Below are 1,153,433 nucleotides of genomic sequence, written 5' to 3' on the forward strand. Positions count from 1 at the left end.
AACTGACTTGCTGGGTGAAATGGAGGAGTAAAGCTAGCGGGGAGCAGCACCACAGGGGGAAACCCAGACTTAACATTCTTTCCACTTTATCCAGCACTGTGATAGAATCTTTTAAGAGCCAGTCTGGCTTCCATTCTTCACAAGTTTCCATTGTTCCCTATCCCATAGTATCTTAGTTTCCACCTCTAGGGCTTACTTAGAAACACTCTGGAGACAAGTTGCCTTTCTCTTAGCTTTATCACCAACTGCATTCAAAGAGAGGACTTAACTGCTACCGGTCAGCAGAGGGGTGGGGTTTAAAGGGCTTGATTTTCTTAAAGGGCCCACAGTTACTGTAATTTAAAATGGATTGGTTTTGAATTGGATTTGGAGGAACACTGCATTTTGACATGATACTCACAGGCAGTAACTTTGTTTAGAAGGCCTTAGGGAGAAAGTCATCTTCTAAAGCTTCCCTGCTGATACAGATGGGAATAAACTGGAGAGTATTTTTTCACTGTGGTTTTTATTGTTATTGCAAAGCAGAAGCATGTCTAATTTTCTACTTCTTGTAAAAGTGGTTCCCCTTATAAACAGACCATTTATCACAACATTGGTTCAGTAATAGGATTACAATGAAAACACTAGTTATGAAACCAATAATATCATTATAAAACTTCTTCTCAGCTTTCCCGAGGAAATGAATCAAAAGAATAAATGGTAGTATGTGTTGCCTGAAGGAAGAAGAAACAAATACAGACCATCAGTTCCACTGGACAAATAAGATTTACCTTTAAAAAAAAAAAAAAAAAAGATTTACCTTTGTCCAAAATGCAAGCTGCAAAAATATAACAACAAAGAAAAAGAATACATATAGTCTAATTGCAAGGTACAATGTCTCTTTGTCTAATGCCATTTATTCAGCTGATTTACTCTGTGGCCTTGGAATGTTCAATAATAAAGTTAAGGGACTTCCCTGGTGGTCTAGTGGTTAAGAATCCACCTTCCAGTGCAGGGGTTGCGGGTTCAGCCTTAGTCACGGAATTAATACCCCATATGCAACTGAGTCTGCGCACTGCAATGAAGAATCTGCATGCTGCGGCAAAGACCCAGTCCGGCCTAAATAAATAAATAAATTTTTAAATTTTAAAAAATAATAATAAAGTTAATCACTGGTGATTTTTAATTTTTAATGGTTAACAATCAATTGCTGTACATATTACATTAGTATTAGACACAAGTGATTTCACTGAAGCTCTGAATAGACTTGGTGGTTGCAGAACCTATCATTACAGTTCTTTGTTTCTAATTTATCTGGCTGCAGCAGGTCTGGGCGGCCTTTGAGATCTAGTTCCCCTACCAAGTATCAAACATGGAACCCAGCCACTGGACCACCAAAGAAGTCCCCAGAATCCATCTGTTATGCCCAAGTCATGAAATCTCCCAATGACCACCAGGGAGCTGGCATCCGATGCAAAAGCAAGAGAGTTTTTATTACCAAGCTCGAGCTGGGGCTCCCACCGTTACTGATGTAGCAGCTATATGGAGGAGCCCCAGGTTTTGGGTTACATTGCTTATATAGGGAGTATTCATGAAAAAAAGAATTTCTAGGTAGGGGGACGTCTGATTGGTCACTTTCTTTCAAAGGGTTGTGTGTTGGTTTTTGATTGGTCCCTATTTCCTAGGTAGACCACAAGTTCCTGAGCCTTGTCAGGAGATTCTGGTCTGGGGTCCGACTGGCTTGTGGGTGGTGGGGTGAGGTCAGGGGATTTCCAAAGGCTCTTTTCCTGGAACCTTACAAAATGGAGTTTTTCTATTAACAAAATGGAGTAGCTTAGATTCTTCACATCAATACAGTTTTAAAAAGAACTGGAGTGGCCTACTGCCTTCTGAGATAGCTTACAATCTGTCTGTTGAATGTGTTTCTCTCAAATCTACCTCTTACATATCAAAAAATAATAATAATTGGAGTGAGCCACATATGACCTGGCTTTCACAGAGTGCCTGAATTTGGATAGAATCATAGACTGGGCCACTGTGGTGCTATTATTTCTTGAAAGGTAACTGATAGTAGAGATAACTGGAGTAACAGGCAAGTTTGGCCTTGGAGTACAAGATGAAGCAGGGCAAAGGCTAACAAAGTTTTGCCAAGAGGACACACTGTTCATAGCAAAGACCCTCTTCCAACAACACACGAGAGCAACTCTAACATGTACATCACCAAATGGTCAATACTGAAATCAGATTGATTATATTCTTTGCAGCCAAACATTGAGAAGCTCTATACAATAAGCAGAAACAAGACCAGGAGCTGACTGTGGCTCAGATCAGTAAAATTTTCCATTTTACTGGAAAATTCAGATTTAAATTGAAGAAAGTAGGGAAAACCATGAGGCCATTCAAGTATGATCTAAATCAAATCCCTTAAAATTATACCGTGGAAGTGACAAATAGATTCAAGGGACTAGATCTGATAGATAGAGTGCCTGAAGAACTATGGACGGATGTTCGTAACATTGTATAGAATGTAGTGACCGAAAAGAAGAAATGACCATCTTAAAGAAAAAGAAATGCAAAAAGGCGAAATGGCTGTCTGAGGAGGCCTTACAAATAGCTGAGAAAAGAAGGGAAGCAAAAGGCAAAGGAGAAAGATATACCCATCTGAATGTAGAGTTCCAGAGAATAGCAAGGAGAGTTAAGAAAGCCTTCTTAGGTGAAGGAGAGGTGGCAAGAATAAACAGAAGAACTGTATAAAAAGTGTCTTAATGACCCAGATAATTACAGTGGTGTGGTCACTCACCTAGAGCCAGACATCCTGGAGTGTGAAGTCAAGTGGGCCTTAGGAAGCATTACTACCAACAAAACTAGTGGAGGTGATAGAATTCCAGTTGAGCTATTTCAAATCCTAAAAGATGATACAGTTGCACTCAATATGGCAGCAAATTTGGAAAACTCAGAGCTGGCCACAGGACTGGAAAAGGTCAGTTTTCATCCCAATCCCAAAGAAAGGCAATGCCAAAGAATGCTCAAACTAATGTACAGGTACACTCATTTCACATGCTAGCAAGATAATGCTCAAAATCCTTCAAGCTAAGCTTCAACTGTATGCGAATCAAGAACTTCCAGATGTTCAAGACAGATTTAGAAAAGGCAGAGGAACCAGAGATCAAATTGCCAACATGCATTAGATCATAGAAAAAGCAAGAGAATTCTAGAAAAACACCTACTTCTGCTTCATTGTCTACACTAAAGCCTTTGACTGTGTGGACCACAACAAACTGTGGTAAATTCTTAAAGAGATGAGAATACCAAATCACCTTACCTGCCGCCTGAGAAACCTGTATGCAGGTCAAGAAGCAACAGTTAGAATCATCATGGAACAACGAACTGGTTCCAAAGTGGGAAAGGAATCCTTAAGGCTGTATATTGTTACCCTCCTTATTTAACTTATATGCAGAGTACTTCATTTGAAATGTGGACTGGATGAATCACAAGCTGGAATCAAGATTTCTGGGAGAAATATCAACAACCTCAGATATGCAGATGATACCATCATAATGGCAGAAAGCAAAAAGGAACAAAAGAGCCTCTTGATGAAGATGAGAGAGGAGAGTGAAAAAGCTGGCCCAGCATTCAAAAAATGAAGATCATGGCATCTGGTCCCATCACTTCATGGCAAATAGATAGGGGGAAAATGGGAACAGTGGCAGATTTTATTTTCTTGGGCTCCAAAATCACTGCAGAATGGTGACTGCAGCCATGGAATTAAAAGACACTGGCTCCTTGGAAGAAAAGCTATGATACACCTAGACAGCATATTAAAAAGCAGAGATCACTTTACCAATAAATGTCCGTAGAGTCAAAGCTATTGTTTTTCCAGTAGTCATGTATGGATGTGAAAGTTGGACCATAAAGAAGGCTGAGCACCGAAGAACTGATGCTTTTGAACTGTGGTGCTAGAGAAGACTCTTGAGAGTCCCTTGGATAGCAAGGAAATCAAATGAGTCCATCCTAAAGGAAATCAACCTTGAATATTCACTGGCAGGCCTGATGCTGAAACTGAAGCTCCAATACTTTGGCTACCTGTTGTGAAGACCCTGATGCTGGGAAGATTGAGGGCAGGAGAAGGCAGCGACAGAGGATGAGATTGTTGGATGGCATTACCGACCTAATGGACATGGATTTGAGTAAACTCCCAGAGATGGTGAAGGACAGGGAAGCCTGGCATGCTGCAGTCCGTGGAATTGCAAAGAGTCAGATACGACTTTGTGACTGAACAACAGCTAGTTCCTAGGTCTGGAACAGAGTTTCTCACTCTTGGCACTATTTACTCTTTGAGCTGAAAAATTCTTTTGGTTTGTTTGCTTTATTGAAGTATAGTTGATTTACAATATCATGTTAGTTTCAGATGTATAACACAAAGATTTAGTTATAATTAGATGTGTTATAACTATACATGTGTGTGTATTGTTTCTCAGATTCTTTTCCCTTATCCGTTATTACAAAATATTGAGTATAGTTCCCTGTGCTATACAATAGGTCCTTGATTATATAGTAGTATATATATGTTAATCCTGTTCTCCTAATTTCTCCCTCCCTCCATTTGTATCTTTTCTTTTTCAGGTTCCATATAAGCGATATCATATGTTATTTGTCTTTCTCTGTCTAGCTTACTTCACTTATTATGATAATCTCTATGTCCACTGGAAAATTCTTCATTGGGGGCATGGGGAGAAGAGCTGTCCTGTGAGTTAATCGTAAGATGTTTAGCAGCATTCCCAGCTTCTACCCACTAGATACCAGTACTGTGCCCACCAAGCATCTCCAGACATTTCAAAATATTCCCTGAGGGGGGAAAAATGCCCACAGTTGAGAAACACTGATCTTGCGAAACAATCACTTTTGGAGGGCAAAAGCAGGCCCACTTTGGAGTGACTCTTCTGGCAACATATTTATAACATAGCACTCAGCCATTAAGAGAGGTTCCCTCTCATTTCAAATTCCCAGTGTCAACTAGCCAAGAGATTCTGTACTCAAATAGCTACATCCACACTAATAACCCATTTCTTTAACATGCCTTTTCAATATTTTATACTTGGTAACATTTATCTCGAAAAAGGCAATGGCACGCCACTCCAGTACTCTTGCCTGGAAAATGCCATGGATGGAGGAGCCTGGTAGGCTGCAATCCATGGGGTCGCAAAGAGTCAGACACGACTGAGCAACTTCACTTTCACTTTTCACTTTCATGCATTGGAGAAGGAAATGGCAACCCACTCCAGTGTTCTTGCCTGGAGAATCCCAGGGATGGGGGAGCCTGGTGGGCTGCTGTCTATGGGGTCGCACAGAGTCGGACACGACTGAAGCGACTTAGCAGCAGCAACATTTATCTAGCCTTGCATATGTAGTAATCCACCCAAGCAAGATATCAAACCTAAAAATTAATTACATATCTCATCTGTATCCTACTATTTCTGTTCATTATTTGTCACAAGAATCAAGACTATTTCTTCCAACAGCAGTGTAAAGAAATGAGTCATCAGCCTAAGTAAACCAGGTGAAAATCAAGGATTTCAACAATAAAAAATGAAATATATGACTTATGTCTGAAGATTTGGCAATCTACAAAACCTAAAACATGTCTTGACACAGATCATACAGGACTACTGAGCAGGAAGTGCTTTTTAAATCCTACTAAATACACAGCAGAGCTTGAAAGAAAGAAAGGGAAATCCCAGCCTCCAAAACCAAAGAGGAAAACTGGAAACAAACCAAATGTCCACCTATAATATAAATCCTGTTGTATTCATGCAATGAAATAACATACAGCAACAAAAATAAACTACAAGTACGTGAAACAATATGAGTGAACTACAGAAATACAACAATAAGCAATGGAAACCAGACACAAAAGAATATATGCTATATGATTGCATGTATATAACATTCAAAAGTAGGCAAAATTAATTTATGATGTTAGAAGTCAGAATAATGATTCTTCTTGGGAGGAGATATTGGTTGGAAAGAATATTAGGAAACTCCTAGTAACCTTCTTTTTCTTTATCTGAGTACTTGTTCAGTTCAGTTCAGTTGCTCAGTCGTGTCTGACTCTTTGTGACCCCATGAATCACAGCACGCCAGGCCTCCCTGTCCATCACCAACTCCCGGAGTTCACTCAGAACTCACGTCCATTGAGTCAGTGATGCCATTCAGCCATCTCATCCTCTGTTGTCCCCTTTTCCTCCTGCCCTCAATCCCTCCCAGCATCAGGGTCTTTTCCAATGAGTCAGTTCTTCGCATGAGGTGGCCAAAGTACTGGAGTTTCAGCTTTAGCATCATTCCTTCCAAAGAAATACCAGGGCTGATCTCCTTTAGAATGGACTGGTTGGATCTCCTTGCAGTCCAAGGGACTCTCAAGAGTCTTCTCCAACACCACAGTTCAAAAGCATCATCTTCGGTGCTCAGCCTTCTTCACAGCCCAACTCTCACATCCATACATGACTACTGGAAAAACCATAGCCTTGACTAGACAGACCTTAGTCAGCAAATATACTATTTGAATATACTATCTAGGTTGGTCATAACTTTTCTTCCAAGGAGTAAGGTATATTCACTTGTGATATTGAGCTATGTATTTATAATCTGTATGCTTTTCTATATGTATGTTATACTTCACTTAAATGTATAAATCAAAAAAGGGGAAGGGCAGAGTACTATAAGCCATAGTGACCTAGTAGCTGAAACAGGAGCAGTAGCACTGTGAATCTTTCTAACCACGATATTTGAGTTTACTGTCCATCAAGGATAGGACTTTGAGGCCTTGGGCCTTATAAGGCAGGAAGATGTAACTAAGATACCTATAAAATGGCAGCCTGTCAAAGAGCTACACCACACTGAAAGGCTGGATTGCAGGGATGGCTGTGGGGTGGGGGTGGGGAGGAGTCTTCCTACCAGCAAACAGGACGATAACAAGGAAGACTGTTTGCCTTAAACTGAGTTCAGAGTTTAAAAGAAAATCTCTTTGGAAAATTTGTAATCTAGACCCAAGCCTCATGGAGTTAAGGACTTCACATATATACCTCATACTACTACGTGGTCCTGAAATTCCCCAAATATCTTAAAAGTTGGGCTGGCATAGAAATTTGCTGGGTGATAGAGAGGTTCTATATCTTGACTGTGGTGATAGTTATGCAAATGTATACATTTGTCAAATCTTATCAAACACACTTTAAAAAGGTATTTGTATTCTGTGTAAAATCCTACCAAAAAAATGAAATGTTTTTGATTTTATGCGAAACAATAGTTGGCATAGAGATGGTAATATTCCTAGTGCAACCTGGTAGAAACAAACTCAAACTCACTCTGGAAGCAGTTTCAAAATGAAGATGGGGTTACAGTGAAAATTAGAAAACATATAGAGAAATAATCCATTTTGAACAAAAATTAGCATATAATAAACAACAGGATGATACTACTTTCCCTACAACTTCAGTTAAGACTAGTATTAGATAGTGGACTTCCCTCATGGTCCAGCAGCTAAGATTCCAAACTTCCAATGCACTCATCCCAGGTTCAGTCCCTGGTTAGGGAACTAGATCCCACATGCTACAACTAAGGATCTCGTGTGCCATAATGAAGATCAAAGACTCCACACACCACAACAAAGACCTGGTATTGCCAAATAAATAAACAAGTATTTAAAAAGACAAGTGTTGGATAGAGTTGAATTGGATGAAATTAAGTAAGTTTAAAATAACTAGCCCCATAAGAGAAGGAATAGAAAGCATAAGACAGAAAAGACATGATCAAAATTGAAGACAGAACAGTCAGAATCACAACATAATTAACGAGAACATTTAGAGCTTAAAAACATAGTAAGGGAAAACATATTAACCAGGAACACACCTGTAGTCAAAAACACTCACTTTATCTAGCTTGTTGGGGCAAAGGAGAAGGTACACCAGAGCAGTCATGAGAGGGATTTACTATAGAATTTATGCTTGAACTAGGTGAAATATGTAAGGTTTAAGAAAGCAGAGGTTGGTTCTGAATCAGATGTTGTCAAGAAGTGGAGGAAATTTGGCAATTGAGTATCTTGATAATTTTACTCTGAAAAGCAGGAGTATTAAGGCATGACTGGAATTATCATTGGCAAAGAAGCACTAGTCACTCATATTATTCAAGGATGCTATGTTATTTCTGTGGCTGCAGAGGGTCCTTCTTTCAGTCTTGTTCCAAACACTTAGATGAAGGGGTTTATCTGGTCTTTGTTTTTACCCTGTTAGCACTATCTTCTTTCAATTAGGAATACCTGAACTGCCCCTTGTTCAGGTTTTCAGTGATTAAATTTAAAAACCTTCAAGGAATTAAATTATCAATATTCAGCAGGTTGACATAGCTGAGAAGAGAATTGGCAAAGCAGAATAAGACTCAGGACTTCCCTGGTGGTCCAGTGGTTAAGGCTTCATGTTCCCAATACATGAGGTCTGGCTTTGATCCCTGGTCAGGGAACGAGATCCCACATGCTACAACTAAGAGCTGGTGCAGCCAAAAAAAAAAAAAAAAAAAAAACCAGACTCAACTAAAGACATTTTAAAATAAAAACAGATTACTAACAAAGTACAGGTGAAGAACTTCTAGATGTTCTACTGAAATGATCAAGATATAAGATGAACCATGAGCAAAGGAACTGGGAAGTTTAAGTGAATAACTGCCTGCATAAGTGTATAATAATAATGATAATGAATAATGGGAGTAAAAACCAATGTAACAAGAGTTACTATTTAAGGGAGAACTAAAATCCTGGAAAACAATAACAAATTAGTGAGGAGGAATTAGAAATAAGGCAATCTAAAAACTCTATGTTCAATAGGAGAGCAGAGATAATGACTCACTTGTGTTTCTGTTAATTAGAGTAACCCATATTAAAAATGTAAGGAAACTATTAAAGGAATAGAAATGGAATTTTAAAATTTCAAATCAGTCAAGGGAAATAAAAGAGAACAGTAAAAGCTTGATCAATTCATGAGGAGATTTTTTAAAATAAAAGGAGAAAAGAGAACAGAGAAAGTCAGAATAGAAATCACACACATAAACACAAAAATTAGAGAAACTTGTGCAAAAATATGAGATGTATAACAGCTGTAATTGATTCTACCTATAAAAAGACAGAGATAATCACACTGGAAAAAAAAGAAAGGAAAACTCAGCCACTTAAAAATAAAACTATAAAACATTAAAACTAAAGACTTAAAAAAACTGAAAGAATGAAAAAATATATATTATATTAAAACCTAAAAGAAAACTGACCATCCCCAAGGAAAAGAAATGCAAAAAGGCAAAATGGTTGTCTGAGGAGGCCTTACAAATGGCTAAGAAAAGACCATAAGTGATAGGCAAAGGAGGAAAGGAAAGATAGACCCACCTGAATGCAGAGCTCCAAAGAACAGCAAGGAGAGATAAGAAGACCTTCCTCAGTGATCAATGCAAAGAAATAGAGGAAAACAAAAGAATGGGAAAGACTAGAGATCTCCTCAAGAAAATTAGAGACACAAGGGAACATGTCATGCAAAAATGGGCACAATAAAGGACAGAAATGTTATGGACCTAACAGAAGCAGAAGATATTAAGAAGAGCTGGCAAGAATACACAGAAGAACTGTACAAAAAGATCTTCATGACCCAGATAACCACAGTGGTGTGACCACTATTTGGAAATGGTGGAATGTGGAAAACTCAGCAGTGGCCATAGGAATGGTTAAAATCAGTTTTCATTCCAATCCCAAAGAAAGGCAATGCAAAGAATGTTCAAACTACCACACAACTGCACTCACCTCACATGCCAGGACTAAAAGAATCTCTTGTTGAAAGTGAAAGAGGAGAGTGAAAAAGTTGGCTTAAAATTCAACATTCAGAAAACTAAGATCATGGCATCTAGTCCCATCATTTCATGGAAAATAGATGGGGAAACAGTGGAAACAGTGACAGACTTTATTTTCTTGGGCTCCAAAATCACTGCAGATGGTGACTGCAGCCATGAAATTAAAAGATGCTTGCTCCTTGGAAGAAAAGTTAAGACCAACCTAGAGAGCATATTAAACAACAGAGACATCACTTTGCCAACAAAGGTCTGCCTAATCAAAGCTATGGTTTTTCCAGTAGTCATGTATGGATGTGAAAGTTTGGCTATAAGGAGAGCTGAGCACTGAAGAATCGATGCTTTAGAACTGTGGTGTTGGAGAAGACTCTTGAGAGTCCCTTGGACTGCAAGGAGACCCAACCAGTCCATCCTAAAGGAAATCAGTCCTGTATATTCATTGGAAGGACTGATGCTGAGGCTGAAGCTCCAATACTTTGGCCACCTGAGGTTTCCTTGGTGACTCAGATGGTAGTCTGCCTGCAGTGTGAGAGACCTGGGTTCAATTCCTGAGTCAGAAAGGTGCCCTGGAGAAGGAAATGGCATTCTACTCCAGTATTCTTGCCTGGAAAATCCCATGGACGGAGGAGCCTGGCAGGCTATAGTCTTGAGATCGCAAAGAGGGACATGACTAAGCAACTTCACTTTCTTTCTTTGGCCACCTGATGTGAGAACCGACTCAATGGAAAAGACCCTGATGCTGGGAAAGACTGAAGGCAGGAGGAGAAGAGGATGACAGAGGATTAGGTGTTTGGATGACATCACCAACTCAAAGGACATGAGTTTGAGGATTCTGAGGGAGCTGGAACAGGGAAGCCTGGCGTGCTGCAGTCCATGGGATCGCAAAGATTTGGACAAGACTGAGCGACTGAACTGACTGAAAAAAACCTGAAGAAGCCATGTTAAAATAAACCCTTCGAAGAAACCAAAAAGGCAATAAGTGTTATAAACTATAACAGGAAGCAGACACCTAATAACCAAAGAAACAAACAGTAAGGAAAATTGAACAATTACAATGTTTTTGTACCTACTAACATGGCCTCAAATATCTGTACTAAAAATTAAGAGAATTATCAATAATTAAGATTTATTAATGTAAGTATAAATGGACAAATCCACAATCATTTGTGATGTGTGATCACAGCACATCTCTCTGTTGAAAGATTAAGCAAAGGAAACATTGAAAAGAATATGGAAGATGTGAATACAATTGACAAACTTGATCAAGTGTGTGTGTATACACCTGCGCCTAGAACAAAAGAACAAGCACCCTATTCAAGCTCACAATTAATCAAAACTGACAATGAACTAGGTCACAATGCATGTCTCAACACATAATAGCTCATGTTTACTAGGTGCTTATTCTGTGTCAGGCACTGGCTAAATGCTTTGATGCTTCACACATATTAACTTGTTCAATCCTCACAATAACCCTACTGGAGTAGATACTATTATTATCCCCATGTTAAAGATGAGGAAACTCAGGCTAAAAAGGAATCAAGAAAATTGCCTGAATTTTTCAACTGATAAATTGGACTGTGGTTCAAACTCATGTAGTCTGCAGATATTTTTTTAAAAAAGAGAAAATTTGATACATGCAAGTACGCATCCTAAGCACCCTGCATTGATCTAAGTTTTACCATTTGGTCATTTTTCTTCTAGTATATTCTTTTTTTTTTTTCAAAAAGATACAGAAACCTTACAGTTAAGTCCTCTTTAACTACCACTCACAGTTTGATTTCCAATCTCTTCCCAATGATATATATGAATCCTCTGGCTTTATGTGTTTTATAAATTTATAATGGCCAATATGTGACATCATTAAAATATTTAATATTGGTTTTGTTCACCATGCATTTATGTGTGAAGGTACACATATACATGGACCTCAGTTTTAACAGTTACATGGAGAAGGCAAAGAAGGGCAACTTGCATAGAAAAAAAAATGATGTGGTATAGACAAAAAAAACCTGAGAGATTTAGTGACTTCAGAACATAAGCTATGTGAGAGCAAGTGACTAGAGATGTAAACTGAGATCAGAGTTTGAGCATTTTTCTGTGCCACAGGAAGGGGGTTGAATTTTATCCTGCAGGAAATAAATCAGTACTGTTGATTTTTTTCTTTCTAAGGAGGAAAGTGATTGGTTGATCATAAAATAAAATAGAGACATCATAATGCTTCACTACAAATACTTTTCCTACATAACCACAATACAATTATTATCCTAATAAAATTAACTGCAATTCCCTTAGTATCATAGAATATTCTATTGATATCAAAAATTTTCTGGTTGTCTTCAGCATGCCATTTACTGCTGGCTTATTTAAAGTAGGATTTAATTTTAAAAAACCACTCATTGCTTTGCATTTTTTATCTCTTTAGTCTCTTTTATCTTAATAAAGCCCTCCCATCACTTCTTCATGTCATTAAAATATTAACGATAATTGTAGAATATCCTGTTTCTAGATTTGCCCATTTTTTCTTCAGATACTGTTTTAACATTTTTCTCTACTTTTTGTGAATGCTGCAAACCAGAATTTCGGTCTAAAGCTGGTTTAGATTCAGGTCAATAGCTTATTTACATTCAGGTTAAATATTTTAAGCAAGAACACTTCATAAGTAATTTTATGTGCTTCACATTCCAATACATTAGGAAACACATCATGTCTGATTGTTGACTAAAAAAGAATGGTAAGATTAATCACTGAGTTAAAGTGGTGACACCCAGGTTCCATTATTGCAGTGCTACCGTTTACCTTTTTCTTTTTTCCAGCAAACAGTTGGTGGGGCGGTAATTTGGCAACGGGTATGTCGTCATCCTGTTTTCTATCATTATTTGACCTAATGGTTTCAGTATTCATGGATGACCTAGTTTCAAGTAGTCTTTTCTTTAAGGGTTCCAAAATGGCTATTGTCTAGCTCTGTCAGGTCTTCGACATCTGTATTAGGGGTCATTCTTTTGTAAAGATGAGACTTTTCCCATTAGCTGAGATTATTTGGTTGCCCTGAGATGATTTAGTTGCCCTGATAACACAATTCCTACTGGAAATGGGGGATAAATGCTTAATTATATGGTATATACTCTTTTTAAGTATCTTTATTTATTTTCCATGTGCAGTTGTAACTGTTGCTTCCTCACCTGCATACAGATTCTCAAGAGGCAGGTCAGGGGGTCTGGTATTCCCATCTCTTTCAGAATTTTCCACAGTTTGTTGTGATCCACACAGTCAAAGGCTTTGGCATAGTCAATAAAGCAGAAGTAGATGTTTTTCTGGAACTCTTGCTTTTTTCACGATCCAGCAGATGTTGGCAATTTGATCTCTAGTTCCTCTGCCTTTTCTAAATCCAGATTGATTATCTGGGAGTTCAAAGTTCACGTACTGTTGAAGCCTGGCTTGGAGAATTTTGAGCAGTACTTTACTAGCATGTGAGATGAGTGCAATTGTGCGGTAGTTTGAGCATTCTTTGGCATTGCCTTTCTTTTGGATTACAACAAAAACTGACCTTTTCTAGTCCTGTGGCCACTGCTGATTTTTCCAAATTTGCTGGCAAATTGAGTGCAGCACTCTCACAGCATCATCTGCCAGGATTTGAAATTGGAATTCCAAGTGGAATTCCATCACCTCCATTATCTTTGCTCATACTGATGCTTCCTAAGGCCCACTTGACTTCAAGGAGCAAGACAGAGAGGACAGGGAGATGACTCCAGGAATGGGCTGGCTTCAGTTCAATTCAGTTGCTCAGTCATGTCGGACTCTTTGCGACCCCATGGATTGCAGCATGCCAGGCTTCCCTATCCATCTCCAGCTCCCAGAGCTTGCTCAAACTCATGTCCATTGAATCAGTGATGCCATCCAACCATCTCATCCTCTGTCGTCCCCTTCTCCTCCTGCCTTCAATCTTTCCCAGCATTTGGGTCTTTTCAAATGAGTCAGTTCTTCGCATCAGGTGGCCAAAGTATTGGAGCTTTAGCTTCAGCATCAGTCCTTCCAATGAATATTCAGGACTGATTTCCTTTAGGATTGACTGGTTGGATCTCCTTGCAGCCCAAGGGACTCTCAAGAGTCTTCTCCAAAACCAAATTTCAAAAGCAATAATTCTTCAGTGCTCAGCTTTCTTTATGGTCCAACTCTCACATCCAAACATGACTATTGGAGAAACCATAGCTTTGACTAGATGGATTTTTGTCAGCAAAGTAATGTCTCTGGTTTTTAATAAGCTGTCTAGGTTGGTCATAGCTTTTCTTCCAAGGAGCAAGCATCTTTTAATTTCATGGCTGCAGTCACCATCTGCAGTGATTTTGGAGCCCAAGAAAATAAAGTCTGTCATTCTTTCCATTGTTTCCCCATCAATTTGCCATGAAATGACAGGACCGGATGCCATGATTTTAGTTTTTTGAATGTTGACTTTTAAGCCAACTTTTTCACTCTCCTCTTTCACCTTCATCAAGAGGCTCTTTTGTTCTTTGCTTTCTGCCATAAAGGTGGTGTCATCTGCATATCTGAGGTTATTGATATTTCTCCCAGCAATCTTGATTCCAGCTTGTGCAATCTTGTGGTTCATCCAGCCTGGCATTTTGCATGATGTACTCTTCATATAAGTTAAATAAACAGGGTGACAATATACAGCCTTGACATACTCCTTTCCAGTCCTGGTTCTATGTCGATTCTAACTATTGCTTCCTGACCTGCATACAGATTTCTCAGGAGGCAGTCAAGTGTTCTGGTATTTCCATGTCTTTAAGAATTTTCCACAGTTTGTTGTGATCCACTGAGCACTGAAGAATTGATGCTTTGGAACTGTGGTGTTGGAGAAGACTCTTGAGAATCCCTTCGACTGCAAGGAGATCCAACCAGTCCATTCTGAAGGAGATCAGTCCTGGGTGTTCTTTGGAAGGAATGATGCTAAAGCTAAAACTCTAGTACTCTGGCCACGTCACGTGAAGAGTTGACTCACTGGAAAAGACTCTGATGCTGGGAGGGATTGGGAGCAGGAGGAAAAGGGGACAACAGAGGATGAGATGGCTGGATGGCATCACTGACTCGGTGGACGTGAGTTTGAGTGAACTCTGGGAGTTGGTGATGGATAGGGAGGCCTGGTGTGCTGCAATTCATGGGGTTGCAAAGAGTCGGACACGACTCAGCGACTGAACTGAACTGAACTGAACTGACACAGTCAAAGGCTTTGACTTTATTGAAGGCTAGTCAATAAAGCAGAAGTAGATATTCTGGAATTCTCTTGCTTTTTCTATCATCCAATGGATGTTGGCAATTTGATCTCTGGTTCCTCTGTCTTTTCTAAATCCACTGAACATCTGGAAGTCCACGGTTCATGTACTGTTGAAGCCTGGCTTGGAGAATTTTGAGTACTACTTTGCTGGTGTGTGAGATAAGTGCAATTGTGCAGTAGTTTGAGCCTTCTTTGGCACTGCCCCTCTTTGGGATTGGAATACCTTTTCCAGTCCTGTGGCCAATCAGTTTTCCAAATTTGCTGGCATATTGAGTGCAGCACTTTTACAGCATCATTCTTTAGGACTTGAAGTAGCTCAGCTGAAATCCTATCATCGCCACTAGCTTTGTAAGTAGTGATTCTTCCTAAGGTCCATTGACTTCACATGGATGTCCGCCTCTAGGTGAATGATCACACCATTGTGGTTATCTGGGTTATGAAGATCTTTTTTGTATAGTTTCTCTGTGTATTCTTGTCACCTCTTCTGAATCTCTTCTGCTTCTGTTAAGTCCATACTATTTCTGTCCTTCATTGTGTCCATCTTTGCATGAAATATTCCCTTTGTATCTCTAATTTTCTTCAAGAGATCTCTAGTCTTTCCCATTCTATTGTTTCCCTCTGTGCATTGATCACTTAGGAAACTGTTTCTCAACTAACTTTAATCAAAATAGAGAATATCCCATTGAAGCATACATATGTTGGGGTGGCCTGCTCTGAGCCTCAACAGCTAATTATTTGTGGAGACAGTACAGATCATCATTACCATGAATGATAAGAATCAACCTATTGAATTTTAAGTATTATGACATATATTTCCAAGAAAGGTGCAGGCTGTCTTATCTCTGTGCAATTCCACTCCTAGGTATACACTGAAAAGAACTAAAAACATATCTTCACACAGAAACTTGGATGCAAATGTCCATAGCAGCAATATTCATAATGGCCCCAAAATTACAACAACTCAAATGTCCATGAACTGATAAATGTATGTATCAAAGTTGTATATCCATACAATGAATAGCATTCAGCCATTAAAAGGAATGAGACAGGAGACAATATGCATGAACCTTGAAAACATTATGCATGAAAGAAGCCAGACATAAAAGGCATGCATTGTACAATTCCATTTCCATGAAGCGTCTGGAATAGAGAGCTCTACAGAGAAGAAAGTAGATTAGTGACTTCCAAGGACCTGGGAAAGGGAGAAATGAGGGATGCCTGCTAAACGGTATTGTTCAAGGCCACATATACAAGACTTCACAGTTCTTTTTTTTTTTTTAAGCCATACCACTCAGCCTGAGGGATATTAGTTTGCCAATCAGGAATTGAACCCATGACCTCTGCAGTGGAAGCCAGCAGTCTTACCAGTGGACCGCCAGGGGAGTCCCCACAGTTCATTTGCTTTTAAAATGCTCATGTGGGGGAAATTCCCTGGCAGGCCGGTGGTTAAGACTCTTTCCTTCCACTGCAGGGGTTGAGGGTTCAATCCCTGGTCAGGGAGCTAAGATCCCGCATGCCATTCAGCCTAAAAAATAGTAAAAATGATAAGAATAAAATGCATGTTCTCATGTGATGAATCAGTGGTCACAAAGCAAGGTCTTCTAAGCCTGAGTGACCATCTCATTCGGATTTGTCACTCACTCTTCTTTCCCTCCTCTCTTCTTCCATCCCCTGCCTCCTTCCTTCCATTTTGAATTTTTCACTACAGAAGCTTTAACACAGATTCAAAACGGAAGTATAATGGACTTCCTATTCATTCGAGAGTATAGTGGATGGTCAGACAGACCCATTATCTGCCTTCAACAATTGACACCATTATGTGGCCATTTTTTTCGCCCTATGTCCCCTTTGATTCTTGTGTTAGGTTTGGTACTCTGACAAAGAAATGTAAAGGCAGAATAAGACGAACAAAGGATTTATTGGGGAAAATACTTGAGGGAAAAGTGGAAGAGAGCCAGAGGAGGCTAGAACTGCCAGACTGCAGTGCAAGGTCTAAGTCCTGTGGAGAAGAGAAGAGAAGAGAGGTTAGGTAGGAAAAGTCTTAGACCTTGGTGCAACTTTAAGAAACTTTCAGCAAAGCTAGTGTGGAATTTTTGAGCCAAGGTGACATGTCAGATGAGTCCCCATCTCCTAGAAATTGGTCTGCTTTAGATCTCTACTCTCTGCTGCACTCAATCATTGTCGGCAAATAGTCCATGAGAAGCACAGCCAAGGTGTAAACTGGTAATTTCAGAGTAAGTTCAGCTGCATGCAGTTTTCTATATTCACCCAGTGTTTTCATGGACAAAATTGCACACAAATTCCAAATCTGCATTATGCTCAAATCATTTCCTAAGAAATCAATTGCACTGGATTAAATTCTCATTTTTAATACAAGTGTTAAACAGCAAAACTGATAGAATGGCAAAGGGCATCTTCACCTTCCCTTCAAGTAGAACTAAGAACATACATTGAAAAACAAGGGGAGCCTGATCAGTCACCCAACTTACACCTACTCTGGAAAGATTATGTGCCCAAAAGGTTAATATTATTATTATTTTTTGGTCATGCCAAGGCGGTTTGTGGGATCTTACTTCCTCATACAGGGATTGAACCCAGGTCCTCGGCATTGAAAGATCCGTGTTGTAACCACTGGACTGTCAGGGAATTCCCAGTTGTCATTTTTAAAAGAATTTTTTCTAAGGTTCTCTGGAATGGATCACCACTTAGGAATAAATTTCTTCTGTGCAGGAAAGTACTAATCAAAATTTTTAAGGGCCTTGAATTCTCGATTCCCCTACAAGCAAAATAATAATAAAACATTTAATGTTGGCAATATCAGCACAGTATTTCCTTACAGTAAGAAGTGTATAAAGAAAGTTTTCTTCATATTTCTGTAATTTGGGAAGAAATGAAACAGTACAAGAAAAGGTACCAAATGGACATAGGAGATTCAGTTATGTAGGTTTTTTTAAATTGTGATATATTCATAATTTCAAGTCATACAGCATTCCCCAGAATAACTACTTACTGGAGCCTGTGAAGTCAAAGTCACTCAGTCATGTCCGACTCTTTGCGACCGCGTGAACTATAGTCCATGGAATTCTCCAGACCAGAATACTGGAGTGAGTAGCTGTTCCCTTCTCCAGGGGATCTTCCCAACCCAGGGATAGAACCCAGGTCTCCCGCGTTGCAGGCGGGTTTTTTACCAGCTGAGCCACCAGGGAAGCTACTGGAGCCTACTCAAAAATAAATTTTACCTTTAAATTCTCCCATGTTGTCCCTTTTACCATGTTAAACCATTACGGTTCCGCTAGCCATTCCTAATTTGGTACAGTCTTAAGTTCTTTCATTACGATCTTTGCATTTCTTCTGGAAAATCTTTCTGTTCTTCAATGGCCCAGAGTTCCTCAATTTTGGAACTACTAACATTTTAGATCAGATAATTCTTTGCTGTGGGAGACTGTCCTGTGCGTTGCTGGGAGTATAGCCCCATCACTGGCCTTTAAGAACTTGATGTCAGTAATATAACACCTGCCTCCTGCAGTTGTGGCAAACAAAATTGTCTACAAATGTCCCCTAGGGACAAAATTAGCCTTGGTTGAGAAATACTGGTCTAGCCAGTGGAGAAGAACAAAGAAGAAATTTCAAGTGTAATAAAGATTTTAAAATTTCTATTTGAGAAACAAAAAGCCCTTGCACTTTGGGAAAAGCAGGTTGCTCTCCATTATAAAGAAGGATTATTTGTAGTTCAGACAGGACAGGATGAAGAGAGGAAAGTTGTTTATCCCAGGAAATCCTGTTTTCCTGTCTGAAGGGATTTCAGTACAGAAATATCTAATATGTGATTATAGAATCTGCCGCCATGCTTACTGTATAACAGATCTCAATGAAGTTTACTGTATCCTGGAAAGCTCTGGGTCAGATTGTATGATTTGCCAACTTAAGAAAGGAACTCAGTTCACCATCTGAGTTGATACAATGCAAAATACAAACAACTTGTACACACTGGAGCCTGGAGACTGTGGAGTCTACAGAACTCTCCTTTGACATTCCTTGAGATGTGGACTCCAATCAGCTCAAGTACTTAAGGACCCGTGCAATTCCAGCTGACAATCGTATATTATGTGCATCTTAACCATCAGGAGATGAAAATATGAAATATGAAACTGTGCATGCTAAGTCACTCCAGTCATGTCCAACTCTTTGCAATCCTATGGACTGTAGCCCGCCAGGCTCGACTATCCATGGAATTCTCCAGGCATGAATACTGGAGTGGGTTGTCATGCCCTCCTCCAGGGGATCTTCCCAACCCAGGGATCGAACCCAGGTCCCCCTAAAACTGAGTTCCTTTGCCAAGTTAATAATTAATCGATCTCTCTATCCAAAATGTTATTCCCTTTCTGGTCCAGCCCCTGTTCCCTCAAGATTGAGGAGTATCAAAGAAAGGGGGATGAAACTGAGCAGGATCTGGTGGGACACAAGGGCACAAAAGCACTTCTGTGTCCCCCATATCTTGTTTACAGGAAAAAGTTTTCAGCCTCCTAGATCTTCCCTGAATTCCAAAGGACAGATGCAAATAATTACTAATCAGAGTGAAGGAATTCAGAAACAAAGGAAAGGAAATAATAGTGTAGCAATGGAGCAGCTTCCTGGTTCCCCCTCAAGAGATATACATAACAATCAGATACATTTCTGAGTTATTCTACAGGAACTAGGTGAACCCCCCCCACACACACACACACCCACACCCCAAATAGAGGGTGGTAACTTCAGATTGTGCATAAACCCATGGCCTTCAGACTGGCTGGAAGCAGAAGACTAATGATTGATATTCCTGGAACACCATCCTGTAACTTCCCTATCAACCAATCAGAGGAATGTCACATACCCTGCAGACCGTGCCCCACTCTGCCAACCCCAGATTTTATCTATAAAAACTCTTTACCCAAACCTATGCAGGAGTTGAGGATTTTTGAGCATTATCACCACTTTTATTCATCACAACCCGAGGTCAGTAGATTGGCTTTACTGTGCACAGGTGAGTTGACCTAGTTTTGTTGGGTAACATATATACTCTAGTATTCTTCTCCCAGACACATTATTGCGATGGTTCCTTTATGCGCGTGTGTGAGAAATATTATTTAGTAGCTCAGAGCATTGACTCTGGAGTCAGACTTCTTGAATTCAAAAACATGGCACTACCACTTTACCTCTGTCACTGTTACGCTATGTCCTTAAACATCAATGTTATTGCACTCCAAAACAGGGGTTATAATATCTATCTTGTGGAGCTACTTGTGAGGATTAAATGCATTTGAGTACCTAGTACATCTGAAAAGGTGTAAGGCCTCGACAAATGTTGGCTAGGATTATTTAGTCCTTACTCATCTAAATACGTTTTCTTCCACCAGTGCTAACTCCTAATTCTCTCACCTTGGGCTTACACTTTTGTTGTTTGGCTCAAAGTGCAGGAATTTACATTTATCTCTTAGTTTCATTTTGATGAGAGCTTGGCACTCAGAATCAGATAGCTTTGGTTTCAATTTCAACTTTACCTACCTCTTACCTGAATTACAAGAATTAAATAAAAACAATATGTGGCAAAAGACTAAATCAGTGGTTCTTAACCAGGGGTGATTTATTCCCAGGTGACACTCAGTGTTGCTGAAATTTGACCTCTGTACACTGGAAGGTGCCAGATTAAATCTAAAAGACTGAATTTTGGGGTGAAGTAGGAAAGAATAGCTTTATTGCTTTGCCAGGCAAAGGGGGTCACAGTGGGCTAATCCCCTGAAAACTGTGTCCTGCCCCTGGAAATGATAGCGAAGAGTTTTACAGTGTTCAAATAGCAAGGCATGATCAGCTTGTGGACTTTCCTCTGATTGATTGGTGGTGAGGTAATTGGGAGTCAGGGTCATTAACCTTCTGGTTCCAACAGGTCTGGGATCTACATGCTTCTGGGTGGCATACCATTAACTTCTTTCACCTAGTAGGAGTTTCAGTATCTGCAATTCAGAGGACAGCTCGGAATATTATCTATAGTTCTTGAGGAAGAACTAAAGATCTTTGACTTTGTTCAATGGCTAAAGTATTATTATTTTGTCTTGCTTGCCTGTTTTCTTTTCTGCATTTTCTCACTTCTCTGATTAAATTTATTCTTTGAAGTTTTTCTACAGACAAAAAGCAATAAGAGGACATGGGTGGGGGTCTATTCTGGGAAGCCCTCATTAGGTCCTACTCAGTTACACTGGCAGTGTTTGGAGACAATTTTGGTTGTCACTACTGGAGGCCATTACTAGCATATAGAGGCCAAGTTCAGTTCAGTCACTCAGTCATGTCCAACTCTTTGTGATACAATGGACTGCAGAATGCCAGGCTTCCCTGTCCATCACCAACTCCCAGAGCTGATTCAAACTCATGTCCTTGGTGTCAGTGACACCATCCAACCATCTCATCCTCTGTCATCCCCTTCTCCTGCCTTCAATCTTTCCCAGCATCAGGGTCTTTTCAAATGAGTCAGTTCTTGGCCTTAGGTGGCCAAAATATGGGAGTTTCAGCTTCAGCATCAGTCCTTCCAATGAATACCCAGGACTGATCTCCTTTAGGATTGACTGGTTGGATCTCCTTACAGTCCAAGGGACTGCCAAGAGTCTTCTCTAACGCCAAAGTTCAAAAGTATCACTTCTTTGGCATTCAGCTTTCTTTATGGTCCAACTCTCACATCCAAACACGACTATTGGAAAAACTATAGCTTTGACTAGATGGACATTTGTTGGTAAAGTAATGTCTCTGGTTTTTAATAAGCCGTCTAGGTTGGTCATAGCTTTTCTTCCAAGGAGCAAGCATCTTTTAATTTCATGGCTGCAGTCACCATCTGCAGTGATTTTGGAGCCCCCCAAAATAGAGTCTGTCACTATTTCCATTGTTTCACCATCTATTTGCCATGAAGTGATGGGACTGGATGCCATGATCTCAGTTTTTTGAATGTTGAGTTTTAAGCCTACTTTTCACTCTCCTCTTTCACTTTCATCAAGAAGCTCTTTAGTTCCTCTTTGCTTTCTGCCATAAGGGTGGTGTCATCTGCATATCTGTGGTTATTGATATTTCTCCCAGCATTCTTGATTCCAGCTTGTGCTTCATCCAGCCTGGCATTTTGCATGATGCATTTTGCATTCTGCATATAAGTTAAATAAACAGGGTGACAAGATACAGCTTTGACATACTCCTTTCCCTATTTGGAACCAGTGCATTGTTCCATGTCCAGTTCTAACTGTTGCTTCTTGACCTGCACATAGATTTCTCAGGAGGCAGGTCAGGGGGTCTGGTATTTCCATCTCTTTAAGAATTTTCCACAGTTTGTTGTGATCCACACAGTCAAAGGCTTTGGCATAGTCAATAAGGTAAAAGTAGATGTTTTTCTATTTTCTTGCTTTTTTGATGATCCAGCAGATGTTGGCCATTTGATCTCTGGTTCCTCTGCCTTTTCTAAATCCAGCTTGAATATCTGGAAGTTCATGGTTCACATACTGTTGAAGCCTAACTTGGAGAATTTTGAGCATTACTTTGCTAGCATGTAAGGAAAGTTTTGACCAACTTCGACAGCATATTGAAAGGCAGAGACATTACTTTGCCAACAAAGGTCTGTCTAGTCAAGCTATGGTTTTTCCAGTGGTCATGTATGGATGTGAGAGTTGGACTGTGAAGAAAGCTGAGTGCCGAAGAATTGATGCTTTTGAACTGTGGTGTTGGAGAAGACTCTTGAGAGTCCCTTGGACTGCAAGGAGATCCAACCAGTCCATTCTAAAGGAGATCAGTCCTGGGTGTTCTTTGGAAGGAATGATGCTAAAGCTGAAACTCCAGTACTTTGGCCACCTCATGCAAAGAGTTGACTCATTGGAAAAGACTCTGATGCTGGGAGGGATTGGGGGCAGGAGGAGAAGGGGACGACAGAGGATGAGATGGCTGGATGGCATCACCGACTTGATGGACATGAGTTTGAGTGAACTCCGGGAGCTGGTGATGGACAGGGAGGCCTGGCGTGCTGCTGTTCATGGGGTCACAAAGAGTCGGACATGACTGAGCGACTGAACTGAACTGAACTGAAGATGAATGCAATTTTGCGGTAGTTTGAGCATTCTTTGGCATTGCCTTTCTTTGGGACTGGAATGAAAACTCACCTTTTCCAGTCCTGTGGCCACTGCCAAATTTTCCAAATTTGCTGGCATATTGAGTGCAGCACTTTCACAGCATCATCTTTTAGGATTTGAAATAGCTCAGCTGGAATTCCAACACCTCCACTAGCTTTGTTTGTAGTGATGCTTCCTAAGGTCCACTTGACTTCAGGCGTTCCAGGCCAAGAATGCTGCTAAATATCTTGCAGCGCACAGGACAGGTCCTCACAGCAAACGATTATCCAGCCCCAAATGTTAACTGCCTTGAGGGTGAGAAATCCTGCATAAATAAATTGCAAATGTCAGCTGTTATCTGTTCTAGCATCACAAAAAACCTATTGATATAATTTTGAATCCTAGACTGACCTTTCTAAAATTTTAGCTCTCCTCCCTGCTATAGATCAGGCTTAAATTTGATCAGCACACCATGTATATATTAATCCAAATTATAAATAATTGATAGTGTACAAGCACGGAGTGCTCCAGTCAAGTTACTGTTGAGATAGTAGGCCAGGCAATTAAGTGCACTGATAGGAATCTGTTAGGGTCTAAGTTCCATTTCTATTGATTACTAGTTGTGGACTGCATAAGTTATTTAACTAATAAATGCCTCAGCTTCCTAATTTGTAAAGGAGACAGGAATTATAATAAACCTATAGAGTCTCAGGGAGGATTAAATGAGATTAAAGCAGATAAAGCATTTAGTCTGGTGACTAGCCCATAGGTACTATTCAGTATTAACCAATCACTGTCTACTCATTGAGTATTCTTCAGATGTACTTGTTCAAGAAGTTACACATTCCTTGCTCTGTACTGCAGTCCACACCACATTTCAACATTTTGTCAAAATAACATTATGCAAATACTTGTCATAGAATTTGTTGAAATCCTCTCATCATACACATTTTATGAAAAATTTTAGCTCTAATGACCTTCCTTCTTTTCTTCCTTCCTTCCCTCCCTCTCCATTTCTCATTTTTCTAAGACTACTGTCAGTATTGCAGAAACCTGAACAATGATTACCATCAACTCTTCCTGTGAAATTACTGTAGATGCTTCCTAACTTACCAGTTAAAATTCTATTACAAATTTAATCAGACAATGGATGTAAATCACTTACCACCAGGCTTGCTACATCCAAATCTCTAAAAAAAATGTTAAGAATGCTTTAAGAAAGCCAGGGAGTCCAAGGAGAGACTAAAATGACGTAGGGAAGGGCCATTATTAAGGAATGGGGCTTGTATGTTGTAGAATGCTGGGGCTGGCCGTCGTGCCTTGGGACCTAAATTAGGAGGCCTGGGCAATATAAGAAAGGAATTACAGCTTCGTGCAAGAGCAAGATTAGGGGAGGTGTCCTCCAGACCCCGCCCACGGGCAGGGATACTAGTGAGGCAAGGCAGAGCGCCACGCAGGTGCGGTGCCAGGCGGGAAGACCTCCCCCAGAAGGCACCACGCCCACCCAGAGGATGTCGGGAAGGATGGCTTTGCTCCTGTAGACGCGACTGCTTCATAGCTGACCTGCGACGGCTTTCCCCTGGGTACTGAGTCACAAGTGGTGAGTTAATACATGAACGAATGCATGTACGAGTAAATAAACACACAGGGCCCACACTCAAAGCCCGGGTTCATCCCCTGAGGCAGTGTAGAGAGGGAGGTAGTTGGCCTCAGGCCTCTAGCTCTGCTCACCTGGATCTCTGAGGTGCAGGTGGGAGTTTGGGGCGGAGCGGTGGGAGCCTCCAAGCCTAGTGAAACTTAAGTGCCTGCTTCTAGTCCCTTGAAGAGTCCAATGTGGATTTTGTGTTTTTGTTGTCAGACAATACGCGTGACGTGAAACTTAACTTTCAAATCACTTTGAAAGTGTATAGTTCAGTGTCATGAAGTATATTGACCACCGATTTTTATTTGTTAAAGTCAGCTTTAATAATAAAGAGCATTTCTTGAACTCTTACCATGTTGTAGTGCAGCACTAAGAATAAAATTCAGAGTTCTTATTGTGGCTGACAAGTGAGTTGCTTTAACCTTCAGGAAGAATTGGATGTAGTGGTTCTTTAAATCAGTATGTATATTGATCACCAGTTGGTCTAAGTGTGATGGGGAGCCGTCACCCAGGGAAAGGATGAGAGTGCCTTTTTACAAGGGCTTCCCTGATAGCTCAGTTGGTAAAGAATCTGCCTGCAATGCAGGAGACTTCCGTTCGATCCCTGGGTAGGGAAGATCAGCTAGAGAACAAAGGATAGTTGCGTCTCATCGGGTAGAGGTCACCGGATGGACCTTCCCATCTACATAGTTATGGATGGATGAGTAGCTGAGGGGAGAATAGTGTGGACTTTCAAACTCAAGGCTGAGTAGTCAATCTGTAGAAAACTCAAAAAGGCTGATTTGATTCTTGCCATGTGTAGGCAATCAGCGAAACCAGGCTGTAGGAAACTAAAGACCTGAGGGAGGCTGGGAACATGCTTGCCAGGGGAATATTTTGGGAGGTAGCAGCAGGGGAGTGTGCCTTCCAGGCAGAGGAAGCAAATACAAAGCCTCCAAGACGGGAACATCCTGATGTGATTGAGAGATAGCTGGGAGCTCATGTGACAGGTGAGGGTAGACAGGTGAGGGAGACTGAGAACACTTGAGCGCTGCTAGAGGATTCTGAATTTTTAAAAATATATATTTTTATGATTTTTTTTTTCTTTTGGCTCTGCCGAGTCTTAGTTGCAGCTCACAGTGTCTTTGATCTTAGTTGGGGCATGCGAACTCTTAGTTGCAGCATGTGGAAACTAGTTCCCTGTCCAGGGATCAAACCCAGGCCCCCTGTATTGGGAGCACAGACTTTAACCACTGGGCCGCGAGGGAAGTCCTTGAATTTTATTTTGAGTGATTGGAAGGTTTGAACAAGGGTTCTATTGTGGCAGACAGAGAATAGGTGGTGATAAAGCTGAAGCAAGAATGGCCATGCACTGAAAGCTGTCAAAGCTGGATGATGAGTAAGTGTGGGGTTTCATTATGGTGTTCTCCCTTCTTTTGTATTTGTTGAAAACTTCCATAATAAGTAAAAACTTAAATAAGAACCCCTCAGCTGCTGTTTTATAAGTAGTTGGAAGGGGGCAAATGTAGAAGCAAAGCGGGTCAGTTAAAAGCCTCTTATACTTACCCAGGAGAGTGCTCATGGTGGCTTGGAGTGGTTACAGGAAAGGTATTGAGAAGTGGTGGGTTATTTATATATTATAAAGGGAAATTAGAAAGGATTTCTTTGGATTTGGATGTGGAGTGAGAGAGAAAGAAGAATTAAAGGTGATTGTGTAACTGGAGAAAATGTTATTAACTGAGGTGGAAAAGTATGAGGGATGTGGGGAAGATTGAAAGTTCACTTTCAGTTTGTAAAGTTTTAAATGCTTATTAAACTGTGGATGTCATGTAAACAGTTGGATATAATAATCTGAGGTTCAGGGAGAGGTCAGGGCTCGAGATAGAATTTGGAGCTAGCAGTATATATATAGGGTTTAAAGCCTTGAGGCTGCATGAGATCACCAAATCTAATTCTCTAATGTTCTATGATTCTTTTGAAAAACAGATCTTTCTCCTACAAAGCTCACACACACTAAAGTTGGTTCTCTGAGTACAGAAACAATAGACTGTCTCAAAAATGACTGTACTCTGAATTGAATGCACATATATTAATCACTTTTATGAGGGCTTCCAAGTGTCATTTAATAAACTGTATGGTCCTCGGCCACACTAAATGGGGTCCACTTGTTCTGGCAGCATGAAAAGAAATAATTTTACATCTTGAAGGGTACAATGGAAGATAAATTAAGTCATTCTCTTTTTCAGTGTCAGAAATCTCAGTGGTTTTATTGAATATAAATTGTTTCATTTATTAATATGCTAGTCACCTTTCTAAATAATATACCAGTGAAAATGCCCACAATTATTTAAGCCAAAAACCTTGTGTGAGCGGTAAAGGAGTAAGGTTGTGTTTTCTCAGTCTAGGCTTGGATAGGTATCATGTTCCTTGGGTATTCTAGATTATTCTCCACAAATATATAGTGTTTCCCAAATTGGCTGATTATTATCACTAGAGGTGATTTTGGGGCCCAGCCCATAGATAATTTGAGTCAGTATGTCTAGGGTGGAGCACAGGAATTTGTATATTTAACTAGTGCCCATGTTTGGGAAATACTTCTAAGTAAACAGTTTCAAGAGCCATTTGATTTCTTCTTCCTCTACAGGTGTCCTTCCCATGTCCCATTTTCCTGTCTTATTATAAGGTATTAAAAAAAAAAAAATCTGCGACTCTTCTGCAGTTGTTCACAGGGAACCAGACTCTGAGATGAGTTGGGGTGGACTGTGGACATGCTGAGTTCAAGTTCGGGTGATTCTTCTTACCCTGACCCCAAAGTCACTCTCAGTCTGGTTACTTGATGTAAGACTAGGTTTGTCTTTGAATCTAAGCCTTTTAAGTTAGTGGGCCTCCACTAGGGTTTAGATTTAAACACTATCTTAAGGGAAAAACCAGAAAAAAGGAAGAGCCTGCTTATAAAACAGGGAATCCTGCCACTATGGCACTCTGGAAACCAGAGAGGATGTTTCGAAAAGAAGAATTGGAGCACAGATGAAAATAGAACCATATTGAGAGTTTTTATGTCTTTATGGGGCCGGGCCCGGTAATTTTCTCCCATTTAAGGTAATGAACCCCCTGATTGTATTTGTGGACTTCTTGGGAGTGTCTGTGTACCACATGACCTCGTGTTGGGAATCTTTGCTCTTAGTATATTCTCCACAGTGAAGCCAGAGTAAAGATTTAGAACATATAGATCAGAGCATATCACTCCCCTCTTAAAGCTCTTCAGTGTCTTCCCTCTTGCACTTAAAGGCTGAATTCTTTTGACATTCTTCTTCCCAAAGGGAGGATGATGTCACATCCTCCATGATGTTTCCCTGGCTCACATCTTCAACAGCATCTCCTAACTCTCTCCCTCCGTCCATGTTATGGAGCCACACTGGCCTTTTTGTATTTCTTTAAGGAATTGCGTCCTCCCTGCCCCCCTCCCTGATCTCCCCAGTCTTCACCTGGCTGATTTTATCTTCACTGTATTTAATCTTAGCTATAATAATGCCATCTTATAACATTTATTACTAGCTGGTATTTTTCTGTTTATGTATTTCTTTACTGGTTTATTGTGAGTTCTCTCACTATGATGTAACGCCTGGGAACAGAGATCTTACAGCTGTGTCACTGGCATTTAAATCTGGTGTTTAGAGTCGGTCCAGGGTGCCCACTCAGTAATATTTGCTGGAATCAATAAATGAATGAATAAGCAGGAAAGAAATTGGCAGGGCCAATAAGGATCAGATCAGTAAAGATGGTTGTCTCGGGGAAGGAGTTGGTGAAATTGGAGGGGAGGAGGAAAAAGCTTTCATGTTTTACTTTATACTCTTCTCACCATAAAAGGAGAAAAATGACTATGGATAATTTTAAGTTTCTTGTTCGTGTGTTTATGTATTTTTCTAAAATAAACATGTTTTACTGAGAAATCAGAAAAGTGAAATAGAACACAAATAGTGATGATAGTTACTTAGCAAGATTTGCACTTTCAGTGAAACAAGCTTTCACGTTCTTGCATCAACACCATTGCTTTTGTTTTCTGCAAAGGACCTAGTCCTTCATTTTGATGTAAAGCCATGTATTAGAATATCTTCTGAATAGGTAACTGAGTTTCCTTGGACATCTCTAAGGAAAATCATAAGATTTAGGTGGTCTCCATGGTAACTAATTCAGAGCCAAGACTGATCCTTAAGGGTAACAGCAATGGATATTCTAACACTAGAGAAATTTTTGGGTTTCTCTCAGGTTGGTTAGCTCCTTGTATGCTTAGTTATCTGAGTACCAGTCTCAGGACTCTTCTTTAGACACAGACTTTGCTTTACAAATGTGATCTGAATGTAAACGGAAAAGAGCCTTTTGAGTTGAAGTTGCTTCTTCTGTCTATAATATCCTGCCCCCCAAATAACACAATCTTCTCTTATCCGAATCTTACCCATCCCTCATTCCTCAAGTAAAAAATGAACTCTTAGAGGGAGTGAAATGCAAATCCTCAATACCCCTCATTAGCCTTATTTTACTCTGCTTTATAAATATGATCTTTATGTATTTATTCTTCTGAAATATGGATGGCAAAGACTAGTGCAGACAGAAAAGCATTAATTAATATGATAGTTAATTTTATGTTCCAGCCTGATTTGGCCACAGGATGCCCAGATATTTGGTTAAACATTATTTGGGTTTTTCTGTGAGGATGTTTATGCATGACTTTAACAGCTGAATAGTAGGCTGAGTAAAGAAGATTACTCTCTAATGTGGGAGGACCTCATCCTATTAGTAGAAGGCCCAAATAATACAAAAAGGCTGAATAAGAGCAAACTCGAATAGCTGTTCTTCCCTGCCTTTGGAGTTGAAACCTGGGCTCTTCCTGGGTTTTAAGACTGTTGGCATTTGGTCTCGAACTACACTATTAACTGTCTTGGTCCTTCTTAGGCTTCCAGACTTCGTCATCAGCTTGGCTGTGTTTCTAGCTGTATAGGTGTGTGTGTGTGTGTGTGTGTGTGTGTGTGTGTGTGTGTAGACAGACAGCTATAAAATGCAAGTCGTGCAGTTGTGTCCCACTCTTTGCCACCCCGTGGACTGAGCCTGCCAGGCTCGTCTGTCAGTGGAATTCTCCAGGCAAGAATACTGGAGTGGGTAGCTGTTCTCTTCTCCAGGGATGTTCTCTTCTCCCAACCCACGGATCGAACCCAGGTCTCCTGCATTGCACACGGATTCTTTATTGTCTGAGCCACCAGGACAGCCCAGATAGACAGCTGTAGACATAGATATGAATAGATATAGCTATATTCCTATTGGTTCTGCTTCGATGGAGAAACCTGAATAGTATAAAGAAGATCCTATTATGTGTCAGGCCCTGGGCTAGGAGAGGGGTTCCCCACCCAGCTCTCTAACTTAAAAGAGATAATAGACTAACTTCAATGTGATAAGTGATCTAGTTGAGTTGCAAACCTGCAAAGTGCTGTGAGATGAAAAGGAGCACCTTAATTGCATACGGAGTTGAGAGGGATTCACTCGAGTTGACATGACTGAGATTGTGAAAAATGACACCCGACTGAGAAAACTGAAGAAATTGAACTACTGGTGTCTGCAACAACATAGATGTATCTCACAGTTATAATTTTTAGTGGAATAAAGATCAGAACAAAAGGACATATAAATATAGGTGCTATGGATATCATTAATAAAGGCCTTTGACAATGAACTTGGGAGGGAAAATATCCAGTATCTTATCATTCAGTGTTGCGGTAGCAATGATGACCAAGTGTATATGATGCCCTAAGAGGATATTGTTCCCCTCCTCTCTATGACAAAAATAATTATTTTCTTGATTTGTTCTTCAGGTTAAAAACAATGGACAATTTGGAAAGAAGACATTTCGGTTTTACAGACATTATTGAAATTTAGCAAAATATTTCTTGAACTAAAACTCATTCTTAACAAAAAATTTACGCGGAAGAGTTAACACTATTTCATTGTTTTGCATTTTAAACAAAAGTACTTAAGTTCTGTTTGTCTCTACGATCACTGTTCTGTCATTTTATTTTGAATCCACTGTGTGAAAGTAGGAATATGTAACACTACAGAGGTGGAGATAGAAACTGCATGATGTAAGCTTGAATGATTCTGAATTGAGAATTTACTCTGAAATGACATGCAGGTAACAAGTCTGTGTGTAGTGAGCTAACTGAAGAATTAAAGTTCTTTGAATGAACTTCCACGTAGAATAAATGTTCATTACAGAGAGTAATAAATATGTGCTAATTTAATGCTTAGACATATTACTAAAATTCAACAATATTAATAGCAGTTGTTCTAGAAGAGCAGTGCTCAAACTTTTTAGTCTCAGGACTTCATTGCACTCTTACAAATTTTTGAGTTCTTTGCCTTTTTCTTTTTGGTCTTGCCAAAGGGCATGTAAGATCTCGGTTCCTCAACCAGGGATAGAACCCAGGCTCCTGCCAGTGGGAGCATGGGGGTCTTAACCACTGGACTGCCAGCGAAGTCCCACTTTGCTTTTGTTTATGTGAATTATATCTATTGACATTGACCTTATTAGAAATGAAAACTGAGAAAAAGTGTAAATAATTATTTAAAAGCAAATTTCCTTCTTAAAGTATATTTACTATTCTGTAAATATACTGGATCGTCAGACTCACTTAGTTCATTTTCAAGAAAAATGCCTGCTGAATCACCAGGTCTGATATATATAATAAATCCACTGTATATTAACATACATAGTAACATCCATAAAAAATAATTTCCTGAAATAAAGGTAAATTTAATATAAGAATGATATCATTTTACATTTATGCAACTGGAGTCTCATAGATGCTTCTGCATCCAATGTATTGCAATATGTCATTTTAGTTAATGTATATGAAACAAATCTAGCTTTATACAAATGTGTAGTTGGAGAAGGCATTTTAATAATCTCTTTATTTTATTTAATAATAAAAATAATGTAGTACTCTTCTTTAATACTCCACCAAAACTTGACAAAGGAAGTAGTTTCTTACACATTAATTTCATGTTTCCTGAAATCACATAATTGAACTTTGCATACTGTTATATTAAAATCTGTTGGTCTTTTCTTACATTCTGAATGAATGCTTTTACTTGTGTATGACTTCACAGCATTATGCATTGGTGATTTGGAAGATATTGCTTACTTCCTGGAGTTAATGCAGCTTTTCTAAATGTTGACACATTTAGTTTTTGGTTTTCGTTTTGATGCGTTTAGTTTTACAATAGCAAAAATATCACATTTGTTAATATCACCACTTATCTCATCAGAGGTTTATACTCTCACAGAAGCTTTCAAGCTCATAGTGTTTCCAATGTTTGATTTGGTTTGAGAGCTCAAATCTTAGGAGCAGATATTTAAGTTGTTTTCCTTGAAATGCCAGACTCAGTTCATTTTCAAGAAAAATGCCTGCTGAATCACCAGGTCTGATTAACTCTGGTCTTTCAGTTATCTTTTCAAGTCAAAATGGTATTTTCATTTAAAAGTGGATAAATCAGCTCACAATTCAAAGAAGCACCATTGAGACAGCAGAAATGCTTTGTTTTCCATTTCATTACAGAAAAAAGATGAGTGCTCAAGGGTCAAGATTTAGTAAAATGTTTACTGTTTCATTAGGGCTATTTTTCAGTGAGGCTAGGTTTTTGTTTTTTTATTGTTGTTAATTGTGTTTAGTGGTGAAGAATACAATGTTCCAGTTCAGTCTGTGACACTGCCCTGACTGGTGCTGAGGAGTGAGCAGTTTTACTTGCCATTGCTTCTGGATCATCAGTGCACATAGTTAACACAGTGAGAAGGCAAATAATGTTTTATACTATTATGACAATTGTTTACCTCATAGACTCTCTGACAGGATCTTAGGCTACTTGAGGTCTGTGGACATTAACAAATTTGTTTGTTTGTTTTTCTAGATGAGTATTTTATTGACATTGTTTGAAATTTCTAGTCATGGTAATAAAGTATAGAATGACTTTCAGTCAGTTTAATTATTGCTTTTACCTTCTCTACAAACAGTACACCATTTTGTTGTCTGTACCCAGCGTTTCTCATGATGTACTCTGCGCAATGGCACAGGAGAAGCCGAAAGGAGCTACCCTATGCCCAAGGTATGGAGCAGCAGCTGCGCTTTGCTTGAGTAGCCGTGAAGAGATACCCCATGTCCAAGCTAAGAGAAGCCCAAATAAGACAGTAGGCGCTGAATCAGGGCATCAGAGGGCAGACAGACGGAAACCACAATCACAGACAACTAGCCAATCTGATCACACTGACCACAGCTTGTCTAACTCAATGAAACTAAGCCATGCCATGTGGGGCCACCCAGGACGGATGGGTCATGGTGGAGAAGTCTGACAGAATGTGGTCCACTGGAGAAGGGAATGGCAAACCACTTCAGGATCCTTGCCTTGAGAACCCCATACCATACAGACATAGACACAAATGTGTGTGTGGGTCGGTGGGGGTGGGTGGGTACATGCATGCTCAGTTGCTTCAGTTGTGTCTGACTTTTTGCTATCCCATGGACTGCAGTAGCCAAGCTCCTCTGTCCATGAGATTCTCCAGGCAAGAATACCAGAGTGGGTTGCCATTTCCTCCATATATATACATATATACACATACATACATACATCCAGTGGTATACCACGATAAGTCTGGTGAATATTTGTTAACATACATGGTTACAGTTTGGTTTCCTTTTTGTTTTGCTCTATGGGATCTTCACTGTTTCCCATGGGGCTTTCTCTAGTGGTGAGCAGGGGCTTCTCTTCGTTGCAGTGTGTAGGCTTCTGGTTGTGCTGACTTCTTTTGCTGCAGAGTATAGGCTCTAGATGCCTGGGCTTCTGGTTTTGTGGCTCAGGGGCTTAGTCACCCTGTGACGTATGGAATCTTCCCAGACCAGGGATCAATCCCCTGTGTTGGTAGGTAGACTCTCAACCACTGAACCACCAGGGAAGTCTTGGTTACAGTTTTTTTTTCTTGTGATGAGAACTTTTAAAATTTATTCTGTTAGCAACTTTCAAATATATGACACAGCATTATCAGCTTACTCACTATTCTTTAAATACACGGCATGCATGACTTCCATACATCCCTATGATTGACTTATTTTATAACTGAAAGTTTGTACCTTTTGACCCCCTTCACTCATTTTGCCCACCTTCCCTAACTACCACCTCTGGCAGCCAAGAATCTTTTCTCTGTATCTATAAGCTTAGTGGTTTTTTTTTTAAATTATTTTTTAAAATTTCAGTTCCTCATACAAATGAGATCATACAGTATTTGTCTTTCTCTGTCTGACTTATTTCTCTTAACATAATACCCTCATTCATGTTGTCACAAATGGCAAGAATTTCTCTATCCGTTCATCCACTGATGGATCCCTGGATTGTTTCCATATCTTGACTTTGTAAATAACCCTGCAATGAACATGAGAGTGCATATATCTTTTCTAGTTAATATTTTCTTTGCATAAATACTGAGAGGTTGGATCATGTGGATCCATATCCTAGTTATTTAAAAAATTTTGAGAAACCTCCATATTGTTTTCTATAGTGGCTGCACCGATTTACAGTCCCACCAACCATGCACAAGGGTTCCCTTTTCTCTATATCCTTGCCAACAATTGTTATTTCTTTTTTGGACAGAAATTCTTTAAATTTAGTAAAGTCTAATTTAATAGTCTTTTATAACTTGTGATTTTTATTCTTATTCTAAGATTACATTCTTGGCGTAAATTCCACTTGATCGTAACGTGTATGCCTGTACTCAGCGGTGTGTCCGACTCCTTGTGATCACACGGATTGTAGCCTGCCAGGCTCCTCTGTCTTTGGGAAGCGCCAGGCGAGAATACTAGAGCAGGTTGCCATTCCCTTCTCCAGGGGATCCTCGCAGCTGAGACTGAACCTATATCTCCTGTACCTCCTGCGTTGGCAGGTGAATTCTTTGCTGTTGAGCCACCTGGGAAGGCTTTTTGTCATAATATATTATCATTTTTACATAAAGGAGAAAACTCCATATAATCATCTCAACAGAGGCAGAAAAAATTTTATATAAAATTTAACAATTAAATGCTCAGTAATCTTAGTGATAGAAGGAAACTCCAAGGTTATGCTAATCTTATAAAGAGTTGAAAAATATTCCTCTTCTCTAGTCTCTGAGTGAGTTTTTTGCTTGTAATATTGGTTTTATTTTTTCTTTAAGTGTTCAGAAGAATTTACTGCAAGCTGCTTGACTTGAAATTTTCTTTGTGGGAAGGTTTTTGCTTAAGGATATGTGTCATTGATCTTTAATTTCATTCAGACTTTCTATTTCTTTTTAAAGAAATTTTATTTATCTTAATGAAGGATAGTTGATTTACAATGTTGTACTAATCTCTGCTGTACAATAAAGTGACTCAGTTATGTATATGTAGACATTCTTTTTTTATATTTTTTGCACTATTGTTTATCACAGGATTATTGAATATAGTTCCCTGTGCTGTACAGTAAGACCTGTTGTTCATTCATCCTATATGTAAACATCTGCTAATCCCAAACTCCCAGTCCATCCCTGCTCCACCCACTCCCCCTTGGCAACCACAAGGCTGTTCTGTGTGTCTGTTTATGTTTTGTAGATAGGTTCATTTGTGCCATATTTTAGATTCCACATGTTATGATTCAGTAGAATTACATTGTATATCTGTACCACATCTTTATGCATTTATCTCTCAGTGGACATTTAGGTTGTGTCCATGTCTTGGCTATTGAGAATACTGCTGCTATACACATAGAGGTGCATGTACCTTTTTTAATTATAGTTTTCTCCAGGTATATGCCATCCTGGGAATTGTTTTTTTTGGGCGGGGGGTGGGGGATTGCTATTTTAAAAGGTATTTTTTACATTCCTTTTCTGGTATTTCATTATTAGTGTAAAGAAATGCACTTGATTTTTGAATGTTAATCTTGTATCCTGCTACTTTGTTGAGTTCATTTATTAGATCTAGTAGTTTTTGTGTGGAGTCCTTAGGTTTTTCTTTTTTCTTTTTTTTTAGGTTTTTCTATATATAGTCATGCTATCTGCATATAGTAGCAATTTCATGTATTAGATTTGGTAAGTTGTCTTTTTCAAGGAATTTGACCATTTCATCTGTATTTTTACAACTTTATTGAGATTATAATTAATATGCCATAAACTGTGCAATTTAAAGTGTACAGTTTTTAAAGGATATTCTCAAGGTTGTGCAACTATCACTATCGTCTAATTTTAGAACATTTCCATCACTCCAAATAGAAATTTCATGCCTATTTGTAATCACTCTTATTTCCATCATCAGGCCCAGGTAACCACTATTAACTTTCTGCCTCCAAAGATTTGTCTTTTCAAAATATTTCATATAAATGGAATCAAATCAGAAGTGATGTTTTGTATATTACTTCTTTCACTTAGTATAGTATTTTTAAGGTTCATCTATATTGTAGCATGTATCAGTACTTTGTTCCTTTTTTTCCCTTTTAAAAATGCATTTTTTTAAATGCATTTTTATTTTAAAGTATAACCTACAGAAAAATGCACATATTTTAGACACAGTAAAAAGTTTTTAAGTGAATACTTCCATGAAACCACTAGACACATGAAGAAATAGAACATTACTAGGATCCTAAAAGCCCCCTTGATGCACTATTTCCAAATTTAGCCCTTCTCTACAAGAAACTAAAATCCTTAATAATATCATGGATTAGTTTGGCCAGTTTCTGAACTTAATAAAGATGGAAACATATAGAAATGCTTTATTGTGTACCTGCTGTTAACCATTTTTTTTTGTTTTTTAACCATTAAAAAAATTGAAGTTTAGTTAAAATGTTGCGTTAGTTCCAGGTGCACAGCGAAGTGATTCAGTCACACATATATATGTGTATATGCTCTGAGATTCTTCTCCATTACAAGTTGCTGTTGTTTAGTTGCTAAGTTGAATCTAACTCTTTGTGACCCCATGAACTGCTGCATGCCAGGCTTCCCTGTCCTTCACTATCTCCTGGAATTTGCTCAAACTCATGTCCATTGAGTCAGTGATGCTATCTAACCATCTCATCCTCTGTCTCCTCCATCTCCTCTTGCCCTCAATCATTCCCAGCATCAGGGTTTTTTCAGTGAGTCAGCATTTCGCTTCAGGTGGCCAAAGTATTGGAGCTTCAGTTTCAACATCAGTCCTTCCAGTGAATATTCGGGGTTGATTTCTTTTAGGATTGACTGGTTTGATCTCCTTGTTGTCCAAGGGACTCTCAAGAATCTTCTCCAGCACCATAAGCTATTACAACATATTGAATATAGTTCCTTGGTTCGTTGCACTATACAGTTGGTCTTGTTGTTTGTTTTATATACAGTAATGTCAGTTTCAGTTCAGTTCAGTCGCTCAATTGTGTCTGACTTTGTGACCCCATGGACTGCAGCACGCCAGGCCTCCCTGTCCATCATCAACTCCCGGAGTTTACTCAAACTCATGTCCATTGAGTTGCTAATGCCATCCAACCATCTCATCCTCTGTCATCCCCTTCTCCTCCTGCCTTCGATCTTTCCCAGCATCAGGATCTTTTGAGATGAGTCAGTTCTTTGGATCAGGTAGCAAAAGTATTGGAGTTTCAGCTTCAGTATCAGCCCTTCCAATGAGTATTAAGGACTGATTTCCTTTAGGATGGACTGGTTGGATCTCTTTGCAGTCCAAGGGACTCTCAAATGTCTTCTCTAACACCGAAGTTCAAAAGCACCAATTCTTCAGCTTTCTTTACAGTCCAACTCTCACAGCCATACATGACTACTGGAAAAAAATAGCTTTGACTAGACGGACCTTGTCGGCAAAGTAATGTCTCTGCTTTTCAATTTACTGTCTAGGTTGGTCATAACTTTTCTTCCAAAAAAACAAGTGTTTATTAATTTCATGCCTTCAGTCACCATATGCAATGATTTTGGAGCCCCCCAAAATAAAGTCTAACACTGTTTCCACTGTTTCCTCATCTATTTGCCATGAAATGATGGGACTAGATGCCATGATCTTAATTTTCTGAATGTTGAGTTCTCAGCCAACCTTTTCACTCTCCTCTCTCACTTGCATCAAGAGGCTCTTTAGTTCTTCTTCACTTTCTGCCATGAGGGTGGTGCCATCTGCATATCTGAGGTGATTGATATTTCTCCCTGCAATCTTGATTCCAGCTTGTGCTTCATCCAGCCCAGCATTTCTCATGATGTACTCTGCATATAAGTTATATAAGCAGGATGACAATATACAGCCTTGACGTACTCCTTTTCCTATTTGGAACCAGTATGTTATTCCATGTCCAGTTCTAACTGTTTCTTCCTGACCTGCATACAGATTTCTCAGGAGTCATGTCAGGAGGTCTGCTATTCCCATCTCTAAGAATTTTCCACAGTTTGTTGTGGTCCACACAGTCAAAGGCTTTGACATAGTCAATAAAACAGAATTAAATGTTTTTCTGGAACTCTTTTGCTTTTTGATGATCCAGAGGATGTTGACAATTTGATCTCTGGTTCCTCTGTCTTTTCTGAATCCAGCTTGAACATCTGGAAGTTCATGGTTCATGTACTGCTGAAGCCTGGCTTGGAGAATTTTGAGCATTACTTTACTAGCGTGTGAGATAAGTGCAATTGTGCGGTAGTTTGAGCATTCTTTGGCATTGCCTTTCTTTGGGATTGAAATGAAAACTGACCTTTTCCAGTCCTGTGGCCACTGCTGTGTTTTCCAAATTTGCTGGCGTATTGAGTGCAGCACTTTCACAGCATCATCTTGCAGGATTTGAAATAGATCAACTAGAATTCTATCACCTCTTCTAGCTTTGTTTGTAGTGACGCTTCCTAAGGCCCACTTGACTTCATATTCCAGGATGTCTGTCTAGGTGAGTGATCACACCATCGTGATTCTCTGGATCATGAAGATCTTTTTTGTACAGTTCTGTGTATTCTTGCTACCTCTTCTTAATATCTTCTGCTTCTTTTAGGTTCATACCATTTCTGTCCTTTACTGAGCCCATCTTTGCATGAAATGTTCCTTTGGTATCTCTGATTTTCTTGAAGAGATCTCTAGGCTTTCCCGTTCTATGGTTTTCCTCTATTTCTTTGCACTGATCACTGAGGAAGGCTTTCTGATATCTCTTTGCTATTCTTTGGAACTCTGCATTCAAATGGGTATATCTTTCCTTTTCCCCTTTGCCTTTCACTTCTCTTCTATTCACAGCTATTTGTAAGGCCTCCTCTGACAACCATTTTGCCTTTTTGCACTTCTTACCCTTGGGTATGGTCATGATCCCTGCCTCCTGTACAATGTTACAAACCTCTGTCCATAGTTCTTCAGGCACTCTGTCTATCAGATCTAATCCCTTGAATCTAATTCTCACTTTCACTGTATAATTGTAAGACATTTGATTTAGGTCATACCTGGATGATCTAGTGGTTTTCACTACTTCTTCAATTTCAATCTGAATTTAACAATAAGGAGTTCATGATCTGAGCCACAGTCAGCTCCTGGTCTTGTTTTTGCTGACTGTATAGAACTTCTCCATCTTTGGCTGCAAAGAATATAATCAATCTGATTTCGGTATTGACCATCTGGTGATATCCATGTGTAGAGTCTTCTCTTGTGTTGTTGGAAGAGGGTGTTTGCTATGAATAGTGCTTTCTCTTGGCAAAATTCTATTAGCTTTTGCCTTCATTCTGTACTCCAGGGCCAAATTTGCTTATTACTCCAGGTGTTTCTTGACTTCCTACTGTTGTATTCCAGTCCCCTATAATGAAAATGACATCTTTTGGGGGTGTTAGTTCTAGAAGGTCTTGTATGTCTTCAGAGAACCTTTCAGTTTCAGTTTCTTCAGCATTACGGTCAGGGCATAGACTTGGATTACTGTGGTATTGAGTGGTTTGCCTTGGAAACAGAGATCATTTGGTTGTTTTTGAGATTGCATCCAAGTACTGCATTTTGGACTCTCTTTTGGACTGTGATGGCTAGTCCATTTCTTCTAAGGGATTCTTGCCCATAGTGGTAGATATAATGGTCATCTATCAGAGCTAAATTCACCCATTCCAGTCCATTTTAGTTTTCAGTTTGGTTCAGTTCAGTCGCTCAGTCATGTCTGACTCTTTGCGACCCCATGAATTGCAGCACACCAAGCCTCCCTGTCCATCACCAACTCCCAGAGTTCACTCAAATTCACGTCCATCGAATCAGTGATGCCATCCAGCCATCTCATCCTCTGTCATCCCCTTCTCCTCCTGCCTCCAATCCCTCTCAGCATCAGAGTCTTTTCCAATGGTTAAACTCTTTGCATGAGGTGGCCAAAGTACTGGAGTTTCAGCCTCAGCATCATTCCTTCCAAAGAACACCCAGGAATGATCTCCTTTAGAATGGACTGGTTGGATCTCCTTGCAGTCCAAGGGACTCTCAAGAGTCTTCTCCAACACCACAGTTCAAAAGCATCAATTCCTCAGTGCTCAGCTTTCTTCACAGTCCAACTCTCACATCCATACATGACCACTGGAAAAACAATAGCCTTGACTAGATGGATCTTTGTTGGCAAAGTAATGTCTCTGCTTTTGAATATACTATCTAGGTTGGTCATAACTTTCCTTCCAAGGAGTAAGTGTCTTTTAATTTCATGGCTGCAATCACCATCTGCAGTGATTTTGGAGCCCCAAAATTGTCAGTTTAGTTATCCCAAATATCTAATTTATCAACTCTGTATTTTTAAAAAGATTTTACTTTTTAGAGAAGTTTTAGTTTCGCAACATAATTGAGAGGAAGATGGTTTTCTCATATATCTCCTGCTACCATACATTTATAGTGTCCCTGCATTATCAGCGTTACTTACCAGAATGGTAATTTGGTGTATTGTACCATTGTACTTTTGTACATTGTACAGTGTTACCAGGGATGGGCCTGTTTTGACACATAATCACCCAGAATTATCCATCGTTTATAGGGTCACTCTTGGTGCTGTACATTCTCTGGGTTTGGACACATGTGTACTGACAGATGGTTAGAGAGCATCACCCACTTAATAGACATGAACTTGAGCAAACTCTGGGAGATAGTAGAGGACAGGGAAGCCTGGCATGCTGCAGTCCAAGGGGTCGCAAAGAGTTGGACATGACTTAGCAACTAAACAATAACAACTACATATTGACATATATCCATCATTATAAAATCATAGAGAATTTTCATTGCTCTAATCTGCTTTTTCCTTTTTAATTGCTGAATGTTGTTTCATTATAGATGTATACTGCATTTTATTTATCCATTGACTTGCTGGTAGACAGTTAGGTTGTTTTCACTTTTTGGCTGTTATGAATTTGCTGCTATGAACAAATTTAAGTACTAGTTTTTGCATGAAACATTAATTTCTCTTGTATTGATACCTGGGAATGGAACTGCTGAGTCATATAGAAACTCTGTGTTTAATGTTTTGTGAAACTGTTTTCAAAAGTGGCTGATATCACTTTATATTGCTGCTAGCAATATATAATGGCTCTAATTTCCCAGCAATTTTGCCCAACTTGTTATTTTGTTATTATTATTTTGTTTTAGCAATCCTAACATTTGTGAAATGGTATCTCATTGCAGTTTTGATTTCTGTTCACATGATGACTAATGATGTTGAGCTTCTTTTTTATGTTTGTTGACTATATGCATGTTCTTCTTTGGAGAAATGTTTGCTGAAATCTTTTCCCTGTTTTCTTTTTCTAATTTCTCAAAGTGAATTTATTAGATCTCTTGGTTGCAAATGACAGAAACCACTTGTGAAGCAGAGGAAAGACTGAACACAAACACTGGAAATTCTCTATCCTCTGTTTATATCTCCTTCTCAGTTGCCCTCATTCTTATCACTTATCAAGGTCTCATCTTCCATTTTCAGGCCACACGGCAGAACACAGTTATTGCTAATTATTCTTAAGTTGCCTCTCTTCATTTTAAAAGAGCAATCAGATGTTTCTTAGTCATAGTCTAATTTTTCCATGGAAAAGATTCTAATTGTCACAACTGGGATTATGTATCTATCTCAAGACCAAATAAATAACTGTGGCCGAAAGAGTGGTAATCCAAATGATACCCATGTGAATCTGGGACGTTTGTGGGCGACGATGACGGAGTAGCCTGGTAGGCTGCAGTCCATGGAGTTGCAAAGAGTCAGACATGACTGAGCGACTTCACTTTCACATTTCACTTTCATGCATTGGAGAAGGAAATGGCAACCCACTCCAGTGTTCTTGCCTGGAGAATCCCAGGGATGGCAGAGCCTGGTTGGCTGCCGTCTATGGGGTCGCACAGAGTCGGACGTTACTGAAGCGACTTAGCAGCAGCAGCAGCAGCATGACCTTCTAGCACACAGGCCATTGAGCAAAGGATGTGTTTTCTTTTTTTTTTAATTTTTAAAGAATTGGAGGGGAAAGAAGTGAACAGAGAAGAATATGTGATACAGACATATGTGGCTGGGTCCAAAATATTCTCTGATCCTTGATGGAAAAATGTTACACATCCCGATCTAGGGGGAGGGGAGAATTTTCTCCAAAAGAAGGATGAGATGAACTGGTCTGGCATTCTAAGAGAAGTGGCAGACCAACAGCTCTATAGAATATTAACAAATGACCCCATGTTCAATATGCTTGGGAAGCCAGATGAAAAATTTAAAAGGACTTCTGTATTGAAGGATTTCTCATAGTATTTGATATGCTAGAAAACACTGTGAATCTTCAAGAGGAAGAAAACAGTGTCTTTTGTTTCTCAAACTTATTTGATCATATTTCCTCCCCCTTCCAAAGAAGTACCATTTCATGGAGCACACTTTGGGAAGACTTTTATATATGAGCTCTCACATTTAACTCATATGGACTTTATTTCCAGTCTTCCTTGAAACTGAGTTCAAGAATGACTATATGCTGGGTTTGTGGAGCTATGTGTAATGGAGGCCCATGATGAATGAAACAGATTCTGTCTTTAGGGAGTTTTTAGTCCAGTGAGGGAAATCAGTTGAAAAAAAATAAGCCCAAGCTTTAAAAAGGATATGAAGAATGCTATAAAGCATAACATACTGAATCAAGAAACGCAGCGCAGGGACACCGCCTCAGCTGTGTGGGACAGCCACGGGGACCTCAAGGAAGGCTTTCATGAAGCACGATGACTGAACCTTTAAGGTCAGCCAGTAGGAGTTGACTAGGGGAAAAGGGAGAACAAAAGGTGAATTTCTGCATAGAAGCCAATGGAGGAGTGGCGTTGTGGGTCATTCTGAGCATAATTGACTAAGACTCAGTGATTGATGGATATAGGAGATGAGAGAAGAGAGAGGACAGAAGATAACTCAAGATTGTGAGATGGACAGCTTGGTGGGGACCCACGGTTAATTCAGTTTGGAGTCTGTAAGTTTTTATTTGTCTCACAGACTATCCTACTGGAGGTGTCCTGCAAGGACCTGAAAGGCTCCAAGGAGTGATCTGGGCCGGAGATACGGATGAAAGGCGTCATTATCATGCAGAAGGTAGGTGAAACTATTTGCTTATTTTTAAAATTAGGTTACTTTTCTTCTCAATGTTGAGTTGTAAGGTTTGTTTTCAGGATACAAGCCCCTTACCAGATAGAGTTTTGTTTCTTCCACTGTGTGAATTTTCTTTCATTTTCTTTAATGGTGTTGTTTGAAGCCCACAACCATATTTCTGTGGTTTCTATGTGTCTGGCTAATGCTGTTGCTATTATCTACTGCATAATTCTGTGTAATTTTGAAATTTAAGGAGGTTTTAGTTCTTTTAACTGTCAGAGCTCTGATTTTTTTGCTCCTCTACTCTGTGTTTTGTGGACAGAAACTGTGGGAAGTAATTTTATATTAGAAAGAGTTTTATAGTCCACCTTAGCTTTTTGCTGGGACAGGAACAACTTTAAAGTCATAGCTGTTGGTATGCAGATTATGCCTAGATCTGTGCAACCAGTATTGACTGTTCATCAAAATCGGTTGGGTAGTCTCAAAAGTGCTAATCCAAGGCCGAAGCCAAAACCAATTTAATCAGAACCTCTGGGGTGTGGAGAGGGGTAACCCAAGCATCAGTGACTTTGAAAGGTATCCAGATAAGTTCAATATTTAAAGTTGACAATCATGGTGATTAGAGTCCCCTGCTGGACTTCATTTCATTGATTCATTAGTTCAACAAATATTATTTGAAAGCTGGCTATACCCTAGACACTCTGGCAGCCAGGTGCTGGGTATTTAGTGATCAGTAAGGAAAATACTCTCTGCTCAAAATCTAGCCAGGAAAGATAGACACTGAACAAAACATTGTGTGAGTGAGTATTTAATTGCCGTTGTGACCTCAGTGTCTAATAAGTATCTCCATTCAGATTCCCTCCAGTTAATTATGTCAAAAACTGAACTCTTAATCATGTCATCCTTCTATAGTTTTTAACGTGGTTAATGGCAACTTCAGTCATCCAGACCTTGATGTTTGCCTTACTCCTTTAAGCTTCTCATCTAATCGATAAGTAGGCGCCCAGTTTCTGCCTACGCATAACGTCCTGTTACTACTCTTTCCTATCAGTTCCCGTTGTTAGTGTTTCAGGCCAGGTCCTCCTCACTTCTTGCCTAGATGACTGTAGTTATCTGTAACTGGTGTCCCCCACTCTGGATTGGTTCCTCTCCAATCCAGTCTCCATAATCCTGTCTGAAATGATTGTTCAAGAAAGCAAGTGTTTCATGGTCTCTCAAGATTTGTTAGATAAAATCCAAACCCTCCAGGATCTGCCAGTTTTTCTAGTTTTATCTCCAACATAACATCCACTCTCCTCCTATGGGAAGTGTTTTGGTTATCTATTGCTACATAACAAATCATCTCAAAACTTAGTGGCATAAAACAACAACCATTTATGACCTAAGATCTCTAGAACATCATTTCTACTGCATTTTATTGGTTAGGCAAGTCAGGAAGGCCCATCCAGAAGAGGGGAATTAGACCCCACCTCTCACTAGGACAAGTAGGAAGGAATGTGTGTGTCTCTAATCTGCTACACCAAGTAGACCACATCTGTTGAACCACAGGTATGTATTTTTCCAACACTATTCATTTGCATCTTCTGTAGTTCCTTGGCTTGGCAGATTTATGCTCTTCCGGGCTTAAATATGGTGTCACAAAGCCTGTCTTGAATAAGAGTGCAACTGTGTGCTGTTTATCTGTGACTTAGCATTTACTGAATTCCCTAAAAAAAGAATAAACCAAGCCCTAGCTGATGGACTGGGAACCATCCAAGCAGAGTTGATCATTCTCTCTTCTGTGCGGTGACTGTATATTGTATTTTTGCCTACATAATTTATATATAATTATATTTATGTAATTATAATTTTGCAGTTATTTGTATATATGGTTGCTCGGCTACTAACTTGACCTCCTCATATTCTCTGACTTTATCTAAATTCTCTCAGCTGCAGGTGGCTGAAATCAGTACAAGGGAAAAGAAAACTGTGCGTGCTGGGGAGGGCAGGATTTATGGCTCAAGATCATGAATGTGATGTTTAAAAAGGGAGGGGTGGTGCTGGTGTTTGACATGACTGGATCCAAGTGGCAAACAGTTCCCAGTGGCCTTCCTCTTACCCTCCTTCCACTCCTCCCTCCCTTTACTTCAGTCTCTGAAATGGCTTCCTCGCCTCCTACTGCAGACAGTGTTCTTCCACGTGATGGACAGTTTAGCCACGATGGTACTGGGTTTCCAGAAAGGTGTCCCCAGAGACAAATGGCAGTCTTTTCTATTTGTCCCCGATAAAAATTCCTCTGACTGAGGACAGGGGCTGGTGCCCAGTTGTTGGCCAGCCCTGTGGCTCTGGGCAAGGGCTTATCTGATATCAGAAAAGGGATGCGGCATTGTCCCAGGTCAAAAACCAGAGGCTACCGTGTATTTGTCTCTGTTACCCCATCCCTCTCCTAAGTTACTGGCACACAGCAGGAGCTTCCTAAATGTTTATTGAAGAAAATGAATGAATAATGAGTCTTTGCCTTGAAATGTCCCCCTCTTCACATAGAAATCCTGACCCTATGAGATTCTATCTCAGATGCTCTTCACTGACTACAGAAGTCGGGGATTTTGCTGTTTAACTACTTCATGATCACTCTGTGTGAGCCTACCTTAAAGGTACTGACATGTGAAAGTACATGATTAAAATGCTAAATCCCTAGGCTTTTTGGTTTTATCCTCAGCCTGGACTAGGTCAAGAAAGGTTTAGTGAGCATGCGTATCTTCATGAAAGATCTTTCAGGAAATCAAAGAGCTTGCAGGTGAGTTAGTGCTGAGATGCAGATTTGAGTCTCAGCGGTTCCTCATTCCAATAGCATGGGCTTACCTTGAAAGCTTCATTAGTTTCTGTGGACCTTACCCCTTGATTCAGTGGTCAATCCATAATTCTTCCCAAAGGGTGGTCAGTGAGCAGCTAGCTTTGTGAAGACTTTTACTGAAATTGTTCATTCACATTCACTGTGTTCAGAGAGGTGGGAGTATTTCAAATAGTCTCCATCATTTCCTTCTCACTAGAGATTGTTTCTTTTCTCATCAGTGAGAAGAAATAGAACCTTATGGAGAAAGAGAAAGAAAGGTTAAATGATTTCCACAGCTCTCACACCTCTCAGAGTAATTCTGAGCCCATCAGTTAGGGCTGGTTCATTCCCTTTTAGGACATGTTGCCTGTGGTCAATAATTGTTCAGACATAGAAAAAACAACATGTAATTCTCTCCTTTTCTAAGAAACACTGACTACTGGACTGTAACCTAATGGGTCCCTGATTCATTCAAGATACGACAGTGATAAATAAACCAAGTCCCTGAGTGTAGTGGGCTTTTTTAAAAAAATTATTTTCTAGAGGACACAATCAAACTTAAAAACAAATACATGGAAACAAATTGTTTCAGTTTATGATAAATGTTGTAAGTGTTTCTTACAATGTGTTAAATGTGATAGGATTTAGGACAGACTAGGGGTGCTGCCAGAGAAGGCTCTCTGAAGAGATAACGTTTGGCAGGAATTTGAATGAGAAGAAGGAGTTGATTAGTGAGGATCCATGGAAGAAGGAGCAGCAAATGCCAGAGATAGTGAATGTGATGTATTTGAGGGACTGGCTTAACTTGACTTGTGCCTGGAGTGTATTGACTAGGGCAAGAAGGTAGGCAGAGGCCAGACCATGAGGGACCTTGTGGGCCAGTCAGGGACTTTATATTTTAATTGCAGTGAAAGATATTAAGCAGGTAAATTGTGTGATTTGACGAGTGTTATTTATCTGTGCTGTCCAGTATTGTTGCCATTAACCTTAAGTGGCTGTTCAAGTTTAAGTTGAAATTTAAGTCTGCAGTTGAACCAGACATATTTAAATAGCTGCACGTGGCTAATGGCAACCATATTGGACAATGTAGATATAGAATTTTTTCAGCATTGCAGAAAGTTCTGTTGGACACTATTATTATAGAGAGTGAAAGGAGGGAGACCAGTTGGAAGGCTATTGTTCTGGTTCAAGTGAGAGACGAGCGGCTGTCATAGTAGAGATGCTGAGAAGCAGATGTATTTAGGGTAGAGTGTGAAGGTGGGGACAAACATGATTTGCTGATGAATTTTTCATGAGGGAAGAAAGGAAAGAGATGAGTTAGTTATGTTTGCAGTTCTCCTTTGGGGAGGTGGAAGGATTAGAAATGTTTACATACAGAAGAAATAAATCTCTGTCGGCTCAATGGTATAGAACTCATCATTTACCTGTGAAAGAGCAAGAAACTTTAAAAATAACTGAGATACATTCATGACCAAAAAATTTCTGCAGGAGTTGGTGGGGAACTTGTAAATATCTGTGATTCACAGACAGGTCAGTGGGGTCTGTCACTAAAAGGTGGTGGGAATCATTCTGAGAAAATTTTGGTCACTGCTGAATCAGGCACATGGATACCCCACCAATCTCATTTTTTTTTTTGGAAGATTTATTTATTTGGCTTGGCGGGTCTTCATTGCTACGCAGGATTTTTCTAGTTGTGCACGTGGGCTACTCTGTGCTTGCAGTGCACAGGCCTCTCGTTGCAGTGGTCTCCTTGTTGTGACGCACAGACTTTAGAGCGTGGGCTCAGTAGTTGTGGTGCATGGACCTAGTTGTGTCCATGGTATGTGGAATTTTCCCAGACCAGGGATCGAATCAGTGTCCCTTGCACTGCAAAGTGGGTGCTTAACCACTGCACCACCAAGGAAGCCCCCTTGAAAGCACTTCTGATTTCACAGAGAAGGTTATCTTTTCCAAGTCTCCTCCAAGGAAACAATTTTCTTTGCCATTAAAGAAAAAATTGCTTTTTCTCAAGTTGACAAGTTCATCTTGATTCTTTAGTTACTGAAGATCATCAGCAGGAAAGACTTGGGCACTGGGAGGCCAATTGTGCACTTTGGTGGGAAGTTAGTAATCGGAAAACTGTAGGAGAAAATATTCCACTGTCACTTGCTCCTGTTCATGAAGGGGTTTTTTGTGGAGAATAGGCATGTTCTGGAGAAGCGTTCACAGGGTCGAGTCTTAAATGCTCAATTGACTTCCTAAGGACTCTGCATATTGGACAAACCATTTGCCATCTCTTATCCTTCATTTCCTCATCTATGCAATGAGATTAGAAATTGTCTGTTCTGGCTTCCTTATATAACTATTATGAGCTTTAAATTAGATGAAGATAATGATAACACCACTTGCTATTTATTAAATACTTACTGTGCGCCAGGCACTGTGCTAAGCAGTGTGATGAAGCTAAGACAGATGCTGTGCTACACTTAGTAGTTTAAAATAACATTTTATTTATACTCATCATTCTCTGAGTCAGCTGTTTGGGTTTGGTTCATCCTGATGGTTTTTCTGCCTTTCGTGCCTATGGTTGTGCGTGTGGCTACAAATTGTCTGTCCACGCTAATGGCCTGATTGTCCCCTCTCAAATGTCTGGCACTTGGTGGTAGCTGTTTGCTGGGTGGTCTAAGGGAGCCTCAACTGGGATGGCTTGTGTCTCCTCTGTTGATCTTTCATCCTCTAGTAGACTAGACTGGGCTTCTTCATGTGGGAATTTCAGGGAAGAATTCCAAGAGGTGAGAGAGCAAAAGCTTTAAGGCTGGTTAAGTTCTAGGCTTAGAAGTCCCAACATCACTGCCACCACATTCTATTGGTCAAAGCAAGTTACAGGTGCAACCCAGATCCAAGGGCAGGGAGATAAACTACATTTTTATGAGAGAAGTGGAAAAATCACATTGCACGTGGGCATGTGCCCTGGGATAGGTTAGCCTGGTCATTTTTGTGAACAATTTTTGTGCCTATCAGTGTATAACCTCATCTAATATGAACAACAGCCTTGTTATCCTCACTGGATAACACTCTGAGGCACAATGAGGTTGAATAGCTTGCTCAAAGTCATATGGTCATGAAGTGTCTGAGTTGGGATATGAACCCAGGCAGCCTGGGTTCTAGAGGCCGTACTCTTTTTTTATGGTCTTCAAAATGGAAATCACCTTATGATAGAGATTACTTGCATTTGCTATGTTCGGTTCTCTCATTCTGGGGCACTTCCCACCCCTTGCTGTTGAACTGGGGCCATGGAACCGGTTCTGGGTTGATGGCGACATGTAACAGCAGGTGTAAATTCCTCATTCTCTGTCATCCCCTCCCTCTGTGAGGGTTGAAATGATGGAACTCTAAGACAGAAGTAAACTTGACTGCTGAGCTACCATTCAAATGGAAGCTTCCCTGTAGAGCTGCCAGATCTTTAGCAAAAAAGAAAAAAAATGGCATGTGCTAATAAACAACTGAGAGTTGAGGATTTGTTATCGTAGAGAAGCCAGTTCTCTCTTGATTAATACAAACTTCAGAGTATTTTTCTACTTAAAAATGAAGCCTTCTACTTAAAAGTGAAGCCATAATCTTATAAAATTTTAATCAGGAAATAATAAAGAAGAATTTAAAAATCACTACAAACCCTACAATCCAGGGTCAACAATTTGAATATTTCAGTGAATATTGGTCCAGCTAATTCTCTGAGTATAAGAATGGACATAAAATTCATGTACATAAGGTCACACTCTCTAGATTTCCTGGTAGCCTCCTCTTGTCATCAAATAATATAATTTCAGAATTGTTCTTAGTCAAGTAAGCAGAGACCTTCATAGGAAGCTCTTTGACATAGATGATATATAAAAGGAAGGTTTTTTTAAGAACATACAAAAAAAATGGATTAAGAGTATGGGTTCTCCATCAGAGTGCTTGAATTCAAATCCTCACCCCACCACATACTTTGAGAAAGTTACTTAATCTTTCTATGCCTCTATTTATTCAGCTGTAAAAGGGGATAATACTAGTACTTATTCACAGTGAAGATTAAGTAAAATAAGTTTTGTGAAACACTTTGTGTGGTACCAGGCGTGTAGTAACACTTAATAACTTAATAAACGTTAGCTGTGATACCAGGGTAGCAAATTTACACATTCTACCAGATGTCCAAGAAAGTGTACCTTCTTTGCTTCCTATAAGAGATCTTTCATAACCACTTGCTAGGCAGCAGAGGGCTGCTCTAGGTGGGTGGAAGAAACTACATTACCTTTTGGTTTTAAAAGGCTTCCCAGGAAATAGTCAGAGGTCCATTTTAGCAATGGGGGCACTTGGCCCCTGCCCTTATTTTTTCCAAAGATGGTGTAAAGAAAACCTCAGTCTTCCTCTTTGAGGAAGTATCTCTTTTACTCTCACATCACTTCTGACAAAAGTTGTGCATGGACATCCCCCCCCCCCATACACACGTATTTCCCCACACACAAGCAATTCTCTGCAGCATCATCTGGGTGTCCTACAATCTAATTCTCTCATCATCTACCTGGAGACAGCATCACATCCTCCAGGTAAAGGGCTTGGTCCCACTAGACTGCTCCTACCTTACTTTCGATGCCAATCACGAGTCCAGGTTATCCCCTGTATTTCTGATCCATCTGCTATAAATCAGAGGTTACTATGACTCCCTGTTTGGGTTTCATTAATTTGCAGGAGTGGCTCACAGGAACCAGGAAAAGAGTTTAGTTAGTGAGAAGGAAATGGCAACCCACTCCTTGCCTAGAAAATCCCATGGACGTGGGAGCCTGCTGGGCTGCCGTCTATGGGGTCGCACAGAGGCGGACACGACTGAAGTGACTTAGCAGCAGCAGCAGTGTTTACCAGTTTATTATAAAAGGATGTGATGAAGGCTACAGGTGAACATTCAGATGGGAGAGATGCACACACAGGCCAAGGTGTGTGGGAAGGACACGGAGCTTCCACACCCTTCTGGCCTGCCGCTCTCCCAGCACTTCCTCGTGTTCACCAACTTGGTAGCTCTCCAAACTCCATGCTTTTGAGATTTTTATGGAGGCTTCATCGTGTAGGTGTGATCGATCATTAACTCCATTTCCAGCCCTTCTCTCCTCTGGAGAATGGGGATTGGGACTGAAAATTCCAAGCTTCTAATCATAGCTTGGTCTTTCTGGTGACTGGCCTCTATTCAAGGACACACTTAGAGTCACCTCAGCAGAACAAAAAATACTGCTATCACCCAGAAAGTTCCCAGGGGATTTAGGAGCCCTGTGTCAAGGATCTGGGGTCAGAGATCAAATATTAGAAGAAAAGACACTCCTAACACTTAGGAGATTACAAGGGTTTGGGGAGCCCTGTGCCAGAAACTGGCAATATATAGATTTTCTATTATCTCATAGATGGTTTCTCTGTGTAGGGGGAAAGCTTATGAGGTTTCCTGGTAATAGGGGACGTTTACATGTTCTCTTGCCATGGGACGGATGGTTTGGTCTGAATGGTGTTCATTACAGGAAAACTAGTTTCATTTGATCTTTTGGTGAACAAGGAGATCCGCTGCTGCTGTGCCACCTGTCACTGAGGGTCTTTTCCCAACTCCAGGCCTTGGCCAGTCCCGTGATTCTCCCAGTCTCTCTCCAGACCCTCACCGGGGCACAGGGGAACTTTCTGGGCACACCGTGCACCAGACCATAGGGAGCAAAGAGCACTGCCTGTCCTCCTTTGCCCAGCCCCTCACCAGAGATTGACAGAATCTCCTGAATAGATGCCTCATTCCAGGATTCCAGATGGGCAGTGGGTCAAAAACTACTCTGATTTTGGCCTTTTATTCAAAGCTGTGTAATAATCCTCTGCTCTGTTTGTCAAAGTCAGTTTATGGGTCAGATAGCTTACTTCCCCTCCCCTCCCCAACCATGCCTCATCGTGATCTCCAGGTGCTGATTGGAGCAGACTTTCTCCTTCATCTTCTTGTCTATAGGGCTTTGCTTATACCACTAAGCCTCATTGCTCAACTTTAATGACAGAGAGGAAAGGTCTCTGCATGAGAACAAAACTACATGGCTCTTAATATGAGGGCAACAAGTCAGTTAGGAGCTAGAGGTAGCTATGAATACAAATACATTCATTTAATCTCAGATGTTGATTCATAGCAGTGTATTATCACTATTATTCTCAGCATGGAGGAAGTGCTTAGTTCTTCCTCAGTGCCCCTCTGGCTTTCTCGGATTACATTGCCCACCAGATTCAGGAGTTTGGAGCAGTTAAAAGGCAGTCGGAAGACAGTCCACCTGCCATTTGCCTACCATGCAGACAATGAGCATCTTACCATACAGGCTCTTCAGCTCCCACCCACATGGTCCAAGACACAAGCAGCAGATACTCTGGCTACTGTGGGCCAGGCACCACTGGGCTGGCTGCTTTGCTTGGGAATAACACATAAAAAATTTCTTCTTAATTGCCTTTTTATTCCCCAGATACAAAATTAAATTTCTTTTCTTTCCATTGTCTATTAACTGACCCGAAATCTCTCTCTGATTGTCCTTTCTACACATAGCCTACAAATGACCATGAAGGTTATGTCAGTGGCAGAGGCGTAATTAACATTCTCAACCAGCAGTGCTAACCTTACATAGGTTGAGTTGAAAAACTTGTCTAGGTGTGAGGGCAGAAGCTGCCACTAAGACCTCTCCTAACTATGTGCTAAGGCTTCAAACATCACACTTTGGAATTGATTTGTTTGAATTAAGACATGGATTTTGTATCCAATGGATTTATCAGGCCATATAGGAACTCAAGAGGTGAATCCTACTTTTAGCCAGCACTCCAGGAAGTTAATATGATCAACTTCAACTATAATTCTTTCTTGATGACTGCATATTATTTTTAAAAAAACTATTCATTTGCTTTCTCTTTATGGTTAAATGATCTCAAATGAGTCTAGTTAAGGAGAATTCATGTGTGTTTCTTGAAACAGTGGTCAGAAAGATCCAACAAAGTGCTTTGGCATTTTTGAGCTCGTTTCCCTGACCTCACTGTATCTGAAGTTTTGCCAAAATGAAAAATTAAGGGCTGTACCTTGGAGCAGAACTCTAGAACTGGAGCATGACTCATGCTCCATTTAAACATGCTCCATGTTTTCATTTAAGACAAGAAGGCCGTTCTGGAAATTGATGTATGCCTGTCCTCACACAGTAGTTAAGCACGTGGGTGGGAGTGCATGGGCAGCGCAGGTGGAACTTGCTCCACCTCCTCCTCCCCCTGCGATCCCAGGTGAGACATGTTTTGCTGGTGTGATTCCCCACTGCTAGGATTCCTCCGCCTCTCTTCAGAGACTTGCAGAAAGCTGCCTCGAGGTGCAAATTCCAAGATAAGAAAGTGAAAGTGAAGTCACTCAGTTGTGTCCGACTCTTTACGACCCCATGGACTATATATAGCCTACAAGGTTCCTCCATCCATGGAATTTTCTAGGCAAGAGTACTGGAGTGGGTTGCCATTTCCTTCTCCAGGGGATCTTCCTGACCCAGGGATTGAACCTGGGTCTCCAGCATTGCAAGCAGATGATTTTACTGTCTGAACCACCAGGGGAGCAGAAAGCTGCCTTGAGGGGCAAATTCCAAGATAGGATTTATCTAATTTCTTTTGAGTTAGTGAAGACTGTGTTGAGAACTAGAGTTAGACTGTTTCTAACCTCAGGAGAGCCACTTCTGCACTGTCCATGTTGATAGTGATCATAGATACTGACTTTCAGAAAGTGTATATGTAAGGAGGGGAACTGTCCCCCTCTACTCTGCTCCAGTTCTCCTGGCTGGACTAGTAAACTGGATTCGAAGACTGACACAATACAGATTACCAGGAGAAAAAGAAACACATTTTAATTTGTGTGCATGGACACCTCGTAGAAATAGGACTCAGAAAGTGGCCAAAGCAGGCAGCTTTTTATTTTTTAGACAAACAATAAATTTGTGAGGAATTGATGAAATTCAATAATTGATAAAAGAAATTTGTCAAGAATTGATAAAAGAAATTTAGGCTTTGAGTGCTCAATTAGTAAAGCATCTGAACAGTTTGGGGTTGGGGTAGTCAGTTAAAGAACACGGTGCGTTTCTACAGGCTGCTTAACCTGAATTCCCTCTCTCTGGCAATAAGCGTGTCCTTCTACCTCCAGATGCAGGGAGTGTACCTTCCTCATGACAGATTTATTTCCTGCTTTCAGGGAGACAGAAATGGGGGTCAGAGTGTCCCTCTGGCATTGGCCATTTCTTAAGTAACTTTAATTAAATGTAATCACTCTGCCATTGTGGCATTTTTTGGGGTACCCTGCCCTGACCCCCAACAGGACATTGTGGCAGCTCTAGTTTGGTCGAGTCTAGAGGAAGAAGGGAAGGATTGGCACAGATCTTTAAAATGATAGACACTACAAAGTGCAAAGAGCCATTTCTTTTCTTTTTTTTTAAATTAATTTTTATCGGAGTATAGTTGCTTGACAATGTTGTGTTAGTTTCAGGTATACAGCAAAGTGAATCAGTTATACATATATCCATTCTTTTAGATTTCTTTTCATTTTGATCATTAGGGTATTGAGTAGAGTTCCCTGTGCCACACAGTGAGTCCATACTAGTTATCTGTTTTATAGATAGGAGTTGTATATGTCATCCTTCCCCACTTTCCCCCTTGGTAACCGTAAGCTCAAAGAGCCGTTCCTTGTTCAGAGTCTCCTCACTTCCTCAAGCTTGTCATTCTCTGTCTCAGTTTCCTGTGTATTTCTTCAGGGACTTAATGCAATTTTCTATTATTACACTTGTTATATATACTAGTTTCATTTAATTGTATGTGTTAATCTGCCCCGTCTTGTTTTACCTCTGAAAGTGTATGTTCCCAGAGGGAAAGGACCTTACTTACTCATTACTGAATTTCTCACTTCTAATAGGTGCTCAATAAAAATTTGCTGAATGAATGATGGGTTGAGTGCACTCAGTCCTTCACATATATTACCTCTCAATAACCTGCAGTGTAGAATAGTTTGAACTAAAAAGTCTTTTTAAATCTTTATTTTGCCTTTTTTTTTTTTTTTTTTTACAAAAAACTGTGGGTGAATAGTTTAAATCCAGAAGTTTAGAGGATGGCATTTGGAATATGATCCTTGTATCAGTAGATATGTGGCATCTTGTTACTTTTATGACGTCTACATACATTTCTCTGATAAATGAGCAAAGATTTGAAAACTGTCTCTCAAGTTTGCATCCAGTCTGTTTTGGGACTTCTAGTCTTTGCAGTCTGACCACAACTGTTTAATGTGTCTGTCATTTCACTCTTCATTGTCCTAAGTCTAGCCCAGAGCTGCTCCTCATTCTTGGCAGAATTCCAACGTTAAAGATGGTTCCAGAGCCCACATCCAAGGACCATATAACCCACCTCAGCCTGTTACTGCTTCCTCAGTAAAGCAGCCTGGAGCTTTTCAGCTTGGGTACAAGGTTCAAATTTGGAAAAGAGAAGGTAGATGTGTAAAGTGTCAGAAAAACATGGGATAATTTTGGATTATATTGGCTCATAAATTTTAATCCCTCTTCTTTGTGACTCTGTAAAACCTCTCAAAGGAAACCTCTAGGTTTTCCCTTCTGTGACTTTTACCTTTTTTTTCGTTACTTACGGTTTTGTCTTTTGTAAAATATACCTCCTTCTTGGGAAGAGTGGGCTTCCCTGGTGGCTCAGGCTACAGTAAAGAATCCGCCTGTAGTGCAGAAGACCTGGGTTCCATACCTGGGAGGGAAGATGCCCTGGAGAAGGAAAAGGAAACTCACTACAGTATTCTTGCCTGGAGAATTCCATGGACAGAGGAGCCTGACGGGTTATAGTCCATAGGGTCACAAAGAGTTGAGCACAACTGAGCAACTAACACATTCACACTTTCATAAAATGACAAATTTGCGTCCTTATTTTAATACTCCATGAAACAAGAGTCCTTATTGGAAGGATAGTATGTATGTGCAAAATTACCTTCTTCTTTATAAGTTATGATGTCTAAAAGAGGGAAATGTATTTATCTTGCCAATGGCAAAGGATGGGGGAGGGGATAGTTGGAGAGTTTGGGATTGATATGTACACTGTTATATTTAAAATGGATAACCAAGGTCATGCTGTATAGCACAGGGAACTCTGGTCAATGTTATGTGGCAGCCTGGATGGGAGGAGATTTGGGGGGAGAACGGATACATGTATATGTATGACTAAGTCTCTTTGCTGTCCCCCTGAAATTATCACAACTTTGTTAACCAAGCTATGTGCTGTGCTGTGCTTAGTCGCTCAGTTGTGTCCGACTCTTTGTGATCCCATGGACTGTAGCCTGCCGGGCTCCTCTGTCCATGGGGATTCTCCAGGCAAGAATACTGGATTGGGTTGCCATGCCCTTTTCCAGGGGATCTTCCCAACCCAGGGGTTGAACCCAGGTCTCCTGCATGGCAGGCAGATTCTTTACCAGCTGAGCCATCAGGAAAACTCAAGAATGCTGGAGTGGGTAGCCTATCCCTTCTTCAGGGACCTTCCTGACCCAAGAATCGAACTAGGGTCTCCTACATTCCAGGAGGATTCTTCACCAGCTGAGCTATCGGGGAAGCCCCAGTCAGGCTATAATCCAATATAAAATAGTTCAAAAAATAAAAAGAATGAGTGAGTCTCAGACTTCAACAGTGTTTGCAGTGGTTCACAATTCAACAAGTGGTGAGGTTAAAAGATGGAAAGAAATAATAGACAGTATAGGTTAATACTGTTAAAATTTTTTTTAATGCTGTTAATTTAAAAGAGATTTAGAAATAGGAATTTTACATACTTGCAAGCTTTATTTTTGTTTCCTTTCTTTGGTCTTAATTATTGTCTTTCTGAAATTCAGATTTTAATTTATATGGTGTCCATTAAGTAGTAACATGTTCCATAAGAAAAGAAAAATAATACAATACCAAAGACAGGATCTCCTGTATTACAAATGAAGCATCCATACACATATCCCCACACTTGCTGGTGGTGGGGTAACTCAGGAAAATTCTTTGGGTAATTATACGTAAAATGGCAAGAGTTGCTTGTAGAGTTTTGACCCAGCAATCTCACTTTTCATTCCAGCATTCATAATCTGTTTGGGAAAAAATAAAGATGTCCAACAGCTGGAGAATATAAATTAGATATGTCATGTCAGTTATATCTACTGGAAGGAATAGCTAGAACTATTAAATTAGATATATATATATAGTTATATTACTTGTATACTTACTGATGAAGATCAAACATGTAGAAAGACTTTATTAAGTGAGAAAGCAAAAAGACAAAGTTATATCACTGTGATTTCACCTATGGAAAAATATGAATACATTAGATACAATTTGGAAGGAGATACTTGTCTTAGGAAGGTGGAATTAAATAAAATTTGTTTTTTAGTGTTTTCCCTCCACCTTGTAATAAAACAAAAAGTTAAAAAAAAAAAAGATTCTAGGTCATGTGATTTCCAGGAAATGACTACACATTGAAAGAAAATTGGCAAAAACTTTAAAGATGTGGAATGAAACAAGTGCACACTGGTTACACAAGATATTCTATTATTCAACCTATTCTTCCAGTGCATATATTTAGAACCCAGTGGTTTTTTTTTTAATTCTTACAGTTTATCTGCACTTTTTTCAAAAATTATTAAATATTTGAAATTATGTTTGGCACTGTTCAAGATGTATCTAACAACATGGAAGGAAAATAAGGCCCAGATTGCACAACTCGTAAGGGGTGCTGCACCTGGAAGAATAGCATTTACCCCTCACAGGCTAACTCCAGAGAGAGAAATTAATCTAGGGACACTGGCCAGTATCACTCCTGGAACCGCCCTTGGGAGAAAACACTGAGGCAGAGAGGTCAAAACTCAGGGAAACCAGGTGAAGGCATGCTGATCGACCAGGGAGAAGACAAGCAGCAAACAAACCAGTGAGTGGGCCTGCGACTGAAGCGTGTCAGTCAGGGATCTTGTTTACAAGGGACAAAAAACACAATTCAAAGTGTATTACACACAGGGAGACTGTCTTACGTAACTAAGAAGTAATAACTTCTAGGAGCTAAAATGATGTCATCAGAATCCCCCACGCCCCTTTCTCTCCCTCTGTCTCTATTTCATGGTCCATATTTCAGATCAGCTGCTTCGTTGTATGTTGGCCTCCCTCCCTCCTGCTTCTGTTGGCCTTCCTCAGCAGTCAGGCTTTGCTACTGACTGTCCCAGGTATACATCATCTGTCTTTGCCGAAGAATGAGAATAAGGTGGGGGAGAGGGGGCTCCTTTTTCTGTTTTACACGTGCAAATGATGGCTAGGGTTTCGTACATGTGGTGGCCGTGAATTGTACTTAGAAGTGGTGAGCATGCTGTGCTTAGGATGCTGACTACCATTATGGCTGACAAAGTCAGAGCACCTTTCTGTCCCTGATTAAAATACTGGTATTAAGAATCGTATCATTAGTGAAAAGTTAACCTCAAAGTAATAGACTATTATTGCCAAAACGCCCATTAGAACTGGTTGTCTTTTACAGAATTCCTGCCTGCTAATCGTGGCCCTCCGTAGTTACAAAATCAGGCAATAATACAGAGTTCATGTTTAGGAAGACAAGCTATTCTTTTCTCAGTTTCTTCCCTTTTCTTTTGAACCCCCTGATTTTCTAAAACCTTCAGTTTTCTTCCCCCTTCCTGCCCCTAGAGGTTTCCATGGCAATAGCAGCTTGCTGGGTTGGGATTCGGGAAGGGAAGTAGTGTGTGTCTGGGTCATTTGTAAGCAGAGTGTTTATAAGGTGGGAACTGTCTGTACTGCATTAGTCATTTGTATCTCACCTTTAAGTAGGTCAGTTGTCTCTTCTCCAATGAGGAAGTGTTTGTTCTCTTAACATTCTGGCAGGCTTGTTTATTTCCCTCTTTCTCTTCCAAGACATACAGATGAATGTGTCCTAGGCTTTTGCTCTCAGGAAGTATATGGAGTAAAAGGAAACCTTGTGGATAGAAAAAAGGGACAGGTGGGAGTAGCAAAAGAAGAACTGAGCCAGGCAAGAGTACCAGTGTCTGTAAGAATGTTAGTAATTCTGAAGTGATTCAGTGATGCAGAGTAAATTATCATGACAGTGAGCATTATCCCCCCCTTAGTCAGGTTCTATATGAAAGATCAACCATTCGAGGGACATTCTTACTAGAAGTTCTTCCCGTCAGAATGTTAGTGAGCCTTGACACACTGTAAGCAGGGATGATTTCTTTTTGAAAAGGCAAAATTGCAAGACTGGTGGTCACATTTTATTCATTCTCATACCTCCTGCACCAGCTCCAGGGCACAATAAATATTTTATAAATGACGTGATCAACATGATTTAAGAGTGCTTCACATTCAGCATTTTTATTAGATATATTCCAGTCATTTATTTAATTGTCCACGCAGTGCATATTTTGTAATGATGCAGATAATAAAATTGTTTATTGTGCAGGTACCATAAGTTAGGCAATGAGCTAGTAAGTGTTTTATGTTCATTATCTAAATAATCACAACAACCCTATGAGATAAATTACTGTTTTTTGGGTGAGGAAACCTAAGCTCGACTATATGTTTCTCTGATATTTAACGTCTGTACTTTATCCCAGTGCTGTTGAGTGGTAGGAGATATTTCTCCATGGCTATTTTTCATTTTCTTCTTAAAATTTATTTGTTAAAGAAACTGGAATGTTTGTCCTATAAATCCAGAGTCTGCATTTTGCTGATTACACTCCAGAAATATCTTTTAATAATTTCATCTTTCTTCTGTATTTTCTGTAAATCAGTAGTCGGATATAGAAGCTTGAGCTCAAAGTTTTGGGCAGACCTACTAACACAGGTGTTATTGTCTTCTTCCCTATGCCATAAGACATATAATATGATTATGACTCTCTCTAATTTTACCAGCCATTCATATTGAATAACTGGTTCAACTAGTTTTTTTTTGAGATTGCAGGATGGTATTTTTCTATTATATTGATTATATGTATGCATATATATGGACAATGTGTGTGTGTTTATAAACCTCTTTACTTATTAGCTATGATAATTATATAAAGAGTATTCTCCTCCATTATTTGGTTGCTACTTCACAGTATGCTTTGTTCAGGATGAATGTTTATCTTTCACTTACACATTTTCAGAATAGTAAGCTGGTTCCCAAGCATCTTCCATGGATATCAGTTAATTGTCTTATTATGAGTATGGACACACAAATTTAAATATATTTGATTTTTTTTAATCCATTGCAGTTCTTCTTGTTGATGATAAAATCATTGCACATTATCTATCTGAACTTCAAGTTTCTCCTGAGTCATCTAATACTGCCTTCAGTAGTCTTTTGTAACTTTTCCCCTATCTTATATGAAAAGATATCCCAGCTCATCTTTTAAAACTTCCCACCCAGACTTGGGATTGTGATCCAGAAAAAGATATCTGAAGATTCCTGAATTCTATATTGGTGACTAATTTTTAAAAATGTCTCCTGCCTGAATTCAGCTTGTGGATTGTCTGCTGCTTACTCTGGGAAAATTTAAAATACAGTGAAATTAAGGGGAGAGGGTGGATGATGAAGGTGCTTTTTGGTCCCTCATTTTTTAAAAAACTTTATTGAATTTGTTACAATATTGCTTCTGTTTTATGTTTGTTTGTTTGCTTTTCTTTTTTTTTGGCCACGAGGCTTCTGGGATCTTAGCTCCCCAAACAGGGATCAAACCCACAACCCTTGTATCGGAAGGCGAGGTCTTAACCACTGGACGGCCAGGGAAGTACCTGTCCCCCAATTTTTCCTTCTGGGCATATACCCAGAAGTGGAATTAACGAGTCATATGATGATTCTATTTTTAATTTTAAAGGAATCTTCATACAGTTTTCTGCAGTGGCTGTTCCATTTTATATTTCCACTAAGAATGCAGATCTATTTCTGCTTTATTGACTATGCCAAAGCCTTTGATGTGTGGATCACAAACTATGGAAAATTGTTCAAGAGATGGGAATACAGACCCCCTGACCTGCCTCTTGAGAAACCTATATGCAGGTCAGGAAGCAACACTTAGAACTGGACATGGAACAACAGACTGGTTCCAAATAGGGAAAGGAGTACGTCAAGGCTGTATATTGTCACCCTGCTTATTTAACTTCTATGCAGAGTACATCATGAGAAACGCTGGGCTGGAAGAAGCACAAGCTGGAATCAAGATTGCCGGGAGAAATATCAATAACCTCAGATATGCAGATGACACCACCCTTATGGCAGGAAGTAAAGAGGAACTAAAGAGCCTCTTGATGAAAGTGAAAGAGGAGAGTGAAAAAGCTGGCTTAAAGTTCAACATTCAGAAAACTAAGAGCATGGCATCTGGCCCCATCACTTCATGGGAAATAAATGGGGAAACAGTGTCAGACTTTATTTTCTTGGGCTCCAAAATCACTACAGATGGTGACTGCAGCCATGAAATTAAAAGATGCTTACTCTTTGGAAGGAAAGTTATAACCAGCCTAGACAGCATATTAAAAAGCAGAGACATTACTTTGCCAACAAAGGTCCATCTAGTCAAGGCTATGGTTTTTTCCTGTGGTCATGTATGGACGTGAGAGTTAGACTGTGAAGAAGGCTGAGTGCCGAAGAATTGATGCGTTTGAACTGTGGTGTTGGAGAAGACTCTTCAGAGTCCTTGAACTGCAAGGAGATCCAACCAGTCCATCCTAAATGAGACCAGTCCTGGGTGTTCTTTGGAAGGAATGATGCTGAGGCTGAAACTCCAGTACTTTGGCCACCTCATGCAAAGAATTAACTCATTGGAAAAGACTCTGATTCTGGGAGGGATTGGGGGCAGGAGGAGAAGGGGATGACAGAGGATAAGATGGCTGGATGGCATCACCAACTCAATGGACGTGAGTTTGAGTGAACTCTGGGAGTTGGTGATGGACAGGGAGGCCTGGCGTGCTGCAGTTTATGGGGTCACAAAGAGTCTGACACGACTGAGCGACTGAACTGAACTGAAGCATCTTGAGCACTTTGTAAATTTTGGTGACTTTGATGAAGTGATGGGACCGGATGCCATGCTCTTAGTTTTCTGAATGTTGAACTTTAAGCCAGCTTTTTCACTCTCCTCTTTCACTTTCATCACGAGGCTCTTTAGTTCCTCTTCACTTCCTGCCATAAGAGTGGTGTCATCTGCATATCTGAGGTTATTGATATTTCTCCCGGCAATCTTGATTCCAGCTTTTGCTTCTTCCAGCCCAGCGTTTCTCATGATGTACTCTGCATAGAAGTTAAATAAGCAGGGTGACAATATACAGCCTTCACATACTCCTTTTCCATTTTGGAACCAGTCTGTTGTTCCATGTCCAGTTCTAATTGTTGCTTCCTGACCTGCATGCAGATTTCTCAAGAGGCAGGTTAGGTGGTCTGGTATTCCAATCTCTCTCAGAATTTTCCACAGTTTATTGTGATCCACACAGTCAAAGGCTTTGGCATAGTCAATAAAGCAGAAATAGATGTTTTTCTGGAACTCTCTTGCTTTTTCCATGATCCGGCGGATGTTGGCAATTTGATCTCTGGTTCGTCTGCCTTTTCTAAAACCAGCTTGAACATCTAGAAGTTCATGGTTCATGTATTGCTGAAGCCTGGCTTGGAGAATTTTAAATTTAAGTTAAATTTTAATTTTAACTTTGCTAGCGTGTGAGATGAGTGCAACTGTGCGGTAGTTTGAGCATTCTTTGGCATTGCCTTTCTTTGGGATTGGAATGAAAACTGACCTTTTCCAGTCCTGTGGCCACGGCTGAGTTTTCCAAATTTGCTGGCATATTGAGTGCAACACGTTCATAGCATCATCTTTCAGGATTTGAAATAGCTCAACTGGAATTCCATCACCTCCACTAGCTTTGTTTGTAGTGATGCTTCCTGAGGCTCACTTGACTTACATTGCTCTGGCTCTAGGTGAGTGATCACACCATCGTGATTATCTGGGTCATGAAGATATATATGGCCTTGATTATGTTTAGATATGTCTCCTGTGTGCCCACTTTCTGGAGAGTTTTTATGATAAATGGGTGCTAAATTTTGTCAGAAGTTTTTTCTTCATCTATTGAAATGATGGCCTGGTTTTTAATCTTCAGTTTGCTGTTGTGGTATATCACATTGATTGATTTGCAGATATTGAAATCTTTGCATCCCTAGGATGAATCCCATTTGATCATGGTGTATGATCTTTTAAATGTATTGTTGGTTTTGGTGCTGGTACATAGAACATTTGCATCTATGTTCATCAGTGATGTTTGCCTGTAATTTTCTTTCTTATGTGGTATTTTTGACTTTGGTATAAGGTGATGGTGGCTTCATACAATGAGTTTGGAAGTTTTCCTTCCTCTGCAATATTTTTGCAGTTTCAGAAGAATAGGTGTTAAGTCTTCTCTAAATGTTTGATAGAATTCACCTGTGAATCCTGGCCCTCTTTTCATTGGTAGTTTCTAAATCACAGTTTCCATTTCAGTGCTTGTGATTGTTCTGTTCATGTTTTCTATTTCTTCCTGGTTCAATCTTTGGAGATTGTACCTTTCTAAGAATTTGTCCTTTTCTTCCAGGTTGTCAACTTTATTTGCAGATAGTTGCTTAAAGTAGTCTCTTACGATCTTTGCATTTCTCTGGAGAAATGCATTTCAAATTTTATTAATTTGAGTCCCGTCCTTTTTTTTTTTTTTGATGAATCTGGCTAAAGGTTTATCAGTTTTGTCTTTCTTTTCAGGGAACCAGCTTTTGGCTTCATTGATCCTTGCAGTTGTTTTATTTGTTTCTATTTCATTTATATCTGCTCTGATCATTATGATATTTTTACTAATTTTAGGTTGTATTTGTTCTACTTTCTCTAGTTGTTTTAGATGTAAGATTAGGTTGTTTGAGATTTTTTTTGTTTGTTTCTTGAGTTAAGATTGTATTTCTATAAACTTCCCTCTTAGCACTGCTTTTGCTGCATCTCCTAGGTTTTGGACTGCTGTGCTTTCATTTTCATTTGTCTAGGTAATTATTTCCTCTTTGGTTTCTTCTTTGAACCATTGGTTGTTTAGTAGCATGCTGTTTAACCTCACATGTTTGGGTTTTTTATCATTTTTTTCTTTGTAATTTATTTCTAATTTCATAGCATTGTGATGAGAAAAGATGCTTGATATGATTTCAGTTTTCATAAATTTACCAAGTCTTGTTTTGTGAATCAGCATGCAGTCAATCCTGGAGAATGTTCTGGGTGCACTTGAAGAATTTGTAGCCTGCTGCTTTTGAATGGAGTGTTCCAAAAATGTCAATTAAGTGCATCTAGTCTAATGTGTCACTTATGGCCTGTGTTTCCCTATTAATTTTCTGTCTGGATGATGTGTCCATTGATGAAAGTGGTGTATTAAAATCCCTCACTATTATTGTGGTACTGTCGGTTTCTCTTTATTGTTGTTAGTATTTGCCTTACATATTGAGGTGCTCCTATGTCAGGTGCATATGTATTTATAATTTTTATATCTCCTTCTTAGATTGATCCCTTTAGTATCCTTCTTTGTCTCTTAAACAGTCTTTGTTTTAAAGTCTGTTGCATCTGATACCATCATTGTTTTCTAGCTTTCGTTCGATTTCCTTTTGTGTGGAATATCTGCATGGGTATTCCTTTCCTTACTTTCAGTCTATAAGTGTCCCTAGGTCTGAGATGGATTTCTTGTAGACAGCAAATATACAGGGCTTGTTTTTGTATCCTTCCCACTAGTCTAAGTGTTGCGCTTGGTGCATTTAATACATTTATAGTTAAGGTAATTATCAATGTGTACGATCCTATTACCATTTTCTTACTTTTGGGGGGTTTATTTTTGTAAGTCTTTTCCTTCTCATGTGTTTCCTGCCTAGAGAAGTTTCGTTAGCATTTGTTGTAAAGCTGATTTGATCGTGCTGAATTCTCCTAATGTTTGCTTGTTTGTAAAGTTTTTGATTTCTCCATCAAATCTGAATGAGAGTCTTGCTGGGTAGAGTATTCTTGGTTCTCGGTTCTTCCCTTTTATTGCTTTAAATATATTGTGCCACTCCCTTCTGGCTTGCAGAGTTTGTTGAGATATCAGCTTATTGGGAGTCCCTTGTATATTATTTGCAGTTTTTCCCTTGTTGCTTTTAATAATTTCTCTTTGTCTTTAATTTTTGTCAGTCTGATTAAAATTTGTCTTGGCCTGTTCCTCCTTGGATTTATCCTGTGTGACTCTGCACTTGCTGGACTTTGATGACTCTCCTTTGCCATTTCGGGATATTTTCAGTTATCAGCTCTTCAGATATTTTCTCCTACCCTTTCTCTCTCTTCTCCTTCTTGGGTCTTTATAATGCAAATATTGTTGCATTGTATGTTGTCCAAGATGTCAGTTAGACTGTCCTCATTTCTTTACATTGTTTTTTCTTTGTTCTGTTCATGGCAGTGAGCTCCATCAATCTGTCTTCCAGTTCACTTTTTTTCATTCTGTCCCATTTATTCTACTGCTGATTCCCTCTACTGTTTTTTTTTTCACCTCAGCTATTGTATTGTTCTTTTGTTCTTTACATCTTCTAGCTGTTTAACATTTCTTGAATCTTTTGGTCTGTGCTTCTGTTCTTTTTCTGAGATCTTGGATCATCTTTACTATCATTACTCTGAATTCTTTTTCATGCAGATTGCCTATCTCCATTTCACTTAATTGTTCTTTGGGGTTTTATCTCGTTCCTTTGTCTGGAACATATTTCTCTGCCGTTTTATTTTGTCTAACTTTCTGTGTTTGTGGTCTCTGTTCTATAGTCTGCAGGGTTGTAGTTCCTGTTGCTTCTGATGTCTGCCCCTTTTTGGGTGAAGTTGGCCCAGGGGCTTGTACACGCCTGCTGATGGGAGGAACTGGTGCTTGCTCGCTGGTGGGTGGAGCTGTATCTTATCTCTCTGGTGAGTAGGGCCTATCAAGGAGTGTGCTTGGAGAGTTGTGGTCTCAGGACAATTTTAGGCAGCCTCTCTGCTGATGGGTGGGGCCATGTTCCCACCATATTGGTTGTTTCGCCTGAGGCATTTCAACACTGAAACTTGTAGGCTCTTGGGTGGGGCCAGGTCTCTGATGCCAAAATGGTGACCTCCAGGAGAGCTCATATTGGTGGATTTTCCCTGTGGCCTCTGCCACTAGTGTCCCTGCTCCCTCAGTGAGCCACAGATAACTCCCCCTTCCCCAGGAGATTCACAGGTCTGGCTCAGCCTCCTATGAGGTCACTCCTTTACCCTGGTTCCCAGTACACATGAAAGCTTGTGTGTACCCTCCAGGAATGGAATCTTTGTTTCCCCAGTCCTGCAGAGTTCCTGCACTCAAGCCCCAGTGGCCTTCAAAACCAAATGCTTTGGGGGTTCCTCCTTCTCATGCCAGACACCCAGGGTGGGGAGCCTCACAGGGCACTCAGAAATCTCCTGTAAGAGAATGTCTGTGATACAGTTATTTTTTAATTTATGAGTTGCTCACCCAGAGGGCATGGGATTTGGTTATATTCCAAGAGTGCCTATCCTATCATCTTGTGGCTTCTATATCTTCGGATGTAGAGTATCTTTTTTTTTTTTTGGTATTTTCCGGTCACTTTTTTCAATGATTGTTCATCAGTTAGTTGTTGGTATTTTCATGAGAGGAGATGATCTCAAGTTCTTCTACTCCACCATCTTGTATCCTCCGTAAGTTTTTAGTGTTTTTAATTTTATCAAATGCTTTTTCTACACCATTGGTGGCAATCATGCAGTTTTTTCATCTACTCTGTTAATGTGGTATATTGCATTGAGTTTTGTTTGCTGAAGCACTTTTGCATTACAGGAATACATCTCACTTGACCATGGCATATTGTTTAGTCGTTCAGTTGCAACCGTTATGGACTGTAGACCCCCAGGCTTCTCTACCCATAGTGTTTTGCAGGCAAGAATACCTAAGTGAGTCGCCATTTCCTCTCCCAGGAGATCTTCCCTATCTCAAAATCAAACTGGCGTCTCCTGCATTGGCAGGCAGATTCTTTACCACTGAGCCACCAGGGAAGTCCTGACCATGGTATATAGCCCCTTAAACATGCTGCTGAATTTTATTTGCCAGTATTTTACTGAGCATTTTTACCTCAGTGTTCATAAGGGATATTAATATGTATATATTTATATTTATATTTATTGTTGTCATTTTTATAGTGTCTTTGTCTGGCTTTGGTATCAGAGTAATTCTGGTCTCATAGAATGAGTTGGGGAGTGTTCTTTCTTTTTTATTTGGAAAGTTTGAGAAGACTTGATATTAGTTCTTTAAACGTTTGTTAGTTCTTCTGTAAATGTTAGGTTTCACCGGTGAAGCCAATCAGGTTCAGGGTATTTTGTTGTTGTTGGGAGATTTTTGAATACTGATCAATCACCTTACTAGTTATAGGTCAGTTCAGACTTTCTGTTTCCTTGCCGTTTATTCTTGATAGGTTTGTATATCCAGGAATTTGTCCATTTCTTCTGTGTTAACTAATTTGTTGGCATACAGTTGTTCAGAGCACTTTATTATATTATCCTCTTTATTTCTGTAGAATTGACGATAATGTCCTAACTTTGGTTTCTGATTGTAAACATTTGAGTCTTCTCTTTTTCTTATTCCATATGGTTACAAGTTTATCAATTTTGTTGGTCTTTTCAAAGAACATACTTTTGATTCTCAATGATTTTCTGTACCTTTCCTTCTGTATTTCATTTATCTCTGCTCTAATCTTTATTTCCTTTTCATTCCAATCCCAAAGAAAAGCAATGCCAAAGAATGTTCAAACTATTGCACAATTGCAGTCATCTCACACGCTAGCAAAGTAATGCTCAAAATTCTTTAAGCAAGGCTTCAATAATACATGAACCGAGTACTTCCGGATGTTCAAGCTGGATTTGGAAAAGGCAGAGGAACCAGAGATCAAATTGCCAACATCCATTGGATCACAGAGAAAGCAAGACAGTTCCAGAAAAACATCTACTTCTGGTTTATTGACTATGCCAAAGTCTTTGATTGTGTGGATCACAGCAAACTGGAAAATTCTTGAAGAGATGGGAATGCAAGACCACCTTACCTGCCTCCTGAGAAATCTGTATGCAGGTCAAGAGCAACAGTTAGAACTGGACATGGAACAATGGACTGGTTCCAAATTTGGAAAGGAGTACGTCAAGGCTGTATATTGTCACCCTGCTTCTATGCAGAGTATGTGTGTATGTGCGTGCATGCTCAGTCATGTCCAACTCTTTGCGACCCCATGGACTATAGCCTGCCAGGCTTCTCTGTCCATGGAATTTTCCAGGCAAGAATACTGGAGTGGGTTGCCATTTCCTTCTCCATCTATGCAGAGTACATCATGTAAAATGCCAGGCTGGATGAAGCACAAGCTGGAATCAAGATTGCCAGGAGAAATATCAATAACCTTAGATAGGCAGATGACACAACACTTATGGCAGAAAGTGAAGAGGAACTAAAGAGCCTCTTGATGAAAGTGAAAGAGGAGAGTGAGAGTTGGACTGTGAAGAAGGCTGAGTGCCGAAGAATTGATGCTTTTGAACTGTGGTGTTGGAGAAGACTCTTGAGAGTCCCTTGGACTGCAAGGAGATCCAACCAGTCCATTCTGAAGGAGATCAGCCCTGGGATTTCTTTGGAAGGAATGATGCTAAAGCTGAAACTCCAGTACTTTGGCCACCTGATGCGAAGAGTTGACTCATTGGAAAAGACTCTGATGCTGGGAGGGATTGAGGGCAGGAGGAGAAGGGGACGACCCAGGATGAGATGACTGGATGGCATCACGGACTCGATGGACGTGAGTCTGAGTGAACTCCGGGTGTTGGTGATGGACAGGAAGACCTGGTGTGCTGCAATTCATGGGGTCGCAAAGAGTCGGACGCGACTGAGCAACTGAACTGAAAACTCAACATTCAAAAAACGAAGATCATGGCATCTGGTCTTATCACTTCATGGAAAATAGATAGGAAACAATGGAGACAGTGACAAACTTTATATTTTTGGGCTCCAGAATCACTGCAGGTGGCGACTGCAGCCATGAAATTAAGACTCTTGCTCCTTGAAAGAAAATCTATGACCAACCTAGACAGCATATTGCAAAACAGAGACATTACTTTGCTGACAAAGTCTGTCTAGTCAAAGCTGTTTTTTCCAGTAGTCATGTTATGGATGTGAGACTTGAACCATAAAGAAAGCTGAGCACTGAAGAGCTGATGCTTTTGAACTGTGGTCTTGGAGAAGATGCTTGAGAGTCCCTTGGACCACAAGGAGTTCAAACAAGTCCATTCTAAAAGAAATCAGTCTTGAATATTCATTGGAAGTACTGATGCTGAAGCTGAAGTTCCAATGCTTTGGCCACTTGATGTGAAGAACTGACTCATTGGAAAAGACCCTGATGCTGGGAAAGATTGAAGGCAGGAGGAGAGGTGATGGAGGATGAGATGGTTGGATGGTATCTCTGGCTGGATGAACATGAGTTTGAGCAAGCTGAGGAGTTTGTGATGGACAGAGAAACCTTTCATGCTGTAGTCCATGGGGGTGCAAAGAGTTGGACATGACTGAGTGAGTGAACTGAAGTGACTGCCTTTGGCTTTAGTTCCTTCCTTTCTGTAAAGTGTTATGTATTTCATTTTTGTCTGTGCTGGGTCTTCATTGCTGCATGGGCTTTTCTTCAGTTGCAGGGAGTCAGGCTTCTCTCTGGTTGCAGTGCACAGTCTTCTCATATCAGTAGCTTCTCTTGTTGCAGAGCGCAGGCTCTAGGGTACATGGGTTTCTGTAGTTGTGGCTCCCAGGCTCTAGAGCACAGGCTCAGTGGTTGTGGCGTACAGCCTTAGTTGCTCTGCGGCATGTGGGATATTCCTGGACCTGGGATTGAACCCTTATCTCCTCCACTGGCAGGCGGATTCTTTACCACTAAGCCACCAGGGAAGCCTCTCTTTCTAGTTTCTTAAGTTAGATTTTTCTTTTTTTACTTAAAAAAAAAATTATTTTTATTTCTTTGGCTGCACGAGGTCTTGATTGTGTTACTTGGATTCTTTAGTTGCAATGTGCAAGATCTTTAATTGTCTGTCAGATCACGCTGGTTTTTGTGTTATCTTTTTTCTTCTGTTTGATTGTATTTATTACTCAGATTGGAGTGTTGAAGTCTATTATTAATATTGTAGACCAGTGTACCCCTTTAGTTCTGTCAGTTTTTGCTTCATATAATTTGATGGTCTGTTGTTAGGTGTTAAATATTTACAATTGTTATGTCTTCTTGCTGTATTGAACCTTTTAATAATATATAGTGTCCTACTTTGTCTCATGTAACCTTTTTTGATTTAAAGTCTGTTTTGTCAAATATTAGTGTAGTGACTCCATCTACTATTTACATGGATTATCTTTTCACTTTTAATATATTTGAGTCTTCAGCTATAAAATGAATTTGTTATAGACACTATATAGTCAGATTATGTGTTTTTATTCATTCTGCCAATCTGTCCTTGCATAGAGTTTAAAATGTTTACATTTAATGTAATTATAAAGAATTATTTCTGTCATTTTCATTTTTATATAGCTTTTGTCTGTTATTTCCTTCGTTACTGTCATCCTTTTTTATTTTTGTTTGGTTTTGTAGTTAAATTCCTTTCCCATTTCTCTAGTTATTTTCTTTATGGTTACTGTTAGTTGATTTGTAGTGAAATTTCTTTCCCATTTTTCTAGTTAATTTCTCTCTGGTTACCCTGAGATTCCATTCCACATCCTAATGTTATAACAATCCAATTTGAATTTATACCAGCTTAACTCTAATGACATATAAAACCTCTATTCTTTCATAGCTCATGCTCTGATATCATTTAGTTGTTGATGTCACAAAATTACATCTTAATAAATGTGTGCCTGAAAAGAAACTGGTAATTCTTTTAAATGCATCAGTCTCTTAAATGATGTAGAAAGTAAAATGTGGATTACAAACCAAAGTTATGATAATACTAGGTTTTATAGTTGCCTGTGTATTTACTCTTTTGGAGATCTTTATTTTTTCATACTGTTTCAGGTTACTATCTAGTATCCCTTCATTTTACTTTGTAGGAATCCCTTGAGCATATCTTATTGGGGAGGTCTGGTGATAACAAACACCCTCAGTTTTTGTTTATCTGTGAAAGTATTGATTCCTCCTTCACTTTCTAAAGGGTAGTTTTTCCAGATACAGGATTCTTGGTTGACATCTTTTTTAAAGTACTTTAAATGTGACACAGGATTCTTGGTTGACATCTTTTTTAAAGTACTTTAAATGTGTCAGTTCACAGCTTCCTGGCCTCCAAAGTTTGTAATAATAAATCTGCTCATAGTCGTATAGAGGATCCCTTGTGTGTGATGTGTTGCTTCTCTTGCTAATTTAAAGATTCTCCCTGTTTCTCTAAAATTTGATTATAACGTGTATCAGTGAGACTCTTTGAGTTCATCTTACTTGGAGTTAATTAAGCTTCTTGGATGTTTATATTCATTTATTTAATCAAATTCGGGAAACTATCAGATGTTATTTTTTCAAATATTCTTTCTGCTTTTTCCTGTGTCTTCTGGCTCTCACACAATGTATATGTTGTTTTGTTGGTGATGTCCAAAATGTTGCTTGGGCTCTGTTTGCTTTTCTTCAAACCTTTTTGTTTCTGTGATCCCTTCTACCATTATATATCTTTAAGTTTACTGATTCTTTCTTCTGCCTGTTCAGATCTACCTTTGAATTCCTCTACTTAAAAGAATTTTTTATTTTAGTTATTATACTTTTGAACTGCAGAATTTCTTTTTCATTTCTTCTTAGGTTTTCTCTTTATTAATATTTCCATTTACATCATGCATATACATCATTTTCTTGACTTTCTCCATATGTTCCTTTAGCTGTTTAAGCATCGTTGCTTTGCTTAGTTGTTCAGTTGTGTCTGACTGTGACCCTGGGGACTGTGGCCCACTAGGCTCCTCTGTCCGTGGGGCTTTTCCAGGCAAGAATAATGGAGTGGGTTGCCATGCCCTCCTCCAGGGGATCTTCCCAACCCAGGGATTGAACCCAGGTCTCCCACAATGCAGAGGGAGGTCTCCTGGGTTCTTTACCAGCTATGTTACCAGGGAAGCCCTTAAGACCATGCTTTCAAAATTTTTGTCTAGTAGATCAGTTGCCAAGTCTTTTACAGGGGGAGTTTCTTTTGATTTTTGTTTTTCCTTTAATTGGGCCATACTTCTTTTTTTTTTTTTTGTATGCCTTGTGATTTTTTAATTTTTGGTGGAAAGCTGGACATTGGAATCTAGTAATGTGGTGACTTTGGAAAGCAGATTCTCCTTCTTCCCCAGAGCTTGCTGTTTTTGTTATTGTTTTTCTTGTTTGCTGTGGACTGTATTTGTGCCAAGGATCAGTCTATAGTGTAAACTTAAGCTTTCTTAAGGTCTTTCTGAGTTTGTACCTTTTGCTGGGCACATGCAATCACTTTTAATTTTTCCCACATATGGAGGTGCTTTTGAATGTCCTTGTCTTTAATCTCTGCCTCCCAAAAGAGAGAAAAAAAAGAGGAGAAAGTGTGCCAGCCCTTTAAATTCTCTGGCAGTTCCTTCCTCTTGATGAGGAAAGTCTTGCAACAATGGAGAGAGGTACAACAATGCTCACTTGCCTCTTTGTCTGCCTTTCTGTGATCTGAAACAGAGGTCAGTGTTTAGTGCACAGATCCCTGATAGTTGGAGAACAGGGTCCTTTATGTCCACCCTGACTCCTGAAAGCTGTGTGCAACCATTCTGGGAACATGTGCATGGCTCCCTGCCATGGGTAGCTGTGCTATCAGCTGAAATTGACCAAAATTAATCACAATTTGCAGATTAAGCCTTCCCCTAGAAATTACAAGCCTTCAATAGGTTCTCAAGTTCCAAAACTGTTACACCAGACAAATTCTACCAGCACAATTGTTGTCTAGGTGGGGAGACATTTCTGATGCTTCCTACTCTGCTATCTTGCGGGAATTCTCTGATAAAGATATTTTGCACTTGTGTATATAGGAAGGAAAGCACATTGAATATTTCAAATGAGAAGATTCTACTTTTTTAAACTCTGATTGGTTGAAACCTTTAAGATGTGTACTTAATACACTGAATACATTATTTAATCCTATCATATTGAAAGAGAAGTAGTATTATTCATTTTTATAGATTAAAAAAATGGGCAGAGGAGTTTTCTCCGTGTAGTATGTCACTTCCGAAGAGGCCTTTTACTTTCTCTTTTTGCCCATACTGCTTAGAATATTGGTTTGACTGTAGAGTCAAAATGACAGGTGCTTGATCAGAATTAATGTTTCTTTTTCTTTCTCGGTGAACAATGATAGACTTATGGTCCCAGGTTTGTAGGCAGTTGTTCATTGAAGACACCCAGGGACCCAAGTTCCTGCTATTTTATTGTTCCTCCATTCCCTGGCATTTTACCCTCATCCCTGTATTTGAAACTGGCACCCATGGAAGGAGAAAATGGAATGGAGACCAAGTGACTCATTTTAAGAAGTGAAGATGTTTTGAGAAGTTGCATACATCACTCTTGCTCATATCTATCCTATCTACCAGTACTTTGCTCGGTGATATGACCATGGGGGAGTGAAAGGAAAACTCTGCTCTGTAATATAGCTGGGTACGCATGCATGCTAAATTGCTTCATTTGTGTCCAAGTGCTTGTGACTCTCTAGACTATAGCTGGCCAGGTTCCTCTCTCCATGGGATTCTCCAGGCAAGTATACTGGATAATGGGTTGCCATGCTCTCCTCCAGGGGATTTTCCAGACCCATGGATCAAACCTGCATCTCTTATGTCTCCTACATTGGCAGGCAGTCTCTTTAAGATACAGAGAGAACAATGGTTATTGGGGAGATATTTAGCAATAGCTTCCACTCATCCAGTTCACACCTCTCCCCTCTCAAAAACATGTCTTAGCATTCTCTCTACTAAAGGAAAAAAAGTGAGTCTTTGTTGAACCAAAAAAGAGCGCCACACTAGGGTCTGCAGGGAGGCAGTGTTGATAGTTGTGGGGTAGTTTTGGTGGTGAACATCCTTGGAACAGTACATCAGTCCTAGGAAAACACCTGGAGGCAGGGGAGGTAGGTAAACTGGAGAGGTGCTGACAGCAACATTTGACTGCTTCACAGTAAACTACCAAGGGTAAGTTCTTTGTTTCAGTGCTGCTTTAACTAACTTTAGGCCTAAAAACTATTCTTCCAAAAATATTGTTTTCTCTCTAAGATTATAGAGACATTTGAAGTCAGTACAAATGTCCTTATTATTCAGGGATGAGTGCTTTTTTTTTTTTTTTTTACAAATTACACTATTATTTGGAAAAGCAAGTTCTACAGCAGTGTTTGCCAGAGTAAATAGTTCATTTATTAGAAATAAAGAGCCAGTATGTCTCACCCTTAACTTTATGTGAAGTAAGGTGAAATTCCTTTATTCTTGCCAGGATATTGATATGTACTTTTGACTGCTTTTCTAAGCTGTTGATAGTTTGAGTGTGTACAACTCTTCAAACTTGTTTACTCTTGCCAGTGAAACCTGAAGCAAGCAAGCACATTAGTCTTCTCTCTTAATCTTCCGTGTATGGGGAGAGCAATATATCTAGGGAACATTTTTATTTCCTGAGAGCATTATTTCTAGATTCCCTTTGTTCTCTCTGAATGAATGGTCTTTGATTTTCTCTATGTCAAAAAGAACCAAAGCAATAAGTTTTGTAAAGGATTTAAATGCTACTAAAGCTGTGTTGTTGACCTGTGAAAGAAGGGGAAATAGCACTGACTGGCCTGTGTTTGATTCTGAACTTTGCTGCTTCAGTTCAGTTCAGTTGCTCAGTCGTGACCGACTCTTTGTGACCCCATGAATTGCAGCACGCCAGGCCTCCCTGTCCATCACCAACTCCCAGAGTTCACTCAGACTCATGTCCGTCAAGTCCGTGATACCATCCAGCCATCTCATCCTCTGTCGTCCCCTTCTCCTCCTGCCCCAAATCCCTCTCAGCATCAGTCTTTTCCAATGAGTCAACTCGTCTCATGAGGTGGCCAAAGTACTGGAGTTTCAGCTTTAGCATCATTCCTTAAAAAGAAGACCCAGGACTGATCTCCTTTAGGATGGACTGGTTGGATCTCCTTGCAGTCCAAGGGACTCTCAAGAGTCTTCTCCAATATCACAGTTCAAAAGCATCAATTCTTCGGCACTCAGCCTTCTTCACAGTCCAACTCTGCTTAAAGTTGTATAAATTTGGGTAGTCACTTGACCTCTTTGAGACTTATATTCTATGTCCAAAAAGTAAGGACCCCATTGTACCCCTTTGTACCCCATTGCATTGCTATTAGAATTCAGTCATAATTACACTGCTTACTAATTGTATGGCCTTAGTCAAGTTACTAAAACTTTTTGTGTCTCACTTTCCTCATCTGTAAAATGGGATAGTAAATAGTACCTGCTATATAGAGTTTTTTGGAGAAGGCAATGGCACCCCACTCCAGTACTCTTGCCTGGAAAATCCCATGGATGGAGGAGCCTGGTGGGCTGCAGTCCATGGGGTCGCTAAGAGTCAGATACTACTGAGAGACTTCACTTTCTCTTTTCACTTTCATGCATTGGAGAAGGAAATGGCAACCCACTCCAGTGTTCTTGCCTAGAGAATCCCAGGGATGGGGGAGCCTGGTGGGGTGCCGTCTATGGGGTCGCACAGAGTTGGACACGACTGAAGTGACTTAGCAGCAGCAGCATATAGGGTTTTTGAGAATTAATATGCTTACAGTAGTGCCTGGCACCACAGTAAACCCTATATAAATAGTAGCTTTTGTGGCTGTTCGATGAATATTAATAGCCTCCTGTGTGCATTAACCTTGGTTGGGACATTGGCAAGATAGAAATGGTTGTCCTTTGCAGGCTGGTATTCTTATGGGTTCCTGTATTTGCAGGAAGCAGTATGGAGCCTGCTCAGAGGCCAAAGCTGTGCTCACCTTTTAAAACTGCTGAGGATGCATCTCAGAGAACCTAGTGCCACAAAGTTTTGCTGAAAAGGGGGAAAAAGTAAAAAAAAAATATCTTCTTATGGGCAAAATGCCATAAATGAGTAAATGGGAGCAAACACAGAAATAGTGGTAAAATCCATTCAGTAATAGGTTTTGCTGCTGCTGTTTAGTTGCTAAGTCATGTCTGACTCTTTGGTGACCCCAAGGAGTGTAGCCCACCAGGGTCCTCTGTCCATGGGATTCTCCAGGAAAGAATACAAGAGTGGGTTGCCATTTCCTTCTCCAGAGGATCTTCCTAACCCAGGAATTGAACCTGTGTCTCCTGTTTCACAGGCAGATTCTTTACCACTGAGCCACCTAGGAAGTCAGTTCTCTTTTTAAAAACTTTTTTATTTGAGTTTTATTTCTTGTAATCCTTAGTATTATGAGCTCCCTCCTATTCCTCCTCATGTGCATGATTTCTTTTCTTTATCTGTGAGAACTCTTCTCGGGATGATATTACAGTGATGTAGTTCTGCATGTTAACAGAATATAGCAGGTAAAATATTTCACTGGAAACTCATATCAAAGACTGTACTTCAGGAAGATCTCACTGAATAGACATCCCAGATATGTTCATTTCTTCTCTCTCTCTCCCACCCCCAAATCTGATTTCCTCTGCTTTCCAAATTAGGCATCTTCAAGGACATTTGGTTCAAGTAATGGGGGCAGCAGTTGATTTTGAAAAATGTATGTTTTTAGCTCACAGAACTGTGTTGTCATTTCCATTTTCGCTTTCTTTAGTTGTTTCCTTGATCCTGGAAGAAGGTGGAGATTTACAGTCACATTTTATTGGTACTTTTCTCCATCATACAGATAACAAATTATTGAGAAGCCATTTGGTCCATAAAAATGAAATACACAGCCCATCCCCTTCCAGCATGCTGCTTGGACTGACTCCAGCTGCTGTGCACGGCTATAGTCCTGTAGTCAGAAAAACAAAGCAAATCCCTTACACATTTTGGACTTGGTCCTTTGTTGGGGGATAGAGAGGAACAATAACCTGTGGACTGTTGGCTCTCTGGATGTTACCAAGAGTAACATAGAGTCAGCTCTTCTATTGCTCCAGAAAGATCCTTTCTGCTGAGTGTTGTAGCTGAGAGATTCTGTACCTATATTTTTGCTAGTACTTGTTTTGGACTCCAGTCAAATATATAGTCAGAGCTTCCAATAATTGACAGGGTTTAAAATTTTTATCATGCTTCACTACAGTTAATCTTAACCCTTGTTTGGATCACATTCTCCTCTGAGAACCTAATTTTATAAACCCCCTTTCCTCTCCTTCCACCAACTGCATTTATGCATAAACACACAAAAAAAGACTTCAGAGTGCTTATGAACCCCTGACTACCTAACTCTTCAACTCTTTACAGTTCTGTGAATCTCACTTTTTAGATTATGATTTCTCTGTGGTTTTCAAAAGCATATGTTTGATAATATTATAATTTATTTTTATTTTGAAATAGGAAATTCATTACTTCACTGTGACCTTGTCTTTTGGGTGATTGTAAAATCAACTGAAGTTTATTAAATTTTTTTCAGTAAATTATGATTTATTTATTTATTTGATGAAAACTGCATAGCCATTATAAATATTTTCAGAAGCATTTTCAAGATAAAATGTTGAAAATAGTAATAAAAACTATATTTTTATTTTTTAAGTCAGTGGAAAAAGCAAAATCACCATTTAATTTAAACAGTTATATTTGATCACAGTAAAAATGATTAATAATAGTATTTATATTTTTATATAAATTTTATTACAGTGTAGTTGATTTACAGTGTTGTAGTAGTCTCATGTATACAGCCAAGTGACTCAGTTATACATATATTCAATCTTTTTCAGATTCTTTCTCATATTACTTATCACAGAATATTGAGAACAGTTCCCTGTGCTACACACCAGGTCCTTGTTGGTTATCTATCTTATATATAGCAGTGAGTGTATGTTAATTGCAAATTCCTGATTTATTCCTTCCCACACCACATTTCTGCTTTGTTAAACCATAAGCAAATTTTGTCTCTGTTTTGTAAATAAGTTCATTTGTAGCATTTTTTAAAAATTAGATTCCACCTATGAGTGATACCATGTATTTGTCTTTCTCTGACTTGCTTCGCTTATTATAATAGTGTCTGTGTCCACCCATGTTGCTGCAAATGGCATTATTTCATTTTTATAGCTTAGTAATATTCCACGTATAAGAGCACCACATCTTCTTTGTTCACTCCTCTGTCAATGGACATTTAGGGTGCTTCTATGCCTTGGCTATAGTAAATAGTGCTGCGGTGAATATTAGTGTGCATGTATCTTTCTGAATTATGATTTCCTCTGGATATATATGCATATGCATTAGAAGTGGGATTGCTAGATCACATGGTAGTTCTGTTTTTCTAAGAAACCTCCTTACTGGTCTCCACAGTGGCTGTACCAGTTTACATTCCTGCCAGCAGTGTAGGAGGGGTTCCCTTTTCTACACACCCTCTGTAGTGTTAATTGTTTGTAAACTTTTTGATGATGGCCATTCTAACTGGTGTGAGGTGATATATCACTGTAGTTTTGATTTGCATTTTTCTGATAATTAGTGATACTGAACATCTTTTCATGTTTATTTTGGCCATTTGTATGTTTTCTTTGGGGAAATGTCTATTTAGATCTTCTGTCCATTAAAAAATTTTTTAAAGAACATTTATTATATTCTTTATTTTACTTTTTTGGCCATGCTTTTTAGCATACAGGATCTTTGTTCTTCAAACAGGGACCAAACCCCTGCCCTCTCCAGCAAAAGCATGGAGTCTTAACCACTGGACCACAAAGAAATCCCCTTCTGCCCATTTTTTTAATTGGTTATTTGTTTTGTTGATATTGAATTGCTTGTGCTCATTGTATATTTGTTGATGATTGTGTTTGGGAATATTTTCTCTCATTCTGTGGATTGCCTTTTGATTTTATGGTTTCCTTTGTTGTGCAGATGCTTTTAATTTTAATCAGGTTCTCATTTGTTTATTATTGTTTTTATTTTTATTACTCTGGGAGATGGATCCAAAAAGATATTGCTGCAATTTTTGTCAAAGAGTGATTTTCCTATGTGTTTCTCTAAGAGCTTTATAGGTCCTTGATGAATTTTGAATTTATTTTTATAGGTGCTGTTCAAGAATGTTCTAATTTCATTTGTTTGTTTCATTTGTTTTATTAGGTGTCTAATTTTTCATGTGCCACTTATTGAAGAGACTCTCTCTTCTCCATTGTATATCCTTGCCTCCTTTGTCATAGATTAAGTGCCATAGATGAATGGGTTCAGGTTTATCTCTGGGCTTTTTGTCTTATTCCATCGACCTATATTTCTGTTTTTGTGTAAATACCATACTGTTTTGATAACTATAGCTTTGTAGTATAATGTGAAGTCAGGGAGCCTGATTCCTCCAGCTCCCTTTTTCTTTCTCAGGGTTGCTTTCACTATTTGGGGTCTTTTATATTTCCATAGAAATCATAATTTTTTTCTAATTCTGTGAAAAATGTTATTGATGATTTGATAGAGATTATATTGAATCTGTAGATTGCTTTGGGTAGTATTGTCATTTTGACAATATTGACTCTTCCAACCCATATTCTACTGAGAATGTAGTGTATTTCTTTGTTTGTCATTGATTTCTTTCAACAGTATCTTACAGTTTTCTGAGTACAGGTCTTTTGCCTCCGTTGTTGTTGTTGTTCAGTCACTCAGTCATGTCCAGCTCTTTACATGGACTGCAGCACACCAGGCTTCTCTATCCTTCACCATCTCCTGGAGCTTGCTCAAACTCTTGTCTGTTCAGTTGATGATGCCATCCAACCATCTCATCTTCTGCCATCCCCTTCTCCTCCTGCCTTCTATCTTTCCCAGGATCAGGGTCTTTTCTAATGAGTTGGCTCTTTGCATCAGGCAGCCAAAGTATTGGAACTTCAGCTTCAATATCAGTCCTTCCAATGAATGTTTAGGGTTGATCTATACGATTTGAAGAAGGAAATGGCAACCCACTCCAGTATTCTTGCCTGGAGAATCCCATGGACGGAGGAGCCTGGTGGGCTACAGTCCACAGGTAGCAAAGAGTTGGACATGACTGAGTGACTTCACTTTCACTTTCTTTCCTATAGGATTGACTGGTTTGATCTTACAGTCCAAGGAACTCTCAAGAGTCTTCTCCAACACCACAGTTCAAGAGCATCAGGTCTTCAATGCTCAGCCTTCTTTATGGCCCAGCTCTCACATGCATACATGACTACTGGAAAAACCACAGCTTTGACTATGCGGGCCTCTGTCTGCAAAGTGATATCTCTGCTTTTCAATACGCTGTCTAGGTTTGTCATAGATTTTCTTCCAAGGAGCAAGTGTCTTTCAATTTCACAGCTGCAGTTGCCATCTGCATTGACTTTGGAGTCCAAGAAAATAAAGTCTGTCACTGTTTCCATTGTTTCCCCATCTATTTGCCATAAAGTGATAGGACTGGACGCCATGATCTTTTTTTTCTTGATCTTCATTATTTGAATGTTGAGTTTTAAGTCAGCTTTTTCACTCTGCTCTTTCACCTTCATCAAGAAGCTCTTTAGTTCCTCTTCGCTTTCTGCCATAAAGGTGGTGTCATCTGCATATCTGAGGCTATTGATAGTTCTCCTGGCAATCTTGATTCCAGCTTGTGCTTCATCCAGCTGGGCATTTCTCATAATGTACTCTGCATAGAAGTTAAATAAGCAGGGTGAAAATATACAGCCTTGATATACTCCTTTCCCAATTTTGAACCAGTCCATTGTTTCATGCCCTAGTCTAACTATTGCTTTTTGACCTGCATATAGGTTTGCTGAATTCATTAATGAGCTCTAGTAGTTTTGTGGTAGCATCTATAGAATTTTCTATGTATAGTATCAATATTATCTGCAAAGTTTCCAGTTTGGATTCCTTTTCTTTTTCTTCTCTGATGGCCATGGCTAGAACTTCAGGACTGTAGAAGAAAGGTGGTGACAATGGACATCCTTGTCTTATTCCTGATCTTCTCAGGAATGCTTTCAGCTTTTTACTGTTGAGAATGTCAGCTTTGAGTTTGTCATATAGGGATTTTATTATGTAGAGGGTAAATTCCCTCTCTGCCCAGTACCTGGAGATATTTTATCATAAATATGTGTTGAATTTTATCAAAAGCTTTTTCTGCATCTGTTGAGATGATCATATATTTTTTTAATTTTTCAGTTTATGAATGTGTGCAAATATGATTGATTTGCAGATATTGAAAAATCCTTGCATCCCTGGGATAAATCCCACTTGATCATGCCATATGATTCTTTTAATGTATTTGGATTTGTTTTATTAGTATTTTGTTGGGGGTTTTTGTGTTTGTTTGTCAGTGATACTGGCCTGTAGTTTTCTTTTTTTGTGTGGTGTTTTTGCCTGGTTTTGGTATCATGGTCATCATGGCATATAGAATTGAGCCTGGGAGTGTTCCTTCCTCTCCCATTTTTAGAAGAGTTTCAAAAGGATATGTGTTAACTCTTCTCTAAATGTTCGGTAGAATTAGCTTGTGAAGCCTTCTGGTCCTGGACTTCTTTTTTTTTTTTTTTTTTGGAAGTTTTTATTTTGTTTTTTAAAATTTTATTTCATTTATTTTTGACTGTGCTGGGTCTTTGTTGCTGCCTGCAGGCTTTCTGTAGTTGCAGCCAGCAAGGGCTACTCTTCATTGTTGTATGTGGGCCTCTCATTGTGGTGGTTTCTGTTATTGCAGAGCACAAGCTCTAGGCACAAGGGCTTAAGTAGCTGTGGCTTATGGGCTCTAGAGTGCAGGCTCAGTAGGTGTGGCATCAGGGGCTTAGTTGCCCTGTGGCATGTGGGATCTTCCTGGACCAGGGGTCTAACCAGTGTTCCCTGCATTGGCAGGTGGATTCTTAACCACTGGATCACCAGGGTAATAATCCCTATTGGAAATTTTAAAATTACAGTTTCAATTGCAGTACTTGTGATTGGTCTGTTCATATTTTCATGTTTCTTCCTGATTCAGTCTTGGATGGCCCTACCTTTCTAAGAATTTGTCCTTTTCTTTTAGATTGCCTGTTTTGTTGGCATACGGTTGCTTGTAGAAGTTTCTTATGATTCGTTGTATTTCTGTGATGTCCACTGTAACCTCCTCTTTTTCCTTTCTAATGTAATTGATTTGAGCCCTCTCCCTTTCTTGATGAATCTGGTTAAAGATTTCTCAATTTTATCTACCTTTTCAAAGAACCAGTTTTTAGTTTTATTGAACTTTTCTATTGTTTTCTTTGTCTCTTCCATTAGTTTCTGCTCTGATCTTTGATTTCTTTTCTGCTACTAATGTTGGTTTTTATTTGTTCTTGTTTCATTAGTTGCTTTAGGTGTATGATTAGGTTATTTGTTTGAGATCTGTTTTATTTCCTAAGGTAAGATTGTATTGCTATAAACTTCCCTCTTAGAACTGCTTTTGCTACATCTCATAGGTTTTGGATTGTCATGTTTTGTTGTCATTTGTCTGTAGGTATATTTTTTATTTCCTCTTTGATTTCTTCAGTGATCCATTGGTTGTCTAGTAAGATATTATTTATCTTCCACACATTTGTGTTTTTTCATTTTCCCCCTGTAATTGAATTGTAATTCTCATCTCCTAGCATTATGGTCTGAAAGGATGCTTGATATGATTTCAGTTTCCTTAAATTTACCAAGGCTCCATTTGTAGCTCAAGATTTGATTTATCCTAGAAATCTTCGCTGTGCACTTGATAAAAAGTGTATTCTACTGCTTTGGGGTTGAATGTTCTATAAATATCAATTAAGTCTTTCCAGTCTAATGTATCATTTAAGGCCTGTGTTTCTGTTTTCTGTCTGAATGATCTGTCCGTTGATGACATTGGGCTACTAACATCCCCTATTATTATTGTGTCACTGTCAATTCCTCCTTGTATGCCTGTTAGCATTTTCCTTGTATGTTGAGGTCCTCCTCTTTTGGGTGCATGCATATTTACACTTGTTCTGTCTTCTTCTTGGATTGATTCCTTGATCATTATATAGTGCCCTTCTTTGACTCTTTTAACAGTCTTTATTTTAAAGTCTATCTTGTCTGATATGAGCACTATCACTCCAACTTTCTTTTCATTTCCATCTATGGAATATCTTCTTTTTTCCCTTTATGTTGTTGTATGTGTTCCCAGATCTGAAGTGGGTCTCTTGCTACTGCTACTGCTAAATTGCTTCAGTCATCTTCAACTCTGAGCGACCCCATGGACTGCAGCCCACCAGGCCCCTCTGTCCATGGGATTTTCCAGGCTAGAGTACTGGAATGGGGTGCCATTGCCTTCTCCGGGGTCTCTTGAAGACAGCATATATATGGGTCTTGTTTTTGTTTCCATTTAGCCGGTCTGTGTCTTTTGATTGGAGCATTTAATTTGTTTACATTTAAGATAATTATTGATCTGTGTTATTGTCTTATTGCCATTTTGTTAATTGTTTTGGATTTTTTAAGGTCTTTTTTGCCCCTTTTTTGTTCTCTTGTGATTTAATGATTAACTTTACCATTGGGTTTTGATTCCTTATTCTGTGTGTGTGTGTGTGTGTGTGTGTGTGTGTGTGTGTGTGTGTGTCTATTGCAGAGTTTTGCTTTGCAGTTACCATGAGGTTTAGATATAGGATTCTATATATGTACTAGATAATTTTAAGTTGGTGTTCTCTTCATTTCTAATGCATTTCCAGTATTCTGCATTTGTCCTTTCCTCTTCTCATGACCGTTGGTGTTGATATCATGTTTCTTTGTGGATGATTGTCTATCTTTGCTTTATGCATGCCTTTACTGGTGAGCTTTCCCATTCATAATTTTCTTGAGTCTAGTTGTGGCCATTTCCACTTAGAGAAGTTCCTTTAGGATTTGTTGTAAATATGGTTTGGTGATACTGATTCTCTGAGCTTTTGTGTGTCTATAAAGCTTTTGGTTTCTTTGTTGATTCTGAATGAGAAACTTTCTGGGTATTCTTCCTTTCCCTTTCATCACTGCCTTCTGGCTGCAGAGTTTCTGTTGAAAAGTCAGCTGATGACTTCATCAGGATTCTTTCCTATGTTATTTGCTGTTTTCCCTCGTTGCTTTTAATATTTTTTGTCTTCAATTTTTGTCAGCTTAATTAATATGTGTCTTGAATTATTCCTCCTTGAGTTTATCTTGGATGGAACTCTGTGCTTCCTTGACGTTGGTGATTGTTTTCTTTCTCATGTTGGGGAAATTTTCACCTATAATCTCTTTAAATATTTTCTTGGGCCCTTTCTCTCTCTCTTCTCCTTTTGGGATGTTTATAATGTAAATGTTGGTGCACTTAATGTTGTCCCAGTGATCTCTTAGATTGTCCTCATTTCTTTTCATTCCTCTTTCTTCATTCTGTTGCAAGGTTGTCATTTCTACCCTTCTGTCTTCCAGCTCACTTATTCGTTCTTCTGCCTCACTTATTCTCCTATTGATTCCTTCTAGTGTCTGTGCTTTTAAAATTTTGTTTGTTTATCATTTTTGGCTGAACTGGGTTTGTGTTGCTGTGTGGGGGCTTTCTCTGGTTGCAGTTCACAGGCTTCTCATTGCCGTGGCTCTCTAGTTGCAGAGCATGGGCTCTAGGGCACACAGGCTCAGTAGTTGCGGCTTGTTTATCCCAGAGAGTGGGCTCAGTAGTTAGAGCACACAGACTTAGTTGCCCTGCAGCATGTGGAATATTCCCGGACCAGATATTGAACCCATGTCCTCTTCATTAGAAGGTGGATTCTGAACCAACTGGACCAACAGGGAAGTCCTCGTGTGTTTTCATTTCAGTTACTGTGTTGTTCATCTCTGCTTTATCTTGAAATCCTCTTTTTCAAACATCTTTTCTATCTTTTCTATCTGTGCCCTATTCTTTTTCTGAGATCTTCAGTTCAGTTCAGTTCAGTTCAGTCGCTCAGTCGTGTCCGACTCTGTGCGACCCCATGAATCGCAGCACGCCAGGCCTCCCTGTCCATCACCATCTCCCGGAGTTCACTCAGACTCACGTCCATTGAGTCCGTGATGCCATCCAGCCATCTCATCCTCTGTCGTCCCCTTCTCCTCCTGCCCCCAATCTCTCCCACATCAGAGTCTTTTCCAGTGAGTCAACTCTTCGCATCAGGTGGCCAAAGTACTGGAGCTTCAGCTTTAGCATCATTCCTTCCAAAGAAATCCCAGGGCTGATCTCCTTCAGAATGGACTGGTTGGATCTCCTTGCAGTTCAAGGGACCCTCAAGAGTGTTCTCCAACACCGCAGTTCAAAAGCATCAATTCTTCGGCACTCAGCCTTCTTCACAGTCCAACTCTCACATCCATACATGACCACAGGAAAAACCATAGCCTTGACTAGACGGACCTTAGTCGGCAAAGTAATGTCTCTGCTTTTGAATATGCTATCTAGGTTGGTCATAACTTTTCTTCCAAGGAGTAAGTGTCTTTTAATTTCATGGCGGCAATCACCATCTGCAGTGATTTTGGAGCCCCCCCAAAAAAAGTCTGACACTGTTTCTACTGTTTCCCCATCTATTTCCCATGAAGTGATGGGAGCAGATGCCATGATCTTCATTTTCTGAATGTTGAGCTTTAAGCCAACTTTTTCACTCTCCTCTTTCACTTTCATCAAGAGGCTTTTTAGCTCCTCTTCACTGAGATCTTGGATCATATTTATTATAATTTCTCTAAACTCTTTTTCAGGGAAGATTGCCTATGTTCATTTAGTTGTTGTTTTGATTTTTTTTTAAACTACATTCCTTTGTCTGGTACGTATTTCTCTGCCGTCTCATTTTGTCTAACTTTCTGTGTTTGTGGTCTCCTTTTTGCTGGCTGTAGGGCTGTAGCTCCGCCTGCCTCTGGTGTCTGCTCCCTGGTGGGTGTGTTTGGTCCTGGGGCTTGTGTAGGCTTCTTGATGGGAGACTTGTGCTTGTCAGCTGGTGGGTGGAGCTGTGTATTGTCCCTCTGGTGGGTAAAGTTGTGTCAAGGTTTGTTTTTAGAGGTGGCTGTGAGCTCATTATGACTTTATGCAGCCTGTCTGCTGATGAGTAGCCCTGTGTTACTCTCCTGCTTGTTGTTTGCCCTGAGGCATTCCAGCACCGGAGTCTATATGTTGTTGGGTAGGACCAGGTCTTGGTGTGAAAATGGCAAACTCTGGGAGAGCTCCTGCAGATCAATGCTCTTAGGGCCTCTGCTATCAGTATTCTCGTCCCCACAGTGAGCCACAGCTGACCCTCGCCTCCCTAAGAAACCCTCCAAGACTTGTTGCTAGTCCCAGCCCAAGCTCATATGGAATTACTGCTTTGTGCTGGGATTCTGTGTACATGAAACCTTGTATATTCCCTCCAAGAAAAGTGTTTCTGTTTCACAGTCCTGTGGAGCTCCTGCATTCCTGGTCCACTGGCCTCCAAAGCAAAATGTTTTGGGGGTTCCTCCTCCTGAAGCCAGACTCTCAGGCTGGGAAGCCTGAATTGGGGCTCAAAACTTTCACTTTTATTGGAGAACCTCTGTGATATAATTATTTTCCAGTTTGTGGGTCACCCACTTGGTGGGTATGAGAGTTGATGACGTGACAAAAACGTTCATCCTGTCATCTTGTTGCCACTTCTTTGACTTGAGTGTAGAATATCTTCTTTTGGTAAGTTCCAGTCTTTTTTGTCAATGGTTGTTCAGCAGTTAAGTTGCGATTTTGGTGTTTTTGTGAGACGAGGTGTGCTTAAGTCCTTCCACTTCACCATCTTTTCCAGAACTAAGTGCTTACTTTCGCTTTGGATGCTTTCTCTTTCCTCAGTGTGTGCTGGCTGTCGGCCCCCTTGATATGGGCTGTGCGGGTGCAGCAGCCCTTGCACACTCTCAGGACAGCATGGGAGCACCCGGCACCTGCTTGCAGGTCTCCTAGGGGAGGCCTCTCTTCCCGTGCTCCTAGGACAGCTGGGGCAGTGTTTGGTGCCTGTTTGCGAGTCCTGTAGCAGCAGCCTGTGCCCACCTCTGGATCCTGTAGGAGGTGTCCCGGTGGAGTGCTCACAGAGAAAGAAGCTCTTATGTTGGCCCCACCTCTTTCCTCGTATGCTGCTGCAGTGACGGCACCTTGCCTCTCGGGCAAGCCCTCGGTTCTTCTGAATATACCCCCAGTTGCCATAGTTCAGCCTCTTCAGCCTCCCACCACACAGCCAACCCTGGTCCTCTCCTGGGGTCTGACCTCTGAAGCCTGCGCTTGAGTACGCAGCCCTCACCCACAATAGCAGACAAGAATCTCAGGCTGGGGAGTGCAGGGCAGTGGTGCCAAACTTTTGTGCACATTGCTCTTTATTTTGCCTTCTGCAAATCAGGTTACTGTGCTCTCCTCCTAGACTCTAAAACGCCCCCTCTGTCCAGGCTGATCTCCCTACTGGTGAGGGGACTTCCCAGGGTGTGGGAACCTTCCTTTCTTCACAACTCCCTCCCTGGGGTGCAGGTCCCATTCCATTTCCTTTCTTTCTTTTCTTGTCCCATCTGGTTATGTGGAAATTTTCTTTTCTTTCTTTCTTTCTTTTTTTTTTTTTTGGCCATACTGCATTGCTTGTTGGCTCTTAGTTCCCTGAAGAGGGATTGAACCTGGGCCACCATGGCACTGAAAGTATCGAGTCCTAACCATTGGATTGCCAGGGAATTCCATTTGGAGATTTCCTGGCCATTTTGGAAGTCTAAATCTTCTGCTGGAGTTCTGTGTGAATTGTTCCACTTGCAGATATGTTTTTAATGCTTCTATGGGAGAAGGTGAGCTCCCTATCATCTACCATCTTAATCCCCATCCAGCTAAGATTTTTAAAAATAAGATTCAATTTTAATTTCACTTCATTTATAACTTTATTTCTGGATTCTTAATATTTTAACACAGAGACACAGTTGTTTCATTTTCTTAAATCTATGACTTTTTTTTTTACTAAAATCCAGGAAATTCCTGCATTAGTTTTTCCCCAACTTAAATTTAAACTGATGCCAGTTATCCTATTCATCTGATTATCTTGATTATTTTCTAACAATATATTAAAAGTTTCATAAGAACTGTAACTGTTCAGATTTTCCTGCTGTATCGCTGCTAGCTTATTTGAACTGAAGCTGTGAAGGATTCCTTGCTACCTGTCAATCTTCTGCATACTTTTTTTGACATTTATAGAATCATCAGTATGGTTTCTAGAAGGTGCTTTGTCATTAGCAAGCAGTTAATGGCTGGCTAAGTTTGTCGTCTTGTTACCAGGCAGGAAATATTTTTCCACCTAGGTGATTCATTCTTCAACTTGATTTTTTTTTATCATATACATGACTGCCTTTTATCATATACAAAACTCTAGATTCTGTCATGGAGATTGGCATCGGTTGTTTGCTATTGCTATGTTGATCTGTTGTAGGCCATCACCTCCCTCTCTGTCCTTGCTAAGAACATCGGTATCAGAGTTTGGTGAGCAAGCCAGTGAGACCTCATCCCTTAGTACATGATTGTAATGACCTTGGGTGGGCTTTGCCTGCAGCAGCTTGAAGCAGGGCTTTGGTTCCTGGCCAGAGATTGGGGTCAGGTCGTGGCGGTGAGAGCACCAGATCATAGACGCTAGACCATTGGTCAGTGACAAGGCCCACCCTGTCCCTTCAGCTTTGCAGAAAAGAATTCCCACAGAAAGGGGAAGTAGTAAAACAAGTAAAGTGTTTATTAGGAGGGAAAAGTGCCCGGTATGTGTGGTTAGACACGTGGGTGGACTCAGAGAGAGCGTTGTACCCTCATGATAGTTTGAGTCACTGTTGCACGGCATTTCTTCCAGGCTTCCTTTATCCCGTCCTCTTGCTCTGCTTGGTTGTCAGTTCGTATTTGGCTTATCTCAGGGCTCTCCCATGTGTGCAGGTGCATCTCTAAGCCAAGATGGGTTCTGATGAAGAGGCTTATAGGTAGTTGCATCACTTCCTGTGAGGTGGTACCCTATCTCTCTTGACCTCCAAGGAGCCTTTCTGTGCATGTGTAGTCAGGGAGTTCTCCTTAACTTTGAGAATGAGGAATATGCGGTCTTTTATCTGTTGTCTGGGCAAGGCCTAGCCTCCCCCATCGTCCTGCTCTTGTGGAGTTTCTGTCCACAGGGCAGGCCCATCTCTCTCCTGCCTCAGTAAATCTGTTGATCACCATTCCTTTGGCACAATTAGGATCTCCAAACCAGTCACTATGGGAACTGTGTTTTTTGTGATGTCAAGTTGTTTAACATCCAGTGTTTTGTAAGCTAAGGATGCCAATCTTTTTCTGTAGTTGAGCTGACTTAGTGAATAAAATTCCATGTCCTAAGATCCTGAGCTTTGGGCTTAGGTAGATTTGAGTTTAAATCTCAGCTGTAACACCAAATAGTTCTGTATTAAGTGCACACTACCTCTCTTACTGGGTTATTCTAGGATTAGGGATAGTTATCTGTAAAGCACATGTTGGTTACTTAATAAATGGTAGCGGTTCTTCTTATAACCTCCTAGCCATAATCCAAACAATAATAATAATCCATAATAATAACATAATAACATAATCCAAAGCAATTACCAGAGAATATAATCCTGAACCTGCATGCACCCCAAACCCTAGCCTCAAAAATATGTAAAGACAAATGACATTACATATTAAAATAACTGTGAAATTCCACCATTGCGGTGGGTATTTTTTAAGACACATCTCAGAAACTGATATAGAGTCCACTAATAATTGGGAAGTATAAAATGTCTTGAACAACACAATATGCTTGTTATAATGGACATATACAGAATCCTGCTCCTAATAATGCAAGAAAACAGGTAATTAGCAGAGAGTGACCACAGTCCAGTCACGCAAATACCAAAGGATTCATTTCACACAGAGCACATTTCATATCACAATGCAATATGGTCAGAAGCTAAAAAAATCAATAAGGTAATTTAAATATTCTAATATTTTAGAAACCAAAAGCACTTTAACACCAAAACCATATATCACTAGATAGATAAGTATGAGATAAACAGATAAATAATCCGTTGTGTGAATGTACCATGCTTTACTTGTTGTTGAACCTTTTGTGAGTCAACACTCTGGCTCTTTGGCAGAGACTGCAGTTTATCTCCTAACATCTCTTCTTCCCTTCTTCCTTAGCAACAAAACTTCTAGTTTTTTAGCTGGAAGGTGCTGTTTGGAATAAACAGGAAGCACCAGTTAGAACTGGACATGGAACAACAGACTGGTTCCAAATAGGAAAAGGAGTATGTCAAGGCTGTATATTGTCACCTTGCTTATTTAACTTATATGCAGAGTACATCATGAGAAACACTGGGCTGGAAGAAGCACAAACTGGAATCAAGATTGCCGGGAGAAATATCAATAACCTCAAATATGCAGATGACACCACCTTTATGGCAGAAAGTGAAGAGGAACTAAAAAGCCTCTTGATGAAAGTGAAAGAAGAGAGTGAAAAGTTGACTTAAAGCTCAACATTCAGAAAACGAGGATCATGGCATCTGGTCCCATCACTTCATGGGAAATAGATGGGGAAACAGTAGAAACAGTGTCAGACTTTATTTTTTGGGGCTCCAAAATCACTGCAGATGGTGATTGCCGCCATGAAATTAAAAGACGCTTATTCCTTGGAAGAAAAGTTATGACCAACCTAGATAGTATATTCAAAAGCAGAGACATTACTTTGCTGACTAAGGTCCGTCTAGTCAAGGCTATGGTTTTTGCTGTGGTCATGTACAGATGTGAGAGTCGGACTGTGAAGAAGGCTGAGCGCCAAAGAATTGATGCGTTTGAACTGTGGTGTTGGAGAACACTCTTGAGGGTCCCTTGGACTGCAAGGAGATCCAACCAGTCCATTCTGAAGGAGATCAGCCCTGGGATTTCTTTGGAAGGAATGATGCTAAAGCTGAAGCTCCAGTACTTTGGACACCTCATGCGAAGAGTTGACTCATTGGAAAAGACTCTGATGCTGGGACGGATTAGGGGCAGAAGGAGAAGGGGACGACCCAGGATGAGATGGCTGGATGGCATCACTGACTCGATGGACATGAGTCTGAGTGAACTCCGGGAGTTGGTGATGGACAGGGAGGCCTGGCGTGCTGCGGTTCATGGGGTCGCAGAGAGTCGGACACGACTGAGCGACTGAACTGAACTGAACTGACTGAACCATAATCCATGCCTTTGGAAAACTGAAGGGAACTAAAGATTTGATTTGCATAAATGTAAACTAGCAGAATATTTGATGTCCTGGGAGAGCCCATCATGGTAGGTGAGACAGAAAGAAGACAAGGGCTGGTGCCAAGTGCAAAGGCAGTTGTCATTTTGGAACGGTGCCTCCTTGGAGATGCACAGGACAGACTTCTAAAGGCTAGGTCATCCAAGGTGAAAGCTTCTGTTATTTAGAAAAAATACAGGTAAGGTGAGGAGATCATTAGCTACAAGTAGAAATTCTCACTTGTTAAAAACAAAACTCCAATCAGATTGTTTACCTATGAGTGTAAATTGATTGCCTGTGGTGGTTATACATTTAGGGAGAAGATTATTTCTTAAAATTTTGCAGCTTTAGAGAAGACATAAGAAAGATGGATATTTCATTTTCCTCAGTTGTGGGGAAGTCCTCGTAATACTCTTAGCACTGTGTAATTCTAATTGAGGTTTAGGGTTGATTAGTTGGTTCTTCCGAGTGTCCTCTGCTTTGGGGAGGTAGAGACAATCTCTCTTTACTTGTCACATGAGGTTGATTAAAGCAAAAACCTGTGTCTAGGCCCCGCTGACACATTGTCCATACTTTGAAGAGCAGATTCAACATCAGGCCTTGGAAAAATTTTGAGTATTTCTTATCTGAACTTGCATATGAGCAAGCTGTGTGAACCTGTTTTTACTGTGTCCTGTATCTAGAATAGAAAGGAGCACCGTGGCATCTGAGGGCTTAAGTAAGAGTCCAAACTCTGACTCTGTTGCACATTTACATTAGGTCTACCTTTGTGTTTGTTTGTTTTAACATAAACTGGCTCATTAACACTATTGCCAAAAATCTAGGTGCCTTCTTGAGAAACGGCTGCTTTATTGTGTGTTTGCTTAACTTTGTCCCCTTGGGAAGGAGAATAGTATAGGGGCTTAGACCAAGCTGGACTGTTGCATTAACCTTGACCGTGAACCCTGCCCTACACTCATTTCAGAGGACCAGGTTTCACCAGGACCAAGATGGTTTCACACAGGCAACTCAGTTCATTTCTGAAAAACTGAAATACTAAGGGCTTTTGCTGTTCGAACTGTTGCAAATGACTATCTTTCTTTCATGACTACAGAGCGTTTTGTTTAAATGCTCTGTAGTTGACACAGGTGCAAAGTCTTTCTGTACTCAGGAGTCCAGGATGCCAATGTCAATTAGCTCTTTAGTGAGTATCTGCCAGGATCTTTGCATATGGCTCTGAAGGTTGAATAGTCTGAAGGTTGAATAGGTTGAACAGTGTTTACTGCCCCTGGAGTTGAGCTCTGCATGGCTTGTACAACTGTGATAAAAGAGCCCTGATACCTGCTTCAATTGCAGAGTGGCAGGGGTTTGGAATTCCCTTTCTTATGGTAATTGCATTTCCAGCCTCGGCTTATTTGGCAGAAAAGGATGGTCTGGCCTTTTCTGCTGAACAGTTCCTGCTGAACAGCAGCAGTCAGGAGTCCTTGCTGTAAGAATTCTAGGAAATGTACTATGTCTCCATCTTCAGGGCTGGGTTCCATCAGTGATAGTATGGTCCAGACTCAGGATGAAGCTGCTGAGATGCTGCAGGTTTCCTCGCAACTTCTCCTCCACGATCCCTGCAGGAGTTGAATGATAAGGCCCCTAAACTGTGAGTTGATGGAGTAGACATTGGTGGGGGGATGAAGCTGACTTGGAGATCTGTGATCTGAGCTGGCTCCATGTAAGGCTGCCCTGGAACTGGTTTGCTTCCAACATTTCTCCACCTGCTGTTTTGGGACTGTTTAGCTTAGAAGAGACAGCAAACTGACTTAAATAGTTTAAATGAAAATAAAGATGATCTAGTGGCTCATTTTACTGAAAAGCGTGAGTATAGTTGGCTTCCAGTGATCAAACGATGACATTAGAATCTAGTCTCTTTCTCTCTCCTCCCCTGCACCCCCTTTCCCTAGTTGTCAGCTCTGCTTTCCTGTGTATTGGCCTTGTTCACAGGCAGGTCTTCTGCGTCTGCTGGTCCCCAGCATCTCTAGGCATATATCCCACAGGCCTGGCTAGTAGTTCCGAAGAAAGCTTTCCCAGTACTCTAAAACAATCAAATAAACACCAAACCAAACCAAAAATATAAAAACAAGGTAACACACACACACACACAAATAACAAACCATTGTGTCTCCATGGTCTGATTAGTGATACGGGCTAATCTCTAAATCAGTGTTGTAGCCGAGGGAATGGAATCCTCTGACTAGACTAGGGTCATGTGTTCACAGAAGTTAGGGAATGTCCATCCTCACCCGAGTAGGTTCTGAGAGATGGAAGATTAGTTTTCAAAGAAAAATCAAGATGCTGTCACTGGAGGGAGAAGGAGTGTTTGGTTGAGAAAACAGGAGCCATCAAATGGGTCTTTTCACCTCTTCCTTTCTGCATCTACCAGGCAGAGTGGGGCATTTACCAAAATGTCTAAAAGCCTTACGAATATCAAACCTTAACAAACGTGTTTCTGTCCTGACTCACTTGACCTTTTCATAACATTTTATGCTATTGACATCCATTTCCATTTAAAATTGTCTCCTCTGTTGACTTGTACAACACTATGGCCTCCTCGTTCTCTTTCTGTGTCCCTGATCCTCAGAGATCTTTCAGTAGCAGCATAATAGGTAACTAGTAACATTTCTCAGCTCTGATTCCTGGGTTGCCCTTCAATCCAGCATCTCTGTCTCCACAGCCCTTCAGTTAGGGCCTCCTCCTCACTCCTCTGTGATGCTGCCATCCTTTCTTTTTTAGTTTGTTGTATTTAGCACTGGATTTCCTTGTTTTCTGCAGACTTTCTATAGTAGCAGGCGGGGGCTACTCTCTAGTTGTGGTGCCCGTGGCAGTGGGTTCTCTTGTTGGGGAGCAGAGGCTCTAGGGGTGCGGGTTTCAGTAGTTGCAGCTCCTGACTTCTAGAGCTTGGGCCCAGTAGTTGTGGCACAGGGGCCTAGTTGCTCCATGGCACTTGAAATCTTCCCAGACCAGGGATTGAACCCTTGTCCCCTGCATTCACAGGTGAATTTTTATCCATTGCACCACCAGGGAAGTCCCTGCCATCTTTTCTGCTAGCTCTCTTTGCTTGCAGTTTTTTATGCTTCTTCAGTCTCTCCACCTGACTGCTTCCAGATCCTCCTAGGTCCTTGTTTGAACTGCCTCTGTTGTTTCCCACTTGCCCGTAGATGGTCAGAAGAGGCCCTCCACTCATTGTCCTTAGTGCCTGGCTCTTGGCACATTTCTTCCTTGATTCTCTCTGAATTTCCATCACTACACACAGCTTGTGGACCCACAGTGTACTGATTGTTTCAATTCTGCATGCTTTTGCCCATGATACTAACTTTGCCTGAGATACTTGTCTTCCAGCTTAACTGCCTGGGAATCTCTTATTGGTCTTTCAGAACCCTCTTCAGGCATCATGTTCTCTTGGAGGCTTTCTGTAACGCTCTTACCACCCTACTCTTGGCAGAACAAATCACTTTCAGTTCTGTGTTAATCTGTACATACTTTATATCATTCAGTGTCTTTATCTTATTTATTTACATACATGCTTAAAAAAAAAAAAAAAAACCTGACAAAATGCCTTTGGGCAGGACCTGCACTGAGCCGGTCTTCACCACACAGCAATGGTATGCAATTGGCTGATTCACAGTTTCTGCTCCTTCCTGTCCACTGAAGGTATTGAGTTTCTCTCCAAAGCTTAAAAAAACTTATAGTATATAAGCTTCAGGGCTTCCCTGGTGGCTCAGATGATAAAGAATTCGCCTGCAGTGTGAGAGACCTGGGTTCAATCTCTATGTTGGGAAGATCCCCTAGAGAAGGGATAGGCTACCCACTCCAGTATTCTGATCTGGAGATTTCCATGGGCAGAGGAGCCTGGCAGGCTATGGGGGTCACAAAGAGTCGGGCACGACTGAGTGACTTTCACTTTTTCTTTCACATAAACTTTTGGGTAGTAACTTTGTGTCTTGTTCACTATGCTTATCACATAGTAAGTTTTCAGTGGATGGATAGATGGGTGAATGGAGGAACAAATCCATAGGGTTGTCCAGAAGCACCTCAGTTTTCATGTATATAAATCTCTTGTCTTTGCGGTCGCGCTGAACAATGAGATGCAAGGTAGGTGGGTTTCCTGTGGTCATCTCACCTCTTAGAGGCGAAACCTTAGACTGCAATATGCATCTTCTTTTTAAATGACTCAGGCTAAGGCTCAACTTATTACAGCACTTGAACGGAGTCACTCATCATTTCTTGGAGAGATTTGGAGTATTTTTCTTTTAAAACCTTGGCCAGTAGCATGTCAAGATGTCAACGTTGTATGCTGGTAGTCTTTAACATATAAATCTCAACAAATTCAGGACAACTGAAGAACAAGTTACAGAAATCCTGTGGATTGGGAGAAGCTTTTTGTACCTCTTTCCACACTACTGAGAATGAATGAAATTGCATGGGAGGAGGGAGATAGAAAAACACAGGAAGAATGTGAGGGAAACGAGCAACAAAAAATAATAGAAACCATTTTTATTTCGTTCTCCTTCTAGCACCTCTCCGCCCCAATCTCCTAAAGTCTTTCTGATCCTCTTCTGTAGCTTCTGAATTCTTGCCCTTTTTTGTCTTTTTCTTCTCCACACATCCGTTGACTCTCTGCCCTCAGGTGTTCGTGTCTCTAAGTGTTCTCCGAGGGAGGAATATATGGACTTAAACACAAAAGAACACTTTCTGGGGGAACCTTTATGTTTTAGGGGCACTGCCCCATATCCCAGCCTCCTTCTGTTTGTTGGGCCTGGTAGAAGGTGGAAAGCACCAGATGTGGAAATTGGAAAAGTCATATCCTTTTGACTCCTGGACCCTAGGACTATCTCTGGTGGCCTTGGCCTGCAGCAGCTTGAAGCAGGGTTTTGATTCCTGGCTAGAGATTGAAGTCGGGTCGTGGCAATGAGAAGGCCGAATCCTAGCCACTAGACCAGTGGTCAGTGACAAGGCCCTGGCCCCTCGGTGCAGAAAAGAATTATCACAAAGATGGAAAGTAGTGAAACAAGAGTTTATTAGGAGGATAAAGAGTATAGTACATGTGATAGACACATGGGGGGACTCAGAGGTGTGCCCTTGTGGTAATGTAAATCATTTATATGGAGCATTTCTTCCAGGCTTTCTCTGGCCAATCATTTTGACTTGCTTGCTTCTGAGTCTGTATCTGGTACTTCTCAGGATCCTTCTGTGTGTGCATGCTCATCTCTCAGCCAAGATAGATTCCAATGAAGAGGCCTGTGGGTAGCTTAGCATCATTCCATTTTGACCTCCAAGGAGCTTTCTAGTCAGGAAGGTCTCCTTGACTTTGCGAATGAGAAATATGTGGTCTCTTATCTCTTATTTGTATACAGGGTCCAGACAATTGTCTTGTTCTCTCAAATGTCTTGCTATTGATATTTTGGAGTTTCTGTCCACAGGAAACAAACTTCAATTGATCACACTGGGGGTGGGTGGGCTGGAGTTCATCTACCTCCTGTCTCAGGACCTCCCAAGCTCATCCTAACTGACCATCCCATCCAGGACTTTGTGTCTGGAGTGAGTGTCACAGAGAAGCAAGGGCAGTCATGCCACTGCCATCAGTGGTGGCTTTGAGTGTCCCTGACAAGTTGCAGGGTCTCCCTAACCAGGCTTCTCTTGTTCCAGCCTCCCAGCTTCCCTTGATTTGTGCTTATTTTCCAAACCTCCAACCTTTCCCTGAATTCCGTGAGCTGTTTGACATTCTTTCAGTTAACTCCTTCTTACTCAGGTTAGCAAGGTGGATTTCTTTTGTTTTCAACCAAGAACCTTGACTGGTAACCTCTCCTTATCAGCACAGAAAAGTACAGAGGAATATGCAGTCTTGTGATGCAAGTATCTTGCATCACTAGGCAAGAAGTATCTTGCCTAACTCCTCCTCACTATTTTATTCTTTCTTTTTAAAATTCTTCTTCGTGTCATTCTGTATCTATCAATACCTCCTTTCAGCTCCATTTCAGTTCAAGCTAATGGATTAATCATGCCAGATGCTTGTGTTATATCTGAATCCTGAATAATCAGCTTTCTTCTGTATGGGATTGGCAAGTGTGAAAAATACTGGAAATCTCTTTACATAGAATACAAACACCTAGTATTTGATCGTCAGGGAATGTATTTCCATGACAACAGGATGCTTAGGATTTTAGACAAATAAAGGGATGCAAATGTACTTAAAATCATTTTTTTCTCCTATAGTATGGGCAATAAGCATACTTCTGATTTCATGCCAGCCTGCAGAACTCATTTTAGAAGTCAAGAAAATGTACTTAATAATAAAGATATCTTACTCATTATGGATTTTCTAAGACAAAAGCAAACTTCTCTCTCTCCTTTTCTCCCTCTCCTTTTCTCCCTCTTTGCAGGGACAAAGCAAAGGTAGATGTCTTCAATTCTGTCAAGACAGGAAAGATCTCTCCCCCTCTCTCTTTTTTGAAGCAATTCATTTTCTCCATAAACAATGTGAAACATGTTTAGTATGAATAGTTTTCAGAGCAGTTATGAGACACATTTGAGGATAAAGAATGTTTTCGACTCACAGTCTGGTCGCTCCCTACCCCTCATGTACTGCTCTCTTTGTTCCTACCCAAGTCTGCCTCATTCCTGCCACAGCACAAAGAACCTTTACAATGACTCACTCACTGTGTCTGCACAGCATTCAACCAGATTATTAGTGCCCTGGTAACTTTAATTACTGATCAACATTTTGCTGTGATAAAATAATAATAGCTACCATTATTGGACAAGGACTTACACATATGTGATCTTAAATCCTCAAACACCCTTGCCAGGAGGAGTTGGTATCCCTTCTACATATGGAAAGATAATTTGCCCAAGGTCACAGAGACTCAGAATGTGAACCCAGGTCTGTCACACTGAGAAGCCTGTGCCTGTTTCACTTTTCCATACTGCCACTACTTGCCTGATGTCTTCAGGAGAATTTTTTTCTTTTTTGAGATATGATTAACAGAAAGGATTATTTAGTTTCAGGTATACAGCATCAGTTCAGTTCAATTCAGTCGCTCAGTTGTGTCCGACTCTTTGCAACCCCGTGAATTGCAGCACGCCAGGCCTCCCTGTCCATCACCATCTCCCGGAGTTCACTCAGACTCACATCCATCAAGTCCGAATATTTGTATTTATTGCAAAGTGGTCACCACAATAAGTCAAGTAAAAAAAATAGTCTAGTAGACATCCATCGGGGTTCCAAGGTGGTACAGTGGTAAAGAATCTGCCTGCTAAGCAGGAGATGTGAGTTAGATCCCTGGGTTGGGAAGGTCCCTTGGAGAAGGAGATGGCAACCTACTCCAGTATTCTTGCCTGGGAAATTCCATGGATAGAGGAGCCTTGCGGGCTAAGTCCATGGGGTCACAAGAAAGAGTTGGACATGACTTAGCGACTAAGACAAAAACAGCAACAGCAACAGGAAGACATCCATCACCATGCATACGTGGCAAGTTGCTTCAGTTGTGTCTGACTCTCTAGACGATAGCCCGCCAGGCTGCTCTGACTATGGGATTCTCCAGGCAGGAATGCTGGAGTGGGTTGCTGTGTCCTTCTCCAGGGGATCTTCCTGGCTCAGAGATAGAACCTGCATCTCTTATGTCTGCTGCGTTAGCAGGCGGGTTCTTTACCACTAACGCCGCCTAGGAAGCCCATCCATCACCATACGTAGGTACGTTTTTTTTTTTTCTTGTGAGAAGAACTTTTTAAGATATATTCTTATAGCCACCTTCAAATATACATACAGTAGTGGTTACTATAGTCTCCATCATGTATTCTCTATCCCCTGGACTTATTTTATAACTGGAAATTTGTACTTTTTGACAGACTTCACCTGTGTTCCCCCAGCTCCCACTTGACCTCTGCCAACCACCAGTCTATTCTCTGTATTTATGAGCTTGATTTTTTCCCATTTGTTTAGATTTCAGATATAATTGAAATCATATTGTATTTATCTTTCTCCATCTGACTTATTTCACTTAGCATAATGCTGTCAAGGTCCATCAATGTTGTCAAAATGGCAGGATTGCTTTCTTTTTTTATAGTTGAATAATATTCCATTGTGTGTGTGTGAATTTTCTTTATCCATTCACCCATCAATGGACACTTGAGTTAGTTCCATATCTTGGCTATTGTAAACAGTGCTGCATTCAACATAGGTACAGATATCTTCTTTTTTTTTTTTTAAGATTTGTTTATTTGGCTGTGCCAGGCATTAGTTGTTTCAAACATGATCTTCAGTCTTTGGTGCAGCGTGCAGAGTCTTTACCTGTGCCATGTGGGATCTAGTTCCCTGACCAGGAATCGAACCCAGACCCCGTGCATTAGGAGTACAGAGTCTTAGCCACTGGACCACCAGGGAAGTCCCCAGATATCTTCTTGAGTTAGTGTTTTCATTGTTTTTCAGATACTTGCCCAGAAGTGGAATTGCTGGGTCATGTGGTAATTCTATTTTTAATTTTCTGAGGAACCCCTGTGCTGATGTCTATAGTGGCTGTACCGATTTACATTCCCACTAACAGTGCATGAGGGTTTCCTTTTCTCCACATCCTCAACAGCCCTTGTTATCTCTTGTCTTTTTGTTAATTAGCCATTCTGATGGGTGTTGAGGTGATATCTCATTGTGGTTTTGATTCGCATTTCCCTGATCAGTAGTGATGTTGACCACATTTTCACGTACTCATCAGTCATTTGTATATTGTCTTTGGAAAAATGTCTGTATAAATCTTTAGCCCATTTAAAAGTTGGATTGTTTGCTTTTTGCTGTTGAATTACGATTTTTTTGTGTGTGTATTTTGGATATTAACCACTTACCAGGTATATGATTTGCAAATATTTTCTCCTGTTCCTTGGGCTGTCTTTTCACTTGATGGTTTCCTTTGCTGTGCAGGAGAATTTTATGACAGTAGGGTAAGTTCCCTTTAACTAGTACTTACATTTTATCACTTAAAAAAAAAACAAAACCAGACAAAACCAAGGAAAATTTATAGTGCCTGGAAGGCTAGAGAAATTAAGTCTTTGGAGCCTTTTGCTCTTACTAGTTCCTATTGGCTACACAGTAGCAAAGAAATAAAAGCAACAATGCCTTGAAATTAAGACTGCCTCCTTCCTTGGTCAAGATAGTAGAGCAGACATTTGCAAAAAGCAAATAGGCTCTGAATGATTTCTGATAAATCAGCCACCGTTCACTGTTCATTAGCAATACCATTAAAAACAACCAGTGTTGTTGAGGTTCTTTGTACTTTGCAAGGGACTTGTGTCTGAGGCACAGGGTGCCTTTAAGTTGCCCCTGGAGTGGTAGATGCCACATTTGAAGGTAGGGTAATAGAAATAGGCTCAGGCAACAGGCAAGGCAGTAGACAACAATCCTGAATCTGGTTTCCTAACTCACTTTCTATCCCGACTGCTTGGTTGCCAACTCACCTTGGCCTCTGGGTTATTGCTTTCAGGAGCCTCCCAGGGTCCTCATGGGATCACGCAGGTCTGTGGCCCTGACTCTGGACTGTGATCCCAGATCCTTAATCTAGCATTGTCCCTCATCCGTTCCTCCTGGTTTGGACCCCTGCCCAACCTGTACACAGAAGGCGCAGCCCTCCATTTGAATATCTGATTTGGTTTTTGCAGGGAGTTTGTTCTCATTTATGACTTAGTAAGCTGTGAACTTTAGTACTGTTTTGGATGATCCAGAGGTAGTTAAATCATCTGGTAATAATCTTTTTATTTTAACTTGTTGGTACAATTGTGGGCCTAGCTTATAAAAATCGTGTCTGGGTATAAGTTTCCCATGAGTCAGCCTTCACTCTTCACCCCAGATGCCCACACATTTTATGCTTCTGTGAACAACAACAACAGAAAAAACACTTCTCTTTTCTCGTGGAGCAGAGGAAGTGGATTTGCAGAAACAAGAATGAGATTGGAGACTATTGTGTCAAGAGGGAACCTTCCTTCCTTAGAGAAGGAGTTAGTGACTAACTTTGGACAAGGGTGGGGCTGTGTGGTGAGGACCAAACAGGGTCTCTAGCAGGATGCTCCCTTTTGGTGTCTGTGCTGGGAATGGAGGCCTATTGGTCCTGAGCAAGGTGGGAGTGAGGGCGACTGCTGGAACCCTGAGACCTCAGTGGGCACTGGGGGCTGACTGGATTACACATTTGAGCGTGAAGCAGCAGGTAGCATCCTGGAGCGTGAAAGACTGTGTCGCAGGTCTCATCAGCACCTCTGCTCACAAACCCTAAGACATTTTCCTCTGCTTTACCTCTCCATATCTACTAACAACACCACAAATCATAACATGGTAGCATTTATGGAGCATTTTTCTTTGTACCAGAGACTTTTTTGAAGTGCTTTATGTGAATGATCTCCTTTCTACCATTTGTGGTTGATAAAACCATCACCCCTACTTTCCCGGTGAAGAAATATAAAGTGAAAGTGAAGTCGCTCAGTCGTGTCCAACTCTCTGTAACCCTTTGGACTGGAGCCTACCAGGCTCCTCCATCCATGGGATTTTCCAGGCAAGAGTACTGGAGTGGGGTGCCATTTCCTTCTCCAGAGGATCTTCCCGACCCAGGGATTGAACCCCAGTCTCCTGCACTGTAGGCAGACGCTTTACTGTCTGAGCCACCAGGGGAATATAAAGGTTAAGTATAATGCCCAAGGTCATATAACTAGTACAGCAGGACGTAAACTCCACAAAAGCCTGTAAGCACATAGAATGTTATTCTCTGTTTCCAACACCTAAAATTTGGGACTAGTTTGGAAAACTAGTTTCACTTTTGGCTGAGGAGTTGTTGCAATCTCAAAGGCTACACAGAGCAGGCCTTACTTGGAGTTCAAGTGCCCACTGTGACCCACATGGAGTCTTGAGTAGCATTCCAGGTTCTCCTTAGTGAGTAGCTTTTTCCATCCTTGCCTCCTGTTCCTTCTGCTCAAGTTCTGACCAGAACAAACTTTGTTCATGCTTCTAGATGCCTTAATCCTTCTAGCTTCTTTGTTCATTTTGCCTACGCCTGTTTTCTTCACAACATGAAAATCTTTCTTAGTTTTCAAATCCCAATGCAAATGCTGCTCTTTCACCAAGCATTCATTCATTCAATGTATTAAGTACCTAAAATACGTGAAGACTCTCATCTAGGCCTAGTTCACTGGGTCAAGAGTAATCCTACGACCATGATTGTAATGATAATGTAGTAATACAATCCGCAATGGTAGCCAAAACATGTAGGATTTATTGTGTCAGGACTGTGTTGTGCTTTATTCATATATACTTATTTATTATATAACATTTCCCATGTTGTCTTATGTTCTATTGATAGGCATGTCTTGGTTTTCTGATGAGATTCTGGAGTCCATGAGTCCCAGCTCTTACTCCTCCTTACTTTTGCTGTGTAGCTGTATCTAGGACATACCTAGATATAGATGCCTAGGATAGTGACTTGGACATAGTATGAATTAAATTGCATTTGAGATGAATTTGATGTATATCCGTATTCATCTACAACCATGCGCCCCCTTAATCCCCTCATAGAGGTTTCCAAGGTCTCTTGAAATGTCAGAAGAGCTTACAGTTTCTGGGCCTGCATTCTTGCCTTTTAATATTTTGTTAGAGCTAGCAAACCAGAGTGGTTTTGGTTGGGGCACCTGCTGTCAAGTTTTCCACAGTTCCTACTACTCTATAATGTCTTGTACCAAGCCCTGTAGCATTGGATTTTTGACTCTTGTGAAGCTAAAGGAGAATTTAGATTCCAGGTACAGGTTGGCCCCCTCAGGGTAGAAAGAGTTGCAGCCATTATAAATGTACACATGTAGGCTCTGTATCGCGTTACTGTTCCCCCAGCAGGATTTTTGTTTCAGTCAGAAAGATGGCTTATTTTTGAGTACCAATTTGGCAGGGGCTGGGCTGTGTTTGAGTGATGCAAAAAGTCATTTGAAGCTCTGCTGCTGTGACACGTGCCAGATGACTTTAACAACCTTCCCATCACATGGCCTTGGCACAAGATGGAAAAACACCACGACGAACCTGACAGTAACAAAGCTCTGACAAGAGGCTGCAGAGGGGGAGTTGAGCTCCAAAGCGCTTCTCAGCACGGCTGCACTGGGGGCGGAAGCTCGTCAGCCCTCCCAGAAAAATGACATCTTTTTCATGTTTGACAGTGAGTCACTGAAGATGCTGCTGTTTTCCCTTGGCATTCATCGCGTTCACAGATATGTGGCCTAAGCCATACTGGGCTGTGCTTCTTTCCATGCTTCATTCATTTATCCAGCAACTGTGGAGTTCCTACTATAGTACCAGGCTTGCGCTAAAGGCTTTGGGCATAGCAGTGAATAAGGAGAACAGTAAATGAATGTACAGATAAACAAAACGGATGGTTCTAGTGATAAATGCTGTGAAGGGAATAAATAAAGTGATATGACAGAGAATACTGCGAGGTGGGTGTCAGGCTGCTTTGGAGAGGGTGTGCAGGGAAGGCCTGAGGAGGGGGCATTTGGAGACTGAGATGACAGTTCCCCTGGCAGAAGGTAAGTACAAATGGGAATGAGATGAGGAGGAACTTGGCATTGTTTGAGGAACAGAGAGGAGGCCAGTATGGCTAGAACTGGGCTATGCAGAGCACCAGTCTGCCGCAAGATAAGGAACTTGCACCAGATTGTAAGTCTGTGCACCATTTCCTTCTCAAGAAAAGACTTACTATATTAAAAAAAAAAAAGTCAACTACAGTGAAGAACATGCTTAGTAACATAGTTAATTTAAAATCTGGATCAGGGTTTGGTTTTTTTTTTTTGGTATCTCATTGCAACAGGCAACAAAAATACCCTCAGACTAAGACCACTCCATGGACTATGCTTTGTCACTGGTCTGGAGTGTAGTGAGAGAGTATAGCAGGATGGGAGGGTGTGGTTATAGAGGTGGGCAGAGCCACATCTGGCCCAGGTGGACGAGCAGAGAATAATTCTTTGCTAAAATCCAGTAAAATGTAGGTTAAAAAAAAGTCAAAAGAGACTTTTTCAGATCGTTAATGAGAATTTCAGCATTTGAAATACTCCTTAAAGAACAACCCAGCTCTATTGAGGTGGGGCTGGAAAAGTCATCCATTAGTTGACTCAGGAATTCAGGTCTTTGCTTATGCACACCAGCTTCAGACTGTGTAGATCAGAATCACATCTCAGTAGATGCGTAGAGCATGATCCAGGTATGTGTTCATTCTGCAAATGCCAAGAGCCAGTGGCTGAGATTGAAGACCGGTGGGCCTCAGGCATGTTTTTTTTTTGGTCTGTATAACTGTTGTTGTTTAGTTGCTCAGTTGTGTCCAGCTGTTTTGAAACCCCGTGGACTGTGGCCTGCCAGGCTCCTCTGTCCATGGAATTCTCCAGGCAAGAATACTGGGTTGCCATACCCTTTTCCAGGTGATCTTCCTGACCCAGGGATTGAACCCATTTCTTCTGCTTGGCAGGCAGATTCTTTACCACTGAGCCACCTTGGAAGCCCAATCTATATAAAAGTATTGGGTAAAAAATAGAATTAACTGACAACATTAAAACAAACAAACAAACACTTGAATATCTTGCAGAGCTGAGCTTGTACTCCCACAAGGGAGACTTTTAGAAGGGGAATGGGCTTACCCAGTGCCCATCACCCCTTCATCTTCTATGTGACTTGTATATTAATTGTGGATAATGTTATAGTAACAAATGGCTGAAGAATCTCAGAGGCTGACTAAAAAAGGTTTATTCCTGACTCACATTGCATGCCCACTGTGGGTCGACCAAGGTTCTGCCCTACATCATCTTCACTCTAGCACCAGGCCAGGGAGCAGTGTCTCTGCGGAACATCACTGGCACTGAAGTAGGCGGAAAGGGAGGATGAAGAAAAGTACACTGCCTACCCACATGGCCTTGAATAGGTTAAGGTTTCTCAGGCTTTTCCTTAGATACTCTTATTTACTTGCTTTCGGCCTCACCTTGCAAGGCCCACCGACTGTGGTAGGCTGTGCTAGTATTCCAGGCTGTGAGGCAGCTCCAGCTCTGCTCATCACGGTACTCGGGTGCTGACTCCAGTGGGTGGAGTGTGTGTGTGCCCAGACTGAGGCATCAGTGCGTCTCACAGCATCACTGGGGTCTGGTGAGACAACTATAGAGAACAATAAGTGATGAGGCCTGTGCAGCTGCACCCTGCTCTGCTCTTGGGACTGTGGAGAACACAGTCCTTGTTCTTGAGGTGCAGGGTGTTCAGAGGAACCAGCAAAGATGTAGACATGGGGTGCTCATTTACTTCACCTGCGCTGCCAGGGTGAGTTGGCATCAGCAGGGGAGGCTTTGTGAGGAGGTCAGAATTAGGAGGGACTCGACATAAGGAGGGTGAGGAACACTGAGCATGCGTTGCAAGTTTCAACTGTCTTCACCTAAATCTAGAATCTTTGGAAGCAAGACAGCTTGTGTTATCTTGTGGAGCCATTTAAATACCTTTGAAATGTTTTAAAGTTTTCTAATGAAATTGACACTTCTGTTAGGCTTCAGTTTCACCTCACTGTGAAGAGTAGGTGTTCTTTGGAAGCACGGGAGCTACCCTCAGAAGCATGGGTGGCTCCTCTGCTTCCTTCACGTCTTGCCCTGTTCTCCAGCACATAGTGCTGCAGACGGGCTGCAGCAGCTTTGTTTCCACGTCATTCCAGGGTTTCCTGTCTTTAAGAGCCCTCGATTTAGATTTCACGGAGAAGCTGTTTATGTCCTCCTCATTTTGAAGGCAGCGGGCAGGAAATTGATGTATCCTGTCCCCAGGAGAGTACTCGAAAAGTGGCAGGTGGTGAATACATGTTGTTGAATGAGATGGATGGATGGATCTGGAGAGCCTCATGATTCATTTTCCTCTTCCCGCTCACTCATTCCTTGATTCCATCTTCTTATTGGCCCCAAGAGAGGCAGGATGAAAATGAGGTAGATGTTTGGCTTGCTGTAAAGAAGGAAGAATTTAAACAGGATCGCATCAGTTCGCCTTCTTGAATAAGTAGATTGAGTCTGAGAAGCCACAGGGAAAGGAAGGACCATGGTGGACAGTAAAAGACAAGCTTGTCTGAAGGCAGGCGTGTTTCTGCTCTGCCTGGTTGTTGTCTGCAGGCATTTCAGAAACAGCACTGCCACCTCTTTGGAATTTTAAAAAGAGGAGCAACTCCACTTTTCATCTACAAGCTCATGATATTTAAAAGATCTTGGCCTTCTTTTTTTTTCCCCCCAAGCTTTTTGTGGTCCAAACAAAACATTGCTGTAGGCTGGATTTAGTCCAGAAATTTGAGTGTCATTTCTGGACCTCTGCTCCTTTACAAGCCTAACACTCAACAACATTGAGGTGGAACTCTTGAGGGAGTCAGATTTTTAAACATTTTTTGTCTTAAAGAGAGGAGACTCAGCTGACTTTTTTCATAGAGATGATGGTTCATGATGGGTTCTCTACTCTTGAGTGGTTTCCAGTGGCCTGTCAGTGAGGAACATGGGGACTGTAGCCCAGGGCCATGGGAGAGATGCTTGATTCAGCAGTGTGACTGATGTGCTGTTTGCTTATGAGATAAAACCCAGTTATTTAAGAGTTTGTGACTAACATGGGGATTATGCAACTGGACAGGGCTGTTGCAGGACGGTGATACAGTCAGTCCATATTACGATCAACAACAGTTCTTTCCTTTGATTCACAAGTTGCTTGTGCCTGTAAACAAAGTGGTGTGCAAGGTTGTTCCCAGAGTAACACTTCCCATTTACTATTCTTTGCCTTATGACGTTTGTTGATCGGCTCATTTATATATTCAAGGCATGTTTATTGAACACCTCTCTATGGGGTATCAGGCAGAATTCCAGGTTCTATGGATACAGCAGAGAACAAAACAAAGTCCCTCCCTTCAGACTGTGTGCAGCATGGTGTGAGGACCTACCTCGTGGTGTGCCTCACAGGCTGGAACTCTTGAAAAGCTGGCAAATCATCATTCCCTCCCAGCGGTCAGAATTACACCCTTGCCTGAGTTAGATGCTGGGAGAAAGGTGACAGTTGAGGATGGCAGGGAAAATTAGGTAAGGAGATCACTTGTTTTTCTGGGATGTCAGCAAGATGTTCCAAAGTGGTCCTGGGGAAAAGTCTAATAGTTCTTGCTTCTGGGGTACCTCCTGTGGCCTAGTGGTTCCTCTCACTCCTTTAGAACCACCCGAGGACATTCATCTCTACTGTGCTTTGGAACTCCTTGGGGATTGACAAGGAGTCTGAGGATGTCCTTTGCAAATGCACCCCTCAGGATGTTTACTCCTTAACTCAGGAAGCACCGAGGAATAAAGAATAAAATTTCTTCACTTCATCTAGTTGTCCTTCCTGTTCATAACTATCAGTCATCAAGTGTGGCAGCTATAATGATGAATTTCTTTTTGCTCTGTGTTGAACTGTCTGCACTTAGTTCTGTTTAAAAAGTGAAAGCTATTGGGCCTGTTACTAAGAATGCTCATCAGAGTCCACTGTTTTGTTTTGTTTTTTATTTTGTATTCATGCATGGTTAGCCAGATAACATTTTGTCTCTGTTATTGAAAGAACTCAAATCCCAATGCTGGAAATATTTACTTCTGAACTGTTGGATCATTAATTCATGAGAGAGAAGCAATGCCATGTGACTTGGAAACCATATACCTTTTAATGTGCCAGGGCCTCTTTAACAAATGAAGAATACCCAGAGTCATCCAGATAGGAGGCTAGCATTTTGATCACTGGCTTCTTCAGAGACTCACAGGATGAGTTATCATTCCCGTGAGTTTTATTTCTGGGGTGCTCACATATCCCTGTTGTACAGCCGAACATGATCTGATGCTCATAATAATAATAAAGGCAAGCAAACAACTTTTGTTTGTTTGTTTGTTTATTTGCCCTGGAAAAAAACATGTCTTGATGGGACCCTAGGATGATACCAAAATGAATATGGTGGAACATCAGGATGCCAAGGCAGAATTTATTAATAGAAGGCTGGCTCCTTATGTGTTCAGTAGATCCCTCTTAGAAATGGTGAAATAACCCTGCACAGTATAGTGCCATAACTTGGCAATACAATAATGATAATACATTTAAATTTAAGAAACTTAGGGATTTGGTAGGAATATAAAACTGAAAAACACAGCAAATATCAGGAATCTATCAGTCACAGTTCATTTTTTTTTACAGCAATATAAATCAAGGAAAAGCTAAAATACATTTTTATAAGCCAGCAGGCTGAAGACTGTATATGATGTATGCCCGCATTCAATCCATGCATACATATATAAATATATACATATACACATACATATGCAAGTAAAATCTTGATTAGCCTACTTTGGATACTTCTCTTTTTGAGTAAATTTATGAACTTTTGCTTGACCTGAAGTTTAGCCCATCACGTGTCTCTAAAGTCAAGTTTTCAGGTATACAAACATAATGTAACAGCCACTTAATACGCAGATAAGTACACTTCTTTGGATTTCTAGTTTAGGATAAATATCTGTCAAGGACTGTGAGTCAGAAATTCATAACACTTAAGTGGGAAGCTAGGATACTTTGGTTTTACAAAGATAGGCTTTGGGGGCAAGTTTAAACAAATCTTTCAGGGGTCTTGGTTTGCTCATGGTAGATGATTTTGGTGCAGGGGTTAAGTGAGCCAAATAAATACCTTTTTATTTGGGATACTATGCAAATGCAGTCTGGCCTCAATCTTTATGCACAGTGATTCCCTATACATGTGTTCTGCATTTATATTGAAACCCAGTTGGGAACAACATCCCATTTGGCAATAATCCTAAATGACAGGCAGCCTGTGACATTGCTGAATGGCTCTAAGCACCCATTGAATATTTATACAGGGACTGTTACTATCAAAGATAGTATCTACTCATAAAGTATTTAGAGCACTGAGTTAATGAAGGCAGCATACTTATCTGGCATATCGTGAGTGTTCCAATTTTAGCAATGATGATCCCGGTTGCTACGACCACCATTACTGTATGCCAGGCTCTGGACTAGAATAAGAATTAAAGCAGCCATGGTCTCTGCTCTTGTTGAGCTTGTCATGTAGCATCTAATCACAGACTCCAGCTCCTACGAGGCCAGTCAGGGCTCCTGGCCTAAGAAGTAGGGCTGGGACTGTGGTACCTGGAGACCACAGGCCAGGCTGGAGAGGGCAAGGGCAGCAGCTTGCTGCCTTCTGGCAATGAGGCCTGTGGTTGCAAATCATGCTTTTCCAGAGAAGTTAGAAAGTTGGGTGAAATATCCCAGCTTACAAGCACTGACAGTGAATGTCAACTTTAAAACAATTGCTTTATGGGCTACAATGGTTCCTGGAGGTGCTCTTTTACAACTTATGGACGTGTCAGCTGTTAACAGCTGTTAATTCTCCGCGTTCGGGGGGCAGCTCAAACCAGATGTGAGCAAAGATCACTTGTCAGTTGTCTAATTTTTGGCTTTTCCATGAAATGCACAGAATTTGTGTTAAGTTGGGAGTTGTCAGGGCACGACTGAACACTGGGGACTGTCTCTTTAGTGATCAGAGGCAGAAGCACAACGAATCCTGGTGAAGAGGACAACTGTGGCCACATGACAAGGAGTTAAGATAGTTACCTTTTGTCAGAGAACACAAGGACACTTTAGAGCACAGATAGGTGAAGAGTTTAACACAATTTATTTTTGCTTAAATAATCGACTAGGTCATCCAGTGTATGGTTTTTCATACATATGTCATTAGAGCTATGTGTCAATGAATGCTGATTTTATATGAATATAATCAACAAATTAAAGAATTTCACCAAAACCCAAATAAAAATGCCCTTTAAAACACAGCAGCCTTATTAACCTAATATGACATGGCGAGAATGGTTACAAATGATTGGCTTACTGAAAGGTGTCTACATCTTATAGCCAGTACACGATACAGGAGTAATTTTACAGCGTGCTGCCATTCTACTAGCTAAGAATTCTGTTCAGTCCACTTAAAACACCCCTGACGGGGGCCTCTTTTGAGCACCATCCACCTCTAAAGCGGCAAGCATTACCCTTTTAAGCACTAACAGCACCCCCCTCCCCCTAAAGCAACTACTGTATAGGTTTTCTTTTTTTTCATTTTTAGATCATTTCATTGAAAAATTGGCAATAGCAACAAATATTAGATGAAGGGCTTTGTGTTTACAGATAAAATCTTCTGTGTTGCAGTATACTGTAGTGTTTGCAAAATTGGAAAATATTTAATCAAAATAAGGTGATACACATGCATCAAAATATTAGTATTCTGAAGAAAAATTTTTTTCACAGAACTACAGAATTCCTCATTTGGGGAATTATTTAAATTTGCAGCAGATTTTAAAGATTTGTTTTTTTTTTTTAAATCAAGCTAGCAGTTTTGCATATACAAACATTATAATTGCTAATATACAAGAATCAGTGAAGATCCCCCCACCCATTACCCTCCTCCCTCTTCTAGGGTGAAGTCACTTGAGACCCCTATTATGTTAAATGCATTTGCAATATTCTGTTTGTGTTCTAAGAGGCAGTGCCTTATCAACATTTATTCTATTTTTCTGTTAGAATTTATACAGTGTTATTATTTACAGCAAAACTATAGATGTTTTAAAAAAGAAACAAATAGTGTTTATACCCTGACAGTTTGGGTCCAAGAAAAATAAGGCGAGCTGTTGTGGATTTAGTAATTTTAGTGTTTCTCCATGATTTGATCATTCCATCTCCTTCTCCTTCTGTCCCTTCTGGCGGCAGAAATTTCTTCCTTTTATAAATGACACCAAATTACTTGAGATAAACTGTTAACAGCATGGCTTCTTGTATATACACTGCATTGCTAATTGCATACGTGCCAATCCTGGGAATGAAAGTGAATTTCCATGCTCTGTAAATTGGCTCATGCTAAATTAAAATGTGGGTGGTTTTTTTTTCTTTTTCTTTTTGCATTAAAAAAAAAATCATGCCATTAATGTGTGGAAGCGGCAAACACATACACCCTTCTCTGTAAATTTTTACTTCCTGCTGACAACTTCCATGAATTTCTCAATACTGGCAGTAAAAACACATGATCCTGTGGAAAGAGAAACAATAGGTGTTGAGTTTAGCTTTCTTTCCCTTGCCCCCCACCCCCGCCTTTTTAAAGAAGTTGCTGAAGTCTCCCTTGCCATTCAACAGAAAAGCCTCAGAGAATGGGGGCCCTCAACTTCCTAATGGGGTGGTTTAACATGCTGTGACTGAGGTGATTTGCTACATGTGTCGGAGAACAAAGCCCTGAGGTATGCTGGAAAGCGTTTAGAAGGCAGTGACCTTCTCTGGGTGACCCTGGACTCTCCACAGAACACTGCTTTCTGTACTAGGGGTTTCGGGGATTGAGTTAGAAAGACCCTCTTCTGGTTCTGTCTCTGTTGCTCAGGTCACTCACTCGGGTACTGGGGAAAGCCATTTGCAGACCTCTGGACCTCTATCTGTGAAATAAAGAGGCTGACAGTATTGCTTTGAGATTTCCGTCAAAATGTATGGGGTTTTTAAAGGCACACAGGACCAGGGATAGAGAGTCAGGATGGAGCTCCTGAATCATGCCTATTTGTCTTATGCAAAATGCTACCTTTCATAAAGGGAGAACAGTCTCATTACTTTGGTTACTATGAAATTGCTTTTCCATATGCAAATTCAAATTCATGACTATTTTATGCCATTGCAAAGAATTATTTTTTTTCTCCTGCCTCACATCAGTCATGACAGGATAGATTAATTTTATTTGAGATTTTTTTATGGAGGCTCCACTGAGAACATCTTGTCCTATCTGATTATACCTGCATAAATATCAATGTTTTATAACCGGTCTTAATACATCAAAATAAATTAACCTCCTTTGCCAGAGGCTTTCATACTCCTATGCGGAATTGTTCTTGGTAGGAATGCCTCCTCCACAACACAAAGTTCTTCCTGCATACATCCATTCCTCCTGCTCAGTGTGAAAAGGTGACAGACCTGAGTGCCTGCCTGAGAGCAAGACATAGCCCCTAGAGAAAAGGCGAGTCAGGCAAGATTAATTTGGGGAATAACCCTATTCATTCACATACATGCCACAGGCTATTTCTGCTGGTTCAGGAGAACCTTTAGAATTCTGCTTCTTTGGGGGTTTAAGATTGTTCTCAGTGACCCTGAGGTTGTTTATGCACCCCAGACAAGTCTCTTTGCCTTTAGATGGAATATCCTGGGGTTCTGTGAACATCTTACTGTAGTACTTCCTCTGTCTGCCCCACTATGGTTCTGCCTTCCTTTTTTGTATTAAAAGCCTACTGACCTCCATGCCCCAGGTCACTAATGCTTGGAGCCAAGAACATCCAAGTGTCAGTTCCTTCTGGGGTGATTTGAACACCTGCCCCACACCCATGACTCTGCAGCAGTTCCAGAGAAGGAAAGTGAGTCATCTGAGCAGGCCGTGTTCCACAGAGTGTGCACATTAGAGTAAGATCAGGATTTTCTCACCTCTGCTTTTACTGTCTATTCCTAATCTTCCAGGCACCAGGCTTCTTAGATGGTTCTATGATAATGTTACTCCAGTGATCTCACTTTGTTTTCTTAGGGAAACTTCACAGCAATTTTCTTCTAATTGAACACTGCCTCCCTCAACTTTTTACAGCTTAACTGATACAGAATTTATATACCATATAATTTATCTTTTGTAAATATAGGTTAATAATAAATGTATATAGCTATGTAATCATCACTACAACCCAGTTCAGCTCTGTTTGGCCTCATCTTCCAAAAACCAGTCCAGCTTCCCACTTAATCTTGCAGTAAGAAGTAAGGTCTTTCTCTTATCACCTTGATGCAAGCAAACATTATCTTGCTAGAAATAGTGGATATGTTTCTATAATTTTAAAAAAAAACTATTACTTACACCTATTTATATTCAGGTATAATGTGAATGATCATTTAAAAAGTTGAGTGTTACTTCCCCTTTTATATCTATCTAGTTCTTGGTCACAGTCAGGGTGTATAGGCCCCAACCACATAGGGTGTAAGAATGTTATTCGTTGGGCAAAAGCGTATGCCAAGGACAGTGTTACACACAAAGCATGAGCATCTTGGCTGAGTGGCTCTGTGGTTGTTATACAATAGTGACAGTCTATAAACTGTGATGAGATCGCCATCTGATGGAAAGGTGCAAGAGCAGGCTCCCTCAAGATGACATTTCAGAAAGAGAATTTGAGTCATCTTCTGTGTCTGGGTTTAAATAATGGCTCTGAGTTTGAGGCATTTGCATTTAGAAATCTGTCTTTGGGTTTTCATGCTTTTCAAACCCCAATGTAGTGGAAAACAACTCAGAAAACCAATCATGTGTTTAGTTATTTCAGTATACATTTGTTTTAAGAAATTTAAAATATCAAAAAAGAACTATTGATTAGATTTTCAAGGCAGTTTATATTTCACAGATGAATGTTGTACTTTCTTCATCACATTTTCAAGTCAGGAATATAGATTAAAACCAACCTTTCCTTTATAGGTTCATGTAATAGTGGTACTGAACCCCTGCTGCTGCTGCTAAGTCACTTCAGTCACGTACGACTCTGTGCGACCCCATAGACAGCAGCCCACCAGGCTCCCCTGTCCCTGGGATTCTCCAGGCAAGAACACTGGAGTGAGTTGCCATTTCCTTCTCCAATGCATGAAAGTGAAAAGTGAAAGTGAAGTCACTCAGTCGTGTCCGACTCTTCGCAACCCCATGGACCGCTGCTTACCAGGCTCTGTCCATGGGATTTTCCAGGCAAGAGTACTGGAGTGAGTTGCCATTGCCTTCTCCGACTTAACCCCTAGTGCCTAGCTAAAAACAAACAGCAACATCACACACACACAACCCTTACACCTTAGGTTAAAACCAACTTTTCCTTTATAGGTTCATATAATAGTGGTACTTAACCACTAGTGCCTAGCTAAAAACAAACAGCAACATCACACATGCACACGCACACACACCCACACCCACTCACCCCTTACACCTTCAGCTCTCTGCATAGTGGTACTTAACCGCTTGTACCTAACTAAAAACAAACTAACAGCAACATCACTCACACACACACACACCCCCCCCCACACACACCCACCCCTTACACCTTTAGCTCTCTGCAGTTCATCCCAATAAACACACACACACACACACACACACACACACACACCTCTTACACCTTTAGCTCTCTGCAGTTCAGCCCAATAAACCTTTTCATGCTTACTGCCCATACTCTCCACTGAAAATCACTGTTCTCCACTGGTTCTCAAACTTGGACACACATCAGAGTTATCTAGGGAGATTAAAAAAAAAAAACCAGTACCCAGGCCATATCCCATATCAGCTGGGTGGTGCACAGCATAAAAAATTAAACAAAACAAAACCCTGTAGATGATTCCAGTGTTCCACCCAGATTAAGAGCTAGTAATATGTTCTGAAGCAGTGCTTCCCAAGGCTTAAAGTGCATACCTATCACCCAGGGATCTTCAAAAGTAGATTCTGATCAAGTAGGTCAGGGTGAGCCAGGAGTTTCTGCATTTCTAATAAGACTCTGGTTGATGCTGATACTGCTAGTCCACAGATCACACTTGGAAGATCTAGAGAATCTAGAGTACATGCCAGTCATCATCCCAATTGGTTTCCAATTTCCTTTTCTTTGCTAATGATTTTGTATCCACCTATAATCCCCTGCTGCCATCTTCATTTATCTCTAACTCCTCTTTACCCTGTAAGTGTGTTTCAAATGCCATCTTCTTGAAACTCTGGGCCATCTTCTCCCTAGTGAGATTCACCTTTGCAGGCTAACTCTTACTCATTTTAAGACTGAGCTCTGTTAGGCCTTAAAGAAAGCCTTTTCTGATATGCCTTCCCTATAGCCCACTGAGAACAGAGAATTTGTTATTCTATTTCTTCTCTTCCTAACTCACTTCTCTCTTCCATTCCCTTCTCTTTTTCTCTTTTGTTAAGGAAGTCATGAGGCTAAGAACATTTTTTCCTAAGCATTAATTCTAATTACTTTATGTAATGCTAATTGTGTAATTTAAAAATAATTCCCAGTTTATGTAGATTTGTTCTTCAACTAATACCAATAAGTGGGACTTAATTTTTGTTTGTTCTCTTCTAATGACTTCTGATTAAAAAACATCTGAGGTAACAGTGCCAGTGTTTTAAAAAAGAAATTATTGGGAAAGTATTGATGTACATGTTGGCAGTGGAAGTTTTATAGTTGAAACTTAGTAAGGCAACTAAATATTGTCATCATTATTAAATGTTTATGATGTGCCAGGCAGTGTTCTAAGGTGGATTAGCTTATTTAATCCTAATAACCATGAGGTACTACTTCTTCCATTTTACACATAAGGAAACAGAGCCACAGGGTTCTTACTGGCAGTGCATTTAGTGTGTGGGAGAGCCAGAACTGGAAGTCAAGCTACCTGGCTCTTGGGCCCTGCCTTTAGATAACTAGGGATTTTTTTAAAGGGTAAGAGAGATGAAAAGAAATGCTACATAAAAGCATTATCTACTCCAGATGAATTCTGGAAAATATTCTGGAGGACAGGGTCCTGAATTTGGGATGAAGCAGTTCATACCAGAGTTCTGATTGCCTGGAAGCAGAATCAGGAAGTTGGAGTTAAAATCCGTTTCTGTCATTAACTACAACCTCATCGATTCTGCTGTCTGTATTAAAGAGGAATGAGAATACCTATGCTGCTGGTTTCACGGGGATACTACGAGAAACAAGTGATAGGAAATAACAAAGTGTTCTGAAGCATACACCGATGTGACACACAGGATTTCAGGGGTGCCGTTGTTCCGACCTCCCCCACCGCTGTCTTCTAGCACACCTGGCTGCTGCTGCTCAGCCCACTGGCCTCCTAAACCCAGGATCTTCCAGGTGCTGTTCCTGGTTCTCTTCTCACCTCTTTTCTTTTTTAAACATTGACATCATTTTCAAAGAATTGAAGTATAGTTGATTTACAGTTGTGTTATTTTCAAGTGTAGAGCAAAGTGTTTTACATATATATGTACGCTGCTGCTAAGTCGCTTCAGTCGTGTCCGACTCTATGCGACCCCATAGACAGCAGCCCACCAGGCTCCCCTGTCCCTGGGATTCTCCAGGCAAGAACACTGGAGTGGGTTGCCATTTCCTTCTCCAATGCACGGAAGTGAAAAGTGAAAGTGAAGTCACTTAGTCGTGTCCGACTCTTTGCGACCCCATGGACTGCAGCCTACCAGGCTCCTCCACCCGTGGGATTTTCCAGGCAAGAGTACTGGAGTGGGGTGCCATTGCCTTCTCTGATATATATGTGTATATATACACAAACACACACATACCTTTATATATGTATATACACACAGACACACACACATACAGGTTGTTGTTAGTTGCTCAGTTGTGTACAAATCTTTGTGACCCCATGGACTACAGCACGCCAGGCTTCCCTGTCCTTCACTGTCTCCCAGAGTTTGCTCAGACTCACATCAGTTGAGTCAATGATGCCATCCAACCAGTTCATCCTCTGTTGCTACCTTCTCCTCCTGCCCTCAGTCTTTCCTAGCATCAGAGTCTTTTCCAATGAGTCAGTTCTTTGCATCAAGTGGCCAAAATATTGGGGCTTCAGCATTAGTGCTTCCAACAAATATTCAGAGCTGATTTCCTTTAGGATTGACTGATTGGATCTCCTTGCAGTCCAAGGGACTGTCAAGAGTCTTCTCCAGCACAATAGTTCGAAAGCATTGATCTTCAGAACTCAGCCTTTTTTATGGCCCAACTCTCCCATCTGTACATGACTACTGGAAAAACCATAGCTTTGACTATCTGGACCTTTGTTATCAAAGTGATGTCTCTGCTTTTAAATATGCTATCTAGATTGGTCATAGCTTTTCTCCCAAGGAGCAAGTGTCTTTTAATTTCATGGTTACAATCGCTGTCCGCAATTATTTTTGAGCCTAAGAAAATAAAGTCTGTCACTGTTTCCATTGTTTCCCCATCTGTTTCCCATGAAGTGATGGGAATGAATGCCGTGATCTTAGTTTTTTGAATGTTGACTTACTTGTAAGCCAAATTTTTCACTCTCCTCTTTCACTTTCATCAAGAGGCTCTTTAGTTCTTCACTTTCTGCCATAAGGGTGGTATATCTGCATATCTGAGGTTATTGATATTTCTCCCAACAGTCTTGATTCCAGGTTGTGCTTCATCCAGCCTGGCACTTTGCACGATGTACTCTGCATAGAAGGTAAATAAGCAGGGAGACAATATACAGCCTTGATGTACGCCTTTTCTAATCTGAAACCTGACTGTTGTGGCATTTTCTAACTGTTGCCTCTTGACCTGCATACGGGTTTCTTTGGAGGCAGCTAAGGTGGTCTTGCATGCCCAAGAATTTTCCACAGTTTGTTGAGATTCACACAGGCAAAGACTTTCACATAGTCAATGAAGAAGAAGTAGATGTTTTTGTGGAACTCCCTTGCTTTCTCTATGATCCAGTGAATGCTGGCAATTTAATCTTTGGTTCCTCTGCCCACTTTAAATTCAGCTTGTACATCTGGAAGTTCTTGGTTCACATACTGTTGCAGCCTAGCTTGTAGGATCGTGAGCATTACTTTGCTAGCATGTGAAATGAGTGCAATTGTGTGGTAGTTTGAACATTCTTTGGCATTGCCCTTCCTTGGGGTTGGAAAGAAAACTGACCTTTTCCAGTCCTGTGGCTGTCCACTGCTGAGTTTTCCAAATTTGTTGAGATATTGAGTGCAGCACTTTTACAGCATCAGCATTTAGGATTTGAAATAACTCAGCTGGAATTCCATCACCTCCATTAGCTTTTGTTCGTAGTAATGCTTCCTAAGGCTCACTTGACTTCACACTCCAGGATGTTTGGCTCTAGGTGAATGAGCACACTATTGTGGTTATCTGGGTCATTAAAACCTTTTTTGTACAGTTCTTCTGTGCATTCTTGCCACCTCTTCTTAATATCTTCTGCTTATTTTAGGTCCATACTATCTCTGTCCTTTATTGTGCCCATCTTTGCATGAAATGTTTCCTTGGTATCTCTAATTTTCTTGAAGAGATCTCTAGTCTTTTCCATTTTATTGTTTTCCTCTATTTTTTTTTGCATTATTCACTGAAGAAGGCTTTCTTATCTCTCCTTACAATTTGGAACTCTGCATTCAGATGGGTATATCTTTCCTTTTCACCTTTGCCTTTTGTTTCTCTTCTTTTTTTGGCTATTTGTAAGGCCTCCTCAGACAACCATTTTTCCTTGTTGCATTTCTTTTTCTTAGGGATGGTTTTGGTCACCGCTTCCTGCACAATATTATGCACCTCATCGTACTTCAGGTACTCTATTGGATCCAATCTCTTGAATCTATTTGTCACTTCCACTGTATAATCCTAAGGGATTTGATTTAGGTCATACCAGAATGTCCTGGTAGTTTCCCCTACTTCTTCAATTTAAATCTGAATTTTGCAATAAGGAGTTGGTGATCTGAGCCTCAGTCAACTCCTGTTCTTGTTTTTGCTGACTGTATAGAACTTCTCCATCTTCGAGTGCAAAGAACATAATCAATCTGATTTTGGTACTGATGTCCATATGTAAAGTCGTTTCTTGTGTTGTTGCAAGAGGGTGTTTGTTATGACCAGTGTGTTCTCTTGGCAAAACTCTGTTAGCCTTTGCCCTGCTTCATTTGATACTTCAAATTTGCCTGTTACTCCAGGTATCTCTTGACTTCCTATTTCTGCATTCCACTCCTCTATGATGAAAAGGACATACATCTGTTTTGTTTTGGTGTTAGTTATAGAAGATCTTGTAGGTCTTCATAGAACCATTTAACTTCATCTTCTTCAGTATTAGTGATTGGAGCATAGATTTAGATTACTGTAATATTGAATGGTTTTCCTTGGAAACGAATCAAGATTGTTCTGTCATTTTTGAGACTGCACCCAGGTAGTGTATTTTGGACTCTACTGTTACTGTGAGGGCTATTCCATTTCTTCTAAGGGATTCTTGCCCACAGTAGTAGATATAATGGTCATCTAAATTACATTCACCCATTTCCATCCATTTTATTTCACTGATTCCTAAAATGTTGATGTTTACTCTTGCCATCTTCTGTTTGACCACTTCCAGTTAACATTGATTCATGAATGTAACATTCCAGGTGCCTATGCGGTCTTGTTCTTTACAGCATCAGGCTCTATTTTCACCACCGGAAACATCCACAACTGGGCGTTGTTTCTGCTTTGGCACAGCCTCTTCATTCCTTCTGGAGCTGTTTCTCTGCTCTTCTCCAGTAGCATACTGGACACCTACCGACCTGGGCTGTTCATCTTTCAGTGTCGTATCTTTCTGCCTTTTCATGCATGTTCACGGGCTTCTCAAGGCAAGCATGCTGGAGTGGTTTGCCATTCCCTTCTCCAGTATAGCAATGACACGATATTGAGTAGAGTTCCCTGTGCTACAGAGTAGGTCCTTGTCGTTTACCTGTTTTATATATATTGTTGCTGTTTAGTTGCTCAGTTGTGTCCATCTCCTTATGACCACATGAACTGTAGCCCACCACATTCCTCTGTCCATGGGGATTTTCAGGCAGGAATACTGGAGTGGGTGGCCAGCATTTTATATAGTGTATGTGTTAATCCCAAACTCCTAATTTATATCCCTGACCCCACTTCTCTTTAACACTACTATTAATAATAATAGCTGAGTGCTTACTATGGGCTTGCCAGTCACTATTTTAAGTGATTTACATAGAGTTATTGCTAGAATTAAATGAGTTACTCTATGAGATATGTTACTCTTATCCTAATAGAGGCCAAGAAATTAAGGCAGAGAAGTTAAATAGGTTAGTCAAGCTTACCCAGCCAGTAAGCCTGTGGTTTATCCTCACTCAGGCCACTTCTATGCCACAGTAACATCATTAGCTTACATTTCTCTTCCTCATTACTGACAAACACTGAAGCACTACAGATTGACCTATTTCAATCTCTAATTTTATTTTTCTCCTCTTACAGTCTATAGTTTCGTTAGTGATTACACACAAGTTCACAATCTCACTCCCTTTATAGAGTTAATCTGGTTGTTACACTTCTAAAATGTTCCTCACATCTGCCCTCAACTTTCTATTCTTTCTGCCAGGGTTCAGGCCTCGTTGTGTCTTATAGCTGAGTTCCTCGTGTTCAAACTCTCCTCCCACTAACTCCCTTTCCTACCACTAGGGTTACCTAACTCCCATCTGACTGTATTATTCTCCCACCCCAACACTTCCAGTGGTACCCCATGTCTCTAGGATAAAGGCCACAGTCGCGAGCATAGCACATATCATCACACTGCCCAGTCTTAAATCCTACTCTGTCTTCAGAAGCCACCTTAAATATGCACTTCCAGGAAGCTTTGCAAGCTCTCCTCCATTGGAGTTTATTACATCTTCCAGTGAATTCTCCTAGCAATTTGTTTATATCTTTTATTAGAGCTTTGTATTTTGACTTGTGTTGTTTACAGTCATGTTTGCCTCTTGGTCTAGACTGTAGTTATATGTCCTCAAATAAGTAGCAATGCTTGGGATAATGTCTTTTTTCAATTTATATATATGTATTTCTTTTTTTTTTTTTAACTGAAGGAAAGTTGATTTACAATGCTGTGTTAATTTCTGGTGTACAGCAAAGTGATTATATATATATATGTATATGCATACACATACATCTGTTCTTCAGATTCGCTTATATGTTACTGCAAAATATTGAGTATAGTTCCCTGTATTATACAGTAGGCCCTGGCTGATTATTTTATATATAGTAGTGTATCAATTCCAATCTAATTTCTCCTTCCCTCATCCCTGTTTCCCATTTATAACCATATGCATGTTTTCCATATCTGTGAGTCTCTTTCTGTCTTGGAAATAAGATCATTGTATTTTTTTTTTAAAGATTTCACATATAAGTAACACGTCTTTCCCTGTTCACCTTAGTGTGACGATCTCCACATCCATCCATGTTGCAGCAAATGACATTATTTCATTCTTTCTTATGGCTGAGTTGTATTAGGATAATGTCTTAAAGGTGGGACGCTCTTGATCCCAAACACAGTGTGTTGCATGCTAAGAGTAAAGGGGCTCCAAACGTGGGTGATCACTTATTTATAAAAGCCTGTCAGCCAATCTGCATTATAGGAAAGTTTGTTTTATCCACTGATACTAAACCGCAAGGATTAAAATATTTTATGGTAAAACCAAATAAATAAGCTAGAGGGCCAAGGCTGAATATGTAGGCAGTTTTAGATTAGAACAGATAGAACAGCTTGGAGATCTCTAGGAAGGAAGAGGTCAGAGGCAACCTTCTAAAGCTCTGTTCTCTTCAAAATGTTGTTCTCTGGGGCTCAATCCTGAGCCCCTTCTTTGTTCACGTTCACTTTCTCCCTAGGTAATCACATCTATTCTCTGGTGTTCCCTTTCTCTGATGTTCAGGACTTACCTCTTGAGTGAAACACTCCTTTTTATATGTCAAGTCGCAATCTTTCCTCAGAGCTCCAGACTTATGTACTGACAAATGGCCTGAGTTCTTGATAGTTTTAAAACCCATCCTGTTCCTTTTTCTACCACCCACTTGCTTATCCTTGGAACCTGGTGTCATTCTTGACTCAACTCTTCTCCATCCTACCTCCAGGCCATCAGATACCGTCAACTTTCCTAAAACTACAGCCCAGGTCCTAGCCCTGTTATCATGTGGCTTAGCGGGACGATAGCAATAACATCCTAGCTCATCCCCTTCAGTTTATTCTTGTTTTCCCTCCAATTCTTCTCTACATAGCTGATGTGTTAAAAAAAAAAAAAATTAGGTCAGGCTCTTGCTTAAAATCTTTCAAAGCCTTCAACGTCTTAGAATGAAATCCAAATCCTATGGATTTGGATTTGGCCTATGGTGAAGCATTTCTCACTTCATCATGGGCCTGCCTCAGTCACCACCAGCTCAGCAGGCTCTGGGGCACCGATCTTCTTTCGTGTCCCCAGATGTGTTAGGCCTTTTCCTACCTCAAGGCCCTTGCAGTTGTACCCTTTGCTTGGAGTCCTCTTTCCCTTCCCGTTTTCATTGCTGGTGGTACCTATGAGGCCTTAGCATAAGTGGCGTGACTTTCCCTAGCCCCCAAGGCTAACTGTGTTCTTGTGTTAGTCTTCCTTGGATCTTGGACTTCGTATTTTTAGCCTTTAGACATCATGTGTCCCATCTCTTTCCCTTTTGCAGGCTGAGAGATGCAGGAGGGCAGAGGCCATGGAGGTTTTATTCACCTCTGTGTATCTAGGTTTTTCACTCTCAGCCAGGTAGAAGGTCAAATACTTTTTGAAGACATCAATGAAATGAGTCAACGTTTTGACCGTGGGTAATAAAGTATTTCCCCAGCAGGCCTGGGTGCTGTTGCTGCTCCTGGCTTCCATGTGGCTGTGCAATCTTGAGCATTTCCCTGAAAGAGGTTTAAAATGCAGCTGTTCCACAGTCTTTTATGGCATGTATCTGGGGGCCTTCTCATGCCACAGCCTCACTAATCTCTAATGGCATTTTTAAAGTAGACATTTGGAGATTATGGCTGTGCAGGTTTATTTTAAAAAACAAAACCAAAACACTGAGTATTTTCACTGTGGACTGTATGAAGAAATTTACTACAGGTTGCCTTTACACATGTCTTTGATTCAAAATGCTTTTAGGTTTCTGATAATAATCTAATACTGTTTAACTATTAGTATGAGTAACAGTTAAGAGCTAGGCTCTGGATAAGTTCAAGTTTTATTCTTTTGCTCCTTAGCTACAGACCTTGGGTAAGTCATTTAATTTTCCAAACTTCAGTTTCCTCATTTATTAAAAAAGGGATAATAGTATTTACCTTATAGCATTGTTTTGGGGACTACATGAGGTAATTTATGTAATGATCTTACCTGGCATATAGTAATCTCAGATAGGATATGACTATTATTATTATTCATAAGTAACTTCAGAAAGACAGCTTAGTGGAATTGGACACTAAGTGAAGTATCAATCTTAAGTTCTAGTTCTTCCAATCACAGCTGTGTAACAGAAGAAAGGTCATATGACCTCTCTGAGCCTTAGCATCCTCATCTGTAAAAGGTAGCAATCAAAATCGGTCTGACCTTCCTGGAAGCTTGTTTGAAGAGTAAGACAAAAACATAAAACCACTTTATAAGGTATAAATCATTATGTATTATGTATAAATCTTTATATTTATTTTCAGCAATCAGCTTTTCCCTTACATTAAAAATAGGATGCCTGTGACTCAGTATTAAAGAAAGGTAGGTGTAGGGTTCAGATAGCTCAAAATTCAACTGGTTATAAAACCAGAATGAAAATTTTAATGTTACCATCTGATATTCAGTGAAATTTGGCCACATTCCATGTACTTATTAGTTGTTCTACTGTTCAAAAAAAAAAAGACAGCCAGCAGTCTCATATATTTGCAAATTGATTTTTCCAGAGCACACATTCAGTGTCCTGGAATTATAGGCAGTATTCTTGGAGTCATTTCCTAAGTTCACTTATGAAAGGTAAATACCACCCTGGAGAGTAAAATGAGGCTTGCAGTCAAATCACTGTTCTTTCCATCGGACACATTTAGTTTGCTTTACGTTGAAGCTATTTTCACATTTATATGAATGCTCCTATTGAGTTTCTCTTTCCTTTGAGTGGTGTAGCAAATGAGCCAAAGCCAAGCCCACTGCTTTATGGAGTGGATTATTTATCATTCTGATGTCTCTTGTGTATTTTTGACAAGTCATTTCTGTATTAATTTGTTCTAAATGACCCTGGAAGCCTAACATTTTCACATTTTTTTTGGTGTCATTTATTCATAGATATTAGGTATATGTTACTCTAGAAAAATGACTTCACTTGTGTAGATAACCTTTTTGGTTCTTTCCTACTCAGAGTCTGACTCTATGATTGAACAAGTTACTAAACTTTTAGGGGCATACTAAAGCTGACAGCTAACTGAACTCTTCTAGTTTTATTTATCACTTACAATTGCTTAAACAGAGTGAATGGCAAATTCATGCTTAGTTTTATTAATCTGCCATATAGCCGAAGCAATCTTTTTTTTAAATGATTAACAAAGTTGTGATAGTTTCAGGTGGACAGCAAAGGGACTCAACCATACATATACATGTATCCATTCTCCCCCAAACTCCCCTCCTATCCAGGCTACACATAACACTGAGCAGAGTTCCCTAGTTGGTTATCCATTTTAAATATAGCAGTCTGTACATGTCCATCCCAAACTCCCTAACTCTGTCTCCCCCTCAAATCCTTCCCTCTGGCAACCATAAGTTATTTCTCTAAGTCTGTGAGTCTGTTTTGTAAATAAGTTCCTTTGTATAATTTCTTTATAGATTTTACATGTCATACAATATTAGTCCTCTGATTTGCTTCACTCAATATAACAATATATAAGGAAAACTCAGCAGTGGCCACAGGACTGGAAAAGGGCAGTTTTCATTCCAATCCCAAAGAAAGGCAATGCCAAAGAATGCTCAAACTACTGCACAATTGCACTCATCTCACATGCTGGTAAAGTAATGCTCAAAATTCTCCAAGCCAGGCTTCAGCAATACGTGAATCGTGAACTTCCAGATGTTCAAGCTGGTTTTAGAAAGGGCAGAGGAACCAGAGATCAAATTGCCAACATCCGCTGGATCATGGAAAAAGCAAGAGAGTTCCAGAAAAACATCTATTTCTGCTTTATTGACTATGCCAAAGCCTTTGACTGTGTGGATCACAAGAAACTGTGGAAAATTCTTTAAGAGATGGGACTACCAGACCACCTGACCTGCCTCTTGAGAAATCTGTATGCAGGTCAGGAAGCAACAGTTAGAACTGGACATGGAACAACAGACTGGTTCCAAATAGGAAAAGGAGTATGTCAAGGCTGTGTATTGTCACCCTGCTTATTTAACTTATACACAGAGTACATCATGAGAAATGCTGGGCTGGAAGAAGCACAAGCTGGAATCAAGATTGCTGGGAGAAATATCAATAACCTCAGATATGCAGATGACACCACCCTTATGGCAGAAAGTGAAGAGGAACTAAAAAGCCTCTGATCAAAGTGAAAGAGGAGAGTGAGAAAGTTGGCTTAAAGTGCAACATTCAGAAAACGAAGATCATGGCATCCAGTCCCATCACTTCACGGGAAATAGATGGGGAAACAGTGGAAACAGTGTCAGACTTTATTTTTCTGGGCTCCCAAATCACTGCAGATGGTGATTGCAGCCATGAAATTAAAAGATGCTTACTCCTCAGAAGGAAAGTTATGACCAACCTAGATAGCATATTAAAAAGCAGGGACATTACTTTGCCAACAAAGGTCCATCTAGTCAAGGCTATGGTTTTTCCTGTGGTCATGTATGGATGTGAGAGTTGGATTGTGAAGAAAGTTGAGTGCTGAAGAATTGATGCTTTTGAACTGTGGTGTTGGAGAAGACTCTTGAGAGTCCCTTGGACTGCAAGAAGATCCAACCAGCCCATCCTAAATGAGACCAGTCCTGGGTGTTCATTGGAAGGACTGATGTTGAAGCTGAAACTCCAATACTTTGGTCACCTGATGTGAAGAGTTGACTCATTGGAAAAGACTTTGATGCTGGGAGGGATTGGGGGCAGGAGGAGAAGGGGACGACAGAGGATGAGATGGTTAGATGACATCACTGACTCGATGGACATGAGTTTAGGTAAACTCCAGGAGTTGGTGATAGACAGGGAGGCCTGGCATGCTGTGATTCATGGGATCGCAAAGCGTTGGACATGACTGAGCAACTGAACTGAACTGAACTGATGTTGCTACAAATGGCATTATTGCATTCTTTTTAATTAGCCAAAGAAATCTTGAGAAAGAAGAACAGGGCTAGAGGTACGATACTCCTTGACTTCAGACTATATTACAAAGCTATAGTAATTAAAACAGTATGCTACTAGCACAAAAACACACAGATCAATGGAACAGACTAGACAGCCCCAAAATAAACCCACACGTTTATGGTCAATGAGTCTATGGTGAAGTAGGCAAGAATATACAATGGAGAAAAGACAGTCTCTTCAATAGGTGATGCTGGGAAAACTGGACAGCCACATGTAAAAGAATAAGAATAGAACATTTGTCACAACATACAAAAAGAAAACTATAAAACTATGAATAGATTAAAGGCCTAAAAGTAATACTGGAAACCATAGAAGTCCTGGAAGAAAACACAGAATACTTTTTGACATAAACTGTAGCCATATTTTTTTTTGGATATGTCTCCTAAGGCAACAGAAACAATAGCAAAATAAGTGAGTCAAAATAGTGAATAAGGAAGATGTGGTGTATATATATATATGGAATGGAATGTTTAAAAAGTAAAATTTTGCCATTTACAACAACATAGATGGACCTGGAGAATATTATGGTTTATTTATTTTTTAGTCCACATATAAGTAATTACAGAATATAGCAAAATATAGACTCACAGCTATAGAGAACAAACCACTAGTGACCAGTGGGGAGAGGGAAGGCAGAAGGGACAAGGCAAGGGTAGGAGATTAAGAGGTACAGACTAATGTGTGTAAAATAAATTAGCTACAAAGACATATTGTGCAGCACAGTGAAATATAGCCAGTATTTTACAAAAGCTTTAAATGGAGTATAAGCTATAAAAATTTGGAATGGAGTACAATCTATAAAAATTTTGGATCACTGTGTTATGCATCTGAAACTAATATTGTAAATCAGCTACACCTCAATTAAAAATATATATATATATGTCTTTTACTAGGTTCAGCTGTAAGACATGAATAATGGGTGGGTTCATTCTAGATATTGCCTCACTGATGTTATCCTTAATTTTCTCACCCCTCACCCTTATCATCTGACAAAAAGCAATTCATGTCACTATCTCTTGATTTAGCCTTACTGTCCCTACCTCTTACAATCCTTACTGCCCAAGCCAGCATCTTCAGTAGTTTAACAGGTTATCTGCTCATCTATTATTGCCACCTCCCTTCATTCTGTGTCTTGCAGCTAGAGTAAGTGATGCAAAACCTAGACTTTTAGTGGAAAGAGGCTTATGAGACCTGAATCTTTCCTACCTCTCCAGACACAATGCCAAAACCTTCTAACAGCTGCACTGACCTGTTCTCCCTTCTTGTTCCTTTCTCCTTCTGGCCTTTGCAAAATGCAGTAGCCTGTGCCTGGAAGGCTACCCCAAACACCATCCAGTTTCTTCCTCTTTACCCAACTGAATCCTATTCACCCTTTAAAACAGCTCAAGCATCATTTTCTCAAAGAAAACATTCCCTGTCACCTCAGACCAGGTCAGACATCCGGTTAACAGGGTTAAGAGTGTGGGCTCCGGAGCTGCCCGTTAGGGTTTGTATCCTGTTTCTGCCAGTTTTTATTTAGGTGACCTTGGGCAATTCTGAGCCTGTTCAATGGGGATGATAAAGCTGCCAATCCAAGAGGAGTGACTGTGAGAATCAAGTGAAGGGTACACCTGGAACACTGGACGAGTGTGTATAGCAAACATTGTTCTTTCCAGAGCTCTCTGCAGTTCCTAGGAGTTTTCTCAAAGCCTTAAATACTGAAACGACTGAATACCATGAAATTTCCAAACGTAAGGTCAGTGAGGGCCAGTACCTCCCTGGTGGTGTTTACCAGTGATTCCCCAGTGCCTTAGGCAGAAAGCCTCATGGAGAGAAAGTGAAATCAATCCTTAAGTGAATAAACAGGCAAATAATAAGAGTTTTTTTTGGAGGTGGAGGGATTAAGAATTTCTTCGGGTCTTAGTTACAGTCACCTCACATACAAAATTTGGAGCAACGAGACTCTGATTTCTCAGTTCCTTATGGCAACACTCCAAATACCAGGATTCTGGTAACTGGGGAACAGCAGATGAATGGAAGTGGAAACTGGGATCTCTTTGCTCTTTGTTTCTGGGGGCTAAGAAAACTCTTGGTGAACAGCCCTAAGAACTCATCCAGCTTTGTCTCACAGACTTACAAAGAGCTTTTCAAAGCTCTATCTGTTTTTTCACCCCATATGGGCTTTCTAATTGTGGTTCCGTAGGAAGAATTAGCACAAAGTAAAGTTCAGAAAACAATGTTAAAGGAAAACACCCTTCTTCCTGAAGAAAAGTTCAGACAACTTTAAACAAAGCTCATTTTAACTTACAAAACACAGTCGTCCCATTAGCCTCCTATTTAATTTGCTTTGTTTATACAAAATATATTAAGTAGTATATAGAGATTTCAGTCACTCCATTTAAACTTGGCAACCAATATATTCCAACCAAAATTATATTCTCAGATGCTGTTCTGCAAAAATGGTGGGAAACTGAATCAATACAACTTTCCAAGTACATTTATAGGAGCTATTTGTTGCCGAATAACCTTCCTGTTAGGATGAATAAAGCTACTGCGTCTTAAACACAGCCTTCACTCTGAGGAGACTCACTGATCAATATTTACATTTGCTTCTGAAAACATCATTCACATTTAAATTCCTGACTAATTTGTGAAGAGAAAGTTTATGGACTGTGAGCTGGAGGCCATAGCTTTAGTGTGTGTGTGTGTCTGGGCTCCCCCGGTGGCTCAGTGGTAAAGCATTTGCCTGCCAATGCAGGAGACAAAGCCTGGGTTCGATCCCTGGGTCAGGAAGATCCCTGGGAGAAGGAAATGGCAACCCACTCCAGTATTCTTGCCTGGGGAAATCCCATGAACAGAGGAGCCTGGCAGGCTAGTTCACGGGGTCACAAGAGTCAGACACAGCTTAGCAACTAAACAACAACAACAGTGTTTGTATACACAAACATAAAAATGACTGCAACTGCATACTGGATATTCAAAGCTGTAATTCCGTGAAAAAGAGAGGAAGGGTGGAGGAGGTATGGGTCCCTTATTTCGTGAAATTAGATGTGATGCTGTTGTTGATTTGAGCACACTTACCACCTTGGTTGGCCGTTTACTGTTATGAGTGGCTCTTCTTTTCCACTTGACGGACTTCTTTCTTCATCTTCACCTTATAACCTTCTCCCTGTTTTGAAAGGAATGTACACATTAAGATTTCGTGGTGAAAGAGTTTTCATTAAAAAGCAGGTTCCGTTCTGGTTCCTTGAGGCTAGATTAGGGTAAGTGAGACACAGTTTAAAGCACTTTGTCACTTCATGTCCAAAAATACCATCTATTTACCTTAACCACACAGCTCAGCAGCATCAAGGCAAGCTGGAGAGCGCCATCAGAATGAATACCATGTTACTATACTTCACAATCATTCATTCTATTAGTGATCATTCAAACAGCCTGTCCATTTCCTGTGAAGCTAAAAGAAATCACTAAAGCTCTCAAGGCACTCAAACCCCAGTTGTAAAAAATATTAGTAAGTTATAATTTATGCCTTTTAAAGTCAGCAGAATGTTAAGTAATCTGTTGTAATGAGATGGAAATTTCTCAGTGAAGCACTAATCATGAACTAAACACCGTGGAAGTGCTGTCGGGCTGAGAGACACTTTTTCCTTTTTAATTCATGAAATTACCACGCCCTTCCTCTTCCTCCTGACAAAGTAGGCATCCTTTTTCCATAAAACAAGACCTCTCTTCACTGAGCATCAAGGACACACTTCTCTGTGAGCAAAGTGGTTGCACAAATGCTCAGCTTTTAACCTACTTAAAACAGAAAACACAGTAGTCCTTCCAATTTTCTGAATTACTCCTCAGAAATTTTCAGTTTAGTTTTTTCTTATGTAAACACAGGTATTGAAGTTTCTTTTTTTTTTTTAATGAAAAGAGTAAGATCTGAGAAAGGAAAGAAATGAAAAATAACCAGAGATGTTTTCTCTGGGAGTTAGAGATTCATTTGCTGAGTTACGCTGCTCGGTGATGACTTTGGTTCTTTAACTGGTACACGGGAGATGGGCTGTTGTTAACCCAGAGAGGAAAATCCTCTTCAGGTTAAGATGGGGGAGAAGGGGATTTGTATTCCCCTGTAGAATATACTGGAAAGAGAAAATGTTTAGATTCAATGTAAGGATCTTATGACAAGCTTTTATCATTCTGACTTTTAGTTAAACCTTATGCATCTGCTGGAAACAAGTGCTTTCTCTCCGGGTCCTAGGCAGGCACTGGGCTGCAGGTAAAGTACTGGGCTGGGAGGGCTAGGGTTGGGGATGGCCAAGGGATTTGGTTGTGGTGGAGGGTTTTTAAATTTTCTCTCCCATGCTTGATCTGGCACATTCCATCCTCCATCAATGAAATAATCTCTGTGAAAACTCCAAAGATAGTAAAAGTATATGGTGTTAAAGAATGTTAGGAAGGAAAGTCTTTTTCTTTGACCCTGATCAAATACACAAGATGTCAAAAGCAGCAAATGCTTCAAGCTGCCACACTGCAGATGCCAGGCTGTTAGCAGCATATTCTAAAGCATTCACAAAGCTTTTATCCTCTATTTTCTTTTTGACAGTCCCTCTCCATTACCACGTCATCATGTTTTCTCTCTTGTGGGATAACAATTCGTCTTAGTACTTTCCGAGTGATCTGTATAGGAAGCAATAGTGAAAAGGAGAGCTTTTTCTCTTTTGTTTCAAGAGCTGACACTATAGCAAACAAATAGAAAATCTAAACCCAAGAGAAGCATGAAATCCCGTTGGTGATTACTTTTCTGGTGATGAGGTTGCCTTCTTCATCAGTAAACTGTTCTTCTGTGACAGATTCACCAGGAATGGTTTTTGCTTCCTCTCCCTAAAGGATGTGGCATAAAGATTAGCAATAAACTAGATGCATAGATCTCCACACCACTCCATACACCACACACATGCTCTGTGGAATTTTAGAAAAAGAAGGTATAAAACTCTACTTGCTATTCTAGGGCAAGGGGAGACTGACTCCATGGAATTATTTAGCAGTCAACACATTCAAAGCATTAAACCTCAAATACGTATAAGAATGATGGTTAGCAACAAACTCCAAGAAGGAAGAATTTGAAAATATGTAATCATAGAATGCAGTTATACATCGATAGACAAACAAAAAGGTTTTATTTGTTGAAAAAAATTGAGCTAATGATTAGAGCTCTAATTAGATTATTTCACTTTGAATAAATGTTTCTTCACTTGTTCTACCAAATCTCTCATTTTGGTGAATTGCCTTGTATCTAATTTGAATTGAGGTAGCACCTTAGTTGGGGTATTATATTAATCACTCTTTGTTTAATTTTAAAATTCCTTTACTGAGGATAATATGTACATTTTTTTCAAGTACTGTGAGAAAAGTTGAGAGTACAGAGAAAAGCTTATTTTCTTCTAGACTTAGCCTTTCATAAGTTGTATATGCTGATAACTATGTCTGATGAAGTACATAGTTTCAGAATATCATCTTTAAGTGAACGAATCCTCCGTGATGACTGATTAATTACTTAAGGAATGTATGATGGCATCTTTCAGGTAGTGACGGCTATCTGCTTTAGAAGAAATTGTCAAGGTTCTTTCTCTGCTGAGTTGAAAAAAAGGGAATAAATTAACTTGCCAAAGTAGCCTCATATTTTCCTGCTAATAGCTCAGTAGATTTACATGGTTCCTTAATACCTATTCGGCTTCCCTGGTGGCTCAGAGGTTAAAGTGTCTGCCTGCAATGCGGGAGACCCAGGTTCGATCCCTGGGTCGGGAAGATCCCCTGGAGAAGGAAATGGCAACCCACTCCAGTACTCTTGTCTGGAGAATCCCATGGAGGGAGGAGCCTGGTAGGCTACAGTCCATGGGGTCGCAGAGTCGGACACGACTGAGCAACAAACTACTACTACTAACTACTTAATACCTATTAGCTTGATGATTATATGATAAGAAAAACCACTCAGAGAGCAAAAATGGGATTGTATTTATAACACATTACCTTCTTCACTGGTGTCAATGTTAGGTCGGTCTCACTTAAGAGTTTTGGGGAACAAGAACAGACACCTTAAGTGCAGACCCACTTCAGAGACCTGCTGAGTTGTAGCAAAACTTCTTGTTGAAGAGGTGACTTGGGCAATGCAATAGTGCTATGTACTATAGTTATTGTACCTTGTACTTTTTTTTCTTTTTTTTTTAAAGGAAAAATGGCAAATCTTGATGAAGACGGCTGAGTTTCTGAGAGAATCAGGATTCTCATTCTTTTAACGTTACTGTCATGGGAAAGGAGGTAGTTCTGAGAATTTTTCCAGTGTCTGCCGATGGTGAGAAATTCTATGATTGTTTTTATTACAGCCCGTAGAAGGGAAGTTCTGGTAACTGAAATCTACCTTATTTTGCTAACAAAATTCTTTTTTTTTTTTTTTTTTTACAAAATGACTGTTTTTTTTTTTTATAGATTGTGGGCTCATAGCTCATGCATGGGACAGTTGACTCATTTTACCTCACTGGAGTACAGAGATGGGATGAAAATAAAACAAGATGTTTCTTGTTGTTCATGCTTGTTTAATTCATCTTGAACCTTGTTTATGACTAATTTCATTCAGCACAGTTAAGAGAGGGAAGGAAATAGAAAAATATGTACAGGTGTCCTGCCTGAAGCACTAAAAATCTGTAACAAGTTCTTAAGGAGTATTATTTATGTTTTGCATGGTTGGTCAAGAGATACTTGGAATAACAGGCACGTCTGGCCTTGGGGTACAAAATGACGCAGGGCAAAGGCCAGAACACACTGGTCAAAGCAAATATCTTTTCCAGTGACCCAAGAGATGAGTCTACCTATGAATATTACCAGATGGTCAACACCAAAATCAGATTAATTATATTCCTCGTAGCCAAAGACAGAGAAGCACTATACAGTCAGTAAAAACAAGACCTGGAGCTGACTGTGGCTCAGATCATGAGCTACTTATTGCAAAATTCAGGCTTAATTTGAAGAAAGTAGGGAAAACCACTAGGCCATTCAGGTAAGACCTAAATCTAACCCCTTATGATTATACAGTAGCGGTGATAACTAGATATATGAAGATTTGGTAGAGTGAAGAACTATGGACAGAGGTTTGTAATGTTATATAGGAGGCAGTGACCAAAACCATCCCAAAGAAAAAGAAATGCAAGAAAGCAAAGTGGTTGTCTGAGGAAACTTTACAGATAGTTGAGGAAAGAAGAAAAACAAAAGGCAAGGGAGAAAAGGAAAGATATACCCAACTGAATGCAGTGTTCCAGAGAAATAGCAAGGATAGATAAGAAAGAGTTCTTAAATAAACAATGCAAAAAACAGAGACAAACAATAGGATGGGAAAGACTAGAAATCTCTTAAAGAAAATTGGAGAGATCAAGGGGACATTTTATGCAAAGATGGGCATGATAAAGGACAGAAATGGCAAGGACCTAACAGGAGCAGAAGAGATTAAGAAGAGGTGGCAAGAATACACAGAAGAACTGTACATAAAAAAGTCTTAATGACCTGGATAACCATGATGCTGTGGTCACTCACCTAGAGCCAGACATCCCAGAGTGTGAAGTCAAGTGGGCCTTAGGAAGCATTACTAGGAACAAAGCTAGTGGAGGTGATGGAATTCCAACTGAGCTATCTCAAATCCTAAAAGATGATGCTATAAAAATGCTGCACTCAATATATCACAAATTTGGAAACCTCAGCAGTGGCCACAGGACTGGAAAAGGTCAGTTTTCATTCTAATTCCAAAGAAGGGCAATGCCAAAGAATGTTCAAAGACTGTACAGTTGAGCTCATTTCACATGCTAGCAAGGTTATGCTCAAAATCCTTCAGCATATGTGAACTAAGAACTTCCAGCTGTCCAAGCTGGGTTTCAAAGAGGCAGGGAAACCAGAGATCAAATTGTCAACATTCACTGGATCATGGAGAAAGCAAGGGAGTTCCAGGAAAACATCTACTTTTGCTTCACTGACTACGCAACAGCCTTTGACTGTGTGGATCACAACAAACTGTAGAAAATTCTTAAGAGATGGGAATACCACACCACCTTACCTGTCTCCTGAGAAACCTGTATGCAGGTCAAGAAGCAACAGTTAAGAAGCAGACATAGAACAACAGACTGGTACAAAATTTGGAAAGGAGTATAACAAGGCTCCATACTGTCACCCTGCTTATTTAACTTTTATGCAAAGTATATCATGTGAAACGCTGGGCTGAATGAAACACAGGCTGGCTGTTTTCTCCCAGAATCAACATTGCTGGGAGAAATATCAACAACCTCAGGTATGTAGATGATACCACTCTAATGGCAGAAAACGAAAAGAAACTAAAGAGACTCTTGATGAGGGTGAAAGAGGAGAGTGAAAAAGCTGGCTTTAAACTCAATATTGAAAAAACTAAGATCATGGCATCTGATCATACCATTACTTCATGTCAAATAGAAGGGGGAAAAGTGGAAGCAGTGACAAATTTTACTTTCTTGGGCTCCCAAATCACTGCAGATGGTGACTGCAGTCATGAAATTAAAAGACACTTGCTCCTTGCAAGGAAATCTATGACAAATCTAGTGTAAGTTGCTCGGTCATGTCTGACTTCTGTGACCCCTGGACTGTACCCCACCAGGCTCTTCTGTCCATGAAATTCTCCAGGCAAGAAAACTGGAATAGTTAGGTATTCCCTTTTCTAGGGTATCTTCCCAACCCAGAGATCAAACCCATCAAACTACACTGCATATTAAAAAGCAGAGACAATCACTTTGCTGACAAAGGTCAAAGCTACGTTTTTCTAGTAGTCATGTAGGGATGTGATTGCTGGACCATAAAGAAGGTCCAACTTTATGAGTGCCAAAGAACTGATGCTTTTGAATTGTGGTGTTGGAGAAAGACTCTTGAGAGTCCCTTGGACTGCAAGGAGATCAAACCAGTCAATCCTAAAGGAAATCAGCCCTGAATATTCATTGGAAGGACTGATGCTGAAGCTGAAGCTTCAATACTTTGGCCAGCTGATGCGAAGAGCCGACTCACTGGCAAAGACTGATGCTGGGAAAGCCTGAAGGCAAAAGAAGGGAGCGGCAGAGATGGTTAGATAGCATCATTGACTCAATGAACATGAATTTGAGCTAACTGCGGGAGAGGCGTTAACAGAGGAGTCTGGCGTACTACAGTCCATCATGGGTTGCAAAGAGTCAGGCACAACTTAGTACCTGAACAACAACATGGTTGGTTTTATATATTTAGGAAAAAACATTATTTTACAAGTAAAGGCTTAGAGGCACCAGAAAACTCAAAAAAGGTCAGGAAACATTTAACTATCAACATGAGTAAGTGAGATATGTTTGAGGTAACTATTGGACATGTCCAGGTCCTTGAGTGTTAAGACAATTCCAGGATCCTAGGAACATCCATTAAAACTGCCATCTATTAGAGATGGTTACAAAATTGACTCTTCAGTGGGGAAAGATGACAATTTTCAGACAGTCTCTGAAAGACATTTCTAGTAGGTATATCTGTAAGCACAGTAAATACATTTAAGTATATTGATTTATATTAACAGCCTTAGGAAAAAGCAAAGTCTTATTTATAAATAACAGGCAATATAGGTTGTTGAGATCTGCTGTGGTATGCAGGCATTGTTTCCTACCGAAAATTCATACTATTTATGTATAATTAAAGGTAAAGATACTTATCTTAATCTTAAATGGGCACTAAATATGGCCAACTAGTGCCTTAATAAGGTCAAAATGAGTTGCATGATTTTTGCAAAACTCACTAGATTTGGGGAATGGATTAGATAGTAGTTGATTAGATAGACTGGAAAGTTAGTAAGGTGTCACAAAATACATGTAAAATTTTTTTTCATCTTTCATTCATCAGGTAAATTAGAGGCTCTCTGAAGTTCTTGAAAATATTTGTACTTTTAAGTAAATAAAATTTCCATGCTACTTTTGGTAATGGCATTATTTTTGGCAATATCTCCACCTACTTTTTCCTTGCCTATTTCAAAGGAAAATTAGAGCACATATAGTGTCACAGTATCATTCCTGGTAGCCACCTTTATGAAGACTAGCTGTACTTTCTTTTGGAAGTACTGCATTTTAGGATTTCTGTTTTTCTCTTCTTCTGGCATAAAATGAATAACAACATGAAATGTATGAATTTTGCTTTAATGTATAATTTCAAAAGATGGGATGAGAAAAAAATATATATATAAACTTAGCAAACTGCTAAGCAATATGTATAGTATAACCCATTTTTATATTCCTAGAAACCCACATCCTGGGGATCTAGGTACATGTATATTCTATATACACATACATACTGTTATAGGTATATAAAACAATCTGAAGTTACCTCTGGTAAGTGGAATGGATAAGCTGAACTTTTTTGTACTTTTGAATTGTTCGGTGGGGGAAAACATACATTTAAACGCTTGTTTTGAAAATCTGTAAAACTGCTCAAAAGTAGAAATAAAAATATGGTTGAACTATATAGTAAAAATTCAGTTGTTTGAATCTTATCAAAGTTCACAATGGTTTGAATTAAGGTTTTACCTTTGTAATCATAGAATTTGCTGAGCAAATAATATAAACAAGCTCACAGACACTGGTCAGTTTACTTAAACTGCTTCCAAGCATTTGAAACCACCGTGATATTATATTAGATATGAATAAATGAATATACTTGTAAAATTTAAAAATCCCTAAACAAATGGGAGAGTTTAAGTTCATTCATTTCTTAGGGACTTGAGAATATTAAACAAAAATATTTAAAAATTAGAAAATGAATGAATTCACATATGACATTAAAGAGAAAAATCATTAAATTATGCTTTCATCCTCTTTATTATACAACTTGAATGGCTATAAAGACAGATTTGCCTAGACCTGAGGTAAAGGAATCTGCTGCTTCCATTGATACTTCCTGGGGAAAGCTAGCTCTGGAAGTGGGGAGCAACTCTCAAATACTTTTCAGCTCTAAGATTCTAAGTGCCAAGGGGATTACTGTGGCAAACAGTGTAAATATCCTGGTTCAGTCCAAAGTTGGACAGTCTCCATAAAGTAAGTCAAATTCCTAGCATTCCAGCCCCATCAAACAGTTTCCAAGAAAGATAGCCTAATGCTGTCTCTTTCTGTACTACTGGACCAAGTGCCTAATTTAATCTAGGAAAAGTTACTCCCTTTCATTTTGTCCTGGAAGGGAATACAGTATTGTGGAAAAGGCAGGTAGAAGGTGCGTCACTAGAGGGCACTGTGTTCTGGTTCCAGAATTTTTAACATCCAGCTGAGTGATTTTGGGTAAATCAATCTAGGAGAAGAAATAATTTTAGTCTCAACGACTCCTTTAGGTCCTAACATTCTCATTTTTTTCTTTTTTTTTTAAACAGAGATGGATCCCATGTGACATTTACCATGTCGTACTTGCAGTCTCAAGCTCCTTTACATTACAAAGGTAAGAGTGTATGGAATAAAGAGAAAAAGCAAAAGAAATGTGTTCTTTTTCAAGGGCCCCCAAAATCTGATCAGAAAAAAAGTAACCAGAAAGATTTCTATATATATAGTTTACAAAAATTTTTTGTTATACCTATTATACCTTCCAATTATAATTATAGTTATTCTTTAGCTTTTGAGTTTTATGACACATATAAAAGACACTTCTCAAAGCTTGTTTAAGTGATTCCATTATTTATACAATGGCCTCCCCATTTATAAAATCTATCTTCTGATGATTCCACTCAACCTCCCTAAAATTACACTGACTTCAAGAAGTGAAGATTTGGAGAGCACACGGTCTCCAGTGTTTTATGAAGCCTATAACATCATAGTGTATTTCAGCCTTTTAAACTTAAGCTCTTAATAAAAATGTTTATATATATATATATATATATATATAATTATATGTTACACTTAAATATATAAATAATTTATGCTAACAAAATTACCTAAAAGCTGACTTGCAAGTGCATGTCTAGAATTTTAGGAGACTAAAATAACCCTCATTGACTTAGGGAGGGGGTTGATGTTCCTATTGTTTTGTTCGAGTATTCTCCAGAGTAAAACTTCTCTACATTTTCTCCCACTTTTTATGCAGGATTATGTCTACTTCCTTCTGTCATATGTAGAGGAGTCAACTTCTCTACTGGGCAGCTGTTATAAATGAATGAGGTGAGTTTGATGCAACATGAGTATGTCATATGTTAAGCATAAAGCCATTGTGTCTGGTTTGCTTTGTCTAGATGTTTTATTTTAAAATAGCACTTCTTAAAGAGAGTACTCATGGGACTAGCAAAGCCTGAGCAGAATAATGGCAGAATATTTCAGAATATGTTCTGAAAAAACAAATTAAATATTTCTTCCCTTTAATCCCAGAAAATATGTGGAAGGTATCTTTATGAGATTATGAGGACTTTATAGATAGCAGGTAATTTGGCTTGCCTACATGTAATTTTCAAAGAAGTGATGGCACCTATTGAGCTTGAGGTTGATTTGTGGATAATTTAGGATTTAGACAAGAACTTATTTTCTTCTCTGATGTTTCCAGACTTATTAGAAAAATTAGACCAGAACAGATTTTGCATATTTAGTTCTCTTCTTTCATCTCATCTACATGAAAAGTATTTATAAGCAGCAGGATTGAGAAGTTTGGGATACATAAGCCAACGTCCCTGCCTCTCTGTTGGGTCTCCTGACATTTTGGAAAAGGGTGAAAAGTTTGATAAATGGTTTTCAATAGATATTTCCTTTCCTTTCTTTCTCTTCAGAGCTGCCAACCAAGGAGCATCAGGTTATTTGGACCACATTCAAGGCGTGTATTGAAAATGGCTTCCTAGTTCTCTGCACTCAAATTATTCTGACATCAAGAAAGATCTCTCTAAAGACACAGTAATGAAGATAAACAGCATACTGCAAGGAGTCTGCGGGATCTCCCATGAACAAGGTCAGTACTTCAAAAGGCCTTTGTGGGGGAAATCAAGATTTATTCATAGTTCAGTTATACTCTAACAGGGTGGAATTACATTTTTCCACAGTAATTGGAAAAGTAAGACTTGCAGTAAGACTTGCTTTCCCTGCTTAAAAAAATACAGCCTGATTTTTTTGTATGTCAATCAAGTTAAAAACCTTATTTCAGGAAGTTTTGCTTGGTTTACATTGTGTCACATACATCGATGCCAGGCTATAACACCGGATTCTTAGCCACTGATTGATAAAGAAGAACTGATTTTAACTTAAAAACTGGTAAGACTGAGAAGGGAGCCTTTTCGTTCTTCTCTTTCTTCTTTATCTTACCTCATACTTCATAAGAGCCTCTGGGATTTCAGTTGAACATTTCATTTGATGTGAACTATTCTCTCACCAAGATAGGATCTTTGTTCACACACAGAACACTTCTCCAAGGAAAGCAGTATACAAATGCCAAGAATTCTCAGATAAAATGACAACCACCAGATGTCAAACACAGGCCTAGACAGAATGCTCACTACCATGCGACGTGGGTTTTTCCTTTCAGTGGTTGTTTTTACCAGTTTTCAGATATGCAAAGACACACATAGCACCGTTTAGTTACCAAGCATGCTGAATTTTCCAAACCACAAGGAAGGTTCTAATAATACAGCATTGCCCCACACTGATCTAGCTGTGGGATACCTTTATAATCAAACGTCGGCGAATAACTCGGGTAGTGACTCTCCGTTCCTCCTCTGAGCTTGAATCACTCTCACTGCCTTTCAAGTCCTGATAAATGCATTTTTAGTATAATTTTTACCATCACATTTAAAATAAAAGACATTCTGAGAAAGGAAATCAAGAAAGAATTACTTTTTTACTTGCTAGATCTCCCTCTAAGGAAAATCATGATGTATATTTGTGGAAATCTTAAAAAAATTAAAGTGGAAGGAAATTTTGAGTAGGATTCTAAATGAAATTACTCTGTATATATATATGTATGCTGCTACTGCTGCTAAGTTGCTTCAGTCGTGTCTGACTCTGTGCGACCCCACAGACGGCAGCCCACCAGGCCCCCGTCCCTGGGATTCTCTAGGCAAGAACACTGGAGTGGGTTGCCATGTCCTTCTCCAATGCATGAAAGTGAAGTGAAACTGAAGTCGCTCAGTCGTGTCCGACTCTATGCAACCCCTGGACTGCAGCCTACCAGGCTCCTCTGTCCATACGATTTTCCAGGCAAGAGTACCAGAGTGGGTTGCCATTGCCTTCTGTGATATGTATGTATATATGTGTATGTATATATGTGTATAAATATTAGTACTTTGGCCACCTCATGTGAAGAGTTGACTCATTGGAACAGACTCTGATGCTGGGAGGGATTGGGGGCAGGAGGAGAAGGGGACGACTGAGGACGAGATGGCTGGATGGCGTCACGGACTTGATGGACGTGAGTCTGAGTGAACTCCGGGAGATGGTGATGGACAGGGAGGCCTGGCGTGCTGCAGTTCATGGGGTCGCAAAGAGTTGGACACGACTGAGCGACTGAACTGAACTGATTAGTATAAAGTATACATAAAATATATATATTTAATTACTTTGACCTTTACCTGCATATATATACTTATGTGCATATATAAATGCATAAATATACATATGCAGGTAAAGATCAAGATAGTAAAATTGTAAGTTCTTAAAAATAACAATTATGGAGACTTTGGAATCAGAAACTACATACATGCTACTAATTATTAGTTTGGGGAAACAGTATAGATTTAAAACTAGTTTAAAAATAAGTATTATACATTTGACATGAATGTATAACCTTACAATTAAGGCCATCTTTGATTTGATCTACAGAAAAAGGCATAGTAGTTCTGATATTTATGATATTTTGGTCAGATTTGACAACTTTATCAGAAGCTATTTTGAACACTGCAAAAGGTACACAAATATATCAGCATAATTTGCACCTAATACATAATTGGAACTCATAGATGTTTATTCCTTAGTCAAATGAAAGAATGTAAAATAGGTGAAAGCCTGAGGTTTTAAAGAAATGATATGAAATTAAAACAGAAACATTTCACAGATAACTACAATAAGAATATGGCAATTATACACAATGTTAATTTTTAGGTAATAAGAATAAGGAAAAACTACCAAGTGATTGAATCATAAGTCAAAGGGAAATTATCTTCAGTTTTTACTTAAATGTCATGGTCCAGGAGTACATACTGAATAATTTTATTTCTAAATGTTAATGGAAGTGATTTTAGTATTTTGTTTTCTAAGTGTACTAGTTATGCCAAATCTGATAGTCTCAGAGATAGAAATTGTAGCTAATATTGGTAAAAATAGGAAAAAATATGTAAAACTTTTAAAGGAGGCATTAGTGTTAGCAAAAATTAATGAAATGTTATTCAAATACAATATATAATAAAGTAGGCCATTTTCACCAAAGGTAAACTTACCAAATATTCTAAAATGTTATAGTAATATCAATCTTACCTTTGTAGGAATTTTCATCTGAACAAAATACCCTATTGAATAATATGGTGTCAAAAGGAAATAGTTTTTAAGTTACTTACTCCTTGTAAAGATACTGACTGATAAATTGCCTATTACTTAAAATTTTTTTAAGAAAAGAACCATGCATTCTGGACACTTAGAATGATCTAAATATTGTGAAAGGGGGGGCCTTACAATGGCTAAAAAATGCAGAAAAAGGTAAGACAGATTCATCTTGCAAAAGCATTACTGAGATTCAGCGATTAATAGATTAGATGAGGCATAAGAGAAAGTTAAACCTGAATTATCCATACACAGAATCTTAGACTGGGGAAGGATTTTCACTGAGACATTTAAAAGCAGAAGAACATATGTTAATGCAAACATTAAGGATAAAGCTAGATGTCAATTATATCATAATCCTATCAAGAATCATCTGAGAGCAGCCCCTCACATAAAGAAACTGTGGCCATTTGGCTAATATTTGTTCCATTTGTCTCTGTGGAATCTCTGCCAATATTAAGGTGAAGGGTAGAGAGAAGACGGTAGTACAATCTTGGTCAGGATTCCTTTCAGAGAATTCTCTAGGCAGTGGCACAGAGGGTAACTCGGAGACCAAATGGAATTTTTCTGAGTACTCCTTGCCATGGTTGCTGCATAGAAAGTGGTGGAAAGTAGCAGAATTTTACCTTGTAACAGCAGGCAGTCATCCGTGTAAGAGCTGCACCCGGACTTTTGACCTGATTTTTCAGGGGACAAAAAGGGGGCTGTTTTCTGAGATCATATATCCGATGACCTAGTTGGTTGCTATTGTACTATGGTCTAATCACAGAAGAGACATCCTGAACATCTTCAGATTTCTTGAGAGGTCAGATTCTTATCTTCTGGAAGCTTTAACTTCATTATGAATTGCTATACTCCTGAAGAATTTTTGCATTGGAGTAGGACCAGTGACCGACACTAAAGGCACAAACTCACTTATAAGAAATCTCAAAAACATTTTCTAACAGTGATTATTTTTCCATTATGGATGTATTCAGCTGCATTTCCATCCAGGGTTAAGCCTTTCATTTTCAAATGAAAATGGTTCCCCAGTGGGCAATCTGTAGGCACATGTACTACACACATAGAAATATTTACTTACATTATTTTGTCATTTTATTTCAGAACTTTCCTATCAATTTCTAATGGGCTTGTGCAGAATACATTTTCATCGTTAAAACATCACTATGTAGCAACTACCTCCTAGAGCTCCTCACTATAGTTTGTGGGCTCATTTTAAAAGGGAACATTCCATCCAAAGTCATACTGCTTAAATATACTGAGAGTTAACAAAAAGGCAGAAATCAATACTGAAAATAACACTTGTCAGGAAGGAAATGAAAGAAAAGCCCAGGAATTTTACTTCCTCTCACTTTCCTTCCTAACAAGCAGGAAAGTAATAAAAAAAAATAGCCTGCAGAAGGGAAAAGGAAAGGATATGATTAGTTAATAAGCTGATAATTAGCTCCTAAGTGATTAGGAGTTTACTAAATTTTTCTAAACTTAAAATTAATCATGGGTTCATTATTTTACAGAATATTTTTTTCTACCCAAAACACTGTAGAAGATCTTAAGTAAATTTGATGTTTTATGGAAAACTTCAAGCACTACTATTCCAAAGATGTATAACTCTCAATCTATGTCTACTGCATAGTTCAGGAAAAGACACAAAAATCGAGATAGCAAAAAGCAGTCAAAAATGTAGGAAACAGAACTGATATTAAATTTCTTATATCCATCTATGAATCATAATTTCAATTAAAATTTTTTTAATGTCTAAAAATGCTTACCCTCAAAGAATAAATAAATAAATAATATAAAGAAATCATATAAATACTAAAAGCAAGCAAATAATTATGTGATGGTAAGGTTTTTAAATTATTAAAAACAAACATTAAGATAATTATCAACTTAGATATAAAAGTTATTAAAATGATACTTTTAATGCTACATTTCTAAATGTCATCAATCAACAGTAGTATAACCACCTCATTTTATTCTTGGGAACTGTGTTCCTTCAATTTTTAAAAAACCCTTTCAGGCAACAGAACTTACAGAGCTTGTAGTTGGGTCACATACTAGGAACTCTTTAAATTGTGTAAAAGAACCAGTGAGGGAGAGGATAATTATCCTCCATCCTCAAGAATGAAGACAAGTCAGGAAATCTAAATCCCAGACAGAATTAATATTGGATCTTAAGATACTTACTACTTAACATCCCTGTAATTTCCCTTCTGAAAAATGGTTAAAAAGATGTTTATTCCTACTGAACAAAGGTATGACAGTGCACATTTTACTCAGTACTTTCTTTTCTCCCATCATTAGTGTTACCATTTTTTATGACAAATTTATAATTTGGAAATAGTAAAGAATATTGGGCCCAGTGCTACAAGATTAATCAAAAACACTGAAGAGTCAGGACTTTGAGATTAAATGACAGCATAGGAGAAGACTAGATGACGTACCTTCTGCTCAGACCCATTGGACCCCTCTTCTTCATGGAGGTTAAGCCTTGGCTTGCCATCTGCAGGAGAAGTCCTACTCATCTTTTTCATACTGACAGGCACACAGGGTTTAGGCTCTTCTATTACAAACTTGCTGGTTTCTTCTAGAGCCTTCTGATACGCTGCTAGTGATGATGCTGGTTCATCAACACGACCAGATCCTTGTATTTTTGGTTTCAGAGTTTCCTTTGCACTCTGTTTCCCTACATCATTTTGGGATTCTGGAAAGTAGGATTTTGTCTTTGCTTCTGGAGTGACTTCTGCATGGCTTCCATTTGCTTCAAATTTTCCAGGCTCCCCTTTGAGATAGGAGGTAATGGAATCTCTACACTGGTCAGGGCTGCAACAGAGAAAATGTGGAAATTTACAATGGTAACATATGGCTGCAAATGGGCTTCAGAGGCTCTGAATTTTCAACAACCATGTTTTTAACTATTTTTGAAGACGTATAATAGGAAAGTATAAAAAATCCGGTTATTGGGTTTCAAACTGTGGGGGTTTATCATGGGTGTGGGGTAAGGAGATGATACATAGGCTCCAGAAAAGAGATGCAGATCTCAAAATGCTTTTCTATTATTGCCAATGAAACAACTGATGACAAAGGACAAAGTGAATTCCTGTGAAGAGAGTTCTGGTGTCCCCAAGAACCCTATGTTCCAGTCTCTGTATGTTTCCAATTGTGAATTTTACCGTCATGCTTTTCCAGACACGGAATAATCATGAGAACCTTACTTGGATTCTCATTTTTGTCCACTCCTGACCTCTGCTGACTCTCCTTGGGGATCAGGGTGTGGATGCTCACCTGACGCTTCTACTGCCAGTGACAACTGTTTTCCTTTAGATTCTTGAAAATCTTTCTCTTCCATTACTTTCTTTTAAATTGGTTTCTAAGTCTTACTATTTTCAGTAGACTTTCTATCTTCTAGTTTATATCTTGTTTTCAGCACCTTTGATTATTACCAGTAGAACTCTGAAGACAGTAAAAGTGGAGCAATGTTTTCTGTATAATATGTATGTTAAGCATATGTATGTGTATTTCTTATAAATCAGACTCTGAATAAACACCTTTCTCAAAAATATTAATAGCAATCCTATTCCATATGTTTAAGGACAGACAGTCCCAGCATACTGTAAAGACTCTATATGATAACTATATCTAATTCCTAACTGTATCTAATTTCCTCTTATGCAACTATAAATTATGTGACTGTATCTGAACTCAGACATCAAAATGAGTACTATATCTTGTCTCCATCTTCTCTTTTTTTGTAGGCTGAACATAGAATTCATTGATGTGACAATTCTTCAAAAAGAGTTTTGTGAAATCTGCTTTGCAAATGTCTATACCCTCTTTGGGAATTTTTATTGAGCAAGCAATATGAAAATATTAAATATGATTGTAAAATAAGCCAGGTAAAAAGAACTGATGTTAAGTTTATCACTAGTTGCCACTGAAGTAAAATATATTTTAATCTGATGTGTGTAGAAAGAAAAATAATGCTAACTATTACTGAGAGTCTCTTTGCATCAGTCATTGGGTAGGTATGCTACAGGCTTTCTTTTTCAGTCTATAAACCTGTTTGAGGAAAGTAGTAGTATTCTTATCTTTGAAGCCGATGACAGTGATGTTCTTAGAGCTTAGAAATTAAAGTCATAAAGTGCAAAACCTAGTGATGGTGGGGTCTGAACCAGTGTCTGAAGGACACTAGCTCTTACCTTTCTACAGGAAGGCCACTAGAAAAAGAGCCAGCTTCATGATTAGGGAATTATTTTAGTTATAAACAAATTTCTATCATGCCAGTCATTTTCTATCAATTTCTATCGTTATTGGGGGTGAAGAATTACATATTAAGTAAATGTCACTTAGTTGTGTCCTACTCTTTGCGACCCCATGGACTGTACAGTCCATGGAATTCTCCAGGCCAGAATACTAGAGTGGGTAGCCATTCCCTTCTCCAGGGGGTCTTCCCAACCCAGGGATTGAACCCAGGTCTCCTGCATTGCAGGCAGATTATTTATCAGCTGAGTCACCCAGGAAGCATATGCTATGTTGCAAATTATATAAAATATTCATGTAGAAAAAAGAAAGGATATATAAAATGTTGTGTTTTTCTTAGTATGATAAGGACAGATGATTTTTTTTGCTTCTCTGTATTTTCTATGATGAGACATTTAAAAACAATACGTAAAAGAAATTACACACACACACAAAAAAAAAGAAATTACAAAAATTTCAGTGATGGTTATTGCAAATGATGACATTGTATTGATTTTTAAAATCTATATTTTAAAATTTTGTTTAGTAAGCATATTTATGTTTGAAGTAAGGAAATAATACAAATGCTTATATTTCTATAAGACTTAGAATTCTGTTTTAAAAATGAGCATTAATTACTGGCTATGTGAAAAGAATAATAGAATAGGTAATAAAATAGAAAACAGGCTTCTAAAGTAAAGAAAGTGCATCCATCTTTAGCATGTATAAAACTTTTTATATTTTACTTCAGCTAATTATCAGTAGCTTTAAAAATTATATTTGAGTTCAGTGTAACTTTCCCTCTCTAGATTAGCAAAATGAACCAACCTTTCAAGGCATGTATTATTCCAAAATTGAAACTGTAATTTTAGAAAAAGAGTAACTGCTAAAAAGCATACATTTAAAACAGACTATTGGAATTTCTTGGCAGTGCAGTGGTTAGGACTGTGCGCTTTCACTGCCAAGGGCCTGGGATTGATCCCTGGTCAGAGTATCCTACAAGCTGCTTGGCCTGGATGGATGGATGGATGGATGGATGGATGGATGGATGGATAGATAGTTAAATAGATAAACTAACATGTAACCTTCATTTCACTTTCCTTTTTCTGACCCAGAGCCATACCTGTCATCCAGTCGATCTAGTAGCCCACCAGTTATTCTTCGAGCTTGAGCAGGGGACTCTAGGTTCCCACCTGATGTCTCGTTCTGCCAACCTGCAATTGAAGACATTTCCAGTTCTTCTTGCTGAACACGTTTAAGAATAGCCTGTGCTTTTTCCTCTGTCATCCCCTCAGACTCTACTCCTTCTTTAAGTTGGATGTCCTCATGGAGAGGTATGAGTCTTTCTTCCGTCATCTCCTCATCAGGACCAGATTTTCCTTTCTCTTGCTGTTCGGAGCTTACTCCTACTTTTCTAGTCTGCTTCAGTGGCTCTGCTGGTTTAACATCTTTTGGGGCCCCAGCCATCCTTCCGAGGTATTGAGGATACTCACTCAGACATATATTCTCCAACTGGCTCTCATCTACATCCACTGCTTCAGGTATTTCTGTTAAAGGCATTGAGTCTTCAAGTTTGCTGTCTTCTAAGGATGTGTCTTCTGCAGTTACAACTGGAGGTCCATCTGCTGAATGCTCTATGCTTCCCTGGGAAGGCACTACCCCATCACTCAGTCTACTGGGGGTTCTAAGGGGAGATTCTATGCTAGAGAGATCACTAAAATAATCGTCTTGCTGGAAAGGGGTGGGAGGTGTGTAGTGCAACCCTGTGGGAGTTTCCAGTTCCACTTGAAGGGAAGGATAACCTATGGAAGACAGTACATTTGGACTGACTGAAATGAATTAGAGCACATCAAACAGAAACACATGGAATGACTTAAATTATATTAGTTATGAAAATGTATGATGAATTACAGAACAATGTTGATATATTTATTGGTTTAGTTCAAATGCTTGTAATATAATGAAATAAAAGACTAGTGGCAAACTACTATAAAATAGAATACTAGTTACTTAAGATATAAATTGTTTCCACTGATTTTGGTAATTTTAATACAGTAACTTACATTCACAAATTTAATCCAATATAAAGTCAGCTGTCATTATGTAAGATACATTTATTCCATGGCCAAATTAATACCTTTCTATCAATACTCTTTGCATGCACAATCCACATTGTGGTGGACTGACTATAACAAACCGTAAGAAACCAATTTTTATAATTACTTATAACTTAAGAACTGTACATAAGAGTGACGCTATTGAATTCTTAACTCTTACTTATTTCATATAAAATTTACAATAAAGAAAAATGAATTTAATCTTTGGAAAGAACTGACTACTCGATTTTAGAGCAGTAGCACTGTGAAAAAAAATCTAGAAAGATGTTAGGAAAAGGACTTAAAAGGCAGATAAAGTACAAAAGACTCCATGTAAGCTTTTCAGGTATCATAATGTGACAGAGATGAAAAGGTTGTGTATGTATGGAAGTCTTGGTGAAAGGGATCCACTCAGAACCACGAATCAAATAAAGAGAAAAAAGAAATGATACACAACAGACAGGAGGAGAACCACTTGCAAAGAGCCTTTGAATGTTCATGACAATCCTGTGAAACACAGAGGTTTACTAACCGGCCTACACAAAGGGGAAGGAGGGAGCAACGCCCGTGTTTTAAACCTTACTGTGTGTACTAAGGCAGTTATTTTTCTCCTTCAGCAGAGAGAGAAGTCAACAATGGTCTGGTCATGGTGAGGAAAGGAAGTTTCACAAAAGTTCAGCAAAGAGGAGAGACAGGAAAAAAAGGCAACCAGGCACATTTTCTGACTTATTGGTCTACAAAACTGAAGTATAATTTTTCCATTTGTCCAAGGTAAATATCAATTTAGCTTTGGCTGTAAATTCAACTTGCTATAGGTTGTGAACATTTTTTATGTTATGGTCATCCATAAACCAAAATGTTGTCGAAAATTTGTCTAAGAATACATGAGGTTTATAATCTCCACAAATAAAGTTGACTTCATAAACATTCCTAAATTTTCCTAAGAATTTTAAAAATAGGAAATGTAAAATATTAAGATGTAGCAACAGAAAGTCCTTACAAATTTAATAATATTCTGATTCTAAAATGTTAAAATTAAGTGAGACTTTCAATTCTATTAAATACTTTCATTGTTTTTTTGATTATCTTGTTTATTAGAACTATTTTCTTAAATTTCCCAATAAAGAATATTAAAATATTCTATAAGTTGTGGTTTGGCAATAATTCAACCTTTGATATAACACTGGTTTATCTTTATCCTGTGTGCAGGGAGTCTGGGCACCAATAAATGGTCTTACCTATAAGACAAAGCCTTGAAGAGAGCTTTTTCCCAGGTTCTGTAGTATTTATAAACTTAAAAAGAAACCACTTTTGACATTATTACCCACATGTTTATGTTACGGGAATAACAAGGTACACTTTAAATTTTTGACTGACTTTAGTCAGCAGAAACTTTCTAAGAATTTTGAGATCTTTTGTCATATGTGCAGATTTGTAAGTTACTGATTATTGGCTGACTTTTCTGTTTAAAAATGGGAAAATAATCACCATATTTTTCAAAAACTGAAATAATAGAAAAATATCCCTAGCTCCTCTTCTTGCCTCCACATAATCATTTTTTACTCAAAATTCATTATAGGAATAAATTTCCATTTATGAAGGTAGATGAACATCTTGAAAAACATATTTATAATACTTTTCTTAATACTTTGATTGAAAAAAAAAGCCCCAACTTACAAAATGAAGGAAAATGACAATATTATATAAATTAAGCTAATATAAAAGAGGAATTATTCTATTATTGGCGACATCTATGCTCATTGAATTAGAAATTATGCTACCTTATCATACACAACAGATAAGGTTTTGCCAAACAAAAAATGGCAGCCTATGAAGTTAAAATAATGCTAAATAACTAAAGCAGCTTCTTGAGTGCTATAGTAGCCTCTTTCAGCACATGCTTACATAATTGGTTCTCAAAACAGTAATTAAGCATTTTACTTAACAATTTGTATAATAGCACACAATTTGATTTTACCTATATAGGAATAGAAGAGTCTTCTTGTGTTTTAGGTTAATGTAAAAAGTGACAAATCCACATGTTCTCTAGATATTAAATGCTCTTCCATTTGGTCACATAAAATACTTAAGATACCAACTCTTTCAGTTAACTTATGCCTTTATACCTCATTATTTGTACTTTATATAACAGACATTCATCAAGTTTGTTCTAACAGAGTGTGTGTTTGCAGACTGTGGCAGAGAATAAGCTGTGAAAATGAGAAATTAAGTCAAGCAAATCACAATTTCGTGGGTTTTACATGACTACTTTGTCCTACTGCACTTTCAAATTTTACCAAATGATTAAGTAAATATGAACACTAAATTCAATTACCATCCACAGGGTCATGGAAAACATTGTTCTCATCTGCAAAACTTCTGGTGCCTGAAATATTTCCATAATCAAATATTGGTCCTTCTAGCAGAGTCACTATATCTATTCGATTAATTTTTGTCAAGACCGAAGTTAAGGCATCCGCTGAAAAAGGATGGAAAAAAAAAAGATTTGAAAACCCAATTACATTATTTTCTTTTACATCCTCAAAATATTCCCATGAAGGTATGGCTTTCTTGACCCTCCTGACATTTTAGATGCTCCTTACTCCAGCTCTGCACTATTCACTATTTGGAGGACTCAGAAAGCTTGTAGCTCTCAGGGAAGATGTTAGGGTCTTAGGAAGCATTTTAGGAAGCTGTGTGTGATGGCAGCAACATTCATTCCATCTTGGTAAGCTGCAGAGCAGATGGGCCTCAAAAGAGCTAGATTCTTTTAGTTATAAGGGGAACTTATAAAACTTTAAACACTTTCCTCCCATTAGACTGTCAAAATAGGTCACCTCAGTATTTGATGCTTAGCATTTTAATGACTTCCTAAGCTCAGGCTGACACAGGCAAGCCCACAATAACTGCACCTTCTTGTGGTTGGCATTTGCCACAATATACACACCACTCTCCCCCACCTCAACAAAACCAAACCACCTAAAACCCCGGAACACTGGAGCGGTCTCTGCCATCACAGAGCAGGCTGGCTGAAATGCTTCGGTCCTATCCGTCTCCATTTTCCTGCACTTCCATTTCTGGCCATAGCAGTAACTTCAGTGTTTCCCACCACGACCTCATAACTGAACAGCTAGCATTATATTTCCATTTTTGATGGTCACAGAACTACAGACAAAACGCAAAAATCCCCTCCTGCTTGCTTCATAAAAAGCTCCCTAAAGACAGAAGTTTAGAATGTTAGCATGAAACTAAACAAGTATAACTTCAAAAGACCTGCAATTATTTTATGATCACTGTGGTTTTCTTAACAATAGGCTTATCTGAAATATTAGACATAGGCAGTTTTGAAAGTTAAAGCAATATAGTTTCAGCATACTTGTAGCATTTTTTCCGTCTCTGGTTACCCATTTTTTTAATAACATGAAGCTTTGAGAAATTAAAGAATTTGGATTTTCCACACGTATTTGATTGATTTCATCCACTGAAAAATTCAGTTCCCTTGCCAGTTCTGTAGAAAAGAAAAAGAGTTACTAAGATTTCATGTTATACTTTTATCACATATATTTTATAAAAGTAATGCTTAACTGTCGCAAAAAAAAAAAAGGGCGGGGGAAGAATTCTATAGCAAAACCCAAGTACAGCCTTGGGCATTAATCTTTATATACTTGATTTCACAGCAAAGTAGTGATAATACACAGGCTGTGACTTCTCTCTCTTGAGGTAATTCCTCGGTTATAATCAGATTTCCTTTGGAGATCATTTTATAAAGATTCTTAATCTGTTCAAAGAGGATGTTGATAGATTCTTTTAATTTAGCCAGATTATTATCTGCAGTTTGAAGCAAGCTTCATATAAGATAGGTGTGCTAAGTCGCTTCAGTCCTGTGCAACTCTTTATGACCCCATGGACTGTAACCCACCGGGCTCCTCTGTCCATGGGATTCTCCAGGTAAGAATATTGGAGTGGGTTGCCGTACCCTCCTCCAGGGAATCTTCCTGACACAAGGATTGAACCCGCTTCCCTTCCGTCTCCTACACTGGCAGGTGGATTCTTTAGTGCCGCCTGAGAAGCCCGTAAGATAGTTGCTGCTGCTGCTGCTACTAAGTTGCTTCAGTCGTGTCCGACTCTGTGCGACCCCAGAGACGGCAGCCCACCAGGCTCCCCCGTCCCTGGGATTCTCCAGGCAAGAACACTGGAGTGAGTTGCCATTTCCTTCTCCAATGCATGGAAGTGAAAAGTGAAAGTGAAGTTGTTCAGTCGTGTCTGACTCTTAGCGACCCCATGGACTGCAGCCTTCCAGGCTCCTCCATCCATGGATAAGATAGGGATATACAGTTCATAAACATGCCACAAGAGAAGCCAGTAGGGTTTTTCTCTAGGCCATATTCATGAAATAGATCTTTTTCTCACATAATACTCTATTCTATATGACTTCAAGTTTCATCAGTGCCGCTTGGGAGGTTAAATGATGACTCAAAGCCAGATCACTGTCTATGATATGCTGCCATTTGTATAAAAAATAAAAGGGAGATAAGCTTTCTTTCCAACTAAGTGTATACAGCCATACACTCAATCTTGTAAATGTAGATAGTTATCCCTGGAAGGATACATATGATACAAATAGCTGCCTTGGGGGCATGAAATTTGGGAGTCAAAGATGAGAGGGAGACTTACCTTTCAGTGTACATTTTTTGTACAATTAAAAAAAATCTGTCAGATGTGTATTAGCCTTAAGTGAATATAAAAAGTAAGAAATGGGAAAATCCATGGAAAAAGAATTAGCCGAGATTCTATCCTGCTTAACAACCTTTCCAGCAGTTTGGCAAAATGTATTCAGAGGCTCAAAAAAGTCTATATCCTTTGGCCAAATGATTTCATTTCTAGAAATCTACGGTGACAATACACAGGGTTGTAGACAATTATTTACATACATGAATGTCCACTGTAGGCTTGTCCTTCTCAAAAACTGAAAACAAGGTGTGTGTTGAAGAAGAGTTAATTAATGTAATGCAGTGGCTGGCAAACTGATTACAGCCTGCAGCCTGTAGGGTGCTTCTAGAAATGAAACTACATCTTATTAGAGCAAAACAAAGGTCCGTCTAGTCAAGGCTATGGTTTTTCCAGTGGTCATGTATGGATGCGAGAGTTGGATTGTGAAGAAAGCTGAGTGCCGAAGAATTGATACTTTTGAATTATGGTGTTGGAGAAGACTCTTGAGAGGCCCTTGGACTGCAAGGAGATCCAACCAGTCCATTCTAAAGGTGATCAGCCCTCGGTGTTCTTTGGAAGGAATGATGCTGAAGCTGAAACTCCAGTACTTTGGCCAACTCATGCGAAGAGTTGACTCATTGGAAAAGACTCTGATGCTGGGAGGGATTGGGGGCAGGAGGAGAAGGGGACGCCAGAGGATGAGATGGCTGGATGGCATCATGGACTCGATGGACCTGAGTTTGAGTGAACTCCGGGAGATGGTGATGGACAGGGAGGCCTGGCATGCTGCAATTCATGGGATTGCAGAGTCAGACACGACTGAGTGACTGAACTGAACTGAATTGAACTAGCCTTAATATATGGGATACACATTTTCTCTTCCTTTTACCAATAAAAAGCAAAACCTGAATTTATTTCATGATTCACTAGTACATTGTGACCGACAACAAAACATCATTGTAAAGTACGTGTACTGGATGTTACTTATCCATTAAACCAAGATCAGAAAGAAATAAAAAGAAAATTAATTGTTTATAGAACATTTTCAAAATTATTTATTAAAAAAATCAAAGTACACTGCTACTTGTTAACAGGAGTTCTGAGGGATGGATTTAAATTTTGTCCTTCTAAATGCTAATTTTCCTAATAATCTTCATTGTGTATATGGTAATTCAAATTAGAAAAGTTAATTTTTTTAAAGTTCCTTATCTCTTTGGGTCTTAAGGACAGTAATTCTTATTGTCCTCATGACCAAACCATATCCTTGTCTAGAGACTCAGTGAAGAGCGAAGACATTGTCACTGAGAATTTACAAAATTTATGACTTTATGTTTCCTCTCTATTTTCATGTCACGTCTCCTAAAGTTTACTCTGAAAAACTAAGGACTAGTTTTGCTTAAAGAAAATAAGCTAATAGTTATGGGCAAGTACTACTACAAAACCAACATTAGCTCCAGGATATTTTCAGATTATAATGTCCAGTGTTAAAATATGCATGCATGCTTAGTCACTTCATGTCTGACTCTTTGTTACCCCATGGACTAGTCCAAGTCTTGTGAGTCCATGGACTGTAGCCCGCCAGACTCTCTCTGTCCTTGGGGTTCTCCAGGCAAGAAAACTGGAATGGGTTGCCGTGCCGTCTTCCAGGGGATCTTCCCAACACAGGGATCGAACCTGCATCTCCTGCATTGCAGGAGGATTCTTTATTGTTTGAGCTACCCAGAAAATATAAATATTATTATTTTATGTTCATACATATTTATACATGATGAATTGCTATTAATTCTTAATAGTCTGCAAAGGATTACTCAGATCCCCTGTTTCTTCCAGAGCTCCACTAGGTTAGGTCAGTAGCAGTGTGCCTTAGGGCAAGGCTTGGCAGAAGGAGAGGAATCCTTTTAATGGAGAGGGTGGGTGGTGCAAGATTTAGGGCATTGGAAAAAAATAACTGTAGGTGACCTTTTGTGCCACGATCTAGTTTCATAACCTCCCTTTTGACAGTATAGATAATTACTTCCTTGAGAATGTCTGTCCTTGATAGTATGCGAGATGACTTTAAATATGACAGTAATTAACATTTACTTATGTGTAACTTTTATGTTGTTTGGCTGTGCATTAAAAAAAAACAACATACAATCTATAAAATTTAAAATTTCTCTGATTCATGTGAAGTAGGATTTGAGGGGCCCAGCTAACATCAGAATACAAAGCAGTACTGTCCAGTTGACACAGAGCCTTATCTTCATCTTAAGTGAAGAGGAATCAAGCCAAATATTCTTTTTCTGCACACCAATTATAAAGTTTCATTCGTTTCACAGAATCCAACTATTTTTGTAAATTGAATAGATTCATTCATCTGTATCCTTTTTCTGAAAAATTTAATTCAAAACTTAACTGTCATCCTTTGTTTTGTTGTGTACATAGTTATTGAAAATGATCCTTGTTTTCTATTATCACAGTGATATAATGGGCTTCCCTGGTGGCTCAGTGGTAAAGAATTCATCTGCCAATGCAGGAGACACAGGTTGAATCCCTAATCCAGGAAGAGCCCACGTGCCTTGCAGCAGCTCAACTTGTGTGCTCTAGAGCCCGGGAGCTGCAACTGCTGAAGCCCACACGCTCTGGAGCTGGTGCTCTGCAACAAGAGGAGCTGCTGCAGCCTGGGCCCTACAACCAGAGAGCAGCCTCAACTGGAGAGAAACCCACACAGCAGGGAAGACCCAGGAGGCCCCGAGATCAGTGAGATTGTTAAACACAAAAGGAAGCATTTGGGGGGAAAACAAGTGACGTACGATTTCCTTTTAAATAAATCTTTGAGCATAAAACTGAGTCTCCTTACAAGTTCCAGGTAAATAAAATGTGTATGTCTGTAGGCTTTATAAATAATGTGTGTATATCATGACAGTGACTCATGAATGATTAAACTTTGTGAAACCTAGGCATGGATTAGTTGAACTGTTGCCTAAGAGAGCTACTCTAAGGGCATAAACCATGCCCTTATTTTGTATTATTTAAAAACTATAGCCTTTAGGTACATTTTCCTTTATGCCCTCAAATCTTCCATTAGGTAAAAGCTTATCCTATATTACCAGAAATGGCATTGTGAAGAAAGTACTCAAACTTAAGGTAAAATAAATTTAAATTTTCTATTCTATAGTGTATATGCATAGAAAAGCTTTGAAAAAAACACAGTATACAAGTTATTATCTGTAATTAACTCTGGGTAGATAGAATTATGAGTGATTAAAAATGTTTTTTATTCCTTTTTTTAAAAAATAAACTATTTGTGAAAAAGACAAATTAAGAAATTTCATTCAGGTGTATACACACTTACCTGTCCAACTGAGTCCCAGGTGATCGGCTACTATTGCCATCCTGATATCTGTCCGTTCACATGGACTCTGTGGACCTACGATTTACAATTTCTTAATTAAAATAATCATCAAGAAAGACACGACACTGGAAAATTGCTTTTAGCAGTACTCAGATTTTACAGAGAGACTGATGCTAACACTGTACACTGAGATGTGTCCTAATCACCTACATGAACACTTCTCTTTTACACGACTCACTTGATTTTCACCTACATCAGGCCAAATGTCAGACTACATGGATGCTCGATGTAATGAAATTCAACATGCTGACGAGCTAGCTACTTGACAATAGCTACAGAAGTGTCGTGGGGGTGAAAACACCACGATGGCATTTCAACATCTGTGCTTGTACTTGGACAGAATCGTATGCACTAGCACATTGAAAAAGAAAAGCTGCTCATCTTGAATGACACCAATATCTTCAGCATGCTTCCCTAGCTGTCTAGTGTTGTTGGGTTAAAAGGAAGGAAAGAAGAGTATGTAGACAGCACGCACATGACGATGACAGGATGAGAAACTACGGTTAAGTCACTCCACAGGCAATCACAACAGTTCATGCACTAGGCTCTACAAGTTGGAAAGTGTTTACAAACTATGCTCGTTCTCCAGGATGTGAGCAAAGAGCGCTCGAGAGACCTGACTGCCTTCATTCTCACCAGTCCTCCTACTGCTCCTTTTCTCACTGCCGGCCTTTTCACTCTTTGATTTTAAAGGTGCTGCCTCTGTTTTCTTATCTCTAGCAGACCTCGTTGTAACGGAAGGCGGGCCACCCCGGGAAGTCTCGGACAACGACGTGTTTCTTGAGGTACTGTCTTCCTCATCGGACAACTCGGACTGCATCTGTTTGTCTTCTTCAGAGAGGCGGTCCACAAGCTTTAAGGTCTCACCACTAATTCCCTTAAAATATTCAATGGAGTGTTTACATACTTCCTTAAGCTGACTTTTCCTGACTTTAACTGTGGTGGTGGTGGTGGTGGTGGTGGTGGTGGAGGTGGAGGTGGAGGTGATACAGGTGGGTCTTACCTTTACTGGCAACTTGGATGGAAGCTGTTTGGCCTTGCCTTTCTCTGGCTGCCCTTGCTTTTGTGTGGCACATGGTTTTCTAACTGAACCTGGGTTATCCCTGTGTGTGTTTTTCACTGGAATTCTGGACTTCACATCTACACATGAAGAAGTAGTAAGGCCTTTGGTTTTCTCAGACTGACTAACCTGCTTCATTTTACTCACATGAATGTTTGGCATATGATCTGGTGGTGGGAAGAGATCTTTTGGTGAAGTGGCCTTTATGGGAAGTTTGGATTTTCGCCTAATCCCTATTGGTTCCTTTGTCTTTTGCTGCTCTCCAAGAACTTTCTGTTTCTCTCTCACACAATGTCCTTGCAGTAGCCCTGTCTTTTTTTCTGATGAGCTTTTCACTGGATTAGCTTTCTCTGTGGTACGAGTGGGTGCAGAATGTTCTGTCAGAACTACGTGACTTGTAATGTTATCTGTCTGTATAGTGGAAGAATCCAAATTGTTGTTGTTATTAAAGTTATCTTTTTGAAAATCATGTTTTTCTTGGGGCCTAACGCCCATGTGGCTATTGGCTGTATTTGAAATCACCGTTATAGGTTCATTCTCTAATCCCTGACCACTGGTCATCACAGCTTCTGTCTTATCTGTCACTTCTCCAGGGCCTTCTTTCTTCAAGGTCATGGTGGACGCAGAAATTCCCATTTTTATAGGCGTGCGCAACTTGGGGTCAAGCTTAGAGGAGTTAGTGGCTGCTGCTGCTTTCTCCTGTGAGCCACTAGTGGCTGTGCCTTCCTGACACTCTCCGCTGGTCGGGATGCTGGGGTTGGGTTCCACTGTAGGTGGCTCTACATTTCCCTCTAGATTGGTTTCTACAGTGGTGTCCCCTGCCTGTGGCTGTGGTGTGGCAGTGACCGTACTTTTATCCCCTTCCCCCGGGTCCCCTGACTTCCCTTCAGAAGTATGCTCACCAATCTGGAAAAATTGGAGCCTCTCTTCAACAAAATCCCTCTTGCTCATGTCAATTGCACCACTGCGAGTCATCTCAAACATTTTTCCTTCATGAAATGGGAAGGGGTTAGGCTCACTAGTTGGGGTACTTTCATCAGTTGGCGTGCGGGCTGGTGTTGTATCGGGGGTAGTTGCTGGAGAGCGGTCTTCCACAGCCAGACCAAATGGCTTATTTTCATCTTCCCGTGATTTACTGTCATACACGTCATCATCTCCTCGGTTATTAGACCAGGGGTCAAAATCTAGACCTTTGGTAGCTACTGTTTTAAAAGGAGTGGCAAATTCTTCATCTACTTTGTAACTGAAGTAAGTATCAGGAAACACTGATCTGTCAGGATGTCTGCCTTCTAGTGTGAAAAACTGGGCCCCTGACTTCTGATCAGTCTTATCAGGAGTCTTTTCAGATGGAGAACTTTTAGGAGGTGGCTTATCTTCATCTGGTCCCAACCTTCCCTCCTCCTCCTCGATAACTTCGAGTTTGCTTTGGCTAAAGGAGCGATCAGCTGGCTTCAGGATGCCCTCCGTGTTCCAGATATCTTTCTTCAGCTCCAGGGTCTGACTGGGGAGCTTAGAATCACTCTCAGTCAAGCCATCATCTTCATCTTGCAGGTCATAGCCATCCAGAGAGTCGATCTCTGTGGCATCCGTATCATGAGAGAACTCTGCTGTGGTGGCAATGGAACACTCTGTGATGGACTGGTCATTGTTCCCGTTCTGGGTAGCTTCATTCTGAGGTGAATCAAGGCCAAGGCCGAATTCAGTATCTTTTCCAGATCCATTCATTTCTAATTCTTTCTGGGTGGAAGCCTTTTCAGCAGAGGCTTTGGATTTTGTCCCTTCTTTTTGTTCATCGTCGACCTCCTTTAACTTGAAGGTGTATTTTTTGACAGGCACTGGTTGATAAAGGGATTCGTCATCACTGGAGTCACTGATGTCCGCCCCAGGAGGAACTGGGGAGGGTGGCTGCACCCTGATGACCGGTTCGGCCAGCTGGTACTTGTCATGCTCGTCTTGCAGACTGACTTCAATCATGTCAACCTCCCTTTCGGGAAGATAAGGATGTTTCTTATCCAGCTCCATCTGGTCTGCATCCAGTGGTGGAGGAGGGGGAAATTCAATGTAGGCAACTCTGTTAGTTTTGGGTCTCTGGGTAGAGTCCTTGCTCACGTTGTCAGGCATTTCACGCTCGACTGCAGCCATCTCCTCCCCTGCAGGCTGCTTTAAGGAGGCCGATTTGGCCTGTTCCTCCTCCTCAGATTCCTCCGAAACCTCGGGAATTGGGCTGGGTTTGCCTGGTATATAAGCTATAAGCGAGTCTGGTGTCTTAGACGTAAATTCGTAACTCACTTCCTCTGAACTGGGCGTCTCTGGGGTTAAAGGGCTCTTCCCAGAGCTGTCTAGAAAGGAAACTTGCTCTAGAGTATCATCTTCCGGGCTACCTTGAGGAGAAGGAGGTTGCTTCTGCTGTCTAGTTGTGTAAAAGGTTCCCCTGGTCTCTTGCACTGTCTTACATTCCTGGCTTATGATTTTTTTTACACCTCCTTGTTGTATCTCCTTCTCATACTGCTTTCCCACCTGCACAAAACTGACATAAACAGGTAAAGTTTTTATTTCTTTCCCTCCCTCCGTCTGGGCTAGTGGTGCAACTTTTTCCAATCCATCAATGGGACTGTGGTCGAATACGTCACTAGAGGGCGATTCCTTTCCTGGGCTAAACTCTAGAGAATCTGGAGACTTGGTCGGGGAGAGCTCTGTTTCATCGAGAGGCGGGCATAAGCCTACATAACTCTGGTGTTTTGAAACTTTGCTGATTTCTGAATAGGTTACTTTTTCCTCTTCTATAGAATTAAAGTGCTGTGTCTCAACTGTCTCTTTAGTCATACTTGACTGGGATAACTTTGGCGACAGTTCATGTTTTGGAAATGTCGACTGCTCACAAAAACCATTGGGAATGTCTGGAGCTGGTGTCCTCCTTTCCTCTGCAACCCTGACCGGGATGTGCGACACCGCCGAGCTCTCACTTCTCCTGGAAGGCTGGTCAAGAGAGCCACCCGGATGCTCCCCATCTTTAACAACATATTCCCTATATAAGACTTTTTTGGAGGGAGATTTTACAGTCATTTCCTTAATTTCTGAGAGAGAGCCATTAGTTAACAATTTGTGTTCTCTCTCAGTCACAGACAAAAACTCATCCCTCTGGTCAACAATTTTACTCTCAGGGTGACCAACATGATTTTCTCTTACATCATGAACAAGCACATGTGAAAGTTTCTCTTTCTGTGACTTATTATTAGCAGCTCCAGAACTTTCCCACGTTCTAAAGACCTTTTTGTCCCATGGTCCCTTTGTTGCTAAGTCTGCGGTTACGTGACAAGACAAGTCTTTAGCCTGTTGCTCAGAAAAATAGTCAGGCATCGCTTTACTTGACATTTCAGTCCTCTGTTTTTTCACATCATCAGAACCAAAATCATTTACAACCATCTCATTGCTCCCGGCATGCTCATCTGTCGCTTTTAATACTGTAAGATCTTTTTGCACAGAGACACTTTCATCTGAGGGGTCTGTGGCCTTCTGCTGTTTTTCTCGAGCAAACACCTGGTAGACAGGTAGCTTGCTTTCCTGGATTTTTTTAACTGGGATTCTGGATTGGCCATCTGGCCTTCTGTCTTCTTGAGAAATGTCCTTACTTTTGGCCTGTGCACCCTGTTCAAATTTTAATCTAATTGAACTGAGTTTAGATTGCTTGAGCTGAAACCCAGATTGGGGCCCTTCTGGTTCTTGGCTCTGAGAACTCCATCCTTTGGCTTCCTCTGTGGACTTGCTGTCCTCAGTCTGTTGGGAAGGAACCATCTCTGGGCTGCTGGGCAGATGGGCTGCACTCCTCTCATCGGCCCTGGGGATGCTGTGTCCATCGCGGCCATGTTGCCTCACCTTGACCCACTCATCACTGGATGCCAGCAGTTCCGTCAGCAGTGCTTTCTCTGGGCTGCTACTGGTAGAGCTTTGGGATGAGTATTCTTTGCCATTTCTAGGGCGCTGCTTTTTCTCTGGGGACTGCAGTTCATCATTGAGCTTTTCAGTTTTGTCACGAAAAAACTGTGACACTTCAGTCAGTTTCTCTTCAGCTTCCTTCACGGTCCTGTCCACCCTGTCTTCGTACATCAACTTCTCTCTACCTCTATCTAATCTGTCCTCAGTAAAGCGCATCCACATGGCATGTTTTGGACTACTAACATCGCCAGAATAGTGCAACACTGTCACTTTATCAAAATGCTCATCTTTAGACACTTTACCTACACCATTTTCAGACACATCTTTATAGATTTTGGAGAGAATTTCTTTTTTGGGGGCAGTGACTACTTTTTCTCTGGCCCGCTTATCAGACTCTGAGCTAGGGGGCCCTGCATGGTCTGTAACCGATTCCTCAGTATCAGAATGAGACACATCTAGCTTTTCTGACAGAAGCATTTTCTCAGCAAACCTGTAAGACTCCCCTCTTAGTTCTGACAACTCATCGTCATGATATTCTATTGAGTGTTGACTCAAAAGCTTCAGTGTTTTATAAGAGTCATCGGATATGAGTTGAGCAGAACTAGGGCGACTATCTTCTTCTTGGGACACAGGAGTGTTTACTCTGGAAGACTCCAGATAAGAAGGCAATGACTCTTCAGCAGTGAGTTCTTCTTCTTCTTGCTGACCCTGTTCCTCTGAACAAGGAAAAGCATCGTGTTTTTCTGGCAGAAAATCTTTTAGGTTAATATCTCCCCGGGATAAGTCTTTCTGATATACATACATTTCCTTTTCTGGATGCTTTTTGGTTTCTCTAATAATGACTTCAGTGGGCTCAGCCTGGTTACCTTTTTCGATGTGGACTTCTATTATACGCTCCAGTTTGGGTTTCATTTGGTTGTCCTTCTCTGTGTGCTGGGCTGAGGTTTCAGCAGCAGACTTGTGAACGTCTGGAGATACTGCCGACTTATGTTCAAACAGACCTGCCAGTTCTTTGGAAGGGTCCCGACCGGACTGAAAGGCTTTCATGATGTCGTGCACTGACATGGTCTCTTCAATTCTCTCAGAGGCACCTTCACTGCCTGGTGGAGAATGATAAACCATTCTGGTGGTGGTGGTGATGTGAGTCTCTTCCTTAACACGCATGCCTTTGCCCAGAACGTGATTGTGGTCGTCATCTTCACTACTGGCTTTCATCTGAAACGCTTTGACTTTTTCTTTAATGCTAGACGTGGTGGGCTTTGGTTCCAGTTCCATAAACGTAGGTGAAGGTTTGGGTGACACGGGCTCCTCTGGTTGGGACGGGGGAGCGTCTCCAGCGGAGGGCTCATAGCTCCTGATAACATGAACCACTTCAGTTCTTGTTTCTGTAATGACCGGAGGGATGGGGACTTCATGGAAGAGTGGTTTGGGACCAGTGCTTTCAGCGCTTTGTGGGGCTGAAGGTGTTTTTTCACTTCTTGTTTCAAAGCCACTGTCAGACAAGGGACTTTTATCTTGGTCATGTTGAGAAAAGTCATCTGGAGACTCCAAAATAGTATCTGTTCCGAAAAAGGAATCAGCCATCTTACATAACTCTTTCTCAGAGGTGGAAGGCCTCATGGAGGCTGGAGGCATTTTGAGTTTGTGTTCCTGCAGGGCAATTGCTGGTTTCAAAATTCGTTTCTGTCTCTCTTCACCATCCTTCTTGGCATCCTCAAACTTGTACTTTAAGTTTGTCAGAGAACTACTGCCGATATCATTTGTTAGGTAATCAATAACTTTGGTCAGGTTGTAATCCTTTTCAGAGGCGGCCTTTGCCTTGACTTGCACTCTCTCTGGCAGAGATGGAGAATGGCTCACACTAGCTTGTTGTCTTGCCTCTCTTATTTCTTCTGAACTAAATTCTATCCAGTCATCTTCAGGAGAGTGTCCTTTGTCACTCTTTGGTGATTTGAGTGGTCCTTTATCAACACAGACATCCTTTTTAAGGATTTCACTAACTTTCACTAAGTCTTCCTTTACTTTCTCGACAATTTTAAAAGGTTCTTCGTCATCGATTCTCCCTTCTTTGGGGAGTTCAGGTTGGAATGGCTTCTCCTCAGGCACATCTGTTTGGAGTATTGCAGTCATCCGCATTAGGTCCTCCTTCATTTCAGCCACATCTTTTAATATCTCCTGACTGGAAGATAGAGAAGATGGTGTAGACAGCTTAAGGGCAGACGGTGCAAGGAACAAAGATGATTTAACTGGAGATGAAGTTCGATTGAAATGGGGCTGAGGACGTGTCTCCGTAGTCAATGTTTTAATGGGCGACAGCAAGGCTGCTGCTGATTTTGTAAGTGAATTAGAGTCTGGAAGTTTCTTTAATGCTGGTTCTGGCAAAACATTGACTACAGAGTATACTGGCACTGTTATTATCGATGAAGTTACAGATGAGGTAGTTGCAGATATTGATGACCCAAGGGATGTGCAGAGTGCACTTGCAGGAGGAGTTCTTAGAGACTGAAAAGCTGATGGTGCTGGAGAAACATAAGACCTGAGTGGGGAAAATGGCATTGCTGTGGTGGAAGGGAACACTTTCTCAACCGCATCAGTGGCCGCGTTAACCACAGAGCTCACAGAGTTTGTGGCTGTAGCAATTTTTTCCTGTAATGTGGCAGTGGCTTTGCATCCATTAATTAACGTTGAAGATGATGGATATTTCAGAGGGGAAATAGATCCATTGACTAAAGCTACCTCTGCATGTCCAGGCATCTGTTTCACCGGTGATGAAAGAGAAGAGGCCATTGTAACTTTAGCTGATGAAATGACATCAGCTGTTGATTTAGCTGGAGACACCACTGACTTTAAAGGTGAAGATATTAGCGGTGCTGCTGATGTGATAATTGACTTAAATGGCAGACTTGAAGAATACATATTAATGTTTGATTTGGGGGAAGCAGGGGGCGTCATAGTAATTGACGACCTCTCCAAAAGAGATCCTGCGGTAGTCACTGGGGAGGTTCGAGAGGAAAATGTAGAAGTGGATGCCAGCCCCTTTAAAGGTGAGGCCTCCGTGACTGTGGGAGCTCTAACCAGGGTGCCAGAGGAAACCTGGATATTGTATGGAGACTGTGACACCACTGTTTTTATTGGTGAAGAAATTGTCCGAAAGGATCTAATTGGAGATGCCACGTCACTAATGGATTTAACCGAAGATGTAGTTGATGCGCCTAATGTGGATTTGATTGGCGAAGGAGTCGAAACAGACCATATTGATTTTAATGGGGAAGCTGATGGCGTATTAGAGGAAGAACTTGACAAGGAAGTGAAGCCTGACTTGGCCGGCCCGGGCACTGTCATCGGAGCTGTGGTCCAGGACTGGTAGGGTCTTGTAGAAAAGAATGGCTTGTATGAGTAAGTGGTGGGGAGGGATCTTGTTGCTCCTGCACTCCGTTCAACTGTTTCTTAAATTTTAAAATGAAATCAAACACAAAAATCAACAAAAATGGTTGAGAAACAGAGAGACCAGAGAAAAAAATTGGTCAGTAAACTTTGAAATATTACAAAAGCAAGTACAATTGTTTGCATGATTCAGAATGGAAGAGGCAAAAGGAACAATTAAGAGGAAAAAAAAATTTCTATAGACGCAACTAATCCAAGGTTAAAAATAAAACTAAATAAAACACAGAGCAATGTGAAATGAAAGACAGAAAAGGCACATTGCAACCAATAGGCCAACAATGAAAAATAAAAAACATGAGGAAAGAATTAATGATGAGAAAAATAACCACAATGGAAAACTGTTCACTTACTTCCTATTGACTTTCTTATGTGCTGGTTTAGAAATATCAGTAGCCTTTCTGTTTTGCCTGTATAGGTACATATTTGTTCTGCACAACCATATAACTCTCATTTCAGTAATTTCTAATATTCCCTCTCCTTGAACCTCTCAGTGATACAGATGCCACCTACTCAGAGCCGTATCAATGTACATAGCTATATATTAAATGTTCTAAAACTCTTATTTTAGAAAACCACTCAAGCCTATTTCATGCAGAATCCAAAATAACTTTTAAGTGACAGGCAACTGATGTGCAAACTGTGAAGCCACTGGATTTTAAATTTGCATCTTCCATGCACAATTCGGTTATGCTTCACACCCATAAAAAGCCAATAAGAGCAAGAAATTTTCTGAGTCAGAATTTTAAAAGGAAAAAAAAAAAAGAAAAGGAATGTTTGCATTGATCTTTTCCATGCAGTATATTCCTTTTGGTGAAGAAAAAAAGAAACATAATATGAAATGATTTGAGAATGCATATGTACACACACACACACAAAGGGGGAAAAAAACTAGAAATATGGTTCATGGTTACCATAAGCAAGCAAAGCAACTGAAAACATTTTCTCATGCACGATATATCCTGGCAAACGAGCCAAAGAAGTAATACAGTTTTTATGCCATATTATGCACAATGTGCAAACTTTAAAAATACTTTCACAAGAGCATTTAGAAAGAAGAGTACACTTTTTCCATGAGATGTTAAGTCTTGGTACCTTTTGAGATTTTCATGAAAATATTTAATACTGAATATGAAAAAATCCCTCTGCAACAGAATGTATCCATGTCTCGTTTGTCTTTATTATGGACAAAAAGCACATAGCACTCAGATATTTTTCATAATCCATTATACTTTTAATTCTCAAAAGGTAGCATGGGGGAAATTTAAAAAGCACAGTCATATTTTTAACACCCCATCTTTACGTATCTACAGTGGGATACAGAATATATCTGTATATATGTTTAATCAATAACAGAGGGGCCAATTCTGGTGCCTTCCCAGAATATTTATGGGACTCATGGACACCCCAAACACTGCAAGAGCCATGAGGCAGACCTACCACTAGGAAAGATGGATTTAATACCAGCATCTTCTGGCAATGGGACAAGAAACATACAGATGAAGTCCACATACTTGCTGGGGGATGGCAAGCACACACCGAGTCCTCTCTATTTCTACAGTTCTAAGAAACAAACCAAGCTGGTCACAGAGGTTTGGAATGCCTGCCAAGGGTTAAGTTCTATGTCAAAGTTGAGTACAGTCTCGCTCCCAGAAAGCAGTGGTTCAGAATAAGAGGGAAAATTGCAGAGGAAACGAGAATCTGCTTCGTCTTTATGTTCCTCTTCATGCTGTGCCCGTGCCATTGCTACAATCCAGTCCTGGGATTAGCAGCTACTCCCACAAGGGTGCGGATTTTCACTCCTAGTGCACATTTAGACTCAAGCATTCAGAACACATCCTTTTCTAGGCTGACATATTGTTCTAAAGAGAAGTGGAAGAACTAAGGAAAAACTCACCCATTCATTACCCCTCCTAGCCATAATTCTCAATATTATATTGTTTAATTCTTTTGGGAACACCACACTGCAAATGGAAGGTTTAGGGATTCCTTCAATGCAGTGATTTGGGCTCAGTTCAATGTCTCAAGGAAGGACTTATTTTTATAACTACCAGAAACTGGCAGAGCATCTCTGTTTTACCACTTAAGTCTGGCTCCACTAAGCAGAGAAGTCTTCTGAACCACATCTATGGTGTTATGCTTTGCACAAAGCAGCCAAGTTACTGATTAGTTACATATTTTATGCTTTAATGATACATATTTTGTGATACCCTTTACAACAAAGGCCTTCCCTGGTGGCTCAGATGGTAAAGAATCCGCCTGTAATGTGGGAGACCTGGGTTTGATCCCTGGGTTGGGAAGATCCCCTAGAGAAGGAAATGGCTACCCACTCCAGTATTCTGGCCTGGAAAATTCCATGGACAGAGGAGCCTGGCAGAGGGTCCAAAGAGTTGGACACAACTGAGTGACTTTCACTCTTCACTTATGACAAAGGGAATTCTGGATGTCAAGCACTGAATTACACCAGAATCTTTTTTTTTTTTTTTAGAGGTTGGATGGGTTGGGTAGTTGGAAATGATAGGGAACTATGGGAAAAATTGCATTCACTTTCTCTTCTAACACCAATTTAGGAGGCATAACATATCCCTAGTTTTTCTTTTAGTCCTTTCTTACTCCTTCCCATTCTTCTGCCCACCTTATGCTCCCTCTCATAAAACAGAGAAGAGAACCCTCTTCCTTCTATCAAAAGTCAAGGAAGACAAACTACATATACCTTCATGAAGCTAACTGAAAAGTAGCAACCGTTTCAGAAGTGGGAAAAATTCAATTGACGTTAGCACATGCACCGGACCTTACAACTCATATATTCCCCAAACACACACCTTAGGGCACAAAAATCAGATAGGAGGTAGCTTGTCCAGAGGTAGCTGACCTCAAGTAGCTGGAGCCTGTCCAGCGCTTAAGGATGTGACCTGGGAGTCCCAAACAGCCATGCCACGAAAGCCTGAGCTTTGAGGCAAAGTAGTATCTCAACGAAAATGTCTATCCAGGAAATTTATACGTACATCTAGTTAAACACACACACCTTCCCTGCTTTATAGCATAATGAGAGTTAATTTCAGCCCTTCTGGTTTTGGAAAGATTTAGATAGTTATCCTAGAGGAAAAAAGATCTGGAAGAACGTTCATGAGTGTGGTTGGGTTCCCTTTCTCTTATGCTCCCTGTTTTGCGTCTGAATGTAAGAGGTCTCCAGGGGACAGATTCCAGAAGATTATGCTAAGACCACCTGAATGAAGTAGGGGAGTAGTTTCCTGCTGCATATTTAATATGTTATGTTGGCCCACAGAAGCAAGAATTCAGGAAAGATGGGAAAAAACAGTTGTGGTTCTTACTGGTAAATGTCCAATCCTCCTTGAATTCAAGTAACTGTGAGTAATGGGAAACAGCCACAAATGATTCACTGATTTAAAAATAATGTTTGCATAAATCCTCCTCTGATGGTTAAAGTGGCACCATGCCACATCAGTCAAACATACTCTTAGTTCCTGTTGGTGGAGAGGGTTATCTTGAGGGCTGTGATCACCAGAGGTGATAACCATAAGGAGGAGGGAAGGAGAGGGGAGGGAAGACAAAGGGAGAAAATGAATGAATATGACTAGATGAATCTACGCCTTGATACTTGCAAGCTAGTTAACAGTGAACCAAAACATTTACTGAGAGAAGAAAAGGGTTTAACTGATCTAGTAAAGCCCAACCTTAGAGTTGATATTTAATAAAGGGCAGAGGGAGGGAGGGAGTGGGAGGAATTAGAAATCAGTAAACAAATACTACCTCAGGAAGGTAGGAAAATCTAATTCCTGCCAACTGAGAAAAAAAGAATCAGGACTAAGCTAGAATGACCTACCTATATAAAGACAAATGAAATAATGACCAGAGTTACTTTATCATCTTTTATACTATCCAACATGTATGAAAATATTTTCTCTTTTTAGCATGGATTTAAACGAATCTTGGTATAGTATTATCTCCTAACATAGTTAGCAGCCAAAGTGAAATCAGGGTTTTCAAAGTCAAGTGATAGATGTTTCTAATTCTATTAAAAAAAAAAAAAAAAGCGCTAATGGCTTAAAAAAAACTTTTAAAGCTATGATCTGGGGGTGTTTGTACCTTGTATCTCCAACTATGTACAAAATATTACTTAGATCTCATGATAAAATTTTCTTGTAGGCAGTTTTCTTTTGCCATTGAGTGTTCTTTCACATGACTCCAAAATTCTGTTTGTATAGAAAAAATGTCTCTTCTTATAAAAATCCACGTAGATTAGTAAATGTGTTAGGAAACTCACTCATTCCAGGCTCAGTCAAGTAGCTGTAGCGCTTACGTAAAGCTAACGATGCAAAACTCTGTCGTCGATCCGTTTTCTCGGTCTGGAAAAGAAAAAGACGAGAACGATTATGTTCCAGTTCCTTGTGACATTTTCATCATTTTGAAACATTTTGTAGAATGGCATGTCGATATCTTGTTTAGCCTTATTTTTCTTCTTAACAGATTTTCTTAGGGAAATATTAGCTCCCCACTGTGATTCTACAGCCCCATCCCAGTATCTTAACCAAATGACTATCACTTAGCAAAATATAAGAGCACCAACACAGCAGACTACAGGGAACTACAAATAAAAGACGAGCGTTACAGAGACTTCTGATGCTGAGCAATAAATTCTCCCAACTTTGTTCATACTGAAAGCACATACATCACGATGTACACTCGCTCTTTGTGAGCACATTCAAGGAAAAAGGCACACAAAGTTTATCATTCCGATTACTGCTATTCTTTCTGTATGATCATAGGCATAAAACATAGATGAGGAGATTACAAACAGGTTAATGGCTTTATTGAAGTAATGTTACTGAATCTTAAAGCTGCTGATTCTATTTCATATTACTGAGCTGTGAGTTCTAAAAATCCAATGATCTTATAACTTGGAGAAATATTAGGAGATAACTTATGAAACTTAATTGAACAATTATACTCTTAAAAAATGGGTAAGATAGATGTCTTTTAATAGAATATCAATATTCATCAATAGCCATTGAACACATATTTTATAGTATATAAAACACATAAAATGTCATATATTATCACCATCTTTGATTTAAAACTTATACAGTAGATACTAGGTGAAAATACACACAAATGTATATTTATGCATGCCAGTCTATCACATTTAAAAATGCTAAACTAATAAACTTCAGTTTCTCTTTTTAAGTCATTAGCTGGATTTTAATTTTATTAAATGTACTAAAGTACTCTTCTGTATATGTGGAAGAATAAATTATTCTCTAAGAAAAAAATATGTATCCTTGACCTCATTTAAGCTAAGATCTGCAAAAAATATAATAGGTTTCCCACACTTCAGCCCTCTGTACCTCCTTTTATACAGATTCTGTTTCTAGTCTATCTCTGATAGAGTAAAAGCAGAAGTGTTCATATTACCTCATCATCTTGATCTGACTCTGTCTCCTTTTGGTCCCAAGATGCATTGCAGAGACAAGGAATATTATAATGGACAGCAGGGAAAAGAATATCAGGATATGAAAAGGACTGAATAGGGAGCACAAAATGCAAGCTGCTTTAGAAAGCAAAGTAAACCAAAAGAAGCCAACGAAAAATATCAAGAGCTACACATCCATGGCAAATTAATGTGTGACATTATTTGAAAGCAAAAAAAAAAAAAAATCTATGAACTACCAGCAGAAGCAGAAGCAATAAACAGAGGACTCCATTATACAAACCATAAGAATTTGACACCACAGTCACAAGACTTAGTCAATCTACACAAAGAGACTAATAAAACTTGAGTTTCAAGAGCTTAAATCATGTTACAAAGCATTCCTTAATTGCACACCAAGGGCCTACTTCTTCAAGACCAGGGGAAGAAAGTTAAACCAGTATTAAAAGATACCTTTTTATGTGCTGGCAGAGTGATGTTTAAGTTGCAGACAGCTGTTTGAGGCAGTCCTTTTGTTGTCTTTGGTTCTTTCAGAAAAGACAGACGGCCACAGGGCTCTTGGCTGGTGTCTCTAATCTAGAAGAATTAAGGTGGTTGACAGTTATATAAAGAGACTTTCCTGAGGATTCCTGTCTGTGTAAGAGTTAAGCATGTTTGTTTTATGGGACCCTTTGAGAGGCAGGAAAAGTAAAGGGAAAAGGTGATAACCATCTCATGTCAGCCAACGTAGTCACATTTAAACTTGGCAAGATTTAGAATGCCCAATCAATAGTCTAAACACAGGAATATTGTATTGGCTTGTCTCATCCTGACAATCCAATAGTCTGAGTTGTATTCATTTTCTTCCTGTCCAATAATTTTTTTTCAAAGCCTCAGTTTTAACAATAACAGAAGCAAATAATAATAAAACAATTGCCCTATATCTTTTGGTTCTCTGAGGAGGAAGACGGTCTCTCCATAATGTCCTGGGCTTGACCAGAAATAAAGATGAAACAAATACTCAATCTGGATTTCATCCATTATTTGATTACTGAGCATTCCAGATATGATGTGTGTTATTGCTCTAGACTGCTTGAGCTTACAAACATTTATCTCAGTATAAATGATCACTTAACTGTTTAAAAGGCAGAAACTCTGTTTACTAATTCTAAAGTTTTTCCTGGCTCAGAAGTACACTGACACAGAACTAGGACAAAAATATGATCTCATTCCTATGAATTAAAGCTTGGAGGGATATTTTAAACAGAATAAATCATTAGAATCTTATTTAATCTTTAAGAGTATTTTAAAAAAATCCACAGGATCTCTCTTGAAGGTGATTTACCTTGATGGAAAATGGCAGTCTATTTTCTTTGAAAGCATAAAAATTAAAAACAAGTTGCTGTCCTCCTTTGGTAAGTGGGGCCAGGTTTCCATAACAATCAACATAAATAGGTTTTCCTTCAAGAACCTTTTAGAGTAAAAGAAATACATAATTTAATGTTCATTTAAATTGAGAGAGTTCTGAGATTTTAAGTCAATATAACATTAGGATTGATATGCTTCTATGTCACATTTGTCTTCTGATTGGGCAGTTACATTTATTTACCACAAAAATAATTACTGGTTCATAGTAACTGTGATTGGAAACTGTAACATGGACATGTAAGTGAATTATAGATTTATTCTCCCAATTTTAAACATATTTGAGAATGTGCCTGACATCAATCACTTATCCATAGAGTCTGAAAGTTGTTTTGGACTCTTGGATACTTATCTGATTACTGGTTTGAAAAGTGGAAAATCATGGTGATGTGTATAGACAGTGACTATGATAATAACTCAGGTAGCCATAGAAAACTTGTGATCATGACCTAGATTCCTTGGTGGTGCATTTTAACCAACTAAAATAGTCTCAAAGATACTTAAAATTATTTAAGAGTCTTTGGTGGTGCCTTTTAACCAACTAAAATAGTGTCAAAGATATTTAAAATTATTTAAGAGTCCTTGGTGGTACATTTTAACCAACTAAAGTAGTCTCAAAGATACTTAAAATTATTTAAGAGTGAATCTGTATCAAAATTTTAAAACGAATACTAAAATTAACAACGAACTTGAAATTTATAGTACGTGCTATATTATGACCTCAAAATGGAAAACTCCGTATCTGGAGAATGTTAATAGAATGAACTTGCTGAAAACAAGGTACCTCAATGTCTTTGCTTCTTGCAACTTCCTCAAAATTCTCTTGCTGCTCTAAAGTTTTATCCACTTTATCATCTGTCATGCAGAAACATCGCAGAGAGGATTCTACAGGATCATTCATTTTGGCAAAAACAACAAACTTGGCCATATATGGAACACATATTAATTCTCTGTACAGCTGTGTGGCTAACCCTACAGTTTCTAAAACTTGATGGCAGTCTGCAAGCCAAAATCTGAGGAAGACAAAAACAAAACAGTAACAAAAGTATAAAATGAGATTTCAAAGCCAAATCTTAAAAAAATTTCCCATTTATAAAAAGTAGAGTATATAAAGGAACTAAACCAAAACATTACTTGTTCATTTAAACAAATAGCAAAGATGTTTACTGTGTTTATCAAACAAAGAAACCCTACATTTATTATTTGCTATGATTTTGCTAAAAAAATGCTAAGGAATTTTTTCCTTTATTTTCCTTTCCATAAAACTCTCCTTCCCATCTTACACATACCCATAATCAACCTTCCTTTCTACTGCTGTTTAAGAATTTATTACTTCATCTTGGAAGGAACAAGAATTTTATGGTAGAAAATGGGGAAGAAAGGAAATCTTATTAGTTTTTATGAATTGCTAAGAATTTCTACTGGAGGAAGAAGCAAGTTTACCATCTTACAGCTTCCTGTGAGGACTGGATAAGATGACATCCAAGTGAATTTAAAATTTTTGGAGTTAGGCCCAACTTTACCATCAACATTTTAAAGAATAATCATACTGGTATTAAGCACAACATTTTTTTACTTTCCAAAAGGTAATAAAAAACAATTCCTAGTGCTTTTTGACAGCCTTTATTTCCATACCTGGCTGAAACATTGGTTGTAAAAGAGACACAATCCTTTATAAATGTCAAAGGAGTAGTTCCTGTGATGTCTTCCCACTGAGCAGGTGATGTGCCCCCTGAGAGAACAACAGCAGATATATTGACTTTTTTATAGATATGCTCCTTGTAGAATTTTTATCATCATCCTGTTTTTTCTGTAAGTAACTTGTAAAACTCAAACACTTTCAATTAATGACATACACTAAAGGTGGTTTTCTTCTCTACTTTCCTTTTACCAGCTTATAGTGATCTCCTTATAAGATAATATTAGATTAGAAAAAAAAATTACTTTTCTGTTTGTCTAGATACTAATGAATGGCTTAAACTTGGGGCATACAACTTCATTTTAAGCCACAATCTACAAGTGCAAAGATTTGTTGCTTCAGGTAGACAATATGATTTTTTAAAATACAACAATGGCAAGAACTATCAGAAAGTTAAGAGGAAGTCCATTTTATACTGCCTGAATCATTTAATTTTCCAGGCTAAAAAGGGAACCAGTCATTAAAATTATTCTTTAGAAAAAAACAAATGAGAAAACCTTTCTTAACCTTGGACGTTAAGTTAAACATGTTAGGTTAATCAGATGATGCGTTAGCTCTGGATTCTGGGAGCTTACCATAAAAGATGCCTATCACCTAAACCCTGCATGTTAGTCTCTTGGATCACACTTGTGAACAGAGTAGGTAAAAAGAATCATGTATTCACCGGGCTCTTCCCTACTCTTGGTCCTTTGTGGGAGCCTCTGTTTTCCCCAGAGCCCATCCGATTTCCTATAGCTTACAGGGTGTTTCTAGGTCAGTAACCTAAGTCACACAGAGATTACTAGATGCTCCAGTAAATTCAGTAATACTTCAGTCACCTTTAAAAAGCTCTGTTATTAACACTAAACTTAAAAGCAGGAAAAATGGTATCACTGAATTTTAACGGTCATGCTATCAGCATCTTCAAGAAATAATTACAGGGATAATAGAGATGAGGTGATGAACAAGTAAAATGTATTTTTTTTTCCTACTCCATTTATAATGTTGGTAGGGATGTTTAAAGGTTTTCTGTCTTTGTACAGAATCATTGCAAGTGCTATGGCAAAAACAGCAAGAACAGCAACAACTTAACCAAACCTGTAATGCTACAGAGAAGGCGCAGATTGGGTGTGGTATCTCCCTTGTACCCATTGGAGACGCCTTCTCCCGAGGCTGGGGGCACCGGAATGGTCATTGTGATAGGCTTATGGAATTTCCTTCTTCTTGGTTCCACAGTGACAATTGGGCTAAATGTTGCTTTGTTTCCAAGGATCTTTTTCACAATTTCATCTGGAACAGGCTGGGCCTAGAGATAAGAGAGAGGACCTTAAACGAAGTTGGACATTTTTCTCTTATCAGAAAGTTGACTTTTTAGTTGAGGAGGAAAAGACCAAAAACAACAACCAAAAAATGTCTTACTTCTGCTGTTAACATTCTTGTGTATGCCTGGTGATGGCCATATGTAGGGATTTCTGGTAGTTATATTTCTAAGAGCCAAACTCTGTTTGAGGTACACCTATGACCACCATTATAACGGAACTGCCACACCGTTTTCCAAAACGCTGGTTGCAGGACCACTTTTAATTCTCACCAGCAGGTGTGAGTGTTCTAGCTGTTCTGTGTATTTGCTGACACTTGGTATTGTCCGTCTTTTTTTAATGTTAGATGTTTTACTGAGTGAAGTTTAGCATATTTTAATATGTTTATTGGTATTTGGAAATGGAAGAGACTATAACCCCCCAGAACTTTTGTTATTTTAAAGAAAACTTATTAAAATTTTATGGGGCAAAAAAAAAGTCTCTCTTATTCCTCCTTTCTGTTTCAGGAAAGAATGAATCAAATACAACGCTGTAGCAGGAACTAATAACAGCTCGAGTATGTCCCCAACAGAACACAGGCCTGGGCTTGCATGAGAGAGAGAGGGGAATCGGATCTCAGGGCAGAGAAACCTCTCAGTCTAATCCGAAGGATAACAGACATTGAGTCGAGTATATTTTATATCTATGCAGGGTATCTAGTAAAATACTACAAAGGCAACTTATACTCATGTAAAAATGGACGTTTCCAGAGTTAAGTAACAAAAAGGCATACGAGATTGCAATGGATCTCAATTCTAGTCTAATACGCCTAATTCTTCTTTTTTTTATTGTTTCTTTGCTATTTGGTAAAATATTCAATATGAGGGGACAGTTGAAGGGAACTTCATATTACTGAAATATAAGGTAGTCTCTTTAGGTTCAAATGCTTACTGAACTCTCAGTCAAATTATCAATTACTGTATTAAGTAACAAAACAAAGTTATTTCAGGTTATTTTCCTTATTCAGTAGGAAAAAAAAAAAAGTTCTGGCTAGGTTCTAACAGAAATGAAGAAACTCAAGAAAGACCATTCTTGCCAAGAGTTTCAGCCAGCTTTCCAAATCAAAACAGGTTCCAACTGGTTGGATAAAAACCAGCTTTTATGATTTGCTGGAACTAAAATTTGAAAGCTTGCAAGTTTCACTATTGCTGATTTTTGTGATGTGCATATCATAAACCAAATGAAATATGGTTTGTTTCTTTAATGGTATATGTGCTCTTTGGTGCTTTGTTGTTCCATATTACTGAGACCAGTAATCTATGATTAAAAAAAAAGATCTTTCATCTTTTTTTCTATCATACAAACAAAAAAAGATGTTTCAAGTGATACATCTAAACAGAAAAACCCTAAAATATGTACCTATTTTGATAAGCCTCTTAGCTAACTTTGTACTTTTTATTTAAAATAGATTGATGATTCCCCCAATGGCCCAATGCTTCAGTTAGCAATATATCATTAGGATGAGTCATGATAGCAGTTTTCAGAGCAGAACATGCTCACATGCTCTCTCTGTATACCAAGGAGAAAACTTTTTGTGAACATTACCTGGAGGCCTACTCGAATTCTTTTGGTTAAAGCACCCTCTGGGAAAGAAGCTTGGACAAGGGGCACAGTGGTGCTGCTCAGAATTCCACCTTCAGGACCAATCTGATTGCTTTCCTGCTTAATCCGTGAAACCACTGCAAAATACTGGGGGAAATCCTTAGTGATAATCCTGCAGATGCGCTTTTTCCCTAACTCCTCCAGGCTGTCAAGTTCTGAAAAGAAAAAATGAATGAAAAAGCCGTGAGAATAATGGCTACACAATACCTATCTACACAATACCTTGAGACAAACTGATGTGTAATTCTGACAGGTAAAATTATTTAGATTCAGTAGTCAAAACAGAGCTTTATGACATAGTGAAAATTATAGTGACCTTAAAATAATACTAAGCTTTGCAAAAATATTTTATAAAGCTATTCATATGCAGTATTTGTAGAAAAATATTTCTACTAAACAGGAATAAGCATTTTCAAAAACTGGCCTTTTGCCACAAATGGACAAATTTCTGCTCTTCAAGAAGAGATATGTTAATTCTGTAATTATTTATAATAATGCCCTCAACTGCCCAAAGAATGAGTCATAAATTGGGCCTCACAAGAAAGTAACTACCTCACTATGTATGAAAGACTCTGGAACTTTATTTGAAAATCTCTTAAAAATTTTATTTTAAAATATTTGTTTTGATATGGACTATTTTTAAGTCTTTACTGAATTCGTTACAATATTCCTCCTGTTTTAGGTTTTGTTCTTTTGGCTGCAAGCATGTGGGATCTTAGCTGCCTGACCACGGGCTGAACCCACACGTCCTTCACTGGAAGGTGGATTCTTAATCACTGGAATGCCAGGGACATCCCTAAAATATTTTTAAATTACCCAAATTATCTGTATCATCACCACTATCTGTCTACTCATCAATGGCCTTCATCCATCAAGCTCAATTTACCTACAAGTGGACACATCTTCCCTTCTGTCCACCTGCAAACCTACTTCTTGCCCTGCAGTCCTAACTCTGGAAGACGGTTTGTTTTACACCTTGCCCAGTCCTCCCGTCTGCTAGCTTTGGCTGACTTTCCTTTGTACTTCATCCAAAGATCAAAGTCCAGTTGGTTTTCTTTTGGAAATGGTGTACTCTCCTGTCATCCCTTTGGTTCAGACCCTGTTTCAACCAGCTCTCTGACTCTTTGTGATCACATGGACTGTAGCCCACCAGGTTCCTCTGTTCATGGAATTTTCCAGGCAAGAATACTGGAGTGGGTTGCCATTTTCTACTTAGATTTTCCCAGTCCAGGGATTGAACTCACATCTCTTGCATCTCCTGCACTGGCAGGTGGATTCTTTATCACTTGGTGCTACCTGGGAAACCCACATTACTGATACCACCCCTTAACCAGCTCCCTGTCTTCGCCTCCCCTTACTCCAGTCCACTTCCTACAGTGAAGCCAAATGGATTTCTTTCAAAAGCCCAACTTTATGCAGAATTCTGATAGGTTTAATGAAAATAAATTATTTTAAACAACAAACAAAATAATATTTGTGACTAAAAAGAGTAGAAAAGTATTTTAGAAAAGATTTGGAAGGGGAAATTTATAAAATTTGCAAACTTATAAATATCACAATGAAACAGTTATATAAAGAAACATTATTAAATATGTATAAGAAATATATAAGAATAGACAAGTAGGTCAGGGAGACAAAACAGAATCAAGAAATAGATTTGCCTTCATATGTGTGTACACATACACACATATATACATATATAGTATATATGTAAGTCTATATATATCTACTTTTGTATATCTATTATGTATTTATATTTAAATCAAAGTCATACATTTAAACTTTAATTCAGCCAGGAAAAGATGGTTTATTTAAAAGATGATATTGATATAACTGCAAATCTATTTGGAAGAACAAAGCTAAAGCTCAATCACTATATCTTACCATATATTAATAAAAATTCCCTTTGGACAAGAGACTTAATTACTTAAAAATTAAAATATCACCAAAAAAAAAAAATCAAGAGTATCTTTTAGCCTTGGATAGGAGAAACTTTCATATTCAAAACTGGACACTCATACCTATGGCTGATTCATTTTCTGAATCATATTCATTGATATATGACAGAAACCAATAAAATATTGTAAAGCAATTATCCTCCAATTAAAAATAAAGTTTAAAAATGGACACTCAGAGGCCTAAAAGGCAGTTTTATAAAATTTAAATAACATTTATTTCCTAAAAAAAAATTCTTCTAATTGGGATGTTAGTTTTTTCTTTAGGTAGTTTTTAACTTCATGTTAGTTTTTGCTGCACAGCAAAGTGAATCAGCTATATTAGACATATACCTCCTCCCTCGTGGACCTTCTTCCCATCCCAGTCATCTAGGTCACAACAGAGCACTGAGCTACGCTCCTTGTAAAAGGCAGTTTGACTACATACAAATGTAAAGCTTTCTATGGCAAAAATGGTAAACGAATGACAAAAGATAGGCTGGGAAAGTGATAGCCACACATAACAAATGAAGAACTAATACGCTCAATACTAATGGCAGCTACAAGTTGTTGACAAGATGACAGAGAAAGCAGCACAAACCGGCAAAATGTTATAAACAGAAGATTCACAGAAAACGGCCAATAAACATATTAAAATATGCAACCTTCGTAATTTACATGGAAATACCAATTCAAACACAGTTCAACCTCTTGCTACACCCACCTCCAGGTAAGATTAAAAACCAATAATATCAAGAGAAAACTGGGGGGAAACAGATGCTTTCAGTCATTGCTGGTGGGTGTGAATAGCAATAATCTTTTGATAGTGTAATTGGGCATCTTCTATTCAAAATCAAAATGCATCTATCCCTTGACCCAGCAATCCCATTTTCTGACATTCTCTTATAAAGTGGAAATGAGAGTGAAGTCGCTCAGTCGTGTCCGACTCTTTGCAACCTCACGGACTGTAGCCTACCAGGCTCCTCCATCCATGGGATTTTTCAGGATATTCCAGGCAAGAATACTGGAGTGGGTTGCCATTTCCTTCTCCAGGAGATCTCCCCAACCCAGGGATTGAACCCAGGTCTCCTGCGTTGTAGGCAGACGCTTTACCGTCTGAGCCATCAGGGAAGACATTCTCTTATAAGCACAGGCAAAGCAGCATTGCTTGAATGACTAAAGCTTGAAAGAGCCTGTGTGCCCATCAGTAAGGGCACTGGTTTGATTCATCAGTTCATCCACACTCTCACTCCCACAGCAAGTGGCTGGAGGATTCAGATCCATCCACTTACCAAGGATTTACTGAGAACACGCTGTGTGCTGGCACTGGTCTAGTCACCAGGGGTACAGCAGAGAGCAAACTAGTCATGGCCACAGGCAGATTACAGTCTAATGGGTGGAGGATCAGGAAACACCTCTCTGAGGAGGTGATGTTAGAGGTGAGCTGTGAGGGAAGGAGGGAGCCAGACAGGTAGTGATTGACATATATGTAAAGTGAGGAAAGAAAAAAAATGCTGAGCAATGTGCATAGTGTGATCCTTTTTAGAGGAAAAGCATAATCTATGCTGGTGTACTTTTATAAGAGAAATTTGCAGAAGAAACCTACGCTGTTAGCACTGGGGACTGGAGTTGGAGGTGAAGTGAGGAGAGGGTGGGGAATAAGAGAGTGTTACCTTTGGGTTTACATGCTGGGGTGGTTTCAATTGCTATAAAATAAAGGTGAGATCCCTACACCTCGGGCAGGGGATTGGTTTTGTTTTGTTGTTTGCTACTCACAGAAACTTCCTTTCATCTCCCCTGATACCTACAGTGCATGCCTACCATTGCTCCACTGTCAACACGTCCGCTTCCTCTATTAGACACAGGACTGAGATTATGGCATATTCTACATAGAAATGTGTAGAAAGGTAAAACAGATGGTTATGTAATTGGATCAGTGACATATTCTCATTTTACAGATTAACCACTACCAAGTTAACTGTTAACTAGGAGAGAAATAGGGTCAACTCAGATCAAAGATGGAACTGGAATCTTGGTCCAACATTTGTTTTTTTAACCATCTCCTTCCCGCCTGCTCTATCAAAACCTAAACACTGAGTCTCTAGTGAAGAAAAAGAAAACAAAAGTAAATAATTATAATAATTTAAAAGCCTACTATAGAAAAAAAGAGGAAGGAATCAAAGAGTTTGTTCAGGAAAATATTCCGGGCAAGTTTTCACCTATTCAGCACTTGACAGAGAATAAAAATTTCCATTCAGAGCAGATATATTTCCTTTCCCATGATTTGGCTTATTTTAAAAAGTCTGAATTCCCAGAATTCATAATGTCTGCTCCAACTAAGAAAGTTCTTATAGTTTGTTTCAATTGCTGTGCAACTCATCACCATCAGCTAAGTAGATTCTTTATTTCCTTATGTCTCAAAGCTATGATTATGTCCTCCTTTAGAAATGGCTCAGGATTCCACATAGTGCAAGCAATTTACATGGACTCTGCCATGAAATTACACCCTTCAAACAAGACATATGTCCTAAACTGAAATGTAACGTGTGTATCCTGTGAGTATTAAGCTTACTCCAATCAGTCTGGACCCACTGGAAGGAGCAAGGCATCTTTCCGGGAACTTATGATAATGCGTACTTCTTAGCTGCTTGTGAGTGTGGTGGGTGTCTGCATGTACATTTGTAAGGAGTTAGAGGAGCTTGGACAGCACGGAGATCAAACTAGTCAATTCAGGAAATCAACCCTGAATACTCATCGGAAGCACTGATGTTGAAGCTGAAGCTCCAACACTTCGGCCACCTGATGCGAAGAGTCGACTCACTGGAAAACACCCTGATGCTGGGAAAGACTGAAGGCAAAAGGAGAAGAGAGAGGGCAGCAGAGGATGCGATGGTTGCATAGCATCACCGATTCAATGGACATGATCTTGGACAAACTCAGGGAGATAGCGAGGGACAGGGAAGCCTGGCATGCTGCGGTCCACGGGTTGCAAAGAGTTGGACACGATTTAGTGACTGAAAAACAACAACAAGGTAGAAACAGATGTTTTGCCCCTGGAAACAAATGCAGTGGGTTTAGGAGGAAATGCCACCTTGTGTAATGGAGGTCACTGTATCACACTTAGGCCACATTACCTTGCGTGAAGCACTAAGGCAACTCCAAATAGGTGAGGTGTACCCAGCAGATGCAGCAACTGAGTGGTAAATGGAGAAGCTGCATGCTCAATTTCTGACATTTTTTAGGATTTGCCAGTGACTCAGGGACCCTCTGTGTTGTACTCAATCTCTTTTAAAGCTGTTAGCAATTCCTCTGTCATCTAGCTCCCAGAGCAGTGTGCCCCCAAACTGGCCACATCAGAAGTAACACCGTGTTATGTGTTCATAGCAGAGACTCCTAGGCTTCTGTAATGGAGATTCTGAGTTGGGAGCCCAGGGATGGACCCTGAAACCTCCCTACTCAACTCAGGTGACTTCATGACTTGACACAGTTGAGAAGCAAAGTCTTAGTAGACTCTTACCCTGTATCTGTCTTTAAGTATCCAGACCCCAGATTATTAAATACATGACAACAGGATCCCATGAAAAACAAGGACATTTCAATATGAGAAGAGGTACTTATGGGGGAACAATAAATATCTATTAATTTTAAATGATTTTTAAAAGGATGCACTAAACCACTCCATAGCTACAGAATTAAAGGAGACAAGGGCATACAAAGTATTAAGAGCTTCTTACTTTTCAGGATGATTCTAATGCCTGCACAATGAAAGGACCCTGGAATCCCTCTCTTTTAATCTGTTACAAGTTGTTTTTTTTTTTTTTCCCCTCTCTCTTACATACACTGACATCAAAGGGAAAAGAGAGGTGAGTTCTGAAATAGGTTTGGCCAGGAGGAAGGTTAAAATTTACACTTACTGCATATCTACCTTGTGGCAGGTCAATTACTGTTTTGCCCACATAGCATTTTGGTGAAGTAAGTGTCTGAAGTTCAGAGAGGTTAAGTGACTTGCCCAAATTAACTTAGCTGGTCTGCTTTAGAGCTAAGACCCAGGTGGGAGAAGGGACAAAACCAACCACTATTTAACACAGTGTCTTTGCAGGCTAGCTGGCACATGGGTTGCTGCTGCTGCTGCTGCTGTTTAGTTACTAAGTCGTGCCCTACTCTTTGCAACCCCATGGCCTGTAGCCCACCAGGCTCCTCTGTCCACGGGGTTTCCTAGGCAAGAATACTGGAGTGGCAGTGGGTTGCCATTTCATTCTCCAGGGCCTCTTCTTGACCTAGGAACCGAACCTGCATCTCCTGCTTGCCAGGCAGATTCTTTAACACTGAACCACTGGTTAATGGTTGATAAATAAGTAGTGGATAGATAATGAGTAGTGAATAGATAATGATAAATGGATGAGTAGTGGATATCAGGGCTTCCCTGATAGCTCAGTGGGTAAAGAATCTGCCTGCAATGCAGGAGACCCCGGCTCAATTCCTGGGTTGGGAAGATCCCCTGGAGAAGGGATAGGCTACCCACTCTAGTATTCTTGGGCTTCCCTGTGGCTCAGCTGGTAAAGAATCTGCCTGCAATGCGGGAAACCTGGGTTCGATACCTGGGTTGGGAAGCTTCCCTGGAGAAGGGAAAGGCTACCCACTCTAGTATTCTGGTCTGGAGAATTCCATGGACTGTATAGTTCATGGGGTCACAAAGAATCAGACACAGCTGAGCGACTTTCATTTAGTGGATAGATATGCAAACACCCCGATCCAAAAGATGACATGACTTCTTATTGGCTCACTCCAGAAGCAGAAAGCTCTGCTGACGGTGGAATAGGAAATGGAAGCTAATGTTCTACAGCATTCTTGCCTTGCTGATGAATGACAAATTTCTTAAGTACCTTGTAACTCATTTAGTTTCCTTCTTGGTAAAAGGTGTGACAGCATTTTCTGTAAATGAGATTTTGCAACAGAGCAAGAAGGATCATAAAATGCTTTGCAAATATGAATGCTTATTCATGTCATAATACAATGAATCATAAATAACAGAACTGAAATCACATTCCCAGGAAATAAGTTTTTCTTAAAGCATTTAAACTATCACCTTGATCAGTTTGGCCTCACTCTTACATGCATGTCATAAACGTCTTGATAACTTGGTTAAATGAGTTCATGACTCGCTTTCCTGGATGGAATCTGTTTTCTAAAGGCTGTTCGTGACCTGCAGGTTTGAGAGTGAATAGTCTACAGAAGAAATACAAGCTAAAGGTTTCACAAAGGATGATTTCTGTATCTGGGGTTTCAGTTCTGGTCATGTGAATGTTCTCTTAGCTTGCTCTTCTAAGAATGGAGTATTTAATAATGAGTGGTGGGAAAAAATGGAGTCTTAGAATATCAGAATTCAAAAGGGCAGGCTAGCTCATATGGGTCTGTGGAAAGTTTTTGTAGACAGGTATCTTAGGTTCAAATCCAGTTCTCAAACCAGTGAGCTTGGACTTTGGACAGATTCCTGAACTCTGAGCCCTACATTACTTGTTTATAAGATCAGGATAAGAAATTTTCCTCTGCAATAGATATGACAAATAAATGATACAAAAACCACCAGCACAGTTCTGTTGACATAACTTAGGTTACATATTCTTTCCAAGGTCATACAACCTTGGAGATAGAGGAGAGCCATAGAGCCTGCCTGTGGCAGATCAAAGTTTGGATTTCTTTTAAAAAAAGGTAACACTATTTCTGTTTTGCATCTCTACAAGTGTATAAATCAGAACTGCTATCATTTTAATTTCATTCAGTTTTTAAGGGAAAATTTCCCAATAACAGAAAATTAAGTAGCAGATAAATTGGGGGAAATGAGGGAAGTAGAAGATAAACTTATACTATTTAACTCTGGCTATAAAATTTGGTGGCTCAGACAGTAAAGAATCTGCCTGCAATTCAGGAGACCCAGGTTCAGTCCCTGGGTTAGGAAGATCCCGTGGAGAAGGGAATGACTACCCACTCCAGTATTCTTGCCTGCAGAATTCCATGGATAGAAGACCCCAGGCAGGCGACTGTCCATGGAGTCACAGAGTCAGACATGACTGAGCAACTAATATTTTTTTTTCATAGAATATGGGGAGCAATAACACACTTGTAATATACTCACTGAAATATTTCAGAAAATTATAGACATTCATTTCTTGGAACTAAAGTTCAGCTCCATCTGAACATGCAACTTTTGGAACTAGCCCTCTGTGAGGTTACAGGAAGAAACTCTCAAATTATAAACTTGACCCTTCTTCCTCAAAGAAAACATAGTAGGAACTTTTTCAATTTTTATTTTGGAAAAATTAGATTCATGGGAAGTTACAAAGACCGTACAGAAAGGTCCCATAATTTTAGTAATTTAACTCATTGAATTCTGGCATCTGCTATTCATCTGTCTGGATCAGCATTATTTCACACCAAGGTAGGGACCTTTGTTATTCAGATTTGCACAAGTAATTGAGGGCTAATGAGGCAGAATGTCTGGAAACAATGACATATCTGTTTGTTTTCCCCTCCAGGTTTAGCAACCCCTGTAATTTCTAATGACCCTATATCTTGAAGTTAATTTTTAGAAAACTAATTTCTAATCATCACATGCCCTTTTCCTGCCTCCCAGACCTCCTGTCCTCATTTGTGGCATCTGTTTGTTTAGAAGTTGCTCTCTCTCTTAGATATGGGTCACTAAATTACTGAGGAAATGTATCCCCAGGAGTGGCAGCACATGCCTGGATAAAAGTCATTCATTTCTTCATTCAGTCAACAAATTATGATGAAGAGACAACACTGCTAAGAGCTGTTACGTACATGGGGCATAATGACTGTCACAGTCAGAGCCATTCTCTGCGCACATGAACTTTAGAGTCCACCATGAAGAGAGCAAAGTTCAAAGCTGCTTACAGAAGAAGACAGGCCAGGTGCCGTAGACTATTTACCAGTGGATCTAACTTGGACTGGGCTTTAGGGAATGCTTCCTGGAGGAAGAGAAGTGAGGGAGGGCATGTTTGGCCATGCTGGAATAATCAATCATTCTAAGGTTTTCTGCTATGACTGCAGAAGCCTCATATTCTTTGCATCTGCTTCTCCATGTTATTTTCTAGAAAAATATTCTTCCACATTAGATCACTTGTCTATTTATGTAAATAAAAAGCTTTTTAAGCAATTAGCCCCCTTACATAACTTTCCTCAACCCTTCTTTTAACCGTTGGTACTATATCCAGACAAGAAACAATGAATATAATCCTATCTTCAAAATCAGGATCGGATATAATGTCTTAAAGCTAAACACCGATCAGTAACGCAGCATGTGGCACAAACATGGAAGTGCACTGTGCTCCGAGGGGCCTAGACCTGCGGTGTCCGCAAGTCGGCCTCATTCACACCGACACTGAAGGTGATGCAGGATATGGCCCTGTCTCTCACACTCCTTCTGTGTTCCTGGAGGGCGCTGAGGCCCTCCGCCTGACATCTGTGACAGGATGTCTGATGTCATTTTTGGACCCAACAATGGTTCATTAAGACATGGAATTGCTAGCAAGTCCATTACACAGACGTGTGTAAAACTTGGCATTGGTACTGCTCATCTGCTTTGGTCCTGTTTTCATTCCCTGACTAGCAGGGGTGATGGAACTGCTCTGGTCCAGTTATGTACATGGTGGGCATCATTCCATTGATTTAAAGTAACTTTTATATGGCTGTGGACTAAGAGCAAATTAGTATTGTGTTATGGTTCAATTAATAGTTTTTTAGCACGCTTTTTCTTTTTTTTACACTCCAACCACAATCTATTTTTTTTTTTTCCTTTACACTCCAACCACAGTCCTGACTTGGTTAAGTTCAGTTTTTACTTTTTCCTCCGGAATTTTTTAAAATCGGGACTAGATTTCTCCAACAGGTGGTGCTGTGTGCAACATAAAGCTACATACTCCACTTCTCAGTGCTCAACTGATTCGATGATCTAACTTGACAATTTAAGATCACTGTTTGGTCTCATGGTTGATAAAGTAAAAATCAGTTCAATTGAAAAGAACCAAAGTAGCAATTTTTAAGCGAAAAGCATGTTTCTAAAATATGATTGATATAGTTAGACAATAAATTACGGACATTTTATTTTCTGTTAAACTACATAATTAGTATAAATTTTCCTTTCCTACTTCAATTTATAGTAAAACAATATATGTAATTATTTAATCGAAAATGGATTACCATAAAATTTTACTTGCTCTCATCTGAATGCTAAGCAGTGTTAACAAGTGAGGAAATATTTTCCTAGCGCTGTAATACTGTTTGGAGAACTTCAGCAACATTTTGTTCTAATACAGTGATTGGGATTTTAAAATAACAGCAAAATTCATGTATCTTCAAAGCATGCTCTTGATACTCAGATAGTAATGATTTTGATTTTAAAATCTAATAGATTTTAGACCTAATATGTATAAAGCAAAATCTACTACTGTCCATGGTAGTGCTGTCTAAAAAAATATAATGCATGCCATATATATAATTTAAAAAATTAATAGCTACACTAAAAAATAAAAGAATAGGTGAAATTATTTTTAATTGTATGTTTTCTTTATTTCAGTATATCCCAAATGTTACCATTTCAACATTTAATTAATGCAGAAATTATAAATGAGATGTACTAAATCTTCATATCTCTGGTATATTTTATATTTATATTTGCAGCACATCTCAGTTTGTATTAGCCCTATTTCAAGTGCTCTCTGGCCACATGTAGCTACTGTATTGGCCAGTGCAGGACTGAGCATTTCTCAAACTCTTCAATTCTTAAGACCTCTAAGGAGGAAGGATTCTTTTACTAATAAATATTACTCCCAGGTCCGGTATAACCACAAACTATACAACATCCCTTTGGGGTCTGACTTTGGAGGCATGCATTCTATTTATTTTACTGAACTTCAGTTGATTTATAATGTGTTAGTCTCTGCTGTACATCAAAGTGATTCAGACAGATATATACAGTGTTTTTCACATTCTTTTCCATCATAGTCTTTTAGAGGATGTTGAGTGTAGTCCCCTGTACTATACAGTAGGACCCTGTGGTTTACCTATTCCGTATATATAGAAGCTTGTATCCACTCATCCCAAACTCCTAGCCCAGCCCTCTCCCCATATCCCCTCTCAGCGGAAGCACAATCTTAAACATGGTGAATTGAACTTAGTTAGTTTGACTCAAGTAAGGTTTTAATTAAACTTTCAAGGCAGATTCAATCTGCTGCACTTGAAAGATGGTGCTTTTGCAGGCGCAGAATGAGTACTTTTGTTTTGTGGTAACTTTTTCTCTCCCGAAAACACACCAGTGAACAAGTGCGAGGACAAGATTTATGTCTGCTGCCAAACAGAAAAGTGGCTCCTGCTACGTGACACCTTAGTGGCGACAGCAGGTTCTTCACACCCAGACCAACTGTGCTCTGTGTCATTCTAGCCTCTTGTTTCAGTGGGACTTTGCTAACACACCCGCCTCACTAGCATCATCACGGTCGCCTTTGTCCCTGAGCTTGCTAGTGCCACAAATAACTCGTCTCCATCTTATTCTGCAGTGACCATCTTTCCTGAACACACATCATGTCTTTTGGAATCATACAAGCATTAAGAGGGTACCCTGATTCATAATGGAAAACTTAAATAGCAAATGACATTTCTGTCACCTTTTCTTGCATACCAAGCACCTTTATAGGCATCCTCTAGCCACTGGGCTGGAAAAGGTCAGTTTTCATTCCAATCCCAAAGAAGGGCAATGCCAAAGAATGCTCAAACTACCATACAATGGTACTCATTTCACATTAAGGTTATGCTCAAAATTCTTCAAGCTAGGCTTCAGCAGTATGTGAACTGAGAACTTTCAGATATAAAAGCTGGGTTTAGAACAGGCAGAGGAACCAGAGATCAAATTGCCAACAGTTGTTAGATCATAGAGAAAGCAAGGGAATTCCAGAAAAACATCTACTCCTGCTTCACTGACTATGCTAAAGCCTTAAACTTTGACTTTGTAGATCACAACAAACTTTGGGAAATTCTTAAAGAAATGGGAATACCAGACCACCTTAGCTGCCTCCTGGGAAACCTGTGTGCAGATCAAGAAGCAACAGTTAGAACTGGGTATGGAACAACTGACTGTTTCTAAGTTGGGAAAGGAGTACAACTAGGCTGTATATTGTCACCCTGCTTATTTAACTTATATTCAGAGTATATCATGTGAAATGCCAGGCTGGATTAATCACAAGCTGGAATCAAGACTGCTGAGAGAAATATCGACAACCTCAGATATGCAGATGGTACCATTCTAATGGCAGAAAGTGAAGAGGAACTAAAGAGCCTCTTGATGGTGAAAGAGGAGAGTGAAAAAACTGGTTTGAAATTCAACATTGAAAAAAAAAACCAAACTAAGATCATGGCATCTGGTCCCATTACTTCATGGCAAATAGAAGGGGAAAAAGTGGAAGCAGTGACAAGTTTTTTTTTTTTCCCTTGGGTTTTAAAATCACTGCAGATAGTGACTGTAGTCATGAAATTAAAAGACACCTGCTCCTTGGAAGGAAAGCTGTGACAAATGTAAGCAGTGTATTAGGAAGCAGAGATGTCACTTTGCTGACAAAGGTCCATAGAGTCAAAGCTATGATTTTCCCAGTGGTCATATATGGATGTGAGAAGGCTGAGCTCCAAAGAATTGATGCTTTCAAATTGTGGTGCTGGAGAAGACTCTTAAGAGTCCGTTGGACTGCAAGGAGATCCAACCAGTCAATCCTAAAGGAATCAATCCTGAATATTCATTGGAAGGACTGATACTGAAACGTACTCCAATACTTTGGCCACCCAATGTGAAGAGCTGACTTACCAGAAAAGACACTGATGCTGGGAAAGACTGAAGACAGAATGAGAAGCGGGGCGGCAGAGGATGAGATGGTTAGATAGCATCACTGACTCAGTGGACATGAATTTGGGCAAACTCTGGGAGATAGAGGAAACAGAGGAGCCTGGCAGGCTACAGTGCATGGGGTCACAAAGAGTCGGACATGACTTAGCGACTGAATAAGGCATCCTTCATTTGAGAAGATGCAGAGGTGAGGGAGTATTATAGGAAAACGACTAGATTTAGAGTCCAAATTTTGGAAGTCTTGATCTATCAACCTACTCTTCCCTGAATGGGTGGTGGTGATGAGATTCTACTAGCCCTGGTGGTGTCCTTGTGTGATTTGGAAAAGGGCATCCACTTGGAGTAGACATAGCCCTCCAAGTATATGGCGTGGTAACTAGACAGTAGTTTTGAAAAAATAAAAGTGACCCTTTGACCTCAAGGCCAGTGTCAGAGCACATGACTTGGCAAGTTGAAGAGGCAAGATTTCTGCCCCTGCTTGCTCTCCTGCCCAACTGTATGTACATGGCAACTGTGTGTGTATGGCTAACTTTAGGTGTGGTTTTCATATGTCAGACATTGTGTTATGAAATTTACATATTTCAGCTCATCCATTCCCCATTAGTTCTCTACGAGGTTAGAGAGACTTAGGGTTTGTAAGTGGTGGAGCCAGGACGAGAATTCCAGTCTGTGTGATATCCGCAGTTCATAACCCTAATGACCAAACTACATTGTGCAAGTTACCCTCCTCTTTGGACTTGCCCTTTATGGACAGAGGAGCCCGGTAAGCTACAGTCCATGGGGTCGCAGAGAGTCAGATACGACTGAGTGACTGAACTGACTGACCGATTTCCCTGGAGTTACAATTTGATTGTGCACACCAAAAGGTTTTGCAAGTTTTAAAAATACTATAGAACCATAGCCTGATCTTTATAATTGTATTGCTTAGTAAAAAAAAAAAAAAAAGCATATGTATATATATATATATATCTCACTAATCAAAATAAGATGCTTTCTAAACACTTGGGTTTTAAGATTTTCAGAGAAGGGGGTACACTAGGACTAGTTATAAAAGTAGAATATAGGTTAGTTATAAAGTAACATAGAATTCATTTATGGAAATGAGAGTTAAAATGAGACATTTATAATAAGACAAGTATTATCAAGAATCAATTTCCACAGATGACAGATAAGGCTTAATGGTTACAAACTGGGAAAATTAATAGGTTAAATAAAGCTATAGCAAAGGTGAAGGCGAAGTTGCTTAGTCATGTCCGACTCTTTGCGACCCCATGGACTGTAACTTACTAGGCTTCTCTGTCCATGGGATTCTCCAGGCAAGAATACTGGAGTGGATTGCCATTTCCTTTTCCAAGGGATCTTTCCGACCCAGGGATCGAACCCGGGTCTCCCGCGTTGGAGGCAGACGCTTTAACCTCTGAGCCACCAGGGAAGCCCAAAGATATAGTAGGATGAGTTATCTCTTTTTTCCTTTAAGGACGGTCACTGGCTTATCTTATGCACTATTTTTATCTTGCTAATCAACAGCTATTCAGGGGACAGAGTGGAGAGAGTAGAAAATAACATGAAACCTCAGGCTTTTCTTCCCACAAGAACTCTGGTTGGACCTTGAAGGAAGAAGAAGGGTTAGATTTTTAGAGACAGGCTGATGTTTATTTTTGCCTGATTTTCAGGGAGGGAGGTGCCAGTAAAAATGAAGTTTCTCTGGGGATAGAACAAGAGTGGTGGTAAGTGGTTCTTGAGCTGGGTATGAAATCTGATCAATTAAGTTTCAGTTATAAAATGTGTGTCTTGGTTCCTTCATTATCATTACTTTTAAATTTAATAATGGTCCTCATTTTTCCTGTTGTGGCCTCCAGTGCTTGATCTTTTTAAACTTGGAAGTACTTTCATTTCGTTTTAATTGTCTAAAATGGAACCAGAGTTCATCTGGTCTTTAAAAATGTAGCAAAGCAACTCTATCCACTATTTCCAACATAGCATGTAGAATCCAGGACAGAGGGCTATATCATTGTATCTTTAAAACATCACACAGATGCCCTTAGTATGGTAGTGTTTTAGGAGTCAATTGTCTAAGCAAAGATAAGAAGACTTTCTATTTGAAAATTAGCTTGTTGAAAACAAAATGAAGACATGTCAGCATGAAATCTTGGAAATCCACTCCATCAAGAAACTTAAAAAAAAAAAAAAATCTGCTTGTGCTGGATAGGATATGCTATATAATATGTGCTCAAAAATAAAGAACATACTTTAGAATCCACAATGGTGGCTACTTGTGGTTAATTTAAAAAATTAAACATTACCTTCCTCACTTGCTCCAGTCACATTTCAGGTACTCAAGATTTACATGTGACTAGTGATTACGGTTAAATTGCACAGGTATGGGATATTTCCATCATTATAGAAAATTCCACTGGACAGCATTCTCTTAGAATATTCAACATTCTTCCTAAAATATCGTTACTCTCTCAAAAGTGTCCTCAAAGTAAATGTTCCCCTTTAACTTTTCCCCCTGGAGATTAACATTAGTGAAGTTTAGGGTAGAGGAAATAGACTGATGTGAACTTTCCTCTAGAGCTGCATATTATGCTATGGTTCCTCCTGCCCACTCTCCAGGATTGGGTGGGAGGCTAAGTCAGCACTGTGCCCAGTACTGGTGGCTCATCATCATGAAGACACATACCCTGCCCTCAGCAGCTTACATCATCAAGGTAGCTCTTGGTTAAAAGCAAAATAAAATCCTTGTGTAGAGGCTGCTACCTTTAAAAAACTAGTAATCAACAACAGCATTTAAGAAATACTGGATACATGAAAATATTTTTATACTTGATTTTCCTTAAAACAAACAAACAAAAACTATCCTTTTTGGAAAACCCATTTATCTTATTCTCTCCATTTCTTTTACCTGAATCATCCATATTTTTTTTTACTCTTTTCAAAATGCTAACTCAGTTCTTTCCTTTAGGATTTATTCTTTTTAAAACCTTGGATTGTGTTTTCTTGTAAGTTTCTGTATAAAAGAATGACTATACTTCATGCTGCAAAATAAATTAAGGTAATAAAAATCAGAAATCTTAATCACCACTGCATGTTCCCATCCATCAGAAATTATCTAAAGTTGTGTACGGTATAGGATATAAATATCAGTATTATATATAAACATTTACTATATACTTATTACATGTATAACATTTAAAGTGACTATTCTCGATCTTGAAATCTAGAAGTTTGTAGGAATTTTTCTTTTTTGGTTTATTTTCCTCTCCAGGGGACACACATTTCTAAAATAAATGGAATAGTTAAAAGTTTTTCCAAACAGGTAGAACAGATTTCAACCCTGGTGCTGCTTCTTAGTTGGAGTAACTTTTTGTAAGTTACTTGACTTACTTGAACTTTAGTTCCCTCATCTATACAGTAGGATTAAAACTACCTACCTTATGGTAGTATGCTTTCACTTAAAATTTTAATATATAAATGCAGTCATCAGTGCCTCGTGAATGCTAGACTCTCAACAATGATTAGATTCACTTTACCCTGCTGTAAAGACATTTTAAAATTCTTGGCTGGCCGTGATTCACCATGTCTTATACAAAACCTTTGGTATGACAATATTTTTCTATGGAATGGATATAATAGTAATAATAGCTGATATGTATCAAGGGCTGAGTAAGTAACAAGGGCTGTATTTGAAAAGTGATTCACATAATGACTATTTTTTCTTAACAGCAGCCCTATGAAGTGAGGAAGGTAATCTCCATTTTGCAGAAGGAACAGAGGCTCATGGGGACTCCAAGAGCTTGTCCATAGTCGTCCCTCAGACACCCTCGAGTCTGTGTAGCTCCTTCATGCACACTTTACAACCAGGAGAGACTATGTTAGATGCTTTTCAAAAGCCAGTGAATTAAATGTGAAGGTAGTGAATTTTATAGTATGTGAATTGGATCTCCAGTAAAAATGCTATATAAAGCAGTTGCTGGATGTGTAGGGACCAGCAAGTTAGTATAAAGGTTAGCCTTCTTTATGGTGAGTTTGCTCTACCTCTCTCTCTCTCAACATTTTAAAAAGAAAACACTATACCAAGTTGGCTTCCGTGGTGGCTCAGAGGTTAAAGTGTCCGCTTCTAATGCGGGAGACCTGGGTTCAATCCCTGGGTCAGGAAGATCCTCTGGAGAAGGAAATGGCAACCCACTTCAGTATTCTTGCCTCGAGAATCCCATGGATGGAGGAGCCTGGTGGGCTACAGTCCACAGGGTCGCAAAGAGTCAGACATGACTGAGCGACTTAACTTTCATAGCAAGTACCCACTCTCAAAATGAGTCTATTCACAATGTCTGCTAAGAAAAACTACTAAGATTCTAAGGGTTAGACAGCCCAAAGGTGTATACGAGAAGGTGACATGCTTGCTATAGGCCTGTCTCACCAGATCAAGGAAAAAGACACTGGAAGCACCAAAGACTCCAATCATTAGCCTGAACCTCATTCTTTAAAAAACTGATTAGAATCCAGGAGAAATTAAAAATCTATAAGAATAATCTGGGAGAAGAATGAGATAAAAGAAAAAGGATAGAAATAATAATTTCCCAAACAAAAAGTAAATAGTACCATATGATTCAGCAATCCCACTCCTGGAGAAAACAATAATTTGAAAAGATACATGGGCTCCAATGTTCCCTGCAGTACTGTTTATCATAGCCAAGACATGGAAGCAACCCAAATGTCCATCGACAGAGGAATGGGTAAACATGTCATACATACATATGTATATATATAGAATGGACTATTACTGAGCCATAAAAGGAATGAAATAATGCTATTTCCAGTCACATGAATGGATCTAGAGATTGTCTTACTGAGTGAAGTCAGAGAGAGAAAGACAAATATCGTATTATATCACTTACACATATAGTCTAAAATGGTACAAATGAATTTATCTGCAAAACAGAAATAGAGCCACAAATGTAGAAAACAAACTTATGGTTTCCAGGGAGTAAAGCGGGGAGGGAAACTGGGAGACTAGGATGGACAGATATACACTACTATATATATATATTAGATAACTAACAAGAGCCTACTGTATAGCACAGGGAACTCTACTCAATACTCTGTGATAACCGATATGGGGAAAGCATTTTAAAGAGTCAACACATGTATATGTATAACTGATTCGCTTTGCTGTGCACCCGAAACTCACACAATGTTGTAAATCAATGACACTCCAATAACAGATTTTTAAAAGTGAATGTATTTTCTTAAAAATGCTCTCCATGTTTTGCATACCTTCCATTATTATTTTACCCCTCCTTACACATTTTTGATTTAGAAAACTTTCTTAAGCTTTGGAAAGATTGATATAGTTGATTTCAGACTGAGAGAATTATCAGAAATTTGTACATGAGTATTCAGATAGGCCTAGTGTTTTAGATGAAACTGAACTTCATGCCTTACACGTAGAAAACAACAAATGCTGAGGAACCCGATTCCCACTTTAAAATACAGATGTATGAAATTCAAGCACTATTTCCTTTAGTGCTAGTCATTCACTTGATTCCTGCCTACAGACATTTATAGAAGCAGGTAGTCACTGTAATTACCTTCATCCATGCCATTAAGTAATTCAGTTAAATCTTCATTTTTACTGTCAAACTGATGCTCCTTCCATGTTTCACCATTTTCACTGCGAAGAACAATGAGCTCTCTCTCCTTGCCTCTCATAGACCCAAAGTGAGGGATTTCCACTATGACAGGGCTGGAAAAAAAGCCACATTATTTTGGTATCAAAGGAAATGTGTTTATAGTTTCATACTTTTTAAAATGTTTCACTGACAATATTCATTTGAAAATCAGAGGTGCCACTAAGGTTGGGAATGATTTCAAAGCTGCAGAATCATTTGCTAATTAAATAATATATTAGAAGCCTGAAAACATGCCATCATTCATTCATTCACAAACAATTCTTGGGGGCCTATCATATATTAGGCATTTGATTTAAAAGAGGGAAAATATTCAGCACACATCAGAAATCGAGGAATTGAAAATTATTAAAATAGACCATAAGAAGGAAAGTTGGTCCGTTTTTAAGAACACAAGGTATATTATACAAAACACTCATGATTTAAAAGGACACAGTCATTGCTTAAAAGAAATTTTGTAAATTATTTTGAGAGATTACTGACTTTTTTTTCCCCTTAGTAAGAAAACAATCAATGTAACAATCCACTCCCTGCAACGGTCAGTTTTCATAACGTTTATGGCCTGTATAGTCAAGAGAGTTTCTTTAATTTTTAAGTTACGAAATGGGCAGCTTAATTTCCTCACTCTTGTTAGCCTGCATAGGAATTAAACTTTCTGAAAAAGCACTATTGGTTTGAAATTGTCATATAACAATCTGTTAATCTTTGACAGTGTCCTTTTGCAAAAGAATGTAAAAAGATGGCTGCAAATTGAAGCTAGCCAATCAAGCACAGGAATAATTCTGTTAAATTTTAAAATAGGATAAATGCTAAAAAAGATGAATGGAAGTAAGCAGACCACAATCACACACAGTTTATGTAGTTGGATTGTGCAGCTTTATTTTATGACATTTAAGTAGACAGTATCATTATTCTCCTACAGAGGTTGTATGTAACCTCACCTCTTAGCCTATGTGATTATGTACAGTGGGAAAAGAAGGTACAGGCTTAAATAGGTAACAGCATAAAAAGTGATAGTAGTTGTAATGACCAAATGACATAAAACATATTAATATTTGAGTTATTACAAAAGCATTCACTTAAAATAGGATGATAGGTATGAAAATTTTACTTTTGGCAAAATACTGCTCGTTAATTAAAATCAAGGGTTTGAAAGATTTTTTATAATGCATTTATTTTTTGATGAATAAAAACAGATTCAACGATTCCTAACAGTGTTAGTAATTTCAAGAGTTATTAAGATGTTGACCATATTTTTAACCACACCTGGATCAGACATTAATTTTTTCTTTTTTTTGAGAACTAGATACAATCTTTGCAGGTTGATGTATCAGATACTGTCACTGTAAATATTTAAGGGATGTGGCTTTGTGTATGACATTCAACAATACTGGAGAGAAGAAATGAGCGAGGGTCTGGGACCAAGGTGAAAGCCAAGCATAAGTTTTCATAACAGGTTTCTTCATGCAGACTGCCAAGGCCAACACACCAGTCAGACAGACAAGCAGACAGACGAATACCAACACATCTCAGCTTAAACAGAAGAAAACAAAACGATTTAATAACTTCAGTAAATATTCTACCTGCTGCCTATTTGGTTTTCTTTAAATATCTTGTATTCCCAACATTTGTTTCAAAATCAGTTTACTTATTGATTTTCCTTCTCAAAGTCCATAAAGTTTACTTAGTATGAATAAGTACTTAAAAAAAATGTAACTCCACACACATACATATATATATACACACAGATATATATATATATATATACACACACATATATATCATTTATAGCAAATGTTGATTCAGAGTCTGCAAATACCTTCTCTTACACTGGGTTAAAATTAGATCTTCAGTCTATCTTAAAAACTACCATAATCAGTTGAAATATTTTAAATGAAAGTAAATTTTACAAAAGCACAAAGTTATGAAAGCAGAATGCTTGCAGTGAATTCCACATGCTTGAAAAGCACAAGAGAGGTAGCGGTGGGTGCTACATTAAGTCAAGCCACTATGATTTCATTTTTTCTTTCAGTGACACACATCAACTGAAAGCATTAAAAACTGAAAATAAAATTAAGACAAGAATAAGACCATGGGTGTGATAGAAAAAAATTGAAAATGGAAAAGAATTGTAAACATTCTGTATCTTGTCTATAAAGATCCTACCCAATAAATTTTGTTCCTTGAGGCCCAAGCTGCAGGATTCGGCTAACCAAGCTCTCACCCTCATTTACAGGGGGAGGATTGGTGGGAAGATGCAGTTTACTGAATAACATCCATGCAGCAGGAAGAGAAACAAGAAGGGGAAACTGTGAACAAACTGTCAGTCATGACAGAGCCTGCCTGGTTTGCACCCAAGTGCCACCTCAGAAAATAAATTCATTTTTTTCTCTTAAAGTACCAGATCACAATGGATTGTTTCCCCCAAAAATTATCATTAAGAAGACATGTACCCAAAATAGCCATTTATTCAACATGTCACGTGTCAGAGTGGTGCCTTGACTTCCACGGGGGCTGCTGGGGTTCCGTGCACTCACTGAGCAGAGAGCATGCTTCTCGGTTAGTAAAAGCTTTGACCAGCAAACTGAGTTAAGGAAGTGCCAGCCTTTCAGCTTTTCACAGAATTACATAGCTTTGTGACCTTTGATTCTACACCAATGCTGTAATCGATCAAAATGGTCCAACTCAATAGATTTAATAGTTAACTCAATAGATTTAATTTAATTGACAAGGGTAAAGAAAATCAAAGATGCGGTATAAGGGCCAAGATGAAAATTGACAAAATGACTTACCCTAAAAATTGTGCCCCTGCAGGACCCATTTCTACCAGTCTACTGGCTAATCCCTCTCCTTCCACCATGGGGGGTGGGTTGGCCAGTTTATGTCTCTTTACCAAACGGCAGGTGATGCGGGTGGGGGCCGTACACTTGCGTGGAGGAATGATAATCCTCATCCCGTGGTGACGGCTTCCCCTCATGGAGCCCCCTCGAGCATCCACCATAAAGCTAACCAGAAACCTGCAGAGGAAGATCAGAGGCTGAGTCAGGGAGAGACACAAAGCATCTTCACAGTCAGTTCTGAAGTTAGATGTTAAAGAGACAGACAAGGTAGCTAGCATTTCCTCTCTTTAAGAATAAACTGGAAGTAAACACCTCAAACATGCATTCAGCTTGTGAACTGAGCAAAAGTGTAAAACACGACAATTTATTTTTGCTGGCAAATGGCCTCTGAACAGAAGTCACTCACTCTGTCAATGCTCAAACTAAAGGAATAGTGAATGTTTCAAAGCTGGAATAAAAACTGGCTATTAAAGGACTGTCTTGCATTTAAAAACAAAGTCCCATAAACAAAACCACTATATGTGGTTGCTGTGGGTGGTTTAAATTATATTCAAGGGTCATTGTAACTATACATGGTTTTAGCCATTTGCTGACTATGGAATCTCTTCCCCCAGCAGTTAAGATGACACTCCACAGTATGTCTTAAATGTGAACAACTCAGAAAATAAATGTATATTTAATCATACCGACACTCTAATTTTTACTATTTTCACAAAGCAGAAACAAATAAAATCAACTAAGGCAATTTTGATGGAAAGGGATTTAATCTTTTCGGTATCAATTTGGCTTTAAAAACTGTTTAAAATAACCTACATTTGAGTATCTTTACAGAAATGCAAAAATTGTTGAACTGACTTTTTAGAAAACATCTCTATATAATTCTGTCTCAATATAATTATATTAAAGCTAGGGAAGAAAAACTATCTGCTTGTGCTTATAGCTATGAAGATGTAAAGAATTAACTGTCATATTTGGGTAGTATCTAAAATTTTTTTATTGGCAAATAGTTGAATTATAATGTGTTAATGTCTGCTGTACAGCAAAGTGATTCAGTTATGCATATATATATATTATTTTTCATATTGTTTTCCATTATGATTCATCACAGGTTACTGAATATAGTCCCCTGGGTTAGACAATAGCAACTTGTTGTTTATCCACCCTATGTATAATAGTCTGTATCTGCTAATCCCAAGCTTATTTGGGTAATATCTTGATTCCTATCATATGTTCATGAAAAAAAGACCTCTGTGACTCCTCCCACCTTTGTCACCGGGTTGTAAAGCACTCTAGTAAACATAAGCAATGAGCCCAACGTATGGAAGAGCGCAAGTCAGACAGGGGAACAGAAACATATATTTTTACATTTTAGTTCTCACATATGAAACTATGCTTATTTGTGGAAGAGCAACAAATGTTGATATTTAGAAAACTGTCTGAATATCTACAGTATTTGGAGTGTGTATGTGGGTGTGGGGGCGGACAATCCCATCCATCAAAATCCTCTACTGTTTACTCTTTTGTCAAACAGTTCTAACATCCCCCCAGATAGATTTCAGACTCTGCTTGGAGGTCTTAGCTGGAGACCCCTTCCTAAAGAGTGATGCTTCTTGACCTTCAAAGAGTAACCTCTTCAAAGAAGCAAATCTGCCCACCATCCCTATGGAGAGAGGCAGGCGCATGGGGATCACCTTTCAGCCCAGCAGATTTTCAGAACCAACTGTGGTCATCAGTGAAGTTATCATCAACTTCATACCTTTTTGCTCATTTTGGATTTAGCCATTTTCCTCTGGATTAATGAATGGTTTTTACGTTTTGATATTATTGTATCTACTTTGAGAGGCTGGAATCACAGGGATATTCAAAGTATGAGGGCAAGAGACAGACCCCCTCAAAAACAGAACAAAACAAAAAACAAAACTCTCTCCTATTAAAAAACAAAGATCCTCGTTCACTTGTACAAGTGTCCAGATGAACTGTCTCCAGTGCTGAATGATCCAGGGCCCCCCTGCAGCTACTCTGGGAGCCTTCATTTCTTTAGACATGTACAAGCTTAACAACCACTTTTTACCCAGTACTGAAGACCATGTGGCAATATTGTAAGGAAGCCCAAGACAAAAATCTGATCTTTCCTAGCTTTTAGTAGTTAAAAAGCAATGTGTGGTTGGGACTAACTAACAGAATGAATGAAAAATGTCTCAAGATAAACTCTGCGTTTTAAAATGCAGTTGTATTGGTACAAATAAACACTGGAGTATTTACACTGAGAGGGCCTTGCTCACCCTGGCAACAAACAGCCGGTTCTCACTCACACACATACTAATTCAGATCAGGTCTGTCTTGTTCACTGCTCTACCTGCAGAGCTGAGCATGATTCTCACACATAATAAGCACACAGTAAATGTTTATTGAATAAACCAATAAACAAAACTATTTTGTTAGGTGTGCTGAGAAATTGCCTAGGTCAGATTTGGTTATTAACGTTGAAAAAAATATGGAAAAATATATACATATATAAATACATGAAATATATATCATGGGCTTCCCTGGTGGTTCAGACGGTAAAGAATCCACCTGCAATGTGGGAGACCTAAGTTTGATCCCTGGGTTAGGAAGATCCCCTGGAGGAGGGCATGGCAAGCCACACCAGTATTTTTGTCTGGAGAATTCCTATGGCAGAGGAGACTGGAGGGCTACAGTCCATGGGGTCTCAAAGAGTCAGACACAACTGAGTGATAAATTTCATTTACTTATACATATATAAATAAATGAAATATATATTAAAGGTATATAATATATATACATATATACACTGAAGGTAGTGTAAGAAGGTTACCAGTGTCAATATAAAAATACCCCAGCTACAGAGAATATCAGAACCAAATGGAAAAACCATGGCTTAGAAGATTTTAATGACAAGTTGGAAGAATCTCTTTGTTTATATTCTGCATAGCACCCAGCACATAGCTGGGGCTCATTACTGATTATTTCTTGTTCTAAGGTTTTTAGCTTTATAGAGCCAAAAGACTGAGGAAATATGGGGCAAATGTTAAGCAGAATATTGAGTACTATTATTCAAGAACATCATGAAATACAGAAATTTGTTTTTTAAACTCCTGCCTGTGGTGCAGTGGGTAGAGCATCTGCCTGCAGTGCAGGAGACCTGGGTTCCCTCCCCACTTGGGAAGATCCCCTGGAGAAGGAAATGGCAACCCTCTCCAGTCCTCTTGCCTGGAAAATTCCATGGACGGAGGAGCCTGCTAGGCTATACAGTCCATGGGATCGCAAACAGTCTCACAGGCCTGAGCAACTTCACTTCTTACCTGTTGTATACAAAATAAAATTTCATGCACTATAACTTACAAAAACAAATGAAAACGTAATACTGAAACATATTCATTGTATCTTATTAATATTTAAACTAAAGCAGGAATTCTACAGATGATTTTATAACTAACACATGAATGTTTCTAGTTTTAGGAACAGCAGGATGACAAATGCTGATACACTTACAGACACTGACACAATCTGTGGGGAGAATTCACATAAATTAAAAATACAAAAAGGGATGATTCACATAAAAGACACAGTTATCACCTTGAATCATACTGAGGAAGTGGAGAAGAATAGCTGCAAAATAATTTAGAAAGCAAATGGGAAAATTAATGTAAGATAATTAGAAGCAAGCAACAGAAAATGTCAATGATAAGCAAAGGAAAAATAAAAACCATCAGAAAACAAAACCAAGGCATTTGGCATTTGCGGGACAATTTGGAAAGAGATTTGCCTCATATGGCTTCGTACAAGCTACTCCATAGACCTGGCGTTAGTGAGCTAGTTCCAAGTGTATACCAGTGTGTATTCTCCTTTTCAAGTAAGCCCAACTAGCTGCTATTACTTTCCTTCCCTGAAGAAGTCTGCTGTCGTCAATGAATTCAAGGGGAAAGAGAGATAAGTTGCATATTCAAATACTATACTGTGTCCAATGCAGAGGAAAGCTCATTTCTGATTTTATTATCCTACGATGCCTCAGCTTCTCAATTTACTAAATTAAACCCTTGGACTTTTCTTTCCTATGTAGAGTACAAGGTGCTGGTTCTAGATCTTGGTAACATGGTGGCGATTCACTAAACTTGGTTCAAAAAACTCAGTATGTTTGCCCACTGAATGAATGTGTTCTGGGTGTTTTATATTTTCCTTCTCAACTCTTTTTTTTTTTTTTTTTGCTTTCGCAGTTTTAGACCCATATACATCTACTATAAATCATGTAAATATTTTAAGCAGTTTAAAAATTAATATTACTATAATTAAGAATTTTTCTAATTGAATTAAAGAAATGTAAAATTGATGACTCAAAGACCACCATGTAGTTTATAGTTTATAAAGCACTTGCATGTAAATTATTTCTGTTTAAATGACATTGTGGTGACTTGTGTTTTACAACTGTGATGTTACAAGCCGTAATTGTGTAAGAATTCTTTAAATAATTTGTAGCATTACTCTGAGCTTAGGACTTTTCCTCTGTAAAATGGAAATAATGATAAAACTTATCTCAGTGTCATTTTAAGGTTCAAATAAATATTAAATAATACATGTGAAAAGATTTAGCACAATGCCAGATATATGACAAGCACTAGCTATGTTAGCCATCACACTTTATTGTAATTCAAAGCAGCAAAAAATACTTCATAAGATATATAAGGCACTTCACATATGTTAATCATAGTTAACTTATTTAATTCAAAATGAATCTGTACTTGTCCAGACTTACAATTAATTTATGGCCTAAACATCAATTTCACAGGTGAAAATACTTTGAAATTTTCAAATTATCTCTTTCCCATTTGTATACATATCGATTATCCGAAGTTTTAATTACCTATTAGGCAAAGAACCCAATATCTAAAAATACAGTAATTACCAATTTAGCAGTTGAAGCAGGTCACCTCTTAGCTGCCTGCTGACTAACAGGGCAACAAAGAGGAGCCTCTTTGATGTGGTTTTTACTATAGCTCTTCTGGTGCACACACATTGGTACATTTACTGTTTCTTGTCTTTTAAAAATTCATTTATTTAAAAAGCTTTAATACAACTTCATCATAATTTTATTTCAGGAAAATAATATACTCAGAAAAAACATTTGAATAAAGTAAAATTGAAAAGAAATGACTATACTAAAATTTTTTTATTGAAATGCAAAATGAAAGGCCTAAAAGTAGTGCCAGAATAGCCAGGCAATTTTTATGCACCAGCATTTTATTAATTTCCTTTCTAACACTGTGCTTTTGTCAATAAAAACAGATATGCAGACTTGTCTAGAAAAAAATTTACTAATGACTTACAAATATATGCCACGTATACTCATTAATGGAGTCCTTTAGAAGATCAATATTTAACACATGTGAAACTTGCCAATGTGAATTTTTAACTGCAAATGATAAATGCAATGTTAATTTAACAGGAGAAGGGACTTCCTGGTTACTTACCCAGAATGGACAGGACTTGAGACAAGATTGACATTGTCCAAGGTATCTGCAGCCCAGCTGTAATGTCTAAGAGAATCCGAGTCAAACTCTCTTGTGAATGTTAGATGCTGAAAAATAAACAATATATTATGTCAGCAACTCGCCCAAGACAGTGGTTTCTCTGCACCTATAAAATATACCTGTATGTCTCCATCAGTCCAGATAGTTCAACATTCAAAATAAGCATTTTCTTACAGTCATCTCTTTTATCCTCCGGTGACCAGTTCCAGGACACCCCTCACCCACCTGTGCCTGTGGATACTAAAATCCGGGGATGCTCAAGTCCCTTATATAAAATAACCAGCGTCATCAGTCCTTTGCATCCATGGGCCTAACTGTATATTCCTCTATAGGTCTACACTGCAGTTTCAAAAATTAAAAAATAAAGTTCCTTGATATGCTCTATTATTTCAGTCTTTTAAGAAACCACTTGAGTAATTGGCATGGCACAAGGAAGATCATAGAAGTAATTTTAACCACGATTTTAAGTACTTCAAAAATCTCTTAAGTTAATCCTACAACTGTAAATTTCTTTTCTGAATCTCAAAAAAAAAAAAAAATCAATCTTGATGACTTCTATTTCCAAGTGGGATAGAGAAGCCCATAGCAGCTTAGTGCTGTGCTAAGCACACCAGATAAGTATGGAAATCATCTGTCTCTGCAGGCAGCAGAGAACAACTGAGGCGCAAAACTGGAGGACCTGTACTTGGCGAGGAGGGGACCTGCAGAAAGATGAGCTGACTTTTTGTTTCCATTTTTAACTTGGGGGCATTTGTCAATTACCAGTGCAGATGGAATCTGGGCTTTGTGCCTACAGGGGCTACCTGTAAGGGAATACAAAAACCAAAAGAGTTTTGGTGGAGATCTGGGTGGCCTCAAGCACGCTACAGATTTCCGTTCAGAACATTTGCTAAATTCTGGGGCTGTGCAGAACAGGAAGCTGAAAAACCAACCTGAAAATTTCTAAAAGGCATAGTAGAGCTTTGGGGCAGTTTCATGAGAAAAAGATTCAGAGTTTGAGACTTAGAAGGGGTGGGGCCTCAAAGATCATACCAGAATTTCAAATCAGGACCCTGAAGGGCCAGAGACAGTTCAGAGACTGCCTGAGGCTTAACAGGGCTTCAAACCAGCCTCATTTCAGCAAAGTCTTGATTTGATTAGAAGACTCAACCACCCCTCTATTTGCAGAGCAGAGAGATAGTGACTCCTCTGTGAAGGAATATATCACGGCTGGGTGTGTCGTGTCTACAAGCTCGTTTTTAATACGTCATGTCCAGCATGCAATGCAAAACTGCCAAGGGTGGCCAGAGCACATGAACAAAACCAGAAAAAGATACCCAGACACTGTAAACAGATCCCAAGTCATCCTATATCTGGAAGGAAGCTTATAAGAACTTTCATTACAGTCATCATAATAACTATGATTAGTATGTGTAAGAAAATAGAAAAGATAGAGAAAATACAGTTGGATAATTCAACAGAGCCCTGGAATGTGTAGAAGAAAGAGTCCAATGGGTCTTTGTCCAGTTCTCAGTATAATGTGAGTTCTTGAGTAGACACGACACAAAATAAGGTTAGTAAACTGGAAGCGTAAGTGGAAAAACATACAAAATGAAGGGCAGATTTTAAAAATTGTATGTTATGCTGGGCTACAGTTGATTTACAGTGCTGTGTTAGTGTCAGGTGTATAGTTCAGTGATTCAGTTTCATATACATACATCTTCTTTTTCAAATTCTTTTCCCATTTAGATTATTATAGAATATTGAACTGAGTTCTCTGTGCTATAAAAAGTAGGCCCTTGTTATTTGTTTTAAATATAGTAGTATGTGTGTGTCAAGGGTAGATAGTTTAAAAGAATGAAAAATACAGAAAATGGTATGAGACGTAGAACACAGTGAACAGTTTTAACATATGTGTAACCGGACTCTTGGAAGAAGAGGAAAATAAAGTAGAGGCTAAGTCTGAAGACAGAATCACTAAGAAGGTTCCAAATCTGATGAAGGATAGTATTTCACGACCACAAACGATATCAATCTCATTTTTCATCCTGCTAAAGATCTACTTTCTATGGAAACCCCAGTAAAACGGAAGTTGAGTGTTAAATCACACATACACACACACGCACACAAAGAGAACAAGAGAACACATCAGCAGGAAAACAAGGATTGGTTGAAAGTCTCTATAAAAGTGATATGATCCTCACAAGCCCCTCACTGATTTATCTGTCACCAAATAACTAACTGCCCTCCATCATCCTTGGCAGAAAGTTAGAGGTTATAGAGACCAGAGGCAGAAGATGAGAAGGTTAAAGGCGCCATAGTGAAAATGGAGATTAACTGAAAGCTTATATACCAAATGCTCAGACCCAAACTTCTACCTTTACTGGTCTCCCAGATAGACAGTTAGGGATGGAGCCTGGAGGCTGAGAATGGACAGTCTTCTCTGAAATTTTCCAGTGAAATGTTCCAGGTTCATTTCTTTCGTGGGAGTCACAGAGGGCAAGTCGTCTACCATGCAGAGTACCCTGTGAGCTTAATACTCAGTCATCAAAAGGTAACCCAAGTCACTGTCTCTGGAGAGAAGGGGCTGAAGGTGTATATGGAGGTTCTTTTAATCCAAATGAGCATGTCTGATAACAGGACATGACTTTTTATTGGTGTGTATATTTGATAAGAAAACAAATTTTCTAAATTACTGTGAATTATAAACATTAAAGAATAGCCCTGAAATCAAACAGAACAATAATTTGTGGAACACTTACATGCAGTCACTATCCTACCCAGATGTTAGGGGAATGAAGAAATGAATGTTCATGAAAGTTTACAGAACCAGGTTCCTAATCCCCAAAGAGCAATACATCACTTCAGAAAGTGCCCACATTCTTTATGGTTTAACCAAAGATTAGATGTTGGCTTTAGTCTGGCCTCATTTACCAATCTTACTGACTTTTAGAGACCCCAAAGAACTGCCTCCATGCGTAGTTGCTTCAATCATGTCCTGACTCTTTGCGACCCTATGGACTATATAGCCCACCAGACTTCTCTGTCCATGGGATTCTCCAGGCAAGAATACTGGAGTGGGTTGCCATGCCCTCTTCCAGGGGAGCTTCAGGATTGAACCCCTGGGATTGGGGGAATTGAACCCCTATCCCTTAAGTTTTCTGTATTGTCAGGCAGGTTCTTTACCAGTACTGCCAACTGGGAAGCCCAACTCACGTCCAGATTAGGGCAAAATATTTAATGCAAAGTAGTGGTGCTGCTTAATCTTTTAGCAAACTAAAATTCCTACATTTGGGGCCTTAAGGTTATTTTCCTGAGGACCCATTTTTTTCAAGCTCTAATAAATAAATAATATCACTCCTCTTTGGTAATTACAGTCAATTATTTACTCTTGGTCCTCTTAGAAACATGCACTGGCGACATTAATTATTGAAATGATCAATTATATCACACAAAAAGGTAACACTGCCGTCATGTAATATTTATGCAGGCAGGAGTGTGCCAGCACGTGGGGACCCCTCTGACTCCTTCCTGGGTCCCTCACTCTCCCCACTCCTAAGAACTCTGTCATAACACAAGTGAACCAGTGTACAATGAACAAACACAAAGGCCTGTTCAGAACAATTGGCCATATGTCCTGACATTTGTCCCAGTTTTTTTTTCCATAGAGTTTTGCAGAGGTTTATGGGCAGGCCTAACAATTTTAATAACCAAAATACAGACAAACAAAAGGCTCTTCTCACAATGCATTCACTGAAATATGAAACAAGGCATGCCATCTGAACCTATGGTTTTTATAGAGATGAGGTGGTAGCTTCATTTCCAAGCTACTTGTCTCTGAATACTTCTTTCTACAGACTGGGCTTCTCTGGTGGCTCAGACAGTAAAGAATCTGCCTGCAGTGCAGGAGACTTGGGTTCGACCCCTGGGTCAGGAAGATCTCCTGGAGAAGGGAATGGCTACATTCACTTAAAACGGAAATGTGCCGCTTGAACTGCTTACTTATTTTAATCAACAATATGAATTTCAAAATGTTCTGCCACGTCACTGTGCATGGTACCACATGCTCTAGCTCGAAAAAGCTGAGCTAGAGGGACTTCCCTGGTGGTCCAGTGGTTAAGATTCCACATTTCCAATGCAGGGCACATAGGGTCAATCTCTGGTTGGGGGAACTAAGATGCCACATGCCGCGGCGAGGCATAGCCAAAAAATTAAAAAATAAAGACACCATACTTATTAAAAAAAAAAAAAAAAAAAGATGAACTAGAGACGGCTCTCAAACTTCCCATAGCAAATAGGGGTGTGTCCGGGGCTTAATGGAAAAGCCGGGCTTTAGAGCTGAGTCACAGACTTGGATTTGAAAATCATCTTTGCCATTTGTGAACAAAGAGCACTTTTCCCACTTGTAAGCTTTCCATTTTGGAAAGGCAGCTCAATTGTGTCACTGAAGGCCTCACTCTGTCCCTTTATAGGCACTGTAGCCCTGGAAATGTGGTTTACTTATCTTCATGGAAGATTTGGGAAAGGCAGCTAGGAGGCTCTGCTCAGATGCAGTTTTCACTCTTGCGGGCCTGAGTTTGGTCACAGAGGAGAGCCACGTGCTTTGTTCCCCTACGCGGAACTTCGTGAAAGGGCTGCCTGTCCCGGGTCACTGATGCTGGCCACTGGGTAGGGGGTCTGCCCAGGGGTGCAGTTACTAAGGCCCACTTGGGTCAGAGACAACACTCAAGCTGGCCTACACCAGGAATGAAGGAGATATTTTGCCTTTGACTTTTCTTTTTCTTTCCTTATTGAAAGCCCACTTGGAGATGCCCCAGCACTACTGGCTGGTTTTAAGATTCTTAGAATGTTTCTTAACTTTTCTCGGTCTAAGTTCCCTTATTTTCAAATTGACAACTGGTTGAGATGAAGATTAAGTGAAAATGTACACCTGAGATCAGGCACCAAGGCCAGTGTTGGCACGGTATAGTCGTTTCTACTTTTCAAAGACTTTCAGAGTATGTGTAGTTGCTTCTATTTTTCCTTTCTTTTTTGAAAGTCACTTCTACTTTTCAAAGGACTTTTATTTATATGAGCCCATTTGTTAAAATCTGATAATGTGTAGAGAAAACACGGCAAAAACAATTTCCAGCGCTAGGACTGGCCCTTTACAATTATAGACACAGGATGCCTATATTAAATCAACAGACCCCACTCAGTTAGAAGAATGTATCTTCTAAATGCCTTCAGTTCAGTTCAGTCGCTCAGTCGTGTCCGACTCTTTGCAACCCCATGAATCGCAGCACACCAGGCCTCCCTGTCCATCACCAACTCCCGGAGTTCACTCAGACTCACGTCCATCAAGTCTGTGATGCCATCCAGCCATCTCATCCGCTGTCATCCCCTTCTCCTCCTGCCCCCAATCCCTCCCAGCATGAGAGTCTTTTCCAATGAGTCAACTCTTCGCATGAGGTGGCCAAAGTACTGGAGTTTCAGCTTCAGCATCATTCCTTCCAAAGAAATCCCAGGGCTGATCTCCTTCAGAATGGACTGGTTGGATCTCCTTGCAGTCCAAGGGACTCTCAAGAGTCTTCTCCAACACCACAGTTCAAACGCATCAATTCTTCGGCGCTCAGCCTTCTTCACAGTCCAACTCTCACATCCATACATGACTGCTGGAAAAACCATAGCCTTGACTAGACGGACCTTAGTCAGCAAAGTAATGTCTCTGCTTTTGAATATGCTATCTAGGTTGGTCATAACTTTGCTTCCAAGGAGTAAGCGTCTTTTAATTTCATGGCTGCAATCACCATCTGCAGTGGTTTTGGAGCCCCCCAAAATAAAGTCTGACACTGTTTCCACTGTTTCCCCATCTATTTCCCCTGAAGTGATGGGACCAGATGCCGTGATCTTCATTTTCTGAATGTTGAGCTTTAAGCCAACTTTTTCACTCTCCTCTTTCACTTTCATCAAGAGGCTTTTTTTAGTTCCTCTTCACTTTCTGCCATAAGGGTGGTGTCATCTGCATATCTGAGGTTATTGAGATTTCTCCCGGTAATCTTGATTCCAGCTTGTGTTTCTTCCAGTCCAGCGTTTCTCATGATGTACTCTGCATAGAAGTTAAATAAGCAGGGTGACAATATACAGCCTTGACATACTCCTTTTCCTATTTGGAACCAGTCTGTTGTTCCATGTCCAGTTCTAACTGTTGCTTCCTGATCTGCATATAGATTTCTCAAGAGGCAGGTCAGGTGGTCTGGTATTCCCATCTCTCTCAGAATTTTCCACAGTTTATTGTGATCCACACAGTCAAAGGCTTTGGCATAGTCAATAAAGCAGAAATAGATGTTTTTCTGGAACTCTCTTGCTTTTCTGATGATCCAGCAGATGTTGGCAATTTGATCTCTGGTTCCTCTGCCTTTTCTAAAACCAGCTTGAACATCAGGAAGTTCACGGTTCACATATTGCTAAAGCCTGGCTTGGAGAATTTTGAGCATTAACCCTAAATGCCTTAGTCTTGGTTAAATTTCTATGTTAACAGCAACTCTATCAACTCAACGTTAAGGACTGTCCTTAGGCCTTTACATTCACGTGTTGTTTGAATCCTCAGGACCGAGTAGCCTCAGGAGGTAATATTACACCATTTTGCAGATGAGGAAACTGAGGTTCAGAGAGGGATTTCAAGGAATTGATAAAGTATATACTCAGTACCTAAAACACTATGTTAAGGAAAAGTTCACACTGACTTAAGACCTTTTACTCCCCAAGTCTAAAATGATTATGATTAAGCACATCATTTTTCATCTTGGAAGTGATGTCAAGGATACTATTAAAATCAAAATGCACATTATTCAATAGAGTCTAAAGCCTGAATAATGATGATATCACTGTCTCCAAGAGCTTCATACTTTCCCAAAATAGTTTCTCACCAGCCATATTCATCAGAGCAAAGAGGATAACAAGTACACACTGGCTTCACCAATGAGGATGCACCCAAATGCCCAGGCCTGGAAATATATGTGCAGGCATGGAAGAAAAGTGTCAGGAGAAGAGAAAGTATTTGCAAGGAAAAGAAAGAGAAATCCAGTTAACTCCAATATCGGCTAATGCTCCAGGGTGCAGGCAGCCAGGCTGCCGCCCCCAGTGTCAGATGGCACCAGGTAAGTCCATCAGCGTGGCTGCCCCCGGCAGGAGGTCATCCTGCAGATGAACTGGTGGTCTGGATACTGCTAACGTGAACGGCACCAGGTAAAGCTCACAGCAACAGGTCACAGGCAAAACTCAGTGCATCTAATCGGAAAACCTGTAAACACGATCTAGTTGAGAAACAGTTGGATGATGTAAGCAGCCTGGGCACCCGGGAGAGCACAAGCTTGTCAAAAGTCACTACCCAGCACTTAGTGGCTTTAGTAATTACCCAAGGATAACTTCAGCCTACAGCCACATGTCAAGCAGGGCCACGTGGGTGTCAGATTCCCTAGACAGAGAATAGATGATTGGGCTTCAGGTGGGCTGCCTCACTTCATGAGCGGCAAGTCAGAAACCCTCACTGAACCTCTATTTCTGCATTAGAGTAGTGGTGGATAATGTTAACTGTCCAAACTCACTGTGAGCACGCAACGACCCCAGGAGTATGAAGATGGTGTGAAGATTCTAAATTGCTAGGTAAACAAAAACACAGATAATAATAATCCTGATACTCCCAGATCTTTTATAATTGAATCTATTTCTTAAATTTATGTAACACTGCAGCCCCTTGTGTAGTTTTTTAGGCTGGCGTATGTTTTTATTAGACTATAGGGAGTAGCCTGCTGGATTAACAAACATTAAGTGCCATTTTGGTCTCGACAAATTCTGGTCTAAACATCGACTCTTCCAGGTGACAAGGCTTCCCTCAGGCTGCCATGCTTCGCTTGTGACAGTGGCATCTGGCCTAAGGGGTGGCAGCAGAAGGGACTCAGGCAGTCATCAGATCTGCTCTATTCTCAGCCGGACCACCAACCATCACCTAATGTGACGATGGGCAAGTAAAACACCCCTTTCAGCCCCAGGCTCTTTGTCTGTGATGCAGGAACGATAATACTTAGTCCATAAGGCGGCTGAATACATGCGATTAGGTGACACATTTAATAAAAGGAATGGTAGGTGCTGCCCTGATTACTGTAATTATTGTGACCTGTGGCAGATACTGAATGAAATGGAAAACTGCTGAGATACACAGTAGGTCTATCTGGACATCTACCACAACTACTAGGAAGTATCTTTTAAAGAAATGGATATAGAAGACTGTGGCACAGTGGGATACTGCTTAACCATAAAAAGGAAGGAAACTGTGCCATTCACAGAGAGGTGCATGGACCTAGAGGCTGTCACACAGACTGAAGTAAATCAGAAAGAGAAAACAAATATTGTATAGTAATGCATATGTTTGCAATCTAGAGAAACGGTACAGATGATCTTACTTGCAAAGGAGAAATAGAGACGGAGATGGAGAAAACAAATGAATGGATACCAAGGGGGAAAGGGGTGAACTGGGAGATCGGGACTGACGTATATACGTCACTATGCATACAATGGGCGACTAACGAGAACCTAGTGCACGGCACACGGAGCTCTACTTAGTGCTCTGCGGTGACTTAGATGAGAAGGGAGATCCAAAAGAGAGGGGAGATATGTATTTTTTTTAAAACAGAAAGAAATGGGTTCCATCTTAAAACAAGTCTAATTCACAGTAACAGAGGCTAGAGTGGTGGTTACTGAAGGCTGGGGAGTGGGGCGGTGGAGGAAAAGAGGAGATATTGATCAAAGGGAACAAACTTTCAGTTACAAGATGAATAAATTCTGGAAACCTGAAGCACAGCACAATGACTGCAATGAATAAAAACGTATCAAACACTTGAAATTTGCTAAGACAGTAGATCTCCAGTGTTCTCACCACACAGCAAAAAATGATAATTATGGGAGGTGATGGATGTGTTAATTAGCTTGACCATGGACATCATTTCACAATGCAGATATATTTCAAAACATCATGTACACCTTATAAATGGATTCCATAAAAGAAAAGCTGATTCAAGCAAAAAAAAAAAAAAAATTAAGAGCTTAGTAAACCGGGTTTTTTTTCTAAAGCATTTCTTTTCTAGAAATCTTATTACCCATAAGACTTATTTGAGACTCGAATACAAACCAAAATGAAGTTGCATTCTAAGGATTTCCAAATCAGATTGATTTTAAGAAAATTTAGCAACCACTTTAACAAGAGAAGGTGAAGTCAAGGTCAGCACAGAAGCTGAGAATGTTAATACATCAACATCCGGCTCAAGACGTCTAAATGAACTACCTTAAATCACAACACCAAACTCTCTGCCTTAAAAAAAAAAAAAAAGTCTGTAATCTTGTTGACCAATCTGTGAGAGGTGCTGAGTGGACCAGCTGAGTAATGCTGGCAAAGCACTCTGAAGAGGAAAGAGCAGCACATTTAATGCCCCTAGTTGAAGGCACTTATCTTTCAAGGACTATCCCTAACAAAGTTTTAATCCCAGGCTGGTGACCTTCTGCCACCAGGTACATTTGTGAGAGCCCTTTAGAAATTAGCTTAAAGGCAAGAAACAGGAAAGTTAATCTGCTGATGGAGGAGGGAGTGGGCAGGCAGGGAGTAGGATGGGGTTGGCAAGGACAGTGGGAAATATTATTAGCATAACCAGCCTTTTGGGTTGGGCATTTTTCTCCCTTTCTATTACTGAGATCATGGAAAGGGCGTAGGTCTTAAACAAATAAATGTGAATTTCTCCCGAAGAACTCTCCAATTTGCACGTTCCTGGCAAATACATCAAGTTGTACACAACACAGTATATAGCTAAGGATACAGGAGACCATCCTCAGCCAAACAGAAGACCAAGTCCAGCTCAAAGGATCTGGAATCCTAGGCGGGGAAATAAGTGAGGAGAGTTAGGGTGTGTCCACAGTGTGACAACTGCCTCCAGGTACGGGGAGGCTACTGGAGGCCTCCAGCACTGACTCCAGAATGATCTTCACAGGGACCCAACAGCCAGGAGAACTGTTTGCATATTGGTGTAGTTACACCTTCTAAACCGGTCACCGTCAGAAGCCCTGCTACTAGCCCCCTTGGACGCAAAGACTGTGGGCAAATCAGGTCTGAAGAAGGAAGTCTGAAAGATGAGAGCAACCTGATTGGAGACGGAGAGGACCCTGCGGCTGCCCCATTTTTCTCTTTCTGCACGTCTATAGCCTCAGACATGCAGATCACACCACTCTAACGGCAGAGAGCCAAGAGGAACTAAAGAGCCTTTGGTGACCGTGAAAGAGGAGAGTGAAAAAGCTGGCTTAAAACTCAGCATTCAAAAAAACTAAGATCATGGCATTTGGTCCCATTTCCTCATGGCAATGAGATGGGGAAAAAGGGGAAACAGTGACAGATTTTATTTTGGGGAGGGATTCAGAGTCACTGCAGACTGTGACCGCAGCCATGAAATTAAAAGACGCTTTGGCAGAAAAGCTATGACAAAACTAGACGGCATATTAAAAAGCACAGACATCACTTTGCTGACAAAGGTCCTTATAGTCAAAGCTATGGTTTTTCCAGTAGTCCTATAGAGATGTGAGAGTTGGACCATAAAGAAGGCTGAGTGCCGAAGAATTGATGCTTTTGAATCTGGAGAAGACTTTTCAGAGTCCCTTGGACAGCAAGGAGATCAAACCAGTCAATCCTAAAGGAAATTAACCCTGAATACTCATTGGAAAGACTGATGCTGAAGCTGAAACTCCAATACTTTGGCCACCTGATGCAAAGAAACGACTCTTTGGAAAAGGTCTATTGGAAAAGACCCTGATGCTGGGAAGGATTGAGGGCAGGAGGACAAGGGGCCAACAAAGGATGAGATGGCTGGATGGCATCACCAACTCAATGGACATGAGTTTGCTCAAACTCTGGGAGATAGTGAAGGCCAGGGAAGCCTGGTATCCTGCAGTCCATGGGGTTGCAAAGAGTTGGACACGACTTAGTACCTAAACAACAACAACAGATGTCTGGCATCTGTGCCACCAGAACCAAAGGGAAATGAAAGGTTTTGTTAGAGGTCAACTGGCAAAGAATGCCTTTCTCTATTTTTTGACCTTGCTGAGCAGCTTGTAGAATTTTGGTTTCCTAACTAGGGATCAAACCTGGACCCCCAGAAGTGGAAGCACAAAATCCTAACCACTGGACTGCCAAGGAGTTCCCTCATTTTCTTTTTATTTAGTTAAAGTTAGATTTATTCCTGGAAAGAAGGCATAAACTAACATAATCTCAAGTTTGACCTTCACTTTGAAGTGCTGGAAGACTTTCTACGTTGCCCTTGATAGGTGGTTGTTCAGGCCAGATCTGACCATTACCAATAGCCAGCATTCAGCATTCCAGAAAAACATCTATTTTTGCTTTATTGATTATGCCAAAGCCTTTCGCTGTGTAGATCACAACAAACAGGAAAATTTTTCAAGGGATGGAAATACCAGACCACTTCACCTGCCTCCTGAGAAATCTGTATGCAGGTCAAGAAGCCACAGTTAGAACCAGACATGGAACAATAGACTGGTTCCAAACTGGGAAAGGAGTATGTCAAGGCTGTATATTGTCACCCTGCTTATTTAAATTCTATGCAGAGTACATCATGCGAAATGCCGGGCTGGAGGAAGCACAAGCTGGAATCAAGATTGCTGGGAGAAATATCAATAACCTCAGATGTGCAGATGACACCACCCTTATGGCAGAAAGTGAAGAGGAACTAAAGAGCCTCTTGATGAAAGTGAAAGAGGAGAGTGAAAAAGTTGGCTTAAAACTCAACATTCAGAAAACTAAGATCATGGCATTCAGTCTCATCACTTCACGGCAAATAGATGGGCAAACAATGGAAACAGGAAGAGACTTTATTTTCTTGGGCTCCAAAATCACTGCAGATGGTGACTGCAGCCGTGAAATTAAAAGATGCTTGCTCCTTGAAAGAAAAGCTATGACTAACCTAGACAGCATGTTAAAAAGCAGAGATATTACTTTACCAACAAAGGTCCGTCTAGTCAAAGCTATGGTTTTTCTCGTAGTCATGTATGGATGTGAGAATTGGACTATAAAGAAAGCTGAGAGGCAAAGAATTGATGCTTTTGAACTGTGGTGTTGGAGAAGACTCTTGAGAGTCCCTTGGACTGCAAGGAGATCCAACCAGTCCATTCTAAAGGAGATCAGTCCTGAATATTCTTTGGAAATACTAATGCTGAAGCTGAAACTCCAATACTTCGGCCACCTGATGCAAAGAACTGACTCACTGGAAAAGACCCTGATGCTGGGAAAATCGAAGGCAAGAGGAGAAGGGGATGACAGAGGATGAGATGGCTGGATGGCATCACCGACTCGACGGACATGGGTTTGAGCAAGCTCTGGGAGTTGGTGATGGACAGGGAAGCCTGGCATGCTGCAATGGGGTCACAAAGAGTCAGACACGACTGAGCGACTGAACTGAACTGAATAGCCAGCATATTAGTGAGGACAGAAGCCCAAATTAAACTGGCTTAAAACCTCAGGGGGTGGGGGCAGACTGAGATTAATGTACTGGTTTATATAATGGGAAAGTCTGAGTGGTGCAACATCAGGCATGACTGGGTCTAGCTACTGCCCCAAAAGAGGTAGGAATCGTTCATCTTCATGCTCCATCTCTAGCCCTCTTTGGGTTTATATCACCTTTCAGTTTAGCAACCCCAAAGGCTGCACAAACTCTCATTAGACCGGCTGGGATTTTATATTTCACCCTGATGTAGTCTTTGTAATCCAGGACAAGGGATCCACTGAATAGCCAGAATGGAGGCCCATCCTTGGAGGAGAGGAGAGGGAGGAATTCAGCCCCTTCTAAATGACACCAGGTGGCGCTAGTGGTAAAGAAACCATCTGCCAATGCAGGAGACATAAGAGACGCGGGTTTGATCCCCGGATTAGGAAGATACCCTGCAGGAGGGCATGGCCACCCACTGCAGTATTTTCGCCTGGAGAATTCCATGGACAGAGGAGCCTGGCAGTCGACAGGATTGTAAAGAGTCGCACACGACTGAAGTGACAGCACACAGCACACAGGAGTTAAGGTACAGGTGTAGGAGCATCAGATGCGGTCACCGCCACCTAAACAGAGTGGGCTGGGAATTCTAAGTGCCTTCTGCTCTTATTCCATCTTTGAATAACTACCAGAAATCATACTGATTTAAATGTTTCTGCCTACAGTACACATTGCAACAACTTTTAGGGTCATTCAAAGGAAGTGTAATTAACTGGGTAGCCTGCACAATATTTTTAGACCCCTATTACTTTCTGCTTCATATCTATATAAAGGTCAACTATTTCCATTCCTTTAATGACACCTTCTATGCCCTCATTTTTAGTATAATCACTTTCTTCATAATTTTCATAACTTGTTGCTGAATATAAACTGGAAATGTTGTCAGTTCCTTTTAAAGCACATTCAATAAGAACTTATTACTAGAATTAGAAACAAGCATAATAAAGAACATGTGTCTAAATATAATCTTGCAAAAAAAAAAAAAAAACACGAATGCAGAGGATGGCACCACACCCATGTTAAGAATACTAACAAGTCTGAGATCCTGTAGGGCAGAGTATAATGGTCTTAGCTGACTCCCTTCCCACATGGAGCAGTGCAGACTGAGCGTGGAGTAGTGTTAAATATGTATGTATGTTCAAGTCACTCTGCTGCACAGAAGAAATTAAAGCAACACTGTAAACCAACTGCTGCTGCTGCTAAGGCACTTCAGTCATGTCCGACTCTGTGCGACCCCATAGACAGCAGCCCACCAGGCTCTGCCGTCCCTGGGACTCTCCAGGCAAGAACACTGGAGCGGGTTGCCATTTCTTTCTCCAATGCATAAAAGTGGAAATGAAGTCGCTCAGCCGTGTCTGACTCTTCGAGACCCCATGGACTGCAGCCCACCAGGCTCCTCCATCCATGGGATTTTCCACGCAAGAGGACTGGAGCAGGTTGCCATTGCCTTCTAGACTTCAATAAAACTTCCTTTAAATAAAGAAGGCAAAAAGAAGGCAACATAGGGCCCTATGGCTACTGACTCTGCCATTCATCAGCCGTGTCCCCTGCGGTGAGTTACTTCAGCTGCTTGTACCTCAGTTTCTTCATCTTTCTGAATTTCTTTCACTTTTTCTTTTTAAATTAATTTTTATTAGAGCATAGTTGCTCTACAGTGTTGTGTTCGTTTCTGCTGACAGCAAAATGAATCAGCTATGGGTTTACCTAATCCCTTCTCTTTTTGGATTTCCTTCCCATTTAGGCCACCACTACCTGTGACTCTTGATTGCAAAGTGAAGGGACGGTAAAGGAATGTAGAGTTCCTGGATAACCCAGTATTACAGTACAGAAGAGTCCACTCGATATCCATAAGGGGATTAACTGGTTTATGGACTACTCATGACTAAGACCCAGCAGGGGATGGGGATGGCTTCCTTCTCCCAACTCTGCTCCTCAGCTCTGGCCTCCACACCTGCCCTCAAATCTGCACAGGTTTTCAGGAACCTGGGGTGGCAGGCCTGTGTTAACCATCCTGGGTCTCAACTCCACTTAACTGTGGTTAATGTGCAAACTGATTAATCAACAGCCGGATAATAAAGAGGTAGCTGTGCTTGTATGGGTGAGCTCTACCATTGCAAAAAAACAAAAAACAAAAAAAAAACAAGAAATTCATGGTGAGTTAATTTTTATTCATTTTTCACCTTTACTTGTCAAAGCAATTTTAACTGGGCAATGATAGGGCAGTTTTAAATCTGACACTAAATCGTATATCACTGCTTTAGGAATTATAAATATTTAAGATTTCTTGCATGCTTTCAGACAAAATCAACACCGTGGAGAAACTCCATTTTAAAATTTTACACATGCAGATTTTGAGACACGACAGACATAAACTAATATTTTTTGTCACTTAATTCTAACAAAACTAGTATTTTTTGTCACTTAATTCTAACAAAGTATTTAAATGCACTTCTGAAGTAAATGCTTCTCATGAATCGTGCCCAGTGTAACTAGACTCTTTCCTTATAAACAAAGCCTGTCTTTTGAGGAATTAAGTCTTTTTTTTCTCTTCTGTAATAAATGAAACATTAGGGACTAAATAAGCTGCTATACCTCTTTCAGAATTTGTCCTCCCCTTTTCTCCAAATTCTTATTTCATTTTACACAAATAAAAAAGTTGAAAAAGCTATATAAGTAATACTTATAGACACTCAACCTAGATTCAACAGTGAGCATTTTGTCATATTTGATTTTCTTCTCTCTCTCCATGCATATACACTTTTGGCTGAACCATTTGAAAATCAATAGCAGACTTAAAGATTACTTCATTATTTAAAATGTCAACATGCATACCCCTGGAAGAGAGATATTCCCCTGTATAGCTTCAATACTATTATCACTTCTAGGAAAATGAACAATAATCTCCTAATAGTATAGCCAGTATGTTTTCAAATGCCACCAACTGACCCTAAAATGTCTTTATGCCATTCGTATCTTTTTTCCAAGTCTCCAGTAAATTTATCCTGGAGTCATGTGATGTGTTTATTAAACATGCTAGTCCCATGAGAAATGCCTGTCAGACCACAGATTCTCTGTTGCCATTAAAGAAAGCAACTATCTGCTTCTGTGGTTAGCAACTTAATAATTATTAGTAACAATGTGAAGGTATCCTAAGCTCCCCTTTCTTCTGACTGGTCTACAGAGGGGTTTGTGATGTCCACAGAGGTGTTGTTGAAACTGGAGCAGCAACAAACCATACGAAAGAACACCAGCAACAGGAACAGGAACAGGAACATCGCTCAGTCGTGTCCGACTCTCTGTGACCCCGTGGACTGTAGCCCACCAGGCTCCTCTGTGCATGGGATTTTCCAGGCAATAGTACTGGAGTGGATTGCCATTTCCTTCTCCAGGGGATTTTCCCGACCCAGGGATCGAACCCAGGTCTCCCGCATTGTAGACAGACGCTTTACCGTCTGAGCCACCAGGGAAGTCCAAAAGAACACCAGCTTCACCTCAAAAGTTCATTTCTTTTTCACAAATCCTTCATTCTGAGTAAATGCTGCCCCACCCTGCTACCTGATTAAGAAGATCTTGGTAGTAGTTAGCAGGCGGTGGTGTGAGAACCCTCAGAAGCTTGTTTGTAGGCTTGTAGCATTGCAAACATTTGCATTTTCCTTAAGGCTGACAGGCGGAAACTGAGAGACTGCTAACTACGGTGGTAAAAGGGGTGGTCACGGTGGTGGAGGTGATGGTGGTGGGGATGGGGTCATGGGGCGGTGGAGGTGATGGTGGTGGGGATGGGGATGGGGTCACGGTGGTGGAGGTGATGGTGGTGGGGATGGGGTCACGGGGGTGGAGGTGATGGTGGTGGGGATGGGGTCATGGTGGTGGAGGTGATGGTGGTGGGGATGGGGTCATGGGGGTGGAGGTGATGGTGGTGGGGATGGGGATGGGGTCACGGTGGTGGAGGTGATGGTGGTGGGCATGGGGTCATGGGGGTGGAGGTGATGGTGGTGGGGATGGGGTCATGGGGCGGTGGAGGTGATGGTGGTGGGGATGGGGATGGGGTCACGGTGGTGGAGGTGATGGTGGTGGGGATGGGGTCACGGGGGTGGAGGTGATGGTGGTGGGGATGGGGTCATGGGGGTGGAGGTGATGGTGGTGGGGATGGGGTCACGGTGGTGGAGGTGATGGTGGTGGGCATGGGGTCATGGGGGTGGAGGTGATGGTGGTGGGGATGGGGTCATGGGGCGGTGGAGGTGATGGTGGTGGGGATGGGGATGGGGTCACAGTGGTGGAGGTGATGGTCGTGGGGATGGGGTCATGGGGGTGGTGGAGGTGATGGTGAATGAAATAATATTTCATTTCAACTGGGAACATAAAGAGATCAGAATCACCCAACTAGAAGAATGACCACAGCCCCCTAAGCATAAAGTTCTTCAGAAAACCACAACCTAGGCTACACTTTACACCTAAGAGCTTAGCTTCATTATTTGAGATAAGTGCCTTCTCTGTGCTGACACCCACTTAAATTATGGCATGCTCCGATAATCATTCTACAAACAGTGTTTTGTTTGACTGAACACTGAATAGCCATTGTAGTCATCTTTGTAAGGCCTGCTTGCTAAGAATGTTCTAGAGAGTATAAAAGTGTTAAAATATGTTGTGGGGGCTTCCCTGGTGGCTCAGTGGTAAAGATTCTGCCTGCCAATGCAGGAGACACGAGTTTGATCCTTGAGCCAGGAAGATCCGGGAACATGCTATGAGCAGCTAAGAACCACAGCTACTGAAGCCCACGCATCCTGGAGCCGATGGTCCTCAACAAGAGGAGTCACCGCAACGAGAAGCCTGTGTATGGCAACTAGAGATCAGCCCCCACTCACTGCAACCCGAGAGAAGCCCACACATCAACGATGACCCAGCACAACCAAAAACAAAGAAAGAAAGAACTTAAAAAAAACAAAGCTTTAAAAAGTATGTACTGTGGACCTTGTGAAGTACCATGTACATCTGTTTCTGGAAGTCAGAATCTCCAGACAGGCGGGACCTCCTCCCCCACCAAAGTGTGGTACCTAACTTGGTGATGATAAATGTCTATTACTTATTCATCTGCCCCAATTTACCTTTATTATGTAGTAAATCAGTAAATCCAGCATAATTTCACCATGTACATTGTTTAACTATTATAGGCCACCTTCAAACTTAGTTTTATGGTCCAAACAGTTTCATCCATCACCAGCTCCTGACTGCACATTTAAAACCAGGTATGGTACATATACACAATGGAGTATTACTCAGCCGTTAAAAAGAATTCATTTGAATCAGTTCTGATGAGATGGATGAAACTGGAGCCGATTATACAGAGTGAAGTAAGCCAGAAAGAAAAACACCAATACAGTATACTAACACATATATATGGAATTTAGAAAGATGGCAATGACGACCCTGTATGCAAGACAGGAAAAAAGACACAGCTGTGTATAACGGACTTTTGGACTCAGAGGGAGAGGGAGAGGGTGGGATGATTTGGGAGAATGACATTCTAACATGTATACTATCATGTAAGAATTGAATCGCCAGTCTATGTCTGACGCAGGATACAGCATGCTTGGGGCTGGTGCATGGGGATGACCCAGAGAGATGTTATGGGGAGGGAGGTGGGAGGGGGTTCATGTTTGGGAACGCATGTAAGAATTAAAGATTTTAAAATTTAAAAAATAAAAAACTAAAAAAAATAAATAAAATAAAAAAAAAGAAAAGAAAAAAAATTGGAGACTACTGCAAAAAAAAGAATTAAAGATTTTAAAATTTAAAAAAAAAAAACTAAAAAAAATAAATAAAAAACAAAACAAAACAAAAAAACAGGTATTATGTGTATGTATCTAGACTAATGATCCATCCTGAGCCCATAGGAAGCAAGGTTCTGTTACTAGGACTTCCTACAATAAACCAGTATCTATTGAGCCACAGTTATTGGAAAGAAGGCATTGCATAAATACCAAATTAACCAAACAAAGATTCTAGCAGAAAGCAGAATACTAGCACATCTTGAGAAAGCCCATCCCAGGCAGCTTTGGAGCTAATGGGCCAAAAACATCTATGGGCGCAATCTAATCTATGACTTGCTAAAAACAATTTCAGCAAATTCCAACACCCATAACACTGTTGAGCAGAATCAAGCATTTGTGTGGATAATGTCAGCAACTTTAGCTACCAGTTATTATTGGCTCAGACGGTAAAGCGTCTGTCTACAATGCGGGAGACCTGGGTTCAGTCCCTGGGTTGGGAAGATCCCCTGGAGAAGGAAATGGCAATCCGCTCCAGTACTATTGCCTGGAAAATTCCATGGACAGAAGAGCCTGGTAGGCTACAGTCCACTGGGTTGCAAAGAGTCGGACACGACTGAGCGACTTCACTTTCACTATTATTAACTCTCTTTTTTAAAAAACTGAAAGACTTGACTAAGAAATGAGAAAGGTAACCATGCTTTTCCTAGGACTTCTTTACATTCCTCTCTGTGGGATCTGAGAGACTGATCTGCAGAAGAGAGGGATATTTCGATTTATGGTACCACTGATTTTTTTTTCCTTCTCTTTTTTGGCCACACACTGTGGTATGTATGATCCTGGTTCCCCAACCAGGGATTGAACCTGTGCCCCTGCAGTGGAAGTGTGGAGTCTCAACTACTGCACCGCCAGGGAAATCCCTGACTTTTTCTTTAACTGACAGTATAGGAAGACTTACAAAGGCAAAATCAAACTTGCAGAAATAGAGTTTCTGTCATGCGACAAAGAGTGTGATTCAGTCATAAAAAACGAAAGCTTAACAATGAAAGAAGGTTTGAGAAAGAACACATACCTGCTCTTTGGATGGCACCAGTAGTTCCTCAATCATCATGCTGTCCCGGGCGTAGGAGCTTCGGTTCAAGGTGTAAGACCTATCCGAGCTGAAGGAGCGGAGGCTGTTGTAGTTACAGTTAACCATTCAAGAGGGGGAGATGATGATGAGATGGGTAAAAGAACATTAATGCATGCAACTTTCCGAACAGGCAAGATGGCTCAAAATATCAACCAAAATCGTTCTTGAAAAGACAGGGTCAAAAATAAACTTCCTTATACTTGAGGAAATTTTTTAAGCTTAGATAACCTCATGATCAGGTTTTGCTTAAAATTAGGCTGTCTGGTATTCAGTCTGTGAGAAGATGAAATATAGGAAGACTTTGGATGTTTCTCTGTGACAGTTGAACCAACATGACAATTCAGGAGAACCGGATGACTCTAGGTAATTTGATAGCTGGAGAGATTTTTTCTTTGTTAAAATCTTCTTTGAGAGCCTCTTCTCTTTTTGGTCCATATTCGTCTGTCTCACACTATTTAGTGGAATTATGTTGCTATAAATGCATCTGTTAATAAGAATTTGGGAACTAGATGCAGGCTTAACCTACTAAGAGCTCTGGTTTGCAATTGCTTCTCATGGAAAACATGAAGAAACAAAAGTGTTATCCTGACATGATCTTTGTTGCCATCTTTCTGGCTGTGAAAAATTCAAATTCCATACACGATTATCTTGCCTTCTCTTACTGTACTCTTTTTAGCTTTGCTCCTTCTGCTCTCCTCCTTCCTAGTCTTTCTCAAAATTCTATGCAGTCTCTGAACTTCCCAGAGTGCAGGACTCCTGATGTCCTAAAGTGCCACTTAGCACCTTGACCTCTAAACTCATATCAAGAAGACTTGGGGGATGGGCAACATGGGTGAAGATGGTCAAAAGGTATAAACTTCCAGTTATAAAATGAATAAGACCTGAGGACTTAATGTACAGCATGCTGACTAGTTTATAACACTGTTTCGCATTTTTGAAAGTTGCTAAGTGAGACCTTAAAATTTGTCATCCTAAAAAAAAAAGTGTAACTCTGTGTGGTGATGGGTGTTAACTAGACCTGTTATGGTGCTTGGTTTGCAGTATATACAAATGTGGAACCACTGTGTCATGTACCTGAAATTAATATAATATTTACTTGTCAGTTATATTTTGATTAAAAAAAAAAGAAACCAATAGAGTAAGGGATCCTAGTAATTCTACATATATCCACGTATCTACATATATCTACATAATATCCAGGCAGACTGGAGTGGCAGCTCACATAAGCACTGGCAGAACCCTGGTGATCCTTCAGGAGCACAGAGCATGGAGTCTTGTGAGAAGCTGCTTCAGGGCCCCTTGCCTCCCTACCAGGTAGGTGGTCGTGAGGTGGCTTCTCATTGACTCCTGTTTTGAAAGCGGTCTGAGGCTTCCTGTCTCATCGTCCTTGGAAGACGGCTGCAGAATACGAGACTGCTGAGCCGGCCTTCTGGAACGGGCTCCTCGGCGATGGGGAAGCTCACAGCTAATGTGGAGACATACAGCCCCTTTGGTTTTGGTGTCATCTTTCCTGGTGTGGAGGACAAGGGCCCGGTGTGGAGGCAAGTTGGCCCCGCCTAGGGAGTAGTAAAGTGTCTGAATCCAAACGTGGCTGCTTGAATCTTTACCAGCAACGTTGGTCAGACTTTGGCCTCAGCCCTGCTTTGTCTGTGCTTGTCAGAGAAAAGAGCAAAGGGGACATACCTAAGAAATGATTCTGTGTTTGCACAAAAGATTGTGCAAGCACAGAATACTGAAGGCATATATGGATATATTTTGGATGTACTACAGACTATCCCAAAGGGGGTATTTTTATATCAAGATACAGAGGCCCCTGAATGATAGGCTTTATTCCAAGTGTCTACACAAATGGCTCGGTACGTGCTCCTAGGATGAGAGCCTTACTTTCTCTAAAACAGACATCATTCTACAGAGTCATTAAGTGTTTCGAGCAGATACTTACTAAGTGACTATTATGGGCAGGACACAATATTAGAAATTGGATATAAAAGGAAAAAACGAAAGTGAGCATTATCCTTGCCTAGAGCTTACTTAGTAAGCCACGTGCCTCTGACCTCTTACACAGTCGGGCCTCCACTGCCCAATCACGACCCATCACTTTTTTTTCCCCCTGTTTTTATTACAAACTTTTGTTGTTGTTTTTCTGTTTCTAGCCCCATGCCTTCTCTCAGATGCAATATAAGCTTCCTAAAAGCAGGAACTGTCTTTCTACTTTCTAACTCGACACTATCCAACAGAACTTTCTTTTCCAACAGAGTGATGGACATGTAACTCAATCTGCACTGTTCAATACAGATATTAATTTCTCTAAATTATGGTTCCCAAGGCAGATATTAATGTTGGTGGTATGTGAAATGGTTTTATTGTACATGTGAACAAATACTTAAAAGTTTTTTTTAATGTTTACATATTAATTTTAAGTTGAGTCCTTAAACATCTCTAAGATGTATTCATTTTTAAAAAAACCAAAATCTTCTTTCTTTCAACTACTGTAGGAGAGTGAATGAACGAGCAGAGCCTAGAATTGGGAGCCATCAGTGGAAATGTCTAAAGATGTCTTCACTGGACAAAATTCCTACTCCTGACCAACTTACATTAGGTAGATAGAGAGCCCATTAAAGGCGTCAAGCTTCAGCGTGAATCCTTAACACATCGAAGTGCTTTCAGCTACTTAAATGAGAGATTATTTGCATGGGGGTCTGGAAAGCATTACATTGTTTTTCACTGAGGTCAAGGATATTATCTGTAGCCATCGGTATACCCTAAGTGTTAAGCAGAGGAAGTGTTAGAAAAACACATGCCTCCGAATTCTGAAGTTATCTTAATGTACCCAGCACAATTCAAAGATAACAGCACTCAGCAAACAGTCCTTCCAGTCAAGACTCTGCCTATAAACCTAGGGCAATCTCTCCAGTTACTTCATGCACTGCACAACTTTTATGTTAAGGGGAATAAAATTCCTCATGTATTCAGTTAACTTTGCATAAGTTACATTATTTATTACACATTTAGCTACCTGCTTATTTTCCCAAATCACAAAACTGATTTTCTAAAGCTGAGCGGAGAAATAAAAACAGGAAAAGCACACAGCACCACAGCACAGCACAAAATGCCGAGAAAACAAAGGCGAGAAAATGAGCTGGGAAGGCGGAGAAGCACCACCAGAGCGCCATATCTTCTTACCTGATCTTGGGACTATTTTTAAGTATTTTTAGAAAAAACAGGAGAAGTAGAAAGCAAAAAAAAAAAAAAAAAAAAATCAGACAGGAAAAAAGAAAAAAAAATGTTATGGTTGGATGAGTTACACATTTAATGTATTCCTTTTTAAATGTTACACTCAGAATATTATACTTGGTAATACGCTAACAGTACTTTAAAAAACACATCAGCTTTGGAGATTTTTTAAAATTTGCCTCTGAGCATAACATCAGTTGCCAATGTCAAAAAATGAGTTACATATAATAGCAACAAAGAGGAATGGTGCAATCCAAACTAGAAGTATGAAAGCCTCAGAACTGCCTTGTGGAAAGTTTATAAGAGACAATATTCTGGTTTCATCTCTCACTGGAGGTCAGCTGCTACAATTCCCTACACACAAATGACTGAGTCATGAAATGTGGCTTTTATGGATTATCTGAGGAAGCGAATCAGCTAGTTATTGGATTACTGAAGCTATTACGTCTCTAAACAGAAGTTTTCCTTAAGGTCCTTTAAGATTCTGCACATTTTCAGTTGTAACTTGTTATCTGTGATTAACTGAAATATGACATCTTTCTAGAAACTCATTTTCCTCTTATCATTAATGACACCTGCTGCAATAAGATTTTAAGGCCTTCTATAAATATATGTATAAAGTCAAAAGTTGATTAAGCTACATGAGGTTTCAAATTCTATTAAGAAAAAAAAAAAAGACTGACTCAAAGAAAAATCAATTCTGAGTCTAAACTGCCCGTATCGACGACACTGAGATTAAACTCCCAGGTTTCCTTTGTGGGAGGTGCCATTTACTATCAGACAACGAAACTTTTCACAGCAAAATTTTAAACTATAGGAAAATGTCCCCAGGGCTCTAACTCAGAAGGTTTAATTATTAGCTTAAAAATAACTTGACTGTCAGCACACACGCTGTTAATCCAACCAGGGAAAAGAAGTCTCCAAATTCTGGACAAGGTCCTGTTCCTTTCAACCAGGTCAGGCTGGAGCCAAGGTTTTCCACATACAAAAGCTTTATGCTTCAGTTTTCAGCACTGAATTTGCCACCATTCCTGCCTCTGATTTCTGATTAAGTCACCGTTTCACCTTTAACATGTCCCTTGTAAACGAACCAATGGCAGAGCTTTTGAAGAGATGCTCAAACAGTTGCTAGGCAATTCCAATAAGCGATATGTATTCTTTCCCAAGAATGCACTCTTTTAAAGTCGCAATCATAAATTGTTCTTTCAGTCATGAAAAGAGTATAGTGAAGAATCAACACAAATATTTCTTACTTATGGGAAAAAGGGATTTTTCTTTCACTATAGAACAAAACTTATTTTTAAAACATGTGACCCAGATTGGTTCTCCTCATTCTGTCAGGGAACTCTTTCGTTATATTATGCTTGAAGCATGACTGCCAGGTAGGGAAAAACGGAACAAACAATTAACACGTTCACTCACATAAAATTAAAGACTGAAAACCACAAAAGAAAATAGCAGAGCATGTGTACCTTTCACCAAACTCACATCCTTACCCCAAGGGCACTTTTGGGGATAATGTGAAAAATGAAAATGGTTTCAGTTTATGACATCATGGTTGTTTGAAATTGACTGCGAGTAAAGAGCAACAGCAAAATACCTGGCAGAACGGGCCCCCAGACTAAAGCCCATGTAGCCCTCTGCAGGCAGAGAATCGTCGCCCAGCTCCTTAAGGTCTTGTGGCCCGAGGTACTTGTCCGTGTCTCCCGTCATTGCATCTTCACCTGCGGATGCACAAAGCAAGCCCGAATCAGGAGCTTCCTTTCTGAAAATGTGCCTGTTTGGGCAGAAAACTGCTCCCTGGTCATTAGCTAATCGTCCATTTTCTCATGTTTATTCCGCCCCCCCCCCCATCCCCTGGATAATATTTGTAACTGCCCTTTAGAAGGAGAAAGTAGAGGCAGAGGTTAGTTCATCATTTCAAGAGTGAATTTAAGCAGCAGAAAGAGCTCCTGGCACTAGGCACCAATTTTAAAACATTTCCTTATCTTCCTTGTCCCTGCCTCAAGCCCTAGCCAACTAGAAAGGTTCATCTCTTGTGTCAGCTCGAGTTTTCCTGGCCTGACCATGATGAGGGCAGTCTGTTTGAATGGACCTGGATTGCAAAATAAGAGGCACCTCTTCTTCCCTGTTCTGGAAATTTTCTGTGGGAAGAGAACTAACTTTATTTTAAATGGTTTTCTCACAACCAGGATTTCAGCTTGGGGTTATGTAAATAACTGGCAAGTGATTTAATTTGAATTAGAACTGCTCAACTGGGGAAACCTTGAAACACATCCACATTGAACTGTTTCGAAATCTATCAAATGAACAGCTCAGTACAGCTGCCCCGGTGTATGAACCCTGCTCAGAAAGTGGCTCTACCCTCAACAGAGATCAAATTGGGGCTTCAACAGCTGGAAAGAAATAAACTGTTCTTGAACCATCTATACAGAGTAAGTGCGTAGAATACTTTTACTAGCTACACAGGCATAACATGATCTCAGCGGAAAAAAAAAAAAAAACACATTCCTGGAGTGACCGGGCAGGTTTTCCAGATGCCTTTTGCCCTCTGGGACATTTCCCATCCTTTACAAAATGTAGCATGGGCTGTGGAAAAGTTCCTTCCACAAATAGGCAAACTCTTTTCTCCTTTTTATGACTCGACTCTCGTTCTACTGGATACGAGCCTGGCTGGCTGAACAGGATTTCAAAGCCGTGTATGTTTTCTGTTTTCTCAAAGGTAAGCAATTTCACCACTCCAGCTCTATTTTCCAGCCCTTCATTCAGCATCGTTTATAATTTCCATTCATTTAAACTCAGGAAACCACAAGAGCTCAGCTTTTAAACTACCAATCAAGTCTAAAAATACATTATCAACTACCGTTTTTGCAAGTGTAAAAACTAAACAGATCAGCTTTCTACAGCTACCCAGAACCAAGAGATTATTTTAAGTTACTTTACAGCTGGGCTATTTGCACATTCACTACGGAGGAAACAAAAACAGCACACACCAAGTACAACTTAAAGAAAGCTCTTACTCTGTGTTAAAGCCATTTCCACCAGGCTGGGCTGGTCAAATGTTTTCCTGATGTTTCCAGGAATTCCTGAGACAGTGATTTAGAATCTACCTCCAGATCAGCCCCCAAAAAACCAATCCCTGGGTTGGATCCACGGTCTTCACCACCACCTTCGAGTTCCTCTCAGCATCTTCGTCTCCTCTCCAGCAACTGAAGAATTACACATCTTTTTTTCAGATGAAAAAAAAAAATCCCCCCAAAATCTGGCTACATTTCATTGAGATCAAGATCCTTTTTGATCACTCCGAAGACATCCTTTTAAAACTCCTTCTGATTGGATTAACAACTCCTCTGGCAAGCCTCTAGCAGAACCGAATGGTGACATAAATGCGAGCCCCAGACGTATTTGTATGTAAATATGAGGACTGCTCCAGTGTAGACTTTCGGTAATTTGATACCAGTGCCCGGTGCCTAATCGGGTAGCCGACAGCCTGAAATCTAGGGAGAGGCAGCAAGCGAGCCACTGGGCTTAATGGGGAGGCGACTCTTCTCCAACCTGAAGAAAGACGCGGCCAACGCAGGTAGAGAGGAAAAACAGGAGAAAACAGAGGCCCGGCAGGGAGTGGCAGAGAGCTCCAGGCAAACTTTATAACTTTTTGTTCTCAGCTGGGAACACCAGGAGCCAGGGTTATTTATGGTCCCTGTCAGGTGGAAGGAGGGAAAAAAAGAGAGAGAGGGGAGGGAGGGCCTGCCCTCGGATTGAGGTTGGGAAACCGTGGGGCCGAGAGAAGCGGCAAGAGCTCCCAAGCAGCGCCGGAGAAAGCACTCATCACTGCTGTTTCTCTCTAGAGTGGAAGGAAAGGGGAAGTGAGACAAGCGGGGGAAATGGAGTGGAGGCTCTGTTTTATCTCTTGCAGGAACTCTTTCGTCTCCCTGATGGGATCAAAGTCACTGAGTGGTCCTCCTTCCCCGAGGAGTCCCTGCAGAAGGCGAGAGACGCAGAAGGCGAGAGGCGGAGGGAGCTTGGGCTGCGAGGGGCAGCTGAGGAGGAGCGTCACTGCGTTATTCCACTGTCCCCCTCTCGCTGGGGCTCCCGGCCTCCCTTCCCAGCTGCTCCACCCTGTTTCTGTTGGCAGTGGAGGGAAAAACTCGTGGACCTTCTGCATCTGCCCTCTGGGCACTCGGGAGAGGCAGTTTCAATGGCTTTCCCTCAGAACAGCTGAACAGTCAGGCTAGAAAGGGCGAAAGGGTTTCCACATTATCTTGGAGGATGTGGGTGTGCAGCACCTTTTCATACTTTGCATCTATCTCTTGCACGGTTACCTAAATACACAGAAGCACGAATCCGCAGAACTGATGAGGTGGGGAACAGATTTGCTGTTCCTGGATCAATGCATAAATAATGACTCATCTAATATTCAGACGATATGACACCTGGTGTTAGAATTCGATCTGCCCGGCTGTAATCAACAGTGTAAATACCCAGAATGAGAAGGGAAGTCATTTAACAATGCCTGAAACTTATTGAAAAATATCCCCCACCCCAATAGTAATATAAACATAATAAAAAGAATCATTTCCAACTCTAAAGAATGGAAGAGGAAGTCATGGTTAAAACGGAGAAAATGTCTGAACTTTAACCTGTTTGCCACAGATGCACTTAAAATCCAACCTACTGAGACTTCCCTGACAGTCAAGTGGTTAAGACTCAGTGCTTCCAAGACAGAGGGCACGGGTTCGATCCCTGGTGAGGAAACTAAGATCACACATGCCACACCGTATGGCTAAAAAACAAAACAAACAGCCCCCACCCCCAAACTACTCAGCAAAGTCTGATTCAGTGGTGGCCACTCATTCAAGCTTCCTAACAAGGACTTCGAGGAAAGTTTCCTTCTTCATGACTTCTTGCCCAGCTGCTTTCTGGCCACCCCTCTACACTCATCCTGCCCTTCTGTTACACAGAATTCTTTCAGTCCCTAGAATTTCTGAACGTGTTTAGACTTTGAGCCACTACCTAGGGTGTCTTCCTTTGATGGAACCCTCACCCCTCCTTCTTCACCTGAGTAATTTCTCCAATCTTTGAGTCTTTCTAGAACTCTTCTCCTCCTCCACTCACCCTCCTGAGTGTCCCTCGTGTGGGTTTCCCGTATCAGAGGAGTGTATTGGCAGGAAAAACATCTGCTTGGTCTCTCCCATGGGAGAGTGAGAACACATATTGTCCTGGGCTTGCCATATTGTAAGTGCTCCATCAATATTTTTGGAATTCATGATCGCTTTTATTAAATAGCTTGATGATTTTACTTTTTTCCCCCATCTACAGGCCACAGCAGCTTCGTGCTCTTTTGGCATGCTAAGCTTGGTGGCTGGGATACATAAATTTCAGTAAGTTTCTATTCTTTTTCACATCTCATTCTTAGGCCTCAGAAATGGTCAGTACGAAGCCTAAAGAAGCCCAGTGTTGGGATGGGGATGGGAGCTGTCAGTACATTTGGCCAATGACTAAAGTGGTCTTATGAATATTAAGTAACAGTAATTAAGTAGTTATGCATTCACCATTTTCGAATGGTGAAAATATTTCTTAAAAGGCACAGAATTTAGAAATGAAAGTGTTATTTTAATGCAGTTTAGTGTAGTAGGAATACTGTTGACTCTTGAGTCATACTTTCAACCTCTACTGAACCTTGGATATCAACGCTGCCTCTGTCCTAAGACCTCTTGGGAGGATTCAGTGAAATAGCGCACAAAGAAAGGTGTAGTCAGCACCAACTGTTACTATTGTTGCGTAACATCTGTTTTCTTTAGTGCCCAAACATATGAATGCATGAACTCATATAATTAATATTTAAAATGCTAAGACTGATACTAGTCAGGGCAAAATCCCAACATAGCACCAAGTATCCCAGGTTTCACTGCCTGACACAGAGCCTGGTTCATCATAGGTACTCAACAAATACCTGTTGGTTGAATGAATGAATGAATGAATGAATGACATTAATACACTCATTTTAATGAACAAAATATTCCATAATTATTGTACAGTACACTACACGGCTATACAAAGGTTAGAATGGAATGAGATGAACTGTGTTGAGTGTCTGGTTAACTACTCTAATCCATTCTAGAATCCAAAAATATTTTTATCAGTAGCAGCTTCTGACCAACAGGTACAAATGCATAGAAGCCAACAAAAGCAATTCTATGAACAAACAACACTCATACAATATCAGATATATTTAGTTAAGGTAAACATTACCAAACCCTATAAATTTTCGCTGACTAAGTACTTGTGTGGGGCTTCCCTCGTAGCTCAGTCAGTGAAGAATTCGCTTGCAATGCAGGAGACCCGGGTTTGATTCCTGGGTTTGGACGTTCCCCTGGAGAAGGAAATGGCAATCCACTCCAGTATTCTTGTCTGGAGAATCCCATGAAAAGAGGAGCCTGGTAGGCTACAGTCCACGGGGTCGCAAGAGTCGGACACAGCTTAGTGACTAAGCCACCTCCACCAGGTACTTGTGTGGGCTTATGTTTCCTAGAAGTGTCTGCGCAATGGCATAACCGCTGTGCTGAGGGTAGGTCTGACTATTTTCTGGCAAAGAGGATGTGGTAGCTCGTGTCTAAAAACGCCCTCTTTACCCCATCCAGTGAACCAAGTTTCTGGTATCCATGCCTTGTATACTGCACTTGTTTACATTTGAGCTGGTTTGATTTTTGAACAGTAAGATGCAGGGGAAATGATTTTACATGACTCTGAACTTTGAGTTCAGAGACACCTTGCAGTTTCTGCCTGAGTCTCTTTGGAGTGCTTGTTCCAAAGGGGAGGAGTCAATCCCAAGGCAAGACAGTCAACCTTTCAAAGATCCATATACCCAGTCTTCCAGGAAATAATACAAAATATAATCAGGGACAAAGGCGAAAAAAGAATATATTAAATGGTTATCAGGACTGTGGTCGGTCACATTCCCTTTCAGAATTTAGCCCATTGGTCCAGGATCAGTACATGGGGGAATAAACAATGCAGCTTCCTTGCAATCTTTCATTATGCCCACTAATAATTTTTTTATGCTAAATAAATGAAACATTTCTTGGCTTAATATGTAAATGTTTTCATGCCCTAGGAGTTCTTTTCTTCTCTCTTTCCCCCTTTTTGTTCATTCTAATCTTTTCCATCTCAAGACTATCATTGAGGAATACTTTTGTTACTTTTCCAGGGGTTAAAAAAGTTTTCCTATCTGGTTGGGGACTAGAATCACAAAAAATGTTCCTTAAGGTAACTATATCAAATTGTATTGTCAGAAACTTTGCTTAGAAGTGTTTAATCCCTCTGATGTGAAATGCACACTCTCCCCAAGGAATGTACTTTATAACATTAAAAAGCTGAAAATAACGGTACAAAATACCTCCAAATGAAATAATAGTAGAAAAACCTCCAAATTACATGGGATTTTTAAAAAAAGCTGGATTAAAAAGAATAAAGAGGAAGACAGTCTCTATGCGCTAGTGATTTTTAAAAAGAGGTTGATTACTTCATAGAAGTCAGTCTTATCATCAATCTGTTAATGATCAGAACTGAGAGGGAAAATTTATGGTGCTTGTTCTGAAAAAAAGTGATTTTTTTGATCATCACATAGCAAAGAGAGGAAATAGATACTACTAGAAAATAAATCCTCTAGCTATTTCTAGTTTACATTATAGAACAGTAGAATGAGATCACATCATTATAATCAACACCTATATTTATTGAGCATTTACTCTGTTCCAGGCACTGTTTGGTGCCTTACAAGTATAATTCTCACAACAACCTTACAGAATAGAATTGCTATCTCCATTTCAGGACAAAGAAAACCCAGTTCCCAGTGGTAGAATAAATAGCTTGAGATCACTTAGAACATGGGGAATATTGGATTTAAAATCAGTTGGTCTGACTCCAGAGTCCTGCTTTTAACTACTGCCAAATTCTGTGCTACTGAACAAATACAACAAGAAATCGGTAAATGAAATGTCAGCTCTGTGAAGGCAGGAGTTTTTCTCTGTTTTGTTCCATATCAGTGCCCAGAACAATGCCTGGCACATAGCAGGTGCTCAATAAATGTCTGTGATGAAAGCTCAGTGATTGGCCTTGGATAAAGGAACTCTATTACTGGAGAAAGAAGCAGGGAGACTTACTTTTCACGGTAAACTCTTGTACCTTGGGAATTTTATACCACGCACATCTATCACCTATTCAAAAAATGAATAAAATTAAAAAAAAAACAAAACAAAATACAGGGACTGCAGATAAGCCATATAGGTTGTGTATTCCATACACTGGAAAAGGTATAAGAGGTGTATGTGTATCAGCAAGTATCCAGCAAACACAGAAAGGAAACAATGTAAAGATTTAACTGGCTTGCTTCTTTAAAGAGATGGAAGAGAAGAAATGAAACAACAAGGCAGGAAGAAGGGGATGCACCTTAGCGTGGTACTTCTGGTTGCTTCCCAATGTTCTAAAGCAGTGGGTCTAACCTCGGGGATGCTTTCGAATCACCTGAAAACTTGCATTTCTGACAAGTTCCCCAGTGAATCTGATGCAGCTGATCTGGAGAACACACTTTGAGAACCACTCGTCTAAAGGATCCTAATAAATAAATGCCAGCGATGTAACGGCAGTACTGATCATACCGCATTCAATGTCTGTTTTCCTAGTGGCTATTACCAGCATGCTTAAAGTATCCGCTTCAGCAAGTGAACTCAAGGAATGAGAGCAGTGTTTCTCAAATTTCAAGGGATACATTTTATCAAGTGTGGTGTTTCTCAAATTTCATGGAACCTTGTGAAAATGCAGATGCTGATTCCATAGGTCTGGCATAGGCCCTGAGATTCTGCACGAATAACAAGCCCCCAGGTGACCTGCACCCCACTCTGAGTGGTGAGACAGTGGAACGCTGGGCAAGGGCCTATGTTAGGAGTAAAGCCAACTACTGCCTTTGAGGTATTTAGTCTCTAATAATGGAGATAAGGCCAAGATAAAAACAAGGATACAAATCCTGTACTCCTCTTGCTGGTTTACAAAGATTTACTGCTTTGCATGTCCTACACACTGTGTGTGAATGTCTCACTTAATCCTCATCCCTATGAAGCAGGTACTATTATTTCCAGTTTATAGATGAAAAAACAGATTCAGAGTTACTATTCAAAACTCACACATTTAATTAGAGGTGGAATCTGGATTAGAACGCACAAGGTCAGGTTGCAAAGCCCAGGAACTTCACTGCACCACCAGGACAGAAGATGTGTGAAAGGCATTACAGAGCATTACAGGAGCACAGAGGAAGAGGCTAGCACACTGGACTGTAGATCTGGTAGATGCCGAATGGAGGGTGTGTGAGTAAAGGTAGGAAGAGAGGGGCAGAAGCAGGAAGTGGGCTATCCCAGGCCACAGGACACGCCTAGCGGGACAGAATGCTGGGGACCGACAGCAGCTGGCTTTACTAAAGTCACAGCCAACTGAGTTGTAGGAAATGGGTTGGTTGGGTTAGCTTTTTAGGGTCCTTGAAATTGATTATAGACTAACAATTGTCATCCAAGTGACAAGCAACATAAGCTCATCATTGGGTGCCAATGCAGTGTCAACCCACACTGTTTCATTGTTGCTGTTTTAAACTGAAGCCCTAAATGCTCCCAGCCTAATTCTAATCATACAGCAGGAAGAATACAGACAGTCATATCCATCTGATAAAAAAAAAAGAGGGACTGCCATTTATCGAGCACCTATTTTATGCTGATCACCGCTTTAAATGTTTCATGGATATGTTACTTCTTTTCGTCTTTCCAGAAATTCCACAGTATTATTAACCCCTTCAGAGACAAATTAAGACAGGTAAGACACAGCCAATTTTATGTTTTTGAAGGTTCAAATAAGGGACATAAATACCCAGGTAATTGTAAAGAGAAAAGCCTTTTCATCCATTCAAAACCTTATAATAGGATGTCCACCTCCACTAATGTTTAGACAGTACGTTTTCATCATGAAGGATCCAAATGACTCTGATCACAGTTTTCCCTCAACCTCCCAATATTTGCATTCTCAAAATGCAGAGAAGCTGGAATACGAAGGAAGAGGAATATGGTAGTATGAGGACGCTGATCTGGGAAGCTTCCGTAAGTCTCTGTCCTTCTCCATCAGAGGGCAGACAGACTGAAAACCACAATCACAGAAAACTAACCAATCTGATCACATGGACCACAGCCTTCTCTAACTCAATGAAACTATGAGCCATGCCATGTGGGGCCACCCAAGACGGACGGGACATGGTGGAGAGTTCTGACAAAATGTGGCCCACTGAAGAAGGGAATTGCAAACAACTTCAGTATTCTTGCCTTGAGAACCCCATGAACAGTATGAAAAGGCAAAAAGATAGGACACTGAAAGATGAACTCCCCAGGTTGGTAGGTGCCCAGTATGCTGCTGGAGATCAGTGGAGAAGTAACTCCACAAAGAATGAAGGGACACAGCCAAAGAAACAACACCCAGCTGTGGATGTGACTGGTGATGGAAGCAAGGTCCGATGCTGTAAACAGCAATATAGCATAGGAACCTGGAATGTTAGGTCCATGAATCAAGGCAAATTGGAAATGGTCAAACAGGAGATGGCAAGGGTGAATGTCAACATTTTAGGAATCAGCGAATTCAAATGGACTGGCATGGGTGAATTTAACTCAGATGACCACCGCATCTACTACTGTGGGCAAGAATCCCTTAGAAGAAATGGAGTAGCCATCATGGTCAACAAAAGAGTCCGAAATGCAGTTCTTGGATGCAATCTCAAAAATGACAGAATGATCTATGTTCGTATCCAAGGCAAACCATTCAATATCATGGTGATCCTAGTCTATGCCCTGACCAGTAATGCTAAAGAAGCTGAAGTTGAATGGTTCTATGAAGACCTACAAGACCTTCTAGAACTAACACCCAAACAAGATGTTCTTTTCATTATAGGGGACTGAAATGCAAAAGAAGGAAGTCAAGAAACACCAGGAGTAACAGGCAAATTTGGCCTTGGAGTACAGAATGAAGCAGGGCAAAGACTAATAGAGTTCTCCCAAGAGAACGCACTGGTCATAGCAAACACCCTCTTCCAACAACACAAGAGAAGACTCTACACAGGGACATCACCATATGGTCAACACTGAAATCACATTGATTATATTCTTTGCAGCCAAAGATGGAGAAGCTCTATACAGTCAGGAAAAACAAGACCAGGAGCTGACTGTGGCTCAGATCATGAACTCTTTATTGCTAAATTCAGACTGAAATTGAAGAAAGTAGGGAAACCACTAGACCATTCAAGTGTGACCTAAATCAAATCCCTAGCGATTATACAGTGGAAGTGAGAAATAGATTTAAGGGACTAGATCTGATAGACAGAGTGCCTGATGAACTATGGACGGAGGTTCCTGACATTGTACAGGAGACAGGGAGAAAGATCATCTCCATGAAAAAGAAATGCAAAAAGGCAAAATGGCTGTCTGAGGAGGCCTTACAAATAGCTCTGAAAAGAATAGAAGCAAAAAGCAAAGGAGAAAAGGAAAGATATATCCATTTGAATGCAGAGTTCCAAAGAATAGCAAGGAGAGATGAAAAAAGCCTTCCTCAGTGATCAGTGCAAAGAAATAGAGGAAAACAACAGAATGGGAAAGACTAGAGATCTCTTCAAGAAAATTAGAGATACCAAGGAAACATTTAATGCAAAGATGGGCTCAGTAAAGGACAGAAACAATATGGACCTAACAGAAGCAGAAGATGTTAAGATGAGGTGGCAAGAATACACAGAAGAACTATACAAAAAAGATCTTCATGACCCAGATAATCACAGTGGTATGATCACTCACCTACAGCCAGACATCCTGGAATGAGAAGCCAAGTGGGCCTTAGGAAGCATCACTATGAACAAAGCTAGTGGAGGTGATGGAATTCCAGTTGGGCTATTTCAAATCCTTAAAGATGATGCTGTGAACGTGCTGTACTCAATATGCCAGCAAATTTGGAAAACTCAGCAGTGGCCACAGGACTGGAAAAGGTCAGTTTTACTCCAATCCCTAAGAAAGGCAATGCCAAAGAATTCTCAAACTACTGCACAATTGCATTCATCTCACATGCTAGTAAAGTAATGCTCAAAATTCTCCAAGACACGCTTCAACACAGTACATGAACTGTGAACTTCCAAATGTTCAAGGTGGATCTAGAAAAGGCAGAGGAACCAGAGCTCAAATTGCCAACATCCATTGCATCATCGAACAGGAAAGAGAGTTCCAGAAAAACATCTACTTCTGTTTTATTGACTATGTCAAACCCTTTGACTGTGTGGACCACAACAAACTGTGGAAAATTCTGAAAGAGATGGGAATACCACACCACCTGACTTGCCTCTTGAGAAATCTGTATGCAAGTCAGGAAGCAACAGTTAGAACTGGACAAGGAACAACAGACTGGTTCCAAATAGGAAAAGGAATAAGTCAAGGTTGTATATTGTCACTGTGCTTATTTAACTCATGTGCAGAGTACATCATGAGATACACTGGGCTGGATGTAACACAAGCTGGAATCAAGACTGCCGGGAGAAATATCAATAACCTCAGATATGCAAACGACACCACCCTTATGTTAGAAAGTGAAGAAGAACTTAAGAGCCTCTTGATGAAAGTGAAAGAGGAGAGTGAAAAAGTTGGCTTAAAGTTCAACATTCAGAAAACGAAGATCATGGCATCTGGTCCCATCACATCATGGCAAATAGGTGGAGAAACAGTGGAAACAGTGTCAGACTTTATTTTTGGGGCTCCAAAATCACAGCAGATGGTGACTGCAGCCATGAAATTAAAAGACGCTTACTCCTTGGGAGAAAAGTTATGACCAAACTAGACAGCATATTAAAAAGCAGAGATGTTGCTTTGCCCACAAAGGTCCATCCATAGTCAAGGCTATGGTTTTTTCCATGGTCATGTATGGATGTGAGAGTTGGACTATAAAGAAAGCTGAGCACCAAAGAATTAATGCTTTTGAACTGTGGTGTTGGAGAAGACTTTTGAGAGTCCCTTTGACAGCAAGGATATAACCAGTCCATCCTAAAGGAAATCAGTCCTGAGTATTCATTGGAAAGACTATGTTGAAGCTGAAACGCCAGTACTTTGGCCACCTGACGCAAAGAGCTGAGTCATTGGAAAAGACCCTGATGCTGGGAAAGATTGAAGGCAGGAGGATAGGGGGCGACAGAGGATGAGACGGTTGGATGCCATCACTGACTCAATGGACATGAGTTTGAGTGAACTGCAGGAGTTGGTGATAGACAGGGAGGCCCAGCGTGCTGCAGTTCACAGGGTTACAAAGAGTTAGACATGACTGAGTGACTGAACTGAACTGAACTGATCCACTCAAAGTGAAGTGAAAATCACTCAGTCATGTCTGACTCTTTGTGACCCCATGGACTGAATAGCCCATGGCCTGAATTCTCCAGGCCAGAACACTGGAGTAGGTAGCTGTTCCCTTCAAACTCTAGTTCTAAAAGTCTAATTCTGAGACTCACACAATAAATGTGAAAGTTACTTAGATTTCAGATCAGTGTGCATCTCATCTTTCATTTTGCAGTTTGGAGGAAGAGCATGTATTAAGCAAGGATTCCTGTACATTTTTCTTCTCAAAAGGTGTGAGAGCAATGGGGAAAGTTGAGACACTGTTAGATGAGGAAGGGTGACCTAGGTGGTCTTAAGAAGCGTGTGTCATTTTAAGGGATTAGTGTACCTCTCTCATGGGAGGGCCACCTGCTATCTTTTTCTTTCTTTCCCTATCTCCAGGTGCTGGTAAGATCCTGACTTCATTGCTGCCCACAAAGGAACTGGGCTTAATGGCAAAGTTTGCACATCTCTTAAGCATTGACAAGAACAAGTCGCCGTTATGGCACAAAACAAATGACTTTTCTATTTAGGCTGATTTTCTCGAGTATAAAGTCAGTGTGACTCTCTGGTCTTACACATTATTCTGTTCTTTGTGGCTAGATGTACCACGCATGTAAGAATTAAAGATTTTAAAATTTAAAAAAAAAAAAACTAAAAAAAAAAAAAGAGAGAGAGAAAAACTGTATTGCAGTTTACTATTCCTTAATCCAAGTGAGATACAGTTTCCAAAGTAAGGACCCATGACTCAGTGTTGGACGCTTTCCAGATGGGGCAATGGAAACCATCCCCTGTGATCTTGGTTGGGTTAATAAACAAACCCATCCCAGAAAGGAAAAAGAATTCTGTGTCTTTCCTGTGAAGAGCTAGAAAAAGACAATGCTGGGGCAGACACTATAATTTTTTCCTATTTTTATCAATACTCCTTAACCCTAGTCCAGAAATTACTGTCAGCCACCTGAGGAAGATGAGATGTTACAATGACTTGGGTCAAACGGAGACTAAAGAATAGAGACAGGATGCAGGCAGAGAGGAGTACGGGGTTACTTACACTGAACTTATTAGCTAAAATCTATGTGTTCTTGCCTGGAGAATCCCAGGGACGGGGGAGCCTGGTGGGCTGCTGTCTCTGGGGTCGCACAGAGTTGGACACGACTGAAGTGACTTAGCAGGAGCAGCAGTATGCCACTTTTAAATAAGACCAGACAATGACTAGCCACAAAGTAATACTGTGAAATCAGACACTAAAATGGTTCTTACTTACGGAGTAATTACATTCTAAACTCAAGGTGGCTGTATCATGCCAGTAAGTCCCTTCTGTTCATTCTTTCTTACAAATTCGTTTAGACTCAGCCCCACATCCAGACCTCATTGATCTTGGCTCATTATGTCTGTATATAAGGACTGGGAGTGCAAAGCACCAGAAGATGCTCACTACCCTCAGGTATAAAGCAGTATAAGCATCACGTCTACTTTGTGGGCTTGAACCTGGTCTCTCCTTCTCTTACACCTAAACTGCTTTTCACTGTGCAGAGCAGCAAACACCAGTTATTGATCTGTGTTCTATCTCCAACCTCTACCTAAAAGGTGTCTACACAGAAGGGAAAGACAGCCTGTGGTCGGTTCTCAGCCTCAGTGTGCTTCCGGCCCCGGTGCTTGGACCACCTCTTGCCATGTGTAACATCTTCCCGTTCTCCAACCCCACACCCCTTCCCGGCCCTCTGCCGCCACCCTGCCTTTCCCTGGCCAAGCATTCTCCGTGCTGATTTTCCCCAGTGTCACCCTCCACTTCTGGTTCTCTCTGTAGTAGGAGTCCAATTTGGGGGATGGGGGCAGAGGTGGTCACGTGAGGACCCACTTCCCCATGAAGAAGCTCAGACTTTCCGGGTAGATTACCAGAGACTAAAAGAAGTGGGAGTGGGAAGGAATCATATTCAAAATTACAACTTGTTTTGAATGAATGAAAATACCACCTATTGTACTTAATCAATAAACATGCTAATTCCCGGTCAGCTCTTAACTGACCCCTGTTCCCCTTCATGCCATAGACTGCTCCAGCTGCTTATCTGTCATACCTTCTAGGGAAAAAACACCAAACTATATGAGAACTACTTATTCTGGGTCTGTAGCCATATTATGAACACGGCAGCTGCTGTGGTCATCAGGGGTTCCCAAATGGCCTGTGCTCACCTAACTGGACCATCCCAGGGAAGTTTCTCCCATGGACGGCATCCACTAGAGCTCACTCTTCTGGTTTTCTCCCTCTGTTCTTCGCCACTCTGGCATTCCTCTTCCTCTCAGTGTGCCCAGAGTTTTCCATTCCTCCCTGTGCCCTGCCCTGGGATCCTCAGCCAGGTCAGTGCCCAAACCCCTTGCCTCATGCTGAAGTCTTCTGTGAGCTCTTCAGGTCTCTGATACTTTGACCCTGAACTTAGAACACTTCTTTCCAGTCCCTTCCCTTCTCCTCAACCCCCCAAACTTCTGCTTGTTCACATTCTGTCTGTTCCATAAAATTCATCCTTTTGAGGCCTCCAGTCCTCTCCCCTTCTTTTGCATTTTCTTGTTACTTTCATATATTCTCTTACAGCATCTCACTGAAAGTAAAAAAAACCTAAATTCAAAACAAAACAAAACAAAACAAACCTAAATTCAAATTACAGCTTCATTGGTTATGTGAACCTGAACAAGTATCTTGAACCCTTTTAGGCTTAGAACATTAATGCAAGTGAGGGCTAATAAAATTTTAGGGCTTTGAATTAGGACTAAATGTAAAGTAGGAGTAAGAATAGTTCCAAAACTGCTCTCAACTACTTTGAGAAGATTAAGTAAGATAAAGTGCCTTGTAACTAACATTCATGGAGATATCTGGGTTAACCTTTATCAGTTCAGTTCAGTTGCATCTGACTCTTTGCAATCCCATTGACTGCAGCACGCCAGTCCTCCCTGTCCATCATCAACTCCTGGAGCTTACTGAAACTCATGTCCATTGAGTCAGTGATGCCATCCAACCATCTCATCCTCTGTCTTTCCCTTCTCCCGCCTTCAATCTTTCCCAGCATCAGGGTCTTTACAAATGTCAGTTCTTCGCATCATGTGGCCAAAGTACTGGAGTTTCAGCTTCAGCATTAGTCTTTCCAACGAATATTCAGGACTGATTTCCTTTAGGATGGACTGATTGGACCTTCTTGCAGTCCAAGGGACTCTCAAAAGTCTTCTCCAACATCACAGTTCAAAAGCATTAATTCTTTGGTGCTCAGCTTTCTTTATAGTTCAACTCTCACATCCATGCATGACTACTGGATAAACCACAGCTTTGACTAGATATCTTGTCGGCAAAGTAATGTCTCTACTTTTAATATGCTGTCTAGGTTGGTCATAACTTTCCTTCCAAGGACCAAGCATCTTTTAATTTCATGGCTGCAGTCACCATCTGCAGTGATTTTGGAGCCCCAAAAAACAAAGTCTGTCACTGTTTCCACTGTTTCTCCACCTATTTGCATGATGTGATGGGACCAGATGCCATGATCTTAGTTTTCTGAATGTTGAGTCTTAAGCCAACTTTTTCACTCTTCTCTTTCACTTTCATCAAGGGGCTCTTTAGCTCTTCTTTGCTCTCTGCCATAAGGGTGGTGTCATCTGCATATCTGAGGTTATTGATATTTCTCCCTGCAATTTTGATTCCAGCTTGTGCTTCATCCAGCCCAGCATTTCTCATGATGTACTCAGTATATAAGTTAAATAAGGAGGGTGACAATATACAGCCTTGACATACTCCTTTTCCTATTTGGAACCAGTCTGTTGTTCTATGTCCAGTTCTAACTGTTGCTTCTTAACCTGCAGATAGATCTCTCAAGAGGCAGGTCAGGTGGTCTGGTATTCCCACTTCCTTCAGAATTTTCCACAGTTTGTTGTGTTCCACACAGTCAAAGCCTTTGGTATAGGCAATAAAGCAGAAGTAGATGTTTTTCTGGAACTCTTTTGCTTTTTTGATGATCCAGTGGATGTTGGTAATTTGATCTCTGGTTCCTCTGCCTTTTCTAAATGCAACTTGAACATTTGGAAGTTCACAGTTCACGTACTGTTGAAGCCTGGCTTGGAGAATTTTGAGCATTACTTTTCTAGCATGTGAGATGAGTGCAATTGTGTGGTAGTTTGAGCATTCCTTGGCATTGTCTTTCTTTGGGACTGGAATAAAAACTCACCTTTTCCCGTCCTGTGACCACTGCTGAGTTTTCCAAATTTGCTGGCATATTGAGTGCAGCACGTTCACAGCATCATCTTTTAGGATTTGAAATAGCCCAACTGGAATTCCATCACCTCCACTAGCTTTGTTCGTAGTGATGCTTCCTAAGGCCCACTTGACTTCTCATTCCAGGATGTCTGGCTCTAGATGAGTGATCACACCATCGTGATTATCTGGGTTGTGAAGATCTTTTTTGTATAGTTCTTCTGTGTATTCTTGCTACCTTTTCTTAATATCTTCTGCTTCTGTTAGGTCTGTACCATTTCTGTCCTTTATTGTGTCCATCTTTGAATGAAAACTTCCCTTGGTATCTCAGGTTTTCTTGAAGAAATCTCTAGTCTTTCCCATTCTGTTGTTTTCCTCTATTTCTTTGCATTGATCACTGAGGAAGGCTTTCTTATCTCTTTGTGCTAACCTTTATACATTATCTCATTTACAACTTACAATTATCCGCTTGTTTTAGGACTCTTATCTAAATTACCTGAATGTTAGAGGTTAGAGACTGGGATTCCACTATAAGCCCCTGCACTGATTTGTGTGACCTTGACCAAGGTCTTTAACCTTGCTGGAACTTATTTTCATATCTATAAAATGGGCATACCAATGGCTCTAAGTTAGAGGGTCACTGTGACGCTTAAACAACATAGTACATGAAATGTATGGTGCTTAATGCCTAGAACATGGAAAGGGCTCAATAAATGGTAAGTACCTTGTGTGTGTCGTTGAGAGTATTCATTTATGTCGACTCCTAGGTGGGGACGGGGTGGGGTGGGGAAGGACAGAGACACAGGTAAACGTGTGGCAGCCCCCCCGCGTGAGGACCCCTGTGTCTGTGTCCTAAGTGCTCGGACGGCGATACAGACAGCTCTGCTTCCATGGCGTGGACAGCCTACTTTGGAAGAACATAAAATTCATCCCAAGTTGGCAAATGACAGTCTGGGCAAAATCCAGTCCCCTGCCTGCTTTTGTAAATTGAGTTTTATTGCCCACATCCCTGCTCATTTGTTCTGTTAGCTTTTGGGGCTACAATGGCAGAGTTGAACAGTTAGGACACAGACCATGCAGCCTGAAAAACTGAAAATATTAATTGTTGGCCCTTGCCAGAAAAAGTTTGCTTTTCTGGAACTGATGACTAATATATTGAGAGGAGTATTAGGAAGAAATCAAAAAGTGTGATTGAGAGAATGCAAAAGAGGAACCATGAGCCATATTTACACAGGATTCACTGACCACAGAAAGGCTGTGAGTTCTACTCTAAGTACATCGTAAAGCCTTGGGAAGTTTTTATTTTACTGTTGTATTTGTACTCGTTTGGGGGTGTATGTGTATTATTTAGAAGAGGTGGCTACTTTTATTTTGAAATACAGCAACCATGCAAATGGAGTATATGACGTGCAACATACATTTTAACAGACTGCTATAAAATAAATACCATAGAGGTTAAGAAATAGAACGTCAGCACCCCAGAAGCCACCGCCCGCATTCTTATCCCATCACAGCCTCCTCCTGCCTCCTTCTCGTGTTATAATATCTCTCTTTACATTATTTTCCTGGTTTTCTATAGCCTCACTATCTAATTTTATAATCCTAGTTTAGTCCTACCTGGTTGTGAAGAATTCTATTGTCTTTGCATAAGCTACAACTTGGCAACTAAAATCCTAGGTTTATACCCTACAGAAATGTACTTATATGTATGTGTACCAGGAAACATATATAAGGTTTATAGCAGCTTCGTTTGCAACAGCCCCACACTGGAAACAACCCATGCTTCCATCCACATGAGAATCGATAACCGAATTATGATCCAGGCATATAGAATAATATATCGAAATGAAAACAAATGAACTACAATTATATACAACAATATGAATGAATCTTTAAAACCTAGCTATGAGCTTCAGAGATCAAACCAGTCAATCCTAAAGGAAATCAGCCCTGAATATTCATTGGGAGGACTGATGTTGAAGCTCCAATCCTCTGGCCACCTGATGTGAAGAGCTGACTCACTGGAAGAGACCCTGATGCTGGGAAAGATTGAGGGCAGGAGGAGTAGGGGGTGACAGAGGATGAGATGGTTGGATGGCATCACTGACTCAATGGACATGAATGTGAGCAAACTCCAGGAAACAGTGAAGGAAGGGAAGCCATGGGGTCACAAGGAATTGCACACAACTTAGCGACGGAACAACAAATGAGGTCTGGAGGGTTTGAAGCTGGGGAATGGAATAACACGATCCAATTTACATTTTAAAAGATTGCTGAGGATGCTGTATAGAAAACTGAGTCTCTGGGGAAAGTGCAGAAGTGACCTGCAAGGAGGCTTCTGCAGTATTCCATGGGCGGCACGTCAGCGGGTGGATTAGAGTCACGGCAGTGGGAAGTGGAGGGATGGGGGATGTATTCTGGAAGCGGAATGGATAGATTCACTGATGGACTGGATATAAGCGTAAGAGAGGGAGGCTGCACAGAACCACAGGTTTTAGCTTGGGTGATAGAGCTGTTTACTGACCTGGAGAAGGGTGGGAAGAGACACTGTTTGCAGAGTATGTTTAGGGCAGGCTGAGACATCTGTGAGATTCTTGTATAGACACGTCAAGTACGTGGTAGGGTAAGTGGTCAGTGTGGATGAAGATCACTAAACAATTCCAATTCCAAAGACAGGCTACCAAAGACAGGATTGACTCTGTTTGAGAATCGAGACTTCTGTCTCCGCCCATAAGTCTTTTCCTTTGGCTGGAAATTCTTTTAAATTCATGAACTATTCTTTGAGCTATAGGTACCTCTTGGTCATTATAAAGATGTTTACTGATTCACTATGTAGCCTAGGGCTGTCTCAGTGAGACAGGGTATAATGACTGGAACAGGGAGCACAGGAGGCGAATTTTCTTCATCTTGCCTGTTCTCAGAAACCTGTATACAACTATCCTCTCCTTGAGTCTCCTCTGTTAGGTTGCAGCTGTGCAAACACCTACTGAAGAGCTGTTTTGTTCCAGGCCCTGTACTAGGTTCTAGGGAGACAATAGAGACTAAGATTAGGTCTCTGCGTCTGGTATTTCATTTTGACTTTATTGCTGAGCGTGCTTGTTAAGTCACTTTAGGTGTGTCTGACTCTTTGCAACTCTATTGACCATAGCCTGCCAGGCTCCTCTGTCCATGGGATTCTCTAGGCAAGAATATTGGAGTGGGTTGCCATGCCAGAGTAGCATGTAATTATGTACCATCTGTTTGAAAGGTCAGTTGTAAGCAGATATCAGGCAAGAAGTTAGATGTTATGATTTTATAGGTATTTATAAAATGGTAAGATTTCAAGTAAAGGGCAGTCTCTGCATAGCAACCAGGACTCCCTTGGACCACCTGGAGGCAAACTAATCTTCAAGGCTTCTTTCCAGATCTGTAAAGCTAAAAACATGATAGTTTGAAGTATTTATTAGGATGACTAGGAGATCAGGATAGTCCAAAGCACTTGGTGAGAAGAGAGGCTGTAAGGCATCTCCCCCAATATCTGGCTTTGTGTTTCCCAAAATAATTTCTCCAACTTTTTTGAGTTTCAGATTGTGCCAAATGAAATTCTACTTTTTCTCCCCTGATTAAAAACACTTGGATATGTTTGCTGAAACTACTTGCCTTGAGTTCTTAAAATCCATTCTATGTTATGTTTATAGCTATTTTACGTGAATGTGAATCTTGGTCCTTTGCCAAGATGATCAGAGGACTATCTCTTGTAGTTTCATTGGGTCTTTAAAAAAGAATGATTATTACTTTGTGACAATTTTCAATTTGTTCCTTTTCCTAAGCACACATTTTTTTGAAGCTCAAAAAAAATTCAATTTTGGGTTCTAATGTAAGAACACAGCTCATGTTACTGCAGTTATGAAAGAGATGACCTAATGCCACCTATCAGATGTGTCTTCTTGTCCCACTCTGCCACTAACCTGGTTGGGAAAGTCACACAACATTCATTTGGGCTTTATTTCTCATGAGTATAATGAAGAGCTTGGGCTATAGAATACTGATCTGCTGTTTTAGTTCTTTGGAATTTGTGGTTTGCTTCCATTAGGCACTGAATTTGATACAAAAGCGAGCCAATTACGACTCTCTCATATTATCAGATGAAACATCAGTGCTTTATTATATCTCAAAGCTACACCTATCTGACAATTATTTTTCTTTTTTTAGACTTTTAAAAATGTTTTTATAAATAATGTATCCAAAGATTTTGACCCACCACACAAAGAAAGAATCTCATTCTTAAAATATATATATATATATATATATATATATATATATATATATATATATACACAGACACACAGATTTTTATATGAGTTTACATTCTGAGAGGCTCAAACCTGATATCAAGCCTTTAGATTTCTACTGCTTCAATTCCAAAGGACCAATTGATAGCAGTTTTAGTACACAAAACTTTTTTCCTGGTTCAGACAGATTTATTCTGCTTAATGAACCCCTTCTTTGCTCTTTGAGGGATCTGGAATCTGGTTTCCAGATTTTTGGATTTCCTTTAATAGGAAACTTCACAAAAACCTGGTAGGCTGTGGTATTCCTATCTGACAATTATTTCTAAGTGTACTTAGACTTTTAGCATTTTCTTTTAATATTTCAGTGTCTACATTTGATCCTGAAAGAGCTTCTGCAGTCTTATCTGAATTGTAACTAACTGGGAATTAAATAATTCTTCCGAGCAAGAGTTGTCTCACCCAGTTGTCTCAGAAACCTGTTCAGTGGAGTCCTATTTCACAGAGCTGCCTTTTGGGGTTTTACTTTCCATGGCTTCATTCCAGTTCTCATTATGTCCCATCTGCAGTTCTTTAGATTTATTGCTATAACCCAACCCACTAGAATTTTGCAAGCTAAAATAACATGATTATGCATTCTTAAAAATTGACAAAATACATTTTCTAGGAATTTGCAATGTAAAATCACTGCTGAATCAAAGCCCATGGTGACTCTTGGGAGCAGGACTCAAACTAGAAGACAACTTGAATCTTAATCTCCATTTTCTTCTTTTATTCCTCTCCCTCCTTTCCTTTCCTTCTTTCCCTTCTCTTTCTTCCCTCCCTCTTTCTTCTCTCCCCCAATTTAGTTTTTTCTTTCTTTTTAATGACAACCTGAATTGCAAAACTGAACACTCTAAGTGGTACTAGAATCAACATTAATTTTGCAGGTATATTAATTTTATATGCATGTAACATATATTCTGGGAAAGAAAAAAGTAGAGCATTAAGATGTCTGTGAATCAGTCTGGCCCTCCAAGTAGGTCTACCTACCCCTTACCCATGTAACATGTGGACTCATCACCTGCCTTAAACATCTTGCTTTATCTCTGCTGTGCTGACACGTCAACCTTTGTTCTTACTCTGTAACTTGGCTCCATTGTTTCCTTAGGCCATTCACTGACAACATTTAGCCTTGTTTTTCTGAGAAATTTTTTTGACAAATTAACCAACATTACTTTTTTTTTTTTTTAACTTAGACTAATTTCTCATCATGGACCAAGGAAAGAGGACAAAGAGAAAGCAAAAATTAAAAAGAAAGAGGGAGAAAAAGAGACTACTTTTGGCACAGTTCCCTTAATATTCACTTGATTTTTATAATTTAGATTATAATTGTATTTTCCCATGTTACAAACCCATTCTTCTTGAGAAAAACTGACAGCATATTTTGCTTATTATTTTTATTTGCTTTTAAAAGCTGTTGATATTCTTAGCACCTGGGATACCTGAAGATCTTACTAATTCTCACATAGAGAGATAGATTCACAATATGCTGTGGTTTCGTGGAAATAAACAGTTGTTTCCATTCAAAAGGGCTTAATGAAACCAGCAGCGCCAAGTCAGACTACAGTGGCAAAGCCCTGGCAAATCTATCCGACAAATGAGTCAGATGTAAATACTGTCATTGCAGTTGTAGGGTTCCTTTTCGAATTAAACTTTCAAAATGATTTGCTGTAGGATTTGGAGTAAAATAGAAATGCTAGCGCATGCAGCAGAGAATGATGCAAGTATGTGACAAACGGCTAATGTGGTTTACTGGACCTCATGGAGGCAAAATTTAGGGACATTAGCTGACAGTAATATTAATAGGACTCAATTAAGTATATATTATAACCTCAACAGTATTTTTATCCTCAATTATAGATTTTTAGTATCTTCTATGGACAACACAAGAGCCTTGATAGACTCTGCTTTGATCAGACTGTACCTCGAATATGGTGTCCAGCTCTGGCCACCTCCACTGGAGGTGGATACAGACACATTGAAATGTGCACAGGAGACTGACCGTGATGGTAAGGGAACGGGGGGTGGACGGGTGGGTGGGCGGGAAGTGACAGTAATATGACTGAAGGAAACAACATTGACAAGAAACATGAAAAGTGCTTCTAAATATCAGACGGATTTTACATGAATTGAGCCGGCTGTTGTTCTAAATAGCACCAAACTGATCAGAGCCTGAGTTACTGAGTTAAAGCCTGAATCAGTGACAGAGTGCTCCATAAAATGAAGAATGTTTAAAGCCAGTGTTGTTCACAGGAATAGGCAGACTGAGAACTGGGAAACTCACATGGAGGCATCTGGGAGAAGGATCTCCTAACAGAGGTAATTCTAGCACTAGGTGACGGTTGTTCAGATTGAATGACCTTTAACCAACCCCCTTTCAACATTAAATTCTACACATTATGAAGTCAAGAGCCATTTGCTTCCAGCAGCCCCTGGACACATGCAAGGGCTGAAAGATGGACAAAATGAGAATGAAAATTTGCTTGTTCATTTCAAGTTCCCAAGCTGATATAAATCTAAAAGAAATAATTCTCATTTCTAGTTAAACAGCTAAGTGAATTATCTTTAAGAGATGCAAAATTTCTTCTTTTTGGAAATTAGGGTTTTCCACATGTATAAGGTTGTTATATAGTCCATTCAAACTTGGCCTCTCATCAGTGCAGCTCTTTGGGGATATTCTGTTGGAAATTAGCACATTTTTAGGTCTTTGATTGTCATATTATATTTCATAACAATTTTGTTTGCAAATGTACTTTTTACATCACATTTTGTGTGTGTATGCATTTCTGTGAGACCATCATTTTTCTTTTTGCTTCTGCACATGAGAAATTACTCTGACAATGCTGCAAAAGAAAGCATTGAAATATAATATGACAGTAAGGCATATTACTCATAGAGTCGTAAAGATGATACAAATATTATCCATTAGGGGATTAACAGAAGTAAATATATAGTTGATGGTTTATAGAAAAAGAAAAATGATGAGTAAATGCCTTTAACACTTATCAAAACAACATTTACAAACAATTAGACAGGTACTTGCAAGTCCCTAAATTACCAAGTCCCTAAACTCTCAAGACATTAGCATTCCTAGGAGGGCAGGCACGATCACTAGGAAGCCCCTGGTCACCAAAAGAGCTAACATGACTTTGGATCAGGTAGGCTTTCCCACTACTTAGGTTTCCAATGAAAACTGGACAAACCAAAGAAGGAGCCAATAATTCCAATAAAGGTAACCTAGAGGCAAACAAAGAGCAGCTGCGCTAAGACGGATCCAAAAGGAAAAAACAACATGAGAGCTGACAAATGGAGAAGCAGAAAGACAGGACGTTGTTTGGGAGAGTCAAATGATGCAGGAGAGAAACATCAGTATATATTCTACTCTAAGTAAACATTTCAGTAAAATGCCAGCATCTGCCATCTTTATATTTATTCACTGTAAACATGTCAGTTTTCAATGAACAATAAAGACATAATTTCATTAATGTATCTACATACCATGACCTGCTTAAATGCACTAATTTTTAAGTGAGGCAGGAAAACAAAAAGGTTCTTTTAAGCACATGAAGAATAGGTATAATCATCTATATTTTGTCTCTTTCATGAAATCAAGATTAAAAATTTGTATTTTGAAAGCAAGTTTTTTCAGGTTGGCTTTTCATTATGAGTTCAAGATCAAAAGTAGCTTTCACTGCAAAGCTTAGAGTACATCCTAGAATGGGCTCATAAGCCTGTCCTCATAAACCTTCACTTACTTATGAAAAAAAATTTTAGATATAAACAGATTTTCTTTTTAGATTTTCAAATGTAAGCAATCAAAAGATCACTTTTCTACTTAATAGCAACAAATAGAAAGAAAGTAATCCTGATAAGTAGTGACAGTTGTATTTTCAAGCTGGAAAATGGGTTCAAGGGGAGGGCACTCAAAGAGACCAAAAGAAGACAGCGATATCAAATACATGTTGTTTAAATGATACATTAATTGATAATCACAAGATAAAATGAAAAGTTAGTAACTCAGGGAAGGGTTATAGTTAAAAGATAAGAAGTGGAAGATAAAGCTGGTAGTTAAATTTTATCACAATAAAAATTCACAAATACCTTCTTCAACATCTGAGATATACTCGCCATCACTGAGCATTTCAGGGGCGTTGGCTTTACGAACTGCACGATTTAAGTGAACAATGTAAGTGTGAAAAATGCATACTGTTGACACTACAACAAAACATGTTCATGCTTCTAAAAACATTTTTGCAATGAGTTTCCTTCAGGAAACAAATACACAGTCACTCTTTGTTACTACAGACTCAAAGGAGGTTTTCATACCTTCATCATCAGACATATCAAGAACTTCGTTCATAGTCTCTGGAACATTCATTTTGTGCTTCTCTATGACAGTCTAGTAACAAAAAAAAGCAGTCACTTTAGTATGAGGAAACAGCACATTTCACTGAGACTTCATTTCTTCCTAAATTAATCTATAGATTTACTGTGGGATTTATGTGTGGGATTGATGAATACCCCAAAGCTCCTGCATACAAAATAACATCATAAATATCCCTTAGTAGTACTGAGGTCCTCATCATACACATGGCAGGGAATGAATACAAGGTGAAAGAATCCTAGTGGCAAAGCACATCAGCTTAAAAGATTTAGGTCCTGAAAAAAGTTTTTTCAAAGGACATGAGAGAGACACTGCCTCTCTTAGTCTATTGCTACACTTTTTCATGGTCTGACGAAGCTGCCACCCCACCCCACTAAAAGTCCTAGCTGAAGATAAACCAGATGAAAGGCAAGAAATACGTCTTTGTCGCTTGTGCCAAGCCAGCCACTTCTTTTGTTTTTCCTCCTATGTCTATGTTTTAATTTCTAAAACAAAATATTAAGATTTTAATACATAACTTTTACAACTATGTGTCTGCAGAAAATATTTTAGAGACAATGCATTTGCGGAATAATTTGAACATCTACAAAATCTTAAAAATTGTATATTACAGAGCAAAGGCTTTGCTAAATTTTTACTTGCTCTTTGATAACTTTTACCTAGATTGTTTCTATCCAAAGGACACTAACAGTATTACTTGTTTGAAAATATGAATGACAATATGTTTTAGTTTTAGAAGGAGTCCTCTTTTAATCTGAGCAAATGAAAGACTGGTAGTGCAAGTCACGTTGAAATAAAGCATTACTTGGTATTTTTCCCAGCATATAACACTGTAATTGAACATTTTAAAGAAATGAGTATTTTGTATTAGAATGGTTTTAGATTTACACAAAAATTGTAAGGATAGTAGAGTTTTCACCCCATTTCCCTTATTATTAGCATATATTAGCATGGTACGTTTGTTGCAATTAATGAGTCAATATTGATTTATTATTATTAAAGTCTATATTTTATTCAGATTTCCTTAGTTTTTGCCAAATATCCTTTCTGATCTAGCATCTCATCCAGGATACCATGTTCCCTTTAGTTGTCAATCTCCTTAGGCTCCTATAGCTGTGACAGTTTCTCAGACTTTCCATATTTTTAATGACCTTGACAGTTTCAGGGTGAAGTGCTCAGGTATTCTGTAGAATGTCCCTAAACTGAGATTTTCTCATGTTCTTCTCATTGATTAGACTGGGGTTGCATGTTTTTGGGGAGGAACATCACCATGGTAAAATGCCATTTTCATCCTATTACCTGAAGGATATATACCATCAGCGTGATTTACCAGTGGTGGGTGATGCACTTGGTCATCAGGCTGCTGATCAGTTTTCTTCATCATAGAGTCACTCTACTTCCCTCACTCTGTCCTGTTTTCTCTGGAGGGAAGTTACTGTCCTCAGATATACTTCAGCACTGGGGAATCATGTTCTACCTCCTTGATGGTGAAGCATTTTCATCAATCATTTGGAATTCTTTTGACTGAGACATTTGTATTTTCTTCTCTAGGTATTCATTTATCTGTATCAGTAGGAATGCATAGATATATGTTTTATACTTTGCCTCTTACCTCAATTCTATTATATTTCTTTCCCTCAAATTGTTCCAGCTTTGACCGCTGGGAACTCTTTCAATGGATTCCTGTGTCCCTTTAATATTAATAGATCTCATCATTTTATACATATGTATTTATTTACTTATTTATATGGCAGTGTTTTGGGAGGAATCCTTTATGACACTACAAGAGGTTCCAGGCTCATCTTGTATATTTCCTGCCCCAGCTCTAGATTTTTCGTCACTTCTCCAAGGAGGCCTGGTTTCCTTTATCAGAGAATGCTATTAGAAACCAACATCTGAGTGATTGAAGTGCTCTGATGGGAAATTTTAAACAATGCAGTTTAAATAGCTTAATCCATATGTTTTGTATATCCAGTTCTAGTTACTCAGTTTCCTATTCAGCCATGACTTTAAACTCATTAACTAAAGTACCTGTCTCAGAATTTCCATATTAAACATGGCACTCCTATCAAAGATGCAGTCTTTTTCTTTTCTCTTTTGGCCAAGCTGCACCATATATGAGGTCTTAGTTCTGTACCAGGGATAGAACCCGTGCCCCCTGGCAGTGGGAGAGCAGAGTCGTGACCACTGGACCATCAGGGAAGTCCTGATGCAGTCTGATTTTTAAGGTTGCTGAAAAATTGATGTCTGCTTATGGGGACAGTGGCTGTTGGGGCTTCCACAGCTGACTGAACAAAGACCCGCCTGTGGTGGAGGCTGCTCTGTGTTTGCTTAGTTTAGGATCATAGACCCCCCCACCCTGAATTGCTACAGTTCTGTCTGAGCTGGATGTAACTGCAAAGGGAAGGCTGAGAAGGCGGTATCTCAGCTTGAAATAAAGCCTTGATACTGCAACACTGGACTCAGTCTCAGGGACTTGCGTGGACTCTTATAGCCACTGTGAAAGCTTCATTTGGTGGAGGCTCATTCACTTCACCAGGCAAATTGTACCTCCTGTTAGCATGAGTCCTTTCTTTTCTCTCTGGCAGAAAATCACCTACCAAGTCAGCTAATGATGCTGTGTGAGCAATGGTGTGACTACCGTGCACATTCTTTCACTAGGAACTGGAGCCCTAAAACACTTTTCTCTCAGTACGTTTCCTGAGGCTGTAACGTAACTGTCTTGGTCTGTAACTTTATCTTCTCCTAAAGCTCTTTGGACATCAAAGAAACATTTTGAACTTTCCTAATGGGTTTTCCAGGTGGTGCTAGTGGTAAAGAACCTGCCTGTAATGCAAGGGACATAAAAAAGATGCGGGTTCGATCCCTGGATTGGGAAGATGTCCTGGAGGAGGAAATGGCAACCCACTCCAGTGTTCTTGCCTGGAGAATCCCATGGACAGAGGAGCCTGGCGGGCTACAGTCCACGGGGTCACAAGAGTCAGACACGATTGAAGTGACTTAGCACGGCACAGCAATGGATGAGAAGGTCACTGACATTTAATTAAGTACGATTTCTATTTTGAACCATTATACCATTTTCAGTCCTTTAACACTGAAATAGAAGTTTCATGTATGTATTGCAGTGGCTTCAAATCTTTTAAGCATGGTGACGTCTGGCCATTGTTTAATACCTGTGCAACTCTCCTTCCCCACTCTAGAGAGAGTTACATGGCATATCTATAAAATTAAGGTTAATAAACATTATTATTTAAACTCTTGAGAATTTAATAATAGATTTTAAGATAATGAAATATCAAGAGTTCTATGAAAGAATAGGTGGGAATGTATTCAAACTGTCTTGAAGTTAGAAACGTGCCCTGGTTGCCAACCATTGCTCTAGTTGACCAAAGCGGCTGTTTCCTCTTTAGAAAATTATAGAATTTCTCTCTTGTGATCATCAGGCTGAACTTTTAGTTTTTAAAACCTGTATACAGCCAAATAACTCAACAGGCAGGAAGCTACAGAGTCCCTCGAGCGATGTTTTGTATGCAGCCCTGTGTATCCAGACTGAAGATGCGAACTATGCCTTCATGTGGAAGGTGGTCTTTGAGAAAAAGAAATTGAGATAATTCCAAGTGTTGCAGAGTCCTACACTGACATTTTATGGACTCAGACTGGGGCCTGTGTGTTGAGTCATGGAGTCAAGAATAACTCAAATAAGCCTCTGATATGGTGCAACACCTGGTCTTGATCCCAAAGTTACCAAATCCTAAAAGAGTTCAAAGACATCAGGTGAGGTTCAAAAGAGATGACCTGTCCTAGAGGCTGGCAGCTTGTAAAAATATATTTGATGCAATAAGGCCTCCCGGTGAAGATTTTAGTTTTAATGCAACACCTTACTGTTCTTCCTATTTAAACTCCAACAGGTGAATGGAAGAGGACCCAGCCTGGTGGGAAAAATCAGTTTGGATCCTATGGCTACTGTGTCTGTAACAAAAATATTTTCACCATAACAATGACAATGGATACATTGTCATTTGTGAGTTAAAAATATTTTAAAGAATCAACTTAGAGTTTTCATAGTTCTTACACTGCCAAAGAAAGGCTGTTAGAAAACATTTCCAACAAGAAAAACATTTCTGCCTTCATCTCATTAAAAATTTTTATATCAAATTTAACAAAGAAACACAGTGAGCTTTCTATGGAACTAAAAACTCGACAGCTTTTTGAAAGCTATAACTTTTTTAAAAGGTATTTTTAGTGTTTTTAATGAAACATCATTTAATTAAATGATTAATTTATGATGAGTGATATTTATTTAAATATCATTTCTAAATATCAGAAATGAGAGTTGTGCTTTGCTGACTGCCATCACTGAGGTAACAGCATCTGAAAACATGACTGGGTCTCTGAGTGGAGGGACAGGGTTCTTCTCCCCACAACCTGGGAAAACCTACAGTCCAAGAACTGGCTTGTAGGGCAAGGGGGTGGCAGGGGCCGGCGTCCACTACTCACAGTTGTGGTCACGGTTTCCTCGGTCACCACCTTCAGGGTGTCCACCACTGAGATGTAGCCAAGCCTCCGGGCGATGGCCAGGGCAGTGTTCCCGTTCTGGCAAGAGGGAAACGTGGGCTAGAAATTACAAGTCATTCCACGGCTATCAGCGCCTGTGTGCTTGCACGTTTCCTCTGTACAAACACAGGGCGAGTGTCTCACTGGTCCTCTCCCACTGACACACAAAATGCTGCTTCATTAAAGATATGCCTTGCACAGGAGCCGCCTAACCTGTTTCTACTCGTGCAGTAGAGGCTGGGTTGCTGTACATGGAATCTGAGAGGCTCTGTAATGTTCTCAGTAACCAAGGAAACAAACATGCACTTCTTCTCACATAGGTACTTCCTACTAGGCAGCAATGGTTTGTAGTGTTTTAAGTGGGAAACACTGATCACATCTCTCTCTATGGACAGCTCACCACAACACAGTTATTGTTCTTTTCCCTTCATTCTACTGAATGCTCTGCTTATGCCTACTAACGAAAGTTAAAAAGCAACCCTGATGCACAGTGAAACATGTTAAGAAGACAGGAGCAGCCCAGCCCGGCTCCCCCTCCCTTTCCCCAGCTGACCCTCTGCTCTTACCACAGTGAGTTCATTGGGGGAGGCGTTGTTTTGAAGCAACACATTGATTATATGGGTGTGTCCCTGTTGAGCTGCTTGGTGTAATGGTGTATACCCATTCTGTAAAAGGAAGATGGAAGAAAAGACTCTTAACTCCCTTCCATACAAGATTCAAGATCAATAACTTGGTAGACACAAAGGAGAAAGGAGTTTACCTTGGTTTTGGCGTTTACTTTTGCAGAATGCTGGAGCAGGAAGTTAACAATCTTGATGTTTCCATAGTGGCAGCCTACATGTAGCGGTGTGTATCCCATCTGTAATTATATATATATATATATATATATTTTTTTTTAAAGAAACATCTTTAGGATACTTTCAGTAATGGATATCCTAAATAGAAGCAAAAATGTTATTCAACCTTTCTTAAGGAGGCAGAGTTTTTTCCCCCCTGTATAAAAACAAGTGTCCTTGACAATTCTCAGAGCTAGTCTAAGGTATAAATAACAATACCACCTCACATGTAAATAGTTATTAAATGTCCCCAAGTGCTCTCTCTAACATTAGCTCATTTTATTCTCATAACAACTTTTCAAGATAGGACAAAAAGATGGAGCAACAGACAGCTTAGACAGATGTATCCAGTGGCTTCTTGTAAAGGGTCAGAAGAGTGCTCAATGGATAGACTGGACTAGCATTTATTCAATACTCTACTCTCTAGAAGCATAAAAAGAAGGCAGAAAAATAATGAACTGGCTAAATGATCATGAAGGCAGTAATGATGATCAGAATGCATGACAGAGCTAGGAAGGACAGAAACACAGAAGCAGGAGAGGCTGGTGTGAGTGAGTTCAGGAGATCTGAGATGTATGACTTTGATCTAGGAACAGATGCTCTAGTTAAGACTCCTGTCTACATAGCTAGAGCCCCACAGCTTGAAAACCACTCATTAGACAAAGCAATGGATTGTTTCCATTGCTCCAAATTAATATCCACTGACCCCTGAGGGGCTATAAGTTCTATCTATTAAAAAAACATGGGTCTCCCTGGTGGCTCAGTGGTAAAGAACCCACCTGCCAATGCAGGAGACATGGGTTCGATACCTGAGCCAGGAAGATCCCACCTGACACAGAGCAACTAAGCCCGAGTGTCACAGCTACTGAGCTTGTGCTCTAGAGCCAGTGAGCTACAGCTCCTGAGCCCACGCGCCACGACTACTGAAGCCCGTGTGCCGTAGAGCACGCGCTCTGCAGTAAGAGAAGCCACTGCAATGAGAAGCCCATGCACCACCTTCTAGTGGCCCCCGCTTGTCACAGCTAGAGAAACGCCCATGCAACAACAAAGGCTCAGTACAGCCCCAAATAAGTAAATAAACGATTGTTTTAAAAATGTGTCAGGTGTGCATACCTGCGTATGTATCTACACGCAAACACACACACACACACACACACACACACTCTAGATATTTTAAAATAAGGATATTCCAGGTCTTTTTTTCTTGGTGATCATATTGTAAGAGACTCCACCACACAATTCCAGTGTCTTTAACCAACCCCTGTTTACAATGAAACTGGCAGCACCGGATCACTGAAAGGGAGAGCACGGACCTTTTATAACATTTCTAAATAGGCAAGGGTCAGGGGTCCATATTTTTAAGGGTCTGCATCTCATCCGTGATAGCATTAATACGTCTTTATGGTGACTCTGTGCTACAGACTGAATGTCTGTATCCCCCAAAACTTGTATGCTGAAATCCAAATCCCAGAGTAATGGTATTTAGAAATGGGGCCTTTGGGAGGTAATTAGGTCATGAGGGTGAAGCCTTCATGAATGGGATTAGTGCCCTTATAAGAAGAGACAGGAGAGACTTTGTCTCTTCTCTTTGGTCTCTGCCATCTAAGGATACAATAAGAAGATGGCTACCTGCTACCAGCATCTTGATCTTGTACTTCTCAACCTCCAGAACCCTGAGAAATCAAAGTTTGTCCAAGCTATCGTACTCTTGTTATAGCAGCTCAAATTGACTAAGACACTCCAGCAAATGGGTTAAATTTGAATTGAAAAAGGGGTGCCCAGAACACAGCTGACTGTGGAAGGTAAAGAAACCTCTCAAAGTAGGTGTTGCCCTGAAGAGCTGACTCTGGTTAGATTCTGAACTGTGAACTGATTAGAACTGAACTGTGAGGGCAGCCACACTAATCAGACCATGATGATAAGCTCACCATAACTACATATAGATGAGTCGGATTTAAACCCCTAAAGCTGCTTCATGTGTGATGCTCCCACTTTGAAGACCGGAATCCACCTGCCTGCTCTGCAGGGTTCTTCCAGGTACTGAGGAACTCAGGATGCTGCTTCAGAGTCAGAATGCCGCTCAGGGAGTGAGGTCTTCTCCTACCAGTTCTCGGTACAATTAGCTTGAGTGATTGAAGAAACATTCCCAGTGTTAGGGACAGATGACTGTTTCCAAGCCAAAAATTACAGAAAATATTTCAAACTTTTAAGTGCTTAAAGGAATGCTTCAAGTTTTCAGTCAACATGCCTAAGCTATGATGCAACAATTTCCAATGGCTATTTTGCTATTGTATTGATCACATTTTTAAAAGATATTGGATCATTCTAAGTATCTTAATGGACAGTTTTATAAGATACTGATCTGCTTCTGTTCCACAAACACTATTTTGTTAAAAATATGAGTGCATGGCCAGGAAGATTCAGTTTGCATCCAGAGAAACCAAACTGAGGCTGCTCCATTCACTGAGGGTCACAAAATTCCCACGTTAAGTAGCACCTTGCACAAATATGCCCAGAAAAATGAGATTTGGGCAATTCCTTTCAACTAGTGGCAATATGTTTTGGAAAGGGCAACTCTTCCTTTTTTGAATAACTAAGGAACAGTCTCAGTTCAGATAACTGAGCAGTCTTTGCTTCCTTTTTTCACTGTTGCCTATATATCCCATCATTACAAGCTAAAGGGAGCCATCTCCTTGAGGCAATATTGAAAGGTTGTATTTGTGTAGGAAGGGCAAACAGGCGCAGATGGAATATTCAGGCTGGTGTTTCTCATCCGTGGTGCCTGAACATGAGATCTTACTAAGCAGTGGTTAGGGGCCTTCCTGTGCAACACAGTTTGAGAAAGAGGGGGCAGGAAATCCACAGTATTTTCTCACCCCCTAAACTCTGTTCTCTTGGAGTTCATCTTTGGTCTTCCTTGCACTTCCTCAGTGAACACACCCACTTACAACTACAATTGCTTCAGTATGTTTTGGGGTGGTCTAAATAAAATGCTTCCAGAGACACAATGGAGTATTACTCAGCCGTTAAAAAGAATTCATTTGAATCAGTTCTGATGAGATGGATGAAACTGGAGCCGATTATACAGAGTGAAGTAAGCCAGAAAGAAAAACACCAATACAGTATACTAACACATATATATGGAATTTAGGAAGATGACAATGACGACCCTGTATGCAAGACAGGAAAAAAGACACAGCTGTGTATAACGGACTTTTGGACTCAGAGGGAGAGGGAGAGGGTGGGATGATTTTGGAGAATGGCATTCTAACATGTATACTATCACGTAAGAATTGAATCGCCAGTCTATGTCTGACGCAGGATACAGCATGCTTGGGGCTGGTGCATGGGGATGACCCAGAGAGATGTTATGGGGAGGGAGGTGGAGGGGGGTTCATGTTTGGGAACGCATGTAAGAATTAAAGATTTTAAAATTTAAAAAATAAATAAATAAATAAATAAATAAATAAAAATAAAAAGCAAAAGAAGTGGCTTCACTTTAGTTCAACAACACTGAACATTAAACTCTGTGGCCAGCAGCACAATTTCATCTGAAATGATCTGATGAACTTCAAATACAAAGTGAAGGGGAGACTTGGTGGGTCAGAGGGCCAGTGAGAAGGTTGTCTGGGTGGTTACCAGGATGTTCCGGTCTTTCCCCCACAACAGAGAAAAGCTCTTGATAATTTAATTATTATTATTTTAAAACTGAAGCCAGTGAATCAATCAGTACTACACATTTTAACTAACTGTATGCTGGCTTGGGACGTCATCTTTACCAGGAAGAGTTTGGAAGTTCATGGGATGTAATCAGCTCCTTACTTACAAGGTTAAGAAATGAGTCCAAACAACCCATCTCTCTGCACTCCTGCCCTGCTCAACTATGGGACATTCACAGTCTCCCTTCTTTTTGGTGCTGTGATCTTTGCTGCCCTGCTCAACTATGGGACAATCACAGCCTCCCTTCTTTTTGGTGCTGTGATCTTTGCTGAGAAGAAAAAAAAAAAAAAAAACAAGGCATTTTTTTCAAGAGACTGAGAGATGCTTTCTGGGTTTTTGTTTGTTTTTTGCTGTACTCTGAGGCATGCAGGATCTTAGTTCCCTGAGCAGGGATTGAACCTGTGCCTCCTGCATTGGAAGTCTGGGGTCTTCACCAGACCACCAGGGAATTCCCAAGAGATGCGTTCTGAAGTGCACCACTTGTAAAGGGCAGGAAAAGGTACATGCTTCAGAAATATTATACTGAGTACAAAAATGATTACTGGCTGACCTGAGTGGGCTGGGTTAGAGGGAAACCCTGGTAGAGACCTGAGACTCTTAAACCGTGGGATCACCTGTGCAAATCAGAAGCAGAAGGTTCACGGCACCATCTCTCCTCCTGTCAATATGCCCTTGAGAATCACTGCTTTAACCCCTGACTGAGTGTTGGTGTCTACACTGGATGTGCTGGGACAAAAAAGTATTGAGAAAGAGAACTCTGTTACTGCCTTCTACAAGTTTTAACTTATAAAGGGATAGGGAATCTAATAAAATGGCTTAAGTCTGTGTGTATATGTGCACACTCAGTAGCTTAGTGGTGTCTAATTCTGTGACCCCATGGATGGTAGCCCGGCAGACTCCTCTGTCCATGGGATTATCCATGGACTGGGTTGCCCTTTCCTCCTCCAGGGGATCTTCACAACACTTTTCTCCTGAGTCTCCTGCACCGGCAGGAGGATATTTTATCACTGAGCCACCTGGGAAGCCATGTGCATATGTGTGTGTAAATCTGTATATGTGTGTGTAAATAAAGCACCACAGGGTGAATCTACTTGCTGTGAAGCTGTAAATTTCTAAAGTAAAGATGTCTTTTCTGACGAAAGTATACAAGAAAAATGAAGAATATAAGCTAAATTCAGTCTGACTTTTTCAGATTTAAATACTTATATTTTCATGAAAAGTAACAAGAAACCATCCAATCACTGCTGTCACCTTCATTGGTTTCTTTGTTAAATAATCAGTTATCTAGGAAGGCATTCAGGGCTAAAGATAAGGGGGGTTTTTAGAATGACAAGTTTGGAAGGCAAACAGAGTGGGGAGAGAGATGGGCAGATAGGTTACCAAAGAAGCCAAGGAGCCATCAAGGGCACGAGGCATTCAGAAATTGGAGTGTGGGGTGCTGCTTAGGTCACATCTAGGACTACCTTGAGAAGAGATCAATATATTTGCTTTACTATTTTAACACAGGATTTTAAAAGCATAAAGGACCTTGCCTGGTCATATCTCTTTTGGGCAGCTTCTTTCTAAAAGAACTAAATATAACTTGCAAAGATGTTCTAAACACACATGCTCTGTGTTTGCCTTAAGATTTCAATTCTTGGATAATCAGGTTTCATTTGCACTTTATATTTTAGTACATACGGTCTCTTAGTCACTAGGCTTTGCGTTTGTATGTAGCCATGTTTCTGTCCATTTTCTTAATCTTAAATATATATGTTAAGTGAAGATGGCAATTTTTTTCTTGTATAGTTCCTATATTTCTTGTGCTGATGCAGCTGTCGATGTTTCAACTTTGCTGTTAAACGCAATACTTTGTAAGTATGAACAAAATTACTGGAAGCAGTATTGTAATAATGGTTTATCTTTTAGAAGGCACAGTCTAAATCAAAACCCTAAACTCAAGGCTGTAAGTGTGAATTTAATTCATACATGAGATTTATTTAAATATAAGAGTAGGAAAACTACACCTGTTGATCCTGAAGATAATGTTCTACTTCTGATAGAAATAATATCTCAGCAAAAGTTTCATGTATATGAATGGAATAACATTCCATTGTTGGAGAAAGAATAAGGTGTGGGTGGAGAAGTCACAGCCATAGCGAGAACACAGCGTCAAGGGCGTAGGCTACTCAGGGCTGCGCCCTGTGCTTGTCCCATAAATCCAGACTGATCCTGACATCTGCAATACTTTTTTACCTGGTTAATTCCCAGTGATCCTTCTATATTATCAATATCTTCAATAGCTGTTCACACACCTCAGAATCAATCTATATTATACCCCAAAATGTTCATATTCACAATACAATACTTAACAAGTATTCATGTTTGTGTCAAATATGTGACACTCAGAAAGAAAAAAAAGAAGAGTTACATTTTGAAATAGGTAAAACAGGTTTGATATGAAGAGTAACAAACTTAAGCACTGAAAAAAAATGATGAGAGAAGGATTAATATCAAGTCCTATCTTTGATGAAGACACGAAATATCCACTCATCTTCTATGAGTCTGAAATTGGGGCGTTTTCTGAGATGAATGAGAAACTTGTTTTTGAAAAGATAACTATTTTGGCTGAGAGAGATGGGGTTTGCTAGCAATCAGACACACCATAAAGAATTTAGCAAGTGAGTAGTAATTGAGTAAAACTTAATGTAACCTCATCCATAGACTATGCCTGAACAAAGTAAGAGGTCATCAATTACTGACTGACAAATTTTTCTAAATGCATTTTTAAATTCAGTCATAAAAACTAAGAAAGGTATAAGCTTTCACACTATGACCTTGAAGGGCTGATACGCTGTAACAAGGGTCAATAAACTGTGTTAACACAGGAGGCATCAACATATAGCTACAGATTCAGGCCATGAAAGGTGAAAGTGCACGGGATGCCACAAGCAGTGCCTTGGGTTGCCCCTTGTGCAGACATGCTCTGGATGGGCACGATCTTTTTGCATACCTTTGTCTGGGCATCCACATGTGCCCCCTGGTTTACAAGGACTTCGGCCACATTCACTCTGTCTTCTTGAGCAGCCAAATGGAGTGGGGCCAGGCCACTCTGCAAAATATCAAAGTGGTCATCTTACATGAGGGATGGATGACGTACAAGCATATCAGAGAAACAATTTATGCCTTCAAGAAGAGTGAACCTAGAATTTTTATGTTAAAAAAATGTTACAGAGTAAGTTTATATATTAGCATGTGACAACACTGTTATTGCAGGCTTGCTGAAAAATTTCAAACATCCTCAAAAGTGGAGGGAATAGCCTGAACCTTGTGTACTGATCACAGACGCAGCAATTATCAAGTTTCTCCTCTCCTTGCTTCATCCAACTCTACTTCCTGTATGTTCTTTTCTTTGCAGAAGTATTTTAAAGCAAATTCCAGACATTATATCATTTTCCTCTTATGTATTTCAGTGTTCGCTTTTTTTAAAAAATAGAGACTTTTAAAACTCAAATTATGCAAGAGTTTTAATGTATTATTAGTGATACTAGCTTTAGCAAAAATTAAAATAAAAATTGTTTATAAACTGTTACTGACACATGATGATAACATTTTCTCCATTAAATATTAAAATATAAGGCTGGAAAACATTTTCTGTATGTTGCTTCTGGGTAGGAAAGATGGTCTGTGAAATGTAATATGAAGTCTATTTCATGAGAATTTAATATGTAATATGAAGTCTGTCTCATGAGAATTTCAAGATCATTTTATGAGACTGGGTATTTGAAATGGACTCTACCACAGAATGGACAGGCTACATGGTTATTCCAATGGCCAAGAAAAAAATCACTAAGACTGTACTCTGGCTTAGAAATCTTCTGTAGCTGCATTTTTTCATAAATGATATTTAAGAGAAAGTAAGCTGGTGTAAGTGTTTCCAGATTCTTTTCTTTCATCCATCATGAACACAGAAGTTACTGTCTTTTGTTTTTTTTTCCTAAAATACCTAACCAGACAAGATCTGCTGGCACATGTTTTAAATATAAAATTTAAAAAATTATTTGATTGCGCCTTGTAGCATGTGGGATCTTGGTTTCCCAACTAGGGATCAAACCCGTGGCCACTGCAGTGGAAGCTCGGAGTCTTAACCACTGGAACTCCAGGGAACTCCTAGAGGTTAATGTTTTAAGTCCTGGAGGCCTTCTTCCTCCTCCGCCGGCATCTGTGCAGCAAGACCATCAGCCTGTCCCCCTTGTCAGGGGAAAGGAGAGAGCCAAATGCAGCATCAGGAAGAGCACACGGCATGATTTATTTAAGGGCTGCTATTCTATCAAACACGTGACTGGACTCAGGAAGAGCCACTCACTCCAGGCTTTCTGAGTCTGTTTACAGACTTTCGGAAGAAGCTCACCCAAATTGAATACAGAGGAAACAGAAAAAGGAGGAGCGGTGCCTTCACTTGAAATCCAAGAAAAATAAGCCTGGGGCCAAAACTGGCACCACCCAAACACTGACATAATCAGAGAACAATGTTCCACGTTCCACTTGAGAGGCAACTGATATTTTCAGCCATAACATCTTGTCAAAGTGTCACAATCCCCCCTTCTAAGTGTGAGACTTTCTCAAGCTTCTGGAGAACTTTGCTGAGTGGTTTTCAGCATGGTTGGGGAAGGTATTCTGGCCTGTGCTCTCCTCTCTCCTGTTTCCCCAGGTACGTTCATGCTGCCCCGGGGATTACCTACTCCACCTTTGGCACACAGTCACCTCCAGCTTTCCCGGGCTTCTCTCCCTCTCCCCTCATCTCGAAAAGGGCCTCATTGTTACTATTTATGTGCAAACCCTCTATGTGCTCACTTCTATTGAGAGCATCATAATCTCACATTAAAACCCTTTTCTGGTCTGTCTTCCTCAAACCACTGTGGGCTTGTTGAGGCAAGTATCGTACCTTTAATGTACAACCAAGGATTAAAGTATCTATAAAATAGCATTTAATCCATCTACTAATTAAGTCAGAGGGAAAAGCAAACAGATTTTGATAAAATAGGATAAATTAAATAAAGAAAGATCATTTTTGTATTCATGATTTTTTTGTTTAATGTGATGGTTAAAACAGCCCTGTTTGAGTTCAGAAGTTATCTGTTAATCTTTGATAGAGTTTTGACCACAGCTCATTTTTTAAATGGCATTTGTTAAAAATAATACATTTTATTTTAAATAAAATAAACTTGGGATAGCAATAGCTTCATTTCATAGTCTATTAGCTGTGTAAAGAACTACAGCTACTTGTGGTCTTCAAAATTCATGCGGGAAAACGTCAAAAGCAAAACGGAATCCAATTAAACAGTAGCACTTCAGCAGGAACTTAGGTTCGTGGTTCCTTTTTCTTAAAATCTGAGAACTGCTGGTGAATAGTAAGAAAAGAAATAAGTGAAAACGATTGAGTGTTTAGTTCAATGTAACTTTTCACAAAAGCTACATCTTTTAATATTCATATTTTTAAAGATTCTTTTGACACGCACCATTTTTAAGGTCTTTCTTGAATTTGTTACACTATTGCTCCTGTTTTCTGTTTTAGGTTTTCACTCATGAGGCATGTGGGATCTTAGGGCCCCTGCTAAGTCGCTTCAGTCGTGTCCGACCTCTGTGCGACCCCATAGACGGCAGCCCACCAGGCTCCCCCGTCCCCGGGATTCTCCAGGCAAGAACGCTGGAGTGGGCTGCCATGTCCTTCTCCAGTGCATGAAAGTGAAAAGTGAAAGTGAAGTTGCTCAGTCGTGTCCGACTCTTCGCGACCCCATGGACTGCAGCCCACCAGGCTCCTCTGTCCATGGGATTTTCCAGATGCCCAGGCATCATACCTGGACCCCCTGCAGTGAAAAGCAAAGTCTCAACCAATGGACTGCCAGAGAAGTTCCTCAATATTCCTTGTTTAGCAAGGAAATAAAGTCTAATGTGAAACGGGGAGGTAGGATAAGGAGGGCGGGGTGGAGGGACAATAACTGATGTCTAAAACTTTGGAAACTCAAGAAAAACAGAATTCTTCTTGAGTAACAGAATTCTACTGATTCTCTACTTTCACACCATAACTTATACTTGATACAGAAAATGATGAGAAAGGAAGCAAAGACTTACAAATACTTTTGTATTAGACAATTTCTAGGAATTGTGAAGTTCTTAAAAGTTCTGTAAGTGCCATGCGCTGAAGGAAACCCAGAAACTTTCCTTGGTGGTATATTGCTTAGGTAGAGTTTATTCAGGAAGGCGGTTGGACACTTCCAGGCTTCCTTGGTTTGGAAGGTGCCTTTCGGTCCTGAGAATTCCCTTGCTAATGTTCAGTCTACCGAAGTAGACACTGAGGAATTCTTTCTAAAGTATTCTCAGTCTAAATTTTTTAAAATAAAAATGGTTTTAAGGTGAATTCAATGCTATATATATATAACAATGAGTTGGCTAAAAGAATTTAAAAAGAAAAAAAAGTTAGTTACACTATACATTGGTGTCAAACCTATGGAAAATGTTCACTTGTTAACTAATTGTTCAGGCCTATATTGTCTCTGGGAGAGTTAATAAGAGGGCTTCTAAGAAAACATACTAACGGAAGCCAGAAGGCGTGTCAATCTGAGAACGCCACGTCCTCCATCTCACTAAGACCAGTAGAATTTTGTAACAAACTATTATAAATCTGGTTTGTACATTAGTATATGAACCTTAGAAATTCAACAGCTTAAACAAACCCTGATTATAATGACTATTTCAAATTGCTTTGTGATTCCCATTAATGCTGGGACACACATCCCCAAAGAAATGTTTAAAAAGAAAGATGTAAGAAGAGAAAATCAGTAAACCAGGAGAAAAAAAAAATAAAACTTGTTTGTTCTGCAATAATCACAAAGAATTTTCAAGATATGAAAAGTGAGAAAAGGTTTCCATTTACTTACATATGTCTTTTCATTTATAGAATTTGTTAAATCGCCTTGGTGATTAAGATTAATGCATAACCTTTCCCCCAAACTGTAAAAAGTCTAAATTAAGATAATTATCCTTTTTCTACTTAGAAAAAGGTACTAAACATTATCTCAGTTCACCTTCATGGCATTTCTAGGAAGTAAATATTGTGGGCATTGTTTATTAGAGGATAGAACTAAGGCTCGGAGAGGTCACATGACTTGTCCAATCAAGTTATACATCAAGCAGAAGTCAGATTTAGGATTTATACCCAGGAGACTCAAAGCCTCCACGATTACAAAGTATAGGCCACATATATTAAAATATTAAATCTCCTAAAGACTCGTTGCCGTAAAACTACTGTTGTCTTGAAACTCTCCTCCAATATCTGAGCTATGGCTGAGAAATGTCACAGCTGTACTGTCACCATGCTGTAGAGGAGAAGCTAAATGTCAGGGAGTTTGGATTATCAGGTATTTGGGGGTACTCTTGCAGATTTCTGTTTTATCTGAAGACTTAGGAACATGGGTCTGGAATTCTGGGTAAATCTCAGACTCAGGTCATAAGCAGGTCAACGAAACCAAATTCTCTGATAACACAGTGAGAGGCTGTAACCTCATTCCTGCTAATTGTGGGCTGGACTTTTCACAAACCTTTTTACTAACCAAGGAGAGTCAAATGCAAGGGTAGGGGAGTCTAAAGACTTTGAGGAACAGAGACTTAAAGGGTTGACTGGAACTGCCAATTTATCTACAAAGACTAACTTTTTGATCTACTGAATAAAAGAGCTACTCTAAATTTCTGTTACTAAAATGAACTTTCTGAAGGCAGACCTGCTCCTAATTTCTCTTTTTAACCTAAGACTTAAAACTAGGACAAGCAAGGAGTTTCACCTCAAATGTTTCGCCTTATGACTTGTAATTTACAACTTATAGCCTCTTATTTACTGTATTCTGGTGAGGTCACAATGTTGCCCTTTGACTTACTATTATAACAAAACTTCACATTATTAGAAAAATTTTATGGACCTCATTTTTATGGCTGTAGCATATATACTCACCTATATGACTTGGCAATTACTGACTTAGCATTCTCTTATTGTTTCAAGACATTTTTTCAAGTTTTTCCTATGATAACATTTTGGTAAATATCTTTGTGCATACTACACTTTCTACATTCTATTTGACTTGAATTCTTCATGATTTCTTAGTGATCTTTCTGGAGGTGAGGTTTCATTGCATGGTATGCTTTGCAGAGAAAAAAAAAAAGGTTACCTTATTGCTCAAGTTCACATTAGCATTTCTGGTGAGGAGCAGTGACACCATGTCCACGTGTCCTTCCTGAGCTGCAAGATGGACAGAAGCAATTCCCTGCCGGGTAACTGCATTTGCATCAGCACCATATTCCAGCAGCGTTGTCGCTATGTCCATCTGGTTCTTTTTGGCAGCGATGTGCAGTGGTGTATAACCATTCTGTCAACACAAACCACTTGGTCACATGTCCAATCATGAGATAAAAATGTGTGCACTGCATTTTCAAATAGTATGTTTCCCTTTCTAACGATTTTCCTTGATCGTTTAAAAAATCATGATCGATGTACGTTTCCCCAATAAAGTCTTTTAAAAGCCAAAAAAAAAAAAAAAATCATGATCGAGTAAGCCAACACTGAGAAATCAAGAAGGGTTATTAACGTCGTTCCCTTGTGTTGCCCGCATATCTAAATAGGGAAAACATTCTACAGACAGTTTAGTTCAAGAGTCAGAGAACCAGTGGTTTTATAAATGGGAGATGGCAATCCCTCACATGGGCAGTATGTAGCTGCTCAGTAATTATTTGCCTTATGTATCAATGACAGAAAAACCCAACTAGAAAACAAATGGTGCCCCTGTAGCTGGGGCCATTATCCTACCTTTAAAATCCCTTCAATAGTCTATTGCTTACATGTTGAAATGTTTTATTTTTACAGGAGACAAGATACTATAGGCTACTCCCATTTGCCCCTCTGATGGCCTCCTTTATGAAACTCCAGTTTCTACATCATGCTTTAAATGTTTTGGTCCCCCAAACAACATATGGCTCTTGGTTCTGTCTTGCTTTATCCTACAAAGGATTCTTTTCTCCAACACAACATGCCCTTGGGGCCAATAGCATTCAGTTGAAGGTTCGGCTCACGGGTCACACCCCCATGAAGTGTTTCACCTCCCCTTCACCTCTTACACCTGCCCCCAACTTGACTGACTCCAGTCTAAATCCTGGATATATTTAGTGGCACTCTTCTTCATGCATCTGTCTCCTTCTACTAAAATGCAAAGTTGTTGAGAGCAAATGTTACTCCAAACTTGTCTTTGTATCTCCACTGCCTGGTGGTGACTGACAAATCCTTTGACTTGAGTGAACTTTATCAGAGCTTTCTAAACACCCTGGGCTCCTTCTCTTGGTTGATCCCTGATGCTCAGAGGTGGAAGGAACCAAAATTCCTTTGCCAAACTGTTCATAAGCTGCCTCAACAGCCCTCAGAGTCCTCTGTCCTAATAAAGAAAGGTTCCCAGCCTATGGAATGCTCCTGCCTCTCAGTCATTGAAGAGAAATAGAAGATTACATTTTGACACAGGCCTGAATCTGATTATATAAAACATGCCAATGAAAAATTAGAATTTTTTTTATATAGGCAAGAGGATTTAGAGAAAGAAAACAGAGGGAAAAAAAAAGAATAATTGGAACTTATACAATGCAAAGAGAATTTCTATTTGAGAATATGATCCAAACCTGGCCAACAGATCAGTTACAATCTTTCCAAGCCACACGGACGGTTCAGAAACAACTCAGAGGGCAGTGGGAGCTGCTGGATCACTTGTCGGCTAGTCTACTATAATTAACCCTCACATTTATGTCATTGGTTTCTTCTAGTGTGACAGCATTTTTCACTTGACAAACATTCTTTCAATAATCAACTGCAGAAGACCTAGGCTGTTGGATATCAACCTGTATCAACCGGGAAGTGGAAATGCCACTTCCAGACTCTTCTGAAACCAGCCTCTGCCAAGCGGGATGGATGGGTCAGGGTAGAAGATCTTATATCCCTATTTTTAGTTTTGACCTGCTGCCATCTGGAAACCCCAGCTGACCTGGGAAGCATTTGGCCCTCTGCTCAGACACACCCTAAAGAGATCGTCTTCAGAGCCAAACGCAGAGCTCTGGATTGAGCCCAAATCTACAGTGAGTGACAGGAAGGGGTGAGCTGTTTTACTACCCTCCCAGGGACGGCGGAGCCTGGTGGGCTGCCGTCTATGGGGTCGCACAGAATTGGACACGACTGACGTGACTTAGCAGCAGCAGCTATCCCTGAAGAAAAGGGAAGATTCGCAAAGCAGTGCTAGGAAATTTGATTAGTCAAGACTCTAACAGCAGCTACCTAGAGTGGTAAGCACAGATAAAGTCCAGCTTCCAACCATGCATTTTATTTCTTTTTGCTTTTGCTACTGACATAACCTTCAAGTTCAGTAACTGCTTCACCTCTACTGGCAATTGTGACAATCCTCTTGATTACTTTTAACTCCACCAAAAAAAAAAAAAAATATCATACGCTCTTAAATAAAACAGAGAGGCTCTGGTGTCTCTGTAATATACACCAATTCTAGACAAGTTATTCATTATTACTGAGGGGTTTATCCTGAGCTCCTTATCGGAGATACAAACAAAAGTATAAAGCAAGGGAAAAACAATTCAGGGTATTATTTTAGAATGGGTAGTTCATCTCAGAAAGACTTAAGAAATATTTCAAATGATAAATGAGTAATTAATCTTGGGATCTATAATAAAAATTTCTAAATTCCTTAAGCTCTTTCTAATTTCTAGAACCAAAGGATTCTTATTTGCCATACTAAAGGAGACAAATACATTTATCAGAAAAGATATAAAACAGTGGGAGATTGAACTAAAAAATAATCTTAATACTTTTTCCTTCTTGATGCAGAGGACAAACTGCATGCTATGTGTCCTTTTGCATTTCACGATAAAAACAAGAGCAAATGTAAATATAAATTATAAGCGAAGTAACATATTTAGCGTTGCTGCTGTGTAGTCACTTCAGTCATGATGGACTCTGCAACTCCATGGACTCTGTCCATGAGGATTTTCCAGGCATGCGTACTAGAGTGGGTTTAGCACTATACTTTACCTATTCCTCCCAAATTTTCACAACCTCTACTGATCCATGTCAGTAGTTATACTGCACATTTTATGAAAGAGAAATCTCACCAATAGTAAGTTACAGCTCTCTAGACCTTCCACAATCTGTGTCCAGGTTACACCTGAACTCAAGCCAACCCTCTTTCCAGCACAACGTCCTGCCTCAGGAAATAGATCTGGATAAAATGGATTAGAGGAAGCAAACTAGTTTTTCAGCAACCCCCTTTGTCCTCCATTACCTAAAGTCACATTGTGTTTCCAGGACATGTATGACTAAGAAAATATGTCAGCAATTCTACAAAAGAAAGGGCAAAAAGAACATATCATATTCTCTGAAAACCAAGGATGTAAGCTGTGGAAGTTTCATGGAAGTCACCACTGCCATATCCATCTGCATGACTGGCTCTGATGAGTTTTGTCCCTCCCTCCTCAGCAATGCTTAAATTCAGAAATGCTGTAGCCTCCCGAATGGAGGCTATTTACCTCCCCTATATCCATTCTCCCTCCTTCCTTAATAAAATAACCTTTGCTGTGCATCCAGCTGAATACTACATTTCCCAGCTTCCCTTGCAGAAAGAAGTAGCCAATGAAACGTAAGGAGAAATGCGGAGCTACTGAGAATGCCCTGTTATCTGTCTTTACGACCTTTTGCTTGAAAAGGGGACCTGGCAGCACAAGTGGCAATATCTGGAAGACAGACCAAAAAAAAGAATCAAACTAAAGAATCTTCAACCCTCTGAAAACTCTGAACCAGCATCAATAATTGCCTCCCTCCAGACTGTATATGACAAAAGAAAAGTAGAACCTCATCAGTTTAAACCACTGTAGCTAGGTCTTTTTTTCTAGCAAGTGAACCAAATCCTAACTGATAGAACTGGCTTTTACTCAGGATCAAAGCCTAGAAAAACCTTCAGAACAGGATCACTGTCTCAGAAAGTAGGGATGGTTGGACAAGCAAAAGAGATGGCATTTCAGAGGCTCTCACGGCTATGGGAAAGAGAATGAATGTCCTATTGGGAAAGCCTGTGCTCAGTTGACTATAAAAGATATGCCTAAGGCTAAAGGGCTGTTGCTGCTGCTGATAAGTCGCTTCAGTAGTGTCTGCCTCTCTGCGACCCCACTGATGGCAGCCTACCAGGCTCCCCCGTCCCTAGGATTTTCCAGGCAAGAACACTGGAGTGGGTTGCCATTTCCTTCTCCAATGCATGAAAGTGAAAAGTGAAAGTGAAATTGCTTAGTTGTGTCCAACTCTTAGCGGCCCCATGGACTGCAGCCCATCAGGCTCCTCCGCCCATGGGATTTTCCAGGCAAGAGTACTGGAGTGGGGTGCCATTGCCTTTTCCGAAAGGGCTGTTAGAAGGAATTAAAGAACTGTTTTTCTACTCTTTGTTAAAGATATTGTGCAGATAGGGAAACATGAAGTCTTGTTGGACAAACACAAAGCTGGAAATCAACTGGAAATGAAATATATCAACTATTGACCTATTTAAGAGTTACTTGTGGATGGAAAGATGGATGGGACTCATTTTGCTTTAGTTATTACTTATGCCTTCTGTCAGTTCTAAACTGCTTAGCACTAGTTGTGACGAAATTCTTGCTTTCATGTGGAGAATGAATAGCTCACTTATTAATTATTTACTGGCTGCCTACCACAAACCTGAGGGTATTTAAAAGAAAAATGGCCCAGGTTCAAAAACGTATGGATATAAACAAGTGAAATAGATAGCTATCAAATTTCATTGTAAATTTTTAAAAATTGTGGTAAAATATACATTACATAACACTTACCATTGTAATTGTTTTCAAGTGTACAGTCAATAGCACTAAGTACATTCACATCATTCTCCACTATCACTGTCCATCTCTAAACTGAAACTCCACCCACTAAACACTAACTCCCCAGTCCTCCCTCTACTCAGCCCCTGGCAGCCAGCATTCTACTTTCCATTTTGACATGAAATCATCGTGTTTGTCCTTTGCTGTGTCTGGCTTATTTCACTCAGCATATCTCTGAAGCTTCCCTGTGGGCCCACCAGTAAAGAATCCGCCTGCCAACGCAGGAGATGTGGGTTCGATCCCTGGGTCGGGAAGATACCCTAGAGGAGGAAATGGCAACCCACTCCAGTATTCTTAGCTAGGAAATACCATGGGCAGAGGAGCCCGGTGGACTACAGTCCATGGGGCTGCAAAGAGTCAGGCATGATTTAGTGGCTAAACAACAGAATCTCTGAGGTTCATTCATGTTGCAGCATGTGTCAGAACTCCCTTCCTTCTTACCTCTGAATAACATTCCATTGCATGTATATGCATTCTGTTTAGCCCTTTATCCTACCATAGAGACTTGGATGCTTCTACCTTTTGGCTACTGTGAGTAATGCTGCTCTTCATGGCTATATGATAGAACATCAGAGTTGGAAATTATGGGAAAAAGTCACTCAAATGAAAAGAAGTTTGGGGGCTTGATTTTGAATTGCAGAGTTCACTGGGTACAATTCTGAAGAGGATGGGGCAAGAGGTGGCTGAGAATTACAAGAAAAGAAGTTCTGAAGAGAATATTCATTGGAAGGACTGATGCTGAAGCCAAAGCTGCAGTACTTTGGCCATCCACTGTGAAGAACTGACACGTTAGAAAAGACCCTGATGCTGGGAAGATGGAAGGCAGGAGAAGAAGGGGACGACAGAGGCCATGATGGATGGATGGCATCTCTAACTCAATGGACGTGAGTTTGAGCAAGCTCTGGGAAATGGTGAAGGACAGGGAAGCCTGGCACGGCAGTCCATGGGTGGCCAAGAGTCAGACACGACTGAGCAACAGAACAACAACTATATTCAGTTCAGGTCAGTTGCTCAGTCGTGTCCGACTCTTTGCGACCCCATGAACTGCAGCACGCCAGGCCTCCCTGTCCATCACCATCTCCCGGAGTTCACTCAGACACACGTCCATTGAGTTGGTGATGCCATCCAGCCATCTCATTCTCTGTCGTCCCCTTCTCCTCCTGCCGTCAAACTGTATTAACCTATCTTTAAACAAACTCTTTATGATTTGCCTCTCAAATTAGCATACCAGAGTCATAAGAAAGCCATTCACTCTAAGTATCTCTTTTATGAGAAATCTCTGTTGTCTACTGGTAAAAAATGACCTAACATTAAGAATAAAGATTCTCTAACTGTATAACATAGGGTTCTACTTTCAATATCCTGTGCTGAACTATAATGGAAAAGAATATGAAAAAGAATGTCCACATCTATATAACTGAATCACTTTGCTGCACAGCAGAAATTAACACAAACATTGTAAATCAACCATATTCCAATAAAATCAATTGAGAAAAGAATAAAGATTCTCCTTAGCAGTAATAACAACACATAAGCAAAACCTCCCAACTTATTAAACACACATAAACCACTCAAAGGCAATGTTTTATGGCCAGAAAATATAACACATATTTTAAAGCTTTGACAAATGAGAACTTTCTTACTCCCTCAAGCTGCATTTCTGTTTTTAATCTGGCTAAAGAGGACTTCAACTTTTTTTTCCTGAATTTCCCCCAGGCTCCAGAATGTCCTAGATTTTCAAGGAATATCAGTGGACAAGTGAATATTTATTGAGCATCTACCACAGGAGTTGACTAAATAGCTGAAGGCACGGATTTCCTAAGGCCGCTTGTATTTCCATAATCTTTAAGTGGTGCCTAAACCAGGGGCTGCTCCACATGAACCCAAAGTAAATACACATAAAGAGACTGGAGGACACGGTTCCTCCGTCTCCTCATGCTGCTGAATGACAGGTACCTTTGCAGCCGCGTGGGGTGAGGCTCCTTGGTCCAGAAGCAGAAGAGCCACTTTCTGATTATCGTAATGTGCAGCCACATGCAGTGGAGTTAGCCCGCTCTGAAAACACGTGCAGAGACAACAAGGGTCAAAGGGACAACGCCAGAGGCCTAGATTTAGGAGACGGGATTAGACTGGATACAGCACAAGGTGTAATTCACATTCCAGTTTCAACAATACGTGGACCTCCTATTTCTGAAGTGATCTTCATCCTAAGAGGCTTAAATGTGGATTAGTTAACAATTTAGGTGGCTGTCAGTGAATATTAGCAAGTGCTTGTGTGGTTATCAAGGGGGTGGCCTGTTGGATGTTGGCCGATGACCTCATACCTTCCCAGCAGCATCTGGAGACGCACTTTTCTGTAGCAGGAGATTGGCTACTTCAAGCTTCCCATATTTTGCTGCCACATGAAGGGGAGTAAATCCTTTCTGAAAAGAGTACCATAAAAATAATACCATAAGCATAAGAGAAACATAAAAACAGTAACAAGAGAGGTGATACAAAGGCATCACTTTTCTGAAGTGAAGAGCAGTGCAGCCTATATTTAAGGATCAGGACTGGTAGACAACAGTGAAACAGTCTCCTTTTCAACGAAGATGAGCAGGATATTTAATCTTTCTCTCTCTGCTGGCTCAGCCACAACGAGATACTAATCTTGGCACTCCTCAGGTATCTGACAAGGATGAATTTGGAAAGACGGAGCTGGGGCTTATTCAAGGGCCATTTGGGGATTTCACCTTGTGGGAAGAAGAGGTTGCAGGGTCCAAGACCAGTTTGGATTTGGAGGGCTTGGAAAAATCCAGGGCAAGTCTGAACCTCCCATAATACCATATCACCAGAAAAGAGCCTCTCTTCACCCTTTTCTCTGTTTCTGCATGTATATATTAATACATGTCTGAAGATATGACCCAGTCCTTGTGTGTAGGAGTCAGGTGAACTGAATCATAACACATGGTTCTATCCAGTAAATATGTGAGTTGGATGCCGAGAGTTGAGTAGCTCCTCTCCCTTCCAGTTCCCACAAGGATCTGGGTATCAGCCAGTTAGTTACTATGTACCACTAGGGCTCTAAGCACAAGGCAGGGACTAGAGGGTTATCAACATATTTGACCTCATGGGACTATAGCCATAGAGACAGGGGCAGCTGGCATGGTGGAAGGGCTGGAGCACTCAAAATGTCATCACTCATTACTCTTTTTTCTCACATGTTAAGTAAGATCCAGGAACTTGCGACTCTACTGAAGAGTCTAAAGAATCACAGGGGGTGACTTTCGAAGAAGTCATAGTTTGTTCAGATAATTTTCCAAGTATTTGCAAATACTGTAATTATCTTCAGCATTGATGACACATTAATGCTTCTTCTTTGCCTTCCAATAAGAGAGTATAACACCAGTTTCTAGCTTTCTGAGACATGCCGTGGGCCAGGTCATCTTGCTATCACATTGCTAGGTTTACATAGGATCAAAGAAAAACTCTAAATTTTGCATTCTGCACTTAAAAAGCAATTGTGTGTGTGTTGGGGGGGTGGGGGCAGTTATTACTGCAAGGTATCAGAGTTGAGATTTTTAAAAAACCACAGATCAGAAAAGACAGCAACAATAACAAAGCAGCAATAACAGCAAACCAAGAAAAATCTACGTCCTGCTTTGAAAGTACTATAGAAGCCATCAACCAAGTGGCTTGGATAATGTGGTCTGTCTACCTGGCCTCAGAAAGAGAAACCTGTGGCTGTGTTTTTAAACCACCATTTAAATCTATCCAATAATTTGCAAGAAATATCTGACTGTGGACATCAATAAAGTTTCATTAGAAGATAATAAAATGTAAGGTATATACACACACAAGCTACCCCGCCCCACCCCAGGGTTTTGCTGGTCCTGCTAATCCCAGGATCCAAGCATATATGCTGTTGTACATAGCTTTTCTACCTATTACTTTTCTAATAGCTTTTCTAATAATAATAGAAATAATTAATAATTAATAGCTTTTCTACTATTACTGTGCAGGCAACTGTAAAGAGAAGGTATCTGGGGGCCACAGCAGGATTCTAAGGCTGACTTTCATACCTTTGTTGTTATAGCTAAAGATGCGCCGTGATCCAAAAGGAAAGCTGCGACGTCTTCGTGTCCCTCTCGCGCTGCAAGGTGCAGTGGGGTGTACCCCGAAGTTGTCGCTGCATTTGGAGATGCTCCTTGCTGCAACAGCTGCTGTACTATATCCGCTTTCCCCAGTCGGGCAGAAATGTGGAGTGGGGTTTGGTCATCCTAAAGGGCAAGGTAAGAATGCAGGTCTGATGAACTGAGAAAACAATCGTCATGAAAAATACAGCAAACTTCGCTGCTGGGTATGAGAGGCTGCATTCAACTCTTTGACACGATACTAAAAAGAACCTCATCTCTCTTTTTCTTTAAGGTTCAGAAAGGTGGTGATGGTGAATTTAAGCACCTTAAATACCCTTTGAGTAACCTATTAGAATGAGAATTGTGAAAGGCATTTCTTTTAAGAAATTATCCCCACTCACTCATCCCTGCTATACTTTATCAATTTTTTCACCTCTAATGATTCTTTTTTGGTGGGAGAGGGGACATAAGGGAATGTATCCTGGGAAAACTGTGATACCTGGGAGGGATAACCTCCACCAGTTATCACGTACTCATATAGAATGAATTATTCTGTTGGTGGGACTGCCTTCCCACAATCAAAAGTGGGAAGATGGGGGCAGTACAGGATGGTTGAGGAAGGCTCCCAGCTAAGAGGTCTGATGAGGGCTGATAACCATTTTTCCCTCTGCTTGCCGAGTTGTCATCCTGGCATAAGCTGGATCTGCCTGGAATGGAGGGCCCCCTATTACAGTTCACCTAAGGACATGAGGCACTCATAAGCCCTGCACCCTGAGGGCCTTATCCTTACATTGGAAGTACATCTTTTCCTCATTTGCCCAAAGATGCTCTCTGGAGAGAAATCCCCTACTAGAATGTGAGCAAGTCCAGGTCAATACTTTGGGTAGGGCAAGTAGACAGTTGAGGCTGGAGCACAGGACACTGCTTTGCAAAGGTAAGTAAAAGGAGGGTCAAGGTCAAAGCAAGAGGGTCTATGTAACTAGGAGGAAGTGTGAGAAGTTAGTGGAGATGCCACAAGGAAGAAGAGAAACACTGAAAACAGAAAGAGATAACTGCTAAAACAAAAACTCTCATATAACTCTACTACTGCCACGACCACCGTTAAACATCAACTGAGCGTGTGCATGCCCCAGGTTCTGCACTGGTACTCCACTTGCATTAATTCATTCATCATCACAGCTACTCTATCAGTTACAACTGTCATTATTCCCATTTTGTATATGAGGAAACTAGAGGAGGGAATGGGGCACAGAAATGTTAACTTACCCAGTGTTACATGGCTAGCAAATGATGGACAAAGATTCAAAGCCAGGCAGTCTGGCTGATGCATACTGTCTCTTTAATGAAATAACTAAAAATGTTCTGGTCAATTTCAGTTTGTGGGTTAAACCATTTCCTAGATGACAGGCTTCATATGTAACAACACTCAAAAATGTGAGGTTTCCTATAACAGTAGAGTACAGTCTCTCTTAACCATTCCTCTTAACTGATTTAGCAGATTAACCACCATCCTTTAGACCAGGGGTCAGAACAGTAAAATCTAGGGGCCAAATCCAGCTGCCACTTGTGTTTATAAATAAAGCTTTATTGAAACACAGTCCTGTCCATCTGCTGATGTATTAAATTATGTACTGTCTACCGCTGCTTTTGTTCTGCAACAACAGAGGTGAGTGGCTGTGACAGAGACTGTGTATACTGAGAAGCCTAAAATATTTACGATTAGATGCTTTACAGAAAAAGTTTGCTAAGCTCTGTTTCTAGGTCCTCTTCAAAATCTACCAACTGGCACCACAGTACATTGGACACTCAAGGTTATGGTCTGCTGCCTAGAACATCACCGTCTTTGTACCCACATGCGGACTGCATGTTTACAAAGACCACTGCATGTTACAAATATATATAACTATATATTTATATAGTTAAAAACATAACTATTTTTATATTTTATAAATATGTTTTGAAATATGAAAATATATTTTATAAATATAAAAATATATAAATTATAAAAAACATAACACTTAACAGGTAAAATAGAAGTATGAAAGGAAAGGCTTTATTTTCCCCTAAGAATACTAAGGTATAAGCCTTGGAGAGCGTTGGTAGAAGTTGATAAATACCAATTATGGTCAAATTAGATATGGGTAGGAAAGCTGAATGGGCTTCCCAGGTGGCACTAGTGGTAAAGAAACACACCAGAAAATGCAGGAGATGAAAGAGACACGGGTTGGATCCCTGGGTTGGGGAGATCCCCTAGAAGAAGGCACAGCAACCCACTCCAGTATTCTTGCCTGGAGAATCCCATGGACAGAGGAGCCTAGCAGGCTACAGTCCATAGGGTTGTGAAGAGCTGGACATGACTGAAGCGACTTAGCTTGCATGCATGCAAGAGAACTGGATAAACTAGAGGAAAATGTTAAAAGTCAAGAAATGTTCTACACTCAGACTGCTTCACAAATGCTTCGGTTTCCTCTCCATTTAACCCTAAACTAGAAACTGCAAAGTAAATACATAAACGAGAAATAAATGTCCATTTGTATATTGAAGGGCTAAAATTAAATGCCTTAGGTATTTATAGATCTATGATTCCTGACCAAAATTGCCATTTGATAATCGGACCAACTGTGCAGCCAGACAGTGACAGCGAGTTTCTTCTAGTGACGCGGAGAATGACGCATTCAAACTCAGTCCTGACATTCTTCTATACTCCATGTTCCGTGAACAACTCTGACCAAGTCTCAGAGTTTATGGTTTAACAACTTGTGGAGAAAAGGTTGCTGCTGCCGCCGTTTAATCGCTAAGTCATGTCCAACTCTTAGCAACCCCATGGACTGTAGCCCACCAGGCTCCTGTGTCCATGGGATTTCCCAGGCAAGAATACTGGAGAGGGTTGCCATTTCCTTCTCCAAGGGATCTTCCTGATCTAAGGATCAAACCTGAGTCTCCTGCATTGGCAAGTGGATTCTTTACCACTGAGCCACCAGGGAAGCCCTGGAGAAAAAGTTAAAACTCCCCTTTCCCTTTTGCGGCTGTGACAGCTGACATCTAAGTCAACCAAAAGAACTCAATTGTGCTTCCAAACTATGCCTGTGCTAGAAACTTTGTGCATGAGCCCTTCTTCACAGAGTGCAAACAACTCTGGGCCAGTTCTAGCCTTGGTTTCTAAGCTGTTAGGGATGAGCAATGTGCCAAGGACACAGAGTTCTTTCTGGCACAAAGCTCTTGTTCTATTTCATTTTGTTAAATAATTGAGTGGACATGGGCCGCGAAGGGATGTTTTCAATATCCCTGGGGTAGAGACTATTGTCATTGGTGATGGTCATTACTCTAGAAGAGTGATCCTGGAAGAGAGCATGCATATGTTTAAAGGTTTTATTAAAATCATTTCTTCTCTTGGTAGCACACAAGGCACGCACGGCACATACCTTAGCTTTAGCTTCTACCTGAGCTCCGTCTTGCACCAGATACCGCACGACTTCGGCCTGGCCGGACCGAGCGGCCATGTGTAGGGCTGTCTCTCCTCTCTGGGGAACAGGAGTCAAAGTGAGTTAAAGACAGCTCTGAAGACTGGCATATTTTCTTTACATAAAGTTTGTGATGGAGGTTTTTGTTTAAATAAAAAGTAGTCCCAAGCACTTCCTTACTGAAACTAGGGAAGAAAGGAAATGAAATGCCCAAGAACTGCCCAGGAGCCTGGCCCATGATGGAAAACTTCAGCGTGAAGTCCACGCAGCACGGCAGGACTGGAAGCTCAATAATCTACAATGCTGCGTCACTGGGGGTTCAAAGGCAGTTGCCACAAGACCAAGAAGGAGACTGGATGAGCAAAGAGGGCAGGTGGAGAGTGCTCTTGGAGGGAGGCACCCCTACCTGGCATGGGCAGACTGCGGCAGTAAATATTCAGGATGCTAGTTGTATCATGCCACACCTTTCTATTTTTCAAAAATAGTAGCAGTGTGGGATATCTGTGTACATTTCTTGAGTGCTGGGCAAAAAATCAGAGTTCAAAACAAAACAAGAAGTGCTGCATAAGCAACACAAAATAAACCCAAGGCCAGATTCGACATGTCCTTGGTTTGCATTCCCAGCTTTATCTCAACAGGTCCTTATCCTATTCTTTGAGCATTATCCCAAGGGGTTCTTTCCTTTGTCACTGGACTTCCCCCACCTCTGCTGCTTTTCACCAAGTAGACTTTTATTCAGATGATCTCATTTTTAAAAATGAAACAACATAGAAAACACACATGGATCAAAATGTTAAAATCAAATATATTCTTCCACACAGAAGTGATGCCCACCTTTAAATTGCTTTTATAAATTTTGCTTGGCTATGTAGGATATTCATCTCTGTGGAAGGATATGCAGAGATAAGGTTCACATGGAAGTTGCTGCTGTTATTACCAGAAAGGTTCTAAGGATGGCGCTTACCATGTTACCCAGTGTTCTCTTTGTAAAGGAAAACACTCTCTCCCTGGCATAAGTACCAGGGAAGATTGCATTCAGCTGAGATCTGGTCTGTTTCTGTCTTGTGGATGTGCTGAGCCCAGCTGCTGGAAGACACAGAGCCTCACAGGACGTCTGCCTTCAGGGCAGAGGCACAGGGTCTTAGGGTTCACCCTTTCTGTGCCAGCATGTCATTTGTTTCACTTTTATTTCTTTAGTGCCCATGAATCCAACTAACGTCCTTATGCTTGTGTCTGGGGTGCCAATATTATTAGGATGCTAAACTGAAAAGCCTGCGAAACAAGGTCAAGGGCCACATGCAGATTGAGAGTGATAAGCCACTCCTTTGACATTTACTATGTTCCATGGGTTTGGACCCAAAATCAAGCACACTAAAGAGAAAATACTTCAAAGTTACTTGAAATCAGAATAAGAAGAGTGTTAGAACTACTTTCTCACATGCAATACTTATCTGTTTTAATTTTACTGGAGTATAGTTGATTTAGAACGTTGTGTTAATTTCTGCTGTACGGCCAAGTATGACTGACTCAGTTATACATATATATATATATATATATATATTCTTTTTCATATTCTTTTCATTATGGTTTAACACAGGATATTGAATATAATTCCCTGCACTGTATGTATGACCTTGTTTATCCATTTTATATAAATAGCTTTTATTTCCTAATTCCAAACTCCCAAGCCTTCCCTCCCAATCCTGCTCCCCCTTGGCAAAGACAAGTCTGTTCTCTGTGTCTGTGAGTCTGTTTCTGCTTCATAGATAGGCTCATTTGTGTCATATTTTAGATTGCACGTATAAGTGAAATCATATGGTATTTGCCTCTTTCTGACATACTTCACTTAGTATGATAATCTCTAGGTCCGTCAATGCATGGAACTTCTTAACACTTCTTAACGCTTCTGTTGAAAAAGAAGACTCTCCCTTTCCAGAAAACTTTACTTTTTAAAGTTTTATTTTTTTAAGTTTTAATATTATGAAGTATAATATTCAGTAGTAAGCTAAACAGCCCCTAAGTCTTAGCAACTGGTGACCAGTTACTGACTGAATGGATCTTGCCTTTTAAGCAAAGGAAACCACAGGTATTCTCAAAATTCTGTCCTTTTAAGTAGTCAGGTAATTAATTTACTTACAACAAAAATAAGTAGGTTGAGAGTAATCTCTTCTAGTTTCAAAAATACTCACAACTGGACCTGCTTTGTTCACAGGGTACTTACCACGTTAGTGGTGTTTGGTGAGGCTCCATGATGCATGAGTTGCGACACGATATTTACATGCCCCATGAAGGCAGCAACATGGATTGGGGTAAGGCCCGACTGGGGGAGGAAAGGGAAATGTCAGCTTGTGGGCTTATTTTCAGAACGATTTGTCTTCCTGCTTATCTGTCTGTCTGCAATTTTATCCATCCATCCTTTCATATTAAGAAAACCAATTTACTGATCAGATCAGGAAACATCTAGACATCACCATCACGTCTTAGGTTCTATATGGCAAATGTAGCAATCATCATCATTTCCCTAAAGCAGGTTCCGTGATTATGAAAGGCCTACGTCATCACCATTAAAGACTTATTTCACACGTCTTATACAGCTCTATGAAGAAACTTTAGACAGAAATACTTTGAAGGTTTTTCCCTTTATTAAATCTTCCTTATCCATATGGCTATGTGTGTGTGTGTATGCATGTGTGGGATTACATACACAGTAGCAAAAAGCCAACTTTTCTTTTCAGATCCTATTCTGGCCTTTAAGAAGGATTCTCATGTACTCAGAATAACTGATTGTATTATACATGAAAGAGCAGGTGGGAGGACAAAGCCATCCCTCTAAGAAATGAGCAGATCAGGTCTCAATCATTAAAATTTGTAACTTTCTGAGTATTATCAAGGGATATAATTAAGGCAAATAGAACAATGGTCACTAGATTAGACCTTCATTTTTTGTGTGTGCTTCAAAGTCCTACTTACACACACACCTCAAAACACTGGTTCTTCTTGTATAAAATGACTCCATCTTAAATGTTTCAGGAATTAATTTCACTTACACCATGAACATCATAGCTTGAAAAAAATATTTAATATGGCCAGAAAAGCTGAGAGAGAAGAAGATAACTAATTTCAACTGAAATTTGAGTAATGTCGAAAAAGATGTGTAAGGAATTCTATACAATGAAAGGGAGACAGAGGACAGAATTCTAGTTGCCAGACTTCAAGCAGTGGGAGCTGAGGAAAAGGAAAGGAAGGAGAACTGTGTTTTAATTCGATGCTTTTTCCCTCCGGCCGGCAAAGTCTAATTAGGACATTTTCGGCTCCGCCTTTTCAAGCCCTCAGGGAGTAGCAGAGCTGACAGTGGAACTTATCGCCACAGGCTGGCATCTCTGGACACTTACTCAGACACCAGTCAGAAATCTTCTTTTATTTCAGAGCCCATTTTGATCTTTAGAAAGGGCTGCCATGCACTGAGAATAAACTTACTCTTTTCTAACTGGAATAACTGAGTGCCTACCAGGGAGCCAGAAATCAGTACTAATATTTTCCATCATTTAGTATTTTCAAGTTGTGAAGGTTAGAAATCAAGGTAAATAATTCACTTGTGGATGAGAAACTGAGGCAAAGCAACAATGACTGGACTAGACCTTAGTGTCTACATTTGCTTCAAATGCTAGAGTCTTTAATGATGCATTCAACAAGCCTTTATTGGATGATCTACTATGGAATCTACTGTGCTGTGGGTACCTTAAGACCAGTAAGAGTCAGGCCTGCCTTGGTGGGGACTGCAGTTTTGGGGTGGCAGGGGGTGGGGAGTGCGATGGGTCATAAGTGAGCCAGCTGGATAAGCGCTTTGATGGAAATACACCTAGAATGTGGTGATGGTCCCCAGGAGGAGCTCTGGAACCAGATCAAGGGTTAGGGGAGGACTCCTGGAGAAGGTGGCCCCAGATCTGGTCCTCAAAGACATGCATGCCTAGCCTGGAAGCGGGCGATTCATGGAGGGTGCGGAGATGCAGGGTGAACAAAGGGAGTCCAGTCTAGGGAAGGCCAATGGCTAAAATCCAACGGGACCAGAGTGATACAGGTGGGTCGGGGATGGGTTAGTCTGGAGGGTAGATGCCAGACTCAGTTTCCCTTGTTGCAGGCTCAGCCCTGATCCCAATAGATGGCTTCTCTGAGTTCCGTGTTGGTTTATATGAAAGAAACCTAGAGCTACCCTTTTACTAACTTCAGCAACTGTATGTTTCATTAATTCTGAGTTTTTCCAGAGAGCAATCCTTCATCACCACACAGAGCTTATGTCATGCAGGGTTTCCCAACTGTGGCACACATGACATTCTGAGCCAGATAATCCTTTATTGTTGGAGGCTGGGCTGTGCACTGTGAAATATTTAGTTGCAACTCTGGCCTCTCGCCACTAGATGCCAGTAGCACCATCCAGTTGCGACAACGAGAAATTTTTCCAGACAGCCAAATGCCTCATGGCGGGGCAAATCCACGCCTACACAGGGTTTGAGAAGCACTGCAGTAAAGTACATTAATGCACGTAAATTACACTTGGAGTGATGGCACCCCGCCAGCACGATGCATGTGTGTGGGTTATGCTTCTGGTTATGGCGTTGTGCTGAGTATTTGCACTCTCCTCCCACACTCCTGTCTGCTCTCCTAAGAACTGGCAGCCCCTTCGGGAATGGTTCAGAAAGTGCTAAGACAACCTCACACAGTACAACTAGCTGGTTGTCAGGAAGGGTACTGGGACTCTGGCTGCTGAGGCTATACATGGGGGACCCCAGAAATCCTCCTCTCCTTACCTCGGTTACGGCTTGGATGGATGCACCGTGTTTCAAAAGGAGTTCCATCACTTTAATTCGATTCTTCTTGCAGGCAATGTGAAGAGGGGTAAAGCCATTCTGCAAGGGAAAAAGACACAGACCTATTTGATTACATTCCATTGAGCTCCACTTCCTATGCACGGTAAAATACCTCTGCAAAAGTGATGTCTGTAAAGATTTGGAAATGAGCAGAAACAATGGGAGGTTAAACTGAATGTAGGTTCTTTTCTGGAAGCACAGGTAGTCTACCTGCTCCCAGGAACCCAACGTGCCCTGATAATCATGAACAGGAAGCAAATTTTGGTGATAGGTTCCTAGTAGTTAAGGCAAAATGGTCATGCATCTTTTGAAAATTTTTAGAGACTTTTTTGATGTGAACCATTTTTTTTAAGTCTTTAGTGAATTTGTTACAATATTGCTTCCGCTTTATGCTTTGGTTTTTTGGCTGCAAGGATGTGGGATCCTAGCTCCCTGAGCAGGGATCGAACCTGCATCCCCCACTTTGGAAGGTGAAGTCTTAACCACTGGACCACCAGGGGAGCCGCTCATCCATCCTTTTAGATTCTTTGACTCTGGAATTTACTCTCCCAACTATGTCCCTCCTTCACCTCAAAAACACACACTAAAAACATCTGGGCCAAAAATTTGTCCAAGGGAGCAAAAAGTTAAACAACTCAACATTAGTTAGAACATTTGGTTTAATATTTAATCAAATAAAGGAACTTGCTTTTTCACAAATTACCTACCTAGCTGTACTACTTGCTAAGTGAGACCATGGGGCCTATTTTTGTCACCACAGAGAACTGAAGACCCTCAGGATCCACCATGAAAGCTGCAGGTGCTTCTGTGGGGGTTTTGAGACCACTTACCAGGCCATAGTCCATCCTAGGATGACAGGCTACAACCTCCATAACCTCCTTCTGTTGTGAAATCTTCAGAGTCAGAGGAAAATGAGGGTCAGAGCCCACACCCTGTTGTAAGGCTTCTTTTCTTGTATGGAAAAATGAGTCATGGCTGCTCATTTCTTTTCATCCTGTCTCAGAATTCAAAGATATGTCTGATATGCTGGGCCAGTTAGCAGCTCCTAAAATGCTGCTCCAGGAAAAGCCTTTAGAATTGCGAAGGCCAAGGAGCTGCCCAGGATCTGAGCGGCTCCTTCCTGCCCATTCTTTCCTGGCCACTCCAAATCTCAGAGCCCACAGACTGTCAAAGGTAATGAGCTGCAAGGCAGCAGAGCCCCTTCCTAAAATAGTTGATCAGATGACAGCCCTGACCGCAAAATTGCTAGTAAACACATAGGTTTTCCCTAACATTTGGTGACATATTTTTTTCCTAAACATGAGTATTTCTTCTGAACTAAATTTAAACAGCTTACTAAATTGGGACATTTATTTTTCTAAAGACAACAGATACCATATCATTGTGAAAACCAAACTATATAGTAAGGCTCAAGGTTAAAATAGCAAGTCATTCTAGGAGTTAAGACTGCAAAGCTAGACCAAAATTTTGATTTGCATCTCAATGAAAAGGAGATGACAGGTGATGTTTCATTACCTTACATGGTTAACATCACATCAGATTTCCATGCATTGGAGAAGGAAATGGCAACCCACTCCAGTGTTCTTGCCTGGAGAATCCCAGGGATGGTGGAGCCTGGTTGGTGGGCTGCTGTCTACGGGGTCGCACAGAGTCAGATATGACTGAATCGACTTAGTAGCAGCAGCAGGTTTCCACTCACAAGTTCCTAGACGTCTCATGTTCAAGGTTTTTTTTTTTTTTTATCATTTTGCCTATATTTTTAGATCTCAGAAAAAAACTTTGAATTCACAGAGTTATCACTTTACCTACCAGAAGATAAGTTGACCAACTCAGTTTTTTTGCACTTGTACAGTCTGTGGGTTTATTTACATAAGAGAATCACAAATGTGACTATAAAGAGGCTAATGATTTAAATCAGCCTCACCAGCCTTGGTTATGGTGGAAATAAAAGGGTTTATAAATTTACAAGAAGGCTACTGAAGGTTGACAAGAAGTATATACTTTACTAAACTAGACCTTCCATTTTCACGGAGTCCCTTTGCGTGTAGGGGTAGCATGTGGTCAGCAAGACAACACAGGCTGGACTTGTGAGCTGAGCCACTCACCAGGGCTTTGGCGTTGGGATTAGCTTTCTTGTCCAAGAGAACCTTGGCGACTTTGTAATGGCCACAGTGGGCAGCTACGTGCAGGGCGGTCAGGTAGTCATTGGTGACGTCATCCACAGGCACATTATGCTGGAGGAGAAGCTGGACGCAGTTTAAATGATCCCCCTGTGTAGCCATGTGCAGTGGAGACAATCCATTCTGGAACACAGAAGAAAAGTGGAGTTGACTGTTTACCTTTCATTTGCAAATGGGCCCAACACAAAATGTAGTACAAATATGAACAGATGAAAACCCTAGGTTTGCACATGGAAATACCATCTCTTTTTAAAAGGTTTTGCGGCAACCGTTTTGAACTGCAGTTCCTTTCCAAACTTCCCTGGTAGCTCAGAGGTTAAAGTGTCTGCCTGGAATGCAGGAGACCAGGGTTCGATCCCTGGGCTGGGAAGGTCCCCTGGAGAAGGAAATGGCAACCCACTCCAGTACTCTTGCCTGGAGAATCCCATGGAGGGAGGAGCCTGGTAGGCTACAGTCCATGGGGTCGCAAAGAGTTGGACAAGACTGAGCGACTTCACTTTCACTTTCCTTTCTAAACTAGTCCTCCCATGTCTTATATCAATCAAAAATAAAATTTCAAAGATAATTTCTTTCTCAAATTTAAAACTGGTGTGACATTTGGGCAGTGGAAATCTCTTCATGCTATCAAACTGTAAATGAAATGTAGACAAAATGATAATACTATCAGGAAAATCTGAAGTTTGGCTATTTGATGATATAGAGGAAATGATTATCAGTTGGGATGTATTGTGGTTATTCAGAAGATAAAGAGTCCTCAGCTCTTAGACATGATGTATTGAAGTGTTCACTGGTGAGGGAGGGTTCACTCTGAAACAATGCATGGATGTTGAGGTCCAGGGAGCAGGGTACAAGGTGGCGAGCAAGCACGTGGCCCTCATGCTGTGAATCAGGAGGCTGAGTGATGCGCACTGAGGGCTTTACTTTGCTATTTTTTCTGCACACATTTGAAAATTTTGTAATAAAAGGAATTTCCATGACTTGAAAAGATAAAAACAGTGTAAACTGCACTAAGTGAAAGTGAAAGTGAAGTCGCTCAGTCGTGTCCGACTCTTTGCGACCCCATGGACTGTAGCCTATCAGGCTCCTCTGTCCATGGGATTTTCCAGGCAAGAGTGCTGGAGTGGATTGCCATTCCCTTCTCCAGGGGGTCTTCCCAACCCAGGGATCAAATCCGGGTCTCTCTCATTGCAGGCAGACACTTTACCATCTGAGCTAGGGCCACTGCTGATTGCATCCCTGATGACATGGAATTCTGACTGTGTGGATCACAACAAGCTATGGAAAATTCTGAAAGAAAGGGGAATAACAGACCACCTGAGCTGCCTCCTGAGAAATTTGTATGCAGGTCAGGAAGCAACGGTTAGAACTGGACATGGAACAACAGATATTCCAAATAGGAAAAGGAGTACATCAAGGCTGCATATTGTCACCCTGCTTATTTAACTTATATGCAGAGTACATCATGAGACATGCTGAGCTGGATGAAACACAAGCTGGAATCAGGATTGCCGGGAGAAATATCAATAACCTCAGATATGCAGATAACACCACCCTTATAGCAGAAAGTGAAGAACTAAAGAGCCTCTTGATAAAAGTGAAAGAGGAGAGTGAAAAAGCTGGCTTAAAGCCCAACGTTCAAAAAACTAGGATCATGGCATCTGGTCCCATCATTTCACAACAAATAGATGGGGAAACAGTGGAAACAGTGACAGACTTTATTTTTGGGGGCTCCAAAATCACTGCAGATGATGACTGAAGCCGTGAAATTAAAAGATGCTTACTCCTTGGAAGGAAAGTTATGACCAACCTAGATAGCATATTCAAAAGCAGAGACATTTGCCAACAAAGGTCTGTCTAGTCAAAGCTATGGTTTTTCCAGTAGTCATGTGTGGATGTGAGAGTTGGACTGTGAAGAAAGCTGAGCACCGAAAAGTTGATGCTTTTGAGCTGTGGTGTTGGAGAAGACTCTTGAGAGTCCCTCAGACAGCAAGGAGATCCAACCAGTCCATCCTAAAGGAAATCAGTCCTGAATATTCTTTGGAAGGACTGATGCTGAAACTGAAACTCCAATACTTTGACCACCTGATGCAAAGAACTGACTCATTTGAAAAGACCCTCATGCTGGGAAAGATTGAAGGCAGGAGAAGGGGACAACAGAGGATGAGATGGCTGGATGGCATCACTGACTCGATGGACGTGAGTCTGAGTGAACTCCGGGAGTTGATGATTGACAGGGAGGCCTGGCGTGCTGCGATTCACGGGGTCGCAAAGAGTCAGACATGACTGAGTGACTGAACTGAATTGAACTGAACTGAACTGCTTAAGACTGAAAAGGATAAAGTAAGGCAGGGACAAATTGGTATTCACTAGATTGATTTTTATTTGCTCATTCTATATTACTAATACTTGTCATTGACTATTGATCTCTTCTCACATCAGTGTCGAAAGGACAACTTTTCCCATCAATCTGGTGCCCCCATATGTTTACAATGAGGAATGGCAAGCCTCTGACCGACTAATATTCAGTTTAAATTAACTGGATTCAATGACACGTCATCATACAATAAGTAAAACACTGGCTTGGATTGCTGAGAGATGGCACAGTAGGGTACAAGGCAAACAAAACCTTTAAAAAGGCTTGGCATGACACTTAGCATTCAGTACATGTTTCCCAATGAAGGCAAAAGCCAGGTATTAGATAGATATCACTCTCTTCAGGCATGTTCCCTTTAAATATGGGGGCAACATGGAGCGGCCTGGGGAAATTCCCAGAGAATCCAGTTATCAAGAGAGGCTTTAGTAGTTAACATAACCTGGTTTAACCTAGATGGGGCGGGGAAGTGACAGTAAATTTAGTTTTTAAAAAAATCATCATCACTGAACTTTGAAAAAAATGATATACTAAATAAGCACTGATGATTTCTGAATCCTCTGGGCCAAGTTAAACTCCCCTAATTTCTCTGTGAATGACATAAAACAACAGTTTAAGGGGGGATAAAAGCAAGTTTTCCTTTGATCACTCTCATGGCGTCACTCACACACCCCATCATGTATTTTAACTATTTGTGTTTCTTGAAAGCAAGAGTTTCATGGGTTAAAATTTCCCCATACTGCCCAGCAGAGAGCCTTGTATATACAGAAAGAGCTCCATAAATAACTGTGTAAATTTAAAGCCTCCATACGTGGCCAGTCAATCGGGATATTTCTGCCTAAAAATTTCCGCTTCGACATCTTGAACCAAAGTAAAAACTAAGGTGCGACCAAGAATGGGAACCCTTCTCATCTGAGACACTGCCACCCACGAGCATATGCACTAGTTTATCTCCTGCCAAAACATCCCTCAGCTTTGTGTGTTGACACAGCCTTAGAGGAAAACATGAAGCAAACAAAGAAACAAACTCTGAGAGGACAAATGACTTAGTGAAGATTGGAAATGGGTGGCAGTGTCACAAAAAGAAGGAAACTCTCTAATGATACACAAAACCACCACCTCTGAATGGGTAACTTACAGGTCACTGGGGAAGCACCAGAAAAAAAAAAAAACCACCATCTGCCTTGTGGACGGAGAAGGCAATGGCACCCCACTCCAGTACTCTTGCCTGGAAAATCCCATGGATGGAGGAGCCTGGAAGGCTGCAGTCCATGGGGTCGCTGAGGGTCGGACACGACTGAGCGACTTCACTTTCACTTTCATGCATTGGAGAAGGAAATGGCAACCCGCTCCAGTGTTCTTGCCTGGAGAGTCCCAGAGACTGGGGAGCCTGGTGGGCCGCCGTCTCTGGGGTCCCACAGAGTCGGATACGACTGAAATGACTTGTGGAGGGCCTTATTATGTATATACAGCATCTCATCAAGTTAAAAACATAGGTCCAGGGTGATGCTTTTTCTTAGCTCGGAAAGATAGACGTCTTGAAGATTTAGAGATGGTCTTGAAGTTCAGAATGCATTCATCCACTTAATAGGTAACAGGTGTTGATTGAGGTGCTTGGGGAAGCACACTGAACATAAGACAAAGTTCTTGTTTTCATTTCATTGAAGAAAGAGGTAGCAAACAAGTAAAGCAACCAAGAAGGTCTCTCTGAGAAGATGACATCTGAGCTGAGAAATAGGTGAAGAGATCTGGGACAGACTGAGAAAGCTCAGTATGAGGAAACAGGAAAGGAGAACAGTCTTGGTGTATGATAGGAAGTGGAAGGAGGCTGCTTGGCTGGAGATGGTGAGGACCAGAGATGAGTCTGATGGTCAGATTCTGGTAAGGACTTCCCAGCGCAGTGGGCATGGGGACTTCCGGATAAACATGGTAGAAGTGATGTGTGTGTTTATCCAAACTTTCACAAGCTCCACTGAAAAACATGAAGGGAATTAAAAGACAGAATCCATGGGGCACACACACAGTCACACAATGGGAAAGAAAACAAAAATGTGTGTGATGTCTACTTTAGAATATGAGAAGAGATTTTAAGTGTGTTAGCTTATCCAGGAGAAAGGAGAAGGCTGACACCTAAGTGCCTGGTGAAGGGTATAATCTGTGGTATGCTGGTAAACGGCTCACGATAGCTCTATGAAAACAGGTAGCACTTGCCGATTTATACTGCGTAAAGACCTCTACTCTATGACAATGTCAAGCTACCAACATGATGTTACTGAATATGGAATTAGGAAGAGATGTACATCATAGGGGCAACAGTGTGGCTCCAGTATACTACAGCGTACGATGAAGAGAATGGCTTCACCTCCCAGATGTCCAAAAGGCGACAACATGGAAACATGGTACCTTGGGGGATAAAGATGGGGCTTGGGACCAAAAGCTGGATTGGCTGCCCATGGAACTGTCAGATCTATAGGTCCTTCCAACCCAACAAAACCAAATGACTTCCCCCCTGTGCCTTGCAGGAAACCAGAAATTAAATCTCTGGAGATTCTGGACTCTGGGCCCAGGGCTGAGCAGAGGGCAGTGGTTAGGCTCTGATTCAGAACAGGCACTCAGAAGGAAGGACAGAATAGCTGTTAGAAGAGTATGGTCTCTAGAGTTAGACTACCTAGGTTCAACTCTTTGTTCTGACACAAAATGAGACATCTCAAGAAAGTTACTCTATTGCTTTGGGTCTCAGTTTCCTCATCTATAAAAAGGGCATAATGAAACTCATGTCTCAGGGTTATTGTGAGGAGTAAATGGGTTAATACATGTAAAGTACTCAGAGCCTGGTATGTAGTAATCACTATGTAACTATTGTTATCACTGTTATCATTAAGGTATACATCGAAGCCCAGGAGAACGATAGCTCCTTTTCCTTACCCAACATATTCACCTAGGAGTACCCTGAGAAAGGCTTGGAACTCGTCTCTCAAAAAACCATACCTCCTAGAGAAAGGGCAACTAATCCTGACATTAGGGACCTCTCTGAACCACCTGAAAGGGGCCCTGCCTGCGGCACTCATGAAGCTCACACGCAAAGGTGAGTGCCTGGCACATGTGGTCAGGTAGACCATGGCGGGAAACTCCCACCGCAAAAGAGACAGCCAAAGCCAACAAAGACGTACAAAGAAACCTGAGGAGTTAGGGACAGATGAGAGGTGGAAGAATTTAAAGAAAATTCATCTTAAATGTTTTCTGAAAGGCAACAGAATGTATTGCATCTGTAAAATAAGAACTGGATGCTTTAAGAAGCTCTCAGAGGACAAGAAAATGTTCTTGCGTATTAAAACCATCAAAAAATAATCGAGATTTCTTAGGGAAAAAAAGCCAAATACACAATGAGATGAACAACAGGAGAAGAAAGAGGAGACAATGATTTGCTTTTTAATTGTGCCCATATTGCTCTGATAAGATGAAAATTAATTTTCAAGAGAATGATGAGAATTAATTTGAGACTTTTTAGGCAGGAGGCTGATGTGATTTGGTTGATGTTTACATGGCCGCTCTTACTGCAAAATGGGAACAGGATTAGAAGTGAGCAGGCGGGGAGGTGGGGGACAAGTAAGGAAGTGATTATAGCAGTTTAGGAAGATGATGCAGTTCAAAGAGAGCAGCGGGATTAAGAGAAGATAGATATGGACTATGTGAAAGGAAACGGAACAAGTAGAGCGGTTTAGATGAGAAGCACTCAAAAGTCCAAGATGTCATCATGTGCAATGAAAAAGGGTGGCTGCTTAATTATATGGGATAATTTCTCCAACGCTTGCCAATCTAAACTCTGTGTGATGAGTGATAAAATTGTTCAGACAACCTTGACCCTGTCCGTCTTCACTGAAGGTTGAGTAAACACTGATCAAAGTGCAAACAGGAGTAATACGTGTTTTGTGGTTGTTCATGTTTAGAAATTACGGCTCTTTATAAAGCTTAACATAGCTTCAAAAAGTCACTAGTTTGATTTATAAAAATAGTAATGACTCTGAGGTAGTTTGTATGTCCCCAAATTTATTTACAAAATATTGTTTTTCAAATATTAGTAAATGGTCTTACCATTTAAAAAACTCAGAAGACACTTAGTAAAACATTTTTTTTTTTTAAGGCAATCATCATGTTTTCCTTTCAGGTATGTCAACTGTTCCAAAGGCCTAAGGTGCAATCTTTCCAAAGTTTCCAGCCTTTATCACTTAAATAATACCTTGGTGTTTTTGTTTTTTTTTTTTTTTTAAATAGTCTGTGAACTCTCAAGAAATCAACTGAGGGTCAGGAGAAAAGGTGCCAGCACCCAGACTTCAGACTGTAAATCTTACAGTCTTTCTTTTCCCAACAAGCAATCATTTCTGAGCTATGGAGAAACTTCGTAGAATAAAATAAAACAGTAATTGTTTCTGAAACAAAAACAAAAGTAACACACACACAAATGACTCTGTGGTAGAGGGTGTTCCATCTGAAGGCCTCATGAACTCAGACTTGATCCTGAGGGTCTCTAAAGATTTGGTGCACAGAGCACACTAATTGCTACATTCAAACTACAGCGAATTCTATGTGATCAGAAGGCTGGGTAAAATAACCAAAGGGTTCAAAGCTAAACACAGTGCGATTCTCAAACACCTGGGGAGAGATTACCTTGGTTTTGGAGAGAATGGGGGCAGCCCGATCGAGCAGCATCTCCACCACCTGCTCATGACCACTTCTTGCTCCACAGTGCAGCGGCGTCAGGCCGTCCTATCAAAAAAGGCAACGTTTTCAAATACATTCAGTGGGAAGCTCCATGAATGAGCGTATTTCATCAAGATTCAGCGTGGCATCCAAAGTGCTGTGGACCAGCAAGCTTCAAATATTTACTCATGTATCTCATAGTATAATTCTATTTTTTCAACTAAAGAACTGAATTTTTCATAAGTTTAGGCAGTGGTCAAGTGTGTAATTCCCTGCAAAGCTGAGAGTTAAAAGTGTAACTGTTCCACTACTCTTTTGACTATCCAATGGAATCTAAGAACTATAAATGATTGTGTATCCACCATTTAAAAAAATACTATAAACTTTTCAAATAGGAATTTGTAACAGGAATTTTACATTGCTCCTTTTTGCTCCTGCATGTCTATTTCCATTTCATTTCCCCCATATAATTGTATCTTCACGTAATATAATTTTATGCTTGTTTTTTATTGATTACCATATCATACTTCCCTGCTGCAAAAAAACATAAATCTAAATTTAAAAAAAAGTTTAAAGATTTTCTGAGAACACAAGCCTTTAAGTGTCAAAAATAAATCTCCTGATTGGAATTATAATTATTCAAACACAATGGATCAAAGCAGCAACACATTATAAATTTTATGATTATTAAGCAAGAGTCATAATTTATTAAAAATTCCTCTCTGAATGACATATGTTTTTTCACAATTTACTGATAGAATGAGACAGGATTCAGCATCAATACTTTCCTAATTTTTGTCTTTATAAATGTTAGTGCTGAGACATCTTGTCTGCATTAATACATAGTTGGACTTTTGGCAATACCACTAATTCTCTGAATTACATGCCCAAAATCACTTAATAACTTTTCATCAAAGATTTTTTCAAAGATCCATCATAAGAAAACTTCATTAGGTCTTTTCTGTTAGCAGCAATAGAAGAATTCGATTATCTAAGCACCAGAAGCATGCAGTTCTTAACAGGACACCAGTGATCTGAGCTCTTCCCTTCACCTCAGAGGTTTTGCACCGTGGGGCCTTGTGGGTTACAGTTAGAGTCAGGGCCTTTCTTTAGGACAAGGAGAGAAGGGCTACTGTATAAAAAAAAAAAGTGAGAAAGGAGAATTAACAGGGAAGTGAGGAAGTGGAAATTTATTCATTTAAACGATCTAAATGGCTCCAAATCATATGAAGAAGTTTTCACACATCTTGGTTTTGTTTCCCATCTTGAAGATTCCTGCTGTTGACTACCTGAATATCTACCCTAAAGATAGCCATATTTTAAAATACGTCAAAAGCTGATTCAAGTCACTTTCTAGCCTACATGAACAGATCTTGTAAGTAAGCCTAATTATCTAATACGTAGTCAATAAGGTACAATCCTATTTCTAAACTACTAGCCAAATCTCAGTACAATTAAAATTCCTTAAAATATGAGATTTGAATCACAAATATGATACGAGTTGGACTGTATATTCTTTGAACATGTTTAAATATTCTTCCTTTTATGCTAATTTCAAACACTTGCTCTTCTAAAGCAAACTAAAGCAATATAATAATAGTCTTCCAAGTCAGAAACAGCATTTTCCTAACAAAATAGAATAAAGTAAAATCTGAGAAGACATTAAAAGTATACCATGAAGGCAAATGTCTTCCCAGTAATGTAAAATCTGAAAATAACTGAAGAAGAAATAATACAATAATCACATCTAACTTCTGACCCACAAAATTCACATTCTCTGAATGTGACTGTCTTTTATGAACTAAAAGGTCAAATTTGATTCTCTCATTTCTCGTAAGTACACTCTGGATGACAGAATACACGTAGGCATTTTTAAACTATGGTCACACACAAAATTATTCATCTTTGAAAACTCATTTATCATTTTCAAAGAAAACTCATTTATATCTTTGAAAATGATCTTCCCCCAAGCAAAACCCTACATACTGAATATAAAGTGTTTGGCTACCTAAGAGGAAAATCTATTTCAACTCCTTAATCTTTTGAAATACATTGTTCCTTATACAGACATATATAATTTTGCTGACTTCATCCTGCGAAAAAGGTTTTAATCATGGGAAAACTTCAAACCTATTTCAGACAAAAGTAGACTGAATAGTGTAATGAGTCCCTAGGTACCTGGTGGACAGCAAAAACAAATGTCACCTTGGCATCCCCGTTGATTCATCTCTATCCTGACCTTTTCTTTTTTCTTCTATTGTTTTGAAGCAAATCCAAGACACTGGATCACTGTATCCTTACAACTACCCTTATACAGAAGGGTATAGTCTTTATTCTGTAAATTAAGACTCTCAGGTTTAAAGAAGTTAAATGACTCATCTAAGGTGTCACAGGCTGAATTCAGCAAGAGGTCAGTGCTGGCTGCAGGACCAATAAGACATGTCTTGGCAGGAATTATTAAGACAAAGCCTCTCTGCTCAAACTTTCGGACACTCCTCGCCTTCCTTTATATTTTGCAGCTGCTACTTCTGATCTCCGGTGTTCGGGTATTAAAAACTCATAGAATCTGGGAACTCAGCCAGGAAAGGTGACTTTTTCTCAGTCGTGTCAGAGCGGTGAAGGGCTTTGCATTCTAGCCACTGCTTGTTTTACCGCCTTGTTCCAATGATAAAGTCTGCACGCTCCCCAAGGAAAGCCTCACGGGTTCCTAGCCCAACAGAGCTACCCGAAGCACAGCTCTATCAACTGCAGTTTTACTTGCAGTGTCTTAAACACTGATTGCGAATGTCTAACTCTTTTGGATCCTCTGCAGATTTGCTCTATAACTTTTCACAGGTGCATGGCTCTTCAAATAGCCAGAAGCCCAGCAGGAGAGATCCTTCTCAGCAGGAAGCTGTGTAAGATGTCACGACTATCTGACTGCACCGACAGTGCCGGCCTGGCTGCTGGGACAGTCACAGGTCAGTGGAAAACCAGTGCCTGGAGTTAATGTGAGATCTTTAATTAGCATCATAGTTTATACAGTCACGAAGATCAAAAAGACTGGCTGATCCACATTGAGATGGAAAAGTATAAGTCACATAGTGATTCACAGTTCTGTTTAAAAGAGAGAGAGAGAGAGAGCTGGGATTGACATTACTTAATACCATTTTTGGAGGACAAAAAGTAAACATTTAAATTTTGAACTAATTTCTTGGGCTTTGAAATAGGTGGGACATCATTCACATTCCTGAAGCACTGCTCTGATGATACCTCTGTGTTCATAATCTTTAATAACTGATTCAGTCTTCAGTGAAGTCTAAATTCCTCAGGTTAGCATTCAAAGTCTTCCAATCAGTCGCTGCTACACTTAACCTTTGCCTAATCCCCCTCCCTTCCACCTCAATTATACTCTTTGCAGTCCCTGGCAAAAGCCTCTCCTGTTCTTGTTTCTCTGCTTTGTGTGCACTATTTCATGTACCCCAAACTTCCCTTTCCACTTTCACCAAGATCCAAACCTTATTGTTTAAAATATAGGTTTTCTTTGAGGGCTTATTCAGGGTAGACATAACCATTTGACCATCAGGATTCCCCCCATATTTTATCTGAACCTCTGTGGGAAACTATGACATTTTGCTTAGTATTTTAGTTATTTGTGGACATGCATTATCATTCCAATGAGTTTGTTTCTGAGGGCTAAGTTAATGGCTTAAAAGGTATACTTGAATCTCATAGAGAAGGTAACTCAGTACCATGTTCATGAAATTGCTTAATAAAAATGACTGAGTAAATGAGAATGAGTGGGTGAATGAATGGGCTTTTAGGCTAGTCTTTTAAAGATGTTTTCTAGTTAGCTGCTTAAAAATTCCTTGCCTTCTTATTTTCTATGTTTAAGACTAGACTGATTTTATACCCTTCAGTTCAGTTCAGTTCAGTCACTCAGTCGTGTCTGACTCTTTGTGACCCCATGAATCGCAGCACGCCAGGCCTCCCTGTCCATCACCAACTCCCAGAGTTCACTCAGACTCATGTCCATCAAGTCGGTGATGCCATCCAGCCATCTCATCCTTGGTCATCCCCTTCTCCTCCTGCCCTCAATCCCTCCCAACACCAGAGTCTTTTCCAATGAGTCAACTCTTTGCATGAGGTGGGCAAAGTACTGGAGTTTCAGCTTTAGCATCATTCCTTCCAAAGAACAGCCAGGACTGACCTCCTTCAATATGGACTGGTTGGATCTCCTTGCAGTCCAAGGGACTCTCAAGAGTCTTCTCCAACACCACAGTTCAAAACCATCAATTCTTCGGCGCTCAGCTTTCTTCACAGTCCAACTCTCACATCCATACATGACCACAGGAAAAACCATAGCCTTGACTAGACAGACCTCTGTTGGCAAAGTAATGTCTCTGCTTTTTAATATGCTGTCTAAATTGGTCATAACTTTCCTTCCAAAGAGCAAGCATCTTTTAATTTCATGGCTGCAGTCACCATCTGCAGTGATTTTGGAGCCCCCAAAATAAAGTCAGCCACTGTTTCCACTGTTCCCCCATCTATTTCCCATGAAGTGATGGGACCGGATGCCATGATCTTCGTTTTCTGAATGTTGAGCTTTAAGCCAACTTTTTCACTCTCCTCTTTCATTTTCATCAAGAGGCTTTTTAGTTCCTCTTTACTTTCTGCCATAAGGGTGGTGTCATCTGCATATCTAAGGTTATTGATATTTCTCCCAGCAATGTTGATTCCAGCTCGTGCTTCTTCCAGCCCAGCGTTTCTCATGATGTACTCTGCATAGAAGTTAAATAAGCAGGGTGACAATATGCAGCCTTGATGTACTCCTTTTCCTATTTGGAACCAGTCTGTTGATCCATGTCCAGTTCTAACTGTTGCTTCCTGCCTGCATATAGGTTTCTCAAGAGGCAGGTCAGGTGGGTGGTATTCCCAACTCTTTCAGAATTTTCCACAGTTTATTGTAATCCACACAGTCAAAGGCTTTGGCATAGTCAATAAAGCAGAAGTAGTTGTTTTTCTGGAACTCTCTTGCTTTTTTGATGATCCAGCAGATGTTGGCAATTTGATCTCTGGTTCCTCTTCCTTTTCTAAAACCAGCTTGAACATCTGGAAGTTCACAGTTCACGTACTGCTGAAGCCTAGCTTGGGAGAATTTTGAGCATTACTTTACTAACGTGTGAGATGAGTGCAATTGTGTGGTAGTTTGAGAATTCTTTGGCATTGTCTTTCCTTGGGATTGGAATGAAAACTGACCTTTTCCAGTCCTGTGGCCATCGCTGAGTTTTCCAAATTTGCTGGAAAATTTATACCCTAGAAGTGCTATTAAATACCTTATTGTTCCAGAAAAAAATAAAATCCTCAATAGATAAGTGACTCATAAACTGGAATTATACTGAAGAACATGACTCAGTCTTCTTAGCATTAAGAATAAGAAGGTAAGACCATAAACAGAAGGAAATAATGCCATTTGCAGCAGCATGGATAGAACTAGAGATTATCATACAAGTGAAGTCAGTCAGAAAGGGAAAGACTAATACCATATGATATCTCTTGGCACCCCCACGGACTCTTGGAGACCCCATAGACTATACAGTCCATGGAATTCTCCAGGCCAGAATACTGCAGGTAGCCATTCCCTTCTCCAGGGGATCCTTCCAACCCAGGGACTGAACCCAGGTCTTGTGCATTGCAGGCAGATTCTTTACCAGCTGAGCCACAGGGGAAGCCCAAGAATACAGGAGTGGATAGCCTATCCCTTCTCCAGCGGATCTTCCTGACCCAGGAATTGAACCAGGGTCTCCTGTATTGCAGGCGGATTCTTGATCAACTGAGCTATCAGGGAAGCCAAAGAGATTATCGTACAAGTGAAGTAAGTCAAAAAGAGAAAGACAAATGCCATATGATATCACTTATATGCAGAATCTAAAATACGATACAAAGGAACTAATCCACTAGATAGAAACAGACTCACCGACATGGAGTGTTAACAGATTTGTGGTTGCCAGGGGGGAGGTGAGGTGAATGGAAGGATGGAGTTTGGGGTAAGCAGATGCAAACTATTAGATATAGACTGAATAAACAACAAGGTCCTTCTGTATAGCACAGGGAACTATATTCAATATCCTGTGATAAATAATAACAGAAAACAATATGAAAAAGTATATGTATATCTGAATCACTGCTGTACAACAGAAATTAACCCATTGTAAATTTTCTATACTTCAGTAAAAAAAGAATTAGAAAGTAAGAGAAATATGAGAATATTTGCTCTAATTAAGGTCCTCCCTCATTTTTCTACTTCAGGACATTATAAGCTTTAACATAAGAGATATTGTGGATATTTTGTTTTGTAATGTAGCAGTGTACTGGTTAACATAGCAGGGAACTCTTTTCCTTAAAATTAGAGCAATGGTTTTTCCAATATAATATAAGGATTCTTATCCACTCCCAACACCTAGAAATTTACAATTAATGCACAGTGTCACTTTGAATGGTCCTGGACCAAAAAGCAGTCCCTCAACCAAATACAACAGGATATATTTTTGACCTCCAACTGAAAAATGCTTGACAAAGGCAGTTCTTGGGGCTCAAGGGAGGCTGCCTCAAGATAGGCAATATATGCAGCTGGACAGGAGAGAAGGAGCAAGGATGTGGAGTTGCCATAGTAACATTATGGGAGGGAAATGAAATTGCATGGGGTGAGTGATTTTTTTTTTCAATTCCCCTGATTTCTAAAGCACTAACATAATGAACAAGTATTCCCTGGGGAAGAATTCTGAACCAATGCAAACTGGCGAGTCTAGATCTCATATTTCATTTTCAGTGGCAGCGATCTTATTAGTGAGGTAGGGAACAGCACTTCACTGGCTAGACAAAAGGCTCTCTAGTGTTAGACAAAGAGCAAAAGCTTGCACACTCCAAGGTCAAAAAGATTTGCTTTCAGGTCTAGCTTTTCTGAAAAGCACAGAGTGGGACATTAAAGCAGCACACTTAGGAATACTGAACCCAGAAAATGTCCTTAACAAGTTGAACTTGCTCAAAGATAATACCGAAATGACACAAATTCATGACTCGGGAAATACTTTCAGAAAAAGACACATTTATTTTGATTAGTATCCTCTAGGTTCCTTTCTATTCTTCCTTTTAAGCAAAAAACACACCCAAGAGAAGGAAAGGATATCAAGCAGAAAACTCTGGATATATACTTTCTTCTTTGTCATGGATATAAAATGGGATATGATATTTAACTGAAGATTAAAAACAATGAAAGAAAAAGCAGGTAGTACCCAGGAGAGGAGAGTTATAATGATAGCCAGAGAGAAATTAAAAGGCACTGGTTACAGTCTAACAGTCAAACTATTCTCATACACGTATTTTTCTCTAAAAATTCTGACTATCCTCATTTTGTGCATGTTAGAGAATGGTAGATTTGGTCTGAGAGGAAGTGAAATAACATTTTTTGAGACTGCTCTATTGTCACAGGCATTTTATATTTGTGATCTTACTGAATTTTTACAACAACACAAGAGAAAGGCATCAGAATTTGCATTTATAGATAAGAAAGTGCTGCTCCAAGGATTAATGTGCCTACCCAAGATCACATGCAAGTCACTGGTTCACGTTAGGACTTAGACTCAGTTAGACTCACATTAGAACTTAGTTCCTGCATCAGAGGGAATGGATCTCCTCCACTGCAGCAAGCAATCGCCTTTTAACATCAAGAATTCATTTCTGCCATTTATATACAGGAGAGAGAAATATATCTTTCTAGTGCCCTTCCTTGCTGTCCTGCCATACATTCTATGTTTAAAATCAAACTAAAATGAGGTAGAATTCCTTGTTGTTCTTTCCGCTCAGAAAACTGGAGCTTTCTTTCTGAGCCCTTATAATATTTGTTGTGTATTTTTCCACTCTCTTCTGTGTGAGCTTTTTTTGTCTCTTCTTTCTTATCTTCTTTTGGGTTAACTGAGTATAACTTAGTTTTCCAGTGACTGATTCACTATATATATCATTGACGATGTCCTCCTCTGGCTTTTTAACTAAACTCTTTCTTTTCTTTCCTGTTTTTAAAAGCGGTGTTCCCAGAGATTAAAATAAATATCCTTAAATTATCACAGCCTAAATAATATGATTAACTATATTATATAGTAATAGTATTTATGTTATTATGTATTGTTATATAATTTCATGTATGAGAATTCTACAATATTATAATTTCATTTATATTAGTAGCTTCATATTTTGTGCTATAAATATATATTTAACTTAAATGCATTATAAATCTTATAACAAATTGATATTTTATTTAAATAATCAATTTTTTTTAATTTTAAGAAAATAAAAATAGTTTTTATCTGATTATTACTTCTAACTCTTCTCTACTTTAGACCCACATTTCCTTCTAGTTTCGTTTATCTTACGTCAGAATTAAGAACGTCCTTTGATACTTCTTTTAGTACGGGTTTGATGGTAACAAGTTATCTCAGCTTTTGCTTATCTGATACTGTCTTTATTTTACTTTTATTATGGAAATATACTTTTACTGGCTATAAATTCTAGATTAGCAAATACTTTTCAGTCAGCACCTTAAAGATGTTCTGTTGTCTTCTGATCTCCAGAGTTTCTGATAAGAAGTCAGGTAACATTTCTTCAATAGACACTATTTTATGACTATGAAATATTTAATAGTTTAAAATTTATTCTTAAGGCAATCACACTTCTGGAAATATAATGGAAAGCAAAACTCAATACCAATACTTATTTTTCCCTCATATTTAACCTGATAAATATAACCAGCTGCATTTCTGGGTAAGAAAAAATGTGCTAGTCGCTCAGTTGTGCCTGACTCTTTGCAACCCCATAGACTGTAGCCCACCAGGCTCTTCTGTTCATGGAATTCTCCAGGCAAGAAAACTGGAGTAGGCTGCCATTCCCTTCTCCAGGGAATCTTCCCAACTCAGAGAGTGAACCTAGGTCCTCTTGTATTGCGGGCAGATTCTTTACTGTCTGAGCCACCAGGGAAACCTGCATTTCTGGGAAAGGACAGGCTAAAATTACAGGACATCTAAGTGTCTCCTGACATCTTTCCAGACTAGCAAGAATTTAACAACCGACAGATTTGGGATATTCTGAAAACCTTTTATCTACCTGCACACAAATATCTCTTTATTCTTATAAATCAGTTGGATGCCATTAACTTCAGGGAGCAAAATTATATCAACACAAAGTCAAAGTCGCTCAGTCGTGTCCGACTCTTTGCGACCCCACGTACTATACAGTCCATGGAATTCTCCAGGCCAGAATACTGGAGTGGGTAGCCTTTCCCTTCTCCAGGGGATCTTCCCAACCGAGGAATCAAACCCGTCTCCCACACTGCAGGTGGATTCTTTACCAGTTGAGCCACAGGGGAAGCCCAATATCCCCATTATCACAGAGCCAGTATAAAATCAAGTAAGACATTTTGGCAAATGTAACATTAGGAAGTGCATCTAATATATTCAAATACTTATTAAACATCTAGTATGTGCCAGGAAGTACTAAGTGCTATAGATATTAAGATGAATGTGTGTTTCCGAGTGTCAAGGTGTAGCTTTGGATGTAATACTGTAGTAGTGGGATTATATGGAGAGGCAGGCAGTGGTGCCTTGCTAGAAAGGTTGGAAGCTGGAGGAGGAATGAGGAGAGCTGCAGTCTGGGAACCGCAGCATTGTTATTACTGACTCTACCTGGAACTCCTGAATCTTCTCTGGAGCACTACACACAGGCACAGTTGCCTTTGTTACTGGATTGAGAGGAGTCAGTGAAAGGAGATGGAGGACTCAGAAGTTGCCACAAAGTTTTAAACCGGTTCTAACTTAGAATCTAATTTAGATTGGTTTGAACTTAGAAGTTGCCAAATTCGTTTTAAACTGGTTCTAACTTAGGGTCCATATTGAGCCTCTGATTTGGCTGTGAACTGATGCGAAGAAAAATAAAAATGACAGCAGACCCTCCACTGCAAAGCCTCTTCCTTTAGAGAGGATGCAAATACCCGTGCTAGCCTTGCAGAGAGCAAAAATCACATGGGAAGAGCAGCTACTGTCAGTGGTCATTCTCAGCAATGCATTTCTATAAAGAAACAAATCAGGATGCTATATATAGATCAGATGGAAGCATTTGCCTTGATATCTGTACACGTCGCGGCACATTCGCCACCACTATCACCTCTTAAATTATGTTGTCATTGTTACGGAGAGACTATTAAAGCTCTTCCGTCATAGCAACTTTCGGTGTGCACGATACAGTATTGCTAACTGTAGCCACCATGCTGTACCCTAGATACTTGAGCTTATTCATCTTATAACTGATAGTCTGTACTATCTAACCAACATCACCGCATTTCCCCTACCTCTCAGCCCCTGGCAACCACCATTCCATTCTCTGTTCCATTCCATTCCAAAATTCAATGTTTTCAGATTCCACATCTAAAATACCCCACAGAGTAGCAATCTAAGTTATTAAGTCATCAGTGATTCTCTTTTTCTGGACTCTCATGACAGGTAGATTCTTTTCACTTAATCCTTAAGTCACTTAAGTCCTGTACGTTTTCTACATTCCTTTTTATTTTTTCTTTTGTTCGTTTGATTGGATAGCTTCAAACTGGATAGATCAATTTCTTCAACTTGGTCCAGTCTACTGTTGAAGCTGTCTACTGAATTCTTCAGTTCAATTACCATATTAAAAAAATTTTTTTTAATTGAAGGATAATTGCTTTATAATGTTGCATTGGTTTCTGCTGTACAACATAATCAGTCATAAATACATATATATCTCCTCCCTCTAGCACCTCTGTCCCCTCTCCCACCCTACCTCTCTAGGTCATCACAGTCATTGTTATTTTTAGCTCCAAATTTTTTTGGTTGTCTTCTTATGTTTGCCATCTCTGTACTGAACTTCTTGAATAGTCTGTATTTTTTTTCCTGATTTTGTTAAACTGCTTACCTGTGTTTTTTGTAGACCTCTGAGTATCTTTAGAACACTTATTTTGAATCCTTCGGCCAGCAAAGTTAGTGAAAGTTTACTGTGTTCCTTTGGTGACGTCATGTTACCCTCGATCCCTTCCTGATCCTTGTAGCCTTGCATAGACGTTGTACATTTACAGAAGCAGTCATCTCTTTCAGACTTTATGGGTTGACTTTGGTATGGAAAGACTTTCTTCTATGGTGGGAGCACGCTGGAAGATTCTCTAACCTTGCATCTAGTGGTGCAGGCTCTCAGATACAGGATTGGGGGCTGATGTCTCATCTGTTCAGGCTGCTTGGGGGCACAGCATTGACCACAGTGACTGTAAGGGCTAGTGGAGCCCTCAGTGCATCTCAGGTCCAGTGGCTCAGGACCTGGCAGGCAGTGGTGGGGGCTGAAGCTGGTGGTATATACAAACTCAGTTGCAGGGGCCAGTTGCAGGTGCCTATGGAGTCGCAAATGCTCATTTCAGACTTACACAGACAGGTAGGGGCAAGGGCCAGCTGCCAAGGGTCTGGGCCAACTGCAGGTACACTGGCAGCTGTGGGGTCCCTTGGCTGTCAGCATTCCTTACTGTGGCTGCAAGGTCTCACCATGCGTGCACTGCCGTGGAGGCTGGTATTGGCCACCAAGCTGGAGGCGTGCAGGTGCCCAGCTGGAGGAGTTCCTTGCAGATGAGCCTGGTGGAGCAGGTCAGCGACAGGAGACAGTGCTAGGCCTGGGCCACAGGAGCTGTGGAGGCCCTGGTGGGTACTATGGTTGCAGAGTCTCCCCAGGAGCATGTGTGGCAGCGGAGGCTGGTCATGAGCGTCTGGTTGGGAGCGTGCACATGCTGAGTGATGGAGGCCGGTGACTAGAAATAGAGCCAGGTTCAGGCCCTCAGGCAGTTGTGAGGGCCTTGGTTGTTGGCTTGCCATTCTATATTGAAGGATCTTGCCACAGGTACAGTACAGCAGTAGAAGCCTGTGATGAGGGTCTGGCCGGCAGTGCGCAAGTGCACAGCTGGAGGAGCCAGCCCCCCGCACATGCACAGAAGTGGGGGTCACCCACAGGGCTCTAGGCTGGTGTCGTGTACTTGGGTGGCCACAGAGGTCTGGGCTGGCTGCTGGTGTGGATCCTGAGCCCCAGCAAGGCAGTGGGAGGTGAGGAGCAGGGAGGGGCTCAGACGGCTGGTGTCCGCGAATGAGAATATCCACGGGACAAAAACCAGTGACATTTACAGGGGGTCTGGGTCGGCTGTGCTGGCTGTTGGCTGCTTCGGGGGGAAAGGTGCTGGGGCCTGAGAGTAGGTCACAGGGAGCCTGTCATCCCCGTCATGTGGCTGGCGCTGGCAGCCCCTGCTGTTTCCTTGCTCCACCCCATCTCTGTTCATCTCAGCTTTGCCAGCCTCGGGTTGGGTGAGACCCAAGTGGGTCCTTTGCTCAGCTTCCCGAAAGGCTGGGGAGGCTGGCTGCTCACCCCGTTCTCCTTTTCTTGGTGAGGAAAACTTCCTACTTGGGGAGGCTCACCCTTGGCCCTGAGTAGCACTGGCCTGGGGGATCAGATGCTGCAAGCAACCTTTTTGTGTTATTTTCCGGGGTTTTGTTCCACTGTGCTGCTGAAGTTTCTTCTTATACATAAAAAAAGTATTTATTTATTTGGCTGTGTCAGGTCTTAGCTGCAGTACGCGGGATCTTTGATCTTCACTGTGGCATGTGAAATCTAGTTCTCCAACCAGGGATCAAACCTGGGGCCCCTGCATTTGAAAGCGTGGAGTCTTAGCCACTGGACCACCAAGGAGGTCCTTGCTGCAGTTTCTCAGTTGGACTCCCAAGCGCGCCCTGAGCTCTTTTTGATAGTGTATCATTGTCTAACTGTTGATCTTTGTGGGTGGTGGGGGCTGGGGTCTCATACTTCACCATCTTGGTTACATCACTCCAACATATATCACCACCCCGACTTTCACTGCAGCGAATTATTCTTAAAGTTACAACATCCAGTGCCCCAGCAGTGGGGAAAGCCTGTGAAATCATCGGAACAACTCACCATCTGTACTGAGATGGAAACTAAGACTCAGGAGGTTGAGCTTTCCTAGGGTCGTGATTTCACTTGCTAGCCACACTTAAGACCAGAGATCAGGCGCCAGGGTAGAAAAAAATTCACTCTCAGCCTGCTTTTCCAGCTGGTCAGGTCTTGCTCAGATCTCAACCTAAATCACTCTGACTACAATTCAAGTTTACTTCCCTGATTGAAACGGCAGTAAGAGGCTGCTTTTGAACCAAATCCTTTAGATTAGCAACACATGCACGGAACACAGCAAGCCAATGAGGAGGTCCCTTGGAGTGTGCAGAGTGAACTCTCTAAATCTAGGGTGTTGGTGTGTAGCAGGTCAGACTGTTGATGCAACAAGGTAGCTACTCAAGTAGGAAGTACTTGGCAGGAAGGAGATGGGTAGATAACAATATTTATTTTCTAAAGGGCTACTGGATTGAATCATTAAGACTTGTATTTACAAACAAAAATTGCTTTCCGTCTTCAGGCTTGTCCCTCGGGCCTTCTGAATTTTATGGCTCCCTCCTTTTCACCCACACACTGAGTAACTACTCACTCATTTCAGCAAGAGAGAAGGGAAGCTTTGATGAGGAGAGCACAAAATAGTTGACATATTTGAGGTATGTACTATGTTTTCTTCCACACAGTCTCCCAGGAATTCAGTTTGTTCTCAAGTGATACCACCCGTCCATCCCAAGCAGGACAACAATACAAGAATGACTATTCTGTTTCTCTAAGTTTTCTTCACATCCACCCAGCACTCACATAACACAGGAGGAAAGCAACTCCACGTTGAAACTGAGTGACTGGTAAAAAGGACTCTACATTTTGTTTAAAATAAGACAGGCTTTCAGAACAAGGAGGCAAAATGGCATAGCAACTAAGTGTATATTGAATTCGCCTATGTCCCGTATTCTGTACGTCTGATGCTTTTGTCCAGACGTGTTTGTATGTTTCATTCTAGCCTCCCCTGTGACACCACGTGCCCCTTTAATATGGGACCTGGATTCCCTACATACCCTGTCCTCTTCCCGTTGTACCAAATAGAACAAGTAAGTGTTTGATAAATGATGCAAAATTACTGACAAGCAATTTTGCTGTTCTGGTGACTGATGACTGTATCAAGAGAGGGAGAAATATGGTCATTTCTAATCCACACACTTCATTAAAATCCAGCTGGATAGCCAAGTATAGCTATACAAGTTTCTCCCTTCTGCTCAGCTCCAGTATCCCTCTTCACTCTTCACAAAAATTTCTGTATTCACAAATGACCCTCTACCTCTACAGGTAACCAAGAGGCATTAAGCGATGATTATCTACGGCTCCTGTACTCAGCAGAACACCCCTGCCATTTAAAGCAACAGGTCTAGCCGACTGCTGATGGCTTCTTAGCAAATAATGCCAGGTCAATGCAATAAGACCTCTCTTCAATTTACTTCCCCAGTCAGACAGTCTTGTAGAGGGTAAACCCTCATCTTCCTTCATTCCCCTCTCCAGAAAGCTTGTTTCTTTTATGCTACATACAAAGCATAAAGCTTTCAGGTTCAATAGTTACTAAGACAAAGAAGTCTGGTCTCCTGTCAAATACCCAGGGCTGGGCTATCTTCAAGTCAGAGTATACAACAGACAAATGATCAATCAGCCTCATGAGGACAGGGGAGGGGGCTTGTGGGCTTTCTCCATGACTTAGCCATGTCTGGCCCACAGTAGGCATTCAATAATCATTAATTGCTTGAGTGAATACGTGCAGTGAAAGATAAAGTACTGAACCAAGAAACTACAGGAACCAAGTCAGGGTTACTGGACCAGTTTTAGAAATATCAGGATTCTTGGAAAGAGGAACCACAGGATTGCAGGAGATACAATTACAAGACAGGGATAACTCTCCAAAACCCTTAGAGAGGAGGATATTTATAAGAGCACATTTTGCTCTTAAATGAAATGTTGAAAAAGAAAATCCCTGGTCAGAAGTTTAACGTTAACTGGAGCTCTGAATTACACAGGCACATCTCATTTTACTGTGCATTGCTTTATTGCTCTTTGCAGATACTGCATTTCTCTCTCTCTCTCTCTCTTTTTTTTTAAGTTGAAGGTTAGTGGCTACCCTCATCAGGCAAGGCCATTTTCCAACCATATTTCCTCAGTTTGTGTCTCTGTGTCACATTTTTGGGCTTCTTGCAACATTCAAACTTTCTTCTGATTATATTTGTTATGATGATCTCTGGTCAGTGATTTTTATGTTACTATTGCAAAAAGATTATAACTTGCTAAAAGCTCCAATACTAGTTAGGAAATTTTTTTTTTTAGCAATTAAGTACTTTTTAATTTAAAGTATATACATTCTTAAGGACATAATGCTTTTACACAATAGACTATAATATGGTATAAACATCACTTTTATATACATCAGGAAGCCAAAAAATTTCTGTGCCTCGCCTTCTGGCAATACTGCTTCATCGCAGCGGTCTGGAACCAAAGCTGCAATGTCTCTGAGGTGTCCATCTACTAGTAATGGCTGGGATTTATTTCTGGTCTACTTTATGCCAATACAGTTTACAAACATTAGCCTGATCACTGCAACAAGCCTTCAAGGAAACCATTAACGTTTTTTTCAGATACAGACATTGGATGCAGAAGGTTACATCGCCTTGTCAAACTAAGTCAACCAGCTAAGCTCACTTTCTGGGATTCCAACTTGATTTTAAGTCTCACTTCTTTCTCCTCCCCACACAGTGCATCACACCAAACAATTAACCTGTCAAAACACCTGCCTAGATTGACCTGTGTTGAAAAAATTTGTTAAACTGTGGTTTAAAAAACCACAATATAAAACTGACTCCCCTAACCACTTTTAAATGCATAGGTAAGTAGTGTTACCGATATGCATGTTGTATAACATCTCTAAACCTTTATCTTACAACACTGACACTCAGCACCTCCCCACTTCCCTGTCCCTAAGCCCCCAGCAAGCGCCATTCTATTTCTGTTTCTGTGTGTTTACCATTGGTACCTCCTTAAGTGGGACCATACAGTATTTGTACGTTTGTGACTGGCTTCTGTCACTTAGCATAATGTTCTCAAGGCTCATTCATACTGGGGAATGTGACAGGATTTCCTTATAAGGCTGAATAACATTCCCCTGTATGTACCTAGCGCATTTTCTATCTATGGATATTGGGTTGCTTCCACCTCTTGACTATTACATGGCTTCAAGATACTTCTTTCAATTGTTTGGGGGTGTATACACCCAAGTAGATGGCTGGATCATATGCTAGCTCTATTTTTAGTTTTTGGAGGAACCTCCACACTGTTTTCCATAGTGGCTGCACCATTTTACATTCCTACCAGCAGTGTGCGAAGGGAGACAGATCTGGTTTTAAATAAAATGTCAGTTTTAGTATCAAGCTGGCCCAATAGCTCTGTCTGCAGTATCAAGTAGCGATGAAATACTTACAAATTTAACTCAACAAAAACTCTGGACCTAGGCATTAGTTTCTATAATTAAATCCCAGTACTATTTAAATGTATATTAAAGCTTTATAAATGGGGATCGTTATCCCATTATAAGAAGAATCAGCTTAGCAGTCATTTTCTAAGAGCCTACAACAAAGGAGAGAACAAAGCCAGGGCTGAGCCAGCAAGAAAGGTATTCGTAGAAGCAGCCTGCTTCCTGAAAACAAGCATAAGCAACTACATAAGTTGCACCCTTACCCTTGTTTTGGCGTCAATTTTAGCTCCTCGGTCAAGCAATAATTTTACCATGTTGGCATTTCCTCTTTTTGATGCAACATGTAGAGGAGTGATGTCATTCTGTGGAAGAACAGAAACAGAAAGTACAGTGTTATTATTTTGAGTTCAAGCAAAATATTGCTTCCCAGCCGTCTCCAACATCTCACATTTCTCTTATGTTTTTTTTTTTTAAATATTCATTGTGAACAGAATGCTTCCCAACATCTTTATCTGATGGTAATTTTACTCAGAATGAGACCACCCCAAAGGGATGAATTTTAAGGGACACTCTCAGTGGGGGTAGGGCCCAAGTTTATTTCATTTGTTTGATGGGATGGTGATGGTTTTTGTTCTAACATCCTGTGCCTTAAAGTCAATCTGTTTTCCTATAAATGCGAATTATGCATGCTGGCTACTGAATGGTTGACTAAATGGTGGATTAGTCAGCTGAGACGCAGTGCAAGGGGTGTCTTGTTACTCAGAACCAGCTCTAGGTCATCTGAGTGCAAGCTGTCAAGGAGAGACAAGAATAACTCAAACTGGGAAATCTGTCAGTGTCCTACATGGTCACAGGGCTTCCCATGCACAATGGGCTAAAAAGTGTTCATGGGCACTTATTAGCAATTTCACAGAAAACTACTATGTTGATTAAAACAAACAAACAAAAAAACTACTTTTGAGGACAGATGTATCGTCAGGACAATCTGACTTTCCGATCACGATCCCCTGGGTACCACAGTTTTCCTCCATGTATCTGACAGGTTCTGTGACTGTTTCCAGACTGTCAAGGAAATATGTGTACACAGTGAAAACATTCTCCATTTTGGCTCCTTCTTCTTGATTGGCAACAATATGGGTTTAAGGTCTGCAATTCACAGAAGTCAATTACATGATAAATGAACTAGGCTCATAAGTATTTACATTCCTGTCATGTGATAGCAAATACAAAATAATAACTACCCGGTATTGATTAATTTCCTATGAATTATGCAGTTTTAAACTTTTTACTCTCTCATTGAGTTTTCATAATCCTCATAATATCACATATAATCTGAATCACAATGTCCATTCTACAGATTAGAAACAGCTAGCAAAACCAGGATCCAAATTAAAAGATGACTTAAGCTTCCCTGGAGGCTCAGATGGTAAAAAATCTGCCTGCAATGCAGGAGACTCAGGTTCAATTCATGCTTTTGAAAAAAATATTTCATAGTGAAAATTTTCAAAAAGACCAAAGTCTGAGAGAAAGCCACAGTGAGCTTAATGTACTCAACACTCTGGCTCAGTAATCATCAAACATTTGCCAATATTCCTTCTATATTCTCTACTATATTTTTCTGACTGAAGGAGTTGGAGAGTAGAAAGAAAATCTGGGCGTCATATTATTTCACCCACAAATACCATAACATAATTTAATTACCTCAAATAGATAAGGATATTTATAAACAAGTAATCACAAGTAAAATCAAACGTTTGCCAATATTATTCCTTCTATATTCTCTACTATATTTTTCTGACTGCAGGGATTGGAGAGTAGAAAGAAAATCCTGGCCATCATATTATTTCTTTTTTTTTTTTTAATAATGTCTCTGCTTTTTATTTTTTTATTTTTTTTTTCACAAGGAAAAAGTGTTTTTTATTTTTATTATTATTTTGGCATCATATTATTTCACCCACAAATACCATAACATAATTTAATTATCTCGAATAGATAAGGATATTTATAAACAAGTAAAACTTGTACTGCAATTTGTCGTTATACCTAAGTACAAATAATTCCTTCAAAACACCAAGGTCTCTTCAATGTTTAAATCATCTCAGTGGAGTTGTTCAAATAGAAGATACACATCTTGGGGCCTCCCTGGCAGTCCAGTGGTTAGGACTCTGTGCTTCCACTGCAGGAGGGTGCAGGTTGGATCCCTGTTTGGGGAACTAAGATCCTGCAAGCTGTGTGGCCAAATACTTTTTCAAAAAGTAAAAAGAAAATCCAGCTTTTCCGGCGGTGACGACCTCCTCACGAGAACATGCCTCTCGCAAAGGATCTTCTTCATCCCTCTCCAGAAGAGGAGAAGAGGAAACACAAGAAGAAGCGCCTGGTGCAGAGCCCCAGTTCCTATTTCATGGATGTAAAATGCCCAGGATGCTATAACATCACCACTGTCTTCAGCCATGCACAGACAGTAGTTCTGTGTGTTGGCTGCTCTGCTGTGCTCTGCCAGCCTACAGGAGGAAAAGCAAAGCTTACAGAAGGATGCTCTTTCAGACGGAAGCAGCACTAAAAGCGCCCTGTATCAAGATGAATGGGAAACCAGCCCAATAAACACGTTTTGGATACATTAAAAAAAAAAAAAGTAAAAGAAAATCCAAAAGAACCTTTGGATATTAGAAGAAGAGGGCTTGCGAGATGTGTGGACACAGATCAGTACAGAAAAATCAACTGTTTAAACAAAAAGAAGATCCACCAGTTGCATTAGGTCGAAATATACCTTCAGTTTCTTTGAATCTCCGCAGGTGCCCTACTCCACTTTTGATTTTCCATGCCCAGGTATTTTCTGGAAAAACTGGGTGGTTTATTGTGTAGAGTTTTCTACATTTTAGATTTGGCTGACTGACTGCATCCTTATGGAGTGTTATCACTTTTTAAAAAATTTTCTATGAACTTTCCTAGTTAAATACTTTATATTATTATACATTCTCACATCTGAACAACTCTTTATCTCATTATTCTTAGGTGCTATTGCATAAATCAGTTCCATAATAATTAGTTCATTAAATCAAAGAAGGAGAAAGAGATCTGAATAAACCAAATGTGGCTTAGTAATGTTGGTGGGGAGTGGACGGGCCTAATATTGCCCTAGACCAAGCGGTAGCACACCTTTTCTGCAAAGGGCCAGATAGCAAATGTTTCTGGCTTTGCAGGTCATACCACTTGTACTGCAATTTGTCAGCATTGCCTTTGGAGTGATAAAGCAGCCCCATGCAATAGGCATAGAGATGGGAGTGACTGTGTTCCAATAAAACTTTATTTATAAAACAGCTGGCAAGCTGGATTTGGCCTGTAGGCAGTAGTTGGTTGACCTGTGCTCTAGACTCATCAGCTTGTGGTTGAAGGTTTCAATGGTGAATAACAGGTGACAAGTGTTAGTCACTCAGTTGTGTCCGAGTCTTTGTGACCCCATGGACTGTAGCCTGCTGGCTCCTCTGTCCATGGACTTCTCCAGGCAAGAATACTGGAATGGGTAGCCATTCCCTTCTCCAGGGGCTCTTTCCAATCCAGGGATTGAATCCAGGCAAAGGAAGTAAAACTATATAGGCTGTGCCTTGCGTGTACTTTGGCACTCTTTGGTGCAGATGATTTGGGGTATGAATGAAGTTGGCAGAAAGAAACTTCCTGATGACTTTTCTGATGGTCTTACTTGTCTCTAGCAGAGACATTACTTTGCCAACAAAGGTCCATCTAGTCAAGGCTATGGTTTTTCCAGTGGTCATGTATGGATGTGAGAGTTGGACTGTGAAGAAAGCTGAGCTCTGAAGAATTGATGCTTTTGAAGTGTGGTGTTGGAGAAGACTCTTGAGAGTCCCTTGGACTGCAAGAAGATCCAACCAGTCCATTCTAAAGGAGATCGGTCCTGGGTGTTCATTGGAAGGACTGATGTTGAAGCTGAAACTCCAATACTTTGGCCACCTGATTCGAAGAGTTGACTCACTGGAAAAGACCCTGATGCTGGGAGGGATTGGGGCTAGGAGGAGAAGGGGACGACAGAAGATGAGATGGCTGGATGGCATCACCGACTCGATGGACATGAGTCTGAGTAAACTCCGGGAGTTGGTGATGGACAGGGAGGCCTGGTGTGCTGTGATTCATGGGGTTGCAAAGAGTCGGACACAACTGAGCGACTGAACTGAACTTGTCTCTGTTGTCTGAGTACAAGTATATAAATGAATCAAGCAGCGCTGTGGAGGAATTCTAGGCCTGAGACAGGAAATGGAACATCAGGTTAGGTTTATAGGAAACAGGAGAGCTTACTGAGCTCAAAGTGAGATATGACACGAAGACCTCATCACTCTCCAGCACGAGTCAGGGCTGACATGCTATTTCCCTTTAAAAATGTGTCCTTGCCTGGTGGAGAAGGACTTAATTAACCTTTATCACAAGTAGGCTAATTTTAGTGAGAGGAAGAGCTCTATTTCTAATTTTGCTCTCTTCCATATTCATGGACTCTCTCTTATGGTGATGTGTAGATGTCAAAAGGGTGCCTTGAAATTCAAACTCCCACTTTTTTCTACACCTTTCTGACCCCTCCTAGAGGAATACTTTATATTTCTATAGCACTTAGAAAGTGTTTAAAATTACTTATGTAATTTCATTTTACCGTCACAACCATCTATTGAAGTAAGATACATATCATTAATCCCATTTGATAAATAAACTGAGGAATAGATCTGGTGGGTAATCTGCATATTTAGAGACAGCTAATGAGAGGCAGAATCAGAATTCAGTTTTCTAGATCCTCAGAGGTGGGGTGTGTGAGTGTGTGTATTTTCAGTCAGAGATCATGATAGCTTTGCTTAAAGACTATGTTTCTCAACTCTGTCCAGTGGAGCTTCCAAAGGAAATGCATACTTTTGTACTCCGGAGTCAGGCAGTGACCTCTTCTGTCCATTAGGAACAAGTCAAAATGAGAGTGGGACCTTTGGACAGTCAACAGGACGTTTCTATCTAGGTTCCTCAGTTAACCAATAAAGATCTTTTATGTCTTACTAGGCACCAGGCCCAGTGTTGCATTTCCATTACACAAGCGAACCACAACATTATGGAACCCCAACAAATCAAGAGTCCAATGATATGAGAGATAAAAAGGCTGTTTAGGAGACCTCACTGGTGGCTCAGGAAATGTGAACAACGTGCCTGCTTTCTGGGATGCAGGCTGCCTGTATGTATGAGGAACCTTCAAATCTACCACTGAGGCCGGAGACAGAGGAGCCCCACATGGAGCAGCTGGAGTCTGTCTCCTGTGGACAGACACTCCAGGATGAAGATAATAGCAGGAGGGAGGAGAAGCTGAGCCCTGTCTGAGAAAAGATAAGAGACCACATATTCCTCATTCTTGAGATCAAGGAAACCTTCCCAACTACACATGCACAGAAAGGCTCTTTGGGGGCCAAAAGGGAAGGGCTACCACCCCATAGTAGGCAATGTCAACCTTCCCACAGTCCTCTTTGCTAGAGGCCACCGTGGCTAAGAGACGCATGCACACACAGGGGAGGACCCTGACTTAAACCAAATATGGACTCAGAGCCAGGCAAAGCAAGACTGGCTAGAGGAAACCCAGAAGAAATGCCCCAGAAAAGTGATCCAAACTACCAAAAAAAGGTGCAACACTTTCTGAAGTCACCTGTGAGTCTATTCACACGCACTTTTTTCCCTCCTAATAAACACTTATTTAGGTGCTTCGGGTCGCAAAGAGTCGGACAAGACTGAGCAACTGAATTGAATTGAACTGAACTGGTGGCTTAGATGGTAAAGAATATGCCTGCAATGCAGGCGACTCGAGTTCGACCCCTAGGTTAGGAAGATCCCTTGGAAAAGGAAATGGCAACCCACTCTAGTATTATTGCCTGGGAAATCCCATGGACAGAGGGGCCTGGTGGGCTAGAGTCCACGGGGTCACAGAGAGTCAGACATGACTTAGCAACTAAACCACCACCACCTACTGTTTCACCACTTTCTCTTTGTGGAAATTCATTTCTACAAAGACAATGGGCCAGTGCCTTGTCACTGGTTATTGGTCATCATGATCTAGGGACTAGGATTCAGCATTCTCACTGCCGCAGCCTGACTTCAATCTCTGACCAGGAAACTGAAATCCTACTTCATGTTGCTGAATACCAAGGCCAACCTTAGATCACAACCACAGATACAAGGCCGAGGTTAGTTCCCATGGTAGAAAAGGCATGGATCCTGAGACAGCCCCAGGTCTGAGGCCGAGACACACGACCTAAGAGTGAAGCAGACCCAGAATGAGAGAGCCCTCACCCCCACAGGAGCCCAGCCTAGTGTAAGAAGCAGCTGTGGTCAGCTCCTGAGGTGGCACAGGAGCTTGGTCAGAGTTGAACTCTGTGTACGAGCGTGCAGGGAGAGCTGAGTGCAGGGCACGCCAACCAAGGAAGATCCCTGACTTGCTGGGCCCACTTCAGCATAAGGCAATGCAGTCCCCTCTAGTGGGAGGTGAAGCCCGTGGTGCAGACAAAATGCAATCTAGATGAACTCTGGGTCAACTGGTTTATCTGGCCACATCTACAGCCTGATGGAAGAAGCAGCATGCCTGTTTCCAGGTACGGATACTTCCCTCAGTGTCTGCAGAGCGTCTACATTCTATCCAGCAGAACAGATGAACACATGCATTAGAAGTCAAGGAGTTTCTGCCAAATGGAAACACTCAAGAAGAAAACCACACTATCAAAAATGAAGCATTCCCAACCTAAAGGCCCACTGACAGATGAATGGATAAAGAATACGTGGTACATATATACAATGGAATACCACTAAAGTATGTTAACTCATATACATGGAATTTAGAAAGACAGTAGCGACGACCCTATATGCAAGACAGCAAAAGAGACACAGATGTAAAGAACAGACTTTCGGACTATGTGGGAGAAGGCGAGGGTGAGATGATACGAGAGAATAGCATTGAAACACATATACCACCATATGTTAAATAGATGACAAGTGCCAGTTCAATGCATGAAGCAGGGCACTCAAAGCTGGTGCTCTGGGACAACCAAGAGGGACTCCCATGGCGGATTCATGTCAATGTGTGGTGAAAACCACCACAATATTGTAAAGTAATTAATGTCCCATTAAAATAAATAATTAAAAAAAAAAGACGTGGTACATATATACAATGGAATACTACTCAGCCATAAAAAATAGAACGATGCCGTTTCTAGCAACATGGATGGTTATCATACTAAGTGAAGATGATCACACTAAGTGAAGTAAGTCAGGCAGAGAAAGACAAATACCACATGATTATCATTTATATGTGAAATCTAAAAAATGATACAAACAAACTTGTTTAAAACTGAAAACAGGCTCACAGACGTCAAAAAAACACTTGAGGTTATTAAAAGGGAAAGGTGGAGGATGGGATAAATGATTAGTTTTGGATCAACATATACACACTACTATGTATAAACTAGAAAATAAAGAAGGACCTACTGCACAGCACAGGGAGCTCTGCTCAATGTTCTGTAATAACCAATATGGGAGAAGAATCTAAGAAAGAATGGATATATGCAAGTCTGAATCACACTGCTGTACACCTGAAACTAACACAATATTATAAATCAACTACACTCCAACATAAAATAAAAATTGAATTAGGAAAATAAACTGAAAAAGAAATGAAGCATTTCTTTGACGGACTTATCAGTAAATTACACAGCTGTGTGGAGAATCAGCGAAATGAAAGAAAGATGCACTGGTATGAACGATCCAAACTGAAACACAAAGGGAAAAAGAATGGAAAGAAGGAATGGAGCCCACAGGAGCTGTGGGATGATACAGGACAGCGGACTGGAATCACGTAAGGAGCAGAGAGAAAATAAAGCAGAAGAAATACCCGAAGAGATCATGGTCAAGAATTATCTCAAAGCAATGAAATACATTAAACCACACCTATATGGATTTATATTCTCATCTGTATAATGGATATAACACCTCCAGTGCCTCCATCACAGAACCGCCAAGGGGACAAACGACGTAAATCACATGGAAAGGAAAAGGGAAACTCACTGGTATTTCATATCTCTTATTTCATTTAACTCCCACAAAAACCTTAATAAGAGGTACTAATACTTTTTTCTTTATGTTACAGATGAGGAGACTAAAACCCAAACAAATAAAAATAACTTGTCAAAAGGTCACAAAGGTGCAGTAATTTGACTCTTAAGTTCATGATTCCCTTGCTAGACTAGACCAGGCTGCCCCTGAACTTCTAAGCAGCGTAAACACAATTAATTCTTACTATCAAGTGCTTTTCTGGAGTACCTCACAGTGTACTAAGAGATGGAGTGTATTGTGGTCAGGATATTCAGGAGCTGAGAGCTAATATTCTAAAGCCAGACTGCTTAGATTCATATCCCAGGCCTGCTCCATACCAGCTGCATAAGCTTAGGAAAGTGTATTTAATTTTTCTGTATCTGCAAAATTAGGTAATGATAATATTGATATCTATACTATAGAATCATCATGAGCATTAAGTTAGTTAATAAGCACAGTCTTAAGAATGGTGCATGGCATTTATTAAACACAAGTGCCACCTATTACATCATCATAGAGACATTTAAAGATACATGAGATGACTGCATCTCACAAAGACATTATGAAATAGTTTGGGTAGAAAAGACATGCAGACCCTAACCTATTGGTGAACTCTACGAAGGTGCTATCACCATCCCATCACCATAAAACCCAACATTGTGAGCTACGCAGCAGAGCAGTTCTCCTGGGTTTCCTTACCCTGCTGCTCTCCACCCGGATGCCCTTTCCCAATAAAAATCTTGCTTTGTCAGCACATGTGTCTCCTCGGACAATTCATTTCCGAGTGTTAGACAAGAGCCCAGTTTCGGGCCCTGGAAGGGGTCCACCTTCCTGCAACAAATGGCGACTCTGGTGGGATTCTTCTTCACTGAGACTGACATCCTGACCACTCGGGGTACTCAGGGGCCAGCTTGCCTGCCAATGGATCAGACCCAGTGCCCGCAACTGGGACCCTTTCGTCCCTGGTCTCCTCCTGATGCGGAAAACTGGCCAGAGTGCCCCGACCGGTAAGGAACAAGAGACTTTATTGACCTCTCTCTCCTTCCCTCTCTCTTTCCTCTCCTTTTTTTCTCTCTCTCTCTTTTTTTTTTTTCTCTTTCCTCTCCTTGACCCTTCCTATCCTTCCCTGTTTTCCTAGTCCCCCGGTCCTGGACGCAGGAATCTGGTCGAAGGGCTCTCGGCCTGAGCTGAGGATTGGAGACTGATCCCCTCCTCTTGGCAGAGAACTTGGATTCTGGTTCTGATTTCTGGTAGGGCCGAGTCCCAGTCCTCCCTTCTCTGGAGGCCCAGGGAAAAGTCCCGTAATGCCTGGATGTCTGTAGGTGGCAGGAGACGTCTGTAAGGCCACCCCTTTCGCCCCTCGCTCCCGCCTCCTCCCCCTTCTTCTTTCAACCTGGCTTCCTTTCCTCCCTTGAAATCTTTGATGTTAGTACTTGGATCTGAAGTTCTGTGTCTCTATAGGAGGTTTTCTGAGAGACTGTATTCTTGTATTTAAGGGCTTCCCTGGTGGTGCAGAGATTAAAGCGTCTGCCTGAAACGTGAGAGACCTGGGTTCGATCCCTGGGTCAGGAAGGTCCCCTGGAGAAGGAAATGGCAACCCACTCCAATATTCCTGCCTGGAGAATCCCATGGATGGAGGAGCTTGGTGGGCTACAGTCCGCGGGTCGCAAAGAGTTGGACACGACTGAGCGACTTCACTTTCACTTTCAGGAAGCTGTTAAAATCGGCAGTTCTTAGGATGGATGCAAAAGTGGTACAGAGTGTGGGCCGAATCTGCGAAACTTCAGAAGGCCTGTGGCTGAGCTCAGCAGCAAAAGAGAGGCAGGGGTGCCGTAGCTGATGGAGACACATGTAGTATTTAACTTGATATGTGACAGGACCTTACGGAAACATGTGAGTGCCATGTTGAAAAACAGGGACCTGCACAAAACAGCTCCCTCTGCTGGGAAACGGTGGAATTGCTGGCTTATCTCCTCTCAATTCTCACTGCAAAACCAAGCTGAATAGGAGCCAAGTTCCTTTACAAAATAGTCACTAAAACAAGATCGTTTCTGCAACTCCCCAAAGTGAATTCATCTCCATTTGCTATGTTACTATGCTATTTGCTATGCTGTAATAAACAGCAGACTTTTCATTTCATTTAAAGGTATTAAGGGCAGTTGGTTACTGATCTCCTCCAACCTCTCCCCTTTCTCTCTTTTTCTTAAAAAATGGCAAGGGGTGGTTACCACTGAGTGACAGAATAAGTGGATGGCATCACTCAAAGTGTTCTACATAGTAAGAGATGGTGATTCTTTTAGTTTAGTTCCCTGATATGGTTGAAATTGAAAACAAATTCTAAATTAATTAAATGTTGAGAGGGAATCTGATACCTTCTTCTAATTCTTCCCATTTATATTAAATTTCACCTCTAAGTTATTACTAGGTTTAAAAATTTCAAAGAACAAACAAGATTTCTGAAGATGAAGGCTTCAGTGTGCTAATGACTTGTATTTAAAACACACATCTTAAGATTTGTATGTTTTCTCATTCTATTCTCTTGTACTTCATCCTTATTTCCTAGTGTAAACAGCAACAAGAAAAAGAAAATGATGGGTAAACGAATCACAGAGAAAGCACCAGAAAGACATTTAAGCAAGGCTCGCCAGCATCCTTTTTTGTCCCATAGATGCCTGTCTTTTGAAAAGTCTTTTAGCTTCTGAGAGAAGCAGTTCAAGAACAGCACGTGCCACCCCCAAATAGGCCTCTTTGACTTAAGGACTGTACTGAGCTCTCTGTTCTGCTCTTCTCTAAAAACGGGGCACACATTTCCCTTTGTAAAGGTGTCTCCTCTCCCTTTCCAGGAAGAGGAGAATGCCTGTTAATCAACAGAGATGATCTGAGTTTAATCTGCCTAACAGAGCTTACTAAACTACTCTTCCTTTTCAATAGCCCTCCATGCACCCAATACCCTGCGTGTATTTACCTTCCCACATTTACCACCCCTAGAACTCAAGCCCCCTTTCCTTTACCTTGTCACTTTCCCACAACTTTATTACTCATTGTTAAAATGGCATATAAGCTTCCAGGGTTTAATTGCCCCCTTTGGGTCTTCACTTCTTTTCTATGAAGGCTTCTATTAACATACATAACCTTCATCTGGTTAATCTGTCTTTTGTCCATTTAATTTGCAGAACCCCAGAAACTAAACCTAGGAGGGTAGAGGAAAATATTTTTCTCCTTCCTCTCTAAGATCACATCTACTAATCTCCAGGCACAGAACAGGTACTCAATGCATGTTTGATAAGTGATAGATTTTGATACAATGTTGGAAAAAAATACAGAATTGAAGTTGTTCCCTTTAATTTCCTTGAGATATAAAAATCCTTTTTCATAAAATTTTGTAAGGGAACAAATTTTGTCACCCCAAAATGTGTCTCTTTGGCATGCAGATTTCTTTCAAGCTGCAAACAATCAAGGCCCAGGAAGAACCTTTGACCTTCCCCCTAACTGTCTAAAAGAAATTATATAGAGGGACTTCCCAGGTGGTGCTGTGACTGAGACTCCAGGCTCCCAGTACAGGTGGTCCTGGTTCTAGATCCCATATACCTCAACTAAAGATCCTGTGTGATGCAATCTAGACCCTGTAGCCAAATAAATAATCAATAATTTTTTTTTAAGTAGAAGAATTTAGATAGAGGGCCTATTCCTTGATATAGCTATCACTAGATATTTGAAAAGAACATGGGTTAGATGTGGTATAGGGATACCATACCACAAGAGAAAACTCTACACATGGACATCACCGGCTGGTCAATACCGAAATCAAATTGATTATATTCTTTGCAGCCAAAGATGGAGAAGCTCTACACAGTCAGTAAAAACAAGACCAGGAGCTGACTGTGGCTCAGATCATGAACTCCTTATTGCCAAATTCAAACTTAGATTGAAGAGTAGGGAAAACCACTAGACCATTCAGGTATGACCTAAATCAAATACCTTACAATTATACAGTGGAAGTGACGAATAGATTCAAGGGATCAGATCTGATAGACAGAGGGCCTGAAGAACTATGGACAGAGGTTCCTGACATTGTACAGGAGGCACAGATCAAGACCAACCCCAAGAAAAAGAATTGCAAAAAGGCAAAATGATTGTCTGAGGAGGACTTACAAATAGCTGTGAAGAGAAGTTAAAGGCAAAAGAGAAAAGGAAAGATATACCCATTTGAATGTGAGTTTCAAAGAATAGCAAGGAGAGATAAGAAAGCCTCCTTCAGTGATCAATGCAAAGAAATAGAGGAAAACAATAGAATGGGAAAGACTAGAGATCTTTTCAAGAAAATTAGGAATATGAAGGGAACATTTCATGCAAAGATGGGCAAAATAAAGGAAAGAAATGGAATGGACCTAACAGAAGCAGGAGATATTAAGGTGGCAAGGTAAGGTGGCAAGAATATACAGAAGAACTATACAAAAAAAGATCTTCATGACCCAGATAATCACGATAGTATGATCACTCACCTAGAGCCAGATATCCTGGAATGCAAAGTCAAGTGGGCCTTAGGAAGCATCACTATGAACAAAGCTTAGTGGAGGTGATGGAATTCCAGATCAAATCCTAAAAGATGATGCTGTGAACATGCTGCACTCAATATGCCAACAAATTTGGAAAACTCAGCAGTGGCCACAGGACTGGAAAAGGTCAGTTTTTATCCCAATCCCAAAGAAAGGCAATGCCAAAGAATGCTCAAACTACTGTACAATTGCACTCATCTCAGCAAAGTAATGCTCAAAATTTTCCAACCCAGGCTTCAACAGTCCATGAACTGTGAACTTCCAGATGTTCAAACTGGATTTAGAAAAGGCAGAGGAACCAGAGATCAAATTGCCAACATCCATTGGATCATCGAAAAAGCAAGAGTGTTCCAGAAAAAATCCACTTCTGCTTTATTGACTATGCTGAAACCTTGACTGTGTGGACCACCACAAAATGTGGAAAATTCTTAAACAGAGGGGAATACCAGACCACCTGACCTGCCTCTTGAGAAATCTGTATGCAAGTTAGGAAGCAACCGTTAGAACTGGACATGAAACAACAGACTGGTTCCAAATAGGAAAAGGAGTATGTCAAGGCTGTATATTGTCACCCTGCTTATTTTACTTCTATGCAGAGTACATCATGAGAAACGCTGGGCTGGAGGAAGCACAAGCTGGAATCAAAACTGCCAGGAGAAATATCAATAAACTCAGATATGCAGATGACACCACCCTTATGGCAGAAAATGAAGAAGAACTAAAGAGTCTCTTGATGAAAGTGAAAGAGGAGAGTGAAAAAGTTGGCTTAAAGCTCAACATTCAGAAAACGAAGATCATGGCATCTGGTCCCATCACTTCATGGGAAATAGATGGGGAAGCAATGGAAACAGTGAGAGACTTTATTTTTGGGGGCTCCCAGATCACTGCAGATGGTGACTGCAGCCATGAAATTAAAAGACGCTTGCTCCTTGGAAGAAAAGTTATGACCAACCTAGAAAGCATATTAAAAAGCAGAGACATTACTTTGCCAACAAAGGTCCATCTAGTTAAAGCTATGGTTTTTCTAGTAGTCATGGATGGATGTGAAAGTTGGGCTATAAAGAAACCTGAGCACTGAAGAACTGATGCTTTTGAACTGTGGTGTTCGAGAAGACTCTTGAGAGTCCCTTGGACAGCAAGGAGATCCAACCAGTCCATCCTAAAGGAAATCAGTCCTGAATATTCATTGGAAGGATTGATGTTGAAGCTCCAATACTTTAGCCATCTGATGCGAAGAACTGACTCATTTGAAAAGACCCTGATGCTGAGAAAAGATTGAAGGTGGGAGGAGAAGGGGATGACACAGGATGAGATGGTGGCACCACTGACTCAATGGACATGAGTTTGAGTGAACTCTGGGAGTTGGTGATGGACAGGGAGGCCTGGCGTGCTGCAGTCCATGGGGCTGCAAAGAGTCGGACACAACTGAGTGAACTGAACTGAATTGAACTGTGGTATGGGGAAACTCAGTAGGGCCTAGAGATCAGAGTCCACTCTATATCCTATTTTCTCTGCCTAGTCCACCAAACATTTATTTACCAAACATTTAAATTTTCATCTCCATGTGAATTGTCTTTCTCCCTGCTGAAGTCCCTAACCCCTACTCCCAGCTCCCTCTTTTGTCTTAAGATGATATTTAAAGTGAGAATTTCATCCATTTTGGCAAGTATCTCAGTTTTCCTGGTCTCTTCCATGTACACGTGTTACTAAATTTTGTTTGATTTCCTCCTGTTAATCTGTCTCATGTCAGTTTAATTTTCAGTCCAGCCAGAAGAACCTCAGAAGGATAGAGGAAAATTTCTTCCTCCCTGACAAGTGCAAGTCTTCTTGGATACTTTATTTTTATAGTAGGTGTACTGAGATACAAGTCACATACCATAAAGCTGACCATTTTAAAGCGTGCGATTCAGCGTTTTTTTTAGTATATTCACAAAGTTGTGCAGCCATAGTATCAACTTAGAACATTTTCATCTTTCTGTTAGAAAAAGAAAAAACATGCCTCAAACAGAACACTTGTGCTAAGACCCACCAAGACTTAGAAGTCGCTCAGTTGTGCCCGACTCTTTGCGATACCATGGACAGTAGCCTGCACCAAGTTCCTCCGTCCATGGGATTTTCTAGGCAAGAGTACTGGAGTGATTTGCCATTTCCTTCTCCACGGAATCTTCCTGACCCAGGGATCGAACCCAGGTCTCCCGCATTGTAGACAGACACTTTACTGTCTGAGCCACCAGGAAGTCCTAACCAATTGTAGTTCAGTGTCTCCCGGAATGTGACCTTGAACTAGTCAGTCTGGAATTACCTCGTCAGCACTAGGGAGGTAATCTGCCTAACGGACACCAGCCTTCTCCCAAAGGAAGGTGAGCTTGCCTGGAACAATCCACTCTGCTAGAAACATCCTTTTCCCACCCCGTTCTGCCTATCAATGTCTTTCTTTCTCTACAGCTCCTGGGAGCACTTTTCTACATGTTAGATGGGATGCTGACTGAGTCATGAATTGTTGCTGAATAAAGGCAATTAAATATTCAAATTTACTCAGTTGAATCATGTTTTTTAACAATCACTGAAAGAAACCCCATATAAACAGTCACTTTTTCTGTCTCCTCAACCCGCTGGCGACCACTAATTTACCTTCTGTCTCTCTGGATTTTCTGACTTCAAACACTTTATTCAAATGGAATCATACCATATGTGGCCTTTTGTGTCTGGCTTCTTCTACTTAGCATGTTTTCAACCTTCATCCATGCTGTAATATGTACCAATACCTCCTTTTTTGTTTTTATAAGAATGCCTGATCTTTTTATACCTTAAGAAATCCATAAAGCAACATGGAGGTGAGATAGGGGAGAGACAGAATGAGAATTTGGACTTACAAGGTTCTACTGTATAGAACTGGGAATTATATTCAATATCCTATGATAAACCATAATGGAAAAGAAAATGAAAAAACATATGTCACTTTGCTCCACAAAATAAACTAACAACATTGTTAATCAACTATAATTTTTAAAAAAATTAAAAAAAATAATCCATAAAACACATGCAAACAAATGGTTCTTTCAGTGATAAGGATTTGAGATTTCAAGGATATATCCAGGAATATTTCAAACAATGGAATATAAGGTAAGAAAAGATCCTGGCCTTCATAGTCTAATATAGAAGTAGGTGTTTTCTAACAGCAACAAAACTCAACTTTAGGTGGCCTATTATCAACACAAGTATAAATACACTCAGAAACGCCCCTTATACTATAATCTTCATTATTAAGATGACCACCGCTGTTAGTTAAAATCCAGTTTTCTCTTGCTTCATCAAGCGCTAATGAAATGAAATAGCCTTTTTGGATCCAGGCTTTTTCTCTTCTCTAGATTTCCTAACTGCTCGCTCAGTCTACATCAACTCTCTGTCTCTGTGCTTCATGGATAAGAAGATTAAGTCCACACAGGTCTTGCTGAGACTGACACTGAGATATTGATGTCACCGACATTTCCTTAGCCCCACTCCCCAGAGAGACCAACCAAACTCCATCAGAGTAGATGCCAGACAGTGCTGGGCCCTCCCAGAAAGTGGTAGCAAATGCTTGGATACTGGATGTTTGTTGTGAAATAGGCTCTGAATGTTTGGATCTTTTCTGCTCTGAAGACCTCAAGTGATTTACTTATTTTTTCCTAAGGATTATATGAGACTGTGTATCATTAATACTGTCAGAGGCTTTCACTTGGATTAACAGATGATGGCTCATCATCAGTTTAGATAAGATACTGCCAGGTTTTCCTCTAGTTCTGCAAATGATTTAGTAGTGGGGGAATACAGAGCGTCTTTAGAGTAAATATTTCACATCTCCTCCTTCTCACCCACACCCTCTGTCATATACACAACCCTGCCTGTTTCCCGAGCAACAGGTAACTGGGATGGAAACTGGTCTTGGACTCTCTTCTCAATCACAAACTCATCTTCTACCTTTGTATCACTGCATGTTAGGGCTGACTGGGTTTGGAACTGTCTTTACATCTCCAGTATATGCTTTACATGAAAAAAATTAATCTTAGTAAAATACATATAAACTTTCTATGTTTAACCACTTTTAAATGTACAGCTGCTGCTGCTGCTGCTGCTGCTGCTAAGTCACTTCAGTTGTGTCCAACTCTGTGTAACCCCATAGACAGCAGCCCACCAGGCTCCCCCATCCCTGGGAGTCTCCAGGCAAGAACACTGGAGTGGGTTGTCATTTCCTTCTCCAATGCAAGAAAGTGAAAAGTGAAAGTGAAGTCGCTCAGTGGTGGCGGACTCTTAGCGACCCCATGGACTGCAGCCTACCAGGCTCCTCCATCCATGGGATTTTCCAGGCAACATTACTGGAGTGGGGTGCCACTGCCTTCTCCGATGTTCAGCTAAGTAGTGTTAAATTACTAAGTGTGGAAAATTCTTAATTCCAGAAAAACATCTGCTTTATTAACTATACTAAAACCTTTGACTGTGTGGATCACAATAAACTGTGGAAAATTCTGAAAGAGATGGGAATACCAGATCACCTGACCTGCCTCCTGAGAAATCTGTATGCAGGTCAAGAAACAACAGTTAGAAAAACGGACATGGAACAACAGATTGGTTCCAAATTAGGAGAGGAGTCAAGGCTGTATACTGTCACCCTGCTTGTTTAACTTCTATGCAGAGTACATCATGAGAAATGCTGGGCTGGATGAAGCACAAGCTGGAATACAGACTGCTGAGAGAAATATCAGTAACCTCAGATATGCAGATGACACCACCCTTATGGCAGAAAGTGAAGAGGAACTATACAGCCTCTTGATGAAAGTGAAAGAGGAGAGTGAAAAAGCTGGCTCAAAACTCAACATTCAAAAAATGAAGATCATGGCATCCTGTCCCATCACTTTATGTCAAACAGATGGGGAAACAATGGAAACAGTGACACCTTTATTTTCGTGGGCTCCAAAAATCACTGCAGATGGTGACTGCAGCCATAAAATCAAAAGACACTTGTTCCTTGGAAGAAAAGCTATGACAAACCTAGACAGCATATTAAAAAGCAGAGATGTTACTTTGCTGACACAATTGAGCTACTGAGCTGAACTGAAGTAGTGTCAAGTACGTTCATATTGTGTAACCAATCTCCAGAACTTCTTTCATCTTGCAACACTGAAACTCTGTACTCATTACGTATCCCTAGTCCCTTCTTCCCCAGGCCATGTTAAACTATTCTACTTCCTATCTCTCTGAATTTGACTACTCTGGTTATCGCATATACTACATGGCAGGATACAATATTTGTCTTTTTGTGACTGGCTTATTTCACTTAGCATATGGTCCTCAAGGTTTATCCACGCTGTATCATATGTCAGAATTTCCCGCCTTTCTAAGGTTGAACAGTATTTCATTGTATGTACGTATATGCAACACTTGGTTTATTCATTTGTCTGCCAGTGGACACTTGGGTTGCTTCTACATTTTGCTTATTGTGAATAATGCTGGTATACAAATATTGGAGAGTCTGCTTCCAAAGCTTTTGTATATATATACATATACATATACATATATACATATACATATATACATAATAGTATATATATACATTATTTATATATACATTATATAATTATATATATACATTATACAATATATGTATATATTTACATATATATATATATAGTATTTAGCGGAGAAGGCAATGGCACCCCATTCCAGTACTCTTGCCTGGAAAATCCCATGGATGGAGGAGCCTGGTAGGCTGCAGTCCATGGGACCGTGAACAGTTGGACATGACTGAGCAACTTCACTTTCACTGTTCATTTTCATGCATTGGAGAAGGCAATGGCACCCCACTCTAGTGTTCTTGCCTGGAGGATCCCAGGGACGGGGGAGCCTGGTGGGCTGCCGTCTATGGGGTCGCACAGAGGAGGACACGACTGAAGCGACTTAGCAGCAGCATATTATTTAGAAGTAGAATTGCTATTCATATGATGACTCTATATCTAACCTTTTCAGGAATCTCTATAACTTTTTTCCCTAGCAGCCATAGCATTTTACTTTTCCACAGAGCATAAGAGTTCTAATTTCTCCATGTCCTTGCCAACAACTTTCTTTCCTTCTCTTCTTCGTCTCTTTCCCTGTTTCTCCTCTCCTCCCTACCTTCCTATTTTTGATAGTAGCCGTCCTAATGGATGTTCAATATATTCTTTCTAAATTTTTTTTTAGTATTCATTTCAGGGTTTCCATAATTCTATAGTAGCAGTTTAGTCACTAAGTCTTGTCCGACTCTTGCAACCCCACAGACTCTAGAGCCTGCCAGGCTCCTCTATCCATGGGATTCTCCAGGCAAGAATCCTGGAGTGGGTTGCCATTTCCTTCTCCAGAGATCTTTCCAACCCAGGAATCAAACCTGCGTCTCCTGCATTGCAGGCAGATTCTTTACCGACTGAGCTATGAGGGAAGAAGCCATAATTCCATAAATGATGAAAAATTGTTGGCCACTGAGAATTGAAATAGTTTTGAAATCAAAACTGCCTTCTGATCCTGTAATGTTTTAGAAGAAAAGAAAGAGTTCTGCTAAAAAAAAGTGATACCTATTGACTTAGACCAGAGAAGGAAATGGCAACCCACTCCAGTATTCTTGTTTGGAGAACCCCATGGACAGAGAAGCCTGGTGGCTACAGTCCATGAGTCACAAAGAGTTGGGTATGACTGAGTACGCATGCACACAGGCACTGACTTAGACCAAGCAACTCTTCATTTTACTTGAGAATGAAGTTTGTTTCATTCAAAAAAAAAAAAAAAAAAAGAAACCTTAAAAGACAAACTCCACCAATTATTAGGCTCTTACTTGCTGGAGGCCTAATGAGGCATGCATCACCTCATTCATTCTCCACGACAACCCATGAAAGAGATGCTATTAACTCATATTCACAGTTCAGCAATTAGTGAAGCTGAAAGGAGCTACAGGTCTCAAAATGCTGTCTGCAGACAATTTCCAACCAAAAGGAAAGAGCTATAAAGCATCAGTCTTCTGGTTCTAACCTCACTCTGCTACCTCACCGACAACCAAACAGAAGAATGTCCACATGTTGATCACACACCCTGCAACCTTCACCATTAATGTTGCATTTAAAATCCCTTGGCCAAAAGCCGTTAAGAAGTTCAGGTCTTCTGAGCATTAGCTGCCCATCCTCCTTGCTTGTTGTTTAGTCGCTAAGTCATGTTGGACTCATGACCCCATGGTCTGTAGCCCATCTGGCTCCTCTGCTCACGGGATTTCCCAGGCAAGAATACTGGAGTGGGTTGCCATTTTCTTCTCCAGAGGATCTTCCTGATCCAGGGATTGAACCTGTGTCTCCTGAACTGACTGATGGATTCTTTACCACTGAGCCACCAGAGAAGCCCATTCTCCTTGCTTGGCACCCTACGTATAGATGATATACTTCCCTTCACCACACACACACACACACACACACACACACACGCTATAAAAATATTCAGTCTCTAAAAGAGTGGCTAGTTCAACTCTGACATTTTAAAGAACTCATGGATCTCATATTTCTTTGATTATATCACTATTAGTGCTGATTCAAAAGGAGCCTGCTCTGTGTTGATAGTAAAGAAAGCCCTTCCCTGCTGTAAGTACCTAAGACGAGAGGGACATATAGTAATTGAACCAAAGTGGGGATGAAAAATCCAATTATTAAATAATAAATTCTTTTCTATACATTGAGGAAAGTTGTTTTTAAATGTTTAATAACTAAAAATGAGTTAATGATATTAGATTTCCAGGAATCTTTCTAATGAATGCTGCAACTTTACTAAAACAATCTCTTTTTTTTTCTAACTAGTCCATCTTTAAAACAGTGTATCTTTTTACTCTACTAGTAAAATTTCTTAAAAACAAATATATGAAGATACTTTATAGTTATAAATTTTCCACACTCAAGTCATTTCTGATAAATATGAAACTAATTTCTGTGTTGAATATTTTTCTTTCCCTTCCAGAAAGTAAATCACTCTGCAGGGTTTGGAGATGTCAGTGAACATGGCACTGTCAGTTTCTCAACTATCCTGCCCTCATTTGGCCTTCCAATAAATCAGATTCTCGCTGAAGTTTCAAACATCTTAAAAAATGAAAATAATGTTTTTGAAATTCCTAAAGAATGATGCGTTGATATGAAAAAAAAAAAGCCAGTTTACTGCAGATGGCCTTATCTATGTGCAATGTACTTGTTCTAAGGAGATGGAGCTCCTCTGAGCACCATGAAGACCACAGCTACCCAGAGGCCAACATTCCAGCCTCAGGTTCCATCTGGCACCAAGCTGGGGGCTGATGGTCATAAACTGAGGCATAAAAATGAGTTAGAAGCTCTGATTCAAATGTTTGATTCTTCCATCTTATGCTCAGTAGGATCTGGAACAAGGAACTTCTTGGGACTTCAGTTCTCATCTGTAAAAATACCTATTCTTGTGGGACTCAAATGATGGCACTGTAGGAAAGTATTTTGTAAATATGATAGAAATTCAAGGTTATAATATTAAGGGCTTATAAATATAAAGGTAGTTGTTATAAGCAAAAGAATGAGATTTCTATGACTCAATTTTAGACACTTTACATAAAGATTTCATTTATAGCACAGCCTCAGTCCATGTTGTTTAATATGGTTGATCAGAAGAATCACCTGAGGGAAATGTATGATACCTTTTTGTCATATAGCCATTAAGTCTCTAAGTACTAAGAGTCTATTTCAAAGCATGATCATTAGGAATCCAACAATGCAGAACTGATAGAGATGATAAATAAAATGTAGCGGAAATGTGAATGTATTATCTTTAAAAATGAATCTGACCATTTGTCAGTTTTAAAGTTTGCTAATCTTTCAATCAGGGCTTTCCCGGTGGCTCAGACCATAAAGAATCTGCCTGCAATGCAGGAGATCTGGGTTTGACCTCTGGGTAGGGAAGATCCCCTGGAGCAGGGAATGGCAACCCACTCCAGTATTCTTGCCTGAGAAATCCTACAGACAGAGGAGCCTGGTGAGCTACAGTCCATAAGGTCACAAAGAGTCAGACATGACTCAGAGACTAACACTTTCACAGTCTTTCAATTAAAACATCCTTAAATACGTGATGGAGTTTTTTAGTAAATGAAAAGAAAAAAACCTTCCAAGTCTTTAAAAATATATTGAATTCATTTTGCAGCTGGCACAGGCAGAGAACAAACAGCCAGCCGATCCAGGAAAGGCTACTGCCGGTTCTGGTTTTCCTGGGATGACCCTGGATTAAGTCCAAAGCCTGGTACACACTTCCTCCAATGCTGGAATATTATGAACTGCATAGTTTGAATGCGGTTTATTTCACTTGACTGTTTGTACTGTCTAATTTTACTTGACTGACTTAGTTTGCTGTTCTTAGCTCAAGCTCCACCACCTTGAAGCTGTATGATTTAATTGAAACAGAAGTTATTTAATGTCTTTCTCTCTGGTGTAAGATGAAACCCATACCCGCATCTCACAGGATGACTGTGAGGAATAAATGAAATAATGTATAGGAAACTTACTACAGTACCTAGTAATAAATGAAAGCTATTTCCTAAATTGATCTGAATTTTAGATAAGTTATTTCCACCTCACATTTCAATTCTTGGTAATAAGAGCTAAAAGACCCTCAGAGTCTCCCAGTCTAACCACTCTGAGGGACGCACCATACGGGAAGCTTGATGCCCTCTGCAGAGGAGTCCCAGAGTGAGTCCGAACTGCTAGCCTCTTCTTCCCCATCTGGGGACATTCCCATCTTTCCATCTCTCGGCTACAGAAAGATGATCAATCCAGCAGCGCTATCTCTGAAGGAACAGCATTGGCTCCACTGGCATTCTGGTTGGGACACTGTTACTGGCATGGGGATGTCTCTGAAGGGGGCTTAGCCATCCCAGCCCTCTCCTGTTACATGCCAGCCATCATTCCACATCTCCATTTAAAGTCCTGCAATGACTTTTAAGAACAGAGAGTAGAATGGTGGGGACCAGGGCCTGGAGGTGGTGGGTGAGTTGGAGAGATGTTGTTTATAGGTACGAACGATAAATAAGTTGTGGAGATCTAATGCACAGCATAGTGATCATAGTCAACAATACTGTATTACCAACTTCAAAGCTGCTGAGAATAGATCTTGATTGTTCTCACCCTCCAAAGAAATAATTACGTGACATGTCAGAGCTATTAGCTAATACAACTGCAGTAGCTGGATTGTAATATACAAACTAACACCTTTTATACCTCCAACTTACAAAATGTATTATGCTGATTATCTAAAACACAAACAAATAAACCAACCCCAAACCCTGCAATTACTCCCTTCTACCTTCAGGATCCAGACCAGTGCCTTCAGTCCAGCTGGGTCTTCAGGGAGTCCCCTCCCACTGGGATGGACTCGCCATTCATCTCCAGCCTCATTTCATACGTACAAATGGGCCTCAGTCTCCAATTCTTGGAATTCACTCTAATCCCTTTACAACCATCCCAGCTTAGCTTTTACATTTTTTTTTTCAACTACGCAGGGACAGGCTGATCTCCTACCTGAACTTGTTTTCTTGCAACCTACTACTTTGATTTGGGAAAGAGCCTTTACATGACTGTGCTGCTGCTGCTGCTGCTAAGTCACTTCAATCGTGTCCGACTCTGTGCGACCCCATAGACGGCAGCCCACCAGGCTCCCCTTTCCCTGGGATTCTCCAGGCAAGAACACAGGAGTGGGTTGCCATTTCCCTCTCCAAAGTGAAAGTGAAGTCACTCGGTCATGTCCGACTGTTAGTGACCCCATGGACTGCAGCCTACCAGGCTCCTCTGTCCATGGGATTTTCCAGGCAAGAGTGCTGGAGCGGGCTGCCATCGCCTTCTCCAGATGATTGTGCATGTGTCCCCAAATTCACCTCTTGCAACATTTTGGTTCTACAAAGTTCTAAATGCTTCCCTCTAAGTGTCCCTTCACCCTTCCTGTATATTCTTCAAACCACCAGAGGAAGAAGAACAAGACTTTCTCATGGAAGAACTATGATGCCCGGGAGAAGGCAAGGTTGTACTTGAGTTCATCCAAGAGTACCTTCTGACAACAGGGAGCGTGAACAATGGTCCAAATGTTCAGCAGGGGTGGGGGTTGGGGGGCGGTGCAGTGGCCCTCGGCTGCTATTTGCACTCACTGGAGGAAATGAAAATTCTACCGTTAATGAATAATTCCCTTTTAAAGTGCAAATGAATAAAATGAGTTCTGCTAACTCCTACCTTAATAGAACTTTATTTCACAGAATTTCAAAATAGGATTTATTCGGGTCATTTAAAAATGTTCTCAGAGCAACAATTCTAGAACAGCACTGTAGGGAGCAGGGTGTATACTCAAAGAGGAAAAGTGAAACAAAGGGAAATACGTACTTTCCAATTTCTGTGATTTTTTTTGTATTGGTATTCTTACTGTCTCCGACAATACCATATTAATAGCTTGGCAAAGGCTGACTTCCTCACGCTGACAAACGTGGATGCAAACAGTAACTCCAACATTCTGGGAAGCATCGTGTCAGACTAGCTCTGGACGTACTTGAGAGAGTAGCCATGACACCACCAAGACGCGTGTTTGACACGTGTCACCCTGGACAGGTGGACGTGTTTTACAATGATGGGTCTCCTTGCAGAGGCAAGCATTAATCACCACCACCACAAATGTAGCTAGAACACTGGCCCACAGGCTGAGCAATTTATATGGATCATTTTGTGCAGTCACAAGGATGCTGTGCATGGGATACTAGGGTTGGACCCATTTTATGGATGATAAAGTTGAAGCATAAATAACTTGCCCAGGAGCATATGAACTAAGACACAGTACCGGTGTGGAACTCCAGCAGTCTGACTGCCAGGCTGTTTGCTTTGACACTGTTCTACACCGACTCTCTATGGCGAAAGGCCTCCATCACTGTCAGACAAGGTGGTCGAGCAGAAGGGAAGGGCGAGTGGTCGACTGATCTCTCCCTCATCTGGCGACTAGAAAACTGCAGCTGGATGATGAAGAGACTTGCTCTGGACCAGACCAATGACTGATGACACGGCCAGGATGGGCTCCTGCATGTATCTGAGGACGCGTCTCCTCCCCTCAGACGGCTACAGCTTAGAAACTTCGCCTTTGCAAGCAAGAACAGCGCAGATCCCAAACCACACAGTAAGATGTTAGCAAGCTCCATGTACTAATGGATTTAAGATAAAAATATCCCTTAAAAAATTACATAGGCAAACCTCCTATGATGTGGCATTTGGGGAATTAAATGGAATAGGCAGGAATAAGAGTGCACGGCGTGCTTAGAGCAGTCCTCCATAAAAGGTCTATTCACGCACCACTCTGCCCTTGCCGTACTGGTTTTGTTCTTCCTGAGATGTTAATATCACCATGGCAACAAGAATATGCTTCATGAATTAACCACATGGTGACTTTCCCATAACTCACATTCCTTTGCTAAGTGCTCCCCAATCTTCATTTTCATTCCAAAGGAGGGTTATATAACCCATTAAAAAAGTATCTTTAATGCTATTGAGCCTATATTAGGAGATAAACACTGTATTATATTTGAAAACACATATCAATAAAAATGAATGTATGTGTGTGTGTGTGTGTTTAGGCTCAACCCAAGTTAAGGAATGACATCTAGTTAAAAAATAGGACTGTAAAATGCAGGGAAAATATTTTTTTTAATGTACTTGAGTGATAGTGCCATACAAATCACAGCAAAGTCTCCAGAAGCCCTCGCCCCTTATAAACACATGACAAAAAAGTCACCTTCCTGCTGGAGCTATGCTCAACTTTTCTCCTTCTCCATGTTTGAGTAGCTGATGCCCATTCCTAGCTCTGTCTGGCAGTGGCCTTGATAGCTCATAAACTGAGGCGCTACTTCAGACACACTTAACCGAACAAAGCTTGGCAGCAGCTCTTGGTGACTGACCCTTTGTCCTAGGTTTGTCTTCCAAGGTCAACTATGCTGCTCAGTTAGAAATCAACTTGCCTCTCAGTGTCTGACAGTCAAGACCTGGGTTTGGTGCACTTGCCTATACCTCGCTATTAGAATCCTATGGATTTCTCATCTCCCTTAATGCAGCTCATATCAGTTTGGGAAGTGGGACCCTGACGCCAGGCTGAAGCTCAGTCTGAAATTCTGACAGGTCAGGAAGAGGGCTGGGGCTTGAAGAAAGCAGGTTTAAATAGGTACTGGGTGCCCAGGAGTCGTGGATAAGGAGCCCTGACAGTTATTTGTTCGTTCATTCTTGAATTCAATAAATACAGGGTTGGTCAAAAGTTCATTCAGATTTTTCCATAATGTGTTACGGAAAACCTCGAATGAACTCTTTGGCCCACCCAAAATAATAGTCCTTCCCAGTGCTAGGTGCTGGGTTATACACCAGGAATTCCAAAACGTGTAGCAGCACATAAATCTGCCCTTGAGGAGCTCTAAGTCCTGCAGGGAGGCAAAGCACGGGGTGTGGGAGGCCTACTTCATGATACTTCTACTTCAGCCTGAACAGGACTGCTCAGATAATGCACATACCTTAGTAAAGAATTAGGGGAGAGTCTGGTTGTATGGTTGAGCATTCTGGGGCCTCAACAATTTAATAGCATCAGGACAGTGGGTTAATTGAGTCTGAACCTCCAGGTCTAGCTTATAGCAGAAGCGCTTTAATATTTGCTAGGCGGAATTTAACTGAGAAAGGAAATCTCCTGATAATGTTTATCCATAGACATCATGCTGACCCCATGTCGACCTCTTATTTGGGTAGAATGTAAAATCCGACACTTGTATGTTACCATCAATGGGGTTAGTAGTTAAACTGTCTAAAACCACTGCTCTCACTTTAATCAAAAATTAAGATACTTTAGATAAAGTAGCCTTTCTTATGACTTAACTGAGTTCTAAAAGTGGCCAAGCCTCTGCTAAAACTGTTCAAAACATCTAAAAAGGCAGTACAATCGGACATGTTAACTGTGACACAGATGCCAAGATCTATCACATGGAATTAGAACATCACTCAGCTAAATAGCTGAGCCACAGTCTCTCAGCATCCCTGGACAGGGCGCCTTCACAGATGGAGATTTAGGCTGTATAGGATAGTAGGAATTGAACCTTTTTGAAATGTAGTTACTAAAGATAGTATCAACTATAAAACTCATCATTCTTCACTAAGTTTTCTTTTCTTTTGTTAGCTGCACTGTGCGGCATGCAGCTCTTAGTTCCCTGACTAGGGATTGAACCTATGCCCCCTGCAACGGAAGCACAGTAGTCTTAAGCACTGGACACCAAGGAAGTCCCCCAAACTCACTATTCTTAACAGAAGGATTAACATGGCACACAAATTGTATTTGAGTTATTTTACACACAAAGTGACTCTATAGATAATTAAGATTTCCTTTGTCAAAAAGTGAAAACTATATAACCCGTGCTTCCCTTCTACTAATACTTTGATATGCATCAAAGTGCTTAGAGGCTACATTTATTCTCCAGCTGTATTCACTAGTCTTTTCTAGCTGCTTGGTAACATTTACTTTTCCTTTTTCCTTCTTACATGTCTTACTTTGCAAAGCTCCTGAAATCCTTCTGGAAACAAATGAGGTATAACACTCAAACACATAAAATCCCTAATCCTTTCAGAGATCAAAACCAAAAAGTACTACATACCAAGACCAATAGAAGGATGTTCTATTCAATTATCTTCCCCAAACGGGAAGGTAAATAATAATTTACAAGAGAAAGGTCAATGACAAGAGTGAAGATTAAGTTAGGTGGTCCATTACATTTGATGAAAAAACTCTTAGCCAGCAAAGTATTCATCTATCTTCTTCAATCAATAAAAAGGAATTTTGCAGGCATCCAATAATATGATTTGGCTTTTACTTACTAAAGTGCATAAATGCTCCTGACTGGAATGACAATCAGTAGCAGCTCTGGTGTGTCTTAGTCACATTCTCTTTCCCAAGAGAGCCAGGATAATTTGCTAAGGGAGCAAGGGTCACGCATAAATTCAGATGGTGTCAAGGCCATCTCAGCACATGAATGCAGAGTGTAAAGTGTGCTGACGCTGCACTGCGGTATTCAGCACTTACTCTATTTACTCCCTGCAGCAGACCCACGAGGCTGAACAGGTCTCCATGGATAATCCGAAAGGAAATATTTAAGACGTCAGACAGGATATCTTACATATATATGGCAGAATTACAATACAAACGTCCAAATTTACATCATAATAAAAATCTAAGGAAAGGTATTAATGTAACAGGTAATCATGCTGTGAAGCAGTTACCATCACTGATACTACGGGTATACACTGGCTAGGATCAGCTTTCTTGCTGCCTAAATTAGCTAGCACTACAAAGAAGCAGAGAAAGCAATCCGTTCTACTGGGTTCTACCTTGAGTTACACCATGTTTGGTTCTGCCTCCTATCAGCCTTGGACATATACGTGGACTGCGTGCAGGAAATGATTCCAGAAGGGTGATTCCCCTCTGCTATCCCCACTTCTCTTTGCCAGCAGGTAGCCATCCATTCTCGAGGTCATGCTCTCAGCCCATAAAGAACCTCAAGACTGTATCTGCCTTTCTTCAGCGATCTGTCACAGCCAGGAAGCAGACATCACGGCCTCCCTCAGACAAAGGTGGCTGCTGTGGTTTTTTTAACTTGACATCTAACTTTCTAATCAATACCCCTAGCTCAACCTGGTTCCTGAAGAACATGATTTACAGTTATGATTTGCAGCTAGTTCTCAGCAACTGAGGCTTACTGATCCCTTACTGTTTTGACCAGGCAAAATCAGATCCCATCTGTGTTCCGGGGCATTTTACTTTCACCTGCTGTTTCTGCTACATTCCTGAGAGAACTCTGACCTAGGAAGACCCTGCTTAAGGTGGGAAGGGAGGGGACCCTGTAACACAAAAGGCTGGATGCTGGATTAGTATATAATATTACTAGAGATTTGGAACCCACAATGTGCTTGTGGAGGCAACTAGCACTTGCCTCTGATTAAGCTCTTCATGAAGACCAGTCCAGCTCAGACCTCCTACAGCAAGCCATCCGTCAGCCACTGCAGAGGGGAGCTGGGCTTTCCAGTATGAGCAACAGTCCAGACATCCTAGTAAGTACAATCAAATTCTGCCACAGCCTTTAGCTCAGAATGCTACGAGGCCTCACTAATTAGGAATGACTGGGAGTAAATGTCAGCAAAAGGTCTGAAATTTAACATTTTAAACAAAGGCACAATGCAACTATCTTAAATCACATATGGTAATTCAGACAAGGTTAACAACAACGGTCTGAGGTCTCCACTGATCTTTAATCGATAAATTAGCATCATTTGTAATTACCATAGTAATTGTTTTAATGTAAATGGATGCTTTGGAATTGCTTGAAGGAGGCTGAAAATACTATAATTTGTCCTCTTAAATTGTTTAAACATTGTCCCAATCTTATTTTCAGCAGCATCAGGAAATTTCTGAACAATGGCACCAAGACAAACTTCAAACACTACCCTGACATAAATTTTCCAAATGTCCTAATTAGAAGATGCGACTTAATGAGGTTTTCTGTGAGTTAGAGAAATGAAACCAGAAGAATGCATCTTACAGACACGGGGTTTTTACACATCGGCATGCCCTGTTTATACATGACTTAAAGAAGTGCTTAGCTTTGTCCTTCTAAATGTCACACAAGCCCTTGGGTCTGCTGAAACCCAAGGATGCTATTAATGCAAGAAGAACACTCACAGCTCTAGAGTGACAAGAGCTGCCTTATTTAAACTGATAAAAGCTTTTAGCAGGCTGAAGACAATCGGATAGGAAATAGCTTTTATGTTAGTACAATGTTAGCTCTTATTAATTTTTATAGGATTAATGAATTATCGGAAGGATGAGAAAAATGAACCCCTAACATCATCAGAGTGAGACAGAAGACTGAAGGGGTGAAGAGCTTTGGGGCCGAAATTCTGCCTTTTCTCATTTGCTAGCTCTATCATCTGGACCAGCTATTTCTTGTCTCTAAGTCTCGGTTTCCCCTTCTGTAAAACAGGGACACAAACACTTTTCTTGACATAAGAATTCATGAAATAAAAATGCTCAGCTTGGCATCTGCTTCAAAGATGGCATTACTTTTACGGCTGCTACAGCTACTGCTAGTACCAGTATTATGATCGTTCTCCCTATCTGGTCTATTGCCACTTCTCCCCTAACAAGTGAGGTTTTTAGCAAAAATAATACTTCAAATCCTATGTTCAAAATCACAGTGTTGCTGCTGCTGGTGATGATGCGTCAGACGCTGTGCTAAGCGTTCTCCACACTCCCCTGTTTCTCAGTGACCCAGGGCAGGAGGGCTGATGTTATCTTATTATTACGATTTGTTCTTTAATTTCACAATCCACGTTAACTTCATCTTATCAGTGAGGAAACTGATGGACACAGAAAGAAAAGTTAAATCCAACACAGGAGGCCAGGGAGTCTGAATCCTGAGTCCCCACATCTGACCACTTCTATATTCTGCCTCCTGCTTTGCTTCTATTTCTGATGATACTGTTGCTGACGATCAAGCCCAGCCCAAGCCTGGTTTCTGCATTCAGAGCCCTATTACTCTGGATCTCTGAGTTGCTGTCCAGGGGTACATGTGATACTGTAATTCCTTTAGCTATGAATATGAACTTATTCGGGTTACAGAATCTTGTTACACATTCTGAAAGTGTATAGGGGATAGAAGATAAGAGCAAAAGGTGGCCTCTATTACTTGGGTTCTGAGATTTGGGCCTCAGATACAGTTCATTCCCATCTGGAAGATCAAGACCCTGATTTCTACAGCACTGTTAGTGCTATCAGACCCATTTCATACACACTCAGAAATTTCAGCCTGGAGGCACAGCCTGTAGTTTCCAGATGTGCTTATTCACATCACATCTATATGTCACTCATTTATCACACACCCCCATTCCCACTTCTGATCTTGGTTTTCTTTTCCTGCTAGAAAATAGGCATACCTGTCTACAAGCAAGAAAGTGCACTAGGAAAAGAAGAAAACACAGCTTCCGCTGACGGGGAGGACCCTTGGAGGTCACCTGGCCTGACCGCCTCCTCATGCTGGGGGAGTAGGGTCAAGAATCGTTTCAAATGCTTTGAGGGCACGTCAGATTGCAGCACTCTTACCCGTGCAGTGAAGTCCACGGCAGCTGCTCGGTTTAACAGCAATGTGGCTACGTTGATATTTCCATAGTGGGCAGCTATGTGGAGCGGAGTGAAGCCACTCTGGAAAGAAAACACAGCAGACGTTCAACTGATCCCTGCTGGCCTCTTGTCTCACATGTTAATACCACAACCCTGCCCAGATCAAAACGAGGAAGCAAAATATGCTGAGGTCCGCATTCCATTCTGTACTAGGTTTCTTTCCATTAGTGCCAATTGCTCATAGGATTTCAAAGGGATGCCAGACTCACAGGGAGAGGAATAGCCAGGAAGGAACCAAGGGTGGAGACTGAGCCATTTTTGTAATCTGGGAGCAGAACTACACAGAAGCCAACATGTCCAAAAGTCAAAATAGGGGTGACAAGAAATATCTTGATAGCTCACAGAAAGTTCGATGAGTACCACTGTTGTATTATTGATGGTAGAACTGTCCATTGAAACTGTCAAAATTTCACTAGTATTATATATCCAATATAGAGTCAAATTAACCAACAGTAAAAGCCAATTTTAATGATAAAAGCAATTTGGGGGGAAGAGGTGCTATTACAGTTGGTCTTGAATCATGGTGAATGCATTTCATAAAGAAATTGACAAGCTGGTCTCTTTATTAGCAAATGCCTATTCAATAACCCCTTTTTCTGGATTGTTCATACCAAGATCATTTTACTTCCTTGAAAAATGCTAAAACATGCAGCGATTTACTTAGTCCCCAAAGATTTCAACCTTACAGGAACTAGATGCATTTCTAAGTCGTCAGCAAGCTTCTCAGCCATGCTAGCGGTCTGACTGATTCTTGTCAAGGGTGGGTCACAGGGTACCCTTCCGAGGTAACTTTCATTTTGCTGACACCACTGAGGGCGAGTGTCATGCAGAAATCTGAAGATTCAGTCCTAGATGAGTAGAATGACAGGGTTGTCTGCAGCTGTAGGTAGAGCTGAGAAGTTTCTCAAGTGTCAAGATGCTTCATGTCACAGGACTCTATTGTAGTACCCTTAAGTTTCAAGGATGCCTAATACTTCCTCCTTTCAAACACCAGGTTCAGCTGCAGAAAGCCCTGGTAATCAAACTACTATCTCCTCTGGCACATGCTACTTTGAGGGTGGGGGTAGGAAGCAGGTATCTAGCCTACAGACGGCAATGCAAAGAAGAAGGGAAAGAAACGAGGCGGCAGCACTAAGGAATGGGAAAATGGTGATGCAGATATAGATTAAATGTACACGGATATACATATATATATATATATACCTCTGTTGTTCTATTCACCACCATCTAGGTTAACACATTTGGAAGCAAAGAGGAGGAAAAAATGAACGGTTAGTTTGCTATCGGTGATCATGGATGGCAGAAAGCTCATGACAGCTAGGTAATGCAGATGGAAGCTCTGATGGCAGCACAAAAGGCACAGAAAGAAAGCTAGACTGAATGAAGGGCTACACGAGGGCCTATTCCAAATGCCACGTTTCCTTCACAGACACTTGTGAGTAATGTGTGTCCAGACAATGGGAGTTGTTGGCTGGGACTCTGGCTGCTGGCATGCCTTCTGCAGCTGATCAATACTCAGTGTATTGCCTGCCGTCTTAGATAGCAACCAAAAATTTATTTGGCACACACTGTGGCTAGCATTTTCTAATTTTTCACCTTGATGTTGGAACTGAAGTGCTAAATACATTAAAAATACATGTTCAAAGGAAGGACATTATCGGGTGTCTCTCGATTGATTTCTGTTGAGGTGGCCACCTATTAGTACATATGGGGCAGCACCCACAGCTCCCTCCCAGCTGTAGATGCCAAGGGTAGGGGTGCTGCGCCTTCAACTGGATGTCTTGGGGGCACGATTTTATTCCTTTCAGCGCAGTTAAGTGCTTGGCGTAAGCATGCCCAAAGGGAGCCCAGGCGTTCTTCACGTTTGGGTGCCTAACGGAGGAGGATGCCGTGTGCCTAGTGTGTTTGCCAGGGCCTCACCTTTGACTCCACATCCGCATTGTTGTCATTCTGCAGCAGCAGGGCAGCGGCTTTCGTGTCATCTTTCCGGGCGGCGATGTGAAGAGCTGGAAGGCGCACTTTTCCTTTTGTGTCATTTTCTAGCAGAAGTGACACTACTTGATCGTGGCCTTGTTGCAAAGCTACTGCCAATGGTGTGAAGCCATCCTGCAAACAGACGATGGGTCAAGACTGGCCCCTGTGGACATTTTCTTCTGGATTAACAAGTAAGGAGGTGATCGAGTGTCAATTTTTGGTCACAGTTATTAAAGCTGACATAGTCAAGTAGTTCCACATATATGTGGAAGGATATTAAAAAATACATACATACATACATACATATATATATACATACACCCCAAAACAGAAAATAATTTTAAAGGTAAATTTCCATCATTATTTCAAACTGTTTTATCCAGTACTTTGTTGCCTAGTATATCTTGTCTGCTTCATCACTATACCTTGCAACCTAGTGTATATCTGGTACACAATTACTACATGTGAATTAATGAACTATACTCATTGCTGTTTTAAGGAAGGTATACACGAAAGACTCTTGGCTTCTCTGACCAATAAAAGAATGGACCATATAAAACATGACTAGAAGCAATTCAGACATACACACATATCTGTACAGTTAGTCTTCCTACTGCATTGCCCTGGGACTTGACAAAGAGAAGACAGCTACAGATTTCACTGCAGTTGGAAAATCTAGCATTACTGACCATAAAAAAGAAAGCACAGAGGAGAATATCCTGAGTTGTTGTTATTGTTGTTTAGCTGCAAAGTTGTGTCTGATTCTTTGCAACCCCACGGACTACAGCCCATTAGGTTCCTCTGTCCATGGGATATCCCAATTAAGAATGAGTGAGTTGCCATTTCCTTCTCCAGGGTATCTTCCTGACCCAGAGATCGAACCTGCATCTTCTGCTTGGCAGATGGATTCTTTTCCAATGAGCCACCTGGGAAGTCCCTGAATATCCTAAGACTGGCTCCCACATTTTAAATCTGCAATACTTTAATTATCGCACACTCAAAAGAACATTTCAAAGTCATTTTTGCTAGACAATTGGCAAGTAGGTTACTTTATTTTTCTATTCAGATCATGATATTTATTATCTGTAGTAAATCATATTTATTATTTGTAGTACAAATAATACTCCTTGTGGTACAAAGCAAGGACTGCTCTAATGGAAGAGTGCTTGTAAGGGAAAAAGAAAACACATAGTTACTTGCATATTCATGTCTTATTGGTTTTCCTAGAAGATCACTTTCACCATTGTTTTCCTTGCTGGAAAACAGATAAGCGCTCCTAGCACTTGTTTGGCTGAATGCAAATCAGTATATTTATATTCAAGGATTGTAAAATATCAGCCCCCAAGCACCTAAGTGACAGCATTGCCCGGGCCCTTCTCATATAAGTCTTGTATAAATCTCCATTCTCCTTACTGTCTCTACCCTGGCATCTAAACTCAGGCTATTTGCCCCACTCTGAAATGTCCTCCTCCTTGCTTTACCTACACAAATTCTATCTACACTCCAAGCTTCAAGATCTGACTGCAGTTCCACTTGGTCTGTTCAACTTCTCCAGAAAGACCCAAGTGTGGAAGAGGATAAGCATCAATGTAACCAGAAGGACATTCTCTGCAACCATTAATAATAAAGGTTGGATATAACCTAGACATCACCAAAACACCACCACAGGTTAAAGTACAAAGTTTAAGTGTAATTTACTGTTACGGGAAAAGGAATCAGCATTACCATGAAAATGCATGATCTCATTTCCACTAAGAGAAACATGCGTATTGTGAATATGGACAAAAAAAATCTGGATGGATAAACAGAATGTTATCTCTAGGGACAATTAACTGTGGCTTTTTCTTTTCTCTTTTTATTGTACTCCTGAAGGAAGAAACAGACAGAACAGGCTCCATCTTGAAAGCAGGACTCCATCTTGGGCCGGACTGTGGACTTTGAGCTATATGCCCAGTATCTATGGAAACGACACACCCACTGGAAAACCAGGCCCCCCAGATGGAAGAACCCCAGGGCTCATACCTAGACTCTCCATTGCCTAAAAGAATACCCTAATCATCTGTGTAACCAAATAGAATCATAAATTCTATTATGCTTATTGGGGTATGACCATAGGCCTATTAATAATTGTCCACTGTTAACTACCTAGGCTTAAGGCATATGAATCACGGGTTAACTTTGATTGTTTCTTTCTCTTCCTTTGTTCAGACTAGTTTCAGGGAACTTGGGGAGGTGGCTTTGGGCACGTACACTTAAGGTATATAAGGTTTTCACAAAAACTGGTTGGGGTCCTTGGCTAAGAGGAGACTCTGCCGTGGGCCCGCTGGTATAATAAACTGCACTCCACTATCTGCACTGTCCTTCTGAGTGAGTTTGTTTCCTGGAACACGTGGCTACAACACTTCCTCATTTACTTAATATATTACTTTCACAAAAGAGAAAAACACATCTAAAAAATGGAATAGTGAAAGGAAAGAGCTGTGTGTTAAAAGTTAAACGTTGCACCTCACTTTTAAAACCTGAGCAAAATCTAAGGGGTAAAAATGACAGCTCACTTCTGTTTTGCAGCAAAATGAAGTGGTTACATTTCCACCCATAGGAATGTTTCAGTCCATAAGGCCTAAACATAAAGGAAACTATTTTGTACCAGAAAATCAACTGCAGCTAAGACGATTAGCACTGACAAGGATGTGCTTCTTGCATAAACCAATTAGAGACACAAAGATACCAGTCCTAAGGTGTTAATAGCTAAAATTAGCAGCTCCAGATTTTGTTTCCAAACCAAGTTTGAATGGTGTAGCTTGCTCTATGATATTCTTAAGAGAAAAATACAAGCCAAAAGGAAATATGATGGAAGTTCCACATGTATCCTCACTGCCGTTTGGAGTATCTGGCACATAATAGATGCCATCAGTGAACAAATAAATTTACCTCATGCTTCAAAATCTTGATTAGCCAAAGAAGGAAGATATACATGCAAAGACAGGATACACAGTACACAGTAATACAGGAAAGTTTTGAAAAACACAACCATGCCACAGACCTCATACATATATACAAGGAGCATATGGAAAAAACTGTATTGAAGGAACTTGACAATATCATATTATCTAATAAGTTGAAAATTCTGTTAAATTTTTTTTCATCTAAGGAATCCTTTCATTGGTCATTACTGTTCATTCTGTAAATACAGACTTCTGTGTAAATGACACCAGTATTATTGCTAGTAAGAAAGCAAAATTGCAATTAGAACATTATGTGAATGAAACATCTTATTTCTTGCTGTTCTTTTAATTCTCTAGTCCTAATAATACAAGAGATAAAAATTCAGTCAAAGCTTCAAATAGCTCTAGATAATCAGATAGCTGTTGTGTACGTGGTGATGGCACCAAATCCCTCCTGAAGACATGGATGTGATTTGTTGTTGGAACACTCATTCATTCATTTATTTTTTTAAAGCTAAAAAAACCTTTGAAAGTAAAGTAATATAAAGCAGTAAAAAAAATCTATCAAATATCTATCTATCCATCTACGTACAAATCTACCTATATCTATCTATCTTCCTGCTAAAAGACTAAATTTGTTGTTTGAGGATCTCATATGTTCCTTTTTAGTCAGTTGTAGTGCCTTTTGGGGGGGCCTGAAAGCTTAAAAAAAACACAGAGAACCAGTGAGTTACTGATGATTAGTTGACAAGGTAATTTTATAGTCTTTTAATGGTAAACTGGTCTTGTTTGTTCTAAAGGAGAGACACTCAGTGATCTGCCCATCACAGCCTAAAAAAAGAATACTACCTGCCCTTCACAGATGAAAAAGTACCACGGAATTGCTGTCATCAGGATATTTATATTACATAGTATTTCCATCCAAAAATAGGAAGGGGTTTTCTCTTCTACACCAACCCTGGCTCCTATACCCATCCTCCCTGAAAAGCATGAGGTGACCCACATGTCATATTTGAGGGACTCACACAGGTTACCTTCTCCCCAGTGTGAGGAGAGCCAGTGCTTTGTGCATACAAAAGCTGGTTACTCTGCCATCAGCCATTCATTATTTACTACCAAGCTCTAAGGATATTATTATTATTTTAAAAAATCCATTCTCAAGATAAAAGTCCCCAAGAGAACTGAAGGCTAGGAAGTGAAAAGTGAGGCTGTCTCCGAATTCTCAGAATAAAACCACTGGAAACAGTACACTATGGACATTTTCCCGTATTAGTACATAAGAGTCTTCCCTCATTGTTGCTAGTGCAGAGTACCATTTTACTGTCAAAGTAAAGCAATATTTATCCAATAGCTTCCCCTTTGGTTCTTCCTGGTTTTTAAATATTGTTACTACTAATTATGTTGTTATTTCTTATATAATAACTATTTTTTGTATTATCTTCCAATATATAATGTCATATTAACTATTTGAAGTGGAATTAATAAGCAAAAAGGTGTATAAATAGTAATTTGGATAGTTAACCCTAAGTGTTCTATAAAAGTGTTGCAACTGGTTGTCAACGTCACCAATATAGTAGTTAAGTTGCAATTTTTCCTACCCCTTGAATTTCTTCTTCATCTCATGCACTAAAGACTGGATCTCATTCTCTGTCTGATTAATAAATTAAGATTTATTTGATTATAAGGGAGGATGAGGTATTTTCAAACATTTGTGGTCATTTGTATATTTTTGTGTGTTAACTGCCTCTTCATTTATCTCCTGGTTTTCCTGGAAGGCATGATCTCAAAAGCTGGGCAAGGTTATACGCAATCCCTGTGCATATAATCCCAATGATATACATCTTTCTTGCGCCATTCAGGAAACACTTCAGAATGAAAATCAGAGAATTTGGCTTTATGACAGGGATAACCACCTGTTCTAATTCTTTCTTTTGTTAAAAATAAAGAGTACACAAGCAGTAGTCCTTTATTATTAGCAATAGATTTCCAGTGATACACTTCAAGGGATCACAATCTTCCATCCAGATTAGTTTCAAAAATAAACTACATTACCTAAAATAGTATCAGTGACTTAAATACTTTATTTTTAATAACTCTCTTATTCATGATTGCAATTTTTTTAAAGCCTGCTTTTATCTACTCTTCAAAAATATATACTAGTTTTGTTTAGAAGTATGAGTTAAATCTAATTAGTTAATTTTAGAAATGCATAAATCCAATCATTATAATTATGCTAACTTAAATCTGGAAAAAACAGATTTAAAACTTATGTTCTATCACAAAAAATATTTCAAAACAGTGGCTGCCTTTGACGCAAAATCGAAAGAAGGAGAAAAGTACTCTCAAGCAATTATGTAAATAGTAAACAAATAGCTCAATTAGAGGGTACAGCCAGGCATTTAAGAGCAGAAAGGGCAACTAGGCATGGAAGATTCTTGAAAGACTAACAATAGCCTTTTCTAATGTATTTCATAAAAACGTATGAGCCCACACATTAATATACAACTGTAATGAAATACCAGCGGGACAGATTCTCAATGATACAACTTCAGGTTTCTAAAATCCCTATAAACATGTGAACTCACCCACAAAAAGAACCAAAGTGTCTTACCTCTGTGGCCAGGCTCTGGCTTGCGCCATTGTCGAGGAGAAACTTGACAACTTCCAGGTGGTTCTCCTGGGCTGCCATATACAGTGGTGTGAAACCATTCTGCAAAACACCAATTTAAATGTTTGTAGCTTTTTAAAGCGAATCTATCTTTCCACTGTACTGATGCTATTATATGTTTCAGGAAATGCTCACACATAATAATTTTTAATGATACTTTAATGTGTATATTTATATATATTACAAAACCTGAGTATGATAGTCTAAGCACAATTATGAAGCATAATTGTTAATTATGCTTCACAATTCTAGTTTGAGTGTGGTTCATAGCTAATAGTCTAATTCATACCAATACATCCAGTTTAGTTAAACATGTGTATCCATTTACTGAGTGTCTATCATGAGTAAAGAGTTTTACTAGATAACATGAAGATATGAAGAAAAATACATTTGGTCATTGTCCCAATGAGTTTTTTATCCCAAGCAATATTTATTTCTCCTAAACAAAATATGTAATACTTTTACATAAAATTAAGCACCTGAAATAGTTCCAACTTTGGAAGGAATTTATATTAATTTCATCCAGATTCAAACTTATCACAGATAAGGTTACTTGGAGCAAAGGAAAGAACACCAATTTGAAAAGGGTATACCTCAGTTTTAAAGAATTTGATTGGGTGGTCTACTTTTTCTAAGTTTCCTTCCTTGTATTTTTTGCAAAGACATATTGTGCATCATTGTCTGAAATGTGCCCAGCTGCCAAGGAACTTGGAAATAAATGCATGTATATATCTTAAGCTTCCTAGTAAAAATGTTCTCTGAAACAATGTATTTCACATTTGTTCAAAGCCTTTGACTGTGTGGATCACAATAAACTGCGGAAAATTCTGGAAGAGATGGGAATACCAGACCACCTGACCTGCCTCTTGAGAAATCTGTATGCAGGTCAGGAAGCAACAGTTAGAACTGGACATGGAACAACAGACTGGTTCCAAAGAGGAAAAGGAGTATGTCAAGGCTGTATATTGTCACCCTGCTTATTTAACTTATATGCAGAGTACATCATGAGAAACGCTGGACTGGAAGAAACACAAGCTGGAATCAAGATTGCCAGGAGAAATATCAATAACCTTAGATATGCAGATGACACTACCCTTATGGCAGAAAGTGAAGAGGAACTCAAAAGCCTCTTGATGAAAGTGAAAGAGGAGAGTGAAAAAGTTGGCCTAAAGCTCAACATTCAGAAAATGAAGATCATAGCATCCGGTCCCATCACTTCATGGGAAATAGATGGGGAAACAGTGGAAACAGTGTCAGACTTAATTTTTTTTGGGCTCCAGAATCACTGCAGATGGTGACTGCAGCCATGAAATTAAAAGATGCTTACTCCTTGGAAGAAAAGTTATGATCAACCTAGACAGTATATTCAAAAGCAGAGACATTACTTTGCCGACTAAGGTCTGTCTAGTCAAGGCTATGGATTTTCCTGTGGTCATGTATGGATGTGAGAGTTGGACTGTGAAGAAGGCTGAGTGCCGAAGAATTGATGCTTTTGAACTGTGGTGTTGGAGAAGACTCTTGGGAGTCCCTTGGACTGCAAGGAGATCCAACCAGTCCATTCTGAAGGAGATCAGCCCTGGGATTTCTTTGGAAGGAATGATGCTAAAGCTGAAACTCCAGTACTATGGCCACCTCATGCGAAGAGTTGACTCATTGGAAAAGAGTTTGATGCTGGGAGGGATTGGGGGCAGGAGGAGAAGGGGACGACCAAGGATGAGATGGCTGGATGGCATCACGGACTCGATGGACGCGAGTCTGGATGAACTCCGGGAGATGGTGATGGACAGGGAGGCCTGGTGTGCTGCGATTCATGGGGTTGCAAAGAGTCGGACACGACTTTGTGACTGAACTGAACTGAAAATACTGTAATATTACCAAAAAAAACTTATTGCAAGATATATATATATATACCAAAACAGGTATTTTTCAAACTATAATAAATTCTCTTTGAACAAATTTTTCAGAATTTAGTTCTATTTAACTAACTGGTCTGGAAATTTTGTTGTATATATTATGCAATCTCAAAGAATAAATGGAAATACATTCTAAATTAAATGTTACAAAACAATACTCAAAGTTTTGTGATTCCAAAGGTTTAAGTTCATTATTATAAATATCCATTATTATATAATGACCTTACTTATCAAATCTCTGGATGAGTAATATGAATAACATAAAATTCAACCTCTACTAACATCAATTTTTTGGTTTATACCTCAGAATTAGGAAGTTTAAAAGATTCTTAAGCAGATAAACGTGAAAGTGAAGTCGCTCAGTCGTGTCCGACTCTTTGTGACCCCATGGACTGTAGCCTACCAGGCTCCTCTGTCCATGGGATTTTCCAAGCAATAGTACTGGAGTGGATTGCCATTTCCTTCCCCAGGGGATATTCCCGACCCAGGGATTGAACCCAGGTCTCCCGCGTTGTAGATAGACGCTTTACCGTCTGAGCCACCAGGGAATAAATCTACCATGGTGAATATACTTCATTCATCAGAGTTCCTCTATTCTACTTATTTCACACATAACTGTAATTAGCTAGGTTATTAGCTTGCCAAGCTCAAGATTAGAGACACAAAATTAGAGGCAGCAGAGTATGACACAAGATTCAAGCTTCTTCAGTGTGTATTAGTTAACTAGTAAAATCATTACTTTCACTGTTACTTTGTTCTATCATGAAAGGTTTTATCAATATTAAATATGAAACATGCATAACTGCAATCCAATGTGTGTGTGTGTGTATATGTCTGTGTGTGTGTGTGTGTGTGTGTGTGTGTGTGTTGGGGGGTGGGGTGGAGGGGATAGGTGGGTTTCATCTTCGTCACTCTTCCCAGACCTATGAGTGAAACTGAAAGCTAGTTTAGACCTTTTATCATATTATTTTTTTCTCCTTTTCTTATTTGACCAAAATGAAAGACTGTTCAACTCTTGGATGATTTAAGTTTCTCTTAACCAAAAAAGAGAAAAAAATTTAAAATATTAAAAAGAAAAGGTGGATTTTCCTTATCACTTTATGAACTGAGTATCTTTCTTTACATATCACCCCAAATTTCCAGACCAAATATTCAGATTTTAGGAGTAAAGTTTTTAAGAAAAAATTCCAAAATGGATATTATTTTCTGAGACATAAATATCAAGTAGATAATATATGTCAGTGGTGTCTCAACTCCAGGGCAGAGATCTGTTGTAGTTTAAGATTACCTAGGAAACACTGGTCCCACTGCACGTCTGGTTTCTAGCCCAGTGTACTTGCACTCTTCTTGAGGAAACCTGCCAGAACCAAACATTTCCTGACCCGTGAAGGGAATCCAAAACTAGGCACTGAGCTTTAGGAGATGCTGCTCTTGCAGACCCTGAGTTTCTACAGAGTGACTAATAAAAAGTTACAACTTTTACATCATCCCGTTGCGTTCTTCATCATGGCAGAGGGTGAAATGCTGGAATCTCAGAAATAATCTGCAGACATGAGTCACAGTGAGATGGGGCTCTGTTTCCACAGTAGTTTTTCTTTTCTTTTTTGAATGCTTGACACTGTATAGCTGTGGCTTGAAAGCCGGTTATTTTCTGAATGGTCACATGCTTTCATCCTTTTTTAAGTTTATAAATTTTTATGGATATATAATTCACATATGAATAAACTCACTTTCTCAAAGTGTAAAATTTAGTGTTGTTTTCATCTGTTCGCAAATTTGGGAAAATATCCTCACCACCTAATTCCAGAACATTTCATCACCTCAGAAAGGGACCATTAGTAATCATACTTCATTTGCCCCTCCTAACGGTCACTGGCAACCACTCATCTGCTTTCCATCTTCACAGATTTGTCTATTGTAAACATTTCATGTAAGTGGAATCACACAATATATGGCATTGAATGGTCTCATTTTACTTCTGCTGACCATACTGATAAGATGATTTTTTGATGAGGCCTCCATCAAGGAAATCTCAATTTTATAGTGGACATTTGAGTGTGTGTGTGAGAGAGAGAGAGAGAGAGTGTGTGTGTGTGTGTGTGTGTGTGTGTGTGTATTTTGGTCCCTTCATTTGGCAGTACTGCTTTTTCTTTAGAGGAACTATGTTTTCACTGATGTTTAGGTAGGACTGGTCTTGGTTGGAATTTGATGCAAATTGGCCAGCCCTTCTTCAACCACAAGATGAGCGCATGTAAAGGATGGCTCTGCATGCTGTTCCATGACTACTCTCCAATCCTCAGTCCTGTTTTCTACCAAACCTCCCCTCTCCACCCTCGGATGACCTGTAGGGAACATATCAAAGGACAATCTTACCCTTTAGCTTCTGATTAGGTTCTCTCACTCCAACTACCTAGTTTCCAAAACTTTCTGAAAGCTTCTTTAGCCTTCTGTTCTATGGGTTCCTCAGAGAATTCCAAATTGCTGAAGTTATTTGGATTAAAGCAATAGAAATTAACACCAATTAATAAAAAATCACCTTTCAGGAAAGGATTAAGAAGCTGTGAGAACACATACACAGCGTTTAGTTATGTTATAGGGAGATAATTCTAAGCACCCTTTGGAAAGAGTGAAAAAAGGTATTACCATTACTCTCTAGTGCAAAGAGGCTTAAGGTACCAACAAATTCAGTGTGGATGACCTAGAGCTGTAGTGCTTTCCTGTGAAATGGTACTTGGATTAGGAAAATGGTCAGATTTCAGGAAAGATGTTATTTTTCTCTTAAGAGAAAAAAGTACATCACTGGTTTTATATTAATTTCCTAACTTAGGAAATTTCCAAAACAAAGAGCTGACCAAAAAGGAACATATGGGTGGCCCAATTTACATTTTCTTTTCTGTAGCAACAATAGACTGAATTCTCAAAAAGCAGGACAGCTCAAGACTGAATGTGCTTCTTGATACCCGACTTTATCCAATATCTTCATTTCCCTCTGCTCTGAAGGCATTTCAGTGTTATTATAACTGTTGTGGTGTTATTATAAGTATGCAAAGTTGCAGATTTATAGTTTTATAGATAGTACTGAGGCATGCTGCCTAGATCCACTAAAATAAAATAAAAATGAAATAAAATGAACTAAAATAAGGGCTTAAATTTCATCCTTGAAATTTTCTTATCTATGCTAGTTTCCTCTAACTAAGCCTTTATATATCAGAAAGTCTTGTTTCTAATTAAAATATTAAGGGCTTGGTAATAAATTTGTACTGATTCGTATATGATACTAATTTTTCTGAAGGCTGTTTACATCAGAGATATGCTATGAGTTTGAAGGTCAGAAAGGCTCTATTTGGACCACATCCATTGTCTAGCTTCATCAGGATCTGAACTCCTCCTCAATACGAAACATTAAAAGCACAGAAAGACCAAGGAAACATTAATTAAAGGGCTTTGTCTTTGTTCAAACCACTGTGAAAATCTGTCCATTTAGAATACTTTGATAGGGAAAATATTATTTGAAATAGAATCCCAGGGACGGGGGAGCCTGGTGGGCTGCCGTCTACGGGGTTGCACAGAGTTGGACACGACTGAAGCGACTTAGCAGCGGCAGCAGCAGCTTCTTTTTTATAAATATGGTTGGTGTCTTATGGAATAAAGACAGAGAAAGAGAAAAGCATGAGGGATGTCTTTTGGCATGACAGTTTAGGATTTTTCAAGAGCAAACACTGTTAATCACTGTTGTATTTTATATAAAGTACCAAGGACTTAAATTAGAGGTCTTTAAAATCATAATTTAGTTATCTAACCCCATTTCTTTCTCAGAGGAGGCCTAAATGATTTCCTGGAACATTAAGTAATATAAGAAAGAGTTAACTACTTATTAAGACCTAAGATCAAGGCAATGACAAGAATTATTACAAGAATATCTATAAATGCCTAGTTTATAGAGTCTCAGTTCATCAGAACTTGATATTGTCCAATGCTATTTTTATTTTCCAGGAGAATTTTTATATTTAAGGAAGGTGAGGGGCTCTTTTGATACTGTTCCTCATTGGCAATTAATTATTGTCTATATAGGATAAACTTTCACATGGACAGGAATATTGTTGTTCTTGAATATTAATATTCCTGTGATGTTCTGCCATCTAAATGGAATTTCATTGAGCTTCATGGTGGTATTGCTTGTTGTTCTTTATGAAAGTTCCTTTTGAAAAGCTGCTACTATGAATTATCTTTGAAACCCCATTCAGCTGTGTGGTGATCTCATTACTTACTCCATCCGTAGAATGATGCAGTTCAGAAGGTTTCTGAGGGCAGGTGTCTAGAGGAAGGGGGCAGGTTTTTACTGTCAAGTGTGTGGCTGGGCATTCCAAGCACAGCTGCAAGGAACAGTGCATTTCATAGCCCGTATTCTTCTTCCGCACTTCATCATCAGAAGAGGATGTGTATAAATTTAAATCAAATCTGGTTAGGATTTTATTTCGACTACAGCTTCTCCCAGACATTGGAGAGAAGGTTTAAAACTATGCCTCCTTTGATCATTAGTCAAGAATGTGTACATTGTTTACAAGATGGGGAGGCTAACCGTCTCTCCCTTGGGGGAAAAAAAGAAGAAAACGAAAATGGACTAAAGCATTTCCCACTACCTCAAAGCTTAACGCCAGCTATTTCCTGAGTGAAAAAGATCACAGAGGCATTTAAACATAATTGGTTGAAAAGCATAATGCTTCTCTTGTGGTCAGCTGGTCTGTATTTCTTTCATATTTGTCAATATTCAACTTTATATCACTCCTTTCTGGAAAAACATTATTAGCCTAAGTGAGCTCTCACTGGGAATCAGAACAGGTGGCATAACCCATGGAACAAAAGTCCAACCACAGGGAACTAAAGATTCGACCAATTACACAAGACACCATGTGGTAGGAAGAACAGTTTTGAGAGGGTAACAGGCAGGAAGGCCAGCGGTCTCCAAACGGAGGACACAGGCTGCAAGCATCAGGAGTTTTCTCTCTCTCTCTTAAGCGGCAGGAGGAAACTACAAGTGTCAGACTATTTTCCCTTCTCTACACAGAATTAAAAGGAGGCTTCTCTTAAAATCCGGTGTTGCCATGAGGACACCTGATTCCACCGGAACTTAACTTTTCTCAAACCCTGAGCTAACCAAGGTGGGTTTTTTTTTTTTAATGGAAATATTTTTCTTAAGCTATGTTAATAAACTATGTATTTACCCTAGACTCTGTCTTTCTTCAAGTCAGTTCCACTTAAGACTCAGAACCCATAAGGGCTCAACAGACCAGTACGTTTTACTCATACATTGTTCTCCTAACCTATGTTAATGAAACGATATATTTACTTGGAAACCTGCCTTTTCTCAAGATTCACATCATTCGTTTTATGGCCTGAGAGGACTCACTTTGTGTCAATGTTATCTCAGAATGCGTGTTGTGGGTGAGGGCCTGGTGCCACTCTGAAGTTTGAGACATTTCCTTTCTGTAACCAACAGCTTGCTTATGGGTATATAACATACTGCTGAAGGCTAGCACAGGGGGCCTCTTTCTGCCCCCTTCTGATGTCTATGTCAGAAACTTTCTCTATCTCTTTTATACTTCAATAAAACTTTACTACACAAAAGCTCTAAGCAATCAAGCCTCGTCACCGGCCCTGGATTGAATTCCTCTCCTCTGGAGGCCAAGAATCCTGGCTTCTCTCATGGCTCAGCAGCAACCTTTCAGTTTCTTTTCTGCAACACTGATATTTAATGGCATCAGAGCTTTCATCAATATGGCTGAAGTAACAAGGTGGAAAGTCACTGCAATTCTGTGGACCCATAAAGTGCAAGAGGCTCCTGTTATTCAAAGATAATCAGTACTGGAAAAAGCTGAGGAAATCAAGCGCACTGAAGGTGGAGATCAAAAGGCCACAGTAAATAATGAAAAAAGTTAGATTGAGACTTCATCTTGAAAGAGAAAACCAGAAATTGTAAAAGCGAATTTATACGATTTAACAAAATGTAGGTTATAACTGCATCGTGTACGAGTTCACTGAATGAATGAAGACTAAACCAACTATGATTCTGGGGGAGAAAGTATGATTTTCATTTCCAAGAACACTATATGATGGGTCGACAGCCTTCACTTTTTATTTTCAGACTAATTTTTTCCTTCATTTAACATTTTGATTCTCAAATCATTCAAGTTGGAAACATCTGTCAGGAAATCATCCTGATTCTTCATACAGTCTGGTCTACTCCTGCCAGAAAGCCACAACCTCACAACTTGGCTGTGGGTCCAGCAGTCCTCTAGCATCGTTTTTCCTGACTTCAGAATGATAGCCTACATCTTTTGGAAAACTTGCAGCTTTGTTCTATAGTCAATTTGTTCAACCTAACACCCTGGGGTAGATATTGATGAACAAGGATAGATGTCAGCCTTTAGCTGGAAGGAATGTTTGAGTAGAGGTCAGTTCTTAAAATGGTCAGGTCCTTAGAGATTATCATACTAAACGAAGTAAGTCAGAAAGAGAAAGAGAAACACCATATGATATCATTTATATGTGGAATCTAAAATATGATAGAAATGAACCTATCTATGAAACAGAAACAGACTCACAGACACAGAGAAAAGACTTGCCGTTGCCAAGTGAGGGGGAAGGATTGGGAGTTTGGGATTAGCAGAGAATTATTATATGGGGAATGGATAAATAAGATATTACTGTGTAGCACAGGGCACTATATCCAATATCTTGTGATAAACCATAAGAGAAAAGAATATGAAAAAGAATATATATATAAATGTATAACTGAGTCACGTTGTTGTACAGTAGAAATGAACACAACATGGCAAATCAACTATACTTCAATAAAATTAAAAAAAAAATAAGTCCTTAGTGGATATTTCTGTGTTATGATGATGTATGCTCTCCTACACAAGCTCACATCTCTGGGGGACTCACATAATGAATAATTTGGATAATGAAGACCTGTATTTCTAGACCAATAAAGTGAACTTAATTTTTTTGGACTCAAAGTCCACCAAATGATAATCTATTAGTCTTTTTGTTAGAGCTCCATGCAGGACTCTGAGAGCTTGTAGGAGAATCTTCTGAAAGAATGATGGGTGTATATCCATTACAAACAATCCGGAAATTTTAATGTTTGGGGATTTTAAAATTTCTTCTGCTTTCCCCCCCCCCCCCCACTAATATGTTTCAGGGAGCAACAACAATGCCTCGGTTAGTAAATAGGAATTGACCATACTGGACTTTAGCTAACATAATAAATTAGAATAAGTCTCTACATTACAGAGATTCTCCAATCATTTGTGTTTATCACTACCAGCCATACATACCAGTCTACAGATGGCTGACTTTGAAAAATCTCTTCATTTCACACGTAGAGGATTGCAAATGAGGGTATATATGAAACAAAATAATCTGGAATAATTTACCTATTCAATGAATATTTATGTGTGTGTGCTAAGTTGGTTCAGTCATGTCTGACTCTTTGTAATCCTATGGACTATAACCTGCCAGGCTCCTCTATCCATGAGATTCTCCAGGCAAGAATACTGGAGTGGGTTGTCATGCCCTCTTTCAGGAGATTTTCCTGACCGAGGGATAGAACCTGTCTCTCTTAAGTCTCATGCACTGGCGAGCAGGTTCTTTACCACTAGTGCCACCTGGGAAGCCCATTCAATGAATATAACTCTTTTAAATTTATATTTTACATTGAAGCATAGTTGATTTACAATGTCGTGTTAGTTTCAGGTGTATAGCAAAATGATTCGGCTATGCATATACATATGGTCATACTTATTCAGATTTGTTTGCTATATACATTATTATACAATATTGACTAGAGTTTCCTGTGATATACAGTAGGTCCTTATTTATCTATTTTATATATAGAAGTGTTTTCTCCTGCATGCTCAGTTGCTCGGTCATGTCCAACTTTTTGCAACCCCACTGATGGCAACCTGCCAGGCTCCTCTGTCCATGAAATTCTTTAGGCAAGAACACTGGAATGGACTGCCATTTCCTACTCCAGGGGATCTTTCCAAACCAGGGATAGAACCCAAGTCTTCTGCATTGGCAGGCAGATTCTTTACCAACTGAGCCACCTGGGAACTCCTAATTTATCCCCCTACTCCCCACCTTTTTCTGTTGGTTTACATAAGTTTGTTTTAAAGTCTGAGTCTGTTTCTGTTTTGTAAGGAAGTTCATTTGTATCATTTTTTTTAAGATTTCACATATAAGTGATATGTAGTATTTGCCTTTCTCTGACTTACCTCACTTAGTATGATAATCTCTAGTTCTGTCCATGTTGCTGCAAATGGCATTATTTCATTATTATTGACTGAGTGGTATTCCTTGTATGTATGTATGTGTGGACACCACATCTTATTTATCCTTTCCTCTGCGGATGGACATTTAGGTTGCTTTCATGTCTTGGCTATTGTAAACAGTGCTGGAATGAACACTAGGGCACATGTATCTTTTTGAATTATGGTGTTCTCTGGGTATATACTTAGGAGTGGGCTTGCCGGTTCATATATATGGTTATTCTACTTCTAGTTTTTTAAGGAACCTCCATATTGTTCTCCATAGTGGTGCACAAATTTACATTCCCATCAACAATGTATGAATGTCCGTCCCCTTTTCTATACATGCTCTCCAACATTTACTGTTTGCAGACTTTTTTAAAATTGCAACAATGCTTTATTAGGGTGGCCAGGAATTGAACCCACATATCTCCAAGGTCTGCCTGTTCATTCATTTCAAAAAAAAGTTACTGGAAAATACAAACAAAAGGACAGGACCTAAGTGGCCACCTAAGTGGCTTGGTGAGTGAATTTTTGCTGCTTTTAAGGGCAAAGGGTACTTCTTCACAGCCCTTGCTGCATTGGCTCTGCCCATTGCCCTGTGTTTTTCCTTGATGATGATATAGCTCTTCAATATTGTTTTCTTAGAATACATAAGAATAAACAAGCACCCAACCCAGAACATTATTTGTGAATCATAATCACAGCATTTCTTGGCATCTGAGATATAGGTTTACCTGGGATTGGGCGTTGACGTTGGCTCCATTTGTAACCAAGACTTTTACCACCTCTGCTTGCCCTGCCAAAGATGCTATATGCAACGCTGTGTTTCCCTTCTGTGAAATGAGAAACAAGATCCATCAGTTCACCCATCTTTCTCTCTGCTTTCAACAGTTTCCAAAATATTAAATCCCTCTGTAAGTTCCCCAGGAGAGCAGTGCTGATGAGCATTTCATGAGAAGCATGCCCGGATTTTTACTGAGGGCTGAATTCTCATTGAACTGGGCAACTGATACAAAAAGTTCGAAATGTGTGGCACTGACCTTTGTCGCTGCATCCACACTGGCTTCTCTCTGCAGCAGTTCAGAAACAACTTCTACGTGGCCCTCTTTGGAAGCAAGATGGAGAGCGTTCAACCCATTCTGATTAAGTGAAGGGAAAGCTTTACTCAGCAGGTTGAAAACAGAGCGGTAAACAGTCTACTAAGAACTCTGAAGGGAACACCCTACCAACAACCATTTGCATGTGTGCAATGCAGGAGCCTGAATTAGGAATAAAAGTTCTTGTGGCAATTAGAGGGGTTGTTCTGATGTCATTATGTACTGTATTTTAGGAACTAATTGTTAAAGGACTCATGTCTACATTTCTGAATGCTCCTCTAACAAAGCGAAGAATAACTTGATCATTCAAGTTGGTGACATTTAATAGAAAACACTGGCAAAAAGAGAAAGTCTTGGTAATAACTTGGTAATAGAGGATTTAAAGACTTTAAAGTCTGGATTTTAAAAATTTTAACTGAAAATTTAAATAACAACAACAATCACCACAACTAACCTGATTGCAAATGTTGATGTCAACTCCATTTTTTATGTAGTCAAGGGCCTTTTCCAAGTGTCCAGCTCGAGCTGCTCTTAAGTAACTCGCGTTGGCATCAGACTGAATAAAAAAGAAAAAAAAATTGGTTAAAAAAAGGAAACTAATTTGCCTGTTTCTAACTACCAGATGATTGTTCAAACTATTTACAAAGAAAGTAAAACTGAGATTTTTTTCAACTTAACTATTTTATTTCTAACATGAAAACAGTAATATAAGGTCTTCACGAAGTCACCAGGAAAAGAACAAATTCTTCAAAAGTTAGTTTCAAGTGTATAAAATTACCCCTTCTGTGATACCATAAGTGATTCCAAACTGAAAGAGAATATTTCCCAGGATGTGTAGGTATGTACAATTTCATGAGAGTTAAGAAAAATCCTGAAACTTTCTGGTAGTTACATTACAATAAACCTCACTGCTCTCTTTAATCATAAATTTAAATATACAGATGTTGAACTACAATACTATATCTGAAACTCATATAATTTTTAAAAGAGAGGTTTAACATTACCCCACTCTTTTGTATATAACAATGGCCAATTTTTCAATTAATAGTTTCATAAGTACATTTAATGCTGTTATACTAGTTTAACAGGAATTTGTGGTTAATGATGTTCTCTGCAATTTTCCTGTAGGTCATAGCCATGTTTTGGAACATTGACTGTATTTGAAAAGCATTCATTTATAAGTGTCTACAGTTTGTGAAGCATATTTTCCATATATTTTAAAGCTAAGTCCACAACCTATGGACAACTTTATTAGAAGCATTAGCCTGTACAAATAAAGAAAAAGTCCACCTTTTTTGAACATCAAAACCCAAGTCTATAATTCATTCATTGGAAGCTTCCAACTCTAAACTATTGCTAAACTCTAATACCTACAATTACACAGCTGAAATCATCTGCTACTGACATTTTTTAATAGAAAAAAAGGTGATAAGAAAGATTGCCAAGCTGAGTCTGCACAGTTTGTAAAGGAATCTTGTTTCATGTAAAATAATACAGAAGGAGATTTTCTTGAAAGGGCTACCGAAAACACCACTGGTTATAAATGCAATCATGCAGGATATGGCTTAAAAGAGCCAAGCGTCTTCCTTCAGGCATTTGGCCACTGCCTCCTTCAAACTCCCATTCACTTGCCACCTCATCTGTAAAGGCTTCCCAGACCTCCAGGCAGAGCTTAATTGCTCAGTGCTCCCAAGGCACTCATTTCATTGAGCCGTCTTGGCATTTATCGTAGTTTTTGTGGTACCTGTCCTTTGTCTTCCCTAAATTGTAAGCTCTTTAATAATAGGCAGAGCTGTATTAAGGGGTAGAAGAATGGAAAGTCACTAAGATGCCAATCCTTGAGAAACACTAATTTGACCCTGGAAATGTACTTGAGGTGAAGAGAATTCTGTTCCTCAGAAGAATCTCCAATTTTGGTGTGGGTCAGTTAAGAGTTGACTTGCTCAAGACCTAAATGAAATGGCAGTGCCTCTAGGGTCTCCCCCATTTCCATGCACATTAGTATGCCTCTCTCTGAAAGAGTCCTGCTTCTAAATTAGGGTTTCTTAATCTCAGCAGTACTGGCATTTTGATCCAGATAATTTTTTGATGTAAGGAACAATCCTGTCCAGTGTCCATGTTCACCAGCATTCCCAGCATCTACCAATCAGGCATCAGTGGAATCTCCTATTTGAGACAACCAAAAACGTCTTCAGGAAGCCAAGTTTCCCAGGGTGAAGGCTAAAACCTCTCCAGCTGGGAACCACTGCTCTAAAAAAATAGTAAGTCGATTTGTTTAAAGATTGTGCGTTTCAAAAGGCTTTCATATTTTGCATTGCCATACGCAAAATATGGCATTGCCATATGCCTTGACCTAGCACAAGGCAGTGGCTATAACATTGATCCTTCTGTTTCCCCTACAACTGGAAGCATCCCTGGCACATAGCAAGTGCCTATAAATGATTTGTGAATGAATGAATCAACAAATAAATAAACTGTATGGAAATAACTGATTAATTGAGGAAGGCATGGCAACCCACTCCAGTATTCTTGCCTGGAGAATCCCCATGGTCAGAGGAGCCTGGAGGGGCAGTCCATGGGGTTGCAAAGAGATGGACATGACTGAGCAACTAAGCACAAACTGTTTAATTAAAATATTTCCTGGAATAATACAGGAGGCTTTATTAACAACAACAAAACAACACAAGAGCTATTTACGTTGAGAATTTGCTATGATATAAAGCTGAACAGCAGAGAGCATAAGCTAAGCCATAAATTTTGTGTCTGGGAACATATGTAGGTATTGCTAAAGTAAAATTGGGATTTGAGTCAAGCATGCAGATAATTTAATCAGGGCAGAGAGTTAAGTAAGTGTAAAACAACAGATTTGGTTCAAATCAGACAAAGGACACACTAAAGTTTCCAGGAATGTAATGAAACACAAGGTTCAGTCTTTAAAGCAATTTGGTACTTGGAGAAGGTTAGTTTTGTTTGGTTTGTAAGTTCAGTTAGAAACAAATTAGCTATGCAAGGATGGGTCCCTGTACCATAAAACATCATCTTCTTTGTGCCTGCTCAGTGACTTATTAGTGAATTTGCCCAGAAGGGCTCTGATGCTGTCCTGGGAACAAATGACATCAGCCTGCCTGGATTATTTCAATGGCCAGAGATAACAACAGTGAATTAAGTAGGCACCCCGAACCCTGACTTTGAATACACAAAAACAGCAGTTATAGAAGTTTAAAAAAAAAAAATGTCAGAATTCAAGGAAAGCCCTTGAATTGATTCCAGATCTAAAAAGGTTTGGTGACTCTTTACACTGTCCGTTTTTCTCTCACATTGTCTCAGAATTTTCCCATTAGAAAATTTAAAGCAAAACAAAATACAGACAGTATAAATAAAATCTTCCAATTCAGTGGTTGCGTACCTATTTGGTGTTCAGATTTTTTTGAGATTAACAAAAGTTATGAATCAGTTGCTTTCCTTCAATAATGACACACACATATATATACATAGATCAAGTATGCTTATGTACATCAGCTCTGCATACACACACATTTTCATACAGACATCCAATATGCATACACAAATCTGCATACATGCAATATAAATATAAATCTTCATGCATGCCATATAAACATGCATGTGCATAAAAATGCATGTGCAAACAATTTGCACACTATTTCAGGCTCAGGCTCACAGAGCTGGCTCACAAATTCATGTCTAAGAACATCTGCTCTAAGGATAAAGAATTCTCTATTTTACCCAATATACCCTGGTATCAAATAATTCTCTGAGGTGGCTAATTTATCACCTGAGAACTTCGGGAAAAAGAGAAGGGAAGAGAAAAAGAAATTATTTAATTTCTTTTTTTTTTTCTTCACTTCTCCCAGCTCTCTGTTATATGCAGACATGTCCAACACACCAATAATAATAACCAGCCTCTGCCTGTACTTCAAAGAAAAAGTCTAGGAAGAGAAAGAGAGGAAAATACGAAGAAAGCGCGAGAAGAGGGAAGTAAAGACTGCCCTCAAGAAACATGACAACTTAGGAAATGCAGTTATTACGGCGCACAGACAAGAACTGAGAAGCTCTTCCTCTAGTCTCAGCCACCTGCCAGCCACGCAGCAATGTCTTTCTTCCACAGGTATTAGCTGCCTATGGACTTTGTTCTAGTCCTGCCAAAATCCAGCTGTATGGTGGGAAACAAAACAGATGTGGTACCAGTTAAGCCTCACTTGCCTTCATCTCATTCTTATACATTCCCAAATCGTGCTGCTTCATTGGCAGGGTGAAGGGTGGAGTCTTCACTTTTTTCTTTTTCCAATTCTGCCTATAATATCTATATATTGGTTATTTCCTTACTCTTAAAATACATATAACATTTCCTATTAGGCTCAAAAACAATGTGTTGCATCTCCTAGCTGTCATTCCATCAAGTAACTAGGAGTTACTCTTAACACAGGCTATGACCTGTTTTTTAATCTAGAACATTCTATCCAAACAATGTTTCTTTAAAGCCAGTTGTAGACAAATTACTCTGGAAGGAGATTAGGTCCCATGAGAGGCTGAGTGCTGTCACATGGAAAGTCATACTGAGGAGGCCATCGTCTACAGAATTAGTTGGTACAAAGTGAGTATGAGCAAGTCGGTCAGCGTTTTTTCTCCTCCCCCATCCCTCCGAGATGATGAAAATCTGAAGGAGGAATTTGGAAAATGTAAGTATCTTTCGCCACTGCTTGATGTCTTGTCTACATAAAATTTTACTAGATAAGAAAGAAATATGAGCCATGTATATTTTTCAGGAAAATCGCTTCAAGGACAGACAAGCATTGTTAGGAATTAAACTTACTCAGAATTTTCACCTGTATTGAATATTATTCATCAGAAAGCAGTGATTAAAAAAAACAAAACATTTTCCAAGTACTAATCTCAGTAATAACTAATACTTCATAACTCAATGTTCTAGACACCATTACAAGCACTTAGATTAACTTAATTATATTATTGGCACTGAATTATATCATTAGCCACACTTCAAAAACAAGACCAGGAGCTGACTGTGGCTCAGATCATGAACTCCTTATTACCAAATTCAGACTTAAATTGAAGAAAGTAGGGAAAACCGCTAGACCATTCAGGTATGACCTAAATCAAATCCCTTATGATTATACAGTGGAAGTGAGAAATAGATTTAAGGGCCTAGATCTGATAGATAGAGTGCCTGATGAACCATGGAATGAGGTTCGTGACATTGTAGAGGAGACAGGGATCAAGACCATCCCCATGGAAAAGAAATGCAAAAAGGCAAAATGGCTGTCTGGGGAGGCCTTACAAATAGCTGTGAAGACAAGAGAGGTGAAAAGCAAAGGAGAAAAGGAAAGATATAGGCATCTGAATGCAGAGTTCCAAAGAATAGCAAGAAGAGATAAGAAAGCCTTCTTCAGTGATCAATGCAAAGAAATAGAGGAAAACAACAGACTGGGAAAGACTAGAGATCTCTTCAAGAAAATTAGAGATACCAAGGGAACATTTCAGGCAAAGATGGGCTCGATAAAGGACAGAAATGGTATGGACCTAACAGAAGCAGAAGATATTAAGAAGAGGTAGCAAGAATACATGGAAGAAGTGTACAAAAAAGATCTTCATGACCCAGATAATCATGATGATGTGATCACTAATCTAGAACCAGACATCTTGGAATGTGAAGTCAAGTGGGCCTTAGAAAGCATCACTACGAACAAAGCTAGTGGAGGTGATGGAATTCCAGTTGAGCTGTTTCAAATCCTGAAAGATGATGCTGTGAAAGTGCTGCACTCAATATGCCAGCAAATTTGGAAAACTCAGCAGTGGCCACAGGACTGGAAAAGGTCAGTTTTCATTCCAATCCCAAAGAAAGGCAATGCCAAAGAATGCTCAAGCTACCGCACAATTGCACTCATCTCACATGTTAGTAAAGTGATGCTCAAAATTCTCCAAGCCAGGCTTCAGCAATACGTGAACCGTGAACTCGCTGATGTTCAAGCTGGTTTTAGAAAAGGCAGAGGAACCAGAGATCAAATTGCCAACATCTGCTGGATCATGGAAAAAGCAAGAGAGTTTCAGAAAAACATCTATTTCTGCTTTATTGACTATGCCAAAGCCTTTGACTGTGTGGATTACAATAAACTGTGGAAAATTCTGAAAGAGATGAGAATACCAGACCACCTGACCTGCCTCTTGAGAAATCTGTATGCAGGTCAGGAAGCAACAGTTAGAACTAGACATGGAACAACAGACTGGTTACAAATAAGAAAAGGAGTATGTCAAGGCTGTATATTGTCACCCTGCTTATTTAACTTCTATGCAGAGTACATCATGAGAAACACTGGACTGGATGAAACACAAGCTGGAATCAAGATTGCTGGGAGAAATATCAATAACCTTAGATATGCAGATGACACCACCCTTATTGCAGAAAGTGAAGAGGAGCTAAAAAGCTTCTTGATGAAAGTGAAAGAGGAGAGTGAAAAAGTTGGCCTAAAGCTCAACATTCAGAAAACGAAGATCATGGCATCTGGTCCCATCACTTCATGGGAAATAGATGGCGAAGCAGTGGAAACAGTGGCTGACTATCTTTTTGGGCTCCAGAATCACTGCAGATGGTGACTGCAGCCATGAAATTAAAGACACTTACTCCTTGGAAGGAAAGTTATGACCAACCTAGATAGTATATTCAAAAGCAGAGAATTACTTAGCCGACTAAGGTCCGTCTAGTCAAGGCTATGGTTTTTCCTGTGGTCATGTATGGATGTGAGAGTTGGACTGTGAAGAAGGCTGAGTGCCGAAGAATTGATGCTTTTGAACTGTGGTGTTGGAGAAGACTCTTGAGAGTCCCTTGGACTGCAAGGAGATCTGACCAGTCCATTCTGAAGGAGATCAGCCCTGGGATTTCTCTGGAAGGAATGATGCCAAAGCTGAAACTCCAGTACTTTGCCCACCTCATGCAAAGAGTTGATTCATTGGAAAAGACTCTGATGCTGGGAGGGATTGGGGGCAGGAGGAGAAGGGGACGACAGAGGATGAGATGGCTGGATGGCATCACGAACTCGATGGACGTGAGTCTGAGTGAACTCTGGGAGATGGTGATGAACAGGGAGGCCTGGCGTGCTGCGATTCATGGGGTCGCAAAGAGTCGGACATGACTGAGCAACTGAACTGAACTGAACTGAATATAATATGTATCAATTTTATAAGAGTGGTGTGTGTGTCTGTGTGTGTGTGTGTGTCCCCAACTCTTTGTGACCCCATGGACTGTAGCCCACCAGGCTCCTCTGTCCATGGGATTCTCCAGGCAAGAATACTGGAGTGGGTAGCCATGGCCTCCTCCAGGGGATCTTCCCCACCCAGAGACTGAACCCAGGTCTCTTGCATTTTAGGCAGAGTCTTTATCCTCTGAGCCTCCAGGGAAACCCCAATTGTATGAGCACTTATATTAACTTCGTCATATAATATTCCCATGGAATAGTATAGCAGTAACTCATTAGTTCATTATTTCATTCATTTTCCATCAAACCACTGTCCATCAGTCTGTCCATTCATCAATCCATCAGATGAACTATGTAGGTACTTTCAATTATGTCCCCTTTCAAGCCCAGTTCCTTCACTGAGTTTATTTTAAGGCTCAAGATCAGTCTGAGAGTGGCTCACCCGAAGACAGGCAGACTGCCGATGCAGTGGGAATAGTTAAGAGTTCCGTTCCACTGCCACTCGACCTCAGGGCGCGACCTCTGACATCTATTACTACCTCATCTACCAATTCTCTCTTCTTTTTCCTTTATTTCACCTCCCCACCTATCTGGGAACCATGTGAAGGGGAAGATGATCCTTCCTGTAAGCTTCAGGTTCTTTTTCTCTCCTGGTGTCCTGTTTTCTGTCTACCAACATGCTCAGGTATTTCTTAAACCTAAACTGCTCCCCCTCCAAAAAAAAAAAAAACCCCACACAAACAAAAACAGAACAATCTTTTCTTCCACTTTTGTACCGAGCACTCTTTGCAAGGGATGTCTGTTTCTCAGTGCAGTAGACTACTTAATTGGTCTGTATCCACTAGCAGTGCTACCTGTTGCAAGATTTTAAACATGTGTGCCTCAGTTTTCTCAGCTGTCAAATGGGGATAAAATAATCTACTATCAGAATGAAATTAGTTCATGTACAGTAATTAACAGGCTGAGTGCATAGGAAACAATAAACGATTACTATTTTATAATTATTCTGTGAACATCAAACATTTTGACAGATTGGCTTGGGTTAGTCTGACTACTTCCATATAATTAATACTAAGTCATCTTTGAGTCCTTGGCAATACGGCTTCTCTTGCTAATCCTCTTGCTAATCAATAAAATCTCTCTGTACAAAATCCCCAACAACCTTCCAATTGCATTACTGAATTATAATTCTCTCCTCTTAAGATTGAACCATTGGACAGCACCGATCACCTTCTGTTTCTTCAGCATCTTCCTTTTGGCCTCTCTCGTTTCTTTGTTCAAGCCTTTTTGTTCCTCACTGTTTCAACCCATCACTGAAAAACGGGCTTTTCCGTTTTCGGATCTCACATTTCTTTCTTCCTGTGCTCTTCATCACTATCATGACTTCTCCCACTGTTTTTACACGTAATACTCACTGACTGTGCCTACCTGCATTTAACCCAAACATTTCCATTTCTATGTCTCACAATTTCCGCACCACAACAGCACAACAAGCATTTACCAAGAAAGTGTAACGTATCTGTCGCTGCGACTAGGTACTCATGGCAGAGATGTGAATAATAAACTTCCTTGATCTCCTTAATTCAGTTTTAAGATTTCAAGATTATCCTAACCACTCAGGCATGCACCTTTGGTGTCAGTCCTTATTTTAATTGAGGTAACATTTGACCTGTAACATGGCATTAGTTTCAGGTATATGATGCATACACTGAGAAATGGTCACCATAGGAGGAGAACATCTATCAGCATACAGAGTCATAATCTTTTCTTGTGATGAGAGGTGTGAATTTTTTATTACTTTTTCCTTCTCCATTATTTCCCTGAAACTCTCTCCCAGAAAGTTTCACACTTGATAGATGTCCATCAGCAGATGAATGGATAAGAAAGCTGTGGTACATATACACAATGGAGTATTACTCAGCCGTTAAAAAGAATTCACTTGAATCAGTTCTGATGAGATGGATGAAACTGGAGCCGATTATACAGAGTGAAGTAAGCCAGAAAGAAAAACGCCAATACAGTATACTAACACATATATATGGAATTTAGGAAGATGGCAATGACGACCCTGTATGCAAGACAGGGAAAGAGACACAGATGTGTATAACGGACTTTTGGACTCAGAGGGAGAGGGAGAGGGTGGGACGATTTGGGAGAATGGCATTCTAACATGTATACCATCATGTAAGAATTGAATCGCCAGTCTATGTCTGACGCAGGATACAGCATGCTTGGGGCTGGTGCATGGGGATGACCCAGAGAGATGTTATGGGGAGGGAGGTGGGAGGGGGTTCATGTTTGGGAACGCATGTAAGAATTAAAGATTTTAAAATTAAAAAAAATAAAAAACTAAAAAAAAAAAGTTTCACACTTGAATCCTATCAAATATTTTGTCTCTGAGAAATTTTATAGTTTCTATTTTCCTTTTTAAAAGTACTTATCAGGGACTTTGCTGGTGGTCCTGTGGTTAAGACTCCATGCTTCCACTTGGGGGGGCAGGGCTTCTATCCTGGTCAAGGAACTAAGATCCTGCATGCTATGCAGCATGGCCAAGGAAAAAAAAAGTGAAAGAAAAATCATAACAGAAATACCCACATACCCAGTCAGCTGAAGAATGAAAGCTACAGGCAGCTTTGCAGATCTGCAAGGGGCCCTTCCTTGACTAGCTCTCCAAAGGCATCCTCTGTTCTAGTTCAGTCATTCTCGTTTAACCCTACTCCTGGTACACGCAGGCAAGATCTTAAGGTATGTGCGTGCGTGCGTGATAAGTCGCTTCAGTCGTGTCCAATTCTGTGTGACCCTATGGACTGTAGCCTGCTAGGCTCCTAGTTCATGGGATTCTCCAGGCAAGAATACTGAGTGGGTAGCCATGCCCTCCTCCAGAGGACTTTTCCTGACCCAGGGATCTCCTGCATTGACAGGTGGGTTCTTTACCATTAGCACCACTTGGGAAGCCCTAAACTATACACATCTAGGATCATAAATGCCGGGTCATTGCTTATGTGCTTATTCAACTTCACTAGTTAAGGACAAATTGGTTTTCAAAGTGACTGGTACCACTTTACACTTACCGTAGTTTGTGATCATTGACTGAGAGCTCACAGTCCTCCGAAATTTATCTTTGAGAATTCTTTTGGGTCTGGCTTAACAGAAGCAGAACTGAAACCATAACTACTTTGTAATAAGCCCAGGCTGTTTCCTCAAAACCCATGGTTCTGTGGAACCCTAGGGTTCAAGAATTCTATGTACAGAGTGACCGTATCATTCAGGAATTCCACTCCATGGCATATATCTGGAGAAAAATCATACTTCAAAACAAATACATGCACCTCAATGCTTGTTGCAGCACTATTACAACATCCAGGAGATGGAATCAACCTAAATGTCCATCGACAGATGAACAGATAAAGAAGATATACCATTTTCATCAACATGGATGGACCTAGAGATGAATACTCTAAGTGTAATAAGCCAGACAAAGACAAATCCTGCATATCACTCATATGTGGAATCTAACTTTTTTTTTTTAATTTTTATTTTTACTTTATTTTACTTTACAATACTGTATTGGTTTTGCCATACATTGACATGAATCCACCACGGGTGTACACGCATTCCCAAACATGAACCCCCCTCCCACCTCCCTCCCCATAACATCTCTCTGGGTCATCACCGTGCACCAGCCCCAAGCATGCTGTATCCTGCATCGGACGTAGACTGGCGATTCGATTCTTACGTGATACTATACATGTTTCAATGCCATTCTCCCAAATCATCCCACCCTCTCCCTCTCCCTCTGAGTCCAAAAGTCCATTATACACATCTATGTCTCTTTTGCTGTCTTGCATACAGGGTCGTCATTGCCATCTTTCTAAATTCCATATATATGTGTTAGTATACTGTATTGGTGTTTTTCTTTCTGGCTTACTTCACTCTGTATAATCGGCTCCAGTTTCATCCATCTCATCAGAACTGATTCAAATGAATTCTTTTTAATGGCTGAGTAATACTCCATTGTGTATATGTACCACAGCTTTCTTATCCATTCATCTGCTGATGGACATCTAGGTTGTTTCCATGTCCTGGCTATTATAAACAGTGCTGCGATGAACATTGGGGTACACGTGTCTCTTTCAATTCTGGTTTCCTTGGTGTGTATGCCCAGAAGTGGGGTTGCTGGGTCATAAGGTAGTTCTATTTGCAATTTTTTAAGGAATATCCACACTGTTCTCCAAAGTGGCTGTACTAGTTTGCATTCCCACCAACAGTGTAGAAGGGTTCCCTTTTCTCCACACCCTCTCCAGCATTTATTGCTTGCAGATTTTTGGATCGCAGACATTCTGACTGGTGTGAAGTGGTACCTCATTGTGGTTTTGATTTGCATTTCTCTAATAATGAGTGATATTGAGCATCTTTTCATGTGTTAGCCATCCGTATGTCTTCTTTGGAGAAATGTCTAGTTCTTTGGCCCATTTTTTGATTGGGTCGTTTATTTTTCTGGAATTGAGCTGCATAAGTTGCTTATATATTTTTGAGATTAGTTGTTTGTCAGTTGCTTCATTTGCTATTATTTTCTCCCATTCAGAAGGCTGTCTTTTCACCTTGCTTATAGTTTCCTTTGTTGTGCAGAAGCTTTTAATTTTAATTAGATCCCATTTGTTTATTTTTGCTTTTGTTTCCAGTATTCTGGGAGGTGGATCATAGAGGATCCTGCTGCGATTTATGTTGGAGAGTGTTTTGCCTATATTCTCCTCTAGGAGTTTTATAGTTTCTGGTCTTACATTTAGATCTTTAATCCATTTTGAGTTTATTTTTGTGTGTGGTGTTAGAAAGTGATCTAGTTTCATTCTTTTTACAAGTGGTTGACCAGTTTTCCCAGCACCACTTGTTAAAGAGGTTGTCTTTACTCCATTATATATTCTTGCCTCCTTTGTCAAAGATAAGGTGTCCATATGTGTGTGGATTTATCTCTGGGCTTTCTATTTTGTTCCATTGATCTATATGTCTGTCTTTGTGCCAGTACCATACTGTCTTGATGACTGTGGCTTTGTAGTAGAGCCTGAAGTCAGGCAAGTTGATTCCTCCAGTTCCATTCTTCTTTCTCAAGATTGCTTTGGCTATTCGAGGTTTTTTGTATTTCCAAACAAATCTTGAAATTATTTGTTCTAGTTCTGTGAAAAATATGGCTGGTAGCTTGATAGGGATTGCATTGAATTTGTAAATCGCTTTGGGTAGTATACTCATTTTCACTATATTGATTCTTATTCCATGAACATGGTATATTTCTCCATCTATTAGTGTCCTCTTTGATTTCTTTCATCAGTGTTTTATAGTTTTCTATATATAGGTCTTTAGTTTCTTTAGGTAGATATATTCCTAAGTATTTTATTCTTTTCGTTGCAATGGTGAATGGAATTGTTTCCTTAATTTCTTTTCTACTTTCTCATTATTAGTGTATAGGAATGCAAGGGATTTCTGAGTGTTGATTTTATATCCTGCAACTTTACTATATTCATTGATTAGCTCTAGTAATTTTCTGGTGTAGTCTTTAGGGTTCTCTATGTAGAGGATCATGTCATCTGCAAACAGTGAGAGTTTTACTTCTTCTTTTCCAATTTGGATTCCTTTTATTTCTTTTTCTGCTCTGATTGCTGTGGCCAAAACTTCCAGAACTATGTTGAATAGTAGCGGTGAAAGTGGGCACCCTTGTCTTGTTCCTGACTTTAGGGGAAATGCTTTCAATTTTTCACCATTGAGGATAATGTTTGCTGTGGGTTTGTCATATATAGCTTTTATTATGTTGAGGTATGTTCCTTCTATTCCTGCTTTCTGGAGAGTTTTTATCATAAATGGATGTTGAATTTTGTCAAAGGCCTTCTCTGCATCTATTGAGATAATCATATGGCTTTTATTTTTCAATTTGTTAATGTGGTGAATTACATTGATTGATTTGCGGATATTGAGGAATCTAACTTTTACAAATGAACTTGTTTACAAAACAGAAACAGACACAGATTTCAAAAACAAACATGGTTATTAAATGGGATAGGAGAGGAGGAATAAATTAGGAGTTTAGAATTAACATATACACACTGCTACATATAACATAGAAAATCAACAAGGACCTACTGTATAGCAAAGGGAACTCTGCATGATACCCATATATGATAACCTATATGGGTAAAGAACCTGAAAAAGAATGAATGCATGGGCATATATTAATATAACAATCACCTTGCTGTATAGCTGAAACTGACACAACGTTGTATGTAAATCAACTATACTCCAATTATTTTTTTTAAAAGGAAAACAAAGAGTAAGTTTGAGTAATAAGCAGAGTTTCATATATCTATTTTCAGTGTCTGCCAAAGTCGGTCTACTTTTATCTGTTACTTTTATATATTAATGTTTGATGATGTGCTTCGTTTGTAAAAAATATTTCTGCTTTTAAACCATAATATTCAATCAATTCCTATGGCAGTCTCTAAGGTCCTTGAAAACCTGTGCCAAATACTTCCAGCTTGAATTAAAATACAAATACTGATCTTGAAGGTAATCTAGATAGCTTCAGTTCAGTTCAGTTCAGTTCAGTCGCTCAGTCATGTCCGACTCTTTGCGACCCCATGAATCGCAGCACCCCAGGCCTCCCTGTCCATCACCATCTCCCGGAGTTCACTCAGACTCACATCCATCGAGTTCGTGATGCCATCCAGCCATTTCATCCTCTGTCATCCCCTTCTCCTCCTGCCCCCAATCCCTCTCAGCATCAGAGTCTTTTCCAATGAGTCGGCTCTTTGCATGAGGTGGCCAAAGTACTAGAGTTTCAGCTTTAGCATCATTCTTTCCAAAGAAATCCCAGGGTTGATCTTCAGAATGGGCTGGTTGGATCTCCTTGCAGTCCAAGGGACTCTCAAGAGTCTTCTCCAACACCACAGTTCAAAAGCATCAATTCTTTGGCGCTCAGCCTTCTTCACAGTCCAACTCTCACATCCATACATGACCACAGGAAAAACCATAGCCTTGACTAGACGGACCTTAGTTGGCAAAGTAATGTCTCTGCTTTTCAATATGCTGTCTAGGTCTACCATCCCTCAAAGGCTTATTATTTCTCAACTGGCCCCATAATTTCCCAGTACTGTGACTTCACCTACAACATCATGCCTGGCAGTCATGCTCACCATCACCCCTTGCTTTCCATCCCCCAACAAGAGATACACCAACTATATCCTAGGTCCAGCTCAAATGTCACTGCATCTTTGCTACTTTACCTGATAAACATCAGACATGACTCCTTTCCTCTCCAGACTCCTAAAGCACTTGGTCAGTTCAGCTTAGATGCCAGCTATCTCCTCAAGATGGACTCTACTCTCTTTTAGGTCTATGTCCTACTCAGAACCGAGTTCTACATAATAGACTGTCTGCTGCTGCCGCTGCTGCTAAGTCGCTTCAGTCGTGTCCGACTCGGTGCGACCCCATAAATGGCAGCCCACCAGGCTCCCCCGTCCGTGGGATTCTCCAGGCAAGAACACTGGAGTGGGTTGCCATTTCCTTCTCCAATGCATGAAAGTGAAAAGTCAAAGTGAAGTCAGCGACCCCATGGACTGCAGCCTACTGTCAGGAGATGCTAAATAAAGACATATTCATTCCTTGAGAGTCCGGTGCCCTAATTTTCCTTGAGAAACAAAGACTCATAACAACTTAATTGGGAACAAAAAAGAGTCTGTTTCGTATCCTCTCTAGCCTGTTGCTCGCTCTTCATTTCATCAGTCTACTGACAGAATTAGAAGCTCATCCAAAATTCAAGAGAAGATGAACGAGTGGATCTGAGTTTACTTTGGTTTCCTCACTCACTCTGTACATAGCCTGATGTGTAATATGCCTGCTGGGATCACCAATGGAGCGGGGAGGGAGTAGAGAAGGATTGGGGGTTTGGGATTAGCAGATGCAAACTATGTAGGACGGATAAACGAGATCCTACTATACAACACAGGGAAGTATATTCAGAATCCTGTGATAAACCATAATAGAAAGGGATATCAAAAATAATATACCTGAATCACTTTGCTGTATACCAGAAACCAACATTGTAAATCAATTATACTTCAATAAAATGAATTAAAAAAAAGAATATGCAGATCAAGTCGGCATTTTGTTGTGCCTAATGAATCACAAGGCATCTAAGTGTCCTGTATCTAATAATATAGTAACATAAGTAATAATTACTGGGTACTTATAATATGAAAGGTATGTTCATTGATTGCCACATATTCTCAGGGGACTGTGAGGTCTGTGTCATTATCACCCATTTTACAGACTAGAAAAATCAGGTTATTAAAAAAATAATGATAAAACAAGAGAGAAAAGTAAAAACAAAAACAAAAACAAAAAATACAGTCAAGTTAGGCAACTTTTCCACAGGACATTCTTCTAGAAACTGGCAGAGCCAGGATTAGAACTTACATCTACCTGGTTTTAGAGCTCTGGTCTTAACACACTAGTATCTAATGCTTTCCTTAGTTAAATGTTCCAGAGTGATATCAAAGTGGAAAAAGGAACTTAGATTCCCTAAGTCAAGAGGGAAAGAAACAGCAGCAACATTTTTTTGGAGTCATGGGAGAGGCAGACAGGCACTCGGCTAGGTACTGTTCATAGATGAATTTATTTCATGATCCTTGACATTTGATATTTTTGTGTTTTCAAAGAGAAGAAGGGAACTCAAGAAGCATAAGTACCATAGCCAAATTGCATTAGAATGAGAATTCAAATTCAGGTCTGTGTGACGTCACATCCTAGAAATTGTTCTTTTAACCAACTTCCCTTGCTCATCACCACTCCTATTGGCCAACAGGACCAATGCCCAAACACGGGAGATCTTTCCCATATTCACTTGTTCCCACAAGTAGTCAACTGTGTTTTTTCCTCTAACGTGTTTATGCTAGTTGTTCTGGATGTTATAATTATGTAACTTAATTAGGTATTATTTAAGCTGGGAAATAGTATATAGAGAAAGAGTATTTTTATGAAAATGAAATTAAATGCTTTGGAAAGACCTGATGTTCCTAAAAGTGTTGCTGGTGAGTCAGATATGGACATGATGACTGGAAGTGATGAAAATAAAAATTGGAAAAATCTTATAGTCAGATTACTTCCCAGATTACTTCAGTTTCTAGCTTTCCTTTAAAGATACTGAATCTGAGACTCACAGAAAAAGAGCAGGTGTCAAGGGAGAAAACATGAACTCTAGAAGGGGATCTGTGTTCAGAACAAAGTCCTCATCTTCACAACTCCCATTTGGCAAATGGATGTACATTTATGTGCCTTATGGTAAAAATCAAATGTTCAATAAATATGAATAACTTTATGATTCCTGGCTGCTAACCACTGAAAAAAATTAACCCAAGAACTACTAATATAAATTCTTCTATATAAAAAGACATTCTAAACAAACTTACAGTTGACTAAACTTACTTTATGGTTACTAAAGGTGAAATTGGGAGGAGAGAGAAATTGGGAGGTTGGGGTTGATATTTATATACTACTATATATAAAACAAATAACTAATAAGGACCTGCTGTATTGCACACAGGGAACTCTACTCAATATTCTATAATAACCTATATGGGAAAGAATCTAAAAAAGAATGGATATATGTATAACTGATTCACTCTGCTATATACCTGAAAGTAACACAACATTATAAATCAACTATATTCTAATTAAGAATATTTTAAAATGATATTTGCCTCTTAAAAACTGATTTTTAATATAAAAAATGAAAGGCTTTCTATTGACCATTCCTTCTACTTCTTGAGAAGATTCTAAGACACCTCTATTAAAGCTTTTTCCAATAAAAATCTCCATAAGTAATAATCTCTTATCTAGGTGACCAGATCCAACAGACCACACTGCCTGGTTTCTGGTCAAATGTTAGAAAATATGGCCCAGGAAGATCACCAAATTTCCAAACTTCTCATATTGGATGCACTAATCTAAATGTGAATGGCAGTACCAGTGTATCTATGCGACATGTCCAGAAAGTAAATCAATCTGTTTCTTAAATCCACATTCTTTACCTCACTGTGAAGTGGTGCTGGAAATGAAATCTACAAGTCTGGGTCTTGAAGTCTTCAACATTTTCTAACTATTAAAACACATTTTCAAAGCAGATGTTACATTGATTATTCCATTACCAGGATTTAAGAAGTCATAGTCAATAAAGGTGTCAATGTCCAGCAGTCAAGGAGTAATGACCTCTTGGCCTCTACCTTGAGATGCAGTTACGGCTTTTAATGACCTGCAGGCAGCACATAGAATGGGAATTCACAGTACAAGAACCTGTGGCAGATGACAAAGTCCATAGAAGCTCATTGAGAAAAGCCATTTCTGCATCCTGGATAGAGCTGGGAAAAGAGCTAAGAGAAGGAGCTAAGAGTTCAATAGAGGACTTGGTCAGTGGGGACAAGAAGGAAGTGGCCAGAGATTCAGAAATGGAAGGTTGGAAGAATGGTTAATAGACAGTCTCTACTGAAAAGAAAAGTCCCCTGGGGAGAACATTCAAGGAGAGTGTCACAGAAGGTTTGGAATGGCAGATAAATCTGATTTAACTTCACTCTAAAGATACCAGGAGACAATGAAGGGTTTTGAAGAATGAAAAGGAATCATTAAATCTATATTTTAGCCCAACTTAACTGATGGTGGATTAAAGTGTAGGAGAAAATGGAGACAAAAAGATCTGTAGGTCAATGGTTGTCAATCACCATGCTTCAAGGATCTCCAGGGGAAACAATCAAACCACTCAGGACCCACCCTGAGATTCAACTGGTCTGAGATGGGACTTTTGATAAACACAACTCAAGTGGTTCTAATACAAAAACAGAGGTGACCACTCATGAATTAGGTATGTATTAGGTGAGCACCACTGAATTAGGTTGTTGTAGATGGTAACTGCAGTCATGAAACTGAAAGACGCTTACTCCTTGGAAGAAAAGTTATGACCAACCTAGATAGCATATTCAAAAGTAGAGACATTACTTTGCCGACTAAGGTCCGTCTAGTCAAGGCTATGGTTTTTCCTGTGGTCATGTGTGGATGTGAAAGTTGGACTGTGAAGAAGGCTGAGCACCAAAGAATTGATGCTTTTGAACTGTGGTGTTGGAGAAGACTCTTGAGAGTCCCTTGGACTGCAAGGAGATCCAACCAGTCCATTCTGAAGGAGATCAGCCCTGGGATTTCTTTGGAAGGAATGATGCTAAAGCTGAAGCTCCAGTACTTTGGCCACCTCATGTGAAGAGCTGACTCATTGGAAAAGACTCTGAGCTGACTCATTGGAAAAGACTCTGATGCTGGGAGGGATTGAGGGCAGGAGGAGAAGGGGACGACAGAGGATGGGATGGCTGGATGGCATCACGGACGCGATGGACATGGGTCTGAGTGAACTCCGGGAGATGGTGACGGACAGGGAGGCCTGGCATGCTGCAATTCATGGGGTCGCAAAGAGTCGGACACGACTGAGAGACTGAACTGACTGAACTGATAAACATGGTTCTATTGATAAATGGGTTCCCTTGTGGCTCAGCTTGTAAAGAACCACCTGCAATGCAGGAGACCTGGGCTTAATCCCTGGGTTGGGAAGGTCTCCTGGAGAAGGGAAAGGCTACCACTCCAGTATTCTGGCCTGGAGAATTTCATGGACTGTTTAGTCCATGGGGTCACAAAGAGTTGGACACAACTGAGTAAGCTTCACTATTGATAAATGGAGATTTGAAGGGGAAATAGCAAGTAGAATGGAAAAGAAAGGAGTGCTGAGAAGTGTGTTTTTGAAGGTCTGTTGACTGACTTTCAATTTCATGCAAGAGAAGGTTAAATTCTCAATGCTAAATTTGTAAATTTTAGCTTTCATATTTGCCTCTCCTCTTTCTCTCACTCTTCTCGGCCTGCCCGCCCCCCTGCCCCCCACATTTTAAAGCAAACTTTCACAGGTTGAAAGATACGAACCCCTTCTTGGTAGCATGAGCAGCAATTTTTGATGGATAAAGTCATACAGGTTTATAAATTATTCTCAATCAGGAAGGAGACTTAGACAGTATAGGGGCCTGCTTATCAAGACCCCCAAATCCTCTGTGGCACTGCTCCTCAAGTAGTGACTTCACTGTCAATTACAGTTTTGAAATACACATGGAGTTGCTTTGTATAACTTCTCCAAGTCCAAACCCAGTGTGTTCATCAGGAGTAAAACAATTTTCAACGGAAACAAGTCAAGTGACTTGACAGTCACACTCCTCTAAGCTTAAAACTTTGAGATCAGACAGGGTGCCATGGTGCTTCCAATCACATGAGAAGGGAACCAGCGATAAAAGATAATCTTTTTTTTTCTCACTAGACTAGAGCAGAAGCACCGCTTACACCCTGGAGCATGACCATTCAGATAGGACCCGTATTCAAAGTTTCCATCAGCTTTTAGAGTACGGTATTATGTGCTGATATTTTATAGATATTTTACACAGTGATCTAATTTTTGACCACTTCAAAAGAATGTGACTGATTGCCCAACTTAAAACAACTGTGACATTCATGCAACAATCTGCCTCCTGTTAATAAAAACCTCATACCTGTGGGAGAAAGTTGTTTTTTTTTTCCCTCTCCGAACAGGGCATGAGGTATTTGTGTTACCTAACAGATCCCTTTTAGGTGTGTGTTTATAGCGGGGTATAGAGATCTTAAAAATAAAGGGAAATTCTGTGTGTGTGTCTTTTGCATGACAAATGTTTGAAAAAACTTGAAACCTTTTATTTAGGGAAGACCTGTGGCTATTAAGATTCCATTCTCTTTTATTTGCTCCCTAGCTATTGGAAATAAACCAGCATTTTTCACCCATAAAGAGGGAGGAGGAGGAATACAAGGGGCTGGGGGCTTAACCGGTATGGGAAATGCTCCTAAGGGCTGTCTACACTTGTAATCACCACCAACAAAACCACCCCAAGTACAAGAGGCTGCCTCCACAGATTCCTTCCGATCACTACAAGGCTGCCTTTGTTTGTAAGGATTTTGCTTGGAAGTAACCTCAGTTCATCCCTGAAAATGAGGTCACTGTCCCCTAACACATGTTAGGCATGGTTAGCATCTTTTCACTGGGACTTCTGCCAGGGAGGCCCCTGCTGTCGTACATTTCAAACCTGCCAGGGCTTCTGCACATAGTAGCCGCTCGGAAACTGAAAGGCAAAACAACATTCCTAGCCTTATCTTGACTTAGAGGGGAATGAGAATCAGTTTAAAAAAAGAAATACAGGGCTGGCAGCCTTTTGTTTTTATAAAGGCAGTGGTTTTGCTCTTTTATTTTTTATTTTTTGATTTACATTGCCATGCTGATAAAACCACTCTCATCAAGTCTATTATGATGTAACTTATATAGAAAAGAAGATCCAGAATCCAGGCCCCTTTATCTGGGTGAGATATATTTTTTCACTCATCGTTCAGAGTCCTAAAAATTCTCCTGGAGACTGATTAGAAATAAAAATAAATATAGAGAAGATGTTTCTCATAGAGGAAACAAACAAACAAACAAAAACACGTTAGTTACTGGTGATGGGCAAGTGGGCATTTCCAGTCTTTCTCAATGTAAGGTAATTCTGTTGAGCTGCTGAACAAGATTTGTTTGCTTTTGTCTGAAATTTTCTGGAATACAAAGTAGGACTTAAAGGGCCAGTTTCACCTGCCTCCCAAGGGATATACAACCATTTGTATCAGGGAGGGAGAGTTTTGAATGTCTTAATAATATGAGGTCAACATAGTAATCTTTTGCCTTTATTTGTACTAGCCAGGGGCAGAATTTCAAGTCACTTTGACTTAAAACTCTCATTAAAAATTTTTTCCTTACACAATAGAGGCTGCAATTTCTCTTAGTATGCTGTAGACACAGATTATATCTTAACTCTACTATGTGTTAAGTAGAAACCATAAACAATGTTAGGAATTGAGAGAACAGAATGATTTGACTAAATGACAGGGAAGTCTCCACCTCCCCTAAAAACTCCCTGACACTATATGATGGGAATACGGCTCTTGGTATATATCCAAGAGTAAGGGTATATATACCCTTACAGCTCATGGTAAATAAACAGTTTATTTCCCCATTGAGCAAAAAATGGGAAAGTGTTCATGAAAGTTCTATTGTAGCCAGAGTACCTTATACAAGATGTGGAACAAGGTCTAACTCTTTACCCAAAATATATTTGAAGCTTTAAATGCAAACCAAACAAACTCCTCATTCCATCCAAGGACATTTCAGATAGGGCGAGCGAGTCTTGATTTACATCAGAGTGAAGGTGTACAAGAGGGATACGTTATTTTAAGATTCATAAAATATTTATCTTTGGTTATTCTGAAATGATAAAGGTCCAAATAAGTAAGCAGGAAAATAGCCACAGATGGAGAAATCATTCCTGCAAAGATGGTTTTGCAGGTACATTCCTTATCAGACTTGATATCTCTGCTGTGTTTGGGCATGTTTCAGGATATCTCTTGGGACAAAGAAGCACTAGACAAAAGGTAACACGTTGCTTGGGGAAGAAAAGAAAAAGTCTATTCTCAGCATTCTTGGAGCTCAACAATTCAGAATATGGAACAGCCCTGGAGAATTTTCTGTTTTTTTTTTTTTTTTTTCTCCTATCTTCATCCACAAAGATGGAATATTACAGCAAGGAAGATTTAGTCTTTAGGGAATTTTAATCATCTTCATTTTAGGGAATTATTTTCTCCATTGAGATACAATAAGAATGCAATGGAAGATTGCATAGAAGAGCAGTTCCTGTTAATTTGCAATGTGTCCCTTTTGTAGGTGGCAGGCTTTCCAAAACGTATAACTGAATGCCTTTTTCCACTTGTTAGGTGGAAGGCGAGTGCTGAACAAAAAAAATATATAGCCATTTGGGGTCTTAAAATTTCTCATTGTCAGTCATCCCTGTCTCTCTTGCTACGCTTCATCTAGTTCATCTGTCTCAATTATTTCCCACGTGAACTTGTCTTTTAAGAAATCTGTTTTTGCTCTCCCATGAGTGATGGCTGCCTATAAAATACCTGATGCATAATCCATACTTCACTGTTCACTTTGGGAAATGGCTGTCTTAAAGGAGCAGGCTCCCCTACCCCGGGAAAGATCGGTTGACGTGTATCTCATATTGCCTTTATTTACAATTGTGTTACAGCACGAGTGTCACTTACGTATGTGCCCTTGACTGACCTCAGCAATATGTACTAAATCTCTAGACACACAGCCCTGAGCTACTACACTGTTAAGCAAAGGTTTATTATACAGATGATTAAATCTTAGCCTTAATAAACAGCTTTGCTTTGTATTAACAAAAGTAAGGTATTTTTTGCACACACTTTGCTTTTTGAGGTAGGTAGAGATCACCTCATCATTTCTACTGTAAAAAGAGGAAACGGAAGCAAAGACGGGCATGATTTGCTTAACTAGTTAGAAAATTGCTGACAAGACATTTGAGATTCCTGGATTTAATGTTCTTCCCACTACTTCATAGTCCAAGAACAAGAAGGAATTCATCCACAATTTTATGGTATGCACTAATAAAAAGAATTGGTTGAAGACTTTCCTGTCAGACTCCTGAGATGAATGAGATCTCCAAGGTCAACTGGTCCCGCCTCCCAACTCTCTCTCCTTACACAGCCATCCCACAGAATGCTGTCGGGCACAATAACACATCTCAACAGTGTGACCCCACGTCTCACAGATGAAGAGGACTAAAAACAACAGACGACTTTGTCTCTTTAGACATCAAATGAAGCTGCTGAGGCCCAATGGTCGAAATATTATGCAGTCAACATTTGGGACTCTATAAGCACCTTTGTTTACAAAACAAACACCAGGTTATTGCACATCTCGGCTGAACAACATGGATAACAACAGATTGCAGAGTCCCTTAGAAATCTCACCTCGTAATACTAAGATAACACTACTTATCACTTAAGAAATACAGAGCAGCTACTTCTGGCATCACGTGTGGTGGATGATATAAAATACGTCAAATGTTTGGGATTTTTCCATTAATTTGGTATGTTATGAATCAGAACGAGGATGTCAGGACTTCATGCTTAAGGATCCTTATTATGTAGGAGGTATTGGCATGAGGCCTCAGGGAACTATTCACATTTTAAATATAGCAACTGAAAACAGTGATAAGCTAAAATTGGTCTAGGTATAAGGAGAAAAGAGAAAGTATTTACAGTGGAAATGAACATTTTCCCAATGTTTTTCTTTTCTTTTTATGAAATCAGGAAATAAATAGTTTGTTTTTTAGTGTGGATAGACTTGATGTTGCAAACATAACTATTTTCTCCTGGTGCATGAATGTACTATCTATGGTCTGGATCAACAAGGTAATCACAATATACTGGACTTCACTTCCTGGTCAGATAATTAGAGGCTTGGGGTTAAAAACCCAGAGGAATTGAAGGGTGAGGCTGACTAAACCAGAGGGAGATGTTAGCTAGTGAGAGGAAGGGTTCTTGAGTTTATCATCCTAAAATGCTGTGTGCTAGCTGGTATAGCTGAAGCCTTGCTGGTATATGAAACTATCTGCCTTTTTGGGGGATCCTTGCAGGGAGGGTATTTTATACTGATTCTTTTCAAAACCAATATACCAAAATGCTACTGCTCTTTTCCATTTTAACTTTTCATTTCTACTTGAGTTCTCTGATCAACAAAGGAATCTTAGGAGCACTTGGTGAAAACATAACTAAATAAGCTCTTATGGGAATGAATAAAATGTATTTAAAAATAAGCTCAAATCACTAGCAAAGTCAAATATAGATAGATAGTTGGGATTCTTAAATATTCTTCAAGTGACATTACAGAACAACAATTGTATTGGGTTGACCAAAAACTTTGAGTGTTTCTTTAAGATGTTAAAAAAAACCTGAAGGATCGTGCTAACCCAATAATTAAATCTTCACACTTAGTGCAAGAGGGTTGCTCAGTTGTAAAGAATCCGCCGGCCATTGAAGAAGACGTGGGTTCAATCCCTCTTCTGGGAAGATCCCACATGCTCTGGAGAAAATAAGTCCCTGCACCACATTCATGGAACCTGTGCTCTAGGGCCTGGGAGCTGCAACTATTCAGCCCGTGTGTCCTAGAGATCACGCTCTACAACAAGAAAAGCCACCACAATGAGAAGCCCACATATTGTAACTAGAGGGTAACCCCAGCTCACCACAACTAGAGGAAAGCCTGCAGAGCAACAAAGACCCAGCACAGCCAAAAATAAATAAATTTAAAACATTATTTAAAAAGTGGGGGTGGTGATGGGGACAGAGAGAAAGCAGGTAGTGCCTGGATGTGCCTAAGATCTTTTTCAAAGTACAATGAAAACTCATGGTAAAGATAAAGAAGGATTTTTTTTTTCCACTACATAAAGTAAAACATTTAAAAATAGACTTTATTCTAAAGTTAAGTTACCCAGTGAAACATGTAGTCATAAGCAGTCGCAACATGGTGGGAGACTGTGAAATATCCTGTTATACTATAATCTATCAGCAAAGACATACTACACGGATCCTGGGAAGGATGGCTCATGTTTAAGGAGCTTCTCTTCATGCAGAAGATAAAGGTACTAAGTCAGGGTTAGCACGTCATATATGTATTTTAAGGGTTTGGAGGAAGATCTAACCTAATCTATCCCATCCTATCAGCAAGTACTTTTGAACTGTGACGCTGGAGAAGACTCTTGAGAGTCCCACGGACAGCAAGAGGATCAAATCAGTCAATCCTAAAGGAAATTAATCCTGAATATTTATTGGAAGGACTAATGCAGAAGCTGAAGCTCCAATACTTTGGCCACCTGATGCAAAGAGCCAGCTCATTGGAAGAGATCCTGGTGCTGAGAAAGACTGAGGGCAAGAGAAGTGGATGACAGAGGATGAGATGGTTGGATAGCATCACTAACTCAATGGACATGAGCCTGAACAAACTCTAGGAGACAGTGAAGGACAGGGAAGTGCGGCATGCTGTAGTCCACGGGGTTGCAAAGAGTTTGACATGTCAGAGCAACTGAACAACAATCAGCTAGTCAATATATTTTGATGATTGCAGAATTCAGACTCTGGAGCCAAAATGCCTCAGTTCAGCATCTGGCTCTACAGCTTACAAACTGTGCGACACTGGAAAAGATACTAAAACATACTGTAGCTCCGTTTCCTCATCTATAAAATGAGAACAGCAGTAACACTGAACTTGTAGGGCTTGTCGATAAGCTTAGTAGTAATAGTAGTAGTTGAGTTGCTAAGTTACGTCTGACTCTTGCAACCCCATAGACTAGCCTGCCAGGCTCCTCTTTCCATGGGATTCTCCAGACAAGAATATTGGAGTGGGTTGCCATTTCCTTCTCCAGGGGATCTTCCCGATCCAGTAATCTTACCTAGGTCTCCTGCATTGCAGGCAGATTCTTTACTGACTGAGTTATGAGGGAAGAAGGGAGATAACACATAAAGCAGTTAGAAATGGCCTGGCACACAGACAGCCCTTAATTAATGCTATTCATTATCACTATTTCAAAATTTTTTAAAGTTAAGTTTTTTGCTTGGTTGTCTACAGCTATGACCAGAAGAGTCAAATGAACATAACTGTTCACACAGGATCTGAACTCATAAACTGACCTGATTTGAGCAGTGCTTTCAGCAACTAAGCATGCAAACCAGGCCAGAGAACATCCGCGGTGCATTCCGCCTACAGTAGTGCTTCTCAAACTTGTCTCAGGGTTCCTTTCCACTCTTACACATGACTGAGGAGCCCCAAAGAGCTTTTGATTCAGAAGGTTATAACCTTTACTACTGGCCATATTAGGAGATAAAACTGAGTATTAAACACACACTTATTGATTTAAAATCACAGTAACACACTTATTACATGGTAACATAAAATATATGCCTCATGAAAAAGAAATAAATTTTCCAAAAAACAAAAGAACTGTACAAGGTGAGAAGACTGGTACTGGTTTATAGTTTTCAATTCTCTTTAATGTCTGATGGGAGAAGACTTGACTCTCATATCTGCTTTGGCATGCAATCTCTGGCCATGTGTTGCTTTGGAAATCTGACCTCAAACAGACAATGTAGTTAGAGAAGGAGGGATGTCATAGACACTCTTCTGGAAGGAGACAGGGACACCCAGGGAGTCCTGGACCACACTTTGAGAATGGCTGATCTACAGGCAAGTTGTCAAAGGCTTACTTCATGGTACGGAGGACTACTTTCTCTGAACAGGAGAGTATGAGCAAGAATCATGACTAGCCAGAAATGATACACGAGAACCAACACATTCTACTGCAAGTGGTCCCACCATGTCAGAACGACAGCGGGGAAATTCTTTATAGAACCTTGTCCTTGTATAAATGCAGCTCTAGAGACCAACCCTGGTAAACTTCTGGACTGGAAATAAATCTTATTTTATTCACTAAGACAGAAAGCTAGCTAGTACAATTTCCTGTTTAAAATAATCAAATATTGAAAAATAATTGCCATTTATTATAAGACTCAATGGTGGCTAGAAGGCCAAACATTATGTTAAGTCTCATTTATGAAAAATTTCTGGCTCCTTTTCAGCTCTATAAATAATACCATGTTTACTCTCAACTTAATTCAACATTCTTTTGATGAGAAGCTACCCTCTTCAGAAATGAAGAATTATTTAAAAAATTCTAACAACTTTTTAATTGAGTGCTTAACATGTACCAAACTCTGGGGCTCAAAGATGAGTAAGACAGTCTGTTTAAAAAGTTACAGCGTTATTCAAAGTATAATTTATCTTATTGATATAAGTGTTTTAAAAATATAACAGAATGATCACTGAATTACAGAAACATGCAAATCAGTAATATATCAGAATGATGCTAAGTTAGAACATAATATAATCAAGAATTCAAGACTAAAGAAAATTGAAGCATACCCAGATTTTACAAAACATTATTTAACATTATTGACTTTTTCTACTCTTTAAATGGAAACAACATTCACTTGCCACTTTTCCAAAGAAAAACAGCACTAACTTCTCAGTACTCTCTGGAAATAAGTGTCTATCTTGAACATCTACATACATCCAAATCTTCATTTCATATAATAAAAAAGGGACTACTAAAATTAAAAAATTAGATTCTTTATAGACTTTAACACTTAAAAATGATTAATTAGTTAACTATAGATATGTGCCTGAAATTTGTTATATAATCTAATAATATATTTATCAATAGTCTAATTAAAAGGTATAGTTTAATTTTGATTGATTACTAATTTTTGCAATATACTCTGGGGTTATAATAAAGAGAAAATATAACAAATAAATATTTGCATTAGGATAAAAGAGTTGGCAAATATATTTTGTTTCATAACCGAAAAGGCCTTAACATTATAAAGAGAATGACTATTCAAAAAAGATGACAGATTTTAAATTCTCTTTTGTTCAAATTAATATTGATTAAACTTGGTTATTGCACAGATTTATAACTGAGAAGAGGTAGTATCTGTATATTGTCACACGAAAGAAAATAAATTTAGCTGATAAGTAAATACCATACTAACTATATAACAAAAGTTTTCACTTCAATACAAGAAACTTAAAAGCTGGCAAAAGAGTTCCGTTTTTTTCATAAAATCTTGACATAGATAGTCTCAGCAGTAAACTGATAGGTTTTGTGATTTCTGTTTTAAGCTAGATTATATAAAATTTTCTACTTGCTCCCAACTTCTTAGAGTGAAAATCATCAATAATAAAATTAGGGATTCTCTTAACAGATAAACATGTATTTATTAATGGATTATTAAACCAAATCTATAAAATCAAACACATCTGAGTTGGAAGATAGAAAGTAATAACAAGAATTTCTATCTGGTATTATCATAAAATACCTTTATAGAATTTAAAAGTAATTCACAGCTATTGAAAGATCTGATTATTAACTGCCTCTAAATTGTGCATTAAAATTATATTAAATTTGAGCTTTTCTCAATATTATTAGAGTCTAGATTTTTTTTTGGCATGAGCGTTATTTAAAAGTTCAACTTTAAGACTTAATTTTTCATCAAGGCTTAACGGTAAAATTAGTTCCATAAAGGCTTGATTATTAGCAACCCATGAGAATTTCTAACATTGGCAAAGGTATACATATGTTTATATTTTTAAAAGGCTTGTGCTGCAAATATTTCACAATAAGAAGCTGTAAAATCACTGGAAGTTTCTTCCATAACACAACTAAGCAATCCTGTAGAAAAATCTCTAAACAACTCTATAGAAACCCCAAGCCAAACAGAAGGAGCAAGAGGTATTAATGATCATTTGGGAAAATGTAATTATCTACAATACCCTCTCTGCAAGGATTTTATCCATAGTTCAGCTCATGCAGATGAACTGTTCAGTCTTCAAGCCAGAGTTGAAACCAGGAGATGAAGAATCCTTATTCATTGTCCAACCAAGCCCAGTCCAGCAAGAGTACATGCTACTCCATTGTGACGCGACTTCTGTGTGATCTGTATCGGGTCAGTACCCTTCCAGAGTCACTGCTTAGGGCAGGATAATTTCAAATTCAGTCTGTCGTTTTACTACATGCTTTTTCAAACAGCATGCCCACCAAAACAGAAAATGCTGCACATATGGGCTGAGATCAAATGCTTTCACCATTCAGTTGATATATTCTGACACAAGGCAGAAACAAGATGGTCTGCTTTTATTCATTTTTTCCTTTCAGATCTCATCTTTCCTTCTTAAATTAATTTATTACTTTGTAAAAGGCCAAAGTTTTTACATGCTTTAATATCTGTCATATTTGCACTTGGCTCAAAACTTCCCAGGAATTAATATTTCTCAAAGTCAAGTCTCACTAGGTAATCAGCAAATGTCATTATATCTAAAATTTTTAGCTCTACAACTAATTGAACAGAATGCATATCTAAAAGTCAACTTTCAATATAGCTCATAATTTTTGATGGGTGATTATTTTTAGAGTGTCATAACATGATTTTTTAGGTGGGACTCACCTGTCAATATGCTTATATTACTAGTAAATTACAACTGATGCCAGGAATTCATGAAAAACATTTATATCTTTATTCTGAATCTCAATGTTTAATCTAAAAAGTCCTCTCTCTTAAGGCACATGTTTGAAAATTCTCACTCAGATTAAAATCTCATAGATGTCTACTGTTGAATATAGCAATATTCTGTAAAGATCATAAAAGAATATTCTTTGCTGAAAGATTAACCTATCTTTAAGAACACCAATATTAAAATTGAATCCATTTAAAATAAGGTTCCAAGTTGTGAGAGAGATCTCCTAATTGCTTTCTGCAGCACTAAGAAATGACAGTTCTTTTCTCAAAACCATTAGCAGGTCTTTCTAACAGAGAATGGATCCAGGACAAATGTATATTTTCCTGATGTCGTCTTCTAGTCACTATGACCATTTCATATGAAAGCCTCATCTTACTTTCCAGGATTTAATATACTGAATTAATAGCAAATACTTCTCCCTTCTATTCATAGTGTCCTCATAGTTAGATAAACCGACAATAACTGAAAAGGCAGGTAGAAGCAAGAGATCACATGAAATCCTGAACTCTGCTATAATCTAAATAGTATTTTATGAAACCTTCACAATCAAATACATCAGAATTTTATGAACATCACACCAAATATCTCTTTCCCATAGTTATCCCTTAAGGGGAAAAGACTTACTATGCTAGTTCTTTAAAATTAAATGAGATGCCTTATTTATATCTATGTGTAATTCTATGAAAACAAAAATAACATTACACTTCCAACCTCCAAACTACATCCTTCGTCCACTATTTACATGAGTTTCAAAAACAAATTTTAACCCTTTACTGTTTTTTTCTCAACTGTGGAAGTCCATATCCTCGATAGCAAATAATACAGCAAAAAAGGCTGAGTTTAAAGCTGTCAGATTTTTCTTGAGAAAAGTGTGACAATTCAAACTTTCTTACATTCTTGGGTCCACTGGGCCCTTCCTGCACCCAAAACTGCCCACTATCTTTCTGCACGTGAATAAGCAACCTCCTAAGACCGGCCTGAGATGAGCACATTACAAGTTACATCTGAGGCGAAACGTACCTAGAATCCAGATCCCAGCAAAACAGAAAGAAAGGACACCCACTGCCCCCCACACGTGGAACTCAGGCAATCCACGGTGCAGAGGAGCAGGCTTCCTTCTTACCTGCCAACAAACATTTTGTAAAAGGCACAACTAATCAAACCCAAAACGGCACTTTCTGTAAGGAAAATGCATTTCATTCCAAATCGTAGATGCTTACTTGTTCTGGGAAGCTGTCTCCCTCTTCCACTGCCATTCTCTGTGGCCAAGTATGAAACCTGATAACTCAATTAGTTAACACTCTGGACACAGCATTGCGTCTAAAAATATCCGCCTTGGGGAATGTAAAGGTTTCCCCTGACTCCTAGTAAGGAGGTCCAAACTGGTCAGAATGTCCCTAAGTATTGAAACAAGGGGTGGGTGGAGGCAAGGATGGCCGATGCCTTGGTCCTTACAAACAACACAGTACCTCCCAGCATTCCCCTCGGACTTACCATATCTGTGGCTTCCAGTCAAGCTGCGTGTATTTAGTCATGATATGGGGATACCGAAAATAGCAGGGCAATCAGCTGGGAGTGTACCCTGGCTGCTGGGAATCTCTCATGAAACCAGCTTTTGTCATTCTGCTTATCAGCACTTTCCTCTGTATGCAGGCTACTCTGACATTCCTTCTAAAGACAATACCACCATTTTCTCCTCCTCTGGGATCCAGTAAGACCCACCACCCTTTACTACTGAGCTTTTTCAGCTTCTAATTTCTTTTCTGCATTAGCTTCACTATTGAAGATATGGATACACACACACACACACACACACACACACACACACACACACATTAAAGCAGACTACTACCAAGGAGAGTTATCTTACAAACTTAATATCCTTCTGTCCAAGGACAAATATAATTGACGACCTTTTAAAAAATATAGCACTATAAGAAGCTCATGAGTACAATCAGAAAAAAAAATACTCATTGAATGCTTCTGATCAATGTTTTTCAATTTAATTTTTAAAAAATAGTCGAATTCAGTTTTTCAGATTTGGGGCATACAGTACTTAGGTAACTTTTTACTAGTTTTACCCTTGAGTTCAAAAGTCAAAGCCCTAAAAAAATCCATCATCCTAAGAACTTGCATTTATGTTTTGTTTAGAATAGTTCTAATCGATAGGTCCCTCAGATCTGTCAGACTTGAAGGAAACCATTTGTAGTGAACTGAATTCAATTTTAAGAAGGCCAGTGTGTATGTCTATTCACTCTCTGTCTATTTACAGAGCCTACTACTGGTCAGCCACTCCTCTAGGTGCTGGTGTGGTTTGGGCAAGGAAAGACAATAAGCAAATTAGAAAAAAAAAATCCCTCCCTTAAGAAAGCTTATATTCCAGCAGGAACAGGGCAGACAGACTCTAAGCCATAAACATAATAAAGAAACTCTTGAATACAATGAACAGAAAAAGTACTGTGGAAAAAGAGTAAAAAGGGGGGATTATAAATGTGTGTTTAGGGAGGGGGTGTATAAGCCTGATACTAATAATACTGGTAAAATATTAACCATGTATATAGCATAGGATTTTATGTTAAGAATATAATTATTAGTATAACTAATTCTGTATAATATTAAGAGCCACATGAAATTTCCATTTTTGTAGGTCACTTCCATGTACATACCAGCAATTTCATATGGTTTAATAATATAATCATAGTCATTATCATCATTTAATAGTTATTAAGGGTGCTGCAGGCAAGGCACTATATTAATTTCTTACATATCGCTGCACTGTGAAGCATTTTCTCTTTATAATTGTGAGCAAGACACTAGTGTTTATATAGGTTAAATAACTTGCCAAGGACACCAGTTAGGAACTAGCCAGAATTTGCATCTAATTCTACAGGATTCTTAAGGGAAGGTTATACACTGCCAGCCAACAACAAGTACATGTTTTCTTGGCCCTCAATGTGCTTTAGATATATTTTCAGTTGGAAACACTGAAAAATTGAGAGATATATCAAAATATAGTTCCTGTTCAAAAAAATAAATAACGTGAGGATCTGGCAAGTCGGGGCCCACCATTCTGCTGGGCCATGACTCCGGTACTGAGCGATGGGTTCCTGCCTCCCCTCTTAGCATCCCGATGGGCTGACTATGGTCTGCTTCACTCCTTGACTTTAGGGGGCTACTATCCAGAGGCATTTGATATTGGGCCTCTGTTCTAAAGTCTAGGCCTAGAGACAGAGTGAAGTAAATCAGAAAGAGAAAAACAAGTATTGTATATTAACACATATATGTTGAATCTAGAAAAATGGCTAGAATCTAGAAATATGGCTATCAAGGGGGAAAGGGAGGTAGGGTGGGAGGAATTGGGAGATCGAGATTGATGTATATATATATATACACTATTGATATTATGTATAAAATACACAACTCATGAGAGCCTGCTCTACAGCACAGGGGACTCAACGCTCTGCAGTGACTAAAACTGAAGGAAATTGAAAAAGGAGAGGATACATGTATACATATAGCTGCTTCACTTTGCTATAGAGCAGAAACTAACAACATTGTAAAGCAACTATCCTCTAATAAAAATTAATAGTAACAACAAAAAATAAAGCCTGTGCTTCTGACTGCTGGGTTAGTGATTCCCTAGGGAGTGTGGCACCACAGGAAGGCAAATGACACCCAAGATAGGGGTGACCCCTGGGGAGGTCAGGCATGGCTCTGAAATGCCTGGGGTCATCTGCCAGCTGCACACCTTCGTCTTTTCCCCACTTTCTGCATTCAATCATTTATACAGTCACACTGTTGGAGGTGAGCCTCTGATAGCCGCTAGTAATGATGCTTTCGCAGTGAACACCGGAGAAACCCTGCCGGGCCTATCTCTGGACTGACACACAGGAGAGCCAGAGTCACCCCTGGAATATTGTAGGTCGGATTCTCCTGCTGCAGCCATGAGGGGTCGGGAAGGGGAAAGGCCCTGTCAGGTGATGCCCGGGAGGGGTGAGGCTGGCCGAGAAAATCCGCACCATCCCCGGGCCAGCTGTTGGAAGAACGAGGACAAACTCTTCTACCAAATTCTGGGCTGTTTTGCCAAGCTCAGCTCTTGCCTCTGGAGCCTCAGACTTTCTTCCAATGACATTGGCTGTGTTTCTTGTTCTCTTCAAGATCGCCCTAGATGTCTGTGTTAACACACTTGGTTTACCAGAAAGCTGGGGGCCTAGGAGTGCAGGGCTGTGGGTCTATTCATTGGATGCTATAAGTCATCCCTTGTGTCCCCAAGGGAAATCAGAGAGCAAGATATCAGGCTCCATGTGAGCATCAAAGCACCACCAGGGTTTAATCACACGTAGTAGCAAGGCATTCTTCCTCACATCTGAGATCCCTCCTGCCAATTTCTTAATCTCCTGTCTCCAGTGAGAAGACAGAACAGTTCATTATTGTCTTCCAAATACTCAAAACTATTATTGGGTTATCCCCCACCTCTCTGATCTCCTCATTCCCTAGGATAAATAATCCCAACTGATTCAACCTTTCCATGGAGTACTTCAAGGAAGAACACTCCATCAGTTCAGTTCAGTCGCTTGGTCGTGTCCAACTCTTTGCAACCCCATGAACCGCAGCACGCCAGACCTCCCTGTCCATCACCAACTCCCGGAGTTCACTCAGACTCACGTCCATTGAGTCAGTGATGCCATCCAGCCATCTCATCCTCTGTTGTCCCATTCTCCTCCTGCCCCCAATCCCTCCCAGCATCAGAGTCTTTTCCAATGAGTTAACTCTTCGCATGAGGTGGCCAAAGTACTGGAGTTTCAGCTTTAGCATCATTCCTTCCAAAGAACACCCAGGACTGATATCCTTTAGAATGGACTGGTTGATCTGCTTGCAGTCCAAGGGACTCTCAAGTGTCTTCTCCAACACCACAGTTTAAAAGCATCAATTCTTCAGCACTCAGCTTTCTTCACAGTCCAATTCTCACATCCCTACATGACCACAGGAAAAACCATAGCCTTGACTAGACAGACCTTTGTTGGCAAAGCAATGTCTCTGCTTTTGAATATGCTATCTAGGTTGGTCATAACTTTCCTTCCAAGGAGTAAGCATCTTTTAATTTCATGGCTGCAATCACCATCTGCAGTGATTTTGGAGCCCCCCCAAAATAAAGTGTGACACTATTTCCACTGTTTCCCATAATTACTCCCAAATAAGAAGGGTAATAATTCCCATAATTGTCTCTTTCAACCTACCCCCTAGCCAGGACATTTTCTTTCCCCCGTGATCATTGCTCATCTCACAGATACCACAGCTGCAAAAGGAGAAGCAGAGATAGAACTTACCCGAACAGTGAGCACAGGCTGACATGGGAGGCTATTGTAGCCTGAAATGGGAGGCTGGTGGAAAAAAACTAAATGCTCCAAAATGGGATATGATGTTCACACTTTCTATCTCATTTTCGGAAAACAACTGTGTGCTACTTGTAGGAGAACCAATAGTCAAAAATATTTCTCTCACAAAAGATAGTCCGTCATGTAAGCTTGGAGTTCATGTACTCAAACCTCATCATTTGAAAGATGAAGAAATGGAAGGCCAAGTGGTTCCATGATGGTACACTATGAATCCATACTATTGCTGTACCTAGAATTCATAATGGATTCCTTCAACAGGCACCAAGATGGAGGGTTTTTACCGAGTGATACTGCAAAGCACAAAATGAGATTCAGCTTGTGATTTTTTTTAAGGGGCACCAATACTGCTCTTGAGGACTGATGCTCCCAAAGAACGATGGTGCCAGCATCCCTCAGGTATTCTTCATTTGGAGTTCGGATGAAGGAACAGAAACTTGCATCAGGATGTGTAAGGAAGAGTCCCTGGCTTAAAGGAAAGTCTGGTGATGTTTTTCTGCATGGATCTTTAACGTACAGAGCATCTTGGAGGTTACAGCCTTTATACCAATCTAGTCTCCCACTGGAAACCAAGGATCCAGTGTCCACTCATGTCAAGCCACTCTGAGTTGTGAGTCATCCGGCTAGGACTGGCTGGGAAAGTTTTCTGTGAGCACCCTCTGCCAGCAGAGGATACAGTTTGGGCCGAGAGGAGGGCAGGGGTGCTACGAAGCTGCTTGCTTGCTGCGCTTTGCTTCCGGCAACTCGTTCTGTGTGAGGGCCTCCAGTGACTTCTCTGGCCCTGCCTGCGGGCTGGGGGTACTCTGCACTGTCTGTCTCTTCCTGTCACCAGACTCCCAGTGGGGGGCTCTTCCCTACATGCCCAATGGACATTTCAGGAGGGTGGAGGAGGCAGAAAGGAACCAAGGAGAGGCTGGTAGCATGCGCATGGATTCTTGGGCTAGCCCCCAATGTCAGAAACCGTTCCTAAGAGGAAGAGGGTTTTTTGTGCCTGTGCTGAAATCATTCCTGAAATCTCTTCTCTTCACAAATCCTCTTAAGACCCAGCAGGTCCAAGACAAATCCTTGGAGAACTGCCGCTTCCCTGTTTTGTCCACCCTAAAAACAGGTTTTCCACATTCCAGCTTTTTAATTGTGAAGGTAGGTTTCTCATGGGATGTCATCAGTATTTAGGTCAGGGGATCTCCAAACTATGACCTGAGGGCCCAAGCTGACCCACTACCTGGTTTTGTGCTGCCCATGAACTAAAACTGGCTTTTACCTTTTTAAATTGTGGATGTAAATTAAAAGAATAATAATATTTTGTGGCAAGTGAAATATGCAACTCATATTTCAGTGTTCACAAATAAAGTTCTATTGGAACATGTGGGAGGTGGTATGGCCAAAAAAACCCCAAAAAACAAAAAACAAAACATAAAACACATACTTTCTGCCCTCTTTCAGAAAAAGTTCACCAACCCCTAATCTACAGCCAGGAGGTTGGAAGTTGTATTCTTATGACATATTTTTGAAAGGCAGTGGAGTATCCTGGGTACCTATAGTGCTATCTGATCTTTGAGATTGAAAAATGGCAGGAACCTCACAAAACCCCCGTAGAATACATTCACCTATTAGCATCATGGGACAGAAAATATCACTGTCTTTTCATGAAATAATTTAAGGTATTAATATACTTTCTATCCCCTCTCTGTGCATAATATTGAACATTAGAACCTAGATCCAGTGAAACTGTCTCTGTTTCATATTCAACAAAAACATAAAATGTGTTTTGAAAGGAAAACAAAATGATGTCAGGATTGACATCACGAATATGACTCTTGAAAACTTGTAGTAACAAAGTGTGCTCTCTTCTTGTTTTCCTCCTTTCCAGTTGAGACCATGACACGGGCATTATTCACAGGAACACATGGAAAAAGCAGCTCATTGAGCTTCTAGGAGGGCAAATGATCTAATCTACAAGACAGCTTTTAAAGAGCAGAGTAGTCTGGATTGGCCATATTCAGTATTTTCCATATCTTCATCAGGGCACATTCTACCCTCCTTTATCAGCAGAGAAACAGACAAGAAAAAGGATAAAAGAAAAGTGTAGAGATTCAGAAGGGACAGCAGCCCCTTGTCTTTGGAAGGAGAATGAGTTTGGGATGGCTCCTGTGGGCACCATGGGAGAGGGTGGTGAGGAGAAGCCCAGTGTTCAGGGAAAACACCCCCCTCTCCCTCCTCTGCATTCCAAGAGTCCTAAGCCCCCACCACTTTTATTAAAACAACCAATTCTAAGGTGAGAACTACCAATTCATCAAAACTCTCAGAAGCTTTGATTTATCCCCAACGAAAGTAGAGACAAATTTCTTTTGCACTGAATGTCTGGGTTCTGGGGACTGCTCTTTCACTTTCATAGCTTCCAAACCCCATCCACACATTTCCCAACCCCCCAGTCCCCACTACCACACTCCCTCAAAATCTTGTATTCCAGAAGAAATGAAATGAACTCAAAGATTCTCTCCTCTTCTCTTTTGCAAATGGCTCTGTACGCAAATGAGGCCAGTAGAATAAAGAAGGAGGTCCCTTAGCAAAGATACAAGAGAACAAGTAGCGCATGGTGACCTATATCCTATCTTTTTGCCTTTTCATACCATTCATGGGGTTCTCAAGGCAAGAATGCTGAAGTGGTTTGCCATTCCCTTCTCCAGTGGACCACATTTTGGAAGGACTGATGCTGAAGCTGAAACTCCAATACTTTGGCCGCCTGATGCAAAAAGCCAACTCACTGGAAAAGACCCTGATGCTGGGAAAGATTGAGGGCAGGAGGAGAAGGGGACAACAGGGGATGAAATGGTTGGGTGGCATTATCGACTCAGTGGACATGAGTTTCAGCAAAGTCAGAAACAGTAAAGACAGGGAATCCTGGCATGCTGCAGTCCACGGGGTCACAAAGAGTCAGACACGACTGAGGAACTGAATAACGACAGCCTATGTCATCTTCAGCACTTCATATATGGGCATTCTCAATATCTTCACACTTCAACTCTAACAGATTGATAAAAGGTAAAAGGTTCAGTTCAGTTCAGTTCAGTCTCTCAGTCGTGTCCGACTCTTTGCAACCCCATGAATCGCAGCACGCCAGGCCTCCCTGTTCATCACCAACTCCCGGGGTTCACTCAGACTCATGTCCATGGAGTCCGTGATGCCATCCAGCCATCTCATCTTTGGTTGTCCCCTTCTCCTACTGCCCGCAATCCCTCCCAGCATCAGACTCTCCCTTAATGAGGAAGAACACTGGTCTTTATGAGCCCAAATTGCATGAAGAGAGCCCAGCTATTTCCGGACTACCAAAGCTGTATTCAGTGTAGCCTGAAGAAACAGAATGGCAAGATATCTATTAATTATTTAATAGGCTCTTGAATATATAAATAAGAACATGCAAAATTCAGAACTCATTATGAAATGATCACTCCTCTCAGCTCCAAGGGGTTCCATTGAATGTAAATATCCCGCAGATGAAACTATGTTTCTGCTATTATGCATGTTCAGGGCTTGAGATTTTGAAAATATGCTCTGGGGCTCTAACCAGTCTAAGAACAACACCTTTAAAGATGATCAACTTATAGTTGTACATTCTCAACATGGACACATTACTCTGTGAGGGTGTCCAGAAAATCTGATGCCTGTACAGTTTTCTGAAGATGAACTAGAATGCTTGAAAAACATTCCCTGTTTGACACTTGTTCGTAAAGGAAAAACACTTGCCGAAATAGACCAACCCTTTAAAAATTCTTTATTTAAACCAGGGATCCCCAACCCCCGGGCCACGAACAGGTGTGCACAGCAGGAGGTGAGCAATAAGCAAGCTTCACCTGCAGCTCCCCACTGGCTCACCGTTAGTCAGTGTCTCACTCACGTTAGTGCCTGAACTATGCCCCATTCCACCCTCCGTGGAAAAACTGTCTTCCATGAAACCCATCCCTATTGCCAAAAAGGTTGGGGACTGCTGATTTAAACCATAAAAAGGAAGAAACCAAAGGTAAGGAAGAGAGAAATTGGACTTGGGTCCACAAAATCATCCAAGGCACAGTCCAACTTAGTATTCAAAATTGCATTTTCTCACCTGAAACCAGTGCACTCAGTTTCTTTAAAATCTTATGGCATTGAGTTAAAGTGCGTGCATGCCCACACACACACACACACACACACACACACACACACACACACACACACACACAGAGTGACCTATGTTTCCAGGAATCTTCTAAGGGTTCTTCAACTCTAATTGCAAAGCTCTCATTCTGACTTCTGGTTGACAAATTCCCATCCAGAAATGAAGAAATTAAGATCCTTTCGCCAGACACTGCTTTTGCTATAAATACACACACACACATACTATGTGAGACATGTTAAATGTGGATAATTCTTTGAAGAAAACCAGTTTTCTTTTGTAAATAGAAGACACTAACTATTAACCCATAAAATTATTCCTTAGAAAAAAAGCTATGTATGATTTGGATACATTAAGGAAAATAATAAATAGTGGTTTAATAGGAGGATGTAAAAATGCATTCATCAACAAAGTTCAAGAGCCAAAGAATTTAATAAATCACTGAGACATATTATGAAGCAAGTCTGGACTCAGTAGTCCTGATGCCCTCCTGAGATAGACCCACATTCTGACTTCTATCCAAATGAGCCCCAGATTCTAACACAAGCAACTCCCAATGTCTAAGATGTGTAGAAATGACAGAATTGTGAAAGCAATTTCCTTTTTACTGAAAGCACATTTTCCCCAGAAATTCAACGAGGGGGAGAACTCAGTACCAAATCTCTTCACACATCGTTCCATGTGCAAGGTCCTTTTCCTCAAGTCTGGAACTGAAAAGGTCAAGTGGAGCAAGTCACATGTTGGCCTGCTACTGGGCAGAAAGGACTGGCGTCCGTCATGTGTTATGTTCTAAAGGGTGAGAACACTTAATGACTCCAGCCCACATTCCAACCATCTTTAATCTCTCTCAGGCAGCAGGGCATGAAAGGGGGCTGGGAAGCAGCAGCCAGTTATCAGAGAAAGCAAAAGACCTCCTCCTTTCATCAGAGTGCCAGACTTGGTGGGGAAAGGCCATCTTGCGGTGGTGGTTATTCAATGACAAAGACTTGTGGAAAGTTCCCCTGTTCATCTTCTAAACCAGATGGAGGTCTGTTGGCTACTGGCTCCAAAGCAACATGCAGTCAAAACAGCACATGGATAAACCAGAAGGAAAGGAGGATCATGTGTCTTCTTTTGGGTACAGCTGAAACAGCGGCTGGACAAGGGTGTCCCCCTTCAAACTTCCTAGGCTATGAGATGCACCCCATACTGAATATTTCTAAATCTAACTGCAATGAACCGTAATTCTACTTTGCCACACTGAAGGATAAAGTCTTCATACTTAGTCCATTAACTAAATATTAACTAAGCAATTGGGTACTTGATGCTAAAGCTGAAACTCCAATACTTTGGCCACCTCATGCAAAGAGTTGACTCATTGGAAAAGACCCTGATGCTGGGAGGGATTGAGGGCAGGAGAAGAAGGGGACGACAGAGGATAAGATGGCTGGATGGCATCACCGACTCGATGGACGTGAGTCTGAGTGAACTCTGGGAGTTGGTGATGGACAGGGAGGCCTGGTGTGCTGCAATTCATGGGGTCACAAAGAGTCGGACACAACTGAGTGACTGAACTGACTGACTGATACCTAAACAAATTCTTTGATATCACTTATTACCTCTACACCCCTTCCCCCACCCTGAATTTATGCTAAGGCCACACAGGCTTCTTTAACAATGTTCCAAACACTAATGTTATTCCTGCCCTAGGGTCTTTGCATTTACTCTTTTCCGGGCTTCCAGGCAGGCGCTAGTGGTAAAGAATCTGCCTGCTAATGCAGGAGACACAAGAGATACAGGTTTGATCCTTGGGTCAGGAAGATTCCCTGGAGGAGGGCATTGCAACCTACTCCAGTATTCTTGTCTGGATAGTCCCATGGACAGAGGAGCCCGGCGGGCTACAGTCTACAGGGTCACAAAGAGTTGGACACAACTGAAGCGACTTAGCATGCATGCATGTGCCTAGAATGCTCCCTTCCCCTAGTTCTTCCAGGGCTGCTGGTGCCGTCTTATGAATGAGGCCAAAGAATAAACAGCATTTCCTCAGATGAGTCTTCTCTGGCCACTTAATTTAAAGTAGGCCTGGGACTTCTCTGGTGGGCTAGTGGTTATGTATTGACCTGCCAATGCAGGGGACGTGTGTTTGATCCCTGGTCCAGAAACTAAGATTCCACATGCCCTGGGGCAGCTAAGATTGTGTGCAGCAGCTACTGAGCCTGTGCACCCTCGAGTCCAGGCTCTGCAACAGAAGAAACCACTGCAATGAGAAGCCCGCACACAGCAAGGGGAGAGTAGTCCCTGCTCACAGCAGCTAGGGAAAGCCAGTGTACTGCACCAAGGACTCCGCACAGCCATAAATAAGTAATAAGCAAATCTTTAGGAAAAAGTTGGCTTCGGGGAACTACCTTGACACCATTACTTTCTATCTAGCACTGTTTGATAAAGTTTCCATTAGCTCAAAGTTTATTCCTTCCTTTCTACCCAACCCCCAAAGAATTGTAGTTTATGAAAGCAGGGCTCTGTCTGTCTTGTTCACTGATAGAACAAGACCAGGAATATAGTAGATGCTCCATAAATACTTGTAAAAGAAGGAGAACAGAGTTCAGAGGTTGTGGGCAGGAATGAAAAAGGATGGGCTTGAGTTGTCTCTTGAGGGCAATTACAACAGCTAAAGGAAGATAAGCGGATGCTAGGCTGAGGGGAAAGGTTGAGCAGAGTGAGTTCTCAAAGTATGCTCCATGGAGACAGCCTCAGGGTGGATGGTAGCAATTGCTGAGCCCTTGTTCTGAGCCCAGCATTGGGCTGGGTGCCCTGCATTTCAGAGTTGGAAAGAATAAATCTCTTTATCTATATAAAGGATGGTGCCTGGTATGGAGTTTGGCACAGAGCGAGGCCTCCATGTCTGTTAAATGTTGGAAGCATCTATCTACTCCCTATATTACTAATGGTCCAGAGAGGCAGGAGTGTTGGATGCTCTGTTCCTGCAATAAAGGGAGCCTGTACAGGCAAGGTGGACACAGGCCCCATTATCTCCTGACCTTGTCATGTTGCAGCTATTCAGTTATGGTCTTCAAATGGCCAACACTTAATCTTAGACATAGAAGAAGCCTCCCAATGGGATCCAATTTTCCCCATAAGAAACCCTTACAGGATAATGACTTGTCCAAAGTCACTGGATTGCTTGTTAGTGGGTTCCACATTTTCCTTCATTAAAATCCTCATTAAGGATTTTAATCCTTAATATTTTGAAAAATCTTCTAATTTATTGTCAACATTCAAAATTAAAGACAGTTCTCATAAAAAAAGACAGATATCTGTCTCTTCTTAATAAATCAGATGCTTTGAAACAACCAGCCCTTCATTTCCATCCATTTGGCAAAGACTAATTGTAGTTGAGCCAAAACTGTGACCTTTAGCTGTGGTTGGCTCTGCAGTTTGCTCCAGTGCTTTGGCCTGGCCTTGGTAGACAGCGGATTATGCAGCTCAGGGGTTGAGAGCCATCAACAGGGCCCAACTAAAGGCAGCTGGATCTTCCCCAGGGTAGGGAATACACGTGGCAGAGCTACTGCTGGGAACATCAGATTTGGTAGCAGCTGATCTCCAGGGAAAGTGTCCCATTCCCCTTTTCACCTCTTTCATTTAGCACCATACCTGAGTCCTGACCTGAGCATGCCCAGTTTGGAACTGGCGCTCACCATGGTGCTGGGAGGAAGACAGGAGCTGCGGTTTTGTTAGACTCAACACACATTGGAGAAATAGCCACCAGAGATCTTGGGGTTCCAAAGTTACAGGAAGCCAGTGACTTTTGAGCAATATATGAGTCATGGCAAAGGAAATAAGCACATTTCTTTTAACAACCGTATGAATATAATACCCTAAAACAGAGTCAACATTGAAAAAATGAGCTTCACTTGACTCAGGAGGATAATGTCCTTTGCAGAGAGAAGGGAAAAGTGCTGACTTGACTCTATGATTAGTTATCTTTCCTGCAGGAAAGGGTAAGGTGGGATATATCTTCTGTTGTCCAATGCTTATCTCTCCACCTGTCCTCTGGGGCCATTCTTTTCCTCCTGAACTTCTTTAACCATCAATCACTTGATTTTCTTGAATCTTCAGTTGGTCTTTCTTTGACCTTAGCTCTCTCCCTGCAGCTCAGCACCTTCATAAAATATCCCTTCCTCTGGTTTAAAATCATGATCATACTCAGCTATCATGACATATTTCACGTTTACAGAAATGGTTCTATAAGAAGTTTCAAATGAACCGAAGAATAAATAGTTCCGCATACGACACCATATGAAGCAAACCACTCATTTTGATCACAGCATCTCAGATGTTACCTTGTCAGAGATGTTCACGCTAAACATTTTAGCTAAAAAATTGCATCTCCAGTCCTCTCCACTCATTACTCTAGCTCCTGACTCTGTTTTACTTTTCTTACTGCTCTTGTCTCTATATGAATATATATTTATAAATAAAAACTTTACTGGCTATCTCCCTGCCTCAGTGTAAGTTTCTCCAGGGCAAGAGGTTAATGGTTAATACAGTATTCTTCATATCTAGAACAGTGCCTAAGAGTCAGTAAATAATGTTTGAGTGCTTGAATACTTCAGTGAATATTTTGATTAGAAGGATACTTTGAGAGAATCAAGTTAAAAAGTCACAATTTTTAAATTACATAGCTTGCATCAAATTATGATGAACACAGATGCAAAAATTCTTTAACAAAATGCTAGACAACTGAATCCAACAACAGAGTAAAAGGATCATACACCATAATCAAGTGGAATTTATCCCAGGGATGGATGGATTTTTCAACATCTGCAAATCTGTCAGTGTGATACACTATATTAGTAAAATGAAGAATAAAAACCATATGATCATAACAATAGATACAGAAATAAGCTTCTGATAAAATTCAATATCCATTTATTATTAATATAAAAACCTTTTCAGAAAACAGGCAGAAGGGACCTACCTTAACACAGTAAAGGCATTTATGACAACCCATGGCTAACATCACACTCAGTAGTGTAAAGCTGAAACTCTCCTCTAAGATTCGCGACAAGACAAGGATTCCACTCTTACCACTTTTATTCAACATAGTTTTGGATGTCTTAGCCACAGCAATTAAAGAAGAAAAACAAAAGGAACTCAAATTGGAAAGGAAGAAGTAAAACTGTCACTGATTGCAGGTGACATGATACTATACACAGAAAATCCTAAAGACATCACCAGAAAATTAGTAGACCTCATCAATGAATCTGGTAAAGTTGCAGGATACAAAATCAACACACAGAAATCTGTAATATTTCTATATACTAAAATGAAACATCAGCAAGAAATTAAGAAAACAATCCCATTTGTCATCTCAGCAAAAAGAATAAAATATCTAGGAATATAGCTACTTGAGGAAGCAAAAATAACTACATTCCAAAAACTACATAATATGCTGATTAAAGAAATTGAAGAGGACACAAACAGACGGAAAGATATGCCATGTTCTTGAATTGAAATAATCAATATTTTTGATACATTTTGGCCAGAGATTTATTAATTCATCTTTTGTTACCCAAAGATTATTGACCATAGATGTTTCAATATTTACTTACTTTATGAAAACAGTGTGGAATTGGCACAAAAACAGTCACATGGATCAACAGAACAAGGTAGAAAGCCCCCAAATTAATACATGCACTAACGACCAATTTATGACAAAGCATATACCTTTGCAAACAAAAACAAAAATAAACAAATGGGAGCTAATTAAACTTAAAAACTTCTGTGCAGCAAAGCAAACCATAAATAAAAAGACTACCTACAGAATGGAAGAAAATATTTGCATACTATGAGACAAAGAATAAACTTCCAAAATATATAAACAGCTCATACAACTCAATGTCAAACAAATAAACAACCCAATCAAAAAAATAGGCAGAAGACCTAAATAGATAATTCTCCAGAGAAGGCATACAGATAGCAATCAAGCACATGAAACGATGCTCAACATCACTAATTATTAGAGAAATATAAATCAGAACAATGAGGTACCATCTCACACCAGTCAGAATGGCCATCTTCAAAAAGCCTACAAATAATAAATCCTGGAGAGGGTGAGGAGAAAAGAGAACCCTCCTACACTGTTGGTAGGAATGTAAATTCATATGGCTGCTATGGAGAAGAATACAGAGCTCCCTCAAAAAAACTAAAAATAGAGTTACCATATGATCCAGCAATCCCAATCATGGACATATATCCAGAGAAAACCATAATCTGAAAAGATCCAAGCACCCCAATGCTCACAGCAGCACTATTTGCAATAACCAAGATATAAAATCAACCTAAATATTCACTGACAGATGAATGGATAAAGAAGATGTGGCATATATATATAATGAATATTATTCAGCCATAAAAATAATGAAATAATACCATTTGCAACAATAAGGATGGACCTAGAGATTATTATACTGAGTGAAATAAATCAGACATAGACAAATATATACGGTATCACTTACGTATGGAATCTAAAAAAATGATACAAATGAACTTATTTACAAGACAGAAAGAGACTCATAGAAAACAAATTTACAGTTACCATATGGAAATTAGGAAAAGGGATACATTTGGAATTTGGGATTGACAGATACCCACTACTATATATGAAAATAGATAACCAACAACAACCTACTGTGCAGCATAGAGAACAATATTTAGTATTTTATAATAACCTATAATGGAAATGTGGCTCAGCTGGTAAAGAATCTGCCTGCAATGCGGGAGACCTGGGTTCAATCCCTAGGTTGGGAAGATCTCCTGGAGAAGAGAATGGCTACCCACTCCAGTATTCTGGCCTGGAGAATTCCAAGATCTGTATAGTCCATGGGGTTGGACACTAACCGAGCGACTTTCACTTTCATAATGGAAAACAATCTGAAAAAGAATATGTATGTGTGTGTATGTCTGTGTATATATGGTAGAGAATCTGCCTGCAATGCATGAGACCCAGGTTTGATCCCTGGGTTGGGAACATCCCTGCAGAAGGGCATGGCAACCCACTCCAGTATTCTTGCCTGGACAACTCCATGGACAGAGGAGCCTGACAGGCTATAGTCCACAGAGTCACAAAGAGTCGGACACAACTGAACCACTAACACTTTCACTTTCATATATATATATATATATATATATATATATATATATATATACACACACACACACACACACACATTTTAAATGTATATAGTATACATATAAATCCAAGGGATTTTCCAGGCAATAGTACTGGAGTGGGGTGCCATTGCCTTCTCTGAAATATAAATATACAATGCAAGCATAAATATATATAGTATATAACTACAATAAAAAATAAAAATCAAATTATATAGCTTTCATCAGATGATACACAGTTAATGTGATCAACAGACAGAAAAATGTAATGCTGTTATGTTTTAAATGTAGTGATATCAATCGAACACTTATGATGTATTTCAGACCCTGCAATAAGCACTGTGCATTTATCTGCCTATTAATTAGCATAATACCAAAAGAATACACTGTTACTCATTCTATAAGTGAATTGTGAAATATCTCTTTATTACTGTGTTATATTGGAGAGAATTTGAAGAGCACTAACCCCATCAGGGGTGAACCAAATTAACTGTTCAAATAAAAATTTTTCAATTGTGTTATGTAAATAGGGCCAGGTCTGGGTCAGGCAAGAAATGTAAATGAGGACACAGTCCTGGGAATATATGTCTTATGAGTAATACATGACTCACCGGAACAGGAATAAGTATATTTCTGTGAACAGCCCTATGAATACGAAATTGTAAAAGCACAATCAGGACTGAACACATGAGCCTCACTTTCCTTGGATGAATAACATGTTATGCAGGAGCTCAGCGTGTGCTGACAGAAGGCCCAGCTGCACCTGAATGGGGCAGGGCCCGCCTGCTTCAGCCTGTTAGGTGTGTCTTCTGAAATTTCCAGAAAGGCTGTAAATCTCCATGTTTTTCAGTGAAACTCTCTTTTTTTTTTTTAAAATGTGGGTAAATAATTTAAAAATTAGAAATGTATGAGGAAGGACAGATCTGAAAGAAAAACACCTGTGTTCCAGGTCTGAGGGCCATGTCAAAAAGATGGAGATGGAGATATGGATGTCTGTCACTCTACTGCTGTTTTGTAGATAAGTTCACTTTATTACTGTGTTCTAAAATCTATAAAATTTCACTACAATGTGCAAATGAAATATACAAGCAGATTGCTCGCATGACCCAGTAAATTCAGGGGCTCATCCAGAGCCCAAGAATTCTGGCACTGAGCCCCGGCTGGAGTCCACTAAAACTGCAATAATTCAAACAAGTATTGATCAAAAAGTAAAAACACCTTTCGGAATCACTGTCATCTCTGTCCAAATCACTGCTAGAAGCGATTCATTTGTAAAAATACTGATATTTAAAATGGAAATGACCTAGGCAGTTGTCTAATTTATCCACCTGTAACTGTGGAGAGAATGTTTGGTACAATTTAATTTGAAGATTTAGTTCCCCTTGCTTCAACTTCTACGGAGGGAGGGGGGTTCAGGATGGGGAACACGTGTATACCTGTGGTGGATTCCTGTCGATGTATGGCAAAACCAATACAATATTGTAAAGTAATTAACCTCCAATTAAAATAAACAAATTTATATTTTTTAAAAAATTCTAAAATAAAAATAAAAGTGTTGTTTTCCCTCTCCCTTCTAATCCCAGTAATCCTTGGTGGTTTTATTCAGTGAAGAGTAAGCTGGCCCTGTTTATCACCATTCTCACCCTAACTAGCATGTTAAAAATTTATTTTAGGTGTTCCAACATGATTCTACCAAAGGATACAATAATGAGCTAAAAGATAATTCAGAATTGTCCAATGTTGAATTTCAGAAGTGTATGAAGTCTTCCCAGCTTTCAAACTATATGTTGAACAAGGGCTAATTCCATTTCTGATGGAAATGTTAAAGAAAAGATTTTGATTCTCTAATGTGCTCAAGTCAGCACAGCACATAGGAATTCCAGACTCAGGGATCCCTGTGCATCAACAGACTGCTGAAACCAAGGTTCCTATGCCACAGTTTCCGTAACAGTCAGGCAAGACTAGAGAATTCCCCGAGGTTGGTGAGCCATGAGGAGATGTTTATCACCCTGTGGATTCTTCCAAGATGCCATCAAGGTGGGTTCTGAGGCAGCCTGGTACTTGACCCTGTGAAAACTATCAACTGTCAGGGTAAGAAACAGGCCAAGAAAACCTAGGTGAACTTATGATTCCTTAGCAAACTGGATGCCTGCAAAGAAAGTGGCAGTGAGTGTTCCGGTTCAGTGTGTAAGTTTGAGGGCCGACTAGCTGGGCTGCAAATGCGCTCAGCCCCTTCCTTGCTCTTAATCTTGAGCAAATTACTCTGCCTTTTATGCTTCAGTTTTCTTCTTTTTAAATAGAAGATAATAATACTTTTACTTTATAGGGCTTCTACAAGGAATAAGTGAGTTAATGTATGCAGATATATGTAACATATACAAAGAGGTTATTTAATATGTTCAGTAGGATGGACAGGGAGGCCTGGCGTGCTGCAGTTCATGAGGTCGCAAAGAGTCAGACACAACTGAGCAACTGAACTGAACTGAGGCATTCAAAAACACTAGTTGTAACTACCTTATTAATGTGTATGAGGAGGAAGAGGAAATGTTTCAAAAACTGCCCTACTGAAAACAATATAGTACCATGATTTCACTTTTATGTGGAATCTAAAACAAACTAACTCCAAGCTCACAGATAAGAAGAGACTGGTGGTTACCAGAAGCTGGGAGTGTGGGTGGGCAAAATGGGTGGAGTTAAAAGACAGAGACTTCTAGTTATAAAATAAATAAATCCTGAGGATGCAATGTACAGCATGGCGACTACCGTTAGTAATACCCTACTGTACACTTGAAAGCAGCTAAGAGGGTAGATCTGAAAAGTTCTCATCTCAAGAGAAAACAAGTTTTGCAACTATATATGGCTGTTAACTAAACCAATTATCCCGCTCATTTAACTTATACACAGAGTACATCATGAGAAATACTGGGGTGGAGGAAGCGCAAGCTGGAATCAAGACTGCAGGGAGAAATATCAATAAGCTTAGATATGCAGATGACACCACCCTTATGGAAGAAAGTGAGAAGAGTTAAAGAGCCTCTTGATGAAAGTGAAAGAGAAGAGTGAAAAAGCTGGCTTAAAGCTCAACATTCAGAAAACTGAGATCATGGCACCTGGTTCCATCACTTCATGGCAAATAGATGGGGAAACAGTGGCTGACTTTATTTTGGGGGGCTCTAAAATCACTGCAGATGGTGATTGCAGCCATGAAATTAGAAGACACTTACTCCTTGGAAGGAAGTTATGACCAACCTAGACACCATATTAAAAAGCAGAGACATTACTTTGTCAGCAAACGTCTGTCTAGTCAAGGCTACAGTTTTTCCAGTGGTCATGTATGGATGTGACAGTTGGACCGTGAAGAAAGCTGAGCGTCAAAGAATTGATGCTTTTGAACTGTGGTGTTGGAGAAGACTCTTGAGAGTCCCTTGGATTGCAAGGAGATCTGACTAGTCCATCCTAAAGGAAATCAGTCCTGGGTGTTCACTGGAAGGACTGATGCTGAAGCTGAAACTCCAACACTCTGGCCACCTGATGCAAAGAGCTGACTCATCTGAAAAGACTCTGATGCTGGGAAAGATTGAGGGCAGGAGGAGCAGGGGACAACAGAGGATGAGATGGTTGGATGGCATCACCAACTCAATGGACATGGGTTTGGGCAGACTCTAGGAGTTGGTGATGGACAGGGAGGCCTGGCGTGCCGCAGTTCATGCAGTCACAAAGAGTCGGACACGACTAAGCAACTGAAATGAACTGAAACCGATTATGCGGCTCATTTTGCAATATATAGAAATATCAACTCATATTGTATACATGAAACTAATATAACATTGTATGTGAAATATATCAACAAAAATTCTATATAAAAACAGAATCGAAACCAAATATGAAAAAAACCCAAACCTATACACAGCTCTGTCTCATATATATCTATATGTAGAGGTAGCTTATCCATTCATCCATCTCCACATATTATATGGATTTGCACATGACAGGGACACATTTTACACATACATGTGCTTGCCAACCTTTATTGAAACCTTCACATGTACTAAATACTTTGCATAAAGTCCTGCCAACACTTTCTTTAACCACTCGCATGTTAGTATTTCCCATCCTTCTTAGCCTGTTTACTTTTTTCCATAGCACCTTTCACCTTCTACCATATTATAAAACTTACATTTTAATTTGTTTACACAAAAAACTATTCATTGATTAAATGAAGTTTGACTTAATACAGCATCTCTATAAAGTGGGTATTATTCATCCCTATCTGAAAAATGAGTCAACTAAGGTCAGAAACGTTACCTGAAATAACATCATCAGTTATATAACGAGCTATTGTTATGGCTCCAAATATCAGCTCATGAAAGAATTTTGCCACAGTCATGAGGTACAAAAACCAATACCAAAGCTTTAAAGAAATACCTTTTACCACATGAAGTGTATACAAATAATTTATCTTGGAAGATCTGAACCTATTTTTCATTTTAAAATCCTACTATCAGAATTATCTACTAAACATTCAACTTTATAAATATTTTTCTAAAGTATGTTTCTTTACAATTTACATCGCACTATACTCTTCACACCATAAATTGAATTTCTAAGATCAGACTCTCAAATCAATGACAACAGATAATGGGATCAACTTTCTCTCAAAACCCTGAGCCAACACAGCTCTGAATTGCTGCACATACTTTCAGCTCAGTTCAGTCGCTCAGTCGTGTCCAACTTTTTGCGACCCCATGAATCGCAGCACGCCAGGCCTCCCTGTCCACCACCATCTCCCGGAGCTCACTCAGACTCACGTCCATCGAGTCCGTGATGCCATCCAGCCATCTCATCCTGGGTTGTCCCTTTCTCCTCCTGCCCCCAATCTCACCCAGCATCAGAGTCTTTTCCAATGAGTCAACTCTTCGCATGAGGTGGCCAAAGTACTGGAGTTTCAGCTTTAGCGTCATTCCTTCCAAAGAAATCCCAGGGTTGATCTCCTTCAGAATGGACTGGTTGGATCTCCTTGCAGTCCAAGGGACCCTCAAGAGTCTTCTCCAACACCACAGTTCAAACGCATCAATTCTTCGGTGCTCAGCTTTCCTCACAGTCCAACTCTCACATCCATACATAACCACAGGAAAAACCATAGCCTTGACTAGACAAACCTTAGTCGGCAAAGTAATGTCTCTGCTTTTGAATATGCTATCTAGGTTGGTCATAACTTTCCTTCCAAGGAGTAAGTGTCTTCTAATTTCATGGCTGCAGTCACCATCTGCAGTGATTTTGGAGCCCCAAAAAATAAAGTCTGACACTGTTTCCCCATCTATTTCCCATGAAGTGATGGGACCAGATGCCATGATCTCAGTTTTCTGAATGTTGAGCTTTAAGCCAGCTTTTTCACTCTTCTCTTTCACTTTCATCAAGAGACTTTTTAGCTCCTCTTCACTTTCTGCCATAAGGGTAGTGTCATCTGCATATCTGAGGTTATTGATATTTCTCCCGGCAATCTTGATTCCAGCTTGTGCTTCTTCCAGTCCAGCGTTTCTCATGATGTACTCTGCGTATAAGTTAAATAAGCAGGGTGACAATATACAGCCTTGACGTACTCCTTTCCCTATTTGGAACCAGTATGTTGTTCCATGCTTTACCACAATATAAAGAGAATATAAAGTTGCAGAGAAACTCTCTGGTAATATACCAGACTAGGGAGTCCCAACTTCATGGGCTTTGGTGAGGAAACTGTAAAACAGGGTGCAAATTCTCCTTTTGTGTTTGTGCATATGGGCATTGGAGAGGGTGAAGTCGAAAACCTGAGAACCACAGTCCAGAATGCCAGGAAAAAGAGAATGTTGCTCCCTTTCTGCCCTACTTACTCCCTTTCAAAACACTATCTCTTAATGCTAATAGTGATCTGAACTTAAATATCTGGTTCAGAAAATTACAACATACCATGATAATTTATGGAAGAGAACTTTCCTCAGCCTAAGAAACACTGACAATTACCCCCAAGTGCCTGTGGCATTGAAGATCAGTGTGATCCAGAGTACAAAGCCATTTAATGGCACCAAGTTCTGAAGAACACTTCACTCATCAACAAAGCAGCCTCCCAGAGCTTTGGTTAATCAAGGCTCCCACTCTGGCTCATTCACTGAGGAGTAGCAGTGAACTGGTATTCTTTATACCAACGATAATTGCCTCCTCCAAAATATTACCAGACTTTAAAAATCACTATACAAAGACGGTTATGCTTTTGCAATTACACATTTGCAAAAGGATGTATATGGTTTCCAAGGTTGTGTTACCTGTGTTATTTCATTTGACCATCACTAATACCTAAGATACCAGGTAACTCTGTCCAGGCACTATAATTCACCTTCAAAAGACCAGGAAACCAATGCTCAGTTAAATAACCTTTCTCCAAATCAGGTGGCAGGACAGAACCTGGGTAGACTAGAATATACTAGAACCAGGTCTTTTAAAGTCTAACATCTGCATGTTAACATGGCCTCCCATCACTGGAATGGAAAACAACACAACACAAAGATGCCAGATTGGGGAAAACACAACTGGATGGCACTGTAGAATTCACTATAATGAGGCATGTCTTCTATTATATTCATTAATATGCACTTTAATATGTTTTAGATATATTTTGGGTAAGTCTCCAGCTTGCTAAATATATATATTTATATATACATAATAGATATGTATATATTATATCTATAATATACATATATAGTATATTGAATAGCTTGGAGTTCTAACTATAGCTTGTGTGTGTGTGTGTGTATATATATATATATAAAATATACATACAGTATATTGAGTAGCTTGAGAGTTCTAATTATATCTCATTCATCAACTATGCCTATTCATTCAATCGGCTGATGATTATTCACAACCTAAATACTCTTCTGAATTCTCCTCCTCATTTACTTCAGATTTCTCCACAGCCCTAGATTGGTATTTCTCAAACTGTTGCTCCGGAGGAATTTCCGGAGGAAATGGACATCATTTTCCCCTGGCCTTCAAGGTTTTCTCTAAGCAAGGCTTTCTTTCCTTGAATGCCTCAGCTGACTTCCCCCCTGGTTCTGGCCACTTTCTATCTGGAGTCACCAAGGAACCAGGCTCTATACCTGCCTTTGTGGCAATGGCCCCACCGCCACCTACAATCGTCTCTTCAGAGGGGCCTGGAACCCCTTGCATGACTTTATTCCGACACTGCTGCACAGTTTGCCCACTTTGAGTATATTTATGCAGAGAAACACATGTCTGGATAAAGAACAGAGGCTCCTACTCCAGCCCTTTCTAGGCTTGTATTCAAAGTACCAACTGCTCTGAAGGCTGCTATGCGTACAGTGGTGAGTGTCCGTGGTGACCAAGATCTGAAGGAAGAGGCAGGATGTGGCGAACCCTGTCAAGCTGGCCTTTATTATCTGTGCTGGAGGGTGCCATGAGCATGCAAGGCAAAGGTGTATTATTGATTATTTCCCACAACTGTGAAACACCACTCAACAGGGTGGACTTAACCTGAGGGACACAACCCCTCCCCTTTTCTCTCCCCACTCGATTGGCTTCGTGTGGCGGTGATTCCAAATCTCTACTGGCTAACGTAGGGTGACAAAATCCTCCAGAAAGCTGCTTCGCCATGTCCCCAGTCTTCATGAAAATACTACTATAAGGAAACTTGGTGACTCTGTAAAAACCAAGATAATTACACATGCCCTTCCAATTACAGAGGTGCTATTTTGAACATGAAATGTACAAAGTATTTAAAATTGTGGAAAGCATTATACAAACAGAATAATGATGCTCTGAGAAAGCTCAGCTTATGTCTTGGAATTTACAGTGTTGTCTGGGACATATGACAGGTAAATATAGAAACCAACCAGAGAAGGGTGTTTTACATTTATTCAGGGCTTACTCTGTACCAAATACTTTGCTCTGAATACTGCATGTATTAGCTCACTTAATCTTCACAGCAGTCTCACTAACAAGGCACTATTATTAGTCCCATTTTGCAAGGGCAGACACCGAAGCTGAAGAGGTCACACAACATTGCCCATGTGCACGTCACTAGTGACCTACAAAGCTGGGACTGAAATCAGCAGGCCAACTTCAGAGCCCAGGGCCTTATCCCCTAGCCAACCTGTCTTTTGTTCGTCAGAAGGGTCATGATGCCAGTTCACTTACTGATCATAGGAGTAATTCACTTATTCAAAGTGATTCTAGCCAATGCAAGTTTTTTCTCAAAATACCTACATGAATAGGTATTCTTAAAATGCTGAACATGTAAACTATTGGGGGTAGAGGTGGGAGGAAGCAGGCTTATAAAAAAGGATTATAATCCATTATAAAAAAGGATTCATTAGTCATTTGATCTCACCATCTTCATAATATAGCATCTTACTGTGGACAGACCCTATAGGGTAATCCTCAGAGGATTTTTTTCTAACTGTACAACATTTCAGTAACAAACAGAGTAGTTTGTTTGAGGATAAGCTGCATCTAACATCTTTAGGCATTCTAAGTAGTATCTTTTTACTCTTTCATCCCCAAAGCATTAATCCTCATTAATCAGTTTTTTTTCCGCATCCATGCAACACATTCAGCAAATATTTGAGGGTTTATTGTATTCCAGACTCTCCTCTGGCCACTAAAGATACAATAGCAAACAAAACACATGAACTTTTTTTTCTTCACGGAATTACATTTAATTGTCTGGAGACAGCCTTTGAATGCTGAATATTTACACTATGCCAGAGCATAAAATTCTATGGAGAAAAGCAAGTGTTTGAATTTTGAAGGTGGAACCTGCTAATCAGGTATGAAGTGTGAGAAACAGATAAGTGTCAAGGTATTTGACCAGTAACTGGAAGAATTACTCATTCACAGACACAGGCAAGACCTTGGAAGGGCAGGTTTCGAGTGAAGGGTTAGTTTTGTGTTAAGAGCTGGGATGCTCATTTGCCATCTGTCTAAGTACGGGTTTCTCCACAAGCAGACCCTGAGACAAGCTTCTGAGTACAAGCAGTTTCTCTGGGAGAGAATCCCAGGAAACACTCAGGAGGACTGGAGGGATGAGACAGGTATAGGAAAGACTCCATACAGAGTATCTTACCAAGCCACTTGGCACCATGGGTAAATGGGGCTCAATCTCTCTGGGAAACAGAACATAAATCAGAACTCACCTCTCTTCAAGGGCACAGGGGCCCCAAAGGGTGAGGGAACGGGGACATTTATCTATCCATCAACTCCCACTAGCCACTGGTCAGAGGACACTCCTAGAGAGTTAACCCAGCACCATACATGGGTGTGTGGGTTCTAGCAGACAGCCTGGTGTTTGTATTTGGGAATTTGGCCCAAATTCACAGAAACTGTTGTTTCTGAGAGAATATGGATGGGGCAGTAACACTGTCTATCCCAATGTGCAAACGGAGCTTGTGAGTAGGCTGCTGGATATAGAGGACTGGACTGTGAGAGAGATGAATGAGTGGAATTAGAAAGTTGGGACTTATCAACATATTGGCGGGTTTTTAAAGCCATTAAACTGGATGAGGTGATCAGAGAAGAAGGGAAAATGGAAAAGGACAGTCACTGAAAGGCTGAAATTGGGGGTCTGCCAACATTTAGAAGTTGGAGCAACGAGGAAGGACCAGCCAAGACAATGAGTGAGCGGCAGATAGAGGAAAGAGATGTTGTTTTTTTTAAATGAAAGAAGACATGACACATGAGAATGATAATGGGAACTGCCCACAAGAGAGAGAGAGAAATGTAATAGAAAGACACAGTCTTGTTCCTTTTAATGGTTGAGTAATATCCCATTATACATACATACATACATACACATGTGTATATATATATGTATAGAACAGTCTTTTGGACTCTGTGGGAGAGGGCGAGGGTGGGATGATTTGGGAGAATGGCATTGAAACATGTGTATTATCACATGTGAAGTGAATCGCCAGTCCAGGTTCGATATCACCCAGTGATACAGGGTGCTCGGGGCTGGTGCACTGGGATGACCCAGAGGGATGGGATGGGGAGGGAGGTGTTGGGGGGGGTGGTTCAGGATGGGGAACACATGTACACCCGTGGCAGATTCATGTCTATGTATGGCAAAACCAATACAATATTGTCAAGTAATTAGCCTCCAATTAAAATAAATAAATTTTTATTAAAAAAGAAAGAAAGAAAATATTTTTGTGTGTGTGTGTGTGTGTGTGTAATAACTGATCCTAGTTTGGGAAGATCTGCTGGAGAAGGGAGAGACTACCCACTCCAGTATTCTTTGGCTTCCCTGGTGGCTCAGGTACCTGCAATGTGGGAGACGTGGGTTCGATCCCTGGGTTGAGAAGATCCTCTGGAGAAGGGAACGGCTACCCATTTCAGTATTCTGGCCTGGATAATTCCATGGACAGAGGGGCCTGGCAGGCTACAGTCCATGGGGTCGCAAAGAGTCAGACACAACTGAGCGACTTTCACTTCACTTTACACACACACACCCACACACACACCCACACACACACCCCACATCTTCTTTATACATTCCTCTGGCAATGGATATCTAGGTTGCTTTCATGTCCTGGCTGTTGTAAACAGTGCTGCAGTGAACACTGGGGTGCATGAGTCTTTTTGAATTATGGTTTTCTTAGGGTATATGCCTACTAGTGGAATCGCTGGGTCACCTGGTAACTATTTTTAATTTTTAAGTAAACTTCATACTGTCTTCCATAGTGGCTGTATCAACTTACATCCCCACCAATAGTGCAAGAGGGTTCCCTTCTCTCCACACCTTCTCCAGCATTTATCGTCTACAGGTCTGCATAGCCTCCAATTAAAATAAATAAATTTAAAAAAAGATCTGTATAGCACAGGGAACTCAACTCCGTGCTCTGTGATGGTCTAGATGAGGGCGTTGTGGGGGAGGGAGGTCCAAGAGGAAAGGGATATATGTTATACATACAGCTGACTCACTTTGTTATAAGCAGAAACACAATACTGTAAAGCAACTGTACTCCAATTTAAAAAAACTGTAAAAATGTAACAGGAAGAGAGAAATACTGCAGTGATGAACCATAGCAGGTAAGCACAGAAAGATCTGGTGTTTATGTCAGGAGTAGGGTCTTAGGAAAAGGGATGGACAAATTTGGGCTAGGACAGACAACCAAATACAGGTGATAAGTGAGCAGATGTGGTGGTCAGGCCTCCTAAGTGTGGGCACCAAGTGCTCATCTAGCTCCCCAGTGTAGGGTTCTGCTAAAGGTAACCTACAGAGTCCTCTGTTGCCAAGATGAAGTGTTTCCTTCCTGGTGATAATGCTGCTGAAGTTCTCTCATCCAGGTCTGCGCTTCCCAAGGACAACTTTAGTTTATTGGGCCCTCACTAATTCAATGAACTTTGGAGCTCTGAGGAACCGGAGCAAAGGCTGTTCTGTCTCCCCCTCTCACATACGATAAACATTACAGCTATATATTATTATAAATGTATATAAATATAGTATCAACATTCTTAACATTTGAAATCAACAGCTGGTCAACATCAGTTTGGAATCTTCCAGAATGAGGAACACAAAGACTCTTAAGCTTTCCAAAACCATTTCTCTTTTTGAGAGCTCTTACTTTGGCTGCCTAGACCATATCATCTTTTCCTATCCTTACAATTCTAGAATATTCTCTTCACACGCTACTAATCCATCAGCCACAATGATCTGACCATTAAAACCGTCAGCAGCTGAGTAACAGGGAAGACTTTGTCTACTGCGCTCATTACTATTCATGGTTCTTAAAAGAGCGTACAGTAGATGCTCCATAACTATTTAGTGAACACAGAGATGAGAAGCCTCCCAGTGCCTCTCAGTTGAGGTGGATATTTTTGCTGTTTAACAAACACCTCATGTTCCTACCCTGGGCTGCTGCAACCCGAGTCCCTTTGAATTTAACTTTTACCCACTGTCACTCCCCATCATGTGCCCAGTTACCCAGGAAAGATGGGAAGAGCCAGAACCCAGTTAGGCCAATCAGACATTTCCTGCCTGACATGTGACTCTAACAGACAGTGACAGAGTCTGCAGTGTGGGTTGTCTTCATCCATCCCAACAGAGGCACCCAGACAAGACCACTCAAGACAGGATTCCCGGCATTCCCACTTCTTGGGCCTCGCCTCCTGCCCATCACAAGACAACGGATGCTCCTCTCCATCTGGCTTTCTTCTCTCTCTCTGCTTGTGGGAGGATATCCTCTCTTTGCAGTTGGAAGGAGACAAATGACTAATTTTGGCCAATGGGTTGTGGGTGGAAATGACATGTCATTTTTTGGATGGAGCACTTAATTGCCAGGATGCCACGGCTTTCTTTCCTACTTCAGCGAACCATAAACATGGGTAAGGTGGTTTGGAATAACTCTGAAGAGCGAATTTTCACTTTCCCCACCTCTGACATATAGCATGCACAATCAACTTCTCTTGATGCTCTGCTTTCTAAGGCAGGTCCTCCAATCCCCTCCCAGCAGAGAGCTCCGATAACTTCCAATAAGATACCTTGTGCTTTTCTTAAAAACGCGTACAGTAGATGCTCCATAACTATTCAGTGAATACAGAGAGGAGAAGCCTCCCAGTGCCTCTCAGTTGAGGTGGATATTTCAGCTATTTAACAAACACCTCATGTTCATACCTGGGCTGCTGCAACCCATATGCTGCACCAGCCATAGCTGGTGTCCATTTGCTACATTGCAAAAGCTTCCATATTGTCATTTCACTCAAGTTCCAGGGTAGAGCTCTGATTATTCTCTTGAAAAGTTTCCACCAGGAGTCTGTACCCTACACCTACCTACTTTTGTTTCCAGATCTTTCTCTACCCTGATGTGGGTATTCATCCTTGCTTCCACTCCCCAAAGTATTTGGACGTGAGAAAATATTTCCCCTCTCTGGTTTCTAATATCACATCCATCTTCTCATTTCAACCACAGACAGGGCTCTCAGGAGCTCTGAGGATCACAGAACCACCTCCTTCCCCACGACTGCTCTGCTGAGGCTGGATGGCTTGCTTATCTACTCTCCCTTATTAAAAAGTAAGCTTCATTGAGGTTAGCAGATTTAAACTTTTATACATAGGATGGATAAATAGCAAGGTCTGACTCTATATATATAGCACAGGGAACTATATTCAATATCCTATGATAAACCATAATGGGAAAGAATATTTAAAAAGAATATATATATATATATATATATGCATTACTGAATTACTTTGCTATACAGCAGAAATTAACACAGTGTTGGAAATCAACTATATGTCAATAAAAAATATTGATTGAAAAAAACTTCCTCATGGTAGGGACTGGATATATTTATTTTTATCTGAGCGTGGAGCTTTCATACAAATATTCATGGAATGAGGACAGAGAAAGTGAGGAGCAAGATCAATTGATTTAATTGTGGGACTGATGGAGCATAAGATGTCCTGACTACTCTCACTGCTATATCCATCCTTCAATATGTGCCCAGGACTGCTTACAGTCAGTACTTCACAGTAAGTTGAATAAAAAAAAAAAAAATACTCCAGGAGATTGTCTTTTCTCTTTTGAGATAGGGAGAGGGCAAATAATTTTCTCTTTGGTAAGATAGCAAGCTCTTTGTTTTTTCTTTATAAGCAGATAGAGACAATACATATTAGTGTATAAATTTAGAACAGTAGGATGGTAAATGCTGCTTTATATAAAAACTTTTTTGGGAGGGTTACTGACTCCCACATTCTACCAATCTTTTTTTCTCCTTATAGTGAAGCAAGACAGTCCATAAGAATTACACAATCTTCTGGCTCCAGAGTCCCTCAGTGCCTTGCCCCATGGACTGCAGCCTACCAGGCTCCTCCATCCATGGGATTTTCCAGGCAAGAGTACTGGAGTGGGGTGCCATTGCCTTCTCCGAAAGAACAGGGATGAGAACACGGCAGAGTGCTATGGGATTTCTTAGAACTAAAGGAGAGTGAGCTTACAGGCTGTGATGCCTTCACTCGTCGAGTCTCCTGGCTCTTCTGTGCCTCCTTACTTTTGTTTGATGCCTTTCTAAATCTCAAAGGCATCACAGGATGAAAGCTACAAGACACCCTCAGTTCTATAGCTCTCCAACCTGGCTGATCATCAGAATCAATTAATTGGATTTAAACTACCAGTTCTCCACGACCAGCTCTTAAGGAATTAGAGTTTTAAGTCCTCACTGTTTTAGAGTCCAAATGGTTTATTTTCAGAAAGTTGTGTCTGCCCTAAAATCTAGTGAATTCAGTTATATTTTCAACACATTTGGATTGGTACTGATAAAATGAACTCTTTTTAGTGAATCTCTGCTTTAAAAGGAATCCTTTCTAAAAGGTATGCAATCATCTTCAACACTGCTTTGTCTATTCAAATTTAGCTTTGATTCATTCAAAGTAGATGTCTCTAAGATAAGAAACTGAAGTCTATGTAGATGGTGATACTTATGAGAGAGAGCAACTGATAAAACCATGTAAGCCAATACAACAAGAAATAAAAGTCTCAATGACATTGCAATGGAGCAGTCTGTCTTCTGTCTATGGAAAAACTGTAGCCAAATAAGTTAAATCAAGAAATAAGAGAGTATCCAACAAAGACAAGCACCCAAACAGGACAAAATAATAACAGTTTAGTCATTAAACAAAGTCACGGTGCTTTAGTTTCTCTTCAAGGGCTATAGATAAGATTCTATGCCATATGTTGTGAGCTGTCTTGCAGAGACTGAAATTCCACCAGGTGGAAGAAGTTAACTAAACGATGACCAGACTGTAGCCATGACATAAGCTAAGTGAAGTCGCTCAGTCGGATCCTACTCTTTGAGACCCCACGGACTGGAGCCTACCACGCTCTCTGTCCATGGGATTTTCCAGGCAAGAATACTGGAGTGGGGTGCTGCCACAATTCCAAGAACAGGCCTCAAGGATGTGGGAACAAACTAACCCGGGAACTGAAGATTAACTATACTCAAAACCATCAAGATAATTCCAATCAGACCACCATATGACTAATTTCAACATGACTCTCAGAGTTGGATGTGCTGTTTCTGCATGTAGACCTCTCCCCATACACCCCTGAAATTCCCTATTTAAAAGCTCTTTCCCACTGATTGTCAGGGAGAAGCTGGCCTTTGGACACGAGTCTGCCCTCCCCCCGATTTCTGGCCCCAGAAATAAAATAGAATTTCCACCAATCTTGCCCTCCAGTCTTGGCTTTTGGACAGCAAGCAGCTGGGCCCCGCTTTCAGTAACAACATTTTTAACATGACATATCTTTTCTATAGACTTACGTAGGTTTGAAATTAATCTTAAGGTGGGTGTCAATTTTAGATCTTGGGACAAAGATGGAGTTAAAAATGTTATTTCCAAAAGATATAATATTACATGTAGACAAGGATTTACCAGTAAATGTTCATTTCAATATTGGTATTTATAATAAGAAACAATTGGAAACGATGTCTAATAACAGAGTACTGGTTAATGAGAAGATTATATTTTTGTGATGGAATACTTTACAGGCATTAAATCAATATTTGCAAAAATGAGAATGATTATTTCTACATATTTTGTAAAAGTTAAGATGACATCAAAGTAGAGGGAAATCCTGAAATTACCATGCTGTTGAGCCAGAATGGTAATTAAAAAAAAAGATGGCCTGTGTGTTCCATCTTGCTGGCGATTCAGAATCTGTTTTCTACTCATTTTTCTTCCACTATGGACCCACACAGGTCATTCTTTTTGATAAACACATTAACCAGTCCTTGAGTTAGCATAAGCTAATAAACACACCAAATTTATTCTTCCAGAAAATAAAAAAAATAATAGTTCACAATCTAAATTAAAATACTGTTTTATCACAAGTAGCAAACAATTAAAACAGAAGTGACCTAACTGCCTCTAGATATGAATATTAAATGCAGCTCGTTTCTGCAGAGAAACTATTTAAAAGAGAGTAAATTAAAAAAAAGAAAGAAATTGGCTAGTCTCTCCCAATAGGGTCACTACCTTTTTAAAAAATTATTTAAATAAACTACAGATCTGGGGCTTCCCTGGTAGTCCAGTGGTTAAGAATCAGCCTGCCAATGCAGGGGACACAAGTTCAATCCCTGGTCTTGGAAGATCCCAAATGCCTTGGAACAACTAAGCCCCTGTGCCACGGCAACTTAGCCAGCGCTCAAGAGCCCTCAAAGCACGACTTCTGAGTCCTTGCGCCGCAGCTGCTGAAGTCCAGGTGTAGAGCCTGTGCTCCCCAAGAAGAGAAGCCACAGCAATGAGAAGCCCGTGCACCTCAACCAAGAGTAGCCCCACTAACAGCACTTAAGAGGAATCCCACGGGCAGCAATGATGACCCAGCGCAGTTAAAAATAAAGAAATCTTTTAAAAAATAAATAAGTAAATCTTTTTAAAAATTGATGCAGATCTAGTCTCTTAATAACTCATTTGAACAACTCACAGGACCAGCAAATTGATCCATGGGGTAACATAAATTCTTTTGTTGCAGTCTAAACCCATTTTCTATTGTGCTAAGCTCAGCATAAATGCACATCATCTAGTTACCATTCTCCTCAGGATTAAAACTAATTAAGACACTCTATCTCTGCCATTTTAAGTGCATGCAAATGGGCATGTTTCCTTAATGTTCTGTTCCTAAATTGAGAAAGTATAATGAAGCAACTCAGGGCTTTATCCAGAATGACTAGAGATTTCCTGCTGAAGACATATGCAGCTTAATTATATGCAAAATATTTTAATACAATGTGGAGAGTAAATGATGCCCAGTGCTTGTCCTTTAGAAGGCAATCTTAAATCAAGTACAAATTCACCAAATGCAAGTATGAATTTTGCAAGGCTGTGTCGGCAGATGCTGGTTCCAGGGCTCTGACGTAAGCATCTCTCTAATACATATAAGTGTGTATTATTTTTTGATGTTAGAATGATATTTACTAATTTCTGCAAGTTGCACCTCGTTGTAGTCACCTCACTGTTGGCCCAGCGAGAGGGACACATGGAGGGGGAACAGAAGGAATGGCAAGGCTGCTCAAAGTGGCAACTGTCAGTGTTGCCACATTTGCTTGGCAAGAGCTGCTGAAAGGAAAAACAAAAAGGAGCACAGGCAGACACTCAGAAGAGGCAAAAACCAAATATATAAATAAAAGCACCCTATTCCGAACTCTAAACTGTATTAAATTAAAGCATCGTTCTGTTTTGATAATTGCCTTCTGCAACCATGAGTTTGAGGCTGTCGGCTGTGCGCTGCCTCTGGGGTTTCTGGGATGCTGTTTTATTTTGACCCTTTGAATAACAATGCTTTAAGACAGTATCAGAGAAATCACTGAGCTGTGAAAAGTGATTACAACACAAAGAGAATGGATCCACTGAAAGGATAAAGAGAAATAAGAATAAACCGTGCTGTTCCAGTGTTACAACTTGAGCAGATTTTAGACTTATTTGGCAAGGTCTGTTTCAAGTGTGCCTATTTAACTGCAGATTTTATAAAGGCTCTTAATCTTTTAATTCTGATAAAGAAGTCTAAAATGGGTCACGTGGATATACACTGGCAGTCCCCAAATCTCCATAGTATATTTAAAGCAATATTCATTTTCTTTTCTACATAAAAGATGAAACAAGATACATATATTCTGTTATTCTGAATCTTGGATACTACTTAATTTCTAATTATATATTCTTTTATTTCTATCAATAACCTACTAATTACGTGGATTATACATTTTAGCTATATTTTGTTTCATTTCCTAGCTATGTGCTTACTAGAATTTCAAGAGAAGAGATTAATACTAAACTTTTACAAAAGGTTAAAAAAATACCCAAGTGACAGCAATTAGGTAAATTTCTGTTAGAAGTCACAGCTTATACACAATGTTTGCAGTCCTGGTATATTGGGTACCAATTATCTTGTACTTTGCTACCTAAGAAAGATTTTTACCAAAACTAAACACAATGAACAGGGCTGTTTTGTTTGACCACATTAAATAATCTTTATGATTTTTTAAATGTGAAAGTACTGAAAACTATTTCCCTTGTTAGGATTTTATGGGTATAGAAATCATCATCTAAGCTTGGGGTTTTATTTATTAACTTGGATTCTATGAGCCAATGTCAGGAAATTCACGAACCCCCTAGAGTGTGTGACTATGAAGTATTCATGAGATCTGGGGTGGAAGGTGAGGTTTATTGCCCTCATCAGATACTCAGAGGTTAAAATTCCCACTTTTAATGTCACTTTCCAGGAGGTACTTGGATTTTTATTAAAGATAAGGTCCTGGGGGCTGATCCGTTATGAAAACTTATGCCACTTTGAGAAAATGGGACTTTAGGAAAGCATTTCATGTTGCATGTGTATAACTGTGTGTCTATCTGACGGCTGTAAAAGAAAAGCAGTGCATTCCAGTGTGCAAGATGTTTCCCAAATCGGCCATAGAGTCCCTGGGAAGCCAGGAACAAGCATAAGGTTGTGGGAATTGGGGGAAGTAAGGGCTACAAATAAGAGTCTTAAAGACAAACTTTTCTTCTTTACTTCCATTTCTAGGCACCTTAAAAAAAAAAAAAGCTTTTGTTTTCTTGAGGAATGATATTTTCTCAGAGGCATATATATATATATATGTACACACAAAACATACATGCATTATATATAGATATGTACATAATACATATATCTATATTATATGTATGTATTAGAGCAAATGATTCCTGCATAGAGGAGCGAAATTTTTTTTGGTAGCACTTAGCATTAATGCTGTTCTCTTTCAGGTAATTAATCTGTGAAACTCTGTGGCCTGCAAATGAGAAAAGTCAGACCTGATCCATTCCTGCTCTTTAGCAGAAAGAATAAAGAAAGTTGTTGCATCTAAATTCTAGCCTTCACAAATAGCTGTAGAACAGCAAGTAAGGGTGAAGAGTCAGGGCTATATAAATGCAGGCAATGAAGCAGTTCTTGGAACTTAGAATTTTGAGCAAATATGGAGTGATCAGAATTTTAATGAACCCAACAGTCTTGACTCAAAACCTAGCCTGACATGGAACCAGCAGGTATGGGAGAATCACCATCTACATAATCATGATCATTATTTCTTCAGTAGTATTCTAAATAATGTGTGACTTTTAAGTCATTTAATCCTTACATAAAGTCTATGTGGTAGGTCCTGTTATTATCCTTACTTTATAGATGAGGCAAACAAAGCACAGAGAGGTTGAGACGCTTGACCAAAGTTGCACAGCTACTTCTAGGTGGTAACTCAGGCTTAATTTAGATTGGAAGAGATCTGAGCATATTTGCAGAGGTACATGAAAGAATTTGAGAAGGAGAAAAGTTTAAAATGCAAGAGTGAGAGGGAATACATGACAACCTGGGCTCTCACTTTCCTATACTATATCCCTCCATTCAATAAATTACAGTATTGATAGCTCACAGTGGAACATACGAACTATGGGACCAATACACCAACATACTTTCCCACCAATACATTTTCCTAAAGCAATGTGCTTACTGTTGCTAGGATGCAAACACATCTACCTACCAGAAAACACCATGCCAAGATAATGACAGATATTTCTGATTTGGTAGAATCTAGAGGAATCCTAATTTTTTTTTTTTTTTGGCTTACTAACATTTTCTAAAACTAACAAGCATTTGAAGGAAAAAACTAACAGCAAATTATCAAAAACAAAATAGAACATGTGTTGTGCTTGCAGGTTAAGTTGCTTCAGCTGTGTCCAGCTCTTTGTGACCCCATGGACTGTATGTAGCCTGCCAGGCTCCTCTGTCCATGGAATTCTCCAGGCAAGAATACTGGAATGGGTTGCCACTCCCTTCTCCAGAGGATCTTCCTGACTTAGGGATCAAACCCATGTCTCTTATATCTCCTGCACTGGCAGGCGGGTTCTTTACCACTAGCGCCACCTGGGAACACAATTGTAAATGAGTAGCTTAATATCCAGGGAAGGCAATGGCAACTCACTCCAGCACTCTTGCCTGGAAAATCCCATGGACGGAGAAGCCTGGTAGGCTGCAGTCCATTGGGTCGCTAAGAGTTGGGCATGACTGAATGACTTCACTTTCACTTTTCACTTTCATGCATTGGAGAAGGAAATGGCAACCCACTCCAGTATTCTTGCCTAGAGAATCCCAGGGACAGAGAAGCCTAGCGGGCTGCCGTCTATGGGGTCGCACAGAGTCAGGCACGACTGAGGCAACTTAGCAGCAGCTTAATATCTACTGATACCAAGCTGATACTTTTGACCCCACAGTGCATGATCTACTGAAGCCCTGGAATTGGCTGAGAGCATTCCTACAGCAAAAGACATGTATTCAGTGAGAGAAGTACCCAATCCTGAATCCTTCCTTGGCCCACTTTGGCATCCATCTGCAGTCTCATCAGAGGCAGGTAGATGCGTGATGGCTCCTGAGGGAAGTGCTGACCCAGGAGTCCCCTGGCCCTCCCTCTTGCTTTTCAGGGACAGAAGAACAAGACTGAAGAAAGGGGTTGCTCCTCAGTGGCTTGTCGTCCAGAGAAAGCCTCTAAAACCAGTTGCAGAGGAAAAATTTGTGTTGCCAAGGACCAAAATATCTAGCGGGGGCTTTCAGGGAAGATGGCCAGGCATTTGTGGGGGCACAGGCAGCTTAATTGTGTGAGTTGGGCTTTCTTTTGACGATAAATCCATAAAGCAACAATGAACTTCCAAGTCCTTAAGTCTAGCTGATCAAATAAAATTCTCATTCCTACCCCCTCCCCCATGCCTTTGATCTCTCCTACTGCTCATGGTATCTGCATATCTTCCATCCTGTCTTTTCTCTGCCGCCCCCACCTTGCTTCATTTTGTTGTCTGAATGCCCTATTCTTGTCCAACACCACAATTCGAGTTCCCCTCTTCATATCCAATCCTTTCTGTTTTTCTCCAAACATCACGTTTTCCCACCATCTCCTTCCCTTTTGCAATCGCAGACTCCCACTTCCAATCACAGATTTTCTCTTATCAGACTCCCACTGGAATAGTCTCCTTATTCAGCTCCATGCTTCCCCTTGAACCCTACAATCTCTTAAGCTTTTCCCTTGTTTGTACTCTTTGTCTGCTTCCCTTGCATGGTTAGTGACATCATATTTGGCAAGCGAGCGGCTCTCCCCAAACCAGAAGTGCTTGCTTCAATTGAACAGATATCCACTGAGCACCTAATATGTATGGGACACATACTGCTGCTGTTGCTGCTAAGTCGCTTCAGTCGTGTCCGACTCTGTGTGACCCTACAGACGGCAGCCCATCAAGCTCCCCCATCCCTAGGATTCTCCAGGCAAGAACACTGGAGTGGGTTTCCATGTCCTTCTCCAATGCATGAAAGTGAAAAGTGAAAGGGAAGTCGCTCAGTCATGTCTGACTCCTAGCGACCCCATGGACTGCAGCCCACCAGGCTCCTCCGTCCATGGAATTTGCCAGGCAAGAGTACTGAAGTGGGTGCCATTGCCTTCTCCAGAGACACATACTAAAGGATACCAAAAAGGAATAAAGCATGGTGTTCCCTGCCTTCAGAGAGTTAGGGAAGGTAAACTAGTAATTTCCATGCATCATGGTTAGGGCCACAACAGAAATACCTGGAGTGGTGTGGTAGCTAAAAGCAGATTGCACATACCTGTCAATAAAGTAGGCCTAAATTTAACTTACCATCTGCTTTTATATTTGACTTTCCATATGACATGATATTTCCAATTCAATGGACATGAGTTTGGGTGAACTCTGGGGAAAGGTGAGGGACAGGGAGGCCTGGCATGCTGTAGTCCATTGGGTCACAAAGAGCTGGACACAACTTAGCGACTGAACAACAAGGATATTTTACCTTGCTCCATTCTGTAACCTCAGTCCCATAGTTCAAAAATGCTCAAACTGCTGCCATGAACTATTAGCAAGAAGGTTGATGCCTGACTTCTTTCAACTATGTACCTGGTTCCTGCTTCTCTCTCAACTCCTGACTTCTTCAAGTCTTAGGTTTTATTTCTGCACACACTGAGGTTCGCTAGAGCATGAAACAGAGCCCTGAGTGACAAAGTACAATCCAGTATGGTTAACCAGTGTGAGGAACAGAGATACGCGAGAATAAGCCTCCACCCACCCAGGAGGCGCTCAAACAGAACTCAGGTTAATTCAACGCTTAAGCCAGTATTTAGACCAGTGGTTCTCAAATGTCCCCATGCACCAGAATCACCCAGAGGGTTTGCTTAAAACACAGATATGTGGGACCCTGTCTCAGAGGTTTTGGGTTCAGTAAATTTAGATTAGGGCTTAAGAACATGCATTTCTGACAAGTTCCCAAATGCTGCTGCTGCTGCTAGTCCAGGGACCACACTTTGGAGAACTGCCTATAAAAAGAGGCAATAAGCAAACTCATGTTTCAAACTGAACATCTTTTTGTATTGTTGTGTAATGCCAATGGTATCTAGGCACATCTGTAATACATCATCACACGCCAAGCAATGGGAATACCATGGTGTGTTTTCTGCCCATATGGGGTCTACTGCCACTCTGATTTTCATTGTCTACCAGGGTGAGTTACAGGCTGAATGATCTCTATCCTTTGGTTAAGCTCTTCATGTTGCTTTTCTAAATAAATCCATGAAAGAGGCTTATTCTCTACCATTTCCTAGAAAAAAATTTCCCCATAGGTTTAATGTAGAAAAATTTGAAGATTTTGTTTGGTTGTTTGTCTCCAAATAAATGGGAGTCATGTTTAAGTCTGGAAGCCATCAAATCTAGGGGAAAGCTTCACAGATGTTTGGTGAATTTCCAAAGAAAGAATCAGAATATACTCCAAGAGCAGAGTGCGACAGAATGTGCACTTGTTTCTTTTCTTTGTTAGGACAAAAATAGATTTGTGTTTATTTGCTAGAAAAAAAAATCTTCTAGCATGATTAAAAGGCTCAGACATTAAGTGGTACATTTTGAAAGTGCTGCATAGCTATATGGCTTCCATTAACATCTGTGGGAGTTAAATCCTCCGCATTGCTATGAAAATGTAATCTACTCACAGGCCAAGAATATTTCTGGGCTGCGGAATAACAAGAAAACATTAGCAAAGAGATAAAACATCAGTGAGCTGTCTTCACATCCCACGACTTCTCTCTCAGGAAAAGAAACGCTCTAGCTTATGACCTCTACCTGCCTGTGTTAATGGGAATTCCTGGGCAGCCACACTTGGATAATAAACATGTTGCCATTTCACATTTACATAGTTATTTGACCATAATCCTCTCACAAAATCTTTGAGTCAATTTTCCCTAGGATGGGCATTTCATCTGGATACTAACAGCATGCATTAATGGGGGGAAAAGTAGACGGACTTGGGTTTATATTCCAGCTTTATCTTTCTATCACTAAGGGCCACATGGGCCTTTCAGCAGGAAAGAGATTTTCTTCTGTTATAAAATGCAAAATACAATATTTACCCTACAGGTTTGCAAATACTAAACAAACTAATAAAACCAGAGTAGCTCTTCTGACTTGTCCAGACAACTTTCTCCTTCTAGGGCAGAGCTGAGGCTTTTGGAAGCAAGGAACATGAACAGAAGCAGAGGGGAAACTCAAGGGTTCTAGAGGTGGTCACAGTAGTAGCAGCATCAGTACTAGCTGGAGTTGACTATGCACTCAGCACTAACAAATATGATCACTTCATGCAAATATTGTAAAGATCTGCTCCTCCCGAAAGAAAATGTACTCATCACCACACATATTGATGATGACAATGAAGGGACTGATTTCCTCTGAAGATGTGCAAAGCATACATCAGATGACAGTAAGCTGCAGTCCTGACAAAGCATCCTATGCGCTTATCTCTTCTAATTCTTACCAAAAAAATTCTATGTAGAGTTGTAGTTAAAAAAAATTTTATTGGAGTACTGTTGCTTTACAACCTTGCATTATTTTCTGCTAAACAATAAAATGAACCAGCTATATGTACATATATATCCCCTCTGTTTTTCATTTCCTTCTCAGTTAGGTCACCACCAGCTTTAAGTAGAGTCCCCTGCGCTATACAGTGGGTTCTCATTAGTTGTCTATTTCATACATTATAGTGTACATATATCAGTCCCAAGCTCCCAGTGCGTTCCTCCCCCACCCTCCTTGGTGTCCATACATTTGTTCTCTATGTCTGTGTGTCTATTTCTGCTTTGCTAATAGGTTCATCTGTACTATTTTTCTACATATGTATTCATTAATACAGGAAAGTTGTTTTTCTCTTTCTGACTTACTTCACTCTCAATGACATGATTATCCTTTTTACAGATCGGGAAGGAGACTGCTGCTGCTGCTAAGTCGCTTCAGTCGTGTCTGACTCCGTGCGACCCCAGAGACGGCAGCCCACCAGGCTCCCCCATCCCTGGGATTCTCCAGGCAAGAACACTGGAGTGGGTTGCCATGTCCTTCTTCAATGCATGAAGGTGAAAAGTGAAAGTGAAGTCGCTCAGTCCTGTCCGACCTTTAGCGACCCCATGGACTGCAACCCCCCAGGCTCCTCCGTCCATGGGATTTTCCAGGCAAGGGTACTGCAGTGGGGCGCCATCGCCGTCTCTGCGGGAAGGAGACTGCAGCATAATAAAAATGGAAGCAGCACTCAACAGCCAGCACTGACAGCAGCTAGCCTCTGAAAACCCTGTTCTGTGCACTTCTTGTACCATGTTATTTATCCTCTCAGTGACGCTGTACATTTTAAAACGAGCAAAGCAGGAGACCTGGGACTCAAACCTAAAAATATTTAGAACAAAAACTCGAAATCATTAGTCTCTTCTGTCTGCCTCTTAGTCTTTTCCTGCTTCTGCTCAAAACCCCTCAAAAGCTAACTACTTACTTAGTCAGTAACTTGGCTCCTAAGAGTTCTGACCTTTCCTTTTCTCCAACCTTGACATGGGCTGCTCAGTTCTGCACAGTTATCACTTTTATTATTAAGCAACCTGGGACATCCTGATTTCTTGAGAAAGTATAAAAGACCAATGGAAGCCAGGAACCAGGGTTTTTGAAATGCAAATCTATGTATCTGTGATAAATCAGGATCTGCTTTATGACAGCTCATATGTCTCCTGATTCACATTGGTTACCTCTTCCATCACTGCCTACATTTTTACACTCACAGCTTGTCTCCTGAACAAGTGTTTCAAGGGCACAAACCAGGTTTTATGTTTCTTTATATTTCCCCCAGCATCTACTAGTTAGGATGCATCATTAGTTGATAAGATTGGATAACATCAGAGATTCCATGAAAATAACCTATGCGTGATTATTATGTGTATTCAGAGAACGCCCCATCTCCAAAAATACTGCTTGTGGTATGATTGTATACATGCCTCTGGCTTGCATTTTAGGTACTTAATTGTATGTCCAATGTTCCCTATTAAAGAGTGGGCATTTGAGGGTTAGGATAATGTCTTGGTCATCTTTGCGTTTTGCTCTGTGCTTGGAATATGGTGCTTTAAACAGAGGAGGCACTGATTGGCTTTTGAATGAATGGTTATGCAGAATACTCGATTTAGTCAAAGGAAACCGGAAGTGCTAATTTTAGGTTAAAAATATCTAGATTGGTCTTAAGTATCCCATGATTGGGTTAATCCAAGTGAGGCCTGGGTTTCTTTTGAAAATGTCGGATTCTGGGATACAATGGTCAGGTTGACAAAACCAAGTGTCTCAAGGGAGGCTCAGTTGGGGGTACTTCCCAAAAAGATAAATATAAACCTGTTTCCTTCTGACAAATCATACATTCATGAGGAAGGGGAACAAACAAACAAACAAAATCCCTAAATCTGTAGGAGCAAAGGAAGGTAGCTTTCATTCAGGCAAAACTGACTAATAAATATTTTTATTAAAATCTACTCTGTGTCCACTTATTGTGCTCGCCTAGATTCTGCAATATGTTCCCATATGACAAGGCCTATGTCCTCAAGAATGGTCTAATTTATTCTTGAATAAAGCATGAGTAAAGCATGAATCAGACTGAAATGAAATGTTCTCCTACTTGGTCATATTCCAAAACAGGGTTTTCCAAAATAAAGGAACTCTTTATTTAAGTAGATAAGAATTCAGATACTGAAATCTTAAGAACTGAAAATGTACTTCAGGGGTTTTCTCATTATTAAATGAGTCATCAATTACTAAATGGCCCTGCTTTTCAGAAAGAAATTATCTTCCGAGAAGCTGGTTAAGGTCACTCTCTCTTGAAGTTGAAAGAAAACAAGAGAATCCAATAATTTAGATCATTACATGCAAGTGTGCTCAGTCGTGCCCGACTCTTTGCAACCCCATGGACTGTAGCCCACAAGGCTCCTCTCTCCACGGAATTTTCCAGGCCAAGAATACTGGAGTGGGTTGCCATGCTCGCCTACAGGGGATATTCCCAACCTAGGGATCAAACCTGTGTCTCATGTCCCCTGTGTTGGCAGTTGGGTTCTTTGTCACTAGCATCACTGGGAAGCAGTTAGGAAGCATGCAAATCATAGTCATGTGATCTGGTACAAGAAAATCAGTGGAAAAGCATTTGGACAAGTGCCATATGGTGCTGGCAGTACTTGACTATATCACAGATCATATACATGTGGCTCTTAGAAGTTATTATGGTAGCTGAGGGGAAAAGTGCTTTCTTGGACCCAACAAGTTAGAGCTAGGATCTCAGTGAACAATAGTTCACTAAGTCTGAGCACTGACACAAAAGGCAGGATGCAGAATTTAGGCAGAAAAGAAGCCTTCTTATCAGAGAGGACTGACAAATATCAGAGGGCATTACTTTCCACACTGAGTTGTACATCAGACTAATTCCTAGAGATGCCCATCAGACAGGGGTCCCACTTGAGAAATGCTATATACCAATAAACTCCAATATTTTGGCCACCTGATGCGAAGAGCTGACTCATTTGAAAAGACCCTGATGCTGGGAAAGATTGAAGGCAGGAGGAGAAGGGGACGACAGAGGATGAGATAGTTGGATGGCATCATCAGCTCGATGGACATGAGTTTGCACAAGCTCCGGGAGTTGGTGATGGACAGGGAGGCCTGGCGTGCTGCAGTCCATGGGGTCACAAAGAGTCAGACATGACTGAGCGACTGAACTGAACTGTTAAAAAATTCAGAGGAAGCAAGGAAAAGGGAAGGGCAAATAAGTAACCTAAATCTTTATTTCTCAAAGAAGATAGCAATAAATACTTTCTACGGATGCTACATAAAGAAGAATATATTTTAGAGAAGGGGAAGCACTGTTAATACATCTAAAAATAGAAACAATGAAAAATGGTTCTCTTGAGGATTCAGAGTGGAAGCAGATATGGGGGGGTACCTTCCTCTGAAGTTGTGAGATTTTATGAATTTTACAGACGTAAGTAAAAAAGAAGATGATGGTAGAATGTACTTGGGGATTAAGTTTCTGCTCTTTTAACAGTCACAGCTGTTAACTTGAGTGTCCCATCATGATTAGCTGGAGGGCTTGTTGAAACACTCTGCTGAGCCCATCCCAGAGTTCCTGACTCAGTGTGTCTGATGAGCAGCCTGAGAATCTGCGTTTCTAACAAGTCCCCAGTTGATGCTGCTGCTGCTGTTTCAGGACCACACTGATAATCACTGTTCTAGGGCAAATACTGTCCTGATAATCCGTGGACCTGAGCCCATATGTTGGGAGTGATTGCTCCTGGTTAAACATGTGACGGGGCAGAAGCAGAGGCACAGCCTAATAACCACTTACTTATAAACTAGCTCCATGAGAGCAGACACTGCCTGTCCTTCACTGCATTTTCCACTTAAATTATCTGCTGTCAACACCCCAAATCCAACAGGTGCCTGTTTGTACAGATGCACAGAGAGCATTGACCGCAATCTGCGAACTGATTTCAGGTGTCTGAGACCACGTCCACAGCTTCATTATTCCCCTTGGAAGCCAGGACAAACGTCATCCAGAAAGGTTCTCTGGTGGGAGCAGAAAACTGAAGAATAAAACTGGAATATAGCTATTGAGCCAGCTTGTTCTGCCAAAGATGCTCTGTGAGAATCGAGATCTGATGAAAGATGTGAGGAACAGAGATAACAGCTCAGCAGGTACAGTTTGACGAGTACTACAAAGACACACAGGAGGCGGATCAAAGTGGTCTGCATCCCCATGGTACTCACAGGGATACAGTCCATTACAAAGAATGCTCCTCTTAAAAACGTCATCAACCCACCCAATCCCCAAACTAGCTTATATCTTTTACATTTGCTATTGGTACAAAATACAGAACTTAAAATCTCTCTTCAGTTTTTTCCCTTAATTCATTTTTACTTGAAGGATAATTACAATATTGTGTTGATTTCTGCCCTACATCAACATGGGTCAGCCATATACATATGTCTTCTCTCTCTTGAGCCTCCCTCCAAACTTCTACCCTATCCTACCCTTCTGAGTTGTCACGGAACATTTCTCAAGTTTTAGATCATAAATATATAGCTACAATATTTGACCAAGATTAATATTTTACTAGGGGCTTCTCTGCTTAGTCAGTAAATTCAGTCGCTCAGTCATGTCTGACTCTTTGTGACCCCATGGAATGCAGCATGCCAGGCTTCCCTGTCCATCACCAACTCCCAGAGCTTGCTCAAACTCATGTCCATAGGGTCAGTGATGCCATCCACCCATCTCATCTTCTGTCATTCCCTTCTCCTCCTGTCTTCAATCTTTCCCAGCATCAGGGTCTTTTCCAATGAGTAAGTTCTTCACATGACGTGGCCAAAGTATTGGAGTTACAGCTTCGGCATTAGTCCTTCCAGTGAATATTCAGGATTGATTTCCTTTAGGATGGACTGGTTGGATCTCCTTGCAGTCCAAGGGACTCTCAACAGTCTTTTCCAATACTACAGTTCAAAAGCATCAATTGTTTAGTATTCGGATTTCTTACAGTTTGACTCTCACATCCATATATGACTACGGAAAAAAACAGCTTTCACAATGGTTTTGTCAAGATGGTTTGTCAGCAGAGCAGTGTCTCTGCTTTTTAATATACTATCTAGTTTGGTCATAGCTTTTCTTCCTAGGAGCAAGCATCTTTTATTTTCATGGCTTCAGTCACCATCTGCAGTGATTTTGGAGCCCAAGAAAATAAAGGCTATCATTGTTTCCCCATCAATTTGCCATGAAGTGATGGGACCAGATGCAATGATCTTTGTTTTTTGAATGTTGAGTTTTAAGACAGCTCTTTTATTCTCCTCTTTCACCTTCATCAAGAGGCTCTTTAGTTCTTCTTCACTTTCTGCCACAGAGGTGGTGTCATATGCCTATCTGAGGTTATTGATATTTCCCCCAGCAATCTTGATTCCAGCTTGTTTTCATCCAGTCTGGTATTTTGCATTATGTATTCAGTATACAAATTAAATAAGCAGAGTGACAATATACAGCCTTGACGTACTCCTTTCCCAATTTGAAACCAGTCTGTTGTTCCATGTCTGGTTCTAAATGTTTCTTCTTGACCTGCATACAGGTTTTCAGGAGATAGGTAAGGTGCTCTGGCATGCCTATGTCTTTAAGAATCATCCACAGTTTGTTGTGATCCTCACAGTCAAAGGTTTTAGCAACATCAATAAAGCAGAAGGGGATGTTTTTCTGGAATTCTCTTGCTTTTTTGATGAATCAACAGATGTTGGCAATTTGATCTCTGGTTCGTCTGCCTTTTCTAAATCCAGCTTGATCACCTGGGAATTCTTGGTTCATATACTGTTGAAGGCTAACTCGGAGAATTTTGTGCATTACTTTGCTAGTGTGTGAAATGAGTGCAATTATGTGGTAGTTTGAACATTCTTTGGCATTGCCTTTTTTTGGGATTGGAATGGAAACTGACCTTTTCCAGTCCTGTGGCCACTGCAAAGTTTCCCAAATTTGCTGGCATATTGAGTGCAGCACTTTAACGGCATCATCTTTTAGGATTTAATATAGCTCCGCTGGAATTTCATCATCACCACCATCTTTGTTCATTTTGATGCTTCCTAAGGCCAACTTGACTTGGCACTCCAGGATGTCTGGCTCTAGGTAAGTGATGACACCAACATGATTATCCGAGTCATTAAGATCTTTTTTGTATAGTTCTGTGTATTGTTGCCACCTCTTCTTAATATCTTCTGCTTCTGTTAGGTCCATACTGTTTCTGTTCTTTATTGTGAGAATGTTTTCATGAAATCTTCCCTTGGTATCTCTAATTTTCTTGGAGATCTCTAGGCTTTCCCATTCTATTGTTTTCCTCTATTTCTTTGAATTGCTGATTTGGTACACTGTACCCCGATTTATGCTTTTAATTATTATTTTCAACAATTTATCTTATTTTCCATTTTGGTTCCTTGCTATCAAGATTTTCCTAATATAAACAGTGTTATAATGAGACTTTTATACATATAACGTTCCCCTTCCTTTTTTGATTTTTTTTCCTTTGAAGAGATTCTTAGAAGTGAGTTTTACTGGGTTAAAGACTGAAAAGTTTTATGGCTTTTGACACATCGTACCAAATTCAAAACTGCTGAACCATATCTATTTAGATCTATTGCTTCTTTACTTAGATGAACTATGGTAATCTTTCAAAAAGTGAAAAGAAGATAATATGACAATACCAAATTACCGATTCATGCACTCAATTTACTGAGAATCTATTCTTCTCTAGGTATTGCTCCATAACTTTATAGGTCTCACATTCTTGGAGAATATATCATTAAAAATTGCAAACCTAAAAAAAATTGCAAACCTTATATTATATCCTGATGCAAGGATTCTTTAATAATGTTTATGTCTCTCCACTTTTCTGTAAAGTCTACTGGAGGCAGTGTCCACAGGAAGCAAGTGTGGTCCTTTATTACTAGTAATTTATATAGCTAGGAGTTATATGAATACTCTTATAACTAGGAGTATAGATTAAACTGGGGAAGATGCCAGGAAGTCTGAAAACTGGTTCAAAAACAAATCACTCAAATAAAATTTGGAGTTTAATACACAATGGTAGGTTGCATTTGAAGTCAGTGGGTTATGTGGAATGATTGGGTCTAGAGTACTTTGCTGGCCATTAAAAGAAAAAGAATGAAGTTAGGACTGTTCCTCACTCTTTACATTACATAAAATTTAGATTTCTTTAGAAAGTGTGTAGAAAATAAAAACCATAAAACAACTAGTTGAAAACACGGGTATTTTAATGGTTTTGCAGCAAGGAATTTTGAGTAGGAAACAAAGCTCAAAAGTCAGAGAATAAAATTTATACATTAGTGTACATAAAAATGCAACTCTTCTTTACGACACACACACACAAATTATTGGTAAAAAAAAGTACAAACAGGAAGAAATATATGCAACTTATACAACAAAGGGCTCTCGTCCATATAAAGAAAAAATAATTCTTTGGCAAGAAGAAAGAATCGTTACAAATAAGGAAACAATCTAATGAAAGATAATAGGCACAAGCTGTTAAAGATAAAATATGAAAAAACACTCAAATATATAAATATTTAAAATTAGACAAACTAAAATAGTATTTTGCCTATTAAGTTGGTAGATATTCAGAGAACTGATAATAAACATCCAGTGTTGAAGAAGAGACATGATTGTATGTTGAAGAAAGTATAACTACATAGGTCTATTCAATGAACAATTAGTAACTGTTGTTGAGATTATACATGTGCATAACTCCAAACTGGAATTATACATATGTAGATTTGTACATACAAATAAATGCACATTCTCTCTCCCTTTCTCCCTCACACTGCCCCCTTCACACACCCACCCAATATAAGCTTTGCCTCACGCCACTTTGCCCCAGGCCCAGAGCAACAAACTTCAATGTACTGATTATATAGACTTATTCACCAGTGAAAAACACTGCTGAGTTGAATGACCATCACTGATCTCACCCTTTATTCAACCACTATTGCATCATATCACTTAGGTCTTGATACCCTCTCTTTTATTGTTTTCTAATGATTCATACAAAGAGTCTTTTAAGTGACTTGTGACCAAATATTATTCTTTTTTTTTTTTCCAAAGTTTCTACCCAGTACCTAATGCAGTAAACACATAGTGTTTATTGAATGACTGACTGTGGGTGTTTAAAATATCAGGATTTAAAAACACTATTCACACATTGTTCCATGATTATGAACTATAGACAAAAAGATTACATGTTTAATCTCTTTATCATGCCTCTTTTTGAGAGGAGGGTATACAGATATTTCTTTCTTTCTCCTTTTTTTTGGAGGGGCCACACAACATGGCTTGCAGAATCTTAGTTACCTCACCAGTGACTGAACCCTCAACCTCAGCAGTCAAAGCAGAGAGTCCTAACCACTGGATTGTTACGGAATTCTCTATATGGATATTTTAAAAGAAACCTTTACTTGGTTAACTCTCTTGGATGCTGAGAGTATCATGAAAGCATACAGAGACTGTAGGGTTTTTAAAAATTTTTGTTGTGTATGTGTTTCCCTGCTTGATGATGAGGTCCTTGGGATGCAATGTCTTGCCTAACTCTCAGAGCTCATGTCCCAAAACTTGGTACAAAACGAAGATGGCTGTGCGCTGTAGGACAAGTCACCTCTAAACCTGTTTCCTCAACTGGAATGGGAATAAAGAACATCCCACAGGATTAATATAAGGATGAAATAAACTGATATCTGCCAACTTAATAGACATTTCTCCAAAGAAGACATACAGATGGCCAGTAGGCACATGACAAGATGCTCAACATCACTGATTACTACAGAAATGCAAATCAAAACTACCATGAGGTACCACCTCATATTGGTCATACTAGAAAGGCCATCATTAAAAAGTCTACAAGTAACAAATGCTAGAGAGTGTGGAGAAAAGCAAAGCCTCCTACACTGCTGGTGGGAATGTAAGTTGGTGCAACCACTACAGAAAACAGTATGGAGATTCCTCAGAAAGCGAAAAATAGAATTACCATATGATCCAGCAATCTCACTCCTGGGAATATACCTGGACAAAACCAATTCAAAAAGACTCACACACACTCCCCCATGTTCATAGCAACACTGTTCACAATAGCCAAAACATGGAAACAATCAAAATTTCCATTGACAGATGAATGGATAAACAAGATATGGTACCTATAAATGACAGAATCCTACTCATCCGTAAAAAAAGAAAATAATGCCATTTGCTGCAACATGGATGCAACTAGAGATTATTGTACTAAGTGGAGTCAGTCAGAAAGAGAAAGACAAATATCATATGATGTCATTTATATGTGGAATCTAAAATATGGCACAAACAAACCTATCTACAAAACAGAAACAGACTCACAGGCACAGAGAAGAGACATGTGGTTGCCAAGGAGGAGGTGGGAGCGGGAAGAGGGTGGAGTGGGAGTTTGGGGTTAGCAGATGCAAACCATTATATACAGAATGGATCAACAACAAGGCTGTACTGTATAGCCCAGGGAACTACGCTCAATAACCTGTGACAAACTAGGATGGAAAAGAATGTTTTAAAAATGTACATATGTGTATAACTGAGTCACTTTGCTGTACAGCCAAGACTGGCACAACATTGTAAATTTGCATTTACAACATTGTAAATCAACTATACTTCAATTTAAAAATACTGATAATCTGTCGAAGTTCTCAACAAAAATGGTGAATGAATAAAGTTAGGTGAGCTGATATTATAAACCAGTCGCTTTTGCTTGCTTCCTTAGACTATTTGCAATGAGAAGAAAGCTATACCCTAAACCAGTGCTTGTCACATTCACAGTATACTAGAATTTCCTTGTAAAAACACAGACTGCTGGGACTCAACCCTTGAATTTCTGATTCAGTGGGTGTTGGGTAGAGCCTGAGAATTTGTATTTTCATCCAGTTCCCAGCTGATGTTGATTTTGCTGGCCTGGGGAACAAGCTTGGAGAAACACTTAATATTGTGTGGCCATTGTGAAACACAGCTTAAGTGGAAAAGGCTCTGTGATTTCAAGTGTGATCTTGAACTTGTAAGCTCTGTTCCCTCACCACCACCATATTCTGCTCTGCTTGCTGCCCTTGCACTGGAGGCGTCAGCCAGGAAATGGCTTTCTTTCCCACATATTCTTTCTAGCCTCATTAGCGACAGAGCAAGATAAATTCTTTGAAGGGCAAAAGGGGACTCCTGCATCTTGCTTGCTGCTATTTCCCAAGCAAACTCTTGCTGAGCATTAAGTCTCTGTCACCCTAGCTAACCCATTCTGAGTCCAAGTGGTAGAGAAACCTGGGTCCTTGGGTTTTAATTATTCATGCACCTGTCTTACTTGCTGTGTGAAAGAAAACCTTAGAGCTAGATGAAACTTTATGGCTGTTTCAGGATATCTGGTATTTGACAACCTCCAGAAAATGCAGGAGGTAGTGACTGAGGACACAGGCTTAGGGGTATAGCTGGCTTATGTTTGAACTTCAGCTCTGAAACACATTAAGCATGGGACCCAGAACAACTAATTTGACCTCTGTGAGCCTCAGGATTCACAGCTGTTAAACAAAAACCCATTTCAGAGGGCTAAAAATTCAAAGATATATGACAGAATGCACCTAAGGACATCAATTACTTGTAAGTGTATTCCATATGTTTGGCCACCTCATGCAAAGACTTGACTCATTGGAAAAGACTCTGATGCTGGGAGGGATTGGGGGCAGGAGGAGAAGGGGACGACCGAGGATGAGATGGCTGGATGGCATCACGGACTCGATGGATGTGAGTCTGAGTGAACTCCGGGAGTTGGTGATGGACAGGGAGGCCTGGCGTGCTGTGATTCATGGGGTCGGAAAGAGTCGGACACGACGGAGCGACTGAACTGAACTGAACTGATGACAGAATGCAAAACCCCTAGACTTGGTAGGTGGTCATAGTAGTAGCAGCAGCAGCAGCAGTAGTAGTTTTATCATTCATGGGATACTATACTTCTATTTTATAGAAGGGGTTCCTCTAAAAGAAAATGTGATTTCATAAGCCATACAAGAAATCAATTTACAGCTGTTTCATACACACTGCATAGTTCCACCAGGCTTCCCTGGTGGCTCAGAGGTTAAAGCATCTGCTCGCAATGCAGGAGACCTGGGTTCGATCCCTGGGTCAGCGAGATCCTCTGGAAAAGGGAATAGCACCCCACTCCAGTATTCTTGCCTGGAGAATCCCATGGACGGAGGAGCCTGGTGGGCTACAGTCCATGGGGTTGCAAAGAGTCGGACACGACTGAGTGACCTCACTTCACTTCACGTAGTTCCACAATGCCTGGTACAGCAAAGCACGCACATGACAGGTTCTCAGTAACTGTATGGTGAGCGAAGAAGAACATCTCCATTACCTTCTACGAGAGCTTAGAAACATCTAAAGAGAGAAGGAATGAGGGCGCCACGTGCACACCCCCACACGTATTTACAGCCTCTACCGCCATTCCGGTCTCCCAGGCACGCGCTGGTTTCTGAGGAAGCCTTGCTCCAGGAATTGAGTAAGTGGTGACAGTACAGGCTCATGAGAGAGACACAGAAGAAGGAAAGCATCAACACAGCTTAGTCTGGTTGCTTTAAATAGAGAAACGCAGAAGATTTTTGGTGCAAACTGTTTGGTGTTACAACTTGGCCTTTTATTTGCTACTTGAACTTCAACCTTTTAACTTGTGATCTCATGAATTCAACCAGAGAAATCAGAAAAAGATCTTTTTCTGCAAGATGTCTCTGCAGACAGTTGAATGCTGGATTTCATAGGCTATTGGACAAAGAAGTACAAAGACCTCATGTGTTATAGCTTTGGCAGGCAATTCAAAACTGAAGGAAATGTCTTTCAGTTCTCATGAAAATAGTAAACAAAGATTAGTTGGGGATAACTGTTTCATGGTAAGGAAGATAACTCCCCAATAAATTAATCCATGAAACCTTCAGTGAATGTAAAATCCACCCCCATTTTTAAAACACCAAAAACCCCTCCAAAATATTTGATATCTTAATCCTTCTTCAGACATAAATCAGCACTTCACATATCAATGGCCTCAAAATGACTCAGGTTCCTTGGACTGACAAATAACTCACCTTATCTGCTAAAAGCCCATATGAATCCTATTCTTTTCTAAATACAAAGAAAAAGAGAAAATATAAAAAGAGCAGAAATCACTGGAACAGGAGCTGGAATGGGGGTAAAAGTAGAGATTCTCACCCTCTGTGCTCTCCCTTCTAATTGATACAAATACTCACAGAGAGATAAGAAGGTTATGAACATTGGCTTTGTGGACGTCACATCTCCCAAAGGTAAGCTGTGACTTAGAGGAACACATGGTATGGTAAGAAAACAGCAGGAGAATGGGGAGGGTGGAAGCGGAACTCTAACCAGTTGGTAAGCATTTTTCTAGAAACAAATGAAATAGCACGTGATGTGCAGGGACTATAGGCTAATAACTAATATATCTATCATTTACATTTTTTTTCAAATCAATTGAAAACCATAGTGCTGGCCACATTTATTCACTATGTACTATGTATAAGGCACTATTCTAGGGAGCATCAAAGACAAATAATGACTTGTCTTTAAGGAATTTACAATCTAGTAAGGAGACAAGACAATGTATACAAATATCTATAATATGCATAGTAAGGTATTTCATGTAAAGATGGGCTTGATAAAGGACAGAAATGGTATGGACCTAACAGAAGCAGAAGATATTAAGAAGAGGTGGCAAGAATGCATGGAAGAACTGTACAAAAAAGATCTTCATGACCCAGATAATCATGATGGTGTGATCACTCATCTAGAGCCAGACATCTTGGAATGTGAAGTCAAGTGGGCCTTAGAAAGCATCACTATGAACAAAGCTAGTGGAGGTGATGGAATTCCAGTGGAGCTATTTCAAATCCTACAAGATGATCCTGTGAAAGTGCTGCACTCAATATGCCAGCAAATTTGGAAAACTCAGCAGTGGCCACAGGACTGGAAAAGGTTGGTTTTCATTCCAATCCCAAAGAAAGGCAATGCCAAAGAATGCTCAAACTACCGCACAATTGCACTCATCTCACATGCTAGTAAAGTGATGCTCAAAATTCTCCAAGCCAGGCTTTAGCAATATGTGAACCGTGAACTTCCTGATGTTCAAGCTGGTTTTAGAAAAGGCAGAGGAACCAGAGATCAAATTGCCAACATCCACTGGATCATGGAAAAGCAAGAGTTCCAGAAAACATCTATTTCTGCTTTATTGACTATGCCAAAGCCTTTGACTATGTGGATCACAATAAACTGTGGAAAATTCTGAAAGAGATGGGAATACCAGACCACCTGACCTGCCTCTTGAGAAACCTGTATGCAGGTCAGGAAGCAACAGTTAGAACTGGACATGGAACAACAGACTGGTTCCAAATAGGAAAAGGAGTATGTCAAGGCTGTATACTGTCACCCTGCTTATTTAACTTCTATGCAGAATACATCATGAGAAACGCTGGACTGGAAGAAACACAAGCTGGAATCAAGTTTGCTGGGAGAAATATCAATAACCTCAGATATGCAGAGGACACCACCCTTATGGCAGAAAGTGAAGAGGAACTAAAAAGCCTCTTGATGAAAGTGAAAGTGGAGAGTGAAAAAGTTGGCTTAAAGCTCAACATTCAGAAAACGAAGATCATGGCATCCAGTCCCATCACTCCATGGGAAATAGATGGGGAAACAGTGGAAACAGTGTCAGACTTTATTCTCTTGGGCTTCAAAATCACTGCAGATGGTGACTGCAGCCATGAAATCAAAAGACACTTACTCCTTGGAAGAAAAGTTATGACCAACCTAGACAGCATATTCAAAAGTAGAGACATTACTTTGCCAACTAAGGTCTGTCTAGTCAAGGCTATGGTTTTTCCAGTAGTCATGTATGGATGTGAGAGTTGGACTGTGGAGAAGGCTGAGCACTGAAGAATTGATGCGTTTGAACTGCGGTGTTGGAGAAGACTCCTGAGAGTCCCTTGGACTGCAAGGAGATCCAACCAGTCCATTCTGAAGGAGATCAGTCCTGGGTGTTCTTTGGAAAGAATGACGCTAAAGCTGAAACTCCAATACTTTGGCCACCTCATGCGAAGAGTTGACTCACTGGAAAAGACTCTGATGCTGGGAGGGATTGGGGGCAGGAGAAGGGGATGACAGAGGATGAGATGGCTGGATGGCATCACTGACTCAATGGATGTGAGTCTGAGTGAACTCCGGGAGTTGGTGATGGACAGGGAGGCCTGGCGTGCTGCGATTCATGGGTTCGCAAAGAGTCGGACACGACTGAGCAACTGAACTGAACTGAACTGAAGGTACACAGTAAACATCCATTAAGTGTAGGCTAATTAATTATGGAGCTTGAAAGCGAAGTCGCTCAGTCGTGCCTGACTCTTTGCGACCCCATGGACAGTGGCCTGCACCAAGCTCCTCTGTTCATGGGATTTTCTAGGCAAGAGTACTGGAGTGGATTGCCATTTCCTTCTCCAGGGAATCTTCCTGACCCAGGGATCGAACCCAGGTCTCCCGCATTGTAGACAGATGCTTTACCATCTGAGCCTCCAGGGAAGTCCTAATTATAGAGCTTAGATAGTAGCCAAAGGTCCTGGCTTTCAGAAGAGACTGAATGGGTATGAGGGAGGAGACATAAAAAACGGAGAGAGCAGCGTAAGGGAACAGAAGCAACAACAACAACAAAAGCTCTAGCTTTAAATGAATGTGATAAAAACAAACTTAAGAAGATGAAAAGATCCTCACTCTACCATGAGCAAGCAACATGGGGACGCTTTAACTCTTGAGAAGTCACAAATGAGGGGAGACAGGAAGATACTAAGTAATTTGTAGAAGCTTTTATGGGTTTGTCTCCCAGTGGATAAAGGGGGCCCTTTTGGTTGCTCAGGCAATCCTCTCAGTCCTGCTTCTGCAGGAAAGAGACTTTAGGATTCTAATGCACAGAGTCTCCTAACCCCCAGCTCAAATCTCTAAAGGAAAAGCAGCTGTGGAAAGCACCAAATGGAACTGTTATGGAGATCAAAGAGAAAGCTGGAGCAACAGGAACAGGGAGAAACATTACAGTGAGAACTGTATGACCACGAAGAGCCCCCTGATGTATGTGCTTGAAAAACTGAACTGTGTTCCTTGGGATCTCGATGGTTCCATCAGCCCTTCACTCATCAGCTGGGAGAAAATACAGATGCTGCTGCTGCTGTCCCCCCTTTACGTCCCCTGTGCCCTTCCTTGCTCCCCGGGACACTGACTCCGCTGTGTTCCACAGAGAATAACTTAGCTCCAATGACAAGCGGTTTTATTGGTTTCACACAGACAGTTCCATAAGTCGACTTTCACAAAAGCAAACGATGACACTCAGGGCAGCAACTTACCTCCTCAAAAGCTTTGCTTTTTGAAACAATTAACATGTAAACAGTGAGAGAGAAGCCAGGCTTACTTCTCTTAATTCAGTGGAAAACCTCCAATCCAAAAGCTTCCCACAGTTAACAGGACCACAGACATTTCAGTAGAAAAAGATTCAGTTAGGGATTCAGACTGAGAAGGTTTTTCTTTGGGGACAACCGCTCAGAAGATAAAACAATGGGGGGGGGATCTCCTCTGTTCCCCTTCCTTCACCATCCCCCACCCCCAAATCTGCCAACAACCAGTAAGTAACTCCCCAGATGCACCCTAATGGCAGTCACCCAGAATGCACATCTGCTGCCTTTATGAGACTCGCTCTGACATATAACTGCCAAATATAGAATTATTCACTTCAGTGCTAACAGAGATTGCTCCATCCAAGGGCAGGAGCATTTGGGAAGTTCCCTGTTTGAAGACAGGAAATAAAAGACCACTCATTTGGCGCAGGTTCTCTTACTAAAATATGTAAAACTACACACAGGGTCATGATGTTAATTTTTATTTTGAATCTCACTGCCTTGGAGTGATGTCCAAAGGCAGAGCTTCAGAAAGGAGGCAGCTACCTACAATTCAGGCTCCTGAAAGATCAAGGTGAGTCACAGAGGGTGGTGAGGGCAGTCAGAGATGGACAGGCGACAGCTGCTCAGGCCTGCAGGGATCCACTGAACAGCTTAGCAAGCATCCGAATGAAAAGGATCCTTACTTTAAAAACTGCTTTCTAACAAGGATTACAAAACAAAAAGCTGAGCTGCTAGTGCACTGAAAACATCCAGAAATGCATTTAAAATGAAAGAAAAATAATCCCACTTTAAAAGACAGGTGCTCAGTGGCAGCCTATTTCTCCCGTCCATTTGAATTATGAATTAAAATAAGCAGCAAATCAAAAAACACAGGAGTAAAAATTCCTCCAGCTTCTGATAATAAAGCCCTTGCCTTTGGACTTCACTCATGCCCCTACACAAACACAGATGCCTGTGAGCTGGCAGAAGTGTCCACATCTAAAAAAATGCAGATAGTCTCACTTCACAGTAACTGCATGACTTAAAAGTTCAAGTTGATGAACAGCTGGGTAAGTAGATCCCAGAAAACTGTGGTGCCAGACATTAATTGATACAATGAAGGCCCTGAGATCATAGGAGAGAAACCCTTCTTCCTGTGATGTTCTTATGAAATGAGCTTAGCACCTTTGGACTGCCCCTTGAAAGCTTTCAACATTTATTTCTCCCTCCTTCCTCCTCTTTCCAAAAGAAAAGAGTGTGGGTGATCAGCAAGGAGAAAATAAAAGTGTCTGAACCATTTATTTTTGTATTTCACTAACGTTTCTAAGACCCAGGCACGGTAAATACTGTATGGATGTAGGTTTACATGCACAGGGCAGCTGAATGAGGCTTCTATCTGGCTTAAGTAAATCAAACTGGATTCTCTTGGTAGAGGGAGGAAGGAAAAGACAGACAAAGGGATGAAGAGAGAGAGAGAGAGAGAGAGAGAGAGAGAGAGAGAGAGAGAGAGAGAGAGAGAGAAAGAATATGAACAAAAGAAAGAAAAAATAAAGATAATCTTAAATCTTTAAGTTCCTTTAGTCTATACAAGTTCTCCATAACTATTATAGCATGCATAGTAATAATCCAAGATTCAAACGTTACCTAATTAAAAATCTATTGGTTTCAGTATAAACTTCTTTGTAAAAATTTCCTTGATGATCCTTGCCCAACATATCTGTAGATGCTGAGATTATTTACAGTCTATAGCATTTCTGGCCACACAATCATTTCATCATTAACTGTGTTGACTGATTAATATAAACTGAGACTAATTTTGTGGGGAGGGAGTTTTCTGTTTTGAATATGCTGTGTGTGACTGAGACCTTTGGTCCACTGTCCCCAGGCTGGGCGGCCCAGGCAGAATAAGACAGGCTCCATCCTTCATTCCATTCCCTGCATGGGCCCCTGCTTGACCTGGGAAAAGAGGCGATCAGGAACATTCAACAACCCTCCAAGAATACAAAGATCACAAGAGTAAACTTCAGAATGAAAACGGATTCTCAAATAAACACTGTCTCAGAACCTATCCTTTCTCCCGCTGAACTTTTCTACTTATGGTCCCTTAGGATTTTCCAGGGAGATCCCAGCCTATTAACAGTAGATGTCAGCAGGCAGGGCCAGGAGACCCACGTGCAGTTATCATCAGTGGAGCCCGTGACCAGGCACGAAGTGGCTGTGCTTGGCTGGGGTGTCTCCGTGCCCATGTGCAGTCCATGATGTCATGGGGGCTGTGCTGTCCCCTGCAGAGTACTGTATACCATCTATCAAAATCTAATGAACAGCCCAGTTTTCAGTTCCATCCCACCATCTATAATATGCTGGACTTGATCACTGAGGACTTTGTGAATTGTGAATTGTTCAATGACTGTAAGAACAAAGCATTAGGATTTAAGCCATTCTCTACCCCACCCCACAACACAGATGACATATTTGTTAGAATCAAAGTCAGAGAAGATTTGAGAATTTTTTAAGGGAGAGCACTTTAAGTCTTTCAGATAACTAAATGATTCTCCTGGAATTATAGGTTTCTTTAAAAAAGAGATGCATACATCTTCATTTTCTTGAAAAACTCTTCTCAGGAGTGAACTACTTTCATTATCACAAAAAAGAGCAGACATTATATTCAAACTCAATAGAAAATTGAATTTGACACTGTTTGGTAAATCCTTAAGGAAAAAATAACTAGAACCAATGTTAGCTTAAAATAACACTTTCCAAATAAACTGGAGTTAAGAACAGCAGTCAGGAAACTAACTCTCCACCATCGTGTCTCCTGCAAATCCCAGAAATAAAGAACATAAGACATAAAAATAGCTCCTTGCCCCAGTTTTTCTTGGCTTTGCTTAGATACTGATTGAAAGAAAGGACTGTGATAGAAATCGCTAGTGTTAATTCTTTGCTTTTATCCTATTTAAGGAAGTTCCCCTCTAAAATGGGGTTGTATAAAAAGTGGAAACTTTTATGGTAATACAAACTTTTTATGCTAATAGATTTAAAAGTTAAAGATACTATTTCTTTTATATCGATTTTTAGGTATTGATGGCTTTACGTTTTATAAAGAGAGAATTCCATGTTAAATACTTATGTGAAGGAAATAGCTCTAGGAGGGATAAATTAGGAATTTGGGATTAACAGAAGCATACTGCTATTATAAAACAGATAAATAATACAGACCTGTATACCAAGGGGAACTATTTTCAGTATCTTATAATAACCCATAATAGAAAAGAATTTGAAAAAGAATATATAAATATATGTATGACTGAATCACTTTGCTGTATACCTAAACTAACACAACATTGCAAATCAACTATACCTCAAGTAAAAAAAAATAAACAGAAATAAAAGAAATAGCCCTGAATCAAATAATCTTCATAATTAATCCTAGAACCATAAGAGCTTATATTTTGTGGCTTAATCTAGGAACACATTTCAAATTTATTTTATCATGGCTGTTTATAGAATGTAACTTAACTACTTAAAAAAATGGGACCTTGTAAAAAAAAGACTACGTTACATTGTTTTTTATTAATTAATTTTTATTGAAGTATAGTTGATTTACAGTTAATAAGTTAATCCTGGGAGTTAAGACTATTTCTGTTTTCTTTTGTCCTTCTCATAATCTGTATTTTTTGGAATGTCTAAGAACTGTGATTTTCAGGAGTTATTTAAAAATAAACAAAAAACAATCACCCTCTCCAAAAAGTTTAACTGAAAACAAGCCTTGTCAAAAAGTCAATGCCTCTGTTTTCCACTCAAAGACACTGAAGGGGTGAAAATCAATGATTGAAATTTTTAATTCAAGTTTGGCTTTTCTGCCACTGTCTGGGACAGCTTGTTTCCTCGGGGCCTTTCATGACCTAACTAGTACTTAGTTGGTTTATCACTGTTCGCATCCTCAGAGAGGAAGACTTTGTCAAATGGAACCTAGGTGCAGGGCAGGGTCTCTGCCTATTATTTGATTGTATTTGTTCCCTGTGAAGCATTTGAGGCCAAAGATAGTTCAGAAAACACATCTCTAATTGAGAAATTTTAAAAAAGAGCTGGATGAACAACTGCCTGTGGGCTCCAACTTCTGTGTGTTCACACAAAAATCTTCAAGTGCCTTTTCACCTCCATAGTCATAGCACAGTCTCTCTTGGTTCACAGATGAGAGCTGTATTTTAAGATCCTTTCCAACATCTGTCTCCTGGGTCCTTTTCTTCATTTGCCTAAACACAGTCCATACCATCTTGCCATCGATCACTTTAAGCAAAGCTCTATGTTTCAGACAAGGATGGAAAATGCGACCAGTAAGGGTCCTCACCTTCGTTTTGTTTCTCCTTCCTGTCTTTTCAAGACGCCTTTCCTGCCCTCGCAGAAAAGACAAGGGAGGAGCAGAACTTGTCAGGCCATGTAATGTGAAGATAATGATGATTTCAGGCATATTCCTGCCTTCAAAGATCTTATACTCCAGTCACTGCAATACACACATAAAAAGATCACAAGGAAGAATCAAACACGCACTTGACTGCTGTAGTGGAAGCCCAGGGAAGGAGCAGTGAGTACAATGTACTTTTCCAATAAAACAGTCTAAAGGATGGTGGAAAAATGGAAACAGTGTTTCCTAAAATGGAAACATGACAGATTTCGTTTTCTTAGGCTCCAAAATCACTGGGGGTGGTGACTGCAGCTATGAAATTAAAAGATGCTTGCTTCTTAGAAGAAAAGCTATGACAAACTTAAGACAGCGTATTATAAAGCAGAGACATTACTTGGCTGACAAAGGTCCATCTAGTCAAAATTATGGTTTTTCTAGTAGTCATGTACAGATGGAAGAGTTGGATGTAAAGATGGCTGAGCACTGAAGAATTGATGCTTCTAAACTGGTGCTGGAGAAGCCTCTTGAGAGTTCCTTGGACAGCAAAGAGATCAAATCCATCAGTCCTAGAGGAAATCAACCCTGAATATTCATTGAAAGGACTGATGCTGAAATTCCAATATTTTGGCCACCTGATACGAAGAGTCGACCCACTGGAAAAGACCCTGTTGCTGAGAAAGATTGAAGGTTGGAAGAGAAAAGGATGACAGAGGATGAGATGGTTGAAAGACATCACAGAATCAATGAACATGAATTTGAGCAAACTCCAAGAGATGGTAAAGGACAGGGAAGCCTAGTGTGCTGCATTTCATGGGCTTGTGAAGAGTCAGACACAACTTTTAACAACTGAAAAACAACAAAGGATGGTGAGCACTGGAGCCTCTCCAGAATTCTGGTTTATCCACCTTGTGTGTAAAATGTCTTCACCGACTCCCTTGAGAATCTGATACCCTCCAGTGTCACAACTTTACAACAAAATACATCCTGAGTTCATATACATATAATTTATAAACCTCTGAAGTTATTTGGGAGTTGAGCACTCATGCCTCCTAGCATGTATTTATCTATTGGCTCCAGTCTCACTTAGAGTCAGTGGTACTCTCACTACCACTGGAAAGATGATATACCCAAGGATTTCCTCTGGATGCATGTGTATCTACGGTAGATGCAGGCAAGGCATTTACTGGCCTGAGGGAAATGAACATCCTGGTTCCTCTCTTGGGTGCCCCCAGCTCAGGAAGCTGCCTAACAGAGAAGTCCCCTGAGGAAGTCCCTATCTACCTTCTGCCTGGTGGCGTGAGGATGAATGAGCTGTGTCGGCCCCAGTCTTGTGCTTTGAACTCTACTGGATGATACCCTTCCTCTGCGAGATTTCTAGGTACAGTCCCACCCCACCTATTATCCATAATCCCCTTGGTCACTATCAGAAGTCCAGGTGTCCTAGACACTCACTGCATCTTCTCATTGCCCTGCTATTCTAGCAGAGAAGGGCTGGCTTCCTTAAACATGTCTCTTTTACTTCCATACCTCCCAGAATTCAGGGCCTGGAGTGGGAGTGTATATCCTTATGGCTCTCCTTTGCCAACTTGCAAACCATTTCTCCTCCCTCCTCCTTCAAAAACCCAGCTCCTCAGAGACATCAAACCATCACCTATCAGTCTTCCCTGTTGCATCCATGCACATTTCTTAGCAACTTCTACCTTCACACAGCTGATATCCCCAAGGCCTTCCAAGTCCTCAACCTCCTCTGCTCCAGTCATTTCAGCCACACACTCACATGGCCACAAACTATACCTCATGACCTATGACTGCATCACCTCCAAAGTACACACTGTTAGCCTTTCAGCCACCGCCTTGTGCCTCTTGGCTGTAGGATTCTATTGCCCCTTCCACTTTTTATCTATCCAATACCCCATTGTTACCTTCAATTTCTTCCTTATTAGCTTTTCTTTTACATCCTAGCAAGACTAATCAACTGTTTCCTTTATATACTATGCCTTCGGTGTTTCAGCCACACCCTCCTGGAACCTCCACCACATGTTTAGGCAAATCCAGCTGCACCTAGAGCTGACCACTGAACGATCCCAGAGAAAATCAGCTGACCTCGCACACCGGAATGATTTTACATTTGTTGCCATAAATCGTAAATGGATACTCCATAGTGCCAGATGGTCTTATAAAACTTCCCTAGCACATCATTTCCCATCAAAATACAAAATAATTTAACTTCTGTCTTCTCTCTTCATTCTCCAAAGCCTCCTTCACCCTGTACTTCCTGCTGCCTCATACTCTAGGGGAGAAATCAGACACAATAGGATGAGTAAGGCATCATCTTCTGACTGGCATGCCTACCATTCTCCCTGAGCCTGCTCTAGGTTGCTTCTCTTCACTCTGCAGCAGAAGTGTCTCTACTTTTTCCTGAGGCCACCCCTTCCATGTGGACACTGGTTCCCTCTCACCATCCACGGCTCCTGCCTTAAGAATTTAGCTCCTGTCATCATTTGCTGTCTCTTCTGCAATGTCAGTTTCTTCATGTTTACACTCTCCTTCCCATCAATGAGATGCTTTTCTCATCCTTCCCATGCTTAAGTGAAAGTGAAAGTCGCTCAGTCGTGTCCGACTCTTTGCGACCCCATGGACTGGTCCATGGGATTCTCCAGGCCAAAATACTGGAGTGGGTAGCCTTCCCCTTCTCCAGGGGATCTTCCCAACTCAGGGATCGAACCCAGGTCACCTGCATTGCAGGCAGATTCTTTACCAGCTGAGCCACAAGGGAAGCCCTCCCATGCTTAAAAAGCACATCAAACAAAACCTCTCCCATAGCCCCACTTCTCCTCCGCTTGCTACCTCATTTCTCTCTTCTCCACCACAAAATGCTTCAGTACAAGGTCCTTTCATGTTTTCGTTTCTCTTTAACTGCCTTAGTGAGATCACCAGTAGTCAACATCTTACAGAATCAGTTACCGATTTTCTGCTTAACACCATAGAGCATCCAGCATGGTTGGGCACACCCTCCTCCATCAATCCCTTTGCTCCCTAGACAACCAGTCAGGCTTATCTGGTGTTCCTCCCATCTCACTGGCTGGTACTTCTCAGTCTTTTACTTGGTTTCTCCTCTTCTAAACGCTGAGGTGCCCTCAAGCTCTGTGCTCTGTCACCCTCTGTTCCGTATACCCCCTCACCAAGTTCCATTCTTTCACAATCTCTCGACATTCACAGGTGACCGTCCCATGTCAGGTTTGGACCACTAACTGTCATCCACATGTACAGAGCTGACTGTCTTGCTGATGGAGCTATAGTTGGCTACAGAGCAGGCATCCAGATTCAGTCCAACCAGACTCCCTACCACTCGTCTTTTGCACACTTTACTCTTGGAACTTTGGCCATCTTTTGGAGCTTAGGCCATCCAGGTATGACCCATCTCCAGGGCCTTTGTACCTACTGTTCCTTATACTTAATAAACTCTTCTTGGAGAGGAACTTTTTCCTTTTAATAAAGCAGATCAGAACTCAAATGATGTTTCCTCTGAGTGGCCTCCTCTGACCATCTTAAATAAAGCAGCTCTCCTAGTCACTATCTAGGTTAAATGTGCCTTTAAAAAAATTTTTTTTTATTGAAGGATAATTGCTTTATAGAATTTTGTTGTTTTCTGTCAAACCTCAACATGAATCAGCCTTAGGTGATACATATATCCCCTCCCTTTTGAACCTCCCTCCCATCTTACTCCCCATCCCACCCCTCTAGGTTGATACAGAACCCCTGTTTGAGTTTCCTGAGCCATACGGCAAATTCCTATTGGCTATCTATTTTACATACGGTAATGTACGTTTCCATGTTACTCTCTCCATACATCTTACCCTCTCCTCCCCTCTCCCATATCCTTAAGTCTATTCTCTATGTCTGTTTCTCCATTCAGTTCAGTTCAGTCGCTCAGTCGTGTCTGACTCTTTGCGACCCTATGAATTGCAGCATGCCAGGCCTCCCTGTCCATCCTGTAAATAAATTCTTCAGAACCATTTTCCCAGATTCTGTATATATGCATTAGAATACAATATTTATCTCTCTCTTTCTGACTCACTTCACTCTGCTTAATAGGTTCTAGGTTCATCCACCTCATCAGAACTGACTCAAGTGCATTCATTAATGGCTGAGTAATGTTCCATTGTGTATGTGTACCACAACTTCTTTATCCATTCATCTGTTGATGGGCATCTAGGTTGCTTCCCTGTTCTAGTTATTCTAAATAGCGCTGCAGTGAACAATGGGATACATGGGTCTTTTTCTACCCTGGTTTTCTCAGGGTATATGCCTAGGAGTGGGATTGCTGGGTCATATGGTGGTTTTATTCCTAGTTTTTAAAGGAATCTCCCCACCATCTTCCATAGTGGCTCTATCAATTTAATTCTTTTTGATGTGTATTTGGATCTGCAATTGTCTTACTGGCCTGTTTGTCTGTTTATTAACATGCTAAACACCTTCTTTCACTAGATCCCAGCTCTATCCTTGGATGACCTCAGGCTATCTCAGTCACTGTTATATCCCTGGTACTTAGAAAGGTGTCTGCCACAAGGAAGTGCTCAGGGAATATCTGATGTCTGACTACTGGCTGTGTCTCCACAAATGGTAATGAGGACTGATACCATTGGTAAACTGTTCTGACTATGTACTCTTTTATAAGCACCTGTTATCCTCACTTTCACAGTTGGGTTGACACTCGGTGATATAGTGGCCTCAGTGGCACTCTCCTGTAGCTGGAGCCTATGTATTACCTTGACTGAAAGAGCTGGTCAGAACAGTGGCCTTAGAACAATTTCTCTCTACAGATAAATACCAAGCTTTAACATGATGAAGACCTAACAGCATCTCTTCAAATCATAATCAAATGAACTGTGACTTTTTATTAAAGTACCCTATCATGTATTAGCCAGTTTGAAACATTTAGCAGATGTACTTTTTTTTTTTTAACCATACCATATGTAATGTAGGATCTTAGCTCCCTAACCAGGACTGAATCTGTGCCCGTTGAAGTGGAAGCACTGAGCCCTAATTACTGTGCAGCCAGGGAAATCCCCAGTCATGGATTCCTCATTCCTAAGTTTATTTTATTAGTGTCATTTATGCTTTCCTTAAAGTAATTCAGTCAAAGTTCTTATCAACTGGCCTTTTGAAGATTCCTTTTCAAACAAAGCTAATCTAAATTACATGCCAATTTGAATCCTGCTACCTGAAATCTGAAAATTCCTGACAATAATGCCAAGAAATCTAATTTGACCAAATTTAAAAGATTAAGCACAGCACTACTAGTAATTTCTAAGACTTCTAGTGTTTGATATCATTAATTCTCTCCATACCTCTGAACTATAATAGAAAAAAAAATGAACTGACTCTGAAAAAAAGTTTAAAATATATCCTTTTTTTTCCAGAGTCCAAGCAACAGTTCTGATATAGCTCTTAACCACAGGTTTACATCTCAGTGTGGTTAGGACTGTGTGTGTCTGTGTGTGTGTGTGTGTGTGCACATGGCAGGGCGTGTGCCCTTCTTCAGGGGATCTTCCTAACCCAGGGATCGAAGCCAGGTCTCCTGCACTACAGGCAGATTTACCAACCGAGCCACCAGAGAAGCCCCAACTACACCTTTGGGCTTTCTGTATTCACCTGCTTTGACCAAGACGTTAAGGATTAAGGTGCAGATTTAATTTCATAAATTTGAATTTTGTTAGTTTTTATTAATAAAACATATTTTATTCCAGGGAGCCAACTGAACAAGACCACTCAGTTCAAAAGTCAAGAAACTTGAAGTGTGGTATTTGTTTCATTTTGTTTTAATAAAGTAGAGATGAAATACTTCTCACCACGTAAGGAGCAAATGAAGGGTTCTACCTAAAATACTCTCATTTCCTTTTTAGTGACAGGAGTTAGGTAAGGAGTTAGGTAACTGGATTTATTGAAGGCAAAAGATATTTTGGATGACAGATCACTTTTAATTTTTTAATTTAACACTGTAAACAATTACCTAAAGACTTACCTAAAATGGAAACTCAGAATTATTTCTTCTTGGTTTCTATCTATGATCTATTCATAAAAGAAGATTAACTTGACATTTACAAGGAAGGATTCTAAGAGGCTCTTTCTAAGAAAGATGGATGAAAATAAAAAATACTAAACCTGCTTAAATTACTAATTAAAAATACAAGTCCAGACAGATCTATTTTATTAAGTAATACAACTTTAAATCTTTACTCTTTAGCCTGAAAACTATATTTGGATGCAATGATATCAGACAGAGTTCTAGAATTAAGACAATAGATCATCTTTCTTTTTTGAAATCTGTCTTCTGCGCTCTTCTTTTCTTACTTGACTACCTAAAGAAGCTATTCAGTATTCCACAGGGCTGATGCACACCCTCATCTTCTCTAGCACACTTTGCATTTGAGTCAATCAGAGTTTTGCCACACCTAATTATGCTACCAAGAAAAAGCAAGACAATAGAATACAAGTGATCTCCTCTAGGAACTTTTCATTTATACCTGTGGTCTTTAGTAATAGTAACTGGACATACTAGAATTCCAAAGAGGAATTTTCAAACCACTTCTGGTGAATGCTTTAGTAATTGGAATGTTCAGGTGAATTTAATTTCTGTTCAATAAAAAACTTCAGAAAATACTTTTTCTTTAAGCCCTTGATGTTGAAAATATTTAATAAAAGTGTTAGTCCACTTGTGTTTCATATAGTTTTACCTACTTTATTCAGTAGGAAAGGAACATGCAGGAGGTCACATAATGGATATTACTCATCATAAGAGAATAAGATATTGGAGGAAATATATTCCAAGACATAATCTGAAAACTATTACTTATTACAGTTTCCTATTTATAGATCATTTTGTTCTGGTTTCACACTCTTGTAAACATACAGAGAAAAAGTTCTGTTAATATGAGTGTATTGTTATTTTGGTTCTAGTCAGTAGAGGTTTCATGTATGGTACTTCATATTACTTTTCCATTAAATTACAGTATATTTTTTTGTGAAAATTATTTATGAAAACCCTATTTTATGACTGCAAAACACACATTGTTTTAAAAATTAAGCAATGTAGAAAAACAAAGCGAAAAAATCACATCCAAGAGATAGTCATTGTCTACCATTTTGGAGAAAATGCATAATCCCAGCTTTGTAAACTCAGAAGGAATTATGCCTTAGATCTGCATAGCCTACATGATATACCCAGGAACATTTCTATGCTATTAGGATAACCTCCATGATCACTTTTAATCCTTCCATAGTGTTCCATTATCTACTTAACCCAAATCCTAGTGATGACTTGCAATGTTTCCCAATTTTATTATAAAACACTGCTATAAAAATCCCCCAAATTCTGCACACATTATCTTTGCACACTAGTTTAATTATCTTAAGATAAATTATAGGAAGTATAAACTATATTATATACTATACGCTTATCCAGGTACAATCAAGAATATTTCCTATGAATATATTATTTTATATATTTTATCATTTCAGAACTGTATTGATTGCCATGCTGAGCTAAAATCTGTATCAAGAGACCAAATGACCATCACTATTTAAATGTGTACAAACATTTTTGGAAAGCAGGGAGTCTCTTGTTCCAAACAAGAATATTTCTATCACATGTGAGCCAGGAGTACTTTGGCAAAAAGCTCCCTACAGTATCTTAATGAACACCAGTGGTCAGGGTTGTGGTTTTGCATTTCATCAAGGGAATGCCCACGGACCAGGATGGCACGGCAGGTGGAAGGGAGATTTCCTCATTCAGCATTCTCCATTTACCTCCAGCAGCTGGCTTCGGGCAACGTCCAGGGGAGCCATATGCCTACAGGTTCATTCATTCTTCCAGGAGGCCTCACTGGGCACTGGGAGTGGCCATGTGGCCCTTGTTCAGGGAGCACGCTCTGCTGAGCTGATGACAACTGCAGGACCAGCAGGACAGGGAAAACTTCCGCTTGAGCAATTCAGGGAAGAGTCCACACAAGGCACATCACATTACAGCTGATCTTGGGAGGATGAATCGGTTGGGTTAACTCGGATGGTGGTAGACTTGTTCTCTGGTACTTTCCTGGTTCTCTTGTTCTTGTTTTGCTACCTCCAGAGTAGAAAGAATAGCTACTCCCTTTTCCAGCCTCCCTTGGAGCTAGAGGTTTCTGGAAGAGGTAGTTTTGGCCAGTGAGACAGATGTGCTTAGGGGTTTCTGGAAAGGAATTTTTTTAAAAAATAAAGGTACTGAAGTAGCTAGCCCTGTCCTTCACTTCTTTTGTCTGTCAATGCAGATTTGATGCATGGAGCTAGGCAAGTAAGGAGCGAAGGCCAGTATCATTAAACCCCTGAACTACATACACCAGCAGTTGTCTACCCTCAGATTGCTTGTTCTGTGGGAAAAGGAAACCTCTCTTTATTTACATCACTGGTAGCCAGAGCTACCAGTATTTATAGTTGAGGGTATTCCTAAGCAATACATCACTCCTCCAGCCAAGAGGGTGGTGAGAACATTACTGGAGAGTAAGGGCCAAGATACAGCAACATAGGGAAGAAGGCTGCAGGGTTCAGAACATGCATTGCAACAACTGTCTTAGGCTCACAACTCACAGTCCTTTCAAGCTCAGGAGGTATGACCAGGAATACAGGGCAACATATCTTTAAAGTTTGGAGGACTGAAAGGATCTGCGAACATTTTTTATTAGAAAATATGTTGATGCTATTGACAATGAATTTGAAGCACTATGGTTTCCTTAAGATGAACCAACTTCAAAAGTACCAAGAACAAAACAACAAACCCTAACATGAGTTATAGGAGGAATCAAAAGTGAAGCATTTTATACTTCAGTGAAATAAATTAATTTCTAAAAAGTGATACAGACAATAGTACGGAGGTTCCTTAAAAAACTAAAAACAGAACCACCATGTTACCCAGGAATCCCACTACTGAGATAAACCATAATTCAAAAAGACACATTTATCCCCGTGTTCACTGCGACACTGTTTACAACAGCCAAGGCATGGAAGCAACCTAAATGTTCACTGACAGATGAAAGGATAAAGATGTGCTATGTATACACAATGGAGTACCACTCAGCCACAAAAAGGAACGAACCTGGGTCATCTGTAGAGCTGTGGATGGACCTAGAGTCTGTCGTACAGAGTGAAGTTAAGTCAGACGGACAAAAACAAGTATCATATTTTAACGCGTCTATGTGGAATCTACAAAAATGGTGCAGATGAACCTGTTACGAGGACAGGAATAGAGAGGCAGATGTGGAGCAGGGGCGTGTGGGCCCAGCGCGAGAAGGGGAGCATGAGATGAACGGTGGGCCCAGCGCGAGAAGGGGAGCATGAGATGAACGGTGGGCCCAGCGCGAGAAGGGGAGCATGAGATGAACGGTGGGCCCAGCGCGAGAAGGGGAGCATGAGATGAACGGTGGGCCCAGCGCGAGAAGGGGAGCATGAGATGAATGGAGAGGCTAGGGCCGACGTACACACACGCCCTTGTGTAGAATAGATAGCTAGCGGGAAGCTGCTGTGTAGCACAGGGAACTCAGCTTGGTGCTCTCTGATGACCTAGAGGGGTGGAATGGCAGGGTGAGGGGAAGGTCCAAGAGGGAGAGGATACCTGTATACATACAGCAGAAACTAATTCAACATTGTAAAGCAATTACACTCTGATTTTAAAAACTGGAGGGTAAAAAAGGCACTGCAACCAAACAAAAGGAATATATGTGTATAATAGCCTCTCTCTATTCTGTCTTCTTCTGGGAGAAACATTAAATGTTTAAGGGGAAATATAAGGTCAGTTTTATTTTAAAAACTAACAGCCATGTGCTACCAGGCCACAGAAGTTAAAAGGAAGAAAGTGATTGTTTTTTAATTTTAAGAGAAAAGCAAACAACAGGCGTTAGACCATCATGTATCTTAGTAAAAATGTAAGATTATTCAAGGCTGCTCAAGGGATCTAGATATGATGTAAAGAGGTATCTCAGAAGAAGATCGAGCTAATGATAAAAATGCAGATAACTGTCAGAAAAAAATAACACAATGAATATGCAGACTGTTGTTGTAACAAATCATATATGTCCTAGTAAACTGTTTCCCAAGGTAATGGGAAAATATGGTAATCACACTTGCTATAGGCAATTTATCCCATCATAAACAGGAGGAACCATGTACTTTGATGAAAATAATAACAAAACAATAAAACCTAAACATAGAGACAGTTCCAATATTCCCAAAGGATGAAAGACAATATCCTAACAAGCGCTATTTTGTGGCTCTTTCTCTGAAAAATAACCAAAACTCATCAAACATTTAAGTGTGAAATAGAAGATGTGTAATAATTTCTAGGTGTGGAAAAAGACTAAAATCAGAGAGTAAGGCACTGACTTATCACTATTTCCTGGCATCTTGCACAGAGCCTGACAAACAGGCACTAAAATATTTGTTGAAAAAAAGCGGGAAGAGAGAAGAGGAAAATGGCCTATCTGAACATGTTCTTTATAAAGGACTTAGCTTTTTCAAGTCACAGACGTAACATTCAATATAAAATACACATAAGTTTCAAAATGGCATTAACGAAATGCAAACCAACAGCACACACGTTCTTATGAAGTAGGTTATGTAAGATAAACACGTTTTGAAGATCACTCTCCAGTTGTATTCTTGATTTTATTAGTCAAAGCCTGACAGATAAGATCTATCATCATTTTCACTGAACACTTTTCAAAGTCTCTAAAACAACAAGAGCGATCCGCTCTGAGAAGGGAAGATTGAATTACATGATATCGAACAAGGTTACAAGTATTTCTTACTTGTCAGGAGCATTTCTCTCTGGGTTACCTAATGTTTAAGAAATACTCCTGTTGGCTAATAATGAGAAACTTCTCTATGAAATTCTTAACCATGATTTAGTCTGAAGTGTGTTCTTAATGGGATGATAAGAAAGCATCAGAGATGATTAAACTGACCATTTCAGAAAATTTTCCCAACCATCACGTCAAGACAGAGCATACTGCTATCTTCATTTTCTAGATGAGCAAACAGACTTTGTGTGGTTAATGAACAAACTCAAGTCCACACATTTAGTTAAAGCAATGGAGACAAGAGTAACACAGAGAGAATCTGGAAATCTGACTGCAGAGCTGACTCCTAATCACCATGATCAACTATAATGGTGTTACCAGTAGTGACAGTGATAATAGTCATTGATAATACTACTAATAAATTACAACAATCATGGGAGCAACTTCATATGTACTTAAAATTTGCAAGATATGTAGATGGATAGAGTCTGTCATAAAGAGCGAGGCAAAGTCAGAAAGAGAAAGACAAATATCATATATTAACGGCATATGCATAGAGTCTAGAAAAATGGTACAGAACAGATGAACCTATTTTCAGGGCAGGAACAGAGATGCAGACAGAGAGAAAGGGCATGTGGACGTGAGGGGGAAGGGGGCAGTGGACGAACGGCAGCGACATATACACACCGCCACGTGTGAAACAGACAGCCAGCGGGAAGCTGCTGCAGACACGGGGAGCCCCGCTCGGGGCTCTGCGATGACCCAGAGGGGTGTGATGGGAGGGTGAGAGGAAGGCCCCAGAGGGAGGGCAGGCGTGTAAGTGACTCACTTTGTTCTACAGCACAAGCTAACGCAACATTGTGAAGCAACTATACGCCAATAAATAACTGATCATCAAACAAATAAAAAGATATATCTGACCTCAGTTGCTCCTCTGCTGCCAATGGCAAAGTAATTATTTTTTAGGACTAAAAGTATCCAATCCCTGTGCTTGAAAATCCTCAATCAAACACCAACTGTTCTGCCTCCCTCTTAACCTTAGTGCTATTGACCTTGCAAAGAGAGGAAACACTTGCCACATCTTCTCCAGGCCTCTGGGATACTATCTAGACAGGGTTGGACCTCTCTTCACTGCTTTCCCTGTGGTTACATGCCTGAAATTGTCACACACCTCAAGCTACTGCTCTGGCAGAGGCAGAGGGTAGGTATTAAATTTTCCAGTTGTTTGTGCCAGAGAGAAAATGACTAGCTGCCTAAACTCTGAACGCAAACTTAAGAGATAGTGTCTCGATTTCCTAATGCAAAGACATTGTATGGAAACAACAAACTAGCTGTGTTTGTTCACTTGGCTTAAATTCTGGGAACTGCTATCCACAGCAGGTTACACTGCAGTGCTAATTTGACCTTGTTTATCTACCTGAAGTATTAACAACTCGTACCTTCTGAGTTTCTGTATTTCTAGTTCCTTGATCAGGGAATCGGCCATTTAAAAATAGACCATAGGGAACTCCCTGGTGGTCCAGTGGTTAAGACTTCACTTTCCAATGCAGGGGGGAAGGGGGGGCGGGGGTGAGGAGGCGGCGGGGGGGGGGGGGGGGGAAGGGGAGGTGTTCAGTCCCTGGTCGGGAAGCTAAGATCCCACATGACTCTCGGCCAGGAAAACCAAAACTTACACAGAAACAGTGTTGTAACAGATTCAATCAAGACTTTAAAAGTGGTCCACAACCACAACAACAAAATCCTTAAAAAATAAAAGAAATAAAAGTAGACTTTAGCTTTAGTGTTTTATGTGGGTACCAACTCAATCTCTACATGTTTATGGTATGCTACATAATCTCAGAACCTCATGAACTAGCCTTCCTGGTTACTTCTGTATGGAAAGACAGGGAATAACATAAAAAGTGAAAAAGAACTACGGCAGGAGACATGTGAATTATGTGAGCAAGCAACCTATAAATTAGAAATGCAAATGGCTGGCAAACCTATGAAACTATATTCACTTGCACTAATAATGAAGTATTACAAACTGCAATAATACTGACATGAACACTGCTCAGCTATGAAACTGGCAAAGAAAAGAAGTTAACTCTCAATGCTGGAGAGGATGTAGCGAGGTCAACACATGGCCGAAGTGTAAACTCATTTAACTGCTATAGAAAACAATCTGATGGTGATGGTATGCTTTATCGCCAAGCATGAAACTTCCCTTGAATCTCAAGTTTTGGACCCGCATAGGAGATACAGGGGCTTCCCGGGGGGCTCAGCCGGTAAAGAATCCACCTGCAAATGCAGGAGATGCGGGTTTGATCCCTGGATCGGGAAGATCCCCTGGAGAAGGGAATAGCTACTCCAGTATTCTTGCCTGGAGAATTCCACGGACAGAGGAGCCTGGAGGGCTACAGTCCATGGAGTCACAAAGAGTCATACAAAACTGAAGTGAATGCACATACATGCATGCAGGAGACACACGCACGCACACGCACACACACACGCACACACACACACTTTATATCTTAAATTCGGGCTCAAATACCACTCCTGTGTTTCAAGGCCTAAACTGTTCTTGAGAGAAACACTGGAACCTAAGAGGCTAGTATTCAGAAGAGAACAGTTTACACTTTCAATGTTGAAAGGAGGAAGGAAGGAAAGAGGGAGGAAGGGAGGAAAGCACTCAGGATTCCAAGTAACCTGGCAGATAACCGACCTTGAGCAAGTAAAACAACTTCTTGAAAATGAGAATATCCTTTCCACAGAGTTACAAGGATCAAGTGTGATGATGTAGGTGAAATTCCTTTGTCAATAACAAGTCAATACACGTTTGAGAGTCCAAAATCCAAAACTTTGATTTTTCACACCTTCTCTGCTCAGAATCCTTGGGAGGCCTTCTCAAAGCATAGTACTCTATCACTTCATCCAGTCGGCAAACTGCACTGACATCCTTTTTATTCTTAACTAAATTTACACAGTTGTACCACTTACACTGTATTTTACCCTCTGGGATAAGGATACCCCTACCCTACCAATGCTATTTCAGCAGAGTAATATTAAAAAGTCCTATTATATACATGGTAACCAAGGCAGAAAGGCCATCAACTTGAAGTCTTCAGGGAGAGATGAGCTGGCATGAGAGCCCTGGATTCATGAGAAATGTCCATTATTTAGAGAGATGGCACAGAGCGCCTTACATAACCGTTCCTACCAAAGCGGAGCTAGGCGTGACACCTGACAGAGGCCCGCTCCTAAAAGAGTAGGTTTAAATTTTTCATCAGACTGCCTTTATAAAAAATTGAAACAATATTCTCCAAGTTGGGGAGCAGTTTGCTAAAAAGAAGATGAAAATGTAAAATTACCTTTTGAACCACCTTTTCAGGACTCTGCTTTCTAGGCCTGAAATGTCAAGCGAATGTTAGGCTTTGAAATTTGCAAGAATAATAGCACATTTCCCCTTTAGCCCACGAAGGAGGTTTTTACTTTCCATGCTGTAGAGTGGCAAGTTCCCATTTATTAAAAGCCTCTGTCCTTCAGGCAATGGTGAAAACTGTGCTTAAACCACCGAGCATGCTTCACTTCTAGACTAATCGTCAGCACACTGTGTAAAAATGCCTTTTGTTTTCCTTCTCAAGGTGATTAGGCTGCTGAGGTGATGAAGCAGCACCGCCAAGCCGGGAGCCCATTCATTTCTCTCTGCTGCACTGCAGATTCTTTGTGATACAGCTCCCGTGTCCTCAGTAACATCCTTTGAAACAGATGCAGTAGTCGAAAGAACAGATGACAGGATCCGTGGCTTCCACAAATTTAATACCATAATTCTGTGGGTCTCTAATATTAAAATGGTTTAGTCCTGGGTGTTTCAGAGAGAAGGGGCTGTTTCTGATGGTGGGAGCTTGCTGGGGATGCAGATGGAAATTTTATGGCTTGTCTAATGCTTGTCTATTTTAATGAAGAGAATAAATTACATTGGCAGTGCAATCTCATTCTATATCATGTGTTGCAGTATTGAAATAAAAGTAGCCCTCCATCCTGGAATCTTTTCTCTCTCTGCGTTGTTCAGTCTATTCTAACGCTGCCTCTGAAATTTATTTATCAAAGAAAAGCACATAAGCTAAAAGGAGGGAAAAGAAAATCTCTAGGAATGCTACACACACACACACACACACACACACACACACACACACACTCACTCCCCCTCCCCTCACTCCCACCCCCAAGGGAGAGAAGAGAAGTACTCTTTGTCTGGTTACTATGAGAACCAAACGATAAAGCCTTACCTTTGAAGCAACATACACATTGATGGAGAAGAAATGGATGTGAAGAATATTTCACTTCTCCTCTTACCCCACAGAGGCTGGTAGGATCAAGGCAAACATGACTTCTCTACATTTGAAGGTGATGGGGGGTTAACTGAGCTTTTTGGCTTCATCCATGACATTTATTGATTATTCTTCCTCAATTTTCACTAAGCGGTCATTCATCCCACCCCACACAAGGGAGCACACACCACACAAACCATTGCCAGCGATTTTTATCAGAAGTAGAAATTAAAATACAGCCAAATTAAAAAGTGTAATGAGAAATAAAATGACTTGAAATCTTTTTGACAGGATGGAAATGGACCTGTCCTCTTTCAGTTACACCTAAACCCTTAGGATGCTTGCATGTGTTTTAGAAACAATTCATTGAAATTCTATGTGGCAAGTCTTATATCCTTATTCTTGGTCTGTGCATGGACTTCTCAGTGATTCTTTCAGGGGGGAATATTCCTTAAAAGAAAACATAATTTTAAACATTTGTCTTTGATCTTTGATTAATAATGGTGCTGGAAATCTTAACAATGACCACTTCAAGTGGATGAGGGATGCTGACTGCGAGACGGCACAGCAAACTTCCATGGGTGATGAGATGAGACTCTTATCTTATTGGGTTGAATGGGTTAAACAATAATGTATTTGCCAGAACTTAATAAATATGTACTTAACATCACTGCATTTGACTCCAGTGAATTATAATTCAATGTAAAAAATTCTCCTGGAAACATAAAAACAATAAGATTCAAAGTACAGAGTTCCTTTCAAAATTTTCCAGACATTTAATTGCAAAGAAAAAGGATGCCTTTTGCTGTAGGTTCACATAAAAGCTGAGGGATTCCTGGTTTCACATGTCTGAGCTTGGGTGCCATATTTTTCTAAGACATTTCATGACATTTGTTGTTATGAGATGAAAGTAAATATCACTGAGAATGCAATTAAAAGCACTACATTAAATTGCAAATTCAAGCTAAAATTCTGGGCTAGGCATTCCTGACACATTCCCCATAACTACACGAGGGACCTTGGGACTTCCCAGTCATATCTCAAGTAAATGTCCCAGCTGTAGTCTAGAGCACAAAACGCTGAGTCTAAGAGGGCCTCTTTTCGTAAGCCATGTGTTTCTCACTTTATAGTAACTGGGTAGTGAACCTCAAAGATAGACACATCAAGACACAATTATCCTAATATAAAAAGACTCCTTTAAATTGTCAAGGGCCATCATGTATTTTGCAACTTTCTGTCCAAGGGAACTTCCTGTTTAACATAACTATCTATTGCACTGAGTGGCAGATCCCTATTTTATCTTTAAAATAGCAAACTGTGGACTGTTTTCTCTCATTTTGTCTATGTTGACTCTCAACTAAGCTAAAAGATTAGATGTCTGCTCATTTCTGCTAGAACTAGTAACTGCAAATACTGATATGCAGCTGTCAAGCTAATGAACTTAAAAATACAGATATACAAATACCAACATACAAGAACTAGAAAAAATTAATCTCATGAATTTTGGGCTGATGACATTCCTTATGGGTATTAGCACTTTAGTACTTAAGCAACATTTTCCACTAAAACATTATGTACATTTCCCAGAAGCAGTTTATAAAAGGTCAGCTGAATGTATTGAATATTTTGCAGAAGTCTTTAAAATGCAGCTTCAAACTAAACTATTCTCTCAATAAAGTAGCACATTTCAGAAAAGTTAAATCTAGTGCATGTTACCAGAATCAGTTAGGCAAACTTTCAGAGCACTCATATTTCAAGTGTAATCAAGCCCATTTTTGTTAATGAACATATTTGTTAGGGGGGAAAAAAAAAACTATTCCCCTATTAAATCATTTTCCAAGACATTTTCTTTTTCATTTCTTAGAACTTCTGAAAATTAAGCATTTAAAGATGTTTTGTGAAAGAAATAGATTGATCATGTAGTTTATTGTGAGTGATTTTCTTCCATTTTTCTACTTCTTTTTAAAAATCTCTACAAAAACACTGCTTGCAAAATGGAGAAATTCATTAAAGCGTGTCACTGTTAGAGAGGGTTTACTGTGAATATAACAAATACTTAGAGTATATGGGCAAACATGAATACCACATCACAGTTCTTACCATGAAGGCTGTTGCAATCTAAAGTTAGGAAGCCTTTTCTCTAGCATTTCTAAATTCATCATGTCCAATGAATGACAGCCTAGTCCACAAGCAATGGCCTCAGTATTTCTCAAAATAATTCCGTAATTACTCTCCAGGTTTTTAATTTATAAGCTGAGTGAATTTCTGTGCTCTCGGGTGGCCCAGGTATAGAACTTTGGTACTTCCGAGTTAATACTAAAAACCCAAGTTTTAAAAAAACAAAAACAAAAACATAAAATAACATTTCCTCTCACTTTGCAAAAATACTGAGTTGACAGGAATAAGGGAAAGCAGACGAAAGGGAGGGGACACCTCGCATATAAATGTAAGCCAAGCCCACAGTAGCTCACCGTATTCCCACGTGGCTTGTGGGATCTTAGTTCCCTGACGAGGAACCAACCCTGGACTCTCCACGTGGAAGTGCACAGTCCTAACCACTGAACAACCTAGGAAATCCCTGCATTCCTTTCTGAATACAAGGTGTAGCCAAGCTCTCCCACTCGACATCTCTGACCCGTCCTTCTTGGCTCCTTCCTTCCTCTTCCACGCCAACTTAGCCATCATGCTTGATCCGTTCTGCTTCTGAGAGTTCTCTACGCCATTTGCCCACACTGCTCACGCTCTGTGGGCAGCTTCAAGGGCCACACCACTTTGCCCTGTGTCCTGGCAGAGCTGCCCCTTCATACAAACCTCTTTCACTTTATACATTTTCTTTACCACTTATGAGGCTATTTTAATTCTTTTAAATTTATCTCCCTTATGGAACTGCTGTTGCTGCTGCTAAGTCGCTTCAGTCGTGTCCGACTCTGTGCGACCCCATAGACGGCAGCCCACCAGGCTTCCCCATCCCTGGGATTCTCCAGGCAAGAACACTGGAGTGGGTTGCCATTTCCTTCTCCAGTGCACGATAGTGAAAAGTGAAAGTGAAGTTGCTCAGTCGTTTCTGACTCTTAGCAACCCCATGGACTGCAGCCCACCAGGCTCCTCTGTCCATGGGATTTTCCAGGCAAGAGTACTGGAGCGGGGTGCCATTACCTTCTCTTATGGAACTACCAGTTACCAAAGACCTGGATGCATGTCTTATTTCTCTCTGTATTCACAAGGCATACACATATTTGTTGAACTGAAATGTTTCTGAATCAAAACAATATGTATATTTCACATTCAATGCACTATAGTAAGTTATTTAAGAATTTTGTTCCTTTTTTTGTGCCCTTAATATTGCCTAATTTTTCTGTCAGAATAATTCCACATGCCTTGGTTTCTAAAGAGTCAGTCCATAAAAGTTAGTCTCTGAGAAGCCAACTGTTTAACTATTAAATTGGTTAATCTGAAATATATGAAAAATTGACCTTTGATAAAGTTTACCACATTACACAATCGGTTCCCCTCTGGGACCCAACTGATACTGAAATATTTCCCTTTGCTTTAGTGAATTCTAGTCAATACTTTATAATGATAAAGAAGATAAGAAAAAACAAAATGGAAGGGCAAAAGCCAAATAGAAAAAGAGAAAGAATGATGTCGGACTTATGGTAATTAATTATCCATCATACTTAGTAATTAATTTCTAAGTGATTAAATAATGGGAAATAATTTCAGCGGAAGACCCAGAAGATCAAGTATTAGAAGGGACGAAGCTTTTGCATCTTTATAAATCCATTTTAAAGTTTGTTTATAAATATTCCAATGTACTTACAAATAAGTCAAATGTATATACTGCATTGCAATGCCAACCAGAAGGCCAAACTGAAAGTTAAAAAGGAAGGATAAAATCTACATGCAAAACAGAAACAAAGTTCCCATGAAAAGGGACGGAACAAGCTTTCAACTGTCTTCTCCCTAAAATGACTGTGACCGTGGCCCCTTTTTCAGATTAGCGGCAACAGATGAGGCTATGCTGTATCAGCCGATTATCATCTGGACAATCCACAAGCAAACTGTTCTGTCAATTCAGGGTCCCATATGATGCCTGTGTTGTTGTGTTAGTCACTTAGTGGTGTCTGACTCTTTGATATCCTATGGACTATAGCCCATCAGGCTCCTTTGTCCATGGGCTTTTCCAGGCAAGAATACTGGAGTGGGTTGCTATTTCTTCCTCCAGGGGATCTTCCCAATGCAGGGATCGAACCCAGGTCTTCTGCACTGCAGGCAGGAGTTAAAGGGTCTTGCAACTGTCTTAAGAGGACTGGCTAAAGGAATAAAGAGTGTTTGTCTTGGAGAGAAGCAGCAGTACCAGCACGTCACTTTCTTCATTTATATAAAGAGCTGGCATATGGGTGGACGTAACTGGGAACTAGATTTAGTCTCAAAATAAGAGTATATTCTAACATTTAGAACTTCCAGAAACGGCGTGGGCTATGTTTAGAGGTAGGACACTTGGAGTCAAAGAAAATTCACACACCGAGACTGATAAGCAATTCATAGAGCTCCTGTCGAGCAGAAGCAGGCTCTGCAGAGGGCAGCTCAGTGACCTCAAAGGTTCCTTTCACCTATAGCATTCCATGACTCTAGACACTCTGTGGGAATTTTCCACACAACTCTGTCCTTTAAAACCCATGTATTTGTCCTTTACATAAGTCCTATAGGCTCAAATTCAGATTGCTACAGTAGCTCTTTTCATTTAAATGGAATAAAATTAATCATCTATTCATTCTAATGAAGTGATTGAATTATATATTTTAATCTGTAGCCTATGAAAGCTGTTATTAGTCCATTATCTATGATTTGAGTGATTGGTATGAAAATGGAGCAATGATAAATGAATTTTTTAACCCAGTACTTCAAACTGTTGTAAACAATCATGTTTGTTATCCTAACCAGGTAAATTAGAATAAAATGTGATTCTCTTGCACATGTAACATTTTAGCTATGTAGATCTATGACAGTGAAAGTCACTCAGTCGTGTCCGACTCTTTGCAACACCATGGACTATACAGTCCATGGAATTCTCCAGGCCAGAATACTGGAGTGGGCAGCCTTTCCCTTCTCCAGAGGATTTTCCCAACCCAGGAATCGAACCCAAGTCTCCCACACTGCAGGCGGATTCTTTACCAGCTGAACCACAAGGGAAGCCCAAGAATACTGGAATGGGTAGCCTATCCCTTCTCCAGGGGAATCTTCCGGAACCCAGGTCTCAGGTCTTCCACATTGCAGGTGGATTCTGACAGATGTAGATTCTGTATGGATCTATAGTGGCCCATCTAAACATTTCCCAAAAAAAGCAATGGTGGATTCTAACTAGGAAGTGAGACTCTAAATCAGAATTAAGTTGCAAGGTAGTAAAGGGCAGAAGAGCCTGACGGGCTAAAGTCCATATGATTGCAAAGAGTTGGACATGACTGAAGTAACTTAGCACAAAGGTCTTAATGGGAACTAGATTTAGTTTCAAAATAAGAGTATATTCTAACATTTAGAACTTTCAGAAATGGCGTGGGCTATGTTTAGAGGTAGGACACTTGGAGTCAAAGGAAATTCACACACCAGGTGAATTGAGTTTATATGTTGAGTTCATTTCAATTTTTGTTATTATGAAAAATGACACAAAGGATGCTCTCAGGGTGACGTTGGCCACTCTGTGCGGAATGCTGCATGTATGATGGACAGCAGTGATTTACATGGTGAGAACAACTAAGTAAGAGGACTCACAGGACGTCCTAGGAAATGACAAGTCACCCAGCAGGAGCGAAAAGTGGCACAACAATTCCTAAATATTACCAAAGGCCTTCTAAAAAGTCTTCTGTGATTGGAGACTATATTGAATACGGTAATATTCAGCAAGACACCCTGTGTGTCTGTGGCTTGCCAGGTAGTACTAGCAGTCAAGAACTCCCTTGCCAATGCAGGAGATGCAAAAGATGGGAAGGAGCTTGATCCCTGGGTCGGGAAGATCCCCTGAAGGATGGCATGGCAATCCACTCTAGTGTTCCTGCATGGAGAATCCCACACACAAAGGAGCCTGGTGGGCTACAGTTCATGGGGTCGCAATGAGTCAAACACAACTGAAGGGACTTGGGCACATAAAGGTCTTTATGTCTGCTTGTGTTCAATGCCCCATCACATGGTGGAAAGTGGCAACTAGGCCAGGGCCTCTCCAGGGGTGAGACTGGTGGAAGGTTAAGGTATTCATTCATAGGCTCAGATCGGGGGAAGGAAGAGAGAGCTTTGGCAAGTTAGACTTGGGAATACTCAAAACAATACGGCTGATTCATGTTGAGGTTTGACAGAAAACAGTAAGATGCTGTAAAGCAATTATCCTTCAACAATAAATTAATTTTTTTAAAAAAGGCGAGTCAAACAAACGATCCAGAGAGTTAAAGAACAGAGAGAAAAATGCCAAGCACAAGCAATGTGGACCAAGATAAAACTCTATATAAAGAAAGCAGAAGTTATTGCCCCAAGATAAATTGTATTTATTTACTTCTACTTGCTATGGCATAGCATGTAGAAGGGTCCACTCTGCTTAAACCATCAGGCAGAAAACTTAGGAAGAAATAATGACCACTGATGACACCGGAAATTTAAAGAGGGGAACTGGATTCCTGGAAGAGAAAGAGTGATGTTAGGAAGACATCACAGATGGAAGGCAAGATCCTCGAAAGACACAGAATGAGAAGACTTCAGAGACAGCTGGTTCAGGGGATCTCCCCCTTACTCAGTCATTTGTCCCTGGCTCTGCTCTGGCCATGTTCTATCAATTCTAACATGCCCTTGGGTAGAGGAGCAGGGCTGTCCACATTTTAGCACCGAAAGTCCTACGTGCTGGATAGTGGACAGTGTGAAAGAGGATAGTGCGGCTGGTCACACTGGCTCCAGGTGAAGGTGACACAGCCTCTTCTCACGCTAGCTGAAAGCCATGGGCCTAAACACTCTCAACTGAAGCTGGAGGAAGCACACAGAGCCCTGGATGAAGAGCTGTGTAGTCACTGCCATTTACTCACGCAATAGGACAGAGCCAAGGCGGCCTGGGCAGGATGCACTATCAGTCAGTAACCACCTGGAGCCAAGAATTTGCAGGCAGTAAGAGCATGAGAGAACTTCTGGAGCTGGGTAGGTCTCTCCATGCCACAGTGCCAGGGTCCTCAATATAAAACGCAAGGAAAAAGCAGCTGAAGTCACAAACTTAGGGCCCTGCCAAGACTCAAAATCAAGACTTGTAACATTCTGGCACTTGCCTGGAGCTTCGGCGGTTAAGACTCCAGACTTCCAATGCAGGTGGTGTGGGTTCGATCCCTGGTTGGGAACTAAGATCCTGCATGCTCCAAGGTGCAGCGAGAAAAATTTAAAAAAAAATGAAGACTTGGGACTTCATCCCTTGTCTGGAGAGCCATATATGAGGCACTCTGAAGATATCCCAAGGGAAAAAGAAACTTTAAAAAGCACTAACAAAGGAAAAAACTTGTAACTTTTTTTACCTAGAGGTATTCATATACAAAAGACTAATTCCATGGAGAGTATCTTAGGTTTCCCAAGAACTGTAATCATTAAGAGCAAAGAAATAACTTCCAGCTGGTAAACCTGTGTCCCAGGAAGAAGGGAGGCTTGAAGCTGAGCCCTAAAAGTTGGAAGGGGAAAGGCGGAAGGAGACATAGGCTGAGCAACACTAAGGCCTGCGATGGGAAAGGAGGGGTATTCTCTGGGAAAGGGGAAAGGTAGAGTCATTCTGACTAGAACTAGGCTCAACTAGAGGATCTGTGGAAAATGACATTGCAGATGCTGGCTCTGGCTTGAGAACAGAGGACCTTGAATGGAGGAACCAGCAGAAATAATCAGAGCCGAAAACAAGAACACTGTGGTTTCAGAAAAAGATGAAGCTCTATTGTCCTTTGTGTCATTTTTTCATAATAACAAAAATTGAAATGAACTCAACATATAAAATAAGGGATTAGTTGAGTACAATTTGGCACATCCATTAAGTAAAATGTTACATAGATCCACTGAAAGCCTTACTGAACCATATGTATGATACGAACACATGTTCATATTGTAATTTTCAGTAAGGAAAAAATGAGGTCACAAAATAGGAGATACCAGTATTATCTCATTTTCATTAATTCTGGTAGGAGGAAGGGAAAGAGGGAAGAGAACGAAAGAAAGAGAAGGGAGAGGGAGACAGGAAAGTAGAAACGCATAGAAATATATTGGGAAGACATTTCAAAAGGGCACAGTAAATCACAGTAATGCTCTCAGGGTGACGTTGGCCACCCTATGCGGAATGCTGCGTGTATGATGGACAGCAGTGATTTACATGGTGAGAACAACTAAGTAAGAGGACTCAGAGGATGTCCTAGGAAATGACAAGTCACCCAGCAGGAGCGAAAAGTGGCACAACAGTTATTAAATATTACCAAAGGCCTTCTAAAAAGTCTTCTGTGATTGGAGACTATATTGAATATGGCAATACTCAGCAAGACACCCTGTCTGTCTGTGGCTTGCCTACGTTTCATTCATTGACCCTGGGAAACGAGTATCAGAGATGGTCTTTTAGGCACTTAGAGGAGAGTCTCTAAAACTGAACTTGCACTGATAGGTTTCCTCCAAGTGGATTTCACTCTGGGAGCTAGGGTGAGACCTTTACTGGGAAAGCAAAAGTAAACCGATGAAGGCCAACCCAGGGAAAAGGGCTGGAGAGCCCAGCACACAGGACAGACATGCCCGCACTGGGGGTGCGGTGCCCTTGGAAAAGCCCTGCACCTCCAGAAGACCCCAGGGTCCTGCTCCCTACATCACCTTCCAGACCAGCGTCAATGCTCGCACCACAAGCCACATTTCTTCCTAATGGAAATGAACGAAATACGGCTCCGGGTTTTAATAATCTCTGTGGAGTCTATCCACCTATGGAATACGTGCGCGCGCACACACACACATGTATGAAACAAATGGGCTTCCCTGGTGGCTGGTGAAGAATCTGCCTGCGATGCAGGAGACCTGGGTTTGATGCCTGGGTTGGGAAGATCCCCTGGAAAAGAATGGCTACCCAACCCAGTATCCTGGCCTGGAGAATTCCATGGATTATACAGCCCATGGATTTGCAAAGAGTCACTCATGACTGAGCGACTTCAACATGAAACATATACATGTAGAGAGAATATATGTAAGAGGTGTAAGTGTTAAAGTTACAATTATGTTTCGTATAAATACCTATTTTTCTCTACATTCCCATATGCTCTTCATTTTTTACCCTCTGCTTTATCACGAAGTTCATCAACCTTGCATTCCCCCATTTTAACTGACAACTCTCACTTAAGGACACTCAGCATAGAACAAGATTCTCATTTCCTCCAAGTGGATCAGGGAAAGAGGAAAGAAGTAGGGAAGCAGGAGGAATTAACATTCATTGGATCACTTCTCTGAGCCAGATAATTCATGATCAATGTAGTCTTGTCTTCATAACCCCTCTCTGCAATAGGTGTTATTATGGAAGAGAGCACAGATGTTTAAGACTCAAATCCAAGCCCATGTGACTCCACAGCTCATGACTAGACCCATCTGAGCTTTCCACAGAAGTTCAAAAATCATTTTATCTATGATTTCAGAGATTCCCAACAGCACTTTATAAAAAAAAGAGAAGCAGGATTTAGCATTACGGGCAGACACAGCACAGACCGTATTAATAATTTAGGTTCCGCTAAAACTGAAATGGAGCTCTAGGAAAGCAGGTCAAAGCCGAGAATGCCAAATGCACCTAAGGACACCCTCCCCCCCGACACTGCCAACAAAATCCTGACTAATCCACCAGAAAACAAAAAACCGTGATATCAGATGCCAAATGGAGGGCTACATGATTATGTTAATCTTAGTCCATAGAAAATCCACTAAAACATGTTATGTAAAATCAAATGAAGACTAGTCAGGCTCTCCCATGGAGTGCTCAGGGGAAAAAAGAGGGAATCTGTGACTCACACACAGTTGGAGCAAGAGAAAGCCCGGGTGTCTTGACCATGCCGAATGTCTGTGAGAAAGCACTACCGAGGCTCACGTTAGGCAAGGAAAACACAGTCACCAGGGAAAACACAGACTTTCAATGTATTCATGCTCACCTTCAAAGATCCAATTTCTGCTAAGACGGGGTGCAACCCAAACCTTTTGAAACGAATCACAGATTGGGAATGAGGAGGATGATCAGGATCACTAATCCTACGCTAATGAAGACAAGTGAATGTGTAGACTTCACATGCTTGAATTACCAGTATTAATACGTTAATTCCATTTGGAACAAATGTGGATGGAATAAACATGCATAATGAATCCGTTTATTTTTAGATGGTAAAGAACAATGCCTGCTGAAGAGGAATAGTAGAGAAGGGATCGTTAGTAATGGCCGTTCTTCAAAGGCAAGAAATTCATTGCTTTCAGCATTTTTAAACATCAATATGGGTATCTTCCTGGTACTTAAGGGCAGGCAAGTGTATTTTGAGTGTTGACAGAGCTAAGTAAATATATTCATGATGTTACTGAATTAGGGGACAGCAGGTCTCTACAAGAGAGGGTGGGAGCAGTGGGCAGTATAGGGTACAGTGACCTCAAAAACCTTCTAGCATGTCCTCTCTCCTTTACCCTGAAGCGGTCAGGTAGCAGCAATGTACCTGGGAATTATGAGACTGGACATTTTGAGGATTTACTAATAGAAAATCAAATGCAGTACTCAAGGTTAGGGCTCGGACAAATGTGGTTGTTTCCCTGGACTACTGTAAATCCGTGGTGCCAATGTCAATTATGATCTTTTTGCACCTGATTCAAAATTGCTGTGCTTTGCAATAGTACTTATAGTCCCCATGTAATATTTCAAGGTAAAAACACAGGCTTAAGTCATGCATCGTTATTTAAAAAGAACTTATCTGGCATTTATCACATAAAATTAATGAATGATAACACTGGTGATAGGGAGGCATAAACATGATTTAGAAACTGATTAGAAAATAAAATAATGAAAAATGGAAGTAAAAGATTTCCCCAAATGCAAGAAAATTACATGATCCATGAATAATCTGTAAGCAGAACAGTGAAGTATGGGTGGGAAAAAGCTTTGGAGTCTGACAACCATGGGCTCAACTTCTGTCTCTCCTGTTTTGCTCTGTTACTAATAAATTTGGGCTTGCCTGGTGGCTCAGATGGTAAAGAATCCACCTGCCAATGCAGGAGACACAGGTTCAATCCCTGGGTCAGGAAGATCCCCTGGAGAAGGAGAATGGCAATGCACTCCAGTATTCTTGCCTGGAAAATTCCATGGACAGAGGAGCTTGGAGGGCTACAGTCCATGGGGTGGCAAAAGAGTAGGATAGAATTTTAGCTACTGAATAACAACAACTGATAAATTTAATGTCTGAGCCACATGGTCCTGATCTGCAAAATGAGAATAAAGCCACCTAATTTAGAGGGTTCATGTAAATATTAGCAGAGATATAAGAGCCTTTGGCATCTACCAATTATTTTGCTGTAAATGGACTCTAACTTCTGCTGGTGAATTTCCTGTTGATTCACACTGAGGCTGCCTAGTAGAACCCAAAATCATCTATTCTAAATAATAAAATTTTTGGAGACTCCAATGTTTAACAACTCCCTTTCCCAAATTAAAGATTTTTACTCCTTGCTCTTATTACCAAGGGAGAAAAACGAGTATCTCTTCATGAAGCCTAAGAGCTCTTTTATCCTGATGAAGACAAAAGAATCAGGCAAAGCTGATGGTGACTCGGATTCTAATATTTTGTCTATGTCATCAGCTGAAGTACACTTTTGATGGTGGTGTTAATTTCTTACCATACTACAAATCATATTTTAATTTTTAACCTAGGTTCTGAAAATTTGTCTGTTTTGAGGCCCTGAGTGAGCTGTTTATTATAAAATCACCTTCTTCCACAGTTTTCTCATAAAAAATTGTAAGTATGAGATGGGGGGCATGGGCAAACACACAGCAATGCACTGATTTCAAAACCCAAGAAATTAGCCAACACAAAATTATTTCACCACTTATCTTGGAAAATTTGGAAACTTCCAACATTTGGAAATTAGTTATATTCATATTTCTTTATTTTACCATTAATATGATTATGATCTTGTTAAGGTAGGATGTATTTCAAGTTAATGTGTAAAGTGAAAGTAGCTTGAAGTAAATTGATTTATGAAATCCAGTATTATCACCTTCCTACCCTCCACGCCACACTATGTACTTTTCTTTTACTGGGGGTGGATCGATTATGAGAAGCATCTTATTAGGAATTTTTTAGGGGCAGAAATCCCAGCAGGGCCTTCCATGGTCCAGGAAAGAATGATTTCATGGAGTCCAATATTCTGGAAAAACTGTGTTCTCAATGGGTGGGAATGAGGCGTGAGGAATCAGGGAATCAGCACAGGCCTGGCTATCAAGCTGATCTGGGTTTGAACTCTAGCTGTACACTTGCTAATTGTGTGACCCTGGGCTTGCAGAAACTTTCAGAGTGTTAATTCCCTTAACACAGAGAATGAGGATAATACCATCCATGTATAAGGATTCAACACAATACTCACAGCACTGAATAGAGTGCCCAGCCCACTGTAATTCCCCAATGAATTATATAGCTCAGTAAATGAAAGAAAGGGTAAATGATGTCCCATATACTTTGCTATTGGGTATCTCACTGTACTGTCCTCTTTGAAAAGTGGAAAATCACATGGGATTTCCCTGGTGGTTCAGTAGCTAAGACTCCAAGCTCCCAGTGCTGGTTCAATCCCCGGTCAGGGAACTAGATCCCACATGCCACAACTGGAGACCCCACAGGCTGCGACAAAGACCTGCCACAGCTAAACAAACAAACATCACATAGAGCCTGTGACAAAAATGCCAGGGTTCAGGTTGGTGTTTTTTTTTTTTTTTTTCTATTTGGTTTAGGGTGAATGAAGCTGTCTAAACACACTGACAATCCTAAGTGTCAGATACTGAACTGAGCCAGTTAGGTCCAGGGTGGAGTACCTGATTGAAAATCTAACTGAAAATGGTAGGGGCCCTCCCCAGTGGCAGCTGAAGAAAACGGGGAGAAGGGAACGTGCTGGTAAAGGAAGGCAGGCCACAGGCCACCATGGGTTCTGAAACCAGGTACAAAAGGTGACAGCTCCACACTGGCCCGATGATTCCCTCTCCCTTCAGCCCCCGACCATCCCACAACTGTAGAAACAGGTCTTTAAAGGCCACGCTCCCCAGAGGGGATGATGAATATAGAATATGTCTCTCATAGACATACCGCACAGGTGACATCTTGTTTCTTCTCAGTAACTATAGTGTATAAACCCTCCACTGAAGATTGTTTCACTAGCTCAAATAAGTACTTTTCCTCTATAAATGTTTCAATATTCATATCCTAATCTGTAAAATCAAGTTCATTTGTTCAAAGAATGATCTGATACCTCTATCTGTACATATATGGTTCTTATGCTTTCTTTAATGTCTTCTAGGCTATCATTTAACTACTGGGAAAAGCTAATTAGTAACAGTGTTAATGATGGAGAAATATATTTAACATAAAAGTCTTTGAGAGACTTTCTCAGAATGGCAGATGTAAATTCCCTGAGAGTACAGAAAAGTTTGCAAAGGGTTGAACTGAAGGACTCAAATGGTTGTTTGAGGACACAAACCTATGAGTAAAATTTCATTCATCAAAGGATTTGAATATTTCCTGGGTGTAAACCTTCTTCAGAACATTCCCTTTTTTTTTCTCAGTTCCTCTGCCCCCTTCTTGGCTACAGTCACTTGATTACATTTGGGAGCCCACACTGTAAGGGAAGCTGGAAGCCCTCGTAAGGGCTCCCTTTATGCCAGGAACCTGGCAAAATGCATTTACAGTATTTCTACTCTTAACCATATGTATTCAAGTAAAGGGCTTCCCATGTGGCTCAGTTGTAAAGAATCTGCCTGCCAGTGTAGGAGACGTGGGTTAGATCCCTGGGTCGGGAAGATCCCCTGGAGAAGGAAATGGCGACCCCCTCCAGTATTCTTGCCTGGGAAATCCCATGGTCAGAGGAACCTGGTGGGTTACAGTCATGGGGTTGGAAAGAGTCGGACGAAACTGAGCATGCATGCGTGAAGAAAAGGATTAATAGCCCTGTTTGACCAGTGTGGAGACCGAGGCACAAAGAAATTTAGTTTAAGGCCACACAGCTATGGCTGCCATATGAACTCACACTGAGCCCCAAAGCCTATTCTTTCCAGAACCATGAACTGTAATAAATACTCAGCCCTTTCCCCACACCTTTCTCCTTACTGCTTGCCTACTTTATTCATGTTTTTAATCCTCTACTAAACAAAACTGACCATCTGTTTACCTCTTCCACTGTATAGACTTCTTACAAAATTTTATTTCATTACGATAAAATTATGCTGCTCATATTAACATCACAAGGGTCTTAGGGGCTCTACATGTAAATTATAAATGTGTCTGTGCCGCTGACTTCCAGTCACTAGAAAATCTTGGGCTGCCTTCCATCCAACCCTCTCTGGCCAGGTCCTCCCTCCTATTTCTTTTCCACGCAGTGCACACCTCCTTCCCATACAGCAGGGATGCTAGTTGGCTTTTGTGCTGCCGAAAGAAAAGCCACAAAACTGGCAGATGTGAACATTAGTCTCTATCCAACCCATTCTAATGGGTTTCACCTAAATGCAAGCAGAACTGATGACATGATCCTAATAAGTGGAAGGCCAACTATGACTGAGAATAATTCACTGGAACCAACTAAATCTAAATTGAAATCTACACATTTTATAGGCAGCTCCTATATTTGATAGTGATAGACTGTTCTAGTTCATGACACCACTACCAGTTCAGGAAAGCATAATCTTGAGTGAATGGGATAAATGCCAGGAAAATCTGATTTATATGTAAAAGATTCAAGCTTGATTTCCACTGCTTTGCTTTCAGCTCTTCCACTTTTAACTTGTACAAACTAGAACACCAATTTGGGTAAAATAATAACAGCTTGCTAGTTTCCAAATGTTACCTTTCTATAGGAAAATCTCTATAAGAAAGCTTGGATTATGTAACTGACAGTGTAACATTGTATTTAGACATTTTCTTTCAATAAGTAACCTATACATCAGTCAATAGATGTAAACGAATGATTTAGTTTTTTCAGTGACTGAATTCTTTAAAATTTTTTTAAATGTGGAATTACGGTAACCTAAGTAACTGTTTATACAATATTTAGATTTTGCAGTTATATGTAAATGATGGATTTATCAAAATCTTGATTACTAAATAATTTAACTCTTCACGTTTCAAAGGTGACAATTTTTCTTTTGACATAAGAATTCACCATAGGTGCCTATTAGTAAGAACCTCCCTTAAAAAAATCTCTCCTGGAGAGGTTCAGATGGCCCAAGAAAGGGACTTATAGCCAAAGAGACCTTGGTCATAAGCCCAGCTATTTCTGTAAATGAGGCAAGTTACATAACAAAACTTAAGCTTAGGCTAATACCTCTGTACATGGAGATAACATTATGGCATAGTGTTGACACAAAATCAAATAAGATGAGGAATGTAAAAGTCACTCAGAATATTGGAGGCCCAATAAGAAATACTCATTTTATAATTCAGTCCTTCACCCCTACCCGTGTAAGGTCACAAGGAGAAACACAGAGATGGCAAGTAGATGGATCTACAATTCCACCCTTATCTTATCAATCTCCCATATAGGCACAATGGAGGTGCACAATGCATTTGTATTAAATGAGCAGAGAAGCAGGTGAGATGTGATACCATTAATGTAAACTATTCTTATAACTGTAAAGAACTTAAAACACTGCCAAATCCTTCCTCCTCAAGCATACCTATGAAAAGTTAGCACTTTTCCAGACTGAGATTCAATAAAACACATACACAGAATAATTGATTATCGTGCCAAAGGAAAATTAAAAGACAGAAAAGATCAAGAGCCTCAGGAGTAATGAAGAAACAGTTTAACTGCTGCCTTATGCCAGTGACAGACCGACAAAAGCTTTAGAGAAAAGGGAACCCTCTCGCACTGCAGGTGGGGATGTAAATTGATACAGCCGCTATGGAAGACGGTATGGAGATTCCTTTAAACACCAGGAACAAAACCACCATATGACCCAGCAAGCCCACTCCTAGGCGTATACCCTAAGGAAACCAAAATTGAAAAGGACACATGTACCCCAATGTTCACTGCAGCACTATTTACAAGAGCTAGAACATGGAAGCAACCTAGACGTCCATCGACAGATGAATGGATAAAGAAGTTGTGGTATATATATATATATATATACACATACATATACATACAGTGGAATATTACTCAGTCGTAAAAAGAAATGCATTTGAGTTAGTTCTAATGAGGTGAATGAACCTAGAGCCTATACAGGGTGAAGTAAGTCAGAACGAGAAGGATAAATACATCATACTAAAGACATAGGTATGGAATCTAGAAAGATGGAACTGATAAATTTATTTGCAGGGCAGCAATGGAGAAACAGAGAGAATAGACTTATGGACACGGGGAGAGGGCCGGAGAGGGTGAGGTGTATGGAGAGAGTGACAGGGAAACTTACATCACCATATGTAAAACAGATAGCCAATGGGAATTTGCTGTATGTCTCAGGAAACTGAAACAGGGCCTCTGTATCAACCTAGAGGGGTGGGATGGGGCGGGAGATGGGAGGGAGGTTCAAGAGGGAACGGACATGTGTATACCTGTGGCTGATTCATGTTGATGTTTGACAGAAAACAATAAAATGCGTTAAGCAATTATCCTTTAATTAAAAAATAAATCAATTTAAAAAACTAATGAAAACTTTAAAACTACTATTCAGACATTAATAAATGCATAATTTATCCCTGACATGATCTTGGATTGGTTAAAAAGGTAATTGATTAAGAGCTACTAAGTGTTTTCTTAAATAAACAGATGACTTTATCGAGAAAAAAGTGTACCATAATCATAACAGATTACAGAGAACCAATCAGCTGACAAGTCTTATTGAATTGCCTTCCTATTTCTAAACCTCTGGCACACCCAAGGACAAAGGTTTTACAGCCTTTCCTATGAGCCAGCTAAGCCTTCTTCCATCCATCCTTTTCCAAATGCAGAAGAGTAGAGCCAAGGCAGCAGCCAGACATGCTCCTAGGGAGATTACTTGCCCCGCTGTAGTGAGCTGACTTATTGGCACAATCCCTCTTGAAGGCTCAGGGTGTAAATAATCCATTCTTCTGTTCAACAGGACCACCACCACTACCACTCTATGGCTCTTAACGTTATGCCAAGCACCGTTCCAATACGAAGTCATTGACATATTATTACACTTCTGTGGCAACTATTACTGTACCCATTTTGCAGTTGAAGAGACCAAAGCATCTAAAGATTAAATAAATCCCCAAGGACACAGCAGCTAAGCGCCAGCGCCAGCCCCTGAACTCAGTCTTACTCTACAGTCCGTTTCTAAGCATGATACGGCCTCTCATCCACCCATCCGTCCATCCAGCCACCACCTTTCTCCCTCTCTCACTTTCACCAACCCTCTTCTCCATCCTCCTATTCAGAAAGCCTCAGTTTGGTAGTAGGTGAGTATGATACCACCTCTGCCCTCCAGGAGCTCACAGTTTCTTGGGTGAGATACACATATAAATACATAATTAATTTCAGAGCAGGATATCAAGTATGTTGAGAGCGAAACCAGGCTCCCTAGAGGTCTGGGGACTATGGACTCGGCAGAGCAGAAACCAGACCAGGTTCCCTTTGTCTCTTAAGAGTCCACACAGTCCTTGTCCCCAAAGTGTAGGCGCTGAAGTTAAAGCCTCCTGCCTGGCCTCTTACATCACGGGTGTCACAGGTACCCAGATAACCAGATACGGGAGAGTCTGTAAAATGTCTGGAAGCATCACACTTCTATGGCAAGAGATCAGGTCCCCTGAAAGCTCTTCTCAAATCCTTAAATTGCCTTAACCTAAAAGACAACGCTAGAGTTCTATTACAATAAACGCAGGCTGACAGATTCCAAAGTCCTATGACCCAAGTTTAAGTGTAGGCCCTCCAGTTACTAGGTTTATGACCTCAGGCAAGTTATTTAGTCTCATTAAGCCTCGGTTTTAGCTATGAAAAACTGGGATGAAAATAATACCTGCCTCATAGCAAAGCTGTGAGAAAAAAAAAAAAAGAAATAATCCATAGAAAACACTCTGCAGATTGTCTGGTATACCACAGGCACCTAAGACACTGCTGTGCTGTTATTACAGACACATGTCTTTGAGGATTTGATGTTACGGTATTTGCAATTTTTCACTTCATTTTTCAAAATTAAAAAGAAAGACATTCTTAAGGTAAAACGTTAAAATCTATTGCAGAGGGTAAGAGAAACAGACTACAGTAGTGGAGTACTCAGAGATATAAAGCTTATTATTCAAGGTTCCAGATGTTTAGAAAATAGCTTATCATGTAGAAGATTCTCTGAATCAAGCCCACTTTGATGTGTAGCTGTGAAAATATTAACTACATACATTGCATCGTGTAGTAGGTAAGAAAACAAGCTAGAGAGTTAGGCTACTCAAATTGGAATCTTGGGTCTGTCTCTAATTAGTGTGGGAACTCTGAGGCAACAGCCCGAAGGCTCATGCCTCAGTTTTCTCATCTGGAAGATGGAAATAATAGAAATACTTTCTCAGAGGTTTGTTGTGAAGAATAAATGAGCCTCCACCTGAAAAAGGTAATTTAAAACCCTATCTGCTGCACTTTATAAGAGGTCAAGAAATGTCCGGGGAGAAAAGAAATGGATCCAGGAAATTTAATTCTTCATCTTCCGCTTCAAGCCAGAAACTTGGCAGTTACCCTAGAATCCAATCTCTCCCTCTCACATCCTACATACAGTCCACTGCCAAGTTCTGTTGAGTCTTCCTCTAAATATCTCTTGTATGCAACACCCCCTTCTCCATCAGCATCATCTCTGCCGTGGCTCAGACCCCCAGCATCTCTCACGCCTGCCTCATCACCACTGGTGCTTCCTGATGGCTCTTCCGGCTGATGCCCACAGCATTGATGCTTGAAGGATGGTTCTCAACCCAGAAAGCTCTTCAGCCCCTAAAACCATTCAGGTCCCTCTCTCCTTTGAGCAGGGGTTAGTGTCCAGCTCAGTAAAACAGCACACAAAGACCTTCGTAACCTGGCCCCTGACTATTTTTACAGCCATTTTTTCCTGCCATATCCTCATGTCCCCTTTTCTCCAAAATACTATTTGTTTCTCACACAGCTGAATGTCTCTCATACGTGAACCCCTGTTGGCCTGGGATTCCTGTCCTTCTGTTTGTCTATCTCGCTGACTCCTCTAAGGCTTAGCTACGCCAAGAACCTTCTGTGAGCCCATTCGAGTTGAACTGGTGGGGGGCGGGTCTTGCTGGGGCTCCTTCTTTGTAGGGTGTTTAATGGTGCTCTTATCTTCTTCCTCCTTGTGCCGGGAAGCACAGTACAACACAATGTACTGTTGCCACTGTGCCTCATTTAGCTTTATCTCCAACACAGAATATAATGCCTAATGCCAGAAGTTATTCAAATATTTGCTGAACGAGTACATGAATGCAAAAATAAAGCAATGAATATTCATTCATTCCTGCTCTGCCACTGGAATAGCTGTATGAGTTTGACATCAATAATCACAGAATTAATTGACTGATTATTCCTTTGTCATTCATAGAGAGAGAGAGAAAGAGAAAGAAATTCCATAGTGTCCTTTTTTTAAGTATAAATTTCCATGGGTCACCTCAAAGCTTGTTTCTTTTCTTTTTTTTTGACAGGATGTAGTAAATACATACAAATTACATAAAAATATTGAATAAATTAAGGTTTGATACTAATATTCCTCACTACTGAAATGTATTTTATAATTTAATAATATAATGTGGAGAAAGGGCAAATCATGTGGGTAACACAGCACCAGAAGCCAGTGGCAGCAAGGATGGTATGGGGCTGAAGAGCATTTGGGATTTCTAATTGTGGGTTCAAGGTGGCTGGGACGCTCTCCAGACCAACAACTGTGGGCCAAGGAGCCTGCCGAATGCAGGAGATACAGAGTTCCTCCCTGCAAGGTGCTTAGTAAGGGCACGGATCCAATACTAACCCACCCACAGTCACTGTCTACCTTTGGCAGGCCTCCTACTTGCTGCCAACCTAAGCCCATCAGGAGAGAAAGGAGAGTGAAGCCAAAAAACAGATCAGGGAAGAGCAATGGGAAATGAGGGTAAGAAACTTTTACATTAGATACTCACTGAAACTTTTTTTCCTTAAAGTCAGGTGATAAAAGGATTAAGTAAGTGTTCATTCATCAAGGTGAATTTCTTTTTTTAACAAACAGGAAGATTTTCTTTTACTTGACATGAAAGTTGTGCCAAGAATAAAATACATCATTACTAAAATTCAACTAATCATAAATTCCTAGAAGTTTCCTACTTATTCATAGGGGCTTCCCAGGTGGTTCTGTGGTAATCAGTTATTCACGGTTATCAATATTCAAAAGAGACCAAATGTGCAGCTCACTGGGTTTAAAAAACTGAACTGTGAATCCTATATTAATTTTACATGCATATTATGGTTTGAGTATAATACTTAGTAATATCCCATACAGTATGATTCTGTGTCATATAATCAAGAAAGGTTCATCTTGGGCTTGCTCAAACCTGAATTGAAGGGGAACCATGAATCAAATCCCTTGTTTTATAAACTAGATACTCTTAAGATTTCCTTTTGTATTTTGAGATTTTATGAGAGGGCTCACTATTCCTTTTTGTAATTAAAATATCCTAGCGGATATTTCTGCATATGAATGAGAATGAGTCCCATAATAACCTACTATATATGTGTGTGTGTGTGTGTGTGTGTATACACATTTTTTCATAAAATGCAAATGCAGTGTTAACTTTTTTTTGGTCTCACTGCACAGCATGTGGGATCCTAGTTCCCTGACCAGAGATAGAACCTACACTCCCCTGCAGTGAAAGTGTCAGTGAAAAGTGTGTAGTCTTAAGCACTGGACCGCCAGGAATGTACCCCCTCCAAATTATTTCAAAGCAGCTTTTCAATTGACAGGGGCCTACAACATGGAATAAAATAGCCCAGAAACCTTAATTAGGATTTTAGGAAAAGGTAGGAAAAAATAAATTCAAAGTTGAAACAATTCACTTTGTAGAAAATAAGTGTAACATACACGGGGTCATGGAAGGAGATATAGAGCATGTCTTCAAAGTCATTTAACCTTAACTTTGCACATAGAAGTGGTCCATGCAATCATTTGGCTATGAATATTAAATCTTCTGTGATATATGTACCTTTGATGGGGAATATATATATGATACTGTGTTATGAATTAAAAATCACAATAGCAATGGAAGTGTTATCCATGAGCCCCTTGCTGGATCTCCTCTGTGAGTGTCCTGAGAACAAAACATTTAAATCTGCCTGCACGTTGACAATAGCGATATTGATATTTCTCCATGTTCCCTTCTGGTTGCTAAGAGATTTACATTGGACAGACTCTGTTGTACTAGGCATTTTGATCCACAAAGCATTTGCTTCAGCTCAGTGAGCCCAGAAACTCCCTTTGGCTCACCCCTTCCTTATTTTGCTTTCGAGTCAAACAGGGGACCGGGCACAAGGACAGCAGACCTGTCGCTGCTCCCCCAGGACATGGCTGTCCATAAACCTGGCTCGGCCAGTAAGTCTTACACAGAATATCGACATTAATGATGAAACTATATCTTTATACAAATTTATGTTCCTGTCCCTGTGTTTCTTAGAAGCCAGTTTATCATGTCGTGGGGGTGGAAGAGGGGGATGAGCATAGAGAGGTCAAAGTATAGTGACCAACCCACAGACAAACCTAACTTTCACAAAATTAGACCAGAACCTAGTAAAACAAGGCAATTTCGTAACAACTCTGCTGTGTGAGGCTTTGAAATACACCTGCTTAAAATTTCCTAACTTAAGTCTGTACTGCTGTGAAAATATGTTCAAGAAGTTTTTTTTGCGAGAACCCTGAAGCAGGAAACACCTATATTTAATGTCATGTGGCAGAACCACCGCAACTCTCTGAACTCAGTCTCAGAAAGTCTGCCGGTAACAAAAGGCATAAGAGGTTTCTCTAGACCTTCACTTGGAAGAAAACAGCAAAGGCCCTGAAAATATTCATGATCACTCCTGAAGGAAGGTACATGTGGTGGATTAAATCTGCATGTCATTTGCAAGGCACGTGCATCACTGCTAAGAGCAAATTAAGAGGATCTTTCCCTTGGGAATTCTCACAAAGAGACATAAAAATGCTTTATGACCTGACTTCCATATTCAGATCACAGAGTTTTAGTCAATTTTTATGAACTGTCAGGGAAGAAAAGTGATTTCGGGCCTCACTCTCCAAATCGGTATCTAGGATTCATATTTAAGGGCACAGCCCCCCAAAGGTAAGCACTCTCAGGCTGTAATTAAACACCAGTGACCCAGAATATTCCTCCTATTTGCTCCCCTGCATTAGAGTATCAGTAGGGGATGATCAATGCCCATGCTCAGATCTAAAGCAATCAGTGCTGAAGTCGCTGCCTTATCATGGGAATTCCTGCATTCAGGATAATCACTCTCAGCCAGTAGAGAAAGACAAACCTCTGTGCTTTCAGCAGTATTTAACAAAAGAAAAGTTATTTCCAGCAGCTTATTTCCATTGCACAACCTACCTAGGAAGTACCTTATGGAACTGAGAGTCAGAAGGAAAGAGGAACCAAAAAAGCAAAGCAGGAAATGACTTTACTGTTATGTCTTTAAGGCCACAGATCTGCCTGAAAATGCACACATGTGACACAGTTCTAGCACAAAAGCGCCTTTTCCATGAGACAGAACTGTAAGAAGTACAAAGGCTGCTTCTCCGGTCTCTCCCTCAATGCTAACTCACCGCAGTGCATTTAACCTTGACTAGGCTGGAAAGAAACTACTTTGAACTCCCTTGCAACACCTTTCCATGTCATGGAAGTATGCCCATGCCTATGTAAAGGGCAAGCCTTCCGCATCAGCACTGCAATCCCCCTACACGGGATAAAATCTTCCTCTGCCTTGCCCACCCTACACCCGTGGTCTAGCACAGGGTTTCTATCATCTGTTCCCAATTTACACACCCAACTTACACACCCAATTTACACTCTACACCGCATGTAAAAACAGCCCTGAATGCTTCTCACAGATGCCAAGAGGAGATTAAAACATAAAGGATCCAGGCAAGATCTATGCACTGGCATACATAGCTACCTTTTTCTTCCGATCCCGGGACCGTTTGCGGTGTTTCCTTTTTTTCTCTGTCTCTTCTTCAGCATTGATTTCTAAATCCCGGGTTTTCTTTAATTGGGAGGCCGCATGAGCCATAATGCATTGAAAAGGACCCTCTCAAGCACGCAGGGCTTCCTGGTAGAAGGTGATATCCTCAGGCACCTTTAATCAGGCTTCCAGCAGCATTCCAATCACTGGAGAGAAACCTTGGACTCCAAGCCGGAAGACATTCAAAATGCCAAGATGCTGGAGAAGCCGAAGCTTTAAAAACCCCAACGATGGTTTCCAGACTTCATCCTACACCTCCCTGTACCTGAACCTTTACACGAGAGTGCAGCCATCGTAAAGCATTTACCGTAGTGAAAAAGACAGCTGGGACACAGGAAGCTGTATTATGGCTGTATCCCCTGCCACCAGCTGGAAGTGTCTAAGTGATTCCTCGGAAGGGGGAATGCTGCAAAGGATGCTTCTCTGAAGGGAAAAAATCAAGAGTCACCGCACATGCAGGAGCAAAAATCCAGCACTAATTCTGAAAACCTATTTTAGAAGCCTTCGGAAAAGAGGCAGGGCTGCAATTTATACACCACCACTAGGTCTTCACAGAGCAGAATTTAACCCGTAAGAGAATGGAGCGGTTCCTACTCCAGTGTAACTGCTGATGGTGACAAAATATATAAAATAAGATTTTACAAAAGACACTCGATTTCGCTGTGGAGATCCTGACTGCATGATGGGGAAAACAATGCAGGCATTGCTCATCTCCACACTGAGGCCTTTATGCTCAACTATCAGCCTAAATGCATTTTGTGGGGGAGGATTCACAGAAGGGCCTGTTGTCTTTTAAAAACAACATGCTGATTACAACACATCATACAGCAGGCCGTGAGCATGTTGGTGTAGGGAACAGATGCCTGATTCAGAGGGGTTCCCCAGGACTCTCCCCTCCTGAGGTCCGGGGGTCACAGAAAATCTGCCCTGCAGTCAGGGGCTCCGAGTCGCAGAAATGTGGACTCGGCGTTCATGTGCGCTTCAATCACCTTACTATTTTTGCCACCTGAGTCCTCAATGACTGCAGCTTCTGAATATTCATGAGGTGAAGTGAAGCAGCAGAAGGGCTCAAGGCCTGCTGGGCTATCTTCTGCTAGGATGCACGCACTGGAAGAAATTTAATAAGTCAGGAGTCATTCATATACACAGCACATGGTGGCCAAAACATGGCTGAAGTGTCAGTCTGGACCTGAACCATTCTAGGCCCCAGTGAGAAACCTTAAATTCCCCAAGTAAATGAGCAGGGGGAAAAAAGATGATGCTTCAGTGAAAAGACTTAGTGTGTGTGCTTCTAATATTGAAAGTCCTTGACTTTGGAAATCAGTGTGTTTTGAGTTTGCATGGGGTGGTGGTGGTGGTGGTTGTCGCCAAGTTGTGTCCAACCCTTTGCAACCCCATGAACAGCAGCACGCCAGGATTCAGTTCGCAGGACTGACTGTTAGAATGTGTGGAGGCCGAAGCATGCAGTCCAGAGGGGTTGTGCAAGGATTTGGTTGCAGGTCCCTGGAGCTGCTGTTCACCTGCTTCATTAAGAGCCCCAAGTGTAAGTTCCTGCCAACAACTACTCACTGTATTTCTGATTTGGAGACCAAGAACTTTCTTCATTCTTCCCTAGCAGGGGGACTTACATCTTCCCTTGGGCAGCAAGAGACAACGGAGAGCAAAGGAGGGCCACGGCCGTGACCTACTACGAGTGGAGTGAAATAGATGGCCTCACTGTGAGCCATTTGAACATCACCGTGGCCCAATATTTCTGAGGGCCCACTGACACTTGTGTGCTTGCTTTCCCACAGAAACTATCTACATGAAGGAAGAGTTGCAGAAAAGGTCCCAGCTGCCTACAAAACCATCGTCTGACAAAAAAACAGGGGCGGGGAGGAAGGCAAGGGATGAAATGTAACTCAGATCCAAAAGCAATAAACTGTATTTGGAGCTTCATATTACAAATAAATGTTTTTCTATCAGAAGAAGTTTTTCTTGTAATAGTAATAGGTGGGGCAGAAAATATAAAAAGTTAAACTTTTGTGTGCTTGCTCCTGATATTAACCATCCTGGACTTCTGAGGAATATTCACAACATTTCCTATCCTTATTTTCAGCAAGCTGAAGAGGATAGCCAGCTAAAAAACTGGCTGATTTCCCACTGGCTCCAGGATCTTCTCTCTTCTTCTTCCTTTATAGATACTAATGCTACTTTAAAATGTTTTTATAAGCACACCTGACCAGGGTAACTTTGCCATTTAAGGCTGGCAAAGCTACTGTCCCATTGATCTCTATCAGCAAAAGCAAATATGGAAATTAGGAAAACACGTCCAGGTATTTTTGGACACATTTCTCTCTGGAATAATTCTTTGCTTTCCCAAAATGTTCAGAAGTTGAGAATAAGTCACAACTTATATGCCGCCATAATACGATTTTTTTTAATAGTGGATTTTGCAGTTAGTCGTCGTCCCACCAAAACTAAACTCTAAGACATAGCTCATTTAAATTTCTCTATTTTACAGAAAATATGGGCTTCTGTTTGCCACTTTTAAACTAGAACTTTAAATAGCAAAACTGCCAAGAAAGGCAGCTCTGTGAGTCCTAGGATTTGATGGTATTATCACTAAAGTCTTGGTCCCTTTCTTCCTATCCAGCACACACCCTGATATCAAGCTCCTGGTGCATTTATTTATTATTTATTTATTTATTGCAAAGGCATTTACCCAAGATTGCCACAAACATTAGCATTTGTTCCTCCCAAACTAAATTCACAGTTCTAACAGTAATTCTAGAAAGCAAGCTCTTATCGTAGCTGAAACAGCCAAGAAAAGAACTTTCAAAAACTTAATTCTCTGCCTGAAGTTTTATAAAACTTTTCTACTTCAGTCTCATGAGATTGTTCTCTTCTGGGTGATGATCAAATTCATTCAAACCTTCCAAGCAAAACTTTGCAGCTGGTGTAAGAGTAGGTCTCCAACAGAGGGGAGGGTCTCTGCAGCAAGAAGGAGATGCAGAAACAGCATTAGAGTACGCTGCACCTCAAACAGTAATGCGAGGTCCACCGGGGAGCTTCTCCAGGCCTGCTCCCTGACACTGGCATGAGGGTGTAAGGGACAGGGCTTGCATGGGATGGAGTGGCCCATCTGAGGAATGCTGAAGCTACAGAAAGCTGAGGAACAACTTCCCTCAAGGGAACAAAAAAGCTATTCCGGCTTTATACAAATTCCAGGTACAAGAATTCCTACACCAGCTTTTCGAAACAAAGTTAAAGACTGATCTTTCGAAATTTTATTAGCTGCAGAAATCTTTCCTTTGAATAAGCCCTACAGGACAGGCATTGAGAACAAACCAGAGAGTGAGGTTACCTATCTGAATGGAAGGGGCACTGTCTACAGCCCTAAGCTTTAGACTTCCTCAACCTCCCACCTGAAGGCAGGCTGGATGAGCACGGTTTGAAATTTGAAATCTGGCACTTGGCAGCAAGCAGTCCTGATCTTTCCCTGGTGTCTACCTTTGATTATAGAAATTATATCAATAAGTGATTCCTTTTAAACCTTCCTCTTAATCTTATTCAAATTAATTCCTGATTTCTGATCAGAAGTGACATGTTTCATTGAGACCTTCTTGTCCTCACTTTATTGGAGTGTAAAACTAGTATAAAAAAGTAAAAATCACTTTCCAGTTTGGCATCCGGAATAATGGCTATACCTCAAAATAAATTCTAATCCAGGAATCAAAACGCTGTGACTAAAATATGCCAATGAAAGTAAAACCAAATCAATACACTGGACATTTTCCCCGAGCTGTTTTCTCCTCAGTTTGGCAAACACCTTGCCAGGATTCCAAGACAAGTTTTGATTATTCTTCAGCCAATTAATAACTTGACTACTCTCAGTTGTCATTTATACTGCGTCTCCACACTGCTCAGCTGAGCTGACACACAAATAGTGTATCTGATTTCTGTGGAGGTGATACCGTTTCTTGGTGATCTTGAAGTTACAACAGTTTCAAAGTGCACTTTGAAAAAAAATAGGACATAGTGATGTGGAGAAGTGGAGGGTGGGTAGTATATAAAGAATGGGGGAGGGGAGCAGGAAAAAAATAAAAAAGAGCAACGCTGCCAGCCGCCAATGAAGCTGCACCTTCCTAACCCTGCCCCCGGCTCTTGATAACAAGGAAAGTGCATGTTTTGATGGGATCAGAATTATTTCATGCTGCACCCACTTCAGTTTTCTCAGGAGCAGAACAGCCTCACCATAAGAGAGAGTCAAAATATTTTTCCTTCAGAAAGAAAAATGGATTCATCGTCACTGCACCCTAGATAAAGATGATGTCAAGAGATCTTGAGCGGGCTCTGAACAACGTGGGACACAAGAAAGAGAACAAGCGCTGAGCCTGTCAGTGGTTATGAATGACAGAAGGCACCCTAGGAAATGCTCAGCTCACAGCCACAGGTTATTCTTCATTTTCAGATGAGACACATGGGGAAAAAAGGCAGGACTACATCGTACGGAGGGACTGGTGGTCCTTTTCACACTCCTCAGAGTGGGCGGCACCTTTGGATAAATGAGCGCTGGCCTTGGTTCCATCTGTCTTAGTACTTGGTTTGCCCTCCGTCCCTGGAGCAGGCTGTCTGTCCAACTCACCAGCATGACCTCAGCCTGGAGCCAGCCAGCTGGTCCAAGCTGCCAGCTGCTTCTGCCACCTCCCCTGGGGGGCGGGGGCAGGTTGCCGGGGATGGCTCCCCCGTGGTCTCTCCATCACACACACGCTGGCCGGCAGAAAGAAGGGGATCCCTGGATGCGCATGAATGAACCCCCATAGGCACAGCCCCCAGACTGTCCCACCCAAAGGAGGGAGCTGGCAGTGCCTGGTGGAAGAGTGAGCAAGAAGCCAGCACCCAAAGTCCTGGACGAACAATTGTACCGGACAAGGTGCTTCCTCCCTGCAGGCCTGGTCCTTACAGGAGAAACAAGTGGAACCGGATGACCACAAAGACATCCACAAAGGAGCCCCAAAATCCAATGACCTGAGGTGGCAGAAGGTGGTGCATGTTTGAAAGTGAAGAAAGACATTTAAGAAAGGTTTATTTAAGAAGAATTTATATAATTATATGTTAGGATAAACAAGGTTCTATTGCATAGCACAGGGAACTATAGTCATGGTAACCCATACATATGATGTGAGTTATATATATGGTAAACCATAACGGAACAAATATGAAAGTACGCGTGTAACTGAGTCACTAGCTACACAGCAGAAATTAACATGTCACTGTAAATCGACTACTTTGTTCTTGTTTAGTTGCTCAGTCATGTCTGACTCTTTGCAACTGCAGCCCGCCAGGCTCCTCTGTCCATGAGATTACTTTCATAAAATTTTTTTTTTAAATGAAAATGCAGCGCTTACAACCTGGGCTGGCCAAAACAGTAGCCACCAACCCTATTTAGCAATTGGTAATGAAATAGTACTAGTGTGACTACAAAACTGAGTTTCTAAATTTATTTAATTAAGAAATTTATATTTAAAAACATTCTCAGTTCAGATATTGGAACACATTTAAGTGTTGGAATAATTTGGAAATGTGATACTTTTTTGCTTTTCATTTTATAAAAGATCAAGTATTTCTGATGATAATTTAGCACCCACACTGAGATGTAAAATACACACTGGATTTCAAGACACCATGAAAAAAAAGCAATGTGAATTACCTCAGTAATAATTTTATATATTGATTCACGCTGAAGTGAGGATATTTGGATATGTTCAGTTAAATAAAATATACTAAAATTAATTTCACTTTTTAAAGAGATTTTTTAATGTGTCTACTTGGAATTTAAAATTATATATGTGGCTCCCACTACATTTCTATTGGACACTGACAGTCTACATAAAGAGCTTATCTTAACAAAAAGAGAGCCCAACTTGCCAGCAGGTATTATCCTGCAGGCAGGTATTTCTCTAAACAAGCATCAGAAGATGCTTAGCAGTCAGTCATTATGCTTTCCACATGAAATGTTAAAGGACAAAAACATGTGATGTTCTCAGGCACTTGTGCTAAAAGCAGCATTCACATACTCATGGACTCATTCATTCTGCTGCTCACTACATTTGGCATCTGGGACATACAGGTGAATGGGGCTTGGTCCCACTCCTCAAATCATCAGTGAGAAAGAGAGACAAGGAAACTGACAATTATAACACATATACAGGTGCTGTGGAAGCAGGGGTGTGGATCTGTAATACAAACCCAAGCGGCAAGTATGCAGAACAATGCTCTCTAGGTCAGGTACAAAGAGACTCTTTCCTATCTGCAGAATTTACAGTTTCACAGTTCAACACCTCACATTCTTAGTCTACCTGGCCAACTGTTCATGCTTGAGCAGACGATGCAGAATTCCCCCTAGAGCCCAGGCACTGTCATAGATGCTGGTGATAGGATGGTCAGTAAGATGGATGAGGTCCCCTTCTCTAAAGCTTTCATTCTTGGGAGTATGGGGTGGCAGGAGTAAACCAGTCAACAAATCAATGAAGAAGAAAATCTCAGTCACAGTGTTAGGAAAAAAATGAAGAATATAACTGGATTGAAAGAGTCGAGATGAGAAACAATTGTTCACGGGGCCCTCTGCTTTCTAGTTTTAGATCCTCAAGACAGTGAGAAGCCAATTGAGTTGAGTTTCCATTGTATTAGGCTAATAAAATGAAAGTGTTAGTCATTCAGTCATGTCAGACTCTTTGTGACCCCATGGATGGTAGCCTGCTAGGCTCCTCTGTCCATGGAATTCTTCAGGCAAGACTCCTGGAGTGGGTAGCCATTCCCTTCTCCATGGGATCTTCCCAACCCAGGGAATGAACCTGGGTCTCCCACCTTGCAGGCAGATTCTTTACCCTCTGAGCTATCAGAGAAGACTTTATTAGGGTAGCAATTCCACCCAATTAGCCCTCTGAACCAAGAAGCTGAGCACAGTGGCCGACAATAAATGTGAATAGGCTCAATTCAAATATATTACTGAAGATAAAATATGTTTCTGTATTACTTTTCTCCTAAACTATCTGTATAACTATAGCTTCCATCAGTCTTTATTAACTTATAGTTTAATAAATATTCCAAAAAGACTGACTTTTTACTCTATCAAGTAATGGAGTAAATTCTCCTATGTATCCATGGAATCAAGTCTCAGTGTTTATAACCAAACAGTGATATTTCACTGAATCCTTGTAATATAATATTTATATCAGAGTCATACTTAAGGTGGTCCAAAGGGAAGAGAATGCAAACACGCAAGAAAGGCAAAATAGTTCTTCTCTTAACTTTGCTAAAAGTAACTGTAAGACTTTAGAGACGCCCCTCATCCTTCCTGAGTCGCTGGTTCCATAAATGTAGGGATGGAAAGGAATTCTAAAGTCTCTCCTCTCTGCTGACCTATGTGCTCTGGAATTCTGAACTACAGTCACGGTAGGATGCAATGATTGACCTAAGTGGGCTTCCTCTGCTGGTGTGTTTTGACCAAGACACAAAGAAAGAAAGTTCACTTTCAACACATTTCTTTTAAGAGACAACTAAACGGCAAATGTGTGAAGAAGCAGAGAGGATCTGCAGACATGGGAAACTACTGGCCGACTCAGCGATTATTTGCTGACCCTGAATATAAGAGAGAGCATGGGGTACAAAAGAAAGCAAAGACTTAGTTTTTAGAGAATGGAGTATCTAATTAGTTGATTCATGATGTCAGATTCTAGTGACCATGAGTAGGATCAAGCAGCTGAACACTATGCCAGGTGACATAGAGGAAGTCATAGTAAATAGTCAAATATTCACATTAAAACTCATGTAGCAATCCTATATCATATTGCGGACTGTATCAATCATGCAGAGATTTTGTATGGCAAAGAAGAAAAAAAAATGACATTTTCTTGGATCTGGAACTGATTTACTGCCGTAGAAGGAGATACATGCAGAGTTTATAACTACTTCCTTCTGGAATGGAAATAACAGTACGTGCTCCTTACCAGTATGTTTTCAAAAACTAATGTTTATGAAACAACATGATTACCACAAAAGACAAAAACAGTACATGTACACACAAGGTATTATCAAGTTGGGGCAGACTGTACTATAGACTGGCCCTCAGGGTTCCCAAATACACGTGTGACTCCTCCTCTTCCTTCTTGTCCTACAAACTTGGTAAGTCTTGGAACATTTCCTCTTCCATGTTGATTCAAAAGGCAAACTGTAAATCAGATGAATTAAACTTTCTATTATATGGTCCACAACTTGGCACCTTTTCACTTGTCCTTCCATTATATCATACCAAGATAAAATCACAAGAGTTAGTAGAGTAGGTACTGGGACATAACGTTTTATGTTTGGGAAAAAACTTATGAGGCCCTTTTGAAAAAGATAAAAGTTTAGAACAATTTTCTTTTTCAACCAATTATCTCCTAAAAGAAAGGGTGAAGTGGGGAAATCTTTTTGCAAATACTGTGAGGTGTACTTTCATCTAGGCAGATTTCATCCAATTCATTTTTTTTTTTTTGTACTTAATATCTTCCATGGTAGAGATCAGCAAACAGTTTTGTAAAGGACCAGACAGCAAGTATTTGGGGCTCTGCAGGCCATCTGGCCTCTGCTGTACCTGTTGGACTTCCCTGCCCTAGTGCAAAAGCAGCCAGAGATAGCAGGTAAATGAACAAATATGGTTGGGATGCAATAAAACTTCATTTGTACATACTGAAATTGGAACTTGGGTCACCTTTGTGTGACCATTCTTAGTATGCAGGCTGTAAAAAATGAGGCTGATCCCCGGAGAAGGGCATGGCAACCCATTGCAGTATTTTTGCCTGGTGAATCCCATGGACAGAGGACCTTGGCGGGCTACAGTCCGTAGGGTTGCACAGAGTTGGACACGACTGAAGTGACTTAGCATGGCACTGCATACACAGAAATAAAATGTGTGTATTAATTCCTTCACTTACAAATATATACTGGGCACCTCTTTTATTGAAGTAGCATAATTCTGCATGTGTATTCAGGACGCCCAACCAGCACTCAGGAGAGTGAGAGTGAGATCAATTTGCAGTAGGACAGCTGATCCCATCCGCCATTCAATTCAATGGCCATCTGCCCCAGAGTGAGCCTCCAGCAGGACCACAGCCACGCTATTCTCTATGCAATGCCTAGGATAGACATCTGGTTTACTATGTTCTCTTTCCTTCCCTGGGGTGGCGACAAGGCAGAAGCAACTCTAGTGTTTTCTATTTTATTAGTAATTTACTATTACATTCTAAATATTCCCTACTAAATTACTTCCATTACTTTGCAGGGCACAGGAATAAACAAATATTTATGGAGAATCCTCCCTATTTCCAAAAATGTGCTAAACCAAGTCAGAAATTAAAGAGAAAATGCATAACCTTTAAAAAAAACATCAGAATCATGCTCATGGATGGAAATGCTTCTTTTTGACATTATTTTATTAAAAGAATGAAACTTGGAGGTTTGTCAATAGTTAATGCCTGGACAGGGAACCAGATCTGTCAATAGTTAATGAATGGTGAGAACTTCCAACAAGGATGTGGCAATTGAAAACGCGGAAGTTATGGGAAGAACAAGCTTAGGTCTGGGACCCACAAGAAACTCTATCTGTTCTGAAGGAGAGTGGATTGTCCTTTAAGAAATGTCAGATCACTTTGCTCCCCTTCATCTGCCCACAGCCTCCTCCCTCCCCGAACACATACACCAAAGTGTTAGTCAGAGAAAGGGAAAGCCAGATGGTTTGGGGGATTAGCAGTGAGGAAAGGCCCAAGTTTCACCTCAAGGTTGTTATTAAATTCTAGCTCGCATTGGCAGGGATACAGAATTCAGGCCATCTGAGAGCTCTTTGGGAGTCTTGGTCCAGTTCCTAATGAGCAGGTGTTGACACGGAAAAGGCTGCCTGTACATCGGCACTGCAGGCATGGAGCACTGCAGCTACCTGGGTGTTACCTGGACGGTGCCCCATTCTCCCCAAGACTTCCTCCCGCCCCAGGAAACCATGCTCAACTCCACACACCCAGCCACATTCTGCTCCTTCTGGCAACAAACCTAATAAAAATCCATCAACCAAACAATTTAAAGTGTTGACTATTCTGCAGATGTGGTGGTTTGACGACACTCTGCCCCACTTTGAAAAAACCTCTCCAGCAAAGTCAGATTTCATTCAGGTCCCAGAAAGCTTCAACACCCCTTGAAGACGTGCTTATTCATTACAGATGACACACTATATTAACCATTTCTTTTCACTCTTTTTTTGGCTGCGCAGCATGTGGGATCTTAGCTCCTCCCACCAGGAATCGAGCCCCATGCCCTCTGCACACACAGAGTCAGGTCTTAACCACTGCACTGCCAGGAAGTCTGTATTAATCATTTCTTAGATCGCAACTGGTCTCAACAGTCTATTCAACGAGAATCAGACAGACATCAAGACTTCCAATACAGGGTTTTGTTTTGTAGCCCTGTTACAATCTAGGAGAATTTGGCTAAACTCTATATTCCACCAGGGATTTACTAAATAGAAATACCACTGTACTACAGCTGTGTGCAACATACGCTTCCCTGTCAGGGAGCTCGTCAATTAGACTAGCAAGAAATGGCTAACACAGAATCATGGCTAGCAGTTTAACACAGAAGCAATACCCATGTCTGCTTTTAACAGTAATTGTCTAGCCAACGGATTTTTTTTTTTTTTAAGACTCTGGATCCCATGATTACATGAGCTTTAAGAAATAAACAGGAACATTGATTCTGCTTCCAAACCAAAGTTTACAAGCCTGTTTCACAATGGTGATGTTTTAAAATAAAGACATGATGGTTTTTAGAGAAAAAGTTCCCCAGTCTTTATGAGATCTTGTGAAAGTTAAGAGCAAAACAAAAATTCTAAAGGAACCGCTCAATTTCATGATGTTGTGTTCTCCTAGGGTGGCAATAAAGCCAGCCTTTTGTATACTCAGATCATCTTGAGTTTTAGGTAATTCTGTACCTATTATAAGGCTCAAACCTCATATAGAGAGTAGCGACAAAAATACAAATAATCCTGAAACTGTAAATCAGTAGGGCTTTTTTTTAAAGTAACTTTTATTTACCTTCCCCCATATCATCCATACATATTCATTCTAAAAATTGCAAATCATGGATTTAAAAAAAAAGGAAAATAAAATCCACTTTGCCACCATGGCTACTCACGTGTTAGAATGACTATAACCAAAATGATAATCTACCTCTGGGATTACACAACAAGTGTAGGCAAAGATGTGGAGAAAGGCGAATCTTTGTGCACTGTTAATGGAAATGTAAATTAGAAAACAGAATGGAAGTTCTTTAAAAACCAAAAATAGAACTACCATGTGATCTGGCTCTTCTACTTCTGGGTATACAGCTGAAGGAAAAAAAAAAAAATCACCATCTCTAAAAGATATGTGTCCCATTGTTCACTGCAGCATTATTTACAATAATCAAGACATGGAAATAACCTAAGTGTCTATAAACACATGAATGGATAAAGAAAAATTACACATATCTGCACACACAAATGGAACATTATTGAGCCATTATAAAAAGAAATTCTGCTGTTTCTGACAACATGGGTAGATGGTGAGGGCAATACGCTAAGTAAAATAAGTAAGACCAAGAAAAACAAATACTCTATGATCTCACTTACATGCGGAATCTAAGAAAATCAAACTCAGAAATACAGAAAGCAGATTAATGGTTGCCATAGAAGTAGGCGGAGGGTGAGTGAAACGGACGAAGATGGCCAAAAGGTACAAACTCTCATTTACAGGAAAAGTTCTGGAAATATAACACACAGCACGGCAACTAAAGTTGGTAATAGTGTATAGTATATTTGCAAGTTGCGAAGAGAATAGATCTTAACAGTTCTCATCACAAGAAAAAAGTTTGCAATTTGTAATGTGATATTAACTAAACTTATAGTGGTGATCATTTTTCTATATATACATATATCCAATCATCATGTATACCTAAGACTCATACAGTGCTCTATGTCAACTATATCTCAATAAAACTAGAAGATCATATTGCCATCATGCAGAAATAATAACCATCACAATTTTGCTGTTTATTTCCCAAGATTTATATATCATTATATCATATATATGTATATATATATATAAAACTTATATATATCATTATGTACCACAATATAATCACACAAGGGCTTCCCTGGTGGCCCAGCAGTAAAGAATCCACCTGCAATGCAGGAGATGCAGTTTTGATCCTTGAGTCAGGAAGACCCCCTGGAGGAGGATATGGCAACCCACTCCAGTATCCTTGCCTGGAGAATCCCATGGACAGAGGAGCCTGGTGCGCTATGGGCCATGTGGTTGAAAAGAGTCGGACACGATTGAAGTGACTGAGCATGCCTGCATGCATGCATAATCATAAAAGTAGCAAGAAAATCTGCCTTTAAATATATATATATACATATATATATATTTACATGTGATGAAACTCCAACTATATATAATGAACATTCAGGCAGCTCACTACTCTTCCATAACTTTTAAATGGTTGTATAGTATTCCATGTGATGAAAAATGCCATCTTTTTAAAAAATTCAGTCCCCTTCTATTAGACATTTAGATTAATTCAATTTTTCCATGAGAAAAACAATGCTGTAAATGACTACTCATATGAGTTCACATACCCATAAGTAACTTAGGATAGATTTCTGGAAAGGCATAACAAATTTGACTTAATGGGTAGACTGTATACTTAGGGACTGATTAAAAATACAGTTTATTTCCTATGTCCAAGAATTTCTCTATTGATGGACAGGATGAGAAACCTAGGGAAATATATTACCTATGCTAGGTAAATTGACTACCTTTCTTTTTACTTATAATTTATCCATAGTTGAGAATTATTAAGAGCTGGACTGTTTTTATAAGCCCAAAGTCAATATATCTATGATAATTTTATCAGTGTCACATTTTGAATTCCTCAAGGACTATGGAACAAAAAATGCTTTGAATCTCTACTGGTTTGGGGTTGTGTAGACAACCAAAACTTATACTGACTTATAACACCAAAAAAACACATAAATAATCAAAATCTTCTGAAGTATTAATGGGAGGAATAGTTTTGCTCTTGATGAGACACCAAAGAACTTACTGTTCTGTAAAATCCAGAAAGATGCACAAAGATTATAATATCACAATACAGATAAGATAATTTAAACAAAATTGCCAAATTCATAACACACATGCTCGCATGCACATAACAGTTGTTCTATCTATAATAAAACTCCTTAATATGTGAAAGATTGCCAAAATGGTAATAATGCTCCCCTAACCCACAGCCACAGTTATTTGGATTTGGTAGTAGGTCTGTTTCTCCACCTTGAAACTAACTCTGAATTGTTCTTATGACTTACTTGGTCAAAAGAATGTGGGGGGAAAAGCAACTATAGCCCTGCAGAGGTTAAAAGGATTTTCACATTTTCATTCTCTCCAGGAACACTGCTGATCCACCACGTGAATAATCCTGAGTTAGCCTGCACAATGAAGAGACCACATGGCCCACCACCCTCATTGCCCCAGCCAGAGCCTCAAGTCCCAGAAGCAGGGGCACCTGGTGGATTGGCACCTGAGCAGACTCCTGTGTAAACCTGATGGACTCTAAGAACTGCCTAGCTGATCCTAGTCCAGATGGCCTACCAGAAGCAAAACAAATGGTTATTATTTTAAGTTATTAAATTTGTGGTGATTTGTTACACAGTGCAACTGATGCCTTAAAAGTCAAGAGAATACAAATTAAAATACTAAGAATTAAAGAGAAGGCAATGGCACCCCATGCCAGTACTCTTGCTTAGAAAATCCCATGGACGGAGGAGCCTGGTAGGCTGCAGTCCATGGGGTCACAGAGTCAGACACGACTGGGCAACTTCACTTTTACTTTTCACTTTCATGCACTGGGGAACGAAATGGCAACCCACTCCAGTGTTCTTGCCTGGAGAATCCCAGGGACGGGGGAGCCTGGTGGGCTGCCGTCTATGGGCTTGCGCAGAGTCGGGCATGACTGAAGTGACTGAGCAGCCGCAGTAGCAGCAGCAAGAACTAAAACGAACTATCACTATAAAGCCTACAGACATTAAAAAGATAAGTGAATACTACAAATGACTTTTAGCCATAAGTTGAAAATTCAGATGAAATGGAAAAATTTCTCAAATAAAGACTACTCATCAAAACATACACAAGATTAAAAACTGAAAATAGAGTTGTCATCACTTCAGTTCAGTTGTTCAGCCGTGTCCGACTCTCTGCGACCTCATGCACTGCAGCATGCCAGGCTTCCCTGTCCATCACCAACTCCCAGAGCTTGCTCAAACTCATGTCTATCCAACTCAATGGTATTGCCAACAAAGGCCCGTCTAGTCAAGGCTATGGTTTTTCCTGTGGTCATGTATGGATGTGAATGAAAGTTGCGCTGTGAAAAAAGCTGAGCGCCAAAGAATTGATGCTTTTGAACTGTGGTGTTGGAGAAGACTCGAGAGTCCCTTGGACTGCAAGGAGATCCAACCAGTCCATCCTAAAAGAGACCACTCCTGGGTGTTCATTGGAAGGACTGATGCTGAGGCTGAAACTCCAGTTTCATGCCATCCAACCATCTCATCCTCTGTCGTCCCCTTCTCCTCCCTCTTTCAATTAGTTCAATTTCCCAGCAAAAGGATCTTTTCAAATAAGTCAGTTCTTCTCATCAGGTGGCCAAACTATTGGAGCTGTCATACGATCCAGCAATTCTACCCCTGGGCATAAACTCTGACAAAACTATAACTTGAAAAGATACATGCCACCCCCACCAGTCTCCATGTAAATACAACCAATATTTACAAAAGCCAGGATATGGAAACCACCTAAATGTCCACCAACAGATGAGTGGTGGACAAAGAAGATGGGGTGCAAGCAAACACTATGCAGCCATTAAAAAGAATGAAATCACAACATCTGCAGCAACATGGATGCAGCTAGAAACTATCACACTAAGTGCAGTAAGTCAGAAGGGGAAAGACCAACACTATATGGTATCACTTATACACGGAATCTGAAACATGACACAAACGAACCTATCTATGAAACAGAAACAGACGCACAGACACAGAGAACAGGCTTGTGATTGCCAAGGGTGGGCAGGTGGGGGGAGGGAAGAAAGGATTGGGAGCAAGGGATTCCCAGATGCAAACTAGTAGAATGGATGAGTTATAAGGCCCTACGGTATAGTACAGAGACTATATTCAATTTCCATTTTGGTTTATCACATGATAAGACTATACATATATATGTATATAAAGGATACAGGTATGTATAACTGAGTCAGTCTGTTGTAAAGCAGAAATATATTAGCTAATGTGTATTCAGTTCAGTCCAGTCGCTCAGTCGTGTCTGAGTCTTTGTGACCCCACGAATCGCAGCACGCCAGGCCTCCCTGTCCATCACCAACTCCCGGAGTGTACCCAAACTCACGTCCATCGAGTCAGTGATGACATCCAGCCATCTCATCCTCTGTCATCCCCTTCTCCTGCCCCCAATCCTTCCCAGCATCAGAGTCTTTTCCAATGAGTCAGCTCTTCGCATCAGGTGGCCAAAGTACTGGAGTTTCAGCTTTAGCATCATTCCTTCCAAAGAACACCCAGGACTGATCTCCTTCAGAATGGACTGGTTGGATCTCCTTGCAGTCCAAGGGACTCTCAGGAGTCTTCTCCAACACCACAGTTCAAAAGCATCAATTCTTCAGCGCTCAGCTTTCTTCACGGTCCAATTCTCGCATCCATACATGACTACTGGAAAACCATAGCCTTGACTAGACTGACCTTAACCGACAAAGTAATGTCTCTGCTTTTGAATATGCTATCTAGGTTGGTCATAACTTTTCTTCCAAGGAGTAAGTGTCTTTTAATTTCATGGCTGCAGTCACCATCTGCAGTGATTTTGGAGCCCCCCCAAAATAAAGTCTTACACTGTTTCCACTGTTCTCCCATCTATTTCCCATGAAGTAATGGGACTGGATGCCATGATCTTAGTTTTCTGAATGTTGAGCTTTACGCCAACTTTTTCACTCTCCACTTTCACTTTCATCAAGAGGCTTTTAGCTCCTCTTCACTTTCTGCCATAAATCTAGACAGCATATTCAAAAGCAGAGACATTACTTTGCCAACAGAGGTCTGACTAGTCAAGGCTATGGTTTTTCCAGGGGTCATGTATGGATGTGAGAGTTGGACTGTGAAGAAAGCTGAGTGCCAAAGAATTGATGCTTTTGAACTGTGGTATTGGAGAAGACTCTTGAGAGTCCCTTGCACTGCAAGGAGATCCAACCGGTCCATCCTAAAGGAGATCAATTCTGGGTGTTCATTGGAAAGACTCATGCTAAAGCTGAAACTCCAATACTTTGGCCACCTGATGCGAAGAGCTGACTCATTTGAAAAGACTCTGATGCTGGGAGGGATTGGGGGCAGGAGGAGAAATGGATGACAGAGGATGAGATGGTTGGATGGCATCACTGACTCAACTGACCTGAGTTGGGGTAGGCTCCGGTAGTTGGTGATGGACCAAGAGGCCTGGCGTGCTGCAGTTCATGGGGTCGCAAAGAGTTGGACATGACCGAGCAGCTGAACTGAACTGAACCATGTATGATATTAAAACAAACCTTACCGAGTTAGAAACAGAAGGAAATTTCCTCAGAATGATTTTTTAGTAGTTTATCAAAGACCTACAAAAGCTATTATGATAGCATAATGGTGATATATTGAACTTTCCTACTAAGAGTAGGAACAAGGTAAGTCAGTCCACTCTTGCCACTTCTATTCAATATCATACAGAGATCTTAGAAATGTAGTTATAAGGCAAAAAAGAAAGTCGTAAAGATTGGAGAGAAAGTAAACTGACCCTTTTCATAGAAAAATGGTAAGGAATTTACAAAACAACTGCTAAAAGAAATAAGTGAATATAGCTTGATTTCAGAATATAAGATCAATACAAAAAAACCATATACACTGAATAATTGGAAAATGAAATTTAAAAAAAGAAACACATTTTTGAAAGTACTGTAATCCATAAAATATGGAGAAATAAGTCCAAGACATACAAGACTTTCACTTTGAAATTACACTGAAATCATTGCTGAGAGATCTAATTAAGATCTAAAGATCCAAATAAATGTGGAGATATCCCTCATTCATGGACTGGAAGTCCTAACATCATTAAAATATCTATTTTCTTCAGATCTAGAGTCATAACTCCACCATTTTTTTAAACAGACAAAAACTTGTATGAGAATCTAAGGACCTGGAATATCTAAAGCAATGTTGAAAAATAAAAACAGATTTGAAAGACTTATATTACCTGAACATAAGACTTACTCTAAAGCCACAGTGAGTAAGAGTGTGTGGTACTGGTGTTGGGACAAACAGATCATTGGAAAAAATAGGCCTGCACAGATACCTTGAATTTATTTATAATAAAGGCATAAAGCAATTCATAGGGAAAAGAATGTCTTTTGAACAAACTGAGTAAAGCAACCTCATACCATATAGATAATAATAACTTCTATCTTCACTTTGGGCTTCCCTGGTGGTTTACATGGTTAAGAAACTGCCTACAGAGGAGGAGACCCAAATCTGATTCCTGGTCAGGAAGACACCTGGAGAAGGAAAAGGCAACCCACTCCAGTATTCTTGCCAGGAGAATTCCATGGACAGAGGGGCCTGGCAGGTTGCTGTCCATAGGGCTGCAAAAGAATCAGACACAACTGAGAGAACACACACACACGTAAACATACGCCCCACTTCACAGTATACGCTAAAAGGAACTACAGGGCTGTGTATCTTTACCAGACACTTACAAGGGCCCAGCCCACAAAAAGTTGCTCATGATTGTTAGTCATTGTGGAAATACAAATTAAATCCACCACAAGACACCACTATCAGCTACCGGAAAGGCTAAAATTAACAAGACTGATACAGCCAAACGTTAGCAATAATGTACAACCACCAGAACCCTAATACATTGTTAGAAGGGGTGTGAAATTATACAACCACCTTGGAAAAAAAGGTTTCCCAGTTTCTGGCCTTATGAACTAACAAATCCACTTCAAGATGCTTACACAGAGACCAAAACCCAGGTGTCCACAAAAGACCTGTATAAGAATATTCAAAGTAGATTTATTCACAATAACGTAAAACTAGAGACAGCCCAGATGTCCATCAAGAGGTGAATGAATGAACTACGGAGTGTATATAAAATTAATACTACTTAGCAACCAAGAGCAACAAACTACTGTTATACACAGCAACACACTGAGTCTCAGAAACATAATGCTGAGTAAAAAAGATCAGAACAGAAGTTGTCTCTGGGAGTGGCTGTGAAGAGATATGAGGTGGTAGAAATATTTTACATCTCAACGAGGCTACCTTGTAAAAATTCATCAAATGGTACAATTAGGTTTTTTTTTATTCCATTGTATGTACATCTCACCTAAAAAGAGGAAACACTGATCTCCAGTTAGTTGTACTAATGTCAACACCTTACTCTGAAATGCTTAAGTAAAAAATAAGATGGATCGATGGATGGATGGAGAATCTGGTAGATGGATATATGAGAAATAAAACAAATACAGCAAAATTTTAATTGTTGACTCTAGATGGTGGGTAAATGGGTGTTTCCTGTATAATGTTTCACCTTTTTTATATATTTGAAAATTATCTTAATAGCATGTTTGAGAAAACGGAACTGATACTATATGGTAGACCACTTTTGTTTCCATACAGTTTTCATATTTGAGAAGTTATTTTCTCACAATCCTGTAAGATAGATAAGACTGGCATCATTAACATCATTAATAGAAGTATTTTACAACTGTCTCATAAAGGACCTGTTCAAACTGTCAGGGAAACAAATTGTAAAGCTGTTTGTTGTTCAGCTGCTAAGTTGTGTCTGACTCTTTATGACCCCATGAACTGCAACCACCAGGCGTCCATGTCCTTCACTAACTCCCAGAGTTTGCTTAAACCCATGTCCATTGAATGAGTGATGTCAGCCAACCATCTAATCCTCTTTTGCCTATTTTTCCTCTTTCCCTCAGTCTTTCCCAGCATCAGAGTCTGTTCCCATGAGTCAGCTCTTAGCATCAGGTGGCCAAAGTTTTAGAGCTTCCGCATCAGTCCTTCCAGTGAATATTCAGGCTTGATTTCCTTTCGGATTGACTGGTTTGATCTCCTTGTTGTCCAACGGACTCTCAAAGAGTCTTCTCCAGCACCACAGTTCAAGAGCATCAATTCTTGGTGCTCAGCCTTCTTTACAGGCAAACTTTCACATCTATATGTGTATCATCTGCATATCTGAGGTTGTTGATATTTCTCCCAGCAATCTTAATTTCAGTTTGGGATTCATCCAGCCTGGTATTTAGCATGATGTACTCTGTATATAAGTTAAATAAGCAGGGTGACAATATACGGCTTTGACATACTCCTTTCTCAATTTTGAACCAGTCCATTGAGCCAGGTTCAGTTCTAACTGTTGCTTCTTGTCCTGCATGCAGGTTTCTCAGGAGGCAGTAATGTAGCCTGGTATTCCCATCTCATTCAGAATATTCCATAGTTTGTTGTGATCCACACAATGGGTTTAGCATAGTCAATGAAGCAGGAGTAGATGTTTTTTGGAATTCCTTTGCTTTTTCTATGATCCAGCATATGTTGGCGCTTTTATCTCTGGTTCCTCTGCCTTTTCTAAATCCAGCTTGTACATCTGGAAGTTCTCGTTTCACGTACTGGTGAAGCCTAGCTTGAAGGATTTTGAGCATAATCTTGCTGGCATGTGAAATGACAGTAACTGTACAGTAATCTGGACATTCTTTGGCATTGTTTTCTTTGAGATTGGAATGAAAACTGACCTTTTCCAGTCCTGTGGCTATTCCTGAGTTTTCCAAATTTGCTGACATGAGTGCAGCACTTTCACAGCATCATCTTTTAGGATTTGAAATAGCTCAGCTGGAATTCCATCATCTCTGTTAGCTTTATTTGTAATGATGCTCCCTAAGGTCCATTTGACTTCACACTCCAGGTTGTGTGGCTCTAGGTGAATGACCACATCATCATGGTTATCTGGGCCATTAAGAGCTTTTTTATACAGTTCTTCTGTGCATTCTTGCCACCTTTTCTTAATCTCTTCTGCTTCTGTTAGGTCCTTACCATTGTTGTCCTTTATTGTGCCTGTCTCTGCATGAAATGTTCCCTTGATATCTCCAATTTTCTAAAAGCGATCTCTAGTCTTCCCATTCTATTGTTTTCCTCTATTTGCATTGTTCACTTAAGAAGGCTTTCTTACTTCTCGCTATTCTCTGAAACTCTGCACTGAGTTGAGAGTATCTTTCCCTTTCTCCCTTGCCTTTCACTTCTCTTCTTTTTTTCAGCTATTTGTAAGGTCTTCTCAGATAACCACTTTGCCTTCTGGCATTTCTTTTTCTTGGGGATAGTTTTGGTCACCATGTCATGTACAACACCGTGAACCTCCATTCACAGTTCTTCAGGTACTATTTTACCAGATCTAGTCCCTTAAGTCTATTCGTTACCTCCACTGTATAAACATAAGGGATTTGATTTGTGATAACTGAATGGCCTCGTGGTTTCCCATACTTTCTTTAATTTAAGCCTTAATTTTGCAATAAGGCTTGACCTACCCAGGTTGGTAGGTGTCCAGTATACTACTAGGGAAGAGCAGAGAAATAGCTACAGAAAGAATGAAGAGGCTGAACCAAAGCAGAAACACCACCCAGTTTCCGCTGGTTGTATCTGGTGGTAAAAGTAAAATCCGATGCTGTAAAGAACAATATTGCATAGGAACCTGGAATGTTAGGTCCCTGAATCAAGGTAAAGTGGAAGTGGTCAAACAGGAGATGGTAAGAGTGAGCATCAACATTTTTGGCATTAGTGAACTAAAATGGACAGGAAAGGGTGAATTTAATTCAGATGACCATTATATCTACTACTGTGGGCAAAATCCCTTAGAAGAAATAGAGTAGCCCTCATAGTCAACAAAAGAGTCTGAAATGCAGTACTTGGGTACAATCTCAAAACAACAGAATGATCTCAGTTCATTTCCAAGGCCAACCATTCAACATCACAGTAATCCAAGTCTATGCCCCAACCACAAATGCTGAAGAAGCTGAAGTTCAATGATTCTATGAAGACCTACAAGGCTTCCTAGAACTAACACCAAAAAAGATGTCTTTTTCATAATCGGGGACTGGAATGCAAAAGTAGGAAGTCAAGAGACACCTGGAATAACAGTCAAGTTTGGCCTTGGAGTATAAAATGAAGCAGGGCAAAGGCTAACAGTTTTGCCAAGAAACTGCACTGGTCACAGCAAACATTCTCTTCCAACAACACAAGAGAAGACTCTACACATGGACATCACCTGATGGTCAGTACCAAAATCAGACTGATTATACTCTTTGCAGCTGAAGATGGAGAAGCTCTATGCAGTCAACAAAAACAGGACCTAGAGCTGACTGTGGCTCAGATGATCAGTTCCTCATTGCAAAATTCAGGCTGAAATTGAAGAAAGTAGGGAAAACCACTAGGCCATCATAGGGGTCATCCAGGCATGACCTAAATCACAAAGCAATTTACAAATTCAATGCAATCCCTATCAAGCTACCAGCCACATTTTTCACAGAACTAGAACAAATAATTTCAAGATTTGTATGGAAATACAAAAAACCTCGAATAGCCAAAGCAATCTTGAGAAAGAAGAATGGAACTGGAGGAATCAACTTGCCTGACTTCAGGCTCTACTACAAAGCCACAGTCATCAAGACAGTATGGTACTGGCACAAAGACAGACATATAGATCAATGGAACAAAATAGAAAGCCCAGAGATAAATCCACACACATATGGACACCTTATCTTTGACAAAGGAGGCAAGAATATACAATGGAGTAAAGACAATCTCTTTAACAAGTGGTGCTAGGAAAACTGGTCAACCACTTGTAAAAGAATGAAACTAGATCACTTTCTAACACTGCACACAATAATAAACTCAAAATGGATTAAAGATCTAAATGTAAGATCAGAAACTATAAAACTCCTAGAGGAGAACATAGGCAAAACACTCTCAGACATAAATCACAGCAGGATCCTCTATGATCCACCTCCCAGAATGCTGGAAATAAAAGCAAAAATAAACAAATGGGATCTAATTAAAATTAAAAGCTTCTGCACAACAAAGGAAAATATAAGCAAGGTGAAAAGACAGCCTTCTGAATGGGAGAAAATAATAGCAAATGAAGCAACTGACAAACAACTAATCTCAAAAATATACAAGCAACTTCTGCAGCTCAACTCCAGAAAAATAAACGACCCAATCAAAAAATGGGCCAAAGAACTAAATAGACATTTCTCCAAAGAAGACATATGGATGGCTAACAAACACATGAAAAGATGCTCAACATCACTCATTATTAGAGAAATGCAAATCAAAACCACAATGAGGTACCACTTCACACCAGTCAGAATGGCTGCGATCCAAAAATCTGCAAGCAATAAATGCTGGAGAGGGTGTGGAGAAAAGGGAACCCTCCTACACTGTTGGTGGGAATGCAAACTAGTACAGCCACTATGGAGAACAGTGTGGAGATTCCTTAAAAAATTGCAAATAGAACTACCTTATGACCCAGCAATCCCACTTCTGGGCATACACACCGAGGAAACCAGAATTGAAAGAGACACATGTACCCCAATGTTCATCGCAGCACTGTTTATAATAGCCAGGACATGGAAACAACCTAGATGTCCATCAGCAGATGAATGGATAAGAAAGCTGTGGTACACATACACAATGGAGTATTACTCAGCCGTTAAAAAGAATTCATTTGAATCAGTCCTGATGAGATGGATGAAACTGGAGCCGATTATACAGAGTGAAGTAAGCCAGAAAGAAAAACACCAATACAGTATACTAACACATATATATGGAATTTAGGAAGATGGCAATGACGACCCTGTATGCAAGACAGGGAAAGAGACACAGATGTGTATAACGGACTTTTGGACTCAGAGGGAGAGGGAGAGGGTGGGATGATTTGGGAGAATGACATTCTAACATGTATACTATCATGTGAATTGAATCGCCAGTCTATGTCTGACGCAGGATGCAGCATGCATGGGGCTGGTGCATGGGGATGACCCAGAAAGTTGTTATGGGGAGGGAGGTGGGAGGGGGGTTCAAGTTTGGGAATGCATGTAAGAATTAAAGATTTTAAAATTTAAAAAATAAAAAACTAAAATTAAAAAAAAAAAAAAAAAGGATCTAATTAAAATTAAAAGCTTCTGCACAACAAAGGAAAATATAAGCAAGGTGAAAAGACAGCCTTCTGAATGGGAGAAAATAATAGCAAATGAAGCAACTGACAAACAACTAATCTCAAAAATATACAAGCAACTTCTGCAGCTCAACTCCAGAAAAATAAACGACCCAATCAAAAAATGGGCCAAAGAACTAAATAGACATTTCTCCAAAGAAGACATATGGATGGCTAACAAACACATGAAAAGATGCTCAACATCACTCATTATTAGAGAAATGCAAATCAAAACCACAATGAGGTACCACTTCACACCAGTCAGAATGGCTGCGATCCAAAAATCTGCAAGCAATAAATGCTGGAGAGGGTGTGGAGAAAAGGGAACCCTCCTACACTGTTGGTGGGAATGCAAACTAGTACAGCCACTATGGAGAACAGTGTGGAGATTCCTTAAAAAATTGCAAATAGAACTACCTTATGACCCAGCAATCCCACTTCTGGGCATACACACCGAGGAAACCAGAATTGAAAGAGACACATGTACCCCAATGTTCATCGCAGCACTGTTTATAATAGCCAGGACATGGAAACAACCTAGATGTCCATCAGCAGATGAATGGATAAGCAAGCTGTGGTACATATACACAATGGAGTATTACTCAGCCGTTAAAAAGAATTCATTTGAATCAGTTCTGATGAGATGGATGAAACTGGAGCCGATTATACAGAGTGAAGTAAGCCAGAAAGAAAAACACCAATACAGTATACTAACACATATATATGGAATTTAGGAAGATGGCAATGACGACCCTGTATGCAAGACAGGGAAAGAGACACAGATGTGTATAACGGACTTTTGGACTCAGAGGGAGAGGGAGAGGGTGGGATGATTTGGGAGAATGGCATTCTAACATGTATACTATCATGTGAATTGAATCGCCAGTCTATGTCTGACGCAGGATGCAGCATGCTTGGGGCTGGTGCATGGGGATGACCCAGAAAGATGTTATGGGGAGGGGAGGTGGGAGGGGGTTCATGTTTGGGAATGCATGTAAGAATTAAAGATTTTAAAATTTAAAAAATAAAAAACTAAAAATAAATAAATAAATAAATAAATAAATAAATAAAGTTGGCTATAAATTAGCAAAGATAAAAAAAAAAAAAAAGAAGATGGCAAACTTTTTTTTTAAGGGTCAAATTGGGAATATCTTCAGCCATACAGTCACTGTCACAGCAACTGAACTTGCTTGTATAGCATGAACGCAGCCATGGACAGTTTTGAAATAAGAAGACAAGGCTGTGTTCCAATAAAACTTTATAAAAAATAAGCAGAGACCAGATTTGGCCCAGATTTGAGTTATAGTCCCTTGGACTGCAAGGAGATCCAACCAGTCCATTCTGAAGGAGATCAGCCCTGAGATTTCTTTGGAAGGAATGATACTAAAGCTGAAGCTCCAGTACTTTGGCCACCTCATGCAAAGAGTTGACTCATTGGAAAAGACTCTGATGCTGGGAGGGATTGGGGGCAGGAGGAGAAGGGGACGACAGAGGATGAGATGGCTGGATGGCATCACTGACTCGATGGACGTGAGTCTGAGTGAACTCCGGGAGTTGGTGATGGGACAGGGAGGCCTGGCGTGCTGCGATTCATGGCATTGCAAAGAGTCAGACATGACTGAGCGACTGAACTGGACTTAACTGAACTGAACTGACTGAATTATAGTCTGCTGATCCCTAGATGATAGCTCGTAGTTTCTCATTACAGAGGGTACAGATAACAGGATTGATTTTAAAGGCAGACTGATCTGTGTTTTACTTACTATATGGGATTATTATAACACATTAGAAAATGCTTATAAAGTAACTAGAATAGTGCCTGCTTTACAGTGGATAGTAAGTAATTCTTTTTTTTTCATTACCTTGCCTTTTTCTTATTTATTTTCACCACTACCTCTATTGGCCTGGATAAGTTATAACAAGAAAACAAGCTGCTTAATGTTGCTTGACCAAATTAATCAATCATAGTACACCATTTGTTCAGGAAATCTATACCAGTTGCACTATCAATGGAAAGGCATTGTTTTTCCTGCATTTTCTAGGATAACCTTCAGACAGAAATGCACATGAGTCCTTGGGGTTTCTGGTCAGTTACATCACATGGAGGTCCCGCTTACTGCCCCTCACTCCATATCTGAGGCAACAAGTTGGCTGAGTCTGTGTCAGGCCACTTCTCCAACCTGCTTGTTTTCACTTACTTCTTATTGCTCGGCTGTGTATTATTTGCATCCTAAATCTCGCTGAAAATCAAATTTTTCCTTAACTGTGTGCTGCCTCCACATTCCCTTATCTTTGGCCTCTCTCCAAATACAGGGAAGGAATTTAGGCAGCAAAACGTTAGTGAGGACTGTAAGGTATTCTCCTCTACAGAATTGTGCAGATGCAAATCATCCAATCATTCTTTATTATTTAGCATATGAAGGGGCAAAGTCGCAAGAGTATAGCCAAACATCAGGTTACAAAAGAGCCATCTTCTGCCTTTAAATGGCGTACAAAATAATACCTTCAAAATACTAACAGATTCATTAAATGAGCATTTACTGTGTGCCAGGCATGATGTTAACTATTTCATTCTTCTGTTCATTCACTCATCAACACGTAGGAAATATCTACTACGTGATGGGATTTACAGAAACTATTGAATGTATCTACCCAAATTCCAAAAGGTGGATATTATAATTCCTGTCTTACAAACTGTGTAAACTGAGGCTAAAAGTAATTAAGTTAACTCTGCCAATGTCCCATGGCTGAGAGTGGCAGAGTCAGTATCCAGCACAGGCGACTGTTCTGCAAACTTTTAGTAACTATTGCCAATCTGCACTTAATGGCACTTGTTTCATGGGTTTCTGTAAGTGCTTTGCCTTTTTCTGATATGTTTGTCCTGTATCTGCCACTTGATTATCTCAGTGAAGGACAGTATCAGGAGGCTCTGTTGCTATGACTGCCCCCCGAATCTCTCACGCTGCTCTATGCGCAGCAGGTCAATAACTGTGATTCTTACCCTCAACTCCCACCACCGTCTGTTACAACAGCTCACTCTCCAGCCACCCCCAACATAATGTTTTCTCATTTTATTCCCAGCTTCTCTAGAATGAAACTGCGGAAGGCGATAGGGTCAGGGACTCCCTCTCCTACAAAATGCTCCTTCCACTTTGAACTTGGCCAATTATACTTAACAGCTGGCCACACTGCTCAAGTTTTCTCTATCATTTTAACAAGAAAGAATGACTGGAGGGAGTGACTGAAAGGGAAAGAATGCACCACTCTACAAGCTTTAAAGACTGGGCAATTTCACTCGATACTTCCTCCCAGGGGAGATGTACAAAACAGACCAGTCCCTGCAGGCTCCTCCTGCTGATGCATTCCTCCTGGACCTGTGGTTTCTTCTCTTTCTTTGCTTTCTTTCCCTAACCAGCCTTTTATACTAACTCAGAGCACTCTGGGTAAAGACTCCATCTTCTCAGATACTTCTGAGATCAGCTAATAACACTGGGAACGTGGACTAATTAACAACAGTAAGGGGTTCAGAAAACAAGTGTGGAACAACGCTATTATTATGTAGCTTCTGCCTGACACTGCAGTCCTCGTTAAGCAAAGAGCACTGTCAATACATCTAGGAAGGAAGGCAAAGTAAAATTTGTGCTGCAAGTTGCCATCTGTGTTCAAATTCCTTTTTCCTGAAATTAGAAACATAGCTACTACTGCAGTGAGGGTTGCAGCTGATTTCTTCTTTTTGGCTGTGTTGTTCAACTGTTCAGTCATGAACAACTCTTTGTGACCCCGTGGACTGCAGCATGCCAGGCTTCTCTGTCCTTCACTCAATCTCCCGAAGTTTGCTCAAACTCATGTCCATTGAGTCGCTGATACCATTCAACCATCTCACTCTCTTTCGCCCCCTTCTTCTGCCCTCAATCTTTCCCAGCATGGGGGTCTTTTCCAATGAGTCAGCTCTTTGCATCAGGTGGCCAAAGTATTTTAACTTCAGTTTCAGCATCAGTCCTTAGTTTGATTTTTTAAAAAGTTTCAGATGGTAACTAGACTTATTAAGATGATTGCTTCATATTGTATACAAATACTGAAACACTATTGTACACCTGAAACTGATAATGTTATGTCAACTGTGCCCTCAGTAAAAAATAAAAAGTTTAAAAAGTCCCCTTTACTGTCCTAGCCATGCAGTCTCACTTTGCATTGCTTGAAAGTTTGGTTCATGAGGTTTCTCAAAAACCCACGTGGCACCTTCTCTAGTTCCAGGATGACCACAAGAAAATCATAGTGTTCTTTCAACCTTCCTCATCTATTGGTAGCAGTAGTCCCTTTCTGAAATGAATTTACTGCAAACATCCTTGCATATATTGCATTCTAAGGAATATCAGTCTATCTGTATGCTATTTGTTCAAAACAAAACTAACTTTGTTTCTGATTAAGAGTAAATATAGAAAGGCTTTGGCTGATTATCTTTCCATTGGTTAGTTATTGAAACTGAAGTTTAATAAGTTCCATTTGTAAAGGAGTTTGGCTCCTTCTCTGTCCCCTTTGCAGACCCAGCCTACTTTCCCATTGAGTATCACAGCCTTGTCATCCTGAGCCTTCCCCTCCCACTCTAGACCATCTCATCCACACACATTGCTTCAATTACCTACATTAGATGACTCCCAGCCCAGAGCCCTCCTTCTCAGCTCCTGACCCCAAAACTCAGCTGCCCATTTGACAGCTCCCCTTAGCTGTCTCAAACTCAGGAACACATGAGAGTAAACACATGATGTGCCTCCCACAAGTCTGCCACTGTTCCTTCGCTCAGACCGTGGTGCTATTAGCCATGGGACAGGCGCTTCTGCCACCTGCCTCGGTCAGGTCTTGGGCCACGTGGTTCTGCCACCTGCCTCAGTCAGGTCTTGGGCCACGTGGTCTGACCCACCTCGCTTTCAGCTGCACCTCACACATGTGCTCCTCACTCCTGGTTCAGCCGCTCTGGTCTCTGACAGTCCCTTCATCGCCCCTCCTCCTTCCCCCTTTCATCTAGATGATGCCTCCTTTCCTTCAGGTATCAGCACAAGTACTGTATCTCTGACATTCTGACCAAGTCGACCTCTTTCCTTGTAGGTTATATAGTATGAAATACCTCCCTTCAAACCAATCACACAAGTGCAAGTTTCCTGTTTGTGCATTTTTGACTAATGTCTGAATTCCTTATATCAGATGGTTAGCTGCACAATGAAGCAGGAAAGAGACAATGTCTGTTTTTGTTCAAGTTGTAGTCCATAGAGCATAGACGGCTTGGCAGTTAATAGGAGCTTCTCATTAAGTTTGTTGGAAGGAAGGCAGAGAGGAAGGAAGGAAGGAAAAAAGAAAAACGAATAATATTTGTATTTATCCAACTTTGGTTGGTATAGCAGATACCACCTAGGTGGGTCTCCATACAATTTTCATTTTCTTGTTGAGCACATATCTTAACTAACTTTCCCAGTCTCCTTGCAGCTGGGTGAAGCCGTGTGGCTGAGAATGGAAGGGGATGAAGATTGACATGGCATCTGGCACCTCCAGGTCTGGCTCTTTACAACTTCCCACCCAGTCGCCCCCGTCCCGCTCTTTCAGTGGCTGTTGACCAGCTACCAAACATCGGTTGCTGGACTCCAAGGGCCTGAGTGACAGGGTTCCAAGCCGTTCCGCAAGTAACTGCGCAGCCACCCAACCAAGCTCCACTGGACTATGATAAGGACCAGAAACAGACCTTTATCATGTTAGATTTGGCTTTGCTTGTTTAGCAGTCAGGCCATGCCAATTTACAGAGTCTGGAAGAGACAAGATAAAGCAGTTCTCACCCTCCATGAATTCCCTTATGTAGACTATTTTGCTTTTATCACTTGGACAAAATTTATGCTACATTTAGGGTTTAGAAGGTAAATATCAGTCAGTTCAGTTGCTTAGTCGTGTCTGACTCTTTGCGGCCCCGTGAACTGCAGCACACCAGGCCTCCCTGTCCACTGCCAACTCCTGGAATTTGCTCAAACTCATGTCCATTGAGTCAGTGATGTCATCCAACCATCTCATCCTCTATCATCCATCCCCTTTTCCTCCTGCCTTCAGTCTTTCCCAGCATCAGGGTAGTTTCAAATGAGTCAGTTCTTCACATCAGGTGGCCGAAGTATTGGAGTTTCAGCTTCAGTATCAGTCTTTCCAATGAATATTCAGGACTGATTTCCTTTAGGATGGACTGGCTGGATCTCATTGCAGTCCAAGGGACTCTCAAGAGTTTTCTCCAACACCACAGTTCAAAAGCATCAATTCTTCAGTGCTCAGCTTTATATATACGTTTATATAATATATAAGGTAAATATATTTCAATGTAAAATATACAACTGGTTTATAGTAACTGTACTTTATGGTCAGGGCAACCTAAACAGAGAAAGGTTAAACTCCTCTCTGCCAAAGAAAGTTGGGCTATTAAAGATAAATATATTCTGTTCTCTTGTTGGTTCTTTTGTGTATATGAGGAAAGAACAAAAACAACTAAAAAAAATCACTTCTGACAATAATCTTGGGGAGAAGTGACAAGTTTAGAGGTGGCCTGCTTCTAACACTCAGGAGGGGTGGGCATGGCAAACACTGGACTGGAGCTGGACCCCAGTTGGGGGTGAGGGACCTATATGCAAACCTTAGCAACCTTGTGACATCTGATCATAAATCTATTAAGAGGCAAAAGTTAAGAAAGTAGATCATAAAACTTTCCATCACAAGAAAAAAAATGACTACAGTTGACCTCTGAACATCATGGATTTTTGCATGGGTCCATTTACATATGTTTTTCCCCCCTCAATACTAAGTACCACAGTAATACATAATCCACGCTTGGTTGAGTCTGCCGAGGCAAAACCATGGCTACAGAGGGCTGACTATAAGTTATGAGCTAATTTGACTTCATGGAGGGTCAATGCCCCTAACACTCATGTTGTTCAAGAGTCAACTATACATGAGGTGATGGCTGTTAACTGAACTTCATTATGGCCGTAACCTTGCAATATATGCAGACATCAAATTGTCACATTTTATACCTTAAACCAATACCAAGTTCTATATCAATTATATCTCAGCAAGACTGGGGTGGGGAGGAGCCACAGCATACTAGAGATGACCCTAGATTCCAGAACCGGATTACTGGGCTCGAAGCCCAGAGCTACCACCAACTAGAAGACTGGTTCCAGATGTGTGACTTCACCTTTCTGTGCCGCAGTGAAGATGCAGAAGAGACTACTCTTAGTGCCTTTACAGAGATAAGTGAGTTAATATTTGTAAAGTGCTTATCCTAGTAGTGAAAGAGGGCTTTCCTTGTGGCTCAGCTGGTAAAGAATCCATCTGCAATGCAGGAGACCTAAGTTTGATCCCTGGGTTGGGAAGATCCCCTGGAGAAGGGAAATATGAGATTAAAAAAAAAAAAAAAAAGACTAAGTGAGCCAGGGCAATGAATCTAAGCCAAATACTATCTAGTTATAATGGTCCTAGAATTTTTCTTGAAGAGAAACTACTCTTTGAATCTCTAAAAGACTTCTGAACACCACAGAAGAGTCAAGAGAAGGGGATTCCTCAGTGGTTGCTAGTTAGGAAGCATCTGGGAAAACAGTGATGGCCACCAGGCATACAAACTATCAAATGTTTAAAAATCATGCTATCAATTATTATTCAGCTATTGGGAAGACTGACCCATACCAGTTCCCTGAAAACTGATACTATTATTTTCACCATGGTATCCCCACGGCTGATTATTGTACCTCTACAGAGAAAAAGTGTAACAAATATTTAACTGATTGGTTTTCTCTCTTTAAGGATAATCAAGACTCCCTATTTATGATTACTTTACTGTGCTTATCTTCTTTCTCTCTCAAGTCACCTGAAGGTAGATTCTGCATCTCATCTACCTTATCATTCCCACTTAGCACAATGTCTGAAACATAATCAGTCAGTTTAGTCGCTCGGTCAAGCCTCACTCTTTGCAACCCCACAGACTGAGGCACGTCACACTTCCCTGTCCATCACCAACTCCCAGAGCTTACTCAAACTCATGTCCCTTGAGTCAGTGATGCCATCTAACCATCTCATCCTCTGTCATACCCTTCTCCTCCCGCCTTCAATCTTTCGCACCATCAGGGTCTTTTCCAAGGAGTCAGTTCTTCATATCAGGTGGCCAAAGTATTGGAATTTCAGCTTCAGCATCAGTCCTTCCAGTGAATATTCAGGACTGATTTCCTTTAGGATGGACTGGTTAGATCTTCTTGCAATCCAAGGGACTCTCAAGAGTCTTCTCCAACACCACAGTTCAAAAGCATCAATTCTTTGGTGCTCAGCTTTCTTCACAGTCCAGCGTCACATCCATACATGACCACTGGAAAAACCATAGCCTTGACTAGATGGACCTTTGTTGGCAAAGTAAAGTCTCTGTTTTTCAATATGCTATCTAGGCTGGTCATAACTTTTCTTCCAAGGAGCAAGCGTTTTTTAATTTCATGGCTGCAGTCACCATCTGCAGTGATTTTGGAGCCCAAGAAAATAAAGTCTCTCACTGTTTCCATCGTTTCCTCATCTATTTGTCATGAAGTGATGGACCGGATGCCATGATCTTACTTTTCTGAATGTTGAGCTCTAAGCCAACTTTTTCACTCTCCTCTTTCACTTTCATCAAGAGGCTCTTTAGTTCTTCTTTGCTTTCTGCCATAAGGGTGGTGTCATCTGCGTATCTGCTGTTATTGATATTTCTCCCGGCAATCTTGATTCCAGTGTGTGCTTCATCCAGCTCAGCATTTCTCATGAGGTACTCAGCATATAAGTTAAATAAGCAGGGTGACAATATATAGCCTTGACATACTCCTTTCCCAATTTGGGACCAGTCTTTTGTTCCATGTACAGTTCTAATTATTGCTTCTTGACCTGCATACATATTTCTCAGGAGGCAGGTCAGGTGGTCTGGTATTCCCTTCTCTTTAAGAATTTTCCACAGTTTGTTGTGATCCACACAGTTAAAGGCGTTGGCATAGTCAATAAAGCACATACATAATAGATACTGATACATAATAGATATTGAATAAACCATTTGAAAGATTTATGAATCAATAAAGGAATGTATCAGCCATTGTCAACTCATCAGTAATCTTTCTCTGTCATCTGTGAAGTAGTAAAATATGCATTCACAAAATTGAACTGTGAAGTACAAAATGATCATCATCTTTCTATGACACCAAGTTGGAGCCCTTTCATAAAAGAGGATTGTAGCAAATCTAGCCACTTCTTTCTTAGTAAACTGTATGACCTTGAATGAGAACTTAATTTTAGCCAATTTACTAGAAGGCATACTAGTTCATAAAAGAGGTCTATTTCCTCTTCTGAAGTTATGCCATTAGTACATAAGTAAGGAATTCATGATACGTGAAGTAGTGGTTACCATGTTGCTTTATGTTTGTATCCGTAATGCTTCCATCTCAAGTCCTAACCTTAAGCTCTACAGAACGAGGTTTGAAAAGATGACAGATAACATCTTTATTATACTGACAAGCTTCTCATCTAGCTTCAGGATAATTATTAAGTAATTTTGCTTCAGGATAATTATTAAGTAATTTCCCTTTTCTTTGGAGGCAGTATAAAGATCTGTAAAACCCATCACTTGAATTCCAAAGCAACATTGTTCATTAGCAAATACCACACTAACTTTGGGGAAATCTAGATGATCCTGCAAATTAAAATATGTAGTTCTGCGAAAATACAGGAGAAAAAAAATGTTATTTCCCAAAAAGAGGAGAAATGTTTTATTCGGAATGATGCAGAGTATTTAATAAATATTCAATAAATGAAATAAAATATACTCAAGTGTTAATAATTCATAATTTATAACTATAATGAAAATTGAGCACAAAAGGACATTACATAGGCACTATTATTTTGTCCTAAATTTTTGAAAGCTTTGCATTTTGAAAAAGATGGTTTCCATTACTCTCACAACACAGAAAAAGGGCATTTTAACTCAGCAATATTTATATTCATCATGTAAAACATTCCAGCAAGAGATGTATTCTGCAAGTACACTTGATTCTATTCTGAGCAAGTCCCCACACATCCCTCCTGCTGGGCAGGGACGCTCTCAACTGTAGCCTCTTTTTGCTACAGCCCCTGAACGCACTTCCCATCCTCATGTGGAGTAGACTCCAGAGTCTAACGGGAATCCACAAATCCTTTTCTCGGAAGTGCACAAGGTTATTTATTTAATGGAGATCGATCTTCAGTGCAATTCAACAAACACAAGGCACATCCACAAACAACTACAGTAAAAGATAAGGTCTCATAAGTAATTACAGGAAAAAAAAGGTGGTACAGACGAGGGAGATTGCCTTTGATGATCGGGGGAAAAAAACACCTTGAAGAAATGGGCTTTGGAGGGTGCATAGGGCTAATGTTAATATACCTTCTCTCTTACACGCAGTGGACTATTGCAGACAGGTCAATGGTGTGATAATGCTGGCAGAAATCATATGCATCCAAATTGTGTATGTTTAACAGAAATGGTGAAGTGAGACTGCTTCAGTCTCTCCTTTAGCTGGGAGCATAAAAAGTCGGAGGCAATCATGTCCACCTGTGGAAATGAGGTATCAGACACATAAGCAACACTTGCAAAGGGGGTGTCTGACAGCCAGTTTTGCCACCTTAGTTTATTTCTCATCTCCAGACTGTAAGACATTAGAAAGGCTGAGAGAAGACAGTTGTAGATTAGAGAAGAATCCTTTGGAGATATCAGTACGTTCTGAGTAATTCCCACCCACCCACAATGACTGAGAGAGCAGAGTTGAGGAATTTCCTAACAAGTCTGAAGTGCCAGGAGCCGAGTGAGTATCTAAGCAAGAGGCTATGACTTTGAAGGGAGAATGCAGGAGAAGAACCAGGCTGCACTGGCAGCTGCCTATGATCCCCTGCCCCACCTGCAGCAAAGCCCAGTTATTTCTTGTGACTCGTTGTGGGCGCAGGGATGGAAGCAGCCTGAAGCTACTGAAAATCCATAGCAAGAGTGAGGCTGGGAGAAGCCACAGGCCTCCGCTAGTCGCAGAGGAGGAGGAAGGCAAAATGAATGGCCAGTCCGTGTCATGGGAAGTGCAGTTGAATGTGTCCTGAGGGAGTTTTTTCCTCCTAAAAACTCCAGAGGCAGCTTTGAGCATCTCAAAGCAGCTTTTCAAGGAGAAGAACCTTTACACTCCTCCTCAATAGCCAGAGGGAACCACTGCCAGCCTTCATCAGGGGTGGTGTCTGCCTCCTCTCCCTCGATCCGCCCTGACACCAGAGTGGCCACTTTCCCATTTGTTCTACTGGTTTCCACTCGGGCTGGACCTAGAAGGACAGAAAGGCTTTCACTTCTAATTAAATTATGAGGTTTAAATTATTACTATATTTAAGTGAACCTGTTAATTTTCTAAATGCGAGTATTCCTATGATAGAGAAAGACCCAAAAAAGTCTGCCCTAATATTTCACCCAAGCAGCAAAGGAAATAGCATCTGAGAAAGGATTTTGTGGGCAATAGAGGCATGGAACAGAGGTCTTTCTGATTCATGAATTCTACTCCATTAACAGATGGTTGAATAAAGAAGATGTTGTGTGTTTATACATATATACACACAGAATGGAATGTTACTCAGCCATTAAAAGAACAAAATGTCATTTGTAGCATCATGTATGAAACTGGAGATTATCATACTAAGTGAAGTAAGTCAGGAAGAGAAAGACAAATACCATATGAAGGGATGGATGGTGCAGGTGGTGAGGTGAGCGATGCGGAACAATGGGGAGTGGCAGATAAAGTGTCTCCCACTGGCCTGCTACTCACCTCCTGCTGTGTGGCCCCATTCCTAACAGGCTGCAGACCAGTACCAGTCTGCAGCCCAGGGACTGGGGACCCCTGCTCTAGAGAATATGCATATTCAGAGGAAAAGGACATCCTCAAAGAGAGAAGTTAGATGTAAATATTCTAGAAAGTGTCATAAGGAAAAGTGATTTGGACGGTCTAAGAAAGAGCAACTTCCCAGAACCAGCAGAGAAAACTGAGTGCCTCAAGGGTTACAGAAAAGACATCAGCATGCTCAAGATCTGAAACCTGGAATAAAAACACCCATAGAAGCTCATGTGTTTATCAAGCCAGTTTAATCGTACAGGCTGGCTTTCTGAGACCATGAGAACATCCTGGATAGTGTTGGTGTTTGGAGTAATTTATCTGTTTTCCGTAATATCTGAACTCAAAAACAGATGTATGGGAAGGCATTGTTTGGAGGAGGTTGTGACTGAACAATGGATCCAGAAAAAAAAATATAAGTAAAAGGTTGATGTGCTGCCTATGAAATTGTCATTATCCTGCAGAAAGAGTAATGAAAATTTACATGAACTTCAGAGGTTTTCATGGAAAGCATGTTGGTACTATCGGCTAGCAGGGGTGGAGGGGGGTACAGACAATATGGTGGGTGGATGATGCCGCAACAAAACCCAACAGAAATAAATTAGATCCTACTCCCTATAGAGAACTTTGGGAGAAGGGATACTGAGAACATGAACACCAGTGTCTTTTTCTTCAAGATCATTTTCACCTGCATGGTAAACAGGTATTCATGTATGTACACTATTAAGATGACCACTCAAAACTTACACATTTATTAATTACAATGGGAAAGGTCTTGTAAAAATTGTAGATACTTTGCACATTCCAATCATGTTGTTCTGAAAACATCTGTCCAGTTATCACCTGCTATTTGGAAGGCTCGTGTCTAAGAGCCAAGAACTGCTGATTTTCTCTCTGGAGTAATAGTGTGGTCTGTTCCTTCTTCAGTGATCACAACTGTACTTCTGACTCATCATTTCTGAGGTGGACTCTAACAGTAGCCTTCAAGTCGACCTTCTGACACCCAACCCCATCCTCTTGAAATGCAGCCTCCAGATCACACCAGAACACACTATCTGAAGCACGATTCTGACCACGCTTAGACTGCTGTCCATTCTTTAACTCGCACCAGATCCTCATCACACCATACCCCATGCTGATGCATGCGTCTTAGCTTTCACCATTTCCATTGCTTTTGCCGGGGCCACTCCTTCTACATCTCATCACGTGGCTAACCTTCCCACATTAGTTAAACCTAAGCCCAGATAGCGTTTCTGGAGGAAGTCTTTCCTGAACCATGACACTAGCCAGGTAGCATTTTTCTTTGCTTTCATAGCTTCACTTAATGCAATATTAGCATGATCTCTTCAGGTCTGCTCTAAATTTATTAAGGGAAACATGTGTTTTATTTATTTTTGTACTTAGCACCTTGGAAGCGAACAGCAATCACTGTTTCCAAGGAAAACCATTCAATATCACAGTAATCCAAGTCTATGTCCTGACCAGTAATGCTGAAGAAGCTGGAGTTGAACGGTTCTATGAAGACTTACAAGACTTTCCAGAACACCCAAAAAACATGTCTTCTTCATTATAGGGGACTGGAATGCAAAGGTAGGAAGTCAAGAAATACTTGGAGTAACAGGCAAACTTGGCCTTGGAGTACAGAATGAAGCAGGGCAAAGGCTAATAGAGTTTTGCAAGGGGACTCACTGGTCATAGCCAACACTCTCTTCCAATGACACAAGAGAAGACTCTACACATGGACATCACCAGATGGTCAACATCAAAATCACTGATTGTATTCTTTGCAGCCCAAGATGGAGAAGCTCTATATAGTCAGCAAAAACAAGTCCAGGAGCTAACTGTGGCTGAGATCATGAACTCCTTACTGCGAAATTCAGACTTAAAGAAAGCAGGAAAAACCACTAGACCATTCAGGTATGACCTAAATCATATCCCTTACAATTATACAGTGGAAGTGACAAATAGATTCAAGGGATTAGATCTGATGGAGGGCCTGAAGAACTATGGACAGAGGTTCATGACATTTGTATGGGAGGCAGTGATCAAGACCATCCCTAAGATAAAGAAATGCAAAAAGGCAAAATGGTTCTCTGAGGAGGCCTTACAAATAGCTGAGAAGAGAAGATGAGAGAAAGGTAAAGGAGAAAAGGAAAGATATACCCATTGGAATGCAGAGTTCCAAAGAATAGCAAGGAGAGATAAGAAACCCTTGTTCAGTGATCAATGCAAAGAAATAGAGGCAAACAATAGAATGGGAAAGCCTAGAGATCTCTTCAAGAAAATTAGAGATGCCAAGGGAACATTTCATGCAAAGATGGGCTCAATAAAGGACAGAAATGGGATGGACCTAACAGAAGCAGAAGATATTAAGAAGAGGTGGCAACAATATACAGAAGAAATGTACAAAAAAAATTTCACAACCCAGATAATCACGATGTTATGATCACTCAACTAGAGCCAGACATCCTGCAATGTGGAGACAAGTGAGTATTAGGAAGCATCACTACGAACAAAGCTAGTGAAGGTAATGGAATTCCAGTTGAGCTATTTCAAATCCTGAAAGATGATGCTGTGAAAGTGCTGCACTCAATATGCCAGCAAATTTGGAAAACTCAGCAGTGGCCACAGGACTGGAAAAGGTCAGTCTTCATTCCAATCCCAAAGAAAGGCAATGCCAAAAAATGCTCAAACTACCGCACAACTGCACTCATCTCACATGCTAGTAAAGTAATGCTCAAAATTCTCTAAGCCAGGCTTCAACAGTATGTGACCTGGGAACTTCCAGATGTTCAAGATGCATCTAGAAAAGGCAGAGGAACCAGAGATCAAATTGCCAACATCCGTTAGATCATCAAAAAAGCAAGAGAGTTCCAGAAAAACATCTGCTTTATTGACTATGCCAAAGCCTTTGACTGTGTGGATCACCACAAACTGTGGAAAAAAACAGATGGGAATACCACACTACCTGACCTGCCTCTTGAGAAATGTGTATGCAGGTCAGGAAGCAACAGGTAGAACTGGACATGGAACAACAGACTGGTTCCAAATAGGAAAAGGAGTAAGTCAAGGCTGTATACTGTCATCCTGCTTATTCAACTTAAATGCAGAGTACATCATGAGAAATGCTAGACTGGATGAAGCACAAGCCGGAATCAAAATGGCAGGGAGAAATATCAATAACCTCAGATATGCAGATAATACTACCCTTATGGCAGAAAGTGAAGAAGAACTAAAGAGCCTCTTGATGAAAGTGAAAGAGGAGAGTGAAAAAGTTGGCTTAAAGATCAACATTCAGAAAACTAAGACCATGGCATCCAGTCCCATCACTTTGTGGCAAATAGATGAGGAAACAGTGGAAACAGTGTCAGACTATTTTTTTGGGCTCCAAAATCCCTGCAGATGGTGACAGCAGCCATGAAATTAAAAGATGCTTGCTCCTTGGAAGAAAGCTATGACCAGCCTAGACAGCATATTAAAAAGCAGAGACATTACTTTGCCAACAAAAGTCCATCTAGTCAAAGCTATGGGTTTTGCAGTAGTCATGTATGGATGTGAGAATTGGACTATAAAGAAAGTTGAGTGCCAAAGAATTGATGCTTTTGAATTGTGGTGTTGGAGAAGACTCTGGTGAGTCCCTTGGACTGCAAGGAGATCCAACCAGTCCATCCTAAAGGAGATCAGTCCTGAATATTCATTGGAAGGACTGATGCTGACCTGAAACTCCAATACTTTGGCCACCTGATGCAAAGAACCGACTCCTTTGAAACGACACTGATGCCGGGTAAGATTGAGGGCAGAAGGAGAAGGGGACAACAGAGGATGAGATGGTTGGATGGTAACACCAACTCAATGGACAGGAGTTTTGAGTAAACTCCCAGAGTTGGTGATGGACAGGGAGGCCTGGCGTGCTGCAGTCCATGGGGTCGCCAAGAGTTGGACATGACTGAGTGACTGAATTCACTGATTGTACTTATTGCCTTATCTACTGATGATCTAAATATAATTTTAAAACCTAAAAATACCATAATATTGTAAAAAATTATAATATAAATGATGTTGCCATTTTAACAAATAACTTACAGGATCCCAGATAAATTCGAGTATCAGATAAACAGCAAATGAGTATTTTTTGTATAAGTATGTCCCAAATAATGCATTGTCACGCTTATACTAGAGAAAATCTTTTATCTGAAATTCAAATGTAACTGGGCATCCTGTATTTTATCTGGCAACTCTAGACAGAAATTTTCAGAGGACTGAAAAAAATTATTTTAGTGGTCTTTATTTACAGTGACCTTTTCAGAAACATGAAGTACCCTGAGTTTCATAACATTCCATTTTTTAAACCAATCAAAACCTAGGCTCTAAGTGCACATTTTTATTAAGTCTTTCAAAGGTAAAAATGTTAAGAGTTGTATTTATAATCTCCATCAGGAAAAAAGAATCCTTTCCTAAGTGTTTTTGATCTGAAGAACAAAGTACAATAAATTAAATTATAATTTATTTCATTATTTAATTTATTATGTAATTTAATTAACTGTAAATTAAAATTCTAAATTTGATTATTTCTATGAGGGAACGTATTAATTCAGTCTTCTACTAGATATAAATATCTGTGTTCTCGAACTAAGTTTTAAGTTTTAAAAACATTTATCAATGTCCCACAAGCTCTAAAACACATCCTCTGAAAAGAGATGAGTTTAACAGAAAAAGTACTAGGCCAGGAGTTTGGAAACCTTAGCTCAGGCTTACCTGTCATGAGCTTTAAATATGATCTTGGGCATGGCACATAACCCATTCTCTCCATGTCTGAAATGAAGAGGGATTCAGAAACGATTTCAAAGGCCCCCTTCTCTAACTCTAACAACTTCTTCCAGTCTATTGGTCAAGAAAACCAAAGCCACGAGACCTGGGAGGAGGAAACGAGTGCAGGTTGTGAGTCTGCAGACCTGGGCTACTCCCTGGTCTCCTGGGAAACTTTCACATGTGGAGTACACTTGCCCTCCAGAGATGCTGGAAAATCTACACGCACGCTAGTCCTCATGCCACTGAGCTGCACAGTCCCCTTTCAGCTCATCTCACTTTTCAAATAAGAGATCACTGAAGACAATGTGGTGCTAGAGAAGACTCTTGTGGGTCCCTTGGACTGCAAGGAGATCCAACCAGTCCATTCTAAAGGAGACCAGTCCTGGGTGTTCATTGGAAGGACTGATGCTGAGGCTGAAACTCCAGTACTTTGGCCACCTCATGTGGAGAGCTGACTCATTGGAAAAGACTCTGATGTTGGGAGGGATTGGGGACAGGAGGAGAAGGGGACAACAGAGGATGAGATGGTTGGATGGCATCACCAACTCGATGCACATGAGTTTGGGTGAACTCCGGGAGTTGGTGATGAAGAGGGAGGCCTGGCGTGCTGCGATTCATGGGGTTGCAAAGAGTCGGACACGACTGAGCGACTGAACTGAACTGAAGGCAAGGGCCGACTGACAGCAGAGAGTCTGCATCAATATGCCCTCTTGGCCTGCACCATACAGGGTGAAGCAGCCCCTTTTACCTGCCAGAGACTGCTTTCTGACTTCAGACTTTTGGTTCAGCCAGCCTCCCCACCTCCCCCGCCAACTTTTTTTTTTTTTTTAAAGACATACTTCTAGAAAGAACCAGTACCTTCTAGGTAGGCCATTCTTTCACAAGGAGGTAGACCTCAGGAAAATCACCATTATCAGAATGCAAGACAGTATCCCCAGTGTTCTTCTGCAAAAGTCATTCTGTTCCATCTCTCCTCCCTGAACCTTGCTTTTCTCTATATGCGTTAGCATGCATCTTCTAACAGCCATGAGTCTCGCTTTTCCATCAGGGTTTCAGTCTCAGCTGCGGCAAATCTGTCAGTGACCTCTCACCAACAAAACTGAGCATTTACCTGGCTCAGTTAAGTGAGTGAGTGCGTTTACCTAGGGGTGAGCTCTGACTACCATCCCACCCTGACACCACTGAGCAGATTGTGTACTGGTTGCTCCTGATAGGGGAGTGCCAGGGCAGCCCTGTTCACACACCTAATGAGCAGACTCAGAGAGGCATCCTAAGGGTTGATGCTCTAAGGCCCACAGAGGCATATTTTATCACCTGATTTATCAGATGTTCACATGAGACTATTTAAAGGCAGAACAAAATGCTATACACACCACTGTTTTTCACCAGCATTTTGCTGCGAAAACACCATGTTTGAGGTACGACCCAAAAACCTGGAACACAGCATCTGCCCTCAAGAAGACAAGTACTGGAGAAGGAAGCTTTATGAATAAGCATCAGAAGAGAGGTAATGACCCCAGTCTTATCTTATCACTACCATCTTTCCTCTTCAAAGTGTAGATGGTATAAGCTAGGAGTACAGTTACTGGTCAGCCTACTGTACGGATACAGTAAACACTCAGAACAGAGGAAACAGATATTCTGTAAAGTAAGCATATCGGAGGAAAATGTTTTCAGGATAATACTGTGCCGTGTATTAGTCTGGATCAAAACGAACTGTTATCTGCATCTGACATCCCTTCCCGCCTCTAAATGAGCAGTTATTCACACACAGACACAGATTCTGAGGTATAAATAAAACTATAGAAAACTTTAATAATGTATCTGGGCATCTGCAGACTTAGTGAGAGAAGGAGATGAATCTGTTCCCAAAAGGGAGTAAAGGGTTATAGTTTGGTGGTTTCTCAAAAAGTTAAACACAGAGTTACCATATGACCCAGTAATCCCACCACTAGGTACACAGCGCCAAAGATATGAAAGCATAGACTCAAACAATGCTTGTATGTGAAATGTTCCCTGGAGCATCATCCACAATAGCCAAAAGGTGGAAATATCCAAGTGCCCATCAACAGATAAATGGAAAAACAAAATGAGGTTTAGACCTGCAATGGAATATTATTCTGCCATAAAAGGAATGAAATTTTGGTTTGTGCCACAATACAGATGAACCCAGAAAACATAACACTCAGTGAAATAAGCCAATACAGAAAGATAAGCCTAGTAGATTTCACTTCCATGAAATATCTAGAATAGGTAGATTCACGAAGTCAGAAAGTAGATTAGAGTTGACCAGAGCTTAAGAGAGAGGTGAACAGGGAATTATTGCTTAATGGGTATGGAGTTTATGCTCACAGTAATGCAGGGGTTTTAGAAATAAACAGTGGGACAGTTATACAATGTCATGAATATAATTAATGCCATTGAATTGTACACGTAAGGTTACAATGGCATATGCTTTATACAGCTTGCCACAATTTTAAAATGGGGGCGGGGTGCTCTTATTTAATAATATGGGCCTGGTAAAGGGGGTGGCGGCATGGTTAAAAAACCCCACTAAGCACTCTATGCAAATTAGTGACACAGATGGAAAGCAAGAAGGGACATTTGCACCACTTACTGGCCTTTGGGATGGGAGAAATCAAGTCTTTTTTTTTTTTAATTGGAGTATAACTGCTTTATGATGTTGTGTTAGTTTCTGCTGTATAACAATGTGAATCATCGTACAACACATTGTACAACAATGTGAAGTATATACCTATCACCTCCCTCTGGAGCCTCCCTCCCACTCCCCCAGCCCACATCTCTAGGTTATCACAGAGCTCGGAGATGAGTTTCCATTAGCTATCTATTTTACACATGGTAAAGTATTTATGTCAATGCAACTCTATCAATTCAGTAACACTGAAGAAGCTGAAGTTGAACAGTTCTATGAAGACCTACAAGATCTTTTAGAATTAACACCTAAAAAAGATGTCCTTTTCATTATAGGGGACTGGAATGCAAAAGTAGGAAGTCAAGAAACACCTGGAGTAACAGGCAAATTTGGCCTTGGAATGTGGAATGAAGCAGGGCAAAGATTACTAGAGTTTTGCCAAGATAATGCACTGGTCATAGCAAACACCCTCTTCCAACAACACAAGAGAAGACTCTACACATGGACATCACCAGATGGTCAACATCGAAATCAGATTGATTATATTCTTTGCAGCAAAGATGGAGAAGCTCTATACAGTCAACAAAAACAAGACCGGGAGCTGACTGTGGCTCAGATCATGAACTCTTTATTACCAAATTCAGACTTAAATTGAAGAAAGTAGGGAAAACCGCTAGACCATTCAGGTATGACCTAAATCAAATCCCATATGATTATACAGTGGAAGTGAGAAATAGATTTAAGGGCCTAGATCTGATAGATAAGAGTGCCTGATGAACTATGGAATGAGGTTCGTGACATTGTACAGGAGACAGGGATCAATCAAGAGCATCTCCATGGAAAAGAAATGCAAAAAAGCAAAATGGATGTCTGAGGAGGCCTTACAATAGCTGTGAAAAGAAGAGAGGCAAAACACAAAGGAGAAAAGGAAAGATATAAGCATCTGAATGCAGAGTTCCAAAGAATAGCAAGAAGAGATAAGAAAGCCTTCTTCAGTGATCCATGCAAAGAAATAGAGGAAAAGAACTGAATGGGAAAAACTAGAGATCTCTTCAAGAAAATTAGAGATACCAAGGGAACATTTCATGCAAAGATGGGCTTGATAAAGGACAGAAATTCTATGGACCTAAAAGCAGAAGATATTAAGAAGAGGTGGCAGGAACACACAGAAGAGCTGTGCAAAAAAGATCTTCACGACCCGGATAATCACGATGGTGTGATCACCATCTAGAGCCAGACATCCTGGAATGTGAAGTCAAGTGGGCCTTAGAGAGCATCACTATGAACAAAGCTAGTGGAGGTGATGGAATTCCAGTGGAGCTATTTCAAATCCTGAAAGATGATGCTGTGAAAGTGCTGCACTCAATATGCCAGCAAATTTGGAAAACTCAGCAGTGGCCGCAGGACTGGAAAAGGTCAGTTTTCATTCCAATCCCAAAGAAAGGCAATGCCAAAGAATGCTCAAACTACTGCACAATTGCACTCATCTCACACGCTTGCAAAGTAATGCTCCAAATTCTCCAAGTCAGGCTTCAGCAATATGTGAACCGTGAACTTCTGATGTTCAAGCTGGTTTTAGAAAAGGCAGAGGAACCAGAGATCAAATTGCCAACATCCACTGGATCATAGAAAAAGCAAGAGAATTCCAGAAAAACATCTATTTCTGCTTTATTGACTATGCCAAAGCCTTTGACTGTGTGGATCACAATAAACTGTGGAAAATTCTGAGAGAGATGGGAATACAGACCACCTGACCTGCCTCTTGAGAAATCTGTATGCAGGTCAGGAAGCAACACTTAGAACTCAATATGGAACAACAGACTGGTTTCAAATAGGAAAAGGAGTACGTCAAGGCTGTATATTGTCACCCTGCTTATTTAATTTATATGCAGAGTATATCATGAGAAACGCTGGACTGGAAGAAACACAAGCTGGAATCAAAATTGCCGGGAGAAATATCAATCACCTCAGATATGCAGGTGACACCACCCTTATGGCAGAAAGTGAAGAGGAGCTAAAAAGCATCTTGATGAAAGTAAAAGTGCAGAGTGAAAAAGTTGGCCTAAAGCTCAACATTCAGAAAACTAAGATCGTGGCATCTGGTCCCATCACTTCATGGGAAATAGATGTCAGACTTTATTTTGGGGGGCTCCAAAATCACTGCAGATGGTGATTGCAGCCATGAAATTAAAACACGCTTACTCCTTGGAAGAAAAGTTATGACCAACCTAGATAGCATATTCAAAAGCAGAGACATTACTTTGCTGACTAAGGTCCATCTAGTCAAGGCTATGGTTTTCCAGTAGTCATGTATAGATGTGAGAGTTGGACTGTGAAGAAAGTTGAGCACCTAAGAATTGATGCTTTTGCACTGTGGTGTTGGAGAAGACTCTTGAGAGTCCCTTGGACTGCAAGGAGACCCAACCAGTCCATTCTGAAGGAGATCAGCCCTGGGATTTCTTTGGAAGCAATGATGCTAAAGCTGAAAGTCCAGTACTTTGGCCACCTCATGCGAAGAGTTGACTCATTGGAAAAGAGTTTGATGCTGGGAGGGATTGGGGGCAGGAGGAGAAGAGGATGACAGAGGATGAGATGGCTGGATGGCATCACTGACTCAATGCACATGAGTGAGTGAACTACGGGAGATGGTGATGGACAGGGAGGCCTGGTGGCATGTTGCGATCCATGGGGTCGCAAAGAGTCGGACACGACTGAGCGACTGAACTGAACTGTAAGTGTTTATGTCAATGCAACTCAATCAATTGAGGAATTAGGTCCTGACTTCTCAAGGGGAAATGCGCTAAGGAGGGGTCATGAACAGAAGTGCTGTTATGCCAAGCGGGTCCCTGCAGATGCAATAGAGGCATCATCCTGTGACCTCCCCTTTCTCCCAGTAGCACCCCTTAAGCCCTCGAACGGGTTAGTTAAGTGAAACCCTAGTGCTTACGCTAAGAAAACAAGCACTCAAAGAGTGTGCTAAGCAGGCACAAGTCATCCCAAGAGACCTTTTAAAATATATTGTTAAAATCCACATTTCTGAATTCAAACTTGGTCATTGTAATAAAGCTGCATCTGTCAGGGCTATGTGTAAAACCCTCAGGCTTCAATTAATTTAGGGGGCACACTGGTGGCCAAAAGTTTGAAATGTGGCTTTTGTTTAAAGATCCCTGAGTGGACTGTACAAAAACATAGGAGGCCTTGGAAAAGTTCATTGTGGATATTATGGAGCAGGGTTTTGGGAACCAGTTGGGTTCTGGTGATGAAGATGTCTGTTTTCAGATTCTTACTGCTGCTTTTAATGTCTTTTAAATGTTGGCTTTGTCTTGCCTTTTAATTCTGAATCACTTCCACCAAAGTACCCCCTGCCCAGAACAATTCTACCACTGATTACTTTTGACTGTGGCTTAGAGCTACAGAATCCTGGCTACCTAAAAGACACAAGGAACTTTCATTCTCTTTCTCTGTCTCTTCCTTTTTTATCTGCTGACCATCTTCTACCTGCAAAATTATTCTCTTTTTATCTATGATTGGCCTTAAGAATTTTAATTGAGACAGATTGCTCTAAAGTTTGAGTGATTGGCCAAGAGATCTAGACACTATTCACTATCCAAGTGAGTAGAAATAATCAAAAATATCTGCTTAAAATCCAACCTCAGGGCAAGAGGTAGAACATCTTTTTTATAAGAATCTCATCTTTTGCATTTCAGTTCTATGTGAATTCAGGAACAGATTATTTTATTCACTTCTAAGCCACAGAGCTTGAGCAAAACATTTTCCTTTTGCCTTCCTTAAGTGCTTCATAAATATAATCTTTTTTCCCCTCCTAATCTGTAATGGCTTTTGTACAGCTGTTGCAATAAAGGAAGTTTTTAAAATGCAAATTGGCACTAGGTATATTGCACAAGCTAATAAGAGAGAGCTTTGCCAAATGTTAAAAGTAAAAAAAAAAGAAAACTCCATTAACTACACTGACTAACAGAATAAAAAGCTCACCCAGGAGTGATTTTCAGTGACTTTAAAACCAGAAGACTTTATTTCACCTTTAATAATAAGGAAAAACAGAATATATACTCTCAGAATATACGATCAGAATCATATATGCTTTCCACGGCATTTCACAACAGGGCATTGTTGACACTGGGGAAGGACAGTTCTCACTGTGAAGGACAATTCTGTCCAGTGAAGGGTGAAGGATAATTACCACCCCTACCTCTACCCACCAACGTCAATGGTGTCCCTCCAGTCACTGTGGCAATCGAAACACCTCCAAGTAATTCTCAAAGTCCTCTAAGAAGGGAGTACTAGTCCATATGAAAATCCAGCTAGTGATATTCTCCAAAGGTTCATGTCGTAAATGCCTTGGTAGGGTAAGAGGAGAAAGAAAATGGACTCTGAAAAACTTGTGATCAAGGGTCTGCACATGACCTTTTCTTTATTATTGACAAAGTCGATTTAAAAGAAAGAAAGAAAGAAAGAAAGGGACTTCCCTAGTGGTTCAGTGGTTAAGACTTCATCTTCCAATGCGTGACAAGTGGGTTCTATCCCTAGTCGGGGAGCTACGAGCTCATATGCCTCACAGCCAGAAAACCAAAACAGAAAAAATACTGTAACAAATTAAATAAAGACTCTTTAAAAATCCTTCTTAAAAATAAATAAAATTTTTAGAAAAGAAAAAAATATGTCCACAACTGTCTCTTAGTCCAAAAAACCAAAAATCCTAATATGAGGTGGGGTGGAGCAATAGGAAATTCCTGCTCTGCAATACTCTTTCTGATCTTTTTGTTTGCAGAGCACACCGGAACTTTTGGTGACCAAGCAATAGCAACACACTGGCTCACAAAGTCGATAATAGCATCTGCGGTTATCCCAGTCTTCATATGGAGACCCTTCATGCCAAGTGACTATCAGAGGACAGCTGCCTTGACCATATCTCTTACATACCATCAAAACAAAATTCTTGCGTATTCTAGGAAAAACACTTTCTCTTTGCCAAACATTTTTTTCTTTTAGAGCAGGTGGATCTCACATCTCCACTGCATCTCATGACGTTAGTCAGGATGCCACAGCATAGACATTCTAGCAAAGGCAAGAAAACTGACAAGAAGCATTTTACACAATGATCCAGATTCAGTAGTATTCCCATGAACGGCTTATAGACTACTAGAGGTCTATAGCACCAGCTCCTAACAACTCTCCCACCACCTTTTCATAAAATTTACCTCCAATGGCGGTTTCAAAGGAAAATAAGCATATCAATACTAGCAAGTATATATTACTTCCTTGGCTATGTCTGATTTCTTCTAGGAATTTTACTTTTTGAGAAGGTATGCTTGACTGCCACAGCTTTCCTATAATATGAGAAACTCAGAGGCCAACGCAGCATGATTTAAGGACTTGATCAAAAGCACTGGATTAAGTCTCTCCTACTGGTGATTTGATTATACTTAGGGTGACCACACATCCTGGTTTGCCGAGGAAAGTTCCATTCCCATCTGTTCTCTCGAGATAATTATTAATAGCACTCTCTTTCATTCTCAAAAGCGTGATCAATTATATGGTCATTCTCATTAAATTGAGTCACTGGGAGATAGATGACAATGTCACCCAAAGAAGATATAGAAAACTAATTTTAGGAGAATAAAACAAGTCTTTTTTGAATGTCTGTTGGCTGCAAAATAGTTTAAATAAGGACTCTTTAGTATATATTCAAAGGTAAAGATGGGCCCTAGCCTCAAAACAAAAATAATCAAAAGGGATATAGGAAGAGAATTAAGGTCAATCCCAGTGAGTATTATTGGACATCTACTATATTAATCTGCTGGGCTATAGGGAGAAAAGTCATCTTTCCTGTACTTGGGAACCATAAATTCTATCCTTACAATGTGGGGGAGCAGATAGAAATTAAAGCAGAATTTTGGTGTGCAAAGTGGTATAGTGGTCAGCTCTTCCATTTCCTAGCTGCAAATCTTGGGAAAGTCAATCACTCTGAAAACGAGTTTTATCAAATGAAAAGTTACATAATCCTCTCATAGGTTCACTGATTCCATTCAACATGTCTTTTCTAATTACTTCCTACATGCCAAGTATGAGGTGGTTACAGAGATGAAACAGATTACTAACACAGTGATGGTACATGGTAAGAAATGAAGTTTAAATACATTATTTCAAATATTCAGTGTATTATTTTCATTACAGAACAGCACACACAGGGATATATAACTCCCAAAGAAGGGCCCGTAGAGATCCAACTAGAGATGGGAAACAGGTGTGGTTCAGGCTGACCTCTGAGAAGAGACAGGGCTGAATCTTGAAGGATGAGGAATAGTCAGTCACGGCACTAAGAGAGATGAAAACTGTTCAGCCAGAGAAAAATAGTAATAATATTAAGAAAGGCTATTGTTTCTTAGTGAGCTTGTGGAAATATAAGCAATACAAAGCAGGTGAGAAACAGGAAGAGAAGTTGAGGGGCTGGGTGGAGACTGAGCGGCAGGTCTTTGTATATCCAGCTAAGAAGGCTGGGTTTTTCCCTTAGGCCAAAGTGGGTTTTCATAGGTAAATGGGACAGTCAGGTTGTAGACAGGTGATCTCTGGCAGTGTTGGAAAGATGGATTTGAGTTCAGAGGACAGTAACAGAGCTAAGAAAGAGTCTGGAGACTATTGATGACGCTATCGAGTTAGCCCTGGGAAGTAACACTGAAGTAAGTGGTGATTCTCTTTCCTCTATCTTCAAGTCCTAGGGTTTTAAAAGGTAACAGATCCCTCACAGCAGCCATGGCCATTAGCAAACAGGAAAGGTTCTGCCTTTCACTTCGCCTCTGGGAGCCATGCTCATTCAACACTGTTTTCATCACATGCTTTTCATCTAGGCTAAAGCTCAAGTTGAAATAAACAACCAATCCTAACAAGAAAGTTGCTGCTGCTGCTAAGTCGCTTCAGTTGTGTCTGACTCCGGGCAACCCCATAGACGGCAGCCCAGCGGGCTCCCTCGTCCCTGGGATTCTCCAGGCAAGAACACTGGAGTGGGTTGCCATTTTCTGCTCCAATGCATCAAAGTAAAAAGTGAAAGTGAAGTCGCTCAGTAGTGTCCGAACTTTAGTGACCCCATGGACTGTAGCCCACCAGACTCCTCCATCCATGGGATTTTCCAGGCAAGAGTACTGGAGTGGGGTGCCATCGCCTTCTCCGAAAAGAAAGCTATGCTCTGTGAATTTAAGTTTTTGCTCCTAGAGGCAGGCTGTTGCCTCGATGAATAAACATAGCAAGTAGCTCATGAAAGATTGATGCAGTTAAGGGGGCTTCTCTGGGATGCAAGGGGATGGCTGAGAAAAGTTAGCAAACGTGACATAAAGGACCAGTCCTTGGGCATCAGCTCAAATAGGCTCAGAGATAACAAAGGGGAAAGAAGAAAAAGTAGAATAAGTGTGAATTACCAGAAAATCAGAAGATATTAGGTTTAGTCTTTACTATTTATCACGTGACCTTGAGAAAGCCCCTTATCTTCTTTGAGCCCTACTTTTCCCATCTGTTAAAATGGATGGAGTATTCATCGCCCTATCTTTCAAGTTTGTGAAGAGGAAAAAAATAGTGGACTCTCGTTTGACTGAAAACAAACCTTGGAGAAGTTATATATGGAAGTAAAAATACCTTGAAAAAGCTGGAACTGGTATGCAAATGTACACCAATTTTAAAACTGATTTTCTTCTTCAGTTGATTTGCAGTTAAACCTTTACAGCCAACCACATTCTCTAACCTCTCTTGGTCTATGCTCGCTTTCTGTGGCCAAGAACGCTTGTATCGCCTTTGACTCACTATCAATCCTATTCTGTCTCCTCCCATTTCCTTGCTTTAGCAGAGGTCTATATTGTACCCCACTTGCTCCCACAGCTGTTGTGACTCCACATCCAGCTGCTCCCTCCTGGTTCAGATGGTAAAGAATCTGCCTGTAATGCAGGAGCCCCAGGTTCAATCCCTACGTCAGGAAGATTCCCTGGAGGAGCAAATGGCAACCCATTCCAGGCAAGGATTTGCCTGGAGAATTCCATGGACAGAGGAGCCTGTGGGCTACAGTCCATGGGCTCACAAAGAGTTGGACACGACTGAGTGACTAACACTTACTTCCTTCCAATCGTGACATTACTATCTTCTACCTTTCATGCATTAGTGAGTTATACAAAGATTTCAAATGGTCTCATTCTTGTCTCATAATGGTCTATCTTATTATGACCATGAATCCAAAGACAGGACTTTGCCTTATAATTCTTTTAAATCCCAATAATTTAGATTTAGTTTATGGGCAAGACACACAGTGGGTCATTCAACAAAGTCTTTTTTTTTTTTTTTTTCCAACAAAGTCTTGATTAAAGTTTTGTTGAATCCCTTGGATGATCCAATCTATCCCAGCAGTTTCCCAAGGCTGTTGAAGATAAGTGTGGTAAATATGTAAGAGGTGCTTTTGGCTCTCTTAAGGATGAAACTATCAGTTCAAGAGATTATTATTTCAACTGAAAGTCCATCAAGCATCTCCCCACGATTATTTATTTATAGCTTTAGAAGCTTTTAGCAAAGCAAAAATCAGCATGCTCAATTAGGTCACCCACGTCCTACATTTAGGAAGCATAGAAGCCAATATGTAAAGAATGGCTGATGGCAACATATCCTACAAAAAACTGTAGACATCTGATAACCATATCAAGAGGGAGGCCCCCATTCGAACAAAATCACAATAACTGACACTCCAAGAGGCTCAATGATAGGGAACTTGGAGGCTCAGTTTTCTCATCTATGGAAACTAGACGGTTGAATCTGACACACTGAGCTCCTGTCCAGCTCTGATGTTCTATGCCATCAGGTCGGCAAAATAAGTGATACAGTATGTGTGACCACATGAAAACTAACAGAACATTTGATGAAAGTCACCCTGAGAATAACCCATGGACTCAGAACAATGCGTAGACCCAACATTCCAGTGCAGGTAACCAAGTCAGTAAAACATTACATCTAAATCAAGTAAGCAATCAGACATTATCAAAGAAGATGACAGTACACATCTCTTCCTGGTACGAATTAACTCCTGAAATGTACTGAAAGACAGACAGACACATTCTGACTCTCAGCTATAAAGTGTGAGCATCTGATGGGAATGCCCAGGGCGGTTCATACCCAGAGTAAAGTGAACAGTGAAGTGAGCTTTCTGACTTTCCTTGTTAATAAACCATAGAGATAAGAGAAACCACATGGTGGCCCTTTAAAGGTACTTTTGAGTCAATAGGCCTTGTGACATAGATTGCAGGCTTTCAGAGCCCTTAGAAACTTCCCAAGTTTAAATATGGAAAGTGAAAGAATGGTATAGCAGAATCAAGTCTGTCAAACATCTTTCAAAAACCACGTATTTAATAGGATACTGTTTTGATTGCAATCACCATGGGCATTCTGTGATTAAAACAACAACAACAACAACAACGGCATGAAATTTTAATGATTTTTAAAGGGTTCAAGGTTCATAAAAACAAGAAGCATGGCATTCAATCTTCATGCCCGGACAGCCAAGTGACTTTCCCAAGATCCCCAGGCTAATCGGTAGCTTAGATGTAGAGCCAGATTGGAACCCAGATTTTTTTGCATGTACACAGAAAATGTGAGCACTACCCAAATTCCTTCTGGGAAGAACGTTTCTGCATCAGCAGTTAAACTACATGATTCCCAGTGAGCATCACAGCCCTCCACTCATCCAGGAATGCTTGTTTTGAAAACAATGGAGACAGCTAGCACTCAGCAAAGCAGGCAATCAGCAGTCCTATGTCCTCCCTGGGTCAGAGCCCACAGCTATAGTAACCAGCTCCTTCTCTCCTTGCAACTGCTTCATTTTCTCCAATACCCAATTCTGAATGGCTAATTCAACTGCATTTTCATGGAGTGAGTTTAGGCCGTGAACTCATGACTGTTTATGAAGTCCCTCCAAAGTCTGTTTGGACCGTCACTGAATTAAACAAGCATATGGAAAAAGTAAGTTCCAACAATGAGGGTATCTGAAACACAACCAAGCACGAAGTGTGCAGTTCTAGAAAATGCTAAGAATGTTCAGCCACATCATCTCAACACCCCGTTCAATGTGGTTAGCTTCTGTGAAAACAATCCATTTTTTCAGCGTTCTGTGACTTCTTTAGTGGCTCAGTACCAAGATAAGCTATAAGAAGCCATTTAGCTAAAGCACCCCCTAAATAAACTATGCTCACCATAGTTTTCACGCTCCTCACAGTTCATTTTTAGGTGACTGCTCTATCACTGTCTGGTGACAGTCCCTGGGGTGTGAGAATTGTAAGAATCACACCACAATAATAAACCATACAACACTTATTATAGGGACAGAGTAAAGGGACAAAGTAGGTGACTAAACAGTTAATCAATAGATTAAACAGATCCCCATTAGGGGATTGAAAGTAAAGAAAAAATTATGGGGAACTCCTGTAAGTTAATGATCAATCCAGAAATTAGGCTTGCTTAGCAACGAAACCATGCAACAGAATCATGAGACATGCCCCCCTAATGAAATGAAACCCACAACCTGCCCAGTGAGGTCAGTAAGTCAATGATTCCTAGAACATGCCCCTCTGCACACACTAAACAAACAAGGTGACATTATACTGAAACCTAAGACAATTTACCATATTTTAGTATGTGTTACCTCCTTTTTGCTCATTTCCACTGCACCATGACAGACCTAGCGTAATCACATAGGGGCAAGAAAAAATTTACCTGCCCAACTTGGAGGAGGAACTGATGATAGAAGTTTAACGTCTACTCAAGAATGAAGAAGAAGGTGATTTTCTCCCTCTCCCCATCCTTCTTTGCTTATAAAACTCTAGTCCACTAAGTTCTTAGGCTGGCCCTCCCTTGCCTGCCCACTTGTAAACCTCACAAGCATCCCATGCTGATAAACTCTTTCCTGACCTGTTACTCTGCCTCTCACTGAATCCTTTCTACAAAGAGACAGAAGAACCTACACTCCAATAAGTCCCTAAACACATTTTGTAGTTTCACTTGTTAAGAAATATCACCAGCATTGAAATTACAACCCAAGACTTCAAAAGAGCCTGGACCTGAGGCATACTGAGTTTCCCTGGGTAAATCAATACTCTTCTCTCCCTTGTAAGTTCAATAGAAAAAGCTGGATGGTTTCCAACCTATTTTTCATGGGTATAGAACGGGCTATGATATTCTGGTAATTGCATGTACTGACTTGTACCAAAGATGCACAAAGGAGAAACTTCTAACAAGCAGGTTTTCTGTTTGGTATAAGGAAGGCATGCCTCAACTTGCCTTCTATGTTCCATTTCAATTCCTATCCAATTTCCAGGAATAAGTGCAGCTCTTTGAGACTCCTACATGTTTTATGGATAGTATTACCAGCGAATGCATTTGATATCCCACAGGTTCAGTATTAAAATCTGGCTGTAATTCCACTGCCAAATACTAATGAGATTGCAAGCCCCAGGGTCCACATCTTCAGATATGGAGTGATATGGCTTTGAAGTTATGATCCTGAATCTCTGTAGCCCAGATCCAGCTAACTGACAATTGTTGGGTCACCTACAAACAACATAACCTGAGGGTCTTTTTCCTTTTACCAGGCAGCCTACCTGCTTCTCTAAAAAGCTAGAGGAAGAAAGAAAGAAGGTGAAAGATGTATGAATGAGATGTTGAACAGGAGGGAAAGACGAGGGGGGAAAAGTAGAACCACTCCAATTAGAAAAGGGTACCCACTCTCCAAACAGAGAGGACATCATTTTCTCTAGAAAATTATTTATAGATTAGTAGTTTATTTTTGTAGGAAAAATATAATCAAAGCAAGCATGATTCTTAAGCATTTTAATGAATGTGCTGATGAAACAGACATGAACAGTCAAGGCTTTCTTTTGTTTGGTGGAAGACCCTTCATCTGAGAGAAGACAGTTCTGCTTTGGGGCCTTGGCTTTATTTGAAAGTGACAGTCACTTAGCTTCTCCCCAGTTCAGGTGTTTTCTCTATAAGAACAAATAAAAATTTTTCCTGCCCTACTTTAATCCCAGGAGTGTTGGAGGATCAACTGAGGTAACTGATGCAAATTTTCTTTGAAAACCCAGAGCATCATATGCAAATATATTATTAATAGTTTACATTATTTAATATTTCATCACTTTTGAGTTAAAATATGGGATGAAGTGAAACTAAAAAAAAAATTACTTTGATCCTCAAACTATCTTTCTCAAAGGACTGCAATGGATAACAGAATCTGCTTATCCCATGTCATTTCAGAACAGCTTATGGACAAGTCAACAATCATGTGAAGTTGTATTTTTGGAAATTTTACCTCAGCATCTTATTTCATCCATAAGAATATAATGTTCATTAGAGTAGCCATTATTTAAAGTTTTTCTGACTAATGCATTTAACTAGCACCCTTGATTTTGATTAGGTCTGGTGGAGTGGTCACTGGCTTATGGACTTGGAAGTCTGGACAGAAAGTTTTAACACTTCCAGAAGTCTGACTGCCAAGAATACCAAGAAGGGAGACCAAGGTGTTTAGATACAGGAGTACGAGGGAACACCAGCCAGAGTTTATTGATCTGCAGAGCATAATGTCTAGACTCAAAACAGTCCAAGACCAAAAGCTGTCATTCCTCTAAAGATGTCTGAAGTAGCATGGGATACGTGGTCCACAGGAAAGCAGAAAGATGAGCAGCCATCTGCTCTGGCAGAAGTGAGGAGGTTATTTACAGGATGACCTTGTAATTTCTTGTCTAAATTGAGACACTACTGAAAGGAAAAGGGTTTGCTCCCAATAATTATACCAAGGCAATGGGTCTTCCCTGGTTGCTCAATGGTAAAGAATCTGCCTGCCAGTGCAAGATGTGTGGGTTCAATCCCTGGGTCGGGAAGATCGTCTAGAGAAGGAAATTGCAACCCACTCCAGTATTTCTTGACTGGGAAATTCCATGGATGGAAGAGCATGGCAGGCTGCAGTCCATGGGGTCACTAAAGAGTCAGACACAACTTAGTAACTAAAACATCAGCAACAACAAATGGATATGGACAGAGTTTGTCCCAAGCAATCCATAGGCAGAGACATCCTACTTATATTCGTTATTATTGTTTTGTTATAGAATGGATGTTTACTTCCCCCTAAAACTCGTATGCTGAAACCTAAACTCCATTGTAATGGTATCTGGAGGTGGGCTTTTGGGAAATAATTAGGTTTTGAGAGTGGAGCCCTCATGAATGGGATTAATGACCTTGTAAGAAGAGGTCAGAGAGCTAGCTAGGTCTACTGCTAAGCGAGGACATAATGAAAAGTCAGCAGGCTGAAACCTGGAAGAGAGCTCTCTCCAAAATGCAAAACCCTTCTGGCACCCTCATATCAGACTTCCAGCCTTCACACATATGAGAAATGCATTTTTGTTTATAAGCCACCCCATCTTTGGTACTTTATTATAATAGCCAAAACTAAGACATGCTTTTTTCCACAGAACTTATTAGAATCGAATATAGTCAATCAACTCAGGGGAAATGAGAAAAAATGAACACTTATTCCCTCATTTCCTGGAGAATCAGTTTTACAGAGTTTCAGAAACATTTTTCATAAGGCAAACTTTAAATTGGGGACCAAAGATTTGGATTTAGAATTCTAACTCTACCTCATCCTAGCTGGGTGACCTCAGACTAAAGAAATAACCTCTCTGAGCCTCAGTTTCCTCATCTATAAACACAGGAAAAGAAATAATGGTGCCTAACAGGTTTGCTTTGAGTATTAAAAACACTAAGGCTTATATGCACTCATCTCACACGCTAGTAAAGTAATGCTCAAAATTCTCCAAGCCAGGCTTCAGCAATACGTGAACTGTGAAATTCCAGATGTTCAAGCTGGTTTTAGAAAAGGCAGAGGAACCAGAGATCAAATTGCCAACATCCACTGGATCATGGAAAAAGCAAGAGAGTTCCAGAAAAAGCATCTATTTCTGCTTTATTGACTATGCCAAAGCCTTTGACTGTGTGGATTACAATAAACTGTGGAAAATTCTGAAAAGATGGGAATACTAGACCACCTGACCTGCCTCTTGAGAAATCTGTATGCAGGTCAGGAAGCAACAGTTAGAACTCAACATGGAACAACAGACTGGTTTCAAATAGGAAAAGGAGTACATCAAGGCTGTATATTGTCACCCTGCTTATTTAACTTATATGCAGAGTACATCATGAGAAACGCTGGGCTGGAAGAAGCACAAGATGGAATCAAGATTGCCGGGAGAAATATCAATAACCTCAGATATGCAGATGACACCACCCTTATGGCAGAAAGTGAAGAGGAACTCAAAAGCCTCTTGATGAAAGTGGAGGAGGAGAATGAAAAAGTTGGTTTAAAGGTTAACATTCAGAAAACGAAGATCATGGCATCTGGTCCCATCACTTCATGGGAAATAGATGGGGAAACAGTGGAGACAGTGTCAGACTTTATTTTGGGGGGCTCCAAAATCACTGCAGATGGTGACTGCAGCCATGAAATTAAAAGAAGCTTACTCCTTGGAAGCAAAGTTATGACCAACCTAGATAGTGTATTGAAAGCAGAGACATTACTTTGCCGACTAAGGTCCATCTAGTCAAGGCTATGGTTTTTCCTGTGGTCATGTATGGATGTGAGAGTTGGACTAAGAAGAAGGCTGAGCACCAAAGAATTGATGCTTTTGCACTGTGGTGTTGGAGAAGACTCTTGAGAGTCCCTTGGACTGCAAGGAGATCCAACCAGTCCATTCTGAAGGAGATCAGCCCTGGGATTTCTTTGGAAGGAATGATAACTAAAGCTGAAACTCTAGTACTTTGGCCACCTCATGTGAAGAGTTGACTCATTGGAAAAGACTCCAATGCTGGGAGGGGTTGGGGGCAGGAGGAGAAGGGGACGACAGAGGATGAGATGGCTGGATGGCATCACTGACTCGATGGACGTGAGTCTGAGTGAACTCCGGGAGTTGGTGATGGACAGGGAGGCCTGGCGTGCTGCGATTCATGGGGTCGCAAAGAGTTGGACACGACTAAGTGACTGAACTGAACTGAACTGAAGGCGTATATAAGATTTATCAAAGGGCGCAGAACATAACAAATGTTGTTAAAATATTACCATTAAAATATAAATTCTAGAATTTATATGACAGAATAAAAATGGACAACTTATAAAACATCTGAGTTGCATTCAAAAAAGCTGAACAAGCATGAGACTGAACATTACAGCTTTTATATATTAAGGTGGAAGCCTAAGAGGAGGCCCTGCCTGAAGTCAAGAATAAAGTATTGATCAGCATTATTCTAAGACTTCACAGTAATCAGAAGCGTACGGCAAGTTCTTGTCAAGTGAAATTACCCCAGTGTGGCTCCACCACCACCCTGAGAAGGTCATGTACAGAATGAACTATTACAGCCTCAAGATTAAGTTGAAAATCTGCCCTTGGGCCTTTATTCCTGCATCAGGCCACAGCATCAAAAATCCTCTTCTTCTCCCAGCTTTGGCCAATGATTGGCCATGGAGATGGAGCTTTCTTTGAGACAGTGTGATGATGACAGCTAAAACCTTAATGCTCTTGAAAAAAAATTACACACAGCCTTCCAATCGGGGCATCTGGGGACGGACAGAGTGTGCAAAATGTCTGTATTCACTCAGTTTTTCTGTGAATCTAAAACTGCTCTGAAAAATCTACCATAATTTTTTTTAATGATCCACTTCAGGTGAAAATCACGGCCTAAATGGCTAGAAATTGTACATAAAAATAAACATTTTTTAAAAAGGCAAATGAGGAAGAACACTGAAAAGGGGAAATGTAAACAGTAGCAATGAATCCCATTGAGCAACGTGAGAGGGGAGGGCTGAAGGGGGTGGAGAGGAGGAGGTGTAGGGCAGAGATGGGACGAGGAAGCAGGAAAAGGCTTGAGAATCACTGAATTATGCTTACATACTGTTCCAGTACTTTGGCCACTTCATGCGAAGAGTTGACTCATTGGAAAGACTCTGATGCTGGCAGGGATTGGGGGCAGGAGGAGAAGGGGACGACAGAGGATGAGATGGCTGGATGGCATCACCGACTCAATGGACATGAGTTTGAGTGAACTCCGGGAGTTGGTGATGGACAGGGAGGCCTGGCGTGCTGCAGTTCATGGGGTCGCAAAGAGTCAGACATGACTGAGCGACTGAACTGAACTGACTGTTCTAGAAAAACATTCTTACTATATCACTGATATCACCCAGAGTAATCCAGGTTTTGATCTGTTTACAAATCCTGAGCACACATCAAATGCAGCTCAGATAAATATTGCTTTCTTTGTTGCATCCTGCCAGGATTGGCATGGGCTGCAGAATAATCCTGAATATCTCTTGGTACGCATTGTTCCAGCTGGTAAAACTTTCTAGACTTGACATGTATCGATGGATTTTAGAGAATCCACAGCAAGTATCAGCTATGCATTGTGATTAACTAAAAAGAAAAAAATTCATAAAGGTTTCATAATATATTTATTTCATTACTCAAAAAAATCACAAGTAAGTGAGTTAAATATATGTTCGAAGCTATATAAAATAAGGTTTTGGTTAACATTCAAAATCTCTATGGCATATAGGAAAATGCTTTTGAGCCCTCTATTTCAGATTATAACTTTACCTTAACTTATGGATACCCATCCTGATTTCAACTTAACACGTAGGTATGTGGAAAAGCTTACAACTTGTTGTCAAGCTTATTTTCACATATGACTATCACAGCCCACATTTACAATATGCAGACGTAATCTAGCCTAACTACTGTGTTATAGGGCTACTAGAACGTGACACGTAAATCCAGTCACATGTTGAGTAATGTACATGATGAGCTCATGTGTAAAGAATAATGAGGTTTTCAAAAAATAGCAAAAAAAATTGTAAAGTGAATCATTTTCCATCTTGTTTTATTTTAAAAATCTAATTCAGTTTATCATCGAATTAGGAGTCATCATACAGAAAACTGTTTTTTGCAGGTAAGTGTTGCCAAACACTCTTTGGCAGGCCCTGTCTGTGTACCAGAATGTTCACCTTGAATAGATTTTTTTTAACAGTACATGGTTTTCCTGTACTGCCCCCATGTGGACTATATAGAGAAGACAATCAGGACTTCTCTAAATGCCTCCTCGGAGTAGTTGACTTTTCATCATTTACTATAGTGCGTCCATTTTTGTAGAGGCTCAAGTCAAATGATTTCAGAATTTATATATCTACGATGACTTTATACTGTAGACTTTCTTACTGAGCCCTCTCCAAATAACTAAAAATACACTGATGTTCCATTTTTGATTAATGTAACAATTTCTATATCATGTGAATGTGGGTCCCTTGTAAGTATGTGCACTTTTTTTCTGAATAGATTTTACATGTAAAGTTCTATAAAGCTGTTCAATGGAAGTCACCGAGGGAGTTCATGAGGCAGTGAACCGTAATAGTCAAGTCTTACTGAAAAGATACCTGGGACCTGAGTACTATCCCTGTGATCTATCCCTGTGATCCAGTCTCATTCTTGAGAACTTTGAAAGGGTTATAATAATAGTGATGACCCGAATAGCATGGGAAAAAGCACTTTTCATAAGAGGTCTTGTTTTGCTCAAGATTCTAATGTATACTTTTCTGGTATTATAAGACATTATAGGATTATGGATTGATGTTTTGTTTTTGTGTTGGTTATTGGATTGTTTGTCTTTGAAAATACGCATATAAATTTTCTTTTCCTGTTGGTTTGATATAAATGATGTCTTACATTAGAAATAATTATCCATCTATCAAAAAATATATATTTGATGCCTTGAGAAACAAGTGTGGTTCTGTCTCCCTATTAATTTTTCTTACTTTCAGCCCATTTTCTTTTCTTATAAAATCTTTCCTCTTAGACGAGTTCTAGTCACCATAGAAGCATTTTTCAAAAATCTTCCTCAGGTAAAAATTCTAGAATGTGTAAAAAATTCTTACAACTCAAAAATGATAAATAACTCAATTTTTCAAATGAGCAAAGGATCTGATTAGACAATTTTCTAAAGAATATGTACAATAGCAGACAAGCATAATAAAGATACTCAGTATAATTAGCTATGAGGAAAATGCAAGCAAAACCACATACCACATTTCACCCTGACTAGGATGGCTATAATTTAAAAGATTTACAAAACAAGTGTTGACAGGATATGGAGATAAAGGAACCATTGCACATTGCTGGTGGAAATGTAAAATGGTACAGTGCTTTGGAACACAATTTGGCAGTTCTTAAAAGAAATGAACAGAGTTACCACATGGCCCAGCAATTCCACTCCTATGTATAACTGTCCCCAAAATGAAAAATATACTTCCATATATGGAAAACAGTATGGAGGTTCCTCCAAACACTAAAAATATATTTACCATATGATCCAGCAATCCTACTCCTGGGCATATATCCAGACAAAACTATAATCTGAAAAGATACAAGCAATCCTATGTTCATTGCAGCATTATAAACAATAACCAAGACATGGAAGCACCTAAATGTCCATCGACAGATAAATGGATAAAGCAGATGCGGTACGTATATACAATGGAATATTACTCAGTCATAAAAAAAAAGCACAAAATAATGCCATTTGCAGCAACATGGATTATCATACTACATGAAGTAAGTCAGAAAGAAAAAGACAAATACTGTATGGTATCGCTTCTACATGCAATCTAAAATATGGCATGAATCAATCTATCCATGAACCAGAAATAGATTCATAGACATAGAGAAGAGACTCATGAGTGCCAGTGGGGAAAGGGATGGAAGAGGGAAGGACTGGGGGTTTGGGGTTAGTAGATGCAAACTACAATATACAGAATGAATGAACAACAAGGTCCTACTGCAGAGCACAGGAAAGTATATTCAGTATCCTGTGATGAACCATAATGGAAAAGAATATGAAAAATAATACATGAATAATTGAGTCACTTTGCTGTACAGCACAAACACAATATTATAAGTCAATTATATTTCCATAAAGTTAAAAAAAAATACTTCCACTCCAAATTTGTACACTAGTGTTCATAGCATATTCATAATAGCCAAGAAGTAGAAAAACGGACCCATCCATCAATCAATGAATGGGTAAGCAGAATGTGATCTATTCACGCAATGGAATACTACTCAGCCATTAAAAGGAATAGAAATACTGATACATGCTTCAACACGGATGAACCCTGAAACATTATGCTAAGTGAAAGAAGCAAGACACAAAAGGACAAAGATTGTATGGTCCCATTTCTATCACTTAGGAAAGAAGGGAGGAAGGGGGTGGTGACTAATGAAAGGCATGGCATTGTTTTTAGAGTGTTAAAAATGTCCTGGAATTAGATAGAGGTGATGACTGCATATCTTTGTAAATATACTATTGACTATTTGTCAAATAATTTGCATCCATCTGTGGATCTGTCTTTCACCTCTGGCCCTTGAAGCACAGAAGCTTTAAATGTTGATAAATCGGATCTATTTTTTTCCCTTTGGCTGCTTCTATCTTGCTGTCATATCACTACGACTGATCTTAAATCCACAAACCCTGTGGCAGGTTTAAACAGAAACAGAGCAAGAATGGACCTAAGTTTGGCATGGTGGCTCAGAGGTTAAAGCGTCTGCCTGGAATGCAGGAGACCCAGGTTTGATCCCTGGGTCGGGAAGATCCCCTGGAGAAGGAAATGGCAACCTGCTCCAGTACTCTTGCCTGGAGAATCCCATGGAGTGAGGAACCTGATAGGCTACAGTCCATGGGGTCGCAAAGAGTTGGACATGACTGAGCGACTTCACTTCACTTGGCATTGCAGAGGGAGCTTTTATCAAACAGTGTCCATCTTATCCTCAGTCGGGTGTAGACTGGGCTCAGAATGCTTCATTCTCATCAGCACCCTATGCTCAGAGGTTTCTTCCTTAGCACATGCTGTTCCTTCTTGTCACCTGGAACACTGCTCCTTGTAACAAAACCCGTTTCACAGGGCTACAGTTGACTCCAGAGCATGTTTAGATGTATGTTTAGGCCCCCGAAATTGAAGGTTATGATGTAAGACTGGTTGAAAGCAGTCTTCAGATGTACCATACCAGGCAGACAGTCCCCATCAGCCCTAACCAGAGGAAGTTAGAATCCTCAAAGACTCAGGATTAGCCCAAGAACAGATGAGGCAGGACTTCTGAGTGTTGTATTTTAAGGAAAATAAAAGACTGAAATATAACCAGTTGCTGGTGGTAGGATAGTGAGGGGGTTGGAGAACTGAGAAGACACTTCTTTGAAGAAAAGAGACATGAAAGACACAAGGATTGCTCTTATTCAGCCAAAGTGTTGCCATGATGGAAATTTGCATTGGTGCAAAGACCAGAAGGAGCATCCTAGGACAGAAGCTATAGGCATATTGACTTGGATTTGCTATAAAGAAAAGCTAGATTTCAAGTTTGATGCCTGGCCCTGAGAAGGGGTTTGGTTGCTACTACTGAACAAAAGAATAAGTGAACAGCCTCAAGCTTCCCAGTGCAAATGTCTATTCAAATGTCTATTCAAGGAATTCATTAATTCCTTCTTCCTGGGAATACTCAAGCAGAAGGAAATGCTGGACCAGAGAGATGAATGTGTTACCCTCTTCACCTAGAACAAACATTCCTAACAGCTTCTGTGTTAGAGCTCTTCATCCTCATTGCCCTGTCAGATGAAGAAACAGACTTAAAAGGATTCAGTAACTTATCTGGGATGACTTCTCTCTGAAAGTGAGATTTCATTGATATTTGCCTCCAGAATGTCACTTTCCTTTGACTCATATTGTTGTGAGTGTTAGCTCTGCAGTTCTGAAAAACTCTCCGATTCTGTGCTTCTATCATAATTTTGATATTATTATACAAGAAAAGTTGTATAACAACTTATCATACAACAAAAAAGTGCTCTTTACTAACGTTTTCAGATGGAGACCCTGAATAGTCTATTAAAGTTGCGAGGGGACTGGACCCTCCCTGACGGACATTCACTCTGTGCCCCGAATGTGATAACTGCCTGCACTTTTCTGTTCCCAATTCCTAGCTCAACAAGTGCCTTATGAACACACGTATCTTTAAAGTAACTCTCCAGAAACCAGGCTGTTCTCTGAAGTTGCACGCACACATGTGAGTCTGAGAAGTGAGGCTGGGGTGGGCAGGCAGGACGACAGGCATCAAAAAACAAGGAGTCTACTTCCTGAAATAACAGCCCCACAACCCTTCCTGCGATGAGTCTGAGCAAACTCCGGGAGATAGTGAAGAACAGAGAAGCCTGGCATGCTGCCGTTCATCGGGTCGCAAAGAGTCAGTTCAGTTCGGTTGCTCATTCGTGTCTGACTCTTTGAGACCCCATGGACTGCAGCACACCAGGCTTCCCTGTCCATCACCAACTCCCGAAGCTTCCTCAAACTCATGTCCATTGAGTCAGGGAAGCCATCGTGAAGAGTCAGACACGACTTAGCGGCTGAACAACAGTTGAAAGGAGGGGAAATGAAGCTCCTATTGAAACTTATTCCCACCAACTTCCTCCTCCATTGCAGCGGTTCCTACTCTTTTTGGCACGAGGGACCAGTCACCAACTGGGGTGGGTGATGTTTTCAGAATAATTAAAGCATACCACGTGTTGTGTACACTTTATTTCTATTGTTATTACATCAGATCTACCTCAGATCATCAGGCACTAAAGGAGGGTGGGGATCCTTGAGCTACTGTATCCCTTTCAGCACCCGCCTAGTTCCTGACATGTCAGCTTCTGGTGCTCTATTTCTTGAGTTAAAGCAATAAAAAGCTGAGCTACCAGTGCTAGGAGGGGGAGGAAGAAGGCAAACGCAAAGGCAAGCTACTTTCAGCCACTGATGACCTGACAATGATCAGTCTGACTGGTCATTAGATTAAGGGGGGAAAGTGCATTTTAAGAGAGCGAGACTGAGTGCATGTCTGGTTCACCACCTCCACAGAGCCCCTGAGCAGCCAGCAACCATCACTCAAGGAAGAAGCTGGTGGAGAACAAGGACTCTACTCTCCGTGATTCACCACAAGGGAAAAGGCATCAGAGTGGTGGGATCTTCCCGCTCATCACACTTTGTTTCCGATTCCCCAGGAGCACATGGGGTGGTCCTTGGCTGCTGGGTGTGAGCAAGACAACTAAAAGTGTGGAACATTCCTTTGGCTGTTCTACAGGATGAGCACATGTTTTTCCAAGCCTCAGATCAGATGAGCAGAGTCTGTGGAGCTCTCAGAAAGTCTCAGGAGCTCCGGGATATAGGAGTCCTGGTGTTTTCCATATGTGACTCTAATGTTAAGAAGAGTATTTTTCTTATAACACCATCCTCACACAGAAACCAACCAATTCAAACAAAGAAACAAAGATCTATTTCAAAATTGGAGGGAACGGTGGTTGTGGTAAAATTACTGTAAAATGATCCATTACTAACAGCTTTTCAAGGGTAATTCGGATCTGCCTTGACGCTTAGACCTTAGCAACTGAGTACAATCTGACTCCATTGTCAACAGAATTCAATGCATTGCCCTAAGTGTAGCTACTTCTACCAACTGCTAGGAAAGGGGAACTTTTATTTATCAAAAATGGTACATTAAACAGAGTCCTATATGAGAGGTTAGCATATGAGTTCTTTAAATGACTATAACAGACCTTGTTTGAGAACTTATGTTTGGGGGATGGAAAACACTGGAACCAGGTACTATGCTGCTGCTGCTGCTGAGTCGCTTCAGTCGTGTCCGACTCTGTGCAACCCTATGGACGGCAGCCCACCAGGCTCTGCTGTCCCTGGGATTTTCCAGGCAAGAATACTGGAGTGGGGTGCCATTTCCTTCTCCAACCAGGTACTATGGACAGTATTAAATACTAAATTCATGTGAGCCTCAGGGTTGCGTCCAATCTGGGGTAAGAACAACCAGTAGACAGAGAAGGTGGCACTCTGGATGAAGAACTAAGTTCTAGATCTGATTCTGACCATAACTTGCTGTGCAGCCTTAGGTAAGACATTTCACCTCTCTGGGCTTTAGTTCCCTTCTCCATGAAACCAGAACATTGGTTCCAATGACCTCTGAAGTCCTGGCAGCTCTGACAATTCACAGTCATACCTTAATTTTCCCCTAAATTTCCACCCACATTGTCTGGACATCTTTCCTTCTAGCAGCTAAAAAATCTGTGTTAAACCCTAAACTGTTTGCAGCAACCACCACTTCACAGGAAAAATAATTCAGTTAATTAACACACTCCACACACTGAGTTTTCCCAATGTGTACAAAATACATTTCAACATGCCCTTCCCTGCTGAGTGTCCCCAGGAACCTTCCATGTCACACAGAACATGCAAAGCTGCCCGTGGGTATTCACAAGCGTGGATGCTCCAATTTATGTCAACCCCACACCCCGCCCCAAAGAAACACACACACACCAGGGTGAGAGTGGGAGGAAGAGAGAATAACAACTTAAATAATGTTCCTCTGCTCGTCTTTGGTGATGTGTGGAGTTTTTCAAAATCCAGGCTTGACATTAGCTGTTCCAAATCACCTAGGGGTGCTGGCAGTCTGGAACACAGGCATTTCTGAGATGCTCACCAGAAGACCCATTGGCTCAGGATCTCCAGGAGTGGGGAACAGGAAGTTGATTCCCAGGTGATTCCCCTGCAGTTTGAGAGTTCCCAATGTGGAGAGCCTTATGGGGCAAAAATTCCCTAAATTTTATCTAAAAGCATAAATTCATGTGGGAGGTACAGTGGGTAGGTCAAAAAGATCACCTAGACAACTGGAACTGACATTCAAGGCATTGTCTGAGAAAACTAAGAGGTGGTTTTGAGCTTGATGAGCTTGTGAGAACTTCGAGAGGCTTTCAGGAGACGTATCTGAGCAGCAAAACTGATCCAAATGTTTGCTTATAGGCAGAAGGGTGGCAGGAAAGGGACAGGGCAAGAAACAGAAGGCAGGATAATGTGTAGAAAGACATTCACCAAAGCATTCAAGTGGCCATGGGAGTGATGTGGGCTGTGGGCAATTTCTCATTTCTTTTTAATACCATTCTTCTTGTGTTATTTGGATTTGCTTTCCAATGAGCATTCCTATTTGTATAACCATTAATCAAAGTATAATTTCATGCCTGAAAGAATAGAGATGAGAAAATGTCTATAAATAGTCTGAGAGGTGAGAATTGATAAGCCAGGATTAAAATCCTAACACACTTTAAAAAATCTATGCAAAAGCATTATTTTATTACTGTATACTAAGTTAATATAGGAAACCCAGTCCAGTATCTTTGCCTGGAAAATTCCATGGACAAAGGAGCCTAGTGGAATGAGTATGCACTAAGCTAATATAATACATGGTGAGGCCTCTAATTCACATTATCAGAAGCTATATGTTTTCCTTTGGAGCTTTTGATAATACATGAGGTTTCTTCAGTGAAATCCCTGCTCCCTAAATTAGTATTTTCCTCTCAGAAATGCTGTATACAGATCCTATACACACATACAATAGTAACTACATGAGAAGAATTCCTATGAAAAGCTATCTAGGGGTTAAATAACTTAGGCTTAGAAAATGTTTATATCCAACGTAAGTAAATAAATAGAAAATGTAAATACATACAGGTTTATAAGTACATAAGAGATCCATTCATTCTTACCCATTCGTATTCATCTACTGTTTACAACACTTCCCCCTAGTGTCCAACTGGAGGAAAAGCATGGCAAGGGGGAAGCAAAAGACTTGAATAGAGTGAAACTTGCACACAGGCAAGATGGGCGAGGATGCATCGGGGCTGCCTGACGACCTAGATGGAATGCTTAGCTTTTTCTATCCCGCATCTTTTCCTTACTGGACCCCTGAGACAATGATGACAGTGAAACAAAAGAGATTCTGCACGTGCCTCTGGAAAGTAACCACAACTTTCCAAAACCTCCCTGTCATATCTTTCTTTCGTTGCTCACTCCGAACCTTATTTTGATAATAGGATCCCCATGCCCTTATGCCTAATTTACTTCAAATTCAAACATCATTCCTTCCTGGGACACTGCATTCAGGAGTAGATTAAAAATCAAAGCCTTTGAAATTTCAAGGAGAGTGCCAGACTGTGACACAGGCAGGCGCTTGGGGGCAATCAGAGAACACTGTGGACCTTGGCTTAGTGTCCTCACAAAGCCCTGCTCTACTCCCGATTCTTCCCATCTTCCAAAGCTTGTCTAAATACTGAGGCTCCCTCCTCCAGTCTTTCAGCAAAGATTTTCTGAGCTCCTGGTATGTGTCAGGCAAGATGGTAGCCACGGTCGGGGGCCCCTGTCCATCTCAGATGTAGTTGTATCAGAACACACAGAAACCTACATATTTTTCTGAGGCTTGGAACTCATTTTTAGTTAACCAGGAGACCACCCCAATGCTGCCTACACATTAACATTAAACATGAAAATGTCACAGGTTTTCATTAAAAAATGTCAAAAGAGACATACAGATCTACCTCAAATGTCAATGATATTTCTGAGTAATAACATGGTAACTGTTATTCTTCTTTTGGTTTCTTTATTGTTTCTACCTCCACCTTACATCCATTTGTACTGAAATTTTGGCAAAGTGAAATAGTATCAAAACTAATATATTTAACTGCAACTAAAAAACAAAACTGAATATTATGTGCACTAAGTAACTTCAGTTGTGTCCGACTCTTTGCGATCCTATGGACTGTAGCCCTCCAGCTCCTCTGTCCATGGGATTCTGCAGGCAAGAATACTGGAGTGGGTGGGGACCTTCCCAACCCAGAGATCAAACCTGCATCTCTTATGTTTCCTGCACTGGCAGATGGGTTCTTTACCACTAGCGCCACCAAACTGAACATTACTAAAAATTATGAAAGAACCCCAAATCAACCACCAAGATTTTATACTTAAACCCATTCACATGACATACTGCTTCTCAAAAAAAAAAAAAAAGCTAATATAAAAGTAAAGACTATTAACAAAGGAATGGAAAGACTGTACAGGGAGTGACTATTAACACTTAAAAAATACACAAAGTAGAGGCTTACCACTCACCTCCTTTTCCACATTTTAATCTCTATTGATTTCAGCCACAAATCGTGTTTGATTTGAAACACAGGGTTTTTTTTCATCCAGTGTTTTCATTTTGTTGCTAATTTATGATTTGTCACTAGAGGGAGCAGTTGTTCTTTTCCAGTTTTTAAACCACTAAGAAAAACATTCTTATTTTCCTTCTTTAACATGCTTAACATATATTTAAATACTGAACTGTGAATGGGGCTTCCCAGGCGGCGCTAGTGGTAAAGAATATACCTGCCAAAGCAGGAGATGCAAGAGTCTCAGGTTTGATCCCCGGTTTGGAAAGATCTCCTGGAGTAGGAAATGGCAACCCACTCCAGTATTCCTGCCTGGAAAATTCTATGGACAGAGGGGCCTTGTGGGCTACGGTCCATGGGGCTGCCCGCTGCAAAGAGTTGGACATGACTGAGTGGCTGAGCGCACACACACGTGAATAGGTCATAAACGTCATGATGTGGGAGTGTCTGGAGGACTTTCTAATTTACTGTGTTGCTTTGGTTACCGTTCTTTACCAGTTCTGTAGTTGAACCCAGCACAGTCTTGATGCTGATAAATTACATCTCGAATGACACATTATTTTTTGCATTTTCATTATTTTGAAAATGAATCTCTTCTGCTAATACCACAATTACATAGTAGTGAAAACTCAAGTAATAAGAAAAAGTCACTGTTCTGGGAGCTAGTTTTCTTTAATAAACTCGATTTTGAAGCAATTCTGAAGCACAAATTAATGCAATGTTCCAGGTCACAAGAAAAAATTCACTTGAAATTCCATGTTTAGGAAAAAAGAGAAAACACGATGATCGGCACATACTAGGATCACAATAAACACTTACCGAACTGACGACACTGATTTACGTTCCCCTCCACCTTCCACCTCACTGTAAAATGAGAACTGAAATTCAGAGGTAAGTACCATTCCTGGTTTTGTCAAAGCTCATTATCAAAGGCAGGTTTCCCACATCAGCAGCAAACAGGATGTCCTAAATATCTGTAATAACAGCTTCAAACAAGAATTTCTGGATTAACTCCCAATGAGAATGGTGCACCTTGGTTCTCACCCAGGTTCATCAGGGGAATCGTTGAAGCGGCTGATGCGGTATTGTGTCTTCTCAGGACTGTCCTGAGCATGTCAACCAATGACAGGAATACAGACACTGAGACTGGACCAAGGCTCTTTCGTATGATTAAGGATCACAAAGGAAAGCAGGCAAATCCAAAGAGCTGGTGTATTTTATACCTGCCCGATGCAACCTACGACACTTATCATCACATGTGTCTCCATTACATTGTTTTTCAAATTATAAGCTGTTTGTTCGAAGAACGAGGAGGAAAGGAAGGCAGGAGCAATCTCTGGCCTGCTGTCAACGCCCAGTGCCTGGGCGCTTTGATGCCTTGGTACTTTTGACAACGGCCAGTCACTTTTTAAAAATTTAAGCCATAAAGCGGTTTTGTGTTCCTCAGCCATGAAGAGGTATATTTTAAAGAGCAATTTTTCTTGCCTGCAGTGAAGAAAAATACTCCCCAGAAGCAAATATCTCATCCATTAGAACAAAATGTACCTATCCAGGGCCAACGGGGTTTGAGAAAATTGCATCTCAGGGCGTGTTCCGCATCTCCAGGGCTCAAGCAGCTTGACTCAGGATCAATTAGTAATAACTCTGGGTAGCATCTGATTGTCTCAGCATGCTCCCCTGTCCCTTTCATCTCTTAATTCCTACAATTAGCATGAATTAATATGAGTTTTCACTTTAGAGATGAATAAGAGCTTAGAGACTTTTTGGTAACTTCTCTGGGTTCAGAATAATATTCAGACATTTGGATTAGAAAGAAAATCAGGATGTAATTCAAATAAAGTGTTTTATTTCCCTTTGTCTCTCTCCTTGCTTGTTCTTTTAAGCGTTTCTATATAGCCAAGGGCAAATCACATATACAAGCTATGGATCCTGATACTGTTGTTGTTGTTGTTTTTTCCCCAAATACCAATGCCACTGGCTGTTTCAAAAGCAGTTCTAACTTCCAATTTAGTCTGGGGCTGTATCTATGGGAAAGAGACTAAGATACAGCAAGGTATATTTTATATTATTAGGATAAATTAAGCCTTACCCCAAACTACCATGCTCAATGAAAATACCTTTGAAAAAAATGATAATGCGGCACCCCAGAGATATGTGGAAGTAGAGTGCCACTTCAGATTAACTGACTTGGCCATTTGGCCATTCTTTTGATCTGAGATTACTCTCTGCCTTGGATATTACAAATGCTCCGGAAGCAGGAAGTGTCGTATTTTAAGCAGACCCTTCACGGGTTAGCAAGAGTAACAGGAAACAAATTCCACACATGACAGGAAACATCAGTGGGGTGTGAGAATGGGCACTTTCCCCAGTATCGCTCGCTCTGCCAAATGCTGTGAAGCCACATCACAGGGGCCAGCGCGCTGGCCCATGTGCCTGACGGAAAAGGAGACGTGTTTAATGAAGACCAGAGGGCTCCTCTCAGGCAGGAAGAGAGCCCCTAAGAACACACGGCATTCCACTTTCAAGCACTGTGAAAATGTCACAGCCTGTGTGTGACAGAGGGGAATAAGGACAAAGGGAGGCTGGAGATGAAGTATCGGCTGGTGAGGGGAATGGGGATGTTTCAGGAAAAAGGCAAAAGTAGAAGCATCTCTCCTGGAGGAGGGCACAGCTGCCCACTTAGTATTCTTGCCTGGAGAATTCCATGGACAGAGGAGTCTGGTGGGCTACAGTTCATGAGGTCACAAACAGCTGGACATGACTGAGCGACTTAGCACACACACAGAAGTGTTTGCATTGCTGCTCCAGAGGATCATTACCTCCAAGGAAACACACTTTTGGAAGGATACTAAATTCACTGTTTTCCCTGTTGAAGGAGGAGAGGGACCAATGCTACTCCAGTAAAAGCATCTCAGCACATGTAACCTATATTAACTAAAATAAATGAAGTCCGCTATAAAACAGAGCCGGGAATCCCCAAATCATCATGAGACTAGGTGTGCCCTGCGTCATGTACAGATTTCCATATTTAATGTCCCCAAATGACAGTCACTTAGTCCTGCTGCTACTGCTGCTAAGTCGCTTCAGTCGTGTCCGACTCTGTGTGACCCCATGGACAGCAGCCCACCAGGCTCCCCCGTCTCTGAGAGTCTCCAGGCAAGAACACTGGAGTGGGTTGCCATTTCCTTCTCCAATGCATGAAAGTGAAAAGTGAAAGTGAAGCCACTCAGTCGTGTCCAACTCTTTGCGACCCCATGGACTGCAGCCTACCAGGCTCCTCCGTCCATGGGATTTTCCAGGCAAGAGTACTGGAGTGGGGTGCCATTGCCTTCTCCGTACTTAGTCCTGACATCGATATAAAACTGGGCTCATACCATTCAGCTTATTCTTGCAGATGAAATGAGCCCTTGGAGGTTGTGTGATGAAATGTGAGGACCTTCCATTGTGGAAAAGGAGACCCAGACTACGTGACCCTGTGTAAATGACTTAACCTTGCTGGGGCACTTCCTTTAAAAATTAGAGGGGGACAGTAGATAATTTTTAAGAATCTTTATCATCTGTAAGGCTCTATGGTTTTGTTCTATTTAGAGGAATGGCCCTAAAATACATAGGGACCGTTGAAGTTAACATAGTGCTTTGTAAATGAAGGAGGAGCAGACAGGCACAGCTTGCCAGAGGAAATCCCCCCTCACATTGCTTACAAAGCCCTTTCATTCCCAATGTGGAAGTTTAGACAGGACTCCGTCCCAGGCAGCTGGGAAATCCAGAGAAGAAATGGCAAGAAACACCTCCTGCAGGATTCTGCAAATGCTCATCAAAGACTGCCCTCATCGCCACAACCTGGGCATACGTGCCTAGCCTTTGTGTCTGCAAAACTGGGAGATTTGTGATGTTTCTAAGGGTTGACACGCAGAGAAATTTAGAGCACTGAAAAAAAAATCCAAAATAATTACATGAAAATAAGGCACTCCGGAGAAACATGAAATGTCAGCATAACATTTTCAGTATTTATGTCTTCATTAGAAAGGCAGGAAAAGTAAGGCTCCCACAACTTTCCTTCCTCTGACTCAGCCTGGAGTGTATAAGAGCTCCCCTGGCACAGAAAGAGAAAAGCAGAGGCTGATAGATTCATTTATTGACATTTATTCGTATTCCATTTTCTGTTTTCCAAAAGATTTGACCTATTTATACAAATCATACGTCTTCTTCCCTTACTATTCGCCTCCTATCATAACCTGGTGGGGACAGAACCACTAACCCTTTCTCATCTGCTTTGTTTGTTTTCTCTACTCAGCTGTTTGAAAATGATTCCTCATCCCAATGACCTCAACCTGCTAGCTGGGGAGAGCTGTGGGATTCTAGCAAGGTCAATTCTGTGTTTACTGGAAGCAGCTTCCTGCCCTAGAGGAAGTGAGGAATTGATTACTGATTCCTTTGAAATATCTTCTTTTGAGCTGTGGCTCCCCTCCAACTGAGCAGACTCAAGATTTATTGTAACTGATATTCACAGATTATTCAGAGATAAAATTTTGGCCAATGGCTCCAACCTTGTTCCGCGACTCCCTGGAGGCCTGACCTTTTCTCAAGATGCCAATCCGATTGAAGTACTGACCTTTATCCTTTTATCCACAACAAATGCCTAGTCTCAAAGGGTCAGTGAGATGGTCAAACGACAGATTTCAGATGAAGCTAGGGATGTGTGGAGGAGTCTCTGAATTGTCAAGTCTTAGCCCTACATGAAAGACCTCTTTGTATATAAGAAATGCTAGTATATAATACAACAGCTGGAGTATAGGGCTCCAGGTCCTAGGAAACAGAAGTCTATACTTCCGTAGAACATAACAGAGTCACATGTTTTTTGTTTGCTTTCTAATTTTCTAGAAGCCACAATAAAAAGGTAAAAGCTGATACATTTTGTTTAACCCAATATATATATATAAACTAGAACTATCTCACCATTTCAACAATTGATATTTTCTTCACACCAAGTCTTTGAAATCCAGTATACGATACTTTTCAATTCAGACTAGCCACATTTCAAGGGCTTCATAGCTGCATGTAGTTAGTGGGCTACTCTATTTGAATGGCAGAAGTCTTGGATAGGAAATTTGATCTTATTCAAGAAAAATTTAATGTATTTAAGAGTTTTGGCTTGTCACAGCAGCACTATTTATAATATCCAAGACACAGAAACAACCAAAATGTCCATCAACATTGAAAGAATGGAATAATGCTATCTGCAGCAGCATGGATGGACCCAGAGATTATCATGCTAGGTGAAGTAAGTAAAAAAGAAAAAGACAGGTATCATGTGACCTCAGGTACATATGGAATTAAAAACACAACACAAATGAACCTATCTACAAAACAGACTCAGAGAGCACAGACTTGTGGTTGCCAAGAGGGAGGGTCAGGGGAGGTTGAGAGTTCAGGATTCACAAATGCAAGCTATTATATAGGGTCGATAAATAACAGTGTCCTACAGGATAGCACAGGGAACTGAATTCAATATCCTGTGATAAACCATAATGCAAAGAATGTGAAAAAGAATGCCCAAATGCTCCCAGCCAGAATATGGAATCATGTTTTTATCTGTCTTTTCCTCACAGCCCTGGTTGCCTATACCGTGATCGCGTGTGTGAGTGCCCAGACCAGCCGGGTGCTGGTTCCCCGGGCAGAACGAGTTGGCCTCAGAGTAGGGCTGGGCCCCTGAGCGACTGTAGATGCAGCTGTCTCTAGGCCATTTGCTCTCATGACTCACACTTTGCTGGTGTGTGCAGAGCCAACCTTTGGCCCGGCCCAGGAGAGAAAAGTCACTTAAGGAACTGAGTGATTTCTGCCATCACTGAAGGATCTGACAAGCATATCCCAAGGGCTTCTACTGCCTTCTGGGACACTGACAGCCCCGTGGCAAGGTCACATCTAAAACCAGAGAGGAATCTCACAGCGCATGGGTTTCAGGCACACTACGTCCTGCTCCATAAACGCGGAAGTACTGTGCCTTCTAGGGGAAAAGAGGAACCCAGAATAACACGTTCCTGCAAACTCGTTGACAATGTTATTTTTAAAACCTATAGAAACCTTGATCATCCCAGGGGGTTGGAGAGGTGACATCCATGCCCTGGCACAGAGCGGTTTGATACAAACCAGCAGAGTGGATTGATCAGCTGAGGAACACTTTAAACCACATCCTTGGGCAGGGGCAAACCTCAAGGGATTGCTGCTCTACCCTCCACACTGCCAGGAATGTGCCCCTATAAATCTTGGTGTGAGCACCATCACTACAGGCATCCTCAGCACCAACAGTTCTACTCTGATTTGTTCCTAGCAACCAGCATCGTCACTCTGGGATGAAGGTCTCGCAGGATCCAGAATGGCTGCTCAGGTGAAGAGCATCACTAATCTTGTTGTTCCAAAGAGATTGTTGCTGAGCACTGGAGGTAACACCAGAGAGCCCAGGGTTTCTTTTCACTGTGGACAAGACTCTAATCCAGACATCTATGTTCTGATAGAGGTGCTAACCAGAAGGCTGACTTCAAGCTTGCAGAAAGAAAATTAGGAACCGCAAAGCTAGTCCAAAAGAATGAATCCATGGCCAGAGTCCTAGGCAGTATTCCCTCCTGGGTCTTCCAAAAGGAAAGATCACTGAAAAATCGCCTACTATATTCCATTAGTATTCTTGATATACTAAACCCAATGAAGTGAAGAGGGACTTTAGGGATTCTCTTTGCCAGCAATGTCTTTCAAATTATAAGAGGAGGGCAAGGACTTGTAATGAGTCTGCCTAACATCAATAAAGATTGATGAATGCCGAACACTACCCACAAAGTCAACCTTCTCATCTTAAACTCTTCAGAAATTTATAAAGCTGCCTCGAAATTCAAGCTTCATTCAATTATACGAAACTTTTTTTTTTCAGTAAGGTTTTCAAAGACTATACTTCTGATCTAAGTTGTATACAGGCTGCCTATAGAATGAGGGAGGCAACTGTGCTCAACATTATACCACCAGCACTACCCTGCCTGCAGAATTTGGGTGTCTCATCCCCTTTTACAGCTTTGTTAAGAAGGGTTACTGTTTTGTGACTATTGGAAAGTTTCACACAAGCTAAATTCAAGGAATTAAAGTGTTACCAACTTCTGAAGAAGGCTATATTCACATACAGCGAGACACAAACTATCCTGGACACACTTCCTATGGTACCCAGGGACCTGCTGCCAGTGTCAGTGAGATGTCTGTTCTGACTCACACAGCAGCAGGGGGCTGAAAAATCAATCTGCAAGTACAATTTGTTGACTGTTTTTCAAAGAAAATGAAATGGACAGAAATTAGCTTTAGAGGAAACAGCACCGTGGAGTGGCTCAAGAACACAGCTTTTAGAAACAGGAAGACTTGAATTTGAATCTTGGCTCCAGCATTTCCTAGCTGTGAAACACGTGGGCAAGTTGCGTAACCTCCAAGTTGGTTTACTCTCATATAAAGTATCAAGGATAACACACAATCTACAAACTGCTTGGGAGGTTTGAATGCACACAGGCACTAGGCATTCTCCCTCCCTCTTTCGTTGCTCTGGAGAACAAAATCCCATGGCCTACTTCCATGACCATCCCAACCCCTTCAAGTTAAGAGCTCTTTGTTTAATTCAAATACATTTTCCAACCATTTAATTTGATCTCATGGTGTTCTGTTTTCAGAGGAAATTAAAATATGTCTCAGGTTTATCTCTGTGTGTGTGTGGCTACCAAATTCTCCATGTCTTAGAGACTTCAAAGCTAAACAGTAAATGACCTTGGGATTTTGACGGGTCTAGAATACATACAAGAGAAAAATGGCTAAATAAAGGTTTGAGAAAGTTAAACTACACTTGACATTTTTCCTTGTTTCCCCCTTTATTCCGACTGAAGGTGGTGGCTCTTTTGTGACACTAGATCAGACAGGAAACAGCCCAGGAAAATACAGCTAAATAGCAATTCCCCAGGTTGTGATTACTTCTAAGGTAGTTCTAACATCCTCATTTTTTCAAATCTATTTGTCTAAATATTAGCAATCATCCTGAATGTCCCCATTAGTTCTGATTTATGAGAATCTGCTTACTGTAGATAACCAGACACTGAAAACAAGCGAAAAATAAATTTACATCCAGACTGAAAATGACTGGTATATAGGTTTCTCATCATTTAACAATGAATCAAACAGCTGGCATGTTTTGTTACATGCAAATAAGGTCTTTTAAAAATCATTTTTATCCATCACTCTTTTGAAAGGGTGGATATCAGTCACAAGGAACGGGATGGTTCCTTTGTATTTTGTTCCAGCGACATCATCGTAAGAGCCGTTGGCACTTTAATGACTCACTCATCAAGCTGCCTCAGAGGAGAAAGCTCTCAAGGGCCACATCTTCCCATAACATCGTTCTCGTTCTTCTCTGACATGACAATCTATTGTTTTATAAATGCTGGAAAGTGAGGTGGGGCGGGGGGTGGGGGGTGGGGGCGGAGCACAACCCACGGAAAGTCAGTGGAAGGAAGGCAGAATCTAGAATAACACTTTCCCTTCTCTTTTCCCCTCCCCAGACTGCCCTCTGGCTTTTTCCTTCCATTTCCATGAATGCCAGCCCAGCCTCTTAGAATCTCTGTGTCTCATGGCTTCAGAGCCCCATGGAATTGTAAGCTCATCGTAGATAAGGACAGGAAGAGCACCTCCTTTACAACAGGGAAGGCGGCCAGGGAGGTCGGTTTACAGGATGCCCCCTGCCAAAGAGAAGCCCCATGCACTGCGCTAGGATGAAAATAGGCCTCCCTTGGCTCTGCCTGAAGTAGGACATCCTGCGATGCTGTTTTTATTACAGACTCAAAAGGTTCCTCTGCTCAACCTGCCTCCACTTGAAAATCAAAGATAAAATCATCTCTCTCCCGACTTGAAGTTGGTGGAGTTCAAAAATCAGCTTTCTGGGCCTGAAGCACTAATTGAATGAGTTATTACCAAGAAAATTCAGCCACAGTAGAATCTCATGTGAAGACAGTAAAAGCTTCTACAGCACAACTGTCCTCATTTTTTTTATATATCACTCCAAGCAAGTTGAGCAAGTAGGAAAAAAAATGTCACATTCTTAAATTTGAAAAACTTGTAAATTATTGTGAAAACTGCATTTCTACATCATAATATGTAGCAATAAGTACTATTCTTTGGTCCGGCGTGCCCAAACATCTGTTTTGTTGTTGTTAAAATGTTTTTAAAGCAAGGTAACCATTCTCAAAATCTCAAGAAACTTTAATGCATAGAACAGATGAAAGATGTTTTAAGTATTAAGAATTTTATAAAATCTCATTTTACTATTAAATTTACTCACTACAAGGATAGTATGAATAATGAGGTTCCTTTGATTTGCCCCCAAATTTCAAACTGAGCATTATACGTAGTAATACTTGTTTCAGCATTCAAATTATATCTGTTTTCTTTTAAGTTGGCAGTACTCAAAAATGACTCATTAATACAGAATCATTATGGAGTAACTCTTAGTGACTATTAATAACCAATAAATAATAGTTTTTAACTTTTTACCCTGCTGTCCAACTAAACAGAGGTTATATTCCAAGCTTTATGCAAAGTATATAGAAATTTTTTCAACCAAACCACAAAAGTTAATGCACTAAGGTGGTTCAATATGCCAACATTTTGTATTTCACTATGGTTTTTAATTAGTTTATAACTAGTCACTTTAAAAGTATTATCTTTCTTGCTTGATAAACACAGTTTAAAATTTATTTCCTTTACTTTGCCTATACATAGAAATAATTTGTTCACATTACACTCAAGAATTACTTTGACTTCAATAAAAGAATTAACTGTATAATTTTAATTATATGTCTGTCTCATTATGTATCCTTCTAATTTTCTACATTAGAGGCACTGTGAATCCATCAACAGGTTAACCTTGTCACAGACTCTAACACCCCTCTTGCCTTCATTAGGCAAAGTCAACTCAATATTAAAATGAATTCTTTCTAGGTCTTAATGGTGTCAGTCCACTTTCCACTCAAACTTCCTTTAAAAGTCACTCCTTTAGGGAGACATGATGATAATATGGGTGCAAACATCTGCAATAAGATTTTTAAACAGTTTCCGCCTCAATGTATGCAAACAAGTCCTTTTTGGCCAAGGCAAATCTATCTTATGAGTAGCCGGGCAAAGATGCTTGGGTTTTCATAGCCGGTACGGCTCAGCATGTCAACTTTTTAACATGTTATGCATACCACATAATTTGGAGGTCCACCTTTAAAGAAAAGTCTGACTCAATTATTCCCCAATCAGTGGAGGATACCTAGCAGGGGTTCCTTCTGGAAGCACCCTTTTCTTCCCTGCATCTGACCAGGAACATAAAATGCCTATGAGAGCTGGCCAGAAATCCAGTTAGGAGCCCGGCCACCAGTGCCCCTTTTGGATAAGTAAAAATAGCTCAACTTCCCAGGAAACTGTGATTCACTTCCTTTGGGTGAATCATTGAATTTCCTACCACTAGGCAAAAAGATTCATGGGCCTTTAGCTTCTATATTTTGCATTAAAAAAAAACAGAGATGTTGATACTCTGAGTAAAAAAACTAAACATTAACCAATCTTTTTTCAAACTACCTAGCTTCCAGCCTGATGGCACAGAGAAAGGGAAGATATGATTTCCAGTATTTCTCCCATATTCTGAATGCCTTCCAACACTGCTCACCTAACCAGACTAAGCAGGGATCAAGCTATTGGGTTGGCCAAAAAGTTCCTAAGATGTTATGGAAAAATCCTAACAAACTGTTGGCCAGTCTAATACAATATGGTAACAAGAGGCTGAAACGGAACACTGTAATTTTAATCGCATGTGTCTCCTCACCATGTACCCTAACTCTCCACATTTAAGGTACTGGGATCATCAACAGGACCCTGTCGCATGTTCTGGCATCACCCGTAACCTTCGTCAGCCAGCATTAACTCAGACTTAGCTGCTGATCTTGCTTTGATCCCCTACCCAAGTCCCTCCAAAACTCAAGTCTTGCCTTGTGAGAGTCAACTCAGAGACTGATGTCTGACTCCTGAATCCCTGTCTCCAAAACTCGGTCTCTGCCCGCTGCTGTCAGGCCCCTAATGTTGACGTGCATTCAGCTACTGTCTGACTGCCCCCTGCTACTCAAGAGGGCTCCTCTCCCACTCCCGGGGAAGGTAAAACCAGGAGAGAAAGAATTAGGGCCTCATGGTTTCCTTCAAGAGAATCTTCTTAAAGGTTCTGGGTTCTGTATTATTTTTAAAGGAAGAAACTCCCCCTGCACATCTGGCTAACCTCTGGGTCCTCACTGTTTCTAGTCTGGTGTACACTGCCAGTTTACAGTTGATTCTGAGAGTGAATCCGTGGTGAAGTGGAGGGTGGGGGACGCGGCGTAATATATAGATTTAAGAAACGATGTGATTTGGCTCTGAAACCGGCTCAATCATGGGTCTGTTGCACTGTTTCTAAAGTGGTCCTGGTGAAGCTAAGTAACCTCTCTCTACAAATTCTCATTTATTGAGGCATGTGCTATCTTTACACAAGGCGATTGTAAGCATTACAATAGGTAAGGGATGGAAAGAACCTTAAAAAATATCTAGCACTGAGCATGAATAAAACCTGCTGGCTACTGTAATTATTTCTCACTTATAAAAATATTCAGGGTAAGGTGTGCTATCTGCGTAAAAAGCATCTTCTCGAAACTGGCATCCCACAGGCAAGGGAGGAAATTGCTGGGAAATGAAAATGTACTCTCTTCTGTCACATTTTTCTATTTGAAACTAGCTTCTTCCAATGATCTCATATTGCCATCAAAGTCACTTGAGGAAATGAAATTTGCCAGCAGCCCAGGAGTTCTATATTCTGTAAGTGTGGTCCAAAATTCCCCGTAAAGGAAGATACAATTTAACGTTTCCTGGAGTCCTACCTTGTATCTGGTATATCTTCGGCCACTGTGATATCCTTCCCCTCCAAAAACAGAAGTTCACAACATAGAAAAAAAGCTGACTGTGACATTACATACAAGGGTCGTATTATTATGTTACAGCAGCTATATTGAGAAAATTCAACAAGAACATGAAGGAGATAAAGACAGAACATTGGTTCTGTTCTTTGGAAGCAGAGGAGATTAAAGCTGAAAGGTTATTTTTTCATATGAACTTGGCAATATTAGTTTGACTAGATGAAAGGGAAACAGAAAAAAAAATGAGCTTAAGTAAAAATATCTACCACATAGCAATGAGTAGTCTAAGGGAATGGAAGCAAAGTTATTAACTTGACCCAGAGCAACACAAGGCTTCCAATTACTTCTTGGGAGCTTTGCCTGTGCAAAGACGAGAAAACTGGGCTGTTTTAGGGTCTATAAATAATGTAGGAAAAGTAAGAAACCTGTTATTCATAGCCTAAAAACCACAAGGATATGCATCTCCTTAAAAGAGAATTGGATCAGCTTTAATGCTAGTGAAAAAAAAATGCAGATGATATATTTATTCTACTTATGGTGGGATTTTTTTATACAAAATAAAAATCAAACTAAATAAGTACCACAAAATCCAGTGCACAAAATGAGTGACGGCTCATGTATCACTAAGAACTTGAACTGCAAAGCATCCAATGTTACCTTGGGACAACTGGCTTACATGGAACAAACTATTCACTCTTCAAAAGACAGATGTGTTATAGCGTGAGATTCTGTTCTTGTGACACTTAATAGGTCTCTCGGTCTGAGAGTCAAAGCTTTCGCCAAAAGTTTCATTCTTCCTTCATCTAAAAGCTGTCTCCATTTGTAATCAGCAGCCTATCTGTCTTTTCACCCTATTTCTCCCTTCAAACCTCCCTAGGATCTCGCAGGTCTGAGAAACCACCACCAGGTCCTGTACTAACTAGAGATGTCAACCAGAATCACACACCTGGATGAGACAAGTGAGGCACCATGGACTCTTCCAGATCTTGCCGACTCAGCTGTTTTTGCACTTGCTTGGGAACCTCCTCTATCCTATTTTAATCATCCACTTTCATTGCGGAAGCATTATGCTCTGTCTTTTTTCATTCGGACTGATTGCCTCTTGTCAGCTCTAATTAATGATGCATGATGGCATTTAAAGCCATTTTCTTAAGCTTTCCCAGCTTTTATCACCCAGAAAGTAAAATGCACCCCTTTTTTCGGAATATGCCCTTAACTAACCCACATGATCTCCGATCAGTCGCCCTGAATTTCTTCAACAGACTGTCCAGGTGAGGACATCTCCAGTAATCCACTGCTTTTAGAAAGCTACATGTTGTTAGAAACGTTATCCAGTTGCTTTTTGTTGAATTCCCTGTGCTCAGCTCTGAAATATACAAGAGCTCCAGTGGCAGCAGCTTCAAAAAACCAAGTCAAGAGTGAGACACAAGACAGAGAGTGGGAACCAACACAACAGCTCAGAAAAGCAACATCAGGAGCAAGGGCTGAAGGTAAAACCAGTGCAGAATCTGTCACCAATTCCTTTGAGCACGTTCTCGACGCAATCTTCTGGTCCTGAGCTAAGCTGCACACTTGCTCTGCAACAACTGTGATTTATCCGGAGAGAAGCCGAACAGCAGAAACACCTAAGCTGCGAATACACTGGTAATCACTTCTTGTCAGGAGTGACTCCTTAGGGAAATAACAGCATGTCTCCCAGAGGCACAGGCAATGATTCAGCAAACTCAAGAAGCCAGAAAAGCAATATTTAAGAGAGCAAGAATCATTAGGAACTCAAGGAGAAAAATGTAACTTTGCATGGTACCTACCTAAGCAATTTGAAGGCACAAAGAGATAACAACTAGAAATAGTGTGTTAGAAGAAACAAACCCATACAATCTAGCGGATCTATGATCGCAGAATTACTTTAAAACATTGTCACACACACACACACACACAAAAACACATATCTGGGCTATTTTGTCAGTTGTCCTAGTAGGCTACAATCAATATGCAAACTCTCAATCTTCCCAGAATTAAAACCGGTATCTGCTAGGGTGGAAGTAGGGACCTATTGTTCAAAAACACAATAGAAATCACACAATTTCAATAGAACATTTCATTTTTTATGTCTTTTGCATATTTCTTAAAAAACAGACATGTCTTACTTGCAAAAGTTAGACTGGTTGGTGTTTCCAGGGCTTTCTGAAGGGCAGTGTTCAGACTTCATGCCCCTCAGTTCCCTATTTTGTATCATTTTGTGCCTGTATTTATGTTGAGTTTATATTCTCACTAACAGTTTTGAAGTCTCTAAGACCTTGAGGAGAAAATGTCTTTGTTTTCCTGATCTTGGAAGTATTACCCACAAAAACCCCCACTATATTTCATAGTCTTATTGCCCATAGGTCTAAGAATTCTTTTTATTCTCACAGTTTCTATATAAAGATGCCAACAAGACAATGTAAGCAGAACTGTAAGTTTGTAAGTATGGATGGACATCAAAATTACTACTAAATCTTAGGAAGATACAATTCTATGGCCTGATCCTAAAGACAAATGGGGTGTGGCTCTATAGTTACAGTATCATAATTATAATACCATACAACTATAACCAGTTTTTGAGTAAGAGAGGATTTTAGAATTATTCAGATCAAATACTCTCACTTTATAGTTTAAGACATTGAAGTCCAGAGTTGGTGACCTCTAACTGATGAGTGGCTGGGGGCAAGGGTCTGATCTGAACACCTTTCACAGAATGTTCGTTGTACACCCATTTTTTACCTGTGAAGCAATCTACCCTGGAATGTCACACTGGCTTGTATCATATGGCCTCTCCACAGGACCACATCCTATCACAGGAACATTTCATTAAAATGAAGGCCCTGGTTTCTGACCCATTCCCTCAAGGAGCAACATCCTTTCCCAAACACTGAGTCCCAGGGAGAAACTCTTTTCTCAAACTTTAACAAAAATTAATGAATACCATGCTTCCAGGCCACTTTATTACACTGCCAAATAATAATTAAAATTAGAATTAAAGTAACACATAATAATAAACATAATGCTTCACAGTTGCTACAATAGATTCACCATAAAATAACCAGACCAAAATGATCATTTCAACATACTGATTCATTGCTAATGAATAGCAATGTCCAGACATCTGTTATGGAGAAATTTCTTCCGCTGATGCTGTAGATCCATAAATAAATGAGGGAAAATAAAAACTGTCAGCCAGGATGGATTCAACACTACATCAGGTTAAAGCAAGCTGTATGTACATAAGGCATACTCGGGCAGACTTCCTAGTTGAGGTATATGCCCTGCCTCCAAGATGCCATCAAAAAAATCGAAGAAAAACTGTCATCAAGAAAAGGCGATCAGTAACTCAAGGACCAGTTAATAACAGGGCAAGCACAGCTATTATTTGAATGGCTTAATATCAGCTCAAGTGTTTGAAATGACTCCCTTGCAAACTCAGACTGGGCCAGGTCAAACATCAAGCAATCAAACAGAAACTCACACATTTCAGTTCTGACAGAGAAAAGAGACTGAAGTGAAAACAGTGTCTTCTCACACTATTCCTTGATCTGCCACCAGCAAGCCAGCCTCAGCTGCCTGCCTGCCTCCAAGTGGAGAGAAAGAGGAGGGTCCTCAGATTACTATTCAGATGGCAAAGAAATACACAGCCACTCAGGTGCCCTGGGGAGCCAGAGGAAGAAGAGAGGACAGGCTTAGGGTCGTGAAATTTGTGCTCCAAGAAGGAAACTAAAGAAAGAAGAGATTTACTATACTACTTTAAACAAGAAGGGACGAAACAGGAAGATCTGGTCAAGGACTGGTAGCAATTGGTGCTTTTCTATGATTGGAAAGCCAGAGTTCTATAATCTAGACTAGTCTGTCGAGAGTTAAAATACACACACACACTGATAGCCAGCAAGGACCTACTGTGCAGCACGGGAGATTCTCCTCAATATTCTGTAATAAACTAAATGGGAAAAGAATTTGAAAAAGAATAGATATATGTATACATATTACTGAATCACCCTGCTGCACATCTGAAACTAACACAATATTGTAAGTCAGCTATAGTCCAACATAAATTAATTTTTTTTTAGCATGCTTGGGGCTGGTGCATGGGGATGACCCAGAGAGATGTTATGGGGAGGGAGGTGGGGGGGGGGGTTCATGTTTGGGAACGCATGTAAGAATTAAAGATTTTAAAATTTAAAAAATAAAACACTAAAAAAAAAAAAAGAGAGAGAGAGAGAGAGAAAAAAAAGTCACAGTTGATTATCTTACCTTCTATTCTGCTACCATAAGGAAATCTTTAGTGACTTACTTATCTAAAGATTGATCCAAACTCTGAAATTATAAATCTATTGTCTTTGAAACAAACAAAAAATTCTAAAAGGGTAGATACACACGTACAACCCCAAACTGTCAAAGATTTGTCAAAATGATCTGTTTTAATGAGGCCCCATTTCTTACAAGGAAGTCTCTGTAACATTCTGATTCTTTGTAGATAATCCAGCCTATTTTTTGTAACATCCCTAGAATAATAACCAAGAGAGTTTTCCTTGAAAAACCTGAGTATAAAGGAATCCATACTGAAATCTCTTCTTTAAAAACTGTTTACTTCCTTAGGTTTATATTAGCCATCTAAGCATTTACAATTTCCTACACAGTTCTCAGACAAGACTTTAAATCAGCTCAGCATTTTCACTTTGTTCTTCCTGAGTACATGTCTCCTGTTTCAAACAATACCCTAAATGCAGTCTAATTGCATGCTGTATGTCTCACCAGGCTACTCTGCCCATGGAATTTTCCAGACAAGAATACTGGAGTGGGTTGCCATCCTACTCCAGGAGATCTTCCCGACCCAGGGATCGAACCCACACATCTCTTGCATCTCCTGCACTCTCAGGCGGATTCTTTACCACGAAAGCCACCAAATGTGGCTTTTTTTTTTTTTAATTAGCTTTTTTAAAGGGGTGGACAGTGACATCCTTATTGGGGTACTTTCTTATTGGGTCTATAATTTATCCACAAAATAAAATGAATTCATAGTTTTCGAGCATAGATGTACTATAAAATCACCTGGGGAGACTGTTAAGCCTACCAATACCTGGGCCTCACCCCTAGAGATTCTGACTTAATTGGCTAGAGTGGCGCTTAGTTATTAACATTTTGAAAGCTTCCCAGGTACCCCCGCTAAGTGGTATTAGGATATAACCAAAGCCGAGAACTTCTGCCCTGTATTCTGCCCTCAGGTTTAATAGCTAAGAATTTTTCTCTTCTGGGTTTGTTCCACAGATTTTCTTAAACCTTACATTTATACACAGGAAAAGTTACCTCTTTGATATACTTTTGCAGATCTTGTTACAGTCTTTTTGTCAGTCAATATATTTGCTACTCTCCCAGATTTAAGAGGATCCGCATTACAGAAGCATTTTGTCTACATTTTATCCTGGCTACTGACATAAACTAATGACTAGGTCAAGGCCTAAGATGGAATCCTGTGACATGATTTTTTTTTAAATGAACCTATCATCTTTTAGGTAAGATCATTCAACTATTTACCATTCTCTCTCTTCCAGGCATTTCTCCATCCTTTCCAAAAGAAAATCAAGAGTGATCTTATCAAACAGACATTAAAATTCCCTCATCAACCAGGTTAGCAGCTGTGTCAACGCTAAGGAAAGTCTGATATGACAGCACCGCTTCATTTCATTCTCAGCTGTCACAGTTTAAGAACCCTGTTTTTTAAAAACCCAAATACCCAAGAATTATCCATATTTGAGAGAGCTGCTAGATACTCTTTGCAAATACTTTCCATTTTCATTTTTTTTCCTAAGCCTAATTTAATGAACAGATATCATAAAGTCAACTTCCACCTCCTCTAGGAAATTTTTATATTTATCTGGAAGAGAGAAGCTCCACATGTATACAGTGCTCCATGGGACTAATGGCTTCGTTCCATCAACAAGACATTTTAATTCTCTGCTAAGGAACTAGATTCTTTCTTCTTTGCCAAGAAATGCACTCCTCTAAAACTCTGAAACGGTCCAGCAGCACCTAGAAGATGCCTGTTGTTTAACATGGAGAATTTATCTCCATGATGTATTAAAGTCCACCTCCCTCCTGGGGATACTAGGCACCCACATTAAGGAAGGAACAGCTACAAGTTTACTAGGAGATGCTAATGCCAGGGGCTGAGTGTGCTAATTGGTACTTTTGTCACTATTCATTTAGAGCAGCTTATATCATGGTGCTAATCAAGACATGAGCACAATATGAATTAGCTAGGTAGAAAAGAAACATTCTACTTATGGAATCACTGGGAGTTTTTTCTTCTGTTTTTACATTTTTAAACAACATTTTTTTGAACAAAATCTAATGAACAAAATTTGAACCATTTGATTCAAATGAACAAATCTTTGTGTAACAATTTTTTGGTAAACCAGATTAACAGTGGGACAAAGAAATAACCTAATTATTTCAACATTTCTGCCATAACTGGTCAAAGATTTACAAAACACAAACAGACTCAGATTTGGAAAACAAACTTATGGTTACCAAAAGGGAAACACTGGGGGAGAGGGACAAATTAGGCATCTGGGATTAACACACACACACTACTATATATAAAATAGATAACCAACAAGGACCTACTGTATAGCACAGAGAAGTCTACTTAGTATTCTGTCATAACCTATTTGGGGAAAGAATCTGAAAAAGAGTGGATATATGTATGTATAACTGAATCCCTTTTGCGCGCCTGAAACGGACACACCATTATAAATAAACTATACTCCAATAAAATTTTTTTAAGATTCATAAAGTCTGGCTTTATGAAGACAGAGAGATAGGTGTTCTTTACAAGAGTATTCTCCAACTTCAAAACCTTAAACATTATCTGACCAAAAGTGATCTTTATATAAAGAACACTGTGTACTGAAAAGCTATTGTTTTCCAAAGTGTCTTGTCTCTCTCCTTTATCGTATGAAGATGGAACATTTCTGCAGTATTTCTTGTCTTCAAAAGCCTAGTGTGTCAAGCCTAACTTGACTTGTTTTGCCTCCCAACAGATATTCAACAACCAAAACTATAACACAAATGTCACTTATAATTTGGTTGCAATGTGTAGAACTAATCCTATATCTGTGTTGCTTAAAAAACACAAACTATATATCCTACATTTTTAAAAAAAATGCTTATAAGAACATTTCCTTTACCTATTGCAGCTCATTCTTTATCTTCAAATCAGTGAGTCATCCCCTATATCTTTTAGGTTGTCCAAAGCAAAGGGTGCAGGATTCGACTTTCTTATCTTGCTTCTACAGCAAACTAGATTCTCAGAAGTTCTTCATTTACTACTGAGACCTGTGTGGGAGTTTTGCTAGTGAGTTATCAAATTCCAGGAAGCATTTGGAAGAATATTTCCCTTGCACCTAACAAGGAAGAAACCCCAGATTGCTGGACCCTACTTGAGCCATAAACATTCCCATGTACCCTACAAAAACTGTGGAGAAATCTTTATGTCAAAGTCACTTAGAATAACCTAAACACATGTCTACCAATTCAATGTCCAGCAAAAGTGAATATATTCCTGACCCACCCTCACTTATTGTGCCTATAAGGCAAGAAACTGTAGACTGCAGAACAGACACTCCTCTAGAAGGATTGTGGAACATAACTGAACCACACTCCAATGAGCATGGGCATAGGATCAGAAGCAGAGGGAGAAGCCAGGCTGCTTCTGCCACCTCAGCTGAACATTCTAGGATATTTCCCTATTAAATGGCAGGGATGTCTATTATTTCTGAAGTTTTGGAATTCAGCAGAAGAACCTGACAAAATGATCCCAGCACTGGAAGAATTCCTAATGGGAACAAAGCTTTTCGCTAAGGGGAAAAAAAAAAAAAGACAATGACTTCAGAGAAAGGGTTAGAGTATTTCACTGGGCAGAGTGAAGATATTAATAAAGTTAAGCCACTTTTCTGACTATATTAGAATTCAAGTATTAGTGCTGGAAGCAACCTAGAGATCATTGCATCTGAGCCTTTATTATATAGATGCAGGAAGTAACAATTCAATGACTCACTGTTAGTGGCAGAGATGGGAGTAGATTCTAGACAAGAGCTTTTGCTCCTTCATCACACTGAGGGCCATGTCAATCACTCCTTGGTCCTCTTAAACACTTCTATAATTATAGGAGAATGACTGTTTGGGTCTCTTTATGTACAAAGTAAAGCAACTAGGGATAAAACTGAATTTGTTAAAGCTGGATCATGGATAAAGAGGTCATCATAGCTACCTTTCAGAATCTGAAGGGCTAGCTTTGGCAGAGGCGGCCGATTGATTCTGGTTCTCTTCAGTGGGATTCCTAGGGCTCAAAATTTTGGCTCAAGACAAAAGAGATCTTTCTAATGATCACAAACCAATGAAAGGAACATTTAGTGAGCTCTTAAACTATGTGACCCAAATCACCCTCATCATTCGGCATAGGTTGTCTTCTTTAATCTTTCCAACAATGGTGAAGTAGGTTTTATTATTCCTATTGTAAAGAAAGATATGAGAATCCTCATACACTCATGGTGGGAATAGAAAATGGTAGAGCTGCTTTGGAATGAAAACAGTCTGAGAGCCCCTCATAGGTTAAATATAAAGTCACAATATGCCCTCACCATCCACTCCTAGGTATATGCCCAGACAACTGAAAACATAGGTCCACACAAAACTTGTGCATCAAAGTTCACAGCAACATTTTTTCCAAAAAGTGGAAACAAGCCAAATACCCGTCAGTTAATCTCTCTAATCATCGGTTACTATCTCTAGGATATGTTTATTTCAGCCATTAAAAGGATGAGGTTCTGATACATGCTACAACATCAGTGAAATCTAAAGACATGCTAGGTAAAGAAGACAGTCACAAAGGACATATAAAGTACGATTCTATTTATGTGAAGTGTCTGGAATAGGCCAATCTATAGAGTTAGGAATTAAACTGATAGTCACCTATGGGACCAGGCTGTAGGACAATTGCAGGGGGGGCAGGTAACAGAGTGCCTGTTAACAGGAATGGGGTTCTTTCAGAGAGGGCTGATGAAAATGTTCTGGAGTTAGTACTGATGATTATACCACACTGAATAAACCAAAAAGCATTGAGTATTGAACTTCAAACGGGTGACATAAAATGTAGATTCTATCTCAAAGCTATTTAAATAGATATGTTAATGAAGCTCAGGGAATTTACACAATTTATCCAAGATACAAAATGTACTAACCAACTAAAACCAATTATTTGGCTATTTAATGTGTTATTGCAGCCCTGTTATTTGATATTAAAACAACAAACTTTCATAGGCAAAAAGAACAAACTCAAATATTACCATTTAGCCATTTCTTATGCCTTGATTCAAGCAATTTAGTCATGTATATTAGAGTTTCCTCTCCGTATGTGGTCACTGCAGAAGTTTCATTTCATTTTGATAGTAAGATTATTCTACCAACATCTAACACCCTGATCCTGAATTCGTCTTTAACACGATGTAGGAACCATCATGAGAACTGTGGAGAAGTATGGCTCTATTCCTCAAAGATTTCAAAAATAATTGCCAAACACATTTATGTTTATTACATTTAAATGTCAAAATTACTAACAAATGTGTATTTAGTCATAGCCTGGTATTGTTCATCTTTCATGAGAACGTTTTTCACCTAAATATTTATAACAAACATTTCAAACACATCTTATATTCAAATTTTTCATAATTTAAGAGTAAAAATAATTAAACTGTATTTTTTTAAAAACAAAAATAATTCCTGGTATACCATGTAAACCTGCGGTTCCTAACCTTTTTGTCACAGGGACTGCTTTTGCAGAAGACAATCTTTCTGCGAGACGAGGGGATAGCCTGGGGATGATTCAAGTGCATTACAATTATTGTGCACTTTATTTCTAATCTAATGTCGCTGCTGATCTGACATGAGGTACTGGTCCATGGCACAGAGGTGGGGGGCTCAGTGTAAACTATGCATACTGTTTCCTCATGGCAAAGGAGAACAGGTAATTAAATGGAAAAGAAATCAGTTAAAAAGCAAAAAACAATTCTTAGACTCCAAAATACAAAAGTTCCAGAAAACTAAGAAACACAAGTTGCAGATCAGTGAAAGATAAACTAATTAAATTCACATATACACAACCCTGAAATCGGTAAGCAACAGAAAGTTAAACTTAATAATTATACGTATTGATATAATGGAAAGAAACAAATTTTACACATTTTGTGTTCTAACACCTTTCATATTTAAAATAGATAATGCCCATAGATGGTGGGAAAACTTCCATCTGTGAATTAGGCAGAATGGATTTTTGTACATATTCCTGAAAGACAAAGAAACAGCTATAATTTGACTATACTTATATTTAAGTATGACTATACAATATTCCACAAGCCAATATTTCAACTAAAATTGCAAAATCACATTTTGGAGATCCAACTGTCTCTCCCCTTATTCTAGTCTCAGTGGTGCCTTAACCAACCTCTTACTCTGGTTATCAGTTCATCCACAAGGGTACTCTAGCCTGGTTTCAAGTCCCAGCTCTGCCACCTACTAGCTAGCTAAACTTTGGTAGGTTTCCTTTCCTTTAAAATGGAGCTGATAGAAAAGCCAATATTACTGTCAGAATACATAAATGCCACAACTAAAGCACTTTAACATAACACCTCACAAGATCCAGTAAACAAAGGTCAGTATTGTTATTCTATGCCATACATTGAGTAAAAATAATGCTAAAATGAAACACTAAGGCAGCTTTGCCTTGATCAATAGTCCTTTCAATATTTCTTGGTGGTTATCACCAATAGACCACTTTGAACTCACATGGAAAATGAGTAAATTTTTTTCACATTGTGTACTTTTACTAATATTTAAAATCTGGCTATCAACATATTATTGGTAAGTTACACCCTTTTGTTTACCTCGTCGGAAAAATCAATTTGGGCCAGTGTAAGTAATTCTCTCACCTAATCAACTGTGACACATAGATGGAACTCAGGCATCACAGACTTTGAGCTGCAGAGGCTAGGCTGAATAGTTACAGATACAGTCTGTGATAACCTATTTATTTGTCTGTAATTTCTTTCCAAGCTCTTAACTTTAGACTTGGTAATACAGAAGAGCCAAAAGGGACTGAAATCAGAGTTGAATGCTGTCTTCCTCATACAGATAAGGAAATGTTTATAATAATCCTCCATATTGATGTGTGAAGTACTTGGGATTTTCTTTGGTTTTCACAAATCACAGTAACAGCAGGATATAAAGCATTTGAGCTTTGAGAAGCCCTCAGTATCACAGGGGAAATGTGCATTTTACAGCTCAATGTTGTTGTTTAATTGGATAGGGATTAGTCAGTTCAGATAACTGTGTAGGCCTCAGCTGTTCCATTATATGATTACACAGTAGGGGGGTTGTGTTTCGTAAGTTAGATGATTGTGACAATAAATAAACCACCATGGCCTTGCAAGTCAATATTTTCTTCTACCAGGCAATGCTTTACTTTTCCATCATATCAATGAAATATAATGGTTAAGCAACTTCATAATCATATTTCGGAAAAATAAATCCAACAAGCCACTGTCTTGTCATAGAAGGTTAGACAACATCAGAGCCAGCTGATGTCATAAGGAGAAGGAAGTTCAGAGGTCAGGCTGAGGAAAGACATCAACTCTGTGTCTGGCCAGCGGCAAGTGCGTGATCCACGCTGTTGCCTTTCTGGTCCCAGCGCTCAAACCCCCACTCCTTACTGCAACACTAACCTTAGAGAAAAACCAAAGAGATGAAAATAAGAGCCATACAGACCAACGATGGGGAGCAGGGGGAAGGAACACACAGGCGGATGCAGTTCGATAACTAAAAGAAAGTCAAAGAATGAGGTAGAGACACAGCTGCAAAAGAATAAGGTTGACAGAATAAAACTCAAAAGGGGAAAAAATGTAGTTGCTCAAGTTTTTAAAAAGCCACATTTTCCAAACAAATCTTCCTTTTCTTATCTTTCCCTGATTTCCACTACTCTGATTTTCCATGGTATATTATATTTCATCTCCTCTGGCCATCATTATTTCTGAACACCACTGATTTTTTAAAAAAAAAAATCATCTTAAAATATCAATTGAATATTTCTCTAGGCTTTTTAAAAACAGGCATTAACATTACATGAAAGATTCCAAATCATATCATATAGACAAATCCATTGACAAAAAAAAGTAATAAATGCAGTGTTAGGAATTTCAAATACAAAAATATATAAAAGGCAAAATACTGGGTTGGCCAAAAAGTTCACCTGGATTTTTCTGTAAGATGTTACACAGAAAATCCCAAATGAATTTCTCAGCCTACCCAATATAGGCTAACAAGTTTCTATCCCTAAAGGAAACAAAATCTTGTGGGAAAAAAAACCTATATACATACATATACATACATGTGTATGTATACAGGTATTTGTGCTATGAAAGTTTAATAGTTTTTGTTAGTTTTCATTCTAAATAAAGGGTACCATTTTGTATAATCATTTTGCTTTTATCAACTTATTATTATATGCTGAAGACCTTCCCATGTAGATATGTTTATATGTTTTAATAGCTGCCTGGTATTCAACTGCATGGATGTGATGACATTAATACCTTATAGTGCAAGAGACCCAGGTTTGATCCCTGGGTGGGGAAAATCCCCTGGAGAAAGAAATGGCAACCCGCTCCAGGATTCTTGCCTGGAAAATCCTATGCACAAAGGAGTCTGGTGGGCTGCAGTCCATGGGATCGCAAGAATAAACCACCAGAAAGACAAAGCTGAAATGACTATCCTTGCACATTATTTTGGGAGCTTCTTTTTATGAAGATGCTAAATGGATAAATTCTTAGCAGCTAAATTGTTCAAAGATTTTAGACAATTGAAGCTCTGAAAAAAATTGCTAAATTGCTTTCCAACAATGTTAGAATAATTTAAAACTCCCACCAACAAGATAAAAAACAACCAATTTTACCATACCTTTTATGTATTAACATACATTCTTTACCCACGGACTGACAGCAGGATATATTTCTGAAATATTGTACAGACATACCTCATTTTATTGTGTTTCACTTTATTGCACATCTTACAAATTGAAAGTTTGTAGCAACCTTGCATCAAGCAGGGCTAGCAGCACCATTTTAACTGAAGTAGGATTATTTTTTAATTAAAGTATGATGTTGTTTAAGACGTGTTATTCCACCCTTAACAGCCTATACTATAGTGAAAACGTAACTTTACATGCAATGGGAAGCAAAATTCACATGACTCACGTTATTGCAATGTTCACTTTATTGCAGTGGTCTGGAACCAAACCAACACTATCTCTGAAGTATGCCTGTGCCAGAAAGTACTCCTGAACCCCAAATTACGTCAGCTGAGATGGAACTATGACATACAAATACCTGGAACTACTACTTTCATTTAATGGAGCCGCCACTGGATCCTGGATCCGGTACTGCTCATAAAGGCTTTGAGAGAAAGTTACAAGTAGGAGCCAAGAGCAGATTAATAATATTATTAATATTTGATAAGGACTCATTATCATAGAAAGCCCTTGCATTCTCAGAATTAATTTCAGAGAAACTTTATAGAAAAACTTTTGGAAAAGGAAACAAGATCTTATCAGATCAAGTGGCTTCTAATTTAGCATTTCAAGTCATGCTTCTGACAGATGTCAAATAACAGACTTGGAGAGAGAGGTCTTTAGGGATCCAAGGCAGAGACTAATTGAACTGTCTTCAAGCAGACACACATGGCTAAGCACCACTGCAATCGCCTTTACAATTATGGAACAGTACTGATCTCAGGACAGAGCATTGGCATTGATGCCCTTAGGCCATTATCTAAGGCTAACTCCAGACAAGGAGAAGCGTCCACTGATAATTTATACCACCACATTAATTTTTCAGTAACAATCCGACTTCCAGCCTAGATTTAAAACTAAAATTTTTCATAAATATAGACAAAAATAAAAAACTTCTGTGGTGCTAAATAATTTATGGTATTTGGTAGGAGAATGTGGGAGAATTCTAGTGTGTTGAGGTGACTATTCTGGTGATAAAAATTTAATTAACAGGGATTTTGTTTGTTTGTTTTTGTTTTTTTTTAATGTACAAGTAATAGAGTGCACAATTGAGAATATTTTCATCACAACTTGATGTTTAACAATACCAACAAATGCTCACAATATCAAATTTAAAAAGCAGGATATTTAAAAATCAAATTTAAAAACCTGAATGTAATATATCATTCCAAGTTTATAAATACTTAGACATGTCTACACACATCCACAAACATTCACACTCATATTTGAATGGAAAAAAATTCTGGAAGTAAAATGATTTTTACTGAAAATCTGATTTCAGTAAGTAAATGATTTTTATCTGAATGGCTGGTTTTCTTTTTATGTTCCTAATTTCTACATTTTTACAAATAACTACATTAAAGGCCTACATTTATTCATTTTAAAAAACAGGATATAAAACTACTATATATACAATAGACAAACAACAGGTCCTACTGTATAGCTCACAGAACTACATTCAACAGCCTATAATAAAGTATAGTGGAAAAGAAGATGAAGCAGAATATACATGTAACTGAGCCACTTTCCTGTACAGCAGAAATTAACACATTGTAAATCAACTATACTTCAATAAAGTCTTTTTAATTAAAACAATAACAGGATACAAATCTTCTTTCCAATGCTTCAAAGTTTTCAGAGACCTAAGCGTACTTTGTCTGCATACCAATCCTATATCAAATACATAAATACAACCGCTTCAGGGTTTTCTATTTACTAACATGACTCAGAAAACATTGAAGCAATAATGGTATGTTCTAACGTGATGCCATAACAAAAATAATAAGGTGAGAGTGAAGATCCCTTTAAGAGAGGCACCACCTTCCCGTCATGTTCATGTAGGGAAGGAATGATTTCAGTGTGTGTGATGTCCTTCGCTGAAGGAATGATTTCAGTGGCTTCTTAGCCTCATGGACACATGCTAGAGGTGAGGAGGTTAGAGTATAAAAACCTATGGAAAAACCGTGAACCTCTTACAGGAGTACCTATTTAACAACCTAGGAAGGAGTGGATGGTAATGACTTGACCCCATTACCCTTCTATCAAAACCAATGCTGTCTTATGATAGAATAAAAAGCCAACAGATAACCAACAAGGCCCTACTGTATAGCACAAGGAATTATTTTCAATATTTAGTGATAACCCATATGAGAAAAGAATCTGAAAAAGGATGAAAACATGTATTATATGTAACTGAATCACTTTGTTGTATACCTGATATGAACACAATTTGTAAATCAACTATACCCCAATAAAATTTTTTTAAAATTGAGAAGCGTGAACTTAAAAAAGAATACAAGGCTAGTATAGGGAATTCTCAATATGCTATAATGACCTATATGGGAAAATAATCTTAAGAAGAGTGGATATGTGTATAATTGATTCATTTTGCTGTGCAGCAGAAACTAACACGTCATTGTAAAATCAACTATACGCCAATAAATTTTTTTACAAATAGAAGCCCAAGTTTACATAACTTTCAAAGTAAATGAAAAAAATTTTCAAAATTTCCAATGGAATTTCAAGCTTGCGACAGTTTGTGATGACTATCAATTCACTGTCCTTTAGGAGTTTTTCCAAAAGTCTGGGGAATGCCAGAAAGGGGGTTGAACACAAACCCCAGACTGAACGAAGACAGCTCCCCCAGGCCCCATGCGCAAGCAGAGTCAGAGACCTTTCAGGCATTCTAGTGACAGCGGAGGGACGAAATTCTTTAGATTGCTAACCTCACTCCAAAGAAAAAGCAGCCAGTGAGAAAGAGGGGACTTGGAAACTCCCTGATGGTCCCGTGGTTAGGACTCGGCACGCTCCTGCTGGGGGCCAGAATCGGGAAACAAAGTTACAAAGTCCCTGCAAGCCACACAGCAGAGGGGAAAAAAAAGAGAAGGGGGGGACGGGGTGGGGGGGGGCGGGGCCCAAGACAACTTTGCTTCTCTCTGAAAAGTAGGAGGGTCACAAAGACAGGAACAACCGGTAAAATCAAATGAAACACTTATTTCCCAGCCTTATATGAAAACCTTCAGGGATGTGCAAATAAAACATTAAGTCTGGAGAATTTCAGAATCTGAGTTCATGCTTTGGCCTCCAACAATTACGGGCTTTGAAAGGATTTAGCCCTGAGTTTTTCCTCGAGATTAAGAAAGAATATGACTTAATGAGAGGCTCTGTAGGCTTTTAGGGGATTTTCTAATATGAATCTAAAGTCTAATTATTACGCATGCAATTGTATGTTTTAAAATATTCCATGTTCATTTAGAAGGAAACACATGTGTGTATACATTTTTAGCACATATACACTACCATGTGATTGCTAGTTTCTAAAAGGGAGAATATGGAAACTTTTTCTTTATATTTTTCTTCATTTAAATTCTTTTCTACAAAGATTTTATATCTAGATGAGAAATCACATATAAACACATACACATATATATATACACATATGTACATATATAATTTAAATGTTATTTTGTTAACCCCAAACCTTCATTGTCTTACCTATGGAAATAATGCAAGCCACTCAGTGGCTACCATTCAAATCCAATTAGGAAGTCAATTCAAAATTCATAAAACTTGACAGTAGCATTGACTCATTCGAAAATACTAAAACGCATATACTAACGCAGAATAAAAATCCTTGAATATAAACTTCAGCTGTTTTTTTTATATAGAGGCAAATAGACCCACTGATAACCAAGTCTATCAACCATAATCCTTATTGGAAAAACATACATAAGATAAACCATGACAAGTATTACCATCTCTCCATCTTCTAGAAAGACAAGTTGAAAATAATAATCACCCTGTATTGATGGTCACCAACTGAAGACAATAAATGCATTTCTTATTTACTGGTATTAGCTGTGTCTATAAATTTTGATTTGTTGGTCACATCACCTCTCCAGATGTTTTACTTTGATTTCAGAATTGATAGAATTCAAATTTTCCCTATTCAAGAGAGAAGGTATCTTTATTTTATATATTTTTCCTAGCCCAAACAAATACATCTGAAAGACTATTTTTTAAAGGTGACTAAAAAAATTTAATTTTGAAATAAGTTTCTCAGCTCTACAAACAAAACCTATTAATAGTTACAAAGCTTAGAATGAACTTTTTTCTCAAAGAAAGAAAATGTTAGTAAGTGATCACTCCCAATTACACACAGATACATTTTGACTAGGCAGAAATGTCTCTGGTAGCTCAGCTGGTAAAGAACCCGCCTTCAATACAGGAGATCCAGTTCAGTTCCTGGGTCAGGAAGATCCATTGGAGAAGGGATAGGCTACCCACTCCAGTATTCTTGGGCTTTCCTTGTGGCTCAGATGATAAAGAATCTGCCTGCAAAGCAGGAGACCTGGGTTCAATCCATGGGTTGGGAAGATCTCCTGGCAAGGCAACCCACTCCAGTATCTTGCCTGGAGAATTCCATGGACAGAGGAGCCTGGTGGGCCACAGTCCATGGGGGCGCAAAGAGTCAGACACAACTGAGCGACTAAGCACAAGCAGAGAGCCCATCTCAAAGATGGGCTGTATCCCCCCAACACATCTATCCATCTTGCCACATTTACTTAGGTCTCATGGCATGCAATTATCTTTAAAAAAAATCTAGTTCCATAGTAGCCAAGATAACCTCAAATGTATCATCTAAGACCAATGTGCAGGCAGGACAAGAATTAAAAGGAAATTTTTAATTAAACAACAAAAACTAAGACTTCACATCTTCATGGTTTATTGTTGTCGTCTTAATATTTTGCCTTCGGTTGTGAGGCCAGAAGTTAAGAGAAATAATGGGATACCTAGATGTTTGTTATGAATCTGGTAATGAGGTTCTCAGAATGAAAGAATAAAACATTCTAAAAAGGACCCGAATGGAGGAAACAAGAAAATAGAGCTTCAGACTTGCTCTACGATATAGTTTTCATACCGAAGAGGGAGGGAGGTAGTAGATTTTAAGGAACAAATGCAGTAGCCTTAAGACTCATCAACATTCAAAAAATAGGCAGAAACTGTTAGTTCCAACTAACAAAGAACTTCATATATAAAACTACACGCTCCTATAGGTACTGATTATAATCCACTTGACTATTACTCAATTTCAACAAAAGTTAGGTCAACAGATGTGAACATATGCCATTCATTCTAGCATTTATTTAGCACATATATGATAAGCCCTTTGTTAGAAACTGGAAACAATGAAAATGACACGGAGGGACTATAAGAAGGTGATGGACACAGAAAAAAGCGAGAGAAAGGTGATCAGAAGGAGCTTCCCAGTCAAGCAACCTGGCTATTCAGTATGTCTGGCAGTTCTGTCCCTGAACTACAGATGGTAATACAACTTGATGATACTGGCCAAAGTCATTCAACTATTTCCACCAAAGTCTTTGCAAACTGTGATAACAATGGCCTTTCCAGGTAAGGTTTCCTTTGGATAGAAAAACAGTTGACATAGTTTTGGTTCCATTCATATGTCTCATTATAAATTATCATGTTGCTTTATACATCAGCATCCTAGAGATTTGGTTTCTTATAATCAGTTTCCTTGAACAAGTTGGTCAACAAAAGTGCTGACACCTGATGCTTCTGGACTTTTAAGCTAAGCACCAGATTTTAGAAGCTAATGACCTCACTGAGCTACTCTCCCTGAAGAACCATCCAATCTTCCTGGTTATTCATCTAACACTGAAACTTTCCTTTAAAGCTTGCGCAAAGTGATTTTAGTAAACCCAAATAACAGGACACTGTTTGCCAAAGTGCAGCAAGGAGTACTTTAAAGCTAAATTGTGACCCTTCTACCAGCCTATGTCCAATCTCAAGTTGCCATGATGAGGATCTTTGGAAATTTTAGAGAAAGACTGGCACGAGGCAACTCATGCACATGTTTTTAAGGCAATTTCTTTGTATTTGTCAGTATGACTAATATTGAGGCTGCTAGCCAAAATCATGTTGCCTGACTTTTGAGTGAAATTTCATAGCCCCTATTGGCTACAAACACAGATCACACATCCCAATCTATTAAACCTGAGAGCAAAACCCGTCACATTGTACTTCTGCTTGCAAACTATCACCAACACCAAAACATACTGGCTTTATCTCCAGTAAGCTGCAAAGATTTAGTTTCCTGAGAATTGGGGTTGATAGTACACACTCACAGAAAGATAGTCCCTTAAAAATGTATTTACCAGAAGCAATAGTGGATGTTGCTATGAAATCCTGGCACTGCTCAAAAAAAATTAGTCAGGCTAAAGTTCTGGCACAGTTCTCTGTTCTTTAATCTTCCTATTCCCTCCCACTGCCCATATTGCTCCCTCCATTCTGAAAAGTAATGCCTTCTGTCATCTCCTGTTGTTCCTGAGCTCTCAGCTCCCACCCATAAGCCTTGCTCCTGTCTTGCTCTCTCTGAGGCTCAAACGGCAAAGCTCTACCTGCCCAATGATAGTCATTGGATACTGAAACCCCAAGTGTCTGCACCATCACCAATTTCAAATCCCTCCTTCAAACAGAAGACACGGATGTCCAGACAGATTCAGCAGCTTGCCTCAGTTCAGGGAATTGCTTCTTGTCAGAATCCCAGATCTGAGCCAAAGGTATTCCCAGTCTTTCCTTCACATCCAGTCACAGCCATCTCAAAATCTCCATCAGATTTCCAAGTGTTCTTGGAAGCTGAATCAAATTAACCACAACTGCTCTCTAACAATATCTAAGCTGTTTCATTTCTTAAAGAGAAATAAAGACAAAAACATTTATAATTTTATCCAAGATAAGCAACTGATGCCAAGGGAGGAGAAGCCAACTATATAACACATATATAACAGAAAAAAAATGGTGAATTGAGAAAAATTAGTGAATAAATCACACAGTTAAATTTTGAATATCAAGGAAATAGCTACATCCTTCTAGGGCTTATGATGTATGTGTCAGTGATAATCTCTATAAGGTCCATTATCTTGCTTAATCCCTATAACAATTTATAAAAAGTATTTTTCTATTTTGTAGATGAATAAATAGTATTTGGTGAAGTTATGAATTTTCTTCACCCTGAGAGAAATGTTACTGACAGACTTGGTATTTGAAATCAGGTCTGTTTGACTCCAAGGCCCAGCCTTCCAATCATCCTAAAATGTCATTTTTCTTGTGGGAAAAGTAGGGGAAAAAATAATCAGGAATTCCAGTAAGCAAAGCACTTTATGCCTATAATATCTATCGCAAAAAGTTAATTCTGAAAATAATGGAAACAGCTAACATTTCCAGATAAACACCATGGAATATCCCATATAATCTTCACCAAATCTATACCTATCTAATGTGCAGGCCTGTGAACAACATTATGTCCTTTTCCACTTCTCGCCCATTTCCTGTCCCCATGCTCACGCTCCTTCACAGATGGTGCTCTTCGTGGTGAGAAAGGGAGTGCAACAGAGCTTGGATACAACAGGCAAGCTGACACCAGCGGACACGTGAGGTTGCTCAGTCCTGTCCGACTCTTTGCAGTCCCATGGACCGTAGCCTACCAGGCTTAGCCATCCATGGAATTCTCCAGGCAAGAGTACTGGAGTGGGTTGCCATTTCCTTCTCCAGGGGATCTTCCTGACCCAGGGATTGAACCCAGGTCTCCCACATTGCAGGCAGATGCTCTACCATCTGAGCTACCAGGTAAGCCCAAACTGATACAAAAGAGAAATTTTTCCAAGGATACCAAAGAAAATCTTTTCTCTTTCTTCTTTATTTTTATATCAATGTGATAGCAATTTGAAAATAATACAGACTATTGAATATATCCTGCTATGCTTCTATTTTTAGTGAAGTAACACTTTTTCAAGTTTATATGCTTTTCTGTTCATCTCTCCTTAGACTTCCTAGCAACTGTTCTGGAGATCTAACCATAGACCCAGGTTGACTGCACACTCTGCAGGCTTGTCTATCCCAATGACTGGGAACTTAGAGGGCAAGGAGGGAATGTGTAACTATTTATGCTGGGGTTTTGGCCAAAGAAGGCTACGGCATGCTTGTGAAAGATACAGACAGTGGGACAAAATAATGTTCAGGACTGGCTACATTTTACAGACAGAGTCTCAAAGTACTCAATAAACTTACCCAAATTCACTTTGCTAATTCAAAGACCCTGTAATTTACCTCCTCATCCACCTGCATGCTTCTAGAGATGTCTTTTCTTATTATTAAACTAACACCCTAAATAAGCAATGATGAAGTATTGCTAAAATTCATCACCAAAAATGGAGGTAAGTAGAGAGGTATTGAAAATGTATGAGACATCCAGAGATCTAAGAAGGGCAAATTCAGGAAACAGAGAGCAAAAAGAAAATTGCCAAGTCAGTGGGGAGAACAGAAAATAACCAGAAACCGCTGCAGGTGATGTGTGCGATGGTCAGGCTTACAAAGCAAAGGACACAATGAAAGTGAAGTTTTATCAAGCAGCCAGCCTAGAGGATTCACTATTCAAACTTTTGCTCTTCCAACTGAGCATATTTGAGTGGATGGGTATTCAGTTCAGTTCAGTGTAGTCGCTCAGTCGTGTCCATCTCTGTGACCCCATGAATCGCAGCATGCCAGGCCTCCCTGTCCATCACCAACTCTCAGAGTTTACCCAAACTCCTGTCCATCGAGGCGGTGATGCCATCCAACCATCTCATCGTCTGTTGTCCCTTCTCCTCCTGCCCCCAATCCCTCCCAGCATCAGTCTTTTTCAATGAGTCGACTCTTCGCATCAGGTGGCCAAAGTATTGGAGTTTCAGCTTCAACATCAGTTCTTCCAATGAACACCCAGGACTGATCTTGTTTAGGACGGACTGGTTGGATCTCCTTGCAGTCCAAGGGACTCTCAAGAGTCTTCTCCAACACCACAGTTCAAAAGCATCAATTCTTTGGCACTCAGCTTTCTTCACAGTCCAACTCTCACATCCATACATGACCACTGGAAAAACCATAGCCTTGACTAGACAGACCTTTGGTGGCAATGTCTCTGCTTTTGAATATGCTATCTAGGTTGGTCATAACTTTTCTTTCAAAGAGTAAGCGTCTTTTAATTTCATGGCTGCAATCACCATCTGCAGTGATTTTGGAGCCCTCAAAAATAAAGTCTGACACTGTTTCCACTGTTTCCCCATCTATTTCCCATGAAGTGATGGGACCAGATGCCGTGATCTTCGTTTTCTGAATGTTGAGCTTTAAGTCAACTTTTTCACTCTCCTCTTTCACTTTCATCAAGAGGCTTTTTAGTTCCTCTTCACTTTCTGCCATAAGGGTGGTGTTATCTGCATATCTGAGGTTATTGATATTTCTCCCAGCAGTCTTGATTCCAGCATTTGCTTCTTCCTCCCAGCATTTCTCAGGATGGGTATTAGATGATATCAAAGGATTATTTTTATATGGAATAACGGAACTTAAAAATACTATAGTCCTCCTCTATTAGAGATACATACAAACGTATTAATGGATGAAATAAAAGGATGCTTGGGGTTTGCTTTAAAGAATTCCAGCAACATTTTAACAAATAAATAAACATCATGTGTGATGGGTGAGACAAATGAACCAAGAGTGGCAATGAACTGATAACTGAGTTACAGGTAGGCGGTGGTTCATTACATAATTTTCTTAAAAGAAGTCTAGGCTGTTTATTATCAGAGATAATTAAGAAAAAGGCTTAAATAACAGACATAAAGCAAAGACAGGAATCTTTAATTCATTGAAAGTACTTCTTTTCCTCTAATGATAGATTCAATATTACTATTTTGAAAATGAACACATGAAATTCAGGCAATTTCCAATGATCATACACCCACAGAATTGAGATGTTCTGATTTTTAATTCTAAGTTAAGCTTGTGAGAAATTACTAGATGCTTATATAATGAATTTACTATAAGATGACCCTAATGATGCTAAAGCTGAAACTCTAATACTTTGGCTACCTCATGTGAAGAGTTGACTCATTGGAAAAGTCTCAGATGCTGGGAGGGATTGGGGGCAGGAGGAGAAGGGGACGACAGAGGATGAAATGGCTGGATGGCATCACCAACTCGATGGACAGGAGTTTGGGTGAGTTCCGGGAGTTGGTGATGGACCGGGAGGCCTGGTGTGCTGCAATTCATGGGGTCGCAGAGTTGGGCACGACTGAGCGACTGAACTGAATGGTACTTTTCCCTCATCTTTGAAATCAAGTAAAAAATTATTTTGAAACTATACACCAATATATATTTACACATGTGTCTCTACTTTTGAATTTGTAAAGACAAAATTTACTTAACTATATCACTGATACAGTTCAGTCTGGTAATAGAACCCACGAGAGTCAAAAATAATAAACAACTAATTTCAAAGCAGTATAGTAGAAAGAAACAGAATAAATGAAGAATTAGAAGACATAAGTAATCATACTGGCTGTGACTCTTACTATGTAAATTGGGGGAATTCATTCAATGTTTGAGTCTCAGTTTCATCATTTGTACTATGACTGGATTCTATTATTTTTCATCCAAGTTTCCCTCAGTTCTACCATCTCAGAAGCTAAAATCTCTCTCCCGTGGCTACACCTGTTCAGGAACCCAGTGTTCACTGCAGATTATGACACCTCCAATTTTAGGAAGGCTCCAGGTCACACCAAGTCTGAGTGATGGAGCAGCAAAGGGAAATCTATTTCTAGTCCTTCTCATCGGATGTGGGTGGAGCCACACAAACGGGCAAGGAATCCTGGAGTTATATTCCAGGCACATGGATGGAATTATCCCTGGGGGTGGGGGGAGGAGTTAACATTGTGCTCCATTCCATGACAGACTTACTTAAGGGGCTTTTAGGGACACCAACAGAGGACACAAGCCCTCTGGGGGAGAGGGATGAAGACAGCAGATGGGGAAGATGTTGCTAAGTCACCTGTGAGTTCAGCTCTACCAGTGTGGGTCAGGTGTCCCCACCTAGGGTTCCTGTAATCCCTATGAGTAAATCTGTGCATCACACAGATTTATAATTAGCTATGTAAGCTACCGGGACAGAGCCTGTGGGTTTCTGATTCACCGTGTATCTCCAGCATTCGGAACTCTGTCCAGCATTCCTGACTTGTGTTCACTGAAGGAGAAATGATAACACAGGATGGCATCGAAAATACGAGCGTAACTGGCACGCTGAGCACATGCTATCTAAAGCACTTGTGAATTTTAAGTAGCACATTTAAAAACCGTTTCAGATACTAAAATGGGAGTGGATTGGGAAAGTTACAGTTGAGAGAGAATATAGGGAGAAGCAGGATTGAGTTGGCAAAATGAAGAAGAAAAAAGAAAGGAAACCAATGAGAGAGGAAAGTGAAAGTCGCTCAGTTGTGTCCAGCTCTTTGTGATCCCATGGACTCTACCGTCCATGGAATTCTCCAGGCCAGAATACTGGAGTGGTAGCCTTTCCCTTCTCCAGGGGATCTTCCCAACCCAGGGACTGAACCCAGATCTCTTGCACTGACAGGAAGATTCTTTACCAACTGAGCCGCAAGGGAAGTGCATGAACAGGAAAGGGCCTCTTTAAGAAAGGCGCCTACTCAGACTGAAAAGGAAAATTTGGAAAAAAAAATTCAAAATATGGTGTCTTATAGGCTGATGCTCCAGTTGTGCAAACTGGGAGAAGCTTCACCACTAGACACAGTATCTCTGAATAGGAATTCCTTGACTATGATACCAACACATGCAATAAAAAGGTTAATTCTCACTTATACTCTAATAAAAAGAACAGTGAAGAAGAGTTGCTTATCAGTTTTAAACATTAAGTTTCAATTAAAACTTATGATTAATAGTAATAACAGTATGACCGAATCTTATAAGCCAACTTGATTTTCAGACTTTTCTTATTTTATTCTGGAATCCAACCACAGTCTTTCTTCTTAAAAAGACTCCAAGCCATGAGATGTTAAAAAAGAAAATGTTCTTTAACTATATATATATATATATATATATATATATATATATATATATATAAACAAACTAATACCTTTACCTTTTCTTACTGATCTTATTCACACAAACATAAAGATATCTATCTCCAACTTTCTGCAGCAAACACAGTAACAATTCTTTTAAGATATTTTCAACATAGACTTAACTTCTAGAAATTACATGGTAAATGTTAGTCTGTATTAATGCTAATAGTCTTATAAACCAAATGAAAATTTAAAATTCCATGCTACTTATATTCCAGATTTAATAATGCAAATATATTATTCGTTCTAAAACAGTTGGGGGAAGAAAAGAAACTTAAAGATCTAATTCTTTGGAGGGGGAGAAAACTAAACTATGTTTAAACTATGAAATGTTTACCCTAAATGATGAAGCAGTCTTCAAAAGCAAGCACATCTCTCAGATGAGCATTTTGGCCTAAGTCTTCATGAAGCAAAGACCGATGAAAAAAAGTTTCCGAATACCCAGAAAGATCAAACCAAATGAAACAGGAAATACCTGAACGATAGTTGAGCATCATAGACAGACCAGATCTTTAATAAACTGATGTTCAAATTTTAGCACAGATAAAAATCATGGGAGGACAGAAGGAATGTAAGAAAGTGAAAGTGTTAGTTGCTCAGTCATATCAGACTCTTTGTGATTCCATGGATTATACCCTGCCAAGCTCCTCTGTCCATGGAATTCTCCAGGCAAGAATACTGGAGTGGGTTGCCATGCCCTCTTCCAGGGGATCTTCCTGACCCAGGGATCCAATCTGGGTTTCTTAGCATTGCAGGCAGATTCTTTACTATCTGAGCCAACAGGGAAAGAATACTTGTAAAATTTGTATCTCTAGTTTAGAAAAAACTTTTGACTCAGAAAATATTATTTGGTAAACTCCACAAATCTCTGCAAATTGGACTTGGACTCTGCATATTTAATAAGTTACTCAGATAATTCTGATTCTGTTGGTTCCTGGATTATCCTTTCAGAACTCTGGGCATCTAATCAAAATTTTCTTATAGGATGAGAAATTATACCTAGGAATAGAAAGTAGGTATTGAGTGCTGCTTCTACTGGACCCCCAAAAAGCCAAGTACAGGAAGAGATGTGGGAGAGGGTGGAGAATTAGGAACACATTTTCAAGTGTTTAATTATGTGAAATAGATACCATCTGGATTTTCTGTACCTATCAGCTAATTTAAATCTTTCCCAAAAGTAATTCCATTTAAGAAACTCCCTGAGTCCAAGTACCCTTTCACTTCAAAGTACAAATGTTCAGGCAAGTTTACACAAGCCATCAAGGAGAAGTGGACCGGTGCGTGGGGAAGGGCCCTTCAGCAGATGCACGTGGTCATCCATCAGTGACCCAGGGAAGATGAAGGCGTACCACACAGCAGACAAGGGGCTCTTAAGATGAGGAGAAACGTTTAAAAAACAATTTCTGTAATAGTTTTATTGAAGTGTAACTTATATACGATGTAGTTCGCCCATTTAAAACATACAGTTCAATAGTTTGAGTGTATTTAGAGTTGTATAGCCATGCCCCAAATTGTAGAACATCACCCCCAAAAGAAATCCCATACTCAAAGCAAGGATCTCCTCTGCTCCTGCTTCCAGCCCTAGAGAGCCATGAACCTACTTTATGTCTCTATAGATTTCCTATTCTAAATACTACATCTAAATGGGGTAATATACTGACCTTTTGCACCTGGCTTCTCTCACTTAGCCTAGGTTTTCAAGGCTCCTTGAAGCATGCAGCATGTTCGTCCACTTTTTTGTTGCCAAAAACTGTACTTTTAAACTCAATGTTAAGGAAGAAAGAATTCTTATAAAAACTTTTATTTATTTATTATTTAGACCAATACTCCATATGCTGGAAGTTGTTAAGATGTTTAAATCAAAGACCTGATTGTATGTGGTATCATTCAATATTAGACTCTGGGGAACTTTTGCTCATATCTATGACTAAACTCCAACCTAAAATATTTACTATATACTGTTTTTTATATTGAGTATACAAATTTATTAATTTATTCTAGGCAAAAAAATACAGCATTTTTTATTATAAATGACAATTTTTACAATGGTCACAGTCCATAATCAAGAACTTTATAATTTAAACAAAGCAAATATAAAGCTGAATAACAGTACTTCAAACCAAAATATAAATTTGAAGTTATCCTGTACCAAAATATCCAATAGGATCACTAGGTTCACTAAGATGCAATGAGTTTCATCACTGATGTCTCAGAATGTAAATTCCGAAAGAACAGGGCTATTTCTCTTGATCACAGATATATCCCAAGCACCCAGGACTCAAGGTCAGTTCATTAAAAACATTCCAGTTTGTATATTGTTAGTTATTATGTTATATTAGCTATATAAAAAGAGCAGAATTTGCTTTTTTGATTTATAAAAATAACTTACACTAATTCTATAAGCATCAAAAAAAATGATTAAAATTACATACGGTCTTACAATTCAGAGAAAAGTCACAACAAATATTTAGCATGTTTCCTTCTAGTTCTTCCTGGGAATCCACAGGTATATGAATGGGTATATTGTATTTATAATTAAGGTCCCATTTCACCACTGCTTTCCAATAGATTATATTTAATTCAAAGACCTTTAAATATTAATTTCATGGCATTTTTGCAATCACATTTGCAAGATCTTATATATGTGTGTGTGTATGTGTGTATATATGTATATATATGAATGAAATATACATACTAGGTTTAAAAGAAAACATGTGCTTGCAAACAAAACAAGTACCAACCTTTTACAAAATGTGATCATACCTCCATTAAAATACTAAGAGCAAGCCTTCTTTATAGTAGGAAACAAAACAAAGCCAAAACAAAGCCGTCCTATAATCCAAAGCTCAGCTCGTGCATACTGAACAGGGAAAAACATTTTCTTGTTCACATTTATTCATCAGAGCACAATAATCCAAGGTGATCTTAGCAAGATTTGCTTTAGTAACCCCAACATCTTTCTCCCAACTTTCCCTCCTAGTGCCTGCCCCCTACTTCACCTCCAGCACACACTGCCGTCAAATGCTCCCCCTTACTCAAGTCAGGACTTATAGGAATACGCTGGACTGTAGACAGCAGCCTGGGCTACTTGCTTATAACAGTGCTAGTACCTCAAGCGAACCATTTTATTATTCAAATCATGACTACCTCGGTAATAAAAATGCAAGCTCTGCACCAGAGGTTCTTAGGACCTTGTCCAGATCAGCATCATCTACCAACTTCTTGGCACACCGTCAGGGTCTTTCCCAGTCTTACTGAATGAGAAACTCTGGGGCGGGCCCAGCAAAATTGTTTCAACATGCTTTGCGCTTCTGACACATTTTGACAGCCACTGTTCTACACTTCCTCAGATCTCTCGCACCTCCTCCTCTAGCTTCACTATCATCTATTGTCCTGGTTTATCCTTGGATGAGGGGAAAATCAAAAATGGCTTGTGTAGACTTGAAATGTTACAACCAACCATTCACTCATCATTTCAACCACATTCCCTACCTTGACCCTGCCGTATACATGACCTTTTGGAAGTAGAAAGGTCACTTGTGCACTTGATCTCATCCTCTTTCCTACTCCAGTACATGACTTCACTAATTCCCCTTCTCTTTTATTCATCAATATATTTCCTTCAACTCGATCATTTTTACTAGCATATGAACCTGTTGCTATATTTCTCATCTTAAAAGAAATTTCTCTCAACCTCCACCTTCGCTTGCTAGTTATGGCTATCATTTTTAAAAACTGAGATATTATTAACATAAAAGAAAATGCACAGACTTCGAGTATTCATGTCAACAGGTTTTGATAATCATCTAAACCCATGTAAATACTGAAATCAAATTATAAAGTATCTCCATGAAAGTTTCTTCCTGTCCCTTTCCTAATAACTCCACTTCACTCACTCAAGCCACCAGTGATTAGATTTATAGAAGATTAAGTTTGCTTGTTCTACAATGTCACATAAATGGAATTATAGAGTAGGTACTCTTGTGTCTGGCTTGTTTTGTTCAAAATAATGTATTTATGATAATATTCATCCATGTAATTGCATAGTATCCATTGTTCATTCTTTCTTATTTTATTAGTGAGCAGTATTCCATTATCATGTGAAATGCCAGACTTGATGATCACAAGCTGGAATCAAGATTGCATAAAGAAATATCAACAACCTTAGATATTCAGATGATTATCACTCTACTGGCAGAAAGTGAAGAGGAACTAAAGAGGCTCTTAAGGAGGGGGAAAGAGGAGAGTGAAAAAGCTGGCTTGAAACTCAACATTCAGAAAACTAAGATCATGGCATCCAGTTCCAAACTCCAAGAGGAAAAGTGAAAGCAGTATCAGATTTGATTTTCTTGGGATACAAAACCACTGCTGATGGTGCCTGCCGCCATGAAATATAAAAAAACAGAAACACTTGCTCCTTGGAAGGAAAGCTATGACAAACATAGATAGCATATTAAAAGCAAAGACATCACTTTTCTGACAAAGCTCCATATAACCAAAGCTATGGCTTTTCCAGGATGTGAGAGCTGGGCCATAAAGAAGGCTGAGCACTGAAGAATAGATGCTTTCGAATTGTGGTGCTGGAGAAGATTCTTGAGAGTCCCTTGGACTCTCAATCAATTCTAGAGAAAATCAACTCTGAATATTCATTGGAAGAACTGATGCTAAAGCTGAAGCTCCAAAACATTGGCCACTTGATGCAAAGAGCCAACTCATTGGAAAAGACCCTGATGCTGGGGAAGACTGAAGACAACGGAGAAGGGGGAAACAGAGGATAAAATGGTTAGATAGCATCACCGATAGCATCATCATGAATTTGAGCAAACTCCAAGAGACAGTGAAGGACAGGAAAGCCTGGCTTGCTGCAGTCTATGCGGTTGCAAAGAGCCGGACACACAGAGCAACTGAGCAACATTCCATTACGCAAATATACTACACTAGGCTGATCCATTCATGTCGGTAGATATTTGGTCTGGTTCCAGTTATTTTTTTTTTTAATATTATGACTAGGGCCACAGTGAACATCCACATATGTCTTTTTGTAGATCTAGGTTTGATAAAGAAATATATACAATGAGGGAACCTGGAATATGTGTCCAGAATAACTGTCTGTTCTTAAGTTTCAAATTCTGCAAAATTCAGGAAACACTCTTTCCTGGATACCAGACCATTCAATCAAAACCTCAGCACTACAAATACAAAGCTGAGTAACAGCTTTAAAGGGTTTAAGAGAAATATATGACTCATTTCTTTATCCATAAATACTACATCAAACATTCTTTCCAGTCCTTTCTCACCTCACCAACACTCTGTGCCTACTGAGTTTAGCACCGTACAGAAATAAGAATTACTCCAGCCTTCAAGGAACTGTTGGTATAGGTAGAGAAATAAGACAGAAAAGACAATGCAGTGAAATATTTGCAGTACACGAATAAAAATATCTAACATACAATAATGCCCAAGGAAAGACTGACCGAGTGATCGACACACTGCTAGGTAAGATGCCAAAAGCAAAGATCCAAGAACCAGATTTAGATTAAATCCCAGTGTGCAGAAACTAACACAACATTGTCAATCAACTATCATATAAAATAGTTTTAAATATACTGTATATATCTAAGTATAGAAAAAAAAAATTCCAGCATCATTGCTCATTCCCTCTGAGTCCATATGCAAGATGCTTCATCTCTCTGAGACTCAGTTTCCTTATCAACAAGATAGAAATGTAAGAGTGCCTACTTCATAGGTAACTATTGTTTGACTTAATAGGCATAAGGCACCTGGAACAGTGCTTATCACACAGTAAGCCTGAAATTACAGTAGGTATTAATTATCACCACCACATCATCATCCTCAATTCTCCTGAGGATGTGAAGGGAATAGGGTAGTGAGGTCTTCAAAAGAGGATACCAACGGAGCTCAGACATAAAAGTAAATGAAACAGCATAAACCCAGGCATTATCAGGACTAGCCATTTATGTTTGGGGGAAAAAAATAAGAAAAGTCAACTGAAATGCAAGTTTTGAAGATGAGTGTAGTAGGAGAGACAGTCACAAGATGAGGCCAGGATACGGACAATCACAATATACCAGGGCAAGAAATTTCACTTGACAAAGGGGAGCTGCTGACCATAAGCAGGAAATACCATATTCAGATATGACTTTGGGAAGCTGAGTTAGGAGATGTGAAGAAGTTGCAAGGTGCAGTGGCATGAGTGGAGATGGAGAGATCGTTAAAAGACAATGCTCATGGCCGGCAAGAGCCCCACGTGAGGCAGTAGACACATGGGAAGGAGAAGGACAGATCAAGGGAAAAGAAGGAAGACTCAACATCACTGGGCTACTGATCGCTGAGAGGCTCGAAGTGATGCCTGGGGTTTTAGTTTAAAGGACTTGCCATGTTGGGAATAGAGGAGTTGGGAATTCTAGGTCAAGACAAAAAGCCCAAATTTGGATTATCTTGAATTTGGAATTTTGTTAGCAGTTCTAAATTGAGCTTTCTAGCAAGAAATTGAATGCATGTATATGAAATTCTAAGAGAGTTTGGATTGAACATACTGATTTGGGAACTATCACCAGACACAGGGCAGTTAAGCCTATGAGAGTGGATCGAGTTAGAGAGAGGATTCTGCGAGAACGGAAGAGATTCTAGAACACAATCCTAGGGGATTTAACATCTTAAACTTGGCAGAGAATGAGGATACTGGCCACTTTAATTGCCCAGCATCCACTCTACCTCACTGGAAATGATCAGAACATGTTTATCGTGATCATTCCATTTGCCCTGCTAGTAGTTAGGATACACATGGTCCCAATTAAAATCAAAGAGAAGTATGGTGGGAGACTTATGGAAAAGTTGTCCTTATTTTAGGAAAGAACCTGATCTTCAATGAAATTGCTGAACTAATGTATCAAACAGATCTGAAGTCTGTCCCACTTCTGGATTTTCAGTCATGTGAGATAATAACTGTCCTTAATGTGTGAGCCAGACTGAGTCAGTTTCAGAAAGCACACTGATAAAAGGTATCCACACTGGAGATGGAAGATCATTAGACTGGAAATAGGAAGACAGTGCTCTTATCAAAGAGGAAACAAATTTCAATATGAAAAGTGTAAGAGATACACTACCTGATACATAAGTCACACATGTGTATATACAAAAATTATTTATATTGTTATGTTTTCTATATACTTCAACCTAGGTACTTTCTATTTTCTGAATCACTATATTAAAAAATATATGATTAAGAATAATAAAAATTATTATTTACATGTTCTCTCTCCAAAGACTAACCTGATGTCTGGCATATCTTCTGTAGTAAATACATATTTGTAGGATGATTGAAAAGGTACCAGTAAGGTAAAGTGTTTCATTTTAGGCTTTCCTTTGAAAAATTAATCGATCAACTTTATTTTTAATTAGTATGAAAGACGGTTTTTCAATTAATTTAATAAATATATGCATTAATTAAAATGTAGGAATCTTGACCCATTTATGTCATTACTTGATGTTTTTAAGTACTACTGCTTAAAAACTTAATCATTAAAATTATTAATGATATATTGATAACACAGAACTGATTGCAGGTATATATAGATAATACCTAACGCAAACTGACTTTAGCATTCTAAAACATCAGCACAGAGTAAGATGAATTCTACAGGGATTAGCAAAGACATTTACAAACCTAGATATCTTTAAAAGGAACCTGGAAATCTAATACTGTCTTCTCCAAAGGATCAGATTAATAGTAGAAGGCAGGAAAGAACCCTCCTTCTTAAAAGAGAGCACTATCTCCTGCAATATTCAAAGTAGCAAAATGTTCAGATCAACAACGAGCTGCAATTGTGTTGTACAGACAGGGCAATTTTAACAGTTCCCCAAAGTGTGGGCTCCCCAGGTGGCTCGGTGGTAAAGACTCTGCCTGCCCAATGCAGGATATTCAAAAAACGTGGGTTCGATCCCTGGGTTGGGAAGATCCCCTGGAGTAGGAAATGGCAACCCACTCCAGTATCCTTGACTGGAAAATTTCACAGACAGAGGAGTCTGGTGGACTACATTCCATGGGGTGGCAAAGAGTTGGACACTACTGAGCAGCTACACACACATGCACCCAAAGCAATACCAGCACTTCATGGTCAATATCCTATAAAACTATACTGTGTGCTGTGCTTAGTCATCAGTCACATCCAACTCTTTGTGACCCCATGGACTACAGCCCGCCAGGCTCCTCTGTCAATGGGGGTTCTCCAGGCAAGAGTATTGGAGTGGGTTGCCATGCCCTTCTCCAGGGGATCTTCCCAATCCTGGGATTGAACCCAGGTCTTCCACACTGCAGGCAGATTCTTCACCATCTGAACTAAAACCATACTGCTATTGCTGCTGCTAAGTCGCTTCAGTCGTGTTTGACTCTGTGTGACCTCATAGACGGCAGCCCACCAGGCTCCCCCATCCCTGGGATTCTCTAGGCAAGAACATTGGTGTGGGTTGCCATTTCCTTCTCCAATGCATGAAAGTAAAAAGTGAAAGTGAAGTCGCTCAGTCGTGTCCAACTCTGTGTGACCCCACAGACGGCAGCCCACCAGGCTCCTCCGTCCATGGGATTTTCCAGGCAAGAGTACTGGAGTGGGATGCTGTTGCCTTCTCCAAAACCATACTAAGACTCTTCAGATTAAGACTTATGCCAGGGTTGTAGAATCTCACTACTGAAAGAGTGCTCCATGGGCCAACACTATTGAGATCAATGGAAAGTTTTTTGAAAAGCGGATTCCTGGGCTCCACTCAGACCTACTTAATCAGAATCTGTATGACAATGATAATTACATGAGTGGAAGACATAGTTTGAGAACCATGCTTCTAAGAGTATTGGCCATTTGACCTCTTGCATAAGTTTTCACTGAAATCATATACAGCCCATGACTCATAACAGCTAGTCTCAATTTCAATGCAGTGCTCAATTTTTCATTGTGTACACTGGGCTCCAACAGAAAGGAAAAGGCCAACAGTTTGATTCAAGACCAAACAATGAGATAACAGCTGCCTTTTTGTGAAGTACTGTGAAAAGCACTGCAGGTAATTTTTAATACTTAGATTAGACAGGAAATTTCTATAATCTTATTGCAAATTTCAGAATAAAGTGTAGAATGAGGGGAAGAAAAAACATAAATGTGTAATTATATAATTATAACATGAAGTGGGGGCAAATAGTTAAAAGACATCAAGCCTCAAGCAGAGAGGCAACCGTTAGTTATGAATTCTTTAAGAGGCTCTAGAGGCTAGTCTTTAATAATTAACTTGTCTTTGTAAATCGCTATTCCAAAAGGCATTTAATAGGTGTTCTTGGAGCTGATGTAATCTGAATTAAGGACAGATTCCTGGTGTGTACATGTTTTCTTTTTCTTTTCTTTGAAACTGCCCTTCTGTCCTGAGATTTCAAGAACAGCAAAAATGCTTGCTCCAAATTTATATGACCAGGGTGGGCACGGTGACTGGCACACAAAGGAGCTCAATATTGAATGAATGAATTCATGCACACAAAAATGAGTCTTTGCTTCTCCTGATGAATGATTTAGTATTTGGAGAGGGACCAAGGTGACACCACCAAAGTTTAACATGGAACTCTTCTTACTGTACTCTCTGCAGACTCCTTTTATATAATATTTTAATGGCAGAATCATGAATGAAATCCCTTCCTATGTTTTGAGCTGTTTGGTTGCTACCAAATAACTGAAGATAAGCTCAAACAAACCACTGTGAAAATAAGCAAGGCAAAATTAATTGTATTGTGCTATTTCTTTATAATTATTATTTCTTCATAATTAGAAACCTGTGTAGCATTTTATCTCTGAGGAAACTGATTCTCTCATTTTTCTTCAAAATGACTTCAAGGAAACCTTCCATATAAATAATACCTTTCCTTTTTATTATGGCTCAATTTATTCAACTTTAATTACTTTAAAGGCAAGAGAACCTTCCTTCCCAGATAAGAAGCACATTGAACTTTTATTTGGTATTCCTTATACAAATCTTCTGAGACTGAAGAAAAAAGATGATCCTAATTTATAAACAAGAAAAACACAAGGTGTGTAAAGCTGAACTGCTTGGCTGTGAAGTAGTTTAGAAGCAGATGGAGGAACAAGGCTTGAGTCTTATTTCTCACTCATTGGTGCCATACATTTGTCTCTCTATAATTTTTACCAACATTTAGACAGACTGCCACTGATGTCAAGTTCTCCCCAAGAAAGGACTTGTTGCAGGAATAACTTGTTTTTATTTCTGAATACAAAACAGACTTTGAAAAAACTGACCCAAGTGATTCATAATAAATCTGGTTCCATCTGAGATCAATCCTTTCAATGGCATACTCAGACTGTGGCTGCCCTGGTACTTACTCAGTTACACTTAAAATCCTCAGTTCCAAAAGTCAACCACATTTGACATACAAACCAGAGTCCTAGAAAGCCACGTGTGTAAGCTGTGCTCTTCTGAGTTTATGACACAAGAAAGCACAAAAATGTATGAAGTGAAATCCTGCGAAGGAACTCAGTATATCCATGATTATTAAGCTTTTGTTCTTATTTCATTTTGGTATCCTCTACATGGCTGCTGAGGAGTTTATAGAGAACAGTGAGAAGGCTCCTTTGCTTAGGATTTTGTGTGATAATATTCACCTACTAAACAGTTTCAGTTGATTAGCATGGTAGCCATCTACTTTAAATGAGATGCTCAGGTTCCCTTCACAGATTTAACAGACTAAGTGATTCTCACGCACAAAATTGGAAAAGTAGTGTCCTAAATCATAATCCAGGGATTAAGGACAAAGCATAAAAAATTCAGCAAGAGAGACACTACGGTTGCTATAAATCAATACAACTTCACTCCTCTGTCTCAGACAATAGAACTTCCAGCATCTCTCAGGAAAAGAAAAGTATTTTTAAAGGTTGTATCTGCAGGAGAGCCTTCCCCTTGTGGGAACATCAATTATCATCCTCAGATTCCTGACAATCCACCCACAACCCCTAACTCCGAAGTTCCCTCTCATCTCCTTTCTCTTCCAGTTTTTTTCCCCCTAAGCCTCTCATTTCCACCTCTACTCTCAGACCTTTGCCTCCCTTCTTTCTTTAACTATAGAAGTGTTTCACCTTCCACACAGAATTAGAATAATTGCTCCTCACACATTTTTGAGGTCCAAGAGAATTTCCTAAGAAAACACAAACTTTCATTTGTTCTTTTGTAATGTGTGTTTCTTTAAATATGTTGAATCTGGGTATATTACTGTTCAGACAATAGTCTTTTGGATTAAAATTGCAAATTTGAAGTCAGCTGATTTTTTATAGTTTTATAATAGGCATGCATTAACTCTTTTACTCAGCATTTTATCCCATTTCATTATCATTAACTGACTTCCCTGATTTTGCTAGGTAGGCTGCCAGGCAAAGAACAAGGTTTTATTATGTGCTATTAAAATACCACATTTCAATGTGGCCAATGCCAAGTATATTGCTATCTCTTTTAACCACTGTTCCCTTAGTTGTTGTTTTAGTCAAGGTCCCTATGATATTCAGGGGAGAAAAGACAAATGAAGACATGTCCCTGCCCTCACAGGGTCTAGCAACCTAGATACGTTCATGGAGATTAATTAGCACCCTAGTTACTTGACAAAAATATAGTCTCTCTCACAAAGGTCACATATAAAACCATACCAGCCTTTTCTGAAAGTTCATAGGTATCTTATTTACAAAATGTCATGCAAAAAAGAAATTTAGATAGCTCCTATTCAGATGTAGTTGGGCATCTGTTGGTAATTATCAATCTGTTTACAAAATGTATGATTTATAGTGCTAGTTATATACAAAATATATTTTTATAAATAGTCAAAAAAGACTTTTGAAACTCTTTGAAAGCTATAAACAATCCATGAGACATGAAATATAATCAAGGACTGAAACCAGCATCCAAACATCAATTTGGTTTGATCTTTGCCATCCACATTAAAGTGTGAGAGATATGGAAGGGAAACACCACCTTCATAAAGATTACTTAAACTGTTCCCCTAACATGGTACATCTTCCCTTCCTGTGCTCAGCACTGCAATGTGCAAGCCTGGCCTGCAGAGGAGCCAGGCTCTGAGTGCATCAGAACACTCCTTTTCTGAAGGACTAGTTCTAGGATAGCAAAAAGGAGAACTGGGACAAGTGCAGGGAGATGCTTTAAGCTCATTTTAATTCACTGTACCATTATTTTAAAAAATCTCCAACACATGCAACAAATATGAGAACTGTGTAATTAAGCACCATTTCCCCAGGAGTTGCTTCACTGATTAACCTAAGGACAGTCTTGTTCTCAAGCCAGGATTCTTGCAATCCCTTCCACTTTCATACCTACCAAATTAAAACACACACACACACACACAAGTATCTTCCAGAAACATCTAGATTAACTTAATGCTAACCATTATGAAACAATCATGGCACATCAAATAACAGAGAGCTTGACTCAACTAGCTAAGTTGCTGCTGCCTCTGCCCTTTTTTTTTTAATTGAAAAATAACTGACATATGACATTGTATGCTTCAGATATATAACAAAATGGTTCAATATTCATATATATTGCTGCACATGCTATTGACCAGAAAAAGCTGTCATCAGTGCTTGGTTTACTTACTAATAATGCAGCATTACTGAGAAGGTTGATCTTGCTTCCCTAGGAGGTGTAACCGGGGGTGTTTCAAAAAAGAGTGATCCTTGACCCCAGTCATTTCTGTCCTCATGTCCATCACCCAAATCTGTCTTCTTGATGAAATTTTCACAAGAGTTATTCATTTGGATTTCGTAAATGGCACTTTGGGAAGGGGTAACACATGACGCACCCACCCAGTCATACATCCGTTCAGTTCAGTTCAGATCAGTTCAGTCGCTCAGTCGTGTCCGAATACCCCACCCCAAATTAGTCTGTTGGTTTTTACTGAAGATATCTGGCTGTACATAATGAAGAAATAAGAGTTTTGATTTATGGAAGGAATTGAGAATCATTCTTAGAGGTATCATGAAGGTACGAGATACTATATGCACGCGCACATGCGCACACGTGCCCGCGCGCACACACACACGCACTGTAAGGAGAAGCAATGGTGGGAGGAGTCCATAAGCTACTGAACTACTTAATATTCTCAGGACCGATCCCTACATTAAGGGCAGGCACTCTGAAATCACACTGAAAATAAAGTAAGGTTTTGAGACAAAGGACTCTAAAGCAGCAATTCTCAACGTGTGGTAAGAGGATTACCAACAGAAGCAAGTGGGATAATGTTTTAAATAGGTTCCTGAGCTCCGCACCATAGCCACATAATCAGAATCACTACTGGCAAGATCTCAGAAGCTGCATTTTATAACAAGTACCCCAGATGATTCCTACAGTGCCAAAGTTTGAAAATCATCACTCTAGAGGATTCTAACATCTTTCCTTGAAGGACTCAAGTTCTCACCTTGAGATCTATAACAGACATATACAACACACCACTAACCAATTAGATGATTGTGGTAACTTTATTCCTTTCTAAACAAATATTACTGTTTGAAAAAACCATCTTGAGATGCAAATAAAGCCATATAAATATTTTGCCTTCTGGGACATTACGGTCTCAATTATGTAATCATTACATTGAGTCATTAAAAAGTAGGAAAAAAAGGACATCATCAAAAAACAAAGAGGTTGTTCTATCCAAAAGTATTCTTTAGTAATAAGGAATATGCAAGCCTAAATCAATAGGTTTCTAAGAGCTTCTGACTTTAAGGTAAGCCAAGAAGAAAGCAGGTACACAGGACAGGGGCTCAGAGAAGACAAGACGACAGAGGACAGGGCAAAATAAGGCCTCAGGCTGCACACTGCATATAATCTGCATCCAAGTCAAATGCAAACTACATTACAGGGAACTCTTTCCATAAGACAAACCACAGCGCTGCCAAAGGAGATTACATTTCTTCACATAGGAAGGAATGGTTAGAAATGAAGGCTTAAAAAAAAAAAAAAAAGACATTTCAAATGTTCTCTTAAATGACTGCAGAATATCAATTCAACTGAAATAACAGAAAATCCTTTTTCTAGAACTTTTGACCAGGCAGAAAAGTCTTAGCTAAAGTGGCAAAGCTGCTGCACACTGCAAGGATGAGCTGACAGTAACCAAGGTACCAGAATTGCAGCGTCCCAGTCATAATAGGAGCTCTCAGATCACAAGATGCAAATGTTTACTCTTCTCTCAGGGTCACACATATACCACATCAGCAAAGAGAAGCCAATAAGAAGTCCCTTGAATGACAACAGGTTCCAAAAAGCAGAGTGCATAGAGAAGATAACATAGGGCTCCCGAGTAAGACAGACCTGAGACATATCCTGGATCTTCCATATTCCCGCAGTATGACTTTGGGCCTCAGTTTCCTCATCTGTGAGATGGGATATTAATGACACGAACTACATGATGGTAATCAAGATTAAATGAAATATCTACAGAAAATGTTTGGTAGAGTATTTGAAAGCTCTCTAGCTAGCTGTTCTAACTATAAATAAATGGTCCATCAGATGGGTTTGTTAGAAGAAAAAACAATTATATATGCATTCTTAAGTATATAGCCTGGTATGTATGACTTTATATATTGGAAAATTTACATCCATCTTTACTGAAGTAAATCAACCATTAGCAAATAGGTGAATTATGCTTCTGTTGATATGTTGGTTTTTAAACTTTGAAAATTTAGTTTTTATCATTAAAGGACTGTCATACAAAGAACAATATTTTTAATGAAATAATTATTAAAGAACCATACAAACCAAGAGTACAACTTATATTTCTCTGCCAGGATTTGCTATGAACTTCTTAATGAAGAAAACAACCATTAGTCAGCATCAATAATATTCAGCAGTGATTCAATTCATCAATCGATTCAGCAGTGATGAATTTATTGATCATTTCTTAAGGACTGGAACTGTGTAAGCACTTATGCGGATTGTCTCACTGAATCCTCATTAACAACTCTGTAAGGCCAAGGTCTATTATTATCACCATTTTTCAGAACAAGAAACTGAGGTTTCTCAGAATGTCAAGCTCATTTCCTAAGAACACATGTGCAAGAGCAGTGATTTCAGCTGATGAATCTGGAGCCTGTGCTCTGGCCCACCCTGTTCTGTTGCCTGAAATCGAGGATTGGAACTCAGGGTCTCTACTCCTTACCCACCATTCCTTCCACATACTGTGGGGCCTGGGCAGGCATTATTAATATAACTCAGCTTATCAGAAACCAGAGTTAATAATCCCATTAGATCTCAAATTCTATGTTTAAAGTTCCCCCACTTCTACAACAGGACTAGGTCTTTCTAAGAAGCTCCTCAGGCGTCAGGAGTCAGGAGACCCACACAATAATCCCCAGATCTGATATCCATCTGAGGTCAAAACATCCTCATGCGGTACCCACTGGGACTAAAGTAATGTGATATACTTCACTTTGATACATATTTCTATAAAGCACATAAAGAATGATCCTAACTTAGAATTTCATGCTGTGTAGAGGTAAATGAAATGTTGAATTACATAGTGAAATACAGGAAACAAAACAGATCTAACAAGACCTGTAAGCAAACCAAACATTTGCCATGTGTTCTTGTGATCTATTTTACTCCTAAATGACATGTATTAGATGTTTATCCTGAAACCTAAAAATATTAGCTTTTACTAGAGCAATGCAAGTAAAACCTTGGTGGACATCAAAGATCTAAATGGCAGGTCTATGTCACTAAGAGCTCTCTAGAGCATGAGGATAACTGCTAACAGGGCAGTGTGAGGCAGCTGGTGCAGACTGGATGGTCATGCACTTTATGACAGACATGGGCAGGCAGCTTTCTTTATGCATGGCCAAACAAATTAAAGGACCTACTCTGCTTCTGGTATTTCATGCATCAGTTAACTGACGTCAGTGACTCACTCTGAAAGGTTTTAATTACAAAGAAAACTTAACAGGCAAGGAAACATTTTTTCTGTAAAGAAATTACTTTTGCATATTACTGTAACAAAGTCTATTTGAAGAGTAAAGTGAAATGAGGTTAGTTATTTAAGAAATGTGGTTGGGATACTAAGAGCATCTTTCAAAGCCTCATCTATAAAATATTCTTGCTGAAAATATTAAAACTGAACACAGACAATCCTTTAAGTATGGGGGATGGAAGAACAAATTAAAGGACACCACTTAGATAAAAGCAGAAATATTCAGAATGTAGGCTAGTCTACACGAACCTTGACCAGGTTTATTTATTTTTAATTGGAGGACAATTGCTTTAGAATATTGTGTTGGTTTCTGCCATACATTAACATGAATCAGCCATAGGTATACATATGCCCCCTCCCTCTTTAACCTCTGTCCCATCCCACCCCTCTAGGCTGTCACAGAGCACTGGGTTGAGCTCCCTGCAACATAGAGCAAATTCCCATATTACATATGGTAATGTATAGGTTTCCACGCTCCTCTATCAATCAATTCATCCCACCCTCTCCTTTCTCCACTGTGTCCACAAGCCTGTTCTCTATCTTTCCATCTCCATCATCAGTACTATTTTCCTAGATTCCATATATATGTGTTAATATACAATATTTGTTTTTCTCTCTGACTTACTTCACTCTGTATAATAGGCTCTAGGTTAATCTACCCTCATTAGGACTGACTTAAACGTGTTCTTTTTTATGGCTGAATATTATTCCATTGCACATATGTACCAAAACTTCTTTACCCATTCATCTGTTGATAGACATCTAGATTGCTTCCGTGTCCTAGCTATCGCAAATAGTGCTGCAATGAACACTGGGGTGCATGTGTCTCTTTCAATTACGGTTTTCTCAGGGTCTATGTCCAGTAGTGGGATTGTTGGGTCATATGATAGTTCTGTTCCTAGTTTTTAAAGGAATCTCCATATTGTTCTCCATAGTGTCTGTATCAATTTACATTTCCCTGACCAGGTTTTGTCAATAATTGCAAGAAAGAATGTAAGGGGTAGAAAATTGTTCTAAACTTTAAAAGTCTTGAATTACATAATCAAACGTAGCAACTAGAAACTAATTGGGACCCAGGTTCAAACTAGCTCTAATAAGTCACTTTTGAGCCAATATGGGAAGTGTAGTGCTGTACTTTTTACTCCTATGCTATTCTTTGTTTATAATCATTTCCTTCAGGTAATACAATACCACTCTCATCCTTCCATTTTCTCTTTTAATTAAAAAAATGCCTTAAAAATCTATTTTAAAGAGCTGTTCAGGGATCAAGAGCTTTAGCAATCTTGACTGGACTCCTCTCTTCCCTGTTCCACCCAGATCACATTAGGCTTTGCTCCTGAATATGCTTATGATTATCACAAATGCTTGCTACATTATGGAATAGTTACTCTGATGTGGATCTGTCTCCCCTACTCAACTGGGAATTACTTGTAGGTAAAGACAGACTCACTAAGCTGAAACTCCAGTACTTTGGCCACCTGATGGGAAGAGTTGACTCACTGGAAAAGACCCTGATGCTGGGAGAGATTGGGGGCAGGAGGAGAAGGGGACGACAGAGGATGAGATGGCTGGATGGCATCACCGACTCGATGGACGTGAGTTTGGGTGAACTCTGGGAGTTGGTGATGGACAGGGAGGCCTGGTGTGCTGCGATTCATGGGGTTGCAAAGAGTCGGACACGACTGAGCGACTGAACTGAACTGAACTGAACTGAACCATACACTAGGTACTAGAGAGTGCATAGGGAATTATGAATTTTCTAGGCCTGATATTATTGTAAAGAAAATGTTCCCCTTATTTGACAAGCACAAAGTGTTTGAGTAAGTGACATGATGCCTGAATTTAAAAAAAAAACATTACTTCAGCATCCCCTTGTCTAAATACACTAGCAATTATGGCAAAATGTTGGTAATTGTTGACTCTGGGATAACAGGATTCATTAGATGATTTCTCTTGTGTATGATTAAATTTGTAAAGTTTTAAAGAGACTCTAAATTCTAAATGAATACAACTACTGTACATTTTAAATTAACATGAATTATAAAATTCCTGATCTTTGACAATAAGAGGTAGGTATATAAAATTATTTTCTAAAGAGCTGATATTTTATCTACAGACTAAAAATTTATATTACAGCTTGTTCAATGTTAATTTCTTATTGTTTTGTCCACTAAGATTTTCCATTAACTTGTCATTAATATTTAACTCATGGGGGTTCATTATTGCTCAGCTTAAGCATTAGCTGTTCCTCTTGGAAAGTTACAAGGAAAACAGGCCTTAAAATTTTTGTAACCTCTGTGACTGGCCTTATATATACTGATATTGGGCCTTATATTTATTGACATTTCTAAACTTACTGGTAGCTCTTTGATATGCACAGTTACCTATGCTGAAAAATCTGTCAGTCAGAGGCAGGGTCCAGAGTTACAGCTGAAGAAGGGGGAAAATTACACCATGCCAACTGATTCACAATATTCCAGTCTGGGAGTGGGGATGGGCAAAGTTATCTATACAAGAAACCTTTGAAAAAATTTAGAGGGCTCAGAAAAAAATCTTTTGATTTTATGTAAGAGCAACTCTGCATTTCCAGTGAAAAAAATATAATCCTAAACAGATCAAGTAACCTACCACACTGAAAAGGTGAGTATCTAAGTTCAAACTCATCCAGCCAGCCCTCAAAAACACCCTACTTCTACAGCCACCTGGATCAAGTTTTCTCTTGCAATTAAGCAACTATTCATATTCACAGTAACCTCCCAAATCCATTTCTTCAGAAGAGCACAGCAGAACAGAAAAGGGACTGGGTGATTACTTCATGTTTTCAAATGTAAAGAATGAAACTGATGAGAATGCTCCCTGACATAGAAAAATACACAAATACAACGATTTCCTACCCCATCCAGTGGCATTATTTTAATAAAGGAAGGCACTGTCCTGCTTTCACAAAAGCCACCATGATGATTCAGCTCCTACAAGAAAGGCAGCTCCGTTGCCATCATGACCATTTAAGGACTGTGCTAAGGACACACATCGCAAATAAAAATCACTCAGTTCCAGAGAGCCTCTAAAAAGCTCATCTAAGATTAACAACTTGGGTTATTTGTCAGCTTCTATCAAAGGGAACGACATGGCTGGGACATCCTCTAGAACTTGACAAGATCATACAGTGTAAACCATACACTCCAAACAAAAGAGCAAAATTCACGAAGTATTTTAAGTGATTGTTAAGCTTCTCAGATGGTTCTAAAGAAACTTCGATCTCCCCCAAGATCCAAGGCTCTAGATTTCAACAACTCAGCAATGCAAACATGACTGCTTCTAATCAGATTGAAAACTCATGTGGCTATGAGTTCCCCAGTGAAATCTGTGCTATTAGGAACTGATAATATGATTTGATTTATTGTGCAAAAGCATATGTTTACTGAGATTTTTATTTCTGATGCATATACCAGTAATAAGACAACATACAAGATTTAAGAATCCAGAAGATCAGCTAAAGGTTTCACAGTTCTGAAACCCATGCCAGTGCTCTCAAGGTCTCATTTTGAAAGTTCAATTCTTATGTCCTTTTTTAAAGGATGTTTCCCATTAGCAGTCAAAGTAGTTAGGCTGCAAATCAATTAATGAAAATAACATTCCATTTATTTATAAATCATAGCTTCCCGTGGGTGAATGATAACACTTCAGTGAAGAAAATGACCACCATTATAAAATGAAATTTTTATATATCCATCCAGCATTAAAAAATGGCTGTTTGGAAGTGTCAAGTGTATAGAACTTAGTGCTTGAAAGAATTTATTTTCTATTAATCATCCCCCCCCAAATTAATGTGTCATAGTAGCATAACAACTCAGAATTAAAAGAATTCACCCTCACATACACAGAATCTAGCATTCTTAGAAAAAAAAAAATTGAAGTAGGTTAGCATTTGGAATACTCCTAATAGTGAGTCTCTCTAAAGAGAAATTTCTATAGATAACGACAGTATTTCTATTCACTTACTACAGATAAAGCTATGAAACAAAGCCAATGAAGTCAGGTATTTTCTAAGTATGTCAACCTGAAAATACATTAACATATTCTTCAAAAACCACTTTTATGCAGTAAGTGTTTTTCAATAATAAATAGAACAAAAACAACAATAATGCCACAAAAAAAAAAAAAAGACCCAAGAAGTCTCTTTCTATTTAAACACAGCTTTTCTGGATCTAATTTTCAACCAGATGATTTTTTTCATCATCATTGTCAGCAGACAGAAATGGCTAGCAAGTAAACCAAACTCCCAGTCTCAAAAAGCAAAAAAGTCACTGCACTTTTCACTCCAAGAGAATTAACAGTGGAAATATTTTAAAAGTTTAGCTGTAACAGTCTGTAATATTAAAAAGTTACTTAATACATTTAAAAGTCTTTAATGACAGTATACTCTTTCAAGAGTGAATTGAGTAGGAATTCATTTCTATTTAGCTTAAAATGCTTTAAAATTCCCTTCTTAAAATAGATGTATTATTTGAACAGTATAGTAAATACAGTCTTCAAATATTTAAAAAGGAAACTCCAATTATACTTCTTTGATTTATAACTGTGAATTCAAAAAAGTTATCTAATAATACTCTAGACTTTAGACAACTATTACTAATTAAGAATGTTTCACTTTGGGTGGGATTTTAGGCTCTTTCAGCCTACAGTTTCATTTCTCTGAGCTACAAAGACCATTTTGTAACAATTACATCATTGTAGTATCACGATATACCACATTTCCTTCTAAACTGGCAAAATGTAAAATAGATCACACTGGACACAGTTTTAAACACTAATAATGCTAAATGATTTCAAACTTTTGGTAAAAACTGTCCTTCATTAAAGCATATCCAACAGTCCTGAAAATGAATCTCATTTTTCAGCCATGCAGGCTAGAGATGCTTATTACTAAACCAATAAAGCCAGTTTTGCTGGGAGGAGGGATAAAGGGAGTAGGGTTGCCCAGCTTGGTATCATGAGGTAAGGTTAAAATAGACAATACTTACCATCTCTTAGAGCACACCCTTCGCTTGTTTCCACAGTACCTGCATATTTCTTTTTAACCGCCTTGTTGAGTTTTAGTCCGTAAAATGGCAACATGCATAAAGGCCAGATAGCAAGTACAATGAGCAATGTCCAATGCCATGTTCACTTACCTGCAAAAGTAAAAGCAAAAGGGTTAAAACTCTCTAATCATGGAGGCACAATTATCTCCTTACATCTCTACTAATTAGCTTTGACTTAAAGCTGATTATGTGATAAAGAAAAAGACAAATATAACCTCCAGGTCTTTAATAACACCATTTGGAAATAGAAGGTCCCCTCCCCCATCAATAAGTTCTTTAACAGGTATAAGTTAAGTGGATACAGAATCACAGTCACTGTTTCCTTTATGATGAGTTGATGACCAATTCATCTATAGTGTGTTAGAGAGATATGACGATAGAACAGACAATGGAGGAAGAAATCTATTAGATTCTATTCAAGAAAAAGATCTTGTGGGTGTTTCTCCAAGAGGTATTTAATAATTGCCTATAGATCAGTTGCAGCTTTTTCTTTATAGGATAAAATGGTGCTAGTTATTGCTGGGATTTTGCCAATGATCTCCTAGGCAACTGACAGTTAAAAGAGCCATAAATAGAACAGCAAACACCATCACTGTTTGCTATCCTGAAGAATCTTGCCCTTATACACTTAAGAACGCATGTTTTAGCATGAATATTCCTCTTGTCTCAAAGCAGAGGAAATATCCAAACACCGATGCACCAGAGCCATAGAAATAAAATCAACAAAAGCAAATGTGAACAAACCACATCTAGATCTATCTAAAACCGCAGTAATAGCTTATAAGTTTCATCTCATGTGCCAAGCTTAAAGGAATCTCACATGTATGAACTATTTCGTTTTGATTTTTAACAATTATTTGAGGCAAGAATTAGTATTATTCTCATTTTCTATAGATCAGGAAGAAACAGAAATTAAGAAACTTGCTCAGAGCCACAAGGCCAGAAGTGACAAAGCAAGAATAAAGATATATTTCTCTTTTATTATGAACTCAGATTTCACAGATTCCTGAGTCAAGACATCAAGTTCTTTCCCTCATAGGATTCATTTTGACATGTTACTGAAAGATTGAAGAAGAGCCTATAATTGTGCACTTCACAAAGCATCAAAATGACAATAATGTGGTTTTACAAGCTGTTTTCTGTAGGACAGGGAACATTATTCCCTTAAACTATTAACAATAAATGCTTGATAGAAATAAAATGCTTCAATGGATCAAAGTTTACAAGCATCAAACTATGTGTCCTTAGACTGGTGTCACAAAAGTTTAAGGATTGTTCTTTGGAGTAATACCTGGTATCTAAATTATATAAAGTTATACATATACCTAATAGAGCCTTTTATACTCAATGGTATCTTTCAATGTACTCTTTACATGAAAGCTATGGGCTTAACTCCACTGCAGTAGCTTTTCTCTAGGTAGTTTAAGAACACTTTTTTGGAGCTATATTCAGACATGAATTCCACAGGACAATGGTCTCATTATGGTAGCCTTTATTTTTGCCAAAACCTATTACCTAGGGGAGTTGTCCTTCACCTAGTACCAAATAACACCTTCGAAAACCAACTCTACCCTTATAAAATATTTGCTTGCATTAAGGTTATCACATAAATAAATAAGCAGATGGGTAGATAGCTGACTGGAGAAGGAAATTGCAACCCACTCCAGAATTCTTGCCTGGAGCGTCCCATGGACAGAGAAGCCTGGAGGGCTATGGTCCATAATGTCGCAAAGAGTCGGACATGACTGAAGCTACTTAGCATGCATTCTGATAGCTGATACGACTTCCCAAGTGGCTCAGTGGCAAAGAATCCACCTGCCAATGCAGGTTACATGGGTTTGACCCCTGGGTGAGGAAGATCCCCTGGAAAAGGAAAAGGCAACCCACTCTAGTATTCTTGCCTGGAGAATCCCATAGACAGAGGAGCCTGGAGGGCCACAGCCCCGAGGATCGAAAAGAGTTGGACATAACTGAGGGCAGATACCTGGTATATATACGTAGGTAGATGGATAAATGGATACGGATGTACAAAGACACCTATACATCAAGTATCTCTTGAATATGCATAGCATGTTCTAAAGCAACGTCTTTGAAGGAAGTCTTTGAAGTCTTTAAAGCAAAGACTTTCTTTGAATGTTCTGACATGTTCCCCCCCCCCACCTCTACTATCGACCCTCATGAGGCCAGTCATAAAAAGGATCTGATTCAATTAACTGATTACTCGTAAGTGCCAAGTATAATGGTAAGCATTTTCATGTATGTAAGCTAAACTAACTTTAGTAAAAATACTCTTAAAAGATTCCTATTTTACAGATAACATATTTAGAAATGTAACATGAGAAGCCCAGGTCAACGTGCGCTTCCAGGGCTTTCCCTGGAATTCCAGGCCAGGTATTCAGACCATAAGACCAACTTCTCGCATCAGACTGCACGACTGACCATCTCCTCTTTGTAAGGATAGCATGACATATTTGTCTACTGAGCATTTTTCTTTAGAAGGGAAAAAAATAACATTTATCAGGCCTAGTCACTCCCTTCTTTCATAGATTTGTATTTTAGATCTCTCCCACACATGTTGACTGTTCTGGATACCACCTGAACCCTCTGGAAAGAAATTAAGCATATATATTCATTTACAAGCCAATTTAAGTTCAAACAGAAATAAACACTATCCAAACTTTCTTATCACTTCTCTTTTCTGCCCTTAATTTGTTAGCAAGAGCATGCCAGCCATTGAGAAATTATGTCTAGGATGGGCATTTTGTTACTATGGCTATAATTTTTAGTTGTTGGGAAATTACAGAGAGAATATGAGAAGACAAGAAGGTTAAAGAACAGGAAAAGCAGCTCCAAAAGTCATTGTGTTTTGTGTGGATTTCACAATATTCTAAAGGTGATTGTTGTCTGGAGGAATAGCACCAATGTGCTTGTGCTTTGTCCTACTAACAAAGTTCCACCCCAGAACTGCATAATAAAAGACATTAGCAGCCACAGTTAAAGTAACTGCTTAAGGCATCTTAGACACTTTTTAAACATAGGAACTATTTCATGCAAACAGCAATTTGCATGTCAGAATATTACTTTCAAAACATTTGTAGATAACTGCACAAGGCCTCCAGCTTCTTTTTAAGCAGATTCTTCCAGAAACCAAACCTCAATTCCTGCAGAATATTAAGATGATAAACCCAGTTTCTAATCCCTGACTGCCCTTCTGCTTTATATCCACCACTTCCAACCTTCACACAATCAGCAGGATAGTGGTGAAGCACATTTTTTTCAATGGCAGGAGATTTTGTAAACTGAGTAGCATACAGAGTATTTTCCTTTCCAAAGAGGAACTCAAATATCCCTGGTAGTGACAGAATTTCTCAAACATTTCTCAACCACCAACATCGCCAAACTTAGGCCCACTGCGTGCTTAGTCACTCAGTTGTGTCCGACCCTTTGTGACCCCTTAGACTGCAGCCCACCAGGCTCCTCCGTCCACGGGGATACTCCAGACAAGAACACTGGAGTGGGCTGCCATGCCATGTTCTTCCTTCATGCCCTCCCATCTTCCCAACCCAGGGATCAAACCCAGATCTCCCACATTGCAGGTGGATTCCTTACCAGCTGAACCACCAGGGAAGCCCACTGAATCAAGACAAATAGTCATCCTGGAGTAATCTCCATTCTAAAACCATTACCAGCTCTCCACATAGAGTCACAGGGTGCTCAATTTCATCAATGGATGACACCCAAGGAAATCACCTTTTCTGGACCCAGGTACATGTGACTGGTTTCAGAGAATTTTCACATTTTCTTTCCATTAAAACAACATGCAGACATCAATCTAATCTTATCCTATTTCTTAAAAGGTCATCCTCACCTCTCCAGAGATAGGGATGTAAATGAAACAAAAGCAAAAACAGAATTGAAGGGCATCATTTTGCATCAGGTGTTAATGCAGTCATTAAAAACCAACACTCATATAAGTTCTTTCTGCCCTTGTATCAAGTAATGCTAATATTCCTTGTACTTTCTTTTTAAACTAAAAGAATTTTGAAAGGGAATGCTTATCCAATTAGTGAAAAAAAACCCTACTGGTTTTAAATGTTAAAGTTACCACCAAGTGGGAAAAGTATCATGATGTATAAGCCAGGGGTTATTTTCACACTGAGGAAATAGCAAAAAGATCTTTCCACAGGAGAAAAATAATCTTAAGAAAAAAAAATAAATTATTTATTATAATGTAATAGAAACAATTTTGCTGTTGGCTTAGGACACTATCAATAATTTTCTGGCTTAGATGTGCTTAGCCTCTTAGTTTAATAGGAGAGGGATTCTTTCAAAGATTTCTGACAATCTGGAAAAATCAATGAGGGAATAAAAGTTTATGTATTAAATAACAATATTACTGGATGCTACAGTTTGATGTAGAACAGAGAAATGTTAGGCATAAAAAAAACTTTCTATTATTTGGAATATATGTTACACAGTATACATACTAATACCAAGCAGTTAAGTACTGCAGAAACAGCTGGGAAATAACAGTCATGGTAGACAGAATTGGGGGAGATCCAGGGAATTTACCCAAGGCAAACATAGAAACAATAAGAACAATTTTTCATAACTTAAATGATTCACGCTTACTAATTTTCATTAAAAATCTGTACTTAAAAACTTTGTAATCATGAAGAATTGTTAGTGTTAAAAACAAAAACTTGATGTTTCAATTGTAGTGTTTCTCACTAAATTTTGTACCTGCCTCCTTCATTAAATTGTTGATAATAATTAGAGCAGTTCATTTGTATCTCTAGCATCAAAAATGGCACTTGCCCCACATGTTGTGCTCAATATCACTCAACAGATAAATGAGGACCTATCTAAGTGTGAGATGCTCTGCTAGGCATGAGGATAAGACACGGTCATTGCTCTCAAAGACCTGAAAAGCTAGCTGAGAACATTTAAACATAAAAGGTCAACTACCAGTCAAGATTCTCCTTCATAAGTGGTTAACTATTTGGTCTGATGGTACATGATAATGTTAGGTAGTTAGAACAGGAAAAAAGGAGTCCAAAATGGTGGTGGCTACAAGACAAAGAAAGGGAAAGGCTCATGAAAATGGAACAAAAGGAAATCCACGGACCAGAGTGAGAACCTCAGGTGAAACAAACATGCCCCCTTTGTGGATAGCCCAATTTGCACAGGGCAGGCTCAGGAGGGAGGAGACAAATTAAGATACGTCGGGAGACTGTGTATTTTCCTTGGTTCTGTCTTGCTGCAGCAATGCTTTGAAACGGCAGACCAGTGTTACAGCTCAGAGTTTTATTAGGCAAACAAAGGGCAGTAAACTCTCAAGGAGTGAAGGTGGGCTGACCCCAGATGAGAGGCCTCAATCCATCTTGGCTTCCTCTTTTTATACATTTTTGTTTCATGTGGTAGAGCCATGTGAAAGTGAAAGAAAAGGACAATCTGTGCAAAAAAAAAAAAAATCAGAAGAAAATAACAAAGCAGAGGAACAGAGGATTAGCTAAAGTGGAGCTCATACACCTCGGACAAAAATTAGAGTGTGTAGCTGCTGGATGATTCTCCTGATCTTCAGAGTAATAATGCTGCTTCTTATAGTGAAAATCCCAAGATCCATTCCTTTAATGCCTCCAAAGTAGGTTCCTTCCTATTTGAGCTTCCTTCCTATTTGAGTGGTTTCTCTTCCTTCAAGTCTGAAATGAAGAAAGAAAATACAAAACCTCCACAAGGACCTCCACGCTCTCCCTTACTGCCTCTCAACCTTACACTGTGGCTGCCCTTCCAGGGTCTTCTCTTCTTGGAACTTTACCCATTAAATAGCTCTCCAAGTGAAAGAATGAAATGGAGCCACTGGAAGACGAGACACATCACGAGACTGGTGATAGGTTTCCAAGTTGCTTATAACTATGTCAACCTGGCTCCATCACAACTGCGCTTGGTGAAAACACAGCAAATAAATGAAAGGTCCATCTAATGAGCTGTTTCTCAGATATTTCATACACAATGTCAACACTGATTATCAGGAGCTGCACCAGTGGTTGATGACTAACTTTAAATAGGCTCTAAACTAACAAGATTGCTTTTTTTTTTTTTTAAGGAGAAAAAAAGACTATTGCCATTGGATAAATGTGAATGTGTTGAGCTTAATGCTAAATAGGGTTACCAATAAACACAAATATGAAATAAATACCATTAATTCATTTAAAACATTCTGACCAGTAGCCTACAATAGGTTATGTATTATGCTACACATTGTGGATTAAGGCTGGTATGAATACTTCTGGAAAGGAGCTGACATCATAGGCCAAACAAGGGCAGAAATGATTAAATCAACTTATCAGCCACTTTCCAGTTTTCTCATTACTTGGGGAATAAAGTGTGACTGCAGGAAGTATTGGCCATAAATACTCTCCAGTGGTTCCAGCCTGGGCACATTAAGCAGGTTCTGGTCTGGCTTGGAATGGAAGTAAAATGAAGACTTTTATAAACATTGATATTCCAGAAAGGATAATTATGCTCACATAGTAGACCATTCAAAGATGAGAAATACATTTTTTCTAAATAAATCAGTGATAGATAAGGCCCAGAATAAATGCCTCATGAGTTCATGTTAATAAAGTGCTTTGATGTAATTATGTCATTATTAAACTATCAGTGCCTGGAATTTATTTGAGGCTGTGTGTGTATACAATGGTTCATGACCAGCAGGGTTACTTCAGAACCACTGTCCCTTATCAATACCAAGTTCTATTCTTAAGGGAAATAGCTTCAAGATTCCTGGCTATAGCAGTGAGAAATAAGAAATTTCTCTTTCCTCATGCCAACTACAAATGTGTGCTTTGCTGTCTGCTTCACAAGGATCAAATTAGGAGCTGCTACAGCAGGTGACCTTCAGCACCCTCTAAAAGGAGTTCAGGGTGGAGATCAGGAATGAGGCACTCTGTGCTTTGGGAAAAACTGGTAGAACAGGTCCTCATAGAGTCAGATATTTTCAGAAGATGTTATGAGCCCAATTCTTGCATCTCCTTATCTAGAAAAGCACTGACATCCTTCATGGTGAGGTCTGATCCACGTGACTAGCAGCAACCTTCTTCAAAGATATGTGATTGACTGCACATACTCTCCCTTCACCAAAATCCCATATAGTGACCTTTCCCCTACCTCTCTGGAGCAGTTTCTCAGAACTATCTGAAATGCTGTCCCCCAGGGTTATAGTCCTTACTTTGCCTGAAATAAAACAACTTGCAACTCTCAACACTGTGTTGTGTGTGTGTGTGTGTGTGTGTGTGTGTGTGTTTAAGTCACTCATATTCTATCTTGCTTAGGGTTAGAAATCAAAGAAAGCAGCTGAATAGAGAAAACTAGAAGTAAATCAACTGACAGACACTGAAAGCTAATAACATCTCTTTACATTGGTAAAAATGGTTCATTCTACTGGTATCAGTGGGATTAAGCCAGTGCCAGGCACTGTGCTGGTACTGGATAAACACCAGTGAATAAAGTGAGTATGTCCTCTACCTTAAGGGGGCTTACATTCTAATGGGGGAGATAAGTAACATCAAGCAAAGAAGCAAATAAATATGGTCAACAGTCCTTAGATTGAAATTCACAAAGGCAAGGATAAAGCAATAAATAGGGAACCATGATCAAGATAACTGGAGAAATAGGGAGGAACCTTCTCAGGGTGACCACACAGGAGATGACATTCATCTGATAGGTCACCTCTATCCAAGAGTTGAAGGACCAAATTCCATGCTGAAAAAAGACGCACACATAGATAGCATTGCTTTCTCATAAATGCTTATAAGGGTGACTGTGAACAAGACCCTCCTCCAGGGGATCTTCGAAACCCAGGGATGGAACCCATATCTTTTATCTCTGCATTGGCAGGAGGGTTCTTTACCATAAGTGCCACCTGGGAACTCCAGTGAACTAGAAAAAATATCAAGTATTTTTGGTTAAACCAGAGGCAAAAATACTTCTAACACAATTTCATGTGACTAAGGGGACAGGTATTGAGAACCAGGACCTATACTCATAAATCTCATTTCCTCCTCAAAATCCATCCAATGTCTCACAAAGGAAGAGACTGAGGATCAGAAAGGATCAGGTAATTGGCCCAAGATCATGCCCAGCTGGTTGAATAGAGAAGCTCTATTCCAAAGCTCTTTCCACTGCCTCAGTTCAGTAGCTCTGTCATGTCCAACTCTTTGCAATCCCGTGGACTGCAGCACGGCCAGTTTCCCTTCCATCACAAACTCCTGGAGCTTACACAAATTCATGTTCATTGAGTCAGTGATGCCATCCAAGCATCTCTTCCTCTGTCATCTCCTCCTCCTCTCCTCTTCAATCGTTCCCAGCATCAGGGTCTTTTCCAAAGAGTCAGTTCTCCGCATCAGGTGGCCAAAGTATTGGAGTTTCAGCTTCAGTATCAGTCCATCCAAAGAATATTCAGGACTGATTTCCTTAGGTTTGACTGGTTGGATCTCCTTGCAGTTCAAGTGACTCTCAAGAGTCTTCTCCAAAACCACAGTTCAAAAGCATTGATTCTTTGGCACTCAGCTTTCTTTACAGTCAAATTCCCACATCCATACGTGACTACCGGAAAAACAATAGCTTTGACTAGACGGACCTTTGTTGTCAAAGTAATGTCTCTGCTTTTTAATATGCCATCTAGGCTAGTCACAGCTTTTCTTCCAAGGAGCAAGTGTCTTAATTCCATGGCTGCAGTCACCATCTGCAGTGATTTTGGAGCCCAAGAAAATAAAGTCTCTCACTGTTTCCATTGTTTCCCCAACTATTTGCCATGAAGTGATGGGACTGGATGGCAAGATCTTAGTTTTCTGAATGTTGAGTTTTAAGCCAGCTTTTTCACTCTCTTCTTTCACTTTCGTCAAGAGGCTCTTTAGTTCTTCTTCGCTTTCTGCCATAAGGGTGGTGTCATCTGCCTATCTGAGGTTATTGATATCTCTCCCAGCAATCTTGATTCCAGTTCGTGCTTCATCCAGCTCAGCATTTCTCATGATATACTCAGCACATAAGTTAAATAAGCAGGGTGACAATATACATCCTTGACATACTCCTTTCCCAATTTGGAACCAGTTTATTGTTTCATGTCCAGTTCTAACCGTTGCTTCTTGACCTGCATATAGATTTCTCAGGAGGCAGATAAAATGGTCTAGTATTCTTATCTCTTGAAGAATTTTACACAGTTTGCTGTGATCCACACAGTCAAATGCTTTGGCATAGGCAATAAAGCAGAAGTAGATGTTTTTCTGAAACTCTCTTGCTTTTACGATGATCCAACAGACATTGGCAATTTGACCTCTGGTTCCTCTGCCTTTTCTAAATCCAGCTTGAACATGTAAAGTTCATGGTTCACGTACTGTTAAAACATGGTTTGGAGAATTTTGAGCATTACTTTGCTAGCATATGAGAAGAGTGCAATTGTGTAGTTTGAGCATTCTTTGGCATTGCCTTTCTTTGGGATTGGAATGAAAACTGATCTTTACCAGTCCTGTGGCCAGTGCTGAGTTTTCCAAATTTGCTGGCATATAGAGCACAGCACGTTCACAGCATCATCTTTTAGGATTTGAAATAGCTCAACTGGAATTCTATCATTCCAATGGAATTCCATCCATTGTTTGTAGTGATGCTTCCAAAGGCCCACTTGACTTCACATTCCAGGATGTTTGGCTCTAGGTGAGTGATCACATCATTGCGGTTATCTGGGTCATGAAGATCTTTTTTGTATAGTTCTTCTGTGTATTCTTGCCACCTCTTATTATCTTCTGCTTCTGTTAGGTCCATACCATTTCTGTCCTTTATTATGCCCATCTTCGCATGAAATGTTCCCTTGGTATCTCTAATTTTCTTGAAGAGAGCTCTAGTCTTTCCCATTCTATATTTTTCTTCTATTTCCTTGCATTGGTCATTGAGGAAGTTCCTTGCTATTCTTTGGAACTCTGTATTCAAATAGGTATATCTTTCCTTTTCTCCTTTGCCTTTTTTGTCTCTTTTTTCAGCTATTTGTAAAGCCCCCTCAGAGAACCATTTTGCCTTTTTGCACTTCTTTTTCGTGGGGATGATCTTGATCGTTGCTTCCTATACAATGTTATGAACCTTCGTCCATAGTTCTTCAGGCACTCTATCAGATCTAATTCCTTGAATCTAGTTGTCACTTCCACCACTATACAATCATAAGGGATTTGATTTAGATAATATCTGAATGGTCTAGTGATTTTTCCCTACTTTCTTCAATTTAAGTCTGAATTTGGCAATAAGGAGTTCATGATCTGAGCCACAGTCAGTTCCCGGTCTTGTTTTGGTTGACTGTATAGAGCTTCTCCATCTTTGGCTGCAAAACATATAATCAATCTGATTTCAGTATCAGTCATCTGGTAATGTCCATGTGTAGAGTCTTCTCTTGTGTTGTTGGGAGAGCGTGTTTGCTATGACCAGTGCATCCTCCTGGCAAAACTCTGTTAGCCTTTGCCCTCCTTTAATTTGTACTCCAAGGCCAAATTTGCCTGTTACTCCAGGTATCTCTTGACTTCCTACCTTTTCATTCCAGCCCCCTATGATGAAAAGGACATCTTTTTTTTGGATGTTAGTTCCAGAAGATCTTGTAGGTCTTCAAAGAACCATTCAACATCAGCTTCTTCAGCATTAGTGGTTGGGGCATAGACTTGGATTACTGTGATACTGAATGGTTTGCCTTGGAAAAACAGAGATCATTCTGTGATTTTTGAGATTGCACCCAAGTACTGCATTTCAGGCTCTTTTTGTTGACTATGATGGCTATTCCATTTCTTTTAAGGTATTCCTGCCCACAGTAGTAGATATAATGATCATCTGAGTTAAATTCACCCATTCCAGTTCATTTTAGTTCAGTGATTCCTAAAATGTCGATGTTCACTCTTGCCATCTCCTGTTTGACCACTTCCAATTTACCTTGATTCATGGAACTAACATTCCAGGTTCCTATGCAATATTGTACTTTATAGCATCGGACTTTACTTCCATCACCAATCACGTTCACAAATGGGTGTGGTTTTTGCTTTGCTCCATCTTCTCATTCTTTCTGGAGTTATTTCTCCACTCTTCTCCACTAGCACATTGGGCACCTACTGACCTGGGGAGTTCATCTTTCAGTGTCCTATCTTTCCACTGCCTATGTTTTCCTAATGTCTGCAACAGTCACAGCAGACAAGAACAGCATTATCCCCCCATCCTCTTCTTATTTTGGAAGAAAATTCTCCTTTGTGACCACCCACAGCTGAATGTTCAAGTTCCGTACATCAGTGCCTGCTGGGGGTGGGTAGAGATGGTAAGAAAAGATTGTCAAAGCAAGAGGCACTATATTATTTTATCTATAGGACCAAGTTGCCACAGTGAAAATACTAGAGCCTTGAGTAATCAAACCACAGTGAAAACTAGAGACAGAAGGTTCCTGAAAGCTACTGAAGGGAGCTGCAGAGCAGTGGGGAAACCACAAGCTTAGGGTCAGCAGAGCTGCTTCCAGGGCTGGTTTTCCTTCTGGGGAAGGCAACATGGTGGCCTGCAGTGCTCGGGCAGCTGGCTTTCACCAGCATTCTTTGTACCGATGGAAACTTGTGCCATATATATTTATTACCTACGCAGTCCATCCTAAAGGAAATCAGTCCTGAATAATTCATTGGAAGGACTGATGCTGAAGCTGAAACTCCAATACATTGGCCACCTGATAAGAAGAACTGACTCCTTGGAAAGACCCTGATGCTGGGAAAGATTGAAGGCAGGAGGAGAAGGGAACAACAGAGGATGAGATGGTTGGATGGCATCACCGACTCAATGGGCATGAATTTGAGTCAGCTCCAGGAGTTGGTGATGGACACGGCAGCCTGGCATGCTGCAGTCCATGGGGTCACAAAGAGGCAGACACAACTGAGTGACTGAACTGAACTGATGCAGAACACTTAATTTTTTAAAGATAAGTAAAATAAAAGAGTTGACTTGTCCAAGAGTGGCAGTTATTACCTTTTTAAGACTCAGTTTTCTCATTTATAAATCTTGCCTCACAGGATTGTTGTGGGGATCACATAAAACTTGACATTTGAAAGGACTTTGTAAGTTGTAAAATATAGACCAATATAAAAAGCCATTTTTAACAAGAAATGAGAGAGAAGTTCATTCTGTAAAAAAGAACCCCAAGGGTACACACAGAGCAACTACTGGAGACACCCTCCCAAGCACACAGCAGAGGGTACGCAAACCAGGGACTCACTGGCTGGCGTGTAACCTCAAGCCAGCTGGTTGTCTCTCTGTGCTTCCCTTCCCATCTCACCATAAGGATAAGAATAATAACTACATCACAAGGAGTTTGTCAAGCCTAAGAGGCTTCATTTGTTTGCCTGGCAAAGACCTGGAACCTACTGAATCTTAATAAATCTTGGCTAATTAATTTGAGTAGCCAAAATACCTCACCACCACACCACTCTAGAGGCTGCCTGAGCCAATTTTAAATCTAAAGCCCAGGACAAGAAAGAAATCGGGGGAGAATTTATTTCACATTTGCTGGAAGATTCTGATATAGTCATCAATTAATTTATGTGAAAGTCACTTACTTCCATCTTCAAAGAAAATGGCACATATCAGCAAACGTCCAAAATGGGGAAAACAGCAAGCCCCAAATTCACCCGGTGTGATGAGGACCAGGGCTAGACCACCACTGCTCCGGCCTCCACTCGAACCTGTGCTCTCCCACATGACCACTGCAGACTGGCTTCCTTAATTACCTAAGGACAGGCAGGGTTTCTCACCCTCATCATCAGGATCACCTGGGAGTGCTTGTTAAAAAGCCAGATTCCTACCCCAGCACAGAATCCCTGCATCTGAACTCCAGGGAGAGAGCCCTGAGCATGATTACCCCGAAAGGGGCTTCTCATCAGGCTTGTTTGGGGTCCAATGCACACAGTGGCCTGGCCTGGCAGACTGGTAGTGACTAGTTATTACTTGGTTACTGCCTTCCTCTCCCTTCCAACCCCTAGTCTCAAAGCTTGTAAACCCATTTTCTTCAGCTTCTTAGAATTAACCCTAATGATAAGAAGACTGTTTCACCTGAAGACTGCCAATGGCTTGAATACAAATTGGTTGCTGGAAGCAGCTTTTAATTATCCAACTCAACGTGCAAAATCTGCCTTGTGATGCCTGTGGGCATTTTGATAATTCGTAGCTGATCCAGAGGATAAAACAGCCTGGTCCCAAGATTCTGGAAAGCACTGAATGGCTTCTCCATGTCACTGCTGGCTCACTTCCCAGCCTTCTCTCCACCAGATTCTCTCCTGCCTCCAATAGGGGAAACGAAGCGTCTTCCCCTTCATCTTAAAAAGCCTTTCCTGCAGATGGTAGAGAAGACAGAAAAGCTTCTCTTGCCTCCCTTCTTGCTGTAGGCATAAGGAGAATAAAGAAAAGCAAGGTGGCAACATCTAAGGAGCTGAGAGGTGCCATCGCCCAGATCCAGTGCCCTGGGTGAGACATTAAAGAATGGCAAGCCCCCGCTCAGAGGCTAACAAAGTGCCTCGGGGCACAAGCTCCACTGTCCATCCAAACACTCACCAAAAAGCTCCCAGCGTGCCTTGTATATTTAAGGCTCCAGGCAGGTGCCAGAGGAAATACAATCCATGTTCACACAAAGTCCCTGCACTGCAGGAGCTTACAGTCCACCCAGGGCTGAAACATTAATAAAGAGGAAGGGTAAATGGAAATAGGTTACAGAGGTTTGGAGGAGGGAGAAATCATTTTTTATTAATACAACTGCAAAACATCTTGGAGAAACATATCTTGCCTCGGCCCCTCGTTTTACCAATAGGAAAGTTATCTCTCACTCTAAATTGTGATGTTTTTAAACCAATTCTCTCAGAAGAGGCTCGATACTTAGCTGAAAACAAGCTTGGGTATCTGTTCAGGTTTTCTAATTCGAAGTTGGTGAACTAACGTATATACAACATCTATCATGTTCTAGGCACCTTTCAGGCACTGAGACACAAGGTATAAAAACTTTCAAAGAGCTCAGTCTAATGTTAATTTTATTTTGCCTCGCCACAGTAAGAACAAAGGCAGAGAATCATAACAATAACTCCATATACCCAGAGAAAACCATAATTTTGAAAGATACGTGCATCCCAATGTCTGTTGCAGCACTTTTACCATGGCCAGGAAACGGAAGCAAGCTAAATGTCCATCAGTGGAGGAACGGATAAAGAAGATGTGGCCCATACATACAATGGAGTATTTCTCAGCCATGAAGGGGAACGCCCTGGGCCATTTGCAGAGACACGGATGGGCCTAGAGACTGTCCTGCAGAATGAACTAAGTCAGAAAAAGAAAAATAAGTATTGTATATTTACGCCTATGTGTGGAATCTAGAAAAATGGCACTGATGAACCTATTTGCAAAGCGGAAATAGAGATACAGATGTAGGGAACAAAAGCATGGACACCAAAGACGGAAGAAGCGGAGGGGGAGCGAACTGGGAGATTGGGACCGAAACATACACACTGCTATGTATTAAACATACGACAAGTGAGAACCTGCTGTGCAGCGCAGGGAACTCTACTCAGTGCTCTACGGTGACCCAAGTGGGCAGGAAATTCAAAAAAGAGGGGATGTATGTACACACAGAGCTGATTCATTTTACTGTACAGCAAAAACTAACACAACACTGCAAAATAACTAAACTCAACCAAGCTAAAAAAAAACTATATATATATATATATATATATATATATATATATATATATATATAAAATCACAGATAACCCCTGGAAATATGGAGGCCTCAAAGCCCGGGCTGTGTGTGTAGGATCAGGAAGATGGGTTTAAAGCACCAAGCAGTTATGAGATTATTGAAATTTCTTTGTCATGAGTTGATAGGTGGTGTTCTGATTGCGGGCCTCAATGTTAGCAATGTTAACACAGGTACACACACAAAATCACATAATTCAATAGAAAACGATGGATTTAAGATTCAGGCTTAGACCTATCAATTTCAAATACCATTCTCATTCCAAACCACACACAGGGCTGCAAAGAAATAACTCAATTAAGAGCTATTTCAGAGGAGTAACATAAATGAAGATAAGAAAAAAATGTTCAACCAAGGCATCTTTTAAGATGCTTTCCCAATTTGTGTTCAATTTCTAGAATACGAACAATCCTTGAATATTTTTCCCTCTGAATTTTTTGTCTGTATAGTCTGCCTTGCTATATAGGTCATAAACTGCTCCAGTAAAAGCACAGGCTTTTGTGTTACTCCCCAATTACTTACTATGGTGTTTTTGTTTATTGTCATTTAAAGAATCTGCCTGCAATGCAGGAGACCCAGGTTCAATCCCTGGGTCAGGAAGATCCCCTGGAGAAGGGAATGGCAACCCACTCCAGTATTCTTGCCTAGAGAATTCCATGGACAGAGGAGCCTTTAGGGCTACAGTCCATGGGGACACAAAGAGTCGGACATGACTGAGTAGCAAATGTACACACACAAATCATACTGATTGGCAAACAGAAAACTTGTCCTTCTGACAATTTACAAGATATGACCACCCTTTGGTAAAAGTTATACCAAAAACAGTTTTAGATATTAACAGACCAATTACACCAGGCTGGCTCAGGCAGTAAGGAGTCTGCCTGCAATGCAGGAGACCTGAGTTTAATCCCTGGGTTAGGAAGATCTCCTGGAGAAGGGAATGGCAACCCACTCCAGTATTCTTGCCTGGAGAATTCCCTAGACAGAGGAGCCTGGTGGGCTACAGTCCATGGGATCACAAAGAGTTGGATATGACTGAGTGAATAACTTTCAATTACACATAGAAGTGGTATGTTTTAAATTGACTGAATGCATACCCTAACCCAAAAAGTCTTAATCCTTTTTTCATTTTGCAATTTTCTCTTAAATATTTTTTTTCAAAATTTGATCCACAAATTAGATCATGATACACAAGCACGATGTTTCTGTAGCAAATCAGCCATTATTGTCTACAAAATCCATTATTTCAAAAATAAAAGTAGTTACAGTCCTTTGATGAGTACAGCCAAGTTTCACCTATTTGGGGGCAATATAAATCATACCTATGAATAACCAGGGACTTCTTATCAGTTTCTTTGTGTATCAGTGATAAAAGGGTTACTTTTCTTCTTTACAGGAGACCTTCACTGTATCCACATAACTTGAGTTCTAGGAAATCTGTGAGTCAAATCACAGGATAAGAATAAATTGTATCACATTGCAAATAACTTAGTACAGAGATATCCAGCATATATGGGAATGAAATAGACATTGCTGCTGCTGTTGCTGCTAAGTCGCTTCAGTCATGTCCGACTCTTAGCAACCCCATGGACTGCAGCCCACCAGGCTCCTCCATCCATGGGATTTTTCAGGCAAGAGTACTGGAGTGGGCTGCCATTGCCTTCTCCTAGAATAGACATTATGTAATGCAAAAAAAAATAATAAGCTAATCTACTAATTAGCTATTAGCTACTTAGGTTTCTGATTAAAGAAGATTGAGAAAAGTTATACTTGTACTAAACATCCTAGAGTTTAAATAAAGCTTGAAGTTCTGAGCAGAGGTTAAAACCTGAGCACACAAAATAATTAGCAAATTTATGACAGGTCTGATTAAAATCCATAAGATTTTATAGTTAAAATAAGAAATTAATGTAAAACAGTGGCTGCATCATTGGATAATGGTGCGGAATGAGGCACCCAAATCACTTTCAACATCTTGTATTAAAACTATCATTCACGGTTTCTTACCAGCCAGGCAGGGCCAAATCTGGAATCACTTTTTCCCTTTGTAATGTAACTGATCAAAGCTGTGAGAAGGACTGCTTTAATATAAAGATTGTCCTATCCCAAAAAGTAATTACCAAATCACCACTATTTCATAAATTACTTCCAAAACATCACCATTTCCTGATTGTAGCAGATAATGAAAGCTACCAAAAAAAACAAAACCTACCAAAAAAAAAAAAAGCTACCAAGCTACCTATCTAGCTTACAAATTAGAATGGCAGCAAACATAACTTCAGGAATACTTTAAAGTCAGGGAAAAAGATAAAAAAGACCAGGTAATAGTTGCTACTATCAAAAGACTAAGACTAGCTTGACCAGAAAAGTTTTTTTCACTTTGAACACAGTTTGATTAATCTGGTGCTAAGAAAATGTCAGCCCCATGGGGAACTGGGGAATGTGTGCAGTTTTCCGGGGAAAAAAAATCAATGCAATTCCTTGTAGCTGAGCCCAGCTGAAGGCCATTGTCCTGACACAGGTTTCACGAGTCCCTGCCTGCCTCAACCCAGGAGCACCTTCACTGGGCCAGGTGTTTCCAATTTTATGCTTAGTTTAAATGCCCCTGATGGGGCTGCTTCCTGCTGCCCAGGGAACACAGAATGACTGACACAAAGACTGCTAAGGTTCCATATCAAGACGTCCTTTTTGGAAGCAACGCATGCTGTCTGGTCAGATTTCTACTCAGATCATGGGCTTCTGATTGTCCCACCCTTTTGCTAGCTTCAAACTTTTCAGTTCATCTGCCCTATGTCCCACACCTGTTGCTTGTTTAAATCTTTGACACTTTCCTTTCCATCCGAGAACCGGTTTTGAATTTGTGCCAATTATCTGGCTTTGACCTCTCTGAGCCTCCACTCTAAATTGCCTGAGTTCCAGATCCTCTGATCCAGCATAACCAAAAGCTCCTACCTATTCATCCAGATCAACTGAATGATTAGGGGTTCCTAATCTCATCCACTGATTGAACTTGTCTCATCTGTTATACTAACATATTTCCATAAGGCTTTAGAAGGATGACATGAGTTAAAGGATAATCTTTCTAAATGTTTAAATGATAATTCTTATGTGAATATAAAGTGAATGTATTTCAAAGGTTTTATAGAAGTCATTAAAATAATGAAAGAACCAATATGATGTTAGAATCAGGTCAAAGAGCAGATAAGAACAATTTTGCCTTATATACACTAATAATTCATATAATAGAATTCAAATAATAGATACTAAACTGGCCTTTTCCACAAGGAAGATTTGTTAATGTCAACTAAGTCTCCATAAGACAAAACTTATTTGTCTTACCATCAGTTTTCTGCAACCTAGTTAAAGATAACAAAAGACACACACCTCTAGAAAATTAGATAACTTGCAAGAAAGAACACAGAAGGCTTCAGGTCACATTTCATTGATAAGACACATAGTAATCTTTTTTTTGTCAATTGCAAAATCTCTGACAACTTTGCCTGGTGTACACATACATAGATTTGTGCAAAAGACTTTTGTGAATTAAAACATTTACCAGAAGTAATTTGTCAGAGACACATAACACTTTGCTAATGATAAAAGATGCTGTCATGTACTCTTTGTCACCACAATAAAAAACCATGGTTGTAGCATTAAATGAGATAGTGCATACGGCCTACCAGAGCTTAACAAATGGCAGCTATTGAAACACAAGCATGTATATGAACATCCGTATGTATAAACAGACACTGGGCTGTTCAAAAGGTAAACACAATTTTGCCCAGCCTTTTCTTAGAGAGGTACTATGGAACTCCTGGGCCCTCATAGGAGTGAAATATCCAATTCCTCTGGTCTCCCCCCTTTTCCCCACTTCTACCATCCTGGTTATCTCTAGGTCTACCAACTGCCTGCCCTAGGCATGATTGTATAACCACAGGGCTATAAACTTTTGATGACAAAAATCTCCTAGGCTAACTAAAACTGACACTTTCGAACTGTGGTGCTAGAGAAGACTCTTAAGAGTTTCTTGGACTGCAAGGAGGTCAAACCAGTCAATCCCGGAGGAAATCAGTCCTGAATATTCATTGGAAGGGCTGATGCTGAAGCTGAAGTTCCAATACTTTGGGCACCTGATGCGAAGCGCCAGTTCATTAGAAAAGACCCTGATGCTGGGAAAGACTGAGGGCAAGAGGAAAAGAGTGCAACAGAGGATGAGATGGTTGGATGGCATCACCGACTCAATAGACATGAGTCTGAGCAAACTCCGGAAGATGGTGAATGACAGGGAAGCCAGGCGTGTTGCAGTTCATGGGGCCACAAAGTGCTGGACACAACTTGGTGACTGAACAGCAACAAACTAAAATCCTGTTGCCAAGGAAAGATCTTAGGAATCTTAGGTACTCCAGGTAGTTTTAATGATCACTTGGAGAAAAACTAGAAGGGGCAGGATCTTGAAGCCTGGCAAAGAAAGTAGTCCTTTGAAGAAAACCAACAATAAAAGTTCCTGGCTGAGTAAAGTCCTATGTTTAATCAAAACAAACAACACTGAGACTGATGTCAAGCATAATTCTGTTCATCCCAAACCCTAAGAGGCACAATGCCAAAATTAAAGGGGAGAATCACCCTAAAATACAAAGGACCCATGGTTCTATAGTTCACATAAAGAACTTAACCCATAAAGTGAGGTGCTCTGCAATCCAACTGGACTCTACATGCTGAATCAACAATAAAGCAAACATTGTCCTTTGTCAGTTTTTATTCATTGAAATCATCATGATATTCAACATCAAAATGTACGATTTAAACACTTTATTTTCCTTTTAATAATTTCATTTGATGTTGATTTCTTGTAGAAATCTCATCCCAAAGAACAAATCTTTGCTGGAAAACTGTAGGAGGAAATAAGTCTAAAAAGTAAGCAGAAGCTTCCCATTTTGAGCAAAAATCTCAGAAGATTTATTATAAATATAAACATCTATCTTGAAAAAAAGATAGTATTTTATCATCTTCACTCCTAGAAACCATGTAAAAATTTCAAATTAGATTCCCAGTATTAATAACCACACTTGTCCTTCAGCAAGTCATAAAATCCATGCAAACCTCATCTATTGATAGAACTCCAAGGACACCAGGGAAGACCACTACTCATCGTTTCAATAATAGACAAAAGCTAGAAAGGTTTAAGAATCAGTTGTTTAGTCACTATGTCATGAATGACTCTTGCAATACCATGGACTGTAGCCCACCATGCTCCTCTGTCCATGGGATTTCCCAGATAATAGCACCAGATAGTAGAATAGGTTGCCAATTCCTTCTCCAGGGCATCTTCCCAACCTAGGGATCAAACCTGCGTCTCCTGTATTGGCAGGTGAATTGTTTGCCACTGAGCCACAGGGAAGCCCATTGAAGAAATTAGCGCCTTTTTAAAGAGAAAGAGCATGATGTTGAAAGGACTCAGGCATCTTTGGAAAGAGATGCTGAATGCTTCCTGAAAGCCTACTGTGTGCACAGAACTGCACTGGTTGTCAACATTTGAGACATGGGTTCTGCCCTTGGAACTTCCAATCCTTTTTCAGTGTTTCTGTGAGGAGCAAAGGGTATAATGTCTTGCAGATGACTGAGCCCATCCAGAACACTCATCATTGTCAGTTCCATTATTCTACACAGATGTGACATCTATAACATTGCTTGTACAAAAAGGAACTGGACCAGACTGTTTGGTGCTGGATCAAGGAAAACAAGGCCCTTGATTCAGCCACTTCAGAGGATGCAAGAAAGGGTTATCTGAATCTTAAAAAGCACAGATAACCTATGTGAGCTAGCCCAGGTTATACGGCACTTTGTCAGAAACTCTGACTCCTCATGACCACATGAAACAAGTCAGCCATGAAAGAATTCCCCATCATGATGGTATTTTTTCACTTGTAAACCTTCCTTAGTTAACAGAATCCTTGCAGCAAAATAAAATACATTCGTCTTTCTACATAGAGTAACAGGAGAATGAGAAGCACTTTGTAAACTCTTGAGTTTCCTCACTATACAATATATGCATTTAATCGACTGTTCTCAGAGGACTGTAAGGCAGGATTCCCCAGAATGATTTCATCAATGTTATTGGAACAGTGAAATCAGCAGTAACTTTAAAGATGATATCCATCTCAGTGGAGGAACTATAATATGGAACACTATTCCTGACACTCTGATTCTATACGTTTGAGTCCCTTTTATTGTGCATTCCATCGCACAGACATTATTTGAATTTTGCTGTGACTCATAAAAATGTCAGTAGTGATTATTCCAGACCATTGTGATAAAACAGTTCTTTCATATAATATGCTTACCCATGAAGAATTTGAAACAAAAAAGGCGTTGTTTTAAGAATACATCAGAATCTTGCTGAAGTGGTTGTTAGGAGAGAGCTAACCAGCTTTTCCCCAATGAAAATTTAATATTCTCTTCAACAAATTTCCAAAGAAGTGATGTCAGTGCAGTGCCGACAGAATGAGAGACCTACAATGCAGTATTTAGAAAAAGACTCCCATGGAGAAATAAAGAGTGAGGATTGGTAGGGTTCCATCTGTTGTTTTTGTTCTTTTTTTAATGTGCTCTTGGGGGAAAAAAATGTAAACTGGACAATTAGTGAGTCTCCTTTCGACACCAAACTCGAAATCCCACCCAAGGGATAAGTACTAAAAATTTCGGTACATCTCTCCATAAATTCTTTCCTAATATATGTATGTGTCATTGTCCATCTCATATATGTGTGTATACATATGAGTATATATATATGTATATATACTATGCATATACTCTGTATATACATACAATCTGCATATACTATATATCCATATCTTGTGGGGTTTTCCCAATTAAATATAGATATTAAAGACTTTCACATAAAGTGCTAGATAGTAAATTATATTTTTAAAAAGACACAGGAAACAAATGTATTATATTTAACTTCTCAATCAGTGGTCTCAGCTCCGATTGAAAGCTAGAGTCATCTGAGGACTGTTTAAAAAATACTGATGTTAAGAACCTCTCCCAGGTCATGAATCTGTATTTTTAAAAGCTCTCTAGGGGAAGTCTAACATTTACCCAGTGCTTGAGTGCCAAGATGATAGCACTGAATTTCTCCAACATGCTTCACAAGATCAGTGCACACTATGCCACCATATGCAGGGAGATGTCTTTTGTTTTTGCTAATCCATATTCATTTCAGACAAGAATACAAAAGAGAAGTTCAGAAACACCCACACCCAAATGAGTTCTTAATAAATACCACTTCATAAACCAACAAAGTAAAAATAGCATATAAACCTCCCTAAAAATAAGAAACTTGGGACTATCAGATTTTTTTTTTTCAGGAGATGTTATTAAGAGAAAAGACTCTCCTCACTTGAATTCAAAGTCCTCCTTCATTCAAGCAGAATGTCCTCTGGAGTTCATTCCAAACAGCACTTATTGAGCTGCCGTGCGTGCTACGTACTGAGGACCCAGAGAAGAGAGACTGCAGAAGGTCACCTCAGGAGATCAGTTCCCCACGCGGTGGACCAGAGTGTCATTTCTGCCTGCTAAACTCCCTCTTCAAATGCAATATAAATGGATACTCAGTGTCTCAGCTTTGCAAGGAGGAGCGGCCCTAATTCAGGTGGCAAAGAAGATCAGATCCAGACTTCTACAGAACTGATGCTTTCGAAAGTTGGTGTTGGAGAAGACTCTTGAGAGTCCCTTGGACTGCAAGGAAATCCAACCAGTCCATCCTAAAGGAAATCAGTCCTGAAGATTCACTGGAAGGACTGATGCTGAAGTTGAAACTCCAACAGTTTGATCACCTGATGCAAAGAACTGACTCACTGGGAAAGACCCTGATGCTGAGAAAGACTGAAGGCCGAAGGAGAAGGGGACGACAGTGGATGAGACGGTTGGATAGCATCACTGACTAGATGGACATGAGTTTGAGCAAGCTCCCGGAGTTGGTGATGGACAGGGGAGCCTGTGCTGCAGTCCATGGGGTCGCAGAGTCAGACATGACTGAGTGACTCAACTGAACTGAACCGAACCCTACAAACAGCAGCTAGTTACCCCAGATACCATGAAGAACCCTATACATACCAAAGAACACACTATAAGAGAGTCTAGCCTAGTAAATCAATGGCCATCACACCAAACTCCAGATTAAACTACAGTCTAGAGCAGTACTTTCCAAAAGGGGTATGTGCAAAATGACCCACAGGGATACAATATAAAAATGCTAAAACTATATTTATTGTCATAGACTCTAAAAGAGCCTATTTTGTGTATTTTATAATGTAAATATTCATTGGTAGAACAGTTAATTTATACAATCTATAATTACACAAATTATGCTGAAATGTATGAAACTACCATTTCTATAAATAAAAACTGAGAGAACATCAGCATTTCATATGGTTCACTCTAATATGTATAGTTAGAAATTATGTGCAATTTCCTATGGTTCAATTTATATATTAGGACTGCTCAGTCTCAGCATTATTGACATTTGAGGTGACATAGTTCTTTGTTTGGGGGTTGGGGGTGTCCTATGCATCCAGTATGTTTAGAAGCATCCCTGGCCTCTACCCACTAGATATCAGTAATACATTCCCCTCCTCAGTTGTAATAAACACAATGTCTCCAGATGCTGTCAATTGTTCCCCAGGCATGCAAAAACATTGCCTTTGAGAACCACTGTCATACCCTGAGTGAACAGACTGTTTTTTCACTAATGGACTGAATGATCAAAATAGTGGGGACACCCTGGCCTAAAGAACAGGGATGGTTGCCATTAACATTTATAATCATGCCAAGATTCTAATACAATGTGGACATTTTCATGAGTTTCACATTTGAGCCATCTGTGAAAGATAAGACAGGTCCACCATCACCACAAATGACTGCAATCTACCAGCCCACCAAGGATGCTCACAAGAGCACCATGCTATCACAGCAAGCAAAGACCTATTCACAGGGGAACGCAGAAGCTGCTGCTCTTCCGAGCTAAGCTAGTGGTAGACAACAAGGGTGAGAGAAAACTTGTCTGTGGAACACTAAAAACAACAATCTAGGCCAGCCCAGTGTGCAGTGCATTCTCCAGCAAAGGCTTCCAAAGGCTCTGAACTCTGGATCACAGAATGTTCTTAAATGCCTAACCATAAACAGGAGGAGAGTGCAATCAGGAGCTAAAGCACTGTCTTCCCAGATGCACACGGTGGAAGAGTCACAAATGGATACTCCATGCACCACCCCCACAAATTGATGGAGGCTTCATCAATACCACTTAATTTTGAAAATAGAGATGGGGGATATATGGGCTACTTAGGCATACACACCAGGGTATGTACCTACAAACATACAGTGCAGAGTTCATATTCCTCCTTCTAAAGCAAAAAATGGCAAAGCCCTAACCCATATTTATTGACTCATGTTGTCTGATGGCACATTCATTATTAAAGAAACAAATTAAGCCATAAAAATATTAGTTGATCAGCTTTTAATCATGATTGCCTTGGGTCTTGTGAAGCACTGGCCTATATCATAGATGTGACGATACAGCTGTTAGACATCATCACCAATCTCTATACAAACACCAGCTCTGCTACATTTTAAACAATTTACAAATATAGAAAGATACATGACAGACATTTTTGAAGTCTTTACTTAAAAGCCTCAGAATTCATTTTCTGTCTCAGGCATTAATATTTTGAGATATGAGTGGGAGGAAGCGTGGGTAGGAGGGAATGCTCAAAAGGAACTGAATAAAAGCTGGCATTAGAGCTGGGATTCCCCCACTCCCACCTCCTGCCTCTGAAGGGGAGGAAAAGAAAAGTTGAGTCACAAGGAAGCCTGCCCCTGGCCTGACCCCTTTGTGCAGGTCAACCTTTGCCAGAGCCCCACCATCCAGGCCCTATCCCTAAGACAGACGCCAACCTTAAGCACCCAGTGGCCTCCCAACAGTGGCTTCTGTTGGGAGAACTTTAGAAGATGATGACTTAAAAGGAGATGTCAGCATCTTCTTATTCAAGTCAGGTCATAAAAGAAAGCTCATAAAAAGCCATAAAGTATTCTTTTGTTCTCCTAAAAAAAAGAGTTAGCTTTCAGAGTTCCATTTCTTTAAGCAGGATTATGACTGTTCTATGTAAGTGAATAATAAAGAAACTAAACTTTAATTATAATTCACTTGAACTAGAACTTACTGTGAGGCAAGTACTGTTTTAAATATTTTTATGCATGTAAATTATGTTAATCTCCAATTTCATTAATCCTCAACTCCCCCCCAAAAAAACTGAGAAAGTCATTATTTTTATCCCCATTTTCTACACAAGAACACTAAGGCACAGGTTCTGACTAGAGTAAAGGGATGAAGTTTACAGGGCACGAGCGCATGGCTCTGAGAGGATCTCCGTGAACTTTGTGCCTTAGGTGCCTCATTAACGTCAGCCTAGAATGAGCCCTTCTAAGGAAGAAGCAGAGTCCGTGCAGATAGGGAGAGCTGGATCTGGGCTTTGAACCCTCACATTTTCACACACATCCTTAAACTGAAGATATTCATGAGGGAAAAACGCAGGGTGCTGGAACCAGTAAGAAGTGAAATAATACCTTTACTAAGCTAACACCTTAGTGCCATTATTTACTGTCCATAAACCTTAATTTCTCTGAGCCAGATGCTACTTCTGTGAAAACACATGATGGCACCCAGCAGAATGCTGCCTCTTAATGACTGAGTTTAAGACCATGTTAGTCAGAGGCTTGGCCACCAAGGTGTTCACAGTAACTCTTACTCCCCACTCTTCCTTACCCATTAGAACTCTTTGTCCAAGATTTCAATGGGAATTTTAAAAAGTTATATTTCACACAGATCAAAACTAAACTTTTGTTCTTCTTTACTCAGAATCAATGAGAATATAATTATGGAACAATGCCAGAAGGTGATCTCTTGAGGAGCTAATGGAGAATATAAGGCAATTTGCTCAAGCATGAGGTTTTGGGACTTTGGGTGTCTGCTCTGTGGTTTATTTGTGGACACCATGTCTGGAAATTCAATTACACCCATCAGGAGGAGACTGTTTAAACAGATTATGGGACAAGCAAATGATGAGCACTACACAGCTGCACACAAAGAACCAGGAGTCCTCCAGGTATTAAAATGGGAAGATTCCACAATATATTACTTTGGTTAAAAAAAAAAAAAAGGTATAGAGCCGTGAGGGTTAGCATTTTAATTAAAAAGAAGGCTTAGCGGGACCTGCCTGGCAGTCAGTGGTTAAGACTCCAGGCTTCCAATGCAGAGAGCGAGGGTTCGATCCCTGGTCAGGAAACTAAGACTCCACAGGCTGCGTAGTGCAGCCAAAAACAATAAATAATAAAATTTTTAAAAAGAAGGTTTGGTATATGAACACTGATATATGTATGCCTGCATAAACATAAATCTCTCTGGAAGATACACAGTTTACTAAGAAAAATCACTGGCTGTCTGTCAGAGGAGGTGAGCTCATGTAAATAAGTCTGCCATCTATTTAAGAGCTCAAAAGTCATCACCACAGCATTTTAGATCAGTGCTGAGGGCAAGAACCAGCATCACCCAGAGCCTGTTAGAAAAGCAGGTTCTTGGTCCCATCCCGGACCTGATGGAGAGGACTTCCTGGAAGCTGGGCTAGGGACCTGCCTACAGAAATGTGCCACGTGATGTTAATGACCTCTCAAAGCACAGGTCTAGAATCACTGATTCACAAACAATTCACTGACTGGCTGTGGACCCACCTGGACAGGTTATTTAAAACAGGTTCCTGGGCCTTATTGTTACAGACTCAATAACAATATCCAAGATGAAACCCAGGAATGTGCATCGTTTAAAAGCCTGACTCTGACACACAACCAGAGCCTAAGAATCACTTCCTAAAACCAAAGTCTACTGTGATAAGCGAAATGTTTCACTGCAATGAATTTGCATATGGCAGCAGAAAGAAACTCGGTCCTATACCTGCTTCTTGCCATTAGTTAAGCTTCTCAGTTGAGCATGTGTGGTAATAATTAATGTTGTACAACGGATCTTATACTTCAGCATCCATCAGAATGACTTGGAGGGCTTGTTAAAACACAGATTGCATTATCCCAGCTCCAGTTTCCCATTCAGTAGAATGGGGAAGATGGGCTGATAACCTACATGTCTAACAAGGTCCGAGTGATATTACGGCTGTTGTGTATTATGGCTGATATTGCTGCTGTAGTTGTTAGTACTAACACTTTGAAAACACCTTCTATGGTCCACTGGTTCTCAGCTTGGATGCTACATGCCTTTCCAAACATGCTGCCAAATATGGTTACCACATATAATAATTTTTGCTAATTGAAGATACAAAATTTTATGAGTGTAGGTGTGAGTCAGAACTTTGAGCTAAGGAGATTACATTGTGCTATTTTCAAAAGGTACACCTGATAAAGGTAATTAATAAGAGGTGTGGCTAAATATTTAACAAGTACCCTCAGGAGTGCGTAAGAAAGCTGAGTGAGGGATACAAACAATTTTTCTCAACCAGCAGAAAATTCATACAGTAAAAAGTGCAACGGGCATGACCTTGGGCAAACTTCGGGAGATTGTGAGGGACAGGGGTGCCTGGTGAGCTGCAGTCCAGGGAGTCAGAAACAGTTGGACAAAACTGGGCAATTGAACAACAAAAAGTGTAATATGTAGGAATCCAATTTAATATCTTTAAATGTTCCTCCAACATTTTTGCATGTAGAGTTGGTCTCTGAAGGCTAAAGGATGGTAAGTACTGTTCTGATGAGGACATCTCCTACCCGTCCTGTCTGATGACCTTGCTGCCCAATCTGGACTGGGCTATGAGACCAAAAGGAGGTAGCGCCAGGCCTAGGTCACACAGGGGCTCCCTGGCTATGTAAATGAAGGAGTGACTAAGACTGATTAAATTTACTGACACCCTGCCTATTTAACTTATATGCTGAGTACATCATGTGAAATGCTGGGCTGGATGAAGCACAGGCTGGAATTAAGATTGCTGGGAGAAATATCAATAACCTCAGATATGCAGATGACATCACCATTATGGCAGAAAGTGAAGAAGAACTAAAGAGCCTCTTGATGAAATGAAAGAGGAGAGTGAAAAAGTTGGCTTAAAACTCAACATTCAGAAAACTAAGATCGTGGCTCAGGTGCCATCACTTCATGGCAAATAGATGGGGAAACAGTGAAAGACTATATTTTGGGGCTCCAAAATCATGGCAGATGGTGACTGTGGCCATGAAACTAAAAGATGCTTGCTTCTTGGAAGAAAAGTTATGACCAACCTAGACAGCATAGTAAAAAGCAGACATTACTTTGCCAACAAAGGTCTGTCTAGTCAAAGCTATGGTTTTTCCAGGAGTCATGTGTGGAAGTGAGAGTTGGACCATAAAGAAGGCTGAGCACTGAAGAACTGATGCTTTCAAACTGTGGTGCTGGAGAAGACTCTTGAGAGTCCCTTGGACTGCAAGGAAATCCAACCAGTCCATCCTAAAGGAAATCAGTCCTAAATATTCATTGGAAGGACTGATGCTGAAGCTGAAACTCCAATCCTTTGACTACCTGATGTGAAGTACTGACTCCTTGGAAAAGACCCTGATGCTGGGAAAGACTGAAGGCGGGAGGAGAAAAAGATAACAGAGGATGAGATGGTTGGATGGCATCACCAACTTGATGGACATGAATTTGAGTAAGCCCTGAGAGCTCGTGATGGAGATGGAAGCCTGGCGTGCTGCAGTCCATGGCGGTGCAAAGAGTCGGACACGACTGAGCCACTGAACTGAAACTAGATCCGTGTGACGCAGGAAGAGCCCACCATTTTCCAGCTGAAGAAGCGATGAGCCGCCACCGCAAAGACGCTCAGCAGCTCCCAGTGGCCAATGAGAGCCCGTTTCTCCTCCAGGGAGGGTGCTCCCCTGCAGCCGAGCCCAGGCGCTTGCTTTGTCTAAGCCACTAAGGCACTCCCACACATATCAGTGAGTGCTTCTCAGAAACAAAAGATAAAGCGAGGGGATATTATGACCTAGCAGTGCCCTGGGAGGTGGGGTTAAGAAGAAGATATTTCTTTGGGTTTTGGAGGATGCATCAGTGACAATGCAAAAAGCTGCTGAGTGTGAGAGGTGAGGGAGGAACTAAGTACAGGGTAAAACCAAATTCATTTCTGACCCGACTATTTGTAATGCATGTAATTTTTGTCTTGAGCTGGCCTGAATTATATTTAGGAAACAGTTGTTTTATACTCCAAAGGTTGTTGTTGTTGTTATTATTATTATTATTATTTGGTCCTACCACACAGCTTGTGAGATCTTAGTTTCCCAACCTGGGACTGAACCCAGGCCCCAGCAGTGGAAGTGCCGAGTCCTAACCACTGGACCACCTGGGAATTCTCCCCAAAGGCAAATTTGTAATGTAAAAAGATTACTTGATGGGGAAGAAAACTGGGGAGAAGGACATGGGTTGTTCTCAAGCCCCTTTATGCCACTTGACTTTATCTAGTTGCCAGAAAGACAAGACTTAAAAACCATTCTATCGTTCATTCAAATATCAAGATTTCTTCTTACAACACTTCATATATGAAAATAATCAATGAGAAATTAAGAGTTTTTTGTTCTTATTGTTTTATTTCAAGCCTCATTCCAGTGGGTTTCTTTTTCCAATTTTTATTTTTCTGTCATCACTATGGACGTGATTCTCAAGAAGGCCATATTAGAGTCTCCAGTTGGTAGAAACAATCACTGCTCTAATATTCCAAAACAGTAGCAACAATTACAAGAACATGCTGATTTATACAACCAGAAGAGTCAGGGACATATCGCTCCCCAAGTTCAAGGATCCCTCCTGCATATAATTTTCTCCACATGTGGAAGCAACAGGAATACAGGGCAATTTCAGTGCCACGGATGCTAAATCCTGAGTGGATTGCTCACCAAGTCACTTGCTTCTGCCTACCTACCTTCTAGAACTCCAAACACATTGATGTCTTAGGAAAATTACAGATTACTCAAGGTAACTTGGGAAATGCTAGGACTCTGCTGTTCAATTTGCAAAGGTCAAGGGCCGACTCTACAATAAAAGATAAATGGATGTTCTAAACTGCAGTACCAATACCAAGAAGTCTTCAAGACGTATATTTGCTTACTACTTGAAATTGATTGAGTCCTATGTATAAAAATTAGGCCCCCTGAAGAAAAATCTTAATAATAAAATATGTGTGCATGCTAAGTCACTTCAGTCATGTCTGATTCTGTAAGTCTGCCAGGCTCCTCTGTCCATGGGATTCTCCAGGCAAGAATATTGGAGTGGTTTGCCATGCCCTCCTCCAGGGGACCTTCCTGGAGGTAGATCCAGGGATAGAACCCATGTCTCTTACATCTCCTGCAGTGACAAGAAGGTTCTTTACAACTAGCACTACCTGGAAAGGCCCATAATAAAATTTAAAAATAAATAAAAATAATAATATCTCATTACAGTAGATCAGGGCATTATATATGCAACAACCTTTATTTCCTCCAGGGGATATATGGTACAAAGTTTCCATTTCTCAAAAGCTTGTCAGTTCTACCCGTGATTATTAAAAAAATTCTAAATTAGAGCTATTAGTATATGTGAGAAAACTGTAATTAGTCTGGAATCATAGTCATTAGCCAGGTGTAACAGTTAAAATGACAACTTCCTGTCTTCAAGTATGGGGAAAATACATGTCTCTTATTAAGTACAATTGGTGAACCACTGGCTTATAACAAAAGTCCCAAGGCTGTAAGATGCAAAAATATTTCTCTAGCCTTTCAGCCAGGAACAAACTCAAGAAAAGAACATCAGCAGGATCAACCAGTGTCAAACAGCCTCCACAGTTAAGCCTTCAGAGTCTCAAAACCAAACCCAATTTCATCACAGCTGGGTGAATATCCACACAACTGCAGAGGCCAGCTGTGCTCACTGGAGCTGGGGCTGCAAAGCTGCTACTACCTTGAGACACATTTTTCTTTTCATCAAACCACTAAGCCTTACCACCGGAATGGAGGTTAATTATCTCATTGGAAAAGACCCTGGTGCTGGGAAATTTGAAGGGCAAGAGGAGAAGGCAGCGACAGAGGATGAAATGGCTGGATGGCATCATCGACTCAATGAACATGAGTTTGAGCAAACCCCAGAAGATAGTGAAGGATGAAGCCTGGAGTGCTACATACAGTCCATGGGGCCGCCAAGAGTCAGACATGACTTAGTGACTGAACAACAATAGGCTGATGACCTGAAATCATTATATTTGTCATTTTTAAAACAATGAAACCTTTTCCTCTGATGTTTGCAGCTTCATCATCACTCAGTGCCAGTGGGCTTTTAGATCCAGCCCAGATATTAAATTAATACACTACGTGAGCCAAGTCCTGACTGGAAAATTCCTTACTGTCCATTTCTCTAGTTTATTAGCAGTAGAAAAAAATAAGGTCATCTGAAATTTCTGATTCAGTGATGTCCAGCCAAATCAGTCCTCTCTGGGCATAGGCTCGCTTTACTTCAGAAGGCTCTGGAAGCTGCTTCATCTGAAGAGAACATCATTCTTTTTCTTTTGAATCAAAATTTGCAAATACAAATTAGCTCTGTGTAGTGGAATAACATGACATCATAGCCTAATGTTATCAGTGAGGAAACTATGTATCCTTCACTTGGTTCTTTAGTGGCTAAGGAGTGTCCGACTCTGTAACACTATGGACTGAAGCCCACCAGGCTCCTCTGTCCATGGGATTTCCCAGGCAAGAATACTGGAGTGGGTTGCTACTTCCTTCTCCAGGGGATCTTCCTGACCCAGGAATGGAGCCTACAATCTCCTGCTTGGCAGGTGGATTCTTTACCACTGAGCCACCTGGAAAAGCCCATCTTTCACTTTACTTAGCAATAAAGAAAAGGGGCCTTAATTTCTTGGCTTGATATTGGTCTTAACTCATGTAGAGCTGAATGGAATCCACTCTGGACCTTGAATCCTCAATCTCCACCCTCCATCCAGGGAAAACATTGGTCAGGGGGTAGGGAATGAAACAATTTTAGATATCATGCATTATTTTTCTACAGAAAGCACAGATTGTCATACAGAATATAATCATATTAAATTTTTTTTCAGGGGAGGAGGCAAATAGGAAAATATGTCTAAAGAGGCTCCTTACATGTGGGATAATGAAATAATCTTTGAGAAAGAATATTCTGGGTATTGGCAAAGTAACTATTTGAAACCTCCAGCCAAAGCAATCATAATATGTACTTTGGAAATAACTATTCATTGTTTAAATTCAAGCTTTCAATAACAATCAAATTATTTTCATCTTGAGGATAGCCACTAGAAATCACAACAAAAGGAAATAATTCTGTATTGTTATAAGTATATTTACAGAGGACTTGTGTTCTTGTTAGGTTAGGAATGACCAAACACTAGTTTTATTAAGCTGATTATGTCATTTTTCAGGAATTCACATACTCAGTATTTCTGTCTCTTCTTAAATATAGTAAAACCCATATAATTATTTTCTGTCAAATTCCTAATCACAGATACTTTCATAAGTGCTGATGAAAAACTTAGCAAACTTATTCTAAAGACGCAATAGCCTGCATCCCTTCTATTAAACTCCAGAATGTTTGTTGTGCAGAATAATGCAAAAATTTCAAAAATATGCATGAAAAATTGAGAAAGCCATGTACTATGACAGTGATGCAATAGCAAAAGAGACAAATACCGCCTGCAGCTCATCTGCTTCCTCCTTCAAAACTTCTTTCAAATCGAAGTCTACAAGCTAAACATAAAAATGTTCCCTCATTTCCCTCACTTAATAGGCAAGTTTCTAAAATGATTTTTATGTCAAGAAAGAGATATTCTTTTCTGAATATCCAATAATATACTCAAAATAAGTTTATGCACAAAATTCCTTTTTCTGAGCTCTTTTCATGCCATTAACATATATACACTACTATATATTTAAACAAAGGATAATCAACAGGGACCTACTGTATAGCACAGAGAACTCAGACTCACTATTCTAAAATAATCTATACGGGGAAAGAATCAGAAAAAGAATGGGTATGTGTATAACTGAATCACTTTGCTGTTCACCTGAAACTAACATAACATTATAAATCAACTATACTCCAATATAAAATAAAAGTTAAATTTAAAAAAGATGAATTATATAAACAACAAAAAATGGCCACTTCTGCCTTGGAAGGAAAGGTAAGCAAGAAGCTTCCAAACCACTAACTGCAGGTGAACTGTTAACAGACATCTCCACAACAGAATGCACCTTCTCTAATGATAAATCATGTCTCCTTTCTTCCAGTTTCTTCTTCTTGAAATAATAGTGCATCTGAGAATTAAAGAACCAAGTAGGTCTGCTGGCCATAAGAACTTTTCATTTGATTTATGCAAGAGTAAATCAAGCTTACAAAAAGGGATTGGCACTCTTCTAAATTAAAGTAATCCCAATAATTACAATCAAAGTTCCTCAGTTGGCTGAAACAAAGCCAGTAGAAGCATTAACCTAAATGTCTGCCTCAGCAAGAGTCAGAAAATACTAATGCTGACATTCTGCTTCAAGAAAAATTACACAGGAAGAAAATGGCACACACAGAAATCACATATCAGTAGAAAGATTTGTAAAAAATGAAAATGTGGGGAAAAGATTTTAAATTCCACGTTCAACTAAACAAGAGTTTTGTTTTCAAAAGGGGGCTGTCATTTCGTAGAATAAAAATAGCTATCTTATTTTCCAAAACAGCATTGTCATAGAGGTTCTGCTTTTTTAAGCATTGATATAAGATTTGGGGAAAAATTTTTAAGCGACATGTTAAACAATTCAGCAGTTTAATGTAATGCAAATGTAGTTTTAGATTTTCCATGTATCTCTTGAATATACTAATTACTTTAAGATTATGATATAAAAGTACTTTTAAAGAGAACAATGGAGATCATCCTCAATTGAGAATCTCAAATTGCCTTTGTCTGTATGGATCACAACAAACTGTGGAAAACTTTTCAAGAGATGGGAATATCAGACCACATTACCTGTCCCCTGAGAAACCTGTATGCAGGTCAAAAAGCAACAGTTAGAACTGGACATGAAATAACATACTCGTTCGAACTTGGGAAAGGAGTATTTAAGGCTGTATAATGTCACTGCTTATATAACTTTTATGCAGAGCATATCATGAGAAATGACAGACTGGAAGAACCACAAGTTGGAATCAAGATTGCTATGGGAATAATCGACAGTCTCAGAAATGCAGATGATACCACTCTAACGGCAGAATGCAAAGAGGAACTAAAAAGCCTCTTGATGAAGGTGAAAGAGGACAGTGAAAAAGCTAGCTTAAAAAAACGAAGACCGTGGCATCCAGTCCCATCACTTCATGGTAAATAGACAGGGAAACAACGGAAACTGTGACAGATGTTATTTGCGGAGGTGGGGTGGGGGGGCTCCAAAATCACTGCGGATGGTGACTGCAGCCTTGAAATTAAAAGATGCTTGCTCCTTGGAAGAAGTGACAAACCTAGACAGGATATTAAAAAGCAGAGACATCACTTTGCCAACAAAGTTCCGTATAGTCAAACCTATGGTTTTTCCAGTAGTCATGTAAAGATATGAGAGTTGGACTATAAGAAAGGTGAGCACCAAAGAATTGATGCTTTCAAACTGTGGTGCTGCAGAAGACTCCTGAGAGTCCCTTAGACTTCAACGAGATCAAACCAGTCAATCTCAAAGGAAAGCAACCCTGAATATTCATTGGAAGGACTAAGCTGAAGCTGAAGCTCAATTCTTTGGCCACTTGATGCAAACAGTCAGCTCATTGGAAAAATCCCTGATGCTGGGAAAGATTGAAGGAGGGAGGAGAAGTGGACGACACAGGATGAAATGGTTAAACGGCATCACCAACTCAATAGACATGAGTTTGAGCAAACTCCAGGAGATGGTGAAGGACAGGGAAGCCTGGCTTTCTGCAGCCCATGGGGTTGAAAATAGTCTGACATGACTCAGTGAGTGAACAACAACAACAACAAATTGCCACATAGGAATCTCTCTCAGGCACACAAAAATAGAATAAGTGATGGTGCTGAGTAAAGTTTCTGTGATACAACCCACCAGATTAGTCAGCCAATCTTAATACACATATATATAATTCCAATAATATATATATTTCAATATATATATAATTATCATATATATAATTGTCATTGGTCAAAAGAAGTTTGCTTTCAAAATTTACAAAGTGTACTTACAACTTTCTATATTAAGAAAATAAATTATTGCTCAAATGAAACAAATATTATTGAAATCATTACAAATAGAAGTAAACATTTTCATAATTGATTGTTTAAAATATGATGAAATTCTGTAATTTCATCAGCCATATTAACATAATCTCAAATAAAATATGACTTGTAAGCCACACTTAACATCATGGAACAAACAAGGTGACATTTCATTTTCTTTCATCTCACAATTTCATTTGTGTACAATGACTAAGATGCTCCTATAATGTGTGATTCATGATGAGTCATTCTTATGAAGGAATAAATTTAAAATGTAATATCAGAATGAATAAATTCTAAACCTCTTTTTTAAATAACAGTAAGGACTCTAAGCTCATCAAAACCACTTTCAGAGAAATGCCATTTTACTCTGAGCAGGTCAAACATGGTTATACGTAATTTTGTGTTATTCTTTAACCATGAGGCTAATCATGGCTTCATATTTGGGTTGGGTCACATGTCCTTTGACAGTTGGTTTTAAAAGTAGAGTAGATATTTCAGGACGATGATTGAAATTGAATAGGGCAAAGAAAAGGTTCTGTGGTGAATAAGAATAACAGATAGGGGGAAATTTACAGAATTCCAATTAAAAACAACCTACTATCTACCATTTAAGAAAAGTCTTGTACACTGGACTTGTCCTGTAACCTAGTGTACACGATTCTGAACAACCAGCTCCTCACGGTAATGTTTGTTATCTTTTGTTTCCTTGGAAGAGGAAATCATTACTCATGTTAATTCCCTATGCCTGGCATACTCATCTTCTGGCCCCCACATTGTCTCTTAAAATTTTGCTTTAATCACTCTGCTTGGAAGTTTGCTCAATTATTTAGCCATTCATTTACTTAATCACTTAACAAAATATCCACAGTCTATTCTACATGCTATGAAATCTGCTAGACACTGGGGCAGATACAAAGGAACGTTCACATGCATTTAACATACACTGTTATGTATGCAGTTATTCTTTTGATGGAATTTTCCTTGTACATTTAAAACTTCCAATCTCCTCCATATAGAAAGTAGTAAATGTACATTTACTGCTCACGAGACCCATAGTTCATTTTAACTATTATTTTGTTGTTCAGTTGCTTAGTGTTGTCCGACTCTTTGCGACTCCGTGGACTGCATGTAGCACGCCAGGCTTCCCTGTCCTTCACCATCTCCTGGAGTTTGCTCAAACTCACGTCCATTGAGTCAATGATGGCATCCAACCATCTCATCCTCTGTTGTCCCCTTCTCCTCCAGCCTTCAATCTTTCCCAGCATCAGGGTCTTTTCCAATGAGTCGGCTCTTTGCATCAGGTGGCCAAAGTATTGGAGCTTCAGCTTCGGCATTAGCCCTTCCAATGAATATTCAGGGTTGACTTCCTTTAGAATTGACTGGTTTGACCTCCTATTTTTACACCTTCTCAAAAAAGAGTAGTATGTTTAAAATGATAATCTCTGTATTATAGTTATTGAAACAATTTCTAGTAGATATATTTTGCAAGCACATTTCAATTTAGAGTTTATTATTATTGGTTATATACATTTAACCAACCCAGTCTGTATCCATGAAGTCTCCTTCACACAGCACCCTGTAATCTCTCTGTTAACCCAAGTGAACGAGTAGCTGCAAAAGCTAAATGCAGAAGGATGCCAGTTTGTCATAGCATTTGTTCTCTGGTATTACATCCTCAGAGATCCACAACCAAGGGGAACATAAAGCAGGCTACCGATGCAAACAAGAAATGAACCCTTCACAACTGAAACGTCTCAGTGAGACTGACATCACATTGAAATAGAGGTTTATGAAAATATGTCTCTATTAGAAATTTCATATATACAAAAATGACTCCATAAGAATTTTAAGGTATATGCCATACCACTGTTTTGTTTTGTTTTGTTTTTAACATGATCCCTTGCTATATCTTATTAAGAAAAAGCACTTCTGGGTCTGAACTGAAAGTTCCTTCTTAATGCCAAATAATGAATCCTAGGAGCTAGATATTACTGAAATTAACCCAGGCATAGGAACCAGAAGGCCTGGGTTCTATAGTGAGATCCATAATCTACTAGGTTTTTGGCTTAGAAAAAAGTACAAAATTCTCCAGTATCCCAGTTAATGCTTCCACCAAATAAAATGATTCTTGACTTCCTTACCCAGAGTGGTTGCTGTGAAAATTAAATTAATAAAACCATAAGCAATTTAAAGCTGGCAAATTCTATTTAAAACAGAAAGCAGTGAAAGATGATTTACTAAATAAGAGAGTCAAATATACACATAGGAAAAAATAACTCCCAGTGAAGCCTGAAGTGTATGGTTTCATTAGTCATTAAAAATATTCATAGGACAGCCTCTGCAAGATATAGGAGCATCTTTTATGTCTGCCCATCTGTGTATTCATTCAACATGTATATATTGAGTGCCTACTAAGCAAAGCACTATATTAGACCCTGGAATTCTAGGAATTAATAAAATGAATATTTCCTTATGCCACAAAGCTAACATTTTAATGGGAGCAAAACAACAAAAAACAAGTAGTTCAAGATCAAATGCCATGAAATAATCATGACAGGGAAAGTCTTGGGCAAGGGGCACATTTTGGGTGGGTGGGGAAGTGCTTGCTGAGACAGTAACACCCAAGGAGAACATGAATGGTAAGAAGAATCCTCCAGGCACACTACTACTCCTTTCCCTCAGTTCCCTGATGACCCCGAGGTGAACACATGACTAAGCCAACCTGTGAAATAGTCTGTCCCAGGAATTTGGAATCAGGACTTCAAACCTGTTTTCTCTTAAAGTAGCTGAACCAAGCAGTGATGTAAAGATGGCCTGTGTAGCTTATTTATGAATGGTGGGCTGAAACTATGGATCATCCAAAGAAAGAAGGAGATGAGCACAGAGGAGAGATGAGAAACAGCTTGGTCCTGGGGAGATGGACTGCCCTCAGTTCTGCATGGTTTTGCATGGGTTCTAATCTCTTTTGAGGTTCCAATGTGTTTTACAACCATGGGGTCCATGAGGTCCATCTGGATCCTTCAGATAAATTCTTCTCCTTTTGGCTTCAGTTCAGTTTCAGCTCACTCATGTCTAACTCTTTGAGACCCCATGAACTGCAGTACACCAGGCCTCCCTATCCATCACCAACTCCCGGAGCCTACCCAAACTCACGCCCATTGAGTCAGTGATGCCATCCAACCATCTCATCCTCTGTCGTCCCCTTCAAGTCCTCCTGCCCTCAATCTTTCCCAGCATCAGGGTCTTTTCAAATGAGCCAGTTGTTCGCATCAGGTGGCCAAAGTATTTCAGCTTCAACATCAGTCCTTACAATGAACACCAGGACTGATCTCCTTTAGGATGGGCTGGTTGGATCTCCTTGCAGTCCAAGGGACTCTCAAGAGTCTTCTCCAACACCACACTTCAAAAGCATCAATTCTTCAGTGCTCAGCTTTCTTTATAGTCCAACTCTCAAATCCATATATGTCTACTGGAAAAACCATAGCCTTGACTAGACGGACCTTTGTTGACAAGTAATGTCTCAGCTTTTTAATAATGCTGCCTAGGTTGGTCATAACTTTCCTTCCAAAGAGCAAGCATCTCTTAATTTCATGGCTGCAATCACCATCTGCAGTGATTTTGGAACCCCAAAAAATAAACTCAGCCACTGCTTCCACTGTTTCCCCATCTATTTGCCATGAAATAATGGGACCAGATGCCATGATCTTAGATTTCTGAATGTTAAGCCTTAAGCCAACTTTTTCACTCTCCTCTTTCACTTTCATCAAGAGGCTCTTTAGGTCTTCTTTACTTTCTGCCATAAGGGTGGTGTTACAAACGGGTATCTTTCTAAAACATGGTTATTACAACTGGGTTTAATTGCTACTCTAGCTTCATCTAGAAGCACATTAGGAATCCATTTGTCAAATTAATGCTAAATATGGTCAGTTAAGTGAAAGTATAAAGTGGTGAGATAGAGATGTGCTGATAGCAAGGCAAAGGGAAACCATGGTGGTAGCTTCACAAAGGTACAAAAGGACAGCTTAGAATGTCCCCCAGACCCAGGAGTTTAGACAAACTCCTGCATCATGGCACCCAGAGTGGAGAGCTAGAGGACCCTGTCACCAATGCAGCCACTGGCTTTAGTCTCTACTTCATTTCCTAAAATAACAATACCTTTGAAAAGCCTGTCATTAAGTGCTAATTTGCTCATTTAAAATTTTTCTTTAAAAATTTTTTAAAAAAATCTTTAAAGTTTTAAAAAAGTTAAAAATTTTATTGTAGCTATCAATGTCATTGGGGTCTCTAATTCTTAGAGAAGTTTTTAAAAATTAAGGATGTACTCTAAGACTGTGGCGTGTCTTTGGCCTGATCTACTGTCACATATAGATCACGGAAGATTAAAAGAAAGTGGTTTCTTTCTTTTATTTAAAATGCAAAAAATCTGCAGCTGTGTCTTATTGTGTATACTGAAATTTCACTCCAAACCTTATAGAAGTATTTGCATGAGTATTCATTCTTACAACATACAAGGATATTTATTGCAGCAGCCTCTAGTAGTGAAAAATTGGAAATAAAATAAATAGACTTCAAAAGATTGGAGAAGGAAATGGCAACCCACTCCAGTATTCTTGCCTGGGAAATCCCACGGACAGAGGGGCCTGGCAGGCTACATCCACTGGGTCACAAAGAGTCTGACATGACTTACTGGCTAAACAACAACAACAATACATCAAAAGGTAACTGGTTTGCTAAAGTGTAGCACAGTTATAACAGAACATCGGATAATTAAGTTAATAATTCTATATGTATTGGCATGCAGTACAATCAAAATATACTGGCAAATGGGAAAAAGCAAAGCTTCAAGAAAGAATATATAATATTATCTTAGGTTCAAACACAAGCATATATGTGTGTACACTTTTCCATGTAATCAGAATATGCAAAAAAAAAAAAAAAAAAGAACCTGCCAGGGTCTCCTCCAAACATGTCATTAAGGAGAGTTTTGTTGTATCAGGAGTAAAAGGGGATTTTCATTTTCTGATCAGTTATCTTCTACATTGTCAACATTTTTCACAAGTGTGCACACACTTCTAATCAATGAGCCAATCGAGATATTAAACTCTTTACCATCTGGCTTCCCTGGTGGCTCAAACGGTAAAGAGTCTGCCTGCAATGTGGGACACCCAGGTTCAATCCCTGGGTTGGGAAGATTCCCCTGGAGAATGGAATGGCAACCCATTCCAGTATTCTTGTCTGGAGAATTCCATGTACAAAAACCAGGCAAGCTACAGTTGATGGGGTCACAAAGAGTCAGATACAACTGAGCTTCTAACACACACAACACTCTTCCCAAGTGTGCACCACTCTCCTAATCGGAGAACCAATAGAGATACTAAACTCAATCCAGTTTTGTTCAGAAAATAAAAGGTATGTCCAACTATACGGAAACAGTGAGCAAATTCACAGATTTCGAAATATGAGGGAATATACATTTTCTTTCCTTCCCTTTTTACCGCGCTATGGTCCTGTAAAGAAAGAAACCTAGTGATTTCACATCCTGCTCATAGAAGCCAGCAGTTTTAGAAAGTGCTGAAGGTACTAAAAATAACCTCCGTATCACACAGAACCCAGCTTTCATTGAACTCTCTTTGCTATAAATAGCTTGAAGAATAACACCCATAGTCTCTAGAGTACTCCTAAAAGTGAGGCTGGAGAGGAAGTCGCATGACTTTCTAGGCTAAAGTATGGCTCTGGCAAAGGAGATGTTCCTTTGGGAAAGGAAATACAGGGTTGTCATAGAGTCCTGAAGGCTTTCCCCAAAAGGCTAAATCAGGAGATCACTGTGCTCAGGGTAAAAATAAAGCTGAGGCTTTTCTGCAGAAACAGGTGACTGGAGTTCTGCCTATTAGTGAGGATTCTTTCATCTGCCACAGCAGGCAGAGCTCCTGGCGGGTCCCTTCCATTTGTGAGCGAGCAACGTGAGAGCCACTTCCTTGGGACTGGGCTGCCGTGGAAGAGTGTGTTCTTCATTTGTAAACACATTTGTAGTTTCTTTAGGAATATGACAGTCGTGCCAAGAAACGTCCTCTCACTTTGCCTTATACTTGTGAATACCACACACCAATAACCAACTGCTTGGCTTTTTTTTTTTTTCCCTTCTTTTCTTCCTTTGCTGTGAATTTTGGACTCATTGGATGGTACTTAAACAAAAACAGAAGAGTTCCCTCCCCCAGTAATTGTCTGGTTCTTTTCTTATGGCTGAGGTCCACATTGCTGTTACCATTGCTGTTTAGAAATGTATCCTAAAATCCCAACTGCATCCTCATGTACTTGGGGGACAGTACTCCCTTCAATACACCAGACCACATGAAAAATGCTAAGAATGTTTGAATCAGCTGGATTTTTTTTCCCTTGTAAGCAGTTTTGTTTTGTTTTCTTACTAAAAAGATAAACCCTACAGCTTCATTAAGTTACAAAATGCCTCAGAGCAGGTATGGATATAAAGAAGGAGGTTAAATCACACAAAGAAACCCAGAGCTATTTTATCTATAAATTACATCATTTGTGACTTCAGGGTGATAAAATGCCCGTTCTTTGATCCTTGCTTCACTAATCTTTGGGTGAAGAGAATTTAAAACATGAGATGACTAGAGGATAAAAATATACCAGGAGGTTTGTCTTTTTAAGTTAAAAAAACCTCACCTTTCTAATGGTTAAGATTCCTGTTCACTCACCGGGTCATTCATTCAAGCAGCGAGAGCCCAGCCGGCACCAGGCTGAGGCTGAAGCATTCCATCCCTCTTTCTGACTTTAATGAGTTTAAACCATGAAAGCCAGAAACTGGTAGAAGTAATTTGTAATCCACATGATTCACATGTAACCCACATGATTCAGTTCACCCTTGGTCTAGCTTTTTTATATTACCGAAACTTGATCCAATGAATACTCTTTCTCATAAAAAACTCATAACAAATCCTTTAAAAAACATCCTATTTTAAATAGTCCATGAGGAACTATGCTATTTATATTACTTAAATTCTTGTAAAACTGTGGTGGTGGTCTAGTCACTAAGTTGTGTCCAACTCTTTGCAATCCCATGGACTGTAGCCCACCAGGCTCCTCTGTCCTTGGGATTTCCAAGGCAAGAATACTGGAGTGGGTTGCCATTCCCTTCACCAGGGGATCTTCCCTGACCCAGGGATTGAACCAGGGTCTCCTATATTGCAGGGGAATTCTTTACCAACTGAACCACAAGACTAAGAAACGCCAATTTAACCACAAGGACATGCATTTTTCATCTTTTGTGTTGACAAATATCAAAAAGTTTGACCATGCTCTATGACTATGGGGCTATGGGGAAGCAGGAACTACCATATGCTGCTGATAGGAAAATATGGGACCAAATGGAAGATAGTCTGTGAGGGAAATAGGGTAACATCTATACATTGACAATGTACCCATCTTTTAATTCCAGAATTAAATTTCTAGGAATGTATTACAGACACATTGATACATAGGTGCAAAGATAAATGTCCAAGATATTTACAGCAGTAGTATTTATAAAAGATTAAAACTAAGTTAAACATCCATCAGTAGGTGAGTAGATGAAACACTTAAAGTAGGTTATTTCATATAAAGAGATGAGCTATACTAAGAATAAGATATCTCAATATCTCAATGTAGAGAGAGTCAGGTCGAGGAAAAGAGAGACAAATTGATAGACACTGCACATTTTAGTGTGCATAAACTACCTAGAAGGAATATGGTACTAGTGGTTGTCTCGTAGAGAGGGACACCCTTGTCACTGTGCACACACCACTGTTTATTTATATATTTTGTTGTTGTTGTTCAGTTGTGTCCAACTCTTTGGGTCTCCATGGCTGCAGCACGCCAGGCTTCCCTGTCCTTCACCATTTCCTGAAGTTTACGCAAATTCATGTCCATTGAGTCGGTGATATCATCCAACCACCTCATCCTCTGTCGTCTCCTGCTCCCGCCTTCAGTCGCTTCCAGCATCAGGGTCCTTTCCAGTGAGCTGGCTCTTTGCATCAGGTGGCCAAACTATTAGAGCTTCAGCTTCAGTTTAGTCCTTCCAATGAATATTCAGGGTTGATTTCCTTTAGGATTGACCGATTTGATCTCCTTGCTATCCAAAGGACTCTCAAAAGTCATCTCCAGCTCTACAGTTCGAAGGCATCAATTCATCGGTATTCAGCTTGTTTTATTGTCCAGTTCTCACATCCATACATGACTACTGGAAAAACCATAGCTTTGACTATACGGACTGTCAGCAAAGTCTCTGCTTTTGAATACACTGTCTAGGTTTTTCATTGCTTTTCTTCCAAGGAGCAAGCATCTTTTAATTTCATGGCTGCAGTCACCATCTGCAATGATTTGGGAGCCCAAGAAAATAAAATCTGTCACTGTTTCCATTGTTTCCCTATCTATTTGCAATGAAGTGATGAGACCGGATGTGATGATCTTAGTTTTCTGAACATTGAATTTAAGCAAGCTTTTTCACTCTTCTCTTTCACTTCCATCAAGAGGCTCTTTAGTTCTTCTTCACTTTCTGCAATAAGAATGGTGTCATCTGCCTATCTGAGGTTATTGATATCTCCCCCAGCAATCTTGATTCCAGCTTGTGCTTCATCCACCCCAGCATTTTTCATGATGTACATTGCATATAAGTTAAATAAGCAGGGTGACAATATACAGCCTTGACATATTCCTTTCCCAATTTTGAACAAGCCCATTGTTCCATGTCTAGTTCTAACTCTTGCTTCTTGACTTGCATATAGGTTTCATAGGAGGCAAGTAAGGTGGTCTGGTATTGCCATCTCTTGAAGAAATTTCCAGTTTGTTGTGGTCTACACAGTCAAAGGCTTTAGCGTAGTCAATGAAGCAGAAGTAGACATCTTTCCGGAATTCTTTAGTTTTTACTATGATCCAGTGGATGTTGGCAATTTGATCTCTGGTTCCTCTTTTCTAAATCCAGCTTGTACATCTGTAAGTCCTCGGTTCACATACTGCTGAAGCCTAGCTTGAAGGATTTTGAGCATTACTTTGCTAGATGTAAAACGGGTGCAATTGTGTGGTAGTTTGAACATTCTTTGGCATCGTCCTTCTTTGGAATCAGAATGAAAACTGACCTTTTCCAGTCCTGTGTCCGCTGCCGACTTTTCCAAATTTGCTGGCATACTGAGTGCAGCACTTTCACAGTACACATATGTGGTACTTATTCTTAAATGTTTCTTAAGACTCATAAAATTTTGTGTAAGTTTTTCAAATTAGTGATTTTTAAATTGTTCATACACATCCCATTTTTTCTCACAACTTTTATTCTCTCCCAACTACTTAATTAAAACTGTCAAATTCTTCAAGCTTCAGTTCAAATCTCAGGTCCAGCACGGAGCTCTCCTAGCCAGTCTACTCAGACTCCACTCTTGTTTCCTTTAAACTTCTGCAGGGCAGAGTCTACACCTCCATTTTGCTTCATATGGTACTTGTTTTGTTGTTTTTGTTGCTTAACTATTCATCCTCTGGATAAACTCCTGACAGGAAGGAGGATGGGGTGGGAGGAAAGGCTCTGGCTATATCTCTCCTGCAACTTGCTACAGTGCAAAACATACAGGAGATTCTAGATATGTGTCTCTTTTTGGGGGGATACCCAGAAATTTAGAATAAGCAAACTCTACTGGGTAAATAGGGATTCCTTGATAGCTCATTTGGTAAAGAATCCACCTGAGACCCCAGTTTGATTCCAGGGTCAGGAAGATCTGCTGGAGAAGGGATAGGCTACCCACTCCAGTATTCTTGGGCTTCTCCTGTGGCTCCGCTGGTAAAGAATCTGCCTGCAATGTGGGAGACCTGGGTTCAATCCCTGGATTGGGAAGATCCTCTGGAGAAGGGAAGGGCTACCCACTCCACTATTCTGGTCTGGGGAATTCCAAGGACCGGAGAGTCCATGGGGTCTCAGAGTCGGACACAACTGAGTGACTTTCACTTTCACTTTCATTGGGTAAATGGCAGTATCTCAAAGGTAACCCAGAAAATGGGGCAAGCATCCATAAATATCCATATACACTTCATTTTAAAAGCTGACTTGACCTGTGCTGGCATGAAAAAATATTAGTCTTGAAATATTTCAACCCCTGTTGAGCAATTACCCTTTAAAGCAATAACCATCTAATTTTAATGAGAATTTAAAATTAGGATATTGTTACAATTTCTGAGAGATAAAGAAGAGTAGTGAAAAGATGATTACTAAATCCTGCACAAATAAAGAATATATTCTCATCTGCCACCTTTGCCACAGTCACGCTTTAATCAGGACTTCAATTGAAATATTGATTTCCATTTTTCTCATATTTAATCACCACTAATGATCTTCAATGCTGACAGGTTAACAAATTCTTCCTTTAAAAAATAATGACTTTGCACTAAACTTCGCATTATCTCTAAACAGCAGTTATAAATATGAAAATATTATTAGACAACTCACTTTAAAATGACAGACATAGATTTTAATATAACACATATAAATACCAAAATAATGTAAAATACACCCTAACCATTTTTATAAGGCTGTCTCGATCATTTTGTGTTAATCTATACTACTGTTTAACCTTGGACATTCAAAGAAGTCTAAATACTCACGACAGATGATTACAAATTTCCATACTCCTTAGTCTCAACAAATAATATTTTAACATGAATTCATTTAAAATCCTCAAAGAAATTGGTGGTAATTGAGGACTAATCTGATCTTGCAGTGAATTTAGGATCACAGGGGAAAATGTTTTTGAAATTGGAAGAGAGTGTGATGTTATTTTGGCTAATAAGATCATCGTGATTATATCTACCTATAAAGATCTATGCATTAAAAAAAATAGACAACAATAATCAACAAGTCTAAAAGATATAGAGAATATGAAAATCAGTGTCATGAAGAATATGGTGGTATTATGGTGAGTAGAAGAGCAGTCAAGAGTGTAAAAGAAAGCTATGTATGCTAGAAGTATGATCAGCAAGATCAAATGGAACCCAGATGCAGAGAAGAGCTAGAAAAACAGTGATAACAAGGAAAGGGCCACTGTCATAAGGAAGAACAGAAAAGTAAGAGTACAGAACCAGCAGCCTCCAAAATGATCTGTCCAGGGATAGCAATATCATCTTCTGTTCCAGATCTGGGTCTCTGGAGAGAGTATCAGAACCTTTTATTGAACTAAATGTTTTTTGAGGTGCCTCCAAAGTTGAAATTACATTGTTCTAAGTCAAATGAAGAAAAACTAGTTCTAGGTAACTATGGCTTCAGGTCAATTTTGTGCTAACAAGTGTTACAGACCTTGGTTATAAAACTGGAAAAACAAATATTCAAGAAGCCCTTAAGGCTGCAAATATGATGACAAGAAATATTCACATGATTTTCATGAATGCTTAAGATTTTCAAGAGATGGAAATACCAGATGTAGCTTAAAGCATTCATCGAGTCAAACTAAATGATATTGTGTATCAAGAGGGAAATCACAAGGTCAAAGATTAGGAGAGCACTACACATTAAGAACTGAGTATATGATTAGATTTCATCAAATTACCTACATTGCACAACAGCTATACTATATCAGTTTATATCATTAAAATTATACAACTGGTACAATCCTAAATCTATGCCATTATCCACTTATAAGGTAAGATGATGCTAGGATGCATTTTCATAAGGAGGCCTCAGCCCAGAGGGATTGAGAGATAACAAGCTCTACAAATCAGCATGCTAAATCTTCCAGAAAGCAGGGTTCCCAGGGAGAAGGCAAAAGATACAACAGATAGAATAACTAATGCTTTAATAGCCTCTTTTTAATTTACAAAGTATTTCCACAGTCATAATTTTAGTGACATTGCAATATTATTGCAATCCTTAATCCTATCCCTCTGAAAGGAATTATGCTTCTCTAATTTAGAGCTTCTCCCTGAATATGAGGATCCATAGAAATGACTGCCCATTTAATAACACAAGGCAAATCCAAAGAGCTTTGTGTACCTTCAGAGGAAAGGTACTGTCATATTCCAGTATGTTCTGTCCTGACTGTAACTCAGCAATAACTAATAATCTATTCCATTCAACTGCCCATTTATTCCTGTACAATCTTCATTTCTTTCAGACACACAACCGTCCTGTAACAAGCAACTGAGCTTAATTTTGGCAAAGCAAGAAAAAGCACGTAAATAGGAAAAACAATTATTAAAAAAATGAAACCATGCAGAATAAACAATCACGGCAAAAGAACAGATCAAGAAAGGAAACAACATCAAGCCACCTTATCTGGCGGATTCCCACAGAGCGCCTTTCAGTGCCAGGTAATGTTTTAAGTTCTATAATCCTCATAACTATATAAAGTAGATACTATTATCCCATTTTATTGAAGACAAAACTGAGTGACAGAAAGGAAATAATTTTTTCAAGGTCACTGGTACATGTCAGCGCCTAAATTTGAAACCAGGCATGCTTATAACCACTGTATATGCAAATATTGCCTTTGTTGTTGTAATAGCATTTTAAAAATTGAGATATAATTGACCCATAACACGTATTAGTTTTAGGTGTACAACATAATGATTTGATATATGTATGTACTGGGAAATGATTAGCACATGTTAATGTTAAATGATTAACACAAGTCTAATTAACATCCATCACTATATGTAGACACAATTCTTTTTTCTTATGGTAAGAATTTTCAAGATCTGCTCTCTCAGCAACTTTTAAATATACACTACAGTATGTTAACCATAGTTATCATGCTGTGCATTACACACCCAGGACTTATCCGTCTTCTAACTGCGAGTTTGTGCCTCTGATCCCCTTCATACATATGCTCCCTTCTCTTTCTCTCTTTCAGTTCTTCAATGACATTTTTAGGAAAAACTTTTGAGGTTAACCAGAAAATACATGCATTTAGAGGAAAAGAGAGAAGGAAACTGCTCTCATTACATAGACGAATAATGTGCTTATCAGCAGGACAGAGCAGAAGGCAGGATCCTATCTATTCAAACTTTAAAATTTATTATAAAACTCTGTTTTAGGAGTCACAGGCAACAAGGAACAGTGGGGTCAACTAGACATCACACTCCTTAGTTTAATTTCTAAGGAAAAATAAACAGTATATGAAAAGGAAATCATTAGTTAAAATTATACACACACAAACACAAAAGTTACAAAGCACTGCACAGAGAACATACAAGACTGAAACCTCACAATAAGCAAGATTTGCCCTACAGACGTTCAATTATTTTCCCCCAAAGAGGAAACACCCCAAACTAAATTTCTGAAAATATTCAGAGGAGAATCATAATATCTAATAATTACATATACATAATTTCAGAAAATATAAAACCACCCATGTTATATAACCAATGAGTCTCAAACCCATTTTCACACATTTCCCTCAAAACTTTAAGCTTAATGGTTCAAAATGAGGGCTAGGCCTTGACTTATTAACTACCTTCACTTATATACTCAAGTAAACATACTGTACTAGTTCTCACTGATAGTAATATTTTCATCAGTCCATTGCTCTTGGCTAATCCTGCAAATATTCTAGGATAGGATTATTATGGTAACTTACATGAAATTAAAAGATGCTTGCTCTTTGGAAGGAAAGCTATGACAAACCATACAGCGTATTAAGAAGCATAGATATCATTGCTGACAAAAGGCCCGGAGAGTAAAAGTTATAGTTTTTCCAGTAGTCATGTACAGATGTGAGAGTTGGACCATAAAGAAGGCTGAGCACTGAAGAATTGATGCTTTCAAACTGTGGTGCTGGAGAAGACTCTTGAGAGTCCCTTGGACTGCAAGAAGATCAAACCAGTCAATCCTAAAGGAAATCAACCCTGAATACTCATTGGAAGGACTGATGCTGAAGCTGAAACTCTGATACTTCGGCCACCTGATGTCAACTGCTGACTCACTGGAAAAGACCCTGATGCTGGGAAAGACTGAAGGCAAAAGGAAATGGAGACAGCAAAGGATAAGATGATTAGACAGCATCACCAACTCAATGGACATGAATTTGAGCAAACTCCTGGAGACAGTGAAGGACAGAGGAGCCTGATTTTCTGCAGCCCATGGGGTTACAAAGAGTCAGACACAACTTAGCAACTGAACAACAACATTTATACAACTGTTCTACAATGGTGACCCACAGAATACATTTACAGTCTCATTCACTTCTCAAAATCATCTCATAAGGCAGACAAGACATCGCCTTATCCTTATTTTTATGGATGAGGAAACTGACACTGAGACAGGTCAGGAATTGTATTATCAGAATTTATAGCTTCTCCTCCCTTCATCCACAACATTATCAGTTCAGTTCATCTCAGTCACTCAGTCGTGTCCACAACATCATACCGAAAGAAAATAACACACATAACAGGAAATATAACTGTCAAATTCACTAACTGCAATTTCTTGGGTATTTTCATTGCAAAAAAAATTAAGGGAATTTCCTGTGTTCCCAATGCAGGGAGCCTAGTTCAATTCCTGGTCAGGGACGAGTTCACATGCCACAGATAAAGATTTCACATGCGATAGCACAGATCCCATATACCACAACTAAGACCCAATGCAGCCAAACACATACATATTTTTTTAAAGAAATTAAATAAGAAACCATCATCAGTTCTTCAGAATAATACAGCTTTTTTATTTAAAGCAGTCACTGATCTTTATTGCCCCAAATGCTCTTCATGAGGAATTTAGCTTCCTTTCTTTTCCTCCCAGCTTTATTGAGATATAATTGACATACAGCACTGCATAAGTTTTAGAAATACAGGGTAATGATTTGACTTAAATACATCACGACATGACTATCACAAAAAAATTAGCAAAAATCATTATCTCATATAGGCACAAAATCAAAAAGAAAAAAATTTTCTTGTGATGAAAACCTTCAGGATTTACTGTCAACTTTTATATATAACATAAACAATGTTAATTATAACAACATTGTACATAACATCTCTAGAACTTATTTGTCTTATAACTAGAAGTCGAAGAATAGATGCTTTTGAACTGTGGTGTTGGAGAAGACTCTTGAGAGTCCCTCGGACTGTAAGGAGATCCAAGAACTGACTCATTTGAAAAGACCCTAATGCTGGGAAAGATTGAAGGCAGGAAGAGAAGGGGACAACAGAGGATGAGATGATTGGATGGCATCAGTGACTCGATGAACGTGAGTTTGAATAAGCTCCAGGAGTTGGTGATGGACAGGGAAGCCTGGTGTGCTGCGGTCCATGGGGGCCGCAAAGTTGGACACGACTGAGTGACTAAGTTGAACTGAGAAGTCTATATCTTTTGACCACCTGCATCCAATTCCCCCTCCCCTAACCCCCGCCTCTAGACTGACCTGGTGGCTCAAATGGTTAAGAATCTGACTACAGTGCAGGAGACCTGGGTTTGATCTCTGGGTTGGGAAGATCCCCTGGAGAAGAGAATGGCTACCCACTCCAGTATTCTTGCCTGGAAAATTCCATAGATAGAGAAGCCTGGAGGGCCACAGTCCAACCGGTCAAAGAGAGTCAGACACGACTGAGTGACTAACACTTTAACCCTCACCTATGGTAACCACAAATTTTTCTATAAGTATAATTGACCTATAAGAATAATACATTTCTTGAGGAAACCAAGCTAATCAAGCATACCACAAATATCAAGAGAGGATTCATTTCAAACACACATACACATACATACACATCACTATGGTGACAACATGTACAGAAATACCATGATTTTCCAAGAGATGTTTTACACTATGAGTCTAAAATATTTAACAACTCTTAAACAAGTTTCAAAAACTATTGTTTACAACATTCATAATTAATAATTGGCTTATGGCTTTTGATTCAATAATGTTATTCTGTTCTGGAATATCATTAAAATGTTGTTGCTACTGTTTAAGTTACTATGGTTTAATATTTTATTCCTGCTCTTCAAGAGTGTAAATGCTATATAATAACACATTTCTCTTACAACTAATGCAAGTACCATTCAAAGACAAAAACTTATTTCTCCTTCAGGGAAGAGATCTAAGTAGCTCTCCCTAAGGTATATAATTAACTGAACTAATGCTTATGATATATTTTAAACTCATTTAAACTTTATTCCAGGGACAAACTAGATTAATCTGTCCAGAATTCTATGCAATTTGGCCATTTAACTTGGATTCTATTGAGGGCTATCATATTTATTAGGTTAGGAGGAAAGAAATTACACACTGAAGTTTTTTCTACATCTAATCTGAATAATCTTATCATAACCAACATTTGGGAATAGTAATAAAAAAGAAGATCCAATACATATATAGGTGTCGCTCAAAAGCATTTTGATAAAGACCTACCTACACTATGCAATGGCTTAACATTAGTTGAATTGTTGATTGAAAGTTGTGACTTCTCTATGGGATCACTAGGTGGCATATTGCTCTGGATTGTCTACACTGGTACCTGTAAGGAGTTTGTTATCAAGGACAGTAGCAGAGGGCAGTGAATGTCTTCAAAGAAATAAGCAAAAGTACTTACTACACTTTCATAAAGAAACTTCGTTCGTACTGATGTGAACTAGACCTATTCAAACTAGACCAAAGACCCATCCAGTCCATATCTTAGGAACAAGAAAGCTATTAAAACAAAAAATCATGACATGAAAATCATGTGTGAATCATACTATAACCTCTCTCTCACTAACTGCTGTATATACATATATATACAAATATACATATTTATTTATGTATATGTTATGTGATCATATTGAATATATTTATATATCACAAATTTTTACTTTATGTTGTAAAAACATTGTTGTGGGCTAGGGATAAATCAGTTTAATTAAAGTAAGATATATGAGTAGCTTTTTAAAAAAACCTCAAGTAGTTTTTAATTGTAACAGATTCCTTTCCTATAAACTAACAGAATAAGAGGCATTAACTTGGTATAAATGTATTCTGAAGAATTCCAGGCTAATGTATCACTTTTATAAAAAGAAAGGTAAAATACATATGTCTAGAGTGTTCTAAATAGTTGAGAAAGAATGAGAATTTCTAACAGTCTTAAACAAGAAGTAGAATTTTTTAAATGTTTATATAGCTTTCTTTTCTATTATCTTTTATTTTTCATATGTTTTTGTATTTCTTCAACAAACTGTATCATTTCTACTCTTAAAATACCATAAAGTATTCTCTAAAACATAAAACAAAATAGCACACTGAAAAAAATATAAATATTTTAAATAACTGAATTTTAACTCTGACCATTATGTGTCCACCTTGTATATCCAGCAGAAAAGCATATAGGAGGTTGTAGCAGTGTCTTTAGGGAAGTCACTGCTCTAGAGAAAGGAATTTCACCTTATCACACTGTGACATTTTCACAAAATGGCAAGGTTTTTTATCTGTTTTTATTTTGTATTTATATACTGCATATTATGCCTTTTTATAATTCTGCCTAACATGTCAACCACATCACTGTAATTATTGTTCAGTGTCTCTTCAAAGGTGAAGTCTCATCACTGCCATATAGGTACAGTTTAAAAGGTATATAGTGTGTTTATCAAGAATTTCTATATACAAAATTTTAAATTTCCTATTTCGTCAATCACACATTTTACCAATATCACAATATTGTTTCTGTTTTCAATATATCACATAATAAAATGTGTGGTTGGGATTTTTTGTTTGCTTGCATTTTCAACTTATGGTATTTAATTTGTGAATTTAGAAACTGAATGTTTAAGGATATCCAGCACTCTAATGCTTTAAAAGTGTGCTTTGAAAATGAAATTTTATGTATAAAACATTCAACAACAAATCAAAATACTTTTGAAAGAATAAGAATCAGATTGAAAGAAAAAGAAAGGGCCATTATTAATGACAATATATTTATAGATGGAACTAAAGTGAGAGTCAATTAACTTCCAGGCCATTCAATTATGTTTTTGCATTTGATTTGTTTTTGAAAGTTTGATTTGCAAGTTTGAGTTGGTGCACATTACAGACCCCTGGACTGCCATTTACAAAGTAAAGTAAAAGAACCTGAAAAGAAGATATGTACAATTCATACATTCATTCTGACTTTGGCTTAACCTTGAAGAAATATATTAGCTTCCAAAACTAAACAGCATTTTTAAAATTATTATTTAGTCACACAGTATTATTATACCATCAAGTTTCTAATTTTAGCCATAAAAATACAAATGATTTATGAACTTTGAATTTTAATTTGAGCAGTTATTTATCCACTGTGGTATTTCATCAATCGAAGATGCTATTCATTGTGAGATGCATCATTTTAATGTAACATAAAGCAAGAAAAAATTGTCAAATGATGACATGAAGCATTATCACATAAACTTTCAAATTTTCTTTTTGAAAATAATTATTTCAACTCCTTTACACACAGACTTTTCATCATGCCCTTAGACATAATAAAACAGGAAGGTACAAATGAAATAAACTGGTTAAGATATTCTTAAAACTTCTGCACATTCAGTGCCTGAGGTTGAGTCATCAACGTGTTTTCACATACAAGATCAATCTCTGTGCCATCAAGATGGTAGCTGACACAGCATTTCTTTTCTTTTCTTTTCTTTTTTTTTTTGCATTTCTTAAGATGCTCCACAACTGTCTTCAGAATTTTCTCTAACCCTCTATCACCCCTTCTGCTAATTCTTCACTCAAAGGATCTTTAAATACTTTGTTGACTTAAAATTTGAGATATTGCAGTCACATCACCTGAAATAACAACCAAGTGTGTACATGCAGACAATGACAATCACACCATCGTTGCTGCCTGGCTAGCAGCAAAAATAACACTTTCTCAGTGATGAGACACACGCCCATTTCAGAGATGTTAAAACATATAAGAACCTTATAATTGAGGAGATATGATATTCATAGTCCTTCCTTGCTAATCTACAATTATAAATGGGAGTCTTCATACATCTTCTATACTACAATTATAAAATCTGAACTAACTGTTGTGCTGTCAACTAAGTATTTAATAAGACTGGATACATAACACTTTTTAAGTATCCAAATCTGAGCTTTCACAACCAAATAAAATATACATATGTTAGGCTTCAACAATATGCTTTTATTACTAGAAATATAAACATCACTGAAAAAGTTTTATGTATAATACATAGTACAAATGTAAGTCTTTGTTAAAAATCTTGGACACCTTGTTAATTTGGTATGGCACTTTGGTGAAAATAGATGTACTTGCTACTACCGTTCATAACCTACAAAGATGTTTTATGCATCTAGTTTGTGGTAGAATCCTAGAAATTTGCTCTATGTAGTAATAAAGTATAAAGAACTGAATCTAGTAAGACAGGTATTTCTGCTTCCTTTGCTCTATGTTAATACCAATTAATTGATAAATTACAATGTCCAAAATTTAATTCCACCACCTAAATGGCAAACATTTCCTCGAAACGGGAAAGCCCTAAAGACAGGAGAGAAGGAATCAGGCACTGGATGGGTGGGACCCAGGATCCACAACACACTCACTGGGTGAGCTCAGACAGCTTTCGTGGGTGGAGGATGATCAGCCATGAAATAAGAGAAAACGCTTCACTTGTTTGCTGCAGGACTTAAGAAAAGGAGATCAAGTGTGTAAATCACATAGACTATACCTGGTATATGGCAAAGATTCAGAAATGTCATTTTCTATTTTTCTGAAATAGTTGATCTACAACACGTTTTTAAGAAAATAAACCTCTATCTGACACAAACTAATTTGGAAATCTGAAATTTCAGCCTCCATTTTAAAGCTCCCAAGTTTCACAAGAGTCATCCAGAGTCTTCCAGCAACTTCTCTACTGCTTCTACCACCTGAAATAATCTATTAATTGCCTTAAGGATCATGTTCTAATTATTGTCCAGAGTGGGGGTAGTGTAAAACCTCATATCAGCATTTAAACAATCAAAAGAGTAAAAAAAAAAAAATTTAACCAATAAAATAAAGGAATATAGATTTACATTAGATAAGTATTTACCACAGTGATTCTCTACATAGGACCTTAGTTCTAAGGTTCTACCCAGAGAGAACCAAAGACAGTATCCAACCCTTCATAACACGGTTTAAAAGAAGGTACAAACGTGGAGTTCAGGAGACTGACTGTTGGATTATCAGTTTACATAATGTCTTTGTCTTTTTCAGCTCAGTTCAGTTGCTCAGTCGTGTCCGACTCTTTGCAACCCCATGGACTGCAGTACTCCAGGCTTCGCTGTCCATCACCAACTCCTGGAGCTTACTCAAACTCAAGTCCATCAAGTCATGATGGATACCATCATGGCTGGATGGGGTTGCACAGAGTCAGATACAACTGAAGCGACCTAGCAGCAACAGCAGCCACCCAACCATCTCATTCACTGTCGACCCCTTCTCCTCCCACCTTCAATCTTTCCTAGCATCAGGGTTTTTTTTCCAAGGAGTCAGTTATTCTCATCAGGTGGCCAAAGTACTGGAGTTTCAGCTTCAGCATCAGCCCTTCCAATGAATATTCAGGACTGATTTCCTTTAGAATGGACTGGCTGGATCTCCTTGCAGTCCAAGGGACTCTCATGAGTCTTCTCCAACACCACAGTTCAAAAGCATGAATTCTTTGGTGCTCAGCTTTCTTTCTAGTCCATCCATATATGACTAATGGAAAAACCATAGCTTTGATTAGACAGACCTTTGTTGGAAAAGTAATGTCTCTGCTTTTTAATATGCTGTCTAGGTTGTTCATGTCTATGCTGTCTAGGTTTGTCTTTTTAAAAATTATTCATTAGCTTGAATATCTTAATATCAAGAGGTTTCTCACAGAAATCTAGGCTTCTGGCTTTTCTGGACTAATCACTAAATCTGGCCATGCTAGTCACATTTATTAATTTACATTACTTCCTTCACTGTAGTCATATGAGTTTGACACCCAGGCAAGCTCTCTCCAGAAAAGCCTTTCCAGGTGAAAATTTCAGGTCACATGCCATAGCACAAAGTACACTTAGGTCTGTCTCTATGGATCTTATGTTATTCTTTAATTTTTTACCTGTATTTCCCTTTCCACACTATAATACCTCGAACTCTTTCTCTGAAATTCTAAAACAATCGTCCATGCGATTATCATGTCCCTGAGAGCAGAGATAGGAGGTCCTAGGGAGCCCAACACAATGTCTCTCTCACCAGGAGTGCAGGTAACAGGAGGTGATTCTGCCTGGGTTGTTTGAGTTCTCGTGCTGAATCCTAAGCCTTCCTTCCCTGGAGGACCTTTCTATTAACATTACCTGCTTATTGCCCACCAGTTTCAAGACCATGAAGCCAGGAACTAAACTCCCATAAGGTTTCATAGTTCAATCAATGTCCAAGGGATTAAATGACATTTGGAAGTGTATAGACAAGCCAAGAACCACAGTGAATCTCATTTTAAAATAAACTAAAATCCACCTAATAGACACTGACATCTTCAATGATATGTATCAAGTTGCATTCCAATGTGTATTTTTCTCCTATATCTGCTTACTAACAAGCTTACTTTCCTGATAAAAATCAATCACAGGTTACCATTTATCTTTATAGTACTAGCTTTATAATTACATACAGTTTTCATAATTATTTCCTACTTTTCTAAGTTATATGTTATAACATCACATCAAAATCATGAGTCAATATAGTTGTATCATATAAGACCCTAGAAGAGACTTAGAGAAATTTTTATTTGAAATTACAATACAAAATAGCTTCTAATTTGATTCTCTCAGGAAGAATATTTCTAACTTTTCAGTCTTGTCTTCCTTCCATCATTAAGTGAGATCTGAGCTTAAAATTCTTAGAGAAGAGGGTAGGTAATAAAGAAGAAGAAAGGTAAGAATAGAAACTATAAAAAATTTCGTTATAAATTTAAAACAAGAAATTTTAAGAAAACATTTGGAAAAGGGGGCCATATTTTATTAGAATCTATCCTCTTAGAATTGAAATTATAAAACTTTTCTGGTTATAATTAAGGTTTTCCAGAATAGTTAATTTTAAATCCTCAGTATTATAACATGATCTACAGGGTAACATTAGTTTTGCCCAGCGGACAGTGGAATAACTTGACTAATTGCATGTTTTCATAAGGTTAAGTAGCACCAAAAAAAAAAGGAAGAAAGAACGAAAAGAAAAACAACAAAATACCTATGCTACCTAGAAGAGATTTAGAAATCTAATACCTTGGGGATTTTCCTGCTTCTTCTATAAAGATCATGTGACCCACAAGCAAATATCTTTCCCAAATTTCTCTCTTGCCTGCAGCATTTACCACAGAGCAAACAAAACAGGCAATAACTTGTTTATTTTGCCATCAACCTTCGGTAGCTCTTATAATCACTATTAGGTTGCTCTTGGAGGAAACTCTCAGTGGTACAGCTCACCTGTGTGTGTTAATCATGTCCAGCTCTTTGCAACCCCATGGTCTATAGCCTGCCAGGCTCCTCTGTCCATGGAATTTTCTAGGCAAGAACACTGGAGTGGGTTGCCATTCCCTTCTTCAGAGGATCTTCCCGACCCAGGGATCGAACCCAGGTCTCCAGCATTGCAGCCAGATTCTTTACCATCTGAGCCACCAGGGAAGCCCACAGCTCACCTGGTTTTGCCCCCAAAAGCTGGCTAAAACAGTGACTCTAGTTGTCACTCCCATTGCACCTGGTTCAGAAACCTCTTTGGACATTTCCAGCAGCAACCTCTGTTCCCAGACATTGCAAGAACAACTGAGAATGGCTAAAGCTACACTACGAAACAAGCTACACTACTGTCTGCCCCACAGTTAATCATAAACAAACATAATACACAGGTCGCCCGGTATTTAAAGCCTCTAAATTACTTGTCTTTGGGAGAAACCTGAAGCCAGATGAGGCTAAGTGCACCATCTATTTTTCTGGCCTCATGTGGAGATTGCATTTCACATGCTCTCATCGGGGGCAGCCAAGGATTTGTGCTATGGGATATAACACAAGTGGCAAAGTTTCTCGGTACCGCCACTATTCAAACTTCATATCTTGAGTAAAAGTTCTCAGCAGGAATGTTCCCAAGATGATAATTTTACTTTTCTCCAATGCTCCAGGGTATACCTGCTCCATTCACTACAAGTCCAGTAGGCGCCCTTTTCTCTATTTGCAGTATATCAGTGAGTGTGAAACCAATACTTTGGCCACCTGATGCGAAGAACTGATTCATTTGAAAAGACCCTGATGCTGGGAAAGATTGAGGGCAGGAGGAGAAGGGGATGACAGAGGGTGAGATGGTTAGATGGCATCTAACCATCTTATGGGTTAGGGTGGATTCAATGGACATAGGTTTGGGTGGACTCCCAGAATTGGCGATGGACAGGGAGGCCTGGCTTGCTGCGGTCCATGAGGTCGCAAAGAGTCAGACACGATTGAGCGACTGAACTGACTGACTGTGAGTGAGTGTGAATGTCTTTCTCTACAAACTTTCTATCTCTATCTATATATAATAAAGATATAGAAATGTTCACTATAATTTAGCCCCCAAACTGTAAAAGAATAATATAGCATGTGACTGAATATATAATCAAAATATGAACACAATAGATACCAAACATTCTGACAGTTCTTCAGTTGGTTTTACAATGTATATGGGATTACTATATGAGCAACAACTACTCCTAGGAATATACCCTAAAGAACTGGAAACAGGAATTCCCTGGCAGTTCAGTGGTTAGGACTTAGAGCTTTCACTGCCAGGGCCTGAGTTCAATTCCTGGTTGGGGAACTAAGATCCTGCAAGCCTCTCAGTGTGACCAAAAACAAACCAAAAAAAAAAAAAAAAAAGGACTGGAAACAGATGTTCAAACAAAACCTCATACACAAATGTTCATTGCAGTTCTATTCACATTAGCCAAAAAATAGAAACAACTCAAATTTCCATCCACAGATGATTGGATAGACAAAATGTGGATTTCCATACAGTGGAATATTATTTAGCTAAAAAAGGAAAAGAGTACTGATCCATGTAAGAACACAGATAGATATTAAAAATATGCCCAGCAAAAGAAGCCAGAGACAAAAAGACATGTATTATATAAACCATTAACATGAAATATCCAGAACAGGCGTAAAGCCATAGACAAAGAAAGCAGATCAGTAGCCATCAGGAGCTGGGGGCAGAGGGAATATAGAATGACGGCTTAATGTGTTCAGGTGTTCCATCTGGGGTGATAAAAAAGTTCTGGAACTAGGTACTGGTGATGGTTACACAACATTTTGAATGGAGTGAATGTCACTGAATTTCACTTTTAAATAGCTGTAGTGGTAAATTTTATGCTGTATGTATCTTACTGGGAAAATAAAAAGTCAGAATGACCAAGTGTCCACAATCTTGATGTCAACCATGAACAAGCTGTCCCTGAATGGATTTCAATGAAAGGCCTAGAAATTAAGAGCCAACTACTCATTGTGTTATCAAATAGTGTGTTCTTTATAAAATTGACTTAGATGCCGTGTTTTAACTTCAGAATGTTTCATGGGGTGATATTGTTGAATACACTAATGGAATGGCAATTGGAATTCTACTTGAAAGGTGAAAGATGAGGAGATGCTCCTTATTTTCTTGACACTTCAATTCTAAAAACAGAAAAACTGGAATGCAACTTTGGGAAATAACGGGTCTATCGTGTTAGAGGCAAAATAACATTAGAGATGTCAACTTGAAGAAAACAACTACAAGGGGGTGGGGTTCTCTGAGGCCTCTGCCTTCTTCCAGCCAACACAAGGGGCACCACCCCGAAGCTCGCCTATCACATGACAGCTTTGAAAATATGAATTCGGTATCTTTAGTAGAAAGCAATGTTAAGTGTCATAGGTACAATCTGGTTCAATTACATTTCAGACATTAGGAAAGGGGAGGTTTCAGTTTAATGTCACACAGATAAATTCACTGAACAAGTTTCTACTTTCATATAAATTATCTTAAATGTCTTCAATGTAAATATCCTTGAATCCCATATTCCTTCCACCACACCACCTCTTGCTGCTGTTACACCAGAGACAAGAAGAAAATCCTCAGCATGTTATTCTCTCTTCCATACCACCCTGTTCCCTCATCCTAAATAGTTAAGTTAAATGCAGAGTGGGGGATTTTTAGACCACAAACACAAGTATAAAGCATACACTACCATGTCAATATACAAATATTAACAATCGAAACCCCATTTAACATTTGCCATCAGAAGTTAACATTATTATACAAAGATATAATGAAAACTCTGCCCATTTTTGTGATTATAATGCAGTATGTTCCATAAATCTGTTTCTAAATCAAAATTTCACTAAAGATAGACTAAGTAATTTTTGAAAACAAGCCAAAAGATCTTTTTTTTTTTAAAGATCATTGTGTTTGGAAGACCAGTTTACCATTTTCTTATTAAAGTGGTAGGAAATCGACATTACAAATTAATTTTACCATCATGAAACAAGCTATCCTGATTTGTAAAGAAGAAAAGAGAACAAGTCATATGAAAACAATGAAAAGAATTCTGATATGGGGAGATGACAAACTAAAATTATATCTGTCAAAGTTTGCTTTTCCTCATAGGTAGTAAGTATTACTCAAACTAATCCAATACTAGCAATGCTTTTGACGCTAATGACTGCAACAGCTACTCTATGCTGTATGCCTATTTTGGGCCAAGAGTTGTGCTAGACACTTAACATATACAATTTTTATCATCACATTAAACCTCTACGTAAGCGAAATATCCCCATTCTACAAACTAGGAAACAAGGGCTTTCATACTCGAGTTTATGTGACTCTGTTCTCATCTCTTACCAATTCACTAGGAAGAGTATCCTCCTTTGACCATAAAGCCATGATCATAATATTTTTAGGAAACTCCCACTTTAAAGATCATCAAAGAAAGCCTTAAAGGTGGAATATAGAAGCACATGATGACCCATTCATTTAATATACAGCTACATTAGTATATCTTCTTTCTAAAGAGAAAACTGTAATTGGCATGTTTATAAATTACATCAAGAATGGTAATACAATACCTAAAGATTACCCCCAAATACCTTTTCTATATAGAGATAAGGGATCAGTGTTACATGCATTTTCTTCAGGTGACTTATGAAAAGATAACTTGTCAATATAGGCAATTAAAATGACATTTCATAATTTTTACACTTCAACAGTATGGAAGACCTTAATTTTTAGAGCTTTGTTCTAGAGATGCCCTAAAATAGCAAAATTCTGTGAAAGACAGTGAAAACTTCTCAAGCACAAATGTGTTGACACAAGTCGTTAGCACCTATTTCAAGCACACTCACACAATTCATCAAAACGCTTATTAGCAAATTTTTAAACAGAAAGGCTGGAATCCTGGAACCTATAAAAGACACTACATATATTTCTAGTTTTAAGACATGAAGAACAGGTGAGGAGGATGAGCCTTGATTAATGGTTGAGACCAGGGAACTTTGGATATCTGAAACCAAGCTGTTTCCTGTGCTTCGCTATTTGTCCAAAACAACAGATTGAGCGAAATAACCCCACATGTATAGTAGGAGGTAATCCATTAAATTTCTGATAAACATCTCTGCGGGGGCAGTGGGGTGGGAATCCATAAAATCAAAACTGCAGTTGCTTTTGTTTTTAAAAAGAAACTTTGAAGTTATTCATAAATATTTGCTTGAATACATGATTCCCTTAATTACCTATCATTATACACAAAATCTTTTTCATTAATAATCAGACTATCGTGATTCAACATCTGTATGCCTCTTTAATGTTTCTTCCTTAAGTGAACAGTTAAAAGAAATAGAGGAAAACAATAGAATGGGAAAGACTAGAGATCTCTTCAAGAAAACTGGAGATACCAAGGGAACGTTTCGTGCAAGGATGGGCACAATAAAGGGAAGAAACAGTGAGGACCTAACAGAAGCAGAAGATAATAAGAAGATGTAGCAAGAATACACAAAAGAACTATATAAGAAAGGTGTTAACGACCTAGATAACCACGATGGTGTGGTCATTCTCCTACAGCCAGACATTCTGGAGTGTGAAGTCACGTGGGCCTTAGGATGCATTACTAAGTACAGGGCTAGTGGAGGTGATGGAATTCCAGCTGAGCTATTTCAAATCCTAAAAGATGCTGCTGTTTAAGTGCTGCACTCAATATGCCAGCAAATTTGGAAAACTCAGCAGTGGCCACAGGACTGGAAAAGTTCATGCTTCATTCCAATCTCAGAGAGAAGCAATGCCAAAGAATGTTCAAACTACCAAACAATTGAGCTCATTTCACATGCTAGCAAGGTTATGCTCAAAACCCTTCAAGCTAGGCTTCAGCAGTATGTGAACTGAGAACTTCCAGATGTACAAACTGGGTTTAGAAAAGGCAGAGGAACCCAAGATCAAATTGCCAATACTTAACCTGTTTCCTGAGAAACCTATATGCAGGTCAGGAAGCAACACTTAGAACTGGACATGGAATAATGGACTGGTTCAAAATTGGGAAAGGAGTACATCAAGGCTGTATATTGTCACCCTGCTTATTTAACTTGTATGCAGAGTACATCATGTGAAACGCCATGCTGGATGAATCACAGGCTGGAATCAAGACTGCCAGGAGAAATAACAATAACCTCAGATATGCTGATAATGCCACTCTAAAGGCATAAAGCAAAGAGAGACTAAAGAGCTTCTTGATGAGGGTGAAAAAGAAGAGTGAAAAAGCTGGCTTTAACACTTAACATTAAAAAAAACTAAGATCATGGCATCCAGTCCCTTCACTTCATGGCAAATTAAAGGAGAAAAAGTGGAAACAGTAACAGATATTCTTTTCTTGGGCTTCAAAATCACTGTGGATGGTGACTGCAGTCATGAAATTGAAAGATACTTGCTCCTTGGAAGGAAACCTATGACAAACCTAGAAAGCATATTAACAAGCAGAGATACCACTTTGCTGACAAAGATCCGTATAGTCAAAGCTATGGTTTTTCCAGCGGTCATGTACAGACGTGAGAGTTGGATCATAAAGAAGGTTGAGTGCCAAAGAATTAATGCCTTCAAATTGTGGTGCTAGAGAAGACTCTTGAGAGTTCCTTGAACTACAAGTAGATCAAACCAGTCAATCCTAAAGGAAATCAACCCTGAATATTCACTGGAAGGGCTGAAGCTCCAATACTTGGCCATCTGATGTGACGAGCTGACTCATTGGAAAAGACCCTGATGCTGGGAAAGATTGAAGGTAAAAGGAGAAGGGCGCTACAGAGCATAAGATAGTTAGATAGCATCACCAACTCAATGGACATGAGTTTGAGCAAACTCTGGGAGATAGTGAAGGACAGGAAACCTGGCATGCTACAATCCATGGGATTGAAAACAGTCAGACATGACTTAGCAACTGAAATACAACTATGTTAAAACAAACTAGATTAAAAAACAGTGAAATCATCATTAAAGATAACATGATAATGTTCCATAAAGATTTTTCAATTTTGTAAAATGCCAATGTAAATTATCTAGTGATGAAATCACTGAATGTAAAGACTAAATAAGCTAGTATCATGAAAATTAAAAAGGGAAATTACACAATATTGTTGGATAAATTATCTAGAGGTTAAGCTTTGTGTCAAGGAATGAGCTTGGTCTGCTACAATCATCGCTTAATTTTTCACTGCGTTTGTGTGTGTGTGTGTGTGTGTGTATGTGTATGTGTGTGTACTCAGCTGTTCAGACATGTTCGACTTCTTGTGGCCTCATGGACTACAATCCACCAGGCTCCTCTGTCCATGGAATTTTCCAGGCAAGAATACTAGAGTGGGTTGCCATTTCCTACTCCAGGAGATCTTCCTGACCCAAGGACTGAACCCATATCTTGTGCAGATTCTTTACCACTGTGCCTTCTGCTGGGCTCAGTTTTTCATTAAGTATCCACAAAATGCTGACAGTAAATATGACATAATATTGTGGAGACTATATTCTAAGGCAATGTATATTCCATACACTCCCTACATGTGCCTTGCAAAAAGTATTGTATATAAACAATCATATGAAGGGTTATTAAATTCAGTTTCTGACGTGTGCCTTTATTTGTATTTCTAATTTATCAAGTGGATTGTGTACCAGCAGGAAAGTAATTGTTAACTGGAGGCTTAGAGATATGGGTTTTACCAGTGTTCATTGCAGCACTATTTACAATATAAAGGACACGGAAGCAACCTAAATGTTCATCAACAGATGAATGGGTAAAGAAGATGTGGTGTATATATACAATGGAATATTACTCAGACATTAAAAGGATTAAAATTTGGTCATTTGTGGTGATGTGGATGAACCTAGAGTCTGTCATACAAAGTGAAGTACGTCAGAAAGAAAAACAAATACTGTGCATTAATCCATATACATGGAATCTAGAAAAAATGGTACTGGTGAATCTCTTTGCAGGGTAGGAATAGAGACTCAGACATACAAACAGACTTGAGGACACAGCAGGGGAAGGAGAGTGTGTGACCAGCTTAGAGTGTAGCATTGACATAGATACACTGCCACGTGCAGAACAGACAGCTAACGAGCAGCTGCTATATAGCACAAGGAGCTCAGTTTGGCGTTCTGTGATGACCTAAGAGGGAGGAATGGCGGGTGGGAAGGAGACTCAGGAGAAAGCGGATATATGTGTACGTATATACGACTACTACTACTAAGTCGCGTCAGTCGTGTCTGACTCTGTGCGACCCCAGAGACGGCAGCCCACCAGGCTCCCCCGTCCCTTGGATTCTCCAGGCAAGAACACTGGAGTGGGCTGCCATTTCCTTCTCCAATGCATGAAAGTGAAAAATGAAAGTGAAGTCGCTCAATCGTGTCCGACTCTTAGTGACCCCATGGACTGCAGCCCACCAGGCTCCTCCGTCCGTCGGATTTTCCAGGCGAGAGTACTGGAGTGAGTGCCACTGCCTTCTCCGTGTATATATATACACATATATAAATAGCTGATTCACTTTGTTATACAGAAGAATCTAACACAACATTGTAAAGCAATTATACTCCGATAAAAAAGAGAGATGTGGGTTTCTGCAAGTAGTTTTTAACTTCCTCACACTGTACTTAAGACAAAAATCATTAACAATGGGTAGCACTGAACGGAAAGTGAAAAGTGGAATAAAAGCTCATCATTTTCACAAGTTCACCTGATGCTATACTGTTCAGATGCCAGAGAGCCAAAGCTGACTCCTTAAAATATTATCCTTTACCCTTAAAACACAAAACATTAACTCAATTCCAGGCAGGGAAAAAAAATTTTTTTGAGAGCTGTGTGTAGAAATCTTTAAAGTTCATAAGTCCATTAAAGTGATCCTCTTTCCTCAGGATCCAAACACCACAGAGGACCTTTTCCCGAACAGTTCCTTCTGCCTAAAATGTTATCTTTCCAGAGCGACCAAGTTCCTATGGTGACTGAGCTCACGGCTCAAGGGTCACTTTCTCAGGGAGGCCTTTCATGACACCCTGGCTATAGGAGTTGTCCCTTCTCTGATTTTTTTCTTTATTAATAGCTAGCTTTTGCAGAATTTTTCTTTTGACTTACTGCTAGTCTCCACTTTGTTTATTGTCTGTCTTGTTCCCTGATGAATCCCTTGCACCTAGAATAATAGGTGCTCAAAAAACATTTGCTGAAAAAACCAGTGGTTTTAGTGGTATTAAGGCAGGACCAAAATGATAAACTATCAATAAATCTATAAAGCAGCTTTTTCAAGATTATTTGTTGTTTAGTCACTAAGTCAGGTCCAACTCTTTGTGACCTCAAGGCCTGCAGCACACCAGGCTTCTTTGTCTTCCACTATCTGCCAGAGTTTGCTCATATTTTGGGGAAAATTATACTTTATTTTAAACACACATGGCAGAAATGCCAGACCAACATCTTTCATGTGCTGTGGAACATGTAATTAAAAAACAAGTGAGTTGTGAAGGATGAAAGTTCTGAGACTATCTACAGAGACAGGCCGCCTTCAGCAAACTGACTTCCCCAATTTAAACTCTACTCAAGCATTAAAACTGCATACATGATTTAGAGTTTTGTTTTTCTTAAGGATACTGTAAAAGTCAGTATATCATCTGCTATCTCTAAAGTATTGAAGAGATGTCTTATGACAGCATGTTTTAAGTGTGTTTTGTTTCTGCTACTTCCCAGGTGTGGGAAGCACCGGTGGAATTCATAATGAGAGTTACAAAACGGAGGAAAAGCAATCAAGAGAAACTCCTAGATTGTAGGCTATCAGCACAGCCATGTAATAAATTGCTTTATATTTACAATTATGTGAAACAGAGAGGAAAAACAGAAAGAAAACTTTAAAAAATTAAGTGATGGTAAAAATATGCCCATAAATGGGAATTTTTCTTTAAGATAGATGACAAAGAAAGTCATTTTATGTGCTCATTGTGGGAAATGAATTATCCTTCATATAATTAACAGTATTTTCTTGACAAGTAGGCACAACAATTTAAACAATAATTTCTTCAAAGTATGTATCTTTTCTTTTAGAACATATTATTAACCGGGTTATTTTAAATCACCGCATCAAATGGTGATGAACAATACAAAATTGAAAATTTCCTAAACAATTTAAACAACACATTAGGACCTTTTCTTTTTCCTTCTTATTGACAAGCCACAATTCACTATATAAAAATTAAAAAAGAAAAGAAAACCATGCTTTATAAACATCTTCAAAACCCTCCCCCACCCTGTCCAACTGTTCAGATTTATTACTACGCAAGCCAGTGTCTGTTAGAACGTGCCTGGAAATAATTTTTCCTACAAGATTGAAAACTGCATTAGGGACCTTTGATACAGCACCCAGCCTTACAGAGCTCCATTCTATCTGGAATTTATTAAGGACAAAAGGCCCCCTCCCCCACACTCCAAGCTAACCTTTAGTCGTACAGGCTCATCCTCAGCCCCAGCTCAAAAGTCAGTACAGATTCACACATCTGAACTCCTTGCAGCCAGAAACACTTAGAAATTCAGAATCTTTCAGATTTTAGAACGGTATATACCAGTACTATAGACAGCCCCAGCAGCATCTTGGGACAGCACCCCATAAACAAAGGATTTTTACTTCTGGAGCAAAACATATGAATATTCATACTAAGGAGGATAAATAAACACTATAAATAGCTTCACATAAGGTCAGTACAGGTTTGTTGCCAAATGAGTTCAGCTTAGGTTAAATTTTACCGCCAAAGAAGATAGGAAAAATTTTTCTGGTTTTTGTTTTGGATTCTGAAATTATGGGGAAGGGATTGTAAACCTGTGGAATGATAGTCCCTTGCTTTAAAAGCCATGCTCCGAGCCTGGGCCCCAGGGCTGCTGCTATGCATGTAAGAATTAAAGATTTTAAAATTTAAAAAATAAAAAACTAAAAAAAGAAAAAAAGACATTTATACCAAGCTTTAACAAAAAATTTGAAAAAAAACTCCAGGTAACCTACCTCACTATATTTGATTTTTTTTAAGGCAGTATGGTCTATTAATTTATGAAATTCTGAAATCAAGAAGTAATTTCCCAGGTTCTCTTAATCCATTCAATCTCTCCCTACAAAAGGAAAGTTTCAAATGCACAAAAAACTTGAACGAAGACAACATGGAAATCTGTGTACTAAAAGGAATAAACTCCAATGCTAAGTTCAGGAAAATACCATTATAAATTAATTATTGGAGGAGTCAAAATTTCTGCTTCTGATACATTTGAAGGGCCTATGAACTATAAAGTTGACAGCATTTGTGATAGAAAGATTAATAATCAAGAGGAAGAATATTATGAGACTAAAACAATTTAATTTCTAACTATAAAAGACTGAGAAAAAACATTTGATATTAATGCATATAAATGCATATAAAAGATATGAAAACCACTTGAGGGGGAATGTGTCATTAGCCCCTCAGAAGTTACAATGCATTGGACACATGATCATGCTCAGCTCAGTGAATTCAAATAACTCATTCCAAACACCAACAAAACACTTCAAGAGGTTATTTGCTCATGAAGCAGTTGTGAGCAAATTGAACAATGTCCAAACACACAAATAAAAATTACAGGTCAAAATAACTGCCATATGCTTTTTTTTTTTTTGGTGTAATGTATTTTTTTCCTTTTTTAAAATATAAATTTATTTATTTTAATTGGAGGTTAATTACTTTACAATATTGTATTGGTTTTGCCATACTTCAACATGAATCCACCACAGGTATACACGTGTTCCCCATCCTGAACCCCCCTCCCTCCTCCCTCCCCGTACCATCCCTCTGGGTCGTCATATGCTTTTGATACAACAGCACAGCATCACTTTAAAAGAAGAGCTAGGTATTCAAGGAGAAGGCAATGGCACCCCACTCCCGTACTCTTGTCTGGAAAATCCCGTGGACAGAGGAACCTGGTAGGCTGCAGTCCATGGGGTTGCTGAGAGTTGGACATGACTGAGCGACTTCACTTTCCCTTTTCACTTTCATACATTGGAGAAGGAAACGGCAACCCACTCCAGTGTTCTTGCCTGGAGAATCCCAGGGACGGCGGAGCCTGGTGGGCTGCCGTCTATGGGGTCACACAGAGTCAGACACGACTGAAGCGACTTAGCAGCAGCAGCAGCAGCAGGTATTCAAAGCACTCTCATGAGAGACTCTCATTTCATTAACAATGAAAATTCAGGAGCATTAGGAATACTGAATGAAAATCAAAAATGAACATTCCCTTGACTATCCCTCAAAAAATGAGTACACATAGATAATTTAAGCTACATCAGAGAAGAAACAAGGACAGCTCTCACACGTAAGGCAAGAACATGGCATAAGAGAAAAAGAGAGAATGTTGTGATGTCTACCCTCAGAAGAAAAAAAAACATAAATAAAAATTCACACAGAGCAAATTATTTTGGACTCTGAAGATGAAAAAGGCAACTGAACTAAAATGATGACAATCCCTTTATTGAAATAGCCTAGAAAACAGTAAACTCTGCATTCATTACCTACCAGGGCCTAAATAAGCACTTTTCTTCAATCTGACACTAAAAAAAAAAAAAAAAAAAAATCACTGAAAAGACTCAAGGGACTAATTCTACACTAATCATTGGCAATGAAACTATATGACATAATGACATGTATTCCTACCAGATGGAATAATGGAGTAAAATACAGACCAAGCATGTCTCCCAAACACTAGGAATGTTTTCCTAAAAAGCAAATTTTACTTTGATCACTCATCTGCTTAAAGCCTTTTGTTAAATAACACGACTGGGGGAAAAAAAAAAAAAAAAAGAGGTATTTAGCTTAAACTCCTTGAGATGTTCCTGGTTTTTTCCCTCCATTCCCATGTCTTATGATAACACATCACTGTACTATTGTTTAGATCCCTAAGCACACCAGGCTACTTCAGATCTTTTTCTTTCATCCCCCACTGTCTATCTGGAAGCCTCCTACCCTCTGGGGAACACTTGAAAAGTACATATCTTTTAAACATCAATTTAAGCATGCCTTCCTCTGTCTATCCTTCCCTGATGTCATCCTCAAATGGATTCACTAGTCCCTCCTGTCTGCACCAGCGGAACCTAAACTCAGCTCTATCTGATACCCTTACTCTTTGTGCCTGGCTTCTGCTCCAGGCCAATACACAGCATCTCCACTATATAACACCTGCTGAATAACTGAAAGGGCTTCAATCACCATCACCTGCTTTATTAAGCATATTTAATTTGAGAACCCAGACTTCCTTGGAACCATCTTTGGATGCTCCTATGGATTGGAATTGCATTTCCCCACCCCTCTAATTCACATGTTGAAGTCCTAATCCTTTAAGTGACTATATGTGGAGACTGGGCTTTCAGGAGGAATTAAGGTGAAACAAGGTCATAAGGGTGGGTCCTAACCCAACAGGAGTGGTGGACTTATAAGAAGGAGGAGAGAGGGCGAGACCTTCATTGGCACACACCAAGGAAAGGCTATTGTGCGCACAGAGAGAAGGCAGCCATCTACAAGCCAGGAAGAGACTCACCAGAACCCCATCATGCAGGCACCGGACCTCAGACTTCCACTCTCCAGAACTGTGAGAGAATACACTTCTGTTGCTTAGGCCACTCAGTCTAAAGCATTTTGTTATGGCAGCCCGAGCTGGCTAATGCAGGTGGTAAATAAATAAAATCATTACATGGCACTTTTACACTTACTCTCTGGTGTCTAGTTAAACCGAGCACCTCTGGCAATATAATATCAGCTGGAATAATACGTCCTCACTTGTCACATTTCTGCTATAGAAACAGCCACTCTTCAGCAAGTTTGAAATTCCATGATGATAACCACTTTGAATTTGGATGTTTCCATTTCAAAACCTCTTTGAAAATATAATCCTACTAGCTTTATTTTACTTTCATAATATTCCCAATAGCTATGACAGGTATACGAACCTTATTTTATCAGTAAAGAGTTTGATTGCTTTATTCAACACATGATACTAAGTTAGAAGCAGGACTACATTAGGGCCCAGGTCTTCTATCTGGCAGCAAATCCTTCTCTTGTAACCAGCATGAAGAGAAATAGGAAATGGAATGTGAAAAACGTACAAACACACACTCACACATACACACACAAACACCCTCTTCACACAAAATATAAAAATTATCAGAAAAAATCATTTAACATCACTTTCAATCCTTATGTTCAAAGGAATAATATAATGATTCCATCATAGTTATCTGGCTGACTCCAATATTAAATATCTCATGAGAGACATTATACCCAAATGCCCTAAGCATGTGATCTGTTCTGAAAACACTCCGTACCAACATAATTTTTAAGACCATTTTGAGATATATTCCTATATAAAAAAAGATTCCACACTAAATTTTATATTAAAATAATTCCATAAATAACTAGGACAGATTTTAAATACTTGGGTTGCTTACTGCAATGAAATTTGGCGAGTTTCATGTATTTCCCACCTGAAATGCTTTCATTTGACCACACCCACCAATGCTGCAGTGTAGGTCATCTGAAACACCCAGGGACCTTGAGAAAAATTTGGTTTAGAAGGAAATGGAAATTACAATACACACACACATATTTGCATGTATGTTTGTTTAAAAACAAATCCTATTGTACCCTTTATCCAGAAAATACGGGAAGAAAAGGCCTATTAATTTAAAATAGACATGCATTTGTTCTAACACTAAAAATTCTTCGTGAGTTCTGTTCAGCAAACGGTAGAGATAGCTTCAATGAGAAATCTATTAAGTGTCAACGGTATACAAGGAATATGCTGAGTCTCTCCTGAGGTGAGTACCAGTAGGTTTAATGTGATCAAAGGAACATGATAACTTGGGGGGAAAAAAAGTAGAATTGTGTCAGGTGTCCTGATAGCATCCGGTGCTGTGTCCATCCACAAGAGCAACTGACTTCTAACTAGGGTGAATCAACAGATTTCAAGAAAAAAGATGAGATCCAGGTTGGACCTGCAAGGATGGGTAGGATATCACCAAGTGGGCTGACAGAGAAATGTTTTCTCTATAGATAAAAGATAAGCATCAGAAGAAATGGGTTAATTCAAGAACCTAGAGGAACTTCAGTGGATGGAATCAGATGTGAATGAAGTCAGTGGTGAAGGGGGGAAAAAGCCCAGGATGTGGGCGCTGGTAAGACTGGGAAGGGCCTCAAGCTCTGTGTTCAGGAATTTGGATTTCACTGAGCAGGTTGGCGGGGGTGGGGAGGTGGTTGGAAGGTCCTAGGGCAGAGCCTGGGGCAGAGTGAGGAGGAAGGCTTTTGGAAAGAGGGCCCTGGCAGCAGCTGGCAGAGTATGGAAGAGCTCAAAGTAACTGACTTAAATTGTGCTCTGAGTAGGATAACCTAACAGGAGGAGAAATGGAACATGGCTGGAAAAATCTCAAGGAAGAGAGAAAAAAAAAGCCCATGTTAAAGGATTCCACTTAAAAGCTCAATGATTCACAGTTGACCCAGCCACCGCTCACTTTAGTCTGGGCTGCACTGTCAGGCCTCATGATGTCTGTCTGGCTCCCTGTGACACTGTGCTGAGAGTCATGGTGGGGCCTGTCAGACACTTAAGGCCATATCTCATAAACATGAGCAAAGCTGACACCTTTCCTGGAGACCAGAACCATTCTGCCAGGCATTAGACAACTCATATGTGCTGAGCAGCTGCGACCTGCTCCCTTGGGAAATCAGGACAGCACCTTTGCAACATCATCAACCCCCGAGGAGACAATGCACCAGGAGTCGGGGCTGACTTCAAGTCAGCGCGCACAGCTTCCCCGTCTGTAGGATGTCGAACCACTGCCCTAGAATGTTGGCATGTTGGTCAGTGTGTCCTCAGAGCGGTCTGCTGAGTGTAGCTCTTTCAAGAACCCCATATTCAAATGAACCTTTTCATAAATAATGAAGAGATTATGAAAAAATTTTAACTGCCTGACAATTCAACGAGAGGTTGAAATCTTTATCTTCTCCACTATAACAACCATGCTCTATGAGTCCACTGGCTCAGCCTATGTTACACTGGGTCAAGGAAGCATTTAAAGAGTCATAATTACATATAATGGTGCAAATTATATATAACTGTCCTAATAACATCTGAAAAATTTGAGTATAGATCAGAAAAATATCGTCCACATTTTTCTTCAACAGCTATAAACTAGAATCCTATTTTGAGGATTTGTTTTTCTTTGTTACATATATACAACTGTCTTTTCCACCAGTGGCACGCCCTATGGAAGCCAGTTTATAAACCACAGTGGATCAAAAGCAAATGTCAGACCTAGGGAATTACAATCCCCACCCATTTCAAAATGTATGAAAAAGTTAGGAGAACATTTCAAGATATACACAGGCAAGAAAATCAAAATGAATCTACAGGTTTACAATAATCACCTCCTATTACTATTTCAAAGATTCTTCAATTTATATGGAAAAGGAAATTGATTTTGTAAATTACAATGGACAAATTTGGCACAGGGCTGTACTACTGCAGAGTCAATTGCAAACCTGAGATTTGTCAGCCATAAGCTGATCAATAATTAAAATGGAGTTCACCTCCATGCTGCAATTTTAAAGTATAACTATAGGTTTCCCTCAGTTGGCTTAATATATGTATTAAAGTTAACATCTATACCGTAATAATATTCATTAGTAATTGTACCCTGTTGATTAACAAGCATTCTGGAAAATTTAAAGGCAAAAAAAAACCCACCCACATAATTAGGACATGTGTTTACTTAATAATCCTGAATATCACTATGAAAAACACACCACTTCAGTGAAACCTAAATGACTATATTTAACTGTGGAAATATTTTAGCAATGTATCCGAGTTGTGATGCTTTCCCCTAACACAGAACACACCCATTAATAGCCCAGGAAAACAAAAGCATTCTGATTCTAGCAGCTTCGTAAAATCCCATCTCTGAAAAATCCAGCCTAGAGATCACCCTCCCTGGAGCCAGAGAACAATACAAGAGAACATGTTGCTTATTCATTTCTTACCTTTTTCCCTTTCCTCTTCCTGTGAGCAGGCTTTGCATTTTTCTCCTTTGGTTCTTCACTCATCTTTCCTTTAAATCAGGTGAGTTTATAAAAGACAGCAGATCACCACCGGTATTCCCACATCCAAAGCCACGACAAAGAGTCACAGCATTGAGCCCCAAGTCCATTTACGGGTGCTCCCCAGGCCAGCAGCCACCGCTGAAACCCAGCCCCTGCTGCTGTCAGAGCCACGGGCTGCAGTCGCCCTGTTCAGCTTGCCTCAGGAAGAAAACTGGGGGTTTTCTACATCAAACAGTCAATTCTTCCTCTACCGAAAATCAGGATCTCAGCCTTTCATTTTTAACTGATCATTACCCTGAGATAAAATCTTGACAACACTCTGTTGCTTGTTCCTCCACGGTAATTCCAGCCTGTAAATGTTGAGAGAGAGAAACACACACACACACACACACACACACACAGCCTCACAGAAATAAGCTACAGACTGCTGACAAGTCTCCGAAGCCTTCCCAGAGGCTGATTTGCTGCTCCTCGCAGGCTGGGAAACCGAATGTAAATTGCTCTGGTGCTGCTGGGCCTCCCAGGCGAACACATGTGTTGAATGCATCGGCAGAGCAGAGGAGGAGGCGGTCCCGGGAGTGATAAAAGATCGGGTTACTGGTTCTTAAGAAACACTCAACGATTCAAACAATAAAAGAGACCTACTACTAGTAGAAAAACCACACATTACACTTTCTCCATGATTACCTTTTTTTAATGGGATAAGCCGAAAGATGGGCAAATAGCCAACCTTCAATTAAAGATTCCTAAGGACAGGCTGATTACAGGAAGCCCTATCCCCAATTTACAACCGTTCATTTTAAAGTATGGTGTCCCTCTATGAATACACCAACCACCCAACTAGAAGTCCTCCAGAATAGTCAGAAACTACTAACAGCAATGCTGCTGTCTATGTGGCAGACACATTCTGTGCTTCTTGACCGTGGTTACACATTACACATGCCCCACTGCAGGCCATCCTGGGCCCAAGGCTTCGGGATGTTTCCTGAGTATCTGGGGGCTTCACATCTAGATGGAAACTCCTTCATCAGGACTTCCATCCATTTAAATATAGCTGAATTCCTATCAGAAGTTGTCACTTAAGTGTCTCTTGGAGAGTGCCAGATTCACATACTAACTCAGGAAGGAACGAGGTTCTATGAATTACTGTGGGTGACCACCAAGATTGTGATGGACCTCACTGTTGGGCAGGTAACAGACACAGGTGCAGGGTAGGAGGGCAGGAACAAGTACAGAGGGGAGAAGACAATGGAGGGCAAGGCCAGATCCATCCGCAGGGGCCCAGAAGCTAGGAATAAACCATATCATTTCCTCACTCAAACATTTTTATCCAGGAGAAATTGGATTAAAATTAATATTAACATATTTACTTGGGAGAAACTGGATTAAAATTAATATAAAGCACAGCCTTACAGGGAAAAACATGTCACAAGGGCTAGTTTTCAGGGGTGCATGTGGAAAGATTTAGCACTGGTTTGAGGAAATGATGCTAAAATATTGAACAAAAGGATAGATATTTATGCTAAAATATTCACCATTTTTTACCTGTCTTGTAAAAGAGGTTGTGTCTACATGCAGCTAACATTTCTTTTCCTACGTGTCGAACCACCAGTCCCCTGGAAAGAGCTGAGAATGAGGGATTCTTGAGATGGCAGCCCCATGGCAGCAGGCTGGGAAACAGGAGTGGGAGTGATCCTGCAAAGAGCGACATGGATTCTACCAGTAGTGGGTTAGCAGCTCGAGCTACTCCACGGTGACGTTCCACATTATTTAATTACAGTAATGCACATCTCAGTAAGTCTGGTGTGGCCAGAATTCCGAATGGCTTCAGGCATCTCACCCGTTTCTGCTCTGACTTGGAACTGCTACCTACCCACCTTTCCCACTTGCCGCTGCTGTTTCTCAATATTCCTCTTGCCATGCAATGAAAAGTAGAAAATCATGATGCAGTGGAATCAACCTTTCAACTCCTTCTACGATTCAACCCTTCCTCATGTTCAAAACAAGGAAACTAGGGGAACTGGCTGTACATATGCCACCTCAAGCTTTCATTTACTGCAATCGGATCAGCCAGGGCTTAGTTGTGGCCCTGTAGAGGGAAGAAGGTGAAGCAGATGCTTTAGACGGGCTTCCCTGGGCACTCAGCAGTAAAGAATTTGCCTGCCAATGCAGGAGACACGGGTTGGACCCCTCAGTCAGGAAGATACTCTGAATAAGGAAATGGTGAGCCACTCTAGTATTCTTGCCTGGGAAAATCCATGGACAGAGAAGCCTGGTAGGCTATAGTCCATGGGGTCGCAAAGAGTCAGACACGACTGAGCAGCTAATCAACAGGTGCTTTAGACAAATTCCGATTACAGTCAAGGATGTAAGCAGGACAACCAACCAGGCTACCAACACCTCTGCATTCTTCGTTAGTCACGCAACAAAGATAGTATACAGTAGATTTCTGACATTTTGATTCTTAGTGTCTAAACACTTACTGAGTTGAATCATCTCTCTAGAAAAGTCTTTATCAACAAGTATTTGAATATTCAGAGTATGAGCCTCTAAAAAAAAAAAAGACAAAGGTGTATAGAAATTGAGACTAAATTTAATCCATTCATGTAAAATTTACAAACTAATTAAGATTATGAAATATACAAAACACAACTAACATGAAATTTTTGACCAAGTAAATAACAAGACTGCGTTTTGGGACAAAATCATTATAATAACTTTTTAAACTGTGAAAGTATGTTTAAATAATGCAAAATTTAGGAAATTAATAAAACAAACTGAAATTGACAGAAAAGAGTAAGGTCATAGTTTAGAAGATAACTGTCTGGCCCATTTCTTTGATAAAGCAAGATCTTGACTATATTCACTTATATATATAATGCTCATATTACAAGCTAAAGTGCTCTCTGCTGGTTGGATAGGAAAAAAACAAGACTTTTCGAGATGGGACCATATAGCACAATTCTACAAAAGATTATCTGAGGAAGCACTTATCCTTGCTGATGATGAACTCATAAATCTGACTGAACAATACTTCAAGACATTTTATTGTATAATCAGGTCTGATAGAGAGCCCAGTTTCAAAAAATAATTATAAAATGTATCAAACTGTATGCTAGAGTAACAAAATGTATAAGGTTAATACATATAATTAATAATAAAAGTATGTGATGTATACGTGTTTTACATTCCTTTTCTATAACTTAAGTTCCAGACTTCTTGGAAGGAACAAATAATTACATCTCTAAAAGTGTAAGGCAAAAGGACTTCGTGTCAGAATTAAGGCCTTAAAATATCACTAAATCAATAGTAATTAAATTTATAACAATATGAGATTTTTTTTGTAAAATCAAACTTTGTTTAAAGGTTGAAAAATTAAAACAACTTAAACTCAATAAATAGAAAAATTGTTCCCTATTATTGTTTAATGGTGTTTCATACACTTATACTCTAGAAATATGTACTCACAGAAATATTGATTGTTTTTAATATGCCCAAAATGTACAATTGAATTTTAATTAAAATTGCTCTAGGTTAAAAAGTAATTTGGTTGATCTAAAAACAGTCTAGCAGTGATTATTTGTTACAAAAATGCTAAATGTTAATGACTTTCCAACGGTAATCTCTTTTTCATCCAAATTATAAAATTCCCCCAGCCCTTGAGGGACTTAAATTTAGCCTAAGAAAAAAACTTATAAGTTAAATACACTGAAATCATCAACTTGGACACTAAAGCCTTCTGTCAGATCACCAAGGAGGAAAAGATAACTGGATTATAATGCTCCCAAACATGACTCCACAGAAGTGCCTGCCTAATTAGAGTTTACTCCAGATAGAAACGATCATAAACTAGTTGATACAGATCTACTGAGACAGTTCTATTTTTAAATTAAATAACTCGCATAAGAGGACAACAACTAGGGCCAAGTGAAGTCCCGTAGAGCAGGTCTATTTTTAAAATGAAAGTGGCTTACCATAGGAGAAATGAGAGGGATGGGATTATTAGGAAGCAAAATTATTTAAGATACATTCTGCATAAAATTCACTTGAAAACACTGAATATAATTTCTTAGCTAAAGTTAAAGTAGATCAAATTAAAAGTAAAAAAAAAACTTTTTATTTAAATTCAGCGGAAATACCTATATGAATAGACTAGTTTTATTTTTAAGGTTGGACGTCATGTACTTATTGTAAGTTACACTGCTAGCTGGCAAGCTAGGTAGTTGCTAAATCTTACTAATAGCATTCCCTTAATACCATTCATTAGTCCTCAATGTTTAAAATAATTGTACTGATAAAGACAAAACTACAAGCAAAGAAGCTCTTTTCTGGAAACGGAAGCTTTAGAGCTGAGTGAAAAGTTGAATGTCTTTCTCTCCTCTCACCTACCTGCGGCCCTAACAGATCTTCTCTGGGGTCACAGGGCCAGCTAAAAGCAGAACTGGGACCAGAGGCAGTTCAACCAATTCCTCTTTTGAAGGACTTTCTATTCACTATACAAGTATTTCTCAGAGATGGTAAAATGAACCCACAGTGAGGTTGGAGATAAGATTCAGCAGTAAGCAAACTTCTCCTCAATAGTTACACATACACTTCAAACTAAAAAAAAAAAAAAAATTAGGGTTCATTGGGTATATCTTGAGGGACTTCCCTGGTGGCTCAGAGGTTAAAGTGTCTGCCTGGAATGCAGGAGACCAGGGTTCAGTCCCTGGATCAGGAAGATCCCCTGGAGAAGGAAATGGCAACCCACTCCAATACTCTTGCCTAGAGAATCCCATGGAGGGAGGAGGCTGGTAGGCTGTAGTCCATGGGGTCGCAAAGAGTTGGACACAACTGAGCAACTTCACTTTCACTTGGGTATATCTCATAGAATCCTCACTGTGGGGTTTTGGTATTTACCTCATCCTATTTTGCATGAATGCTGGGCCATCCCTAGTTATGACTTACATGAAAAAACTTCCCTCGTTGCTCACTCAGTAAAGAATCTGCCTGCAATGCAGAAGACCTGGGTTCTATTCCTGGGTTGGGAAGATCCCCTATAGGAGGGCATGGCAACCCACTCCAGTATTCTTGCCTGAGAATCCCATGGACAGAGGAGCCTGGCGGGCTACAGTCGACGGGGTCACAAGAGTCGGACACAACTTAGAGACTAAAATACCACCGCAATATAATTGCATGTATCAAAGCCATAATGCTTTATGCAATTATCTTGATAACAGTAATGTGAGGGAAAACATCTGAAGAAACACTCTCTAGGTGTTTAAGCTTCCAGTCTTCCTAAGTCTTCATACTGAACAACGACACACAGTGACATCTGCGTATCTGCTTAGAGCAACTGCAAATTCAGCATGTGTGGGCATGAGAGGCAGGAGAGTGAGACCATGAATTGAATCTCAGTTTTCAGCCAGTTTTCAAATACCCATTTCAAGTATGGTGATTTCTGCCATAGTCAGTGGCCATCTGTACTACTCATTAATACATTGCTAAAACAATTTTTTTAACCTAGCTTTGCTCTAAGCACCATTATCTGTGAAATGACAGTTTTGATACGGTAGTTCCACTTTTGACAACACGTTGGAATGCTCCAGGCTGATCCAGGACAGGATTTTCCTGTTTTGTTCTGGGTGTTCTTTCTCTCCCCATTATTCAGCCATGCACCCATTAAATATATAATGATATAATCAAAGTGGATTAGTAAAACAGGGAGAGACAGAATGTTCAAAGAGTTATAGCCTGTAAATGGGTGGTTTGCTTTTTGTTTGTTTTCTTTCCTGAAACTTTGCATTTTCATCAGCATGATTTTCTGAGCAGGGTAATTTTCTTTCACTAGACTAACAATCTCTTTTGAGGCCCGGTGATATTCAGATGCCAGATATACATCCTTTTGTGAGGTGATGGGCTGATGAGTCATTTCTTTGATCTTCCCTAAATCCGAGTGTTTTATTTAATAACAATAGAGACGCTAAATGATTTTAAAAGAACCATGGTGACAGATTCTAAAGATTCCCTTGCTTTGTAAAAGATAGTCTCCAGCAGTGTTAATATTAAATTGATTGAGCAGTATGGAGCTTATGTTTGGGTCCGCACCCAAATGCGTAGAGTTAGTGGTGGGCTTTCTTTTCTTATTGCAAATAAGTCATGCAGATGAGAGCTAGACACAACTCTGTTAGTATCTCTTTTCATCAAATGTTCACCCAAAATAGCAGCTTCTCACTCTCCACATCCCAATCCACTTAGTAATAGTGAGACCCTTATTCTTTTACCTACAAAATAAAAGGAACTAGGAAAAAAATCAGATTTTAAAAAACCTTATCTTAAGCCATAACTCATAGTACCTTAAAATTTTATACTAAGGTTAATGTTACCTTGACTTAAACCATCATGGTTTAGAGATGAGTATGTCTGTATACGTCCTACCTGTTATTTTGTTCAGCTGGCACAACTGCCTGAAATCATTTGTTCAGGAACAGAGAAGGAACGGGCTTGAGATATTTCTCTGGAAGCAAAAATTACAAAATAAAGGAAAAACTACAATGAAAGAGGAATTGGTTATGGAGGTGGAGGGGCTGTGGAATGAAGGTCATGACAGCTAGTCAAAGGGCCTCCTGCCTCCCTGGATCCACACACCTATGAAACCAGGATGTTGCCTCATTTAGTCCTCTGGTCAAAGATGATGATAGATTAAAGCCAGACCTAAGCTAAGCAATGATGTTTTCATCAGGTCACAATTAATCCTCAGATTAGTTGGAAGTAAGAATTATAAACTTAAGCTAATACCCTTACTTTCAAAATAAGTTTATATCAATTGTCGTATGGTACTCTGGATCCATCATAGTCCTTGTCCTATATTCCTCCAACCAAATAAATGGGAACACAGATTCCCCTTGAAGTGAGGGACTCCAGGGAAACATCCATCCTTTTACAATCACCCTTGGATTACTTTTAATATTGATGCTTTTGACACAAAAATATGCCTCTAGTTTGAAATGGTTTATAAATTTAAGACATGGTAAGATTATTATTCTGAAAATCACATCAGTGGCACATACATGTATATACACATACAGACACAGTGGAAAACCACTAAGCCATGGAAAAGAAGGATATAATACCATTTACAACAATACGGATGCAACTAGAGATCATCTGCTAAGTGAAGTAAGTCAGAAAGAGAATGGCACAAACGACATGATCTCATTTATTTGCAGAATCTAAACTCTGACAAAAATGAACCCATCTATGAAACAGAAACAGAATCACAGCCTGGTGATAGAAACAGACCGGTGGCCGCCAAGGGTAACGGGTTGGGAGAGGGATGGAATGGGAGCTTGGGGTTAGCAAATGTAAGCTTTTATACATAGAACAAACAACAAAGCCTTACTGTATAGCACAGACAGCTATATTCAATATCCTAAGATAAATCATCATAGAAAAGGATTTTTTAAATGTGTATATAACATATATATATATATATTTGTGTGTAACTGAATCACTTGCTGAAGAGGGGAAATTAATAGAACATTGTAAAGCAACTACACTTCAGCATGCTTGGGGCTGGTGCATGGGGATGACCCACAGAGATGTTATGGGGAGGGAGGTGGGAAGGGGGGTGCATGTTTGGGAACACATGTAAGAATTAAAGATTTTAAAATTAAAAAAATAACTAAAAAAAAAAGTAAAGAAAATCACATGAGGATAAGTAAAATGATACTTCTCGAGAGTTTATTGTTTGTTATTCATCTAAACATTCCTCAACAATGTATAAAGATGTGTATTTACTTACACCTTCACCAACATAGGTTAGCATCCACTTTTTTAATATTTATCAAATTGACAAGAGAAAATTACCATGCTAGATTTTAAGTTGCATTTCTTTGATCAACGAAAAAGTTGAATTACTTCATGTTTACTAACCACTTTTCTTTCTAATTTGCGTGTTTTGTTTTCGTGTCTGTACAAGTTTATCCAGATAACCGATGAAGATAAATTTATTTCTGTGCCTAAGAACTGGAGTACTGGAAAACACATAGCCTCTAAATCAAAATGAAAAATAAGTAAATGATGAAAGAATCTCAATTGATATTTAAATTAGATTCTGAAAAGTCTTGTTCAGAAGACAAGCAGTATACACAACCCACTCTTTGGCATACCATCTACACTTAACTCAAACTTAGCATGGCAATAATAAACATGTCCACATTCTACTCTTTCCTCTTTATAAAAGAGTTTTCAAAAGAACAAGGAAGTTTTCACATAAATTAAGGTCAGCTTGACATAATTAATCTTTATAGAATGATTCTACATGAGAATTTATTTATTCTCTAGGATGATTCTCTACAACATCCTACAATATAAAGAAAGCATCCCTAACAATTAACCTCAGTAAATACATTCTTTATTACTCAACCTTTGTTCTTTAAAAAAAAAAAAAAAAAAGCCCACAAAAGCAAATTCAACTTTTATACTGAATTTGATTCATAAACCAGAGAGATGCTCATCCAGAATCTGCTAATGTTCCCAAGTAGATGGAAAGAACACCTCCACAGGGAGTCTGGCCTATATTATCTGACCAGGCCTTTTTTAGGTTTGAAGGACAAAGAAAATGCCATAAAAAATTGACTCCAAGTTTATCTTCTCTACCTATGTGGGAAAAAACAGAGGATTCAAAAGGGTGACATTTTTGTCCATGCAAATTTTTATCACTATCGAAAACAGGATGCCCGATATTACAGTCCAGTACAAGTCTTTGAAATTTAATCGATTACATTGCCTTTAAGATCCTGGCACAGTACTTGAATCACGTTGTATGTATATCTTAAGGTGCCAGCACGGGCCTCGTACAGAACAGGTATTCCATAAATACCACAGAACTATGGAGCCCTGCGGCGCACCAGGCATCGTCCCACGCTCAAAGTGCCATGCTGGCTACACTCTGCAGTCCCGCCTTTACATTTTGGCATGGTGTGGCAGAGGGCATTGACACATAAATTTCAGCAGGCCGCTTCCCACACAGCATCAAATAGAAAGATAGTAGTTTTTAATTCCCCAAACCATCCTTTTCCTTAACCTTGGCCCATCTCACCCCAAGTATGACCCCTCTCCACCCATCCTTCCCTCATAGCTCATAGATGGTGAAAGGAAGAATGGGAACCAGGGCTAAGGGGACATACCCTGGGCCAACTATTTGGCAATATTTTTTAAGCTAAATATTAAATGGCTTATTCTTAACACTCTCTCAAAACAACTATCTCAAAACAATGTTATCAAAATGTCCTTAGCTTGTGATTAAGATTAAAAGCATGAAAATCTACAAAAGATAATAGCAAAGTCACACAGTTCTTTTAATCTATACATTTCTTGGGGGTATTTTTACTGAAGTTCTGTTTCCTGAATTTTTCTTCCTTCATCTCTTTTTGTCTGAACCTCAGTGATGCTGTGATAGAGTCAGACTACACATTTGCAGTTCAGCTGAGGATACCTGCTAAGCCTGTAGCATGTGCCCAGCTGAGCTAAGGGCTAAAGGGGCAACGATCGATCGCCAAGGCCCAAGTCTGGCTGGTAACTTACAGCTGCAGCTCGCTGCGTGGCTCTGGGCAGGCTTCATTGTTTCTTGTCTTGGTTCCTGATTCTTAAAATGAGGAAGTGGATGTTCTACAAGATCTCAAAACTCTCTAGTTCTGTGACAGTCTCTATTACAGCAGCTAGCATTACCCAGATAAATACAGAAATTAGTACCTTCAAGTGAAGTGCTGCCATAACAAAAATCTAAAATTGGTCTCCCAGTCAGGCAGCAGGCGGCAAGGGAAGTGATGCTGGAGGCTGGAAACCTGGCGTTCCTCAGTGTACATGATGGTACAACACTTGGTAAATCCCGCCTGTGGTGACTTAAAAGGCAGATGGCAAGCTTGCCATGCCTGCATGCTTTGCACATGTTGGTTGTTACTGGCAGCATCTAGCAAGGCTTTGCAAGAAAGAGATAAGCCTAGGCAAAAAATTATGAGGAAAAAAAAAATGGGACAAAGAAAACCCAGAAATTGGGGACTTGCAAAGATGGAAAATACAAGGACCCTACACAGTATATGAGAAGACTGAGAAAAGTTTTAAGAACAAGGCCCATTGAGATTCAGCCTTGGGGCAAAAAATAAGATTAAGAATGTGGTTCAAGGGACTTCCCTGGTGGTCCAGTGGTTCAAAGTTTGCCTTCTCATCAAGGGGCTATGATTCCACGTGCCTTGTGGCAGAAAAACCAACACACAGAACAGAAGCAACATTTTACCAAATTCAATACTTTTAAAATGGTCCACATCAAAAAAATCTTTGGGAGGAAAAAAAACAATGTGGCGCTCTCCTGATGATTACAGGCGGCCTCTTAACAGCACTTTCAAGTGAGAGAGAGAACCAAAGTATCAAGGAAGCAAAGAAAAGTATATCTGACAGTTACACTTTGACAGATCTTTGTTTTGCTGAGGTTACTGGCACATGAAAATAACTATAAATCATGACCCTACCAAGGTTTTGAAAAATTATATGCTAAAGAAATTTTATATATGTGTATATATATATACATACACACACACACATATGTGTGTGTGCTTGTGTGAATGTACGTGTGTGTATAACTGAATCACTTTGCTGTACATCTGAAAGTAACACATTGCAAATCTATGTGCTAAGTTGCTTCAGTTATGTGCAATTCAGTGTGGCCCCATGGACTGTAGCCTGCAAAGCTTGTCTGTCTAAGGGATTCTCCAGGCAAGAATACTGGAGTGGATTGCTGTGCCCTCCTCCAAGGGATCTTCCCAACCCAGGGACTGAGTACATGTCTCTAAGTCTCCTGCATTGGCTGACAGGTTATTTACCACTAGCACCACATGGGAAGCTTATCTACTTCAATTTTTTAAAAAATTACCTTAGAGAGAGTTTGAGTCTTAAAAAAAAAAACAAAAACACAACCCTTTCAATCTTCAAAGTTACCTTCTAATTTACAAGAATAGGAAGCTGACTGCAAAAAAACATACAGCTCCCAGGGATAGCATAGTCTCCAATAACCTTCAAATGTGGACAGGTATGAAAATGAATAAAGACAGACATTCGGGAAAGTGGAGGAAAGAGCCACAGAAAAGTAGGGGACAAGAAATTGCTTGCAGCAATTGAGGAGAGAATTCAAGCTTAATCAAGGAATTCCATCCAATGCCAGTGCAAAAAGACCTTATAATGTGTACACAAGAGTAATGCAAAATTTCTACAGGCCATCAATCTGTGCTCCACATCCTTCTCCTTTCCAAATGCGAGTGTTTATTACGGTTGTCTTGCCTATGGTCCATTGTTATATACTGATTGGGGTGGAGGAAGACACTCTACAGACATCCCTCAGAGATATTGTGGATCAGTTCCAGACCACTGCAATAAAGCAAATATTGCAATAAAGTGGATCACACGCATTTTTTGGTTTCCCAGTACAATAAAAGCTATGTTTAAATTTTATTGTTGTCTATTAAGTGTGCGATAGCATTATGTCTAATAAAAGAGTGTACTTAGCTTAATTAAGAAACACTCCATTGTTAAAAACTGCAAGCCATCACCTGAGTCTTCAGAGAGTCCTAATATTTTTGTATCGATGTTGATGGGGGCTGACTAGTCAGGAAGGTGGTTTGCTGAAGGGCGGGGTGGCCGTGACAATTACTTAAAACAAGATAACAGGGACTTCCCTGCTGGTCCAGTGGTTAAGAATCTGCTTGCCAATGCAGGGGACATGGGTTCCATCCCTGGTCCAGGAAATAAGATCCCACATGTGCAGGGCAACTAAGCCTGTGAGCCACAAATATTGAAGCCCAGGAGCCCTAGAGCCCTTGCTCCACAACAAGAGAAGCCACCATGAGGAAAAGGCCACACACCACCACCAGAGCGTAGCTTCAGCTTACAACAGCTGGAGAAAGCCCACATGGAGCAATGAAGACCCAGCACGGCCATACATAAATAAACATCAGCCTTCTAAAACACAAAGATAACAATGAAGCCTATGGCATCACTCGTCTCTTCCTTTCACTTGAACGTGGGTTAATTAATAACCCACGGTAGGGTTATTAATTAGTTTTCTGCACTGCAGCCACATGAGCCCTTCCTTGAGGAAAAGGAACAGGAAGCTGATACAACAGTCAGAACACACACAATACTTAGGGATTAAGTTCACCATCTCATGTGGGCATGGCTTCATGGTGCCCCAAAACAATTACAAGAGTAACATTAACGATCACTCATCTGATCACAAATCATCACAATAAATATAAGAATGAAAAAGTTTGAAATACTGCAAGAATTACCAAAATGTGACATAGAGACGTGAAGTAAGGAGATGCTATTGGAAACATGGTACCAACAGACTTGCTTGAGGCAGCATTGCACAAATGTTCAATCTGTAAAAAAAAACCCAAAACACAGGAATATCTGGGAACGTGCAATGAAGCACAGTGCAAGAAAATGAAGTGCGCCGGTACTTCAGCTGGACGCACTGACTGACTGAGACTTTGGATTGTCCTTTTGGAGAAAGCTGGGGAGAGCTCATGATTTCATATGGTAAAGCATTGGTTTCTGGTTTGGTTTCCGGCAGAGGCAGCCTGACATTCAATGAGGATGTTGCTCTGCTGCAGTGCAAGCTCCCCAGCCAGAGACTGCCTTTACTGCCATGTTGCTTTGAGACAGGGCCACATGACTAGTTTTCATTGGTAGAAGGAGAGCAGAAATGTGTATCACTTCCAGGTCAAAGTGGTTAAAAAGTAGGAAACTTTCCATTTTCCTCTTTACATCTTCTAAGGCACTACTGGCTGTTGGAGTTAAAAGACAAAACAACTCTGGGTCTTCAAATCACTGCCTGGAAGACTGCCTGCCAATGCACCAGGCAGCGGTGAGCCTGGACTGCCCTAGGCCACTGAGATTGGAGCTACCTTTACTAGAGTTTTCCTAACTAATAAAGACTCCAGACTGAAAACTTCTTAAGCTTAAAATCTGAGGTGCCCAGGTACGCTCTCAATACCATTTATTCACTTAAAGAAACCAGGACTCCTTGGAGAAATAGCTGATTTAAGATCTGGGACAGAGAAATGAAAGATGAGCCTAGAATATCTTGGCATTTCAGAAAGCAAAGAAGCTATCAAAGTCCACTGGAGTCAGGTTCAAAGGACTCAGAGCCAACTTCAAGAGGCTTCCACTGGTCAGAAGTAGGGCATCAAAAAGAGTAATAAATAGAACGGCTTGAAAAACATCAAATATGTTTAAATCCATGAATTCTGATACTAAAAAAGAACAGTATTTACCTTTGGAGGATACCTTAGGGGTCAACTCATTCTGAAAACTACTAAATAAAGGAAAAGAATCAAATATGAAACCTGTCTTTGCTGTACAAACTGTACCTCAAATTAACCAAACTGTTGATAAAGGAATGTTTCTGTATATGGAAATATTCCAGCTAATAAATTAAGAAGAAATGACAGAATTAGAGCATCATTATTATGCAATCCCTCATGAAATGATGACTCAAAGCAATGATCCTGAGTTGTTGCTAAAACTATTTGCTGAAAAGTAGAGAACTTCCTAATGGGTGGTGGCTCAGGCTACTGACACACAAACATGCCCATCAGTGCTAGCATGATGGAAAGAGGGATAGCCAGACATCATGCGCTGCCCCATGAAAGAGCGCTACAGTGTCTAGGAAAATTTTCACTAAGACAGACAATAAACCTGAGTCTGGCGAAAACTCACAATCTAATTACCATTTTACAAAAAACGCAGGGGATAAAATTTTCACTAAGACAGACAATAAACCTGAGTCTGGCGAAAACTCACAATCTAATTACCATTTTACAAAAAACGCACGGGATACAGGCACCACAAGATAAGCAATATCACAGGGATGCAATCAGCCAAATCCAGACTGTAAGAAACTTACAGAACAAATTATCTAGTTCCCTCAATAATGATTTACAAAATGGGAAAAAAGAAGAGAAGAAGGCCTATCAATCGAATGTAATATTGAAGGTAAAATTACTGATGAATTGCCAATGATTCTGAAATTATACTTCAAGGTAACTGGGTATAGAGCTATGGATGAAAAGGAGATTAGCCATTAGTTAATAATTGTTAAAGTTGGGACTAAAGGTTATATCAGGCTTCGTCACTCTCATCTAATTTTGCATACGTATGAAGTTTTCTATAATAAAAAATTCAGACAAAATAAAAAGTAATATTAATCTCACATAAATCCCTGGTGATTGTGATGCAAAAATGCAAATGTCTAATAAATAGTTTCTGCTCTCTTATAAATTAAGTTCCTGAGAGAGGCGCTTTTTAAAAATATAAATTTATTTAATTAGAGGCTAATTACTTTACAATATTGTATTGGTTTTGCCATACATCATGAATCCGCCACGGGTATACACGTGTTGCCCATCCTGAACCCCCCTCCCACCTCCCTCCCCATACCATCCCTCTGGGTCATCCCAGTGCACCAACCCCAAGCATCTAGTATCATGCATCGAACCTGGACTGGCAATTCATTTCATATACGATATTAGACATGTTTCAATGCCATTCCCCCTAATTGTCCCACCCTGTCCCTCTCCCACAGAGTCCAAAAGACTGTTCTATACATCTGTGTCTCTTTTGCTGTCTCGCATACAGGGTTATCGTTACCATCTTTCTAAATTCCATATATATGTATTAGTATACTGTGTTGGTGTTTTTCTTACTGGCTTACTTCACTCTGTATAATAAGCTCCAGTTTCATCCACCTCATTAGAACTGATTCAAATGTATTCTTCTTAATGGCTGAGTAATACTCCACTGTGTATATGTACCACAGCTTTCTTATCCATTCATCTGCTGATGGACATCTAGGTTGCTTCCATGTCCTGGCTATTGTAAACAGTGCTGTGATGAACATTGGGGTACATGTGTCTCTCTCAATTCTGGTTTCCTCAGTGTGTATGCCCAGCAGTGGGATTGCTAGGTCATAAGGCAGTACTATTTCCAGTTTTTCAAGGAATCTCCACACTGTTCTCCATAGTGGCTGTACTAGTTTGCATTCCCACCAACAGTGTAAGACGGTTCCCTTTTCTCCACACCCTCTCCAGCATTTATTGCTTGTAGACTTTTGGATCGCAGCCATTCTGACTGGCGTGAAATGAGAGAGGCACTTTTTAAAGTTTCAGGTGGCATGTTGACTTGGGTCATCAACCATCTGAAAGACGAGTCACAGATGACTGTGGCATGAAGCATGAAAACACTCTAGCAATAGATGGCACTGAAGGAAAGTGTGCCTTAATCTCTACACAACTGACTTCATTCCAACATAGACCATGTAACTAGTCCATCATAGATCATATAACTAGTTTAAAGAAAAAAAAAAAGACACTGGTAACTCCCAACCAAAAAAGAAAAAACACTATACTTTCTCATTAACTATTATCACATTCATTTTTTTAAAACAATTACTATTGCAACGTCACTAAATACCTATTGATTTTCTTTCCAACCAATGGCTAAAGATATAAACTTCCTTTAAATTTCCACATTTAGATCTTCCCTAACAATTCTGCTTTTTTTTTTTTGGCTTCACCACATGGCATGTGGGATCTTAGTTACCCAGCCAGGGATGGAACCCATGCCCACTACAGTTGAAGCACAGAGTCCTAACCAATGGACTGGCAGGGAAGTCCCCTTCCCTAACAATTCTTAACTGCTACTTGCATTTCTGCAAATAGCGGACATGAGCTTTGATCAACAAACTCTTTTTTTATGTTTCTCATCAATAAACTTATATAAAAGTACATATTGAAAATGCATTTTATAGAATTTCAGTTCATTCTTTCTCTTTCTGTATTTTTCATTCCAGGTGAGGATCTGAGAATAACAAAGCTGTTTATTGAAGAATTCATGGCTGAGTCTTAGAATCTGGTAAAATTTAATCTTACTCTGTCCACTGTAGTAGCCACTTGCTGCTACATGTAGAGAGATTAGACACTTGAAAGGTGGTGAGTGTGAACAAATGTGAAACATAAAATACACACTGGGCTCCAAAGATTTCGTATGAAAAAAGGAATGTCAAATATCTCATCAATAGTTCTTTATATTTATTACATATGAGAGTTGGACTGTGAAGAAGGCTGAGTGCCAAAGAATTGATGCTTTTGAACTGTGGTGTCGGAGAAGACTCTTGAGAGGCCCTTGGACTGCAAGGAGATCCAACCAGTCCATTCTAAAGGAGATCAGCCCTGGGATTTCTTTGGAAGGAATGATGCTGAAGGTGAAACTCCAGTACTTTGGCCACCTGATGCGAAGAGTTGACTCACTGGAAAAGACTCTCATGCTGGGAGGGATTGGGGGCAGGAGGAGAAGGGGATGACAGAGGATGGGATGGCTGGATGGCATCACTGACTCGATAGATGTGAGTCTGAGTGAACTCCGGGAGTTGGTGGTGGACAGGGAGGCCTGGCGTGCTGCGATTCATGGGGTCGCAAGGAGTCGGACACGACTAAGTGACTGAACTGAGTTGAACTGAAGATCATGTTACTCTGGATATGGCAGACTAAATAAAATATACTATTAAAGTTAATTTCATCTCATTTATTTTACCTCTGTATGCAATTACTAGAAAATTTTAAATTATATATGACATTTGTGGCTACATAGATTTAAAATTATATATATGACATTTGTAGCTTACAGTGTATTTCTACTGAATAATCCTGATATAGTGTTTGATGATTTTACATAGGCTAAATCTTAGTGTATTGTGGAAGTCAGGGTAGGAAGGGGTTAAAAAAAGAGAATGACTTTTTATGTCCCCAGCATTGTATCAACAAAGCTTCCCACTACTCTGCGCCCTCTGAAAATGACTAACTAGCAACCTGAGGTCAAGGTTGGCACAATGATGTAAAAATCAGCATGGAGCCTGGCTTGTGTAGGTATTTAAGAAATAGACACCAGCTAAATGAACTCTTAGGAAAATGAGTAGCACAGATAATTCAATATGGAGGTTAAAAGCATTTACATTTGGTATTACTTCGTCTTTGTTTCTATAATTACAAATTGTATAAGCTTTTAGAAATATACTGGCTAATATTATTGATAGATTCCCTCTTGGCTAGACAGTAAAGCGTCTGCCTACAATGCAGGAGACCGGGGTTCAATCCCTGGGTCAGGAAGATCCCCTGGAGAAGGAAATGGCAACCCACTCCAGTACTCTTGCCTGGAAAATCCCATGGATGGAGGAGCCTGGTAGGCTGCAGTCCATGGGGTCGCTAAGAGTCGGACAGGACCGAGTGACTTCACTTTCACTTTTCACTCTCATGCATTGGAGAAGGAAACGGCAACCCACTCCAGTACTCTTGCCTGGAAAATCCCACGGACAGAGGAGCCTGGTAGGCTGCAGTCCATGGGGTCGCTAAGAGTTGGACAGGACCGGGTGACTTCACTTTCACTTTTTACTCCCATGCATTGGAGAAGGAAATGGCAACCCACTCCAGTACTCTTGCCTGGAAAATCCCATGAACAGAGGAGCCTGGTAGGCTATAGTCCATAGGATCGCAGAGAGTAGGACACGACTGAGTGACTTGTCAATGTCAATGACAATATTATTGAATGGTCACTACATGTTATAATTACTTGATTATATATATATATATAATATATATATAACAAGTATAACATATAACAAGTCTCTACCACAAGCACGCTTGCCTCCACAGATGAAGAAACAGGTTTATAGACATTACATGCCTTGTCTAAGGTCACTCAGCTAGCAAGCAGCAGAGTGTGTGTGTGTTAGTTGCTCAGTCATGTCCGACTCTTTGCGGCTCCATGGACTGTAGCACACCAGGCTCCTCTGTCCATGGAATTCCTCAGGCAAGAATTCTGGAGTGGGTAGCCATTCCCTTCCCCAGGGGATCTTCTTGACCCAGGGATCAAACCAGGTCTCCCGCATTGTGGGCAGATTTTGTACCATCTGAGCCACCAGGGAATGCCAGAGAGCAGCAGAACTGGTGTTCAAAGCCAGGTGGTTCAGTCCTGTTCTTAGCCACATGAAATACTGCATCTCAAGTCTAAGGCTTGAGTATGCTGATAATAAGTCAGTCAAAAGAAAAAGTAAACCAACGTTGTGCAGGCGCAGCTCAAAAGAATTAACCATGGGACAGTGAGGCAGGTTTCCATCTTCTTCACTACTGGTTTCTTATTCACTTGTTAGAAATGGAAAGCACCACCCCGACCCCAACCCCCTAGAAGGTTATTGTCACCGACCTGTTTGGAAGTAAGAATTACATTTACACTTTTCAACGTCTCCTAGACTACAATGAAAGTAGATCTCATGTCAAGAACTATTTGAAAAGAAGACTGGCCAAGATATTGGGATAAATGGGAATGCCAGTCCATTCACACAAAAAACTGGGAACTGAGTATCTCAGATTCAATGGTTCTATTTTACTCTATTTTTAAGGTCAACTTTACAGTGATGAATGTCATTAACAAAAGATATATATTTTTATATACATTCAGTAATATCATAAACACAGTTCATTCTGTCTTCCTCAAAGGACTCTGCAGCTGTTTAGCAGATATGGACATGGGGGAAGGAAATACACCCAGGTCCCTTAAGAAGTACTAGGCACAAGCTCTGAGCCAAAACTAATTCTTGGCATGTAACACCACAGTCTAACAGTCAGGGTGGAGGTTTCTGGGGTCAAGTTATAAGTGATGTTTTGACCCAATTTGCCTCCCATGAAGACCAGTGGTACCTCAAACCCACACTGTGGTTATTTCTTAGGTTCTCAGGTAAGAAGAAAACCCACTGAACCAAGAGTTAGAGGTTATCTTGGGAGGAACAGCCAAGTGGAAGTCCTGTGAACTTTGTTTCCTGGTGATTGAAACTGTAATCAAAGGAATACAACATCCCTGAAAGAACGGCAGGGATTTCTAACAGCACAAGAGACCTGAGAGATGCAGGAACTGGGAGTCCACACTGGTGCAGAGAACAAATGGGTCTTGAACAACAGCAGCAGATTTTGAGATTTAGGCAGGTAGTGAAGGGACCCATGTCAGCCATGCCAGTCATGGTCTGCTAACCAGAGCAAGCTCATTCAGCCCCTGAAACCCACTAGGCAACCACTGGCTGTGCAAATGCTGAATCCTAAAAAGGAGAAACACCAGAAGCAGTCTGCCTTACTTATTAAGGGTGCTGTAACACCTTCAGTGCATTGCCTTAGAATCACCTCTACTCTCTGACTGTGTCCAACATTCAGTCTTTAGGACCACTGACCATCTTGCCAAGGTACAGGATATCACAGTGGTTAATGACATTGATGACATCATACTGAGAGTTCCTGAAGACCCAGCAGTCATCCTGGACGCCTCATAAGCCCCACAGGTGCCACAGATATGGGCATAACAGGTTAGTCACAGAAGGGATGAGAGGGCTTAACGTCCAGCAGTGATCATGCAAATTCCATTAGTAAAGTCCTAACCAGAACACTTTCTGTGGCATGACTGGCTGTCTCACTCAGCTTGTTCACATTCCCAGGCTTCTGCCATAACTCCAAGCCTTGCTGCCCACTCTTTCTTTCAACTCTGCAAGCTGTCTGACATCTTTCAGTAGATTATTTTTCTGCTTAAGTTCACCAGAATCAGTTTGCTGTTTGCAACCAAGAACAAGGTACTAAATGCTTTTGGATTATAGAATTGATAAGGCTATGAACTAGAGAGTTAAGCACAAAGATGGGTGTGCATAATGGTGTTTGAGTGCACATGGCATTCAGTCAACACGCACAGAGGGACCGCAGGGAAGTCCAGTGAATACTTGAGTAGCCGAGCTACTCAAAGTCTGGACGGAACTACTTCAAGACAGACAAGAGTTTGAGAGTGTTCCCCTGACACATTCCTTCCAACAGCTCTGATAGGCTCTCTGGCTGATTGGCTAAATGACCTAAGAAGCTCTGGCTGAAGATAGCATTTTACAAGCAGCCCAGGGAAAATGCCCTCTGACCTTTCTAAAGGCTTGGTGGAGGGAAAAGAAATGGGATCTTTTCCCTTTGTTTCTCTCTCTTTGGAAACCATTGTACTTAGCATTTCTGTTCATCAACCTGTATGCATGACCCCTTGGTCCTTGCTGAGATCAACAGCACAGAGAAATCTTTAGAGTTGCCAATGGCTACAGCAGTGCCTAGAAAGATAACTTAAGTAAACTCAGCAATTAATCTTGAGGGGTTTTATGTACCTGTCAAGTAACTCTCACCATTACAGGTACCCCCAAATCTAAGGAATTGATGAAAAAATTTTCCTACCCTTTTAAAACATTTTGTGCCTATCTTACAGTCAAGAAGCGAAAAAAGAAACATGTTTAATCAAAACATATGAACTATTGCCTTATGCAAAATATTATTACTAGATTTTTTTCAGAGGATGTCTTGTCTTAATCTTTAAGAACTCACTGTAAAGAGAATCAAGTACTAGAGGGTGCAATAGAAGTATAAAATGCAGATAAAGGGCAAACAACAGCTCCAAACCTTTTTCATGTCATGAAGAAAATTCTTTGACCAATAATCAGGAAAAAGAAAAATGATATAAGAAAGAAAGGGAAGTCGCTCAGTCGTGTCCGACTCTTCGCGACCCCATGGACTGTAGCCCACCAGGCTCCTTCGTCCATGGGATTTTCCAGGCAAGAGTAACGGAATAGGTTGCCATTTCCTTCTCCAGGGATCTTCCCCATCCAGGAATCGAACCCAGGTCTCCTGCATCGTAGGCAGACGCTTTACCATTTTTCTTTAGGCTGCTTTTGAATTCTGGCCATTCTCCACATTTCCACAAACATGAATAATGTTTATTAATTCCCTTTATGACCTTTAAAGCTGGCTGGTCAAATGTGGGTTTACTACAAGACAATTAAATATGTACTAGAAGTAACTTTGAGAAAGCAAAGAAAAATACTCTTGCTCAAGGAAAGTATCATGAACTATAGACTTCCTTCACTTAAGTTTTAACCCTTTTATTTTTCTGATGGCATAAAATCTACATACTGAAAAAAATGCAAGTGTTTTCATGGGTTTCTGTAAGTGAAACGTCTGTAACCTTTGACTCGAAGGCTATTACAGTGAAAGCATTTACTTAGTGCTTTACATTATACATTAAAGATAAATGACCTGGAACCAATATCTGCTTTCCTCATACTCTAAAGTACAGATTTGGATAAATCACATGTTGCTATAGTCCCTTTGAGGCTTTCTTCCCTACATCCTGGCATTGGGTAAGTGACCAAAAGCCACAGAGGAGATTTATATAACTCAAGTTTGTCAAGGAATTATCTATTTTCATTTTTATATGAAACATGTGAATAATTAAAATAACCTGCTTATCTTCTCTCTCCCTCTCTCTCTTCCTGTCAATCTATCTGTGTAATACTTTCTACCTACCCTTCTGTTTCTTTCCCTAAAATCCTCTCAATCTTTCCATCTGAAGACAGTTAAAGCAGGGGCAAGAACCACAGAAAGACTCGTACAATCTAAGGCTAATTCCTGGATGCCTCAGCAGACTCAGCAGCATTTAGGAGTCCAATGTATGTTGCGTGTTCCTTCTAGTGCTTTCTTTAAAAATAAACCCATTTTTCAGTTAAAGACTTTACTGACTTCTTCCAAAATATAGATCACAATGGGTCCATCATGGTTTTAATCTCATTCTTTCAAAATTATGTTTCAAAGTCATTCCTTATCCCACATTTTGTAAAACAATGTTACTAACTTATTCTCTCTCATGCCTTTTGCATTTTACCTATTAGGATAAGGATATACACCTCTTGTGATAAAGACACATCTATAAAAGAAAAGGCAAATAGAGAAAACTTTTAACAAATCTTTGCCATTTTGTGGTCTGTATTTTATCTGCAGAAAATTCATATTCACAGCAAGCCTATTTTTATTCCAGGCATACTTCTGTTTGGACTACAATGACACAGCAATAGCCTCACGGTGATGACATCTTTGAAGCTTACAGGGTTAGTCCTTGATTTTGCCTGAAAAATACATGCTCTCTGGTTTCTTTGCAATCACCTTCCAGGGAACGGTAATCACTCCTTTTAGGTAATCATTAGCAGTTGCAGGCTGATGCTGGCTAAATGGCATTCCTTAGATTGCAACTACTTCCATCAAGGTAAGGACCCACTGAAAGCTCTGATATACGAGAGAATGGAACATTCTAGAGAAAGAAATTAAATGTTCAGACCTTGATATTAAGCATAGGGCCTCTCAAACAAACCCTTGGAAGATCAAGCTTTTTAAAATGGCAGGTGAAAGAGCTCCACATTTTGCCAACAAGAAAGTCAAAGAGCCTTAAAGGCCAGAGAAGGCAGATTGACAGTTCATGCTGAATTTTTTCATTCCACATAATTCTTCAGCATGACGTTCTTAGCCTTTTTAATATTCCTGACAGCATGCCTGCAATATCATGTACTGCATCCCTGCTAAGAGGCTCTGTGAGGAAAGGAAGAGAAACTTGGAGAAATGCATGGATTGTACCCAACATGAATAAGACCGTAATGCAAATGAGAATATAACACTTGTGGGATTGTCAGCTTTGCACACGTGAATTTGTTCTGTATACTGCGTGTCCTCTTAGTAAATAGATGCTGGGAAACTGTTCAGGAGGAAGAATAAATGCTTGGAATAGATCTCTAACAAGCTGTGAGATGGCTGAACACACAACGTAATGAAACACCGATGATGAAATTGAAATCTGCCCCCCAAAATCCACTGTCATGCTCATCAACAAGAGCCATATTTTCTGTCAAAAATGCTTGTTCTCATCAAATGTGGAAACAGACCTAAACTCATTCACAGTCCTTAGCTTACCATGGACTCTATTTGAACAAACTCCTGTTTTTATATTATGTCAAAACTAATTTTCCAGATTATCTATTCTCTAAGCCTGCTTGTTTAACTTATACATCATGCGAAATGCCGGGCTGGATGAAGCACAAGCTGGAATCAAGATTGCTGGGAGAAATATCAATAACCACAGATATGGAGATAACACCACCCTTACGCTAGAAAGCAAAGAGGAACTGAAGAGCCTCTTGATGAAATGAAACAGGAGAGTGAAAAGCTGGCTTAAAACTCAACATTCAAAACACTAAGATCATGGCATCCGGTCTCATCACTTCATGGTAAATAGATGGGGAAACAATGGAAACAGTGACAGACTTTATTTTCTTGGGCACCAAAATCACTGCAGGTGGTGACTGCAGCCATGAAATTAAAAGACACTTGCTCCTTGAAAGAAAAGCTATGACCAATCTAGACAGCATATTAAAAAGCAGAGACATTAATTCGCCAACAAAGGTCCGTCTAGTCAAAGCTATGGTTTTTCTAGTAGTCATGTATGGATGTGACAGTTGGACCGTGAAGAAAGCTGAGTGCTGAAGAACTGATGCTTTTGAACTGTGGTGTTGGAGAAGACTCTTGAGAGTCCCTTGGACTGCAAGAAGATCAAACCAGTCAATCATAAACGAAATCAATCCTGAATATTCATTGAAAGGACTGATGCTAAAGCTGAAGCTCTAATACTTTGGCCACCTGATGCTAAGAGCTAACTCACTGGAAAAGACTCCAATTCTGGGAAAGACAGAAGGCAAGAGCAAGGGAAAAAGAGAGGATGAGATGGTTGGATGGCATCACCAACTCAATGGACATGAGTCTGAGCAAGCTCTAGGAGATGGTGAAGGACAGGGAAGCCTGGGCATGTTGCAGTCCATGGGGTCACAAAGAGTCAGACACAACAGAGAGACTGAACAACACCATGGGGTTAATGGATACAAACTAACTATACATAAAATAGAGAAGCAACAAGGATTTACTGAATACCATAGTTAACTATATTCATATCTTGTGATAATCTATAATGAAAAATAGTCTGAAATATATTATATATATATGAATCACTTTTCTGTGTACCTGAAACTATTGTAAATCAACTATATTTCAATTTTTAAAAGTTTATTAAAAAGGTATATATTTTCCTTCTCTTTACCTCATCAGTTTCTTAGCAAACCCTTACTTTTAGAATATAAAAATAAATCATCCCTATCTTGCCTACTTTACCCCAAAACACTAAATTGAGCCAACTAATGAGGTTTTTATTACATGATTTTTATTAAACATTATGAAGCAATGTTTTCTTCATATAAAAAATAAAAATAAGATAAAAATATGTTGAAAATTTAGAACAAACCAAATCTTATAATATTAAATTCCAAGCCCTCATAAAATGAATTGCTGCATTTGATATAAAAGTCAAAATATCAAAACTATGACTACATTTAGTTATTTATTCCAAAGAAAGCTCTGTAAAACCCTTTATTAAAAGGCATTTTACATGTAAAATGAAATATTTTCTCCATAATTCCAAAGCTAAAATCAATATATGATTTTATTGAAATGTGTTCTGCTTTGCCAAACATTATAATCATTATGACATAAAAGTGATTCACAGTAACCATTACATCAAAAATATTATTCCTAAGATTACAACTTCCTGAGGAGTAATGATCAAGTAAATGGGATGATTAAGCCCCCCTGAAGTTTCTTATTAACCCCTAAAGACAATCTCTTTACTGTTCCGTGCTTGGTAGTCATGACAGACTTATTAGATAAAGTATTAAGAGCTCATTAACTTGGTAAGCAAGTTTCCTCTTTTGTTCCTGATGTGTGAATTAGGTTATAATGGACTTGGCTCCCTACCTTATGCCTAATTCACTAACGTGCATATTTGATACCACTCTTCTTTCAAAGACTTGCATGAAAATATGATCTGTATTTGAGATAGTTTATATCACATCATCATCTTATCTTTCCTGTTGATTCACATCTGCTGTTAAAACTTTATTTCAATTTAGCTACAAATTCTGGCAGTTCTATGCCCCCCACATTATCCCAATCTATCTACTTTTGTACCTCTTATTGCTAGTCCAAGCCACAATCCATCTCTCACTTGAACTCTTACAGTGGTCTCCTAACTCATACTATATTCTTGCTTCCTCTTCTCTCCCCTATAATCCATTTCCCACAAAGCAACCAGAAGGCTTTTCTAAACCACAGATATCAGACCATGTCACCTTTCTGCTTAAAACCACCCAGAGACCTCCTTGAAAACGGAACTTGGCCTCTGAAGCCCTGTCTACTTCTACGCCTCCTTCTCTTCTACTCTGTCCTCATTTGAACTAATTTTGGCCTTCTTTTTATTTCTAGACCTCATCAAGCCCTTCCCAACTCCAGGTTTTCAAATGTCTGGTGCTCTTGCATTCTCTGTCTTCAGTTCAACCACCTTCTCCTGAGGACTTACTTCACTGGCCACAATGGGAAAGTGGTCCTTATGGAAACACCATGACCAAGTAACGTGCTAGCACTTCACCCTGGTTATTTTCTTTAAAGCACTTATCACGCTCTAAAATGACCTTTTCCATTAATTTTTAATGTGTTTATTGTCCATATCACCTACTTGAAACATCATCTGCCTTACATCAGACACCTGATTTGTGTAAAGTGAAAGTTGAAAGTGTTAGCTGCTCAGTCATGTCCGACTGTTTGCACTCCGTGGCCTGTAGCCCACCAGGCTCCTCGGTCCATGGACTTCTCCAGGCAAGAACACTGGAGTGGGCAGCCACTCCCTTTTCCAGGGGTTCTTCCTGACCCAGGGATAGAACCTGAGTCTCCTGCATTGCAGCAGGATTATTTACCATCTGAGCCATCAGGGAAGCCCCTGATTTGTGTAACTCACCACCAAACCATGGCTAAAACACAGCAGAAGCTCAATAAATGCCTGCTAACTGAATAAGAATCTTAAAACACGTGACTCTTCGTTGAAGTTTTAAATTACACATAACCTGTGATAGGGCTTCCCAGGTGGCTCAGTGGTAAAGAATCCACCTAACAATGTAGGTGACATGGGAGACGCAGGTTCGGTCCCTGGGTTGGGAAGCCCCATGAAAGAGGAAACGGCAATCCACTCCAGCATTCTTGCCTGAAAAATCCCATGGACAGAGGAGCCTGGTGGCTGCAGTCCATGAAGTCACAAAGAGTTGGATATGACTGAGTGTGCATGCACACAGCTTGTGATTAAGACAGCAGCATCTCTAGATATTAATAATTTCAAAAATGTGGCTCTGTGGAGAACTGCTTATTTGGTCACCTGGAGCAAATAATTTGTTGTCAGGTAAGTAGCTTAGCAATTATCGTCTATGAATAACAACAAAATCAATTATGTAGCACATTGTTTATTTTGAATTAAGCTCTCTGTACAAGCATGACAGAGAAAAATAATCAGACAAAAAGCAGTCTCTTGGCAACTAAAGAGAGGTATCCCTAAGTAAGAAATATGTAAGGAGAGGATAGATTTGGTCAGGTAGCTTTTAGAACTCGAGTTCTGATTTTTATTTTGGAGAGAATGAAGAAAAAGGCAAAAATGGACTTTCACATGCCAAGTAAAGTCCCAGGGACTATTACAGAGTCATTAAACACACATACACGCCATCCTGCTCTCAAGAAAGTGGGCTTTAGGCTGACTCAAGTCTGGGTTGCACTTAGTAACTTGTTTCCAAAAAGTGAAATATGAAAAGAGAGGAAAAAGTAACTGTACAGTGCATAACCCGGCAGACACTACCTTGTTCAGGTGACTGAAGTAGGTATCATCACTGATAAGCCATGTCTATAGCATATACTATGGATATTGGTGATAAGAAGGGCACCTCCCCTCTGTGGTAATGCTCCCCTCAAGCCCGTAACTCCAATCTAACCATGAGAAAAAATGCAAGACAAATTCAATAACAGAGGGGCATTCCAAAAACTACCCAACCAGCATTCCTCAAAACTAAGGTGTTAAAAACAAGGAAAATCTGAGAAGCTACTGCAGGCTAGGTGAGGCTGTAAAAGACATGATGACTCAATATAACATGGATTCAGAAACAGAAAAAATGGACACTAGGGCAAAACGAGTGAAATCTGAACAGAGTGCAGACTTTCGTTAATAATAAAGTAACAGTGCCAGTTCCTGTCCATAAAGAAAGCTGAGTGCTAAAGAATTGATGGTTTTGAACTGTGGTGTTGGAGAAGACTCTTGAGAGTCCCATGGACTGCAAGGAGATCAAATCAGTCAATCCTAAAGAAAATCAGTCCTGAATATTCATTGGAAGGACTGCTGCTGAAGCTGAAGCTCCAATACTTTGGCCACCTGATGCGAAGAAGTGACTCACTGGAAAAGGCCCTGTTGCTGGGAAAGATTGAAGGCAGATGGAGAAGGGGATGACAGAGGATGAGATGGTTGGATGGCATCACTGACTCAATGGACATGAGTTTAACAGGCTCCAGGAGTTAGTGACGGACAGGGAAGCCTGGCGTGCTGCAGTCCATGGGATCCCAAAGAGTTGGACATGACTAAGCAACTGAACTGAACAATGCCAGTTCCTTAGTATTGACATATGTACCCCCCAGCTCCATAAGATGCTGGAGTAGAGGAACTCTACTGTGGCGTATATAGGAACTTTGTACTATCTTTGCAACTTTTCAGTTAGTGTAACATTCTTCTAAAATTAAAAATTATTTACAAAGACAAGGCAGCTCAAATGCTCAGCTTCGGTAGCGTCTATACTAAAACTGCAACAGTACAGAAATCAGCATGGCTCCTGCACAAAGATGACCCACAAATACAGGAAGCATTCCATATTTCTGATTCACTTTGCTGTATAACAGAAACTAACACAACACTATAAAGCAACTATATTCCAATAAAAGTTAATTTTTTAAAAAGTGAAGGTGACTTTATATGGAACAATCTCAAAAATATGGTATTTATTGATATGCTCAGGGTGAAGTACAGGTGTATTGCATGCAACCATTTCTGTATTGAAAAGACTGTGTGAGCACGAACCTGTATATACATAAAATCTCTTTTCAAAGATGAACCAATAATTTATATATATATATATATATATATATAAAACACAGAGATATAGGAAGAAGAAGGGGACAGCTGGAGTAAAAGAAAGCAAAAGGGGGACTTCCCTGGTGACTCAGAATCTGCCTGTCAGTGCAGTAGACACGGGTTTGGTTCCTGATCCAGGAAGACCCCACATGCCATGGCGCAACTAAACCCATGTGCCACACCTACTGAGCCTGTGCTCCAGAGCCTGGGAGTCACAGTACTGAGCCCACACACCACAGCTGCTGAAGCCTGAGCGCCCTAGAGCCCACGCTCCGCAATAAGAGAGACCACAGCAACGAGAAGCCCTTGAGCCACACCTAGAGAGGAGTCCCAGCTCACCGCAGCCAGAGAAAGGCCCACGCAGCAACAGAGACCCATCACAGCCCAAACTAACTGAACTGTTTTTAAAAAGAAAGGCTTTACTTTTCACTACATATTCACTTTAGAATTGTTAAGATTTTATATTCCTGTATTATCCATTCCAAAAGTAAGTTGAATACGTCCCTATCATCATCTCACAATCAAGGGCTGATAAGACTCTAAATGATCACGTTGTATATGTAAGTACAATTGTTTTAAATAAGAAATAAAGCGCTATGGCGTCCACAATAAATCTGTAGAACTCAGCAGTAATAACATACTGGAACAGTAATAAAAGCATAAATATAGGAATGACTGTATTAATGTGGCAGGAATAACTCCAAAGTGTTAGTGTGTGTGTGAAAGTCTCTCAGTCGTGTCCGAATCTGTGAGCCCATGGACTGCCAAGCACCTCTGTCTAAGGAATCCTCCAGGCTAAATACTGGAGTGGGTAGCCGTTCCCTTCTCCAGGGGATCTTCCCAACCCAGGGAATGAACCCAGAGCACTGGCAATGCAGGGGGATTCTTTACCATCTGAGCCACCAGGGAAGCCCAAGAATACTGGAGTGGGTGAAAGTGAAAGTGAAGTCGCTCAGTCGTGTCCGACTCTTTGCGACCCCGTGAACTGTAGCCTACCAGGCTCCTCCGTCTATGGGATTCCCCAGGCAAGAGTACTGGAGTGGGGTGCCATTTCCTTCTCCAGGGGATCTTCCCAACACAGGGATCGAACCCAGGTCTCCTGCATCGGAGGCAGACGCTTTAACCTCTGAGCTACTGGAGTGGGTATCCTAACCATTCTCCAGTGGATCTTCCCAAAGCAAGAACTGAACTGGGGTCTCCTGCATTGCAGGCAGATACTTTACCAACTGAGCTACCAGGGAAGCTCCCTCTTAAGTGTTATGTATGTATTAATTCACAAATACCTATGAAATCAGTGCTATTATTTCTACGAAAGACTTTCAGTATGACTACTGGCATTATGCACTAATGAGGTATCCATTTCCCCTTGGCCTCTTACAGGCAATAGAGAAGAATTCTCCATTTAAACTATGGCTTTATTTCTTATGCTCCTGGCATAAGACTGGCAAAGTCCCAGAAATTTGACATCTTCTATAAAGATCTGCCATTCTATTTCTATTGATAATTAGGCCACATGGAGAATGTATGTGTTTGAAATTCATTTGCCTCTGCTGCTACACATGCTTAATATAGTTTGAGATATATACATAGACTGGAATATCCCCAGGGATTTTAATCCCAGTGAACTTACCATCTGGAAAGAATATATCATAATCTTACATCAATATTATATTTTACTATGTTTCTAAGACTAGTTTTATGAACAATTAATGGTAAATACATAAACAGGATTTTTTTTTTATAGGGGTATGTGGACACCCTGCCCCTCCATTAAGGCTCTATGGATTCGTGAATAGGGAAAAGCTCATCTTTATTTTCACGAACATCTAACTGAAATCTGGTATCTCCATGCATTATAAATACAGACATGTACAAGCCACAGAGTATTAATAGTACCTGCAACTGTTAGAAGTAGAAATTAACAATTACTTTCTATCACACACTATAGTTAGGCAGATATTAGTTCAGTTCAGTCACTCAGTCATGTCCGACTCTTTGCGACCCCATGAATCGCAGCACGCCAGGCCTCCCTGTCCATCACCAACTCCCAGAGTTCACTCAGACTCACGGCCATCAAGTCAGTGATGCCATCCAGCCATCTCATCCTCTGTCATCCCCTTCTCCTCCTGCCCCCAATCCCTCCCAGCATGAGAGTCTTTTCCAATGAGTCAACTCTTCGCATGAGGTGGCCAAAGTACTGGAGTTTCAGCTTCAGCATCATTCCTTCCAAAGAAATCCTAGGGCTGATGTCCTTCAGAATGGACTGGTTGGATCTCCTTGCAGTCCAAGGGACTCTCAAGAGTCTTCTCCAACACCATAGTTCAAAAGCATCAATTCTTTGGTGCTCAGCTTTCTTCACAGTCCAGCTCTCACATCCATAAACCATAGGCTTGACTAGACAGACCTTTGTTGGCAAAGTAATGTCTCTGTTTTTCAATACGCTATCTAGGTTGGTCATAACTTTTCTTCCAAGGAGTAAGCGTCTTTTAATTTCATGGCTGCACTCACCATCTGCAGTGATTTTGGAGCCCCCCAAAATAAAGTCTGACACTGTTTCCACTGTTTCCCCATCTATTTCCCATGAAGTGATGGGACCAGATGCCATGATCTTCATTTTCTGAATGTTGAGCTTTAAGCCAACTTTTTCACTCTCCTCTTTCACTTTCATCAAGAGGCTTTTAGTTCCTCTTCACATTCTGCCATAAGGGTGGTGTCATCTGCATATCTGAGGTTATTGATATTTCTCCCAGCAATCTTGATTCCAGCTTGCGCTTCTTCCAGCCCAGCGTTTCTCATGATATACTCTGCATATAAGTTAAATAAGCAGGGTGACAATATACAGCCTTGACGTACTCCTTTTCCTATTTGGAATCAGTCTGTTGTTCCATGTCCAGTTCTAACTGTTGCTTCCTGACCTGCATATAGGTTTCTTAAGAGACAAGCCAGGTGCTCTGGTATTCCCATCTCTTCCATAATTTTCCACAGTTTATTGTGATCTATTTCTAAAATTCATCATGATTTGAAAAATACAGCTGATAGTAAACTGTCTGCTAGACCTTACTACTTAATGCATTAATAAGTATATCTGTTATAGAACTAAGACAAGGCATCAGTCCTTTTTCCGATAGTCACTGACACACTGACACTTCATACACAAAACCCTGGCAGCTAGAATCCCACCTGCTTTGGGAGTGAATGAACGGTAAACATAAGTTCATCCTAAATGCTTACAATTACTCTGTCCTAAAATGTGGGCATGGCCTCATTCAATAAAACACTCATTCCTGATTGTAAAAAATAAATAAAATTTTTTCCATAGTAGACCAAATTACAAGGGAAAATGCAAATAGTAATGTTTATATGCAAATATTATCTCCATGAATTTCAAAAACATTTATATCAGTTTTAATATCCTGTCTCATTTCTTCAAATAATTTACATAGAGAAACATCTGCAGAAAAAAAAATTGCTAAGTGCTATTTTAAAGCATAAAAGCTACACATTGCATTAATGAAATGCTGATTATCTTAAGACATATAATCAAACATGTTACTAAAATCTATATCCAGTGGCTATACACTAACATGAATCACCAGCATACTAAAATCATCAGAAAGAAAACAAGTTTAACTTCACAGGAGTTTTTCTGAGTGATATCATTTAGGCTCCTAATTATCTTCAGTTCTTCACAGTTATCACAAGCTATTAGTTCAATCACCCAAGGTACTATCTGGTCAGATATCAGCATCATGCTCATTGATATGCAGTTTCTACAATCTCTTCCTCTGGGACTGAGGCAGAAGATCTGTGTCATCTCAGTCTCCTCATCTCGTTTTCACTAACTGTAAGATTACTGTTTTGAGGCACACTACTCAGACTCACTGAATAAACATCAATGTATAATTAAAAACACAAACAACAGTTACAAACACTTACCTAAGCATTTGTTTAAAAGACAGCTCATTAGTGTTTGAGAGGCATAATCTGTAAGGGTCAAGGATTTATACTGGGGGTGAGGGCAGGGAAATGGGCAAAATAAGTGAAGGGGGTTAACAGGCACAAACTTCCAGTTTTAAAGTAAATAAGTCACAAGGATGTAATGTATGGGAAAGGGAAGATAGTCAATAATATCATAATAACTTTGAATGATGACAAATGGCTATTAGATATATTATGGTGATCATTTCATTATGCATAAATATATCAAATCACTGTTGTACATCTGAAACTAATATAACATTGTAAGCTAGTGAGGGTTCAGTCACGCGGTCGTGTCCGACTCTTTGCAGCCCCATGAACTGTAACCCACAAGGCTTCTTTGTCCCTGGGATTTTTGCAACAAGAATACACTTCCTACTCCACGGTATCTTCCCGACCCAGGGATTGAACCTGCATCTCTTGAGTCTCCTGCATTGCAAGCACATTCTTTACCACTAAGCCACCAGGGAAGCCCACTGTAAGTTAATCATAGTTCATTTAAAAAAAAAAGGATACAGATATTTTTGAAATTACATGAAAAACGGCTCCAAAAATTGTCAGAATTAATCCTGCTTACAAAGGATTAAATGATCTTCTATTCAGCGGTGACCTTCAAGGACAGAAGAGCTGAAGGTACCACTGATTCAAAGTCACTGATTTATGTCATAGAAGTGCACAATAACTGAAAACCAGAAGTGGAAGAATGGAAAGCTTCATGTATGTTTTCTCAAAAAGGAGAGGCTAAAGCAGTATGTGACTCCATCATGGTTCATAAAACTATTTCATCTGCCTCAAGGCCTAATTTCTACGCCTACTGCTCACCTTTTTATACAAAAGGATCAAACCAAAATGCTTTTAACAAACAAAGCTTCTTTGGAAAAGGCGTTTCTAGAAATAATATTCCCCAAAGAATGTAAATACACAACACCAAAAATAAGAGCTGACAAAAAAAATAATAATCAAAAGAAAATACTGTCTCTCATTTGATTGCTGGCTTATGACAAAGCTTGTGAACTCTTCTCCTGGTTGCCTAGCAACCAGTCTAAGCAGCAGCTTGAGACTGTAAGAAATTCCCAAGCCAGAGCTGTGGAAATCAGTGCTAACTACTCAGTGTATTTCTCAAGGTTACCCATGTTTGCAAAAGAAAAAAGGAAGACAGAATAAGTGCCCTTGGGGTTTCTACAGCAAGACCTAGAAGGAGGTCCTCTAATAATATTTTGAGCCCTTCTAAGGTAATTCCTCATCACCTATATTCTAAGTGGACAACTCCCATATTGGGAAGGAAAGCCGCAACACCCATAGGAAGTGTTTCCCATTGCTGAAACAAAACAACCAAGCTCCATCAAATAAAACCACCAAGTTCAAGAAGTAGAAGGTAGACAGTGGAGCTTTACTCCATAAGTACAACTCTTCATGGTAGACTCTAGGTTGTTTCCAAGATTGCTATTGAACAGCAAAACAAGATTTATTTTAGAGTTTGCTATCTTCGTTTTCCAATAAACACATTATTATAACTTTCTCTTAGAATCTTCCACCATCCTTGATTATGGCTGATCACAGCACTAGACAATCCATAAAATAAGCAATTTATTTCCATAGAGACTCATCTTAAAAGCTTGAGCCTGGTAAACATAATCAGTAAACTTACTGACACCAGCATAAGCGATAGGCACAGACCAGCTAAACGTCTGTCTCCATCTTGGTTCCAAAGGGGGAAAAACAAACGACACGCATTTCCAGATGTGATGAGTACAGACCCAGGTGTTCATAGAGAAGAGAAAAGCAGAGACACAGAATGGTTCTTATTCATTGGTGGACTGGTGTTAGTGTCTTAGTTACAGATTCTATCCATTCATGTTTCATGTCCGGGTCACCAAGGAACAGGGCGTGCCTGCTTCTCATAGGAAAGTGATGTGAATGGGAGCATATTGTCTCTTAATAAATGAGTCAGTGACGGTAGAACAAAGCACTGGACCAACTAAAGGATTTGTGTAAATCTTAAAAGCTGAGCTTCCATTTGTCTATAGAGTTATATCAAAAAGTCCATTTCATATAAGGATTGTCTAAAAAATCAATAAAATAATGTAACAGGAAGCATATACAACTTCTAAATATTCTTTCTCACTTTATACAACACTTTCTGCTTCCTCAAGTTATGTTGTAGGAGTATGATGTTGGTACTATCTCCAGAGATCCAGTTATTAGTAGATGGCACCGTAATTCAGCTTACTTCTGTCTATAAAGAAGTGCTTGGGAAAATAAAAATATAAATTTATCATTTGACTATAAGCCAGCAGAAAATACAGTGTTAGCTATTGATGGGCAGCATTACTAAAAGCTAGAAAAGGAACATAAAAAAATAAAAGGTAATCATTTGGATATTCCCTAGCAGTTCAGTGATGAAGACCACATTTTCACTACCAAGGGCCCAGGTTCAGTCCCTGGTCAGGGATGCACAAGATTCACAGTGCAGCTAAAAAGAAAGATAAAAGAGAGAATCATTCTTATCATTCTTCAATTTCCTATTATTTCCTGAATTTAAAAAATGATGCATCTCTTAAATTTTTGATGGTTGAATAAGTACAAAAGCAAACACACATGTAAGTTGCACTGAGGAACATTTTTCTTTGGAACACTGATAACAGTACAAAACTAAAAATAATTTAGAAGCTTCTGATTAGTCAAAGTAATTGGTCTCAGGAGATGACTTAGAAAAAGTACACATCATCCTTTCTTAAATATGTATTTCTGTAAAAATCTTCCCTTGTTGGGTGACTAAAGATATTTACTTTTTCATGAAAAATTATGCCTTGGAGATATTGAATTAAAAGTGAAAAAAGAGTTGTCAATTTTAAATTTGGATACTGGAGAGTATCTAAGAGCTGATTATTTTAAGGTGAAACCTTACTAGGTGTGTACTCATGAACTGTTGACCATTGTTTAGGCATATTAACATCATTTGCAGAAACTGTTGAGTTTACTAATACATAAAGCAGGTGGGAAAGGCTAGTCTTTAGCAGGGAGTACAGAATTCACAGAAGAGAGAAGAGGAATCTGAGATGGGAAACAGTCAATACACAGCGAGAAGCATTTTCTCCTGTGGCTGTAAGCCTTGACCTGTCACATTACTCATTTCAGCTTCCTGCACAGTCTCCAAAGCATCACCTACGTCATGATAAATGTGCTGGAATCGTCAATAGCTAAGTCTACTAGGGAATGTGACTCTCGACTCCTTGCACTTTGGATCCGGCAGGAAGAACACTTGCACAGAACAGATGTATGGAATACACCCAACAAGCTGTTGTATGTTGAGTTCACTTCTTATTTCATGCAGAGGTGTTGGGGAAATGAGAGAGCTTAAAACCTTTATTTGAAATGGAACAGATACAGAACTGTAAAGGAAATAGTCTTTAGGAGAGGAAAGACTTACTGAATCAGTCTTTCCTCCATATAAATATACCCATTCACTGAAGGTAAGAATTTTACGAAAGCATTACCTTCCAGGTCAAGATACAAAGAACTAATATTTTCTCAGTAGAGCTCTGTGTTAGGGCCCGTACTGGGTGTCATAGGAGGTCCAGGAGGTAGGTATCACATCCGATTTACAGATGGGTAGTCAGAGCACCAAAAACTAAAACAAGTGACTTGTCTGGGGTCACTCAGGCAGTGAGAGATGGGACTAAAATTTGAGTCCTCATCAATCAGACTCAAGCTCACCTCCATATCCACACCATACAAACCCTCCCTTTCTATTTAAAAAAACATATTAATAAGAAGGGCCAAATACAAACCAGAATACCTAAATTAATGCAAAAGGCTCCCTATTGAATTCTGGAAACTTTCTGATAAAGAGCAACATATTTACATGGCAGAAGGTTTCAGCATATGTTCTATCTATACCATTTCCAAGTACCTATCAGCACAAATGCTCAGGAATCCTGACAAGGCTGACATCTTAATTGCTGACTCTTCTCAGGAGGTGAAACATGCCTCAGATTATAGCTGGATATTCAAAATACAGAGTTGAAATAAATAAATGAAGTAAGTTGGCTTCCCTGGTTGCTCAGCTGGTAACGAATCTGCCTGCAATGTGGGAGACCTGGGTTCGATCCCTGGGTTGGGAAGATCCCCTGGAGAAGGGAAAGGCTTCCCACTCCAGTATTCTTGCCTGAAGAATTCCATGGACTGTATAGTCCATGGGGTCACAAAGAGTCGGACACAACTGAGCAACTTTCACTTCACTTAAATAGCATTCACCAATATGGCTTTACCAGTTAGGAGCCTAGTGAATATCAAAACTTTGGTGGGAGGGAGGAGGTAGGTTAGAAGCCAGAGAGCCAAGGTGAGGAATGACGAGCAAGGCTGTATCTCCCAAACCTGAGAGCAGCTGGAGAGAACAGAGAGAGGGAGGAGTTGTGGGGAGGAGGAACCCGCACCACACAGCCCTAACCCACCAACTTCTCCGAGTGTGGCCAGCCAGGGCCACTACTTGAAACGTCATACACAGGAAACGGAACGATTTTCTTGGCCTCCCTATTCAGAATCTAATGTATCAGCAGACAGCATAGCCCTGGAAAGAGTATGATTTGGGTGATCAGATCAGAGCTCTCCTAATTACCAACAGTTTCATCTTGTCATCAATAAATCAAGGGCAATTAAACCAGCCTAACATATTTATGGGAGAATCAAATGTTAATATCATGTAGCACATCATGGCCACCCAATACATGTTAGTCCGTTTATTTTTCCTTTACTGCACCATTTGAAGTCATAAAGTATCAACAAATGCTTATCAATGCAAAAGACAAACTACAATCGACTACATCAGGAAGTCATTTTCTCTTTTGTGACACTAAGAATGAACATGTTGGGATATTCATCAAAGAAGGATGGACTGGGTGTTTGTAGTTAGTAGATGCCAACTATTACACATAGAATGGATGGACAACAAGTTCCTACTGTGTAGCCCAGGAAACTATATTCAACATCCTGGGATAAACCATAATGGAAAAGAATTTTTTAAGAAAGAACACATATGTGTCCTACTTTCTTTCTAGCCTGAGACAGAATCATTTTTGAGTTGGGAATTACAGATGAAGCAGGGGATGATATGTGTTACACACTATCATGAAGAAAGGAACCCGTCATTGTAGCTTGGAGTAAACAGTATTTATCACAGTGAGGCTCCTCCCCAGGTCCTCCTTCTGGATGAATTAGAAGAATAACTCTTATCAAGAGGCTCAGCAAGAATCTGGAATCATGAAGGCTCTTTAGAGCTAGAACTTACATTACTATATACATTATACAAATACAGACTGTGTGTGTACAAACAAACATCTCTAAATATACATACATATATTAAATATAGTAATACATATATATATATATATATATACTGATAACATACATAATATATTGACAGGTAGGTAGATAGATACACAGACTGATAAACATTTATCATAAAGACCATAATGAGATTAACATTCTCAAATCCTGTTCATCTATTTTGATCCAACTTTTAGAATATCACAAATGGATGTGGAGGTGTATGACATGTGGGCCAGGGAAACATCCACAGGAAGACACTTTGATCATTTTGAAATTGCCTTTTAAAGCATCATTTTCTGGATCTATCACCAACTTCTTGCCTGCTGTTTCCTTACTACCCTATTAAAAATGTTAAGTCCTCATAATTTTCTGGGAATTACCATCACTCTCTTAAAACTGGCTTTGAACGCCATCAATTGAGGAAAACGAAGGAGGATATAGCATCTACATGTCAATAGTGATGATATTTAACATTTAGCAAACACACAAAATGCACCATGGGCTTCCCTTGTGGCTCAGCTGATAAAGAGTCTGCCTGAAACATGGGAGACCTGGGTTCGATCCGTGGGTTGGGAAGATCCCCTGGAGAAGGGAAAGGGTACCCACCCCAGTAATCCAGCCTGGAGAATTCCATGGACTATACAGTCCATGGGGTCACAAAGAGTTGGACATGACAGCTATTTTCACTGAAATGTACCAAGAACTTTTTTGAGAAGGGTAAGTTTTCATTTTATTTTCATAATAATGCTATACGGTTATGGGTCTGTTATTACTCCCCTTCCCTGCTTACGCTTTGGCAACCCACTCCAGTGTTCTTGCCTAGAGAATCCCAGGGACGGGGTAGCCTGGTGGGCTGCCGTTTCTGGGGTCGCACAGAGTCGGACACGACTGAAGTGACTTAGCAGCAGCTTACGCTCAGCTGCTCAGTCGTGTCTGACGCTTCGTGACCCCCGTGGACTGTAGCCCCCCTCCATGGACTGTGGCTCCCCTGTCCATGGGATTATCCCAGCAAGAAGAGTGGAGCGGATTGCCATTGCCTCCTCCAGAGGACCTTCCCAACCCAGGGGTCAAGCCCATGTCACCTGTGTCTCCTGCACTGAGGCGGATTCTTTACCACCGAGTCACCTAAGAAGCCCAATTATTCCCCTTTGGAAATGAGAAAAATTAGGAATATAAGCAGTCAAGTCACTTGTTCACAATTTCTAACTAATAACTGGTCTGCCAGACTTGAACCAGTACATTATTTGGTGCTGTGGAAGAAGGTGCTTTGTGATTAGGAACCAAACCATTACCCAAGCTAGGACCACACGTTTCACCATAAAGATGAGAGCTGTAGGGTAAGAATTCACCTTAGAATTCATGGTACCAATTTGACATATTAGTACTAAACCCACATATTGGATTAATATCCACATATTAATCACATTTCAGATGTGATCATGGATTTAGATGTAATATCCATAAAAAGGTCTGTAACAAAGGGACATTCATGAGAGTTTAAAAAAAAAAAAAAAGGATGAACTAATAAGCTAGTGTCCAGGTGGCTTAGAATTTACACCAATGCTTTAAAGAGATTAACTATTCAATACTGTCCCATATCATGGTCACAACTGCATCCAATTTGATGTGAAGCACACCAACACGAGATTGACCTCCTTAGCTGAGAATTCAAAGCCCTGAACATGACTGTATCCTTTCAGCCACATTCACTATCCTTTCTTTTAATTTTCAGATCAAAAATATGACCCCAAACTATGACATTTTCTAAAAATTAGTATATTTGAAAACAATTCTACAGTTAGCAGTTACACCATAGTTGGAAAATACAAGCCTATTTACTAAATTTTTAAATTAAACTTAGCAAGTTAAATAGAATACAAAGAGAACAGAAGGCAAAGGAACTCTAGAAAACTACTGGCCACCAAAATAGAATGAAAGGACTAAGAATATGAATATATAAAAAGCTCGTATGAATTGACAAGAAAATTAATACTCTGACTCAATAATACCCAAAGACAAGGACAGACAATTCAGAAAAGAAATCAAACACTCACTAAAATGAAACAATGTTTATTAAGCATGAAAAAAAAAAAAAGGATGAGGCCTCTTTGTGGAAAGATTGTTTTATAATATTGTATGTTTAGAAATGAAACTTTTATCAACTGCCAAAATCTCGAATCTGGTAACCAATCCAGACTAGTAGTATCACCATCATATGTTAAGTCCTTTTACAGGGCAAATATGACAGCTTCCCCACTGACTTGAGCAAAGCATAATAAACCTGCAGGAAAAAAATAATATAGATTATTCCCTGCACCACAAAGGGAAAGTAAATAGACAGCATCAGAAGTCTGGGAGAAAATACTGTGATATTAGACATCATTTCTGAAATCTTTAGCAGCTCTGAAGTGGGGTACTGGAAAACTGAGGGTCAACTGAAATACTGGATTTTCTTATGGTGTACAAGGATCCTAGAGAGGACCATTTTGTGAAACCATAAAATTAATAAATTTTGGTTATTGACTCTGATCTGCTATACCAGGATTCTAAACTCTTAGATTCTGAACTTGCATAAGTTACCCGTACGTGATAACTCATTATTAACTAATGCTGCTGCTGCTGCTGCTAAGTCGCTTCAGTCGTGTCCGACTCTGTGCGACCCCAGAGACGGCAGCCCATCAGCCCCGTCCCTGGGATTCTCCAGGCAAGAACACTGGAGTGGGTTGCCATTTCCTTCTCCAGTGCATGAAAGTAAAATGTGAAAGTGAAGTTGCTCAGCCGTGTCCGACTCTTAGCAACCCCATGGACTGCAGCCTACCAGGCTCCTCTGTCCATGGATTTTCCAGGCAAGAGTACTGGAGTGGGGTGCCATTGCCTCTTCTGTATTAACTAATGACTTGTCATTTATGAGATGATTTCTACTACAGGTAAATTATAAACATTTATAACTATTCTGAATAAGAGATATGATTTTTTAATCTTCCAAATCCCCCCTTCCATTCTCTACATCCCCTCCATCTCTCTCCCTCATTCTTTCTCTCTCCCTCAAACACACACACACACACATATATCCCTAACACATTTTTTAAAGGCCCAACAATAGCACTCTCTTTAGAACAGAAATCACAGCAAACATTTCTTTCTCAAATGTCACAAAAAAGTGTTTTGGGACTGAAAACCAATCTTTCCTTCCTACTGATCACACACCTTCAAGAAGGGCCCACTTGAAGGAGCAAAGAGGAGAGACATGTCTGAGCCTTCAGATCAGTCCTGAATTAAGGGAAGTGACAAGCAGGAACAGCCAGAGCACTTTCACATCTGAACCTCATGTCAATCAGTCTCTCCCTGAAAAGACCTTCAGGGCAGTCGGGCGTCTGCACGGTGGCAGCTCTGATCTGTTCTGAATGTAGGAGGAAGACACACTTTCTCGCAAACACCACCAATCATCCAGATATTTTTAGCCAGCCTCATTGTAGCCCATACCATTAAAGCGGGCATGAGTCAATTCTGACAGTTCTTAGAACTGCGTCCTCAAATGCATTCTTCACCTGCCACCAGGGAGCGTTGTTCCTGATTACTCATACTCCTCAGTTCAGAGACAAAAGAGTCCTATCAGAGAGGCTCAAGCTTTACTCTAGCCTTTCCTATTAAGTAAATCCAACGTTCTGACAGCACACCTAGCTATGATGTCAAGTCACATCCACAAGCATCTAAATCAAAGGGCTGTCTAGGCAAGTCTTTGGCAGACAAGATTTAAAAAGTGACCTTGGAGTCTTAAATACTGCCATTTGCTTCACATTCCACAAAAATACATTCTCAAAGTAATGGGGGGGAGGAGTAAGAAAGAGTCCAATAACAGACAGAATTAATTGAGTTTCCTTTCATTTTTACTGATGCATTTTTTTATCTCAAACTCAGAACTCACCCAGGCCACCCTTTCAGTTTACGCACCATGGAATCATATTTCCTCATTCTCTAATCCCACGAAGACTTTGGCATTTTAACTGGGTGAGAAGATTTAATAACAACAAAAAAATGACAAGGATCCTATGTTGCCTCCTGGGGGCCCCTGCTGGCTGGCTGAGTGGGCTGAACATGGAGCGCAAGAAAGGAAGGAGCTGGAGTGGATGCCAAGTATTGAGGGCCCTCTTCATCTTCAGAGTTCAGATCTCTGATTCCTGGTATGTTCTCTGAAACTTAGCTGACAGGCCAGTTGGGTTCCAAAGCACCAAGACGGTTGAATTCATACTAAAACCAAAGGCCAGAAGAGAAATTCGCAAGATCCCCAAAATGTACAGCAAAAGAAATCCTTCACCTTGGGGATACAAGGCATCAACTCTGAGCCTCTTTTTGCCCCAGTCAGTTATGAGCACTCACCTAACTGAATTCCTGATGCTGTTGGAGCCTCTAGAGAAATCATTTGAGCCTGAAATTCCCAATAGCTGCCTCAGGGCTTGGTTTACACCATCCCTGGTACAAAGTCAGGCCTTCAGTAATGGCAACATTTAAACCATGTGTAAAAGATTGCTACAGAAGGTTAGCATGATCACACATTCATTTCAGAAGCTGTTTAAAGGGCTAGAGGCTACATTAAGGAGGTCAGTCTGTGTACAAATACATAAGTATTACATAGAGCAAGAAATAGAGCAGACCAAGTAGAGCAAGAAAGTTTTCAATTCATTCATGAGTAGCTGTTTCATTTTCATAAAAGACTTAAGATCAACAAAAATATTTCAATCCTGAAACATAACAACACATACTTTTGTTCTTTCGCAGAGTATTGGTAAAATTTGTGTTTCACTCATTCTGAAAATGGTATCAATTATTGACATTGCTATCCATCAACAGAGGAATGGATTAAGAAAATCCAGCATATATATATATAGGAATGAAAATGGGTCACTTGTAGAGACATGGATGGACTAGTGACGGTCATACAGAGCGAAGTTAGTCACAAAGAGAAAAACAAACACCATATATTAACACACATATGTGGAATCTGAAAAAAAAATGAGTATTAGCAATCTTATTTACAAAGCAGAAATAGAAACACAGATATAGAGAGCAAACATATGGATGTCAAGGCAGATGTGGCGATGGGATGAATTGAGAGATTTGGATTGACATATATACATTATTGATATTGTGTATAAAATAGATAACTAATGAGAACCTATTATTTAGCACAGAGAACTCTACTCAATGCTCTGCGGTGACCTAAATGGGAAGGAAGTCCAAAAGAAAGGGGATATATGTATATATCCTAATATACACCCTCCAGTTCACGTTGCTGTACAATAGAAACTAACACAGCATTGTAAAGCAGCTATACTTCAAATTTTTTCTTAAAGATGCGCCCATTTGAGAAACAGATTGACTTGGAAAAATCTCAGTAGACAATATTATCATTACTATGACTAGTTCAGGACACCCCAAAATCAGTATTATTCTGCCATTTCACTGAACAACAACAAAATGGCATGGATTAAGAAGATAATTCAAGTGCACTTATATATTCAATTAGCATAATGACATGTAATAAGCAAAATAACTAAAGGTTCTATAGACAAGAATTAGAAGTTATTACTGGGTTTAGCCATACGAATAGCTGGTGTTCTGACATGCCAAAAAGGCAATTTCACACCGTTCAACCTAATAAAAACTATACATATGTGTGCAGAATTCACCTTAGAATAAACACTAAGCCATGATAATGCTGTTTGATATTTACTGAGCTCTTATTACATCACCGAGTTAAATGTTTCATCTCTCAACAAATCTACGATATAGGGACTCTTACTAATATGTTTTCAAATAAGGGAAATGAAACATTCAGTACCTTGTGCAACAGCCTAGAGCCAAGCAGAGCTGACATTCAAATACAACTCTGACTTTTGCCTCTGCTTGACAATTGGAGAGAATGATAGCTCCTAGACTAAAAACAGAAAGACTAGTGGACGTTATGAGTATGTGGAAAGATCAATGGTGGAAACTGAGAAAGATGGGAAGCTGAGAGGGAAACTGCAGCTTTTATAGGCAGACCTCAGAGATAGTGTGGGTTTGGTTCCAGAGCATAGCAATAAAGCAAATATTACAATGAAGCAAGTCACACCAAGCTTTTGGTTTCTCAGCACATATAAAAGCTATGTTTATACTACATTCTAGTCTATTAAATGTGTGATATCTTTATGCCTAAAATAAACAATGTATATGCCTTCATTTAAAAATACTCCATCGCTAAAAAATGCTCTCCATCATCTGTGCCTTCAGTGAATCAGTAATCTTTTTGCTGGTAGAGGGTCTTACCTTGATGCTGATGGCTGCTGACAGATCAGGGAAGTGGTTGCTAAAGATGACAATTTCTTAAAATAAGACAGCAATGAAGTTTACTGCATCGATGGACTCCTCTTGCTTTATTTTTTCTTACTGCATTATGTGACATACGGGATCTTCATTCCCCAACCAGAGATCAAACCTGTGCCTTCCCTCTACATTGGAAACATGAAATCTTAACCACTGGACTGCAAGGGAAGTCCCTTATGGACTCTTCCTTTTATGAATGATTTCTCTGTAACAGGCAATACTGTTTGGTAGCATTTTACCCACAGAACCCTCTCAAAAGTGGAGTCTGTTCTCCCAAACCCTGCCACTGCTTTATCAACTAAGTCTCCGTAATATTGTAAATCCTTTATTGTCATTTCAACAATCTTTACAGCATCTTCACCAGGAATAGATTCCATCTCAAGAAACCACTTTGTTCACCCATAAGAAGTAACTCCTCATCCATTCAGGTTTTACCACAAGATTGCAGCAATTCAGTCACATCTTCAGACTCAATTTCTAGTTCTCTTGCTGTTTCTACTTCATCTACAGTTACTTTCTCCATTAAGCTGTGAACACCTCCAAGTCATCCATCAGGGCTGGAATCAACTTATTCCAAACTCCCAGTAACACTGACACTTTGGTCTCTTCCTATGAGTCAAGGATGTTCTCAATGGCACCTAGAATGGTGAATCCTTTATAGAAGTGTCTTCAATTTACTTTCCCTAGATCCATCAGAGGAATCACTATCTATGGCATCTATAGCCTTATAAAATATAGTTTTTAAATAATGAAACTTGAAAGTTAACATTATTCTTTGATTCATGGGCCGCCGAATGGATGTTGTGTTAGCGGACATGAAAACATCATTAATCTCATTGTATCTTCATCAGAGTTTTTGGGTGACCAAGTGCTCTGTCAATGAACAATAGTAATTTAAAAGAAATGGTTTTTTGTTTGTTTGTTTGTTTGTTTTCTGAGCAGTAGATCTCAACAGTAGGCTTAAAATATTCAGTAAACCATATTGCCAACAGATATCCTGTCATCCTGGCTTTGCTGTTTCATTTATGGAGCAGAGGCAGACTAGATTTAGTATAATTTTTAAGGTCCCCGTGATTTTTGCAAAGGTAAGTGAGCACTGTTGTCAACTCGAGTCAAAAGCAGCGTTAGACCCTAACAAGAGATTCGGCCTGTCCTTTGAAATTTTGAAACCAAGCCCTGACTTCTCCTCTCTAGCTATGAAAGTCCTTGGTGGCATCTGCCTTCAATAAAAGGCTGCTTTGTCTACATTAAAAATCGGTTTCTCAGTGCGGCCAACTGCCTTACTCATCTTCGTAAGATCCGGACAATCTGCTGCAGCTTCGAAATCAGCACTTGCTGCTTCTTCACTTAGTTTTTACGTCATGGTGATGACTTCTCTCCTTAAACCGCATCAGCCGACCCCTGCTAGCTTCAAACTCTTCTTCTGCAGCTTCTTCACCTCTCTCAACCTTCACAAAACTAAAGAGAGTTAGGGCCTTGCTCGAGATCAGGCTTTGGCTGAAGGGAATGTAGTGGCTGCGTTCATCTTCTATTGAGACCACTAACACTTTCTCCAGATCTGCACTAAGGCTGTTTTGCTTTCTTATCATCTGTGTATTCACTGGAGTGGCACTTTTAATTTCCTCCAAGAATGTTTCCTTTACATTCACAACTCAGCTGTTTGGAGCAAGAGGCCTTGTTTTTCGTTATCTAAGCTTTCTACACGCCTTCCTCACTAAGCCTCATCATTTCTAGCTTTTGATTTAAAGTGAGAGATGTCGACTCTTCCTCTCACTTGAACACTTAGAGGTCATTATAAACTTATTAATTAGGCTAATTTCAGTACTGTTGTTCTCAGGCAACAGGAAGGCCCAAGGAAAGGGAGAAATAGTGGGAAAGGCTGGTCAGTGGAACAGTCAACACGTACATTTACTAACTTCAGCATCTTATGCAGGCAAGATTCATGGTGCACCAAAACGATGGCAATAGTAACATGAAAGATCAGTGAACACAGATCACCACAATAAAGTAATGAAAAAGTATGAAATGTAAGAATTACTGAACTGTGACAGAGAGACGCAAAGTGAGCAATCGTTGTTGCAAAAATGACGCCAATAAACTTGCCCAAGGCAGACTTGCCGCAAATCTTCAGTTTGTAAACAACCAGAAAACAGAACAAAAACAAAATGCAACATCTCTGAAGCCCGGTAAGGTGAAGTGCAATAAAGTAATGTGTGTGGTGCTCATCACTGTATGGGGAAAAGGTGCCCGCACAGCCCACTGAGCAGAACATCCCTCTAGGTTTGACGTACACATCAGGTTATCACGGCTAGCAAGTCTTTCACTATTAAATCTTCAAACTGGCTGTCCTCTCTCCTCATTCTCATTCCAGATATAGGAGCAAATGACTGACCATAGCTGGACTCCCATGCAGGCTTTTAAACAGGAGAGAGAGAATATATTAATGATAAGCCCAGCATTTGGCTTTCATGGCACCATAAATAGAGGAACTGATACTGTATCAGTCTCCAGGGGACGTGGCTGCTCTCACATGCCATAAACTCAGACCTCAAGACTGCAGAGCTGAGGACCAAATGTGGAACACAGTGAACACCTTCAAGGCACCTTCTTAGTCTGAACACATGTCCAGGTAACCCACTAGGCAAACTATAAAAAGCTTTCAATTTATTCTCTAATTTTTAAAAAGCAATAAACTAGTTAAAAGCAGAATCTCATTAAAAAAATTCATTTGAGTTCATGTTTTCAATTACAACAAAGAAAGCAAACCAAAAATACTGTATCTGTTGAAGTCAGTGTTCATTTTGCTTACCTTTCCAGAGCTCTGCGAATAGTAGGATCCATAGTCACCCTAAAAACAAAGAAACCAACATTTAGCAAATATGAAAGAATTTCATGTATTTATCAGGACAGTAGTTAACAAATACTTATTAATAACAGACTTAAAAACATAGAAAGTGCCTTAAAAGGGGCCACAAAGAAAAACAGAGGAAATATGATGGATTACAGGAAAGATGTCTGCAGAAAATGCTTAGATAAACTGTGTAATCAAGAAGACTCCAAAGTATATGCACCCAGTCAATGGCATCAATAACCCAAAAAGAATTTTTAAAGATGAAGTTGGGCAAACTGCACAAAAAAAGTATTTAAAATGAATTTAAAATGAATTTAAATGAATTTAAAATGAATATGCCCATGAGACATAAGTTTGACAGTGATAATAAGATAATGCAAAAAAAGTTCCTCTATGTAAAAACATTGGCATAGTGGAACATTTTCCCATACCATCTTCCTTCACAGCTATCATGAGGAACCCATTTTCTCTCTCAAACTCTATTACTCCAAATATTGTTTACCAAGAACCGGAATAATAAGGCATGTAAAGGCCAAAAGCCTGATTATGCAAAAGATGGCATGGCTCCTATATTATTACAAACTCAAAAGAGAAAACTAAGGATCCACTCTGAATACAGGTACTCCAAAATGAAGGTTACTATTGACTTTCTGCTTTTACAAAATGCTGACTTTATTCCATCAAGGGAAAAGATCTTAGCTCATTTCCTGTTAGGATATGGTAATGTGTAAGATGAAAATTATTCTAATAAAAATCAAAGGTTATATACATAGAACGCAAAGAAAGGAACATCCTGCTTTGGACCTTTAGCTCTAATAACACTTGTATTAGTTAATTCAACCCTATAAAAACTGATATCACAAAGATTAATCTGTCAGCTTTTAAAAATCCACTATCAAATCATAAAGAATCAAATCTGAAATTTTAAGTTTCTATCTGAGGTTCCATTTAAGATAACATTCCTAAAACGTTATCCTCAGCCATATTTTTATTTTTTTAATTTTTTTAATTTTTTTAATTTTAAAATCTTTAATTCTTGCATGCGTTCCCAAACATGAACCCCCTCCCACCTCCCTCCCCATAACATCTCTGTGGGTCATCCCCATGCACCAGCCCCAAGCATGCTGTATCCTGTGTCAGACATAGACTGGCGATTCAATTCTTACATGATAGTATATATGTTAGAATGCCATTCTCCCAAATCATCCCACCCTCTCCCTCTCCCTCTGAGTCCAAAAGTCCGATATACACATCTGTGTCTTTTTTCCTGTCTTGCACACAGGGTCGTCATTGCCATCTTTCTAAATTCCATATATATGTGTTAGTATACTGTATTGGTGTTTTTCTTTCTGGCTTACTTCACTCTGTATAATCGGCTCCAGTTTCATCCATCTCATTAGAACTGATTCAAATGAATTCTTTTTAATGGCTGAGTAATACTCCATTGTGTATATGTACCACAGCTTCCTTATCCATTCATCTGCTGATGGACATCTAGGTTGTTTCCATGTCCTGGCTATTATAAACAGTGCTGCGATGAACATTGGGGTACATGCGTCTCTTTCAATTCTGGTTTCCTCGGTGTGTATGCCCAGAAGTGGGATTGCTGGGTCATAAGGTAGTTCTATTTGCAATTTTTTAAGGAATCTCCACACTGTTCTCCATAGTGGCTGTACTAGTTTGCATTCCCACCAACAGTGTAGGAGGGTTCCCTTTTCTCCACACCCTCTCCAGCATTTATTGCTTGCAGATTTTTGGATCGCAGCCATTCTGACTGGTGTGAAGTGGTACCTCATTGTGGTTTTGATTTGCATTTCTCTAATAATGAGTGATGTTGAGCATCTTTTCATGTGTTTGTTAGCCATCCATATGTCTTCTTTGGAGAAATGTCTATTTAGTTCTTTGTCCCATTTTTTGATTGGGTCGTTTATTTTTCTGGAATTGAGCTGCATAAGTTGCTTGTATATTTTTGAGATTAGTTGTTTGTCAGTTGCTTCATTTGCTATTATTTTCTCCCATTCAGAAGGCTGTCTTTTCACCTTGCTTATATTTTCCTTTGTTGTGCAGAAGCTTTTAATTTTAATTAGATCCCATTTGTTTATTTTTGCTTTTATTTCCAGAATTCTGGGAGGTGGATCATAGAGGATCCTGCTGTGATTTATGTCGGAGAGTGTTTTGCCTATGTTCTCCTCTAGGAGTTTTATAGTTTCTGGTCTTACATTTAGATCTTTAATCCATTTTGAGTTTATTATTGTGTGTGGTGTTAGAAAGTGATCTAGTTTCATTCTTTTACAAGTGGCTGACCAGTTTTCCCAGCACCATTTGTTAAAGAGATTGTCTTTACTCCATTGTATATTCTTGCCTCCTTTGTCAAAGATAAGGTGTCCATATGTGTGTGGATTTATCTCTGGGCTTTCTATTTTGTTCCATTGATCTATATGTCTGTCTTTGTGCCAGTACCATACTGTTTTGATGACTGTGGCTTTGTAGTAGAGCCTGAAGTCAGGCAAGTTTATCACCCTAATACCAAAACCTGACAAGATGTCACCAAAAAAAAGAAAACTACAGGCCAATATCACTGATGAACATAGATGCAAAAATCCTCAACAAAATCCTAGCAATCAGAATCCAACAACACATTAAAAAGATCATACACCATGACCAAGTGGGTTTTATCCCAGGGATGCAAGGATTCTTCAATATCCGCAAATCAATCAATGTAATTCACCACATTAACAAATTGAAAAATAAAAACCATATGATTATCCCAATAGATGCAGAGAAGGCCTTTGACAAAATTCAACATCCATTTATGATAAAAACTCTCCAGAAAGCAGGAATAGAAGGAACATACCTCAACATAATAAAAGCTATATATGACAAACCCACAGCAAACATTATCCTCAATGGTGAAAAATTGAAAGCATTTCCCCTAAAGTCAGGAACAAGACAAGGGTGTCCACTTTCACCGCTACTATTCAACATAGTTCTGGAAGTTTTGGCCACAGCAATCAGAGCAGAAAAAGAAATAAAAGGAATCCAAATTGGAAAAGAAGAAGTAAAACTCTCACTGTTTGCAGATGACATGATCCTCTACATGGAAAACCCTAAAGACTCCACCAGAAAATTACTAGAGCTCATCAATGAATATAGTAAAGTTGCAGGATATAAAATCAACACACAGAAATCCCTTGCATTCCTATACATGAATAATGAGAAAGTAGAAAAAGAAATTAAGGAAACAATTCCATTCACCATTGCAATGAAAAGAATAAAATACTTAGGAATATATCTACCTAAAGAAACTAAAGACCTATATATAGAAAACTATCAAACACTGATGAAAGAAATCAAAGAGGACACTAATAGATGGAGAAATATACCATGTTCATGGATTAGAAGAATCAATATAGTGAAAATGAGTATACTACGCAAAGCAATTTACAAATTCAATGCAATCCCTATCAAGCTACCAGCCATATTTTTCACAGAACTAGAACAAATAATTTCAAGATTTGTATGGAAATACAAAAAACCTCGAATTGCCAAAGCAATCTTGAGAAATAAGAATGGAACTGGAGGACTCAGCCATATTTTTAAATTTAATCTTTACAACTTCTAAAATGTTAGTAACATTTTATAATTATAAAAGCAATATTATCATATATATGGAATTTAGGAAGATGGCAATGACGACCCTGTATGCAAGACAGGGAAAGAGACACAGATGTGTATAACGGACTTTTGGACTCAGAGGGAGAGGGAGAGGGTGGGATGATTTGGGAGAATGACATTCTAACATGTATACTATCATGTGAACTCAATCGCCAGTCTATGTCTGACGCAGGATGCAGCATGCTTGGGGCTGGTGCATGGGGATGACCCAGAAAGATGTTATGGGGAGGGAGGTGGGAGGGGGGTTCATGTTTGGGAATGCATGTAAGAATTAAAGATTTTAAAATTTAAAAAATAAAAACTAAAAAAAAATAAATAAATAAAAGCAATATTATATTCATTGTAGAAAACAGGCAAAATGCAGAAAATAAAAACAAATCATGACCACACCATTTAGAAGGAAATTAACATCTTCTGTGGTTCCTTGATACTCCCTTTCAACATACAAAGTCACACATGGAATTTAAACAAGATTTAGGATTATACTGCATATACAGTATGTCTTACCTTTTCCCCTTAGCAACAAATCATTTATATATATACAAAATAGTCTTTAAAAACCATCTTGGGGACTTCCCTAGCGGTCCAGTTTTTAAGACTCTGTGCTCACACACAATAGGATACAGGTTAGATCCCTGGTCAGGAACTAAGATTCCACATGCCACTTGGCTAACACACACACACACACACACACACACACACACACACACCCCGTCTTAACAGATTGTGCATTTGAATATTCATATTCACAAACTTTGTTCAAATATTTTCTGATATTTATTATTTAAATTATCTTGTTTTTCTTTTTGTCTAGTACATCTAATACTGCAACAATAGCCTTGCATAAAAATCTTGACATTATATTGCCTAATTTTCGCAAGTGAAATTCACAAAAATAGAATTTCTGAAGAAAATGCATAAACTTTTTCTATAATTTGCACACCCAAAAGATAAAAATCTATAGACTGCCCACGTAAAGGACAAGGAGCAGCTGAGTTCCCATTTCCAAAAATGTTCACAGATAAACCCTAACACTTTATAAAAGGTTTATTTAATAGCAGAAATAATATCTGCTTTTAATTTTAGTTATTTCTTCTTATCACTGCTTCTAAGTAATTTTTAAAATTTACAGTTCTCCAGTTATTACTTTTGACTATTTTTAACTTAGGAAATTTGCGGTTTTCTTATTGATTTGTAAGAGCTCCTTAGACAATACAGGTATTAATCATTTGTGTATCACAATTTTATACACATTTTCATTTGCCTTCCCAGCTCATTTTCTGCATTTAGGTTTGACTTATAATGGTTTTTGATGCACAGAAATTGAAATTTCATGTAACCAATCATATCAATCATTTCTTTGGTGGTTTCTTTCATGGGTTCTATGCTGAGAAAGTTCCCCACTTTCAAAGTTTTAATCTCAATGAAATAACTACTTACATTTTCTTTTACTTGTCCTCCAGCTCTGCTATCACCTTTTACCCTTGGTTCCTTTTTTTTTTAAACCTGTGTAGAATTTATTGTAGGTATGGCATGAGGCAAGTGCTTCTGTGATTTCTGATGACTCCCTCTCTCAGCCCGTTCCCCCAACACCAGAGTAAAAATCACTAATTCCTTCCCAGTTCACTTGTACAAGATTCACTGTGAGAGTAGCTGCTTTGAGGTACAATTTGAGCTCTAATGTTCAGGTTAAGTGTTTTTTACCCTAAATCTTATTTTTCCTTAAAAGTAAAAAGAGAAAACACTATCTCACAGTTTTTTGTAAGGATTAAGCTAGAAAACTTACAAAAAGCACTTACTTCAGTGTAACACAGCACCTGTGCTCAACAAGTCAGTGGATGAACATCAGATTCAGGGCTATTTCTCTCCCTCTGATTTATCCGTCACATCTTAGTCTCACAGTGTAAATTTGAAATAACACATAGCATGTGATAGGAGAAGTATCTCCAACCTCTTTTCTACATTTTCTTGCCTATCCTCACCCGTTTTTTTCTCTACGTAGGCCCAGCCCACTTCTCATTTCAGTTACTCTTAGGATGCTCTTTTCCTCCCATAATCCATTCTCATACTCTCTCTCTTTTTGATATGCCGTACCATGACACAAAGAACAAAACTTTCCCAAAAATGTTTAAAAGTCATGATGAGCACAAATATCCTTGTTGTTTAACTGATTAACATGTTAAAATTCTAGCTGTTGTCCTGTCACTCAGTCGTGTCAAACTCTTTGTGACTCCACAGACTGCAGCATAGGAAGTCCTTCACCATCTCCCAGAGCTTGCTCAAACTCATATCCACTGAGTTGGTGATGCCATCCAACCATCTCATCCTCTGCTGTCCCCTTCTCCTCTTGCCTTCAATCTTTCCCAGCATCTCTTTTCCAGTGAGATGGCTCTTCACATCAGGTGGCCAAAGTGTTGGAGCTTCTTCAGCTTCAGCATCAGTCCTTCCAATGAATATTCAGGACTGATTTTCTTTAGGACTGACTGGTTTGATCTCCTTGCTGTCCAAGAGACTCTCAGGAGTCTTCTCCAGTACCGCAGTTCAAAAGCATCAACCTTTTTAATAACAAAAGCACTCAGCCTTTGTTATTAAAATTCTAGGCACTCAGCCTTTTTAATTAAAATTATAGGGTCTCATATGATGAGTTGGATGTTGGCAATGGAATTAAAATAGGTAGTTCTTATGATATTGAAGAAGCACCCTCCTATTCTTTTGAGGCTGAATATTTTTGTTTTCATCCCACAGAGAAAACTGAATTTTAAAGAGGTAACATGAGTTGCCCAAAGTCATAGTTGGGCTTGAATGTATACCCAAGTTTTCTGGTTTCAATACCTTTTCATTTTCCATTGCAACCATCCTATGACTCCATAAAGCAGTGAGTCCGCAACTCAGCAATGTCTTCTGTCCCAAACTTAGACATATAAATTCATTTAGACCTTATGAAACAGCCTCTTAAAAAAGTAATGCAATATATGATAGCTCATTTCTTAGCTGATATGGTACATATAAAAAATGGAATTTTACTCAGCCATTAAAAGGAACAAAACTGGGTCATCTGTAGAGATGCTGATGGACCTAGACTGTCATAAAGAGTGAAGTAAGTCAGAAAGAGAAAACAAATATTATATATTAATGTGTATATGTGGAATCTAGAAAAGTGGTACAGATGAACCCATTTGCAGAGCAGGAATAGAGACACAGACGTCGAGAACAGAGGTGTAGACACTGTTGGGGGATGAATCGGGAGATTAGAGTGACATTTATACACTGCCATATGTAAAACAGTCAGTCGGAACCTGCTGTATAGTGCAGGGAGCTCAGCTCAGTGCTCTGTGCTGACCTACATGGGTGGGATGGTGGGGCAGGTCCAAGAGGGAGGGGATATATGTATACATATAGCTGATTCCAATCACTTCATGGCAAATAAATGGGGAAACAATGGAAACAGTGACAGATTATTTTCTTGGGCTCCAAAATCAGTGTAGATGGTGACTGCAGCCGTGAAATTAAGACACTTGCTCCTTGGAAGAAAAGCTATGACAAACCAAGACAGCGTATTAAAGAGCAGAAACATTACTTTGCCAACAAAGGTTCACATAATCAAAGCTATGGTTTTTCCGGTAGCCATATATGGATGTGAGAGTTGGGCTATAAAGAAAGCTGAGCACCAAAGAATCGATGCTTTTGAACTGTAGTGTTAGAGAAGACTCTTGAAAGCCCCTTGGACTGCAAGAAGAGCCAACCAGTCTGTTCTAAAGGATATCAGTCCTGAATATTCATTGAAAGGACTGATGCTGAAGCTCCAATATTTTGGCCACCTAATGCAAAGAGCCGACTTATCTGAAAAGACCCTGATGTTGGGAAAGATTGAAGGCAGGAGGAGAAGGGGACGACAGAGGACAAGATTGTTGGATGGCATCACCGACTCAATGGACATGAGTTTGAGCAAGTTCTGGGAGATGATGAAGGAGAGGGAACCCTGGCCTGCTGCGGTCCATGGGGTAGCAAAGAGTCAGATGTGACTATGTGACTGAACAACAACTGATTCACTTCACTGAAGCTGTAAAGCAATACTGTAAACGATGTTAAAAAAAAAAAAAAGAAAGAAAAAAAAAACATAGTTCAGAAAAAAAAAAAAAGGCAGCATTGGGAGAAGATGAAAAAAGATTGGGAAAATGTTGATACCTGTAGAATCCAGGAAATGAACACATGGGGGTTATTTATACTTGTATATTTTAAAATATCTTCAAAAATTGGGCTTCCCTAGTGGTTCAGATGGTAAAGGGTCTGCCTGCAATACAGTAGAAATCTCTGGATCAGGATGATCCTCTGGAGAAGGGCAGGCAACCCACTCCAGTATTCTTGCCTGGAGAATCCAATGAACAGGGCAGCCTGTCAAGAAACAGTTCATGGGATCGCAAAGAGTCAGACACAACTAAACAATAACACTTTCACTATCACCTTCAAAAAAGATTTGTTTCCAAACATGTAGATCATTCATTATTATTTGAAGAAATATTTCAAGACTCGCTGATTTTGTATTGGAAAGAGAATTTAGTAGGAGATACAGAGACATGGCTGAGAAGCCTTCCTGACCATCAGTTCGACAGAGAGAACAAAGAACTTCATAACTTTCGTCCACTGAGAGCAAAAACACTGGAAGTGAAAAAGGACAGGATTTTAAAGCAAAATAGAAACTCTTGTAAAAAGAGAGTTGGGAGTTAGCAGAGGAGATGGAAATGGTGATTAAAAAAAAGGGGGATAGAAGGAACACACCAGAGTAGAATAGCCTTTCTTTTCTCTTTGTACACCCATTATGGTTGAAAGTGCCCAATAGACTAAAAGCTAAATTTGAATAAGATTCGGCTCATATGCTTTCCTTCTCATAGCTACCACCCAAGTTCTGATCCAAGTTCTTCCCTTCCCTTTGACTCACTGCATTTTGGAAAGACAAGTTTTCCTTCTATTGGCTTGATCCCAAATAAATACATATCTTTTTGTGCTGCTCTAGGATAATTTAACTAGCAATTATTAAAAAACTGCTATTGACAAACTGGATAAAAGAAAGTTGCAGCTTTTAAAAACTTCAAATAAATTTGACTCTTGTGCTTTCTAGAAGGTAATTATCCAAACCATAATCTTTCTCTGGGTAGTTCTGCCCCCTCCTGGGAGAGCTCCTTCATCAGCCATACTCCTTCCTTCTCCCTAACAGGAACCCTAGATGCTGCCCCTCTCAATCCTGTCTGTATTCTAAAACATATTACTCTTACCATCTGATCCCTTTTCCTCCCAGAGGAAGCCTGAGAATCTTGTTAAGACATCATCTGAATGACAAATAGCCAAGACATGGAAGCAACCTAAACATCCTGACAGAGAAATGGATAAAGAAGACGTGACACACATATACAATGAAATATTACTCAGTCATAAGAAATAATGAAATAATGCCAATCGCAGCTACATGGATGGACCTAGAGACTATCATACTAAGTGAAGGAAGTCAGAAAGAGAAAGACAAATACCATAAGATGTCACTTAGAGGTGGAATTTAAAATATAACACAAATGAACTTTACGAAACAGAAAAACACTCACAGGCTTAGCAGATTTGTGGTTACCGGGGAAAAGGGTGGGGAGAAAGGATATAGATGGGGAATTTGGGATTGACATGCACACACTGCTATATTTAAAATACGTAACCACATGTGCATGTATGCACTTCCACTTACCATATCACTCTGCTTGACTCCCCAAATTGTATGTAATTATTTTATATTGTTAGGTTAATCATGTTCCCATTATGGCTTGCAATTGTAACTATCTTTTATTTTTCGTCTGGCTAGTGAGTATGAAAGCTGATAGATATCTCTCACTGTTGTGATTATGTAACTATTACTCATTTAATACCATTGTATGGGCTTCCCTCATAGCTCAGTCAGTAAAGAGTCTGCCTGCAGTGCAGGAGACCCCAGTTCGATTCCTGAGTTGGGAAGATGCCCTGGAGAAGGAAATGGCAATCCACTCCAGTGTTCTTGCCTGGAAAATCCCATGGACAGAGGAGCCTAGCAGGCCATAGTCATGCGGTCACAAGAGTCGGACTCGGCTTAGCGACTAAACCACCACCACCACCAATACCATTGAATCATGACTGGTCAATAGAAAAATAATAGAATTCTATCTCATCAAAACTACCATTTAATTGAAAACCCTGTAATCACTTTTTAAAATCAAGATGCATATCAAAATTATCTTGGAACTTTTTAAAAAATACAAATGTCCAGGTAGTGCTTTTTTTTTTTTTTTTTTTTGTCAGAGCTCCAGATATGTTTCTAATGAGCAGCCTTGTTTAAAAAACTGGGCTATATGAGGATCTTTTACTTTTATCTAGTTTGTTTAACTTTTTCAATTTCGTATTCAGTGCTCCCATTTCTGGAGAGGGAAATGGCAACACACTCCAGTATTCTTGCCTAGAGAATCCCGTGGACAGAGAAGCCTGGTGGGCTGCTGTCCATGGGGTCGCACAGAGTCGGACACAACTGAAGTGACTTAGCAACAGCAGCAGCTCTCATCTCATTTAGTTTATGTTTTCCAATTTTTCCATCTCTCCTTTGCTTTTTGATGTTCTTTCTCAAGCCTTAATCAAGCATGGTAGAAAAGTTTTGTATACATATATATATAAAATATATATATAATAATATATATATTTTACATCCAGGAGATGGTGAAGGACAGGGAAGCCTGGTGTGCTGCAGTTTATGGAGTCGCAAAGAGTTGGACACGACTGAGTGACTGAACAACAAAATATACTTTAGAAAACTTACGAATTTTTGCCCAGCTAAAAAATGTTTGACATTTTGATTCCACTTGTTTGACTTAGTATAAATAACATGCTAGATTTCTAATTTAAAAAGTAGATATGCAAAAAACAACAACTTTACTGTACAGAACGAGGAACTATAGTGAATATCTTATAATAACCTACAATGGAAAATAATTTCAAAAATAATACATGTGTATATGTATAACTGAATCACACACAAAAAAAATTCTTTTTGAAATTTAGAAATGTTTATCTTTTTGACAGTTTTCTTAAATGTCCTGTGGACATCTAATAACAACATATGAGATACAAAATTTTAAATATATGTGTGTAGGATCTAAGATTAATATAAATATAAATCTATTATATTTAAATTATTAATGACATCATTCAAGATGCTCCTAATTTTTTCTGCAATTGATAAAATATCCTCAGAGAAATGTTAATATGTCTCACTATGATTATATATTCTGTCCTTTTCCCTTACATTTCTTCTGATTTTTGCTTTATGTGTCTCTATTTCTTTGTTGTTAGGTGTCTAATGGTCTATGATGTCTATATTCTTTGTGAATTGTACTTTTTATCATTAAAAACATTCATCTTTGTTTCATTTAAAAAGAAATGAACTTAATCTAAAAATGGCATAAAAAATAAAATAATCAACAAGGATCTACTGTAAAAAAAATTAAAATTTTAAAAAAGGTTTGACAAAACACATCCACACATGTCTTTTTCAGCTTTACATCAGGGCCTCCTCCTCTCTATTAACCCAACCCCCAACCCAAGGTCCTCTTTCCCTGTTCTCATTCTGCCATATAGGTCAAACCATATGCTATGAGGGAAAGTGATATGTTTAAATAGAATTAGAATAAATTAAAAAGAATTAATTATAATTAAATTTAATAAAATGTAAATAGAAAATATCCCTCTGCTATTCTCTTCTCATAGCCCAAACCATGTTTCCACAGTTCTACAGAGAAACAAAGATGCTTAATTCTTCATCTTTGTCTTGACATTAATAAAAAGGAGAAGCACAATTATGTGTTCAGGGATTCCGCATTACATATATATATATTTAACTTTTTAAACCTGCATGTTTTTTTCTCGTTACTTTTTAAATTGAAATATAGTTGCTTTACAATGTTATGTTAGTTTCAGCTGTCAGTTACATACATATATTCTTTCAAATTCTCTTCCTGTATGGGTTATTATAAAACATTGAGTATAGTTTCCTGTACTACAGTAGGTCCTTGTTGTTTATCTATTTTATATGTAGTCGTGTGCGTGTAATATGTTACTCCCAACTTCCTAATGTATCTCTCCCTCCCACCTTGTGGTACAGCGGTGAGCACAGCTGCCTCTCACAGTTTATACTGAGCCCATAAAAAAATCCTGTGAGAAAGGAAGATAGACACTATCACTGTTGTTTTATAAGAGGAAAGTGATGACAAAGAAATAAGTGAAATAACCAGAGCTGAGTTTGGGTAAACTCTGGGAGTTGGTGATGGACAGGGAGGCCTGGCGGGCTGCGATTCATGGGGTCGCAAAGAGTCGGACATGACTAAGCAACTGAACTGAACTGAATATGCTTAATGAGTGGCTGTAATAGAACTGGAACTTGGGACTTCTGTTGTTGAATCCAAAATCATTCCTGTTTCCTGAAACTGACCTTCAGTCTGTAGAACCATGATTACTGAACTTTTACAATTACTCTTAGAAGCATCATGGTTCATTTTTCAGCAATTACTCTCCAGCAGTGCTATTCTGAAGTCCATGATAATTACTTTGAGACTGTCCTACACCATTCTCGTTTCTTCCTTGACTGAGTAATCTCTTAAGGTAACAAGCAGGAAAATACAGGTCAAATCACATCTGAGTTTACAAAAGCAGGATTCTGTGAGAGTGTGCTCAGCCGTGTCTGACTGCAATCCCAGGGGCTACAGCCAGCCAGGGTCCTCTATTCATGGGGTTTCCCAGACAAGAATACTGGAGTGGGTTGCCATTTCCTACTCAAAGGGATCTCTTCCACCCAGGGATCGAACTCCAGTCTCCTGAGTCTCTTGCCTTGGCAGGCAGATTCTTTACCACTGCGCCACCTGGGAAGCCCCAAAAGAAGAATTGGAGGTTATTACATAGGTATAAACATTAGCTAAAAAAAAAAAAAAAGATTCAATATCAATTACAATAACTATGTATAATTTTATGAATGGTTTCTTTTAAATAAGGACCCTATTTCCAAGGAGATCTTGAATTTGAGATTTTTCCATATCTGATATATTCCTTATGTATATGTTAGTCAATGTCTATAATAATAAATATTTATTCCATTCATGATTCAATATGCATATCCATCTTTATAGTTAGAAATCAAGTTTAGTTGTATTTTATCATCAATATAAAATAATAAATTAGTTCTCATATAGTGCTTACTATGTGCCAGGTACTGTTCTAAAGGGTTCATAACTATTACCTCATTTGATCCTCACCTAACACAATGAGGCAGGTATTTCTATTACCTCCTTTTATATACATGGAAACTCAGACACAGAGAGAGTGAGTAACTTGCCCAAACTTTTACAGTAAATAATTGACAGTAAATAAATAAGCTTAGATTTGAACTCAAGTGCTATAGCACCATCAGAAGTTCAGTCACAGTTGTGTCCAAATCTCTGAAACTCCATGGACTCAGCACACCAGGCTTCCCTGTATCACCAACTCCCAGAGCTTGCTCAAACTCATGTCCATTGAATTGGTGATGCCATCCAACCATCTCATCCTCTGTTGTCCCCTTCTCCTCCTGCCTTCAATCTTTCCCAGTGTCAGGGTCTTTTCAAATGAGTCAGCTCTTCATGTCAGATGGGCAAAGTATTGGAGGTTCAGCTTCAGCATCAGTCCTTCCAATGAATACTCAGGACTGATTTCCCTTAGGATGGACTGGCTGGATCTCCTTGTTGTCCAAGGGACTCTCAAGAGTCTTCTCCAACACCACAGTTCTAAGCATCAACTCTTTGGCACTCAGCTTTCTTTATAGTCCAACTCTCACATCCATACATGACTACAGGAAAAACCACGGCTTTGACTAGATGGACCTATGCTGTCTAGGTTGGTCACAGCTTTTCTTCCAAGGAGCAAGCGTCTTTTAATTTCATGGCTGCAGTCATCATCTGCAGTGATTTTTGGAGCCCGAAAATATAAAGTCTGTCACTGTTTCCATCGTTTCCCCATCTATCTGCCATGACGTGATGGGACCGGATGCCATCATCTTAGTGTTTCGAATGTTGAGTTTTAATTCAGCTTTTTCACTCTCCTCTTTGGCTTTCATCAAGAGGCTCTTTAGCTCCTCTTCACTTTCTGCCATAAGGGTGGTGTCATCTGCATATCTGAGGTTATTGATATTTCTCCTAGCAACCTTGATTCCAGCTTGTGCTTCATCTAGTCCGGCAATTCACATGATGTACTCTGCATATAAGTTAAATAAGCTGACAATATACGGCCTTCTCATACTCCTTTTCCAATTTAGCTCCATAGTCCACAGAATTTCAATACTCTGTAGTTTCCAAAAGATTTTCACTTGCTACCAAGAATTAAGCATGAATTCAAAAATTTTTAATAAGAAAAGAAACTGGTACTTTCTCCAATAAAAATAAATGAAACAATAACTAGCCTTCTGGGGCTGTTATTTTATTTATTTTTATTCGAGAAAGTAACAATTTCTTTTTTAAAAAAATAAAGCAACATTAAAAAATAAATAAATAAAACAACAGCTAGCCTTCTGGAGCTGGGGCTTCCCTGGTAGCTCAGCTGGTAAAGAATCCACCTGCAATGCAGGAGACCCTAGTTTGATTCCCTGTTTGGGAAGATCCACTGGAGGAGAGATAAGCTATCCACTCCAGTATTCTTGGGCTTCCCAGGTGGCTCAGCTGGTAAAGAATCCGCCTGTAATTCGGGAGACCTGAGTTTGATCCCTGGGTTGGGAAGATCCCTTGGAGGAGGGAACAGCTACCCACTCCAGTATTATGGCCTAGAGAATCCCATGGTCTGTATACTCCATGGGGTCGCAAAGAGTTGCACACGACTGAGTGACTTTCACTCACTCATTCAGCCTTCTAGAGCTAGTGGCTATTTAATATATGTCCAACACAAAACATGATTAACTCTTTAAATAATATGAGGTGCTAATTATTACTGTTTCCACTTTATAGATGAAGATTCTGACACCTAGACTAAATTGCCCAGTTACACAGCTTATTGGTAGTGAAGGTGACATTCAAACCCAATTCTGACATCAGAGCCTTCCTCTTAACTATTCTACTAACCTGCCCTCAATCTACTCTATTGAAATAACAGTTTAAATGAGAGAAAAGCAATTTGGGTGAATATTTCCCCACTGCAACTGTGCAAATAAACACAATGTAATGTGTTCACTTACATCCACAAATGCACTTGCCCAATATGTTCAAGCAGAGTGTCTCCTGGAATGAAACTCTCTGAAGACCTTTTGAGGAGACAGTGGTTGAAACAGTATAAAGAAATGCTATTTCCCTCACTCACTTAGATAATTAAAATTCTAGATTGTTTAGTCATGAATTTGACATTTTATTTATCTTTCCTTCGAGAAATAAGCCTGTCATAAAGTTTGGAAAACACAGATCTCCCAATACATCATTTCAAATATACTTGAGTAAATAAACTGAGATGCTGAACATTCATAATATCCTTGCCTCAGAGAGCAGTGAAACAATTTGTCACTGACAAACCACCATTCCAGCCCATTCAGGAGTCAGGTGATTTGTTGGAGGTTTGAGAAGCTTAATGTCAATGCACGTGTCGATAAAAGTTGTTGAGCTCAGACCAACTAATGTTTTTGGAATGAACTACCATAAAATTCCAAGTGGCACAATTATTGTTCGCAACTTGCAGCTAGTTAAAAAACATTTCTAATGTCACCTATTTCTTTGTTTCCAAGATGATATTCAAGCAATATAATAAGTAATATAACAAAGATAAACATGGTTGCTACGAACAGGTAATAGATTTGATCCATTCATTCAGCTAATACTGTAGGGGCCACCTGTGTGAATTTTAGCACAGGCAAGAGCTGCTGTTTGATCTCTTGGTAAGCATAACAGTGAAAGATCAAAGTCACCATAGAAAAAGGTGGGAAGGTTTACTCAGTTGAGTGGCAATCCATTACACAGTGGTGCAAAGTTCAACATCAACAGTGGAAAGTGAAAGTCTATCAGTTGTGTCCGACTCTTTGGAACCCCATCGACTATACTGTCCATGGAATTCTCCAGGCCAGAATACTGCAGTGGGTAGTCTTTCTCTTCTCCAGGGGATTTTCCCAACCCATGGATAAAACCCAAGTCTCCTGCATTGCAGGCAGATTCTCTACCAGCTGAGCCACCAGGAAAGGTTTAAAGAGTCAGACCTAAAACACAGCCTCAGTTTTCACATCTATAATCTAATGACAATTAGGCTGCTCCCCAAGGGTCGGGAGGATTAAAACAAGGTAATGGTAGTAGACTGTTTATTGTTGTTATTTAGATGCTAAGTCATGTCTGATTTGCAACCCCATGAACTGTAGCCTGCCAGGCTCCTCTGTCCATGTGATTTCCCAGGCAAGAATACTGGAGTGGGTTGCCATTTCCTCCTTCAGGGGATCTTTCTGACCCAGGGATCAAATCCGTGTCACCTGCATTGGCAGGCGGACTCCCTACCACTGAGCCACCAGGGCAGCCCCTAGACTGCTTTTTAGCACACAGTAGAAATGCTCAACTAACATCTGCTGATGTTATCCGTTTAGCTCTCCCGTTTCACATGCATGATAAGGAAATTAATGAGCTGGAAGTTAACTAAACCAACAGAAAATGTTCCTTAGAGTTTTAAAATCTTTTTTACGGGAGAAAATCAGGACAAGGGCTATTTCTATCTAGTTCACCACTGTATCTTCAACATCTGACCAAGGGCCTGATAAATACGTGTCCATTAAGTACACGCCAAATCATTACATGAACAAATACATTAAAAGAGTTGTCTCTCTCAGCATAAGGTATACGGGAATCCTGGCAGGGGGAAGAGAGACGGTTTAACATGAGAGGGAGACGAAGGCCTAGAACTGAGGTTAAATGAATTCTATAAGGTTATTTTTCACACTGGAACCAATAAGACTCAGTCTGATTCCTTGAGGGTAGATTCTCAAATCACTGATGGTGCCAAGTGCTTCAGACGGACCAAGCAACACAAATGCTTGTTCCATGTGTTTATCTGTTCATGTGAATTCAGTTCTTCAAAATAAAGCTGAATCTACAGAAGAAGCTCCCTAACAACCCCAGTCTACTATGAACCCTAAGAGGGTCTATAATGTTCTTTTGGCTTTTAAGTACAACAGAGAAGCCATCATTTTAAGCAGTCTGCTCTTATGACACTGGCTGTTTGCTGGATCCTCTCCACAAGACAAGAATGACGTTCTGCGCATATCCTGTCCCTTCCAGTTTCCAAGCATTTTCTTAGCCTCTAGGGAGACTATAAGGAGGAATAAGGCACAACACTTACCCTGAAGGAGCATCCTGTATAATAAAGAATAAGACAAATACAAAAACAACAACAACGGAAGGCAAATGTCATGGAGAGGTACAAGGAAAGGGACCCAGAAAGGAATCAAATAAACCTATTTTAAGCAATTAAGGCTCTACGATAGTAAGATGAGCCCACAAGGATTTTGAATGGGCAAGGGCATCAGAGTTTGAGGAGGCAAGAAGAATAAAGAACAGTTAGGAACACAGGGTGACGAAGTACTTTGGGACAACTTTGAAATCTTACTGGATTATGGGGCCAAGAAAAGAGAATATCTATAATCAGAAACACCTGCAACACCTAGAGCAGAGGGATCAAAGTTCAAGACCTCACAGGTTGTTCAGCAGGAAAGTGGCATGACTAAGACTATTGATTAGCAAGATTGATCTGGCAAGAGCTTGTTAGAACGGATGGAGAGGGAAAGAGACAAAGCAAGTCTGTAGTAAAGGATTAACTTTGTCAGAAAGGAGGGCTAGGCTTTGCCCTTGAACCTGGTGCAACGGCCTCTAAGCTCTTCGAATACCTGTCTGATAAGGGTGGTGGTGTTTACCCGGGTGTTTGGGGCCACAGCATACACACTACAGTAACAATGTGATTTATGGGGGGTGCCTGTGTCCACGAGCCTCAGTGAAAACTCCAAACAATAAGGCTTGAGTGAGTTGTGTTACAGGAGACACAAATCCTGTCTATATGACTCCACTAGGAGAGGACAGTGGAAGTTCTTGAGTAGACCCTGATCTTATGCAAGGGGAAATTATATCCTTGATATAGTAGCAGCATGGAGTGGAAGATCAGCTTTTTAAATGTTTTCTATCAAACTCTACCTACCTCTGCTATGAAACTACCCAGTGAAACACTACTTGGTCTTATCTTTTTCTCTTGGATGCCCCACATTTATCCAGAAACAATTAATATATTCACTGATCCTTTGAAATATTGAATTACCATCCATGATTCTGTGCAGGACGTCTAGTCTGCTATAGGAGCGGCTATCTTCACATGTCCCATGAGGAAAAGTTTCCAGGGAAAGATGTTGGAAAGCTCCAATATTACATGGCCTCAAGGATACAAAAACAAGATGTGGATGGACCCAGGGACTGTCATACAACATGAAGTAAGTCAGAAAGAGAAAAATAAATATCATATACTAACACACATATATGGGATCTAGAAAAATGGTACAGATGAACCTATTTGCAAGGCAGAGAGACACAGACATAGAGAACAAACGTATGGACACGAAGAGGGGACATGAGGGTAGTGGTAGTGGTGTTGGGGGGAGTAGGGGTGGGATGAATTGGGAGATTGGGACGGACATATATACACTATCATGTATATGAAACAGATAACTAATGAGAACCCCCTGTCCTGCACAGGAAACTCTACTCAGTGCTCTGCAGTGACCTACATGGGAAGGCAATCCAAAAAAGAGGGGATATATGTATGCATATAACTGATTCACTTTGCTGTATAGTAGAAACTAATACAAAACTGTAAAGCAACTATATTCAAATAAAAAGTTTTTAAAAAGAATACAAAAACAAGAAGACCCAATATCATATCTTCCCACAGCTTTAAAGAAAGGCTTGGCAACTGTCTAAGTTCATCAGAGCTGCTCTGACAGAATACTGGAGATTGGTGGGCTTATAAACAACAGACACTTATCTCTCACACTTCTGGATGCTGGAAAGTCAAGTTCATGGCACCAGCAGACTCAGGGTCTAGTGAGGACTCAATTCCTGGTTCATGGATGGCCATCTTTTCACTATGTCCTCACATGATAGAAGGGGCAAGAGAGCTTTCTGGGGTCTCTTATATAAGGGACCTAATCACCTCCCAAGATTACCAAGTCCTAATACCATAACATTGGGCATTTGGTCTCAACATATGAATCTGCAGGGGACAGAAGCATTCCGATCATAGCAACAATTAAGAACAACAACAACAAAAATTTTTAAGCCAGATTGTAAAACTGTACAACTTGAAGGTCGCTCATCGTTTCAAAATCTCTGATATACATAGATCTAATTTGCTGAACTGTTATTATAACATTTATTCTACTTGGCCCTGTGACAAAATAATGTTGTATTACTCTATCAGGGTACCAATAAGGAAAGTAAATTGAAGACAACTGACATTATATGCCTAACACTGCTAATAGGTAAAGAATTTCAAAATGATTGTTCAAGCGTTGGATATATCAAAAGCTTTCCAATTTAAATAGTGTATTTAAAATTTCTCTTCAACCAAGGGATTTGCCACTTTACTGAAAATAGTTTCTCTGCTTTTTTCCTTTCTTAAAAAAGCTACATTGAGCAGTGAGTCACCAGGTGATTTCCTTTCTTTATTTCTGAGTTCTACTTCAAAGATAAAAGCTACTCTTCCTCCTCTCTTTTCTGACATAATGCACCTGAGCTGCTATTCTTTGAGGTCATGAGAGAGCCAGGAGATGATTAAAACAAAAACTTATGCCTATTTGACATGAGCTTTATGATATGGGGGTTTATATATGTTTCAAAGATTTAAGGCAATTTAAATTTTTAGAATTTCTGGAGACCAAGCTAAATGGCTAAAAATTAGCTTTTAAATCATGCTCATTTCTGTTTATTTGAATAAAGGATAACTAACATATTTAAAATATATGTTGGAGATAACTAGGATATTGAAATGTTCTGTTCTTTTAAAATTATTGGACTCCAAAACAAATATCCTCAGATTCACTATCATCTCCAGCTAGCTGATATTGAAAAATACATAATGGTGGACTGTTGTCATGGTAACTCCTCTACAACTACACATTTTCTATGGCAACCCAGGCTCCATGGAATACTAATGAAAACCCATAGCAACAGAGAATTAGAGAGATGATGTCTAGAAACTGAAAAGCTCATGTAACATTTATTACAAATGTTACAGGTGCCTTTGTATATTTAACAAACAATATCAGTATGCTGAGACATATTAGCTAGAAGACATAAAAGGCATAATTGAAGTATTTTCTGGAGGAAAAAACCCTAATGCCTATGGTATTTAAAGGATGCACACCAACATACGATTAAACGTGAAAACATGCAATTCATATTTTAAAACACAGGATCATAATTTTTAATAAAAATGGAAATATTTTCTCAGTTGCAGAAGTCTCACATGCTATATAATGCAAAGTGAGCCCAAGAAGCAACGCCAGAGAACTTTCTTTGGATTTTACTCTTTCCCTAGTTCCTTGTTTTCAAGAGTTCCAGCTACATAACCTTGACCATTTAACCTTTATCAAAACCTATCTCCAAACTTTAAACTTATCTTTTTTCAGAAAGGATGTTATATTTAAAAGACATGAAAGCGTCTATGATTCCTATTCTATCATCTCCCAGCAAATGGATGTGCAATATCACTTACTCTGAGTGTCAATTTCCTATCTGCCTCCCCCAATACCAATTTGCCTACAACATATTGTAAATATACCTGAGCACTCTGGGAAAAGATTAAATGTATCATCTTAGTTAAAGAAAAAAAGAACTAAAATGTTTATATTTTTATTGTAAAAGGTTGGAGTTAAGTATAAAGATCAATACAAAAATTCATGCACATTACAAACTATTCTGAGGTACAATTATTTACTAAGCACATACTATGCCACCGGCTTCCTTGGTGGCTCAGATGGTAAAGAATCCACCTGTAAGGTGTGGGTGTGAGCCCTGGATCAAGAAGATCCCCTGGAGGAGGAAATGGCTACCCACTCCAGTATTCTTGCCTGGAGAATCCCATGGATAGGGGAGCTGGTGGGCTACAGTCCATGGGGTTGCAAAGAATTGGACATGACTGAGCGACTAACACTATGCTGCCAGTTGTTAGTATTAGAGCAAAGGAAAGACAGACAGGAAGATCCCTACATGCATAAACCTCATGTTCTAGCAGAAAACATCAGAATATCAAGAAGTAAAGGATTATGAAAGTGTCACAGAGGCAATAATCAGAGCTAAGTGATCAGAAATATCTGGGGAAGAGATGAGCTAGTGTAAGTCTTTTTATAGTCGGTCCTCCCAAAGGAAGGAAGAAGGGAGTAAGAAATGAGACTTCCAAGACAAGAAAGAGCCAGCCAGGTGGAGGAAAGAACTAGGGAACAGAGGTGATAGCCATCAGAAGACCATGAAGTAGGAAAGTACTCTATGTGTTGACAAAATGGCACAGAGACTGTTACGAGAACACAAGTCCATGTGCTCCACATGAGGCCACACGATACCAAAACATCAGAGCTTGGAGCAGAGAAAGGTTTACTGAGGGCCAGGCAAGGAGTCAGGAGGCTCCTGCCTTAAAACCCCCAAACTCCCAAAAGCTCTCAGCAAAGCCCGTTTTTTAGGAAAGGTGAAGGAGGGACGTGCTTAGTTCTTGCAAACTACTTGGTGTCAGATCCTTTGCTTCTGAGGTCAGGTCACGGTCAGGTAATGATGTTCCCATAAACCTCCATCAGACAAATGTGATTCTCTGTTCTGACAAGAAAGGGCAAGGTCCCAAGGCTCAACCTTCACCCTGGGAGGTCCAGGTGCTGGCTAAGAGGAGGCAGGTCTCAGTCGGCAGCTCCCTTGGGGCCAGATTCCCAGGCCCTGCCCAGCTGTCATCGCTGAGGGAACCAGGAGCCCAGGGCCCAACTGGCCCTCAGGCTCCTCAGGCCACCCAAATATGGGGTGGGAGAGAGGCAGGTTCCACAGAATGTGACCCAGGCAGGCTGCCACTGCCATGAGGTCACAGAGGCAGGGGTGGTGAGAGGTTCACTGCCGCCTCAAGGCCTGGGCCTGGTCAGCAGGTGGTCTTGGTGAGGGCTTTGGAGCCCTGCAGGATGCAGCCCCCCTGCCTGTTCCATGGTCCCCCCAGCTCATCCACCAATTCAAGGTTGGGTGACCTAGAGGGCCCCAGAGAGAAGGCCAGGATTCACCTCTTAACTTACTCTCCACCTCACAACAGCCATTCCACCAACCACTGGCTGAACAGGTACTTAACTAATGGTTGCGCATTGACAGTTGGTGGCTTGTGGGAAGGGCCCACTGCAATACCAACCAATGGCTGAGCAGGACCACTAACAGTCACTCATTGACAGCTGGTTGCTTGGGGGAGGAGCCCACTGCAATACCAACCAATGGCTGAGCACGACCACTAACAGTCACTCATTGACAGCTGGTTGCTTGGGGGAGGAGCCCACTGCAGCACCAACCAATGGCTGAGCAGGACCACTAATAGTTCTGTTGCCAGGTAACAGGGGGAAGGGGGAGGGAATGGCACACAGAAACGGCTACATGTTAAGGGTTGTACAGGGCAGTACTCTATTACAAGGTCAGTGGGACTGAAGAGCACAGAATGGGGATAGAATAAAACTATGATAAGACTTATTTCTTTTATTGGCCACGTCACCAGGCATATGGGATCTTAGTTACTGGACCAAGGATCAAAGCTGTGCCCCCTGCAGTGAAAGTGTGGAATCCTAACCAGTGGACCTACAGGGAAGCCCCAAGACTAACTTTCTTTTATCTGTGTGCGTTTAGCTGTGGTAAAGCTATAGAAAACTAAAATTTGCGTTTCAAAACTATTAAAATGAACTAAGGGATAACACCTAGGTGCCCAGTTATTATCAAGTGCTTCAGAGTCTAGCACTGGCCATGAATCTAACTCCAGACATAAAGATGGAGCAGATCCTTGAAGAGGGTCAAGCCAACCTTTTGCAATGCTCATCTTCACCAAAACCAGTTCCCCACCACCAACTGTATCCACCACAAACTCTGTATCTGCCAAATTAGACATTAAGCACAAATAAGATACACTTTCTTTTTTAAAACACCATTTAAACTTAGTGTTGTATTACCTTGTAATTCATATGCTACACATTGATTTAGATGAAACCCAAATTGTTCCCTTAGCCAGCAAGATGCTAGCCCTTCAATTATGTTTTCAATTCTTCCTTGTTTATTTATAAAATAACACATATATAGTATTTAAAATTCTATATCACAGTTCAGTAGAGTCCAACAGTTCAAAACATTTGCTTTTTAAAAACCTTGACTATTAACAAAAGGAAAATAAAAATCAGAAAAGCATAATGTTCAAGACAGTAAATTCTAGTTTCAGTTCAGTTCAGTCGCTCAGTCACGTCCGACTCTTTGTGACCACATGAACTGCAGCACTCCAGGCCTCCCTGTCCATCACCAACTCCCGGAGTTCACTCACACTCACGTCCATCAAGTCTGTGATGCCATCCAGCCATCTCATCCTCTGTCGTCCCCTTCTCCTCCTGCCCCCAATCCCTCCCAGCATCAGAGTCTTTTCCAATGAGTCAACTCTTTGCATGAGGTGGCCAAAGTACTGGAGTTTCAGCTTTAGCATCATTCCTTCCAAAGAACACCCAGGACTGATCTCCTTTAGAAATTCTAGTTTAGGACTATTCAATGTTGCTTTGATAGTCAGTTTTAACTATATAAATTCAAAGCTCTAGGAATTATTAAGTTTATTTTGAGGTTACTATCTCTAACATTTCCAGACAGAATACTGTTCATGGATTCTACACTGGGTCCAAATTTTAAAATTTCTAATAAAGTCATGTTTGGAAGTTTGATATTATTCTCATTGGGTTTAGTAACAACCACAAAAAATAAAATGGGATTTCTACATAGATTAAATCAAGTTTTAAAGGATATGCAAAACAATGCAGTCATTCCAAACATGGTCACGCCTTGTTGCTTTAAATTTTGCCTGGCCAATCCAGTGAAACTGAACAAAGAAAAAGGAGTTGAGCTTGGATGGGGATGAGTGAAGATGTTTGATTTTCTGGATGATATTTATAAACACACAAAAAGAATCATTGGCAGGCTACTATTCTAAAAGTCCACACCACCTGAAGTGTTCAGATCTAATTCTACTTTTTTCTAACTTTCAAATGTTCATTTTCTCTTCAGTTGAAATGTCTATGCTTTCCACTGGATGGAAACTATTATTTCTGCCTAACAAGTTTTCCCGATGTTTCCTGCCTTAGGGTCAAATACAAAGGAGAGCACCGTTTAACATAAGATGAGCAAAGAAATAGGACAGGAGTCTCATTAAATTTGAATAAACTCTAGCACTTGAATCTACAAAAGATATAGATCTCAATTGTAATCTGCACTGAGTTCAGTTATAACTACTTGAATGAGGGAGTGGTTAGCCACAATTTTTTCACTCATTCTGTCTAACAAGCTTTACAACTACAGGACAATTTAAAATCTTTGAAATTACTTTGGAAGTTCTTCACCCACTATTTCTGTTTGGGTTTTGCTTAGTTGGAATATACTTTATGAAGGCACATGACGATTCAACAGGAAGAGGGAACTAGAACAAGACTGTCAGTCAAGTATTCCAAAATTCTTCCATAAACCAACCTTATGATTTATACCCTTGAGTAGATAAATCAGTTAGTAAGAAACTGGGTTATTTGAATGGTCAACGAAGTTTTGTCACAATCTTGGGAGCTCAGGCATTTCTAACACTTCATTAACCCAGGGCTATACATCAGGCACATTACCCCAATTCCCCACTCTGCCTCACATCTCCAGCCAGGTACAGTCTTGGTGGTAAGATCTCTCATCACTCAAAATGGTGGTTACACCCAAATACTGTCCACCTATGTGTAGGGTGGTCTTTCGGAGACTTCCTCAGGTTCTACATCTGCTTTCCTTATAATATGAACTAATTACAACAATTGGATATATCACAGCATAAATCACATGAGAGCAGCTCGTGACACTGTGATAGAGTCTGTCACACAGAGTGAAGTCAGTCAGAAAGAGGAAAGCAAATACCATATATTAATGCATATGTATGTAATCTGGAAAAATGGTACCACTGAACCTATTTGCAGAGCAGGACTAGAGACACAGACATAGAGAACAGACAGGCAGACACGTGGGTGAGGGGAGGGTGGGATGAATTTGGCAAGTACCACTGACATGTGCACACCACGTGGTGTGAAACAGCGCCAGTGGGACGCTGCTGTGCAGCCCAGGGAGCTCAGCTTGGTGCCCGGTGATAACCCAGAAGCAGGGGATGGCGGGACGGGGCGGTGGGAGGGAGGCTCTAGAGAGAGGGGATACATGTATACATATAGCTGACTCACTTTGTTCTACAGCAGAAACTAACACAACATTTTAAGGCAATTATTGTATTGTTCAGTCACCCAGTGATGAACATCTCTTTGTAACCCCATGGACTGCAGCATGCCAGGCCTCCCTGTCCCCTACTATCTCCCAGAGTTTGCCCAAGCTCATGTCCATTGCATCAGTGATGCCATCCAGCCATCTCATCCTCTGCCCTTCTCCTTCTGCCCTTAATCTTTCCCAGCATCAGGGACTTTTCCAATGAGTCAACTGTTGGCATCAGGTGACCAAAATACTGGAGCTTCAACTTCACCATCAGTCTTTCCAATGAGTATCCAGGGCTGACTTCCTTTAAGAGTGATTGGTTTGATCTCCTTGCTGTGCAAGGGACTCTCAGGAGTCTTCTCCAGCACCAGAGCTGGAAGGCATCAATTCTTTTGGCACTCTGCCTTCTTTACGGTCCAACTCTCACAACCGTATGTGACTACTGGGAAGATCAGAGCCTTGACTATACAGACCTCTACTGGTAGTGATGTCTCTGCTTTTCAACACACTGTCTAGGTTTGTCATAGCTTTCCTGCCAAGAAGCAACTGTCTTCTGATTTCACGGCTGCAATCACCAGCCACAGTGATTTTAGAGCCCAAGAAGAAGAAATCTGTCACTACCTCCACCTTTTCTGCTTCCATTTGGCATAAAGTAATGGGACCAGATGCCATGATCTTAGGTTTGTTTGTTTGTTTGTTAAATATTCAGTCCTAAGCTGACTTTTTCACTCTTCTCCTTCACCCTCATCAAGAGATTCTTCTTTGCTCTCTGCCATTAGAGTGGTATCATATGCGTGTCTGAGACTGTTGATGTTTCTCCCATCTATTTCAGCTCGTAACTCATCTAGCCCAGCATTTCTCATGATGTGTTCAGCATGAAGGTTGTGTTCAGCATAAATAAACATAAAGGATGTATTCAGCATAAATAAACAGGGTGACAACAGACAGCCCTGTTGTACCCTTCTCAATCCTGAACCGATCGGTTTTCCATACAGGGTTCTAGCCATTGCTTCTTGACCCACACACAGGTTTCTCAGGAGACAGGTAAGATGGTCTGGTATTCCCATCTCTTTAAGAGCTTTCTACAGTGTGTTATAATCCCCTGAGAGCAGCAAACATACCTAATAGAAAAGCCTGTGAAAGTGGATAGGATAGCTAGAAATACAACAAACTAGGACCTCTCTTTTAAGGACTGGTGTAGCTAACCTCATGAAAAGTTTCTGAACACTGTATCAGTTTATAACTGATTTCATTACAATGGCTGCAAAATTCACTGGACATTCCAAATACGCTCTCTACAGACTCTAAATTACGCTGAGGCATTTGCCCAAATAGCAAGCATAATCTGTAATAGGACTCAAAATGTTCTTAGTCATTAAAAAAATATTATAGCTTATGCCCAAAATGGAGAAGGCAATGGCACCCCACTCCAGTATTCTTGCCTGGAAAATCCCGTGGACAGAGGAGCCTGGTGGGCTACAGTCCATGGGGTCACAAAGAGTTGAAAACAACTGAGCAACTTCACTTTCACTTTTCACTTTCATGCACCGGAGAAGGAAATGGCAACCCACTCCAGTGTTCTTGCCTGAAGAATCTCAGGGACGGGAGTCTCGTGGGCTGCCATCTATGGGGTTGCACAGAGTCAGACACGACTGACATGACTTAGCAGTAGAAGCATGCCCAAAATAGCACGCAAAAAGCCGATGTAAGCCGAAAATAACCTATTTAAGCCAAAGTGCCAAATTAATAGTACTTTAAGCAAAAATTAGAATATACAGAGAGCCTTTTCTTCTCACCTCACATTATAAAATAAATGAAAGCCTTAGAATTATGGCAGAAGCGGAAATGGAAAGAGGCCACAGATGTTTACAACCAAACAGCTATTCTGACTTTAACCCATGTAATTAATTGGAAGTCTCTTAAGAAAGTATTTGACACTCATTTAAGAAATTTATATTCCTAGGAAAATATCTTAAGTTTAAATACCTGCTATGAATCTAAGACAAATGAGAAGTAACTCAATCCTCTGTTCAGAAATTATGTTGACACATCAAGGTGAGAAGATAATTAAGTACAAAATTAGAATTGTGTTCATTAAAGGTCTTTGGTTCTCTAGAAACTTAGATCATAATAGAATATAGTTAAATGTTGCTTTTAGTACAAAACACAAAGTTCATGTCTATATCCATGAAGAAATTTGGTTTTAATTCCTTCAAAATCCTTTCAAACTTTTTTTAACCTTTGTTTATACAGTCAAAGTTTGAACTGGTAGAGAACCCAAATGTCATTTTGTTAATCAAGGAGTAGAGACCCAAAGACACAAGTGTTAACCAAGATTGTACAACTTATTAGTCATTCAGTATACTGGAAACTAGGCCTGTCTCCTAACACAGGATACAGAATGGATCAAGTGCTCAGCTCAAGAACAGGCAGGCAGGACAGCTCCAGGCCTGCACAGAATGTCCCGTTTGCTATACAGGAGACAAGAAAGAATCAAGCCTATTTAACTGACAAGAGCAGACAAGAACTCAAACTATTCTCTAAAGAAAGTGAAAGTGAAAGTCAAGTCGCTCAGTCCTGTTCAACTCTTTGCGACTCCGTGGACTGTAGCCTGCCAGGCTCCTCTGTCCGTGGGATTCTCCAGGCAAGAATACTAGAGTGGGTTGCCATTTCCTTCTCCAGAGGATCTTCCCAACCCAGGGTTCAAACCCAGGTCTCCTGCGTTTCAGGCAGATGCTTTACCCTCTGAGCCACCAGGGAAGCCCGATCTCTAAAGAAACAAACAAAAAAGGGTCACTGTGGTATTTAGAGGCTGGAGTTAACTCTCAGATGAAATAGGACTCCTGTTATGAAAAGATTTTGGCAACCTCTGTAAGGAATAAGAGAAACAAAGCCAATGGTAGCAAGTTAAATTTGACTACATATAAGGATTCCAGTACACCCATGAAATGTACAGGATTGGAGTGTGTGTTTGACTAGCTCAAGACCATACAAAGCCCTTCACTATCTGCTTTCTGCCTCCAAATTCTACTTTATTTCCTCGTACATTCTCACTCCTAACACAATCTTGGTACCAGCAAAACTATTCAATAAATATACTACACTGACTTCACACTTCAGTTCAGTTCAGTTCAGTCGATCAGTCGCGTCCGACTCTTTGCAACCCCATGAATCGCAGCATGCCAGGCCTCCCTGTTCATCACCATTTCCTGGAGTTCACTCAGACTCAGTGTCCATTGAGTCCATGATGCCATCCAGCCATCTCATCCTCGGTCGTCCCCTTCTCCTCCTGCCCCCAATTCCTCCCAGCATCAGAGTCTTTTCCAATGAGTCAACTCTGAATGTCCTACTAACCCTTCTGACATTTTTTTCTCTGTGTGACCTTATTAAAAACAGTCTATCCTCAAATATTTGATGAAAACGTATGAAGGTTTCCTTAGGCAAAGTTTGATCTCTCCTTCCAAAATTTATCATATTCTGGTGATGGGTTTACCGTCTCTCTCCATCACCCACCTATGAGCCCTCTAGGGAAAGAGGCTGTACTTTATCTTCCTGGTAACAGACCTCACACTGTAACTGCATTCAATATACACCACTTGAAAGAATAAAATAGGCTGTGCTCTGCTGTTGAGGGTGTGGCAAAATGAGTGCTCTCACACAATGCCAATGGAGATCTGGTACAATCTTTCCAAATAGTACCCAGCAATACAGTTGGAGGGTGTTAACACTCTCATGGCTGGATGGCATCACCAACTCGATGGACGTGACTTTGACTGAACTCCGGGGGTTGGTGATGGACAGGGAGGCCTGGTGTGCTGCAATTCATGGGGTCACAAAGAGTCGGACACGACTGAGCGACTGAACTGAACTGAACACTCTCAAGGGCTTCCCAAGTGGCAATAGTAATAAACAGCCTGCCTCCCAATGCAGGAGACTTTAGAGACACAGGTTCCATCCCTGGATCGGGAAGATCCCCTGGGGAGGGCATGGCAACCCACACCAGTATTCTTGCCCGGAGAATCCCATGACCAGAGGAACCTGGCAGGCTGCAGTCCACAGGGTCGCACAGAGTCGGGCATGACTAAAGCGACTTAGCACAGCAGTACAGCAAAGCAACACTCTCAAATCTTTGAACCCAGTAACACCACCTCAAGAAATATATCACAACAGCATAAGTAGACGGAGCTTCCCTGATGGTCCAGTGGTTAGCAATCCTCACTGCAATGCAGGGGAATGTTGGCTCGATCCCTGGTCAGGGAACTAGGATTCCATGTGCTGCAGGGCAACCAAGCCTGTGCGCTGTAGTATTGGGCCCATGTACCACAACTAGGGAGCCCCTGAGACACAATAAAAGATCCTGCGTGCTGTAACTAAGACTCAACACAGTCAGATAGCTTTTTTTTTTCAATTCGTAAAAAAAAAAAAAAAAAAAAGACATAACTGGATGTAAAAAAAACAAAGATTCATATCCAAGGATGTTTCACATAGTCTTCTTTGAAATGGTAGAAAATCAGAAACAGGTTTAATATCCTAAAATAGGGTAAGAGTTAAGTAAATCACACATAATCTTCTGGATGGAACAAAAGGACATGACACCTAATGGCAAGGGGGAAATTTTTTTAATGATATAATATTAAATGAATTATTCATTTATAAAATGAACTCAATTCTATAATTTTTAAATTTCTGCTTCTACCCTTAAAGGATTAACTGCTATGAGCAGAAATTTCCTTTCTGCTCATAAACTGGACAAAATATGTGAAAAAAAAATGTTTTTCAGATATTGGAAAATAAGCAGTGCTGAAATATGATCCCCAAGTGAAGGGGGAAAGTGAGTTCAGCAGTCTGAATGCTTCAACACACACTCTGAAGGTAGTTTCGAGCCATAGACCAGGAAGAGAGACCTCAAACGTAGCACAGTAGACATACTAAGTGGAGAAAACAGACTCTGCTAGATTTTGAAACGGAGTATAAGAGGAAGGAGCCGCACAGAAGGCTCTGGAGATGCGCAAAGAGGCTCACTGAACCATGAATGACTACAGATCTGTACATGTATGGGGCGTAACTCCACGAGGTAGAGAAACGAACCAATAGACTAAAAAATTCCTAGAGCTTAGGCAGGGCTGGAAACAGCTCATGCCTCTACCAACCAGAGTGGAGAGACCATGTAATACATAGAGTGTTGGAGAGAGTCCTTAGGAGGGTCACACCTTAGTGAAAGTGAAAGTGAAGTCGCTCAGTCGTGTCCAACTCTGCGACCCCATGGACTGTAGCCTATCAGGCTCCTCCGTCCATGGGATTTTCCAGGCAAGAGTGCTAGAGTGGAGTGGATTGCCATTTCCTTCTCCAGAGGATCTTCCTGACCCAGGAATCAAACCTGGGTCTCCCTCATTGCAAGCAGACACTTTACAGTCTGAGCCACCAGGGAAGAACAAAGGCTACTCGGGACCCACCCTAACAGAGCTTAACAGCAGCTTCAAAAGATTAAACTAATCTGCAAGTTATTTAACTGCATGACAGAACAAATGGATCAACCACATTTAAAGGGATACAACAAAATCCAACACTGTGAAACCCTTTATGTCTAGTATCTAATCAAAAACTACCAGGCACATAAAGAAGCAGAGAAATATGACCTACAACCAGGGGAAGAAAAAAAAGCAATCAGTAGAAACAGGCCCAGAAATAACAGAGATGAAGGAATTAGCAGACAAAATGTTGACAGAGCTATTATAAATGTATTTTTTTTAATATTCTCAAGGACATGAAAGAACAGATAGATGGAGAAACACACAAAGACCAGATGAAATTTATACACATGAAAACAAGCTAGATGACTTCTAGAGTCAAAACTATGCTAGCTGAGACTAACAGCAAATTACTCCTTGCAGAAGAAAATATCGATGACTAGAAAGACAAAATTGGAAACTATCCAAAACAAAGCACAGATAGGCGAGGACTGAACAAATGAACAGAGCATCAGTGACCCATGGAACCAGGTCAAGTAGTCTAGCATGTGTAGAATAGGAATAGCAGGGAAAAAATGAAATTAGTCTAAGTTTATCTGAGTACAGTCTCTGCCACAGGAAACCAAAGAATCCAGACTAACACAAAACAATAAAATATAGTCCAAAAGAATAATCCAACTCTTCTGTTTTGCTTGTCTGTATTTTTCTTTTGAGAAAGGAATAACAAATGTAAGATGATTTCTCTTTCCTTGATTTTGTTTATGCCCATCAGACTGGCACTGGATAATCAGGCATGGGCATTCTCTCTCTGTTTTCTTTTTGAAGTTTAATTGACCTGCAACACCATGTTAGTCCCAGTTATACAACATAATGATTCAGCATTTATATATATTACAAAATGATCACCACAATAAGCCTAGTTACCATCTGTCACAATACAAAGATATTAAATATTACTGACTATATCTTCATGCTGTGTATTTCATCACTGCAACTCTTTTAATTTTGTAACTAAAAGTTTGTACCTCTTATCCTCTCTCATCTTTTTCACTCATCCCCACCACATGTCCCCTCTAGTGACCCCTGGCAACCACTGGTTTATTCTCTGTATCTCTGAGGCTATTTCTGTTTCATTCTAAAGTTCCACATACAAGTAAAATCATATGGTATTTGTCTTTCTCTCTTAGTTCTAGTATATAATATCCTCTATGTCCATCCATGTTGTTGCAAATAGCAAGATTTTATTCTTATGTATGGCTGAGTAATAAACCATTGTGTGTGAGAGCACATACATACCTACACACATACACATATGCCTTCTTTAGCCATTTATCTACCATATCTTGACTATTGTAAAAATGCTACAGTGAACATCAGGGTGCATAAGTCTTCCTGAATTAGAGTCTTTGTTTTCTTTGGAAAATGTCTAGAAGTGGAATTGCTAGATCGTATGACAGTTCTATTTCTAATTTTTCAAGGAACCTCCATTATTTTCCATAAAGCCTACACTAATTTATAGTTCTACAAACAGTGTATGATTCCCTTTTCTCTTCACCCTTGCCCACACTTACTATTTATTGTCTTTTTGTTAACAGCCACTCTGACAGACATGAGGTGATAACTCGTTGTGGTTTTTATCTGCATTTTCCTGATATTTAGTAATGCTGAACATATTTTCATGTGCCTATTGGTCATTTGTATGGAAATCCTTTTTTTTTTTGGAAAAATGCCTATTCAGCTCATCTGCCCCTGATTGCCTGAGCTGCTTGTTTGTTAGATGTTGGTGTATCTTATCAGATACCATTTGCAAATATCTTCTCCCATTCAATAAGTGGTGTTTTCATTTTTCTCATAGTTTCCTTTGTGGTGCAGGAACTTTCTAGTTTGATATGGTCCCATTTGTTTCCTTTGCCTGAAGAGTTATATCCAAAAAAATACTGCTAAGACTAATGTCTATGCTTTCTTCTGGGATTTTTAATTTTCAGGTCTAACATTTAAGTACTTAATCCATTTTTAGAATATTTTTTGTATATGGTATGAGAAAGTAGTCCAACTTGAATTTTTTTGCATGTAGCTATCCAGTTTTCTCCACATCATTTTACTGAAGAGGTTTTCTTTTCCCCATTGTTTTTCTTACCTCCCTTGTTGTAAATTAATTGACCATATATGTGTGAGTTCATTTTGGGGCTTGATATTCTGTTCCACTGATCTATGTGTCTATTTTGGGGCAAGTACGATACTGTTTCAATGACTGTAACTTTGCAAAACATAGTTTGAAAACAAGACACAGTATACCTCTAGCTTTGTTATTCTTTCTCAAGGTTGCTTTGGCTACTCAGAGCCTTTCGTGTTTCCACACACAAAAAAAAAAAAAAACAAAAAAAAAACGAAATTGGAATTATTTTTTCCAGTCCTATGAAAAATGCCATTGGTTTCTGATAAGGATCACACTGAATCTCTAGATTACCTTGGGTAGTATGGTCATTTTTACAATATTGATTCTTCCAATCCATGGACACAGAGAATCTTTCCATTTTTTTGTGTTGTCTTCAATTTATTTCATCAATATTATATAATTTTCCAAGTACAGGTTTTTTTAAATCTCTGTAGTTAGATTTATTACAAGGTATTTTATTCTTCTTGATGTGGCTGTAAATGGATTGTTTTCTTATTTTCTCTTTCTGATAGTTCTTTGTTAATATATAGAAACATGATGTGTGTTAGTCACTCAGTCGTGCCCGACTCTTTGTGACACCATGGACTGCAATCCACCAGGTTCCTCTGTCCATGAGATTTTCCAGGCAAGGATACTGGAGTGGGTTGCCATTTCCTTCTCCAGGGGATCTTCCCAACCCAGGGATTGAACCCAGGTCTCCTGCACTGCAGGCAAATTCTTTACCGACTGAGCTACAAGGGAAGCCCTAGACTTCTGTATATTAATTTTATATGCTGAAATTTTACTGAATGTATTTATTCTAATAGCTTTTCGGTGGCATCTTTATAGCTTCCCATATATAGTATTATGTCATCTGCAGAAAGTGACAGTGTTACTTCTTCCATTCTAACTTGGATTCCTTTTATTGCTTTTTTTTGTATGATCGCTGGAGATAGGACTTCGATACTATGTTGAATAAAAGTACTGAGAGTGGGCATCCTTGTCTTGTTTTTGATCTTAGAGGAAATGCTTTCAGCTTTTCATCACTGAGTATGGTGTTAGCTATGCACCTGTCATAAAGTCATGACCATTCTCTTAAAAGAAGATCCCAGGAAAGAATAAACCACCTCTAGGATATATACACGGAGAAGGCAATGGCACCCCACTCCAGTTCTCTTGCCTGGAAAATCCCATGGATGGAGGAGCCTGGTGGGCTGCAGTCCATGGCGTCATGAAGAGTCGGACACGACTGAGCGACTTCACTTTGACTTTTCACTTTCATGCATTGGAGAAGGAGATAGCAACCCACTCCAGTGTTCTTGCCTGGAGAATCCCAGGGACGGGGGAGCCTGGTGGGCTACCACCTATGGGGTCGCACAGAGTCGGACACGACTGAAGTGACTTAGCAGCGGCAGCAGCAGCAGGATATATACAACAGCATTCAACATAAAGAGAATTGGTACACAACAGAAACAATGACAACAGCAACAAAAAATGGCAGATTGTTCCAAATGTTATTTCAGCATTTAAATTATGTCTCTGTTCATTCGTTAAAATGCTTTCATGTAGCATGAAACAAGATTCCTTAACTGTCATTGTAAAGCCATGAATATTTTTTCCTCCCTGTTATATAGATTTCTAGGTAAATCAATATATCCCTAATAGGAAACAGAATGTTTTCATTTATCCTCTGAACCAAGTGAAGAAATAACTCTCTAAGAGTACTGTATTTCTGGGGCTTCCCTGGTGGTGCAGTGGTGAGGACTCCATGCTTCCACTGCAGGAGGGAAGAGTTCTAACCCTAATCAGAGAACTAAGATCCCACATGCTTCGTGGCACAGCCAAAAAACAAAGAAGAAAATACTATATTTCTCTAATGTGGAAAAATGTAGCACAGAGATTAAGCTAATCACCGTCAGAATAGAGTTCTTAATTATTACAGCCTGGTTTATGGGACTGTTACACTATACTCGCTAATAATGATACTCCAGGCACACACTGATCCTCTTCACACATCCCCTTTCTCTTCTCCCACATTTGATAATGGAGGAGACAGTGTATCTTACAGAAAAGTATAATTGTGAGTAGCATAGCTGGGAGGTATTCAATACTTATTAGGCTGACAGATCACTCTAAAATCAAAAAGAAAAGCTATCCAAGGATGTTGATTTAGGAAAAGAGAATGCTCTCGGATTGAGCTGAACTAGATAGTTTCAGTTTAAAAAAAGAAAAATGTTGAGTCATTGCTGCTCTTCTTTGCTCAAATTTAGATGTTAAAAGTTAGGTATATTTTTAGAAGTAATTGTCACCTACAAGGACTAATTGACTAGGACTGTTATTTACTTAAAAATAATTGGGGCCATTATACAAATATCTTAATGTCTTTTTCATTTAATTTGAAAATATGTCTGAAAATGTGGGCTAGGCTGTATATAATTCTCACATATACTCACATTAAAAACAAAAAAATGTCCGAATGAGGGTTTTCCTTGGATGCTCAGCATTTGAAACTCTTCTAGTCATCTAATTGGTATCAACCATAATTACCAGCGACTGCTAAAAAGGCCAAAAGAAAAGATTGTGGTACATAGTCTATAAAAACTATCAACTTCCAATAAGCATAGTTTTTAAGCCACTTCTTAAAAAATACACTTGGTCCTAAAAAGTTCATTTTGACATGAGTAATTCTGAATAAACTTCCAGTAACCATATTCTTAAAGTTATTAGTCTGAGAAGTTGATACATAATCTTTGACAATGAAAAGCTAAGCTTTGGAAATTGAGAATAAAATGTTTCTGATTCCTGAGGCATGTATTAAATGCAGTTGGTCACATGTCTATACCAGCCTAGTCTGTTTCAGGTATTTTGCTAAGAATGAGGATACAACAGAGAACCAGGCAGCAGCAGCTTACAGTCTAGGACGAAACACATGATGATATAAAATTTTATTTAATTGGAATTGTGTTAAAGGCTCTGAAATAAATGCCAAATGAAATGAGACCTTGTCACAAGAGGACCTGAGACTGTCTTTGGTGACAGGGAAGGAGTTCTTGAGGAAGAGACATTTAAATTGAGATGAGGTTGGGGGTCCTGAAAGAGAATCAGGCAGAGAATTGCTGAGAGGTCTGCAGGCAGTTAGCCAAGGATGTTCATGTGCTCAACTGCTCAGGCGTGTCTGACTCTTGCAACCTCATGGACTGTAGCCCAGTAGGCTCCTCTGTCCATGGAATTTTTCAGGCAAGAATACTGAAATGGGTTGGCATTCTTACTCCAAGGCATCTTCCCAACTCAGAGATTGAGCCTGCGTCTCTTGCGTCTCCTGCACTGGCAGGTGGATTCTTTACCAGTGAGCCACCAGGGACGCCCCCAACTATACATGATCTTAGCCAAAAGGCTGACATGGAAAATCTGGATACTGGGGCTAGAGCACACTGAATGGAGGAGAAGGGCTCAGGACTGAGCCAAAAATGTAGGTGAGACTAGAATAGACACTGTAGTGGTAAGGATTTCAGGAGAGCTTTGCGAGTGGTCTCACTAAGAGAAGTGAGGTTGCTTTTGACAACCTCTGGAGAGATGCAGAGAAGGGACTGGTAGAAAGTGAGTCTGGACATTAGAGAGACAGTTAAGAGATGACTGTGTGACCCAGGTGCAAAGGTCGGCTTTCCTGGCGGGTGGGGAAAGCCACAATGATAGAGATAAGCTGGTGGCATGAAAGGGGGACTTGAAAGAAAGTTGTCAGAGACGACTGTGACCTGAGGAACCTCCACATTAGCTCAGACAGAAGACGAGGAATCTCATGAATGCTGAGCAGCTGCAGCTGGAGAAAGAAAAACAAATAGGAAAACACAGAATCTCACATGGTAGGCCCAGGGATCCAGCATGAGAAGTTGCTGAGAGCAAGGAAGACAGGGTCTACAGTGTGTCCCCTGGATTTAGCAACAGGGAGATACTGGAAACCTCACCAAAAGCAGTTTGATGGCACAATAAGGGCAAAAGCCAAACTGAAAAGGATGGACAGTAATCAGGGGTTAGCAAGAAATACAGACAAGGGCAGGCAGCCGGCACTTGTATTAAGTTTGGCTGATGTATGGCAAAATCAATACAGTATTGTAAAGTAAAATAAAGTAAAATTTAAAAAAAAAGAAAGAAAAAAAAAGTTTGGCTGAAAGCAGAGAAGAGATGGGGTAGAAGCAGAGAATGGAAGGCTCAAAGAGTAAAGTTTCTAATATAAAGTTCTATTACACAGCATGGTCACGGAGCTACACTGGTGTGTGCTGCAGGTACGTGTGTCTTTACAGATCATACAGGAATCTACAGGACTATACTTTGAATAGAAAGTATAATTACTAAAACATTTGAATTATTTTTGCACTTAAACACTCCTGATCAAGTACTTGAGCAATCATGTGCCTCCACTGTGCTGAGCATTGTGGAAAGAAGAGAGAAAAGTTACAGTACGCTATTCCTAACTGCACAATGCTAGCTATCTCCTTTGCAAAGCTACTATGCCTAAAACGATGCAAATATAGATTATAAGCAAAGAATAAACTGCTTGCTCAAAATTTGCTTAAAAGCTATTTGCCTGTTGATTAAAATGTAGCTTTCTAAGTGAAATATGAAGTCATTTCATCCCAATAGTGCCAAATTGCAGCTGAAATATTGTACATCTTTGGCAGAGCTTCATTTCAAATGTAATAGCATGCTACCATCTACTGGCTGCTCCTCAAATTTTCTTTGACAGTTTTTTTTTTTTTTTTTTTTTTACTTATAGGTCATTAGATACCACCATCGACTATTAATTGGGATAGAAAATATCTGATAAATGGCATATAAAGTTTAGACAATATATTTAGATGTTATTTTTAAAAAGGTCAATTTTAATAAACTTTCAAATTCACAGTGTCTAAAAAGAGTTAAAAAAAACTGCCTTTGATAGTTTTATAGTCTATACTATGTAGATTTTTAAATGGGAGGAAAATTTGTCTTTAATACTGCTCATAATGATAAACTATGGATATAATAATAAATGATAAAAAATAACAAATTACAATATAAAAATATGTAAAGCTTATTATACATTACAGAATAAAGGAAAACCTTTCCCCTTTCAGGCTTCCCTGTTAGCCCAGTTGGTAAAGAATCCACCTGCAATGCAGGAGATCCCAGTTTGATTCCTAGGTCAGGAAGATCCACTGGAGAATGGATAGGCTACCCACTCCAGTATTCTTGGGCTTCCCTTGTGGCTCAGCTGGTAAAGAATCCACCTGCAATGCAGGAGACCGGGGTTGGGAAGATCCCTTGGAGAAGGGAAAGGCTACCCACTCCAGTATTCTGGCCTGGAGAATTCCATGGACCATACTGTCCATGGGGTCACAAAGAGTCGGATACAATTGAGTGACTTTCAGTTCATTTTCCCCTTTCAACTGAGAACAGATTTTAAAAATTTAAAAGAAACACATAGTTTGCCTTGGGGGAAAGCTCCTTAAAATCTTGTTAGGAGAAGCTAGCACTTCTGCTCCTCTTCCCACCTACATACACCTCTGTCTGATCCATCTATTTCCAAGCTCAACCTGCTCCCACTTCCCCCCAACCCAGGAGAATTTGCTAATCTTATGGGCCAAAGCCCAGGGCAACCATAACCAAGTGGCCAAGTCACTGTACCTTTAGAGGGTTCAAAGACATCTTTCCAAGTCTCTTTTCCTGGTTTTATCCATCAGAAAGGGTAATGGGACTCTATGCTCACTTGGGAATTGGATATTCTGGGCTAATTATACATGCTGAAGCACTTAACCTCACTGGTCCCATGACACAGATACAAACCACTCCAACACAGCCTCCTGGTTATTAAGAGATAGCACTTTGCTTCTCAAATTACAATTTTCCTGGTGTATGCTGTCCCAGGAACTCCACAAGAAGGCAAAACAGTAAGGCAAGATTTGGACTTTGATGAGCCCTGCCATACGCCAAATACCACCTGTATCACCACCAACCCCTAGCATGTTGATTAAAAAATGCAAAGTTATAGTTACATAAAAGGAGTAAGTTCAAAAGATCTGATGTTCAACATACTGCCTATGACCTGTCATTGACAATAAGAAATTGTGCAGTTAGAAATATGTTAATTTTTAGATCTCATGTTAGGTGTTCTTATTAGGAAAGAAAGAAAGGAAGGGAAGAAGAAAAGAAGAAAAACAAAATCAAAAAAAGACACAAGGAAACTTTTGAAGGTGATAGATACGTTTATGACCTGGATCATAGTCACAGTAACACAAGTGTATACATATGTCCAAACCCACCAAATTACACACATTAATTATATGCATTTTGTATACACATTATACTTCAATAAAGCTAGGGAAAAGTACACTGTCAAAAGTACACTGTATTGAATGGCACCCCACTCCAGTACTCTTGCCTGGAAAATCTCATGGATGGAGGAGCCTGGTGGGCTGCAGTCTGTGGGCCCACTAAGAGTCAGACACAACTGAGTGACTTCACTTTCACTTTTCACCTTCATGCACTGGAAAAGGAAATGGCAACCCACTCCAGTGTTCTTGCCTGGAGAATCCCAGGGACGGGGGAGCCTGGTGGGTTTCCGTCTATGGGGTCACACAGAGTCGGACATGACTGAAGTGACTTAGCAGCAGGAGCAGCAGCAGCATGACCTGGATCATAGTCACAGTAACACAAGTATATACATATGTCCAAACTCACCAAATTACATACTTTAATTATATGCATTTTGTATATATATTATACTTCAATAAAACTAGGGAAAAGTAGACTGTCAAAAAATTAAAATAAAAATTAGTTTTAAAAGCTCACTGTCGGATTTCCCTGGTGGTCCAGTGGTTAACAATCTGCCTGCCAATGTTGGGCACACAGATTTGAACCCTGGTCTGGAAGAAGCCACGTGTTTCTGGGCAGCCGAGCCTGTACACTGCAACTACTGAAGCCCGTGCACTTAGAACCCATGCCTGCAACAGGAGAAGTCGCCTCAATGAGAAGCCTTCCCACCGCAACAAAGAGCAGCCTTGGTTTTGCCACACATCACCGTGAATCCGCCACGGGTGAGCACATGCTCCCCATCCTGAACCCCCCTCCCACCTCCCTCCCCGTACCATCCCTCTGGGTCATCCCAGTGCACCAGCCCCAAGCATCCTGTATCCTACATCAAACCTGGACTGGTGACTCGTTTCTTATATGATATTATACATGTTTCAGTGCCATTCTCCCAAATCATCCCACCCTCTCCCTCTCCCACAGAGTCCAAAAGACTGTTCTATACATTTGAGTCTCTTTTGCTATCTTGCATACAGGGATATCATTACCATCTTTCTAAATTCCATATATATGTGTTAGTATACTGTATTGGTGTTTTTCTTTCTGGCTTACTTCACTCTGTCTAATAGGCTCCAGTTTCATCCACCTCATTACAACTGACTCAAATGAATTCTTTTTCATGGCTGAGTAACAAAACCAATATAATACTGTAAAGTAATTAGCCTCCAATTAAAATAAATAAATTTATTATTTTAAAAAAGAGTAGCCTTGGCTCACCGCAACTAAAGTCCATGCAGCAACGAAGACCAGCACAACCATAAATAAATAAATAAAAAAAAAGTTAACTGTCTCTACAGTTCTTATAACAGTAAAATTATTTTACCATAATAATCATTTAACTTATTAAAGCACAGATAACAATACTATATTAATATTATATGTTAATATAATGATATAATGGTAATATATAGTATATAATAATTAGTATTTTTCCACAACTTCCTGGGTAAGTCTCTTAAGATATAATACCAAAGGTAAGAAGTAATATAAAAGTTCAACAAAGTCACTGAATTGCTTCAAAAATTACAATATCTAATGTGAAATCAATTCAGCTCAATTTGTTTTGGGTACACATCTTTGAAACCTAAAACTAGTTCTCCAGATTGTTAGGCTAGAGGTTTTCTTTAAAGTAGAGGTTTTCCAGCTATAATCTATGAAGCTCTAGGAGACCCCTCAGAGTGACTTTGGGAAGGGTTTCTAGCCACCCCATCCAAGCTTCTGGCTGAGGAACTCTCATTCATATATTTTAATGCTGTTTTATGGTTTATGTCTCATCCTCCTCTTAAGATTTCTTGAGTAGTTCACAAATATCCCATTTCTCTTTCTTATAGGTTCTAGGGCCTCCCTGGGGGCTCAGCTGGTAAAGAATCCACCTGCAATGCAGAAGACCAAAGTTCAATCCCTGGGTGGGGAAGATCCCCTGCAGAAGGAACTGGCAACCCACTTCAGTATTCTTGCCTGGAAAATCCCAAGGACAGAGGGGCCTGGTGGGCTACAGTGCATAGGGTCGCAAAGAATCAGACACAACTTAGCAACTAAACCATCAAGCCACCTAGGTTCACAACAGGATTGCATATCCTTTTCTCTTTGTAGCAAGGTGTGGCCACAGAACCTATTCCAGCCAATGATATGTGCCACCTCCAGGTGGAAGTTTTGAGGACAGTCCATGTTCTGACACTTGTGCCCTCCTTTGCTGCATGGGAGCACATGTGCAGCTGTAGAGCCCATAAGCCTGGGGACCTGAGTGTCTAGAATGAGCAGAAATCCAATTCCCATTGGACAGAAAATGAAAGTATTAGTCACTCAGTCGTGTCTGACTCTTTGTGACCCCATGAACTGTAGCCCACCAGGCTCCTCTGTCCATGGGATTCTCCAGGCAAAATTACTAGAGTGGGTAACCATTCCCTTCTCCAGGGTGCCAGGAGCCAGCATGAGGAATCCTGTCCATGGCAAAGGTCATGAGGAAGGAAGCCAGACACACACAAAGGTGTGATCTAGCTTCAGGGGCTCCCCCTGGGTTTTCCTGAACATCTACCCCCCAAAACCAGAGTCAGCCTGCTTTATTGTACTATGCTTTCCACTCTTCTGACATTCTCTGGAAAAAGTTAACTCAGGGCTCCAGTCTCCTGCAAATGAAAGGAATGTTTCAGCTCAAACCCCTCTGATGGCTCTCTAACTTGCCTGACAGGCTCCCCTGGACTTTTTACAACTTGCTAATTGCTTGCAGCCCCCCAGCCAAGAGAGGCACAAAGCTTAAAGCATCTTAAAGATACAGAGCCTTTTCTAAAAAGCTAAAAATTATATTGGTGACGAGTTTTCACTGTTGATTCAATGACTGCCGCCAGGCCTCCATATTCTTTATCTTTTAGGCACCTGGGAGGATATTAATCAATGTAATCGGGATACAGAAATAGGAATATGGTAGTTTTGATGTTGGCAACACTAGACTTATGAGTTAATTACTTTTCTCTTTGTTATAAATCACTGTACTCCTTTTACTTGTTATAAATTCTTGTATCTTTGCTATGTAAGAATGTAACTTTATTTAGTGCTTTCTGAGAGTGGCACCAGACTTTGGGAAGGACAACACAAATAAGTCTTCTGGTTGACAAACCCTTATCAGAATAGGGCTGTAAAATGTTAATTGGCCTTCTGGCCAGAAGATGATGTAAATCACCTAAGACTTGTGTATACGACTAAGTATGCAGAGAGAAAGCCTGGTCTCGATAAGAGTCAGGGCTGCTGATGCTGCATAATTTTGCATTATCCATTGATCTCTATGTAAAATCAAGAGTATATAAGGCCTTTCCAGACAATAGAGGGGGGGCCGGTCACTGGACTGGTATCCCCCATGTCTTCTTTTCTTGCTCTGTTTTCTGGCTGAATTCCCATCTGGGGCATGGAGGCTGACCATGTCTACTTACTTGCCCCGGCTTCTAAGATCTGTGAGAGAGGAAGCCCAAGGCGGGGCACTCTCCGCTATTCAAACAGACCCCGGTGGCCTAGCGTAGATGGTGCAAACTTCTTGTCCTGAAGTTTTATTGGCTTTCCCCGTAAACCAAGTTATTCAGCCTCTTTTCTCCACTAAATTTTCCTACTATACTATTTCTTCCTAATCTCTCATTATATTTCTAAATAAATAAGTTTTTCCTCGCCACGCCATCCCTACTTCGAAATACCCTGGATTCACTGGGGCTGGACCCCAGCACCAGGGCATCTTCCCTATTCAGAGATCAAACCCGGGTCTCCTGCACTGCAGGCAGATTCTTTAATGTCTGAGCCACCAGGGAGCAAAAAACAAACTTTGGTGGATACAGCTACTGAGATCTTAGGGTTCTTTGTTACCACAATACAGCCTATCCTTCTGTTTCGACTGCTGAATGGTCTCCTAAGGCATGAAGGCGTGAGCTTAGGTCAATATTTTAATTTTTTTTTCTTCTTTCCTAACATAAACATGTAAAGCTATAACTTCTTTCTAAGGACTACTGTGACTGCACCTGTCATAATATTCTTTTTGATATGTTGTCTCATCACTTAATTCAAAATATTCCTAAGCTTCCTTTTTATTTCTTGACCCATGAATATTTTGCAGCAAGGTACTTAATTTCCAGATATTTGGGGCTTTCTTAGATTTTTATTCTGGTTGATTTTTAATATAACTCCACTGCAGTCAGAGAACATATTCTGTGAGCTTTCAATCTTTTGAAATCTATTGAAACATGTTTTGTAGTTCAGTATACGGTCTATCTTGGGGAAGATTCTATGTGCACTCGGAAACAGCGAGTATTCTGCCGCTGAATATTGTGTCCACAAGTATCAGTTGGATTAAGACGGCTTTGAATGTTAGTTTGCTCCTCCATATCTTTACTGATTTTTTTGGTCTGGTTCTGTTAGTTATGAGAGATGTGCCAACTATGATATATCTATGTTTCACTTGAGTTTTGCCAGGTTTGACTTCTTATATTTTGAAACTTTATTATTAGACACATATACATTTATACTTGTTATATCTTCCTATTATATCGACCATTTTGTCATTATGAGATATGCCTCCTTACCTCTAATATTACTTCTTGTTTTGAAGTCTACACCCAATCCAACCTTTTTTCCCCCATCTCTCAGCACCGCTTTTCTCAGTGAGATGACTTTCACACAGCGCTCCCCCCATGTGGAGGTCCCAGCAGATATAATTTTACATCAGCCTTATAGTTAGCACTCCATGTTAGGCAAAGAGGCCAACTTTCTTTCGTTTACTATTTGTATGGTGTATCTTTTTACAGTCTTTTTTGCTAATATAATTTTACCTACTTATTACAAATGCATGTTTCATGAGAGCATTAGTCAGCATTTGTTATTTTAGCTAGTCTTATAACTTCTGCTTTTGATTGGTCCACTGACATTTAATGTAATTATTAATGAGATTATATTTAGGCCTGCCTTTTAGTATTTGTTAATTTGTCCCATCATTGTTTGATTCTGTTTTTCCTACTTTCCTGCTTTCTTTTCTATTAATCAAAAATGTTTAAATCAATTTTATTTTTGCTGTAGATTTTCTAGCTTTATCTCTACACAATTTTTGTAGCTACTCTAGGAATTAAAATGTGCATCTTTATGGCCAACAGGCACATGAAAAGATGCTGAACATTGCTAATTATTAGAGAAATGCAAACCAAAACTACCATGAAGTGTCACCTTACACTGATCAGAATGTAATCATTCTGGAGAGGGTGTGAAGAAAAGGGAACCCTCCTAGACTTTTGGCAGGAATGCCAACTGGTGTAGCTCTGAAAAGAACAGTATGAAAGTTCCTTAAAAAACTAGAAATAAAGTTATGTAATCCAGCATCCCACTCCTGGGCAGAGAGCTGCAAAAGACAAAAACTGTAACTCAAAAATACACATGTATTTCAATGTTCATAGCAGCACTATTTACGATAGCCAAGACATGGAAGCAACCTAAATGTCCATCAACACATGAATCAATAAAGATGGAATGTTACTTAGCCATAACATTTAAATAATGCATTTGCAGTAACATGGATGGACCTAGAGATTATCATAGTAAGTGAAGTAAGTCAGACAAAGACAAATATCATATGGTATCATTTCTATGCTGCTACTAAGTCACTTCAGTCGTGTCCGACTCCGTGCGACCCCATAGATGGCAGCCCACTAGGCTCCTCTGTCTCTGGGATTCTCCAGGCGAGAATACTGGAGTGGGTTGCCATTTCCTTCTCCAATCCATGAAAGTGAAAAGCAAAAGTGAAATCGCTCAGTCGTGCCCGACTCTTAGCGACCCCATGGACTGCAGCCCACCAGGCTCCTCCGTCCATGGGATTTTCCAGACAAGAGTACTGGAGTGGGGTGCCATTTATATGGGGGATCTAAAAAAAATGATAGAAAAGAACTTATTTACAAAACAGAAATAAATTCACAGACATAGGAAATATAGTTACCAAAGAGGAAGGGGCAGGATAAATCAGGAATTTGAGATTAATAGATACATACTACTACACATAAAATTGATAACCAACAAGGAACTATATTACAAGATATTCAATATCTTGTAAGAACTTACAATGGGAAAGAACCTAAAAAGGAAAACATTATATTGTAATAACCAATAATGGAAAAAAACTGAAACTATATAAGTGTGAAATTGTATACCTGAAACATTATGAATCAACTATACTTCAAGTAAAAATAATTTAAAATTCACAAATAAACATATAAATAAAAACTAAATATGCATTTTTAAATATCCTTAACTATAGTTAATATTGAATTTAATCAGATAAACATAGCAATCCTGCAACAGCATATTTCTACTTATCTGCTCCTGCCTCCATCCTTAGGGCTATTATCATATGTATTATAATTATATACATTATAAACCCACCAATACAGTTATAATTTTGCTTTATATTTTCCCACATATTTATAATTTCTGATACTCTTTTTTCCTATTGATACAATTTGCTTCTGAGGTCATTTTCCTTCTACCTGGAATTTTTCTTGAAGGTCAAATGTTCTTGTTTCTTTGCATGTCTAGTGGGATGACATACTGTACTGACTCTGGCTTCTGTTATGTTCCTCTGAGGATTACTGGTCTTCTGTTCGAGTAGGCAGTTAACTAACATGAATACCCCCTGCAAACCCTGCCTCCTGTATATGCCTCTGTATGTGGAGTGCAGCTGCTGATAGCTTGCTTTGTTCTTGTGGCTTCCCACTGAAAATATTCTTACATTAATCACTGAGGTTCTCACCTATGCTGGGTAACTTGTCAGTAAGCCAAAGACTCTGGCAAAGATGGGGCTGAAATGCTGTGATTTTCTTGATTTTATAATATTTACTCAAATTTCCCAGCTTTCTCTGCCATTTCAAGGCCATAAGCTTCAAAACTATTGAGAAACACTCAGTTAAAACAAGCATGACCTTCACAGACTTGGCTCCTCATAGCTCTGTCTTTTAGGAGGTAAGTAATTTTGTCTCTAGTCTCTATTTATTTCCACAGGAGCTCTTTGACCAGGCTCCCTGGAGTCTCCCATAGATATATATGCATTAAGATACATACTTTCTATGATTCTGTTGCTGCTAGGATTTCCCTTTAAATTTCCAGATGCTTTTCCAGCCCTGATCTTTGATCTCTGCTCCTTTTAGCGAGTGAGCCTGCAATATGTCCCTGCAGTTATTACAAAGAAAAGCACTACTGCACAGGAAGCTACAAACTCACAATTCTGAACCCCTCCAATCAGATCTCTGAGATTGACTTTTCCTCCAGTTTCTCTCTGCTCTATAATACATTCCAGAATCTTTAAATAATTATAGTTTCTTATTTTTAAGCATTATTTTCCTCTGTTCTTATCATTGCCATCTGCAAGATGGTTTGGGTGACCATCTCATTCCTCCATCTGTCTCAGAAGCTGTTGGCAGTTGTACAAGTTTAAAACTCTAAAGTACATAGTGGCCATTTGGCCTTTATAAAATTGCCATAGTGACTGTACAAAATATATCCTTAGTTTATCATAAATATAAAAAACATGATAATCACTAAAGTTAATGAGGAAAAGGATGCCTCTTGCTTTAAGGCAGATTGTCATAAGTATGAAATCAGTGGAACAAAAAACTAGGGGCAGGAAAGGACAATACTGTACACAAAGCGAAATTAAGAGATATAAAGCTTATGAAAGAGATGGGGGTCCAAAGGAATCTGAGAACATGGTCCTTATATGTCCAGGAGAATTTGCAACAAATAAGAGAAAAAATCCTCAAATCTTTTGCTAAATTTCATGGTTTCTTCTTTGTTAATCTAATCAGTGATCTGCCTGTTCCACTTTTGTTATATGGATAGAAAAACAGGTAAAGTATGTAGGTGGTGATATTTCTCCTCCTGGACTCTATTTATGCCTCGCCTGTGGCATCTACTTTTCTGATTAGAAGATAATTGTTTGTATACTAAACTTTGAACTGCTGCACAGCAGGGATCCTCTTTTACTTGCCTCTTATCTACTGAAGTTCCTACCACATGTAAGCACTAAAACATTTATTGAATACACATCTATCTATATGAGTATACCAAATATCTATTTGTCTATTTGTATAAGTGGCACTGTTCTAGATGCAAAAATGCATCTGCTAGCAGCCTTGCTCCTCTTAGTCTAGGGATTAATACTATCATGCTTACAACTACCTAAAACACCTGTCTGGTTACACCTGAATTTGTAACACTAATCATATTTGTGTTTACCCACATTATTTACCATTTCTTGTGCTCTTCCTTCTTTCATAGATCTGAGTTGTCTGCAGGGTCATTTCCCTTCTGCCTGAGTATAGCGTCAAATATTCTTGTTTCTTTGCCAATCTAATGACATAATATATTGTAGCTACTCTGGATTTTGTTGTGCTCTTCTGAGGATTATGGCAGAAAATTCATAAAGTAAGGAACATTTTATTAATTCTCAACCTGGATTAAATTAGGGAGGCTTCACAGCAGAGGTGACATTTAAGCTAGGTCTTAAAGCAGAAGTAAGATTCCAGACAGAGGAGAAGAGAGCATTATAGACACCAAGAAAACGGTGTGAGCTGAACAACAGAACTGTTTCAGTTCAGTTCAGTTCAGTTGCTCAGTCGTGTCTGAATCTTTGCAACCCCATGGACTACAGCACGCCAGGCCTCCCTGTCCATCACCGACTCCTGGAGTCTACACAAACCCACGTCCATCAAGTCAGTGACGCCATCCAACCATTTCATCCTCTGTCGTCCCCTTCTCTCCTGCTCTCAATCTTTCAGAGCATTAGGGTCTTTTCAAACGAGTCAGCTCTTTGCATCAGGTGGCCAGAGTATTGAAGTTTCAGCTTCAACATCAGTCCTTCCAAAGACCACCCAGGACATATCGCCTTTAGGATGGACTTGTTGGATCTCCTTGCAGTCCAAGGGACTCTCAAGAGTCTTCTCCAACACCACAGTTCAAAAGCATCAATTCTTTGGTGCTCAGCTTTCTTCACAGTCCAACTCTCACATCCATACATGACTACTGGAAAACCCGTAGCCTTGACTACATGGACCTTTGTTGGCAAAGTAATGTCTCTGCTTTTGAATATGCTGTCTAGGTTGGCCATAACTTTTCTTCCAAGGAGTAAGCGTCTTTTAATTTCATGGCTGCAATCACTATCTGCAGTGATTTTGGAGCCCCAAAAAATAAAGTCTGACACTGTTTCCACTGTTTCCCCATCTATTTCCCATGAAGTGATGGGACCAGATGCCATGATCTTCGTTTTCTGAATGTTGAGCTTTAAGCCAACTTTTTCACTCTCCTCTTTCACTTTTATCATGAGGCTGTTTAGTTCTTTTTCACTTTCTGCCATAAGGGTGGTGTCATCTGTGTATCTGAGGTTATTGATATTTCTCCTGGCAATCTTTTGATTCCAGCTTGTGCTTCTTCCAGCCCAGCATTTCTCATGATGTACTCTGCATAGAAGTTAAATAAGCAGGGTGACAATATACAGCCTTGACATACTCCTTTTCCTATTTGGAACCAGTCTGTTGTTCCATGTCCAGTTCTAACTGTTGCTTCCTGACCTGCATACACATTTCTCAAGAGGCAGGTCAGGTGGTCTGTATTCCCATCTCTTTCAGAATTTTCCACAGTTTATTGTGATCCACACAGTCAAAGGCTTTGGCATAGTCAATAAAGCAGAAGTAGATGTTTTTCTGGAACTCTCTTGCTTTTTTGATGATCCAGTGGATGTTGGCAATTTGGTCTGGTTCCTAAGCCTTTTCTAAAACCAGCTTGAACATCTGAAAGTTTACAGTTCGCTTATTGCTGAAGCCTGGCTTGGAGAATTTTAAGCATTATTTTTGCTAGTGTGTGAGATGAGTGCAATTGTGCAGTAGTTTGAACATTTTTTGGCATTGCCTTTCTTAGGGATTGGAATGAAAACTGACCTTCTCCAGTCCTGTGGCCACTGCTCAGTTTTCCAAATTTGCTGGCATATTGAGTGCAGCACTTTCACAGAGTCATCTTTCAGGATCTGAAATAGCTCCACTGGAATTCCATCACCTCCACTAGCTTTGTTTATAGTGATGCTTTCTAAGGCCCACTTGACTTCACATTCCAGGATGTATGGCTCTAGGTGAGTGATCACACTATCGTGATTATCTGGGTCGTGAAGATCTTTTTTGTACAGTTCTTCTGTGTATTTTTGCCACCTCTTCTTAATATCTTCTGCTTCTGTTAGGTCCATACCATTTCTGTCCTTTATCGAGCCCATCTTTGCATGAAATGTTCCCTTGATATCTAATTTTCTTGAAGAAATGTCTAGTCTTTCCCATTCTATTGTTTTCCTCTATTTCTTTGCACTGATTGCTGAGGAAGGCTTTCTTATTGCTCCTTGCTATTCTTTGGAACTCTGCATTCAAATGGGTCTATCTTTCCTTTCCTCCTTTGCTTTTTGCTTCCCTTATTTTCACAGCTATTGGTAAGGCCTCCTAAGACAGCCATTTTGCTTTTTTGCATTTCTTTTTCTTGGAGATGGTCTTGATTCCTGTCTCCTGTACAATGTCATGAACCTCCATTCATAGTTCATCAGGCTAGTCCCTGATGAACTCTGCCTATCAGACTAGTCCCTTACATCTATTTCTCACTTCTACTGTATAGTCATAAGGTATTTGATTTAGGTCATACCTGAATGGTCTGGTGGTTTTCTCCACTGTCTTCAATTTCAAGGATTATCTCAGAAATCAGGAGTTGGTATTGCCTCAAAATATTGAGAGAACAGTAGAAAACACTTAGGAGTTTTAAAAACAGCACACACATTGTGCGCACAGGCATATCACTGAATGACATCCAACCAACCAAGTCAGAAAATGTACCAAGGAGTTCAGGCTTAGGTTTATAGAAAATAGGGAAACACTAAAAAATGTTTCTTTTTTAAGACAGTAAAATAACCAGAAAGATGATTCTGGTGGCAATGTAAAAGACTATGACGGGAGAAGTAATAATGACGGAAGTTGGGTAGAAACAAGGAAGCTTATTTTTTTCTAAAAGACTATCTACAATGTCCAGGTTACAGTTTTATGTTCAATGATGAAAATAACATAAATATATAACTAAATATTACTGAAATAGTATGTCTAATCTTCTAAATCCTTAATCCTAAGAAACAGCTGCTCAGAAAATGAAAAAAAACAAGAGCTAGAAATAATACTATAATTTCTAGGCATTCCTTTTCTTCTACCAAGATAATATACTTTAGGGAATCTCAACCAGTTTATAAAAAGCACCATGCCTAGAGATACAGATTATAAGGCCCTATTCATTTGCCCTCTAGTTTCCTTAAGCCTATAAAAACTGTATTATTTTCAGGTGTCTATTCTATGCCTCTGTTGTGGATAACAGTCCATTCCAGAGAGATTTTACTAACTTTTATGCTTCTTATCTATTCCCATTGTCTCTTTAACTTTGGATTCTGAATTCCCACCACACTAAGGATCTGCTCACTGTTTGTAATGCTACAGACTTAAAGGACCCAAGTTGCCATTTCCCAGATGAATGACCAATAGTCTGTTTCCAGTTGTAGCTTCAAGAAAAAGCATCCCCAAACCACATCTATGCACATGATGCCTGCCACCCACGAGGTGCTCCTTGGCACCATCACCTTCCATCTGGCTCAGTCCAGCTACAAATGCATTATTACTTCTTCTAAACTCAATTTTTGAGCTGACTCTAACACCAGTGTGCACTTTCATCCCCCAGTCAAAGCCAGACTGGGATCTGAACCAGATCGAGTCATAGCTCTAAACTGCTATACCACACAGGCTGTCAGGAGTGGGAATAAAGGCTTAAGATGTGATCTTAAAACTATGCAGCAACATTTTTAAGTGAAATCCATCAGAACATATCCTAAAATGATATGAATTATAAATAAATCAGGAAATGTGTGGACACATTCTTTACCTCCTTTTTACTGGTCTTTTGTATTTTGATAAAAATGAATGAAAATAAAGGATCAAGAAAACAAATGACATACTAGCCCATTTTAATTGTGCAGCTGCCTTGCTGAGAGGGAATGCAGAAATGTTTTCAACTGTACCAATGATATATTGAGATTTAAATTCAATTTAGTGTGTGCTTAACTCATATCTGATGAATACATTTGTTATACACTAAAATATTTTTTAAACAATAAATGGATAACGTGAAGTTCATAGAACACAAGGATTCCTTTATAAACCTCTCTGCTGTAAAATTCTGGACAAAACTGAGAAACTGAAAGCTGTATGATCCATAGAACCAGATCCTAGTGATCTAATTAACTGCTAAATTCACATACATGTATGTGCATACATATTCATTATTGTCATCACTTTATAACATGTACCTAACATGTGATTCATTAAGACAAATATATAAAAACACTAACAATTTTCTCAAGCAAGTTGTATTTAGAATGAACATCTTTCACAATTAATTTCTTCCCGATGTTTATATCTGTTTTCTAAAGTAAAACATAAATGCTAGTTCCAAGAGTATAAGAATCTGCTTTGCTCATTATATTATCTGAGTCTCTAGAACAATGTCTAACATATAACCGGTGTTCAAAAAATTTAGAATAAAGTCTAACACTCAACTGGCCTTTTAAGAGGGTGTGGAGAAAAGGGAACCCTCCTACACTGCTCACAGAAATTGCACTCATCTCACATGCTAATAAAGTAATGCTCAAAATTCTCCAAGACAGGCTTTGGCAATACATGAACCATGAACATCCAGATGTTCAAGCTGGTTTTAGAAAAGGCAGAGGAACCAGAGATCAAATTGCCAACATCCGCTGGATCACGGAAAAAGCAAGAGAGTACCAGAAAAACATCTATTTCTGCTTTATTGACTATGCCAAAGCCTTTGACTGTGTGGATCACAATAAACTGTGGAAAATTCTGAAAGAGATGGGAATACCAGACCACCTGACCTGCCTCTTGAGAAATGTGTATGCAGGCCAGGAAGCAACAGTTAGAACTGGACATGGAACAACAGAGTGGTTCCAAATAGGAAAAGGAGTATGTCAAGGCTGTAAATTGTCATCCTGCTTATTTAACTTCTATGCAGAGTACATCATGAGAAATGCTGGGCTGGAAGAAGCACAAGCTGGAATCAAGATTGCTGGGAGAAATATCAATAACCTCAGATATGCAGATGACACCACCCTTATGGCAGAAAGTGAAGAGGAACTAAAAGCCTCTTGATGAAACTAAAAGAGGAGAGTGAAAAAGTTGGCTTAAAGCTCAACATTCAGAAAACAAAGATCATGGCATCCGTCCAGTCCCATCACTTCATGGGAAATAGATGGGGAAACAGTGGAAACAGTGTCAGACTTTATTTTTCTGGGCTCCAAAATCACTGCAGATGGTGACTGCAGCCATGAAATTAAAAGATGCTTACTCCTTGGAAGGAAAGTTATGACCAACATAGACAGTATATTGAAAAGCAGAGACATTACTTTGCCAACTAAGGTCTGTCTAGTCAAGGCTATGGTTTTTCCTGTGGTCACGTATGGATGTGAGAGTTGGACTGTGAAGAAGGCTGAACGCCGAAGAATTGATGCTTTTGAACTGTGGTGTTGGAGAAGACTCTTGAGAGTCCCTTGGACTGCAAGGAGATCCAACCAGTCCATTCTGAAGGAGATCAGCCCTGGGATTTCTTTGGAAGGAATGATGCTGAAGCTGAAACTCCAGTACTTTCACCACCTCATACGAAGAGTTGACTCATTGGAAAAGACTCTGATGCTGGGAGGGATTGGGGGCAGGAGGAGAAGGGGACGACAGACGATGAGATGGCTGGATGGCATCACTGACTCGATGGACTTGAGTCTGAGTGAACTCTGGGAGTTGGTGATGGACAGGGAGGCCTGGTGTGCTGTGATTCATGTGGTTGCAAAGAGTTGGACACGACTGAGTGACTGAACTTATGGAGAACAGTGTGGAGGTTCCTTATAAAACGAAAAACAGATGTACCATATGATCCAGCAATCCCATTCTTAGGCATAAATTCAGAAAAAAATCATAATTCTAAAAGATACATATACCTGAATATTGCAGCAATATATTCAATAGCCAGGGCATGGGAACAACCTAAATGTCCACCAACAGATGAACAGAAGATGTGGTACACACATCCAAGCAATACTACTCATAAAAAAGAACAAAATAACGCATTCACAGCAACATGAATGGACCTAAGATTGTCATGCCGAATGAAGTCAGATAGAAAAAGACAAGTGTGATATGATATGCTTATATATCAATCAACTGAGTTCAGTTGCTCAATAACGTCCACCTCTTTGTGACCCCATGGACTGCAGAACATCAGGCTTCCCTGTCCTTCACCAACTCCCAGAGTTTGCTAATGTCCATCGAGTTGTTGATGCCAACCAACCATCTCATCCTCTGTAGCCCCCTTCCCCTCTCACCTTCAATCTTTCCCAGAATAAGGGTCTTTTCCAATGAGTCAGTTTTTCGCATCAGGTGGCCAAAGTATTGGGTGTTTCAGCTTCAGCATCAGTCCTTCCAATGAATATTCAGGGCTGATTTTTATTATGATGGACTGGTTAGATCTTGCAGTCCAAGGGACTCTCAAGAGTCTCCTCCAATACCAGAGTTTAAAAGCATCAATTCTTCAGTGCTCAGCTTTCTTTATATGACTACTAGAAAAACCATACATGACTACTGGAAAAACCATAGCCTTGACTAGACAGACCTTTGTTGGCAAAGTAATCTATCTGCTTTTTAATATGCTGTCTAGGCTGGTCATAGCTATCCTTCCAAGGAACAAGCGTCTTTTAATATTATGGCTACAGTCACCATCTGCAGTGATTTTGGAGCCCCAAAAAATAAAGTCTGTCACTGTTTCTATGGTTTCCCCATCTATTTCCCATGAAGTGATGGGACTGGATGCCATGATCTTCGTTTTCTGAATGTTAAGTCAACTTTTTCACTCTCCTCTTTCACTTTCATCAAGAGGCTCTATTTCCTCTTCACTTTCTACCATACGGGTGGTGTCGTCTGCATATCTGAGGTTATTTATATTTCTCCCAGCAATCTTGATTCCAGCTTGTGCTTTATCTAGCCCAGCATTTCACATTATGTATTTTGCATATAAGTTAAATAAGCAGGGTGACAACATACAGCCTTGACATACTCCTTTCCCAATTTGGAACCAGTCTGTTGTTCCATGTCCCATTCTAACTGTTGCTTCCTGACCTGCATATAGATTTCTCAGAAGGCAGATAAGGTGGTCTGGTATTCCCATCTCTTAAAGAATTTTCCAGTTTGTTATGGTCCACACAGTCAAAGGCTTTGGCATAGTCAATAAAGGAAGTAGATGTTTTTCTGGAACTCTCTTGCTTTCTCGATGATCCAACAGATGTTGGCAATTTGATCTCTGGTTCCTCTGCCATTTCTAAATCCAGCTTGAACATCTGGAAGTTCACAGTTCATGTACTGATGAAGTCTGGCTTGGAGAATTTGGAGCATTACTTTGCTAGTGTGTGAGATGAGTGCAATTGTGTGGTAGTTTGAACATTCTTTGGCATTGCCTTTCTTTGGGACTGGAATGAAAACTGACCTTTTCTAGTCCTGTGGCCACTGCTCAGTTTTCCAAATTTGCTGGCAGGATTTGAAATAGCTCAACTGGAATTCCATCACCTCCACTAGCTTTGTTTATAGTGACGCTTCCTAAGGCCAACTTGACTTCACATTCCAGGATGTCTGGCGCTAGATGGGTGATCACACGATCACGGTTATCTGGGTTGTGAAGATCTTTTTTGTATAGTTCTTCTGTGTATTCTTGCCACCTCTTCTTAATATCTTCTGCTTCTCTTAGGTCCATACCACTTCTGTCCTTTATTGTGCCCATCTTTGCATGAAATGTTCCCTTGGTATCTCCAATTTTCTTGAAGAGATCTCTAGTCTTTCCCATTCTGTTGTTTTCCTCTATTTCTTTGCATTGATCACTACAAAAGGCTTTCTTATCTCTCCTTGCTATTCTTTGGAACTCTGTATTCAAATGGGTGTATCTTTCCTTTCCTCCTTTGCCTTTCTCTTCTCTTATTCTCTCAGCTATTTGCAAGGCCTCTTCAGACAACTATTTTGCCTTTTTGCATTTCTTTTTCTTGGGGATGGTCTTGGTCACTGCCTTCTGTACAATGTCACAAAGCTCCATCCCATCAACAGAAAATTGCATTAAAGATTTACTGAGCATGGCCCCACCCATCAGAACAAGATCCAGTTTCCCCCACAGTCAGTCTCTCCCATCAGGAAGCTTCCACAAGCCTTCAGAGGGCAGCAAGAATGAAAACCACAATCACAGAAAACTAATCAAACTGATCACATGGACCATAGCCTTGTCTAACTCAATGAAACTGTGAGCTATGCCGTTTATGGCTATCTAAGAAGTACAGGTCATGGTGGAGAGTTCTTACAAAATGTGGCCCACTAGAGAAGGGAATAGCAAACCCCTTCAGTATTCTTGCCTTGAGAACCCCATGAACAGTATGAAAAGGCAAAAAGATGTGACACTGAAATATGCTTATATATGGAATCTGAAAAAAAAATGGTACAGATGTGCTTTTTTACAAAACAGAAATAGAGTCACAGACGTAGAAAACAAACTTACGGTTACCAAGGGGATAGTGGAGAAGGATAAATTGGGAGGTTGGAATTGATACATACATACTACTGTATATAAAATTGATATCAATAATTAATAAGAACCTACTGTATAGTACAGGGAACTCTACTCAATACTCTGTGTAATCACCTACATGGGAAAAGAATCTGAAAAAGAGTGGATATGTGTATATGTATAACTGATTCACTTTACTGTACAGAAGAAACTAACACAATATTGTAAACCAACTATTCTCCAATTAACAATTAAATTTTTTAAAAAGACAAACTATTAAACTATTCCAGTACTTTCCTCTATGTTTTATTCATTTGGTCACCCTGTAGGACCTTGTGAGATATATAAACAAGCCTTACGTAAGGTCCTTGAGAAGTCTTAACGAACAATCTACTTAGGGAAACAAGTCAAGTCAAATAATATAAGAGTCCAAGGTAATTTCAAGCCTTCCTGTCCTCCTATTCCTTCCAGAAATTCCTCCTACCATGTTACTACTCCGCCCCAATAAATGGCTAATCCATGCAAAGATGTTTGCTATGCAAATAACCACATTCCTCCCCTGTCCCCAAACAGATTCTGCCATTGAGCCCTTCCTGGTACGTATTCTTGGCCATCAGAAGTGTAAATTTCTGATTCAAGAAGCTGCTAGAAGCATCACATGAGGAAAAGCTGCTGGCTCCTGAAATTCATAGAATGGTCATAGGGAGAAGCCAGAGACAAAGGCCAGTGCAAGGGCTCCAGGTCTGAAGCTACAGGCCCCTAAGCCCCTTGTCTCTTGCTTCAACCCAAGCAGCTCTATCTTTTCCTGTGTTACAGGGGTCAGCTGAAAGGAGATAACAAAACCACCCAATGATGGCTTTCTTCCACCTATTCAGGAGCATGAAGAGAGAGCAGAGGTGATGACAGTGACCCAGGGCTGCAGAGAGACCCTGGGATCTTAACCGTGAGGCTCCTGATGGAATGACTGTCAGCCAGGGTACCAACATCCTCAGTTTCCTTATTCCCAGAATAGGTCTGGTCATATCAGCATCTCTTCCTACTTCACAATAGTGCTAAAATGTTCAAATGAGACCTATATGTGAAACATCTTGAAATTGTAAAAACATTACTTAATATAAATTAGTTTAATTCTCTCATGTTAAATAGATGGTTTGTTTAGTCACTCGGTCATGTTTGACTCGTTGCAACTCCATGAATTGTAGTCCACCAGCCTCCTCTGTCCACGAGATTTCAGGCAAGAGTACTGGAGTGGAGGGGGGTTCAGGATTGGGAACTCATGTACACCTGTGGGGGATTCATGTCAATGTATGGCAAAACCAATACAGTATTGTAAAGTAAAATAATGTTAAAAAAAAAAAAGAGTACTGGAGTGGGGGGGGGTCATTTGCTAGGGGATCTTCCCGACCCAGGGATCAAACCCTCTGAACCCGCATCTCTTGCATTGAGGAGGATTCTTTATGAATTCTCCAGAGCCACCCAGAAAGCCCTAAGTAGATGGTACATCAACCCATTTCTCTAAATTATATCTATATATATATCTAAGTCGCTTCAGTCGTGTCCAACTCTGTGTGACCCCATAGACGGCAGCCCACCAAGCTCCCCCGTCCCTGGGATTTTCCAGGCAAGAACACTGGAGTGAGTTGCCATTTCCTTCTCCAATGCAGGAAAGTGAAAAGTGAAAGTGAAGTCACTCAGTCGTGTCCGACCCTCAGCGACCCCATGGACTGCAGCCCACCAGGCTCCTCTGTCCATGAGATTTTCCAGGCAAGAGTACTGGAGTGGGGTGCCATTGCCTTCTCCTTCTCTAAATTAACACGTAAAAATTATCTGTGTATAGGGCTTTTGAATTTACAAAAAGTCTTTGCAAATAATATTTATCCTTACAACAGTAGCAGTGAGGTAATTAGAGCAGGGCAGATGGTACTATTTAAAAATCAGGAAACAAAGAGAGATGAAGGGGCTAACTCAAAACCAAATGCACGTTGGGTCATCTGCCTTTTACTGCAGTGCTTTTCCCCCACTGTGCTGTGCTGGTTCCCAGGTCAAACAGCCGAGCTGCGAATAGAAAGGCAAACTAACATTCAGCCACCCACACAGCTTCCCATAGGCGCTGTCAGGGAGGAAGGCCTAACAGGACACAGGAGGCTGCACAATCCTGATGCTAACTCAGCCAAAAATCCAACCCAGCACTTCTAAGAATTTCAAACCTCAGTATTTGGGATTCATAAACAAGCAGAGTTTAGTGTCACATTTCCTGTACTAATACTGGCAAGTTGGGACAAAGTGCAAAAGAGGTTTTATTGTGCCATGATTTTATAATTTGTCTGAACTGACTGTTGTCATCACATTCTGTGAAACAAGGAGCCGAAAACTGAGAAGCAATGACCTTGTCTTAAATCTAAGATACAATCCAAGATATCTAGGTGAAGGTAAATATGTGCGTATGCATATAGCAGAGAATATTTGAGAAACATTTAATCAAATAAGTTAAGAATCGGTCACCTTGATACACCAGATGGTCCGGGTATAAGCTTGTTTCATGCAGAGTTAGCCATTCAAAATCTCAAAGCACAGAGAGAAACCAGAATAAATTAGTTTAAAAGAAACCACTGTAGACCAACATGGTTAACAGAACACTCAAAAATTCAGAAAGACCTAAAATCTAAAAAATCACTGACTCTAGGAACCATTTAGAAGTGTAAAAACTCAAAATTCTAATAGTGACTTTTGTTGAATAAGGTACCTATAAAATATTTTCAGAAGATGTTGTAGAGGTATTTGCTACATGCCATATATATGATAATGCTCAATTTAATCATAAAGTAATAATTAATTTTGAAATCAAGTTGAAATACTTTTTCTGGCCATATCACACAGCATATGGAATATCCCCAACCAGTGACCGAACCCATGTCCCCCACAGTAGAAACACACAGTCTTAATCACTAGACCACCAGGGAAGTCCAAGCTGAAATATGTTTAAGCCCACAGATGCCAAAGGTTGATTAAGAGAAGGTAAAAAGAATAAAATAAGACGAGTTTGAATTATTTCTGTATCTAATATGCAATTCACGTAGAATAAGCCTTAAGACAGCCACAGAATCAATCAATGATAAATGTTATGAGGACCTGTCATAAAATAGGAACACAGAAAGCATTTCCTCTCCAGATGGGAAGAATGTGGATGGGAATGACTCCGTAGCTCCCTGCTCAGCCCAATCAGGTGCTCAGATTCTCCCTATGCAAAGGTACCGAAGAGCACCAAGCTTCTGGCTCCTCATCAACAAACTGAGAAGAAAGCTTCTACTATGAGAAGGGCAAGAATTTATGTTTTACGTTTACTACTGTTTAAGGCATGGAACAACAGACTGGTTTCAAATAGGAAAAGGAGTACATCAAGGCTGTATATTGTCACCCTGCTTATTTAACTTGTATGCAGAGTACATCATGAGAAAGGCTGGACTGGAAGAAACACCAGCTGGAATCAAGATTGCCAGGAGAAATATCAATAACCTCAGTTATGCAGCTATCCAGCAATTTCCACTCTGGGTATACACCCAAAGAACTTCTACACCCATGTTCATAGCGTTATCCACAATGGCCGAAAGGTGGGAGCACCTAGAGCAGTCATTCATACAGTCAGAAAGTAAAATGGTGTGTGCCAGGGTCTGGACAGAGCTGGGGGAATGAGGAGTTAATGTTTAATAGGTATGGAGTTTCAGTTTTGCAATACGAAAAGGTTCTGAAGGTGGATGATGCTGGTAGTTGCCCAATAGTGTCAACGTACTTGATGCCACTAGACTGTACACTTAAAGGAGTTAAGATGGCAAATTTTAAGTTTTGTATATTTCATCACAATCAAAAAAAAAAAAACACCAATGGGTCACTTATTATAAGCTTGGAAAACCTAAAACAGGGGGGGAAAGAGGCGTGACTGTATAACCTATTCAAAAATTATTGCGTAAAAAATACAGAACATCTTCAGGATGATCCCTATAATCTATCACTCTCATTCCTTGCTTTCTAGCCTGATTTCTTGACAAGTGAAAACAGTGGGTGCTTAAAACTATAGATAGCCCACAATCAATCTAATCTAAGTGTTAGTTGCTAAATCGTGTCTGACTTTTTGTAACCCCATGGACTGTAGCCCGCCAGGTATTCTCCAGGCAAGAATACCGGAGTGGGTTGCCATTTCCTTCTCCAGGGGATCTTCCCGACCCAGGGATTGAACCTGGCTCCCCTGCGTTGCAGGCAAATTCTTTACCATCTGAGCCACTGTGGCAGAAGCTATAAATAATTCAGGAAACTTTTAATAGTTCGGGGACTTTCCCAATGGTCCAGTAGTTAAGACTCTGGCTACCAATACAGGGTATGTGGGTTTGATCCCTGGTCAGGGAACTAGGCTCCCACATGCTGCAGGATGAGGCCACAAATTAAAAATAAGTAAGTAAATAAATTTGGGCGGGGGGTGACCAGCTCCAGCGATTTGCAATGACTATAATGGTTAGACATAATTCTATAGTTACTAGGAATTTAGGGTTGACATTAAAATGCAGGACATCTCGTTAAGCTTAAATCTCAAATAAGAAAAAATGTTTAATATAAATATGTCTCAAATATTTCATGGGACATACTTAACAAAACCCTATTTATCATTTATCTGATTTCAAATTTAGGCACCCTCTATTTTTATTTGCTAAAGCTGGCAAACCTAGCAGCTTCAGCCAAAGAAGAAACCTCAATTTCTTCTCAATTTTATTTCTGGATAAAAATTTTAATAAGAAAAAGATCAAAAAGAAATTGAATCATGTGACGCATATGCTCTTAACACAAGTTACACTCAGCAAATCAAAGGCAGCAAAGTGATGAGGCAACAACACTTCGCATACTAAGACATGAAAATGCACAAGTGCCCCGTTACCTTAACCAGGAAACAAGATCATTATGCATATTTTTAAGAACGCATTTTCTTCACTTATGCTATTAGCTATGGATTAGATTTCTGGGTGTAAAATCAAAGTTCACTCTCTAACATTTTTTAATTTACATTTTCTTTGGCAAGTTACTGAGATCTTTACAGATCTAATTCCCTTGTCTCTATGCTTTGGAAAAATGTGTCTGTGTGCTCATTCAGTCCTATTTAACTCTTTGTAATCCCATGGACTATAGCCTGCCAGGCTCCTCTGTCCATGAGATTATTCTGACAAGAATACTGGAGTGGGTTGCCATTTCCTACTCCAGGGGATCTTCCCAACCCAGGGGTCAAATCCGTGTCTCTTACATCTCCTGTACTAACTGGCAGAGTCCCAGGTGGCTCAATGGTAATGAACCTGCCTGCCAATGCAGGAGCTACAGGAGACTCAGGTTCATCCCTGGGTTGGGAAGATCCTCTGGAGAAGGAAATAGAAACCCACTCCAGTATTCTTGCTCTGATAATTCCAGAGACAGAGGAGCCTGGCGGGCTACAGTCCAGGGGGTCACAAAGAGTCAGACATGACTAAGCTACTGAGCACGCAACACTCACAGTGAAAAGGCTGTGAGGCAGTCTACCCCCTTCCCTCGTCCTGGCTAACGCAGCAGCTGCAGCTTCCTTTGTTATATGTCTTTACACAGTTGGAATGGGGTTCAGATCCTGTCACATCCATGGAAATAGGACAGACATGTGGTTATCATTCATCAGAGATGAGAGTCAGGAGGAGAACCCACTGCAGGGATGAGCCAGATGTTAGAGACAGAAAACAATTCTTCCTAAGAGGAGGTAGAAAGGCCTCCTCCTCACAGTCAAATAAGAATGTTCTCAACTACAAATAAAAGCAAAAATGTGTTACAGAGGTTGTTGAATTAAATAAAACATTTTCACGTTCAAAGCAAATTTTGCCGAACAGAACGATTCTTACTGTTTTTTGAGTATTAAAAAAGCAGTGAAATGATTTTTTTCAATTTTCATAAAAATTAAATATCTCATGTCTAAAGATACATCAAGTCTTAGATATAGGATTGTGGGACGTCTTCTGGAAGGTCTTTAATGGATTGTACATATATACATGTATCTATATTTTTAAAGTTTGGCTTCATTGGGTCTTCACTGCAGCACATGGGACCTTTAGTTGCAGCATGCTGACTCTCAGCTGCAGGCTTGTCAGGTGGTTCTAGTGGTAAAGAACCCAGGTGCCAATGCAGGAGCTGTAAGAGATGCGGGTTTGATCCCTGGGTGGGGAAGATAACTTGGAGGAGGGACTCACTCCCCACTCCAGTACTGCTGCCTGGTCCATAGGGTTGCAAAAAGTTGGACACAACGGAAGCAACTCAGCACACACACACACAACTCTTGGTTGCGGTATGTGGCATCTAGCTCTCTGACCAGGGATTGAACCCCAGTCCCTGTTGGGAGCACGGACCACTGGACCACCAGGGAAATCTCAATGTACACTTTTACAACCCTGTCATTTTTCCCTTCCTCCTTATAACCCCATATGTCTTACTCAAACTGTCTCCATTTCTACCACTCCAATTCATATTCCCACCACGACTCCTTCTCCTTTCTCCTTTTCTTTCCACTGAGCACAGAGGCAGACTGGGGACATCTCCAGAGCCTCAAGAGTAGGTTCAGAGCCTGTACTGCCATGCAACGTAGTCAACCCTGTCTCCAGCAATTGATATGAACTTCCCCTCTTCTGGAATACCCCTGAGTCTCTTTTTGATTAAGACAGTGCTTCTTAACCTTCAGCTTGCAACAGAATCATCTGAAGAGTTTGTTAAACCACAGGCTGCTAAGAACCAACTCCCCACTCCCTCACCCCATCCTCTTTGAATACAGTAGATTTGGGTTGGAATGAAAAAAATTACATATCTAGGAAATTCCCAGGTAGCTTTTTTTAAATATGCTTTTGATATGGACCACTTATTTTTAAGCCTTTATTGAATTTTTGTTACAGTGTTACTTCTGTTTTACATTTTGGTTTTTCAGCCGACAGGCATGCGGGCTCTCAGCTCCCTGACCAGGGATCGAACTCGCAGCCCCTGCACTGGAAGACGAAGTCTTTACCACTAGACCACCAGGGAAGTCTCTCCTGGTGGCTTTGAGGCTGTTGGTCTGGGTCATCACACTTTGAAGACCACTGCATATGACAATCCTGTCCCTTGGCCTTTTCCAAATGACCTATTTCACTTCCTGAGAGGAGAGAGAAGGCGGAAGCTCAAGGAACATAAGTGCTCACTTTCCTCACAGCAAAGGAGAAGCCACAGGAGCCAGAAATAACTCATCAGATTAGGGGGGATTTAAAGCCTGGCCTGCCTTCTCTCCCAATTACTCATGACAAAATTTAGATTCCGAGTGGAGAAGGTGCCCCTGAAATGTAAGAACAACTTAGGAAGTAACTATTCATAGGTCTGGGGACCACTGCAGTGTGGCAGTGATTATAGTACTTAAGGGACACAGCCATCCACAGAGGCCAACCGACTCACAGATATAAATACCGGCTTTACAACATAAAGATCTGGTGGACTGCTTTTACATCATTGACATCAGGGGGTGGGCTCTTCTTGCTCCCAGGTGCCAGGAACTTCTTAATCATAGCATATTATTCATTTGTGCTAGATAGGAGAAGTGTGGAAAGGACATTGGGAACTTCACTTTCACAGAAAAATAGTTTCAAGCTAGTATGTATCAACCAGGCCTAGCTCATTACTGTCAAGAAAGTTTTGTCCAGGAACATCCCTGGTGTGGCTAAGACTTCACACTCCCAATGCACGGGGCCAGGGTTCGATCTCTGGGTGGGGAAATAGATCCCACAAGCTGCAACTAAAGAGTTCTCATGCCGCAACTAATCCACATTCCACAACTAAAGATCCCGCATACCACAATGAAGATCGAAGATTCCGTGTACTGCAACTAAGACCCAGTACAGCTAAATGAATAAAATAAAGAAAAATAAATATTTTTTAAAACACAGCCTTAAAAAAAAAAAAAGAAGAAGAAGAAGAGGAAACCATTGTCCAAGATTTAAAACAAAAACAAAAAAAAGACTCTTCAAACACAAGAAGTGAAGTGGTTGCAGCTCTGAGGGCCTGTACTTTTTTGCCTATGATCTCTTGGCTTTGAGAAAGGGTCTCAATGATCAGACCTCTGGTGCTGTCACAAACATACCCAGCTGAACTGATGGTACTTGGGCGCTACAAGCAGAGAAGGGCACTTTTCTGGAGCAGCTTTCTCACTACTATAGCCACCTGACAACTCTGAGTAAAGAAAGTGGAAACCATCTTTTTGTTCCAAAAGCTATTCTTTCTGGCAGGCAGCAGCTTAAACTCATTTCATGGGTTCCATCCGGCCCCTCTCAATGATCTAGTGAGGGTTTTAAGTTTCCTATGGTGAAGAACTCTCCGTTTTTCAAAGATGATGATTCCCTGGTAGTTCAGCTGGTAAAGAATTCACCTGCATGCAGGAGACCCCAGTTCAATTCCTGGGTTGGGAAGATCCTCTGGAGAAGGGATTGGTACCCACTCCAGTATTCTTGGGCTTCCCTGGTGGCTCAGCTGGTAAAGAATCTACCTGCAATGTGGGATACCTGGGTTGGATCCCTGGGTTGGAAAGGGCCCCTGGAGAAGGGAAAGGCTACCCACTCCAGTATTCTGGCCTGGAGAACTCCACGGACGGTATAGTTCATGGGGTCACAAAGGGCACGACTGAGCAACTTTCACCTTCACTTTTCATGGTCCACATATGATGACCTTTTACTTTTATCTAGTTTATTTCACTTTTTCTATTTCATATTCAGTGCTCCTATTTCATTTAGTTTATAATTTCCAATTTCTCCATCTCTTTTGATATTCTTTGCTAAGCCTTCATCAAGCATAGTAGAAATGCTTTTGTATACATATATATAAATAATAGGTATAATATATATTTAAGAAAACATGAATTTTTGCCAAACTAAAAAATTTATAAATTTTGATTCCACTTGTTTGACTTAGTATGAATAAAATGCAGGATTTCTAACTTCAAAAATCAATATGCAACATGCAACAAAGGCTTACTGTATAGCACAGGAAACTATGGGCTTCCCTGGTGGATCAGATGGTAAAGAAACTGCCTACAATACGGGAGACGTGGATTTGAACCCTGGGTTAGGAAGATCCCCTGAAGAAGGGAATGGCAACCCAGTCCAGTATTCTTGCCTGGAGAATTCTATGGACAGAGGAGCCTGGTGGGCTACATGGGGTCGAAAAGAGTCAGACACAGCTAAGCTACTAGCACTTTCACACAGGGAACTATACTCAATATCTTATAATAACCCGTGCTGCTGCTAAGTCACTTCAGTCGTGTCCGACTCTGTGTGACCCCACAGATGGCAGCCCACCAGGCTCTGCCGTCCCTGGGATTCTCCAGGCAAGAACACTGGAGTGGGTTGCCATTTCCTTCTCCAATGCATGAAAGTGAAAAGTCAAAGTGATGGAAAATAATTTCAAAAATAATATATGTGTATATGTATACCTGAAATCACCTTACTGTGCACCTCAAACATTGTAAATCAGCTATACTCTGACAAAATATATATGTGTATTTTTTTTAAAGATATATAGTCCATACACACGGACCGTGGAGGAGAGGGAGCACTTATGTCCCCTTATGTGAGCTTCCTTCTTCTCCCTCTTCTTAGAAAGTGAAATAGGGTCATTTGGAATAGGCCAGGGGAGAGGACTGCTCATATGCAGTGGTCTTCCAAGTGCGATCCCCATACCAACAGCATCAAAGCCACCTGGGAGGGGCTTCCCTGGTGGTCCACTAGTTAAGACTTTGCTTTCCAACGCAGTGGGAGTGAGTTTGATCCCTGGTCAGGGAACTGGATCTCACATGCCACAACAAAGAGTTCCCATGCCACAGCTAAAGGTCCCACATGCTGCAACTAAAAACCAGCACAGACAAATAGATTAACAACAATTCTAAAAAGAAATATTTTTTAAAAAATAAAGAGGTGCGTGTTCCCCTGGGTGGGCTATCAGCTGTAAGCTCTGGAGTGTGTTTCTATGTGCTTCTCACTCACCAATAGAACCCAGTAGCCGTCCAGCCAAGAATACAGTGAAAATGAAAGAATGTGCCTTGTGAGGTCAAATCATAAAAGACACTGCAGTTCCCATCTTCACTCTCTCTCGGATCACTCGCGGTAGGGGAAGGCAGCTGCCACACTGTAAGGATACCCCAGCAGTACAGTGGGGAGGACCACCTCATGAGGATGCTCAAGCACCTATCAAGTCCGCATGGTGAGGAAGGGAAGCCTTCTCCCAATGACCCACACTATCTTGCCAGGCATGTGAGTGTACCATCTGCAGTCAAGTCTGCAGAAAAACTGCAGTCCTAGCTAAGATCTTGGCAGTAATCTCATGAGGAATCACAAACCAGAAAAATTTAGCTAAGATGCTGTTGCTGTTGTTCAGTCACTCAGTCGTGTCTGACTCTGCAACCCCAAGGACTACAGCACGCCAGGCTTCCCTGTCCTTGACTGTCTTCTGGAGTTTGCTCAAATTCACGTTTAGCGGTCTAAGATGCTCTTGGACCCCTTACCCAACTGAAACTGTGTGAAATAATTAATATTTACTGTTTTAAGCTGCTGGGTTCTGGTGCAATTTTTTTACTCAACAAAGACAACTAATACACATTTCTATCATTTAAATTTGGCAACAATCATGTTTGCATGTAGACAATGCCCACCTACCTAAAACCTGGAAAACTTGGAAGAGTTCCGTGATAGGATGATGAATTAATTGTTGAAGTTTTAAAAATTACTGCTGCAAACATGTTTTGCTAAAAAACATTTTTTAATAGGTATAAAAAAGAAAAGGAGGACTTCTCTGGGGGTCCAGTGGTTAAGAATTTGCCTTCCCATACAGGGCACACAGGTTCAATCCCTGGTCAGGGAACTAGGATCCCACATGCTGCGGGGCCACTAAGCCGTCATGCCACAGCTAGGGAGCCAGTGTGCAGCAAGTACTGACCCCACGAAGCCTAGAACCCGTGCTCCACAACTAGGGACCCCCAAGCGCTGCAACTAGAGAACGCCCATGCGCTGCAAGGGAGACCCAGCGAGGCAACAAAAAATAAGAAACAGAGAAAAAGCACTCCTGAGACACAAACGGTCCCATCCCTCCACCTCAACAGGTGAAAAACCATAAAACAGCAAATAACTCACAAGACTGCCTTTAAATTTGACCTCTCCTCAGAACAGTTTCTTTTTTAAATTCTGACCTTCCCCGAAAGTGCTCACTGTGAAAATAAAGATTTTTGAGGACAAAAGCATCGAATAAACTCTCATCTCCTTTTGAAAGCTGCTCTCTTCAGTGTATTCCCCTCTGCATCATTCAGGTAACCCTCCTTCCTCTCTTTTCTCCCATGCGGCTACAAAGATGGAAGGAGGCATGTTCGCAGGAATATCTGAGAATTAGAAGGCTGAGCTGGAATCAAGATGGCACAAGGGCTTGCTGGCATTAAGTCACACTCTTTAGTCTCTTTACTCTGGGTTCAGTCTTCACTGCTCACGCATGGCCAAGTTCAGTTCACACAGTATGAAACAGCACATGGGTCTGGGGCGAAGTCACATGTCATCATAAATGTTATTCAATAGCCTAAACTGTCCTACTTGATGGTGGATCCCAAACGGAAATCCATGGATCTATTCCCAAAATAAGAGAATTCTTATCAAAAGAAATGTTTAATTTTGTGCTTTTAATTTTCTTTAATTAAGGTAAGATTTACATATAATTTTTTCTTTAATTAAGGTAAAATTTACACACAGTGAATTAAAACACACCATTTCATGAGTTTTGAGAAATGTGTGCACCCATGAAAATGATACCCAAATTAAGATATAACAGTTTCTATCACCGCAGAAATTTCTCTTGTGCTCTCTTCCCAAGTAATTTACCCCTTAGCCAGTTTTGATGTCTGTTAATTCGTCAACAAAGGTCCATCTAGTCAAGGCTATGGTTTTTCCAGTAGTCATGTATGGATGTGAGAGTTGGACTATAAAGAAAGCTGACAAGAATTGATGCTTTTGAACTGTGGTGTTGGAGAAGACTCTTGAGAGTCCCTTGCACTGCAAGGAGATCCAACCAGTCCATTCTAAAGGAGATCAGTCCTGGGTGTTCACTGGAAGGACTGATGCTGAAGCCAAAACTCCAATACTTTGGCCACTTCATGCGAAGAGTTGACTCATTGGAAAAGACCGTGATGTTGGGAAAGACTGGAGGCAGGAGAAGGGGACGACAGAGGATGAGATGGTTAGATGGCATCACCAACTCAATGCACATGAGTATGGGTAGACTCCAGGAGTTGGTGATGGACAGGGAGGCCTGGCGTGCTGCTGTTCATGGGGTCGCAAAGAGGCAGACACGACTGAGCGACTGAACTGAACTGAACTGAACCATACCAAGTATAAACTCTAAAAATTTACTACAAATAACTTCTGAATCATCTGGATAATCGTCTTATAACTGTATAGTATACCCATTTCATGTTCACAATCAAGCTGACATCAGGTAGTAATATTTCAAATATTTGTAAGCTGACAAAAAATAAGACAAAAGCACAAGCCATACATTTAAGTTCTAGTACTGTGGGCAAGCTGAACTCAAAAGAACCCAGGCCATAACGGCTTAGTGGCCAGCACCACAGCTTCACTAGAAGTGGTGATTTATTTGCAGCAAAGTCTCATTACCATTCTCTGGGTCGTCTGTGTGTATGGGATGTGTAAAACGGTTGCACAAGAGTTACAAGCATAAAGTGTTCAAGCCAAGTTCTGTGCTTTTACCTATTTAAGTAATGTGAAATTTTAAAATATAAGTCAACACTAACAGGTCACAATGACTATTTTTTTCTTTTAAAAGGAGTCATTACATTACACAAACTTGAAAAACACTTCTTTAGTCTATAAATTCATACTAAAAGGATTTAGCTATCTCCCTTTGAAGGTACAAGGATTTAAGGTTTTGAGTTCATTACTAAATCTTTGCAGCCAAGCTAGCATTACCTATTTCTTACGGCTGCCTTCCCCATCTTCTTAAGCTTAATTCAACCCAATGTACCTAAGAATGTTCCAGGCCACACAATTTGTCCTTCTCTGAATCTATGCAGCAAACAGTATAAATTTTTGTTTCCCTTAGATTTCCTGGATTCTTTGGGGCCACTGACCCCAATGAACATAGCCAACAAAGAAGCTGAAATATTGAGATAATTTGCAAAGGGGGGAGATAGAATCTATAGTAACCTAAAAGTTAAACAGCTCATGATTTTGTATCTAAACACAGGTTCACTTCAAAAACAAAACATTGCTTTTTTGTACATCTCATCTGTACATTAGAAATTATAAAAATTATGACTACCACATAATTATGATATAGGATATCATCAGTTCAGTTCAGTCACTCAGTCATGTCCGACTCTGCGACCCCATGAATTGCAGCATGCCAGGCCTCCCTGTCCATCATCATATCCCAGAGTTCAACCAAACTCATGTGCATCGAGCTGGTGATGCCATGCAGCCATCTCATCCTCTGTCATCCCCTTCTCCTCCTACCCCCAATCCCTTCCAGCATCAGAGTCTTTTCCAATGAGTCAACTCTTCGCATGAGGTGGCCAAAGTATTGAAGTTTCAGCTTTAGTAACAGTCCTTCCAATGAACACTCAGGACTGGTCTCCTTTAGGAGGGACTAGCTGGATCTCCTTGCAGTCCAAGGGACTCTCAAGAGTCTTCTCCAATACCACAGCTCAAAAGCAGCAATTCTTCAGCGCTCAGCATTCTTCACAGTCCAACTCTCGCATCCATACATGACTACTGGAAAAACCATAGCCTTGACTAGATGGACCTTTCTTGGCAAAGTAATGTCTCTGCTTTTGAATATGCTATCTAGGTTGGTCATAACTTTCCTTCCAAGGAGTAAGCGTCTTTTAATTTCATGGCTGCAGTCACCATCTGCAGTGATTCTGGAGCCCCCAAAAATAAAGTCTGACACTGTTTCTACTTGTTTCCCCATCTATTTGCCATGAAGTGATGGGACCAGATGCCATGATCTTCGTTTTCTGAATGTTGAGCTTTAGGCCAACTTTTTCACTCTCCACTCTCACTTTCATCAGGAGACTTCTTAGTTCCTCTTCACTTTCTACCATAAGGGTGGTGTCATCTGTGTATCTGAGGTTATTGATATTTCTCCCGGCAATCTTGATTCCAGCTTGTGCTTCTTCCAGCCCAGTGTTTCTCATGATGTACTCTGCATATGAGTTAAATAAAAAGGGTGCCAATATACAGCCTTGACGTACTCCTTTTCTTATTTGGAACCAGTCTGTTGTTCCACGTCCAGTTCCAACTGTTGCTTCCTGACCTGCATATAGGTTTCTCAAGAGTTTTGCCAAGAGAACTCACTGGTCATAGCAAACACCCTCTTCCAACAACACAAGACAAGACTCTACACATGGACATCACCAGATGGTCAATACCGAAATCAGATTGATTATATTCTTTGCAGCCAAAGATGGAGAAGCTCTATACAGTCAGCAAAAACAAGACCAGGAGCTGACTGTGGCTCAGATCATGAACTCCTTATTGTCAAATTCTGACTTAAATTGAAGAAAGTAGGGAAAACCACTAGACCATTCAGGTATGACCAAAATCAAATCCCTTATGATTATACAGTGGAAGTGAGAAATAGATTTAAGGGTCTAGATATGATAGACAGAGTGCCTGATGAACTATGGACGGAGGTTCGTGACACTGTACAGGAGACAGGGATCAAGACCATCCCCGTGGAAAAGAAATGCAAAAAAGCAAAATGGCTCTCTGAGGAGGCCTTACAAATAGCTGTGAAAAGAAGAGAAGCGAAAAGCAAAGGAGAAAAGGAAAGATATACCCATTTGAATGCAGAGTTCCAAAAGAATAGCAAGGAGAGAAAAGAAAGCCTTCCTCAGCGATCAATGCAAAGAAATAGAGGAAAACAACAGAATGGGAAAGACTAGAGATCTCTTCAAGAAAATTAGAGATACCTAGGGAACATTTCATGCCAAGATAGGACATCATAAAAGTCAATAAAATAAGTGAAAATGCTATAACAAAGCAAAAGAGCTGGTCATTTTTAAATGAAAACTTTAAATTACTAATAGCAGATGACTTTTGCAAGTAATTTGAAAAGAGTTACCTTTTATTGTAAAAAAGGAACAAAACTAATTGAAATTAACTTCAAAGGATGTATGTTCACAAGCGTATTAAGTTTTCAAATATACATTAGGCCGTCACTTTAACATATATTACAGGTATATCATTACAAGTAAATGCTAATAAAATTATAAATTAACATATATTATACACATTTCCAGTAACATGTGTTCAGGACATATACCAGCAAGTCATCAATTTGTTGAAGAATCTATCTCCATTTCTAGAATAAAAATACTTAATCACGAAATACAAACATAAACAAATTCCACATCTCAAGCTACAGTATACTTATAAAATCATTGCATGTTGAAATAGGAAAACTAAAGAGAGTACCAACAATGAAAGACACCTAACAATGATGAAAGAATGAATGGAAGCACAGTGGTTCGTTGTCCATTCAAAAGTGTTCGAGGGTTAAGTGATGCCATTATGATTCTTGCTCAAGGCTGAAGACACAGGCTTGGCTGAGACCTGGTGCTCCTGAGTGTAATGAAATCATAGACCAGAGAAAACAGATTAGCAACACTCTTAGACAAATTATATGAAAGAACCAGCAGCAATATTCTAAGCACCTTGCTGTTTCTAAGAAATGACTGACTCCAATACAATGAGACACATAGTAAGTCATTCAAGTGAAAGGTGAGCTAAGACAAGAAAAAGAGGAACAATACTTATTTGTAGTCCTATGGCAGCAGAAACATCACTTTACGTCTAGATTTGAATCAGTACATGTTACTACCCAAAGACACTAGTACGCCTCATGTTATTTAAATGTTTAAAATCTCCAAACAAAGAAAATCTTTGGTTTGGAGGCTAGAGTTAGATTATTTTTTTAACTGATTTTAAATATTACATTTAGTTTTCCTACTTAAATAAGCAGCTTACAAAATCACAAAGTTACCATTCCAGTTTTCAAAGAAACAAGTGTACGTGGACTATCTGAATGCCTTAGATATAGAAACGGTTACAGAACATTTAAAATTATTTATGACTGATGAAAGCACCAGCTTTTCCAATCAAGCATGAAGCTTGGTCTCCAGAGATTCTCAAATTCCAAGCTGTTTCTTACAACCTCACCTAGAGACCAAATTCCAAAGTAATCTTTTCCTAACTGAAAAAAAAAAAAAAAAGACACCAAATACTACTAGCTTTTCCTTATATGATGAAGTACAACACTCTTTCCAAATGCCAGGCTCTGCTAGACTTCTACTGGCCCTTTGTCACAGAAGCTAAATTCCACCCCAGCTGCCCAAATCCACTCAGACTGCCCTACTTACAGACAGTACTTCCCCACACTCAGTCAGAGAAGCAATGGAAATGAGGCAGTTATCTGCAAGCTTGTGGTTTTATCCTCCTAGATGGAGAACAAACGATGTAAGACACAAGTTGAAAAAAAGGCAATAGAACTTTAGAATAATTTTCTAATTCTCCATGAACATGAAGGGAATAATAATAGTCCTGAGAGTTAGTTTTAATATTTAAAAAATAACCTAAGGAAATGGTATTTTAAAAGTATATTAAGGTTGCAGAATACAACAAGAAAATGAATGGATAAGGCTTTTGTGAGAATTAAATTGTCAGCTTAATAATAACAGGATATCTTTTGCTGACAGTTATATTGGTTTTCATATGGTAAAAAAATGGGAAAACAGATGATTACTTACGATACAATTTAGAGAGCAAAATTTCAAAACATTGAGTCAGAATAATAAAAATAAGAAAGTCTGGGGTAGCCTTAAAACCCCAATGCATAAGTATACAGAAGAGTCTATATTTAAACAAAGCACAAAATTTATCTTATTACCTACCTTAAACAATGAATATAGATTTCTTCTTATTGAAATTAAAATATATATATCTTTTAAAATGTTTAATGTACAAAACATCTTTGGCCACCTCATGCGAAGAGTTGACTCATTGGAAAAGATTCTGATGCTGGGAGGGATTGGGGGCAGGAGGAGAAGGGGACGATAGAGGATGAGATGGCTGGATGGCATCACTGACTCAATGGACGTGAGTCTGAGTGAACTCTGGGAGTTGGTGATGGACAGGGAGGCCTGGCGTGCTATGATTCATGGGGTCGCAAAGAGTCAGACACGACTGAGCAACTGAACTGAACTGAACTGAATGTATAAAATACCTTACTTAATAGAATTCAATATTATGAAATGAAATCTACATAAGCCCTTTTATCGTGAATAATGCTGTCAGGTTACCACCAGCAAATGAGTTATTTTATTCTGCTTTATTCAGTCTTTGTGTAAATTATTCATTTAAAGATGACTGAATATTAAGACAAAATGAAATACATTATTAGACTTCAAAGTTTCAGAAATACAAAAAGGGATTTTTTTTTGGAGACTAAATCATTGCAGTTATATGATTTTTTTCCCCATTAGTGTTCTGAGGCCCCGAAAAAGAAAGCAAGCAAGCCAACCATAGGCCTAATTCAATTTTGGAACTGAAGGACTTCTCTGGTGGACCACTGGTTAACACTCAGCACTCCCACTGCAGGGGTACAGGCTCAATCCCTGGTCAGGAAACTACGGTGTCATGCAGTATTGCCAAAAAAAAAAAAAAAAATACCCCACAATATTGGGACTTAGACATGGAAGATGGTTAATGAGAGGGGTCTAAGGCTAGGTTTTCAGAAGTTGAATGGCTGATCACAGATGGAACTGAAAAGCTAGGGTGGAGATCAGAGCTCAGAGAGGACTCAGGCAGAGTGCCCAGCCTGACACAGAGTTAAAACACAGGTCTACAGATTATACAACCAGGGAGAGTGATGGACTGAAAAGTGCCATGGACTGCGTGCACTCTAGTAAAATGCACAAAATGATGCATGGACAGGCAGGCAGAGAACTTGGTCTGGGAGATGAGATAATCCAGTAATGTGTAACTGAGACCCAAGAAGCAGGAACAAGCAACAGTCAAAGATAGGGGTATCTTGAGGGCCAAGGAAAAGGAGTGAGTGTCAGCACGGCCCAGAGGGGCCCAAGTCTCAGAGGGAGGGCAGAGGTGGGACTGGAGTCCTGCTAAAACCAGGTATCCTCATCAAGATGTCAGAGACAGTCTACCCATCCTCTCCTGGTCTTGTTGCTAACTCTGTGGCTGTGCCTAACGTCAGTCTTCTGGGAACAACTAGAACACTGCTGAACTCAGAGGCCTTCTCTTCTTTTTACTCTACGCTTCCTTCCACAGTTCAATTACAGGTACTCCAGGCATTTCCCATATCTATGTCATGGCCGCAATTTTTTTTCTAAACTCTAAACCCCTGGGTTTCTCTATGTCTTGATGGTCCCCCCAACCAACAATGAACTTATCCTCCCCACTGGGAAGACAAAGTAGGGTGCAGTGGTTAAGAACCTGGATTTGGGCCTCACTGCCTGCTTTGAATTCTGACTCTAGAACTTTCTGGCCCTGTGTTCTGAGGCAGACTGCTCACCTCTCCATGCCTTAGTTTCCTCATCAATAGAATGGGAATCAATAGACATGACCACCTCCTAGAGCCAAGGTGAGAATTCAGCAATATGGTCAACATAAGACACTTGCTTAGAACCAGGAACAGCATGCAGGAAGTACTAGATCTTCAGAGTAAGAAATAGTATTCTTCCCCAGTCCTGATAGCCTGTATTTCAGGGAAAGGCACTACCACCCACTCGGCAGTTGACCAAATCAAAAACCTGACCCCATGCTCAACTCTTCCCACTTCTCCACTTACCACACCCAAGCCTGATGCTCTGGAAAAAAAAAAAAAAAACAACCCTGAAAGTGTTAGTCACTCAGCTGTTCTCAACTCTTTGCAACCCCATGGACTGTACCCCGCCACGCTCCTCTGTCCATGGAATTCTCCAGGCAAGAACAATTGAGTGGGTAGCCATTCCCTTCTCCAGGGGATCTTCCCAACCCAGAGATTGAACCTGGGCCTCCTACATTGCAGGCAGATTCCTGAGCCACCAGGGAAGCCCACATCCAGGCCTGCCATTCTCCAACATAAGCATCAGTGGAAGATACTTCTTCCTTTTTAAATTTTTTTTTAATGTGGACCATTTTTAAAGGCTTTACTGAATTTCTAACAATATGGCTTCTATTTTCTGTTTTGGTTTTTTGGCTGCAAGGCGTGCGGGGATCCAGCTCTCCAACCGGCACTCAAACCTGCACGCCCTTCATTGGAAGGCAAAGTCTTTAGCCACTGGACCATCAAGGGATCCCGATACTTACTTCCTATTCCTACTTCCTTTGTTCCTAACTGGGGTCCCACCATCTCTTGCCTGCAAACTGGCCTCCATTCTCAACCTCTCCATATCTATTTTTTCAGACAATAACCAGAATATGAATCTTACCATTTGGCACGCTTGCTGAGTGCTAAGTTGCTTAGTCATGTCCAACTCTTTGCAACTCTATGGACTACAGCCTGCCAGGCTCTTCTGTCAATGGGATTCTCCAGGCAAGAATACTGGAGTGGGCTGCCATGCACTTCTCCAAGAGATCTTCCCAACCCAGGGATCAAAACCACGTTTCATGTCTCCTGAATTGGCAGGCAGGTTCTTTACCACTAGCGTCACCTGGAAGTCTCCTTCAACTCCTGCAGTAGCTTCCCAAAGCTCTCAGAACCAAGTCCCAAACTCTTAACATGATGAGCAGGGTCCTTCGTGGGGTGGCCTTGCTACTGAACCTTCTCAGTTCCCATCACTCCCCACACCTGCAAAAGGCTGAACTGCTTTCAGCTCCTGGGAGAACACCACAAGCTCTCACATCTTCTCATTTTTGCACTTACCATTTTCCCTTCCTGGAACATTCTTTCCCCTCCTCCTCACCTGGCTAAATCCTCATTATCTTTCAGTCTCAGCCACCAGGAAGTCTTCTCTACCTGTCCAGCAGCCCTCCAACCCAGGCCATCCTAACTGCTTGTACTGCCGTGTAATAAGGATCTCCAATAAACTGCAAAGTCTATGAAGACAGAAGGAAGGGTTGCCTTGTCCAAAACTGTGTCCCAGGATAGAGCAGATTGGAGGGGACATGTCAAGACCTCAGTAATGATGATGGCAGAGAAAGGAAAAGGGGGAGAAAGGAGGGTAGAAGCCCAGAAACTGCCCTTAAAAAAAGTATTAGCATCTCCTTGTTCTTGATGAGAAAACAGAGACTTAGAAAGATTAAATAACGTGCCCAAGGTCTAGGTTGTGGTGTCGCATTCTAGAAGCCCATATTATTAAGACCAATGCACGATGTCTTCCAGTGGAAATCATATGCAACTCTGCATCAGATATCCTGGTCTCTAATCATGATTCACCCACTTGCATGTATTGTGGTGTTTGTTTGTTTCCTTTGAGCTGCACAGGCTCTTCACTGTGGTATGTAGGCTTTCTCTAATTGTGGCGCAGCGCCTTAGCTGCCCCATAGTACATGGGATCAAGACCCTGGTTCAATTCCTGGGTTGGGAAGATCCGCTGGAGAAGGGAAAGGCTACCCACAAGAGCTTCTCTTGTGGCTCAGCTGGTAAAGAATCTCCCTGCAATGTGGGAGACCTGGGTTTGATCCCTGGGTTGGGAAGATCCCCTGGAGAGGGAAAAGGTTACCCACTCCAGTACTCTGTCCTGGAGAATTCCATGGACTGTCCATGGGGTCGCAAAGAGTCAGACATGACTGAGCGACTTTCACTTCTTTCACAACCAGGGATCAAACTCGCATCTTCTGCATCAAAAGGTAGATTCTTAACCACTGGACAACCAGGGAAATCCCAATACTTGTGGATTTTAAGAAAGTAACACTTCATGGGTTTCTCTCTCTCTTTTTTTAATATCAGTTGAATGGCAATTACAGTATCTGCATAGGAAGGTCATTGCTAACATTTTCTAAAGATGAGAATCTAGGGTCTTCTGAAAGTATTCAGTAAGTGCTGAAACAATCCACCCATATCTGGAACAGTCACCAACTCTGACCAACCAGGGGCCTTTTGGGCGGCAGTAGAGTTGTGAGAGGAGCCAAAACAACAGCATCAAACTTGCTAATTACTGGGAGGCTAATTGCAGCCATATCACTCTCACCATGCGACACAGTCCAGCACCCTGCCCTTATCCCCAATAAAGAGGATGAACTAGAAAGAGTTCTTAAATTTCACTCTGAAAAAATTTTACAAGTGGGGTTTCCTTTTAGAAACAGAGCTTGCCTTCTCCCAACTTCACCATTAAACCCAGAAAGCTATGAAAATTCCATTTTGAATTTATAAGGAGCAAAATAGGGAATTACCTGGCAGTCCAGTGATCAGGACTCAGTGTTTTCACTGCCAAGGGCCCAGGTTCAGTCCCTGGATGGGGAACTAAGATCTCACAAGATACAAGTGCAGCAAAAAAAGGGGGAGGAGGGGTGGGGGCAAAATTACTCTACTTTCTAAACTCCTTTAAACTCATTTCTTCCCTTAGTTGCATAAGCAACCACCTCACTTTCCAAATTAACAAAGTAAGTAAGATGCAGAGACTAAAAGCAGCCAAACTGGAACCACAGACCATTCAATTTCCATGTCAATGTGCCTTGCCTGTATAATTTACAGAGACATGTATTTTAATTAGCAAAGGGGAGGAGGTAGTGGGCATAAGATATTTTACGATTAACTTACTCCTTAAAATTCAGGATACGCCTTCTCTAAGAATAGTTTTAAGTTATGTGTCTTCAATTATTTTTGTTTCACTAAACAAAACCAACAGAACTATCTGTCAAGTTACTTCTGTTGCTGTTTTAGTTGCTAAGTCATGTCCATCTCTCTTGTGACCCCATGAACTGCAGCCTGCTAGGCTCCTCTGGTCCATGGGATTTCCCAGACAAGAATACTGGAATGGGTTGCCATTTCCTTTTCCAGGGAATCTTCTTGACCCAGTGATTGAACCTGAGTCTCCTGCTTGGCAGGCAAATTCTTTACCACTGAGCCACCTGGGAAGCCCCTCAAGTCACTATATGGCACTAAATGTGCCATCTTGGAGGTGGCAAGAAAAGTATTAAATAGAGAACTAACAATCATGCTCTTGGAAATGAAGGGGCACCAGTTTGACATATATGATAGCCCTTAATGTTGGTTAACAGTCTTCCTCATTACTATCCTGTCATCCTCCTGAAGGGTATAATGTTGGTTACCAGCCTTCCTCATTACTATCCTGTCATCCTCCTGAAGGGTACTGCCAGAACTAAAGGCCTAAGATGTTAAAACATGTGGCATGTTTTTAGTGCTCCTCCTTCAATTATCAGAAAATGCTTGTTAACGTTCCAGTCTGAGAGTGTGTTTTAAATCATTTCCATTTTTCTTGGCAATATTGCTCAAAGTTTTTATGAAGAAATGCAGCTGCTCCGTCATAAAACACAGCTGAGTTAAAAAGAGCACACAGGAAGTTCTATCATTTTTGAGGAACAGACACAAGAATCATAGTCTCACGTATACTGTCTGCATGTTTCCTTAATGCAGAAATGCAGAGATGGGTCTGCAAGTTTCATGTTTGTGATCATAAGAGTTAAACACACTTTCAAAAATCAACGTAAAGGCAAAATGGCCAACAATATTTGATGTCCAGTTGCTTTCATTCCCCTTGATAAAAAGCTCTGTCACTGTATCAAGTTGGTCTGAGAGGCTTTAAAGTATAGTCAATTTTAAGTTATTAGCGTTCGCTAGCAGCTCAGATGGTGAAGAATCTGCCTGCATTGTGGGAGACCCAGGTTCTACCCCCACATCAGGAATATCATCCCCTGGAGGAAAGAAATGGCTACCCACTCCAATATTCTTCCCTGGAGAATCCCATTGACAGAGGAGCCTGGTGGGCTACAGTCCATGGGGTCACACTTAGTTGGACATGATTGAGTGACTAACACACTTTCAAATATCTGCTATAAGTTTATTATAAAAATGACTCACACCAATGAAGAGAAGACTGGCAAAACTTCAGTTAGTCTAAAAAGCATTGATTGTACACTTTAGAATGAATAATGCTATTCACAATTGAAAATGGGAATGCAAAATTAGCCTAGAATGATGACCAAGGGAATTAAGAGCAAGATTAGATAAGCTATGAAGACAGACTGAAGGGTCACTGACAAAGAGGTGATAGTTGGAACTCTGAAAGCCAATCAGATGTGTGAAGGAAAAAAAGTAAAGAAGGAACAGAGAACTTCCAGTGAAGCCATAAACCCACCAATTAACCACATCTGCTCGAAACATGTCAAAATGGAAAGTAATATGTAATCAGAATTGCTAACGTGCAGAACAAAGAAAATTTCAGATTAATTTTAATAAAGTAGAACAAAAAAGTCCTAAGTAAAAATGTTCTCATGGATGAGACACTCTAATAAAGAAAATTATAAATTATTATCCCCCAAATTAACCTATATATTAAAAACAATTTTAATAATTAAATTATAATTTCTCATGAAAATTGACAAATTAATAAAAAATTTTGTAAAAGAGCATGAATAACTCAGGTCATTTTAAATATGAGGCAGAGTTTGCCCTACATATTAAATGTATTCTTAAAAATCATAGAATTTAAGGCAATGTGGTATTAAAACAGGGAAAAACAGGTCACTAAAACGATATGGAAAGCCCAGAAACAGACCTAAATACACATACATAGAAACTCAATATGTGACCAAAGCATAACTAAAATAAATGAGAAAAGAACAAACGAGGATATATAATGGTAAAAATACAGAGAGAGAGAGAGATGGGCTTCCCAGGCGGCACAGTGGTAAAGAATCTGCCTACCAAGGCAGGAGACGGAAGAGACGCAGGTCGGATCCCTGAGTCGGGAAGATACCCTGAGAAGGGAATGGCAACCCACTCCAGTATTCTTGCCTGGAAAATTTCATGCACAGAGGAGCCTGGCAGGCTACATTCCATGGGGTCGGAAAGAGTCAGATACAACTGAGCGTCTGAGCAATACACACACACACACACACATACACACACACACACCCGTAAGTTGAATGTCAATTACTCCCTAAACAAAAGTCAATTCCTTTTTTTTTTTTCCCCTTGGCCAGGCTGCATGGCTTTCAGGATCTTAGTTCCCCAATCAGGGATTGAACCCACACCCTTGGCAGCAAAGGCACAGAGTCCTAACCACTGGACCACCAGGAAATTCCCTAGAAGTCAATTCCTGATGCATTAAAGACTAAAATGTCAAAAGAAGAAACTGTGATAGATGGCCCAGAAATCAATGAGAAAAACACAAAGAAACTTATAAGAGGGAGAAAAAGAGTCAAGAGAACAATTAGGCACTCTAGAAAAGATGGCCATTAACATGTAAAAGTAGTTCAACCTCATTTGAAATCAGGGAAATTTAATAAACTAAAGCACAAAGGCATTCACTGCACAATCAAAAACTGACCAAAATTTTCATAACTTTACCATTTCAAGTGGTGAAAGAATATGGAGACATGTCTGTCATCTCTATACAGACCTGGGTGATGAGAGGTGACAGAAAACTGAATTAGTACCAATACTTTGGAGAGCAATCTGGCAACTGCTTGAAAAGTTAAAGATATGTATACTCATTAAAATACCACATGGTATACCTTAAACATATACTATTTTTCTCCCAATCAAACTTCAATAACGTTTGAGGGGGGGATTAAAAAAACCTCTATAGTTTCAAAAAAGACAGATTTGTCTACCCTCAGACAGCAAATTCTCCTACTCTTAATAATATATCCTAGAAAAACTCAATTTCAAGTACCCAAGGAGAGATTTTTCAACACCTTTCATTGCTGTGACTTATTTTACAATTTTTACATAACAAATGTCTACTTAGTACTTACTATGTACCAGGCACTATTCTGTTTTTTTCATAAATATTAACACATTTCATCTTCATTACAACTCCATGATTACCATCTGTTTACTTTTATTTTCATTTTCAGACCTGTGTATACAACACTGGATTAATCAGTACCCTTTGCTCATGACATCACTTCCTTGTAATCCACGCAGGACCAACTTTTACCTGTTAGTGAGTTTGTTAATTATGTTAATGATAAGACAAGTATTTGAACCAGACATGACTTTCAGAGTCCCTGCCTTAGCCCCTATACAGTGCTGACTCTCAGTTTCTGATGTAATCGGAAGAGAAAGAAACAAATGAAATATTGATCAACAGAGAATGAATGACTATATAAAATAGTTAAAAATGAACTGAAGTCATATGCACCAACATGAATACATCTCAAATTCATAATACTGAGGAGGAAAAAAAGTGCTGAATTATATGTAGAACATGAAACCATTTTGTATGAAGTTTGAGACAATACTCTTAACAGATGCAAACTCGCCACAATAGTATGAAAAACAGCAAATACTAACTTTAAGACACACATTTTCTGGGCACACAATGAGAAAGAAATCAGAAGAAAACAGGATAAATAACAAAGATAAAAAATATTTACATAACTTAAATATCTGGAGCAAATGAGGCAAAAAAAAGTAAGATCTCATAAAGCTGATTGGTGAATTCATAGATCACCTTCATATTCACTATAAATGTATGTATCAGAAAGCTTAAAAAAATCTTTTTTAAAGGAAACCAGGTTAGTGTGCTATGCTAAATATTCACAACCCATAATAATAATGAAGTCAGGTACATTATACAGACTTGCACTTTGAAGCTACTTTACAGGCTGGATATCCTTTTAGAGAAACCACCTTCCCAAGGGAGATAGTTACTTCTCTAATGCAAGAATTATAGTATTCTTGGCTCTCAAAATTCAGACAAAAAAATAACACTGCAATATTGGTATAAGGAAACCCAAAATAGCTCTGAATTTACCAATAATAATTTCAGAAATCAACACAGTCTCTTGAGCACTTATTTATACAAGCAGCAATGGAGTTTCCTAAAACTACTTTGATTTTTTTTTTAATGAAACATGAGCTAAATTTTTTCCAAACAATTTTTCAAAAAGAAGAAGAAAGGAATGATTTTATTGTTGTTTTGGTGCTGGTGTTGAGATCACCATTTAATCTGCCAACTGGTTAACTCCAGTGTTGATGCTCGCTCTCCCTCACCCCCAACAGACCTCTGATGAAAATAACAAAAAGATGATTAATACAGTCTACCAACCATGAGCCAACTCATTGGGAAAGACCCTGATTCCAGCAAAATTGGAGGGCAAGAGGGAAAGGGGGTGACAGAGGATGAGATGGTTGGATGGCATCATCGACTCAATGAACATGAGTTTGAGCAAACTCCGGAAGATAATGAAGGACAGGGAAGCCTGGCGTGCTGCAGTCCATGGGGTCACAAAGAGTTGGACACGACTTATCAATGGAACAACCACAACCAACCACGTATGACCCACCACTTTTTCACTGATTTAATAAGAGCAGCACACCCAAAAGCCTCCACAAACCAGGTGGGAAAATGTAAAAGTATCAAGTTTCTAGGTATACAGGAGCAGTACAGACTACTGAACATTCTCTTGGCCCATGAAAAGGAAAGCACATTCTATTTTTGTTTAAATAATTGTGCTCGGGTTATTCCAAAAGGTTGTTTATAGAGTTTTCCAGGATAAATTTAGCCATAGGCCACTATTTTATAACTCTGGGATTAAATCATACAGATTTGCTTCACCATTCAGATAAACATTACTGATAACTTCATTCTTCAAGTCAATTTGTTTATGTATCTTTCTTTCATTTTAGTAGGCGTATAGTCCACTTATGGCATCTGCCCAAAGATCCTTTAGATCTCCCAGTCTTTTCAACTCCTTGATGCATATAGAAAACAATATTTAAATTAGCACTCCTGGGACGTCCCTAGCAGTCAAGTGGTTAAGACTCAGCATTTTCACTGCAGAGGGTGCAGATTCAATCCCTGGTTGGGGAACTAAGATACCACATGCCATGTGGTGCAGCCAAAAAATTAATTAATTAATTAAAATTTTAAAAATTTAAACTAGCACTCCTGGTAAGAAGAAAAAGTTGCTCACTGAGATAGGCAAACTGGCCTGCAAGCTTCTGCCAACTCTGAGAGGATCTATGTATCTATACCCATCCACTGTGCTATGGCACACAGCTTTAGAAGCTCTGCTTTATGAAGTTTTATTCAAACAATTCAAGGCAGCATAATACAATGGTCAAGAACAGAGACTCAGCAGGTTTAAACAGTCTGTGTTTACTCCTTGCTCTCACACACTGGGCTTCTCTGGTGGTTCAGACAGTAAAAGAATCTGCCTGCAAAGCAGGAGACTCAGGTTTAAGCCCTGGGTTGGGAAGATCCCTTGGAGAAGGAAAAGACTACCCACTCTCAGAGAATTCCATGCACAGAGGGGCCTGGCAGGCTACAGTCCATGGGATCACAAAGAGTTGGAAACGACCAAGCAGCTTAACACATGACATGACATGAGTGTTACTTCAGTGAGGACCAACTAAGAATAAGCCTATAAACTTGGCTCAAGTGCTATCAGGCACTTAGGTTGCTTCCATATCATGGCTAATGCTGCAATGAACAAGGAATGCACAGATCTTTTCTAATTAGTGTTTCTTATTTCTTTGAATAAATAGAAATGGAATTGCTGAATCATATAGTAGTTATATTTTTCATTTATTGAGAAACTTTCATAGTGGAAGCTTTTTACATTCCCACCAACGGTACACATGAATTCCCATTTCTCCATATCCTCACTGTCTTTTTCATAATAGTCATTCTGGCAGGTATGAGGCTATTATCTTATTGGGGGTTTTGTTAGCATTTTCCTGATGATTAGTAATGTTGAGAGCATCTTTTCATGTGTCTTTTGGTCATTTGTACATCTTCTTTAGAAAAATGTCTACTTACATTCTCTGCCTATTTTTTAATCATGTTGCTTCTTGGGTTTTGGATTTTGTTGCTTGGGTTATATTGAATATTAATTCCTTATCAAATATATCATTTGCAAATATCTTCTCTTATTCAGTATATGGCCTTTTAATTTTTATATTTTCCTGTGCTATGCAAAGGTTTTATAGCTTGATGTAGTCCCCGTTGTTTATTTCTGCTTTTATTTCCCTTGCCTTGAAGAGATATATCTCAAAAATATAAGACTGATGTCAAAGAGTACATTGCCTATGTTTTCTTCTAGAAGTTTCATGATTTCAGGTCTTACATCTAAGTCTTTAATCTCTTATGAATTTCTTTTATGCATAATATGAAAGAGTAGTCTAATTTGATTCTTTAACCTGCAGTTGTCCAGTTTTCCCTGCAATTGTCCAGTTTTCCCAATATAATTTATTGAAGAGGTTATCTCTTCCCTATTGTGTCTTCTTGCCTTCTTTCTTGTACATTAATCGCCCCTATAAGGACAGGTTCATTTTGAGGCTCTCCCTCCTGCTCCACTGATCTATGTGTCTGCTGCTGTGCTAGTACCATGCTGTTCTGATGACTGTAACTGTGTAGTGAGGGTCTCTACTTCCCAGAGCACTCGAGCTCTCCTGCAAGTAAGCCCCACTGGCCTTCGAAACCAAACATTCTGGGGGCTCATCCTCCTGATGCAGGACCCCTGGACTATTGAGCCCAATGTGGGCTCAGACCACTTGTTTCTTGGGGAGAATCTCTGCAACAATAATTATAGTCCTGTTTGTGCATCACCCACTTAGGGGTATAGATCTTAACTGTACTGTGTCTCTGTACCTCCTACCCACATGCCTGGGGTTCCTTCTTTACATCTTTAATTGTACAAGATCTTGTCTATTAATCTTTCAATCTTTTACATCAACAGTTGCTCTGTATATAGTTGTAGCTTTGGTATGCCCATGAGAAGAGGTGAGCTCAGGGTCTTCCTGCGCTACCATCTTGGCCCCTCCCTTCTTAAATCATTATTTTAAATTCATATACAGTTTTATTGCCAAAAAGCATAATACAATGATCAGTTTCAAAAAAAGATAATTTAGCAAAAAGGTGTATTTCACTACAATGTAATTCTGTACAGGAAAGTGAAGGAATACACAATTAAGGAAAAAACTGTAAAATGTTAAATTTGGCTATTAAAGACCATGTTTATAGCTTTTAATGGATGACCAGAGGACTTAAAATTGCTATGTTATTTTGATTTCATTGGCTACATTTAAAAGGACGATATATCATTTTTAAGTGACAACAGTTACCATAAATGGGAACTCGCATCATTTACAGCAGCTTACATTTATGGTCAAAACGTTATATGTCAACTAAAAAAATGTGCAAAAAGGCAAATAGTTTTTCAAAATTATTTTAGGAGACAGAAAGACTACAGGCTTAGAAGTTCATATTAATGTACTTAAATGAAGACAATATTCACAGCCTAGGTTTCTGTACAGTTCTCTCTCTTTCCCATACCCACTGCCTCTCACAGCCTTTGTTTTTTATTTTTATTGTTGTTCTTCTTCTTTAACTAGACTAGTGTGTACAGCTTGCTGATTCCTAAGCACATGGCATTTACAATGACTTGAAGAGACTACATATAAATACAAAAGATCTACTGCAGAAAATATCAATAACATAAACAATTCCCACATTGAGAAAATACAGGACTTCCCTAGTGATGCAGTGGATAAGAATCTGACTGCCAATGCAAGGGGCACTGGTTTCATCCTCAGTCTGGGAAGATCCCACGAGTCGCGGAGCAGCTAAGCCCATGTGCCTACACTGTAGTCAGCACGTTCTCTAGAGCAAGTGTGTACCAATATCGAGCCCGTGTGCTACAACGACTGAAGCCAGTGGTTCTGCCAACTACTGACGCCACGCGTTAGGGCCAGTGAACCTGCCCACTGCAACAAAGAACCATCCTCACTCTCCGTGACTACAGAAAGCCTGCACAAAGCCACAGAAACACAGTGCAGTCTAAAGAAAAAACCAAATGTTATCTTTACAAAAGAGAAAACACAATATCTAAAACAATAATCCTTAAATTTTCTGCTTAATACAGTAAGTTTTATGAGATGTCTTATAAATTAAAGCATTTATAAATTAATGCTTTAATTTATAGATGTCTATAAATCAAAGACAACTTTAAGCTGTCCAATTTAAGTTGCTCAATTAAAAAAAACTAAAACAAATAAAATAATATAAAATACACTTGAAAACCATGAAAGTGAACTTGAACTGGACATGTAAAAACATGCCTTGATTAGACAGAGTCAACATCACAAAGAGGTCAGTTATGAGTGTAAGAGAATCCCAATAAACGTTCAGTTCAGTCATTTAGTCATGTCCGACTCTTTGTGACATGGACTGCAGCACGCCAGGCTTCCCTGTCCATCACCAACTTCCGGACCCTACTCAAACTCATGTCCATCGAGTTGGTGATGCCATTTAACCATCTCGTCCTCTGTCATCCCCTTCTCCTCCTGCCTTCTATCTTTCCCAGCATCAGGGTCTTTTCCAAGGAGTTGGTTCTTCACATCAGGTGGCCAAAGAATTGGAGTTTCAGCTTCAGCATCAGTCCTTCCAATGAATATTCAGGACTGATTTCCTTTAGGATGGAACAATAGATGTTCCAGCTTTAAAAAAAAAATTCCTGGAATTAGACCATTTAATACTGAAGAGCAGAGACGCAACAATGCCAAGAAAATCCTGCAAAAGATGATGAAGTTGAGGGGGCTACCTATCACAGATAATAAAACATATTATAAAGTCTCTCATATTAAAACAGGCTAGTACTGACACATGGATTAGGCAGACCAATCAAGCAAAATATGAAATCTAAAATTAATTCCAATTACAAACACGAATGAAATATTTCATAAGGATCAGTTCTCATGGGAGGGAAGAACATTTTAATAACCAGATAGAAAAAATATAAAACTGAATCCATACCTTATCTCATACACTAAGATAAATTCTAATGGATCATAAATTTAAACATTAAAGAAAATGAAACCATATTAATACTAGAAAAAAACTGAGTGAATTCCTCTATAGCCAAGAAATGGAGAAAACCTTTCTAATTATGATTCAAACTCTACAAATAATGAAACAGAGAGATAACTTTGATTACTAACTATAAAAATAAAAACCAAATGGCAAGAAAAACTACAAGAAAAGTAAAATGACAAAATGGAAAAAGTCTTTACAAGTTTTATAATAAATGATCTGTTCAGTCACTCAGTCGTATCCGACTCTTTGTGACCCCAGGGACTGCAGCACGCCAGGCATCCCTGTTGATCACCATTTCCTGGAGTTTGCTCAAACTCATGTCCATTGAGTCAGTGATGCCATCCAACCATCTTGTCCTCTGTCATCCCTTTCTCCTCCTACCTTCAGTCTTCCTACCATCAGGGTCTTTTTCAAGGAGTTGGTTCTTCACATCTGGTGGCCAAAGAATTGGAGTTTCAGCTTCAGCATCAGTCAGTCCTTCCAACGAATATTCAGGATTGATTTCCTGTAAGATTGACTGGTTTGATCTTTTTGCTGTCCAAAGAACTCTCAAGAGTCTTCTTCAACATCACAGTTCAAAAACATGAATCCTTCGGCAATCAGCTTTATTTATGGTCCAACTCTCATATCCATTCATGACTACATGAAAAAGCATAGCTTTGACTAGATGGACCTGTGTCACCAAAGTGATGTCTCTGCTTTTTAATATGCCATCTAGGTTTGTCATAGCTTTTCTTCCAAGGAGCAAGTGTCTTTTAATTTCATGGCTGCAGTCACCATCTGCAGTGATTTTAGAGCCCAAAAAAATTAAGTCTCTCAGTTTCCACTGTTTCCCCATCTATTTGCCATGAAGTGATGGGACCAGATGCCATGATCTTCGTTTTCAGAATGTTGAGCTTTAAGCCAACTTTTTCACTCTCCTCTTCCACTTTTATCAAGAGGCTCTTTAGTTCTTCTTCACTTTCTGCCATAAGTGGGTGTCATCTGTGTATCTCAGGTTATTGATGTCTCTCCCAGCAATCTTGATTCCAGTTTGTGCTTCATCCAGTCCAGCATTTCTCAAGATGTACTCTGCATATAAGTTAAATAAGCAGGGTGACAATATACAGTTTTGACATACTCCTTTCACAATTTGGAACAGTCTGTTGTTCCATCTCAGGTTCTAACTGTTGCTTCTTGAACTGCAGCCAGGTTTCTCAGGAGGCAGGTCAGGTGGTCTGGTATTCCCATCTCTTGAAGAATTTTCCACAGTGTGTTGTGGTCCACGCAGTCAAAGGCTTTAGCATAGTCAATGAAGCAGTAGATGTTTTTCTGAAATTCGCTTGCTTTTTCAATGGTCCAACAGATGTTGGCAATTTGATCTCTGGTTCCTATGCCTTTTCTAAAATCAGCTTGAAAATCTGGAAGTTCACAGTTCATGTACTACTGAAGGCTGGCTTAGAGAATTTGGAGCATTATCTTGCTAGCATGTGAGATGAGTGCAATTGTTCGGTAGTTTGAGCATTCTTTGGCATTGCCTTTCTTTGGGATTGGACTGAAAACTGACCTTTTCCAGTCCTGTGGCCACTGCTGAGTTTTCCAAATTGCTGGCATATTGAGTGCAGTACTTTCACAGCATCATCTCTTAGGATTTTAAATAACTCAACTGGAATTCCATCACCTCCACTAGCTTTGTTCACAGTGATGCTTCCTAAGGCCCACTTGTCTTCGCATTCCAGGATGTCTGGCTCTAGGTGAGTGATCACACCATCATGGTTATCTAGGTCATGAAGGTCTTCTTTGTATAGAAGACCTTTGATGGGACTTCATCAAAGACCTTCTTTGATGGGACTATACATTTTATATATGTGTGTGTGTGTGTATAAATATATATAATTATATATTTCCTAAAAATAGAGGGGAAAAGGACAAATAATCATACAAAAACTGGGCTAGAAAAAAAATAACTGAAAAATAAGTAAAATGGCTGTTAATCATATGAAAAAATCCTCACTATTCTTCCTAAGAGCAGTGAAAACTAAAACTATGAAGACATTAATTCTTTTATCTATTAAACAGGTAAAAACAATGTTTGATAACATGCTTTGTAGGTAAGGTTATGAGAAACCAATCATTCTAAAAATGTTGGTGAAACACAAAATATTTAATACAGCCCCTTAAAAGAGAACTAGGCAATAATTGGTAAAATTACATATTCATTTGTTCTTTGACCCATCAATCTTGTTTTAGACATTAATTTCAAAGACACAGTAGCAAATATATGAAAAGACATACACTGATCAAAAAAAATGAGAAGACAAGGAAAGTCATGGAAGGACTGTTATAATAGCGAGAACCTTGGAATGATACAAATGTTAATGAAGAGGCAGCAAACTAAACAAAATTATAGGACCTTCTCACAGTGGAGTTCCCTACAGCTCTGAAGTTATCTCAGGAATATCTTATTAACTCAAAAGATCACATGGAGGAAATGTGTACGGCATGCTAGCTTGTATATATATTTTTTAAAAAGGCTGAAAATATATACATACACACACACATCAAAAATGGCCTATTATGTTAAAAAACAATGAAAAAGCTTAAACTATAAACTTAAAATTATAATTAAAGGAGAAGGGAAGGAAGAGAGTACAAATAAGATATATGTCACATAGTTATAAAAAATTAAATTTTAATGCAGGAATTCCTAAAAGTCAAAAATGATACAAATGAATTTAAACATGTGGCCAGTTGGAGGTCTAACTATACAGAAAGAGACTATGCTAAGCAATTTTAAAACAAGCAATTTGTATATCCGAAGTGAGATATACATAAAGGTAAAGAGTATTTAGGAACAAAACATACTTTATAGGAATCATATTGTTGAACTGGTATTGGTAGTATTGGTATTACTATTTTGAGACTGTTGAGTGTACACTGTGGAATAAATCAAAAGGATAATTATTTGATACTCTAATACTATCATTTCTGGGGCCTAGAAAACTGATTCTGGTGATGAAGAAAGAGATACAGCTATAAGACTGAAGGAGAAAAGTGAACTAATTTGTATTTTGAAAACTTCCTATACATGAACCGTACCACAAGATGAGCAAACAAGGGATGTAAGGATTTCTCTCCTGATAGAAATATTTCTGCCCTCAAAAATGAATTATGCATTTTAAAAAGCACAATGAATTCTTCAATCAAAACAGCATTCTGCACTTCCTAAAAAGTAATGGTCTGTGCATTTTTCCTCAATAAAGAGATAATCAAGCATTCATTATTTTGCCTCCATATGGAAGAACATAGCACACAACCTAAGCAGAAGTTCTACCAATAGAAAACAAAACAGAGAGAAAAATCTGAATCTGACAGAACTTCTAAATCCAACTACCAATTTAATAAAAGTAGTACAAAATAAAATTCAATGATACCACCAAATGCCATGAAATCAGGGGATGCAATCAGTAAACAAGTGACTTAGTTTCTTTAACAAATAAATTGGGGGGAGGGGGGATAGAGAAGGAGAAAACAAACAATAGATTAAAAGAGATACCAATCACACAATGTATGCATCTTCTCAGGATCAGATTCAAAAACGGAATATTATATTATGATAGGGACTTCTCTGGTGGTCCAGTGGTTAAGAATCTGCCAATGTCAGGGACACAGGTTCAATCCCTGGTCTGGGAGGATTTCACATGCCTCAGCAACTACGCCTGTGTGCCATAACTACTAAGCCCCTGCTCTAGAGCCTGAGAAACGTGACTACTGAAGCCCTTGCGCCTACCGCCTGTGCACCCAAACAAGAGAAACCACCACAACGAGAAGCCTGGATCCTGCAACTAGAGAACAGCCCCCGCTCACTGCAGCTAGAGAAAGCCTGCATGCAGCAACAAAGACCAAGTGTAGCCCCCCAAAACAAATATATATATATAATGATATTTAGAGGCAATTTTAATGTTCTGGTTAATTTAAGGAATTACTTTCTGTGCGATTTAAGTTTTAAGTGTAATTTAAGATTTACAATACTGTAAGTGAGGTTAGAATTTTTTTAAGGATAATTTACAATATTGTGTTAGTTTCAAGTATACAGCAAAGTGATTTAGTTATATATTTTTCAGATTATTTTCCATTATAGGTTATTATAAAATACTGAATATAGTTTCCTGTGCATACATGCTCAGCTATGCCTGACTCTTTGTGACCCCATGGATTGCAGCCCACCAGGCTCCTCTGTCCATGGAATTTTCCCAAGAATACTGAAGTGGGTTGCCATTTCCTACATCAAGGGATCTTCCCAACCCAAAGATAGAACCCTCGTCTCCCGCATTGCAGGAGGATTCCTTACAGCTGAGCCACCAGGAAAGCCACTGAGCCACTGTGCTATACCATAATTCCTTGCTGTTCATCCGTTTTACATCCTAGTTTGTACCTGTTAATCCCATACTCAATTTAAACTTCCCAACCTCTCTTTCGGTAATCAGAAATGTGTTATTCTTTGTGAGTCTATTTCTATTTGGTATATAAGTTCACTTGTATCATTTTTTTAGATTTCATACATAAATGACATATTTGTCTTTCTCTGACTTACTTCTTTTAGTATGATAATCTCTAGGCCCAGTCATGTTGCTACAAATGACAGTTTTATTTTTTTTAATTGTTAAAATTCTTCTCTCTCAGAGATACAAGGAAAATAATGTAGGGCTTGAAAGTTACAATGCTTAAATTTTCTTCAAAATAATGGGTGGGGTATAGATGCAACCAGATTAACCCTGTGTCTGTACTTGTTAAGGTTAGGTGATAGGTAAATGGGAGTTCATTCTACTATTCTGATTAATTTTTATATGTTTAAATTTTTCCTACAATAAAAAACTAACCAAAGCTTTTGGTTTCTACTTCCAAACAGCAAATGTATTTTTGATGAACGCTTTCTAGCTATGAGCCCTTCTTCAAAACTGCTGCTGCTGCTAAGTCGCTTCAGTCGTGTCCGACTCTGTGCAACCCCATAGACGGCAGCTCATCAGGCTCCCCCGTCCCTGGGATTCTCCAGGCAAGAACACAGGAATGGGTTGCCATTTCCTTCTCCAATGCAGGAAAGTGAAAAGTGAGAGTGAAGTCGCTCAGTCGTGTCCGACTCTCAGTGACCCCAAGGACTGCAGCCCACCAGGCTCCTCCATCCATGGGATTTTCCAGGCAAGAGTACTGGAGTGGGGTGCCATTGCCGTCTCCATTCTTCAAAACTAAAACACTACAAATCTCTTTTTGAAAATATATGGTATTAAAAATATCCTATATTAACACATATATGTGGAAACTAGAAAAATAGGTCAGATGACCTTATTTGCAAAGCAGAAATAGGGACACAAAGGTAGAGAACAAATGTATCAATACCAAAGGTCAAAGGGGTGGGGTGAGAGGAACTGGGGTTGACACGTGTACAGGATTGATACTACATATAAAACAGACAACTGAGGAGAACATACTGGGTAGCACAGGGAACTCTACTTAATGCACGGTGGTGTCCTAAATGGGAGAGAAATCTAAAAAGGAGAGGACATATGTATACGTATGGGCTGATTCACTTCACTATGCAGTAGAAGCTAATATAACATTGCAAAGCAAATGTACTCCAATAAAAATTAAATTTTAAAAAATATATGGTTTTATTATGAAATATTTCAAAAACCATTAAATAGAAATAACAAAACCAACAGCTATCTTGTGACCACCTACTATAAAATATCAAAAATACTATGTTTCCCAAAATTATATTCCTCTTCTGTCTACTTCTCTCTACCCTCTCCAAAGGTTACCACTATTTGAATCCAATGATGAATAGTTCCACATATGGAAACTGGTCTTCAAAGAAAGCTCTCCAATGAACAATCTCTCTAGGTGGTCAAGCCCATGTGTAGACCTTTGAATTGGGGTTGGCCCCATGACTCACTTTTGATCAGTAGAATGTGGTGAAACTGATACTATGTGACTTCTTAAGGGATGAGTCATAAGAAGCCTTGAAACCTCCACGTGGCTTTAGTACAACACTGACTCTTAGGTCCCTCCTTTCTGGAGCCCAGCTGCTGCCTTGTGAAAAGTCCAGACCTCATGGGAAGGCCATGCAAAGACAGAGCTCTCAGCTGAAAGTCAGCACCAACAGCAACCATCAGCCACAGGAGCCAGGTGCCTTGGAAATCCAGTGCAGCAGAGCCCTTATCCCAGCCACCATCTGCATTAGAAATCCCAAGAAAGCTGAACCAACAGCTTTCTTTCAATCAACAGAACCATGAGAGGTAAGAAAAAAGTTGATGTTTTAAGCCACTAAGCTTGCAAATGATTTTTTTTTTTACACAACAGAATACTACTAGTCTATACTTTTACTACCTATTAATAAAGTAAAATACTCTAATGGAGGAAATATTCATTGCAAAAATACCTACTATATTTACGGACACTTTTCTACCACTGCACTTATCACAAAGATGAGATACCAGACAAGGGGTCCGCAAACACCGATGTATGCACCAAATCTGCCTGCCTTTGTACAGCCCAGCAAGCTAAGAATAATAGTATGTTTTTAAGTGATAGGAAAAAACAAAGAGTACTTCGTGACACATGAAAATTATTTGAAATTCAAATTTCAGTGTCCTAAATAAAATAAAACTTTTTTGGAACACAGGCCTGCTCACTGATTTCTGTATTATTTATGAACACTATCTTTTATTTTGGTTGTTTTGAAGATGCAACAGCAGAACTGAATAGTTGTGACAAAGACCCTACAGGCAGTAAAGCCTAAATATTTACTATGTGGACCTTAGCAGAAAAAGTTTGCCAGCCATTGCCATAACCTTATTTACCAAATTCATCTCATGGAGCAGAGAAACACATTAAAGTAGATGAGAAATAATCCATAGACACCCTAAGATTGACCCAGAGGAACAGGCAGAGATTAGCCTTTAAAATAGCATCAGGCAAAGTCTAGTAAGAAAAACAGAAACAATTATTCCCCTACCACCAGATACATATATCAACAGATTAAAAGAAAGATTGGGCTTCCCTTGGTGGCTCAGACGGTAAAGAATCTGCCTGCAATGCAGGAGACCTGCGTTGAGAAGATCCCCTGGAAAGAACACTGAAATTTGAAGATCCCCTTCCTAGGTGGAGCTAGCAGTAAAGAATTGCCTGCCAGTGCAGGAGACATAAGAGATACAGGTTCTGTCACAGGATGGGGAAGATCCTCTGGAGGAGGGCACTGCAATCCACTCCAGTATTCTGGCCTAGAGAATTTCATGGACAGAGGAGTCGGGCAGGTTACAGTCCACAGGGCTGCAAAGAGTCAGCAAACACAAGTGACTTAGCACAAGCACAAAAGAAAGACTAGGGGAAGAGGAGAAAGTGGTTTCAAGATCATCTGAACTCTCTGCTGCTGCTACTGCTGCTAAGTCGCTTCAGTCGTGTCTGACTCTGAACTCTCTAGTCACAGAAAAATAACAAAACAGATCCTAAAGAGTACATTAACTACAGCTTTCTCCCAGAGTAAAACAAGGTCAAATTGAAATGGGGAGGTAAGGACGGAGGCGAGGAGGTTCACTGGAAACATTTTTAAGTTCTACAAAGTGACGGCATGTATGAAGTACTCCAGGGCTAAATATTAAAAAGCCCTGAAATGCCAATGATTACCCAGATATTTACAAGCATTTGGGCCCAGACATATATTATCTGATTATTCTTTTACTATTAAACTTTGACATTTCTCATATGAGCTCCTGAGAGATTCAAGCAAAATTCCAAGACAACTTTGGTTTTGGAATTTAATCTGTAGACCAGTGGATCTGAAGGAAATGAAGATACTATAAAAGTTTATAATAATAACAATAATAGTGAAATCTGGAATACTATTATCTCCATTTTATTGAGGATTACCAGAGTTAAGTACAGCTGATTCTTGAGTACTTTTGGGGTTAAGGGTGTCAGCGCGACAGTTGAAAGTCCATGCATAATTTAGACTGGCTCTCCATATATGCAGTCCTTCTCTGTCCAAGCCAAACTAGACAGCTCAGATGGTAAGCGTCTGGCCGTGATGAAGGAGACCCGGGTTCGATCCCTGGGTTGGGAAGATCCCCTGGAGAAGGAAATGGCAACCCACTCCAGTACTCTTGCCTAGAAAATTCCATGGATGGAGGAGCCTTGTGGGCTACAGTCCACGGGGTCACAAAGAGTTAGGACACAACTGAGCGACTTCACTCACTCACTCACTGTCTGTCCAAGACTCTGCATTTCTGGGTTCAGCCAACCAGGGATGTAGTACTGTAGCTTTACCACTGAAAAACATGTACATATAAGTGGACCCATGCAAATCCATGCTGTTCAAGGTTCAACTGTACCTGCTCAAAGTCAGAGAACAAACACATGGCAGATTCTGACTTCAACCCCAGATTCTGGGCTCTCAACCCCTATGCCTTCCTGCTTTTCCAAAGTTAAGAGTGAATAGCCAAATAAATATAAGCCTAATAACATGGAAGTAGAAACAAAAGTCAAAAATATGCTATTAAGCCTCCAAGAAGCTTAACAATACAGTATCATTAATGTCAATGTCAAATACAGTATTTTTATCATTTTATTTCACAACAGTATTAGTTTCTTTTTTTATACTACCTCAATTTAATATTAGTTGAAATTTTTAAAGAAAAACCTCAGCTCTAGAATGCATGTTAATCAATGCTGATTGATTATTTAGCCTGCATAATGAGCAGAAATCAATATATGCCTAAATTCTGAAAGAGATGTGTAATTACACATAACACAAGTATCTAAAACACACAGCAATTACAGTCAACGACCTTTAGCCTAAAACTCAAAAGAAAAGATAACTTCAGAAAAAGTAATAGATTATGGTGAACTGAGAGAGATACAAAGAATTTTAATAAGGCTGTCCCCCTGACCTTTTCCAACAAAGAAACTCTATAAAAAGGAAATACAAAGACCTTTCAATGAAATGAGTATGAATGAAAGAAGGAATCCAGATACATTAGACAGTGATTGCTCCACTCAGATTTCACATTCATTTTAATTTGGGAGGTGGGACAGCGAGTAGCCGTGCATTTTTCCCACAAAATAGGAATACACAGAGTATCTATGTACCCTGCAGCAAGCAGCTCCAGTGCAAGCACATCAATCACAGGGATGAGCGGTCACAGGTGCTGGCCTGGGGCACCATGAAAGCACCTTCTCACTTTCGTTTTCTGCTACAGGTTCTTAAGTTCTGACTCTGCAGGAGTGTGAATCCTGCTTCCCTCTCCCTCACATTGTATTTTAGACTACACTCTAAAAATACATCCTGGTGGCTCAGCCATAAAGAATCCACCTGCAACGCAGGAGACCCGGGTTCGATTCATAGGTCAGGAAGATCGCCTGCAGAAGGGAATGGCTACCCACTCCAGTGTTCTTGTCTGGAAAATTAGATGGGCAGAGGAGCCTGGTGGGCTACAGATCACGGGGTCGCACAGAGTCGGACACGAATGAGCAGCTAAGCACACATGGATACAACTGGCTTAATAAAACTTTAGGTGTTCATGGATAAGAACTGCATTTTTCCTAGGGCTTGTATGTTCTCAAGATTGCACACCAATTATTGTTTCTGGGGGACAGCTGTTCAGGTTTATTGGACTAAATTAACAAAATCAAGTCAAACCCTTGAAGAACATACAATAAATACTTAAGAGTAAATAAACTCAGGTCTGTAAACTCATTTGTACTTGATACTCACTGAAATATTTTGTACATACTTCAACTCTATGTTTGAAATCAAAGAAAATAAAAACTGTTGTGATACTAAGGAGACACAAACAAAGGCAATATTTATAACAATAAATCTTTTTTTTTTTGCCACCTCACCAGGCATGCGGGATCTTAACTCCCCAACCAGGGATCCAACCTGTGCCACTCGCATTTGGAGTTCAGAGTCTTAACTGCTGGACTGCCAGGGAAGTCCCACAATAAATATTCCTGAGCATGAACGCATGTGTTCATATATGTACACTCAGATATGTATCACATATATATAATATATACATGTGTTCAGATATGTATTTCTCCACAAAATGTTCCAGGAGTTCACAATTAAGGTTTAATGCAATGCCACATTTGCCAAAATAAAAACACCTTAATGTTCTAGTCAGCATTACTACTATAACTAATTTGGATCATGTAAAATCAAATGTCAGATTACTGAGGTTCTAAATAAAATTATTAGCAAGTGACATTATATTATTTCATCTTTGAAATCTGAACCCTCAAAAGCCAATATGAAACTCTACATTTAAGAGAGGGTGTGTTAACCATTCACCTTGAAACCCAGGTCTTCACATTTCAATTGACTTAAGACATTGCTTACCTAAATTAATATATACATAGTATGGGGCAGATAAGAAAAATTAAAAAGCCCAAGTCTAAACTTGCTAAACAGACTGAAGTCTAAAATCATGGAGTTGGGACTTTCCTGGTGGTGTAGTGGTTAAGACCCCATATTTCCACTACAAAGGACATGAGTTTGATCCCTGGTCAAGGAGCTAAGATCTCACATGCTACATGGTGTGGCAAAAAGAAAAAAAAAACACATGTTTTTAATTAAAAAATAAAATTAAGTTATGGAGTAAAAGTGCTATAATGATTAGTAGGATGTGGCAGAACCGCAGACACCCTGACTTGGGCCAACTTAGAAAGTTTTCCTGAAACTTAACAAAACACGAATCTGATAAACTTAGACATGATTATGGAACTGAAAATGCCAATTTAAAAATATGCAAGTAGATATCAGAATAATTTCTCTGTATACAATTTTTTAAAACCCTAGGAATTTGTACATCTTGCTATTGGAATTTTCTTTCCCAGTCATGAACTCTACCCCGGAAGTTTTACCATATTTAGCGCTAACTTTGGCAGTGTCTAGAAACACAGTAACCTATATTCTAACTTCCACCTACTTTAGAACCTGCTTTGCTGCTGCTACACCTGACAATCCAGCCTACCTACATAAAAACTCCCTCTTTATGTCAAAACAAAAAAGGGGGCTGTAATTCAATGCATTTCATATTTTCAAAATGCCAGAGTTACATTTAAGGTGGGAAAAATAAAACCTATAGGAAGGGTCAGCCAAAACAGAACCTCACAGAAGAAACTGCATTTGAGATAGGCTTTGAAGAATGAGCAGAATTTTGAAAGCTAGACATGGTGTGAGAGCTGGACTTTCCAGTTAAAAACGATGGCATGAGCTCTCACCACCAGGCAAGAGAGCTGTCTTTCTTGGTGGGAGCACAATTCTATTGACTAAGCCAGCATTGATTTAGAATTTGCTGGGTCTCAGACACCCTTAACCATATTATTTTTATTGAAATAAAGTGGAATATAATGTTGTGTTAATTTCTGCTGTATAGCAAAGTGATTTAGTTACATCTGTGTGTGTGCTCAGTCGTCCTTGATTCTCTGCAACACTGTGGGCTATAGCCCGCTAGGCTCCTCTGTCCGTGGGATTCTCCAGGCAAGAATACTGGAGAGGTAGCCATTCCCTCCTTCAGGGGATCTCCCCGACCCAGGGATCAAACCTGTGTCTGCCACGTCTCCTGCATTGCAGGTGGATTCTTTACCTACTGAGCCACCTAGGAAGACCCTTGGCTTGTATATATATTTATATCCTTTTCAATTATGGTTTAAATATATTTTTATATATTCTTTTCCATTATGATTTATCATAGAATATTGAATATAGTTCCTTGTGCTATACAGTAGGACTTTGTTGTTTAGCAAACACTATTCTTAATGCTTTCTATGCATCTGCTCAATTAATCCTCACAATAATAAAGTGAGACAAACTATAATGTCCTTTTACAGATGAGGAAGCTACAGTATAGTTCAGTTCAATTCAGTTGTTCAGTCGTGTCCGACTCTTTGCGATACCATGAACCGCAGCACACCAGGCTTCCCTGTCCGTCACCAACTCCCGGAGTTCACCCAAACCCATGTCCATCGAGTCGGTGATGCCATCCAGCCATCTATCTTCTTTCATCGCCTTTTCCTCCTGCCTTCAATCTTTCCCAGCATCAGGGTCTTTTCAAATGAGTCAGCTCTTCACATCAAGTGGCCAAGTATTGGAGTTTCAGCTTCAGCATCAGTCCTTCCAATGAACACCCAGGACTGATTTCCTTTAGGATGGACTGGTTGGATCTCCCTGCAGTCCAAGGGACTCTCAAGAGTCTTCTCCAACACCACAGTTCAAAAGCATCAATTCTTCGGTGCTCAGCTTTCTTTATAGTCCAACTCTCACATCCATACATGACTACTGGAAAAACCATAGCCTTGACTAGATGGACCTTTGTTGACAAAGTAATGTCTCAGCTTTTTAATATGCTGTCTAGGTTGGTCATAACTTTCCTTCCAAGGAGTAAGCGTCTTTTAATTTCATGGCTGCAGTCACCATCTGCAGTGATTTTGGAGTCCAAGAAAATAAAGCCTCTCACTGTTTCCACTATTTCCCATCTATTTCCCATGAAGTGATGGGACCGGATGCCATGATCTCAGTTTTCTGAATGTTGAGCTTTAAGCCAACTTTTCACTCTCCTCTTCCACTTTCATCAAGAGGCTCTTTAGTTCTTCTTCACTTTCTGCCATAAGGGTGGTGTCATCTGCATATCTGAGGTTATTGATATTCCTCCCAGCAGAGTAATTTGCTCACAATCACCTAGTTACTAAGATATTACCCTGATGGAAGAGAGCCTGCAGGGATGAAGCTGAGTGAAGGAGCCATGAAAAAGAGGGGAAAAGAGCACATTACCCCTCCAGGAAAGCCTGTGGTCCGTTTAGACATGCTCACTTCTGAGTGACAGAATCACTTTTACTTTGCCTATATCTGTCCTTTCCACATTCCCACAATGAATATGTTAGTTTAATCATCAAAACAATAAGAAATGTAAACATCAGCACCACTGAGTCTTATCTGCAACATAAATGATCAGCTCCCATAAGTCCACACCTTATATAATTATATAATATATAATATGTTATATAATATATAATACACCTTATATAATAAATACATCTAGCCTTATATGCTTCCTTTGTCTCATTAATTCTGGGCACTGCTGAATCAGTGAGGAACAGCAGTGCCAAATAATTTAAGAACACAAAAGCTGTTTTTTTCCTGGGTAGGGGGAGGGACTGGGGAAGTAGAAATAGGTGTATGCTGTATATATGGAAGAAGAAAGTGACATCCAAATGGGGAGGGAAAAAATGAAGACCTTTGGGGTAGGTTAATCCGAAACTAAATTCTAACAAAACTATTTTTACAATTCAGTCCCTAGGCATAATAAGATCTCTGAATTTTAACAGTAATTGTAACAACTGTTTACTAAATTATCTTTGTGTGCATATGCGCCACTCCATTGTACTCAAGGCTTCTTAAGTGTAATGAGCAATACATGACTGCATTTTATGTATGACTTTAACAGGTGTGTAGTTTCCCCAAAGTCAGTGAAACAGAAGGGAAGGAGCTTATATATACAGAATCACTTAGGGATGAAATGACTCCCTTTACAATAGTCTCTGAATCCTTATTTCATGAAGGAGAAACTTGGTTTAGTTTGGAGACTTTAATACTTCAACAAGTGCTTATGCTCAGTTGTTAAGTTGTGTCCAACTCCTCTGTGACTCCACAGACTGCAGCCTGCCAGGCTCTGCCATCCATGGGATTTCCCAGGCAAGAACACTGGAGTGGGCTGCCATTTCCTTCTGCAGGTGGTCTTCCTGACCCAGGGATGGAACTTGCATCTTCTCCATCAGCAGGCAGATTCCTTACTGCTAAAGTTGAAGGGAAGCCCTCCAACAAACAGCTAATCTTGCCTTAAAAAAAAATACAGAAAGCAGTTCTTGGACCAAAGCCTAGAGAGAATTTTGTAACACTGTTTTATTTTCATCATGTTCTTTATGTTCATTTTCTATTTCAGAAAAGCCATAAGGATCCTCAATTACAATAGTGATGTTTCCTTTCTGAAAAAAAAATTCATTTATATTTGTGAGTTGTTTTAAAGAATACTTATGTAAATAAGGTAGTACAGGGATATAGCAAAAACTCATGGGCTCTGAGATCAGAGCCAGACTGTCTGGAACTGAAATTCAGCTGTCTCTTAATATCTCTTAATAAGCCATTGCTCTAATCTCTCTAATCATCAACTCCCTCATTCATAAAATGGTATCAATAATTACACCTACCTCATAGCAATGTTGGAGAAGGCAATGGCACCCCACTCCAGTACTCTTGCCTGGAAAATCACATGGACAGAGGAGCCTGATGGGCTGCAGTCCATGGGGTCACTAAGAGTTGGACACGAGTGAGCGACTTCACTTTCACTTTTCACTTTCATGCATTGGAGAAGGAAATGGCAACCCACTCCAGTGTTCTTGCTAGGAGAATCCCAGGGACGGGGGAGCCTGGTGGGCTGCTGTCTGTGGGGTCACATAGAGTGGGACACAACTGACGCAACTTAGCAGCAGTAGCAGCAGCATAGCAATGTTGTAAAAATCAGATGAGTTAATACAACTAATGATCGTAAAACCACAGTTGGCACATAGAGGACTCTCAGTAAATATCTTACCATTTCAAAAAAAAAAAAAAAGGAGGAGGAGGGAAATGTAACAAATTTCAATGAGCTATTTTTAAAAATCATCCTTGTCAACTGAGGTCAATAATTTAAATATCTAGATAATTATCTTCTTTCCTTGGAAAGCACAGAAGACAGGAAAAGCTACATTCAAGGAACCTAAGAGGTCAGGAAAACAGCACATAAGACAATCACCTTAGGGACCCTATACTATTAAAATTGTCCATTAGCAAAGTAGACATTATACAATTGCCAAAACCCATAGAACTATACAATATAAAAAGTGAACACTAGTGAAAACTATGGGTTTTATTAGTAATAATGTACCAATATGTATTCATCAGTTTTAACAAATGCGGCATGCAAAGTACAAGATGTTAATAACAGCAAACTTTGTGTGGGGTTGGGGGAGACAGTGGTACATGGGAGGTCTCTATACTTCCTACTCAATCTTTCTGCAAACCTAAAACTTCTTTTGAAAACAAAGTCTCTTAATTTAGAGATGATATTCAAAAGATGGGCATCGAGTACAAGAGACCTCCCCCAGGCAGATAAGGGTGGTAGGACATACAAAGAATGATTTGAACAAAAGCACAGATACAAGGAGTAGGTATATTTGGGGAACAGGCAAAAGGATAAATTCTGAGGACCTCAAAGTTATTGTAGATATTGCAATTAAAAGGCTAAATTGACAGCCTACAAAATTTACTCTTAAATGCTAATTTTGTACTTTTACAACTCTGCTCTATCATGGATATTACGATAACAGTTTTCATGCTGTCTCTTTCTTTGTTTCTCTCTTTTCAAACCAAAGCTTTTCAGTGGCTTTTGGCCAAAAGACATTAAGGTTCTGATTTGAAGATCACAAGAATGAAATCCGAGGACCATGCTGACCAAATTAGCTTGGCTTTATTCCTTAACAAAAGACTGTCCCTAGTACAAGAAATACAAGAAGAGTGTATGCACAAATTACAATAAATCTAGCTCCAACATTAGGTAATTTATATTGGGTGGTGAGTTAGAAATGTCATACCCTTCTTAAAATAATCACACATGACACTTACCTATAATACGTAGTCACGTATTCAAGTTTCTGGTACACCTATTACTAAACATGAATATGCCATGAAAATAATTTTTATCAACAATAATTAATACAATGTTCCATTAAGTTTAACACCAAAACCTAAAGTTAGAAAATGACATTCTAAATATTGAATCTTAACTTCTTTATGAATTTTCTCGCCATCTCTTGCAGGGAAATGAAAAAAGTGTGAAAAAAGTGAAAGCTGCAATTTAAGTATAGCTTCTCATAAATAGAGCAAGCATTTGAAGGAACAAACTTTGTCCTGCCAAAGTAAATTATGTGATTAAATACTTAAAAAAATTTCAAACTTAGTAAGGACAATTTTGTGGGTATCTACTTAGGAAAGTTAAGTCTCAACCTTCCATTCAAGTCATGGATTGTTCTCTCTTGTCTCAGAATTTCACATTTGTCAATACTAAAGGGAAAAAATTTCACAATGCGGACTTCCCTAGTAGTACAGTGGCTAAGACTCTGCACTCCCGATGCAGGGGGCCCAGGTTTAAAGCCTGATGGGGGGAACTAGATCCCACATGCCACAACTGAAAGTTGGCATGCTGTCACTGGAGATGCTGTGTGTCACAACTGAAAAGGTTCATGTGACACAACTCAGACCTGGTGCAACCAAATAAAGAAGTAAATATTTTTTTAAAAATTCAGAATAAAGATTTCCATGTTGAATCATAATTTAGTTAAGAGACTATACAACCTTGACCAGAGTATAAGGCATAACAATGTAATGTGAGTAGCTAAGCTCCTGATGCTGTTGCTAAGTTGCTTCAGTCGTGTCCAACTCTGTGCAACCCCATAGATAGCAGCCCACCAGGCTCCCCCGTCCCTGGGATTTTCCAGGCAAGAACACTGGAGTGGGTTGCCATTTCCTTCTCCAATGCATGAAAGTGAAAAGTGAAAGTGAAGTCGCTCAGTCGTGTCCGACTCTTCGGGACCCCATGGACTGCAGCCTACCAGGCTCCTCCATCCATGGGACTTTCCAGGCAAGAGTACTGGAGTGGGGTGCCATTTTCTTCTCCAAGCTAAGCTTCTAGGACAACTATAAAGAGGAGAGACCAACCATGGTTTCTTATCCAGCCAGTGATTTACCAGGCTGTCAGGTATTAGTGTTCCCAGACTTTATCCCTTTATCCCTTTCTTAAAAGCTGGCATTCCACATTTTACTGTTATATTGACCAAAAATGAGTGATCACAAAGTAAAACAATGTAGGGCTAGTTTCCACCAATCACACTTGCAAAGGTAAAGAAGAAAGTAGTAATACTGTCATGTGGGAAGGTCAGGAAGTAGGCCCTCTTGAATACTTTCTTGAGATATAACCTGATGTGTGCTAAGTCACTTCGGTCATGTCCAACTTGTTTGCAACCCTATGGACTGTAGCCCACCAGGCTCCTCTGTCTATGGTATTCTCCAAGCAAGAATACTGGAGTGGGTTGCCTTGCCTTCTTCCAAGGAATCCTCCCAACCCATAGGTCAAACCTGCGTTTCCTGCAGCTCTGGTGTTGCAGGCAGGTCCGTTACCCCTGAGCCACTGGGAAAGCCCATAAACTGGAATAATGGATCATCTGAAGGAAGATGTGGCTCTACTCAGAAAAGAAAAGGGACATACAAATGCCTATATCCTTTGTGCATGTTTCACTTGGGCAACATTATAAGGCTCCAAAGGTCCTGGAGATGAACAGTTATGACCCCTCAGTCTTTAAGGCAATGAAAAAGAGCCTAGAAGGGCCACAGCTGCACAGTGCCACCTGCGTTTGGAAGCAGCCTGGTCCTTTGACCCCTGTGCCATGTTATAAAAAAAAGTTCAGAAACATAGTGACTGATGCCTCTATAATGAACATGTACTATTTCTGCAATAAACACAGTAATAAATACGGTTATTGTTCTTCAGTTGCTAAGTCGTGTCCAACTCTGACACCACAGACTGCAGCATGCCGGTCTTCCCTGTCCTTCACTATCTCCCAGAATTTGCTTAAACTTATGGCCATTGAGTCAATGATACCATTCAACCATCTCATCCTCTGTCGCCCCCTTCTCCTGCCTTCAATCCTTCCCAACATCAGGGTCTTTTCCAGTGAGTCTGGTGGCAGAGTATTGGAGCTTCAGCATTAGTAAATATACATGAAACAAACATAGCAATAAAAAGAACTATGAACCAAGCATGGAGCTTTATGATTTAATGCTTAGAACAACTCTACAGTACTACTAATTATGCCTGCTTTCCAGATAAGAAAGCTAAGATACAATTAATGAACCCTAGGGAGAGGAATTCAGATAGCTTGTCTTCTGCAGATTTCTCATACTTCATATTCTCCTGACACCTTACAATCTTCACAAATAGGGCATGAATAACCCACCCAGGTGCCAGGCGCACCAGTGTGATAAGGCCGGTCTCTGCCACAAGTTCTCCTCTTGTCAACCTTAACTGTGACCCAGTGACTTTCAAACACACCCGTGAAATCCCCGCATGCCTCTGGCTTGCATAATCCATCCTGACCTCTTAAAACTCCTTCCATTCACCCCTCTGCATGTCCCACCATGTCCCACTCTCCTAGGACTCGTAAATATGATACATTTCTTTCACTTTCATACACCTCTCCGAGCTGTCGTTCCACACCTGTGAGCAATTGATCATCCAAAAATAAATAAATAAATAAACCATGTTCGAGTAGCATCATCATTCCTTACAACATAATCTGACACTTAAAACCCTAGATCTTTATTACTATTTTACAGATAATATTTGCAGTGAATTGTCTGAAAAAAAGTTACAAAGCAATTGAGAGACCAACATCAAATGAGTGAGATTTTTTGTTTTGGAACAAAGGGAGTTGGGGTTTGTTGGTATTTACTTGACTATGTTTATGATTTTTTTCAGGAATGAAAAATATTTGCTTTTATAATAAAAAAGTTGTTTTAAAAAATTTAAACTTAATCAAGAGCAATAATTAAAAATGGGAGAAGTCAATGAGGCAAGGACATTGTTTACCTAGAAATAAAAAGGATGAGGCTAAAGTTACCTCAGTTTGGGGCATAAAACGGAGAAGAAAATAAGCATTCTTAACTCCAACCTCTAAAAACATGTACATGCTATCAAAATCCAAGCAAAAATTCTATATAGCTCCAGCTCAGTGTTAAGTATAATGTCTTATACAGTAGGCCTGTGCACAGGAACAAAAACCAAATCTTAATTAGAGCTGAGAAAATTTCCACAAGTACAGACACCAAGATATTTTAGAGAGTGGAATTCTGTGACTATGTGAATAAGAAACATTTGTAAGTACAATAAATGGTTGTATAAAAATGTATGTAAGCTGTCCAAGGGAATAAGACTTTCTGCTTTTCCTTTAACTTAAAATCTTCCCTCCTTAATTTTGTTTTATGTATTGAATTTTTTCTTACAAAATACATGCTCATTTTATCAAGCAAAAAGAAAATCAAATGATTCCCCCCCTCCCTTCATAAGTCCATCCCTGAGGTAACCAAATCCATCAACAACCTATGCTCCGACAAATAGCATGACTATTCTTTTTCCTTTTGTTTACAAAATTGGATTGGACTATACTCATAAAGAAAAATGTACATCCTTCCAGTTTACTATGTGTAGCTCTAACTCATTATTAAATGATCATAGTTTCATTCCACATAACAAAAATCCATAATACATTCAACCAGTCCTATTACAGTAAATTTCTAGTGTTTCTGCTTTACAAACATTGTTACAATACATACCCCTGTAAAAATGTCCTTATATACTAAGGTTTTAACTTCTATAGCAGAGATTCCCAAAACTGGGTTGCTGGAGCAAAGAGTAAGTAAGCAAGCAAAAAGGAAAGTATGTTTTTGTTCTATTTTAATATTGTGCCTAAGCTGCTCCCCAAAAAAGTTGTATAGTTGACACTCAAATCAGCAACATTTGGAAGAGACCATATCCTCAACACTTGAAAGAGGATTTTTTTTTTTTTTTGCCAAATAGATTAAATGCTATCAAATAGAAATTAGTCATTTAATCTCCTTCAGACATAAACACAACATCTTTCACATGCTCACTGGCAGGCTATGTTTCATCTTCTGTTCACATAGTTGACCATTTTTCCTTTTGGTCTTTCGTCCTTTTCTTCACAATGTCTAAGAGCTCTTTGCAGACCAGGGATATAATATCTTGTCATAACACTGTAAATATTTTCTCCTAATCTTTCTTCGGACTTCAATTATGATTTCATTTGCTATATTACTTAGTTATAAATTTTACAAACCAATCCAAAGAATACAGCATTGGATTAGGGGTTATAAGAAGCAGACAATGGTATTTTTTGCTTTATATATGAGATCTCTAGAACCTTCACAGACTGCTGCCTATCAGAAGCAAGAAGGACAGAGGTTAGCTTTATTTTATCATCAACAGATTATGTCAATAATCCCTGTTTTCAAAAATCAGTTTAAAGAAAAAATTTGGACAAATTCCCACCATTTTATGGTAAAAGGAAGACAGAAGAGGAGGAAGCTTATGTAAAAGAATGTTATGTTCTTTCACAAATGAAAATTTATGAGAACAGTCCCTTCCTTACTAGGATAATGAACTGTAGAAATGCATATTATTAGCATATATTATCACAGATATTACACACACACACACACACACAATAAACTCAATATTATTGTTAGGTGCCAGGCATTATGTTATGTGCTTTCCATGGAGGATCTATGTATCTCCATTAAAAGATGAGGCTCTCTGAGAAGTTAATTTCACTCACCCAAAGCACATAGTTACTATAAAATCTAAATACTACACTATGCTATTTAGCAGGAAATGGGTGTGAGGTCAAACCTTCCAAAGGACAAAAATATTATTAGATATTATCATACATACATACTCTTGCCAGACTGCTGACATATTTCTAAAATCTTATCATATACCTATATCTGACTTATATACGATTATCCTTTGAAGGTTTTTGAATGTCAATGTAACCTCAACATTATCTTATAGGAAATCACATTAGCAAATATGGTCCAGCTGACAAATTTCTCTTTGTTCAACAGGAATAAACAGAGCATCAGCTATGCTAGATCCTAGACAGGGGAAGGCAGACACAAAAATGGAGGGGGGAAAGGGTAAATAAGCCCTCTAGGTGCCCACTGTTCAGCTATTTAGAGAAGACAGAATAAATAGTTCCAATAAAACGTGATCAATGCCACGACTGCTAAATATCCATGAAATGCTGTAACACTGCAGAAGACAGAGTGTCACCATCTGCAGAAGTCTAGGAAGTGTGCCTGAAAAGGCAACATTTGAGCTAGGTATTGAAGGGTTTGTAGAGTTTTTCCAGGAAGTAAAAATGAGAATGGCACAAACTAGCAGAAAGAAAACTTGTACAAAGATATGGACAAATGCAAGGGCAGAGTTCATTTGGGGAAAGGCTGGAGAAAAAAGAATAAGAATGGTCAGAAAGTCAGATGTTCCAGGGGAAAAAAGATGAAGGATAAAAACGGTAAGTTGCACTGGGACAAGCTGATAAAAGACTTTTTGTGCAACCCTAAGATTTTGGACTTTATTTATGATGGATATGATAAAGGGTTTTTAAACAGGAGAAAGACATCATATTTGTGTTTTGCAAGGATAAGTAAGGAAGCCAGCTGTCCATTAAAAGACAGTGTAGAAGCAAGCAGACAATTTAGGCAACTGTGGCTTGGTTGAAATGGCTTAGGTCAAAGATGATGAGAGCCAGAACCAAAGCAGTGGCACACAGCTGAAGAGAGGATTAGATTTGAAAGTCACGTAGGAGGCAGAATCGCAAGTATTTGTATCTCACTAAATGAGAGGAGAAGAAAAGTCTCATTAATGACTCAGATTTCTAATTTAAAGCAATGATTACAAATAGACAAAAGGCTTCTTCAGGACTCCGTGTAAATGTGTATTAGGTATTTACTCATCCCTTCAGTCTTCATCAATTTCTGAGCTTAGACTTAGCTCACTGGAAGGTTCTGGAAAATACCATGTACCATTCTGATTGACACCTCACCACAGTTTGGGAGCATAGACAATTTTTAAGCAGGTAGAACTCATACAGGTTAGGGAGATACTCTGAGTAAAAGTGTAATGATTTGACCAAGCTTGTGTATATTCTGAATAACAGACTGAATCAAAATTTTCCAACTCAGGGAGCAATTTATTACACTGATTTTTCAAACACCTGGAGAATTCCAGATTGATCAGTTCCACATATTGAGAGATTCACTGGAGACTTAAGTAGACATCCACACAATCTAAGCCATGCCATTTCAAACCTGGTAACAGCTTTGGAGAAGGAAATAGCAACCCACTCCAGTATTCTTGCCTAGAGAATTCTGTGGACGGAGGAGCCTGGGGGCTGCTGTCCATAGGGTCGCACAGAGTCGGACACAACTACAGTGACTTAGCATGCATGCATGCGTTGGAGAAGGAAATGGCAGCCCACTCCAGTATTCTTACCTGGAGAATCCCAGGAACAGAGAAGCCTGATGGGCTGCTGTCTACGGGGTCGCACAGAGTTGCACACAACTGAAGCAACTTAGCAGCAGCAGCAACAGCTTTGAAATCCAACCAGACTTTGCAAAATGCAGCACGGACCACAAGATTTTAATTACTGCTTATATACCTGTTCTATTAGACCCAGAAAACTAAAGTAGCACAGTTGCCCGGCACTCCTAATGCTTTAATAAGATTAAAAGTTATCAAAATCTTAAAGAGATGCTAAAAACCTCAAATCTCAAGAAATCAACTTCAAAATATTGGATCACCACTGAGGTATCAATTTGCTGCTGCTGCTGCTGCTAAGTCGCTTCAGTCGTGTCCGACTCTGTGCAACCCCAGAGACAGCAGCCCACCAGGCTCCTCTGTCCCTGGGATTCTCCAGGCAAGAATACTGAAGTGGGTTGCCATTTCCTTCTCCAATGCATGAAAGTGAAAAGTGAAAGTGAAGTCGCTCAGTCATGTCCAACTCAGCGATCCCATGGACTGCAGCCTACCAGGCTCCTCCGTCCATGGGATTTTCCAGGCAAGAGTACTGGAGTAGAGTGCCATTGCCTTCTCCAATCAATTTGCCACTACCTGTATTTAGCAAGATGCTAAATTAGTTCCATGGAAAAGCTACCACACTAAAAAAGAAGAGTACATTTAAAATACAATGTGTAAGGACTTCCCGGGTGGTTCAGTGGTTAAAAAGCTGTCCTGCAATCTGGGGCACATGGGTTCAATCCCAGGTCAGGGAACTAAGATCCCACATGCCTCAGAGCAACTAAGTCTATGGGCCACAACTAGAGAGTCCCTACACCCCAACAAAAGATCATGGCTGCTACAACTAAGAACCAACTCAGCCAAATACATTAACTGGAAAAGAGTAACCCCTGTGTGCTGTAACTAGACAAAGCCCATATGCAGCAATGAAGATCCAATACAGTAAAAACTGTAAATAAACAAATAAAAATGTTAAAAAACAATATATAAATAAATATATATATTTATACAGCACTAAACAAGTTGATTAAATTACCTTATCATACAATTTGATCCTTACAACTCTGAGATGCATAAAGCAGGCATTATCATTATCCTCATTTTGTAGATGAGGAACTTGAACTGCAGGTAAGTTCAGAATCACACTTATATTCTCACATATCTTCTGACTCCAAGTTTATATCCCTTCCACTAAGTAGAAATGATTCCTTTTTCTTTACATTTTGAGTTGTTGAGATAAAACACAACATTAAAATCATTTCTTGGACTTTCCTGGTGGTCTAGTAGCTAAGACCCTGAGCTCCCAATGCAGGGAGCCCTGGTTCCATCCCTGGGAAGTAGATCACATGCCACAACTAAGGGCTAGTGTGGTTAAATAAATAAATAAATATAAATAAATAATTTATATTGAAGCTGACTTGCAGTCTGTTAAAAAAAAATAAAACCATTTATTTATTGTCAACATTTTGCTGCATGGTACTGCAGATCAAACTCTTACAGAGGACTTACGCTTCATCTGCACACCACAGGTAAACCTGAAATTCTCCTCTGAACATCTCTTACAAACAGGTAGACACTGGGATTACTGATGGTGTAATGAATTTCTCTCCAACTTCCACACCTATTATTAAAATCACTGGGTAACTTTCTCATCCCCAGCAGAGTTGCTTGCTGAATATGACACCTCCACAATAGTAATGGATAAACACTTTCAAAGGTTGATCATTTTGAGTTGAATTTTTAACCATTATGACTCTGTTCCACAGGAAGGATAGTTGCTGTTATAAAAATGTATAATACATACAAGACAAAAGACAAAAGAGGGACCTAGGTCCCTCACACTACAGGCAGATTCTTTACCAGCTGAGCCACCAGAGGTGCCCAAGAATACTGGAGTGGGTAGCCTATCCCTTCTCCAGCAACTCTTCCCGACCCAGGAATTGAACTGGGGTCTCCTGCATTACAGGTGGATTCTTTACCAGCTGAGCTACCAAGAAAGCCCCAGACCTCCAGAGCGGCACCATAATACATATGCATGGTTTTAAGCCAGAAAAGTGATCTATACTTCAAATTTAATTTGGAAAACATTACAATTTTTTTTTTAAAAGTGAAAGCGTTAATCGCTCAGTCATATCTGACTCTTTGTGACCCCATGGACCATAGCCCATCAAGCTCCTCTGTCCATGGGATTCTCCAGGCATAAATACTGGAGTGGGTGAGCATTCCCTTCTCCAGGGGATTTTTCTGACCCAGGGATTGAACCTAGGTCTCCTGCACTGCAGGCAGATTCCAGGATATATCTGCAAAATAAAACAAAACTACACACTTAGATTCTTTAAGGATAATAATACACATGAAGACAACTATTTCTAGATATAATAGGATACTGCACACCTTCTGAACACATGAAGAATGATAAGGACAGCTTGAGTATCATTTTATAATTAAATATGTAGTACTATATTACACGTGAATTTTGTAAAAAAAAAAAAAAAACTGACAGTACCACATGATATATCAGTCTCAATTATCCAAAACATAAAATAAACAAGGAAGTTAATTTTTAAATTATACCAACTCAACAGTATGGTATTATAAATGTTTAAAAAGAAAAAGATGCTCTTCTCTGTGCAAAAGTACATCTGAAACTTTAGAAAACAATTCAAATTTTATTTTACGTGGAATATTCGCCCTATATATAATGATAATGAGGTCTCTTTAGTTAAGCCTAGTGGTAACAGAGTTCATCGTATAAAAGGTATTCAAACTACATTAGTTCAGTTTAGTAGCTCAGTCGTGTCCAACACTTTGTGACCACATGCACTGCAGCACGCCAGGCATGCCTGTCCATTACCAACTCCTGGAGTTTACTCAAACAAGTCCATTCAGTCGGTGATGCCATCCAACAATCTCATCCTCTGTCATTCCCTTCTCCTCCCTCCTTTAATCTTTCCCAGCATCAGGGGCTTTCCAAATGAGTCAGTTCTTCACAGCAGGTGGCCAAAGTATTAGAGTTTCAGTTTCAACATCAGTCCTTCCAATGAATTATTCAGGACGGATTTCCTTTAGGATTGACTGGTTGGATCTCCTTGCTGTCCAAGGGTCTCTCAAGAGTCTTCTCCAACACCACAGTTCAAAAGCATCAGTTCTTCAACACTCAGCTTTTTTACAGTCCAACTCTCACAGCCATACACGACTACTGGAAAAACCATAGCATTGACTAGACTGATCTTGGTTGGCAGATTAATGTCTCTGCTTTTTAATATGCTGTCTAGGTTGGTCATAACTTTTCTTCCAAGGAGTAAGTGTCTTTTAATTACATGGCTGCAGTGATTTTGGAGCCCCCCCCCAAAAAAAAATAAAGTCTCTCACCGTTTCTATTGTTTTCCGATCTATTTGCCATGAAGTGATGGGACCAGATGCCATGATCTTAGTTTTCTGAACATTCAGTTCTAAGCCAACTCCTTCACTCTCCTCTTTCATTTTCATCAAGAGGCTCTTTAGTTCTCCTTCACTTTCTGCCATAAGGGAGGTGTCATCTGCGTACCTGAGGTTATTGATAATTCTCCCGGCAATCTTGATTCCAACCTGTGCTTCATCCAGTCCAGCATTTCTTATGATGTGCTCTGCATAGAAGTTAAATAAGCAGGGTGGCAATATACAGCCCTGACATACTCCTTTTGCGATTTGGAACCAGTCTATTGTTCCATGTCCAGTTCTAACTGTTGCTTCCTGACCTGCAGACAGATTTCTCAAGAGGCAGGTCAGGTGGTCTGGTATTCCCATCGCTTTCAGAATTTTCCACAGTTTGTAGTATTCCACATAGTCAAAGGCTTTGGCATAGTCAATAAAGCAGAAGTAGATGTTTTTCTGGAACTCTCTTGCTTTTCCGATGATCCAACAGATGTTGGCAATTTGATCTCTGGTTCCTCTGCCTTTTCTAAAACCAGCTTTAACATCAGGGAGTTCACAGCTTATGTACTGTTGAAGCTTGGCTTCGAAAATTTTGAGCATTACTTTACTAGCATGTGAGATGAGTGGAACTGTGTGGTAGTTTGAGCATTCCTTGGCATTGCCTTTCTTTGGGACTGGATTGAAAACTTACCTGTTCCTGTGGCCACTGCTGAGTTTTTCATATTCGCTGGCATATTGAGTGCAGTACTTTCAAGGCATCATCTTTTAGGATTTGAAATAGCTCAACTGGAATTCCATCACCTCTACTAGCTTTGTTTGTAGTGATGCTTCCTAAGGCCCATTTGACTTCATATTCCAGGATGTTTGGCTCTAGGTGAGTGATCATACCATTGTGATTATCTGGGTCATGAAGATCTTTTTGTATAGTTCTTCTGTATATTCTGCCATCTCTTTTTAATACCTTCTGCTTCTGTTAGGTCCATACCATTACTGTCCTTTACTGTGCCCATCTTTGCATGAAATGTTCACTTGGTATCTCTGATTTTCTTGAAGAGATCTCTAGTCTTTCCCATTCTATTGTTTTCCTCTATTTCTTTGCATTGATCGCTAAGGAAGGCTTTCTTACCTCTCCTTGCTATTCTGTGGAACTCTGCATTCAAATGGGTATCTTTTCTTTTCTCCTTTGCCTTTTGCTTCTCTTCTTTTCACAACTATTTGTAAGGCCTCCTCAGACAATCACTTTGCCTTTTTGCATTGCTTTTTCTTGGGGATGGTCCTGATCACTGTCTCCTATACAATGTCAAGAACCTCCATCTATAGTTCTTCAGGTACTCTGTCTATCAGATCTAATCCCTTGAACCTATTTCTCACTTCCACTGCATAATCGTAAGGGATTTGATTAAGCTCATACCTAAATGGTCTAGTGCTTTTCCCTACTTTCTTCAATTTATGTCTGAATTTGGGAATAAGGAGTTCATGATCTGAGCCACAGTCAGCTTGCGGTCTTGTTTTTGCTGACTATATAGAGTTTCTCCAACTTTGGCTGCAAAGAATATCATCAATCTGACATTAAATAAAGTATGATTTTTAACTTCACCATTCAGAGGGCTGAATTAGCCATACTCACTGAGTGCACTATCATTATTTTCTTTCCTTATTTATTTCTCTTTATCTCCTTAGCCCACTCCCATGCACTGGGCCCCACAGGCAGCCATTCTGACATGCTTAGTGAGTCCTTTAGGTAAGTGTTCTTACAAGAAGCGTACCGTGCTGTGCTTGAGTGTTTTCAGTTTGTGTGTTAGTCCCCAGTTATGTCTGACTCTCTGCAACCCCATATACTATAGCACACCAGGTTCTTCTGTCCATGGAGTTCTCCAGGCAAAAATGCTGGAGTGGGTGGCCATTCCTTTCTCCAGGGGATCTTCCCGACCTAGAGATTAAACCTGGGTCTCCCGTATTGCAGGCAGATTCTTTACTATCAGCCATCAGAGAAGCCCATTATAAATGTTTAATTCAGATGAATGATAAATATACCTCCACCCCTTACATTTTAGCAAGCACGATAGTCTTCATATCCATCCATGGTGCTTCTGTTTACCTAACTGATCGCTGCTAATGGTTGCAGACAACTCCACGATGCGCACCCATCAGTCCATCCCTCCCAACAAAGTTCACCCAGTTACCTCCCCACCACCAGCACCCTTACTAATAATACAGCCGTGAATAACCTTGCTCACATTCTCTTGGAGACCTGGAGGACACATTCCAATGTCTGACTGTAGAAATGGAATTTCTGGGTCACAGAGCAACTACCTAGCTAATTTGCTTAAATAATGCCTGAGTGCTTTCCAAAACAGCTGCCCCAGACTGTGCTCCCACCATCCATACACAGGGTTTCCTGTTTACTGCCCAAGTCCCTCCCTCAATTTTGCCACATATTAGCTTCATAAAGACCATGAACAAGTCAACCTCTGAACCTTGCTTTTCTTTTCACTAAATTTAGACGATTTATTCCAACCGCCTGATGTGGTTGTTCCGAGGAACAAATGTTTGAAATAACATGCAAGTACTTTAAGGAATATAAATAGTTGTCTACAAATGTAAGCAGTTACATTGCTGCAATTTTTGTTCTTATGATAATTTCTAAATATCTTGCACCCCCATAAATTTACACACACCTCTGCCAAAAGAGAAGAGATAACTGAATAAACTTGAACCTTGGAAAATAAAACTTTCTCCTGGATACCTAAACATTGAGGGAGACTGAAACAGAATGAGGAAAATACACTTTCTCCTTTATTTACTCATCTGCGCATTTGCTTGGGGCTTCCCTGATGGTTCAGCAGTAAAGAACCCACTTGCAATGCAGGAAATGCAGGTTCTATCCCTGGGGTTGGGAAGATTCCCTGGAGAAGGAAATGGCAACCCACTCTAATATTTTTGCTTGGAGAATTCCATGGACAGAGGAGACTGGTGGGCTACAGTCCATGGGGTGCAGAACAGTTGGACAGGACTTAGCGACTAAACAACAACAATGCGCTTACCTAATCAAAGCTTTTAAGGACTGGCACTCTGCTAGTAGTAAAATTAAAAAAAATTGTAGCGCAAATATGTACATAGTACATAAACAAACTTCCCATCTATGTCTTAAATTTTGTACATAACCCCAAAATGGAACTACCTCAAAGTCGGTAGCTTCTGGTTTCATAACCTAACAGCTCCTATTTACTGACCACCCACTGTATCAATGTATCATATATATTTCCTGAAACACTTAGAACAGTCCTGCAAGGAGGATGTTATTAGCTCCTCAAGTAAGAAAAGAAAAAAGAAACACAGTTAAGTGATTTACCTAATAGAGTAATTAAATGGTAATTAATTGGCAACAGACCAAGCTTCCTCTTTCCACACCACTTCATTTCCTCTTGAAAGATATGTTCAAAGGTACCTTCAGCAGAGGGCAGACTATCACAGGAGCTATAAGGATATGAGAAAAATGCCACAGAAATTATAAAGATACAGGCTTCCCTCGTGGCTCAATGGTAAATGCTAATGCAGGAGACGTAGCTTAGATCCCTGGTCCAAGATGATCCCACAAGCCTCTATTTTTCAGTTCAGTTCAGTTCAGTTCAGTTTAGTCACTCAGTCGTGTCTGACTCTGCAACTCCATGGACTACAGCATGCCAGGTCTCTCTGTCCATCACCAACTCCCAGAGTTTACTCAAACTCAAGTCCATTCAGTTGATGATGCCATCCAGCCATCTCATCCTCTGTCGTCCCCTTTTCCTCCCTCCTTCAATCTTTCCCAGCATCAGGGGCTTTCCAAATGACTCAGTTCTTCACATCAGGTGGCCAAAGTATTAGAGTTTCAGCTTCAACATCAGTCTTTCCAATGAATATTAATTTCCTTTAGGATGGACCGGTTGGATCTCCTTGCTGTCCAAAGGACTCCCAAGAGTCCTCTCCAACACCGCAGTTTAAAAACATCAGTTCTTCGGTGATCAGCTTTCTTTAGAGTCCAACTCTCACATCCATATATGACTACTAGAAAAACCATAGCTTTGACTAGACAGACCTTGGTTGACAAATTAATGTCTCTCCTTTTTAATATGCTGTCTAGGTTGGTCATAACTTTTCTTCCAAGGAGTAAGCGTCTTTTAATCACATGGCTGCAGTCACCATCTGCAGTTATTTTGGAGCCCAGAAAAATAAAGTCTCTCATTGTTTCCACTGTTTCCCCATCTATTTGCAATGAAGTGATGGGACCAGATGCTATGATCTTAGTTTTCTGAATGTTCAGTTTTAAGCCAATTTCTTCACTCTCCTCTTTCACTTTCATTAAGAGGCTCTTTAGTTCTTCACTTTCTGCCATAAGGGTGGTGTCATCTGCATACCTGAGGTTATTGATATTTCTCCTGGCAATCTTGATTCCAGCTGTGCTTCATCCAGTCCAGCATTTCTCATGATGTACTCTGCATAGAAGTTAAATAAGCAGGGTGACAATATACAGTCCTGACATACTCCTTTCGCGATTTGGAACCAGTCTGTTCCATGTCCAGTTCTAACTGTTGCTTCCTGACCTGCAGACAGATTTCTCAAGAGGCAGGTCAGGTGGTCTGGTATTCCCATCGCTTTCAGAATTTTCCACAGTTTGTAGTATTCCACACAGTCAAAGGCTTTGGCATAGTCAATAAAGCAGAAGTAGATGTTTTTCTGGAACTCTCTTGCTTTTTTGATGATCCAAAGGATGTTGGCAATTTGATCTCTGGTTCCTCTGCCTTTTCTAAAACCAACTTGAACATCTGGAAGTTCACAGTTCATGCACTGTAGAAGCCTGGCTTCAAGAATTTTGAACATTACTAGCATGTGCTGCTGCTGCTGTTAAGTCGCTTCAGTTGTGTCCAACTCTGTGCGACCTCACAGATGGCAGCCCACCAGGCTACCCCATCCCTGGGATTCTCCAGGCAAGAACACTGGAGTGGGTTGCCATTTCCTTTTCCAATGCATGAAAGTGAAAAGTGAAAGTGAAGTCTCTCAGTCGTGTCCAACTCTTCGCGACCCCATGGACTGCAGCCTACCGTGCTCCTCCATCCATGGGATTTTCCAGGCAAGAGTACTGGAGTGGGGTGCCATCGCATTCTCCTTACTAGCATGTGAAGATGAGTACAACTGTGTGGTAGTTTGAGCATTCTTTGGCATTGCTTTTCTTTGGGATTGGAATGAAATCTCCTCCCCCCCAAATTTGATCTGAGATAATTCATTCTCTAGAGATGCCTTTTACTGGTACAGTTAAGCATACACTATCTTTTGATTCTCCAACTCCTGATATTTAAACTCCTATACACACAACATAGGTGTGGTTGGGGGAATATCTGTGTCAACCAAACGACCTATCCAAAAACTTCTATATTCATAATAGTCAGTTTACTCATAATAGCCAAAGCTGAAAACAATTCAAATGTCTGACAAATGGATGAACAACCTATGGTATACTTGTTCAATGAAATATTGTGCTATGTGCTAAATACTTCAGTCCTCTCCAACTCCTTGCGACCTTATAGACCATAGCCAACCAGGCTCCTCTGTCCAAGTGATTCTCCAGGCAAGAATACTGGAGTGGGTTGCCATGCCCTCCTGCAGGGGATCGCCCCAACCCAGGGATCAAACCTGCATCTGTACGTCTCCTGCATTGGCAGGCTCGTTCTTTGCCACTAGTGCCACCTGGCCTTCCCAGGTGGCTCAGACAGTAAAGAATCTGCCCACAATGGGGGAGAGCCAGGTTTGATGCCTAGGTCAGGAAGACCCCCTGCAGAAGAACATGACAACCCACCTCAGTATTCTTGCCTAGAGAATCCCTGGGACAGAGGAGCCTGGCAGGGAAAGAGTCAGACACCACCGAGTGACTAACACTATGAAATATTACTCAGCAACAAAAAGGAATAATCTACTAATACCTACAAGAGCCTGGATAGATATCAAAAAGATTATGCTAAGGGAAAGAATCCAGGAAAACATGTAGGTAAAGCAAATCTATGGTAAAAGAAATCAAAGCAGTGTTTGCCTGGAAGGTTGGAGGGAGTTTAACTGGGAAAGAACAGAAGTGAACTTCTTAGGATGATAAACAGTCTGTCATGAGGAGGTAAAATGTTTGTAAGAGTGGGAGAATTATACACTTAAATTTGGTGAATTTTATCATATATATATAAATTATACCTCAATAAAAATGACTAATAAACTTCCACACACCAATACATACACAAGAGAAAAAAAAATCTATTATGCTTAACTTGACCTCCAAAGCAACAGAATCTTAAAAATCTCAGTTACACCCTTCTAACATCTAATAATCCAGTTACAGGCCTCAGTTCTCTCATTTCTTTTTTTTTAATTAATTTTTATTAGACTATTCTTGATTTACAACATTCTGTTAGTTTCTGCTGCATAGCAAAGTGAATCAGTTATATGCATACATATAGCCACTCTTCTTTTAGGTTCTTTTCCCATTTAAGACATTACAGAGTATTGATCGGAGTCCCTTGTGCTACGTATACTACAGCAGGTTCTTTTTTTTTTCTTTTTCACACAACAGTTCAATACAAATTCTATTCAAGTTCCCACACACTATAAACTAGGAGACAGTGGGACATATCCAGGGACACAAATCAAGGTGTAAAAATTTCATGGTCTAAAGGTATTCAAATCACACACTCTGTTCTCTTATCACTGCAGAATTATGTTAGACATCAGTATCAAAAGAAATCGGAAAATAACCCATATATTTTCAAGTGCAATGTGACACTTTCCAAGAGAGCCTTGACTTAGCCACTGAAAGCCTAGATAATGTGAGAAGAAGGAAAAAAACAGGCTGACTGTACAGAAGAAAGTATTTAAATGAGAAATTAATATCACAGATACTTTTTTAAAAATCCACGTATTTGGGGAAACTACATACAAAGATACTTTGAAAGACCCCATGTATTTGGAAATACAATTAAATACCCACTTTTAAATGATGGGTGTGTCTACAGTAGATTCCCATTAGCTATCTATTTAAATAGATAATATTTAATAGATAATAGTGTGTGTATATTTAATAGACAACAGTGTGTGTATATGTCAATACCAATCTCTCAATTTATCCTCCCCACCCCATCCTTTCCCCCTTGGTTACCACAAGTTGTTTCCCACTCCATTTGTTTTGCAGATTAGTTCATTTGCACCATTTCTTCAGATTCCACATATAAGCAATAGCATTTGATATTTGTCTTTCTCGGTCTCACTTCACTCAGTATAACAATCTCAAGTCCATCCGGTTCTCTCACTTCTAATCCAGATATTTCAGGATCTACTTGGTATTTATTCTGTCCCCAGTGGAAAAAGAGATCCGATCTACCATTCTCAGCACAAGAGTCCTTTCTCTACTGAAAGTTCATTTAAACAGCCTACTAAACTATGAGATTCTGGAAAGCAAAAACTAGTTCTTATTTACCCATGCTGTATGCCTAATATCTGTTAAGTGCCAAATATGTTTTGGATAATCAGATTTTATTGGTCCAACTAAAAAAATTCAGTGCTTTGCACAATATATAAGTCATGTGCTGGAACTAGCTAATATCAGCTTTCAGGAAAGCCAACTCTGTACATTTCTTCCCAACTCCACGTTCACCTTGCACCAGCAGCTTGAAATAAGCCACAATGAAAGTCTTTTGTGATACTATGATTTATAATAAGAAATATAGGGACTTCCCTGATGGTCCAGTGGTTAAGACACCTCATCTCCAGTGCAAGGGGCATAGGCTCAATCCCTGGTTGGGGAACTATGATCCCATCTGCCTCTGAAAATAAATAAAATGGGGGTTTATTTTAAAAGAAAAGAAATATTTATTTGGTCTTCAACCTGTTCCTGGCACATGCATGCATGCTGTCGCTCAGTCATGTCTGACTCTTTGTGACCCCTGGACTGCAGTCTATCAGACTCCTCTGTCCATGGAATTTTCCAGGCAGGAATACTGGAGTGGATTGCCATTTCCTCCTCCAGGGAGCTTTCCAACCCAGGATAGAACCTGCGTCTGCTGCAGCTCCTACGTCTCCTGCTTTGCCAGGATTGTTTACCACTCCACCACCTGGGAAGTCCCTGTTCCCAGTACAAAGCTCCTAAAACCCCTGAGAGCAGTAAAGGTGTCTTGTTATGTTATTAAGGTGACTTCTGAAAAGCTCCTAGGGAAGGGAGGTCAGTAGACAGTGGAACCAACCATCTGCTTAGAGGGTTGGGACTGAAAGTCCCCATCCACCCCACTCCCTCGACCTCAGGGGAGGGAAAAGGGACTGGAAATTGAGGCCATCGCCAATGGCTAAGGATTTAATCAATCATGCCTCTGTAATGTGTGTGTGTTAGCAGCTCAGTCGTATCTGACTCTTTGTGATCCCATGGACTGTAGCCCACCAGGCTCCTCTGTCCGTGGAATAACGAGGCCTCTATAAAAACCCAAAAGGAGGGGGGTTAGCAGAGCTTCCAGGATGGAGATGCAGCTTTGCTGGGGAGACACAGGCAGAGCTGCATCCTCTGAGAAAACACGGAAGCTCCAAGCCTCTTCCACAGACTTTGCCCTATGCATCTCTTCCATCTGGCTGTTGTTGGGTTATATTCTTTTATAATAAACTGGTAATCTAGTAAGCAAAATGCTTCTCTGACTTCTATGAGCTACTCTAGCAAATTACTCAAACCCAGGAAGGGGTTGCTGAAACCTCTAATCTATAGCCAGCAGGTCAGAAGCACATGTGATAAGCTGGGTTCATGGTCTGCACCTGAAAATGGGCAGGGCAGTGGGGGGCAGGCTCGTGGACCTAAGCCCTTAACCTGTGGAATCTCAGGCTATCTCACGGTAGATAGTTTCAGAATTGAGCTGAATAGCAGGACACCCTGCTGACGTCAGAGCGCTGCTTGCTTAATGTGGGGGAAACCCTAGACCCTCCAGACATGCACTGGAACTCATCACCAAAAGTTGCATTTTCACTGCAGAATTGGGCGAATGCTATAAATCAGGGCATTTGGTTTTGTTCTTTGTTTTCTGAGACACAGTCTACAGCATATTACTGATCAGTCAAATTTAAGAAAGAAGAAGGTGGGAGGGATGAAGGGGAGAAAGAGGGTGAAGAGGAAAGAGGAGAGGGGGAAGGAAGGAGGAAATGGGGGGGTGCAGGAGGAGGAGAATCGAGAGAAAACCTAAAGGACCCACAGAGGTCAAACAGTTATCCCACTGCTCTCCACCTAAGTGAAGTGTCCCACATCACTCCCAATCAAATCCCCTGCCTTTGGTGAGTGTTCAGTTACCAGCCCAGATCCACTGAGTTGTCTGGTTATCTCCCCTTGGAACTAATAAATTCCTGATGCTCTAAATCATCATGAATTGCAAAAAGCACAATTTCCTTAAAGTCAGGTTTTCAGGAGAAAATAAATCACTTAAACAATACAAAATAAACTTGAAAGTTCCCAACATTTGGAAAATTATCCTAAAATCAAGAATGTCAAAACAGGAGTAGGAAAGTGCTTCTGTATCACTTTATTTCTAATTATCTCTATCCCTCTTTTAGAGTAAAAAGAAAAAACTCTTCATTTTTTTTTTTGAATCACAGACTATTTCAGCTGGAATAAGCCCTCAAAATAGTTTTCTCCAACTCTCTCCTTTCCCAGGTGGAGAAACGGAAGCCCATGAGATAAGATTCTGAGGTTCCAGTGCTAAAGTTCCTTGGGAGATGGGGACTCCATTCCTGGCCTCCTGATTTCATCATCATGGCTATGTCCATTGCTCAAGCCAACAGGGGTTCCAGTCCAGTTTCAGCCCTTACCAAACATAACTTGTGCGGCCTTCCTGAAGCTCAGTTTCCTTGTATATAAAACAAGAAGAGTTACTAATTTCTACTCCACAATTTGTTTTAAAGTATACAATATCTACCAGGAGAGGTACAAGAAGTCACAGTTGTTATTATTAAAGATGCATATGTCTTCTCTATTCAACTAAATCATGAACTTTTTTAACATATAAGGATATTTACCCACAGCACTGTCTGTAGGTACCAAAAAACTAGAAATAAGGCAAATGTTTGCTAACAGGGAAATTATGAAATAAATTACGGTCTAGCCACACCATGAATATTAGGTCACCATAAATGAGAATAAATTAGATCACTTTTTCAGACATTTCTCTATCCTTTTTGGTACAGGTTTCCATTCTGTGGCACTTTGCAGTAAAGAAACCGGTAAGTGTATTTCCTGATGCACCTCTCCTTAAATTCTTAGGTATCTTCATCTACATTTTCCTTCTTAACTATACACTAAGGCCCACTCTAAATATGAGGCACCTGATTAAATGATCCCAAAGATCTATGCCTGGAAAATTTCTAGTGCTGGCACTCTGTGAGCGCTGTCTGATGTAAACGCAAAGTCACTTGGATTATGAGAGTTAAAACCAAGACTGGATTGTCCTGCTGGTCCACTGGTTAAGAATCCTCCTGCCAATGCAGGGGACATGGGTTCGGTCCCTGGTCCAGGAAGATTCCACATGCCTTCGGGCAACTAAAGGCCGTGCACCACAACTACCCAGCCTGCACTCTAGAGCCCAGGAGCCGCAAAGACTGCCCACATGCTGCAACTAATGAGGCCCTCGCTCTAGAGCCTGCGATCCACAGCAAGAGAGGCCACCACACCTAGGGAGCAGCCCCTGATGGCTGCCACTAGAGAAAGCCTCCACACAGCAACACAGACCCGGAGAACGCAGCCAAAAATACATACTTTTTTTCAAAAAAGACTCTTATGTAGCTGGGAGTGCCTTCCACATGATAGGAGTGCAAAGTACTGTTCATATGGCTAATGCCAATTCTAAATCTGAATGCTGGATCCTTCTCAACATTTATTTGATCATCAAATATTAATTGAAGGCCTATGGTGGGTCAAGCCCTGTGTTTGATGTTAAAGAGCAAAGCTGCAGTCCCAGAACTGCCTTTTGTCCGATTCCATATAAAATGTCATGACATGAAAAAAAGAGAGAGACAGGAGAAGCCCCACACCTGTAAGCAGACCCTTGGCATTGAGTCATGGCATCATTCAGAGGGGCTGCAGAGCAGCAGTGAAGTTCCACGCTGGAGGGACATCACAGCCACTAGTGAATCACCATAGGTATCTTTAAAACTCTATGGGAAACAGCCTTACCAAGTCAGTCACACACAGTTCTTTAGCCTACAATGGTATTTAAAGTAACTTCCATTCTGCTCCTTTCAGCTACCAGACCAGGTCCAAATGTTCATGCCCTGCCCAGAAAACAAAATGTAGGTTATGGCCAATTTTTCAATATTTCCCTTTTCTTATCGTTATCTGAAAAAAAAATAAACGGCAGTTACTAAGCATCATCTGATGAAAGAATCCCAAAATAATTTATTCCACATTTTGAAGCTCTAACTCCAAACACTAGTCCACTTAATGTTTATTTATTACTAGCTTCTTCTACAAAAAAATATTAATACCACTTCAGTTCTGAAAACATGTAACTTTCATATTCACGTGATTGCTTTCTTCTTGTGATTGCTTTCCTCTTGAGACACTGGACTGTCCCAAGAGAGGAAATTCAGGAGTAATTTCCAGAAAACATCGAAGAATTGGTTCTATTAATACTTTGGTGCCATTGATCTCACCCCCATGGTCAAGCAGGAACCTAACTGGTTCCTGGAAAAACCTACATCCTTTTGAACAAACAAATCTATTGGAAGATACTGTTTGCTCACAACATCAAACACAAAGGACAAGTGTCTAAGTATTTCAACCATGAATACAGATTTTGAAGATTTTCTACATCCTTTATAGTCCAATCAGGAAAAATCTGCTCACATACACACAGTACCTAACTTAGATAGAACACAGAACTTCGAATCTATAACTAACCGCAGGTGCCACTGCTGCTGCTGCTGAGTTGCTTCAGTCGTGTCCGACTCTGTGCGACCCCATGGACAGCAGCCCACCAGGCTCCTCTGTCCACAGGATTCTCCAGGCAAGAATATAGGAGTGGGTTGCCATTTCCCTCTCCAAACCAGCTGTGCCTCTAGAACTTAAAAACATGGCGAATAGAAAGCACACAATATCAAAATAACTTTTAAAATGATATCATGAATTAATTTAAAAATTTTAAGCTGTTTTCACATATTGACATGGGATGAAAATGAAAAATCACGATTAAATGTCCCTACTGTTCCATTAGCATTAACCCAACATCTCGCTGGCATTTACATTTGCAAAATCCAAGGCTAGAGTTATATGAACAACAGCCCAGTCAACACCGTCAAGGAAAGGTTACTTCAGATCTGATTAGATGATTAGTAACCTTGATCTTTTCAGAAGGGTAGACTTTAAGAAGTTTGGAGACATTTGTAACAAGGCTAAACATTCCACTTAAAATTAATTAACTCAGAACCATTCTTATGTAAAAGTGTCAGGTAGCCTGTCTCATCCACTTCAGGTATTTATTCAAAAAAGTAAAAATGACATTTATCTAAGCTAGAATTTTACATGATCACCAATTTGGATTATAATGATTTCCTGTAACTGCAGAAGCACATTCTACAAAAATATACAAACATACATTTTGTGCATAAAAAAATGCATAACTTTAAAATATAAATGTTACTAACTGGAAATCAACCTAAGAACAATCACTGAGAGTCCAGAGCAATTACAGTATTTTCAATTACCAAAATCCTATTTTAGAATTAGGCAGACTCAATGCATTAATGCTGTAAAAGGAGGGAAAACTGAAGTACTGAATAAAGGAAAAACCACAGCTCTAAGGAAACTACTGCCACACAAATGCAAACAAATTCAGAATCCACAGTGTCTCCTTGGATTCCAAAACACACCACTGGTCTTTATACTGTCTGCATGATACTAAGCCACATTCCTTGTTATGAAGCCTCACACACGGCTGTGCAGATTATGAAACTGATGTTTATTTATGCTCTAACAAAAAGAACAGTGAGAACTGGCATAAATGGTTCATCATAAATAACCATTTCACCACAGTCCAGCTTCACAACTCACTTATCCATCCTTCACGGATTTGAGAACTAGGAGAAATCAGCCCTCTAGGTATCAGTAGCTGGTTGAAGACCAGCTTGCTTGGTGGATGGCTTGATTTCAGCCAGTTTTTGTTTCAGAGCTGTGGTTTTAACTTTACATTCACTTTCAGTATTGACATTTTGCTTCCTTGAAGATGCATCCATTTGAGCCCAGGTCAGCAGATTATAAAGATGCCTGAACTGCTCTGCCAGCAATTCCTATCCACTCTGAAACTGTCTCCCTCCTAGAGCCTACTGGCCGTGGCCTACCCTCCTGGAAAAAGTCCTGGTAGAACCCTACCGTGTCCCCTGCCTCTGCTTTTACCAGAAAGCTGCCTCTTCCAAAAGTAGACAAGCCACACAGGCTCTCAAAACAGCAAAAGGAAAACTCAGAATCAAGGTAACAATAAAACACACCAATGGACTCGGTCAAGACTTAGGAGTCTTTGAAAGACTTCCTTGATTCCCACAGGATTTTGAGTGATGACAAGGAAAGGAAAGATATTATAGGGGCTAGGAGGTTTGTGTGTTTCAAGAGCAATTCCGAATAATTTGAAACTAGATAAACTACTGCTGTCAAAGCTATACAAAGGTGCCTCGGTTTCTGGAATGGTAGTATTTCTTTTTCTATCACAGATAACTTATGCACATGGTTTAAAAAAAAAAAAAAGTCCCCAAAGACACGTGAAACCAAGTTTGCCTCCCACCCGTCCTCCAGCTCCCTTCCCAAGGACAACTTCTGTTTAAGTCCCCTTCCGTAGACTTCCAAGCACATGCAAACATACGCCCGAGTGTTTTAAACCAATTATCCTCTATTACACACACACACAGTGGCAGCTGCAAAATTGCTACTAAACGCCTCTGGGCTTCAGGGTGGCAATCCGTGGAGGGGTGTGGGGTGGGAGGAAAGAGAAGCTATCCTGAAGCTGCGGATTTGCACAGCATGCACCCGGTTCTTACTTTGTGGGTGTTTGACTTGCACGCCAATGGAAGTCTCTCAAAACCAGGGCAGAAGGTAAACCCACCGCTAGCCAGCCCTTGGCACTGCACTACCTATCCGCATTGGCCAGCACTTTCTGCATGTCTCAATCTTTAAAGTGGATTTTGTATTCTCACTGGGTTACATGTAGTGTCTCAACTCACCTTCAGAAAAGAAAAGGAGGCGGGGGAAAAAAAAAGAAAAGGCTAATACTTTGAAGGTAACTTTCAGAACCAGGTGATTTCCTCCCTTCCCCGCCAAGGTGCGCGTGTCCTCGGGAAGGGTTCAGCCTGGCACGGAATCACTGGAGCGGCGAGCCCAGAACACCGAAGCCCGGAGACGGTAGACCGCGGCGAGGGCGTCCGGAGCCCTGGGCCGCGCTTTTCTTAGCGCGGAGGCAAATGTCCCCGAGCAGAGACCCCCTATATCTCGGGGCCCTACCTCCTCCCCCAGGATGCTCGCACGCCGGGGCGGACGGAGAGTTCCGGACTCTGCCCGGAACGGCAACTTGAGTCCCGCGCCCTCAGGCGCCGCCGGATCCCCGACCGCGCGCAGGGTCCCCTCCTCTCGCCTCGCCGTCGCCGTCCGGCAGCCCCCAGGGGCGCAAGGCTGCCGGCGGCGACCCTCCCCCCGACCCCCCGGTCTCCCGCGCGCCGCGATCCCCGCGCGCCCGGGCGGGAAGGAAGCCACAGGTAGGGGGCGGCGCGGCGCTCACCTGCGCAGGAGGGGTGCCCTCGGCGCCGGCCGCAGACGAGGAGGCGGAGGAGGCCATGTTGTGCAGCGCGGCGCCGAGCGGCTCCTTCCAGGAACTCCGCTCTCCCCTCCCCGCCCTGCCGCTCCGGCCCCCAAACGTGGGACTTCTCGGAGAAAAGTTCGGCGGCGGCTCCGGAACGCCCGCCCCGTGCGGCGTCTCCTCCCCTCTGCCGCGTCCCCGGCGACCGCCAGGTGCCCGCCGGGACCGGTGCGCGGGGGGCGGGCCCCGCTCAGGTAAAGGCGCGGGGCGGCCGAGCCCGCTCCCCGCTGGCCGCGAGGAGCATGCCCAGTCGGGCGGCGGCGGGGAGGAGGAGCGGGTGTCCGGGCCTTGGGATGGAGGTGGGTGCTCACCTGAGAAGAGGGGGGCGCAGGTGGCTCCGGGAAGGGACCGGGGGCGGGGGGGGGCAGGCCCTGTTTCCTGCGGGTTGCTGAATTATAATAACAAAATGATAGTTTATAGGAATTATATTATCCCATTAAAACAAACTAATAAAACCGCTAGTAACAGTAATCTCTACTGGCTCAAGGGCTGCTTATTCAAGCGCTAAGTGAATAAAATCTGTAGTTAATTTTTCTTTGGCGTTTTTATTATTTTTAATCCACAGCTTGCAACCCATGGAGAAACAGCGTTTGCGGCGCAGGCAGTTTCCAAATACTGTCCCTAGCCTCCTTCCCACCCATCCGGGGTCCCAGCGGCACTTGGGTGGCCTCAGCTACCTGTCTAGTGAAAATATGAAACTCTGGAGTCGTCGTCGGGGTGTGAGCGTGTGTGAGCCAGACACTGAGCCTGATCCATCAAGGAAATAGGGGGCAGGACCTCTGAGTGTCCTTGTTTCTGGGAGCTCAAATGGCAAGGCTTCACGGAGCTCCTGTCCTGGGAGACAGTTGGATTCAGGACGCCGCTCCCACAGAGCTTATTCAGGGTGGGGTGCAGAGGGAGGCAACTGGCCCTCGCAGAAGGCCTCCCAAAGGGGAGAGCCTCGCTAGAGTCAGGTACAGGGAGCAGCCCAGGCATTAAGGGACAGCCAATCATATTGGAGAGAAAGTTATTTTTCAATTCTTCCTCAGCTCTTCTGATTGCTAGAGGAAAGTATTCTTTCTCAAACACTGGCTAAACTTTCTATTTATCAGGGCCCAGATTCAGAACCCTAGGTAAGCACTGGTAGCTAACTAAATGTTCATTGTTTTGTTTCGTTGTTTACTGTTATTTTCCGTTTACGGCAAATGACAGAGGTGTTTTTTACTGATGGTTGGGATCCAAAGTTTTCTTTTTAAGCACATATGTGTAAGTGCAACAACATTATATAATGATAATAATATATGTCTTACTATCTATTATTTATCTATATAAATAAAGATTGTAATCGTTTGGGTGGAACTAAGATAAAGCAAGAATTCTAGAGACACTAGGGAACGACTGAATTATGGGAAACTGACATTAGTTGGCAGTTTCACCAACTAGTGACAAGGAAATCCTGGAATAACTCCTGCACCAGAGAGCCGTGAGTTAGCTGTGCCTGGGGCTGAACACCTAGCTCACTTCCTCCATAACACGCTGAAAGCTGAAATAACATTTACTGGCATCAGCTCTGGTGGGCTCTGTGCTAAGTCCCATATTCATAACATCTCATTTAGTCCTCACAAAATCCTCGCAAGACAGGCAGCACAAACTGGAAACAGAGGCTCAGAAATGTTATTTTAGCCGAGGTCATGAAATAATGGAGCACCATCAACTCTATAGTTTGGGCATGCTTAACTTGAATTTGTGCTGGAGAAGGCAATGGCACCCCACTCCAGCACTCTTGCCTGGAAAATCCCATGGACAGAGGAGCTTGGTGGCCTGCAGTCCATGGAGTCGCTGAGTCGGACACGACTGAGTGACTTCGCTTTCACTTTTCACTTTCGTGCATTGGAGAAGGAAATGGCAACGCACTCCACTGTTCTTGCCTGGAGAATCCCAGGGGCGGGGGAGCCTGGTGGGCTGCCATCTATGGGGTCATACAGAGTCAGATATGACTGAAGCGACTTAGCAGCAACTTGAATTTGAAAAACCACTTTGGAATTTAGCAAGTCCACAAACTCTCTGAAAGCTTATGTTAAATTCTTTGTGCTGTTTCATGGAAACAAGGTATCTGATGTTCATCAATTTTTCAGAAAGATCTACATTTTAAGAGCCATTATCATCATTATTTAGAAGACAGTGCCTGATTTGGATTATAAGATGCACGAAGACAAGGCCCTGTTTTCTTCAGTCTCCACTTTGCCTACTTTGCCTAGACTGGTGTTTTATCCCCTCCGACTCTTTGCGACCCCATGGACTGTATCTCACTGGGTTTCTCTGTCCATGGAAGTCTCCAGACAAGAATACTGCAGTTGGTTGCCATTCCCTTCTGCAGGGGCTCTTGCTGACCCAGGGATCGAACCCTGGTCTCCACACTGCAGGCAGATTCTTTAATGAGACACCAGGGAAGCCCTTCATGTCCTTAGCCGCTCATTGGAACTGATAGAACTAAATCAAAAGTGTGATGAAGAAAGTATAAGCTAAAAAACAATTAGTGGCGACAGGGAAGAGCATCACCTTGGTAAATCACGTGCACGCACAGCTAATTTACGAGCCAGCTCCCTGGCACCCACACAGTCCTAAGAGCCATCTTAAACAAGTGGCAAGCAGCCAACCAGGTAGACAATAGAGGGAGGAAGGAGCAAAAGCTTTACAGGAAGTTAGCACAAGCAGCAGCACGTGGGATATGAGCCCAGAAAGACAGTGCATTCCTGCAAATCCATTCCAGTCCAGTCTCTTTCTGTGGCCATCTCTTTCCGAGAAATCCTTCTGTTCAGGTTAAAGACTCTCCTCCAAAAGCCAGCTGCAGCACTACCAAAAAAAAGCTGACTACTGGGAGTGGAGCAGCATCTCTCCTCCCCAAACCCTTTCCATACAGACCATGACTGTTTCTAATTTTGTCCTCTGTGTGCCCGCCCCCATTCACAGCCGTGTCTTAAAAGGACAGCAGCCAGCCCTATGTCCCTGCTTCCTCACCTGCACACTCCTTTATTTCAGAGTCACCAGCTTCTGTCCCTCCTCAGCTATGGAAAGGGCTCTTCTCGGATCACCGTTGACCTCCTATTTGCCATGTCCATCAAGGATTTTTCCATCTCTTGTCTCAGTTTATCTGTTGAGGGCACTTAACATGGTTGACAGTTCCTTTCCTTTCCCCTTATGTCTTTTCTAGGTTTTTGACCTCAGTCTTCCTAACTTCTCAAGAGAGACCTGCACTGTCTCTCTTTAATCCAACCCACATGAAGGCTACAGCTTTCATATGGTGGTGCTGACGGTTTAGTTGCTAAGTCGTGTCTGACTCTTGGAACCCTATGGACTGTAACCCCCCAGGCTCCTCTTTCTGTCAATGGGATTCTCCAGGCAAGAATACTGGAGTGGGCTTCCATTTTCTTCTCCAGGGGATCTTCTCAACTTAGGGGTCTTCTGCACTGTAGGCAGATTCTTCGCCTCTGAGCCACCAGGGAAGTCTCACAGCTTTCACATAATATCTCCCAAATCCAACTTAATTTCCCTGAACCCCAAACCCATATTTCATCATTTCCAAAATAGAACACCTTGGGACTTCCTTGGTGGTGGTCCAGTGGTTAAGACTTCCACTGCAGAGGGTACCAGTTAGATCCCCTGGTTGGGAAATTAAGATCCCACATGACTTGAGGCAAAAAAAAAAAAAAAGAAAAGAAACACCAAGCAACACAGACCCTGAAGCCAGAGAGGAGACATGGAGGTTTTGGAAGAGAGGAGACTCCCCGCCCTAACCCCTGCTCCCTGTAAGTCCAATCAGATAATGAGTCCCAGATAATTCTTCCCACTATCTCTAAATTGTCCCCTCTTAGCCATCCCCACTACAGCCCAGTCTTTGCCCTTCAAAGTGCCATGATTTATTGAGCAATTACTATGTGCCAAACCATGCCGATTTGCAGTTCCTCATCATCTCTCACCGAGACCAACAATTGCCTCAGTTTCGGGTAGTGCATCAGTTCTGTCATCCAATATTAGGATTGTTCTGTAATTTCAAATCTGTTCGCATGACTACAAACATGATTTGAAAACCTCTCAAATCTCTCTTTATCCTTAGGATAAGATCAGATTTAGCGGGGGTCCCCTGCCTGCTGCTCCCACCTGATCTCAGCATTTCTTCCTCAGCATTTCCATCTCCGTGCTCTGCCTCATCTTGGTCTCAGCACACCACACACACAGCCATTCTGAATTATTTGCAGTTCCCCCCAAACACCAAGTGCATTGTCTTTCTACAGGCTGTCCCTGCCGCCTAGAAAACCCTTCTCCCCATCCTCCAACACTCTGCCTCCTCCATCCCTCCATCATCTCTGTCGGGCTTGCATGCATGAGCAATCATGTCCAACTCTTTGTGACCCAATGGACTGTAGCCTGCCAGGCTTCTCTGTCCATTGGATTTCCCAGGCAAGAATACTGCAGTGGGTTGCTATTTCCTCCTCCAGAAGATCTTCCTGACCCAGGGATCGAACCTTTGTCTCTGACATTGAACCTTTGTCTCCGACATTGAACCTTTGTCTCCGACATTGAACCTTTGTCTCTGACATTGGCAGGCAGATTCTATACCACTGAGTCACCCTCACACATCTCTGTCAGGTTAACTTCTATTCATCCAGCAAGACCCTGGCGAAAAATTACAGCTTTTAGGAAGCCTTCCCTGACCCCTTTTCTATTGATATTAAAATGTGGCTCATCGCCCTTTCTTTGTTCTTGCAAAGCAGCATACCTCTAGTTATTTTGAAGAGTGTGACCCCATGGACTGTAGTAATATTTAAGCTTTGTGAATTTCAAAAAGCAAGCCCCTATCATTAAGAATAGGTCTACATTTTTTGCAGTTCAGAAACCTTAAACATTACAAAAGCCAACAACCTCCACTGAATTGATGTGAGGCTATTTATCATCTTTATTCCATTTAAGATGATTGAATGTGTTTTCATTATGGGGTACCTGCCCCAGACTCTTTTATGAGTGTTTTGTAATGCAGAGTTTGTACACCTTATCAACATTCTAAAAATTCAGAATTAGGAAACACATCTACATCCAAAGATTTCAGTTATGAGATATAGACATATATAATCATTGCTTTCTTTGTCTTTCTCCCATTCTAATCAAAAACTTCTTGAAGCTTCAACTGTGTCTTTTTGCATGTCCAAATCCCCAGTATCTAATGTAATTTCTGGTTCTAGAGAGGTTTGCTGAATAAATTAAGGATATACTGATATTTATGAACTTAGACTGTATTTCATAGAACTGATTCCCAAGGTTTAAACCTGATACCTTCCCTTGCTTCCCACATCATATACCTTCTCTGGATACCCTGCACACACACCAGATTTCTCATTGTATAATAACAGCTTGCATATCTGTGTCACCAGTGAGACTGAGCTTCCAACAAAGCAAAGATAACTACATATTAATCATTGTATTTCTGGGTTCATTGTGCCCAGCACAATGTCAGGCACATTATATGCAATACATCTTGTATTGTACATCATATCAATACAGCTTGTTGAATGATAGAAGGTAGAAAAGGACAGTGGGCAAGAGAGAAAGAAAGAAAGATAAAAATGGGAAGAATGGAAGAAGTCTGGGTGAAAATGATTTAATCTCTATTTAGAGGACTCCTATATTAAATTCCTATAGTATATTATAATATACTCCTATAGTATATTCTAAACATAGTATGCTGCCACTTTATAACATTGGTTATATTTGTGCATCACTTTCATTACATAATATTTTTATTTAAATTAGCTTACTTTCTAGCTAAACACATTTGTTTGTTTGTTTGTTTGTTTAGGCTGGGTCTTCACTGCTACAAAAACTTTTCTCTAGTTGCAAAGAATGGGGGCTACCCTCTATTTGCGGTACACTGGCTTCTCATCGCAGTGGCTTTTCTTGTTGTGGAGCATGGTCTCTAGGGTTCATGGGCTTCAGTATTTACCGCTTGTGGGCCCCGTAGCTAAGGCTCCTGGGCTCTAGAGCACAGGTTCAGTAGTTGTGAGGCACAGACTTATTTGTTCCTCGGCATGTGGGATCTCCCCGGACCAAGGATCGAACCCATGTCCCCTAAATTAGCAGCCAGATTCTTTACCACTGAGCCACCAAGGAAGACCCAACACATTTATTTTTAAAAGAAACTTTTTCTTCTCACCTTAATGGAAAATCACTTTCCCTTGCAATAAACAATATGATTGAAACAAAATATAACAAAATGTTAATTCCTTGTTTTATTCTGTATTCTGCTGAGAACCTCACTTTTTGTTAAAAAAAAACAGAGAGACTTAATAAGTGTTAAGTGGATGTGAAAACTGCCGCTAGATGTGATCTTTCTCTTTAATGTTAGCTGATGGAGTGAAAAAAACCTGAAAAGGTAATAACTCATTCTTATTCGATATTATTTAATGCCTTATCCTTAAGCCACCTACTGTTAGCTCAAGAACCACAGCAAAAGGAAGACCATACAAACTTTCCTCTCTTTTTTTCCTCATTCTGCTTCTACACTTATGATATTTCTCCACAACTTCAACTGGACACTCTATTCTGTCCAGAGTAATTCCTACTATAATTAGTCTCTAACTCATGACTATGTTTAAACAGGAGGAATTTTCCACCTGACCATTAGCGAGAGAGAGGCTGCTTTCTCACGTGGTGTCCCTGCAATCTCGAATCAACAAGGAAGCAAGAGTTAATACAGAAGTTTTTAGCCTGTGAGAAAATGTTTTTAAAGTTCAGGAAATTATGTTTAGCAACTGTGTATTTGTTTCATAAAAGAAGCAAGTAATAGAAAAGCATTTCTCAGATAAAAATGAAATATCTCTCTGTATTTGGTTACCCCTACCCATGGGGACTGTGATCATATGCAGAAATATGTCCCTTAATTTGTAAATTTTTATGAGGGAAAACAGCTCACCAAGCACAAAGTTGAACCAAAATGTTTTCTTTCTTGTGGCTTTTGGCTTTCTCTCCCCTATTTATGGTCTCAACTGGGTAGAAACTCATACTTCTAAATACACAATAAAGATTATGGCCTAGCAATATTTTTATCAAAGTCAACTGGAATGAGAGTATAATGTTTATGTATTAAGTTTTGCAATCCCATGTAGAACGTGGTTAAGTAATTTATTTTAATTATCTACTTCCATTTCTTAATTCCTTAAATGTTTCAAAAAAAATAGAGATTTTTTTTCTGACATTCCCCCAAGAAATGAGAAGTATTGTTGACTCAACATATTTAAGATAACTAATTATTGATTTTAAAAACCCAGTCATCCAAATGATCCCACAGATTCACTCAAGTATCTACTCCTCGGAAAAGATGAAAACTGTAATTCAAAAAGATACACACACCCCCAATGCTCATAGAGGTGCTATTTACAGTAGTCAAGACAAGGAAGCAACATAAATGTCCATCAACAGATGAATGGGTAAAGAGGCTTCTGTTGTACATATATACAATAGAATATTACTTAGCCACAAAAAAGAATGAAATAATGCCATTTGCAGCAACATGGGTGGACATAGGGATTGCCATACTAAGTGAAGTAAGACAGCAAAGACAAATATTACAGGATATCACTTATAAGTGAAATCTAAAAAATAATGCAAATGAGTCTATTTATGATGGGGAACACATGTATACCTGTGGCAGATTCATGTTGATGTATGGCAAGACCAATACAATATTGTAAAGTAATTAACCTCCAATTAAAATAAATAAATTTAAAAAAATTTAACAGACTAACAAAGAGAAAACAAACTATGGTTACCCAAAGGGAAAGGGTGGAGATTAGGGATAAATTAAGAGTAAGGGATTAATAGCTATTCACTGCTATATATAAAATAGATAAGAAACAATGGCTTACCATATAACACAAGGGATAATATTCAATATCTTGTAACAACTTGTAATGGAAAATCTGAAAAAAAAAATATATATATGTATAACTGAATCACTTTGTTCTACACCTGAAACGAACACAATATTGTATCAACTATACTTTAACAAAAACATTTTAGATGCCTAAGGGAAAATAGACCCTAATTAGAGATCATTAGTTATTAGTTATATTATATGTATCAATTTATTTGGGGTTTATTTTTCTACAAGTGATATTTTTAAAGAAACATTTAATTTTCATATTTTAAAACTATATGTCACATTAATCTACAGGGCTTTGTATTCAAAAGCTAGAGAATAAACCCCTTTATTTGCAAAAGAGAAAAGAAACTAATCACAAAGTACTTTATGACATGGGCCTAATAAACTTCATCATGATAATAATCTTTATAATAATAATAAACTTCATAGTAAAGTTACAAAAGAAAACAAAAAGGTTAAGTCTATTCTATCTCCATGTTTAGATTTTAGCGACTTTTCATTAATTCCTCTTCTCTACTTTGGTCTGAGGCTTCAAAATACATAAAGTGATGGTAATATGAATAATGGCTTCCCTGGTGGCTCAGTGATAAAGAATTCGCCTGCCAGTGCAGGGACCCGAGTTCAATCCCTGGGTCGGGAAGATCCCCTAGAGGAGGAAATGGCAACCCACTCCAGTACTCCTGCGTGGAGAAACCCATGGACAGAGGAGCCTGCTGGGCTATACAGTCCATGAGGTCCCAAAGAATCAGATATGACTTAGCGACTGAACAATAGCAATGTGAATAATAGTAATATCAATCCGCAGAAATACATATAAAAAGTTAACATGAAGCAAAACTAGTTAGCAATTTGAAATAAATGTGTGACTTTCAGCTACACAGTAATAAGGAAAAGCAAACTTCTCCTATGACCCTTACTTGAATTCCCAGTGAAATGAATGGTATTGACTTTAGTCAAAGGTGCTCAGGAAAGAAGGCTAAAGTTATGTTTGTTGAGCACCTAGCTGAACTCTGTATTCTGTTTATGGTTCTTCCAATTTATTGATATATATCTTTTCCATTGCTTATCCTGTCTCACACTAAATTTATAAATCCAGAGTAGATTATTTTAATAAAAGTATTGATAAATAGAATGGAAATACAGGGGCACTATATAAATGTTACATGGTTTTATTGGTTGATTTATGCAACAATGACATTTGAAGTTCATTTCAGCTGCATCCCTTTATGAATCACCTCTTTACAGCAAGGGCCTTCTCTTTTGCAGAGCACTTGAAAAATACCATCCATGACATGCCACTAACATTTCTCCAAATGCACTGCCTGCTAGGTGTATAGATTAGCATGTCTCTCAGATTCTTCTTACTCTTCATTCTAATCTAGGGGTCAATCAACTTTTCTGTAAAGGGCAGAGAATACTTATTTGAGATTTTATAGGCCATGTGGTTTGTGGTACAACTACCCAACTCTATTGTTGCTCCATGAAATGAATCATACCTAACACATGGACGTGGCAATGCTCAATAAAACACGTGGTGGGCCAGAGGGGCCCGAGTCTGCTGACTCCTGATGGAGACTGCCAGCACCCTAGCCTTTGGGTGCATTTAACCCCTACAACAAATCTCTGAGATGCATAGTATTCTCCACTTTTTATTGGTGAGGAAATTAGGTTTTACCAAGTTGACCTGGTCTTTCCTGGTGGCTCAGCTAGTAAAGAATTTGCGTGCAATGCAGGAGACTTAGCTTCAGTCCCTGGGTAGGGAAGATCCCCTGGAGGAGAAAATGGCAACCCACTCCAGTATTCTTTTCCGGAAAACCCCATGGACAGAGGAGCCTGGTGGGCTACAGTCCATAGGGGATACCAAGAATTGGACACAACTGAGCAAGTAACACTTTCACTTTCAAGCTGACTTGGAGCTTTCCAGGTAAAGTGGTAAAGAGCCCACCTGCCAATGCAAGAAACCTAAAAGACATAGGTTTGACCCCAGGGTCTGGAAGATTCCCTGAAGGAGGACGTGGCAACCCACTCCAGTATTCTTGCCTGGAAAATTCCATGGACAGAGGAGCCTGGTGGGCTGCAGTACATGGGGTTGCAAAGAGTTGGACACAAGTGAAGCGACTTAGTACATACAGATGTTGACTTGAGTGACTTCTCCTAGCTCTTGCGTCAAGTAGCCTGGTCTGTCTGTGCAGTAGCCCCATCCTTGTTCTGAGGCCACCATCTCCTGCCCAGAATACTGTCCTTCAATCCTAACCAGGTTTCCTTGTTGCCGTCTCTCCTCCCTATAATTCACTCTTTTCACTGCATCAAGAATGTTCTTTTAAAAATGTAAAATTAAGCAACTCCCTGCCAACCTGGTGATTAGGACTCTGTGCTTTCACTACTGCCCTGGGCCCAGGTTTGATCCCTGGTAAAATCTCAGAAGCCAAGTGGCCCAGCTTAAAAAAACAAAATGTAAATTAGATCCCATGACTGTCCTGCTTAAAACCCTCCAGTGGCTTCTATTGCCTTTGGAGTTAAAACCAAATTCCTGATCCTGCCTGCCAAGCCTGACATGGTGCCCCCACCCCCTCCCGCCTGCCTGCCTGCCTGACCTCACTCTCTGCCCTTTTCCCCTGCAGGTCCCAGCCTCAACAGCCTCAGTTCTATTTCTGAGACAAGCCCAGGTCCTAATGCCCCTTATGATCTCTGCACACAATGCTTCCTTTGCCTGGAGCATCTTCTCTGCCCTTCCTCCAGGTCTTCACAGTGGCCTCCTTCTTGTCTTCGCCTCAAGATCATTTTCCCCCAGAAATCTTCCGTGATTATCCAATCTATGCCTTGTTGTTGTTGTTGTTCAGTCAATAAGTTGTGTCTGGCCATTTGGGACCCTATGGACTGTAGCACACCAGGCTCCCGTATCCTTCACCATCTCCCAGAGCTTGCTCAAACTCAAGTCCATTGAGTGAGTGATGCCATCCAACTAACCTCTCCTTGGTTGTCCCCTTCTCCTCCTGCCTTCAGTCTTTCCCAGCATCCGGGTCTTTTCCAAGGAGTCAGTTCTTCGCATCAGGTGACCAAAGTATTGGAGCTTCAGTTCCAGCATCAGCGCTTCCAAAAAATGTTCATAGTTGATTTCCTTTAGAATTGACTGGTCTATGCCTTGTCATCCACCATTTTCTTTTCTGCATAGCTCTCATTACTATGGGAATTTTTTAGGCTATTGTTCAGTGCCTATCTATCCTACCAGAATGCAAGTTCCCTAGAAGCAGGAATATCTTTCTGTCTTATTCACCACTATATCATCAGAGTATTCAATAGTGTTTGGCAGATAGTAAAGACTCAAATGTGGGCTTCCCTGGTGGCTCAGAGGTTAAAGCATCTGCCTCCAGTGTGGGAGACCCAGGTTCGATCCCTGGGTCGGGAAGATCCCCTGGAGAAGGAAATGGTAACTCACTCCAGTATTCTTGCCTGGAGAATCCCATGGGCAGAGGAGCCTGGCAGGCTTAATATTGATATTTATCAGTATCTGCTGAATGAGTGCTTGTCAACAAGAATCTCATGTTCTTTTTCACAGTTAAACCACTTCCCTGGACTGACTGAGGTTATTTCCCATAAGACACATCATAGCATTTGGTTAGGGAAGTATTTGATTTGTGTTGTTCCAGTCACATCCCTAACTTATAACCCCAAGGACATAAGCAAAGGAAAACAAAATACACCAACAATGTTTGGCCAGTCTGTTCAATGACCAAAGATGATGATATGTTCCACTTAAAGAATAATACCCTTGAAAAAAAAAAAAAAAAAAGAATACCCTTGAAAGCAACAGCCCAAACTTGATGTGGTTAAAATTCTATTGTTTAGAGAAGCAAGCTTGCTGAAATGATTTAACTCTTAAAGTGCCATTCTTCAAAGCTCTCATTAAAAATGAAAATAATATCTAGTCTTTCCAGTTTCTCTATAAAAAATATTACAATGCTATTGTCAAGTTTCTATCCCCACAAAATCTGGATCCTCTCCAGAATATATCAGTAGCTAAGGAGAGGGATTTAGGGAAGCTTAACATGAGCGTGATTAAGGAGGCTCCCCAGAGTGGGTAGGATGAGACCTGGACTTTAATAGAGGGGGAGAATTCAGAAAGAATTCAGAAAATTGATAAGTAAATTGCAACTGAGGAAGAGTTTTCAGAGTTCCTAATCTTCAAAGCTATGTCATATTGCAAGCATGCCAAATAAGTGTCCTTTTTTTTTTCCTTTTTGGGACCACATTATGTGGCACATGGGGTCTTAGTTCTCTGACCAAGAATCAAACCTGCACCCCCTGCACTGGAAGTTCAGAGTGTTAACCACTGGGTCACCAGGGAAGTCCCAGGTAAGTGTCCTTTATAGTGTCATCTCTAATTAATTCGTCGGGGTTCAGTAGAGAAGAGTGCTGTGATCAACTAGTGATGCCTGCCACAGGTCAGAGCTGGGGGAAGGGAACCATGCATGTCACACACTTCCTTTATCTGCTCAGATCTCTTAGGGACCTGTTTCCCCACACCATAATAAGGACATTTTGTCACACTTCAAATTTTACATCTCTTCACATGAAAATATCTTCTTTTTGATATATTGATATAAACTAATGTTGAGGTATTCCAGTAGCAAGATGGAAGAAGAAAACAAGAAGAGGTATTTGTTTTTAGGAGAGGGTTCTCTCACTTTCTACCTATATCCCGCTGCTCTTTAGTCCCTCTGCTTCTCAGACAGCAGTATGTGTGAGCCTGAAAGTAAGGGTGTGGAGTTTCCAGGAGAGTGCCAATGCAGGCACAGAGGTCTACCTGGGGGCCTTTAAAGGGAGGCAGAGAAAGAATCAATTTAGCAGGATACCAGCTTAAAGAGGTTCAGTCTAAGAGGTCTTCTCTCTGTGTACATTTTCTCACTCATTCTCCTTTTGGCTGTAGCTCCTTTCCTTTTCTCATTTCTAGAAACAGTGGGAGGGACTTCCCTGGTGGTCCAGTGGTTAAGACTTCTCCATCCATTGCAGGGAATGCAGATTCAATCCCTGTTCAAGGAGCTAAAATCCCACATGCCTTGCGGATAAAAAACTGAAACGTAAAACAGAAGCCATATTGTAAACAAATTCAGTAAAGACTTTAAAAATGGTCCACATCAAAAAAATCTCAAAAACAAAAAAGAAAGAGACAGCGGGATATGTGGAAGGAGAAAGATGTGGAAATAGAAGAGCATCTCTGTGGCTTTGAAGCTCTCCAGGACATGGGTTATGGAAAGGCCAAAGAGACCCTTTCCATCTGCTGGGCCCTAGGCCACTCTGGCTGTAGGGTGACTATGCTCCATGTACACTTGGGCTGGCAGCTGTAGTCAAAGACACAGACATAAAATGACAATAGTAAAAGCTAACATTAATCAAGACCTAGCCATATGCCAAACATGGTCCTAAGTACTTGCAGTACATTTTTCTTGTGGTCAGAAACATATAACAAAAGGGAAAGACTTTGGCATCAGGCAGACCTCAGCTTGAATCTGGGTTGCATCACTGATTACCAGTATGGTTTGGGTTATAATAGTCTGCCTCTCTGAGTCTCAGTTAACTTATGTATTAGAAGATATTATAATATCCATACTGCTTCGGTGCTGCAGTAACTAGAGATACTGTGTGTAAAGTACCTGCCCCTTAGGAGGCGTTCCATAAACAGATATTAGTGTTTTCATGGCTGTGAAACAAATTACCACAAATTTGACAGCTCATAACCGAATACTTTTTTTTTCTCTCTTGTAGTTCTGGAGGGCAGATGTTTGAAATGAATCTTCAGGGAGGAAAACCAAGGTGTCAAGTGTCGGGGGGAGGCTCCAGGTGAGAATCTGTTCCTTGCCTTCCGCAGCTTCTAGAGGCTGTCCTGATTCCTCCGTTCATGTCTTCACATCACGTCATGCTTTCTCCCCCAGCTTCCGCCACCACATGGCCATCTCCTCCTCTCTCATCACGTTTCCGTCTCCCTCTTACAAGGACACTTTTAATTACATTTAGATCCACCCGGATAATCTAGGCTAATCTCCCCATCTCAGAATTCTTTAACTTAATGAAATCTGAAAAGTTCCCATTATCATATACTATTCACATTTTCCAGGAATAGCATCTGGACGTTTCGGAGGCGGGGCATTATTCAGCCTACCATGATGGATATGTTAGAATGTTCTATGAATGGCCTCATTTTTAAGAGTGATGCTGCAGACTCATTTGAGCCTACCAGAAGAGACCAGCTAGGCACATCAAGACCAGACCTTTGGCACATCAAATTGGGAAAGTTCAAATCAGTAGGATCCTATAGGCTTCCTTCCTTCCTTCCTTTTTAAGAAAGTGTTTCTAGAATCATAGCACTGCTAGGGCCCTCTGAGAAGAAATGTAGGTCCCTCACCTTATAGATGAGAAGACTGAGTATTTGTAAAATGTCAGGAGGCAACCCAGACTAGAGCCCAGGTACTTCCATTCTAAGGTTCCTGTTCTCTCCCCTATTTCTGAAAATAATTGCCTAATAAATATCTACAAGTTTCAGTGTTAGCAAATATTCTCTCTTTCATAGAAAGAATATGGCAAAGCATCTCCTTTTGAAAAGCCAGCACAGCTGGAAATCCACCTGTGGGTGAAGAAACTGAAGTTTATATGTATTGTACTGCTGCATTTTTTTTAGATATATATTTATCTTTAATTGAAATACATCTGATGCACAGTATCAAACTGTACACAGTTTCAGGTGTACTACATAATATTTGATATTGGCATTCTTTATGAAATGATCATCATAATAGTAATCATCTGTAATCATCTGTCCCCATACAAAGTTATTACAATATTATTGACCATAATCTTCCTTATGCTGTATGTTACATTCTTGTCGCTTACTTGTTATACAACTGAAGGCTTGTACCTTTTTTAAAAAACATTTTATTTTATATTGGAGTGTAGTTGATTAACAATGCTATGTTAGCTTCAGGTGTACAGCAAGGTAGTTCAGTTCTACATATACACGAATCTATTTTTTTTTCAAATTCTTTCCCATTAAGGTTGTTACATAATATTGAGCAGAGTTCCCTGTGCTGTACAGAGGGTCTTTGTTGGCTCTCCATTTTAAATATAAATGCTGGGTATTTTTGTTTGAGCCTACTACCTTTGTTCCTTGAGGTATGGAAGCTTTCTCACAGTTCCTACAAGCTCAGCTGGCATTGCTGGTGATATGAAACTTGTCAAGAAACATTGATCTCTGGGGGAAAAAGGAAAAATTAACCAGTGATTCTGCACTGACTGGGCGCCCCACCCAACCAGATTCACCAGGAGGGCTTTTTCCTCTGCCATCACACCTAACGGCAGTGGTTCTCAAGGTGTGGTGTCTGGAGCATAAGATAAGATCACCTGGAACTTACTACAATTGCAAATCATTGCACCTCACCCCCTACCATATCCAAAGTCTGAGGTTGGGGCCCAGCAATCTGTATCAATAGCCCCTGATGATGTCAGCTCCAGGGTTAGAACCAATTCCTTAAGTCAATGCCAGACTTCTCTGGGATGAATGGGGCGGATGGGCAGGAGAAAAGGGCAAGGTTTGCTTCCCAAGTTGAGAATGACCATGGACATGATTACATCTAAGGGTTTTCTTCTTGGGTGCTTTAGAATGGAGAGCTCTGGTCTAGACTATGACTTCAAGGATATAGGATATGCAGTTGTCATAGGAGAAGCAATCAGCAAAGGATAAAATCATATGGACAATACTATGGAGAGAGTTCAGAAGGATTCAAGACTGTGTGGTTTTGGGTGACAGCAAAGAGAATAATTTCAATCCACGTGACAGGGAAACATGGACTATATAGGAAAAAATCTAGCATCCCAGTAAACCTAGAGACCTGAGAAAAAAATTCACAGAAGAGCAAGGAAAGGAAGATGGAGTCCCAGCAGCAAAATCATTACAAGAGAACCTGAGGGGCTTCCCTGTGGTCCAGTAGTTAAGACTCCAAGTGGACCATAAAGAAGGCTAAGTGCCAAAGAATTGATACTTTCTAACTGGGATGCTGGAGAAGATTCTTGAGAGTCCCTTGGACAGCAAGGAGATCAAACCAGCCAATTCTACAGGAAAACAACCCTGAATATTCAGTGGAAGGACTGATGTTGAAGCTCCAATACTTTGACCACCTGATGGGAAGAGCTGACCCATAAAAGACTCTCATGCTGGGAAAGATTGAAGGCAAAAGAAGAAGGGTGGGCAGAGGATGAGATGGTTGGTTGGCATCATTGACTTAATGGACATGAGTCTGAGCAAATTCCAGGAGATAGTGAAGGACAGGGAAGCCTGGTGTATTGCAGTCCATGGGGTCGAAAAGAGTCAGACACATCTGAGTGTCTGAACAGCAACAATGATTGCAGGGAGTCCTGGTTCAATCCCTGGTCAGGGAATTAGATCCCACATTCTGCAACTAAGACCCAGTGAAGCCAAATAAATAAATATTAAAAGAAAAAACCCTGACTGCTTGCAGGGTGACATCAGTAGATATTTATCAAACTTGTGAAGAAACAGTTTAGGAGCTTCCTGTTGGAGGTTGGCTTGAGTTCAGCTTACATGGGGGCTATGAAGTGCAGTAGGGGAGAATGCCTTTCTCTTCTTAGGTCACAAGATAAGATACTAAGATTCTTTACACTTACCAGGGCACAGGAATTCCACCTTCCACCTATTAGGACATGGATCTAAGGTCCTGGGGGGTTCTTCCCTAGTAGCTCAGCTGGTAAAGAATCTGCCTGGAATGTTCAATCTGCCCCCAGTTCAATTCCTGTTTGGGAAGATCTCCTGGAGATGGGATAGGCTACCCACTCCAATATTCTTGGCCTTCCCTGGTGGCTCAGCTGGTAAAGAATCCTCCTGCAATGTGGGAGACCTGGGTTCGATCCCTGGGTGGGGAAGATCCCCTAGAGGAGGGTATGGCAACCCAGCTTCACTATTCTTGCCTGGAGAATCCCCATGGGCAGAAGATCCTGGTGGGCTACAGTCCATGGGGTCGCAGAGAGTCGGACATGACTGAGCAACTAAGCACACACAGCACTAGGGTCCTGGGAGCTTCCACCTAATAGGACATGGATCCAAGATCCTGATTCTCAACTAGGGGTTACTTGTTCCCCAGGCCATATGTAGTGATGTCTGGAGACATTTTTAATTGTCACAGGCTGTACGGTTCCTGTTGGCATGTAATGAGGAAAGGCTGGGAACGCTACTGACCAAACTTCAGTGCACAGGACAGCCCTCCACAAGAAATTATCTGGCTCCAGAGGTCAATAGTGCTGAGGTCAGGAAACCCTGCTCTTGGATAAGATGCACTGACAGCGCCCACCTCAGTCACATCTTAGGTGTCAGTCTTCCCGAATGAAAACCTCTTGTTTGCAGGCAGCAAAACTGTATCTTAGAATATTCCTACCAAGTCAAAGTGAGGCCGACTATAAGTGACTGGGAGAACTGAGAGTGGTGAGCTGTTGTTGACCAGATGAAGACTTGATGGCTGGATTCAAAGTAATATCAAGTAAACAGGTCAGATAGACAACCCCCATCTTCTCTGTCTAAAGGAACTTAGTGATCTAGTCACCTGGCTCTTTCCCAGTGGGTGGGCAATGGCTGTCTTCAGGTCAGCAATTCTAGCCTTGCAAGGAGTGGTACACAAGGATATATATAGCCTTGGGATGGGAAATGTACTATTTAACCAACCACTCTGCACATCAAACGTGAATTACACTGATTCTGAATCACCAGTACCATTTCATCATTTAACTAGCAAAGGTTAAAAGCCGGTCATTATAAAAGAAGCCCTGTAATGAACTTCTCTGTAACCTTGTGTGATGAGAGATCCAGGAGACTAGCACTTAATGTGTTCCAAGGATGCACTGTGTATTTAACCTAAAGATCTCTCTATTAATACTTTCTGTCTAGAATCACCCATGGCTACCAGATGTTCAATTAAGAGAGTTGTGAATACAGTTCACTAAAGGTACAGAAGAATAAAAATCTGTTTTCACCCAACTCTGGTATCTTTCCCCTGAATTGCTCATACTTAAATATAATTCTTTCCTACTCCACCCCCCAATTTTTTGTCCACTTTATTAGATAGTGATGATGTAAAAATTTGCAGGTAAAATATAGGTTTATTGGATGACTTTGCTAATTTTCGTTGCTCTTCTAATTAGTTAGGTAACATTTCTAAGTTTATCTTAATTGTTTTTTAACTCCTTAATTAAAACTGCCTGAAATTTAATTAACTTCTAATTAATTCTTCTACTTCTTCCTCCACTTCATAAGCAAAGGGGTTGAGATAAAGAAATGTGGGGTATGGTTTTCAGTATGTAACTCATTTTCTGTATGTAAATTGAAATTAAAGCAGTTGTCTTTTTTGGATTGGGTGGTTTGACTACATAAGCTCAGTCTTTAAAAATATATATTTATCTAGCTCTCTTAGTTGAGGCCTGTGGGATCTTTAACTGCAGCATGCGAACTCCTAGTCGCGGCATACGGAATCTAGTTTACTGACCAGGGATAGAATCCAGTGCCCCTGCGCTGGGAGCACGAAGTCTAAGCCTCTGGACCACAGGGGAAATCCGAGATCAGTCTTTTTTCACGTTATTTTTCCCTGGCTCCCCACCTGGTTACCTACTGAAACACCTAGAGATATTTTGCTTTGGCCTCAGCTTCTGGAGACCATGAATTATGAGCCTACTTTCTTCGCTAATGTCATGAATATATTTGGTCGTATATTTATTTGGTCTGATAAATCCGCAAGGGTTAAACTTTTCTCTGGATAAAACATTGACCTATTGTGAAGCCTGTTAATTTTTTCCTGGTCACTGAGTTATGAGTCATCACGAGGAAATCACTCTGACTCTGCACCAGGCTATAGGAGACAGCGAAAGGAATTCGTGTGCCCAAGCCAGCGCTCAGGAGACTGGCCTGGGCACAATTACTGCAATTACTGTTAAAAATGTCAGAAAAGAGATGTGATCTGAAAGAAGACCTGGTTTTCTACTAAATGTAATTTCCTTTTCACTCTGATCTTGCACAATCACGTAGGCTCACCTTTGCACTTGTGCACACACACACATACACACACACACTTCTCTGTGCACACAATTTCTTTTATTTTCCCTGGCACACAATTTCTAAATCTCCACTTTTCTATTTTAATTGACACATCCTCATATATTATTAAGATTCTTCTCAGAGAAGTCTTTTCTCAAAATTGTGAACAGACTTGTCTTGACATCAAGCGCTTGTTAAAAATATTATCCATCTACCCCTTACTGTTAGCCTCATTCCTACTTGTCCATGAAAACTTAGTTCAGTGACTGCCACCTCCTCTGGAAAGTCTTCCGGGATGCTCCAGTCCCAGGCAGAGGGAGGTGTTTATCCTCTGCCTCTCTGAGTACATGTGGTTCCCTCTGTTGTAAACGAGTGATGACTAGGAAAACTCCCTCCCCTGCCTTCTGTCTCTGCCTCTGAGTTCCTTACAACTGCCGTTTTTTAAAATTGAAGTATTGTTGATTTACAATGTTGTATTACTTTCAAGGGTAGAGTGTATATCTATGTATAACTGAATCACACACATATATATGTATATATATATTCTTTTCCATAATAGGTTATTATAGGATATTGAGTATAGTTCCCTGTGCTATACACTATGTCTTTGTTGTTTTCCTATTTTATATATTGTAGTGTGTATAGGTTAATACCAAACTCCTAAATTATCCCTCCTCCCCTAGCTATCCCCTTTGCTGCTGCTGCTGCTAAGTCACTTCAGTCGTGTCTAATGCTGTGAGACCCCATAGACGGCAGCCCACCAGGCTCCCCCGTCCCTGGGATTCTCCAGGCAAGAACACTGGAGTGGGTGCTATCCCCCTGAGTAATCAATAAGTTTGTTTTCTATGTCTGTGAGTCTATTCTGTTTTTATGAATAAATTCTTTTGTATCATTTTTTAGATTCCATGTATAAGTGATATCATATGATGTTTTTCTTTCTCTTAACGACTGATGGTTTTATAAGCCTTGTACATCTGGTGCTCAGGACAGTCTCTTACATACTATAAACAGGTACCAAATACACATTTTATCAATTTTCCTCCATAGGCTTAGTGATAGAATGAAAAAAATACAGGAATGCATGACTGTCAGAAACATGGAATTCACAGAGATGTGTCTGGAAAGACAGATATTCCTGCAAGGCAACCAACCGATATGATTAGGAACCACTGCCCTCCATGATATCCAGAGATATGTTAAGTTGGACAACTTCTACTCTGGCTTAGAAAAAAATGCATTCATTTATCCAACAAACACTTAGCTGCGTTTTAAAAATCAAGCTCTGAACGATTTTGTAGGAACTGAAGAACTGCTGAAGAAAGCACCAGGGATGCCAAGATTGTTATAACAAAGAGAGATAAGACCCCAACAAAGGTACATATGATATGACAGCGCGGTGATGAGATCATAAGCTCTGGAGTCAGACTAAGTTCAAGACACTCACCATTGATTACTGATCATTGATTATTATCAAGGTTACTTGGGCTAGAGACTTACCCTTGCCAAGCCCTGGGATCCTTACCTGTAGAATGGAAACCTAATAACTCATATAATATTTCAGAACTTTATAATGTTATTTTGATTATTAACTTATAATCCTTATAAAGCACTTAACAGTAAGTGCTTTAAATAAGGCATTAACAGTAATGCCTTGGACATGGGAAACACTCAGTAAATGTCAGTGCTTCTATTACCACTACTTGAATAGTACAAAATATGAAAGGATGTCCTACTTAATGAGTACAGACAGGGATAGTGAAAGGTGATTTTTTTTTAAACTTTGTTTATTTTATGCCTAATTTTTAAAAATTTGTCAACATTATTTATACATTGTAATTGAAATATAGTTAATTTGCAATGTTGTGTTAGTTTCCAGTTACACCAAAGTGATTCAATTATACATACATGTGTATATATTCTTTTTCAGATTCTTTTCCACTACAGCATAGGTTATTATACGATATTGAGTGTAGTTTCCTCTGCTATTGCAGTAGGTCCTTGTTGTTTATAAAGTGGTATGTATGAATTAATTGCAAACTCCTAATTTATCTCTCCTCCCCTCTTTAATACATAAAAAACCAACTCATTACTTAATCGCATTAGAAAACAAAGATTAGGCCTCACCCTCTGCAACGGCCCACATTCTGTCTGTGGAGTGTGTTTCTCTCTAAATAAATCCATTCTTACCTTAAAAAAGAAAAACAAAAGTTAAACATAAGTCACCTATATTCTCAAACGAACGCTTTGGTACACATTGTTCCACAGTTTTTTATTTCCTTGTAGAGAGATCATATTAAGCTTACTATTTGGTATCATATTTCCCCATTACTCTCAATAATTATGTATTTACACCATAACTCTTTACAGTTCCATGTATTCATTGTATAATTGCATACATTATATCTAGTTGATTGCCTGTCAGAGCTATTTTTCTTTGTTCTATTAGAATCAACACTGTAAAGAACATTGCTTCCTGCCAGTGGTCTGATAATCATCTGATATTTTTTCCAAAGGGAACAATTACTCATCAACAGTTAAATTTTATTTTACTACTTTATTTACTTTGTTCAGTAGATAAAACATTTGCATATTTCAAATAGCAAAACCATATAGAAATCATAAGTAAGATACCTTGCTAACACTCTGTCTCCATCTAGTTTCTCAGTTTCTCCCATCATAGAAAATCATTTTGATTACGTTATTATGTATCTTCATGGTGTTGTCAGGCGAGTGTATGTTCCTTGGTTCTGTCTCGTCACAACAAAGATTTGGAGTGACGGACATTAAAGCCCCCCTTGGCTCATCACAGCTCTTGGGTCTTGGACAGACCGTGTTATAGCTCTCAGGTCTCGAACGGATCGTTATAGCTCTTAGCCAAATCAGTGTTACAGCTCCGTGTTACAGCTCTATTTTATTTAGATAATGGCAGGAAAATCCATCTTCGAGCTGTGAGGGCATGTCGACCCAAAGACGCGCAGAGAAGAGCGCCCCAGCAAGCGGGAGAGAGAGCCATTTGGCTCCTCTTTTTATATGTTTTTTTCTCCCCCCTGGGCCTGTCCTATGCAAATTGGGCTTAGCCAGGAGTGCTGTTCTACCTGAAGCCCTCACTCCGGTCCTCGGACCTTCCTTTGACCCGCCTCTATTCTATTTTCGCAGGCTTTTCCCTTCCTTGTCTTTTAGCCACCGCCATTTTGGACTCCTTTTCCCTATTCTAACTACCTATTAGCAAATGCTCCATATATAATCTTATTTTCCCACTTCTTACCCCAAAACCAGCATTGCATACTTATGTTCTGAATCTTGTTTTCTCATATAGCAGTACATGGGAGATGATACCATTTTGGTACATAAGAAACTGACTCTCTTTTCCCTTCACTTCCCTCTCAGCTTTCTCTTAAAAAAACAAACAAACAAATTTAGGATTACACTTTGTGCAGATATCATTTGTTCCTCATAGACTGTCTCCCAGGATAGGATTAGATGAATTTAACCCTGCCCTCTACACCCCTTCTCCCCTTCCTGGCTTAGTAATGACAGGACAGGAAGAGCAACCCAATCTAGGAAACTGCCTGAAAGGGATGAAAAAGTGTTAGTCGCTCAGTTGCATCTGATTCTCAGTGACTCCATCGACTGTAGGCCACCAGGCTCCTCTGTCCATGGAATTCTCCAGGCAAGAATATTGGACTGGGTAGCCATTCCTTTTTCCAGGGAATCTTCCTGATCCAGGGATCAAACTCTAGTCTTCTGCATTGTAGGCAGATTCTTTACCATTTGAGCCACTAGGGAAACACAGGAAACTGCCTGCTAAGTCGCTTCAGTCGTGTCTGACTCTGTGCAACCCCATTAGATGGCAGCCCACCAGGCTCCACCATCCCTAGGGTTCTCTAGGCAAGAACACTGGAGTGGGTTGCCATTTCCTTCTCCAATGCATGAAAGTGAAAAGTGAAAGCAAAGTCGTTCAGTCGTGTCAGACTCTTTGTGACCCCATGGGCCACAGCCTACCAGGCTCCTCCATCCATGGGATTCTCCAGGCAAGAGTACTGGAGTGGGTTGCCATTTCCTTCTCCAAGGAAACTGCCTAGATTGTTGCAAATTCCTGGGAGACAGCATGTGTCCACCATTTTTTCCAATCTTTCCTTTTATATATATATAAAAGGAACAGATACATATATATGCACATATATATATTTTATACATATACATATGTATACATATGTATATAGGTATACATATACATTTTATACATATGTATATAGGTATACATACACATTTTATACATATGTATATATGTATACATATGCATTTTATACATATATATATATATTTTACTTTTTGAGGGTGCCTTGTGGCCTGTGCATGAATGGATGTGAGAGTTGGACTGTGAAGAAGGCTGAGCGCCGAAGAATTGATGCTTTTGAACTGTGGTGTTGGAGAAGACTCTTGAGAGTCCCTTGGACTGCAAGCATATCCAACCAGTCCCTTCTAAAGGAGATCAACCCTGGGATTTCTTTGGAAGGAATGATGCTAAAGCTGAAACTCCAGTACTTTGGCCACCTCATACGAAGAGTTGACTCATTGGAAAAGACTCTGATGCTGGAAGGGATTGGGGGCAGGAGGAAAAGGGGACGACAGAGGATGAGATGGCTGGATGGCATCACGGACTCAATGGACGTGAGTCTGAGTGAACTCCAGGAGATGGTGATGGACAGGGAGGCCTGGTGTGCTGCGATTTATGGGGTCACAAAGACTCAGACACAACTGAGCGACTGAACTGAACTGAACTGTGGCCTGTGAGCTCTTACTTCTTCACCAGGGATTGAACCTGTGATCCCCTCATTTGGAGGGCAGACTCCTTACCATTAGAGCACCAGGGAAGTTCCTCCAGTCTAACTTCTTGATTACTAGAATTTCCTTCTAAACAGAAACATGTGAACAGACTCTGAGAGATATTTATAACCACATGCTTTGTTTACAGCAACTCTGAGCAAAAACAGTGAGGAAAACACAGGTGTATGGAACCAGAACACTCTCCCTAGCATGGGCTTGTTAATCCTGTATGTACATAAACCCTTTTCTTCTCCTCCATGATATCATTCTTTGTTTAAAGCACAGACCACTCCCAAAACTATCCCCTGACTTTCTTCCAAAGAATGCTAACTAGGCCAAGATCCCTAATGACTGCTTTATTTGCATGTAAGATTTCTCATTATGATATAATTACCCTAAATTCATGATCCTATCCCCAAGGTCAACCAGAACCTGATAATGGACAGTGAAACTTTAACTAGTTGTTCTATTTCCTTTCATTGGTTTACCTTCAACTTTTTAAGGCTGCTGTTTCTCTGTTCTGGCTGACTTTCAGTTTCTCTTGAAATGACTGAGTTCAGAACTTTCATGATGGTCAGTGGTTTAAGACTCCTGCTTCCAATGTAAGGGATTCGATCCCTGACTGGGGAACTAAGATTCACATGTACAGTGCAGCCAAAAATTTAAAAAATAATTTTTAAAAAAAGAAAGTAAAAGGAAAAAGAAACTACTGAATTCATTCCTTCTATTACTACTGACTAAAACTGAGGCCTTTCTCCTCCTCTTAGCCAGAACATTGTAGACCTTTCTCATTCAATGAATTATAGGTAAAAGAGATAGTCATTCCAGGGACTTCCTTAGTGGTCTAATGGTTGAGAATCCATCTGCTGATGCAGGAGACATGGGTTAATGCAGGAGACATTAACCAGGGGTGCAGGAGACATCTGCATGATGACGTCTGGGATGATCCCACATGCCGCAGAGCAGCCAAGCCCATGCGCTGCAACTACTGAAGCCCGTGCATCTTCAGCTGTGCTCTGCAACAAGAGAAGCCCCTGCTCTGAGAAGCCTGCCCATCAGAACTAACAGAGTATCTCCCGCTCACCACAACCAGAGAAAGCCCACAAGTAGCAATGAAGACCCAGCACAGCCAAAAATAAAATAAATGAATAAATCTTAAAAAATAAATTTTTTAAAAAAACCAGATAGTCCTTCCAGAAAGAATGCAATACAATGTGATTGAGGAATCCCAAGTTGTTTGATGTGACGGGATGTAGCACAGCATAAAGCATCAGGGCTATCAGGAGATGTGATAGGTTAGATAGACTGGCATTGTACTGTAAAGAAAGGAGAATGCCAGGCTAATCAATTTAGGCTCTATTATCTCTGTGACAAAGAGCTACTGAATAATTTTAAAGAAAGTACTAACATGGCTATAGAGATAGAGGAGACACTGGAGGGAGAACAACCAGGCAGTTATTGAAATGATAACCAAGAAGTGTGAGGACAGGGGGCCTTACCTGGTGGTCCAGTTGCCCGTAGCTCCCAGTGCAGAGGGCCTGGAATGGATCCTTGGTCAGACAACTATTCCCTAGGTGGCTCAGCGGTAAAGAATCCACCTGCAATGCAGGAGACTTGGGTTAGACCCCTGGGTCAGATCCCCTGGAGAAGGAAATGGCAACCCACTCCAATATTCTTACCTGGAGAATCCCATGGACAGAGGAGCCTGGCAGGCTATAGCCCATGGGGTCGCAAAAGAGTAAGAGACAACTTAGTGACTAATGACAACAGAGAACTAGGTCTCATATGCTTCAACTAAGAGTTTGCCTGTCACAACTAAAGATCTATGGTGCTGCAAGGAAGACTGAGTATCCTGCATGCTGCAGCTAAGACCTGGAGACAAATAAATACTAAAAAAAAAAAAAAGTGATAAGGACATAAGCTGTGGGAGTGGCAATAGGAATGGAAAGGAGAGAAAAGGTAGAAAAGGTAGACTGTACATGTCGAATTAGACATGGTTGGGGAGGAAAGGAGACCATCACAACTTCCAGAGTGGGTGAAATGGAGAAGCAATATCTGGTTGAGAAAGATATTAGAGGTTAAGATGCCAGTGGAAAATCCCGGTGGAAATGTCCAGTAGAAGTGAGCTTGGAGCTCAGAAGAGAGGTGAGGATTAGAAATATGCACTTGGTCACCTTCGAGTTCAATGAGACTGTCTCTGCAAAGAAAGAGAATAGAATGAGAAGTGAACGCCCAGGTGGAACCTTGGGAACCATGATGGAGAGAAAAGAAATCAACCAGTGAAGGAGACTAGAGAGCAGAAACCAGTGGTAAGAAGAAAACCACAAGAGAGTTTTCTTGTGGTATTGAGAAAGATGTCTCCTTTTTTTAATTAAAAAAATTTTCTTTTTGAAAGATGTAGTTTTTAAAAGAGTTTCAAAAGAAAAAGTATTGCCAAAAATATTGAACACCTCATAGAAGTCATACAAATTTATGCATGTATAGCAATACATGCTTCCTGTCTGACTTTTGTATCTGTATGAATAATGAACCACACCCGTTTTACTTCTGTGAAATAACCTAATGAACTTTTCCCCCCCAAATTCCTTCTATAGCCTTGCCTTCTATCTTCAGTCTTTTTAAATAGCCAATATGTCTTTGTCATCAGTATGTGTATACCATTCTTGCCCTACCCTTATCTCTGTTTCACTACAGAATCATTTACTGGACCATTCCCATGTGCTAAGCCCTGTCCCATCCCTGTGGATTCAGAGATAACCTGTCTCTGTCTTCAGGCCCTCATAGTTGGCATTCTTGTCGTCTTAAACTAAACAACTGTCAATCACTAGGAGACTCATGGAAAGTGCTGGACTAAAGGGCAGCATGGAAGAGCTGGGTTTTTCATTTTTGTTTTTATTTTTGTCACAGGGCATGCAGAATCCTAGTTTCCCGGTCCGGGATCCAACCCCTACTTCCTCCCTATAGGGCAAGCTTGGAGTCTTAACCACTGGATTGATTGCCAGGGAATTCCCAGACAGTCGACTCTTGACCAACACATCCCCACCCTCCCCTGACGTTTTCTGGGCTCAGTTACACAATCTAAGGAGGAAGAGAAGGAGAGAGAAAAGATACAAGTGCTCGATCAGTCAGCCTTGTCTCTTTTGTGAACCCACGGAGTGTAGCCTGCCAGGCTCTGTTCATGGAATTTTCCAGGCAAGAATATTGGAGAGGGTTGCCATTTCCTCCTCGAGGTGATTTTCCCTACCCCAGGGATCGAATCCCTGTCTCCCCCACTGGCAGGCAAATTCTTTATCTCTGCACCACCTGCAGAGATAAAGCCCTAAGACAAAGCAAATTTTAAAGTTTTTAATAAAAAGTTGAGGGGAAATATATATGCACACTCTTTAAGATTGTACAGATGAAACTACACACAAATACAAGTAATGATGATTCAGGATAGCAGTCACTCGAGGCTGGAACAGGATGGCACACAGAGGATCACAAATGTGTAAGCTATTGTTAAGATCCCAGTTTTGATCCTGGGTTATGGTTTCATGAGTGCTTATTACATTATTACTGTAAATTAATAATTATATGAATAAAGATGGCTAAAGAGGCACCAATGATGGAAATGCATAATGAACCATTCATCCACTTCCTTGTGGATTACTACGCCCAGAAAAACACTGAAAATTACCAGATATCTTTCTAAAAACTTTTTATTGAGGTAAAAATTACATAATATAAAACATACTATTTTAACCATATTTAGCTGTACATTTCAGTGGCACTAAGTGTCACATGGCTGCACAGCTCTCACCATCATCCATCTTCCAAGTTTTCCTAAACGGAAACTCTGTCCCCATTAAACACTAAGTCCCCATTCCCCCTCCTCCTTATACCACCCCCAGCCTCTGGCGTCTACCCATGTGTTAACACTTTCTGGCTCTATTTATTTGACTATTTGAAATATCTCATAGAAGTGGAGTCAAAAAGTATTTGTCTGCACCTACTGTATACTGGAATGCATTGTTAAGGAATAACCAGCTATCTTGAGTGGAAAATTCTAGTAAGGGGAGAAAAGCCAGACCATCTTCCCTGGTGGCTCAGAGGTTAAAGCGTCTGCCTCCAATTCAGGAGACCCGGGTTTAATCCCTGGGTTGGGAAGATACCCTGGCGAAGGAAACGGTAACCCACTCCAGTACTCTTGCCTGGAGAATCCCATGGATGGAGGAGCCTGGTAGGCTACAGTCCATGGGGTCGCAAAGAGTTGGACATGACTGAGCGATTTCACTTACTTCACTCACGGCTGTTTGAGAATGAGCTCTGAATTTTTTCATCCCTTTCATCTGACACTAATCACTGTGGTGGTCCAAGAATAATGAACAACCATTTTAAATACTCTATTATTACCCAGTGATTCAACCTTGTTTAATCACATTCTTATTTAAAGAAAACGGTATACTTCTACTGTTCTTTAAGGAGACACCAATGAGAATGAAACTCTCCTTGCGGCATGCAGTATGAGGGCTAAATATATCATTCCTATTTACCAAAATCAGTGTCAATAACATTTCCAATAATTTATCATCTTAGAGTGTCATATTTCTTTTTCTCACACGCACATGGAAGATTGCATGGTAGTAGAGAAGCTGAGCTTTGGAGTCACAAAACCCTCGGTTCAAGGCTCCCTTCTACCTCTTATCAAATATCTGACAGTGGGCAAACTATTTACCCACTCTAGATCTTGCTTTCCTCCTCTGAACCTGAATCTGTACCGATAGAATTCTTGCATTTTTGAAGAAAGACTATGTAAAGTTCTTAGCACAGTTCATGGCATAAGTCTAAATGTTATAAAGAAAGTAACTAATATTTTCATACTGAAACTTTTAAACTGCCTTATCTCTTTCCATACGAACATGGGCTTTCCAGGTGGTGCTAGTGGTTAAAGAATTTACCTGCCAGTGCAGGAGATGTAAGAGACACAGTTTCAATCCCTGGGTCAGGAAGAAACCCTGGAGGAGGGCATGCCATCCATCCCAGTATTCTTGCTTGCCTGGAGAATCCCATGGACAGAGGAGCCTGGAGGGCTACAGTCCCTGGGGTCACAAAGAGGTGGACACGACTGAAGTGACTTAGCACACACAGTGCACATATACATATATTAATACATGTTTATGTATTTCCCGCTTACTGACAAAGTTACACTGTTTATTGTCTGGAACTTAAATAACACAAATAAGTCCTAGGAGCTCTGAAGACAGGGGAAATGTAAAAACTTTAGTTTCTTAATACTGTCTTCATTTCTCATTAGGTGATCTCTAAGGCTCCATCAGCTTTAACACTTTATTGTCTTATAAATGATTATTGCCTTTGCAAATGCTCAGAAGGCAGTGAATGGGAAGCAAGCTTATTTTTGGTTTTGGAGTTTTATTATATATTTAATGATAAAAGAGGATGGTCAACTCAGACATTTTCATGACCAGGCAAGTTTACAAAGTGTCTACTCCTACACTAGAACATGCATTTTTGATATTCAGTAACCACAGTACTGGTGCCGTATTTCATTTGAAATTTCCGTTTGCTCTGCTGATTTCTTTGCATTCCTTTCCTTAAACTGCTGAGGAAGGTATTTATAAATCTTTTCAAATACTATACTTTACTCCAGAGATGTATTGATTGTAGACATAATCATTCTAGGTGTCTCAGTTTGGTTTCTTCCTTTCCTTCCTTTCTTTTTGCTTAGTAAAAAACAAGGTCATTGAAGAGAGTTGTTCTGATATGAATTTTCATATATAGTGATCTTTGCACTGTGAAGCCTTGGAAAGTGTTAGTTAAATGGCAGCAGCTTGAAATTGCAAGTACATTTTAGTAGCGGTACATTCCCTTTTAGTTCGTGGTCATTGTCCAGGTGGCTCGGTGGTAAAGAATCTACTTGCCAAGCAGGAGACATGGGTTCCATCCTTGGGTTGGGAAGATCCCCTTGAGAAGGGCGTGGCAACCCACTCTAGCATTCTTGCCTGGAGAATTCCATGGACTGCGGAACCTGGTGGGCTATAGTCCATGGGGTCGCTGAAGAGATGGACATGACTAAATAGCAGCAGCAGCATTGTAAAAACAACACAAAGCTATTTGGAAATGCTTTTAAGTAACCACACTTTCCATCACATTGAGAGAACAATTCTGTGTCTATTTCTTTCTAGGATAAATTCATGCTTTTATAAACTTGCTATCATAGCATATGTGTCTGAGTCTGTGGTATTTGATTAAGGGAAATGTCATAATTTACTGGTTAAACTATTTCCCTATTAGATTTCTAGACTGGCTGTAAATTGTTTTTCTAATTTTTTACTATTAGAAAATGTTGCAATCTGCTTTTCCAAATATATGACTCTTATTCATATAAAATTTTTTCCTTATGATGAAATAATGTTGGAGGAAATACTAAATTTCCAGAAACAAAAAAAACCAGCCTGGTTATTTTAGCTCTTCAGTGCTATGTTACTTTCCAAAAGGGTGTGTGTATGTGTATAAAATAGAGCAATACAGCACAGCAACATATGTTTTAGGATATTATCTATAATGAGTATACCAAAAATATACTTTTTCCCACTTAAATTATTTAACCAAGAGAAAACACCAAAATTAACTTTTACTAATTTTTCTTTTCTTCTTCTCTCCTCCTCCTCCTCTTTCTTCTTCTTCATCTTCTTTTTCTCCTTCTTCCTTTACAATAATCAATAAGAGACTTGGATGTAATATTCTAGATTCAATTTTTTTAAAAAAAGACTTTCCATTCAAGGCCATAATTAGATATTGGTTATTGTGAAGAAGCTAAATACTGACTAGTTTTCTGGGCTTGCAAACTCAGCTAGATCACCTTTTAAAAATGGGTACTTTGAGTTTACTCACTTGTCTAAAGATGTTGTTGTTCAGTCACTCAGCCACGTCTGACTCTTTGTGACCTCATGAATTGCAGCACACCAGGCTTCCCTGTCCTTCACTATCTCCCGGAGCTTGCTCAAACTCATGTTCACTGAATCAGTGGACCATCAGTGAACCAACGAACTATCTTGTCCTCTGTCATCCCCTTCTCCTCCTGTCTTCAATCTTTCCCAGCATCAGGGTCTTTTCCAATGAGTCAATTCTTCGCATCAATTGGCCCAAGTATTGGACTTTCAGCTTCAGCATCAGTCCTTTCAATAAATGTTCAGAACCGATTGTCTTTTGAATTGACTGGTTGGATCTCCTTACAGTCCAAGGAACTTTCAAGAGTCTTCTCCAACACCACAGTTCAAAAGCACCAGTTCTTCAGCGCTCAGCCTTCTTTATAGTCCAACTTGCACATTCATACATGACTACTGGAAAAACCATAGCTTTGACCAGACAGACCTTTGTGGGCAAAGTAATGTCTCTGTTTTTTAATATGCTGTCTAGGTTTGTCTAAAGCTACAATCTACCAAATGTACTTGTCATATTTTTCTTAGCCATGGAATAACTGAATCAAGCTTACAACCATTCCAAAATATAGACAAGAAAAATACTTGGCTTGTAACCAGTAGAGATGATAACAGCTTCATCTAGTCTACCAGTTTGTCTCTACTACCCTCTAGTGGAACTGTAGTCATAATAGCCTTACAGCATTGCCTCCAGATTTAACACACACACACGTGCACGCACACACACGTGCACGCACACACACGTGCACGCTTGTACGCGTGTAGAGCATGTGTGCACGTGTGAGTGTGTGTGTGTCTGTGTAGAGATTTATAAATTTCTGCCTTGTAGAGTTGGTCCCAGCCTTGAATATGAGAAATGCCCGGAGGGAGTTATCTATCTTTTAACTGGCATTCTTGTTCCTCTTCCTGGTGGCTCAGAAGGTAAAGTGTCTGCCTACAATGCGGGAGATCTGGGTTCATTCCCTGGGTTGGGAAGATCTCCTGGAGAAGGAAATGGCACCCCACTCCAGTATTCTTGCCTGGAAAATCCCACGGATGGAGGAACCTGGTAGGCTGCAGTCCATGGGATCACAAAGAGTCGGACACAACCAAGCAACTTCACTTTCACTTTCTTTCCTGTTCCTCTCTCTTCCCACACTAATCCTTTCTGGGGAGCACTGCCAGACCAATCTGTTTAAAGGGGAAATGTGATCCTATCACTCCCCTGCTCAACAGAGTGAGAAAACCTTCAGTCCTTCCTTTTGGGCTTTCTGAAGTGCTGCTGGTAACCTTCCCCACCGTGACCTCCGAAACTCTTCACGATAAGAATCCGGCTCTCCTTTCTGCTCTTCTACCCCCTTACCTCCTGTCTCACCCCACCTTCCAGCCAAATCCCACTGCTTGATGTTCTCCACTTCTGGCCTATGCTTTCCCTTTCTGCTTACCTTGGAGACGCCTCTAATAGTCATCTCCGACCCACCAACTTCCTTCTTCCATCTCTATTTGCCAGAATTATGCTCACATTTCAAGACTTCTTTCAAATGTCACTGCTGCTGCTGCTACTGCTAAGTCGCTTCAGTCGTGTCCAACTCTATGCGACCCCGTAGACGGCAGACCACCAGGCTCCCCACCAGGCTCCTCCGTCCCTGGGATTCTCCTGGCAAGAGTGCTAGAGGGGGTTGCCATTTCCTTCTCCAATGCATGAAAGTGAAAAGTGAAAGTGAAGTCGCTCAGTGGTGTCTGACTCTTCAGGACCCCATGAACTGCAGCCTACCAGGCTCCTCCGCTCATGGGATTTTCCAGGCAAGGGTAGTGGCGTGGGTTGCCAGTGCCTTCTCCATTCAAATGTCACTACTTACTTAAAAAAAAATTTATTTGACTTCACTGGGTCTTAGTTGCTGCGTGTGGGATCTAGTTCCCTGACCAAGGATCGACCCTGGGCCGCCTATATTGGGAGTGTGGAGTCTTAGCCACTGGACCACCCAGGGATGTCCCTCAAGTGCACTTTCATTCAGTGTGATCAAGCTCCCTTCATCAATTTCACGCAAGCCAGATACATCTCTGACACTATGCCAGCTGTCATGTATGCTATTCTCTTTGCCTGGTTGTTCTTCTCAGGTGTCTCCTTCAATTCCCATTTAAACTGAAATTGGCTTTCCTTCCCAACCCAATGCAAGGGTCAGGTCATTTAATGAAGCCTGACCTGCCTCCCCCAATTTTTTTTGCTTCTCTTCTGTGACCTTAGCAATTCACCCAAGTCTCTGTTTCAGTACCCACCGCCAGAACTATTTTTGTGATCAACACAATCAGGAAAAATCCTGCATGTGAAGCGTTTACTAGGGGTGATGCATTGATCTAAGTAAACATTTAATGGATTACCTCATGTCATGCTCAAAGCAACACAGTTGGTTGCTAATACTATTGTCATTTGAGTAAATGAGGCGCAGAAAATGAAGTGACTTGCTCAAAGCCACAGAGAAGTTAAGGGCAAGAAACAAGATTTAAAAGGATTTGACCCCAGGTGATCTTTGGGCCTTGAGCTTTTTTTTTTTTCTAATTAAAGTATAGTTAATTTACAATATTGTGTTAGTTTCAAATGTATAGCAAAGTGATTCAGTTTTTCATACATACATATTTTTTCTTTCTCAGATTCTTTTCCATTATCAGTTCAGTTCGGTCGCTCAGTCGTGTCCGACTCTTTGCGACCCCATGAATTGTAGCACACCAGGCCTCCCTGTCCATCACCAACTCCAGGAGTACACTCAGACTCACGTCCATCGAGTCCGTGATGCCATCCAGCCATCTCATTCTCTGTCGTCCCCTTCTCCGCCTGCCCCCAATCCCTCCCAGCATCAGAGTCTTTTCCAATGAGTCAACTCTTCGCATGAGGTGGCCAAAGTACTGGAGTTTCAGCTTTAGCATCATTCCTTCCAAAGAAATCACAGGGCTGATCTCCTTCAGAATGGACTGGTTGGATCTCCTTGCAGTCCAGGGGACTCTCAAGAGTCTTCTCCAACACCACAGTTCAAAAGCATCAATTCTTCGGCGCTCAGCCTTCTTCACAGTCCAACTCTCACATCCATACATGACCACTGGAAAAACCATAGCCTTGACTAGACGGACCTTAGTCGGCAAAGTAATGTCTCTGCTTTTGAATATGCTATCTAGGTTGGTCATAAGTTTTCTTCCAAGGAGTAAGCGTCTTTTAATTTCATGGCTGCAATCACCATCTGCAGTGATTTGGGAGCCCCAAAATTATAGGCTATTGCAAACTATTGAGTACAGTTCCCTAGACTAAACAGTAGGTCCTTACTGTTTGCCTATTTTATATATAGGACTGAGTATATATTAATCCCCAGTTCCGAATTTATCTCAACTCCCCTCCCACTACCTCCCCACTATCCCTGTTGTTAACCATAAGTTTGTTTTCTGTCTGTGAGTCTATTTCTATTTTGTAAATAAATTCCTGTGTATCATTTTTGGATTCCACATAGAAATGATAGAGTATGATACTTGTCTTCATCTGACTTATTTCACTTAGTATGATTCTCTCTAGGTCCATCCATGTTATCGCAAATGGCATTATTTCATTCTTTTTTATGGCTGAGTAATGCTCCTTTGTATACATGTATCATATCTTCCTTATTCATTCCTCTGTTGAAAGACCTTTAGGTTGCTCGCCTGTCTTGGCTATTGTGAACGGTGCTGCTATTAACATTGGGAGCCTGATCTTTAACTGCGATGGTATAGCTAGCCGTTCCAGAGGGGCTTTTTGTCAGACAGTGTCTCCTCCTCCTCCTTTTCGTTTTGAGAGTGCTGTTTGGGATTGGTTGGGGAAGAAATATAAAACGATTTCTGGGGTAGGAAAAGGTATTTGTCTTGTCTTGTTGAATGAAAAGCTCTACTTCCCTCTTTTTCATTTTATGTTTCCCCATTTGGACTTTGAAGTTTGGGGACTTGCATTTGATTCTTGCTTGTAGGCCAGTTATTCAAGTTAGCGCTTGGGGCATAATAAAGGCTTCATAAAGTTATCAAATGTTATTGAAATAGCCGGTATCTTTCTCTCTTTGTCTTCAGTTCAGTTCAGTCCTCTCAGTCGTGTCTGACTCTTTGCAACCCCATGGGCTGTAGCAGGCTAGGCTTCCTTGTCTATCACCAACTCCCGGAGCTTGCTCAAACTCATGTTCATTAAGTTGGTAACGCCATCCAACAATCTCACCCTCTGTTGTCCACTTCTCCTCCTGCCTTCAATCTTTCCCAGCATGAGGGTCTTTTCCAATGAGTCAAGTTTTCACATCTTGTGGCCAAAGTATTGGAGTTTTAGCTTCATCATCAGTCCTTCCAATGAATATTCAGGACTGATTTCCTTTAGGATGAACTGGTTAGATCTCCTTGCAGTCAAGGGAAACTCAAGAGTCTTCTCCAACCCCACAGTTCACAAGTATCAATTCTTCGGTGCTCAGCTTTATTTACAGTCCAACTCTCACACCCATACATTACTAGTGGAAAAACCACAGCTTTGACTAGGTGGACCTTTGTTGCCAAAGTAGTGTCTCTGCTTTACCTATGCTGTCTAGGTTGGTCATAGCTTTTCTTCAAAGGAGCAAGCATCTTAATTTCATGGCTGCAGTCACCATCTGCAGTGATTTTGGAGCGCCCCCTCCCCCCCCCCCCCAAATAAAGTCTGTCATTGTTTCCACTGTTTCCCCATCTATTTGCCATGAAGTGATGGGACTGGATGCCATAATCTTAGTTTTTTGAATGTTTAGTTTTAAGCCAACTTTTTCACTCTCCTCTTTCACTTTCTGAATGTTGAGTTTTAAGTTAACTTTTTCACCTCCTCTTTTACTTTCATCAAGAGGCTCTTTAGTTCTTCTTTGCTTTCTGCCATAAGGGTGGTGTCATCTGCATATCTGAAGTTATTGATATTTCTCTCAGCAATCTTGATTCCAGCTTGTGCTTCATCCAGCCCGGCATTTTGCATGATGTACTCTGCATATAAGTTAAATAAGTAGGGTGACAATATACAGCCTTGACATACTCCTTTGCCAATTTGAAACCAGTCTGTTGTTCCATGTCCGGTTCTAACTGTTGCTTCTTGACCTGCATACATATTTCTCAGGAGGCAGGTAAGATGGTCTGGTATTCCCATCTTTTTAAGAATTTTCCACATTTTGCTGTGATCTACACAAAGACTTTGGCATAGTCAATATAGCAGAAGTAGATGTTCTTCTGGAACTCTCTTGCTTTTTCAATGTTCCAGTGGATGTTGACAATTTGATCTCTCGTTTCTCTGCCTTTTCTAAATCCAGCTTGAACATCTGGCAGTTCTCAGTTCACATACTGTTGAAGCCTGGCTTGGAGAATTTGAAGAGTTACTTTGCTAGCGTGTGAGATGAGTGCAATTGTGCAGTAGTTTGAACATTCTTTGGCATTGCCTTTCTTTGGGATTGGAATGAAAACTGACCTTTTCCAGTCCTGTGACCACTGCTGAGTTTTCCAAGTTTGCTGGCATATTGAGTACAGCCTCTTTGTCTTATCTGAATGTATTAATAACATCACTTTACCTTGTATTTCCTCAGTACTTGGCACAAGGTACCAGCTAAAGGAAGATATTTAATTAGCACAAAAGAAGTATGATCACTTGCTGCGTTTTTCTTATCTGGGCCTCTCCTGTCAAGCTCAATGAGAATAGATATCTAATTCATCTTTGGATATTTGGTTGCCACCAAATAATACAAGATAAACTGAAGAAACTCAAATATTTGGTGAGTGGAGCTGATAGAGTTTGGTTTGTTGTCATATTTCACTCTCACATCACTGGTATAAACTGATGCACAGCCAAGAGCCAAACAACTAATGTTCATGGTAGAGAGGAAAGCCTCGGGTGCTACAAGGGGCCTATCTCATTTTGAAGGATAGAGTAAATTATGTTTCATAACATCTTAGCAGTAAGAGGATGTTACTCTAACTTTGCTCTTTGAAACTTGCCAATTATAGTAAACATTTTGCTTGAAGCAGAATATTTCATGGTATGAAATCGCAGGTCTGTATCAATCCAGATGACAGTTTATTTAGGTAAAATAGAACCTCATTTCGTTAACACCACTAGAAAAGAGACTTTTACATTAATCCCTTAACTTACTGATTAGAGACATAGTTACAATCCACTGCCCTGGTTTATCAAAGTGACTTTTCAGAGAATGATTAAAAGAATTACTTCTAAAAAGAAAAAAGAATTACTTCTCACTATAAATTTTTAGCTCTGGCAGAAAGCCCTATACTAGGCATTAATGGTATTGTGATAAAATTTAAGAGACATTACTAATTCATTCAAATTAGTAAAAGAATCTCAGATATTCAGCTAAAACAACAGCCCTGATAGTTTCTCCTGGCTCCAAATATGTATGAAAATGCTTGCTAGTTTCAGAGTTCAGTTCTCCATGAAGCTCATGAAACTTATGTATCAGGATTCTGCCTTTGCACAGCCCCTTCTGGTCTCTGAAAGAGGTTTTCACAGGGGCATGTCTTTGTAAAATGTATAACAAGATATTTTAAACAGTTTGTTCACACTGCTGTTTTTTTTCCTACTTCAATTCCCAGTCAGTCACACTTTCCCACCTGTCCAGTGACCTGTCCATGAACACTGTTGAGATTCAGCTCAGGAGATGCTAAATTGAAGATACAGGTAGTTTAAGATGAGTTGTATCTAACACTTCCAAAAAACACTTTACTTTTGTTATCAGAGAAATGCCTAACTGAGAAACAGTCATGATAATTCAGTGTTTTCAGTCATGATTAAAAGGTCTTGGGATCTTTCTCGGTAAGAGGGGCAGGGGAAAGGGGGTGGGGGACATCCTGGTGGTCTGGTGGTTAACTCTCAATTCTTCCAATGCAGGGGGCATGGGTTCAATCCCTGGTCAGGGAATTAAGATCCCACATGCTGTGCAGCGTGGCCAAGAAATTAAAAAAAAAAGGTTTCAAAACTGTGTGTCTTACTTTTTCTACTATTTTACTTTCTGAATTAATGAAAAGGAACAGTCTTTTCCTTTTGGATACTTTTTTAAAAACTGCTCTGAATTTTATCCCATAGCAAAAGAGGCCTTGGCAAGATTCATTTCCTCATACGTGCATTTCTTCATACATTCATCCATTTATCCATTTATTCATTTTTGACCTAGGTAATACACCCAAACGGAGAAGGCAATGGCACCCCACTCCAGTACTCTTGCCTGGAAAATCCCTTGGACGGAGGAGCCTGGTGGGCTGCAGTCCATGTGGTCGCGAAGAGTCGGACACGACTGAGTGACTTCACTTTCACTTTCCACTTTCATGCATTGGAGGAGGAAATGGCAACTGACTCCAGTGTTCTTGCCTGGAGAATCCCAGGGACAGGGGAGCCTGGTGGGCTGCCGTCTATGGTGTCGCACAGTCGGACACGACTGAAGCGACTTAGCAGCAGCAGCAGCAGCAGCAACACACCCAAATGGTTCAAAATTCAAAAGCTCCGAAGCCTTCCTCCCATCTCTGTGCCCCAGGCATTCTCCAACTCCATACAGGCACACAGTTATTAGTTTCCTGCATCTCCTTCCAGGTATTTTACATATTTACAAGCAAATGTTTCTCAAACATTTTTACCTGAAAAAATACTTGTGTTTGCTTGGGCTTCCATAACAAAATACCGCAGACTGGGTGGGATAAACAACATAAATTTATTTCCATACCATTCTGGAGGCTGGGTCACAGTGTTGGCAGGGTGGGATCTGGTGAGAGCTCTCTTCCTGCTTTGCAGATGGTGACTTGTTCTGTGTCCTCACGCGGAGGAAACAGAGTGATCGAGGTCTTATAAGGCCTTCTTATAAGAATGCTCATCCCACAGCAAGTTCTCCACTCACATGATCTTATTTAAAAGTAATTACTCTTCCAAGGCCCCATTTTAAAAACCACCATATATAGAGGTGTGTTAACACCAGAGGGCTGCAATGCACAAATGAAAGGGTGGGGGGTAAGGAAAAACATAGTTCAGTCCATAGCAACACTTGTATCTCAAAGCCAAACAAAACTTCTGTGCAATGGCAATGGATCTCTGCACACCCCCTCTTCTAAATGGAGGTCACCAAAATATGAATATGAAAGTTTGGGGAGCACATACCTTCTTATCCTCTCTGTTTTAGTTGTGTTTTTTTTTTTTCCCATGCCACTTTATATACATTTAAAATTTTTTACTTTTCAGGTTCCTCCCTGCGGCATGTTCCCTGACCAGGGATCAAACCTGCGCCTCTTGCAGTGGAAACAAGGAATCAATCGCTGAAATACCAAGAAAGTTCCCTAGTTCTAAAATACTGTTGCAAAGCTGAACCTCTTCCGAGCAGCCTCTCAGAAGAGCATTTAGGGCTCTTTTAGATTCTGACTCCAAATTCCCTTCCCTGCTTAACACCTAAGGGGCCCTCTACCCTCTGATCAAGGCACCCTAAATTATATGGGCAGACTTCAGGGCTTTACTCATACAACTTCTGCCTGGAAGGCCTGCCTCACCATTCCTTCTCCAGTGTTCCTGGAGAATGTCATATCCAATGTTTCTTCAAATGTCACATCCTCTTTTTGAATTAGTAATTTCCTCCTCTATGTTCTCATGTCACCTTAGAGCATAAGTTACAGCGTAAGTGCCAGAAGCAAGTTACAAGTAATGGTTGTGTTCTCCGACTCCCAACATCTCAAGCAGGAAAATACCTGACTGATCTTTGTGACATTGTATAGAAGTTGACCCAATGAACAGTCAATTGTATTTGCCAAGATGAGAGCCTAAATTTAGAACAACCCCTGAACCCTTGTGGCTCAGCTGGTAAAGACTTCCCCTCAGTGCGGAAGACCTGGGTTCGATCCCTGCGTTGGGAAGATTCCTCTGGAGAACGGAAAGGCTACCCACTCCAGTATTCTGGCCTGGAAAATTCCATGGACTGTATAGTCCATGGGGTGGCAAAGAGTTAAACATGACTGAGTGACTTGCACTTCGCTTCATCCCACCTGAAACTTTAAAAGATAACTAAAAACAAATAAAAACAAGCTGCAAAAATAGAGAAAGATAACTGAGTTAAATTTAAATAAAAATCTAGCATGAAAGTGTGGAAGCTTGTGGTCTTCTTTATGCTGAATGTCAAATGTATATAATGAATTACTAGCTGTTTTTAGATGATATAAATTAAATCCTTTGCTTAAGCCTCTCAGAGGGAAAGCTATATATATTTATTCTTTAAAATTAGTACCCTAAACTAGCAGAGAATAGTCTTCTCTAGAACACAGTTTTCATTTTATTTAAGGCAATTTAAGGCAGTTTTCATTTAAAATGTGAATTTGAGATTTTAAAAATAAGTTTTAAAAGTTATTAGGTTCAGGCCAAGTTTTCCCAAATCTCGTACTTCTACTATGAATTTAAAATATTCTGTCACCCAGGAGCACAAAATTGCCAAGGTTGAGTGTTTGTGCCACATATAGGGGGCCATGTGATAAACTTATTCCATTCCTTATCCTAATCTGGATCATCAAACACATAGTTGTAGAGGGCATGGTAATCAGTATTTGTTCCAGATCTCGATACAGTCAGTGGAAAGACTCTTACTATCCTCAGTTCTATTTTACTTTTTTATTTTCTTAAAGACTTAAGAATGATGTTCAGGTGCAGAAATCTCTTTAGGATATGGTGGAGGGCAATGAAAGAGTTTGGGGATACGGGATTATTTAAAGTGTAATTTAGATCTTTTTCTTCTCCCACAGAAGTGTGAATTTTTGTGTTTTTAAGAACATTTAAAATTCTGATGTGAGAATATTTTAACATTTAAGAAAAGAAAAATTTTGCTTTTTAATTTTTAAGTCAAAATGTTACATAGATTTTAAAAATGAAATTTAAAACAGTGAGGTGAAAACAGCTCAGCCATATATGTGTGTGAAATGTGACAAAAATGTATCTAACTCATATTCATATATATATTTATATATATATGAAAAGTTTCTTTACCCTGTTGAGGACATCTTTCCTAGTTTTCTATTACCTCTTTCTATTAAAACAAACTTTATTTGTTTTGTTTTTTGGCTGCCTTGAGTCTTAAGTTGAGCATGAGGGATCTTCCCCTTGGGACATGCAGAATCATGCTCTTTGACCCAGACTGAGATTCATTATTTTAGAAAAGCATAAATATACATTAGCTTTCAGTATCAGAAATGAAAGTAATGGGATCTGGATTACGTGTAGCACCACTTCTGTGATGAACTATTTGAATACCTCAAATTTTTATTGTGCCAATATTGGGAGAGAAAAAAACCCAACCCTGAGAGGACAGTAGATTTCTTATGACTAGAAACAATAAGACGACCCTATCTTGGAACGCGCTTGCGCTCAGACTCAGTTGGCGCCCGCCCTTCTGCTTTTTCTCCAGCCGCCGTTTCCTCCACCTTTCGCGCTCTAGCCACCCGGGGAGGCCAGCGTTAAGGGAAGCTAGGCTCTGATTGGCTCCTTTAAAAGTCTACGGGCTATCTGATTGGTGAATCCAGGACCCTTTAGCGCGGTGAGTTTGAAACTGCTCGCACTTAGCTCCAAAGCTGGCGCTTGGAAGTTAGGGAGAGCGTCGCCGACTTGGTAGCCGCCGCAGCTTTCGCCGCGGGATAAAGCCGGGTAGCGTTGGTGAGGTCAGGGTGTTGCCTATGGGGTGTCCACTCGGAAGGGCTGGCTCGCGGACCTTGGAGGGGGAGTATTAATGAAGCAGGTGATAATTGGGAGGCTGGGCTCTGGGCAGTGGGGTTCTGCGTACCGCCAAGCCCGGCCTTAACCGGAGGCCCCGGGCCTGCGCATGGAGCGACGCCCAACCTCGGCTTCAGTGGGAGGCGTGGGGGAGCCCAGCCCGGCCAGGCAGGGTTGGCATTGCTGTGGTCTCTGAATTGCAATCTGGGGTCGCGGGCGGCTGAGGAGGCTTTCTGGGGTTGATGGAAGGCAGATTTGTGCCTTCGTTCGCCGACACCAAGCGCTTGTGGAGTGCCAGGCTCTGCCCTGCAGCTCCTAGCTTCGCCTCCGGGAGTGGAAAGCAAGATTGCAACTCAGCCCGGTGCTCGGGCCTGCTTCTAATCCCAGGTGGTCACGGGAAACCGACCGGAAGAACTAACTTGTGGGCCTTCTCAGCTTGCCTCTCTGCTCCCATGACCCTAGCTTACCTGGAGCTTTTAAGAACACTTATCCTGGGCATAGACCCCGAGAGAACTTGGATTTTTTGGATTTTATTTTATGCTTGGTGGTTGTTACATACAATGGAATTGGCAAAAACTGGAAATCTAAGAAACGCCGAGAGTTAGAAACGTGTCATTTAAAATCCTTTAATCAGTTTTAACGTGCAGGTCTTGCTTTCTTTAAAGACCTGGAGGTGTCTGGGTGGATGAAGCCATTGGTATTTTACATCCTGCCACTAGGAATAGAGGAGGCATTCAAAAGGCATTACGAAGCCACATCCTTTATTTAAAATAGTTGCAACCAGGGAAAGGTGAAAGAGTAATTGAACCCAGCTTTGAAATTGAGTTAGTTTTCAGTTATTTTGTTTAAAATAAGCTCCACAGTTTCATTGTGATTTGGGCATATTACAGCTGGATATTGAAGAAAAGATAGTTAGTCCTAATCCATTGCCATTTGTAAAATTGAACATTTTTAAGATGGCCAGAGTAGTGCAATTTTGTTTATTTAAAAAAGTTTATCTCTGCTTGTGTCTGGAATGATTTTGAAAAAGAATGTGAGAAATTTAACTCAAGGGTCAATGTAACTTAAGGTTCAGTGACCTTTATGATTTTATCAGTGATATAAAATGATGGTTTGGGCTTCTGAAGTTGATGTTTCCATGGCAAACTTACCAGGAAGTCTTGAGTATCTGGTTGTCATTTGGGCTTTTTTTTTCTTAACCATTTTTTTGTGTGTGTGATTCAAGTATATGGACATTCTTTGTTCTTGACATTGCATGGGATATAATTAGACTTTATGTATGGAATTGCCCATTTTCTTTTAGAGTGCTTAGTGATATTTCCTACTTTACAAAAGGTATCTTGAAAGTTTTTTTTTATCATGTTTGTGTTACGTGACTCCTGACAACAAGAGAAAGATAAAAACTGTCATTTGAGCAAGTTGAAATGAATATACTTTTGCTGCTTTAAATATTTTCTAATGGTTGAACAGTGTGACCACATTTTAGCTCCCTACTCATGTCTTTAAAAATTGTTTATTAACTTCATAAAAGTATCATGAAGCTACAAATTCAAGTAGCATTCATTGCTAAACTATTTGGGTATAACTGGCGCACATTGATGAGCCTTGGAAGTCTTATGTAAAGAACATCAGGGTTTTCTTTGGGACGGATAGATGTTGATGTCTGAATTTGAAAGTTAATTTTGAAAGAAGCCCCCAGGTGGCTCTAGTGGTAAAGAACCTGCCTGCCAGTGCAGGGAACATAACAGACAGTGGTTTCCATCCCTGGGTCAGGAAGGTACCTTGGAGGAGGGCATGGCAATCCACTCCAGTATTCTCGCTTGGAGAATCCTATGGCAGAGGAGCCTGGCAGGCTCCATAGGATCACACAGAGTCGGACACTGAAGCGACTTAGTATACCAAAGTTATCCAGGTATAGGATATACAAATATTTCCAATGTTTCAGAAGCTAAGAAAGGTGGGAGAGTCTTGAGCTCTTCCCCTTGTAAATATTGTTTTAATAGAATAGCTAATATTATGGAAAAATTTTTAAAAATTTATTTGTATTTGGCTGCACTGGATGTTCATTGCCACAAGTGACTTTCTCTAGTTGAGGCAAGTGGATGCTACTCTCTGTTGCGGTGCACCAGCAAGGTGCACAGGCTTCAGTAGTTGTGATGCTTGGGCTTAGTTGCCCTGTGGCATGTGGAATCTTCCTGGACCAGGGATTGAACCTGTGTTCCCTGCATTGACAGGTGGATTCCTATCCACTGCACCGTGAGGGAAGTCCTATTATGGAAAGTTAGTACTGCTCTAGGCACAGTGGGAAATTCTTTACTTGTAATATCTTATCAATAACTTAAAAGCACCCTTTGAATTGGTGACATGTGATCAAATAAGCTTTTCTTCTCATTTTAGGATCTACCGTACCCACTGATTAACTATGGAAGACTATACCAAAATAGAGAAAATTGGAGAAGGTGAGTGGCTTTAATAATATACAAGGAATTTTAAAAATGATTTAATGGTTTGACATGTAAATATTCAAATTCAGTTTTTAAAGTATCCAACAGTCATTAGTACATTAATATATATGTTCTCATATATATATGCTATATATAGTAGCATAAGCAAAAAAAAAAAGTTAACCTTTCAAGAGCACTGAAATTATTCTGACATGTCTCCCTACCAGCATCCCTCCAATAATCTTACATTCTTCTAATACTAAACACTTAAAGCAATACATCTGTGTATTTTTAAAAAAACACTATTGCTATTTTGTAGGTGTGTTGAGAGTGTTAGGGCAGTGAAATTATGTGCTTTAGTTTTAAGTATGTCTGCATATACTCTCTGAAGTACTAGTCAGGGTCATGTATTTCATTTGGTAGTTAATGTCTTCATGTCTTTTGAGTAAAATAGTCCTCTTGTCTTTTTCCCCCTTGACATTGAGTTTTTGACTACCTAATTCATTTCTTAAATATATCAGCTCTTATTTCAATCATTACCAAGTTGTTCTGTGATTTCCTTCTAAGTTAACAAAAATAATTCATTGAACTCAGGCAATAATTTGAACCCCTTTTGCCTTTTTAGATCACAGAGAACGTAACTATATGCATGATGTGGAACCTTAGTTGGCATTTAGCAGATACGCTATAACCATTTGTTGATTAACAGTTTTTCTGTTTATTGTTCAGTCTCCATAATTTGCCTATATTGAAGATTTTTAAATTTTATAATGCTTCAGTTCAGTTCAGTCGCTCAGTCGTGTCCGACTCTTTGTGACCCCATGAATCGCATCACGCCAGGCCTCCCTGTCCATCACCATCTCCCGGAGTTCACTCAGACTCACTTCCATCGAGTCGGTGATGCCATCCAGCCATCTCATCCTGGGTCGTCCCCTTCTCCTCCTGCCCCCAATCCTCCCAGCGTCAGAGTCTTTTCCAGTGAGTTAACTCTTCACATGAGGTGGCCAAAGTACTGGAGCTTCAGCTTCAGCACCATTCCTTATAATGCTTAGTTCATTTCAAAGTGCGAGTCAGGAGAGACAAAGAGCACTTGCGATGTCTAAAACTCAATTCAGTATATACTGAGTGTTCACTATAAGTTAATCAGTGGCTATTATGAGTAAATTTTAGGACCAGGTGAATGTTGTACAATTGAGTGAGAGGTAAGAATACTTTAAAAAGTTTGAATTTACCATTAACTACTAATTTGACCATATTATGTAAATGACTGATCTTCCTGAGTCTTAACAGTGTGCTGGGTGAGGGTGCTACTGGCTTACCTACTTTTGTGTTTAATGCAAGTATAATTTACATCTGAAAAATGTACAGATTCTAAGTGTACAGAAGGTCCACCCACGAAGGATGGTGGTGAAGATCAAATAAGATCAGTTCTCCTTTATTTTTTTTGACCTCACAATGCAACTTGTGGGATTTTAGTTCCTTGAATCAGGGATTGAACCCAGGCACTTAGGAGTGAAAGTGCTGAGTCCTAACCACCGGACCATCAGGGAATTCCCAGATCAACTGGTTACCCAAAGCACAACTACTCCAAATTTCATCAAAATAATATACAATGGATTTTATGTTAAGTTAGGTTTTTAAAATGACACCATGACACAGACAATTGGATAGAATTTCTCTATTTAAAAAGAGTTTATATAGCATCAGTTTGTCACTGAGCAAACCATCCTTAATATTCTGATCAAACAAGTAGATCATTTATTTGTCAGTGGTTCTTATCCTTTTTTGAAATACTACTAGTTTTGGAGAAACTCTTAAAAAACTATAAAATAGACTTCCCTAGATATAAATAAGTCCCTCCTAATCGCTTTTGAAGTTACACTGATATCATAGGAAAAATAGTAAAGCTATTTAAGAAAATTTTCATATAATTAAGGGAGTCAAGACCTCCCTTAAATTGTCCAACCCCAGATTAAAAATCACTTAGCTGGGGGATTCAGCATATCATGCATGCGAACTTGTGTTTAGCTGACTAGTCCATCTCCCTTACTGCCTTTTCCATTCGGTGCCCAACCACCCCAGGATCCCTTATATTGAAATTGCTGCTCATTAGCTAAAGCCCATACATCGGAATCCATGTTCTCAACTTCCAAATGGATGTGAGGCTTCCTGCATTTATTTTATGCCTACCTTGGGTAGGATATTTGACAGGACATATATTCCAATTTGCAAATGATCCTTTTTCTCTAAAATGTGCTGGAAAATTACTAGTAATTTGAATTGTATGGGGAACCTGTGATGACTATATGGCTTTTCTAAACTGCAGATAGGTTAGGTTGTAATTAGCCTCTTCTTTCAGAAGTGATGAGAGTATAATTATGAGTGAGATGCTTCCTTTGTGGCCACAGCAGATGTTTCTATCATGTGACACCTTAGGGAATTCAATCATCTTTTTAAAAATTTTTTTAGTTTGTGGAGGTTGTCACATAGCAGACACTTACTTTGTCTATTTCAGGTACCTATGGAGTTGTGTATAAGGGTAGACACAAAACTACAGGTCAAGTGGTAGCCATGAAGAAAATCAGACTAGAAAGTGAAGAGGAAGGGGTTCCTAGTACTGCAATTCGGGAAATATCTCTATTAAAAGAGCTTCGTCATCCAAATATAGTCAGGTATGGTATAATATCTGAATTTGAATCATTTTACGCATGCTATTTCACAAGTGAATTTCATTGTGAAAATTTTTACAGTTGATTAATTTCTGATCGAACCTTTCTGAGTGGAATAGAATCCTATTTTTGTTCACTGAGAATGCTGGACATAGAAAAACTTAGGCTTTTAAAGCAGGAATAGAGTTAGAGGGGCTTGGTGATAGAGATTAGTAGTGGGGGCTGGAAAATCAGGATAAACTGGTTAAGGGAGACAAGGAAGTCTTTTTTCACAAAGCTTTGTCACTGTTCCAACTCTGAGAGCTCTGGTCTTTAAGGATTCCTTAATCAGCGACCTGAGATAGGTAGCTAGATCAGGTGAAAGTTAGGATTTAACTGCATTTTGGGAGCTTGAGATTGTGAACAACTGGTAAGGTTAGATAATACTTTAAAAAGTTAATTTCTATGATTTGCCTCAATGGAAAGACAAACTCTTAAGCAACAAGTAGTCAGCCTAGAAATATTCTTCTGGACTACAGGCCATTTACCAAGTTAGCACCTGTAATATCACTTAATTTTCAGTTGCTGCCCTGAGGTTCCTTTCTCAAATTCTAGTTTCCGGTTTCACTACTAGGGAAGGTACCACTCCTTCTATTCCAAAACAGTATAGCATGAATTTGTTACCGTAGAAATTTCTTATGGCCTACTTTTTCTAATAGCAACTATGATGTGTGTAAGAAGCCATTTTATTTTGTGAGAGATCAAAAATGTTGAGATTTGTAATTGTTTTATTTTTCAGTCTTCAAGATGTGCTTATGCAGGATTCTAGGTTGTATCTCATCTTTGAATTCCTTTCCATGGATCTCAAGAAATACTTGGATTCTATCCCTCCTGGTCAGTTCATGGATTCTTCACTTGTTAAGGTAAGAATCTTGCCTAATTTTGTTAGTGTTTATCTACTGTGAATGTAAAGAGTCTACGCTTTAGAAGTGCCTGTGTTTCATGAGAATATACATGGAAAAAGTGTTAGAAAGCAGAACAAGGAAGAAAAGGATGTTTCATTAAAGAATAGTTTGTTTTTTCTCACTTGGTCTACAGGTTAGGTTGTTAACAGTCACCCATTTCGTTACTGGATAGTGCTTCTGGTTGTAAAGTGAAAAGTGCTGCCTGAAAAACCATGAAAGAGCTAACGTGTGTTGTTGGAAACTCGGATATTCTGTTCTCTGTCAGTCAGATATGTGTAAAATAAAAGAACAAAAGCCTGCGACAGGGTGATGCTAGCAGGCAGTTGCATTTTATTCTGGATTTGAGTATATATTTTGGTTAATTTATTGTAGAGATTAAGTTTCATTTAAATTTAAAGTAATTATCCTTATACCATCTCTACCAAACCACTCCTCAGATGTAGCCTTTGTTTTATTAGTAATCTTAGAGATAACTTGTATGTCAACTTTGTATGTGTATATACATAAACTTTTTCTAAAAATGGGATTTTATATATATATTAGGATATATGCATTACTTTCCCTTTTACTGTGTAAAACGTTAGTCTACGTAGGTCTGCCCATCTTTCTAATGTCTGATATAATTGCATAAAAACTGGTTCCCACTGGTGGACGCTGAAGTTGTTTTCCAGCTTGGTGACTCATGTCCTTACGGTCAGTGCTGCAAGGACTATCTTGATATTCCTGTGTATCTTTATAGGAGTCTCACCACTGAAATCAGTGGGTTGAGGATGTTTATTTACACTTAAAATCTTGATAGTGCCAGTTAACCCTCTAGAAAATTAGACCAACATCATGGTGTATGTATATTTTTTAGCACACTGTCATTAATCTTTTTGATAACGATACTATGTGAAAGATGCATTAACATCATTTTGCCTTTTGTTTAACATTTTTTATTTCTTAGCCATCTTATAAACACTACATATTTTTCACTGATGATTCTGTTAGGATACTTTTTTCACTGGTTTCTAAGAGCTTTTTATTGGTAATGTGTTAATAATAATTCTTTTATTCCTTTTTTTTTGTCTTTTGTTAATGGTGTGTATATACCATTAGTTATTTTTATAATTTAACATACTTCTACAAATCAGTACATGACTTTTTAATGTCTTATTTAAGTCTTCCTCATGCAAAGATCACATGTATGGGAACAGTACATGACAGTGTTTTTCTAGTGGTTTCAGTAGATTACCGTTTCTCCTTTTGTCTTAAATTCTAGGTGGATCAAAGATTTATTTTGATGTAAGAACTAGAGTTCTTAATTTTTTTTCCAAATGCTAGCCAGTTGTTCCAACTGATTGGTTTTATGTATTTTATAATATTGAACTTTATAGTCAATACTATATTTTATATTTCTGTAGTACCCATGTTGCTTCAAATGTCAGTTACATTGTGTTGGCAACAAGTATCTTACAAAACACTTCTCTGAACTGCTAAACAATGTTTTGCCATAATTATATCTATTTAAATACAGTCATAATATTCTATTTTTTAAAAAATGTGTGACCAGTGTTTCCAAAGAGGAAATGAATATATAAAGATAAAAGATAGAAATGGAAAAGACTAAACTTACTCAAGCAGAACTAGAGTTGCTATAAGTATATAAAACAAAAGTTTAAGAAACTCTCTATATAGAACATTACCTTATTACTTAAGAAGTCGGGACCAGAATAAGTAAAAGAAAATGAAATGAGTGTCTATAAACGTTCCCATAAGGTGAATATCTTTGTCTTATTTGTATAAACATAATACTTGATATAAATGCTTCTCACCCCCCAGATACGTCCCATTAGTCTCAAGTGGCCTGAGAACTTTTTTGGTAAATTGTTTATTTCTCTGCAATATAATTTCTTACGTCTTTGAAAGAAGGCTGCCAAGATTATTTAGAAAATCATTTCATCATGTGGCTAAGTTTCTAATTTATATTTCCTTCTTCAGAGTTATTTGTACCAAATCCTACAAGGGATTGTGTTTTGTCACTCTAGAAGAGTTCTCCACAGGGACTTAAAACCTCAGAATCTATTGATTGATGATAAAGGAACAATTAAACTGGCAGATTTTGGCCTTGCCAGAGCTTTTGGAATTCCTATTAGAGTGTATACACATGAGGTACGTTTTTTGGTGCTTTTGTTATGTGTGATTGAGGGATTGTTTTCTGTATTCTTTAAGACAAGAAAAAATACTCAGAAAGATTTCCAATCTGTGCCACTATCGGTTTATTGCCTCTCTAGTCTAAAGTAACCCTTCATTGTCCGCTGTGTGAAAATGCATCTGAAACTTTTGAGTGTTTTTCCTTTGCTGGGATGTTACCTTTGACAGTAGAGGGTGCTAGAGAGGCATTGCAGGAAGGAGTCATCTATTCTTACAAGTCAGTCTCCGATTATTACAATCCTCTGTTACAGTTACTAGTCCTGTATAGTAAAGGTTCCCTGTTCAAATTACATGTGATTTCTGTCTCTTCCTGTCTTGAGAAAGAGTAGTTAAAAGGTATAACCACATTTTGTCCCTGGTATATTGATGACTTGGCTTTTTGTTTGCTGTTTCTGGAGGGAAAGGGAATGCTGAATCACAGTTAAGGATTATTGGGAAGCCTTGTCTTCTGTGGAGTTGTCTACCCTTGTGCTCAAAGACTTCCTCTAGATCAAAACTTGTGACTGCACCTCTGGTCAGATGTCTTGGCTCCTTTTTAATCATTCCTTTTTATAGTTTTTCCCATGGATCTGTAAATATATATTATTTGGTTTCCACTGGTTTAAGTAGACGCTGTTGCCCTCCATTGTGATAAATTGGATATGCTAAAACAGCAGATTGGTGCTAGACCACTAATAAGCTGTTGTTTGCCTTGGTTGTGGTTTTATCTTGTAAGCAATGCAGGCACTTGTACCGTTTAGTGTCAGCCCAAATCCAGTGTCATTGTGCTTTTGTTTTTAACTGAAAGCTGTCTTGACTGTTTTGATCCTTGCCTTTTACTGATTTGAAAAGACTTGGTATGCTTTTATGTTTTCCTCCTTAGTGAATATAACTTACAAATGAAGTATTTATCTAACATTTAGTATTGTGTATAGTTAATTGGCTTTCAAACACTATCAGAGACAATCGTGCAGCATTCTAAAGGACAGTCCTAATATAAATGTTTACATTTAGGTAATTGAATGTGCCACATTTATTCCAAGTAAGGTATTTTCTTTGTAATAGGTAGTGACACTCTGGTATAGATCTCCAGAAGTGTTGCTGGGGTCAGCTCGCTACTCAACTCCAGTGGACATTTGGAGTATAGGTACCATATTTGCTGAATTAGCAACGAAGAAACCACTGTTTCATGGGGATTCAGAAATTGATCAACTCTTCAGAATTTTCAGGTATTTTTTATTTACGCTTGAGCTGTTAAGAACTTTAAAATTAACATGTAGATAGCAAGAATTATGTTGATGCTTTAACTTGTAAGTTTTTGTTTTGCTCTGGCTTTTTAGAGCTTTGGGCACTCCTAATAATGAAGTGTGGCCAGAAGTGGAATCTTTACAGGACTATAAGAGTACATTTCCCAAGTGGAAACCAGGAAGCTTAGCATCCCATGTCAAAAACTTGGATGAAAATGGCTTGGATCTGCTCTCGGTAAGGAATGCCCTTTATATTGGTTTTAACACCTTGGATAATTAATTCTGAATGTACTTAATTTTGTCTTTACCTAGGAAATAGGAATGAAACCAACATTTGTTGAGCTAGACACATAGCTGTTATGTCTGTTATGTTTATTACTAGCTGCATTTTAATATATGTGCTGCTGAAGCAAGCACATTACTAGTTCCATTTTAGATATGAAAACCTCTAGTGGTTTTGAGAGGAGAATTTGGCATTTTTTTTGTTGTCCTTGTTGATTTGTTTTTAATCTGATAGATAGCTATAGGTACTCTGAAGGAGAGGACAGGGTTAATAATAACGCTGTAAGTGACTGACTTGGAGTGGCCCTTGTTTCCAGCTTTTTTGTCTTAGTATTTACTGGTTTTTAGTTTTTCGACATAGGTATCTTCCTTATTTTTTCATATTTTTAGTTATTTAAGCCTTTGCTGCATGACTTTCCATTTCTCACCTTGTGCCTCATTTCCACATCAGATAGGTTAGCAAAGGGATAAATGTAGTTCTTAAAACTTTCGCCTGTATTACGTTGCTGTTCCAACTAAACAGCTGTGTTCTTTAAAAATAAGACAAAAGTAGTTTGTTAGGATAAAATAAATTGTCCTAGACCTGCCCCAGGAAATTTATTCTAGAACAGTATTTAAATACTGAGGTGTTAGAAGGAACTAAATCTTATGACTCTCAGGTAATGTAATTCCAAAAAAGAAATTTTGGTAGGTTACTAAACAAAGGAAAAACATCTATTGCTGTATCGTCATACATGTGTTCTAATTGATCTTTGGGCCTCTTTGACAGGTTACAATCATGCCGTCAACTCCAGCTCAGATTTCCCAGATGCTTACAGTGCAGTCCAGGGTCCTTTACTGCCTCTGATATTTTGTGCATCAGTATTGATGATGTGATGTAAAAGGCCCTCTGTATTCCTGGTTCAGTCTGGGATTCTTGAACATATCAAAGAATGTCACTTTAGTTAACCAAATGAAAATCGTGTTGTCAATCACGGTTCCTTAGTCTCGCCAGTATTGACATCGTGGCCTGGATCAGTTTTTGCTGCTGGAGGGAGTCCTGTACATCGTTAAGATACTTAACAGCATCCTGTTTCTGTGCCCTCTGGATGCCACTAACACGTTTTTATCCCACTTGTGACAACCCCAAATGTACCTACACATTGCCAAGTATCCCGTTAGGGGCAGTCTCACCAGGTTGATAATTCCTACTGTAAACCATATGTTAGTCTTGGTTTCAAATTTCATCTTTCTCACTTGTAAGCTCTCTGAACTTCGGCAAGTTCCTTAACCTCTTTGAGCCTCAGTATTCTCATTTGTAAAGTGGGACTAATTCCTACCTTATGTTGTCAGGATTAAATAACATGAAATGAACAAAGTAGAGTGCTAGCTATAGAATAAGAGCTTAAGTGGTAACAAGATAGTAAAAATATCTCTAGGTTGGCTTATTGATTTAGTTTTAAGATTTCTTTAAGATACATTTTAACTTTATCCAGCCTTTTCTGCTGATGTGTAGATAAATGTTAGCACTTAAGTTTTCTGACCATAGTTCAGGTAGTGACTCATTTTAACTCTGTTTATAGCATAGTGCACGCTGGTTTTGTTTTTCTTAGGAACTTGCTGGAAGCTACATTAGAAACCTCTATAGTTAATTAGCAGAATTTCAGGAGTGTTGTAAATAACTCAGAGGGCCTTTTAATTCTCGAAGTAAATGTAATTAACTAGATAATCTTTCTTAAATTTATGCTTTGGTTTTAAAGTTATCCATGAATGCTTGTGTCTTAAAATGTAATTTATAGCAAAAAGGTTATCAAGATATTTGTGATTTAAAGAATAGATCATTTTAGAGCTAGAGGGTGAGGTAAAACATTCATGTGGTTTGGTATTAAACTAATGGGAATGTTCATTTAGTAGTTTTTCTTTAAAATTATTAGCATATGGCTTATTGGTAGAAAAATAAGGCTTTTGGGGGATTTTTTTTTTTTTCTTAAATAAATAACCTTTTAAAATATCTTTCCTTCACACAGAAAATGTTAATCTATGATCCTGCCAAACGAATTTCTGGCAAAATGGCACTGAATCATCCGTACTTTAATGATTTGGACAGTCAAATTAAGAAGATGTAGCTTTCTGACAATTTTCCTGTGTTGTGTCAAGAGCAGATAATTGTATTTTTACTGTTCCTATCTGTTTTTGTCCTGTGTATTTTTCTTTTCTTTGTTGTAAAACTTAATCTGTACTTCATCTTCTGATTTCAAAAGTAACTTAAAAAATGTAAATACTGTTCTATATGAATTTAAATATAATAATTCTGTATATGTTTGTAGATCCCACTGTAACAGCTGTTTGTTACTATAATAAAACTATATAAATCTAGTATTGATGTCAGGAATCAGGAAATTTTTGAGTTAGCTTAAACCATCTAAAATGCTACCCCAGTCTTCTTTTCTTGTTGGAAATACTAAAATTTAGGAAAGTGTGCTAAATTCAAAGTTCATAATGCTTTGAAGTATTTTTATACTCTGTTTAAATTTTCTTGTCAGTTTCTTGTTATGTGGTAACTATACAACCTGCCTAAAGATGAATATTTTTCTACTGGTATTTCAATTTGTGACCTAAATGTTTAGGCATTCAGAATGAGAGAACTATCCAGATTTGAGAGATGATGCTTAATTTATAGAGGTTTTTAGTAACTTGTAAAACTAACATTAGTATATGCCAAAGCTTGCTAAGTTTTACAGTCAGAGATCAAGGGCTGTCCACAGCAGGAAAGAACAGTTTAGAAAATTTATGAGCTATCCTATTTTTAGGTAGGTTATGAAAGTTCTTTGTCTGAGTGAATTCTTGTGCTTTGGTCAGAGGTAATAACCATACAAAGGAGTTGCTTATCTTGGCTTTCAAGTCTGACTAAAACTCTTTGCAAATTTTGACATAGTTTAGTTTATTAGCAGCCTTCTTAGAAGGTTCTAACGTATAATTATTTAGCCAAGATCACTAGCTTTTGGAATTGTTTAATAATGCTGCTCATTGTGATTTTTACCTGTACGTAGCCTAATTTAGATTGTTTGTTAGAACCAAAAGAAGTGTCTCTAAAAATAATTTTTATCGTTTTTAGTGTACATTTATCCATTGGCTGCCCATATGCTCTGTTTTTCATGCTGGTTACCCATGACCGGAATGAGCCTTCTTGTGTGGCTGATCCAGTTGAGTATGTAATGGGTGATCTACCTAATCTTGTCTTCTAATTTTTTCACTTGAGGAGAAAGTATGGGTCACTTTCTTTCGCAACAGGGCATAAGGTGAGAGGTTTGGTGGCCGCCTTCTAGGTCTTTTGGTGGAAGCCAGCCTGCAGTAAGGGAATGCAACTAGAGATGGAAGTCGTTTGAGGTCACACTGTTGAGAGATTTCATGGTAGGAATTTAAATGAAAGGTCACGCAAAAGAGGTAATTGAGGTGGTGAAATGGAGTATCTGCAGACTGTCTATGAAGTATTGAAATGGGTCTGCTTTTCAATTGTGCATTACAGAACTTCAGCAGTGTAGAATCAGCATTGATAACTGATACCACTACCCCTCTGCCCCCACAGGCTATCAGTGTGTCTTATATAATTATTTCTTGGTCCTTCTATTTCGATAATATGTAGATGCACTGGTGTCACCGATGTTTGGGGCCTTGTGGATTTGGTAGCAGCAGCCTGCCTGCATGCTTATTGCTGTGGTTCCGTGCAGTCTAATTGTTTGAAAAGTCAGTAATTCATCAGTTTAGAACCAACTTGGTGGACCAGGGAAATGAGATGGAACAACCCTGCCATCAGTTGCTGTAATGAGACATACTTTTTGTTCTGCTCCAGCTCTCTGTGTAGTCCTAAGTAAAGTGTTTATGTCAGCTTCAGTGACTAGTTGAAAAGCCACTGAATTGGGTCCTCATCTCATACATATTTTTAAATTGGCTTGTGCAATGGCACTTCTGATTGATTTTAAAGTGGATCTTGTCTGTGGGTCAGTAGCTCTTAAATCTGTTCTGTGCTAGGAACACCTGTGACTAACTCTCTTCCTACCCTGAACAGTTAAAATTCCCCCAAGATGATTCTGATGTAGCCAGTTATCACCAGTTGGTGGTGACTTTAACAACTTTGGACCAACATCTAGTTTTAGTTGTCTGAAAACTATGTTATCCTGCATTATCTCTAACTTTTTCTATTTCTGTTTTAGGCTGTACAAAGTTCTTTGGTGAGGGGAGAGGTTTGTGTATTTTATCACCAATAGGAGACTTCCATATACTGTGACTAATGCCGTATCTTATTGTCTGTAGGCTTTAGAGAAGGATTTGTTGTTGTTGTTAAACATAAAATATAAAGGCAGTAATGACGCAAAGAAGTTAATACATAATGTACAATAAAATCATTAATTTATATGTGGACATGGCCTGTGTGAATTAAATGTTTGAAAAAAACCATTTTTTAGTGAATAAAAGGTCTTTTGGGGACTTGGATTTACAATAAAATAATTTTTAATTAGTAAAAAAAGGAAACTTGAAAGTTCCTGGTGAAATATACTTCTACATTAGTGCTAGCAAACTGTACTTAATAACAGGTCAACTTCAGCCCCATCCCTATTTAAATAGTTGCCATATTCCTAGGACCCTAGGGTCATTTTGCATTTTGTGGACAAAACAGAGACATTTAGATATGTCTGTGGGCCGTAGAGTTTGAGAGTAGTAGGCATTGTTTGAATAGGTCTGGGGCAAGATGGATAGAGTATTGAGAGACTAAAGAGAAAGCAAAGGATGGAGGGATAAAGTGTGAAAGTCCTTGAAGAGGGAGAGACTCCTGACTTAGAAATAACGTCTAGGAAACGGCTCAGCTGGGACAGAAATGGTACTGACAAGGATTTAACTTTTGACCTTTGGAGAAAGGAATTATAATTGGAAGCAAGAGTAGACCTTTTCAGTCCCATACTGAATGTTTGGATATTTATTTAGTAGTTTGAATATTGAGTTTCTAAGATGCCTTAAAAACTTTAGGAGAAATGTGTTGAGAATCATAGACTTGTTTGTTGAGAAGGGATAAAGGTATCATAACACCTGCATTCCTTAGAATACTGAAAAGTCTGGTTTTCAAACTTGAATTAGGATCTGGAGAGCTTGTTAAGAGATTTCTTGTGCATCCCCAGATTAAGTAGGTCCTGCATAGCCATGAATACACTTTCTTAGCAAGTTCCAGGTGGTGATAATGATGGTCCAAGGACCAGTTTGAGAATCACTGCATGGGTAGTTCTCAGAAATCTGGAGAACCGAACAGAAACCTAGTCATCTTGTTACCTGAGGAAGCATGGTGCAGAAGGAGAAACTGACCCAGAGTCAGCATACATGTAGAAGTTGAATTGGAATTTAAACCTAAATCTTCAGTTCAGTTCAGTTCAGTTGCTCAGTCGTGTCCGACTCTTTGTGATCCCATGAATCACAGCACGCCAGGCCTCCCTGTCCATCACCAACTCCTGGAGTTCACTCAGATTCATGTCCATCGAGTCCGTGATGCCATCCAGCCATCTCATCCTCGGTCGTCCCCTTCTCCTGCCCCCAATCCCTCCCAGCATCAGAGTCTTATCCAATGAGTCAACTCTTCTCATGAGGTGGCCAAAGTACTGGAGTTTCAGCTTTAGCATCGTTCCTCCCAAAGAAATCGCAGGGCTGATCTCCTTCGGAATGGACTGGTTGAATCTCCTTGCAGTCCAAGGGACTCTCAAGAGTCTTCTCCAACACCACAGTTCAAAAGCATCAATTCTTCGGCGCTCAGCCTTCTTCACAATCTAACTCTCACATCCATACATGACCACAGGAAAAACCATAGCCTTGACTAGACGGACCTTAGTCGACAAAGTAATGTGTCTGCTTTTGAATGTGCTATCTAGGTTGGTCATAACTTTTCTTCCAAGGAGTAAGCGTCTTTTTAATTTCATGGCTGCAGTCACCATCTGCAGTGATTTTGGAGCCCCCAAAAATAAAGTCTGCCACTATTTCCACTGTTTCCCCATCTGTTTCCCATGAAGTGATGGGACCAGATGCCATGATCTTCGTTTTCTGAATGTTGAGCTTTAAGCCAACTTTTTCACTCTCCTCTTTCACTTTCATCAAGAGGCTTTTGAGTTCTTCACTTTCTGCCATAAGGGTGGTATCACCTGCATGTCTGAGGTTATTGATATTTCTCCATCTTACATTGTCATTATTGAGAATTGAGAAAAGTGAACTGCGTAATATAAAGATTCCAGTTTTAGAGCCATGTTAGGGCTTGGTTCCCAGTTCTGCCAATTCCATCTGTGGCTTTGGGTAAGTCATTCAGAGTCTCTGAATCTATTTCCTTAACTGCACAATAGAGATAATAAATGGCATTTATTTATATATATACATAAGTAGGATTGTAAAATCGTTAGGGATATAGATGGGGCGGCCAGGCGTCATGCATACACACACACACAGACGTATGCATACAGATATAGTACATGTCTCTTTATCAGGATCCCCTAATGTTCTCTTCAATACATTGCAAAAATTGGGCAGTAAGCTATTTTTCTGTCACAGTAATTGGTTCTTAAATCTTAACAGATGGCATTTAACAATGGCATTACAAGGTGCACTAGATGGGGGATATGGGTCAAGTTCCTGGTACATGGTAATTCCTTTCTCCTTTGAAGTCTCCCACTTTTTTCTTACATTACTCAGCAATTTTATTTTTTCCCTTACTGAGGGCTGGGGCCATGTCCTGTTCTTTCGTCCCCACAGCCCTCTGTCTAGAACCTCAAGTGCTAGACTAATCCCAGGCCTTTAAGGTCGCTCATAGGTTATGATTCCATTCAACAATAGCTGAACATCTCTGAGCAGCACTGTGCTTCACATACACTTCCTGATTTTCCCGGCAATCTTGTAAGGGAGCGGGCATCTTCATCTTAGAAATGGTGAAACTAAGATTCATAGAGCTTAAGGAATTTGCCAAGGGTTGCAAGGCTAGTTAAAAGGAGGAGCAAGGACTTGGGAGCTTTCTGACTTCACAATGTTCTCTTTTCTTGGCATTGGGTTGGTTGCCAAGATAAACTGATAGAACATGTATTTAGTTTCTAAAGTTTAAGAAGAAGGCAGGCAAATAGTAAAGCCAGTGCCGCCCAGGTGCCAAGGAGTTCCCTCCCAGCTCAGGGTCCAAACCAGCCCCCCAGGTTTCAGGCTTCCCCATGGAGCCCCAAAGCTCCTGAGACCTCTACTTCAAGGTTGAAAGGACCAAGGTGAGATAGTTTTCAGTGCTCATTTTCCTGTCCCACTTTTACGACGCTGCATATGGTCCTCTTGAGCTTCTTAATCCTGGCTCCTTTTTCACTCAGATGACCCAGATTGGATCAGAGTGATAAACCATAACCCAGCAGCAATAATTGGTTCAAGGGGTGGGCAAATGATTTATAAGACCGACGAGGGTCCATTTTGCTATGGAAACCCTGAGAGAATGAAGTCTTTCTGCTGACACTGCTAGACTGGGATGACAGGGCTAGGAGCCTGAGGCATCTCCCACATTCTGCCAAGAAAGTGATAAATAGAGAAAGATTCTTGGGGGTTTGATGTCCCTGGACTCTGGTCCTCAAGCCTGGTTCTGGCAGAGCTACCTTAACGTTTGGAGCTACTCAGTATCCCTTGTAGGTGTAGAGTTGTGGGTTTTTTGTTTTTGCTTAATTTAGTTTGAGTTGGGGTTCTGTCATTCCAACCCCGAAGAGTCACAGCCATCCATACTAAAATAACAATCGTATGCTTTTAAAAGAACCTCCAACTTAAGCACCCTTACAGTTATAAATCCTTACATAATTAAATATCTTCCCTTTAAAAGCTCTATTGTTCATAATCATTGTTTTAACTGCAGCTTGTAGTTTTGGTTGTGTAAAATGGTACTGATAGAAATGTATCCCTATTGTTGTTTCAAAGAACCTACAAACTTGAGGAATGTTTATGTATATGTACCTACTCTTACCAGTTAGGAGTAGAAATCTGTAAAATACACTTCCACAGGCAGTTGTTTCTTCTCTTGAGATAAAATTTCAAAACCATGCTATTCTCTTCTGTTAAGGAAATGATGGAATAACAGAAGCAGAATGGGGAGAATTTATTTCCTAATGAGCGTTAGCTTTTGTAAAGAACTTTGTAGTAACTGAATAGCCTGTGCTATTTCAATAGAAGCTTCCTATACTATAAAAATGCCCTTAACTATAAAACCACAAGAATAATTATACCACAATATATACTTATTATAAAGGACAGAAAAAGTAGATTTCCCAACTGAACACAGCCATTTGTCTCAATGGTTCTGGTGATCATGACAAACATATTTATGTGCAAGAAAATATAAATCTATTCTTCATGAACTGTGTTCACTGCTTCAAGGATCCAAATGGGAAGCCAAACATTTGCTTTATCTTAAATCTTGCTAAAATTTGAACATAGTTTTAGAAATGCTTTTTGGCTTCTTGTTTGAATTACTTCTCATGCACAGGCACTAATGGAAAATGGTTCAGAACATAAAAGGCTTGTGATTTCCCAGGTGAGCACAAAACTTTTTAGAGTAGTCAACATCAATCTGAAGCCTCAGGGACTGGATGACAAATGCGATGTTATTTATATTTTGGGAGCTCTTACCCATGCTAACAGAAAGTTCTAGCAGCTTGCTGCTGCTGCTGCTGCTGCTGCTAAATCGCTTCAGTCGTGTCTGACTCTGTGCGACCGCATAGACAGCAGCCCACCAGGCTCCGCTGTCCCTGGGATTCTCCAGGCAAGAACACTGGAGTGGGTTGCCATTAACCATTAAGGGCAAACATCTCACCTCTCTCACCCCAGATTTTGGCATTCATTATGACCCACAAAGGTCCATCTAGTCAAAGCTTTGCTTTTTCCAGTAGTCATGTATGCATGTGAGAGTTGGACCATAATGAAAGCTGAGTGCCAAAGAATTGATGCTTTTGGACTGCAGGGTTGGAGAAGACTCTTGAGATTTGGACTGCAAGGATATCAAACCAGTCAATCCTAAAGGAAATCAGTCTTGAATATTCATTGGAAGGACTGATGCTGAAGTTGAAACTCCAATACTTTTGCCACCTGACACGAAGAGCCGACTCATTAGAAAAGACCCTGATGCTGGGAAAGATTGAAGGCAGGAGGAGAAGGGGATGACAGAGAATGAGATGGTTGGATGGCATCACCGACTCAATGGACATGAGTTTGAGTAAACTCCGGGAGTTGGTGATGAACAGAGAGTTTTGGCGTGTTGCAGTTTGTGGGGTTGCAAAGAGCCGGCAACTGAACTGAACAGAACAATGTAGGAGACATGGGGGATGCAGGTTTGGTCCCTGGGCTGGGAAGCCCCGTGAAGGAGGAAATGGCAAACCACTCCAACTATAAAATGTTCATATAAGAGAGAACCCAAGTGATCAGTGAAGAGAAAATAGAAGTCAGATCAGAGAATGCTGCATAGATTTTCAGTTCCTAGAAATTAAAAGTGTAATAGCCAACAGTGGATGCAGCACATGCAAGCCAAGCACATTGTAAGATGTATGGAGTGTTTTCTTTGGAAGAGCAATGGTGATGTTCATTCTTCACTTCGCCTCAGAGGGTAATAGGGAGTTTAACTCAGATCTACAGGTATTTTTAATAGTCACAGTCTGAAAAATAACCAAAAAGTAAACTTTATCCAAATACAATTGTATAAAAGTATGTATCAGATAATAAACATTGTGATGTTAATATTATATATTCATAAGTCTCTGTCAATGGAATAGCTGGCTCATGTATAAAGGAAAAAGGCAAAGAACTTCTGCCTTATCTCTTATATTTTTTTTAAGGGAAATATCTCATGTGTTACCATGTTTGGAATATCTCCTAGCAAGGCTGAAAAGCAGGGAATAAACAGCAATAATTCAGTGTGCCTAATGGCACAAAATAAAGGAGTTATTCACAAACAGAAAACTGGACTTTTGAGCAAATGTTTATTTAAATACAAACAGCAACTCCTACTTTTCCTGTTATCTCCAATTATGTGATGCAATATTTTTACCAGAAGAAGTGCTTTTTAAAAACAGCCTTCCAGGGAGTGAATAAACAATACTATATTTGGCTAACAGCTGCTTTTGGAAAATGAGATGTCAGCAAAGCTGAATGTTGTTTAAAGAAAACTAATTATCCAGCTACCTTTGACTTGGATCAGAGTAAATAAAGCACTTCCCTATTTGCACAGAAATGTTTTGTCTAGGATTTAAATATTAGGTATTAGTCAGATATTTCACTTCCTCACTCATTTGCCATGTGGAGCAAATTACATTAAAGTATCCCTGTGTTTGATTTTGCTGCCAGAACCACTTCAGGTCATCTGGTGCTGCAGAGCCTCCATTGCTTTCTTGCTTCACCATCCACGAGTTGTTGTGTTTGGTGTAAAGCAGTGTGTTTATAGACACACAGAAACACAGGTGACCTAGTGATACAGGGAGTGGTGGCATTTGTGGGAGTTAAATTATGCAAATGTCAGGTAATATAAGTGTGTTTGCTCTCACATGTAAAATCAGAAGTAATGGAAATACCACCAGATTTTGAAAATTCGTTTGAGGTTGGCAAGCCATGTGAACGGTAGCACTGGTATATGCATTGCTGTTGGGCAGTTTGGCAGGAAAAACAGGCCTGCAGCCCTTTGTCAGTGTTGTGTCAACCAGGCTGTGGCTTTCCTGAGTTAGAGCTTCTGTAGGTAGGTGCCTATGGTGAGGACTTTGCTTATTTTCACATTGACCATTTTTAAAACTTAATTATATATTCCATATCATTAATATATACCTCGTCAGTTTTTTAATGGCTGCATAGTATTTCCTTGTATAGTTGTATTTTGATTGTGCAGTTGTACTTAACTAGTAATGGATGAGACTTTGGGAAGTTGTTTTCTTTGCCTTTTTTTTTTAAAGAAAATTTTATATTTATTTTTGACTGTATCAGGTTTTAGTTGCAGTGCCCAGTACCTTAGTTGTGCATGAGGGCTTAGCGGCCCTAAGGCATGTGGGATCCTAGTTCCTGGACTGGGGATTGAACCTGCATTCCCTGCATTGGAAGGCAGATTCTTATCCATTGGACCACCAGGGAGGTCCCTCACGTTGGCCATTTTATAATTTTAGATATTTTTACACTCTGAGGCAGTCTTACCTGAGCATTCATTAAATGGGGGTGACAATGTTAGGGCTGAAAAACAAACTGAAACTTTGGTTTTTGAAATGAGCTTTAGATGGGCTTTAATGGTCTTGAAGGCCAAACAGTGCCTGTGACACATTTTAGAGCAAGTCTCTAGTTAGAGTGAAATGTTAGTGTTAGTCTTGAGAAAACAGAAAGCAGCATAAAAGCCAAAATGTACTATAGTTGTAGATTTTGAGCAAGCATGCCCCATTCTGTGGAAAAATCAGTATTGAGTTATGTATGTTAAGAACATATCCTCTAAAATATATGGTATATGCTTTTCATATAAACAGTTCTTAGAAAACAAGTCTAGGACAGACACAGTTTTAATGATTCTGTAAATGTTTATTCTTCCAATAGGTATTTATTGAGAGGTATTATAAGCCAGATACTATGTCATGAGGACAGTGTTCAGCTAAATAATCTTATCTTGGTGGACTTTACAACCCCTTGTTGGGAAGACAGGTTACAAACAAGTAAATACATGTAATGGGATATTAGGAAGGGACTCTTCCTGTTTTTACTTTGGCCGTTAAGGTAGTTGTTAGAGTAGTTCTCAGAATTCCATACCTGGTATGCAGATTTACAAGGAAATGACTCTAAGAACCTGTCCCACAAGTCTTAGGTCCAGGATAAGCTACACAATTTCCAGGGCCTAGTACAAAATGGAATGAAAATGTGGGACCTCCTGTTAAAGTGTTGAATTCCAGACAACAGCAACAGAACATTAAATCAGGCGCAGGGCCTTTCCAAGTGTGGGGGCCTGTCTGACAGGTCACATGCCTATGAAGTTGGCCCTGCTTAGATCCTTTAGCCAAAAAATAAAAGTAGAAAAGCTTAGAGTAGAGAAGAGAGATTTGGGGGATTGTGATCTTCCGAAAACTGTGCTGTGCTTTGGGAATGCTACTATCTAACTCACCCAAGTCTAGTGGGGAAGTGGTTCAAAGGGACCCTTGAAGAGCTTTGAAATGTGTTTCTTGTCATGAAGAGGCACAGACCCAGTGCCTCTTGGAGGCCTGAGAAACTAACATTGAAGACTGACCAGGTGCATAACTCCTACCCACGATATCTGCAGAACAGTCAGGAGAATGCCACTGGGATGGTATCCACCTGCATGTCTAGAACTCGTGGGGCAAGTGTTGTTTGCCTAACTGGATTGGGTCCAAGGGGGAGAAGCTGGGAGGGGGTTTCTTGGGCCAATCTTGCCAGATGGCATCAAGTTCTGTCTCCAGACAAAGAATGGAGTCTTTTCCTGACATTTAGAATAGCCCGCTCTGACTCACAGTCCTTCAGGTTCCTTTGTAAAGTTAAGCATACTATGAAAAAATTTTGTATGAACTATCAATAGCAATACACAGTGGTCCTGTATATTGATGGGTCCTGTGTACCCATCACCCAGCATCATTTTTACCACATTTGAAACTCTCGGCATGTCTGTTTCTGTTCACAACTCCCTTTCTTTTCTCAAAAGATGTATTCCTTTATACTTTTTTCAAATTCTCTGTGTACTTTTACAACATATCTATCTTCTTCATCATCATCATCACTGCATGCGTTTATGCTTTATATAAATATATAAAATTCTAACATTTATTTTGTTTGGCTTTATGAGGCTCATCCATGTTGATAAATGTAGCTATTGTTCATTTGCTTTCACCGTAGTAGAATATTCCATTGTTAGACTCTTCTGTAATTTATTCACGTTTCCTATTAATAGACACTTGTTTTTCTTATCTTGCTGTTATGAACAGTGGTGCTATAAGTTTTGTTATGTGTGTCTCCATCTGCTCCCGTGCAAGGGCTTTTTTGGGGCACTGCGGTGGGGACAGACCCATTCCGTGTCCTTCCCCTGCTCATTCTGTATCTCAGGTTGCATTTCCCAGATTCCTGTGTTCCCTCTCTCGCTTCTGGGCTTAGCCAATGGGAGGCATTGGCAGGAAAGAGGGGAGAGAGAGGTCAGAGTGCCCATCTCTCTGTCACTCAGATGATGTTGCCTCTGCACCTCCAGCTCCCACCTCACAGGTCCACCCTGGTTCTAGCTTCTACCCAGATGCTTCAACTGACTCCTGGTCTTCTGACAGCCTCACTCTTCTGTCCCTATAGACTGGGGTGAGAGTGGGCTCCTGAAGCGGCAGGTCATTGGTTGTCTCACTGTCTGCGGTTTTACTTCTCAGTTTTTTCAACCCACAAGACGCCAGTGCGCCCGCTCTGCGCAACCCTTAGTATGCATTCCTGCGCTGCATTACCCTCCAACCCGGTTACCAGGCAGGGTTCCCGCCGACCATTAGTGGTTCTGCTAAGCCATTGGCTGGCGCTCCAGTGGGCCCCTCCCCCAAGCAGCAGTCAATGAGCGACCGCTGGTGCGCCAGGCGGCCAACTGTTGGCGGATGGAGGTCCTCAGGTGGAGGTGAGGTAAGAGGCAGGTCTAGGCTTTCTCCCTGGGACCCTCCAGCTCACCCCGCCTCTGGCCAGTGGATGAGTTGGGCTGGGGTCAGGGGAGCAGGCTGGGGGCTGTGCCCTTCAGGGCTCCAGAGCCCTCACCAAGGCTGCCCTCTGGCCAGGTCCAGGCCTTGAGGCAGCGGTGAAGCTCTCCCCCATCCCTGCCTCTGTGACCAAAGGCAGCAGTAGTCTGCCTGGGACGCAGTCTGCTGGACCAGCCTCTGCGATTTGGGTGGCCTGAGGAGCCTGAGGGCCACTTGGGCCCTGGGCTCCTGGCTTCCTCAGGGATGACAGCTGGGCGGGGGGCTGGGGACCCGGCCCTGAGGGAGCTGCCAACAGACCTGCTTGCTCTTAGCCAGGACCTGGACCTCACAGGGTGAAAGTTGAGCCTTGGGACCTTTCCCTTTCTTCTCAGAACAGAGAATAACATTTTTTTTTTTTTTTTGGTGGAGGTTTACAGGAACTGTGAATTGACCTCTGAAACAAAGGATCTGACACCAAGAAGTTTGCAGCAACTAAGCACATCCCTCCCTCACCTTTCCTAAAATAGGGCTTTGCTGAGAGCTTTTGGGAGTTTAGGGATTTTAAGGCAGGAGCCACCTGTCTCCTTGCATGGCCCTAAATAAACCTTTTTCTGCTCCAAACTTTGATGTTTTGGTATTGTTTGGCCTCAATGTGCATCGGGCACATGGACTTGTGTTTTTTTTTTTCTTTTCTGGACTTGTGTTTTAGTAACACCATGTCTAACTACCCAAGAGGTATAAAATTATTTGCCTATTTTTCTTCAAAAAGCTTTATTGTTTCCATTTGGTCCAAGGTTTGGCAAGGATTCCAGGGCGGTTAAAAAGCTGCCTGGTGGCTGCAGAGAGGGGCTTCAGGCAGAAGCCCTGACACCAGAGGGGCACCTCCAAGGCCGCCGGGCTGCAGAGGCTCCTGGTTGTGTTGGAGTTGAGCCTTTGGAAGAGACGCTCACTCAGTCCAGCCTGGGAACCCACCAGCCTGTGGAAGTTGGTTTGGGGGTTGCCCATCTTCTTGATGAGTTTCACCTGCTTATCTAGGAAGCGACTCTCCTGGAAGTCACAGAGGTGGGGGTCTGTGTGGGTAGAGCCCAGCGCATGCAGATCCAAAAGGCCTGGCTCAGGTTCTCCTTGAGAATGGCGGCTTCCATAGCATCCTGGGTTCTACCCCGCTCATTTTTTTTCCCTCCCTATTTATTTATTTTTGGTTGCATCAGGTCTTAGCCCCGGGGTGCAGGATTTTCACTGTGGCACATTGGTGTCTCTCTAGTTGTGGTGAGGAGGCTCAGTAGTTGCAGACTGGGCTTAGTTGTCCTGCGGCATGTGGGATCTTAGTTTCCCAAACCAGGGCTTGAACTCATGCCCCCTGCATTGGAAGGCAGATTCTTAATCACTGGACTCTCAGGGAAGTCCCTACCCACTCATTCTTGAGATGGTTTCTGCATATCCTGGAAGGAGCTCAGCTGCAGCACTGGTTTTGCATTTCAAGAGACTCTTGGAGCCTTCCTGCTTCTCCTGGTCCCATTCGCAGAAATTGTGGCTCACACCCTCCAGAGCCATATCCTTACAGTGGAAATAGACACTCATGCAGACACACACACTTACCCAGAAAGAGGTAGGTGTAGGAAGCCCACAGATGCATATTAACCAGGCAGCTGATGACAGCCTCCACCTCAGGAATAATTCTGATGGATCTGGGAGCTCGTGGTTGATCATTGTTAAGGAGTTTAACTCAAAAAATGGTGTTGACTTATCCCAGTGGCTGGGGATACCTCAGTGGCTCATTCTGAAGGTTTTGACTATTAAAAGGGTTGGAGGGTGGTGGGAGGTTGGAGCAAGGGGTGTCTCTGGGTCTGTGCCATCCAAATACTGTTGAAGAGACAGATCTGCAGAACTGCAGAGCACACTGCCTGTTTATTGATTGGTTGGTTCTTATTGATTTATAGGAGTTACTTATGTTATACATATTAATTCTTTGTTGATTAAATGTGCGGTAAATATCTGCTTCCATTCCTTGTGTTGTCATTTTTTCAATAGTATGTTCTGGTGAGCTGAAGTTTCTCATCTAAAGGTAGTTCTCACGAAGTTTTAACATTTCCCTGAGCTGCATGGAACATCACTAATCAGATCAGGCCAGTTGTGAGCCAAGTTATGTGACTAGACTACCCGTATTGACAAACTTCTGCAACCCAGATCCCTTCCACAGAACATGTGCATGAGGCAGCTTGCAGTTGGCTAATCAAGGAACCATATGTCAGCATTTCCCAGTAGAATAAATGGATGGAGTCAAGAGAGGCCATCTGAGGCTCCATTTGATGCAGATCCTAGCTGGGAGCATGGAGTGGGCCTGGTTGCACTAGGGGACACCTCCTGGGCTTTTCTCGGCCAACTGTATCTCAGACTCCACTGAACGCAAGTCTATAATGGGCATGTGTTGTTTTCAGGCTGTACTGAGCCTGGTTTATAAAGTTTGTTGAACAGAGAGAGCCCCTGAAACAGCCAGCTATGTTCAGTGTGACCAACTGACAACCAAGAACCCTCCTGGATTAGAGCAGAGAACATAGGCAGTGTGCAGCCAGGGTTTCATGCTGCCGGAGGAAGCAGATAAACCTAAGGAGGACGACACAGCAGGCTGAGGAGAGTGAGCCCAGGACCAGCCTAGTGCTTCCCCAGCCACATAAGCCTCCATATCCACCTCTCCACTGGTGAGGGCGGCCTCTAGCCCAGACCCAGTGTGAGGCCTGACACCGTAGAGCAAAGGTCAGGAGCACTTGTAACATTTGCATACTAGATTTGTTATTACTTGCACATGATGTTTTTATTACTTTAATTTTATTTTTAAAAATTAATTTTATTGGAATATAGTTGATTTACAATGATACATAACATTTACAAAATTCAAACAATATAACAAAAAGTACACAAAGTCCTGTTTCTTGTTCTCATCATCCGAATTCCTACCTTTCACTCTGGTCTCCATCTCTCCCTGCTAATGTTTTCTTTATACAAATAAGCAGGTGTGAATGTATGCTCTTATACGTCTCCATTTTTATACAAAAATAGCATATACAGACAGATTTTTCTTTTAAACCACAGATCTAAGAGACATTAGATAAAGAATTTTAAAATTAGATTTTATTTAATTATATCCTTCCTATGAATGACTGTGTTATTTTGATAAATTTTTCCTAATCTCCTACCATAGTTTAAAAATGTTCTTACAAACATCTGTGGTCACCCACCAATCCAAGACAGAAGTAAGTCAGGAATGAACTGGGCAATTTTTTTCTTTTTAAATATTTCAGAGTCAGAAAAAATGTTGTGTGATGTGTTTATTAAAGACAATTTGAAGAATAGAGAAAAGCAGAAGAAAATGAAATTTAACAGTAATTCTACTACACAGAAATATTCAAGTGATAACAATTATAGTGCTTAGGATACATTTTATAATGGATATAGTGCATGTCCCAATAAAGCACATGCACAATTAACATATATTTTAAACTGTAAAGTGGGAAAGCATTTATCAATACTTTAAAAAATATTATTTTATTTTTGGCGTGCTGGGTCTTCATTGCTATGCATGGGCTTTCTCTAGTAGCAGCAAGTAGGGGCTACTCTCTGGTTGTGGTGTGCAGGCTTCTCGTTTCAGTGGCTTCTCTTGTTGCAGAGCATGGCCTCTAGGTCCTCAGGCTTCAGTAGTGCAGTGCATGGGCTTAATAGTTGTGGCTCGGGGCTCTAGAGAGCAGGCTCAGTAATTGTGGCAGTCTGGCTTAGTTGCTTCAAGGCATATGGGATCCTCCCGGACTTGGGTTTGAACCTGCATCCCCTGAATTGCAAGATGGACTCCCACCAGGGAAGCCCAATACTTGTTTATTTACCATAAAATCACAAGTGTTCACTATTTCCAACTTTTCAGTAACAATAATGTGATGTGTTGATATATGTGTTAGCTGGCCTTCTCTACATATATTTTTTAATATTCGCTATACATGTTTTCAAAAGGAGTTAAGTAGAGGCAGATATTGATTTTTTTGCCACGTATATAGAAATTGCATCACCTCTCTATTCAGTTCAATGGGTTTCAACAAGTGTTCATTCTCTACTTTAATGATAAAATTAATAGTAATCCTTACATTTGTGTACAGTATTACAGTTGGCAAAAGTTTGTCTGCTCTTTTGTGTACAGTATTACAGTTGGCAAAAGTTTGTCTGCTCTTTGAACAGCCTGTTGAGTGAGGTAGTACTATTCTTATTGGCTAGATAAGTAAACTGAGGGTCACAGGAGTTAAGTTCCTTATCTAAGGCTGTCTAGCTAATCGAATTGAAGACTTGCAAGTTTGGATTCCAAGTCTAGGTCTTATCCTGCCAGACCGTGGTGGGGACAGAAGAAATGAGAAACACCTCATGTTCCCAGACATCTTTAGGTTTACAAAGTAGTTGATGAGACAAGTCACAAAACCATTAGACACCCAGAGAAGACAACACCTGGCCTAGTGGAGGCAAAAATGGTCACCCTCTTCAGGCCCTATGCATCATCCTCCATTTTGCCACTTTCCATCACTTCTCCTTGTTGCTTTACTTGGTCTTCTGGACTCTGTGGTACCTACCTAGACTGCAGAGGCCTTTGAAGAAGAGCTCCTGTTGAGAAATTGGAAAGAACTTTAGCTAAATTCCGGTCGTGGGATTTTCAGACTGTAGGCCAGGCAGAAAATGTGCATTCCTCCAGCAATGGAGATTTTTCACTGACAAGTGAGAGTTACACTTAATATTGTGCTTTTTCTGTAGCTTAAAAATATTGTCATGCATTCATTTGATTGTTCAATCATTTACTTACTCATGTTTGAATTCAACAAGCATCACTGAGGACCCAGCATATCCTTGGTGTCCTAGGGCACCCTGCTAACCCTAGTGGAGAACAAGATAAATAAAACAGGAGTTATACCCTTAAGGAGCTCTATTTCCACATGATTCTTCTGGTTACTCAGGCAATAAGACTTGAGTGTAGCATTATTAGATAATACACAGTCTGTACTTTCAACCTAGACACGACTAAGGGACAGCTCTGTAGAAGTATCACGTAGCTAAAGCCCAAGCCAAGAATTGGTTTTCATCTTTTTTTGATACTACAGCCACTTTTATGAAGATAAGTTCTCTTCAAGTAGTAAGATCGAAGGTGGTGGTATCCAGCATATGTAAGACAACCCATATAGAGTGCAAGGAGAACACATTAATGGGTTAGTATTACATGCAGTAGTGCACATATATACCTTCTTAATTCATAGCTGTACATATGCTGGATAGTGTTTTATCTATGGAGTGGGCAGTCAGGAACTTGGTTTTCCTTGTTCTCTAGCCATAGTAGCTATTCTCGCTCTCCTTTCTCAACAGAAACTGCTGAAAGGCTCATTTGGGAAACGTTTTAAAGTCACTGCATTCAGATTTGGCCTGATGGCTGAGGAGGGACTTCATACAAGGTTTCTAGAGCGAGTGGTAAAATTTGAGTAAGGTCCTTCAGTCTGTGCCAAATCTCTCTAATGCAGACAAAGGAAGGATAGATTTCTTCTTAGTTCAATCAGCCCTTCCTTCCTGCCAAGATCTTAAGTTTTAAGAGCTTACTTTCCCCCCTCATACTTGAAGAATTCTTTTATTTGATGTTGGAGCTCTTCTCCAGAGTGACTTTTCACTTATTTTCCCAAATAAGCACCGTGCTTTATTAACCCCCTTCACTCCTTGCCCCTGATATGAGTTGGAAGGGCATCAACTGGGAACAGACTTCCCCTGTCTTCTGTTGCCAGACATCTACATTTGACAGTAGATGCCAAGCAAGCATCATCTATCGTGATCATTCTGTCTCTGGAATAGAATTCCAGAGCATTCTACCAACTTCACCAACAAGTTCTGCTTATTTACTCACTGTCTGTGCATTGAACACTGCCTGCTTTCTGCCCAGGAATCCTTTCGGCTGTACCACAGTCGATTTCTAGGCTGAGGATTATTTTTCATTTTCATTTAAGTGTTCAATTAATATTTTCTTCTTTCCCCATTCTGCCTTTGCTCTCACTTCAGTGATATCATGGAAGTCATTACAGCTTCTGAAAAATATAAATTGATTTTTAAAAGTACTTAGGTCGGGAATGTGGATTATGATTTGAATTACAGAAAGGTCTTAAAAGATTCTTTTTTATCTTCTTGACTTACAGTTTGATAAAGATTTCAATTTTGATCAACTGTTCCAGAGACCCATCCAGAGTATAATGTGAATTTTACTTGAAGTATCCCTTTCCTCCAGTTCAGGCCTTGGCTTGTAACAGAGTGTCTGTGTTTTGAGATGAAATTTGGAAAAATTGCCCATCCTTGTAAAGGTAAGCCAGGTGACCCTTGCAAACATCCTCACCTAATTTCACACAAGAATTCTGAGCTTCTCAATTCCAAGACTGGTGATGCTCTAGCATCATGGCTTCCAGAGTTTCCTAGTTGGTATGGCATCTCCATACCAACTGTCCAGAAGGTAGATAAAATCAGAGCAAAGTGCCTGGAGAGGTCTGAACATAGTACACCTCAGTTCTCAACATTGCATCAGCGAGGACACTGTCACATGGCCATGGCTAACTGCAAGCCAGGCTGGGAAATAAGGGCTAGTTGGGCATTTAAAAAGAAAAGGAGAATGTGGATACCCATCTCTGCCACTGAATACTTGCCCTTTGACTCATGGAAACATTTATTCCAAAGTCCCCCTTATCAGCCAGTGAGAGTCAATTGTGTGTTCAGAGGTAGTAGAATCCGTTCCCTAGGCAGGCTGGTAACCCTATTGTTAGAGAATGCCAAACCCCTTCTAAATGGTACACAGTGGATTTGAGTTTCACCAAAGGATTTCAGATGATCAGTAAATCTCTACAGAAACAAGCAGGGGTGACCTCTCTGGAACCATAATCAGAAGTGTATTATATCTACCCCCTCTGAAGAGCTAATGTTCATGGCCTTTGCATTTGACCAGGGGAAATTCCTGGTCTTATCTTTGCAAATAAAAATAATTCTGCTGAAATTGCCTACTTGTTATCTGGAAAGACAGGAGGAATTCTTTGGCAAGAAGGGTCCTGGCAACTAGCCTCAAACCTGGGCGATGGAAATAGATGATCTGGACAAATGTTGCAGACTTTCATCATTTGGAGAAACTAATACATAGGGCATCAGCTGAGTTTCCATTTCAGTGCAACTTAAGCCTGAGTGATAAAGGCAGCCTGCTCTGTGAACTTTGTATTACATAACCCTCATGTGATTCAGAGCTGCTATTTATAGTTTTCCTTTGTGTGGAAAGGGAGTGGGTTACAGGGATGCAGCTTCCTTCTATCCCAGCATCCCAGAAGGAGATGGGAAAACAATTCTGTATTTATCACCTAGCCTAGGGCTTTCAAAACTGCTCTTGCTTTATGGTCCAAAACAATTTTGGCATCTTGTTGTTCAGTCGCTAAGTTGTGTCCACTTCTTTGCGACCCCATGGACTGCCGCATGCCAGGCTTCTCTGTCCTCCACTATCTCCTGGAGTTTGCTCAAATTCATGTCCATTAAGTTGGTGATGCTATCTAACCATCTCCTCCTCTGCCACCTGCTTCTTTTGCATTCAGTCTTTCCCAGCATCAGGGTCTTTTCCAATGAGTCAGCTCTTTGCATCAGGTGGCCAAAGTATTGGAGCTTCAGCTTCAGCAGCAGTCTTTCCAATGAATATTCAATTCATTTAGGACTGACTTGTTTGATCTCCTTTCAGTCCAAGGGACTCTCAAGCGTTCGTTCATTCATCATTTATTCTTTCATCATCCATTCATTCATTCAGGTAACAAATATTTAGTGAATGTCTACTAGACGCTAGGAGTGGAGATAAGTGGTTGAAAACACTGTTTCCTAGATCTCATCCCAGACTAATGAGAACAAACTGTCTAGGGGTGAGTTCTGGTCATGGGTATGGAGATATGTATATATCCTGCTGGGTGGCTTGCAGGATCTTAGTTCCCCAGCCAGGAACTGAACCCTGGCCACAGCAGTGAAAGTGCTGAATCCTAACCACTAGACCACCAGGAATTCTCTGGTCATGGGTGTATTTTAAAATCCCTTCAAGAGAGTCCAATGTGCAGCTAGGATTGAGATCACTAGAATTTGTAGACTCTGAAACCAGGGGAAATTATAATGTTTAATAAATCGAGGAGGCACACTAGAAAGATAATCAAATAAAGAGGGTGTTGAAGAAGAGTGCAGAGAAAATTGGAAATTGCTTGATATAGAGAAAGAGAAATAATGCTGGTGTCTGATTCATTTGTGGCGCAATGTTAGCCTTTCTACTTTTTAGCTTGTGTCATGCTAGACAAGCCATTTAACCCTCATTTTTAAAATGAGGGTATTAATCATCTTCATATTCTAGGATTACTGTGAGCATTTAAATAGAATGTCAAGTGTGCAACAAATCTGTTATTTGTGTTGTTATTTGGAATTCTGGAGGAAAGATCAAGCATAATAAGTTGGATAGTTAAAGATGTGAGTATGATCCTAGGTAAATCTCTGGTGCTGCCAAAGGTGAGTGAAGGCCACTATGTATCTGTGGGTGTCTGAGACCTCAGACCGATACAGCGCATCTTCCTTGCATGAAAAGAAATCATTGTTATCTTAAAATAAATGTAAATATGTTGTTGATGAGAATGTCAGATTTATGTCAATTGATTAAGAAAAACATAAAAATTCACATGGTTTGAAAACAATCCCATTTTGGGGAGGACACCTTTAGGGAGCTCTCAGGCCTCCCTGAGGGTTCTCGTCACATCTCTGCTGTTAGTCTTTCCTGACCTTCCAGTGAAGAGTATATAGCCCTGAGCATAACCAAGGTCACAGCATGTTGAGTGAGTCTGGACATTCAGAGGTCATTCATTCTGGATTTTTAGCTAAACATTGTTAGGATTTCTTCAAGTGACAGATTTTGTAAACATCAGCAGATATGTATATTCAGTGTATTTCTTTTTTGATTTGTAAGATAAATGATGGCACAATCTATACATTTTTAAGCCCTGAATTTCACCTTAACAATATATCTTAGAGGTGATCTGCATCCATCCATAAAGAATGTCACCCTTGTCTTGTTTTAGAGCTGCACAGTATTCTTTTATGTGGATGTATTATGATTTCCTTAACCAATATTCTGCTGATGTTTTCAGCATTTTGCTGAAACACTGCTGTTTAAACTTTTTGTTTAAACATTGCTGCAGTGAATGACCATGTACATAAGTCATTTTGCATATGGGAGCATCTTCTGTTCTATAAATTCCTGGGAGCGGAATAGCTATGTCAAAGGATATGTTCATTCACAGATTGTTCTTCACAAGGATTGTTCTAATTTCCACTTGCACCAGTGATGTAGGAGAAGGCCTTTATCCCCACAGCCCCACCAATACAGTCTCCTATCAAAGTTTGATTTCTGCCAATGGGCTAGATGCAAAATGGCATTTTCTGATAGCTGTAAAGTACATTTCTCCAATTGTGAGTGATGTTGAATTCCATGTCACATGTTTTAAGACTTACTTGGGTTTTCTTTGCTGAGAAGACTTGGTTCATAACATTTGTCTATTTTTTAAATTAATTTTATATTAAAGTACAGTTGATTTACAATGTGTTAGTTTCTGGTGTACAGCAAAGTGATTCAGTTATACATATGTATATATATACACATTCCTTTTCAGATTCTTTTCCATTATAAGTTATTACCAGATATTGAATATAGGTCTCTCTGCTATATAGTAGGTCCTTGTTGTGTCTCTATTTTATATATACTATTGTGTATCTGTTAATCACAAACTCCTAATTTATCCCTCACCACCTTTCCACGTTGGTAACCATAAGTTGGTTTTCTATGTCTGTGAGTACGTTTTTGTTTTGTAAATCAGTTCATTTGTATCACTTAAAAAAATTCCAGATATAAGTGATATCATAAGATATTTGTCTTTCTCTTTCTGACTTATTTCACTTAGTATGATAGTCTCTAGGTCCATCCATGTTGCTGCAGATCACTGCCTATGTTTTAATTGGGCCATTGGTTTGCTCCTTACTGATTTTTAGAAATCCATTATATATTTAGAGAAATCAGCATGACATCTATTACAGATATTTCTTCCTTCCAGTTTTGTCGCTTGTCTTTGGTTTTTTTTCTGCACAGTGTTGTGGCTTCTGTTTCGTGTGTGTCATAGATGTGAAGGTATCTGCACTCCGAGATTATTAAACAGTTCTCTCATGGTTTCTTACATCACTTGTAACACACTATTCTTTTTTATATTCAAATTTTCATACCTCTTTGAATTTTTCTGGGTGTAAGGTGTGAGGTATGGGATCCAACTTTCTTTTTAGATGGCCATGCAGCTATCCTAAAGTCTTTAACTGAGTAACCTATCTTTTCTCTATGGATTTGCGATATTGCTCTTTAAGATATATTAAATTTATCACATACTAAATTCCCATGTGTTCTTAGGTCTCTTCTAGACTTTCTATTCTTTTTCATTGGTCTCTCAATCTATTCATGTGTCAGCGCTATATATTTTTAATCACGATAGTTTTATTGTTTATTTATTTTTTTTGGGGGGGGTACCAAATTACTTTGTTTGAAGGAATGGTGCTAAAGAAAGAAGTTAAGTAGTTGTTTCAGTATAACTTATAGAAAGGTGAAGGTAACCTAAATATGCATGTACCGCCTTGGTGCCCAGGAAAGTCACCCCTGTGGCTGTGGGAAGGCAGCCTGAGGCTTAGTTCTCACCGTGTCCGAGGGTGTGCTTGTCAAAGCGGTACTCTGCTTGGCCAGATCCAGGGGCCCACAGCTTGCACAATGCGATTATGTGGTTACCCAGTTCTTTGATGGCTTCTACCTGCTCATTTAGGTACTGAGTCTCAGTGAAGTGACACAGATAGGGGTCATTTTTTTCAGTGGCCAGCGTGCTCAGTTCCAGTAGTGACTGATCCACACTTCTTTCCAAGCACAGCGCACATTCCCTTGCATTCAGCCCATTCTCCCTGTCATCGTGGTCTGGCTTCTTGATATCCTGAAGGAAGATTCGGCCACCTTGTTGGTTCTGCAGCTTCATCGGTTTCTCAGTATGTTCCCTCTCCTCATGAGATTGGTGAAGAAAGTATTTGGCAAAGTTCTTCAAAGCCACATCATTGTGGTCAAAATAGTATGACATGGGCAGGTAGGCGTAGGAGGTGTAGAGCTCCAGGTTGATCTGGCCGTTGATGGAGGCCTCCAAGTACTGGCGGTAGTTCTAGGGCACCTGCAAGGAGGGTGCAGTCGTCACGGCGGGTGGCTGACAAGAGGCAGCGGTGACCGGCGGCGGCGGCGTGGCGGCAGGGACCTTGGGCGGTCGGAGGGCCCTGTCAGGTGGTGAGGAGGGCTGGCTCTGAGTGGCCAGCAGGTGCGGGGGGATGAGCAGCCGGTTCAGTTCAAGCACTATTGAAGCAACAAACTGGCGACTCTCTGCGAAGCCTATCACTATAGTTTTATAATATGCTTTAATTTCTGCTTTGGAAGAAATTTGGTAATTATTTTTTTTTTTCACGTAGAACTGGAATAGGTCAGTTTTTGTTGCAATCCCAAAGAAGGGCAATGTCAAAGAACGTTCAAACTATTATACAATTGCACTCATTTCACATGGTAGCAAGATAATGCTCAAAATCCTACAAGCTAGGCTTCAGCAGTATGTGAACTCAATGGACATGAATTTGAACAAACTCCAGGAGACAGTGGAGGACAGAGAAGCCTGTCTTGCTGCAGTCCATACGGCCTCAAATATTTGGACACAACTTAGAGACTGAACAGCAACAACAATAGTATAATGAAACAGAAAATGCTTATTAGTATCAGTGTTTTTTCTGGGCTTATTTCTGTGTCTACACCCTTCTCCATGTAGGCCTTGATATTGACATTTGCATCCATACTTGTGTAGACTTCTACACTGTATAGATTGTCACACTGGTGTGCATATAGGATCACAGCTGATATATAATTTGGTGTTGTGCTTTTTTAACACTATATCATATCTTTTTTGTATATTTTACAAAGCTTCCAATAATATTTTTTATTGTTATATATTATTTACTATATTTATTTTTTAAAAATCAAGAATTATGCAAGCAGGTTTTTAATCTCCATTGACACTAGTCAGGCCACAGGACTGGAAAAGGTCAGTTTTCATTCCAATCCCAAAGAAAGGCAATGCCAAAGAATGCTCAAACTACCGCACAATTGCACTCATCTCACACGCTAGTAAAGTAATGCTCAAAATTCTCCTAGCCAGGCTTCAGCAATAAGTGAACCGTGAACTTCCAGATGTTCAAGGTGGTTTTAGAAAAGGCAGAGGAACCAGAGAACAAATTGCCAGTATCCGCTGGATCATCGAAAAAGCAAGAGAGTTCCAGAAAAACATCTACTTCTGCTTTATTGACTATGCCAAAGCCTTTGACTGTGTGGATCACAATAAACTGTGGAAACTTTTGAAAGAGATGGGAGTACCAGACCACCTGAACTGCCTCTTGAGAAACCTATATGCCGGTTAAGAAGCAACAGTTAGAACTGGACATGGAACAACAGACTGGTTCCAAATAGGAAAAGGAGTATGTTAAGGCTGTATATTGTCACCCTGCTTATTTAACTTCTATGCAGAATACATCATGAGAAACACTGGGCTGGAAGAAGCACAAGCTGGAATCAAGATTGCTGGGAGAAATATCAATAACCTCAGGTATGCAGATGACACCACCCTTATGGCAGAAAGTGAAGAGGAACTAAAAAGCCTCTTGATGAAAGTGAAAGAGGAGAGTGAAAAAGTTGGCTTAAAGCTCAACATTCAGAAAACGAAGATCATAGCATCTAGTTCCATCACTTCATGGCAAATAGATGGGGAAACAGAGGAAACAGTGTCAGGCTTCATTTTTTTGGGCTCCAAAATCACTGCAGATGGTGATTGCAGCCATGAAATTAAAAGACGCTTACTCCTTGGAAGGAAAGTTATGACCAACCTAGATAGCATATTCAAAAGCAGAGACATTACTTTGCCAACAAAGATCCGTCTAGTCCAGGCTATGGTTTTTCCAGTAGTCATGTATGGATGTGAGAGTTGGACTGTGAAGAAAGCTGAGCACCGAAGAATTGATGCTTTTGAACTGTGGTGTTGGAGAAGACTCTTGAGAGTCCCTTGGACTGCAAGGAGATCCAACCAGTCCATTCTGAAGGAGATCAGCCCTGGGATTTCTTTGGAAGGAATGATGCTAAAGCTGAAACTCCAGTATTTTGGCCACCTCATGTGAAGAGTTGACTCATTGGAAAAGACTGTTATGCTGGGAGGGATTGGGGGCAGGAGGAAAGGGGGATGATAGAGGATGAGATGGCTGGATGGCATCACGGACTCGATGGACGTGAGTCTGAGTGAACTCCGGGAGTTGGTGATGGAACGGGAGGCCTGGCGTGCTGCGATTCATGGGGTCGCAAAGAGTCAGACACGACTGAGCAACTGAACTGAACTGAACTGAACTGATACTAGTTTGGGTGAAGAAATAAAGTTTGCAGGGTTATTATTTATACATTTCATCTAAATACTAAACAAGCTAAATAAACAATCTGTTAGTTGCTAAAAGCTTAGAATTATAAAGAATGAGAGCTCATTTAGAATCACTGTTCCTTGTCTGTTTTTAGTGAAAAGATTTCAGTATTTTTCAGAGTTATTACTGAGTAGCTTGTGCAATACTGTTTGCAGGAGAGAGTCCAACAAAAAGGCAAAACAAAAGTTATGTCCTTCTTTTCCTTTCCAGAACACAGCATGTTTATCCTTTCTATGGGGTAAATTTGAGTAGTTCCCATAGAGCAAAACAGCCTGGAACTCTAGAGTGATTTCAGCCAACTGGTAAATAAAAAGCAAATAACATAAATCAAGAAATACTTGTGGGAGAATGAACTAGATCACTTTTGTCATCCCACCGCTTTTGGCTGTGTCTCTGGCAGTTGACCACAAGATGTCACTATGGCATCTTTAATCCTAATAATCCTGTAGCTGGCTGGGGGTAGGGAAAGAACAAGGAAGAAAATCTTACAGTTTATGCAAAATGGAATTTTCTTTTTTCTGGCTGCCTGCCAGGCTAATAAAAAAAAAAACTTTTTTTAAACCAGTGCATGAATTGAAAAGGCTTTCAAGAAACATCTGCACAGTGAAACTGTTAACTCCGAAGAAGTCCAGCATTGTATTTATACTGTATAAATTAAAATGGAAAATAAAAACCCATTTGGGCCAATGTGCAAAATCTCCAAAGCAAGAGAAAAGTACTTCTGAAGTCAATCCATTTTCGAAACGATGGCATTAAATATGGAGGATGTAATAGTCTAAAACAACTGAAATTCCGCCCAGTGAAGCTTTAAATAACCAGTTTCTCAAAACAAATATTGTTAATTAACCAAATTTCCCTCCATGGACTCAGATTTTAGAGGAAAGAAACAAATCATTTTTTTAAAAATGCAATCTCAAATGTTTCTCGGCTGAAATGGTTTTCAGAAATGGCTAGCACAGACTGTAGCATCCCCTCCATAGGACACATCTACAGGTCAGCAGAGGAGAGCCACTGCTTTGGATCATGATTCTGAAGAACTGAAAATCATAAAAAAAAAAATCCTGTTTATTTATTTATAGAAAGCGAGAAAGTGCTTTTAAAAACCAGCTGTACCCAGAACACATCTTGTATTCGAACAGCCATCTTTTAGGTGGTCTGCCCAGCTCCACACCTGTATATGGGCAACCATACTGTACCCTTATACCCCACAATCACTGTATGACTGGCATATTCTGTGACCCATCCAGTGTTCTCACCAGTAGCTAGCAACCTGACCAATATCTCTTTCTTAAGAATTTGGGATTAAGTCAGTTGACCCTTTTTCCTAATGACTGGACAATGACAGACAAACTCTGGAAATGTTGGTCACCATATTTTTTATCTTGCCAGCCAAGAAGCAAAATCAGAAGTCTACAGAGAGAGAGAATGATGAAGGGGATCCTGAGGACCACTGACAGAGAGGAAGCCTTGGTGGCATCCAGGATTCCAGTTCCATCTTGTCCTTGAGTCCAGAGTCCACCCTTTTTTCCTTTTTTTTTTTTTTAATGAGAAAACACGCTGCATCTTCATAGTAAATGATCATTTTGTTCAACCAAAATACTCTTATGACTCTTCAGGATAATCTGGAGCTCAAGTCATTGTAATTCTTTCTCTTTGCTCTCCAATCCTTCTCTGTTCTCCAGCTGTCTTCGGCCCCCCATCCAGACATTTAGGTTATGGGATATTTTATTTGGTCACTTGAAGCAACACTTATGGCTTGTGGAGGGACAGTGAGAGTAACCTAGACAGGCCTCAGGGAATACTTTGAAACATCAGTCTGCACAATCTTTGGGTGAAATGGATCTATGAATTAGGATTCTACAATAGCACTTCCCAAAATTTGTCCCTTAGAACATTAATCATGAAAGTCTTAAGAATACAAATAAAGTATTCCATAGTAAAATAAGTCTGTGAAAAAAAGCAAAATATATCTCCCTCTTGCATGTGCACAAGAGGGGGACTAAAGATCCTCTTGATGAAAGTGAAAGAGGAGAGTGAAAAAGTTGGCTTAAAACTCAATCTTCAAAAAACTAAGATCATGGCATCTGGTCCCATCACTTCATGGCAAATAGATGGGAAAACAATGGAAACAGTGACAGACTTTATTTCCTTGGGCTCCAAAATCAGTGCAGATGGTGACTGCAGCCATGAAATTAAAAGACGCTTGCTCCTTGGAAGAAAAGCTATGACCAACCTAGACAGCATATTAAAAAGCAGAGACATTACTTTGCCAACAAAGGTATGTCTAGTCAAAGCTATGGTTTTTCCAGTAGTTGTGTATGGATGTGAGAGTTGGACTATAAAGAAAGCTGAGTGCCAAAGAATTAATACTTTTGAACTGTGGCAGTGGGGAGTCCCTTGGACTGCAAGGAGATCCAACCAGTCCATCCTAAAGGAAATCAGTCCTGAATATTCGTTGGAAGGACTGATGCTGAAGCTGAAACTCCAATATTTTGGCCACCTGATGTGAAGAACTGACTCATTGGAAAATACCCTGATGCTGGGAAAGATTGAAGGAGGGAGGAGAAGGGCATGACAGAGGATGAGATGGCTGGATGGCATCACTGACTTGATGGACATGAGCTTGAGCAAGCTCCAGGAGTTGCTGATGGACGGGGAGGCCTGGCGTGCTGCAGTCCATGGGGTCGCAAAGAGATGGACACGACTGAGCGGCTGAACATTGTGTGTGCACGTGTACTCAGTCACTCGGTCGTATCCTACTCTTTATGACCCCATGGACTGTAGCCCGCCAGGCTCTTGTGTCCATGGAATTTTCCAGGCAAGAATACTGGAGTGGGTTGCCATCTCCTGCTCCAGGGTAGCTTCCTGACCCAGGGATAGTCTTACATTTCATGTTAATATATTAAAGGCTCTGGTAAGTCCTGCAGTCAAAAAGGGATCAAAATTTGTTTAGCCTAGGATTTTCAAAGTTTATGTCATAATATTAACAGATTTCTTTGGGGAGAGGAGTTAATCCTTATTGGCAACATTTTAAATGTTACTTTAAAATGTCTGTTCATTTCTGCTTTACAGCCGAACTGAATTCTTTGGGAATTTTGATAGGAAAGACCCTGGAAAATCCTCACTTCTTTACCTCCTACCTCACAGCCCTTTGTTAGTCAGGTAGTTAGTGAGAAGGCTAAGAAATGGCCTAGACATTCAGCGCTGTGGGAGAGACTGCCTTATGGCCTCTCTTGACATTTCCTAGAGCCCTGACTTTATGCTCTCTTTGGTCTTTTTCAAAATATAGTACCCACTGACAAAAGTGCATAAATTACAAGTGTACAGTGATGAACTTTTCCAAACTGTTTCACACACTATTGTAGCCAGCACCAGGGCAAGAAATGACACTACAGGCTCCCAGAAGCCCTTTCATGCTCCTTTAGTCAGTTTGCCATGCAAGGGTAACCACTCTCTGACTTAATGCCTTTTCTTTCCACATAAATGGATATATCCTGGAGAATAAGGATTGACCCTAGATCTCCTTGTATCCCTGCAGTCTAGAATGGGACGTAGGATAGTTAACTGGGCTTAACTGTAAAGTAGGAACTATAAAAGCACAAGTGTCGTCAGACTCCCTACAGGGTAGTGGAGGGGCCCTGGAGTCAGACTGCCTGGGTTCAAACCTACGTCTGCGACCTCCTACTTGTCTGACTAGGACGATCACTTAAGTCTTCAGGAACCGCAATTTCTTGCCTTGCAAAGGGACTGGGTGGGTCCTGAATGTCATCACAAGTATCCTTATGAGAAGGACAAAGAGAGATTTAAAGATGGCCTTGAAGATTGGATGATAGAGTTGCAAGCTAAGAACTGCCACCAGCCACCAGAGACTGCAAGAAAAAGAACTGATTCTCCCATACAGCCCCTGGAAGGGAGTGTGGCCTTTGCCAAAACCTTGACTTTGGCTCAGGGAAATTGATTTTAGACTTCTGGCCTCCAGAAAGGTAAGCACATAGGCTTGCCTTAGGCTACCAAGGCTGTGGTGATTTGTTAGGTCAGTCATGGGAATCTAATACACCTATCCTGTGATTGGTGTTGGGGAAACAGCAAGAAAGAAAAAGCAGCCTTTGTAGAGGTTACTCTACCTTGGAACACAGATTATGAACAGATACATGGATGCACAATCTAATGTCAGAGTTCCGCGGGCTCGACACTAAAGCAACTGGTGGGAGCCCATGGAACCTGGGAGAAGGGCAGAAAAGAAGTTGGGCAAGGTCTGCAGGACTCTGATAAGGAGATAAGGGCTTTGTATTTTCTTCTAAGTATGGCTTTGGAGATTCTCCGTGCATGTGGGAAGCCAGTGGGGCTCCTCTTCAGGTTATCCTGGGAAAGGCTAGGGACTGCCGTCAGTTGACTGCTGTTCCTGTCCTGGGTTGCCCCTTTAATTTGCTGTGCCCTCAGGACATTTCTTTAACCTCTCTAGATTTTAACATCCTTAACTAAGGTTGAATTAACTAATTTATAAGGCTCTTCCTCTTAAAACAAGAAACCACTTCTCATGACTCTTGTCTGAACAGGGAAGCCACGGTCAGAAACACAAAGGCTGCTCCTGCCGTGACTATCCTCCTCGGGGCCACTAGAGGGAGTCGGGCGAGGCAACCTGTGCAGAATTGAATTAAGAAAAGACGGAGGGTGTGTTGTTTTAAAAAGAAAAAAATCCTCTGCTCATTCCCAGAATCCGCTTCTAATTATCCGTTGGGCTAGACTCTTAACCACACACGTTTCAGCCAATCCTAGACGGCCTAGACTCCTTTTTCACCCTCCCAGCAGTCAAGCCACAGGAGATGCACTTTCAGACCAGAGGAGCGGAACGAAGATTCACAGATTCCCTCGTCCCGCCCCCTGGCCCTGCTGTCCAGAGCCTCCTGAAACTGAGAGCCGCTGAGGATCAACTTCGCTCTCAGCTGTACTAACTCTTGGTGGCCGAAGCTAAAATGGGACCCAAGCGCCTTTCTAGTTTATTCCAAGAGTAATTTTCTAATTACTCTTTCCTCTTCATTTTGTGTTAAAGGCTGGCAAACGATCCTCTTTCCCTCCACGTCAAAGTAGGAGCAAAATGACTTGCAGTTCATGTAATGAAAACCTCAATTTCTGGGATCCAAAGGCCCTTTTAAGAAAAAATGACAAAAGGAGGTAAATTTGAGAGGTAGTTTTAGCACACATTGTTAAAGCAAATTAAGGATATAATAATCATTAAGAGACTTTTTGACTTTTGTTGTTTTTTAAAACGTTTTTATGGAATATATTCGATTTGCAATGTTTTAATTTCTGCTGAATAGCAAAATGACTCAGTTATATATATATATATATTCATTTTCATATTATTTCCATTACAGTTTATCACAGGATATTGAATACTGTGCTATACAGTATGACCTTGTTGTTTATCCATCCTATATATACTAGTTTGCATCTGCCAATCCCAAACTCCCAATCCCTCCCTCCCCTAATTCCCACCCCCTGTGGCAACCGCAAGTCTGTTCTCTGTATCTGTAAGAGACTTTTAATTTTTCCTCCATATAATCCTTCTTATATCTAAATCCAGAAACTAAAGAAAGTAGAGTATCTAGAAAATGATCCACTCGTGTATTTGTCAAGTAAACCTTTTCCGTTTAACTCCTTGTTTTGACATAATTTTGGACTAACAGAAAAGTTGAACTAAAGTTGGAGCATAAAGAAGGCTGAGCACTAAAGAATTGATGATTTGGAACTGCGGTGTTGGAGAAGACTCTTGAGAGTCCCTTGGACAGCAAGGAGGTCAAACCAGTCAACACGAAGGAAATCAGTCCTGAATATTCATTGGAAGGATGCTGAAGCTCTAATACCTTGGCCAGCTGATGTGAAGAACTGACTCATTGGAAAAGACCCTGATGCTGGGAAAGACTGAAGGCAGGAGGAGAAAGGGACGACTGAGAGAGGATGGTTGGATGGCATCACCCACTCAATGGACTTGAGTTTGAGCAAGCTGCTGGAGATGGCGAAGGACAGGGAAGCCTGGCGTGCTGCAGTCCGTAGGGTTGCAGAGTCAGACACGACTGAGTGACTGAACGACAACCATGTGTGTGTTCGTTGCTCAGTCGTGTCCGACTCTTTACGGCCCCATGGGCTATATATAGCCCGCCAGGCTCCTCTGTCCATGGGACTCTCCAGGCAAGAATACCAGAGTGGGTTGCCAGTTTCTTCTCCAGGGGATCTTCCTGACCCAGGGATCGAATCAGGGTCTTCCACATTGCAGGCAGATTACCATCTGAGCCACCAGATGACAAAAATAGGCAAGGAATTTCTGAACTTCCTTTTCCCAAATTCCAAATATTAATATTTTACCACGTTTGCTCTTTTCTCTTCTCCACCCTCTCATATTGTTTTCTGAACCATCTGAGTCAATAAGAGAAATTATACCTTTCCCCCTTTAACTGTGTATTTCCTAAAAACAAGAACATTCTCTGACATAATCGCTGTGCGATGAGCTAGATCAAGAAATTAACATTGACTATTATTTTCTTATCTCAGACTTGTTCAGGTTTTTCCAATTGCTGTTAATATTACCCCCAGATTTAGATGGCATTTCTGTTGTCATATCTATTTAGGCTAGTTTTAACTGAAGCCATTTCTTGGTTTTGCTTTGTTGTTGTTAGCTTTATGTTTTTATATTGACATATTTTTTAAAAATACAAGTAAAATATTTGGTAGAATGTCAGTGTTTGGGTTTGTCTGATGTTACTTTATGATTAGATTCAGGATGTGCATTTGTGTTAAGAATACCGTAAAATGATGTTGTGTCTTTCTCCGTACATTACATGGAAAGCACATGATGTTGGTTTGTCCCATCACTGGGGGTGGTAACTTCGATAACTTGTTAAGATAACAGTAAACATAATATGAAAACTATAAAATATATATTAACACATATACTATATAATATCTGAGTGAAATATAATATGTAAGCAAAATATAGTATAGTATAATATAAGACATGTGCTAGGCTAGTGGTTCTTAAACTTCTGGTCTCATCTCAGAAATAGTTCACAGTCTTAAAATTTATTGAGAGTCTCAAAGAGCTTTTGTTTATTTTCATTATGTCTATCAATACTTACTGTAGTAGAAATTAAAACAGAAATTTCAAAATATTGACTTATTATTTTAAAATAATAATGCACCTGGTACATGGAAACATGAATAATATATATTTTATGAGAAGAACTATATTTTCCCAAGCATAAAAATGAATAGAGTGTCACTCTTATACATTTTTTGCAAACCTCTTTAATGTCTGGCCTAATAGAGAGCAGCTGAATTTTCATATCTCCTTGTAATATGGATTCAATTTTTTGCAGTATGTTTTTTGCTTAAAGTATATGAAGGAAAAGAAAAACATATGTACACAGTTGGGAAAGGAAGAAGTATCTTAGTAACCTTTTCAGTTGATTTTGGATAATCTTTGATACTGTACTAAAACTCAATGAGTATAATTTCTTAAAGGTATTTGCAGTATAAAACCTGAAACCACATCAATGAACATTTTGTTCTCTGTTAGGTTAAAATTCTGGTTTATCGTGTACTTTGATTGGATCTGTTACCCATGCATGATTTTGTTAACATTATACGCTGGTCATTTGGAAAATATTGGCACCCTGAGCTATACCTGTCTTCCTAATGTTGCCACTTCTTTATATAACAACCAAAAAATTTTTCACATTTGTCAATATCCCCCCTAACTTCTTCTGAAAAGTGTTTAGATATTGAGAAGCTGTGAAGTTCACAGTGGTAGATACAAATTTTCCAAAATTTGAGTCTTCATTTGAAAACTCAAATTTAAATTATTGGCAATAAATATTGCAAGTTGTTTTCTCTGAAGTGATAGGTTTACTTTGTTTATTTTGACAAAATGTCCACTGAAGTCTCAATTCTGAATGATCATGATTTGTCAGTTGTTTCAGATCAAAATGGTGTTACAGGAAAAAAAGCCACTAGCTCAGATCACAGCTCAAACAATTGCACAAATGCTTTTTTGGGACAGCACTTGAACGTTGATGTACAGCAGAAGTGCTTTATGCATATCATCACTCACACAAAATATTAAAAAGATGATCGTTAAAGGGTTAAGATTTAATGAAATTAAATACATTTTAATGCTTAAGGACTTTTAAAGTGAAACTTTTCTTTTTTTAAAAAAACCAACAGTGCATGACATTGGTGATTACAAGGACTACCAGTATGGTATAGTAATACTATACTATATCAGGCTACTACGTTGATTTATGCTAAGGTGCCAGCAGTTTTACACACCGTTGCTTTCATGATTTGTGCAAATGTCAGCCTATGAAAAAGGCAAATGACATCTTAATATTATTATAAAAACACTTTGAACTGAAAGTGTCTCGGGAATTCTGTGTCTAGAGATCACACTTTGAGAAGACTATGAAACATAAACATCTATATAATATATTAATACATATTCTGTCCTCCATGAACTTAACCTCTAGCTGGGTCAACAGAGCAGCTGACAAAAATCAAGATGCAGGAAGCATCTATACCCACCAGGCTCCGCCGTCCCTGGGATTCTCCAGGCAAGAACACTGGAGTGGGTTGCCATTTCCTTCTCCAATGCATGAAAGTGTAAAGTGAAAGGGAAGTCGCTCAGTCGTGTCCAACTCCTAGCGACCCCATGGACTGCAGCTACCAGGCTCCTCCGTCCATGGGATTTTCCTGGCGAGAGTACTGGAGCGGGGTGCCATTGCTTTCTCCAAGGTAGATATAAGTTATTGGCAGTATTTTAGTTCTTGTTTTTGGTCATGTGTGCGTGGAATTTGGCTATATTATAAATCTGTGCTGTCTAATATGGTAGCCACTGGCCATGTGTAACTACTGATCATCTGAAATATGACTAGAAACAGTTAATATATGCTCTAAATGTAAAATACCAAGTTTTGAAGGCTTCATATGGAAAAAAAAACAAATGTAAATACCTCATTAGTAATGTTTGTGTTGATTATTTGTTGGAGTAATAATCTTTTGGCTGTATTAGGTTAAATTTATTATTAAAATAAATTTCAGTTGTTACTTTATACTTTTAAAAATAGAGCTACTAGAAAATTTAAAGCTACATATGTAACTTCCATTATATTTATACTAGGTGGTATGGTTACAAATAAGTAAAGAAATAAAACAAAAAACATATTGGACTTCCCTGGTGGTCCAGTATTGAGACTCTGGGCTTCCACTACAAGGGGCATGAGTTAGATCCTTGGTCCAAGAGCTAAGATCTCATATGCTATGCTGCTGCTGCTGCTGCTAAGTTGCTTCAGTCACGTCCACTCTGTGCGACCCCATAGATGGCAGCCCACCAGGCTCCCCTGTCCCTGGGATTCTCCAGGCAAGAACACTGGAGTGGGTTGCCATTTCCTTCTTCAGTGCATGAAAGTGAAAAGTGAAAGTGAAGTCGCTTAGTGGTGTTCAACTCTTCACAACCCCATGGACTGCAGCCTACCAGGCTCCTCCGTCCATGGGATTTTCCAGGCAAGAGTACTGGAGTGGGGTGCCATTGCCTTCTCCGCATAAGCTATGCAGTGTGGCCAAAAATAAAACAAATTAGAACATGATTATAAAACAGGGTTAAGTACAAATCAGCAATGATAATGCATTACAAACCAAGGATTATTTTTCAACCATTACTGTGCCTATGAAGTCAAGGGCAAAAAAGAACTTTAAATAGTGTGGTGAAGATTATTTAAGTCATTTCATAAAGACTCAGGTAGCTGAGAGCACAGGGGAGGGGCAACTAACCAGTCTTAGATTACAGAAAGACCTCTTCCCAGAGAAAGGGTTGTCTCCCTTGTAACTAAAAGAAAATTAGAAAATTTTCAGGTGAATTAGGTATAAGTAGGGAGGAAGGGAAGGGTACTCCAGGGAGAAGGAACAGAATTTGCAGAGACTCAGAGCCTTTGCTCAGAGCACAGTTGAAAAACTCCAGAATTTATAGGGGCTATTGTAGTACTGTTACATCACCACCTGCAGTTATTTACATAAAATTCTGTTTTCCCTGAGGTATGTGTATATAAAAGAGAAGATTTATTTGACTTTCCTGCATTTTTTCTCAAAAGGATCATGAATTTTAAACTATATATTTTAAAACCTGGGAAACATCCCAGGCTCATGCTAAGAGATACTTTGGAATTACTATTTAGTTTTATAGACACACATGGGGTTTTGCTTATCCACATCTTGCCAAAATTGTGACCTTTCACGTTCAGGATAGTAAAAACCTGACTCCGTGATACATGGAGCTGCACATGGCTCTCAGCAAGAGGAGAAGTAAAAAAAATAAAAAGTCCACAGAGACATAAAAATCATATTGTGCAATGACATCACATCAATATTATGGTTAATGTTAAGTTGAGCAGTGGGATCCCGGTGTCAGAACTTTGAGAAGTAGCCACCTTGCAGCCCAATTGCTATTTCATCAATTGAGAGACCTGGCCCAGGCAAAAGCTGGAGACAGGATTTATTTATTTATTAACTTTTTATTTTATATTCGGGTGTAGCTGTTAACAAACAATGTTATGATAGTTTCAGGTGAACAGTGCCAAAAGGACTCAGCCATACATAGGCCTGTATTCATTCTCCCCCGCACTCCGCTCCTATCCACGCTGCCACGTAACACTGAGCAGAGTTTCGTGTGCCCTTTAGTAGGTCCTTTGTGTACATGTCCATCCTAAATGCCTTAACTATCCTTTCTCTCCATCCTCCCCCAACCACCCACCCTGGTAATCATAGGTTCGTTCTCTAAGTCTGTGAGTCTCTTTCTGTTTTGTGAGTAAGATCATTTTTATCATGTCTTTTTAGATTTCCTCAAAGAAGGGATGTCATGCAATATTTCCCCTTCTCAGTCTTACTTCACTCAGTGTGACAGTCTCTAGGCTTATCCATGTTGCTGTAAGTGGCCTTATTTCACTCTTTCTGATGGCTGAATAACATTCCCTTGTATACATATCTATACCACATCTTCTTTATCCATTCCTCTGTAGATGGACGACGGGCATTTAGGTTGCTTCCATGTCTTGGCTGTCGTAAACAGTGCTGCAGTGAACACTGGGGTGCATGTATCCTTTCGGAACATGTTTGTCTGTAGATATTTGCCCAGGAGTGGGATTGCAGGCTCATATGGAAGTTCTATTGTTAGATTTTTAAGGACACTCCATGCTGTTCTCCATAGTGGTTGTACCAATTTACATTCCCACCAACAGTGTAGGAGGATTCCCTTCTCTCCACACCCTCTCCAGTGTTAATTGTTTGTGAATTTTTGATGATAGCCATTCTGGCTAGTGTGAGGTGATATCTCATTGCAGTTTTGATTTGTATTTCTGTAATAATTAGCAATGTTGAACATCTCTTCATGCGTCTCTTTGGAGGCAAGATTTAAATGGCCTTCTACCAGACCTCTCCCTTCCCCCTCAGATGAAAATCATGTCTGAAGTCCTCAATCTTTCAAAAAACTGGAGACTAACACATCTTCAGTATGAAAAAAGCATACTGCTAAGTCACTTCAGTCATGTCCGACTCTGTGCGACCCCATAGACGGCAGCCCACCAGGGTCCGCCATCCCTGGGATTCTCCAGGCAGGAACACTGGAGTGGGTTGCCATTTCCTTCTCCAGTGCATGAAAGTGAAAAGTGAAAGTCAAGTCGCTCAGTTGTGTCCGACTCTTCGCGACCCCATGGACTGCAGCCCACCAGGCTCCTCTGCCCATGGCATTTTCCAGGCAAGTGTACTGGAGAGGGGTGCCATTGCCTTCTCCAATGAAAAAAGCATAGTCAAACCCTGAACCAATGACCTGAGCTCCCCAGTTTACCTTCGTGATCATCTCACTCTGACATTACCCCAGAAACACGATCCTACTCCTCTGTGCTTGCTTGTTTGTGGTTCACCAGAGTATAGACTTTTTGAGAACTGGGGCCTCATCTGCCTTGTTAGCATCACTGAGAATGATAATGTGACCACTTAACCCAGATGCTCTTGGTTCCCCAGGAGGCTGAAGAGGGCAAGATTTAGTAATCCACCTTCAATACTTAAGCCACTGTCAACACTGGAAGAGCAGGAGCTGGGAATAAAAGTCATTCCCCATCTCTCCCAGACTCTCCAACCCTCCGCTTCACAATCACGTCCATGGATGCAGCGCCTCCTCCGTGCGAAGCTGGGTGCTTCACAAATATCATTTTTAGTTCTCCCAACAACCCTAAAGATGGAGACATTCTTATGGTTCCTGTTTCACAAGTGAAGAAACTGAGGCCACTTGCTCAAGTCCATCCTGTTGGTAATAATACACTTAGCTGGGATTTGAACTCTGCTCTAATTTCACCCCCAAGTCTGGCCTTCCTCTTCCATCCCCATGTAATTTGGTCTCTAGTTCTGGAATGCCAGAAGCTGGAGGAGGAGAATCAGCGTCTTTGGGGACACCTGGAAGAAAGTGGAAGTGAAGAGCAAGTGTAATCAGGGGCCTTTAACACTTTCTGAACACATGTCATGGGCCTGCCTTACATCAGACATGTTACTGGTATATCTCAATTACTGATGGGTATGATTTTTATGGAAGAAAAAATCTCAGCCTTGGTGAAGTCATAACTTTTGTAATTTTGTTCCAGGCTTTGGAGCTAGTGAGTGGTGGAGGCAGAGTTCAGAATATCATGACTCTGAGGTTCATACTCCTTAAAAAAAAACAAGAAACTAACAATGTATTTTTTTTTTGAATAGGCATTGAATCCATGAGGCTCAAAAAGTCAGAAGGACATTCAAAGATCTGCACTAGAAAAGTTTCTCCTATCTATGTCTAACACCACTCCCCTTCCTCCCATAAGTATCTTTCTAATGGTGCTGTGTGCAAAGAAAAGCAAATGCAAATAGGGCTTCTTATATTCTCTCATTTCTGTATAATATGCTAGATGTAGCATATTACACACCTCCAAACTTTGCTGTTTTCACTTCAGTTCAGTTCAATTGCTCAGTCACCAATTCTGCGACCCCATGAATCGCAGAACGCCAGGCCTCCCTGTCCATCACCATCTCCCAGAGTTCACTCAGACTCACGTCCATCAAGTCCGTGATGCCATCCATCCAGCCATCTCATCCTCGGGTCGTCCCCTTCTCCTCCTGCCCCCAATCCTTCCCAGCATCAGAGTCTTTTCCAGTGAGTCAACTCTTCGCATGAGGTGGCCAAAGTACTGGAGCTTCAGCTTTAGCATCATTCCTTCCAAAGAACACCCAGGGTTGATCTCCTTCAGAATGGACTGGTTGGATCTCCTTGCAGTCCAAGGGACCCTCAAGAGTCTTCTCCAACACCACAGTTGAAAAGCATCAATTCTTCGGTGCTCAGCCTTCTTCACAGTCCAACTCTCACATCCATACATGACCACTGGAAAAACCGTAGCCTTGACTAGACGGACCTTATTTGGCAAAGTAATGTCTCTGCTTTTGAATATACTATCTAGGTTGGTCATAACTTTTCTTTCAAGGAGTAAGTGTCTTTTAATTTCATGGCTGCAGTCACCATCTGCAGTGATTTTGGAGCCCCAAACAGTAAAGTCTGACACTGTTTCCACTGTTTCCCCATCTATTTCCCATGAAATGATGGGACCGGATGCCATGATCTTCGTTTTCTGAATGTTGAGCTTTAAGCCAGCTTTTTCACTCTCCTCTTTCACTTTCATCAAGAGGCTTTTTAGTTCCTCTTCACTTTCTGCCATAAGGGTGGTGTCATCTGCATATCTGAGGTTATTGATATTTCTCCCGGCAATCTTGATTCCAGCTTGTGCTTCTTCCAGTCCAGAGTTTTTCATGATGTACTCTGCATATAAGTTAAATAAGCAGGGTGACAATATACAGCCTTGACGTACTCTTTTCCTATTTGGAACCAGTCTGTTGTTCCATGTTGAGTTCTAACTGTTGCTTCCTGACCTGCATACAGATTTCTCAAGAGGCAGGTCAGGTGGTCTGGTATTCCCATCCCTTTCAGAATTTTCCACAGTTTATTGTGATCCACACAGTCAAAGGCTTTGGCATAGTCAATAAAGCAGAAATAGATGTTTTTCTGGAACTCTCTTGCTTTTTCCATGATCCAGTGGATGTTGGCAATTTGATCTCTGGTTCTTCTGCCTTTTCTAAAACCAGCTTTTGACTTCAGATTCCAGGATGTCTGGCTCTAGGTGAGTGATCATACCATTGTGATTATCTGGGTCATGAAGATCTTTTTGTACAGTTCTTCTGTGTATTCTTGCCACCTCTTCTTAATATCTTGTGCTTCTGTTAGGTCCATACCATTTCTGTCCTTTATCGAGCCCATCTTTTCATGAAATGTTCCCTTGGTATCTCTAATTTTCTTGACGAGATCTCTAGTCTTTCCCATTCTGTTGTTTTCCTCTATTTCTTTGCATTGATTACTGAGGAAGGCTTCCTTATCTCTTCTTGCTCTTCTTTGGAACTCTGCATTCAAATGGATATATCTTTCTTTTTCTCCTTTGCTTTTCACTTCTCTTCTTTTCACAGCTATTTGTAAGGCCTCCTCAGAGAGCTATTTTGCTTTTTTGCATTTCTTTTCCATGGGGATGGTCTTGATCCCTGTCTCCTGTACAATGTCACGAATCTCTGTCCATGGTTCATCAGACACTCTGTCTATCAGATCTAGTCCCTTAAATCTATTTCTCACTTCCACTGTATAATCATAAGGGATTTGATTTAGGTAATACCTGAATGGTCTAGTGGTTTTCCCTACTTTCTTCAATTTAAGTCTCAATGTGGCAATAAGGAGTTCATGATCTGAGCCACAGTCAGCTCCTGGGCTTGTTTTTGCTTAGTGGAATATAAAAATAACTATGGCAATGGCAACCCACTCTAGTACTCTTGCCTGGAAAATCCCATGGACAGAGGAGCCTGGTAGGCTGCAGTCCATGGGGTCGCTGAGGGTCAGACACAACTATGGACTTCACTTTCACTTTTCACTTTCATGCATTGGAGAAGGAAATGGCAACCCACTCCAGTGTTCTTGCCTAGATAATCCTAGGGACGGGGGAGCCTGGTGGGCTGCTGTCTATGGGGTCGCACAGAGTCGGACACGACTGAAGCGACTTAGCAGCAGCAGCAGCAACACATATGGTTCTTCTCTGCTGTGTGCCAGGCCCATTTCTAAGCATTTGTGCATATTAACTCATTTAATGCTCTCACCAACTCTATGAGATAAGTACTATTATTATTTCTGTTTGATAGATGATTATCTCAAGGCACAGAGAGGTTAAGTGACTTGCCCAAGATCACACAGATAGAAAGAGGTGGAGACAGGCTTCTGACTTAGGTAGTCTAGTTCCAGAGTCTGTGCTTTTAACCTCTCTCCAAGCTGCCTTACTCATATATGTATATATATATATAAAACACTTATATATGGTACATTATGAATATATAATATAGATCACATATTATAAAAAAAATCCATTCACTTTCATATAATATGAATTATGTATCTTCTGTATAGTGTTAAATAGTATATCAGTATGTAGAGGACTTTCTCACTTCTGAAACATCTATATAATATTCCATTATGTTCATGTAATTATTTAACCAGTCTTTTACTAATGGATATTTTGGTTATTTCTAAATCTGTTGCTGTAGTAAGAATAATAATATAGACTAGAATAATATATGCTTATATATATAACATATATATAAGCATGTATATAACATATATAATTAAATTATACTTATGTTAACATACCAATAAATACATATATATAACATACCATAATATACCATTGTCATATATAATTATAACAAAATGAAATAAATACTATAGTAAGTATCAATAATGTCCATAAAAAGAGTATAATAATATATACTTACTTTGTTCTATTATTATCCTTAATTAAAATATACCATTGTACTATAATATATGATTATCGTGAATAACATGATAATATAAATGCTACACTAAGGATTGGGCACATAGTAATTTCCTGTGTGTGTAGATCTATCTGTGGTATACATTCCCAGAAATGGGATTACTGAATTGAAGGCTATATGCATTTTTTTACTTTGAAGCTAGTGCCAGAATGCCTTCCAAGGAACCTGGACCCCTTACCATCCCCACCAGCTATGTGCCAAGTGCCTGTTTCTCTATGGTGGCACTCAGGGTGCTGTCATTAGACCCACCTTAGCCACTGCACCATACTGTCTCCCAAGGACAAATTACTTTGAAAGCTGAGTCCAAGGAAAACTAAGTCACAAACAAAAAGGTCAGAAAGGTTGAGATTGGCATATGCACACTGTTATATATACAATGTGTATACAAAATAGATAACTAATGAGAACCTACTATATAGCACAGTGAGTACTTCTCAATATTCTGCAAGGACCTATACGGGAAAAGAATCTCAAAAAGCGTGGATACATGTATGCATATAGCTGATTCACTTTGCTGTACAGCAGAAACTAACACAACATTGTAAAACAACTATACTCCAATAAAAATTTTAAAAAAGGTCAGAAAGTTAACCTGAGTCAAATGTCTGACAAGAAGTGCTAAAAATAAGAAGCAAAACGGAAGGCATTTGATAATTACACTCATGGGAAGTAGTATAAAGATGTTTATGCCAATAATTGAGTTCCCTTTCTGGACAGCCTGGGTTTCTAAGCTGTTCACTTCCTCTGCAGAGAGAGGAAGGCAATTGAATTCCAGGAAACGCCACTCGATTTGGAACACAGACAGGAAGCGTGCTATCCTCTAGGTGACAAGGGAGAGAAACTGCTAGTCTGAGCTTTCAAAAGCCCTCTGAGCTAAGATGAGATAAAACCACCATTTCTGGTTCCAATTCTGGAGACTTGTTTAAGTACAAATTTCTGGGAGCTGATCAAAAAGGAACAGGCAGGAACTAGCTTCTCCCTTGGGCTGCAGGTGCCCTGGGGGCACAAGATGAGGGTACAGAGGCTTCTAACTAAATGCACTGAGCTGGTGATGCGATCCTGGTCATTTTGGTTTTTTCTTTTTTTTTTTCTTAATTCTTTTGGAGATAGTATTTTTCAGATTTTTAATAGGGAGCACATATTACTTTTACAACCAGGACAAATAAATAAAGGTCATTGAAACTAAAGCAGTTCTTTCTTTCTTTCTTTTTCCTCCAAAACAATTCTTTCAAAACAAGCAAGCAGCTTCTGCAAGGTCAGATTCAAGGGCCGCAGGAAGTTCCTGGCTACCCCAAAGGTCTTCCATCAGCCTTGTAGCTCCTTGTGGCAGATGCAGATGCTCCTTAAGATGAGCATACCTTCCCTTGTATGTATTTCTAGATTTAAAAAAAATGTGGCTCCAACAAATAACTCCCCACTGGAAATCAGGTGGAGAAGCAGAGGCACTATAGGCCTGAAGGGGAGGGGACACAGGGAGCAGTACAGTGATGGATCAAGGCGGCTGCATGAACAGGGGTGAAAAGCAAATGATGCGGCCCCAAGGACATTCTCCTCTGACTTCTGCAGATTGTCTGTGGCCAGCCCTATCCGTCGCAATTGAGAAGACTCCAGAAGAAAACAATCTTCGCCGAGAAGGGGTTGGTGAACCTACACAATTGTTAGGAAGGGAAATCAATCCAGCCTTCATGGAACTTAGGTAAATACAGATGAAAATGCTAACACTGTAATTCTACTTTGGGGGAATCTAGTCTCAGGACATAACTTGAAATATGAAAAAACATTTTTTACTGAATTATAATTGCAGCATTCTTAATAAATCAGAAAAATAAGATATAACTTAAATGTTCAATAATAGGGAAATAGTTATTGTAAATCTGGATACATACACACAATGAAGATTCATGTCAATATATGGCAAAACCAATACAGTATTGTAAAGCAAAATAAAGTAAAAATTTTTTAAAAAAGAAAAATAATTTTGAGTGATAATTTAGAATCAGAAGCAATGTGCAAAAGCAATTTATCATTAAAATTATGCAAAAATAAACAAAAAAGACTGGAAAGATACTAAAATATTAAATATTAGTCTTTGGGTTGTTGGTATTATTAAACATTTAATATTTTTTTCTTCTAATTTTCTGTGAGTATGAATATTTAAAAATTAGAAAGATAAATAAAGCATTATTACATTATTAGCAGATGAAAGATTTAGCTTATATATATATATAGTACATACATGACTAATTGTACTTCAATATATGTATATGATTAATATAACTCTGTATATAAAAGTGGGCTACTTTTCTGCACCACCAGTGAACCAGTGAAAGCTTGACTCAGAGTTCAGTATATTGTCACTGTAGTCAGTACCAGGTGCTAATAAAATGCTTCAGGGGGTCTTATTGGAAGTATTTTAAGTAACTGAACATTCATTTTAGTCAGTATAATTTGCATATAAACAATAATAGCATTAATAAACCTTTAATTTTTTTTTTCTTTCCTGATAAGTAGGTTAAACAAACTATTATAAGTTTTGTTTATACTGTTAAATTACTTGGCAAAATATACCCTCCTAGAAAATTCATTTATCAGTTTCAGACTGGACCATTCCGGTCTTTGTTAAGTAATCAAAAGTTAGTAAGATCTTAAGAGTTCATATATATGTACTTTTTCTAAAGCTATTCAGCTTGAATCTATTTGGGATGGGGGCAGAGAAATCTGTCTCTATAATCTGTATACCATGCTTGCATTTTGTTAATAGTGTTTGGTACCATTCGCTGATGGTTTTGTAAGATCTTACTTCTCTTTGTTTCCCTGGAAGGCTAGAATTTGACCTTGGTAGAACTGATTTCAACCGAGAGTCCAATGCAAGGCGGTGCTCTGAGAATTTATTAGCTGGTAAAATGAAGAAAAAAGAGTGGAGGAGGTGCAGAATCATGCTCTAGAACACCACTCACTTATAATGTTAGAGAGGTAACATTTCAGGGTTATTTACTGTGCCCATGCTACTTATCAGGTACTGTTCAGGCACCACAGGAATGCACAGATGAATAGAAGGAATGCAAAGTCTGTGCCCAGCGGTAGTTGTGGTTTATAAGTTCATTATGATACCGTGTGCAGGTAGCATTAATTAGTAAGGTGAGATAAATATAAGACAGTAAGGAGGGCTAAAGACTGGCAAGTTGGAGAGGGCTCTCCAGATTTAAAGGCTTTGGTCAAATCTCATAATTAGGCTGTATGAATTTCTGTACGATACGTTAGCAAAATGGATTTTTATATAAAATATCCAGATTTTTTAAATGTCATCAACTAATTTAAAGCTTTTTAAGAACATTGTGACTTTGGACGAAACAAAAAAATTCCACTTGATCATAGTGAGACACATATGTGCAGCTTATGTCTTTAAGAAACAGTTCTACTGAATGACATAGCACTTAAAAATGTGTCTAATTGCAAAGTCATATGATAATATACTTATCTTAGATTTATTAGAAATACTAAATAAGATATTGGCTATGAATTGCTTGGAAAAATGACAGCTCTTAGTTGTTATAAATTAGAGATGAAAATTCATGTGCCAGGGATAGAGGTAATCAGAGGATGGAGTTACAGATTATTCAGGGATATGTTGGAGTTTCCTTGAACATTGTTTTATTTTAAAAACTTTTTATTTTATATTGGAGGATAGTTAATTTACAATGTTGTGTTATTTTCAGAAATACAGCTAAGTGATTTCATTATCCATCTCCATATACCTGGGCTTTCCTGGTGGCTCAGTGGTAAAAATTCTGCCTGCCAATGCAGGAAATGCAGGGGTTCAGTCCCTGGGTTGGAAAGGTGCCGTAGAGAAGGAAATGGCAACTTACTCCAGTATTCTTGCCTGGAAAATTCCATGGACAGAGGAGCCTGGTGGGTTACAATCCATGGGGTCACTAAAGAGTCAGACATGACTTAGCCACAACAACAATAACAACATACCCATATCTGTTCTTTTTCAGATTCTTTTCCCATGTAAGTTATCACAGAGTATTGAGTAGAGTTCCCTGTGCTATACAGTAAGTTCTTGTTAATTATCTTTTTTATTACAGTAGTGTTAATTCCAAACTCCTAGTTTATCCTTCTGTGAGCATTGTTTTAATAACAGCTTTATTGAGAGGCAATTTATATACCACACAATTCACTCATTTAAACTATACAATCCAACGGCTTTTAGTATACTCATAGAGATATGCAGCCATTGCTGCAATCAATTTTAGAATATTTTTGTTCCCTTACCCCCAATTCTGTAAATACTAGCAGTTACTTCCTATTTCCCCCAACTCCTCCATCCCTGTGCAGTCACTGATATGCTTTCTGTCTCGATAGGTTTGCCTGTTCCGACTATTTAACGTAAATGAAATCTTACAATGTTTGTATCTGGCTTCTTTTGCTTTGTGTAGTGTTTTCAAGATTCATCCATGTTGTAGCGTGTGTTAGTATTTCATTCCTTTTCAGTATCAAGTAATATCCCTTTGCATGGGCATTTCCCATTTAGTGGATCTATTTATCAGCCTATGTAGAAATGGTTTGTTTTCACTTTTTGGCTATTATGAATAAAGCTGCTATAAACATTCAGGTGTGTATACCTGGGAGCGGAATTGTGTGACTACGCCTTGTTTTGAAGAGGCAGAGAGAATCAGAGGAGGGAGAAAGAATGGGTGAGAATTGGGAGGCTATTTTGCATTTTGACCAAAACCATGGCAATACTGGGTTCAGGTTTTTCCACAAGGAAACGTCAATTTTTTTGTTCGACCCAATATAAAATGAAAAGGCATATACAGGAAATTTGGAGTAGTTCTATATGGAGATAAACATAAAGCTAATGAGAAACGAGGAATTCAGGCCTTGAAAGGGTTTGTTGGTCTGTCCTTTCTTCTGAAGGTACTAGAGAGCTGCTGAACAACTGAAAGCTGAAAGGGGCAAGGACATTCTGGCGGTCACGTGGGGATTGGATTTAGTTTCACAGCTGGGATCCTACCTGGCAGGCAGCTATGGTCATCATGTTGCTCTCTGCAGAGAATTTTGCTCTTCAGAATTATCCACATTAAATATTTGAACTGGATTCTTACAATCAAAATAATGTAGTATGGATTTGTGATATGTGATATATTCATAATATGGTTAAGGAAGTTTTAAGAAAAGCCATTTTGTTGTCTTGAAAGACACTGCAAAATTGGGTAAGGCCTGTTTATGTTGGTACCAAAATGTGTTTGGTTTAAATTTTTGAAAGTGAGTGTGCCAATTTGCTTAGATTATTTTTTTTCCCTACAGTAAGAAATATTCATTTTAGCCAACAAAAAGTGTACCAGAATTGTGATTGAAATGGAGAAGATGACTCATGATTTGAACTTGAGTATTCTGAAATTAAGATCCCTTTTGCACAGTTCACTCTTAAAAATAGGATATTCAGAGGGTGCTCTTTGTTTATCATGTTGAAGGACAAGAACCTGAATTGAAATGTTGTCTATCAGAATGAATATTTTTTTATGTCCCTGTGCTGTGGGAATCATTAGACATTATTAAGATGCTGTTGTTTGTTTTCTCTTTCAAAGCTGCACATATCAGACTATAATTGATTCTGAGTTTTATTTAACATATTTTCCATTCTTTTTCAGTTAAGGATCTTCAAAAATAATATATCTCTGTCCTGATTCCAAATTGAATTCAAGTCTGACTATTAAAACAGCTTGTAGCTGCTTTTTAAATTTCCTTATTCACTTGGTAAACACCTGAAGAATTTGGAAAAGTTGTATAAAGCCTCCTAGTTTCTGCTTTCTGGCATTTAATTTATTGGATTTGATTTCTCCTTTTTGAAACTAAATGCAAGTTGGGGAAGGTTAAAATGCTATCAATAAGTATTAGGTCCACAAATATGTATTGAATGCTTATTGTGTGTCAGATACCATGACAGGTTTGGGGGATAAGATGACTAAGATAAAGATTTCTTTAGAGGTGTTTACAACCTACTGCAAGACACGGTAGAGCTACACAAATGGCTCTGCTAGGAGGCAGAAGGGAATAGGCCTCAGGAGTGGGGCAACTGAAGTGCATGAAGTTTGCTATTTATATGGATGATTTCATAAGGGTTTGATGAATGCAAAGAAATAGAGGAAAACAATAGAATGGGAAAAACGAGAGATCTCTTCAAGAAAATTAGAGATACCAGGGGAACATTTCATGCAAGGATGGGCACAATAAAGGACAGAAATGGTATGGACCTAATAGAAGCAGAGATATTAAGAAGAGGTGGCAAGAATACACAGAACTATACAAAAAAGATCCTCATGATTCAGATAACTATTTGGTATGATCAGTCACCCAGAGCCAGACATCCTAGAATGCAAAGCCAACTGGGCCTTAGGAAGCATCACTATAAACAAAGCTAGTGGAGGTGATGGAATTCCAGTGGAGCTATTTCAAATCCTACAAGATGATGCTGTGAACATGCTGCACTCAATATGCCAGCAAATTTGGAAAACTCAGCAGTGGCCACAAAACTGGAAAAGGTCAGTTTTCATTCCAATCCCAAAGAAAGGCCATGCCAAAGAATGTTCAAACTACCACACAATTGCACTCATCTCACACTAGTAAAGTAATGCTCAAAATTCTCCAAGCTAGGCTTCAGCAATACGTGAACCATGAACCTCCTGATGTTCAAGCTGATTTTAGAAAAGGCAGAGGAACCAGAGATCAAATTGCCAACATCCGCTGGATCATTGAAAAAGCAAGAGAGTTCCAGAAAAACATCTATTTCTGTTTTATTGATTATGCCAAAGCCTTTGACTATGTCGATTACAACAAACTATGGAAAATTCTTCAAGAGATGGGCATACCAGACTACCTGACCTGCCTCCTGAGAAATCTGTATGCAAGTCAAGAAGCAACAGTTAGAACTGGAGCTGGTGCATGGGGATGACCCAGAGAGATGTTATGGGGAGGGAGGTGGGGGGGGGGGTTCATGTTTAGGAACGCATGTAAGAATTAAAGATTTTAAAATTAAAAAAAAAAAAAGAATTTTCCACAATTTGTTGTGATCCACACAGTCAAAGGCTTTGGCATAGTCAATAAAGCAGAAATAGATGTTTTTCTGGAAAAAAAAACAAAAAACAAAACAAACAAACAAACAAAAAACCAGTTAGAACTGGACATGGAACGACAGACTGGTTCCAAATTGGGAAAGGAGTACGTCAAGACTGTATATTGTCACCCTGCTTATTTAACTTATATGCAGAGTACATCATGAGAAACACTAGGCTGGAGGAAACACAAGCTGGAATCAAGATTGCCGGAAGAAATATCAATAACCTCAGGTATGCAGATAACATCACCGTTATGGCAGAAAGCAAAGAAAAACTAAAGAGCCTCTGATGAAAGTGAAAGAGCAGAGTGAAAAAGTTTACTTAAAACTCAAAATTCAGAAAACTAAGCTCATGGCATCTGGCCTCATCACTGCATACCAAACAGATGGGGAAACAGTGGAAACAGTGTCAGATTATTTTGGGGGGCTCCAAAATCACTGCAGAGGGTGACTGCAGCCATGAAATTAAAAGATGCTTACTCCTTGGAAGAAAAGTTATGACCGACCTAGACAACATGTTAAAAAGCAGAGACACTACTTTGTTAACAAAGTTCTGTCTAGTCAAAGCTATGGTTTTTCCAGTAGTCATGTATGCAGGTGAGAGTTGGACTATAAAGAAAGCTGAGCGCTGAAGAATTGATGCATTTGAACTGTGGTATTGGAGAAGACTCTTGAGAGTCCCTTGGACTGCAAGGAGATCCAACCAGTCCATCCTAAAAGAAATCAATCCTGAATATTCATTGGAAGGATTGATGCTGAAGCTGAAACTCCAATACTTTGGCTACCTGATGCAAAGAACTGGCTTATTTGAAAAGACCCTGATGCTGGGAAAGATTGAAGGCGGGAGGAGAAGGGGATGACAGAAGATGAGATGGTTGGATGGCATCATGAACTCAATGGACATGAGTTTGAGTAAACTCTGGGAGTTCGTGATGGACAGGGGGGCCTGGCATGCTGCAGTCCATGGGGTCACCAAGAGTTGGGCATGACTGAGCAACTGAACTGAACTGAACTCATAAGGGTTTTGCAGAAAGGAGGCCTGGACCTGGGCCTGGGAATATATTAGCAAGCTCTGGTTTAAATAAAATTAGATAGGTAAGAGTGTCTGAGCTCAAAACTGTCTCTCTTACCTAGGTAAGAGTGTCTGAGGTCTAGGTAAGAGTGTCTGAGCTCAAAACTCTCTCTCTTATCTATAGTGAAATTTTTGTTGAATTATTTAACTTAGAGTTTCCTCATCTGTAAAATCAATATATTCTGTAGAGTTTGTAGCAAAGGTAAACATAAGATACATATAGCAATTAAACAGCCTGGTGTAATAACGATTATTTTCACACAGTGGAACTTCCCAACTCCAGAAGTAATAATAGGCATATTGACAGATAAATAGATTAAAAAGATGTGGTATATACTGATGCTAGGAAAGATTGAAGGTAGGAGGAGAAGGGGATGACAGAGGATGAGACAGTTGGACGGCGTCACCAACTCAATGGACATGAATTTGAACAAACTCAGAGAGATGGTGAAGGACAGGGAAGCCTGGCATGCTGCAGTCCATTTCATAAAGAGTTGGACGTGACTGAGCAGCTGAACATCAACAACATATACATAGAATGAAATATTACTCAGCCATAAAAAGAAGGAAGTAATGCCTTTTGCAGCAACATGGATGGACATAGAGTATCACACTAAGTGAAGTAAGCCAGGCAAAGACAAGTACCATGTAATATCACTTAGGTGGAATCTAGAAAAATGACACAAATGAACTTTTTAGCAAAGCAGAAAGAGACTGACAGATGTGATAGAAAACAAACATGGTTACCAAAAGGGATGGGGAAGGAAGAGAGATAAGTTAGGAGTTTGAGATTAACATATACACACTGCTGCTGCTGCTGCTGCTAAGTCGCTTCAGTTGTGTCCGACTCTGTGTGACCCCATAGATGGCAGCCCAACAGGCTCCTCTGTCCCTGGGATTCTCTAGGCAAGAACACTGGAGTGGGTTGACATTTCCTTCTCCAAAGTGAAAGTGAAGTCACTCAGTTGTGTCCGACTCTTCGTGACCCCATGGACTGCAGCCTACCAGGCTCCTCCGTCCATGGGATTTTCCAGGCAAGAGTATTGGAGTGGGGTGCCATTGCCTTCTTCGGTATATATACACTACTGCATATAAAATAGATAATCAACAAGGACCTACTCTATAGCAGAGGGAACTGTACTCAGCACTTTGCAATAAGGTATAAGGGAAAAGAATCTGAAAATGAATACATATATATATATATATATATATAATATATATCTGAATCACTTTGATGTACACAACATTGTAAACCAACCGTACTTCAGTTTTTTTAAAAACAATAAAATTCAACTGTGAGAAATAAAAAAAAAGAAATCATGCAACTATTCCCAAATCTGTTTGACCATAGAATACTTAAAGAAAAAAAAAAAACAACAGAGCATCTCAAAGAGCTAATGTTCAAAGGAACAGATTTTGAAAACCCTAGGCTAGGGAGATCACAGGTTAGAAAAAAAAAAAAAGCCACTCTCAAGCCTTGTAAGATGGGAATGACTAGGTCAAGTGAAGATGGGATATAGGATATTCTAGGGAGAAAAAAAGCAAAAGTGAAAACAAAGTGTCATTTTAATTGATGGCAGCAAAAATCTTTTGTAGAAGGTATATTTACTCATGGGGCAAAATGGACTTAGTGATGGAAGGAATAAAAGCCAGCATGATAGTAATGGACAGCTACTATTTTGACCTGCCAGAATCTATTCCCTGTTCTTCAGGAAACAGCTTCAGAATTTTCTCTGGGGAACCACCAGAGATCTAGGGGATCTTCCCAACCCAGAGATTGAACCCGGGTCTCCCTCATTGTAGACAGATGCTTTACTATCTGAGCCACCAGGGAAGTCCCTACTATGAAACTGCTGCTGCTGCTGCTGCTAAGTCACTTCAATTGTGTCCGATTCTGTGTGACCCCATAGACGGCAGCCCACCAGGCTCCCCCGTCGCTGGGATTCTCCAGGCAAGAACACTGGAGTGGGTTGCCATTTCCTTCTCCAATGCCTGAAAGTGAAAAGTGAAAGTGAAGTCACTCAGTCATGTCCGACTCTTCGCGACCCCATGGACTGCAGCCCACCAGGCTCCTCCATCCATGGGACTTTCCAGGCAAGAATACTGGAGTGAAGTGCCATTGCCTTCTCCGACTATGAAGCTACTGAAGCCTAAATCTCTAAGCCTCTTGGTTTAGATGACTATATCTTTCCATCCTCACCTTCCTCATTCACACTTCCCCTTTAAGTATTCGAAGGGCTGAAGGAATAGTTTTGAGTGGAGCTAAGGGGAAGTTGAATTGGGAATACATTTAGTTTGTGCTTCAGTGGATATATTTATATGGTTCATGGTCACTTGATTATTGTTTGGTGCTCGCTGACATTCTAATGTGATTCCTGATTACCAGCCACACTCACTACTGGCTACTGATGGTCAGGAGAAGAGTAGACTACTACCTGGTCACTGGTCTTATATGACAAGAGGGCACTGACAGCAAGCTAGTTAATGAGTGATATCAATTTGAAGAGTATTTATGAGTCAAATTTGGTCAAGAAAAATGGAAATATCTTGAACTCATCCAGCTCATTCATAAGAGGAACTTGAAAAAAGTCCTAAATTTGGCAATGATAATAATAATTTGCCATAAAACATACAGAAAATTACTAATATACTGTGAAGTTGCAAGTACATTTTAAAGCTATCAGTGATTAAAAAAACATTATTCAACCATGGTAGAAGAGGACTGAATTACCTTTCCAGCCTCCTTTAAAAGGTGGTGTTGTGATGTGATTGTTGTATGAAGAAGTGATTGAAGGGTATGCAGCCAAAACTCATAGAGAAAAACAATAACAGATATTCTGGGGAGGATTTTGTGATAATGGTGGCATTCCTTTGTTTTGGGGAATTTGGGGTTTATTTTTTTTCTTCTTCTTTGAAATATTTTCTTTGAATATTTAATTTTAAATTAAAAAATTTTTAAATTTGTCTTCTTTTTCTTAAAAAGCATACCCCTTTCCCCTGATTGGAAAAGTGTTAGAACGCAACAAAACTTGATCTGCCTTCTTATCACACTCACTTTATGACACTCAAGTGGAGCCGAGTCCATTCCAAAATCTAGAAGGGCAGGTCTTTCTAGGCTGGTCAGTGGCGCCTTGCATTCAGTTCAGGGTTCAGGGTCACGTGACCCAATCAGAGCCAGAGAGGCTCAGCTCTGGCTTGTGTCTGGAAGCTGGCGGGTTAGGAAGCAAAGCTAACAGCAAAGCTAGTGTGGCAAGGGCACAGATGAAGGTCATGCCACATGTCTAAAATTGGTGAAGTTATAAACCAAGGTACCAGGCTGGTTAACAAGGTATCCTGCCCTTCCTGCATGATAAATACACCTTAATTATGACAGATTTAAGTATGGCTTAAAACTCAGCATTCAGAAAATGAAGATCGTGGCATCCGGTCCCATCACTTCATGGCAAATAGATGGGAAAACAATAGAAACAGTGACAGACTTTATTTTGGGGGCTCCAAAATCACTGCAGGTTGGTGACTGTAGCCATGAAATTAAAAGACACTTGCTCCTTGGAAGAAAAGCTACTGCCAACCTAGACAGCATATTAAAAAGCAGAGACATTACTTTGCCAACAAAGGTTCATCTAGTCAAAGCTATGGCTTTTCCAGTAGTCATGTATGGATGTGAGAGTTGGACTATAAATAAAGAAAGCTGAGCACCGAAGAATTGATGCTTTTGAACTATGATGTTGGGGAAGACTCTTGAGAATTCCTTGGACTGCTAGGAGATCCAATCAGTCATCCTAAAGGAAATCAGTCCTGAAGAAAGACTGATGCTGAAGCTGAAACTCCAATACTTTGGCCACCTGATGCGAAGGACTGACTTACTTGAAAAGACCCTGATGCTGGGAAAGATTGAAGGCAGGAGGAGAAGGGGACGACAGAGGATGAGGTGGTTGGATGGCATCACTGACTCGATGGACTTGAGTTTGAGTAAATTCTGGGAGTTGGTGATGGACAGGGGGCCTGGTATGCTGCAGTCCATGGGGTCGCAAAGAGTTGGACACAACTGAGCAACTGAACTGAACTGAACTGAATTGAAATATGACAGAATCACATAAAACAATGGGTTTTATATGATTGAAAATTGTCAAATACTTGAAGACAAATTAAATTTTTATGGAGCATAATTTGACATTCTGTTAGTGGACCAGGGATGATTAGATAAGTAATAAAATAAACATATACACACATATATATATGACAAATTATTATGTATTTATTCCATAAGCTTCAGCAAAAACCCCACCATTTTATTATCAAGATCATTGACAGTAATGATTGAACAAATTAAAAATCAAATTTGAATATATTTTCATGAAAAAATATAGAATTAAGGTAAATGTAAATTTTAAAAAGTAATGATATATGTACGTTTTTACAAAGTTATTTGGCTCTTAATATTTTAACATTATTAAAATAAAAATACATATTATAGTTGATTTATATTAAAAATTATAAATCAAAGATATATAGCTTATTTTACATTAATTTTGAAATTTTAATTTAATCATTAAATTTTAAAAAGCTGTTCACAATTCTAGTGTTCACTGTTCTAGTTGCTACTGAATTAAATCAGGATTCATTTATGTGTGTGATAATATAGACCCATGTGTAAAATACTTGAATGATGATTTTTTTAATGTTGTGAAATGTTTCTTTGATACCCTGTGCAAATATTGCAGATGCCACTCTGACTGTTGACTTGTTCTGTAACGGTAAATTGGGACGTGAAGAATGGAAGGAAAAAGAATCTTTGGCATTTGTGGGAATTAATACTTCATTTTCGAGACTTACTGCATTCATGCCAATTGAAAGGAGTTGACAAATGAATTCATTTGTCTTTTCTCTTACCTAACCCTTCCTCCTCTCAAATGGCCCTACAGTTCCAAGCCGTTCCCAGCTCTGACATTGTCAGCAGGACAACGTACAAAATTCCATGGCATTCAGATGCAGTTGGTTTGGGGAAATAGAACAAGTGAGGCGAGAGAATAGCATTGAAATATGTATATTATCATATGTGAAACAGATTGCCAGTCCAGGTTCGATGCATGACACAGGGTGCTCAGGGCCAGTGCACTGGGGTGACCCTGAGGGATGGGATGGGGAAGGAGGTGGGAGGGGGGTTCAGGATGGGGAACTCATGTACACCCATGGGTGATTCATGTGACTGTACGGCAAAAACCACTACAATATTGTAAAGTAGTTAGCCTCCAATTAAAATAAATAAATTAATTAAAAAAATAAAAAACATAACTGTTAAAAAAAAAAAGTTGGGGAGAATTATTTCCCTGGGACCTAAAAGTTGATATTCACTAGAGTGGATTTTTAGCATGTTCTTCAATGAATATAAATATAATGATATGTATGTTTGTGATTAAGTGAAGTCCTCTAAATCATGGAGCCCAGGAGAGGGGTACCTCTTGTCTCTGGGAAGAACTGCCCACCGTTCTGTTGCTTCCCAGAATTCCTGGGGCTTAGTCTCCTAGATATAGTTCTCCTCAGTACTGGGTGTGGAGGAGGTAGAGATGAGAGCTGTGAGTGACAAGAGGCCATCATCCCCCTCACTCTCTCTGCTCTCAAAATCTATTTTCTCCTATCTCTCTCAAGGACTGTTTGTATGATCTCTCTAATGAGTTAAGTATTTCTAAAAAACTAATATCAGCTCACCTCAGACCTCTGGGTGATTGTTGAGGGAGAGGAGATAATCCTGGGGCAAGGGATTGTGCAGGGTCTGGTTGGCTGCTTAAAATAGGAAGAGGGAAGGTTACAGGAAAAACAAATAGAAATTATCTCAATGAATTATCCTGCCAGTAACTGGCACGGCTATTTACTTCCCAACTGGTTAGTGGGAAGGTAAGTTTCTGGTCCCATCACTTCATGGGAAATAGATGAGGAAACAGTGGAAACAGTGTCAGACTATTTTTTGGGGCTCCAAAATCATTGCAGATGGTGATTGCAGCCATGAAACTAAAAGACACTTACTCCTTGGAAGGAAAGTTATGACCAACCTAGATAGCGTATTCAAAAGCAAAGACATTACTTTGCCAACAAAGGTGCGTCTAGTCAAGGCTATGGTTTTTCCAGTGGTCATGTATGGATATGAAAGTTGGACTGTGAAGAAAGCTGAGCGCCGAAGAATTGATGCTTTTGAACTGGTGTTGGAGAAGACTCTTGAGAGTCCCTTGGACTGCAAGGAGATCCAACCAGTGCCTTCTAAAGGAGATTAGTCCTGGGTGTTCTTTGGAAAGACTGATGCTAAAGCTGAAACTCCAATACTTTGGCCACCTCATGGGAAGAGTTGACTCATTGGAAAAGACCCTGATGTTGGGAGGGATTGGGGGCAGGAGGAGAAGGGGATGACAGAGGATGAGGTGGCTGGATGGCATCACCGACTTGATGGACATGAGTTTGCGTGAACTCCAGGAGTTGGTGATGGACAGGGAGGCCTGGCGTGCTGCAATTTATGGGGTCGCAAAGAGTCGGACATGACTGAGCAACTGGACTGAACTGAAGTTTCAAGTATTAGCGCCTGAATTGCAATGGAGGCCATTCTGGAAATCATGTTATAGAAGTGGTAACAGATATTAAAGATAAAACCTTCAAGTCCTACCACCTGAGAGTGATAGAGTTTCAAGGGTGAGCTGACAAGAGGTATGGTGGGGCCTAGGTCTAGAAGTCTTCAGTCAGTGGGAGAGACTTTCCCCAAAGCATGGAGTAACATTTTGTTTTCAGGAACAGGGTTTTTTTCTTTTTTCTTTTTGGCAGCTTGAGGGATCTTTTTCCCCAACCAGGGATTAAATCTGTGTGCTTAGCACCTTTGACAGTGAAAGCACAGAGTCCCAACCACTGGGAATTCCCAGGAACAGATATGTTTACAGTGACCAACTAGCCAGATTATATTTTATAAGCCTAGCATGAAAAGAGGGGATGTTTTGCATCAGATTGAGCAGGCATAATTACAATATGGGTTACAAAAATGGTAAAAAAAAAAAAAAGACCCAGAGGAAAAAATATCAAAAGTGAATTGTAATTTTATGTTGTGAACTAATTGGAAGCTTTAAATGGCAATTGAAATTCTTTCTGGGCCTAAGGGAGATGAGGCGGCCTTCTTCAGGATGTTTGAACTTAATTACCAGGTGCAGCAAGAGTGGAATAGATTTTTTTAAATTACTTATAATAATCATGTTGGGCACCAGAAATGGTTATATTTATCTAAGGGCCTTAGCACACCTTTCAAGTGGAAAGATAATTTGTATCATTGAAAATTTAGTAGAATTTTAATGCATCTACAGATGAGTGGGAGAATGTTTGAAAAATGTGCTTTGTACTCTATCAGAAATTCATTTGGGTTTAAAAATGCATATGGTTATTTCTTTCATGAAATATTGGTAGGCTAGCAGCAAACCATTTTTATGTCCTTAAAAATATTTTTTAAAGGTAAAAGTAATACAATAACATTACAAAGTTTTAGAAAAACAAACAAAAAAATTGACTATAATCTTACCAGTCTGCTACAAGAACTCATCTTTTTATAATCCTTTTTGGACATATGGTTTTCATATTTTTATGCAATTTTGTATCATGTTCTTTTTTTCCTTACTATAAGTTTTTTTCTTATGTTGCTACATATTCCACATTTTAATTTAAAATTTTAATGGTTACGTGATATTCCTTCTAGGAGATGTGCCAAAATTCACTCTTTTCTCTAGAAAGGAACATTTAGATTTTTTCCATTAAAAAAATGCAGTGAATGTATAAAGTGTTCCTCCTTCATCTCTTGTCCTGGTTCCAGATTTTCAGTTATTTCTAAGAAATGGGATTAATGGGTAAAAGTGTATAGGACATTTTCTTGGCTCTGAATATGTATTGTTAAATTACTTTACAAAAGGATTGTTCCAATGAAGTAAAATGCTACAATGTATCAAACCAGCACATTCATTATACTTATCAGCATTTTGTCTTTCTCTTTTCCTTTCTATTAATAATTTAGTTGGCCATTTTAAAATGTGTGTTCCTCTAATTGTGAGCAGAGCTAAATGTTTTTGCTTATATTTTTTCTTAAGTCCATTATGTTTAGGGCTTTAAGATGAGAACCTAAACTTAATTGATGATAAATCCATTACGTTTCTGAATATTTTTAGAAGAAAGTAATTTACTTCCAACTTAAGTGAAAAAAATTCTAGTTATATTTGAATTAAAAACAAAGTGTTTTTTGAGAAGTTTATTTAAATACCTTTAGATAACTCTTTTCTCTGGTTACCTCAATCTCAAACTAATTTCTCTCAAAATGTTAATAAGGATTCACTGAAGAAACAAGTTCCATGGTCAAATAAGTTGGGAGAAAGCATTAAGGGGGATGGTGATCAAAAAGAATACTTTTTCTGAATAGTTTAGGCAAATTGGATCATATAATCCCATATTCCCAGTTGGTAGGGTTCTCAATCTTTTCCATGGGAACCAGGCTCCAGCCTCCTTGGAGGGTGGGGTGGGGGGCTTTCCAAAGCAATAGTATTAGCACAGTAACAGTTCTGGGAGGTCCTGTGATAAATCTTGTTAACAAATTACTTGATCATATTATTTACATTTTGGGGGGTATGAACTGGAGAGGTACCTATGACCTTCTACTCTCCAACAAGAGGCCTTTTGCTTCTTTGATTCCACTCCTTCCTACCAGAGCCAAATGAGTAGGAAGGCGGCGTAGGAGCAGGGGTTGCCTCTCTGGCTCTGAGGAAGAAGATGTCATTGCCTTGGATCTTCATATTCTTGCCCTTGTCATCTTTAAGTGGTAAGATCTGCAGAAATGGTGGTGGTTGAGGATGCTTTGGGTGCATGAGAACACCCGCTAGAGCTTCAGGCGTGTGTAATAGAACCTCTAATTATGTTTAATTTTTTCACTTTATCTTTTGGATGTCTCTATGTGTTTTATCCTGAAAAGCAGTGTATATTCATAATAAATACACCTGTATTAGGTGTACACACTCAAATTTGGGTACTAGTGATCTAAAATGGCTAAGAATAGGTTGTAAACTTAAAAGCAAATAGAGAAGCTGTTCATTCACTACTTCATTTATTCCAAATTCTACTTCTTGAGCAAATATTGACAGTCACACCTACTAGGCCCTGAGGATGTTATAATAAACAAGTGTCCCTACCTTCACAGAGCTTGTTGACTCAGGCCACAGGGACAAAAGAAGTTCTGGTAATGAATATGGCTTATTAGAATAGAATATTAGGATTTGGAGCAAAGGGTTACCTGCCGTTTCCTTTCTGCATGTGTTCATCTCCAAATGATGATGGAAGCTAATGACTCATTAAGAATTTGGGACTGCTGTTACCTGGCCTTCTTTCTCATTATGCGTTTGCTTAAGATATGATGTACAATACACTTGACTCTAAAATTTGTGATTTGCAAAACTGAGTGCACTTCAGAGTTAGTCTAACTAACAGGTTTGATATTATATGATTGTCCAGTTGATCAATATCAACTTGAGTTTATGTGATGGTGTATCAGTTTGTTAGGGTGCTGCAGATCAAGTGGCTTAAACAAAATTTATTTTCTGGAGGCTAGAAGTCTGAAATTAGTATGTATAATTTCAGTTTGGTTTGGGCAAGTTTGGTTTCTTCTGAAAACTCTGAGGCAGAATATGTATCACTCCTCTCTCCTCACTTCTGGCAGTTTGCTGGCGATCTTTGGTGTTCCCTGCCTTGTGGATCCCTATCTCTGTTTTCATCCTCACACGGCATTCTTTCTATTTGTGTCTGTCTCTGTGTCCAGATTTTCTCTTCTTATAGGAAGCCCATTTATATTGAAGTAAGCCTCACTCTAATGAGGCCTCATCTTAACTGGATCATCTGCAAACAACCCATTTCCAAATAAGATCACGTCCATAGGTACCAGGGTTAGGACTTCAGGATCTTTTGGGAGGGACACAATTCATCCCAGTAACAGATGTTAGGACATGCTGGCAGCTGGGTCTGGAAACTTCTTTGAAACTGCCCTTGTGGTGGGAACTCAGGTCATCCACCTAGCCTTTGTGGAACTTGCTCTCCAGGGTGATGGAGCCTATCCTTGTCATCCTGCCACTGGTTTCTATTGGGGAAAATGTGGTTACATGGAGTGAGGAACTGCAGAGGATTTTTGGTGTCTTCAGAGATTTGGGAAGCTGTGTTGATAATTGAAAATGAGAGAGAAATGGAAAATGTCATGAAAATATATTGCCACCATAAACACAGAGGTGGTGGAAGATACACAAGCAACAATGATTTTTATCTTGGAGGGGACTCATTACTCAGTACTCTCTGAGATTACCCTCCACATTAAGGACTCTCTGGAGAATCTTACTCTTTATGACTAAGAATCTCATTTCCTACTCTGTGCATCCCTTTATTACAGGTATTACTACACTCTGATCATTTACTTTTCTGCCTGCCTCTTTACAAGATTGTGAGTTCCTTGGTAATTCATCTTTATATTCTTACCATTTGGCAGAGTGTTTGGCATTGAGTAGGTGCTCAACAAATATTCAGTAAATAAATGAAAGGTTTAACTCATTTTTTTATTAAACTATATGGGAAAATTATCAAAAATTAAAATTAGCAAAAAATCAAACCAAAAGAAGTATTAATAGTCAACATTAGAGAAGAGAATAGATACATTTTGATCAGGCCCACATGACCAGACTTCATGATGTAGACAAGTATGTTTTCAAAGAAAGCTTACTGACATAAGATAGTACATACTTAAGTTAAAAAGCAGTGTATAAAACTCTGTGGTATCACCATTTTATAAAGGATGTTCTATATCTTGGCGCATATGTAGGTAAGGATATAAAATATAAATATGTGTATATATTAGACATAGAGGACTAAGGAAGGAAACAGACTCACATATCTGATCATCTCTGCTTCGTGAACTAGTTTTTATTTTCTTTGATAGAAGTGTCTGCATTTATATTACAAATTTTCTGCATGTATTCTTATGTTCTGGGAGAAATTGATGGGCTGGATTAAAAAAATAAAACACAAACTAAGAAGCCTTCATGGAGAGTTGTGAAGGCTGTTCTCACAGGGAATAAAAAGAAGGATATGATCATTCATCACTCCAAGAATAAGTTCAAAATTTATCCTCAGGCCTCTAGGGTCTTAAACAAACCCTCTGCTGCTTCCTTACTGAAACTGACTCCTTGGGATAACCCCACCTGCCCCGGGGTGACCTGGGTCAGCCTGGCTGGTCAGTGCCATGTGAGACATAGCAGCTGCTTGCTGTTTTCTTTTTGCAATCCAAGGTGCCACAAGGACAAGAACTCCACACAGGGCTGTCTCCAAGTGATGGCCTTCCCTTTGTCCCACCTTTGCCGCTTCCTTTTGTCCCATTGAAGCTGACTCCTTCTCCAGGTGCACCTGCAGCCTCAGGGGCCAGAGAGGGAAACATAGCGTAGCCATCTTCCTGTGCAGAGCAGCTCGACTGGCCAGAGATCGAAATCTTCCAACAAATCAGTTATTTAGAAAGAAAAAAAAAATTATTGCAAGGATTCTTAAATGAGGACTATGGGCACATTCTGGGACTGACCTGAAGAAGGGGTAGGGCTAGAGAACTGGCCCTGATAGAGGAAGATGAGGAATGGACTGGGAGCTTCTGAAAGGAGAAGTAACCAAGGTGAGCCAGAGACAAGGCTAAATTTATCCTCGGCATCTGGGTCAGGCTGACCTGTTCAGGAGAGGGAAGTTGAGATCTGGGCTGAGGGTGAACCATGAGACCTGGAAGTGACTTGGCCAGTTCAGCTCTGGCTTTCACAGGGAAACAGATCTGCCCTGCCCTGCCCTGCCCCCCACCCCACACCCTGCCACCCCGCCACCCCTGGGATCTGGTTAAAGTGCAACTTCTGATCCAGTCAGTCTGGGTGGGGCCCGAGGGTCTGCAGGTCTAACAAGCTCCCAGGTAGTACCTGTGCTGCTGGTCCGTGGACCCCACTTTGAGAAGTGAGGGCTTGGAAGGCAGAGGGGACAAACAAGGACCTCTGAGGGGCCCAGAGGGGGTGCGCTTGACTTCACTGACTGAGCTCAGTCACTGACTGAGACTTCAGAGGGACAGGAGACATTGTTTGATTAAGTGAGAGGCTGTCTTGCCATGGTCAGTAGTATTTGGGAAGCTGTGTAGTAGAAAGGAGCTTAGTCTTTTGAATCTCATTGACATTGATGTGAATCTCAGGGAGCTTGGTGTTTACCTTGTGAGGAATGGGGAGGCTCTGAGGGTTTATTTCTCTACTGGTCCACTCCTTCCTTGACTTCCTGGCTAAGTGCCTCCTTCGTGCTTGAGGCATGGCCAGGTCTTCAGTGGAAATGGCTGGCTGGCATCACCCTGTCCAGGCTGAGGGATGTTTCCTGTCCAGAGTCACTGGCCCAGAAAGGGAGAAAGGCTTGAAAGGCCAGACTTCAAGCTGTGGTCAGAGGCTGGACCCTCCCAGCCTCTTCTCATAATGAAGTTGGCTTCCAGGTAACAGTATCCATGCTTTATACCCTCCATACTCAAAGTCCGGCCCATGGCCCAGCGGGATCTGCATTACCTTGTTATAAACACAGAATGACTCCGTCTCAGACCTTCTAAATCAGAGTCTGCATTTTAGCCAACTTCTGGGTGATGTGTGTGCCCACCAAAGCTTGAGAAGCATGGACAGCCTTACTTGACTCTTCCCCAGCACCTCTCTGTCCAGGGAAAGAAACTGAATACATTAAACACATGCTTGCATAGCCTTACTGCAGAGCCATACTGTGGACTAGGCAGCATTCTGAACACATTTCAAATAATTAGCTCTTCTGAGAACCCATCAGTCACACCACTGTACTCTTCTCTCACCCTGATAACCATATCAGGGCGACCCTGTAGTGTCCCATAGGGTGGCAGTTGCCCCATCCTGTTTAGCCCCCACACTGAGGTAGCCAGCAAAGGGATGACTGGAGCCTCTCTTGGCCTCAGCATACAGCAGTGTGAGAGAGGGGAGATTGTGTGTGTGTGTGTATGTGTGTGTGTGTGTGTGTGTGTGTGTGTGTGTGTGTGTGTGTGTGTGTATGTGCGGGCATGTGAGTGCTCTACCAGAACTAGTCTTTTCTGAGCATCATAGTAAACTTTCTGGATTCTGCCAGTGACTGCAGTCCAGAAATGGGGTTGGTAGACTGGTTTCCACTCTCTCTCCAACCACTTGACAACCTCTAGCGGGAGGGGAAGATGCTGTTTAAAATCTCAGATCATACTGATGGGGTGATTCTCTGGAAGGGGAGAACGTGAGATGCTGCTTCCAGCTCCTCACTCTCAAAAGTGGGGACTTTTGGCTGCACAGAGCAGTGGTTTAAAATTGGAATCTGAAGAAAGACTGAGTTTAGATCTGCATCCTGTCACTTACCAGTGGTGTGGGCCTTGGATATATTACTTAACATATTTGTGCCTCAGCTTCCCATCTGTAAAATGGGGGTATAAAGTACCTACCTTATAGACATGTGGTGAGAATTAAATGGATTAATACACATGTACTTAGAAGCACTCGATTAACATTACCTATTGTTGGGGTGGTTCTGTTTAAAGTCAGACTTAACTTCTCTTCTTCACCAAGTAGAGTTGAGCTGAGGCCAGGACCAAGCTGGAGGATTCCAGGGATGCTCTAAAATTTGAGAAGGGGATTGACAGTTCTTCCAGGGTGGGGAGGATTAGGGGCTGTATTCCTTTTTCATTGCTACTGTAACATTACCACAATGTAGTGGTAATACCACTAAATTGGTAAATACCACTAGTGTTTTACAATTTAAAAAAACAAAATTTAGCATGTTACAATTCTGGAGGTCAGAAGGCTGAAATGAATTTCATCAGGCTAAAATCAAAGTATTCTTACAGCAAAGTGCCCTCAGGAGGCTCTGGGAGAGAATTCATCTCTTTGCCTTTTCCCTGTTTCCTTGGCTGGTGACCCCTTCCTCAAGCCTCAGAGCCAGCAGCCTAGCATTTGCCATTCTCCCTCACATCATTCCTTTGCTCTGGTTTTAACCTCTCCATTGTCTCTCACTTCCCAGCCTTCTGCTTTCATCTATCAGGACCCTGGTGATTACACTGGGCTCACCTAGATAATCCAGGATCACACCCTCTTCATCTCACAATCCTTAACTTAATCACATCTGTAAAATCTCTTTTACCATGTAAGAGAGTGTCCATAGGTCCTGGGGATTGGCGCAAGGATATTTTTCAAGACAGAAGTATTATTTTGCCCACAACAAGGACCAAAAAGATTCAGCTGCAGTTTGCTAAGTATATGAAGAAAACCTGTGTCAGTGCTGAGGTGAGGTTGGTAAGAACCTCTTGATAATCAGAAGGCCCGCTCATTATTGGGCATTTATATATGCCAAGCCCTGTTATAGGTGTTTCTGCGGTTTTTTAGCATTTAATTTGCATACTCACCCAATTTATAGATGAGGAAACAGGTTGAGAGAGAGGGGTCCCTTCTCTGATGGCTGGGCTGATGTCTTACTGCAAAGCCCATCCTCTTCCCACTGTGCCATGATTTTATTCAGAGTAAATAAAGCCCAGTGAGGCATGCTCTTTCAGCAGGTTTAATGTCCTCCCTGGAATCCATTTTTACAAATGCTACTTAGATATTTCTACTGCTGGGAGATGGCCAGAGTGGAGTTTGGCAGAAGCCTTTGGAGTCTCATTACCCAGGGTGGGGGAGGACTGGGGGAGCCCCTTAAGGAAGAGGCCTCCATTTGTGATGGGCCCCTCTTGGGCATCATCTCAAAACCCCAGAATTTCTAAGCCAGTTTGGCCCAGAAACCTAATGCCCTGCCCTGCCTGGCCTAGCTGGATGCTTCGTCCAGGGTAGGATCCTTTCACATAAATAAATGAGAAGATATTATGCATAGTGTGCAAACCACTCCACAAAATCAATTCTGCACCTCTGGCAGCAAAGCTTTTGGCACTAGGACTACTGGAAGAGTTCATAAATAATGCAGGTTGTACTAAATGGCAGGAGGGAGAAACATGGTTTGGTGAAAGTACTGTTTTGTTGGAGACAAAACATTCAAGAGTCCATACAAAGCTGGGCAAAGCCCCTCCTCGATGGGATGATGGGCGAGGGGAAGAGCCCCAGGAGTGACTGGGATGAAGGCACTCTGGTACTGACAGAGAGTGTGCTGCTTCCATAGGAACTGGGGAGCATCCCTGAAAGATTTCTACTGGAAGAAGCTCTGGGAGATCCCAGGGGCCAAATGGGCTCAAAGGGGAAATGATAGAGAAGCAAACTTCAGCTTCTTGAGAGAAAGAGCTTTCCAGCAACTAGAGCTGCCCAAAGAGGGAATGGGCCAATGCAGACAGCAGTGAGCTCCCTGTGTTCAGAATTATTTAAGGAGAGGCCACACGTAGATCTGTTAGGAAGCCTGGAGAAGGAGTTTCTACTGTAAACCCTTGCTTGTGGGTTTAAAGATGGTGATATTAGCCTCTAAGACCATATTTGAAAGGTCTCCTCCACTTATAGAAGTCTCTAGGATATTACTGGGAGTTCCCAAATATTTCACATATGTTCAAATCAGTCCTCTGATGATTTTTTGAATTTTCTTGCTTTTTAAAACAATTAACCTCCAATTAGAAAAAATAAAAAAATAAAAACAGTTATTTATTTTGCTGCATGGGTCTTAGTTGCAGTATTTGGGATCTTTAGTTGGAGCCTGTAAACTCTTAGTTATGTGGGATCTAGTTCCCTGTCCAGGGATGCAACCCAGAACTTCTGCATTGGGAGCATGGAGTCTTAGCCACTGGACAACCAGGGACATCCCTGTCCTGCTTGTTGCTATCACCTGCCTGTGAGTTCCTTGAGGAAGGCCCCTTATACCCATCATAGCTCCACTCTACCTATGCAGTTGATTGCCAGATGCTTTATGTACCAAATGCACTATAGTCCCAAAGGAGAAGAAGGTAAATGTTTAGTCATAGGTTCTCCAGAAGAAAAAAAAAAAAAGAGAGAATATTTCTGAGGGACTTCACTGATAGCTCAGTTGGTAAAGAATCCGCCTGCAATGCAGGAGATCCTGGTTTGATTCCTGGATTGGGAAGATCTGCTGGAGAAGGGATAGGCTACCCACTCCAGTATTCTCAAGCTTCCCTTGTGGCTCACCTGGTAAAGAATCTACCTGAAATGTGGGAGACCTGGGTAAATGTTTAGTCACACGTTCTCCAGAAGAAAAAAAAAAGGAGTGTTTCTGATTTACAGTATTTTCCTTTCTGTGATATAAATACTTTCATGGATTGGAAGCTACCAGCTTGTTACCAACTGGCTTGCGGAATTCCTGAGAAGTTAACAGGTGCAGGTCAACACACTGTGAAACACTTTCACCACACTGTGAAAGGAAGTTTCCATTTGTTTGTCTTTGTCATTCAGAACCCCTGCTTCTTGTGGCCAGAATGCACTGTGAGAGAAGTCACTAGGCTTCTGCAAGAGGCACCCTTTCCATAGGGGATCAGATCAAAGTTCTGGGGCAGGCTGGAAGATGGTGTGACTTCCTTACTTCCTCCTCATTCCCATGTCACAATATTTTCCTGGCTCTCAGCACAATTGGAACACAAGCTCACCATTTCAGGAGAGACCTTCCCACGTGTGCTAATAGTTCACCTCGTAGATCATCATCCTTCAATCTCAGTTTAAATTTAGCTGCTTCTGCAAAATAGCCAACCATCAGAATTTAATGGAGAGTCTTAAAAAATGTAGAATCCTGTGCTGCTCCTTACTCCAGAGATTCAGATTTAGTAGATAGGTTATGGAGCCTGGAAATCTGTGATTTTCTAAAGTTCCCTGGATAATTCTCATAAGATAAGTACGTAAGTCACCAGGCACCACTGCCTTGGGAAGGAGGTTAGTTAGAGCAGAACGTTTACTAGCCCTTTCAGAAGAGTAAGAGCCATCAAATATGCTTCTGAATCATGATTTAAGTTGAAGTATAGATGATTTACAATGCTGTGTTAGTTTCTGCTGTACAGCAGAGATTCGATTATACATGTGTATATTATTTTTCATATTCTTTTCCATTATGGTTTATTACAGATATTAAATATAGGTCCTTGTGCTATACAGTAGGACCTTGTTATTTACCTGTTTTATATGCAACAGTGTGTATCTGCTAGTCCTAAACTCCTAGTTTGTCCCTTCCTCCCCCACCTCTTTCTCCTTTGGTAACCGTAAGTTTGTTTTCTACGTTTGTGAATCTGTAAGTCAGTTCATTTGTATCATTTTCCTAGACTTCAAATATAAGTGATCCCATGATATTTGTCCTTCTCTGTCTGACTGACTTTACTTAGTATGATAATTCTTAGTTTCATCTATGTTGCTTCAAATGGTATTATTTCATTCTTTTTTTGGCCGAGTAATATTTCGTTGTATATATGTACCAGATCATGTTTATCTGTTCATCTGCTGATGGACACTTAGATCGCTTCCATGTCCTGGCTATAGTAAATAGTGCTGCTGTAAACATAGGAATGATTATACCTTTTCAAATTATAATTTTCTCCAGATATATGCCCAAGAGCAGGATTGCTGGATCATATGGCAACTCTATTTTTAGTTTTCTGAGGCGGCTGCTTGCTGTTTTTCATAGTGACTGCATGAGTATACATTCCCAACAGTGTAGGAGGGTTCCCTTTTCTCCATACCCTCTTTAGCATTTGTTATTTGTAGACTTTTTAATGACAGCCGTTCTAACTGGTATGAGATGGTACCTCATCATAGTTTTGATTTGCATTTCTCTAATAATTAGAGCTATTGAGCATCTTTTAATGTGCCTATTGGCCATCCATATGAACCATGTGTTTCCAATGACCGTCACCCAGTGCCACTTGGATGTGGTTTGACTATTCCTCAGGTTCTGCTAACCCTGCCCTCCTACCTCATCCTCTCTCCCCAAGTCTTCCTCTGCACCTGCAGGCCTGCTGCAAAGCTTGTATATTGGGATTCTCCAGAGAGCAGAGGAACTTTCTTCCCAGCCTGGCCAAAGAGAGAATGATCTCAGAAACGGGCAAAGAAAATAGAGCAAAAGAACTAAGCTGGCTGTAGTGGGAAGAGACTGGGGTCAAGGGGAGTCTGAAACATTTCAGAGTCCGAACCCAAAGTGACAACCCCAGGCTACAGAGCCTGCTATGAGCAAGGAGGATTATAATAGCAAGGCTGTTTAAAGGCAAAAGGCTTAGGCTTAGGGCTTCAGGTGGTGATAACTCATGAATAGAACCTGGGTAAAACTCTTTAATCATCTGTCTCTTCAGAAAAACCTTGGCCCTTCTGCTTCTGATCTGGACCTTCTCTAAACTCCAGCATGTTCTGTCCTCTACACACAAGAGTTGATGACCTAGGATTGCCTCTTAGGTTCACAGTGATGCCTCCTTAAAGACAGTGATTGGTTTATATGACCTCACAGGTCCCTTCCATCCTCCTAATTGCCAAATTTTCTGCCAAGAAACTTGAGGGTAGAGAAGAGGCTTTTTTATGTCATCCTTATTTCTCCTAACAAAGTGTCTCCTAAACAGGGGTTACTGGAGAAATACTGTGTCACCTGGCCTCCTGCCTCTCCGGGGCACAAAGATACAACCACAGAGCACATGTCTGCCAGACTTGGGGCTCATCTGTTGCCTATACCACCTATACCTGCAGATAACAGCTCTGGTGAACTTTGGATGACTTCAGGATCCCATTACAGGTTAAACTTTAGCCAGCTAGTGAGGTGGAAAGGAGATGCGCATTGCATTCAAAGGACCCTGAAACCTAACACCAGGTTCTGTGCGCATAGTGATAAGAGGGCTTTGTAGGTGTGAGAGACAATTTGCAGAGGTGGCCTCCAGTGGAAAACAGGAGGGTTATGAGCAGTAGGAGGGAGTCAGGGTGGATAGCATATGGAAATACCAAGAGTGGACCGAAGGACCTGGAGCGCTCAGGAGCTTACACTAACTCGCTGTGGCCTGGGCTATCACACTCACATTCTCTGGCTCTCAGATCCCCATGGATAGAATTTTGATTTTATGTAGTTGAATCTATCGTTGTTTCTTTTATTTCCTAAAGATTTGAATCAGACTCAAAAACGTCATCTCACTCTCAGGAAATCCACCCACAGTTTTGTATTAGTTCTCTCTAGTTACATTTGCTTTATTTTTACACTGAGATGTCTAAAGTTAAAAATGATGTAGAAGTTCGGATAGCTTTTATTTTTTTTTGCAAGTGCCTATCCAGGTGTCTCAACACCATGTATTAAAAATTCCAGTCCTGTGAAGTACAGCTTTAATCATAGGATAAATATACTCTGCATGTGCTTATTTCTAGACTTTCTATTCTATTCTATTCTTATGTCTGTTCTTGTGCTGGCATTAGCTGTGCTCATCATAAAGCCCCCTTAGACATTTTCATATAAATGGGGCTATCCATCTCCTATTTTTTTCTCCTTGTTTTTAGAGCTTTCATTGAGTTTTAGTTGTTTGGGCTGCTATAAGAAAAATACCATAGACTGGGTGACTTATAAACAACAAAAATTTGTTTTTCACAGTTCTTTAGGCTGGAAAGTCTAAAATTAAGGCATCAGCAGATTCTGTGTCTGGTGAGAGTCCACTCCCTGGTTCATAGGTGGGTGTTTCTTTGTGCCCTCACAGAAGGAGGGAGGGAACTCACTGAATTTCCTTTTACAAGGGCACTAATATCACTCATGAGGGTTCCACCCTTATGACCTTATATTCCAAATCCCCTGCTTCTTAGTACCCTCACACTAGGGGTTGGGTTTTAACATATGAATTTAGGGGTGGGACATAAACATTCAATCTATAGCACATGGCTATTATTATCTGTCTCTAAGAACTTTAAAATAAATTTACCTAGCTCTAGTAAATAAGTTGGTGTACCTGGTGGTTCAGATGGTAAAGAATTTGTGTGCAATGTGGCAAGACCTGATTTTGATCCTAGGGTTGGGAAGATCCCTTGGAGAAGGAAATGGCTAACCACTCCAGGATTCTTGGGGTATCCTTGGTGGCTCATATGGTAAAGAATCTGCCTGTAATACAGAAGACCTGGGTTTGATTCCTGGGTTGGGAAGATCCCTTGGAGAAGGCAATGACTACCCACTCCAGTATTCTTGCCTGGAGAAATCCATGAACAGAGGAGCCTGGCAGGCTACAGTCCATGGGGTCGCAAAGAGTCGGACATGAACAAATGAAGGGTGCAGATGATGTACTGAAGTGAGTTAAAATTCCTGCTCTGGTACTAAATGTGGAAACTTGGTGAATTATTCCAGCTCTCTGGTCTGTTTTCCCATTTGTAAAACAAATAGAAAAGAGTACTACAGAGTGCTATAAATGGTTGTGAGAACAATTGTTGCTCTTACCCAGTGGGGGGTGGGGGTGGGAAAGATAGCTGTGTGCTTGGGGATTATTTAGTCGTCTCCTCCTGTCTGCAGGTTCTAACCAGTGTAGAAATAAGCAGCCAGAAGGCAATAATTGTTACCTATATGGCATCAAGTATGCAATAATCCTGAATTTCAGGGTTTCTTGGTGAAGTTGGAATGGAGACTAATCCAGGGCTTCCTGCTGCTTCTCAAGCCCAAGGCTTTGTCCCTGTTTGTTAGGAGCGCTGGCTTCAGGGAGGTTGGGAGCTGCTCAAACATCCATTGTTGGCAGAGAAAGAAGGCTCTTGAGGGAATGGTGGTCCCCACGCTGTCCCTTGAAATTCTGGGCCAGATGTTCTGTCGGGTCAGCGAATGGAGTCTTGGCCCTTCCTGCACTTCCTCTAGGCCAGGGAGAGAGAGACAGAGCCGTCCTGTTGGCCATTGCTCTGTAAGGGAGGAGCCACAGGGGTACAGAGAGGCTCTGGGACTTTTGCTCCAGGATGTCCCCAGTGTGGGGAGGGCTGTGAAAACTGCTGAAACACAAATGGTTCTGCCTCTGGTGATGAAGAGCTGGGGCTCAAAGTATTTGCAAGTCTGGTTGTTGGGTGGCTCCAGGAAAGCTGTTGGATGAATACCCTTCCCAGTGCCTTTTTCTGTGTCCATCCACCTTGAATGATATGAGTATCAGTTCCTGCTGAAGTTTGTAAAAGCCGAGGGCAGAACAGCTGGAGCCTATAGTGCCAGATGCCCAAGAATACATAATGAGTTAGTGACTTTGGTAGAAGAAAACAGGATGTCTGTTTCTGGAAAGGTTACCCTAGGAGATGGGGGAATTTTTCTTCCCCAACACTCCTGGTCTCTATGATGGTTATTATTATTATTATTTTTAATTTTGCTCTGCTTTGTGTTATACAGGATCCTAGTTTCCCTACCAGGGACTGAACCCTTGCCCTGTGGAAGCACAGAATCTTAACCACTGGACCACCCATGATGTGTGCAATTACAGAACTTCCAGGGTGAATTCTTTTCAACCATAAGCTGAGATGTTTGCTTCTAGTTATTGAACAAGCTCATTGGGCCTCTTTGAAGATGATTATATAATAGATAGGAGCTCAAAGAGGTTTATGTGGTGGGACTTCAAAGGAGCAAGAGGGCTGCTTCTTGATGCTTTATGGTCCTTTGGGGCAGGTTCTTGAATTGAGGAGTGAGTCAGATAATTGGGGAAAGAGCATCTGATGGCTGAGGGAATAGCATGTACAAAGACCACAGGACAAGAACACAGCCTAGTAAAGTCTCTTCGAGAAGACCTATTTGAAAACTAATAAGAACCTTCTGTCCATCACAGGCGACTCTGCTCAATACTCTGTAATGACCTGTATGGGAAAAGAATGCAAAGAGTAGATACATGTATATGTAAAACTAACAAAACATTGTAAATAAACTATACTCCAATAAAAATTAATTTAAAAAAAGAAGGCATGTGATGCTGAAACCCAATAGGCAAGGGGAGGAGAGGCAGGAAGGGAGTCAGGACACATCAGATGGACAGTGCTTCTCAACCCCCATGCACATTAGAATTCCCAGGATGCCTTTAAAGCAAGACATTCTGGCACCATTGTTTTGGTAGTTTGAATTGACTTTTACTTACTTACTTTTTAGATTTTTTGCTGTGGACTGTTTTTGAAGTCTTTATTGAATTTGTTACAATATTGCTTCTGTTTCTTATGTTTTGGTTCTTCGGCTGCAAGCCATGTGGGACCCTAGCTTCCTGACCAGAGATGGAACTGTACTGCCTGCACTGGAAGGCGAGGTCTTAACTGATGGACTACCAGGGAAGTCCCTGAATTGACTTTTAGACTCTTTGGTTCCTCCACCGATAAGAATATCATTGTTGCTGTTATTGTTTATAAAGGAATATTTGTTTTTTGAACTTTTACTGAACCAAAGATCATAGCTCAAGAAGTTCAGGCCTTCTCAAAGAGGTTGTGTGAGGATAATGAGAAGACATGCCTTTCAAAGAGGTTGTTTCTTTCCTGGGAGATCCAATAGGAAAATAGCTGGGCCTCCTTTTGGTCAATAATTTTAGGACAGTTGAAGCTGCTGAAATACAGTAGCTGCTCCTCTTGGGGAGGTAACCATCTTTTTTTCTTTTCCTTACATTTTAGTGAAGTATAGTTGATTTACAAGGTTGTGTTCATTTCTTTTGTACAGCAAAATGACTCAGACATACACACACAAACACACACACACGTGCACACACACACCTTGTTGTTTAGCCACAAAATCATGTCTAACTCTTTTGTGACCCCATGGGTTATAGCCTTCCAGGCTCCTCTGTCCTTGGGATTTCCCAAGCAAGAATACAGAAGTGGGTTGTCATTTATATATGAATGTGTGTGTGTGTATATATATATATATATATAATATATATTCTTTTCCATATTCTTTTCCATTATGGTTTGTCACAGAATATTGAATATAGTTCCCTGCCCTATACTGTAGGACCTTGTTATTTATACAACTTATATATCTAGTTTGCAACTGCTAATCCCAGGCAGTCCTTCCCTCCCCTACCAACCCTTCTCTTTGGCAACCTCAAATCTGTTCTCTATGTTTGTGGTCTGTTTTTGTTTCATAGGTATGTTGATTTGTATTATATTTTAGATTTCACATACAAGTGATGGCATATGGTATTTGTCTTTCTGATTTACTTTGCTTAGTATGATCATCTCTAGTTGCATCCATGTTGCTGCAAATGGCATTATTTCATTCTTTATTATGGCTGAGTAATATTCCATTATATATGTATAATGGAATTTTGCACCTATATATATATACATATATATATATATATATAATGAATATATCACGTTTTCTTTATCTATTCATCTGTCGACAGACATTTAGGTTGTTTCCATGTCTTGGCTGTTGTGAATAGTGCTGCTATGAACATAGCGGTACAAGTATCTTTTTAAATTATAGTTTTGTCTGAATATATGCCCAAGAGTGGGATTACTGAATCATATGACAACTCTATGTTGGGGGAGGTAACCATTTCAATGACCAAAAGTTTGGGTGAGGCACGTGGAATTCGTGTGGGTTATGTGAATGTGAGTTAGTGTAGGAACTGGGCAAGGAAGTTCAGAGAATGATCCAAACAGTAGTTTTTCAAGCAAAAGAAGATGTGAAATAATAAAGCAAGCAGTGGCAGAGCTTTTCTTCCTTGCTCTTAGCCCTGACTCTACCCAAGGCTGTCCTTTTCTCCCTCTGGATATAGAGTATCCTTCATGTCTCCCAATCTCCTTTTTCTCTCTCCTCCAATCAAAAGCCAGCTCTGGAAAACCAGTGAACTCTCAGTTATCATGGCAGAAGACAGAACGGTGCTTCACATTCCTCATGTTCTTACAGGTTTCCTTGACGCTTCTCCCATTGAGTGGTAACATCTGCAAGTTCCTCTTGAACTTGCATGGATCTTTTTGGCTGCCTCAAACAACAGAGCATAGTAGAAGTCCATGTGAGTCCTGACACTAGATGAAAAATACACCATGTAGGGGGGCTTCCCTGGTGGTCCAGTGGTTGAGACTCCCAGTATAAGGGATGTGGGTTCCACGCCTGCTCAGAGAACCAAGATCCTGCACGCCGTGAGAAATGGACAAAAAATAAGAAGAAGAATAATAAAAAACCCAAACCAAAAAACCAATATATATATACCATGTCCCTCTGCCTTTTACTTTGGGGACACTCAGTCTTAGAATCCAGCTGCTATTCTATAAGAAAGCTTAAATAGGTCTGTGCAGAGAGACCAGATGGAGAGACCCTGTAGAGGTGCAGTCAACAGCTGGCTGAGGTGTCCTCTAAGAACCAGGATTAACCACCAAATACGTGAGAGTAGACACTTTTAGGTGATTTCAACCCCAAGCCATTTAGTACCCCCTAACCTCCAATTCTTGGTTACAGCCCAAACATTGGGAAATAGAGATAAGCATGCTGTCTGGTAGCTTCTCTGAATTTCTGATTCATTTCATTTGGCTCTCTACTCCAATAATACCTCCCTGGAGAGGACTTCCCTCACTACCTTTGTCTGAAATGGTATTATTTGATTACTTTCTATCCTCTTCCTTTTTCCTTCATAGCAATTATCTGATAAAAATATATATGGTTGCTTTTCTATGCCTCCCATATTGGAATGTAAACTCCATAATGATAGGGACATTGGTTCTTGGAAAAGAGAGTGCACATATTGGATATCTGTGCAATAATTATTTGTGAAATGAATAAAACTTGATAATTATACCACTAGTTCATTCTTTCAGAATCATGTCAGACGTGATATGTTAAGCTATCCCAGCACTTTTTGCCCTAGAGCCTATATTATGCTATGGAGTAACTCACAACATAATCATGCCTTACTAAGTAAAATTCTGGCATGTTCACTCTTACTGTTGTTATTATTTGGGTGTGTCCAACCAGATACTAGGTGCTCCCCTGGGTCATAGACTAATACTCTCATACTATTTTTGGCACATGGTAGAACAAAAAGTCTTTGATTGTGATAAGCTTTAGATCGATGTTTTGGCAAGGTAGCTGTTGTTCAGTCGCTCAGTCATGTCCCACTCTTTGTGATACCATGGACTGCAGCACGCCAGGCATCCCTGTCTTTCACCATCTCCTGGAGCTTGCTCAAACCCATGTCCTTTGAGTCAGTCATGCCATCCAACCATCTCATGCTCTGTCATCCCCTTCTTCTCCTGCCTTCAATCTTTCCCAGTATCAGGGTCTTTTCCAGTGAGTCAACTCTTCGCATCAGGTGTCCAAAGTATTGGAGATTCCGCCTCAGTATCAGTCCTTCCAATGAATATTCAGGACTGATTTCCTTTAGGATTGACTTATTTGATCTCCCTTCAGGCCCAGGGACTCTCAAGAATCTTCTCCAATACCACAGTTCAAAAGCATCAGTTCTTCAGTGCCCAGCCTTCTTTATGTTCCAACTCTCACATCCATACATGACTGCTGCAAAAAGCATGTTTTTGACTAAATGGACCTTTGTTGGCAAAGTAATGCCTCTGCCTATTAATAAGCTGTCTAGGTTGGTCATAGCTTTTCTTCCAAGGAGCAAGCGTCTTTTAATTTCATGGCTGCAGTCACCATCTGCAATGATTTTGGAGCCCAAGAAAATAAAGTTTCTCACTGTTTCCCCATCTATTTGCCTTGAAGTGATGAGACTGGATATCATGATCTTAGTTTTTTGAATGCTGAGTTTTAAGCCAACTTTTTCACTCTCCTCTTTCACTTTCATCAAGAGGCTCTTTAGTTCTTCTTCACTTTCTGCCATAATGGTGATATCATCTGCATATCTGAGGTTATTGATATTTCTCCTGGCAATCTTGATTCCAGCTTGTGCTTCATCCAGCCCAGCATTTCACATGAGGGAGCCTGGCAGGCTACTGTCCATAGGGTTGCAAAGAGTTGGGTAAGACTGAGTGACTAAGCGCAGCACAGTGCTCTGTGTATAGCTTAAATAAGCAGGGTGACAACATACAGCTTTGATGTAATCCTTGATGTAATTTTGACCCAGTCTGTTGTTTGATGTCCAATTCTAACTGTTGCTTCTTGACCTGCATACAGTTTTGTCAGGAGGCAGCTAAGGTGGTCTGGTAGTTTTATCTCTTTAAGAATTTTCCATAGTTTGTGGTGATCCACGCAAAGGCTTTAGCATAGTCAATGAGGCAAAAGTCGATGTTTTTCTGGAATTCTCTTGCTTTTTCTATGACCCAACAGATGCTGGAAATTTGATCTCTGGTTCCTCTGCTTTTTCTAAATCCAGCTTGTACATATGGAAGTTCTTGGCATACATACTGTTGAAGCTTAACTTGGAGAATTTTGCGCATGATCTTGCTAGCATGTAAAATGAGTGCAATTGTGTGGTAGTTCGAAAATTCTTTGGCATTTTCCTTCTTTGGGATTGTAATGAAAACTGACCTTTTCCAGTCCTGTGGCCACTGTTGAGTTTTCTAAATATGCTGGCATGTTGAATGCAGCACTTTCACAGCATCATCTTTTAGGATTTGAAACAGCTCAGCTGGAATTCCATCGCCTCCACTAGCTTTGTTCATAGTGATGCTTCCTTAGGCCTACTTGACTTTGCTCTCTAGGATGTCTGTCTCTAGGTGAGTGATCACACTCTCATGGTTATCTGGGTCATTGAAATCTTTTTTGTATAGTTTTGTATATTTTTGTCACCTCTTCTTAATATCTTCTGCTTCTGTTAGGTCCATACCATTTCTGTCCTTTATTGTGCCCATCTTTGCATGAAATGTTCCCTTGGTAACTCTAATTTTCTTGAAGAGATCTTTAGTCTTTCCCATTCTATTGTTTCCCTCAATTTCTTTGCATTGTTCACTTAGGAATGCTTTATTACCTCTCCTTGCTATTCTTTGGAACTCTGCATTCAGATGAGCATATCTTTCCTTTTCTCCTTTGCCTTTGAGTTCGCTTCTTTTCTCAGCTATTTGTAAGGCCTCCTCAGACAATCGTTTTGCCTTTTTGCATTTCTCTTTCTTGAGGGTGGTCTTGATTACCACCTCCTATACAGTGTTACTAACCTCCATTCATAGTTCTTCAGGCACTCTGTCTATTAGATATAATCCTTTTAATCTATTTGTCACTTCCACTGTATAATCATAAGGGATTTGATTTAGGTCATACCTGAATGGTCTAACGGTTTTCCCTACTTTCTTCAATTTAAGTCTGAATTTTGCAACAAGAAGTTCACGATCTGAGCCACAGTCTGCTCCCAGTCTTATTTTCACTGACTATAGAGGTTCTCCATCTTTGACTGTGAAGAATATAATCAATCTCATTTAGGTATTGACAATCTGGTGATATCATGTGTAGAGTCATCTCTTGTGTTGTTGGAAGAGGATGTTTGCTATGACCAGTGCTTTCTCTTGGCAAAACATGTTAGCCTTTGCTCTGCTTCATTCTGTACTCCAAGCCCAAACTTGCCTGTTACTCCAGGGTTCTCTTGACTTCCTACTTTTGCATTCCAGTTCCCTATGATGAAAAGGATATCTTTTGGGGGTGTTAGTTCCAGAAGTTTTTGTAGATCTTCATAAAACTGTTCAACTTCAGCTTCTTTGGCATTAGTGGCTGGGGCATAGACTTGGATTACTGTGCTGTTGAATGGTTTGCCTTGGAAGCAAACTGAGATCATTCTGTCATTTTTGAGATTACACCCAAGTAGCATTCTGTACTTTTTTTGTTGTATAAGAGTCAGCTCTTTCGTTGACTATGAGGGCTACTCCATTTCTTCTAAGGGATTCTTGCTCACAGTGGTAGGTATAATGGTCACCTGAATTAAATCGGCCCATTTCCACTGATTTGCATTTTAGCTCACTGATTCCTAAAATATCAATGTTCACTTTTGCTATCTCCTGTTTAACCACTTCCAATTTACATTCATTCATGGACCTAGCATTCCAGATTCCTGTGCAATATTGTTCTTTACAGCATTGGTCTTTACTTTCACCACCAGACACATCCATAACTGGGTGTTTTTTCTGCTTTGTTTCAGCCGTTTCATTCCATCTGGAGCTATGTCTCTGCTCTTCTCCAGTATCATATTGGGCACCTACTGACCTGAGAGTTCATCCTTCAGTGTCCTATCTTTTTACCTTTTCATACTGTTCATGGGGTTCTCAAGGCAAGAACACTGATGTGCTTTGCTATTTCCTTCTCCAGTGGTCCACGTTTTGTCAGAACTCTCCACCATGACCAATCCATCTTGGTTGGCCCTACACAGCATGGCTCATAATTTCACTGAGTCAGAAAAGGCAGTCAAGGTGGTGGAATAGAAGGACGTGTGCTCATCTTTTCTTGCCAGTGTCCGGGAGTCTCCGGCCGAGGTGTGTGTTGACAGTGGACTTCCAAGGGGTCAGGGACACTGACTCCAATAGTCCTAGGAGGCGTGGTATGCTGGCAAGGTAGAAGGAGGACTAAGTCAACATATAATCACAAAGCTTTCCAAGATAAGGTGTGGATGGTTTGCACCGTATCAGTTGAGGATATTAAGAACAGAAATGGTATGGACCTAACAGAAGCACAAGATATTAAGAAGAGGTGGCAAGAATACACAGAAGAACTATACAAAAAAGATCTCAGTGACCCAGATAACCATGATGGTGTGATCACTCACCTAGAGCCAGACATCCTGGAATGCGAAATCAAGTGGGCCTTAGGAAGCATCATTACAAACAAAGCTAGTGGAGGCGATAAAATTCCAGTTGAGCTATTTCAAATCCTAAAAGATGATGCTGTGAAAGTGCTGCACTCAATATGCCAGCAAATTTGAAAAACTCAGCAGTGGCCAGTTTTCATTCCAATCCCAAAGAAAGCCAATGCCAAAGAATATTCAAACTACTGCACAATTGCACTCATCTCACATGCTAGCAAAATAATGCTCAAAATTCTCCAAGCCAGGTTTCAACAGTATGTGAACTGTGAGCTTCCAGATGTTCAAGCTGGATGTAGAAAAGACAGAGGAACCAGAGATGAAATTGCCAACATCCACTGGATCATCAAAAAAGCACAAGAGTTCCAGAAAAACATCTACTTCTGTTTTATTGACTATGCCAAAGCCTTTGACTATGTGGATCATAAAGAACTATAGAAAATTCTTCAAGACATGGGAATATCAGAACACCATTTTTCTAGCTTCTCCTGAGAAATCTGCATGCAGGTCAAGAAGCAACAGTTAGAACTGGGCATGGAACAACAGACTGGTACCAAATTGGGAAAGGAGTATGTCAAGCTTGTATATTGTCACCCTGATTATTTAACTTATATACATCATGCGGAATGCCAGGCTGGATGAAGTATCAAGATTGCCGGGAGAAATATCAATAACCTCAGATATGCAAATAACACCATCCTTCTGGCAGAAAGCAAAGAAGAACTAAAGAGCCTCTTGATGAAATTGAAACAGGAGAGTGAAAAAGTTGGCTTGAAACTCATTATTTAGACTGATGGCATCTGGTCCCATCACTTCATGGCAAATACGGGGAAATAATGGAAACAGTGAGGGACTTTATTTTCGGGGGCTCCAAAATCACTGCAGATGATGACCGCAGCCATGAAATTAAAAGACGCTTGCTCTTGGAAGAAGTTATGACCAATTTAGACAGCATATTAAAAAGCAGAGACATTACTTTGCCAACAAAGGTCCATCTAATCAAAACTACAGTTTTTCCAGTAGTCATGTATGGATGTGAGAGTTGGACTATAAAGAAAGCAGAGTTCCGATGAATTGATGCTTTTGAACTGTGGTGTTGGAGAAGACTCTTGAGAGTCCCTTGGACTGCAAGGAGATCCAACCGGTCCATCCTAAAGGAAATCAGTCCTAAATGATTCATTGCAAGGACTAATGTTGAAGCTGAAATTCCAACACTTTGGCCACCTGATGCGAAGAACTGACTCATTTAAAAGACCCTGATGCTGGGAAAGATTGAAGGCAGGAGGAAAAAGGGATGACAGAGGATGGGATGGTTGGATGGCATCACCGACTTAATGCAAATGAGTTTGAGTAAACTCTGGGAGCTGGTGATGGACAGAGAGGCCTGGCATGCTGCAGTCCATGGGGTACAAGGAGTCAGACATGACTGAGCGACTGAACTGAACTCAACTGAGCTGATCAGTGCAGGAATAGGAAAGCCAACTCTGAGCTGTTTTTTATACTGCAGGGTGTACCAGGCTGAGAGTGGGATGTCTGAATCCGGGCCTTTGCTTGACTTCTTAGATTTCTGCTTCCTACTCTCTCCAGTGTTGGTCTAACCTAAAGGCACTTCCTAAATAAGTCACTCACCTGTAAATCTCCATCTCAGTGTCAGCTTTTGGGGAACCCATTACCTTCCCCAAAAGAGAATGTTGTGAGAATTGAATGAAGCAAATGCATGTAAAGCACTTATTGTTTGGTTACAATACATACTAAGATATGTCAAATAGTATTATTATGGTTCTCACATCAGTGTTTTGGTCTCTGATAGACTGCTGCCGAGCTTAGAACATCGATTCATTGGTTTGAGCACAGTGAGGAAACACTGAAATAAGACCGAAAGAGTATGTGAGAGTGTATCTTAGCATCCCAAGGTCCCACCACCTGGGCTTCCTGTGCAAATGTAGGCTAAATGGGAGCAAGGGTAATCAGCAGTACACAATTTGCTGAGGAGAGAGTCCACCTTATTATGTTGCAAAAGATTAGTAAGGCTAAGGGCTGGAGATTTCAAATGCTTGACCATTTACTATGACTATCTACTTTAAAAGAATTCTTTCCAAGGTATAAATTGAATGATACCTTAGTAGTGGTGGTCATGAGGTCCCAGCGTCCCAGTGCGGGTGAGACTAGTGGTCTGAATACTCTTCAACTTATGAGTTAGGCAGTGTTGCTCAGTGATTCACCACCCAGAGTGAAAAACTAAGTTTTATATTCATGTTCATATGATTCTATAGAATTCAAGAGTCACAAAGAATCTGAAAGTCTCAGAGACCCTTTGAACAATCTGTAGCATTTGTACTGGTAAGTTACTTTTTCTTTAGATTCCATATGTGAAATAAAATTAGAAGGCAACCATCTATGCAAATCCACAAGCTCTCTAGGAATTTATTTACTAACTTTTTTTTTTTTTTTTTTTTTTGGAGCAGAGAAAAGTTTATTGCCAGGCCAAGCAAGTAGAATGGGTGGCTTGTGCTCGAAACCCTCAAACTCTCCAGACATACAGAGGTTTTAGAGGAAAGCCTTTTTAAATTTCTAGGTATATATTTTTTAATTCCAGGGGCTTTTGAGAAGTTATCTTGTCCTTTTGCCTTTCAAGAGGGTCAGATGACACAAAATGCCATGGCCAGATGGGATTGACTAACTCATTCTGACATCTGACAACTTTCACCATCAGGAAAACCTCAGGTGGGTTCTCAGGCGGTTTGGGAGGTAAGCTCACTTTTTCTTTCAAAAGACAGCCAGTCTCTGGGCTGCAACAGAGCCTTCCCGATTCTTTATGATTCTTGAATTCTGCAGAATCATATCAACTTAGTGCTGGAGCAGGGAAGGACTCTTATCTTTGACTCCAATGTCCTACACATGTCCCTCACCTCAGAAGACCTTGATTCTGTATGTCTGGAGCCAAATTGGGAATCTGGTTTTGGGTATTGACCTCAGGGCACATGCAAAGAGGTCCACGGTAGTGGCTGGGAATGGAATTTGCTGTGGTGCCATTGCCAGTGGAATGGGAGAGTGAAACGTGATGGATGCTGGAGAAATCTGAGCAGCCATGAGGCTGCTGCACACATCTCCACATGGCGAGGCTTCCAAAACAGCGTGGAGTCTGCGAAGCAGACAGAATGGAATTTATGAGGCAACACCATTCGTGTAACAACCACACCCATGAAACAGCACTCTGTATAAGGACATCTGCACTTTCAAAGACGTATATCAAACATATTATGGGAGTGGATATTACGGAAGAAATGAAAGAAATTATGGAAAATAAAGAAGAGACTGCTGAAGATGATAATGCCAAGTGCTGAAGAACACTGAGGCGTCTGGCTAAGTAGACTCCTTCTTAACTCCTTCTTAACCTTTCCAAGCTTCAGGAAAAATTTAAAAAATGATTGAGAGCAATAAATAGGAAAAAGCTTGATGTGAATCAGAGGCTCAGTCAAGTTTCACCTTAGGGTGAAAAGTGAAAGTTAGCTAGTCCAATTCTTTGCCATCCCATGGGCTGTAGCCTGCCTCGCTCCTCTGTCCATGGAATTTTCTAGGCAAGAGGAATGGCTACTGCTGCTGCTAAGTCGCTTCAGTTCTATCCAACTCTGTGCGACCCCATAGACGGCAGCCCACCAGGCTCTACTGTCCCTGGGATTCTCCAGGCAAGAACACTGGAGTGGGTTGCCGTTTCTTTCTCCAGGGGATTTTCCTGACCTAGGGATTGAACCCAGGTCTCTTGCATTGCAGGCAGATTCTTTACCAACTGAGCCATTAGGGAAGCCACCTTCGGGTGGTCTAGCCCTTATTCCATGGAGAAAAGGGTAGAATGGTGGGGACAGTGTCTTGGAAAGAGCTACACTCTTCCCTATCCCCCTACCACCTGCTTGTTCTCTTGCCATGACTCTTGTTTTCTAATTCTTTCATCACCGTTATGGAGCAGTAAGCAGCAAAATTGGCATTTGGTTTAAGAGAAATGCAGGAAAAGGCATCTTTGTTCCATTTTGTAACTTGCAAAGTTGTCCTTTCTCTTGGATTTCTTGCCTGGGTATTTGATGTGCTGAGTACTAAGTGAAAACTACGTGCCAGGCACTGTGCCAAGTGCTTTCCCTAAATCATCTCATTTAATCTGCACCAAGAACTCAATGAAATCCATTTCCACTGTTTTAGACAACTACAGCTTAGAGAGGTTGTGCGTCTCTTCACACAACAGTTGATCTTAACATTCCATAGGTGTTATCCCTCCACCTGGGACTATTATGAATCATTGAATCAAAAGGATGTTTATTTTTATCAGATTGGGAGGGAACAAAAGAAAAATGCCCAAACTTTGGTTGGCATCCATGCAGAGGGATATGAATCAGGTTCTTTCTCATTGATTGCCTGTAAGTAACATCTAAGCATTCTTGTCTTTGGGTCTGAGAAATGTATTCAGACTCAAAGAATTTACCTCCTCTTTCCATGGAGCCACATTTGTGAATCACCCATTTCATCTACATTCTACTGGAAATACATGTCACTAAGATGTTCTGTTCCTGGAGCAACAGGAGTGAGTTGCTGGCAAGTCGCTTCTTGTCTCCTAATGTTGTTTCTAACACTTTCATGTCTGTGCATGTGCAACTTATGATTGATTTGTTTCTACCCGAGAGTTATCTGCTCCCAAATTATTTCCATATTTTGTAGACTATAGTCTGTAGAAGTCTAACTGATGAGGCACCTGCACATGAACCCAGTGAAAAATCTTGCATCTAAACGGCTTAAGTAAAAATATCCAACTTAAAGGCCCTAGCAGCACAGGGTGAGATTTAACGCAGCTAAAAGTTTAGAGAAACATGACAGGTCAGCAGGGTTGACACACCAATGCATTTCCATGGTGCATACATCATCTACCTCCTAACTGGAAATTCAGCAGAGCAAAGTGTGTATCTGAAAATAAATTAAATCATGAGATATTGAATAATTTCATAAATTAGCACTTTGGAAGAAAGAGGTGCATTCAAAGCTCATAATGCTTAATTCAGCTTCCAGGGATCTGATCAGTTCCTTCCTCCTCTCAATTTTTAAAAATTATCTTTAGCCTTTTTTTCCTTTATGTTACTTCTTGATTACTTATATACAAACAACACAGATACATTCTCCCTGGCTAACTTTTTAACTCTACATTTTTCATGTAATAGTTACATTCCTCTAGAAAAGAGGAATTATTGTTACTTGCCCCCTAACATCCAATTAAAGACACACCATATGTATTTCTCTAAGAAAAAGCCTGATAAATCAGCTTGCAGAAAAGGATTCATTTCAGAAATACTGCACTTTTCCAAATTACTTTCAGAAATACTGCACTTTCCCAAATACTGTACATTTCCAAATTCAGAATTCACTTTGTTCTTTTCCCTCTGACTAGTAGAATTTATTCTGCTTAGCCAATGTCACATGAAAAACTGAGCTTTGACAACTGATATACCATAAAATGGAAGCAAATGGGAAAAAAATCTTAGGAGCATAGAATTCTTGCTTGTGAACGTCTACAATGAAAATACTTGAGTTAGTGCTAAACCAGTAAAATTTGTGGTTCCTGGAATGCTGAGACAGGTTTGCTGAAATCCTTAATGGTTTGCCAGAAACTTAGACCAAGACTTTCAAGAGGAAAGACCTCACTGGCATGTATTAGATAAAAGGTGCCTGGTCTGGACCACCCACCTTTAAGGGTGTGCAAATGTATTGGAAACTGTCTTCTTCATGCAGTTATGTTTTACAGTTGTTAACTCCTTTCCATAGAGTCATGGGGCATTTGCTACTCAGAAAATCCCCCTTGAGATCTCACTGAAGACCCTTCTTCCTTCTCAGCTTGGGCAAATATACTACATAGAAGTTTGGAGATTAATTATAAATTTTTCTAAATGCTTTCTCAGAGCTGCTTTCAAAGAAGACTATTCTTCATGAGCCCTTCAATGCAAACTTTGACTTAATTGCTGGTAGAATCGCCTCAAATCAGATTAAAACAAGTCCATTAGGCTGGAGACATTTTTGTGTTTTTTTTTTTCCAAAACTGTACCATGTCTAATGACATAACCATATTAGCCAAAATCAAAGAGCCAGACCCCTCATTTACATCATGGTATTACAATCTGCTGGCAATACTAAAGACAAAGATGACAGTCATTCAGGCTGCTTTGTTCTTGAAGCACACATACCCCATGACCCAGCACCCTTAAAGCTTGGATAGTTCTTTTTAAAAGCAATGAAAATTACACACACAATAATGACGGTAGTCCTTAGAGAAAAACAGCAACAACAACAAAAACTGGAGGCATTTTATAGCTAAACAATTTTATTGGTTTTTGTGAAATAAAAAACAAAACACAAAACAAACCACCATGGTTAAAGGCCATAATCAGCGTCAACCAAATGAACCAGCCACTTGGTTACAGTAGCTGATAACACTAGTGGATATTATTGCTTATACCCCAGGTTCATTTATATGTCCATTACATTTTGGCAAGATTACAATCACATGGGAGCTTTGGTTGTATAAATTCAACTCTGACTATTCATCGAAAACTCAACTTCTACCATTCTATGATGGGATATATGCTGATTCTTCCTCTCATTCTGTCTCCTTTCTCCTTCCATTCATGACTTACAACCTATTGACCCAAAATTAAGGTAGATGCATTTACAGTCATCCCAACCTTTCCTACTCTACTGCCCAGTCCTTTGTCATGAGAGAGTGATAACATTTCTGGGCCTCTCCCAATTTTGCTAACTGGTATGTATCCACTGCCAGTAATAAGTGCTTATCTGTAATCTGGATAGATTTTCAAATATATTTGGTTGTTAACATTGGAGTTTGGACTCAGCTGTCTCTTTTCTAACTTCTGAAAGCTAGGAAAAACAAAACAAAACAAAACAGCTTTTAGTATCAGTAAATTGACCTCCGAATTGAATAAGCCCGAGCCTCCACCACACAACATCCCAAAACAGGTATGGAACTGTGGCCTTAAAATACTCTGAGTGCTGTAACATTTTAATTTACAGAGAAGCAGTGATTGATGGCCTCTCAAAAGCCCCCCTGCTCAATACTTTCTATTTTAACACTGAAAACTCAGAATGACAAAGGGTCAGAACTAACTCACAATAGCACCATTTCCTAGACTTTTGGAGTAAAATTCCCGTCTGTGTTGGAGAATGCAGTGACCTTAGACGACCCAGCCTCCGGCTCTGTGCCTTCACAGGCCCTCCCACTGAATTTCAGCAGGGGTGGGTGGTCTGCCTTGGCCTACTTCTGCAGCAACGTGAATTTTCCCTGGGAAGAGTTAAAAACATGGGTCTTACAAAGTGAAGTTGGCCGCAGGTGAGAGACCTGAGGAAGCCTGTTTCTGGTGGGGAAATGTCTGCAGATGAGGGGGACAGAGTCCGGGGACCCTTGCCCTTGCCCATCTCAATTCAAGTCAGTGGCAAAACTGCATGCAGAAACATAGCAAGTCCAGGAACACTGAGAGACAGGCATCTTCACACAGCAATCCACACACCAGCGCTCTTGGCCTCTTTCGTGTTCAGGTCCACCAGAGAGTTTGCCCTGGATAATGCTGGGATTTAATAAGCCCTTCTAATGATTATAAAGATTATCCTCTTAAATCTAGACATTTTAAACAACAGAAGATTTGATATCACTATATTTTACATGGCACATATAACCATATAATTACTAGCACTCACACAGCAAATATTGTAAATACACATTCTTGGAGTTGACTTGGTAATTATACCAATGTTATTCGGCAGAACAAAGATGAAACACTCCCTAACTTGTACTTTGGGGAATTCATTCCAACCCTTTACTTCACGACAAAAGGATATCCCTCTAATTAAGTAATAATGCTTGTGGGCAAAGAGAATCGCAGGGCGACTTCATGGTTAATGTGTGTCCTGTAAAATAAAGTAATACACAGTATTTTCATTTACAAGAGACCGTATAAAAATATTTTCCAATTTGGAATTCGAAACATGAAAGCTGGATTTTTTTTTCCTTTGTATAAAAAGAAATGAGATAACAGACTAAAGTTTATTAAGCCTTCTAACAAAAAATATACATATAAGTTTAAGGAATGCAGTGAGCGTCAGCTTCCCTTTTTGTCCAGGCTCATTGATGGTGAGCTTGTGCTTTGATCCCAACAAAGATAAATGCACAAAAGTGGAGGAAGATCAGTGCCTGAAACCTGAACTACATGTTATCTCTAAAAATAAGACTCATTTTACAGTAGTGCTTTTAAGAGTGGTGTGTCAGATTTCTGATTTTTTTTCCTCTTCCGCCTCAGGCGACCGCTGGAGATGAATTCCAGAAGCACCACTTTCTTCTCGAGTGATGTTTATTCAGTGCAATGTCTTCCTTCTCTCTTTCCCTTTTCACACGCTGGTAGTGATCTTCTTCCTTCAGGTACCACACGGGAGGCCAGCGGTGCCTCTCAAAGTATTCCTGGTTGTCTGGGGAAGAAAAGGTGCAGATGATGACACCTGCTAGGTTCTGTGCTTAGGCGTGCCTGAGATGATTATCAGGTGCATCCTCTCAACTAACCAGTGAGCAGGGACGCTGAGTAGGGACAGCGGCAGATTATCACAAGAGAGCTTTGAGAGGTGGAATCACTTGTTTAAAATTACACAGCTGGACACAGAGAGCCTGAATCCAGGTCCCTTTGCCTTCCCGGACAAGGGTGAACCAACAATCTCTGCTTGCTCCGCAGCGGGGCACCCTGAACAACCCCTTTCCCACCCGTCTCCACACAAATCCCCCCAGCCATGAAGTTCTCCAGAGAGAATATCCAACATACAATTCCTTGGGTCACGCACGTCACACGAATCTGTGACTGCCACATGGCCACAAGGAATTCTCCGTGAGCCGGGGGCTCTCCATGTTCCTTCTCAAGGGCAGTGAAGGGAAACTCTTCAGGCACAGGCGATGAGAACTGGACAGATGGGGACCACACAGCCTCACCTGCAGATTTCGATTTGATTTCCTTGCGGAACTTGGAACACACACTGTTGTAGTTGGTACAGATGTGGTGCAAACACCAGGCGGCCAGCTGGTGGGCGTTGTGAAACTGCAGGGAAGTGACCAAAAGGGGGTCAGACCTCTACTTTCTCAAGTGGGACTACAAGAAATCAAAAGTCACGGTAGGGGTCAAAGCAATAAAAGGCCCAGATGACTAATTCAGAAACCGGTTGTTTTGACTAGTGTTTTGACTTTGGCCACATTTTCCACACCAGCCACATGCAAGTGTTTGACATCCTCCTCTCACCTCTGGGATATGTGCACTAAAAATGATCACTGTATCAGGAGTTTAAAGTCTGCCTTGCCTCCCTCCCCCTCCCCTCACACCTGCCCTCTAATGATAAGTGGTCATGGCCTCTGGAAGGCACCAGCCTGCAGCAGAAAGCTGCGATGTCATCTCTGTTCAAGGAAGCCTCAGCAACAGAATCCTCCGTGTCACATGTCAGAGCTCAGCTGGCTGGGGCCAGTGATCTGAAAGAGGAGACTACGGCATGTGTGACTGTCCTATACCTGTCCTTTTGGTTACATAAGAAGAGCATGCAATGTGGGCAGGGAAGGAGGGAGCCAGACACTCCATGCACTCTCTCCTTTCTGAGAAGATGCACAGGACCACGGCAGCTGAGGGAGCTGTGTCTGCAAAAGGCCTGATGCACAGAAATCCACGGTTAACTCCCCATCTTGTCCCCAAATTTGGAAGGTCTCTCACGTCCCTCAGTCTTTCTGTCCAGGCCTCTTCCGGACATCTGTTCTACTGCCTGTTACTCTTGATGCTCCTTTGAGCAGCTGAACCCCTGAAACCACAGCATGCTTCCTCTGAGGCCCCTGTCAACGCCCTGAACAGAGCCAAGAGAAAAGCCAACATCCCTGGAAACTAATTCAAGAAACTCTCTGCAGATCACAAGCCCAGCAGGACAGACAATTTTAGCCAGTGCTTCCAACTTCTCTTGATAGTCGATTTCTCCCTGAAAGTCAGATTAGAGCAGTGCTGTATTGGAGTTGGCTTGTACCTGCTTGAAAGCGTCACTGAGTGCAGCTCTTTGCTACTCTGAGCTCAGTGAATTTGAGATGTTACAAGTTGGGCAAGTGGGGTATTTACACCATGGAGACCAGAAAACGCAACAGATCACGGTCTCTGCTATCCCCAAGCTGACAGTTAAATACTTCCCAGTGCATCCCTGGGTTAGAGTCTACTGAATGAGCTAAGATAGTGGAGGCGCCATCCTAAATGCCTCCTCCAAGGCTTTTCAGAGCTTAGCAGGAATGATTTTATTTCCTTCCTGGGTTATGTGTGGGTCAGGGGAGGGGACAGGGTGGGAACAGAAAGTAAAAAGATAGACACAACTGCTATATTACCTCCATCGGGCTGGCCTATAGGAGATTCTGGGTCATTTGATTGTTTTCCAGGAGGAATACCTACTGGAGGGGTACAAGTCATAAGTTCTCCCCTAGTCCTGTTTCAAAACACCCCCAAATCCCAAATGTGGAGTCAGTGTTGATGGGGGCTTGTTGACTTCACTGTAGCTGACGTCTGCTCTCAGTTTTAACTTGTAACCTCTAGGAGGTTGTTTTTCACTGGATTTTAACAATGTGTGCTTGTGCCTGTTCCTCTCAGTGGCCCATGATGGCCCCAAGGGCAGAGAAGCTACATGTCCTCTTATCTAAGGTGGTGCCTGGTAGAAGGAGAGGATATAACGAATGCTTGTTGGGTGTTGAGTCAGAAAGAACAGGCTGCTGTGAAGCCCCGATCCACGTTTTCCCGTCTTGAAGGCCTCTCAGGGCCACAGTCAGGGCGGCCTGAGGAACATGTGATGTAGGCCTGCCTCCTTCTCTTCCTCGGTTGACAAATGCCGATTTGAAGTGCCTGATGTAAGATTTAGTAAACCACTGCCCTAACCAAGACAGGGAACAAAGAAAGCCAAACCCAATAGGTCAGAGAAAAGTCTGAAGAATTTATTCTTAGTTCCTTCAGAGTGTAAACTCGTGGCCTGTAAGTCCAGGTCAGGGATTAGATAACTCCGCCTATGTGCCTTGTATTATGAGAGGATTTCCCCTCTTTGATGCTCTTTCTGAAACATTCTCTCCTAGTTCTTTCTCAAAATAATCAGTAAGGTTGACAGAGGGTGAATTGCCATCCCCATTTCCAACAGATGAGGAAACAGAGGCAGCGTTTAACTTTGTGCCTTAAATTATGCACAGAGACAAAGCCAAGACTGATCTCTGACCCTCTCTAGAGGAAGAGGGCAGTGTGTGTTGGGATATGGAATCACAACATCAACAGTAACAAGTGCTGATGTAAAAAAAAAAAAAAGGAAAACCAGGAGAGCTGCAGTGAGATCGGAGGCAACCCGGGACTTCACGGAATTCTAGAAACTGTCTGATCTCAGCCAATGCGTGTCTGACAATTCAAAAAGGAGACAGAGCCTTCCCCTCCCATGCCCTGAGCTGTTCTCCCACAAGTGAAGCTGCTGCCTCTGGAGGGGCGGGGCACAAAGGGGCTGGTGTGGGGGCAGGGCCCTTGTTGTTTTTTTCAAATGAAGCCCAGCAGGGTGAACAGTGCATGAAACTTAAAACTCTCAGATCTTTTCTGCTGCACACAGCAGGGGGCTTCTGTGACTCAGTGGTGACATCTTTATTTGTTCAGATGCAACAGTGGAATGTTTTATCAGCATTAAATGAACTGGTGGAATACACTGAAAAGGTGAAAGGCAAAGTGCTACAAACCTGGGCCAGTTCCAAGTAAGAGAGAACTTCCCCATCAATGCCCACGCCACTCATGGCGGCCTTGGTCAGCTCCTGAACAGCGTGCTGTTCTGGGGAGAAGAGGGAGTAGGAGAATGTTAGTGCCTGGAGGCTGCCGTCTGGGGTCACCTCAGAGGGGAGGAGGTAGGGGGACACAGCTCCATGTGCACTGAATCAAGGGCCCTCTCTGATGTGCGGCCTTTCAGTACGGCAAGTCATGGCTTGGGTCAGTGCACTGCAGACTCTGGGGACATCCGTTAGCCTTTCTGAAATAGCCAGAGTCCTCCAGACCACCTCTGTCCAGTATGGTAACTACTGGCCTCCAGGGACTATTTAAACAATTACAATTAAACAAAATAAACAATTCAGGTCCTCAGCCTCACACTAGCCACGTTTAAGTGCTCAGTGGTCACGTGTACTGGCCAACGCCGACACAGGAAGTCTCTATCATTTCAAGTTCTGTTTGAGATTGCTGATCTGGGCAGGCTAGGACCTGCCTAGAATCCTCTAGACTCTTGTATCTTCCTGTTTGATGGTTTCCTCACTCATATCACTCCAATTCTCAACACTCTCTGACTGTGGAGAGGCTAACAGTAATGAGTGCAGATGGGGAATTGAAATTGCTACTGTGTATGTGTGTCTCAGCAGCAGCAGACAAGGGACATATTGTTCAACCTCTTAGATTCTAAAGACTGGGGCGATCTTCAGCCACCAGTCACACAGATCTAGATGGGGCTGCCGTTTCTGCTCGGGACCTGTGTTCTAGGATTCTATGCTGAATTCAGACTCTGGTTCTGCAACCAAGCTGCCTTTTGTCTCTGTTAGGCTGCTGCCTGCCTCTGGCCTTGACATGAGTGGGTACAGTCTTAGCCCAGCATTTCCAGCTCCTTGATGCTTTTTTTTCATCTCTAGCATCACATTTAATTTTTCAGTATACTGTCCAAACTATGCTTACTTTCTGCTCTGGTTTTATGTGCTTATTTGTTAGTCTATATGTCTCTTACCTAGTCAACATGGTCTCAAGTTTGGGATGGTTTCTTTGATACAACCTTCCTCAGCTGGATTGACAGACAAAGAACTATTTGTAACTAAATCTTCCAGAGGAGTCACTGGGTTTTAAATTTTAGGTAACTCCAAAGTGTTAAATGATAGTTTGGCTGGCAGGGCATTTTCACCCCAGAAACTGATTTTTAAACACTCTGTTCCAAACACTCTATACTTACACTAAACAGCAAATACTACAGAAATGATTAAAGGAATCATCTTAGAAAGATGTATATTAAGTAATCATAACCATTAATAATAACATTTACTAAGAAAAATAAACATACATAGAAGTCTGTAGTTAACACAAGAATGGGTCAGTTTCTTTCCTGGAGAGCAGTCCCATGTTTTCATCACCACCCTTAATATTTAAGCAAAAATGGCCCTCCTTCAAGACTGATCAAAAATCCTATTCAACAGATTTGGCTCCAAATTACTTTTGACTATGTAAAACAGTTCAGTTTATCCTCAAAGGACAAATTCTTATAAAAACTGGATAGTCAAATGGCTTGAGATTCTTACTTATGCAAAAAAGAATTGCCTTCTGTAGCCTCCTAGAGTTAGTATTGAAAAAGCAGCAATACTCATATTTGAATCTATGACTTCAGGTTTATTGGTTAAAAACAGTTTAAAGAATGAATAGCAGGAACTCCCCTAGCTGTCCAGTGGTTAGTACTCCATGCTTCCAGTGCAGGGGTTGCGTGTTAGATCCCTGGTCAGGGAACTAAGATCCCATTTGCCGTGCAGTGTGGCAAAAAAAAAAAAAAAAAAAAAATGAATAGCAATACTATTTCTTGTTATCCAGCTGGTGAAGAAGGAAGGTGAGGAGAAAACTTTGATCTCCAGTTGGCTGAGCATGGTAGAAACTTGGAGTGCAGAGAAATAAATCTTTTTTTTCCTAAAGATACTGTCAGGAAGTCAAGGGCAGGGGTGGCTGGTTGGTTTGTTCATTCCTTCATTTTCATTTAATGCTTCATCAGACTTTTACTGAGAACCTCCTATGCTCAGGCATTTCTCTGTGTACAGAGGATATGCCAGTGAACAAAACAGGCACTATCCTGCTTTCCTGGTTAACAAGAGTCAACTAAATGTAGCACCCTTACTGCTAATCAACAACTCTGGTAAATGAAACAGAACGTTTAAATTCAAGAAAAGGGTATTTGAAAGCATATATCTTATTTAGATCTGCTTTGGCTTACCAACTGAGCAAATCTAGAAATGATACATAAGGTTCTGTGAAGTTAAATCAAGTCTCCCTTTTTTCTCTTTTTCCCAAAATGATCTTGACAATGTCAGAACATTTTCTAAAATAGCTTTAAGAAAACCACTTACATAATGCTTACTAGGTGCCAGACACTGTTCTCAGGACTCGCTCTCTTTATATATATATATATATATATATATATATATACATATATATATATACACATATATATATATACACATATATAATCTCTTAACTCATTTAATCTTCATAACAACTCTATGGTAGAATATCATTATCCTCCTTTTAATGAGAGAGAGAAAACTGAGATACAGAGTAATTAAATCAAGTATGAAGTCATCCAGCCAGTAAATAGTGGAGCCAAGACCTGAACCCAAGTGATCTGGATCTGTAGCCTATGTTCTTAACTACTGCCTTTTATATGTATCAGCAGGACCTATACAAAGTAGGTGCTTAAAAAACAGTTGCTGAATTGAACGGGGGCTGTTTGATACATTTGATCAGTTCATATCACCCTGTACAAGACAGTCCTATGTTGAGTGATAAAAATTTAATTTTTATTCCCTGGAAGTATTATTTTTTGCTTAAATGTCATTTTGATAAATATGACAGTCAGATACCACATGGCCCTGAGTCATCGGCCTTACCTGCAAGTGCAACCAAGTGTGGCAGGCAAAATCTGTTTGCCAAGGCAATTAGTTCCAGTGGGTCCAGGTCCAAGTTAGGTGACAACTGCTTAGTATAGAGATAATCCAGTACTGCCTGCATTGACATCTTGTTTATGTTTGGGAGATATACCTGAAATGTTATTTGAAAAGGTAAGTTCTGCTGAAGAAAACAGTGGGAACATTTTCAGGCTATACTGCTTGTAAATATCCCCGCCGTGTGATTCATTATTAGCAAGTCTGGGACACCTGCTCTGAGGCTGTGTGGAGAAGTCACTCACTATTTACAGCTGTAAACATAACAGTTTGATTTGTGGATGACAAAAGAGTGGGGCTGCCTGACAAAGCCTGATTTGGAATTTTTAAATAGCTATTTGGGCTTATAAATCAGACAAATGGGCTGCAAATGTATGATGACATTATAGGCCCTCCTTGCCAAGTACCTTAGAATACTCTATTGTGGGGAAAGAAATCTCCTAGCAACATGACAGGTGTTGGGGGGAGGCTGCAGTCTGCACTGTTGCTGAGACACAATAGAGCCCAGCTCTCTAAGATGTCAAAATAAGACGATGAGCAACCATCCTAGCTGCCACAGTGACTGGCGTGATCCCAACGTTCTATCAATAAACACTAGCATGAAATCAACTATACATCAATAAAAAATTTAAAAAGTATGTGTTAGCATGATAGACACACTTTATTTTTCCTGTGGCACAACCACATAGATTTGGAACTACTGGAAGGTTATCAGGTATCAGTAGACGCAGAGAATCTAGAGAGAGCTCGGCTTAGGACATCTTGGGGAATGGCTAGGTATGAGCATTGTTCCCTGGAGGATCCTGCTAGTCTTCCTCCTGAGCACCTGTAGTTATTGCACATATTCATCCAAGCTAGAGTCTGCTGAGGAGCCAGGGACTGCCTGGGAAGTAGAGTTCTGAATGGCTGGGCCTGGATCAACAGGGATATACACGTTATAGCAGCTGTCCTTCATCTGAGGTTTCTCACTCCATGAGATGTGCCCTGGCATCATAGAGAATGGTGCCACGAGTACTTGCTACTGGAATGATGATAAGAATTAACCTAACAGAAGGCCTCCTATGCACAAGGTACTGTGCTAATAAGCTTTCCACATGCATTATGTTTTGATCCTTATATCCTCCCTAGGAAGAAGAGACTACTGTTTTTGCCATTTTACAGATAAGTGAATGGAGGTTCAGGGAGGTTAAGTCTGGTGTCCAGGGTTGCAGAGCTAGGAAGCTGGGACTGATATTTGAACCCAGGAAATAAGATTCTAAAGTCGTGTTTGGAACTGCTGTGCAGGACTGGAAACCCTTCATGGTAAGGAAGAAAGCTATAATACAGCACTGTATCTCACTAAGAGTTTTCAAGAATTAGATTTCTGAGTTCAAAAGGATAAAAAGTTATAGACTTAATTCTGGTATGTATAGCATACAAAAATTATATTTATGATTACATTTATGTATGACATGATTATATCTGTATGTTATATATGACTACATCTATATTATATATTTTAATCTCTCTATATTTGTATGTATAAGTCTGTGTATATATATGTGTATGTATATGTATATGTGTATATATATATATATTTGTTTATAAATTGTCTCCACAATCTACAAGGGGCTTGTGGCCACTTCAGTCTTCTAATGGTGTGGTTGCAATTGTTTAGTTATAGCAACCATCTATATAATTTTCCTGCATAGCCACCAACCATCTCAGAGAGGGAAAATCCTCTCAGACAGAGCTTTCCCTAGGTGTATGAAAGAGAGAGCCCAGAAAAATTCCTAGAAATATTATGAAAATTATTCTTCCTCTCTCAGACACAGTGAGAACAATTGTGATTCTATTAATAAGTGCGTGGATTACTACCCAACAATGACTTGACAAGTGTGATAATTTCAAATTTTTAGCATAACTTCTACAACAATAAATAAAACCTGGCAAGTAGAAACTATATCTGATATCATTTTAAAATGCAGAAGCCATTGTATTGTAATTAATTGCTATTCCAGTAAATCTAACACAGTTGTATTTGTATGGATAAACATTTATATATACATGCATTTATCTTACATAGACATGAACTTTTAGCATATGGAAAACATGGCAAATTACATATGGCAAAATTTGATTTCTCTAGAATGGTGTTTGGATTAGCACAATTTTTAAATAATTGGAAGTTAATTAAATTGTGAAACTTTAAAATTGGGGCCGTTGTGATAATAAAAAATATACATTTTATGAAGTGCTAAGTGCTCTAAAGTGTTAGTGATTATAAATAAAGTCCCAGGGCTTCCTGTGAATACCTGTACTCTCAGGGATGGGGATGTTTCTGAAAATACTAGCTTGAAGGACAGGGTAAGGGGCTGGGGAAGGCCCAGAGATGTGTTGCTAAAATGCTGTGTGACCTTTAACAAATTATTCACCATCTCTGAACCTTAGTTTCCTCATCGGTGACAGGGGAGAGATTTGGAATAGATGACATCTAAAGCTTTTTCTTCACTAAGATTACGGACTCTGAAGATACTCAGATAACTTAAGCAATTTTTTCTAAGACTGTGTTCTCAGTAATGGCAAAATGGACATCCTAAATAAAAAGAAATTATTTTTGGCATCAGGAGATGATAGATTCCAGGAAGCAGCCCTGCCCCAACACTCCCAATGTCTTCAGAGCATTCTGACATTTGTAAGCATCTATGACCTACTGTTTCCTTCATGTTTAATATAACACTAACACTTTCATTTATAAAAGCAATGGCTCTTTTTGGCAAATAATGTTAGGGATCCTCGGAAGTAACCAACAAATGAAAATAAACAACATTTTAGAACATGCACTTGTTTTTTCCCTCGCTGTTGATTTTTTTCCCTGAGATTTCAACATTACTAATAAACTGAGTAGCAACAGAGAGACCATTTTTATAGAACTTTAAAAAATCATATAAATAAACAAATGGAATTAAAACGGTTGTGCCCTACCTGCTGAATGTAGCTTAAAAAAAAAAAAAAGAATACAATGCTACCGTAAACAATGACCCATATTCCAGTTTAGCTGGTTTAAAATTTTAATTGCAAAGATCAGCTCAGACTATTAGGCTTATAATTAGAGATGGTCTCATAGAGAATAAGAAAGTATTCTAGATCCAGAGCATTGCTTACCACAACATGGGCATGCATTTTTAATGAACCACTTGCTGAGTACCTCTGGGGAGAGAATTATGCTTACTGCTACATTAAAAGTAATGAGAAAAATAGAAGTAAAATACAGTGTCTTAAATATTAAATGACAAAAAAAAAGTTAAAAGAACATCAGTGGGCATATTTTATTCCTTTCTGGATATGCGTGTGAATTCTATTAATGCAAAAAAAAAAGGTTGAATTTTGTGGGGGACATCAGATTTAAAAAGGTTGAATTTTGTGGGGGACATCAGATTTACACAAAACAACAAAGAACAAAAAGGCGGCCTCGAAAGCACAGGCCCACGCATATACAGGCCTGAATTAACCATCGTGCATTTACGCAGACTTCACCCAAGGACCTCTTCTTACCTCCATAACCATCTCTACCACACTCTGCCAGTTTAGGAAGGGACTAGGTGGCTTGTTTGTTACCTGAGGACTTTCAGGGGACAAAGGCCTTGAACTCCTCATGGAAACAATTTAACAAGAATCCTCCAGGAAAATACTCATTGACATCACTTGAGCCTTTGTATGTTGGCATCGAATTTGATGCTTTACACACATACTTTCATGACTGACCTGCCCTTTGGAGATGGTTCTCTTGTGGTCCCCATATTAGAGATGAGGACGCAGGTCTAAAGAGGGTCGGTCACTTGCCCAAGCTCAAGCTGAGACTAAAGTTCATAACTATATAACAGAACACTTCCGTGTACCCTGGGCATGAGTGGGAGCAGGAAAGGCTGGACACATCCACAGCTCACGCCATTCTTCATATACTAGGTGTCTTGGTATAGACTTCTGGTAGCTCGGTTCCATGGCCTTTGTGTTTTGAGCTGGGTTGAAACTACACATCTGTATCAGGCTCAGCTGTAGTTCTAAGTGGTGAGCAACCTAGTCCTTGAGGTGGGGAGGGGGGTGGGCAGGGTGATGCTAAACAGACGCCACCCCAGGGAGAGGCTGTCACACGAACAGACCCGTGTGCATTCACATCGGCCGCCAAGTTTCTGTTTTGGTCATCTCTCCTGCACATTTTAATCTGGAGACAATTACAATCCATGCTGAGAAGGGATAAAGGGGATTAGCATCAGTGAGGTCAGCTCTGACAGTGTCTCTTTATGCCTGGACCCTGGACCTCGATCAACTGCTCCCTGCCAGGTGACAAGCAGGTATCCTTGGGCACATACTTCGGCAAGCTGGAAAAAGAGGGGAAGCGAGTCTTGGGGCTCTTTTATCTTGAGAGATTACTGAAGGTGGTGCTGTGCCAGTTGGATGAGGCTTTATTAATTGGCGGCGTCCCCCAATTTTCTTGACAAAGAGGGAAAGAATACCATCAATGCCGCCAGCATCCACATAAGGCTGATGTTATTTTGCATTTAGTGCTTATGAGGTGCTTCACAGGTACTGACACTCACACCTCGCAACCACATTACGGGTTCTGATCACATTTTCCAGATAGGGAGGCTGGAGCTCAGAAAGGTGATCACTGGCCCAAGGCCAAACAGCTTGTATGCAGAGGAGTCAGGGATCTGAGCCCCACAGTCCCTTCACTGGGTAGCCTCTACCAGTTGCTGTGGTCTTAGTAATGATGCTCCCAGACACCTTTGATGGTAGAGGAAAGACTTCATTTAGCTGCAGGTGAGGACCTCCTGGTTTACGAAGGCTGGCAGACATCAGAAGAGGTCATCAGGATAATTCTAACATCTTTTCCCCAGACAGCAGACAGTCTTCGGCTGGAGGTTGGTTTAGGAGCAGCTGCAGTCTGTTCTGAAAGCAGGAGGGTGGCCTACTGACAGCCATCCATCCTGGCTTGTGATTACAGGATTCTGTTTCCCTACTTGGGGATGCAAATGCAGGCTCCTGGGTCACAAAGGGAGTGCTCAGATTTCTAGTGTGAGGGCTCCCCTTTGAAGTTAGTTACTGTTTTCTGTGTTTCCGTTAAAAGTTTGGAGAGATGTTGAGATAAGCAAAAATAAGCCCATTAGGACAATAAGCTTTATGTGGTGTCCCCAAATATATTTTTAAAAGATGGATAAGAAATATTTGCCAAACTCAACAAAACATGTTTACCTCTAGACACAAGTTAGAAATGCTTGAAGGGAATTTTTCTTTCTTTCCCAACAGCCTGTGAAGAGGTGGAGATACAAGGTCTCCAAGCTGCTGCTTGCTCTAATAATATCCCTTTGTTGGAGATAGGGCCAGCATTTGACAAGTGACCCAGTGGCTTCTACTAGATGTGACAAGCACTCTGAGAGGCCCTTTGCTCCATCTCTGTTTCCCTAGAGGTGACAAACCCTAGAGTTGAGGCCCGTCAGGGCGGAGAGCCTCAGGGACTATCACAGATCAAGGGGACCTTGAGCATGACTCAGTACATCTCTCACCTTTAGGATAAGGAGATTGAGGCACAGGAAGGCGGCTTTTTAAGGTCCCTCATCTGTTGTTGGCAGAGTCAAGCCCAGGTTTAAGTGACTGAAGACACTTTTCACTGTCTCCAACTTCTGTAAGACAGTGTGCCCCTTCTTTGAGGGGATTTTGATAGTACCTTGCCTGGTGACATTTGTTAAAAAATATATCTGTACATGTTTTCAGGGATGAGGAACCCTGTGAGGATGAAAGGATATGGGGGGACTTGGGGGTTCACACATAGCAAGTGAACAACAGGCTTCTTGTAATTGCAGAATTATGGAAAGAGGGTGACGTGATACTCAGGTATTGCCTAAAAAAGTCTTCCAAGTTAGCAGTTAAAGAATCGAAGTCCTCTGGCAACACTTTCTAATACAAATACACATACATATTCATTAAGATGCCGCTTGGGCTTTTCGGAAGGCACCTACCTCACTGTTGGCGCTTTCGACAAATGACCCCCCGAACATAGCAGCCATCCACTTGCAGCTACAGATCAGCAGCGGTTTGTGGGCACTGATGGCTCCATCGTCCAACTTAAACGTCACATCTGCCCAAGGATGGAGGAAGCACAAGCCTGTAAGCCAGCCTCGCCAGGGGTTCCATCCACATCCATCCGCCTAGTCTCATCTCTCTTTCATACCCTTAACCACTGATGTGGTGCCCACCCCCAACTCGGGCACCAATTCTCTCCATGTCCTCCAAGGATATAAGGAGTAAGCATTTAAAATTATACATAAAGTCACAACACAAATACTGTGAACCATAAAGTAATATAAAGGAGATGAATAGTCTTTTCTTATTTAGAAAAGTTTCAACATGGAGAACAGTAGAAAGAAGAATAAAACAGTAACTGGTTTATCACATGCTTAATTTTGTCATGTTTGCCTTAGCTATATAAAACGTGTGTAGACATTTTTTTAACAGCGTACTTCAAGAAAAGTTATGACCAACCTAGACAGCATATTAAAAGGCAGAGACATTACTTTGCCAAAGGTCCGTCTAGGCAAAGCTATGGTTTTTCCAGTAGTCACGTATGGATGTGAGAGTTGGACCATAAAGAAAGCTGAGCACCGAAGAATTGATGCTTTTGAACTGTGGTGTTGGAAAAGACTCTTGAGAGTCCCTTGGAGAGCAAGGAGATCCAACCAGTCCATCCTAAAGGAAATCAGTCCTGAATATTCATTGGAAGGACTGATGCTGAAGCTGAAACTCCAATACTTTGGCCACCTGATGCGAAGAACTGACTCACTAGAAAAGACCCTGATGCTGGCAAAGATTGAAGGTGGGAGAAGAAGGGGATGACAGAGGATGAGATGGTTGGATGGTATCACTGAGTCAATGGACATGGGTTTGAGTAAACTCCGGGAGTTGGTGATGGACAGGGAGGCCTGGCATGCTGTGGTTCATGGGGTCACAAAGAGTTGGACACTACTTTGCCAAGAATTTTCTAAAAATAAGATTCTCCTAGATAACCATACCATTATAACCCTTAAGAAAATCAGCAATAATTCCTTAATATCATCCATTATCTAGTTCATGTCCAATTTTTTCTAATTACCCCCAACTGTATTTTATAGGCTTTTTTTGTTTTTAATATAAAGAATCCAGTTTAGGCTCCCACTCTGTGTTTGGTTACTATTCCTCTCTAGTAAGGAAAAGGAGATTTCATCAATTTCACTTAAGGTCCATTGTTTCATTTACTGCAGGTAAGTCTTTGTAACATTTCTTTTCATTAACTTTCAAGACTCTCTACCATGATCGTCAATGTTTGGAGTAAATATTATTCAAAGTTTTAAAATTAATTAACAGATTCAGTGACCAGTTATTAAATGCATATGAAAGATGAAGACAAAAACAGAAATATCTATATAATAATGGAAGTCAAGAAGTCAAATTTTTACAATGAAACATACACAGAGAGGACAATTACAGAACAAAATTAGCACAAGTCCTATGTGTACAGGGAGGCCTGGCGTGCTGCGATTCATGGGGTTGCAAAGAGTCGGACACGACTGAGCGACTGAACTGAACTGAACTGATGAGATAGGATAAGCATGGGCCAGTCACCCATCTTAGATACAGGTTATCAGGATGCTTAAGCAATTATGTAAGGGTGCTATCGGCAACCCTTGGCACAGTTATCAAGACAACGAAGGGACAAAAAGCATCCAGACGAGCAGGGCACAGGATGGTGAGAACCCAAAGGAGAAGGGAGAGAAACTGATGAGGCTTTCCAGATGGGACCCTTTCCAGGGGGTCACCAAAATGGCCTCAAGGATATCAGTGACCCTGGGGCCAAAGGCTGCTGTTTTTTTGTCATCGGTGCATGCTAATTGGTGAGTAGAAAATGTCAGGGAAGGAATCCTGAAGGGCAACTATGAGTACTGAGCTGACTGGCTCAGGCTCAGGGGTAGCTTGACCTACCTTCGAGAAGCACTATGACACCATGGGGCTCTAGGAGGCAGCCTGCATTCAAATCCTGGCTCCACCACTGACTGCTGGTATAAACCATAGGCCAGTTACCTAATCTCCCTGCCCCTCAGTTTCCCCATCTGCAAAATGGAGATCATCATATTTTAGCTTTAAGTGTGATAAGAATGAAATAGGTGAATACGTATAACTTAGGTACATCAGGGGAAAAGTTCTTACACGTGTCAGTGATCATTATCTCCCCCTCCTCATGTTTGGCTAATATTCCATAAAACACAACCAAAGGTACTGATGGCTTTGCCGTTGGACCTGCTCACCTGAGAATGTCCCCTTGCTGAGACACTCTTTTATCCGATTGGCTTTCCGGACATGAAACGCTTTCGTGATCTCCTGGTTCATGAAGGCTTCCTTGTTCATGATGTTTTCCACCATCATCCGCAAATCAAACATCTCCAGGACCTCTGCGATCTGAGCCAGGCCCACCAGATCTTTCTCCTTTTCATCCAGTTGCCCCGTATAGAGAAACTGGAGCAGGGTCCTGAAAGGGCCTGGCTGGACGGACGCGTCCATCCTGACCACGGTCATGGGGCCCAGCCGCTTCGAGACAGGGTTGACCTGCAGCTCCTTGTGCATGCCGATGAACCCCTTACTCCAGCCTGACAGGGCCTGTGTCTCTGCCACCAGGTCCTCGGCGTCCAGCCCCAGGGTCTCCTGTTGGGACAGGTTCTGGCTCGAGGGGGTCCACTGATCAGCCTGAGGCGTCCTTGGGGTGCCCTCTTCCCTTTCCTCATCTGGGTCAAGACTCTGTGCCCACTCCTGGGAATCCCTGCTTTGCTTCTCTCTCTCACAAGCTCCTTCACTCCAGTGGGGGGTTTCTTCACATTCCATTAAAAAAAGATCATAAAACTTGGAAGAGGAGGTAGCGAGGTAAATTCGGTGTGCAAAGATCTGCTCCTGGTCCTGGAGGATGAAGAGGACATCAGCACACAGAGGATTGTCCAGTAAACAGGCAGCGTCGTTCGTCCCCGTGGAGGGACATTCTGGAACTTTGATGACCGGTGGGGGGGCTTTTGGAGGTAGGAACGGTGCCTGAAGTAGAGGCTTCTGGACTTTCTTCAGGTGGGATTTCCAGAACTGCAAGTGCCGTCGCGAAATGAGTGCTGCTCGGATTGCGTTGTCAAACACGTCTTTGATGCCAAACTGGTCAAACACACTTGTTTCATAGTAGGGTATACCCAGTTCCTTTGCAACCTCTCGGCCTTTTTCTGGGGGCAGAATATCCCCTCTCTTTATGGGCCTGAAATAGAATATTTTTAACATTAGAATCAGTCTTATTTCAGGAAAAAATTAGTAATCAGGGACTACCTAAGCACCTAATTGAATTATACACTTTAAATCCTATTTAGATTTTTAACTAGACTCTTGAAAAATCTCCTACCAACTTCAAATCTTTCAAATATAAAGGACTTATAAAATGCTTTCAGTAGTAACAACAATAACTCAAGCATCAGCCATTTCACTAGCTGTTTGTTCCTGGGTAAGTTACTTAACGTTTTTCTCAGTTTTCCCATCTGTAAAATGGAAAGAATAATAGTATGTACTTGCATCTTAAAGGATGACTGAAAGGTTTAAATGAGGTAATTAGCCCAGCATAGTACCTGTTCCACAGTGAGTGCTTGATCAGTGTTATCTGATAACCATCATTATTGCCACAATCAGCATCATTTTCATCATTTTCCCCTTATGCTTACATTTTGCTTTATAACTTAAAAAGGAATCCATGTTCATTTTCTCACTTGGGCCTCCCAATATCCCTATGGATGCTGTTTTCATTCTGTATCCTGAAGAAACAGGCAGAAAGTTTCAAGGTCCTTTCCACTTGGGAAATGTCTTAAGGTCACATTTTAAAGTCACTGAGAGCACTTTACTAAGCAGTCAGAATCCAGAACTCCCTAGTTCTAGGCTAACTGATCCATGTCCAACAGCTCACCTAAGTCTCCTCTATTAGTTCTGTGAACCTCCTTTCATATCTCACTCTTTTCCCCTCTTCAATCAGGCAATCATCTTTTGCCTGGATTAGTACATTAGCCTCTTAACTCATCTTTCTTCAGAATTTTTCCACATTTTAGCTCACAGCATTCACTGTTACACAAAAATTTCTTATGTACCACAAGTATGACTTAGCTGCAATTCTTTAAAAAAAATTTCCCCTGGTTCCATAGAGCCCAGGGAATAAAGTCTAAACCCTTTAGACTGGCACACAAGGCCTATTTTCAGTCTAATCAACCCCCAAGAAGCCAAGCTTCTGGAATCAGTATCAGCAGGCAGAATAGTGCTGTAATTACAGTATAACCGTGATCAAGACACAGATGAATTCCAAGACGCAGGCAAGATAGGATCTGTCGTTACACTGTTCACAAACACATACTTGATTCTGAAATGCACTCCTAGGAGATGATCTTCCTAAATAAAATATCTGGTGTACAGGACCAAGGATAATGTGTGTGTGACAGGGACAGGTCTTAGGAGAAATAAGGTAATACTGGGTAGAATTTGGATTTGAGGATCTAGATGGAAATGAGGGAAAACTGTACGGAGTTACAGAGGTGGAAGTGAAGCACAGAAAAGAAGGGTTAACTTCAAGCTTTGCTCCTATGGGCTTTTGGTGGATTACTAATTGAAGAATCTCTTTAAGACTTAGCTCAGATACTCCTTCATGAAACCTCAGAATTGTCTATGGAAAGGACTGTGCCCTGGAGCTCTGTAACTCTCCTTCAGGCCTCCACACATGCAGGGTGTGAGGCCTGAGTATCCTAACCTTTGACACAGAAAGTTCTGAGGCCCGGGGCTAGTCTCTCACTTGCCAGGAGGGCTCTTTCCCTCTGCGTGGCTTATAATATGCAGTTCCTAGTCCATGTATTTAAGGATAGAAGGAACATGAAATGTTTTTAGGACATTTATCCAAGAGGTACCTAGAACATCAGAAATTATCTTGACAAAGTACATTTGCTTTTGCTGTGAGAGCATAAAAACTTATGTCCATATAAAATTTTATAATAAGCTTATTAAGGCAAAGTACCTACTACCTGGAAGGAAGGTAGTAATATCAACATTTTGGGAAAACCTATGTTTACCAGCAAAAAACAAAGTTAAGAATAAAACACATATACAATTATTTTTAAAAAGAATATTGAAGGAGTACATGTTTTAAAAAAACTCTTATTCCTCCCAAGATTGGTATCCACATTTTATATAGATGGAAACAAATTCTCCTTCAAGCTGTAATTTAAATGTGTGACACTCTAAAAATAACACCACCAGAGAGCCATTTAAAAAGCAGTATTGCTGTTCTTAACCATAGGTCTATATAATCTTTAAAAACCGGACACAGCCACCTCAGGAATGAAATACTCTAAGATGGAGGAAAATGAGAAGGTTAAAAATACTTGGATATGAGTATTTGCATGAATTGGACGTTTCTGGGGCCAAGAATCATAGACGATGGCTCTGAATTTCACTTCAGTTCAGTTCAGTTCAGTCGCTCAGTTGTGTCCGATTCTTTGCGACCCCATGGACTGCAGCACTTCAGGCTTCCCTCTCTATCACCAACTCCTGGAGCTTACTCAAACTCATGTCCATTGAGTCGGTGATGCCATCCAACCATCTCATCCTCTGTCTTCCCCTTTTCCTCCCACCTTTAATCATTCTCAGCATCAGGGTCTTTTCAAATGAGTCAGCTCTTCGCATCAGGTGACCAGAGTATTGGGGTTTCAGCTTCAGCATCAGTCCTTCCAGTGTAATTCAGGACTGATCTCCTTTAGGATGGACTGGCTGGATCTTCTTGCAGTCCAAGGGACTCCCAAGAGTCTTCCCCAACACCACAGTTCAAAAGCATCAATTCTTCGGTGTGGAGCTTTCTTCAAAGTCCAACTCTCACATCCATACATGACTATCCAGACATGAATTTCACCTACCTTTATTATAAATCTTAATTTCCAGAAAGACATTATTATGAGTAACTAACATTTTGTTTAACACTTTACCAAGTTCAAAGTGCTTATTTATTTTTTTGGCTGTACTTGGCAACATGCAGGATCTTAGATCCCCAACCAGGAATCAAATGAGCCTCTCTTGCATTGGGAGCCGAGTCTTCACCACTGGACTACCAGGGAAGGCCCCAAAGCACTTTTATACACCATATCATAATTAGAGAATTCACTTTAAGCTCTGGCCAACCATTTTACAAAAATGGGTTCCTGACTAAGAGGTGATGGTGAAATGAACATTGGGGTGCATGTGTCTTTTAGAATTGGGGTTTGCCCAGGGTATATGCCCAAGCAGGATTTCTGGGTCAGATGATTTATTTCTACTTTTTAAAGGAATCTCTATACTGTTTTCTGTAATGGCTTTGTCAGTTTACATTCCCACCAACAGTGCAGGTGGGTTCCCTTTTCTTCACATCCTCTCCAGCATTTATTGTTTATAGATTTTTTTTTTTTTTTTGGATGACCATTCTGACTGGTGTGAGGTGATACCTCACTGTAGTTTTGATTTGCATTTCTCTAATAATGAGCGACGTGGAGCATCCTTTCATGTGTTTATTGGCCACTGTTATGTCTTCTTTCATCTGCATGCAGGTCAGGGAGCAGCAGTTAGGACTGGACAGGGAACAACAGACTGGTCCAAATAGGAAAAGGAGTACGTCAAGGTTGTATATTGTCACTGTGCTTATTTAACTCATGTGCAGAGTACATCATGAGAAACGCTGGGCTGGAAGAAACACAAGCTGGAATTAAGATTGCCGGGAGAAATATCAATAACCTCAGATATGCAGATGACACTACCCTTATGGCAGAAAGTGAAGAGGAGCTAAAGAGCCTCTTGATGAAAGTGAAAGAGGAGAGTGAAAAAGTTGGCTTAAAGCTCAACATTCAGAAAACGAAGATCATGGCATCTGGTCCCATCACTTCATGGGAAATAGGTGGGGAAACAGTGGAAACAGTGGCTGACTTTATTTTTCTGGGCTCCAAAATCAGTGCAGATGGTGACTGCAGCCATGAAATTAAAAGATGCTTACTCCTTGGAAGAAAAGTTATGACCAATCTAGACAGTATATTAAAAAGCAGAGACATTACTTTGCCAACAAAGGTCTGTTTAGTCAAAGCTATGGTTTTTCCAGTAGTCATGTATAGTTGTGAGAGTTGGACTATAAAGAAACCTGAGTGATGAAGAATTGATGCTTTTGAACTGTGGTGCTGGAGAAGACTCTTGAGAGTCCCTTAGAGAGCAAGGAGATCCAACCAGTCCATCCTAAAGGAAATCAGTCCTGAATATTCATTGGAAGGACTGATGCTGAAGCTGAAACTGTAATATTTTGGCCATGTGATGCAAAAAGCTAATTCATTTGAAAAGACTCTGATGTTGGGAAAGATTGAAGGTGGGAGGAGAAGGGGACAACAGGGGATGAGATGGTTGGATGGCATCACTGAGTCAGTGGCATGAGTTTGGGTAAACTCCGGGAGTTGGTGATAGACAGGGAGGCCTGGCATGCTGCAGTTCATGGGGTTGCAAAGAGTTTGACACGACTGAGAGACTGAAGTGAAGTGAAGTGTTCTTTGGAGAAACATCTGTTTATGTCTTTTGCCCATTTTTTGATTGGGTTATTTGTTTTGCTGATATTGAGCTGTATGAACTGCTAATAGATTTTGGAGATTAACCCTTTGTCAGTTGCTTCATTTACAGCCAGGACATGAAAACAACCTAGATGTCTATCTCCACATGAATGGATAAAGAAGTTGGTGTATATTTATACAATGGAATATTACTCAGCCATAAAAGGAACATATTTGAGTCAGTTGTAGTGAGGTAGATAACCCCAGAGCCTCTTATACATAGTGAATTAAGTCAGAAAGAGAAAAACAATTATTATATATTAATGCATACATATATGGAACCTATAAAAATAGTACTGATGAACCTAGTAGAGAACAGACTTTTGGACACAGCCGGAGAAGGTGAAGGCAGGATGCATTGAGAAAGTAGCATTAACATATATACACTATCATGTGTAAAACAGATAATGGGAAGTTGCTAAAGAGCACAGGAAGCCCAGCCTGGCACTCTGTGATGACCTAGGGGGTGGGATGTGGGAAGGGGAGGGAGGATCAGGAAGGAAGGGATACACACACACACACACACACACACACACACACACACGATTCATTTGCATTGTTGTATGGCAGAAACCAACACAAAACTGTCAAGCAGTTTTCCAGCAATTAAAAAATATGTACAGTTTTTTAAAAAAGAGGTAATGGTGAACATGAGAGGGGTCAGGACATATCTCTTCCTCATTGGTTAACCAGCCAACTTAAAGCATTCTGACTGATTGATGGGATCTTGGAGCCACTAAAGAACAGAACCCAAGGCTACAAAGACATCTGCTACCTCTAAATTTTAATTTAACTGGCACACTGAGTCCCCTGGCTTACCTTGCTAAAGGGCGTCTGGCTCTATTAACAGCTTCAAGATCAGCATAGCGGAGATCTAGCTGGCAGCCAACTAGAACAACAGGTGTGCGAGGGCAAAAGTGCTTGATCTCTTGATACCACATGGTTTTCACATGATTTAGGGAATTGGGATTAGCGATCGAAAAACAGAGGACCACAACATCGGACCTACAAGGAAATCACAAAAGAAGCTGTATTGCTTTTTTACTTTTATTTTCTCTTTTATCATTAGGATTCCTCCCCTCCCCCATCCATCGAATGGCATATCATTTCATAATTTAAAAAAATACCAGATATTAAAATACATCTTGGAGTCATGCAAACAGCCCATTTAGCCCCCACATTGCAGCCCCCACACAGCCTGAGTTCATGTCCATGTTGCACTGTAGGAGGCCTAGGCGTTGAAAAGTTCTGGATGAAGTTATTTCACAGGATAGATGGTTACCCAAACTGGACTCAGTCCTGGAACCACCACATGCTGAACTATTTCTGTTCATCACAAGAAATAGTTTCAAGATAAAAGAAAATAATAAAAACTACCATTTACCAGTGTAAACAGAAAGGTGATGATGACTCAATGAGATAAAGCAAACAGTTTAAACATTGCAGAAAATGTAACAGGTATTTGCTGTACAGGGTCGGCAAATACACAGAAGGATTTCTGCCCTTCTTCACCCTTAAGCACAAATGCAGAGAGCACAACCACTTAATCTGTTTCTGGAAAGAAAAAGTCCTGAATTTGCAGGAATTTCCACTTTTTGTTAGGTATAAGGTAAGACGGTAGTACTTAACAAAACACTAGCCAGAGTTAGATGGATGGCTAACAAGATGAGAAAATGTTGGAAGCAGCTTTATCAAATGTTATGTATGACATATAGCAGGTATACGGAAAAAGGAAAATTGTTTTATAGTCAGTTGTGACATAAGAATCTTCCATGTTTTATATAATAACTTACCATTCTAGAAGCCAAAGAACTGTTTTACAAAACAGTTGTTCAATTATGGTGTTTGATAGATAACTGCTAGAAGGCATCTTTAACAAGAATTATATACCATCTTTCTAGGTTAAAATATGCAGAATGATGACATTGAAAACATGGAGGCAGAAAAATATAAAGAATAGAAAAAGTTATACCCAAGGATTCAAGACTGTTTTGCAGTTATATTCAGAAATAAACTTACAACTTTATTAGATGTTAATTTATTGCCTTTATTATTTATGTAATGAGAAGAATGAAGTTGATGAATCAAAACACCTTCTTTTTAAATCATTAATGAGCTTTTCTCCCTACATATCAATGAAGACAAATATATATATCCAGGCAACCATAAAATTTCTAAAAATAATCATTTGCAATGCAGCAAACTGCAGGGTGCTTACATTAAATGTAATTCACAAGTTGAGTCTTTAAATTTATATCCAAGAAAAACTGCACCAGACCCCAAGAAATAGAAAAATCCTGACATTAAAATATTTACAAATTGTAAAGGAGGACCTAGGACTCAAAGCTGATGAAGTGTATTAATCTGCATGTTTAAAATGTCCTTGAAATAAAGATCTTATCAAAGATTCCTGGGCACTGGAAAATATAATGTGTGTAAAAATATGCATAACTATATAAATGAAAGGGAAGCATGTCTTGTCTTTGGGATTCTGATTTAGTTAGTATAATATTCTGTGCACAGTCTTACTTCTAATCAGCATAAATAATGGTATCCAGTAAAGTCAAGAATGCTTTGAATTTTACATTTTTTAGGAGCAGAATCTTCTATTATTCATAATACTATTTCTATAGGATATCTGATACAGCTCTGCTATAAGCTTCATCCCAATCATAAAATGAAGCCAAGAATTCCAGCACAGTGAGAGTAATATGGCAATATCTGAGGTTCAAAATCATAGAGAAAGAACTGAAGAACTATACCCAGCACGTAAATGTGGAATAGTACATACACATATGTAATAAAATTGTTCTAATTCGTGCCTTCTATTTCCATATTAAGGCACACCGCTATAAAGGAAATCATTCTCAGAGCTTAATTTATATGACAGACATGTAGCAGAATGTCAATTCTGTTATCTAATTTTATGATACAGCATGTGAGGTTTTGAAATCAGAGCTAGCTCGGTTGCCAAGGTTACCGTGCTAACACTCATGCCATTGAACATATACTAGTTGCTATCCAGATGACCTGTAAACAAGCACAGACAGGACCCTGGGGGTTGGAAAAAATGGAATCTCCCGATGATAACAGCACAATGCCATTGCACAATACAGGTCCGGAGGGCCCAATTTCTAACCATGTCACATCAATATCTCAGTGCATGAAATGCTGTTGGAAAGCTGGAAAAATAATTCAACGCTCTGTAAATATTTTGCTTCAAAAGGATGATGGTTAAAGAGAAGAGGTTGTACTGAGAGCAACACTACCTCTGAAGCGAAAATAACTTATTGAGCCAAAATTCTATTTGCATCCTTGAAATGAAGTTATCCTTCTTCTAAAAAATTTTTTAAATGAACGTTTAGATGCTATGAGAATCTGTCCCCATGATTTTACATTGGAAGCAGACAAAAAATTAAATCATATTTGATCTACCAACCTGCTTAAATGTCTTTAACACTTCTTGATTTAAATACCAATTCAAGTTAAGAAATATGACATACAGATTATACAGAATCTTAGTGTTAAGACCTGCTGTATAAATGCAGTGTCCTAAAACTGATTTTAAGCAAAAGCCTGAGGATCAGTGGATGTAGGGACAGGGCTGTAGAAAGATGCTGTACTGACACATTCCTCCTCCCCCAGCATTCTTTTCTAATTCCTAAATTTCAACACATCAGTATCCTCTATGATATAAACACCTATACAACAAAGTAACTATTTTGAGAATGCCATTTATTCCCTCTGGATTTTGAGCCATTTTTCTATCTAGTTGAAGAAGGCACAAAACCTGCAGCTAAGAATATCTCCAGCTTTAGGCAGAATTCCAAGGAGCTAGAGATATTAAATAACTTTTAATCAAAACATTCATTCCTGGGTAGAGACTATTCAATGTCTGACATGAGTTTGTGTTTAAAAATGCCATTCCTGTGAGAGATAAAAAGGCAAGTTCTAGCATTTCTGCTTCCATGGCTCTGTTACATTTTTTTTTAACTTTGAAGAGTTGTGCTTAAAATAATTGAGTTGAATTTTAAAAAATAATTGGGAGGGGGAGGTGTGATGAGGACATTCGTACTTATTAGGCAGCAGAGTTGGCCTAGAAATGACCTCAGGCTTTCAATTTCAGCCGTAAAAAGAATCTGATAGGATTTAAATGGAGTCTTACAGCTATTTGGAATAGAAAGGATGAGAACTGGAGAATGCTGAGGCAAAAAGAACACAGGAGACAAAACTCAAGCTCCAGAACTTGAATACTGAGAAGAGTAGGAAGAGGTTTGGATTTTTTTTTTTCCTGACTGAGCTACGTGGTCTTATTCTTTCAAAGAAAGTCGAGATTACAAAGGATCTAAGTGTTTGGTCTTGGTTGCTTGCCTATGAATGTTTATTTATTTATTTTTTTTTGAGAAAACTGTGATTTATTGTTTTTAAGGGGAATATATCAGTATAAAAGTTTCACTAGGGTACTGACACATCAAATAATTGCCTGTGAAACAATCCGAAGTAAATTCGTCAATATGTGTTGAAACAACTGCAGACCTACAGCTTAGTGGAGCTGTGGGAGGTAGGGAGGGGACAGAGAGGGGCCTGGCCATCCCCCGAACGCTTGAGCTGATGAAGCTGTCAACTGTAGGAGTTCTTCTTCTATAAGAATAAGTAATAAAAAACAAAAACAAAACAAAGCAAACACATTATATTTTTGCTACATTTCAAGGAGAACACTGGCCAAAGATAGCATGCGAAAGATTGGCAAACATATTTGGATAACATAAGCAATGTATGCAAAGTTGGGGCCAATCTTTGTTGGAGGATTAAAGAAAAAAAATCTGAAAAAATGCAACTTACCCACATATCTTGGCCCAAGACAGACTTTTAAAGAATGCACTATATTATTATATTCTTTATTGTATATTTCTTTTGGCCTAGAGTGAAATTTTTTACATGAAGTTTTTAAAAAATAGATTGCTGTTAAATACAAGGTGGATTTTTCCTTTTAGGGTAATAATATGTGTGTGTGTGTGTGTGTGTATACATATTTTTTTCTCTTTCAAGCTGGACTTTAAACACTAAATGCCACCCATTCTCATGGCCAGTCTTTATCATCTAGATTCAAATACAGCAAACTTAGTGGAAAAAGATCAGGGAAGCAAACAAATATTTTCTATTAGGAATGAACTGTCCATGTTCTCTACTGTCACAAAAGTGCTTTCTATCTTCTTAGTTTGTCTTCCTTGCTTTGCCACCACTGTCCAGCTAAAGAGCTGCGGGCCTTGGGTTTTCTTATCTGCTTAAGTGAAAAAAAAAAATTGCTAAATTATCCAGGCCAGCATGGGCAATGTAAAGGACAGTAGACTCCATCTAGTCCTCCAGATAGCTGTGAGCAGGACATCCACAGGCTCGCATCCAACTGGCCTCTTCCCAGTGTGCCAGTTCTGGCTGGGTCTCTTGCTAAGACCCTTACACTTGGTGACCAAGAATAAGCTAACAGTTCTGTTTACCTGAATCTTCTTGTAAGCATCTCCTTCTTAACATATACTTTTATACGTTTTCTATGGTAGGATTCCATATCTTTATGTCACTATTGCCTATTATTATTTCTAAGTAGAGACTCCCATATCCTTTATCGGTAGAGATCATGATCACATTTCAGTGGGTTTGTTTGTTAACATACACAAGTCTTCTTCTGGCAGAGACTCAAGTAGATGCCCCTGACCTCCTTCTCCCTCCCCAATAACCGAGGTAGGCTCTTTACAGAAACGTTTTTAAAACCATTCATGTCAACAATACACCTTTCATGCATGTAGTCTGACAGCGCTGTGCAAACAGACAGATCAAAACATCACAAAACAGCTGGGAGCATGGCAGAAAAAAGGAATGTGTAACACGTGGCTGTGGAAAGTTTTAGTAGGGGAGCAGCCCGGTGTGTATGAGATGTGGAGGGAGTCGTCAGTGATGGTGAACATAACCACCTGGAGATGAATGGCTGTGTAAACTCATACTCATGGAAAATGGAAAGGCCTGTAGGGGAGCGCCTGGCAGGGGATCTGGGGAGAGCAGGGCAGAAACATGCAGCGCCCTGGATGTGAGCAGAGAAATCAAGTCAATACTTTACCAAGAGCAGTGAGGCTTCTTAAGTACAGATGTTATGTGGGGAAAACTGAAAACACCCTGAAATATATTCAGATTTGGGAGTGATTAGCATGCACAACTATTTCTCCCAAGCCCATAATTGTATGTTTAGCAGGAAGCAAATATTTTAAATCAGCTTTCCCCCACCCTCCAAAAACGGGACTAAAGCGATGCACCCTCTTAAGTGTAGGAAGGCCATACCAACATCCCACCAATGCCACCAAATCCTAAGACAGATAACACCCGATCTTAAAAATGGTTGGTTCTGCCATTATAGTGCAAAAATTACAGAAGCCAATGACTTGATCATATAAAAGCCTATGTTATCATTCAATGTAACCAACTATTTTTTTAAACTTGATATCCCATTTTTCAATCTATGCTTCCTTTAGTGTATAAATATTTTCTATGACTTATGATGGGGTTATGTCCTGATAAATCCATTGTAAATTGAAAATATCATAAATCAAAAATGTATTTAATATACCTAACCTACCAAACATCATAGCTTCATTGCTGCTGCTGCTAAGTCATGTCAGACTCTGTGCGATCCCATAGACAGCAGCCCACCAGGCTCCCCAGTCCCCGGGATTCTCTAGGCAAGAACACTGGAGTGGGTTGCCATTTCCTTCTCCAATGCATGAAAGTGAAGAGTGAAAGTGAAGTCGCTCAGTCGTGTCCGACTCTTCGCGACCCCATGGACTGCAGCCTACCAGGCTTCTCCGTCCATGGGATTTTCCAGGCAAGAGTACTGGAGTGGGGTGCCATCGCCTTCTCCATAGCTTTGTTGAGCCTACCCTAGATGTGCTCAGAACATTTACATTAGCGTACAGTTGGGGAACATCAGTGAACAAAAAGGCCGAATACTGTATACTGAATACTGTGCTGAATGTGAAGAATGCTTGTCTGGGTACAGAATGGTTGTAAATGTATCAACTGTTTACCCTGTTGACTGTGTGGCTGACTGGGAGCAGGGCTAGTACTTGGAAATAGCCAACCTGGGGAAAAGATCAGAATTCAAAGTATGTTTTCTACTGAATGTGTATTACTTTTGCACCATCATAAAACAGAAAAATTATGTTAGACCATTGTAAGTTAGAGACCGTCTGCATTCTTACACCTCACACAATGATCAGAACAAGCTGAATGCATACGAAGCAGTGTGAAGCACAAGTAAGTGATTAAAAGAAACAGCGTAAGCAAGCTCATTTACCTCCTGGTCAATGAAAGCAGGAGACAGATACAGAAAAGGCTTCCTTAAAGGAGAAGGTGCAATTGCAGGAATAAATCTCTTGCCTACTTCTCCTCATTCTCATTTCTCTCTGGCTTGCTCTGAAGCTGCATGACTGAGGAGCTGCCTTCCTTCACGAAGGTGGACGTTTCCTCCTAAGAGCAAGGCTAGCTGCACACCTAATGGCACCTACATGTCAGCCAGACTGCCAGATGGGAGGGCTCTGGGATTAAACCTCTTGACACTTCTGAAACCAAACTGTGTAAACTAGCAAGACCGTCCCACCACTTTCACCCAGGCCTCGCCCCAGGCCTCTGTAAAATGATTAAGGCACAGGACCTGCCAAGTCACTTGTCCAGTATCAATAAGCAATCATTCAATCATTTCTCCCAGAAATATTAACTGATATCCTACTACGTGGCAGGTGCCCTTCCAGACACTGGGGACACAGCGATTAGTTAAAGACACAAATCACTGTCCTCAGCATGCTTATATTCTACCAGAGAACAGAGACGATGAGCAAGAAACACAGGCAGAATGTTTAGTATGCTGGATAGTGACAGTGTTTGCATGAAAGTGGGCAGGGTACTGGGGACAGAAATACTGGAAAGCAGAAGTTGCTGTTGAAATGAGGTGGCGATGGAGGGCCTTACTGAAAAGGTGATGTCTCAGTAAAGACCTGAAGGAAGTGAAGGGGCTGACATGTTGATATCTTGAGGGAAGAACACTGGAAGAGAAAGCATCTAAGGCAAAGGTCCTGAGGCAGGACATTCCTGTGGTGTTTCCCTCAAGGTGAGGGGGGAAAACAGCAGGAACTGAGCAGAGAGGCAATGCTGTCTGAGATACGGAGGGCCTCATGGATGTATGGCTGTTACTCTGAGTGAACTGGTAGGTGATTAGGGGTTTTGAGTTGAATGAAAAAATGTATGTTTTAACAGGATCACCCTACTGCTGTAATAGGTCCTAAACAGTGGTGAAGGGTGGGTTGTCAGAAGGCACAAGACAGTAGGAGAGAACAGTTAAAAAAAAAAATCATCCAGAGAGAGAGGATGGTGACTTTGTCCTGGGAGCAGTACAGGTGGTAAGAGGTGGCCGCGTTCGTTAAATGTGTGGAAGGTAGAGTCACTGGGGTCTGCTGATGGAGCAGGTATGGGACATGAGCAAAAGGAGTTGAGGATGATGCTGGAATTTTTGCTCTGAGCAATTCTTTCTTCCCTGTTCCTGGTACTGACATCTTTAGCTCAGCATTTTAACCCTGTATTGTAACTCTTCCTGCTGCTGGCTTTCCCCACTGCTCTCAGTTTCATCTTTAGGGATTCTGTTTTGTCTCTTTCACGGTACACAACACAGTGTTTGTAACAAAAGAGGCCCTCAGTGACTGCTTATCAAGTAGAAAAGCCTTGCAGATTCTGAAGGAGGTAGATGCAAGTATGTCTGCAGACTCAAAATCTAAAAGAAATTTAGGCCTAAAATAATTCAGTTAGAGGGTATGTTTAACTTTTAATAAAAAAATGATATGCGAGCTATTATATTTCTTCAGACAATTATTGCTGAAAGATAACTGTATAATCTAGAGGAGGAAATGGCATCCCATGCTATGCCAGTATTCTTGCCAGGAAAATCCCATGGACAAAGGAGTCTGGTGGGCTACGGTCTGTAGGGTCACAAAGAGTCAGACACGATCGAGCGTGCATGCAGCTGTATATCGTCATCTCTGGTCCATAGCAGAGCTTATCCACTAAATATATATTTTTAAATTATTTGAATTTATCTTAAAAATCTATTTGTCCCACCTAATTGGGTACTTTCATAATTCCAGAATAAAAATGGATTAATGATCTCTTCTAGGAATTAAGATTATATCCAGAAGCAAAAAGGAAATATAAAGAAATGGGCAGGTTATTTTCAGGATTAATTCTGGCTTACTTTCACAGAATTAAGGGTTAAGATAACATCCTCCATTTCATAGGCCATCTTGTTGTTTTAAAAGACACACCAACTCCCCCAATCTCCAAAAGCACTGAAATAAAAAGATAACCAAGGTGATGAATTTAAAAGAGATTTTTGCTAATTTTTTTTATTTTTTGGTAATTCAGTACTTTATCCTTCTAACTGTATTTTCTAGACTGGGGGTAACTGTTCTGGGGAAAGATCAAAGCAGTGGAATAATTTTAGAAATCTGATAAATGGTCAATATTAAAAGTTGCTGATAATGACTGCTATTAAGATTCACCACGAAAAATATCTGTGAAAGTGGTTTGTAAACCATAAGGTCCCAATTATTGTCAGACAAATATGGTTTATGGTTTCAAAAGTCACCAAATATATACCCTGTATATTGAATGGCAGGACACTCTTAACCTGTAATAAGAATGGCAGGACATTCTCAACAAGAGATCTTTCCCTTTGGCTTACCAGCTCATTGATATGGAACTGCTGAAAGATGGTAATAGAATTATCCTCTGAAGATACTGCAGAATTACTCAGCAGTCTCTTTCTTCTTACCACCTATTTTATGTGGGAAAACTCTACAGGCTGAAATACATTTTTTTCATTGGAAGATTCTGGTATTAGAAATATCACAAACTTTTGTTTTCTCTTTGTCCATGATGAGCAGGCAACACACTTAGCTGTATTTGACCCAACATGTCGAGCTTACAGTTATTAAGTAGTAACAGAGAAAAGGTAAAAAGAAGGCAGAACACATGACGTTAATGTGTTGAACAGTGCATATGCTCCTCATCTCTTTACCCAGCTCAGCAGCCTCATTATTCCTAAGTCTGTGGGATCTTTTGGGTCCACAAATGTTTTCCTGGGCTCAACCACAAAGGACCATTTTTCCCAGCCATGTGACCAGTGTTTGGGCAGCAGCCAGCATCCTTCCAGGTCCTGGAACACAAGTGACCCCAGTCATCAGTCAAGCCCTGTTCCTATCTCATCTGGCACTGCTGTTTCCCAAGGACATTTTCATCCTGGGCACAGTACTGGGTTGGGCACAGGAATCCCAGCTCCTCTGATATTTTGTCTTCTGGTTACAATACAAGATGTACCAGCTCAGAGCAGGAAGGACAGTGGGGGACAGTTGGTTGGGGTGATACAGACGTATCTTCTGTGTGCCGGGTGATCTGGTATCACTGCAATCCTGTGCTTGAGTGCTTCAGTACAGAATCCATACGTTTCTACTACATTAAAAATTTTAAGTTACTTGTATACATTTAGTTTAACATATTTTTCTGTTTTGGATTAGCACAAAGCAGTAATAATCTACCTTCAATTGTTTTACTTAATGCCCTCCTCTATGGGTAAATGGATTAAAAAGGTAAGTATACAATTATATTTTAAAATAATTCTTATAAAGAGCTTAGAAATGATACCCAGAGGAGAAACAAACTATAGTTGGAAAAACATTAGTGTTAATACATGCAATTCTCTGTTTAAGAATACTCATTCAGAAAAGGCATCCCCCCGGCCCCGCCCAATTTAAAAATTCACAGATCTGGCAAAAAGGGGGAGTTCTGAAGGTGCAGCTGACTATACCCCCTCCTTTTTCACTTGGCCTTACACCATTCTCTGGTTCCAGAAAGAACTGACTATGATAGACAAAATTGTTACTATTTGATGGAGAAATGGAAAACTTTCAGGGAACGTGGTATACTTTATTTGGTTATTACAGGGTACCTGGACAAATGTACCTTCTCAGAAAAGAGCTACAGAATCAAAGTCAAAGACACAGGCCTCTTGGTTGGATTATGATCCACACAGTTGATGGTTCTATCTCTGGGAAAAGGGGTCCAGCCTGGTTTGGGGACATTAGATTGGAGGTGCCAAAACTATCTCATTTCCTATATTCAGCTATTAAGAATCTGGTCTTATATTTTTCCTCGCTAAAGTTCACACAAATCATTTATATTTTCAATGAGAACTAAGTTTAAGTTCTATAAATAATCAAAACATATATTGTCAGCCATGAAAATTTCCTCACATACCATAGACTACTTCGATTCCCATAAAAATATTTTATCTAAAAAAAATTACTGAGCTACAGTTGAAATACACTAAACTCTGGATGGGGCTTCCCAGGTGGTTGGTGAAAGTGAAAGTGAAGTCGCTCAGTCGTGTCTGACTCTGCGACCCCATGGACTGTGGCCTATCAGGCTTTCTCCGTGCATGGGATTTTCCAGGCAAGAGTGCTGGAGTGGATTGCCATTTCCTTCTCCAGGGGATCTTCCCCACCCAGGAATTGAACCCGGGTCTCCCGCATTGCTCGAGGAGGCAATGGCAACCCACTCCAGTACTCTTGCCTGGAGAGTCCCAGGGATGGGGGAGCCTGGTGGGCTGCCCTCTCTGGGGTCGCACAGAGTTGAACACGACTCAAGCGACTTAGCAGCAGCTCCTGCACTGCAGGCAGACGCTTTACCGTCTGAGCCACCAGGGAGTGCTCATGGTAAATAATCCACCTGCCAGTGTAGCAGTCATAAGAGATGTGTTTGATCCCTGGGTTGGGAAGACCTCCTGGAGGAGGAAATGGCAACCAACTCCAGGATTCCTGCTTGGAGAATCCCATGGACAGTGGAGACTGGTGGGCTACAGTCCATAGGGTCACAAATATTCAGACACAAATGAAGTGACTTAGCACACAGAAGCTTTGTATACTTAAAGTGCTCTATGTGATTAGTTTTGACATAGGTATACACTCATGAGTCTGTCATCTCAATCAAGAAAATAAACATTTCTGTCACCCCCAAAGTGTCCTTTGGTAATCCATTTTTCCCTGACCCCTCTTTCCCAGGCAACCAGTGATTGATTTTTTTGTCACTATAGATTACACGCCATTTTCTGGAATTTTACAGCAATGGAATCACACACAATGTGTGCTCTTTTCCCCCTGGTTTCCTTCACTCAAAATTTCTCTCTCTAATCTTCGTAAGAGTCTTCCCATTTGGCTGAGGTAAAGAGCATTATGATATTTCTGTGGCAGTGTTTACCAAAGCGTAGCTTCCTTCTAATCACTCAGGTATTGGCTAAAGCCTGCTGACTCACCTCTCCCCAGATCTCTGACATCAGATAGCCAGCGGCTTCGGCACACTCAAGCATGAGCGCTAGCTGTGCTGAGTGCTCAGTGGTCCATTCGTGCCCGATTTTCTGCAACTCCGTGGACTGTAGCCTGCCAGGCTCCTCTGTCCAGGGAATTTTCCAGGCAAGAATGCTGGAGAGGGCAGCCACTTCCTCACCCGGGGGGGTCTTCCCAGCCCCGGAATAAAACCAGCTTCACTTATGTCTCCTGTACTGGCAGGTGGATTCTTTACTACTGCGCCACCTGGGAAGCCTACAGGAACTAGCAGTTTTAGTCTAAACTCTTAGGGAATAACTATTCCCCTCCCTTGGTCCAACTAGCTGCTCTTCTAATGTCTTTCTACCATTTTTTATAACCCAGGCAAGTCTTAGTCTAGTCCTTTATTTCACAGCAGAACTAAGTATCTTTGGGAAACAAGCTGCAGTAATTTTCCGAGATCCCTCTAGACCACACATTTAGAAGTGTGGTTTGGATGACTTTTCTATAAAGTATACACACCGGTAACTTTCCTCCCTTTGCTGCTTTGTTATCCATTTATAAAGTCCATCTTCAGGGTCAGGACTTGTAAAGAGTGAAGCACTAGCCTCAGGTGAAAAATTTGAAGAGGTACCCCAGACCTCAGTAATCCAGATGACCCATATTTTCCCAAAAATAAAAATTAAGGTTAAAAAAAAAATCCGTGATGAACAAAATACAAAAATTTTAAATAAAGTCAGGACCAGTAACATTTGCCATGCTGAGCCTTAGACAGAAAGAGAAGATCAGTTAACAGTGATCTGACCTTTATTATTATTTACATTTTACACCCAAGGTGAGTGCCTTACATGCCTCACCCTTGCCCTGGCCCTGGTCTGCCTCGACTGGATATGTTTCTCTGCCCAACAGGCTGTTTGCCATAGTGAAATCATCATTAGAATGTTAGTTCTGGCCCAGCAATTAGAATATGCCACGGACAATGAGAGCTACTTCAAAAATACTTTATCGAGGCACATGAGTTGTTTCTTACTTTTTCCCTTGCCTTTAACCACAAGTACAGACAATCCCAGACAAAGACATAAACACTGGTCACCCACAGTCCTGAATTTTTTTAAAGGGCATCAACCAAGCATTCAAGATGGGATGCATTAATGCTGTATCTCATAACCTGGCCTTCAGTGTGAAACTAGAGCCATCTTATCTCAACAGACAAACAGAAACCATCGCTCTGATTGATGTTATTATTTAAAACACGTACTGTACTTCTCACTGGGCCTAAAACACACTTGAGAAAAATCAGTGTGTAAGAATAATCTGTATAATAAATGAGTTCCAAATGGACTGAAAATATGCCTGGAAACTCTTTGGTGTAAGGGCAAATACAGTGATTCTGCATGCCTGTGTTCAGCTGTGGGGAGAAAGCATGCCAAACAAAGTACTCAAGGGTCCTACTCACTCTGGGAGAGTGTGCTTGGATGTAGGCTTTTTCCTGGAAATGAAAGGACTCCTGTTTAGCCACTCACTGATGTAATAAAGAGAATTAAGTTATTAGCTACATATTAAAGAACTTAAGAGGAACAACAGAATATTAGTTACAGCTGGGGAGAGATGGTGAACACTAGTCTTCCATGTCCACAGAGAATAATGCAATAATTAGACTGGACTGAGAATAAATGTAAAGTTGGTCATCAATCAGCAGCAGCAGCCACTACAGCCTGGGGGAAAGGGAGGAAACAGGGTTTGGAGCCAGAAAGAACTACCAGGAAAAGTTGAGTACCACTCTTTCCTACCCCTCTGACCTTGGCCCCTTTCTGTGCCTGCTAGCTCAGCTGTGAAATGAGCCTACTTTACAGGGTCACCGCAAGAATGACATGGCAACAAGATACGCAGAGCACAGACCTGGCTTGTGGGGAGCTCTTATTAAATTGTACCTGCTGTTATCACCACCTCCAGCCCCATAAGCTTTGTGTGTTTAAAGGCTATCTGACCCCAAGACAGAGCAATGGTGAAGGTTTTCAAGGAAAGAAAACAATAATATTGGTAATTATTTATGTGTGTGTGACTATAGAGGGGGCCTAGGCATCCTGTTGAAGGTAGAGCCCACCCTACTTGCCTGCATTTCAGTACCAGGCACCTAAGTGTGAGTACTTCCTTATAATATTTCTAAGGGAAAACTTTGTGATATCCCTTTAAAAAGAGCCTTTTTTCTTTTCTTGCCAAAAAAGAGCAGCTGATTACAGTCATGGTTATGATGTACAGTTTTGATCTTGACATTTTAAAAGATCCAGGAAAGAGCTTCCAAAGTTCATCCACCAAAGTTCATCCAAAAGTGGGTAGAAAGTAGGCAGTAGGAAGAAGAAAGGCTACTAGAGAGGTGGAGTCACTCGCTCCAGAGAAGGAGGGTTTGAAAGATTTCAAACATGTTAGATAAGGGTCAGGATACTGATGCTACTCTGCTGCCTTTCATGTCCGTCCAATAGGAGGACTCCTATCACTACCTTTTTCTCGGATGGATGATCTCCCTTCCTGGAGAAAAGGGATCGGCCAGATGATCTTTTGAGATCTCCTCTCATTCTAGCCATTGTAAAAATACAAAGAGCAAAAGAATACCCAGTCCATCAGTGTGTGTGTGTGTTGGAGAGGGGGGTGATTTCAGTTTCATTCTGTTTAAAATGAGGTCGATGTAGCTTATCACAATGGAAAGAGTGGGAGCCAGGACTCAGGCAGAGCTGAATTTGAGTCTGGTTTTGAAACTCACAATTGGGCAGGTTATGAGAAAGGAATTCAACTCCCTCCTCAACTGTGACCTGGAGATAATCTCTGCCTCCCAGAGTTCCTGGAAGGATTAACTAAACTAGTGCTGGCAAAGCACCTAATATTTTGACTGACACACTGTAGGGCTTTGATGAATTAGAGCTATTAATGTAATTGGCTAAAAAAATTAGTTGACTAGTTACCTTTAAGTCATAATAAGAGCTATGACATTCTGGTTGTAGTTACACCATACTAGGAAAATTGCAAATTCAAGTCAGCAGACTGACACCACCCAGGCCCACTCTGCAAACTAGAACTTGTTTAGGCCAAAGAAGGCTTGAAGTGGTAACTCGTTGACCAGCTTGGTGCTAAGAAGCAAAGGAAACTAAAGGCGAGGCCTAAGGCATCTGGGTATGAATCTGCTTTCTCTCACTGTCACCCTAAGAATCAAATAAGTTATTTTTAAAAGGTTCCAAATACATTTCCAAGTCTAAGGAATATATCACATCCCACCGACTTGTAATTCACACTAAGTATAGTAGAAACACCAGTCAAAAAACAGGTCTGCAAACCAAATGGAATGTCAGAAACTGTAATTATGATTTTTCTCCTGCGCAAATGATAGGGAGCTAAAAATGGAAGCTACACAGAAATTAAAACAGCCCTTGCACAGCAACAAAATACAGTGGTCAGAGCCCTGTGCTGAGCAAAAGGGGCTTCTACTGTCAGACCTGGCCATAAGACGCAATTTTTTGGTGCTATATCAATGTGGTACAACATATTTAGTGTTTTTGCAGAGATTCTGTAATCTGGGACAGAACAGCTCTGCTTTCTGTTCTTGACCAGTGGCAGGGTCTGTGGGAGGAAGCCTAGAGGCTGTGGAGAATAGGAAAAGAGAGAGGAGATATAAGGCACAAACATACACATAAAGTGAGGCCCATGAAGAGCTGGCCAGAAGCATGGGAGGGTTTCCTGAGTCCCTCCGTGTTGCTCAAAGAATCAGACTTGGCTTGGAAAGCACGTCCTGTTTCCAGCAAAGGGGGCAGTGGATGGGTTACAGTTGATGGAACTAAACACTACAGATAAAGGAGCAGAACAATGCACTGTGTACTGACAGGGTCACATGGGAGACCAGCTTATTTTTGTTGGGAGTGACCAAGCACAGGCGTGACATGTAAAGTGACCCCAGATATATCAGGAAGCTGGATGAGGCCCAGTGTAGATGCTTGTCGATATCAGATCTATGAAGGTCACTGTGCCATTGAGTCAACCCTAAGCAGGAACCTCACATGGTAATGAAGTAGCCCTTATATTACCAAAAGACCAGTTTTACATGGTGGAGTGAAGTTAAAATTCATCACCTCAAATTCATAAATTTCAAGTGGCAATAAACCACTGAGCTGTCGAGATTGCCTACAGAAGCTAAACCCAGTATCTCAGTAAGTTCATTTTCATTCACCATACCTTTTTAGAAGCTGGGATACAAACAGTCCTTTGAAATCTATGTATTTATTCGTACTTTGCTTCCAGTCATCATTTAACTATGCTTCCTTAAAACCACAGGTATTATAAAATCTGACAGCATAGTACTTATAAAGCAGGTTCATTGATTATTATTTTTGTGTGTGTATAATAATGAGATAACAGAAAAAAACCCAAATGGCAACTAAGATAAGAATCAGGAACATCACATGAAGCAAAGAGAAACAAACTAGGAAACTCAAGAAGAAATGTATTATCTATGCTGGATATTAAGTTCAAAATTTCTGTTCAAGGGGACATTAAAATCAAATTTTTACTTCTATATACTTCTTTCTCCCCTTGAATAAACTGGCCTAAACTGCAGATTATTTCAGTGGGTGAATGAGTGAAAGGAGTAGGGCAAACCCTTTTAGCAGTTTATTCAGTATTCCAGACCACTTGGGTAAGTGCCAGTATGAGTTCAGAGGCTTATGAAAGCTACAGGCTTGAAGAAAGAGAGGTCCTTTCAGAAATGCTTATCTCAATACCAAGGAGTAAACTCAGTGTTTGGGGATATCTAACTAATGCAATCCTGTAAGGTAGCATGATGTTTTATGTTAAAAAAGATCTAAATTCTAAACTTAAAAAGACATGCCTTTACTTAAGAGTAAGAGGTAAGGAAATCTCTTCCTCATCTGGATTTTGACAGTTATAACAGATGCACTGAGAGGGACTTTAAGACAGCTGGAGTCCTGGAGATGCCGACGGAGTTATGGTGACAAGGGGAAGTTGCTAAATATTTTACGGTTCTTTGACCTTGTCCCCACTCATATTACTGTCCTTCTAGATTTATCTTTCCTTTAGTGGATTTTTTCCTCCTCTTTATTTTTTTTTAATGAAAAATAGGCATTAATGCTTCAGTTGATTTTGGAAATGTACCTTTGTGAATGATTTCAGAGATATTTTTGTTTCTTTTAAAAAATAACCTTCAAATAAAGATAACAGACTTTTCAGACAGCAAAGCCCAAAGCAAGTAACATCAGACTCTGTAGAATGGGCATCAAAAGACCAAAGAGACCTTCTGAAGAGGGGTGGCCAACTGCTAAATAAACTTAAAACATTTTAAGAGCAGGCAAATAAAGTATTATTCAGGGAAACAATCAAAGCAGCCCAAGGTTGGCACATACAACAGAATCCTCATCAAGCAGACATTCAATTTAACTAGCACTGGTTGTTTTAAATAAAGTATTTCCTGGGAGGAACCAAATGGCTATGAAGACTGCTTTTCTTGACATCAGGAAACAATGTCTTTTTTTTTTTTTCTTTTTTAAGACACAGTGCAGAAACCAACACATTTCAAGGCCATATGATGTGGTTTTTGTTGACTCATGAAGCAGAGATGGGGTGGGGAGAGGAAATTGTATTCAAGTTGGACTGAGCTGCACTGGTCTTGGTTTACCTGCCATATGCAAAACGCCTGTCTTTGTGATGATCTCCAAAAGTGTCCCAAAGCCTGAGAGAAACGCTCACTTCATCAACGACATCCCGGGAACGTTCCAAGACCTGCAGGAGAGAGAGGGCACCAATTCGCTGTCAATCAGAAGTTCCCCAGGGGAAGAATGCCTAGGTCATCAGCCCTCAAAGCCCCCGAGATTCACTTGCATTTAGTTTTCTCCTTCCAGCTAACAGGACTTAGCTAAGTCCTACGTTTCTTCCTGGAACCATGTGCCCTAAAAACCCTCACTCAGGATACCAGAGCCATACACCGAATCAGCTTTCTCCTTTTGTTTTCTCTTGCTGCATGAAAAAGGGGAGTTCTGTCTTGAACCCTTAAGTTAAGTTCTTCCTCTGCTTTTTAAAAATCTGGGTATATTCTATAGCCTACAACAAGCCATAATGGAAAAGAATATAAAAAATGTCAACATATATATATATATAACTGAATCTCTTTGCTCTATAGCAGGAAGTAACACAACACTGTAAATCAACCAGACTTCAATTTTAAAAAATCAAATAAATAAACATATGTCCCAAATAAATCAAAATCAGACTGGCGATAGCACTGACGTGTCCTTAGGACTCTAAAGAAACCCCATCTCTCACCTCCTGGCAGACTCGGTACTGGTCAATGGCCCACACGGTGGGGACGTGGGTAGCCAGCAGCTGGTACTGTGTCAGCGTTGTATTACACGCTCTGGCGCAGATCAAGCGTGTCTTCCCCACGGCATTGTCTCCCACAACCACGCACTTGATGGTTTCCACGTTGGGTCTTTCGTAGTCCATGTCAGCGTCCATTTATAAAACTCTGGAAGAAGACAGGGGATACCACATTTGAGACATCAGGGTTCTCCAGAGCAATCAAAGATGGGAAGGAGTCAGGCAGTTTTCCCTTGGCCCAGGCGCTCTTATGGAGGTGCCTGAGCCTAAGCCAGAAGTTTGGAAGTTCCTGCGAAGCCGAACTGAAACTCAACTTTTCTTTTTATATCTCACACAAGTACAAAAACACCAGATTGTTATTTTGACCCCAAACGGTTTATCCCGGTTAACGTGTTATTTTCTCCTTGGTTTTCTCTAAACACAATCTGACTACTGGAGCTTCATCCAGGCGAGTCAGGGCTGCTGGCATATAATCTAAATTCACTAGCTACTCATGTTGACCCCCTAAAGAACTGGGCACCTGCAGGTTTAACCTTATACATTCTGGCATAACCAGCCTTTGCAATAATGTCCATTACAATCTTCCAAAGATCCAAGATCTCTTTTTGACAGTAAATAACAAAATTCTATAAAGCAATTATCCTTCAATAAAAAATAAATTAATTAAAAAAATCCTATAAGTTCTAAACTATCCTGGTGACTCAGAGGAGGATCCAAAGTGCAAGCAGAAAAGACTATCTGACTTTAAAGAAGAGTGAACTGTGTGAATTTTGATATCTTGTTGAAATTGTATTTATATTCATTCAGGAATTTTTATTAATCAAATTCATTAAAAATATCCTCTTAAGAGAAGCACTATAAAGCAGAATTTTAAAAAAAAATTCTTTCTTCCTGAGAAGAATCTGGAGCATACGGTAGAGAATGATTTTATTAAGATGAGGAGCTACCTCGGAGACAGCTTCCCAGGTGGTGCTAGTGGTAAAGAACCCTCTTTCCCAATGCAGGAGATGCAAAAGACATGGATCCGATCCTTGGGATAGGAGGAGAGTGTGGCAACCTGCTCCAGTATTCTAGCCTGGAGATTCCCATGGACAGAGGAGTCTGGTGGGCTCCAGTCCATACTGTCTCAAAGAGTCAGACACAAATGAAGTGACTTAGCATGCACACTATTTTGTATTATTTCTGAAACCATCAAAAAAGGTTTAAAGAGGGTTGCTGGGTGAGGAGTGAAGAGGCAGAGGGAAAGCTGCTGGTAGCCCCGCTTCCCTCAAACAGGAGCCCCCACAAACTGCAGCGTGGACTGCTTCCCTGCATCAGCTGGTCGGCCGGCCAACCATGCGAGATGTTAATGTACTGGGATTGCTCTTTTGAGTAAGTCTGTTGTTAAACTGAGAAAACTAGTTAGATGGTAATTTTTAAAAATGAGTTCATAATGGTCTTAACAGCCATGGTTCTAAAAATGCTCAATCAGAGCAAGATCTTCTATGACCCACCTCGCAGAGTAACGGAAATAAAAACAAAAGTAAACAAGTGGGACCTGATTAAACGTAAAAGCTTTTGCACAGCAAAGGAAACTATAAGCAAGGTGAAAAGACAACCCTCAGAATGGGAGAAAATAATAGCAAGTGAAACAACTGACAAAGGATTAATTTCCAAAATATACAAGCAGCTCCTACCATTCTGCCAGAAGAACAAACGACCTAATCAAAAAGACCTAACCAGACATTTCTCTAAAGAAGACATACAGATGGCTAACAAACACATGAAAAGATGTTCAACATCACTCATTATTAGAGAAATGCAAATCAAAATACAATGAGATATCACCTCACACCGGTCAGAATGGCCATCATCAAAAACTCTACAAACAATAGAGGGTGTGGAAAAAAGGGAACACTCTTGAAATGTTGGTGCGGATATAAACTGATACAGCCCCTATGGAAGATGGTATGGAGATTCCTTAAAAAACTAGGAATAAAACCACCATATGACCCAGCAATCCCACTCCTAGGCATATACCCTGAGGAAACCAAAATTGAAAGAGACATATGTATCCCATTGTTCACTGCAGCACTATTTACCAGAGCTAGAAGATGGAAGCAACCTAGCTGCCCATCAACAGATGAATGGATAAAGACGTTGTGGTACACACACAGTGGAATATTACTCAGCCATAAAAAGGAATGCATTTGAATCAGTTCTAATGAGGTGAATGAACCTAGAACCTGTTATACAGAGTGAAGTGAGTTAGAAAGAGAAAGATAAATATCATATTCTAATGCATATATATGGAATCTAGAAAAATGGTACTGAACAGTTTATTTATGGGCAACAATGGACAAACAAACAGAAAATAGAATTATGGACATGCGGAGAGGGGAGGAGAGGGTGAGATGTATGGAAAGAATAACATGGAAACTTATATTACCATATGTAAAATAGGAATTTACTGTATCGCTCAGGAAACTCAAACAGGCGCTCTGTATCAATCTAGAGGGGTGGCATAGGGCAGGAGATGGGAGGGAGGTTCAAAAGGGAGGGGATATATGTACACCTATGGCTGATTCATGTTGAGGGTTTGATAGAAAACAACAAAATTCTGTAAAGCAATTATCCGTCAATAAAAAATAAATTTAAAAAAATGTTCAGAGGGGGGCCTGATACATAACTGGGACTCAGTACATGTTTAATTCATTTGATGTAAGAAAAATGATAATTTAGATGATATGAGATAAAAGGTGTAGAAGGAGAGGACAAAGGATAATTTGGATAATATTAGATAAAAGGTATAGGAGGAACAATGTTAAGGAGAACAGTGCTTTTGCACAGTTAGGACCATCTGAACATGGATAACAGCATCACAGGAGGTGTTAAACCCGAGGATGGAGAACTATTTGGCAGGAATAGAATGGAATGATTCAAGGAAAAGATGTGTGGTGAGGTTAAGGTCTGAGCCTACACTGTGAAGAGACTTAAAATAGATACCTGTCCCCCAGCAGGAAAATGCTGATTTTTTGAAGCTCTTGGGTGGGAAATGAAAGTCTTTAAACATCTCCAATTCTGATGATTATCCAGGTGTGATGACTGCAAAAATCAATCTTTTTAAAATTCAGCCTTAAAATTCTGTGATTTTATCAGTATAACATGGCAAAAGCCTGACTTGCCATGTTTCCAGTGATTCTTAAATACTGGCCCTAGAACATCTGGCAATGTCTGGCGGCATTTTTAGTTATCCCAGTGGGGTGGAGGGAGGTGCTATTGGCTTCAGGTAGGTAGAGGCCAGAGATGCTGCTACACATACTACAACGCACAGGACGGCCCCTGCAACAAAGAATTATTCAGCCCCAAATACTACAGTGGGGGAGCTGGGAAATCCTGCTTCGGGTGCATGGGAGTTTGAGTCCTTGTCTCCCCTCTTTCTGGCCATTTTATGTGATTTTAGGCAAGTTATCTGCACCATCTGTGCCTCAGCTTCCTCATCTGTTAAGCGGGAATTACAGAACCTTGATTTCCTAATGTCATGAGCATTAGGTGAACTGAGGTTCTCAGCCGCTGGTGTAATATCTGACACACTGATGCTTCCCAAATTACAATCGTGATGCTGAAATGAACACTTACAGATGACAACAAAACTGAGTCAGGTGGAAGGCCAGAATTAGATGCAAAAATCACGAACTTAAGACCTATAAAAAGGATACACTTTAGTAGAGCAATTAAAGATAATTTATTGAAAACTTAAGAACCTAAATACAAAATGGAGCACAGCTGACCTGATAAAAAGAAGGCAGTAAAAGTTCTGAGTGGGGAAGGGGAGAAGAGGAGGTCACAGGTAGCTAAAGGATAATTGAGTTGGAAAGCTAGGTTAGAGATCTTTTTATGCAGCATTTCTAGATTCTAGAATAAAAATGGTAGCACTTCATAACAGTCTTTGACAAGCTTCTGGTGGTATTACCATGGGATAGCCTGTGTCAGAAAAAAACAGGTTTCATTTGGAGACTCACAACTCTGAAACCTAAGGTCTATTATTTTGAATTTTGTCCTACATGACATTCAAACTTTACTTTTTTGAGTGAATTTTACTTTTTTAGACAGATAAAATGGGCTCAGATGGTAAAGAATCCGCCTGCAATGCAGGAGACCTGGGTTTGATCCCTGAGTAAAGAAAATTCTCTGGAGAAGGGAGTGGCAACAGTATCCTTGCCTGGAAAATTCCATGCACAAGAGGAGCCTGGTGGGCAATAGTCCATGGGGAGTCTCAAAGAGTCGGACATGATTGAGCGACCAACACTTTCACTTTCTTTAGGTAGATAAAAGTCAAATAAAGCCAATCCATTAAATTTGGAAGAATGTTTAGATTTAGTAAAAATTTGGACACGACACAAAAAGTCTAAAACTGGTTTTCTTGTTGGCTTGTAAACTTCCTTTGATAGCAACCCCAAAGAGGAGTCCCCCAAATAACTTGAATCATGGCAGCTCTGGTGGAATAGCTGCACAGCTTTTACAGAAGATGACTTTGAGGGGGGCGGAAGCCCTCCTAGCTTTATATTAAGGCCATGGTTACAAAAATATCATTACTTATTTATAGACACATCTCATGCACGGTCCTAAAAAGAATTTCTGGGTCAAAGGTGATAATAACATCCGTTGGTCCTCTAATCTCTAACAGTCTGCACAAAATCAAAGTGACTGCCAAAGGTGCTGAACTCTGCGCCAAGGGGACAACATGTAAGGAAAGTGAAAGGCAGGCGGCATTAAATGCTCTCAGCCCAGATCACGCACTCTACATGGGGCATTTCCAGGAAGAGCGTGCTGGATTTCCAAAATCTGAGGTTTCAAATCTTTCCTCTTGGGTAGGAATTTATTTAGCAGCAATCTAAAAAGTACTTTAAGAGTATGAAATCACAGTCAAAGATGTAAACTCATGCTATTCTTGTAAACCAATTATTCATCTGTTACACATAAACAAATATTATAATTATAAAAATATGCGATTGTATCATTCTTTGCTTGTTATGGGCTCAAATTTATCCATATCCAGCACTCTTATGGTTGAATGAGCTCTAAGGACCATGTGGATAATGACTATCTGGTTTCTGATTTTTATTTACCTGGGAAGAGAGTAATAAATATTCATTTAACATTGTTAATAAATCTCACCACCATAAATTCAGCTGGTCTCTTTTGTCTTTAGATCTATATCTGAGGAGACTAGGAAGGTATCAAAAGGAAAAGAACAGCTGGGAAGAATTGAGACTGACACCACGGCAGCTCTGTAAAAAAGGGAAAGTTAAAGTTGCTCAGTAGTGTCCAATTCTTCGTGACCCCACGGACTGTAGGCAGATTCTTTACCATCTGAGCCACCAGGGAAGCCCAAGAATACTGGAGCGGGTAGCCTATCCCTTCTCCGGCGGATCTTCCCAACCCAGGAATGAAATCAGTTTCAAGTAGGTTTTGAGTGAGATTAAACCTACTCGAAACTGATTTCATACTTTCACCGACTCTTCAGGCCATGAAGGCTGATAGTTAAAACGCTATCTGAAAAATCTACTTATACACTTTTTGAAGTAAAAAGTTTATTTCAAGAGGGAGGGGACATATGTATACCTATGGCTGATTCATGTTAATGTTTGACAGAAAACAACAAAATTATGTGAAGCAATTACCCTTCAATTAAAAAGGTTTATTTTAAAACAAGTAAGTGACAAAATAAATGCAAGAAGAGAAATAACATGTTATCACAGAAATAAAAAAAAAAAAGAGACTACTACAAACAATTGTATGCCAACAAATTGGAGAACCTAGAAGAAATGGACAAGTTTATAGAAACATACAGCCCACCAAAACTGAATCAAGAAGATACAGAAAATCTGAACTGACCAAAAGTGAAATAGAATCTGTAATTAAAAAAAAAAATTCCTTGCAAACAAAAGTCCAGGACTGGCTGGCTTCACTAGGGAATTCTACCAAACATATAGAGAAGAGCTTACGCCAAAACATCTCAAACTCTTCCAAAACACTAAAGGGGAGGGAACACTCCCAAAGTCATTCTATGAAGCCACAATCACCAAAGACACCACCAAAAAATGACAGGCCAATGTCCTTGATGGATACAGATGCAAAAATCCTCAACAAAATATCAGCAAACTGAATACAAAAGCACAAAAAACGATCTTACAACATGACCAAGCTGGATTCATCCTAGGGCCACAAGGATGGTCCAGCACATGTAAAATCAATGTGTTATATCACATCAACAGTAGAAAAGACAAAAGTCAAAAGATCACCTCAACAGATGCAGAAAAAGCAACTGACTAAATTCAATACCCACTCGTGACAAAAACTCTCAGAAAAGTGGGTATATCTCAACATAACAAAAGCTATTTATGACAAACTCACAGCCAACATAATACTCAATGGTGAAGAACGGAAAGCCTTCCCACTAAAATTTGGAACAAGAGAAGGATGCCAACTCTCATCACTTTTAGTTAACACGGTATTAGAAGTCCTAGCTATAGTAATCAGACAACAGCAACAAAAAGAAAGAAAGAAAGAAAGAAAGAAGTGTCCATAGTGGAAGGGAAGAGGTAAAATTGTCATTATATGTAGATAACATGCCATTCTATATGAAAATCTAAAAGATTCCACACAAAAACTATTAAAACTAATGAACAAATTCAGCAAAGTAGCAGGATACAAGATTAATATACATATATCTGTTGCATTTCTTTACAGTAACAATGAAAGAAAAGAAAGTTTAAAAAAATCACTTTTAACATCATGTCCAAAAAAAAAAATGCCCCCCAAAACAACAAAACAAAACAAAACCTAGGAATAAACCTGACAAAGGAGGTGAAAGATTTACACTCTGAGAACTGTAAAACATTGATAAAGGAACCTGAAGATGACTGAAAAGAAATGGAAAGATATCCCACAGACTTGGCATTGAAAGAATTAACATTGTTAAAATGGCCATACCATCCAAAGCAAACTATGGATTTATTGCAATCCCTATCAAATTTTTCACATAACTAGAGCAAATAATCCTAATATTTATACGGAGCCACAAAAGACCCAGAATTGCCAAAGCAATTGAGGAAAAAGAACAAAGATGGAGGCATATCCTTCCCAGACTTTAGACAATACTACAAAGCTACAGTAATCAAAGCAGTGTGGTACTGGCACAAAAAGCTCTATTCTCTGTAGAATAGAGAGCCTTGTAATAAACCCACAAACCTACAGTCAATCTTTGACAAAGGAGGCGAAAATATACAATGGAGAAAAGACAGCCTCTCTGGCAAGTGGTGTTGGGAAACCTGCAAGAGCCACAGGTAACTCAGTGAAATTAGAACACTCCCTCAGACTTCCCTGGTGATCCAGTGGTTCAGAATCCATCTACCAGTAAGGCAATGGCACCCACTCCAGTACTCCTGCCTGGCAAATCCCATGGACGGAGGAGCCTGGTAGGCTGCAGTCCATGGGGTCGCTAGGAGTTGGACACGACTGAGCGACTTCACATTCACTTTTCACGTTCATACATTCGAGAAGGAAATGGCAACCCACTCCAGTGTTCTTGCCTAGAGAATCCCAGGGATGGAGGAGCCTGGTGGGCTGCCGTCTCGGGTCACACGGAGTCGGACACGACTGAAGCAACTTAGCAGCAGTAGCAGCAGGACATAGAAATAACCCAGATGTCCATCGACAGAGGAATGGATAAAAGAAATTGCGGTATGTATATACAATGGAATATTACTCGACCATAAAAAGGAATGAGTTTGATTCAGTTCTGCTGAGGTGGATGAACCTAGAGCCTGTTATACAGAGTGAAGTCAGTCAGAAAGAGAAAAACAAATATCATATATTAACACATATATATGAATCTAGAAAAATGGTTATGATGAACCTATTTCCAGGGCAGGAACAGAGATGCAGACATAAAGATCAGACTTGTGGACACAGTGGGGTAAGGAGGGGATGGAATGAATTGAGAGAATAGCAATGAAACATATATATTGCCATATGTAAAGGAGATAGCTAGTGGGAAGTTGCTGTATAACACAGACAGCTCAACCTGGTGTTCTGTGATGACCTACAGGAGTGGGATCGGGTCGGGGTTGGGAGGGATGTTCAAGAGGGAGGGAACATATGTATACTTATGACTGATTTACCTTGTTGTATGGCAGAAACCAATACAATATTGTCAAGCAATTATCTTCCAGTTAAAAGTAAAATTTAAAACCATAAAACATTTGCTACAGTCCCCATAAAAAGAAGAATCCACCTGCCAATGCAGGGGACACAGGTCCAATCCCTGGTCTAGGAAGATTCCACACGCTGTGCGGCAACTAAGCTCTGTGCCACAACTACTGAGCCCACGCGAAGCTGGCACATCCTGGAGCCTTGATCTGCAACAAGAGAAGCTATCTCAGTGAGAAGCTTGTGCACGACAGTTAAGAGGTGCTCCCACTCGCTGCAACTAGAGAAAGCCCATGCAGCAATGAAGACCCAGGGCAGCCAAAAATAAATAAATAAACAAAAAGGAACAGTCCCTCATCCACATGCTAAAATGAGCTCAAAATGGCTTAAAGACTTAAATATAAGATAGGACACCATAAAACTTCTAGAAGAAAACATAGGCAATACATTCTCTGACATAAATCATAGCAATGTTTTCTTAGGTCAGTTTCCCAAGGCAAAAGAAATAAAAACAAAAATAGACAAATGAGGTCTAAACTAACTTACAAGCTTTTGCACAGCAAAGGAAACCATAAACAAACCAAAAAGACAATCTATGGATTAAGAGAAATTATCTGCAAATGATGTGATCGACAAATTTCCAAAATACACAAACAGCTCATACAGCTCAATATATATTTTAAAAAATCAAAAAATGGGCAGAATATCTAAACAGACACTTCTCCAAAGAAGATATACAGGTGACCAAAAGGCCTATGAAAAGATGTTCAACGTCACTAATTATTAGAAAAATGTAAATGAAAACTACAATGAGGTATCAACTCACACCAGTCAGAATGGCCGTCATCAAAAGTCTACATATAATAAATACTAGAGAGGATGAACCCTCCTACACTGCTAGTGGGAATGTAAATTGGTGCAATCTGTATGGAAAACAGTATGGAGTTTCCTAAAAAAGACTAAAAACAGAGTTATCATATGATCCAGCAATCCCAATTCTGGGCATATATCTCAAAAAGATGAAAACTCTAAGTTGAAAAGATATGGGCACCCCCAATGTTCATGGCAGCACTATTTTCAGTAGCCAAGACGTGGAAGCCACCTAAGTTGTGTCTATCAGCAGATGAATGGGTATAAAGAAGCGTGTGTATTGGTGCGTGCACACACACACACACACATAGTCTCACAATGGAATATTACTTAGCTGTCAAAAAGAATGATATAATGCCATTTGCAGCAACATGGATGGACCTAGAGATCATTGTACTAACTGAAGTCAGTCAACAGAGAGAACAAGTATCACGATACCATTTCTACCTAGAATCTAAAAAAATGATATAAATGAACTTCTTTACAAAACTGAAACCGACTCACAGATACGCAAAACAAACTTATGGGAACCCAAAGGGAAAGGTGGGAGGAAGGGATAAGATAGGAGTTTGGGATCAACAGATACACATGACTATATATAGAATTGATGAACAACAAGGACCTACTGTATAGCACGGGAACTATATTCAATATCTTGTAATAACTTAAAATGGAAAAGAATCTGAAAAAGAATACATATATGTATAAGTGAATCACTCGCTGTATAACACTAACACAACATTGTAAATCAACTCTATTTCAACATTAAAAAACACCTGGTACATGAATAAGACATTGTGGAGGTTGGGAAGTGAAGGGCTTAGTGAGCTACTGCTCTGCATGCTAGCCTCCCTCCACGAGGCTGACTTGGCACAGTGTGGTCTTGATCTTCTGCCTATCGAGTTATCCCACCTTGCCTGGCTATCTGCCCCTTGCCATTATCACTGTCATGTACTAGACTTTACCTCACTCTTCTACATTCACCAGCAACTTGGTCTTCTTGTGTGCGCAGGACGATGCAGCCCAGACCCAGCCTCACAGCTTCTTCACTTCTCCAGTGACAGTGATATTCAGCACACTGTACTTGAGCCATGCATAGCTTTTAGCCATGTGCTGGTTACTGCCATCATCCAGAAACGTTTTACCTCCGAAGTCTCCAATCTCGAGATTCTGCTCTCAGAGCAAAACCCCCCATCTTTACAGCCTGTGCTGTGTGAAATATGGCCACAACAGCAACTGCCATGAAGAGCTGGAATCTATTTCCCTACCTCTTAAATAAGTGACTTCCTGGCCCAGCTCAAAAGAACGTGATGAATGGGATGCTGTGTGAGTTTTGGAATCAAGGCCTCCACAGGTCCTGCATGCTGATGGAGCAAGGTCTTGAGGCCTGCCTAGCAGAAGATAAGCACTCAGTGAAGAAGGCCGAGGCAGTTTGGCTGTTGGCCATCACCAGAGGACACATAATGTGAGGTCCTCTTGGACCTTCTAGGCCAACCAACCTTCCAGCTGAATGTTGGTTTATGAGTGAACCTGGGTGAAACCAACTGATGAATCACCTGCCCAGCCTACAGAATCATAACAAGTAATAAACTGTTGTTTAAGCCACCAAGTTTTGGGGTGGTTTGTTACATAGCAATAGTTAACTGAAAGATGCACATCCTACTTTGGGAAGACCTCCAGAACCTTGACTTCTCCCTTGAAAAGATACCACATACATAGAGCTGTTTGTTGTTGTTTAGTTGCTAAGTTGTGTCTGACTCTTTTGTAACCCCCTGGACAGTGGTCCACAAGGCTCCTCTGTCCACGGGATTTTCCAGGCAAGAATACTGGAATGGGTTGCCATTTCCTTCTCTAGAGGATCTCCCTGACCCAGGGATCAAACCCGCATCTCCTGCATTGGCAAGTGAATTCTTTACCACTGAGCCACCAGGGAAGCCCATATATATACCCTATATATATAATTAATATACATTTAATTATAGGCCCCTTTGGGATGATCTTTTCTATCTAGGGTTGATGAATAAAGGCAACTCTTTCCTACACCATCAACCTCAACTTTCTGTACTACATGCATAGTAGGCAGAACAATGGTTCATCAAAGATGTCTATGGTTGACATCTCTGGGAGCTATGAATGAATATGTTCTGTTACATGGCATGCGGGAATCAGGGTAGCAGATGGAATTAAGGTTGCTAATCAGCTGACCTTACTATAAGGAGATTATCCTGGGTTAGCTGGGTAGGCCCAGTGTAATCACAAGCTTCCTTCACAGGTGAAATAAGGAGGCAAAAGGTCAGAATCAGAGAGAAATAGAAGATGACTTTGAAGATAGAGGGAAGGGCCTTAAGCCAAGAATTACAGGTAATCTTCAGAAGGTGGAACAGGTAAGGAAATAGATTTTTCCCTAGAGCCTCCAGCAGGAACATTTTGACTTAACCATCGTGAGACCCATTTCACTCTTATGACCTCTAGGATTATAAGATAATAAATCTATTGGTTTAAGACATTTAACTTTCAGTAATTTGTTACAGCAGCAATAGGGACCTAACACAGCTTGCTTTAGCTACACAAAATGACTCTCAGAATTCTAAACATTGTACCTCTACTCTCCCTCATCTGCCTGGTGAATTCTATTCATTCCCCCAAATCTTACTCAGATATTGTGCTAAGTCACTTCAGTCGTGCCCAACCCTTTGCAACCCTACTGACTGTAGCCCTCCAGGCTCCTCTGTCCATGGGATTCTTCAGGCAAGAATACTAGAGTCGGTTGCCATGGCCTCCTCCAGGGGCTCTTCCCGACCCAGGGATCCAACCCACATCTCTTACGTCTCCTGCATTGGCAGGCAGGTTCTTACCACTAGCGCCACCTGGGAAGCCCAACTCAGATATTACCTCCTCTAAAAAGTTTTCCTATTGCCCCACCTCCCCACAGACTAAATTTCTTTCTCCTCTGTATCAATAAATGATTTTAGGAGAAGCAATCGAAAACACAAATACTCGGTTTCTCTTTCACTCATTTTTTCTTATATCAGCAAATCACTGAATGGTGGTTTGTGACCTTTTTATCTTTTTCCTGAGGTCGTAACATCCAAGTGCCCATCTTGTGCACTGAATGAATGAATCATCAGGTGTTTCTTGGGGTACTAATAGATTGGCCAAAAAGTTCATTCAGATTTTTTCCATAACATCTTATAGAAAAACCCAAACAAAACTTTTGGCCAACCCAATGCCATACACTGAAGTAGTTGGAATATATGCGCATACAATGCCCCTCTTCTATAAAGCTCTGTCTGCTTTCTCTGGTCCATGGGTCCCCAATATACTTGTGATTCTTCCAGGGTTAACCGCAGGCGAGAGAGATGCAGCCCAACATGACCTTAGCTGCCCTAGGCTCCTTTTCAAAGTGTTCTCCTTCCTGTGGGGGTGCCCCTACCCCTCACCTTGAGTCCTTGAGATGATGGTCTGCCTAGTGTCCTATTCTTAAGAAACAGGTTCTCAGGAAGAGTCAGGCACATTCACTTCCCCAATTACATGACAGCTAGGTGACTATCAGAATCTTGTCTCCATAACTGAGTAATTTGTGGTGCTGTGGCCCATAAAACCCAAGATAGTCCTTCTTGTTCCAAATGGGTGCACATTAGTATAGGGTCACTATTTGAATTCGGGTAAGGGTGCAATGGCATCACTGACTCGATGGACGTGAGTCTGAGCGAACTCTGGGAGTTGGTGATGGACAGGGAGGCCTGGCGTGCTGCAATTCATGGAGTCACAAAGAGTCGGACATGACTGAGCGACTGAACTGAACTGAAGGGGGCAATTCTCTTGTAACACTAGAAATTCAGATCTTAGCGAGGATGGGCAGGGAAAGGTTGACCATTTGTCCAAGATGCTTCACTAAGCATCTCCTAATTGCTCTACATCACCCCATTATTAGAATATGCTGCCTCTTACTGTCACTTTTGCCGTGTCTCTTGTTATATTTGCTGCTGCAATCAAGGCCGGATGAGCAGTCTGCTTAAAGACGGAAATCTAAGACCATAGCGGGGCCTTTGTACTTCAAGCTCCATTCATCTGTTATTGACAGTTTGAACAGGGTAATTGCACAGCCACTAAATTTTCTTGTCCTTTAGAAAAGCATATACTCTGAACTTTAAGAAATAATTTAACTTGGTCCATTAAAAATCCTAGTGGAACAAATTTGAGCGTCTTTGGAGAGTTAGCTCTGAAAGAAAGACTGAGAATTTTATATTATTGGCAGAAACAAAAGGGAAATGTTAAGAGTTGCATAATAGCTATAGCCAACAGCCAAGTTTCAACTGTGCAGATTTCATTATCCTGAGCTCTTAATCACCAGTCCTAGTCAGGCAGGAGCAGCCTTATGCATTATATAAACATCTCAGCTGGAACAGAAAATAGGTCCAGACCTGGGAAAGAGACAGTCAGAGCTGGGCTGGGCCTCTTTAAATCAAAAGTTCACTAAAATATATCTCCAGGATAATATTGCCTTTCATCATTCCAGTCAGCAATATTTATTCAATTGAAAGTTTTGATCAAAACAAAAAAGAGATTAAGTAACAAAAAGAGCACTGCAGAGAACTTTAGGAATACAAATAATACAGAGATACTTTTTAAAACATTCACTCCTTCTCAGCAGAGCCCTGTAATGACCTATACCACATCACGCTCTCAGTTTTTGAAGCTCCATGTCAGTGAGGAAGTGGGCCAGGATTATAAATAAACTACTACTTCTACTGACTGCCCTTAATAACAATTGTCTCAATTTAAAAAAAAGCAATGATTGAAAACAGCTTAAAATATGCATACAAATTCCAGGGTAGGATTCAAAATCACCATAAGTAAAGTGTGTGCTATGCCTGAGACATTCCGGCCTACTTTTGCCTACAAATATGCCGTGTAGCATGGCCTTTGACAATGTTGATTATGCCATTATTTCTTGTGCCGTTGATCCATCCACTGAAATATTTTGTAGGCCTCGGGCTGTCTTGGTTAAAGAAATAGAGGCTGTACTTAGTGAGTCCCAGGCCTACAGGTGCACACCAGTAGACAGGCCAGGGTGGGTGCTGGCCACAGGGACCTCACAATCAGGTAGGGAGACATCGCTGAATAGGGGGATACCACTGTACATTTGATAAAACTCTTTCAGGGAAAAACAAAAGGTGTTATGGGAGAAAACGGTGGGTGGGAGGCCTCCAGGAGGAGGCCCCTGCTCCTCTCTAAACAATCAGAAGGGCCTGGTCATAAAATAGGAAACGGGTGGAAAAGTTGAGTGGAGGGAACTGGGAAGAGGGAAGGCTGCTGGGCAGACAGGGCAGGGCTCAGATCATACATGACCCTTGAGGCCACAGTCAGGAGTTTGTATTTCATTCTCAGTGCAGTGAGAAGCTACCTAAGGGTTTTCAGCAGGGGAGTAACAGGTTCTTATTTGCTTTTTGAAAAAGTACCACCAGGGACTCCTCTGGTGGTCCAGTGGCTAAGACTCCCAATGTGGGGGGCCCGAGTCTGACTCCTGGTCGGGGAACTAGGTCCCACATGGGGCAACTAAGACCTGGCACAGACAGATAATAAATAGTTGAAAAACTAAATAAAAAGTATCACTAGGATCATTGAAACTGCCGTGTGGAGAGCATGGGGTTGGGTTCTGAACAGTGGCAGACGCCCAGCCAGGACGCTCCTGTGTTCTCCAAGAGGGAAAAATGGTGGCTGTGACCAGGATCGAATCGGTGGAGATGGAGCAGAGCAGAGATTCAAGTCCATTTTGGAAACAGTTGCACTTAGCACATTCTCCTTTTATCCTGTCTCCTATGGTATTTATCAAATTTCCCTTAGGGACTTCCCTGGTGGCTCAGACAGTAAAGCGTCTGCCTACAATGCGGGAGACCTGGGTTCAATCCCTGGGTCAGGAATATCTCCTGGAGAAGGAAATGGCAGCCCACTCTAGTATTCTTGCCTGGAAAATCCTATGGACAGAGGAGCCTGGTGGGCTACGGTCCATGGCGTCACAAAGAGTCAGACACGACTGAGTGAGTTCACTTCACTTCCTTTGCAGTATTGACAATGAGCCTTATACGTGTCTCATTTCCATCTCATCAAGGTTATGGACCTTTGACAATAGAGACTGTTAATCACCTTTGAATCCTCAGATCTTTTCACGGTGCCTTGGCCATACATGGCCTGCCATAAATATTTGTTCAGTTATATACACAAAAACACTTACTCCAGCTTCCTTAGGAAACCCTCCACATGGGGCTGGCAGAGACCTGGCACTTGGCTGTCTCTAGTGACTGATCATTAAGCCTGTGGCCTTGGAAGCTGCGGCGTGTGGCTAAGCCTGCAGAGGAACACGTTGAGGGACATCTGTGAGGCCCATCACGAGAGCAGCCTCTGACAGATGGCACTGCACCAGCCACGGCTACCCCAGCAGGAAGAGCATCAGTAACCATGGGAACCACCAGGGGCCAAGGTCTAGGCCCCTCCACCAAATGGGAAGGCAGGGGGTAGGGAGGAGCCCAGATACAGGCAAACAGGAGTGGCTTAGGGCTGAATCTGATTTAGAAAAATAAAGGAATGTGGCCTTTCACTGTGCTCTAGTGCCTAGAGTCAATTTGTGAATCTTGGTAATATTTACATATAAGGGTCTCATAAAGTTCTCATCCGTTTTTAGACTTTGGCATCCTAATTCAAGGGAATATCAACTCTTTTCGGTGAGTTACTGCTGGGCTAGAAAAGAAGGAGAGAAGGAAGGTATATGCAGCCGCTACATAGGGAGAAAGATTTAGAATTGATATGAAAATTAGTCTGGAACACAGAGTTCAATCTATGTCTACAAGAGCCACGTCACACAAGGCAATTAGCTGGACTTCAAGTGCAAGTTAGCTACGAACGATCAGATGCTTTGGATCCCCCTCTACCCAGGTCCCACTAGAATTAACCTTATTCTGTATAGAGAGCAGACTCCAAAACAGTGCCAGAAACTAAGAATAAGGAATAACCATATACCAGAAACTGGAAAGATCTCTGCCCTGATTCACCTCCATGGAGCCAAATGAGAAGGTCGCTGAAGACCAACAGATTGCCCATTTCTACGGCCTGGAGGGAAGCAGGATACTCTTTGCCACAGATGCCTGTGACCTGGAGTGATGTAAGCCGGACTCACTGGGACAGGGTGGAAAGAGGAGATAGCAGAGCTGCTGGAGAGTCATTGTGAAACCGGCAGGCTGCAATTGGAGAAGGCAATGGCAACCCACTCCAGTACTCTTGCCTGGAAAATCCCATGGATGGAGGAGCCTGGTGGGCTGCAGTCCATGGGGTCGCTGGGAGTCGGACACGACTGAGCGACTTCACATTCACTTTTCACTTTCATGCATTGGAGAAGGAAATGGCAACCCACTCCAGTGTTCTTGCCTGGAGAATCCCAGGGATGGGGGAGCCTAGTGGGCTGCTGTCTATGGGGTCACACAGAGTCGGCCACGACTGAAGCAACTTAGCAGCAGCAGCAGCAGGCTGCAATATCACTGCCCCTTCCCGAGCATGGGCAGGGAGACAGCCCTGAGCGTGGGATAGACTGGTTTCTGTTTCCTCCAGCCTGCTCAACCAGGCAGTTTCCGTTTTGACAAGCCAGAGGGAGTGGGGTGAGGGGGTACCATCCCTAAGGCTGAACGTTGGTGTATCTTCAGTGGTGACATTCCTCACCGAAGTCCTAGCTCACCCCACTAAATTTTTTCAACCCAAACCAAACTGAGCAGCTTTACTTGTCTGCTAGGGGCTGGGTGGGTTCCTGGGTCTCTATAGAGCTCTGTTTTGGTCTCTGACAAATTTAAGTTTATCCAAGCATTTGGAATGTTCAAATACACTTCAATCTTTGGCTAGCATAAATCCTTTTTAATATGGATGGAGTACACAGAGATCATTCAACGTGTGGTCTATTAAAAGCCTACACATAGAAAGGTGCAAGTAATTAGCTAAAGACAGAGAGAAAAGTTGTCTACTGAAGTAGATATGTTCTAAGAAGCAGAAGAAAAATTTTAAAAAATCCTATCCATGTATTTGATCATGCCAAAAAAGACAATGCAGGTATACTAACAGCAGATGAGGCTGTAAGTAGGCAATAGGACAGGATAAGTAAAGGCTGTGTATAAATGAAATACAGGATTTGTTGTTTAGTCGCAAAGTTGTGTCTGACTCTTCAGTGATTCCATGGACTGTAGCCCCCCAGGCTCCTCTGTCCATGGGATTTCCCAGGCAGGAATACTGGAGTGGCTCACCATTTCCTTCTCCAGGGGATCTTCTTGACTCAGGGATTGAATCTACATCTCTTGCATTGGCAGGAAGTCTTTACCACCGAGTTACCTGGGAAGCCTGAAATACAGGATAGCCACATTCAAAACCATACTGCTGCTGCTGCTGCTAAGTTGCTTCAAGTCGTGCCCGACTCTGTGCGACCCCATAGACAGCAGCCCACCAGGCTCCTCTGTCCCTGGGATTCTTCAGGCAAGAACACTGGAGTGGGTTGCCATTTCTTTCTCCGATGCATGAAAGTGAAAAGTGAAAGTGAAGTCGCTCAGTCTTGTCTGACTCTTAGTGATCCCATGGACTGTAGCCCACCAGGCTCCTCTGTCCATGGGATTCTCCAGGCAAGAGTACTGGAGTGGGGTGCCATTGCCTTCTCCACAAACCACTGGCAACAGTCAACAGCAGCCTTGAAAAGGTAGTAAAATGAACTAGTGAGGTAGAGGGTAAACATAAGAAACTCTACATATAGATGGAAGGCCATCTGAAAATGTTGTAACAGAAGATATTAGATAAGAGGTTAACCGTTGAAAAGCAATCTCTTAGATAGTAGGGTTCTTGAAGAAATAAGGTTGCAAAATGTGACTTAGTAGAACAAAATTTTCCTAATACTAAAAGGAGGGTGTAGTGGGGACACAGAGGAGAAAAAGAAGACTAAAAGAAGACTCCAAGTGTATACACTCTTCAGCAAAAAATAACTGTATAATAATTGTCAGATTACTATACAGTTATACATCAACAACCTCAGATATGTGGATAATACCACTCTAACAGTGGAAAGTGAAGAGGAACTAAAGAGCCTCTTGATGAGGGTGAAGGAAGAGTGTGAAAGACTAAATATTAAAAAAACTAAGATCATGGAATTCAGCCCCAGTACTGCATGGCAAATAGAAGGGGAAAAGGTGGAAGCAGTGACAGATTTCCTCTTCTTGAACTCCCAAATCACTGCGGACGGTGACTGCAGCCATGAAATCAGAAGACCATTGCTTCTGGGCAGGAAAGCAATGAGAAACCTAGACATTGTATTGAAATACAGAGACCGTACCCTGCTGACAAAGGTCTGTATAGTCAAGGCTACGGTCTTCTCAGTGGTCACATATGTTTGTGAGAGCTGGATGATAAAGAAGGCAGAGCGTCAAAGAATTGATGCCTTTGAACTGTGGTGCTGGAGAAGACTCCTGAAAGTCCCTTGGACAGCAAGTAGATCAAACCAGTCAATCTTAAGGGAGATGAACTCTGAATATTCACTGGAAAGACTGATACTGCAGCTTCAGTATTTTGGTCATCTGATGAAAACAGACAATTCACTGAAAAAGTCCATGATGAAAGACTGAGGGAAGAAGAGGGTGTCAGAGAAAGAGATGGCTGGATGGCATCACCGATGCAATGAACATGAACTTGGACAAACTCCGGGAAATACTGAGGGACCGGGAGGCCTGGAGTGCTACCGTCCACGGGGTTGCAAACAGTCAGACACGACTGGGTGACTGAACAACAACAAGAATCCTCTAAGTATCTTAGCAAAACAAGTTCTAGAACTAACGTCCAAAAACACTTCTATCAAGGTATAACAATACAGATGACCATACACTTCACCAATGTTATTTTAACATAATAGAAAAACACATATACAGCTTTCAAAGAAAAAGGACAGACTAACCCATTTCTGAATCAGGTCAAATTAATACTGATGTGAAGGTAACATATAGTTATTTTTAGACAGCAAAGACTCAGGGGGCAAAATGCTTTAAGGAATTAAACTGCTCAAAGATACTTGCCAAAACACTCAGAGATAATGAAAAAAAAGTTTTTTTAAATGGGCATTTCAGTTTTAAAGAACTGTGGAAACCAAAACCAACTGGGAATATAAGCCCAATCTACACTTATTTAGATTTTGGTTTCAAACTTATACAGAAAAATTGTCTGTAAAAGATAATTAGAAGGTTAAAAGGGGCAATGCATAGTAAAAGCACAGCAGCAATAATGAACTTCAAATACTAAAAGGCATGTAATAATAAGATAAGCTCTGTAATGATAAGAAGAAATCAATGCAAATAACTGACACATGAGATGACAAATCGGAATCGGTATCATATGAAGAAAGCAAAAGTAAAAGTAATAAATGGAAGACTTGAATAGCATAAAAAGTGGGACTGAGTTAACAGATAACCCACATTTTAACAAATCTATGAGAGAGTGCTTTCTTTTCAAGTGTTCTTAGCACATTTACAAAACTGACTCTGTAGAGACTGATCATAAGGACAAATATTCCCCCAAACATGTTATATCAATCAAATTCTCTAGCCACAAAGAAAAAGTTAAGAGGAAAGGTTTTATGACAGCAAGACAATAATAAAAAATAAACTTGGAAATTAAAAAAAATACCCATCTGAGGCAATAACTTTATAAATGGAAAAATGTTTTAAAATCAAACAGGATTATCACATCTTTATTAAGAATAAGGAAAAACTGCCAACCACCTAAATCTATGACAAGAGGGGGAATAGTTAATTAAGGTACTTCATATATGGTCTTGGGCAAATTACTTAATCTAAGTCTCTATGTCCTTATCTGTAAACTGGGGATAATTACCTCCTTCAATGAATTGTTGTAAAGATGAAATTAGACAATGCTTGTAAAATATTTTAATCACTAGGCCAGCCATCAAGAGAACCCTCAGTCAGTCTTATCTATTAAGACTGTCATTATTTAAAATTATGTTTACATTGAGTTTGCAATAATGGAAGTGCTAATGTTACAGTACTGAGGGGAAAGTACAAGGTCATCATCTGAAATACAGTTGATGAAAACTACATAAAATAAACAAATATGTGTAACAATTAAAATTGAGGCTCATCATTCTCTCACCCTAAGCACACCGACACATCTAAAAGAAACAAAAATGTGACTTTCACTAAGCTGGGAAAACAATAGGGGTATTTAGAAATACAGAGCTGCTCAACATCACTCATTATTAGAGAAATGCAAATCAAAACCACAATGAGGTACCACTTCACACCAGTCAGAATGGCTGCGATCCAAAAATCTGCAAGCAATAAATGCTGGAGAGGGTGTGGAGAAAAGGGAACCCTCCTACACTGTTGGTGGGAATGCAAACTAGTACAGCCACTATGGAGAACAGTGTGGAGATTCCTTAAAAAATTGCAAATAGAACTACCTTATGACCCAGCAATCCCACTTCTGGGCATACACACCAAGGAAACCAGAATTGAAAGAGACACATGTACCCCAATGTTCATCGCAGCACTGTTTATAATAGCCAGGACATGGAAACAACCTAGATGTCCATCAGCAGATGAATGGATAAGAAAGCTGTGGTACATATACACAATGGAGTATTACTCAGCAGTTAAAAAGAATTCATTTGAATCAGTTCTGATGAGATGGATGAAACTGGAGCCGATTATACATAGTGAAGTAAGCCAGAAAGAAAAACACCAATACAGTATACTAACACATATATATGGAATTTAGGAAGATGGCAATGACGACCCTGTATGCAAGACAGGGAAAGAGACACAGATGTGTATAACGGACTTTTGGACTCAGAGGGAGAGGGAGAGGGTGGGATGATTTGGGAGAATGCCATTCTAACATGTATACTATCATGTGAATTGAATCGCCAGTCTATGTCTGACGCAGGATGCAGCATGCTTGGGGCTGGTGCATGGGGATGACCCAGAAAGATGTTATGGGGAGGGAGGTGGGAGGGGGGTTCATGTTTGGGAATGCATGTAAGAATTAAAGATTTTAAAATTTAAAAAATAAAAAATAAAAAATAAAAAATAAAATTAAAAAAAAATAAATAAATAAAAAAAAAAAAAATAAAATAAAAAAAAAAAAAAAAAAAAAAAAGAAATACAGAGCTGTGATTTATGTAATTTACCAGGCATCTTGAAGCAAAACTTCTAATAAGTCTCTTTGGACTGTTTCCCTGAAGAGCTCAAATCTATCTTTTTGCCTCTCAGGACCTCAGATCTTGTCCCTTCAGGTGTTGCTTCATCCCCCTCACAGGGCTGATCATTGCTCTTTGTTTCTCTCATGTGTATTCCTTCCAACCGGTGAAATGGATCTTCCTTGGGGACCCGCCCTTCTTTTGTATATTAATATGTGAATACTTAAAATTTAATAATTGTGTCCCTGCGGAAAATTCTTAAAGAGATGGGAATACCAGACCACCTAACCTGCCTCTTGAGAAATCTGTACGCAGGTCAAGAAGCAACAATTAGAACTGGACATGGAACAACAGACTGGTTCCATATTGGAAAGGAGTACGTTGAGGCTGTATATTGTCACCCTGCCTATTTAACTTATATGCAGAGTACATTATGTGAAATGCCGGGCTGGATGAAGCACAAGCTGGAATCAAGACTGCCGGGAGAAGTATCAATAACCTTATAAATGCAGATGACACCACCCCTATGGCAGAAAGCGAAGAACTAAAGAGCCTCTTGACGAAAGTGAAAGAGGAGAGTGAAAAGTTTGGCTTAAAATTCAACATTCAGAAAACTAAGATCATGGCTTTTGGTCCCATCACTTCATGGCAAATAGATGGAGAAACAGTGACAGACTTTATTTCTTGGACTCCAAAATCACTGCAGATGGTGACTGCAGCCATGAAATTAAAAAATGCTTGCTCCTTGGAAGAAAAGCTATGACCAACCTAGATAACATATAAAAAAGCAGAGACATAACTTGGCTGACAAAGGTCTGTCTAGTCAATCTATGGTTTTTCCAGTAATCATGTGTGGATATGAGAGTTGGGCTATAAAGCTGAGTGCTGAAGAATTGATGCTTTTGAACTGTGGTGCTGGAGAAGACTCTTGAGAGTCCCTTGGACTGCAAGGAGATCAAACCAGTCTATCCTAAAGAAAATCAGTCCTGAATATTCATTGGAAGAAATGATGCTGAAGCTCCAAAACTCTGGCCACCTGGTGTGAAGAACTGACTCACTGAAAAAAGACCTTGATGCTGGGAAAGATTGAAGGCAGGAGGAGAAGGGGATGACAGAGGATGAGATAGTTGGATGGCATCACCAACTCGATGGACATGAGTTTGAGCATGACATGAGTTGGTGATGGACAGGGAAGCCTGGCGTGCCGCAGTCCATGGGGTTGCAAAGAGCTGGACACAACTGAGTGACTGAACTGAATCGGGCTATAACCTGTTGCTAGTTTTCTACTTTCCTAGTTTCCAAATTTTCTACAGTGCATATGTATTACCTCTTTGTGGTAAACTGAGATAGCATATTGAAAAGCAGAGACATTACTTTGCCAACAAAGGTCTGTCTAGTCAAGGCTGTGGTTTTTCCAGTGGTCATGTATGGATGTGAGAGTTGGACTGTGAAGAAAGCTGAGCGCTGAAGAATTGATGCTTTTGAACTGTGGTGTTGGAGAAGACTCTTCAGAGTCCCTTGGACTGTATGGAGATCCAACCAGTCCATTCTAGAGGAGATCAGTCCTGGGTGTTCTTTGGAAAGAATGATGCTGAGGCTGAAACTCCAGTACTTTGGCCACCTCATGCAAAGAGTTGACTCATTGGAAAAGACTCTGATGCTGGGAGGGATTGGGGGCAGGAGGAGAAGGGCATGACAGAGGATGAGATGGCTGGATGGCATCACCGACTCGATTGACATGAGTTTGAGTGAACTCCGGGAGTTGGTGATGGACAGGGAGGCCTGGTGTGCTGCGATTCACGGGGTCGCAAAGAGTCGGACACGACCGAGCAACTGAACTGAACTGAACTGAGATAATACTGATGTGCCATAAAATTCACCCTTTGAAAGTGTGCAATTCAGAGGTTTTTATTATATTCTCAACGTTGTACAGCTCTTCCCACTATTTAATTTTAGAACATTTTCATCACCCCCAAAAGACACCTTGTGCCAATTAGCAGACATTCTCATTCCCTCCTCCCTCCAGCTCTGGAAAACAGAAATTTACTTCCTGTCACTATGGATGTTCCTACTCTGGACATGTCTTATAAATGGAACCATACCATATATGGCCTTCTGTGTCTGTCTTCTATTCAGCTTCATGTTTTCAAGTTTATCCATATGCTAGTACTTCATTCCTTTTTGTGACTGAATAATATTCTTAGATATATTAATTCTTTAATGGAAAAACTATTTTAGGTTTTAAAAAAGGTAATGATTACATACGTATAACGATTTTTTTGTTAAATTATTGGCTGCACTGGGTCTTAATTGTGACACACAGTATCTTTCTTGCTGCATGTGGGATCCTTATTTTTTTATTTTATTTATTCATTTATTTTTACTTTATTTTACTTTACAACACTGTATAGGTTTTGCCATACATTGACATGAATCCAGCACGGGTGTATATGCGTTCCCAAACATGAACCCCCCCTCCCACCTCCCTCTCCATAACATCTCTCTGAGTCATCACCATGTACCAGCCCCAAGCATGCTGTATCCTGCGTCGGACATAGACTGGCGATTCGATTCTTACATGATAGTATGCATGTGGCATCTTTAGTTGTGGATATAGAATCTAGTTCCCTGACTGGGGATCAAACCCAGGCCCCCTGCATCAGGAGTGCAGAGTCTTAATCACCAGACCACCAGGAAATCCTACTTTTGGTTGTTAATTCTACTAAAAATACCCTGGTACACTCCAATCATAATAAAAAATGATTTCTGGTGATGCATAAATTGTTTTTCAAAATCATGCATTTAAAAATCACAGTGAGCCTGTTAAACCTGTTTTTTTTTTTTTCTAACTGAAGCTCTCAACTAAAAAGAACATAGGAATATAAATGGTATCTTGCTGAACATCAGACACAGAAATTGAACCTAAAGAGACAGCTGTGGGTAACCAGGACCAATACATACAATTCTATCTCAGAGACAAGATGAAAAATTCTTGGCTTTTAAATTCTGAATGTTCAAAGGAATACTTATGGTAACTGAAATGAGTAATTTTTAGAAACTAAGCATGTAAACTATTCTGTGGCAATCAACTGTAGTTATTTTAATTTGTATAGATGTAGCATAACTGAGCTTTATACTCATTAAGAAAAAGAAGTTCCAAATTTGCTTGTATGCATGCTGTATATTTGTGTACCTGCAAATCACAAACATACAAATACTGATGCACACTCAATGAGTGAATTTAATGTTATAATCTCTACTTGTAGGCAAATTCTACTTATTTTCAGTCACAAGGGATATAGCTCGATCAAAGCTGACTGCAGCTAGGTCATATTAAGTAAGGGTAATTCATCAAACTGTACACTTGTAATTCGTACACATTTCTCTATGCATGTTATACTTCAATCTACCTTTTTTAAAGTTAAAAAGAAATAAAGCAACAGAAGACTCTACACATTGTTTTCACATTGGAGGGCCTGTAGTCCTCATCTGGGTGAGCCTTAGCTAAGGGCTGGAGGAAGCTTTGTCAAGAATGAATAATTAAAATATTGCTCCAGTCTTTCAAGAGACACCAAATGCTCATTTGAGAAAGCTAGTATCAGTCTGCAGACTAGATGTGCTTAAAAACCCATCCTCACATAGAAGAAGTCTGTACACTCCGCTGTCATAAGTTGTTCATTCAAAGTGCTCTCTAAAGATGTCACTTGGGTTAGCATCTGTACTGCCAGAGAGATCACCTGCTGCAGCGCCTTCAGATATGGCGACAGTCAGACAATTGCACTTAATCATTTATGAGACTATAATATGTCAGTGAGGATTAGCTTATGCGCTCATTCAGGCAAATGAAGAAAATAGTTTTTTTTCCACCAGCCTCTCCCTCTCCCCAAACCAGGATTCCTAACAAAGTTAGACCATAAAATGCAAAAATGCTGGTGGACAAAAAACTATTAAAATATCTTATTTTTATTCAAGGTTATTGACTGCCAGCAATGTGTAGATTCTAGCTAGTATTCAGTGTTTTCAGGACATGTTCCTGTTCCCTCCAACTCTTGGAGGGAATTATGACATGAAAGATTGTACATTTATTAAAAGCAGGATGGAGCGCTGTTTGTGGGAGTGGAGGACGGTATCATTATTTTGGATAACGATAACTTTTGGATAATGACTCAGAAGACTTTTAAATGTCCATAACATTCATCTGATTATCAGACTTTATTCCTAGAAAAATATTTAGGATTACAATAAGATTCCATTCAAGGAGTGTTTATCATATTACTGTGGAAACAAAATACTGGAAACAATTTTAGAAACCCGACCACAAGGGAGGAATTTTTAAAAAGCATCCACATACCGGAAAAGTATAGAGTAGTTAAAAATGTAAAATTATAGGAGTACATTTATTGTTATAGTTAGAGGCTCATGAGTAACACCCTTCGTTAAAAATTATGTACCTAAATATACGGAGAAATATTTGGGATATAGATACATTAAAATATTGAGGTCAACTAGGATTAGAATTGATTTTCTTTTTTCTTATCTACACATCCCATCTTTTCAATAATGAACATGTTTGTTATTTTATAACAAAGTCATTTTACGAAAATGTGAGGGTGGGGAGGTAGGAAAATGAAGGACTACAATATTTATGTGTGTGGGAATACACTCTCTTGTTCCACTATGTGAAATTAGTGTCTATTCTTTACTTTCTCTCTACATATCGTAAAAGCTGTATGTGATGTGCCTTTTATACGGTAGCAAACAGCCTTGCTGCTCCCAGCACCTGTCTTTCCATTCTAAGCAGCCATCCCGCTGATCAACAGTATCATCTTGGGGCTTCTGGTCATTCAGCTCTCTTGACTTCTGTCAAAAGAACTAACATCTCAATAGATGCAAACACAAATACACAGCCACTCAGCCTAGAACAATGCAGCAGAGCTACCCCGGCTGCACACTAGGTGCAGGAACAAGCCCATGGGAAAATCTCCTTCTGTTCTCTTTCCAGATCCAGTCATGAGACATTGAGAGATATCCGTTCTCATGTCAGAAGAGAGTCCCTGGTCCACTTCAAATAAACCAATTTTTAAAAAATCTAGAATCTGAAATATTCCGAAGGTTTACTGTTGATTTTTGTTTGATACACACAAAGGGAAACAATTTCCCTTCCTTGAAGCCTCTTTCCAGGAGCCTTAATGATTGGCTGCCAAATTTAGCCTTGGCTCCATCTCCACCATGTCTATTATTCCTCCACGCTATTGATGTGAGGCCAAATCTCATCCCTATTTAAAGCGCCCAAGAGCAGATGTCTTGATGAAAGGGGGGTGATGGTGAATCTACATTGAAAAGATCCAGGAAAACATGCTATAATGAATGGAAGCACACAGTTTCATGACTTAAGGTATTAAAAGTACATTCTCAGGAAAGAACCAATAGACTTAATCACATCATATGAAAAACCAAAGGCAGAAGAGGGAATTGTAGAGAAGGCAGTCAAGAAATCAGCTGCTTATCAGAATGACTGGGGGAATTTGTTTTGTTTCAAATACTGCTGCCTGCACAAGAATGTCCTTGGCAGCACTACTCGTAATAGCCAACATCTGGAAACAAACCACTGACAGTACAATGGATAAAGAAATAATAAATTGAGGTCTATCCACACAATGGAATATTATACACTGTTAAAAAGGGATGAACTACAGCTGCATACAATTATAATGAATCTTACAAACACAATATTGAAAGAGGCCAGACACAAAAGAGATTTCATTTGTATAAAAGTTGACAATCAGGCAAAACTAATCCATGGCATTAGAAGTGAAGACAGTGGTTGCCTCAATTAGACAGTGACTGAACAGGGGCTTAAGATGGGATTTTGGGTGCTGCTAAATGGAAACAGTGTCAGACTTTACTTTTTTGGGCTTCAAAATCACTGCAGATGGTGATTGTAGCCATGAAATTAAAAGACGCTTACTCCTTGGAAGGAAAATTATGACAACCTAGATAGCATATTGAAAAGCAGAGACATTACTTTGCCAACAAAGGTCTGTCTAGTCAAGGCTGTGGTTTTTTCTGTGGTCATGTATGGATGTGAGGTTGGACTGTGAAGAAGGCTGAGCACCGAAGAATTGATGCTTTTCAATTGTGGTGTTGGAGAAGACTCTTGAGAGTCCCTTGGACTGCAAGGAGATCCAACCAGTCCATTCTGAAGGAGATCAGCCCTGGGATTCCTTTGGAAGGACTGATGCTGAGGCTGAAACTCCAGTACTTTGGCCACCTCATGGGAACAGTTGACTCATTGGAAAAGACTCTGATGCTGGGAGGGGTTGGGGGCGGGAGAAGGGGACGACAGAGGATGAGATGGCTAGATGGCACCACTGACTCGATGGATGTGAGTCTGAGTGAACTCCGGGAGTTGGTGATGGACAGGGAGGCCTGGCGTGCTGCAATTCATGGGGTTGCAAAGAGTCAGACGTGATTGAGCAACTGAACTGAACTGAACTGAATTCTTAAGTTATATAGTTATGATTCATATATTTTTGTTTAAACAAGATACAGTTCAATAAAAAAGTTTAAAACTCAGATTCCTGGGCCCTAACACTAAGACTACAGGTTATAAAATTCCTGGGAGTATTCAATGTATAGCAAAGGTTGAGAATCATTGGACCAGATGATCTGCATCTGATATTGTGCCAGTCTCTACTGGCCCATGAACCAACTGTTAAATTTTCAGGACTTTCGCAAGCCTGTTAAAATAGGGTCAGTACTGAATATTAATTATATAAAGTTTCAGTTAAATAAATTATATTAAAACAAAGGTAACTAAATACTCAAATCTTACCGCTTTGTTTTTATTCTACTATATTTTACTATTACCTGTATTTTGAAGTTTGTTGTTGTTGTTCAGTCCCAAAGTCGTGTTAGACTCTTTGTGACCCCACGGACTGCAGCGTGCCAGGCTTCCCTGTCCTTCACAATCCCCCAGGGTTTGCTCAGACTCATGTCTGTTAAGTCAGTGATGGCAGCCAACCATCTCATCCTCTGTTGCTCACTTCTCCTCTTGCCCTCAATTTTTCCCAGCATCAGGGTCTTTTCCAATGAGTCAGCTTTTTACATCAGGTGGCCAAAGTATATTTTGGGGTTATTTATTCCAGTTTTATCTGTATAATGGAAATACTATATAACCATGTGCTCCTGTGGGCTTCCCCGCTGGTTTAGCAGTAAAGAATTCGCCTGAGCTTCAAGAGATGTGGGTTCAATCCCTGGATCAGAAAGATCCCCTGGAGAAGGATATGGCAACCCACTCCAGTATTCTTGCCTGGGAAAGCCCATGGACAGATGAGCCTGGCGGGCTATGATCCATGGAGTCACAAATGAGTTGACACGACTTAGTAACTAAACAACGATGTGCTACTCTGCCATCTCTTTCCAACTCCACACTCAGTCACAATGGTGGTTTCCAATTGGCCATGGTGAAACTGGCAACCACTCCACATCAGGTCTTGCTTTATTTTTCTGTCACCGTGACTTAAGAAAATGACTTTAAAATGCTAATAATGCAGATTAAACTTAAAAGGGTGTAATGTATACAGCTGTTATATTATGAATAATCCATTTAAGGAAATATCCTTACAGTATTTAAAAGCTATTATTTGGCTCAGCAAAGAAGTCATTCATATCTTTGATGAATGAATGCAGTCTGACATATGCCTTTACTTCAGTTTTGTCTTATTCATTAACATAAGGAAAAACACTGGCCAACATTTACATGGGAATTGCGCTCATCAACTGTACCATAGGTAGACCATGGATAGATGAGTTCTCAAAACCAGCGTTTTATGAGACCCAATTAGCTAAACGGAGTTTACAACAAAGAGTATTCTTTATTATTATTTATAAATAGTATGCTACACCCATTCTTTACGTCAGCAAAATTTATAATCAACTTATGTTTGCACATAAATGCACTCTTTTTCTCTTCCAGAGTGCAGGTTGATTTACCAGCACAAACCTTTCACGTTTAAGATTCTATGACTCTATATAATTTAAGAAAGAAGAAAACAAAATAAGATGGGAGCCTCCAAGGAAGGAGTTTCAGCATAAGATAATGACTATACTTTACAAAGTACAGTATATTTCCCTACTTAAAATATGATCCTCAGACCAGTAGCACTGGCATCAGTGAGGTACCCCTGGGAAACGCATAATCTTAGGCCTCACTCTAGAACTTCTGAATCAGAATCTGCATTTTATTAAGATGCCCAGGTGATGTTTATGCACATTAAATTTTGGGAGGCATTGCTTTAACAATAAACTCCCTGCTATGAATGGAAACTCACATAACTGGTTTGAGACTAGTAGCAATCTAGCAATTGTGATCTCTAAGCAGCTCATACCGAATGAAGGACAGCACTGGGGAAAACACCTAATGGCTAACCTTACACTTGAAGAGTGAAGAACAGGGAATCCTGGTGTGCTACAGTCCATGGGGTCACAAAGAGTCTGACATGACTTAGTGACTCAATAACTAACCTGAAGAGGACATATGTCTTGCAGCACACATTTGTCCAACACTGAAAAGGGAAACTGAGCCACTAGGAAAGTAAAGGGTATTCTAGGCCACTTGGATGATTCATTTCAAAAAAAGGGGGAAAAAGTACAAGTAAGAAAAAAGATCTTATCAGGAGCTTTCCTCCATGTATATGTAATAAGAACTGTTGCCAAAGACTTGGATCCAAAAACTCAAAACAGGGCAGCAAGTGCCACATGACAAAGTGTGGCAGCTGGAGAGAGGAGTGTGATGAAACATTTCCCAGAGATGTAATTTAGGCCACGGTAGCTATCAAGTGCTGAGGGTGAAAGGGGGAAATTGCAGTGCTCATGTTTTTCCCATCAACATATCAGTTAGCAACCTGCGACAGAGAGAGAAGACGGTCAATGCCCAGGAAAGATTCAATACTAGAGTTAACGGAAATGATGGGAGGAAAGTCTCACTTGTTTTGAAATTGAAAGCAAAAATGTTTTACTGGCAACACTTTTCTCCAAAAATATTTTAGTTATTTGGCTGAAAACACAGTAGCTGCTTTGAGATGCAAAGGTCTACATGGAAAACACCTTAGATAAAAAAAGTGTCTGAAAGGACATGAGAGCCAGGTATCTCCCAGAGGAGCTTGCTAGTACTTTGAGGCAGAAACTGAAGCAGTAAAGTAATTCATGCAAACCTCAGCAACCCTAGAGTGTGAAGAAGACAAATGTAATTGTGACCAGGCTACTGGTACTCAGGGACACAACTGGGCCCGTTTTTACCCAAGAAAAAAGGTCATTATAGTGATCCCTTGCAGTGTCAGACTTCAGATGACTCCAGAACATTTAGCAGCAAAATGATATGGATGCCCTAATGTGTTGTACCATTTTCTCTTGACATACTTTAGCAAGGCCAAGAAGAAAACTCACCCTTGTTGAACACCTGTTTTTTGTGTGTTTTTTAATCATTTATTTGTTTGGCTGTACCAGGTCTGAGTTGGGGCATGTGGGATCTTTACTTGCAGCCTGTGAACTCTTAGTTGCAGCCTGTGAAATCTAGTTCCCTGACTAGGGATAGAACTGGTGGACCTTGCATTGGGGGAGCACGGAGTCTTAGCCATTGGACCATCAGGGAAGACCCCCTAATATCTGTTTTACATGTGTGATTTCATAGCATTCTCATAATCCTCTGATGGAGGTGATATTGTCTTCATTTTACAGATGAGCAAAATGAGCTCCAAAGAAATATGTCACCCATGTCACATGATTAATAAAAAGCCAGAAATCCATAGACAAAATTAAAAATCTCCATAGTTGATGAAAACAGGCATCTCAACAAAAACAGCTTGAAAGGGATCAGAGTACGGGGTAGCTAAGTTTTGAATACAAGGAGACTGGTCTGTATTGGCGTCCGTGAAGATAGGAAAGGTCTCTCCTAGGACCCATCATACCTTTACACTGCTGGAATCCCCTTGTAACCCATTTCTGGATGTATGTTAGGTTTCAGATATACTTCAAATTTGATAGCTGCAATTTTGGCTAAGTTGGAGGCTTTAGAAAGTGTGCCGTGTTTCAGGCAGTGTTACATAAAAGAACTGAGCCCTGGACTGGGCTTTGGAAACCTGGGTTCAGCCCCAGCTGCGTCACTTACGAACTGGAAGAGTGGGTGAGAGCTGCACTGCTTCTCTGGATGGTAGATTGTTTCTCACCTATGTGAGGTTGGGTTAAGGATCTTTAAGAACCTCTCTGGTTCAGGATTCAACCTCCATGACTCAACTGTTTACTAGTGTGACTTCCATCAAAATATATTAGAGATGCCCTGAAGAATTAACAATCTGTACAGACAACACTGCTGTGTGGTTCAAGTTACCAAATACAAAACAAGACACATAAAATTAAAAAAAGAACCCTACAAGAATAATTACTTCTTTTACAATCTGCAAGAATAACCTGGAACTGAATATTTTAAAGTGCTTCTCCCCCCCCATTATATACTTAAATCAAATATATATTCAAATTATTAGATCTCAGTACAAATCCAAGCTCTACTTCCAATTAGTTCTTGACTTAATATACCTAAGTTTCCTTTTTGCTTCTATAAAATTGGAATTTATAAATAATAGTATCTGTAGTACAATCAAGTGTCTGGCGTCTAGAAGCAGCATGATGTAAGTACTAGTTATTGTTTTTTCAGCAGTCATTAGGGGTCTGGACTAGGTTGGGTGACAAACAGTTCCACGGAAATTTCTCCACAGAGGGATGGAGACTGAGATTGTAACCCCATTAGCACTGGGGACTTGCCATTAACCTGTGTCTATGCAATAAATAACGTCAGGTGCAGAGAGGAGAAATGTAATCACACTTGTGGACCTGCAGGCATCCATCTGGTTTCCTTCTTTGTAAAACTTTCTAATTCATCCTTAGTTGATTAAACCTTATCAGACATGTTGATATGCTTGATGGGACAGCTGCTGGCAGTATCTGAGGGCAGGTGCGTCCTGGGACATCAAAGAGTGGCTGTCATACTCACATTTTAGTGTCTTTATTTGCCCATTTCTCAGTTTCTGTCCAATGTGTACGAGGAACAAAAGATTCTACGAGGAGGTGACCTCACTTTGTTTATAAATTCCAGCCTCCCCCGACCCCCCAAAAAAACCCTAAACAATTTTTATTCTGACATATCAATAACCTGTCCATACACATCCCATCTGTTTGGGTGACTGCCTCTTGCCTTTCCAGGCAAAGCTCTCCTTTTCTCCTCCCCTCCCCCATGAATCACACACTCCCACCCCCTTCCCCTTTCTATATACACCTCACTTTTTGTGACTTATCTTTCCTTCCCTCTCCAAATTTTGTTTCGGTGTCGACATGTTGGTAGGGAGCCTGGGTAGAGAAAAGAAGATGAAAACAAGAGCCAGGTTCAAATAATCTGTACTCTTTGAACCCTATTAGGTGAAGCCAGAGTAAGGCCTTCAAAGAATGAGACTGAGCTGCCTATTTCCTAAAAGGAAAAAGGAAGACCAATAAGAAGAGTAAAGAAAAAGAAAATTCCCGTTTTCTACAGGTACATTTCTTGAGTGAAAAACAGCAGAATTTCATGTATTTCCAGGTGTGTTTTGAGAGAGGTCAAGCATAGCAACCAAAGCCTCTAAAGTTCAAAAAAGCAAACAAATAGTTGCTAATTAAATTACTCTTAGAGACACCATACTCATTCTAAGGCCTTTTTTGGTGCTAACATTATATGATTCAGAGTATAATTTTACTCTTTAAGCAATTATAGGTTTATAGTTGTCATATGGATAATTTACAACATACCACTGTCACAGCTAAGCAAATACCAGTTGATAATGAGGTCTTAACCTGTAAGGGGGTTTCCCAGTCTAACAGAGCTATTATGATCTATTTCGTAATGATACATTATATAACAACTTTTATAGGACAAAGCTGTTATAGGACAGCTTATAATAATCCTTTAAACACTTAAAAGTATCTTTTAACTAATTAAGCTTTTAGGGTTATTAGCTTGGGTTGGGGGTATCAGTCCATTAAAAAAGAAGATACGGTAAGGTTTTCTTTGGTAATTTATTCCCATTTTACTTTTTATTATCCCTTTATATAATACTCTCTGAGAAGGATTAACAACTTACACATTATTCTACAAAAAGTAAGGGTGGAGGAAGAAAGAGGGGAAAAGAGAAGGTGGTCAACCCTGGCAAAAACGGAAAACGTCCTGTTTAACCTTTAAATATTGGCCATTTTCAGGACTTACATTGGCATTTATTTACTAGGTATCCAAATATATCTATGTGGCACATTTCAGACAAACTGAGGTTGCAGAAGGAATCCAGTACTCTTAAGCACCAGGTCATGTTGTGATGCTTTCTTAGTGATGCTGTGAAGATTCAGACAGCTTACAACTTTGTTTCAATGCTTTTCAAGCAATAACACCTCAAGTTTGATATACTGTAATTTAGCAGTTCTAGATGAATGCATAATCTCTCCCTGTTGGTTTGAAATTCTACACTCTGTCTTTCTCTAAACTCTTACCCTTTTATTATCTATCTAGACAAAAATGTGCTTGGAAAATTTTCCCTATCCATACATGGAACTGCAAAGTAGTCCCATAGGATAGAAAACGGTGAATTTGTGAATGTACCATTGACCCTCAGTTCATGCCTCAGTTCAGGCATGCATTATCTTGATTTATGTTCTCACTTTTCCTGCATGATTGTTTAATATCTTGTCTTTTAAAATCTATTTGTAAGATCCTTAAAACTGGAGACCCCCACAGTAAAAATCTTAATTTTTGACAGGGCCATGCCATAAAGTACACACAAATACTTAATATTTTGCTGTTTTACTTAAAGAGAATGGAATTTATACTTTTGTAACACCTTTGTCATTGAATTTTACTACATAAGCTATAATTACCAAGTTATCTTAGGCAAGTCACTTAAACTTCTTTGGTCCCAGTTTCTCTATTGGGCAAGATTTTTCCAACTAGAGAATTTAGAGTTTGGATTAAGACAGAACTTTAAAAAATATAATTTCTTCCATTTACTAGAAGCAGGAACTGAACCTATTACCTGACCTCTCTGAACTTTCAATTCCTCACCTTGTCCTCTGGAGACCAAGAGAAGTGTTACACCTCACAGGAATATATATATATATATATATATATTTTTTTTTTTTTGCAGAATGAGAACATAAGTGTAAGGAATGCAGCATATTACCTGAATTTTGGTTCAAGCTCAAAAATATCAGTCATTATTGTATCAATTTTCTTTCTGCTCTAGACTGCTAAGATTAGGACAGATATAAAATTGCAGTGATCAAGCATGCAAATCCCCTGTATCTTCAGCTTTTCCTGGCACAACTTGGGTCCCCAACATGAAAGAGAAAAGTCTTATAAAGAACAAACTGATTCAAAGCCCATTTTAGTGCTATTTTTACTCACAGAGTAAATAAAATAATTTTAATAATCATGGAAATTGTGATATTCGTAACTGAGTCAATAAAAAAAAAAAATATGACAAAGACAACTCATTCTAAGACAAATGACCAAGTAAGTTGTTCTGAAATGCATGCTCAGAATCAGACAGAATATGTCAGCAATCTATGGTCACGGGTTGCACAAAGACACTGACCTGGCTTGCTGGAAGTGAAGAACAGAACCCCCTCCTCACAGCTGGACTTACCTACACAAAAGAGAGAAGTGCCTTATAAAGTATTGCTCTGTAATACTTGCTCGCTTGGAGCACATGGGGCGCCACTGACATTTTGAACATGCATTGTTTTCCTCTCTACCCCACCCACCAAAGAGCAGAACCTGCTTTATTTTTTCCAAGTGTCAGTGTTAAAATGGCATTTCTTGGGGCCATATACATCCTGAAATAGCTAGGTGAACTTTTTGTAGCATTTCTGAAAATATATTTCTGAGCATTTGGCAATGATACTAAAAAAAAAAAAAAAAAAAAAGCAGTTAGCCACAAAACCATGAATAGAAACAAGGAAAACCTTTCAGGGATTTTACAATACAGAAGGAAAGGAAATGGATCTACGATTCCTCCAAAATAGCATTTTTAGGCCATATTATCATAAGTCCAAATGATTCTGTTGTTTTCTTCTATTTGATTGCATTTGCATAGCTAATAAGCTATGTTGTTGTACCAACATCAACCTGCCCGTGTTTCTGTTTCTACCTCTGTAACCACACACAACCCTATGTACTTGAAGTCACACTACTTTCTAAATTTGGTTGAACAATGTGCAAGCTTAGAATACTATGATTTCATTGCTTCCTAATGATTTTTCAAAGTCTTCCACACTGTGAAGAACAAGTTAAATTCCTTTCCCACTAACAAGTCCAAATGCTATCCAAGAATCTCAGAGAAAACTTACTTGAATAATAATTTGCTGCCTACTCCACCTGTGGAGTGGTATGCAGACATTATTTATATCGAAAAGAGCTTGTGTTTCTCTTTCAGCAAACAGTGACTCTCTCAGGCGTCCACAGAGTTATCAGAAATGAAATATAATTTCAAATTTCTGAAGAGTGTTTTAAAACAAACTTATCAGCGTTTTGTTATAAAGCCTAGCTGTTTGCTGAAACCAAACACAGCCTATTGGCTATTTATATCTGCTGATAGCGAGAACACAGTTATACAGAGATGAAAACTACTGGTAACATACTTTTGCAGTTTAGAGGGGATATGCTGTACAGTGTAAATACGCAGCACTGCTCCCGTGGGTGCTGGGGGAGCCCCAAACTAGTGAAACCTCTAGCTGAGCATCTGGCTGGGGTTCAACAAAGCTTCGGGAACAGCACAGGCTGGGGAGAGGGAGTTCAAAGTCAAAGAGCCTCTTCTCCTCTTCCTAGGTCTGAGCGCCTTTGTGTGTATATTAATCTTCACGCATTCCCCCCGCCCCCCAGCAAATGTGTACAGTCAGCTAGAAAGGCACAGCTTGTGTGCTGACGTGCAAAGCCAAGTCAAAACCCTGCGCTTGGCACTCCCTTCTAACTTTCTGGCTTGTCCAAGTCTAAATATTGACATTGCTCCTCCGTTGAGATGTTTGATACTGCTGAGGGTAGAAACGGCAGAACTAACAGCAGGATCAAATGATACATTCTTACATCGTTGAGCCTTCCTTCCACTTCTTTTTTTGTCGAGGGGGCTGGATTCCCTTGTCTGCACAGCTTCCTCCCACCCCACCCTTCCACCCCACCCTGTTTTTCTCCCCAAAACCTGAGCACGCAGAGACTAGGTAAGGTGTTCTGCAAGCCCCTCAAGGCAGCTCCTACTGTTGCCACAGCAACTCACAACAGACTCCATAGACACCGGGCTGGGGGTGGGGAGCGCCAAACTGTGGGCTGACCGGTCAACTCTTGGGGGTGCAAGCGCCAAAGGGGTTAGTGTCTCCCCCTGTGCAGTTCCTCTGGCTCCCCACCACCTTCCAAGGAAAAGAGCCTTGTGGTCGGCGCGGCACGTCCCCCACCCCCTCCCTGGCGCAGCCCTCCTTCTAAGGGTGCCCTGTTGTGCATTTTCTCAGCTCCAAGTTAGGGGTGCGGCTGTGCAGGCGCTCCTAGAAATCTCTTCTGCTGGCCTCTGATGGGAGGGTTCCCGGCCTCGCAGAGAAGGCGAGGGCGGCTCCCAGGGCAGCTCGGTCCCACGACTCTTGCTCGGGACGCGGCCGGCCGCGTGGCGCGGCCCGGGGCCCCCATAGGCCACCCGCCGGGGCCGGGGCGGGGTGGGGTGGGGGGTGGGGGCTCCGCGGCGGCTGCTCGGAGAAGTTTCACAGCATAGCGCACTCACGACACAGAACCTACCCTGAAGCCGAGCGAGACGCGAGCTCTCTCCGCCTTCAAGGGCTGGGGGAGCTGGGGTGGGGGGTGGTCCCCGCCACTCAGCAGCAGCCACGACTGCGCGCGGTCGCGGGTGTGCCGGGCCCCTGCGCGCGGCGCGCCGCCCGCCGCCCAACTTTGCACAAAGGCAGCATGGCTCTGCCTCGCCTCTTGGGCTCGCCCCGCGCCGCGGCGGCAGCTCTTCCCGGTGCCGGACCAGAGGGGCTCGCCCCTTTCCGTCCCCCAGCCCTCCCCCTTTCCTCCCGCCCCCGCCCGGCTCCCAGGCTGGCCGGCCGGGCGGAATGGAGAGCGCTCGGCACCCAGCTCCGCCGCGGTGGCGACCGCCGCTTGCTCTGTGACGTTAGCAGCCTTCGCGGCTATTTATATCCGCACGATTGGATTTCATTCATGAAACCCGGGCCTGGTGTGTCTGTGCGCTAGGGTGCGGGTTGCAAAGGTGCCTTAGTTTTTACGCAGACCCTGGGGGTGGAGGTGGGTGGAGGTGGGTGGGGGCGGGCTCGGAGGTGGCCTGCCGGGGGCTAACGTGTGCCGAGCCTGGGAGACCCCAGCCCTGCTTGCTAGTGGCCGGGAGGGGAGGGGCACAGCGAGCTGTAGCCCCCGCCCTCCCCACGTCCTCTGTCCCCAGCACCCCACCCATTCGCATACAACTGCTGGCCCTTTGTCCCAGGCTCTGCAAAAGTAAGTTGGGCCACTAACCGGCTGGGCAGCATGGCTCTCTTCCCCCCAGGAGCTGACCGGCCGCGGACTCCAAGGGAGGACATTGGCTTTTGTTTCAAAACCGAGCCCAGCTGCTGACTAAGAGCTGCGTTAGCCCAGCCTCCTCCTCCCCTGGGCGCTGCACGTGCTGCCCGGCTCGACTCTGGGTTACCTTCCTCTGTGACTTGGCTCGTGGGGTCCCCGCAAGGGGCGTAAGGTCGCACCGGCTGCCCCCGACCCGAGTAAGGAGGAGATTTACAACCTTCTACAAATGGCTGCGTGAGGAAGTGAAATTGACTTCTGACCGCTTGTGGGTTGTCAGAATTCTTGGATACCCTGCTGAACTTCTCCTTACTCTTCCAGGCTGTGAGCTCTGAGGACGGACCAGGGGCAGCTTTCATGCATGCACATAAAAGATGTCTATTTCCTACAGAATGTCAGGTAATCTGTGAAGCTCTAAGGAGGTGACAATGAACACAACCAACCCGGTGCTGGTCCCCAAGGCACTTTCTTTCAGTCAGCTATTAAAATTAGTGTGTTTTAAACCATCCCATTCCCATCCTCTAAAGAAGCAATTAGGGGGTAAAGGTATTGATGTGTGCAGCTAAGGTTAAAGGGTTTATTCATTCGTGCTGTGCTGCGCTCAATGGTGTCAGACTCTTTGCTACCCCATGGACTGTAGCCCGCCAGGCTCCTCTGTCCTTGGAATTTTTCAGGCAAGAATACTGGAGTGGGTTGCCATTTCCTACTCCAGGGGAATTTCCTGACCCAGGGATCGAACCTGAATCTCTTGCGTTTCCTGTTTCCTGTGTCTCCTGCATTGGCAGGCGGATTCTTTACCACTGTGTCACCTGGGAAGCCCTCATTCATTTGATAAACCTTTATTGAGGAGGCTATCTGTGTCCTAAGGGCTGGGGATACAAAGTTGGCAACAATGTGTCTTTAGTCCTCAAGGAGTTCTCAGGTAATAGATTTACAGAGCTGGGAAAGAAGGACCCATATTCTGCTGCAAAGACTGTATTTGTGTTATCCCTCAAGAAACAGAACATCAAAAAGGTTATAAATGCAAACACACTTCTCCTACCTCAGTTTCCTCTAAGAAACCATGGACTCCCCGGATGAGTTTTACTACACGGGATGTTCCTACTCTTCCCCACTAGTTTATATTCCCTTTGGAGACCAAGTCTTGCCTGGTGCTCTCTGAATTCCCCACAGACCCTAGAATATAGTGATATTCAATGTTTTTACAAGGAAAGATATTAAGGGCAACCTTCTTTTTTAAGCCATCCTCACTGAACTGTCTTTGAAAATAGAATTATTAGTCTCCAATCTTTAATACCCAGAAGAGAGGACAATGAAAAGTCAGATTATGGCGGTCTACTCTAAGAACCTCAAGACAGACCCATGAGGGGGTGATCATTTACTTGGCACAAAACAGACTTTGCTTAATCTATTTAAAAGTGACTATTTTGAAAGGTTTAATCAATATGCCTTTTTTTTCAGTAACATATTTCTTAGGAAAATTTAATTAACCCTGTTCACTCCTAGCAATCACTCCTCTTTAGTGCAAGCCATTTCTCATCAGACTGCAATGGGAGATGAGAAATAGTATAGAAACTCAAAAGAAATAGGAATCAACATGTATTATGGCCTTCACATCTGGGAGGCAATGGGCTAGGCCAGGAGGTTTCAAACACATTTTCTCAATTAAGCCTCACACTAGTTGATGAGGTAGATGCCATAATTAACATAACCATTTTAAAGATGATAAAATGGAGGCACATAGAAGTAAGTACTTTTCTGAAATTTTGACAGTTGCATTTGCACCTTGGTCAGATTATGCTAAGGCATTATTATATCACTAACTGGCCTTTTGACATCCTGCTTTTTCTTAATTTCTTTCATTTCCTCAGTTATGAATTAAACAGTTAAATGGCATGTTTAAGCAGCAGGTCAGTCAGTTCAGACACTCAGTTGTATTCAACTCTTTGTGATCCCATGCATCAGGGTCTTTTCAAATGAGTCAGTTCTTTGCATCAGGTGGCTAAAATATTGGAGTTTCAGCTTCAACATCAGTCCTTCCAATGAATATTCAGGACTGGTCTCCTTTAGGATGGACTGGTTGGATCTCCTTGCTGTCCAAGGGACTCTCAAGAATCTTCTCCAACACCACAGTTCAAAAGCATCAATTCTTTGGCACTCAGCTTTCTTTATCCAACTCTCACATCCATACATGACCACTGGAAAAACCATAGCCTTGACTAGACTGACCTTTGTTGGCAAAGTAATGTCTCTGTTTTTTAATATGCTGTCTAGGCTGGTCATAACTTTTTTTCCAAGGAGTAAGCGTCTTTTAATTTCATGGCTGCAGTCACCATCTGCAGTGCTTTTGGAGCCCCCCCCCCCCCCAAATAAAGTCTCTTACTGTTTCCATTGTTTCCCTATCTATTTGCCATGAAGTGATGGGACCAGATGCCATGATCTTCGTTTTCTGAATGTTGAGCTTTAAACCAAGTTTTTCACTCTCTACTTTCACTTTCATCAAGAGGCTCATTAGTTCTTCTTCACTTTCTGCCATAAGCGTGGTATCATCTGCATATCTGAAGTTATTGATATTTCTCCCACCCTCTTGATTCCAGCCTGTGCTTCACCCAGCCAGCATTTCTCATGATGTACTCTGCATATAAGTTAAATAAGCAGGGTGACAATATACAGCCTTGACCCACTCCTTTCCCTATTTGGAACCAGTCTGTTCCAAGTCCAGTTCTAACTGTTGCTTCCTGACCTGCATACAGATTTCCCAATAGGCAGGTTAGGTGGTCTGGTATTCCCATCTCTTTTCCACAGACTTTTCCACAGTTGATGGTGATCACACAGTCAAAGGCTTTGGTCAATAAAGCAGAAATAGATGTTTTTCTGGAACTTTTGCTTTTTCGATAATCCAATGCATGTTGGCAATTTGATCTGATTCCTCTGCCTTTTCTAAAACCATCTTGAACATATGGATGGTCACAGTTCACGTACTGTTGAAGCCTGGCTTGGAGAATTTGGAGCATTACTTTACTAGTGTATGAGATGAGTGCAATTGTGCAGTAGTTTGAGCATTGTATGTCATTGCGTTTCTTTGGGATTGGAATGAGAACTGATCTTTTCCAGTAAAAATTGGTACGTAAGTATAATTAAATGAACACTATGTCTTTAAACATTCAGGTTTCTACTGCACAAAAGTGGTATAAAAACTTTTGACTACCTTTTATGGTAATTATTTGCCAAAGTCACAGGATTAAAAAAATTCTCACAGTCAAGATACAGAGATGTTTCATACCATAGAACAGCATCATGCTAAGTCTTGGTATTTGCATCCTTCCACCAACCACTAATCTGTTCTCCATGTCTAGAATTTTGTCATTCTGAGGCTTGTATTAATGAGAGCATACAGTAGATAATGTTTTGAGATTGAATGAATTCTTTTTTACTAGGCAAAATGCTGCTGAGGTTCATTCGGGGTGTAGCATATATCAGTACTTCATTTTAATGCTGAGTCAATTTCTGTTGGATAGCTATACCAGAATCTGTTCATCTGTTGTCCTGTTGAAGGACTTTTGTGAGTAGCTTCAGTTTTTCCAGTATGAGTAACGCTTCTATAAACATGGTTTTGTAGGTATGTATGTGAACTTAAGTTTTTATTTCTTTGGGATGAAAGCCCAAGAATGCCATTGCTGGGTCATAGGCTAAAAAACTGTCTAACTGTGTTCCAGGGTGCCTGTACCATTTTATGTTCCCACTAGTAATGTATGAGAAATCTAGTTCCTCCATGTTCTCATCAGTATTTGGTATTATTACTATTAAAAAAATTTCATTTGTTCAGTAGCTTTTTACAGACGAATTATGGTGGTTAGTCTGGATTTCCCTAATGACTAATGATACTGAAGAACTGACTCATTGAAAAAGACCTTGATGCTGGGAAGATTGAAGGCAGGAGGAGAAGGGGACGATAGAGGATGAGATGGTTGGATGGCATCACGGACTGGATGGACATGAGTTTGAGCAAGCTCCGGGAGTTGGTGATGGACAGGAAAGCCTGGCGTGCTGCAGTCCATGGGGTCGCAAACAGTCGGATAGGACTGAGCGACTGAACTGAACTGAATCATACTGAACCTCCTCTCATGTGCCATTATATCTTTTTTTGCGGAAATATCTATTCATCTCTTTGGCCTACTTTATAACTGGATTTTTAAACTGTTGTGTTTTAAGAGTTTTTTTTTTTTTTCCCCCAAAAAGTATATTCCGGGATCACAGAACTTTCAAACTGCAAAATAAATACTCCTTCAAGATAACACCATTTTCAATCCAGTCACTAGCATCCAACATTTCTACTGCCATTCGTTTTAGAGAATCTTCTCAGGTATTTACATTAAGTATTCTGAAGTACTTACATAAAACTCCTTTAGAGAGGGTCTTTCCCTATTATTTAATAAACCTGCTCCTCATCTGTCCGTAACCGACCCGCAGAATCTGACTGGCACGTGGCCACCGCCGAACTAGTCGAGGCCCCGCCTCCGTGCAGGCGCAGAGGCCACTTCCGGCAATCCGAGCCAGGGATGCAGCTAAGGCTGCAAGAAGCTTGAGTGAGGCTTGGTTTGTGCGGATCATCCATCGCCTTCTCCTTGGATGCAGAATGGGATGTTGTACTTGGCTGTTTAAAGGATGTCGTCCTGGATGGCAAGTTCCAGGTGTTAGGCAGCAAATTTCATGGACAAGTGTTTGAAGACATGCACCTATTTTAAGGAGTTTGGTAGAAAGATAATGAAAAACAGTTGCCGGAGCAGATTCCCGGAGTTAACAGGGGAACAGCCAACACCTTTGTGGCACTTTACAGATCAGGTGACTGGAGATGTAGTAAAGGGGGTATGCTGGCTTTTGAAGAAATGCACCTAGACTAGAGAACTAAGTAAGACCCGTGGGCACTGGACTTAAGCATTGGCTTAGGGATGACTTTATCCAAATTGTCTTGCACGCTGGCTTTTCCGGAACGACCACGGCTATGGCTCCCACCTCCAGGGAGTGGGGTCAGTCTTGACGGAGCAGGCAGGAGGGTGTGTGCCTCTTCAGCGAGTGGTGGCAGAAATGTAAGAGACCCTGTTCGGGGCTCTTCATTAATGGCAAAGTAAATGACCTGACCCTCCAAAGACCCTTTGTTTCTCCTGAAACTTGTATTCTGGATCTCTAGTACTTCCGGAGTACTAGAAGTACTCTACTACTTCCGGAGTAGGGGCTTCTCCCAGATGTCAGACTCCTCTGGTGCCTGACGCTGTTCAGCGTTCCGTTCGGGGCCCCCTCCTCATTTCTCTTGTCTTTGGTATCCACATGGAATAACCTTGCATCGGGAATCCCTTTCCCCAGTACCGCAGGCAGGCTTTGCCCGAATCCCTTTCAGCTGGGTAGGGAGAAGACCCTTTAGCCTCAGGAGCCCAGCTGTATGGAGTTTTGACTAATTGGCAATTGATCTCAGCTGTGAATCATACCTGCTCTTATGGTCTTTGAAGTTCCTATTTTCTAGAGAAATCCAAGTTAGTCTTGGCTGTGGGAATCAACTAAAGGAAATGTTCTTTACCTGAAAGCTACAAGTGTAAATGAATTCCCAGTCTTGAGTTTGTAGTCTGGTTATTGCTGTTGACCTTGATGCGGTTTCTAGTGGGTCCAGTCTTGGCATTTCCTTTGTTACCCATCTAAAGATAGAAGCTTTAAATACAGTGTGCTTTTAGTTGTCAGTTCTCTGAAGGTGGAAATTTTTTTGCATTAGAGTTCCTTTTGTGACTGGGCAACAGTGGATATAGGCCATGTGTTGGAAATAGACAAAGAAGTATTCTTTGCCTACAGCATGTTAAATGTATTTGTGCAGGTTTGCATAACATCCTTTCTGTGGGGATTCCTTCATTAGGTTTTCTGTTGGTGGGTCAAGTTTGTTGAAAACATGATTTTTGTGAGCTCTGCAATTGTTGCTACATTCATCTTCTTGTCACAGTCTCTCTTACCAAGATGACTGTTCACCGGTCTAGCTCAGCATCTGTGAGAGGAGGTAGCAGACAGCTTTTATGGGCCTCTGTCTGGCTTTGTTTAGTACAGAGCTGCTAATTGTGAAACATGTATATCACACCTCTAAAAGAAGAAAAACAGTCTAATGCACATTATTTTTGATTAAAAAAACAGAATTCTGTACTGGGGAAAAATCTGCATGTGAAATGGACATTTGTTCAGAAGAAGCTATGTTCCTTATATTACAAAAGGTGTTAATAACAGGCTTCATTTTTACCTGATTCCAAGTAAATGACAAGATTTATGTGTCGTGGCATTTTTAAGGCTATCTTGCCTGACCAACTGTGTCGTGCCAAAAATACAAAACTGTTTCTCTTCATGACACTAGTTAAAAAAAAAAAAAAAGAAAAAGAAAAACCTCAAACTGAAACACATTAAGGGGAGCATAGAGCAGGGAAAGAGTAGGAAAATGGAATTGTATTTTTGCCATCCCACTAACTAGTCCTATAATTCTGTGCTAGTTTCTATTGCATTTCAAATTTCCATGTGTAAAATGAGGATGAGAATAATCACTTTCTAAAGAGTTGTTGAGACTAAATGAAATAACGTCTGTGGAAAATGTCTTGTAAAATGTGAAACTCTCTACACGCTGGTAAGTGTAAAATGACTCATCCTGAAGCCATTTAAAAATCCTATGCAGCACAGGGCATGCTTGCATTTGGGAGTACAAAGATATAGGAACTGTATCATTCCCATAACTCAGCCTGCAAGGATGACTGTAAGTATTATACAGAATAGCCTCCACCGACTTCTCTCCATAAGGCAGAAAGTTTTTGAGCTTTGAGTTTTTTTTGCTTTGCTGCATTTCCTCCCCACCCCATCCTCCCTATCAGTTCAGTTCAGTCGCTCAGTCGTGTCCGACTCTTTTCGATCCCATGAATCGCAGCACGATAGAAGTGTGCTAAACTACATACAGAAACTAGAAAAATAGATGGACTGCACATGCACACAAAAAACCCACTTCAGAAAACTAATTCTGCCTTTGTTCCCGTCACATTTTTCTTCTTACTGAGCATCTCTAATATACATGTCATTTAATCTTCATGACACCTTGAGAATTATTATCTCAAATATGAGAGGTGGGAAAAGTGAGAGTGAAAGTCGCTCAGTCGTGTCCGACTCTTTGTGACCCAAGGACTATACAGTCCATGCAATTCTCCAGGCCAGAACACTGGAGTGGGTAGCCTTTCCCTTCTCCAGGGGATCTTCCCAACTCAGGAATCAAACCAGGGTCTCCTGCATCGCAGGCAGATTCTTTACCAACTAAGCTATAAGGGAAACAAGTGAAGTTTATTAGAGGGTGACTTGCTCTCTGTTAGCAGATGAGGAACCTGAATTCTAACCCAGAATGCTAACCCTGACCTTCTGACCACATGAAAGTAAATACTTTGAAATTTAGTGTATAAGTACACAAGCTGGAATCAAGTTTGCCGGGAGAAATATCAATATCCTCAGATATGCAGATGACACCACCCTTATGGCAGAAAGTGAAGAGGATCTAAAAAGCCTCTTGATGAAAGTGAAAGAGGAGAGTGAAAAAGTTGGCTTAAAGCTCAACATTCAGAAAACGAAGATCATGGCATCTGGTCCCATCACTTCCTGGCAGATAGATGGGGAAACAGTGGAAACAGTGTCAGACTTTATTGTTTGGGGCTCCAAAATCAGTGCAGATGGTGACTGCAGCCATGAAATTAAAAGACGCTTACTCCTTGGAAGGAAAGTTATGACCAACCTAGACAGCATATTTAAAAGCAGAGATATTACTTTGCCAACAAAGGTGCGTCTAGTCAAGGCTATGGTTTTTCCAGTGGTCATGTATGGATGTGAGAGTTGGACTGTGGAGAAAGCTGAGTGCCAAAGAATTGATGCTTTTGAACTGTGGTGTTGGAGAAGACTCTTGAGAGTCCCTTGGACTGCAAGGACATCCAACCAGTCCATCCTAAAGGAGACCAGTCCTGGGTGTTCATTGGAAGGACTGATGCTGAAGCTGAAACTCCAATACTTTGACCACCTCATGCGAAGAGCTGACTCACTGGAAAAGACTGTGATGCTGGGAGGGATTAGGGGCGGGAGGAGAAGGGGACGACTGAGGATGAGATGGCTGGATGGCATCACCGACTTGATGCACATGAGTTTGGGGGAACTCCAGGAGTTGGTGATGGACAGGGAGGCCTGGCGTGCTGCGATTCATGGGGTCGCAAAGAATCGGACACAACTGAGTGACTGAACTGAACTGAACGCTTAAATCATGGGTGATGGTGGTGGTGGTTTAGTTGCTGAGCCGTGTCCAACTCTTGCAACCCCATGGACTGTAGCCTGCCAGGCTCCTCTTGTCCATGGGATTCTCCAGGCAAGAATGCTGGAGTGGGTTGCTGTTTCCTTCTCCATGTAAATCATGGATTTATTCTACTTTAAAAGGAATACAGTTTCTTTGTTTTAGAAACACCAATGACCTGGAAGGAGACCTACCAGTCAGTCCCCAGAAATACAGCTGAATTGTGAGGCTTTTTCTTCTTGTCAGTACTCTACTTTCATAATGGTTCCTTATCTAAAAGCAGAGAGGACCTGACTCCTTCCTCTGAAGTCAAGAACGTGTCTCCATGCACACAACTGCAGTCTCTCCTTAGCTCAGTCAATATTTATATTCATCGTAATATTTAACGGGACCTATGATTTACTACTTGGTAAACTCGCCTTTATGAACAAGTAGTTAACTGCATCACACGTAAGTGATATAAGCAGTTAAAGGTGTTCAGGATCGACATTGAAGGAGACCAGTCCCTTAGCTTGTAAACATGAGCTGATAACTCCTGGGGTCAGAGACAAAAATCTCACTTCCTTTCACCATATCAACTTTAAAGGAGCCTGGAGTTTTGGTGAAAGCGTAGTGTCTTTGTTCCCACAGTCTTTGAGTAGTGCTGTGGGTGAGAAAGCCCATAGTAAATGGTTTGTAACAGAGCTGAATGCTAAAACGTTCACAAGGTTCCTTAGTTATCGTTTCTTCTAGTTAGTCCTATCTGCAAAGCATGTATGTGACTTAAGACCAAACCTCAGTTTTAAGGGAAAATTACCCTTTATGGCTTTATTTATTCCACAGTCACCACTGCCCACATTACATTGATCGTTCACAAAAGGGAACTTTGAGACCATACAACTGTTTTGTAAAGAGTAAAGTATAATAAGCAAGGTACTAGGGTGGATGAATAATAATCATAAGTACTGTGATAACCACCTGGCTTGTTTTCTGAGACACTGATAATTATCTGGTTAAATTTATTTTTTAATGGAATATAGTTGAATTATGATGTCAATTGCTGTACAGCAAAGTAAGGCAATGATACACGTGTATACATTTAGATTCTTTTTCATACTCTTCCATTATGGCTTATCACACGATACTGAACACAGTTCCCTGTGCTATTCAGCAGGGCCTTGTTGTTATCCATTCTATATGTAGCCGTTTGCGTCTGCTAACCCCGGCCTCCTATTCCATCGCTCTCCCGCCTCTCTCCCCCTTGGCAGCCCTTAGTCTGTCTTGTATGTCCCTGGTTCTATTTCTGTTTAATAGATAGACTCATTTGTGTCATATTTTAGATTCCACATATAAGTGACACCATATGATATTTGTCTGTTTTTTCTGACTAACTTCCCTTAGTATGATAAGTTCTAGTTGAATCCATGACCACATGACTTTTTTTTCCCTTTTTCTAACACCAAAGCATTTTTTTGGGGGGCACAGCCAGTTAAGAATGTTGTGCCATTTCCAGGTGAACAGCCAAGGGACTCAGCCATACGTGTGTATGTATCCATTCTCCCCAGACCCCCTTCCCATTCAGACTGGCACGTAACATTGAGCAGAGTTCCACGAGCTATACAGTAGGTCTTCGTTTGTTATCTGTTGTAAATACAGCAGTGTGTACATGACCTTCCCAAAGTCCCTAACTCTCCCTTCCCCCCGGCAACCATTAAGGTCATTTTCTAAGTCTGTGAGTCTCTTTCTGTTTTATAAGTTTATTTGTATCATTTCTTTTTAGATTCCACATAGAAGGGATGTTCATATGATATTTCTCCTTTTCTGTCTGACTTAGCTCACTCAGTATGACATTCTCTAGGGATGACCACCTGACTTTTTAATCTGTAATGATTCTAGTTAATATTTAGGTAGCAACCACTATGTGTTGGGCATGGTGCAGCATGCTTTAATACCTCAGTCCGAGTAATACTTCTTTTTAATAGTAAAGATGATATGCCATCTGTGCATGTAAATAGTTCTTTTGCTTTCTATGGAAATGAACTCATCGCAACTTGCTGTTATTAGCAAGAGTTTTGTATTGTTTGATTTTTGCTAGGCTTGATGTTTCTCCCTAGTAATACATTTTATGTGGCAAATCGATGGGAAAAAAGCGTATATACCCTGAACAATAGTTTACAAATAGAAACACACAGGCACCTAAAAGATGCCTGAAAATTTTCTTTATATTTGGACTCTTGGCATATTATACAAAAAATGGAGGGCTGAGATATTGAGAGATACTTGAGTGCCTTCTGAATGATAAAAATTTATGTTCAGTATAATTTAAGCTTTAAATGTATTTTGATGTATTCAGTTTATTTTGATTTTTATCAGTTAAAATGGTAAACTTAGCTAACTCTGTTATTTAAAACACTTATTAACCTGGTCATCACCTTTTTTTTTTAATTTTTGGAATTGGTATTTTCTAGTCCTATCAACTAGAGTGTTCAACAGAGAAGACAACCTGGTTGGGAGTTCAGACCCCTGGCTTGAGAGTTAGGTAATGAGGACTCAAGACTGGCTGTTGACAACTCTTTATGGGAGAATTTCCTTGGGCAAGTCAAGTCACTTCTCCCAGGGCGAGTTTCCTTATCTCTGAATTGAAAGCCTCAGCCTGGAGTACCAAAGTTCATGGCAGTCCAGAGTGTATACACTTTGCATGTTGAAATTATTACAAAAAGACCAGAGACCTAGTGACCTCCAAAAGCACTTTACACTTCTCTTATTATGAAAGATTTAAAAAAAATATTCAACAAACAATGAATGAATTCTTTCCATTTACTTATTACTAAATTAAGCTGACAGTTTCATTAGTTACTGATGGCTCTCATTTGGCTTGGGGGTCAGGGTTGCTAGATAAAATATAGGACACTCAGTTACATTCACCTGTCCCATGCAATTTAGGGCATATTTTAAAAGTATGTATTGTCTGAAATTCACATGTAGCTGGGTATCCTGTATTTCCATTTGCTAAATCTGGCAATTTAGTGGACCAGACAGGGTGAGGAGAGGGGAGCAAAACTAAATTGAAGGAAAACTGACAGAAGCATTTTTGGAATTATCCAGTTGTGAATTTACAAATAAACAGAAGGAGATATAAATGAATTAGTCAAGTAGCATTTCACAAAGTTTATTTTGTTGGACCAACCCTAAATGAAACTCTGTTAAAAAGGGAAATAGTCCTTTCTTTATAAATGTTAAAGTAAGTTGGAGAACTACTTTATATTTTATCTTCTCCTTAAGGGAAGTTATTTTTCTTATTGCAAGACTTCCCAGGACATTTATAGGTGAAAGTTAGTTGTGCCTTTCTCAGAGGGAAATGCTCTCTGTTGAGCTGCCTGTGCTTATTTAACCAGGATCTCTTCTTGTGGTCCTAGAATACTATCAACAATCCACAGTGTTCTTGAACACACTTGTGAACATCACAGTTAATAAAACCACAACAGTGTACTGCATGGGTCAGTCATTCCAAACGGCACGGAGGCTTCTTCCTGATTGGGTAGACATGTGGGTCACTGTGGTCAATTATTCAAGGAGTAACCGTCCTGGGTTACTCCAAACCATAGATAATTGCCAACTATCATTACACAGCACAAATGCATTCATTTAAAATGCCAGTTTGGTATATACCAGCAATACTGATTACAAAACACTGTAATTAGTTAATGTAGCTTGGTGGCAGCTGACCCAGTATTAGTAAGCATTTTCTTCATCTAAATTTGTTATCTATAACTTGTTAGTGACAGATACTCTAAATCGTCCAGTGTTTGATTGCAAAGAAAACAGAAACCCATGTCTACACTGAGCTTATTGGTTGTTTGCAAAGGAATGTGACTATTTTGAAAATTAATATGTACTATGATAGTTGATGAGTTAAACTGTTTTTGTTTAAACATGTTATTAAATTCATAGCCATTTTTAGGCATTAATTTTGATCAATTAACACATTGAAGTAACTATCTTGGGAGTCTACAGATTTTCAGTTGGACTTCATCTGTTAGTAGGCTGATAATCCTCTTCTGAGTGACTACAACTGTTCCCAAACAATTAGGTGTAATGGTGTAAGCACCACTAAGCCTTAGGGGTCAACTCACATGCGCTCTTTCTCCCATCCTAAAAACTAACCTGAATCAAAGGCTAATTAATAGTGAGAATACTAAAAAAGCAGGTCTACAGAATATGTAGCGTGGTGTGGGGAGGGAACCCAAGATTTCAGAATAATCTCACACTTTGCAGTCTATTTCTGGAAACCTCAAAGAGTATTAACAACTTTTCCACTGGTAATAATAATAACAACAATTACAACATGTGCTGAATGTTCCCTCCACTGACACACTCTGTAGAGTGCTTCTGCAAGCTTTCTCATATCATGTCAGCTTCGTGGCAACCCTGTGAGATACTATTGTCCTCTCCATTGTACATATGGGAAAGCCAAGGAATAGAGAGTTAAGTCATTTGTGTAAGATCATATCCTTAGGACGGGGAGTTCAAGGACTAAAATTCTAAGTCTAAATTCAAATCCAAATTCATAACCACTATATAATACCGCTGCAAAGGGGAAGGACTTCCTGTGAGCAGACATCACTTGTGAGTGTATTTTCTCTGCCAGGACAGACACAGACCCCACCATTAATCAGATTATAAAGTCAGTAATTAGGTCCTCAGAACATGTGGTTAAAAGCACAAGAAGGCTAATGCCAAATTTAGGGAGGTGGGAAAGTCAAGCACCTCTAAATGAAGAAATCATAGGGAACTTGACTTGATACCATTTTTGTAAGATTCAAGTTGAAGCCGCAAATATTTCAGTTTTAAGCACCGTGTGTTAGAAAGAACACTGATATGACTGTAAATTTTCTGAAGATTTGTCCACTATATAATAACAATTATTTCCCTCAGAAATCAAAGTTTCTGAGCTAGTCTCTTGCAAAAGAAACCCAAAGGGTTTTAGTTTTAAAAGGGTTTGGGAACTTGATATTATATAGGTCGGAGGAGCTAAATTTTTTCTTTTTATTTGATGAGTAAGCATAACTGACACCCTGGAATGTGAAGTCAAGTGGGCCTTAGAAAGCATCACTATGAACAAAGCTAGTGGAGGTGATGGAATTCCAGTGGAGCTCTTTCAAATCCTGAAAGATGATGCTGTGAAAGTGCTGCACTCAATATGCTAGCAAATTTGGAAAACTCAGCAGTGGTCATAGGACTGGAAAAGGTCAGTTTTCATTCCAATCCGAGAGAAAGGCAATGCCAAAGAATGCTCAAACTACCGCACAATTGCACTCATCTCACACACTAGTAAAGTAATGCTCAAAATTCTCCAAGCCAGGCTTCAGCAATACATGAACCGTGAACTTCCAGATGTTCAAGCTGGTTTTAGAAAAGGCAGAGGAACCAGAGATCAAATTACCAACATCCACTGGATCATGGAAAAAGCAAGAGAGTTCCAGAAAAACATCTATTTCTGTTTTATTGACTATGTCAAAGCCTTTGACTGTGTGGATCACAATAAACTGTGGAAAATTATGAAAGAGATGGGAATACAGACCACCTGACCTGCCTATTGAGAAATCTGTATGCAGGTCAGGAAGCAACAGTTAGAACTGGACATAGAACAACAGACTGGTTCCAAAGAGGAAAAGGAGTACGTCAAGGCTGTATATTGTCACCCTGCTTATTTAACTGATATGCAGAGTACATCATGAGAAACACTGGACTGGAAGAAGCACAAGCTGGAATCAAGATTGCCGGGAGAAATATCAATCACCTCAGATATGCAGATGACACCACCCTTATGGCAGAAAGTGAAGAGGAACTAAAAAGCCTTTTGATGAAAGAGGAGAGTAAGAAAGTTGGCTTAAAGCTCAACATTCGGAAAACGAAGATCATAGCATCTGGTCCCATTAGTTCATGGGAAATAGATGGGGAAACAGTGGAAACAGTGTCAGACTTTATTTTTTGGGGCTCCAAAATCACTGCAGATGGTGACTGCAGCCATGAAATTAAAAGATGCTTACTCCTTGGAAGGAAAGTTATGACCAACATAGATAGCGTATTGAGAAGCAGAGATATTACTTTGCCAACAAAGGTCAGTCTAGTCAAGGCTATGGTTTTTCCAGTGGTCATGAATGGATGTGAGAGGTGGACTGTGAAGAAGGCTGAGCACCGAAGAATTGATGCTTTTGAACTGTGGTGTTGGAGAAGACTCTTGAGAGTCCCTTGAACTGCAAGGAGATCCAACCAGTCCATTCTAAAGGAGATCAGTCCTGGGTGTTCTTTGGAAAGAATGATGCTGAGGCTGAAACTCCAGTACTTTGGCCACCTCATGGGAAGAGTTGACTCATTGGAAAAGACTCTGATGCTGGGAGGGATTGGGGGCAGGAGGAAAAGGGTACGAATACGACAGAGGATGAGTTGGCTGGATGGCGTCACCGACTCGATGGACGTGAGTCTGAGTGAACTCCAGGAGTTGCTGATGGACAGGGAGGCCTGGTGTGCTGTGATTCATGGGGTCACAAAGAGTCGGACATGACTGAGCAACTGAACTGAAGCATAACTGGATTAAAAGGTTGTGTAGATACAAACTTCTAAAGTAAAAAAAAAAAAAAAACTCAAGATGAATCATCAACAGGAAAGAGTAAGAATTTATAATAAAAGTGACTTCATTTTTAAAATTAATGTGGTAACATCTTCACAGTGGTAGTATGTTAATTTGGTGGTCCCCGATGAACCACACTTCTCTGCCTGGGGGAGGTCCCTCCTGGAAGAGGCTGGCCTTGTGACCTGTATTAGCCAATAGAATGTGGTTGAAGAGAAGCTGTACCTGTTCTGGGCCCAAGTCTTAAAAAACCTTAGCAGCTTCTGCTTGTGTACTTAGAAGGAAAGTACTTAGAATGTACAAAGTTGGACTATACTGGGACTGCCATTCTTAAAAGAAGCCTAACCTAGCCATGTGGAGAGTTCTCATGGATAAATAGCTAGGCCCTAGAAGACAGCGTCAGGAGAAGGCAATGGCACCCCACTCCAGTACTCTTGCCTGGAAGATCCCATGGACGGAGGAGCCTGGTAGGCTGCAGTCCATGGGGTCGCTAAGAGTTGGACACGACTGAGCGACTTCACTTTTCACTTTCATGCATTGGAGAAGGAAATGGCAACCCACTCCGGTGTTCTTGCCTGGAGAATCCCAGGGACAGGGGAGCCTGGTGGGCTGCTGTCTGGGGGGTCGCACAGAGTCGGACACGACTGAAGCGACTTAGCAGCAGGAGCAGCAGAAGACAGCGTCAGCTAAGCTCTCAGCTGACAGCCAGCAGAGAATTGCCAGCCAGCTGAATGAAGCCATCTTGGAAGTGGATTCTTCATCACCAGCTGAACAACCTCCCAAACATGGAGGGGTCTCCACAGAGCCCTGCCTAAGCTGCAGCACTGGGAGCAAATAAGTGAGACAGTTGTTTTAAGCCTCCAAGTTTTGAGCTAAATTTTTTGGGGGAGCATGCTGCATGGCATCTGAGATCTTAGCTTCCCAACCAGGGATCCCTGCCACAAACTGAACCCTGGGCCCCCTTCAGTGGAAGAAGGGAGTCTTATATAGTGACTACCAGGGAAATTCCATTGAATTAATTTTTAATGTAACAATACATTGACATAATTATACCAGATCTTTTCCATTTCTCCCAAAATTGTTTTGGAGGGGACATACGTTGATTTGATTATTGGTTTTGTAAAATGGTAACAACTTTACCATGTTCTATTCTTTCCCTTGCCCCAACTGTGTGTTGAAGGAAGCATTCATTCTTTCAGCGTTTGCCAAGTATTCCTGTTGATTGTTAGGCCCTGGGTACCCAAAGATGAGAAGTGACTCAGAAAAGCACTTAGCCTAATGGAGGAGACAAACACTCACTCACAGGATTGGTTTTGTGTGTTAGAATGATGTGTGCCTAGCGCAATACCAACATAGAGAAGGGATCAACATCTTTCAGTGACTGTGGAGGGCTCAGAATTTTCTAGCAAGTGTCCTACAAGGAATGGCATTTGTGTTAAGCATTGAAAGATGAAAGGAATTCTCCCAGGTAGAGAAAGAGCAGTCTGGAGGAGTCCTTCTGTGCTTAGGAAAGAACGTTAGCAAAATTCAGACAGTGTTAAGGAATGTGATAGTTTAAGTAACTAAGCATAGTCTTATGTAGCCATGGTGCAAGGTGGAGTAACGAAGGTTACCTGCCTGTCCAAGCAGTCGGAAGCCTTGAAGGCCATTCTCCTCAGCATGGCTTGAGGACAAGGTAAAGCCATCTTAACAATTTTAAAAAATTGTACTTAAATGAAGTACAATTAACACGCAGCAAGAGGTCTTAACATCCTAAGTTCAGTGAATTTTAATGTATGTAAATATCTATGTGACCACCGCTTGGACCAAGGTCGGGCCAGCATAATATGACAAAACATGACAAGGGTGTCATGAGCATAGACCCATATATCCTGAACGAAGTATTAGCAAATCCAGCAACTTAACAAAGGATGATACATCAAGACCAAATGATCAGGAATGCAAGGTTGGTTTACTGTTTAAAACTCAATAATGTAACCTACATTAGCAGAATAGCAAACCATATCTAATAGATGCAGATAAGACAAATGATGAAATTTAACACTCTTTCGTGACTGAAATTCCATCTGAGTATTTAAAGCAAGGAAAAGACCTGTCCAGATCTGTGCTGTTCAGAGTTGAAGGCTCTTTGTGAAGCAGTCAGGGTTCTCAGTCCTGGAACAGGGTGCTACGGTATGACTTTCTCTAGGAAAAGTTTTCAGGGATATAGGAGAAAGTGAAATCCACAGACATCCAGCTCTACCACTGGAGGAACCGTGCCAAATGCTGACTTTAAGTGAGCAATAAGTTAACTCCAGACCTCTTTAACAGCTATGTAGACAAGGAAGGACTCTGACAGAGTCCATTAAAAATGTGATTGCTCTATACATCCCAGGCAGCAGTGCTAATGGATATTGCTTACATGTCTGAACCTGGCTGTTCTGTGCCACAATAGGAATGAAACAAGATAAAAAGCTGAGTAGCTCAGGCCTATAGTGATGGCTCCTGGCAATAAAGGTAACAGGTAGAAACCTGAATCCTAGTTTTGTCTGCCACTACCCAGCTGTGTGCCCTTTGGAAAGACAGATTACCTCTCTGGGCTTGTGGTTTCTGCATCTGTGAAATAAGTGGATTAGACTTGATGGGTCTCAGTGTGAATCAGATCTGGATTTCAGTCCTAGCTCCAGCTTTACCATCTGTGTGACCTGTGCCTCATTTTCTCCATCTGTATAATGGACAGAAACCTCAATGTGTTTCTCTGAATATTAAATAAGATCATGTAAGTGGAACACTGAACACATTCACTGTACATACCGAATACAAAATAAAGATAGATGTTGTTAATGTTCTAAGAATTAGCTATTAGATTCTAAAATGCCGTGATGATTAACAGACTGGAAATACTAATTTTTTTCTGACAGGGAGATTGGTAAGTGTTGTGGAAAGCTTTGAAATTCTGCATGTCCCGCCCATCACAGGTAGGGTACTGTAAAAAGCTTGGGTAATTTTAGCAGAAAGGAGAACAGAAGGATAGATACTCTTTCATGATTTAATCTTGGTAATGTACCAGTGATTTCATTACCATGTGTAAAAAAACTATGATGACATTTCCTATACTCAGATAAGTACTAAGTGAGAAATCTAATTAAATGATGCGTCCATACAGTTTCCATAGAATGTAATTAATGAGATACCAGAACCCCCTATTGATTATGGTGCTGAATTTAATCAAATAGTATGTTTATGTAAGTAATCCAAACAGAGTCTGATGTCTACAGTCAGGCATGTGACTTTCACCGGTTGTAAATAAGCTGTTCAGAGGACAAAGTACCCTGCTTAGAGAACAGGACATTTAATGATCTGCATTTGTAACATAACATATTGTATCAAATAAAGGACTGCTTTTTTCCGAAAGTCATATTCACAGAATCTTTCTGAGTTTGAACTATTCAGTTAGACCAAATATTCAAACTGGACATACTCATGAGAGAGCTTTATGTGATGTTAGTATTCTGGACCATGTCCCCATCGTCCATCAGACACTTTCTTATTTATGGGCGGTCGCAGCCCACGTCATGAAGAATTTCCAGTGACTACAGCGGGACTGCGTGCTCTGTGGCCTCCTGGGAAGGGCTGGAAGCTTAGCTACCCCCAACTCCCCACCTCTAATACCTTTGAAATTATTATTATTGCCTTGGGAAGATGCGGTCTTCATCATGGCCGCAGTGTTGAGAGTCAGATGGTGGAGTCTGTATTTATACAGTATAGTTGCTTTATAATATTATGTTAGTTTTTTACTGTACAGCAAAGTAAATCAGCTGTATGTATACATATATCCCCTCTTTTTTTGGGGTATTTCCTTCCCATTTAGGTCACCACGGAGCACTGAGTTCCCTGAGCTCTATAGAAGTCTTATTAGTTATCTGTTTTATATATATCAGTGGTGTATATATGTCAAGCCCAATCTCCCAGTTCATAACCCCCAGAAGTGCTTTTAATAAAGCTGTAAATTCTAAGTCAGATAGGTATTACAGTGCTATTAAATGTAATGGTTGTTTATATTTTTAAAGGAGGTGGCCATTTTTTTCTCTTCCTGAGACCCAGTGCTAGGACTGTCCTGAGTAGAAACTTTCAAAATGAGCCACGTGGTTGAAAACATCTGCTGATGAATTATATGCAGTTAGTGATCTCTGCAGCTCTTGTTGGAACTGATATTAAAATCACCTATCTCTGACCTTCAAAATAACCCTTCTCAACAGAAAAAGAGGCACTTTTCTATAACAGATAATATATCAAAATATGCGCAACTGGTTATATTTTCCTTTTAAATATAAGAACACAGAAGTGGTAGGGGATAGAAGAATGATTAACATTTAACAGCAGACATTTCATAATTTCATAGGCTTATCTCAATCCACAAATGCAAAACAAAGTCAGGAGGCCAAATTGGCTTTTAAACATACTCTTTCTACAAACACTGTTTTCTACCCTTCAGGGGAAATTTCCACATCCTCAGGAAGAAGCAAATTACATAGTGTATTTTTTTCCCCTCATAAAATATCTAGTGTAAATGTCTAGGTCTTTTGCAATCCTAATTTTCTGTTTTGTTCTAAGGAAGCTTTCCACTTGACAAATACTTAGATGCTTATCTGTCCTTTGATACAGATTTAATATTATTCTTTGTAGCCCTGGAAATAACCAATGGCTTGGTCCATTATGGCCAAATAGAAATAATTTAAAAAACACTATGGTTTCTGGTCCATTTGTAACAATTTTGTCCCCTTCCTGGCTTGGTCCTGGCATCCTGAGCATAACCTATATGCTGACAATACTATGATTCTGTTACTTGACCTCTGCAGGGCAGTATCACTTAAACTGCCCACCAATTTCTGTGTATTTAAACAAATACATCATTCCTAATCTAGGATTGGACCATCATAAATGGCTAGTTAGACCGTCAGGCATATCGTTAGGATTGGAAGTCTGTTTTCTAATGTCTCAAGGTCTTTGATTGTAGTGCAGACCATGGATACAAATGTGATGGCAGAAGTCCCCCAGAAAGTATTGCAAATACATGTAGTTTTCAGCCAAAGCAGCCTGTGTAAACAAGCAACCACATAAACCACACTATTTGGCTTGAATGGCAGGAATGTCCTCAGCCACTCACTGTCATACAGGTAGACCGTTTTTTGTTACCCACTGCTCCATACAAAAAAACCCAAATGGCTCAGCAAATATTTACTGAATTACAATTCTGGCATTTGTTAATCTTTTTCTTTACACACATCTTGCTCCCAGTTTTATAAAATGAAAGTGAATAGAGAGGTTTAATTAGCAAATAATCCAAATACAATTAAAAAAAAAGATTGTTATCTTCCAGAAGATAAATTCACAAGCATGACAAGAGGCTTTTAGGGCAGTCTTACAAAAAGGCTCTTTTGAAAGCTGCACCCTTTGCATAAAAATGTCTATGAGCAGAATAAAATATTTAAACAAGCAGCATTAACTAAAAAAGAAAACCTCAGCATTAGAAAAACACACACTCAGGCTCTCCTTTCCCATTTAGGTAGCTTCAGGTGGTTGGTCATCACCTTTTAAATAGAAAGTTATGGGCTCTGTTGGACCAGGCAAGGTGTTCATACGCATTCAAAAGAAATCCATGTGTCAGAGAAGCAGATTCTTATGGCACATTGCTGCTAGCTGGGTATACTCCTGTGTTGTCCTTCTCTGGATAATGTGATTGAGCATCACTTTCTTAATTATAAGCTCCTTATAGGAGTTTCTTTGTTCCACACACTGCCAAATGCAATACCTAATAGGTGACTCCTGAATGAATGGATGGATGGATGGATAGGCATTCAGTAATAACTCTGGACTGTTTCAAACCAGCTGAAAGAAAAAAACTTTGATTTCTTTGCCTTGGCCCAATTTATTTTTCCTCCAACTGTCTCGTGCCCTTCTCTACTCCAAAAATGCATGAAAAATGCATAAAAAGGACCAACTAGGGTGTGTGTGTGTGTGTGTGTATGTGTGAAGTAATACAAACATAAAATACAATCTTCATATAATGTACTTTCAGTCTCTTTAAAAGTATACTTCATGCAGGTCCTTTTGTAGTATTTAATGCTTTTACTAGTTAGGTATTCAGAAATAGACATACCACTGCCAGCTTGCATACAGCAGGTAGGTCAGTGGAAGATGATTACGAGACTGGAGTGGAGGTTATCACCAGAGGCTGAGAGAGAAAATCCTTTCCTGTGTTTTGGGCCACCGCTGCCCTCTAGGGGACACATGGAAAATAAGCAAAGTCTCCAACCTGCTAGAAAGTTAAGACCTTGGAAAATCATTTGCTGCCTCACTTTTATTAAGGAAAGCTTAATGAAAAGCTAATTAAAATTACTTCAAGGATAGCTGTATAATCCCCCCCCCAAATCTTTACATCACATGCTCTTTTATGGTCACCCAATTTAGAGTCCCTCTCGGCTGATAAAAGGTTTTGTATTTTGTCTATACTGATGTTCCTGTGGAATTTTAAACCTGTTTTTTCTTGCCCTGTTAAGGAACAGCTGCTTATTATGACTAACATGTTAGTCACTGTTTATACTTTCAGCTTTCGGTGTTCCAGAAACCTGCAACCCTGGCTCCTTCCGTCTTTTTTCACAAAGTCAGTGTGTATGGAGGAAAATGTGCAAACATTTCCAAAGTTGCCAAATTGATCCTTATTTCTAGACAAAAGAAGTGTCACTGATTTGAAGACCAAAAAATCAGCTTGTGATTTCCACATGGGAGATATAACTTAAAGTACCCCTGGGTCCTTCAACCGTCTCGATATAAAGCTTGAAAAATTAGGGACAGTATCTTTTGTAATCCTACTTTATAAGCAGAAAGTAATATACTTTCACTTCCAACTCTTAAAGGAGAATTTAAATAATACTAAATGAGGTTTTTTGGAAGTGGATATTCTTGAGAAAATTTCATGAGTTTTGGATGATATTGTGAAAGAGCCACTTACATAACATCTGTTTGTTCATCCATTTAACATTTGTTGAGTATTCCATTACTCAAAAGACACTATCTTAGGAGGCGTATAAAGAAACTTACCATTCTGTAGAACAGAACTGTATGACAGTAACACATTTTGTCCTGTATTAGATTTGACTTTGTTCAACAAATAAAAAATATCAAGATGCTTATGTTTTATGTATCTTATCTACTAGACTTCAAGTATCTAGAGAAAAGGGAATTTATTTTGCTCATGTTTGTATCACCAGTATCTTGGATGATTTAATTTCTCAAGCCTAATAGTAGTCCTTTAAGTGTGTGTTTTTGTTCCCAGTTTCTGGGTAAATTATTCAGCAGTTTATAAGCTAGAATGTAATTGAGATTTAAACCCAAGTGTGTCTGATCATTGATATTATGATATTTCCATGCTTATATGCCTAGCATAGTGCCTGCACATTGTAGGTGTTCAAAAATATTTGAATAAGAATTAGTTGGTGTGGTTTTCCTAAGTAGTATATTCTTTGCTTCCATTTTGGTGTATCAGGTGCTTCAAACAGTGTTTGGTACATAATAGGGCCTCAAAATTGTTGAATGAATGAATATAGATTTATTAGGAAGTCTCTTTTCAGTATTTTTCCATTACCTTAATTCTTACAGTATATCCACAATGGTAGAATAATGTTTTAAGACTAAATGAAACGAATGTTTTATGAAATATGTGTTGATGGTGTCTCTAACGAACTGTCCTGGAATTCATTTTCAGCTGAACTCAGGACATCAGATAGGTCATTGATGTACCTTCTTGGCAATTTCATTGTACAAAGATTTGAGGAAATGAATGGGGGAGCTGATATTTAAAAAAAAATGAATCAAGTTAATTAATCAAGTTAGAATCAAGTTCTAACTCATAGGAAATAATAAGAATCTTAAAGAACAATAGAAATAAGAGTTTTAAAAACTGATGGGGATAAAAATTCTGAAAAAAATCAGAGAAATATGGTAAATTTATGAGACCAGATTTTTAAAAATTCAGGGGACAGATTAGAAGAACTCTATAGCATAAAAATTTCAAAGGGAAAATATCTTGAAAAGATTGAAAAGGTTGCAAATATTCTAAACAAACCCCAAAGCTCTTAATGTCAGTTTTTATGGTATTAGGATTATGAGTAATTTCTTAAAAATTTTACCTTTCCACATTTTTAACTTGTCTATGAGATGGTTTTCAGGTAAACAGAGAAGCTCCGATTATATTATCTAAAAAATAAAACAAAAGTCACTTTAAAACAAGCAGTTTCTACCATATACAGTTGCACATCATTCTGATGTGGTTTTTATATGACATTCTTTCCAGTGTCTCTGCATCTCTACTTTAAATAATCCATTTATTGCTTTGTTCATTAAGCATCTGTTTACTGAGAAACTCGCAAACAGCAGCAGTGTTCCAGGCCCTGGGACACAGATGTGGACCAAAGCACATCCTTGTTCATATAGGGCTGATATTCTAGTAGGGGAGAAAGAAAACAAATTAAGCACATCTTTAATTCTAGGCTGCAGTCAGGCTTTTAAGAAAAATAAAGCATGGTAAGAGGAGACAGAGCAACGTGGTGTCATAGCTTCAGATGTGCTGATTAGGGAAGTCAGTTCCTCTGAGAAGGGAACAACTAGTGATGGGAGGCTGGAACGCTAAGAAGTGGATTGGGGAAGATTCCGGTGATGAGCCGTGCAGGCGAGGGAGTGATCGATACAAAAGAAAACCCCCAAATGATCTGAGGTCAATTAAAAAAAAAACTCAGGACACACACGTTGCTCTTTAAGTTCAAGGAGCAGAATGTTCCAGTAAAAGATGAACCCGCAGCTTAGAGGGGATGGTTATGTGGATAGATGAGAAAGAGAACAGACTTGTGAGATTTCTGTTTTCTTTGTTTGTAACTTTGAAATGGAAATGACAGACTACACTGTTGCTAAGAGGGAAAAGATGAGCAAAGAGAATGTAAGAGAATGTATTCTAGATGCCTTCAAGGGTTGTCACTGGTGGGAACTTTGTCCCACTTTTTCTTCATCCCTTAGAAATGATGGCAATCTTGGGGCAAAGAAATAATGTTGGCATTCCTATAATTCTTTCGAATTATCTCAGTGGCCAGGGTTTTATTGAAATATGAGATTTGGCCGTCATCATCTACTGCTTTGTCTTTAGAAGCTGTTTCTCCTGAAAATCTCTTTTCCTTCTGGCTTAAATTTCAGGGGCTGATGAAGGGAGAAGTGCAGGTTAGATTATGCTAGCAGAAGAGGGGCCAGGTTCTGAGAGAATTCGGCCCTAGAGGGGAAAAGGAGGGAACAGAGGGACTCCAGTTGTGGGGGCACAGAAAGGGGGGCCCTCAAGGGACTGAGCTGGAGACCTCTCTCCCTTTCTCTTCCTCCATATCCCGAATCACCTTCTTCTCAGGTTCCTTCAGGCCCTCACACTTCTGCTCTCCCTCCTTCGCACCAAACAATTCAAATTTGGCTCCATCTGAGTCCCAGCAGGAAAACTAGTGGCCGATTATGTCTCCAGGTGAATTTCCAGGAAATGCCATCTACAGCCACAAGAAGGAAACTCAGAAGGGTGTTCAGCAGGTGTGGCATGTGGTCGGATGGAGGTGTGGCACGTGGTTGGATGGGTGTGTGTGTGGTGTGTTGTGTGTGTGTGTGTGTGTGTGGTGTGGTGGTGGTGTGTGTGTGGTGTGGTGGTGTGTGTGTGTGTGTGTCACTTCAGTCATGTCTGACTCTTTGTGAACCCATGGACCATAGCCTGCCAGGCTCCTCTATCCATGGAATTCTCCAGGCAAGAATACTGGAGTGGGTAGCCATTTCCTTCTCCAGGGGATCTTCCTGACCCAGGGATTGAACCCCGGTCTCCTGCATTCTAGGCGAATTCTTTACTGTCTGAGCCACCAGGGAAGCCCTTAGGAATTTTAAGTGTCACTTAGGAATTTCACTTAGGGATGTCAAGTGTCACTCAGATATAAGTGCCACAAAAGCAAATTCAATATTAACAGAAAGGCAGTTCTTGGAATAAAGCTATTGCTAATTGTGTTTTATCCTGTGTGGATGAGATTATACCCCATGTTTGTTGTTGTTCAGTTTCCCAGTCATGTCCAAATCTTTGCGACCCCATGGACTACAGCACTCCAGGCCTCTCTGTCCCTCACCATCTCCTGAAGTTTGCCCAAGTTCATGTCCATTGCATTGGTCATGCCATCCAGCCATCTCATCCTCTGATGCCCTCTTCTTCTGCCCTCAATCTTTCCCAGCATCAGGGTTTTTTTTTCCAGTGAGTCAGCTATTTGCATAAGATGGCCAAAGTACTGGAGTTTCAGCTTCAGCATCAGTCCTTCCAATGAGTATTCAAGGTTGATTTTGCTTAAGATTGACTGGTTTGATCTCCTTGCTATGCAAGGACTCTGTTTCATTTCTCAAAATAAAGCAAAACTGGAATGTGTGCAGAGGAAAGTGACTAGGGCACTGAAGGAAGGAAACCCAAGAGAATGAGGAAGCATTAGAAAGGAGCTTGTCAGGGTATTGGAGGGGAAGTAAACATTTCATTAGTGCCAACGGTTACATCTAGGACCAGTAAGGGGGAAATTTGATGAGTATCAACTAGAACTGCCTGAAGCTGGGAAGCCAAGAGATTCCTATCACCAGTGGTTTTTGAATGTCACTTGAGTCATCAGAAGAGTGTAAAATAGTCATTCATGACCTTTAAGGTCCCCCTTAACCTTGGGAGTCTTTAGTGCTAGAGTTGTTTACTAACCATTTGTTAGACAATCACCTTAATGTACCTTGTTTGGGTCACTTTTCAGCTGTAGTCTTAGGGGCTGTGCCAATCGAGTAATAGAGACCTTATAAGCCCTCCTGCCATCCCAAGGTGAAAGCCCTGGAGAGTAGGCTACGGGACTTCACACATTTTTAGCCATCTCAGTTCTGATGTCAGCAAGGAGGGAATTGGCAAACTGAGACAAGTGCTTGATTGACACGTCTAAGGCCAACTAGGTAAAACCACCACCTGGAAACCAAATCTCAGTGTGGTTTCTAGGTGTTATCCGGCAGAGGGATCACTCAAGGCTATGGATTGTGGTCTGTCATTTAGCAGAATGTCATTGTGATCAGTGACCCTTTGCCTCTTATAGTTAATAACAATCTTTATCTTAGTGCTATAATAAAGAAAAGTCATAGGTTTTGTTGGTCCGGTCATGCTCATTGCATAGAAGATGCTGCCTAGTTTCAGGTACAGTGCGGTCTAGTTGATGTGAGTGGTAGACACAGCTTGTATTTGGCACAACCAAATGCTATCCTCTTTAGGTATATAAACCCACTATTCCATCCACAAGCTAAGAATTTATTCAACAGACAACAAATATTAATGATAACATATTTTTCTTTTAGTGCATTGTATAAAATATATGCTAATCAATACAATTCAGACCCATATTGAATATTAATTCTACATTTCATGGATCTTGGTAATTAAGTTCAGTGCTGCACATTTACCCTAGAAACTAGTAAAATTTTGATAAAAGTAATTTACTGTAAAGTTTTTAATCATTGTTGACCCTAGTATAATTCTTTTTGCACTGATAGCACACAAAATAGAAAAGCTACCAAGCAACGAGTTAAATATTTTCTAACAGTACTAAGCTCAGAAAAGAGCTTACTTAGCCTTTTATTTTCTGCTTGCTTTACATTTACATTTGTGTCACAATACAAATAGGGCTTTCACCGTTCAAGATTAATGCTGTGGTTTTCTCTGTTCATTCTGTATCATCCAAACTGCAGTTGGACCAAGCAACACAAAAAATAATCTGTCAAGAGCTGAATAACTCATTGTAAAAATATTCATGGACACACAAAGTCAATATCCAAAAAAAAAAGAAAATTCCCAGAATATATGAGGAACTTTGTATTTTGGTAAAACTTCAAAGAACTGTTGTGATGAGTCAATGAAAATCTTGTAAAGCCCGTTCAGAGATTAGCTCAGGGTAGCTAGTTTGTACAGAACAGTCTTTTTTGTCCTTTGCTCTCTCTTTTTCAATTGAGGTATATTTAATTTACAATATTATATTAGTTTCAAGTGTACAGCATACTGATTCAGTATCTTTGCAGATTATACTCCATTATGGAATATTACAACATAATGAGTATAATGCCCCTGTGCTGTAAATATATTCCTGTAGCTTCAGTTCAGTTCAGTTCAGTCGCTCAGTCGTGTCTGACTCTTTGAGACCCCATGGACCACAACACGCCAGGCCTCCTTGTCCATCACCAACTCCCGGAGTTTACCCAAACTCACGTTCACTGAGTCGGTGATGCCATCCAACTATCTCATCCTCTGTCATCCCCTTCTCCTCCTGCCTTCAATCTTTCCGAGCGTCAGGGTCTTTTCAAATGAGTCAGCTGTTCTCATCAGATGGTCAAAGTATTGGAGTTTCAGCTTCAACATCAGTCCTTCCAATGAACACCCAGGACTGATCTCCTTTAGGATGGACTGGTTGGATTTCCTTGCAGTCCAAGGGACTCTCAAGTCTCTTCCCACACCACAGTTCAAAAGCATCAATTCTTTGGTGCTCACCTTTCTTTATAGTCCAACTCTCATATCCATACATGACCACTGGAAAAACCATAGCCTTGACTAGACTGACCTTTGTTGACAAAGTAATGTCTCTGCTTTTTAATATGCTGTCTAGGTTGGTCATAACTTTTCTCCCAAGGAGTAATCGTCTTTTAATTTCATGGCTGCAATCATCATCTGCAGTGATTTTAGAGCCCGCAAACAATAAAGTCTGCCACTGTTTCCACTGTTTCCCCATCTATTTACCCTGAAGTAATGGGACCGGATGCCATGATCTTAGTTTTATGAATGCTGAGCTTTAAGTCAGCTTTTTCACTCTCCTCTTTCACTTTCATCAAGAGGCTCTTTAGCTCCTCTTCACTTTCTGCCATAAAGATGATATCATCCACATATCTGAGGTTATTGATATTTCTCCCGGCAATCTTGATTCCAGCTTGTGCTTCATCCAGCCCAGCATTTCTCATGATGTACTCTGCATATAAGTTAAATAATCAGGGTGACCATATACAGCCTTGACCTACTCCTTGCCCTATGTGGAACTAGTCTGTTGTTCCATGTCCAGTTCTAACTATTGCTTCCTGACCTGCACACAGATTTCCCAAGAGGCAGGTCAGGTGTTCTGGTATTCCCATCTCTTTCAGAATTTTTCACAGTTTATTGTGATCCACACAGTCAAAGGCTTTGGCATAGTCAATAAGGCAGAAATAGATGTTTTCCTGGAACTCTCTTGCTTTTTCAATGATCCAGCAGATGTTGGCAATTTGATCTCTGGTTCCTCTGCCTTTTCCAAAACCAGCTTGAACATCAGGAAGTTCATGGTTCACATACTGCTGAAACCTGGCTTGGAGAATTTGGAACATTACTAATGTGTGAGATGAGTACAATTGTGCGGTAGTTTGAGCATTCTTTGTCATTGCCTTTCTTTGGGATTGGAATGAAAAGTGACTTTTCCAGTCCTGTGGCCACTGCTGAGTTTTCCAAATTTGCTGGCATATTGAGTGCAGCACTTTCACAGCATCATCTTTTAGGATTTTAAATAACTCAACTGGAATTCCATCACCTCCACTAGCTTTGCTCATAGTGATGCTTCCTAAGGCCCACTTGTCTTCACATTCCATGATGTCTGGCTCTAGGTGAGTGACCACACCATTGTGATTATCTGGGTTATGAAGATCTTTTTTGTACAGTTCTTCTGTGTATTCTTGCCACCTCTTCTTAATATCTTGTGCTTCTGTTAGGTCCCTACCATTTCTGTCCTTTATTGAGCCCATCTTTGCATGAAGTGTTCCCTTGGTATCTCTAATTTTCTTGAAGAGATCTCTCATCTTTCCCATTCTGTTGTTTTCCTCTATTTCTTTGCATTGATCGGTGAGGAAGGCTTTCTTATCTCTCCTTGCTATTCTTTGGAACTCTGCATTCAAATGGGTATATCTTTTCTTTTCTCCTTTGCTTTTCATTTCTCTTCACAGCTATTTGTAAGGCCTCCTCAGACAGCCATTTTGCTTTTTTGTATTTCTTTTTCTTGGGGATGGTCTTGCTCCCTGTCTCCTGTACAATGTCATGAACCACGAACCTCCATCCATAGTTCATCAGGCACTCTGTCTATCAGACCTAGTCCCTTAATCTATTCCTCACTTCCACTGTATAATCAGAAGGGATTTGATTTAGGTCATACCTGAATGGTCTAGTGGTTTTCCCTACTTTCTTCAATTTAAGTCTGAATTTGGCAATAAAGAGTTCATGGTCTGAGGCACACTCTGCTCCCAGTCTTATTTTTGCTGACTGTATAGAGCTTCTCCATTTTTAGCTGCAAAGAATATAATTAATATGATTTTGGTGTTGGCAATCTGGTGATGTCCATGTATAGAGTCTCTTGTTGTGTTGTTGGAAGAGGGTGTTTGCTATGACCAGTGCGTTCTCTTGGAAAAACTCTATTAGCCTTTGCCCTGCTTCATTCTGTACTCCAAGGCCAAATTTGCCTGTTACTCCAGTTATTTCTTGATCCCCTACTTTTGCATTCCAGTCCCCTATAATGAAAGGGCATCTTTTTTGGGTGTTAGTTCTAACAGGTCTTGTAAGTCTTCATAGAACCATTCAACTTCAGCTTCTTCAGCATTACTGGTTTGGGCATAGACTTGGATTACCGTGATATAGAATGGTTTGCCTTGGGAACAGAGATCATTCTGTTGTTTTTGAGATTGCATCCAAGTACTGCATTTTAGACTGTTTTGTTGACCATGATGGCTACTCCATTTCTTCTGAGGGATTCCTGCCCACAGTAGTAGATATAATGGTCATCTGAGTTAAATTCACCCATTCCAGGCCATTTTCTCTCTGTGGCACAATGGATAGCACATTGGACTTCCTGTCCGCCTGGGTGTGGTTATTCAAAGGTTGTGGTTTCGAGTCCCACCAGAGTCGAATTTTGACGTCTTCTCCTTCACTTCCTGTAGCTTATTTACGCTATTTTATTATTGGGAGGTTAGGATTGACATATACACACTACCATGTGTAAAATAGATAGCTAGTGGGAACCTGCTCTAATGTACAGGAAGCTCAGCTCTGGTACTTAACGGAATGGTCTTACCATCATCATTGTTAGTCATAATCATGTAACAATAACAGTGGCATCTGAATCCAGAGTCAACCACGTCATCCATCTGATATGGGAAGAGGTCTGTTTTTAACTATTCATCGGTAGGAATTATTTTCAAAGTTTTCTACTGGTTCAAAAATAGCTGCTTACAAAGTAACAAAAACTAATAACCTAATTGTTGTGCTTCCAAGTAGCATCATTGGCTTAGAGCATAAAACCACTAGTGGTGGATTAAATGGCAGGCTCAAGGACTGCTTAATCTAACTGCTGCTAATCTTCACCAAATAGCCTTGTCAGATGTAATTTGCTCTGTGGCAACGCTGCTCAGAAGGTAGCCGTGGAAGTAAAATGTCCAGAGATGTTCACAAAGCTCTCTTGTTTAAACTGAAACCATTGCCATGGTGTCAAGGATGATTTTTAGGTTTAGCCGAGCAGAGTTCATGAATCCTTTAACCATTTATAGGAATAAATGTTTCTCATGCAGAGAAACAAAGGGAAAAGTCAAGAAATAAATTGCATATCATTACATAGTATGTCTGCTAATTTTTCTTTTATGACTTTCTTTGGGTTTAATGATTCAGTATGGGCTGCCTCGAATATAAATGTAAGCAATTATTAAGGAAATGACTTCCAAGGAAACAGGCAGACTCTTTCTTCCATTAAAAGGTTTTCATCTGTTAAACACTCCCATGTTTCAGGGCAGATTAGATTTTAGTGTTCAGAGGAGATGAAGTGCCGGAAGCTAAGATGATCACAAAATCACAAGGCTGGGGGATCAACAAGAGGTCATTTAGCTCATCTTCCTGTCTCCATTCAAAATAGCATCCAGGGAAGAACATGATTCACTCTCTTCTATTTATTTATTGATATCTTTTGGCCGCACCGCACGGCATGTGGAATCTCAGTTCACTGACCAGGGATTGAACCTGTGCCCCCTGTAGAGGAAGCATGGCGTCTTAACCGCTGGACCACCAGGAAAGTCTCTGTTTACCATTTTTTTTTGAAGCTTAGCCCTCTTTTTGAAATAGCTCTTTTTTGTTTCTTTTTGTTTTTTAATGAGTGTTTCATTTCTGAAGGAATTCTGAAAAAATGATTTGGGGGTTGAATCCTAGAAACACTGGGGCTAAAATGAGGGAAGCACCCTTTGGGTCTTCTGTTTAAAAGAAACAATCCTGGCAACTGAAATGCTGCTGTCAGTAACATGGAGGAGACTAATTTCTTAATAGAAATACTGGCCTAGAGGAAAGCTGGAGGCCTGGGAGAATGGGAAAAGAACGTAGATTCAAAGCAAGCATTACAGGGAAGAAAAGTCCAGACTGAGGAAGATGATCTATGGTCACACTGCTTGTAGAGGACATTTTGGGAAAGAACTGAGTTAGATATTAGGGAGAATTTATTGGAAGTGAGGAGGTATGCCAAACACTGAAATGAATCCCTGGTTTAGTTATATTATTTCAATCTTAAGTGATGATCTTTTCTCTTTTTTTGAGAAAAGGTTCTAATATTTGGACTAGTTTAAGCAAAGAGTTTATTGGGAGATGGAAAGATGATCTCACTAAATCACAATGATTTAATAAATGACATTTGATACCTATTATTTTTTAAGATGAAGAAATAATCTCCAAAATGACATTGAAATACAGCCATCCCTTGTTATGGCTAGGGGACTGTTGCTAGGACCCCATAGATACTAAAATCCGACAGTACTCAAGTCCCTTATATAAAATGGTATAGTATATGCACGTCCTCTTGTATACTTTAAATTATCTCTGGATTACTTATAATACCTAATACAATGTAAATGCTATGTAAATAGTTGTAAAGACAATGTAAATGTTATGTTACTTAAGCAACATAGTTGCTGGCATGGCAAATTCAAGTTTAGTTTTCTGGAACTTTCTGGAATTTTTTTTCCTGAATATTTTCGATCTGCAATTGGTTGAATCTGAGGATGCACAGTCTGTGGATTCGGAACCTGCAGATACAGAGGGCTGACTGGAATAAACCTAATACCTAATATGCATGGTCAAAATCCAGAATATTTCATCTGTGCATCACTAAGCTTATAATTAGTTAGGAGTACTCTCCCTCCTACCAGCTCCAGTTAAATAGATTTAAGACCTTTTTCAGATTAGTTTTAGGTAAATAATATAAACGTGTGCTTGTAAACAATTAAATGTGATGTGGTCAATTAACACAATGAGATCATTGGAACTGGACTCATAACTAATTCTGTGCTGCTGCTGCTGCTAAGTTGCTTCAGTCGTGTCCGACTCTGTGTGACCCCATATACAGCAGCCCACCAGGCTCCCCCGTCCCTGGGATTCTGCAGGCAAGAGTACTGGAGTGGGTTGCCATTTCCTTCTCCAGTGCATGAAGGTGAAAAGTGAAAGTGAATTCGCTCAGTTGTGTCTGACTCTTAGCGACCCCATGGACTGCAGCCCACCAGGCTCCTCCATCCACGGGACTCTCCAGGCAAAAGTACTGGAGTAGGGTGCCACTGCCTTCTCCGAACTAATTCTATAGGAAGGTCAAATAACAAGATATAAATAGACAATGGAAGACAGTTATGTAACTGCTAAAATAATTGTTGTTTCTCTTTGCTTTTCCAGTTCCCTGATAAGGAACGTTCAAGAAATTAAGTTCACTATGAACACATGTCTTTGTGTTAATAGTGTACATTTTATTTTTAAATTTTTATATTTGCAAATTATTTCATATACTTATAGAATATGCACGTGTGTGCACATAAAACACAGATACATTTTGTTTTTCTTTCCGCTTTGCCTTCTTGTTTTCTTTTTTCTATCCTAAGAAGACTGCTTTCTCCTCTGTATGCTCTCCTAGTATGCAAACCTTTCTCAACAAATCCTGCTCCCTAGAATTCATCACCACTGCACACACTGCCTTGAATTGATATTACTATTTATTGGGTTGGTCATAGTGTTCATTTTTAAATCAGAATCCAAAACATTATGTATATAGCTAAACGATCAGACAAGGTTTCTCCAAACATCCATAGAGGTAAGAGTATCACTTCTTGGGTGAGATCTTGGGTTTAGAGTTGCTTAGAAGAAATAGCTAACAGGACCAGTGTTTATTCTCTGGCAGCCAGGGGACTTTTATTTGCTTCTTTTCTTCAGGGCCTGAGTTGCTAGTTATAGAAAGTAAATGAAGAGGTTAGGTCAAAGTACATCAAAGTACATCTGTCAGACCTGAATTTTATTCTCACCTCTATTATGGCTGGGTGAACCTGTGTAAGGAACTTTATTTCTCTGAGGACAGCGTTAGACTCACTGTCATCTCCTACAAGCATGAGTTCTTTTCCCTTGGGCTGGGATCTTCTTAGGGTGGGGAAGGCATTGTGAAAGTATATATGGGAGTGGCTGTATTTTATACGCAAATATATGGGATGAGAAATGACTATCTCCATCTAGCCTCATGTTCCAGAAATGGAACTTCTACCTCCGTATGTGCAACTGAGAATTATATGACTTCAAAATGTGCTCACTGACAATATTCACATGAATTTAAAAGCTGTTTACAGCAGAATGCCAGCTTTACAATAAGAAGTGTATCTATCAAGCTGATAGTTACATTGACTGCTGTATTTTCCCCCCGTCGGCATAGATGGAGATGTTGTTGTTCAGTCGTATCCAACTTGTAGAGACCCCATGGACCGCAGCACGCCAGGCTTCCCTGTCCTTCACTATCTCTTGCCATTTGCTGAAACTCATGTCCATTGAGTTGATGAGATGCAGAGATAAGTATATGTGAAGAATGGTAACCAGTGAACTGGTTACCAAATGAATCTTGGTTCAGAACCAGGGGAACGATTTGGCAGGTGTAAATGACTGATTCAAAGCCATGACATCCTAATGGATTCCTCTCTCTCTAGGCACACATTTGCCACATGCTCTAGAGACCCATGCTCTTGGGCTGGGATCTTCTTACTCTGTTGGTGATGGAAAGGCACTGCCCATATTTGCTGCTTTGCATTTTCCTTTCTCTGTACCAACTTCTGATGGATAAGGAATGCTTCCTTGTAAGAATTTTTAGGTTCTTTGTAGAATAAAGCTCAAGTTTTAGCTGAAATACTGTTTATTAGTTTGCGAGGAAATGCTAGGTAATAATTGTATAAATGCTGTGCTGACTTTATCTGGAAGCGAGATTAAGTTTCAGCAACTTCTCCAAATGTGGTTCTGAAATATCATGAATACTTGATAAGCTCTCTCTATGAAAAGGAATACAGTGTTTTCACTCAGCATCATTATTATTTTTGAGTTTTTCCCTATAAGAATTCTTCCTCGAAATGTTTCTTTTTGGCAGAAGCTAACAGAATTATATAAAAAGATGACAATCAATGAAAACAGAAATGCCATAATAATGGGTCCTGGGAATTACGGGACTGAGAGCCTGGAGATCAAGCCCAGTTTGACATTTACAATAAGGGGTGTGCCTTTATGTCTCATGTTTGGTGAGGGGTGGTGGAGAACGAGCAGGTGCATGGGAGTCTTGTCTGGTTCTTGGCCCGCTTGGTCCTTTGTCACTCCAGAAAGTGATAGAAGTTCACAGTTCTCCTGTAAGGCTGTGTAAGGACATGCAGTTCTCAGAGGAAAATGATATGTTCAGTGTAGAAGCTGCAGTATGGGTCCAAAAAATGTTCATAGGAAGGACAAATGTTATCTAAAAAGTCCTGGACTGGGAAACGCCCTGGGTTTTTAGATACGGGAACCACTGCATATGAAGGAAGCTATAATGGCATTTCATTTGGGTATTTAGTTAGAGGGATTTTTAAAAGGGTGAAATTTGTATACTCTGTATATTACACTCATATTTTGAAATATTTCCTTTAATTATATGTGTACTTTTTCATTTTTATAACAGAGTGAGATGGCTAAAATCTCCCAATTTCTTTCTGTCTTCATTATATGAAAATAATCCCCAGTATCCATTTAAAGGTCAAGTATATCTAAGTCAGAGTTACAAACCTGCACACTGAGGTGCTAATTCCTGTTATAACTGATCTCCAAGCAAGTAGCCTGGGGATAATATTTCAATGACATTCCTCTGTGATAATGCTCCTTGTTGTAAAAAAAAAATTCATTTTTAAAATTTCTATGCCTTGATTAAATAGATACTGTACAATACATCCCATAATGAATGACACAAATGAAAAAATATTACTCCATGATACATCGTGTTATTGGTAGATCTGATGAAATGGAGTTTATGTTTCAGTAAGTACATTTTTAATAAGAAAAGTTACTTTCATAAAATTCATATTATAGCACTTCCTGAATTTTTAGGTACTCTTTTCGTTTAAAGAATACAGTTTGATTTTCAAACAGACAGTTTCTGGATTCTGAAAGAGTTTAAATACCCAACACACACAATGTGTTTTAAATCATCTGCCTTTGACAGCTAACATGGCAGTATTTGGGCTTCCCTGATAGCTTAGTTGGTAAAGAATCCGTACCCTGGTTTGATTCCTGGGTTGGGAAGATCCGCTGGAGAAGGGATAGGTTACGCACTCCAGTGTTCTTGTGGCTCAGCTGCTAAAGAATCTGCCTGCAATGCGGGAGACCTGGGTTCGACCCCTGGGTTGGGAAGATCCCTGGAGAAGGGAACGGCTACCTACTCTAGTATTCTGGCCTGGAGAGTGGACTCTATCGTCCTTGGGGCTGCAAAGAGCTGGACTCCACTGAGCGACTTTCACTTTCATGGCAGTATTTAGACTTTGAAATTTTGCCAGCGAAATTATGGCAGTGACCTTCTGCAAGTAATTTTTTATCTTAGAATCCTTTGTTGGCTGAATAGAAGAGTCTTGGGGTCAATAAATGGAGGAGAATGATATACTATAAATTATCATGAAAAGAAAGCACATTTTTAGTTGATTAAAAAATGTTGACTTATAAAATCACTGAACCTTTTGGTCCTTTGACTAAGATGAGAGTGGTGAAATACTGGAGGGATCGGACTGAGTCAGAGCCTAGGATGCTTAAAACTTTTTTTTTTTTATTACTGAGTATAATTGCTTTACAATGTTGTGTTACTTCCTGCTGTCCAATGAAGTGAATCTCCCCTATGGAAACATATATGCTCTCCCTCTTTGAGCCTCCCTCCTGCCCCCTCCATCCCATCCCTCTGGGTCATCACAGAGCACCCGACTGAGCTCCCTGTGTTACATGGCAGCTTGCATTAGCTATCTAGTTTACACATGGGTCACTCCTCCTCTCCCAGTTCATCCCACCCTCCCCTTCTGTTTTCTGTGTTTGCATCTCTGTTCTTGCCCTGTACCATTTTTCTAGATTCTGTATATATGTGTTAATATATGCGATTTTCTCTCACTGACTTACTTCACTCTGTATGATAGACTCTAGGTCCATCCACATTTATACAAATGACCTTTCTGAGAATCTTGGACTGCAAGTGCTGCACCCATTGAGAGAGGCAGTTTTGGGTATAGCACAGTAGAGCACGTTATGGATAAATAATGCAAATGACAGTGTTGCAGAAGATGTTTCCCTTTTTATTAAACCTTAACGTAAGGTTTAATTATGTTAGGTGTGATTAGCATCTTCTCCACATAGGCAGCCACAGCAACCATCTCACTGATGCAAAAATTGATAAAGAAAAGGAAGAAATGAAGGCAGAAAAATAAAGACGGCAAAAGGAAGAGAGCCGGCTAGAAACTCCACAGTCACAAGTTATGCTGTGGGCACAAGTCACCGATCAGATTTGCCTGCTCCTCCAGACTCTTGCCAAATGTAGTTATAAGCCTTTAGGTTCTTTATTTTACAGTTAAGATTTGAAACTCTGAAAATCTCAATATAACTTTTCTGTGTCATTGGACAAGAGCCACATGGTCATTTTATAGAAGGACCATTTCTCACCCACATGGACCAGGGCTGGGGGAAAGGAGGATGGTTGATTTAAATACCCTAACTCAGAATTTACTGTGGATTTAAAATCTCTGACTTAATGTTGCATTAACTGCCAGTGGCTGCTTTACTGCCTTTAAAACATGCATACATAATTGGATACTGTAATGCTTTGTGGGTAAAATAAATACCAACTCACACTAAAATAAATACTCTGCATGATGAAGTTCATGCAGACATAAATTAATCATTTACCAGTTAACCAATATGCACAGGAAAGAAATAGATCACTTATTAAAGGTTGCCTCATCTATAAAATGGGAAAAATAAAATGCTGATATATTTTACAGTGGTGCTATGAGGGAAAATATATAAAATTATTGCTAAGCAGTTTATAAACCATAAAATGCAGTATGAACATTAAATTAATAATATTTGTACTAATTCAGATTCAATACCCTCTGCATTAAATATATCTCTTTGCCTATTGAAGCATACATATAACCAAGCTGAGGCTTTTTATTTTAATTTTTATCAGTGTCTTTGGAATTCTGCAGAGCATCACAGGAGTTACTGCTTATGTTAAAAACTCCTCAGCACCAACATTTCCAAGAAAAAATTCTTGGCTGTTCACATCCCCAACTCCATTTTTAAAGAGAACTTTAAAGTTCCCTCCCAAAGAGCCTGATGTCTTTCACGTGTATAGACATCGTAGTTATGAAGCAGATATGGGTGTGAATTTTTTGATCAGGTGGAAGTGATGAACATGCTCTGTGACTTGATTTATCCTAAATTATGAATCGAAATCGGGAAGCGATGTGAAGTTGGCGGGGAGGTGCATCACGTCTCTGCAGATTGCACTGAACTGATCTGAGCTAGAAATGTTCTGTGCTGGGACAGGAGCGCAGCCCAAACAGCAGGGTTTTGGGGATATCATGCTGCTCAAAACGTTACAGGCTTTAGAGATAAATCAAGCTCCTGTGTCTCAGCTTGAGTCCAGAAATGTTGTTCAAGGGCACAAGGGAGAACTATGCAGCAGAAAACATATTTCCCTTACTCTTCTCCCTCTTCTTGCTCTTCCTCTTTAATGGAGTCTTATTATTTAGAAGACCAACTTGTACCAAACACTGTAATCCACTCAGCACATTTTTAACATTGTCAGGTGTCCCTTTGACTCTCAATGATAAAACACATCAGGCATTTCTGCACTCACTTCCCTTTTATAGGGGCCGTTAACATAGAAATACCTCCCCATCTTGCACTATGAAATGACAAATGGCTGGCTGGAGAAATCTGAAATACTGCCAGCCCTTCCCTATGTATCATGTGTCACCAGCAATAATAAACAGTGACTAATCTTTGGTCATGAACTATATTTATGGCTTTCTTGTCATCAGGAGGTAGGTATTTTCTCAAATCAGGTTTAAGGCTCTATATTTACATTAGGAACACGTGTCCTAGAAAAAAAATAATCTACCTAAGTCCAAAGGAAAATAACCCTCCCACTGTCTTTCCTTTAACTTTTTGTAGAACTTGGCATTTCCATTGTATCTCTTTTTTTCCATCAGGATTCACCCAAGAGTGTTGTGATCAGGAATTGAATCTATTCCAGCCCATTTACCATTTGGTGATAATGGTCTCCTTGTCTAATGGGAAAAGGAACAGGAAAAGGAATATGGCTAAAATGCATACCTCTCCCACTTGAAGTTTATCAGAGATCAAAAGGAAACACAGTGAAACTATTTCCTAAATCCCAATCTTGGTTAAGGGGATTGACATTTTCCTAAAGAAACAGAGCACCAGAAGAAAAAACGGGAGAAGCACATTAAGGCTTTGAAAGAAACAAAATAAGGCAATGGAACTAATATCAGCTGTCTGCTAGATACCAGCCCAAACCAACAAAAAACACTGCCCTCATGGAGCTTACATTCTAGTTGTGGAGGACAGACAAGAAATAAATGAGTAATAAATAAGTCAGTTAAACAGTTTATCAGATGATGGTGGTTATCATGCTGAGAAACATATCAAGAAAGGAAAATAGGGATTGTGGGAAGGGGTTGCATTTTACAAGGGTGATCAGTGAAGAGCGTACTGAGGAGTCAGCATTTGAGGAAAGACTTGAAGGAGAGGAAAGAGCAGGTCATGTGGGTTCCCTGGGAAGGACGTCCCAGATAGGGCAGAGCATGTGCAAAGGCCCTGAGGCAGGAACACGCCTCCTGTGCTGGTAGAACTGTAGGGAAGCCAGAGCAATTGTCAAACAGAGAAGGACCCTTTAGTCCTTTCCCCCAGCCCCCATGTCCTCAGCCTGCTTCTTGTCCACGGAAAAGCTTTAGCCAAAGTGAAAAGTGAAAGTGTTAGTCATTCAGTCATGTCCAACTCTTTGCAACACCTTGGACTGTAGCCTGCCAGGCTACATGGGATTCTCCAGGCAAGAATTCTGGACTGGATAGTCATTCCCTTCTCCAAGGGATCTTCCTGACCCAGGGACTGAACTCAGGTCTCCTACATTGCAGGCAGATTCTCTACCACTGAGCCACCAGGGAAACCAAACATTAAGTTTAATGAGAGAAGTGAGAAAATGCATAAACAAAAGAAAAGCAGTCGAACAGGACAAAGCATTAGTGGTTAGTAAGCAAAGTTACCTTTAGTTCCTTCTCAAGGGCTATAGATAATATTCTGAGCCCTATCCTGTGAGGTTGTGAGTTATACTAAAACCCCCACCAGGTGGAAGATGTTAACTACCTGAGGACTAGACCGTAGCCATGATATAAGTTGCCACAATTCCTAAAACTGGCCTCAAGGAAATGGAAACAAACTGACCCTGGAGCTGAATATTAACTGTACTTTTATAACAATCAACATGATACTGGTAATCATCTCAGACCACTGGTGACCATTTCAAGATGACTGTCAGAGCTGACTGTGCTGTTTCAGCATGAAGCCCCCTCCCTCTGCCTATGAAAGCTCTTGCCTGCTGGATATAGTTGGGAGAAGTGGGGAGGGAATTGGCCTTTGGACAGGAGTTCGCCTTCTCCTCTGGTTGCTGACATAAAAGAAAGCAAACTTTCCTCTCCATCAGCCTTGCCTCTTTAATGTAGATTGGGAGTTTGGGATTGACATGTACATCTGCTATGTTTAAAATAGATAACCAACAGGGACCTACTGTATATAGCTCAGGGAACACTGCTCAATATTTTGTAATAACCTAAATGGAAAAAGAATCTGAAAAAGAATAGATACATGGATATGTGTAACTGATTCACTTTGTTGTATATCTGATACTAATACAACATCGTTAACTGTACTCCAATATAAAAGAAAAGTTAAAAAAAGAAAATACACTCTAGGGTGCAAAGGTGGAAGCAAGGAGATAAACTAATTAAAATGAAAAATTCAACTCTGCTTTCTGTGTAGGTTTAATGAATATGAACCAGAAATTAAGAGAGAAGAGTTCAAAATTATATGCAAAGACATTGAAGTTGTAACTACACAAAGTTAAAACTGCTTGGAAGAGAGAGTTCAATAAAGTAGTCGATTCATTTCCTCGGCACCAAATGTCACCAAAGTTTGAAAATATTTTAGAATAAGTTCATGAATAACCAGTGATTAAACAAATGTAAATTTTGGGAACATTGAATATCTATTGCTACTGTTGCTGCTGCTAAGTCGCTTCAGTCATGTCTGACTCTGTGTGACCCCATAGACAGCAGTCCACCAGGCTCCCCCGTCCCTGGGATTCTCCAGGCAAGAACACTGGAGTGGGTTGCCATTTCCTTCTTCAATGCATGAAAATGAAAAGTGAAAGTGAAGTCGCTCAGTTGTGCCTGACTCTTTGCAACCCTATGGACTGCAGCCTACCAGGCTCCTCTGTCCATGGGATTTTCTAGGCAAGAGTACTGGAGTGGGGTGCCATCGCCTTCTCCAATCTATTGCTAAGTAATAGATTAAAAAAAAACTCCCTCCTTAACATGGGGTCTGGGTTATGAAAATAAACAGATGCCTATTATGATGTTGGAATTGTCTCTTCAAGTACTTTTTGGTCCTGGAACCAAAAAAGACCACCCAAGAAACAAAAATCAAGACCTTTCATTTGGAACTTAAGGAAACTTGAAAAGTTAAGAGTGTAAATCAGCAAGAAAAATGAAGGGAGTCATATTTGGACTATTCGTGTTTTTATTTTCAAATTTAAAACATGACTAATGGGAAGAAAAGAAATATTGACTCTTCTTCAAGAAACGAAGTGGAGAAATAAAAATTCTGATAAAAGGTGAATTTAGCTTTGCAATCGTCCTTCCTGGCAGTCAGAATTATTAGGTTACGAAACAGAGCTCTCTCCATTTCTCCTGGGCGGTTTAGGTTTGGAACAAATTGGACCTGAAAGAGTGTCAAAATTCACACTAGGAGTGCCTACTCAAAGCGCCATTTCTCTCTGAAGTAGGTTACTACATTCACCTAGGGAAATTTCTATTGAATTATAATTAGGTGGCTAATTAAAAAGTGGATTACCAACTATATTAAAATATGAGAGAAAAATGTGCCCATCATTCATTCTTTAATTTAGAAAATCCACTGCTTCCTTAAAAAATTCTCACTGGAAAATTCCATATATAATACCCATGTTTTCTTTTTTTCTTTTAAATCAAATTTATTGAAGCAAGTTTAGGATTTTGTTTGTTGAGGTAACAGAACTAATTTGAGCTTCCCCATTAATAAAAAACGTGCCTCTACATCTTAGTTATCGTTCTTTAGAATGAGAACTGCTGGCTCTGAAAAGCAGTGCAAGGTTCCTAGAAGAAATAATAATAATGAAAATAATAACTGCTACCATTTAGTGACTGCTAATATACATTAAATTCTAGATGTCTCATTTAATTCTCAGTAACTCTATGTTACTGAGAGAATTATAGTTGTCACCTAATATATCTATTACCCCTGTTACAGTAATTTTATGCCTATTAAACAGATAAGAGAACTAAACTCAGTGAAGTTAGGCAAATTATTCAAAATCACACAGCTTAATGGTGTGAAACTCAAGCTCAGATCTTTTTGACCTAAGAAAGTGAAAGTCGCTCAGTCCTGTCTGACTGTTTGCCACCCCCATGGACTATACAGTCCATGGAATTCTCCAGGCTGGAATACTGGAGTGGGTAGCCTTTCCCTTCTCCAGGGCATCTTCCCAACCCAGGGATCGATCTCAGGTCTCCCACATTGCAGGTGGATTCTTTACCAGCTGAGCCACCAGGGAAGCCCAAGAATACTGGAGTGGGTAACCTATCCCTTCTCCAGCGGATCTGCCCGACCCAGGAATCAGACCAGGATCTCCTGCATTGCAGGGGGATTCTTTACCAAAACAATCTTGTGTTAAGCAAGAATTTTGCCTTCCTTAAAATATTTTAACATTAAGCTAAAACTATATGGTTGCAGTCAACTGATTTTGAAACTGATACTGTTCTTGTACCATATAAGCAGTTAATCAGGATCGTTTATTAATGAGAAGACCATATTTCCTAGCCATTTGTCCAGACATCAGTTTATTTTATAAAGTAAATGATTGTCAGGAGACTCTTCAGCTATTACTAACAGCAAAAGTTAAAAAGAAAAAGTCACCTATTACTATAGGTTATTATTTGTCTTTTCTAGTTTCTTGTAATTTCTAAGAAAGTAAAAATTAAATGATAGCCCTTGAACTTTGGTATGATACAATTTATGAGCCTGCTACCTTAGTCACATATTAAGTGGGTCAGTCTATTTCTAAAAACACTTAAAAATTGGCCACCCCAAGTAGATGACTTAGCAGACAGGCACAACTGACTGCTGGGATGGGCTTCCTGAACTGCTTACTCAGTCCCCATACCAGGCAGGTGACTTGGAGTTCTTTCTCAAGTAATGACAGTCATAACATTGTAACTATGCTAATTTTTATTGGAGAGCCTGTTGTATGTCAGACACTGTGCTCATTGCATATATTACTTCACTTTGCTTCAGGATTTCTCAGTTGTGGTTCCACTTTTTGGGCTTGATGAGTTTTTCTTTGTGGTGGGGGCGGGGGCCAGTTGGCGGGGGGTGGGGGGGGGGCGCTCCTGTGCATCCTGGGAAGATCTGAAACATCCTTGGCCTTTACTCCCCAGATGTCAGCACACACACCTCCTCCAGTTGTGATAGCTGAGCCCATTTCCAGATATTGCTAAATGTCTCCTGAAGGGCAGAATCACCCCTAGTTGAGAGAGAGCCTCTGTTTTACTCCCTCAACACTTTGAGGGAGATTAGTACTATTAGATTAGTAATATGGCTGATGAGGAAACTGTGACTACAAGAGGTTTAAGGCTCGCAGTTAGTAAATTACAGAGCACACAGATCACCTATCTCTTGAATGCTATTTTTCTACGGTTGAAACTCATAAGTGAAGATCTGCCCTCTTTCCCACCCTCTTTTTTATTTATTTATTTGACTGTACCAGATCTTAGTTGCAGCATGTGAAATCTAGTTCCCTGATCAGGGATTGAACCTGCACCTCCTGCATTGAGAGTGTGACATCTTACCCACTGGGCCACGAGGGAAGTCCCTTTCCCACCCTCTTCACGCCTGTATTTCACTGTGGAGTGGAGCAGTGGGAAAGAAGAGATGGTGCATGTGCACAGAATTTCAATTGTACAGATTAATTCCACTTTAATTGGAATTTTGAAAACTAATGAAAAAAATTACAAGTGTTACATGATCCATTCTCAGGGTTTTTTAATCGATCTGATTTAATTCTTCCCAATTAGCATGCCATTATGGAGGAGTATTATGTTGAGAATCAATATTACACTAAACACTAATATTTTATTCAGTATTAAAAATTTATACAAATGGTAATACAAGTGCTTTATTCCTACTTTCTCTAAATGAGAAGAAATGCTTCCTTAGGGCAATTCTAAGTACAAAGAAAATGTTATCTTCTGAGAAGACTATTGGTATTACATTTGACATAAATCATTGCTTACATGAATCAGTAAGATTTAATTGAATGAAATTTATTTTACTGTAAAGTGTACATATTTTTCAGGATGTCAGATTGTTTTCCTTTTTATACCTATAGTGTAATCCCATGTTAAGATGACAATAAAATGACATTATCGTGCAGGACTGCTAATCCGGACAAAATATAACTGTCACGTTATGATTGTAGGATATAATTTTTTTCTTCTTCTTTTTTTCTATTACTACCCTTTTTTGAGTTAGATACAGTCTTAGACTAGAATTTGAATCTACATCCAGATTCTGCATCTTATATCTTCTTTGCAAAGAGGAATTAATAAGCCTAATAGATAAACAGGATACTAGATAAACATCTAATAAATAGCCACCTAGAAAGAGGTCAGTTAGGTGTGGTTTAAAACAGATAGTTCAAATTGCTTTCCAAATTGGGTCCCTTTGTACCTCTCCCAGCATCTGGCCTTGCCGTGGTCTCCGGTTTTAGACCCTGGGTCCCCGGCATGCATCCTCCCCTTCTCCCTCGCCCCTCCCTTCATCTTGCCTGTCCGTCTGTTGCTTCTCCCCCTACAACTTCGATAGCTTCTTCAAACTTCCCAACTAGGGTAGCACCATGAGATTACCATAGTTTTGATCTCATGAAGGCATTTATGATTTTTTAAATAACTTACATACTTAAATTCCCAACTTCTCATATATTTTAAAACCATAAGGAAACTATGCCTTTTAAAACATACCTAACTTTGTGAATTACTATACTTTGTTCTTCAGTATTAGAAAAGTTTTGCTCCATATTTTAGTAATCTCCCAGTTGGGTTGGCAAGATCAGTATGTTAATATGCACATACTTTGAAAAAGCTAGTCTTCAGGAAAAGGACGCTTATAATTCCAAAGGCATATTAGAAGTTAAAAACTGCCATGCAAAATCTAAGCAGGAAAAAAAAAACACTGATTAATTAAAGCTAACTGAAAAATTAGAAATTGAAGGTATGTTCAGCATGGCAATCACAGTTACAAACAGGAAAATTTAAACTAAGAAAACATTTAATTGGTTGACTTTTCTAAAATATTGATTGGATTTCATTAATAAGCATTTTATGCATATGGCTATTCTGAAAGTTTCTTTAAAAATGAAAGACTTATGCCTTAATGAGACATATTATCACATGAACATATTTGAATCTGGCTTATGAAAAATAGGACTTTAGAATTTAAAATGTGTGCCTAAAATGCAAATATATTTAATTAACTGAAAACCCATAAGACAGGACTTCTTCAAATAAGCAATTACTTCAGGGACTAATCGTGTAAATAGGATCCTGATTCATTAGCACAAATACCCATATGAGAGAAGGATAAGCAAATTTTATTCTTTAGGTTATTTATGCACACGTGGTAATATCTCATTAATTTAAGAATTCAATAAATTTAAAATCTTTTGATAATTTGCTCATGAGCTGGGCTGATGTTTACCTTTTTCTGCAAACATTTTATTTACAGGTAGATAACATATGGTGTTTTAAACATTTATTTTCAATCTTACGTACACTTTTTAGACAGAATAAGCTATTTTCAATGAACCTCAGGCACTTTACAAGCTCCTACATACACCCAATCTATATGCTAATAACAAAATGTTCATATGATTCATTGTAAGAGGTCTCCTTACAATGGAGAAATCTCCTTAAGGATTTCTGTTTTATAATGTTTTGTTGAAGTTACTATATGTAGTTTAAAGTAATAAAAACCACACTTGTTTAAAGTTATCTGTAATTCAGCCTTCCCAAACATTCAAATATGCCCATCTCCCTAATTCATTAGAAAAAATGAAAATTTGCAATATTCACAGCTACACATCCAGAGAGAATTTTCCTTTTAAATATGCAGTAGGACACATACAGGAAAAATACAATGACGTGTGAAAATAAATGATTTTGTGAGTGTGGACAAAGGAGAGTGAAGTGTCTCAAATCAATTTCAGTCCTGTAGGCACAATACACTGGTGAAAACTCAGTAAAATAGCCCTTTCCTCAAAAGGTGATGTCACTCACTTGGGATGACTGAGTTCTAATCACTTGCTTGCAAAGTGATAATAAGTTTTTCCAATTAAAGACAGTCAGTTCCTAGGCCAAAGGGGTGGATGCTCCAAACGAGGACATCTGGGATGAAGAGAAATGCCACAGCACAGATCTGGCATTTCTAAATCTCGCTTGTTTGTGGCCATGACTTTTCAGCATCCACATGTCAGTTTTCCGCACAAGATGCTAAAGAATCTTAAAACTGTTTATAAAGCGAGTGGAAGAATTCTTTTATTTTAGTGACCAAAACTCATACATAGAACAAAATGACTCAAAATTCTAAACCAGATAATGTATATTTCACAGTGACACAAACCACGACTGAACGAATAAACTGAACATTCTCTTTTCTATGAAACACACCGACGGCAAATCTAGATATCAGAAGTCATGCCATCTTCACGCAAGAAGTAGTTCCATTTGTTTTTAATATTGTGAGAAGATTAGAACTATCCATATCAGTAGGTACTTACTATACAAAGGGGTAGCTCCAATTCCATTTTCGTGACTTAATTGAGAATACTTGCTGAAAGGGGACTCTTCTCATGTGTTTCTGGATAGTTACACAACCTGGGTAGGAGATGCAAGCACAGAATGTTTCATCATCAAGGAGAAAACTTCTCAAGAAATACTAGTTTGTTATATCAGTGATTTCTCATCTGAATGAGTGCTATCCCAGCCAACTGTATGCTATTTACAGATCAATCAGGTGCCCTCGAGAGTTTGAGCAAGAGAGGCTGGAATGACTACCACCATTAGGGAAAGAAGACCAGGGTGGGGAGGGGGGGGGGTGCTGCATCCCACTGGGTATCTGCATGAAGTGAAGGTCCTTCACTTCACTTAGGCTCAGTTCCTCATCTGCCTTGTAGGGTACTAATGCCAGCTATTTGAGGGACTGCTCTCACAAGCAAACAAGACAATGTATAGAAAGATGTTTAGTCAACAGTAAAACTGTTTCGTTTATTTATCCTCTGACTCTGTTGTAAGGATCTGAGGTGGCTTCCAAAAAGAAAAATATGAATAAAAATCAGGAAACAGGGACTTTCCTGGAGGTCCAATGTTTAAGACTCAGTAGATTCAATCCCTGGCTGGGGACTTAAGATCCCACACGCCTTGAAGTGTGGCCAAAAAAAAAAAAGGTTGAGAGTAAAAAAGGAGGATGCATACATGCTACCTACATTGGCTAGCACTTGACTGAAAGTGTAGTTTAGACTTAAGTTTCTTGGTAATTTAGGGAAAAGGAAGACGCAGTTTCTTCTTAATTTTCTATTAGAGAGGAAACGATACATTACTTCCCCTAAAGAAGCCAAGTATTTTATCCTCTTGATATGAAATTCATCGAAAATTTAAAGCATGTAAAACATGATACAGGGGCATTGAGAAAAAAATGGATTATTCTGTTTAACAGGAATAGGGCTGACGACTATGAAAACTGAAGGGCAAAGGAGTACTTCTTTTTCTTGTTTGTGCTGGGTCTTTCTTGCAGCGTCAGGCTTCCCTAGTTGTGGCGCATGGATCTTAGTTCCTTGACTGGGGATCAAACCTGATCCGCTGTGCTGGAAGGCGTATTCTTTAACAATGGACCACCAGGAAGCTCTGAAACAGGGTACTTTTGCTTGGAGGTAGTGCATATCAAGTTGCTTCAGTCATGTCCCACTCTTTGTGACCCTGTGGACTGTAGCCCACTAGGCTCCTCTGTCCATGGGATTCTTCAGGCAATAGTACTGGAGTGAGTTGCCATTTTTTCCTCCAGGGGATCTTCCCGATCCAGGGATCGAACCCACATCTCTTAACGTCTCCGGTAGTGGCAAGCAGGTGCTTTACCACTAGCGCCATCTATTACTGCTATGAAAATTGTCTTACTCCTAGAGAAACACCTGATGCTTGAATTAGGGAAATCCTAACTGTAAGCACAATTCACTCCCAACTAACAAGTCATCCGAATCTCTTCCCTTGCCCCGCCTTCCTAACAAACACATAGGAGCTCCTGAGCTGAAGTCACATTCGCAGCAGTGAGGAGAAATTTCTGAAGGAAGTCACTGATGGCTTGCGACCCTAGTCCAGTCAGTGTTCATTAATATAAATAGGGGGTAAAGCTGCAAAGATAATGAGCCCAAATGTGATATAGTACTGACTGCCACACAGCCCTTTTTGTGGGGCCATTTCAAAAGGGAAAGGATGAGAAAGGGAAAGGTATATGATCTTATGATCATACTGTCAGTGAAACACATCCCAGCACGCGGCTCTTCCTTGAAATCCACATGTTTTCCTGACTTCCTTGAAATCTCACTTAAAAAATTTTTTTTCCTTTGAGTCTCTGCGCAAGTAATAGCTGGTCTTTCTGCTGTACCACTTGGAACATACTACATAAGAGTTCATATGCACTGAAATGTTTGTAGATTTTCCACCTTCTGTGCTGTCAGGAAGCCCAGCTCCAATGAAAATATATGTACTATTAAAAAAATCATTTTCTTGGCTCCGATGCATGGCATGTGGGATCTTAGTTCCCTGACCTGGGACTGAACCCATGCCCCTTGCATTGGAAGCATGGAGCCTTAACCACTGAACCACCAGAGAAGTCCCAGTCTCGCAGGAAACTCAATTTTCTTCTTCTGGCTCCTCTGCTTCCTCCCCTTAAGCATGGGCCTTCCTTCAGATTCTCTACTTGGCAGCAATTTCATTCACACCCACAGCTTAAGTTGTCTTTTTTGATGCTTCTCCAGGCTGGATCCTCCTCCCCAACCTCTTCTGAATTTGCTTTTTTTTTTTTCCTGCCTAGCATCAATGGTACTGTCACCCTCTGTGGCTTGAACACTTGGAGTCATCCTCAGTCTTCTCCTCCATCGCTGCACCTTTGTACAGAACACACCACCTGACTGTGGCCACTTGGCACACAAACGTCATTTCCCTTTTACATGTCAAAGGCCACTGTGATCAATAATACATCTAGCCTCCATCATCTCCCTTCCAGGTAGTGGCCTCTTTTCTCATGTACCCCTACTTCCAGTCGCCATCATTTCCCAGGTTTCAGGGTGGATCGCGGTTTTCTTCCTAAGTCCTCGTGCTTCCCCACTTGCTTGAAAGCGTCCAATATTTCTTTAGTCCCTAGTAGATCAACTCTAAAACTTCTCAGCAGAGAAGTTTCCAATAGCTGAGATCAGTACATTGACCACATTTAACATAACCTTTCCAGTCCTACTAAACCATTTCCCTCTCTGTAGCCCTCTCCCCAAAAGCTGTTTTCCTGCCTCCATGACTTTGTTACTAGCTTTCTGCTTCTGAAATGTTCATCTCTTAACACCCAGTTCAGACACTACCTCTTTCAGGCATTGTCCTGAATTCTTGAGTAGAACCCACTGTACCCTCCTCTACAAACCCAAAGATCCTTAAATGTACTCTCACTACAAGATTCATATTTATAATACTCTGGCTTTATTTTCAATAGCTATGAATACAGCAGTGCAAAGAGCTCTCAGAAAGTTTACAATCTAGCTAGGGAAACCTTGCTCTATTCACATTTCTAACTTCCACGGTGTAGTATCTCATGCTTGAATATTGTGAATGCTATATAAATAATAGGTGATTAGATAGATGGTTTTTAAACGTCAGATAGCACCATGGAATGCTCTGAACACGGGTAAGACACCATTTTAGAAACTCTTTTCTGAGTAAACAACAGTAGCAAGACTGTCCAAATTTTGAAGACAAAGCAATGAAAGAGGACCAAGAAAAAGCCCCAATATAGGTAGAAGTGTTACGTTTCTCTCTCCATTATTTTTAACAAATTTGTGTGATCAGTTTATAAAAATCAAGTAAGTGTTTATACCTGAGGGAAAACGTTGCATTTTTAAAAATCAGATCACAGAATAGTCCTTAGGAATTTGAGATTATTACGCAGAATATATCTTATGGCAAATTGCCCATTAGGGATCGAAAATGTCTTTCCAGTCGGTGCCTGTCCCCCTGCTTCATACACATAAGATAGTTACTGTTTGTCGGGTGCATGAGTGCTGAGTCACCCACTGCTCTCTCGGCAGCTGCCCTGCAATAGTTCTAGTCCCCTTTACAGCCAAACCACTGTAAATAATTACCATGCTCTCCTTTCCTTGCTTCCTGTCTGGTCTGGAGCTCACACCACCTGAGTCTCACCTCTGCCTTATTTCAGTGCTCACTGCGCTGGGGCCCTGCCTGCACTCTGCTCCCTTAGGGTGGGCTCATAAGAGTGAGCTGTCGAGGGACAGGGAGGGAAGTCGAGGCTGTGTTCATGCCACAGGAGCTGCTGAGAACGTTCTCTGTAACGTCTCTGCCCACGGCCTCTCCCTTCCCCCAGCAATGTCTGCAGTGGGTGAGGCCGGGCAACGCTGCTTTGTGAACATTCGGTTTATTTATGCCACTCACAAGAGCACCATCGAGTGGGTGAACACGCAGCTCATAAAGTCCTCTAGCTGCAGGTTTGCATTTTCTCTCCAAATCAGACCCCAGAAACTTGGACTGTTCGGTGTATAAATTCCACCGAGCTACACTGTCTCTAGAGGTCACCAACGTGTCAAAATGACTTTCCTGTCTACCATGCCCGCTCCCTGAGTGTCTCCTTAAGATAGATGTAAACTAGGAACATGTGAAAGAGTCTCTGACATGCTTGACCTCAGTCAGAACTGGTTACAGCTCTGTTACCCAGACATATCATTTAGGAATTTCTGTGTGCATCCATGCTCAGCCACTCAGGCATGTCCAGCTCTTTGTGACCCCATGGACTGTAACCTGCCAGGCTCCTCTGTCCCTGGAATTTCCCAGGCAGGAATACTGGAGTGGGTTGCCATTCCCTTCTCCAGGGGATCTTCCCAACCCAGGGATTGAACCCATGTCTTGGGTATCTCCTGCATTGGCAGGCGGATTCTTTACCACTGAGCCATTTCTCTTTAATTCAAAACAAATGTCTCCTTTCTCAGTCTTCCGCAGTCAAGGCAACTGACTACCGCCACCTTCTCAAGATGGAATCCTTGCTCCCTTGCCCCCATGACCCAGCAGTCTCCTGGGTTTCCTTCTCTTTCTTCTTCTGCTCCTCCTTTCGCCCTTACGCTCGTCCTTCACTTGGTGGCCATGATGGATTTGAATTCCTCCAGGCTTTGGTCCTAGCATTCTCTGCCATCGCTGACTTTATAACCTTTCTCTGCACGTCATCTCCGTCTGTGGGTCCTATTGGTCGTATCCAGACCTGTGAATGTGGAGACGCGTCACAAGTCTCCATCTCTGGTTGGGACTCCAGAGCTCTCTGACAAGCTTCACACCCATAACCAAATGTCTGCTTGCTCTGCCCTGTGTCAACTCCAAGACGTCTCCCGCTCCGCATGTCCAGCACTGAATTTAGCGTCAGTCTTCACAGACCTGTTCCTCTGCCAGTGTTCCCGGACCCTTTCTCGGGGGCTCCGCAGAAGACGATCTGTCAGTTTTACCGTCTGTATATCCTTAGAATCCATTGACAGCTTAGAATTCATCTTTCCTCCCCTAGGCCAAGTTACCGGTACCTCTCTGTTCAAAAAGTTCAGCTGCGTAACTTAGGCCCCTTGCCAACCAGGACTCTTCATTGTAGCCAGAAACACTTTTTTGAAACATAAAATTGATGATGTGACTATAAACCTCTCCCTCAAAAAGCCCCCCAAACCCACCTTCTTATTGGTTTTAGGATAAAGGAATATGCCCTGCTAGGGCGAAAAAGCCTTTCATGGTGCTAACCTCTGAGTGCATCCGCAGACTCCAGCTGTTCACCGTGTCCTGCGGCCGCTCGCCTTCCCTTGTCTCTCATGCTCATTCTGCTTTCCGTAAGTTATGACTTTCCCATACGTCGTGCTTTCTGCCAGGACTCTGTCTAGCTGACTCTTGTACAGCATGTAGATCTCATTTTCTAGGGTCATGTGTCTCTCTTCAGTATCATTTAGAACAGTTGCATTTTCATAACTCTTGTGTCATTCTCTTTTTTGAAATTATATTTTTATTTATTTGGCGGCAACAGGTCTTAGTTGCAGCATGCAAGATCTGTTAGGGGCAGCGTGTGATCTCTGAGTTGTGGCATGTGAATCCAGTTCCCTGACCAGGGACAGAACCAGTCCCCCTGCATTGGGAGCGCAGAGGCTTAGCCACTGGACCACCAGGAAAGTCCTGTGTTTGTGTCATTTTTTTACCCTCTGTCTTCCCCACTAGCTTGAAGGCCAAATGAGGGCAGAGAATACCTGATGTAATTCACTGCATCCTAACGGTGTCTGGCACATAGTAGGCACTCACTAAAGACAACTTTATTGAAAGTATGAGTGTATGAAATGAATATGAAAATAAACCTAGATTAAAGTCAGCAAGAAAAATGTACTCATATTCTACTGTTGAAAAATTCTAAAATAAGCACAGTATTGAGATGAGTAGCAAGAACACTGAAAGCTTTAGATGGATTTAAGAAATTAAAGTAGGAGGACTTCCTTTCTCACCCAGATTCAGTAGTGGGTAGACGGGAATGGTACAGAATTTTTAATGAAAAATTTCACCTGGATTGAAAAGCAACTGATTTTAGTACATAAAAAATATGCCAAGGTATGAAGGTAGTACGTTCTAATCTAATTCCTGCTATTTTTGCCACTGCATATACTGAACCAGAGCCATCACACGGGCAGGAATAGAGGATTAGGACCAGAGATGACTGGGGAGGCAAAGGAGAGATGAGATTTCAAAAAACGTTTATGTTTCTGGATTGTGGCTATTGGGCTGGATATGCCTTTTTATATCTTTGCTTCTAAAATTCATGTCATTACATGCACTATAATTGTCTCTGCTTCCATATGGTGACAGAATTCTATCCACTGTATCAAGATCTCAATACATAGGCAAAGCGAAAATGTTGGATCAGTTGTTTCGCCTCAGTTACTTGACAAGTACAGGACACCCCCCTCGCCCCAATAATGAAACACAAATTTAGTCAATTAGAATAGTATCAGTGTTGTGAATGTACTTTTGCAATTACGAGAGTAAAAACATTCCACACTGAAATAAGAAATGCCATCTGATTTCCATTTAACACAAAGGGGGAGAAACACCTTCCATTTAAGAATGACAAATAAAGCTGTCAGTGTGATCCATTTATAGTCCCTCAGAGAATGCCACAAATCCACATAACGTTCTGAGGAGCTAGTTATTGTATTTGCTGTGTCGAAGAGAAGGCCTGGAAGTCTCTGATGGTCTGCTAGCCAAGGAAACGGAGGTTAGTTGGAAGAATGTGCAAATTTAGTCAGCATCCTAGGTGTACACCCCTTAAAGGGGAGCATGAAAGCGCTGGCTGTTGTCTGTAAATAGTGTGCCTCAGTAGGAGGGGTGGGATGCTGCAGGATACACCCTTGTCTTTGTCTGTTCCCCACCCCTCTGCCCTTGCGTTCTTGTTATTCAGTTGCTCAGTCATGTCAGAATCTTTGCAACCCAATGGACCACAGCACGCCAGGATTCCCTGTCCTCCACTATTTCCTGGAGTTGGCTCAAACTCATGTCCATTGAGTCAGTTACGCCATCCAGCCATCTCATCCTCTGTCGCCCCCTTGCCCTGCCTTCAACCTTTCCCAGCATCGGGGTCTTTTCTAATGAGTCAGCTCTTTGCATCAGGTGGCCAAAGTATTGGAGCTTCAGCATCAGTCCTTGCAATGAACATTCAGGGTTGATTTCCTTTAGGATTGACTGGTTTGATCTCCTTGCTGTCCAAGGGACTCTCAAGAGTCTTCTCCAGCACCACAGTTCAAAAGCATCAATTCTTTGGTGCTCTTTACCGTTCAACTCTCACATCCGTATGTGATCTAGCAGGGTCTTAACTGGCCAAATGAGGCCTCTCTCTATTAGGCCTACTGCTAACAAAAATTACAGAGAGGCATCAAATCTTGATTAGAAACATCCACAGTGCTAGTTATTTTTGAAAATGTTACTATAGGTCATTTCCAGCTCAGGTACAAGGGCACTTATCAAAAACAAACAGTGGAAATATAATCTCTATTCCTTATTCCTGCACTCAGCTTCCTTCTTTCAAGCAGCCGTGTGCTGTTAAATATATATACATATATTCATATATAAGTGTGTATAAAATATGACCCTCTGCAAGGCATAACTGATTACTTTTTCTCCTTTGCATTGGCTGCTAAAAAACCGCGAATAAAATTTGTTACTATCTTCTAGCAAGAATGTTGAATTTCATGGCATAAATTTTGAGTATGAATCTCTCTCCTGGCCCTATCTTACATTCCTAGCCTTATTTTTTTTTTCTTTTGACTCATTTTTTCCTACCTGTTTGAAATATATTTTATGTTGCTCTACAGTATGTATTTTTATTAGCCTTTCTCTATAAGCTTTAAATCCTTTCCAGCATATAAATAAAATACACAACATTTATAGATAGCCTTTTTTTTTTCCTCTGGAGGGTTGCAAAATTTTCCCAGAGCAACACAATTCATTACCATAAATGAACATTAAGACACTGATGTTCATAGTAATTAAATTTTTTTGTGATATTTCGCTCAATATTTCAGTTAGGTTTTCTTAATATTTATGCATACACTTTTATTGCTGAAATTCCTAGCCTGAGGTCCATGGACTCTTTCAAATTATATGCAAAATTTTGTGCATATAAATTTTTATTATAGAGGAGTTTCATTTTAATCCAATTCTGAAAGGTAAATTTGACCCAAAAGATTAAAAATATACTCTTTTTCACTGGAATAACCCCAGAATACCAGATCTGGGTCTCTTGGCATTCAACTAAATGACAAAATATTTTTTGACTACCTACTTAGTGTCTAAAAAGGGCTTCTCTGGTAGCTCAAATGGTAAAGAATATGCCTTCAATGCAGGAGATCTAGGGTCAATGCCTGGGTTGGAAGATCTTCTGGAGAAGAAAATGACAACCCACTCCGGGTATTCTGTCTGGAGAATCCCATGGAGTCTGACAGGCTATAGTCTACAGGGTCGCAAAGAATTGGACACGTCTGAGCGACTAAGGGCAAGTACAAGTACCTGGCACTGTTTTAATTGCTCAGAAAACAGCAATAACCATGTAGACTTGACCTCGGACCTCAGGGTGCTTTTAGTCCAGCAGGGATGAGGGAAGGCAATGAAAAAACAATGTGAAATATTTGGATGGTAACGTACTATAATAAACAAAGTAATGTAATAGAAAATGAATGAGATTGGATGGTCAGGGACAGCCTCTCTAAGGAGATGTAATCTTAGCTGAGCCAAGCAAGATTGGAGGGAAAAGCATTCCAGAGAGACAGACCAGCTAATGCAAAGACCTTCACAGAGATACAGGCTTGTTCTCATCCATAACTCTTCTAGAAAATAGGAATGGTCATTCTCCAAATTCACTTTGCAAATTTATTTTCAGTACTTCACTCTCTTTTCCTTGTTTTCATTTTCTTTGAAGAGTTAGATTTCCTAATGTGAGGGAAAAGTATCTTCAGAAAAAGGGCTATGTATTTTATTATACATGAAATTCAGTAAGTAATTGAGTCTACCATCTTGAAGGGACTATGGGAGATGCCCTGAAGGTGCTCAGCACAGGCTGAATAAAATATAACTGCCATACATGTCAGAGAAGGCAATGGCACCCCACTCCAGTACTCTTGCCTGGAAAATCCCATGGATGGTGGGCTGTATCCATGGGGTCGCACAGAGTTGGATATGACTGAGTGACTGCGGCAGCAGCAGCAACCATACATGTAACCATAATGTACCTTAAACCAATCTTGTATTGTTCAGTAACATAGGTTTATAAGCCAAGTAAATTCTAGGGCCCTGACACTTTAATGTACAGTTTGAAACTCAAAGTTCTTTAGCAAGGCAATCATCCTCTAAAAGCTGAAGATGGATGAAGAAGAAAAGGAACACATACTGAAAATTAGCGTTAAAAATTCTTTGAGATAAGAACACTATTCTATGGCTTGGAAAATGCTCTAAATACCTTAAATGTAGATCAATAAATTAGGATATGACTAAAGATCATAAATACCTCCCACATTATTAGCTGTTTTCCTGAATTAAATTGTTTATAAATATATTAAAGAAATAATGCCTGAAAGGTATAGCCAAGGGTAAGGTCACAGAACACTCTGTGACAGTTATAGTGTGCCAGAAACTGTGTGAGACTTCTGAGCTCGTGGCCTTCCAGGTAAAGACTAATCATTACTTCTGTTTTACAGACAGGAAGAAACTGAGGTTTAGAAGAAGTGAAACTGACTCCAGGGCCTCCTCAAATGCCATCATCTCCACCATTATCAGTTAGTTCCATGAAGAGAGGAGGTTTTGTGAGTTACAGCTGATAAACTCATCTGCCTTGCTGTTTAAAAGGCTTTGGGGAATGACATTCTGAACAATTCGTCTGAGCTTATCATGTGCAAATTAATTTCAGTACTAACTCAAACAGAACAAGTAAGACAGCAAAGCTGCTATTAAGAGTAAAAAAGGTTACTTGACTTTGGATCAGAGTAAATTATTTGGATTATTCATAACATACCCTCTCTTAGTGTTAGTCACTCGGTTGTTTCTGCCTCTTCATGAAGCCATGGACTGTAGCCTGCCAGGCTCCTCTGTCCATGGGATTCTCCAGGCAAAAATACTGGAGTGGGTTGCCATGCCCTCCTCCAGGGGATCTTTTCAACCCAGGGATTGAATCCAGATCTCGCTCACTGCAGGTAGATTCTTTTACCATCTGAGCCACCAGGGAAGCCCAAAAGTGAGGGCCTGCCCTCTCTGAGGCTAATCCCACTGAAATAACAAGTATAGTACTAGCAGCAGGAGCGTATCGTAGTACTAGTTACTATTTATTGAGTATTTACGCAGTATCACACACTGTTCCTACCACGGTACAACTTCACTTTACCCTCGTAGCAACCCCATTAGTAGTCTTTATTATTATTATTCCCAATTCCCAGCCCAAGAGATGAGAATTTAGAGAAGTTGCCCACATATCAAAGGCTTCCCAGCTTGCTAATGGAGGGGCTTACACAAAGCCCATTGACGCTGGAGCTCAGGCTCCCTGCAGTTCCCCCACAGTCTCCCTTTGTTTGATCAGGTTTTCTTCCTAATCGACATGTCAATGAGGACATTCTATTTCCCAACATAGGTTGCTTTAAACCCTTTAGAGTGCAAGCCTCTTCATGATCTGGACTTTTTTTTAACCTGTCCTAGCTAATTTCTCTAAATTACCTTCGAACCCTATGGGAACCTGCCTCCTCTTAAAGCTTCAGAAGTCCCCTAAGCCCACAATCCAGCTTAAATTCTACTGGTCTTAAAGGCCTTATTCAAATTCCACTTATCCAAGCCATCTTCCAAAGGTCTCTCCAGCCCAGGTAAATAGCCAGAAGAGCGGGCCTCTGCCATCTACTGCTGCAGGTCACCCTGGTGTGTCCAAGAGCTTTGGTGGCCTAGAGACTCCATGGAATTGTATGAGAGTTCTGTTGGAAAGTACCATCAGGGATTTTTCTCAGAGGGATGTCCAGAGCTTTTATCAATTTCTTAAAGTTTAACTACCACTCAGCAACTGTCCCTCCGTTCCCAACAGATACACACACACACTTCTGGAAAATAATGACATTAAATGCTAATGTTTCTTGAGCAAGGTGGCCAGATTTAGCAAATAAAAATATTATATGGGACATGCCTTTACTAAAACATAATTAGTTGTATATTTTAAATTCAAGTGTAACTCAGCCTGCTGTACTTGATCATCAGTCTTATCTTTGAATATTCCATGGATATTAATGTTATTTCTCAACTACACAGAATATAATCATCTAGAGGGCAAGGGGCTTCACTATTTCTCCACTGAATTTAACACTCAACTTTTATTGCTAATTACTGATTCAGTTTTCTCACCCAACAGAAACATTTTGGAGTGTTCTTGACTTGGGGCCAATATCAAACCTAGCAGCTAAATCATGATTATATATATATATATATATATATATATATATATATATGCCTTTTGCTATAAGGAAAGAGATGTCCATAGTACTTAATGAATGGATTTTGATTATCTCTTCTACTTGCTGGATTCAAACACATTGATTTTTTTTGTTGTTGTTGTTAAAAAAAAATCCTCTTAGAGGAAATCTGGGAACGTTAAAAATAGACCACCATTATTATTGGGCCTTAAAGTGAGATCTTCCACCCATCTGATTGAAGACTCACGAAAGGTGTCTATTAAAAATGCAGTTTTCTGGGTCCAATTTCAGACCTACCAATGTAGAATTGTTCAGAATGGCTCCAAGCTATCTGGGTTTTTAAAAAGTCTTTCAGATGACTTTTATAACCTCTAAAGTTTAAAGACTGTCTTTTATGGCATGTAATACTCAAGCAAAAATTGAGCTTAGAGAAGGAAAGTTATTTTTGTCCTTAAAAACAAGCTATCATTATTTGGAACTCAAAGTATCAGTCATCTTTTAAATGTATCTGGAGTCTATCACACTAGAGTTAAACGTCCAGCACTGGAGATTGGCCCATTCAGAGTTTCCATGTATTTGAACAGAACTAGTAAACTAACTTTAGGTATGAAAGGCTGCCTGATGGATCATTAAAATAGTAAATGAGTCAATGAAGTTTATAGAGGCTATACGAAATTTAAAAAGATGATCTCAACTAGGGTGCTCTGCTGTGTATTAATGCTGCTACCCAGGACTAGTCTGGGAAATCTAAGGATGTTCGGGATTTCTGAAAGAAAGCATCATTGTCCACAACTCCCTCTCTGTTGTTTGGGCAGTCCCTGATATTTTTGATTCTTGGTGGAAGAGTGCTGGTCTGAAAGTGAGAAGGCGTAGGATCTATACTTTTGGTTCTGTATTTTTCTGAACTTCCCGTCTCCTTGTCAATAAAACAATGGTTTAGACAGTTGGATGGTCCCTAAATTATCTTCTAATCTCAAGTTTCAGTTATCATCCTGAAGTTGTTTTCTCTGCTGTAAAATATGGGGGTTGGGCCGTGTACGTGTGTCCATTTGTCCTTTTGTTCAAGGGCAGCCCTGCTGTCTCCATCACTATACTTGGATCCCCATTCATAATTCAGACTTAGGCTGGCAGAGTAATACTGACGGTACTTCATTTAGGTTATCCATGGAGGGGACAATATATTGGCCGTTAGCACATGTCCATTCTAAGAGACAATTACTCATTCAACATATATATATTAATACTTATCCATCACCAGCCATGTGTCATGGTGCTGTGCTCCCAAAATAAAATAATGAAAACAGCTCTGGCCTCATGCTAATCATGATCTTGAGGTGGGGGGTGATTGGGGTAAGATAAAAACAACTGCATGTAAACTGACACATAACTCAAACAACAGCAGTTTGTAATCAGTGGGCTGAAGAATCACTAAGGATAAGATAGAGAATAACAGAGTGACTGGGAGCGGTGACTAGGAAAAGTTTTGTGGGGAAGATGCTGTTTTCTTAGACCTAAAGGAAGAAAAAGGATAAATAAGGGGAAGGGTTGGAGAAAAGGGTAGGACAGGGGAGAACACAGTCAGGAATCCCCCAGAAGGGGCAGCTTAGGTATTTGGCAGCCAAAATCCTGGACAGTCCCTTCTGTCCCCGATCGATAATTTAATCTAAGACTAGAGAAAGGGAATCAGAGGCCCAGAGAGTTTAGGGAACTTAAAAGTGGTGAGTTAGTTAATGGGAGAACTCTCGCATGCTTCAGGCCAGCAGGTGAACCTCTCTTAGGGATCACAGAGCATCAGGAGGTGCCAAAATGCCTTGGCCTAGAGGTTTAGTTTCCTCTTGGGTGAAACACACATGGCATCTACTCCCTCAGATTGTTAGGGGATTTAATGAGGTCATGTTTCACAGTGTCTGGTATATCGTAATTGCTCAATAAATGCAGAATCTCCTGTGTGCTTGCATCCATAGCAAGTATTGGAAAATAAGTAAGATATTAAGTTACTTGGATAAAGGAAGAGAGACAGCAGAGAAGTTCTAGAATACTGGACTGGTATCTGTGTAGCAGCTATCCATCTGAGAGGCTGAGTAGAGGAAATGAGAAGAAAAGGCCCTGAGCTGCGTGGTTTTGCCCACCCCTTAATCTGCTAGTGGGGAATCTAGAGTTGTCTTCAGAAGACAGAAAAGACCACCCATAGTAAAATTTATACTTACAAGTAGCATAGGGGAAAGAGGTTTTACTCTAGGAGTCTGGTAAACAGAAGCGTGACACACTATTAAATACATGCAAAGAGAACACTGTTATGTTAACATGTCACTCAATCCACTGGGAACAAACTAATTCAATTATCTGCAGAGTATTAAGATGATTTCTGGTGTTAAGGATGCTTAAAAACCAAGCCCATGATATTGGGAGAATGAATAATTTATCCAGGCAACTAGGAAGATTTTCTTTGTCTGTGAACAAAACCGCAGATTGAACTTCACCCTTAAAATACCAAGAGGCGTTATTTCATGGATTTTAGCAGACAGCTTATGAGGCCATTCCAAGAAACCTGCTTGCCCTCCTTGTTGACTCACCCAAAACATAAGGGAATATTTATGGTTCAGGCATGCTTGAACCAGGGCTGAATATTTCTGTTTCTGAAGTTCACTGGGTCCCTTTCCCCCCAGCCATAAGGTAAATGCCATTCCATATATAGCTTTTTGAAATGCTGCTTTCTTTATGATTCCCTGCCAGTGGTGCCTTATGGGAGAAATTTTATTTCAAAGTTTCACAGGATGCGAATTCAACTCATTATTTTACTCCAAACTCATTGTTTAATTGACAGGAAACATGCATTCTAAATCATCTTGTATGCATGGCAGAAGCAGCTACATAAATTTAACAATGGGTGGATTATTACTATTTAGCATATTTATGGAATTTTATATTCAGGAAGCATTTTGCAAATCTTTTATTAGTTAATCCTTACACTTCACAGTGCATCTGACAGGTGGTAAACAATGCTTTGGGTTCTAAATTGCCAATACATGAAAAGTTTAATGGAGGAAAAAAAATCTACGCCTTTCCTCTGTGTTCCCAAACTTGCTAAGGGCACATTTCTGATCATTTTTCCTCTCACTGGAGACCAAAGCTAGAGGCCTGAAAAGTAGGCTTGCACCCTAAAATTTAAAAGGGACTATATTGGACTCAGTCATGGGTCAAGTGGCTAGAACTAGAGGAAACCTGACAAGACACCCAGGTGATATGACAGGATTCCCAACAAAGATGCAGCCCAGTAATACAGCACATAAAAAGGCACATAAGGAAGAAGTCAATTTTTAAAACTGTACAGTGAATTTAGTTCTCAAATCTAACACCACCATCCATACCTGCTGGACTCACTATCTGATGACAACACCAGTTACTGTTAATATGCACACATATATAGTAAAAAACAAAACCTAATTCAAACTAAGAGAGTCTGTATTTTCTTTCTGGAAAACTCACACGTCTTAAAAACTCAGCTTCCTCCAACACCCACCTCAAACTCTTTAGAATCCTCCAGTCTGCCCGCTTCCAGACACCAGCAGGGGTGAGAGTGCAGGGCGAGGAAAGCTTCTGCGGATCAGAGTTTCATTCTGGACCCAAACGTTTTACAGCCCGGGGCTTTCAGAACTAACAAACCAAGAAAAATCAATCTCAAGTCACCTGAGGGCGGGACACCAGGAGCGCAGATGCAGTGCCTACTTTCAGAGGCCCTCAGAGTGGACACGTCCAGTCCAGTCTCTAATCTCTTCTGATTGACCTGACTCTATCCCTCTAATCCCTCAGGCCCCCACCCCCGCCGGTGTGTGTGTGTGTGTGTGTGTGTGTGTGTTGGGGGACAGGTAGGCGGGTGCAGAAAACACCCAGATATTTTGCAAGCAAACAAATGCGGCCTTGTGCGTTCTCTCGGTGCAGCTGGGCAGCTGTCCAGAGGTCAGTGTAAGGTAACCCGGTCATCTCCCTTTCAAGGTGCAAGGAGATGCTCCGATCCCTAGCGTCCCCAAGTCTGCGGATACTCGGGGCACTCCGAGAGCCCCCCCATAACCCCGCCCACCCACTCCCCCACCTCCGGCGCGGGCCCGCCCTGCGCTTACGCTACCTGGGGACGCTGGATGCAGCTAGTGGTGGCTCGCGATCTTGCAGACCACAGCCCGGGGCTGGTGCGCACGCTTTGTAAAGCCTTCGGGGGGAGGGCAGCCGACCCCGCCCTCTCCACTCCCCCGCCCCCCACCCTTTCCTACCCCGGGCCCCCTCTCCCGTTCCTGCCCCCACGCAGCCGCCTCGCCCTGGCGGCCGCGGCCTCCCTTGGTGAGGGCTGTTAGTTCCGTCCCACCCTCGTGGCCAGCTCGGGAGTCCTCCGGGCGGGCGGGGCCCTGGGCCACTTCCGTGCCTCTGGAGCCGTCGCCCCACGTGTGTCAGCAACCCCTCGCCACCCTCTCCGGACTTGGTTGCCCCGGGTGCTCGTGACCCCGCCCTTCTCCACGAGGGGCCACGCCCCGGAGTCGGCATCCCTACCACCCCCCTCTGGGACTGGGTGGGGCCACCGGCAGGGGGGCGACTCCTACACCTGGAGGCCAGGTCCGGGAACGTTTTGGCGTTTTGGCCCTGTGCAGGGTCAGCTTTTTTCGTGCAGGGACGTTCTGCAGCTGAGAAATGGAAAGTCTGCGGGTTGTGCTGACAACAGAAACCACACCGCGCTGGGTCTCGGCGCTCTTGTAGTTTGCACAAAAATTCTCCATCATCTTAGGCGTGTTCGCCTTTCAAAGCCCCAGCCCAGAGTCATTTCAGTGAAAGGGTTAAAGGAACTTAATTTTTAAATAAAAAGTCAATGCTGGAATCCAATACATGATGTATTAGCTCTGCCCCAAGCTTTAAGTATGGTTACCTCTGAATAATTCAGACTTTCCAGTGACCAGGAATACATACCTAGGGCGGTCACTATGTCGCATCTCCACATCACTAGAACTTCGGGTCCCTTTACTCTTTGTTTTCATTTTCCCTGTGATGTGAGGGAGGAGGGAAAATGGAATGCAACAAAATCAATTTGAAGAGCTTTTAACAGCTGGTATAAAAGTTTATGGGAGAGGCAGTCTGCAATCATTGAAAATAAGATTCCGAAATTATCTGTAGACCTCACACTTCAGTTTTACCGTTTTGCTGGAGTTTGAGTAATGGAGGGCTAGAGGTTTCTATTATTTTTAGTAGAAATGATACTTTTCTAAGAATTATTAAACTGATTAAATGCATAATGTTATGATATCATGTCAGATCAAACTATCTATAGAAGACTCTATTAGCCTGCTGATAGCATAGGAGACATACATCTCTTTAAAGTGGTAAAATTGGCTTTGTCTTAGAGTTTAAATAACAAGTAAGGATAAGCTGGAAAACATGATAGCATCTTTAGAGTTCTGTTTGCCATCTAATGAAGATATTTTCTTTTCATCACCCCGACTTCCTTCTACTGTTTCTAATAAAATGTCATTTCAGGATTGCTCAGAGCTTTTGGACATTTGTTCTTTCTTTAAAGTATTCAGTGAAGGTTCAGACAGTGCCTGGCCTTGAGCTTGGTGCAGGTGATAGAGGGTACATGCCCTACAAGGGACTTTACACCTTAATGGGGGAGAGATAGTTGCTACATAGACAAGGGCAAACAGTTCATTTCACCTGTGCAAAGCTGCATGTGGAAGTGTGGGACATTAGAAAAGGACACCCTTCAAGTGGTCTTTTAGACTGCTCTTGGCTTTGAACCCTAGAATTTCTTCAGTGCAAAGATTGGGGGAGGCAGCATCCTTTCTTTCCTATCTCATATCCAGTCTATCAGGAAATCCCGACGGCTCCATCTTAAGAAAGTGTTCCAAATCTAAACTCCCCCACTGTTGGTATTCCAAACCAGCATCACCCATGGTCTATCATCCTTATAGAATTTAGGGTGACCCTTTGAAAGTACATGAGTTAGTTCATATCAATCCTCTGCTCAAAAACCACTCAGTGGTTTCCAGACAACCCAGGCCTGACCCCAGCCCCCAAGGCCTTGCCTGCCTGCCGCCTTACCTCTCTCTCTTCCCTCCTTGTCCATCATCCTCCCGTCCCACTCCCCAGCACAGCCTCTCTGGCCTTTCTACTCTTCTTTCAACCCTCACCTTCCTGCCTCTTGGCCTTTGAGCCTGGATTTACTTCTTCCAAACGTGTATTTAGAGGCTTCCTCCTCAGTTACATCAGATATTTACTCTTTTCTCTTCTTTGTTGGAGAGGTAGTCCTGGACCGCCTATTTGAAATTTTTTTTCTTCTCTCAACCCTCTCACTGTTTGTCTCAGATCTACTTAAGTTTTCCTTTTAATGTACACATACATACTCATTGCTCTCTCTCTTCTAGAATGAGAACAGCAATTTGGTTATAGTGCCAGGCACATGGAAGGCACTCTATAAATATCTGTGGAAAGAGAGCATATAAATTATTATACTATGGACTGAATGTGTCTCCACACAATTCATATATTGAAGCTCTAACCTCCAATGTGACTGCATTTGGAGATCGTCTTTTGGAAGTGATTGAAGTTCAGTGAGGTCATAGTGTAGGGCCCTGATCTGATAGAATAAAATCCTGAAGAAGAGTGCTCACTCCATGGCAGAGGAAGGGTGATGAGCACACAGTGAGAACGCAGCCGTCTGCAAGCCAGGAAGAGAGCTTATATCAGAATCTGAACCCACTGGCATCTTGATCTTGGACTTGCTAACTTCTAGAACTGTGAGAAACATATTTCTGTTGTTTAAGCCATCCTATCTGTGGTATTTTGTTATGGCAGCCTGAGAAGAGTATGATAGATTACAAAAAAAATTTAAAAGGAGGAGTTTGGATACAATCTACACTCACACAACTAATTCAGGGAATGGTGTGATGCTGTGACCTTTAACCAAAGAGCAAACTTTGCAGCACTCACCAGAGTAAGCTGAGGCTTGGCGATTAATCTTATCTGGGCCTGAGAATAAGTATTCAAGATAAACAAGTGTCATTTACAACTTCTTTGTTGTCTGTCTCTGAAGTCATGAATGATTGAAGCTTAGAGAAGAAACAATGATCAGTTAGTATGGTGAAAAATGGTATTTCAAGGAGAGAACTCAGATCTAAACTCCATGCAAGTTCCCTCCTGGTCAGGCTGAAGGAGTCATATGCTGCTGTGTACCTAAAACATAATCATGGCCCACTGATGTTCAGACAAAATATCAGATAACAGCTTTGGTTACCTACCACCGCTGTTTATACCACTGGTCTCCAAAGTAGGCTGTGGGAGTAAATACCAGAACCTCCATTTATGTTTGTTTGTTTTTTTAAAAAAAGCAAAAACATAAGCTTTTGCAAAATATGGAGTATACAGCTTGATGCTAACACCCTCATTTGCCCATAGGTCATGTGGTGGCCTGTCTTCCCTTGCAGAGGTGTCTTGAAATTTTGGGAGATCTACAGCATGGAGGGGCCAACATGTGGTCCCTACACTTATTTCATTTTCATTGTGTTGAGTCTTACTGATTTTATGTGTTCAGTTAAGGATTCTGTTACCCAGCTTGAATCAACAATTGCAATCATAAAATGAAAAAATGGCTTAAAAGGATTTAAAGGTGGCTTAGACAATTAGATAATACAAATAATACCGATATAAGCAAACAATAGAAAATTGGTGGAATGGAAGCTTTTGCTACTGTAAGTGAGAATTCTTAGCCGTAATGGGAGGTTAATAATGGGAATGATCTGTTTAATTCAGTCTTCCAAGAAGCCAGCTTCTCTCTCCCATTGAAATAGTCAAGAAGACATACGAAATAAGGATTTATATCCACTTTTATTAACAAGCCTTGCCTTAAGCATATATTGTACTTTGAGATATAGGCTAATGATATTATTAAGTACTGTGACTTGCAAGAAAGTAACAGATATGATGTAGTTCATCATTAAATCATTTTTAACAGTTTTATTTGTGGGTATGTTTTATAATGTATGGGGCTTCCCTGGCAAAGAATCTGCCTGTGAAGTGGGAGACCTAGGTTCAATCCCTGGGTCAGAAAGATTCCCTGGAGAAGGGAATGGCTACCCACTCCAGTATTCTTGCCTGGAGAATTCCATGGACAGAGGAGCCTGGCAGGCTCAAAGTGGCTTACCCTCTTTGACAATGGGGTAAACAAAGAGTCAGACATGACTGAGTGACGTAACACTTTGACTTTCAGCTTATGATGTATAATAGTAAATATAATAAGCCACCTGGCGAATAAATTGGTAGATGGATAAATATTGAGGATATACACAGAACATTTTAAACTGATAGAGTATCCTATTGGAGCAGTTTGGAAACACTGATTTATATCACCAGAGGTAAAATAATTTACTAGAACCCCAAACCCTAGTCCTGAAAGAAAAGAACAGATCAAACCAACTTCTTATTCACAGAATACCATCTTCAGAGGATGAGTTATCCAGAACCCTTTTAAATCTTTCTTCTCTCAACTGCATTTTGAGCATTCTAAAATTTCAAGGGAAATAAGAAACCTTGTTAGTTTGCCCCAATATTTGGCAGAAAAGATTAAACTTTACAAAAAAAAAAGTTTGTAGTTTACTTAGGGGTGTTGGTTACCCTGTTCTGTATGACTTTGTATTCATCCACCCTCTTTAAACTAGTTTTTTTTGTTTCTTACTATGGAATGTGCCCATAGAGCCTGCAATTTGAAATAATATTAAAACACGTTCAAATTCCTCTCACTGCTCTTTTCCATTTATTAAAATGGTTTGCCCCATTATTTTCAAGCTCTCAAAAAAAAAAAAATCCACTTCCCCATTCTAAAACTTCAAGTACTTCTCTCCATGATAAATTTATAACATTTCCATTTTGAGCAACCAATATTATATAATAACAGGAATCAGCATATCTTTAGTAGAAGGACTGTCTGTTTAGCTCTGTTTTCTTTGATGAGTATCATCGCATCATAACATTTTTGAGGGTGAAGGGGAGACTTGGCTACAGTTCCTTGTGTGAATGAAGATGCTAAAGCTCAGAACATCAGAGAGCCTGCCTGCAGTCAAACTGCTGGATCCCACGAGAGCTGAGACTAGACCCCCAAACCTTCTGATTCTTGTTCTGAGTACTGTCCACTGTGATAGCCACCTCAGAGGGAGCTCGGTAAGGATGTAGTTTTTCTTTGCAAATCTGAGTTAGAGGAAGTAGGCTACCTTGGACCCTGTCTCATTGTATCCATACATATATGTGTCAGGCAGCCCAGGGTGCTTGAATTCCCCAAAGACCCCTACTGCAAAGTGTGCCCATGAAGGAAAGGGGGATCGTTCTCTCCTAGGGGTCTGTTCATTTTACATTTAATAAAGAGTGAGATGAAACCTTATAGATTGTCATTTTTCTCCTTGGCGTCTCAGGGTTTAACTAACCACTAACCCACTGGCAGCTGCTATTTTCCCAATTAGAAGTTTAACCTTCACAAAAAAGTATTCTTTTGATAAAACAATCCTAATGAAAAAATAGTACTAAAAATATCAGTAAGATAAAGGCAGGCAGATAATTTTAAACTGGTTGGTGGAGATGATTGGTTACTACTTAGCAATAATATCTAATAGTTTGGTAGAAAATTTTCAAGGCAAGTGATGGGAACCTAATTTCCAGAGGTACATAAAACAGGACCAAATAAAATAGTGAAGAGTGTATTATAAAGATAATCTAGTTGCCCAGATGGCCTTTCCTTTGTTACAGCTTTTATGGTTCTCGGAATGTGTGTGTTCTTTATTCTTTTATGAGGAAATAAAGATTTTGTTTTTCTCAGGGGCATGAAGTAACCCTGCAGTTTAGTTGTTAAAATATTCTGAATATTTTTTTCTTTGTTATTTCTAGGACACTCAGCTTTATTCTGGAATTCACCTTCATTCCTGTGTTTTCTGTTTTGTTCTTCAGTCATTAAGTTGTGTCTGCTTCTTTGCGACCCCTTGGACTGCAGTATGTCAGGCTTCCCTGTCCTTCACTGTCTCACGGAGTCTGCTCAGATTCATGTGCACTGAGTTGGTGAGGCTGTCTAACCATCTCATTCTCTTGTCACCCTTTTCTCCTCTTGCCTTCAATCTTTCCCAGCATCAGGGTCTTTTCCAGGAAGTTGGCTGTTTGGATCTAGTGACCAAAATACTGGAGCTTTAGCTTCAGCGTTAGTCCTTCCAATGAATATGCAGCATTGATTTCCTTTAGGATTGACTGATTGGATCTCCTTGCAGTCCACGGGACTCTCAAGAGTCTTCTCCAGCACCACAGTTCAATAGCAACAGTTCTTCAGTGTTCAGCCTTCCAACTCTCACATCTGGACATGACTACTGGAAAAACCATAGCTTTGACTAGACGGACCTTTGTCAGCAAAGTGATGTCTCTGCTTTTTAATATGCTGTCTAGGTTTGTCATAGCTTTTGTTCCAAGGAGCAAGCATCTTTTAATTTCATGGCTGCAGTCACCGTCCACAGTGCTTTTGGAGCCCAAGAAAATAAGAATTGTCACTGCTTCGACTTTTCCCCTTTTATTTGCCATGAAGTGATAGGACTGGTTGCCATGATCTTAGTTTTATGAATGTTGAGTTTTAAGCCAGCTTTTTCACTATCCTCTCTCATCCGCATCCGGAGGCTCTTTAGTTCCTGTTCATTTTCTCCATTAGGATGGTATCATCTGCATCTGAGGTTGTTGATATTTCTCCCAACAATCTTGATTTTAGCTTGGGATTCATCCAGCTCTGCATTTCGCATGGTGTACTCTGCATAAAATTTAAACAGGGTGACAATATACAGCTTTGTTGTACTCCTTTCTCAATTTGTACCAGTCCCTTGTTCCATGTCCAGTTCTCGCTGTTGCTTCTTAACCTTCATACAGTTTTTTTCAGGAAACAGGTAAGGTGTTCTGGTATTTCCATCTCTTTAAGAGTTTTCTACAATTTATTGTGATCCACACAGTCAAAGGCTTTAGTGTAGTCAATGAAGCGGAAGTAGGTGTTTTTCTGGAATTCCCTTGCTTTCTCTATGATCCAGCAAATGTTTCAACTTGATTTCTGGTTCTTTTGCTTTTTCTGAATCCAGCTTGTACATCTGAAATTTCTCTGTTCATGTATTTCTGAAGCCTAGCTTAAAGGATTTTGAACATAACCTTACGGACTTGCAAAATGAGGGCCGTTGTGTGATAGTTTGAACATTCTTTGGCATTTCTCTTTGAGATTGGAATGAAAACTGACCTTTTCCAGTCCTGTGGCCATTGCTGAGTTTTCTGAATTTGCTGGCATAGTACGTGCAGCACTTGAATAGCATCATCTTTTAGGATTTGAAATAGCTCAACTGGAATTCCATCACCTCCACTAGCTTTGTTCAGAGTAGTGCTTCCTAAGGCCCACTTGATGCCACACTCCAGGATGTCTGGCTCTAGATGAGAGACCACACCATTTGGGTCATTAAAACCTTTTTTGTATAGTTCTTCTGTATGTTCTTGCCACCTTTTCTTAATCTCTTCTATTTTTGTTAAGTCCTTACTGTTTCTGTCCTTTATTGTGCCCATCCTTCCATGAAGTGTTCCCTTGATATCTCCAGTTTTCTTGAAAAGATCTTCCCTCTTTCCCATTCTTTTGTTTTCCTCTTCCTTCTTGCTTTGTTCACTGAAGAAGGCCTTTTAATTTCCTCTTGCTATTCCCTGGAATTCTGCATTCAGTTTGGTATCTTTTCCCCTTGATTTTAGTTTCTCTTCTTTCCTCAGCTGTTTGTAAAGCCTCTTCAGACAACCACTTTGCCTCCTTGCATTTCTTTTTCTTTGGGCTAGTTTCGGTTGCTGTCTCCTGTACAGTGTTACAGAACCATAGTTCTTCAGGCAGTCTGTCTACCTCATCTAATCCCTTGAATCTATTTGTCACCTCTACTGTATAATCATAAGGGATTTGATTTAGATCATACCTGAATGGTCTACTGGTTTTCCCTGGTTTCTTCAGTTTAGCCTGAATTTTACAATAAGAAGCTCAAGATCTGAGCCACAGTCAGCTCCAGGTCTTGTTTTTGCCGACTATATAGAGCTTCTCTGTCTTTGGCTGCGAAAAACATAATCAATCTAGTTTTGGTGTTGACTATCTGGTGACGTCTGTATGTAGAGTTGTCTCTTGTGTTGTTGGAAGAGGATGTTTACTATGACCAGTGTGTTCCTAAGGTCAAACTTGCCTGTGACTCCAGATATCTCTTGCCTTCCTGCTTTTGCATTCCAGTTCCCTATTATGAAAAGGACATCTTTTTTGGTGTTAGTTCTAGAAGGTCTTGTACATTTTCATAGAACTGGTCAACTTCAGCTTTTTTGGCCTCAGTGCTTGGGGCGTAGACTTGGGTTACTGTGATGTTGAATGATTTGCCTTGGAAATGAACTGAGATCATTCTGTTGTTTTTGAGATTGCACCCAAGTACTGCATTTCAGACTCTTGTTGACTATGATGGCTATTCGATTTCTTCTAAGGGATTCTTGCCCACTGTAGTAGATATCATGGTCATCTGAATTAAATTCGCCCATTCCTGTCCAGTGTAGTTCACTGATTCCTAAGATGTCAATGTTTGCTCTTGTTATTTCCTTCTTGACCACATCCAATTTACTCTGATTCATGGACCTAACATTCCAGGTTTGATGTTCTTTGCAGCATCAGACTTTACTTTCACCAGCAGGCACAGCCACACTTGAGTATTGTTTCTGCTTTGTACCAGCTGCTTCATTCTTTCTGGAGCTATTAGTTATTGCCCTCCACTCCTCCCAGTAGCATGTTGGACATCTTCCTACCTGGGGAACTCATCTTCCAGTGTCATATCTTTTTGACTTTTCATACTGCTTATGGGGTTCTTATGGCAGGAATACTGGAATCGTTTGCCATTCCCTCCTTCACTGGACCATGTTTTGTCAGAATTCTCCACTGTGACCCATCTTGGGTGGCCCTGCACAGCATGGCTCATAACTCCATTGAGTTACACAAACCCCTTTGCCATGACAAGCCTTTGCTCCGTGAAGGGTGTTTTCCCCCTACACTTGAATTTCTGGTCCTCAACTCCAGATTTTAAACTTGTTAGTTATATTTCTCATGATAGCCCTGATAATCTAGTTAATATTAGATTTTATGGCACAGGTAAAAGAAAATGTTGCTAAGATTTGGCTGTAATCTGATCTCTCTAACTTTGATTCTTCCTCTGCCCTCAAATATTGTTGTTGGTGGTATTTAGTTCCTGAGTTGTGTTAGACTCTTTTGTGATCCCATGGACTGTAGCCTGCTAGGCTCCTTTGTCCATGGGATTTCCCAGGCAATTATAGTGGAGTGAGTTGCTATTTCCTTCTTCAGTTGACCTTCCTGACCCAGGGATTGAACCCATATCTCCTGCATTGGCAGGTGGCTTCTTTACC

At 40.1% G+C, this 1,153,433-nt stretch overlaps 4 protein-coding genes, 3 long non-coding RNA genes, 1 other non-coding gene and 1 pseudogene across 60 annotated transcripts; 5 read left to right on the plus strand and 4 right to left on the minus strand.

Moving 5' to 3' along the window:
* Nucleotides 1-110,179: 110,179 nt before the first annotated feature.
* ANK3 (ankyrin 3) lies at nucleotides 110,180-865,704 on the minus strand. 21 transcript variants are annotated; one of them, XM_060406452.1, is made up of 50 exons: nucleotides 865,435-865,704; nucleotides 738,045-738,083; nucleotides 362,786-362,887; nucleotides 362,275-362,373; nucleotides 361,969-362,067; nucleotides 350,950-351,048; nucleotides 345,340-345,525; nucleotides 343,342-343,440; nucleotides 312,751-312,849; nucleotides 295,990-296,088; nucleotides 288,879-289,076; nucleotides 286,714-286,812; nucleotides 284,130-284,228; nucleotides 281,870-281,968; nucleotides 278,394-278,591; nucleotides 276,657-276,755; nucleotides 276,289-276,387; nucleotides 269,583-269,780; nucleotides 264,377-264,475; nucleotides 257,589-257,687; nucleotides 257,395-257,493; nucleotides 256,772-256,867; nucleotides 252,217-252,289; nucleotides 251,992-252,054; nucleotides 234,094-234,147; nucleotides 227,532-227,655; nucleotides 222,638-222,740; nucleotides 203,190-203,296; nucleotides 197,656-197,880; nucleotides 194,765-194,919; nucleotides 176,277-176,488; nucleotides 174,472-174,679; nucleotides 173,331-173,427; nucleotides 172,480-172,708; nucleotides 171,616-171,741; nucleotides 170,745-170,867; nucleotides 170,276-170,302; nucleotides 169,128-169,209; nucleotides 157,045-164,847; nucleotides 156,349-156,423; nucleotides 151,681-151,812; nucleotides 150,640-150,783; nucleotides 147,332-148,010; nucleotides 144,414-144,792; nucleotides 142,596-142,646; nucleotides 140,101-140,187; nucleotides 131,216-131,299; nucleotides 131,036-131,095; nucleotides 129,512-129,599; nucleotides 110,180-111,603 (listed from the first exon to the last, which is right to left on the minus strand). In XM_060406452.1, exons 1-49 carry the CDS (start codon nucleotides 865,489-865,491, stop codon nucleotides 129,534-129,536), a joined length of 14,028 nt encoding a protein of 4,675 aa, XP_060262435.1. In that variant the 5' UTR covers nucleotides 865,492-865,704; the 3' UTR covers nucleotides 110,180-111,603; nucleotides 129,512-129,533. The 21 variants fall into 21 exon arrangements, with proteins under 21 accessions (XP_060262435.1, XP_042096798.1, XP_060262436.1 ...); XM_042240864.1 differs by lacking the exons at nucleotides 157,045-164,847; nucleotides 170,276-170,302; nucleotides 234,094-234,147; nucleotides 738,045-738,083; nucleotides 865,435-865,704 and adding an exon at nucleotides 490,657-491,226 and having other exon boundaries at nucleotides 147,332-147,422; nucleotides 147,702-148,010; XM_060406453.1 differs by lacking the exons at nucleotides 157,045-164,847; nucleotides 170,276-170,302; nucleotides 234,094-234,147; nucleotides 738,045-738,083; nucleotides 865,435-865,704 and adding an exon at nucleotides 392,886-393,071 and having other exon boundaries at nucleotides 147,332-147,422; nucleotides 147,702-148,010.
* LOC114110842 (uncharacterized) lies at nucleotides 229,390-233,418 on the plus strand. Its single transcript, XR_003587003.3, has 2 exons — nucleotides 229,390-229,511; nucleotides 229,848-233,418. It is a non-coding gene; the product is annotated as an uncharacterized LOC114110842 (long non-coding RNA).
* On the plus strand, nucleotides 314,760-315,068 carry LOC101120721 (small ribosomal subunit protein eS27-like). Its single transcript, XM_004021388.6, has one exon. The coding sequence runs from the start codon at nucleotides 314,793-314,795 to the stop codon at nucleotides 315,045-315,047; it is 255 nt and encodes an 84-aa protein (XP_004021437.2). The 5' UTR covers nucleotides 314,760-314,792; the 3' UTR covers nucleotides 315,048-315,068.
* LOC114110903 (U6 spliceosomal RNA) lies at nucleotides 719,208-719,312 on the plus strand. Its single transcript, XR_003587070.1, has one exon. It is a non-coding gene; the product is annotated as a U6 spliceosomal RNA (small nuclear RNA).
* Nucleotides 809,114-810,536, minus strand: LOC132658627 (uncharacterized). Its single transcript, XR_009598493.1, has 2 exons — nucleotides 810,426-810,536; nucleotides 809,114-809,628 (listed from the first exon to the last, which is right to left on the minus strand). It is a non-coding gene; the product is annotated as an uncharacterized LOC132658627 (long non-coding RNA).
* Nucleotides 865,705-872,495: 6,791 nt separating the features above from the next.
* On the plus strand, nucleotides 872,496-905,371 carry LOC132658626 (uncharacterized). Of its 2 annotated transcripts, XR_009598491.1 has the most exons (4): nucleotides 872,496-877,777; nucleotides 879,188-879,262; nucleotides 903,433-903,845; nucleotides 904,485-905,371. It is a non-coding gene; the product is annotated as an uncharacterized LOC132658626 (long non-coding RNA). The 2 variants fall into 2 exon arrangements; XR_009598492.1 differs by lacking the exon at nucleotides 903,433-903,845.
* Nucleotides 905,372-906,846: 1,475 nt separating this feature from the next.
* On the plus strand, nucleotides 906,847-919,095 carry CDK1 (cyclin dependent kinase 1; the record flags this gene model as incomplete). The annotated part of the gene is given in 8 exon segments (NM_001142508.1): nucleotides 906,847-906,917; nucleotides 909,381-909,442; nucleotides 911,943-912,099; nucleotides 912,875-912,998; nucleotides 915,021-915,191; nucleotides 916,278-916,441; nucleotides 916,553-916,694; nucleotides 918,748-919,095. Coding segments are annotated over 7 exon segments (894 nt in total). The 3' UTR covers nucleotides 918,847-919,095.
* Nucleotides 919,096-941,054: 21,959 nt separating this feature from the next.
* Nucleotides 941,055-942,361, minus strand: LOC101121063 (ferritin heavy chain-like; annotated as a pseudogene).
* Nucleotides 942,362-1,003,174: 60,813 nt separating this feature from the next.
* Nucleotides 1,003,175-1,144,328, minus strand: RHOBTB1 (Rho related BTB domain containing 1). Of its 32 annotated transcripts, XM_060406489.1 has the most exons (16): nucleotides 1,144,108-1,144,328; nucleotides 1,143,505-1,143,638; nucleotides 1,128,501-1,128,597; nucleotides 1,105,080-1,105,146; nucleotides 1,082,103-1,087,997; nucleotides 1,079,019-1,079,069; nucleotides 1,061,414-1,061,507; nucleotides 1,044,015-1,044,216; nucleotides 1,043,371-1,043,474; nucleotides 1,026,109-1,026,294; nucleotides 1,019,935-1,020,914; nucleotides 1,017,616-1,017,734; nucleotides 1,011,566-1,011,716; nucleotides 1,008,632-1,008,720; nucleotides 1,005,854-1,005,959; nucleotides 1,003,175-1,005,345 (listed from the first exon to the last, which is right to left on the minus strand). In XM_060406489.1, the coding sequence occupies exons 8-16, from the start codon at nucleotides 1,044,204-1,044,206 to the stop codon at nucleotides 1,005,176-1,005,178; spliced, it is 2,097 nt and encodes a 698-aa protein (XP_060262472.1). In that variant the 5' UTR covers nucleotides 1,044,207-1,044,216; nucleotides 1,061,414-1,061,507; nucleotides 1,079,019-1,079,069; nucleotides 1,082,103-1,087,997; nucleotides 1,105,080-1,105,146; nucleotides 1,128,501-1,128,597; nucleotides 1,143,505-1,143,638; nucleotides 1,144,108-1,144,328; the 3' UTR covers nucleotides 1,003,175-1,005,175. The 32 variants fall into 32 exon arrangements, with proteins under 32 accessions (XP_060262472.1, XP_060262468.1, XP_060262469.1 ...); XM_060406485.1 differs by lacking the exon at nucleotides 1,061,414-1,061,507 and having other exon boundaries at nucleotides 1,081,931-1,087,997; XM_060406486.1 differs by lacking the exons at nucleotides 1,061,414-1,061,507; nucleotides 1,082,103-1,087,997.
* Nucleotides 1,144,329-1,153,433: the final 9,105 nt, after the last annotated feature.

Source organism: Ovis aries, chromosome 25 (assembly GCF_016772045.2).
Source record: "Ovis aries strain OAR_USU_Benz2616 breed Rambouillet chromosome 25, ARS-UI_Ramb_v3.0, whole genome shotgun sequence".
Lineage (NCBI taxonomy): Eukaryota > Metazoa > Chordata > Mammalia > Artiodactyla > Bovidae > Ovis > Ovis aries.

What these genes read in the sequence shown, in the direction of transcription:
- LOC101120721 (XM_004021388.6), top strand. Translation starts at nt 314,793, where the DNA reads ATGCCTCTCGCAAAGGATCTTCTTCATCCCTCTCCAGAAGAGGAGAAG.
- ANK3 (XM_060406452.1), bottom strand. Translation starts at nt 865,491, where the DNA reads ATGGCCTCCTCCGCCTCCTCGTCTGCGGCCGGCGCCGAGGGCACCCCT. An exon ending in ATGCGGATGTGGAGTCAAAG is followed by an intron (nt 343,441 to 345,339) that starts GTGAGGCCCTGG and finishes TTTTCTTTCCAG; the next exon opens with AGTGGCTTCACTCCGCTCCA. An exon ending in ATGTGGATGCCCAGACAAAG is followed by an intron (nt 257,688 to 264,376) that starts GTATGCAAAAAG and finishes ATATAATTACAG; the next exon opens with ATGGGATACACACCGCTACA.
- RHOBTB1 (XM_060406474.1), bottom strand. Translation starts at nt 1,044,206, where the DNA reads ATGGACGCTGACATGGACTACGAAAGACCCAACGTGGAAACCATCAAG. An exon ending in AGTACCGAGTCTGCCAGGAG is followed by an intron (nt 1,043,475 to 1,044,014) that starts GTGAGAGATGGG and finishes TCTCTCCTGCAG; the next exon opens with GTCTTGGAACGTTCCCGGGA. An exon ending in ACACTTGGTTGCACTTGCAG is followed by an intron (nt 1,008,721 to 1,011,565) that starts GTAAGGCCGATG and finishes TCTTCTCCCCAG; the next exon opens with AACAGCACGCTGTTCAGGAG.